The following is a 1,148,771-nucleotide window of genomic DNA, read 5'->3' on the forward strand; positions in this document are numbered from 1 at the left end:
CACCATCATCATCATCATCATCATCAATGACATTATCATCCTCAGCCCCAGACAACATTTATTAAGTCTGCTGGGTTAGGTACCTTGTGATAGTAGCCAAAAAACCTGGAACAATTAATTATGAAATTTGGTCCCACATCTGAACTCTTCAATCAATCAAATATCTATTGACCATTTTCTGAGTACCTGTGAGGTGCTGAACCACTAGTTCTCAAGCCTGGCTGTGCAGTAGAATCACCTGGAAAGCTTTATAATAGAACCTGGGCCTGGGCCTCACATCAGACCAGTTAAATCCAAATCTCTGGTCATGGGACCTGGCATTTATTTATATTTTTTGCAAAGTTCTACTGGAGACTTTAAAGTATAACCAAGGTTGAGAAGAGGTGTAAAAAGGAATGTGCTAGAAACTGTGGCAAGGTTAAAAAAAAACCCTGACCTCTAAGTACTTACTGCCTAGTTAGAGAAATAAGATGCAGTTAAAAAATAATGAACGCGGGGACTTTCCTGGTGGTACAGTGGTTAAGAATCAGCCTGCAAATGCAGGGGACACAGGTTCGATCCCTGGTCCAGGAAGATCCCACGTGCTGCAGAGCAACTAAGCCTGTGCACCACAACTACTGAGCCTGCACTCTGGAGCCTGCAAGCCACAACTACTGAAGCCCACATGCCACAACTACTGAAGCCCGTGTGCCTGGAGTCCATGCTCTGCAACAAGAGAAGCCACTGCAATGAGAAGCCCATGCACTTCAACGAAGAGTAGCCCCCGCTCACCACAACTAGAGAAAGCCCACATGCAGCAATGAAGATCCAATGCAGCCATAAATTAATTAATTTTGTTTATTTATTAAAAAATAATGAATGTGTTAACTAATGAACCAAGACAAGACTCAAAAGAAAAGATGTTTCAAACTAGCACAAAACTGAGAGAGAGAGAACTTTCCAGATGAGTGGAAAGAAAAAAAAATTTCAGGAGGTGTGGAGATGAGAGTAATTTCAAGTATTCAGGAGTGCTTTGTGGGAGAATTGGAGCCTGAGAAGGGATTTAAGGAGAGTTAGCTAGCAGATGGATCATTACAAGCTGAAGTGGTCTCAACAGTTCTAGAAAAGCAGGTTAAACTTGCTATTTTCTGGAAGTAGTCTCTAGATCAAGAATATATTAAATGGTGGGCCAGAGAGAAGATTAAAAAGGTAGGTCATGGGTTGGATTGAAATGGTCTTGATTATGTTACACAGCAGATTTCTAGAACTTATTTGTTGTGTATAACTGAAACTTTTTACCAATTGAACATAGTGGCTGTAGTTAACAGTACTGTATTGTGCACTTAAATTTTTTAAATTTGTTAATAGGGTAGATCTCATGTTAAATGTTTTTACTCACACATACGAAAGGACACAAGGAAAATTTTGGAGGTGATGGAGATGTCTGTTACCTTAATCGTGGTGATGGTTTCATGTGTATATGCATATACCCAAACTCATCAAATTGTGTATATTAAATGTGTATTTTTTTGTATACAAGTTATATCTCAATAAAACTGCTTAAAAAAAATGAAAAGAAAGAAAATGGCCTTGACTGCAAGCTAAGGTGCTTGGCTTTTATCCCATAGATAATGGAGTAATTGTTGATTTCTGAGCAGAGTATCAAGATGCAGAGATTTTTAAATTTTTGTTCTTTGAGGTTTGGCTTTATATTTTATGTAATGTAATATAGTATGGACTGGAGTGGAAGGGAAAGAGAGGGCATTTAGAAGACTGTGTTTCCTCAGGAATGAGAACTTGGACCAAGACAAAGTCTGTTTAGAGAGAGGAAGATAGAAGAGATGCGTAGAAGAAAACTCAGTGGGCCCTAGTGACTGAAAGGATATTGGAGTTGCTGACTTGCATGACTCATTGGACGGTGGTGCTCTTAACCAAACAGGAGGGCAGCCAGCCTGGCACAGTGGAGTCAAAGGCAGCCAGCAAGGATTGGGAACAGTTGGCCTGAAGTTAAACTGTGGCTCAGTTACTTACAAATCAAATGAGCTTAGACTCTTTGAGCTTTAGTTTCCTCATCTGTATAGTTGGACTTATACTATCTGCCTTGCATGTTAGTTGGGAAGATTACAAATAATGCATATATATACTGCCTACTATAGGGCTTTGCACAGAGTAATAACTTATTTGTTGTTATTATTTTCAGTAGTATTATGAGACATAGAAGAAGATATCTGGAGGGTTGAGGCTGCATAATAAGTTGAGTTTTATTTTTTTATTTTTTGTAATTTTATTCTTTTTTTTTTAACATCTTTATTGGGGTATAATTGCTTTACAATGGTGTGTTAGTTTCTGCTTTATAACAAAGTGAATCAGTTATACATATACGTATGTTCCCATATCTCTTCCCTCTTGCGTTGAGTTTTAGATGTTACACTTGCAGGATCTCTCGGTAGAAACGTTTCAGTAGTCAGTAGGTAATATGAGCCCAGTGTTAAAGTTAGGGCCTGAAATAAAGATAGGAAGGTCATCTCCATAGAGATAACAGCAGAATCTCATGGAGGTAGATGAGATTGCCCAGAGAAATATGTAGAATAAAGAGAAAGTGTATTCAAGAATGGGTTTGGGTTTTGTATCAGTCAGGACTCTGGTTACAAATGACAGAACCCCAACTCAACTGGATTAGGGAAAAAAATGGAGACAGGAGGAATGTTTATTGACTCCAGTAACCAAAGGCACAAGGAGAGGTACATATGGCTTCACACGTGGTTGCATGGTTGATTCTGGGTGCTCAAAGATGTCATGAGGATTCTTCCTTCTACCTTCCTTCTGGATAGCTTCATTCTCAGGCATGTTGTCCCTGTGTTGTGGCAAAGGTGACCCTGAGGACTTACTCTGTTTGCTTAGTAATCCCAACAGAAAGGGAGTATGTCTTTCTCAACACTTACAGAAAAAGGAGCAAGGCTGCTTCTCATCAGTTCACTGGCCTTGCACCCATCCCTGAGGCAATCACTATGACTTTGTCTGAGCCTGGGTCACACGACCACCCTTAGGTCTGAGGAGTGGGCTCAGACATGAACTGAAAGTAGAGAAGGGTGTCTGCCCAAAGAAAAATTGGAGGTGTTGTTAATCCACTAAAACTGAGGTCCACGGGCCAAATCCCTCCCCTTACAAGCCATTTTGTAAATAAAGTTTTATTGGAACCCAGCCATGTGTGTTTATGCATTGCCTATGGCTGCTTTTGAGCTACAGCAACAGAGCTGAGTCATCCAGAGACCTCCAGAGACCATCTGGCCTGCAAAACCTGAAATATTTACTGTCTTGTCCTTTACAGAAAAAGTTAGCCAATCCCTGCATGAAAATCTAAGCCCCAGGGACTTTTGTCTGTTATATCCACCTGTTGCATCCCCTGGGTTGGAGGAGTGCCTGACAGATGGTAGGCACTTAATGAATATGGTGGAATGAATGGATAAAGGGGAAGCGAGGACTGGATTGGTATAAAGACTGGATGCCCACTACCAAGCCACAGAGAGCATCACCAAGGTCGGCTTGAGGGGCAAGAGGAAGAACAGAGAAGGAGAGGAGACCTCCTTGTGTGCCTGTCTCAGGAGCTCCATGAGGAGAACGGCTCAGAGAGGCAGGTCACCTGCAGGAAGGCCTGGGAAGAGGTCCATGGATCCGGATGGGAAGAGGGAGCTCAACATGGTGCCCTTCCCCAAAGTTGTTTTAGTGATGCAGCCAATTAAATGTGGATGGACAGGTGGAAACAGTTCATGTGTAACACATTTTGAGATTTGGGAGGAGAAAATAAATGCTCAGCAGCCCCAAGTCACCCACAGAAGGGTGAGGGCAGGTCTTGACAGGGAGGAGGCTCAGGTTCTTAAACAGCCTGTGGCCCTTGGGAGGGTCTCTTTCTCTCCTGGTCTCGGCTTAAGTTAACCCCTGAATGCCCAGCCTGCCTGCTCTGACATCCATCTTTCAAACTGCTGAGAAGCAGGCCACACCAGGTCCAAGATCACACATGGCTGGAAGGATCTGCTGTCCCCTTACAGACTAACTCACATTCCTCTCCAAGATCCAGAGCTCCAGGCTTTTCCTCATGGGTTAAACATCTTCTGAGACTTTGATATAAGCCCTGAGGGAATTGCCCTGTATGCGGTTTTAATTTCAAGCAGAAAGTATAAGAGCTGTTTATTCTTGTCTTTTTTTTCTTGAGCTTAATTCAAAGGCCCCTTCTACTAACTTTATTGGTGTATATTAACTGATGTCAAAATCACCCAACTCAGTTTCAGTTGTATTTGAATCCATTTTAACATGTACAGTGTCCATTAAAGGAAGGAACAAGAGTTCCATTCCCCCAAGTGTCAGTTCCCTCCCAGAGGAATTCTTCCCATGCTGGTTTCTCTGTGCAGAGTCTGAAGTGAGCTAAGGTTAGTGAAGGAAGCATCCAGTGGAGTCTCAGCCCTCAGTAGGCATCCACAAATCCAATTCCCCTCCCTTCCCAGCCCTCCCAAAATGGGCCTGGGAGGACCCTGATGCTGCCACTGGCCTTTGATTCCAGGAAGGGGGGCTGTGAAGGGGCTTGACTATTTAGATGCCCTTAAGGGAAAGTAGTCTTTGCATCAATTCCTCACCCGGGTTAGGGATCCAAGGACATCCTTGGGACGCTGTTTGAAATAAGCTTTTGCATTTAGACTTTCTTTAAGAAAAGTTGTTTAGGCTGTCATCCAAGGTAGGAAGGAGTTTGAGGTTTTATGAAGTCATTCCCTGGGAAGAGAGAAGCCATTCTGCTGCTTAATGAAGGGCTCTCTCTCAAGGGTGCCATTATGCTTTTCTCACCTTGGCTGCTGGCAGCCGCTCGTGGGGCTGTGAGGATAAAAGCAGGGATTGTCAGTCCCTGTGTGAGGCCTGGCTTGTCCACCCCTCACTCTTTGACAGATGACTCTTCTGGACAAAAATCAAGTCAGAGCCAGGCCCCAGTTTCCCAGGCCACACTGGACCAGTGAACATGGGAATTTGTTGAGACACCCTCCCTCTCCTCAGCAGTCTGCAGCCCTGCACTCCCTTCCACCTGAAAGGCTCCTTGACCCGGCTGGTCCCACCCCACACAGAGTCAGTGTGAACATTCATTCATCTGTGAACATTCATTTGTGTGCATTTGTGCGTATTGAAAAATCAAAAGGTTAACCTGAGCCCCCAAGAAATAAAAAGTAGCTCAATGAAGGTGAGCAGGAAGGGTGGGGTCTGGAGACCTCTCTGGAGCAGTCTCAACTCCGAGGATCCTTCCGCAGGCCTGCGTGCCTAGCCTGCTGCCACTAGGGGCTGCTGTGGGCAAGGAGTAGATGGAGAACAGAGCGCTATTTAAAAACGGGGAGAAAGAAAGACAAAGCCGGGATTATTTCAGCTCGTGAATATTCTTGCAATTTCCGAGGATATGGGTAGTATGCTTGCCCCCCCTGCCCCCATTTAGCAAGTACGTGACTCCTTTCTCACAGAGTGGCCCTACCGGGGCAGCCCCATCAGAAGATGCCGTCTGGCTGATCCGGGCTCCGGGGGCCTTGTGCTGATATGCACAGGCTGCTGTGGCTGACATGGGCTGGGCTGGGCTGGGCTCGGGGCTTCATCTCCAACACACTGATAAGGGAGTAAGAGCTCTTCTGAGGGTGCAAACCTCGAGTAATGAACACGGAAGAGAGCAGGGTAGATTGGGGAGGCAAGGTGTCTTTTCCCTGGATTCTGTAATTCTCCACTGGACTGAGGCCAAGATAAGGAACTATCAGTCTTTCAATTTAATCCAGGGCAATATTTATTAAGTACCTACTACATGCAGGATACCTTACTCTAGTTTAACAATATTTATATAAATTCTTCTCAGAAGAGCCAAGTTAGATATTTGGAGGGAGGGGTAGGGGAAGAGTTGAGAGGCTTTTGAAAACAGAATTCACAGGAACAAGGAAAGTAAGAAAAGCCCGTAAACTGCATCTATTTAATTTACTAAGAAATAGACACTAGATGGGAGAAACAGTGAATTAAAGGGTAAGGTCCAATGCTTGCTTTATTTCCTGTGGCTGAAAACATGAAAGCTGGAAAAATGATTCCCTGCTGAAGAGAGATTTCCTCCATGTGCTAAAAGGGCATGGTGGCATTGTTATTATTGTGGTTGTTATTATTACTGTCGTTCTTACCTGGGCTATTTTTTACCAGTGTGAGCAGCTGTCCATAAAGATACACACTGTTGCTTATTAATTTAGCCCCTTTCAACTGGGGAAAAAAAAAAAAAAAGACAAACCCATTCCTCCTCTATTGGAAATGGACCTGAAATCGACAGCATTGGTAACAAGGTGTTTGTGCCACAACATTTTGGTCTGGGCTCTGGCACTCTATGGTTTGGCATTTCAGGCTCCAGGAGAGGATCCGTAATTTTTGTGAGTGCAGAATCTGGGCAGGACTTCTGCATTTGCTGTCTGCAGCCTCCCCTGGGAGCAGACAACACTGGGAGAAAATAACGACTTGGAACCATCATCGCTAGATTCTCCCTGTGCAGCCAGGCAGCCTTGATCTGGGAATACTTTGGTGTCTGTCCTGGGCCCCCAGAGACAGTGGGAGAGTTCTGGACACAGTCAAAGTTGGGACCTGTGTGTAGAGGGACAGGAGAGCAGTCCGGGAACTGTTGACTCACCTCTGATGCCCATACATAATCAGGAAACTTCTTTTTCTGTCTGTACCTTCCATTGCCCTCTAACGATAGTGCAATGAGCGTGAAGGAAAATGTGTGGAATAAGCCTGGTCCATTGTCTGGCATGTAGTCGGCGCACAGCAGTGTGATTCCTCCTCCGCTTCTTCCTTCCCTATCAACTTGCCACCCCCGCTCCCAACAGAAGCTGTCAATTCCGTGATCTCTGCTGAGGAAGGAATGGCCAGTGGTTCAAGAATGGCTGGTGTGGTAAGCTCAAGGGCCTGGAGGGCAATTTCCCAGGCTCTGCAGAGCCAAGTGGAGGAGGAGCATTAGGGTGAAAATCTGTATGAAAAGCTGATAACGCAGAGAAACAGACTCAATGGAGTCACTGTGGGTGTACGAGGGACATCATTTTTGCTGAGAGCTTTAACCGCCTCATGGGTTCTGCATGAGTTATGTATTTTCTGTTTGTAAAGCATTTGACAGGTTTTAAATGCATCAAACTGAGCAGATTTGTTGTGAAGTGCAGTACATATGCTGAGTATTTTAGTAGAATCATAGCCACCAGGAATGCTTTTTCTTCTGGTGTGAAAATACAAAGACATCCTTTGATCACAGTTCCCAGCATAGAGATCTCTGGATTTACATAAATATAAAGATGAATTTGTATGTCTGGAAATCACACCATACCAGATTTCTCAACTTCGTCTTTTTTGTGAAAGGCTCAGCACTCAGGGACTCTTAGAGAAGGAAGTGACCTAAAATGATGATTAACACTAACCTCGCTGAAGAGTTTCATCTATGTCTTCCCTGCCCCAAAGGTGGTCCCTGACCAGCAGCATCACCTGGAAGCTTGTTGGCAATGCAGAATCTCAGCTCCACCCAGACCTAATGAATCAGGATCTGCACTTTAATAAGAGCTCCATGTGATTTAGGAGCACACTGAAATTTGAGGATCACTGTTCTTCAGCTCTGACAGATGCCACCCACTTCCCCCAAAAGCTCTTTGAAACTTTTTTACTCATTAGCTATCATCAAGCTTTCTGAAGCAGCGTGCAGCAAGTCATCCCCTTCTTTTCTAGGTAAAGCAATTAAATCACTCACCCAACAAATATTTACGGTGAGCCCACTCTGTGCTAAGTGTTTGCAGGGGAAGAAAGATGTATACGTGAAGATAGCAGCTCTCCATCCCATTGCTTTTCCTTCTCCAAACTCCCAGTGTATTCGGCTTGTTCTCAAACAGTATGGCTCTCAGACCCCTTCGCCATTCTTCTTCAGCTCATCCAAGTTGTCAAAGTAATTCTTTCAAAAGAATTATCCCCCTTAAAATCTGGCACTTAACCAAGACCATATATATATTTTTTTCTTCTCTTCCTTTTAAACCATTTGATCCAGCAATCTCAATTTTGGGTATTCATGTTCTAACCACTTGTTAAGATGAAATGAAGATGAGACATGGTAATCTCTATCTTATTAATTCAATCGAATATTCTATATTTAGGCTTAGAGAAGTATGTTCCCACAATTGGAAGCAGATTAAATAAAATGAAAAAATCCCCCCCCCCAAATTTATTTACCCAAAAGAACAGAAATCAGGATCTTGAAGAGATACTATCAGTCTAATGTTCATTACAGTACTATTCACAACAGCCAAGATGTGGAAACAACCTAAGTATCCATTAGTGGGTGAATGGATAAAAAAAAAGTAGTCTATACATACAATAGAATATTATTCAACCTTAAAAAGGAGGGAAGTTCTACAACATGCAAAGTTCTATACCATGTCTCCGGCCGATACTGCATGATCCCACTTACATGAAGTTGTCTAAAATAGTCAAACTCATAGAATCAAGGAGTGGAATGTTAGTTTCCAGGGGCTGGGGAGAGAGAGAACTGGGCAGTTACTTATCAACAGGCATAAAGTTTCAGTTAAGCAAGATGAATAAGTCCTAGAAATCTGCTGTACAACTTTGTAACTATTGTTAACAATATTGCATTGTACACTTAAAAAATCTTTGAGGGTAGATCTCATGTTAAATGTTAAATACAATTAGATTTTAAAAATCCTATATTTCTAATGTAGCCTGAAAAAATAGCAATTTAGGGGGACTTCTACCTCTGTGGTCTGGATAGAATTGTCTCATTTGAGTCCCATCCCTACCACTAACCGGCTGTGTGATTTGGTGGGTGGGGAGGGGGAAAATCCTTTTATTTCTTTGGGCATCTTCATCTAAAATGAGGCCATTGGGGCTTCCCTGGTGGTGCAGTGGTTGAGAGTCCGCCTGCCAATGCAGGGGACATGGGTTCATGCCCCGGTCCGGGAAGATCCCACATGCCGCGGAGCAGCTGGGCCCGTGAGCCATGGCCGCTGAGTCTGCGCATCCGGAGCCTGTGCTCTGCAACGGGAGAGGCCACAACAGTGAGAGGCCCGTGTACCGCAAAAAAAAATAATAAAAATAAAAATAATAAAAATAAAATGAGGCCACTGGAGTCCATCACTAAGGTCCCTGTATGTTCTACATTATTATTCCAGGCTATGAAAGGAAGGGAAAAGACACCCTGCCGCATGGCACCACTGGTGCTCCCCACTCCCCAGTCTCAGGCGTGTTCCTTGGCCCTGGAGATGCAGCAGAGAGAGAGCACACAGCCTCTGCCTTCATGGAGCTTCCATTCTAGGAAGGAAAGACTGAAACGGAGGAGTTCATGAAGAGGCACTGTCCAGCTGCTCTCCAGCCCTGCAGCTCAGATGGGGAAGCCAGGAGAGAAGGATTTGCTGCTTCTGCCACCGTAGGCATATCAGTTATTCCTCACCTCTATTTTGTAAGCAGACTTCTTAAGAATGACGGAATGAATAAGGTAAAATAAACACTTTGGGGGGAGTTTAACAACTCTTTCATTTAACAGCTACTCCCACAAGGAGCAAGCATGTCACTTTTCCTGGGCAGCAAGAGGAGGAAACAGGAAGAGAAGCAGAGGACCCACAGCACCAGGGAAGCAGCATTTTCCACCCCGAGGGCAGCAGGAAAGAGCCCGAAGGAAGTGGGCTCCGAGATGTGATTTACAGAGGCTCTCGCGCCTGTCCACTCCCTGAGCGCTCTGGAAACAAAGCTCTGTTGCAAAATGGAAAATGTATGTTTCAGGGCAGCCGAGGGAGTGGACGCCTCCCCGGTGCAAGGTCAGGGGTGAGCACTCCAGACTTGACTCACTGACATTTCCTGGGCCGGCTCTTTCAAGCATCTCTGCTACAAGCAGCAGCCAGAAGAGAGGACAGCCTTCCTATAGGATGCCTGCCATTCTGCTGGTGCAGGGAACCAGCTGCAGGAGGAAATGAAACTTCGAGCAGGCTTTGTGATGGAGAGGCACCCCTGGGATGCTCCTGTACAAAGCCTGTGCACAGGCAGCCCCAGCTCAGTTCAGCATTTAGTCCCAGGGTCCCCCGTGGGACACGAACTCCTGTGTTTGGCCAGGAATCCACCATCCAGCAGACTCCAGGAGTTTCTCACAGTGACTCAGGGATGCAGCTGACGATCCCCCAAACTCGGGATCAGCTCACCTGTAGCCGTGTGGCCTAAGGAGAACACAGCCCTCTCTGCTCCCTTCCCAGTTCCTGGCTGTCCACCGAGGGCCTCAGTGACCGAGGAGGGGGTTGGAACTTTGGAAAGATTTTAAGCGCTGCCAACACTTTGTGTCAGTTAGGGGTCAGGGCTGCCAGCAACAGCAAGCAACTTTGGCCTCTTTGTACAAACGGAGATTTATGGGATAGCTATAACAGGCAGGAGCCGTTCCATCCGAAGCGTGGATGCCGTGGCCTCCGCCACGGCCACGATGAATGACCTCCAACCATTTACACTTGTCAGCATTTTTCAAGATTCAAGGTCTGGGGAGAGAACACATGCCCTCACTATCCTGGGGTGGGATTGGCTCCCTTAGTTTTTGTAGTGAAAGGTGGTCACCTGGTATTATTTTTCACCAAGACCATCTCCAATGGGAAGGGGCAGAAGATGATTCCCCAACAGGAAAGTGGTGGGCCATCAGGGAAGGGATGTTGGCGGGTAGCCAAAGCTGATGGAAGTCTCTTACATAGTTGGCCCAGCCTCCAGCTTGCAAAAGACAATGAAAAAATTATAATGGAACGTGTCTAAAGCTCCCGGTTTAATCCTCTTTGTCTTTTTCTTTCACTGTCTTTTGAATATACCAGAGGCAGCACATAGGAACCTCCACCTGGATTAGCACGTAAGGACCTAGTCTCAGCCCCGCCATCTCCCAGTTCGGTGTCCTTGCTGTAAAATGGGGCTAGAACTGTCAACCTTGCAGGAGTACTGAATGAGAAAATGAGCAGGAATATTATCGAAGAGCAGAGCTCATCCTGTAATTGAGAGAGATTCAGCCTGCTCTGAATGAGCCAGCTGTGCCTGATCACCAGCTTTTCATTCCCTCCTATTCTCACTTCCCTTTCATTTGCTTTTGCTCTGATTGAGTTTGTTAGTTTCATTCTGCTTTTTCCTTAGAGGGTTCGGCTCTCAGGTGGCAGAATTCCTCCTTCGTTCCCTGGCAGGCTCACATCCAGTCCTCTGAGATTTCATGGGGGCTTCTGCCCTCCTCCTTTGGATTCCATGTGCAGCTGAAGGGAGAGCTGGAACAAGGGTGGGGGTCACCCTCCGATGGGCAGCCTTTCCTCGACACCCACAGGGGACCAGGGGACCTTCCCCTCATGCAGGCTCAAGCAGAATCTAATCATTCCAACCCCTGCCCCTCTAGCGCATTTTCCTCTTCCTCACCCCCCTTTTCCTTCTTCTTCTTCTAAGTATGACTACATTGGGTCCACTGGAACCCAGCAGGCTGAGTGCGATGTTGCCTGCATCTCTGTCCAAGGCTCTGGATGGAACACACCTTCCTAATCTATTCTATTCCAACAAGATGTCATTTGGCTGTAACAGAGGCAGACCAAGATTCTCATTGGAAAGAACCATGTAAAAACAGCACCCTGAGTCCTCTTGAAAAGAACAATCAACAACACAATAAAGAAGCCATGGAAAAAGAGCAGGTTCTGAACAATAGAGTCACTTCAATATAAACTAGGACTAAATAAATTCGGAGTCTTACTTATAGACTAGACTGCAAATGTCATAAACCTTGAAAAATCTTTTAAAAAAACCAACAAAATGGGGCTTCCCTGGTGGCACAGTGGTTGAGAGTCCGTCTGCCAATGCAGGGGTTGCGGGTTCGTGCCCCGGTCCAGGAAGATCCCACATGCCGCGGAGCGGCTGGGCCCATGAGCCATGACCACTGAGCCTGCGCGTCCGGAGCCTGTGCTCCGCCACGGGAGAGGCCACAACAGTGAGAGGCCTGCATACCGCTAAAAAAAAAAAAAAGCCAACAAAAGTAGGGGGAGGGTAGTGCTGATTTCCATATTTTGCATAGAATGGAGTAGATAAATATTATTTAAAATGGATATAGAAAGGTAAAAATGACATTTTCAAGTTTTAATTATTATTATTATCTTAATCTAAGAAGGCTTTTTTAGGAACTAATACCTCTTGTGGTGAACATATTCTCAGGGCAGGATAGAGACATAGACATAGAGAATGGACATGTGGACACAGGGTAGGAAGGGGAGGGTGGAATGAATTGGGAGATCAGGATGGACATATATACGCTACCATGTGTAAAACAGATAGCTAGTGGGAACATACTATAAAACACAGAAAGCTCAGCTCAGTGCTGTGTCATGACCTAGGTGGGTGGGATGACGGGGGAGAGATCCGAGAGGGAGGGGATATAGGTATGCATATAGCTGATTCACTTCATTGTACAGCAGAAACTAATACAACATTGTAAAGCAATTATACTCCAATAAAAAGTAAAATTAAAAATAATAAAAATTTAAGCAGCAAAAAAATACCTTTAGTGGTACGGTAATTTTTTACTTCAAATTCATAAATTATTTTAGTTTAATGTCATTTTTTCCTACTAAATTTAAGTAAAATTAAATTAATTTTTTTAAAATAGCATGTATAGGGCTTCCCTGGTGGCGCAGTGGTTAAGAATCCGCCTGCCAATGCAGGGGACATGGGTTCGAGCCCTGGCCGGGGAAGATCCCACATGCCGTGGAGCAACTAAGCCCGTGCACCACAACTACTGAGCCCGCATGCCACAGCTACTGAAGCCCACATGCCTAGACCCCGAGCTCTGCAACAAGAGAAGCCACTGCAGTGAGAAGCCTGCACACTTCAATGAAGAGTAGCCCCTGCTCGCCACAACCAGAGAAAGCCCGCGCACAGCAACAAAGACCCAATTCAACCAAAAATAAAAATAAATAAAGTAAATAAATTTATTTAAAAATAAAAATAAATAAAAATAGCATGTATAGTATCATCCAATTCATAGAAATATAGTTTACTTGATTTATCTGGCCTCCCATCTGTATATATGCAAAAGAGAAAGACATATTTGGAATAATATTTTTGTAATTTAAAAAATATTCACATTGTTTTAATATTTCTGGGGGTTAGATTTGGGATAATTCTTTTACTTTCTTCTCTATAGATTTGTCATTGCTTAAATTCTTTATAATAAACACAAACTGTTGAAAACAAAACAGCCCAATGCAATCATTACTCTCAAAAAAAAGCATCTTGAGAAAAAGGACCCTGGGTTAGTTGGAAAATCCACTGTAGAGATGAATAATTTAATGTGGATTCTGAGGATAACATATGTGATTATTCATGTTTACCTGGACTATTTGAAGATGTCTATAAATCCTGGTGATTTATAACTCAGATACATATTTTTTAAACTTAAAGCCTTCCAATTTAGGAATTACTCTGTATGTTAATGTATGGCTATGCTGTTGTTGAAGTATGACACCCTGCTTTCTTCATCCATGTGGGAGTGCAGAGCTGGTGATAAGGTTGGGGCAGAGGGTGAGGAATGAGCTCTTGTGTTAAAGGCAAATGAATTTATTATGATCAGTCCTACCAGATCGAAGCAAAAAGTGAATATATAACAAAGTAATGATGTGAAGGAAGAGCTGAAAGATTCCTGTCAGTGATAGCAAGCTTAGCCTTGGGACTTAAGGCCCTATTTTTATGCCTCCACCACCTCCAGTTTGGGCTTGATATCATGACAGCCCCATGCTTTTAGACTCTCTCTTCTTCAAGTTATTTTTTTGGGGGTGGCAACTTTTCTACTCTCAATTCAGGGAGAGTGAGCTGAGAGCAAGTCGGTTGATGGGAGGGGCTATAGCCTGAGCAGAGGGTGCTGATAGGCTGCCCTTCCTAATCCCCAGCCTCTCCTGAGGAAACGCCTTGGGCAAAGTTGGTAGTATAGTGAGTGCCCTCTGTAAAAGTGGGTGGTTTTGAATTTTAATTGATATGGGCAAATTTATGCCAGCCTTCTGACCCAAGCCCAGACATTGCTGTTTAACCAGGATCTTCCAAATTTATGCTAAAAAACAAGGAATAAATGATGTACGTCCATTTCTACTGAAACTATGGGAACTCTTTGAAATTGCTTGCGATAAGGAAATCAGGGAATGCATGTACTTTTATTTATCCATGGAGAAATATGTGACATTATTTTGTGTGTATTTTAATATAAATATATATTAGATATAATAAAGTATAATATATATTAAATATACAGTATGATACGGTATAAATTGTATCATAATGTATAGTTATATAAATGCATCTAAAAAGGTCTGCAACTCTCATCTCATAACAATGGTGGCCTTTAGGGAGAAGGGAAGGGACCAAGGTTGGGCAAGGGGAGCAAAGAGACCTTAGCAAAGGGACATCTGCAATGTCCTCTCCTCTTTTCCTCTCCCTCCTTTCCTTCCTTTTGTTTTTCTTTTTAAGAAATAGGGTCATACTTTACTTCCACAACTAAAAATTACTTTTATGGATTTAGGAACAATACTCTCCAGTAAAGTCCAGTTATGCGCTTAATGATTGCCTAGTCAAAGTGCTTCTTTGGTTGTTTTAAAAACTGATGTCTGCATAGTACTTATGCTTTTTTTTTTTGGCTGTGTTGGGTCTTTGTTGCTGCACGTGGGCATTCTCTAGTTGTGGTGAGCGGGGGCTACTCTTCCTTGCAGTGCCTAGGCTTCTCGTTGCTGTGGCTTCTGTTGCTGTGAAGCACGGGCTCTAGGCATGTGGGCTTCAGTAGTTGCAGCACACAGGCCTAGAGCATGCAGCCTTCAGTAGCTGAGGCGCATGGGCTCTAGGGCACGCGAGCTTCAGTAGTTGTGGCGTGCGGGCTCTAGAGTGCAGGTGCAGTAGTTAGCTGTGGCCCACAGGCTTAGTTGCTCCACAGCTTGTGGGATCCTCCCAGACCAGGGATTGAACCAATTTCCCCTGCATTGGCAGGCAGATTCTTAACCACTGAGCCACCAGGGAAGTCCAGTACCTATGATTCTTGATGTAGCTGATTCCATAACATCATTGGGATAAATTCAAATATAAAAAGATGGTTTTTTGATCTCATGTTTATATCTGAATAAATATTATTTGCACCTGTTAAGAGCAAAGAACTTGTTCGTGAGTGGCACAGAGTATTCACTCAACAAAATGCTTGTTAAATGGCTGGGCAGATAGATGGATGGATGGATGGATGGATGGCTGGCTGGCTGGCTGGATAAATGGATGACTAACCTGGTGTGAGAGATAATCACTTGTTAGATTAAGGATGAACTTGAACACAGGTTATAAATTCAGAAAAATGAAGTTAAAAACATTCTCATTTACTTTTTGCCAAAAGCTGAGTTTGATAAAGGCAGTATTTCTTGGCTTAAAAAAAATCATCAAAATGGGGAGTTGGACAAGATGATTTAAGTCTAATAGTAAAGCTGAAGCTGAGACTTACTGGTGTGCAACTAGGGAGCAATAAACTGTTTCTTCTCTGTCTGTGAAAAGAGAGGAAAACATACAAATGAACACCAAAATCATTTAGGAATGTAGCAGGGTGATTACACGAGTTACAGGGAGGACAATAGTGCCCAGAGGTGCTGCAAAGCAGTCAGGAAAACCGAATCCACTGCATAAATATGGGTTTTATTCCAAAAGGGACAAGAGAAGGAGACAGTCACTGGTGGCCAAATTTGCTCTCCACCCCAAATATGATAATGGAGCCAATTCCATCAAAGGAAGCAGGAGATGCATCTTCGTACAGGCACTCAATGAGAGGGCACTAGGTCGAGTGCTTGACCAGTGTGATGTCATGTCTTTTCCAAAATGATCATCTCCTTCTCCCTCGTTTTCCACTTCCCAGCCCAGGGTCACTGCCCTCCCCTCCCAATATTTGTGCAGCTCCAGATGTGGAGAAAAATGAAGACTGAATGTGAAGCATGAAACTTTCATTCTATGTTTCCACTACCAGCCCACTCTGTCCCAGCCCATCAGGGAAAACAAAATCTTTTCTCTAAGCTCTAGAAGGCTTTCAAGCAGGCATCTTGCCAGAAAACACCTCTTGGTTTAGGCAGTGAAGAATCTCCTGAAACACATTTTGAAAAGCTAGGCGTTGTATGATGCCCTGGGGTCCATGGCTTTCCAGGAGCTGTTAGGCATCATCACAAAGGGAATGTCAAGGCAGACAGTACCTTGAAAATTAGTGGGAACAAGAGGGAAATGGGTTTGCCTATTCACACAAGCATCTAAAGAGAGCAGACTGAGGCCCTGGGTGGAAAGAAGAAAAGAGAGAGAAAAGAAGTCCCCCTCCCTCCCTCCTGCCACCTCACACACAGGCTGGCAGTGATGGACTTTGGAAGTGCCATATACGAATCTCTGCTTAAAACACACGCTGTCAAACTTGTTTTTCTGCGCCTTGAATAATTCTGTCAAATGCCATAAGCCATTCTGTCAAGAAAACTCTTGTTTTTAACTGCCAGATGCTTTGCTTTTCCTCTTTCTTCTTCAAAGCATTAACCTTCTTCATGGGCTGTTGGCCAAATATAATGGAAGAAATGGATGCTTTCATTGGTCATCCCAATGATTGAATGTGCTATATGGTGATACACTAAGCTACCTGCCTCCAACTCAAATGTCTACAGGGTCCAGGCAGGCCACATAAATGAGCAAAGCAGACCTGATGGCAGCTTTGGCATCCTCATCCTACCTGAGGACCTTGTCCTCAGCTCCAGCTGACTGTACACCTGCAAGTCTAGTGTTACCAGATCTGTTGATGTGTTCCAGCCACTTCAGGAGCAACAATAAAACTCAGAAACATAAAGGTTAAGATCAATTATTTTTCCTGAAGCTGTTTAGCTTGCAGTAATTATTCCAGTGGCAAAGCTGTGCTTTCTCCATTCTTTAGGGATTTGTTTCATTTTTCTCCTATTCCATGACTCTAAAATATGATTTACCAGAAGCTACTTTATCTCTCCCTCTGCAATAACTTCTCCAAGGATAGGCGCCTAACCCAGCCTGAATGATCCTGGTACCTCACCCTACTGGCCACAGTGATTGGGTCCTGGTCATAGGCATGTGACTCAAGTTGGCCAATCAGTATCCTTTCCTGTTTCTTCTCTCTCTCTCTCTCTTTTCTTTTTTAAACAATTGGAGCTTGGGGGCAAGAGCCTTCTTTTCATTGTGAAGCTAGGGGGGTGTCAGCTAAGAAATAAGACTCCAGCTTTGTGGAAGAAGCCAGCCTGAAGGAACTATGGAAACACCGGATATCAGAGATAGAGAGTCCTGAGGGCAGTCAAATTCCCAGTCTCAGTTGTCTCAGTGAGCAGTTCCCTTCCTGTTCTTTTCAAGGATTGGTCTTGTGAGGAAACAAACTTTCCCTTTTTGCCTAGTTAATTTGAGTTGAGCTTCTGTCACTTATAACTCAAAAAACTCTGATGGATATGTGGACTCTGGGGTTAGACCACTTGGGTTCAATCCGTATCTGATACTTGCTAGCTGTGTGATCTTGAGAAAGTTCATTAACCTCTTTGCCTTAGTTTCCTCATCTGTAAAATGGGAACATAGGGTTATTGGAAGGATTAAAATAGTCAATACACATAAAGCACCCAGAACACAAGTGTTGTGATCAAGGGGCAAAAATAATTAAAAACCCCAGAGGGAGGGATCCAGTCTGTCTGCAGTCGGACCCAAACTATAGGTCTTCCCAAAGAAAAACTTGAAAGCTGAAAGCTGATTCTTCTTCTAGCAGCTTCTCACTCTTCAAAGAATGGTAACCGCATAAGAAAGATGTTTCTCTTTTCCTTTCCCAAAGAGAAGGAAAAAAGAACTTTATGAAATCAAATGCATGTTACATCAAGAAATTAGACGACAAACTAGACAGGAACTCTAGGACAAGGTGAAATTCATTACTATTCTGAGAGGGATAGAAAGTTGAAGAGGTAGTAGAGTCATTATAAGACATTTCAACACCCACCACAAAGAGAAGTTACTAATGGGTGAGTGTAGGTAAAACTTAATGCTTGCATTTATGAGAGAATCCAGGAAATGACAGGCTTTTAATTTTGACTTCACTTGTAGAGGTAACGGAAATGCTATTCAGGCTTAGAGCAGCAGAATGCTGTGAAAGTTATTATTTAATTAGAAACCGTAAGCACAGATTCAAACAAGAGAACTCTCATTTTGCAGGCAGTATGTTCATTGGCATCCTGAAGAAATTGAAGAGACAGCAGAGAAATGAGCTACCACCTTCTCCAAGAGGACCTATCTGAAATGCATCCCAGAGTGAGCATCTGGGGTCGTGGGTGCAAGGAAACCTTCCCTGCAAGCTGCCTTTACCCTCGAGAGCCCTTGGTGCCATTCCCAACAGAAGCTGTGTCATCTGCAAGAATACGAAGGGGAAGAACAAAGTCAAGTGGTAATTTCCATGTTTTAGGGATCAAACTGAGAAAGGAAGAGATTAAATGGATGTTGAAGGGATTGCAGTTTTGATCAGAGAATCAGCTTTGTGCAAGTCTAATGGTAAACCATCAGGTTCAGCCTACGGAGTCAGGGCACGGAGGTGTCCCTTCTTGGAGATTTTCAGGAAGGGGTGTGATAGCTCTCTGAAGACAGTGCCAGAGAGGGAGTGAGACAGTTCTTTTTTGGGTGATTTCGTGGCTACTTTGCTCACCACCACTGCCTCCACAACACAACCTATCACCATGAGTTATATTGACATTTAAAGACTGTCGTGGAAAGTTCCAGCACCAAATCTCCTTTAAAGACAAATGAAGATTTCATGAGTTCATGATGCCTGGGAAGCCCTCTCTGAAAAACTGGTGGGGGGAGGCAGGTTAGCTGACTAAGGAAGCTCATGGCTACGCTTGACGTCACTATTTTTCCAAGGGTAGACAGTGGCCTTAAAAAAAAAAAGGAGGATCAGGAAAAGGGTGGCTGATCAATCCCAACATTTATTTCACTCACTCTTATTTGAAAAGGTTAAAAAAGGAAGGAAATCAAAGACTAACTTGAAGAATCCATGGAGAGTGTATTCCAAGGTCGGTATAATTGACCCCAAGACAACATGGTCTGGTCACAAACCCCAAGGACCCATGACCAAAAGTATTTCTAGATTGTCTCAGAGGACACCAATCTCAATTCAGAGAGCATTGTGTCTCTTCTTAGTATCTGAAAGCTCACACTTTGTCAGTTTAATCTCCAGGTTATACCTACAGGAGGTGGCCAGGTACAGAGAAGCTACCTTATTTGAGCCAGATGACACAGATCCTTGTCTCAACGCCGACTCTCATTCTAGTGACGTTAGGCAAGTAAATTTGAGGCAGTGAAGAGTGATTGGCTTCTTATGTCCCTTTCAGCATTAAAGTTCTATAAGTAAGTTCATTCTGTGGTAGAAAAAGAAGGTATAGTGTGAATTATTGGGAAATGTGTTTTGGAAGAGGAAAATTTAATAACCAATGAAGTGTTGACTGAGAAGGCCAGACAGAGCAGGGCCAGCACCAGGATAGCTAGAAACCAGGAAGGAGAAGTAAAATACATTCTAGGGAACATGGTGGCTGAGAAAGGAAGTGAGGAGGCTTGAAAAGCAATGTGATAAGAAGGAATTAAGAAAAACAAGGAGCACAGTCAGTGCAGAAAGCAAGTGGATTCTATACCAAGTTCTGCTCTGAGGTTCATTCATCAAAGTCAGGTTTTAGATTCACCTCCTTGGAGCGTTCCAAGGCCGGTCCCTCCTACAGTCCTCTGGACAGGTCATGCTTCTCTTAGAACCATCAGTGGCTCTTCATGGCCTAAAAAGTCTAGTCTCCAAAATTTGTTTCCTACGTATCTTTCCAGACCTCTCTCTAAACTGCCTCTGGCAAGGGCTGAATACTTCAGCGTTTCCAGAATGTTCCTGAACATTCTCCCACTGTTTCCTCTTTCTGGAAAGCCCTTCAGCTCCCTCTCTGCTGGTGGAAATACTCTCTTCTTTCAAGATCTATACCATCATTCTTGACCTCAGGAGTATTTTATCCATCAGGCCCCAAAGGGTTTTCATGAGACTGTGACAATGTTGGAGACCTGCAGTGGAGGTTCATCTCAGAAAGAAAGAATGAACTCCAAAATACAAAAACTGCAAAATCAAAATAATATTTTAAAGATAAATTTAGACAACAAAATATTAAATTTAATATGAGAACTGGGTGCATTTTAATATGATTACCATGTCTTGGGTGGGATCTTCAAAGGAAAGAATGCTTGAGTCTTACAGATGTCTCACAGGGAAGACTCCTGCTGAAACCCACGCTTGGAGGGCTCTCCCCCTCCTTCTTGCTTCTCTAGCACTTTGGAGATACATCTATCCCATCACTAATCTCACTCTGCTCTGTAGCAAGTGACCTGTGTCCACTGCTGCCTCCTGTTCTTGAGGACAGGAATCCTGTCTCCAACTGGGGATCCCAATTAGCAGCCATAGGCCAATAGACAGCATTTTCAAACCAGGACATTTCACTAAATGCCCAGGTTCATGGCTTCTTTTAAAAATTTAGATGATCTGGCCACTCCTCCTCCTCTTACCTTCGCATGAGGTGATGGGTGACTGGAGCTGAGTAGGCAGGGCATGTGGTCTCCCATTTGCTGACTCCCCATATGCCCACTTGGGCCATATATGTCAGCAGTGTGGCAACTGCAGGCACTGAGACTGGGGCCCTCTTGTCTTACTTTTTTGAATTACTATTCCTCCTCCTCTTCATACCCAGCACAATGTCTTGCATAGTATGTATTTGTTAAGCAAATATGTGATCACAAGGTTTGGGGCTTGATGTCCCCAAAATTCACTGTTAAAATCAGACTTTGAGTTGCACAAAACAAACTTTATCCATTTACTAATAAAGTGACACTATTTTCCCTTTTCCAGCTGGTTGAGGGAAGGAAGCTAATAATAAGCTATGCAGAGTATAATTGGATCATTTTACTGAAAATGATCACAGCAGTAGCAAATTATATCTGTATGATGGATCTCCAGCATTACTGAATTTTTTTGTCAAATTTACAGGCAAATTATTGTCTTAACTCCAAGATGATACATCCAAGGATTTGTTAACACAGGAGTGTCAGATGCAATGCAAATTCATAATGAAACATGAACCGAAAATGAGATGAATGCTTACCGTCTAGTGCTTCTATTTTTCTTTTATCAAATAAAATTAGTCTTCTCCCATAAACTGATAAAAATACCCTTGACGAGACAAGAAATTAAGCTGAAAGGAATGCCAGAGAAACCTAAGCATTGCTGATCAGAGATTTGAAACCATCATTTCAGAAAACTGAACTTTTTTCAAACTTTCATGTTTGCTTTTGAGATCCAAACTACAGAAGTCAGATTTGAGAACATGTTAAAAAACATGTGATTCCATGGCCTCACCTGGGGAATTTAAGGTGACATTTTCAGTGACGGTTTGATCTGAACAACACACACACTGTAGTACTGATATGGCTGGCTTGTGTCACTACGGAGAGTATATCATCTTCCCAACAAGACTCTACGCTCCTTGAGGGTAGGGACTCTCTTCTACTCAGTCTGTCTTTACTTACATAGATATGCCTACATACCTATGATTACTTGGCTGATAAACATACCCAACCCATCTGCCATTAAACACAGCAAACCTTCATGCAATGCTCTTAGAAAAGTAGCAAGCTCTAAAATCTGGAAAGGCCATGGAAAAGTGAGTAGATTTGTAAGGGGAGCTTTGGTCATTAATAATTCACGCACAGAGAAAACTGCAATTGGAGAACAGCGCTCACTCTCAATGCTAGGGGTAAGTTTCTATGTTATTGTAGTGGAAATGTTACCACCTTGGTAATGGAAAATGGGATTTGAATATTGGCCCATTACATCAAGTCAGATGTAGTTCAGTTTCAGAGATGGGATTTGACCTGTGAAATATTAAAATCAAGGAAATGATGAACCAGAATGTAATAGAAATCTGTTGTAGCATTATGTTACAAATCAAGAATATACCCAGGGGCTTCCCTGGTGGTGCAGTGGTTGAGAGCCTGCCTGCCGATGCAGGGGACGCGGGTTCGTGACCCGGTCCGGGAGGATCCCACCTGCTGCAGAGCGGCTGGGCCCGTGAGCCATGGACGCTGAGACTGCGCGTCCGGAGCCTGTGCTCCACAATGGGAGAGGCCACAGCGGTGAGAGGCCCGCGTACCGCAAAAAAAAAAAAAAAAAAAGAATACGCCCAGTATTCGTTTTTTTTTTTTCATGTTTATTGGAGTATAATTGCTTTACAATGGTGTGGTAGTTTCTGCTTTATAACAAAGTGAATCAGTTATACATATGTTCCCATATCTCTTCCCTCTTGCATCTCCCTCCCTCCCACCCTCCCTATCCCACCTCTTTAGGTGGTCACAAAGCACTGAGCTGATCTCCCTGTGCTATGCAGCTGCTTCCCACTAGCTATCAGTTTTATATTTGATAGTGTATATATGTCCATGCCACTCTCTCACTTCGTCCCAGCTTCCCCTTCCCCTTCCCCGTGTCCTCAAGTTCATTCTCTACGTCTGCGTCTTTATTCCTGTCTTGCCCCTAGGTTCTTCATGACATTTTTTCTCTTAAATTCCATATATATGTGTTAGCATACAGTATTTGTCTTTATTCTTGAAGCACAATGTGTGTTTCTATTCCTTGACCAAATAGTCATTGAAACCCAACTGTCTCTCTCTCTCTTTTTCCCTCTCCCTCTCTCCCTCTCTTTCAGTCTAGAGATGGAGGCAGTGTGGTGCAGTTGACAGTACACTGGATAAAGAGGCAAGAAAACTACATTCTGGCGCTGACTCTGCCACTGCCTCTCTGAGACTTTGGCTAAGTGACTTCACTTCCTGGAGCTTCATTTTCCTCATCAGTAAAGCAGAGCTGGTAATTCTACCTGCCTCACAGAGGCATTGAAGGGATTTATGAAATAACAGTTCTCAAGTGCTCACAATGGCATCTGGCTCAAGCTCTGCCTCTGGGGAGAGGCAGATAGCTCTTTCTTTTACAACTTCCTGCAGCAGAGAAGGTTACACATTGCTCTGTCAGGTGAAAATGTGCAGAGCTAGCACAAACAAGCCTCCTCCTGTCAAGAAAACTGGTACATGGCAACCTCCCTAGCCTGAGCAAAACAGGTCTCCAGGGTCCTGAGCTCCTTCTGTAAGAGTCCTGTGTCCTCTAGAACCCTCGAGTGAGCTATTCTTAGTAGAATAGTAACACCACATATTCTCCAATCTGTTTCTTTGCATTTACTTCCTTTATCACACATCAGGCCCCACCAGGTTTGGTTCCTGGAGCTGCAGTCACCTGAATGAAGGCACTCACCTTCATTCAGCAAACATGGGCTGTAGGCCACTCTTAGTCTACTTGAGATTTGGGTACACTCCCTACCTGCGAGGCAGACAGAGAGGCCCTGCCTTGTCCTCCAGCAGTTCATGATCCCTTTGGGGAAGACTTCTAGTGGGGAATGTTCCTTTGTCCAACAGGTATTTATTTATTTTTTCATTCTTTCTTTTTTATTGAAGTATAGTTGATTTACAATGTTGTGTTACTTTCAAGTATACAGCAAAGTGATTGTTACACACACACACACAAACACACATATATATTCTTTCTCAGATTCTTTTCCATTATAGGTTATTACAAGATATTGAATATAATTCCCTGTGCTATACAGTAAGACCTTGTTGTTTATTTTATATATAGTAGTGTGTATGTGTTAATCCCAAATTCCTCCCCCCTTTCCCCTTTGGTAAACATAAGTTTGTTTTCTATGTCCCAACAATTATTTATTGAGCATCTACTACTTGCCACGCTCTGTGCCAGGCCCTGGGAATGCTGCAGCAAATGAAATGGTGCTCATGGAGACATTTCATCTGGAGCAGCTCTGTCCAACAGAAATAGAATGTGAGCCACATATGTAATTGCAAATTTTCTAGTAGCTAGATTAAAAAACTGAAAATAGGTGACGTTAATTTTCATAACCCAATATACCCAATATGTTATCATTTACATGTAATCGAGATTTTTACATCCTCTTATTCATACTAACTCTTTGAAATCTGGCGTGTACTTTAAACTTAGCACATCTCAGTTTGACTGCCATGTTCAAGTGCTAGGTAGCCACACGTGGCTAGTGGCTGCTACATAGGACAGCGCAGGTCTAGAGAAACTAGTGAGCAGTGGGGGGCGATGGGCACATGCCTTCAAATAGGAATGGTGATAGTAGGAGGGCTGCAGACATCAGACAGCCTTTGGGAGGAGGCAGGTGGAGCTGGGCCTCAGGGGTGGGAGGGTGAGCGAGATGGCACATCACTGCTGCACTGGAAGTCAGCTCAGCCGTGCTGATGAGGAATATGTGAGGTGAGGGTGGATCAGAGGTGCTGGAGAAATTCTAATACAAATCATCCCAGCCACAGAAGCATTCTGAAGGGAGAAAAACCAGCTGGGAGTACCATGGGCCCAAACATGTGTTTTGGCCTTTGAACATGGATTCACTTTTTGTTTATGCACAAATATTTATGGAACACCTACTATGTGCCAGGGACTATGAATGTAGTGGTGAACAAGATGGTCCTTTCTCCATGGAGATCACATTATGTCATGGGGTGGGGAGGTAGACTGTAAACAAGCAGTAAATAACAAGACAGTTTCAGGTAATGATTATGCATTATGGGGTGGGAAAGGAACAAGATGAAATGATGGACACAGTTTGGTTGGGGTTATATTCTCCATTGGTCCCTGAAGACCCATTTTCTGCCCTGTCCTGTGTGCCAGGAGGCTAACCACTGCTGGGTGCAGCAGCAGACGTGTCCTCTGGCTCCATATTGGGTCTGGCCAATGGAGAACACTGACAGGAGATTGGAGATTGGGAGGGAAAGGTAAATACACCCCGGGACCCACCCCTGACTCATCTGGGACCACAGCTTGGGCAGTGATTGAGTTCCTGTACCTGTGGCCCCAGCTGTTGCCAAGCACTGTTAACATTGTTTCCTCCTCTTGCCCCTCCAAGCTGGGGATTGGTAATGTTCCCCATCTGGCTTGTCCCCAATGCTTTACTCTTCCTTCTTGGTTCCTGTTAGCCCATGCATACTTCTGTAAACTGTGCCATCATTAAACTCTCTTCAGTCACTCCTCTGAGTGTTCCTACCACTTCGCTTGTGGTCAGGGAGGCCACTTTGAGCTTTGGCTTGAATGACAAAAAGCTAGCCAAGGTGACATCTGGGCAAGGATACTCCAGGCAGAGGTGACCTAGGAGCAAAGAGCTTGCAGGTAATAAATTAGGTGTGTCAAAGGTATAAGAAGAAAGCCAGAGGGATCCAAGGTCAGCAAGAGACAAGAGAGCAGGAAAAGTGAAGTCAGATCACACAGGGACTTGTGTGCTGGGGGAGAACTCTAAGTTTATTCTAAGTCCAATGGGAACCAGTAGAAGGTTTGGAGCTGAAGACTAACATGTCTAAGTGATGCTTTAAATATATGCAACTAAAAAAAATAATAAGATAAACAGTAAAGAGATTTCTGTTTGGGAGGGGAAAATTACTTGGTCTGTACCAAAAAAAGAGAAACAAAACAGCAAAACCAAACCACAAAAGGATGGAGACATATTAAAAAGTCACAGAGACCAACCCGAAAGAGCTCCCAATGGACAAACTAAACCATTTTCAGCAACAAAATATATAATAATAGTGTTGAATTTTAACCCAAAGAGTATAATACAGATTCATGAGTCCATACTGATATAAATAAATGATTGAATAAATAAATAAATGGAGGGGAAAGCCTAACCCTTCCTTACAGAAGAATTCCAATTAATAAACGGAGAAGGAATGAGGGAAATAGAAAATCACCACGAGAGCATCACAATAATCATTGCTGCAGGCAAAATCCACTCATGAATGCTAAAATTCGTTGGGAAAGTTTAAGAAGAAATAGGATATTTGCATAACCTCAAAGTATCTCCCTTCAAATATTAATTAATTGCTGTGGTGGCTTTAACATATACCTGCAAATTCTTTGACAGGCCTTCCTCCAGGAGGGTGGGCTTATCTCCTGTCCTCTTAAGTGTGGGCTGGATTCTGTGAGTCAATTCTAATGCATAGAGTATGGAAAGGGGAAAATAGTGACTTTATAGGTAGAAAAACAATCGACACCACTTTCGCCAAGCAATGAAAATTAGCATCATCAGCAATAAGATGTGTTGGTCTCACCTACCCCCTGACATGATAGGATGAGAAGGGCTCCTCATCTTTGTGGTGCACTTCCCCAAATCTACCACCTAGATCTAATCATAAGAAATCACCAGCCAAATTCATACAGCCTACAAAATACCCAACTGGTATTCTTCAAAAGTGTCAAGGTCAGCAGGACAAGAAAAGATTGAGGAGCTGTCACAGATTAGAGAAGATTAAGGAGACGGTGACTAGATTGGTTCAAGATGGTGGAGTAGAAGGACGTGCTCTCACTCCCTCTGCGAGAGCACCAGAATCACAACTAACTGCTGAACGATCATCAACAGGAAGACACTGGAACTCACCAAAAAAGACACCCCACATTCAAAGACAAAGGAGAAGTCACAATGAGATGGTAGGAGGGGCAAAATCACAATAAAATCAAATTCCATAACTGCTGGATGGGTGACTCACTAACTGGTGAACACTTATACTACAGAAGTCCACCCACTGAAATGAAGGTTCTGAGCCCCACGTCAGGCTTCCCAACCTGGGGTTCTGGCAACAGGAGGAGGAATTCCAAGAGAATCAGGCTTTGAAGCCTAGCGGAATTTGATTGAAAGACATCAACAGGCCTGGGGGAAACAGAGACTCCACTCTTGGAGGCACACACAAAGTAGTGTGCACATCGGGACCCAGGGGAAGGAGCAGTGACCCCACAGGAGACTGAACCAGACCTACCTGCTAGTGTTGAAGGGTCTCCTAAAGAGGCAGGGTGTGGCTGTGCCTCACCATGGGGACAAGGACACTGGCAGCAGAAGTTCTGGGAAGTACTCCTTGGTGTGAGCCCTCCCAGAGTCTGCCATTTACCTCACCTAAGAGCCCAGGTAGGCTCCAGTGTTGGGTTACCTCAGGCCAAACAACCAACAGGGAGGGAACCCAGTGCCACCCATCAGCAGACAAGCAGATTAAAGTTTTACTGAGCTCTGCCCACCAGAGCAACAGCCAGCTCTACCCACCACCAGTCCCTCCCATCAGGAAACTTGCACAAGTCTCTTAGAAAGCCTCATCCACCAGAGGGCAGACAGCAGAAGCAAGAAGAACTACAATCCTGCAGCCTATGGAACAAAAACCACATTCACAGAAAGATAGACAAGATAAAAAGGCAGGGGGCTACGTACCAGATTAAGGAACAAGATAAAACCCCAGAAAAACAACTAAATGAAGTGGAGATAGACGACTTTCCAGAAAAGTAATTCAGAATAACGATAGTGAAAATGATCCAGGACCTCAGAAAAAGAATGGAGGCAAAGATTGAGAGGATGCAAGAAATGTTTAACAAAGACTTAGAAGAATTAAAGAACAAACAAACAGAGATGAACAATACAATAACTGAAACAAAAAATACACTAGAAGGAATCAATAGCAGAATAACTGAGGGAGAAGAACGGATAAGGGACCTGGAAGACAGAATGGTGGAATTCACTGCTGTGGAACAGAATAAAGAAAAAAGAATAAAAAGAAATGAAGACAGCCTAAGAGACTTCTGGGACAACATTAAACATAATAACATTCGCATTATAGGGTCTCAGACGGAGGAGAGAGAAAGGACCCGAGAAAATATTTGAAGAGATTATAGTCGAAAACTTCCCTAACATGGGAAAGGAAATAGCCACCCAAGTCCAGGAAATGCAGAGAGTCCCAGGCAGGATAAACCCAAGGAGAAACATGCTGAGACACATAGTAATCAAATTGGCAAAAATTAAAGACAAAGAAAAATTATTGAAAGCAGCAAGGGAAAAACAACAAATAACATACAAGGGAACTCCCATAAGGTTAACAGCTGATTTCTCAACAGAAACTCTACAAGCCAGAAGGGAGTGGCATGACATATTTCAAGTGATGAAAGAGAAGAACCTACAACCAAGATTAATCTACCCGGCAAGTATCTCATTCAGATTTGATGGAGAAATCAAAAGTTTTACAGACAAGCCAAAGCTAAAAGAATTCAGCACCACCAAACCAGCTCTACAACAAATGCTAAAGGAACTTCTCTAAGTGGGAAACACAAGAGAAGAAAAGGACCTACAAAAACAAGCTCAAAACAATTAAGAAAATGATAATAGGAAGTTACATATGATAATTGCCTTAAACGTGAATGGATTAAATGCTCCAACCAAAAGACACAGGCTTGCTGAATGGATACAAAAACAAGACCCATATAGATGTTGTCTACAAGAGACCCACTTCAGACCTAGGGACACATACAGACTGAAAGTGAGGGGATGGAAAAAGATATCCCATGCAAATGGAAATCACAAGAAAGCTGGAGTAGCAATATTCATATCAGATAAAATAGACTTTAAAATAAAGAATGTTACAATAGACAAGGAAGGGCACTACATAATGATCAAGGGATCAATCCAAGAAGAAGATATAAAAATTATAAATATATATGCACCCAACATAGGAGCATCTCAATACATAAGGTGAATGCCAACAGCTGTAAAATAGGAAATCGACACTAACACAAAAATAGTGGGGCACTTTAATGCCTCACTTATTCCAGTGGACAGATCATCCAAATAGAAAATTAATAAGGAAACAGAATCTTTAAATGACACAGTAGACCAGATAGATTTAATTGGTATTTATAGGACATTCCATCCCAAAGCAGCAGATTACACTTTCTTCTCAAGTGCGCACAGAACATCCTCCAGGATAGATCACATCTTGGGTCACAAATCAAGCCCCAATAAATTTAAGAAAATTGAAATCATATCAAGCATCTTTTCTGACCACAACGTTATGAGGTTAGAAATCAATTACAAGGAAAAACCATAGAAAACCCAAACACATGGAGGCTAAACTATACACTACTAAATAACCAAGAGATCACTGAAGAAATCAGAGAGGAAATCAAAAAATACCTAGAGACAAATGACAATGAAGACACGATGATTCAAAGCCTATGGGATGCAGCAAAAGCAGTTCTAAGAGGGAAGTTTACAGCAATACAAGCCTACCTCAAGAAACAAGAAAAACCTCAAATAAACAATCTAACCTTACACCTAATGAACTAGAGATAGAAGAGCAAACAAAACCCAAAGTTAGTACAAGGAAAGAAATCATAAAAATCAGAGCAGAAATAAATGAAATAGAAGCAAAGAAAACAATAGCACAGATCAATAAAAGTAAAAGCTGTTGCTTTGAGAAGATAAACAAAATTGATAAACCATTAGCCAGACTCACCAAGAAAAGAGGGAGAGGATTCAAATCAATAAAATTAGAAACAAAAAAGAAGAAGTTACAACAGACACCGCAGAAATACAAAGCATCCTAAAAGACTACTACAAGCAACTCTATGCCAAAAAAATGGACAACCTGGAAGAAATGGACAAATTCTTAGAAAGGTATAACCTTCCAAGACTGAACCAGGAAGAAATAGAAAGCATGAACAGACCAATCACAAGGAATGAGATTGAAACTGTGATTAAAAATCTTCGTACAAACAAAAATCCAGCACCAGATGGCTTCACAGGTGAATTCTATCAAACATTTAGAGAAGGGCTAACACCCATCCTTCTCAAACTCTTCCAAAAATTTGCAGATGAAGGAACACTCCCAAACTCATTCTATGAGGCCACCATCACCCTGATACCAAAACCAGACAAAGATACTACAAAAAATAAAAATTACAGACCAATATCACTCATGAATATAGATGCAAAAATCCTCATCAAAATACTAGCAAACAGACTGTAACAACACATTAAAAGGATCATACACCAAGATCAAGTGGGATTTATCCCAGGGATGCAAGTATTCTTCTATATACCCAAATCAATCAATGTGATACACCATATTAAAAAATTGAAGGAGAAAAACCATATGATCATCTCAATAAATGCAGAAAAACTTTTAACAAAATTCAACACCCATTTATCATAAAAACTCTCCGGAAAGTGGGCATAGAGGGAACCTACCTTAACATAATAAAGGCCATATACGACAAACCCACAGCAAACATCATTCTCAATGGTGGAAAACTGAAAGCCTTTCCTCTAAGATCAGGAACAAGACAAGGATGTCCACTCTCACCACTATTATTCAACATAGTTTTGGAAGTACTAGCCATGGCAATCAGAGAAGAAAAAGAAATAAAAGAAATACAAATTGGAAAAGAAGTAAAACTGTCACTGTTTGCAGATGTCATGATACTATACATAGAGAATCCTAAAGATGCCACCATAAAACTACTAGAACTAATCAATGAATTTGGTAAAGTTGCAGGATACAAAATTAATACACAGAAATCTCTTGCATTCCTATACTCTAATGATGAAAAACCTGAAAGAGAAATTAAGGAAACACTACCACTTATCACTGCACAAAAAGAATAAAATACCTAGGAATAAACCTACCTAGGGAGACAATAGATCTGCATGCAGAAAACTATAAGACACTGATGAAAGAAATTATAGATGATACCAACAGATGGAGAAATATACCATGTTCTTGGATTGGAAGAATCAATATTGTGAAAATGACTATACTACCCAAAGCAATCTACAGATTCAGTGCAATCCCTATCAAATTACCAATGACATTTTTTACAGAATTAGAACAAAAAATCTTAAAATTTGTATGGAGACACAAAAGACCCTGAATAGCCAAAGTGGTATTGAAGGAAAAAAACAGAGCTGGAGGAATCAGACTCCCTGACTTCAGACTATACTACAAAGCTGCAGTAATCAACACAATACAGTACTGGCACAAAAACAGAAACAGATCAATGGAAAAGGATAGAAAGCCCAGAGGTAAGCCCACACACCTATGGTCAACTAATCTATGACAAAGGAAGCAAGGATATACAATGGAGAAAAGACAGTCTCTTCAATAAGTGGTACTGGGAAAGCTGGACAGCTACATGTAAAAGAATGAAATTAGAACACTCCCTAACACCATACACAAAAATAAGCTCAAAATGATTTGAGACCTAAATGTAAGACTGGACACTATAAAACTCTTAGAGGAAAACATAGGAAGAACACTCTTTTACATAAATTACAGCAAGATCTTTTTTGATCCACCTCCTAGAGTAATGGAAATAAAAACAAAGATAAACAAATGGGACCTAATGAAACTTCAAAGTTTTTGCACAGCAAAGGAAACTACAAACGAGACAAAAAGACAGCCCTCAGAATGGGAGAAAATATTTGTAAACGAATCAATGGAGAAAGGATTAGCCTCCAAAATATATAAACAGCTCATGCAGCTCAATATTAAAAAAAAACAAACAACTCAATCCAAAACTGGGCAGAAGACCTAAATAAACATTTCTCCAAAGAAGACATACACATGGCCAAGAAGCACATGAAAAGCTGCTCAACATCACTAATTATTAGAGAAAAGCAAATCAAAACTGCAATGAGGTATCACCTCACACCAGTTAGAATGGGCATCATCAGAAAATCTACAAAGTACAAATGCTGGAGAGGGTGTGGAGAAAAAGGAACCCTCTTGCACTGTTGGTCGGAAAGTAAATTGGTACAGCCTCTATGGAGAATAGTATGGAGGTTCCTTAAAAAACTAAAAATAGAATTACCATATGACTCAGCAATCCCACTACTGGGCATATACCCAGAGAAAACCATAATTCAAAAAGACACATGCACCCCAATGTTCATTGCATCACTATTTACAATGGCCAGGACATGGAAGCACCCTAAATGCCCATCAACAGACAAATGAATAAAGAAGTTGTGGTACATATATACAATGGAATATTACTCAGCCAGAAAAAGGAACAAAATTGGGTCATTTGTAGAGATGTGGATGGATCTAGAGACTGTCATACAGAGTGAAGTAAGTCTGAAAGAGAAAAACAAATATCATATATTAACGCATATATGTGGCACCTATAAAAATGGTACAGATGAATCGGATTGCAGGGCAGTAATTGAGACACGGATGTAGAGAACAAACATATGGACACCAAGGGGGGAAAAGTGGTGGTGGGGGGTGTGATGAACTGGGAGATTGGGATTGACATATATACACTAATATGTATAAAATGGATAGCTAATAAGAACATGCTGTATAAAAAAATAAATTAAATTAAATTTTAAAAAAAAAGGAGATGATGACTAAATGCCATGTGATGGCCTGGATTGGTTTCTGGAACAGAAAAAGAGCATCCAAATAGAGTCTGTAGTTTCGTTAACAGTGCTGCACCTATATTAATTTCTTAGTTTTGATAACTGTACTATGATTATATAAGACATTATCATTGGGGGAGGCTGGATGACAATTATGTGGAAACATTGGCTATCTTTGTAATTCTTCTGTAAGTCTAAAATTTTTTGAAAATAAAAAGTTAAAAGATACATGGTTGTATAAATATATACATAAACACACAGATATAGATTGGCTACATATGACTCACACAATTATGAGGCTGAACCGTCCCATGATCTGCTGTTTGTAAACCAGAAACTTAGGAAAGTTTTTGACATAATTCAATTTGAGTCAGAAGGCTTGAGAACCAAGGTAGCTGTATAATTCTCAGTCCAAAGGCATGAGAAGACCAAAGTCTCAGCTCAGGCAGTCAGTCAGAGAAGGGAAAAATTCTCCTTTTCTCCTCCTTTTGTTCTGCTCAAGCCCTCAGTGGATGGGGTGTCACCCACCCACATTGGGAAGGGCCATCTACTTTACTGAGACTACCAATTCAAATACTAGTCTCCTCTGGAAACACTCTAACAAAAGTATTCAGAAATAATATTTAGCCAAATATCTGGGTACCCTGTGATCCGCTCAAGTTGGCACATAAAATTAACTGTGACAGTGGTCCAAGATGAAAATACACATAGCAGCAAGAAATTTATATTTAGTCATATCCACAAGAGAATCACAGGGAAATTTAAGTAGCATCGTTTTTTTAAATATCTTTATTGGAGTATAATTGCTTTACAATGGTGTTTTAGTTTCTACCGTACAACAAAGTGAATCAGCTATATGTATACATATATCCCCATATCCCCTCCCTCTTGAGCCTCCCGCCCACCCTCCATATCCCACCCCTCTAAGTCATCACAAAGCACCAAGCTGATCTCCCTGTGCCATGCAGCAGCTTCCCACTAGCCATCCATTTTACATTCAGTAGTGCATATATGTCAATAGTACTCTCTGCCTTCGTCCCATCTTCCCCTTCCCCCGTGTGTCCTCAAGTCCGTTCTCTACATCTGTGTCTTTATTTCTGCCTTGCCACTAGGTTCATCAGTACCGTTTTTTAGGGACCATATATGTGCATTAGCATACAGTATTCGTTTTTCTCTTTCTGACTTACTTCACTCTGTATGACAGACTCTAGGTCCATCCACCTCATTACAAATAACTCAATTTCATTCCTTTTTATAAGTAGCATCATTTTATACTACAATTCATGGTAGAAATCAAATTAGCACACCCTCAGAGCTCTCCTTTCTGCCTACACACTCTTTAACACAGGGGCAGAGGGATGAATCCATACCCGCAATGAGTTGCAGGAACTGAGGTTTGGCCTCTCTGGGGCTCAGTGGCTCCATCTCTAAACTAGGAGGTTGGGTTATGGATTTCTAAGGCCTTCTGACTTTGAGATATTCAACTCTGAGGGTAGTTGAACTGGATGATAATCATATCTCAAGCCACTGGGGCCAAGTAAAAACTTGCTCTACTTGTTGCATGGTAAGATCACCATGGTAGAAGGCAATCATAACAACAACTATAAAATAACTAACGCGGAACTCTTACTGTGTGCTGGGTGTTATTCTAAGCACTTGACATGTATTAACTTACTAAACCCTCAGCATATTCATTATCAGAACCTCAGAATACTATCATTATCATCATCTCCCCTTTATAGATGAGAAAGCTGAGTCAGAGAGAGGTGGAGGGAGTTGCCTGGGGTTACACTTCTCAGGAGTGATACAGCTAGCACTTGAGCTCTGTATGATTATATGAGGGGCCTGGGTTGTTCTATGCTGTAAAGAGCAGGATGGGGACCCTGGAGAAGATGATGAAGTCCTGGTGAAGGCAAGGACAGACCTGCCTCCTCTCCTGAAAAGGGAACAGCACATGCTGGCTGGTGTCTGCCCTTCCTGTATCCAGGACCACGAGGGGCCATATTCTCAGGCCAGGCCTGGGTCCTGGCACAGGAGCACTGAGGTAGGAAACATGTAGAGCAATTTTCTGACTCCAAAAGCAATTTCCTTTCAGCTGCCTCCCTGGGGACAGAGGAAGATCTCTCTCTCTCACATGGATTCTCCCTAATCCTCTCTATCTCCTCCCAGCCTGGCTCTTTACAGATGGTGTGGGCTCACGGGTGCATGCAGCTCATTTATTTTGCTTCCTCTATTGTTGTTGGGGTTTTTTTTTAACATCTTTATTGGAGTATAATTGCTTTACAATGGTGTGTTAGTTTCTGCTGTATAACAAAGTGAATCAGCTATACACATACATATACATATATGCCCTCCCTCTTGCGTCTCCCTCCCACCCTTCCTATCCCACCCCTCTAGATGGTCACAAAGCACCGAGCTGATCTCCCTGTGCTATGCAGCTGCTTCCCACTAGCTATCAGTTTTATATTTGGTAGTGTATATATGTCCATGCCACTCTCTCACTTCGTCCCAGCTTCCCTTTCCCCTTCCCCGTGTCCTCAAGTTCATTCTCTACGTCTGCGTCTTTATTCCTGTCCTTCCCCTAGGTTCTTCAGAACCATTTTTTTCTTTTTTTTAGATTCCATATATATATGTTAGCATACGGTATTTGTTTTTCTCTTTCTGACTTACTTCACTCTGTATTACAAACTCTAGGTCCATCCACCCGACTACAAATAACTCAGTTTCGTTTCTTTTTATGGCCCATTATACATATGTGCCACATCTTCTTTATCCATTCATCTGTCGATGGACAGTTAGGTTGCTTCCATGTCCTGGCTATTGTAAATAGTGCTGCAATGAATATTGTGGTACATGACTCTTTTTGAATTATGGTTTTCTCAGGGTATATGCCCAATAGTGGGATTGCTGTGTCATATGGTAATTCTATTTACAGTTTTTTAAGGAACCTCGATACTGTTCTCCACAGTGGTTGTATCAATTTACATTCCCACCAACAGTGCAAGAGGGTCCCTTTTCTCCATACCCTCTCCAGCATTTATTGCTTGTAGATTTTTTGATGATGGCCATTCTGACCGGTGTGAGATGATATCTCATTGTAGTTTTGATTTCCATTTCTCTAATGATTAGTGATGTGGAGCATCCTTTCATGTATTTGTTGGCAATCTGTATATCTTCTTGTGAGAAATGTCTATTTAGCTCTTCTGCCCATTTTTGGATTGGGTTGTCTGTTTTATGGATATTGAGCTACATGAGCTGCTTGTATATTTTGGAGATTAATCCTTTGTCAGTTGATTTGTTGGAAAATATTTTCTCCCATTCTGAGGGTTGTCTTTTCGTCTTGTTTATGGTTTCCTTTGCTGCGCAAAAGCTTTTAAGTTTCATTAGGTCCCATTTGTTTATTTTTGTTTTTATTTCCATTTCTCTAGGAGGTGGGTCAAAAAGGATCTTGCTGTGATTTATGTCATAGAGTGTTCAGCCTATGTTTTCCTCTAATAGTTTTACAGTGTCTGGCCTTACATTTAGGTCTTTGATCCATTTTGAGTTTATTTTTGTGTGTGGTGTTAGGAAGTGTTCTAATTTCATTCTTTTACATGTAGCTGTCCAGTTTTCCCAGCACCACTTATTGGAGAGGCTGTCTTTTCTCCATTGTATATTCTTGCCTCCTTTATCAAAGATAAGGTGACGATATGTGTGTGGGTTTATCTGCGGGCTTTCTATCCTGTTCCATTGATCTATATTTCTGTTTTGATTACAGTAGCTGGTGGCCTCATAGAATGAGTTTGGGAGTTTTCCTCCCTCTGCTATACTTTGGAAGAGTTTGAGAAGGATAGGTGTTAGCTCTTGCTAAATGTTTGATAGAATTCTCCTGTGAATCCATCTGGTCCTGGGCTTTTCTTTGTTGGAAGATTTTTAATCACAGTTTCAATTTCAGTGCTTGTTATTGGTCTGTTTATATTTTCTATTTCTTCCTGGTTCGGTCTCAGAAGGTTGTGCTTTTCTAAGAATTTGTCCATTTCTTCCAGGTTGTCCATTTTATTGGCATATAGTTGCTTGTAGTAATCTCTTGTGATCCATGTTTTTCTACAGTGTCACTTGTTACTTCTCCTTTTTCATTTCTAATTCTGTTGATTTGAGTCTTCTCCCTTTCTTTCTTGTTAAGTCTGGCTAATGGTGTATCAATTTTGTTTATTTTCTCAAGGAAGAAGCTTTTAGTTTTATTTACCTTTGCTATCGCTTCCTTCATTTCTTTATCATGTATTTCCGATCTAATCTTTATGATTTCTTTCCTTCTGCTAACTTTGGCTTTTTTATTTTTGTTCTCCTTTCTGTAATTGCTTTAGGTTTAAGGTTAGGTTGTTTATTTGAGATTTTTCTTGTTTCTTGAGGTAGGATTGTATTTCTATAAACTTCCCTCTTAGAACTGCTTTTGCTGCATCCCACAGGTTTTGGCTGTCATGTTTTCATTGTCATTTGTTTCTAGGTATTTTTTGATTTCCTCTTTGATTTCTTCAGTGATCTCTTGGTTATTTTAGTAGGGTATTGTGTAGCATCCATGTGTTTGCATTTTTTACAGTACTTTTCCTGTAATTGACATCTAATCTCATAGCATTGCAGTCGGAAAAGATACTTAATAAAATTTCAGTTTTCTTAAATTTACCAGGGTTTTATTTGTGACCCAGGATATGGTCTATACTAGAGAATGTTCTATGAGCACTTGAGAAGAAAGTGTATTCTGTTGTTTTGGATGGAATGTCCTGTAAATACCAATTAAGTCCATCTTGTTTAATGTATCATTTAAAGCTTGTGTTTCCTTATTTATTTTCATTTTTGTTGATCTGTCCATTGGTGAAATTGAGGTGTTAAAGTCTCCTACTATTGTGTTACTGTCGATTTCCCCTTTTATGGCTGTGAGCATTTGCCTTATGTATTGAGGTGCTCCTGTGTTGGGTGCATAAATATTTACAATTGTTATATCTTCTTCTCGGATTGATCCCCTGATCATTATGTAGTGTCATTCTTTGTCTTTTGTAATAGTCTTGATTTTAAAGTCTATTTTGTCTGATATGAGAATTGCTACTCCAGCTTTCTTTTGATTTCCATTTGCATGGACTATCTTTTTCCATCCCCTCAGTTTCAGTCATTATGTGTCCCTAGGTCTGAAGTGGGTTTCTTGTAGACAGCATGTATATGGGTCTTGTTTTTGTATCCATTCAGCCAGTCTATGCCTTTTGTTTGAAGCATTGAATCCATTTACATTTAAGGTAATTATCGATATGTATGTTCCTATGACCATTTTCTTAATTGTTTTGGGTTTCTTTTTGTAGATCCTTTTATTCTCTTGTGTTTCCCACATAGAGAAGTTCCTTTAGCATTTGTTGTAGAGCTGGTTTGGTGGTGCTGAATTCTCTTAGCTTTTGTGTGTCTGTAAAAGTTTTAATTTCTCCAACAAATCTGAATGAAATCCTTGCTGGGTAGAGTAATCTTGCTTGTAGTTTTTTCCCTTTCATCACTTCAAATATGTCCTGCCACTCCCTTCTGGCTTGCAGAGTTTCTGCTGAAAGTTCAGTTGTTAACCTTATGGAGATTCCCTCTTATGTTATTTGTTGCTTTTCCCTTGCTGCTTTCAATATTTTTTCTTTGTATTTAATTTTTGATAGTTTGATTAATATGTGTTGGTGTGTTTCTCCTTGGATTTATCCTGTATGGGACTCTCTGTGCTTCCTGTACTTGATTGACTATTTCCTTTCCCATATTAGGGAAGTTTTCAACTATAATCTCTTCAAATATTTTCTCAGACACTTTCTTTTTCTCTTCTTCTTCTGGGACCCCTATAGTTCGAATGTTGGTGTGTTTAGTGTTGTCCCAGAGATCTCTGAGACTGTCCTCAATTCTTATCATTCTTTTGTCTTTATTCTGCTCTGGGGTGGTTATTTCCAATATTTTATCTTCCAGGTCACTTATCCGTTCTTCTGATTCAGTTTTTCTGTTATTGAGTCCTTCTAGAGAATTTTAATTTCATTTATAGTGTTGTTCATCATTGTTTGTTTGCTCTTTAGTTCTTCTAGGTTCTTGTTAAACATTTCTTGTATTTTATCCATTCTATTTGAAAGATTTTGGATCACCTTTACTGTCATTACTCTGAATTCTTTTTCAGGCCTATTTCCTCTTCATTTGTTCGGTCTGGTGGGTTTTTACCTTGCTCCTTCTTCTGCTGTATATTTCTCTGTCTTCTCATTTTGCTTATCTTACTGTGTTTGGGGTCTCCTTTTCGCAGGCTGCTGGTTCAGAGTTCCCGTTGTTTTTGGAGTCTGCCTCCAGTGGGTAACGTTAGTTCAGTGGGTTTGTAGGCTTCCTGGTGGACGGAACTTGTGTCTGTGTTCTGGTGGATGAGGCTGGATCTTGTCTTTCCAGTGGGCAGGACCACGTCCGGTGGTGTGTTTTGGGGTGTCTGTGAACTTGTGATTTTAGGCAGCCTCTCTGCTAATGGGTGGGGTTGTGTTCCTGTCTTGCTAGTTGTTTGGCATGGGGTTTCCAGCATTGGAGCTTGCTGGTCGTTGAGTGGAGCTGGGTCTTATTGTTGAGATGGAGATCTCTGGAAGAGCTTTCACCGATTGATATTATGTGGGGCCTAGATGTCTCTGGTGGTCCAATGTCCCGAACTCAGCTGTCCCACCTCAGAGGCTCAGGCCTGGCACCCGGCCTGAGCTCCAAGACTCTATTAGCCACACAGCTCTTAATGAAGTAGGTTCAGGAGATAGAATAGTTGGTTTCTATTTATTTCCCTCTTGTTAGCATACATCTTTTTTTCCTTTGTGTGTTGTCTAGCTTCACTTGCTCACAGAGTGCCACGTTCAGAAGCCTTGCAACAGCCCTTCAGACCAGAGTTCCTCTCCTCTATTGGTTTTACAAAAATTACAAAATGATAAATACTCATTGTAAAAATATTCAAATAGCATAAGCATATATAATGGAAGAAGTGAAAACACCACCCTCCTTCCCCCAGGCCTCTGTGGCTTCCCCAGATCCCACACCCTGGGGACAGCGGCCTTGAGCAGGCATTTTCTGAGGATGTGGCACCAACATATTTATACCAAAAATAGGTCCATGAGAACGAGGACTGTGCCTGTCTTGCTCCTTGTTGTTCTGTTGACCTAAAACAAATAAAGGCCAGGTATTTCTCCAGTAAAGACCGGTTTATTCACGATCAACAGAGAATTGTAATTCTGGGTCTGCAACCATGGCGAGCCACACACAAGTCCCCACAGGGCAAGGAAAGGGGAGTGCTTTTATAGAGGGGAAAGGAAGGTGGGAGGGCTCTAGTAAACAAAGAGTCCATGGCTTTCCACTGGCCAAGTCCTTGCCAGGAAAGAAGAGAAGTGTTTTTTCTTCTTGTTGGGCTCTGCTGTGGTTGCAGGTTGTGCAAACTCCCCTCTTTGGTCTCCCAACTCTATTTAATTGGGATTTCTGTTTATTAATTTTTATTACAGTTCCCAGAAGAGAGCCTCGGCAGGCAGCCAATCATATTTGCTGAATGCTGGATGAATAAATGATTTCTTCCTCAAGTTATTTTTTTCCTCAAGAAACAGAGCTATTGACCTACTTCATTCTTTTTAGAGACCACCAAGCATTCCATAATCCAGATGTACCTTAATGTGTTTAACCATCTCTTTATTAATAAACCCTTGGGTATTTTTGTAGTGTTTCTATCACAAACATGTTGCAATGAGCCCTCCTTTACTGGGGTCTTGCTGTGTGTGAACTACCATGTCATAAGGCAGATTCTCTGATGTGGAAGTGCATCAAAGGGTATGTTTAAGTTCTGCCCTAGAGATGTTAAAGAACCCCATGGGAGCCAGACAGAAGGCATGGGGTTGTGGCGGAGGAGTCACAAGTGCTTCCCAACGGGGTTAAGTCAGCAACTCCTGCTCAGGCTTGGGTTGGGGTTTATAAGGAGCCTCCTTTGGGGCCCTGGCCAATGAAACTCAGTCTGACAACCTGCAGGTGGCTAAGGTGACAGACAAGGGTCTCTCTATAGGGTGCTTAGTACTCTTTCTTGGAACTCTTACTGAAAGTGCTTGTGATTTTCAAAATACCTTCACTGGATCAGCTTCTCTGGATCTTCTGATCACCATGATGCCGCTAATCACCATGATGCAGGCTGGAAAGCTAATGACATCCGCATTTTACAGGAGATGTGAATGACGTAGCCCTTGAATCCAGCTGTTCCTGAAGCCAAACTATCCTGAACTTTCCAACTAAGAGAGTCAATAAATCCCCCTTTTTGTTTAATCTAGTTTGGTCTCCATCGCTGAAGGACTCCTCATTAAGACTGATCTTAGGGCACAAAATGTTAAACACAAGTAGAATAATAATTAATAATAATGATTTTACTGGTAATTTTTAATGAGGATATAATTTATATATGGTAAAATGCAGGTCTTAAGTCTTCAGTTCAATGAGTTCTGAGAATTGCACGCACACCCCTATTAAGACATAGAACAATTCCATTACCCTTGAAAGACCCCTTGCATCCCTTCCTGGTCTACCTGTCCCCACCTCCCACCTCAGAAACAACTGTTGCTCTAATATCTTTCACCATAGTTTCATCCTGCCTGTTTTAGAACTTCCTGTCAAGGAAACCAGACAGTATGTGCTCTTTTGTGTCTGGCTTCTCTCACTCAACATGATGTTTTAAGGTTCATCTACATTCACAAAAATAACACCCAACATATTTGAACCCTCCTGGTATGCCAAGCACTGTATTCAACGTTTTCTGTTCTTTATGTTTTTATAATAATCCGATGGCGTGTGGTTATCATCCCTATTTTGTAGCTGAGGAAACTGAGACTTAGCGAGGTTAAGTAACTTGCTCAGATCACATTGCCAGTCAGCAGATCTGTCAGGATTTGAGCTTGGGGGTCTGACTCCAGAGCCGGAAGCCCAGAGAACCTGGCACAGGTCACATACCACTGGAAACCCCCTCACCCCGTTGCCCCTTGGCCTCCCAACTGCTCCTTCCCGTTCTTTGTTCACTCTTCTTGGACCAGGCTGAGATCTCATCTCCTATTCCACTGGAGTGGGGTGGGTCACCTTCACTAGCCCCTCCAAGTGAGCCAGCTTGAGGAGGGAGAGCCTAGCTTGTGAAGGTGTCTCGGCTACTCCAGGGAGTCACTGCTTTGTGGGCCTGTCTAGGGAGAGAAAGATTATCTACGGCTATGAAAAGGGTAAGGTGAAGGTGAAAAATACAACTGCCACCCAGAAAACTGAAATTAAACAAAAGCCTTTAGGTCTAAAGTGACACCCGATTCAAAGTGGAATTTGTGAGGGTGGTGCAGAGCTATTAGTCACCACTCACATATAAGCCCCAGAGCTGTGCCCACTGTGCACGGAGCCCAGCAGCCCAGGTCCCGCCTCCCACATGGCCAATCAGCCACTGAGGAGTGGGCACTGCTGCACTGTTTAGAAAGCTCTCTGTTCGGAAGAGCAGAACCCCTGCTCCTGGTCCTGCCGGCTTCCTGCCACACACCCCCAGACCCTTCAGCCTAGACTCCTTGAGATCAAGGGAGAGAAAGGATCATTAGCGTTCTCCAGAGGAGAGGGAGGTAAAGAGGAGAGCAGGCAGCTGAGGGCACGTGGAATTGGGAGGAAACTGGGCCAAATAAATTGAGCATAGGAAACAGGGAAGGACAGCAACTCCTCTGTCTGGCTTTGATGGACACCGATCATTTCCTGGCTGTGTGATCTTGAGCAAGTTGCTTAACCTCTCTGTGTCACTGTTTTTTCATGGGGGATAATAATAGAACAGACCTTATCAGGTTGTTGTGAGGTATATCTGAGTTAATACGTATAACATACATGGCATGGTTTCTGGTGGATAATTGGCACTCAATAAATGTTTATTATATTGCTATTACCTTCACTGTGCTCATTGGGACTGTGGAAAAAGCATTCTGGACTGAGAGTCTTTCAATGTACATTCTCATCTTGACTCTGCCACTAACTTGCTGTGTGGACTTGAGCAAGTCACTTCCCCTTTCTGGGTCTCAATGTCCCTATCTTCAAAGCCAAAAGGCCATTCCAATGGATGTATTTTAGTCTGTACTTCTTGGAAAGACAACATTCAAGCAAAGCCTTCCAACTCTCCTACCTGCTCCTTCCCATTTGTCCTCAGCACCCCAAACTGTCTGAAGATGTCAGCAAACCCCCCTGCATCTCAACCTGGAAAAGCTGGGACAGCTCTGCACCCAGTTTGGAAGACCACCTTCCCCCCAGTGGAAGATGCACCTGTTGGCTGCCTCCCTCAGGATATGCTTTAAGTCAAACCATCCAAGTTCTTGCTCAGCCCCTAGCCGGCTAGTTGACCTTGGGCTGGTTGCTTGATGTCTCTGAGCCTAGACTCCTCTTGCGTAAAGTGGGGGTAATAGTAACACCTATGTCACACAGTTATCGTGAAGAGTAAATGTGACTTTACAGTTAAAGAGCTCAGCATCATGCCTGGTGTAAAATAAATGCTCAGCAAATATTTTTATATTATTGTCATCATCAACATCATCATCATGATCATGATTATCTCTTCCTTTCCAATCCTGGGTCTCAGAGACAAGCAGTAATCAGTTTCAGAAGACAGCTTCCTCCTTCACCACTCCTGGGAGCCATCTGTTTTTGCTGCCCTCCACGGGGACACGTGTGCACATCCCCCCACCTTGACCACCTGGCTCTGGGGGCACCTGGACTGGCTGTCCTGCAGGGCGCGGGCAAAGGCGAGGAGCTGGCACGCAGCTTCTGGTCTGAACACCATGATTTGCAGGCCAAACTGGGCTATTTCTGCAGATTCACCAGCAATTTCGGCAGCTCAATAAACACAGCTTGTGAGTCAGCAGTCGGGTAAATTGTGCACTCAGACTTGTATTTAAGATCATCCTTGGACCGTGGATGGCAGTCAGAAAACCAAGTGTATAATTTTCGATTAGCACACCACAAGCATCCAGGTTTGCTTAAGCCACTTTCTCTTCTGGAATTCATGTTGCTACTGGTTGTGGTCTAAAAACAAGTCAGCCCTGGACTTCTGCAAGAAAAAAAATTCTGTATGTGAGGATTTCTGAGGCTATCCCCAACCCCAACATATACACCAGCCTTGTCATGGGAATGGCGCCCCTTTCCAATCCACCCTGGGATCTCCCCACCCTGTCCCTCACCCTCTCCTTCTTCTTACTACATTAGGGCTCATCCTTCTCTTTTGGGCCCTGGCTTCATTTCCACCACTACTTTATCCAGGCTTGAACTCCCAAATGACCACACTTTGGTGCACATGCCTCCTTCTACATGATTTAAAAGCAGCAACAAACACAATAGCAACAGTTATAATGATGATACGTACCATTTAGCAGCCACTTTCTATGCCATGTCAAGCACCGTGTTGAGTCCCTTATAAGCACTATTTCACTTAATTTCAGAGCAGTCCTTGGGGCTTGGGTACTGAAAACATTACTCCCACTTTGCTAAGAAGGAAATGAGGACTAGAGCAGTAAAGTAATGTGGCTGAACTCTCCACTGGTGTCTTGAACCAAGGGGATCTGCCTGCAGCGCCCAGGTTAACATCTGTGCATCACTGCTCTAAAGGGTCACATGGGATCTGCCGCAGCATTCTTCACGTCTTGGCTTGTGACCCACAAAGTCATTTTAGTGAATCATGCATCTGTAAAAATAGACTACACCAGGCTCCAACCGGGAACATCAAAGCGCATCATCCATATTCAGGATAAGTATTATTTCTCAACACTTTATTTCAATTCAACACATATGTATATGCACATACCTGTCTACAGTGTAAAGTTGTCCCTCCTAAGTTTAGTCACAACCGAAAACGGTCTGAAGGTCTCTGGGCTATTGGGTCCCTCTGGGAAAACACTGGATAGGTCCTGCCCTCTCTCTTTCCTACCTCTCCTGATCATAATAATATTAATGGCAATGATTTCTCCTGGCTCTGATGGATGTGAAATTGCTCAGCAAATTCTAAAATGTTGCATGTCATCGATATCCAGGTTGATTTTCACTTCTGCTGAATGGTTTTGTTCACATATCTGGGGGCAGATGGAGGGGGTGAGTGTCATGGGACTGTCATCACAGGCTCCGAGGGAGTCTCCCATCTCACTGTCCTGTGGCTGCTGCCACCTGCCTGACCTCGGGGTGCCGTTTCTTCCAGTTAGAAGCTCAATGCCCAAAGGTGAGCTGCTTAGGCGACGGGGATAGAAAAGCTTCCAGTTCTTTGGGAAATGTTTCCAGGAGAATTTATCCCGGTCGGCCTTTTCCCAGACATCGAGGGACTAGTCAGGGATCGAACTTATCCACCCCAGCAGCTGGGGAGACTGGGGCAGGAGTCTGCTGGCTCCCCCCTCCCCCTTCCTCCACCCCAACCTTTGCTCTGCTGCTGTCCTTTCACAGGTCAGAGAAGGGCTTTGGGGCTTGATTTTGGGTTGTAAGAATCACAACAACCCTATGGGCTTACACAGGGTCTTGCTTCTTACAAGCTCAGAGCAATTTCTTGGATGTTGGGCTCATTCTTTCCAAGGTCACTGTGGAAGGTGTTCTTAATACCTAGGTGGTATAAAAGGAAGATGGTTTGGACCTTCTGGCCTTGACAGCCTGTAGAGAGTGTGGGCTGGGGTTGGATTTGCCTCAGTTTAGCTTCCCAAACCTTCCTATCTGATTGCTGATTTCTCAACCCTGTTTCATTATCACTTTCCTAAAAAGTCTTTTTAGACATTTCTCCTTATTTGCCTTCCACCTGCCCATGAAATGTTAGTACCACAGATACACTATATGTCTGTTTATGTACTATATGTATCTCTGCTTATACCTAAAAAGAGTAAGAGTTTTTTCACTCCCCACCCTTCCAGGAGTCAATTTTTACCCCCTTGGGGGTGATTTTGCCCTGGTGAGAATGCAGGCTTGAGAGAGATGGTACTGACAGGCCTGGCCTCCTGGGTCCTCGGCTCTTGGTATGTACAGGATAAAAAGAGCACCACCACATGGGGTTATTGAAGGACTAAAGGCCATACTGCAAGTAATGTGCTTAGCACATGCTTGGTACCAGTTAAGCACTCATAACTACTATCACATCATTACTGGTGGTAGTCACAACAGTTCATGTTTGTTGGGGAATTATTATATGATGGGATTTAGAGCTTTTCGTAAACTCAGTGACTTAGTTCTCATAGCAGCCCTGTGAGGTAGGGACTATTATTATCATCTTACAGATAACAAAATTGAGACACAGACTCACTGACTTATCCAAGGTCACATGGCCCATACGTGACAAAGCTAACATTTGATTCCAGGGCATCTGGTCCCTGAGCTTACTCTTAACCATGATGCTATGTACATTAGTCATGTAAGTAGAATGTTAGTGGCAGCATTGGGATTAATACTTTAAGTTTTTCAACACTGGCAAGTGGCCTCACTGGTACTTTGGCTTCAAATGGTTCTGACCCCTGTGGTCATCTCAGGACTTTGAAATGAACTTTTCTGATTCTTTGATTGCAGGCAGAGCTGCCTGAATTCCTGGTAAGGATCAGTTATTTGAGTTTCCACTTCCCAGCCTAGGGAAACCACTCAGGCCTCCCCATGACCATTCCTCCCTCTTTGGAATCGAGACGGCACTGAGTGTGGGCTGCTGCTGAGGAGACGTGTGTTGCTATGGCAGCAGCTCATGCCTCCTTCCTCCCCTCTCAGAGGTGCTCTGACACAGGAGGCAGTTTCTGTGGTAACAAGCTGAGTGGAGGGTCCATAAAGAAAGGACTGTGTGTTCTGACATGGGGGAATTGAAAATGAATCCTGGGCATTTAGAGGGCTACCTGCCACATGTCCAAGGCAAACAGCAGCATCACTGCAGAAATGGTCCCAGCAAGTGGAGTATTAGAGACATGAGAGTTTCTTAGTTTATTGTCCCCTACAAGTTCACCTTTTGTCTTTTTTTATAAAGACAAGTTAAGATTTCAGAAGATGAAATGAAGAGGAGGAAACCGTAGAGTATATAATTCAGGGGTGTATAATTCAATTCCTATGCAAGCAGTAGACCCACAAGTAAACTTTTAAGCATGGTTCCAAGCCCTTCAGAGAAGTTTCAGAGGATGGAGGGACAGATGCTCAGTTCTTTTTGAAGCTGTTCGGTGCCCAGCTGCAGAAAGCCCTTCCCACTGACTGCCACCCCTGCAGCTGCTGTGCCCCTTTCGAGCCCACGCCTTTCCTGCTGCCAGGAAGCGTGGGCTGCTCTCCTTGCCTCCCCGGGGCCATGGTTGGCTGCATCCTGGGATCTTGTCCTACACATCAACACTCATTTTGCCCTTTGCAGTGTTTCAAGGTCACAGGAGGTGTGGGAGGAAAGCCCAGTACTCTAAGAGGAGGCTCAGCAGGGAGAGACCTTGCGGCCGTGACAACTGTTTTGCATCTCTTCCTGGTCACATAAGAGATGTAATGAGCTGGTTAATGCTTACTGAGAGCTTACTATGCGCTAGGTATCATTTTAAGCAATTTACATGTATTGACACATTTAATTTTGCCAAAAACCAGATGAGGTAAATAATATTATTATCCCCATTTTACAGATGAGGAAATAAGCACAGCGAGCTTGAGAAACTTACTCAAGTTCTCACCTTAGTAAATAGCAGAGCTAGCCTGCCTGGCACCTGGGACTTCAATAAAGTTTGTTGAATGAATGAAGAAGTGAATGGGAAAGGAAGCAACAAAGCAAATCCTTTATGTATACACGTGCATTTTGGCTTAAGATGCATCTTAGAATCAAATGTGGGCTTGGCAAATTTGAAACCCTTCTTCTTCAAACTCACTGATAGTACTATTTGGTATCAGACCCCAGTATAATTAGAATACCTCCTGAGAATACCTCAATAGCAGTTAATTGCCCCAGCCCCTCCCCAGTGAACTCACCCCTCCCACATCATCCTCTCTGAAGGGCTGGCTGGCCTCCAGTAAGCTTATTATTTGCTTCATTGGGCAACCACAACGCTCCATTGTTACAGTTTACATGTGTTACGTGTTGATGGTCCTTAAACCAGGAGCGCCAGGAGGACAGGGACTGAATCTTTATACCTGCATTTCCCGGGGCTCCCACAGGACCAGTCCTATGGAAGAAGTTTAGGAGATGCTGACTGAGAGAATGAACTGTCTTCTATTGTCTGCAATTATTTCCCATGTGTTAGTTTGGTCACTCCAGTAAGACTAGAGCAAGGAGGCAGGAGAACACTACTTCATTTTCTCCTTGTGTCTTCTTTGTGTCAAGCATGTAGCAAATGTTCAATAAATATTAACTGATTTCTTTTTCCTTCATTGGGGCCCACTGTGTTTTGCCGTTCTCCCTGTATGTGGAGACAGATGCTCACAGAAGGAGCTGGTAAGTTTGCTGTGAACTCCATGATCAGGGTCTCTGGGCTTCTTAGAGGAAAGATTAAGTTGGGGAGGGGAGGCAGCTACCACAGATGGATAATACAGTGGCTTTATCGCCAGTATTTCTAAATCCCACATTATAACACTGTGTCTGGATAAAGATTTTTGTGTCATGTTCAGGTGCATGAGGTAATTTTGGAGTTGAAATTCAGATACCCAGTAAACATTAGCCGAACGAGTAAATGAACAAATGGCAAAAACTAAGATGAGCTGCAAAATCAAAATTTTCTGTCTCATATGCAAATGACATAAGAAAATCAATTATACCCAGAAAGAAATCTCCTCATTTTCTAAAACTCTTCTGTAATATCAAAATATTCTTTAAATGAAATGTGAGACAAACTGATTCTCTGCTTTGGTTTGAGATCTTATTGTGAAGCCCTTAGAAGTTCCTATAAGATGCCAGGAAGGCCCTGGTCACAGATGGTGCCCCACAGATGGGTGCCTGTGTCAGTGGCTGTCCCATGTTAGTGTTTCCCTCATAGGTGAGTGCCTTCAAGCTCTGCACAGTACAGACCTGTGGCCACAGAAGCATGTCTTGTCTGGCGTAATCCTTGCTCTAGCTGAGCCAGCTGGGGAGAGAAACATGTAAATAAATACTGGTGGCGAAGCTTAATGTTCTATCAGAGGAGAATGCAAGGTGTAGTGGGCACCATGGGAGAAATGGCTAACTGCCTTTTTACAGTCAAGGAAGGCTTTGAAAGAGATGCTTAAGCTGAGCCTTGAATGATGTATAGAAGAGGACCTTCCAGCTCATGAGACATGATTGCAAGAACAGAGGAGTGGGGAACAACTTAGTGCCTTGGATCCTTTCCGGGAACAGCAGGTGTTCAGCACTGCTGGTGAACAGGGCAATTCCATGCTGCCTTCAATCTGCTTTTCATCAAGTTTTTGTAGTCTTGCCAGCATATAGCATCAATCACACACATTCACACACATGCACACATGTGCACAAATATGCACACACAAGCACACTTGCTGGCTTTGACCTAAAATACACTTTGTGTGCTTCTCATGGTCTGTGAAGTCTGTTCTGAGGGCTTAGACATATACAAATGTGCGCACACACGAGCCAAGGGAAACAGACTTGGATCTTGGTCCAGAGAAATGCTGGGGAATTATCTCAACAAATAGAGCAGATACGTAATTCCCTGAATAATTTTCTGTTTTTTGTTGTTGTTGCTGTTTTGTTAAATTTAACAATCTGCTCTCCTGCACATCTTTTTTGTTATTATCAAGTAATGTAGCAATGTCAGTTGTCAATCTCAGAACTTCCCAACTACCTGGAAGCCAGACAGGAGCTAACTCCATCATCCCCTTCTTGGAACTAGTCATTGCAAGAACCATCGTAGCACACACTTTACCTAACCAATGATTGGGGTCATTTTGTATGACAGCTTTATGGTTTTTCACATAAACTCACACCCTCTAAAAAGATTTCAATTGTTAGGGTCACCGATAGAGATCTGTACGTCACCTCAGCATCAAAACAAATTCTGAACTTCTTTTCCTTGGCGTTGTTCTGGTAGGCTAGCTCCACGCTGGCAAAGTCTAGACATGGCAAGTGGGAAGATGGTAGTGGGGACCCCCCCACAAGCTGGGGGTCCTCTTGGTCGATGGGCCCCCTTGTTCCTGCTGCTGTGCTATCATTTTGGCTAGAGGTAATAATGCCTGCCTTTTTAAAATACCAGGCAGCTACTTTTATTTTCAGCAAATCCATGAGCAGAAAAGTGAACCAGCATGGTCTGGTGAGAAGGAAGTTAATCGAATGTCAAGTTAACCCTAGTGGCAGGCCAGGAGCAGAAAGACTGCCATCACACTGACTGCCCCCTAATCGCCCTACCTCACTGGACACCTGCTGTGTTTTAAATACCCTCCAATAACACCAACTGCACTGCAAGGACTTGCTAAAAATTTATGTTCTGACTAAATTACAGATTTCTTCCCTTGAAAGTTAACTGAGTAGAGTTTGTTATCTGGTGACTAAACCATTATCACCTGTTATTCCCTAGAAAAGAGAGAGATCTGAGGGATGGAAAACAGGTTCAGGAGAAGCTCCAGAGGTCAAAGGGTGCCTGCATGGACTGTAGGAAAGTAAACCAGGTTGGTCCATAGGAGGGCTATGCCAATAGGAGTTATGGGCTAATGTGACCGAGATATACCTTGTCTATTGCATAATTTTGTCCAAGTCCATTTCTAAGGATTTTGTAAAAAAAAAAAAAAAAAAAAAGCAGAACATGTATTTCTATCAATCTTTCTGAGTCCGAAGAAACTTCTTCCAGAGCAATTGGCCCTCTTGAAAAGGTGAATCACATTTTCGCAGAAGTAGTTAAGGATGAACGCCAGTGTATATATGTGTCCTTGAAATAGGAAGGAAAAAAGAAGAAAAGAAGAGCAAGGCCAGGGTAAGGGCTAGTCTAGACTCACACAGCACTGAGAGGAGTGCTGAGCAAGCTTGACATCAGCAGGACGGTTGGTTCCAGCAGAGAGAGCTGGTGATTCGACTACAGCATCCCAGCCGGGTGCTCAGAAGGGAACTGTTTTCATTTTTTTTCACACTGCACAGTCTCACGATTCTCACCTTCCCTCAAAGTCCAGCAGCCAGCATTTGCAGGATGATGATTTATTTCAATTCTGCTTTTATAAATAGCTTCTCAAATTTGGTAAAATCAAATTATCTTGCTGCCACCCAGAATGTTAATGTGTAGCATCAGCAGTGGAGCTACTGGTCAGGGTGTCCTCAGGGACACTAATATGCATAGATTTAAAGCCGCAGGACTTTAAAAATTTACACTTTGCACTTTAAAACACCTCCTGCGTTTAGCTCAGAAAAGAAATGTGTTTCAGCAGGCAGGTCTATGACTCCCACCCCCACAGCTTCTTCCGTGTCTCTTAAAACTCAAACTCACCTTCTCCACAATATAATTTATAAACATCTTTTTCCATTTTTACCTCTTGGCAGGGGACAGATTTTCATCTTGACAAGTCAATTCCCTTTCGATGTTTGAAGATTTTTTATTATCTTTAATAGCACATTTTGAAAAGAAAGGGATTTCTTGGTTTGTGGATAAGAATATTATACACACAAATACTTACAAAATATTTGGGTATCTGGAGGACAAAGCTCTGTATTTGTGATTGATAGGTCTTTTCAATGCACTAAAGGGGAATCAGCTCTGCAGTTTTCTTTATTGAAATCCTGTCTTTGTTGATTGTTTTGCCTCTGGCTGAGCCCTTGGAGAAAAGCTTCCCAAAGTGGGAAGATGCACTGCCTTATCTCCCTTATCACCCTCATTCAGCCAACTTGTTCAGGAGACTGTGGCTGCACTGGGGATCGTATTGGGTCCATTAGGATCCCCTTCCCCCAATATCAGCCACACAAAAGGATTTTAAAATTGAGCTGTGAACAAGAGGCTCTTTCTCTCGCCCTTTGTGAGACCTATGTCAAGACTGAAGCCCTCCCTCCCACACGTGTGCATCTGCTCAGGCCACCGTCAGTCATCTGGGCTGATGGAGGGTGGACACAAGGTTGAGGACCCCACATCATTTCTACAAGGCTTTGGAAGAAATTGAATGAACTTGGTTCTGAGGGAACCAATGTGTCTTCTGAATTACTTATTAGAGCTTGGCCTTGTAGACCCCATGTTTTTAAAATGAGGTCACACAAAGCAGGGGTGACCAGTGATGAGATCTAGTCAGATTGGGGTGAAAAAAGTTTCAAGCTCAGTTGCAAAGCTGATATTGAGAAAATAATTGGTGGTCTGAATCCACCGCAAGACTGACCCTTGACTTTGAAATTTGTGGGAGGTGTGTTTTGTTTTGTTCTTCTCAGGGCCATTTAAAAAAATTGTGGTAAAATACAGTAATAAAATTTACCTTTCTAACCATTTTTAAGTGTAGTGTTCAGTAGTGTTAAGCACATTCACACTGTTGTGCAACCAATCTCCAGAACTCTCTTCATCTTGCAAAACTGAAACTCTTTACCCATTAAACAATTCCCCATTCCCCCTCCTCCCAGGCCCTAGCAACCACGTTTCCACATTCTGTCTTCTCAGGACCATTGTTAAGTGCCTGTGCTGTTAGGACTCTTTCAGCCACAAGTAACAGAAGCCACTGGAAACTGCTAAAGCAATAAAGGAAGTTTGTAGGCTCAAGGGAATCCAAGGAAAGTTTGGCCAGTCAGCCACAGAAAGGCAGGGATGGGCCTCAGGAGCAGATGGAGGCCAGGACTCAAATGCCACTAAACGCCTGCATCCCTGCTCCCTTCTACACCTCGGCTTCACCTCCCACTCCCTGCAGAGAGGCTTTGTCTACACGGCAGAGAACGTGGCTACCAGCAGCTCCATATTAACTTCATCCACCAGAGAGACATTGGACGGACAAGCTCTGTGGTTCTAATATAGATTCCTAGGGAATAGGCTTATTGAATCAAGTGGATCAGAGGCTCCTTCCTAGACCAATCAGCCATGGCCGTGATGGCAGGGATACTATCATTGGCCCATCTTAGGTCAGGTGCCCACCTCTGACCAATCAACTATGGCTATAGGAGGGGCATGTACTATCAAGACTGACCCCATGGGTAAAGGGCTAAAGGAGTTCCCAGCAGAAAGGGCCAGTGATGCTGGGCAGGAACAGCAGACGGTATTTACTAGCACACCCTCCACTTCCTCTTCCTCCACCAGATGTCCATGAATTACAAAGCTGTTTTGCTCCTGCCCACTCACTATGATGAGTCTTTCCAGGAGCTGCTCCTTTCTCTAGATCGTCCCTTTTTACCAACAACAAGAGATAATGACGTAATCATATGCAGAGTATCAAGACACACATGCTCATATAGTCCCTCTCCGTCTCTCTTTGTCTTTCTCTCTCTTTCCAACAAAAGATTACCTGTTAGGATCTGACCATGTGATTCTTCCCAATGGCATTCTTATATTTTAAAAGAGTCTAATGACCAAAACCTTGTCAAGGCTCCCTGCCCCAAATTCACACCTGCTGGAGGAATCCAAGGCACCCAGTCACCCACTCTCCTTCCCTGAGCCGGCCATCAGCACTCCCTAGAGGGAGCAGCCTCGGAGCTGCTGGCTAGAAGACAGAGGGAGATTTTCTCCTTGTTCTTGTTATTATCCTAATTCCCTTTTTTCATGACATTTAACCAGGCAGCCTCCATCAGTGTTATTATATTGGTCAGATTTTGCTTGTGTTTAAAGAATTGTCTCGGCATTTGGGCTTGAGCAGATTTACAGACAGGCAAACACTTCCTTTCCACAGCATATTAGCTGAAAAGCAAAACCCAACTGTGTCCTGGGAGGTCTCCATCCCAGGCTGGCCAGGGCCACAAATCCACTGCAGCAGTGTCCCCATAGGGATCCTGAGAAACTTAGTGCTCACTGGCACCCTACATGGTGTCCACATAAAGACCTGTTTAAACTGACAGCACTAGACCTGGTCCATATTTGACCATGTACTTGAATGGCTAGCCCTGAGTCATGTGACCCGCATGCATTTGAAAGACTATTAGCCCCATCTGCGTTTCCAAAGATGCCTGGCAGTCTGCTGCTCAAAGTCTGAGTCTGAGGCTACTGAACACCTTCACAACTTTGAACAAAGTCAGAGAAAGGTTTTTTTAAGTGTTTGTGCTATATTTCTGATCATAAGTATTGCCCTAGACTTTTCTGCCTAAAAAGCAGGATGGAATCATAACACTGAGAATCAAGGAGTTTTCAATATCAGTCAGGTCTGGTGATAGCCAGGCTAAAGGGAAGATTATTTCTTGAGCACTTACTATGCACTCACAGTACGTAAGATTGTGCTTAGAAAAGCATGAGCTGTCATCTCCACACACAGGAGGTTCACAGTCCACCACAGGGGAGCTGTGTCCACTTCCCTTTGTGCTGCTCAAGGACTCTTGACTTCCTTTGAGGAACCATCCCACCTCCACTCTCAGACTGTATGGCTTTTTAGCACTGCCTCTTCTCCTGTTTCATAGATGGTCACATGACTCAGGGCTAACCATTCAGACTATTTCAGTCCTCTGATTGATTCATAAAAGGGCATATGACTCAAGGCTGGCCCATCAGACTCATTGCTGGGACTTTTACTAGAATTATTGGGAAAAAGCCTTGGTCTTTCTGTTTGTCCTTTAGCTGATAAGATGGTGGTCTGGGTGTCTGGTGGATATAGGCCTCCCCATTTTACAGATGAGGGAACTAGAGCACAGAGAAAATAAGTAAATTCTGTAAGATTATAGAGTCAGTTTGTGGGAGGGGTGGGGTTCAAATTCAGACAGCCTAGTTCTAGAATCCATGCTCTGCCAGCGTGCCTCTCATACAGTCCATATGCCTCTCGTTGCCGGCCAACAGGACACTCCTTATACTCCCCATAGCTCTTTCTTCCAGGAAGAAGCCCCTTCTAGAACTTTCTTCCAGAAGGGATGATCCCTGTCTTTGGTTCATACCCTGGGTGAGTAGGGCCGATCTCTGGGTGAAGAACCCAAAGACCAAAAAATAGGAGCAAGATAAGGTAAATAACCCACTAGAGAGCCTAGAAAAGGGATTCTTAACCTACCTTGGACCTCTGACCCCTCTGAGAATTTGGTTCCCCAAAATAGTTTGTATACACTTGAAGGGCTGTACATGACATGTTCTGATCGCAAGTGACGGAAACCCAATTTGAATCAGTTTGGTTAAAAAGGGGAAAGTATTTTTTCACATAACTGTGGTAAGAGCAAGGATGCAGCCAGGCCAAGGGACAACAGGAACCAAGGATAAAGCTTTGTTTTTTGTTTTTTTCTTGGCCTCTTTCAATGTGTTAAGTTCATTCTCTCTGACCCATGGTAAACAACATGGTTGAAATTGAGTCTCATTTCATATTGAGTAGCCACATCTTTGCCCCAGCTCCAGTTCAAAATATCTTAGGGAAGAACCCATGTGGCCTGGGTTGCGGACACACCTCTGTGGCTGTGAAAGCAGAGAACTGGGATCAGCAGTGGTTATCACTGCAGGAAAAAGGGCAATATACTCAGAAGAGGGTATGGGGCAGACAAAACAAAGAAGACCTCAATAAAGAACCCAGTGGGACCTTGGACCTAGAGCCTAGAGCTACGTCTAAAAAACAAAGTGGAGAACTGAGGATACTATATGAATAATTCAGAGAAACACTTATCTGAATGATCTGAATCATTCAAGGGAAATGTGTTGACCAAGATGACCCAGAATGTGGCCTCCAGATTTTCCTTTCTTTGTCCAAGAATTTATAGAAAATTACTTCAGAAAACAGAAAGAAGATATGGATTTCCTATTGGAAAATATAGTGCTCTGCAAAGTTGAAGTTTCTTGTTTCTGCATCTTAAAAGAGAAATAAGATACATTTGCTCAGATTGGTCTTGTCTAGGCTGTCTGTATCTAATACTAATTGTGCAAAATCCTTAGGAAATACTCAAGCAAGCTTTTATTTTTAATTTAATTAATTAATTTTATTATATTAGTTTCAGGTGTGCAACACAGTCATTCAATATTTTATAGATTATACTCCCTTTAAAGTTATTATAAAATATTGACTATATTCCCGGTGTACTACAACATAGCCTTGCAGCTTATTTGTTTTATGCATAGTTGTTTGTACCTCTTAATCCCCTGCCCCTATCTTGCTCCTCCCCCTTCCCTCTCCCTACTAGTAACCACAGTTTGTTCTCTATATCTGCAAATCTATATCTGTTTGGTTATATTAATTTATTTGTTTCATTTGTTAGACTCCACATAACAGTGGTAGCATACAGCACTTGTCTTTCTTCATCTGACTTATTTTCACTAAGCATAATGCCCTCCAGGTCCATCCATGTTATTGCAAATGGGAAATTTTCATTCTTTTTTATGGCTGAGTAATATTCTTCTTTATCCATTCATCTGTTGATAGACACTTAGGTTGCTTCCATATCTCGGCTATTGTAAATAATGTTGCCATGAACATTGGAGTGCATGTATCTTTTTGAATTAATGTTTTTGTTTACTTCAGATATATACCCAAGAGCGGAAATGCTGGATCATATGGTAGTTCTATTTCCAGTTTTTTGAGGAACCTCCATACTGTTTTCAATTGTTGCTTGTTCCCACCAACTAGGGTTCCCTTTTCTCCACATTCTCACCAACATTAGTTATTTGTGGTCTTTTTGATGATAGCCATTCTGACAGGTGTGAAATGATGTCTCATTGTGGTTTTGAATTACATTTCTCTGACAATTAGCAACGTTGTGCATCTTTTCATATGCTTGTTAGCCATCTGTATGTCTTCTTTGAAAAAATGTCTATTCAGGTCCTCTGCCCATTTTTTAATCAGGTTGGGCGTTGTTGTTGTTGTTATTGAGTTATATGAGCTATTTATGTATTTTGGATATTACCCCTTATCTGTCATATCATTTGCAAATACTTTTTTCCATTCCATAGGCTGTCTTTTCATTTTCTTGATGGTTTCTTTTGCTGTGCAAAAGCTATTAAGTTTAATTAGGTCCCATTTGTTTATTTTTGCTTTTATTTCTTTTGCCTTAGGAGACAGATCCATGCTATGATTTAAGTCAGTGTTCTGCCTACGTTGTCTTCTAGGAGTTCCATAGTTTCAGGTTTTATATGTAGGTCTTTAATCCCTTTTGAGTTAATTTTTGTATATGGTGTGAGGAAATGTTCAAATCTCATTGTTTTACATGTGACTGTCCAGTTTTCCCAGTACATTAATTAAAGAAACTGACTTTTCCCCATTGTATTTTCTTGGCTCCTTTGTTGTAGGTTAATTGACTGTAGGTGCATGGGTATATTTCTGTGCTCTCTATTCTGTTCCCTTGATCTATGTGTCTGTTTTTGTGCCAGTACCATGCTGTTTTGATTGCTGAAGCTTTGTAGTATAGTCTGAAGTCAGAGAGCATAATACCTCCAGCTTTGTTCTTTTTTCTCAAGATTGCTTTGGCAGTTCAGGATCTTTTGTGGTTCCATATAAATTTTAGGATAATTTCTTCTAGTCTGGTGAAAACTGTAAGTTATTTTGACAGGGATTGAATTAAATCTGTAGATTGCCTTGGGTAGTATGGACGCTTTAACAATATTAATTCTTCCAATCCATGAACAAAGTATATTTTTCCACCTGTCTGTGTTGTTTTCAATTTCTTTCATCAATGTCTTATAGTTTTCTGAGTACACATCTTTTTTTTTTTTTTTTTTTTTTTGTGGTACGCGGGCCTCTCGCTGTTGTGACCTCTCCCATGGCAGAGCACAGGCTCCGGACGCTCAGGCTCAGTGGCCATGGCTCACAGGCCCAGCCGCTCTGCGGCATGTGGGATCTTCCCAGACTGGGGTATGAACCTGTGTCCCCTGCATTGGCAGGTGGACTCTCAACCACTGCGCCACCAGGGAAGCCCGCTGAGTACACATCTTTTACTTGCTTATTTAGATTTATTCCTAGGTATTTTATTCTTTTTGATGAGATTGTAAATGGGATTATTTCTTTAATTTCTCTTTCTGATATTTCATTGTTAGTGTATAGAAATGCAACAGATTTCTATATATTAATTTCTTATCCTGCAACTTTACCAAATTCATTGATGTGCTCTAGTAGTTTTTTGGTGGCATCTTAAGATTTTCTATGTATAGTGTCATGTCATCTGCAAATAGTGACAATTTTACTTCTTCCTTTCCAATTTGGATTCCTTTTATTTCTTTTTCTAGTCTGATTGCTGTGGCTAGGACTTCCAATATTATGTTGAATAGGAGTAGCAAGAAATTTGGCTTTTCACAATTGAGTGTGAAGTTGGCTGTAGGTTTATTACATATGGCCTTTATTATGTTGAGGTAAGTTCCCTCTATACCCTCTTGTGGATATAAATGGATATTGAATTTTGTCAGAAACTTTTTCTGTGTTTATTGAAATGATCATATGATTTTTTATTGGAGTATACTTGCTTTACAATGTTGTGTTAGTTTCTGCTGTACAGCAAAGTGAATCAGCTATACATATACATATATATATATATGTATATGAATCAGCTATACATATATATCCCTCTTTTTTGGATTTCCTTCCCATTTAGATCACCATAGAGCATTGAGTAGAGTTTCCTGTGCTATTCAGTTGGTTCTCATTAGTTATCTATTTTATACATAGTAGTGTATATATGTCAATCCCAATCTCCCAATCCGTCCTACCCCCCTTCCCCCATTGGTATTCATACATTTGTTCTCTACATCTGTGTCTCTATTTCTGCTTTGCAAATAAGTTCATCTATACCATTTTTCTGGATTCTACATATATGAGTTATTCTTCAGTTTGTTAATGTGGTGTATCACATTGATTGTTTTGTGGAGATTGAACTACACTTGCACGCCTGGGATAAATCCCATTTGATCATGGTTTATGATCTTTTTAATGTATAGTTGAATTCATTTTGCTAATATTTTGTTGAGGATTTTTGCATCTATGCTCATCAGTGATACTGGCCTGTAGTTTCTTTTTTTGTGATATCTTTGCCTGATTTTGGTATCGGGATGATGCTAGCCTTGTAGAATGAGTTCAGGAGCATTCCTTCCTTTGTGAGTTTTTGGAATTATTTGAGAAGGATAAGTGTTAACTCTTCTCTAAACGTTTGGTAGAATTCATCTGTGAAGCCATCAGGTCATGGACTTTTTTGGGGAGGGAGTATTTTAAATTACTGATTCAATTTTATTACTGGTCATTGGTCTGTTCAAGATTTTTATTTCTTCCTGTTTCAGTCTCAGGAGATTGTATGTTTCTAGGGATTCATCCATTGCTTCCAGGTTGTCCATTTTTTGGCCCATAATTGCTTATAGTAATCTCTTATGATACTTTGTATTTCTGTGGTGTGTTGTACCTTTACTTTTTCATTTCTGATTTTATTGATTTGGGCACTCTTGTTTTTTGTGATGAGTCTAGATAAAGGTTTATCAATTTTGTTTATCTTTTCAAAGAACCAGCTCTTAGTTTCATTGATCTTTTCTATTTTTTTAGTCTCTATTTTATTTATTACTGCTCTGATCTTTAAGACTTTTTTTCCTTCTACTATTGGGTTTTATTTGTTTCTCTTTTTCTAGTTCCTTTTGATGTAAGGTTAGGTTGTTTATTTGTGATTTTTCTTGTTTCCTGAGGTAGACTTGTATTGCTAAAAACTTCCCTCTTAGAACTGATGTTGCCATATCCCATAGATTTTGGATTGTTGTGTTTTTGTTTTTACTTGTCTCTAGGTATTTTTAAATTTCTTATTTGATTTTTTTCAGTGACCCATTGGTTGTTTAGGAGCATATTGTCTAGCCTCCATGTGTTTGTGTTTTTTGCAGTTTTTTTCTGGTAGTTGATTTCTTGTCTCATTATATTGTGATTGGAAAAGGTGCTTGACACAATTTCAATTTTCTTAAATTTACTGAGACTTGTGGCCTAGAATATAATCTATCCTGGAGAATGTTAAATGTGTACTTGAAAAGAATGTGTATTCTGCTGCTTTTTGATGGAATGTTCTATATGTATCTATTAAGTTCATCTGGTCTAATGTGTTAATTAAGGTCAGTGTTTCCTTATTGATTTTCTGTCTGGATGCTTTGTCCATTGATGTAAGTGGGGTGTTAAAGTCCCCTACTATTATTGTGTTACTGTCAATTTCTCCTTTTATGTCTGTTAATTTTACTTTATGCATTTAGGTGGACCTATGTTGGGTGCATATATATTTATAATTATTATATCTTCTTCTTGGATTGATCCCTTGATCATTATGTAGTGTTCTTCCTTGTCTCTTGTCACAGTCTTTATTTAAAGTCTATTTTGTCTGATTTAAGTATTGCTACCCCAGCTTTCTTTTGATTTTCATTTACATGGAATACCCTTTTCCATCCCCTCACCTTCAGCCTGTGTGTGTCTTTAGACCTGAAATGAGTCTTTTGTAGACAACATATGTATATGCATATTGTTTCTGTAACCATTCAGCCACTCTATGCCTTTTGATTAGGACATTTAGTCCATTTACATTTAAAGTAATTGTTGATAGGTATGTAGTTATTGCCATTTTGTTCATTATTTTGGGGGTTGTTTTTTTTGTAGGTCCTTTTTTGTTCTTTTCTTCTGTTGCTCTCTTTCCTTGTGATTTGACATCTGTTTTTAGTGTTATGTTTGGATTCCTTTCTCTTTTTTGTGTGGCTACCATGATACACACACACACACACACACACACACACACACACACACGATTATTTTAGTTGCTAATCTCTTAAGCTCAAATACATTTTAAACACCCTGCATATTTACTCCATTCCCACCACATTGTTTGTTTTGTTTTGTTTTGTTTTGTTTTGTTTTGTTTTTTGGCTGTGTTGGGTCTTCATTGGTGCGTGCAGAGTTTCTCTAGTTGCAGTGAGTGGGGGCTACTCTTTGTTGTGGTGCACAGGCTTCTCATTGCGGTGGCTTCTCTTGATGTGGAGCACAGGCTCTAGGCTCACGGGCTTAAGTACTTGTGGCATGTGGGTTCAGTAGTTGTGGTTTGCAGGTTATAGAGCACAAGCTCAGTAGTTGTGGTGCACAGACTTGGCTGCTCCGCGGCATGTGGGATCTTCCTGGACCAGGGCTTGAACCTGTGTCCCCTGCATTGGTAGGCGGATTCTTAACCACTGAGCCACCAGGGAAGCCCTCCCACCACATTTTGACATTATATTTTACATCATTTTTTGTGTGTGTATCCATTAACTACTTTTTGTAGATATAAGTGATTTTACTACTTTTGTCTTTTAACCTTCCTAACAGATTTATATGTGGTTGATTTACTACCCTTACTGCATATATGCCTTTACCAATGAGATTTTTCCTTTCATAATTTTCATGCTTCTAATTGTGGTCTCAGGTGGGGTTTTAAAAGTATCCTCAACTCCAATTTAAGCCCCTTTCAATTTGCCCTCTGCACATATGCCAAGCTAATTTGCCTAAAACACTATTTTGTTATGATCCTCCATAAATTCCTATTGCTCAAAACTACACAAGATGGGGATCCACTCTCCTAAACCAATCTCATCTCCAACAACTCCATCTTGAGTTGCCTCATCAATCTTCCAAGCTTCATGTTTATTTTCACCCTTGACACCCTCTTCTCCTCCTCTCACTTATCCCAAAGCTCCTCCATTGTTAAAAGTTTAGTTTGATCTCCACTTTTTTAAAAATAAATTTATTTATTTATTAATTCATTCATTTATTTTTGGCTGCATTGAGTCTTCATTGCAGCACATGGGCTTTCTCTAGTTGCAGCGAGCAGGGGTTACTCTTTGTTGTGGTGCATGGGCTTCTCATTGCAGTGGCTTCCCTGATTGTGGAGCATGGGCTCTAGGCATGTGGGCTTCAGTAGTTGTGGCTTGAGGGCTCCAGAGCATAAGCTCAGTAGTTGTGGCACATGGCCCCATGGCATGTGGGATCTTCCTGCACCAGGGATCGAACACATGACCCCTGCATTGGCAGGCAGATTCTTAACCACTGTGCCACTAGGGAAATCCAAACATCAGGATGCTTACGGGCAAGTCCAATAAGTTCACAAGTTAGGGAACCATGGTTACATTATATGCATTAATATTTGCTTATAGTCCTGAATTTCATTAACGTTTATACTGATAGTAAACATTTATCAAGCACTTGCATGCACTGTTCTGAAAACTTTACATACTTTAACTTATTTAAGCCTCAAAATTCTGTCCAGTAGGTGCTTTTATCATCCCCATTTTACAGCTGAGATTGAATAATTACTTTTGAATAATTACTTACTTTTACAGTAAGATTGAACAATTTCTTCAAGATCATAATGTTTGCACATAAAGAATTTACATGTCATAGTTCCTTTATCCAAAGTGATCTCCACTTTTGTAGAGAACTATCAAGCGTTATAGAATGTGCTAGTCATTTACCTTTTGTTCATTGCCCTGTTCTGCTCTGTATGCAAGGAGCTGACCCCTGAAAACTCTGTTTCCAAGGCTCCCTTGTCAACTGGTTTCTAGGTAGGTTCATCCAATAGGAGGTGAGACATCACTGAGGAGTAGCCTCACTGGTAGTGATTAGTCTCCTCCATGGTCAACCCTATTATCTGTATTACTAATCTCTGGGCTGCCTCACTAACCCTGTTTGACTTCTCAAATCTTCCAAACATATTTGTACCTTTATAATGAGTCTTCCATATTAAATTCTCTTTATTTGGACAGCTGGTGTGGATTCACTTTTCCTGACTAGACCTTTTTGAAACATAGGGCCACCTCTCTAGCCTCTCTCTTCTCAGATTTTCCATAATAGACATTGTACATATTGCCTGTTTCAATAATATTTCTTAATTTTTAAAAAATAATATAGTTTGGGGCTTCCCTGGTGGCACAGTGGTTGAGAGTTCACCTGCCGATGCAGGGGACACGGGTTCGTGCCCCGGTCCGGGAAGATCCCACATGCCGCGGAGCGGCTGGGCCTGTGAGCCATGGCCGCTGAGCCTGTGCGTCCAGAGCCTGTGCTCCACAACGGGACAGGCCACAACAGTGAGAGGCCCGTGTACCAAAAAAAAAAAAAACAAAAAGTATAGCTTGAACTGTTTCAAATAGTGCAAAATAATAAGCAATGAAGAGCTTCTTTCTCCTTCTAGATGCCCAGTCCTTTGTTTATAGTACATCAGAGTTAAACCATTACAGCAGACTAGGATGCTCCAGGCCTTCCACCTCCCCCACCCTGAAACAATGAGTTAACAACAATATATGGGGCATAATAACTCTGTGAGAACTCTAGAGACAGTTGAGAAGCTACAGCATCCAGGCCAATGTAAAACCAAGAAAAGATTCCAGAGAAAGATGTAGAAAATTTTGTGGCATTTTGCATAACGATTCTTTCCCCTCCCTCTACACAGCTTAGTGAGGCATCCCCCACCCCCAATACCAGGGGTTCTTCTTTGGGTCTGAAACAAAGAGAAGACTGTGCACCCAACATTTTGGCTTGTCTGGGGGCTGCCTGAGGGACTGGTTTCTGTTTTGCCTGACTTGGAGTACTGAGGGCACTGGTGCCAGAGTTTGGAAGCTGCTGAAAACAGAGGCAAGTATTGCAGGACATTATAGCTGAAGTTCTGCAGGCAGACGTCAAAGGGAACCAAAGATCAGAAAGACTTTGGAAGATCCTATAACCTCTAGCCATGCTCATTGTGAAGGTCTTTTCCTGCACAAAGCCAGTCTGTAATGACTAGGAGAGGTGGCTGCTTATTCAAATGTCCAAATATCAAGAAAAGATCACAAGGCATACAAAGAATTGTGGAGACATGGCTCAATCAGAGGAACAAAATAAAACTCCAGAAACATACCTTAAAGAAATGAAGAGATATAAGCTGCCTGACACAGAATTTAAATAACTGTCATAAAGATGTTCAATGAACTGAAAGAGAGCACAGATATACAACTAAATGAACTAAGGAAAACAATGGATAAACAAAATGAGAATATCAACAAAGAGATAGAAACTATTAAGAAGCACAGAACAGAAAGTATGGAGCTGAAAATTACATAATTGAGTTGACAATTTTACTAGAGGGGTTTAACAGTACACTTGATCAGACAGAAGAAAGAATCAGTGAACTTGAAGATAGGTTATTGGAAATTGTCCACTTAGAGAAGCAAAAAGAAAAAGAGAACAAAGGAAAGTGAAGAGCACCTAAGGGATTTATGGGATACTAGAAAGTAGATCAATATATGCATTATACCATAATGTAGATCAGTATATTCATTAAGGGGATTCCAAAAGGAGAAGAGAGAGAGAGGAAAGTGCAGAGAGCTTATCAGAAGAAATAATAATTGAAATATGGGGAAAGAAATGGACATACATAGTTAAGAAACTCAAAGAACTCCAACTCTGATAAACCAAAAAAGACCCAGTAAATGAGTCACATTACAAACTGTCAAAAGTCAACAATAAAGAGAGAATCTTGAAAACAGCAAAAGAAAATTGACTCCTTATGTACAAGGATCCTCTGTAAGATTCTCAGTGGTTTTATCAGCAGAAACTCAACATGCCAGAAGGCAGTAGAATAATATATTAAGAGGGCTGAAAGAAAAAAAGGAACCTAACCAAGGACACTACATCTGGCAAAACTGTCCTTCAAAAGGAAGGAGAAATTAAGACTTTCCCAGATGAACAAAATCCAAGAGAGTTCACTACAACTAGACCTGTCCTACAAGAAATGCTAAAGGGAGTCTTTGCAGTTGAAACAAAAAGATGGCAGACAGCAACATGAAGCTGTACAAAAATATAATGTTCTCCAGTAAAGGTAAATACATGGACAAATGTGTAAACTGTATTATTGTAATTTTGGTGCATGGAATTAGAGGCAAAAACATAAAAAATAAATATATGTTCATAGGCATGAAACATCTAAAGATGTAATTTGTGACATCAATAACAAAGTGGTGAGGTGGGGTGAATTTGTAAAGGATAGAGTTTTTGTATGTGATTGAAGCTGTTATCAGTTTAATATAGAATGCTATAACTTTAAGACGGTTTATGTGATTGCAATGATAACCACAATGAAAATGTCTATAGAATATACACAAAAGGAAATGAGAAGGAAATCAAAGCACATCACTATAAAACACAAAAGAATACAGTAAGAAAGGAATGGAGGGACAAAAAACGTTATGAGATACACAGAAAACAGTTAACAAAATGGCAATAGCAAGCCTTTCCCTATCAGTAATTACTTTAAATGTAAATGGATTAAACTCACCAGTGAAAAGACAGAGACTGGCTGAATGTATTAAAATAGCACCCAACAATATGCTGTCTACAAGAGACTCACTTTATCTTTAAGGATACACAGGCTGAAAGTCAAAGAATGGAAGAAGATATTCCATGCAAATAGTAACCAGAAGAGAGCAGGAGTGGCTATACAAATATCAGACAAAGTAGACTTTAAGTCAAAAACTGTTACAAGAGACAAAGAAGGGTATTATAAATGATAAAAAGGTCAATTCACCAAGAAGATATGATAATGATAAATATTTATACCCTAAACCTCAGAGCTCCTAAATATATGAAGCAAGCTTTGACAGACTTGGAGGGAGAAATAGCAGCACAATAATAGGAGACTTCAATATCACACTTTCAATAATGGATAGAAAACTAGACTGAATATCAGTAGGGAAAAGAGGACATGAACAACACTATAGGCCAGTTAGACCTATTGGATGTATACAAAACACACCACCAAATAATAGCAGAATATGCATTCTTCTCAAGTGCAAATGGAATATTCTCCAGGATAGACTACCACAGAATAAGTCTTAACAAACTCAAGAAGATTAAAATCATACAAAGTATCTTTTCTGATCACAATGGAATAAAATTAGAAATCAGTAGCAGAACAAAAACTGGAAAATCCACAGATACATGGAAATTAAACAACACACTATTTATTTATTTATTTGGCTGCACTGGATCTCAGTTGCTGCATGTGTGCGGGACCTTTGTTGCTGCATGTGGGGTCTTTTTATTTGCGGCATGTGAACTCTTAGTTGCAGCATGTGGGATCTAGTTCCCTGACCAGGGATCGAACCCAAGCCCCTTGCATTAGGAGCTCAGGTTCTCAGCCACAGGACCACCAGGCAAGTCCCAAAAAGCACACTCTTAAGCAACCAAAAGAGTCAAAGAAGAAGTAACAAGGGAAATTAGAAAATACCTTGAGACAAATGAAAGTAAAAACACAAAATACCAAAAGTTATGGGATGCAATAAAAGCGGTGCTAAGAGGGAAGTTTATAGCTGTAAATACTTACATAAAAAAGAAGAAAGATCTCAAGTCAACAACCTGACTTTATAGCTCAAAGAGAAAAACTAGAAAAAGAAAAACAAACTAAAGCCAAAATTAACAGAAGGAGGAAATAATAAAAATTAGAGCAGAGGTAGATGAAATAGAAAACAGAAAAAATTCAACCAGTCTAAGAGTTCGTCTTTTTAAAAGATCAACAAAATTGACAAACACTTTTAATTTAACTAAGTGAAAAAAAAGAGAAGTCTCAACTAAAATCAGAAATGAAAGATGGGACATTACAACTGATGTCACAGAAATCAAAAAGGTTTATAAGAGAATACTATGAATAATTTTATATCAAGTTGAATAACCTAGAAAAAATGAATAAATTCCCAGAAACACACAACTTACCAAAACTGAATCATGAAGCTTTATTTGATCACCTGCTGAAAGTTTCTTTGAGGCAACATTTATGTTGAAATATTGATGAATGAAATATGAATGAAAGGAAACAGCCTAGCAAAGATTTAGAGCTGCACTGTCCAAAGTGATAGTCACTAGCTAACCAAATTTAATTAATTAAATTTAATTTAATAAGTTAAAAAATTTAAATTAAACTTAAATTCCAGTTCATCAGTTGCCATATTCACACATCAAGTGCTCAATAACCACGTGTGGACAGTGGCTACTATATTGGACAGCACAGATATAGAACATTTCCATCATCACAGAAAGTTCTATTGGATAGCACTGGTCTGAAGAAGTAATTTTCAGGCAGAAAAAATAAGTAAAGGCAAAAGCTGAGATGAGAATTACCTTGACACTCTGCTGGATGAAAAGAAAGGCAGTGTGGCTGCTGGGGACTGATAGAAGGGAGAGATGTAAGTGGTGAGGTTGCAGAGTTAGGCAGGAACAGGCCATGTAGGCACTTGAAGGCCATGAAAGAAGTCTGAATTTTTATTCAAGTTCCTATGGAAATAGACTGAGGTGTTTTAAACAACAGGGGGGGTGACATGTTTTGATTCTACTTTAGAAAGATCATTCTGAAGGTTTTAAGATAAAGGATTTACATATCTTTAATCACAAATACATTTTAATTTCAGTTGTGATTTTTTTCTTTGAACAAAAAACTATTTTAAAGGCAGCTTTTAGGGCTTCCCTGGTGGCACAGTGGTTGAGAGTCCGCCTGCCGATGCAGGGGACACGGGTTCGTGCCCCGGTCCGGGAAGATCCCACATGCCGCACAGTGGCTGGGCCCGTGAGCCATGGCCGCTGAGCCTGCGTGTCCAGAGCCTGTGCTCAGCAACGGGTGAGGCCACAACAGTGAGAGGCCGTGTACCGCAAAAAAAAAAAAAAAAAAAAAAGGCAGTTTAAAAAAAAATTTCAAAGTGGGATTTTTTGGGGGGAGATTGTAATTTCATTGATTTGTCTTTTTATGCACTGTGGTCCAAAAATGTTTATAGATGGAGAATTTATTAAGGCTTTTGTTTATGTTTGCTTGTAACCAAGTAAAGGGCCAGTTTTTATACATGATTTTATACATGAGCATAAGCAAAAAAAAAAAAATAAAGTAAAAATGTGTGTTCTCTATTTGTAGTATACCAAATATATTTCAAGTTTGTTAATTGTGGTATTCATGTCATTTGTGCCCTATGTTTTGTTTAATTGACCTATCAAATTCCAAAAGACCTGGATCAAAGTCTCTCAATATTAATATGGTTCTATCAAATTCTTCATACATTTCTAAGCATTTCTATTATACATATTTCCCTTCTTAGTTTTTTGTTGCATAAAGATTCATAACTATTATTTTCTTCTCTGTGTATTATAATTTTTGCTAACAAAAATTATTCCATCCCTTTTAATAATTTTGACCCACTGCACTCTTTAATAGCTGCATATTCATAGCATGAGCTACTATATTTGTTTAACCAATCCTGTATACATAAATATTCCAATATTTGCTATCTTCAACATGCTCTTTATCCTAAACCTGTTTAAGCATATTACTTTCAACTCTATTTTGTTAATGGAAATTATGGGGATATACGTATGCATAAAGCTGATTCACTTTGTTATACAGCAGAAACTAACACAACACTGTAAAGCAATTATACTCCAATAAAGATGTTAAAAAAGAAAAGAAAAGAAAAGAAAAAACATAAGCCAATGTGTTTTAAGACATTATGAGATGCTTTTATTAGTCAGGACCCCAAGGGATATGTGTGACGCTTTTAAAAATCAGATTTTCTCCCCTGTGGATCTACCTCTACAGTTCGTGACACTTGGGAATCAATTTTACTACCATATTATTAAAACTAGAGGCAAAATAATCTTGAACAGCTTTAATTTTAAAATTTAATACTAGTGACAAATGTACAGAATGATTTACCAGATAACTGAGAGCAAACTAAGAGTATTCAGAATAGAAGAAATCTTGCAGATGGTACAAAGACAACTTTGGCATTTAATCCAACAGCATAAAGCTGAATGAGATCTGCGGGACTTTGAAATTACACTTCCGTACGGCTGCTGTTATAGAAAATCACCAGCGAATGTTATCAAGTTTGTTGAACACTACTTATAATAAAGATTATCATCCAAGGAAAGAAGAAAAATCATTGATTGAAAAGGTAGACACTCCATTGCTGTAATTCAAATGAAATCACTGGCATATTTGTCACACTGTGGAGAACAACATCTCCAGTTTTTTGTCATCAAATTATTAATGGGGGATTGGAGATTATTTGATAAAAGGCTGAAAGGGAGCTACTCTGAGCAAAACAAGTTTCAGTGACACTCAGAGAAGCAGGTGCTGATGAATAAAACATTGAGGTGGTGGAGTACAATGAGGTGTATAGATGATTTGGACATGCAGCTCGTGTGGACTGATTAGAGTGACACAGCCCATTCTGGGTGAAGAAAATTAAAACAATCATAGGCTTTAAAAAGGAGATTTCTTGCCAGGGAATTTATACATGAATTTTTTTTGAAATATGACATTTCTTCTATAGTGATTGCTGCCTTTGAGATGCAATTCTGGTCAATGAAGGATTCAAGATAAGAATAGAAATGGTCCTGGAGAAAGTATCTTCCACACTTACATTCTGGGATAAAATTCAATTAAACTCTCCCTTTGGATCAGAAATTGCCATTGGTCTTCATGCTGAGATCCTATCATGACTGTAGAACATCTATCAGGTAAGAGGAGCGATCTGAACTAGTAGAAAAAACACACTAAAACTCATCTGCCAACCCAGCTGTTCAACGTCTAGTGCCTTTGGTGGGCGGATTTCTCTGACTTAGTGAAATCCATGTCATTTTGTCCTTAATGGATGTAAACTGCCTTTTTTTCTTTTATAGTTGAGTTAATAGTAATTTATTGGCAAGCTTTATGTGGTTGTGATACACCTTTAAATTTTAGACTATCACAATGCAGGTACCACCCCAGCACTGAGGCAGTCCCATCATCCTCTGAGGCCAAAGCTCCCCATGTGTTAAGGATGGGTGAGCGGGATGGACTCTAAGGGCTCTTGTGGATTTCACAGTCAACAAAAATAAAAGGCTTCACACTGTATAAACATCCATATCTTCTTAAACTCTAAACATGTAACAAGCTCGTTTTCCTCTGTTCACTCTCAATGTTGAAAAATCTTAAGACACTTTGGTCAAAAGGCCTTAGATTTAGTAACAAAAGTCCAGTTAACTAGTTCTTATCAACAGTGTTAACATTGTTACATTTCCAAAGGGAAATAATAATAATTGTGAATGTGGGAATTCCCTGGTGGTCCAATGGTTAGGACTCCATGATTTCACTGCCAGCAGCCTGGGTTCGATCCCTGGTCAGGGAACTAAGATCCCGCAAGCTGCGTGGCACAGCCAAAAAGACCAGTGTGAGCAGTAGTTTACCACTCAGTTTCCTGTATACATTATCTCTTTGATCCTTATGAAATTCCTATTACCCCATTTTTTTGCATTAACAACTTAAAACTTATATTTGTTTGTTTATTGTGGTAAGCACACCTAACATGAGATCTACCCTCTTAACAGATATTTAAGTGCACAATCCAGTACTGTTATCTGTAGGCACTATGTCATACAGCAGATCTCTAGAAACTATACATCTTGCATAACTGAAATTTTAGGCCTGTTAATTAGCAACTCCCCATCTCCCCCTTTCCACAGCCCCTGGCAATCACCATTCTATTCTTTGTTTTTATGAGCTTACTCCCATTTTATATTTAAAGAAACCAAGGTTCTAAGATGTAAGTAATTTTTCCAGACCATACAACCAACAAGTAGAGAGGCCAGAGTTTGAGCCCATATTGACTCCAAAGGCCAGTATTTCCATGACACCTCATTACTTATAAAGGGAGGTGGACTGCTGTAAAAATAGTAATGACTAAATTTTAATGAGGAGTTTCTATGTGCCTGAAGCTGTGCTAAGAGCAGCAACATGTCAATTCTTATCAAAAACTTGTTAAGAAGTATAATTGGCTCCATTTCACAGAAGAGGAAACACACTTGTAGAGCTAGAAAATCACACTGGGAATCAAATCAGGCAAGTTGGATCCAGAAGCCCAGTCATGAAATCACTGAATGTGCTGCCTCCTTCCCCAGGTGGGGAGGAAGGAGGGAACATTACCTGTTCCCAAAGCACCTGAGGGAATAGTTGTTTACATCAAGTTATCCCCCAAAGAAAACTGGTCTTTCTCTCTCTGACAGTGTCCTAAAGTGATGCTACTTTGGTACTGAACCTGAGGACACAAGGCTCCACTGAGGCTGAAATGCTCACCTTGGACCACAGCCCCTTGGCTCTCCCTTGTGAATACAACACACTGTTGAGTTCATTTTTCCTCAAGGGGACAAAAATATGACAGAATTTGAGAAGTTCTAAGGAACGGTAGAAACAAACCCAAATAATCACAGCTTATTGAAGGAGCCTAGTGTGAGGTTGCCTTGGTGACCAAATCCTGCTAGACTGGGGGATTTAAGGGATACCCAGGGCCTTGAAAGGAAGTAAAATCCCATCACCCTTGAGGCATGTGCATTCTCACTGCAGTACTCTGCACACCACTTTGCCACGCTCTTTATTTTTCAGTCATTTCCAGTCTCATTCATTGATGACTCTGGTATTTGCTTCAGTCAGCCTTCCTTTCCCATGGTCCACTCTATCAGATCAAATGTTCAAAGTGCTCTCTATATGCCCATGAAATTCTATCATTTAAGCTTGTTCACTCAACAACCCCCCACCAGATCTATTCTCCAACCTCATAGCGACCTCCAGCCATTGACTCTTATCTCTTTTCTCCCTCTCCATCAGTCTCTTCCCCTTCTCACTATGCCAGCTAGACCCTAAGGACCATAACTAGTGCCTAAATGTCCCTTATCTTCTGTCCTTTCAAAGCACCTACACTGACTCCAGCCCCAGATGAATCTAACTGCTTCCTCCATGGCTGCATCTAGACTGTTGGGTACCACTGGAGGAAATTACACAAGTTGGCTCACTGGTACCACTAGAAATGCATGGTCACCAACCTCAACTGTCCAGGAAGTCTACTATGTTTTCCTGGTGAGTTCATATTCCTATTATTTTCAACATTTTCTCCTCTTCTTAAATCTCAGATTCTCTTGCCTCCTCATTTACTGTTTATCCTTGAAACCAAATATGCATATGTTCCTTCACTACTCCTACAACATCTGTTATTGGGACCCCACCCAGATATCCTTCACAGAGAGGCATACCCATTCCCCAGCTGCTGTGGAGTTGGCTGCTAATGGGTCACTCCTGCACCCTTCTCTAAGGTGTGAGATTATGCCCTTTGATTACGGAAGCCGCCTTACCCAGAGATGCCTGGGAGGTTATGTACCCCACTCCACTTCCAGCAGAGCAGCCAATGGGTAATGACTGCCTGAGGCAGGGATATAGAGGTCTAGCCCCCTTGCCTCAAAGACAGACAACCTCAGCAGAAGCAGTTCACACACCAGGGCTCCCTGAGGGATTGGGCTGAGGCTGGATTTTTGAAACCACACCTTTGCTTAGCTTTTTCCTGCAACCCCTGCTTCCCATACTGCCTTAAGTATTTTTCTTGAGAACACTCCCTCAATCAGTCACTAACACAAAAATCCCCATATTGAGCTCTGTTTCCAGGGAACTTGACGTAAGATACCCATTGACTTTTTCCCCTCCTTTCCCCTTGTTGGACCAGAGTGATCCCTGCTCCTATTCAAGGCCAATGTCTCCTCCTGTGTTCTGGACCCTGTGCCATTCTGTCTTCCCAGGAATCTTGCAGAATCAATAGTCCTTTCTCTTTTTTGTTGGCTCCTTCCCAACAGGACTGAAGCAAGCTCAAGCTTTTCCCATCTTAAAACACTAAACCTTCCCTCAGGCCCACCTTCTTTATGGCTACTGCATTCCTTTCTCTTCTCTTGCATAGCCAAACTTCAGCATTAGATTGTTGGTGTTTTTTTCATGGTTACATTTCTCCTTCATATGAAGACCATAAAGTGTCCACCTTATGGAAAGATTATGGAGAACTCAATATATGGCCAGAGGGAGACCTTTCAGGATGTTCCTGCCACTCTTATTGTTATTTTGAGCTTTTCTGACACATGAGCTGGTGAACGCTGCCCCGCGGTGCTGTTTACATGTGCCTCCTCCATTGCCTCACCTCCTACTCTTTTCTCAGCCCACTCCAATCTGGTTTCTTCCCCTGCCACTTTACCTCTGACCTCAATTTTGCTAAATCTAATGGACGTCTTTTAGTTCCCATCTTACTTGTTTCTCTCCCTCAGTCTTTGCTTCACTACCTTTTCTTGGCTTCTCTCTCTTTGTGCTCCTCCTGCCTGTCCAGCTGCTCCTTTCTGGCTCCTTTTTGGGTTCCTCTTCTTTCAATGTCCGTTAAATGATGGCATCTTGTGAAGATCTAACTGGAACCTAAATTATTTTCACTCTGCTTGTGCCCTAAGCAACTATATTCATTTTGAAGGCTTTAATTACCATCTTTATACAATGGATTCACAAATATCCAGCTCATGCCTTTCCTTTGAACTCCAGACTCATATATTCAACAGACTTTGCCACATCTCCTTGTGGCTACTTTAAATATGCCTTAAACAGAATATGTCCAGAATTAAATGCATCATTTTTCTACCCAAACTGCTCCAACTCCAACCTGATAGCCTTAAGAAATATCACCATCACCCACATAATTTCTCAAGTCAATAATTTATGAGTCATTTGTTATTCCTCCCCAACCACATAATCAATCACTGAGTCATGTTAATTCAACCTCTTGAATATCTCTCAGATATATCCCTTTCTACGTATTTTCCCATGACAGTATGCTAGTTTAGCCATCGTTTCTTGTCTAAAATATCACAATAATCTCTATGTGTCCATTTTAATCTTTATATCAATTAGGGTTAGTTGCAGGAAATAGAAAACACTTTAGTTTTTATGTATAAAGGGCTTTAATACAGGAAACAAGGAGCTTGCACAATCTTGGAAGGACTGGAAGGCTCTGGGTTAGGCTTCCAGAAATAACATCCAGAACAATACCACAAAATGAGCCCAGCAGGGAAACTGCTCCCCTACCACAATCAGGAAGGTGGCGAGTCAGGAAACCATCACTGGAAATTTTGACCCTAAGAACATCACATTAGAGGTGATCTGGGGTCACAAAGGCAGTGAAGATGCCTCTAGTGGCCCTTTTGCTGGTGCCTGACACTGGGCTGCTCCTGCTGGGAGGGCCAATGGCCATGACCAATCATGCCAGCTGAGACTACCTTCTAAATCTCCCAGATGCATGTAATTGATGGAATGTTATCTGCTACAGAACCTGAGCTGGAAACTGGTCTTCAGCAGCCTCTGCAACACAGGAAGGCATGTTTGAGGGAGGCTGAACTGGACATTGAACCAGTCAACCCCTGACCCCCATCTGCCACCCTCTTCCCATTGACACCACCGTATTTCCTTTTCCTCTCTAACCCCTTTTCCTCTCTGCTGCCAGAACAATGCTTTAAAAGCACAAGACAGATGACAAAATTCTCCTTAAAACTCACTGATGTTTTCCCATTGCTTTAAAAGTATAATCCAAATTCCTCATCATGGCCTCACTTATCATGTGCTTGCTAAGGGCCAGGCACTGTGCTAAGTGATTTTTGTGGGTTAAGTCATGTAATTCGCAAAATAAGCCTATGAGTCAGGTATTCTGGTTTTACAGATGAGCCAACTTAGAGAGATCAACTTCTCAAGGTCACCCTAATTTAGGAGGCAGGCAATCAGACTTTCTGACTCCATAGCCTATGCGCTTAGCTCTGTGTTGTACTGTCTCCATCAGGAGAGGCCCTGGTGAGGTCTCCAGCTTCACATCTTACCAACACCTCCCTCACAGCCTGTGCTCTGCCCAGGCTGGCCACCCTTATTCTAGAAGATGGTGTGCTCTCTTGTGCCTCCAAACTTTGAATTTATTGGTCCCTTTTGTAGAATGTTCTTCCTCCTCTTTTTCCCTAGCTCATGTCAGCTCATCCTTCAGAACAACTCAGCCAAATACCCTTCCTCTGAGAAGCCTCTCCTGACCCCTTAGAAGATGCTGAGTCTTTAAGGGTACCACATCTCCTCTACTATAGGACTTCACACGTTTGGAATTATCTACCAAATCATCTAATAATTCTTTATTTAATGTCTGTCTTCTTCACAAAACTGTATGGTGACAGTCTCTGTGCCTGTAGTGTTCATCACTCTCCCAGGTGCCTAGAATTTTGCCTCCTACAAAATGGGCACTCAGCAAATATCGATAAACTGACTGATTAGGGGAATGAAATTTTTAAAACTCATTTTCCGAAATGAGTGACAAAAAAAAAAAAGGTCAACAAAAAATATGGACAAATTCCCCCTGAAAAAAGAAAGAGGAGAGATTAAGGGAAATTGGAAAGGTTGCAGATCTCATTAACCTCCTGGGTTCATTTAGGAGCAGAAAGCAGTGGGAGAGAGAAACAGGATTGCATTGTGACTGGATCCCTGTGCACAGCCCAGATCTCACTCCATGCCCACCTTGAATCAAGGCTCAGCTTTCGCACATCCTGGAATTAGATCCAAATCCACAATGTTATATTTCCAGGAGGTTGGGGGGCAACAGAGGAGTATATATTTCATACCACGAGGCCAAAATTCATAAATATTCTCTTTAAACATCTTTGCTCTGTCCCCAAAGTTCTCTCCAGATGCCAGCTAAATGACCTCCCCTTTCTCCTCTGGAGTAGCCCTTCCTACAGCTTCCCCAACCAGGCCAGACCCTGCCTCCTTCCTGCCAGAGGCTACTCAGATTCTGTGTGTCCCTGTCTTTCTTTCTTTGGGTAGGGCAGTGAGTTTCATGCTCTTAGAATCTCCAGGGAGCATCCTCACACTCAGTCCCTGCCCAATAACAAAGCCTGCTTCTTGGGATCCACCTCCCCTAGAAGGCAGAGTGGACTGTAAATGTAGTGAGGATATTTGGAGGTAAGTTAAACCACTGTAACTTTTGTCCCTGCTAATCCTACTTTCCTTGTCATATGCACTCCGACATCAAGAACCTCGCCCAATAGGGCTCAGATCATAGAGTTTCTTCCATGATGTAGCAAGGATGCTTCTCCTTCTGCTATTAAGTCTGAGCTCTGAAACTCAGTGCCCTGGGAAATAGGATAAGTGCTCTCCAAAGGGAAGTGTGAGATGAAACACCCCTTCCACCATAATGAAGTGTAGGAAGAAGTAGGGTGAAGATGTCAGACACGTCCCTACTGTCTTCCTCAGTGGGTGGAAGATTTGCTGGGGTTGGTAGAAATATCCTGATAGGTAAGGGGGAGCCAAAATCATCATGGGGCTGGAGGTTGGAAAGAATCATTCTTCTATGGGCACTGCCTGGGGAAAACGACATATACATGGCCACACCCATGTGGCACAGGGAGGATGCAGCCACCCAGAGTGAGGGGCCAGAGAGGATACCCTGTGGTGACATTCCTGGATCTCTCAGGCTTATGTGTGGGCTTCGGGGGACCTGAAAGTTCCTATATGTTCAGTGAAAGAGACAAAGTACAGAGAGGACTATTGGTATAGCAGAAGCCTGGGTCAGGAGGCCATCAAGGGTGGGACCTCAATGACCAGAGGCAATGACAGTGGTACCTAAACAAACACTAGCTCAGCCATCAGAGCAGCTCGGCCACCCAACAGTGAAGATGAGAGAAAGAGCACAACCTCCATAGCAGGACTCAAAGCTTTCCCACCCCCAGAGGGGAGGTAGGAGGAGGGGAAAGAAGAAATGGCTTTGAATTGACCAAATATTTACCCAATAGAGACTGTTCTAAACCAGAAGAGACTCTTTACATGACTTGAGTTGGAGAAACCATTATTTGGCAAGTTCAGAGTGTGTTGCCTGCCTCCTTCCCTCTCCCCACTCTCTAGCCCAGTCTCAGCGGAGCAGGCTGGAGAGCGATGGGGCCTGGCAGCCCCAGGGCAGCTGACAATACTTAGACAGACAGCGTCCTTCAGGACTGAGGCATAAGTCACTGGGCTACATCTCAGTATCCACATGGCCTCAACAGGGATTCTGACAGAAGCCATGGTGGAACACACCTCCTAACCTGAAGGCTCTGGTTATTCATGAAACAGCCTGCTCCTTGGATCTCTCAATGCAGTTGCTGCCTGTAGCTGGAAGGCTTTAAAAAAAAAAAAAGCTCAATTACATTTTGAAACCCATTTAGTTGGCTCTAGCAATGAGCCCCCATCCCAGGAGATGATGAGGAAAGCAGCCAGCTGCTATCTCACATGGCAAACACAGCCAGCCAGAGACACCCAGAGGAGCAGGGCAAGCATTCTGCAGTCCACTGGGCTACAGCCTATCTGCACACCGATTAAGCAAGAGTGAGGAACCCACATATGAGTTTAGTTTGAATGCTATTGCCATGGTCTTTTATTGTGGTCTTTAAGAAATGGTGGGTGATGGGAGGGGAGGGAGAGGGTACAGTGAGAAAGGGCTGAGGTTTTGGAAGGACGAAACTGCCGGGAACTGCAGCTTTGGAAATGCCACTTCAGCTGTTTCAGTGCTATGGTTGGTTGTACAAAATGATCGTTATCTTGAGGCCTAAATTCTGCTGATTCAATTGCTCTTATCTGAATTTTCGAATTATTCCTGACAAGATAATAAGTCTCTTTCAAAACATTAAATTGGATAAATCTCCCTGCTGGAGGTCTCCAGCTCGATTTAATTTTCTGCAGATATTCTAAGGATCTAATGAGAAATCAAAATGAAAAGGCTTAATTGGAATTTCTCTGATTCCCCAACATGAGGTCTTTGGAACATGGAAATGGTCAGGCAACAAGATATTTCTTTTCTCTCTCCCTCTCTGGATTTAGCTAAGTCCCACCCCTGGCCTTTAGACCATCTTGTTAAACTTCACAGTCTATAGAAGGCTGAACACTAATTACAGAGCTTGATTCTTGCTTGTTTTTGTGGCCAATTTTTTTTTTTCTTTTGCGGTACGTGGGCCTCTCACTGTTGTGGCCTCTCCCGTTGCGGAGCACGGGCTCCGGACGTGCAGGCTCAGCGGCCATGGCTCACGGGCCCAGCCACTCGGCGGCATGTGGGATCTTTCCGGACTGGGGCACGAACCTGTGACCCCTGCATCGGCAGGCGGACTCCCACCCACTGCGCCACCAGGGAAACCCCGTGGCCAATTTTAATACACTCCCCAATTTTCTCTAGATCTATTAAGGCTGCATGCTATGTCTTCAGCTGAGCCGCATGGACACAGCACATCAGATGGGAATTTTCAGACCTGCTATTCTACAGAACTTGGTGGTCTGAGAACTGAGCTTGTAAAGTCTCCCGGAAACTGGTTTGCCAAAATTCATTTCTTTGACTCTCAGAAGCTTCCCTAGAGAAATGCCTTTGGGTGTTGTTACCATCCATGCTGGATGCTAACCATTACCCTTTATTGAGCACTTACTACGTGCCAGGCACTTGGCTAAGCCTTGCACATGCATGTTTCATTTACTCCATCTCCACAGAACACGCCAATGAAGCAGGTGCTACACTTATCCCCGTATTATGGATGAGCAAGTAGACTCAGAGAGAAGCGATTTACCCCCAGGTCACACACTTAGTAAACAGTGTGTGTGTTGGGAAGAGGGCACAGATTTGAGTCTAGATTTGTCTGCCTCTCAAACTCATGCTCTCATTATCCCGAGAAGAAACCAACTAAGTTACACAAAAATTGCTTTTAATGAGGTTCCAGGAGAGGATTACTGACTTTGGATAACAGAGTCATCTGTTATCTTGTCAACCCATCCATCATAGACATTAACTCTTCTATCGCTTTCAGAACCTTTTGCAGAGATGGACAATGAGGCAGGAGGACAGAGAATGGGGTATAATTTCCTCACCAAAGAAGCTGCTGTCCCCCAGATTGGGAGGGAGATTGATGTGACAGTAACCACCTCCATGTTTGTTCCCAGGATTAAGAGAGAAGACAGAGGAGCCACAATAGTTTTGTTTGGCACAGATCCCACCTCATTAGAGATGACACTGGCCACTTGACTGGTCCTGGGGTAAATACGGAAGGAGAGCCTCACTAGAGAACCACATCAACAGACCAAAGAGCACCTACCCACGGGCTTTATTCTGCCCCCTGCTTGCTACCCGAGCTGACAACTCCAGCCCCAGATGACAGCTGCTCCTGTCACGTGGTACTAATGGCCATCCCAGATTAATAGAGCCAGGAGGGTAAAGAGCAGCCAGAAACTGCTTCGAATGGTCATTTTCAGTGTGGACTTTGCTCTTGCCCTATCACTTCTTGACTTTTATCATTTGCCATGATGAAAGTGCATAAAAGGGTGCTTTGGCCAGGATACTCTTTCAGACTGGGCTTGCTCACAAAACTTCACTGTAAATATAAAATGGCCTGTGCCCCTGGCTTTTAAATCCACAGGAACGGAGTGTGGTGAGGAAGGGTGGAAGGAAATTACTTTGACCTAATCAGCACAAAAACTTTCAAAATGAGGAAAGTTGTGCAGAAATTTCAATTTAGGGCACAGGAACGTCCCCATAAATGGGTGACTAAGACCTCAGAGGGCTCAGCACCGGTGTCTGGAACTGTAAGAGCTCTCCCACCCCACCTCCACCCTGGTACCTCGCATCCGTGTACACTCAGATCATGGCTGGATCAAACTCATGAGCCATATGTTATTTATACCCCTGACTACTTTCCAAAAGATGTGAGGTAGCTTACATCAAAAGATACATGTCCAATAATCCTGTAAAAACAAGACTTAAATGATAAGAAGCAAACATCGAAAGAGACCAAACAGAAAATATTATTGTAGAGACCTAGACCTGAATGAGTATAAAATGTTACTTTGAGCCTCCTGACACCCAAGGTGAAAAAGAACCATGTTAAGGTGCATAATTCTCAATATCTGATTTTAAAAGCACATCAAATGTGTCAGGGGATGTGGATTACTCAGTTTGTTCTGTTCCGTGGTCGCCCACCGCACCCCAAGCAAAGACCAGACAAAACAAAACCTTAGTGATGGGAGGGCAAACCCTCTGCCTTAAACAAAACAGTGTGGTCACAGCAATATCCTTTCTCACACTGCAACACCCTCTGGCTATTCTCTTGGACATCCTTTGTTCATTCTTGGTAAACCTTCTGTACGATTCTGCATGAGAATTAATTTCATTAAAATACTCCCTGCAGGAGTGTATCAACAGTTGTCTGGTAGCAATAGCTGAAGTTCATTTCTGAGCCTTGTGAGAAGGAGTCAGGAGAGATTAGTTACTATTTCCAAAGGTCTGGTTACAAGAAGGCATGATGACATTCTAGAGAATATTGACACGGGAGTCAGAACACCTGGGTTCTTGTCCCAACTGGATAACTAACGTAACTGTGTGTCACAGGGCAAGCTCTTTCCCATCTCTGAGCTGCAATTTCCCCATCTGTACCAAGAGAGGGTTGAAATAGTTCAGGCTTTCTCAACTCTGGCCGCACATTAGAATCACCTGGGCAGCTTTTAAACGTACATACGCATGGCTTCCTCCACAGATAAACTAATGATTTGTACTTCCCTAGGGGTAGCGCCCAGGCATCAGTGTTGTTGAAAACACCTTGGAAGATTCCCATGTGCAGCCAGGACTGAGAGCACTGGAAGGGATGATCTCTAAGAGACCTCTCCAGACCCATGCTTCCATGGAGACATTCCTATTTTGAGGGATGCCTCAGCGAATGATTCCCCTGGGCATGGAGCTCTTTCTCAGAGTCAGCTAGGTTAAAAAGAACAAACTAGAAAGGTCCTTATAAATCATGCAAAATGAGCTGCCTGCTTCTACAGCTGCAGGACAAAAATACCTCGGTGCACTTGGTCTATTTCTCCCTCCTTGCTGGTGGTAAACAGCAGCCCTCTAACACAGAGCATGTGCTCCACCATCTGTGACCTCAGTCTACCTTTCTGGCTTCCTCCTCTCCCCGTGTGAGCCCTTTTACCTCACTTCCCTAGTGCATACTGACAGAAAGCTGATAGCAGACCCTAACCCTCAAGGATAGGCTGACTAAACTCAGATAAAACACTAAATTGTTACTTCAATTTACATTTCAAGTAAGCATTAACTCAGCACCTATGTGGCAGAGGCTTGGTTAGGCATGTTCACTGTCTCATTTTCAACATTTGATTGGCATTTGTAGAAAAGGGGAGAGATCCCCCTCCCCTCTGACCATCACCGTTAAAAGAACAGCAAGCATGAGGCAAGCCATAGGGTTAGGAGTCGGCTGGACATGAGACCACAGGTGGCTGGCCTTGAAGAATCACCTCTTCTGAGGGACTTGGTGGAGAGGTTGAGGGTGGAGTCTAACAGATGGTCCTCTCCAAGGAGTTTGGCAACCAATGGCTTCTCCCAGGAACCGGAGCCCAACTTGTCATAGCTGTGGTTGACCAGCAGGCCTGTGCTTCCAGCCCTTTACCTGCATTCTTCAAGTAATCTGGTCAATTACATCCTAACTCCTATCCATTGGTCCAAGACTGTGTGTTAATATTTTGGACTACTTGGAAATAACATAAGTATATGTTATCCTATAACCTGACATTCCAGTCTACTATACCTCACCCCAAAAATTGACTTCCAACAAAACAGCATAAACACTATAAAAAAAACTTCTGACAAGAGTTCACTAACATAGAATAAACATTAAGTTATTGAGAGGATTATGGTTTCAGTATAGAATATAAACATATAACACCCTGATATGAATAATATAGCCAACAAAAATTGAGTGGTCAGGAGAGGAAGGAGACAAAAAATAAGCAGTATAATAATCAACCCACCTACCATAGTAAAGATCAAAATTCACCTCTAAAACTGAAATAGAATTAAAAATAGAGTTAACTCAAAGATTCTATAATATATATTTTCTTGACCATAACAGAATATTTTGGGAATTAATGAATTTTGGGGGAATTAATGATACCTGTAGTAAAAAGTGTTTAACAGAAGTTCAAAAAGTCCTTCAATTTTGCATCAGTTTCTTTCCCTTCTATTAAATTCATGCAAAATTAAATGTAAATTTTTTATTTTCTCAAAAACGTGTATTCTTACAGATTTCTCTCTCTCTCTGATCCATATATATATTCATACAGAAATGTTTGGAATCATGCTCACTGAGTGTTAATATTAATTATTTCTAGGCACTGGAGGTTTAGTTAATTTGTTTCTTCAGTATTTGTTCTTTTCTGCCTTGTTTGCATTTTTTACCATGATCATGTACTATGTTTAAAAAAAAATCATGGGAATTCCCTAGTGGTCCAGTGGTTAGGACTCTGTGCTTTCACTGCCGAGGGTACGGGTTGGATCCCTGGTCCAGGAACTAAGATCCCGCAAGCTGCGTCGTGCGGCAAAAAATAAAAATAATAAAATAAAATCATGACTTGAAAAAGTCAGTGACTATAAGTCCATGAATGGCTTCAAGATGGACTCTGAAATTCTATGCATAATATCCATGTGTGTGATTTTTTTCTGGAAAGTATGTCATATTCTCATCCAATGTCAGAAGTATTTATGACTCCAGAATACAGTTCTATGCTTCCTGCATTTCTTCTACTTTTGGTTTTTAAGCTTCTGGTTAATAATAAAGCTGCCTTAGACTGTCAACCAAATACTAGGAACTGTACCAAGAACTTTATATGTATTATCTTTTGGTTTCTACACTTTACAAGATAGATATTATCACTCCCATGTTATGGAGGAGAAATGAAGATCAGAGTTGCCTAGTCACTTGCCCAGAGTCACAGAACAATCAGAGGTAGACCTTGTCATCTGAATCCATCTCTGCGTGGGTCTGAAGTTTGCTCCAATACATTCATCTACCTCATCAGATAAGTCATCAGAAGTCATTTGTCTGCCAGCATTTAAGGGCCTACGATTAGCTGCCAATGTCCCAGGTGCTGGGGACACAGCAATAAACACTGGACAAAAATCTCTGCTTTCTTGGTGTTGATATTTTAAGAAATAGCTCAACCCAGATTTAAAATATGCTTATATTGTTTCATTTTATTTTTATGGCAACCCTGTGAGGCAGGCAGGTATTGCTATCCCTGATTTATAGCGAAGCCAACTAAGTCTGGGAGAAAGAGTTATCTGATTTACATAGCTGTTACGGGATTGAGCCAGAATATCAAACCTGATAAGACTCTAAGTCTCATCTGTAAGTTTAAAATATGCATATATTTTAGAATTAGACCAGATCCTAGTAGCAAATAGTGGTAGTGATAGAATATAAAAATTAAGGGTAAGTTTTGCCCTCAGTCACACTTGATACAGGTTATTGGACATTGTGCAACAGATTAAGTTTTTCATTACCTCACTCCCACTCTCCCTTTCAGGGTCCTTCTCTCCACTCCTGCTGATTTGTCCTCTACTTGCTCTCAATTGTTTACACACAACTCACTCTCTGTCTTCCCTCTCTGCTTCCCCCCAAAGCTGAGGGCTCAGCTGTGCTCAGTGCAGCTTTTCCACGCAGTCATTGTTGACTGAATACCTAGAGGTGGCAAGTATGGGAAGGTACATATGTAAAGAATATGACACAAGGTGTCTCCCAATAGGGACCAGCATTTGTGTTTTAAATTGGGATTTTTAAGCCTCAAAAGGCTTTAAGACCTAAAAAAATGGATCTCAAATGGTGGATTTTCAGGTATACTTTAAATGGTATATTCCATTGGAATCACATAAATTATTCAAGAGCTCGCTATAAATGCAGATTCCCACATTCCACCTTCAGAGAATCTCCAGTTCTGGGGTGATAGCCAGGAATTTGCACATTCAGCAAGCTTCTCAGGGTCCATGCACCACATTTTCGAAAAGCACTGGTGTATGGAGAGAGAGTGCATTGAGCACCCACTCCAGCAATCCCTGCATCGTGGTTGCACACACAGTACCTCTGTCAAAGCAGTTATCACACTCTGTTGCAATTGTCTGTCTGTATCTATGTCTGCAACCAGACAGTGGAACCCATTCCTATTCATCTCTGCAGCCCAAGTCCCTGGCTTACGGTACCTTACCCAGAGACACTCAGTAAACATTTACCAAATGTATGAAGACAGGCCCAACTCTGCATTAGTCATACACACACACACACACACACACACACACAAACATACCATCACTCACTGTATTCCTATGGGAAAAGCTGGTCCTAGCCCTGCACCACTACATGGTACCTGGGGTGAAGACCAGCTTCTACAATATGCTGAGAAGGAAGGTTTCATAAAGCCACAGCTTACCTGGCAGCTGGAGAAAAGCAACAAACCATATTACAAGAAGAGAGTTAAACTCTTGATGTATTCCCACTCCCATCTAGCAAATAAAGGTGGCATGAAACATTCAATAATGAAATTGAGCATCTTGGTGAAGATCACAGAGCAAGGTGCTGAGATCTGGGACCAGAACTCTAATTTTTCTTTACTCTACATGCCCCTTTTGCTCTGATCAAACCTAAGAAATCCAAACTTCTTTGATCTTGTACCACTGTCAATAAAAATATAATGATACATTAGTAAGACCTAACTTTTCATATTGCAATACACTAAATATTAGAACTAGAATTTCTAATTCTGCCTAGCAATGGAAGCTCTTGCAATCACTCCACTCTGAAAACCCCTAGACTCTGTCAGCACTCTTCATTAAAACAGGAAAATCTAGGTTGGGAGCCAAAGGGAAAGGAACCCCAGCATAATATCAGGAAGGAAAAAGAAAAGATGGAAAAAAGAGAGGATGGGGGAGCAAAAAAGCAGGAGGGAGGGAGAGAGAAAAAAGGTAAGGAAAGGTGAATGGAAGAAAGGAAGGAGTGAATGAGGAATAAGGAGGAAGAAAAGGAGGAGGGGGAGGAGAGAGGAAGGGAGGGAGGGGGGAGTTCTGAAGCCACACAGATTTTTTTTTCGGAAGCCAATTGCATTATACATACACAGGATCATCTTATGATATTGTTATTCTAACTCGCGAGCAGCAAGCTTGGGTTAGTCAAAGGGACATCCAGATCAGGTTTGCTATTTCCCACACTTTCCTCACTCCAATTTACAGTTTAGTGACTGGTAAGACAGAGAGTAGCAATGTCCTGCCTTCATGGCTTCCCTGATGGCTGTGAGAGTCCATGAATGTGTTTATGGCTCATATCTCTCTAGTCCATAAAGCACCGGAGCAGCACTTTTTGTTTTTCACCGTTCAGTTTCCAGGCGCTTGACTGAGCCTCCAGCAAAACGCAGCCCTGATAACAGAACAGATAAGAGACTTATGATGTGTAAACTGAGAGGATCCGTTTGTGAACATGCCAGAATTTGTCTTCATAGAACTAAATAAGGTCAATAGTATTGCGAGCCCAGAAAATCCCTGTGAGTGCTGAAACTTTAAAACACTTTGTTCTGTATGTCATACATTTGGAAAGAACTTTAAAGGTCATCTACTTCAATCTCCAAACTATAAATTAAGAACTAAAAACACAGTCACTTTATCTTTTGGGGCAGCCTGGGTTTCTTCATCTGTAACATGAGAGGGCTGGACTAGTCAGAGTCTAAGATTCATTCTGATTCCAACATCTCATAAATCAACCGGCATATCTAAGGTCAGTAAGCAGTCAAAGACTCCCTGGCGTGTGGTCAAACACACTGGATAAGAAAATACAACTATGGCTCTCTTCTGTCCTTCCAAATATCAACGTATAAATGCTAACTTTAATTTGAAGTGTTTAATGGAAATCTGGTCCAGCCTGGAAGATATGTCTACTACATCTAGAAATGTAAACAACTTTATTTCAGGAGAGTGAAGGGTTAATTATAGGCATTGATGAATAACTTTTATTTCCATGATTTTATCTCACCCTTGCCAAATGTGTGACTTCACTAGATGTGTCAAAAGGGTAGTAAAGTTTCCAAAGCTAAAAAGAAAGGGCAGGACTTCTCAGACATCTGCAAATGCTAATTACTCATAATGGCAAGTCATTACCCAAATCCATTTCTGGAAAGTCACAAGGATTTGACAGGTCAAAGCAAAAATGTCATTTCAGGCTCCGGCAAGACACTCTGTCAAATTAACCCTCAGCATACTCATATTTACCACGCTCTTTTTCCAAGTAGGGGAAAACACAAATGCAAAGGGAGGGCCGGGACTTTAGAGAGAAAACCAATTCAAGGCCTACACTTGGGAAGGCAAGGGCAGCTATCGCACTCCAGGGCTTGGGGATTTGTATCAAGGATTTCCTGCAGCACAACTTTAACTGCGTAACTGTGGGCTTCCAGGGATACAGGACTCCAACAACAGACAGAATTGCAGCTCTCTGGAATTTGAAGGTGGGGATACAAGAAAGTCAAAGCTCTTTGGAGACAGACAGAGTGAGACTGAGATGTGGCTGCCCATAGCAATGGGTCTTGTAAACAAATGCTGGTCCCATCCAGATTTTTTATTTTTTTGTGGTACGCAGGCCTCTCACTGTTGTGGCCTCTCCCACTATGGAGCACAGGCTCCCGACCTGCAGACTCAGTGGCCATGGCTCACGGGCCCAGCCGCTCCACGGCATGTGGGATCTTCCCAGACTGGGGCACGAACCCATGTCCCCTGAATCGGCAGGTGAATTCTCAACCACTGGGCCACCAGGGAAGCCCCATCCAGATTTTTAAAAATAAGTTTATTCATTATTTCTCTTATGCATTCAAGCATGTATTCAGTCAACGAATATTTTCTAAGTATCTACTTTTTGCCAATACTATTCCAGGTTCTAGGGATACAGTGGTGAATAAGAAAGACAGTGCTTGAAATGGGGATATATGTATATGTATAGCTGATTCACTTTGCTATAAGGTAGAAACTAACACATCATTGTAAAGCAATTATACTCCAATAAAGATGTTAAAAAAAGAAAGAAAGAAAAAAAAAAACCAGAAAGACAGTGTTTGGCCTCATTGAATTTCCAGAAGGAGAATGAACAGTAACTAAATAATCACAGAAATGAGTAAGTATAATTAAAGTTCACATTTCATTAAGTACAATGAAGAGAATGAACAGGGCAGGATGAGAGATTTGAGCAGAGCCACTTGATCTAGTCAGCTGGCTAGAGGCAGGGTCATCCTAGCTTTAGAAGATCAAGAATAAGGAACAGTAGCATTCCAGGTGGAAGGTACATTCTGTGCAAAGGCCCTCAGGTGGGCATATAGGAACTGGAAAGAAAGGGCAGTGTGGCTGGAACATCAGACACGTGTAAGAGTGGGGACAGCAGAGCCTGGAGAGGTGTGAGGGGGCCTCCGAATTACCAAGGCCACTTAGGAACAGGAGTGAGGGTGCAGGAGAGGGTAGGAGAGAGCACATTCTGAAATTCACAGGCAAAAATAGGTCAAGACTGGTACGGAGAAGCAGATCCCTAGAATAGAGGAGGCTGCCTGAGGACCTCAGGACTGTGAATAAATCATGGAGGGACTTGTACTGGACATGAGACGTCTGGGATTTTCCTTAAATTCAACGGGAGGCCACTGAAGTATTTTAGTTGGAGAGTGATATGATTTGATATATTTTTTAAGATCACACTGGATATACAGAGGTAAAAATGAAAGAACAAACACTACTTGCAACAACATGGAGCATCTTAAAAAGATACTGTGAGACACCAATTTTTTTTAAAATAAATTTATTTATTTTTATTTATTGGCTTCATTGGGTCTTCGTTGCTGCGTGAGCTTTCTCTAGTTGCGGCAAGCGGGGGCTACTCTTCGTTGTGGTGCGCAGGCTTCTCTTGTTGCAGAGCATGGGCTCTAGGCATGTGGGCTCAGCAGTTGTGGTTCACGGGCTCTAGAGCGCAGGCTCAGTAGTTGTGGTGCACAACTTGTGGGCTTATTTGTTCTGTGGCATGTGGGATCTTCCCAGACCAGGACTCGAACCTGTGTTCCCTGCATTGGCAGGCGGATTCTTAACCACTGCACCACCATGGAAGCCTGAGATACATTTTTACAAAGCTCAAAAACAAACAAAACTAAGTAATACTTTATTTGAGGATATAGGCGGGATGAAAGAATATTTTTTAAAGGGAACTATAAACATGACGTTCAGGATGGTGGTTACCTCTGGGAAGAGGAAAAGTGTGGGATAGGGAACACATAGGTAGCTACTGGGTTGTGTCCTAAGGGGGACGGTTGGTTTTGAGTATTCATTTGATTATGCTTGACCATATATATATGGTATATATATATATGTATATATATATATACACATAAACATTATATATATGTAATATACATATAATGTATCAAATATTATATTTAAGAGAAAACTGGGTCCTTCTGGCTCCTGCATGGAGAAAGGATTGAGGGAAGCATGAGAGGAAGGCATGAAATTAGTTAGGGGCTGTCTCAGTGCCCAGGTGAAACCCTTTGAGCCTCCAGGCTCTTCCCACTCGGAAGAGCCGAGAGAGAGCCACTGCCCACCAGTCACACCTGCCCAGCACCTGGCACCACTCTGTGCACATGGCGGACTCAGTAAACTTTCCATTAATAAAATTATGAATTCCCATGTAGAAAGAGCAGCTAGATGTATTGAAATGCAAGACGCAGACTCACAATAGTTACTGAACCATTGACTCTATGACAATTACATGTTTCCAATCAATGTCATATTCATTATTTGTTTTTATCCAAATACAGTAGATTTATACATTACATAGAAAGAAAGGTTCACACAGCAAAGTGAGGGTTGATGTGGAACTGGGTGGACCTCTCCAAGTTGACATCCACTATATTTTGATGGCTCTCAAATATCAAACATAAATAAATATCAACAAATATCAAAAATAAATAGTACCTTGAGTACTACCCCACCCCCCAAACCACTCTGGTTCAGCTCTGCCACATTTCGGTAAGTATTTTTCAAACTCTGTAGCCATTAGAGTTTGTTATACACACACATATGCATACACATATACATATATTGTATACATATCCTCTATATAAGTATCTGATTCCGTTTGCCCATCCCCAACAATTTCATCAGACTATGGAGGGCAATATGTAAACTTTCTCAATTTTTGCAAACCATAAATTATTGGGAATGTGAACATATTGAGTCTACTACCATCACTCCACCAAAATTGACTCAGTTGCTCTGGTGGCTATAGGGGTCCCCCTTTTTTCCTCACAGCATGAAGCCAAATGCTCTTTTCATGATAAAGCCTTTCCATAGATGAGGAGATGGTTAGTCAGACAAAGCTAATGAAGACTAGCTGTCCACTCTTGCTAGAAACTTCCTAAATTCTAGGCCTTGACACCAGACTCACCGTAGTTGATTAATAAAATTTCCTCTGCATTCTGGGGCAGTAATTATCAATTAACCTGATGCCAAGACATCTGATTTCTTCCTGCAAAGGCCCAAATCCCCTCCATGACTGTGTTAATTATAATCTGAGGTACAGTTCACCATCAAGGGTATCGGAAATTTACTGCTGAGCAAGGGAGCAACTAAGATTCAAGATCTAATCCTGAGTCCAGAAGCAGAACCACAGAAATCAAGATGTAGAGTGTGGATGTAGTGGGTGAATGCCACTACACAAGGTCAGAAGCTTAAGACATCAGAGTCTGAATTGTCAAATCCAGGTAGGAGCCTAGAAGAGAAACTGCAGAAATAGTTGGTAAGTATATTGGAATATAATACCATATGCCAAAATTCACATGCTGAAACAGGCTAGACTGCCAGAAAGAAGCCAAACCCTAAGGGAGAGGAGTTTTTCGGAAGATCTTAAACACCTGGTGGATTTCTTTTTCCTAGAGTAAAAACTGTTAATATCTGCTAAGCGTTATGTGCCAGGGATCACGATAAACTCTTTACACGCAAAGCTTCATTTAATCTGCATAAAAATGAACTATCATTATTTTTCCAAATTTGCAGATGAGGAAACAGGCTTAAGAAAATGAAGTGACTTGTACAAGGTCACACAGCTATTGGGAGAGAGGAGAGCTACTGGGAAAGGGAGAAAGAGAAGGAGACGGAGAAGCTGAGCTGGACTCAAATCTAACAGTCTCACTCATGAGCCACCAACTTAACCAACAATTGATACTATGCTCAGATAAACCTTTGCCTTCAGTTCCTTTAATATTTCCTAACAACATACGTATATGTTACAAAAAGGAAAAGCAAGTTTGGGCTTCCCTGGTGGCGCAGTGGTTGAGAGTCCGCCTGCCGATGCAGGGGACACGGGTTTGTGCCCCGTTCCGGGAGGATCCCACGTGCCGCGGAGCGGCTGGGCCCGTGAGCCGTGGCCGCTGAGCCTGCGCGTCCGGAGCCTGTGCTCCGCAACGGGAGAGGCCACAGCAGTGAGAGGCCCGCGTACCGCAAAAAAAAAAAAAAAAAAAAAAAAGAAAAAGCAAGTTTATATTCATTTGACTTTGACAGTTGAGCATTTTTTATGTTCTTTTCAGTGACTAGAGAGAGCTCATAATTGAGAACCACTGCTTTAGGCTTAAAAAGACCCCACAGATGGGACCGTCAGGGCGCTTCACCCTTGAGTTCCCCTTGGAGAATTCAGTATCTCCATTATAACTCCACATGGTCCCTCCAGCCTGCTGTCTGTGACTGTCAGGCCTTGGAGTATTAAAGGGAGGAGAGTGTAGGCAAATTAGAGGATACACAAGGACATGTCTAAGCATTATAATTCTGATTAAAAAAAATCAAGACACCATAAAAATTCTATTTCTGAAGACTTATACTCCACTTAAACCCATGAGAAGTTGAGGTGGCTAAAAAACTTTACTTGGAAAGCAAATAGAATTATTGGATTGTGAAACTGAGAGCCATAAAATTTAAAACAATTTTATACGAAACTCCAATATTTTTTTGTATTTCAAAGTAAAAGAGTCAGGCAGTATCAAGGAAATTTGAATCTCATAAGGCTTGAGGACATGGGAACGAGGAGAGGAGTGAAAGATTTCCCTTTGTTGAGCAACTAAAAGGCTGCCATCACCTGGAAGTGACTTGGGCTAAACGCCTGCTCTGGGCCCGAGCCTGACGTTACACCCGAGTCTCGCTGTATAAGGTTTGGCTCCTGGATCTCTCGCGGTACCTGCAGGACCCTCCCTCTTCTTTATCCCTGTGGAAAATCTGTTATGACTTCTGTGCCTTCTCAACCCTCTTGGCGAACATGGCACCTGCACTTCACACTTCACCACACCCCTTAAGACTTATCTCTCTTTTTTTTCCTTTGTGTTAAATTTCTTTTTCCAGTTGAAGAGTAAGCTCTTTTGGTGCAAGGACACTCTCTGGTGCTCTTCTTGTTTTCCCTGGTCTCGAGCGGTACTATCGTGCAGGGTTTAAGATTTGAGTTTGAATCAAATGAGAAGTCTGTGTGATATTGAATAGGTTGCTTACCTTTTTCTTCTTCTGTAAAATAGGGATTCAATGAGCATGAAGTACTTAAGCCAGTGCCTAGCATATATTCATCATTTAACAAGCTTCACTTATGATCATTATCATTTATTGATTGAGAGCACTGGCTTTAGGGGTCTGACAACAGCTGGTCCCTCTAACGGATGATCTCCCCCTTCCTCCCTTTTCAAGATTAGGAGCTGACCCCTTGTTTCCCCATAACAAGGAACCCCTACCACAGCAACCACTACAGCCCCTCTCCATCTGATTTGAGCATCTATCATCATCTCATTGAGACGCCACTTAGACAATGCCTTCAAATGTGGAGCTGCAGAGGGGGGCTGGGTTAGGCTGGGGTAGATTGCTGCCCCATTAACATTCACTCCACAATAGAGACCATTATCTTGGCAGCAAAATACCCCCGAGGTAGTGATGTGAGGAAATGGGGGTGGGGGTGGGGGGATGGGTTACCAAAGCAACAGAGAGACTTGAGCTGCACTGTTTCTATGGCAACAGAGAGACAGCACGAGCATTTTCCTAGCTGGAATGATGGTTAGTTAGACTCTCACCCACAGTATGGGTGACTCATCAGCTAGATTGAATGGCAAAGTGTAGAGTAGTACAGGGTTTCTCTTAGAATTTTGGTCAGAACGAAGCCCACAGTAGAGATCCTAACTCTGTAAGCTGGAACCTAGACTCCTGTCTTAGGAATCGAGAGAAGAGTTCTCTCTTTGGCGACAGACCAATTAATTATCTCCCCAATATCATTAATTCTTATTTACAACCTGCAATCTCCATGAGTGGTTGGCTTGAATAAAATCCATTTATGGAAATCCAACTCATTACGTACAGAAATCAAGTAGTAAACAGTGCCCGAGCAAGTTTCCCCTTTTCCTTGAATTTTAATTTATCAAAGAAATACACTCACATCGTTAAAAAGTCAATTAGTGCTTACAAGCTTATAAGAAAGAACAGCAGTCCCCACACATATAACACCCCCTCCCTTATCCCCCTTCCTAGAGGCAACCCTTTTAACAATTTTAGCTGTGTACCCTTTATTTACCTCCATATTTCCAAATATTTCCATATTGAATACAATTTCCTATTAAAGTAAATAGATAAGGCTCTCTCATATCTTACCTTTCTTCAACTCAACCTTCTAATATGATTATAGCACAACTTTTGAATAAACCCATATAAAGTATTTTCAATATTAAACTCATAAATTTTGACTCACTGCTGAGTCAGTTAGGGAACCATAATGACATGATTTCACCTGGCCAAGGGGCTGGAGGTCTCCCTGTTCAAGATGCAGACCTGCACCTAATCCCCTGGGTCTGGCCTGGCACATTTTGCCTCATCTGTGCCTGGTGTCCCTGAATCTGGAGGCTATCTATTCCATTTTGTGGGAGCATTACTGCCTGTTTCTTGACAGTAGGAGTGGAGATCTGGGGGCTCTGCCTGTCCCTTCCACAGACCTCGTAATTCCCTGTCCTCAGCATATATATGTATGACTGAGTCATTTTCTGTAAGCAGAAATTAACACACATTGTAAAACAACTATACTATAATAAAATTAAAAATAAATAAACTCAGATAACAATTTGGTTTAAAAAAGTTGAAAAATATTTGGTTTAAAAAACGTTTTCTGTTCTGGTGCATTGTAAGCAAAGTTAGGTGATATTATCTTTTGACTGATTGAGGCTCTATTCTGAAAAGATAATTTAAGACAAGCACAAAATGAAATTGATCATTGCTGTGTTAACTATAATTGTGAAAAACAGAAATTATCTAAATGTCCAATGAGAAAAAAACCGTGATATACCATGGGAATACAATGGGAGAATATGGAAAATATGCCATTGTACTAAGAGGCTGACTTTATGCTCTGGTTACAAGTGTGTCAAATATCCATTATAAGTTCTTTGTGTTGCAAACTTTACAACTGTAAAATGGGATCGTAAAGTAGCTACTTCATAGGGTTGTCATGAGGATGGAAGGAAAGAATGACCTTCAACTTTCAGCTCATGCCTGAGACATAGGAAGCGCACAATAAATGCTAGTCACAGCTGCTGCTGTTCCACAATACGACGGTATATGTGTAAAGTTTGTAAGATTGTGTTTCATTCCCATTTTTCTTTTTCTAGTATTATTTGTTCAATAAGTCAAAAAGAAAAACATACAAAATTACCTCTATAACAATAAACATTTTCACTATAATGGAATTTTTTTTTTTTGCGGTACGCGGGCCTGTCACCGTTGTGGCCTCTCCTGTTGCAGAGCACAGGCTCCGGATGCGCAGGCTCAGTGGCCATGGCTCACGGGCCCAGCCGCTCAGCGGCATGTGGGATCTTCCCAGACCGGGGCACGAACCCGTGTCCCCTGCATCAGCAGCCGGACTCTCAACCACTGCGCCACCAGGGAAGCCCTATATTGGAATTTTTGTGAACACTGAGGTCGTCTGGCTAAATTGTTGGTTTAAAGCAGTGGTTCTCAGTGTGTGGTCCCAGCATCAATAGCATCAGCATCACCTACAAGTTTGTTTCTCATCCACCTTCTGGATCAGAAGCTCTGGGGTGGGGTCCAGCAATCTGTGCTGGAACAAGCCCTGCAGGGGATTCTGATCCACGCTAAACAGTTCTCAACACTAAGATGCACATTAGACTTAGGAGCTTAGAAGATAATAATGCATGGTCCCTCCCAGATCAATTAAATCAGATGCTCCACAGATGATGTGCAGGCACTGGTAATTTTTTAAAGCTACCAGGTGATTCTAATGTGCAGCCAGGACTGAGAACCACTGATAGGGAGAAATTTCTATATGAAAAGGCCAAGTGAGATGTGAGGGATAGGTAGCCTCAGAGGCAAAATGTTAACCTTATTCTACCATCCTTGGTTTCCACAGACCCTATTGTTTCTATTCTTAATTGATTCTAAATCCAGGAGAGAAGGGGGGATTATAAGCTTCTTCCAAGACTTCTGGACACATGTTGATAGATCCTGGAGATCAGGTAGAAATAGAAATGAGGGAGGTTTCCTACACTGTTGGTGGGAATGTCAATTGGTGCAGCCACAATGGAAAAAACTAAAAATAGAGATGCCATCCCACTCCTGGGCATATATCCGAACAAAACTATAATTCAAAAAGATACATGCACCCCTATGTTCATAGCAACACTAGTCACAATAGCCAAGACACAGAAACAATGTAAATGTCCATCAACAGATGAATGGATAAAGAAGATGTGGTACATATATACAATGGAATATTACTCAGCCATAGAAAGAATAAAATAACGCCATTTGCAGCAACATGGATGGACTTAGAGATTATCACACTGAGTGAAGTTAAGTCAGAAAGAGAAAGACAAATACCATATGATATTACTTACATGTGGAATCTAAAATACAACACAAATGAAGTTATCTATGAAACAAAAAAAACAGACCCACAGACATAGAGAACAGACTTGTGGTTGCCAGGTTGGATGGGGAATGGGGGAGGGATCAATTAGGAGTTTGGGATTAGCAGATGCAAACTATTATATATAGAATAGATATAAAAAAAGGTCCTACTGTATAGCACAGGAACTATATTCAATATCCTGTGATAAACCATAATGGAAAAGAATATGAAAAAGAATGTATATATATATATATGTATAACTCTATCACTTTGCTGTACAGCAGAAATTAACACAGCACTGTAATTCAACTATACTTCAATAAAAAAATAAATTGAGAAAAAGAAATGAGGGAGGTTTGATGGGATAATGTAAGCCAGTGGGACACGATTCTCTCTACCTTTGAGAAAACTACCTTTTTTTTTGTTTTTTTGTTTTTGTGGTACGCAGGCCTCTCACTGTTGTGGCCTCTCCCGTTGCAGAGCACAGGCTCAGCGGCCATGGCTCACGGGCCTAGCTGCTCCATGGCATGTGGGATCTTCCCAGACCGGGGCACAAACCCGTGTCCCCTGCATCAGCAGGCAGACTCTCAACCACTGCGCCACCAGGGAAGCCCGAGAAAACTACCTTTTTAAAAGAGAGGTCCGAGCGCATTGGTCTTAAGGAAAACCTGGTATTTTCTTAGGAGCCAGACCAGAAAGAGTCCCACATTCCCCAGTTTTCAAACTATAACTCCTTCCCCCTTTGAGATTTGAGCTGTGCTTCATCAGAGTCCAAGGAACATTCTACAGGAATAATTTCAGTTCTTGGAAAATTTTCTGAGTTTCATCTTGGCTATTTTCTGACAAATTTCTATCCAAAAATGACAAAGAAATGAAACACCCCTGGTTTAATTTTATTTCCCTCTCAGTCCAATTTTCTCACTTTTTTCTTTAATCCTGTTGAAACTTTCATGTTTTTACAATCATCCTCAAATCTTCTTTTAGAATTTGGTAGACTAAAATAAATAAGACATAAAAGCCAGTCAGTCATATTCTACATTTGCTTTTTTATTGAATCCTCATTTATTCAACTAGCAGGCATTTATTCAGTTCATTTTCATTTTAAGAAATTTCTATAGAGAACCTCTAGGTGCAGTGTGAAAACTACAAAAGAAACACAAGCTGTAATGTCCTTCTTTAAGAAATTTATTACCATTGTTATTGGATGAAAAGAGAAACACCTGAAACAAATAAGGAACAGTGTGATAAATTACTGAGCTAAGTATAATCAAATGTGAGAGAACTAACATGTGTTGAGTGCTTACTACAAACCAGGCAGTGGACTAGGTGGTATTTTCCATACACTACCCCACACGTTCCTGGTGCAATCCTGTGTGGTGGCAGTTAGAATAGTCCAGCATCCTAGGTCAGAGACTGAGCTCTGGAGTCTGCCTGGCTGATGTACTAAACCTCTCTGTGCCTCCCAGGGAAGACGTGGATGATAATAATCTTACCTCAGTGGGTTGTCATGAGTAACAAATTCATGTAAAGCACATAGCACGATGTTTAATCAATGCGTATCTTACTTAACACACTTCAGTGCCAGGCACATAGAAGTTATTTATCATTACTAGGTGGCATTTTAATTCCATTTCAAAGGTGTGAAAACCGAGGTTGAGAGACATTAAATGTCGTGTTATCATGACATAGTTCGACATCAAGGCCTGTGTGCTTTCTTTTCTTTTACTTATAAAATCAAGGGCTGAAATACTTACTTAGCACAGAGCCCAGGCAATTTACAATTCTGTTTGCATTATAAAAATACCTAACAAACCCAAGGTCAAACCCCACATGGTAAATATTACTTATTTTTTATTTTTAATAAAGGAATATGTCATAAGAAATATTCAGATCCTCCTCTGCTAACAGACCTACCCAGGCTCACCATGCTACGAAATCTAAGCCCCTGTGGGTCTGTTCACTAAGCCTCAATGCTATTCCCCTCCCGCTCAGAGCAAACTCCCTTCCTGCCTCTGTTCCTTTTCTCACTGAATCCCACCTCTCTCCTCTTCCTCTTGTCCCTCTTCTTCCCCATCCTAACCCCCCATATCCCAAAACCCAGCCCAGGTCCCTTCCTCTGTGACCCCATCCCCTCAACCCCTCCTTCCCCTCTTCCCAGAAGTCACACTGCCCCAGTCAGTCCTTGTAACTACAGCACACCCTTGCTCCCTGAGCACGGCACCCACCCCACCAGTATTAGCTCCTTGAATCCTCAAACCCACCTTGGGTGTGATCCTCACTTTACAGATGAAGACACCTGGGCTCAGAGGGGTTAAGAAACGTGTTGGGGGTCTCACATCTGGGAAATGGAAGAGCTGATTCTAAACCTGGTCTATCACCCTGGGCTTCAACACTCAGATTTCATGTTGATTTGTCCTGGCCCTCCTGCTAGACTGAGTTCCTCGAATTCAGTGAGCACAGGAATGGGACACAGTAGAACTAAACACTTAGCAACTAACAGAGTAGTCCTTCAGACAGAACTCTGCTCTGATAGCACGTTCCTTCCCATCACAAACCCAGCCTGTACAACTGAAGAAATCCCACTGGGCATAGACTGACCCTGGGCATACAACAAAGACTTCATGATAAAAGCAGAGACCACAGTGTCCCCCAGACCCAAACCAGACTTTGTGAATAATTATCTTCTTTCTTCTTCTATCCAGAATCTGAGGTCCCATGGAGACTTATCTTGTCTAATTCTTGAATGGCATGAGCTTCATCTCAACTTCACTAGTTATTTATTCATTAAAAAACATTTAATGAGCACCTACTATGCGTGTGGTCCCTGTACTAGGGGCTGCAACATAATGATGAGCAAAAAGAGATACAGCCCTTGCTCTCATGGAATAGAGCCAAGTCGTCAGAGAGCCCCACAGATCCATTATAATAAGTGCTGTGATCGAGAGGCTCGGGGTGTTCTGAGAGTGTTCACGAGAGGGACTTGACCTGTCTGGGAGGTAAGGGAGAGCCTTCCTCAAGGGGCTGATAATTGAGCAGAAATCTGAACCAGAGTAAATGTTATCTAAAATACAGGGAAGGCAGCTTCTCTGGTGGTGCAGTGGTTGAGAATCCGCCTGCCAATGCAGGGGACACGGGTTCAAGCCCTGGTCCGGGAAGATCCCACATGCCGTGGAACAACTAAGCCCATGTGCCACAGCTACTGAGCCCACGCACCTAGAGCCTGTGCTCCGCAACAAGAGAAGCCACGGCAATGAGAAGCCCGCACACTGCAACGAAGAGTAGCCCCCATTTGTTGCAACTAGTGAAAGCCCACGTCCAGCAACAAAGACCCAACGCAGCCGAAAAAGAAATAAAATAAATTTATAAAATAATAATAATAAAGTAAAATACAGGGAAAGGGTGTGGAATGTAGAGTAAACAGTATGTGAGAAAGCCTCGCCATGACTGTCGCAGAGACAGACACAGGCAGAGGGAAGACAGGTGGGAGGTGTGGAAGGCTGGATTGGGGTCAGGCAAGCATGGCCTTGTGGACATGTTAAGGATTTGGGTTCTTATCTTAAAATCAATTGGAAAGCCCTGAAGGCTTTTAGGCAGAGTGTAACATAATACGATTTATGTTTTGGAAAGCTTACGACATGGGAAACAGACTGGGGCCAAGCATAGTACTCAGCCAGAAAGATGACATGGGCTAAGGTGCTGCTGGTGGGGTGTAAACGGGCTGAGCAATGTGGGATATTCAAGAGATACAATTGCAGTGATTAATGATAGAGTGGATAGGAGAGGGTGGGAGAAAGACATGGCAAGGAAGACACCTGGGTTTTTGAAGGTTGGTAGATGGGGCCACCATCGTGGAGATGGAAATCTCAGAAGACAAGCTTCTGAGGGGAAATACTGAGTTCAGACTTTAACAGGCTGAGTTTGAGGAGCCTCTGACACAACCACATGGAAATGTCAGGAAGGCAGTCGGGTGTATGGGTTTGAGATTCAGAGGTTAGGTTTAGGCTTTTCAAAATGCCCATAGGAAGTAACTGAAGACATGGGCACTGATGATACTCACAAGAAGAGATTAAAGAATGAGAACAGAAAAGAAATTGGACTAAGCCTGAGTTTCCTCAAATATTTAATGGCCAAGAGAAACCTGTAAAAACAAGACAGACATAATGGTCAGAGTGGTAGGGAAAATACCAGGACAAGGAAGGGAGGGTTTTAAGGATGATTTCACATGGAGGTCACTGGGGCCCTCACCTGTGCTTTGCAGTGGAGTGATGCCAAGAGCAATAGAAATGGAATCTGCTGTCATCCGTGATTTCCATGGATATGAATGACAGAAGCCCCATGTTGCACTCCCCGCCAAACACTAATAACCTTGGTCTTGATATCTGAGTCCAAGCCAAGCCATTTGAAAGAAAGCTGATTACATCCAACCTATTTCTCGCATTCCAATCCAGCAGAAAAGACAGAAGAATTTGAATTTGTTGATAATCTATTAACTAAGGGTCAAGACAAGAAAGGGAGCAATTATCTGCAGCTGAAATCAAGTCTCTCTCAACCAAAGACAGTGAATTCCCAGGTGGATGCAATGTGCACACCTAACGAAGAGTCCATCTGTTACAAGATGAATTGTGGCAAAGCTCTGAGAGCATCACAACAGCCTATGACAAGACCACTTTGTCCCTTCAAGCATGTTGTAAAGATTCAAGAAAGTCTTCATTTTGCACCTGACATTAAAGCACCATTGAAGGATTCTGAATACAATCTCAAAGCCAGGCAATTCTGAGGGTGACAGCAGTCATGAACTCATCCCATTACTCCTAGAGGGATGGAAGAAAAAAGAACAAAGGTCTCTTTAAAGAACAGAAAAACCCAGGAATGAAAGAGGAGAGGTGTAACTGCCCATGGAATCATAGCTTTAAATAGCACATAGTGTGCCTGGCTTCCTGGGAGGGAGTGGCAGCTGTGAGAGCATCTGGGCTCAAACATGTTGTCATATGGATCCAAGGCGTGAGCTCCTCCTTCCAAAACTATGTGTGCAGACAATACCACTCTCCTAGGGAGGGCAGGGGACTCCCTGTCAGCTATGCTCCCTTCCCAGGGTGTTCTGAGGCCCCACAGTTCACACCCAGTTCACACGACGATCTGGATAGCTAGTGAGTTCATCACCAATCATGGAATAAGGACGGAGGTCCCAAGGAGGTGGTGGGAGGGAGGGGAGCAGGTCCATGGCTGCTCCATTTTGAAGAATGATGCAATGGCTGCCACTTATTAAGGGTCTACTGTGGGCCAGAGACCATGCAAAGCACTTTATACAGGTCGTCTCTAATTTTCACAAATACTCTGAAAATTAGGCACCATTTACCTCCATTTTACAGGTCAGGAAACTGAGTCCAGGAAAGATTAAGTGATTGTCCATGTCTGGCTCCAAAGTCCATCCTCCTTGAACTGCAACCCAGATTCATATCTGGTTGTGTGTAACATCAGGAGGAGGCATTAGAAAGCAAACCCAGTGGGAAGGATGTCCATTATCACATGTTAATCCCGTATCTGTTGTCCCTTTTGGGATATTGGCTTCCCCCACTGGGTTAAGTCATGCTGGAATGGAAATCTCTGCACCTGTCCTCCACCATGGAAGCTGTAGGAGTCCCCAGAAGCTCCTCCTCCACTCCCCAAAGACCAGGGTTTGGCTCCTGACCTACCCTTGGCCAACCAGCATCTCTCTCCCGGGATGTTGCCTCCTGAGTTGAGAAGCAAGAGTGGAGTCAATCACAGAGTTGGGTCGCTCTGGCAGCAGAACCCGGGAGAGACCGCTCAGCACTTCCTTCCTGCTCCAAGCCCGGTTCCTCAGCCACTCCTCATCCAGTAAGTTCTCTACTGCTTACACTCAGTTTCTATTGCTTAGAGTTGAAGAACCCTCACTGAAAAATCTTTGTACGTAAAAGAGTTCTGATATTTTATAAAACAAGAAAGAGAATTGGGGGAAAACATTTCATAGAATATATTAAGGGAGTAGAGGGCATATGGACCCTTGGTGAGAGGGTGGACCCAGTAACTGCTGTGACCAGTAGAATCCTGCAGAAGCGACACTGGGCCAGTTCTGGGCACTGCCCTTAACTGACCTGGAATCTTCCATTTTTTGTCTTTTGGAACACTTACTCATGACACATTCCCTCCTGAGATCCAGCCACCACGCTATGAAAAGCCAATTCACATGAAGAGGCGATGCGAAGTAATCCAGGCAACAGCCCCATCGGCGTTCTCAACTCCCAGCCACAGGGGTGCACTGTTCTGGATGTCCAGCCCAGGTGAGCCTTCAGATGACTGCAGCATCAGCCTCCATCTGACTACAACCACATGAGAAACGCTAAGTGAGCTTCTCACTTAACCCTAAGTGAGCCTGGTCAACATATATAAGTGCGAGCAGTAATAATAAATGGTTGTTTCAAGCCACGAAGTTCTTGGGTGCTTTGTTGTGTAGCCATGATAACGGGAACAGAAAGCTTAGACTTAGGATTGCTGGATGGAATGAAAGGTGCTATGCGATTTTGATAGATACTGTCAAATCTACTCCCTGAAGGCTGTACCAATTCACATATCCACCAAGGGTAGATGCCAATAAAGATGGGATTCTTCAGCCAAGCTCCTTACCTTTTTCATTGCTGTAAGAAATAAAGGGCACTCATGTATCACTCACTAGCACTCATTATTTTAAAACTCTTGTCAAGAAAAAAGAATGGGAGAAAAGATATTTGAAAAGAAGGGCAGGCTGTTCTGAATTCCTTTTAATACTTACAATGTATTTTTGGTCCATCATTCAATTTACTTTTGGTCCTGACAATATCATGCTATGATCTGTGACTAGGGTAACTAAGCAGTGGCTTCTAATCAAATTTTATTTGATATAACAGTTGCTAACTGAGACACTAGTCTGTGCATAGAGATGGCTGAGATAGGGATGGAGCCCTGTCTATAGCACCTCACGAAATAAATCAGGCCTGCTTCCTACTTTCTGCAAAATTAGAGAAGCCCAATTTTGCCTCAGCACCTTGATCCTAAAACGGGGCCATTCCTACATGTGGGTTTCTTTACTTACCAGCCTTGGTCTACTGCCTCCATGCCTGTTAACTTCAATTCCTAGCTCCTTTAGAAATCTGAAGGAAACAGGGTTTTCCCCCTTCCTTTTCTACATCTCAGTACACATCCAAGATGGTTTCATTACCATTGTGTGTGTGTGTGTGTGTGTGTGTGTGTGTGTGTGATTTCTAGATGCTGAGATTCCTAGATCTCTGAAAGAAAACTGACTGGAGCAAGTCAGAAGAGAAATCCATTTCACACATAATAATTAGATAATGTTGCAGGACCTGGACTACAACAAAGACTCTCCTTGACCAAACTTGAGACAGGCTCCTCTGAGCCGTCTTTTCCACAAGGCCTTGACCTGGGCCCTCATCCTGTCTTTGGCCTCCCCGTACAAGTCTAAGCAAAGAATCCTGCTAAGTCATCCTTTACCCTTGATATCTGATCAAATTCTTCATCCCCCAACTTTGTTGTCTAAGTCCTTGGCTCACTTTTATCAAGAATTTTGTTAGGTCAGTTTAGCATGTCTCCCTACGCTTAGTGTCTCCTCTTAGCAATTTCCCATCCACTGGCCCCTTTACCCTGCTCCTTGGCTATAAATCCCCACCTGACCTTGCTGTAATCAGAGTTGAGCCTAATCTCTCTCCCTATTCCAATAGTCCTGTTGCAACAATCTTAAGTAAATCTTCCTTACTGTTTTAACAGGTGTCAGAATAATTTTTTCTTAACTACAATTTAAGAGTGTGGAAGGCCCTGCTCCCCTTGTGCACCTGGCAAAATTTCATTCATCCTTCAATTTCAACATCACCCTATTTTCTATCTTTCCCTGAGGACAACATGTCTCCCTCAACAGAAGGAAAGGCTCTCATTTTAACACTTGTCATATGGCGTTACGACTGTGTCTTCACTGGTCTGTCTCCTCTGCTGTGAGTGCCTAGAGGGAAGGCTGTGTCTCTGTAGCTTTGTGTCCCTAGTGCCCAGCACAGGCCAGGCCCAGAGAGGAAGCTCATGTCAAGACTGTTAACTGGACTGCTTCAGTGTCCTTAGGCTTGCTATGAACTGAATATTTGTGTGCTCCCCCCCTGCCCCAAATTCATATATTGCAACCCAATCCCCAATGTGATGACATTTGGATGTGGGGCCTTGAGGAGGTAATCAGATCATGAGGGTGGAGCCCTTATGAATGGGATTCATGCCCTTACAAGAAGAGACGTAAGAGAGATGACCTCTCTCTGCCATGTGAGGACACAGCAAGAAGACAGCCATCTGCAAGCCAGGAAGAGAGTCCTCACCAGGAATCAAGTTGGCCAGCACTTTGATCTTGGTCTTCCCAGACTTCAGAACTGTGAGGAATAAATTTCTATTGTTTAAGTCATGTGGTGTTTCTGTTATAGCAGCCCAGACTGACTAAGACAGGCTCAAAGCACAGGGAGCCCTTTCTGGGCTAGGGGAGTCAGGCAGGCTTCATGGAGGATGGGGAGGGCTCAAGAAAGCAGAGGGAAGCGGGGAGGACACAAATGAAGTGGAGGCAGCATGAACAAATGGGAACAATGAAATAGACATCATGTGGGGAAATAGCTCATCATGCACCATTCGGTATCTAAAAACAGCAACCCACTCAAGATTTGAGCAATTTACTACATATAAATTATAACTTAATCAAAAGTAGACTTATTATAAGATTATTTCCTGATATTCAAGTTAAACAAACATGCCTGGTTGTCAAGATGAATAGGAACAAGGGTCTGGAATACTAGCAAGATGGCGCACAAATGGCATCTTTTCTGTTGCTCACTCCATACCCGAATTCGCTTGGACCACCTTCACTTATTGCACTGGCACATGGTCCAGCCTGGAAACCACAGCTCACCCCACAGCCCCCCAAGTCCAAAAGACCTTCCAGTCTAGCTCTGCAACTAACTAGAGCCTCTGTGAGACTCCTCAGATTCATTCCAAATCCAGTCAGCTGAGGTGTGGGAAAGAGGGCACCTAGGGCTGCAGGGATCTGCTCCCAGGATGATGCAAGATTTCAGAGGAGGCCCAGGAACTCCACAGGTATGTCAACTACAGGGTATCCTAACAAAATCAGCTGGACCAGAAAAGAGGGTTTATGTGGAAAGAATTGGAGATGGAACGGATCACTGAGGTTGACCCAGCAGCATTATGTACAGCGTATTTTAGGCAAGAGAGAACCTGTGCTGTAGAAATGCTTTAAGACTGGGCTCCAGCTGGAGGAATCAGGCTCCCTGACTTCAGACTATACTACAAAGCTACAGTAATCAAGACAGTATGGTACTGGCACAAAAACAGAAATATAGATCAATGGAACAGGTTAGAAAGCCCAGAGATAAACCTATGCACATATGGTCACCATATCTTTGATAAAGGAGGCAAGATTATACAATGGAGGAAAGACAGCCTCTTCAATAAGTGGTGCTGGGAAAACTGGACAGCTACATGTAAAAGAATGAAATTAGAACACTCCCTAACACCATACACAAAAATAAACTCAAAATGGATTAAAGACCTAAATGTAAGGCCAGACACTATAAAATGCGTAGAGGAAAACATAGGCAGAACACTCTATGACATAAATCACAGCAAGATCCTTTTTGACCCACCTCCTAGAGAAATGGAAATAAAAACAAAAATAAACAAATGGGACCTAATGAAGCTTTAAAGCTTTTGCACAGCAAAGGAAACCATAAACAAGACAAAAAGACACCCCTCAGAATGGGAGAAAATATTTGCAAATGAAGCAACTGACAAAGGATTAATCTCCAAAATATACAAGCAGCTCATGCAGCTCAATATCAAAAAACAAACAACCCAATCCAAAAATAGGCAGAAGACCTCAATAGACATTTCTCCAAAGAAGATATGCAGATTGCCAACAAACACATGAAAGGATGCTCAACGTCACTAATCATTAGAGAAATGCAAATCAAAACTACAATGAGGTGTCACCTCACACCAGTCAGAATGGCCATCATCAAAAAATCTACAAACAATAAATGCTGGTGAGGGTGTGGAGAAAAGGAAACCCTCTTGCACTGTTGGTGGGAATGTAAATTGATACAGCCCCTATGGAGAACAGTATGGAGGTTCCTTAAAAAACTAAAAATAGAACTACCCTATGACCCAGCAATCTCACTACTGGGCATATACCCTGAGAAAACCATAATTCAAGAGTCATGTACCACAAAACATAATTCAAGAGTCATGTACCACAATGTTCACTGCAGCTCTATTTACAATAGCCAGGACATGGAAGCAACCTAAGTGTCCATCGACAGGTGAATGGATAAAGAAGATGTGGCACATATTTATGATGGAATATTACTCAGTCATAAAAGGAAATTAAATTGAGTTATTTGTAGTGAGGTGGATGGACCTAGAGTCTGTCATACAGAATGATGTAAGTCAGAAAGAGAAAAACAAATACCGTATGCTAAGACATATATATAGGATCTAAAAAAAAAATGGTTCTGATGAACCTAGGGGCAGGACAGGAATAAAGACACAGACGTAGAGAATGGACTTGAGGACACAGGGAGGGGGAAGAGTAAGCTGGGATGAAGTGACAGAGTAACATTGACATAAATACACTACCAAATGTAAAATAGTTAGCTAGTAGGAAGCAGCTGCATAGCATAGGGATATCAGCTCGGTGCTTTGCGATCACCTAGAGGGTTAGGAGGGAGGTGCAAGAGGGAGGGGAGATGGGGTATATGTATACGCATAGCTGATTCACTTTGTTATACAGCAGAAACTAACACAACATGGTAAAGCAACTGTACTCCAATAAAGATGTTAAAAAAAAAAAAGAGAGATTGGGCTTCAGGTTCCCTGGGGGCATATCCTGTACCTCTGCCAGAAATGCGTTCCTTCCTGAGGAAGAGGACCAGAGAGAGCAAGCCCAAGCAATTGGGGGCTCAGCTGCAGAACCATTTTCTATGCAAGGAAGTGCTGTTGTGAGAAGTTTAATGACCTGTCTCCCCTCATTACAGAGGCTGCCCTTCTTCACCCCCAGAGGAACAGAGACATCCACACCTCCTGACTTATTTATGGTAGGTGCACATGGAGATCTCCAGGCCTCCAGATGGGGCTGTGTTGACTGACCCTAAGTGCCATGTTGAGAAGGAGATCAGACCTGTCTCATCACGAAGGGTCCACGCCAGGAGGTGGAGCATGTGCCCCTCTGCCTCTCCTGGCACCCAGGGAGGGCATGAAGGTGAGGAAAGGGCACTGACAAAGGTGAGTGCTTAGCAGTCACACCAATCTTGGGGCACCTTGTGTAGGTTCCAACTCTTCTGGGTGCAGTTACTGATCCCCACTGGAGCTGTCATTGGCAAGGAGAAATAATGGGAAGAACACAGGAGTGCCTTATAGAGCCCACTGGCTTTTGAGGACAGCACAGAGCCAGGGACTGGAGACTGGTAGGGGGATAGGGGGCCTCTCTCTCTGCATCTCATCTCTGTTTCTCTTGGCATGCCTACTCCACTCTTTTTTCACCCAACAGAGTGGCCAACTCTGCTTTCTTGTCCCCAAGGCAGAATGGTGGTTACCAACAGCTCCTGAATTCCTGCAGCCTCCTTTCAACAGAGCACTCCGACTAAGCCTGCCAGCTCTTATACCAGCCTGTTTTTGTTGGGAAGCAACTGATCGGCCCAGCTAGCACTGGCCACTGTGGACCAACCACCAACTGTGGCCTGTGGGTTGTGGCCATGCTATATGAACATGGCTTCTCTCATTGTAAAATGCTTTAGGGAGGGGAGGGAACAGTTATCAGAGAAGAGGTAATTACACAGCGAGCTGGGAGACACCCCCCAAGCATGTCGTCTATGGCCTTACTATGTAGGCGCTTGTACAGGAAATCCCATTCTTTAATGTCAGGATGATTATTCGGTGTTTCCAAGCTTCAGACATCCACAAACTGTTTTGACAATTCTTACCATTTCTGGGTACCACCTCTCCTGTTATCTACATAATTTTTTAATCAATTCACTTATTTTACTTAAGTAATTTTGGCCTTAGCTTAAGCAATAATATTTATAAAATTGTAGGTTTGGTTTCTTTTTAAAATATTTTTTCTAGCACAGATTATAACTCCATGCCATTAAAATAAAAAAGGTTTGTCCATGAATTCCTAAAATGATTTCATGTACCCCCAGGGACATGAATGCTCACTTTGGGACAGTTGCCCTCAGAAGTGCTCAGTAAAGAGAAAGCAAAGGACAGTGGTTCTTGGAACCAGGCAGGCCTGAGTTCAAATTCCCTTTCTAGGTTATTCAATCCCTGGCATGTCACAAAAACTCTGTGAGCCTCAGTTTTTAGAAAATAATTATTTTTAATGATTATTTTAATTAAGATATAGTTGACATATAACACCATGTACGTTTCAGGTGTACAACATGTTGATTTGGTTCATTTATATATTGCATTGTGATCACCACGATGGTGTTAGGTAACCCCTCTATCATGTCACATAATTAAGCTTTCTTCTGGTTATGTGGTGAGTACACTAAGTTCTTAGTAAGATAAGTCAGACAGGGAAAGACAAAAAAGGTATGATTTCACTTTTATGTGGAATCTGAAAAAGCCAAACCCATGGGAACAGGGAACACAGTGGTCACCAGGGGTGGAGGTGGGGGAATTGGGGAGCTCTTGTTAAGGGGCACAAACTTGGAAACGGATGATAAAAACGTTCTGGAGTTAATGCACAGCATAATTTTTGCATTTGTAAAGTGGACACGAACAATACCCCTCTCAAAGGGGTGTTCTAAGGCTTAGATGGGGTAACATTTAGGAGGTGCCAGGCAGGCTGCTGCAGGTGCTGCAGGGGCACAAAGCCACTGATACTTTCAAGGGTGGGCATGGCTCCCAAAGGATCACCACTGCTGGCTTTGTCCTGGCACCATCTTGTGCCCACACACCTCAGAAATCATCCCCCATCCCTCATGTGACCCACACCCCTGGGTGAAATCCCCAAGAGAACACAGGAATGGCAGCCCAGTCTGGTGATCAAAGTGTTGGGAATCAGATTCAAATACCAGTTCAGTCATTTACATGGCTGAGTGACCTCGAGAAAGTGGCTGAACTTCTCTGAGCTTCTGTTTCTTCATCTGTAAAAATGATAAACATACCTCCTCATAAAAGGTTTTCGTGAGGATCAAGCGAGGGAGAGAGCCAGCCCTCCACAGCTTTTCATCTGCCTTTATTCTGTGCCAGCAGTGTAACCACAGCAGTCACCTGCCGTTTGCCAGCGTGACTGTGACATCCCTATACATGCCTTGACAAGAGCCGCTATTTCAGGGACGCGACAAGCTGAGCTGGCTGCTGGAGAGGGACTCCGTGGGAAGCAGCCCTGACCATCAGCTTCATGAGTTCTGACAGTGATGAGTCTAGCAATGAAAACAGTCATCATTTTCCACAGCAAAAAAATAGAAGGAAAAAAAGCATCTCCCAAACCTTTGTAAATGAGAGATAATTCATTCATGAAGAAAGTCATTCCAGGGAGATATTATTAAAATTCTACCCTTTCTTGCTAGTAGAAGAACAAAATAGGCAGAATGAACTGGGGGAAGCGGGGGGTGGGGTGGGATCTTCTCCCACATCTGCAGCTTCAAAATAAATGTGAAATGGCTTCTCTTTAAATTTTGAAACTGTTCCTTCTCATTCAGGACCAGCTAGGAAGGGAAAGAAATGGGAAATCTCTGATCTACTTATGAGGACACTTAAAAAATTGTATTCTTATTTATGAAGCCACGGGGCCGGGGTGTGAAGGGGGTGGGGAGTGGAGGGGGGTGGAGGGTGGGAGGAAGCTTTTTCTGTCGAGAAGCAAAGCTGACCCTCAGGGGTTTGCCTTGGTGGTGGTGGGGGCCGGGAGGAAGAAACTGCCAAAGGAAGGGGCACTGGGGGCTCCTTTAAAGAACTTGGGATCGGGACCCCACATTAAATCAGGACTGCACACGTGAATGCCGACAGGGCCAGGCAGGTAATTTAAATAAACGGGAAATTTAAAGAACAGAGGCAGCTGGAGAGCTCATTCTCCATCGAAACGGAGGCAGCTACTTCTCAGCTCAGCCACCTTTTCATGTTGGAAAATGGGACCAGGATTGCCGGATCTCCCAATCTTTCCAGAAAAGCCAAAATTTGGGGGTTTTATTTGCAATTCCTTTTTAATTCACAATTTAAATATTTTTTTAAACACTACGCTAGTCAACCAGAAAAACACATCCGTCGGCCACATTTGATCTGAGGGTAACCAGTTTGCACCCTTGAATTTACACATTTTGTCCTTGGCCTACTCTCTCTCTCACTGGTGGTGGGGGGGTTCCAGACGGTTCTGTGAGTGCAGAGTCAGGGGTGTCTTTCCAGAAGCCCTGTCTCGTGGCCACCGAAGGCCGCCTGCCCGTGTGTCATTAACAGAGGAAAATTTACATCCACACCGGCCTGCCGATCCTCTCCAGAGCAGCTGTTCCTCAAAACCGCTCCATTTTCTGAGGTGAAGTATTTCTCAATCTCAGATGTATTTTCAGCCGGGATATTCTCTTTGACACAAGCATAATCTACTGTGACATCTCCTGTTTGCTTGACTAACGACAAGACAGGGCCCTGACAATTGGATGGATTCCCAGCCACAGGCCAGGCGCACTGCTCCCTGCAGGGTCCCCTGGGGACACCCGGGAGCGCTGGCCGCCTACTCCCTTCGCCGAAGGTTACCTGATACACAACTCTGCCCGAGATGAAAACTTCTGGCTTTCTGTCGTCAATCCAAGAGCTGTATTTTTCTGTTTCAGTCATTTTAGCATGCAATCTTGGGATGGCGCGGCCTCCCCAGAGGGTAATATGTTGTGACATCCATGTTTATGGCAGACATTAGAAGGCTTCTGGAGAAATAGCCCTGCCGTGATATCCCTCTGAATGGATGACACAAACTGCTTCCCGGCTGTTTTGTTATGACAACTACTCCACGGAGTGCAACATTCAGGCATCTACAGAATACAAGCGATTTGAGGGCCAAAAGCACCTCCGTGACTGTAACAGTAACATGAGGATAATGATGCTTATTCTTGGGGTCCTCACTGTGATTAACTGAGAAAATCTATGTATAATATAGGGTTTTACAAGAGGAGATCAAACATGGGTTCCATTCTGTTTCTTATCTAGCAAATTTTATCCCCAAATCATTAGAAAAATGGTGAGGGAATAATTACGTTTATTACATTTTAAACTTAATTTTTTTTTTTTTTTTTAACCTGTACGCGGGCCTCTCACTGTTGTGGCTTCTCCCGTTGCGGAGCACAGGCTCCGGACGCGCAGGCTCAGCAACCATGGCTCACGGGCCCAGCTGCTCCGAGGCATGTGGGATCTTCCCCAACCGGGGCACGAACCCATGTCCCCTGCATCGGCAGGCGGACTCTCAACCACTGCGCCACCAGGGAAGCCCAATTTTAAACTTAAATATTTTAAATTAAAACATTTTAAACTTTATTATTAGATTTTACAAAAATATTTTTTTTCATGAAATCGGAATGTCTTGGATTTATCTGACACCTTTCTTCAGTAGGAACCCAGAGTTTTCATGTGGTGATTTCACTGGTCCTCACATGGTAACAGCTGAGTATATGCCCTTGGATGTGCCACTTGCCTTCTCCAGATTTGTTTGCTTACCTGTGAAATAGGATAATTTAATGCTTTTTGTAATGTGCAGTGTTGGCGTGGGAAGCAAAGCATGGTAAGCTACGTGAAAGCACTTTAAAGCATATGAGAAACAATACACAAGCTCATGATATTAGTCAGCTGGATTCCCCCAGTCCATGTGAGATTTCACTGCTGTATCCTGTCCTCTTACATGTCTGGTGTGATTCAGGACCTGCTCATCAGAAGCTGAGACTGAATCCATCTGGTTAAGAAAGCAGACAGTGGGGCCGAGGGGGTGAGCACTGGACCAGGGTGCAGAAAGGCTGGCCTCAGGGTTACGCTGGGGCCTGGGAAGGCGAGCCCTTAGTATGCCCGTCTACCCCTTAAACCACCCTTGGCTTCTGCCTTTCTCTCGAATCCCCATCTCTCAGCAAACCCTGTTGGCTTCCCCTCCAAAACGGACCCGTGACCACCTCACTAGTCCAAGGTGGACTAGTCCGTCTCTTACGATATGGCCCTGCTCCCCCGCACCGCCCCCTTTAGTCTCTCTTCACGTGACAACCAGAGACCTTTCTCACAGTGTAAGTCATACCAGGGCTCTCTCTGTTCTGCTCACAGCCCCGCAGTGGTCTTCCACCTCCCCGAGGAGAGAGCTGGGTCCTACCGCAGACCTTGCAGACTTGCCCGAGCCGAGCTCCCTCTCCATCTTCTCTGCCTGCAGCTGCACAGGCCACCCAAGCACCTTCCACTTAACTTTCACAGCAGCCCTGGAGTGGACCCTGATATCATTTTATAGATGAGGAAACTGCGGCTCAGAGGGAAAGTCACATCTGAGATCATGGAGTTAAGAAGTGATGGAGTCAGTGTTTGAATTCAAGCTTCCCTTTTATACTGATCTTATTTATTTTCACCCTGTTGTATATATTTTATAAGCCACTTCAAATCCCTTTTGGAATAGTCAGGAAAGGAAGGAAAAAAGGCAGCGAGGCAAGCACAATTCTGGGCCTAGGACCAGCCCTGCCTCTAGACCAAGATTCTTTGGAAGCCAGAAAAACTATTAGCTTGGTAACATTCTTCTAAATGTTGGAACCTGAGTTTGTCTGCTGCTTCGGGAATTTCTGCAGACACAAAGAGAGAAGCCTTCTTTAACCAGCAGAGAAATCCTGGCTAACCAGGCTAGCATTCGAGTTAACAGCACAGAAAATGTAGTTGAGCCATCAGAAAATTGTTTTAATGTCCAGAGTTTCTGCTATCGTGCTGCCATTAACATGGTGCTAATGAAATGTAATAAAACGTGGCTTGAAAGGGAAACCCCTCTGCTCTGAAACTTCAATTAATATGATTCAGATATAGCTCTTACACAGTAAACTTGCATCCGATGCACATTCTGCGCTATGGATTATTGCAGCAGCATTAACAGTCACGTAAAGTTAAACTGTGTCCAATTAACATTCACAGGCGGCCCCAGGCCCCAGAGCCTCTCCCGGGGGGAGGGCGGTGAGTGCCTTGGACTTGACCCTGAACAGCACGGCCCTCTTCTCTCAGGTCCTTGGGACAGAGCAGTGCCAGATCCCCTCCATCTTCTGCCTCCCCCCATTCCATAGCGTCCAACCAAATGAGTCAGGCAGGGAAGTGGCCACAGTGACAGTCTCGTCCAAGAGAATGCAGGGCTCTGGGACTGAGAGATGAATGTCCACCCTCCTCTGACTAGAAGGGGCTGGAAGTTAGATGGCAGGGACTGCCTTCTTTTGCTTTTATCTCTCAATATTCTACCATCAACTTCATTCTTCTGAGCATCTACCATGTTCAAGTCACTGGGGGAGAGGGGAAGAGGTACAAAGAGAATAGAGACGCTTGGTCCCCAGGATGCACGGAGAGGCTTCTGGAGTAACATCTAACATAGGTCTCCTGCCTTCCTTCTCCCGTTCTCCAGATTCTGACAGAGCCCAGCAGGACACAGGTAAGAGAGCTGAGCCAGGAAGCCGGGCGGGTGGAAAGGCTCTCACCCCAAAGCCAGAAGGCTGAGTCCCCAGTTTGGGTGGGGCTGACTCCCAGCCCCCTCTCTCCTGGGCAGGGCAAGCAGGGCCATGCATGCTTGGGGACCCATTGGAGAAGGGCTCTCTTTCAGCTGTGACTGCCAGGCTGGAGAAAACAGGCCCGGAGCTACTGGGGGCTGTTTGCCATCATTGGGGGCGAGGGGAAGGAAGCCAACAGAGAGAAGCAAAGACAAGTTGTGGGAAAGACAAGGGTCCTGGGGACACAGTTTGAGCATCTAGATCTGTTGTGCCTGATGGCAGTTCCCCCCCACAGCCTGCACATTTGCCAGGCTTGTGAATTCATCTTTTAAAACGTAGTTTTAAGTTGACTGTCACAGCTGAGAAGCTCTGGCTGGTATGAAGGCAGGTGCCACAAAACTACCAGAATTTTCAGGGCCCTGGTACTGCTGGAGGAGCTTCCCCAGACTCTGGAGATGTTGCAGAATTGAGCTGGAGCCTCTCGGAGGCCGGTTGACTGGGGTCTGAGCAGAGGCTGTGGCCTCACGTGGCCCAGCCTCTCCCTGGATCCCTCCCAACCCATTCCCTCCTCCACTCCAACTCTCTCCTATGGAAACCACACATCAACCCCCAAAACTGTTGCAGGGACCTTGCTCCAGTTGATTCATACTTTGTGAATCATCTTGGCCTTTGCTCTCTCGCCTGAGTCACATTTTCAAGAGGCTCACAGCCTGTGAGCTCCAAAACAATGGCGGCCTCCTCCCTGGGCTGAGTTTTGGCCCGGCCCATGGCCTAGAGTCAAGGAGTTTTTTCATGGCAAGAGAGCGAGGAGGGTATGGCTCCGCTCAGCAGACAAGAGGTACTACCCTCAGATTTAGTAGACGCGATGCCCATGGGACCTCACCCTGAGGGCTGTGCCCTGGATTCATGGTCCCTACACCTGCCTTTGGTTTTACTTCCAAATCCACACTGACAGCCCTCGAAGCTGAGTTGGGCAGGAGGACATAGAAATGAGGGAAGAGGAGCATTGATAAAGATTTCTAATGTCCCTGTGCCTCAGTTTCTGCATCAGCAGATGGTAATACTTCGATGGTGTCGTTGTGAGGATTCCATGAGCTAAGGTTGTATATTGCTCATCTGAGGGCTTGACACAGAGGAAGCTTTCTGTAAACTTAATTTTTACATTCCAGGTACCAAGCTAGGAGTGTTGGCATAGCTTCTCATTTAATCAACACAAAATCCCTATTGACTAGACATTATTATTCTTGTTTTACAGGCAGGGGCTGTGCCAGTTAGACTGTCACAAAAAACAGAAACAGACTGGCTCTCTTAGGCAAAAAGGAATGTGATGAAAGGATATCAGGGATTCAAAGAATCACTGGGAGGTTGGAAGACCCGGCTTGGGGGTGGGTGGGAACCAAGGTCATGCAGCAAGATTTGTCTGGCCCACACTCCCTACCAGGCTGGGCAAGGATCTGACCTCCAGATGGTCACTCCAACTTTTACCAATCGGCAAGGTCATAAGAGGGAGAAGCTTACTGAGCTTACATCAGCTACCTGTCCCCTGGCTGGGATGGGAGATAGACGGAAGGTAGAAGAAGTATTCCTGCCCCTCAGCTTCTTGGGTAAGAGGTGAGCATAGGAACTGCCATTCTTCAAAAGTATACAATGCAAGATCCAGGTGTTACTGGGATAAAGGGCATTTGATTCAGGATAGCCTAATCCAGAGGATCACTCACAGGAAACAGATTCGGGGATGTTTGTTGCTTGCTCAAACTCATTGTTTCTCTCTCTCTCCTACACACACACACACACACACACACACACACGTGTGCACCTTTAGCAAAGAGTGAGAACTTGAACCTGGGTCTTTTGATTCTGGGTCCTCCTTTTCTTCCACCCTTCTAGGATAGAACTGCCTTCAAAGTGAGGGGAGGTATAATGGGCAAAGGCACCAAAAGAGAAGTGAATAATGAACAGGGTGCTCAGATGAGCCTCACAGTTGTAGAGAGGGAGACCCAAGGCAGGTCAGACCAGCCCAGCTGAGAAGAGGTAGGAAGGCTATGTGGGATGGGCTGGGAAGGGAGACTGCCTTCTGCAGAGAGAGGAGGGAAAAGGGGAAATCCTGATGCTGAAGTGGACAAAGTGGACAAAGCAGAACATTTTTGGGATTCCAGGTCTGGACAGTGACTACATAGTCACATGTTCCCCCAGGGGAGGCTAGAACATCAGGACAGGCTGCCCTCAGAGTGCTGAGTCAGCACAGACTGGACCAGCTGCTCCTCCAAACTCAGGAGCTCATAAATCATAGCTGATGGGGCAGGGGCTTTCTGCTCTGCACACCTTTTGTTTCAAAGACAGATGGCCACCAGAGCACGCATGTGGATTTTGTGTGCTTAGGGCACTGCGTATGCATCCAGGAGTGGTTATTAGGCCAAAGAGCTGAAATAAACAAAGAAAGTTTCTGTCCCCACCTGCCATGGGCCACAGAAGTGTTTCCCAAACTCAAGCTACTATAATATCAATTGTACTATTTTAAGTAATGTTGTCCTTATAGTCAGACTCACGTTTTTTTTTTGTTTGTTTGTTTTTGAGGTACACAGGTCTCTCACAGTTGTGGCCTCTCCCGCTGCGGAGCACAGGCTCCAGACACGCAGGCCCAGCGGCCATGGCTCACGGGCCCAGCCGCTCCGCGGCATGTGGGATCCTCCCGGACCGGGGCACGAACCCGTGTCCCCTGCATCGGCAGGCGGAATCTCAACCACTGCGCCACCAGGGAAGCCCCAGACTCACTTTTTAATGCAAACAAATGTATATATGTATATTTTTTTTTCAAGAAGATGTTGGGGGTAGGAGTTTATTAATTAATTAATTAATTTTTGCTGGGTTGGGTCTTCGTTTCTGTGTGAGGGCTTTCTCTAGTTGTGGCAAGTGGGGGCCACTCTTCATCGCGGTGAGCGGGCCTCTCACTATCGCGGCCTCTCTTTTTGCAGAGCACAGGCTCCAGACGCGCAGGCTCAGTAGTTGTGGCTCACGGGCCTAGTTGCTCTGCGGCATGTGGGATCCTCCCAGACCAGGGCTCGAACCCATGTCCCCTGCATTAGCAGGCAGATTCTCAACCACTGCACCACGAGGGAAGCCCCCAAATGTATATTTTTAAAAGAAATTTTAGATTTCTAGTTTCTGGTCCATGATGTAAGGGGCTTCAAAGTTGTCACTACATTCCAATGTCAAGTAAAGAGCTGAACAAACTAACAAAGCAACAACTCGTCTTAGATCTCTCAGAGAAGTGAGGTCACAGGGCAAACCAAAGCCCCCCCCAATTTAGAGAGACAGACAAGCAAATACAGGGAGTCACAGCTTAACTGAGAAGAAACCTCTTTGGGAACAAGTACCTGGGTAGGAAAATTTAAACTGTAACTGACAAATTGCTGGAAGTTCAGTGTGGACAAGTCTGAAAGATAAAAAAGACAAGAAAACCCAGTCTTGGAGGTCCTCCACAATTTTGTGAGTTTTACCTCCAGGAGCTTGCCCAGATTTTCACAGTAAATATCAGAGATGTTGGAATTAACAGACCAGGAATTTAAAACAACTAAGATTAATGTGCTAAGGGCTCTAATGGAAAAGTAGACAACATACAAGAACATATAGGCAATATAAGCAGAGAGGTGGAAATTGTAAGAAAGAATTTTTAAAATATCAGAGATCAAAAGCATTGTAACAGAAATGAAAAATGCTTTGATGGCCACATTAGTGAACTGGATATGTCTGAGGAAAGAATCTCTGAGTCTGAGGATATGTCAATGGAAACTTCCAAAATTGAAAAGCAAAGAGAAAAAAGACTGAAGAAAATGGAGCAGAATATCCAAGAACTGTGAAACAACTACAACAGGTATAACATATGCATTATGGGAATACCAGAGGGAAAAGAGAGAAAAGGGAACATTCAAAACCTAATGACTGAGAATTTCCCACTAAATCATCCCTTTATCAGAGACAAAGAGGGAAATTATAATGACAAAGGAGTCAATTCTCCAAAGACAGCAATCTTTAATGTGTATGCACCTAACAACAGAACATCAAAATACACAAAGCAAAAACTGACAGAGCTGCAAGGAGAGTTAGACAAATCCATTATTATAGGTGGAGGTTTTAACACCCCTCTATCAAAAGTGGACAGATCCAGCAAGCAGATAATCAGTAAGGACATAGTTGAACTCAACAACATCATCAATCAATTAGATATAATTGATATCTAGACTATTTAATCCAATAACAGCAGAATACTTATTCTTCTCAAGTTCACACAGAACATTCACCAAAATAGGCCACATTCTGGCCATAAAGCAGAGCTTAAAAGATTAAAAATAATAAAAATTATATAATGCCTGTTTTCAGACCTCAACAGAATTAAACTTAGAAATCAAAAACAGAAAGATAGCTGAAAATCTAAAAGTACTTAGAGATTAAATAACACACTTCTAAATATCACATGGCTCAAAGAAAAATATCTCAAAAGGAATTTAAATATAGTTTTAACTATAAGAAAATGAAAATAAGACACAAAAATTTGGAATGCAGCAAGAGAAGTGCTGAAAAGAAAACTTACAGCATTTAGTGCATATATTAATAAAAGAAAAAAATATAATCAATAATCCAAGTATCCTCTCTAGGAAATTAGAAAAAAAAGAGCAAATTAAATTTAAAATAAGAAGAATAAAAAACAGTAAAAAATTAGAGCAGAAATCAATGAAATTGAAAACAGGAAATCAATAGAGAAAATCAACAAAACCAAAAGATCAACAAAATCAATAAGCCTCTACTAGGCTAACTGAAAAAAAAAAGAGAGCAAGAGAGAGAACATACAAGTTACTGATATCAGAAATGAAATAACTCCCCACTGGTAACCACTAGTTACCATCTGTGAGTCTGTTTCTGTTTTGTTATATTCATTCATTTGTTTTATTTTGGGGATTCCACATATAGATGGTGACATGCAGTGTTTGTCTTTCTCCGTCTGACTTATTTCAGTTCTCATTTTATTTATATCAAATAATATTCCTTCGTTCTTTTTTCCAGTTTCTTAAAACTATTTAGTTTTAGTCTTCTTCGATTCTGCTTTAAATTTTCTTTTCCTGGGCTTCCCTGGTGGCGCAGTGGTTGAGAGCCTGCCTGCCGATGGAGGGGACACAGGTTCGTGCCCTGGTCTGGGAAGATCCCACATGCGGCGGATCAGCTAGGCCTGTAAGCCATGGCTGCAGAGCCTGTGCATTCGGAGCCTGTGCTCCGCAATGGGAGAGGTCACAGCAGTGAGAGGCCTGTGTACCGCAAAAAATAAAAAATTCTTTTCCTTAAAGTTCCATTTCTCTCTCTCCATTTTTCATATTTTCACCATAAGACTAAAGGTCAGATTATCCTTTTTTTCTGCTAGCACTATTATTACATTTTATCATTTATTTTTTACTTGCTACCTAAAATATTTGAAGTCTTCTAATAGAAAATAATAACAGTAAAGTTGTAAATAGATATATGAGTTTCAAGATCATTTTCTGATATATTCAGTGTTTCTTATGCCTGTGGTTTTTGTATATAGGAATATAAAGTATATAAGATAAAATTAAAAGTGATATTGAATAAGAGAGCCAGATTTAAATTTTTTTAATTTAAAAAAAGGAAAAAAAAGAAATGAAAGAAGAGACATTACTATAGGTCCTATGGACAAAGGATAATAAAAGAACATTATGAACAATCCTATGCCCTTAAATTTGATAACCTAGATGAAATGGACCAATTCCTTGAAAGGCACAAACTGTAAAAACTCACACAAGAAGAAATAGATAATTGGGGGTGGGAGTGAGGAGAGGGATGGACTGGGAGTTTGGGGTCAATAGATGCAAACTATTATATACAGAATGGATAAAAACCAAGGTCCTAACGTATAGCACAGGGAACTATCCTCAATATCCTGTGGTAAACCATAATGGAAGAGAATACAAAAAAGAATGTATATATGTGTATAACTGAGTCACTTTGCTACACAACAGAGATTGGCACAACATTGTAAATTAACTATACTTCAATAAAAATAAATAAATATTCACTCTCAAAAAAAAGAAATAGACAATCTGAATAAATCTATATGTATTAAAGAAATTAAATCAATAATTAATAAACACCTAATGCAAAATGTACCAGGTCTAATTTGAGTTTACTGGTAAAGTCTACAAAACATTTAAGGAAGAAATTATACCAATTTTCTACAATTTCTTCCAGAAAATAAAAGCAGAGGAAATATCTCTTAACTCATTCTATGAAGACAGCATTACCCTAATACAAAAACCAGACAAAGATTATCAGAAAAGAAAACTACAAACCAATATCTCTCATGAACATAGATGCAAAAATCCTCAACAAAATATTAGCAAATTGAATCCAACAATGCATAAAAAGAATTACACACCACAACCAAGTGGGATTGTCCCAGGTATGCAAGGCTGATTCAACACTGGAAATCAGTTAATGTAATCCATCATATCAACAGCCTATAGAAGAAATATTACATAATTATATCAGTAGATGCAGAAAATTCATTTGACAAAATTCATTATCCATTTCTAATGAAAACTCTCAGTAAACTAGAAATAGAGAGGAACTTCTTCAACTTGATAAAGGACATCTACAAAAATCTGCAGCTAATGTTATACTTAATAGTGAGAAACTAGAGGATCTCCCACTAAAATAAAAAACAACGATGTTCCCTCTCACCATTCCTTTTCAACATCATACTGGAAGTCCTAGCTTAATAAGACAACAAAAGCTAGCTTAATAAGACAAGTCCTAGCTTACTAAGTCCTAGCAATAAGACAAGAAAAGGAGATAAAAGGTATAATTATTGGGAAGAAGGAAATAAAACTCTTTGTTCACAGATCATGTGATTTTCTATGATTGTTTATATAAGTAATTGACAAAAACCCTCCTGTATCTAATAAGCAATTATAGCAAGGTAACAGGACACAAGTTTAATATGTAAAAGTCAATCACTTTCCTATATACTAGCAATGAGCAAGAGGAATTTGAAATTAAAGATACAATATGATTTATATTAACTCCCAAAAATGAATTATTTAGAGATAAATCTAACAAAATGTGTACAAGATCTATACAAGGAGAACTGCAAACTCTGATAGAAGAAATCAAAGAACTAAATAAATGGAGAGATATTTCATGTTCACGGATAGGAAGACTCAAGATTATCAAGATGTCAGTTCTTCCCAACTTGATCTATAGACTCAGTATAATCAAAATCAAAACCCTGTCAGGTTTTGCAAATATAGACAAACTGATTCTAAAATTTACATGAAAAGACAAAAACCCAGAATAGCAAACACAATTATGAAGGAGAAGAACTAAGTCAGATAACTGACACCATTGGACTTCAAGACTTACTATAAAGTTACATAATCAAGACAGTGTGGTATTAGTGAAAGAATAAACAAATAGATCAATGGAACAGAATAGAGAGCCCAGTAATAGAACCACATTCAACTGACTTTTGACAAAGGCATAAAGACACTAGAAAAAGGATAGCCTTTCAACAAATGGTGCTGGAACAAATGAACATCTACATGCAAAAAAAAAAAAAAATGTAGACACCTTACACCTTTCATTAGACCTTATACCTGTCACAAAAATTAACCTAAAATAGATCATAAGCCTATATGTAAAATGAAAATGTGTAAAACTTCTAGAGGATAACATAAGAGAAAGTCTAGAAGACCTTGAGTTTGGCAGTGACACTTGGGATACAACACAAAGACATGATCTGAAAGAAATAATTGATAAGCTGGATTTCATTATAATTAAAAGTTCTACTCTGCAAAAAGCAACATCAGGAAAATGAGAAAACAAGCCACAGATTTGGAGAAAATATTGGCAAAAGACACATCTTACAAAGGACTGTTATAAAAACTATAAAGAACTCTTCAAACCCAACAATAAGAAAATGAACAACTCAATTTAAAAATGGGCAAAAGAGGGGTTGGGTAGGGAACTGGTGGTTTAAGCTGCACGGTCCCGGGGAGGCAAAGTGAAGTGAAGACTGGGGCCCCAGTTTATAGGCCAACGGACTAGCAGTGGTCTCCAACCTCCCCCCGGAGCTTCAGACCCTGGAGACAATACGAGGTCCACACAGGCGAATATCATTGTCTGTTTGGATTGCTGTTGGATCGCAAGTGTCATGGACAATGCCTGGTATATAGCAGACTTTGCAAGATGACGTAGGAGTAAGAGGATGTGAGTTCATTTCTCCCAACAAACGCATCAAGAATACATCTACAAATGGAACAACTCTCACAGAGCACCTGCTGAACATGAGCAGAGGACCTCTGACACCTAAAAGGACAAGAAGGATTTCCATGTAACCGGGTAGGATGAAAGAAAGAAGAAGGGAAAAGGAAGGGGAGAGGAAGCAAGACAGGACCTGCACCCCTGGTGGTGGCTGAAGGTGAGGAAATGTCCCACATCTGGGAAAGCCCCCTCACTGGTGGGGAGATCAGCTGGAACAAAAGGGGAGCCTTGGAGTCTGGGAGGAGAACCCAGCAACCAGTCTGTGGCAGGCAGGACAAAGTGAGAACTACACAGCCCTGTGAGCCCCAGGCCTGCCCTGAGATGGGAGTCCACTGGTGTGCACAGGGGCTGGGTGCTGGAATGTGGGGTTTGGAGAGCAGACCTGGGGAGGGGACTGCTGTTGGCTGTGAGGATACAGCCTGAGGGGATAGTAGTGTGGTGCTCTTCAACCCAGAATGCTCGTGGAGGAAGCCTGGACCACCACAGAAGTGAAGCACCAGGGTTGAGTAACTCACAAAGGGTGGGGCCGCCATTGCAGCCTCTCTCCTCATGCACCAGCCCCTGCCTCCATGGGCACTAGGGAGAGCTCCCGCCAGAGCTGGTTTGTGCACCCCTGCCATCACCTCCTCCACCATGCCCCTGCCAGCTTGGGCTACATACTCGCCCTAATTGCCACCTGCGTTACAATCCCTACCCTAGCACCCTCCCACCTGGGTGGCCTGCTTGCCCTGATCACCTCCTCGGCGCCTTTCTACCGGATGGGCTCATGTGCTCCAGCAACATCTGGAGCAGACTCTGGTGGAAAGAACACACCCAGAGGTGGGCATGAAACCACAGCTGAGCCCCAGGGGCCATGTGACTAAGGAAGAAGAACTGAAATCTCTCCTCGCAGCTGTGCAAACTGCGGAGTTGCACCTATGCTGATAGCTTCCCAAATTCAGTGCCTGTGAAACATCTAAAAGGAAAAGTGCTCCTGCAGCTGGGGCAGGTCTGGCTTTAGCAGCTGTGGGGTTTGTGGGCACGTTCACAAGAGGGTTGGGCCAAGCCAGAGTATGAGCTGCCTCCATAGTTCCCACAGTGGGTTCAGGTACATGACCACTGTAGTCCCGGTACCTGACCTCAGTGGATCTGCACTGGTGGCCTGGTGAAAACAACGCCTGAGAGTCACCACCAGAGCCAATCGGCAGCATACCCACAGTTAAGGTGAGACCAAGAGCAGTGCCAACAATGGTGTACTTTGTGAGCCTGCACAACAGGCAAAAGGAGATGCAATAGAGCACATTCACAGGTGAACAGATCCAGAGGAGGAACACTTGGTGGCTTTTCTCCCAGTGGGAGTGCTCCAATCCCACCTACCTTGCACTGCAGACCACAAACACAGCTAAGAAACAGCTCTGGGGGCCTCTACTAGGGAGGAGATGCCACCCCTGACAGGGCAGTGACAACCACAGAGCAAAGGGCAGGCCCCACTCAATATCCAGGGCAGGCTCTTGTCACCACAACACCAATCAAAACCCTTATCAAGGGGATAATGGCACAAGCCTCTGGACCAACCTCACACACCATGGGCAGACAGCAGAAGCAAGAGGAACTATGATCCTACAGCCTACATAAAGGAGACCACAAACACAGGCAGTGTGACAAAGAAATATGTTACAGATGAAGGAGAAAGATAAAAACCTACAATAACAACTAAATGAAGAGGAGATAGGCAATCTACCTGGAAAAGAATTCAGAGTAATGATAGTAAAGATGACCTAAGATCTTGTAAAAGAATGGAGGCACGGATTGAGAAGATACAAGAAATGTTTAACAAAGGCCTAGAAGAACTAAAGAACAAACAAACAGAGATGAGGAATACATTAACTGAAGGGAAAAATGCACTAGAAGGAATCAATAGTGAATAACTGAGGCAGAAGAATGGATAATGTAAGGTTGGATCTTGACAAATGGCACCGTGAAACAAAGGAAAGCTTCAAGTGAGCTTTATTAGGGAGTGCTCCCTGGCGAGGTTCACTGGTCCGAGAGAAAGGGACCAGAGAAGTCACGCCCATTACTGGATGAGGGGGATTTTTATTGGGGTAAAAGCAGAAGGCGGCTTGCAAGGGGAGGGGGTGGTTTGCTATACAGGGTAATTCCTTATTTGGTGAGGATACAGCAGGGCCAGGTGTTGGTTGGTCTGTTGTGGGACGTAAGCCCATTTTCCCTTCCTGTCAGCCCCATTGTTTTCTGGGCAGGAAGTTAGAGTCTCTTGTTGATTCCCAGAACAGGTGAGGTTGTTATGTCCTGATGCCTCTCCTACTTCATACTGGTCGATGTTTTCTCTTACCTCCCGGGCCTCCTTTCACCCGGGCCAACAGACCTTACAGATAAGTGACCTGGAAGACAGAATGGTGGAAATCTCTGTCACAGAACAGAATAAAGAAAAAAGAACGAAAAGAAATGAGGACAGTCTCAGAGACCTCTGGCACCAACAGTTGAATTATAGGGGTCCCAGAAAAAGAAGAGAAAGAGAAAGGGCCTGAGAAAATATTTGAAGAGATTGTAGTCAAAAGCTTCCATAACATAGGAAGTGAAATAGTCATCCAAGTCCAGGAAGTGCAGAGAGTCCCATACAGGATAAACCCAAGGAAGAACATGCTAAGACACATATAATCAAACTAACAAAAATTAAATGTGAAGAAAAAATATTAAAATCAACAAGGAAAAAGCAACAAATAACTAACAAGGGAATCCCCATAAGGCCTTCAGCTGATTTTTCAGCAGAAACTCTGCAGGCCAGAATGTGATGACATGATATATTTAAAGTGATGGAAGGGAAAAATCTACAACAAAGAATACTCTACTCAGCAAGGCTCTCATTCAGATTCGACAGAGAAACCAAAAGCTTTATAGACAAGCAAAAGCTAAAAGAATTTAGCATCACCAAACTAGCTTTATAACAAATGCTAAAGGAACTTCTCTAGGTGGGAAACACAAAGGAAGAGAACAAAAGAGGAGGGGAAGAAAAAAAGACCTACAAAAAAAAGCCCAAAACAATTAAGAAAATAGCAACAGGAACATACCTATTGATAATTACATTAAGTGTAAATGGATTAAATATTCCAGCCAAAAGACATAGACTGGCTGAATGGATACAAAAACAAGACCCATATATAGGCTGTCTAAAGGAGACCTACTTCAGACCTAGGGACACACACAGACTGAAAGTGAGGGGATGGAAAAAGATATTCCATGCAAATGGAAATCAGAAGAAAGCTGGAGTAGCAACACTCAAATCAGACAAAATAGGCTTTAAAATCAAGAATATTACAGGAGACAAGGAAGGACACCACATAATGATCAAGGGATCAATCCAAGAAGATATAACAATTGTAAATACATATGCACCCAACATAGGAGCACCTCAGTATATAAGGCAAATGTTAACAGCTATAAAAGGGGAAACTGGCAGGAACACAATAATAGTGGTGGACTTTAACACCCCATTACACCAATAGATCATCCAGAGAGAAAATTAATAAGGAACTCAAGCCTTAAATGGCACATTAGACCAGATATACTTAATTGATATTTAAAGGACAATTCATCCAAAAGTAGTAGAATACTCTTTCTTCTCAAGTGTACACAGAACATTCTGCAGGATAGATCACATCCTGGGTCATAAATAAACCCTCAGTAAATTTAAGAAAATTGAAATCACGTCAAGCATCTTTTTCAACCAAAACGCTATGAGATCAGAAATCAATTACAGGAAAAAAAATTGTAAAAACACACACACATGGAGGCTAAACAATATGATGCTAAATAACCAATGGATCACTGAAGAAATCAAAGAGGAAATCCAAAAATACATAGAGACAAATGACAATGAAAACACAAACCTCCAAAACCTATGGGAAGCAGCAAAAGCAGTCCTAAGAGGGAAGTTTATAGCAATACAATATTACCTCAAGAAACAAGAAAAATCTCAAATAAACAACCTAACTTTACACCTAAAGCAACTAGAGAAAGAAGAACAAACAAAACCCAAAGTTAGTAGAAGGAAAGAAATCATAAAAATCACAGCAGAAATAAATGAAATAGAGATGAAGAAAACAATAGCAAAGATCAATGAGACTAAAATCTGGTTACTTGAGAATATAAACAAAATTAATAAATCTTTAGCCAGACTCATCAAAAAAAATATGGAGAGAGCTCAAATCAATAAAATTAGAAGTGAAAAAGGAGAAGTTACAATAGACACCACAGAAATACAAAGAATCATAAGAGACTACTACAAGCAACAATACACCAATAAAATGGACAACCTGGAAGAAATGGACAGATTCTTAGAAAGGTATAAACTTCTAAAACTGAACCAGGAAGAAATAGAAAATATGGACAGGCTAATCACGAGTACTGAAGTTGAAGCTGTAATTAAAAATCTTCCAGCAAACAAAAGTTCAGAACCAGATGGCTTCACAGATGAATTCTATCAAACATTTAGAGAAGAATTAACACCTATCCTTCTGAAACTATTCCAAAATATTGCAGAGGAAGGAACACCCCCAAGCTCATTCTACGAGGTCACCATCACCCTGATGGCAAAACCAGACAAAGTTATCACACACACAAAAAAAATTGCAGGCCAATAACATTGATGAACATAGACGCAAAAATCCTCAACAAAATACTGGCAAAGAGAATCCAGCAACACATTAAAAGGACCCGACACCATTCAAGTGGAATTTTTCCCAGGGATACAAGGATTTTTCAATATCCACAGATTAATCAGTGTGATACACCATGTCAACAAACTGAAGTATAAAAACAATATGATCATCTCAATAGATGATGAAAAGGCTTCTGAAAGAATTCAACACCCATTTATGATAAAAAAAACTCTCCAGAAAGTGGGTATAGATGGAACCTACCTCAACATAAAAAAGGCCATATATATGACAAACCCACAGCAAACATTATTCTCAATTGTGAAAAACTGGAAACATTTCCTCTAAGATCAGATGTCCACTCTTGCCACTATTATTCAACATAGCTTTGGAAGTCCTAGCCATAGCAATCAGAAGAGAAAAAGAAATAAAAGGGATCCAAATTAGAAAAGAAGTAAAACTGTCACTGTTTGCAGCTGACATGATACTATACATAGAAAACCTTAAGGATGTTACCAGAAAACTACTAGAGCTCATCAATGAATTGGTAAAGTTGCAGGATATAAAATTAATACACAGAAAGCTCTTGCATTCCTATACACTAACAATGAAAGAACAGAAAGAGAAATCAAGGAAAGAGTTTCATTTACCATCACATTAAAAAAAATAAAATACCTACGAGGCAAAAGATCTGTACTCAGAAAACTATAAGATATGAAAGAAATTTAAAATGACACAAACAGATGGAGAGATATACCATGTTCTTGGATTGGAAGAATCAATATTGTGAAAATGACTATACTACCCAAAGCAATCTACAGATCCAATGCAATCCCTATCAAATTACCAATGGCATTTTTCACAGAATTAGAACAAAAAATTTTTACAATTTGTATGGAAACACAAAAGACCCTGAATAGCCAAAGCAATCTTGAGAAAGAAAAACAGAGTTGGAGGAATTAGACTCCCTGACTTCAGACTATACTACAAAGCTACAGTAATAAAGACAGTATGGTACTGGCACAAAAACAGAAATATAGATTGATGGAACAGGATAGAAAGTCCAGAGATTAAACCCATGCACCTATGGTCACCTAATCTATGACAAAGGAGGCAAGAATATACAATGGAGAAAAGATAGTCTCTTCAATTAGTGGTACTGGGAAAACTGGACAGCTACATGTAATGAAACTTAATTAAGTTTAATGAACTAATGAAACTAAAAACTTTTGCAAAGCAAAGGAAATCATAAACAAAATGGAAAGACAACCCTTAGAATGGGATAAAATATTTGCAGATGAAGCAGGCGACAAGGGATTAATCTCCAAAATATACAAACAGCTCATACAGTTCAATATCAAAAGAACAAAAAACCCAGTCAAAAAATGGGCAGAAGACCTAAATAGACATTTCTCCAAAGAAGACAGACAGATGGCAAAAAAGCACATGAAAAGATGCTCAATGTCACCAATTATTAGAGAAATGCAAATCAAAACTACAATGAGTTATCACCTCACACTAGTCAGAATGGCCATCATCAAAAAATCTACAAACAATAAATACTGGAGAGGGTGTGGAGAAAAGGGAACCCTCTTGCACTATTGGTGGGAATGTTAATTGATACAGCCACTACGGAGAACAGTATGGAAATTCCTTAAAAAACTAAAAATAGAACTACCATATGACCCAGCAAACCCACTCCTGGGCATCTATTCAGAGAACACTGTAGTTCGATAATTTACATATACCCCAATGAGGTCATTGTACTCCAACGTTCATTGCAGCACTATTTACAATAGCCAGGACATGGAAGCAACCTAAGTATCCATCGACAGGTGAATGGATAAGAAGATGTGGCACATATATATGATGGAATATTACTCAGCCATAAAAAAGAATGAAATAATGCCATTTGCAGCAACATGGATGGACCTAGAGATTGTCATCCTGAGTGAAGTAAGTCAGATAGAGAAAGACAAATATCATATGATATCACTTACATGTAGAATCTAAAAAAAAGGTACAAATGAACTTATCTATAAAAGAGAAATAGAGTTACAGATGTAGAAAACAAACTTATGGTTTTCAGGGGGTAAGGGTTGGGGGAGGGATAAATTGGGAGATTGGGATTGATATATACACACTACTATATATAAAATAGATAACTAATAAGGACCTACTATACAGCACAGGGAGCTCTACTCAATACTCTGTGATGGCCTATATGGGAAAAGAATCTAAGAAAGAGTGGATATATGTATGTGTATAACTGATTCACTTTGCTGAACACCTGAAACAAACATAACATTGTAAATCAACTATATTCCAATAAAGATTTAAAAAATAAATTTAATATAAAAAATGGGCAAAAGAGCTGAACAAACACCTCAACAAAGAAGATATGCAGATAGTAAATAAGCATATTAAAAGATGCTCCACATTATATGTCATTAGGAAAATGCAAGTTAAAACAATGAAAATTCCACTACACAACTATTAGAATAGCCGAAATCCAGAACATTGACAATGCCAAATGCTGGTAAGGATGTGGAACAACAGGAACTCTCATTCATTACTGGTGGGAATGCAAAATGGTAGAGCCAATTTGGTGGACAGTTTGAAAGTTTCTTACATCACTAAACATACTCTTACCATATGACATTGCAATCAAGCTCCTTGGTACTTACTCAAATGCCTATAAAACTTATGTCCACACAACACCTTGCACAAGGATTTTTATAGCAGTTTTATTCATAATTTCCAAAACTTGGAAGCAACTAAGATTTCCTTCAGTAGGTAAGTGGATAAATAAACTGTGGTACTTTCAGACAATTGAATATTATTCAATTCTAAAAAAAAATGGGCTATCAAGCCATGAAAAGACATGAAGGAATCTTAAATGCATATTACTAAGTGAAAGAAGCCAATTTGAAAAGGCTACATACTGAATGATTCCAATTATATGACCTTCTGAAAAAGTCAAAACTATGAAGACAGTAAAAAGATCAGTACTGGGGGATGGGAGTTAGATGAATAAGCAGAGAACTGAGGATTTTTAGGGCAGTGAAATCATTCTGGATGATACTATAATGGTGGATACATGACACATATTTATCAAACCCAAGAATGTACAACATCGAAAATGAACCCTAATGTAAACTATGGTCTTTGGGTGATAATGTATCAGTGCAGGTTCATCACTAGTAACAAATATACTATTTTGTTGTAAGATTTTAATTCTGGGGGAGGCTGTGCATATGTGGGGGCAGACTATATATGAGAAATCTATGTATCTTTCACTTAATTTCACTCTGAATCTAAAACTAGTCTAAAAAATAAAATCTATTTTAAAAAAGAAATTTTATTTTATATGAATTTTTTAACACCTTTATTGAGTACAATTGCGTTACAATGGTGTGTTAGCTTCTGATTTATAACAAAGTGAATCACTTTTACATATACATATGTTCCCATATCTCTTCCCTCTTGCATCTCCATCCCTCCCACCCACCCTATCCCACCCCTCTAGGTGGTCACAACACACTGAGCTGATCTCCCTGTGCTATGTGGCTGCTTCCCACTAGCAATCTATTTTACATTTGGTAGTGTATATATGTCCATGCCACTCTCTCACTTCGTCCCAGCTTACCCTTTTCCATCCCCATGTCCTCAAGTGCATTCTCTACATCTGTGTCTTTATTCCTCTTCTGCCTCTATGTTCTTCAGAACATATTTTTTTTTAGATTCCATATATATGTGTTAGCATACAGTATTTGTGTTCCTCTTTCAGACTTACTTCACTCTGTATGACAGACTCTAGGTCCATCCACCTCACTACAAATAACTCAATTTTCTTTCATTTTATGGCTGAGTAATATTCCATTGTACATATGTGCCACATCTTCTTTATCCATTCATCTGTCAATGGACACAGTTGGTAGAAACATCTACAGGCACAAGTCCTATATATATATTTTTAACATCTTTATTGGAGTATAATTGCTTTACTCTGGTGTGTCAGTTTCTGCTATATAACAAAGTGAATCACTTATACATATATATATGTCCCCATATATCTTCCCTCTTTCATCTCCCTCCCTCCCACCCTCCCTATCCCACCTCTCTAGGTGGTCACAAAGTACCGAACTGATCTCCTTGTGCTATGGGGCTGCTTCCCACTAGCTATCTATTTTACGTTTGGTAGTTTATATATGTCCATACCACTCTCTCACTTTGTCCCACCTTACTCTTCCCCCTCCCCGTATCCTCAAGTCCATTCTCTAGTAGGTTTGCACCTTTATTCCCGTCTTGCCCCTAGGTTCTTCTGACCATTTTCTTTTTCTTTTTTCCTTTTTTCTTTTTTTAGATTCCATGTATATGTGTTAGCATACAGTATTTGTTTTTCTCTTTCTGACTTACTTCACTCTGTATGACAGACTCTAGGTCCATCCACCTCACTACAAATAACTCAGTTTCGTTCCTTTTTATGGCTGAGTAATATTTCATTGTATATATGTGCTACATCTTCTTTATCCATTCATCTGTTGATGGACACTTACGTTGCTTCCGTGTCCTGGCTATTGTAAATAGAGCCGCAATGAACATTTTGGTACATGACTCTTTTTGGATCATGGTTTTGTCAGGGTATATGCCCAGGGGTGGGATTGCTGGGTCGTATGGTAGTTCTATTTTTAGTTTTTTAAGGAATTTCCATACTGTTCTCCATAGTGGCTGTATCAATTTACATTTCCACCAACAGTGCAAGAGTGTTCCCTTTTCTCCACATCCTCTCCAGCATTTATTGTTTGTAGATTTTTTGAAGATGGCCATTCCGACTGGTGTGAGATGATATCTCATTGCAGTTTTGATTTGCATTTCTCTAATGATTAATAATCTTGAGCATTCTTTCATGTGTTTGTTGGCAATCTGTATATCTTCTTTGGAGAAATGTCTATTTAGGTCTTCTGCTCATTTTTGGATTGGGTTGTGGGTTTTTTTGTTTTGTTTTTTGTGTTTTCTTTTAGTATTAGTTGTTTTTTTGTTCGTTTGTTTTTTTATACTGCAGGTTCCTATTAGTCATCAATTCTACACACATCACTGTATATATGTCAATCCCAATCGCCCAATTCAGCACATCACCATCCCCACCCCACCGCAGCTTTCCCCACTTGGTATCCATACGTTTGTTCTCTACATCTGTGTCTCAACTTCTGCCCTGCAAACCAGTTCATCTGTATCATTTTTCTAGGTTCCACATACATGCATTAATATACGATATTTGTTTTTCTCTTTCTGACTTACTTCACTCTGTATGACAGTCTCGAAAGTCCATCCACGTCTCAACAAAGGACTCAATTTCATTCCTTTTTATGGCTGAGTAATATTCCATTATATATATGTACCACAACTTCTTTATCCATTTGTCTATCGATGGGCATTTAGGTTGCTTCCATGACCAGGCAATTGTAAATAGTGCTGCAATTAACACCGGGGTGCATGTGTCTTTTTGAATTATGGTTTTCTCTGCGTATATGCCCAGTAGTGGGATTGCTGGATCATATGGTAATTCTAGTTTTAGTTTTTTAAGGAACCTCCATACTGTTCTCCATAGAGGCTGTATCAATTTACATTCCCACCAACAGTGCAAGAGGATTCCCTTTTCTCCACACCCTCTCCAGTATTTGTTCTTTGTAGATTTTCTGATCATGCCCATTCTAACTGGTGTGAGGTGATACCTCATTGTAGTTTTGATTTGCATTTCTCTAATAATTAGTGATGTTGAGCAGCTTTTCATGTGCTTCTTGGCCATCTGTATGTCTTCTTTGGAGATAATATCTATTTAGATCTTCAGCCCATTTTTGGATTGGGTTGTTTGTTTCTTTAATATTGAGCTGCATGGGCTGTTTATATATTTTGGATATTAATCCTTTGTCCATTGATTCGTTTGCAAATATTTTCTCCCATTCTGAGGGTTGTCTTTTCTTCTTGTTTATGGTTTCCTTTGCTGTGCAAAAGCTTTGAAGTTTCATTAGGTGCCATTTGTTTATTTTTGTTTTTATTTCCATTACTCTAGGAGGTGGATCAAAAAACAACTTGCTGTGGTTTATGTAAAAGAGTGTTCTTCCTATGTTTTCCTCTAAGACTTCTATACTGTCCAGTCTTACATTTAGGTCTCGAATCCATTTTGAGTTTAGTTTTGTGTATGTTGTTAGGGAGTGTTCTAATTTCATTCTTTTACATGTAGCTGTCCAGTTTTCCCAGCATCACTTATTGAAGAGACTGTTTTTTCTCCATTGTATATCTTTGCCTCCTTTGTCATAGATTAGTTAACCATAGGTGTGTGGGTTTATCTCTGGGCTTTCTATCTTGTTCCATTGATCTATATTGCTGTTTTTGTGCCAGTACCATGTTGTATTGATTACTGTAGCATTGTAGTATAGTCTGAAGTCAGGGAGTCTGATTCCTCCACCTCTGTTTCTTTCCCCTCAAGACTGCTTTGGCTATTCGGGGTCTTTTGTGTCTCCACACAAATTTTAAGATGATTTGTTCTAGTTCTGTAAAAAATGCCATTGGTAATTTGATAGGGATTGCATTAAATCTGTAGACTGCTTTGTGTAGTATAGTCATTTTCACAATGTTGATTCTTCCAATCCAAGAACATGGTATATCTCTTCATCTGTTGGTATCATCTTTAATTTCTTTCATCATTGTCTTATATTTTCTGCATACAGATCTTTTGTCTCCCTAGGCAGGTTTATCCCTAGGTATTTTATTCTTTTTATGGCAATGGTAAATGGGCGTGTTTCCATAATTTCAGATTTTTCATCATTAGTGTATAGGAATACAAGAGATTTCTGTGCATTAATTTTGTATCCTACAACTTTACCAAATTCATTTATTAGTTCTAGTAGTTTTCTGGTGGCATCTTTAGGATTCTCTATGTATAGTATCATGTCATCTGCAAACAGTGACAGTTTTCCTTCTTCTTTTCCAATTTGTATTCCTTTTATTTCTTTTTCTTCTCTGATAGCCAAGCCTAGGATTTCCAAAACTATGTTGACTAATAGTGGTGAGAGTGGACATCCTTGTCTCGTTCCTGATCTTAGAGGAAATGCTTTCAGTTTTTCACCATTGAGAATGATGTTTGCTGTAGGTTTGTCGTATATGGCCTTTATTATGTTGAGATAGGTTCCCTCTATGCCCACTTTCTGGAGAGTTTTTATAATAAATTGGTGTTGAATTTTGTCAAAACTTTTTCTGCATCTATTGAGATGATCATATGGTTTTTATTCTTCAATTTGTTAATATGGTGTATCACATTGATTGATTTGCGTATATTGAAGAATCCTTGAATCCCTCAGATAAATCCCACTTGATCATGGTGTATGATCCTTTGAATGTGTTGTTGGATTCTGTTTGCTAGTATTTTGTTGAGGATTTTTGCATCTATATTCATGAGTGATATTGGTCTGTAATTTTCTTTTTTTGTAGTATCTTTGTCTGGTTTTGGTATCGGGGTGATGGGGGTAGCATAGAATGATTTTGGGAGTGTTCCTTCCTCTGCAAGTTTTTGGAAGAGTTTGAGAAGGATGGGTGTTAGCTCTTCTCTAAATGTTTGATAGAATTCACCTGTGAAGCCATGTGGTCCTGGACTTTTATTTGTTGGAAGATTTTTAATCACAGTTTCAATTTCATTACTTGTGATCGGTCTGTTCATATTTTCTGTTTCTTCCTGGTTCAGTCTTGGAAGCTTATACCTTTCTAAGAATTTGTCCATTTCTTCCAGGTTGTCCATTTTATTGGCATAGAGTTGCTTGTAGCAGTCTCTTAGGATGCTTTGTATTTCTGCCGTGTATTTTGTAACTTCTCCTTTTTCATTTCTAATTTTATTGATTTGAGTCCTCTCTCTCTTTTTCTTCATGAATCTGGCTAATGGTTTATCAATTTTGTTTATCTTCTCAAAGAACCAGCTTTTAGTTTTATTGATCTTTGCTATTGTTTTCTTTGTTTCTATTTCATTTATATCTGCTCTGATCTTTATGATTTCTTTCCTTCTGTTAACTTTAGGTTTTGTTTGTTCTTCTTTCTCTAGTTCCTTTAGGTGTAAGGTTAGATTGTTTACTTGAGATTTTTCTTGTTTCTTGAAGTAGGATTGTATTGCTATGAAATTCCCTCTTACAACTGCTTTTGCTGCATTCCATAGGTTTTGGATTGTCGTGTTTTCATTGTCATTTGTCTCTAGGTATTTTTTGATTTCCTCTGTGATTTCTTCAGTGATCTCCTGGTTGTTTAGTAATGTATTGTTTAGCCTCCATGTGTTTCTCTTTTTTACGTTTTTTTCTCTGTAATTCATATCTAATCTCATAGTGTTGTGGTCAGAAAAGATGCTTGATATGATTTCAATTTTCTTAAATTTACTGAGGCTTGATTTGTGACCCAAGATGTGATCTATCCTGGAGGATGTTCCATGTGCACTTGAGAAGAAAGTGTAATCTGCTGTTTTTGGATGGAATGTCCTATAAATATCAATTAAATCTATCTGGTCTACTGTGTCATTTAAAGCTTCTGTTTCCTTATTTATTTTCATTTTGGATGACCTGTCCGTTGGTGTAAGTGAGGTGTTAAAGTCCCCCACAATTATGGTGTTACTGTCGATTTCCTTTTTTATAGCTGTTAGCAGTTGCCTTATGTATTGAGGTGGTCCTATGTTGGGTTCATATATATTTATAATTGTTATATCGTCTTCTTGGACTGATCCCTTGAACATTATGTAGTGTCCTTCCTTGTCTCTTGTAACATTCCTTATTTTAAAGTCTATTTTATCTGATATGAGTATAGCTACTCCAGCTTTCTTTTGATTTCCATTTGCATGGAATACCTTTTCCATCCCCTCACTTTCAGTCTGTATGTGTCCCTAGGTCTGAAGTGGGTCTCTTGTAGACAGCTTATAGATGGATCTTGTTTTTGTATCCATTCAGCAAGCCTGTGTCTTTTGGTTGGAGCATTTAATCCATTCACGTTTAAGGTAATTATTGATATGTATGTTCTTATGACCATTTTCTTAATTGTTTTGGGTTTCTATTTGTAGATCCTTTTCTTCTCTTGTGTTTCCCACTTAGAGACGTTCCTTTAGCATTTGTTGTAGAGCTGGTTTGGTGGTGCTGAATTCTCTTAGCTTTTGCTTGTCTGTAAAGCTTTTGATTTCTCCATTGAATCTGAATGAGATCCTTGCCAGGTAGAGTAATCTTGGTTGTAAGTTCTTCCCTTTCATCACTTTAAGTATATCATGCCACTCCCTTCTGGCTTGTAGAGTTTCTGCTGAGAAATCAGCTGTTAACCTTATGGGAGTTCCCTTGTATGTTATTTGTCATGTTTCCCTTCCTGCTTTCAATAATTTTTCTTTGTCTTTAATTTTTGCCAATTTGATTACTATGTGTTTGGAATGTTTCTTCTTGGGTTTATCCTGTATGGGACTCGCTGCACTTCCTGGACTTGGGTGGCTATTTCCTTTCCCATGTTAGGGAAGTTTTCGACCATAATCTCTTCAAATATTTTCTCGGGTCCTTTCTCTCTCTCTTCTCCTTCTGGGACCCCTATAATGCAAATGTTTTTGCATTTAATGTTATCCCAGAGGTCTCTTAAGCTGTCTTCATTTCTTTTCATTCTTTTTTCTTTATTCTGCTCCACAGCAGTGAATTCCACCATTCTGTCTTCAGGTCACTTATTTGTTCTTCTGCCTCAGTTATTCTGCTATTGATTCCTTCTAGTGTAGTTTTCATTTCAGTTATTGTATTGTTCATCTCTGTTTGTTTGTTCTTTAATTCTTCTAAGTCTTTGTTAAACATTTCTTGCATCTTCTCGATCTTTTTCTCCATTCTTTTTCTGAGGTCCTGGATCTTCATTAACATTATTCTGAATTCTTTTTTGGAAGGTTGCCTATCTCCACTTCATTTACTTGTTTTCTGGGGTTTTATCTTGTTCCTTCATCTAGTACATAGCCCTCTGACTTTTCATCTTGTCTATCTTTCTGTGAATGTGGTTTTTGTCCCACAGGCTGCAGGGTTGTGTTTGGGTTTTTGTGTTGTTGTTGTTGTTTTTTATTCAAACAGAAAGTCACAAATATTATAATCATCCTCATCAGTTCACTCAGTTCCATGTAATTAATTTCTTTTTCATCTTGATCTTTTGTTAGCACTTTTATGAATTCATCAGTTTTCCATTAGAGTTCTGAAAATGCTTATTTGTTCAGTTCATCAGTATAGTCAGTTACCAGAAACCTGTACTTGTCAGAGTCTTTTACATGAATTCCTTGAAGATCAAACCCTTTTATAGGAACATTTTTGCAAAAGCATCAGAGTACACCCAGAACTGTCTGTAAGTGACAAAAGACTTAAAAATGACCATGGTTAAAGATTTGCTGAAAGTTTATAATAATGCAATTGACAAGGAAATTTAGTTATTTCTGAGATATACATTTTAAAGTAATAACTATAATTATGACTTATAACATTATACCAGAATATATAAGAATTTTAGAAATTTCATGTAATGTCTGAAACATTTATATTAACATATTTTGATACAAAGAACCCAAAGAAAGTTTAGTATTAGCTGTTTTGTTTGTTTGTTTATTTATACTGCAAGTTCTTATTAGTCATCAATTTTATACACATCAGTGTATACATGTCAATCCCAATCACCCAGTTCAGCATACCAGCATCCCCACACCACCGTGGTTTTCCCCCCTTTGTGTCCATACTTTTATTCTCTACATCTGTGTCTCAACTTCTGCCCTGCAAACTGGTTCATCTGTACCATTTTTGTACGTCCCACATACATGTGTTAATGTACGATAGTTGTTTTTCTCTTTCTGACTTACTTCACTCTGTATGACAGTCTCTAGATACACCCACGTCTCAACAAATGACTCAATTTCCTTCCTTTTTATGGCAGAGTAATATTCCATTTTATATATGTACCACAACTTCTTTATCCATTCATCTGTCGATGGGCATTTAGGTTGCTTCCATGACCTGGCTATTGTAAATAGTGCTGCAATGAACACTGAGAATGTGTCTTTTTAAATTCTGGTTTACTCTGGGTATACACCCAGTAGTGGGACTGCTGGATCATACGGTAATTCTATTTTTAGTTTTTTAAGGAACTTTTTTTGATATTGAGCTGCATGAGTTGCTTGTATGTTTTGGAGAATAATCCTTTGTCAGCTTCTTCTTTTGCAAATATTTTCTCCCATTCTGAGGGTTGTCTTTTCATCTTGATTATAGTTTCCTTTGCTGTGCAAAAGCTTTTAAATTTCATTAGGTCCCATTTGTTTATTTTTGTTGTTATTTCCATTTCTCTAGGAGGTGGTTCAAAAAGGATCTTGCTGTAATTTATGTCACAGAGTCTTCTGCCCATGTTTTCCTCTAAGAGTTTGATGGTGTCTGGCCTTACATTTAGATCTTTAACCCACTTTGAGTATATTTTTGTGTATGGTCCTAGGGAGTGTTCTAATTTCATACTTTTACATGTACCTGTCCAGTTTTCCCAGCACCATTTATTGAAGAGGCTGTCTTTTCTCCACTGTATATTCTTGCCTCCTTTATCAAAGATAAGGTGAACATATGTGTGTGGGTTTATCTCTGGGCTTTCTATCCTGTTCAATTAATCTATATTTATGTTTTTGTGCCCGTACCATACCATCTTGATTACTGTAGCTTGGTAGTATAGTCTGAAGTCAGGAAGCCTGATTCCTCCAGCTCTGCTTTTCTTTCTCAAGATTGCTTTGGCTATTCGGGGTCTTCTGTATTTCCACACAAAGTTTTTGTTCTGGTTCTGTGAAAAATGCCATTGGTAGTTTGATAGGGATTGCATTGAATTTGTAGATTGCTTTGTGTAGTGTTGTCATTTTCACAATGTTGATTCTTTCAATCCAAGAACATGGTATATCTCTCCATCTACTTGTATTATCTTTAATTTCTTTCATCAGTGTCTTATAATTTTCTTCATACAGGTCTTTTTTCTCCTTAGGTAGGTTTATTCCTAGATAGTTTATTCTTTTTGTTGCAATGGTAAATGGCAGTGTTTTCTTAATTTCACTTTCATATTTTTCATCATTAGTGTATAGGAATGCAAGAGATTTCTGTGCATTAATTTTGTAATCTGCTACTTTACCAAATTCATTGATTAGCTCTAGTATTTTTCTGGTAGCCTCTTTATGATCCTCTATGTATAGTATCATGTCATCTGCCTCTATGTATAGTATCATGTCATCTGCAAACAGTGACATCTTTACTTCTTCTTTTCCAATTTGGATTTCTTTATTTCTTTTTTTCTCTGATTGCTGTGGCTAAAGCTTCCAAAACTATGTTGAATAATTGTGGTGAGAGTAGGCTACCTTGTCTTGTTCCTGATCTTAGTGGAAATGGTTTCAGTTTTTCACCACTGAGGACGATGTTGGCTGTGGGTTTGTCATATATGGCCTTTATTATGTTAAGGAAAGTTCCCTTTATGCCTACTTTCTGCAAGGTTTTTTATCATAAATTGGTGTTGAACTTTGTTGAAAGCTTTCTCTGCATCTATTGAAATGATCACATAGGTTTTCTCCTTCAATTTGTTAATATGGTGTATCACGTTGACTGATTTGTGTATATTGAAGAATCCTTGCATCCCTGGGATAAACCCCACTTGATCATAGTGTATGATCCTTTTAATGTGCTGTTGGATTCTATTTGCTAGTATTTTGTTGAGGATTTTTACATCTATGTTCATCAGTGATATAGGCCTGTAGTTTTCTTTCTTTGTGACATCTTTGTCTGGTTTTGGTATCAGGGTGTTGGTGGCCTCGTAGAATGAGTTTGGGAGTGTTCCTCCCTCTGCTATATTTTGGAAGAGTTTGAGAAGGATAGGTGTTAGCTCTTCTCTAAAAGTTTGATAGAATTTGCCTGTGGAGCCATCTGGTCCTGGGCCTTTGTTTGTTGGAAGATTTTTAATCACAGTTTCAATTTCAGTGCTTGTGATTGGTCTGTTCATATTTTCTATTTCTTCCTGGTTCAGTCTCAGAAGGTTGTGCATTTCTAAGAATTTGTCCATTTCTTCCAGGTTGTCCATTTTATTGGCATAGAGTTGCTTGTAGTAGTCTTTTAGGATGCTTTGTATTTCTGCAGTGTCATTTGTTACTTCTCCTTTTTCATTTCTAATTCTATTGATTTGAGTGTTCTCCCTCTTTTTTTTTGATGAATCTGGCTAATGGTTTATCAATTTTGTTTATCTTCTCAAAGAACAAGCTTTTAGTTTTATTGATCTTTTTTATCATTTCCTTCATTTCTTTTTCATTTATTTCTGATCTGATCTTTATGATTTCTTTCCTTCTGCTAACTTTGGGGATTTTTTTGTTCTTCTTTCTCTAATTGCTTTAGGTGTAAAGTTAGGTTGTTTATTTGTGATGTTTCTTATTTCTTAAGGTAGGCTTGTATAGCTATAAAATTCCCTCTTAGAACTGCTTTTACTGCATCCCATAGGTTTTGGGTGGTTGTTATTTCATTGTCATTTGTTTGTAGGTATTTTTTGATTTCCTCTTTGATTTCTTCAGTGATCTCTTGGTTATTAAGTAGTGTGTTATTTAGCTTCCATGTGTTTGTATTTCTTACAGGTTTTTTCCTGTAATTGATGTCTAGTCTCATAGCATTGTGGTCAGAAAAGATACTTGATATGATTTTAATTTTCTTAAATTTACCAAGGCTTGATTTGTGATATGATCTATCCTGGAGAATGTTCCATTAGCACTTGAGAAGAATGTGTATTCTGTTGTTTTTGGATGGAATGTCCTATAAATATCAATTAAGTCCATCTTGTTTAATGTATCATTTAAAGCTTGTGTTTCCCTATTTATTTTCATTTTGGATGATCTGTCCATTGGTGAAAGTGGGGTGTTAAATTCCCCTACTATGATTGTGTTACTGTTGATTTCCTCTTTTATGGCTGTTAGTATTTGCCTTATGTATTGAGGTGGTCCTATGTTGAGTGCATAAATATTTACAATTGTTATATCTTCTTTGTGGATTGATCCCTTGATCATTATGTAGTATCTATCTTTGTCTCTTGTAATAGTCTTTATTTTAAAGTCTCTTTTGTCTGATATGAGAATTGCTACTCCAGCTTTCTTTTGATTTCCATTGCATGGAATAACTTTTCCCATCACCTCACTCTCAGTCTGTATGTGTCGCTAGGTCTGAAGTGGGTCTCTTGTAGACAGCATATATATGGGTCTTGCTTTTGTATCCATTCAGCAAGCCTGTGTCTTTTGGTTGGAGCATTTAATCCATTCACGTTTAAGGTAATTACCGATATGTATGTTCCTATTCCCATTTTCTTAATTGTTCTGGGTTTCTTTTTGTAGATCCTTTTCTTCTCTTGTGTTTCCCACTTAGAGAAGTTCCTTTAGCATTTGCTGTAGAGCTGGTTTGGTGGTGCTGAATTCTCTTAGCTTTTGCTTGTCTGTAAAGCTTTAATTTCTCCATCAAATCTGAATGAGATCCTTGCCAGGTAGAGTAATGTTGCTTGTAGATTTTTCTCTTTCATCACTTTAAATATGTCCTGCCACTCCCTTCTAGCTTGCAGAATTTCTGCTGAAATATCAGCTGTTAATCATATGGGGATTCCCTTATGTTGTTGCTTGTTTTTCCCTTGCTGCTTTTAATATTTGTTCTTTGTATTTAATTTTTGATAATTTGATTAATATGTGTCTTGGCGTGTTTCTCCTTGGGTTTATTGTGTATGGGACTCTCTGTGCTTCCTGGACTTGATTAACTATTTCCTTTCCCATATTAGGGAAGTTTTCAACTATAATATCTTTAAATATTTTCTCAGTCTCTTTCTTTTTCTCTTCTTCTTCTGGTACCCCTATAATTCGAATGTTGGTGCGTTTAATGTTTTCCCAGATGTCTCTGAGACTGTCCTCAATTCTTTTCATTCTTTATTCTGCTCTGCAGTAGTTTTTTCCAGTATTTTATCTTCCAGGTCACTTCTCCATTCTTCTGTCTCAGTTATTATGCTATGGATTCCTTATAGAGAATTTTAAATTTCATTTTTTGTGTTGTTCATCTCTGTTTGTTTGCTCTTTAGTTCTTCTAGGTCCTTGTTAAACATTTCTTGTATTTTCTCCATTCTATTTCCAAGATTTTGGATCATCTTTACTATCATTATTCTGAGTTCTTTTTCAGGTAGACTGCCTATTTCCTCTTCATTTGTTAGGTCTGTTGAGTTTTTGCCTTGCTCCTTCATCTGCTGTGTGTTTCTCTGTCTTCTCATTTTGCTTAACTTACTGTGTTTGGGGTCTCCTTTTTGCAGGCTGCAGGTTCGTAGTTTCTGTTGTTTTTGGTGTCTGTCCCCAGTGGCTAAGGTTGGTTCAGTGGGTTGTGTAGGCTTCCTGGTGGAGGGAACTAGTGCCTGTGTTCCGGTGGATGAGGCTGGATCTTGTCTTTCTGGTGGGCAGGTCCATGTCTGGTGGTGTGTTTTGGGGTGTATGTGGTCCTATTATGTTTTTAGGCAGCCTCTGTGCTAATGGATGGGGTTGTGTTCCTGTCTTGCTAGTTGTTTGGCGTAGGGTGTCCTGCACTGTAGCTTGCTGGTCATTGAGTGGAGCTGGGTCTTGGCGTTGAGATGGAGATCTCTGGGAGATTTTCACTGTTTGATATTACATGGAGCTGGGAGGTCTCTTGTGGACCAGTGTCCTGAACTTGGCTATCCCACCTCAGTGGCACAGCCCTGATGCCTGGCTGGAGCACCAAGAGCCTGTCTTCCACACGGCTCAGAAGAAAAGGGAGAAAAAGAAAGAAAGAAAGAAAGAAGATAAAATAAAATAAAAATTATTAAAATAAGAAATAATTATTAAGAAAAAAAATTAAGAAAAAAAAATGGACAGACAGAACCCTAGGACAAATGGTAAAAGCAAATCTATACAGACAAAATCACACACAGAAGCATACACATACACACTCACAAAAAGAGAAAAAGGGGAAAATATATATATATATTGTTGCTCCCAAAGTCCACCTCCTCAATTTGGGAGGATTCGTTGTGTATTCAGGTATTCCACAGATGCAGGGTACATCAAGTTGATTGTGGAGATTTAATCCGCTGCTTCTGAGGCTGCTGGGAGAGATTTCCCTTTCTCTTCTTTGTTCGCACAGCTCCTGGGGCTCAGCTTTGGATCTGGCCCCACCTCTGCGTGTAGGTCGCCTGAGGGTGTGCTGTTCTTCGCTCAGAGAGGACGGGGTTAAAGGAGCAGCTGATTCGGGGGCTCTGGCTCACTCAGGCCAGGGGGAGGGAGGGGTACAGTTGCGGAGCGAGCCTGCGGCTGCAGAGGCCAACATGACGTAGCACCAGCCTGAGGCATGCCATGCGTTCTCCCGGGGAAATTGTCCCTGGATCCCGGGACCCTGGCAGTGGCGGGCTGCACAGCCTCCCCGGAAGGGGGGTGTGGATAGTGACCTGTGGTCGCACACAGGCTTCTTGGTGGTGGCAGCAGCAGCCTTAGTGTCTCATGCCCGTCTCTGGGGTCCACACTGATAGCCGCGCCTCGCACCCGTCTCTGGAGCTCCTTTAAGCAGCGCCCCTAATCCCCTTTCCTCACGCACCAGGAAACAAAGCGGCAAGAAAAAGTCTCTTGCCTCTTCGGCAGCTCCAGACTTTTTCTCAGACTCCCTGCCGGCTAGCCGTGGTGCACTAGCCCCTGCAGGCTGTGTTCACGCTGCCAACCCCGGTCCTCTCCCCGAAGCCCGAACCTCAGCTCCCAGCCCCCGCCCACCCCGGCGGGTGAGCAGACAAGCCTCTTGGGCTGTTGAGGGCTGGTCGGCACTGATCCTCTGTGCGGCAATCTCTCCGCTTTGCCCTCTGCAACCCTGTTGCTGAACTCTCCTCCGTGGCTCTGAAGCTTCCACCTCTGCCACCCGCAGTCTCCGCCCATGAAGGGGCTTCCATCAGTGAAGTCGAATCCTAATAGAATCAATCTTACTTTTGAAGGGTAAGTGAGATAATGCTCAGACAGGACGGGGTCTGTCTTCACAGCTCCCTCCCACTGGTGCGGGTCCCGTCCCTATTCTTGGTCTCTGTTTTTTCTTTTTTCTTTTGCCCTACCCAGGTACATGGGGAGCTTCTTGCCTTTTGGGAGGTCTGAGGTCTTCTGCCAGCGTTCAGTAGGTGTTCTGTAGGAGTTGTTCCACATGTAGATGTATTTCTGATGTATTTGTGGGAAGGAAGGTGATCTCTGCGTCTTACTCTTCCACCATCTTGAAGCTCCTCCAGGGAGTGTTCTAATTTCATTCTTTCACATGCAGCTCTCCAGTTTTCTCTGCGCCACTTATTGAAAAGGCTGTCTTTTCTCCATTGTATATTCTTGCTTCCTTTATCAAAAATAAGGTGACCAGGGCTTCCCTGGTGGCCCAGTGGTTGAAAGTCCGCCTGCTGATGCAGGGGACATGAGTTCGTGCCCCGGTCCGGGAAAATCCCACATGCTGCGGAGCGACTAGGCCCATGAGCCATGGCCGCTGAGCCTGCACGTCCGGAGCCTGTGCTCTGCAATGGGAGAGGCCACAACAGTGAGAGGCCCGCGTACTGCAAAAAAAAAAAAAAAAAAAAAAGCAGACCATATGTGCGTGGGTTTCTCTATATAAATTTTTATCAAGGATGAGCGTACACTACACATCATAACCACCACCAAGGTCCATAGTTCACCTTAGGGTTCACTCTTGGTGTTGGGTTTGAACAAATGACATATATCTCTCATTGTGATATCATACAGGGTATTTTCACTGCCCTAAAAATCCTCTGTGCTCTGCCTATTCATCTACTCCTGCCCCTGCCCAGCACTGATCTTTTTACTGTGTCCATAGTTTTGCCTTTTCCAGAATGTCTTATAGTTGGAATCATAGTCTATGTAGCCTTTTCAGATTGGCTTCCTTCACTTGTAATACACATTTAAGTTTCCTGCATGTCTTTTCATAGCTTGACAGCTCATTTCTTTTTAACATTGAATAATATTCATTTGTCTGAATGTACCAAAGTTCATTTATCCTCTTACCCCCTGAAGGACTTCTTGGTTGCTTCCAAGCTTTATTATGAATAAAGCTTCTATAATAATCCATGTGCAGGTTTTTGTTTTGTTTTGTTTTGTTTTGTTTTGTTTTGCGGTACGTGGGCCTCTCACTGTTGTGGCCTCTCTCGTTGCGGAGCACAGGCTCCAGACGCGCAGGCTCAGCGGCCATGGCTCACGGGCCCAGCCGCTCCGCAGCATGTGGGATCCTCCTGGACCGGGGCACGAACCTGAGTCCCCTGCATCGGCAGGCGGACTCTCAACCACTGCGCCACCAGGGAAGCCCAATGTGCAGGTTTTTATGTGGACATTAGTTTTCACTTTTGAGGGGTAAATACCAAGCAGCATAATTGCTGGATGGCATGGAAAAAGTATGTTTAGTTTTATAAGAAATAGCCAGACTGTCCTCCAAAGTGACTGTACATACCCTGCTTTTCTTTTTCCATGTCTTTTACCATATTCACAATGATGATATGTTTATTTCTGTGTTTATTTAATATTTATCTCCATAACTCTGCAAGAAGAGACACCCTATTTTTTTGTTCACTGCTCTGCTTCCACTGGGTAACACAGTGCCTGATAAAATCCACTCAGATTATCCGCTGAAAGAATAAAAGAGTTATTTTATGGCTGTGTGACACTATAATCTACAGGTCTTTTGGGAAGTTAGTCTGGGTATGGAGTGGAGAACAGAAATCAGGAAAACACAAACTTCCACCCATCTTCTTTCCTTATTATTTCATAACCATAGGTTCCTGTGTTCAAGACAAATCTCTACTGAGGCAATCTGAGAAAAGCCAGTTTCTCTGTTCTCTTGCATTCATAATCCAATATCAGTTCCTCATCTGTGAAACGGGGACACATCTTCTCTGCCTAGTGTCTGAGGTCATGCTAGCAGATCTCTTAAGAGACATTCCTACCCTAGACTGTAATTTTGCAATTCTCTGTCCAGAAGCCTAGTTTTCCTACTGACAAATTTGTAACTAAGTAGGTTACTATAGAGGTTAATTGCATAGAAAACGTAATTCGCGGACCATCAACTTTTTTCCTCCCATGTTTCTGCTATTAGGCTACCATGAATGCTTGGCTTAAAAATATCCTTCAAATATTGAGAAGGAAAGAAAAACAAGGAGAAATCTAATACGTGACACATCCATAATCTGGATTGTTCGCTGCGTAAAAGGGAGAGTTGATGTTGCCCTAGAGAGAGGGTGCACACTAATTGGAACCATGGCCACGCAGCCTGAAGAGTGAAACAAACCGTCTCTCTTGTAGCAATTCCAGCCCCATAACAAGAAAGAGATGGGAGACAGACAGGCATCCTCCTTAGATTCATAAACCAGCTGAGCTGGAGGGGACTTCACAGTCCTCCGTCCACGCACAAATGTTCACTTTTGCAGGAGCAAAACCACGCGCTGAGAACTTGAACTCAGGTGTCCATGCTGGTGATCCAGAGCCCCTCTAGGGCAGCATTGCCACAGATCCAGACAATAAAGGGTTAGAGTTGATTTTGCAAAATATTTCTTTCTTGCCTCCCAAACCCAAGTTTGCCCCATCAGCAGTGACAGGCAAGATATATCTGATCATGATGCTGTCATCAGGATGTCAGGGGAAATCTTCGATCCACACCCACGCAGAAAGCTTCTCATTTGAATCTTGCTTTGGATCAAATCGTAGAGTCAGAGGTGCTCCATTTTTTAAACCACACACCTACAACATGTCTTTGAGTCAGCAAGACCTCTTTCATACTCCAGGATTAACTGTTTCCACTCCAAATGAGCAAAGGCATATGACCCTGTCTGGTCACAAATCTCCTTCATGACACATTTTACTGCAGGGACTGGGGCAAAAAAGTGTCTCTCTCTAATCATCATATCCATCCAATAGGGTGCTTGCAATTTACCTGGTCTCACACCTAGAGAATAGCCCCAAAAAAGACATTTCTTTTTTTTCCTTCTTCTCCTGGGCAAATGGAGTCAGGCACTGGGGCTAGGGAAATAAATATCAGAATAACTTCTCTACTGAGATCTCATTCATTTTGCAAATAATTCTGACACAAAGTCATTTTAAATTATTAAAGTTCTAAAATTATGGTTTGGGAATCATGGCCAAAAAGGTCTCTGACAGAAGGACCATAGGTCCAAGTGTCTAGAGGTGAAAATTCACTGATGAATCATTCTCTCCTCTCTCCATCCCTCCCTCCCTCCCTCTCTCTCTCTCTCTCTCTCTCTCTTTCTTGCTCTTTCTCTCTCTTTCACACACACACACACACACACACACACCCCAAGTTATTCTCACAGTATGTTACAACTTAGGAAAGGGCTGCTCCATTGAAGAAATCTAACCATTAAGGGGAGGGTGGGACAAATTGGGAGATTAGGTTTGACATAAATACACTGCCATATGTAAAATAGATAGTTAGTGGGAACTTGCTGTGTAGCACAGGGAACACAGCTCAGTGCTCTGTGATGACCTAGATGGGTGGGATGGGGGTTGGGGTGGGAAGGAGGTCCAAGAAAGAGGGGATATAGGTATACATATAGCTGATTCACTTCACTGTACAGCAGAAACAAACACAACATTGTAAAGCAATTTTACTCCAATAAAAAAAAAAAGAAATATATTAGGATGTATGGAATATTCAGAAGAGGTAAAGATATTCTAAATTAAGCACAGTGTGGTCCACATGAACTCAATTCTACCTGCCAGGGTCACTGTTTATAGACAGACAACTAGGATCCTTTATTCTGCTACATAAACAGTGACTTCTCATTGGATTTCCTGCTGCTGATTTGTGAAAAACATTGCCTGAGCTACCAGCAGGGCTGCTAATTGAAGAGCTGAGCAGGTTTTTCCCTAAGTCAGGATGACATGGTGAAACTGGGCACATTGCCTCTGCTCCCCAAGCATCCTTTGGAAAGCGTGCTCTCCTTCACATAAATTAAACTTGCACAGCACAGCAGACAGAAGGCTGAAGGTCAAGTGGTAAATTCCAAGAGCTAAGACATGCTTTACTAACTAAACTTCTGTGTTCTACTGTGCCTCTGCTTAAATGAGGCAAAACACCAGGAGTAAAGAAGAGAGACTCACAAACTCAGGAAGAGCTGAAGAATTTGGTCAGGATTGAGGGAAGGATGCTCCCTGGCTGGGAACTAGCCCCTAACTATTTGTTGAGCATTCACAATAAGCCAGATAGATAGACAGATGATAGATATTTAATTTCACACAGTAATGTGTATACATACATATATGTATATAGCGTGTGTGCATATATACATATGTATACATTTCCGTAACTGATGTGAAAATCAAAATTCAGAAAAGTTTAGTAACTGTATTGGTTTGTCCCCAAATTAGAACTTGAAGCAAAGGCTTGAGTGCAGATAATTTATTTCGAAGCAATTCTAGTAAACCGGAGTGAGGGAGAGGGCAGAGCCATTCAAGAAAGGAAGGTAGGGCTAACAGAAACCATGTTATTGATCTGGTTACTGCTGTGGGCAACTAGGCTTAATGCCACTGGAGACTTTGAGGAATTGTGTAGCTAGGGCCCTAGCTTTGGAGGAGACCCTGGAGGCAGGAAAGCTGGTAGACTGATGGAGCTAACCTCTGAGGGCAATCTGTGTATATGGACCTGTCCACCAGAATTACAGCTGAAATCAAAGGTGGGCTGAGTGGAAATGATGCTGGGTACAAATTCCTGTTAGACTGACTGACCTGCCCGACTTAAAAACCGATGCTCTCTGTGCTCTATCATGTTATTTTTCTAGGACTGGGCATCAGCAGTATCAGGACATCCTGTCCTTCTTAGGTATCCATCCTTAGCCCATTCCTGCAGGTCCTTGCTCTTAGGTAGATGTCAGGCCTTAGCTGAAGACAACTTATAATTTTCCCCATGCCAGGAGTTCTTCAGTTTTAAGAGAGGACTCTGGAACAGCTTTCTTGAGGTACACTAAGTACACAGCTTTTCATCATATGATGTTCTGTAAGCCCAGGATGAATGACAGAAAGCCACAATAATGTTAATGTCTGCACCAGATGGTGAATTAGACTTAGATGTTAAAGGAAATTCCAGATCCAGGATTCTACTCCAGTGTTTCATGGGTAAATTCCTATTTATGCTTGTATGTGCATATATGAATGTTGACTTATCTGGGAGCAAATTACAGTGTTCAACTTGTTTTTTCACCCAGCAATGTACCTTACAGATTGTCTTAGTCAGTTTGGTCTGCTATAACAAATCTACCATAGACTAGGTGGCTTAAACAACATTTACTTCTCACAGTTCTGGAGACTTGGAAGTTTAAGATCAAACTGCTAGAAGATTCAGTGTCTGGTGAGAATCCACTTCCTGGTTTGAAGATGGTGGTCTTCTCCTTGTATCCTCACATGCCAGAGTACAGAGAGAGATGAGGCAAACTCTTTTGAATCTCTCCTTATAAGGCATTAATCCTATCACATGGGTTCTCCCGTCATGACCTAATTTCCTCCCCAAGGCCTCACCTCCAACCATCACATTGGGTTTTAGACTTCAACATATGAATTCTGGAGAGATTCAAATGTAACATAACATAACATAACATAACATAATACAGACTAATCATTTTATATTAGCATGTATCTATTTTAACATTTGGATACTATTTCACTATATAAATAGTGCATGGTTTAATCAGGTTCCTCTTAAATTTATATTGCGTCTAGTTTTTTTCTTCATTAAACATGCTTTCACATATATCACAAGTGTATCTGTAGGATAAATTCCTAATAATTGCTGGGAAAATTGGTATATGTATTGAAATTGATGGGTATTGCCAAGTTATCCTCCCAAGATGTCATACCAATTGATAATCCCCACAAAAATGTATGAGTGTGTGTATTATCACCTCCTCATCAAAAACATTTCTCATCGATCTTTTGATCTTTAGGGAGCCTTCTTTTCATTCTGACATTTTTCTACTTAATGATAAATATTAGGAATTGCTATTCTTTGCCCTGAAAATCATAGAATATGACCTTCACCCAATGTCTTCACACTATTTCTATTTGTCTCTATATCCATCATTATACTAATTAGCTTTGGCTGTGTAACAAACCACCCCTAACTTAATGGTTGAAAATAACAACCATTTATTTAACCCATAGTTCTGCAGACTGGCCATTTAAGGTGGGCTCAGCTGGGTGGTTCTTCTATCCTGGGTGAGCTCACTTTTGTAGGTCATTCTAGGTTGTTTCATCTCTGCTCCACATGGTCTCTCCTGCTCCTGGAGACTAGCTTGGGCTTGTTCTCATGGAAGCTAGCAGGGTTCCAAAGGAGAGAGTGGAAGTATGCAAGATCTCTTGAGACTTGGACTTAGAACTAGCACAATGTCAATTCCAACACATTCTACTTGTTAAAGCAAGACCCAAGGCCAGGCAGACCCAGAGAAGTGGGAAAAGACCTTTGCTATTGACCTTTTTATAGGAAAATTTCAAATTCTCAATTTTAGAATGAAGACATGCATGATTATCTTGGGCCACTCTTTCATTTTATAAACGTGGAAATGAGATTCAAAGTGGATGAGTGACATTGAATGTCACACAGCTTGTTAGTGAATATATCCCATTCCTATAGTCAGTTGACCCAACTGGACAATATGGTAAAGGAATAAAACCAATGAGACAACCCATGGAGGAGGCAAGATGAGTCGTTAGTGCTGAAAATAATGAAAATTTCTGGTTCATCTGCTTGCCCAGGGTAAATCATGAAAAACTGCCCAGCCTACACTTCAAGCCACATTACCACAGCGTCTCCTCAGTGAGCCTGTTCTTTATTGAGAATTAAATGATTTATACCACACAGCCTGTAATTATAGGCATCTTCTAAAGACCTCTTCAAGACTAATGGCATAGGTATTGAAACACTCTGCTATGAGCCAATTTGGGTTTTTCAAAACAGAAAAAGGACACAAGGGACAGCAATTTTCAGTAACGTTGTCATTTTTCACTAATACACCAAGAAGAATGTGGCAGTTCACTGCATGCAATTCATCTTTGTTCTTTTGTATACATTTTGATGAGCTTTCTTAAATTCCCTTGGTAAATAGCAGATATTATGAGCTCTTTATTAAAACTTGGAAGCAATTATGCATAAAATGAAATATGATGAGTTTCCAACAAGCCCAACATCACCATTAGTAAGAGTGTTTCACTAACACAGGTTACACTTGTTGATTTTGCTGAGTTATATTTTTATACTTCACAGTTCTGATTTGAGATTTTTAAAAAACAAGCTACCCAGTAGGCAGAGTACATAATTCATAACAAGAAAGAACAAAGATCCTTTATATTAGCTATTCCACAGAACCTACAGCTTCAGCCTCTTTTTTACCTAACCTCAAGGTTGAAAGGAGTGTGTGAGCAGTTTATGATAAGTTTTGCTCTTTTTTAATTTAAAATTTTACCTAACACCTGAATTCTCAGGGTAAAAATTAATACAAAGTAGAAATAAGAATAAATATTAAAAGTGATCTTCACCCCTATATCCCACCTCTATCCACTTCAAATGCCACTCACTGACTAAGAGGTCAGCACTGTTTGCAATTTACTATATAACTTTCAAGGTATTTTTCTTTGTCTTCGCATTTGTAATATAAACATATAAAGGTCTTCCTTGTTTTACAGAAACAGCATTCTCCTCTACATTTTTGTACTTAATTTCATTTTTTATATTAATCATACATCCTACAGATCTTTCCATTCTGTTATATGTAGAAGTACATTATTTTTTTTCACTGTTACACGGTATTTCATAGAAAGGAAGTATCATAATTTGACTTTCTCCCTACTGATGGGCCTATAGACTCTGATTATTTTTTACTATTACAAGTAATGCTACAGTGAATATTCGTGTGTGTGTGTGTGTGCATGTGTGTGTGCTAATGCTTAAGTATTTCCATAGTCTATATCCTTGAAATGGAATTTCTAGGTAAAGAGGATAGGCATGTTAAATTCAATCAATTTTGTCAAATTGTATTCAAAAAAGTTTGTATAAGTTATATTCTGTGTTCAGTGCAGGCAAGATGGGTCTCAGAAAGCCCTGGAGTCAAACAGGCAGGGTTCACATCCAGCATCCACCATTTCCTGGGTAGTGACTTGGGAAGTTACTCAAGCTCTTTGTGCCTCAGTTTACCCACTGCTAACATAAGACTAATGCACATTTTAAAAATATCTTTGAGAGTTTTAAAATATAGTGAATTGAAATGGAAATTCCTGGCCTATGGCTGGTATGCAGCTTTCCCCAAAGGTAGTAATCTAGTTTTGAATAAACCCTCCCTGCAGAGCTTGTTGGCAACACAGATTTTAGGGCACCACCCCCAGAGATGTGACTGGGGTGACATGAAATGTGGCCCCAAAAGTCATGCTTTTTAACAAGCCTGCCAAGAGATTTTAGTGTACTTTATCTTTGGACCACACTTTGAGAATCACCTCTTAACTAGGTAAGTTCCATTTCCACTGATGACTTCTGCCTACAAAACAGAATTTATAGATAAATAGACCATTTCCTGTCCTTATTTCTAGCTGTCTGTCTCTATCCTTTCCAGTGAGAAAGAGCAAATGAGCCAGGAGCCGGGATGGGCATATCTGCACATATAATTTGTTAACCAGACTTTGGAATCCCATGGACTTTGAGAATTTGTTTTGAGATGGAGAAAATTTTACATAGTAAGTTTATAATAATAATAATTGCTCTTGGAGAGAAATGGCCCTGTGTTCAGCTGGAAGAAATGCCATGTTTCATCAAATCTAAAATGCTAAGAAAGAAAAGTGTTGACATTTATAACTGTAAGATGCCTTCTATTGTAAGTAGCATTCCAATTTCAGAGATGTTAAAATATGAGGAAATCTTGGTCCTAGAATTGATGAAAAATGGATATTTGTATAAGCTATTTGACATGAAAGGAAGGAAGCACCAAATCATGTGCAACTACAAAAGAGAATCACCAATCCATCTTCTTGGAGGAGAAAGTCCTATGGAGGTTATTTTGTTTGCTGAGCTCCTAGATGAGTCTGGGTATACAAGTTGGGGTGTAGGTAGAATTGCTATGTTTGTTGGAGGACAGAGACGTCTGAAATTCTGGGAGGAACACCGGGAGGAGAAAAAGAGGTGAGGATTCTGGGTACTGCACGATGGAAGAGCAACAACCCTTAAACACACACATGTACAAGCACACACATATTCATTCAAACATACACAATCCCTTCAGAATATTCTTTAGGTGTGGGAAGTGCAATAAAACCCCTTTCTCCTTCTTACCAGATCTTCAGTGAAGCTGGCATCACTCATTTATACTCTTCATGTGAGTGGGTTCTTTGGGGATGCTTAGGTTTTATTTCTACTTTGGTGGTCGGCAAAGACAGGGAAATCTCAAAATGGGGAAACTGAAGGATGAGGACATAGCTGCCACTGGTTATCAGCACTGGGTTTTAACTTGATTCAAAAGTAAGGAAACTTCATCAGAAGAGCTAAGTGTCTTGTCCAACATCATTCGGTGTATCTGACCCCCATCAGGGCTCCTTGAGTCCTTCTTAGGCAGGTTGGTCTCCTTCCAGAATCAAGGAGTTGACCCTTCTGTAGGCTACAAGTAATGTTTTGTTCATTAAAATTAACTCTGAGGTGGAAACTTCTGGACTCCAAGAGACCCAGGACATTCAGTGGGTTATTCTGCTTCCCCATTCTCTGCTCAAATGATATTATACAACTTTCAGTCACCAATAGCGGCTGCAGCCCTCTGAGATTTCTCCCCCTTTCCCTATATGTCCAAACAGCTGACCCTGGCATAAATGCTTGAATGGTCATGGAAACAGGCTTTTGCTCACAGTCGAGTATCTGTTACAAAGAAGAGGCGGCACGTTGAGCTCTCGTACAATCTTTTTCAGAGGAGAAATGACTGGTTATGGTAAGGGTCCATCAGTCCTGTCATGACACTCTGTGAAGGGACATATCACTGTAACTTAGATGTACTACAGCTCCTGGTACTCCGGGAAACCCAGTTTAAGACTCCAACTGTCTTAATCGAGAGGTCCAGATCCATAGGTGCTCACATTGAGTGTGGTTCTCAGCGTTCATCCCAAAGGAGCCACGCCATCAAGAAAACCTGTTCTGCCTTTGCAAATTAAATGGAATGCTTAATAGTTCACATGAGGAAAATACAAAACCCTTCAACAGCTCTTTCAGGTTTAACAAGCTGAAGACTTAGCTGAAGGTTTTCTGCAATTTGACAATCAGAAGTGACATCCACACAATAGAGTGTCACTTTTCTTAGCAGATCCATTGTTTCTCTGCTAATAAATGCAAGTGTCACATGGAATCCACTTATTGTTCCACTTTCTGCAGCATAATGTAGAACTAAATCACCAGCACCCCAGCAGATCTCAAACATACTCCCACAGGGTGAATAGAGACTCTCCAAAAGGATGCATGCTGAGTCTCCCGAGTCCATTTTCTCCCTGGGAAGACAGGGAGGGAAAGAGCAGTCACTTACAGAGAGTCATAGAGCGGATACGTGCCTGTTTGTTTGTTTTGATCAACACTATTGAGGTATAATGTACATTCAAAAGATTGCATCCATTTTAAGTGCTGAGGTCAATAACTTTGACGTGTAACCACACCACCAGAATATAGAACACCAGCATCACCCCAGAAAGTTCCTTTCTACCTCTTTGCAGTTAATCCCTCTGCAAAACACACCTCCAGAAAATTGTGGACCTGTTTCTATGGATATAAATTAGATTTCCCTTTTTTATAGTTTCGTATAACTGAAACCCTGTCACACATATTCTTTTGTGTCTATTTTACACTCAGCATAATGTCTATGAAGTTTATTCCTTTTTATTGCTGAGTGGTGTTCCTCTATAACGTAGATGTAACACAATTGTTTTATCCATTCAGTGGGTGATGAACATTTGGATTGTTTGCAGATGGAGCTATTATAAATAAAGCTGCTATGAACATTTATGCATAACTCTTTGAGGGAAAATTAGGTTTTTATTTCTCTTGAGTAGTTATCTGAGAGTGGAATCGCTGGGTCATATTGTAAGTGCATGTTCAACTGTACAAAATATGGCCCAACTGGTTGTCAATGTGTTTGCACTACCCTATTGTTCAATGTCTTCACTAATCCTGGGGATTTTCATTGTTTACACCATCTAGTGGGTGTGAAGAGGTATATCACTGTAGTTTTAATTTGCACTCCCCCAAAGGTTAATAATATTGAGCATATTTTCATATGCTTTTGGTCATTCCTAGTGTTCGATCAAATATTTTGCCTTTTTAAAAAACATTGTATCTCATTATAGAGCTGTAAGAGTTCCTTACATATTCTGGATGCAACCACTTTGCCAAATATATATATATTTTAACATCCTTATTGAGGTATAATTGCTTTACATTGTTGTGTTAGTTGCTTCTGTATAACAAGGTGAAATAGCTATACATATACATATATCCCCATATTCCCTCCCTCTTGCATCTCCCTCCCACCCTCCTTATCACACCCCTCTAGGTGGTCACAAAGCACCAAGATGATCTCCCTGCGCTATGTGGCTGCTTCCCACTAGCAATCTAATTTACATTTGGTAGTGTATATACGTCCATGCAACTCTCTTACTTGGTCCCAGCTTACTCTCCCCCTCCCCATGTCCTCAAGTCCATTCTCTAAATCTGCATCTTTATTTCTGTCCTGCCTCTAGGTTCTTCAGAACCTTTTTTTTTTTTTGGATTCCATATATATGTGTTAGCATACGGTATTTGTCTTTCTCTTTCTGGCTTACTTCATTCTGTATGACAGATTCTAGGTCCATCCAACTCACTACAAATAGCTCAGTTTTGTTTCTTTTTATGGCTGAGTAATATTTCATTGTATATATGTGTCACATCTTCTTTATCCATTCACCTGTCAATGGACACTTAGGTTGCTTCCATGTCCTGGCTATTGTAAAAACTGCTGCAATGAATATTGTGGTACATGACTCTTTTTGAATTATGGTTTTCTCAGGGTATATGCCCAGTAGAGGGATTACTGGGCCATAGGGTAGTTTTATTCTTAGTTTTTTTAAGGAACCTCCATACTGTTCTCCATAGAGGCTGTATCAATTTACATTCCCACCAACAGTGCAAGAGGGTTCCCTTTCCCCCACACCCTCTCCAGCATTTGTTGTTTGTAGGCTTTTTGATGATGGCCATTCTGACTGGTGTCAGGTGATACCTCATTGAGTTTTGATTTGCATTTCTCTAATGATTAGTGATGTGGAGCATCCTTTCATGTGTTTGTTGGCAATCTATATATGTTCTTTGGAGAAATGTCTATTTAGGTCTTCTGCCCGTTTTTGGATTGGATTTTTTGTTTTTTTGATATTGAGCTGCATGAGTTGCTTGTATATTTTGGAGAATAATCCTTTGTCAGTTGGTTTGCTGGCAAATATTTTCTCCCATTCTGAGGGGTGCCTTTTCGTCTTGTTTATGGTTTCCTTTGCTGTGCAAAAGCTTTCAAGTTTCATTAGGTCCCATTTGTTTATTTTTGTTTTGATGTGCGTTTCTCTAGGAGGTGGGTCAAAAGGATCTTGCTGTGATTTATGTCACAGAGTGTTCTGCCTATGTTTTCCTCTAAGAGTTTGATAGTGTCTGGCCTTACATTTAGGTCTTTAATCCATTTTGAGTTTACTTTTCTGTATGGTATTAGGGAGTGTTCGTATTTCATTCTTTTACATGTAGCTATACAGTTTTCCCAGCATGACTTATTGAAGAGGCTGCCTTTTCTCAATTGTATATTCTTGCCTCCTTTGTCAGAGATAAGGTGACCGTATGCGTGTGGGTTTATCTCTGGGCTTTCTATCCTGTTCCATAGATCTATGTTTCTGTTTTCGTGCCAGTACCATACTGTCTTGATTACTGTAGCTTTGAAGTGTAGTCTGAAGTCCAGGAGCCTGATTCCTCCAGCTCCGTTTTTCTTTCTCAAGATTGCTTTGGCTATTTGGGGTCTTTTGTGTTTCCATACAAATGGTGAAATTTTTTGTTGTAGTTCTGTGAAAAATGCCATTGGTAGTTTGATAGGGATTGCATTGAATCTGTAGATTGCTTTGGGTAGTAGAGTCATTTTCACAATGTTGATTCTTCCAATCCAAGAACATGGAATATCTCTCCATCTGTTTGTATCATCTTTAATTTCTTTCATCAGTGTCTTACAGTTTTCTGCATACTGGTTTTTTGTCTCCTTAGGTAGGTTTATCCCTAGGTATTTTATTCTTTTTGTTGCAATGGTAAATGGGAGTGTTTCCTTAATTTCTCTTTCAGATTTTTCATCATTAGTGTATAGGAGTGCAAGAGATTTCTGTGCATTAATTTTGTATGCTGCTACTTTACCAAATTCATTGATTAGCTCTAGTAGTTTTCTGGTAGCATCTTTAGCATTCTCTATGTATAGTATCATTTCATCTGCAAACAGTGACAGTTTTACTTCTTCTTTTCTAATTTGGATTCCTTTTATTTCTTTTTCATCTCTGATTGCTGTAGCTAAAACTTCCAAAGCTGTGTGGAATTATGGTGCAAGAGGGAAACCTTGTCTTTTTCCTGATCTTAGTGGAAATGATTTCAGTTTTTCACCATTGAGAATGATGTTGGCTGTGAGTTTGTTATATATGGCCTTTATTATGCTGAGGTAAGTTCCCTCTATGCCTACTTTCTGGAGAGTTTTTATCATCAATGGGTGTTGAATTTTGTCAAAAGCTTTTTCATCATCTATTGAGATGATCATATGGTTTTTCTCTTTACTTTGTTAATATGGTGTATCACATTGATTTGCGTGTATTGGAGAATCCTTGTATTCCTGGATAAACCCCACTTGATCATAGTGTATGATCCTTTTAATGTGCTGTTGGATTCTATTTGTTAGTATTTTGTTGAGGATTTTTGCATCTATGTTCATCAGTCATATTGGCCTGTAGTTCTCTTTTTCTGTAACATCTTTGTCTGGTTTTGGTATCAGGGTGATGGTAGCCTCATAGGATGAGTTTGGGAGTGTTCCTCCCTCTGCTATATTTTGGAAGAGTTTGAGAAGGATAGGTGTTAGCTCTTATCTAAACGTTTGATAGAATTCGCCTGTGAATCCACCTGGTCCTGGGCTTTTGTTTGTTGGAAGATTTTTAATCACAGTTTCAATTTCAGTGCTTATGATTGGTCTGTTTATATTTTCTATTTCTTCCTCATTCAGTCTCGGAAGGGTTGTACTTTTTTAAGAATTTGTCCATTTCTTCCAGGTTGTCCATTTTATTGGCATATAGTTGCTTGTAGTGATCTCTCATGATCCTTTGCTTTTCTGCAGTGTCAGTTGTTACTGCTTCTTTTTCATTTCTAATTCTGTTGATTTGAGTCTTCTCCCTTTCTTTCTTGATGAGTCTGGCTAATGATATATCAATTTTGTTTATCTTCTCAAAGAACCAGCTTTTAGTTTTATTTACCCTTGCTATTGCTTCCTTCATTTCTTTTTCATTTATTTCTGATCTGATCTGTATGATTTCTTTCCTTCTGCTAACTTTGGGGTTTTTTGTTCTTCTTTCTCTAATTGCTTTAGGTGTAAGGTTAGGTTGTTTATTTGAGATTTTTCTTGTTTCTTGAGGTAGGATTGCATTGCTATAAACTTTCCTCTTAGAACTTCTTTTGCTGCATCCCATAGGTTTTGGGTCATCGTGTTTTCAATGTCATTTGTTTGTAGGTATTTTTTGATTTCCTTTTTGATTTCTTCAGTGGTCTCTTGGTTTTTAGTAGTGTATTGTTTAGCTTCTATGTGTTTGTATTTTATACTGTTTTTGTCTTGTCATTGATATCTAGTCTCATCCGTTGTGGTCGGAAAAGATACTTGGTATGATTTCAATTTTCTTAAATTTACCAAGGCTTGATTTGTGGCCCAAGATATGATCTATCCTGGAGAATGTTCCATGAACACTTGAGAAGAAAGTGTATTCTGTTGTTTTTGGATGGAATGTCCTATAAGTATCAATTAAGTCCATCTTGTTTAATGTGTTATTTAAAGCTTGTGTTTCCTTATTTATTTTCATTTTGGATGATCCACCCATTGGTGAAAGTGGGGTGTTAAAGTCCCCTACTATTACTGTGTTACTGTTGATTTCCCCTTTATGGCTGTTAGCATTTGCCTTATGTATTGAGGTGCTCCTATGTTGGTTGCATAAATATTTACAATTGTTATATCTTCTTCTTGGATTGATCCCTTGATCATTATGTAATGTCTTTCTTTGTCTCTTGTAATAGTCTTTATTTTAAAGTCTGTTTTGTCTGATATGAGAATTGTTACTCCAGCTTTTTTTTTGATTTTCATTTGCATGGACTATCTTTTTCCATCCCCTCACTTTCAGTCTGTATGTGTCCCTAGGTCTGAAGTGGGCCTCTTGTAGACCACATATATACAGGTCTTGTTTTTGTATCCATTCAGCCAGTCTATGTCTTTTCGTTGGAGCATTTAATCCATTTACATTTAAGGTAATTATTGGTATGTATGTTCCTATTAACATTTTCTTCATTGTTTTGGGTTTGTTGTTATAGGTCTTTCCCTTCTCTTTTGTTTCCTGCCTAGAGAAGTTCCTTTAGCATTTGTTGTAATGCTGGTTTGGTGGTGCTGAATTCTCTTAGCTTTTGCTTGCCTGTAAAGGTTTTAATTTCTCCATTGAATCTGAATGAGATCCTTGCTGTGTAGAGTAATCTTGGTTGTAGGTTTTTCCTTTTCATCACTTTAAATATGTCCTGCCACTCCCTTCTGGCTTGCAGAGTTTCTGCTGAAAGATCAGCTGTTATCTTTATGGTGATTCCCTTGAATGTTATTTGTTGCTTTTCTCTTGATGCTTTTAATATTTTTTGTTTGTATTTAATTTTTGATAGTTTGATTAATTTGTGTCTTGGTGTGTTTCTCCTTGGATTTACCCTGTATGGGACTCTCTGAGCTTCCTGGACTTGATTGACTATTTCCTTTCCCATATTAGGGAAGTTTTCAACTATAATCTCTTCCAATTATTTTCTCAGTCCCTTTATTTTTCTCTTCCTCTTCTGCGACCCCTATAATTTGAATGTTTGTGCATTTAATTTGTCCCAGAGGTCTCTAAGACTGTCTTCATTTCTTTTCATTCTTTTTTCTTTATTCTGCTCTGCAGTAGTTATTTCCACTATTTTATCTTCCAGGTCACTTTCCCGTTCTTCTGCCTCAGTTATTCTGATCTTGCTTCCTTCTGGAGAATTTTTAGTTTCATTTATTCTATTGTTCATCATTGTGTGTTTGCTCTTTAGTTCTTCTAGGTCCTTGTTAAACGTCCCTTGTATGTTCTCCATTCTATTTCCAAGATTTTGGATCATCTTTACTATCATTATTCTGAATTTTTTTTCAGGTAAACTGCCTATTTCCTCTTCATTTGTTTGGTCTGGTGGGTTTTTACCTTGTTCCTTCATCTGTTGCATATTTCTCTGTCTTCCCATTTTGCTTAGCTTACTGTGTTTGTGGTCTCCTTTTCACTGGCTGTAGGTTTTTACTTCTGTTTTTTTGTGTGTGTCTGGCCCCAGTGGATAAGATTGGTTCAGTGGCTTGTGTAGGCTTCCTGGTGGAGGAGACTGGTGCCTGTTTTCTGGTGGATGAGGCTGGATCTTGTCTTTCTGGTGGGCAGTACTTCATCCGGTGGTGTGTTTCTGGGTGTCTGTGAACTGAGTATGATTTTAGGCAGCCTCTGTGCTAATGGATGGGGTTGTGTTCCTGTCTTGCTAGTTGTTTGGCATGGGGTGTCCAGTACTGTATCTTGTTGCTCGTTGAGTGGAGCTGGGTCTTAGTGTTGAGGTGGAGATATCTGAGAGAGCTCTCACCAATTGATATTACATGGAGGCAGGAGGTCTCCGGAGGCCAGATGTCCCAAACTTGGCTCTCCTACCTCAGAGGCTCAGGCCTGAGACCTGGCCAGAGCACCAATGCTCTGTCAGCCACACAGCATAGATAACTGTGGTAAAAATCTTACTGGTGTCTTGGATTTTTCTTTTCTGGGTGATTTATCCAAGCTAGGTTCCCTTTGTCAGAAACACAGCAAGGCAAAATGATGAGACATTCATGGTTTGCAGTGAAGACAGGGCTTATTCACAAGGCAGCCAAGTAGAAGACAGGAGAACAAATCTCAAATCTGGCTCCCAGAAGAAAAGGAGCTGGGGTATTAATGGGATAAAGAAAAATGCAGCAGGGCCATCTGAGGTGTAGGGAGCATGGGGAGCGTGGGGAAAAGTGATTGGGAAAAGGTGTGGTAGGTGTGGTAATCACCTGTTCTGTGCAGGTTTAACTAAGCTACAGGCCTCTAGTTTCAAAAATGCAGGACTGCCATATATATTTTACATATATTTCCTACTGATGTGTGAGTTGTCTTTTTTAATTCCAAAGTGTTTTGGAATTTGGGAGGTTTTCTTGTTTGGGGGAGGGGGTTGGAGAGCAGACATTTTTACTTTTGATGAAGTCCAATTTGTGAGGTTTTTAAAAATATTTTGAGTAAAAGCATAACACTCCCAAGAAATCTTTGTCTATTCCAAGGTCATGTAAACTTACTCCTATGTTTTCTTCTAGAATTTTTATAGTTTTAGCTCTTATGTGTAAGTCTATGATCCATTTAAAAAACACTTGTAGGGCTTCCCTGGTGGCGCAGTGGTTGAGAGTCCACCTGCCGATGCAGGGGACACGGGTTCGTGCCCCAGTCCGGGAAGATCCCACATGCCGTGGAGTGGCTGGGCCCGTGAGCCATGGCCACTGAGCCTGCGCGTCGGGAGCCTGTGCTCCACAACGGGAGAGGCCACAACAGTGAGAGGCCTGCGTACTGCAAAGAAAATTTTTAAAACTTGTAGTTTCCATATAACCTAGAAATTCCACTATTAGGTATTTATTCAAGAATAATAATATATGCCACAGAAAGACTTGAATACAAATATTCATATCAGCTTTATTCATAAGAGCCAAAAGCCATAAACAACCAAAATATCCATCAACAAGTGAACTGATAAATAAATTATTTATATATCCTCATGTATATATTTAGCAATGTAAAGGAACAAATTACTCGTTCAAAAGTAATTTTGAATGAAACACAACATTGAAGAATATCACAGATACTAGGCTGAGTGAAAGAAGCCAAATGCAAAAGAGTATGTACTATATTATTCCATTTATATACAATTCTAGAGAAGGTAAAGATAACCTAAAGTGATAGAAATCAGATGGTAGGTAGGCAGGTAGGCAGTTAGGATTTGGGCAGAGGAAGTTTGGGAAGAGGTATGAGGAAACTTTTGGGGAGATGGAAATGTTCTGTATCTTAATTGAGGTGGTGGTTACATTTGTCAAAAGTCATCAACCTGTATACTTAAAATGTGTGAATTTTATTGTCAATAACATTGACTTAAATTTGACACATTAAAGTTTGTAATTGTATTAGTCAAGTGTTCTCCAGAGAAACAGAACAAATTGGGTATATAAAGAGAAATACATAAGAGGAGATTTAATTTAGGAATTGTCTCATGTGGTTATTGAGGTTGAGAAGTCCCATAATCTGCCATCCGCAAGCTGGAGACCCAGGAAAACTGATGGTATAATTCAATCGGAGTCCCAAGTCCTGAGAATCAGGGAGCAGCTAGTATAAGTTCTGATCTGAGTCTGAAAGCCTGGGAACCAGTGCACAGAAGTCTGAGGACAGGAGAGTATAGGTGTCTCAGCTCAAGCAGAGAAAGAGGAGAATTGGCCTTTCCTTTACCCTTTTGTTCTATTCAGGTCCTCATCAGATAGGATAAGGTGCATGCACATTGGGAAGGGCCATGTGCTTTACTCAGTTCACCAATTCAAATACTAATCTCTTCTGGAAACACCCTCACAGACACACCCAGAAATAATGTTTTACCAGCTCTCTGGGCACCTGTTAGACCAGTCAAGTTAATACAGAAAATTAACCATCACAATAATTGTCTACTTATTGGGGTGAATACTATTTAGCATGTCTTTCTTCTTAGCCCTCAAGCTCCATGAGGCCAAGGACCATGTCTACTTTGCTCATCACTGGATCCCCAATGCCTATGAAGTAACCAGCAAATGGAAGGCATTCAACAAACATTTGTTAAAGGCAGGAAAAAGGAGGAACTTACAATCTTATTCAGGAGGAACAATATAGGGAATTAAATAACTGAGTGCAGGGTGGAATTCACCAAGTGAAAGGGAAACACAGTTCAGAGAGAAGAGAAATAAATCTGTGTGTTCTAAAACAGTTGAAGGAGACACTGAAATAAGTGAGTTTTAAAAAGTAATAGATTTGAAAAATAGGAGTATAGGAGACATGGAATTCCTGGTGGAGAAAACTTCATGAATAAAGACATGGAAGTAAATGTGTGATAAATGAGGAGGAAGCAAATTTTCATCTCAAAGTCTTCAGATGAAGAGAACCCTCTTGCCACTCTATCCCCCATCTCAAATCCAGACCACTTTCCTTCTCCACCAACCTGTGCCATGCAAACCCCCTGGGGGGCCACTGTGACAGAACATCCCATCCATGCTGAGAGCAGGATAATTTTGAACCTCCTCGCTGCTGCTCTGTGAGGCCCTGGTGCTCAGTGGAGGTCCCAGACTGGGGCACATAGTAGTAAATGGGCTTCCCAGCACCACACACACACTGGAGACAGCAAATTACAAGCTGAAAATTCATGACATTTGTAAGAAAACCGAATTTACTTAGACAAAAGCAGATGGAGAGGATGGATAATCTCGTTACATTTCATCACACTACAATTTATTCAGAAGAAGTGCAACATAACGCATTATGTGTTCCTTTCTTTCCATCTGCTTCCCCTTCCCTAAGTTCAGGTTATTATTAATGTAATGAATTCATCCTGCTTCCTTCTCAGTTCCATTGGCTTGTACTCCTAATTAAGTTTTGTTCGCATTGTTCTTTTCGACTGCTCAGAAACTCTTTCAATGTAGCTATTTTCCCCAGGTCTGAAATCATTTTTACATATGAACCACCACTACCAGGCATGTGAAAAGTCTTAATCAAATCATTTTTTTTTCTCAAATGATAAAGAGTTATCCAGGTCCTTCTGTTCCCCCAAACAGGTCTGACGGACTTGAAGGACATTCTTCAGAGGATTGGGACCAACCCTTGACCTGGGTTTTGGGAAGACAAGGTGAGTCATCTTCCTCAGATTTCCTTGCTCAGCTCACTCTGAGACAGAATGCTAGTTTTCCCACTACCCATGACCCACCCCCCACCCCCAACCAATGCTTTTACCCAAAACAAATTTAATGGGTACAGAAAGTCTCTGAAGGAAAGTCCAAGCTCCAGAGACAGTAAAGACAGATGAACAGATTATGAAACAATGCTTAGAGAGATGCAGCAACTCAAAGACAAACCCCAGCACTCCCTATACTCCAGTCCATGTTCAAATAGTTTAAGATTGCTCACATTGCTGATCCTTATCAAGGCAGATTGTGTGTGTGGTATTGCCACCAACTGCTCTGGCCTGGGGAGTCAGGCATTTTCCAGAACCTGTTGGTACTTTTCTGACACTCCTTTAGATCAGGCATGCCTGCCTGAGAGAGGGAGCCCAGGCTGGGGGCTAAAAGACAATTTCCAGAGTCAACCCTTTACTAAACTGAACATGAGTCTGCTGGCAAACAGCAAAGCCAATCTATTGACACCATGTTGTGGTGAAGGAAAGTACAGTATTTATTTGCAGGGTGCCAAGCAGGGAGAATGGGCAGCTCATACTCAAAAGACCTGAAATCCCCCATGACTTTCAGGGAAGCGGTTTTTTTTAAGGCAACATTTGAGGTGAAGGTTGAAGATTATGGACTTTCTTCTGATTGGTTGGTGGTGAGGTAACAGGATCTTAATCCCCAACCTTCTTGTCCCAACCAATCTGGGGTCTACAGGCTTGTGGTCATCATGTAGTCACCATCCTCCTGTGTAGTCACCCCCACTCCCTCCCCATGTGGGGGTCTCAATTTCTGCAGAACAACTCAAAGATATGCATCAGATAGTTATGTATATCTCTTGAGGAGGAACTGGGACTCTGTTTTATCTCTGAACTATGTGCTTTTCCCTTGTTTCTTCATTTCCTCACCTCCCTAATTGGTAAATATTTAAGTCTGCTCTTTGGAACTCAGGGAAGGCCTAGACTAAAGCCTTTTTCTACAAACAAGAAATAAGGGACACAGAGGGGCTTTTGTATTGGGAGGGCTCTATAGGGTCCTACTCAGTTTCAATTCCCCATTTTCTTTGATACTCCTCAATCCTGAGGGGAACAGGGGCTGGACAAGAAAGGGAATAAAGTTTTGGGTAGAGGGGTCAATCATAAACTCAGCAGGGGAGCTCAGTTTTAGAGGGACTCAGTTTCAAAACTCCTGTAGTCAAATAGCAGTTCTGCCCCCACCTATTAGGGTTAACCTCATCAAGTTAGTTTGTGCCTCTGTTTCCTCACCTATAAAACAGGGCTAATGATTCAAACCTACTTTATAGAGTTATTGTGAAGATTAGATGTAAGAAAGTAAGAAAAACACTCAGCATAGTGCCTGGCACATCAGTGAAACAGGAGGGAAGGGGGCTGGGCACAACATTTGAAAGAATGACATAGCCCAAGGACATGACATAAACTGATTAGATCCAAATGGGTCCAAGATGGCAGAGAAGTCGACTTCCACTAGACCTTGAGCCTCCGTATATGCTCATTGTAACACGTCAGCATGCTAAATAACACACCCACAGGCGCCATGACAGTTCCAAGGCTGACCATAAGGATCAAAAAGTGGGTGGTGGCCCAATTCCTGGAAATCCCCACCCCTTCCCAAAATAGCTGGAATACTCCTCCCACTCATTAGCCTATGAAATTACCCACTCCTATAAAAACTGACAACCCAATACCCTGGTGCCACTCTCGCCTTCTGAGATGGCCCACGCTCTGTCTGTGGAGTGTGTTTCTCTCTAAATAAATCCCCTTCTTACCTATCACTTTGTCTCTCACTTAATTCTTTCTGTGATGAGACATCAAGAACCTGAGCTTCAATAAGTCCAGAAATCTGGTGTTTGATGTCAGTTGGAAGACCATGGGTTTGGGACAGGTTTGAGTCCTGGCACAAGGGTTCAAGTCCCAATCTGAGGTGTACTGTTTCATCAGTGCTAGATAAATATTGGCTGTCACAGCTGTGGCACCCAGTGTGACTCTGCTGCTACACAGGGAACCTTCAGGGGTCCAGAATTTGACCCCAACTCATGCCTGCATACTTACTTCTACATCCAAAGATTTATTAAGTCAACCTATACCTGAAACTGATAGGGATAAATTAGGATAGTTACACAGGGAGTTGTAGAAGTCCCAGCTGGGGATTATAGATAAGGAGGGAAAGCTAGGGAAATTTGGGAGACCACTGTAAATTAATGATCGCTCAAGAAAACTATTGGGAATGAAGCAGCCTTACTTAACTATAAAGCCATAAATAAAAGCACGAGATATGCCCCAGATCATTAAGTGAAAGAAAAAAATGAAGCCTGCATTCTGCTGGTCGAGTCCAGCAAAATAATGATCCTTAGGACCAAGGACAGGAGTTTAAGGGAAAGGGGACATTCCAAAGTAGGAGATCCTCATTATACAGAAACCTGAGATAATTCAACATATTTTAGTATATGTTACTGCCCTTCTGATTTGAATAAGCACTGTGACAGTCCTAACTTGACCTCATGGGGTCAGACACTCTCCTGCCCAATATGAAGGAGGAGCTAGTGATGTAAGTCTGACGTCTACTGGAAGAATGAGGAAGCAGGCTGTCTTTCCCCCTCCCGTACTTTCCTTTGATTATAAAAATGTAGCCCACTTAATGCTCTGGGCAGAACTCCCTTGCCCGCCCACTTGCATCACTCACAAGCGTCCTATATTAATAAATCTACTTCTTGCCTATCACTTTGCCTCTCTCTGAATTCCTTCTGTGTTGAGACACAAAGAACCTGAGCCTCAGTAAGTCCAGACACCAGGTGAGTGATACTAATTAAAAGACCGTGGGTTCAAGTCCCGGCATGTGGGTTCAAGTCTCAATCAGAGGTGTATGGTTTCAAAACTACAGCAACTTCCGCCAAACATTAAAGAGACCAGCATTTCTCTCTGGGGTCAGTTCCATAGTACATTCAACTGGGGAGCTGCCTCTCTGGTGGGGTTACTGAGGGAGATTCCAGTACCATCATGATTCTCCTCCTGGAATCCAAATAACAAAGGAAGTTGCTCTCCACTCCCATATGTCAACCTTCCTGGAGGTCATTTATGGTTTTGGTCAGAATCTCCTTCTTAGGGCACTGAATTCCTTAGGCTGATGACCCTGGTGAGGTTGGTCTTACTTTTCTTCTTGTTCTAAAGCTTGAAGCATGGATCACAGACATCTGCTGTTCATATTCTAAAAATCAACAAGTAAGGTCCACCCCTCTCTTCATGAAGCTGGGACCTGGATCACAGGGAAGCTCACCGGGCCTCTGGCCTTTATTTCGAATTGACTCTGGGTCCCCCATCACTGACCTGTGAAGACACCAGGCTGAGTCAGGCCAGACGCAGATGATTAACAAGCTTTCTGGAACTCTTTAGTTGTTACTTGTCTTATGCCTTGAGGTGCTGTTTTTCCTCCAAGCAGGGGCACAGCAAGCTAGCTGCCTGCTGACCTCCTAGGCCAGTCAACCCTGCAGTCAGTAGACAGCAGAGTCACTCCCACCTTTATTAAACCCATTGAAAACTTCCAGAATGAACCCACATAAACCTCTGCCAGGGGAATTATGACTCTGCTTCTGAGCTTTTAGGAGAGAGTACATTTTCCCAAACTTAAATCTTCTAAATTGGAGTTGCCACCTTTAAAGGGTGAGCTGACCCAATATCCTTACTGGCCCAAGAAACTTCTTCCAAGTGCAGAGGAAAAATTAACACCTGCCTTTTCAGACACTGGATGAAAGAGGCCACTCATAGGTCAGAACATTGGCTCAAATCAAATTGGTGAAGGAGTTGGAGTTTATTTTTATAGAGAGAAAAATTGCAAAATGTCAGTGCCTTCTCCCTCCTCCCTCTGCCTCGGTCTCTCACTCGTCCATCAAGTGGCCATGCATGGGGGCCTCAGGAATGAAGCAGCCTTACTTAACTATAAAGCTCTCACCCACCAAACAGGCATGAACTGCTCTCACCCACCAAACAGGCATGGTCTGGCCACACTGATCCAGAAAAGTCACATGCCTGCAGAAATGCCAGCTCCCAAGAGGGTGGGGAGCAGCAACTCAGTCAGGACAAAATGTCACAGTCACCTCCACCAGCACCTGTGCCCCTCTGCCCCCAGGCCATGCACTCATGCAGCCCCATTGCTCAGGTAACAGCAGGTGTGAGCAGTACTGGGTGGTAGAAAGAAAATAAGAGAATACCTCTGATCTGGAAGAGTGTGTGGTCAGGTGGGGGATCCAGGGCACAGCCTTAGGGAAATGATTTGTGGACCTGTAAGACAAACAGCATGAGATCTAGGGCTCTGGAGCCAGACTCCCTGGGTTCGGACCCTGTCTCTGCATAATATTTGTGTGGCCTCCATCCCAAAAACCTCATAGGGTTCTTTTGAGGACTAAAAATTAGAACATGTACAATATTTGGTACATACTTAAGTTTGAAAACTCTTATTGTTGTGCAGAGCATGACCAGGCTCTCGTAGGTAACCAGAGCAGGCTTCCTGGAGGAAGTGAGTCCTCAGTTTAATTTCTGAGGAAAGAAATGTGAATGGGCAACTCAAAAAAGCCCTTTTGGGCTGCAGGATTTCAGTGCCCAAAGACTTAGCAGCAGAGAGCAGAGGGGGAGTCCACAGGGACTACAAGGTTTCACCCCGGGAAGATGGTGACCATGACTGCCAGGGTTCACACTTCTCTGTTTTCAGCCCTTCTTCATAGAGACAGAATTTATAAGAATGCTTTTGCCTTCCTAATGAAAATTTAGCCTCTCAAGTCTTATTAACCGTAATGGGGGAAAAATACCTCCATTCTTTTTTTCTGGAGGTAAGAGCAATGATATTAAATGATCCAATTTACCCGTTTCTAATACTGCTCTGGTCACTAATGAAGATGCATCTGCGCATAATGTGTGGTTCATACACAGGGCATCCCTACCCGGGTGGAGAGTGCACAGACGGCTCCATGCAAAATGAATGCAAATTAAATTCTTGTGAATCAAATATCCCTCTCCTGGGATTCACATGATTAAGAATCATAGTTTCTAATTGGCAGGGCCTCAGCGGAAGTTTCCCCCATACCTGACCTCCCCTCAGTGCCAGGTAGCTGACCACCCAGAAGGAACGTGCACACAGGAGAGGGCCCATCAGGGAGCCGCACAGAGCGGGGCTTTGAGCAAACAAGAGAATTTTTAGCAGTGTGCAGATAATTGTTAAATTTAATAATAATCACAAACATGCTAAGTGCTTTGCAGGTAGTACCTCATCACAGCAGTCTTATGAGGTAGGTACTTTATTACTTCCATTTGTATAACTGGGAAAACAAAGGCTGAGAGGTTAAGTGCGTTGCCCAGGGCAATCTGATTTCAGCATAAGGACTGCACATTCGTGGTGTATGTTCGCTCAGGTTCACAATTAAGCGCTAAAGGAGTTTATGTGTTTATCTTATATTTTATATTCATTAGTTCATTCACCAAATATTTCTTGAACAACTATGAAATGCCAGGTACTGCATTAGGCCTGGTGTATAATTGTTACCTTGGACTAGCGTTCTTTAGGTGCCTCTTTATGATTTATGCCTTATCTCATTTAATTCTCACAATAACTTTATTCTCCTCTCCCACTTATAGATGAGGAAACAGAAACGTAGAGAGGTTAAGTTCACATGCAAACTTGCACAGTTAGTAGCTAGGGAGCTGGGCGTCAAATTAAGCCACACAGACCCCAGAACCACCTTCTTTGCCTTAAATCTAACTCCCTCCCAAGGAGAGAAATTAAAATTCAAACCTGAGTCCTGTGATCCAGAAACCTATGTTTTTCTACTATATCACACTGTGACGTAGATTCACAAGCACTATTACACACTTAGATCTGTTTATACTGATGCATACAGTTTTGGATGTAGTAGTAGGTGCTCAGGACATATTAAAATGGTAGCCACAGTTTTCACAACTGAAGTCTTCTCTCTGGTGTAGTGCCCATCCCAAGTGAGAACTCTGACCCCGTGTTCTTTATGCCCCTTTTGTTCCACTCTCCCTGGGGGCGTGCTGGAAAAAAATTAAAATAATGGCATGGTCAGAATTCCAGAGAAAAGCCCAATTCACTTGAGCCAGGGGTATATATCAAACCTTTGACCCACTGGGGACACTGGCTTCCCAGAGAGAATCCAGTATCCCAAGAGCAAGGCAAGAGAAATGAAGTTTCTCTTCTCTAACTCAGGTCCTATGTATTTGTCCCTGCTTTGGACAAATCTTGTTCCCAGGAGTTTTCCAGCTGCCTTCTTAGTTCTACTTTTGGTGGGAGATTTGCACATATTTCCTCTCTAATTGAGCATCTTGTAACAAACCTCAGTGAGTACCATTTCAAATGCTAATGTGTGAGGTGAATAAATGAAAGGAGATGAAAAAATGCATCTGAATATATTCATTTGTAATGATAATGAAGTCTGCTGTTTAAGAGAAATAATTCTCTAAAAGGAAAGCGACCCATCACAATGTCAGTCGACAAGAAACTAACTCAAAAGCAAAAAAAGCAGAGGATTTTTCTGCATGTAAATGCACAATCAAAGAGCCATCTGCCCCAGATGATAATGATTGAAATTGACAGACAATTCCATTAAGCATAATCTTCAAATTGAGACTTTCAGGAACAGCATGCAAGAAGAGGGTATGTTAAAGAGTTACTATGCTTATGAACTATTTTCATACAATTATTCAAAACATACTGGGAGTAAATTATTTTATAAAATGTACTTGAAATGAGTGTGTACATTTGGGCCTTTAAAGTGTATGCATTTATTACAGAGCTCTTAACATCCTGCTATTTTATTTGGCATATGGTTTGTGTTTTAAAATACCAGTCAAGTATTTCTTTGTTTAGGGCTACTTTTCAAGCATTTCTGTAAGAAATGTAAAACAGAATATGGCTGCTAATTCAGTAAAATTCCATCTGGAGGGGCACTGAACTCTGTGTGTGTGCTCTACCCATTTTGTAAACTGTACTATGTCAAACAATGGAGGTGTTTGGTATATTTTAAATATGGATGGCAAATAAGACAGGCACTAATATCGTTGTATATTATTTACAATGCCCTAATCTCAGGCTTTCAGAAACTTTTATCCACATTCTTGTGCCATAATTCAAGCTAAACTTCATTCACTTTCATGTCTGTTCTCCCAGTGATCTTTATTATCCCTTTGTTTCTCTGGGCAGATTCTGACACTTCCCATCACCTCCTTCACTCCATCACTTTGATCCTGTAGGACTTGAAGGTAATTGAGCCTACTTCTCCTTCCTCTGAAGAGCCAGCCCTAAAACATTTGGATTTGATATATGCAACTAAACTCTTGAATCTGGTCCTCCTGCATGCCTTCTGAGAGCATGTCCCTTTTCCCAGGGGGAGACCAGTGCCAAGCAGAGAGAAGGACTGCATGATGTTTCTGCTGTTGTGCCGAGCAATGTTTAAGGGTCCCCAGCTCCTGCATTCTTTTTTTTTTTTAACATTTTTATTGGAGTATAATTACTTTACAATGGTGTGTTAGTTCCTGCTTTATAACAAAGTGAATCAGTTATACATATACATATATCTTCATATGCCCTCCCCCTTTGTTCCCTCCCACCCTCCCTACCCCACCCTTCTAGCTGGTCACAAAGCATCAAGCTGATCTCCCTGTGCTATGCGGCTGCTTCCCACCAGCTAGCTATTTTACGTTTGGTAGTGTATATATGGACATATATACACTACCACTCTCTCAATTTGTCCCAGCTTACCCTTTCCCCACCACATGTCCTCAACTCCATTCTCTAGTAGGTCTGCGTCTTTATTCCCATCTTGCCCCTAGGTTCTTCATGACCATTTTTTCTCTTTTTTTTTAGATTCCATATATATCTGTTAGCATATGGTATTTGTTTTTCTCTTTCTGACTTACTTCACTCTGTATGACAGACTCTAGGCCCATCCACCTCACTACAAATAACTCAGTTTCGTTTCTTTTTATGGCTGAGAAATATTCCATTGTATATATGTGCCACATCTTCTTTACCCATTCATCTGATGATGGACACTTAGGTTGCTTCCATCTCCTGGCTATTGTAAACAGAGCTGCAATGAACATTGTGATACGTGACTCTTTTTAAATTATGGTTTTCTCAGGGTATATGCCCAGTAGTGGGATTGCTGGGTCCTATGATAGTTCTATTTTTAGTTTTTGAAGGAACCTCCATACTGTTCTCCATAGTGGCTGTATCAATTTACATTCCCACCAACAGTGCAAGAGGGTTCCCTTTTCTCCACACCCTCTCCAGCATTTATTGTTTGTAGATTTTTTGAAGATGGCCATTCTGACTGGTGTGAGATGATATCTCATTGTAGTTTTGATTTGCATTTCTCTAATGATTAGTGATGTGGAGCATTCTTTCATGTGTTTGTTGACAATCTGTATATCTTCTTTGGAGAAATGTCTGTTTAGGTCTTCTGCCCATGTTTGGATTGGGTTTTTTGTTTTTTGATATTGAGCTGCATGAGTTGCTTGTATATTTTGGAGAATAATCCTTTGTCGGTTTGTTGGCAAATATCTTCTCCCATTCTGAGGGGTGGCTTTTCGTCTTGTTTATGGTTTCCTTTGCTGTGCAAAAGCTTTCAAGTTTCATTAGGTCCCATTTGTTTACTTTTGTTTTTATGTGCATTTCTCTAGAAGGTGGGTCAAAAGGATCTTGCTGTGATTTATGTCGTAGAGTGTTCTGCCTATGTTTTCCTCTAAGAGTTTGATAGTGTCTGGCCTTACATTTAGGTCTTTAATCCATTTTGAGTTTATTTTTGTGTATGGTGTTAGGGAGTGTTCTAATTTCATACTTTTACATATACTTGTCCAGTTTTTCCAGCATGACTTATTGAAGAGGCTGCCTTTTCTCAATTGTATATTCTTGCCTCCTTTGTCAAAGATAAGGTGACCATATGCATGTGGGTTTATCTCTGGTCTTTCTATCCTGTTCCATAGATCTATGTTTCTGTTTTTGTGCCAGTACCATACTATCTTGATTACTGTAGCTTTGTAGTATAGTCTGAAGTCCAGGAGCCTGATTCCTCCAGCTCCATTTTTCTTTCTCAAGATTGCTTTGGCTATTCGGGGTCTTTTGTGTTTCCATACAAATTGTGAAATTTTTTGTTCTAGTTCTGTGAAAAATGCCATCGGTAGTTTGATAGGGATTGCATTGAATCTGTAGATTGCTTTGGGTAGTATAGTCATTTTCACAATGTTGATTCTTCCAATCCAAGAACATGGTATATCTCTCCATCTATTTGTATCACCTTTAATTTCTTTCATCAGTGTCTTATAATTTCCTGCATACAGGTTTTTTGTCTCCTTAGGTAGGTTTATTCCTAGGTTCTCCTGCATTCTTAAGGAAAGGAGGATCAGTTCTCAGGAGTCTACCTTTTGACAAACCTTTGGAAGGCTTACCACTAGCTATTAAATAAATTCTTCTAGAATCAAATATCAGCTTGACTAAGAGTGAAAGAAGAGCAAAAGTGAATTAGGGTTTGTTGTACCACCAGAGACAGACATGAAGAATGAGCCAGGTTATTCATTTTTTTTGTTTAAGATTTCACAAACCAAGGTTCTCCCCTTGCAAAAACTACTCTCTGGGTATAATGGCCCAGATGGAATGAGAGGTTCCTTCCCCCACTGCAAAATCTGATTTTTATTGTTCTCTTCGCAGTCTTAGAAATTGTCATTCGTCCTGAATTTACGCTTCTCTACCTATCTCACTGTACCAAAACTCAACCCGCTCTTCACTTTGCCCTTGAGTTAAATACACTCCCAGTCCAGTCTCTGAAATAGTTCGGAGCATTTCCCACAGAGCTAGCAAGTCTCCTGCCGTTTTTTCCTCCTCTGTCTCATGGTGACTTTAGACACAGGGAAAGAACAGGGATTTGTGACCAAATCAGAAAGTTAGAGCTGGGAGGATTTGTAGAGATCAGTTGAAGCCCAGAGAGGAAGTGACTGAGCCAGGGCCACACGATCCACATGATCTGGGGCAGATCAGCCAACATGGGGTAAAGATGCATGAACTCTGGGATCTGGCTACCAGAGATCCAAGCCTGCTGCTACCACTTGCCAGCTGAGTGTCCTCTTGGAGGTTTAGTTTTCCCACCCATAAACTGGGGGTAATAATTGATATCTACCTGCTGTGAGAATGCTGTGGGGTAATATAGGAATATAGAAAGAACCCAACTAGTGTTAGTGATTAATATTAAATAGAATGACTACCCATTTCATAAGAAAATAAATTCTATTTACCCAAATATTGCTACAACAGAACTCAGTTTCTCTTTTTACCGCCATGGGATTTAGTGTTCCCACTTAATATTTTGCCTGTAAAATTTGAGAGTAAATGCTAGAGCAGCAATCTGCCATTCCTTCTGCCCCAAATGTTCTCAGAGACTTTAAATAATGTTCTCGGTTGCCCTTGGTGATTTGACAAGTAAGAAAAAAAGCGGGGGGTGGGTCAAAGGAAAAAGGGAAAGGGAAATGCACTTTGTAGGAGAAGAAGGGCACAGGAGTATGAGGGAAAGAAAAGGAGGGTGCTACAGGAGCAAACAAAGTTCCTTTCTGGCTAGAACTTAAATCAACTAATCCAACCCCTTGTGTTACATTGGGGAAACTGAGGCACAGAAAGCGGATGGATCTCCATGGTGGTGGAGATAAGATAAGAACCCAGGATCCAGTTTTCCAAACTGTCCTTTCTTCTGCCTAGAATGCCTTTCATTCTACACCACCCTCCCCGTACCACCCTCTCGCCTAGTTAATGCCTATTAATTTTGAAATCTCAGCTCCAACATCCCTTCCTCTGGCAAGTCTTCTCGGACTGACCGCCCCACCACCACTTGATACAGGCCCCCATTACACATTCTCATAACACGTACCGGTGTGTTTCTTCCCCACCGCCCATTTCCCACCCACCACACAGGACAAGCAATCGGCACTCTATAAACACATGAGTCAATTAGAGAGCAGGAAACACAGAGCCTGTGCTCCACGTGGGATGCTTTTTACTTCCCCAAAGAAACATCTCCACACAATTCATTCATTAAGCAATAGGTAGAAACAGCTTCCACTGATGCATCTTTCAACAGCAAGGTTCAAGTAGGATTCACTAAAGGAAACTTTGTTCATTGTGATGTCCCCTCCTGCAAAGTCAGTGTGGGTTTTTCTCTCCAGCCAGCCCCTCCTCTCAAGGCAAGCAGGGCCTGAGAGGACAAGAACTAATAAGCAAATTCCATCAATTGTTCTAGTGCTTTATTTTTTTTTCTAACACGTGCTCTTATCACCCCAGACATATTTTATGTGGAACAAATAGATTAAAACATAAAACGAGATTCACGTTCTGTGAGGCTCTGCAGTGCATGGTTATTGGGATGTAAAAAGATCCAAGTGGCTTAACTAAATCCAGATAAATCCATCTCCTACTGTCTTATCTTCAGCTGTAAAGTTTAAGCTCCTTGCTGAGAAGGGCGGAGAAAGAGAACTGATACTTACTGAGTTCCCACTACATGTCAAGCACTAGCTGAGACAACTTCCATCATTTATTCACTCAGCCAGCAAAGAAAGAACAAAAGTCCCTGCTAGCATGGAGCTTCCATTCCAGTGAGCAGAGAGAGACGGTAAGCAAATAAAACTGCATACCGGCGGATAGGAATCATGGCTATGAAGAGAAAGCGGGTTAAAGAAATAGGAGTGATGGGCAATATTTTAGCTTGGGGGTCAGGAAAGCACTCTCTGAGGACATGGCCCTGGAACAAAGACCTGAATGAAGTGAGGGCAAGGTGTGTGACCACTGGGAGGAAGAATGCTCCAGTCAGAGGAAGCTAGCACAGAAGTCCTGAGGTGGGAAAGTGAGCTGCTAAGGGGGCAGGGAGACAGAGGAGTGAGACAATAGATCAAGAGATGGGGATGGAGAGGTGGGTCATGTCGCCATGCTAAAGACTGTGAACTCTAGTCCAAATTTCATGACAACCCTTTGGTGGGTTCTTGAGTGAGAGCATGCCATGATCTGATTTACTTTTCAAAGGGTTGTGCCTCATTGAATCATCAAAATGACCTTAAGAGAGAAGTAGCATTAACCTCACTTTATCAATGTAGGAATTGGGGGTGGGGGAGATTAAATATCTTGCCCAAATAGATGCTGCTTGTAAATTTTAGACTTGAAATTCCAACTCAGGAGAACGTGGTTCCCAACCTGAGGCTCTTCACCCCCTCCCACTCCTTCTGAGGACAGGACCTGTGTCCTGCATGATTCTGAAACACAGTCATAGCCCCCAGCAGGTGGCTCCTGCCTGGTGGGTATTTTCTAAATGAATGCTAAGACTCAAGCTCTGCCAGATCCCTGGGATGCCTGGGTGTTTGGGTCATTTAAGAGATAAATACAAAGAATAAAGGGACTTTTATAATCAAAAGAGGGAATAAAAACAAATAAGATGTTTTGATCTGTGCTCTATTTCGGGCAATACCCTTCCATGGAAAAACATGATTTTTTCCAGTGCTTCAATGTTTACCTATTTTTATGTTTAAAAGTCCATGTTCTACATACAGTTCTGTGTCCACACACACATCAACTTTGAAACAGACAGTCTACTTACTGCTCAGGCCAAAGGTCTATTGGAAATGACACCCATTAAAATATAGCTGACTTTTGAGTTTACTCCTGGTGGCTATTCACACCCACAGATCATGCCAAGGCGAGAAAACTATGACTTGGATCTTGTACCCTTTCTCCTTTCTATATCCGTATGACCCATCATGGAGCCAATCCTTTTCCTATCCTTTTCCCAGGGGTGAACTGAAAGAGAAAAGACCATTTTCAGGTGAGGACACATGATACACCCTACCTCTGACTCAGAACCCCGCACAGAATACCCCAAGGCTAGTCCCTCCCGTGATTTATGCAATAAAGATTAATAAGTAAGGTAACTCCCGGGGTAAGGAACTCTCCCTGGTGCTGGAGCGCTAGTGAGCTAAGCCAGGCTGCCCTTGTGGTTGGGAGCCTGCAGGCCTGTCCTGGGGATAAGGCCAAGCACATTCTCACACAAACATTAAGTAGGAAACGTGGAAAGGCACTGAAGGAAACAAACCAGAATTTCTAAGAGCTTCCAACAGGGGCTTTATCTAGGCTGGGGTGGAGGCATGGAGGGTTCTCTGGTGATTGAGGTACAAAGCATGGGCGGACATTAAGAAGATGAAGTGGAGAGAGAAGGGGCAGTCTAGACTTGGAGCTTTCTCAGGCTCTGAGGAAGGCAGAAGCAAGGGATACTGGAGGACCTGGAGAGGGCTAGTGTGACTGGGGTCCAGAGAGAGCCTGGAGAACTGGGGGAGGGAGACAGGGAATTTTAAGGATCTGGTCTCTGCACCTCCTTTGCCCCCTAGCACACACCAGACTAAATGTTGATGCAGCTTCCAGAAGAGACTGCACAATAAACAGGCAAAAACAGGCTCAGCAAATCCTAGAAGCTCCCGGGGCCTCTAGACATAGTGGTTCTACAATCCTGCAAGGAGACGAGGGTAGAGAGGGATTTGCAAAGAAAGCCATTACTGTCATCTCCCCAGGGAGAGGAACTCCAGGTGAGGCTCTCAGGGAACTTGGCCTTGAATAGTCACTTACATGTTTACATCCTGAGGCTCCTAGAAGAAATGAGAAGCAGTCCTCATCCTTCCTTCCCCATAATAACACTGTCACCAGAGGATGGAAAATTACCCTGACATCTCTATATCTCCAAATTGCACTTTGGAGACAGACTGCATAAGGCAAACAGACCCCGAGTGAAAACCTCCTGGCTAGGTTTTCAAGCCAAGGGCCAATAAATAACCCTGAAATATACAATCTGATTGCGGTTTTGCTCTGTGGCTCACGGCTTCTGCCCTAGGGAGGACCATGAACTACAGGGCCTGACAGATGGGTCAGAAAAGTGGTGTCTGCCCTATGGGTTGAGGACCTGCAAATTAACCCCATGGTGGTGCTTGCTTAGGGAAAGACTAACCTTTAAGAGAGGAGTGGGCCTGGAGGTGAGGCTTTGTGGCATGAAAGAATCAGCCCCAGCCCACAAAGTACAGAGATGAGACATCCTCCCCACGAGTGAGGGAGCTCTGTGAATCATAGGATCGAAGGAGGCAAACAAGATTTTTTAGTAGTGATTGAAAATGCTCATTAGGAGAGAGCCTGGGCGGCAATAAGTGAGCCCAATTGAAAAGTGCGAAATTTTCTTAGTCTGTATTTTTATTCCTCAGTCAAAAATACTCTCAGTTTGCCAAAGCACTTTTGCAATCATTTGTAAATTGGTCTGCCAGGGTCTCCATGAGAATGTTAAATGCCAAGAAGAAGAATCAATATCTCATCACTGACTCGGGGGGAGGCATCCATGTGAAAAACAAGATTCAAAGCCCCAATAGACAGATGCAAAGATGTCAATCTCTTGGGATGAAAAATAGTTAAGCAAAAGGTACCAAATGCCAAGCTAGAGAAAATGATCTAATGCAAGTAAATCTAACATAAGGCAGCTGGAGGTGTTGAAGCTTTTTCTTTTTAATTTGATTTAGTCAGGGACTACTGATAAGAATTGCATCAAATAAGATTATCAAGAATAAATTGATTTGCACTTAAGCAATGGCTGCAAAAAAAAATTGTGATGTGAATTATAAAGAAAACACGTGAACAACTTTGAAATAGGAAATTTACAGAGAGTTTAGTACCAAATCTGTATCCTAGAAGAGGCAATGAATTTAAGGGCGGGGGACCGCTATCTGGGAGACAACAAACACCAAACACTAGCATTTATCAGCTGTTAACTATGTACCAGCTACTGTTGTGGGTGTGAGTGTGTGTGTGTGTGTGTGTGTGTGAGAACAAGGGGTTCCTGTCAACATTCAACGACCCCTGTGAAGTATGAAGATTATTATCCCCATTTTGTCAATGAGAAAACTGTGGCACAGAAAGTTAGCTATCTTATCCAAGGTCACACAGCAAATCAGAGCTGGGATTCCAGTCTCAGTCCCAGAACTGATACTCTTTGAAGCTACTTTTCATAATTGTCTGCACATTTGGCTGGGGAGAAAGGGAATTTGGGAAGAGACTACCTGATATTCCCACAAGAACAAGAAAAAGAAAGAGCTGGATAGCTTTACCAGAGCAAACTTTTTCTGGGAAGAGAATGAAATGCCACAAGAAGAGAGAAGACAGACATCGCTCTGGGTATAGCCATCACCAAGGCTGTTTTCTTACCCCTTAATGCCATTTCAGAAGCTTCAAGCCTCTGGCTGCAACTTCAAAGAGAACCCTGGTTACCCCTCAGTGCAGTTATAGTTAGCTAAATAAATACAAATTGGGGAGCTAGAGAGAGTAGTATTACTTTTATATGTTTTTCTCAAGCTCATATAGAAAAGATGGATCCAAGTAATCATTTGAAATATTTAAAAATAATTACCCAAGACATTCTCTTCTTTTTCAAGAAACGCTGACTTCTTTTGTGTTTCTACTTCTTGGAATAACAAACCATGCTGTTTCTATTTCTTTTCTCTGTGAGAAAAGCTGCACAAACGCTTCTCAGGCTCATGTCATGCTCCTCTCAGCAAATTATCAGTGTCTCCTGAAAGATTTTCCTCAAAGTTGCAAAGGCTGGTAATCAAATCCTTCAAGAATAAAACAGAACATTTTTTTTCCTTTTTGGCTTGTGGTCTTATACCACCACTATTTTCTTTTCCCTCTCAAATAAATATATAAATAACATTCTCTTTCCGAATAACAAATAAACCATTTTCTTGCTTTATTTTAGAAGGAAGGTCTGGAGTGATTGTTGATACAGTTCAAGCCAACAGCTTCCACCAGTAGGTGCCAACAGTCCTCTTTTCTACGTACTGAATAGCCACATTGCTTTTTCTATGGCTTTTTTGTTATCCAGACCCACTTGGCTGTGGATGAGGGCATCAAGTCGATTAACTGTGTTTGGATGCTGCCGGCCTTGTGTTCTGTGAGCCAGGAGAGGTTTGCCAGCTTGGCTGTGAGGAAAGGGTCTCAGACAGGGAGAAAAGGATTAGATGGTTTTGCGGGGAAGCTACTGAAAGAGAGCCCATGGCCCAAGTGGACCAGGTGTGAATACAATGGGACGTGGGGAAGGCAGGCCTGCCAGAGCCCGCTTGGCTCAGTGGGTTTCCTCCTCAGGGCCAGCAGCTTAGCGCCCCCCTCATGAGATCATGGCACACTGCGCTTCCCACCAGACTCTTCTTTCTCTTTTGTTTCCTTAGCCATTCAGAAAATCTTTCCCTTCACTCCCTCCTCTCCCTTGTCTCACTTCCCCACCTCTTCTGTCTCTGTCTCCTTCTCTCCCACCCTCCTTTTGTCACTAGTGTTTTATAGGATACACTCCATTTGGCTGGCATTTTCCCCCGGGGAACTGATATGCAATCTTTTGTTCTTTCATGCTGTTTTTGTTTCCAAGAGACAAAATACCTACTTTGTGTCATGTTCTCTTGTGTGTGACTAATGATAACAGAGCAGTTATGAGCTGTACATTTGTAGTCTTAGAAAGCTTAAATTAGTACCATTTTTAACATAACAATTATATTAGCATAAGTTGGTTCTTCTAAAACAAAACATGTGAAAGCAAGTTAAATGGCTTAAATTATAGATGTCTGTTGACTACTAAGCCATTAGAAAGTAGGCTAGTAATTCTCAGCTGCACTGTTTCTGTTGCCTGAGTGCTTCTAAGATGACTCCCTAGGCCTTCTGAAAACTAGAGAAAATCTGAGTAGGAGGACATAGCAAATGGCATCAAGGCCAATCATCTGCATGTGCTCCCATTTCTGGTCCTCACTTTCTGTGCTGATTCTCTCTTTTGACATTTTTGATAGAGCAGTTAATATTAGTCATAAGATAAGAGGATTTTAAAACCATAGATTTTGCCATAGTTGAACTAACTTTTAATAAACTTTTCTCTGGGGAATGGATAAATGGATGGATGGTGGATAGGTAGTTGGATGGAAAGATTAATGGACAATGGGTTGATGGATGGATGGATGGGTGGTGAATAGAGGGATAAACTGTGGGTGGAAAGATGGGTGGATGGTAGGTAGATAAATGGTTGAAGATGGATAGATGGATGGATGGTGGATGTAAGCACACTCTTGTAGTCAAATCAGATCATCTGAGGAAAATTAGGTTTGCTTATTTCCAATCAAATGAGTGCCTTCTCTATGTGAGGCATAAAGGTGGTGGATGTTTTGAGACAAAGAAGTAGAAGATAAGGTCCGAGCCCTCAAAAAAGTTGCAATCTAATTTGGAAATAAGACAATATATAATTAAACATAAAATTATGTGGTACAGATTGTTCAGAGAGAACTCAGGTGGAAAAAACAAAAAATATACTCCAAGTAAGAAATGGAGTATTCAGGGAAGGTCTTATGGAATTAGACTTGATCTGAGCAAGAGTTTAAAGGGCAGATTAGGTTTGGACAAGTTGGGAGGAGGGGCCATTTCTAAGGAGTAACAAATGACATTTGGTAGCACCAAGTCATTTCTCTTTTATTTATAGTTTTTCAGTGTTCAAAGACTTTCAGCAAGAGGAATTATAATTTTGTCTTTTCTTTAACTGTACACTCAGCCCCTAGCACAATATTTTGCCCAAATTAAGGTCAATTAATATGCAGTGAATAAATGAGTTGAACAAATAAATGAAGAATTATACCCAAAGTCCCTACCCAGACTATGGTCTCTCCTTGAGATTTTGGCACAAAATGAAGTCCAGCTACACCCTGGTATAGATTATATTTGATTAGACTTTTCCTACATAAAAGAGGCTTGATAGCAAGTTTACAATATGGATTGGGAATAGGTTGATTAAATAAAACTTGTACCTTAGCAATAATGGAGACAAACCAGTTTCTTTACACTTTTTTCCAAGAGGAACATCTCCATATTTGAAATGAAAAGAAAAGAGCCAAAGGGAAAAATGGAGCCATGCTTTGACACAACCTTAATTAAATAACTTCACTCCCAGCTTTTTAGAAAAGTAAAATCTAACGATATTTTGCCCACGGATTGTTCTTCAAGAGAATAATAACAAATCACTCCGCTGGCTTTAGCCTTGCAACCAGCAACGTGCAATAATTTAATTAGCTGATGTGCAATATCAGCAGTTTAGCGACTGTGATTGGCTATTCTCTGAACTAAACAGGACATTTGACTGGGAAGTGGCAGCTGCCTCTACAAGTCCTGGGCAGTTAGTGACATGGGAGTTTGCTAATGACTTCAAGTCTTCCCAAGCAGTTGACCCCTGATTTTCCTAAAGTCCATATGTTCTCTCAGTGTTGTGCCTTTGGGAAATTCTAGCTCCAAGGCTGGAGAGAAAATTGAGAAAATAATGGAGAGAAAGGAAGGAATGTTACAGTCAAGAAGATCTTGCCTGCTTCCTGCCTTTGCACTTACTGTTCCTCCACCTAAAAGGCTCAGCTTTCCCTCACTTCCTCACTTCCCTCTGCCTCTGCTCAAATGTCACCCAATAGAGAGGATTTCCTAGTTCATCCTGGCTATTTCCATACCCCCCCCCTCCTATCCTGACCTCTTTTACTTCCCTCCCCTTCAACTTTTATTTTTTTCCAAGCACTTATTACCACATGACATAGATACTTCTTTGTTCATCGTCAGTCACCTCCCATGACAATAGACGGGGTAAGAACCTTGTCACTTGTCCATGGTATTCAATACTTTAGCTTTGCTTGAGGTTGGAACAGTACCCAGCACACAAAAGGCACTAATATTTGTTTAAGGAATGAATTTATTGGTTTTTCTTTGCATATTTAAACTCTTCAAAGAGCTAAGCTGAAAGCAAGAGCTCTTGTAAGACTTACAGTTAGCATTTCTTGAATACCTACTATGTGTGAAGCAAACAGAGGTGAACAAACTTCACCTTAGCAGTCTCTGCCTGCTATACTTTGGGTTGCTGTAGAGGGATTCCACACAAGGGGAATTGTATTTTGGATTATCACCTTGGCAGCCTGTGTATGTTGAAAGTGTCCACTTGAGTGATTATGATGATGATAAACTAGCATATAAAGTATTTACTATGTGTTTGGTACTCACTATGTGTTGGGCACTCATCTGAGTAGTAATACATTTAATTTGCACCACAGTCCTATGAAGTAGATCATGATATTATCTTCATTTAACAGATCAGGAAAATAAGCCAGAGAGAAGTAACTCATTCAAGGTCACACATTCAAACTAATGACAGAGTCTGGCTCCAGGGTCACACAGAAATGCCATTAAAGAAAAAAAAAATGGAAGCTCAAGGAAGAGAGGTGCTCAGGACTGGAATCCATGTCAGCTCTGTAGATCCACAAGCTGCCACTCAGCAGGTGCTGTCGTCGGAGCAGGGTTACAAAGGATCCAGAGACAAGAGCATTACTTTTCCATGAATAAGCTTATGCAATAGTTACAGAAAACTGCTCATTGAAGAGACCATTAAAGGTGGAATCTCTTACCAAAGGGGATTTTTATACCTAATCATCACTAGATAAGTGAAAAAATTCATGCTCCATGAAGCTAAAAACTCTTTCCCAAGGGGGATGGAAAAAGCAGTCCCTGAAATAAAAAAGGACATGTAGGATAATTATTATGCTAAATAACATATGTGAAAAAAAACCAAAAAAATCACCCAGTCCCTTGAATTTAGCTGAAGACTTTTTATTGAATGAGCTTCTTTTACTTGCATCTAAGCTATTTCTTTTTCTACTTGAACTGCCTCAAAAAGAAAATTTACTGGGAATGGAATTCAATAATATTTAAGGAAAAGTGAAATTAAATATTATTTGATGCCTCAATTCCTGGCTGGCCACACGTAAGTTCCTGGCAGGGAGCTCACTTAGCTGAGCTTTAGGAAGTATGTTCAATTGATTGTGGTTCTACACACACACACACACACACACACACACACACACACTCACACACACACACACCCCCACTCACACACTCAGGAGTGGGGGTGGGGTGAGGAATAGAAGGGAATAATCTGCATAGTCTGAGTTCTCTAGAAGCGCCCAGAGGGCAGCTCAGAGACTCTAGCTCAGGTTTCATGTCTGTGCTTCTGCTACTTTTCTTCAGTCATCTAGAATCCTCATAATTTAAATATTAATAGTTATTCTTGGTTGAGCACTTTTGATGAGCCCAGAACTAAAGCTCAGCGTTTTCTGATTATTAGATCATCTACATTCTCACAAGTCCATGAAAAAGATGAAGAAATGGGGGCTCAGAAAGGTGACCAGGACTTACCCAGCCTCACAGCTGGTAAGGAGTGCCCTGTGGCAGACCTCACTCCAGCACCTGGGCTGTCAGCCACCCACCCCCAAGTAATGTTAAGGGCCCTTTTGGCTTTAGCTGGGTTTAGCTGGGTTCACATCCCACCCTCAGCCCTCACAGAGTGAGGTCAGGTGAGAAGTGGCTCCTCAAAATAAAAAGGTGGCTCTTAGACCAGAAGAGGGGATGCTGGGAGAAGTGACAGACCCATCAGCAGTTGTCGCTTACACGTGGCACAGATGTGTTTGGAGTCTGCCTTCCTCCTCACCACCAGTACGGAGAAGATTGAAGGTAGTCAAGGGACACTGTCCAGATGTGATGGCCTCCTGAGAGTCCAGCGCATTGTGGGGAGATCATCTTAAGGCACGAATACCCCAGAGACAAGCCTGATGCTGCTCAATGATGCCCAAGGTCACTGGAACAGTGGCTTGTCACGTGCCTTTTTGAGCATCCCCAGAAACGTGATCTCGGAGGATCCTGGATTAGGAAATACCAGGTAAGGCAAGTTCAGCTACAGGGTCTTCCTTTCACTTCCCTTTTGAAATGGAGTCAAGCAAACCATCTTAGGTTGGGATCCCTGAGAGGCAAATCCTGAGATGATGATTTAAGTGCAAGTCGCTTATTTGAGAGATGATCCCAGGAATCCAGGAGGAAAGGGTAGGGGAGAGAGCCAATGAGGGCATGCGTGTAAGCAGGTTCTACTGGGGGCAAGTGGAGTTCAAGCCTGCTGAGGACCTCAACCACCATTAAGACTGTGCCTTGGTGGAGGTATTAATCCACCAACTCCCACCATCACTTTTTGAGAGCTGCTCCCAGGGGTTCCCACTGGGTGGGCTAAGAATGCCCAAAGAAAGCCCTGAGGGAATGATGCACAGGTCAGAGAGGTCAGAAGCCCCGTCGGTCTGGGGTGTGTGGGACAGAACAGGCCCAGGGGATGTGGGCAGGGCACCAACAGTGCTTGCCACACATACATACATACATACTCACATACTATGAGAAAGCAAGAACCTCGTATTAGCAAGAAATTGCAGAGCTAATTAGCTCCAGCCAATTACTGGCCACATGAGAAGGTAGCCTTAGTGTTCAGGAGAAACTACATATCTAAATTTTATTTGAAATCCTGTTTTCAAATGTGTTGGTAACAAATTCAAATATTTTAAAACACTGCAGTCTAAATAAAAACATCTGCCAGTTGCAGTTGATAGCGGCTGATACAATAGATAATGATGCCACTGCCGGGTATCAGTAAAACACTTGTTCCTTCCTGCCAAGGGCTTGTCCTTCTGTCATCTCATAAGGCCTTTATCACACCCCTGGGAAGAACCCATTTTCTGAGAGAGGTTCCTGCGTAGAACACGTCTCCGAGTTGTCCTATCTGAGAGGCAGAATTCAAGGTGAAGGACTTTGCTGATGCAGAGTTCTGCCAGCTTCGCTTGTCTTTCCACCAATAGTTTTGTGACCCTACCACCTCCTGCAGGTGGCAAGCTTAGATCAGGAGCTCCTGGAAGGATGAAGTCCCCCCTCTTTTTCACCTACTGTACAGAGATAGGAATTTCTCAATGGCAGGTGGCCACCATCAGTTGGTGCCTCTCCTCTAATAGCTCTCACACTGGGACATTCTGCTCTCACAGCCTTTCAACAGCATTCTAAAAAGAAAGGCTTAACAGTTGCCCGGGAAACAATAAAATGACAGTGGTAAAAAAAATGATTTTCCAGACACCGACAAACTTCTACAGAGGCCATGGTCAGGGAGAGAGGGCCAGACTCATGCCCTCCATCAAGAGGTAACTGTGGCTCAATATCAAAAAAACAAACAACCCAATCCAAAAATGGGCAGAAGACCTAAATAGACATTTCTTCGAGGAAGACATACAGATTGCCACCAAACACATGAAAGGATGCTCCACATCACTAATCATTAGAGAAATGCAACTCAAAACTACAATGAGGTATCACCTCACACCAGTCAGAATGGCCATCTTCAAAAAATCTACAAACAATAAATGCTGGAGAAGGTGTGGAGAAAAGGGAACCCTCTTGCACTGTTGGTGGGAATGTAAATTGATACAGCCACCATGGAGAACAGTATGGAGGGTCCATAAAAAACTACAAGTAGAACTACCATATGACCCAGCAATCCCACTACTGGGCATATACCCTGAGAAAACCATACTTCAAAAAGAGTCATGTACCACAATGTTCACTGCAGCTCTATTTACAATAGCCAGGACATGGAAGCAACCTAAGTGTCCATCGACAGATGAATGGATAAAGACGATGTGGCAGATATATACAATGGAATATTACTCAGCCATAAAAAGAAACGAAATTGAGTTATTTGTAGTGAGGTGGATGAACATAGAGACTGTCATACAGAGTGAAGTAAGTCAGAAAGAGAAAAACAAATACGGATGCTAACACATATATATGGAATCTAAAAAAAAACAAAAGTGGTTCTGAAGAACCTAGGGGCAGGACAGGAATAAAGACACAGACGTAGAGAATGGACTTGAGGACATGGGGAGAGGGAAGGGCAAGATGGGACGAAGTGAGAGAATGGCATGGACATATATACACTACCAAATATAAAATAGACAGCTAGTGGGAAGCAGCTGCATAGCACAGGGAGATCAGCTCGGTGCTTTGTGACCACCTAGAGGGGTAGGATAGGGAGGGTGGGAGGGAGACGCAAGAGGGAGGAGATATGGGGATATATGTATATGTATAGCTGATTCACTTTGTTATACAGAAGAAAGTAACACAACAATGTAAAGCAATTATACTCCAATAAAGATGTTAAAAAAAAAAGATAACTGTGGTGTCTGCCGTGTGCCAGCACACTCTGGGTCCCAGGTCAACAAGACGGGCGAGCTCTCTTCTCTAGTGGCAGCTACATCCTATCCAGGGAAACCCGCACCCAGACTGCAGAAGTTGAGAAAGCAGCTGCAGCTGGGCGCCAACTAGCCATGGGATCTCCTTGGCCAGAGGAGGGAAACAACCCCTGTCCCGCCCACCCTACACATTTGTGTCAAGGTCAAATGAGGCCGTGGGTGAGGAAAGAGTTGGGAAACTGGGGCTTTCAAGTTAAGGCACATTTCATCTCTTGCCTGGTCCGTCTCTCCCAAGGGAAGAAAAATGATTGCATCTTGAGATGGCACAGGGAGAAGTGGGTAGGTAATGTCTCCAGTATTGACCTAGAAGTTGAAACTTGGTGGGACGACTGCTTTATCAGTGTTCAGAGTTCATAAGAAAACAGACTCTCATCCAGAAATATTCATTATTTCACAGCAAATTAAGGTGTTTTGCCCTAAAAATTAGTATTGGGGGATCTGAACCAAAGCCTGCAGCCTTGTTTTTCTTAGTAACAGTAGACTTAGTGAATATTAATGCTATTCAAAAATGTGAGAGTCAGAAAACATCACCTTGGCCACTCTCCATTTCACATCGGAAAATCGATGTCTGGAGAGAAGATGTGACTTCTCAGAGGCTGCCCAGAGGTTGAGGGCAGAGCAGGACAGGACCAGGACTTCAGCCCAAGCACTCTTCACAACAAATCACAACAAGGACCTTCCATATGAATCATCCAGCTTATTCAGTACATTCCCACGAGCGCCTTTCCACACAGTCCTTGGGTAAGTGCTCGGGACAAGAGCTTTCTTAAAATCAGCTTCCCAGGTGTTTTGGGGGCAATTCTGATTCTGGAGCTCTGAAGTGGGGCCTGGGAACCTGCATTTATAACAAATGTCCCTGAGTTATTCTGGGAGACAGACCAGCTTGTGCAAAGCCAGCCCGACTGGCTTGGGGAGTGGTTCTTAACCCAAAGCTGAGCATGACCATCTTAGAGCACACATCCGTGGGCTCCACCTCCAGTGACGTGTCAGAATCATTTCACTGTATTTCAAAAACTTCCCTAAGCAGGTCTGATGTGCTTGGGAGGTCCTGACATTGTAGGTAAGAGCACTGCTGCAGAAGCCAGCACACCTAGGTTCAAATCCCAGCTTCCCAATTACCAGCTGTGTTACCTGGGGTAAAGTTACTTATCTGCTTCCAACCACAAGGGATAATAACAATGGAACCTACCTCCAAGAGTTCTTGTGATGATTAAATGAGATGATCCATGCTGAGCCCTTAGCACAGTGCCTGGCACATGGGTACACAATGAATGTTGGCTATTGTTTTTATTTTATGTAACCTGGCAAGCCTATGATTATCTGATAGTCTAAAACTCCACGTGAAGCTACAGTCCTACAGCCTAATGAAAGTAAATAATATTGGAAGAGACAATGTCTCCGAACATTTGGTACTAAGTCAGCAAATAAATGCTAAGAACCCTATAAGTATGGACTTTAATAAGGGAACGGATTCCACTCCCCTCCCCCACATCTAAACTTCATGCCTTCCTATGTGTCCCCCCAGCTGAGGGACGTTCCCAACCGCAAGCATCCCGGTAAAGGAAGAGTTTGGAGTTGCCTTTGCATTCAAACCAATGCCCACATTGTGGATTTCTCGGAACATTCCCAGATTTTCCAAGGTTACCCAAGAACACTGCTGAACTGGCAGAGAAGCTCTGAATCAAGCCACTTTTTTAGCAACTTCCCTGATAAGGGTTTACCGTGAGCCATCCATTTTGGTGTTCCGCAAAGAGATTATCCTATTCCAGGGGATCCGACTATTGCAAAGGAGCCAAGAAAATAAACACACTTTCCCTGTATTAAAGCCTCTGTCTTCTTTGAACTTCTCATTTTTAGAATATCTCCACTGATAAGGACAAATGCAATTTTCACCATCAGTGGATCTGAACAGACAATTACATTAAGGCACATAAGACAGGGTGAGGCCGATGATGTAAATCACACTGTATGCATCTAATATGCAAACAAAACCCTCGGATGAAAATGAACCCTCAAAAACCAGTCAACAATCATTACTCTTTTTTTTTTTTTGCATCTAATCAGGATGAAATTTGCATAAAAATAACTCTCCCTACCACCTCCACAATTGCTGGTCTGGAGAGAGGGGAGAATTCAGCCAATTTTCAACATATTTTCTCTAAGGAAACTGCTCGACCCTCTTGGAAAGGGCTTGCAGGTGCCTAACAAAAAGAATGCCCTCACTGTTAGAACATTTTAGGTGAACAAGTCTCCTTCCCCATTTGGTCCTCACTGCAACCCTGTGAGCTTGACAAGAGCAATTGTTCCTGTCTATATTATAATGGAGATCAACTTGAGGTTACAAGTGTCAGGACTGGAAGTGTCAGGACAGTCAATGTCAGGACTGCAACTAGAGTCTTACCTCCCACTGGATGAGACTAGGTTTGCCTCTAAAGTCTTAGCCCAGGTGATGAAAATCAGCCCAACCGGTGGGTTCTCCAAGACCTTATGTGCTCCGAACCCTCCACACAGAGCTGGATGGTGATCCAGAGGGAAGCAGGAGCTTGGAAAGGGACAGCAGAAACTGTACTTGGCCCAGCTGAGATTTACATTTTTGCAAGTGGTGTTTGCGCCAGCCTAGTGGGGAAGCAAAAGGTCAGGCTCACAGAATGAACTCTGCATTAAGCTTTTGTCTGCTGGAAAAAGGGAAAGAAATGATATTCAGGAAAGGAGTGTCAGGGAGACCACAGGGAGGGTAAGATGCAGAGAGGGCTGAACGCACACACAGAGAAAGGCAGCAGCCCGCACTTTAAAGCCTCCCCAGTGCTAGGCATCAAAGAGAACAGAGGCTCAGGCTGATAGGCCTCTGAAAGGATGCTGGCAGCTTCTGGGGTGTTAGTGGCAGGCTTCTCACACACAGCAGTCAAGGCTTGATGAAGGCCTGGGGTGCTATCCAATGTTGGGGTGCACTGGTGTCACAGCAAAGTAGGCTCTCTGCAGCCCACCCCAATGCTTGGCCTGTGACATGCTTGTGCCTCCCCCGGGCTGCTGATGGGGCTGGCGGGGGACATACACACTGCTCTCTGTGGAAGGGGCAGGTAGGGTACCAAGGGAGGAAGGGACTTGGGGAGAGGTTTCCAGATTGGGTTTCTGGGGAGATTTGGTTTCCCCAGGGAACAAGGAAGAGTCCATGAAAGGGTTCAGCCAGAGCAACCCGGCTTTCTACTGCTTTATGTAACACTTCTGGCTTAAAAAATAAAGGGCAGGGAAGATAAAAGGGCATCAGTGATGGAAAAAAATGAAAAGGCTTACACACCACTGCCTAGATACTTCCTAAAGCCTCTTCTGGCTCTGAGGTTCTGAGATTCTCCCCTTTCCAGCAAAGAATGGGTCTAACCTGATGCTTTCCTGAGGTGGGATAAATGTATCACCAGAGATTTTACATGGTACTTGGAAAACATCGTTTAACAGCTATGCATTTGTTTTAGAGTGGTATCTCATGTTTATGGCAACTGATGCTGATTTGCATTTATAATATGAATATGTGATATGAAATGTCTTTTTTAAAGTCAACCTATATATCCCTTTACAAAATGAGTTGCTTTTATTACTGAGTAATTATTAAGTAACAGTGCATGTTGGACAAAGAGATGGCAAAAAGCATGCAGTCTGATTCCTAGCAGTTTGGGACTTGCTATGGGGACCCAGGCAGTAGAGTCAGCCCAGCACTGGCATGAAGCCCGTGGAGGGCCCACAGGCCGCTGAGACCAGCCAGTCTTAGATCAAGTCGCTGTGAAGCAGTGGCTATGCACAAGGATTCATGCCTCCCACCCTGGGGCAAGGACAGGCTAAAGACATGTCACAATAAGAGACAGCAAAATCAAAGATCCTGCCCACAAAGGGTGGAGTGAGGGAGGCACTGTGGGGGAAAGAAGGGGTAACAACCTCTTGCGAGCTTGTGTCCAACACACACTCTGCCCTCTAACCAGGCTGTCTGTTGCTGTCCCTTAACCCTACTGTCAACTTTCACCCCCATATTTTTATAAATATTTATTGAATGACTATTTGATGAATTTCTGAGCTTACCTTCCAGGAAGTACAGACAATCTGGTTCGATGTGGATGTCTCTCAAGAACGTTGCCCTGTAGTAATCTCTCAACTTTTCTGAATACACTCTGAGTTTTCTCTATGAATTTTTGGTTCCTCTGTGATTTATTTCACCACATTACATAAGCTATACTCTGGCCTTAAATAACTTAGGAGAATCAGAATGTAAAGAATTCAAACAGCATTCTCACAATCTTTAGGGCCTCAATGGTGAATATGCTCATGTTTCTGAAAGACCTTCCACATCAAATCTAAGCATCAAGGGCTTCCCTGGTGGCGCAGTGGTTGAGAGTCCGCCTGCCGATGCAGGGGACGCGGGTTCGTGCCCCGGTCCGGGAAGATCCCACATGCCGCGGAGCAGCTAGGCCCGTGAGCCATGGCCGCTGAGCCTGCATGTCTGGAGCCTGTGCTCCGCAACGGGAGAGGCCACAACAGTGAGAGGCCCGCGTACCGGAAAAAAAAAAAAAAAATCTAAGCATCAAGAGTGGGAGTGGCCCTTGCCTTCCGCCCTGCGAGAGGATGCTCTGGGGGAAAGCCCTGCCTCCTCTTGAAAGGCACAGTCTGACTTTCTGGGTCCACATGCCCTTTCACACACAGACTCTTTCCACAGAGAAGAAGCAGAGAAAAGAAATGCTGAAACTTGCCCTGGTGGCAACACCAATCCAGGAGGACTTGAAAGATTACTGTCCTCCCAGAGACGAATTTGCTTTTTCTATATTTGATTTAAGCAATCCAAACTTTAAAAAAAAAACAGTGTGGGCTAGGGAGGAAAAAGGAGGCAAGAAAATGAGCCCTCTGAAAATTCCTCTAGAGAGCCAACTCGGCCTATTAATATTAACACACGGTACCTGTACCCTTGGATGCTTTTGGAGCCTCGGGAACCCTGCTGTGCGTGGTTCTTTTTGAATGTTAGGAATAAAACCCACAGCCTCCGAGAATAGGCAGAAAATGTCCATTTTCCTTTGTGCACACACTTTCATAGGAAACTGCCTCAGGCACAGAAAAGAAGAAGGAAAACGATGAGAATTCTTAACCACAGGCTATTTCTTGGTAAGGAAAATTCTTATTTAAGAATCTTACAAGGTGAAGGATGAACAGGAGACAACAAAAATGAAGCTCAAATTCATCTTGGAAAATTATTTCTTTCTGAGATAGACTTAGTTATTGATACTGCTTGGTGACCTGAAACCATTTGTACCCAAAGTACAAAAGTGCAGTGAGGGCTTCCCTGGTGGCGCAGTGGTTGGGAGTCCGCCTGCCATTGCAGGGGACGCGGGTTCGTGCCCCCGTCCGGGAGGATCCCACTTAAAAGAAAAAAAAAAAAAAAAAAGTGCAGTGAAAGCAACATGGAACCTTGGGTTCAACACAGAAAAATGACTGGAGGGAAGGAAGACTTTTAAAAATTAGAAGAAAGGAAAATAAGTGCCTCAGACATTCCCTTAGATACAAGAGGTTTCTTACTAGACATTCAGACTTGACCTTGAACACAGAAATTCTCCCCACCAGGCATCCAGAATGAGATTGCACACTCGGCCACAGGGCTCCACCTTGAGTTCTCTGAACCAGCCTGCTTGTTTGCACAGCTCTGTCTGCCGAGCTCTCCCAGTCCCTCTAAACCAGCTAATTCCTACCAGTCCTTAAGGTCAGCTGAGACATCACTTCCTCCAGAATTCTTACCTAATCATCCAGACCCTGTGACCACCTTGTACCACCATCACACAGGGTTATAATTGTCCATTTAATCATCTGTCTTTTCGCCGTAGACTCCCCATTGGCTGGCATTGAATACTGCTCACCTGATGCAGAGCCTGGTACATGCTAAGCAACTCAATAAATATTTGTTGAGTGAATGAACAGGGTATAGACCAGTGGAGTATTTCTGGAGGCAGTAAGTCACCCTCTTGACTTAGGGCTGCATTCTGTTTGAAAAGATAGCATTTTCAAGGTTAAATATATTCCTAGGGTCACATTTAATTGGACAGCATCCCGAACACTAAATCATTTACTTCCAGGAGGGAAATTTTTTTTTCTCCCTCAGCAAACATTTCTTAAAGAAAAGTAGATGAGATGATGGTTGGAAGAAAATGGAATGTTACCGTGGAGCTGCAAAGATGTCCAAGCACTGCCAAATATGTCCCACGGGTTTGCCCACTTGGAGAATATCTATAAATATTTCCCTCGGTTAGGCTATTAAGACAAAATTATCTTGAAAACACTGTCTAAACAGTAAGTCACAAATGTTTCCTGATAATTCCTTGCCCTTCCTTGCTTTCCTTTCTAACACAACTGGATATGAGGTGTCTTTCATTTTAGGGCTACATGGGAAATATTTGGCCTTCCTGATCATCTCTCAAGAAAAGGCAAAACAGTTAAATTTAGAGTTTGCTTAAAAGAGTCTTTAACCCTTAAATCAGGTATATTTGTTTGCTTAGGCTGCCATAACAAAGTACTACAACTCCAGGTGGCTTCAACAACAGAAATGTATTTTCTCATAATTCTGGATGCTAGAAGTTTGAGATCAAAGTGTAGGCAGGATGGTTTCCTCTGAGATCTCTCTCCTTGTCTTGTAGATGGCTGTCTTTGCCCTGTGTCTTCTCTCTGTGCATACCTCTGTCCAAATTTCCCCTTCCTATAAGGACATCAGTCATATAGGAATTAGGGTGGGAATTAGCCATCCTAACGAGCTCATTTTAACTTATTCACCCCTTTATAGACCCTATCTTCAAATACAGTCACATTCTGAGGGACTGGGGGTTAGGACTTCAACATATGAATGGGGGTGGGAGACACAATTCAGCCCATAACATCAGGATAAAGTTTATTTCCTCAGATATTTGTGGGCAGAAATGAAAGACACAGAGGCATAGACTCATTGACTACTTTTCTTCAATAGTAAAAAGGAACATGGGACCTGTTCATCCAACATGGGGTGCTCTTCAGTGGGAAGTCCCAAGATGGGAAGAGCAGTGGTTTGATTCTTCTGTGGTTTGAATTTCCTCCTTCCCATCAGAGTAGGAATAAGATAACGATAGACTTTTTTGAACTTCTACTTTGGTTTCCCCTTCCCTTCCATTTCCAAAGAAATGGGAGACTGGGAGAAGAGGTAGAGTTGTCAGGGGTGGGTGCAGGGTGGACCTTCCAATCCATTGCCCAGGACTTGGATGCCCCTGTTATTAGTGCATCACTTTCCTCCAGGATTCAGGGTGAGGATGAAGGGTTGTTTCTCTGAGGGAGAGAAAGCAGAATGAAAAGTGAGTTTTGGAGGTTGCAAATCACATCTGCTCTGACTTTGATTAAACATGCTGCTGACTGCTTTTAGGAGATAAACAGTGTTTAATAAGATAGCTTAAATATCTCATCACTCTTCATCCAGACATGGAGACTTTTCTGAGCAGATGGGAAAGCCTGCTATCAGCAACATCACTTACTTTCATTTGACAGGAGCAGGAAGACTTGGAAAGAAATGCCAGAGATGCCCACACATGCCCCTGCAGTGGTCAATGGTTATTCCTTGTGTCCCGTCTCATTTCCACTTACATGTTCAGATCACCTTGATTTTCCTTTAGGGAAAATCCCTGATATTCCTGCTACTGAGAACTTGCTATAGTTCCTGTCTTTTCCAAAGGTTTTTCTTTCAGAATTACCTTGGATTCTGTGAACTAATTTTATCTCCCGCCCAGACTTCTCTCTCCAATCCCACTCACACACCCAACTGCTATTTGTCACCTCCACTTAAATATTTAACAGGCACCTCAAAATCCAGTCTAATTCCTGAAACTCCCCTAACCCTGCTCTAGCCACAGCCTTCTCATCTCATTGGATGGCAACCCCATTCTTCCACTTACTCAGGCTGAAAACCTTGGGGTCATCTCTGACTCCTGCTTTTCTCTCACATTCCACGTGCAGCATGTGAGGACCTCTTGCCGGCTCTCCCTTCAAAGTATACTCAGAATCCAGCTTCTCACCACCTCCAGGCCACCATCACCTCTTGCAGGATTTGCTGCTACTGCCTCATAATCAGCCTCCTTGCTTCTACAGTCTCCTCCCCCAACAGCCAGAGTGTGTCTTCCAAAATGAAAATCAGAGCATATCACTCCTCTGTTCAGACTCTCCAGGCTTGCCGTTGAACTCAGAGTCAATTCCAAAGTCCCTGCCGTGGCCAACAAGAACCCACATGATCTGGGGCCGCTTTTTTCCTCTCCAACTTTCTCTATGACCACTGTCCTCCTAAGTCACTCTGCTCCAGCACCCTGTTTGCCACCCTGAATCACCCAGGCACTTGTCTGTCTTCGGGAGCTTTGGCAGGCATGGCTAACCCCTCACCTACCTCAAGTCTCCCTTCCTCCATGTGACCTCCCCTGACCACCCTAATTAAAAGTGCCACCTTGGACACTCTTGACCCCTTTGCTTGCTCTACTCTCATTTGTTCCATATAACCTATCACTTCCCATATATCCTATAACTTATTTTTCTTTATTATTTACTGCCTGTTTGCCTACCAGCCCTTCCCCAACAAGAGACTAATTCTATAATCTCAAGGATCTTTGTTTCTCTATGAAGTATCCCAACACCTAGAATAATGCCAGGCACATATTAGGTGCTCAATAAATAGCTTTACAATGAATAACAGTAAAGAACATATCCTTCCAGTGAATCCCTTTTAATTCAAGTCCGTTACTGTTGCTGGCAAGCAACGTAGCCCAACTGAGAGAATGCCCTGCTCTGAGCATCGTGGCCTGCAAGGAGAACCTGTTATATTTTTCTACATTTAAGAAAAGGGATCAAATAACAAGGACTTACTATATAGCATGGGAAACTATATTCAATATCTTGTAATAAAGTACAATGGAAAAGAATAGAAAAAAAGAATATAGCTATATACATATATATGTATAATCAAATCACTTTGCTTTAAACCTGAAACTAACACAATACTGAAAATCAACTATACTTCAATAAAAAAAGAAAAAAGATTGAAGACAGAAAGAAATAGAAAAGATACAGACTTCCTGCTTGTCTCTGTATTGAATTCAGCTCTGACAGAGCAGCTGGTCCTTTTAGCCTTCCAAGTTTGATAGAAGCCAGTGGAAAACTCATCTGGGTACCTTGACTCTGCTGTTTACAGGTGATGTGACCTTGAGAATCCCTAGACCTCAGTTTCCTCATCTCTAAGACAGAGCTAATAATCCCTATACCTCAGGGATGTTGTAAAGCTTAAATGAGGCAATGAGTGCAACTCACCCAGCACAGGCCTGGGAGTTGGAGGAGGGACCCCCCCCCCCACTCCTTCCAGTCAGAACATCTCAGCATTTCGAGTAAAAGCGTGGGCTCTGGGCCAGGCAATCTGGTTCAAATCTCACCTCCACCACTTACTTCGATGAACCTTGAACACATCACCTGGCCCCTCTGAGTCTCCACTGCCTCATCTTTTTTTTGGGGGGGGGGGGCTGCATCGGGTCTTAGTTGCAGCACGTGGGATCTTCATCGAGGCATGCGGGATCTTTTGTTGCGGCACGCGGGCTTCCCTCTAGCTGTGGCGCACAGGCTTCTCTCTAGCTGTGGTGTGCAGGCTCCAGGTCAGTGGGCTCTGTAGTTGTCACGCACAGGTTCCAGAGTGAGTGGGCTCTGCGGTTTGTGGCACGCGAGCTCTCTAGTTGAGGTGCGAAAGCTCAGTAGTTGTGGCACGCGGGTCTAGTTGCCCCGCACCATGTGGGATCCCAGTTCCCTGGCCAGGGATCGAACCGGCGTCCCCTGCATTGTAAGGTGGATTCTTTACCCCTGGACCACCAGGGAAGTCCCTTCACTGCCTCATCTTTAAAATGGGTTATAAAGAGTAGCGTGCATCAGAGGATGAGCAGAGTAATCATTGGTTTCATGCCCATTAGGTGTTTAGCTCAGCACCTGGCACATGCAAAGCACTCAGTAAATATTTTTTGCTGTTATCGCTGGGGCTTGGGAAATGTTCATTTTCCTCCCTGTGATGAGAGCTTCAGCACCTGGGCCAGACCAGTTATTTCTTTTTCTCCTTTGATGTCAGCGATGACACACAACTTGCCTCAACCACCTGGTTCCCTGGAATATTTTGATGGGATAACACAAAAGGTGTTTCTTGTGCTTTCTCCAGCTACAGTCCTATGACTCCTGGCCTGGAACTGTCAAAATAAGCCTGAAACACAGGCTTTCTTCCAAGTCCCCTTTGAGAGGGAGGGATTCCACACACAATCCTTCCCTTCTCCCTGCACCCTCCCCACCCCCACCCAACCCAATTCTTCTGCGGCAGCACACTGTGTCAGCCTTGCTCCAGGGGGTTGAGAAAACAAGGGCTTATTTTAGCTCCCTTTGGCAGAGCACAGGGTAGTGCGGAGGAGGCCCAAGGGTAGGTACACCTGAGGATGGTTCAGAACTGCCTGTGAGATGCTACCAGACTACACCAGGGCGCTGGAGGCAAGGGTTATGGCTGTTGTGCCTTGGTGGTTGACTTGGAGTCACAGCTCATGAAACCCATGTTGATCAGGAATCAGAGCAGCTAAGGACAGACAAGGATGCTTCTCTACCTTGGATTCTGTCTTTCGGGGCGATCTGAGAAGCCAGGGCAGCAGCTGGTTGCCAAACCTTGTTGAAGCATCATCATAACTCCTTTGTCATTTCTGGTTTTGATATGAATCTTGTAAAACAGAGACCCTCCTGCTTCCTAAGGTCTTGGAGTCAGGAAGCTATAAAAACAATTTTGCCCCAGGCTCACACAAACACACCATTTCCATGGCATCTGCCCTTGTTCTGATCAGGAAGGCTGGACCATCATAAGTTAACCTTCCACACGAACAAATCGGACCCCTTTGGAAACCACTGTGTTCCACCTGTATATTATCAGCTGTGCAAATGTAGACCTCTGATTGACACAGAAGTCACTTGTCCAAATCCCCACCAAGCACATACATTTAGAAATAACTCATTGTTTTCCTCAGGTCCCCCTTCTCACTTAGAGAGGATTATATTGGTCAGGACTCTTGAGGGCAGATGACAGAAGTCCAGCTGAACTTAGTATAAGCAAAAAAGGAGGCCTAGTGAACCTTGTGACTGAGAAGCTGTGTAGTGGTCCAGCTTCAGGCACAGCTGCATCTAAATGTCCAAAAAATATTGCCAGACATGAGTTTCTTTACTCACACTCTGCTTTCTTCCATACCCACTCTTTTCCCAGGTGGGCTATCTTCATGTGCCTCAAGGATGGGTCCCAGCAGTTCCAGTTCCTAGCCTACATCTTGCCAGTTTGGTGTCCCCAGGAAAGAGAATTTTTCTTTGCCAGTATTTCCAGCAAAAATCCCAGCAAAGGATTCTGCCATGATTCTGACTGGCACTGCTTGGGTCACACTTGCCCGTGAGCCAAACACTGTAGCTAGGGGCCCATAATGTTCTCATAAAATCCCTGTTTTAAAAGCTGCTATTGTCTATCCTGTGCCAAGACTTTACATTATCTCTTTCCAGACAATGAAACAGAATTAGAAAGGTTAAATAACTTGCCCAACTTCACATCCCGAAAATGGAGAAACAAAAATTTTGACCCAGTTCTCCTATACTCCATATTAGAGCACCAATCTCCCTGCTGCTTCAAATAAGTGAATGCCCATATAATATGCATCCACTCCACAAACATTTATTAGGCACCTACTGCCTACCAGGCACTGAGCTAAGATACCAGTTATGGCTAGGAGGTCACGGGGGCATTTCAGGCACTGGCTTCCTTAAGCCCCACATGGGCCCGTTGTTAAAAGTGACCTGGTAGTACTAGGATGAGACATAGCTTATCAGATACTCCTGGGTAGTAGAACTTTCCCAAAGAGAACTAAGTCACAGTTTTCAACGTCTGCTCTACCTCTTTGACTCACCCTCAGGTTGCTTACCATCTTAGGTAAGATAAAAATGAAAAAAGAGGGCTTCCCTGGTGGCGCAGTGGTTGAGAGTCCGCCTGCCGATGCAGGGGACATGGGTTCGTGCCCGAGTCTGGGAGGATCCCACATGCCGTGGGGTGGCTGGGCCCATGAGCCATGGCGGCTGGACCTGCGCGTCCGGAGCCTGTGCTCTGCAATGGGAGAGGCCACAACAGTGAGAGGGCTGTGTACCGCAAAAAAAAAAAAAAAAAAAGGAAAAAAGAGTCACAAACTAGTTTGGCCCCACCCATATTTCGTCTGTCTTACATGATATTTTTGCCTACGTTGGATTTGTTGCCAATATTGAAGAGACAGGATATTTCACAGTCAATGCCAAGTTTCTTTTTTTTTTAATTTTGCTTTATTTTAAGTACAGTTGATTTGCAGTGATTCAGGTATACAGCAAAGTGATTCAGATACATATATATATATATATTCTTTTTCAGATTCTTTTCCATTATAAGTTATTAAAAGTTCTTGAATATGGTTCCCTGTGTTATACAGTAGGTCCTTGTTATTTATCTATTTTATATACAGTAGTGTGTATCTGTTAATCCCAACGCCGAGTTTCAAAGTGTATTAGATGTGGCAGTACTGAGCCCATTTTTCCATGTGGTGACAGTCACTGAGAACTCAGAAGAGAACTGGCTGCTGCTCTGGGGTGGGGCATGTGCTCCCCAGTTTGCCCTAGTCCCTCCTACTCCCTATTGCCTCCCCCCGCAGGCTGTTTCACTCATTGACTTTGCCTGCTGAGTGAACAGAGTGAATTAAGTGCTAAAGAGTACAAACAAGAGTCTATGGGCATGCACAGAAAAAAACAATGAATCCCCTGGGTGGAGAGGAAGGAGAAACTAGAAAGAGATTCCAGGAAGAGGCCAAATTTGAGCCAGGCCTTATAGGATGAGTAGGGTTTTAAATACAAAAGTCCTTTTCATATGTAAGGTGGGCTATTATCATTAGAGTGAAACAGTGTGGGGAAGGGGTTTGCCAAGGTGAGTAAAGGGCATGGGGAAAGATGCAGACAGAATGTCCACCTGAGCTTCTGGGAGCTTTGCCTGCAGAGGCAGTATTTTAGGACGTCAAATGGAGTATAAGCAAGGTGGGGACCAGCTGGACTGAATTCTTCAGTATTCCTGTCCAGCCTCCCTGGGGCTTCACAATAGTCACAGGAGTTCATGGGTCCAGAGATGCAATTGGAGCCCAGCTGGCCAGCCCTGTGGGCCTCAGATGGGACCTCAGGTTGGGGAGCTGTGCTCCAAACTCAACAGCATTCCATTGCTCCCCATAAATGTGACTGTATCCTTAATAGTCCTGATGGGCTTCTTGACCCACATCCTGCTAGGATCAGGGCCTCTTGCTGCTTCCCGGCTTCTTTGCCTGGTGCCTGGCTGCTTCTGAACCCGTAAGTCCAGACACCCCAGCCCAGCCACCAGCCTTCTCTCCGAAGGAAAGATGTCCCCCAGCTGATTCTGGGTCCGCAGGTGGGGGGCTGGGGCTGGTGAGGGGGATGGAGGGAGTACCCGGAAGCAAGTGGCAATGTGCCCAGCACAGCTGGCACTCTCCCCCAGCCCCCTCTGAAGGTTGGTAAGATGATCCCAACTTTACAAACGAGGAAAGTGCAGCTTGGAGAGGTTAATGACTGTGACCCCGGGCATGGCCTCTCAGCTTCCATTTCATCTTCAGTATAATGAGGATCATTTACAAGTCTCCTAGGCTTTTTGTAAAATTTAGAAATTATGCATAAAGGCTGGCCCTGAGCCTTGTATGCATTCATTTGCTGAAAATAATTAGGGAATATCTAATACTCCAGGCACAGTGCTGGGCACAAATTTACAGCATCAACAAGTTAGACACAGTTCCTGCCTGTAGGGAGTTATGGGTGGGGTGTATGTGTGTGTGCGCGCGAGTATGTGCATACATTTGTGCATGCGCGTGTGTGTGTTGGGGTAGGGGAAGGGAAAGGATGAGTAACAACTTCCAACACGGTGCGTGAGGGACCACTGAGGGGATTCAGGAGGCTGGCAGCACATCACAGGGAGGATAGTCCTGGATTTGGGGATTCAGGGAGGCTGTGCCATTTCAACGTGGGGTTGAAAGCAAATCAGTGTGACTGGAGCAAAAATGTGCCTGGGAGAGAGAAAAGAAAGGAGACCAGGGAGGAACATGGGCCTAGATGATTGTATAACTTGTGTTAGGGAGTTGTATTTCTTTCTAAGGGCACTGGCGAGTTGTTTTAAACGTGGTGGGGGAGGGAAGTGGAGAGAAATGGGGGATTCCCTACAACAACTTTCCAAGGGGGTCTTTTGGCAACTACAATTTATCTCAATTCAGCAGGCTAAGCAATTCTGTTCCATGTCAGTCGGATCACACCATGCCTCTGCTCAGTTCCCTCCGATTGCTCCCCAGTTACCTCTGTGTAAAAGCCAAAGTCCTCACAAGCTTTGGGACACCTGGCCTGTTACCGCCCTGCTCACTTCAGGTGACCCACCAGCCATGCGGCTCCAGCCACCCCAGCCTCACTGTGCCTAGAAGGGCACGCTTCCGCCTTAGAGCTTTCTGTCTAGCTGCTGCCTCTGCCTACGGTGCCTCTCCTCTTCACCTCTGCTCAAAACTTACCTTCGCAGTGAAGCTTACCACGGTCATCCATTAATACTGAAGACAACCCCCACAGGACCACGAATACCTCCCTCCCACTTTGCTTTTTCTATAATGCTTATCTTCTAACAAACTGTCAGTGCCCTCTGGCCATGGACCACTGGGAACACATCTGAAATGGCGCATGCTCAGTTTATCACTGCTGCAGCGACAGAGGTGAAGTACCAGGGGAACCGAGGGGCATCCCCTTTTGTACAATGAGCAATAAACCCAACTTGCTCAATTACACGTGCGTTCCTGGTGGTCTTTGGCTGGGGGACATTGACAATACTACAGAAATTACTTCTTTGTTCTGTTTATGTTCTGTCTCCCCCTTCTAGCTCCATGAAGGTAGGGGTGTTTGGGCTGTTCTGTTAACTGATACATCTAAGTGCCTAGAACAATGTCTAACACACAGTAGAAGCCCAATCCATATGTATTGAAGGAATTAATTAATTAACCCAAGAGCTAACAGGGCATGGAGATTGGTTGGGAAGGGAGGCAGAGAGAGGAGTTACAGATGACCACCAGGTTGCTGGCTTTGGTAATGGGATGGGTGGATGTGTCATTTGCCAAGATGGGAAGACGAGAAGATGGGCAGGTTTGCAGGATGGAGGTGGAGGTGGGGAGGAATTGACAAGCTTGTTATATTTCCAGTCACAGAGTCATCAGCTTATCTCCCTGTGTCAGCCTCACTCACCTCACTGTGTCACCTACAGTCACAACCCACACCCCACCTTACCCCAAGTGTGCCTCACCTTCAGTGAACTTCCCCAGCAGCAGGAAGAGTAATACCATTATAACATATGCCAGGCACTGTTCTAACACAGGACATGGATAATCCTACCCAGTCAACATCCTTATGATTTTAAACATGGGTAAACTGAGGCAAGGGGAGGATCAGAAATTGTGAGTGGCCAAGCTGGGTTTTGAACCTAGGTTGTCCAACTCCAGAGTCTAAACTACTGCAGGGCATTCAGCAGCCATGAATCGGTTGCCAGGAGGAAAAGACAGGTTGAAGAGATGTCATGGCACCAAGGCAAACTTGACTTTGGGAGGTAGCAAAGGAAAGCATTTTTTGTCCTTGCAACAAACACCGCTCTGTGTCCCACAGGGAACCCCAAAGGCTGTCCAAAGCCCTCACAGTCTCCAGGTCTCAATCAGGCCTCTCACACCCCATCGAGTCACCCCTGCTGAGTTATGTAACAGGAGGGGACTGGCACCTCTGACATGATGCACCAACTGGGAAATTCATAAAAATTTTAAAAGGAGTCAAGCCCAGCCCTCCTCTCCCCAGCAAAGGAGAGCAGCTGAGATCTGAAAAACAGGGTTATTAACTCCACCAGGCACCCGAGTTGCCATGGATACCACCAGCCCAGCATGACGCTTCTTCTGCCCCTTCGTCCTGAAACTGCTTTGCTATTCAGCCCTGACTCATGCTGGCAAAGAGAGGATTTTTCTCCCCACCTCCCCAAAACCAGTCTTCCGAGTACAAAAGGCATTTGAGGACTCAGAGCTGGGAGAGCTCATTTTGTTCCATGTCATCTTTTCAATCATTGATTTCTTTCAAACTCCGTTGTGCATCACGCTAGCTGCATTCTCATTAACATGAGGGTGTGTGACCATGATTGTGCTCTTAGAAAGTATGTATCTTTGTATCTATACTGAACACCTTGGAGGTCTAAAGAGAGAGAACTAAGAAGCAAATTAACAAGTTCAAGTGTCTGTGTCTATTACAAAGATGGTCACTGGTGATCCTGAGACTGTATTAAAATTGTAAATATCAGCACCATAAAGTGAAGCCTACACTTTGTTCCCTTAGTGAAGCCCCCCCGGGTTCCTCCAATAAAGAGACTGATTGATCCTTGTCTCTGTGATTGATCCCCGCGACCTCACACAAAACTGGGCCTGTTGCTAACATTCTCAATGATGTTTATCAGGTAAGCATATTTGAATGCTGCTCTTAACTTTTTGAATATTCCTTACCTCATTTGAGCCTCACAACTACATGAAGTCAACAGTACAATTGTCCAACCCAGCCCAAAGTGAAAAACATAAATGATAATCATTTAAACGCACTATAATGGAAGCTCACTTGAAATGCATCAGTCCTAACTGGGTCGATGGATGGACAGAGGGAGAGATGCAAACAAGCAAATATAGCAGGATGGGGAAAGATCTGCGTTGGACAAATATCAAAGGTTTTTTTTTTCTCCCAAATTGTATGTTTATATATTGATTTCCTAAGCATTTGTCAGATATTTACTATAATATGAAGATAAGTAAACATTAGTCAACTAAATGCCATTTAAGACTAACCTTTGCAGCTACTCAGGATTGAGCCAGAGTGTGAGTCAGGGGCTAGCTTATGCTGTGGTAGCAAACATCATTAAAATGTCAGGGCTTAACATGACAAAGGTTTATCTCTTGCTCATGTCACAGGTCCCCCGCAGGTTAGCTGGGCTCTTTGCTCCAGCATCACCACCTACATTGTCATCTTTTTTGTTCTTACTAAGAGCCCAGTTGACAGTGAACCAATGTACTTGCCTGAAGGAAAGAAGAGAGTCCAGCAAAGCACAAATGTCTCTGAGGCGTCTTACATTCCATCAGCTAAAGCAGTCGAGCCACATGGCCAAGGGAAGGGAAGCAAGTATGTTGAAGTGTGACATTGTCCTCAGGCAGAGTAATACACGAGCCACTCTGGCCTTTCTCTCCTATTAGATTGCAAGCTCCTTGAGGTCAGTCTCCATGCGTTTTTCTTTTACTTGATTGTGCAAAATAGAATGCCAAGAAAACTTCCACGTCTCTGACACTCAGTAAACATTTGCCATTGATAACTGAATCTCTAATATCTTTACCCTCTGAGAACAGTAGCTCTTTTTTAAGTATGATACTCTTATTGTGCCAGCTCCAGGATGAAATCGCACAGACAGTGTTCAAGGTGGGTCTTAGAACCTGTGGCACAAAGGCCCTTTATGGTTTTCTTTGCCTGGTTGAGATCTGAGGCTCAGCAGTAGGACACTTTTTCTGAAAGCTCTCCATCTGATGCTCTACCATTGTGCCACTGCAGCAGGGAGCGGGAAAGAGGGAATCATTTAAGGACCCCAGGGTTTGTGTGGAATTTCCACAAGGTAGAGAGGTGATAATAAAAACTCAATGGAGAGGGACAATTGGGAGGGAGATAGCTATTAGCAGGCAGCATGGGAGGCGGAAGAGGCTTAAAAGAAACGCTGAGGTTTGTTTCCAAGGCAAACATCACACCTCCTCATCTGTGCAGCCCTCTCACCCCCCTGGTCTCTTCCCCCACACTGATGTCTTTGTGGCTTCTCCTTGCCATGCTTACAAGGCCAGGCCCTCTCCCCAAGGCCATTGAGCCAGATGATTCATGCTGTACAAACTGATACATTCTGACACGGTTTCTGTGAAAGCCAGCTTAGCTCTAAAGCGGCAAAGTACAAAGCCCTGCACAGCAAAAGCCAAACAGGTACATAAATGAATCAATACTCAAGCGCTCAGCACATTCGCACATATTTACTACAGAAACACCCTGTTCCAGGCCCAATACCTAGGCTCCTAACTGTGTTAGTCAATATCACTCGTCAATTAAAAACGAAAGGAGTTTTATCACTCCCCCTGAGACCCCAGACTACTGGCTCTTAAAATAGATTTCAAGTAGGTGTAAATAGCTTGCTTTGCCCGGCAGCTGTGTTCCTGAAAAGTTTCTTGTAAATCAAATCCTCTTTTAAAATGCATGAAACTTTTAGGTTAAAAGGAACCCTGTGGGGCTTCCCTGGTGGCACAGTGGTTGAGAGTCCGCCTGCCGATGCAGGGGACATGGGTTCGTGCCCCGGTCCGGGAAGATCCCACATGCCGCGGAGCGGCTGGGCCCGTGAGCCATGGCCGCTGAGCCTGCGCGTCGGGAGCCTGTGCTCCGCAACGGGAGAGGCCATGACAGTGAGAGGCCCACGTACCGGAAAAAAAAAGGAACCCTGTGATTAATACTTTTGTAAGGCAAATAATCTTTCTGTGATATCAAGTCACCCTACCACCTGCCCCCATCTTGCTCTTCCTCCCCTCTCCCACTCTACCCCTTCTGGTGGCCACCTGCCCCCACCCACTCCATTCTATAAGGTCAGCTTTAGGCATAAATAACACGTTTAAAAGAGGACTTACGTCTTTGTGACCTGGAAGCAAACCAAAGCCCATCTTTTTTAACATGGATCTTACAAACATCCTGATAGAGAGGTCTGTGGAATATATATCACTTGTTTACAGATACCACAATGCACAATCACCAGAAATGCTGACGAGCTTGGCTATGAAAGGAGCTAGCTGATATTCTCTGAGAGAATGGCTCATCATCCCTCGCTCGGCCCCAAACCAAAGACAGCATCTTAGGAGATGGGCAGAGAGACAGTGAGGACACCCCATTCCTTCCTGCTGGTGAAGACTGAAAAATAGACTGAATCATAGAAAATATCATTCTCCAAGGATCATTGGGAATATCAGTCTATAATTTTGCCCAAAGACAAAGCCAAAGACTAACCCAGCACTTCTCAATCTTTAGTCATTTGGGAGTTTTACTATGTCCATGTACCAACTATAGTATTATTTACTCAGTGGCTCTTGTTAAATTGCCTCACTGCTTTTTACTTAGCCTCATGAGAGGCAATGAGATTTATGAAAGCACAAGTTTGACATGTAGTTATATATTTTTGGATATATTAAAATAAATTTATCATTTAAAAAAAAATCCGTTCATCCATGTGCCACCTAAAATCATCCTGCAGGCCACTAGTAATACACATGCCACACTTTGCAAGATTAAACAAGGTGACCTCCCCCAACCTGAGTCACAGTGGTCTCAATCCTCTTATCACTGTTTACACACCTGTGTCTATATTCATTCAACAGACACTGTTGAGTAACTACTGTCCATGGGCATTGTGCTAAGTATGGGTGATGAGAGAGGAAAAGCCTTTGTGTCTTTGGGAGCTTACAAGTAGTGGAGGCAGGGCAGGCTAAAAGAAAGAGAGCTATAGAGTATTGTACAAAGAACTGGGGGAGCACAGAAGGGGAGAAATGAACTGTCCCTCGGGGACAGGAGAGCACTGTGGCTGGGCTTGGAAGTATGGATGAGATTCCCCTGATACGAGGAGTGAAGGAAATGCATTCCCGGAGAAAGAACAGCCATGTGCAAAGGCCCAGGGGAATGTGGCAGGACAGCAGTGATTAGCTGAGTGCTTTGCATGGCAGGACAGGGGGCAAGTTTTAAGATCGAATCATAGAGGTCTTTTTTGTAGGACATTAAGTGATAATGCCCTCAAGGTTCATCCATGTTGCAGCATGTTTCCTCCCTTTTTAAGCCTGAATAATATTCCATTGTATGTTGTTATGGACTGAATTGGATCTCTCCAAAATTCATATGTTGAAACCCTAACCCCATGTGACTGTATTTGGAGATAAGGCCTTTAAAGAGGTAATTAAGGTTAAATGAGGTCATGAGGGTGGCACTCTAATCCAATAGTACTGGTGCCCTTAAAGAAGAGGAATAGACAACAGGGAAGCAAAGACAGAGAGAAAGGCATTGTGAGGACACAGGAAGCTGCTGGCCTTCTGCAAACCAAAGAGAGAAGCTTCAGTACAAAGCACCCCTGCTGGCACCTTGATTTTGGACTTCCAGCCTCCAGAACTGTGAGAAAATTGATTTCTGTTGTTTAAGCCACCTACTTTGTGGTATTTTGATACTGCAGTCCTAGCAAATTAATAGATATGTATATACTGCATTTTGTTTATCCATTTATTTGCCAGTGGACAGTTGGGTTGCTTCCACCTCATGGCTATTGAGAATAATTCTGCTGTGAATTTGGGGGTACAAATATCTCTTCAAGACTCTGTGACCTCAATTACTTTGGATATCTATGAAAAAGTGGAATTGCTGGATCATATGGTAATTCTATTTTTAATTTTTTGAGGCACCTCCATACTGTTTGCCATAGTGGCTGCACCAATTTACAATCTTACCAACAGTGTACAACTTTATTCCATTGTATGTGGATATCAGGTTTTCCTAATACCATTTGTCCCTTCCCTATTAAGTGGCTTTGGTACTCCTGTTGAAAATCATTTGACTATATACACAAAGGTGTGTTTTTGGGCTCTCTATTCTATTCCTTTGGTCTATATAGCTTGTCTTTATGCCAGACAAGAGTGCTGCTCTGTTTTGATTACTGTAGCTTTGTAATATGTTTAGAAATTTAGGAAGCATGACATCGCCAACTTTGTTCTTATTTTTCAAGATTGTTTTGGCTATCCATGTTCCCTTGAGATTCCACATGAATTTTAGCATGGATTTTTCTATTCCTGCAAAACATGCCATTGAGATTTTGATAGGGAATGCATTGAATATATAGATTGCTTTGGGAAGTATTGAAATCTTTAAAAATATGAAGTCTTCCAGTCCATAAACAAAGGATATCTTTCCATTTATTTGTGTTTACTTTAATTTCTTTCAGCAATGCTTTGTAGTTCTCAGTGTACGAATTTTTAATCTCCTTGGTTAAGTATATTTGAGGGCTTTTTTTCATGCTATTGTAAATGGAATTGATTCCTTTTCTGATTGTTTTAGTTAGTGTATAGAAACACAACTAGTTTTTATGGGTTGATTTTGTATCCTGCAACTTTGCTGAATTCTTTTATTAGTTCTAACAATTTTTTTGTGGAATCTTGAGAATTTTCTACATGTAAGATCATGTCGTCTGCAAACATATAATTTTATTTCTTCCTTTCCAATTTGGATGTATTTTATTTATCTTTCTTGACTAATTGCTTTGGCTAGGACTTCCACTACTATGTTGAAAAGAAGTGGTGAGAGTAGGCACCCTGTCTTATTCCTGATCTTAGAGGAATAGCTTTCAGTCTTTCACCATTGAGTATGATATTAGCTGTGGGCTTTTCATATATAGCCTTTCTTGTATTGAAGTTGTTTACCTTTACTCCTAATTTGTTGAATGTTTTTATCATAAAAAGTTCTTAAATTTTGTCACTGCTCTTTTTGTATCAATTGAAATGATCAGGTGAGGTTTTTTCTTCATTCTGCTCATGTGGTATATTAAATTGATTAATTTTTGTATGTTGAGCCATCCTTGCATTCCAGGTATAAATACCACTTGGTCATGGCTTATAATCCTTTTAAGGTACTCTTGATTTAGACCTGCTAGTATTTTGTTGAGGATTCTTACATCCATATTCATTAAATATATTTTTCTGTATGGTTTTGGGAGTTTTGTGGAAGTTTTTGGGAGAGGGGGTTGTTTGTTTGTTTGTCTTGTCTTATAGTATCTTTGTCTGGTGTTGGTATCAGGGTAATGCTAGCCTCATAGGATGAGTTTGGAAGTGTTCACTTCTCTTCATTTTTTGTCAAGAGTTTGAAAAGGATTGGTGTTAATTCTTTAAACGTTGACAAAATTCTCCAGTGAAGTCATGTGGTCCTAGGTTTCTTTGCTGGGAGGTTTTTCATTACTGCTTCAATCTCCTTATGAATTATAGGTCTATGCTGACTTTCTATTTCTTCCTGATTTAATCTTAGTAGGTTGTGTTTTTCTAGAAATGTATCTATTTCTTCTAATTTATCCAATTTGTTGGCATTTAATTGCTCATACTATTCTCTTATAATCCTTTTTATTTCTGTGGCATCACTTGTCCCCTCTTTCATTTATGCTTTATCAATTTGAGACTTCTCTCATTCTTATTAAACTAGCTAACAGTTTTTCAATTTTGTTGATCTTTTCAAAAAACTAACTCTTAATTTTGTTGACTTGTTTTTGACTTTGTTTCTCTATTCTTTGCTTCATTTACCTCTGCTCTTTTATTTCCTCTCTTCTGCTAAATTTGAGTTTAGTTTGTTCTTCTTTTTCTGGTTCCTTGTGATATAAAGTTAGGTTGTTGATCTGAGATCATTCCTTTTTTTTTTTTTTTTTTTTTTTTTTGCGGTACACGGGCCTCTCACTGCTATGGCCTCTTCCGTTGTGGAGCACAGGCTCCGGACGCGCAGGCTCAGTGGCCATGACTCATGGGCCCAGCCGCTCTGCAGCATGTGGGATCCTCCCGGACCAGGGCACGAACCTGTGTCCCCTGCATCGGCAGGTGGACTCCCAACCACTGCGCCACCAGGGAAGCCCCCCATTTTTTAATGTAAACATTTACAGCTATAAACTTTCCTCTTAACACTGTTTTCATACCATCCATAAGTTTTAATGTGTTGTGCTTTCATTTTCATTTGTCTTGAGATATTTTCTAATTTCCCTGTCATTTCTTCTTTGATCCGTTAGTGAAGAGTATGTTGCTTAATTTCCACATATTTGTGGATTTTCCAGCTTTCCCTTTACTATTGATTTCTAATTTCATTCCACTGTGATTGGAAAAGAAACTTGGCATAATTTCACTCTATTTAAATAATTTAAGATATTAAAATGTTAATTAAAGTTTTAAGAGTTGTTTTGAGATCTAAAAGGTGGTCTATCCTGGAGAATATCCTGTGTACACTTGAGAAGAATGTGTATTCTGCTGCTTTGGGGTAGTGTTCTATGTATGTCTGTTAGGTCTAATTCATCTATAGTATTGTTCAAGTCCTTTGTTCCCTAATTGATCTTCTGCCTAAGTTGTTCTAACCATTATTGAAAATAAGAGTACTGAAGTTCCCTGCCTTTATTGTAGAACTGTCTATTTCTCACTTCAGTTTGCCAAGTTTGATTCATATATTTAGGAACTCTGATGTTCAGTGCATATAGATTTATAACTATTCTATTTTCCTGGTGAATTGACACTTTGTCAGGTAATTCAGAGACGTGTGTATTTCTAGGGTCAGTTTCTGGAGATTTGTTTCATTCTTTTGTTTGGTCTGAATGTCCCTATTTCTTTGTATGCTTTGTGATCTTTTGTTGAGACTTGTGCATTTGACTAAAGAACAATTCCAGTCTTTATAGACTAACTTCATGCAAGGGAAGACCTTCAATAATCAGCCTTTCTAGAGGTTCTGGGACCTCTCAAACTTTTTCTTGGCATACATATTCTCTGAACTTCTGTGTGTGTGCTTTTATTTCAGTATATACAGCTGCTTTTAACTATTCTTAATTTCTCTAAGAAGCTCACCCTGCTCCATTTCAGGAGCTTTCAGTTTCTGCTTTTTATTGTATTCCTCTGCCTATAATCTCTTGCTCCCCTGATGCCTGTCTCCAAAACTTCAGACTCCCTGCTGCTCTGACATGCCACAGTGCTTGCCTCTGTTTTCAGCGTGGCCTCCAACTTGATATCTAAACAATGCCTCTATTGCCATTAGTTTTAAAGTCATAAGATGGAAACCAGTCCCTGGGGCAGCCACCAAACTAGCTAGAATATTGAACACAAGTATTACTCTTTTCTTTCTCTCCCAAGGGAGGAGTCAGAAATTGGGAGGTTTCCTCCCAATCAGGCTGCAACAAACTGGGCAGGAGAAAAGGCTAGAAGGTGCAGAATGCCACAAACTTTCCTACCATTTTCGGTGGTTTGGTTTCTTTGTTTCCCCCTTAGCTATACATTCCCCTGGGTCTTCAGCTTCCCAACTGATTTCTAGATTATTCACAACAGTACTTTGGTCAATATATTGTTATTAATTTGGTGTCTATGTGGGGGAATGAGGACCTGCAGCTTCCTATTCCACCATCTTGCTGATATCACCAATTGTTTCTTCACAAAGGCAAAAAGGCAATTCAATGGAGAAGTCATAGTCTTTTCATTAAATGGTCTGGAATAATTGGATATAGATATGCAACATGTGAATCTTTACTATCTTTCACACCATATACACAATTTTGCAAATTGGATTATAAGCGAAATTGTAAAACCTAAAGCTATGAAACTTCTAGAAGAAGTCATAGGAGAAAATCTTTGTGACTTTAGATTAGACAAAGATTTTTTGATATGGTACAAAAAGAGTGATTCATAAATGTTTTTTGATAAATTGGACTTCATCAAATTTTAAAACTTCTGCTCTTCAAAGATCCTGTTAAGAATAAAAGATATTTAAGATGGTACATATTATGTTATGTGTATTTTACCACAATAAAACAATTAGAAATAAAAAGAAACAACAGGCCACGGACTGGGAAAAAAGAAACATACAAAGCGAATAACTGATGAAAGACTTGTTTCTAGAATACATATAAACAACTCTCAATACTCACTAATAAGAAAATATAGAACCCAAAGAGATGGCAAAATATTTTAACATACACTTCACCAAAGAAGATAAACTGTTGGCAAATAAACATATGAAAGGATTCCCAGTGTCATATGCAAATTAAAACCTCAGTGAGATATCACTACACATCTATTAAAATGACTAGAATTTTTTTAAAAACATAATATCAAGTGCTGGCAAAGATGAGGACCAAATGGAACTCAGAGACAGATGATGGGAATGCAAAATAGCTTAATCAATTTGGAAAATAGTTGGACAGTTTCCTTAAAGTTAAACCTTTACCTCCCATATGACCCAGTAACCCATTCTTATGTATTTTCCCCACTAAAATTAAAAAGCATGTTTATACAAAAATATGTACATGAATGCCTATAATGACTTTATTCATAATCATCAAAAGCTTGAAATGACCCAAGAGTTCTTCAACTGGTGAATAGTAACCAAAAAATGATTAATCCATACAATAATTCAGCAATAAAAAAGAATGACAATTGCTTCCCACAACATGGATGCGCTGAAATGCATTATTCTATGTGAAAATAGCCAAACTCAAAGGATGTATGATTCTAGGTGCATGATTCCATTTATATGACAAGAAACAGGTCCGTGGTTGCTGGGGCTGGGTTTGGGGAGGAATTGCCTATGAAGCAATATAGCAGTAGTTACATGATTGCATGCATTATTCAAAACTCATAGAATTATACACTAAAAAGTATGAATTTCACTATATGTAAATTATGCCTTAGTAAACCTGAGGCATATATATATTTATATATACACACACACGTATGTTATGTTCATGCATACACACAGCTGTTTCATATCCTTGCCAGTGCTTGATATTATTATTTTAATTGCTCCAGCCATTCCAATAGGTGTGTAGTGATGTCTGATTATGGTTTTTTTGTTAATATCTTTATTGGAGTATAATTGCTTTACAATGGTGTGTTAGTTTCTGCTGTGTAACAAAGTGAATCAGCTATACATATACGTATGTCTCCATATCCCCTCCCTCTTGCATCTCCTTCCCACCCTCCCTATCCCACCCCTCTAGGTGGACACAAAGCACTGAGCTGATCTCCCTGTGCTATGCACTGCTTCCCACTAACTAACTATTTTATATTTGGTAGTGTATATATTTCATCCCAGCTTACCCTTTCCCCTCCCCATGTCCTCAAGTCCATTCTCTACGTCTGCGTCTTTATTCCTGTCCTGCTCCTGGATTCTTCAGAACCATTTTTTTTTCTTTTTTTAGATTCCATATATATGTGTTAGCATACAGTATTTGCTTTTCTCTTTCTGACTTACTTCAATCTGCATGACAGTCTCTAGGTCCATCCACCTCACTACAAATAACTCAATTTCGTTTCTTTTTATGGCTGAGTAATATTCCATTGTATATATGTGCCACATCTTCTTTATCCATTCATCTGTTGATGGACACTTAGGTTGCCTCCATGTCCTGGCTATTGTAAATAGAGCTGCACTGAACATTGTGATACATGACTCTTTTTGAATTATGGTTTTATCAGGGTATTTGCCCAATAGTGGAATTGCTGGGTTGTATGGTAGTTCTATTTTTAGTTTTTAAAGTAAACTCCATACTGTTTTCCATAGTGGCTGTATCAATTTACATTCCCACCAAGAGTGCAAGAGGGTTCCCTTTTCTCCACACCCTCTCCAGCATTTATTGTTTGTAGATTTTTTGATGATGGCCATTCTGACTGCTGTGAGGTGATACCTCAGTGTAGTTTTGATTTGTATTTCTCTAATGATTAGTGATGTTGAGCATCCTTTCATGTGTTTGTTGGCAATCTGTATATCTTCTTTGGAGAAATGTCTATTTAGGTCTTCTGCCCATTTTTGGATGGGGTTGTTTGTTTTTTTTGGTACTGAGCTGCAGCTCATTATGGTTTTAATCTTCATTTTCCTAAGGACTAGAGAAATCGACTACCTTTCCATAAGCTTACCTACCTCATAAAAGTGTTATGAGTAGTGTGAGGTACATAGAAACACTCAACAAATTGTATCTGAGTTCGGAGTGGGTGGCAGCCAAGAAATTCTTCATAGATGAGGTGGCATTTGAGCTGAGACTATAAGGAAGACAGATGTTGGATGTGCAAGAACTTGGGGTAGTATTATTAGAGCAGACAGGCTTTGGGAGTCCAGATTCAGAATAAAAGTAGTATGAGGTGCATTTGAGAAATTAAGTAGTCAGGTACAAGAGAACTATGAAAATCAATACTAGTAAGCTTAACAAACTGGTCTTAGATTAGAGAAGGCTTGAAAGTCAGGATGAACATAGGGGTTTTTTCCCAGAGGTTTTTGAATTAGGGTATTTCTTCTGAAGGTGTTTTGAGCAGTGGACTGGCATGGTCAGAGCTTTGTTTTACACATGGGAAGAGACAGGCTGTAAGTAGACCCCTCGAGAGCATTCCCACGGGGGGATGGCATGTGTAAGATGCTGAAGCCTGAGAGGGATGATGAGGACATTTGGGAGGACAGACTAGCACAGAACAGTAGAGCCTGACAGGAGGATAAGAGGGACATAGGAGACATCTCAGCACAATACGCTGAAGGATGAGGAAGGCTCCCTAGTGATTGAGGGAAGGGCAACTTGGCATGGAGTGCTAGAGTTAGGGCAAGATGCATCTCCACAAGGGGTGGCAGCCCAGCGTATGGTGTGAGGTCCTTGTGAGTGAAGAGGGTATCACACAGGCACAGGAGGGCAGCAGCACGGTGTGGGGTGTCAGAGACTGGATGAAGTGATGTCCACGTTGGTGGGAAGGGCAGCAGCAGTGGGAGACAGGTTACATAAGGAAGAGCTGGTCAATAAATAAGTAGGATAAGGATCATGGAGACAGGTGTCTTTCTTAGGATTTCCATTTTTCTGCTTACATTGCCCATCTCTTCTTGCATGCTGTCTACTATATCCATTAGAGCCCTATATTAATCATAGTTGAATTCCTGGTCTGGTAATTCCAACATCCCTGCCATGTCTGGTTCTGACGTCTGCTTTGTCTCTTCAAATTGTGCTTTTTGCCTTTTGGTATGTCTTGTAATTTCTTCCTGATAGTCAGGTATGACATACTGGGTAAAAGGAACTGCTATAAATAGATCTTTGGTACTGTGTTGGTGAGGTGTGGTGGGAGGGAAAGCATTCTATAGCCCTGTGAGTAGGTCTCAGCCTTTCAGTGAGCCTATGCCTCTGGACTGTGAACTTCACAAGAGTTTCTCAATTTTTTTCTCCCTCCTTAGTAGGATAGGATGGTTAGAGTGGACTGGAGTTGGGTATCTCCCTTCCCCGGGTCAGTTAGGCTCTGATAATACCCTAGCAGTTTAGGTTCTAGTTAACTAGTTTCTCCTGAGGGCAGGGCTCATTCAGAACAGAGTACTGTGGTGTATTTCAAAATGATTCCTTTTCCCCTCACCCTAGCAGAACAAAAGGGGATTTTTCTCTGGTATTTTCTGTGGGAACTTAGTCGAGTTCCTAAAGGTAAGTTTCCCTGGAGTTTTCAATTCTCAGAATTGTCCACACTGAGCCTCTAGCAATTGTCAACTGCAATTGTCAGTTTTCTATCCTGGCACTTGTTCCCCTGGTGGTGTCTCTGTTCTGGTAAGCTGCAGCTTAATACTGCCTATATTTGCTTATCTCTGCAGTTTGGGGGGCAGTGGTTTGTACTGGGTTCCCACCCTTCCAACCACTGATCCAAGAAGAGTTGATTTTCCTTTCTGTTCAGCTTTCTGCTTCTTGTTAGGAAAGAGTGGCAACTTCCAAGCTCCTTACATGTGCATCAGAAACTGGAAGTCTTTGGATGCAGGTTTCTTATTGTGAGAGAGGGAGTTACAAATAGGAAAAGGGAGAAAATTAGAATGAATAAATAAATGTGGAAATAAATATAGATGTCAATGTGTAAATATAAATTCCCTAGTGCATCACTGTGAAGGCCTAAGAGCAGTGACACCCTAGCATCAATAAGCACACCAGATCTGAGTTTCTAAGTATCATTCTTCTATAAAAGGACCAGAGCTCCTTGGAGGAATTATTGATTTCTGGGTTGGAGCAGGGCAAGTACAAGATAAGCCTAGGTGCTCAAATATTGATGGGGTCAGGTCAAAAGGGCACAGAAACCAACTTGAAGGGGCTCCCACTATGCAAATCTTGGATAATCTCAGCATCAAAATGAATGATAGCAACAGATTATAACTAATTGGCTGAAACAGGACTTCATGAATCCATACCAATAGACATAATAAATTGAAAGTTTGAGGAGAAATAGAATATCCACATAGTCTCAAAATACCCACCCTCCAAGAAAAGCATATGAATTGCAAAGGGAACAATAAAAACTTTATAAAGCCTGATAGACACCACCTTATTAAATCAAAGTTAGTGTCACCAGTAATGATAGGACAAGTCATAATCGTGTGCCACCTAATAAGATGCAATAAGAAGCATATTGTATCACTTCTGTGATATTCCCTGTTTAATGAAAGATGCATACCCTGTTTAATCATGAGGAAACATCAAACAAACCCAAATCGAGGAGCACTTTACAAAATAAATGGCTGTAATCTTCAAAAGTGTCAAGGTCAAAATCAAGGAAAGATGGACATTGTTACAGACTGAAGACTAAATACAACATGTAATACTGAACTGGATCCTTTTACTATAAAGAGCTGTAGACCAACTGGGAAAACTTGAAGGGAATCTGAAGATTAGATGGTAGTAATGTATCAGTTTTAATTTCCTGAAATTGATGATTGTCTTATGGTTTTTGTGGTTACTACTATTTTTGTGGTAATGGAGCATGATATTAGCAACTTATTCTCAAATGTTTTTACAAATGTTTTTACGACTTTCTGTAAGTTTGAGGTTGTTTCAAAAATGAAGGCTGCTTCAGTGATTGTAACAGTTGTTCAAATGAGCCTCAATGAAAGTATGAACAAGGAATTATTAGGGAGAGGACAAGATGATGAGGATGAAATTGTCAAGACTTTCAGACTGTTGTGGATGAGGGGGCAGCAATAGCAGGTGGAGACTAGGATGACTGTCAATTTTCAGGCCTGGAAAATTGAGAAGATATTGGTGCCCTATTAGAAAAAGAACAGTAGAAATTTATAAATCAGGAAGAAGATTAGGGTTGAGGGAGGACAACAATGAGTTTGTTTTTTGGATATATTGGCTATGTTGTGTTGAAAGAGTGGTTCACTGTCTATTCAGAATCCAGGCCCCTCTGAGGATTTGGATAAGAAGAGATGCTAAACACAAGTGCGTGTGTGTGTGTGTGTGTGTTTGGTGGGGGAAGCAGATCAATGTTAGGCTTGGCTTGTCCTGGGTCCACCCCCAATAACTGTCTGAAAGTGCAGCATTCCAACCATCATTTATTCTTTCACTAGCACCCTGATTATCCGCACCTGTGGAGAATGAGCCTAAATATATAACTGATTATTCTTGGAAGGTTGCCAAGAATAAAAACATAAGCCAGAAACTTCCCAAGCTATCTCCAGAGCATTAATGTCTTTTCAGCTTACGCAAATCCCCTGTTGCCAAATGATCTGTCAGTGGCCTGGACAGTTAAAGAGACTGAATGCATTTTGGTTGCACAAATGTGTCCTTTGATTACATTATTATTTAGTCCCCTCTTTAAAGGTAACTTGTGACCCCAAGACCTTATTTTGTCATTTGAGACTCTCTCCAAATGTAATTTTGTATCCCCATTTCCTCTCCTCTCCTACCGGAGTCCCCACTCCAGCCAGCCCTGTATCCTTTCCATTGTCAAACTTGTCATGCTTTTTCCCACTTTTGTGACTTGACTCATCTCATGAGTTGAAATTCAAATCGTGTCCAGAAAGAGCATTGTGCTAGGCACTCTGGAAGCACTGAGTTGATTAATACACAGCCTCTATGCTCAGGGAATTTCAGATACAGTAGGAATGGAAGATGCCTCTATAAGGAAGAGGAGGACCTTCTTTATGAAGGCAGATGTGGAAGAGGAATGGGCATGTGGAGTTCAAGACTGGACAGATGCTTACTGTTATAATTACGACTCGAAGACATCAAGCCAACCCATCAACAAATCTCCCATTTACAACCGGCTGCTCCTACTGCCTGGAGAGCACACACCAAACCTTGTCACCCTTACTGCCCCTCATTCTTCAGGCCTCAGCAAAAAGTAAACATTTCCTTCAGAGCAGCCTCTGCTAATCCACCCCTGCTACCAACTAGTGTGCAATGAGAAAGTCTCCACTCACACATCCTTTCTGTCTCATCAGGGAAAAAATAGCCAGGTGCATCATAAAAAATTGGAAGGAAAAAAATTAAAGAGTCTCAGAATCTCAGAGCTGGAATGGGCCTTTGCCAGCCCAGCCCTTTGCGAGGCAGATGAAGAAACTGAGGCTCAGATAGGGAAAGTAATTTAGCCCAACACCACAGAGCAGTTCAGATGCTTTGGCTGCAAGAAATAGAAATTTCAACCCAAAATGTTTTACACAAAAAGAGAATTTATTGGCTCGTGTAACTGAACAGTCCAGAGGTATACCTAGGTTTAGCTGAGACTTGATCTAGGACCCCAGTGATGAGATTGGGATTAGTGTGTCCTCCCTCTGTTGGCTCTCCTATTGTGTTACCAAAATGGGTCCTCCAACATCCGAGAAATATATACTTCCTCACTGGATTCCATTTCCCCAATAATCCAACTGAAATTCCAGAAGTTGGTTTTATTGGCCCTGATTCACTTAGCTTTGTGTGTGGTATATCTCTGAACCTATCGCCGTGGCCACTGGAAAGGGATATGCAGACTGAGTTAAGGCAAACAGGGCCTCACTCTAGAGCTGGAGGTAGGACAAGTCCACCTCAAATCTCATAGCTGAGAAATTTTGGATGCTGCTGTGAAGAGGATAGGAGAATGGATGCTGGGGATACAGAAAGTTACCACCACAGAAAGTTACTGGCAAAGTCAAGGCTAATGGCCAGGCCTCCCAGCTCTGATTCAGTGGCTTCATCATGTTATGGAAAAGCCAGCCAAGGTGCCATGGCACCAAGACGTAGCCAATAGAGTTTTGCATTCAAATAATTGTATACGGACTCTGAAATAACAATGCTAAATTCACACCATCCCACAGGCAGAGAGAGAGGAACTCCTGGCTCTGAGTCCAGACAGAGATGTGTTGCAAGAAGAGAGGCATTACTGAAAGGAGCTGCAGAGCTAAATTAGGAATGAGAAGTAGAGAACATGGGTAATAATTGTCCCACATGTGCTGCCAATGGAATTGAATCAGCATAATTGATTTAATCTACACAAAGTGAGACAGGTCTTCTGGAAAACTGCCCATGAGCAGATCAGCAAGACCCATAATTGGCACATTAAATGAAAATAAAGTGAAACTAAAGGTGGAGCTCTTCCAACCTGAAATACCCAGAATAATGCAAACAGACTGGCTGGTTGGAGGAAAGCAGGAAGAAGGATGGCAAGTGTGATTTATTCCCAGGGAGCCATGGTTCAGATCTGGCTCCTTCGGGAATCTTTATTTGTGTATTGTCTTAAACGTGAAGTTCACACAGAATACATTTTATTCCCAAGAATATAGAATTTAAGATATGCTTTTTCCTTGGTTTAATCACAAAAATAGTACATTTTTAAATCCTCTTGGGGTTTTCTGAGTTCCATAACAGTAACCCTTCCTGGCACAGAATACTGTCAACAAATAAGCGGGTGATGACTTACCTCATTTGATAATTTCACCTTCATCAGTGTTAAGTGTTCTCTTGTAGAGAAGGGCTGAAGAGTTATAGGACAATTCTACCTTGTGAGGACCCCTTTATGGCACATATTCAATAAGAAGGAAACTTCCAACTCCTTGACAAGGCTCTCCATAGTCTAGTCCTGGCCCATCTTTCAAATTCAGTCTCTCAGTTCTCCCATTTGGTCTCTATTGCAACAAGTCTGAAGCAAAGACTTTTTCTATACAGTTTCGATTCTTGTTTGATGTGCTGCCTTATAGAGACTGTATCTTTTACCTTCCCACACATCTATGGACTAGATACAGATGGTGACCTCCGGTTTGTGACTTCTAGATTAAAACTCCACCTTTCTGGTGAAGTCTTCTTTGATTCTCAACAAGAGGAGATGACCACTCTCTCCTCCGGACACCTCATCATTTTGCCTCTCTTTCTTTGACCACTCATAACATGTTCTGCCTTGTATTATGTGATTTGTGCATCCATCTTAACTTTCACATCAATCTCTGTATTTCCAAGGCAGAGATCACAGGTGATTTATCCCTGTAGTACCATGATGCCTAGCCTGGATGGATTTCTTAAAGAAAATTCTTGAAAATTTTCTGGGCGAAAATACACATAGACAAAAACTGTGTGTGTTTTACTAACTGCAACACCTCGAAAAGCACAATCAGATATCTTGTGAAAGCTTTGAGGGTAAAAAAATGGGGAGAGACCCTGGGTGCATCCTCTGATGAGATTCCCTGAAATATCCCTTTCATTGTCTTCACCTTGAGTCTTTCACAGTGGAGGCTGTTTGTCATCTTTAGCTCAGAAGAACCTTCACTTATTGCATTACTGTGACCCTGGGCAGTTACTAATCTGTGAGGCGATTTCAAGCCAGCATTCCTGGTGGCACTAATCATCCATAAAATTTATTGTGAGGTGACATGCAGCTGGTAACATGCCTTGGAGCGGGACATTCCCTTGACGGTTGTCTAGATTAGAAAAAATAGACTCTGTAGCCACTCGTCAGAGAATTAGATTCTACTACTAGACATCAGTTTGGTTCTCACTTTGTTTCTTTCCCCTGTGCTGCTGCTACTAACTTACCCCTGGACTCCAGCTACCCAAACTGCCCTACCCCTGTCCACAGTGATAGTGATTCTTCCAGGAGTCAATGGCACATAGGAAGATCTGAAGACAAAAGACTCTCGGCTTCAGGAAAAACTAATCAACAATGCATGTGTGTTGTTAAAATTAAAATGGAAGACAGTGGAATGTCAATCACTAAAAATATAGGTTCTAGAGTTAAGATCCATTGTTTGAAACTGGCTCCCTTGGCTGAGGGAACTTGAGAAAGTCATCTGACCTCTCTGAGCCTCAGTGAACTCATCTGTAAAGTGATAGCAGCAATAGTGTCTACCACACAGGGTTGTTTTGAAGATTAAGTGAGATCATGCAAAGAAAGCTCCTAGCCCAGTACCTGGCACATAGTAACACTCAAAAGTTGTTACCTATTGTTATATCTACTTTATCATCATTATCAGTAACATATCTGGTGCTAAAATTCCCAGATTAACAGCTAAGAAGAGCCATAGGACAGACTCTTGACCACCATCTTTCCTGGAGCTGCAATATTCATAGGATATCCAAGCTCCTCTTCTGCCTGCAGGAATGTCTGTTCTCACACATTTTGGAACAATGTTCCTCATCCTTTTGTCAGTCCTCAGTCAGTCCAAAAACCAGAGCTAGAACCACCAGTTGAAAAATATGGGAAGACTGCTCTCAACTAAATATAACAGAAGAACTTTCTCACAGATAGGACTGTCTGAATATGGGACAGGCTGCCTCTCGATTCAGTGAACTGCCCATTACAGGAGAAATTCAGCTGGATAAACACTTGCTGGAAATACTGTGAAATAACTCAGGCATCATACACAGGAACCGAACTTGAAGACCTCTGAGGATTTGACTAACCCCAGGCTTCAGTGCTATCTCTTTTTTTATTCTTAGCACTTCCTTATAGAAAAATAATTTGATAACATTGAAAAGCGTCCCAAACAGTCATTTCAGCTGGGGACCTGCTTTCTGGAACAGAGTATTTTGCAAAGCAAAGATCCCAAAACAGTTATCTTTGGCTAATAGAAAAGAATTTCTAGTAAACATGCTACCAGCACCTACAAAAATCACACTTGAGAATTGAAAGAAAATTCTACTTGGTAAATTCTTATTTTAGAAAGGCATTCACTGAATTGCTTAGCTATGTGCACCTTGAGTTGAATTAAGTTCAGGAGCTAAATGTATCCTAAAATATGCCTGCCTTCTATCTTTTGTTACATCACACATTCTGGCTTTGGAAAGTAACTTTTATCTTCTGGGGAAGATAAAATCTTTCATCCTAATCAGAGCACTTATTATATGCTTTAGTAATAATAAAGAATTTGCCTAATCTTTGTCCAGGTTTTTGGCAGGAAGTTTCTAAAAACCTTGAAATTTCTTGAGTGATAGGGTGTCTTTGTTATGCTAATAAGTTGACTCATGGTGGACCCTCACATAGCTTCAGAATAGGGCTGGTCACCAGAAGGACCAATCAAGTGATTAAAGGGTAGTGACCTCTGGCCAGACCAACTACTAGAGAGAAGAGAAGGCACTGAGTTCAGCCACAGAGTCAAGGATTTAATTAATCATGCCTAGGTAATGAAACCCCAATAAAACCCTGGACACCAAAGCTCAGTAGGGCTTCCTAGTTGGTAAACACATTGATGTGCCAGGATGGTGACATGGTCTGACTCCACAGGAAGAGGACATGGAAGGTCTGCCTTCAGAACCCTCCCAGACCGCACCTTATGTGTATTCTTTATAGTAAAATTATAATTAAAAAATATATAACTCAGTGCTTTCCTGAGTTCTGTGAGTCATTCTAGTGAATTATCAAACCTGAGAGGGTCATGGGAGTTCCCAAATCTATAGCCAGTTGGTCAGAAGTGCAGCCGGGGGACACCCAAGGTGTGGCTGGTGTCTAAAGCAAGCACTATCTTCTGAAAGACTGAGCCCCTGAACATGAGGAATCCGAGGCTCCTTCAAGGTGGTTCATGTCAGAATTGGACTGCAATATACCCAGTTGGTGCTGATATAGAATAGATGCCATAACATAAAGTTATTTCACTGGATAGGCTGTGTCTTGTCTCTCTCTTCTAAGAAAGTTTGGGCCACCAGGATTATAGAATAGGAACATAACTCTTGAAAAGTAATTGGAGGCATCATATAGGAAGAAGCTGGGCCACTGGGGGATTATGAGGAACATGTAGGTTCTTGGGAGGTTACTGCACAGGTAAGAGGATACAGGGAGCAAGATGAAGATCTGGTCATGGAAATTCAGGAAAGAGTGGGCCAAAAGGAGTGTTTTACAATTTCTCATTTAATTCTCATACAAGTTGATAAGATAGTCATTTTCACTTTCCTTTTGCAGATGAGAAAAATGAGACCCAAAGAGGGTAAGTAATAGGATCGAGGATGTAAGTGTCAGAACCAGGATTGTTAACCCACTTCTATTTGAGTTTAAACCCCTTGCCATGTGCAGTATGCCATACTGCCTTTTACTGTAAGGGCAACAGGTAATGTCTCAGCACAACCATCTGTGATCGGAAGTCTCTGAGCAGGAGACTGGGACAGGCTTACTCAACCAAGACTGGGGAACAGGCCTTTAGTGGCAGGAGAGGGGAGGCCTGAGGAGGGTTTTTGGAGAAGCTGAAGCATGTGGCAAGGTTACAGTGACAAAGATTCACACATGAAGTTATGATGCTGTAACTGGAGTACAGGGAGGGACTCAGTCACAGAACCAAGGCAGACAAGAGGCCGCTTCTCATACCCTTGATGCTGGACAACCTGGATTCCTATGTCACAGGTCAGAATTAATCCCCTACCCCAGCTCTAGGGCTAGAAGTCTTTACAGATGAGGATTGGCCAGATAATAAGGTCATCAGTCTAAAATCAGCAATTTTAGCCACAGCAATCAGAGAAGAAAAAGAAATAAAAGGAATCCAAATCAGAAAAGAAAAAGTAAAGCTGTCACTGCTTGCAGATGACATGATACTATACATAAGAATCCTAAAGATGCTACCAGAAAACTACTAGAGCTAATCAATGAATTTGGTAAAGTAGCAGGATAAAAAATAAATGCACAGAAATCTCTTGCATTCTCATACACTAATGATGAAAAATCTGAAAGTGAAATTAAGAAAACACTCCCATTTACCATTGCAAAAAAAAGCATAAAATATCTAGGAATAAACCTACTTAACGAGACAAAAGACCTGTATACAGAAAATTATAAGACACTGATGAAAGAAATTAAAGATGATACAAATAGATGGAGAGATATACCATGTTCTTGGACTGGAAGAATCAACATTGTGAAAATGACTCTACTACCCAAAGCAATCTACAGATTCAATGCAATCCCTATCAAACCACCACTGGCATTTTTCACAGAACTAGAACAAAAAATTTCACTATTTGTGTGGAAACACAAAAGACCCCAGATAGCCAAAGCCATCTTGAGAAAGAAAAACGGAGCTGGAGGAATCAGATTCCCTGACTTCAGACTATACTACAAAGCTACCGCAATCAAGACAGTATGGTACTGGCACAAAAACAGAAAGATAGATCAATGGAACAGGATAGAAAGCCCTGAGGTAAACCCACACACATATCATCACCTTATCTTTCATAAAGGAGGCAAGAATATACAGTGGAGAAAAGACAGCCTCTTCAATAAGTGGTGCTGGGAAAACTGGATAGCTACATGTAAAAGAATGAAATTAGAACACTCACTAACACCATACACAAAAATAAGCTCAAAATGGATTAAGGACCTAAAGGTAAGGCCAGACACTATAAAACTCTTAGAGGAAAACATAGGCAGAACACTCTATGACTTAGATCACAGTAAGATCCTTTTTGACCCACCTCCTAGAGAAATGGAAGGAAAAACAAAAGTAAACAAATGGGACCTATGAAACTTAAAAGCTTTTGCACAACAAAGGAAACCATAAACAACATGAAAAGGGCTTCCCTGGTGGTGCAGTGGTTAAGAGTCCACCTGCCGATGCAGGGGACATGGGTTCATGCCCCGGTCTGGGAAGATCCCACATGCCGCGGAGCGGCTAGGCCCGTGAGCCATGGCCGCTGAGCCTGTGCGTCCAGAGCCTGGGCTCCGCAACGGGAGAGGCCACAACAGTGAGAGCCCCGCGTACCTCAAAAAAACAACAACAACAAAAAAAAAAAAACATGAAAAAAGAACCCTCAGAATGGGAGAAAATATTTGCAAATGAAGCAACTGACAAAGGATTAATCTCCAAAATTTACAAGCAGCTCATGCAGCTCAGTATCAAAAAAACAAACAACCCAATCCAAAAATGGGCAGAAGACCTAAATAGACATTTGTCCAAAGAAGATATACAGATTGCCAACAAACACATGAAAGGATGCTCAATATCACTAATCGTTAGAGAAATGCAAGTCAACACTACAGTGAGATATCATCTCACACTGGTCAGAATGACCATCATCAAAAAATCTACAAACAATAAGTGCTGGAGACGGTGTGGAGAAAAGGGAACCCTCTTGCACTGTTGGTGGGAATGTAAATTGATACAGCCACTATGGAGAACAGTATGGAGGTTCCTTATAAAACTAAAAATAGAACTACCATATGACCCAGCAATCCCACTACTGGGCATATACCCTGAGAAAACCATAATTCAAAAAGAGTCATGTACCACAATGTTCATTGCAGCTGTATTTACAATAGCCAGGACATGGAACCAACCTAAGTGTCCATCAACAGATGAATGGATAAAGATGTGGCACATATATACAATGGAATATTTCTCAGCCATAAAAAGAAACGAAACTGAGTTATTTGTAGTGAGGTGGATGGACCTAGAGTCTGTCATACAGAGTGAAGTAAGTCAGAAAGAGAAAAACAAATATCATATGCTAACACATATATATGGAATCTAAAAAAAAAAAAAAAAAAGGTCATATAGAACCTAGGGGCAAGACGGGAATAAAGACACAGGCCTACTAGAGAATGGACTTGAGGATATGGGGGTGGGGGGAGGGGTTAGCTGGGACAGGGTGAGGGGGTGGCATGGACATATATACACTACCAGACGTGAAGTGGATAGCTAGTGGAAAGCAGCCATGTAGCACAGGGAGATCAGTTCCGTGTTTGTGGCCGCCTGGAGGGGTGGGATGGGGAGGGTGGGAGGGAGGGAGTCACAGGAGGGAGGCGATATGGGGACATATGTTTATGTATGACTGATTCACTTTGTTATAGAGCAGAAACTAACACACCATTATAAAGCAATTATACTCCAATAAAGATGTTTAAAAAATAAATAAATAAAAGGAACAGGTAACAAGCATGACAGGCAGTGTATTGTGATGAAGCCCAATACCAGCCTGATTTATAAGGAATCAAAGCTCTTTTAAAAACAGCATAGGTCTAAAAAATGTATCCATAGTTTACCAGTGTGTCATCCCAGGACAAGCGAAAAGTATAATATTCATTTTGGGAAGAGAAGAGGAATTGAGTGAGCTTATTTCTCTCTTCAGAGATGTTACCAGGCAGATACAGGCCAGTTGTTTTCTTAACTCAAACAGGAAGACAATGTACTGATATTAAAATAGAAAGAATGGCTTGACTGTCAAGGAGATTCAAAAGAATGGAACCAATGAAAACTGTGCCAAGAAGACAATATGCAAGTCTGCCTTTCTCTTGGTTATCAACTTTTTAGGAGTTTGGTGAAGTTCTAACATCATATTATCCAGTTTTGCAGAAACTCACATCATGTCAAAGAACTGTAAATTGACTTTTTATTTATCTGAATTTAAATTAAATTTAAGTCACCTCTACCCTCTTAAATAATGTTGCATATCTGAGGTTTCATAAAATTGGAATTTAGACATTAATCTGTTCAAAGCCACATAATAAAGCAACTAACTTATTAGGTGCCCGTCCAGCTCTGTGATTCTTAACTTTATGTTTAATTTTTAACCTTTTTTATTGTGACATATATCACATATACAGAAAACTGCACTCTTGAGATTTTCTAACTTTTTTGTGTGTTCATTTTAGTAAGTTGCATTTTTCTAGAAAGTTGTCTATTTATCCATATGTTAAATTATTGGCATAAAGCTGTTCAAAATATCCACTTATTAGCTTTTTTATGTCTATGGGGTTTGAAATGATGCTCTCTTTTTTTCACACCTGGCACTGGTTACTTGTGCATTCTCTCATTTTTTCTTGATCAGCCTCAATAGGGGTATCAAATATTATTAATCTTGTCAATAACAACATTATTTAATTAATTATTTTATTTATTATTTCCTTTCTTCTACTTGCTTTGAGTTTACTTCGATATTTTTTTCCACTTCATGAAAAAGATACTTAGTTCATTGATCATCAGTCTTTCTTCTTTTTTATATACATTTAAAGTTCAAATATTCCCTTTAGGCACAGCTTTAACTACACACCATGAGCAAGTTTTGAATGTAGAATTTTAATTTTCAGTAAGTTCAAAACATTTTTCCCCAAAATGTTACAGCATATTTTTTATTAATGCTTTTGAGCACCAAAGTTTTCTGATAATTAAATCAACACTTTAGTGAGAAAGTCAACTATGAAGTAAGTACAGCAGGCCCTTGGCAAAATTGTGAAGTAAAACAGATACATCTTTGGACCTTTCAGACCTTTCACCTTTTCTGTCTTTCTTTTTTTCTTTTTTTTTTTTTTCTTTTTTGTTGATGAGAACTCAGGATTTACTCTCTTAATTTTCCTGTATGTCCTATAGCAGTGGTAACTATAGTCATCATGTTGTACATTACATCCCTAGTCCTAATTTATCTTGTAACTGGAAGTTTGGACCTTTTACCTCCTTCCTCCAATTCCCCCTGCCCCTTTCCTATGATAACCACAAATCTGACTCCTTTTATGAGCAAAACATTTCTAATTTCAATTGAGACATCTCCTTTGACCCATGGCCAATATTACCATGGATAAAATAGAAGTATATTTCTTAATTTTTACATATATAAATTATATTTGTTAATTAATTTCCAGCTTAAGTACATTAACTCTGAATTATTTAAATCCTTTGAAATTTATTGAGACTTGCTTTAAGACCCAACGCAAAAGATTTATTGTAAATTGTGAATGAGTGCAAATGTTTCCTGTGTGGTTTAAAAGCACAAGTATTCTGTAATTATGGAGTGTAGTATTTTGATTTTCATTTTAAAAAGGGTTAATCAAATATTTTATATTCTTATGATAGTTTGCCTGTTTTTCCAAGCACCCACAGAAGGAAAGATGTTAAAAATTCCCCATTATGATTTTAGATTTTTGATTTCTTGTTGTGGCTCTGTAATTTTTCCCTTATACATTTTGAAGCTGTAATTTTGGTTGCATATAAATTTAGAACTGTGATATTTTCCTAGTGATTTGAAAATCTTATCGTTTTGAGTTATATCTCCAGTGCGTTTTTTTTTTACTGTCTAATTGTATAGTTTTTTTAAGTGGGCTGCTCTAGAATTCACAGTAAATATGCAGTTAATGCTTATTAGTCATAGATTTCATACTTGTGAATTTGCCTATTCACTAAAATTTATTTGTAACCACAAAATCAATACTTGTGGCACCTTCACAGTTATTCACAGACATGCACAGAATGATGAAAAATTTGAGTCATCCAACATGCATGTTCCCAGCTGCATTAGAATAAGGTGATGCTCTCCCTGCTTATTTCAGTTTCATGGTGTAACCAAATGTCCTTTTCATGGTCTATTTAATGACACATTTTTCATATTTTGTACTTTTTTGGTGAATTCAATATTTGAAATGGCCCCCAATTATAGTCCTGAAGTGCTGTCTACTGTTCCTAAGTGTAAGAAGGCTGTGATGTGCTTTACAGGAAAAAAATATATATGTATTCAGGGGTTCAATGTCAATGGATCAACAATATAGATTAAATAAGATGCCTTTAATCAGAAACACACATCAAACAAGGTTATCTATTGATCAGTTAATGAAAGTTTAACCAGAGTCTTCTAGAAACCTTATCCTGTATTTCCCCTAGGAGCAATGGTTCAGTATTTGCTAATTCAGTGTTCATGGAGAGTTTATAGAACATAACTACTGTAAATAACGATAATCTACTGTACTTAACTTTTCACAGTCTACTTAGAATTACTATTTATCACTTCAGTTGAAATCTAGAAACTTTGCCACCATATAGGTCCTTTACCTCCCTTCCTTTATCCTATAATTGTCCTAAGTAGCTTATCTACATACATTGAAAATCCTACTAAACAATATTACAATTTTTACTTTCAACTATTATATATATCTCATCTTAAAAACTTAAAGGGGAAAAAGCAGTCTATTATATTTGTCCATATATTTACCATTTTTGTTGCTCTTCCTTCAATCTTGAATTTCTAGAAATTCCTCTGGTATCATTTCTCTTCCACCTGAGAAACTTACTTTAGCACTTATTTTAGATCAGGTATATTGGTAATTAATTATCTTAGTTTTCCTTCATCTGAGAATGTCCTTTTTCCATCTTTATTCCAAAAAGATTATTATTATTATCATTTTTGCTCTATGTAAAACTCTGGGCCTTTGAGCACATTAAAAATGTTATTCCACTGCCTTCTGGCCTCCACAGTTTCTGAACAGAAATCTGCAGTCATTCAAATTGTTATTAATCTACATGTAATGCCTGCTTTTCTCTGACTGCTTTCACAATATTTATCTTTGGTTTTTAGCACTCTCATGTGCTATGTCTGTGTGTGGATTTCTCTGAGTTTATCCTATTTGACGTTTGCTGAGGTTCTTGAGTTTGTAATTTTATATCTTTTACCAAATTTGGGAAGTTGTTAGTCATTATTTCTTCAAATATATTTTTTGCACACTCTTTTCTCCTTCAGAAACTCCAGTGACATAGTATTAGACATTTTGATATGGCTTACAGGTAATTTTATTTCATAATCTTTCCACCTCTGTTTCTCAGATTGGATATTTTCTGTTTACCTGTCTTCAAGTTCACTCTTTCCTCTGTCATCTCTATTCTGCTACTGAAGATCTTAAGTGAATGTTTTATTTCAGTTACTATGTTTCTCATTCTAAAATTTCCACCTTGATTCTTTTTCTTAGCAACTGTTTCTTTGCTGAAAATTTCCTTTTGTTTCAAGGAGTATTCACCTTTACTTCTTGGAGCATGGTTTGTCTAATAACACCAACATCTGGATCATCTTGAAGAAGACACCTGTTAATTGTCTTTCCCTTTGAATATTGTTTTGATTTTTCTGCTGTTTTTTATGTTGAATAATTTTAAACTGTATCCTGAACATTTTGAATATTATGTGAAGAGATTCTCATTCCTGTTTAAATCTTATGGAGAATATTTACTTATTTATTTGCTTATTTGTTTGCTTGTTGTTGCTTAGCAGGCAATAGACCGAATTAGGACCAGGCCACAAGTTTTGACCTACATTTTTTGGTCTGTGGTTTCAATGTCAGTTCTGTTTACAAGGTTTTTCCAGTGTTATTCAGAAATATTCTGTGTGGGTGTCACCCAGGGGCCAGCTGGGGACCTGGGTGGTCATCTACCCCCAAAGTTCAGTCCTCAAAGTAGTTGATTTGCTCTTTGGAATTAGATCCACATGTGTACAGCTTGGAGATTGAGCCCAAGAATTCATCCACAGCAACTTCACGGGATCCTTTCCTCAATCTTCCTCCTCTCCACAATCTCCACACTCTCTGCCAGGACCCCCTTTCCTTCCCTTTGGCTGGAAACCCAGGGCTTTTATCTCTCAAAGTGCTATGCACTTCTTACAATAGGGTCCACCTCAAGGGCCAAATAGTTTGAGAATAGAGAGAGAAAAAAGCAGTGGGAAACACCTCCATGCTTCAGACAACAGTTAGGTTTAAAAAGGATTCAGGGACTTCCCTGGTGGTTCAGTGGTTAAGAATCCACCTGCCAATGCAGGGGACACTGGTTCGATCCCTGGTCTGGGAAGATCCCACATGCCACGGAACAACTAAGCCTGTGTACCACAACTACCGAGCCTGCACTCTGGAGCCTGCAAGCCACAATTACTGAGCCCACGCATCACAACTACCGAAGCCCATGCGCCTAGAGCCCGTGCTCCACAACAAGAGAAGCCACTGCAATGAGAAGCCCATGCACTGCAACAAAGAGTAGCCCCCACTCGCCACAACTAGAGAAAACCCACATGCAACAACAAAGAACCAATGCAGAAGAAAGAAAGAAAGAAAAGAAAGAAAGAAAGAAAGAAAGAAAGAAAGAAAGAAAGAAAGAAAGAAAGAAAGAAAGAAAGAAAGAAAGAAAGAAAGAAAGAAAAAGAAAGAGAGTGAGAGAAAGAAAGAAAGAAGGATTCATCTTCTCCACAATTTTAGTTGCCAGCCTGGTCACTGCTGCCACCATTGCCCCTGCCAGATTTCACTTTCAGGATTAAGGAGAGAAGGAAAAAATACAGGAAAATTTCCTCATTCTCTGTTAAATAGGGGCTCCTCTTCCTAATCCTCTGTCAAGAAGAAAAGGGCTTCTCTTGGAGCTCTTTCTTTCTGTATTCAGTGAGCTGTTCCAGGATTCTAGTGCCTTTGAACTAACACAGAATATATAGGGGGAAAAGGCAGGAAAACCACCAATATATCAATCATACTTAAAGTTCAGGTTTTCTTTCCCAATCTTCCTGACACCATTTACTTTTCAGAGTCCTCAGATAGCTGCTCCATGTATTCTGTCCTGAGCTTTCAGTGGAAAAACAGGATGGAGTGTGTTTACTTCATCTTAATTGGAACTAGAAATGTTTTTGTATATTTCTAAATCTTATACAGATTATATCAGACTGTGTCATTCACTTTGCTTAACATTTCATTTAATTTTATATTATCATGTAGATCTTATTATAAATATATATTAACTGCTATATCTATTAACCTACCACTTATCAATATTTAGTTTCTAAATTTTTGCTGTTACAAAAATGTTGTAATGAACATCCTTATACATGTTTCCTTGTGTCTGTGAATTTCTTTAGAACATATGCATAGAAGTGTCACTGTTGAGAAAAAAATATGTCTTATGTATTATGAAATACTATCTAAAGTAGTTGTGTCAGTTTACACTCCTGCTGGCAATGGATGAGCATTCTCCATTCCTTCCCCACGTCCTTATAAGCAAATAGCGTTATCAGATTTTTTAAATATTTTCCACTCTGATGGATGTGAAATGGTGTCCTATGATTGTTTTATTTTTCATTTCTGTTTTATTTTTCATTTCTCTTTTAAATTATTTTCTGACTGCAAAAGCACATATGCATTATAAAAGTAACATGTTAATGTAGAAAAATTGGGGAGAAATAGAAAAATATAAAGAAGATTGCTTTAAAAATATAATACACCAAACTAATACAAGTGATTATTTCAGAGGAGGAGGACAGGTGGTTAAGACTGGGCACAGTGGTCAAAGGGCATTTAGCCTTGGTGTAATATTTTAATTTTTTTTACATAAAATATGTATTCATGCATTTCTTATCATTAAGAATTAACTTAAAAATAAATTATGATTTTCTTGTTGGGATATTTCTTTCCATTGTATATGTTACTAAGTTTTATGTTATTACATAGATATCAGTAGACTATATTTGAAATTTAAAATCTTGATTGTTTTTTACTAAATATGCCATAATAATTTCTTTATTTAAAAAAACCTCTGTAAACATCTTTAATAGTTGCACAGAGGCCCATTCATGTAAGTGTGTTATAATTTACTAAACCATTCACCCCTTATGGGCATTGGAGTTAGTTTCAGTATTTCCTCTGAGGGCAAAATAACTCATCAAGGGACATCTTTGTTAACCAGCAATATACCAAATCATTTTGCAAGTATAGGGAAATTCTGTGTTTTAGCAATTTCTTTTTCTATGTTTTTTCTAACTTCTTTTTTTTAACTGTTTCTCAGAGAGGAATTTCATAAAACAGTCTAAAATATAGTTTCTAATTTACTTTGTCTAAAATATAGTTTCACTATAGAGAGAATGTGTGTGTGTATGTGTGTTTGAGAGAGAGAGAGACAGAGACAGGGAGAGGAGGACCACCTTCTCTGCCCCAGCCATAAGTAGGCAAGACAACACAAGTCATTTATTGCACACCTGCACTTAGCCTGCTCACTCCATCCTGCAGGAGAGTGGAGGAAACTGGAACTCCAGTTCTGCCCAGCAAAATTAACCCCTGCCTAAAATAACACAGAATACTCAGCTCATTTTACAATGAGACATTTCAGATCCCTTGAGAAATGCTGTTATTAAATGACTGAATTCAAAACATCATTTTATATTGTATACACACAAAAAATTAGCTTTTTGCTCCCAGGAAACACACTTTCTGAAACATTCAAATCATTTGAAAATCAAACACACAAAATGTAGTCACATAAAACAATTCATAATTCTAAAATCTAGTGTTAAAAATTGAACATAGACCCACTTTGCAAAGATAAAAATAATTTGTGAGTTCACTAATGAGAATCTCATTTACAATATTACTTCCGGTTTTTCTATATGCATATTTTAAAGTTATTGAGATGACAGCATATAGATAATTTTTATCTTGCTTCCTTACTTAACTTTTTTTTTTTTTTTTTTTTTTTGCGGTGCGGGCCCTCACTGTTGTGGCCTCTCCCGTTGTGGAGCACAGGCTCTGGACGCGCAAGCTCAGCGGCCATGGCTCACGGGCCTAGCCGCTCCGCGGCATGTGGGATCCTCCCGGACCGGGGCACGAACCTGTGTCCCCTGCCTTGACAGGCGGACTCTCAACCACTGCGCCACCAGGGAAGCCCCCTTACTTAACTTTTTAATGTGAGCATTTTACCTGCCATTCATCACTCCCCATAGCATTATTTTTAATAGCTGCATAATATACTATAATTTACTACTTGCCTTTAGTTATCTGGTTAGTTCCTATGAGGCAGGCACTATGGTCATCCCCATTTTACAAATAATATTGTTGCACAAAGCCTGGTATTGTATTTCAGAGATGAAAAAAATCATGATCCAAATAGTGATGTTTGTTGTTAACTGGCATTTCCATAGAAAATGAGAGTCCAAATAATCACTTTTAAAACTGCAATTACCTTGTTTTAGCTGAGCTGGTGTCCATTTCCATGGAAATAGAAGTAATAGCAGCAGTGGAGTGAGAATTGGCTTTGGTGTCAGAAAAAATTGCTGCCTGAGATCAGAACTGTGGCTTCCTAAATTGCACCTGCCCAACCCAAGGCATGAGATATGCGGCTAGAGTTTGTAGATTATTGACTTTGGAAAGTAAAAAAAAAGAGTTCTGTCAGATCTGACACCCAACTCCCCAGCTAAGCCTTGCCAGTCTAAATAATTCAGGCAGAATTAGATATTATTTTTACCCAAAGTTTGCAGAAAAACTACCTTGTTTTCTCCAATATTTTCAAGATAATTGCTGAATATTCTACTTCATTTATTTGGAAAAGGCTGCCTTTTATCAAAATGTGATTACTGTTAAGTGACCACTTGCGCTACGCACAGCAATAGAGAGTAAGAATGTTGTCACTAGGTCTCACTCCTTAAGGCATTATCACATATAATTTCAGGCACTAATATTTTAAATTTTTACTATGGAAAATGTAAAACATCTACTAAACTAGACAGAGCAAAGCATGGGTCAGCAAATTTTGTTCCATGGGCCAGATTTGGCCTGCCACCTGTTCTTGCCAAGTTTTATTGGAACGCAGCACATTCATTCATTTACATATTGTCTACAGCTGCCTTCACACTACAAGGGCAGAGTTGGGTGATTGCAACAGAGACCATAAGGCCTGAAAGCCTAAATTATTTACTCTCTGGCCCTTTAAAAAAATGTACCGTCCCCTGATCTAGTGAACCCCCATAAACCCATCACTCAGCTTCAGCAGTTATCAACTCATGAGGGGCATACACTAACAGGTGAGCTTTATTGTTTTAAGTCTCCCTTTGTGCCTCTTATAAGGTATTCAATGATTTATACAACATAAATATCAACAGCTAAAAATAGTTGCAACCAGAGGCAACCTGGGATTGCTGTCATTTCTTCCTCCCTCTTTGTGTCACTCTGGACTTGGTACCAAGGGAAAGAGGGCAACAGAGGTCAAGCCTGAGAAGATGCACAGGGTGCTTCAGAAAGGCACATAAGCAGCGTAGAAGTGAAGGAAGAACAGGAATCCAATGAGGAAATACCCAGAATCCTCTCTCCCTCACCTCAAGCCCAGGAGCCTTCCCAGCACACACCACCAGCCCTGATTTCAAGATTTTCTTATATCAAAACTTGGTTTAGACTGCGGTATGTGAAGAAAGAGCACAGAGCCCATAGCCAAGTGCTGGGGTCTGCACTTAGCTTACTGCGCAGTATTGGAAGGCTCATTCACCAGTTGTGGGCAGATGAGTCCATGGTAGACTCAGTTTGCTCAGAAATTAAAGGGTATCATCCCTGCCCCTCTCATCACTCCAGCTCTCAAAATTCTGAAGATCAGATTGGGGGGAATATGCATAAATGTGCTTTTCAGAGCACCATAGTTCACCTACGTGGTGGATATGAGGGATAACTGGTAGAAACCATCCAAATGACACTCAAGAATTGAGTGAAACAAACAAACAACCAAAAAAGGCAAAGGGGGAAAAAGTCCTTCCTTTGTTTTCCCCATACCTTTTCACTGTTTTCATGCTCTTTCAGATTTATCCGCTTATTTTCTCCTCAGAACCTACCTTTAAATTATGTAGGCAATTTATCTAAACTCACATTTTATAGATGAGAAATTCAAGGCATCGAGAAGTAAACACATTCCTCAAGCCCGTGTAAAGATGACAATGCTCACAGGACAGATGGTGGGAGCTAACCAGTAGGACTCAGATTTCCGATTCTAACACATGCCATCTCTGTCTCCTTGAACAAATTTCTTAACCCCTTTTTACCTCTTTCTTTCTCCTTTATAAAACGTGGGTAATACCTAATGAGTACTTAACAAATATTTTTTTCCCATAATGCGTATCCTGGGAAGAAAAAAAGCTCAACATGATTTTTGTTTACTTATTTGGGGCTTTTTATAGGAGAGGTATGTAAGAGTGGGAGAAAGGCAGAGTCCTGTCCTCACTCTGGGGTGAGTAGTCAGCATAGACTATCATTGTGAATGGCAGAGAAGGGTAAATATTCAGCATTTGAGAGAATGCTCTGGTTCTGTTCTCAGACACAATTTTCAAAAAGGCAGCCCTAAATGATAAGACTATTTTGGCTGAGCTATTAGCCTTGACTTTTGGAAACTTAATCTTCAACCAAAACTTGAGCCAGATGACTTTGGGGTTGGCTAAATAAGGTGACATCTCCATCTAAAATTACTAAGACATTAGGAATTCAAGTATATTCATGCCCACAAGCTGCTGACCGCTGCACCTCCCCAGCCATGCTACCCTCCTTTTGAGAAGCAGAGATCCTACAGGTTCTATCATGAAGACACATAATGCTAGCAGAGGCAGGTAGACACACAACTGCTGTAGCACAAAACTAGCAGGGCTGCAGGCTGGCACATAAATGGCTAAGCACGCAAACCATCAATATCATTCCCATCAACCTTACTCAGAGTCACGCCTCTGCATTCTGTTTACCGTGGTGAGATATTCTCCTCTTCAGCCTATTATCCTAGCATTCATCTGTCCTGTCAACACATCATAAATTGTTTATAATGCATCGTTCCAGAACAGCACTGAAGTAATGAGAATAAATAAATCCTGATAGACATATTGCAACCCACCAAAACTGAACCATTAAACAGCTCATGAATATTTAGGAGGTGTCGACGTGCTACTCACTGCATAAGGTGTTTGGGAAGTTTTGCCACATATGGGGGTCTGATGTTTGGGGAGCCATGGTAAATGGATGAATAGACTGAGTTGGAAATAGACGTGTTCCAAACTCTGTCAGTAACTGAAATAACTGGCTGTGAGGTTTTTTAAGCAAGTCCCTTAAACTCTCTGGGTGTTAATCTGCTTATCTGAAGGTACCTGTAATGTGTCTCCGAGATTTGACATTCTAATTCTGGGGGAAATAGGGGCTTCTTGTATGTCACTTCAGTGCTCTCACCTGACTTAAGGCCACTTGTTCCAGCCTGCGCCAGCACTGCAGTGACCAGCTCAGATTGACTCAGCAGCAACCTCACATGAATACAACCGGACAGTGCCCTGCCTCCAGCCCATACCACCCACCTCCATCTTATTGTCCTGGCACTTCCCCATTTGACACTGAGGCATGAACATCCATGCTGCATAATCTCAAAGTACGAGGGCATTCAAGCCCTGTAGGTCAAGCGTCTGACAGGTGGAATCTTGTGAGAAATTCTTCTCCCTTGTTGAACCAGATGGACTGTTCTAAGAAGCATGTTTTTATTTGGCATTGCAGAAGATGTCCAATGAGATAGAGCAAAGAGTTACATTCACCAAGTGGTGGCCAGCTGATCAAGACATCCTTACATGGGCTTTCTCCCACTCTGCCTCACTTCCCTTGTCCCTCACTCTTGTGCCCTGGGATTTTATTCCCTAATAAAGAGATAGCACATGAGCTTTGCCCCATGCTTTGCTTTCTGGGGATATGACACTGGGAATATTCAAATTAGGCAATGTGAAATTTATAAGAAACACCCAAAGTCCTATACTTGATTTGTGACTGGTTTTAGAAAGTAGAGCATCACTGGGCAATTATTTTTATCTATCTACTTGTGTACCTATCTACCTAGAGAAAGAAATAAAATTCCCGTCAGAAATAATCTTTAAGTGAGGCAAGAAAAAGGTAAGACATAAACCTCCCCATCACTGAGATTTCTGAGTGGGAGAAAATAAACAACATACTTTTTTTCCATGGCTGCCTTACTTAACTTGAACCCAACAAGGCCACTCTTACAACTGGCTCCCTGAGGCTTTGCTTGTCCTCACTGTCACCATTCACTGACCCAATATCTAGGGTTTTGATATTGGATTTCTCCTGAAAATAAATAATTCTGCCTAAAATTCTTACGAATTTTATGTGGCCTCACTAGGGTCCTGGTCACAAAAGAAAATACAGGTTCCAAGAACAGAAAACTGAATTCTAAGATTCTACACAAAAGGATCTCACATCAATATATGTTGGGTTATTCTCTTGGGCCCTGAGGACAATCTCCAAGTTTGTACAAAGTCATATGTGGGTGCTTTGGTGCTATTGTTGTCATCTGACCAGCTTTCTGCTTTCTCCTGTCCCAGCTCCCACCTTCTGGTTACAAAACTTTGCTCCCTGCACGGGGTTGGGTATATGACCCAGACTGGGCCAATCTTAGCACCATAACTTACCCCTCAAGCCAGAAATTTGTCCAGGGGAAGGTACTTGACCCAATCTAGGTCAATCAGATGCTTTAGCTGTTTTTGTTTTTTTTTTCTTAACAGAACTAACATGGAAGATTCCCTTTCCCTTTGACAGAAGCTTCAGAGATGTGACCCCAGAGTTTCTAGTAGTCATGATCACCGCTAAATGGAAAAAAATTTCTGGCATAGGAAAGAATGAAGCCAAGACAGAGAGAAAAACAAAGATAAGAGATGGATAGAGGGAGACAGGGTCTTAGAATCAAGTCCCCAGTTCCAGTTTCTGAGATTCAAATATTCCTGCACCTCATTGTTATTCTCTGAGATGCCCCAGTATCTTGTTACTAAATTTCCTTCTTTGCTTAAGTTGGCTGGAATTGGGTTTCTGTCACTTGCAATCAAAAGAATCCCGGTTAACATAGATGTGTGTAAAACCCAAGACCCTTTCTCTATTTTAATATGCCTTGCTATTCTCTTTTTCTTTGTGCAAAGGGATGAACTTGATGTGGACCTTCTAGCTACCTGTGCACTAGTTAGTTAGACTGGATTTACAGCTTATCTTTGGACCCTGATCCATTACCCCTATTTTTCCATGCCATAGAGAGGTTTTTTTTGGATGCCTGCACAAACCAGAATAGGAAGCCATAGATTTAGGTGACAGAGAAACGTTAACCAAGCCAGTTTGCTCTGCTGTGCTAATGTTAAATTTCATTCACGTACATGTACAGCAGATGGAGGAAAAACCCAAAATGTTTAAATTTTACTTCATCTGATTCAGACACCTTGTCAGGTAGGTAGAAATCCCAGGCTTTCTTTGGATGGAGGATTTTCACCATGGACTTTCATGATATTTATTCTCATATCTTTCAGAGGCACAGAGAGCTGAGTAATTATGCAGCATGGAATACCTAATTGCATTCAATAATTACATGGGAAGCTGCAGTGTGGAAAATAAAGAGTTACCAAAATAACACGTTGTTTCTGACAAAATGAGAGGAAAGTATAGTTCTGGCTCGAGCAGAAACAGCTGCCTGCCATGAGGCTGGTGCCCTTCCTGCTCATCTGGACAGCTTTGCCACCCATGCCCGAGACACTCTGAGAACTGACTCTTGTGGCTAGCACGTCTTTCTCTGAAACAAATTATTTGGACTCTTTTCATACTTGAAAAAGCCTGTGTTTCAAAAATCGATTCTCAGGCATCTGTCGTTCTAGCTTCTGAAATGTTTTCTTCAAAGATATAGGCACTTCAGTATGCTGCCTCACAGCTACACAACCTGATGTCTTTTAGATGTGCAGCTGTGGCAGGCCTGCCAGCATGCACTCTGGATCCCTATGTTAGCCCTTTTACTCCAATAAGTAACAGGAAATCGAAACCCTTTGCATTTGTATAGCACTGTCTTCTCAAAGACCTTCCATTTTAAACTTGACTTCTACCCTATTAGGTTTATAAGGCAGGGAAGATTATCACCATTTGATGGAGAAGAAATATGAGGACCATGAAAAGGTCCAGAATGAGTTAGGACTGATCCTAACTCATGTAGAGGGTGTGAGCTCCTGGATGCTGTACATACACACACACACACACAAACACCAGTGGGAGGTGTCAATTAATAGTGATCATCTGTTACCTGATTATTTTCCCCCTAGAGATATGAGACCATTCCCAGTCTTTCCTTATCTTGACCTTGGTTAATCCACCACGGAATAAAAATCTTAACTGTATTGATCAAAATATGGATCTATCCGTGATCTCCCTCATTCCTGTAATCATTAGCCAATTTAGAGTTGACTGTGTGTCAGTCCTCAAGTCTTCGCAAAACAAAAAAATTCATAATGTTATACTACACCAGTTACTTTGAGCCTCAGAATTCCTAGCATTGGTATGTTAATTCCACAAAAATTTAAGTATCAACAAAGACCTTTAGAAAGTTCTTCAAAAGAGATACAGAGAAAAGCAAAGAGAATATAGACAAGGCACTAGGTAGTCACTGAAATAAGCAATTCTCCTCGATCATTATTAAAAGAACACCACCAGGGCTTCCCTGGTGGCGCAGTGGTTGAGAGTCCGCCTGCTGATGCAGGGGATATGGGTTCGTGCCCTGGTCCGGGAAGATCCCACGTGCCGCGGAGCGGCTGGGCCCGTGAGCCATGGCCGCTGAGCCTGCGCGTCTGGAGCCTGTGCTCCACAACGGGAGAGGCCACAACAGTGAGAGGCCCACATACCGCAAAAAAAAAAAAAAAAAAAAAAAAAAAAAAAGAACACCACCAAATATCACCCAAAAATTTTGCAAAAAAATATTGCAAAGCCCCCTAGCATAATATGTTTAAAATCATTAAGGTGAAATCCACCAGGGAGAAAACTAAGGCAGACATGGCCGTAGAAGGTCAGCATCCTGGGTAATGGAGAATATACCCCAGAGGGGTCTTGATTTATCTTTGTGATTTTGTACAATATGAAATGTCACCACACAGTAAGAGCACTGGAGACGTGGTGTTCAGAGACACTTCTACTTGCTCTGATGAGGCACGGTGTCCACTAAGGATCCAGGGTAGGTCTACCATATACGGTCAGTGGGCAGAGGAAGCTGTGACAAACTGAATTCATCAGGTCAGCAGAGAGGAACAATCCCTGCTGCTCATTTAGTTTCTAGATAACTGGTTATTGTTCTTCTGGACACTTAGAGAACATTTCTGAGAGGCACTTAGTAACTTCTAACCACAGAGAAAAGGAAAAGAACTCTGAGTAATTTTGTGAAGAAAATGGGAAAACACATTTTTGCATATAGAAGACAAAAATAAGTGGGGGTGAGGAAGAAGAAGAAGGAAAAGGGGGCTTCCCTGGTGGTGCAGTGGTTAAGAATCTGCCTGCCAATGCAGGGGACATGGGTATGAGCCCTGGTCCAGGAAGATCCCACAAGCTGCAGAGCAACTAAGCCCCTGTGCCACAACTACTGAGCCTGTGCTCTAGAGCCTGCGAGCCACAATTGCTGAGCCCACGTGTCACAACTACTGAAGCCCGTGCGCATAGAGCCCGTGCTCTGCAACAAGAGAAGCCACCGCAATGAGAAGCCCATGCACCACAACCAAGAGTAGCTCACACTCGTCACAACTAGAGAAAGCCCACACACAGCAACGAAGATCCAACACAGCCAAAAAAATAAGTAAGTAAAATAAATGTAAAAAAAAAAAAAAGAAGAAGGAAGAAGAGGAAGAGAAGAAAGAGGAGAAGAAAGGGAAACAGCTTCTATTTTCTGCCTGTTTTGGGCATTATATTGTATATATTCAGATTGTCATAGTTGGTGTTTCAAGTCAACCCATTTTGAGACAGCAGTGCCAGGACCGTGCATAGATGAAATAGGTGGATATCTTCATAGTGTGATTTAAGGGGTAAGCAGGCCCCAGACTCCAAAATATTTCTTCTCCTGGCTTGACAGGGCACATTAAGTAGTGATTATTTCAGATTCCTCTATTTAAATGCAAATAACTCTGGAAAAGATAATACATTATGAGAGTCATTAAGCATCATTGTGATTAGTTTATCATATCACTTTCCCGCTAGACTCCTCAGAGATCCTGGTTCAAGATTTACCTTGACATAGGTACTAATTTGTCATCATGGATAATTGCCTTAACCTCAGAACGTCTCAGTTTCCTCTGTTATACAAACACCAGGGTTTGCCCCATCTGCCTCTCCAGACACTTTAAGAATTGAGTGAGATAATGTGTAAGTAAAAAAGTAACAAAGACACTAGTGAGTCATTACACTTAGAATTGGAAACACTGGAAGCCTGAGGGGGAAGGGCCTGAAAACTAAGAACCACTTTATGACCTAAGGACCAGTCTCAGACACATACCTATTTCCATAAAAGCTGTCCTGTGTAGCTCAAAGAAAGAGCATTGAATTTAGAGTCAGAAGACCTAGTTTTCAAAACCATCAAACAGGAAAGTAGACAAAGATTATGAGAAGGAATTTAAGTAAGCAAGATTCAAATGGCCAAAAATACTTGAAAAAATATCCAATCTCACTAGTAATATAAAAAAGACAAATTAGAACAGAAAGATGCCATTTCCACCCACAATATTTTTAAAATATGTTTTTAAGTAATAATACTCAGAGTATATTAGCATAGAGGAAAATGAGCTGCTGATGGTTGTACAAATAGGACTATTTAGCAACATGGATCAAAAGACCTAGCAAATCCAATTCCAATTCCAGCCATTTTCTTGAAGAAATAGATAATAATATGCATAAATATTTATTTTCAAAAATTCTTTTACAGTTCTGCTTATAATCACAAAACAATAGAAATGATCTAAATGCCCAACTAAAAATGGTCATAAAATATGGTATAAACCCGCAATTATATACTATTATATACTATTTTGAAAAGTTGTAAAAATATATTTATTGACGTAGAAAAAGGACCTAATAATTTTCTAAGTGAAAAATATGGTTGTAAAACAGCATACAGAGTATTAGATCATATATCTTCTTTCCATCTATCTAATCTATATTAAGGAGTATTTATCAAAATGTTAATAGTAGTTCTCTATGGATGTGGGCCCATAAAGTATTTTTTTCTTCTTTGTTTACCTGTATTTCCAAAATTTCCACAATTAACCTTTTTTTTAACCTATGTGGAAAATATTTGTTTTAAGAGACATCTATCAATATGAGAGAAATTTCAACAGGAGTAGAGCTTTTTAGATTTGAGCCAAGTATTCCCAGTCTATAAAATGTGGGAAGAGGGAAACACCTTCCCTACAAAGTCTACAAAACTTTCAGGAAAAAAAAACATAAGATATGTGTGAAAAGAGTTTTGAAACCCATAAATCCTTCGTAGCGTCAAAATGGAAGACAGTGGAAACATTATTTCCGCCCTTGTCGCCTGCTGTAAGAAAATTGTTTCAGCACCACGGACAGCAAAGCTACCCATTACTGGGAAAAACTTGACCCACCAACACAAATGAAAGGAAAGAAGTTTTAAACAACTTTTAAGTGCAGATATGTGTCAATTAATGCAAGAACTTATTTCATTAAAGTGGCGGAGTTATTAGTCAATCCATTCAGTCACTGAAATGCCACTCCCCATAAGTATCTGCTCTTTCTACCTCTGGTGAGAATAGGTGATGGTTGGCAAGAAATCCTATTACATATGGCTTGCTGGCTTTCATGGCTTGCTCTACACAATAGGGAGGACAGAATTCTCACAAGGAACAGCAACAACTACCCTTCCTGCTTTCTCAAACTTTCTTTAGCTCCTCGACAAAATTTAGTTCATTCCTTCACATCAACACAACATAATGAGTTCCAGAGTACAATGCAGCCACTGATATCGTACAATACTACCCACTGAAGGGCCCCCAAGCACCTTGCAGGGAACAGCCACACATGTATCAGCTCTCAGACTCCAATCACAGCTCCAGGTCAGCAAGAGGTCTGGGACCAGAACCAAGAGTGGGCCTGCACATCTAGAGACATGGGAGAGGTGATGGGCTACTTTCAGAGATGTTATCTAACCTCCAAATTCCCCCCACCTCTCCTGCTTCTATAAAGATCTGAATGTTACCTTCAAAGACATTAACTCATTTTACAGGTATTTAATAAGCACCTACAGTGTGCCAGGTAGTGTTCTGGTCACGTGGGATTCCAACCATGAAGAAGGAAGATAGGTCCCTGCAAACAGGGAGTTTGCATCCTAGTGGAAGTGACAGACAAAGAAATAAATAAGATAATGATAAGTACTATAAACAAATGGAAATATCATGAGATAGGGAGTGGACTAGGAATGGCGGCGGGGGGGCAACTTTGGATTAGGGGATAAAGGAAGGCTTCTCTCAGTAGACCTGCCAAATGAGAAGGAAGAAGTGGAAAATATGTGAGGAAAAGCATTAGGTAAGGGAACAGTGAGTGCAGTGGTTCTGAGCTTGGTATGTTCAGGGAACCAAGGAGTTTAGTAACCAGGGAGAGAGTAGAGTGAGATGGAGCCAGGGAGGTAGGCAGAGGCCAGATCATGTAGAACCATATAGGCCTGGTGTAAAACTTGAATTATATTCTAAGTGCAATGGGAGGCCAATTGGGGGATTTTAAGACAGGGAGTGACATTCAGACTGTTGATTGAACATATTTCAGTGACTTAAATGTCGGTTTTTCCAGATTCCTCACATAAAGTGCAAATACCCTTGAAGGAGGCAGGATTTTAATTGAAGTCTATTGACCACACTCCCCTTCTCCATTCTTTGCAGTACAGGTAGGGTGAAAGCACAGGGTGTCTGATTAGGAGGCCCCAAATGCAGGGAGAATTGCTTTGAAAAGCAAGAATACACAAGCACCTGAGACCAAAAAAAAAAAAAAATTGCCAAGGGCAGAGATTGAAAAAAGATCCTCCAGCATGGTGAGAAGGAGAGATTAACTTTGGAATCAAACAGTGTTAAATTGAAAATCTGGTTTCTCTGTTCTCCTACCTACTAACCTTGGACAATTTCCATTCTTAGAAAGTCAGTTACAAAAGCACACAGGATGGACATTATATGCTGTTATGGACTGAATGTGTGTTCTCCCAAAATTTATATATTGAAATCCCACCCCTCAATGTGATGGTATTACAGGTGGGGCCTCTGAGAGATAACTAGGATTAGATGAGGTAATGAAGCTGGAGCCCTCATGAATAGGATTAGTGCCCTTGTATGAGTCACAAGTGAGCTTGCTTCCCTTCTCTGATCTCTATCATATGAGGAGACAATAAAAAGTGGGCAGCCTGCAACCTGGAAAAGAACGCTCATGAGAATTTAACTATACTGGCACCATGATATCAGACTTCCAATCACCGTAATTGTGAGAAGTCAATTTCTGTTGTTTATAAGCTACCCAGTCTCTGGTATTTTTGTTATGGCAGCCCAAACTGACTAAGACACTTAGAAATGTACTGAAATTTATCTCAGTCATCTCTGTGAATTCCTGAGTTAACTACTCACTATAGGAGCACATTAGGATTTCATTCAAAATCATACAGTATACCCAGAGCTATGCTAGGTGATGGGATTTCGAAGATGAATCAGAAAGCAATAATATCCACATGCTTCCATGCACACTTTTTCTCAGAAAGTAATGAAATTTTGGAAGCAGTCTTTGGCAAAGAAATTTTCTTAAGCTAAAAGAATAATTGTAATGTCTGCCTGCCAAATAAATTCACAAATATTAAAAAACAATTGTATGAAACAATGAACTAAGGAACCTGGAGAAAATTTGATACAACATGAACAGGAATGTGGATGAAGAGGCATAAGCTATAGAGGCTGCTGGAGAGAAGGGGCCCTATTGGAGCTGAGGGTCAAAAGTGAGGAGAAAGTTCCAGGAAGAATTGGAGAAAAAGGAACTGAGGTTAATTCTAAAGAGAAAAGGGGGACTTGCCTGGTGGCACAGTGGTTAAGAATCCACCTGCCAATGCAGGGGACACTGATTCGATCCCTGGTCCGGGAAGATCCCACATGCCACGGAGCAACTAAGCCCGTGCTCCACAACTACTGAGCCTGAACTCTAGAGCCCATGAGCCACAACTACTGAGCCCACACACGGCAACTACTGAAGCCCACACACTCTAGGGTCCGTGTGCCGCAACTACTGAGCCTGTATGTTGCAACTACTGATGCCCGCACACCTAGAGCCTGTGCTCCACAACAAGAGAAGCCACTGCAATGAGAAGCCTGTGCACCACAACGAAGAGTAGCTCCTGCTCACCACAACTAGAGAAAGCCCACACGCAGCAATGAAGATCCAATGCAGCCAAGAATTTAAAAAAGAGAGAGAGAGAGAGAGAAAAGGATGTTCTAACAATAACTTTCCAAGAGCTCTCCCATAGATTCCATCTGCCTTTCAGTGCATCCCTACAGCTCTCCACGTCCTTAAAGCAGGAGAAGAATGTTGTTGGGAGGGAACATTCAGGGGCAAATACCACACTGGTTGGATGTCTGAACAACACTGCCTTTGCTATCTCAAATAAACAATTGACACCCCAAGCCATGAATTAAGAATCTCAAACATAATTTGACCACCTCTCCTAAATCACAGCCTTGTCTTTGGTCCTAATCTGAGGTAAACAGACTCTCATCCCTCTAGCTCAAGTAACTAGGAAAAAAAACAGGTCAGGTCAAAGCCATCTTTCCTTCAAAAGTTGTTTTCCTTAAAAGTTTAAATTTTCCTTAAAAAGTCAGCTAATGGAGAGGGGGGTCAAATTTTCAAATGTTTTTGCTCCCTCCTAGTTCACTGCTAAATCTATTTTAATTTCGAACCTCTATATGACAAAGTATAATATGACTCAAATCAGTGACACCTTATCAATTGTTACCAAAAAATCACTCAGGTCACAGGTCAGAAGGTGGGACTCTTTGGCCTTGGGGCCACTAACAAAATTCCACAATGACAAAAGGATCTTCAAAAACCTGTGGGGTTGATCTTGGTAGCTGTTTCTAAGGAAGTATTTTCCAATCTAGTGAAAACATTGGGATGGAAATGGAAGCCCTTGAAGTATCATTTGTCTTAGGTTAGTTCTCTGGCAAACAGACTCTGAGATGGAGATTTGCAAGCTGGATATGTATTAGAGAGTGACTTAGGAATCAACACCTTCTTTCAGAGTGAAAGAAGTGGGAACCGGTAAGGGGAGAATCCGAAATTTGCTGCAAACACAAAAAAGACCTCCACCCATGTGGAGCTCTGGTGCTGGGATGGTTCTTTAGAGTGGTCCAGTCTGGAGGTAAGCAGGCTGGACCTTTACACTCCCTCATTGACTAGTCATTGGTTGAGGGATGCCTGCAGGAGGGAGCATGACCTTAAATGAGGGTTTTCTTTGGCTGAGGGCAATTCCCAGAGAGTGACTCAACTGAGAGCCATTGGCTGCCACACTCCCAGCACCTAGGGGAATGGAGGCCTCAATGCTCTCAATCAATTGCAGACCTGGGCTGCAAGCCACAGCGTCCATACCATCCGTAGTATGGATGGCCAGCAGCGTGCCTGCATAGGCCAGGCTGGGAGTCCGCCCTCACAGATTTCCTTCAAACACTTGAGATTTCTCTCCTGCTTTCTTTCCTTGGATTAGATTCTCTCTTCTAACAGTAGTCTCTGATTACTGACTGTATGTGTTATCCAAACTGATGACAGTTCTTCTGTCCCCACTTTCTTAAGTTTCCCTCGAAGAGGAAAATGCTTCTTGATCCAGTGCATGTTGATTCTCTCATCCTCATTCCTCCATTCAAACTCCATTCAAACAAGAGCACTCACAGGACTCTTGTTATTGTTGGCACTGCGCTCAGCCTGAGAATTGCAAAGAGGATCCCAGCCCTGTCCTTGAGGAGCTCACAGTCTATTAGAAGAAACAAAAGGAAATGAAATTGTGTTATTTGTAGTGAGGTGGATGGACCTAGAGTCTGTTTTACAGAGTGAAGTAAGTCAGAAAGAGAAAGACAAATACCGTATGCTAACACATATATATGGAATCTAAGGAAAAAAATATCATGAAGAACCTAGGGGTAAGACAGGAATAAAGACACAGACCTACTAGAGAATGGACTTGAGGATATGGGGAGGGGGAAGGGTAATCTGTGACAAAGTGAGAGAGTGGCATGGACATATGTACACTACCAAACGTAAAATAGATAGCTAGTGGGAAGCAGCCGCATAGCACCAGAGAGATCAGCTTGGTGCTTTTTGACCACCTAGAGGGGTGGGATAGGGAGGGTGGGAGGGAGGGAGACGCGAGGGGGAAGGGATATGGGAACATATGTGTGTGTGTGACTGATTCACTTTGTTATGAAGCAGAAACTAGCACATCATTGTAAAGCAATTATACTCCAATAAAGATGTAAAAAAAAAAATTTCAAAACAGTGTGGTAAGAGCAATGATAAATGTCAAGAAAAAAAATTTTTGAGAACCTAAAAGAAGGAATGACCAAACTCTGCTTGAGGAAATCAGAAAAAGCTTTCCTCTAGAACTGATGTTTGAGCTTGGCTTTGAAAAGTGAGTTGAGCTCTGCCAGATGGGGAGACAGAAGATGGGCATGTGAGGCAGAGCATATGCAGAGGTATGAGTAGGGTCTAGAGTCATTTAGGTGAAGTTAGGTTAGTTAGAATCTTTTAGGTTTAGCATGGCTTGATCAGAGGGTGTAGATGGTCTTGTGTTGAGCTAATAAGTTTGGATTTTATTCTGTAAGAAAAGGGATACTAATCTAATGGAAGTCTTCAAGTTGAGAATGACAGAATCCGATTTATTTATAATTAAAATATCAAATATTAAATAATATTACTTAATATTTTAAAAATAAATATAATAGGGGCTTCCCTGGTGGCACAGTGGTTGAGAGTCCTCCTGCCGATGCAGGGGACACAGGTTCGTGCCCTGATCCGGGAAGATCCCACATGCCATGGAGCGGCTGGGCCCGTGAGCCATGGCTGCCGAGCCTGCGTGTCCAGAGCCTGTGCTCCACAATGGGAGAGGCCACAACAGTGAGAGACCTGCGTACCACAAAAAAAAAAAAAAATATATATATATATATATATATAATATTAAATAATAATATTAATTTATTAAAATTTGTAGTGAAATTGTGGAAGAAGGATGGGATGAAGGGGGACTTCCAGAAAAGAGGTTAGGCAGAAAACTTGAAAGATTTTTATTATTAAATATTCCAACTATAGAGAATATAATGAATATCTGGTTCATACCACACAGATTCAATAAGCCTTAAACTTTTGAGGATATTTGCTTTAGATCTTTTAAAAAATAAGAAATAAAAACTCACAGACACTGTTGAAGCCTCTCTTGTATCTCTCTCCTGTACACATCCCCCTCCCTCTCACTTGGCACCCCCAGGTGACCGGCCTGTGATAAGAGACTCTGGAAACAATTCAGTGGTGAGAATATAAAGGGTAATTTAAGATAGTGGTAATTACAAAGACGAGAGAAAGGACTGAGAGACCTTCTAAAGTGTAACTGACACAATTTGAGGCAAATAGATTAAATGAAGGAGAGGAGGATTATCTTAGTCTGTTCAGGCTGATGTAACAAAATACCACAAATTGACACCTTATAAACAACAGAAATTTATTTCTCAAAGTCTGGAGGCTGGAAGTCCAGGATCATGGCAGATTCGGTGTTTAGTAAGAGCCCACTTTCTGTCTCATAGATGGCACCTTCTCACTGTGTCCTCACATGGTGGAAGGGTCTAGGGATCTCTCTGATGTCTCTTTTATAAGGGCACTAATTCCATTCATAAAGGCTCCACCCTCCCAACTTAAACACCTCCCAAAAGCCCCACCTCCTAATACCATCATCTGTGGGAAATATGATTTCAACATATGAATTTGGGGAGGGGAGACACAAACAGTAAGATGATGGTAAGGAAGAAATGAGAAAAAGGCAACTCCCATGGTTTTAGCTTGGGTTACAATTTAGCCAGTGATACCATCAGTGAAAATGGAAATGGGTGTGGCAAAGCAGATTTGGAGAAAACAATGATGAGTTTGGCTTCAGGTAGTTCTGGACCTCTAACCAGAAGTTGAGGCTGGGAATATCTTCCTGGTGTCCACACATGAATGATGTTCTGAACTTTGGTCACCTGCACCCTGTACCTTCTTGTTGCCAATTTTTTCTTTGTTGTAAACAACACATAGATGTAGCTTCTGAGTAAGTTGATGACTAGAACTGAAATTACAGAGTTACAGGGAAAGGAGCATTTGGTTTTCAGGATTTGAACATACCAAAGATATGCAGGAATTCCTCTTATAGCTCACTCTTGCCAGAATCAGCTATCATCATTTTGACAAACATTTGCTAATCTGGTAGGCAAAGAATGGTTCACTTACTGTTGTTTAAATTTGCATGTCTTTGATTATACTGGAAGTTGCACATTTTTCAACATGTTTGTTTACTGCTTTACATTTCTTATTTTGTGAATCATCTGTTCATGTCCTTTGCCCATTTATCTAGTTTGGTTTTAAATGTTTTCATAATCATTCACAAAACTATTAACCCAATGTCATGTGGTTTGCAAACATTTTTTCTTGCCTTTTCATTTCAGTTGTGGTTTTCATTTTTGTTTTATTTACATATATTTCTATACTTATTCTTCTGCTTAAAATCTTTCTGCACTCAACTTCTGAGCATGGTATGCAAGGCCCTTGGGGATCTGGCTCCTTGCATCTCTCCCCTGGCAATTCTTCCTACAAAAATACATGTTCTAGACACCCTCAACTACCTCTTCCGGCAAATGCAAAGAAGCTCTCTCATACTTCTAAGACTTAATACATCTGCCCAGAATGCCTTTCCTGCCCCCATCAACCAAGATAATGTCTAGTCCTTTAGAATCCAGCTCAAGCATCACCTCCAGGGTAATGTGATGGAGAGGGTCAGTGCCTGGACTCTAGAGTGAGAGGTCCTGGGCTGGAGTCCCAGCTCTGCAATTTCCTCACTTGTTAAGTGAGAATAAAAGTAGTGGTCCCACAAAACATTAAACATAGAGTGACCACATCATCCAGAAATTCTACTCCTACACATATGCTGAAGAGAATTAAAAACATACTTTCTAACAAAAACTTGTACATCAATGTCCATAGCAGCATTATTCATAATATCCTAAAACTAGAAACAACCTAAATGTCTATCAACTGATGACTTGATAAACAAAATCCGATATAGCAATAAAATAGAATATTACTAGGCATAAAAAGGACTGAAGTACAGATACACACAACATGGATGGCCCTTAAAAACATTGTTAAGTGAAAACAGCCAGACACATATTGTATGATTCCACTTATGCGAAATGTCTAGAACAGGCAAATTAATAGAGAAAGAAAGCAGAGATTAGTGGTTACCAGGAGCTGGGGATGGGGGGAATGGAAGGGGAGGTGACAGTTTCTTTTTGAGGTGATAAAAATGTTTGGAATTAGATAGTGGTGATGGTTAAACAACACTGTGAACATACTAAAAGCTGAATTGTATACCTTAAAGGGCTTAAAATAGCAAATTTTATATGATGTAAAATTTACCTCAATTTAAAAAAAAAGCAGTGTCTATGTCACAGTGAAATCATGTGACTAAAGGAGAAGATGTGTGTCTGGGGTACAGAGTTCAGTTGGTCTGCTGTGTCAAGCTTACTGGGCACTGGGCATAGGAGATGGATGGCACAGAGTGAATGCTACCCTGTCTCTCCAGGACAGAGCTGTGCCCCTCAAACTCCTTTCCATCCTCTAACCAGTACTTACATGCATTGCAGCCTTTGCTTTACCTGCCTGCGGGCTCCTTATGAAAAGGGCTGGATATGTCCCTGGTGCCCAGCATAGGGTCTAGAATATACCTTTGTTATTGGATCAGTTGAGAGTTTCCCAAGTCTTCAGAGTCAGCTGGAAATAAAGTTGGTCTAAATCCCAGAAATATATGTGTCTGGTAAGTATGAATCAGGAGGATCAACTGGAATCCCAGAATTGAGACAGCTCATAAATATTATTTTGTAATTCCACCTTTTATTTCAGGAGGAAAGCAAGACCTAAAAAGTTGTATAATATACTTAGGCAACATGAAGGGGAGGGAAAGAGGAATGGATTCAAGACACTTGCTGAGGACACCCCCACTCAGCACCTATAAAACGATGTTATGGACTGAATTGTGTGCCCCCAAACTCATACATCAAAGCCCTAACCCAAATACAGTGTGACTGTATTTGGAGGCTGAGCCTTTAAAGAGGAGTTAAGGTTAAATGAGGTCACAAGGGTGAGGCCCTGATCCAATAGTACTGGTGTCTTATAAAGAAAAGAAAGTGACCCCAGGAATGTGCGTACACAGGGAAAAGACCAGGTGAGGACACAGGGAGAAGGTGGTATCTGCAAGCCAAGTAGAGGCCTCGGGAGAGACCAGTCCTGCCAACACCTTGATCTTGGACTTCCAGCCTCCAAAACAGAATCAATTTCTGTTGTTTAAACATCCAGCCTGTGGTATTAGTAATGGTAGCCTTGGCAAACTTATACAGTCACCGACAGGCTGTTGGATGCCTGCTCAGAGTTGTCCTGCCCAAAAGAAGGAAGAAGCCCCAAATGATGGATCAAGGTGAAGGTGAGGGCAAAGGGCGTAGAGTCTCCAGGCCTTCCTCCCCTATTCCTGTCTTCTCACCCTCTGTCTTTGCCCACATCTGTGGCCTCTCTGGCTACAGGAATGTTTCTCCAGCATTATTTAGCAAAAAGAGAGCTGGTTCTGGGAAGAGCCAGGGAGGAGTAAGATGGAACATTTCTGAAGGCCCAAACCAATGTCCTGCCTCATCATTCAGAGCAGCATCCTTCTTCTCCCACCCCAGGTGACCTTTTCCTGTAAATAAACCCATGAATGGTTTAAGGTACAGGCACTAAATTAAAAAGATCATTTTCTGCTGCAAATTCTCCTTACTGTCTTAGTTATTTTGCATGACCGAAATTCTTTTATTTTTAGTTAACACATATTTTTAGAAAACAGAATTAAATGAAAATCCTTGCAGAGCTTGTCCAACTCCTGTAATGCTTAACTACATAAAAATTTCAGTGTATTATTTATATCCAGATATGCTGCAGCTGAATTTCACATGTAACTGTTCAGAATCCCAAGTTCCTTAACTGAAAAGAAAAAAAAACCCTCTTCACTGCTACTTGCTTTTTTTCTTTCATCTTTTATTAAAGAGCCTTTTAACACTTTGAACTGTGACCCTCTTACACACAGAAATCCCAAATCAAGTCAATATCTTGCTTTAATTCACAAAAGAATGAAAATCCAATGCATCTGAAAAGAGTTCAACCTGTTTTTTTTTAACATCTTTATTGGAGTATAATTTTTTTACAATGGTATGTTAGTTTCTGCTGTATAACAAAGTGAATCCACTATATGTATACATATATCCACATATCCCCTCCCTCTTGTGTCTCCCTCCCACCCTCCCTATCCCACCCCTCTAGGTGGTCACAAAGCACTGAACTGGTCTCCCTGTGCTATGCAGCTCCTTCCTACTAGCTATCTATTTTACATTTGGTAATGTGTATATGTCAATGCTACTCTCTCACTTCGTCCCAGGTTACCCTTCCCCTCCCCATGTCCTCAAGTCCATTCTCTACATCTGAGTCTTTATTCCTATCCTGCCCCTAGGTTATAAACACTCTAAGTGGAGGAAAATGCAGAAACAGTCCTGGATTCTGAATAAGTACTCTCCTTGCATTCAGAGGAACAAGAAATGCTTGGCTTCTTCTAATAACATCTATAGTCTGTGAACTTGTACCCTTAAAACCAATTATTTAACTCCTGAGAGTGTGGGGAGACTCAGGGAGAAATCAAATGGATGGATCTGAGCCTCAGAATCTTTAGGCTAGTTATAATCATAGAAGTAGTGATGCTGATGTGAGGCTAACCAACCCAAAAAGAAGGACCAGGATGCAGGGAAGGGAACACACCACGCTGCAAGCAGAGGCAGAGCCAGATTCCAGCAACCAGTGAGCAAGACTGGGGTTGTGAGGGAGGAATCAAGAAATCCAGACCCCCTCCCCCAACCTTCTCTAGGGTTCTCTCCACAGGTCTGTTAATGTTCCAATTGCATCTTGGACAGACTGGCCCTTGCTTTCACAGAGCAAGAGACAGACAGAGGGGGGTGGGAGGAGTGAGAGAATCAAAGCCACTCTACTTTTGGAGAATGGACTTTGGGGAGAGGATGGCTCCACTAGCAATGCTTCTGACCAGAAGGAAGAAGACCCAAGTCTAGTTCCTCTTTCTGCTCCAGCCATGTGACCTTGTGATGTCACATAATCTCAACAACAATATGAGTCTGTTTTCAGTGAAGGTAGGTGATTGTTTGAAGTTCCTTGAATTCTGAGTTCTAGGATTCTAAGAATTTGCATTAAGACCATAGAACACTATACTGGGAAGGAACCTGGAAAACTCTTCCCTGTCTCCTCACCAGTCCTGGTGTCCCTCCAGGCCTCAGAAGTTCCAGCCTTCAGAGACAGTTCCCTCCTTAGCCCATGAAGACAAACAGAGAGAGTTGGGCTTGTGAGTAGGCTGAATCTCTGGGGAGAATCATCACTGTGCTGTCAACTACTCAGAGAACATTTCCTGGAGGAGGAACATTTCCTAGAGAACATTTCCTGGAGGAGCAGACAGTTGGAGCACTTTCAGTAAAGGTGAATGAAAAAAAGCTGAGAAGCTGCAGAAAAGCCTGAAGCTCTTAGGGGCTGAAGGGAGAGAACTTTGTCCACAGAAAGTATAGAGGCAAAGAGGATAGACACCAGCTCTAGGCACATGGGTTTATCTAGGAACTGTCCTCGTGTGGCTGGGCTGGGTGCACAGAGAGGATGCTCAGTGCCAGGGCGGGACACTATTCCCACAGGAAGGGTGAAGACTTAGGTGTCACCCCCACGGTTCAGAGGAGGAAGGGAAAAGAGGGCTGGAAAGAGACCTTCCTGAATCATCAAAGATCATGGGTAGAGGGCAGTGAGAAGACCCTATAGCCATAAATGCTCCTCTAATAATACAACACTCATATAATAGCTCATATTTGCTAAGCAATTATATGTTAAGCAACATACTAAGCACTTTACGTTTGTTACCTCATTTTTTCTTCACAAAACTCCCAAGACATAGATATCATTACTGCAAATTTAAATGAGAACCTAGAGGCATGGACAACTCAGTAACTTGAGCAAAGCAGCACAGTTAGGAAACTGCCAGGCAGGGGTTTGATCCCACAAGATCAAAAGAACTTGGGTTTTAATCCTTTTAAAGATTCCCTAAACTTAGTATTGTTGTTACCTCCTGAAAATAAAAGTGTGTGGGTATCTGTCTGAAGAAACTGGAAGGTGGGAGCTGAAGAGGTGCTGCCTTCAGGCAGCCTCCAGGTAAATGTGAGGCAGTGAGGGAAGCCCTCGGGATAGAATCCAGACGTTGGGACAGGAGGCGTGGTTGCACTGCCTGAAAGCTCTGTCTACAGCACCCTTTTCAACAGAATAAAATGGCAGAGAAACACTGTTTATCACTGGGCTGCTGTAACATACTAAGCCTGCGAATTTGGGGTTGGTTCAATCCTGGTTTGTTATGGACTGAATGTTTGTGTCCCCCAAAATCCATATGTTGAAGCCTTAACCCCAAAATGCAATGGTATTAGAAAGGAGTCTTTGTAGGTAACTAGGTTTAGATTAAGTCATGATGGTAGAGCCCTCATGATGGAATTAGATGCTTAGAAGAAGAGGAAGAGAAAAGGAAGCCATCTCTGCCTCCACATGCGCACAAAGAGGAGGTTGGGGAGTGAGAGGAGAGGCCCTGCAAGCCAGGATGAGGGCCCTCACCAAGAATGGAATCTGCACCTTGATCTTGGACTAGAATTCTAGCCTCCAGAACTGTGAGAAATCAGTGTCTGTTGTTTAAGCCACCCAGTCTGTGGTGTTTTGTCATGGCAGCCTGAGCTGACTAGGAGAGGGCTCTTGGCTGCAAGCAACAAAAACAAAGGGAATCTGTTGAGGATATCAAGGCACTGGTGGAATCCATGGAGCAGTGGTTATGGGAAAAGGCAAGAAACAAGAGGGCACCAAAATGTCAGGAGATGGGCATTGGGAAGCCCGGTGCCTTTTCACACCTGAACAGCCCGAGTGGGACACCAACCATCCCCTCTGTTCCTGTGTCCTCTGCTTTAACTCCCAAGAAGTTCTGTTCCACTGGCCAGTCCCCAGCAAACCTAAGGATGGGAAGCAAGTGGAAGGCTCTGTCCTCAGTTCCTGCAGGGGGAAGCAGGACCTGGAGCACACCTGTCCCTAAGGCAGCACAGGCTGGGAGAGAGGAAACTCCCAGAAGGAATCGGGGTGGTGCTGGGCATGAAGACGAATTCTGGGCGGGCAATAATTAGAACGTACACTCAGGTGCAGATGGGAATGAGCCTGAGGTGGGAGAGTCAGTGGAAAAGGAGGGCCTTGTCCTCCTTTGTCCCCTCCTTCCAGGTGCCCTGAGCCTCTGGGACCACAGGAAATCCCACCACCCAAGGGGCACTGTTGTCCGTCCAGGGTACAGAAAGCTGGAGGAAATGGAAGTGAGGGCCAGGGAGCCTCTAGTCTGCAGGAAGCAGCAGGCAGGTCAAAAGGAACTCCAAGGCACCAAGATGGAGTGAATAAACCTACTCCAGGGAAACAGAGGTGTGAAAAGAAATCATCCAATTACCAATTAGAGAGAGACCTCTTCGCTGCACCTGGTAGGGTGCCAGGAGCCCAGAGGCATCGATAGACAGGAGCAGGCTGCCCTCTTCCCTTTTAAAGAGCTTCCGGAAGAGAGTTCCATCTTCCTCCATTTGCATAACTTTCTGTCCCAGCCTGAGAAAGCCACTGAGGCTTTTTTAAAGCTCATTACATTTCTGTTTTCACTTCCATTTGAACTCCCTTTGCATTATTTTTTTTTCTTTTCTCTCCAAGGTTGTTGGATGTAGAAGGCAGTGTGGGGGGTTGCAGGCAGAGACTGAGGGCAGCTGGGGGAACGTAGGACAAGAGGGCGTGGACAGAGGGTGTGAAAGATGAGCTGCAGGAGTGTGGAGACCTGGCGTCTCTTCCCAGTGATGCCATTGACCCACCTCCCCACCCTGGGCACTGGGCTACCCCTAACCCAAAAGACACCTTTGTGCAAAACAAAAAGGTGTCCTTTCCTCCAGTAGACGCAGCCCATGGATAGCTTGGCTATCTTGCACAAGCTGTATTTCAGCTTTACTCACTTCTCTTCTGAGTTCCCTACATAGTGAAAAACCTGCACAACTGTACATAACAGCTCTGTTTAGTCAAATCACATAACTCATGCACCTCTGTTTCCTCATCTGCAAAAAACAATACCAGCTGCCCGGCTTGAGTTGTATATGTGAATTCTTTTACCTTTTTGTTGTGAAAGATAATGTAAAACAGAAAAGTGGATGAAATAAATGTACAACATCCCAGGGTTATTTCAGAGGAAAATGAAATGATGCCGGAGAAGGGACCTTGGGGAGTTTAAGGTGCTAAGTTAACTGGTTATTGAGTCAGACCCAAGGGTTTTCACACCTTTAAGGGGACAGTCTGCTTCCCGTTCTGAATTGAGTCCCTTCTGGGCTCTCTTAGGCGACTCCTGTGGCTTGCCCTCCCCTCCTCTTCCCTTCACCACCAAGTATGACTCACCCTGAGGTGGGGATCCTGAGCCACTCAATGACTCACATACCTAGCAACTCTCAGCATTGCAGATAAGGTTGTGTTTGACAGAGTCAGGTTGGCCTGACCCACTGCTTCCAAGCTGTGTGGCCTGGGGCAAGTCACCTTACTTTTCTGAGCCTCAGTGTCCCTATCCATAAAACAGGAATAATAGGATCTACGCATAGGCTTGGGGCAGTTTTGCATGCAATAAGCAGTCCAGCTGACACTGTGATCTCGCGGGACTAGAACTCAGATCTCTTGGCGACCAAGCTCACTGCTCTCCCTGACTCCAGGTTCCTCATCCTCCACCCTCCCTGGGAAGGCGGCTCTGATGAAATCCAGCTCCCCACCCTGCCCCTGGGAGGGAGCCACTAAGAGAACTTCTTCTCTGGTCACAAAAGTGATTTTTAATGGAGATTGTCAACAGCTTGAGAGGGTAAGTAGCCACGTGCTGAGCAAAGCCACTTCCAGGCCTCTTGGAAGAACTCTCTTCCCCTTCCAACACTGAATGTCTTTTGTCTCAGGAAATGTCGTTTTTTTTATGAGGATAAGAAATAGCTCAATAGTAATACCTGTGTTTACGGTTCATCCAGGATTTGGCCAAAGTCAATCCCTTATCAGTTTCCTGGGGAAAAGTGTCAAGGACCTTGGGGATGCTGCCCCAGATAGTCAACCAAACTACCCTTATGCATGTTCTACGTGGGCTGTGACAGCCCTTTGTTTTGAGGATATGGGCACCCACCCTTGTGCATGACAACCACATGTGCACAATTATATGTGGATAGCTGTGACAGAGTGCTCTCCACCCCAGAGAAGCAGAAGACTGCAAAGAATCCCCCAACTCCATTGTGCCAAGCATCTTCAACATCATTTAGATGAAGGGGTCCATGCATCTCAGGGAGGAGGCTCATCCCTGGATGGATCCAGAGCAATTCTAGGTACCCTGAAATCATATACAAGATTTTCTTCTATGTGTGATATGTGAGTCATTTTGGGGAGAGAAGAGAGTTTCCATTGATCTTCAAGAGGGCACACAGCCCCCAAAGTATTAAAAATAAATGAACAAGGAGTTAGGAGCACATACCCATAGGGTCCACAAAGACAGTGTAAATGCATGAAGCAGGCCAGGTAGAGTAAGGAAGGGCTGGGGAGGGATGCAGCGAGCTGGAAAGCACACTCACGTCGAAGAACATGATGCCAAAAACTCGGCCTCTGTGCACCAGTGCTGAATTGAATCTTGAAGACAGAGTTTTGCGTGAATTAGAAAAGAATAGCTTTATTGCTTTGCCAGGCCAAGGGGGACACAGCAGGCTCCTGTAACAAAAAAAACTGTATGTCCCAACCTGGGAGGATTTGATGAGGAGTTTAATAACAGTGATTCAAGGGTGGGGTTGCAGGGTGTGTGCAGGGCTGACACTCCTTTAATCTGGCCTCAGGTGGTCTGATGAGTTTCTGTGGTTCCTTTAAACTGGCCTCAGGTGGTCTCTCAAAGAGTTTCTCTGGTTTCTTTAATATGGAATGAAGAATGTTAACATCTTCCATTTATTGTGGGCTTTAGTTCTGTGAGGAGCTCAAAGATATTTTTATGTGTATCACTTGAGGCAGAACCAGGACCCTGCCCCAAGGCTGCACCATTGTTTCTTGGCTGCTCCTCCCTTTTCTCTGTATCCCCTCCCTTTCCTGATTAGCAACTGTCTGAATCTTCCCTTTGGAACTGAAGGAAGGTCATGGAGCCTAGAGTCGATTCTCTACAAACAAGAAACAGGGGACAGAAAGGTTTCTGTGCCCAGGAGCCTCACAGGATCCTGTTCAGTTTCAAACATGGATAGTAAAAACACTTTTCAGGACAACAGAACATGCTGGGCCAGTGCTGGTCCATTGATGAGCAATGTTCAAAACCCCCCCCAACAAGAGAAAGGATCTCCCTAAAGTCCCTGAGCCAGCTGGGGCCATGCCATGACTGGACCCTCCAACACCCAGGTCTTTCCACAACAGCACACAGCTGGTCTTTTGTACATAGAAGAAGACCAACAAAAAAACTGAGCTTGGGTGTACACTGTCACCAGAAAAGTAGTAGGAATCAGGGTGGCCCAAGAAAGTCTGTCATCAGAGATGAGGCTTCAGCTAGATTTTGAAGGCTGGAGAAAAACTCCGTTTGGATCAGAAAATACAACTGAAACAGAGACCTGCTCTAGTGTTAGTTCCTATGGTCTTAGTCAGGAAAATAAAGGTAGATTTTATCCATCTCACCAACTCCTTACATTGGAGGGAGAATAGCAGGCCCATTAAATTCTTCTACAGGGAAATATGGCCTCCCCATGCCCCTCCAAGGGAATGGACTGGCTTGGAACAGAGAGAGGAGTGGCCTGAGGAGCAAGTGGCTGACAGCTGAGGGAGCCTGCTAAGAATATAATATCCCACTTAGCCCAGCCCTCAGGCAAGGGCAGGGATAGTGTACCTTATTTATGACTACAAGGAGTTGGTCACAGATCACTGATGGTACAGGTCACTCCTTCCCTGGGAGGTGGTGGAGTGGGAAGGGGTAATGTGAAGATATTGATGCAGCTGCTCCATGAGCCACCCCAACCAAGCAGGAGGCAGTGATCGGGGACTCCACCCCATCTATGACTACTTTCCACACAGCCCCCACAAGCAGTGTTCTCATCTCCTCTTCCCAATCTCTCCAGGCTGGATGTCCTCCTTTTGCCCCTTCAGGTCTCCTCCCAGCCCTGTGCTTTGTGTGGGGAGACTGGCATGTAAGCACCCCATCAACAAGCTCCCTTGTCCTCTCTGCCATTGGGGACCACTGCCAGGAGATTAGCGAGGGGAAGAGGAAGTGAGGTGAGGGTATTCATGCTCCCTCTCTGCAGGTCACTATGCCAGCTGCCAAGGTCTGGTAGCATAACTTTCATATAAAAAACTATGTACAGTTTTTATGTAAAAAAACACACATTCACAAATGCATAGGAAATGACTTGGAAGGATTAAAAAACTGGTGACAGTTAACTATGAGGAGGTTGGGAATATTTGTGAAGGGTAGAAGGTGAAGATAAAACGTTTTTCCTTAAATATTCATGCTTAACTTTTCTTGATTAGCACATGTTTGTGAATCATTTTTGTAACTTAAACATTGTTAAGTAACTGCACTGGATATTTGTTGTGCTTTTGTAGAAGGATCAGTCCCCCTTTCCAACAGCCCTCTAGCTGTCTTTGGCTTGCTCAAGCCACACCAATCATATTCTGGCATTCCTTCCTTTGCTGCAGAGCTTGGAGAGGTCAAATCTACTCCTTGAAGTTTAGGGCTCTAGATGTGGCTTGGTTTCTACAGATTAGGTGCATTTGAGACCAATGAGACCAATTCAATTGTGTGAAGATTGACTTTAAAGGAGTGAAGTGTTCATTTTATTGGCTTGGATTACAGCAGAAGAGGCTACAATTTTGGTGATGGCTTCCTGATTGTGGCAGGGGTAGCAGCTCCTTTGTTGCAATGCAAAAGTCGGCCTCTGTACACAAGTGCCAAATCAAATCTCAGAGACAGAGTTTTGAGTGAAGTAAAAAGAATAGCTTTATTGCTTTGCCAGGCAAAGGGAACACAGTGGGCTCATGCCCTCAAAAACTGTGTGTCCCAACCCGAGGGGATTTGGTGAGGAGTTTTATAACAGTGGTTCAAGGGCTGGGTTGCTGATAAGGATCAGGTTGTGTGCAGCGCCTGCATTCTTTTAATCTGGCCTCAGGTGATATCCTGATGAGCTTCTGTGGTTCTCAAAGTTATCAAGCTGTGACCTTCTCTCTGGAATGAAGAATGCTTCATCAAGTAGTTAACATCTTCCATTTGTTGGGGACTTTAGTTCTGCAGAAGAGCTCAAAGATATTGCTATGTGTATCCCTTGAGGCAGAACCAGGACCCTGCCCCAAGGCTGCACTATTGTTTCTTGACTGCTCCTCCCTTGTCTCTGCAACCCCTCCCTTTGTTGATCAGCCACTATTTAAGCCTGCACTTTGGAACTCAGGGAAGGTCATGGAGGCTGAAACCTATGCCCTACAAACAAGAAACGGGGCACACAGAAAGCCTTTCATGCCCAGGAACCCCCTAGGGTCCTGCTCAGCCTAACTCCCCCCTTTTCTTTGATACTTCTCAATTTTGAGGAAAACAGGTTTGGACAAGAAAGGGAATAATTGTTTTGGATAGAGATGCTAATCATAAACTCAGCAGAGGAAATTGGTTTTAGGGGGACTTGATTTTAATCCCCACTTCTGTTTTATCTTTCCCCAAGTGTTTCAAGGAATGGAGCTATGACTGTTCTGTCTACTTCCTGCTGACATAGGGTGTAGTCCTGCCTCAGTTTGGGGGGAATGGATACTGAATTAGAAATATTTGAGTTCCAAGTTATGGATCTTGGTCTTGTATGATTAAGATCTTAATCCCTTAGTCTGACATTTTGGTGCAACAGATCCAGTTAGAAGTAGGAAGAGTGACAACTGGAACGTTAATAGACAAAATAGATCTCATTCCCTGAGGAATTCAGAAGAATAAGCCTGAAACTCAGTCTGGACCTGACACTTCAGGGAGACTTGTAGCCAGCTGTCTAATTTTACCTAAGTAGGTTTTAACTTCTTATGTAGCATTAACATATACATAACAGGAGCTATTGGTGACTACACATATGTCTCCTCTTTCTGTTAATATTTGGTCTAAAGCGATTTCATTGTCTAAAAATGTTAAAAGTTTCAAGAGGAGACTTTGAAAACATAAGGTTGCAGCTATTGGCTGCCAACAGACACTGTTTGGGAATTGCTAATGGCATCCCAAGTCTGACATAGTTCAGAAAATTCAAGTTTTCAGCAATACAAGAATGGGTCTGAAATAACATCCACAATGGTCACTTAGTTTTACCTTAGATGTCTGAATCATAGTTACTCCATTTTGACCTTCAAGTGCATTCCCCTCCTCAGTGGCCAAAGTAGATGTACAATGCATGTCCAAAAGGCCACAAAGCAGGCTGCTTTGGTTAGTAAAATCTAAGTTAAACCATATATAAGCCACAGTGACTTCCCCATACTTCAATATGCTCAGATTTTTTTTTCTTTTTTTCTCATCATTTCCCCTTTTGAATGCAAGTGTTTCAATAGAAAACATTGATGGTCAAAATATCTGTCCCTCAATGCCAGGGTGATTCAGCTGTTTGCCCCAGGTATAGATCATGTCCCCTGATGCTAGGCCTCCTTTATATTTGCCTAGTTAATCCACGTTGGGGAAAAACTGATCAGGTATCATGAAAAAGCTCAGAGGTATGTTAATGAGGAAATGCTTTATAGGCCATACCTTTTATCATTTATATCCAATTGTCACACAAGCATTGTACATGTGCTTTTAGCAGTAGACCTCAAGCAAACAGTGATACGTCATGAGTAATTACACTCTGATAACTTCACTAGGTAATTTTCCTTTCCTCCTGAACATCAGGGCAAAAGTATGGCTAACACGATAACTTTCATAAATACAGACTTATACTAGCAGAACTAGAATTTCATATCTGTTGAAACATAATCTTTTTCTCTAAAATTACACTCATCTCTATCAAACACAGCCAAACCAAGGTTAATTTTTTTCCAAAATAAGTCTGGTCCATTGACTACATAGGCTCCTCCTTATTGACTCTGGTGTAATTCCTCAGAAGAAATCTCAAACTAAATTCCTGAAAGACCTCTCAAGGACAGGAAAGCCATGCCAAAGGCCTGCCATCAGATTCTGCTTTGGTGGATTTCTCTTTTCCAAAAGTCTCCAAAATATCAAGATTCCTGCACATGTCAGGAGACAGTATTTCCCATTCACCTGATAAGGTTGCTCCGAACCCAAGAGTCTCCAATTTCTGGAGCAACCAGGCAGAGAGAAAATAAAAATATTTCAATTTTACCTACAGAGGTATAATTTATCCAATTTCTTTAAGTCATAAGTAGTTTGAGGGGAAGGGCTTCCCTATGTCTGGAAAACACAGATCCAAACAAGTAATATTCCATACAAAATACCCATAAATATTATAACCATATTCACCAGTTCACTGAGTAACTAATCTTTTTGTTATCTGCTTTATGAAGCCATCAGTTTTCCCATTAGGTTTTTTTCTTTAATGTTTGTTTGTGTATTTATTTATTTTTGGCTTCATTGTGTCTTAGTTGTGGCACGTGGGAGTTTTTGTTGCAGCACACAACTCTTCATGTTGGCATGCGGGCTTCTCTCTAGTTGTGGCACGTGGGCTTAGTTGCCCCAAGGCATGTGGGATCTTAGTTCCCTGACCAGGGATTGAACCCATGTCCCCTGCATTGGAAGGCATATTCTTAACCACTGGACCACCAGGGAAGTCCCCTCCCATTAGATTTTTATGATTTTTTTTTTTTTACCAGCTCAGCAGTATTGTCTGAAATTTATCAGAGACTTTTACTTCTCAAAAGGTTCTTCCCATGAACATTTTTTTTTAGACAGTAAACATCGTCTATTTTTGCTTCTTTCCAATAGAATACATTTGATCACATTTTTTTTATACAGCACGTTCTTATTAGTCATCAATTTTATATACATCAGTGTATACATGTCAATCCCAATCGCCCAATTCATCACACCACCACCACCACCACACACAGCTTTCCCCCCTTGGTGTCCATATGTTTGTTCTCTACATCTGTGTCTCAATTTCTACCCTGCAAACCAGTTCATCTGTACCATTTTTCTAGGTTCCACATATATGCGTAAATATACAATATTTGTTTTTCTCTTTCTGACTTACTTCACTCTGTATGACAGTCTCTAGATCCATCCACGTCTCAACAAATGATTCAATTTCATTCCTTTTTCTGGCTGAGTAATATTCCATTGTATATACGTACCATAATTTCTTTATGCATTCTTCTGTTGATGGGCATTTAGGTTGCTTCCATAAACAGGCAATTGTAAATACTGCTGCAATGAACACTGGGGTGCATGTGTCTTTTTGAATTATGGTTTTCTCTGGGTATATGCCTAGTAGTGGGATTGCTGGATCATATGGTAATTCTATTTTTAGTTTTTTAAGGAACCTCCATACTGTTTTCCATAGTGGCTGTATCAGTTTACATTCCCACCAACAGTGCAAAAGGGTTCCCTTTTCTCCACACCCTCTCCAGCATTTGTTGTCTGTAGATTTTCTGATGATGCCCATTCTAACTGGTGTGAGGTGATACATCATTGTAGTTTTGATTTGCATTTTTCTAATAATTACTGATGTTGAGCAGCTTTTCATGTGCTTCCTGGCCATCAGTATGTCTTCTTTGGAGAAATGTCTATTTAGGTCTTCAGCCCATTTTTGGATTGGGTTGTTTGTTTTTTAATACCAAGCTGCATGAGCTGTTTATATATTTTGGAGATTAATCCTTTGTCCATTGACTTCTTTGCAAATATTTTCTCCCATTCTGAGGGTTGTCTTTTGGTCTTGTTTATGGTTTCCTTTGCTGTGCAAAAGCTTTGAAGTTTCATTAGGTTCCATTTGTTTATTTTTGTTTTTATTTCCATTACTCTAGGAGGTGGATCAAAAAAGATCTTGCTGTGATTTATGTCAAAGAGTGTTCTTCCTATGTTTTCCTCTAAGACTTCTATACTGTCCTGTCTTACATTTAGGTCTCGAATCCATTTTGAGTTTAGTTTTGTGTATGGTGTTAGGGAATGTTCTAATTTCATTCTTTTACATGTAGCTGTCCTGTTTTCCCAACACCACTTATTGAAGAGGCTGTCTTTTCTCCATTGTATATCCTTGCCTCCTTTGTCATAGATTAGTTGATCATAGGTGAGTGGGTTTACCTCTGGGCTTTCTATCTTGTTCCATTGATCTATGTTTCTGTTTTTGTGCCTGTACCATATTGTCTTGATTACTGTAGCTTTGCAGTATAGTCTGAAGTTAGGGAGTCTGATTCCTCCAGCTATGTTTTTTCCCCTCAAGACTGCTTTGACTATTTGGGGTCTTTTGTGTCTCCATACAAATTTTAAGATTTTTTGTTCTAGTTCTGTAAAAAATGCCATTGGTAATTTGATAGGGATTGCATTGATTCTGTAGATTGCTTTATGTAGTATAGTCATTTTCACAATATTGTTTCTTCCTATCCGAGAACATGGTATATCTCTCCATCTGTTGGTATCATCTTTAATTGCTTTCATCAGTGTCTTATAGTTTTCTGCATACAGGTCTTTTGTCTCCATAGGTAGGTTTATTCCTAGGTATTCTATTCTTTTTGTTGCAATGGTAAATGGCAGTGTTTTCTTAATTTCACTTACAGATTTTTCATCATTAGTGTATAGGAATGCAAGAGACTTCTGTGCATTAATTTTATATCCTACAACTTTACCAAATTTATTGATGACCTCTAGTAGTTTTCTGGTGGCATCTTTAGGATTCTCTATGTATAGTTTCATGTCATCTGCAAACAGTGACAGTTTTACTTCTTGTTTTCCAATTTGTATTCCTTTTATTTCTTTTTCTTCTTTGATTACCGAGCCTAGGACTTAAAAAACTATGTGGAATAATAATGGTGAGAGTGGGCAACCTTGTCTTGTTCCTGATCTTAGAGGAAATGCTTTCAGTTTTTCACCATTGAGAATGATGTTTGCTGTGAGTTTGTCATATATGGCCTTTATTATGTTGAGGTAGTTTCCCTCTATGCCCACTTTCTGGAGAGTTTTTATAATAAATGGATGTTAAATTTTGTCCAAAGCTTTTTCTGCATATATTGAGATGATCATATGGTTTTTATTCTTCAATTTGTTAATATGGTGTATCACATTGATTGATTTGCATATATTGAAGAATCCTTGCATCCCTCAGATAAATCCCACTTGATCATGGTGTATGCTCCTTTGAATGTGTTGTTGGATTCTGTTTGCTAGTAATTTGTTGAGGATTTTTGCATCTATATTCATGAGTGATATTGGTCTGTAATTTTCCTTTTTTGTAGTATCTTTGGTTTTGATATCAGGTTGATGGTGGCCTCAAAGAAAGAGTTTGGGAGTGTTCCTTCCTCCACAATTTTTTGGAAGAGTTTGAGAAGGATGGGTGTTAGCTCTTCTCTAAATGTTTGATAGAAGTCACCTGTGAAGCCATCTCCTCCTGGAGTTTTGTTTGTTGGAAGATTTTTAATCACAGTTTCAATTTCATTACTTGTCATTGGTCTGTTCATATTTTCTATTTCTTCCTGGTTCAGTCTTGGAAGGTTATACCTTTCTAAGAATTTGTCCATTTCTTCCAGATTGTCCATTTGATTGGCATAGAGTTGCTTGTAGTAGTCTCTTAGGATGTCTTTTATTTTTGTGGTGTCTGTTGTAACTTCTCCTTTTCATTTCTAATTTTATTGATTTGAGTCCTCTCCCTCTTTTTCTTGTTGAGTCTGGCTAACGGTTTATCTATTTTGTTTATCTTCTCAAAGAACCAGCTTTTAGTTTTATTGATCTTTGCAACTGTTTTCTTTGTTTCTATTTCAGTTATTTCTGCTCTGATCTTTATGATTTCTTTCCTTCTGCTAACTTTGGGTTTTGTTTGTTCTTCTTTCTCTAGTTCCTTTAAGTGTAAGATTAGATTATTTATTTGAGATTTTTCTTGTTTTTCGGGGTAGGCTTTTATAGCTATAAACTTCCCTCTTAGAACTGCTTTTGCTGTATCCCATAGGTTTTGGATCATCGTGTTTTCATTGTCATTTGTCTCTAGGTTTTTTTTTATTTCCTCTTTGATTTCTCCAGTGATCTCTTTGTTATTTAGTAACGTAGTGTTTAGCCTCCATGTCTTCGTGTTTTTTACGTTTTTTCCCCTGTAATTCATTTCTAATTTCATAGCATTGTGGTCAGAAAAGATGCTTGATATGATTTTAATTTTCTTAAATTTACTGAGGCTTGATTTGTGACCCAGGATGTGATCTATCCTGGAGAATGTTCCATGCGCACTTGAGAAGAAAGTGTAATCTGCTGTTTTTGGATGGAATGTCCTATAAATATCAATTAAATCTATCTGTTCTATTGTGTCATTTAAAGCTTCTGTTTCCTTATTTATTTTCATTTTAGATGATCTGTCCATTGTTGTAAGTGAGGTGTTAAAAGTCCCCCACTATTATTTTGTTACTGTTGATTTCCTCCTATCATATATATTTATAATTGTTATATCTTCTTCTTGGATTGATCCCTTGATCATTATTTAGTGCCCTTCCTTGTCTTTTGTAACATTCTTTACTTTGAAGTCTATTTTATCTGATATGACTATTGTTACTCCAGCTTTCTTTTCATTTCCATTTGCATGTATTATCTTTTTCCATCCCCTCACTTTCAGTCTGTATGTGTCCCTAGGTCTGAAGTGGGTCCCTTGTAGACAGCATATATATGGGTCTTGTTTTTGTATCCATTCAGCAAGCCTGTGTCTTTTGGTTGGAGCATTTATTATTTATTTATTTTTGGCTGTGTTGGTTCTTCGTTTCTGTGTGAGCACTTTGTCTAGTTGCAACGAACGGGGGCCACTCTTCATCACGGTGCATGGGCCTCTCACTGTTGCAGCCTCTCTTGTTGCAGAGCACAAGCTCCAGACGTGCAGGCTCAGTAGTGTGGCCCACAGGCCTAGTTACTCTGTGGCATGTGGGACCTTCCCAGACCAGGGCTCGAACGTATGTCCTCTGCATTGGCAGGCAGATTCTCAACCACTGTGCCACCAGGGAAGCCCTGTTGGAGCATTTAATCCATTCACATTTAAGGTAATTATCAAGGTGTATATTCCTATGACAATTTTCTTAATTGTTTTGGGTTTGTTTTTGTAGGTCTTTTTCTTCTTTTGTGTTTCCCACTTAGAGAAGTTCCTTTATCATTTGTTGTAGAGCTGGTTTGGTGGTGCTGAATTCTCTTAGCTTTTGCTTGTCTGTAAAGCTTTTGATTTCTTCATCAAATCTGAATGAGATCCTTGCCGGGTAGAGTAATCTTTGTTGTACGTTCTTCCCTTTCATCACTTTAAATATGTCATGCCACTCCCTTCCGGCTTGTAGAGTTTCTGCTGAGAAATCAGCTGTTAACCTTATGGGAGTTCCCTTGTATGTTATTTGTCATTTTTCCCTTCCTGCTTTCAATAATTTTTCTTTGTCTTTAATTTTTGCCAATTTGATTACTATGTGTCTTGGCATGTTTCTCCTTGGGTTTATCCTGTATGGGACTCACTGCACTTCCTGGACTTGGGTGGCTATTTCCTTTCCCTTTTTAGGGAAGTTTTCGACTATAATCACTTCAAATATTTTCTCAGGTCCTTTCTCTCTCTCTTCTCCTTCTGGGACCCCTATAATGCAAATGTTTTTGCATTTAATGTTATCCCAGAGGTCTCTTAGGCTGTCTTCATTTCTTTTCATTCTTTTTTCTTTATTCTGTTCTGCAGCAGTGAATTCCACCATTCTGTCTTCCAGGTCCCTTATCCCTGCCTCAGTTATTCTGCTATTGATTCCTTCTAGTGTATTTTTCCTTTCAGTTATTGTATTGTTCATCTCTGGTTTTTTGTTCTTTAATTCTTCTAGGTCTTTGTTAAACTTTGTTAAAAATTCTTCTAGGTCTTCTAGGTCTTTCTTGCATCTTCTCGATCTTTGCCTCCATTGTTTTTCCGAGGTCCTGGATCATCTTCACTATCATTATTCTGAATTCCTTTTCTGGAAGGTTGCCTATCTCCACTTCATTTAGTTGTTTTTCTTGGGTTTTATCTTGTTCCTTCATCTGGTACATAGCCCTCTGCCTTTTCATCTTGTCTATCTTTCTGTGAATGTGGTTTTTGTTCCACAGGCTGCAGGATTGTAGTTCTTTTTGCTTCTACTATCTGCCCTCTGGTGGATGAGGCTATCCCCATGAACATTTTTGAAGATGAAGTACTTTTGCAAAAGCACAAGAGTACCACAATAATTGTCTATAAATGACAGAAAGATTTAAAAGGGCAAAGTTAAACATCTGAGTACAATGTAACCAGTAAAGAAACTTGGTTACAGTAACCCGAATTATGACTTGGTAACATTTTCAAAACATACCAGATTTGTAGGAATTACTCAGTTGACAATGCTTCCTATATAATTTAACATACCAAGTAATCCTGGTTAATTTAGTATCTCTCTGAGATGCCTCAAGTTTCCTCTGAAGAACCTCAAAGTTGGCTGGAGGTCAGAAGAACTTTTAGAATCAGCCAAACAATACTTATTTACTAAGGCAAATACAGATCACTTAAAGGCAAAGGAACTCACAAGCTGTTATCAAAAGCAGTATTCCAAGAAGACTTTGGAGGGAGAAACAAAATTCAGTCTTGTCCCAGCCCATTCCCAACAAAATCCATTTACCCAACTAAATTTCCTTTTCCTTTTCCACAGATCTTCTACAGCTTTCTATATCCATATTATTTTGCCCTTTTCTTTTCCATTCAGAAACAACCAGAGTCACTCAGAGGGCTGAATGAACAGAGTTGTGATGGTTAACCTTATGCATCAACTTGACTGGGCCATGTTTTGTCAAAATTATTCTGGTTGTTTCTGTGAGGGTGCTTCTGGGTGAGATTAACATTTAAATTGGCAGACCGAGTAAAGCAGATTGACCTCATTAATGTGGGTGGCCTCCTCAAGTCAGCTGAGGGTCTGAATAGAACAAAAAGGCTGATTCTTCCTCCAGTAAGAGAAAATTCCTTCTACCTGGTTGCCTTCAAATGGGTACATTGTTTTGTTCCTGCCTTTGGACCTGAACTAAAACACTGACTCTTCCTGGGTCTTGAGTCTGCTGGCCTTTGGACTAGAACTATACAATCTGCTCTCCTGGTCTCAAGCCTCTGAATTTAGACTGAACTAAACTATCATCATCTCTCCTGGGTTTCCAGTTTTATAACTCACCCTGAAGATCTTAGGACTTTCCAGCTTCCATAATCATGTAACTAATTCTTTGGAATCCCTCTCTCTCTATGTCTCTCTGTCTCTGTCTGTCTCCCTTTCTTTCTCTCTACCTCTCTTTGTCTTTCCCTGTCTCTCTCTGTCTCTCTCTCTCTCTCTCTCTCTCTGTCTCTCTGTCTCTCTCCCCCATCCCACTTCTAATTCATCAGCAAATATGTTGGCTTTGCTTTCAAGATCCATCCATACTACAAACATATCTCATCACAACTACTGCTGTCTCCCCTGAGTTACTGCACTAGGCTCCTGATTGGTTTGCCTGCTTTTTCGGTTTTTGGTCCCCTTCATGCAGTCCTCCATACAACAGCCAAGAACGATCCTCTGCTATGTCTTTTTTCCAATAATTACTAGCTCTCCAATTCTCTGACACCAACTGGATGTCCTACAATTTTATTCAATTCAGACACTAACTACCCAGAGTTAACACAGACCCAACAAGATAAGGCTTCAGTCCCACAAGACTATTCCCACTTCAGAAACCAGCTACAAATGGGGTCCCCAGGCTAGCTGCATGTCTGCCCGACCAAATACAAATGCAAAGGTTCCCATGACCCACCCACGCCCTCATGTTTGATAACTGGCTAGAATGACTCACAGAACTCAGGAAAGCACTAGACTTACTGAAACTGAGCAGAACCCTGTGGGGTTCCTGGGCATGGAAGCCTTTTCATGTCCCTCATTTCTTGTTTGTAGGGAACAGACTCCAGCCCCATAGCCTTCCCTGAGTTCCATAGGGCAGATTTGAAGAGTTGCTAATCAGGGAAGGGAAGGGATGCAGAGACAAGGGAGGAACAGCCAAGAAACAATAGTGCAGCCTTGGGTCAGGGTCCTGGTTCCACCTCAAGGGATACACTTAACAATATCTTTGAGCTCTTTACAGAACTAAAACCCACAACAAGTGGAAGATGTTAGCATTCTTCATTCCAGAGAAGCCCACCAGAGGCCAGATTAATGGAACTAGAGAAGCTCATCAAGATATTACCTGAGACCAGATTAAAGGAGTATAGGTCCTGCACACACCCTAATCTTATCAGCAACTCCACCCTTGAACCATTGCTATAAAACTCCTCACCAAATCCTCCCAGGTTGAGACACAGAGTTTTTGAGGGGCACGAGCCCACTCTGTCCCCCTTTGCCTAGCAAAGCAATAAAGATATTCTTTTCTACTTCACCCAAAACTCTGTCTCTGAGATTTGATTTGGCACTGGTGCACAAAGGCCAAGTTTTCAGCATCATTACTAACGCAGTTTTATTACAAAGGATACAAATGGAAGAGATGGATAGGGCAAGGTATGGGGGGGGAATGGGAGGTGGAGTGGCACAGATGTTCCATGCTCTGCCCAGGCACTCCACCTTCTCAGCACATCAATGTGATCACCAACCTGGAAGCTCCCCTAGGCAAAATGTTTCAGAGTTTTAGTAAAGTTTTCATTATGTGGGCATGATGGATTAAGTTACTGACCATTGGTGAATAAACTCAACCTCCAACCCCAGTCCCCTCCCCAGAGATGGAGGGAGTAGGAAGGTGAGGCTAGAATTTCTAACCATCTAGTCATGTGGGTGTGACCAGCCCCCATCCTGAAGCTATCTAGCCACCCCTTCCTCACCCCCACCCCCACCTCTACCATGAGTGAGTGAGTCATCTCATTAGCATACAAAAGACATTCCTATCACTCAGGAAATTCCAAGGGTTTTAAGAGAAAAAGACAAAATATATTTTTTATTAGAGCCACATCATGTTACAACTCTATTCAAAATCCTCATTTCTTTCAGAATAAAAGCCAAAGTTCCCACAATGGCCCACATAACAATATATTCTGGCCTTAGTGTCCTTCCCTTAACGAATTCCCTTTTATCCACAAAGGCCTCAGATATGCTAGGCAGGTTCCTACTACAAGCTTCTGCACAGTTGCTGTTTCCTTTGACCAGAAGGTTCTTTTCTCAAACGTCACTTGAGTAGTAAAGTCTCATCTGTCTTCCTTATTTAAATTGTGACTCTCCTCCAACACTCCAAATTCCCCTTTGATGTTCTATTTTCTTCCAAAACACATATTACTAGTTGCATACAATATGTCCTAATTTACTTATTATCTGACTCCCCCCACTAGAATGCATTTATTTCTCCTTGTAGTTCTATCAGTTTTGCTCATGTATTTTGATGCTTTGTTGTTAGGCTCATACACATTAAGGATTGTTATATCTTCATGGAGAATTTTCCCCTCTATCATTATATAATATATCTCTTTCTCCCCAATAGTTTTCCTTGTTCTGAAGTCTGCTTCCTTTGAAATTAGTATAGCTGCTCCAGCTTTCTTTTGAATAGTGTTAGGTATGTCTTCTCCATTCCTTTACTTTTTTCCCTTCTTTTTGATGTGGTAAAAATCACAACATAAAATTTACCATCTTACCCATTTTTAAGTGTACAGTACAGTAGTGTTAAATATATTCACATTGTTGTGCAACAGATCTCCAGAACTTTTTCATTTTGCAAAACTGAAACTAAACTGAGCAGGATCCTGTGGGGCTTCTGGGCATGGAAGCCTTTCTGTGTCCCCCATTTTTTGTAGGGAACAGAATTCAGGCTCCATGACCTTCCCTGAGTTCCAAAGGGCAGAATTTGAACAGTTGTTGATCGGGGAAGGGAGGGAATGCCAGAGACAAGAGAGGAGCAGCCAAGAAACAATAGTGCAGCCTTGGGGTGGGGTTCTGGTTCTGCCTCAAGGGATACACATAACAATGCCTTTAAGTTCTTTATAGAATTAAAACCCAAAAAATGGAAGAAGTCAGCAATTTTCATACTAGAGAAGACCAACTGAGGGAATTCCCTGGCGGTCCAGGGGTTAAGACTCCATGCTTTCACTGCTGAAGGCCCGGGTTCAATCCCTGGTCGGGGAACTAAGATCCTGCAAGCTGCACGGAGTAGCCAAAAAAAAATTTTTTGAGACCACCTGAGGCCAGGCTAAAGGAACCAGAGAAGTTCATCAAGAAGGTAACCTGAGACCAGATTAGACAAGTGCAAGCCCTGCACACACCCTAATCTTATCAGCAACCCCACCCTTGAACTGTTGCTATAAAACTCCTCAGCAAATCTTCTCAGGTTTAGACACATAGGTTTGAGGGACAGGAGTTCACTGTATCCCCCTTTGCCTGGCAAAACAATAAAGCTAATCTTTTTTACTTCACCCAAAACTCTGTCTCTGAGATTCGATTCAGCACCAGTGCACAGAGGCCAAGCTTTAAGCATCAAAACTCCATACCCATTAAACAAAAATTCCTCATCCGCCATCCCCAGTCCTGGTGAAACAGGAAGGAAGGGAGCAGGGCACAACCTTTAAAAGAATGGCATAGCTGTTCAGGATACAACATAAATGGTTAGAATCAATTAGGCCCAAGATGGCAGAAGAATTGACATCCTGTAGACCTTGAGCCTCATTATACTCTCTTTGTAATATATTATATGCTAAGTGACACACCCACAGGTGTCATGACAGTTCCGAGGTCAACCATAAAAGACCAAAAATTGGGTCATGTCCCAATTCCTGGAAATCTCCATCCCTTCTCCAAAATAGTTGAATAATCTTCCCACTCATTATTCTATGAAATTACCCAGCCCATAAAAACTAACCACCCCATATTTTGGAGCCTCTTGCCATCTGAGATGGCCTACACTCTGTCTATGGAGTGTGTATCTCTCTCAATAAATCTACTTCTTACCTATCATTTTGTCTCTCACTGAGTTCTTTCTGTGATGAGACTTAAAGAACCTGAGCTTCATTAAGTCCTTAGACCAGGTGTGTGATTTCAACTAAAAGACAGTGGGTTCAAGTCCCAATCTGGGTTTTTGTTGGGTTCGAGTTCCAGCCTGTGGTTTCAAGTCCCATCTGAAGTGTGCAGTTTCACTGATAACTATCATTCTACCTTCTGTTTCTATGAGTTTGACTCTTTTAAATACCTTATATAAGTGGAATCAGAAAGTATTTGTCTTTTTGTGACTAGCTTATTTCACTTAGCATTATCTCCTCAAGGTTCATCTCTATTGTAGCATGTGACAAGATATCCTTTTTTTTTTTTCTTTCACCAAAAAATGAACATACTTTTAATCATGTACAATCAAACATAACTGAAAACAAAGAGGGATCATATTCAGCTACAAGTAACAGAAAACACCCATATTTTTCTTGATATGAGGAAGGGGCTTATTCTCATATAGAAGGAGTGGGTCAAGGCAGCCATTGCACAATGCAGCAAACTCCCATGTCATTGTTCATCGCTGCACCATTGTGAATGTCATGGTGAATCAGGAAAACATACTCACCAGCAATGTTAACAGCATAAGGTGTTTCCTACACAAGTTAGACATGATGAAGCTATAATCTACAGAAGAGGGTAATCAAACAATACTCCAAACCATGAAATTCTGAATTATTTTCCAAGTGGACACAGAAGGCTTCACAGAAAAATTCAAACTCTAACAGATTTTGATGTAGAATTGTGAAGACATCAGAGGAAAACTACACTTCTGATAATAGAAATCAAATAGTTGGTGGTGGTTTTGAGGATACTCTTGAATACAAAGGCACAGAATCTGGAAAATAGGATGAAAGGTGGTGTCCTCAAACCTCTTAGGTATCTGTCTCTCTCCCAGCATGGTGGCTCCAAAATCTGAAGTATGCCTTCTTCTCATCTGCCTTTAAATTGTACACAGGTGACGCTATTCATTAATTCTAACATTGAACCACAAAGGGGATAGATTGTGGAAAATCTAGGTCCTAATATTACTCACAGGCAGGATATCTCCAACTCTAGATTTTTTGTCCTATCACAAGTCTCTCTTCTTCAAAATCTATTCACCAAATACCAGTCAGAAGGAATGAAGAAGCAAATGGAAAAACATAATTTACGTGAATGTACACCCTTTGACAACCTTGCCATACAGAAAAAATTATTCCAAGTGTTAAACAGTATGGAAAGTGGAAAAAGGCTCCTATACTCACCACCACCCAGAAAAGATCTTCCTGTAATAAAGGTACAGTATATATAATAGATTAAGGATATCCAAGAACTGCCACCCAAGGCCAGTAGGAAAATCTCAACAAATACCAAGCCTAATTGCCTATTAGAACTACACCTTATGGGGTATATGTATACGTATAGCTGATTCACCCTGCTACAAAGCGGAAACCAACACACCACTGCAAAGCAACCACACTCCAACAAAGATGTCAAAAAAAACAAACAAACTACACTTTAATCACCCATAGGTCCAACAGACTTAAAAATGGAAAAAGAAAATATCATAACCTGATTAAAGGAAAAATCACTACCTTGTAACCTTATGAATTATTATTAAAAGATGACTTCCAGAATTACCTCACCTAAATATTCATTTCTGAGGGTAACTTGTACAAATCCAACATCAAGAAAGCAATTTCATAAAGATCCTTAGTAAACACATATATTCATAAATTTTTATAACAAGTCTTTTATATTGAAGATTTTCTGAAACATTATTCTTGGATTACTTTCCAACAAGTTACCTCATGTTACTGACATTTATATTTGTTTCTCATGGGAGTTTTCACATATAAGTATGTGGGCCCACTGAAGTCTTTCCTAGGCTCTTTAAAAACTATATTTATTATCTAGTGAACCCTTTCATGCTTTTGCAAAGTAGAGAGATCAGAAAAGGTTTTCCCATACTCTTCATATTTACATGGTTTCTCTGTAGTATGCATGCGTCTCTGAACGCCTAACACAGAAATGTAGGTTTTCCCACATTCCTACGTTCATAAGGCTTCTCTCCAGGGTGAGTTCTTTCATGCACTTGAACATTAGTGGAAGCAAAGTTTTCCCACATATTTTACAGTCATAGGGTTTTTCTAGTATGAGTTCTTTCATGTTTTTGAAGAGAACTGGAAAAACGAAATGCTTTAGAACATATTTTACACACACACAGTTTCTCGCCAGTGTGAGTCCTTTCATGTGTTTGAAGAAAACTGGGAATAATAAATGCTTTCCCACATTCTACACATTTATATGGTTTCTCTCCAGTGTGCAGGCTCATGTGCCTTTGAATGCCTGAGAGAGATATGTAGGCTTTCCCACATTCCTTACATTTATAGGGTCTCTCTCCAGTGTGAATTCTTTCATGCACTTGAACATAGGTAGAACTGAAGGTTTTCCCACATATTTTACATTCATAGGGTTTTTCTCCAGTATGGGTTTTCTCATGTTTTCGAAGATATCTGGGAATACTAAATGCTTTAGAACATGTTTTACACATATACGGTTTCTCTCCAGTGTGAGTCCTTTTGTGTATGTGAAGAGAACTGGGATTATTGAATGCTTTCCCACATTCTTCACATTTATATGCTTTCTCTCCAGTGTGCAGTCTCATGTGCCTTCGAATGCCTGAGGGACAAACGAAGGCTTTCCCACATTCCTGACATTGATAGGGTTTCTGTCCAGTGTGAGCTCTTTCATGCACTTGAACGTAAGTGGAAGTGAAGGATTTCCCACATACTTTACATTCATAGGGTTTTTCTCCAGTATGGGTTCTTTCATGTTCTCGAAGGTATCTGGGAATACTAAATGCTTTACAACATGTTTTACACACATATGGTTTCTCTCCACTGTGACTCCTTTCATGTATTTGAAGAGAACTGGGGTTAATCAATGCTTCCTCACATGCCTTACATTCACAGGGTTTTTCTCTAGTGTGATCTCTTCCATGTTTTTGGAAACCTTTTTGAGAACGTAAACCTTTACCCCATTGCTTACATTCATAGGCCTTCTCTCCAGAGTGAATTCTTTCATGTGTTTGGAAACCTTGATAATTACTGAAACTTTTTCCACATTGCTGGAATTCACACAGTTTCTCTCCTGTGTGAGTTCTTTTGTGCCTCTGTAAGGAGCTGTAATATTTGTAAACTTTCCCACATTCCTTACATTTATATGTATTATACAGTCCCTGATCATATTTTTTAAAATCTTGAGGTTTGTGTTCAGTGTGACATTTCATGTGCCTATTAAGAGATGAATGATGCATGAAGACTTGTCCACATACACTACATTCACATTGTTTTAATCCAGGAGTTTTCTTGTTCTGATCAAGAGGTGGAATAAGGCTGAAATTTCCTCCACAGGGATTATGGTCTTTACGCTCAGAGAATCTCACTACCGTATGATTTCTTGGTTTTTCCCCCTGGTTTTTGTACTGCTCTTCAATGTCATCATCATCCCATTTTGTTCTGAGGCCAGATTCCTAAAGGTTTCCTGCATCACATCTCTGTAGAGTTTCTTCTGTGTAGGATTCAGTAGAGCCCACTCCTCCAGGGTGAAGTTCACAGCCACATCCTCACAGGTCACTGAGTCCATATCCAGCTTTTCCGGGTCTCCCCGAGTCCCTCCTACGCCTCCCACGACCACTGCAGAAACGACTGGGACCATTAAGGGCGGGGAACGCCAGATATCGTCCCTGGGACATCGGAGTCCGTGGCGACTTTCTTGCGGGTGCTGTGCGTCGCCCCCCAAGATATCCTTTTTTAAGGCTGAATAATATTCCATTGTGTGTATATGTCTCATTTTGTTTATCTGTTGATTATTTCTGAGTATTTCATTATTTTTCATACTATTATAAATAGAATTGATTTCTTAATTTCCTTTTCTGATTGTTCATTATTAGTGTACAGAAACACAACTGATTTTTATGTGTTGATTTTGTATCCTGAAACTTTGCTGAATGTATTTATTCGTTCTAATGGGTTCTTTATGGCATCGTTAGAGTTTTCTACATAGACGATCATGTCATCTGTGAACAGAGATAACTTTACTTCTTCCTTTCCAACTTGGATGACTTTTTTTCCTTTTTCTTGACTAATTGCTCTGGCCAGGACTCCAACACTATGTTGAATACAAGTGGCAAGAGTGAGCATCATTGTCTTGTTCCTGATCCTAGAGGAAAAGTTTTCAGTCTTTTACCATTGAATATGATGTTACCTGTAGGTTTTTATACATGATCCATTCCTTTATTTTTAACCTATTTGTGCTTTTATATTTATTTAGTTTTTAACATCTTTATTGGAATATAAGTGCTTTACAAGGGTGTGTTAGTTTCTGCTTTATAACAAAGTGAATCAGCTATACACATACATATATCCCCATATCTCCTCCCACTTGCATCTCCCTCCCATCCTCCGTATCCCACCCCTCTAGGTGGTCACAAAGCACTGAGCTGATCTTATATTTAAAATAACTTTTTTTGTAGACAACATATAGTTGGGTGGTGGTTTTTTATCCATTTCAGTAGTCTCTGTCTTTTACTTGTGTATTTAGACTATTCACATTTAAAGTGACTATTGAGATAGTTTGATTAATGTCTACTATATGTCTAACTTTTCTATTTGTTACACTTGCTCTTCATTTCTTTTTTTGTCTTCCACTTTTTCTGCCTTTCATGGTTTTAACTGAGCATTTTATATAATTCCATTTTATCTCCTCTACTAGCCTGAAAAAAATTCTCTCTGGATATAGGATTCTGGGTAGAATTTTCTTTTCTTTCAGCACTTGAAAAATATTGTGCCACTCCTTTCTGACCTGCAATATTTTAGAAAACGGCTGTCATTCTAATTTTTTCCTTATGTGTAAGGTGTCATTTTTTCCTCTGACATTCAAGAGTTTTTGTCTTTAATTTTCAGAAGTTTAATTCTGGTGTTTCTTGGCATGGATTTTGTTGGGTTTATTCTTTGGGGGGTTTGCTCAGCTTCTTTCATATGTGGGTTTATATCTCTTGCCAAATTTGGGAAGTTTCCAGTTATTATTTCTTCAGTTCCTTTTTCAGCCATGCTCCTTTTCTCCCTCCTTTGGAAACTCTGGTGACACAAATGTTAAATCTTTTGTTATAGTCTCAGAGATCTCTGAGCCTCTGTGAAATTATTTTCACTTGATTTTCTTTCAATCTATTGTTTAGATTAGGTGTTTTCCATTGTTCTATCTTTACTTATTCTCTCTGTTCCTTCCATTCTGCCATTGATCCCATACACTGAGATTTCCACATTTTCCAGTTCTAAAATTTTCATTTAGCTATTTTTTAATATTTCCTATTTCTTTGCTGATACTTTCTATTTTTCTCTATTAAATAATTCATAATGAATTCATAATTGCTCTTTGAAGCATTTTTATCTGGCTACTTTAAAATATTTCTCAGGTAATTCTAAAATTTCTGTCTTTTTGGTGTTGAATTGTGTTGATTGTATTTTCATTCAGTTTGAGCTCTTTCTGGTTCTTCTTGGTATGATGAGTAATTTTTTACTGAAAATTATGAAACACAGGATATTATTTTTTAAAAATTTTAGTTGGATTTTTCTGACACTGCTCTGGCAGGAGGAGTAGGGACAGTGCCTTTTTATAACCAGATGGGAAAAGAAGTCTAGGTTCCCTTCTCAGCCTCCACTGACATCTATGCATTGAGGACTCCTCATTACTGCTGAGTGGGGTGGGAGTTCCAGCTCCCTATGTGGTCTCCATTGACACTGTAGTAGGGGTAGCTTCATTACCACTGGGATATAGTGAAAGTCCTGACTCTCCACTATTCCTGCTTTGACACCTCCCAATGGGAAGAAAAGGGGAGCCTCATAACTGCTGGGTGGCATGCAAGTCCATGTTTCCCACATGGTGTCCACTGGTACCACAGGAATTAGATCTTATTACCTGCTAACAGGTATGAAGTCCCATATCCCTACTTGGCCTTCCCTGACACCACGTCTTTGGAGGTAGTGTTGGGATACCTCTTTACACCCTCATGATGGTGGAAGTCTAGGTTCCCCACTAGGACTTTGAAGGCATGGGTGGGGATAAGAGCCATAATTTTTTCCATATTTTTTGGCTGGAGTAGATCAGTTACTGCCTAAATTCCTTCTATCTTGCTTGGCTGCTCTTGTCTGTGACCTTTGTTGGGAAATTTTTTGGTCTACACCCATTTTTCTTTCCAGGTCACCAGCTTCTTCATCTCCAAGTCTGGGATATATGAGGCCAAAGAAAAACTCAGAGAACTCATCATCATGTTATTCATTAGGTCCAGTGGTCTCTAGCCAGTCTGCCTTCTTTACTTCATGTTTCTGAGGTTTCTTTTGTTTGTTTTATATATAATGTTCAGGGATTAATTATACCTTGAAAGGAGAATAGAGATAAGTACATCTATTCCATCTTCCCAGAAGTGGAAAAACCACTTTTGCCCATTTTCAAACATTGGTTTTTTTTTAATTATTATTATTGAGTTGTGAGAGTTCTTTATATTTTCTGGATAAGTGTCCTTTTTTCGTATTTTTCATTGCAAATTTTTTCATTCAATCTGTGGCTTACCTTTGAGTTTTCTTAAGGATATCTTTTGAAGAGTGAATGGTTTTAAGTGTGATAAAGTTCAATATATGATTTTAGTGTTTTTTGTGTCATAGTTAAGAAAATTTCCCAAGGTAATTAAGATTTCATTTTAGGTTTTCTTCCAAAATTTAATTGTAGATTTTATATTTTGGTCTGTAATGCATTTTGTGTTATGATCCATTTTTATGTATTTGATCTGGTATGAGGTAAAGTTCAAAGATCTCCCCTGCCCCATGAGAATATACAATTCTTCCAGCACCTTTTGTGAGAAATTAAGTAGCCATACATATGTGGGTCTATCTGGACTCTGTTCTGTTCCACTCTTCTTTGTATCTGTCTTTAGGTCAATACCATGCTATTTTGATTCCTAAAGCTTTATAATAAGTCTGGAAATCAGGTAATGAAAGTCCTCTCCCTTTGTTCTTTTTTTCAAATAATTTTGGTTATTTTAGGCACTTTGCATATTGAGATAAGCTTTTTTTTAACTGGAAAATATTTTTTTCTAGTAAGAAATATGTAACACAAAATTTGCCGTTTAACCATTTTTAAGTGTACAGTTCAGTGACATCAAGTACGTTATAATATTATACAACCATCACCACTAATCTATTAAGTCAGTTTGTCTATTTCCACAAATAAAGCCTGTGGGTTTTGATTGTGATTGCATTGAATCTGTAGATCAATTTGGGAAGAATTGATGTCCTAATAATATTGAGTCTTCCAGTGCATGAGCCTGGTATATCATTCTATTTATTTTTGTCAGCAATATTTTGTAGTTTTCAGTACACAGGTTTTGCACATCATTTGTCAATTTTGTCCTTAAGTTTTTACATATATTTTGATATTGTAAATGGTATCATTTTTTAAATTTAATTTTTTATTATAAATATATGGAAATATATTGATTTTGCCATATTGATCTTGTACCCTGCAACTTTGCTAAACTCATTTATTTGTTCTAATAGTTTTTTGGTAGATTCCTTAGGATTGCCTGCATAGATGATTGTGCCATTTGCCAATAACAACAGTTTACCTCTTCTTTTTCAATTTGGATGCTTTTTATTTCTTTTTCTTGTCTTCTTGTGCTGGCTAAGACCTCCAACAAAATGAATAGAAGTGATGAGAGAAAACATCCTGTTTAATTCCTTATTTGGGGAAGAAAGTATTCAGTCTTTCACTATTAAGTATGATATTAATTATATGAGGGGCGGTTTGCAGCTGTCCTTTTTCAGATTGAGAAATTTCCTTTATTATAATTTTGCTGAGAGGTTTTTTAAAATCATAACTAGATGATTCTGTTAAATGATTTTTTATACATTCATCAAAATGATTGTGTTTTTTCTTACTTAGTTTGTTAATAAATCATACATTTTTTATTTTCAAATGTTTGCATTTCTGGCATAAGAATGTATTGAATTTTTTTTTAATAAGATGTTGGGAGTAGGAGTTTATTAATTAATTTATTTTTGCTGCGTTGGGTCTTCGTTTCTTTGTGAGGGCTTTCTCTAGTGTGGCAAGCGGGGGCCACTCTTCATCGCGGTGCGCGGGCCTCTCACTATCGTGGCCTCTCTTGTTGCGGAGCACAGGCTCCAGACGCACAGGCTCAGTAGTTGTGGCTCACGGGCCTAGTTGCTCCGTGGCATGTGGGATCCTCCCAGACTAGGGCTCGAAACCGTGTCCCCTGCATTAGCAGGCAGAATCTCAACCACTGCGCCACAAGGGAAGCCCAAGAATGTATTGATTTTTTAAAAGGATATAGAAGCCATGCTTTGCAGGGAGGAGACGGGAAAAGCCACTCTTCAAATGAGATCTTCCTTTTTCAATTAGCATGATGCTATCCAGGAGTGACAGAAGCACTTAAACAACTGTTGCAAACTGAGCATTGTTTCTGTAATAGGAAGCAGAGTTCAGGTAGTGATTAGAAATATGTGAAATAATGTTAGATAGAAGTCAGTTGATCATTGGAGCCTCTAGGACCAAAACAGATGAGCAACTCTAAGGCTGTACTTGCTCTGTATGATTGATCATGCTATGAGTCTTGCAAAAAAGACTTACTTGAGTCACCATGAAAAGAATCACAGCCCATTACTGAGTTCCTAGGCCTGAATCAATTCATAGATCCAGAGCCTCTGGAATAAAGGGGAAATCAGGAAACGTTGAGTATGAATATTGAAATAATACAAATGTGTACTGGAAATCTCCTTACCATGGCCAGTGGGACTAGAGGCCAGTGTAACTGATCATTAAGGAAATGAAAATACTAAGACCGTTCAGAAATTACTGGACTCCAGCTGTAAGCTAGTACTAATTCCTGCAGACTCAGGATCCACTGATCAGAGTGCAGACTTATACTATTTTCTTCCCATCTCTATACATTTGGACTTTTTTAATTTAGAGGTTTTAGAATTTAAGAGAAAAAGGCTTCTACCCTGGGGGTTGCAACAATGTTTACGTTGAAATAAAAGTTGAAATTTCCACATAATTAGTTTGAATTCTTCATGTCACTGGATAAACTACCAAAAAACAGTTGTGTTGGTTGGGGCGATTGATCCTAATTGTCAAGAGGAAATAAGGGGTCTGCTACACAACAAGAATAAGAAGGAATATTTCTAGAGTCAAGGACCTTGAAGGAGACCCCTGACCAATACTCCACAATGGGAATGTAAATCCAGGTACATAAAGAGATTCCATGATTCTTCCTCCTTCCTCCTCTACAGCTACCAATGGGGGCATACATGGCCTAAGCCTAACTAACCAAAAACCTCTCCCCTCTCTCTTTCTCTCCTTTTCTCTCCCTGTCATCTTTTACTGGAAAGATACTTGGATGAAAGAAAGAAATTGTTGGCACTCAGTCATTTAAGCTGTGCTACCCTGCAGAGGAAACCACTAGCTGCCCACTAATATCCACGTGACCATCTTCCACAGTAATGAATTTAAATATGGGAAGTAGCAACCCAGCTAGGAACCATATTTCCCAGCCCCCATGGTGCCAAGTGACTAAGCTCTCATAAATAGAATGAGCAGAACAATTTCTGCCTCACATATTAAGAAAAAAAATCCCCAGCCCTGAACTCTTATTCTTCCCTTCTGATGGCTGGAATGGCAGCAAGCAGAGGGACCTTAGAGGCCACATGTTTAAAACAGAAGCTTTATCATAAACCTGGATCCTTGAATATCTATCTGCACAGAGCAAGGCTTCATCAACATTGGACCACACATCTTGAACTGTAAGTTGAAAAAAGAAATAAATTTATTTGTTCTTACAGCCACTGAATTGGAGAGTCTCTGTTACAACCTTGATACATACTCTAATGGTCAATTAATTTGTTTTGATCTCAGTCTGATGTTCAGTCTTTCTGTCAATTCAGTGATCTCTATAACTAATATAGTAATTACAATTTTAAATACCCTTGGGGAAATAGATACTGTTATCCGACTCCAGCCATTGCATTAGCTGAAAAATTTTAGATGAGAGCCCCCTGAAAGCAGCATTCTCTTGAAGGGGATGCAAGTTATGGCAGAGACCCCTGGTCATTGCCAATATCTGTTCTTCCCTTCTCCCATAATAATAGTTCAACCACCTGTAGCTGATGACGTGGCTATCCAGCTTTCCTTGAACTAGAAATGGCCATAAGACTAAGTTCTAGCCAATGGGATGTAAATAGAAGTGATACGTGCAGATTTCAGATCACACCCTTAAAAGGTGGGGGATGCCCTCCCCTTACTCTGTCTGGAGTACAGATACAGTGTGTGACATCCTAGAAGATGAGGGCAACACAGTAGACACAGAAGAAAAATAATATAGAAACAGCCTGGGTCCCTGACACCATGGACTGCTTTGAGAGAGATAAAAACTTCTATCTTACAAAAAACACTATTTTTTGGGGGGAGGGGAATCTCATTAGACCAGCCAAAGCAATGTCCTAACTGATGCATAAATTATGTTCTCAAAGTACAACTGAGATACTGAAAGGGAAACTGTAATGTGTGGATTGGAAGACAAGAGAAGGGCTCTGGCTTCAGTGGGGCTACTAACTTGCTAGGTGACTTGAGCAAGTCAGACCCCTTCTTGGAATCTCAACTTCTTCATCTAAAAATGCAGCCCCTACCAAGATGAACAGCCAGTGAATAAGTTGAGAACATGCCAAACACAACAAAAAAGAAAAAGAATAGGCAAAATCAAGCCCTGCTATAGGCGAACAAATCCATGGAAAACATCGAAAACAAAAAGCAAGGCATGTGTATTATAGGGGCAACTCTATGCCCTTTCTTTTTTCTTTTTTTTTCTTTTTTTCCTTGGTGTTATTTTCTTAGACATTTGTGTTTTTAAATAAATCTTACAGATTCAGTGCCAAAATCCCACCTGCATCCTGCTGAGAAGTCATAATGCCATGTTTATGACACCAGGCTCTGTTTCCATGGGGATGATTGTGTCAGTGTAATTCCTGCATTATGACTTCTGGGTATGTTTGAAAAGATGGGTGAAGGCAATGAAAAAATCTTTGAATATGCACATTTGTTGTTATTCTGATAACTCACAGCCACAGGAATGATGATCCTGAAAATAGAGAGGAGGAACCAGACAGACGCCCATTAAAGGATGACATCATTTTCCTGACTGCTGAAAAGACCACTTAACCCCTCAGCCCTTCTTCCTTGAAGTTTTTGGGCTGCTTCACTTTAAATTTTTTCTTTAAGTTTTTAATATAATAATTTGCATGAGGCAGCTGTAAGGCTTTTATGTGCTCCATCTCATTGCCTAAATCATCTGGGTAGGGATTGCATTAAGCTCATCCTGAATAATGGCTTCTATTATTTAAATCCATTTTAAATTCAATTTTGCCAAGAAGTTATCACTCCTACTCCATCTGCAAATATGGAAACTTAAATGTAGAGGTTCCTCCTGAAATTTTCCACAGAGAGAAAAAAATGTCATCCATTTAAATGCATGCTTTGAGCACTGAAAATTCCTTGAGCAAACAACTTTAAACAACCTATTTCTTTTTAATATCAAAATTGTTTTTTTTAAATTTGCTGATTATAAAAGTAATTCATTTACTGTAAAAAAAAAATCAAACACTGAAGAATCTAAAGTAAAAAACAGTGTCTACTCAAAATTGCTATGTTCCACAGAAACATTGTTTTATCTTCATACTTTTTCTAGATCTTTAAATATAAAGAAATATCAATATTTATGAAAATTGAATCATATAATATTGTAGCAGACTGCATTTTCCAAAGAGGACCACATCAATATCCCCATCCTGCATGCACTTCTGCAGTGTCCTTGCTCCCTTCAATCCATTCTTTGATGAGAAAAGGTTATTTCTCCACCCCCTGGAATCTGAGAAGGCCTTTGGACAGCTTCAGTCAATAGAATATGGCTGTCATAATGTTATGCTCATTCTGTACCTAGCCCTTAAATGGCCTGGCAACTTCCATTTCCTACTTCTTGGAAGCTGGCCACCATGTAAGAAGTAGGACTCTCCTGAGACCATCATGCTCTTCAGGAAGCCCAAGAAGGCCTGGAAGATGAGATTCCATGTTGAGAGGTGAGGAAACCAAAGTTCACCAAGGCACCAGACAGGCAAATGAAGAAGTCATCTTGAAAGTGGATCCTTCCATCCCAGCTGACCCAGCTGATGTATCTGGGGGGGTCAAGAACAAACCATCCAGCTGAGCCCTTCTTGATTCCTGATCTACAAAATCAGATGCAGAGTGAAATCATTGCTTTTTTTAATGATTACCAAGAAAATTTTAATGAAATGGGAAAATATAATTATGGGACATTAAGTGAAAAAACTGAAGTCCCAAACTATAAATACAAGATGTTAGCTACGCCTTTGCTTGTCTCACTTAGCTCACTGCAGCAGCCACCTAAATGGGCTCCCTCAACCAGACATGACCCCTTTCAATCCATTCTCTGTATTGTAACCAGACAGGACTTCCTAAATTAAAACGGTTATTTTAACCTACAAAGTTCTGGGGTTGTTTGTAACATAGCAACAGATAACCAAAACATATTCTTTGAATATTTTTTGTTAAAACAAATTAAATGGACCTCATCTCTTTTAAGGGTTCTCATATTATATGCATTTATCATACCTTAATTAACTCATCCTTAATAGATGTACTTTTAGACTATTTTCCTTTTTATTATCATAAATAATGCTGAGGTGAATATTTATTTACATACGCACCTATCTGATTATTTTCAAGAGTGAATGTTTGTAAGTCATATTACTGGGCCAAAAGATAATTCAAAATTCCATTTTGATATCTTCAGTCTGCTTGTATTTCAGGGATGTACAGAGTTATTCCCACACAGGGTTATATGAGAATTTCTCTTTTTTCCACACTTTCATCATCTCTGGACCTTATCAACATTTATAATCTTAGCCAATCTGCTAATGTATACATAGTTTCACTTTTACTGGGCATTTCTTATATTTTGTAAATTGCTTGTTCATAAAGTATGTTTATTTCAGAGTTATTTTAAAGCTTAGTTTTGTTTTGTTTTTTAGATGTTGGGGGTAGGAGTTTATTAATTAATTTATTTATTTTTGCTGTGTTGGGTCTTCGTTTCTGTGCGAGGGCTTTCTCTAGTTGTGGCAAGCGGGGGCCACTCTTCATCGCGGTGCACGGGCCTCTCACTATCGCAGCCTCTCTTGCTGTGGAGCACAGGCTCCAGATGCGCAGACTCAGTAGTTGTGGCTCATGGGTCTAGTTGCTCCGCGGCATGTGGGATCCTCCCAGACCAGGGCTCAAACCCATGTCCCCTGCATTAGCAGGCAGATTCTCAACCACTGCGCCACCAGTGAAGCCCTAAAGCTTAGTTTTTTATGTAAATAAATTTATATATAGAAGACATTACTGTTCACCAATATTTCCATTACTCTTCCTCTTCCAGAGAAGCATAGGAAAAACAGATTTCCCTAATTAAGTGAACTTATGTATGTCTATGTACCTTGATTTGGATGGAAAACAAAAAAGAAAAGGGAAAGGACATGCATAAAATCCAGGAGAATCCCTTTAAAAGCTGTTGCACAATTCTCCATTAACTTCTTTCCCTTACTGTATCAATCATGAAAATACAGGTTGATAGGAAGAGTCCATAAGATCTAAATGGCCTGGAAGTCTAAACCAATCTGTTGAGAAAATTGCTCTGGAGAGTCTTCCAGACCCTCAGAGTTTTTGTGAGCAAGAAATAAATGTTTTTCAAATTGATGCACTGATAGTTAAATTGTTTACTACTGAGGAGTAATCTAACTTATCTGACTCATATTCAATACAATACACACCTGATTATATACATGCTTTCCAAATGCAGGGTTTGTGGTTTGGTTTGTTTGTTTGTTGCTTGGCTCCACCCCTACCTACACATATATCAACACACACAACATGGGTCACATTGGGAGAAGGATTTAAAAATCTGGTATGAATCCTTCCGTATTTTTCCTTCATGCTCACAATACTATAACAAATATGCACATACACATACACAGGAATGTATGTAAACTGGGATTTTAGTCTTTGTTCTTTTAAAAAAAGAAAGCAGACTATTATATACCCTTTTCTGTATCTTGCATTTCTTACTCAATAAGTGGTAAAGTCCCCTACTATAGCTCTAATTCACTCATTTCACCAATTGCTCAACAGAATGGAGTATGAATGCTATAGAATGTATTCAACCATTCCCCTCTTGACCGGCATACACTTTAATCCAGCGTTGTGCTGTTAGAAACAATGCTGCAATAACACTTTAGTGCCCATGCCCATTAATAGATCTGCTTTTATTTCTATTGGCATTCTTGGGAGAAGCCTGGTAAGGTTAAATGATACATGTGTTTTTATTTTTAATAAATACTGCTAGGTTATTTCTGCCAAGGGCTATAACACTGCACATTTCCACCGGGAATAGGAAAGCATCATTTTCTTTAAATCCCCACAAGTATTAGGTGTGTAGCTCTTTCTAATGAATGTAAACTCATAGCTCTTTAAATTTGCATTTTCCTGGCTACCAGTGAATTTTAGCATCTTTTTATGTATCTGTGACCATTTAAATTTGCTCCTCTATGACTTTCCCTTAGCTGATATTTTAACTACTATATTTTTCTTGTCAGTTTGAAGAAGTACTTAGAATAATATGGACAACTTACCCCTTATCTGTCACTTGTATTATATGATTTTTTCCCACTCCATTTCTTCCATTCATTTAATTGCTTCAATAGCCATACAAAGGTTATTATAATTTGATTTATAATATCTAAGTTTCTGGTTTTAGTTGAGAAGTTCTTCTTGACCCCTAAGTTGCAGAAGTTTTTTGCAGGAGTATTGTGTTTTTTGTTGTTTTTCATTTTGAATACTTGAGCATTTAAGTCATGAGGAACCTATTTAACTTTTTTTTCTTTTTTTGATTTTAAAAGTTAAGGTATTATTTATATAAAATAAAATACACTTATTTTAAGTGTGCAGTTTGATGAATCATGATAATTGTATATGACAAAGTAATCACAATCAAGATATAGAACAGTTCCATCATTATAAAATTTTTCTTATGCAGCCTTATATCTCCAACCCCAGCTCCAGGCAACCACTGATCTGCTCTCTGTTACTATAGTTTTGCCTTTTTCTAGAACTTTTCATAAATGGAATCATCCACTATAGACTTTTGTGTTTGACTTCTTTCACTTAGCATAATGTTTTTGAGATTCATCCATGATGTTGAGTGCATTAATCTTTTGTTACTTCTCATTGCAGTATAGAATTCCATAGTATAGATAAGCCACAATTTGTTTATCCACTCACTGGTTTTTGCCTATTATACATTGTCCTGCAATACATCTGTATACATGGTTTTGTGAATATAAATTTTTCCTTCTCTTGGGTAAATATCTAGGAGTAGAACTTCTGGGTCTCATGGTAAGTGTATGGTTACAGTTAAATGTACTACCAGACTGTTTTCCAAAGTGACTATACAATTTTGCATTTCAGCCAGCAATGTGTGAGACTTACAGTTGTTCTATATCCTCACCAACACTTGGTATTATCAATAATTTTCAGTTCAGCCATTCTAATAGGCATGCCATTATGGTTTTTAATTGGGTTTTCTCTGATGACTAATGACGTTGAGAATATTTTCATATGCTTATTGGGCATTCATATATCTTCAGTTGTAAAACATCCATTCACAAATTTGGTCCTTGTTTTAGAAAGACCTTCTGCCCAGTTTTTATTGGGATGTTTGACTTCTTAAAAGTTCTTTATATATTCTAAATACAAGTCCTTGTCTGATGTATGTTTTTGAGAAAAAAAAAATTCTCCCTATTTATGACTTGCATTTTTATTTCTTAACTGTGTTTCTTAAAACCCCAAAGATTTTAATCTGAATGAAGTCAATTTTATAATTTGTTTGCATTTATATTTTATGCTGACTGTATCCTGTTTAAGAAATCTTAATGTAATCAAAGTCACAAAGATTTTTCTCCTATGTTTTCTTCCAGAAGTTTTATTATTTTAGTTCTTACATTTAGGTCTATGATCCTTTTTTTTTTTTTTTTTTTTTTTTTTTGCGGTACGTGGGCCTCTCACTGTTGTGGCCTCTCCCATTGTGGAGCACAGGCTCTGGACACACAGGCTCAGTGGCCATGGCTCACGGGCCCAGCCGCTCCGCAGCACGTGGGATCTTCCCAGACCGGGGCACGAACCCGTGTACCCTGCATCGGCAGGCGGACTCTCAACCACTGCGCCACCAGGGAAGCCCTATGATCCATTTTTAATTAACTTTTTCTAGTGTTAGGTAAAGGTGTAAGTTCATTTCTTGTATATGAATATATAGTTATTCTAGCACCATTTGTTGAAAACTTTCTTGGCACTTGATTGACCATTTAAGTGTGGGTCTACTTCTGAACTCTGTTTTGTTCCACTGGTCTCTATGACTATCCTTATACCAATTTTGATTGCTACAGATTTATAGTAAATTTTGAAATCAGGTAGTGTAAGTCTTACAAATTGATTTTTCTTTTTCAAAATTGTTTTAAGTATTCTATGTCCATTGCCTTTCTATATAAATTTTTCAATTTGCTTTTTATATTTCTTCAAAAACCCCACTGGTTTTCATCTTCTCAGACCCTGGAGCATCCCAGATGCACAGCCCAGACTGAGAGATGTGGATACTGAGGAGGCCCAGAGTAGATAGAGTAACTGTAATCTGTTCCTTAACAGATTTGCTTTCTTGCCTGAAACAACTAACAAAATCTTTTCCTTGACAGATTTTCTTTCTTGCCTGAAACAACTAACATATAGGACAAAATAAGAAAGTTTCTCAAGACATTGAACATCAATCAAAAAAGGACAGTGATCTCTGAAAGATGAAGAACAGATGAGGTGAGCCCTACAATTGCTCTAGCTATGGCCTAGAGAGAGTTCTCAGGCAGCAGCACAGGGCAGGGCAACCCAGGTCGAGCATAGCAGTCTCCCTAAGTTGAAGAGAGGAGCTGGGATCCAGAGGGGCTAAGGCAGCTAGAATTAGCAGAGCAGAGTGTTGAAGAGGAGAGAGCAAGCTGCAAGGAAAGAGAACTCCAGAGATCTATGAGAGTCCCAATACTCTTCAACACACATGTGTAAGAAAACTATCAAAAGGATTAGAAGGGTAAGTCCTCGAGGAGTACAAAAGGCCAACATAGTGCCTGTTCACATGATCTGGAGTGAAAAATCCTCATAATTATAGGAACTGGTAGAATACTAAAGAGAGTTTGCCTCAGTAGTGGAGAAATTTTTACCCTAATCTGAACATTGCTCTGTTCCCTGTTAACCAAGCTTAAGGTAAGACCCAAAAGGATCAAATTGTTTCCAAGCAACTTAACTGCATCCAAAAATGAAGCTCAAATATATTTAAGCAAGTATACATTAAAGAATAACATACACAAGGAAAATTTCACAAAGCCTAAAATACATTCAAAAATTAAGAAGCAGGCAAAGAAGTAGAAAAAAATGCAAGCCATAATGAGGAAAAAAGTCAATCAAACTGACCCAGAAATGACACAGATGATAGAGTTAGGAGGCAAGGATATTAAAATAGTCATTATAACTGCATTCCATATGTTTAAGCTAGAGGAAGATTGAGCACAATAAGTAAGGACATGAAAGATATTTTAGAACAGCAAAAAATCGAAATGGTTTTTCTTTTTTCAATCCTCTTTCTGTTCTTCACCTTGGATAATATTTATCATTCTATCATCATATTCACTTACATTTTCTTCTTTCATATCCATTTGGATTTTAAGTCCATCCAGTGAATTTTTAATTTCCAAAATTGTATTTTTTATTTCTAGAATTTCTATTTGCTTCCTTTTTACTGTTTTTATTTCCTTTGCAGAGATTTCCTTTTCTATGCTGAAATATTTTCATTAATTGAAAATATGTTTTCTTTTACTTCATTGAGGATAGTTGTAATAGTCATTTAAATAACCTTGTCTATTAATTGCAGCAGCTGATTAATCTTGGGGGGGTCATACCTGATTGACTTGTCTCCTCTTGAGAATACATTCCATTTTCTTAGTTCTTTATATGTTAGATAATTGGGATTATATGCTGGACATTATGTTAAGTTGTGAACATTCTGGATTCTGTTATTTTTCTCTTACGAGTGTTTTTAGCAGAGAACGTTCTTGCCTGGTTTAAACTTCAAACTCTGTCTTTGAGCAGCAGCTCTAGTCTCAGCTCAGATCTTTCATCTTTAGCTGAGCTGCTTTGAGTCTTCTGCACATGCATAGTTTGAGAGTCATTATGTGGGTTCACTCTCCCCCTCCAACTCTCTCCAGAATTCACAGTATTCCAGCTTCAATTTGCTGTTTCCCCTAAAGCTGCTGTGAGCACTGCCATGTGGACTCACAGAGAGGAACTTGCTAAGCTTCTTGTGCCGCTCCACCAAGTGAGCATGCACCTCCCACTAGAGTATATCTGCTTCTCTTCACTATCCCATACTTTCAGATAATCACTTTTTGTATTGTGTCCAGGTTTTATCATTGTTTTCTGCAGTGAGGGGCAGGGGCAGGCAGGTTATGCAGTGTAGTCTTAGTTCATCATAACTGGAACCCTGGGAGAGTTCAGGAAGGACTTATCTTTGGATGTGGTGTCATATCAGAGTCAATTTAGCTGGATGGCTAATTGTTCTAGTGCATTTATTAAATAACCCATATTTTCCCATAGAAGTACCCATTTTTGTCATATGTAAAATTCTCAAGCATTGGCACACTCATTTTGAAGTCTCTTTTCTATATCCCTGATCTGTCTATTCCCATGCAACTATCACATTGATTTAAATACAGTGACTGTGGCATAACCTTAAAAAGCAAATTCTCCAACATGGTTATTCTTTATGATTTTCTAGATTATTCCTAGGCATTATTCTGTAATATATATTCTAAGATTATTCATTTAGATTTTAAAAAGTATTTGTATTACTAATTGGAATTTCATCAGGTTTATATAATCATTTGGGGAGAACTGCTGCTAACCATAAGTCTTCCTATTCAAGAAACATGTTTCTTGGGGAGACCTTTCTTTTATCAGTGAGATTTTATAATTATCTTCAAATAGGTCCTGTGCCTTTCTTTTAAATTTATTCTAAACACTGCGTAATTTGTCGTTTATAACCAATGTCATATAACAATGTCATTTATAACTAACATTTCTACGTGCTGATTTCTAGAGTAATGTAATTCATTGTTATATAGTACTATTTATATCCAGCCAAATTCTGATACCTTCTAAAAAAGCAACTTTAAAAACCCACAAAAAGGGCTTCGCTAGTGGTGCAGTGGTTGAGAGTCCGCCTGCCGATGCAGTGGATACGGGTTCGTGCCTCAGTCCGGGAAGATCCCACATGCCGCGGAGCGGCTGGGCCCATGAGGCATGGCCGCTGAGCCTGTGCGTCCGGAGCCTGTGCTCCGCAAGGGGAGAGGCCACAACAGTGAGAGGCCCACGTACCGCAAAAACAAACAAACAAATAAAACCCACAAAAACACAACCTTTTGATTTTCTATGTTTATAGATGCCTTTAGCAAAAGCATTGTTGTTCTTTTCCCCCCATTGTTTATGCCAGTTTTGTTTCGTGCTTTATATTGTTGCAGTTTTAGAGACTCAATACTAAATACTAGCCATAGTAGGTATCCCCTATCTATTGTCAGATCATATGAAATCAGTTTATTTGCTATTTAGTTCATTTTTGCTGCTCTTATTATTGAACCTTGATTTATAGTCATGATTCAAGTAGTTTCCTTTTGTTGCTATTTTATTCACAATTTTAATAGCTACTGAATTTTATCAAATATCTTTTCTGTATCTATTGTTATAATATGGTTATCTCATTTATTGTATTATTATAATGGGTTACATTGATAGATTAGCATATTGACCTTGCATTCTTGGAATAAATCATACTTAGTCAGAGTTATTATTGTCTTGATTTTAAAATGACCCCAAAGTTAACAAAAAGAGTTCAGCAATGGTTCTATATTCATAAGCAAAATTGGTTGATAGTATATTTTATGAGAATTATCAAAATTAGATGTTAAGATTATCCTGGTTTCATAAAGTAATGTGGGAGGTCTGGATTTTCCATGCCCTGAAATATCAAAATACATTGGAATAATCTATTCTGTAAAGGTCAAACTCGTCTTGACAATGGTGCCCTTAACAATGATAGAACTCGAATAAATTTCTAGTTTTTTCTAAGATCATTAGTTTATTCAAGTTTTACAATTCCTGAGTAAACTCCAGTGATATCTATTTTGCTAGGAATAATCTATTTCCTTTAGGCCTTAAACCTGGATATCATCGTTGCATGCAGTATTCTTCTGTAATTTTTAAATGGTTATAGTCCCTTGCTCATTCCAAATCTTGTCTATTTTTGCTCTCTCTCTCTCTTTCTCTCTCAGCTTAATTAGGCTTGCAAATGTTTCTGCTTTATTGTTTTTTTCCAAAGAAACAAATTTCTGGATTTATTTATCTTTCTCTTTTTCTGTTTCATTATTTCAACCTTTACCTCTATTAATTCCCTTTTCTTAGTTAGTTTATTTGGTTACTTTTTCTAACTTTATATGATGAGTATTTTGTTTCTTTAATAGTTTTATCTTTCTTCTTTAAAAATTAAGACATTTAGGGCTTCCCTGGTGGCACAGTGATTGACAGTCTGCCTGCCGATGCAGGGGACACGGGTTTGTGCCCCGGTCCAGGAAGATCCCACATGCCGCGGAGCGGCTGGGCCCGAGAGCCATGGCCACTGAGCCTGCGCATCCAGAGCCTGTGCTCTGCAATGGGAGAGGCCACAACAGTGAGAGGCTCGCGTATCTCAAAAAAAAAAAAAAAAAATTAAGACATTTAAAGCTCTAGATTTTGGAGAGTTCTGCTGTGCTGGGTCATTTTACTTTGCTGGTGATTTCTTTTAAATTTCTTCTCGAATTCAAGTGTTTTCTAAAGACCTGTTTCTTAATTTGCAAGTAATTAAGATTGTTTAAAAACCCTTTCATTATTTACTTCCAATTTTATTGGATTATAATCAGAAAGTATAGTCAGAAATTTTTAAGGTTTTTTTTCATGACCAAGTCCAATTTTTAAACATGTGCATGAACATTTAAAACCTTGTTTTGTATCTAAAAGAAGTAAAAGTTCTATATACAGTTATTAAATCAAGTTTGAGTGCAATCCAATTCTACTATATCATTTCTTTTTTAACAAAGTTTTTCTTTAAGGGAGAGTAAAGCCAACTGAAAGAGAACCCAGTGGCCAAAGTTGGAACAATTTGAGCCACAAGATAAATAAAATTGTATTGAGTCGTAACCTAAAATGTAAGTTTCCATGAGTCCATTATTATATAAATAAATGACTGAGTAAATAAGTAATTGGGAGAGAATAGATAAATCTCCAGTGCAGAATTCCAAACAAGTTATTTGGAAACTCTACTTTCAAGGACATGGAGCAGACCTTCCACTTCTTAAGTGTGGGCTGTGTGTAGTGACTTTCTTCTACAAAGTACAGTACAGAAAGAGGAGGGGGAAAGTAACCTTATGGTGGAGAAACATGAAAAACACTACTTCATCCAGGTGATCAAGGTTAACATCTACATGATAAGTCACTCTCATAGTATGTCCCCTTGATATGATGTAACAAGAATGGCATTTTACCTCTGTGGTATTTCTTCAAAAGAAAACACTACAGTCTACTCATGAGAAAAGAAGTCAGGCTAAATCCCACTTGAGTGACACCCCACAAATATTTGACTAGTAATCAAAACTGTCAAGGTTAAGATGTCAGCAAAAATGGCAGAATAAGGACATGCCAAGGTCCCCCCTCCATAAAAGCAATGAAAAAACTGGCAAAACTGGTCAGAAATAAAACAGCAAAAAACTAAATCTCAGCGAGAGCAGCAAGATTTGTGGCATTGTAACCTAACGTTCCCCACTCCTCAGCACTGTGGAGGCCTTGAAAAATAATAGCCTGCATTCCTAATACTGTACAAGAGGGAGCAAAATGAGTCTGGAGCTCTCTTTCAAAGCCTCATCACCAAAAGGGGGCCATTATATGACCGATCTGATGGTTCCCTAGAAGACCTCACTCAAAGGGTTTTATTTGACTTCACTCAAATTAGTCCAGTGCTAAAAGGTTGTCCTTGGAAGGCATTTGTCAAATGTTTTAAAATCTTGGTTGCCTGAGGCAGTGAATAACAGTTGGGGCAAACAATAGACTAACCAAAAAGCTTGAAATAAAAAGCTAAGGAATAAGGTGTCTATAGGGGCTGAAAGGTCATGCACATGCATAAAGATACACACATGTTCAAGAAAGATCTGAGACTTGAGGAAAATCCCAAGTTCTCACCTCTGACTGGCTTTGAGGCTTTGTGTAAGCATCAAGTTAAGACAGAGGCAGAGCTGTAAATCACCTGACTGAGTGTTGAAGATATTCCCAAACATGCACACAGAGCCCCTTGGCAAATACCAATAGACTTATTAGTTACAGGCATTTAAGGCAATTTCTGTCCAATAATTAGCTGATCACTGAGAGACTTCAGTGTCCACATATGACAAATACATAGATTTTAGAGACCTATTTCAGAAAAGTCACTAAACTAACAAGAAAAACTACAAAAAACAGCAATAGCAAAAGCTGGGTAGTGTAGAGAATCTGATTTTCAGAGTTGTCATATATATTATTTGAAATGTCTAGTTTTCAACAACAAAAAAGATATGGGACATGCAAAAAAAAAATCCATACACAGGAATCCAGTGAAAATTGTCCCTTAGGAAGCCTAAACATTGAACTTATTAGACTAAACTTTTAAATCAGCAATTTAAGTATTCCACAGAGGTAAAGGAAACTATGTCTAAAGAACAAAAGGGATCAGGCAAACAATGCGTCACCAAATACAGCGTACAAAAATAAAAAGATAGAATTTATAAAAAGGAATCAAACAGGAAAGCTGGAGTTAAAAGTATAACTGAAATGAATAATTTACTATATGGGCTCAATTTAAGATATAATGCAGAGGTAAGCAGGCAGAAGAAGAATCAGTGTACTTGAACATTCAATTCAGATTAACTGAAATAATTCAGATCAATTGAAATTTTTCAGTCAGAGGAATAAGAAGAAAAAAGAATGAAGAAAAATGAACAGATTCTCAAAGATCTTTAAGGGTCTTTGTGACATCAGCAAGCATACTGCGAATCCCACAAGCCTAATGGGAAGCTAGAGTGAGAGAAAAGGGCAGAAAGAATATTTGAAGAAATAATGGGTGGAAACTTCCAAAATTTGATAAAAGAAATGAACCTACACATTCACAAAGCTCAGTGAACTTCAAGTAAGTTAAACTCGAAGAGATCCATATCTAGATATCATAATCGGTCAAAAGCTAAAGACAAAGAGAGAATATTTAAAAATCAAGAGAGAAGTGACTCTTCATGAACATGAACAAGGGATCCTCAATAAGGCTAATAGCTGATTTCTCATCTTCTGGCTGAAGCCAAAAGGCAATGGTATGACTATTGAAAGTGCTAAAAGAAAAAAAAACACCAAACCTGTCAACCAAGAATTCTATATCCAGCAAAATTATCCTTCAAAAAATAAAGGGGAATTTTAGGAAATCCTTCAGGCTGAAATGAAAGAACAAGTAACTTGAATTTCATGAAGAAATAAGACCAGTAAACTACATAGTTAAATATCAATGACATTTTAAATTTATTTTTTTGTTCATTTTTTCCTATTTTCCTCTCTGATTTAAATTTTTTAAATTAATTGTGCTGATGGTTGCACAACACTTTGGATACAGTGAAAAAATATTGAATTGTATACTTCAAATGGGTGAAGTACATGGTAAGTGAATTATATCTTAGTAAAGCTGTTACCAAAAAATTATAAACAACTGTCTAAGCTAAGACACGTGATGACAATATAATATGGTACCCTGGATGGGATCCTGGAAGAGAAAAAGGACATTAGGTAAAAATTAAGGAAATATGGATAAAGTATGTATTTAGTTAATAATAAAATATCAATATTGGTCAATTAATTGTGACAAATGTACCATAATATTCTAAGATGTTAATAATAGGAAAAACTTCATATGGGGTATATGGAAACTCTCTGTACTATTGTCCCAATTTTTCTTTTATCTAAAACTATTCTATAGTTATATTTTATTTAATTTATTTTTTATTGAAGTATAGTTGATTTACAATACTGTGTTAGCTTCAGGTGTACAGCAAAGTGATTCATTTACATTTTTTTTCAGACTATTTTCCATTATAGGTTATTATAGGATACTGAATATTGTTCCCTGTGTTATACAGTAAATCCTTGTTGCTTATCTACTTTTTGTATAGTAGTTTGAATCTGTTAATCTCATACTCCTAATTTCCCGCCCCTGACCCCTTTACCCTTTGGTAACCATAAGTTTGTTTTCTATGTCTGTGAGACAGTTTATGCTCTGTATCTAGATTCATTTGTATTATTTTTTTAGATTCCACATATAAGTGATATCATATAATATTTGTCTTTCTCTGTCTGACTTACTTCACTTAGTATGATATTCTCTAGGTCCATCCATGTTGCTGCAAATGGCAATATTTCATTCTTTTTTATGGTTGAGTAATAGTCCGCTTTGTATATATAGTGTATGTCTTAAACCAATCATCTGTTAATGAGCATTTGTGTTGTTTCCATGTCTTGGCTATTGTAAATAGTGCTGCCATAAACTATTTGAATCTTTTTGAATTAGAATATTTCTCTTTTCCGGACATATACCTAAGACTGGGATTGCTGGATCATATTGTAGCTCAATTGTCAGTTTTTAAGAACTATTCATACTGTTTTCCATAGTGACTGCACCAATTTACATTCCCACCGAGAGTGTAGAAGAGTCCCCTTTTCTCCACACTCTCTCCAGCATTTATTATTTGTAGACTTTTTGATGATGGCCATTCTGAACAGTGTAAAGTGATACCTCATTGTGGTTTTGATTTGCATATCTCTAATAATTAGCACTGTTGAGCATCTTTTCATGTGCCTGTTGACCATCTGTATGTCTTCTTTGGAGAAACGCTTATTTAGTATGCTGCCAATTTTTTGATTGGGTAGTTTGTTTTCTGATATTGAGCTGTATGAGTTGTTTGTAAATTTGGGAAATTAACCCCTTGTCAGTCACATAGTTTGCAAATATTTTCTCCCATTCTGTAGGCTGTCTTTTTGTTTTGTTGATGGTTTCTTTTGCTGTGCAAAAGCTTTTAAGTTTGATTAGTTCCCACTTGTTTATTTTTTGCTTTTATTCTTTTTCCTTGGGAGACTGATCTAAGAAGATATTGCTATAATTTATGTCTGAAAATGTTTTCCTATGTTCTCTTCTAGGAGCTTAATGGTGTCATATCTTACTTGGACATCTAGACAAAAAAAAAAAAACACCTTGAGTTTATTTTTGTGCATGGTGTGAGGGAATGTTCTAACTTCATTGATTTATATGAGTCTGTCCAGCATTCCCAACACTATTTGCTAAAGAGACTGTCTTTTCTCCATTGTATATGCCTTCTTTGTCAAAAATTAATTGACCATAGATGGGTGGGTTTATTTCTGGGCTCTCTGTTCTGTTCCAGTGATCTATATGTCTGTTTTTGTGCCAATACCAAACTGTTTTGATTCCTGTAGCTTTGTAGTATTGTCTGAAGTCTGGGAGGTTTATGCCTCCAGTTTTGTTCCTTTTCCTCAGGGTTCCTTTGGCAATTCTGGGTCTGTAGTGCTTCTGTGTAAATTTTAGGATTATTTGTTCTATTTCTGTGGAAAATGTCATGGGTGATTTGATAAGCATTGCATAAAATCTGTAGACTCCTTTGGGTAGTACAGCCATTTTAACAATATTAATTCTTCCAATCCAAGAGCATGGGATATCTTTTCATTTCTTTGAATGATCTTCAATATACTTTATCAATGTTTTATAATTTTCAGGTTTATTCTTATTTATTTTTTTGATGTGATTTTACATGGGACTTTTTTAATATTCTGATATTCCATTGTTAATGTAAAGAAATACAACATATTTCTGTATATTAATCTTGTATCCTGCTACCTTGCTGAATTTATTTATTAGTTCTAAAAGTATTTTTGTGGAGGAGACTTTTGGGTTTTCTATATCGTGTATCATGTCATCTGCATATAATGACAATTTTACCTCTTTCCTTCCAACCTGGATACCTTTTATTTCTTTTTCTTGTCTGATTGTTGTGGCTAGGACTTCTATACTATATGAATAGAAGTGGTGAGTGGGGAGACCTTGTCTTGTTCCAGAATTTAGTGGGAAGGCTTTCAGCTTTTCACCATTGAGTATTATGGGTTTTTCAAAAATGGCTTCTATTATGTTCAGATATGTTCCCTCTATACCACTTTGGTGAGAGTTTTTAATCATGAATGCATGTTGAGTTTTATCAAATGCTTTTTCTGCATCTATTGAGATAATCACGTGGTTTCTGTCTTTTCTTTTGTTAATGTGGTGTATCATCACATTGATTGATTGGCATACATTGAACCATCCTTGCAACCCTAGATTGAATCCAACTTGATAATGGTGTATGATCTTTTCTATGTATTGTTGGATTTGGTTTGCTAATATTTTGTTGAAGATTCTGAATCTATAGTCATCAAAGATATTGGCCTGTAATTTTTTTGTAATGTCTTTGGTTTTGGTATCAGACTAATGGTGGCTTTATAGAAAGGCTTTGGAAGTTTTCCCTCCTCTTCAATCTTTTGGAATAGTTTGAGAAGGATAGGTAGGAGTTCTTCTTTTTATGTTTGGTAGAATTCCCTACTGAATTCATCCAGTCCTGTACTTTTGTTTGCAGGAAGTTTTTTTGTTTGTTTGTTTGTTTTTAATTACAGAATCTATTTCATTTCTAGTGATTGGTCTGTTCAAATTATCTCTTTCTTCTTGACTCAGTTTTGGCAGGCTTTATGTTTCTAGAAACTTGTCCATTTCTTCTAGGTTGTCCAGTTTGTTGGCATATAACTGTTCATAGTATTCTCTTATGATTTTTTTTTTAATTTCTGAAGTCTCTGTTGTTATTTCTTCTCTTTCATTTCTTATTTTATTTATTTGGGTCCTCTCTCTTTTCTTCTTGGTGAGTCTGGCTAAAGGTTTGTCAATTTTGTTTATCCTTTAAAAATACCAGCTCTTAGCTTTATTGATCTATCATTTTTTATCTCCATTTTATTTCCTCTCTAATATTTATTATTTCCTTCCTTTTGCTGACTTTGGGTTTTGTTTGTTCTTCTTTTTCTAATTCTTTTAGGTGGTAGGTTAGGTTGTTTATTTGAGATTTTTCTTGTTTCTTGAGGAAGAGCTGTATCTCTATGAACTTCCCTCTCAGAACTTCTTTTGCTGCATCCCATAGATGTTGTAAGGCTGTGTTTTCATTGCCATTTGTCATGAGATGTTTTCAGATTTCTTTTTTGATTTTATTGTTGACTCACTGTTTTTTTAGTAGCATATTGTTTAGTCTCTATGTGATCATTTTTTTCCACATTTTTCTTTCTGTGGTTGATGTCTAGTTATATACCATTGTGGTCAGAATGCTTGAAATCTTTGAATGTTTCAAATAATTTCTATCCTCTTAAATTTGTGGAGGCTTATTTTGTGTCCTAGTATGTGGTCTATCCTAGACAATGTTCCATGTGTGCTTGAAAAGAATGTGTAATCTGGTATTTTTGGATGTAGTATCCTGTAGATATCAACTAAGTTCAACTGTTCTATTGTGTCATTTAGGACCTCTGTTGTTTTATTGATTTTCTGTCTGGAAGATCTGTCCATTGATGTCACTGGGGTGTTAAAGTCTCTGATAATCTTTTGAGTAGAATATCCTATGTTGCAGGTTTTCTCCTTTCAGGACTTTGAATATATCATGCCTTTCCTTTTTGTCTGCAAAGTTTCTGTAGAGAAATCAGCTGACAGCCTTATGGGGAGGTTCCCCTGTAACTGAATTTTTTTTCTCTTGCTGCCTTTAGAATCCTCTCTTTATCTTTAACTTTTGCCATTTTAGTTATGATATGTCTTGGTGTGAGTCTGTTTGGGTTCATATTGTTTGGGACCCTGTGTGCTTCCTATACCTGTATATCTATTTCCTGCTTTAAGTTTGGGAAGTTTTCAGCCATTGTTTCTTCAAATACATTTTTGATCCCATTTTCTTCTCCTTCTGGAACCCCTATGCATAGGTTGGCATACTTTATATTATCCCATAGATCTTGTATGTTGCTGTCTTTTTTTTTTTTTTCTCTTCATTTGTCTTTCTTCCTGCTGTTCTGATTGGGTGGTTTTCATTATTCTATCCTCTGCAGCACTTATTCATTGTTCTGCATTATTTAGTCTACTATTCATTGCTTTTAGATCAGTTTGTTTGTTTGTTTTAAACGAACTTTTTAAAAATTTTTAATTTTTTAAAAAATTTTTGGCTGTGTTGGGTCTTCATTGTTGTGCATGGGCTTTCTCTAGTTGCAGCGAGCAGGGGCTACTCTATGTTGTGATGCATGGGCTTCTCATTGCAGTGGCTTCTCTTGTTGCAGAGCATGGGCTCTAGGCACACAGGCTTCAGTAGCTGTGGCATGCGGGCTCTAGAATGCAGGCCCAGTAGTTGTGGTGCACAGGCTTAGTTGCTCCATGGCATGTGGAATCTTCCTGGGCCAGTGATCAAACCCATGTCTCCTGCATTGCCAGGTGGATTCTTAACCACTGCACTACCAGGGAAGCCCTAGATCAGTTTTTAGCTCAGCAATTGAGTTGTCTAATTTTGATTTATTCCTCTTTATAGTTTCTAGTTCCTTGTTACAGTGATCTGCATTTCTATCAATTGGGAGTAGTTCCTCTGCTTTTTCATTTTACTTAAATTTCTCTGTCTTCATGAATTTAGGAGAAACAATTATCTACTGTGGTCTCATTTTTTATTTTTGGCTGCATTGGGTCTTCGTTGCTGCATGTGAACTTTCTCTAGTTGCAGCAAGTGGGCTTCTCATTGCACTGGCTTCTCTTTGTTGCGGAGCATGGGCTCTAGGCATGCAGGTTTCAGTAGTTGTGGCTTGTGGGATAAGTAATTGTGGCTCACAGGCTCTAGAGCACAGGTTCAGTAGTTGTAGCACATGGGCTTATTTGTTCCACGGCATGTGGGATCTTTCTGGACCAGGGCTCAAACCCATGTCCCCTGCGTTGAGAGGTGGATTCTTAACCACGGCACTGCCGGGGAAGTCCCTCTGCTGTGGTCTTAAAAGGCTGTTTTTATGTAGGAGCATCACTGTGTAGACTATATGAGCCCAATATTTTTGGTGTGAGGGCTGAGTTTAGTATGGATGCCTGCCATGTATTGTGCTGGTCATTATCCCCTTGATAGGGGGTGTGATTGGTGTTGTGGTGACCAGAGCCTGCACTGGATGTTGGGCAGGGCTTCCCCTTTGCTCTGTGGTTGTCACAACCCTGTTGGGGGCAGGGTCTGATCCCCATTTGTTGGAATAGAAGCCCTGAGGGTTGGTTTCAATAAGGCTTTGTTGCCCTTAAGTGTGTGCTTTCTCACCAAGGAGGTGAGTGCTGAAGCAAGTGAGACCTGTGTAGTTACAGCAAACCTACGTGCCACCCATGCAGACATCTGCGGCTCTGCACAGAAGCAGCCCAAGCTTGCATGTCTTTCTCCTTTGTGTTCATCCCAGATCTAGTGCTAAAGTGTCACTCGGGGCCAGGGCGTTGTGGCTGCAGGAACTGAGGTGGTTGTGCTGCAGCCTGGAACATATGCTGCCTCTATGGTAGGTCTCTGCCAGGACCTGTTGGCCCCAGATCCAGCTACGGGCTGCAGTGTAAGAAGGGCAGAACTGGACCACTCCCTCTGAGGAAGAACCACTGCATACTCCTACCCAGGGGCTATCCACTGGAGACACGGGATTCTGTGATGCTGCCCGCCACCCGATGTGCATACCAACAAAGTCCTCTGCTGCTGGACACACCCCCAAACCCGCCCCCATTATGGGAGCACTGATAATGGGCTCCAATGTCAGCCCCACCTCCACAATGTGCATCTCAGAAAGCCCACCACTGCCAGAGCCACTCACCACCATAAGCACGCTGACAATTGTGTTCCTATGATGGACCCATACGTAGCCCTGCATGCGCGAAAAATTCTTAGGCCTGGACTATGCTCTAGGCTGTCTCTGCACAGCTAGACTGAGTCCTCTCCCAGGGTCCGCCCGAGTTTCAGTGCCTAGCTGCTGCTGGTACTAGCAGCCCCACTGGGAGTGCATTTCAGGCTGGGAAGTGCGGGAGGTGGTAGCTGTCAGAGCAGGTCTCTCTCTGCCCTGATTGCTAGCAAGCCAGCATGCACGCACTCCTCATGAGCAGAGTTCAGGCCCCTCCAGTCCTTCTATCTGTCCCAGTGGACCTCCCAGAAGGCAAGGAGGGCTCCAGGGCAAGGGGCCACCCATGTAGACCTTTCTTCTTTCACAGGTCCCTCCCAGGGGCTCCAGTCCCATTCTGATTCCTTTTTTTCCCTTCCATCTACCCAGTTATGTGGGGAACTTTCTTGCAGCTTTGGTTATATAAGAGATCTTCTGCCAGTTTTCAGTTGGTTTCCTGTGAGAATTGTTCCACTCGTAGATATATTTTTGATGTGTTTGTGGAGAGAAGCGAGCTCCACACCCTCCTACTCTGCCATCTTTATCTCCTGCCCAGTTATAGCTTATTTAAAAAATCATCTGTGCAACTCTGAGACAGGTGATTGAGGTGCCCACTTTAATTAAATTTTTACTGATTATCCCTTACTTCACATATTTAGTTGCTATTATTTTTGTCACACACATACTCGATTTATCATTGCATAATATTCCCTATTTATCCTGTTTAGTGCTTTTACCCTTCAATCCCACTTTAATTTCAACAGGGCCATTTTTGTGGGCCCATGACACATGTAGTTTCTACGTGACCACAGTAAGTGGGACCTCTGATATACTCTCATTTATCACCTATACTCCCTCTTCACAGTGTGTTTCATAATCACCTCCTTCACCTGCCTCCTTTTTGCATTATCTGCATCCCCATCTCCCAGCTCATAAATTTGCTGAGTATTTATTAGGATTTCCCCTACAATACTCCTGTTTGAAGAATGTTTGCTTTTGTTCTCTCTTATATAACAATGTCAGTCTATCCATATCCATTTACAGGTATTCTTTTGTTCACCTCATTTTCTGTTTTTCCCCAACTGAAGTTCTCTATTCTTTTTTCGTGGTCAGTCATTTCCTTAGTATATTTTTAGCTGGAGCATGTGGGTTATAACTCCAACTTGTTGCATATGAAGAAATATTTTTAGATCCATTTTTATGTATTCACTACTTCAGAAGTCACAGGAATCTTGAGGTTTAGGAACAATTTAAGAAGTTATTAATGGAGAGATAATGATTCAAACTGTCTCTCTATCTCTTGGTTTCTGCAGAAGGGTAGGAAGACCTATTTCCTATCTGGGAAAGGCAGTCTTCTCTTCCATGAAAGACTTAGAAGTCAACACATGTGGGGGCTGAAATTGGAGATTGCTGGAATTTACCTTCCTGGAGCAGCCGGAAAGTATTTGATACAATTGTTAGTGCAATCAGCACAACTGAAAGGGCAGCTTGGCTTGCTGTAGAGGGAGTATTTAAGACCAAGAGAGAAGAGTTGTCCCCCCACCCCCACCTCTCTAGGAGAAGGGAAGCAAGCCCACCCAGGTGACAAGAGTAGGTAGTTCTTTTTCTACTCTCATTTCGGAAACCTCACCAAGCAAGATTTGGTTTTCCAAATAGCCTTCTTTGTAGAAAGAAGCCAGGCCTCAATAAAAATGAATTCTTTTTCTGGTACCAGTCAGATTTATTTTGATAAATAAATGTGTTGTTCCAAGGGCCTGATTCCAAGTAAAGATGGGAAAGGCAGGGGAAGGGGTAAAAAGGAGCCAGGGAGACGTTTTCATGTCTGTCTCCATGTTACCTGAGATTATTTGGGAGAAGGTACCACTTTCAGTTTTCCAGAGAGAATGACCAGTACCTAGATTTAATATAGCCAGAGAAAGATAAATAGACCAACTTTGGGCCCCTGACAAGCTTAACTAAAGATTTTGCCCCAGGACAAAGTGGGTGAGTTACTTCCATATTTCCTCTCTACATATTGATGTGCATTCTCTCAGCTTTTTTTTTTTTTTTTTTTTAAACATCTTTATTGGAGCATAATTGCTTTACAATGGTATGTTAGTTTCAGCTTCACAACAAAATGAATCAGTTATATATATACATATGTTCCCATATCTCTTCCTGCTTGCGTCACCCTCCCTCCCACCCTCCCTATCCCACCCCTCCAGGCGGTCACAAAGCACCGAGCTGATCTCCCTGTGCTATGCGGCTGCTTCCCACTAGCTATCTACCTTACGTTTGGTCAGCTTTTTGAGACAACATTCTAGGACCACTGGTCTGGGCACAATGCCTCATGGTAATTATTAATACAATTACATTTTTTCAGATCTCAAGGAAGAGCGCTAGTGTATATTTTTAATTATAAGGTAAACTCAACATTTGACCCTATGTATATGAAACACCTTGGCCAAAGTCAGATGGGTGAGTCCTAGGACCAAGTGGGAGTATTCATATAGTCTTACATGAAGCACTTCTTCTTATCCTCAAATCTGCTCTCACCTTGTCATTTGAATACACAACATCTGTGCCATTGTTCTCAATTGCACTCTCTGATGGGAAGCTGTATGACTTGATATCTTACACATTATAGCTGTTTCATTAGGATTATCATTTAAAATAAGGAAAAAAGGCTCACTCCAGGGTGCCATATATTAAATACTTTATCTCTTCTTTTTGAAACAATCAGAGCTAAATGTTTTTATAGATAATCCCAGGTCTCATTAAAGGGGAGTAAATGTTCACTCTTATGAAAACTTTTCAGATTCCTCAATAACCTAGTTTATTAACATTTCCTTCTTCTCTTTTCCCATTTTCACATTTCCTCTAATTTCCTCACCTTTTGAAATTCAGCTGGAGCATCTCTGTCTTGTGTACCCTTGGCTGTGTTCCCCTGACTTTGCTTCCAGAAATAATTTCTATGGGTTATTTACTTAATGCCACCCTCAAAACACAAGAGTTTGCCTGTAATGGGCTGGCAGTAGTTGATGTCTTTATGTAACCTTTCATGCTTTGCATTGTGTTTTGGAGAGGGAAAAAAATCAATGAAGCTAGTCGCTGTTGCCCTTGCTTTACCTTCAGATATTATTATTGTTATTGAGAAACAGCTGAGTCTGCAATTGGACAGCCTCTTCTCCTTTAATTGAGTGAAGGAGTCCATAGCACTTCCCGCCTATCCCCTCCACCTCTGGGATGGACTGGGATCATTCTAGAACCAGAGCATTAGTTCTCCCTCTCTACATGGGAGACTTCAACTTCATGCTCAGTTGAGTAAGTTTCTTTAGTGTAGTAGAAGCCTCTCAGGTCATCCTCTAGCCTCCAGGCTGAGCCAATCCTAATGCCATCCTCAGGAATATGAATTGGGATTGTGTAGCAAGATCCCTAGCATGTAAAATCATGCCTTGCTGGTGGTCCCATCTTCCACCAGGTGACCTGGAGAACAGAGGAAGCAAAGACCTGGAATGCAGAAGATGTGCAGAGAGGAGCCACAATGAAGGCAAAGAGAGGATCCTCCTTGGTGGCATCCATGTCCTTGGTTCCATTCTTTTCTGAAACCCAGCTGCATCATGTATCTGTGAGCTACCCTGATATCCTTATAATCAATTCCCCTCAGAAATCTGCTTTTTCCCCTTGAACAGCTCCAGTACGCTTCTGATCCAACCAATCGGGTCCTTACTAATAAACATATCTAAGTGTTAAAGAATCCTTCTTCTTCTCTTTTTAAAGAACTCTTCTTCTTCTCCTCTCCTTTTACATTTTCCCATGTAACTGCTGGCTTTTGCCTTCATGGTTTTGCTGAGTATGTACCTGTACACTTGTGTGTTGTGTGTGGATCTGCGTCCTTATGGACAAAAGACACATTTATCCTTTTCATGAATAAGTGTAGCAAAAGGCATTTCAAAACCTCCCGTTGAAACAGGAGGGAAAAGGGCAGGGCACAACCTTTAAAAGAATGACATAGCCGTTGAGGATACGACAAAAACTGGTTGGACCCGTTTAGGTCCAAGATGGTGGAAGATTCAACTTCCAGTAGACCTTAAGCCACATTGTACGCTTATTGTAATACATTTAGCATATGCTAAATGACACACCCACCAGCACCATGACAGTTCTGAAGCCCAAAAGTGGGCGGTGGCCCGATTCCTGGAAATCCCCGCCCCTTCCCCAAAATAGTTGGAATAACCTTCCCACTCATTAGCCTAGGAAATTACTCACCCCTATAAATAATAACCACTCCATATTTTGGGGTCTCTCACCTTCTGAGATGGCCCACACTCTGTCTGTGGAGTGTGTTTCTCCCAGGACCTCTCTCGCCTTTTGAGACAGACCATATTCTGTCTATGGAATGTGTGTCTCTCTAAATAAATCCATTTCTTACCTATCACTTTGCCTCTTGCTGAATTCCTTCTGTGTTGAGACATAAAGAACCTGAGCTTCATTAAGTCCTCAGACCAGGTGTGCAATCTCAATTAAAAGACAGTTGGTTCAAGTCCCAGCCCGTGGGTTCAAGTCCCAATTTGGGTTTTGACTGGTTCAAATCTCATCTGAGGTGTGTGGTTTCACCTTGGTGAGCCACCTGCACCCCCTTATCAGGGGCAGTCATTCTTTGGCACCAGTCTATGTGGAAATGCAGAGCAGGTGTCAAGGAATCTTTAATTCTTTTCACAATAAATAAGAAATATGAATTTTTAGGTAAAATCTCTTGGTTCTGAAATGTTGACTCAATATGTGTTTGAATATGCAATAGACCAACCAAAAGAAACCCCACAAAACAGTCTCTGGGCTGCTTGAGATCTCCGCAGATCTTTGCTATTCAGAGTGGTCTGAAAACCAGCAGCACTGGCATCCCTTAGGAACTTACTCAGAATGCAGAATCCCAGGCCCACCCCAGGCCTGATGAATCAGAATCTGCATCTTAACAAGGTCTCCGGGTCATCTGTCTGCACATTAAAGACTAAGAAATCCTGGCTTAATTCACTTGTTCATAAACTGGGCTTCATTTGGAAATTACCTGAGCAGCTTTAAAAAGTACAGATATCTGGGTCCCACTCTCAGAGATTCTGTTTTAACTAGTTTGGAATGCAGCCTGGGCATTTTTTTCAGCTCCCCAGTTGATTTTAACATGCTGCAAATGTCAAGAACTGTTGGTCTACGTCAAGACCCCCCATTTCCTATCGCTTCCCAGATAACACACCCAGCACTACACTCAGACCTTATCTACCTTGGCCTGTGAGTTGGCGACCCCTGGTCTGGAGTCTTACGACTTTACAGGTGTTGCAGATCAAAGGTCCACAAATATTGCCAGAAGACTTTTTCTTTTTTGGTCCAGAACAGTGTTTCAAAAAAAATGTCTAATTTGATAGTCCTAAATTAGAAGACAGGACGTTTTTAAATGCTGCCAAGAAACATTGAGTATCAACATCTTAGGGAAAAAAACAAACAAACTATTATAGCCAAAAGTATTCAGTTACACACTACAAGGTTTCCAAATACACAGGGCTAAGCCAAGACATGCATCTGAGATGATCTTAGCCATTTGAAAATTCCAGTCCTTCGAAAATGTAGTCAAATGAGCAACAATAGCAAAATAACCAAGGTTGAACCCTGAGAAAATGGACACCTAAAATTAGAGCAGAGGAAACATGTGTTCTTTTAAATTCTGAGACCTAATCACGCACTCTGATCATTGCTTTACACTGCAGCAGCTAAAGCAAGCTTTTTTGTTTGTATCTGTGTCTGTGTATAAAGTTCTCCCAGGGTGATAAACTGCAAACAAAAAAAAAAGCCCATAATTTTTTACCCTCCCTGTGTCCTTGCTCTTTGCAATGTGATGTGGTTTCTTCCCTTAAGAGGGAGAGTCTATTGCCACCCTTTGAATCTGGGCTGGCCTGGTAAATTCCTTTGGCCAGTAGAATGGGCAGAGGGATGTTGTTCAGTTCTGAATTTGGGCCCCTGCTTCTGCAATGTGAGCAAGCTGGATTAGCTGAACTTGGAGAAGACCCAAGGCCTTCCTGAACCAGCTGACAGCCAGCTGACTCTCAACATTTGAGAGCCCAGCCAACAGCAACAGAGTCGCCTACCTGACCCACAGCTGAACACAGATGCATGAGCAAGCCTAGTCAAGACCGAAAACTTCACCTAACCAGCCCACAGAATCATGAGTTACACAAAAGCTTGATTTGTTTTGGAGTGATCTGTTACACAGAAATAGCTAAATGACATACCCACCCTAGAGAATTTCAACTAGACATTAAAGTTCTAAAGAAATAACTAGAAAATAGCTAAGCTAAACTAGAAAAGACTAAGGAAGGTGACAAGGCCAACTACATGGGACATGGCTTACCTATCCTTGTCCACCAGGAGTGCACAAGGGTTCCTTTCTCCACATCCTCGCAACACTTGTCTTCTTTTTTCTTTTCGATAATAAGCATCCTGACGAGTGTGAGGTGATAGCTTATTGTGGTTTTGATTTGCGTTTCCTTGATGATTAGTGTTGTTGAGCATCTGTTTATGTATTTGTTGGCCATTTGTGTGAAGCACCCTGTTTATTAAATATTTCTTTAGAAGTATGCCCTGGATATCTGTCTCTTTGTTCTCTCTCTCTCTCACACACACACACACACACACAAAGTGACAATGTTATACTTGTCTCATCAAATCATCCCCATCTCCTGAGAGTCTCAGGAGAGAGAGCTATGTAGTAAGTCACTGTTGTCATTTCTTTACATCATCTTGAGCTGGACACCACCAAGGACAGGTGACCTCCAGAGAAAGAAATGGTCCCAAGTGTTAGCAATGAGCCAAGAGCAGCCCAGACATGTGAATCAGGAACATGCAAGGAAAGTAGTTTTCGATAAGTTCCTGTGAATAGCAATTCTTAGAAAGCTTTCTATGGGATGCCATCTGGATGCATAACTATCACCAGGATAAAACAGCACTAGCTTTCACTCTAGCCACGTACATGTCTCATACACTATACTCTCAAGTTTTCTGAGCTTTTATTTTTAAAAATTAAGGGAAACTTTATTTTTTCACGTTCGATTTTCAATACAATTGTATCACATTTTCCAAAATGCCAAGTAATCTAAAAGTAATTTACATCTGAGCTAGGAATATGTCGAATTTTTAGGATATTTTCCTTCTTACATCCTGAATTGTGCTCTGACTAATCTAGTAGTAAAATTAGTTAAATATTCAACTAGGCACAAACTGCATGATTAAAGAGAATAGCTGTGAGAGCTGGAAGGAAACCAGACTGATTTAAAATTTATTAAGACATCATTTAATTCCATGCAATGAGCATTTCCTGCACTGCCAGGGAACCGGTCATCATTATTCATGAAGACACAACCTTCATGGAGCTATATTAAGGAGTGATCGTTCAGAGGACTCACTAGTTTTTACATACAAATGAGACCCCATGGTCTTAACAGCACAGACCAGCCTACAGATGGCAATTTTACCTTGTGGGTCTCTAAAACGAGCTTATCCTTGGAGCTTTAACCAGCAGACAATGCCTCACCTCACTACAGTCAACCTGAAACGTGCAGCACGTTGTATCTCGCTGCCTTGATTAAAGTGCACCAATCATCCAATTACACTGCGTAATTTCTAAGCCTCTCTTGAAACAAGCCCCTAGAAAACCAAGAGGAACAATCACATTGAAGAAGGAAGCCCCAGGATTTCAACAGGCTTTAACCACAAAAGCTTCAATTTGCTTCTAGGTGTGCAAGGGGTAGAAGGGAAACAAGGTTCTTCCTCTCCTGCCTGGTCTTCCACAGGCAGGGACGCGGATCCTCGGAAGAAGGTAAACGTGTCTCATTGTGAAGTCTCCTCTGGCCTATCATTCTTTCCTTCCCTCTAAGCTGACCAAGCTGGGTGCCTTCGCCTTGGCTACTAACACATAAATCTTCGAGAGGAAGCAGCTCACTTCACTGACTGCATCATTAACTAGCAAGGTCATTCTTTACATTTGATAAAGTGACCTGCAAAATAGATCTTTTGCAGAAAGTCTACACCCAAGTGTCTCTTTACGAATAAAAACCAAGTGTCCGTGAAGACATTCCTCTTGAGAAATGTAACTAGCACTTTCTGAATCCCTGCCCTCTGGCTGACACAACACAAAACACTGGGTGCCCGTGTTACATTTATTCTCAACCACTCTAGTGGGATCTTGAAGTTCAGATGGGCCTGTCCTTTGCTTATGGATAGGCAAGAGAGGTGACACAGAGTAAGAAATGCTGCCAGATAATTTGACAAAACAAGTCCAGCTTCCAGTTCTTCCCAGAGGACAGGGAGTCATGGTTGGGAGCATGGACTCTGGAAGTAGACCAACTTGCGTGTGAATTGTAATTTTACCACCTTATGACCTTGATAAAGTTCTTGATCCACCCCCCCACCCTGAGACTTGAGATAGAGATACTCCCTTCTACCTTATAAAGCGGCAGTGAGGACTAGATGAAGTCATAATTCATGCAACGTGCCTAGCACAGTACTTGACACACAGAGAGTATTCAGTCAGTGCTGGCTATCATTATTTATTATGCTATTTTCCTTGGTTTACTCTCCTTTCAGTCCCTTACTGGAGTAGACTGAGAGCTTTAGCTAAAGCAACTTCCAGCAGAAGGAAGTAAGAAATGAGTGGAGATCATTTGCCATATGGTGATAAAGCAGTAATTAAATAGGAATTACCACCCAAACTCAGCTGGGCAGGAGGGATGGAGTAGGAAATCTGGTCTACTGTTGTGTTTTTTTTTTTTTTTTATCAGACTGTGCTTGTGGTAATGCTGGAGCCGGAGGTGGAAGAGTGTGGAGTTGAGAGGAAATGGGAACCTCATCACCTATGGCTTTCACTTGATTAAGACTCCTTTCTTTGCACCACACCCTTCAACAAGATGAACCTTCAACACAGGCTGTGCTTCAAGAGACCCAATTTCCATCCGCTGGCTCCCAGGGCCAGCCATCTGCCACGTCTGACTGGGGAGCAGAGATGAAATTAAATTGCTGCGGCATCACTTCCCCACTCCCTAAGAAACTCAGTGGAAGATGGCAGGCTGGCTGCCTGTAGCCGCTTACAGGGCAGACCATTCTGTGTTAACAGAGCAGAAACAAGCAGAACAGGAAAACCGGGAGAGATGCATTTTATGTTTTTCTTGTTTTATGGAGGGACCTCAGGGAAAGACAACGTCCCATAGCGATGTGAGTCAAAGAAATCAGAACCATGTTAGTATGGTGACATCTCTATCAGTTCAAGGTTTCCCAGACCAGAGGAGCAAGGACAACTTTAAAAAGAGTTAGAAGAAGAGCAGCCAGAAATCAGAAAAAAGATTTATGCATGAGATCACTGCCAAAATGTAAAAGGAGCGCAATTCACCCACAGCATGGAGATGAAAGCCTTCACAGAAACAGAAGGCGGCGCAGCTGGACCAGGATCAAAGGGACCTTAGTTCTAGTGCCTCCCAGAAGCATAATGGGGGAGGTGGAGGGGGTGCTCTTTCAGCAGTGTTTTTCATATTCTATGTTGACATAGATGAGAGACATTAGAAGGTGTATGTGTGAAAGCAAGACCACGAAAAGCAGAGAAAACTGTCCAAAGTTGGCATGTGCTTGCTGTAGCCCCTCTCCCCAGACAGCTCCCCCCATGTTATTGCTGGCTGTTAACCAACTATGGAAATCAGAGATTCATTTTCACCTGCCAGCTGGGGTTGCTGCTGCTTGTTTTGCCTCTGAAATGTTATGAGGTGGATTCATTTAGGGCTTTTACAGAAATGATGCTGTCAGTGTGCTGTTCCTCTCCGATGAGGCACAAACAAGAGAGTAAATAAACCCAGGCTTGGGAAATGGAGATTGGGGACTACCTCAAACCCTTCCTCCAGCATCTTACAAGTGAGCCAGCCATGGCTCAGGAAGGCTGGCTGATTTCTGTAAGGTCACACACCCTGTTCAGAGGTAGATCGAGGACTAGAATCTACAAAGCTTTATTTATTTGTTTAACATCTTTATTGGAGTATAATTGCTTTACAATGGTGTGTTAGTTTCTGCTGTATAACAAAGTGAATCATCTGTATATATACATATATCCCCATATCCCCTCCCTCTTGCGTCTCCCTCCCACCCTCCCTATCCCACCCCTCTAGGTGGTCACAGAGCACCAAGCTGATCTCCCTGTGCTATGCAGCTGCTTCCCACTAGCTATCTATTTTACACTTGGTAGTGTATATATGTCCATGCCACTCTCTCACTCCGTCCCAGCTTACCCTTCCCCCTCCCCGTGTCCTCAAGTCCATTCTCTACGTCTGTGTCTTTATTCCTGTCCTACCCCTAGGTTCTTCAGAACCTTTTTTTTTTAGATTCCGTATATATGTGCTAGCATATGGTATTTGTTTTTCTCTTTCTGCCTTACTTCACTCTGTATGGCAGTCTCTAGGTCCATCCATCTCACTACAAATAACTCAATTCCGTTTCTTTTAATGGCTGAGTAATATTCCATTGTATATACGTGCCACATCTTCTTTATCTATAGAATCTATGAAGCTTTAGAGCAACAATTTAGGAATTTCAACACTGAAGTGTGAACAAATTAATGGGGATCTCCTTTATTGAAGGCATGAAAATCAGGATTGATTTGTTTTATAGTTGTGACAGCTCACAAGAATCAAAGTCCTTCCCATGTCTAAGAGTCTACAGACACAGAAAAACAAACAAAACAATAAAACAGCTCAGGGACAAAGCCAGTCAGGTTTGCAGAACAGGGTGGACCTGGGGCAGCAGATACAGCTGGATGACTGTTAAGGTGGCAGGGCAAGTTCTCAGAGGATACCAGCTGGGGTTGCCTCAAGTAGAGGAATAAGAACTTCCAATATGCAAGGCACCCTTCTAGGCATGCTGAGCTCACAGAGATGTAAGAAAGTGCGTGGAGGGGAATGATGCTGCAATGCTGGGAACGGATCCCATGGAGTGTCACTTTCATGTACATTACATCACAGCAAGCCACTGAGCTAAGTATTGCTCTCCCTATTTTGCAGAGAGGGGCTTCCAACAGTGGCAGAGAAGGAATCAGTGTAATGTGTGTGTGCATCTTCCTCAGCCTCCTCATAGTTCAGCAGGAAAAGGGTACATGCACAGAGAAGCTCAGGTGTGCTCATGAAGCTGACATCTCAACAAACTAAAGACTGTAACGTGGGAAGAGGAAATAAACATTCTCTGGTGTCTGCACACATTGTGTAGCACAGGGATGGGCATGAGGTATGATCTTGACAGCTCCTTCGCTGTGCTTCTGGACCAAAGGGGCTGCTGGACTCTCCCATTAGCAGAGAGCTAGTCTGTTGCAGTGTACAGATTTGGGACCTTTCCCAAGACACAGTTTAAGAAGTCTGGGGAGTCAGAAAAGGGCTTCTGGGAAGAAGAGGAACTGGATTGGACACAATGCTTACGGGGAGCTGGTCCCAACTCAGGTTTGAAAAGCTGGTAGGAAGAGGTACTTGGAGCATCAAGATGAGAGGTCATGAAGAGGTGATGAAAGTGGAAAGAGAAAATGAATGGAATTACCTTAGGGTTCTAGCTGTAGACAGCCTGTATGATTAATGTACATAAATGTGGTTATATGATATGGACCCATTAGCCTAGAGCATGCATTTAGCAAGAATCTCCTAGAAATAATGGCTTTGAGCTAAAGGACTACTGAAGCTGGCTTCACCCCCGTGGGCAGCTGGTAAGGAAATCTTTCTGGGAACGGAGGCGCTGGAGGCTCTCAAGCCCTGGAAAAGTGTCTCCTGCTTTCCTCAGCTGGGAGAGGTCCATCGCCAGAGAGTACTCCTTCCAGCCACATCAGCCGAAGACTCTGGGAAATGAAGAGAGAAGCGTATTTTTCTGTTCCATTATTTGAGTCCATCCTTCCCCTCGTGCCCAGCTTCTAATCCAGTGGTGGAAGTGAGCCACCAAAGTCTCCCTTGCTGGGTCCCTGCAACACAGGCAGCATCATGTCTTGTTTCTGAGGGACTATTATGAAAGCACTTGGATGATTAACATTTTTAATGTGCAAGAATAGATTTTGAAATTGTCAGTCCTGTTACCCAGCTCTATCCCTGGGCTTCACTCAGAGCTAACCCCGTGCCCTACTTTCTCCACCTATCACAAATAAAAAAGCTGGTTAAAGGTCCATTTCTTCCTCCCACCGCACCCCCATTATTGTTACCTAAGTTCTAGCTGTCAAGAGACATTGCTAAAGGAAAGAATGCTTTAATTCAGCATTAGCTCACCAGAAAACACTAGTGGGAGTTGAAATCACAAGTAGGCAGAGAATGAAGTTGAGCCAGAATTCCATACGAAGTCATTTTCTCCTCCCGCACTCCCCTATGACCCAGGCAAGAACCCTTATTTGTGAAGAACATAAAGATTTGCTTCTCTATATCACAGGAAAAGCATCATGATAGTTGTTGATGCTATTTTTTAAGTGTCAGGATGTTCATTCCTCTCCTGGAAAAGAGCAGTATATTTAGAAATGCTCTGATCTCTTATCTGCAATCAGCAGAAAAAATTTATAATTTAGCTCACTTTGAGGAAATGATGTTTAGACTGGACTCCAAAAGCAGATGACGTGGATAATTGGCAATTCTCTGTCTCTAAGAACCGTGACAAATGTCATAGACGAGCCTTGGCCATCACTTCAACAAGAGGTCCCCTGGAAGCCCTTGGGCACCTGCCCGTGCTGACAGGGACATGTGGAGGAGGGAAGCTTTTGGAGGTGGCTGGCTGGCTTTAGGCACCTAGCATTTTGGTGAGAGCAGTTTTGAAGGTAGAAAGCAAACTCTGCAAACGTAGTCAAGTCATCTTAATTAAGGCCAGAGCCTCTTCATTAAAAAGAAACAGCACTTGAGTTCATTGAAAAGGATGGAGGGCACTGGCTAACTATGAAGCTGAGGCACATATGAATTTTAGTTGCCTTTTCTTAAAGCTGGTCTCAAATTAAAGGCCAAGCGGCTAACCAGGGCCGAGGGAAGTGATTGAGTGAGAACCAGGGACTCTGACACTCAGCTCAGATGCTGCACAAACCCTCAATGGCCTTGGCCTTACCAGGGCCTGTCTTTCTTTGTTTCCAACCCTGCAAAGAGTGCCCCAAATTCCTCCTATTCCAAGGCATTCATGTCAGCCCCCTGCCTAAAATCCTCCAATGTCTTCCCATGGCACTTAGACTGAAAGCCAAACCCCAGGCAAGGCCTGCAGGGCTCCCACATGACTTAGCTCCAGCCCCACCCTCCAAACTCACATCTTCCCGTCCCCCTTTGTTCACTCCAGTCCAGCACCTCTGGACTTCTTTCTGCTCTGTGAACACAACCAATTTGTTCCTGCCTCAGCATGGCTGGTCCCTTCCCATCCTTCAGTTCACATGTTACCTACTCCAAGAAGCCTTTCTGACATTCCCTATATAAAATACCCCTTGCTCCCTCCATAACTCTCTAATCACTATCCTGTTTTTGTTTTTGTTATCTACCTCTGACATTACTGTATTTCTTTACTTGTTTATTCTGTCTCTCCACACTGGAGTATAAGGTCCTGGAGAACAGAGATCTCACTTGTCTTGCTGACCATTAGATCCCTAGCGCCTATAACAGAGCTCAATTGCTATTTTTAAATGAGTGAATGAATAAATCTCTTAGGAGGCTCACAATAATAAAAAAAAAAATCCAGAAATAATTCTTGTAAAGCTCAGCAATCAGGAGAGTACACGTGGAAATACGTCAGTCTGGCAATCTTCACAGAGAGCTCTGCACTCCGTCACTGCAGCTCCCCTCTGCTCCCAGCTGGCACCTGACAGAAGACAGAAGTAATTTGTAGGAAGTCACTTTATAACAAACCCCAGAGGTTCTAGTTTTCACTCCCCAGAGCCACTTACGTTCATTCCTAAGTATTTTTACCCAGAGATGCCTCCTGCAGTCAGCCCTGTTAATATCTTACGTATACAAGCCACAAGAGGCATCAGTTGGAAAGTCTTTAAAATATTGTCTCAGGCAGTCTGAGCACAGGCAGTAATTTCAAAGTCAGAGTCACGCTGCTGCTTGGGAAAGAGTAGCCTGTGATGGAAAGGAGAAATTGGAACTGGACTCTCCTTCTGAAGTCCACTTACCTACCCTGTTCTTCTTACACTTCTATTTAGATGTGGTCTAGGCTGCCACATGCACACCCAGGGGACACAAAGAAGGCAGTTTGTCCAGTTAGGATGCAAATTGTGAGCGTGTTTCATCTTGAGTCGTTGATCCAGAAAAAAAAGTAGAGAGAGATGAGCTATATGGGGCCAAACTCGTCGATTGTGCTTGCTTCCCTTCAGGGTAATTCTAAAATTTGAAAAGGTTAATGGTTTGTAGAACGAAGGGTGTGTGGTCAGTCTGAATTCTCTCCTATGGCTCCCTTCCTGACTAACGAATTTCTATTGGTTACAGAATATCCTCAGTGGTGACATAGCTGTGTGTGGTACCTCTGTGGGTCCATAGCAAACAACAAGGAAACTATTCAGGAGATGTACAATAACAGTGATAAGGACAGTAATAACTCAGCTGTATTTCCCTAGGAATCATGCTGGGAGACAGAGCTGAGCACAGACCCCAGTGTGGGGACCGTGACCCTAGATATTGCTTGGCTGCTTCTGCAGGTATAGAGCCAGACTGGGGCTGCAGGAGGAGGACTTCCAGAGGGGAAACTAGAAAACTCAGGGTCTGATGGACTGGGAACCTCCAAATTCAGGGTCACTGCTTTCCGCTGCAGTGTGACAGAGGCCTAAGGGTGTTTATATAAAAAGCATTCAACTAATCAGGGTGGCCAACCTTTCTTTCCCAAATATAAGAAAATAACATTTACAAGTCCAGACTTACTCAGAAGGGCAGCCCTGCCATTTACTCACCCTCCTTGCCACCATTCAACCAATATTTAAGCACATGCCACGTGCAAGGCACCCTGTTGGGTGCTACGTACTCAATGATGAGATAAAAAAGTTTCCTGCCTCCCCTAGAGCTTTCGTTCTAGTGTAAGTTTGTCTTTTTTTTTTTTTTTAAAGACAGCTTTATAGCGATATGATTCACATACCATACAATTCGGCCATTTCGGGTATACAATTCAATGGCTTTTTATATGTTCATGGGGTTCTTCAACCATCACCACAATCTATTTTAGAGCCTTTTCATTACTTTAAAAGGTAGTGTAAGTTTTAGAGGAGTTAATCACTTAGTTATGAGTTGCAATTGTGGTCATTGCTCCTATAGACTTCTTTTGGAAAATGAAGTGAGTAACAGGAGGAGCTCTCTGGTTTCTCATCTCCACAGTGGCTCCCGGCAAAGTGACATTTGAATTGGGAACTGATGGATGAGTAGGAGACAGCCAGGCAAAAGGAGTGAAGTGAGGAGGGGCCGGAGAAAACAAGAGCAAAGGTTTTGTGGTGAATCTGAGGAACTGAGACAGGAATTTTGAATTTTATCTTAGAACAACTGGTTCTCTAATTTTAAAGAGTTTTAAGTCTCCCTGCTCTCCCCTTACCCCCCACCTCACCCCGCCATGGTCAGATTTTCATTTCAAAGTATATCTCCTGCTGATGGCTGGAGAATGGATGGGAGGGAGGCAAGAGTGAAAGCAGGAAGGCAGTTAGGAGCCTGGGACAGAGGTCCAGCCACAAGATGATGGTGGCCCAAATTGAGGTGCTGGCCGTAGACGTGAGAGCAGAGAGCTGATGCAAAATTTTTCAGGACCTGAACTGAAAGACCTTGATATTGATTGACTGTGGGAGTGATGAATCCCAAGTATGCCTGCACAGCTAGGAATATGGGTCATGGACAGAAAACTGGAAGAAAGCCAGGATTTTAGGAGTTGGGAGAAAGATCATTACAGGTTCAATATTGGATATATTGACAGTGAAGTGTCCACAGACTAAGCTGTCAAATAGGTAGTTGAATATGAACCCAATGTCAGAGGTGAGACCTGGGCTGAAGTTACAAACACCGGCTGTTGATCATTGATGTCTTGAAAGCAGGAGAGACAACAGAGTAGAGAAGGGAGCCTTAGGCAAAGCCAAGGGGAACACCAATATTTTTTTAATTGAAGTATAGTTGATTTACAATGTTGTGTTAGTTTCTGGCATACAGCAAAGTGATCCAGTTATACATATATATGCATATATATTTTCATATATATTTTTCATATTCTTTTCCATTATGGTTTATTACAAGATATCAAATATAGTTCCCTGTGCTATGCAGTAGGACCTTGTTGTTTATCTATTTTAAGTATAGTAGTTTGTACCCGCTAATCCCAAACTCCTAATTTACCCCTCCCCCTCTTTTCCCTTTAGTAACCATAAGTTTGTTTTCCATGCCTGTGAGTCTGCTTCTGTTTTGTAAATAAGTTTGTTTGTATCATTTTTTAAGATTCCACATATAAGTGATATCATATATTTGTCTTTCTCTGTCTGACTTACTTCACTCAGTATGATAATCTCTAGGTCCATCCCTGTTGCTGCAAATGGCATTATTTCATTCTTTTCTATGGCTGAGTAGTATTCCATTGTGCATATATACCACATCTTCTTTATCCATTCATCTGTCGATAGACATTTACGTGCTTCCATGTCTTGGCTATTGTAAATAGTGCTGCTATGAACATAGGAGTGCATGTATCTTTTCGCATTATAGTTTTGTCCAGATATATGCCCAGGAGGGGGATTGCTGGACCATATGGTAACTCTATTTTTAGTTTTTTTAAGGAAGCTCCACACTGTTTTCCATGGTGGCTACACCAATTAACATTCCCACTAACAGTGTAGGGGGGTGGGATGCCAACATTTTAATGGTGGGTAGAAGAGGATGAGCTGGTAAAAGAGGCTGAGAACGAGCTTCCAGGGAGGAGGAGGTAAACCAGGACAGTGTGGTGATCTGGAAACCAAGGGAAGATAGTACTTCGGGGTGGAAGAGGCTCTTTGTTTAAACAGTGCTGAGAGATTTAAAAAAATGTCCTTTGGACTTGGTGACAGGAAAATTATTGGTGACCTTAGTAATTTCAGTGACAGGAAGGTGAAGAAAAAAGAACATGTGCAGACTGTTTTGAGAAATTTGGCTCGAATGGAAGGAGAAGGATGGTGTGGATAAAGGGTCATGTGGGGTGAGGAAGGAAGGTTAATTTTAAGATGGGAGTGATATGAGCAAAAGTAATGCTAATAGGAAGGATTCAGTGAAAAGTAGAAAAGAAGACTGACTGATGGGTAAGGTGCTTGAGAAGACAGGAGAAGGTGAGATCCCAGCACAGCTACAGGGGTTGGCCTTACCTGGCAGGGCAACCTGCTTCTGCCCCAAGGAGCCCAAAGCAAACCATGGTTTCATCTACATCCAGGAATGAACCCACACTACACTGGAAGCAGGGATGATGTTCTCAGAAAGCCTGGCTGGGCATTGTTTGCTCTTGACTATGCACTGGATGTGGGATGAGAGTGCTTCTTGCCCCCATGCCAAACACACGCATGCACACACACACACACACACACACTCACTCATTAAACACGTGTTTTGGAAACAGGAATCCCATAGGAGACCCTACCTCTACTTCCTGCCTTAAAGGCTTTTCCTTTCACAGCTGAGACCTCAGTTTATACCTCACACATCAAAACACCCTTTGTCCATTCCTCCTGCTCTCAGAGTTCAGACTGCCCATCCTTCACCTTCTCAGGATGATAATAAATGGCCAAGTCCCATGGACAGGCCAACTGGGGCATAATAAGCAGCAAAAGGAAGGTCAGAAATACAACAACACTCCAGAGAGGTGGTGCATGGGTCACTGCAAGGCATCATTTTCCCAAAGGCAACAAGACAGACACTAAAAGAACAGCAGCAGCAGAAGAGAGCAGCCGCTGCCCGACTCCCTGCCCCTCTGGCCTGGAGAATTCACGGAGCCTCTGGCCTGAGCTGGGTGGGGGGCCGTGTGCACTGCCCCTCTTTAGTCAGAATTCAGCTGGAATGGCCTTTGGTGCAGCCCCAGAGTGGTAGTGGGGATTAGAACTGAACTGGGCCAGTACGCTAGGGGGCAAGGAACCATCCCAGAGCAGGCTGTGAGGATAAAATGGGATGACGGCTGGGAAGTGTCCTTGAACAGGTGACTAATGTTGTCCTGAATCATTAAACGTTGGAAGAATTTGGTGAAGATTCATGGAGCCCTCTAGCCCAGCAGTCCCCAACCTTTTTGGCACCAGGGACCGGTTTCGTGGAAGACAATTTTTCCACGGACGGGGTGGGGGGGGGGCGTGGGGGGAGGGGAAGGGGGACGGTTCAGACGTTAATGCCGGCGATGGGGGGCGGCAGATGAAGCGTCCCTGGCTCGCCGCCGCTCCCCTGCTGCTGTGCAGCCCGGCTCCTAACAGGACGTGGACTGGTACCAGTCCACGGGCAGGGGTTTGCGGCCCCCCTGCTCTAGCCTGTACGGGAGCTTTGGGCCAAAGGCTCTGTGGTCACTGTTCTAACACCAGCGCAGACATAGTAAAAATCAGGCTGCTCTCTGTACAATAATCCAAGGCCTGAATACAGTTAAAACTTCCTTTTATACATTGTGTAATCAAATAACTACTATGCAGACTGATTGTTTTCTACCAAGCAACCTTCAATAATTAGATGCTAAAGTGTTATCCTTGTCAGTGCCCTTTCTCATTGATCACCCGTTCCTCTTCATAATGACCCTCTGTGATGTGGAGGGTGATTACTGGTTTCCCTCATAGTCTGTTGGGGAGAGGGAGCCATTAGCGACCTACAGGTGAGCACATGTTTCCTTTAGTTAATACTATGTACCGTTGCCGTGGTCTCTAAATTAAAGAATCAAAGGAAAATTTCACTGGCATAATGTATTTTAACCAAACAGTCTCCAACTAAACTCCTGTCAAGGATATGGGGCCCTGGGTTAAAAGTAGAAGGAATTGTGTTGGGATCACCCCCTGCCCCTACCTCTACCTCCAACACAGAGAAAATTAATGGCACTGCCTTGGATACATTTGAAAAAACCACTTAACTAACTGCTGACTCTGCTAGTTCTAGTTATTTACTTCCCTGTTCAATAGAAGTTGAAAAATCACTTGTATTATTAATTTGTGTGAAATCTTCCAGCTTCAGAATGTGACTCGAAAGCTGTTTTTACAAAGCAACGTTGGAATTCTCAGCTTTTTGTTTTCAAATGACTATAGTCATTCATCAGTGGTTCTTATAAACATCAAGCTTACATTTTTTACCTTACATTTTCTAGGTGAGATAAACATGTATAGGTTTACTGAATTTCTCTAGCTCTCTCACTGCACAGTCATACACAGAAGTACCAAAACAGCCCTTAGGCCCTTTCCTATTTTCAGAAAATTACCTCTCCCTTTAGGGCAATCCCCATTCATATTAAATATTTATTATCCACTCTCTTTTCTGTCGATCTAGAAGCATTTATTCAACTTCTGCTATAAGTTTAGCACTGTAATGAGTAGTGGGTGGCATGGACATATATACACTACCAAACGTAAAATAGATAGCTAGTGGGAAGCAGCCGCATAGCACCAGAGAGATCAGCTTGGTGTTTTGTGACCACCTAGAGGGGTGGGATAGGGAGGGTGGGAGGGAGGGAGACGCAAGAGGGAAGAGATACGGGAACATGTGTATATGTATAACTGATTCACTTTGTTATAAAGCAGAAACTAACACACCATTCATTGTAAAGCAATTATACTCCAATAAAGATGTAAAAAAAAAAATGAGTAGTGGATGGAGACACCCAATTTATTTAGCCTTTATTGAGTACTGGGCCTCAGAGGGTTTATACTTCATCTAAAGAAAGCATTGCCCTCACCAGTAGATAGTCTGTGTTCTATAGTTGTACAGAATTACTTGGCATCCTTGGGCTGTCCAAAACTGAGACTAGTAGGAGGGGAGGGGACAGGAGGATGGAGGAACTGAACCAGAGAGAAGCCAGGGAAGTACCTTTCAGGCAAGGGGACCACATCTTGTCTGTTTTGAAGACCATGATTAGCCTGGACTAACTCGAAAAGGCAGATCATAAGGAGCCAGGGGAGGTTTATTTACAAGATGAACAGGTGTTTACAGACATTCAGTTTTGCAATGGCCAGAAGGGAACAGATAATTAGACTCAAGTCACGAAATTGGATGGGTGGAGGATATACAGTCGAAGTATTTGGCAGTGCCCTAAAAAATGTAAAACAGGGCTTCCCTGGTGGCGCAGTGGTTGAGAGTCCACCTGCCGATGCAGGGGACACGGGTTCGTGCCCCGGTCCAGGAAGATCCCACATGCCATGGAGTGGCTGGGCCCGTGAGCCATGGCCGCTGAGCCTGTGCGTCCGGAGCCTGTGCTCCGCAACGGGAAAGGCCACAACAGTGAGAGGCCCGCGTACAGCGAAAAAAAAAAAAAAAAAAAATTGTAAAACAGATAGCCAGTGGGAAGCAGCAACATAGCACAGGGAGATCAGCTCGGTGCTTTGTGACCACCTAGAGGGGTGGGATAGGGAGGGTGGGAGGGAGGGAGATGCAAGAGGGAGGAGATATGGGGATGTATGTATATGTATAGCTGATTCACTTTGTTATACAGCAGAAACTAACGTGACATTGTAAAGCAATTATACTCCAATAAAGGTGTTAAAAGCAAGAAAAAGTATTTGGCAGTGGATAGTTCTAGGAACAGAAAGTGACTCTTTCATCTGCTGCCAGTGGGGGAACCCAGGAAGAACAAAAGAACACAAAAGGACATTTGGGGTATAATAGGGAGGGGAAAAACATTGATTCAGAGCATTGTAAATGTGGAAGCCATCCTGTAGTTTGTTCCGGATTTCCTTCAGGGATTCTTGACTCCCCAGGATAGCATCCTTTCTCTCCTAAGGCAGCAAGACAAAGACACATACCTTACAACCCCATCTAGGTCACTATTCTTTTCAGTGGGGGCCCAGGGCTGGGGGGAGGTGTGCCATGGACGGTAATTTGAAAATAAAAGGTGCCCTCCCTCATGGAAGATGTACGCTTCCTGAGTTAGACACTGGACCTCTGGGTTAAAAAAAACCATTCCCCGTGAGGACAACCCACCCTGTTTCAAAAACCACCACTCTAGCCAGCCTCTCCTATAACCTCAGGAGGTGGGCTAGAGACTGGGAGAGGCTTGCTCTGGGATCCTTTCAGTGCCTGGCTACAGTCCATGCTGCCCACCTCCCCTGACCCCACTGCAGTGTCCATAAAGAATTTCAGCTCCAGGTGGGGCCTCACCAGGACTGAGGTAGGGGCACAGGTAGAAAAGCTTCTGTCTCATCACCTGCTCTGGCATATACATGCTATAGTTTAAACCAAATCCAGGGTTTGTTTTGGATAGATCTTAAAAATTGTTAAGTTTTGGGTGGGAAGAGATGTTTATAAGCCCTACTGTCCCTGTCAATCAAATATACCATGTCCGTGGGAATTTTGGCCTAGGGAAGTACCTGCCCAAAAGACAACCCACCAAGTGTGATGGGTTCTAAGGAGAGCTATCCTCAGTTGGGCTGGGACTCCATTCAGGGTGGGGGAGGGAGGATGCAATGCCGCAGAAATGAAGAAAGTTTCCATGCTTTCGTGTTTACGACAAGGAGGATTCTCCCTCCCCTGAGAACACTATTTCAGACTTGCTTTTTCTTAGCCATTATTGTCATTAAAGGAAGATAGATGGTAGATAGATAGATAGATAGATGGTTAAAAAATAAAATTAACCCAAATCAGCTTTTTCAGAAGGTGAGTGAATTAGCAGTGAGGTAAGAGGCCAGATCTGAAACCATGTCGATCTCTGTTCTGATCCTGGCTGTGCCACTGAGTTTGCCCAGACTGTTTAACCTCTCAGTTATTCAGTTTCCTCATCTGTGAAATGGGAGTAATAACAGTGCCTTCCTCGTTTAACCCTAACCCTAAGAGTGTTAGGGTTAAATGTGATAAATCATTCCAAAAGCTTAGCAGAGGTAGAGCCAAAACTCCTGATGGGAGTCCTGGGGAGGTGTCCCAGGTAAATCTATAGGGAGGGTCTGGGCAGGATCCCAAAGGAAGTCTCTGGGTACACGGCTCCCTGGCTTTTCAGTCATCTCCTGGGGCAGCAGGCATCCTTTTTCCGGGCTGAGATCTGAGTCTTAAACCATGTTTTCTCTTTGTCCCATTTATGATTTTTTGATTACAGACAGTGAGACAGGCAGGCAAGCAGTCCCACTCCCTGCTGAGGAACTTTCTCCTGGTTCAAGCCAGATGTCAGGTGGGCAATTACAGAGAAACAAGGCCATCAGCGTCCTGGCAGTGGAAATAGGAAGATGTCAGATTCTGAAGATAGAAGTAAGAAGACAATGGGACTTGACAATTGAGGATGAGGGCTTTAAATATGACCACAGGTTTGGTGATAACAGGGATGCCACAGTGAAGAGACCTTGAAGCCAGAAGTGGGAAGTGTCTATACTGGGGAGGAAAAACAAGTTCTATAAAATTTGGATAAGAAAGGGTTTAATGAAAGATGGTAGGACAGATGAATGTAAATTTCTAGTGGACAAATAAGAGATACAATGTGTATATGTATACACACACATATATATGTTATGAGGATACAGGTGATATTTAAGGCAAGAGAATGGAGGCACTCTTTGAAAGACAGCACTTAGCAACACAGGGAGTGAAAGTTTAAAGCAAAGGGGTTGATGCACACAGTTACATAAATGGAAGATGGATTGATAAAATGGCAGAGTTGAAGGGACCTTTGCAAAAATGTAGCCCAAGTAAATCACTTTAAGGATAAAGAAACTGAGGTTCAGAGAGCATCAGTGATTCATCGAGTGGTCCACAACATCCAGAAAAATGGGAGATCAGGGGCCTGAGACTAAGTTCTCAGACACCTAGTTTTTGTCCTTTCCCACAGTTCTAGGCAGGAGACCAGGAAATGGCTGTGTGCAAGGTGAATGTTTATTAATACTGACCACCAAAATGAAATTGGCAAGCATGAGCTTCTAAATTGGGGGTAAAATAGACTTATGAGTCAAGGAATTATGAATACTAAAAAAGTGAATGCCCTTTGTCCTTTAACATAGATCAATGAGAAACAACAACAACAACAAAACAAACCCAGAAAAATACCTTAAAATGAAATGGAATCCTTAACTGAGGGCTGATTAATGATTTCAAGGGCTGGAGAATCATTCCCCTACTTTTTTCAGGATAAGGAAGTGGCAGAAAAAATTGGATTCAAACGATTTCATTTCTGCTTGAATTCATCCTGCTTCTTTTCAGCCCAGAGTCGTGCATGAAGTTGACCAGAAGAAAAACTTGATTGCACTGCCAAACTTCTAGGTCATAAGCTGTACTTTCATAATTTGAAATATCTCCAGCAACAAACAATTGAATCTGAAGAGCTAGAAATCCATGTTGCATGAAGGATTTCTGATTATAGCACCCACTTTCAGGCTCAGAAAACAAACACTTCTCTAAATGATCCAAACCCCTTCTGAACTGATCATCTCTACTGGTGGCTCAGGTGGTATTTGAACCAAAATTGCCACTTAAAACCTGCCTCTGTAGTTCACTATACTGAGAGCACAAGATGGGACAGTTAACTATCCACCTCGCATCGTATTTCTCTACCAAACACAGGAAGGTGGCACTTGATGGTGAGTGACTGATGTTATCGAGTTTCTTCATTCTCATTCTACCGTGGGCTCAAAAGAAGAGTAAGATGCACTCACGCTGTGAACTTTCGTGCTTATTTGGTACCCTTCAGTGCGTTCTACGTGATGGAACTGGGACCTGCTTTTTCAATCAGATGGATATGCCTCAGGTAATCTCTTTGAAGCAAGAAGGAGGATTAGCCAGGTTCCAGAGTAAATGTTTCTCTTGGAGCAGCAGGGGTTCCAGCTACCTCATTTAGGGAAACTGCTCCCTTGGGTTCCCACTGTGCTGTTCCTAAGGTGCATCAGAGAGGAACCAATGCTGTTGCAAAGTGGGCATATGGGCTATGGGACAGCAGGAGAATCCCTAACCGTACCCCAGATTTCTCAAATCTTCAAAAATAGATGAGCTTGTTTCTTCATGAAGTATGTTTAAGCCAGTCATGTAACAATGTTAATATGTATCAAAATTTAAAATTTTCCATTTAAACTTCCTCTGCATATGTGAAATAATTATTTCATCGTTCTGAGTGCTAATATTGTGAACTGGAATCTGACTGTTCAGACACTATTTGTGGGGCCTTGGATTAAGACGCTTAAACTCTGTTCCTCAGTTTCCTCATAACGTAAAAGGAGGATACCAATAGTTCCTACCTCGTAAGGTAGAGCTAATATACATAAAGCACTAAGCCCAGTGCCTAGGATGTTAAGTGCTCAGTAAATGTAAGCTATTATTAGACTCCTTTATTACTCTATTAAGGTAACAAGTCGTATAGCTATGTAATGTTTTCTTCAAAAAACAACCTTTTGGATTTATTGTTTTTGAATTAATTTCTGTTCCGCTTTATCATTTTCTTTCTTGTGCTTTCCTTATGCTTTATTTTAAAATTTCTGGCAATGAGTATTTAATTCATTTATTTCCATTCTATCTTGTTTAGTACTATGTTTAAAAATATGAATTTTTGTCTGAATGTGGTTTTAGCCTTCTTATACGTAGTAATTTGATTCTAGTATAGATATTCTGAAATTTCAATTTTGGTTTCAATTTAGAAAGGAATTTCAAAATTTCCTAGAGCCTGGCTTTTTTCTTTTCTATTTCGGTTATGAAACTAGGGTTTTTGTTTGTTTGTTTGTTTGGTTGGTTTTTTTCCCTTTTGCTTTACATAAAAGAATGCAGTCATTGCTATTTCTAATTTTGAAATGCTTGGAGGCTTTCTTTGGCAACCCAAATTCGGTCAACTTCAAAATGTTTTAGGGGAACTAGAAGGTGTAATCTTAGTTGTTTGGATATGGAATTAAATATTTATGTATTAGTGATTATACTATTCCCATGCTATCATTATTTGTCTGTAGATTTAGTTTGTCTACGTTTTTGTTTCTCCTTGCATTTTCAGACACTTGCTTTATGTATCTTGATACTTATACTGGTTAAACAATTCTTTGTGTTACATTCTTTCTGTCCAAATAACTGGGATAGTTTCTATCTCTGGACAGAACACTGGCTCAGTAGTCAGCGATGGCTGTTGTAGTAAGCAGAGTGTGTTGAGGAGGTGGGGACCAGCAGAGACTGCTGCACAGTTAGAAAGAGACTGAAGCAGTTTGGCTGCCACGTTCGCTGTAGTCATTGTCATCCCAGCCCACAGGAATGGGGAAGGAGCACGGAGGGGCAAGCAGGGAGGTTTATGGGGCAGGCCCATAAGTGGCACTCATCAGTTTTGCTCACATCCCATTGGAGAACACTCCCGTGAAGTCACAAGGCCACACTCAACTGTGAGAGAGAATAGACTGTATGGCAAATCTGAGCAGCCATATGCCAAGCTATAATTGTTACTATGCAAGTGAAGAATTAATTTTGATGGACAGCTAGCAATTTCTACCATGATGCTGTGTTTTGTTTTGTACATTGAATTAGGCCACTTGTATTCTAGTTACGGATTTAATGCTTTTTTAAAATTTTAATTCAATGCTGTCTGAATTAGGCCACTTGTATTCTAGTTACGGATTTAATGCTTTTTTAAAATTTTAATTCAATGCTGTCATAAATTACGGATTTAATGCTTTTTTAAAATTTTAATTCAATGCTAAATTAAATTGAATTTAATTTAATTCAATTAAATTAAAAATTTAATTCAATGCTGATAAAGAAGATAGTTGCAGTTATAGTGGATCTATCATTATTCTTTTGTTTTCTATTTTGTGCTATATGGTCAATTTTCTGAACACCCCCCTCCCACCTTCTGGTAATTTAAAATTACTTTTGTATTTTAAATGGTAAACTTTTAAAAACTTTATTTCTTGATTTATTAACTTTAAAAAAAATGAAGTGAATATTGACATCTTGCTGTGAAAGACAAGGGAATTAGCTCACTCATACTTCCTTCTCAGCCCCCACTGAGTTTTGTCAGCAAGCTCTAGGATTTTTGTCCCAGTCCATTAGTTATATTATTTTAAATTGTGAAGTTTTTCTTTCAAGTCATCTTTACATTCTCCTCTGTAAATACAAATTGCATTGTTAATTTTATATTTTAATGGATTAATTCTTATGTTTTTGATGTATCAAGTTTTCTCCATTACTATACTCTTCACATTGATCCCCTTGATTGACTGGATTTAGTCAAATATTATTTTCAAGAAAGGTTCATGGTTGTTACGATTCCTGAGTTATTGCCTATTTAAGAATTCTTCATTTGCCTTTATAACTGGCTGGAAAAAAAACTTACGTCTCACTGTTTGTGTGACATTGAACTGGTGTGGAGAAATTCAGCCCTACCTGATGGGATTTTTTTGGTCTGAACTTCTGCAAGACGTCTCAGTGTTGCTCATTCTGTACCAAATTTTTCTGAAACACGATGTATCCTCTTTATCTTTTAGTTCTTCCTTATTTAGGGAAAACTTTATCAAATCTTTGAATTTTTTTTTTTTTCCTGTGCCAGTCATAGCCTTCTCTACCTACAGATACAAATTCTAGGTTGGATCAACCTTGTCCACCCCTGTTTCTTTTCTTTTCCATTTGCATTCACTGTGGTTATCTCTCTGATTTGCCAATCTCTCAGATGAAAAAATCAAAATGCCCACTCCTAGTAGCTATTCCCTTCCTTGGGGAGCATGACTGTGGCAGTCGTGTGGTTTGCACACTGCACAAAGGTGCCCAGTTGAGAGCATAACAGGGGGCTGAAATCCAGTTTATGCTAGGCTCTCTGAGCTACGTGTCCTAGGCTAGTTTGGGTCTGTATCTACTCAGAGAAAGGATCTTTTTCTTTGCACAAAGGTACTAAACCTTGTGCCCACAGGGCTGAGTGTGCTCAGAAAGGGTGCCTTCTTCTAATTCACACAGCTGTCAAGTGGGCTGGCAATAGTCCTGCTGGAGAATAATGTGGGACAGTGTTAAGTGTGGTGGGGGAAGAACTTCCATTCTGGAAGGACATTTTCTGTTTCTTTTCCCTTAGATGCTGATTCAACTCTCATCTGATTCCCTCCAAACGCATTAGGTTTTTCATAATTTATCTACTGACCTGTCCTCACCCTGTACAGCTTCTGGGAGGCGAGAGGATAGGAGCCAAATACAAATTCCTATGGGTCTTTTGTCTTCCTGCTGCTATTCAGAGTTTACGGTATGAGGTTGTATTGCTTCCCTAGTTTGAATGCTGCTGACGTCGTTTTGCTGATCCTTTCTCCCTCATTTTCCATTCATGTTTTTAGTTTCCGAGATAGAGTAGTTTTATGAAGCCGGCTGCATACTACCATACTTCCAGACTCTCCTTGATTTAACTGTGGTCTCTCTGTGCTGTTATAACTATGTTTTCACATTGTGTAGATTCTTCTACTTTTATATCATGTATTTAATATGCATGCTCATGAAGTACTTTTATCTGAACCTTTATCTTTACAGTTCTGGTGAAAAGTTAAATTTATTCAGGTATTCTATAAATGTTGTTTGGTATCCGTAAGGCACTGCAAGCTTATCACATATTGGAGATGACATCAAGATGATCCCACACTCTGATTTTTTAAAACTGAAATATGACTTTTTCAGACTTAAATAAAATTGAAGGAAATCTGGAAAACACCATGCTTCTTAAAACGATGTTCTGGAAATATAGCTGAATTGGACATTCAGTGAGGAGTTTCCTATAGACATTGCTTGTACAATAAACTTACACAATGAATCTGCCATTGTGATAGAGGAAGCTTTAAATTAGATTTAAGTCTTGTCATGCCAGGATAAATGTGCTAATATTTTCAGTCAGTCTCTAGTACAGCTGTTAAAACATTTTGGCTCTGTAGGCCAAATGAGGCTTCTAAAATTCATGAGTTCTGTGTTCTAATTCTTATTATTTTTTTCTTTCCTAATTAGAAAACAGACATTAGCTTCTGTAGAGGGAATATCAAGATTTATTGATCCCAAAATATCTTTCAGAACAACAAATTTTGAGTTTCATCAAAACACAAACTCGATACATATGTCACAGATTCTGAATGCCTTCAGTAGTGGAAAACTTCAGAATTCTGCATATGTAACATTTAAGCAGGAAGCTAAAACTCATATATGCATTTGCAAATGATGTTTGATTTCAGCTAAGACAGTGGCCGATTCCTGGCAACTCTGCCCAGCTAATCTGACTTTTTAATTCTTAAAAATACAACATAGTTCCTTTTCCTCCATATTTCAGCAAATATTAAATATTTCAAGGTTTTTTTTTTTGTTTTTTTTTTTTAATTTCCAGTTGCCCTAGCTATGAACTGTCAGTCCTCAATTCTCTCCATGGGTCTCATGTTTAAGTCTTTTTCATGCTTGTTTTATAAACTAGCTGCTTCATTATCTTTTCATGAACTCTCTTAATATATCAAGTCAAGTATTATCTTCTTTTCCATATCCCTCTCCTTAAGATGTTCTTGACCATCAACAAAATGAAAAGACAACTTACTGAATGGGAGAAAAGTATTTTCAAATCATATATCTGATAAGGGACTAATACCCAAAATATATAAAAAACTCATACAAAAAAAATTCAATTAAAAAATGGGCAGAAGATCTGAATAGATATTTTCCCAAGGAAGACATATAGATGACCAACAGGTACATGAAAAGATGCTCAACATCATTAATCATCAGGAAAATGCAAATCAAAACCACTATGAGAAATTATCTCACACTTGTCAGAATGATTATTATATAAAAAAAGAAATAACAAGTATTGGTGAGGGTGTGGAGAAAAAGGGACCCTAATGCACCGTTGGTGGGAATGTAAATTGGTGCAGCCACTGTGGAAAACAGTATGGAAGTTTCTCAAAAAATTAAAAATAGAACCATCATACAATTCAGCAATTCCACTTCTGGGTATTTACCCAAAGAAAATGAAAATACTAACTTGAAAAAATATCTGCACCCTCATATTCACTGCAGCATTATTTACAGCAGCCAAGATATGCAAACAACTTAAGTGTCCATTGATGGATGAATGGTTAAAGAAATACTCCACTATATATAAGCCATAAAAGAATGAAATCTTGGGGCTTCCCTGGTGGCGCAGTGGTTGAGAGTCTGCCTGCCCATGCAGGGGACGCGGGTTTGTGCCCCAGTCCGGGAGGATCCCACATGCTGCGGAGCAGCTGGGCCCGTGAGCCATGGCCACTGAGCCTGCGTGTCCGGAGCCTGTGCTCTGCAACGGGAGAGGCCACAGCGGTGAGAGGCCCGCGTACCGCAAAAAAAAAAAAAAAAAAAAAGAATGAAATCTTGCCATTTGCAACAACATGGATGGAACTTGAGGGCATTATGTTAAGTGAAAAAAGTCGTACAGAGAAAGAGACAAACACCGCATGACCTCTCTTACATGTGGAATCTAAAAGAAATAAGCAAGATCATAAACACTGAGAACAGATTGATGGTTGCCAGAGGTAAGGGGCTGGGGGTGAGAGAAATGGGTGAAAGGGGTCAAAAGGTAAAAAGAAAAAAATAAATATGATGCATTACTGAGCAACAACAACAAAAAAAAAACAAAAAAAAGAAGGAAGGAAAAGAGAAGCAGCATTTGTATTTTTCTGGATGCACAAACCTAAAAGCAGGATGGAAGTAACCAAATTATCAATTTCAAGTTACTTTCCTCTTTAACCATAATATTACAAGAAAACTTACACTGAAATATAAGCCATATTTTAAGTAATGTCCATGCTCATATTTTACCTGTTTTCTGAATTTGCATATGGGGGGTGGGGAGAAAAGAAAAGAATACAGTGAAAAAACTATCTATATTACTCTAAGCAATTTTGTGCATAGTGAAATTGTTTTTTCTTCCAAGAAAATGTAAAGTCATTTCTTTTTCTTAACACACATTCCAGATATTTTAAATGGATATTTCCTCAAAGAGCTGCAAAATTCACAAAGGAGTTCCTTGAAGTATTTTCACTATTGTAAATAAGCAAACAAAGAAAGGCAAATCTATTTATGTATGTGTGTGTTTTTGAAGAAAAAATTAAATATATGTATAAATATAAATTCAACATACATACACATATAAATAGGAATTGAATCTATGTAAATACATTTAATATATGCATATTATGTGCATATTAATTTTCCCCACTGAAATATTATTTATTATTGCTGGTTTTTAAGGAGTTCAGATTATTTCATGCAAATCTAATTAATCTTCAGTACTTCAAGGTGAATAATAAAGCATTTTTTTATTTTTTATGCATTTTTATATAGCAGACATACAGAGTTCACAAATAATACAATGTGATAGATACATTTGTTGCATGTGTGTGTATGTGTAACTGGCTCTCTGTATTCATGGGTTCTGCATCCACAATTTCAGCCAATCATGGATCGAAAATATTCAGAAAAATAAATTTCAGAGAGTTCCAAAAAGCAAAACTTGAATTCGCAGCACATTGGCAACAATTTACACAGCGTTTACATTGTATTAGGAATTGTAAGTAATCTAGAGATGATTTAATGTGTACAGGAGGGCATATGTAGGTCATGTAAATACTATGTCATTTTATATACGGAACTTGAGCATCCATGGATTTTGATATCCATGGGGAGTCCCGGAACCAATTTCCTGTGGGCACTGAAGAAAGACTGTACAGTTTGACTGACTTTAGTACAAATGCATCCATCCACATTGCCAAATATAAATTGTTCTAGCTCTTTCAAATTATTGATCATTAGAGACAAAAAAATTATTTCAGTGATACCACTTTTATTTCCTATTATTTATGTTGCTACTGGAATTTTCTTCAGAGCCAGATTATGCTCTGAGTCAAAGGGAAAACTCAAATTGACTGACTAGTGAGGAATTCTCAGTGGGCAATGAGCGCTTACAGCATTTATCTGGAGGCTTGTAAAAGTGGTTTGTAATCCAGTAAAATCATGGTTTTAGACAGAAGCCAGTGATTGGTTTGGAATCAAAGATAGTGCAATCAGATAAGATAGGCTTAGGCCAGAATTCCTAAAGAAGCAAGGGGAACTCCTCCTAAACGAAATCATCCCCCATAGCCTGAATCAACTGTTACTGGCTTCTCCCCAGTGGGTTTTACCAGGAAATGTGGCAATCTGAGACTACAATCACATTAGAGGGAAAAAAATCAGTCTGGGGTAGACTAGTGAGAAGTACACAGATTCTGTAATGACATACAGAAATCTGAATTCTTTTCATATTACAAGTGGAGGAATTTATTACATAATCTGGACCATAGTATTCTTACCTGTAAAATTGGGATAACAATTTCTATCTCATATGATCAGTATGCAAATTTGCTATTATAATTCATGTGAAACACTTAATACATAACAGGTTCTGAATAGATGTTATTTTTCTCCTTGATTTCCGAAAAAAAAAAAGTTCTATTTGGTCAGATTTTTACCTCATTTTTCTCAATTTTGCCAACCTGCACACGTATGATTTCTTATGCAGGATCTAGGCAGTGTACCTCAAAGTTATGAGGAATGTGCCTGACTCTTCAGATTTTTTCATGTGATCCTGCATCCATTTATTTGATATCAGTTTGACTTGTCACTGAAGCTACTTTGTCCTTTCTTTCTTAGATCCTTTCAAGACTCTACAAATAGGCTGCATTTTTTGTGACAAGTTTGACTTCTCAGGTGAAACTCAATAATAAGACTGGTCAGAAAAATGACTCTCTTTGGGGCCAGGGCTCAAATTAATGGGCTTCATTGTAATATTCAGTAAGGAAATAAATTCATAAAATTTAAATGTTTAATCTACTTTATATTTTTATTAACATTTGCTTAAGTAAATTTGGTAACAAAATATGTGTAATTGTAGGTACCATAGATTCTCTTCCATTTCATCTCCTGATCAATTAAATGAAAATATTCAGGAGTAATAAACTTGATACTGTGAGTAATGGGAACAAAGAATGTGTCCAGATATATTCATTAATTCAGAAATAAAATTTAATGACTTTTAATTTTGTTTTTTATGAGTACAAACTAGGTTAACAGCCCACACTTCTGAATAATCTTACTTAAATTGTTTTTAGTAAGAGCACAAAGAAAATATTTGATCAGGCATAGGTTTATTATTTTAGTTCAACCACTACAGTTAGCACAAATACAAAACCACAATCATGTTTACAAGGCAAACATTGTACAATAGCTCTGTATACTAAAATATTATCGATAATGCAGTTTGAGAATCAAAATATCAGCTGGCTGATTTTGCTTTTATGATGCATACTGATATCTTTTTCTAGCATTATAATGCCACTTAAAAAATTTACCATTCTTTCAATATATTTTCATTCCTAGTACACATAATTAGTTGGAAAATTCATTTAATTGGCAGTAAGGTGGGAATTTAGTCCAAAGTGCAAAGACTCATTTTGATGAGCTGTGTAATCACAAAACATGCAGTGGTGAACTTTCAATTCATAAACAATTACTATTGTTCAGTAAAGATTATTATTGTAGTGGGCATAATCATGAGAACTTATTTTCACTTGATTATAAGCAGTTCTTACCATCAGATTGCTTATGGCATGCAAGAGGTCCAATAACTCTGCCAAGGGTGTGGCAACCACTCACCAGCACGATCAGCCCACACATTAATGGTTGCCTCGATTAAGCTTCAACACAAACTTCACACACTTCTGGAAAACCTGCCTCAACAGAGTCTCTAACACCTTCCTCACTAGCTAACCAGACACGGGTCATCATTGCTTGGCTTGACTTCTCCTTCCAGCAGCAAATTCATCACAACCTTTGTCAAATAGCTGCATGTTCCTCTTTTTCCCAGGGGGGGAGTATTGTAAAAGGAAGTCATGTCATCCTACAAAGGAAAACAATAAGCAAGTTGTTTGATTTTTTTGTTTGTAAAGAGTTGACAGGTAAAGTCAGTGTCAGCCTAGAGGGAAAAATAAATTCACAGAAATATTTCCTCATGGAAAAGATGAGCTTCTTGAGTTTTTCTTTTATTTTCCTGAGGTGTCTTCTCAGCATATAAAACAAAGACAGACATTTTTAGTATTCTCCTCTTTGCTGATAATTTTTATTTACTTAGGGAACCTTTTTACTGACAAGCATAAAATATTAAACAGAGAGCCTGGAAGGGACTATATTAGGTAGTACACAGCACCAATGTAGCCTGTTACTCATTCCCAGCCTCCCCAGAATTTAATTTTATAGCCTTCTGGAACCTATGGCTCTTTTCTGGTAAAACACATTTTAACTGCTAACTATAAAAAGGAAAATTTATCTCTTCTTAGATTTCTTTTTAGTTAGAACTTCATAGCTGAATTGACTAGTAATTAACTAAAAAGTAACATTAATTCCTTAAATAAATCAGACCTCCCTCTGCCTCTCAAGTACTCTATTTAGTACTCCGTAAATCTGTTTCATAAGATAAGTGATAAGAGATTAGGGATATTTTGAAGAATTTAGACAAAAAAGCAATTCTACAAAAAGCTATTTTGTCTACTTACTTGTTTTTCAACTTCTTTTAGTCGACTCTCATCTTTTTGAAATTCATGAAATGCTTCTTTCACCAGTTTGTCTAGATCTACTTTGTCTTGAAATTCTAGCTCAGGGTTTCTTTCCAGTACAATGGATACAACCATTAGTAACTAGAAGAGACAGACATATTGAAAGCCAATTATATGAACCATAAAAGCGACACAGTCTGGATATGTTTTCATTCTTTACTCAGACTGATGTATGGTCCTCATATTCCACAGTGTGTTCTGTACAATGACAGGCTTTAGGATCATCCATGGATGGAATCTTCCTAATCTTGCAAACTAGTAGCATGAGTTCTGTTTGGAAACCTCACCTTTTTTTTTCATTGTATGTATCCCTGTAGCTGTATGGAAATGTTTTTTAGTTACTTAAATAAAACTAATAACTTAGAAAAATGACTTTTCTAATCCTGTCAACAGTACATAGTGCCCTATTCACCCGAAGTGTCTGAACTCTTTCTGGTCTTCAGGCCTTAATCCTTGGTGGCAAGACACCAAAACAGTGTCCTGTGGAGCACAGGCTGCCTCGGAAGAGGTGGTAGGCAACAAAGCCAGAGAAGGCAGATGAGTTCAATGGAGATTCTGGATCTGGGCTCAGGATCAAATGACTTGGGAGTCTAGCACCCCAAAATGAGTATAATTCTGTGACATCATAGTATTTTTCAGGGGACAGTTATGTTTTAAACAATATACTTTGACTCTTTATGACATGAGTATTATTTGGTTTGTATAAGCTATCTTAGTTTAAGGCATCATCCTATTGTTTGGCTACCCTACACATTTATCTAAGTAGTAATGTTCATTTTATATGACAAACTGTAATATGCAAAGACTGTAATATGCAAAGATTGTATCTGAGTATACAGTGCTTGGTAAAGACTTTCTCATGATGATTATGGCTCCTAAGTTGGCCATGGAACAGGAAAAAGGCCTCATAATTCCCAACTTGGGAATCTTTTTGAATGTATTTTATTGAAATGCTTCCCAAACAGAACCGGAAAGAACCAAAGGAAACAGAAAAATCCAGGGGTCACAATGTGGGAGACCTTGGGGCAGGGCTTTAGTCAAAAGAATTCGAAGTTTTGCTCAAGTACTAAATGTAGATTTCTTCCGCAAAGAGAATGACTTTATTTTAGAGACAACTATGGGCACAAGATACCAAAAGGTTAACAGCACAAAGAAGGCATTCACCCTTTTGAAAACCCCATCTTTTCTTGACCCCAGTCTCTGCCTCACTCCCACATGCTATGACACTGACTGGCTGATATTCTTTCCCAAATCCTGGCACATCAGAGATAAGGCTGAATCTCACTTAGCTGACTGTAGCTCCAGATATGCTGGATTTTAGGAGGTGCCACATCCAGTTCAGCACCCACTGAGAGCTTCTGTATCAATAAGACATATTACCCACCCTCAAGAAACACAAAGTCTGATGGAGACATTCCCAGAGAAACAGACAAAGTGAGGATGAGCTATAAATTATATCCATTCATTTGAGGGATTCTCTATGTATTTTTTTCCTTTTTCTTTACTTATTTATTTTCTCTCTATGTATTTGATATGTTTTAAAATGGCAAAAAAGCATGTGTACACATGCGCACACACGTGTGTGTGTACATTAGCATTTAACTTTATATGGAGCAATGATGATACACAAAATTACATGTCTTCTCTGTTCACAGAGAGATGTCTAGAAAGGTGTCCCTCAAAATAATAGTGGCAATCTATTGTTAGTGGATATAGAGACATTTTGGGCTTTCTTTTCTATAATTTTCTGAACTGTTGAAATTTTCTACAATAGTCATGAGTTATTTCTGTAAACAGAAAAAAAAAAAAGACAAATAGAAAAAGGTCACTTCCTCTTTTTCATGGTACTGTTGATGCACTTACTGTGGGGGTGAGTGTATAGCTGAGAAAGTTGGGCAGTTAGCCTTTCCACCCTGATGGATTTAAGATGTTTGAATTGTTCATGTGCTTTGACTTGGGTCAAGGATGGCCATCTCCTCCAGGACTCAACTGGAGATTTGGGTTAGGTGAGGAGTGGAAATCCTGGTCTCTTGGGCAGTTTCCTTATACTAGTTTTCAGGGAACAGATAGAAAGCACTTCTTCAGCAATCTACATTTTAAAATACAAACCTCCACAACTATCTGTCTGTATTTTGGCTGGTCAATATTTCCCAACATGTCTTCCACAAGGAGAGAGAAATTCATCTCATACATGGTCATATCTGACAGGGTTGGTTGCTGAAAGAAATAACTCAATATTAATATGCTGCATTGTTATATCCTGGTTCCCACTTAATAGGAAAACTTCATTTTCTAGTCAATAATCTTTTTCAGCTTCTACAAAACCTTAGAGAGCATTTTCAGCTATATGACTGGATTTTATATATGTCAAATTACTGAAGCCAACCAGCTTGTTGTGATAAATTAAACCTCCTGTTTTTAGTAGTTATCTTCACTATTTTAATGTTTTTAGGGAAAAGGGACTATATTAGAAAACCACTTCAATACACAAACGGAAGAGCCAAAAATTGAGACAACAAATAAGAGTACATATTGCTTTCAGAATTAACACAAGAAGTTATGCTTGCTGTCAGACTTCAGCATGTAAGTCACCTGCTATTAAATTAACATCATTTCTGTGGCAGGTCCTTTCTGAGCTGGCAGCATAAAAATGCATACAAATAAGTGAAACAATATTATGCGCAGGAAAAAGCAAAACAAAAAAAATGTTCTCTACTCTACTCTTGATATTTCATTTAAGACAAGAGTATTGCAAAATCTTCCATTCACATTCCACAAACCAAATGAAAGCAGAAAATAAACTCAAATCTGAATCATATCTGGGCATGGTAGATAATCTTCAAAGGATGGAAGGAAAGGCTCTAAATGTTAGGCTTATATGGTGGAAAGCAGATGGAGTCCCCAGAATTATTACCAGAGATGCAGAGATGATGAGTCATACTTATTTGCTTTTACCTCAGTGATGATTTACAGTGAACTTAATCACAGCCTCAGAACAATATCTATCTACGTACTACTCAAAATGGGACCCAGCAGAAATGTCTCCTTTCAATCAAATGACAGCAGTGTTATTCTGCTTGGTATAATAATGCCTCAGTCCTATATTCAGTATGGTCCATCTATTGTATTCTATATTCAATACAATCCAACATAAGGTTAATGTTTACAGGTAGTACCTAATTTGGGGAAAATGAAGCTGGTTGTTCAACAGGGTGCGGGCATACCTTGTTTTATTGTGCTTCACTTTACTGCACTTTGCAGATTGTGTTTTACAAATTGAAGGTTTGTGGCAACCCTGTGTTGTTATATGACGGTTACCAATTTTTAGCAATAAAGTACTTTTTAATTAAGGTACGTGCATTGTTTTTTTAGACATAATGCTATTGCACACTTAGTAGACTACAGTATAGTATAAACATAATTTTTATATGCACTGGAAAACCAGAAAATTTTATGTAATTTGCTTTATTGCAATCGTCTGGAACCAAACCTGCAATATTTGAGATATGCCTGTAATTATAACTGTTTAGATGTCTAGCAATGAGACTAATGGGGTCACAGAAGAAAAGGAAGAACTTTTCATGGGTTCACATCAGTTTCCTTTTAATATATCTCATTTGAAAAGTCAACCTAGCTAGTATGCAATACAATAGTTAAACCTAGAGAAGAGACAACAAGGCTGCCTTATTTTCCAATCTCTGAAAGAAGTGGCAAGTGTAGCAGAGAAGTTAAGAGAAAAGGCTCAGAAGTCAAATTGCCGGGGAAGGGGGTTGCACTCTGGGTCAGCTACTTCCTAGATGTGTGACCTTGGAAAAACCACTTATCTGTGCTTTAGTTTCCTCATCTGTCAAACAGTAACAATAAAGTACCTAACTCAAAAGACTGTTGTGAGAATTAAAGGAGCACTTAGAAAAGTGCCTGGCACATAAAAATACTTAACATGTAGTTGTTGTTAGCAAGGAGAAAATACTAAATGTAAGTGGCCCAGGCAATTAGACAATTAAAAGAATATCTGGTAGGTATTAGCGGGGGTTGGGAAAGAAGCTAACAAAACATTGCCAGAGTCCACTGTACATGGACACAAGGCCTAGCAGAAGAAGCAGGACACGAACAGTAGAGGCCAGTTCCCCACCCACAGGAGACAGAGCTGCTCCATACAACGGTCACAGAGCATCTGGGAAAGGGCTGGAGCACCTATACTGGCGGCCGACAAGAACCACTCAACAGTTTGTTAATAGCATAAAGAATCCTTTTAAAAAGTTCTTATTCATTTTTGAAAATAAATAATAGATTCACAAAGTTCAAATTCTGAAAGGTTAAAAAGGGTTTTCAGTGAAAAGCTGCTCTGTCCCCCCAGACCACATTTCCTTTTCCCAAAGGCAAAGACTAGAACGCTACCAATTTCTTATGGATCCTTTCAGAAATACCCTATGTACATATAAACAAAATGAGTATGGGTGTGCGTATTTAAGAATATTTTATTTTCACAGATATAGAGATCAAACTAGTAGTTGCCAGTGGGGTGAGGGAAGAGGAGAGGGGCAAGATAGGGGTAAGGGACTACGAGGTACAAACTATGCATAAAATAAATAAGCTGCAAGTATATACTATATAGCAGTGGTCCCCAAACTTTTTGGCACCAGGGACTGGTTTCATGGAAGACAATTTTTCTACAGAGCAGGGTGGGGGTGGGAGGGGATGGTTTTGGGATGATGCAAGCGCATTACATTTATTGTGAACTTTATTTCTATTATTATTACATTGTAATATATAATGAAATAATTATACAACTCACCATAATGCAGAATCAGTGGGAGCCCTGAGCTTGTTTTCACTTGCCACTGCCTGTAGGGTTTTGATATGAGTCTGCAAGCAACTGATTTATTATGGTCTCTGTGCAGTCAAACCTCTCTGCTAATGATAATCTGTATTTAGAGCCACTCCCCAGCGCTAGCATCACTGCCTCAGCTCCACCTCAGATCATCAGGCATTAGATTCTCATAAGGGGCACGCAACCTAGATCCCTCGCATGCGCAGTTCACAGCAGGGTTTGCGCTCCTATGAGAATCTAATGCTGCCACTGATCTGACAAGAGGTGCAGCTCAGGATGTAATGCGAGCGATGGGGAGTGGCTGTAAATACAGATGAAGCTTCACTTGCTCACTCGCCCGCCACTCACCTCCTGCTGTGCAGCCCACTTCCTAACAGGCCATGGACCAGTACTGGTCTGTGGCCCAGGGGTTGGGGACCCCTGCTATACAGCACAGGGAATACAGCCTATATTTTATAATAACATTAAATAGAGTATAATTTATAAAAATACTGAATCACTATGTTGTACACCTGAAACTAATATTGTAAATCAAGTATACTTCAATAAAAAAAAGAATACTTTGTATAAAGACTTTCATCAAGAATAATTTGTTTGATGTTTCAACACTATAAACAGATACACTACTCCATTTCTTGAAGGCCTAATTATTCCCTGACACCTAAATCATTGTGCATAAGCACAATGATTTAGGTGTCAGGATTAAATAAAATAATTAAATCAAAGAGGCAGGGCAGTTTATATAACTTGGGAAACCATCTAAAGGAGGGAACACTAATTCATTCGGACCAACGGTAAGTTACATCTCAATTAAATGATTGTCTAATGACCTAAAAAGTTACTGTACTTTTCACATTCAGTACAGTTCTTAACTAGTAATTTCCTTATCCACAGCATTACTAAGTCACCTTGTTTCTTAAGACTGATTTGGTTCTGTCTTTTGAATGTATGTTTTCCTGTTTGTGAGGTCCCCCAGCACTGGCCCATTACAGTTGGTGGTGAAGGAATACCACCACTCAGTAATGTCAATATAAGAAACCCTAAATTCACTAATAAGCAAACAAAGGAAGGATAGATTGCTTGGCAAAAGGTTTGACCATACGGTGTCTTTAAACTGAGAACTTCCTTGAAACATCTGAAATATGATAAAACAAAATTTTTTTTTTATTGAATACAACTTTCAAGCAAAATATCCATTTGTAAAACAAGGCTTTTTTATAGAGGAACACTAAAATTGAAAAATAAAAGGAACTCAGATTGGGAAAAAATATTTCCAATCCAATTGACCAGACTTATTTTCTCCCTTCAGGTATCTGGATACCCCTACTTTAAATACTCTTAGAAAATGGAATAAGTAGAAAAGTTATTTTCAAAGCAGAGAAGGAAAGAACTCTCTGCTCCTTGAGGTCCCTTTAGAAGTCCCTTTACTGACACAAACAGAGTGGGGCTGTACCTGGGGCAAATGCCTTCCAGCTACAATGATTCCATTGGGTGTGCGCTCCAGGATCTGCCACACTCGGTCATAGAACCCAGGGGGAGTTCTATTCAAAGACCCATCGATCTGACGCCTGTTCAGCCAACATCTGTAGACCAAAAGAAAATGCCTCAGTGTTGAAAAACAAGCTTGTTCTGGCAGAAAGCAGGGCTTTTATATGGATTAACTGTTCCAATAGAGTGAGCAAGAAAAGCCAAATTCCATCAATGATGCTTATCTACCATGTGTTACAGAGGTTACTAAATATTTCAAAGTGAAAACAGAGCTTGCAGGAAAGGAAAAAACCCCCAAGATTTAAAGAAATTTAACAAGCAAAATGTTATTCTCTAGTAAGTTACTTACAACTCACTATGTGATTAAATGACTTTCTAACATATAAAGCAGCTCAATGTAAAAACACAGCAGCAGTCATTTTTAAAATTAGTTCATGTGGTCCTCACATACAATAAAATGTAAGCTCCATGAAGACATGGGCATTGTATTGATATATATAGCTTGATCATTCCTATACACTTCTCCAAGAAAGGTGCTTAATAAACACCTGATAAGTGGGTGAATGCTCAAAAAAGCATGATGTATCTAATGAAATTACCTTATTTTAAACCTTATGTGTCAATTTAAACCTTATATTTAGTTTTAAACCTTAATTTAAATATGGCCAAAGTACCAGTGCTGAAGAATCAGTTACCAAATTTTACATGTCATAATAATCGACATGTAAGAGTCAAAATTCTAGATCTATTATTTGCATGGATAAAGTATTAAACCTTAAAGATATAATAGTTATTTCAATCACAAACTGCTAAAGATGCAGAATTTGCATAATCTGAAAAGAACACACAAATGACATAGTAGTATATTCTTACAAAAGCTGAAGATAGTAACAAATATAAACTTTTTATACTTGGTATTAAAACAGGCTGCAGAGTAAAATGTGTCATCAACCACAAGGCGGGAATGTAATGACCAACAGTATTTCTAGGTGTGAAAATAGCTATGCATGATACAGTAAACATAAAAAGACATTTTTGTTCTGGTGAAAGAGGACCAATGAAATTATATCACTACATAAGTGAGGAGGCACTTTTTTGGACATACAGCTTCTTTTGGTAGACCCACACTTGTGTGGCTGGGTTCAGTGCTATGCTAAAGAGAAAAAGCCAAAGGAGTTCCTTCATGATGTTTTATTTTGGATAATGGGTGTGCAAACTGAATATCCTATATTCTGCATTTGATTTTTCCCCTTATTTCCTTTGTTTGGCAACAACAAAAGAGATGTTTTCCGAGTTCTATGAAGTCATGGTTAATACTATAAAAAGGAGATGTTTGCTTAGAACAACATAAAAGGTAGAAATGTGTGAATACTCACAGAGGAGGAATTATTTTAGAAGAATTCTCTTATTTTTACTTTTTTGGCTTCTTATTTTGAAAAAAATTAGACTTACAGAAAAGTAAAAAAAAAAAATTAATGAAGTTCCTCTTTACTCAACTTCCTCTACTTCTGTCATCTTACATGACCAATAGCACAACTATTCGAAACCAGGAAATAAACTACTAATCTATGGGCCTTATTCAAATTTTGCCAATTTCACCACAAATATCCTTGTTTTGCGCCTGGATCCCATCCAGGACCCCACACTGCATTTAGTTTCCAGGTCTCCTTAGGCTCCTCTACTCTGTGACAGTTCCTCAATCTTCATCTTTCACGACTTAGACATTTTAGAAATGTCAGTTATTTTGTAGAATGTACCTCAATTTAGGTTCGTCTGACGTTTTCTCATGATAAGACTTAGGTTATGCATTTTTCACAGGAATACCCAGAAATAGTTGTACCCTTCTCAGCACATCATATCAGGGGGTATGTGATGTTGATGTATCTTATTAATGGTGATGTTAACCTTGATCATTTAGTTAAGGTGGAGTCTGCTGGGTTTCTGCACTGTCAAGTTACAATTTTTCCTTTTACAATTAAAAAGTATCTTGAATGGAAATACTTTGAAATTATGCAAATTTTCCATTTCTCATCATACTTCTACCCACTAAATTTAGTGGTTCTTGCCTGCAATAGTTATTACTCTTGTATTTGCCTAATGGTGATTTTTTTATTTCCATCATTCCATCTATACTTATTAATTGGAATTCCATTGTAATACAAGTCCCTTCTCTCCCATTTATCTACTTATATCAGCATGGACTCATGGATATTTATTCTACCAGATGTAATCCAATAGTATCATTATTTATTTTCTTGCTCAAATTGTTCCAGCTTTGGCCATTGAGTCTTCTTCACATTGTCTCCAGCATCCTTCTAACACACCTCTATAATTTTTGGGAGCATTTTCTTACTTTCTGGTACCACAAGATGCTCCAGGTTCATCTTGTACTTTTCTTGCCCCAGCCCTGGAATCAACCATTTCTCCAAGGAACTCTGGTTCCTTTATTAGAAAGTGGTATTTGGAAATCAATATCTGGGCACTAGGTTTGCTCATTGCTATTGGGGTTTCATTGCTTCTAGGTTCTTTCAGTGGACAATTAGAAAAGATATGGATGTATGCTCGCATATACACATCCACATTTATTGCTGTATCTATACATCTGTGTAAAAATCATGAATTCATACTGATACTCCCAATTCCAGCCCAAAACCACAGGGTATATTCTAGCCACTCCTCTTTCCTTATTTGTAACTACATTTTCCAACAGTAAAAAAAAATCTGGCTCAAATTAGCCACATTTACTTATTTATTTAATATCAGTGTGTGTATGTATACACACCATATATATAACACTATGTGTGTATGTGTGCATATATATATATATATAAATAAATATATATAAATTCCAGAATTGCTAATTCCTACCTCTGTGAGAAAAAAATTTATTATACAGAATACAGGATTTGTGTGCAGTTCTTTTTTGTTCAGCTTTACAGTGTCTAGTCAATGTTTTCCAAAGGTACTTTGGTTAATTCTTGTCATCCCCTCCCCCTTCAGTGTGGTAATATTATTCATTTGTAATATGGTTAGGGTCAGTTGTTACTGTTTGTATTCTATTTTGGGTACCTTGCACACATGGATTAATTTTAATTAATTATTTATATTTGGGGAATATAAAACATTACCATAGTTTGAGTCAGAGCTATTCAAATGGTATACTCAAATGGAAGGTATATTCAAATGGAAGTATTGCTCAACCCTCAACCCTACTGCACTGTACCTATTTTTTTCATTCTTTCCACCCTGTTCCTCCCCACTCCCTGAAGGTAACCAATTTCATTAGTTTCTGATTTATCCTTCCTGTATTTCTTCTGTAAAAGTAAGCAGATATCCCCTTCTTTCTTACATGAAGAGTAGCGTACGATACATACTCTTTTTTACTTTGCTGGGTTTTAAAAACATTTTTATTTTATTTATTTTACTTATTTATTTTGGTTGCTCCTGGTCTTAGTTGTGGCAGGCGGATTCCTTAGTTGTAGCTCACAGCCTCCTTAGTTGCGGTTCAGCAGCTCCTTAGCTGCAGCATGTATGTTCCTTAGTTGTGGCACATGTGCTCCTTAGTTGCGGCTGGCGGGCTCTCTAGCTGCAGTTCATGGGCTTCTTAGTCGTGGCATGCGAACTCCCAGCCACAGCATGCATGTGGGATCCAGTTCCCTGACCAGGGATCGAACCCGCATTTCCCCACACTGGAAGGCAGATTCTCAACCACTGCGCCACCAGGGAAGTCCTCTGGTTTCTCTTCAGAGTGTGTAAATCTTTTGCCTTTTACTTTGCTGTTTTTATGTAATGATATAGCCTAGAAATTATTCTATATCAGTTCATAGAGACCACACTCATTCTTTTTTCACAACTTCATAGTACTCCACTGTGTGGACATACCAGTTTATTCAAATAATCCCTCATGCATGGGGACTAAGGTCATAGGCATTCCAAAATTTGCAATTATAAACAATGATGCAATGAACAACCTTGTGCATATATATAATACCTATTCATGCTGTTGGAGGCAACCTCCAGGGTGGGTCCCTAAAAGTAAGACTGCTGGGTCAAAGGGTAAGGGCAAATGTAGACTTTTTTTTAGATGTTGTCCAATTCCCATATAGAAGAGTTGTAGTCACCAGATATATATAGGAGTGTCTGTTTCTCCACAGCCTCAGCAAATGTTTGCCATACTGTTTAACTTTGCTAGTCTGATAGATGAGAAATGGTATCTCAATGTGTTTTAATTTACATTTCTCTAATTATGAGTTAGTTTGAACATCTTTCCAAATATTTAAGGTCCATTTTTAAATTTTTTAAATGAATTGATCAATCATATTTTCCCCCATTTTTCTCTTAGGTTTTTGGTTCTTTGTCCCTCAGTTTCTAAGATTCTTGGATATTAGCTCTTTGTAACAAATGTTCTGTTCCAGCTTCGCAGTTGTCTTTTGGCACTGTCTATTTTTTCACCATGAAAAATGTTGCTTTTAATTTTTATATAGTCTTAATAATCTTTTACTGCCCCTGGGTTTGAATCATAGTTAGAAAGTCTTTCCCATACCAAGGTTACAAAGGAATTTACCCATGTTTTCTTTTTTTTTGAATTTATTTTTTTATATTTATTCCATTTTATTTTTTTGGGCTGCGTTGAGTCTTTGTTGCTATGCACGGGCTTTCTCTAGTTGCAGTGAGCTGGGGCTACTCTCTGTTGTGGTGTGCGGGCTTCTCATTGCAGTGGCTTCTCTTGTTGCGGAGCACAGGCTCTAGGCATGTGGGCTTCAGTAGTTGCAGCACACATGCTCAATAGTTGTGGCTTGCAGGCTCTAGAGTGCAGGCTCAGTAGTTGTGGCACAGGGGCTTAGTTGTTCTGTGGCATGAGGGATCTTCCTGGACCAGGGCTTGAACCTGTGTCTCCTGCATTGGGAGATGGATTCTTAACCACTGTGCCACCAGGGAAGTCCCAACCCATGTCTTCTTTTAGCACTAGTATGGTTTCATTTTTTTTTTTTAACGTTTAGATCACTAATCTGTTTGGAGTTTATTCTCAAGTACAGTATAAAGTATGAATTTTATTTTATCTTTTCCAAATGGCTATCCAGTTGTCCCATCACTATTTATTTAAAAAGTCCATCCTTGACCCAATGATTTTGAGATGTCATACATGAAATTATCATACATGAAATTTCCATAAGTTCTTGGGGGGTCTATTTCTGGACTTTTTATTCTGTTCAACTGTTCTATTTTTCTGTTCATGTACCAGCATCACGTTATTTTAATTATAAAGACTTTTAAATATTTTTACTGTCTCTCTTAGGGCAAGTCTTTGTTTTATGTTTTTCTGGTTATTCTTGCATGTTTGTTTTTCCACAAGAAGTTTAGTATTAACTGGTATAACTCCATAAGACAGCTTGTTGGAATTTTATTGGAATTTCATTAAACTTGTAAACAGACATCTTTAAAATGTTGAATTTTCCTAAGAACAAGGATGCTCTTCCATTTGTTCAAATATACTTTTGCAGAAGACTTCTTCTCTAGGTATTTCTAGGCATATAACTATACCTTGGAAAGTACCAGGCACACAGATAGTGCTCAATAAATGCTTGCTTAAATAATTTTATTAAAGCACTTTCTGTAATAAAGATAACTCTTCAATTTAATGCAATCCAAAGTATTTGTTTTGTTTTTATTCTAAGGTTAGCACAAGTTAAGTCTAAGACAAGTTTTACCTGAATAAGTTTACAGTCTACTTAGAGAGACAGAGTTACAGGCAAGATATTTAAGTAACATTACCAAATCCAAACTTTTATGCCAAAATGTTGGGAGGAATTGACCAAAGTGGAATGAAGTGTTACATTCTGCATAGAATAATAAAGATTAAGAAACATTTACAATCTATACCTGAAAAAAGTATAAAATTCAAATCAACACAAAATCACAACTGAAGACAATTTTTTTTTTTTTTTTTGCGGTACGCGGGCCTCTCACTGTTGTGGCCTCTCCCGTTGCGGAGCACAGGCTCCGGACGCGCAGGCTCAGCGGCCATGGCTCACGGGCCCAGCCGCTCCACGGCATGTGGGATCTTCCCCGACCGGGGCATGAACCCGTGTCCCCTGCATCGGCAGGCGGACTCTCAACCACTGCGCCGCCAGGGAAGCCCTGAAGACAATTTTAATTAGTATCTCTAGGTATGCTGCCCATCTACTGGTCTTTGATAAAGGACCCTCATTACCTTCCATTCCTTTGAGGCTGCAGAATATCCAACAGAAGCTGTTTCACTTCAGTAGGTGACAACTGATATAAGTCTCTGGCTCGCTTGTTTCCACCACGGATCTGCAGTTCATACTTCATAGCATGGATGATCCACCTGAAACAAAACAGGGAAAGCATGAATCAATAACTCTTGAAATAAAATCACCTTGTGCTTCTTTTGGCAATGCCCTTAACAGCACTGACCCATCCAAAGAGGAATGAAGAAAAGGCCATTTGAATTTCCTGAACTGCTGATATAATTACTTCCATCAAGATTATGTGACATGATCAGCCTCTTAAAAATGAGCCCTGCTTGTGCATATGTGGATAGGTAGTAAAACATGAAAATAGACAGATACTGGGGCTTCCCTGGTGGCGCAGTGGTTGAGAACCTGCCTGCCAATGCAGGGAACACGGGTTCGAGCCCTGGTCTGGGAAGATCCCACATGCCGCGGAGCAACTGGGCCCGTGGGCCACGGCTACTGAGCCTGCGCGTCTGGAGCCTGTGCTCCGCAACAAGAGAGGCCGAGACAGTGAGGGGCCCACGCACCGCGATGAAGAGTGGCCCCCGCTCGCCGCAACTAGAGGAAGCCCTCGCACAGAAACGACGACCCAACACAGCCAAAAATAAATAAATAAATTTATAAAAAAAGAAAATAGACAGATACTTAGGTTCTTACCAAATGAGATTGATAAGTAGTGGCTGCCACACTACTATTTTCTTAATACTAGATATATGAAAAAAACAAATAGGATAAAAATAAATCATTTTAAGAAATGGGCTGAGATATGCTATTACATACACATTCCTTTCCCAGGAAGGACAAGTATTTTTTACCTACTTCATTTATTTTGTAGTCATTAATTGGAAGGGACAGAGGAGAAATACCTGCCTTTGAAATACAGGCACACAGTTAGTTATAACTTAATTATACTAGTATATCAGAGAACATACTTTAATCAGTAGATTTCAGAAGAATCTATTCTTTAATAGATATTTAAATGCTGTTCATAAAACACATTTGTATTACAGAAAGAGCTTTAATGTGATTATTTAGGAAAGCATTTATTGAGTACTATTTGTGTGCCTGGTAGTTATGTGCCCAGAAATGCCTAAAATATTTCATTATTTTATGTGTAAATAATTTTATTATTTAACTTGAGAAGCTTTTAGTAAGTATTTTTACAGTTTCATCTCATTTCATTTATTGTATTCTGAGGAAAGAACTCGGATAAACTAGTTATGCAAACCAAAGAAAACTCAGGAAATAATACTATGCCTTAGGGAACCAGAACTCTACAGACCATTAGGAAAAGCTAGGGAATTAGTTTTACACAGCAGATTCCTGTGCTTTATCCTTAAATCCTTTGGTGAACACTGAATAACAAACAGAGACAGAGAACTCCAAAGAACATGTCTTCATTCACCCAGGCTTTGTCTCCCAAAGGGGATACTGTGTAGCCAGCCCACAGGTAGAAACATCTAGTTACAGCAACAAAGATTTAAAGTGGCGAAGTTACTGTGCCCAAATATTTCAATATCTTTCTCTTATACACTTCTTTGAAAGACTGCCTACAGGTTATTGCAGGTACAGAGATGAAAATGTTAGGTGGAAATAATCAAAAGATTCAAGTCCTTCTTTCTGCCAAGGTTGGTTTGCAAAACAACAGTGATGCATCCTCATGGAATGACTTTACTCTCTCTCAATGGAAAAAATGGTAAGAAAAATGGTAATCGTTTCCAGTTGAGCAGGAAGTAATATCAACCAAGCATATTACCCTGCCCACTGGGCCAGGCCATAAGCCACAAGGCAGTGTGTCTCCTGTGACTGCTCCAATCCCTCTGATAAGGCAACTCTCAGCTCTTTTTCCTATCCTCTTCACTATTCTTTGTTGTTGCCATTTCTGGAAGTTAGGAATTTAACTAGTCTGCCAGTCAAATGCAGACTATGTTGCATGACACTGAGATAGATTATAAAGGCATGAGAGATACACAAGGATAGAACATAATAATTTAAAAAATATATAACATTACTATTACTACTGATAGTACATGACAAATATTTAATACTTGCTCTTTGGTAAGAACACTAAAGATGACAAGGTATCTACAAACAACAAACTACATGTTCGTGAATTTTCTGGTATGTGCAACAACAGAATATGTAACGGAGTTAAGATGCATAATTTGCACTTCTCTAATCAGCTGAAAAGCAAAACTGGACTAAACCTGTATTATTGCCAAAGACTAGAATTTATTTACTTGTTCATCTTCATTATTATGAACTACATTTAATCAAAATGTTATACAAGCATAAAAGTCACAAGGATATAGTTACTAGTTACTCTGGATGTTTTGATGTTAAAGTTGCTTATGAAATTAGTTCTTTTAAAAATTTATTTTATTGGAGTATAATTGCTTTACAATGTTGTGTTCATTTCTCCTGTACAATGATACGTGAATCAGCTATATGTATACCTATATCTCCTCCCTCTTGGGCCTCCCTCCCCCACCCCATCCCACCCATCTAGGTTGTCACAGAGCACTGAGCTGAGCTCCCTGTGCTATACAGCAGGTTCCCACTAGATATCTATTTTACACATGGTAGTGTATTTATGTCAAACCTAATTAGTTGTTACAGCAACATTTCAGTTACAATAAACTGCTCCATGGACTCTCTTTAAAATATAAAAATTCTATTTTTAATTTTATAGGTTGGACAAAATTGTTTTCTGTTTATTATTTTATTTCTTTATTTAACATTTAAAATTTACATTTGAGGCAGCTTAGTATAATAGAAGGAACATCAAATTGAAAATCTAAAGACCAGCCTTTTGGTGTCCCCAAACAACTTAATGTCATGAAAAGAAAAATGGGGTAAAGGGGTACTGTTCTAGATTAAAAGTGACTTAAGAGATATAGCAACTAATGCCATGTGTGGGCCTTCTTTGGGACCCTGGTATTTTTAAAACAAAGTCATTTTGGGGACAACTAGAGAAATATGAATAAAAACAGTGTACCAGGTAATATTAAGGAATTATTGCTAACTTTGTTGGGTGTGATAATGGTACTGTGTTTATTAAGAAAATGTCCTTTTTCTTACTTTAGATATATACTTACTAAAATATTGAGGGGTAAACGTCAAAATGTCATTTGGCTGTAAATTTCCTTTATAATTTACAGCCAAAACAAAGTAAAGCAAATATAGTAAATATAAATTACTAACAATTGCTTATACCCATTTAAATAATGGGTATATAGGAATTTACCAAACTATTCTGTTATTACACATTTAAATATTTTCTTAGTGAAAAGAAAAAACAATGAAGACAGACCTGGATACCAATTCTGTCACTTACCAACTGAACCCCATTTCCAAGTTATTTTTCAAATGGGAATACTGTATTACTATTACTTGTTCAGCTCATTTTATGAAATTATTTTGAGGAATAAGTAAGACAATGTTATGTTAAAACTGTTAAAATGCTTTTGAAATTATAGAGTTCAATTTTTATGTCCAATTGTTATGTTCAAATTATGTTAGCAAACTCCTTTTATTTGACTTCTCAAACTCAGGTTGGAAGAAGTGCCTCATTGATTTCACTTCAGGAGGTGTCCTCTTCTAAAATAAGTAACTAAATTTTTTAAAACACTTACTTTTTAAGGTCCTCCCAAAACTTGAGTTATTAAAAGTAAACATTATCTATCACATTTACCTTTTAAAACCTTCAGTACCATAAACAAAGATAGTTGGAGATCTAAAAATTTCCCCTCTGGCTTCTATTTACAAAATCTCAGCAGTTCTGTGAGCAAATTATAGAAAACATTGTACTCAGCAGCCACCAAAGAAAGAAGATGACTTTTTTTAAAAAATAAATTTATTTATGGCTGTGTTGGGTCTTCGTTGCTGCATGTGGGCTTTCTCTAGTTGAGGCGAGCGAGGGCTACTCTTTGTTGCGGAGCATGGGCTCTAGGCGCACAGGCTTCAGTAGTTGTGGCACGTGGGCTCAGTAGTTGTGGCTGGCGGGCTAGAGCGCAGGCTCAGCAGTTGTGGCACATGGGCTTAGTTGCTTCGCGGCATGTGGGATCTTCCCGGACCAGGGATCAAACTTGTGGCCCCTGCACTGGCAGGCAGATTCTTAACCACAGAGCCACCAAGGAAGTCCCAGAAGGTACATTTGAGCACAAATGAATCTAACTTATTTGCCAGATTGTTAAAAATACATTATTCATTCAAAAATATTGGCCAAGTTAATCTGTTTAGCTTGGAATTCTTCAAAAGACTACAACAGAAACAGCCAAATAGCCTTATATATGAACAGACACTTAGAGAAAGTAAATAACCAAGTGAGTCACACAGTTTAGAAAATCAAAGACATTTTAATCCATTTTTAGAACTACTAATACAAAAGAGCATTAATTCCTTTGCATGGGAAAATCTGGCTTCTTACCCTCATTCCTGCTGACAAAGTCACCAAACCTGATTTGACAATTCCAATGTAAAAGCACTTAATGCAAAATGGGGAAAGCAAGCAAGCAAGCAACTGTGGAAGGTCAAAAGAATGAAGGTTATTCTTGGACCAGATCCTTATAAATTCAGTCTGCCTAAAGAACCAGCGACATGCTCTATTTGACAATAAGCAAATGAGAGAGAGGCAGATGCACACTACTGACCAGATCAACCTTCAAATGTAGCATGGTCTGACTTGACAATGAATTCCTCCACAATGCTGGAAAAATGTGAAGAGGTGGCCTAGTATTCCTATACAGTCCTGGGAATAAGTTTATCCTTCTAAAAACTCTCTTAATGTGAGGTTGGTTAGCATGTTGTGTATGTATTGGCATTTTCCTTTCCAACCTGCCCCAATTAAGGAGTGAAATATAAAATAAGGTACATGGAAACCTGACATCACTGGTAAATCAGAACAGCTGACATTTTCTGAAAAAATGTTATAAAGAATAGCACTGATCCACAGCAAGAAACAATTTTTAAAATAATCATTTTGAGGTTATTTCAAGATACTAAGAAGTATTTGCCAAGTTTACTGTTAAACACGTGAACAAATAACTGTGCAAACATTTTACTAAGCTATATGACAGGAGATGAAAAGTTGCAAGAAGGGACTGTTCTGCTTGATTCCTATTAATACAAAGAGGGAGACAATTTGATGAGGCAAAGTGAGCTTCCTGTTTGGTAACTGGAGAGAAATCACTCACCCACTCTACCTCTGATCTAATCATAACAGAATAGAGGTAGAACTCCATCATCTCACTTCTTTACCTCATATCAAATGGCAAAAGCAAAGTACTATGAATGAGTATCAAACCAGGCTAATGAACTCAGAGCTGCAATTATATCCTTTTTCCTTTACTGCACAAGCAATGTTATGGTCTGGTACCTATGACACCAAAGGACTTCTCTTAAGCACTGGATGTGTGATCCACAGATGCAGCTGTGGGCATTAGAAGACAAGACATGCATGGATCATAATGGCTTACAGAGGATGTCCTGGCAGTATGAAAAGCAGGGATGAAAAAAACTTGATAACATATATGCTCAGGGGTTGTCTCCTGAATAATAGACCTAGAACAGAAAGCAGTTGATTGGAGGTCTTTACAGTAATGGGCCTGTCAGGAACTTAATCTATTTCAACATGAAAGCTGGAGCACAAATCAATAATGAGACAGCAAATCAAATCATTATCACACTAGAATACCATTCCTGTGAGCAGGTTAATTTTGTTCACTGGAGTGCCTGATAGCAGTAATGTTGAAGAAATTGCATTGGCAGGATTAACCTTGGGAAAAAGAGAAAAGAAACATGGTGGTATTGGTTTAAAGCAATTGAGGCAGTGGGTGATGTAAATAAATAAAATTTAAAAATCCAAAAACCTCAGAGAGAGAGGTTAAAACAGAGAGATACAAGCATACATAGTGCAGGAGAATTATGTGTAAGATGTACCATGACTCAGACAAATGTTCTTATTTTTTATGTCCATTCAGCCTAATGAATGTTAGCATTTCAGGAGGAATATGGTGTTAAAAGCTGGCTAAACTATCAATCTCTTTAATCATAATCAACATTTGAAAGATAGAAACAACAGTAAAAAGTCAGATATGAATGAGTCTGAAATACTTTAATTAACCTGTAAGGAAATTAAAAAAATGTTTTCTATAAATCCCTTCCCTTCTTTCTTTTAAAATCATGCTACAAACACAAACGGGTGACTTAGAAGAGCAAGAAACTCAACAATTTATAAGAAATTTGACACTCAAGGACTCTATAAATGAATAATTTGCTCTTAAGCAAGGTTTTAAGCAAAACCTTCCAGGGACTAATTCCAGGTAAATTTTGTAAAGAAACATAAATAGAGTATGTGTTTGCTGCTAGCAGTAAATGCAAGGAAGTTGTTCATTTAAGGAGCTGAGGTCTGAGTAAAATTTATTTAAAATAAGTTCCAATAAAAATATATTAAAAAGATACAAAATTATCTTTTTTCTTTTCAGAAGGGCACTATCACAAGCCTCACAGACAGGATAACTGCAGTTCTCTGAGGTTGTTAGATATCCCTTGAGTAGAGACAGGGTTCCAAAACCTTTCTGTTAATATGGTGGAGGAGCACCATGGGCAGGCACAGGAGAATATTTTTTTAAATTTTTATTTAATTAATTTATTTATTTGGCTGTGTTGGGTCTTTGTTGCCGCACGTGGGCTTTCTCTAGTAGCAGTGAGTGGGCGCTACTCTTTGTTGTGGTGCGCAGGCTTCTCATTGCGGTGGCTTCTCTTGTGGAGCCTGGGCTCTAGGTGCGCGGGCTTCAGTAGTTGTGGCTCGCAGGCTCTAGAGCGCAGGCTCAGTAGTTGTGGCACACGGGCTCTAGAGCGCAGGCTCAGTAGTTGTGGCACATGGGCTCAGTTGCTCCGCGGCATGTGGGATCCTCCCGGACCAGGGCTCAAACCCATGTACCCTGCATTGGCAGGTGGATTCTTAACCACTGCGCCACCACGGAAGTCCCCACAGTACAATGTTTCAGAGTCTGCCATGTGCTTCATGAGGTCCCACCAGATGATGGTGGGGTAAGACCATGTCAGATGGCAGCAGAGAATCCAAAAGGGATTTTGAGTTTCATTTTATGAAATGCTTGGGATCATTCCACTGGGCCTTGAAGGAGAATCAACTATGGTGGAAAGGGATACCTCGAGGGTGAACATCTCTTGTGGGAGCAGAGGGTCTTTGCAAACCTAGGACTGGAAGACAAGGGTGAGTATGTGTGTGTTTGTTGGAGGGGGTGGGTGGGGCATGGGATCCTCCTCCTTGGGATTTGTAGTCTGCCAGAAGAAAGCCCCAGAGGTACTTGCTCTCCAAATGCCACAAGATAGAGGACCTCAAATTACCAAATGTCACAGCAATACTGTTTAAGTTTTATCCTTTGCAAAAGACCTTCACATTCCTTACCCAGAACCGCCACAAACCAATGAAGAAGCCAAAGCAGGGACAGCCTCCCTATTTTATATATATGAGAGCTGGAAGAGGGATGGGGAAGCATGAACTCTGGAGTCATTCACCCTAGGTTCAAATCATGGTTCTTAGTATTGTGACCAAGTGCAAGTTACTTAACTTCACTGAATTTTCATAGTATCTTAATATATCTCTTGCACTGTACAAGGGGCTAACCTAGAATTAGTTCCAAATCATCCCTATTTTCTTGGTCTCATGATGAATAAAGGGGGCAAAATCTTATTTTTTATGTTTGTTAATTTGTAACTGTTCAGCCTCCTTGGTGTGTCTTGTACTGTACAATACTAAATAGTACTGATCCTAGATTGGAGGACTGACAAACTAAAGACAAAAACCATCAGGAGACAATGCACATCATAGCTGCTACATGAATACTTGAATGTAAAATGGGTCATAGGCTGAAATCATGTAGAAGGTACCATAAAGGTCATAAGGTTTTAGAAACAAACAGTAAGGCCTGTCTCCCTTAAAAGAGAGCAACACTATACATAAGTGAAAACATGCACAAAGTATTTAAGATTGAAGAACAAGAACTTTGGAGTCAGGCAGTCCTGGGTATAAATCCCAGTTCTTTCACTTACTGATTTAAGTTACCTAAGCTCTCTGAATCTCAAGTTGTTTACTTTAAAATGGGGGTCCTAGTGACTACCTCAAAGTTGTATGGATTAAATCAGATAATATATATGAAGTATTTTTAGCATACTGTCTAGCATATAATAGGTGTGCAATAAATAACATATGGTTATGGAGATGGAGGAGGAAAGGAGGATGAAACCGTTCACCAGAGTAAACTTTTGAGTGCAAAAACAACATGTTACTCACATATGTATCCCCTTAGATCCTTACAGGGAATGCTGATTAGAGAAGTACCATTATAAGGTAATTTGTACCATGCCCTGATATGATTAACTGCACCATTCCATTAATAAGTGGAGAAAGTGCTACATCCTTCTATTCTCTATATGTATGATTAAATTTTCATATAAACAAGGCCCTGTTTAACTTTGTCATTTCCTGAAGGACATGACTTGTACAAACCAAGCGCATTTATCAAAATTAAAAGAGTCTTTTATTTCTCTGAGTAGAGAGCCATGCTTTTATTTTTCCTAAATTCCCCATCACTAGCTCAAGGCAAACTACCTGAATCTACTTATAACCTATATATTAAACAATCTGTCAAATTTTATTGAACATCTCTTGTGGGCTAGAACACAATACAGATAGGAAGAGAAGATCTGGTTTCTATCCTGAGCAGACGTAAATTTCTTAAATAAATTACTTCTTATTTTAAAAAAAAAAAAAAAAGACTCCGGGACTTCCCTAGTGGCACAGTGGTTAAGAATCTGCCTGCCAATGCAGGGGACACGGGTTTGATCCCTGGTCTGGGAAGATCCCACATGCCGCAGAGCAACTAGGCCCACGTGCCACAAATACTGAGCCTGCACTCTAGAGCCCGCAAGCCAAGCTACGGAAGCCCGTGCACCTAGAGCCCGTGCACTGCAATGAAGAGTAGCCCCCACTCGCCACAAGTAGAGAAAGCCCGCGCACAGCAACAAAGACCCAACACAGCCAAAAGTAAATTTTAAAAATATAAATAAATTAAAAAAAAATCAGACTCCTTCCCAACTGACAATGTCCCAGTGTTTAGAGCTGACCCTGTGAGTCCAGCATATGGGGGAAATACATATAATAAGTTGGGCAGGGACAATGTTAATACCCACAATGGGAATATAATGCCTCGGTTAATTCCAGGATGAGTTTCAGGACAGTGAATAAAGTTTCCCGGCAAATTTCTCCATTAGGAGGCTTTTTTCTATCATTAGATTTTTTCTATCATTAGATACTAAGTCAGATGCTCTGTCCTGACATTTTTATTTCGGGTGACAGTTTGAGAAAAAAAGAGTATTTTATTTCTCACAGAAGGCACTGAACATATAGAATAGCAGATACAAAAACAGGAAGAAAACTATTTTTAGAATAAACTAAACATACTTCATTCCCATGCAGAGAAAGAAGCTTCAGGTCAGATGGATTCAAGGAAGAAAATTACATTGGATTTTTGAGAGAACATAAATTAGCCTAAAATGCTGAATAAGCAGTAAAGGAAAATCTACTTAGAGGCTGAAAAACACAGCATTGTAAAATCCTGGGGAACAGTTAACTTTTACTTTAAGCCTTTGCTTAAGTCACCGTAAGGATGACTATCACTTAAAGAGTCCCCTGAATAGAACATTTACTACAAATAATATGATTTGGAAGAGTTATAACCTATACTTCTTAGTCAGCCTCAGAGAAATGCCTGAATCTGTGACAACAGAGTACTTTTAATACCTGTATGGATACAAAGAATCACACCTCTTTTCATTTAGAGACAACTCACATGAAAGACCCATTTCTGCATCCTCATATATAGTCAAGAATTAGAGCTGAAAATTTTAGAGCTAACAGAGACCGAAAAATCAGGATATGATTCACAGTTCTTATAATTGATTTGGAATACATCCTAATATTTGAAAGGAATTATTTTAAGGGATGAAAACGAAGGTCAAGTTCTATGCAGAGTGAGTTCATTTCTCAATCAAAAGAAAGAGGAGATAAAGAATGGGAAGCGCACCTGAAATATACTCTAACTAAAATCAGGTAAACAGTTTAAAAACTAATAACCTCAACTAAAAAAATTTAAGTAAAACTGAAAAACATAACTTACAAAGTAGAAATCTCCCAGAGAAAATAATTGACACCGATTTTATGTATATTTTTCCACATATATATTATACATATATATATATATATATATATACAGTATTATTGTTCTTTTATAAAAAATAGAACAATATATTTGCAACTTTTTTTTTTACTTAATTTATCTTGGACATTTATAAATATCAGTATATTGACTCTATCTTGTTACTTGTAATGGCTGCACAGCGTTTTATTGTATGGCCCACTATTTCAAACAAGCATGAAATGAAGACTGCTGTTAAAGTATGTCTAAATTCCTAGAATGAGAATTGTTGAAACGAGAGGCATTCAGATACTTCCAATAAGCAACTAGTTTTTAATGTAATTTTTTGAAGGAAAAAATGGGTAATCATTTTACATAAAGTGCTTCATACTCACATGCAAAATTAAAACAAAGAAATGAAAGGGAAAATGAAATCAATCCAGCAATAGAAGAAAGGAAAAAAAAAAAAATAAACAACAAGAAAGCATGGTAACTAAAAAGCAAAATATAATGGTAGAAATAAGTCAAAATATAAATGAAATGGCACAAATATCACATATATTTCTATTAAAAGATAATCAGACTGGATTAAAAGTAAATATGGCATGAATGTTAAATATAAAAGACATATCTATACAAAATGAAAAAAGAACATTGAAGGTAAAGGAATGGAAGACAGTATACCAAGCTAATAAAAACAAAAACAGAAAGCAGGCATGGCAGTAATATTAGACACAAATAATTCATTTGTTATATTTCATGCATTGTAATGGGACCATGGTTATGCTTTTAAAAAGTCCTTATGTCTTAGAGATACACACTGAAGTATTTACAGATTAAATGATATGATGGATTTGCTTTAAATCTAGACGGGAGTGTGGGTGAGGTAGGTAGTGGGGGGGTATGAGTGAAATAAGATTGGCCATATGATGATATTGTTGAAGCTGAGTAATAGTATGGGCTTTATTATACTATTTTCTATACTTTTGTAGATGCTTGAAATTAAAAATAATTTTTTAAAAATAATTCAATTACAAAATAAATGACACAAGGAAAGATTCATTGTTAAAACATGGCAACATGGACAAAAACAAAGCTTTAAAATATATAAAGCAAAACGGATAAAAATGCAAGGAGAGATTGACAAATTCATAATCAGGAGAACATTTTACAATTTATCAGCAATCGAAAGTCAAGTAGGACAGAAATAGTAAAGATATTGATGATCTAATTATACAACTAGCAAGCTAAACACTTATTCACACTCACACACATTCACAGGTATTTGCGCCTGACAGGCTACATAGTCTTTTCAAACACTTGATCATCCCCCAAATTGGCCACATATTAGGTTACTCTATATGCTCAAGTATTGTTTTTTGTTGACTTTTTTACAATTAGAACATATTCACGATACCTGCATTCAATACAATCAAAAATATGTTTAAAAAAATGAAAAGACTCATTTGTACTTTACTCGGTTGTGGCAGGCCTTTTAAACATATTATTTTGTTTCACCTCACACAAAACAATGAGGCTGGTATGAAAACAGGAGGGAGGTTCAGCCACTGACCTCAGGCCACTGAGATGATGAGTGGCGGTCTGCACTTGCACTCAGTTCCGCTGGATGCCAGAGCCTGGTCACGTGCTTACTGCACTGCCTCACACAGTGCTTGACTAAGAAGATTCAAGATCACCAGAGCCTTACTTTCAACTTCTCCAAACAGAACACTTACAATTTTAATGACTAAAATTTAGATTTTGGTAGAAAATGGATACAGAAGAATATTCTTAAAAGGACCAAGTTTTTATTTGAGTGTGTCCTCCTGACACCTAATTTTACTAAAAAAACCCCACTCTTCTCTTAAGTCTTATCCACTTATTTAGAGGATTTTTTACAAGTATTGTGCATAATGGGGTTTTTGTTTGTTTGTTTTATTGTTTAACATGATACACCTGCTTAAACCCCTGGAGTTTGATTTTACCAGAGAACAGAGTTATTCCCCTACATCTCATGTTGGGAGTTAAATATGTTTAACAGAAGGGTTTTTTTCAGGCCACTAGTATTTATTTCTTCATACCACCAGATGTTGTCTCTATGACTTAGGGCAAGATGCACTTTCCTAAATACCCACCAGATCTGGGGCAGCACTTCACTCAGAGAGGCCAAGGACCACTTGAACAATTCTCTTTATGCAAATGCAAAGTACTTTACTCACCCAATTCGTATTTTCAGCATGCCACGGAATAACTCCGGGTTATTGGAGATGATCCAGCCAATATGGATGACCAGTTCTTGCTGAATGACCGCCTCCCTCTCATCATGGGTATTACACTTGTAATAGATGATGTTCTTAATCACTCTTGGAGACAAAGGATTAGAGATAACCTCTTCTTCATGTCCAAAGGCACCCAGAGTTACCTATAGGTGGCAGAATTTTATTGTAAAAATGTCCTAGCTACTAACAGATAAAAGAAAAAAATTCAAGGCTCAGGATGACTGGCAGGATGAAATTACTCTATGCAAGCTAGGGAATTAGGTAGAATAACTGTTCCTGCTACTTATTAAAATGGCTTTCAAAGCATGACTCCCACTGGAGTTCATGATGGTTCAGTCTGGTCTGAAATACAAGGGCAGGTGAGGGTCCTGGTTAGGAGAGTGGAGGTGAATGGATAAAATCAGGGAAGGAATATAAATAACTAATGAGATAAAATTATTCTGAATGACTTTAGTACTAGAAACCCCCCAGAGAAACCAGAATACATTGACTAGTTTTACTTTAGTGCACAGCCTATGTTTGAGAGTATATCCTTCACCTCTTTTACAGTTTCTCATGTGGAAGTGTTTACTCTTTAACAACACTGTAATCTTTTCAAAGGCAGGTGTAAGGACATAGAGTTGTAGTGTAGCCCCACTTTTCCTGGCGTAGTTCTAGGCACTCATTTTCAGTGAGTGCTGAAATACTTGTTGATGTATCTCTGGCCTGTGGAGGGGAATAAACAAGACTGCCCACAAGCCTGTGAAATGAGAAAGCACAGACGGAAATGGCAATGAAAATTCAAAGCCAAGAGTGCTGTTGAGCCTGGGCAAGAGAAATAAATACTCTGCTCCCCCCTTCTCCTCTCGCCTTAGCATTCTGCCTCCCAGAAAAGTCTGAAGCCCCTCCTTCCTCCTCATTACCCCTCTCCCACTCTCTTCCTTGTACAGTGCACGATTATAAGATGCAGGAAAAAGAAGAGGACATCAAAGGGCCCTGTGTTTTCTGAGATGAGGGGAGAAGGCAGAACAGGTGTCTTCTGCCCCAACTTTGTGATGGAGTGAAAACTGAGAACTGCTAGTTTATTGTAACACTACTGGTACCAACCAGTTAGTCCAAGTGCGATTACTTTTATTAAAATGTCATCTTGTAAAGAAGAAAGCAAACAGAAGGCACATCATTGCCTCCGGAAGCAATGATGACTAAAGCACTATTTCATTCCAGGGAGCTTGAGATGATCTGAAAGTGCTCTGTAGAAACAATATTACTTCAGTTCTCAGGGTGGAATTTCATAAATAAGCAATTACAAACTTGGAATGTTCCATTCTCATTTCTTTTTTGTAAAAGTGTAAGATGCAGTGAATGAATGGACTTCATACACCTGAAGCAGAGCTGTCAGCCTCCCAGGTACCCAGCTCTGTAAGTGACTATTTCCCTGGGAGATGTGCTGGTCTGGTGGGCAATGGTCCAGCCACAGCCTCAGGACAGGCTCCAAGGCCTCCAGGATTCTGCTCTGTGAACAGAATCTCAGAATCACAGGCTGAATCTCCCTCTAGATAGTGTATAGAATGGACATGACCAACCCTAACCTACCCCTCCTCTCCAACTGTCAGGTGCCAGTGACCTCAGAGATCATCAAAACCTTCTCATACATCGTAGAATTAACTATATTTTCAGATATACTACAGGGGCCTAAAATCCAAGGAAAAATAGCTTCCCAAAGCCTGTTTACTTTCTTTAAGGGGTGGCTCAGTCCAAGGCAGCAATACAGGACTCTGTGGCTGGATTTGAGGATTGCAGTGAGGAAAGGAACCCCATAAGTTACTACCTGTGTCTTGGTCTTTTTAGCTGACGAATGAGAATGAAAATTCTACCTCTTAATAATTTGGAGAAAATAACATATGTGAAAAGTGATTTAAATTTTTCTTAGGAGTTTTTTTTATTAGTACAATAATTTTTTCATTGTTATTAAATATTACAGAATAAAATATTCTTTCAACTTTTCAAAAGCTAGATGTCAAGATGAAATCATTTCTGTTTTAATGAGTTAAGAGCCCTGAGATATGAACAATGGGTTGATTCCATCAGAGAAGGTTAAAGTTTTTTGTATTATTATATCCCTAGGTTAACTATCAGGAAGACATGACAAAGCACACATACTCCCAAAGGAGAGATAGAAAGCAAGCAGGTTTTCATTCCAATCAAATGATTATTCAGCCAGGTAATTAGAGCTTATAGAAAATAAAACAAAAAATGAGCAGCCATATTCCACTCCACATAGCCACGTGCACAGGCTCAATTCAACCCACATTCACCAAGTGCCTCTCAAAGGCCATGTTGGGCACACTGGGACAGGTGCTGGACAAGACATGGACCATGACCTCTGGGGGTTCACGGCCTACCCTGGGGTGAGAGACACCCATTTAAATGAACTGGGATCCAGGGCAGGTTGTGAGGAGTGTCACAGGCCTACTGTGAGAACCCAGAGAAAGGGACTGCTAACTGGAGATGGCTCTGTGAGGAGAAGATGACAAGAGCTGGCCTTGGTGGGAGGGGAGGAGCTGGAAGGAGAGGTGGTCCAGAGGGTTAAGGATCTGGGGAGTCAATGCATTTCTAAGGGGGAGAAGAATCTTAAGAGGAGGAGAAGGGAAAATGCGCCCTTCACTGCTCCCTGTCTTTGTTCTACCTATCCTAAGCCTGTCTGGAGTGCTTTAGTAGGTATCATACCATTTTCTTTGTCAGTATCTTCACTGATCTCAAGTTAACACAGAAGTTGAAAATTAAAGCTCTGAGGTGCAGCACAAATACTTAGTATCTGTGCATCTTTAAGACTAGATTTTGCTTGGGGAAGGAGCCTTTTGTAGAAATGCCTGAGCCGTGACTGTGAGAGACCTATGACACTGAGGCTTGCCAGATTTAAAAGCCAGGGTCCTGCCCAGAAACCTTTGTGACTGTGACGAAGAGTCTGAAAATCAGATACTTACCTGTTTGCCCTGCACTAAAACATTAGTAATGGATGGGGCCAGGCTGTCCACTAGTTTACTTAAAAGACTTGCTGTATGGCGCACCACCGACCTGGGGGTGAAGAAGAGAGCAGGCCAGAGGTTGACAAATCTAAATGATGAATGAGTGGGGCCCTTGAACGGGGAGACTTAAAAATATACACAATTAGGTCCTCATGTAATAATATGGAGGAAACAATGACCCCAAGACACTGGACCTAACAGCTGAAATCTCCCAGATTGTAGGACCAACCAGAATTAGGGAGGGATAACCTCATCCTCACCTCTGCCACCAGCATTATTTGTGCCATTAACAATTTAAAAAGAAAGAAAAGGGAGCCTAACTATCCCTTTGGCAGGGAGTGGCATAGGAGGAAGAATTGATTATTCTGATTTTGCATTAAAAAATTCATTATTAAGACTGTCACTGGTACATGCCCTCTATTCCTATAACCCGCTTTAAATCAAGTTTCTTTCTGTGCCTACATAACCAAATCCCTGGATCAGGGGACTCACTTAGTACTCAATTTTAGGAAGTGATACAATGAAATACCAGTATTTTTTTTCTTGCCAGAATGCTGGAGGAAGGAATTCACACTGCTATTTTTACATTTCTGAAAAAGTCTTAGACTGTAAGGAGAACAGATTTTTAAGCACAGCACCTGCAATACATAAGACACTTTTGCCCCCTCAAAAGTAAAAATTCATGTGGGACTTTTAGATGGAGAAAATAAAATAAAAATGTAGGTTTAAAACTGTTTTCTTGTATTTCAGGACATCTATGGGAGCTGACCAATAAAAAACACTTACATTGCTTAATCTCAACATAGATGAACTAGTAGAAAATTAAGTCATATCTGATAAAGTTAGTGAAACAAACACTTTTAGAGAAGCTTTCACCCACACATTGTAAGACCAAAAGACATATTTAACCCTCAGAACGCAAATAAGCCCACACATTTCAAGCAGCTTGAGTTTCCACATTCTGTGCATGTTACCTGTTTCCCATGTACCAGAAAAGTAGTAATGTGTGGGGCTATAGAGGAAGGAAATTTCTGGGTAAATGCAGCCCCGTAGCGTACCGCCAACCTGGGTATGTCAGTGGAAAGCCATAAAAGGGAAAATACAGTAAATAAAACTTCCAGGAGTTTGTTCTTTTAAACATAACAGTCAGGACTCTAAATGTTTGCTAATGATTTATCTAAAATATAAGTATTAAACATAAAGCAAATACAGGTTTGCTTAACCGAAGATAAGATTATAGACCACATTTGAAATTTACTGACTAAAAAGCAACACCTATTGGTTTGCATGCCTTACTGTGCTGAGAATTTACAGTGAAAATCTGAGACTTAACCACAGGACTATTACATAATTTCTTCTGGGTTGGAATGGTATATTTATTATAAATCATAGAGTTGAAATACTGCTAAGAGACTGTTTTGTCTAATCCCCTTATTTTAGAGATTAGAAAACAGGCTCATCAAGGTTAAGGGAGTTTCTTATGACACTGCTTGAAACTTTTTTTTCAAAATTAGATAATAATGGGTTATTAAAAATATATATATATTTATATACTCTTAATTTCAAAATGTTAGATTTTGCTAGTAAAACTGTTATAATTGCTTCAAAAATGAAGATGGCATGCATTTAGACATACCTACCCCATTGTGAAATAAAACAACCTTATCTCAACTTACCTAATTTTTCTTCAGTCTCTGGGAAGAGACTACCTCTGCAGAACGTATCAGTTACTTGTTATGAAGCAACTACAATCACTGGGATTCATTCAACTTAAGTCATGAGAGAACTATTTCCTAAGTATATTATTTTTTGCTTGTGATTAAATGAAACACTGGTCTCTTCATGACCTTCTATAACAGAACAAGTTTCCCAAATACAAATTAGAACCTAAAGCATCTTGCTGGGACAGAGGAGGTGCAGGGTAGGAAAGAGCCATTGGAACATCATTCCAGTGCATCCTCTCCAGGTTCTATTCCTATGGGTGTCTTTACTCCCAGACATGTTTTTAATAACTTGGGAGAGCCATGATAAAATGCAATGTAGGCAGATTCTTAGAAAGTAGGCTGAGTCACAGTGCTGTAACCTTGGAGTTTAAAAGTAAAAATTAGGATGAATAACCACCTTTAAGACTGGTCCATTACCTTTAGGATACTGAATATGAAAACATAAAAATAAAACATAATGACAAGGACGCTAATACGAACCAACATTTTTTGCTGCCAGCTCTTCTATAGACTCTCTCAATGTGATCAGAAACGGTACCTAGACATCAGATAATAGAGTCTTTGTTGAAAAATGCTTTTTATTAAATGCATAACATTTATTCCCCTTAAAAAAAAACACTCTTGAATTTTCATTTTGTTCCATTAGAGTTAATACATCCATCCATTAATGTTCTGAACTACCTGACATATTTAAATATGTAACCCAAATATATAGTGTGAATGTCTCCAACCCTTGTTACTACTTAGTTTGAGTATATGATTTGGAATAAGTACTTTATTTCTTGAAATTCATTGTTTTCTTAATACACAATCTATGTTTTTAATAAATAAAAATAAGTTATTTTAATTTACTATAGAAAATAAAAAACAGAATATAGCAAATTGAACAAATACTATAGACTGACTATACATAATTCTTCATTTATTTGTTCAAAAAAACTTTATGGTGATTCTGTTATATGCATGATCATATACCAGTGCTCAAAAAATACCACTGGGTTTCATTCTTTGGGAGCAATTTACATGTGGTCTGGCATCATGACTGGTTTGTCAGTAAATTAACCACGTGACAGGACAGAGCACAAAAAAGGGTAAACAAGGGTAAAGGACAAGATCTTTATCATTTTACCCTGAACTTATTTTTATAACAAATTGGATAAAATTATATTCAGATTCTGTAGATGCTTATGATTTTCAATATATAAGGTTTCACAGATTTAAAACATTTAAAGTCTTTTAAATATCTAAGTAACAGATGAATATTATTCCCAAGTTTATAAAAATGGTTTAAAAAATAATTCTCTCAACATTTTCATTATAAACTATTTTATATAAATTTTGTTTCATTTTAAAGCACTACTAAAATAACCATTCTGAATTCTAGGTTCCTAATGAAATGTCTGCTTTTTAATTATCCTATTGTTTTAAAGTATAAATTTTGATGTCCTCAATATAACTAGGATCCTGTTTACACTTTGAGTTTCAAGATTAATTAGAAACATGAAGGATTCTGTTTGAAATTTGCTTAAAGTTCTTCTGCCTTAATAATATTAAGTTAAAAAATTAAGACTATTCAATTCACTGTATAATACTCAAGCCAGTTATCTCTTAGCTACAATAATGCAAAAACTAAGTAGACCTTATTTGAATAAACAATTATGTTTAGTTCACTACCAGAACTATAAGTTTTATTAATTACATTGCTGTTTAGAATATTGACTCAATTTCTAAATCTAACTAAACAATATGCATCTCTGGACAGAGAACTTTCAGATGAGCTAAAAACTTTGAGTAGCTAGACATTAAATACTTGAAATGTATCCTACATTATTCTGTATTATAAAATGCTGGAAGTAGACCATGATGTAGAATTCAAAGATTCCTTAGAGTAGTGACTCAACATACGAGTGTAGATTTCAGGGATAATTGGGTTTCATCCTTAATGCAGAGTGGACATGAACATGATTAGAATGATTTATTTTTGTAAACAGTCTTGAGAGTGCAATTCTACTAAATGCCATGTTCCATTTCAAATGGCTGCTGCAGACCATGAAGGAGCTAATTTTTATAGCTATAATGATTGAATATTGTTCTTGGAAACATACAGAAAAAAAACTGGAAACAGAAACTGTCAATAAACAACTATGGAGTTATCAGAGGTTAACAGTCACAGGCAGAATCCAGGTTCCAACACCATTCAGACAATCAGAGAAGGGGGTATGAATTTTCCTTTTAAAAGTTTTTTTTAAAAAAAGGTTTAATAGAGGAGAAAATAATTTGTAACATTTTAGTGGATATTCATTATGCATATTTGATATAAGTTCAAAAATAGAGAGGTCTTTTTATTTAAAAATGTTCTCTTAGACATGTACTCTTACCTTCCTTTGTGATGAAGTTGGGCCCTTCTCTTTTCAGCAGTATACCCAGCAGGATGGCTTGGCTAGCCAGACAACTACAGTCCTGAAAATATAAATCACTATGAGTAACTGTAATGAATGGGTACAAAAATTACCACAGGGGATAACTAATCATGAAACCACATGATGCAAAGAGGAAATATTCTGCTATGCAATTGAGAAAAGATAAAATGTCATTGATATACTACTGAACGTAAGATGACATTATACAACTATTTATTTTAGCTATCCTGGAAACAGTGGGTAGGCAAGCTAGCTTCCTGGGGTAGTAGGATTTACTAATCAAATTTTCCAGGAAACAAGATAAGTAATGAATAGAAAATATGTTGTCTACAAGCATTAATACTGATTCTGCCACTCTGAGAGATTCGGCCAAGTCATTTAATCACTCCCTTGTTGACTTTACTTGTTCATAAATGGGAGACCATGTTGCTGTCAACCCAATGTGGAGAGAAGGATGAAAGGAGGGGATGTATGTAGACCACTTATTATATGCATTATGTTTTATGCCTACTATATCATATTTATGCTTATGTCGATCCATAGATAATATCGATCAATCACAAGAACTGGTATCTGACAGGTTATATATTTAGCCTACATGCTCAAATTTGTATGGTCTAATAAAATGTCACTGTGTTTATAGCTCTACCATTAGAATTTCATTTCCTTTGATACGTACTATACCTTATACCCCCACCCCTCCTCCTTTAAAATGAAAATAACCTTAAGGAAGGTATAATACTAGGTTGCTAACATAATATTCATATGGATGTAGTTATAGGATTGCTTTCCTCGGTAACTGGAGAGACTCAAAGCAAGCATTAGACCTAAAAACTGAGACAGGAGAGAAGACCTGGGTTGGGAAAAGGCGACAAAGGGCACTGAAAGAGAAATCTGGAGATCCCAAAGGAAACTATACTTCTTTAATGGGTTACTCAAGACAACACACTCCTTAAGCATCTTTAAGACATCCGCACTAATATCAGACCATGAGAACTACCTCTCATTACTGCCTCAGGTACAGACAGGCATCTACCTCCAGGTTAACTACAACCTTCTCTGGGAGGACAAGAAGAAATATGGTTTGCCCCTGGGAGTTCCTGCTCTGCCAACCTCACTCAGGGCCATGTGGGAATTGCATCTTCCTCACATTCAGTTTTTGAAGAATTTCATGGGTGGGTTTGTTTTTCCATTCAGTAATGGTGACATCTGGCTCCTGTTCTTCTTCAGGAGCATTGGAGGTACTGCTTTGTCGTTTGACTTTTGAATGTTTGGGAAGTTCTAGTTCCTCAAAACTCTTAAATTCTGGAAGCCTAGAATTTAAAAGAAAAAGTTTCAGATTCCCTGCATTCCTAATGTAATCTCAAGAAACACAATAATAACCTAAAAGAACTTACTCTTCTGTGTCACTGATTCGTAAGAAGTCAAGTTGTTCTACCACAGCTCCAGATATTAGTGTCTGAAACGTGATTGAGAAAAGAGTCACAGCTCTTAAATTCATCAAGCCGCAACCTTATGATCTATGTACATACTTTTCTGTAAATATATAATACTTTTTAAAAAGTTTACTTAAAAAATATACATGATGTTGGGCTTCCCTGGTGGCGCAGTGGTTGAGAGTCCACCTGCCGATGCAGCGGACGTGGGTTTGTGCCCCGGTCTGGGAAGATCCCACATGCCGTGGAGCAGCTGGGCCCCTGGGCCATGACCGCTGAGCCTGCGTGTCTGGAGCCTGTACTCCGCAGCGGGAGAGGCCACAACAGTGAGAGGCCCGCGTACCGCAAAAAAAAAAAAACCCCAAAAAAAAGCCATGATTTTTAAGTAACTTCTTAAATGAACATTCTACAATCAGACAGATTTTCACATACAACAAATCCCCCTGAAATAGAACATACACATCAAGCTACAAGCTCATGAGTCATAATAAATAGCAGAATCAACATGAGATGAATTGTTTTTCTTTCCATCCTCTTATTTATTTTTAAGCTCAATTAAATTTCAGTATTTATTAAAATGTTAGAAAATAAAATTTTGAAATAAAAAAAAACATGAAATACCAATGTTGTCTTCAGAAAAGATAATTACGCTTTGGATTTTGCTACAGTAATATATTTCAGGGCTATCCAATGATGAGACGTTGCCAACTCTCCATTTTTCAGGATCATGAAGGTGTTGATTATCTACATTCTGGAAACCAATATTTGGTCATTCTATATTCCACTAGTTCCTGATTATAGCTTGAGCAAACTAAATGAGGCCAAACTTGAACACAGTTGTTGTCTGTCAGTGGTTCATGGTGAATGTATAAATGAATGATAACCCACAATGATACTTAGCACTATGTGTCACTTCTAATTATCTGATGAACTGTCAAATAAAAGTGAGAAATGTACTGCCCAGAAAATAAGCCATAAATTATTATTTAAAAATAAGTTAATTTTTCAGTCTTAAGTATATTATTTTCTCTATTTTCTCACTGTTCATTTCAAATGTGAAGCAACAGGATATAGGGAACGTTGCTCTTGTTGGCTAACCACCCAGAGTTGTGCTGCCTTCTCTTCTAGTGAACACACATAAAGTAGCTCATCAACAAATAGCCACTACAAATGGCATGATGGACATGTTACCAGCAATCGTACTAAAGTCTCCTTGCAGAGTTTGAGTGAGAAAGGCCAAACATGCAACTGACCTGCACGTTTTTATGTGGCCCAGCCACAGTCAGGGTCTGAGAGCAGTCTGTGCCTGGGCAGAGAGCAGTGCCAAGCACAATGGAAGTCTATAGAGTGATACTTCCTAGGATGCAGGATTACACCTACACATACTGCTCTCTAGTTAACTAGTCTGTTAGATGAATATTTACTGGACACTGATATATGCCAAGCACTATGCTAGGTATTGAGGAAATAGCATGAACAAAATTAAGTAGACAATAAACAAACAAAAACCTAAGTATGTAGAAAATATGAACAGACCAATCACAAGCACTGAAATTGAAACTGTGATTAAAAATCTTCCAACAGGGCTTCCATGGTGGCACAGTGGTTGAGAGTCCGCCTGCCGATGCAGCAGACGCGGGTTCGTGCCCCGGTCGGAGAGGATCCCACATGCCACGGAGTGGCTGGGCCCGTGAGCCATGGCCGCTGGGCCTGAGAGTCCGGAGCCTGTGCTCCACAAGGGGAGACGCCACAACGGTGAGAGGCCAGCATACCGCAAAAAAAAAAAAAAAAAAAAAAAATCTTCCAACAAACAAAAGCCCAGGACCAGATGGCTTCATAGGCAAATTCTATCAAACATTTACAGAACAGCTAACACCTATCCTTCTCAAACTCTTCCAAAATATAGCAGAGGGAGGAACACTCCCAAAGTCATTCTATGAGGCCACCATCACCCTGATACCAAAACCAGACAAAGATGTCACAAAGAAAGAAAACTACAGGCCAACATCACTGATGAACATAGATGCAAAAATCCTCAACAAAATACTAGCAAACAGAACCCCAAAGCACATTAAAAGGATCATACACTGGGATCAAGTGGGGCTTATCCCAGGAATGCAAGGATTATTCAATATATGGAAATCAATCAATGTGATACACCTTATTAAAAAATTGAAGGAGAAAAACCATATGGTCATCTCAATAGATGCAGAGAAAGCTTCTGACAAAATTCAACACCCTTTATGACAAAAACCCTCCAGAAAGTAGGCACAGAGAGAACTTTCCTCAACATAATAAAGGCCATATATGACAAACCCACAGCCAACATCGTCCTCAATGGTGAAAAACTGAAACCATTTCCTCTAAGATCAGGAACAAGACAAGGTTACCACTCTCACCACTATTATTCAACATAGTTTTTAAAGTTTTAGCCACAGCAATCAGAGAAGAAAAAGAAATAAAAGGAATCCAAATCAGAAAAGAAGAAGTAAAGCTGTCACTATTTGCAGATGACATGATACTATACATACAGAATCCTAAAGATGCTACCAGAAAACTACTAGAGCTAATCAATAAATCTGGTAAAGTATCAGGATACAAAACTAATGCACAGAAATATCTGGCATTCCTATACATTAATGATGAAAACTCTGAAACTGAAATTAAGAAAACACTCCCATTTACCACTGCAAAAAAAAAGAATAAATTATCTAGGAATAAACCTACTTATGGAGACAAAAGACCTGTATGCAGAAAACTAGAAGACACTGATGAAAGAAATTAAAGATGATACAAATAGATGGAGAGACATACCATGTTCTTGGATTGGAAGAATCAACACTGTGAAAATGACTAGACTACCCAAAGCCATCTACAGATTCAATGCAATCCCTATCAAACTACCACTGGCATTTTTCACAGAACTAGAAAAAAAATTTCACAGTTTGTATGGAAACACAAAAGGCCCCAAATAGCCAAAGCAATCTTGAGAAAGAAAAATGGAGCTGGAGGAATCAGGCTGCCTGACTTCAGACTATACTACAAAGCTACAGTAATCAAGACAGTATGGTACTGGCACAAAAAGAGAAATATAGATCAATGGAACAGGATAGAAAGCCCAGAGATAAACCCACAGACATATGGTCACCTTATCTTTGATAAAGGAGGCAAGAATATACAATGGAGAAAAGACAGCCTCCTCAATAAGTGGTGCTAGGAAAACTGGACAGCTACATGTAAAAGTATGAGATTAGAACACTCCCTAACACCATACACAAAAATAAATTCAAAATGGAATAAAGACCTAAATGTAAGGCCAGACACTATCAAACTCTTAGAGGAAAACATAGGCAGAACACTCTATGACATAAATCACAGCAAGATCCTTTTTGACCCACCTCCTAGAGAAATGGAAATAAAAAGAAAAATAAACAAATGGTACCTAATGAAACTTAAAAGCTTTTGCACAGCAAAGGAAACCATAAACAAGACAAAAAGAGAACCCTCAGAATGGGAGAAAATATTTGCAAATGAAGCAACTGACAAAGGATTAATCTCCAAAATTTACAAGCAGCTCATGCAGCTCAATATCAAAAAGACAAACAACCCAATCCAAAAATGGGCAGAAGACCTAAATAGACATTTCTCCAAAGAAGATATACAGATTGCCAACAAACACATGAAAGAATGCTCAACATCATTAATCATTAGAGAAATGCAAATCAAAACTACAATGAGATATCATCTCACACCAGTCAGAATGGCCATCATCAAAAAATCTACAAACAATAAATGCTGGAGAGGGTGTGGAGAAACGGGAACCCTCTTGCACTGTTGGTGGGAATGTAAATTGATACAGCCACTATGGCGAACAGTACGGAGGTTCCTTAAAAAACTAAAAACAGAACTACCGTATGACCCAGCAATCCCACTACTGGGCATATACCCTGAGAAAATCATAGTTCAAAAAGAGTCATGTACCAAAATCTTCATTGCAGTTCTATTTACAATAGCTAGGACATGGAAGCAACCTAAGTGTCCATCAACAGATGAATGGATAAAGAAGATATGGCACATATATACAATGGAATATTACTCAGCCATAAAAAGAAATGAAATTGAGTTATTTGTAGTGAGGTGGATGGACCTAGAGTCTGGCATACAGAGTGAAGTAAGTCAGAAAGAGAAAAACAAATACCGTATGCTAACACATTTATCTGGAAGCTAAAATAAAAAAAGGTCAAGAAGAACCTAGGGGCAAGATGGGAATAAAGACAGAGACCTACTAGAGAATGGACTTGAGGATACAGGGAGTGGGAAGGGTAAGCTGTGACAAAGTAAGAGGGTGGCATGGACATATATACACTACTAAACGTAAAATAGCTAGCTAGTGGGAAGCAGCTGCATAGCACAGGGAGATCAACTCGGTGATTTGTGACCACCTAGAGGGGTGGAATAGGGAGGGAGGGAGATGCAAGAGGGAAGAGATATGGGGACGTATGTATATGTATAAGTGATTCACTTTGTTATAAAGCAGAAACTAACACACTGTTGTAAAGCAATTATACTCTAATAAAGATGTTTAAAAAGAACAAAAAACAAAAAAAACCCCTAAGTATGCTATGTCAGATGATAACTTCAAAGTTGAAATGAGAAAGGCAGGGGATGGGGAATGCTGGGGCAGACAAGTAGGAAGAGGCAGGTTTGCCATTTTATAGGTTATTAGAAAAGACTTCTCTAATAGGGTGACATTTAAGTAGAGACTGAAGGAAGCATTGCAGTCAACAATATGGATCTGAGGATAGAGTGAACAGCAAGTGTAAAGGTCCTGAGGCAGGAGCATGCTGGGTATGTTTTAGGAGTAGTAAGGAGGACAGTGTGGCTGAGTAGAGTCGATAGGGGAGAACGGTAGGAGATGAGGTCAGAGAAGAAGGTCCAGACCATGGGCATCACTATTGGAAGAACTCTGGTTTTCACTTAGTGTGAGAGAGGAGGTCATTAGAGGCTTATGATATGTGACATAATCTAACTGCCCTATGACCAGGTAGAGTAGGAAGAAGCTAATAATTGTGTTATGGCCAATAGGAATTTAGGAGACTACTATAAAAATCTAGGTGACAGATGATGCAGCTTGGACCATGATGTTAGTGCTAGAGGTGAAGGGAAGTGGTTAGATTCTGGATGTAATCTGAGGGTAGAGAAAATTGGATTTGGTAATGGATTGTAATGTGGGTTATGAAAAAAAAGAGTCAAGAATTTTTAACTCTCAAAGCTGATAGCCAATACTGAAAACGTAAGAAAAATAATTTTGATTTAGTATTTTCTATTTTTATTAGCCTACCCACCTTAATTCAGCTCATAAAGTAAATGTTTAATCTGAACTAACAGACAAGTTCTAGATTCCATTCCATTAATAAGCTTTAGAGCTTTCAATTTGAAAAATTCAATTGGTTGCACAGACTCCTGAATTAGTTATTTTTTTAATTGAAGTATAGTTGATGTACAATATTATATAAGTTACAGGTATACAGTATAGTGAGTCACAATTTTTAAAGGTTTTACTCCATGTATAGGTATTATAAAATATTGGCTGAATTAGTTTTATAAAAAATATTTTAATTAATTTGCTATGCATTAATACCTCAGTTCTGATGGTAATTAAACAACTTAATATTGATATATATGTGTCAAATGCAATATAGTATTCAAAAAGGTATCCTGCTCAGTGATATTCAAATATATCCCACCAGGCCTTTTCCAACTGAACATACCACCCAAGAATGTACTCCACCCCATTATTCTGCCCCCCTATCTGGCTTTATATTTGGTTCTGCTCCCCTACTAGAATAAGTCTCATGAGATCAGGGACCTTGTATATTTTTTTCACCATTGTATCTCTGCTGCCTAGAGAGGGTACTCAGTAAATATTTGTTGAATCAATGAACCAATATCTACATACTTCTTACAGAGAGAAGAGTACTCTGGGAATGCAGAGATGAGTAAAGTCTGGTCTGATAGAGTTTTCAATCGACACAGAGAAGCAGACACAAGAAACTAGCCATACCTAAAATAAGAGCTACAGCAAAGCTCAAGGAAAATGCCACAGAAACACACTGGAAGGAGAAATTAATTCCAGTCTTGGAGACTTTGCTAAAGAGGTGACATTGACCTAAGTTATAAAAGTAAAGTATGACTTAGAAGGAAAAAAAGAAAAAGGCAATTCTAGAATACAGTAACAGCATGAGCAGGAAAAAAAAATCAATTTCATTAAAGATTTTGAAATTACTCAGTATACTTGAGGAGTAGAAAGCAGGGCTGGGAATGAACTGCATGAAGACATGTCCTGGGTGATGCAGCTAGGAAGTGACGCTGAGGCCCAATGATGAGAGATTGTGGACCACAGGCTAAGGACATTTGGAAGGGCCTGAAATAAAATCCCAGAGAAGTTACATAGGGCCATTTTTATTTACTATATTAAAGAGAAGACAAAGGCTGGTATGGGGGTATGAGGGGTTGTTTAATGGGTATAGAGTTTCAGTTTTACAAGATGGAAAGAGGCTTATTCTCTGGTTAAGACTCTGTACTCAAGGGTACATATAGGGCACAGCAGAGAGCAGAAGATAAAAAGATTAAACAATGGGAGAGAGAGGGAAGATGGCGGAAGAGTAAGACGCGGAGATCACCCTCCTCCCCACAGATACATCAGAAATACATCTACACGCGGAACAACTCCTACAGAACACCTACTGAACGCTGGAAGAAGACCTCAGATCTCCCCAAAGGCAAGAAGCTCCCCACGTACCTGGGTGGGGCAAAAGAAAAAAGAAAAAACACAGACGAAAGAAGAGGGACGGGACCTGCACCAGTGGGAGGGAGCTGTGAAAGAGGAAAGGTTTCCACACACTAGGAAGCCCCTTCGCGGGCGGAGACTGCAGGTGGCGGAGGGGGAAGCATCGGAGCCACGGAGGAGAGTGCAGCAACAGGGGTGCGGAGGGCAAAGAGGCGAGATTCCTGCACAGAGGATCGTCGCTGACTGGCACTCACCAGCCCGAGAGGCTTGTCGGCTCACCCGCCGGGGCAGGCGGGGCTGGGAGCTGAGGCTCGGGCTTTGGTCGGAGCACAGGGAAAGGACTGGGGTTGGCAGCGTGAACACAGCCTGAAGGGGGTTAGTGCACCAGGCTAGCCAGGAGGTAGTCTGGGGGAAAGTCTGGACATGCCGAAAAGGCAAGAGACTTTTTCGTCCCTCTTTGTTTCCTGGTGTGCGAGGAGAGGGTTGCTTAAAGGAGTTCCAGAGACGGGCGCGAGCCGGGGCTAACAGCGCAGACCCCAGAGACGGTCATGAAATGCTAAGGCTGCTGCTGCCGCCACCAAGAAGCCTGTGTGTGAACACAGGCCACTATCCACACCGCCCCTCCCAGAAGCCTGTGCAGCCCGCCACTGCCAGGGTCCTGGGATCTAGGGACAACTTCCCCGGGAGAACGCACAGCGCGCCTCACACTGGTGCAATGTCACGCTGGCCTCTGCCGCTGCAGGCTCGTCCCGCACTCCGTACCCCTCCGTCCCCACGGCCTGAGTGAGCCAGAGCCCCCAAATCAGTGGCTCCTTTAACCCCGTCCTGTCTGAACGAAGAACAGACGCCCTCCAGCGACCTACAAGCAGAGGCGGGGCCAAATCCAAAGCTGAGCCCAGGGAGCTGTGCGAACAAAGAAGAGAAAGGGAAATCTCTCCCAGCAGCCTCAGGAGCGGCGGATTAAATCTCCACAATCAACTTGATGTACCTGCATCTGTGGAATACCTGAACAGACAACGAATCATCCCAAATTGAGAAGGTGGACTTTGAGAGCAAGATTTATTATTTTTTCCCCTTTTCCTCTTTTTGTGAGTGTGTATATGTATGCTTCTGTGTGAGATTTTGTCTGTAGAGTTTTGCTTTCACCATTTGTCCTAGCGTTCTATCCATCTGTTTTTTAAAAATTTTTTTCTTAATAATTATTTTTTATTTTAATAACTTTATTTTATCTTACTTTATTTTATTTTCTTTTATCCTCTTTCTACTTTTTCTCCTTTTTATCCTGAGCCGTGTGGATGAAAGGCTCTTGGTGCTGCAGCCAGGAGCCAGGAGTCAGTGCTGAGCCTCTGAGGTGGAAGAGCCAACTTCAGGACACTGGTCCACAAGAGGCCTCCCAGCTCCATGTAGTGTCAAATGGCGAAAATCTCCCAGAGATCTCCAACTCAACACCAACACCCAGCTTCACTCAACGACCAGCAAGCTACAGTGCTGGACACCCTATGCTAAACAACTAGCAAGAGAGGAACACAAACCCACCCATTAGCAGAGAGGCTGCCTAAAATCATAGTAAGTCCATAGACACCCCAAAACACACCACCAGACGTAGACCTGCCCACCAGAAAGACAGGATCCAACCTCATCCACCAGAACACAGGCACTAGTACCCTCCACCAGGAAGCCTACACAACCCACTGAACCAACCTTAGCCACTGGGGACAGAAACCAGAAACAATGGGAACTATGAACCTGCAGCCTGCAAAAAGGAGACCTCAAACACAGTAAGATAAGCAAAATGAGAAGACAGAAAAACACACAGCAGATGAAGGAACAAGATAAAAACCCACCAGACCTAACAAATCAAGAGGAAAAAGGCAGTCTACCTGAAAATGAATTGAGAATAATGATGCTAAAGGTGATCCAAAATCTTGGAAATAGAATAGAAAAAATGCAAGAAACATTTAACAAGGACTTAGAAGAACTAAAGCAAGCAATGATGAACAACTCAATAAATGAAATTAAAAATACTGTAGAAGGGATCAATATTAGAATAACTGAGGCAGAAGAACGGATAAATGACCTGGAAGATAAAAGAGTGGAAATAACTACTACATACCAGAATAAAGAAAAAAGAATGAAAAGAACTGAGGACAGTCTCAGAGACCTCTGGGACAACATTAAACGCACCAACATTCGACTTATAGGGGTTCCAGAAGAAGAAGAGAAAAAGAAAGGGACTCAGAAAATATTTGAAGAGATTATAGTGGAAAACTTCCCTAATATGGGAAAGGAAATAGTCAATCAAGTCCAGGAAACACAGAGAGTCCCATACAGGATAAATCCAAGGAGAAATACGCCAGGACACATATTAATCGAACTGTCAAAAACTGAATACAAAGAAAACATATTAAAAGCAGCAAGGGAAAAACAACAAATAACACACAAGGGACTCCCCATAAGGTTAACAGCTGATCTTTCAGCAGAAACTCTGCAAGCCAGAAGGGACTGGCAGGACATATTTAAAGTGATGAAGGAGAAAAACCTACAACCAAGATTACTCTACCCAGCAAGGATCTCATTCAGATTTGATGGAGAAATTAAAACCTTGACAGACAAGCAAAAGCTGAGAGTTCAGCACCACCAAACCAGCTTTACAACAAATGCTAAAGGATCTTCTCTAGGCAAGAAACACAAGAGAAGGAAAAGACCTACAATAACAAACCCAAAACAGTTAAGAAAATGAGAATAGGAACATATATATCGATAATTATCTTAAATGTAAATGGATTAAATGCTCCCACCAAAAGACACAGACTGGATGAGTGGATACATAAACAAGACCCATATATATGCTGTCTACAAGAGACCCACTTCAGACCTAGGGACACATACAGACTGAAAGTGAAGGGATGGAAAAAGATATTCCATGCAAATGGAAATCAGAAGAAAGCTGGAGTAGCAATTCTCATATCAGACAAAATAGACTTTAAAATAAAGACTATTACAAGAGACAAAGAAGGACACTACATAATGATCAAGGGATCAATCCAAGAAGAAGATATAAGAAGTGCAAATATTTATGCACCCAACATAGGAGCACCTCAATACATAAGGCAAATACTAACAGCCATAAAAGGGGAAATTGACAGTAACACAATCATAGTAGGGGACTTTAACACCCAACTTTCACCAGTGGACAGATCATCCAAAATGAAAATAAATAAGGAAACACAAGCTTTAAATGATACATTAACAAGATGGACTTAATTGATATTTATAGGACATTCCGTCCAAAAACAACAGAATACACATTTTTCTCAAGTGCTCATGGAAGGCTCTCCAGGATAAATCATATCTTGGGTCACAAATCAAGCCTTGGTAAATTTAAGAAAATTGAAATCGTATCAAGTATCTTTTCCGACCACAACGCTATGAGACAAGATATCAATTACAGGAAAAGATCTGTAAAAAATACAAACACATGGAGGCTAAACAATACACAACTTAATAACGAAGTGACCACTGAAGAAATCAAAGAGGAAATCAAAAAATACCTAGAAACAAATGACAATGGAGACACGACGACCCATGCGGCAAAAGCAGTTCTAAGAGGGAAGTTTATAGCAATACAATCCTACCTTAAGAAACAGGAAACATCTCGAATAAACAACCTAACCCTGCACCTAAAACAATTAGAGAAAGAAGAACAAAAAACCCCCAAAGTTAGCAGAAGGAACGAAATCATAAATATCAGATCAGAAATAAATGAAAAAGAAATGAAGGAAATGATAGCAAAGATCAATAAAACTAAAAGCTGGTTCTTTGAGAAGATAAACAAAATTGATAAACCATTAGCCAGACTCATCAAGGAAGAAAGGGAGAAGACTCATATCAATAGAATTAGAAATGAAAAAGGAGAAGTAACAACTGACACTGCGAAATACAAAAGATCATGAGAGATTACTACAAGCAACTCTATGCCAATAAAATGGACAACCTGGAAGAAATGGACAAATTCTTAGAAATGAACAACCTTCTGAGACTGAACCAGGAAGAAATAGAAAATATGCACAGACCAATCACAATCACTGAAATTGAAACTGTGATTAAAAATCTTCCAACAAACAAAAGCCCAGGACCAGATGGCTTCACAGGAGAATTCTATCAAACATTTAGAGAAGAGCTAACACCTATCCTTCTCAAACTCTTCCAAAATATAGCAGAGGGAGGAACACTCCCCAACTCATTCTATGAGGCCACCATCACCCTGATACCAAAACCAGACAAGGGTGTCACAAAGAAAGAAAACTACAGGTCAATATCACTGATGAACATAGATGCAAAAATCCTCAACAAAATACTAGCAAACAGGATCCAACAGCACGTTAAAAGGATCATACACCATGATCAAGTGGGGTTTATTCCAGGAATGCAAGGATTCTTCAATATACGCAAATCAATCAATGTGATACACCATATTCACAAACTGAAGGAGAAAAACCATATGGTCATCTCAATAGATGCAGAGAAAGCTTTCGACAAAATTCAACACCATTTATGATAAAAACTCTGCAGAAAGTAGGCACAGAGGGAACTTTCCTCAACATAATAAAGGCCATATATGACAAACCCACAGCCAACATCGTCCTCAATGGTGAAAATCTGAAAGCATTTCCGCTAAGATCAGGAAAAAGACAAGGTTGCCCACTCTCACCACTCTTATTCAACATAGTTTTGGAAGTTTTAGCCACAGCAATCAGAGAAGAAAAGGAAATAAAAGCAATCCAAATCAGAAAAGAAGAAGTAAAGCTGTCACTGTTTGCAGATGACATGATACTATACATAGAGAATCCTAAAGATGCTACCAGAAAACTACTGGAGCTAATCAATAAATCTGGTAAAGTATCAGGATACAAAATTAATGCACAGAAATCTCTGGCATTCCTATACACTAATGATGAAAAATCTGAAAGTGAAATCAAGAAACCACTTCCATTTACCCCTGCAACAAAAAGAATAAAATAGCTAGGAATAAACCTACCTAAGGAGACAAAAGACCTGTATGCAGAAAATTATAAGACACTGATGAAAGAAATTAAAGATGATACAAATAGATGTAGAGATATACCATATTCTTGGATTGGAAGAATCAACACTGTGAAAATGACTAGACTACCCAAAGCCATCTACAGATTCAATGCAATCCGTATCAAACTACCACTGGCATTTTTCACAGAAGTAGAACAAAAAATTTCACCATTTGTATGGAAACACAGAAGACCCCGAATAGCCAAAGCAATCTTTAGAATGAAAAACGGAGCTGGAGGAATCAGGCTCCCTGACCTCAGACTATACTACACAGCTACAGTAATCAAGACAGTATGGTACTGGCACAAAACCAGAAATATAGATCAATGGAACAGGATAGAAAGCCCAGAGATAAACCAATGCACATATGGTCATCTTATCTTTGATAAAGGAGGCAGGAATGTACAGTGGAGAAAGGACAGCGTCTTCAATAAGTGGTGCTGGGAAAACTGGACAGATACATGTAAAAGTATGAGATTAGAACACTCCCTAACACCATACACAAAAATAAGCTCAAAATGGATTAAAGACCTAAATGTAAGGCCAGAAACTATCAAACTCTTAGAGGAAAACATAGGCAGAGCACTCTATGACATAAATCACAGCAAGATCCTTTTTGACCCACCTCCTAGAAAAATGGAAATAAAAACAAAAATAAATAAATGGGACCTAATGAAACTTCAAAGCTTTTGCACAGCAAAGGAAACCATAAACAAGACCAAAAGACAACCCTCAGAATGGGAGAAAATATTTGCAAATGAAGCAAATGTCAAAGGATTAATCTCCAAAATTTACAAGCAGCTCATGCAGCTCAGTAACAAAAAACAAACAACCCAATCCAAAAATGGGCAGAAGACCTAAACAGACATTTCTCCAAAGATATACAGATTGCCAACAAACACATGAAAGAATGCTGAACATCATTAATCATTAGAGAAATGCAAATCAAAACTACAGTGAGATATCATCTCACACCGGTTAGAATGGCCATCATCAAAAAATCTACAAACAATAAACGCTGGTGAGGGTGTGGAGAAAAGGGAACCCTCTTGCACTGCTGGTGGGAATGTAAATTGATACAGCCACTATGGAGAACAGTATGGAGGTTCCTTAAAAAACTAAAAATAGAACTACCATATGACCCAGCAATCCCACTACTGGGCACATACCCTGAGAAAACCATAATTCAAAAAGAGTCATGTACCAAAATGTTCATTGCAGCTCTATTTACAATAGCCAGGACATGGAAACAACCTAAGTGTCCATCAACAGACGAATGGATAAAGAAGATGTGGCACATATATACAATGGAATATTACTCAGCCATAAAAAGAAACGAAACTGAGTTATTTGTAGTGAGGTGGATGGACCTAGACAAATACCGTATGTTAACACATATATATGGAATCTAAGAAAAAAAATGTCATGAAGAACCTAGGGGTAAGACAGGAATAAAGATACAGACCTACTAGAGAATGGACTTGAGGATATGGGGGAAGGGTAAGCTGTGAGAAAGTGAGAGGGTGACATATGGACATATATACACTACCAAACATAAAACAGATACCTAGTGGGAAACAGCCGCATAGCCCAGGGAGATCAGCTTGGTGCTTTGTGACCACCTAGAGGGGTGGGATAGGGAGGGTGGGAGGGAGGGAGACGTAAGAGGGAAGAGATATGGGAACATATGTATATGTATAACTGATTCACTTTGTTATAAAGCAGAAACTAACACACCATTGTAAAGCAATTATACTCCAGTAAAGATGTAAAAATAAATAAATAAAGATTAAACAATGCATTAAGTGAAAGACTCATAAATGAGCTGATTAAAAATTGGAGAGCTGTCATTTTAGTCCATGTTGTAGATATAAACAAAGACTTCGCTGCTTAGTGATGGGAAGCTATTACCCGTTTCTCTGACTTTCAAAGTGCAGTGTTGCACGAACTCGTGGTCCAGCATCTGTACTGTCAGAATTAAGCCACTTGTGCTGTGTATGTGAAAATAATCTGTGCTGTTGTAAGTATCCTGGACAATTTGATAATGTACTATTTTATTGTCTTCTGAATCTGCATCGGTAGAGAGAGACAACTTATTAAACAGCTGTCCCAACGAGAGATGTTTCTGATAATATACAGCACAGTGCAAAATCCCTGACTCCCCTCCCCAACCCTGCTCTCAGTACATGGAAGCAAAATGTATGTCCTTCAAGCAGAAGGCTAGATGTTTATTTTCCGGGGAAACTGAAGAGCAGAAGAGAGAAAAATCTCCAGATATTGGCATCTGGGTTTTCCCCAGCAAAAAGGGCCTTTGCCACCAGACTACCTTACAAGCAAATTCATCATGACAATGATCCTTTTTCCCAAACACACAGCTTCCAATGAAGTTTTTATTCTTTCACTCTTAAAAATGAAGGGATAGCTAAAGATTACCAGACATCTGACAAATGTCTCCAACATGAAAGAATGAGCCCCCCAAAACAGAGAAAAAAAACCTGAAAGAGATAATGTAGAAAGGAAAAATTTCCAAAGTTCTCTAGTTAATGTTCTCAGAAGGATAAGACAACATATAATACCCAGGAAAGAAAGGACAAGATAGTATGAAAGGGAAAATTAAAAACATAACAGCAAAACACAAAACTCAACAGAGGAGCTACATGATAAATAACAAAGAAATTCCCCCGTGAAGCATTACAAAAAGACAAAAGAATAAAAGATAAGGGGAAAAGATAAAAACTTAGGTAAAAATCAATCAAGTATGCAAAATATTAGGTTGGCCAAAAAGTTCGTTTCTGTAATATCTTATGGAAAAACCCGAATGAACTTTTTGGCCAAGCCAATACAAGCACCAGTGAATGATTATGTAAACATGCCATTTACCACATTACCTACACAGGTCCCTCTTTATAAATTTTCCTCTTTCTTACTCAATATTGAGTATCTACTACATAAAAGACTATGAAATGATCACAACTTTTTAAAGGAAATAAGTTGATAATGGACTACAATTTGAATAGTTTATGTTAAAGGTCATAAAAGGATATTAAAAGAGAAAAGTATCATTTCTGGTCTGAGTGATTCTGCAGAACTGGTCTTTAAAGTTTGGTAAGACTTCAAAGCCCAGTGATGTTGAAAGAAGGAAAGCTACTCCAGGCAGAGGAAATGGAGTGAGCAGAAAGGGGCAGAACCTCACAAATTTGAGAACACAGTAAGTAATCTGTATTGGCTGAAGCAGAAAGAATGTTTAGTAGGAGATCATTGTGGGCAGAGAGGCTGCTATGGTTATAGGGAACCACAAAGGGCTTCTGTTATTTAGGAGCTATGAAAATAATGCTGTAAAATTCTGAATGGAACAAGAATTATCTCCAGGTTGGATGTCACTGTGTGGTAGGGAACAGAGCACTGGACCAGGGAGTCAAAGAACCTGAGCTTATACAGCAGGTCACTTCACCACTCTGGACCCCACCTTCCTCAAATGCAAAACTGAGGTCAGAGATGATCTCTTAAAGTCTGAAATTCTGGTGGGAAACCACTGCAATTGCTCAAGCATCAGATTGGAGGGATCAGATAAATGGGGTGATGGCAATAGGAACGGGAAGGTAGACAGAGAATAAAACCTTCAGACAAAAACCTTCCACAGAATATAATTAAGAAACATAGCTGTATCTGTGGACTAATTGTGCTGGAAACAGAAACACTGAAATTCAGAAGACTACCTGTAGACGATCAACGTGAACTTTGACTCCTCCAACCACTCCGTTCTTAAAAGCTGCCAGCATATCTAGTATGGGATTGAATCGGCTACCTCTGAAAAATATAAACAGATAAACAAAATGTGCATATTAACAACAGAATGAGAAATTAATTATCTAGTACTAAGTACCCTTTACACACGCAAAACACTCTGTCACACGCTGAGATGGATATAAAAATACAAGGAGGCCCTGCTTCCAAAGGGTTCACAGTGTTAATGGTGATGAGATGCATGCGCCTCAACTCTTTCAGCCACCTACCTTATATTGTCTTCCCGGATGAGAACAAGGAAAAGTGGATGTCCATGCATTTTCCAGTATTGCTTAATAAACTGTAGTGCATTCTATTAAAACATAAGAATGAGGCAGGATGTAATGGCACGGTATCTGAGCTGATCAGGATGCTTAACCATTAGTGGCAAAGAGCCAACAAAACTATTCTATATCAAGATAATTCATAATCAAACCCTGGATAAGATAGACTACTTAGGGGTAGAAATGTTCTAATACATACAAGTTAAGCTAGAAACCATTCTGATTTTAAACTTCATTCTTAAAAATAGATCACACATGTTTTAAGGCTGCACCGCCCCCCACTCCTTTTTTGAGGCCTAATAAATACAGTTCGAGAATGGTCCCAAGGAAGGAAAATCAACCCAGGGTTATCATCCAGAAGATTAATTCTCACTCCACGTTACTGTAGATTTATATTACAGCCGGTAGAAGAGATTGGGGTGAATCTATACAGACCATTGGAAACATGAAGAGTTCTTTATTTGACTCAATTTCTATTATCATTATCCTCATCATCATAATCATCATCCCATCAAAGACATACATTAACACTTCACTATGTGCCAGGCACTATTCTGAGGGCTTTGCATATATGAACTCCTAATCCTCAGGACAGCCCTATTCAGTTATACAGATGAGAAAACAGGGACACAGAGAAGTTAACTAACTTGCCCAAGATCACAGAGCTGGTAAACAGTAGAGTCAAGATTTTAACAAATGAAATCTGGCTCCAGACTTCATGCTCTGGGCCATGACCCTAAGCTTTTCTACTCTGTAAATGGAAAAGGGAGTGGAGGAGATTTTAACTGAGTGGGTATAATGAGTTAGGTGAGGTTTTACTTGAAATTCTTCATAAATAAAATCATTTTGGTAACTCAACTTTTGTTCAAAAAGTGATAAACTTACTATCGTATGAACATCGTTTCCAAAAAAGTTCCCCCTCTGCTTTTACAACTACAGTATATACCCTTTAGTTCCATTTGTAGAAGGTAGACAAGTAAAGTCATACAACTTTATATAAAACAGAATACATCTATTATTCTAATGCTGCAAGTAATTTAACTCCCCAAAGCTATGCAGATGTTGTTTTACTTTCATATTTGATACTGTATTAACCCAGTATCATAGACCCAGGAGCACTTAATTTAACAACATACGATAGAAATCACCAGAAACAAAGTCATCCCATTTCAATTAAAAGGTGTTCTGAAGCTACCTTTATGTCATCTATCAGCAGTAAAACATCTTGAGACATGTAGAAATCACTTAGGTCAAAGATGATAGGGTAACAAACCACAGTCTTTCCTAGAATGCGATAAATCTGTAAAGGATAAATTTTTAAAAAAAGAAAAAATATAAACAAACAAACAAATAAATAAATAAAACAGACCAAAGGCAAAGGTACAGTACTATAAGTCCTAATAAAAATTAAAACTGATGTTTAATTCTGAATAAGCAAACAAAATAATCTTATAAATCTACATAATGTTAAGAAGGTACAGCTTCTTGATTGACTCAGTATGCTAATAAAGTAGTCCGCCTCTACTATAAGGGAAAAAGCCTCCGTCTGAGTAAATACTACTATAATCAGGTATCTTACAAGGCTCAGAAACAAAAGAGCAGTGAGATGCTTATCTATTTTTAGAAGAGTTCGTGGTATCACACAAAACTAATTTTTTTTTTTTTTTTTTTTTTGCGGTACGTGGGCCTCTCACTGTTGTGGCCTCTCCCGTTGAGGAGTACAGGCTCAGGACGCGCAGCCTCAGCGGCCATGGCTCACGGGCCTAGCCGCTCCGCGGCATGTGGGATCTTTCTGGACCGGGGCACAAACCCGTGTCCCCTGCACCGTCAGGCAGACTCTCAACCACTGCACCACCAGGGAAGCCCCCAAACTAATTATTGATATTTACTTGTAGAAAATAATAATTCAGATAATTAGCCCAAGTATATGATGAAATGTGAGAATGGATGCATAGCAGGTCAAACATCATTCCCGTCTGTGGTATTACAATCTGAACACTGCTCTCCAAGGAAATTTCATGAGTACCTTTGATGTACCGAGGCAGCCAATGGGCCTATCTGGCCTTCCGCAGAGTCCTAATTTTTCATTGATCCCCAGATGGAAATAAGCCTGTAAGACACAACTGTGTAAATCAGAGCCAGACAAAAATTCATGCTTTTCCTTTTTTGCCCCCTTTCCCCCCCTCGACTAATGCCCTGCTAATTTCTGATTTCTCCAGAGAAAAAGAGGCCAGGGAAACTTTATTCAATGGACTTGTAGGAAAACAAGCCAGCTAATGACATCAACTTAGATTCTGGGGCACTGGGAGATTTGAGAGCAAAACTTTTGCAGATCCATTTAGCAACATTCTAAAATTTGACATTGTTCTTACACTGTCATGTCATGAATTTATAACTTGCATGGCTCTATCTGATTCATACAAGCACACAGAGAAACAAATGCTTCCTCTGTGATAAAAATTTTGGCTCTTTAAAGTTTTAAAAAACAGGGCCACATAACTTCGACCAGATTCCCACCTTCAAGTATTTCCCACCAACATGGAAATGTCTTTACTGATTTTTCCGATTATATGAATTTTATGAAAAATTTAATCCACATGCTACAAGTGAATGGTCCTGTTACTCTCGTAACCCCTTAGGCAACAACTATTTCACTTTGGTATGTGTTAAAAGGAGTGTAATTTATTGTGTGATCCCTAAAAACACCAGAAGCATAAGATAGGGTTATAGATTTTTAACAGTGCATAGATAAATACCCATATCACATACACACATACATGTATATATATTTACATAAATGGGTTCATATACTATATAATCTGGTGTTCCATTTTTTTAAACTTAATATTGTTTTTCTACAAAGTAAAAACAGATAAACTTGGAATGAACTAGGGGTTAATTAGTGCCAGAGCACTTAATCCAATCAAGAAGTCTCCTTACCCTATTTAACATGGATCCCCTGATGAAGGTAGCTCCCAATTTTTAGTTATTTCAAAACCAATTCTGTAACCAATTTTGGACAGTATACGATTACTTCTTCAGGATAATTTCTTAGACTTGATGAATCAAAGAGAATATACATTCTCTTTCAAACATACTGCCAGGTTGGTCACCCTCCAGAAATAATGGACCAATTACTTCGACATTAAATGTGCATAGGCCATTTTTGTCACTCTCTTGAGTCACAATGACATTTCATTTTAGTTTTAAACAACTGTATTCAAATATTTTGTGGTGGACCATTTTCCCATATACTTAATAGCTATTTGTATGTTCTATGCACTTTTTCCTTTTTTCCCCTGTCTACTGGGCATTTGTCATTCTTTTTCATTTGTAAAAGATCTTGGTATGTTAAGAATATTGCTGTTTTATCAAATATTTTACTCAATTTGCTCATCTTCAATGTTGTTATGAAATGTGAGAATGACTGCATAGTAGTTCAAACATCACTTCAGCATTTGGTATTTCAATCTAAACATTTTTCTGCTAGGAAATTTCACAAGCACCTTTGATGTGCCAGGTTGTTTATGCTACCTTCAATTATATTTAGTTAAATCTGTCAATCACTTCCTTAATCGATTTTTGGCACTAGTGTTACTCTAAGAATGGACTTCCCCTCACAACAGTTGTAAACTGTTCTCCTATTTTTTTTTAGTGATTTTATATCTAAATCATTAAAAAGATTTAAATCTTTAATCTGTCTGGAATTTATTTTTGTATCTGATGAGAGGTAGAAATCTAACCTAATGGAAAATCAAACCAACTGTCTCTACACAATCTACTGATTATCATTTGAACTGATTTCAAATATCAACCTCAACGTATACAAAATTAATGTCATCACCAGAGCTCTCTGTTCATTCTGCCATGGTGCACACATGTATGTCAGAGTTAGCTGTCTCCTTCTCCTTCTCCATTGAATGTTCCTAGAAAATAGCACCCCCTGAGTTGGCACTGTGCCTGGCATACAGCTGGTGCTCAGGAAATACTCGATGGATGAATGAGGGAGCAAGTGAATGTCCTCCTGAACCACATGTGCTGTGCATATTAATTCTGGAACAGCAGTGGTTTTAGACAAAGTCCACTGGCTATAAAAAGTACTCTATAAGCATTATATAGCATTGTATAGCTACACTGAAACTACAGTGCACAGCACTAGATGGAGACCACTTTCCCTTAAATTAATATTTATGTCTAAACTGCTTTAGATTTCTTCTTTTAGGCAAATGATTATATTAATCAACCATGCACAGGTTAAAATGTACTGATCTAGGCAGATTTAAAGGAAATCCTTAAATACTACTCTATTACAGTAAAAGCATTTTCCTTAACTTTCTGAACCATGGTAGAGAAGGTCTATGACAATTAAGTAATCAGATGCAGAATGCTCACTGAATTCTAGGGTACTGATAATACCGTCCCTACATTGTACACATTCACACCATTTAATGCTCTGCAACACATAGCAGGGACCAAACCACCTGGAAGTACAGAAATACTTCATTCTACATCTGCAGTGTATTCAGATCTCCCATGAGGCAAATCAAACCACAGTTACCACATTATGAAACATTAACCACACACAGTGAAAGCCTTACCCTCAGCTGTCTGCCCTCACACCCTCTTCAGTGGGCTGAAGGAGGGTACAACTTCTCAGAAGAGAATAAGCAGCCACTGGCATAAGAATATGTGTATTAACTAAGATTTGAGGGAACATTTTCACTTTTAAAAGGTAGACTATAAGAAACAATGTAGTCGGCAGTATATCTTAGAGGGTGAATCCCAAAATGCAGCTAGCTTGAAACACAGAGGCTGTAGCCACAGAGAATTTTCCATCCTGACACGTGCACAGAGAAGCTGGGCTCCTGGTCACATATCTGTCTTTTTAGCCACAACACACACCCAAATTGTAAATCATGCGTTAATGCCATCCTTAAAACAACAAAGTATAAAATAAGTCAGGACCTGTTATAAGTCTTCACTTTGTAACAGAATGCTTCCTACCACCTCTGTGACTCCTCAGCACCTTGCACTAACATCTGTCATAGCACCGATCAAAGTGGATTGTCATTAACTATTTTTCTGTCATCCCAACAGACCCAGAGGTCACTAACTGAGAACAGGGACAGAGTCATTTTATCTGTGTGCTCCACACAGTACTCTGCACAGAACAGGTGTTACGATGAATGAATGAATGAATAAAATGCCACATTCAAGTTATTTGGAGCCATGTTGGTCTCTTAAGTCTTGATTGTATGTTGTCTGGTAGAGTACAGATGCTCCCAGAAAGAGGTGCTAATATACATTAGGCCTGAAGATACAGATTCAGGTTAATTTGTTTTGAGAGCATGTTTATCAAAGAATAATAACCTTTGTTACCATTCTCTGGAGCTTTCAGTGAGAGGCCATAAAAGTGTATCAGCAAATACAGCCTGCACCTGAACGATAAGTGCACAACCTTAGATTTTCTGCCATTCCATACAGCCTCCTCTCCTTGCCTTGTGGATCCTTACTTCCCTCTTGGCCTCATTTAGCCTCTTCTACAATGAAACCTAGCTTTCCATCGTTTACTTTGTAGTGTGATTTTAAAGTGTTACCTACTCCAGGGTTCCTTGCATTTTTAGCCATGTCTCTTTAATCGAGGGGGAGAAAAGAGCTCTAATTTGTTAAGGACTTTTGAAGAGCTGGTGCTCTGGGTGACCTAACACCCAGGTTCTGGTTTTGTTGTCAATGCATGAAGTCCAGTCTGATTAGCAACAACTCTGGGGCCTTGCATTTTCCCTGCAATGTGCACCTCACTTCTCTGAGCTTTTATTCTTTGTTGTAACATCAAGGTTTTAATAAAAAACATTTTTATCAGCTTAACTGACTCAATCAATCTTGATCACTTGAGAGAGACTATTCTAAACATTTCCACCAAACACCAAAAACAAACACTGTTTTTTTTGGCCAGGCGGCATATGGGATCTTAGTCCCCGAGACCAGGGATCAAACCTGCGCCCCCTGCATTGGAAGTGCAAAGTCCCAATCACTGGACCACCAGGGAAGTCCCATTCCTGTACTGTTTTTAATGATTACCAAATAAAAACAGTGGTTTAAAAATAATTAGTGGAGATCAACAATTTCCCATCCCTAATGAGCAGTAATATTCCTAAACTCAGGCATATGCTGCAGGGCAGTGCATACAAAAGGCCTCAAAAGTCATCTTTTAATCCAATCTAATAGGTATGTAACTGCATCAAATATAAATTCAGATGTCACTTTATAATTATTTTGAGACCCAGCAAACCAAAGAGGGTAGGAATTACTTCAGACTCCAAATAGTAAGGCAAGAGAAAAAGGGAAGTAGTTATTACCAACAATATTTAGGTGAGAAGATTTCTTTAATTGTTAATAAAAGGGAAAATAAATCAAATGTAAAGGTTAATTTTATACACCACTACTAAAATTAAGGCTGATTTGTTATTTAAGTGGTCAGTCCAGGTTTGTAATAGACTTTAGCAAGGAGCAGAAATCAACAAGACCTATGAATATAACGCACACACACAATGCAGTTGTGTTTCAGTAACAGTGTCTGATAAAGTGGGCCTCTCAGCTTAATCAGAAAGACTTTGGATCAATGACCCTATCTCAGAATTGGATTTTTAAATATGCTTCTTGACTATAAACTAAGTCTAATCATCATGCTCTAGTACCTACATAAAGGAGACAGTAAAGAAGCAGAATCACTTACTTTCACGAGCTCCTGCTGGGCCCAGATCTGAATGGGTTCTACCTGTTGAGGAGTTTGAGTCTGAATACCATATGTGTTGAGGAAAACCTGAAGGCTAAAAAACACAGGGAAAAAAAGAGACATTTTCAGTAATGCATTTATATGGACAATGGTGAAGGAGGAGGAGAAAAGGGGAAAGACTATGCTAGTTTGGAGCACATTATTCATTTGTTAATGTCAGCAATATGTCATCTGCACTGGAATCCAGAGCCCTCTTGGGTTCTTCACAAAGCATCAGCTGTGAGCTTTGGGGGCTGCCAGAGAGGTAAGCACTAACTTGGGGGATCCCCATAATCTGTTTGCATTAATTTCTCAAAACTACACACCAGGCAACACTGGCACTGGTCACAGACTTTAATTAATATTAACACCAACTAAAACAAAATTATTTTTAAACATGAAAAGAATGTTATTCTGGCACTTAAAGTCACATTAGTGACATCCTTGAAACCCTGTGAAGGGGTCTATGAAGTTAATTTCTACCACCACACTCAGTATTATAAGCCTAAAGCAATCAATCCCCTTCCCTCCCCCTCAAAAGAACACGCCACCCATCTGGATTTCATACCGTTGGCTTTCTGCTATGAGCGCTACATAAACAACCAAATCATTTTCCAGTGGGCCCTGTAATACAGAATAAGGGAGGGGGGAAACATTTTAAAAGATCTGGTCATCATCAACTATAATGAGAATCAAGGACAATAGTAACCATCTCTGAGCAGTTCATTAAGATGATGGACACCAGCTGGCTCTAAGCAGTTGCCTCTCTTTCCTTGCTCTCCACTGCCTACTAATCAATTTGATGGTGTAGACAGAGTAATGGAACACCAAGGAATGGAAAGCCATAAATCTCACCACTACTGGAGGGGCTAGTCTGTCAGGGCTATTTTGAACGATGCATAAGAGTAGTTTGGGGACTGAGAGTCATTTTCCGTCATTTAACTATGAAGGGAAGAGTGGGAACTAAAAATAAAAACCTAACTTACGTATTCTCTAAAAAAATGACTGTGAGTTAAAACTGTTCATTTGACATCTTCACCACATAAAGCTATTCCCTTTCTGGTTAGCCAATTTTCCTTTGGCACCTGATACACCAAAATAGCTTTATTCTAATATATAGCTTCTACGGTAGAGAATGAACTACCCAGTTGACTATATAATTACCACCGTGTTAGTTAAATACAAGCTGTTGGGCTTAATAGTTCTAATCAAACATAGTGTTGGATATTTGCTACTTTTTGTGTGTGTGGAAAAGATTCACTATAGCATATATTATGCATAGCTAAAATGAATCCAATTTTGAGCTTGTATATAACTAACACAGAACATTAAGAAGCACCAATAAATTACAGTATTAGGAAGCTCTGAAAATTGTGATCAAATATAATTTCTTCATAGTAATGAATCCAACATTCCCAATAGTATGCTGTAAAACATTTGATTTACTATCAGTCAGTTCCTCTCTATGGTATTTAATATGCCAGTAGAATTTATGTATGATAGAAGGCAAGAAATACCAGAATACATATATCAGCAGTAAGTAACATACAAAGGATGGTTCCCAGAATTATCGTGAAAATGCCATTTCAGGCAGTCTTCAATGTGATTTAAATGAATATATAAGGAAAAATATGATGGAACAACCTCACAGAAATAAATAGACATTAAAAATGCTATAAATTCTATTTTTATTTGATAAAGACTTTAAAAGTTGATGTTACTCAAAAGGATGAGAAAAAGTAATTATTCAGAGTCTCGTCAAGATTTCTAACAAATGAAAACATTAAGCTTCATTTTTCGTGGATGAAATCTCCCATTCATCAAAAGAAGTAACCTTAGAGCGGGCCATTATCTATAATCTTCAGGGCAATTAGAGTTTTTAAATAAAAAGCAAGTGAATACATATATTAGAATGCAGATGTTATTCCACTAACAATAAATAAGGCAGCTTACAGATCCTAATTGGTAAACTGGTTTCTTCGTTTTGAATCACAGGCCTGTTTAAGACAATGTTGTTTCTATTTGTATGACAGAGCACTCAGATCTAAAATGCCCACTACACATGTTGAATCATAGTGAGCATCTGATTAGGAGACTATTCGATGGTTGAAGAACTCTTTCATTTGAAAAGTCAGCATTTAGGAAAGTTCCAGTTCAATAACCATCTACCATAATGAACTCAGGCCTTTAACACCAGCCCAAGCAGGACGTTTCACCCCATTTCCACCCACAGAAAGAATTGTGCGTGGCCGGTCCCACCCCAACAATTTTCTTCCTTTCACTGACAAAGTTGGAACTATCTTTTCTCTATTTTCATAATTTTCTTCAAACCTCCAAAATTACTGTCTAAACCAATGAAGTCTCTCTGAAAACTGCCTAATAATAAGTAATACCTCCTATTTCTGAATGGTATTTTCCTTAATAATATTATAATATTTTCTGCTTTTAGGTTCACAAAGTACACACGTGCGCGCGCGCGCGCGCACACACACACACACACACACACACACTCAAGCCCAGTGTGGTACTAGTGCTCTCCATTTTATAAGCATGTATGCACTTATTCATTTGACCAACAGTTAACACATACAAGAATCCACGCTAGACTCTGATATTACAAGATGAATACAACCCAGTGCCCATCCTTGAGTTTAGTCTATTGCAATAGATAGATAAGTTTTCAAACGTGTTTATTATCACAGAAAAGTATCCCACTGATATCTTCCTTTGCCAGTATAGATCTACCTGGTTTAAAAAAAAATGGCTGAAAGACATTACATTATATGGATGTGCCATAATTTATTCAAGCCATGTTTATCTTGATAACATTTAGGTGGTTTCCAATATTTCGGAGAATCCTGAGGATTCAGGGAGAACAAAGTGCCAAGTACAGTATTTGAAACATAGTAACAATAAAGGGCACGAATATTTCCTGCAGCTGTACTTACAGTTTTCACACCTATCCTAGGGCAGCTGCTTTCTCTTCCTTGTTGAGATTTGCTGTAACATCTATGTTGCCCTAGAATGTTTTCCACCATTCTAAGACATTAGGACCATCCACTATCCCATTTTTATGACTAGTTCTTCACCAAATAATTCCAAACATCTTTTCAAAAAAATCCTCAGATGACTTACCACCTTCCCAGTTTTCCCTCCCTTTATTTCTCAAACATAGACTACCACTATTTCCTTACTTTCCTTGTCTCTGTTAGTTCTGTACTCTGCCATCTATCCTGCTTTGCCTTTGAGATGGAAATCCTTACCCTTTAAGTCCTTGTTCTTCTATTCATCTCACTTCTTTCTCTTTCTCTCTTACCAAACTCATTCACTCTGGTATCTTTCATTATCACTTCTAAGCAGATGATTCCATATCTATATTTCTAGTCTTGAACTTTCTCTTGAGTTCTATCTAGTTCCCACATTTTTAACTGCTTTCTGGACATTTTCTTTTGGCTATTTTCAAAGTTAATAGGTCTAAAACTCAACTCCTTATCAATCCTACTCTACCTCAAATAGACTCACTCTAGCTCAGAACCTCTGAACCACCTTTGACTCCTCTCTTTTACCCTCAATATCCAATTTGTCACCAAAATCCTGTTAATCCTTCCTTCATAAAATACATTGCTTGAATCTTCTTCTCATTTCATTTCTATAGCAACATTCAGGATTGAAAAGTAACAACAATAGCAACAATCACTTTACAGAACATCGTACATTCTGTGTGTGAGGAGGCACTGATCTAAGTGCTTTAACAAACCATCATCCCATTTTACAGGTAACAAAAATGAGGCACAGAAAGTTTAAGTAACTAATCCAAGGTCATAAAGCTAGTAAATAGCAGAGCTAGAATTCAGATTCAGGCAGTCTAACTGCAGAGTCTGTGCTCAAAATCACTCACTTACTCTGCCTCTCAAAGAGTGGAAAGAGGGCAAGTTTTAGAAGTGAAATACCCACAAAACAAGTTCCATTCTTGTTACTTCCTATCCCATGATCCTGGTTATCTAATAGGAGCCTTAAACTTACCATGGACAAAACTGAACTACTTACTGATTTCCATCCTTAAATTCACTCACCCTTAAAGTATGTCTTATCTCTCTTTTTTAAATTTTATTTTTTTCTTTCTTTCTTTTTTTTTTTTGCGGTATGTGGGCCTCTCACTGTTGTGGCCTCTCCTGTTGCGGAGCACAGGCTCCAGATGCGCAGGCCCAGCGGTCATGGCTCACGGGCCCAGCCGCTCTGCGGCATGTGGGATCTTCCCGGACCGGGGCACAAACCCCTGTCCCCTGCATCAGCAGGCAGACTCTCAACCACTGTGCCACCAGGGAAGCCCTAAATTTTATTTTTTAATTGAAGTATAGTTGATTTACAATATTGTGTTAGCTTCAGGTGTACCACAAAGTGATTCAGTTATACATATATATATATATATATATTTATTATTTTCCATTATAGGTCTTTACAAGATATTGAATATAGTTCCCTGTGCTGTAGAGTAAATCTTTTTGCTTATCTATTTTATGTATAGTAGTTTGTATCTGTTAATCCCATACTCCTAATTTATCGTTCCACTCCCTCTTTCCCCTTTGGTAACCGTAAGTTTGTTTTCTGTCTGTGAGTCTACTTTTGTTTTGTATATACAGTCATTTGTATAATTTTTTAGATTCCACATATAAATGATATCATATAATATTTCTCTTTCTCTGTCTGACGTACGTCACTTAGTATGATATTCTCTAGGTCTATCCATGTTGCTGCAAATTGCAATATTACAATGTTTTTATGGCTGAGTAATATTCCACTGTATATAGGTACCACATCTTCTTTATCAATTCATCTGTCGATGGACATTTAGGTTGCATCCATGTCTTGGCTACTGTAAATAGTGCTGCAGTGAACACTGGGGTACATGCATCTTTTCGAATTAGAATTCTTGTCTTTTCCAAAATATATACCCAGGAGTGGGATTGGCTGGATCATATGGTAACTCTATTTTTAGTGTTTTAACGAACCTCCATAGTGTTCTCCATAGTGTTCTCCATAGTGGCTGTATCAGTTTACATTCCCACCAAGAGCGTAGGAGGGTTCCCTTTTCTCCACACCCTCTCCAGCATTTATTATTTGTAGACTTTTTGATGATGATTATTCTCCAATAATTAGCAAAGTTGAGCATATTTTCATGTGCCTGTTGGCTACCTGTATATCTTCTTTGGAGAAATGTCTATTCAGCCTTTTGCCCATTTTTTGGTTGGGCTGTTTGTATTTTTTTTTATTGAGTTGTATCAGCTGTTTGTATATTTTGGAAATTAACCCCTTGTCGGTTGCATTGTTTGCAAGTATTTTCTCGCATTCCATAGGTTGTCTTTTTGTTTTGTTTGTGCTTTCCTTTGCTGTGCAAAAGCTTTCAAGTTTGATTAGGTCCCATTTGTTTATTTTTGCTTTTATTTCTTTTGCTTTGTGAGACTGATTTAAGAAAATATTGCTATGATTTATGTCAGAGAATGTTTTGCTTATGTTCTCTTCTAGGAGTTTTATGGTGTAATGTTTTATATTTACGTCTTTAAAACATTTTGACTTTAGTTTTTGTATTTGGTGTGAGGGAGTGTTCTAATTTCATTGATTTACATGAGGCTGTCCAGCTTTCCCAACACCACTATTTCTTATCTCTTTAATACTGTGCACTCATTTGATCTGGCCAAAAATGTGTAAGTTATCCTTGATTCCTCTTTCTCCTTCAAACCTCATAACCAGTAACAGCTAAAACAAACAAAAAAGACAACACTTATTGAACACTGTGTAGTCATATTATTTACTGATCAAAACACCCCTATTAGGTAGGTTACTACAATTATCCTCATTTACTAAGGAGAAAACTGAGGTGCAGAGTGGTTAAAAAACTTATCTAAACATCATATAGCTAGTAAGTGGCAAAGTAGGGATCCAAATATGGGCAATCTCATCTATCTCTTAAACATTACAGTGTACTGTCTGACTCTCTAATGCACTGCTAACTCACCAATAAGTCCTACTGGCTCTACCTCCAAAGCACATCTCAAACACACCACTTTTCTCCAACGTCACTGTTACTACCACCCTACTCAAAGTCACCATGATCTTTCACTTGGTCAACTAACTGTTCTACCTACCTCAGTCTTACCCCACCATTCACACAGTCTATCCTGCAAACAGCAACAAGGATGGTTTTTTAAAAAAGTGTAAATCAGACCATGTCACCTCCCCGCCAACATGCATACACACAAACACCCTGTTTAAAACTCTCCACTGTCTTCCTATTGCCCACAGAATAAGAACCAAACCGTTTACCACAGCCCACAAGTCCCTACATAATCAAGCTCCAGCCTACTTCTTCTTTCTCATTCTCTCTCCTCTCCTTCACCATGGTTTAGCCACACTGGGTTCTCTCCACTGAAAATGACAACTGTGTTCCTATCTCAGGGCCTCTGTACTTACTGCACTCTTGCTTGGAATGTTTTCCCTTCAGATTGTTGCATGAGGCCCTCTTGTTATACAGGTCTCAACCATCATCACTTCCTTAGAAAGGCCTTCATTTTCTACTGTAGCCAGCCCCCCTCTATTACTTTACCTTATTTTGTCTACTTCACAGTACTTGTCATCTCCAGAAATTATTTGGTATTATTTACTTATATATTCACTGTTATTCATCCCCACCAGAAAACAATTCCCTGAGACAAGCACTTGATCTATCTTGTCTATTGCATAGAAGAATGCCTGGCACACGGTACGTGCTTACTGTCTGATGAATGATTGCCTAGGCAAGTTTCTCTATGTTCTTCTGTGCTTATCTATAAAATGAGAATAATGCTATTTAGGAGGCCTAACACATAGGCAGAGGATCAAACAAAAGAGGGCCTATAAAAATATTTACAAACTTTAATCTGCTAAACAAATGATATTTATATTATTCTTTGTGTGACTATATTAATTAACCTCTCTAAGCCTCACTTTCTTCATGGGTAAATTGGGATAATAAAAGTGTCTATAGGGTTATGAGGATAATACATAACATATATAAGCATTTAACAGTGTCTGGCATATACTCTTTTTTTTCAATGTAATATACATGCTTTTTTTAATTTAAGTATAGTTGATGTATAATATTAAATAAATTACAGGTGTACAATATAGTGTTTCACAATTTTTAACGGTTATACTCCATTTAGAGTAATGATAAAATATTTGGCAAATACTCTTAAGTGTTTAAAAACCATTAGCCCTTTTATCAATCCAGTAACATGACTACAATCCTGGATCACTGTTACAGGCTTTCTGGACTTTCTGCTTCACACTTGCCTTTGCCCATATTCTATACTTTATGGTTAGGGAAATTTTCTTGTATCTGTGATTTTCACAAAGGAGGTGGTGAAAGAATATTTGTTGAATGAATGAAGAAATGGGAGGAAGGGTGGGTAGGTGAGTAATAGGCATATTTCTGTCATGTTTAGGACATCACTTTTATACTCCAAAACCAGTGTTTCCCAAATAAAGCCCCAACTTCCTGAGGACTTTTACAACTTCACTTCTACCTGCAGTTCCCTGTTTGTCTTAGAACACTCCACTAAAAAAATAAAAAGCAGTTCATCATGTCCATCTCAAGTTTCTGTCTTCTGTCCTACACTTGGACTGTTCTTTCTGTTTCTTTCTGCTTATCCAGTTCCTGGCCCACTCTTTCAACCTAGTCTCCTCCATAAAGTCCCCCAAACATCAGGATGCCAAGATGTCTCTGTCTCTATCAGCAAGAGCAGGTGCTGTCTGCATGAGTCACTTGCCATCTCTCTGCCAGGGCTTTTTTCATGTTTATGAGTGGTCTGTATAATTACAGAGTGCACCCTTGACGGATGCCTCATGCTCTTTTCTCACTTAGCACGTACACAGCACATTATACCAAAAGAAGGCAGTTGGCACTCATTCGGTGGTCTGGAAGAAAAATATTTTTTTAAAGTATTGTTACATTTTTATTAGCAATATACAAATCTTTCCTTGAGCATAAAGGACAAATATTTGCAAATATAAACAAGATATTTTTAACAAAGGGAAAGAATCATAACTAAAAGTATACATATTTTTATAAGCTATTAAGGATTGTACAAGTCATTTAAACTACATGATTCAGGACCAACAACGTGTAGTTGAAAATATTCTGATTTAAAACTTTCATTTCGGGGGCTTCACTGGTGGCGCAGTGGTTAAGAATCCGCCTGCCAATGCAGGGGACACGGGTTCGAGCCCTGGTCTGGGAAGATCCCACATGCCGCGGAGCAACTAAGCCCGTGCTCCACAACTACTGAGCCTGCATGCCTAGAGCCCGTGCTCCGCAACAAGAGAAGCCACCGCAATGAGAAGCACCCGCTCGCCGCAATGAGAGAAAGCCCGCACGCAGCAACAAAGACCCAATGCAGCCAAAAATAAATTAAAAAAAAAACAGAACAAAAAACCACTATCATTTCTATAAATGAATAAAGTCATATTGGGTTTTTTAACAGTTTTTTAAATTGAGATAAAAAACCACATAACATGGGCTTCCCTGGTGGCGCAGTGGTTGGGAGTCCGCCCGCCGATGCAGGGGACGTGAGTTCGTGCCCCAGTCCGGGAGGATCCCACATGCCGCAGAGCGGCTGGGCCCGTGAGCCATGGCCGCTGGGCCTGCGTGTCCGGAGCCTGTGCTCCGCAGCGGGAGAGGCCACAACAGTGAGAGGCCCGCGTACCACGAAAAAAAAAACAAAAAAAAAACCCCACATAACATAAAATTTACTATCTTAATCATTTTTAAGTGAACGGTGGAAGAGAAACTTTTATAGTGTAACTTGCTGGTGAGCTGGGCACTACCTGTATTAATATTGCAACCCATCTTGCTCAAAATTTAAAACTATGGTAATTAAAACACTGCATGTACATCTATCTAGATTCTAGTTTTCAAATTATCCAAATCAGGTCAAAGTAACAAGGCTAGGAGATTTTCAGCTGGGAGCTATAAATAAAACAATATAATACAACTTTCAAAGGGTATACAGAGAAATTTAAATGTGGATGTACCCTAATGGTTTACCTTCCCCTTGTTCTTTTTTTCAATTTAATTTTAATAGACAATTAATTCATATGGTTCAAAAAATTTTAAATTATGAAAAAGTTTTCAGTGAAGTTTCTCTCCTACCTGTGGCCCATGCATCCACCCCACCACCTACCAACCAGGCAATTACTATGATTACTTATGCCCCTTTCCAGAGTTTCCTTTTGCCTATAAAAGCAAACAAGAATCTATAATCTTACTTTCTCGTATTTTAGACAAAAGGTAGCATATTATCAGCACTTTTTCCCACTTAATCATATATCATGTATTAGTACACAGAACATGCCCTCATATTTTGTTTTAACTGCGTAGTATACCCTTATTTTTTATATGTACCATACTTATTAATGTCATCTTTTCACATCTTTTATCATTTAAGGCTAGTCAACCTTTTGCAACTGAAATCTCTGAACATGGTTATAGTTAAATCGTGGAACCATTAAACATCAGGTTTTAATTTTGCTTATAAGAGTAGAACAACCACTCAACCGAAAACACTCAGAGGCATTACTACCACTGGCTTATGTGGGGGCACTAGAAGATTGTTATCAGAAAAGATCAGTAAGATGGGATTTTGGGAGGGGGCAGTGTTTTGGGAGGGGGCAGAGGAAGCATGTGGGTCTTTTCTAGGAGAATGGCACACAGAAAGATGTATAGATTCTGTTCATTTATAACTTATTCATGGAAATAACATGACAGCCTAGTAATAAGATTTATATTATTATTTTATTGATTACGTTTGTTTTGTTGTCCAGTTTAGAATGTCAAGGAATTAATATATCTCAAGAGTCTGCCAGGGCTTCCCTGGTGGCGCAGTGGTTGAGAGTCTGCCTGCCGATGCAGGGGACACAGGTTCGTGCCCCGGCCTGGGAAAATCCCACATGCCGCGGAGCGGCTGGGTCCGTGAGCCATGGGCGCTGAGGCTGCACGTCTGGAGCCTGTGCTCCGGAACGTGAGAGGCCACAACAGTGAGAGGCCCACGTACCGCAAAAAAAAAAAAAAAAAAAAAAAGAGTCTGCCATATGTACTGTCACAAAAACTCCCATTTTTAAAGATCAGGAAACTGAAGTGAAGAGTGGTGAAATAATTTGTCAAAGGTCGGTGGTAGAACTTAAACCTGACTGCAGATATGTCTAAGTCTAAAGTCTATGGTGCCTGTCATGGTATATATTGCATGAATTACGTGCTGCTTGCTGCTGTGGTTTGTATTAGTTCAGGTTCTCCAGAGAAACAGAGCCAACAGGGTGCGTGTGTGTGTGCGTGCTTGTGTGTGTCCACGCACGCATGCGCACACATATTTGTTTGTGAATGTATAAAGAGAAGAAAGAGATTTACTATAAAGAACTGACTCAGGCAATTAAGAAGTCTGGCAAATCCCACAATCTGCAGGGTGAGTAGGCAAGCTGGAGACCCAGGAGAGCTGACAGTGTAGTTCTAGTCCAAAGGCCAGGAGGCTCAAGACCTAGTTCTAGTCCAAAGGCAGGAAAAAAGCCAATATCCCAGTTTGAAGGCCATCAGGCAGGGAGAATCCTCTCTTACTTGGGGGAGGGTCAGCCTCTTTGTTCTACTCAGGCCTCCTGGGATGAGGCCCACCCACATTAGGGAGGGCAATCTGACCTGCTCACTCTACTGATCTGAATGTTAATCTCATCCAGAAACATCTTAACCCTCATCCAGAATAATGTTTGACCACATATTTGGGCACTCCATGTCCCAGCCAGGTTGACACATAAAATTAACCAACACACAGTTGGTTACAGTCACAGGGAGCAGAGTGGTGAGCAAAAGCCTTTGTGTTCTACCAACAGTCACTCTTCATTCACTCGACATCAGGTCTAAAGAAAACTCAACTCCAAGTGGTGTCTACAAAACACCTATTTTCTTATCTCCTTTTTGATAGAATATATTTCTTAAATTCTTGGCAATTAAATTTAAAAATTACCTCTTCTATTAAATAATAAATACAGTATGTAAAACTCATAATTCTTATTTTTGCAACATTGTATTAAGCTCTGGTCTAAGTAGCTTTATTATTTTTTCTTTTTTTTTTTTTTTTTTGCGGTACGCGGGCCTCTCACTGCTGCGGCCTCTCCCGTTGCAGAGCACAGGCTCCGGACGCACAGGCCCAGCGGCCATGGCTCACGGGCCCAGCCGCTCCGCGGCATGTGGGATCTTCCCAGACCGGGGCACGAACCCGTGTCCCCTGCATCGGCAGGTGGACTCTCAACCACTGCGCCACCAGGGAAGCCCTAAGTAGCTTTATTTTTAATATGACCTGTGCTGCATAAAATAATCTACTGTGGCTGGCTTGAATAGGTCTTTTACTGAAAGAAGGACACAGGAGGAGGGAGAGAAGGAAAGAAAAAAAGAAGCCAACAAATAAACGGGTCACACCCCACCCAAGGCTGGTCTTGCCTCAAGGGCAGTGCATTGAAACATTCTCTGCGTCTGCTTCTGGGGCCTTATAGAAACTCATTTATGCTCATTAGCCTTCATCAGTAGGCCCTACCAACATCCAGCATTTTTTCATTACACTCTTTTTTCAGCAAAACCTCATTAGCTGAAGAAACCAGGCAGATGCTTTATACATCTCAATTCCAACTGGAGACACCATATCCACAGTATTTTTCCTGCAAGAGCCAAGTAACAGGCTACAGCAGTTTGAACACAGGCACATCCTGATTGGAACGCACTGGCATCTTATTCTGACATTTCCAACCAAGCCAAAGCAGCTACTTGGAGAAAATGAATAGGGATTCAGAGGAAAGTGGTAAGTGGAAATACCAACAACAGCATGGTTAAAAAGCTAAACTTGGCTTAAGAGTAGAGAAGGCCAGGGAGAAAATGGCCTTTTAGGATCCCTGTATTTATACATTGCATTAGTGATTATACAAGCTTTCTATTTAAGAGGAAAACAAATGAATTTTAAAAAGTATTCCCAGACCTCAGACACACAGTTTCAAATGCCTGAATGAATAAATCGGGCAATGGTTTTTGAGAGCAGTCCTTTCAATGACTGCAATTATCTTGGAAGAGAATACTAATCATCCTTTTGTCACAACAAATTAGTTTGTTAAACTGTTTTTACTCCTGTCTAAGCACATGCTGTAACTGAACGTTTCTATATTTTTATCTTAAAGAAATGACTGTGCTAAAGGTCTTGTTTATTTCCTGGAAACAATGCTAAAATGATTATATGGGCCCAGGTGGAGAAACCCTGACTCATGGTGTTCACACAGATTTAATCATAACCAGCAGGAAGAACAAATGATGAGAAACTTATAAAAACACAACAGAGTGGTCAACATAGAGAAAGACTGGTAAAATGAGGGTGAGATAGGGGAGGTAGAGGCAGAAGAAGGGGAGTATAGGTTCCAAAAATCTAGCCATTTCCCTCTCAGGGTTTCCATGTCATTTCAAAGGACCTCAGGTGTTGGGTTACCACCAATGAAAGGTCTCCAGCGGTAGACAAATGGAAACCAGCTATTTAGAATCAAGGGGGAAAAGGAAGCAAGTTATAGCAAGACAACTTGTTTTTGGTTTTTCTCCTTTGGATGCCTGCACGGACTAGATCATTTCTCTGGTGTCTGAGTTGAAATGCCAGATGTAGAAGGGGCCATTTTTATCATCTGGGAGTAGGTTATAAAAAAAGGTGTGAGGGAGTCCATGAGAGGACTCCACTTCAGCCAGAGCAGCACAACTTTTAAAGTATTTTTTATGCTGAAATTCTGCCTAAGATTTTGTCTGAAAAATGTGTTTCCTTGATAAAAATCAGTAATCCACTTGATGGATGAGGAGACTGAGGTACAGGCAAGGGAAATGGTCCAGGTCCTGAGCAAGTTAGTGGCAGACCCAGAAATAGAATCCAGGTCTCTGTACTAACTTGTTCTAGTGTTCTCTCTACCAAATCAGACTGCCTCATCTTACCAGCTTGACAGTAAACTTTTCAGTACACTAGAGAATTGCCAAGTGCACGACTCCAGGTATGAGTGGAAATGAATGGACAGGCCACATGTACAGTTATTACAATGTGAAAGCCACCTAAGAAGAGAGGCTTTGAAGGGGGAAAAGTATAAAAACCTGTGCTACTTTCTCTTTCAGCACTAGATGCTCTTCTCAAGAACAAAAAGACTGGGCTAATTAAACAGTGCAAGGGAGAACCTGTGGTAAGATTTATAGCTGCTGGGTTAGAGACCGAACAGTTACAGAGGAACCCAGCAAGCTCTAGAATCCAACGAGCTTTTAACTATATAGAGCCATGTTCACTGGTTGAGGCCAAACTGTTTCTAGTGTAGATTCTCACCGGGGACCTGACTGCGGGGGACACACGCTACCATCGCTCTTAGCAGAGTAAACCTAAATGTCTTCCATATTGATGAGATCACAATGCAACAAATCTGTGTACTAGAAATGCTCAGGGTTTGTTCACCTGTTCATTCATCCAAACATCATGGTAGGAACCAGGGATGGCTGAAAGATAGATGAAATGTTATTCCTATTCTTCAGGAACTCACCATAGAACGGAGAAGACAAACTATATATGGAGTTCAGTAGGATAGTAAATACAATGCTATTAACCGGTGGGTGCTTTGAGGGCAAGGGAGGGAGCATCTAATTTAGTCTCAGAGAATTGAGGAGGACTTTATAGAAAAAGGTATATGAGCTGTAAGAATGAAAAGGATAAACGTAAAGGATGATACAATAGAGTAACTGAAGATAGGGCTACTTTAGATTAATGGTCAGAAAATAATTCTCCTGGGGGGTGTCATTAAATCTGAGACTGAATTCAATATCAAGAAGGAACAAGATCTGGTAACAAACACTCAGGCAGAAGGAATAGCAAAGGCCCTGAGAAGAAAAGGTTTGAAGAGTTTGAGGAACTAAGAGGAGACCAGTGTATGTGGAGTATAACAAGCAAGCAAAAGAATAAGAAGTGAGGGTGGAGTTAAGGCTCAAAAGGGCCTTCTAAGGAAACAAGGCATTTGGCTTTCATCTAAGTGGAACGAAAAGCTACTTTTTAAAAGGGTTTCAAACAAGGAAAGACTCAATGTAATTTACATTTTTAGAACAATAGTAATAAATACATATATAGTACCTACTATAGGCCAGGCTCTGCCCAAGCATTTTATATATATTAACTTGTAATGGCTGCTATATAAACATGATTGGCAGAAGGCAGAGTGGACACAAGGAGATTCATTGAGCACTGCAGTTGAGAGATGATAGTGGTTGGAATGAAGAAGGAGCAAGTGAAAAGATCTCAGGAGTATTTAGGAAATAGAATTGACATGACTGGATTGGGAAGGGGAGAAGTAGTGACATAGGTATGGAGGAATCAAAGATTACTTCTATGCTTTTACAAAGTTTGAAGGAGAAGGGAGTATTCAATGGTGCTGAATATCTTTGAGGACAAACAGACTAAAATCTGAAAAAAGATCAATGGATTTATCAATTAGGAGGTCAGGAGTAAACTTTTGCATGTATTTTAGTAGGTTGGTGGTATAAACAGTCAGACTACATAGGGTAAAGAGTGACTGGAAGCTAAAGAAATGGAGATGGTGCAAGTATTTTTCTAAGATGTTTGAAAGGGAAGGAAAGAAGGTAACGTGACAGGGGGCACACTTGAGGAATTTTTTTCTTTCTTTCTTTTTTTTTTTAAGGTCAGGGACAATTAAACATCTCTATAGACTGAGAAGAAGTATGTAGAGGGAAAGAGGTTGACATATAGAAGAAAGAATGGATATCAAAATAGAACAGGATAAAGGTGGAGGGAAAAGAGTTGGGTGAGTTAATGCCTGGGATTCAAAAGAAAAGATCCATTCATTATTAGAGGTATCTCAGCATGTACTAGAATACATTAGTCTAGTTTTTTCTTATTCAAGTATAGCTGATTTACAATATTATATTAGTTTCAGGTTTATAACACAGTGATTCAAAATTTTAATAGATTATACTGCATTTAAAGTTATTATAAAATATTGGCTATATTCCCTGTAGTGTACAATATATCCTTATAGCTTATTTATTTTATACATAGTAGTTTGTACCTCTTAATCCCCTAACCTCCATTAGCCTAGTTTTGTTTTTTTGTGTTTTTTTTTTGCTGTACGTGGGCCTCTCACTGTTGTGGCCTCTCCCATTGCGGAGCACAGGCTCCAGACACGCGGGCCCAGCAGCCATGGCTCATGGGCCCAGCTGCTCCGTGGCATGTAGGATCTTCCCGGACCAGGGCACGAACCCGTGTCCCCTGCATCGGCAGGCGGACTCTCAACCACTGCGCCACCAGGGAAGCCCCATTAGCCTAGTTTTAACCTTTATTTTTACAGACACTTCTGAGAATTTAAAACTCTATCTCCCACTTTCAACAATTTTGACCCAGTGCAAGGAAGGGCTCATGCTCTGCTACATACTATTATTTATTCTTCACTGCCACCTTTAACTCGTATTCTTGGGCTAACTTTATTAGTTTCTTCAGTCTCTGATTAATGATAGAAGAGTCATAATCGGTGTTCAGTTATCTGACCATGCTACAGTGTCCCTTTTGCTCTCCAAACCACACACTCCCACAACGGAAGACGTTTTAAATAAGATTGAGGAAATAATAAGGTGCTCATAAAAATAATTAAGGATAAAATATGAAGATTTTCTCATGAAAATTCATAAAATTTATGAAATTATATAAAATTGCATGCATTACATGAATATGGCCTTCTCCTAAGCCACTGAAAGTGATTTTCAAAAGATATATTTCTTTGGCATTATATTCTGACATTTCTAATTTAACATTCTTAAGAAGTATGGGATACAACAGGATAATGTAATCTGAGAAAATGCAACAGACAGTTAAGTTGTATCTATGCCAAATCAAAACTATCAATACAGGGCCACAGGACTTCCGGGAAGATAGCGGAGGAGTAAGACGCGGAGATCACCTTCCTCCCCACAGATATACCGGAAATGCATCTACACGTGGAGCAACTCCCGCAGAGCGCCTACTGAACGCTGGCAGAAGACCTCAGACCTCCCAAGGGGCAAGAAACCCCCCACGTACCTGGTTAGGGCAAAAGAAAAAAATAAACAGAGACAAAAGCATGGGGATGGGTCCTGCACCAGCAGGAGGGAGCTGTGAAGGGGGAAAAGTGTCCACACGCTAGGGAGCCCCTTCGCGGGCGGAGACTGAGGGTGGCGGAGTGGGGGAGCTTCGGAGCCGCAGAGGAGAACACAGCAACGAGGCGGCGGGGCGGAGGGCAAGGCGGAGAGATTCCAGCGCAGAGGATCAGGGCTGGCCGGCACTCACCAGCCGAGAGGCTTGTCTGCTCACCCGCAGGGGCGGGCAGGGCTGGGAGCTGGGGCTCCGGCTTCAGTCGGAGCACCGGGAAAGGACTGGGGTTGGCGGCGTGAACACAGCCTGCAGGGCGTTAGTGCACCGCGGCTAGCCGGGAGGGAGTCCGGGGAAAAGTCTGAACCTGCCGAAGAGGCAGGAGACTTTTTCTTCCCTCTTTATTTCCTGGTGCGCGAGGAGAGGGGATTAAGAACGCTGCTTAAAGGAGCTCCAGAGACGGGCGCGAGCCGCGGCTGAAGGTGCGGACCCCAGAGACAGACATGAGACGCTAAGGCCGCTGCTGCCGCCACCAAGAAGCCTGTGTGCGAACACAGGTCGCTGTCCACACCCCCCTTCCGGGGAGCCTGTGCAGCCCGCCACTGCCAGGGTCCCGGGATCCAGGGACAACTCCCCCGGAGAACGCACGGCGTGCCTCAAGCAGCCAGTGTCACGCTGGCCTCTGCCGCCGCAGGCCCGCCCCGCTCTCCGTGACCCTCCCTACCCCCGGCCTGAGTGAGCCAGAGCCTCTGAATCAGCGGCTCCTTTAACCCCGTTCTGTCTGAGCAAAGAACAGACGCCCTCCGGCGACCTACACGCACAGGCGGGGCCAAATCCAAAGCTGAGCCCCTGGGAGCTGTGAGAACAAAGAAGAGAAAGGGAAATCTCTCCCAGCAGCCTCAGAAGCAGCGGATTAAAGCTCCACAATCAACTTGATGTACCCTGCATCTGTGGAATACATGAATAGACAACGAATCATCCCAAATTAAGGAGCAGTGTGGATGAAAGGCTCTTGGTGCTGCAGCCAGGAGTTAGTGCTGTGCCTCTGGGGTGGGAGAGCCAACTTCAGGACACTGGTCCACAAGAGGCCTCCCAGCTGCACTGTGAAAATCTCCCAGAGATCTCCATCTCAACGCCAGCACCCAGATTCACTCAACGACCAGCAAGCTACAGTGCGGGACATCCTATGCCAAACAACTAGCAAGACAGGAACACAAACCCACCCATTAGCAGAGAGGCTGCCCAAAATCATAGTAAGTCTACAGACACCCCAAAACACACCACCAGACGTGGACCTGCCCACCAGAAAGACAAGATACAGCCTCAACCACCAGAACACAGGCACTAGTCCCCTCCACCAGGAAGCCTACACAACCCACTGAACCAACCTTAGCCACTGGGGACAGACACTAAAAACAACAGGAACTACGAACCTTCAGCCTGCAAAAAGGAGACCCCAAACACAGTAATATAAGCAAAATGAAGAGACAGAAAAACACACAGCAGATGAAGGAGCAAGATAAAAACCCACCAGACCTAACAAATGAAGAGGAAATAGGCAGTCTACCTGAAAAAGAATTCAGAATAGTGATAGTAAAGATGATCCAAAATCTTCGAAATAGAATAGACAAAATGCAAGAATCAGTTAACAAGGACCTAGAAGAACTAAAGATGAAACAAACAATGATGAACAACACAATAAATGAAATGAAAAATACTCTAGATGGGATCAATATTAGAATAACTGAGGCAGAAGAACGGATAAGTGACCTGGAAGATAAAATAGTGGAAATAACTACTGCAGAGCAGAATAAAGAAAAAAGAATGAAAAGAACTGAGGACAGTCTCAGAGACCTCTGGGACAACATTAAACGCACCAACATTCGACTTATAGGGGTTCCAGAAGAAGAAGAGAAAAAGAAAGGGACTCAGAAAATATTTGAAGAGATTATAGTGGAAAACTTCCCTAATATGGGAAAGGAAATAGTTAATCAAGTCCAGGAAGCACAGAGAGTCCCATACAGGATAAATCCAAGGAGAAATACGCCAAGACACATATTAATCAAACTGTCAAAAATTAAATACAAAGAAAACATATTAAAAGCAGCAAGGGAAAAACAACAAATAACACACAAGGGACTCCCCATAAGGTTAACAGCTGATCTTTCAGCAGAAACTCTGCAAGCCAGAAGGGAGTGGCAGGACATATTGAAAGTGTGGAAGGAGAAAAACCTGCAACCAAGATTACTCTACCCAGCAAGGATCTCATTCAGATTTGATGGAGAAATTAAAAACTTTACAGACAAGCAAAAGCTGAGAGAGTTCAGCACCACCAAACCAGCTCTACAACAACTGCTAAAGGAACTTCTCTAGGCAAGAAACACAAAAGAAGGAAAAGACCTACAATAACGAACCCAAAACAATTAAGAAAATGGGAATGGGGACACACATATCAATAATTACCTTAAATGTAAATGGACTAAATGCTCCCACCAAAAGACACAGATTGGCTGAATGGATACAAAAACAAGACACATATATTTGCTGTCTACAAGAGACCCACTTCAGACCTAGAGACACATACAGACTGAAAGTAAGGGGATGGAAAAAGGTATTTCATGCAAATGGAAACCAAAAGAAAGCTGGAGTAGCAATTCTCATATCAGACAAAATAGACTTTAAAACAAAGACTATTAGAAGAGACAAAGAAGGACACTACATAATGATCAAGGGATCGATCCAAGAAAAAGATATAACAATTGTAAATATTTATGCACCCAACATAGGAGCACCTCAATACATAAGGCAAATACTGACAGCCATAAAAGGGGAAATCAACAGTAACACATTCATAGTAGGGGACTTTAACACACCACTTTCACCAATGGACAGATCATCCAAAATGAAAATAAATAAGGAAACACAAGCTTTAAATGATACATTAAACAAGATGGACTTAATTGATATTTATAGGACATTCCATCCAAAAACAACAGAATACACATTTTTCTCAAGTGCTCATGGAACATTCTCCAGGATAGATCATATCTTGGGTCACAAATCAAGCCTTGGTAAATTTAAGAAAATTGAAATTGTATCAAGTATCTTTTCCGACCACAACGCTATGAGACTAGATATCAATTACAGGAAAAGATCTGTAAAAAATACAAACACATGGAGGCTAAACAATACACTACTTAATAATGAAGTGATCACTGAAGAAATCAAAGAGGAAATCAAAAAATACCTACAAACAAATGACAATGGAGACACGATGACTCAAAATCTATGGGATGCAGCAAAAGCAGCTCTAAGAGGGAAGTTTATAGCAATACAATCCTACCTTAAGAAACAGGAAACATCTCGAGTAAACAACCTAACCTTGCACCTAAAGCAATTAGAGAAAGAAGAACAAAAAACCCCCAAAGTTAGCAGAAGGAAAGAAATCATAAAAATCAGATCAGAAATAAATGAAAAAGAAATGAAGGAAACGATAGCAGAGATCAATAAAACTAAAAGCTGGTTCTTTGAAAGGATAAACAAAATTGATAAACCATTAGCCAGACTCATCAAGAAAAAAAGGGAGAAGACTGAAATCAATAGAATTAGAAATGAAAAAGGAGAAGTAACAACTGACACTGCAGAAATACAAAGGATCATGAGAGATTACTACAAGCAACTCTATGCCAATAAAATGGACAACCTGGAAGAAATGGACAAATTCTTAGAAAGGCACAACCTGCCAAGACTGAATCAGGAAGAAATAGAAAATATGAACAGACCAATCACAATCACTGAAATTTAAACTGTGATTAAAAATCTTCCAACAAGCAAAAGCTCAGGACCAGAAGGCTTCACAGGTAATTCTGTCAAACATTTAGAGAAGAGCTAACACCTATCCTTCTCAAACTCTTCCAAAATATAGCAGAGGGAGGAACACTCCCCAACTCATTCTACGAGGCCACCATCACCCTCATACCAAAACCAGACAAGGATGTCACAAAGAAAGAAAACTACAGGCCAATATCACTGATGAACATAGATGCAAAAATCCTCAACAAAATACTAGCAAACAGAATCCAACAGCACAGTAAACGGATCATACACCATGATCAAGTGGGGTTTATTCCAGGAATGCAAGGATTCTTCAATATACGGAAATCAATCAACATGATACACCATATTAACAAACTGAAGGAGAAAAACCATATGATCATCTCAATAGATGCAGAGAAGGCTTTCGACAAAATTCAACACCCATTTATGATAAAAACCCTGCAGAAAGTAGGCATAGAGGGAACTTTCCTCAACATAATAAAGGCCATATATGACAAACCCACAGCCAACATCGTCCTCAATGGTGAAAAACTGAAAGCATTTCCACTAAGATCAGGAAAAAGACAAGGTTGCCCACTCTCACCACTCTTATTCAACATAGTTTTGGAAGTTTTAGCCACAGCAATCAGAGAAGAAAAAGAAATAAAAGGAATCCAAATCGGCAAAGAAAAAGTAAAGCTGTCACTCTTTGCAGATGACATGATCCTATACATAGAGAATCCTAAAGATGCTACCAGAAAACTACTAGAGCTAATCAATGAATTTGGTAAAGTAGCAGGATACAAAATGCACAGAAATCTCTGGCATTCCTATACACTAAGGATGAAAAATCTGAAAGTGAAATCAAGAAAACACTCCCATTTACCATTGCAAATGGTAATAAACCTACCTAAGAAGACAAAAGACCTGTATGCAGAAAATTATAAGACACTGATGAAAGAAATTAAAGATGATACAAATAGATGGAGAGATATACCATGTTCTTGGATTGGAAGAATCAACATTGTGAAAATGACTAGACTACCCAAAGCAATCTACAGATTCAATGCAATCCCTATCAAACTACCACTGGCATTTTTCACAGAACTAGAACAAAAAATTTCGCAATTTGTATGGAAACACAAAAGACCCCGAATAGCCAAAGCAATCTTGAGAACGAAAAACGGAGCTGGAGGAATCAGGCTGCCTGACTTCAGACTATCCTACAAAGCTACAGTAATCAAGACAGTATGGTACTGGCACAAAAACAGAAATATAGATCAATGGAACAGGATAGAAAGCCCAGAGGTAAACCCACGCACATATGGTCACCTTATCTTTGATAAAGGAGGCAGGAGTGTACAGTGGAGAAAGGACAGCCTCTTCAATAAGCGGTGCTGGGAAAACTGGACAGGTACATGTAAAAGTATGAGATTAGATCACTCCCTAACGCCATACACAAAAATAAGCTCAAAATGGATTAAAGACCTAAATGTAAGGCCAGAAACTATCAAACTCTTAGAGGAAAACATAGGCAGGATACTCTTTGACATAAATCACAGCAAGATCCTTTTTGACCCACCTCCTAGAGGAATGGAAATAAAAACAAAAATAAACAAATGGGACCTAATGAAATTTAAAAGCTTTTGCGCAGCAAAGGAAACCATAAACAAGACCAAAAGACAACCCTCAGAATGGGAGAAAATATTTGCAAAAGAAGCAAATGTCAAAGGATAAATCTCCAAAATTTATAAGCAGCTCATGCAGCTTAATAACAAAAAAACAAACAACCCAATCTAAAAATGGGCAGAAGACCTAAATAGACATTTCTCCAAAGAAGATATACAGACTGCCAACGAACACATGAAAGAATGCTCAACATCACTAATCATTAGAGAAATGCAAATCAAAACTACAATGAGATATCATCTCACACCAGTCAGAATGGCCATCATCAAAAAATCTAGAAACAATAAATGCTGGATAGGGTGTGGAGAAAAGGGAACCCTCTTGCACTGTTGGTGGGAATGTAAATTGATACAGCCACTGTGGAGAACAGTATGGAGGTTCCTTAAAAAACTAAAAATAGAACTACCATATGACCCAGCAATCCCACTACTGGGCATATACCCTGAGAAAACCATAATTCAAAAAGAGTCATGTACCAAAATGTTCTTGGCAGCTCTATTTACAATAGCCCAGAGATGGAAAGAACCTAAGTGTCCATCATCGGATGAATGGATAAAGAAGATGTGGCACATATATACAATGGAATATTACTCAGCCATAAAAAGAAACGAAATTGAGCTATTTGTAATGAGGTGGATAGACCTAGAGTCTGTCATACAGAGTGAAGTATGTCAGAAAGAGAGAGACAAATACCGTATGCTAACACATATATATGGAATTCAAGAAAAAAAAATGTCATGAAAAACCTAGGGGTGAAACAGGAATAAAGACACAGACTTACTAGAGAATGGACTTGAGGCTATGGGGAGGGGGAAGTGTAAACTGTGACAAAGCGAGACAGAGGCATGGACATATATACACTACCAAACATAAGGTAGATAGCTAGTGGGAAGCAGCCGCGTAGCACAGGGATATCAGCTCGGTGCTTTGTGACCGCCTGGAGGGGTGGGATAGGGAGGGTGGGAGGGAGGGAGACGCAAGCGGGAAGAGATATGGGAACATATGTATATACATAACTGATTCATTTTGTTGTGAAGCTGAAACTAACATACCATTGTAAAGCAATTATACTCCAATAAAGATGTTAAAATGAGAAAAAAAAAACCTATCAATACAGGGCTAATTTTTAAAGTGCAACTATTGATATCTTCCAAATTAAAAAAAAAAACTTGTCCAAATTAAAACAGTGGCTTGCATGTGTATAGGGACAGTCTTAATCAAAGACATACAAAGAGATAAGAGAAATTTAACAGGTCAAATACTCAAAATTTAATGTTTTCTAAATTGAATATAATCTAAAAAATATATTCAAATGGCTCCTTACTTAATGAGGCTAATCCTTCCTTTACATTCTTTCCAATTCTTCAAAATTCAAATCTATCTTCTGCAAAACAGCCCAACTATAATGTTTAATCAGTAGACATTATAAAAGTTTATACAAGTATTTTAATATATAATGATTAATAAGGTCAAACTCTCTGAGTACTAAAAAAACAAAAATAAATGAAAAACTTTCCAATGTAGGAGAAAACAAAGGAATGACAGAAACTAAATAGTGGTTTCACATTCCTACTGGTAAGTGACTGGTTGATAAATGATTATTTGTTGGCCTAGCTATAGAAGCACTATGCTAGTTGCTGTGTGGAAGCTGCAATAATGAAAGGTATGCTGCTTAAGACTATCTACCTTAGTCATAATTAAGGGACAATGAGGACACAGGAAAATGACATTAATATTATAAGCCCCACTGGCAATGATTCTTCACTTAAGCAAACTTTAGTCAGGCTCCTGAACCTCCTTGTAGGCTCATCTGTGTGCTTCCTTGTAAAATTCAGTTTTAGCAAGAATCCTGCTTAGTCAGTTTAACCAGAACCCTCACCATCAATATCTATTTGTTCAGCCTCTGTATTTGTTCAGATTCCTCATCCTCTACCATCCCCCAAGTGATATCTGATCACCCTGGCCTCTCTTAAGCAAAGAATCCTGTTGGTTGGTTTAGCCAGAATCCCCCTTACCTGTGATATTTCCTCTTAGTAATTTTTCATCCACTGACCACCACCCTGCTCCTCGGCTATAAATTCCCTCTTGCCCATGCTATATTTGGAGTTGAGTCCAATGTCTCTTCCCCACTGTAAAATCCCACTGCAGTGGTCCGTATACCTATTATGACAGTCCTGAATAGTCTGCCTTATCATTTTTAATAAGTGTCACTGAATAGTATTTTCTTTAATACCATGTAGTATATGTGCATTTTCACCATGGTGTATATGGCTCACCAGGCCACACTTCAGGACACCTGGGTTCCAGCATTGGATATGTACCTGTGTGACCTCGGACATGTCACTTCTCTTTGAATCTCAGTTTCCTGCTCTATAAAATGAGGGAATTAAACAAGATGCTCTTGATAATCTTAATAGTCTCTTAATATACTTTTAATATTCTACCATGTATGTGAGGTACAGGTAATAAACATAATGGCATGGCAAATAATTTTGAACTTTATCGGTGAAACAAGAAGAAATCAACTCCTCTCTACAGAGCTATGGGTAGTTTTATGGTTTATATAGATACATTTGATTAAAAAATAAAACATTACCAAATCTAGGCTAAGGTCTATAATAATACATTTGGATCAAGTGTGTCTTAGTGAAGGAAAGTTTCTAGAAAGTGATTTTCATTTTTATGTAAGTGTGAAAAATTGTTTTATCTTATCTCTTGCCTTATTTTCTTTGGCTAATGAACACTATAGAATATAAAATATTTCATTTAGGGACAGATAAGTAAGTAGAGACCTTTTAACGAAAAGCTATTTAGCCACAACAGCAGTCTTAAAAACACTATAATGCAGTACACATTAAATCTTAATCGGCTCTTACTAGGATAAACTTCTAGAATAGAAATTATTACATTAAAGTGTATCACATTATATGGTACAGGAAACTCGATATAGCCATATATTACATTATATGATACAGGAAACTTGACATAGCCAAATAAAGAGACATCATATAGACATTTAAAACAACATTTTATAGAAATAATATGAAGAATAACTATGATAGTATAAATAAGTGTTAGCGAGTGCAAAACTGAATATCCAGTAGGACTATGCATAGTAAGAAAGCCTATGCATAGTAATAGCCAAAATGTTGAAAATATAATGTTTTTCTCCAGACTGTTTAGGATTGTTCTCATTCTCATTAATGAGAAAGCAATATTATTTATAAAATAAGTTATGTGGAATAAAATAAAAATAGCAATAATATTTATTTAGGTCTTATAATGTCAGATATTTTGTTAAGAGCTTTACATACAATATTACCACTTAATTACATACAACCACCATGAGTTATGAAGTATTACCCCTACTTAATAGATGAAGAAAGTGAGGCGTAGAGAGATTAATTAAACTGTCCAAGGTCACTGAGTTAGTAAGTAGAAGAAATGGGTTTTATATAAGCTAGGCCTCTATGATGCAAAGCCACTATACTATATCACCTTTTTAAAAATAAAAATTACATATATATCTCATATTCTTTAATCTTCAGGAAAATAATTTGTACAAAATTTTATGCAACTGTATTTTCAGGAAACAAAGTATGAAACCCCCTTTTCTTCATTAATTTGAAAAATGAGAGACCAACAAGTGTATATGTTTTTAGCTCAGATCTGTATAAATATGTACATGATTTAGTAAATATGTACTGACTTTCATCCTAAATTTAGAACCTTTGCAGCTTGGAAAATAAGCTTTTATGACTAAAAAGCATTCCTTTCATATTGACCTTTTCTCCAAAGACTGTCAAAGTAGATCAATTCATTTTAATTGGCATATTAAATGTGCTAGTCTACTTCTCAGATTCAAAGCTTGGCTATCACTGAAAATGATAAATGTGAAACTGAATTCTCTCAAGGGTGCTTCAACACACATGATCTGCTCTATCATGATGATTATGTCATAAACGTAAAATATTGCTTCAAGTAGCTGACCAAAAATACTCATATTTTATTAGTACAACAGCAAAAACACCTGGAACTCTCTAAGGACCTTGTGAGAGAACACTGCTCCTCACTGTCAGGGAGTAGGGTTTCCAAAGCCCAGTCCTCTGGTTGACAGTGCCTCATAATATGGCTCATTAAATAAGAGAGGGTTAGAATAGAAATAAAGGATAGGTTTCTCTTCAAAGATCAATAGACCTTTAAAAACTTTTTGTAGATTCAAGAATAAGAAAAAAAAGGGAAATAGGGAAGTCCCAGGTAAATTCATAAATTTATTTATATTTATGAATAAACAGGATTCTGTTCTCAGAGTAAAATGCCAGGAATATAAGTGGGCTCAGTGTGTTGAATCAGAACAGGGGCACAAATTGAGACTTGCAGTAGATTCATTAAAACAATACTAGATGATAATATTCCTTGTACATCGTTAATTTGGACAATAAACCTTGTTTTCTTGCTTGGGTCTATTTTTCCTCTTTTACATTTCAGCCATGAATATAAGAAGTCTTCATCTTGTAGATGAAATATTTCATTATATCTCACGCCTATTATTGGAATTTTAATTTTAGCAAGTTCAGTTGGTTAATTAGCATGACATGTCTCTGGTGCCGCAGTGGTTAGGAATCCGCCTGCCAATGCAGGGGACACGGGTTCGATCCCTGGTCTGGGAAGATCCCACATGCCGCGGAGCAACCAAGCCCGCGAGCCACAACTACTGAGCCTGCGCTCTAGAGCCCGCGAGCCACAGCTACTGAAGCCCGTGCATTTAGAGCCCGTGCTCTGTAACAAGAGAAGCCACTGCAATGAGAAGTTCACGCACCGCAGTGAAGAGTAGCCCCTGCTCAGCAAAGAAGACCCAATGCAGCCAAAAATTAAAAAAAAAAAAAAAAAAGAATGATGCTATTATATTTGTTTAAGCTCATTTTTTCTTTTTTCTTTTTTTTTACTTCAAATTTAACTTTTCTAAGTTCTGGATGTTTTTGACCAAGTATTTAATTTTCATTGGCTCTGGTATAAATACTAGTTGATAGGAGGCTTTCATTTCCCTTAAAGACTGCAGACAGTATTCCTGAAGAAAACCTTTGTGTATTGTGGCATAGGCAGGCTAGACTTTCAGAAGCATTTCTGATGCCTTGACTATTTTATTCTGTTTCATTATGATAATCATAAGAACTTCTGTTCAGCACTCAAATTCATTCCCATGCTTGTAGATAAATTTGGCTTTTTGGTCCCACACAAGCACTTTCTTTCTTTGTCAAGCTAATGAAGTAGAGTTTTTTTAATCCTTTAAGTAGAAATTATGTCTCAAACTGGTTACACTATTTCAGAGCATTAGAATGAACAAATAAAACTGAGCTTCATGCAAAGTTTCCCTAAATCACCTAAGGCTAATAAACCTTTAAAAACTGTGAACAGATCTGAAACAAGAACATAAAAAAGGGAAGCAGGTATAAATCCATATTCTAGGAGTGCTATATAACAAATCTACTAAATTAGGAGAGGTTTATAACCTGTCTTGGACTGCAGCAAACTCACTTCCTGAACAGATGGCCTCCCACCATTTAATCACTCTTTAACTCCCTACAATCTGGCTTTTGGGCACACTATGTACTAAAATCACTCAAAGGTTACCTGTAACCCAGATCATGGAAGCCAGCAACAAAAGTGCTAGAAGGAGATTCACGATCAAACCCAGTCAAATAATTTTATAGATTAGAAAACTACGGTCCATAAATGTTAGCAGATTTTCCCCAGATTACACGAGGGGTGAACAATGCAAGGTCAAAACACCAGCACTTGAGTTTCTGCCAATGCTGTGCTGTTCTCCCCTGCCAATTAGGTAGTCAGCTTTCTCGAACCACTGTCTCACAGTTAACATTTTTCACACTTTCAATCCAATGACACTGTTTTATCTTCTTGCTGGATTCTTCTGTCCTGCCCTTCCTTGAACATTCCTTTACTCCACACCACCTGCATTACCTGTACCCTTACAAAGAACTAAGCCTTAAGCCTAGCTTTCCAAAACCATCTGCTCTCATAGTTTCAATTCCCATCATGAGCCATGTACAACAGCAACACGACTTTGTAACTTTTCTTTTCATTAACTGCTGGGTACCTAAATTAACTACCATGTCTGCATTGAAACTATCAAAATGCAAATAATAATAGCTAACATTTATTGAGTGCTTAACTATAAACTAGGGGCTGCTCTAAGCTTTTTACCTATATTAACTCATTTAAATCTTTAACAAATCTATGAGGTATTATTCTGATTTCACATGTGAGGAAACTAAGGCACAGAGAGTTTAATCAACTTGCCCAAACTTGGATTCAAACCCATGCAATGTGCCTCCAGAGGCTGTGCTCTTAATTGTTTTGCTAGGCAGAATGTCTATATGAAATCTCTACCATTTATATTCTTGAATGCTAAAATAGCATTTTCATATCAGAATGTTTTTACCTGTGACTTTTCTGTTGATATTAGAATGGCTTATTTATGTAAAAATTCTGTTGCATTCAATATCTATTTCAAGAAACAAGTTCAATTTTTTGCAAATTGATTTAAAAATTAAGAAAAGAAATCCAATTCCTGGCTGGTCTTATTCTATTGCCTGTTAAATGTGTTAGTTTCAGATAGAATCCTGCAAACATTTAAAAAGATATTAAGTTTGTTTTCCGATTAAACCAGGAATCTTCTGTATGTTGATTAGTATAACACACATTTCAAAATAAAGTCCATTTGTTACAGAACTCCAAAAAGCCCCCAGTTGCTACAAAAGGATGTCCTTTTTAGGGTCAACTTATCCCCAGTGGAAAACCATAATGCAGAACACAATGAATCCGTGAAATGGACATAGTAAGCTGCTTACAGTTTCTTCCAAATATGAATGAGTAGCAAAGGCTCAAAACAAACAGTTTCCAAGTGACCTATCTCACATTAACATGGCAGAGGCTCTGCAGTGTGAACAGTCTAAGTCTCATCCACAGATAACCAGCAGGTAGTCAGCACGAGAACTACCTAGGCAACAGAAAATGATGGACCCCCTAACAGGAACAACTTAGGGTGAAAGAAGAAGGGGAGTAAACACTCAAATAAAGAATCTTGCTAGCCTCTGGAAAGTATCTTCCTTTGAATAAGGAAGAAGGAACTCCCTAATAAAATTACTAACTGTTAGACTTGTGGACTTGGTCTCATCCCAGTGCTAACAGGGAAGAAGAAAGTAACAATTAGACCCTATTAACATTACAAATGTTATATATAATGTATCCCAGCATACATTTTGTACTGATGTAACATCTTTCCACTTAATTTTTCAGATCATTTCCACAGACCTCTCAGTCTCCTAAGGCACAGGTGAAACTATTTTTCTGTGATGTGATATTGAGCCAGGCTGTCCAGGAAGCAAAATATTTCCTCTGTTAACTCCTTCATACCATTATGAAAATCATTGCTTCCATGCTTGACATCCCTTCCTCCTTTTCTTCTTCAGTTAACACCTTCATATTGGTTCTGCCACTTGACAACTGTGTGACCTTGGAAAAATTACCAAACCTCTCTGAGACTTGCATTATCTATCTGTAAAGTGGGTATAATAATATTTATTTCAGAAAAGTGTTAAAATCAGACATAATACATATAAAGCAGTTCGTACCATGCCTATAATCATCAGAAGCACAATCAATAGCGGTTTTCTATTTTTCTCATTTCCTTTCTCTAGCCTTGTCAAATACCAAACTAGACTGATAGAAGGCAAAAAAGAATAAGACACATTCCCTACTCTGAGTACCCCTGCCAGAGAGGCAGGCATGTAAACCAACAACTACAATAGCATGACAAGTGTTATAACATGGTGTATGCAAAGGGTTATAGGAAAGCAGCCTTCTAAACCCGTAAGACTTGTTTTCAGGGAGTAATTTACAGGATGATTAGATAATATGATCTTTTGTATAATTTATCTTTTCCAAATCAAACGCGACATAGGAAAGTAGGGGTAAGTGGAGCAGGCATTGTTACCTTATCTACAAGACTAAAGAACAGATTAAATAACCGTTTGGTATAAATTATTCTCCTTCACATGTTTCTTTACCAATTTTAATAATTCTGGCATTTAATTTACTTGGTTTGCATCTACTTGGAGCTATCACAACTGTTCAGTGAACATCTACCCTGCTAAAATCCCAGTGTTAGGTTCATCAATCAAGATCTGAAGAAGCACAGAGTGTGGCTGGAGAACAAGATATTTAACAGAAACAATGAGAGAAGACTCAAGCATGGTAAGTAGACCTGGGCTTCTAGTTCTAGAGAGTGGCGTTAGCACATACACTCAATTCTCATTCCTCTCCAGACCCCACAGAAATGACCATATAGATGCTAAAAATAAACAAAACAAAACAAAAAAGACTAAAGCCATAACAAAAAAGAGAAAAAGAAAAAAGGGGTATCAAATCAGATATTTCAGCACATTTCTAGTGTAAAAGATGACAAATAGAAGTGCATTAATGAAGAAAGCAGAGCAGAGGAAGCCTATATAACCAAACTATACCACTTAGAGTGTTACCATAATGCTGCCACAGGTATGGGAGTTGATCCACCAAATAGAGGGGCCCCAGAAGGGTACTTGGTTTGCAGAAACACTGGACAGGAGAAGTGAGATGTGACACAGAACTGATAAAGGCCACTGTGGCACATAAGGAGCCACAGTCAGCAATAAAACAGTAAAACGGGGTTTTTCTCTTAACATACTGAACAAACTGGCTGGGATGAGTTAATGCTTTTAGTGTTGGCAATAGGTTCCTCAAAGTAAAGCCCTTCACATTCTGGCATTTGGCAAGAGTAATGAGGGTCTTGTTTGTTCCCCACTGGATCCTCAAGAGACAAAACTCCCAATCACGTCTTCCTCACTCCCTGTTGGGGCTGCAGGACAGGGGGAGAGGACCACTTAATACACTGAGAATAATCAGACCATCATCTATCACCTAATACACAAGTGAACAAATGAGGATCACCAGGTATGTGAAAAATAACCAACGGGAAGAAAGAGAAACACCACATTAGTAAAACATAAAAATTACCTTGGGTATTACGCTTAGTGAAATAAGCCAGACATAGAAAGGCAAATATTGCATGATTCCACTTATATGAGATACCTGAATAGACAAATTCATAAAGACAGAAAGTAGAATAGAGGTTACCAGGAGCTGGAGGGAGGGGAGTAGAGGGAGTCACTGTTTAATGGGTACAGAGTTTTTGTTGGGGATGATGAAAATGTTTTGGGTATAGATAGCAGTGATGGTTTTGCAACATTGCAAATTTATTTAATGCCACTGAATTGTGCACTTATGAATGGTTAAAATGATAAATATCATGTAATGCATATATTACCACAATAATAAAAAAGAAAAAGATCACTCAGGAAATTTAACAAATGGTGCTCTGACAACGGGATATCTGCATACAAAGAATGGAGCTGAATGCCTACCACGTACCATGTACAAAAATTAACTCAAAATGGATCACAGGCCTAAATGTAAGAGTTAAACCTATAAAATAATTAGAAGAAAACACAGGCAGAAATCTTTGTGACCCTGGATTAGACAATGGTTTCTTAGATATGACACCAAAAGCACAGCAAAAAAAAAAAAGATAAATCAGACTTCATCAAAATGCAAATTGTCTGTGCTTCAAATGACACCATCAAGAAATTGGAATAATAGTTCACCAAATGGGAGGAAATATTTCAAAATAATAGAAGGAACTCATATGTAGAACACATAAAGAACTATTACAACACAATAATAAAAAAGACAAAGAACCCAATTTTAAAATGACCACAATATCTTAAAAGACATTTGCCTGAAGAGATACATATACATATGCCCCAAAAATACATGACTAGATGCTCAATGACTTTAGTAACTAGAGTAACTAGGGCAATGCAAGTCAAAACCACAATGATATATCACTTCTTATACACTAAAAGGCTATAATCAAAAAGACAGATAATAACAAGTGTTGACAAGAATGTAGAGAAATTGGAACCCTCATACATTGCTGGTAGGAGTGCAAAATGGTGCAATCGCTTTGAAAAACAGCCTGCAGTCCTTCAAAATATTAAACATAAAATTAGCATATGACTCAGCAATTCCATTATATCCAAGAAAAATGAAAACATGTCACACAAAAACGTGTACACAAAACTTCATGGCAGCATTAGACACAATAGCCAAAAAGTGGAAACAACCCAAATGTCCATCACCAGATGGATGGATAAATAAAGTGGTATACACACACAATGAAATGTTATTTCACCATAAAAGGACTGAAATACTGATACACACTACAACACTGATGAACTTTGAAAACATTATGTGGAGTGAAAAAATCTAGTCACAAAATACCACACATTATATGATACACCCAGAATTGGAAAATCCATATAGACAGAAAGTAGGTTAGTAGTTGCCTAGGGCTGGGTAGGGAGAGAGAGATAGGTTGAAGAAACTAGAGAGTGCCTGGGGTCATGAAAATATTCTAAAATTTATTGTGATGAATACACTAAAAGCCATTGAATTGTACACTTTAAATTAGTGAATTGTATTGGATGTAAATTATATTTCAATAAAGCTTTTATTAAAAAATAAATGTTCAGTAAATTATAGCAAATATTATTTTTAAAAATTACAGAAAAAAAGACTATTCAAGGAACAGAAGAGATCTTAACTCTTAATTATTATTCATAGAAAGACTTATGAAGAAATATTATCCATTAAAAAAAGGGGCAAGAGGGCTTCCCTGGTGGCGCAGTGGTTCAGAGTCCGCCTGCTGATGCAGGGGACACGGGTTCGTACCCCGGTCTGGAAGATCCCACATGCCGCGGAGCGGCTGGGCCCGTGAGCCATGGCCGCTGGGCCTGCGCGTCCGGAGCCTGTGCTCCGAAACGGGAGAGGCCACAACAGTGAGAGGCCCACATACCGCAAAAAACAAACAAACAAACAAACAAACAAAAAAAAAGGGGGCAAGAAAGAACAAGATAGCCTGGACTCAGTTTTCCCTCCTGCTCTAAATACAATTATTTACCCTGGAAATAATTCAGTGGATAATGAGTCAAGGGCTCTGAGAACTGGAAAGAAGGCTGGCTAAGAACCAACCCCAGGACTTGAAGAATGGCAATGTGGTGAGAGTCCTAAGATCCCATACACACTGGGCTGAGCACTGTAGAGGCCTGCAGCCTGAAACAACCATCAGGCGTAGACAAAAAAATAAACACAAAAGCAATAAAAGTCTGTTCTCTCTGGCCAAAGGACTGGGAAACAAGAACCACAACAGCGACCAAGTGGGGAGATCCAACCCTAGTTCCTCTACTTGAGGTACTAGTTGGCCAATCTGCCTTCAGCAGCACCTTCAAAGCCCTAGTGGGCCCACCCAACCTCTGTTTTACAACCAGGGCACTTGATGGGCCAACACGACTGTAGCATCAGCAAAGAAGCCCCAGTGAACTGTCTTGACCCCTGCTCCACAAATCAGGCTTTAGTGGGCAGTCCAATTCATCTAGGATAGCAGCAGTGAAGCTCCAAGGGCCATCCCAACCCCCACTCCACAACCAGTGCACCAGCATGGAATTCTGAGCAGCCTACAGCAGCAGCTTCTCAGCAGTGCCAAGACTACCCAACCCCTGGGTAACCAGCAAGCGGGCCGATACACCTGCATCAGCTGAGTTTGTTATCTCCTGGCCGTCCACCCAGTGGCATAAAGAGACTTAGGCCAAGAGAAATGGCATATTACCTGTAGAAGAACACAAACTTGAATTGGCAAGGGATTTCTTGTCTGAAACTATGGAGGCCAGAAGTACACAATCATTCTTAGTGCTGAAAGAAAACAACTGTCAATCAGGAATCCTGCATCTAATGAAAGTAGCCTTCAGGAATGAAAAGGAAGTAGACATTATTAGACAAAGGAAAACTAAGAAATTTGTTGCTAGAAGACCTACTCATAAATAATGTCTAAAGAAAGCTATGCGAACAGAAAGAAAATGACAACAGAAGAAGGCAGGGACATTCAAAAAGGAAAGAATGATGAAATGGTAGAAGTTGGGATAAATACAATAGACTTTTTTTTTTTTTTTTTTACTATACTGCTTGGCATTTTATATTTGAATATTTTGCAATAATTTTAAATGGTCTATTAAAAAAGTAGTAATGCAAACCAGTATATGACAAACCAACAGCATGCACAAAAGATACAAGTGTATATTATATGAATAAAAGTTCAAAAAGTCAGTCTTTATGATCACCTCCTCCCTTTCCCAGAACTAGCCAGTTTTGTATGATAAAACATGTACTCATAAATAGCTTATTTTATACAATATGATTATTCTTAACCCACCATTCTGTGAGCTACCCTTTACTTTATGTTTACTGAGCATTTATTATAATCCACTTCTTGTGCCATTTCATGTCAATTTACCACAGTCTTTTTAATCCCTGCATAGATTTATAAAAATTTATTAGATCTGTCTCCCACTTCTTGATATTAATATTGTTTTTAATATTTAAAGGAGTTTTAAGCACGATTGACTTTTACCTCATGACTTTCTTTAAGGGTTACATTTACATTATTCAAAAATTTAGAAGACAGATCTGGTTTAAAAAAAAAAAGAAAGGCTTTTCTGGAAATGGGGAAATTACATAGTTAATAGTACCAAATGTAACAATGTAATTGCATTGTAATCTCCTCTATATTATTTCACTTTTTACAAAATGCATCTATGTAACTTTTATATGTAGTTAAAGGAAGAGGAACTGTATAGGCTTTTAAAGGATCCTGTCTGAAAAAGAGGCCAGGGTTTCAGGATGAAGGTTGTACTAAGAGTGGAGGCCTGGGAGTGGGTGAGGGTGAGTTGTGATATTAGATCAGCAAATTGGCTGAGATCATAGTACAGGGATGGTTGGGAGAAATTTGGAGAAATTGTAAGATATAAGTGAAAAACACGAAATGAGGTGACTGTATGAGGATATGGAATTTAGACTCTACCCTGTAGACAGTATAGAGTGTCATGGAAGGTTTTCAGGAAACAACATAAATGAATCCATACTTTATAAGATCGTGTGTTCTCAAGCACAGAGAATAAACAGGAGGAGAGACTGAAGACAGAGAGAGATTACTAAAACCATGCCATTGAGTAGTAATGAAGTCTGAGTGGTACACAGCAGTGGGGATAAATATGAAGAGACAAATGTAGATGCTACTTTGAAGGCAGAGCCAATATGATAACCACCTGAATGTAAGAGCTACTGGCATGAGAAAAGAGTATTGAAGATGGTCCTTATCCAAGGTAGGGACTAGGGAGAAAAGAGCTACTTTGAAGCAAGAAGATAAATTTGGCATTAGAAATGTTGGGTTTCATTTTTTAAATTTTTAAACCACTTTATTGAGATATAATTTACATATAAAAAGCTGTACATATATAAAGTATACAACTCAATGAGACAGAGTTACGTATACATCCAGAAATGTTGGGTTTTAAAGACTAGATTTGTGGAGAGATGATCACCAGGTAGTTGGAAATTCAAGTTTAAATATTAGGAAAGAGGTCAGAATTAGAGAAATAGATTTAGGGATATTTGCATAAGTCCACGATTTTCCATGACATACCTTCTTCCCACACATACCATCAAGCACACTCAAACATTCAAGTTAAACCCTGAGAACCTCCTATATAACAGGTGTTACAGTACTATGACAGATACTGAAGCTACAAAAGTGAATAAAACATGGTATCTGGTCTCTAGGAACATACATTCTAAGGTCTGCAAAAGTTTTCTTGTTTTCTTTTGGTCAAAATCTCACAATACTATAAAGTATATCTGCTACTGCTAACAATGCATTTCTTTCTACTCCTCTAAACTTTATTTATAAAAGGGAATTTTATTCTCCAAGTAACATCAAGAGAAAACAGCAACTCCTGACTAGTGAGAGAGTAGTGAGGAGGGTCATCCCAGCTGATACCCTTTTCCAACCTCAGCCTTAACCCCGGATACAACCCCTTTTCCAAAAATAAATTTGCTAAGGGTAAAGTTAAGAAAATCAACAGCTGCCAATTCAGTCCTCAGTGTTTTGCATTTGCAATGTGCCAATAGCCCCATGCACACTTGAGGGAGTGGACCTCTCTACAGTTCTGGCACACTCACAGCTCTCTGGATTCTGGAAGACTTCCTTCTGCCATAACCCTTCTGTGAAGGAATAAGCTGGCCCAGCAGGCCTGGGTTGTTTAAATCTTGAAAATTTCCAAGAAAGGCATGCTTTCAGGATGGGCTTTCTGGCTTCTTGGAATGTTCTGTCAGATAAGAGTGTTTTTGCATGCCTGAGGCGCTGGGCCATACTGTTCCGGTCTGTCTATATGGTTTATGCGAACAATGTGATTTATGGTGAACATCTGCTTTTTCTCTGGGGGGGGGTTAGAGCTTCAATAACTGCGGTCAATCATGCAGGTGCTACCCGCTTACACAACTGACCCCCAATAAAAATCCTTGATGTTCAAGCCTGAGCAAGCTTCCCTAGCTGGCAGCACTTTGCATATGTAGTCACACATCATTCCTGGGTAACTGTGTCTCACACGACTCCACTGGGTGAGAATATTTGGAAGCTTGTGCCTGGTTTCCTCAGGACTTGACCCGTGTGCCTTCACTAATTTTATCCTCTCTCCTTTTTTTGTAATAAACTGTAAGTGTTGAGTATAACAGCTTCTGAGTCCTGTGAGTGCTGGGGACCTCAGATACAACTTCCTTCGAAGTCAGGGATTTCTCTTGTTTCCAGGAAATGTCTGAACTTTACTATTCTACTTACTTTTTCTGACATTTGACAGGGTCAATCCACACAGATCAGTTAATTTCAAGATCTGACCTGGTCAATCATAATTGAGAGGGCACTGACACCAGCATTTCAGGCAGAGGGCCCTGTCTGACTTCCGTATTTCACCAAGCCAAGCCATCTAGCCCCAACAATGGATACGGGCATGCCAGGTCTTGGCTACTGCTTAAATGGTTGAGAAAGTGGAAAAGGCACCTCACCATTTTATATACCACCACAACCAAGCTGCCAGTAGGGTGGGGCGATAACACCTCCCGGCAATTTTCTGCTGCCAATCTTTCCTATCATTTCCTTCCCAGAAACTATATACAATGTATGGATGTAATCCCAACATGGCTGCAGGAGAAAAGCCCCTGTCCTGACCCTAGAGCAAGGCTCTTAGATAGGATATGACTCTACCTGGGAGGAACATCACATAATTTAGTAGCAACATTAGAAAATGATTTCAATATAAAAAATATACCTAGAGTAAATTCTCTATAAAATTCACTCTCACTCACTTGTACTCTGCCTTCTTGAGTGGGAGAGAAAGAGTTGCAAGAATATTGTATGTCAAAAATTACATATAACCCACAGCCCTCCTTATATGGGTCAAGCATGAAGTGTTTAAATGGTTGATTTTGTTAGCTGTGTGCTTTGATGTTCTCTGGTTCCTGCCCCCACACCTCAAACCTGCGACCAATAGGTCACTTTATATTCTAAGAAAAGGCTTTGAGATTTCATCACCCTAGAAGTGCATCACACATGCTATGTAAGTGATACACACTAGTCTTAAAATGGCTCGGAGTCACAGCACTAGGTAACATGAAGTTAAATATATTCCACTTTACTGACTGGTAAATATATTCCAGAGATGAGTGGTAAATAAAGATAAAGGCCAAATCCCTGCCTTATATGGGAACTAATAGGCCAGCGTAAAATTTTTATCACATATTAACATAGGCATCTTTCTCCCAAAAGCTTCTCATCTATGAACCACTCAGAGTAACCAGATGTTTTGTTTGAGGACCAGCAAAAGAAGCAGAGAAACAGTGTGAGAGAACCTATTGATACTAATGATACTAATGAGGCTGGTTGGCTCTCCCTTTCTCTCGTTAAAACAAGCATTTATGTGTGTGTTTGTGTGTGTGTGTGTATGTGTTATACATATATTTTTAAAGTAAAAGGAGCATTTCAATTTCGTAAGCATATTTTCTGTAAGTGCTGATGCTATTCTTATTAAATAAATTTAATAAGCGTGTGCTTGGAATCCCAGGCACACACTCAGGTTCATTCCCTGTCTCCTCAGGCAATTTCAACAATCCACACTACAGTTTCATTTTAACAGTACTCATTACTGGTATCATTTAATACATGAGGGTTTGCTCAAGTCAACATCAATCTTGCTGATCCTGCAAACACTTATTTTGTTGACACAACACAGTCTGAATCCATAGGTACTAAATGTAAAAAAAAAAAATTTATTTATTCACCTGACATGTTACCAAGTACTAAGAACAACTCTGTCTGTCACTCAGTCCTGTCACGGAGACAGCACTGGATAGACATCAAGCGAAGGGCCTTTCATGGAACCCCACTCCCTTCAGTAACAGAGCCATCTCATCTGTCCCCATGCCACCCATACATACTGCATCTTCTCAAAGACATTTGACACCTTAAACACAACCACTGTGAAGGTGAAAATGTTTACCTGTGAGACATCTCGTGGGACACATCTGACTCATACTTCCTCATTAACAAATAGCCCTTTACCACAGGTAAATCTTAACTAACCAGAAGACAGAAAAGCTTTGCCCTCAGAAGGAACAATAAAAACCCATTCAGAATAAAATTTCTTCTTCAATTAAGTGTTAAATGTCTGGATGAGTTTAAGTTATGAAATAAAATATCTTTATATATCTCTTTACCTGATTGGAAAACCTCATGCTCACATTACGTTGATTCTGTAGTGGGACATAACGCTGAACAGGATCAATGTCTTTAGGACTAATTAATTCATCAGCTGAAAAAAAAAAAGGAAATGACATGATCAAAAATGTATCTATAAAACACTGTAAACCAACTGGACCTAATAGATGTTTATAGAACACTCCATCCAACAAGAGCAGAATATACATCCTTCTCAATGCACATGTAATATCTTTCATATGCTAGGCCATAAAATAAGCATCAGTGAATTTAAAAGGATTTAAATCATACAAAGTATATACTTCAACCATAACAGAATGAAATACCAGAATTTAGAAATAGAATTCAAATAGAATTCTATTCAAATAGAATCAATTGAAATTGATTTCAACCACAATAGAAATCAATTAACAGGAAGAAGTTTTAGAAATTCACAAACATAATAAAATTAAACAACACACTCCTAAATAACCAATGGGTCAGAAAAGAAATGAAAAGGGAAATTAGAAAATACTTTCTAATGTACTTTCTGATGAGATGATTGAAAAAGAAGACACAACATACCAAAACTTAGGGGATTTAGGTAAAGCAGTGCTCAGAGGGAAATTGACAACTGTAATTGCTACATTAAAACAGAAAATTCTTGGGACTTCCCTGGTGGCGCAGTGGTTAAGAATCTGCCTGCCAATGCAGGGGACATGGGTTTGATCCCCAGTCTGGGAAGATCCTACATGACACTGAGCAACTAAGCCCATGCGCCACAACTACTGAGCCCGCGTGCCATAACTACTGAAGCCTGTGTGCCTAGAGCCCACACTCCGCAACAAGAGAAGCCACTGCAATGAGAAGCCCACGCACTGCAACGAAGACCCAACGAAGCCATAAATAAATGAATGAATTAATTAAAAAATAAAACAGAAAATTCTCCAGTCTATAACCTATATTCCACATTAAGAAAGCAGATGAAAAAGAGCTAACTAAATCAAAAGCAATCAAGAGGAAGGAAATTAAGAGTGGAAATTAATGAAATAGAGTATAGAAAAACAATACAGAATATAAATGAAACCAAGTAGATTCTTGAAAAACTCAAAAGTTGACAAACCTTTAGCTAGCCTGACCAAAAAATAAAGAAAGAAGACTCAAATTACTAAATCAGGAATGAAACTAGGAACATTACTAGCAACCTTAAGGATTACAAGAGAATACTCTGAAAAAATGTATGCCAACAATTTAGATAACCTAGATGATATGGGAAAATTCCTAGAAATACATACATTACCAAAACTGACTCAAAGAGGAACAGAAAATATGAACAGATGTGTAACAAGTAGTGACTGAAACTTTCCACACAAAAAATGTTCAGGACCATGGGACTTCATTGATGAATTCTACCAAACAGTTAAAGAAGAATTAAAACCAATCTTTCACAAAAATTTTCCAAAAAATAATAGAGGGACACTTCTCAACTCATTCTAACAGGCCAGTATTACCTTAATACCAAAATCAAAGACACCGCAAGGGAAGAAAATCACAAATCAAAATCTTTTCTGAATATAGACACAAAACTACTCAACAAAAATACTAGCAAACTAAATCCAGTAACATATAAAAATGATTACATACCATGACCAAAAGGGACTTACCCCACAAATGTAAGAATGGCTTAACCTCCCCAAATCAGTTACTGTAATACACCATATCAATTGAACAAAGGACATAAAAATTACGTGACCAGCTCAGTAGACACAGAAAACACTTGACAAAATTCAGCATCCTTTCATGATAAAAGGCAGTCAACAAATTAGGGATAGACAGGAACTTCCTCATCCTGAAAAAGGGAATCTATGAAAAACCCATGGCTAATGTCACACTCAATGATGGAATGCTATGCTCCAAAGATCAGGAGTCAAGACAATGATGTCTACTCTTGCCACTTCTATTCAACATTGTACTGGAGGTTCCAGTCAGAGAAATTTGGCAAGAAAAAGTAATAAAAGGCATCCAGATTGAAAGGAAGAAGCTACAGTAATTAAGACAACGTGGTGCTGGCATAAAGACAGAGATCAGTGGAACAGACTGATCCACTGATCAGTCCAGAAATAAACTGTTACATTATGGTCAACTGATTTTTGACAAGGGTGCCAAAACAATTCAACAGGGAAAAGAATAGTTTTTTCCCCCACACAAAATACTGAGATAAGTGAATATACAAAGGCAAAAGAATGAAGCTGGACCTCTTCTTCACACCACCTACAAAAATAAATGCAAAACAGATTTAAAAAGTTAAATGTAATAGTTAAAAATATAAAACTGTTAGAAGAAAATATAAGAGTAAATCTTTGTGACTTCGTATTAGACAAAATTACATCAAAACATAAGTAACAAAAGAAAAAATGAGATAAATTGGACTTTGCCAAAGCGATAAGATTTTGTGTCTTAAAGGACACCATCAAGAAAGCAAAATGACAGCCCACAGAATGGGAAAAAATATTTGCAAATCACATATCTTGTAGGGGACCTCTATCTTGAATATATAAAGAACTCTTGCAACTTAACAATAAAATGACAAATAACCCAATTTAAAAATGGCCACAGGGCTTCCCTGGTGGCGCAGTGGTTGAGAGTTCGCCTGCCGATACAGGGGACACAGGTTCGTGCCCTGGTCCAGGAAGATCCCACATGCCACGGAGCAGTTAGGCCCGTGAGCCATGGACGCTGAGCCTGCGCGTCTGGAGCCTGTGCTCTGCAACGGGAGAGGCCACAACAGTGAGAGGCCCGCGTACCGACAAAAAAAAAAAAAAAAAATGGCCACAGTATCTGAATAGACATTTCTCCAAAGAAGATATACCAATAAGCACATGAAAAGATGCTCAACAACATTAGTCATTTGGGGAATGCTTATCAAAACCACAATGAGATAACACCTCATACCCATTAGGATGGCTAATGTCAAAACACAGACAAGAATAAGGGTTGGAGAGAAAGTAGAGAAATTAGAACCCTCATACACTCCTGGCTGGAAGGTAAAATGGCACAGCTACTTTGGAAAATAGTCTAGAAGCGCTCCAAATGTTAAACACAGAGTTACCATATGACTCAGCAATTCTACCCCTAGGTATATACCCAAGGGAAATGAAAACATATGTCAAACGATAACTTGTTCATGAAAGTTTAGAGCAGCATTATTCATAATAGCCAAAAAGTGGAAACAACCCAAATGTCCATCACCTGATGAATGGATAAATCAAAAGTGGTATAACCATACAATGGAACGTTATTTTGCCATAAAAAGGAACGAAGTGCAGGAATTCCCCGGCTTCCCAGTGGTTAGGACTCCACGCTTCCACTGCAGGGGGCACAGGTTCGATCCTGATAGGGGAACTAAGACTTTGAATGCTGCGCGGTGCAGACAAAAAAAAAAAAAAAAGGGAACAAAGTGCTAATACATGGGTGAAACTTGAAGACAGGCTAAGTGAGTCATAAAGGCCAAACATTATATGATTTGAGGTATATAAAATGTCCAGAATAGGTAAATCTATAAAATAGAAAGCAGATTAATGATTGTCTAGCGCTAAGGGGAAGGATGAAGTGATTAGGGGTACATGGGGAGTGACTGCTAAAGAGTATAGGGCTTTTTTTTGGGGGGGGGGATTGATGACAATATTCTAAAATTGATTGTGGTTATAGTTGCACAACTCTGTGAATATGCTAAAAAATATTGAACTGTAAACTTTAAGTAGGTGAAATGTATGTAATTTTACCTCAATAAAGTTGTTCTACAATAAAAATAATGTATTTGCAGTTTCAAGGAAGAAAACTAGCTCAGTGAGGGAAAACAGTGTTTCCTAACACTAAATTCTGAAAGAGATATCTGAGATGGAGCATTTTTTATGGGGCACTGACCAGAATGAGGGTAATGTCTTCAACTGCTGTTGTACTATAAGCATGGAAGCACTTTTCACGTGGTAGTTCCTTGTTTATGATTTATTTACCTATTTTATAGCAAACACTGATTTTCTAAAAGTCTAAATTTTCTAAAGAAAAAAAATTACTGTAATAATTAACTATTTTCTAAGAACACAATGGGCAGTTCAGGCCTTGGGAAAGGAAACAGCATATTGAGTCTTTTTGCTCTAACATAAAAGTCACATAGTTTTGTCGTATAATTATTAACTAAGGCATACATAGAGCAAAATATTAAATTTCACCAATTACAAACTAGACTGAATTAGTGAAAGCCATATATTACAGAATATTTTTAAAGATTTACTGTTCTATTATGCTCATGTAATTCCAATTAACTGCCCACAAAATGTTGTTAAGCAGATATCCTACTGAGGCTCCTTTAATAAATAAATAAGACTTTGTTAGTAAAGGTGTTGTGTGGAATCTTAATAACATCCATAGAAGTTTGATGGTTCTTGGGGCAGGGGGGACAGTTATACAATAGTCAAGAGCAACTAAATGATTCAATCTTCTGAGACCTTATTCATTTTAACCAGTGAGTTGTTAACCAGATGACACACAGCTAGGTCAGAGTGCTAATTAATATGCAGTATCTCTTTTTCTAGCAGGAGATAAGTATGTGGTTTCGTAGTCTGCAATACACCTACTCATGTCCTCTACTGCCTTTTTAGAAGTGCAGCAGGCAAAAGAGAAACTGTTTCTTTGAATGCTCTTTCGTATTCAAAATGGTCATAAAACAGAGAAGGCATGACCTGGATTATTTCTATTCACTCTGGTCTTAACATAAGAAAATGCTATCTACACTCAAAATTTGTCTACATTCAATACATTTATTTTGGAGTAAGGAAGGTCCAATGTTTTGTTACTGACTGATATTGTTTTCAATCTTTGTTTTTTAAAGCTCAATCTGCTTATATAGAATATGGTCAATCCTGCATTCAACCCCAAGCTGTATATACAGCAAAAAGCAGGATGAAGAAGGTTTAGATCTCAAATCCCATATCCCAGGTACCAGTTTTCAGTCTCAGACTCACAGAAAAATTTCATCATGCTCATTTGTTTCCAAGTGTAGTATACAGAAACTTATGATTCTGATGTTAAAAATTCTTGTCCTTAGATAGGTTAACCACTCCTCTGCCAAAATATGTTTTATTTAGCTGATTATCAACAAGGCTTCTTTGTATTCATGCTAATAAGATGGAAATAAAATTCTAACCAGAGATAACCTTACTAACTTGGCTTGATTCTAAGAAAACTACCTTATGTATGTTATTTTTTTCTTTTGGAAAATCTTAAAGCAAAACCTGCATAAATAATATCAACTCCTTATCAAAGAGCTGTCCCTTTAAAGAAAAAAATTTTCTACAGGTTCTTAAATTAGGATTAAGTATATATGGAGACACAGAAAATATAGTCAGGAAATGAGCAAACTGAAGACAGCATTAACTTAATTTTCTCTTCTTTGAATAGCTTCTGTCTGCTCTTATATATATCATTTGTGTAAAGCTTGAATTGGAAATCTGGACTTTGAAATATTCTTCCCTAATGGAATATAAAAAGGAACCAAAGATGATTATTCTTACAGCACAAACAAATTTAGCTTTTATGCAGTAATACTAAGAACAACAAAGACAATAACAGTATTTCACACAGTAAGCAGTTCTTTTAGTGCAGGTACAGTATTTACAGTCAGCTTGTTTCATAATCTGTTTGTCATAAAAGAATTCTGACTATTATGATAACCTTTTTGACAGAAATGCTAATAATATTAAAAAATTTAGCAAGGAATGGTATAGCAAGATGCATAATGCTTTTTTGTGTGCATTAAATTAACTTTCATTTCAATGTATCCAAAGATACTTCAGCTGAAGTTTTAGGAGAAGCTAAAAAACAATTCTTCAAAGAATTATGAATAGTGGCTCCATTATGCCTCCACCTCACTGAGTAAACTGCCAACATGTATTTACTGGAAAGAAGAAAACTTTGAGACACCTGATTCCTTATGGCAAGTGGTTTACTACAGGTATGAGCAAGCATTATTGTTATACTAAATCACAACTGTATTCCATTTATAAAAGAGACTCAAAGTTTCCATAGCCTTCTGCTAGCACCCTATCTACTAAGCTGAATGCAGCCCAAAATGATCATAGTGGTACCCACACCTATTTGACTTTCTTCCCAGAAACATCCATCATCATTCAGTGCAATAGACATATTAATGTACTTTTCCATGCTAAGAAACTCCCCCAAGACCTCTTAACAGCATGAAACACCACCCAAATCCAAAAAGAATGTCAATGTCAACAAAGACATACTTATTTCTAAAGACTTGATAATAAGAAAAAAAACTGTTCCCGATCTTCTTCACTTACCCAGGAGTTTTGCAATGACATAAAGGGCTTGTCCCCAAAGAAACAGTTTTCCATCACGGCCACAGTTGCTAGGAAATCGCTTCTGACTACCAGGGTTTCTTTTTTCATATTCTACAAAATCAGCTGGCACAAAGTAGTACTTTGGTATGACAGGATAACCTATGGAGTTTAAAAATAAATATTTAAAATATAACAAATCAGTATCCTCCTCAAATTTTCCCTTCAAAAACTACAATGATGACAAAGCAGAAAGAGAGAAAGTTGTCCAATAGGATAGGAAAATTTGACTCTTTTCAGAAATTCCCAGTGAAAAATGTGGGAAAAGCTTCTTTACTTTAAAACTAATTTGACAGGATATGTTATATGTTAGCCAACAATGTGTACATAATCTCTTTTAACAACATTTAACACCTTTAAATGAATCAATAAATATATAGTATGCAAATATGTAGAGCCATAGAAGAAGCTATTTTTAATAGAATTAGTCTGTGGAAGCTTTACAAATGAGATACTGTGTAATCTTAAATGAAGAATTATAACCCTGAGCGATTGCTTAGAGCAAAGAAATCCCCATTTTAAACATTAAGGCCATTATCTACTATTCAACATCACTGAGGAGAAAAAAAAAAAATCCATCTTCCCCCTGTGACCAGCTCATTTAAAAATATTTCTTGGTAGAAACTAAAAATTATTTTAAGACTAGAATCTTTGTGGATGATGTAAAGGGAGAAAAACCAACATTCTAATACAGTGCTACAGAAGACTTTTTGTAATATCATCCCACACTGAACTTAATTTTTCTAATAATACTACACAGATTTCCCTAAAATTTGCTTCTTTCTTCACGCATCAATAAATAGTGATATTTGTGTCTAAAACCAGTGAAAAGGTCTATGATACACAGATAATAGTCTGAACATCACTCTTTCAACATAAAGAAGCCTAAAGTGTGATACACAGACTACCACCTCAATGCATCAATGATCTATCACTGAATACTAAAAGATCTGATTCAAGGGATTTTAAATATATTCATTACAACATTCATTACATTGTTTCTCACATTGGACAAGTGGTTATTTGGAGCATAAAGACAAAAAACTGGTTTTAAACATTAACATTTATTTGAAATTCAATGTTTATCCATAAACATTTTGCTACTTTAACATTACACAGACTTTAAAGGGTGAGCATACAGTATAAAGTATTTACTCTAAGATACTGTGGAAAACCCTAAAGAATATCATAAACTTCATGTGAGACAGGAATAGGGCCCACTGCTGTGATTGCCAGTTTGTGCATCATGTCTGTAAGACCACCCTCTTTTTTTTTTTTAATTAACACACCATAATTTTTAACTTTCAGATAAATAGGTCGTCAAAGCTGTTCATTCATGAGAATATTTTACTATTTTACTAATACTTCCAAACACCAAAGATATCTGGAACTTCTCCTCTGGAATTCTTTCAAGAATTAGTTTTCTAGTCATACGAAAAAACTCAGTTATGTTCCTTTATGGCCCTTGCTGGTGTTTAACTGAAACCAATATATTATTTATAAGTCTGGACCTTTTGACCATTTCTAAAATATTAAACCCATCCTCAAAGGATGACATTTTAGAACCATGGCAGACATTCAAATTAATGTGAAAAAAGCCCTGAAAACATCTCCAAAGAGGAGGTCAAAATATTCTTGGCAATGGTAGTACCCTTAGGCTAGGGCAGAGCCTCCCTAAGTGGCCCTCTGAAGGGGGCAGTACTCACCTGAACAAAACATTTCTGGTGACATGGATAAAAATTAGTCATTTTATATTATTGTCACATTACATCCAGTGAAGGAGTATTACAGTAGGTAATAGATGAAGAACCTCTGCCCACCTGGCAAACTACAGTGTAGTAACTATAGCCATGAACACTTAAAATTCATCTCCCTCTCTATCACCTTGCCTAATGAACTCCTTTCATAAAAATAAGTTTATTATAACAAATTAAGAGATTATTCTTTCTAATTTGTTTGCAGCCCCGTTCATTTTTTCATTTCAATATAAATTGTTCTGTTTAGAAAGGAATTATTTATACATTTCAAAGGAACATTAAGGGAATGCTGGTAGAAAGAATTTCTTGAAAAAGCATTCCTGGGGGTGCTTCAAGATGGCACAGGACTAAGACATGGAGATCACCTTCCTCCTCACAAATACATCAAAAATACATCTACATGTGGAACAACTCCTACAGAACACCTACTGAACGCTGGCAGAAGACCTCAGACTTCCACAAAGACAAGAAACTCCCCATGTACCTGGGTAGGGCAAAAGAAAAAAGCAAAAACAGAGACAAAAGAATAGGGATGGAACCTGCACCTCAGGGAAGGAGCTGTGAAGGAGGAAGTTTCCACACACTAGGAAGCCCCTTCACTGGTGGAGACAGAGGTGGTGGGGGTGGGAAGCCACGGAGAAGAGTGCAACAACAGGGGTGCAGAGGGCAAAGCAGAGAGATTCCCGCACAGAGGATAGGTGCCGACCAGCACTAACCAACCTGAGAAGCTTGTGTGCTCATCCCCCTGGGGAGGGTGGGCGTTGGGAGCTGAGGCTCTGGCTTCAGAGGTCAGATACCAGAGAAAGGACTGGGGTTGGCTGTGTGAACACAGCCTGAGGGGGCTAGTGCATCACAGCTAGACGAGAAGGAGTATGGGAAAAAGTCTGGAACTGCCTAAGGGTGCGTGAGGAGAGAGAATTCAGAGCACCACCTAAACAAGCTTCAGAGACGGGTGCAAGCTGTGACTATCAGCGCAGACACCAGAGATGGGCATGAAAAGCTAACACTGCTACTGCTGCCACCAAGAAGCCTGTGTGCAAGCAGGTCACTATCCACACCTCCCCCCACCGGGAACCCGTGCAGCCTGCCACTGCCAGGATCCCATGATCCAGGGACAACATCCCCGGGTGAACACATGGCGCACCCCAGGCTGTTGCAACATCCTGCTGGCCTCTGCCGCCGCAGGCTCACCCCACATTCCGTACCCCTCCCTCTCCTCAGCCTAAGTGAACCAGAGCCCCCTAATCAGCTGCTACTTTAACCCCCTCCTGTCTGGGAGGAGAAAAGATGCCCTCAGGCAACGTACATGCAGAGGTGGGACCAAAACCAAAGCTGAACCCCAGGAGCTGTGCGAACAAAGAAGTAAAAGGGAAATTTCTCCCTACAGCTTCAGGAGCAGCGGATTAAATGTCCACAGTCAACTTGATGAACCCTGCATCTGTGCAATACCTGAACAGACAACGAATCATCCCAAAATTCAGGTGGTACACTTTGGGAGCAACTGTACAATTAGGGTTTGCTGTCTGCAACTGACTTGTTTCTGATTTTTATGTTTACCTCAGTATAGTTTTTAGTGCTTCATATCATGGGTGGATTTGTTTATTGGTTTGGTCGCTCTCTTCCTTTTTTTTTTTTTAATTACTGAAAAATATTTTTAAAATTTTATTTATTTATTTATTTTAATTTTCTTTCCTTTTTCTCGTGTTCTTCTGAGGCGTGTGGCTGACAGGATCTTGGTGCTCCGGCCTCGTGTCAGGCCTGAGCCTCTGAGGTGGGAGAACTGAGTTCAGGACATTGGACCACCAGAGACCGCCTGACCCCACGTAATATCAATCGGCAAGAGCTCTCCCAGAGATCACCATCTCAAATGCTAAGACCCAGCTCAACTAACAGCCAGCAAGCTCCAGTGCTGGACACCCCATGCCAAACTAGCAAGACAGGAACACAACACCACCCACTAGCAGAGAGGCTGCCTAAAACCATACTAAGTTCACAGACACCCCAAAACACACCACCGAATGTGGCCCTGCCCACCAGAAACACAAGATCCAGCCCCACCCACCAGAACACAAGAACCAGTCCCCTTCACCAGGAAGCCTACACAAGCCCCTGAACCAACCTTACCCACTGGGGGCAGACACCAAAAACAAAGGGAACTAAAAACCGGCAGCCTGCAAAAAGCAGACCCCAAACACAGTAAGTTAAACAAAATAAGAAGACAGAGAAATATGCAGCAGATAAAGGAGCAAGGCAAAAAAACACCAGACCAAACAAATGAAGAGGAAATAGGCATTCTACCTGAAAAAGATTTCAGAGTAATGATAGTAAAGATGATCCAAAATCTTGGAAATAGAATGGAGAAAATACAAGAAACGTTTAACAAGGACCTACAAGAACTAAAGAGCAAATAAACAATGATGAACAGCACAATAAATTAAATTAACAATTCTCTAGAAGGAATCCATAGCACAAAAACTGAGGCACAAGAACAGATAAGAGACCTGGGAAGATAAAACAGTGGAAATAACTACTGCAGAGCAGAATAAAGAAAAAGCAATGAAAAGAATTGAGGACAGTCTGAGAGACCTCTGGGACAACATTAAATACACCAACATTCAAATTATAAGGGTCCCAGAAAAAGAAGAGAAAAAGAAAGGGACTGAGAAAATATTTGAAGAGATTATAGTTGAAAACTTCCCTGATATGGGAAAGGAAATAGTCAATCAAGTACAGGAAGCACAGAGAGTCCCATACAGAATAAATCCAAGGAGAAACACGCCAAAACATATTAATCAAACTATCAAAAATTAACTACAAAGAAAAAATATTAAAAGCAGCAAGGGAAAAGCAACAAATAACATACAAGGGAATCCACATAAGGTTAACAGCTGATCTTTCAGCAGAAACTCTGCAAGCCAGAAAGGAGAGGCAGGACATACTTAAAGTGATGAAAGGGAAAAACCTACAACCAAGATTATTCTACCCAACAAGGATGTCATTCAGATTCGATGGAGAAATTAAAACCTTCACACACAAGCAAAAGCTAAGAGAATTCAGCACCACCTAACCAGCTTTACAACAAAGGCTAAAGGAACTTCTCTAGGCAGGAAACACAAGAGAAGGAAAAGACCTACAGTAACAAACCCCAAACAATTAAGAAAATGGGAATAGGAACATACATATCGATAATTACCTTAAATGTAAATGGATTAAATGCTCCAACCAAAAGACACAGACTGACTGAAAGGATACAAAAACAAGACCCGTATATACGCTTCTAAAAGAGACCCACTTCAGACCTAGGGACACATACAGACTGAAAGTGAGGGGATGGAAAAAGATATTCCATGCAAATGGAAACCAAAAGAAAGCTGGAGTAGCAATTCTCATATCAGACAAAATAGACTTTAAAATAAAGAATGTTGCAAGAGACAAAGAAGGACACTACATAATAATCAAGGGATCAATCCAAGAAGATATAACAATTGTAAATATTTACGCACCCAACACAGGAGCACCTCAATACATAAGGCAAATGCTAACAGCTGTAAAAGGGGAAATAGACAAGAACACAATCATTGTAGGGGACTTTAACACCCCACTTTCACCAATGGACAGATCATTCAAAATGCAAATAAATAAGGAAACACAAGCTTTAAATGATACATTAAGCAAGATGGACTTAATTGATATTTATAGGACATTCCATCCAAAAACAACAGAAAACACTTTCTTCTCAAGTGCTCATGGAACATTCTCCAGGATAGATCATATCTTGGGTCACATATCAAGCCTTGGTAAATGTTAAAAAATTGAAATCATATCAGCAATCTTTTCCGACCACAACATTATGAGACTAGATATCAATTAAAGGAAAAAATTTGTAAAAAAAAAAATAACACATGGAGACTAAACAATACACTACTAAATAACCAAGAGATCACTGAAGAAATCAAAGAGGAAATCAAAAAATACCTATAAACAAATGACAATTAAAACACTATGACCCAAAACACACGGGAAGCAGCAAAAGCAATTCTAAGAGGGAAGTTTATAGAAATACAATCCTACCTCAAGAAACAAGAAACATCTCAAATAAGCAACCTAAGCTTACACCAAAGAAATTAGAGAAAGAAGAACCAAAAAACCCCAAAGTTAGCAGAAAGAAAGAAATCATAAAGATCAGATCAGAAATAAATGCAAAACAAATGAAGGAACGATAGCAAAGATCAATAAAACTAAAAGCTGGTTCTTTGAGACGATAAACAAAATTGATAAACCATTAGCTAGACTCATCAAGAAAAAAAGGGAGAAGACTCAAATCAACAGAATTAGAAATGAAAAAGGAGAAGTAACATCAGACACTGCAGAATAACAAAGGATCACGAGAGATTACTACAAGAAACTCTATGCCAATAAAATGGACAACCTGGAAGAAATGGACAAATTCTTAGAAATGCACAACCTTCCAAGGCTGAACCAGGAAGAAATAGAAAATATAAACAGACCAATCACAATCACTGAAAGTGAGACTGTGATTAAAAATATTCCAACAAACAAAAGCCCAGGACCAGATGGCTTCACAGGCGAATTCTATCAAATATTTAGAAAAGAGCTAACACCTTTCCTTCTCAAACTCTTCCAAAATATAGCAGAGGGAGGGTACTCTGAAATTCATTCTACAAGGCCACCATCACCCTGATACCAAAGCGAGACAAAGCTGTCACAAAAAAAGAAAACTACAGGCCAATATCACTGATGAACATAGATGCAAAAATCCTCAACAAAATACTAGCAAACAGAATCCAACAGCACATTAAAAGGATCATACACCATGATCAAGTGGGGTTTATTCCAGGAATGCAAGAATTCTTCAATATACGCAAATCTATCAATGTGATAAACCATATTAACAAATTGAAGGAGAAAAACCATATGATCATCTCAATAGATGCAGAAACAGCTTTCAACAAAATTCAACACCCATTTACGAGAAAAACCCTCCAGAAAGTGGGCACAGAGGGAACCTACCTCAACATAATAAAGGCCATATATGACAAACATACAGCCTGCATCGTTCTCAGTGGTGAAAAACTGAAACCATTGCCTCTAAGATCAGGAACAAGACAAGGTTGCCCACTCTCACCACTATTATTCAAAATAGTTTTTAAAGTTTTAGCCACAGCAAAACTTCCAGAGAAGAAAAAGAAATAAAAGGAATCCAAATCAGAAAAGAAGAAGTAAAGCTGTCACTGTTTGCAGATGACATGATACTATACATAGAGAATCTAAAGATGCTACCAGAAAACTACTAGAGCTAATCAATGAATTTGGTAAAGTAGCAGGATACAAAATTAATGCACAGAAATCTCTGGCATGCCTATACAATAGTGATGAAAAATCTGAAAGAGAAAGTAAGGAAACATTCCCATTTACCGTCACAACTAAAAGAATAAAATACCTAGGTATAAACTTATTGAAGGAGGCAAAACACCTGTATGCAGAAAACTAGAAGACACTGATGAAAGAAATTAAAGATGATACAAATAGATGGAGAGATATACCATGTTCTTGGATTGGAAGAATCAACACTGTGAAAATGACTATACTACCCAAAGCAATCTACAGATTCAATGCAATCCCTATCAAACTACCAATGGCATTTTTCACAGAACTAGAACATAAAATTTCACAATTTGTATGGAAACACAAAAGACCCCAAATAGCCACAGCAATCTTGAGAAAGAAAAACAGAGCTGGAGGAATCAGGCTGCCTGACTTCAGACTACTACAAAGCTACAGTAATCAAGACAGCATGGTAATGGCACAAAAACGGAAATATAGATCAATGGAACAGAAAAGAAAGCCCAGAGATAAACCCACGCACATATGGTCACCTTATCTTTGATAAAGGAGGCAAGAATATACAAGGGAGAAAAGACAGCCTCTTCAATGAGTGGTGCCGGGAAAACTGGACAGCTACATGTAAAAGAATGAAATTAGAACACTCCCTAATATCATACACAAAAATAAGCTCAAAATGGATCAAAGACCTAAATGTAAGGCAGACACTTAGAGGAAAACTCTTAGAGGAAAACATAGGAAGAACACTCTTTGACATAAATCACAGCGAGATGCCTTTTAACCCACCTCCTAGAAAAATGGAAATATAAACAATAATGAACAAATGTGACCTAGTGAAACTTAAAATCTTTGGCACAGCAAAGGAAACCATAAACAAGACGAAAAGAGAACCCTCAGAATGGGAGAAAATATTTGCAAACTAAGAAACTGACAAAGGATTAATATCCAAAATATACAAGCAGCTCATGCAGCTTACTATCAAAAAACAAACAACCCAAATTAAAAATGGGCAGAAGACCTAAATAGACATTTCTCCAAAGAAGATATACAGATTGCCAACAAACACATGAAAGAATGCTCAGCATCAGTAGTCATTAGAGAAATGCAAATCAAAACTACAATGAGTTATGACCTCACACCAGTGAGAATGGCCATTGTCAAAAAATCTACAAATAATAAATGCTGGAGAGGGTGTGGAGAAAAGGGAATCTTCTTGCACTGTTGGTGGGAATATAAATTGATACAGCCACTATGGAAAACAGTATGGAGGTTCCTTTAAAAATCTAAAAATAGAACTACCCTATGACCCAGCAATCCCACTACTGGCATATACCCTGAGAAAACTATAGTTCAAAGAGAATCATGTACCACAGTTTTCACTGAAGCACTGTTTACAATAGCCAGGACATGGAAGCAACCTAAGTGTCCATCGACAGGTGAATGGATAAAGAAGATGTGGCACATAGGTACAGTGGACTATTACTCAGCCATAAAAAGAAATGAAATTGAGTTATTTGTAGTGAGGTGGAAGGACCAAGAGTCTGTCATACAGAGTGAAGTAAGTGAGAAAAAGAAAAACAAATACGGTATGCTAACACATATATATGGAGTGTAAAAAAGAAAAAAAAGGTTCTTATCAACCTAAGGGAAGGACAGGAATAAAGATGCAGATGTAGAGAATGGACTTGAGGACATGGGGACGGGGAAGGGTAGGATGGGACGAAGTGAGAGACTTGCATTTACATATATACACTACCAAATGTAAAATAGATAGCTAGTGGGAAGCAGCCGCATAGCACAGGGAGATCAGCTCTGTGCTTTGTGACCACCTAGAGGGGTGGGATAGTGAGGGTGGGAGGGAGACGTAAGAGGGAGGGTATATGGGGATATATGTATACGTATAGCTGATTCAGTTTCTTATATAGCAGAAACTAACACAATTTTGTAAAGCAATTACATTCCAATAAAGATTTAAAAAAAAAAAAAAGGAAAAGCATTCCAACTACACCTTCTGTTGTCTGATGAAGTACTGGAGTCAGAAGATCCTGATATTCTTTTACTTGCTTGGGATTGCCTCTAAAAACACCTAAAATGTAAAATATAAAATCCAATAGCATTTGAGCTCAATAAACACAACAGAAATTTTACCTTAGAAAAAAATTTACCCAATTGTAATTATTCTGGTATTTTTCTATGTAAATAATAAACATAAAATGGAAAAAGGTTATGCAAATAAATGCATATGATAGTTTTCCAGGAAACTGATTTGAGAAATGTTAGCAATTAGAATTGAAAACTGACTTTTAATTGAAATTTCTCTATGCTTAAGTATAAATAATACAGACATTCACAATGTCACAAATTACAGTATTCATAAAAATTCTTCTTTGTAAATATGAAAATATATTTGTATCATTTTAAAAATACTTCAAAGTATTTTTAAAATTCTTTAAATCATGTAACATTAAGTCAGAAAGCAGAAAAGTAGCACATAAAAATGCAGAGTAGTTAACATCAATTAGTGCAGTCTATTTTGCTAGCTGAAAGGAGTCATATTTTATTTCTTTTCTTCTTTAAACTAGTTATATCCTACAGTTTAAATTTCAGGAGAAAAGTTCACTCACCATCAATCATCATGTAAAGGAAAAATATAGGAAATTCGCATTCAATGCCATCAAATAGCTAAAACAGAAAATAAAATATATAAAAAGTTCATCAACAATAATTTAGAACTGTATGTTAATTATATTAATTAGAACACTTACATCATTAGACTATACATACATAAAAATTTATTTATTGTAATAACAAAAGTGGACTGATTTTTTTTTTTTTTTTTTGCGGTACGCGGGCCTCTCACTGTCGTGGCCTCTCCCGCTGCGGAGCACAGGCTCCGGACACGCAGGCCCAGCAGCCATGGCTCATGGGCCTAGCCGCTCCGAGGCATGTGGGATCCTCCCAGACCAGGGCATGAACCCGTGTCCCCTGCATCGGCAGGCGGACTCTCAACCACTGCGCCACCAGGGAAGCCCTCATCATTCTTATTATTCAAAAGCTCATTCATTTAATCCATCACAGAGTAGTCATTCATTCAATAAATATTTCCTAAGTATTTAGTAATGCCTGGCATCAGCTAGACAGAGGGCTATGAAGACAAAAAGATAGAGAACCTGCTGTAGTAGGGAGACAGGCATGTAAATAAACAATTGCAGTATGTTACAAAATGTCTATACATTGTATATATATCAAGAACCAAGGGCATGAAGCATCTGAGCCTGCCCAGGGCGTCTGGAAAGGGTTTATAGGAAAGGAGATGCTTCAACTAATGCTTGATGGATTTCTCTGGAGAGATAAGCTAAGGGAACTCCATACAGAGAAGACAACAGCACAAACTAGAAATGCATTAATGAACAAAGTACGTTAAAGAAACTCACAGCAATTCAGTATTCCTGGAACAAGCAAGGAAGAAGCAGTGAAAGCTGAAGTCTAACAGGTGGGTCAGGACAGCCAGATCAGGGAGGGCCTGAGAAGTCAGGCTGAGAGACAAAAACTTTGATCTGAAAGTGACAGGGTACCACTGAAGAGGATCAAATTTACTTGCTAGATGAACAGCTGGCAGTACTGAAGAGGGTTTTAGGATAAGAAATAAGGAGACCAACTGGAAGGCTGCTGGGAAAATCCAAAGAGAAAGGATGTTAACCTAAATCAATGTTTCTCAACTTCAGCACTATTGACATTTTGGGCCAAATAGTTCTTTGTTGTGGGGGTTGCCCTGTGCACTGTGGGACAGTTAGTAGCATCCCTGGATTCTACCTTCCAGATGCCAGTAGCACCCACCAAGGTGTAACAACAAAAAATTTCTTCAAATATTGTCAAATGTCCCCTGGGGAGCAAAATCATTCCCGGCTGTGGATCACTCGCCTAAACGAAGAAGTTAGTAGAGATGAAGGGACAGTTTTTAAGATTTAAAGGTAGTTAAATTTGCCAGACTTGGTGAGTGACAAAGAAGGCTGAGTGAGAGGGAAGAGCCTAGGATGAATCTCAGGTTTGGGGCTTGGACAGAAGGGTGGAAGGTGATCACAGGCAGACTGCAGCGCATTCTAGTGAGGATGTCCAAAAGGCAGCTGGATACGTGGTAGGGCACTCAGGGGTGGAAGTATGAGTTAGGGATAGAGATGTGGGATTAACAGTGATTGCTAGAGCTATGACTGCATGAATAGCATGAAAGAGAATAGGACTGAAGATGGATTCCAGGAGACAAGCAAAGGATAAAGGGAGGCAGAAGAAGAGGAACCTGCAAAGAAGACTAAGAAAGATAGTGAGAGAACTAAGCAGAGACTTAGGAAGAGATTGAAGTCACAGAAAATGGAGGAGAACCTCCTGAGAGACGACTTACTTAAGACACTCAAATGCCAATGAGAGGTCCAGTGAAATAAAGTTAGAAAGGCATCCACAATGATCCAGTGACATAAACTGACTGAAGCCAATACAGCTACTGGGAAGTGTTGGGGACAGGAGCCAGATTATAAGGTAAAGGAGTAAGTAGGAGGCAAACAAGGAGGCACAACTAGAACACACCATGCTCTTCAGAAGTGTGACAACAAAGAGAGAGGCAAGGGGAGGCAGATAGGGAGGGGTTTGGGGGTTTTTAAAGATAATTTTCAACCTATCCCATTAAAGCAAAGTCTTCAGCAATGTGGATGGATGCTTACTTTTTTGGGGGGTGTTACAGTTTTTTGGGCAGCTTAGAAACAGCTAGAATAAACCTAGATATAGGATATGTATGTATATTTGAAATGTAAAATCTTTAAAACCAAATATTTAGAGGAGTATATTTCAGAGGGAAGTGTCTAAGTGAAACAGAAAAAAGAACATTTGCTTAAAGATTGAAAATTCAATCACAAATAGATATTTTCTATTATATTAGACAAATGGTATATAGTAGGCAGGCAAAATACTGAAAGTTCAATAGGAAAATTACTCACCCAATGACTCAACATGGCCCGATGTGAGCAAATAGGCCTCAACAGCTAACACTTACCGAGTGCTTACTATGTGCCAAGCACTGTTCTAAGCACTTTTATATATATTAACTGATTTAATTCTCAAAAAAACCTCACTAATAGTAGGTACTAACTTTATTTTATCAATGAAGAATATTAAACACAGAGAGCTTAATTAACTTGCCCAAGGTCTCACAGCTAATAAGTGGCAGAGCCAGAATTCAAACCCAAGAAGTCTGCCTCCTGAATCAGTACTTTTGAACATTCTATTATGCTATCTGACATGGGATATTTTTTGATACCTTAATTTCAGCTGGTCTGTAGTAGCGTCTTTTAGGATCTTCCAATGATGTTCTATACCCATCTCTCAAGAAACGCTTAAATCCATATTTTCCTTTTAATTTTCTAACCACTTTATCAAGTGTCTGGTTAAACAGAACTTCATCATCCAAGGCAAATGCAGGATAACTGATGCAGGGGAGCAGGGCAGCATCTGTGTTCTGGGGGCAATAAGAAAAAGAAGGGAAAGTAAGTGTCTGTAATCATATGATCAACACAGCCCAAAGAGAATCACAGAGATGCAAAGCCACTAAGGTTATTTAACTGACAGTGAGACTGCTGTGCTCCAAGGGACAGACAGATGTTTATATGGCATGGTTTAGTGAACCTTACAGAGGAGATAAAACTTCATTCAATGATAAGGAGTATTTTCAAGGTTCAACACTGGACTCAAACTTTAGTACGTTATTTCAGTCATTGTGTAAAAATTTAACACCACTAATTAGTCATTACAACTAGTCTGTCATAACAATTTGTTTATAATAGTGAAAACCAGAAAACAACCTAAAGGTCCAACAATTAGCTGAGTAAATCAGCAGCCATTAAAATTTATATTATAGAAATGTTTACTAATATGGAAACATGTCCATTCAAAGAAACAGGTTATCAAGCATTATGAACAATATTCCTCCAGTTTCGTAAAATAAAAATATTATATGTGTACATAAAAATACATGGAAACATACAAACCCAAATGATGTCACCCTAAGATTATAACTGAATGGTGGAATAATGAGTGGATATATTTTTATTATTTGCTTATTTGTGGATTCTGTTTGTCTTTTATCATAATCTTGTATTACTTCTATAAAATAGTTATTTTAAAATAATTAAATTGTTCCATTTTGGGTGTTTTCTAAGAATAGAGCCACAAATAACCCCTCAAAAAATCTGCAATCAGGTATTACATAGTCATTTAAGAGATTATCAGACAAAAGAAAAGGGTGAATCAAATGAGAGAAAAGAAATAAGGAAAGCAGTTTTATTCAAAAGAAATTTAAATTATGAAAAATATTCTTCTACATTTCTAATACAGTAAGTCCCCTACATATGAACAAATTCTGTTCTGTGAGCACGTTTGTAAGTCCAATTTGTCTGTAAGTCCAACAAAGTTAGCCTAGGTACCTAACTAACACAATCCGCTATATAGTACTGTACTGTAATAGGTTGATAATACTTTTCACACAAATAATACATAAAAAACAAACGAACATGAAAAATAAAGAAAACATTTTTAATCTTACAGTATAGTACCTTGAAAAGTACAATAGTACAGTACAACAGCTGGCATACAGGGGCTGGCATCGAGTGAACAAGAAGAGTTACTGACTAGAGGAGGGAGAGGAGGTGGGAGATGGTAGAGCTAACGGATCCTCAGCAATAAGAGACCGAGGGCAAGCTGCAATTGCACTCACAGGTTCTGGTTCTTTGCTGGATTAAATTCTATCTACCCTCTTGAAAAAACGGTCCAGTGATATCTGGGTAGTAGCTCTTTTTTTCTTGTCATAGATGACACGGTAGCAAGGGACTGCATTCTGAAAGACTGCTGCAACCTTCATGAACCATTCTACATTCGGGTCCTGTGCCTCAAAAACTAACAGTGCCTCCTCAAACAAAGAAAATCCCCTTGCCATTTCCTGTGTCGTGAATCTCTTCGGTTCTTCAGTTACTTATTCTTCCTCTTGTCACTCCACTCTCTCAATTATTTTCACTTTTGTTTCCATCATTATCGCTTGGCACTTTTTAGCAGTACCAACTACATCACTGCTGCTTTTAAGCTTGCTTCCAGACACCCTGGGCTTGAAATAAAGACACTGTACTACTGTACTCTATACAGTACTGTACAGTAAAGTACACAGAAGCACAACCACTTGTTGAGGATGCACGCACGTGACAATGTACGCCAGACACGTGAACTAAATTATGTGATTGGACCTGGGAACGCACATTCACATCTTTAAAAGTTCACAACTTGAAAGTTCGTGTGTAGGGTACTTACTGTATATAATATTGCATGACCAAAAAAAATTAATTTTGGCATAATGTTGCTACTCCCCCAAAGAGAAAAAAATATATCTAGTTCTGTACTGCTCTATGAAAACTCAAAGGACAAAGCAGCTTTCTCCACAGCTCTGTTCACTTCCTAAACATTGACCTCCCCAGGCCAGAGGAGTAAGCGGCAACATTCTCTCTTATCTCTTCTGCCAACTTTTAACACTTTAGAGTACTTTCTTGGAAGAAGAAACAAAACTATGTAACAATCATAAACAACAGTTCATATTAATTTATTATAAAAATATCTCACATGAGATCTTGATTCTCTGGGTAACAGTGAGCACAAAGTTTGCCGGTTGCGATTGTGGGCATCGAGATCCACAAATATAACTGACCAAGAACAGCCCTGGAATGAGAGAGAAAGAAAAATTTCCTAGATTAACATAAAAGAACTTGTAGAACATTGGGCAATTTGACTGAAATAAATTTCACATTATAAATCAATGTTACCTCAATTTACAAAAATAATAAAATTTTAAAAAAAGACAAGCAAAAAAATTTCACAAAAATATTAACATTGGTTGCATTTGAGAGTGGCATTACAGAAGATTTTAATTTTTTAAATACTTTCAGTATTTCTCAAATTTCTTGCAATAAACATATTAATTTTATAATCATAAAAAATAAATGTTAAAAAAAAAATAAAAAAAAATAAATGTTATTTTTCCAATTTCTCCTTAGTTTTCTTAAAAATCAAAATATATAGATTACAAGATAACTAATAAAGGATATTTTAATAAAAGTAAAAAATCATTTAGCTAATACTTCTGACAAAGAAATAAGAACTAATTTGGATTCACAAAATCTGAATTGTACAGTCCTAATAAAGAACGATCAAACTAAATGAATTTAGATATCTAGAATTACAAATATAAAAACTACTTGATTAAAATATGAAGACAGGAGAATCTCAAATAATAGTACTGTACATAATACTTGCTAATATTCATTATGTGTCAGGCACTGTGTTTTATGCTTCACATGGATTATCTCATTTAATCCCCTTATGTAGATATTATTATACCCATTTTACAGAAAACTATGCTAAATCTTAGTATAACAGAGGCAAGGGTTCAAAATCAAGTCTGACACAGAAGACCACACCTTGAACACTATATTATGCAATTTCCCACACTAAAAATTATCTTTCAAGTAAGAATCAAAAACTTGAATTAAAAAAAAGTGTTAACAAAAAATGATAATTGGTCTGCTAACCAAGTTAAAAAATTTATCAATACTATTTAGCCATTAGTGCTTTCCATTTTCAATAGCATAGTTTTTAAATAAACATGGTTTTGTTCTTTTATTGGGGAGATAGATATTTTGAAAACACAAAGAATGAAATTGGAATACGACTACTTCCATTACAAGAGAATACTCAGAAAAATACATGGGGAAAGGAAGAACACCATCACAAATTTTATGTTGCTTCATTACCTTCTAAATCTCATACCAATTCCCAACTTCAAAGATGCATTTGCCCTGAAGATAAAATACATTGACTGAAACTCAAAATCTAGTAGTACTAGGCCCTAGATCCAAGCATCATACTCACTCTGTATATTTTTCCTGTTAACCCATGTTCATACATGAATATTAGCTCATAAAATAGAACTTCTCATTCATAATATTATTTCTTAAATTTCTTTTAACTCTGACAATAAGTGAACAAGGAATGAGTGAGGCTGTCTCTTAACCAGATCAATTCTAAACAGTCTTTCTATTATTTGAAAGTCCCTACTTCTCATCTGTACTCACAAAATTGAGCCCAACAAACTTTCATGCAGTAGCTGCCAATGTCAGAGTAATGTGCCCTCTGCTTTGAGTAAAACAAGACAGAACATGACCTCTCCTCTTAAGGAGCTGACCCAGGTGATATACAGTCCTAAATCAGATAAATATTAAACAAAACAAAAAGACTGCACGTGGCAATATATGACTATGTACCAGGTGAGTGGTTTAGATGAAAGAATAATAATAAGCCTCTAAAGTTAACAGGAGGAAAACAAAATAGGGACCTTGCGGTACTTCATGGAGAAGGTGAGGACCAGAAATAGGATCTGAATTTTGGGGGAAGGGGGAGCAAGTAGAGTGGTTGGAACAAGACAGCAAAGAAATGAATGTGTATGTGATGTTGGGAGCCAATGAATACAGAAAATAACAGGACTTATAATTTACCCCTTAGGCTGAAAATTAATAAAGTTAATTACATGTCAAATCAGTCTGCCTTGAATTTAATTTTTTAAAAGATACAACAATCTAAGTAGGATAATTTATAAATAATGAAATGAAATGGCAAATTTGGTAATTCTTGCCATTATTTGCTTCATATAAACAGCTAACTTCTATTTTCTAGCCACAAATAAAGATTCACCAAAGTATTTGTTGAGGTCCCCTCCTCTGCCAGCCTCTAAGAAATAGGCACAAAAGGAAAAATTAATCTCATAATGCTATCATATTTTAACACTAAGATCAAAAGCTAATAAACTATATTGTCTGACTATCATCTTAAAAAATATACCATGCTTTAGGTATATGGTCCGGACTTACAGAAGAATAAAATTCACCCAAGGCCATGGGCAGCTATTCCTATTCAGAAGCAAATTTTTTAAAACGTCATCAAGGAGACCTCCATATGGAATTAATTATCACCTACTTTAAATTATCAGACACGTTAATTTTAGGCTTGCAAATTTCAAAGGAAGCTAGACATGTCTGCATCGCTTTGAACACTGCGTAATATGAGAAATCTTTCTAGTCATCACCTTTTAGATTCTGGCCTCAGCTCATTTGTTAGTATCTTGATTTCTCCAATTAAAGGCAGGAATATGGAAAGATGTTTTATATGTATATGTCACTCCAGAGTATCTTATTAACTTTGGATATTTTATTTTCATCTTTCATTTCCTGAAATTATCATAACTCTGCCATAATATTCTGACTCCATCTAAAGAGCACAGATAAGACTGACAGTTCAAACTTTACTCCCAAACTGAGTTTCTGTAATTGTTTTCTAGTATACACATTACAAGATGATTCAACCTGACTTGAGTTCCAATGAAGGGGAAGAGCTGCACTGAACCATCTACCCAGGCCTCCATGACCATAACAAACACTTTTGAGATGGTATCTATGGCCAAGGGTAACATCTATGACTCAGATAGGCTGGCACCTGGGACCTGGGACCCTTAGCTGCAGTGCTTGCACCTGGACAAATGTCTCCTCGAGCAACAAAATACAAAGCAACTACAAAGGACTAAAAATAACTGTGCATGCGCAGCTGGGCAAATTATGGACAAGATACAAAGAGACCAAAAACCCAACAGCCACTTTTGAAGAGCCGGAAGCAAAAGCAAGGTACTGCGCATGCCCCCTGCACATGACACCACCTAAGGGGTGGGCAAACCACCTAAGGCACCTCTCCGGCCTGACCCCTGGACGCACCCCTACCCTCACCCCATATGAAGAACCAGTTCGCCCCCCACCCAGCAAGCAAGCGAGTGAGCAAGGGAACCTGTTACTTGTTCTCTGTCCCTCCTGGTGCAGCAGGGACCCCAATAAAACCTTGCTTGAATTTCTTGTCTGGCCTCTGATCAATTCCTATTGATTAAGGAGGCCAAGAACCCTGGTAGGTAACATGACCGTAAGACGATCTCTTTAGTCTCAATTCAAAGTGAAATGATTTGAAGGATTGCCCAGGCCTTTCTTTTCCTCTTTAGACTTTTCTCTGAACCTGAGCTAATGGGCTTACTACCCTCATCTAGCATCAAAGAATAAAACAAGATGAAACGGATCAGTATATCTATTGTGTCAATACTATACATGACCTTTTCTGTTCTTCTGGAAACAAAAAAACAGCACCATGATCAGGACACTTTCTTACCTGGTCCAGCATTAGGCTGTCCTATAGCTCTGTGAGCAAGCCTAGAGACATATTCTGCAGAAACGATACTTGCTGGTGGGAATTACCCCTCTACACCACGGCTGTAGTGGCGGTGGCCTGTAAATAGCCAACTTTTACTTACTGACCCAACAGCAGCTTCCAGTAGCCCTCACTAGAGGAATTCCTACTCACATATTGTTAAAGGGGTTTCAAACTACAGAGAGAGATGAACCTGAGTGTTAATTCTCAGGGTTTTAGAAGAATAGAGCTGAGACTCAGACCCAGGAATCACAAAACTGTTGCTGATGTCTGTGACATGTGCTAACTATAAATTATGATTTATTTAAGTATTATCAAATATTTTTATATCACTATATATATTTATAAATCACTACATATATTGTTGAGTATTGTCATACACACACATACAGACACACACACACACACAGATATATATATATATACACACACACAGAGAAAATATTTGAAACCATTATGAAATAAGTGATTCTCATATTAAGGATTATATGAGTATGTTTCTAAGTGCTCCAAATTAGCCTTTATTATAAATTTATTTAAAAAATTAAGCCACTTGATCAAATTTTCTTCTTAGATATTTTCTCCCAAACAAAAATATGTTTTGAAAATAGTTTCGGAGTGAAGATTTAAATGATGAGTCCTTTTTCTTTAATAATAAGGCAAGTCTAACAATTTAAAAAAATAGGAAAGAAAGTACAGGAACACATAATAACCAAAGCTAAAGGCTTATTCCACACAACAATTTCCCATAAAAATAAAAATTAACTTTTGTCTTATACACCAAAGCACAAAAAGGGCAAAAGTTCAACAAGTGGAAACCTCTTTCAGAAAGATCAATAATTAAGAAGAAAATGGTGTGGTCAAAAGGTACAAACTTCCAGTAAGTCCCAGGGATGTAATGTATAGCATACCTTTGAAAAGTTGTTAAGAGAGTAGGTCTTAAGAAAAAAAGTTGTAACTATGTGTGGTAGTAGTTGTTAACTAGACTTACTGTGGTGATCTCTTCATAATATATACAAATATCAAATCATTATGTTGTATACCTAAAACTAATACAATGTTGTTTCTTTTAAGTAAAAATAACAAAAACATGCCTATAAATTTTAACTTTAATACGCATGGATCACTCAAACTAAGACAAATTTTTAACTTGTGATATTCACTGAAAAGAATTATATACAATGTTTCTTTTTTAAAACAAAACAGATCAATTCACCCATTTCCGCTACCTCCCACATCCCGCCTCAGGCAACCACCAATCTGTTCCCTGTATCTGAAGTTTTGATTTTTTTTAAAGATTCCACATATAAGAGAGATCATACAGTATTTGTCTTTCTCTGTCTTATTTCACTTAGCATATTTCACTTAGCACCTAGCATAATGCCCTTAAGGTCCATCTATGTTGTCACAAATGTCACTCCTTTTTATGACTGAATAATATTCCATTGTATGTATGCACACACCACAATTTCTTTATCCATTCCTCCATTAATGGATACTTAGGTTGTTTCCATATTATGGCTATTATAAATAATGCAGCAATGAATCTGTATATTTTTTTCAGTATTATGGACATTTCAACAACATTAATTCTTCCAACTCATGAGCATGAAACATTTTTCCATTTATTTGTGTCTTCAATTTCTCTCATCAATTTCTTTTAGTTTTTAGTGTGCAGGTCTTTCACCTCTTTGATTAAATTTATTCCTAGGTATCTTGTTCTTTTTGATGCAATTGTAAATGGGATTGTATTCTTAATTTCTCTTTGATAGCTCATTATTAGTGTATAGAAATGCAACAGATTTTTGTGTATTGATTTGTATCCTGCAACTTTACTGAATTTGCTTATTAGCTCTTTAACAGTTTTCTGATGTTTAGGGTTTTCTATATATAATATGCATATTCATGCCATATGCAAATCATGACAATTTTACTTCTTCCTTTCTAATTTTGGATGCCTTTTGTTTCTTTTTCTTACCTAATTTATCTGGCTAAGACTTCCTATCTGGCTAAGACTGGCTAATACTATGTTGAATAAAAGTGGCAAGAGTGGGCATTATATTAGTGAAACTAATATAATGTTATATGTCAATGACATCTCAATAAAAAATTAAACTAAATTAAATTTAATTTAAAAAAGAAGAAAATGGCTTAAGAGTTTTCAAAGATAATACATAGCTTTTACCACTAAAGGTAGAAAGCATTTAAGATCCAAGATTTCCTGTACTAATATCTTATATTCCAGATTCATTACCAAGTGGCTTTGGTTTAATTTCTGGTTCTGCCTCTCTGTTATGTGACCTGTGAGAATCCACCTCAACTCTATTCATTTTGAGAGAAGGGCCCTTCCAGCCCTAAAGATCTATGACTCTCTGAGTTGCCACCAACCCCGGATGTACTTTTTTTTGAAGCTCTAAATTAATTAAGTTAAAGATACATGATCAGGTCTTCCAAAACACTGTATCAATAGTCTTCAGAAATAATTGAGAATACTCATTAGACCTGAAATCCCTCAAGTCTTGAGTATGCTTCTTTAGGTCTTCACTTGAAAAAAAAACCTTTCTTTATCTCAGTTCTTTTTCCCACCACTGACTTTTTCTTTCTTTCTTTTTTTTTTTTTTGGCTGCATTGGGTCTTCGTTGCTGCGCTCAGGCTTTCTCTAGTTGCAGTGAGTGGGGGCTACTGTTTGTTGCGGTGCACGGGCTTCTCATTGTGGTGGCTTCTCTTGTTGTGGAGCACAGGCCCTAGTGTGCTGGCTTCAGTAGTTGTGGCTCGCGAGCTCTAAAGCACAGGCTCAGCAGTTGTGGCGTTTGGGCTTAGTTGCTCCGCGGCATGTGGGATCTTCCCGGACCTGGGCTCGAACCCGTGTCCCCTGCATTGGCAGGCGGATTCTTAACCACTGTGCCACCAGGGAAGTCCCTGGCCACTGACTTTTAATTAGACCACAGATCTTTTAAGTACAGGGAGTGATATTATAAAATGATTAAACACTAAAAACATCACATGCACTTTTAAATGTGCTATTGTTTAGCAAGTACATTTTTAAGTGAACTGCTGTAGAGGTGGGAATTTTAACATTTTCAAAGTCAGGTTTCTGTAATTCTCCACATCAGAAACAAAGATAAAAGGGAATTTGTAAAACTAGGATACTCTGATATTACCAAAAAAATTGGAAGATGGAGAGGCCCTACTTGCAAATGTGACATCTGTGTGGCTAAAGGAATAAGACCTTATTTGTCTATATTTCTACCTGAAATAATCAAGAAACAGTCAAGTCAGCAAACATTTGGTGCACAGCTCTGCTGGAAACAGACATGAACTAAACAAGGTCAAATGTTAACTCTGCTGAGAGCAGTTGTTCTCATCCTTGGCTGCACATTAGAATTCCCAGGCAGTTTAGAAAAATCTCAACACCACAGCCTCCCTCTAGACAATTAAGTCAGAATCTCTAGGGGTAGAGCCCAGGCATCAGTACTGCTTTTTAAATTCCTCAAATCTAACGTGCAGCCAAGATTGAGAATTTATGGCTGGGGAACAATACCAGCAGTATATTTACAACTCAGAATCAGAATGCATAGTAAAGCAATTCAGTACTTTTAGAATTATGGCTAACAAATCTACAGAAGCTTCCTGGGAAAAGTAGGCTGAAGGCAGAGCCCTGAAATATAGGTAGTTAAGAAAGGTACCATTAATGTTTGTGGGTATATATGTAGGTAGAGAGGATGCATACTAGATATGTAAACAGTATACACTAAGACTCAGGTACATCAAAGGAGATGGCATGATTGCAAAAAAAAAGAGCTGACCACTACTTTATAATAGCTGACCTAGACATGCAATTCCATTCATCTCACTACTTGGTTACCATGTAAGGCAGAAGAGCAAGACCTGCATCTTGCCACACTGCTGTTGTAACACTACTAGTTTAGTCTGTGACTCTTCTAAGTCTCCTTGATATACCCCTGAGAAGTTTTGGAGTCCAATGGCTTTATTACCCTTCCTTAGTATTACCAGCACTTCACTAGTAATAACATGAGGTATCACTTATTGAGGGTTTAATCTTTGCCAAGCACTATGCTAAGTTTTTTATTTGCATGACTACCTTCTGAGTTAGGTCCTAGTGTCAATATCTCTATTTGTTTAAATGAGGAAGCTGAGACTTAGGTAAATACCTAGCCAAAGTCACAAATTCACTGGTAGGAGTACAGAGTATGCAGTGATTCTACCTCGTGACACTGAATACAATGGCATTCTTTTATGGCAGATTACACTCCCACTCACACACTCCTTTCTTCCTTCCTTATCTAATATATATATACATATATTCTGTAAATATTTATATACTCATACACACACATATTCATACATACACACATATTTAAATGAATGTATTGAGAGTGAGGCAGGGGGGAAAAGGAAATGAAAAGTATTGAAGGATACATGTAGGATTTCCATGAGTATGTTGACTCTTCAGAGAGACAGAAATGTTGGTACAAGCCAAGGGATCAGAGCCAGAGACACCAAGAATCTCCAGGAGAAACATATTAATTCTCATGATTTTCAACAAGTTCATATACCCCCAAACCCCCATGAGATCTGATTCCTCAATTTCTCCAGCCAGAGGTCTTGAGAGAAAAAGAGTGTGGTAAGTGGGTGATTTAGAGTCTCCTCTTGGGCACCCAGAATGAGGTGCTGCTCCCCTCTTCCCAATCCTTTCACGTCTGTGGTCGTTCTTAATCCTTCATTTCCTGGATTTAACCAGAATCCTTCCTCCAGAGGAAGTTGAAGTGAGAAGAGAGTTTACGTATGTAGGGAGAGGAAGAGAGGCAGTTGTGTCACCATGCTCCAACATGAAACTTTCCTAAATGCAAGACTTGAGGTACATAGTATCAATATTATAATTGCCATAACAAAATCCATATCATATTTTACATGTCTGCATAAGTTCCTAAAATGTATCTTCACTGACTTAATTAGCATTTTAATAGCTTAAGGTTAATTATAGTATTAGTTGAACACCTCCTTTGCCGCCTCATCTTTGGAATCTTTACAAAAATTGCTAAGAAAATTAGTTTACTTCTTGATCCAGAGAGGTAACCTGTATTGCTGCATATTATTCCTTCCACTGACAACTCAATCCATGGTCACCTGATTAGGGGCAGAAATTGGTCAAAGATCTTTTAAAAATTTAAGGCAACCCTAAGGGTTTCCCTTTTATCCCAAAGAAAATGAGATTTAGACATATGATTACAACCAGTTGAGGGTTAAGCTAGGATCACGATTTCCAATTCTTTGGCTTCACATGTTAAGCAAGTTCCCCTTTGCATGACATATACATCGATATACATTAAATTGAAACCAACGAGGGAACTGACATGGAAAATATATGGTATATAATGCCAGGAGTATTTTAAAATGTGAAAGCTGAACAAAAGACTAGAGGAAATGCTTCTCAAACTCTTCCAAAAAATAGCAGAGGAAGGAACACTCCCAAACTCATTCTACGAGGCCACCATCACCCTGATACCAAAACCAGACAAAGATGTCACAAAGAAAGAAAACTACAGGCCAATATCACTGATGAACACAGATGCAAAAATCCTCAACAAAATATTAGCATCAGAATCCAACAGCACATTAAAAGGATCATACACCATGATCAAGTGGGTTTTATTCCAGGAATGCAAGGATTCTTCAATATATGCAAATCAATCAATGTGATACACGATATTAACAAACAGAAGGATAAAAACCATATTATCAGCTCAATAGATGCAGAAAAAGCTTTTGACAAAATTCAACACCTATTTACGAGAAAAACCCTCCAGAAAGTAGGCATAGAGAGAACTTACCTCGACATAATAAAAGCTATATATGACAAACACACAGCCAACATCGCTCTCAATGGTGAAAAACTGAAACCATCTCCACTAAGATCAGGAACAAGACAAGGTTGCCCACTCTCACCACTCTTATTCAACATAGTTTTGGAAGTTTTAGCCACAGCAATCAGAGAAGAAAAAGAAATAAAAGGAATCCAAATTGGAAAACAAGAAGTAAAGCTGTCACTCTTTGCAGATGACATGATACTATACATACAGAATCCTAAAGATGCTACCAGAAAATTACTAGAGCTAATCAATGAGTTTGGTAAAGTAGCAGGATACAAAATTAATGCACAGAAATCTCTGGCATTCCTATACACTAATAATGAAAAATCTAAAAGTGAAATTAAGGAAACACTCCCATTTACCACTGCAACAAAAAGAATAAAATACCTAGGAATAAACCTACCTAAAGAGACAAAAGACCTGTATGCAGAAAACTATAAGACACTGATGAAAGAAATTAAAGATGATAAAAAACAGATGGAGAGATATACCATGTTCTTGCATTGGAAGAATCAACATTGTGAAAATGACTCTACTACCCAAAGCAATCTACAGATTCAATGCAATCCCTATCAAGCTACCACTGGCATTTTTCACAGAACTAGAACAAAAAATTTCACAATTTGTATGGAAACACAAAAGACCCCAAATAGTCAAAGCAATCTTGAGAAAGAAAAATGGAGCTGGAGGAATCAGGCTCCCTGACTTCACACTATACTACAAAGCTACAGTAATCAAGACAGCATGGTACTGGCACAAAAACGGAAATATAGATCAATGGAACAGGACAGAAAGCCCAGAGATAAACCCATGCACATATGGTCACCTTATCTTTGATAAAGGAGGCAAGAATATACAAGGGAGAAAAGACAGCCTCTTCAATAAGTGGTGCTGGGAAAACTGGACAGCTATATGTAAAAGTATGAGATTAGATCACTCCCTAACACCATACACAAAAATAAGCTCAAAATGGATTAAAGACCTAAATGTAAGGCCAGGCACTATAAAACTTAGAGGAAAACATAGGCAGAACACTCTATGACATAAATCACAGCAAGACCCTTTTTGACCCACCTCCTAGAGAAATGCACATAAAAAAAAAAATAAACAAATGGGACCTAATGAAACTTAAAAGCTTTTGCACAGCAAAGGAAACCATAAACAAGACGAAAAGACATGGGAGAAAATATTTGCAAATGAAGCAACTGACAAAGGATTAATCTACAAAATTTACAAGCAGCTCATGCAGCTTAATATCAAAAAAACAAACAACTCAATCCAAAAATGGGCAGAAGACCTAAATCGACATTTCTCCAAAGAAGATATACAAGTTGCCAACAAACACATGAAAGAATGCTCAGCATCAGTAGTCATTAGAGAAATGTAAATCAAAACTACAATGAGGTATCATGTGACACCAGAGTGACGTAAGTCAGAAGGAGAAAAACAAATACCATACGTTAGCACATATATATGGAATCTAAAAAAAAAAAAAAGAAAAAGACTAGAGGGAAAAGTTACTGAAGAAAGAAAATGAGAATTCTTAATGAAGAGGGTTTCTTAAATTAAGCAATCTTTTTTTAGTTAGAAACCTAAAATTTAAGCAGCAAACCATATTCAAAGGAAAGGTTGTTCAACCATGGGCTGCTACATAAATTACAGACATTCTCTGATCATAATGAATGACTTGGTTAATAAATGGCCAAATTAATTAAACATGCAATTCAAAAAAATAATCAAAGTCTGTTGTTGCTATTGCTGTTTTTTTACCTGGTTGCCAAAGAGGTTGAATCCATTAATTGCTTCTAGAGCTGCTTTTGCTAAGCCAACAGAGCTGCAAGAGAAAAGGAAATACTTTATAACTCTGATGCATCTGGCTACAAAATAAGAACCATTATCTGGTGAATATTCATAGGCAAGTTTCTTTATTAACACTTATATAACATCTTCCCTAAGAAGAATGATGTCTAAGAAACTTTAGTCTGACATTTCACTATTTTAGTTTTCCTTTCTTATAGTTAGTGACCTTCAGGGAAAAATATTTCTAAGTTCACTTTGATCTAGACAAATGGTCATACTATTGATGGGAGTAGTCTTAACTCCAGTATCATTTATATTCACTAACTCAAGGAAAAAAAAAAAAAGATTAAGTTTAGAGGAAGGTGTACTATGATGACATGTGCACAGCAACACCAGGGTGGGCATCATTAGCTCTTATCAACTAACAGAGCTTTTCTGATGTCAATTCGGAGCCCTAGAAAAGATTTTGCATGCCATACACTTACCACAGAGTGTAGTTTAATATACCCATTCAAATACTCTTTGCTTAGGGTCCAATAAAATAGGCATTATTTTATGCTCACAGAGCAAATGATCATACTTCTCATTTTTTGCTATATTCTTCTCTTTGAAATAAAATGTGTACCCCTTTGGCCTCTCAAATGCCTCATACAATAGTGCTGGAAAATGGGAAGACCCAAATTTCATTAAAAATATATGACACTGTCATCTGATAAATATCAACCTTTAAATATTTTAGATCTAATATCTAGTTTATTTTAGTTATTGCAATTTTTTTGTTTTTTCTCAAAGAAACTGCATATTCCATTAATCATTTAAAATTAATGACCTGTCATCATTTCTCTAAAGCAGTGATTATCAAAGTGTGGTTCCCAGAGCAGCAGCATTACCTGGAAACTTGCCAGTTCTCACTGCTCTCTGGGACTGGGGTGTTAACAAGCCTTCCACGTGCTCGAATGGACTTTAAATTTGAGAACCACTGTTCTAAGCTATTTATGTCATCACAATCTATATTTTCTATGGGTTGTTTTACATGAAATGTTAAACAAGTAAGCATTAATTTTACTATAGGATAGTAAATAGGTGGGAAACATTTTAAAATACATGAATGGGAAGGAATATACCCATTATTTTATAACTTTAAATGAAACAGAACCTTTAAAAATTGTGAATCACTATGTTGTACACCTGCAACTTATATAATGTTGTACATCAACTATACTTCAATTTTAAAAAAGGATAATTAATGTATGGAGATAGTGATCAGGTGGAAGATAAAGAGAAGAAAACAAAAACTTATAATTCAATGTCCTAATTTGCATACCTGAGAAACTTTTGACACATTAACTCTCAGATGCCTACTTTAAGTTTTAAAATACCTTGGAATTGATAAAGCAATGCAGTTTATAGGAATAAAGTGAAATCCAGGACCTCAAAGATGAGCTAAGAAAAGGAACAGATTTTTTTGTTTTTATTACAAAAGTGAAAGCACAAAGGTGAGTGACTCATACTATAAGATTTTACTCATAGCCAATATGATCACAGATATAGAAAATCCTAAAGAATCTACAAAAATGTGCTACTGGAGCTATTAAGGACATCTGGCAAGGCCCCAGGAGACAAGATCACTATCAAAATCAATTTTATTTCTACAAACTAGCCATGGACATCTGGAAATTTAAAGTTAAAAATAAATACCACTTACTATCACATGAAATATTTTATCATAAACTTAACAAAATATATGCAAGACCTGAACACTGAAAAACATTTCTGAAAAAATTAAGGAAGACCTAAATAAATAAAGAGCTATCCCATGTTCACAGATTGGAAAACTGAAGATCATTAAGATGTCAGTTCTCTCCAAAATGATCTATAGATTCAATGCAATCCCAATCAAAATATCAACAGGCATTTTTGTAGAAATTGACTAGCTAATTCTAAAATGTATGTGAAAATGTAAAGTCCTGGGTTAGTAACAAAGTTTTTTTAAAGGAGAGCAAAATTGAAGGACTACTTCGGAGGCAGAAGAGCTCCATGACTATGAAGGCAAAAGAAGAAATTTCTGAAAAGATGAGAAGAATCTGTGGTAGCGTAGAGCAGTTCTTCTTGGTTTTAAATAAAGCTATTTATTCCTTAAAAAAAAAAAAAAGCTGAAGGACTACTTGATTTCATGACTTACCATAAAGCAACAATTATCAGTACAGTATAGTATGGGTCAGGGCAGACATATAAATCAATAAAATAGTCTAGAAATAAACCCATATGTATATGATCAAAGAGCCAGGTAATTCAATGGGGAAAGAATAGTCTTTAATGGTGTTGGAATAATGAAATATCCATATGGAAAAAAAAATGAACCTCAATCTTTGCCTCACACTGTACAGTAAAGCTAATTTGAAATAGATCATGACTTAAATGTAAAAGCTAAAACTATAAATCTTTCAGAACAAAACCTAGGAAAAAATCTTCTCAATTTTGAAGTGGCAAAAATTTCTTAGACACATAAAACACTAACCATAAAAAATTCTGATAAATTAGATTTCATCAGAATTCATATCTCTGATATTCAAAAGATACCATTAATAAAATGAAAAGGCAAGTTACGCTCTAGAAGAAAATATTTGTAAAACACATATCTTACAAAAGACTTGTATCCAGAATACATAAAGAACTCTTAAAACTCAGTAAGAATACAAACAACCCATTTTCAAAGTGAGAAAAGGACTTGAACAGACACTTCAAAATGAAGATATATGAAGATACATGAAGATACATAAATGCCACATGAAAAGATGCTCAATAAAATTAGTCAACAGGAAAATACAAATTAAAATGACCACATACTCATAAGAATGATTAAAAATAAAAATACTAACAATACCAAGTGTAGACAAAGATGTAGAGCAATTGAAATTCCTACCATACATTATTGGTAGGAATGAAAAATGGTAAATTCCTTTCAAAAAACAGTTTGGCAGTTTCTTAAAAAGTTAAACCACTTATTATATAACTCAGGAATTCTACTTAGGTATTTTCCAAGAGATATAAAAATATATGTTAACAAAAAGATCTGGATCCAAATAGTCAGGACAGGTTTATTTTTAATAGCCCCAAACTGTCAACAACCCAAATTCCTATCAACAGAAAATGGATAAACCAAACTGTGATTTATCTGTACAATGGGATACTACTTGTCAATAAAAAGGAACAAAAGACTGAAAAAATTAAATGAAATACATGAACGGAAGGTGAAGTTGACATAATTTTCCTTATTCATCTAAGTACCATGAAAAACCCTGGACATTGCATAAACAAAGATAAAAAGGCTCAGAAAAATGGAAAGAAGGCAGACTGCCTAGGAACCTCAGGATTCTAAGAACAGCACTATGGTGAGTCTCCTGAGTACCCTTTTTGCCTCATATATACCAGACTTAGAGCTGAAGAAACCAACAACTAGGAAATGTAGGTAGGTGCATACAAAAAATCCCCAACAAAAGCCAATGGACCAGGAAAAGGGCAGCCTAGCAAAATAGAAAACTTTTAGACAATAACCACTCAAAAAAACTGTGACCCTACTCCCACCCACCCCTGTAAATGCTGAGTGGGAAATTTAGACTTCTACGCTCCTGAGTCTATAATGAGGAACTGCATCCAACATCCAACCACCTCAGTTGTGGTGGTGTCAGAAAAATCCAAGGAGGAAGTCAAGACTTTCATTCCTGATGGATGACAAAAGTCTCCCCTCTCACACCTCAGTGTCAGTGGAGATCACATAGGGTGCCTAAACTTTCATTCCCACCCATCAGTAATTAGGTGAATCTCCCCTTCCTCTTGGGATGGTGCCAGAGGATGTCCAGTGGAGAATTAAAACTTTCACTAATGCCCAGCTGTAAAGCGGCCACACCCTTTCCCTGTCATGTAAGTGGAGGTCAACTGGAAATCAGTAATGAGGTACTTCCATCGTTCCCAGCCAGGGAGGTATTAATGGAAGCCTACTGGGGAGCTAGACATAACAACCCAGACCCAGCAGTAATGAAGAGTCTCCATCTTGGGTGTCAACAAAAAAAAACCTGACCTTACATTCTCACCTGGCAGTAATGGGGTGATGTGCCTACCCGCTTCCCCTGCCAGAGTGGTGGCAAAAAATACAGCTAAAATAAAAAAGTAAAGTCCCCAGGGTCTTATAATACCCCCAAAATCCATGTCTCAATAATAATAATTTAAAAAACCACTCATCATATCTAGAAACAGGACTATCTCAAACTGAATAAAAAAGGGCAATCGATAGATAGAAACACTGAGACAAAAGAGATGTGAGAATTATCTAAGATTTTAAAGCAGCCATGACAAAAAGGCTTCAGTGAGCAATTGTGAATATGACTGAAACAAATGAAAAGAGAAAGTCTCAGCTAAGAAACAGAAAGTCACAGCAAATTTTTTAAACTGAAAAATACAATAATCAAAAGCTCAGTGAACAGGATGAAGGAGACAGAAGAAAGAATAGCTAAACTGGAAGATAAAACAATAGAAATAATCAAATCTGAACAAAAGAGAGAAACTAGACTTAAAAGAAACAAACAAAGAGAACCTCAGGGACCTGTGGGACTTTAACAAAGATTTAACATTCATGTCATTGGACTTCCTGAAGGAGAGGAGAGAAAGGACAGAGTTAAAAAAAAAAAAAAAAAAAAGCACTTGAAACAATGGCAGAAATTTTCCCAATTAGCAAGAGACAAAAAGCTGAGTGAGACTCAAACAGAATAAAATAAAAATATCCATTCTAGAACACATCATAACTTCTGAAAACTAAAGACAAAGAAAAATCTTGAAAGTAGCCAGAGAAAACAATTTACCTACAGGGGAAAAGCAATTAAATAACAGTGACTTACTTATAGGAAACCATGAAAGCTAAAAGGATGTGACCCAAGAGTTTTTAAGCATTGAAAGAAAAGAATTGTCAACCTAGAACCTTATACCAATAAATATATTCTATTTATTTAAGCAAGGCATTCTCAGATGAAGGAAAAATAAGAGATCTGTCACAAGCAGATCTACCCTAAAAGTTTGACTAAAGTAAGTTCTCAAAACAGAAAGGAAATGCTAGATAGATAGATAGAAAGAATATGGTAAACAAAAATACTGATAAATACAGTAGGTTTTTCTTCTCCTCTTGAGTTTTATAAATTATGTTTGACAGTTACAGCAAAAGTTATAACACTGTGGTTCTAAATGTATATGGAGGAAATATGTAAGATAATTATATTATAATAAATGGGGGAGGGTAACATGACACAAACAAAGGTAAGGTTTTGATAATCCCTCTAACTGGTAAAATGATGACATCAATACACTGAGTACATATGTATACATAATAATATAGAGCAACCACTAAAAAGCTATAAAAAAGATACATTCAAAACCACTATAGAGAAATCAAAATGGAATTCTAAAAAATGTTTAAGAACCCACAGGAAGGTAGGAAAAAGAAAACAGAGAAATGAAAAAGAGAGAGAGTAAACCTTAAGCTCAAACATATCAATAATTACATTAAATGTAAAAGGTCTAAATACAGCAATTAAAAGAAAGATTGGCAGAGTTGATTTAAAAACATAACCCAACTATATACTGTCTACAAGAAACTAATTTCAAATACAACAATATAGGCAGGTTGAAAGTAAAAGGATTTTAAAAAGAAGTATCATGCAAAAAAGCAAAAGAAAGCATATAACTGAAGTCCCAAGCCCAAGTATTTGGAGATGGGCCTTTGGGAGGTAATTTGGCTTAGATTAGGTCATGAAGGTGGGGCCCCAATGAATAATGGGATTAGTATGTCCATGCCACACAGCATGTGGGATCTTAGTTCCCTGATCAGGGATCAAACCTGCACCCCTTGCAGTGAAAGCATGGAGTCTTAACCACTGGACCACCAGGGAAGTCTGGGGATTAGTACCCCTTTAAGAAGAGATGCCAGAAAGCTTGCTTTCTCTCTCTCTCTCTGCCATGAGAGGACATGGCAAGAAGCTGACCATCTGCAAATCAGAAGAAAGTCCTCACCAGAGAACAGAAATGGCTGGCAACTTGATCTTGGATACTCTAGCCTCCAGAACTATAATAAACAAATTCCTGTTGTTTAAGCTGCCCAGTCTATGGTACTTTGTTATAGCAGCACAAATCAACTAATAAAATTCTATATAACAAGAATATATATATTTTTTCCAGTGCCCACCAACATATACCAAGAGATCATACCTTGGCCATAAACAGAATCTCAAGACTATAAAAGAACTGAAATCATACTGTGTTCTCTAACCACAATGGCATCAAACTAGAACCAATAATAGGACAACAACAGGAACATCTCCCAACACTTGTAAAGAAAACAATACACACCTGTCTACATAATCCACATGAACCAAGGAGGAAGTTTCAAGTGAAATAAAAAAATAGACTGAACTGAATGAAAATGAAAATATAACATCAAAATTTATGTAGTATAACTAAAGTGCTGAGAGGGAAATTAACAGCACTAAATGTATATACTAGCAAAGAGAAAAGCCTCAAATCAATTATCTAAGCCCAATGTAATGAAGCTAGAAAAAGAGCAAAATAAACCTGAAGCAAACAGAAGGAAATAACATAGATAAAAGCAGAAATCAATGACATTCAACACAGAAAACAGAAAAAAATGAATGAAACAAACACCTGATTCTTTAAAGAGCAAAAGAAAATTGACAAACCTCTAGAAAGACTAACAAAGAAATAAGACAAAACACATGTGACCAATATTAGGCATAAAACACGAGATATCACTACAGACACTGCAGACATCAAAAGGATAATGAGAAAATACTCTGAACAATTTGATGCACATAGCTTAGAAGGAATGAATCGATTCCTGGAAAAGCACAAACTATCACTACTGACCCGATATGAAATAATTTGAATAGCCCTGCAACTATTAAGGAAATTGAATTCATAATTTTCAAATGGTCAAAAAAGAAATCTCCATACATAGATGATTTCATTGAAGAAATCTACCAAACATTTAAAGAAAAACTGACACCAATTCTACACAATCTCTTACAGAAAATAGAGGGAAAAATATACTTCAGAGTTCATTTTATGAAGCTAGCATTAAGCTGATACCAAAACAATCAAAGACAATACACAAAAAGAAAACTACAGACCAGTATCTCTCATGAATACAGATATTAAAATCCTTTTTCAAAAAATTAGCAAATGGAATTTAGCAATATGTGGAGTGAATTATCACCATAACTGACCAAGTGAGGTTTATTTTAGGGATGCAAGGCTAGTTTGATAATCAAAAATCAATCAATATAATCCACCATATTAGTAGGCTAAAGAAGAAAATTGACATGATCATCTCAGTGGTATTAGCAGAGGAATAGATACATAGAACCCAGAAAGAGACCAATACAAATATGTCCACTTTATTTTTAACACAGCACAAAGGCATTTCAATGGAGGAAAGATGGCCTTTTCAACAAATGCAAATAATGCTGAAGCAATTGGACATTCATATGGAAAAAAAAAAAAAGAACTTCAACCTAAGTCTCATCACACCTTATACAAAGTTAACTCAAAATAGATCATGAACTTAAGTATAAGACATAACACTATATAACTTTTGCAAAACAAACCATCAGAGAAAATCATCAGAATCAAGGGTTAGGCAAAGAGTTGTCAGACTTTACACCAAAAGCCCAATCCATGAAGGGAAAAATTATAAAATGGATTTCATAAGAGTTTTGCGCTAACAAAAAAACAAGCTACAGACTGGGAGGATATATTTGCAAAACAAAGAACTGACAAAGGACTCGTATCAAGAATTATATAAAGAACTCTCAAAAATCAACAATAAAAAATAATCCAACTAGAAAATGAGCAAAAGACATGAGACATTTTGCTGAAGAGGATATGCAGATGGTATATAAGCACATGAAAAGATCCAATATCATTATCCATTAGGAAATGCAAATTAAAACCACAATAAGATATCACTACAAACCAATCAGAGTAACTAAAACAAAAAATAGTGATTACACCAAATGCTGGCAAAGATGCAGAGAAATTACACTACTCATACATTGCTGGTAGGAATGTAAAGCAATATAGGAACTCTAAAAAACAGGCTTGCAGTTTTTTAAAAATCTAAACATGCAACTACCCACCAAATGAACTACTGGACATTTATCCCAGATAAATGAAAACTTTTGTTCACACAAAAACATATTTAAAAAAAAAATTTTTTTTTTTTTGGTTACTTGTGCTTTAGGTGTCATAGTTAAGGTGTGACCTTGTCTAACCCAAGGTCACAATAATCTACAACTATGTTTTCTTCTAAGAGTCTTATACTTTTAGCTCTTACTACCAGTCATTGACCCACTTCCAGTTATTTTTTGTACATGATATGAAGTAGGATCCAAATTCATTCCTTTACATATGGCTATCCAGTTGTCCCAGCACCATTTGTTGAAAAGACTACTCTTTCTCTATCAATTATCTTTGTACCTTTGTCAAAATCAACTGACCATAGATGGGTTTATTTCTAGATCATTAATTCGACTGCATTGATCTCTATATCTGTTGTTACACCAGTACCACACTTTTAAAGTATTGTAGAAGATTACTATAACTACAGTAAGCTCATTATTGTAGTAAATTTTGAAGTTGCAAAGTGTGACTCCTCCAACTTTGTTCTCAATGTTGTTTTGGCTATTCTGGGTCCCTTGCATTTCCATATAAATTTTAGGATCAGTTTGTCAATTTGTATAAAAAAGACAGATTTTTGATATAGAGTACATTGAACACAGGATATCTTTCCATTCTTGTATGTCTTAATTTTTTTCAACAATATTTTATAGTTTTTGATGTACAAGTCTTGCATTTCCTTTGTTTATCCCCTCTACTTTTAAAATGAGGAAACTAAGCCCTGAGAGATGAAGTGTAAGTGGCTTTCAAATGCATCCTTACTTTCTCTTTGGTGAAAACTCTCTTCCCTACTAGAATCTATGCAGATCATTTTACCCTGGTTCTCAAGAACAACTGAGCCAATAATCTGGGATTAAGATACTGCCCTACTGCCTCAAATCTGCTATCTAGCTTTTCATTGCCTGAAGAAGTACCTGATGCTTCCACAGGTTAAACAAATTCCATAACAATTCATGTGGTACTGCCAGTATACTTAAGACAAGGGACACAGTCTCTTTTCATAGCCAAAGTCACTTTAGAGAAATGACAAGAAGGAATAAAGTCCAAATGAAGAATATGTGGTGGTTTAACACACGTCTGCATTGAGGACACGGGGAGGGGGAAGGGTAAAATGGGACGATGTGAGAGATTAGCATTGACATATATACACTACCAAATGTAAAATGGATGGCTAGTGGGAAGCTGCTGCATAGCACAGGGAGATCAGCTTGGTGCTTTGTGACCACCTAGAGGGGTGGGATAGGGAGGGTGGGAGGGAGGGGATATGGGGCTATATATGTATATGTATAGCTGATTCACTTTGTTATACAGCAGAAACTAACACGACATTGTAAAGCAATTATACTCCAATAAAGATGTTTAAAAAAAAAACAAAACACGTCTTCAAAATCTTTTTTTTTTTTTTTTTTTTTTGCAGTACGCAGGCCTCTCACTGTTGTGGCCTCTCCCGTTGCAGAGCACAGGCTCTGGACGCGCAGGCTCAGCGGCCATGGCTCACGGGCCCAGCCGCTCCGCAGCATATGGGATCTTCCCGGACCGGGGCACGAACTTGTGTCCCCTGCATCGGCAGGCTAACTCTCAACCACTGCGCCACCAGCGAAGCCCACGTCTTCAAAATCTTTGACACTTCTCCCATCACAAGGTGGAGAATCACTAGAATATGGCCTGGTCTTACTGACTCTAACAAACAGGATGTAGTGAAAGTTATGCTGCATGATTTCCGAGGCTAGGTCATGAAAAGAAATACAGCTCCCACCTGGCCTGTGGGTTTTGAGACACTGAACCTTGGAACCTAGCCTCCATGCTGTGAGGAAACTATATGGAAAAACTTCATATATGGGTCTTCTGGCAGACAGCTCCTGCCAAAGTCCCAGTCAACACTCTGATACCTGAGTGAGGAAGCCTTCAAAGTTGACTCTAGCCCCAGCCACAACTGATGGCAAACACATGAGACCCTAAGCACCCTAGCTTAGCCTAGTCAACCCTCTGAACCATGTGAGTTAACAATAATAAAAGATTGTTGTTGTTTTATGCTTCTAAGTTTGGGGTTGTTTATTTGAAATAATAGGTAACCATTTAAGAACCTAAGGCAGCTTCCTAACTGCACATGCACCCAGCACAATCATACCTATTCTTGCATACTTCAAATGGAAACCAAACAGTACCTGCATAAGAATTCTAAATTCTCAGAACTTAAGAGTTAGAAGAGCCCGTAGGAGTCATATGCTCTGACAATGCATGCAAAAACATTCACTGCCGACTGGTTTTTTTGCTTAAGGATGTGTCCCCAATGCCCTAGGAGTCTCCATTAGCCCCCAGTGCACCAACGCTTACAGGCATTTAACCTAGTAATACCAGAAAACTTCCACTTACAGTGCGAGGTATATGTGTTATTAAGACTATTCACAGTATTTTGAGAAGTGAGAGAAAATAACTTATTCAAAAGGCAAATACATAAAAAATTCTGTACTGGAGGAGATACATAATATAGCCAGTCCAAGGTTCTATGTTTAAAAATGATGCAAAAAGACAGCTAAGGGATGAATTTGGAAACTGTCTTCTAAATAAAGCATTACAAAAGAAAGAAACACTGTACCTGGACTAGAGAAAAGGTCAAATTCTTAACATTTTAATTTTCTTTCCCAATGCAATTGGTTGAATAATTGGACTTAATTGAAATTCACAAATATGTTAATTTATTATTTACTGGTTATTTAAAACTCTGGCAACAGCAAGCTATTTAGAAACAGAAACACACTCCTACTGTGATCTTACATTTATTGGCAAATATAATACGTATGTTGTAAGAATTAAAAGTATTTTACTGGCACAAGACATTATCAGAAAATTATTCCATGATTAGCTAATGCACATATTAATATTAGGTGACTGTAACCAACAGAACATTCACCAATTTGATTCTTGCAAGGCGTTACCTCAACACTTACTTACGGGAACTAAAGTAAAATGATGTTTACCTGGGAGATAGTTTGTAATAAAGCTATTTATTGCATAAATGAAAGCTTTCCTAGAAAAGATGATGGGTTTGGACTAGGTGATTTAAAACCCACCATGGAATCCAAAAAATTAACTGGTAAGCATGGAAACTAAATTTACAATCTCCTATTCATTAACCTTATGCTTAAACTCCCTAAGCTATCCAATCATACTTTCTGAAAGAAAAAGGACTTTACAGTACTATAGTTTTAATGGGTGTTCATGAATTGCTCAGTACAGAAAAAATACATAAAATGAAGCAGAATGGATGGATAGCTGTTTGTATCATAGCTCAATGACTGGAACATCAAAAATGACTTAAGGAGACTAAGTAGTTACTTTAAATAACAAGCACTGTATGAAGTAAAATGGCCACTAAAAGCATCTTAAACTGAGTAAAGTAGAGCCATGTGGTTACTTATCTGATATTTTAGTGATAGCTTTCTTTATTGCAAAAGCCTAGAGAACAGAACATAAAACCGTAAAACAGAAAAAAAAAAAAAAACCACACACACAAAAAACCCAATAATCTTTCCATTTGGATATATAACTACAATAATCTTTCCATTTGGGCATATATTACTAAATTACTACTAAGTTATTACAGCTTTCCTTTTTGTTTCCCAATAGCCAAAAAATTCAAAGTTAGGTTTGGGATTCAATTCACATTTTATAGAAGACTCATCTCTTCTCCAAAACAGAGTTTTGGTTTAAAGGGTTTAAAGATAGCCCCAAGGTGTAGAAATATCCTTACATAAATGAGGAAGGGAAAATATTAAAATTAAAAACTTGAATTAAACTTGGAGCAGTTAAGAGGACTACCTGGATATGTAACTCTGGGGATTAAGAATTAGTGTTATAATAAATAGGTACCAAAAGAATATATGAAGGAAAATGCAATTAAATCCAATAATATAAGATTTTTAAATGTAAGGGAATTTATTAAAAGACTTAGAGAATAAACAGAAGAAAAAAGGAGAATTATTTGAAATAGTTCCAGACACCCTAGGAGAAACTAAAAGGAGCATGTTGCTTGAGGAAAGTTAAGTCAACAGAAAAATCGGGAGAGCAGCGAATGGTTACTTAGGAAACATTTAGAGTTATACTGAACTTAGAGCAATGGATTCTTTTACCAAATCCCTGAAAAGGGTGAGGCTGCTGCGAGAATGGTGTTGGTTAAATGTAATGAGATCACTTTTTAGAAAACAATTCTGAAGTTTATCTAAGAAATGCTAAATAATTCAAGAATTTGGACTGAAAGAGATACCAGCAAACCTGGGGCTGAAAAGGGTAGAATCAGGAAGGGACTGACAAAAGCATTATGCTGAATCAAGCTTTACTGATTGCTAAGCAAAGATATCCTTGAAACTTAGCAAAATGTCACCAAGATTGTACACCCTGCCGTTCTTTCAAACTTTAGGAAAACTTTTTCAGACTTTAAATTACAACGTGATACAGTAAAAATAACATTGGATTTGGAGGCCAACCACCTGGAATTCAGTTCTAGCTCTACTCACTTTTGATTTGAATCATTTAAGGAGTGGAGGGGAGGAAATTATAAAACCTTCTAAACTTTAGCTTCCTCCTGTATAAAAGGTAGTAATGTTTCCTGCTTGGCCTAAATAAAAATTATTCTGTAACTGTACAGTGCTACAGATTGCAATTATTAGAGGACCGCTGAGCATGGATGCTGAAGAGAGAGACTCTATCCTCAGAATACTATGTGTAGGGACTTCCCTGGTGGCACAGTAGTTAAGAATCCACCTGCCAACACAGGGGACACGGGTTTGATACCTGGTCCGGGAAGATCCCACACGTCGCGAAGCAACTAAGCGCGTGCACCGCAACTACAGAGCCTGCACTCTAAAGCCCGCACACCTAGAGTCCGTGCTCCACAACAAGAGAAGCCACTGCAGTGAGAAGCCCACGCACCACAACAAAGACTAGCCCTCGCTCGCAGCAACTAGAGAAAGCCCATGCGCAGCAACGAAGACCCAAAAGAGCCAAAAATAAATAAATAAAATAAATAAATTTACTAAAAAAAAAAAAGGAATACTATGTGTGTATGTTTTGGGGGCCCGGGGGCAGTAATCTTCTTTGATCAACATGCAGTTTAGAAGGGATGTGCACACTGTGGCAAAAGAAAAAGGGACATTTACCAAGCCAGTGAGCACAAGGCCTTAGGGAGCATCAAGGCGATAGTCAGATTGTGCTCTCTCTGATTCCTGCTAAGGAGAATTGCATGGCAGAGATGGAGAATGACAAAGAAAGTTAGAGGGCAAAGGGCAGTATGAGTACTTACAGCAAGAATTACTGTTTTATTTCAGGCTTTCTAAAATTATGAGAACAGTTTAAGGATATAACAAGGATATTGCATTAAGCAATCCTTGGATCAGATCCAACTAGGCACAGATAGTTCTGGGATGTCTTACAGCAATAGACTAAGAGGTGTGACTTAATCCCTTACTGGTAGTGGCTCTACATTCTACTCCCTGGGCATAAGCACAGAACAGATTGCCAACAAACACAGGAAAGGATGCTCAACATCACTAATCATTAGAAAATACAAATGAAAACTACAATGAGGTATCACCTCACATCAGTCAGAATGGCCATCATCAAAATATCTACAAACAATAAATGCTGGAGAGGGTGTGGAGAAAAGGGAACCCCCTTGCACTGTTGGTGGGAATGTAAATTGATACAGCCACTATGGAGAACAGTATGGAGGTTCCTTCAAAAACTAAAAAGAGAACTACCATAAGACCCAGCAATCCCACTACTGGGCATATACCCTGAGAAAACCATAATTCAAAAGAGTCATGTACCACAATGGTCACTGCAGCTCTATTTACAATAGCCAGGACATGGAAGCAACCTAAGTGTCCATCGACAGATGAATGGATAAAGAAGATGTGGCACATATACACAATGGAATATTACTCAGCCATAAAAAGAAACGAAATTGAGTTATTTGTAGTGAGTTGGATGGACCTAGAGTCTGTCATACAGAATGAAGTAAGTCAGAAAGAGAAAAACAAATACCGTATGCTAGCACATAATATATGGCATCTAAAAAAAAAAAAAAAAAAAAGACTAGAGGGAAAAATTACTGAACAAAGAAAATGAGAATTCTTAATCAAGAGGTTTTTTTTAATTAAGCAATCTTTTTTTAGTTAGAAACCTAAAATTTAAGCAGTAAATCATATTCAAAGGAAAGGTTGTTCAACCATGGGATCTAAAAAAAAAAATGGTTCTGATGAACCTAGGGGCAGGACAAGAATAAAGATGAAGATGTAGACAATGGACTTGAAGACATGGGGAGGGGGAAGGGTAAGCTGAGACGAAGTCAGAGAGTGGCACTGACATATATACACTACCAAATGTAAAATAGACAGTGGGAAGCAGCTGCATAGCACAGGGAGATCAGCTAGGTGCTTTGTGACCACCTAGAGGGGTGGGATAGGGAGGGTGGGAGGGAGATGCAAGAGGGAGGGGATATGGGGATATATGTATACGTATAGCTGATACACTTCGTTATACAGCAGCAACTAACACAACAATGTAAAGCAATTATACGCCAATAAAGATGTTAAAAAAAATTTAAAAAAAAAAAGAAAGATATTGGTCTTCCACCACTGCTGCCATCACTACGTCCATGAGTGCCTTAGGGCTCAGGTCTCCCGTAGTTTCAAAACAGACCATTTTGGCAGCAGAGGTGACATATCTCAAATAGGCTTGTGGATATCTGAGCTAAGAAACATTTGGGGAAAAAAAAGGTTTGAAGTTCTTTTAAGTGTTCTACCATGGAAAATTAGAAGATGAATGCTAAATGTATAAAACCCATCATCCAAAGCTAAATGGCAAACTTCATTTCCCATCCATTTGAATAAAACTGGCCTGCTACAATTGAGATTAATTTTGCATGGAAAAGGTAGCAAAGAACATCACTTAATGATCTTCCTAGCCTTGAAATAAAATCCTTAATGATTCAGTTTAAAGATGGCACAGTTACAGGAAAACATGTTGGAGCCTCTGTTTTTTTCGCTAGGGACCTCTCAATACCCTCACTTTCTAGGGTTAATGGTAACTTTTACCCAAGGTTCTTTCTGAGCTTACTACAATTTTTATAAATAGGAAAAACCCTACTCCAAATATTTTATACTGAAAATAATGTCAGTGGGACCATACTGGCATATATTAAATATTTATTAAAAAGCAGAAAAGGGGTCTGATAAATCATAAATACTGAAAAGGTAAATTTAAAAAAATCACCTTTTCCAATCATATAAACTTTCTGTCTTGAATTTGACTGATAATCTGGAATGCTGAGAACTTATAGCTGAAATATAATGTTATCTTCCTATTTTTAGTATTTGCCAGAATTTGTTTAATGTCTGAATTGCACTTTACCACAAACTATTTCTCTCCTTTACTGTCTTCCTTACATATTGCTATTATTCTACTCTGTATTATAAAAATGCCTCATATGAATCATAAAACTTATAGGAAAGTTTGTATGTTAGCTGTCCAGAGTTAAATGAAAAATCCTTTGTTTCAATCTTTGTTATTAAAATATTCTTAAATATGTGAGTATACTTACATTTCAGTGTTTACTTATGCCAGGTGTTCAAATGCTTTATATATACTAACTCAATCATTACAACAACTTTATAAAGTAGAGTACATTACTATCTCCATTTTATAAATCAGGAAACTGAGGCACAGAGATCTTATACAGCTAGTGATCTGGAGCCAGTTTTTAGTTTACTAAATATCTTATATCAGCTTAATTTTTTGTGTGTAATTAGTCCTTCTATCCAAAAAAGTAGAGAGCTGCAGATTCCTCTTAACCAGTGTTTCCTAAACTTTCTTCAATTCTCAATAAAGAGACTAAACTGACCTATAGCTGATAACCTTTAGGTTCTTAAATCTTTTACTGTGAAATGGATAGGACTGATTGAGCTACATTTTTTAGTTAAACAAAATATAAAGGGTATGAGTATCTCTTGTTACAATAAAAATCAGCTCTATAACACGAAAGGGAATTTTACATGCAATGCATATACAGTTGCTGTTTGGCAATTTTAATGTACTTGATCTTTCAAACAGTGTCATTTCAGAGAGGAAAAAGAAAATGACTTGGTTGAGCAGAAAGGCCAAGTCTTGGACTGGATACTGATATGCACGTACTGACACCTTGGGAAGCTGGGAAAGACACCCTGCTCTTTTCCTGCATCTGTTGATGGGCACTGAGAGCAGACTCTTCCTTTAATTTTATGTGAATTTCATCTGAATCATATATAGAAAAAAGGAGATGAAAATTACATAGAAACCAGAGTTCTAATCTAGTTCTTTGATTTTTGTTCATGTTCCACACATTTAAATTAAAACAAACAAACAAACACTCAGAAATCAGCAAATTACCTCGAATGCAGCTCTGTGCTGCCATTATTATATTTGCTTCCTCTTTCCCAGACACCAAAGTCAGGCACACGGTAAACTCTTTCTACACAAAATACAAGGTTCTGAATAAAAGAGACCTAAAAGAAAAGAGATGAAACATAAGGACACGTAAAATAACAGGACCTTTAGATATTGATAAGAACAATCAGATATTTGAAAATTTGGATTTGAAATTCAAAATGTATTTGCCTACCAACACTTTTTTAACATGCTGAAATTTTTGTGATTATTATATTACTATGAATACACTCTTATATCCAGTTTTTCTAATATAAAGCCTAAAGTGAGAACCTAGTATAAATAGTACAGAAATAAAATTTAAATCCTGTCAATGTTCCAACTATAATTCTTCAATGATGTATCTATCAACATTACTGTTCATGAGGGCTGTGCCTCTTAAGAATTAAGAAAAATATAAAGCACTGTTTTATACTAGATAATAATATTTGGAATCTAAAATGTCAAATGTTAAAGAAGTCTAACACTTTGGAGATAAAAAGGTATTTTTCAGTTCTAAAATGAGTCAGTCTCATGGTAGATCAACCTAGAGTCTTGAGTTTAGTACTCATGGAATCTGATCTTCCTCCTGCCGTTTCTATAGCTATAGGTACCCATTTTTATACACTCAAAGCTTACAGTTGGAGATGGGCCCAACCAATAGGCCAGAAATCACAGCTTTCATGTAAAGATTTCAAACATTTGATTAAATTTGTACTTTCAATAGTAACTATGGAAAGCAGAGATTATGGTCAGTTCTCACTTAAAAGTTTATTCATTTTAATAAAAACAATATCTTATGTGGGCTACTGGTCCTAATTACAGGGTTTTTAATTTAGTCATCATGTTTGGTTCAATATTGCATACTAAATATGTGCATCTTGTCTACCCTCTGTCTCGTTATCCCTCTAAAATGGTAATACATATTCCCTGACCTCCACCCTACACACCTACTTAATTTAATGCATATATTCTTAAGAATGACACATAATAACACTAAAAACCAAGGTAAAGTTCCACCAGTAGACTAGAAACTTTGAGAAATTACAGAAAAAGAGAAAGCAGTAGGAAAGAATTGGTTGAGAAATCAGAGCAGAGGAAAACACAGCCTCTTAAAATGATTCTTCCTTGTTCTCTAGGGTCTCTAGAAAGTCTCTAAGCCCAGAGTTAACAAATACATTGCTCAAGAGTTGACCAGGAAGCAGTCTACATACGTTCTCTCACAAATGATGAATGGCTGAGGCAGTTGAATCCGTGACCTTTTCATTCTCAATCCCAACATAGAGATATCGGCCCTCAGAGCCAAGAACAGCCCACATATTTCAGTGAAGGAAAAAGCAATTAGGGTGTTGGGGCCTCACACAGAAATATAACAGAGCATTCTAGGTTTTCATAAAACACAAACCTATCCTGTCACTTCTCCACCAAAGAGTGGAGCAGTACACACCTCCAGTAAACATTTTTTTACTTCAAATATTGGGGAGGGTCTTCCCAGCTTTCCCAATTTCTTGTTACCTTACCTATTTCCCTAAGGAAAACCTGCCCATATAAAAATTGTGGTGTAATTTTATAAAACCTGATGTCTTCAGCTTTTCCATGGTCTTTAGAGTTATTTAGATTCTATAAAACGTACAGGAAATACTTAATACTTGTCAGGTCTCCAAGTTAAAAGATTTGAAACCATCTAAATCCTTCTTCCTCTTATGACAAACTTCTTAAGTATATAGTCCATATACTTGCTTCTTCCCCCTCTTAGGAGGACTTTAGGACCAGGGTTGGGCCCAAGTGAGGCAGTATACTCAGGCTGCATGAATGGTGTAATAGTTGGCCAAGAAGGCATTTTTGGCTAATAAGTCCCATAAGTAAAACTAAAATACCACTTACATTCCAGTTCCGCAAAAAAGGAGTTTAGAAATTGCCATTCCACTTCATCCTAACAAATAAAAAGCTTTTTAACTCTTCTTGGATCCATGAGAGGGGGGAGGACACAGAGCAAACTGCTGTCCCAAGACTGGAGAGACCCACAGGCAAAAACAGGCAGTTATGGCTCCCTAGAGCATAGACTCATGAGCAGAAACCACCTAGGGAATCAGTGCTGGGGTAGTAAAATCTGAACTGTAACTGACAAATTGCTAGAGGCTCACTTAAAAACTCTTGAAAGGTAAAAACTCCAGGGCGACCCAGTCATAACAGGGTCCCGACAGTATTGTGAGATTTACCTCCAAGAACTCAGCCAGGTTCCCACAGAAAATATCCTAGGAAAATCCCCTGTAGCTTCCAGCAAGGAGAGGGAAAAAGTAACCATTTTGAAATACATTGAAACATTCTGTTTTTCTTAAGAGGGTCTCCCCTTAGGGGAAACTAGTTAATCAAAGCCAGACCTGCTGGGCTATTTTCAGAGCCTAACTGACTGGGGAAGGGAAATACCCAATTCCAGCCAGCTCTAACCTTCCACATGGGGAACAGAAATTTTCAATTCCAGCCTACCAGAGCCATCCTGTCCTACCTAAGGGGAGAGAAAAAAACTGAAAACACTTATGAAGTTCATAGTCCAGAGGCACAGGCTAACTAACAGACTGGGACCTAACCGTAGGATTATAGAAGGCTAACTAGAAGACTGCCTAGGTCCATGAGCTGATCACGCGCTCTTTGAACCGTTCCTATAAAACTCCTCACTACCTCCTCCAGGTAGGTACACACAGTTTTGAGGTCATTAGACCACTGTAGCCCCCTTTGCCTGGCAAAGCAATAAAGCTATTCTTTTCTACTTCACCCAATAAATAAATAAATACTGCCTAATCATAGCAAAATAATAGCGACAATGTATTGATAACTGATTATGTATGTTTATGACTATATCTTATGTGTGTATATGTTTATGTATGCTTATATATAAATAAAATAAATGACAGCAAAGATACAAGGGATAAGAGGAAAGAATTAGGATTTTTTTGTTATTATAAAGTACTCACACTATGTGTGAAGTAGTATAGTGTTATTTGAAAGTGGACTTACTGTAAATGTATATTGCAAACTCCAGGGCAACAAGTAAAAAAAGTAGGAAAAAAATGAAATGTAAATGATGTGCTAAAAAAGGAGAGAAAACAGAATCATATTAAAAAACTCAATTAGAGCAAAGGGAAAAAAAGAGTGGAAGACAAAAATAGACAAACTATAAGGGCAACAAATAGAAAACAGTAACCAATACAGCAGATAGTAATCCAACCACATCAATAATCACTTTGAATGTCAACGTTCCAAATGCACCTATTAAAAGACAGAGATTGTTAGAGTGGATCAAAAACCATGACCTAACTATATGTTGTCTATAACAAACCCACTTTCACTATAAAGACACATACAGATTTCCAGAAAATAAATGGAGAAAAATATACTATGCTAACACTAATCACCAGATGAGAAAGCTGAAATAGCTATTTAATTTCAAACAGAGCAGACTTCAAAGGAAGGAAAGTTATTAGGGATAAAGAAGGGCATTATATAATAATAAAGGAGTTGATTCTCTAAGAAGACATAACAATCTTTAACATGTATATGCCTAACAACATCAAATTGTGAGGGAAAAAAGCAACAGAATTGGAAAGAGAAACAGATGAATTCTCTATCAGAGTTTAAGACTTCAACACCTCTCTATAAGAAACAGATCCAGCAGGCAGAAAATCAGTAAGGATATAGTTGAACTCAATGACATCATCAATCAACTGGATATAAAGGACATTCACAGACTATTTCACTGCAGAACAGCAGAATATATGTTCTTCTCAAGCTTACATGGAACACTTACAAATACAGACCACATTCTGGGTCAAAACCATACCTTAACAAATGTAAAAAGATATAAATCATACAATGCTCTCAGTCCACAAATGATTAAACTAGAAATCAATAACAGAAAGACAACTGGAAAATCCCCAAACATGAAGATTATATAACATAATACTAATACTATATGGGTCAAAAAAAAATGAAATGAAACAGCTTTTCAAAATTTTAATTCAATTTATAGCATTGAATGCATATATTAAAAAACACGAGATCTAAAATCAATATTCTAAGTTTCTACTTTAGAAAACTAGAAAAAGAGCAAATTAAATCCGAAGGAAGAATAAGTAAAGAAATAATAAGAATTAGTACAGAAACCAATGAAATTGAAAACCAAGGAAATTAAGAGAAAAAAATCAATGAAACCAAAAGCTGGTTCTTTAAAAATTAAATAAATAAGCTTCTAGCTATGCTAACTAAGGAAAAAAGAGAGAGGACACAAATTACTATTAACATAAACAAAAGAGGGGACATCACTACATTTCCCATGGCAATTAAGAGTAAGTAAAGGAATACGAAGAGTAACTCTATGTTCATAAATTTGATAACCCAGATGAAACAGACCAATTCCTTGAGAGCCACAATAAAACAAAACCAACAAAAAAAAAAGAAACAGATAATCTGAATAGACCTGTATCTATTAAAGAAATTGAATCAATAATTATGACCTTCCAAAACAGAAAGCATCAGTTCTAGATGGGTTCACTGGTGAATTATACCAAACATTTAAGGAAGAAATTTTATCAATTCTCTACAATCTCCTTCAAAGGATAAAAGCAGAGGGAATACTTCCTAACCCATTCTGGGAGGCCAGCAATACCTTAACACCCAAACCAAAGACATTTTAAGAAAACTACAGACCAATAACTCTCATGAACATAGATGCAAAAATCCTCAAAAAAATATTTGCAAATTGTGCTTCCTTGGTGGTGCCGTGGTTGAGAATCCACCTGCCAATGCAGGGGACATGGGTTCAAGCCCTGGTCTGGGAAGATCCCACATGCCGCAGAGCAACTAAGCCTGTGTGCCACAACTACTGAGCCTGCGCTCTAGAGCCCGCAAGCCACAACTACTGAGCCCGTGTGCCCTAACTACTGAGCCCAGGCTCCACAACAAAAGAAGCCACTGCAAGGAGAAGCCCATGCACCGCAACAAAGAGTAGCCCCCGCTCACCACAACTAGAGAAAGCCCGCACGCAGCAACGAAGACCCAGTGCAGCCAAAAATAAATAAATTTATAAAAATATATATTTGCAAACTGAATCCAAAAAAGTATAAAAAAGAATTACACCACACCAAGTATAATTTATCTCAGGCATGCCAAGCTAATTCAACATTAGAAAATCTATTACTATAATACATCACAACAAAAGACTAATAAAGAAAAATCACATGATCATTTCAACAGATGAAGAAAAGTATTTGACAAAATCCAATACTGATTCATGATCAAAAATTCTTGGTAAACTAGGAATAGAGGGGAACTTTCTCAACTTGAAATGGACTATCTACAAAATATATACAACTAAAATCATATTTAATGGTGAGAAACTCAATGCTTCCTCACTAAGATCAGGTACAAGGCAAGCATGTTCCTTCTGGCCACTCCTTTTCAAGATCATACTGGAAGTCCTTGCTAATTTAATGGGGCAAGGAAAGGAAATAAAAGGTATTCAGATTGGGAAGGAAAACATGAAACTGTCTTTGGTGGCAGATGACATGATCATCTATGCAGAAAGTCCAAAACAATCAACAAAAAACCCCTGGAACTAATAACCAAATATAACAAGTTGCAGGATACAAGTTTAATATATAAAAGTCAATTACATTCCTATATATCAACAATGAGCAAGTGGAATCTAAAATTAACATCCTCAAAAATGAAACAGGTATAAATCTAAGGAAATATATATAAGATCTATATGAGGAAAACTACAAAACTGATTAATGTCATCAAAGAAGGACTAAATAAATGGAGAGGTATTTCATGTTCGTGAATAGGAAGACTCAATGTTGTAAAGCTATCAGTTCTTCCCAAATTGATCTATATATTCAATACAATCCCAACCAAAGTACCAGCAAGTTATTTTATGGATATTGACAAACTGATTCTAAAGTTTTTACAGAGAGGCAAAAGATCCAGAATAGTCAACCCAATTTTGAAGAAGAACTAAGTCGGAGATATCACACTACCCAATTTCAAGATTTACTATAAAGCTATGGTATTCAACACAGTGTGGCACTGGCAAAAAAATAAACAAACAGATCAAAGGAACAGAAAAGAGAGCCCAGAAATAGAACCCCATAAGTATAGTCAACTGATCTTTAACAAAGGAGCAAAGGTAAAACAATGGAAAAAAGACAGTCTCTTCAACAAATGGTGCTGGAACAAATGGACATCCTCATTAAAACAAAAAAATGAATACAGAAACAGAACTTATATCCTTTACAAAAATAAACTCAAAATGGATCATTGACCTAAATGTAAAAGCAAAACTATAACTCCTAGAAGACAACACAGGAGAAAATCTAGATGACCTTGGGTATAGTGATGCCTTTTTAGATAAAACGTCAAGGAAACAATTTATGAAAGAAATAATTGATAATCTGGACTTCAATACAATTAAAAACTTGCGCTCTGTGAAAAATGATGTCAAGAGATTCAGAAAACAAGCCACAGATTGGGAGAAAATGTTTACAAAAGACACACCTGATAAAGCACTGTTATCCAAAATATACAAAGAACACTTAAAACTCAACAAAAGAAAACAATCTGACCAAAAAAAAATTAATTAACATTCTATGTTTGCAATGCATATTTATAATTCTCCAATTCTGGTATTCTAGCCCTTGAATACTTATAACCCATACCTTTGTTTTATATCCAATTATGAAATATATCCATTTGGATTTTCCATTAAACACCATGTTCTAAATTCTTCCACCATTTGTAAGTACTTCTGAATTCTGTTTTTCACCATAAGACCACTGGTTTACTATGCTCTAGATCTAGAAACACATCTGTGGCTACTGTGTCTTCTTTATCCCCCATATCATTCTGACACCAAGGTCTGCTATTTTTCACACAATTTTTGTTGTCAGAAAGGTTCTGTGAATCTTGACACAGTATCACAATTCTCATGTCTAACATTCAAACCCTCCATCATCTTCCCACCCTAAGCCTGCATGCCTATATGTACTCCACAGTCTGACAGGAAGCGTAGATTCCAATTGGGCTTGGTCTTGCTCATTTCAACTGAAACACTTTTCTATGAACCTTCCTTTAGTCGCAGTTCAAATCTCCCCTACTTGGTGAAAACTCTGACTTCTTTCTCCTAACTCAAACTGCACTAGACCACAGTTCTTAATTTTTCTTTGTTTAATGTGTTTTTCCCCTCCACCTCTAATTAGTATTCAGGTCTACCATCTATTATTTACAATATGAAAATCCCACAAACTCTGAAACTCGTTTTTTCTTAACTCATTTGTCAGCAAAACCCATAACTGACCTCAGATTATCTGCCTTATTTATCGCACTTTATGTGAATATGCATATGTCAATGTAAAAATATTAAGGGGCTATGTATGTGGTTTTGCCCTAAACCCTGCTGGGGTTATAACATAAATAAGGTATCTTATCACCTTTTCAAAACACACAAAAAAATTTGATATCTAAAACTTATTTGGTCCCAAAGGTTTCTTCTTTTTTTTTAATAAATTTATTTATTTATTTTTGGCTGCGTTGGGTCTTCATTGCTGCGCACAGGCTCTCTCTGCTTGTGGCGAGAAGGGGCTACTTTTTGTTGCGGTGTGTGGGCTTCTCATTGCAGTGGCTTCTCTTGTTGCGGAGCACAGGCTCTAGGTGTGCGTGCTTCTGTAGTTGCGGCTCACAGGCTCTAGAGCGCAGGCTCAGTAGTTGTGGCGCACGGGCTCAGTTGCTCCACGGCATGTGGGATCTTCCCGGACCAGGGATTGAACCCGGGTCCCCTGCATTGGCAGGCGGATTCTTAACCACTGAGCCAGCAGGAAAGTCCTAATTTCTTATCATTATTGTTTCTTTATTATTTAGCTACACTTCTAAATAGGTTTTACTTATGTGTATTAAAAAGGCACAACTGGATGAATGTATAAGATTATGAACTACTAGAGGGCAGGACTACATGTACCAATTTCACAGCACCCTCAGTGCAGTTCAGTGATGACTTTGGTGTTTAGTATATGATACAATTGTTCTCCCTGCATGGATCACAGGAGAAAAATAATAAGTATATAATATACCTGCTTTTTGATGGAATTCTCATTGTATATACCATCTCAATAATGAAAGCTTTTTGCTTCAACTGTGGCCATATTTCAAAATGTGTCAGCACGTGGGTCTGTCTGTGTGTTTGTTCAAGCATTATTGCCTATGAAAGAAATGTTTCTCAACTTTGTCATATACATTATTTTCAAATTTCCTAATAAGAATAAGAAAATGGTGCTTATCTTTTGGAAAGCATCAAGAACTCTACTGAGGTTGGACAAATAACAAAATATAATAAACGTATTTTTTTACTTTTAAAAGGATGGGTTACAAAAAGCAATGATATGAAAGAAGACATAATAATTCTAAGAAAATCTGCAAATGCTATTTTATTTTCATTGTTACTAAAATTTCTGAAAGTTACAAGTTTTTATCTCAGATCACTTGAAATATAGCCTTCAGAGGAGTAAAGTTTTATAACCTGTTACATATTTTGTTCATTTTTAAAGTGCTTTGCATTGAAAATATAAAGACTTTTTGCCTGAGTATCCAAAATCTAGTATCTGGCTATATGAATTTAGTAATCCATTTTATACAACTAAAAATAAGTTTGAAAAAGAAGAAAGATATTCTCAGAGATGAAATTTACTACCAGAGAATTTGGGGAAATCATACCTCATCAGTGTTATAGATAATCTGGAGTCCTGAGGAAATCATTTCCACAAGGTAAAGGAGATAGAGTGACACTGCATTTATCTGAAAACAAACATTATAATAGGTTAAAGGAAACAACAAAAATACTATGTTATGAAATTAAATGTAAAAGCTAAAATTACAAGTCTTTTGCTCTAGTAATGGCATATAAAAACTATTCCCTTTCCTATGAAAAATAAAGGAGCTATGGATTTAGTTCATAATAATAAAAGCTCAGCTTTGTATGTAAAACTCTAAAATCCTCAAATTCATTGTGATGGTTATTAACAGCTGATTAGGGACTATTTTTACAACATTTGCTTTCTAAGATTTATTTTTAAACTCTAGATCTGAGTACTTCTACTTTGAAACAGTTTTGCCCCACAGGCTATGTAATGTCAATCCAACTCAAATGTATGTAAATGAAAAAACTGTTTGGCAATTAAGACATTAGGACTATGCCAGTACACCATAAACAATAGGCAGTGCATCTTGTATTCAGAGAATACAGAACTTATGTAAGCAACTGCTGGAACACAGTAATCAATAATTTAAAATCTATTTATGAACAAATGAGTTTTTTCTCTTAGTTTATTAGTTTATTAAAGATAAACATTATATGATCTAAACAAAACAAAGAAAAAGACAATAATGTCCACTTTAACCAAAAATAAAGATTCTCATAGAATTCTGAATAGGATGTGTAAATTTTTTAGAGAAAACAAGCAGTGAAAGATAAATACTACAACATGGACAAACCTTGAAAACATTACACTAAATGAAAGAAATCAGTCACATAAGACCGTATGTTGTATGATTCCATTTATATGAAATGTACAAAATAGGCTTATTCACAGAGACAGAAAGTAGACTGGTAACTGCTTAGGGCTGGGGTCTTTGAAGGAGATGGGGAGTGACTACTAATAGGTACAGGATATCTTTATGGGGTGATGAAGATGTTCTGAAACTGACTGTGATGTTGGCTGCACAACTTTGTGAATATGTTAAAAACCACTGAGTTATATACTTTACATAGGCGAACTGTATATTATGTGAATTATATCTCAATAAAGCTGTTATGTAATAAACAAACAAATAAATAAATGGGAAGCAGTGAAAATTTTTCATTTAGCCAAGAAACTGCTAACTTGAGTTAAAAACAAAGAGAAGGCAAGATGTAATTTTCTCCCCATATAATTCTAACCCAAAAGATTATTACCCAATAACAGCCTTGGTACCTTGTGCCTTCCTTGACTCTCCTCCAGTCCTTTTTGAATAATTGACAGAAAGTTGGGGCAGAAAATTATTTGTGCCCTAGATGCCTTGGACAAAGCAGCCCTGTGCTGCCAGGGCCTACCAGTGGGGGTAGCTCTCTCAGGAACCAGGACTATTGTGAACATCTCCTGATTTCCCAGTACTCAAAGTCCAGTGTGTGTCGGGGGTCTTGTCAAGGTCCAAGTGGGCCACATAAAAAGACAGAGTATTCCAGTTTTTAGGTATTTTAGGTCAACATCAACTCTTGAGGGACTTTTCTCAGATCACAGTAGGGAAGAGTTTCATCCCATTGCCAAGGTCACCCAAATATTTTCTTAGAGCACTGACACTGGCCTGTCAGAAATGACCTCAAAGAAATTTCATTACTATTGACAGCCACTTACAAAAACACCTCAAAGAGCTCACTGCTCTGAATTTCAGGAGGCTTCTGTGAGAAAATAACAGTAAGTGGTAAATTGTACAGGGACTACCAAATAACAGGTTGACCAGCATTTATTTGAAAGCTACCATGTGCCAGGCACTGAGCTTAAATTCTGAGCTGCAAAAATAAGTGAGCCACTATCTTCTGAAAACCCTATGTCAATAGTAAACATATTCGTCAAAGCAAAAGGTACAGAAAACCTAATTAGGTGATAATTACAAGGAGAAGGTTGAGCAGCTACATATTCATGTAACACTAAAACTCCAAGGAACAGGTTACAAATAAGTGTAAGAGTTTCTGCTGCCTAGAAATGGGGACACAACTTTCTGTGTTTGGAGGAGTCATACTTAAGTAAGACATTTCAGATCTCTAGAGAGAGAGGAACTATACAAAGGAGACACTCTTATTTTAGTAAGGAATATATGAATAAGTATTCAATCCTAAAGACTACAGAACCAAATGATGAACAGGAAGAAAATCCATTAAAGATAAACAGCATATATAATATTTGTATCCTAGAAACAAGGCAATAGGATGTCCTGCTAAAAGGAGTACACAGATGTGAGAGAAAAAGTGAAAACAAAACAGTCTTATGCTGTATTCTTAGCATATAACATTTATATACAAAATTTAATATAGTATGTAAGATAAAATTTATAGACTCCAGAAATGCCTTTGGAATTACATTTTAGTGGTATGTTTTTAACGTTATTGAAGGTTGATATATTAAAAATGAACTGTCATGTAACAAAAACTTCTGATTTGCTGTTATATTACTGCTAATTGTCTTTTATTCCCTAGTTCCTAAATATTGAAATTCCTCTAAATTTGGTAATAAGAACAAGCTTTTGTCACTGAAAGAGCTGTAGGATTCCTTCTTCTAGATAGTAATAATATTATAATCTATCCACCTGCCCTTTTTGCTTTTGGACCAATAACACAGTCAAATTTAATGTTCAATCACAATACCTAATTCAGTCCTGGTGGGATTTCTTCATTTCGTGGTTGATTTTCTACTACTGTTTTGAACAATTTATGAAATCTACTTTTTAAAAATTGTAAATAGCCTCAAATCTTCTATGATGTAGAGTATAAATGGAGAAGAAAATTTGTAATCTTCTCTTTTTACCTGAAGATGACCATATTCCTCATAGGAGAGAATCTCATCTCCTGTATGTACGTTGAAAACAGAGTGAAGGCATGTTGTCGGGCGTGGATCCTGCTTAAACTGCTGGACCTAGAATCAAATATAAAATTTGAATAATGCTACTAATTCACATTTTTATCCAAGATCAGAGATTATAAATTATTTTTCAAGACATTTTTTAATGGGGAAAGCAACAGCTTATAGACAGAGGATAGAAAAAAGCAGAAATGTTATTACTTTTTCTAAAGAAACAAAACACAGACAACTCATAACTAGTAATTTAACAGTTAACACGATTGTTAAATACTTAATTGATATTTCACAAACATAGCAACTCAAGTGTAACAGGGAGCTTGTTAATATAGTAGCATTGGCTTTTGTAATGTTTTGCATCTTATTTTAGAGTCAAATAACGGTTTACTCTGTTGGACAGGATTTCAGGGATTGTATCCCACTGTACTGCTATTTGGAAATGCTTACATGACACTCAGTGAAAGAGTGCTTCAGGCGACATTCTAATTCAGTAAGTGTTCAAAACTTCAAATGCTTTTTCTTTCTCCAAGGATCACAAATTGTAACCCATGCTCTTGTCAACGTGTTTTCATTTCTTTTGCCACACATACTCTCATTTCTAAGGCACCAATTCCAAGCAAATACAGGCCATACCTTTACTTATTAACCAAACGAAAAATTTAACCATTTTAGAATACTAAGTAATTACTAAATGACAAAAAGACAAACTCCAAGAACAAACAGATATTAATTCAATTCGGCAAACATTTACTGACCAGTTATATGCCAAGTATGCCAAGTACTAGTTCCTGGAAGTATGAGATGAATAGGAACAATGAATAGAATAACGCATAGCTCTATGTAAGGCAATGACTTTCTTCTCTATTTGATGGTATCTGGGTGTTCATGATCTTGTCTTGTTTCACTTGGCTAAGGAACCACATAGAACCATATTCTCTTCTCTACCTTCAAATTTCTTCTCCATCCTTAAAGTCTTATCTCAAAAAAAACCCCACAAAACCTTCTTTTATAAAGTCCCTTCTGAACCCCAACTAAAATTCCTTCCTTTGGACTCCTACATCAGGGTGCTTATCACTCAATTGTTTCTCCAGTCTTTTATTTTCATTAGTTGTCTGTATCTCCCACTATCTTACAAGCTTCTAGAAGTCACACTATCCAATATGGTAGCCACTAGCTACATGTGACTAATTAAATTAAATTACAATTATATAAAATTTAGAAATTCAGTCCTTCAGTTACACTGGCCCCATATCAAGTATTCAACAGCCACATATGACTAGTGACTTCTGTAACTGTTCAACACAGTAACAGAGAACATTTAGATCATCACAGAAAATTTATTTGACAGTACTGTGCTAGAGAGTTAACACACCTTTGCACCCCCAAGAGCCCTGCAAAATGAAAGTCAGGACCTATCAAAAGATAATCAGAAATGAGAGAGTGAGGGTAAAGGTAGGGATGTACACCCTCTATCTATGTAGTGACCAAGCTATCCAGTGTAACTCAGAGAAGGTGAGAAGGCTACCCCTTCTCAGTATCTGAAACTGCTGGCAATAGTCTTAGACCAGCAGTCCCCAACCAGGGACCGGTTTCATGGAAGACAATTTTTCCACTGATCCACTGGTGGGGGTGTGGGGGGTTGATGGTTCAGGTGGTAATGAGACTGATGGGGAGCGGCAGATGAAGCTTCAATCGCTCGCCCGCTGCTCACCTCCTACTGTACCGCCCAGTTCCTAACAGGCTGCAGACCGGTACCCATCCACGGGCCAGGGGCTGGGGACTCCTGTCTTAGACTACACAAATAGAAATCAATGTGGTCACTACTTTCACAGTACCATGACTATTATCTCAAAGTGTTGAACATTATTCTGGGCTCATAGACAAAAATGTGGTTAAATTAAAACAAAATACATTTTGCCCACTTGATAAGGATCTAGATGGATAAGGTTTTCTTAGTTTAATAAAGTGATTGCTGCAGTTGACAAGGCAGTGTTTGTCATTTGTCTTCAAGACACACAAGTACCCAGCATGAGAATTTATATTCATTCAATCACTGTGTCAGGGGAAAAGCAATTACTAAATGATTAAAGATGCTCAAGTGGGGAATTATATAATTATGCTTTGAGTCTTAAAGCTGTTAAAGACAAATAATTTAAAATTTCAGAAAAAATAAAAGACCCAAACTCTATAAGCTTTGACAATTAATGGGGCATACTGTATGTAAAATATAGACAAAAAGTACTCTTGAAAGCAGTCAAAATCAAGAGGACATCAATTAGTATTGTATGATATCTGGCATTTGGCAAGTAAAAATAAAGAATAATCAAAGTAAAATTTTCTAGATTAAAAAAATCTAGAATAATGTTTTTTATTCTTGTATTTTATTTAGACTTTTCCTGAAAACTTTAATCATTGTGAATAAGTAGTTTATCATTCAGGAAAAGGTACTGAGTATGCTGTCATCCATTTTTAATTTATAGACTTAAAATATGCACTTAGGTGGGAAAAATCATCTCATAAGGGAATCCTGGAAAAATAAACTTTATAAAAGTTTAATGATTTCTCATGAATTAGAAACTACTTGGTAGCATTTTAAATAAATTTTTGAAGGAGATAGAGACAGCAACATTCATAGCCTATTGTAAAGCAAATCCCTGCCTGCTGAACTACTAACTGCAGACTAAATCAATTTTGAAATCTGAATGCTTCTCCTTAAGAAGTGTTAATAAAAATAGGTATATGAACATTTAAAGGTAAAAAACGTCCTAATGTTAATAAGTAGAAATTAATACAAGCAGCAAGCCAATAATAGAAATCAGATTGCTCTACATTCTTCAAATCAAGGAAAACTCTATTCACTCAAATTCATAATAAGTTAAAATATCTCCTTTAGGTAGTATTATTAGAAAATATGTCAGGAAGCATGCTTTACAATGAGAAGCAACAAAAGTGGAGAGCCTTAAACTTTCGAAGTCATGATTTTACTTCAGAAGATGAGCCTTAAGGTTAAAGAGCACTTGAACACTACAAATATGTTTTACTTCAGTTTTAAGTGAAGGCCAAAAGATATAATTTCATATTTAAAAATATGGTAACTGGGGGTGGGGGTGGTGGGATGAATTGGGAGATTGAGATTGACATATATACACTAATATGTATAAAATAGACAACTAGTAAGAACCTGCTGCATAAAAAAAAAATTCAAAAATAAATAAATAAAATGCAATTAAAAAATAAAAATATGGTAACAGTCTCTACTGCTATGGAGTCATTAAGGAAATGGTGAGCACCAATAAGAGGTGAAGGTATGGTGGGACACACTGAGCTGGGTGCATGGTTCATTCCAACTGAGTCGTATGTGGATTACAGTAATATCCTCCATGCCTACTCTAAAGGTTATGGGACTCAAGAAAGATTATAACAATGAAAATGTTTTAAAATTTATAAAACCCTACATTTTGTAGTACGCAGAAATACCTAATCCTAATGTGACCTACACCTTCTTACAACTCACACTTATTTTAATGGTCTACCATCATACCTACATAAGGCAAAAAATGATAATCCTTTGTAATTTAAGGAATTCAAGACAGCTTAAGTCACATTCAAGTGTATTCAAAAGAAAACATAATTGTGAATACTGGTTAGGAAAGTTGAATAATATTTAGAAAAGGACATTAACAATTGGTTAAACAAGCCACAAAGAAAAAAATTTATAGTACATCATTTTCTTCCTTTTGATAAACAATTATAATTTAAGTCCGTCAGCCTGGTTAGCAAACATACGAAATTCATGGCTCTCACAATGTTTCCTTGGGAGAAAAGTTGAATTCATAGACATAAAGCATTCATGAAATGATAAATGTGAAATAAACAGTAAACTTCTCACATAAGAAAAAATAACTTAAATCACACTTACTTCAATCTATATGACATACAAGTTTAATTCAAATATGTCAATATGACATAATACTTTATTTCACACATTGAAAAACCTTTATAATAATGATTTGCAAAGTTAAATCTCAGTAGACAGATTACAGGTTTTTCATATATCTCTTATTATCAGCTGTGAATAAATTTACTTTCTCTGCAAACTAACATTGTTTGGTTGCCATTTTCTGGTGACAGAATATAAGTTGTTTTTTTTTTTTTCATTTTGACTTCAGATACAGGGCTTAAAAAAATGTGCTATCACAAAAACAATATAGTATTCATATGATAGAGATATACAAAACATTAAGTGATCAAAATTGCCTGCATTAATTACTGAAGTGCATCTTTGCTAATGAATCCTCAAACCTGAGAGTGGTCTTGGGAAACCATGACGCACTGATGTAAATATTCAATATATGGATGCTTACTATATTAGGACCTGGAAACACAGAGGTGTATGTAAGTAGGGGGAATATCACATTATATTTGTATAGAGCTTTACAGTTTAAAAAGTTTTATTATGCATATTATTTCTTTAATTTCCAAAATAACCCTGTAAAGTTTGCTGTTTTCTAAGCCTATAATTCCTGCCCTCTTTACATGTAAATGAATGAAGTTGTTATAGCCTTAAACTAAAGTTCACTTAAGCCAGAGTACTCACATGTCCAAAAGGAATTTTGATAAGGATTTTCTTAAGTAATACAATATTGGTTAGAATTATGGATATCGTGAGGTTCCTAAGAAACTGAGTATTTATCAAGCAAACACCAGATGCAAAATACAAACAAATTCAAGCCCAGATAACAGTTCTCAATCAATCTTGCTTAAGGTATTTCTTCAATTTCAGTATTTCAAAACCCTGGGCTGGGAAGGCAGAGCTGTTTTAACCTATCTAGACTGCCCTAGGACGTGGCTTTACCTTTTGAAAGTACGTTCTTCTTCAGAAGATGCTATTGCTATATTGGTTAAATTAATGCCTCAGAATGATGTGAGAATTTCAGCCCACACTATAGTGTTTTTACCTTATCGGCCTGACGCATATAGCAGTAGAGAATTCCTCTCATGCATTTTATAGCCGAGTGCTCCAGTTCATGGGTCCTTCCCTTGTCATCATCAATGCGCCTGGGTGAGAGAGATAACTCATGAGGCAAATTGAAAATGCATTTGAAAAGGAAGCACAGCTTTTGATAATTAAGTATTTAACTATCTAGCTAGTTAATCCTATGTTCTGGCAACATCTACTAATTCTGTAACAGTGAAACTGCAATTTCCCAGCAGATGTAGAAATGCTGGGAAAAAAAAAATGTCCCATGATGAAACTTGCACAAATTTCTCCTTCTTTTAAGGAAGTAAGCCAATTGCTTTAAAAATAGTATATAATATTTTCAACACTGACTTGGCTGAAACTTTAAAGGATATTTCTATATTGGAAAAATCCACCAAAAGATTTTTTAAATTCATTGTTACAAAGTAGAGGCAATTTTAAATATCAATCCCTTTAGGTTATGCAATGGCCACTTGGATTCAATGAAGTGTAGATTAAGGTAGACACATGTCTTCTTTGTTCTGCCATGTGTTTAATAATGCCAGCCGGGCACTTCAGTCAGGAATGCCTTCAGCTAAAACATGCATCCAGTATGATACATGATGCATTTGGGCATAAAGTTTTATATCCTTAGGTCTTAGTTTAAAATCAATTGACCATAGTTTACATCTCTTGTTTTTAAAAAGAAAAAAAAACAGCTAACACCTAACTATTAAACTAGGTTGAGATGTCCTTCTGTCTTTAAGTTCCTTCTGTCTTTAAGTTCCTTTATTATTGATCAGTGGCCTTCAAAAAAGAGGAATGAGAGTTACCCACCAATGAAAATAATAGAAGTAGTTTATTCATTGTTTTACTAAATCTTAACTAAAATATCTGGCCATCATCCTCACCTGATAAAAAACATCACCTGTCTCCTTATTTAAAAGTATACTATAGGACTTCCGGGAAGATGGCGGAAGAGTAAGACGCGGAGATCACCTTCCTCCCCACAGATACACCAGAAATACATCTACGCGTGGAACAACTCCTACGGAGCACCTACTGAACGCTGGCAGAAGACCTCAGACCTCCCAAAAGGCAAGGAACCCCCCACGTACCTGGTTAGGGCAAAAGAAAAAACTAAACAGAGACAAAAGGATAGGGACGGGTCCTGCACCAGCGGGAGAGAGCTGTGAAGGAGGAAAAGTGTCCACACACTAGGAAGCCCCTTCGCGGGTGGAGACTTCGGGAGGCGGAGTGGGGGAGCTTGGGAGCCGCGGAGGAGAGCACAGCAACAGGGGTGCGGAGGGCAAAGCGGACAGATTCCAGCGCAGAGGATCGGGCCGACCGGAACTCACCAGCCGAGAGGCTTTTCTGCTCGCCCGCCAGGGCGGGAGGGACTGGGAGCTGAGGCTCCGGCTTTTGTCGGAGCGCCGGGACAGGACTGAGGTTGGCAGCGTGAACACAGCCTGCAGGGCGTTAGTGCACCGCGGCTAGCCGGGAGAGAGTCCGGGGAAAAGTCTGGACCTGCCGAAGAGGCAAGAGACTTTTACGTCCCTCTTTGTTTCCTGGTACACGAGGAGAGGGGATTAAGAACGCTGCTTGAGAGAGCTCCAGGGACGGGCGCGAGCCGCGGCTAAAAGTGCGGAGCCCAGAGACAGACATGAGACGCTAAGGCCGCTGCTGCCGACACCAGGAGGCCTGTGTGCGAACACAGGTCACTAGCCACACGCCCTTCCGGGGAGCCTGTGCAGCCCGCCACTGCCAGGGTCCCGGGATCCAGGGACAACTCGCCCGGGAGATCGCACGGCGCGCCTCAGGCTGCAAGGCCTCTGCCGCTGCAGGCCCGCCCCACACTCCGTGACCCTCCCTACCCCCCGGCCTGAGTGAGCCAGAGCCTCCGAATCAGCGGCTCCTTTAACCCCGTCCTGTCTGAGCAAAGAACAGACGCCCTCCGGCGACCTACACGCACAGGCGGGGCCAAATCCAAAGCTGAGCCCCTGGGAGCTGTGAGAACAAAGAAGAGAAAGGGAAATCTCTCCCAGCAGCCTCAGAAGCAGCGGATTAAAGCTCCACAATCAACTTGATATACCCTGCATCTGTGGAATACCTGAATAGTCAACCAATCATCCCAAATTAAGGAGCCCTGTGGATGAAAGGCTCTTGGTGCTGCAGCCAGGAGTCAGTGCTGTGCCTCTGAGGTGGGAGAGCCAACTTCAGGACACTGGTCCACAAGAGGCCTCCCAGCTGCACATAATATCAAACAGCAAAAATCTCCGAGAGATCTCCATCTCAACGCCAGCACCCAGCTTCACTCAACGACCAGCAAGCTACAGTGCTGGACATCCTATGCCAAACAACTAGCAAGACAGGAACACAACCCCACCCATTAGCAGAGAGGCTGCCCAAAATCATAATAAGTCTACAGACACCCCAAAACACACCACCAGACGTGGACCTGCCCACCACAAAGACAAGATCCAGCCTCATCCACCAGAACACAGGCACTAGTACCCTCCACCAGGAAGCCGACACAACCCACTGAACCAACCTTAGCCACTGGGGACAGACACAAAAAACAACAGGAACTACGAACCTTCAGCCTGCAAAAAAGGAGACCACAAACACAGTAAGATAAGCAAAATGAAAAGACAGAAAAACACACAGCAGATGAAGGAGCAAGATAAAAACCCACCAGACCTAACAAATGAAGAGGAAATAGGCAGTCTACCGGAAAAAGAATTCAGAATAATGATAGTAAGGTTGATCCGAAATCTTGGAGATAGAATGGACAATAGAATGGACAAAATGCAAGAATCAGTTAACAAGGACCTAGAAGAACTAAAGATGAAACAGGCAACGATGAACAACACAATAAATGAAATTAAAAGTACTCTAGATGGGATCAATAGCAGAATAACTGAGGCAGAAGAACGGATAAGTGACCTGGAAGATAAAATAGTGGAAATAACTACTGCAGAGCAGAATAAAGAAAAAAGAATGAAAAGAACTGAGGACAGTCTCAGAGACCTCTGGGACAACATTAAACGCACCAACATTCGAATTATAGGGGTTCCAGAAGAAGAAGAGAAAAAGAAAGGGACTGAGAAAATATTTGAAGAGATTATAGTTGAAAACTTCCCTAATATGGGAAAGGAAATAGTTAATCAAGTCCAGGAAGCACAGAGAGTCCCATACAGGATAAATCCAAGGAGAAATACGCCAAGACACATATTAATCAAACTGTCAAAAATTAAATACAAAGAAAACATATTAAAAGCAGCAAGGGAAAAACAACAAATAACACACAAGGGAATCCCCATAAGGTTAACAGCTGATCTTTCAGCAGAAACTCTGCAAGCCAGAAGGGAGTGGCAGGACATATTGAAAGTGTTGAAGGAGAAAAACCTGCAACCAAGAATACTCTACCCAGCAAGGATCTCATTCAGATTTGATGGAGAAATTAAAACCTTTACAGACAAGCAAAAGCTGAGAGAGTTCAGCACCACCAAACCAGCTCTACAACAACTGCTAAAGGAACTTCTCTAGGCAAGAAACACAAAAGAAGGAAAAGACCTACAATAACAAACCCCAAACAATTAAGAAAATGGGAATGGGAACACACATAGCGATAATTACCTTAAATGTAAATGGACTAAATGCTCCCACCAAAAGACACAGATTGGCTGAATGGATACAAAAACAAGACCCATATATTTGCTGTCTACAAGAGACCCACTTCAGACCTAGAGACACATACAGACTGAAAGTAAGGGGATGGAAAAAGGTATTTCATGCAAATGGAAACCAAAAGAAAGCTGGAGTAGCAATTCTCATATAAGTTATATATATATATATATATATATATATGTAGTTTGCTTGAGTGCAGTGTTTTTTGTTTTCTGTACTGAATTCATTAGCATGGGTCGGTATAAAATTTAGCATAGGTCAATATGTAATTTGTAAACTAATAAGGTCTTAAAAGTGAGGAATTAAGTCTTTTAAATTTAATTATTTATTGCAAAGAGCAGAATAGCATACATAAACAGGTGCCTAAGGAAAACTTGTATTCTAATATGGAACTCTCATGAACACCTTTTTTTTTTCTTCTAACGGTATGATAGTAGGCCATTTGATTATTTTTATGGCTTTAACTTTACAACAATGAAATATTCGTAAATTTTAAAAAGTATTTTTCTTTATTTGATGCGGGTGGGATACTGGAGAAATGAAAGGTCAAACATCTATTGAGGAATCCATACTTGTCTATAGTGTACTTTTATTTCAAGAACTGATTTAAAATTCCTAAAAGGATGCTATAATAAGTTATTATGCCATTTTACAGACTGAATTAAGTGAATTTCAGGGAGGTATGAAACTTGCCTAAGGCTATCCAGCTACCAAGCGGTAGAAGTGAGAATTAAATCCAGGTATACCTATAAAAAAAAATAAAAAAATAAAAAAAAAAAAAAAAGAAGGCGAGGGCAGCACCAGGGTATGGGGTTGTTAGTTTTATAGGGGTGAGTAATTTCATACGCTGATGAGTGGGAGGAGTATTCCAGCTATTTTGGGGAAGGGGTGGGGATTTCTAGGAATTGAGCCACCGCCCACTTTTTGACCTTTATGGTCATCCTTGGAACTGTCGTGGCACCTGTGGGTGTGTCGCTTAGCTTGCTGATGTGTTACAATGAGTGTATACTGAGGCTCAAGGTCTAGTGGAAGTAGACTCGTCCGCCATCTTGGACCTATTTTGTTCTAATCAGTTTATGTTGTGTCCTCGGGCTATGTAATTCTTTTAAAGGTTGTGCCCTGCCCCCTTTCCTCCTGTTTCATATTGAATATATAATATTTACCAGAGTATGTTTTAATAATTAATACATGATATATTGTATAATTAATTTATATATCATATATATAATGATATCTATAGGTATTTGTTCTAATAAGTCATTAAAAATAAATGAATATTCTTTTTTTTCATTAAAAAAAAAAAAAGTATACTATAATTACCTCCTCTTTCAATTACAGATCTCACATACCAGTAATGGAAAGAAGGATGATCATTTTAACATGGTACAGTGAATGTCAGTAAAGAGTAAGTTATTTGTCATTAGAACATCATTCCCCCTTTCATATGCAGGCGATAAAGTAAAACTAGTATGATTCTGCTCTGTGATCTATTTTCACCCTGATGTCAGAGCCAAGTGTTAATAGAAGCAAATTATGGCACGGATAACAGTGGATGGGGCACTGATAAATGAAGGAAACAGCACATCTGGAGTATAATGAGCTCAAAGAAATGTTCTATATATAATTCCCACCTCACCATAAAACAAAGAAATAATTCAGGGGAAAAAAAAAGTCAAGTTTTTCTAAAACTGCCTTTAAAATAATTATCTGCCCCTAATTTCCACATTCATTAAACCACGACTAAAATATTCCAGAATAATTTAGCCGCAATAAGGAATCCTATTTCAATGAAGCTTTCGAGCTTCTCCTTTGTTCTGCAAATAATAGTGGTAACCAGAAGAATATTTCTCTTCTGACTTAGAAAATAAAAGAACAGTTGCATTTGAGTAAAAACATTTAGGCAATTAGTATATATCTATTGCCTTTCCTAAGAGTTAAAATGAACCTAGTGATCCAAAATAATTCCTCTATTTTCTACGAGGAACTGGCAATATTCTACTCTCTTTAGCCAGCTCTGTGGATGCACATTCAAGTTTTAATATGATCTCAATAATACTTTTAATTTTAAAAAACAGATAAATAACTTTATATTTAACTTTAGTCAATATATTGATCACAAGCTATGTGGAGATGTTGATCAGGTATTTCTACAATATGAAGTCTTGAGTTTATATCTGAACCAGAATTCCATACTTATAAATATATAACTAGTGAAGAAACTAAACACTTGAATCCTATCATTGGTGCATTATTTCCACACAGCCAAACTTCAAGGAAAAAAAAATAAGAATACTGTTTGGTCACGTGACTTGACTGTTTACTAGCACTAAGCTAGGGTCACCTGTTATATTCAGTTCCTAAAATAGCAATAAATCTGACAAGGGAGGGAACTGGCTAACTTCTTGCATGAAGGCATCCTCTCTCTCCCTTAGACAGTTCTACAAGGTATCCTGTCTGCCTTGAGTTTTTGTATTTCTAATATATGCATATTTAAACAGTCTGAAAGTACTTCTTCAAGTCAATACTCTTTTTAAAAAAATTACTTACTCTTCTCAAATATAAAAAGTAAACTAAATTCCATATTTAAACCCTAATTTAAAGTCATGTTTTTTTCTAGAAGTTATATTAGAAAGAACAAAAAATGCGAAAACCCTACATGATACTTTTTAGTATGGCATAAAGTTTAGGTTCAACTTTCTTTTAACAGATTTTGTATAATTGACTAGGTTCAGGAACAGTTTTAACCTAAACCATGTAAATCAATATAATTATTTATAAAATAAAATAATTATAATGGTTATAATTATATAAAATTTTATTTATATTAATTATAATTATATTCACATATAATTATAATGTAATATAATGTAATGTAATATAATTATACATAGTATAATATAGATATAGTATAATATAATTTTAAACAATGACATATTCAGGACTACAACTTTATATGTAAATGACATTTTAAAAAGTCAAACATTTTAGTTAGTATTTCTTCTCTCCTCTAAAATAAAACAAAATTACAAAGTGAAACTGTAATATTACATTTAAGGAAAACTATTTCAAAGTATATTTTTGCAAATAAGTTACTTCATTGTCTCTTGACTTTATCCAATTATTTAATTAAATAACATCAAATTATACTCCTAATGTATATGAAATATAAATGTGCATAAAATAATCCTTTCAAGTCCTCAGTACACATGCACACACACACAAATTCAAACAGAAGTGAGGTTTCAAGAGATTTTTGACAAGACTGATTGAAAACTAATACAATTAGAAAACTCAAATTACTTCCATTTTCAAAAATTAATAACTTTATATTATGCATTCATTACCAATAAGAGATTGATATAAATTCATGACGAGAAAATACTGATAGCTTAATTTTTGAGGAATTCTACCTAATATAATCTATATGATTTCATTAGCATTTAAAAGTAGAACTGGAAACAAAATTCTACTAATTTTACAACATGGGGATTCTCTAAACAAACTATCACAACATAATATTGTGAAAGTAAAAAGGGCTTCATAGTAATTTTGTGGTAAGTACCCTTGCATTTATCCAAATAGAACACATTTTGCTTGCTAGTAAAACAAAAAATCTGCTACTTTAACTATGTAAGAAGATAAATTATCCAGGGAGTTAGTACATAGATAGTGTCCCCAGCAAAGAAAAGATTTTAAATTCTCTATCAGATGTTTGAAGCCTCCTGGGAAAAGGCCAGTACTCTTGTTTTTTTTTAAGCAATTTTCCCCCAACATTTTATTTACAAAAATTTCAAATCTATAGAAAAGCTAAAAGAATGCTACAATTACTCTTCACCTGGATTCACCAGTTGCTAAAATTAGCTTGCATCCTCTAATTTATTTTCTGCAGCATTTGAATATCATTACCCACACGTATTTCAGAAGTATCTCCTAAAAACAAGGACATTCTCCTACATAACCATAATATCATTATCATACCCAATGAATTGATACTATAATGTCTAATATATAGTGTATATCAAATAGAATCCAACTATCCCCCAAATATACTTTACACTTTTTTTAATGTGTGATTCAATCAAGGTTCACGCATTGCATGTAGTTCTCATAATCTAGCCATCTTCACACCTATTTTCTAATCTTCTATGATTATTACATTTTTTAAGAGCTCAGGCAAGTTGTCCTACAAGTAGTCACAATCTGGCTTTGTCTGATTGTTTATTTACAGATAGAGCCATTTACACATTTTGGTAAGAAGTCAATATGGGTAATGTGCCACATCAGGAGGCACCTAAAGTCAGTCTGTCCCATTACTGGCTTGACTACTTGATTAAGGTGCTACTGGTCCTAAGACTAGTAGTTGCTAGACATTTAATGAAGCTACATTGTGCTTACATAGAATATGGTAAAAAACGCTGGTAGTGACATTAGCAAACAAGTGCTGAAGGTGACTGCCTTTATATTATCTCACTATTTGATTTTCTTTACAAGTGCAACACATCAATGATTTAAGACAGAGAAATCATGTTCATGTGAAAGATACAGTTTTCAAATCAGAAGTACATGCATGTGGAGAGAGCAGGAAGATGGCGGAAGAGTAAGACGCGGAGATTACCTTCCTCCCCACAGATACACCAGAAATACATCTACACGTGGAACAACTCCTACAGAACACCTACTGAACGCTGGCAGAAGACCTCAGACCTCCCAAAAGCTCTATTTACAATAGCCCGGAGATGGAAACAACCTAAGTGCCCAACATCGGATGAATGGATAAAGAAGATGTGGCACATATATACAATGGAATATTACTCAGCCATAAAAAGAAACGAAATTGAGCTATTTGTAATGAGGTGGATAGACCTAGAGTCTGTCATACACAGTGAAGTAAGTCAGAAAGAAAAAGACAAATACCGTATGCTAACACATATATATGGAATTTAAGAAAAAAAAATGTCATGAAGAACCTAGGGGTAAGGCAGGAATAAAGACGCAGACCTCCTAGAGAACGGACTTGAGGTTATGGGGAGGGGGAAGGGTGAACAGTGACGGGGCGAGAGAGAGTCATGGACATATACACACTAACAAACGTAGTAAGATAGATAGCTAGTGGGAAGCAGCCGCATGGCACAGGGATATTGGCTCGGTGCTTTGTGACAGCCTGGAGGGGTGGGATAGGGAGGGTGGGAGGAGGGAGACGCAAGAGGGAAGAGAGAGACGCAAGAGGGAAGAGATATGGGAACATATGTATATGTATAACTGATTCACTTTGTTATAAAGCAGAAACTAACACACCATTGTAAAGCAATTATACCCCAATAAAGATGTTAAAAAACAAAACAAACAAACAAAAAAAGAAGTACATGCATGTATCACCTTCAGAAAATTAATATTCAGAAACCTCATTTTTGTAACGGTTAAAGTATCACTATTGACTATGTGTCAGGACCCACAACAGATGCTTTCCATATATAATGAAATAAATGAAGTAAGGAGAACTTTTGTATTGTGAAAAGATTTATTTTTCTTTTACTTTATGAAATAATTATTTGACTGACAACCAGATTATTAAGTGATACCCCAAAGAAGTATAGTAAGAAAAACACTAAACTGGGAGAGGGAAGGAGAAGAGTCCTGGCCCTGGCTCTGTCATTAACTAGTTGTGCAATTTTGAACAAATCTATTAAACTACTCTAGGCCCTAGTTTTATCATCTGTAAAATTCAATCATCATCAATTTCCTCTGTGATTGAAACCAATCAACTCAACGAGAATGGGCAATTCATTCTGTAAAAGACTAATGATGATTTACAAACCTAGAGATGAGAAATTTTGGTCACAAACTCATAAAATGTTAGAACTTGTCTCATGTAAATCCTTAGGAAAACTGAAAGGTTTAGAGTCCTAAAAGGAGATGTGAGCAGTTGCAGGTAACACAGTGACTCAGCAGCAGAGCCAGCTGCCCAATTTGTCTTGGGGCTACAAAACCCTATTACCTAGACTTGGAGTTACTAGTAAAAGACACACCAGCTTACCTGTATGCAAGAGCCAAAGCCCAGGCCCCAGCAGCGCAGTATAGACTGTCATGGATCTTGGCCTTCTGATCATCACCACATGTTTTTGTGGGAAAGAGACCTGTGGTTGGACTTTGATACAGCAGCAATGTTGACTTGACTGAAATTGAAAACAAGAAAAAGAACGAATTGTAAAGCCATCCATTTCCCTTGAGCTGAAGGTCTTAAACTTCCTTGGTTTCCTCATCCTACAATTTTGTTGTTTCTAAACTTAGCTGTAGTATAAAACTTTTGAAGATGTAGAAACAACTCCAGGTAAGTAACTGCAGCCTAAGTAGGGATCCACCCTGCATGAAGGGGTCTTTCCACTTTTGAGGAAAGAACTCAGCTAACTGGCATTTAAAAAGCCTTTAGCACATCCTTCTTTATGTCAGTAAGTGTTATAAGGCAACATCAGATACAGAAAAAAAAAAGATTAACCAAAAAACTAAGTATATTTTCAAAAATAAGTTCAATAGGGAAAAATAAAGCAAATATACAACAAAGAGTTGTATACATTTGCTAAATCCAAAGCTAACTCAACCCTAAACAGGCCAGAATCCTGTTTTTCACTGATGACTAATTCGTACCTGAAGAGCAATGTATTCATTTTACATACTATATTAGTGATATGTTTAACATTTAAAAACTGAATCCCATCTTTATATGACATGAAAACAGCAAGCAAATAATTATTTTGTGAACATTCAACTTAAGTCAAAGAAGTCTGAAATCAGCGTTTTCCAGTTGTCCGTCAGTATGCACAGGGATGGTTCCAGGACCCACCATGCATGCGAAAATCCTCAGACACTCAAGTCCCTTATCTAAAATGGCTAATACAGTAGGCCCTCCTTATCTGCAGGTTCTGCATCTGCAGATACAGAAAGCAAACTCTACTACCTTATATAAAACAGTCCTAAAATAGAAAAATAAACACACTAAAATTACATTTCCTAAAAGCTATTTTATTCCTGTCTAACTATAAATGGATGAGTAATGTTTTTCCCCCAAATAAATTAAGTTACTCTAATCTAGACTGGCATATGTCAACTACTTTAGGACAGTTTTTCAAAGGTCTAAAGTACTCTGGTCCATCACAGAGATTAAAGACTTAAATTTCTTTTTCTTTTTTCAGACTAAACTGACATTATCATTTCTTTCAGAATACCAGGGTATTTATTATTTTTCACAGAGTAAAAAACCGATCCTCATAGTCCAAAGTAAAAATCTGACATTTCTTTTAAAAGGCAGTTTAATCTCTTTAGCTAGTTATGGCTACAAAAATAATAAGTAGGCAACATAAGAATATATACCAGAATCTTGACCAAAATAAGTTGAAATAAGGTTTTACACGATGCTGACACAAAAAAATCCTTCTCCTTAGTGAGATAAATAAATCCAATTTTATATTTGACATACTAGGCCACATAAATGGCACAAGAAGCAAACTGACAAAAAAAATTAATAGGCATTTCCAACTTACGGTCTGATGAACAAAGAGGAGCCCCCTAAATACATACATATCTCAAAGTTGCTTGCTCACATTAAGTAACAAAATTTGTCAGGTTGATCCTGACAAAAACAAAACAGCAACCAAAAAAACAGGGACCTGATATCAGTAACAGTAACCTGAGATTACCTTTTGAATCTCAATGAATTAGAAATGGATATAAAAGGTTCAGGACTACATAGGAACCATGTATAGGTAAATAAGCAAAAAAAAAAATCTTTGTGTAAGAATTATTCAAGAGACAGCCTCTAGTTCTCAAATCTGGTAATATTTAGGAAGGCTAAAAGGACACAGAGGACACTGGTGACAGTTTCAAAATGATTCAGGGGACAGATATGACTTGTCAGATTCCTTCCATAGTCCCCATATCATATGTAATTGGAATATGTAGCTGTCTAAGCACTGAAACTACACCAACATCCAAATGAGAGAACATCATCCATATAATATATATATAATATAACTAAGGCATAGCTACCTAAGGACATGTTTTCCTCAGGTTTTGCTTACCAATTCTGTAATAGTGATCCAATTTATCCCACAGAGTTTCATTATCAGGTCTCAGAAGATTAATGCTTTTAAGAGGTTCATAAACTGAGCCTGAAAGAAAAATGAAAACCCATCGAATTCAATCATTTTCATCCAGATAAACAAAGAAACTTCTAAACAAATGAAGAAGCTCTACTTAGCAATCTAATTTTCATTTTTATAGTGAACTATCACATTTCACTACTTGTCAAATTTGGGGTGGGAAAAGGAAAAAGAAGAAAGCACTTGTAGTATTTCTAAATGTTATGAGCTATCCCCCTCCTCACTCCCAGCAGTCAAGCCAACTAACTCGTGTATACTGGTTCTAACATCTCAAATATCACTAATACTCCTGTGGTAGTCCAGTAGCTCAATAATTTCAGTTCCTTCTGAGAAATATCAATATATCTACTTACATGCCCTGAAATCCAAACTGTATTCCTTATCCTCATGCATTATCAGGCAGTTTTCTGTCAAACAATCATACCCCCGAAACCTCAAGGAAAAAGATACTGTACATGTTCCAAAGTCATCCACTTCATGAATATTCAGATAGTTTTCATACTGAAAGCCTGAAGCCTCCACTTTCTCCTAGGTAGATAATACTTGCCTTATTATCTAGACTATAAGCAGAAACCATTTCTACTTTTCAGCCATGGAAACTACAGCAAGGTGTTAGCAGAATACACTGCTCAAAAGCTACAAAATTCACGTTAATCATGATAATCTGCCACAAAATGGATACAGAAAATTGTTCACTTGACTAGTGCACTTTCTCAACTGCTGACTGAAAGGAAGACATCTGGCCCTTCAGCCATCAGAATAAGTACTGACTCTCATTCTTGTTAAAAGCACTCAGAAATTATAAACATCTCAAAGTCACAATTAATCCACCCTGGGACTCAGGTAAGCCACGTCATATAGTCTAACAACATAGCACAAGAGTGAACCTATAACTTACCAGGGCGGGGGGTCGTGTTGGAAGGCATTAAGAATCAGTTTTTAAAGAAAATTAAAGCATTTATGTTCGTAAAATTGCTATGGCCAGTATGCTAGTTTAAAGCCAAGTTATTTGAAATCTCTTAATGTTTAGGGGAAGTAAGGTAAAGATCTACACATTCAGGCAATAGTCCCATTATCTTCTGTTAGAAAGAGAGATGACTTATGGATGAAAACAGGGAATATGAATTGACTTGCTCTGAGTGAAGAGATTTTTCTAAAAAAGTCTTCACAATGACACCAACGAGAATGGCCCCCATAGTGAAGTATGGAGAGGACTACCAACACAGAGAGGAAAGCATCAGGACTGCAAAGGAGGCAAGGGTCCACACATGCCTTCTGCCTCTCTGCATTCAATTAGCTCTGGGTAGGTTTAAGTATATTGGCAGTATATGGGCAGCCTGGCAGCTGGGAAGGAATGCTTGCATGTTAGGTGATAAGCTCTGGGGGGTCTATACACTCTCGGTGAAATTCAGCCATAATTAATAAAATAAAATCAGGTACAAATCATCACGTTTTAAATTGTGCATATGGATATACAAAGACTAAAGGGGACATGTTTGCTGGGGTGGAATGATTGTGGAATGATTTGCTTTTACTTATATTTTATTTAGACTTGTTTTAATTTATTCTGTGGTGAAATGATTTGTTTTTATTTAGAGCGCTATTCGTAGAGCTAAGATTTTGCTTTATATGAGAAAAATAAAATCACCAAATGTTGCATATACATTTTCATTACAATTAGATAAATAATACATGTGCATATGGATAAAGATTGAAATAGAATATGCAAAACTGAAATCTACTTGCATTATAATAGTAGGTGAATTTATTTTGAAAGATTATTTTAATGACACTGTATCAGGGTTCTTAGAGTGAAAAAAATACTTCCTTTAAAAGTACTATTACATTTAAGGTGCCCCTTACCTCCCCCAAAAGACTAAAATGATTCTGTCATCTAATGTTTTTCAATAAAATCACCCATGGAGTTTCTTAGAAGCAACAATAAATAAATGGGAAACCAGACTTTTCAAGAAAATAAATACCCATTCAGCAAGAGCTAAAAGATGTTCAAAACAAAGCAGAAAAGTGTAAAAGTAAAATCAGCTAATTCACTGAGAATCTATGTTTTCTTACACCTTCCTATATCTTCAAAGAAAGCCCAAGGTAAATTAAGAACAGCTTGGCTAGATAAATGTCAACACTTCAGTGATCACCACTAGATTGCTTCTAAAGTAACTGCATAAAATTAAATTACTTAGAAAGGAAAAGCAATAATGGAAACATTTTAAACAAGAATTAAACATCTGAAAAGCATCAATACCAATACAAACGTGGAGGAGAAAGAAATCAACAATGGAGTACAAGTTCCCAAAGACAAAGATGCAAAATAACAGAAAACTCTAATAATGTTTAGAATTCAAAATGAAATGAATTTTTAAAATATAAATTTCTCCTTTCCATGTTTTTCTCATTTGAATTTTGCCTATATCTAAACACCACAAAGTAAAATAAAACTTATCAGTTATCAAGTTTGTAAAATGAGTTTAAACATGTCAACCTGATTTCTTACCTGACAATTCACTTTGTATTAGAAAAATACAGTCTACGTCTTCATTTCAGAACACATTACATCAAACAGATAACAGTGACAAAGAAGATGAAGCAGAAGTTGTTACTTGAAGAGAAATATTACAGCTTTATCATGAAGGAAGAAAGTGCTATTTACTAACAAAGACTAAAGAATGAGCTGCTCTGTGAGACATAAACAGTATTATAGAAAGAGATAAACTTAACAAAGGTATAAGCTTTCTGAATTTTGCACTATAAACCCAGAAGGTTTCTGAGTGTTATGGAGAGGCTCTTAAGAAATCACAAAACAGCACTGATAGTTAAATAGTAACTGTTAAAAGCATGAAATAGATGACCCATGAGGAAATTCAAGGCGGGAAACTGATCAGCAAACCAAAACATCAGAAGTGTATTATTTGGGCATCTTACTGTACATGATTCAAAGCTCTTTAATACATACAAAAATATTATTAATCAAGACTTTGATGATCCCTAAAGTAGCTTTACCATTTTTCCATGCATGGTGGTGGACTAAGATAAATATCATTATTTATTCATTCAGTTAATATATACAGTGAATGCATAAGACTCTGGACCATACATCTAGCAGGCTACCAAGGCCTACAGATTAGGAAGAAAGGTAAGGTTTTGAATAAGATTATATTTTATATATATATATATATATATATGAATAACAAGGTAGAGTGGTGAGTTCCTTAAAAGACAAAGGACAGGAAAATTTAATCCCCCTGTGGGGCTCAGAGAACAGGGAACTCCTGCATTGCAATCTCTAAACTTACTAGCAATTTCAAATAATGAATTGCCATCTAAATATGAAGGTAACAACTCAACTCCAGGAAGATGTTAAGTCATAAATATATATACATATATGCACACATACTTAATATAGTTATTTTTTTAAATTTATTTTTAATTTATTTTATTTTTGGCTGCATTTGGTCTTTGTTGATGTGCGCGGGCTTTCTCTAGTTGTGGCGAGCGGGTACTCCTCTTTGTTGCAGCGCGCACTTCTCTTTGTGGTGGCTTCTTTTGTTGCAAAGCACAGGCTCTAGGCACGTGGGCTTCAGTAGTTGTGGCAAACGGGCTCAATAGTTGTGGCTCGCGTGCTCTATAGAGCGCAGGCTCAGTAGTTGTGGCACAGGGGCTTCGTTGTTCCGTGGCATGTGGGACCTTCCCAGACCAGAGCTCGAACCCGTGTCCCCTGCATTGGCAGGCAGATTCTTAACTTCTGCGTCATCAGGGAAGTTCCTAATACAGTTCTAAAACTTATACACATGTCTCATGAAACAAGATACTATATACTAAGATTTTTTTTGAAGTGATACACATGAAGGTTTAGGTGAAGAAATTATATCACTAAAGGGTAAATTTTATTGACACACTGACCCTAGTATGCCCTTTCACAGGATAATTTTATTATAAATTTAAATCCGTAGAAAGGACCATAGGATTTTAATTCTCTCCCTCAATTAATTTCTTTCCAGATTAAAAAAAAAAGATAACATTCTATCACCCTAAAAAAGGTATCATTAACATTTTGGTACGTTTTGGTACATTTGGTACATTAACATTTTGGTGCATTCTTTTCAGGCATGTTTTACTGTGTATATATTTTTTAATGCGTACACTTTTTAATGTGTATGTTTTTTTAGTGTGTATATATCACATAAACACATAAAATTTACCACATATAGGATCATAACATACATATTGTTTTTCTCATGGACGTAAGTCCTTTTTTTCCTTACCTCATTCTCTTGCCCTCTTCTGTACTCATAACCACACATTTTCCATGTTTATATAATCAAACATATAGGCAAGAATGAGAGAAGAGTCTGCCCTTGCTCGTTTTATAAAAATGGGATCATGACAGACCTGTGCTTGCATTTAGCTCCTCTCATTTAACAACACACAGGGAAATCACTAAAAGTGATGGCTCTTTCTTTTGCTATACTACAACTTATTCCACTAGCCCCCCATCAGTGGGTATATAATTTGCTCCCTATTTTTACCATCACAAACAATACTGCAAAACACAGATATACATAGATATAACCAGGAGTGTGCTAGAATCAGTTAGAACTGGCTGGAGAGAGTCAACTGTGAAATTGTCAGGAATTTTGGGACTGGTTGTGAAACACAGCCATAACTGCAAATTAAATTACAACTAATTATTAAAAACAATGGTAATAAATAATCAAGCCTCATCACTTCCTATTTTACTACATTCTACTATTATATATACTTTTGAGTTTATTTATACCTATATATCTGTACATTGGAAATACTATGTAATAGCATGTTACAATACATATCTTCCCAACTCTGCATTCAGTAATGTCACGAAAAGAAGTAGTATTGAATTATTACTATTATTTTTTTTTGCAGTACGCGGGCCTCTCACTGTTGTGGCCTCTCCCGTTGTGGAGCACAGGCTTCGGACGCGCAGGCTCAGCAGCCATGGCTCACGGGCCCAGCCACTCCGCGATATGTGGGATCTTCCCGGACAGGGGCACAAACCCCTGTCCCCTGCGTCGGCAGCCGGACTCTCAACCACTGCGCCACCAAGGAAGTCCCCAGAGGGGCCACATTCTTGAGTACTTAACATCTGAATGTGTAGATCTTTACCTTACTTCCCCTAAACATAAAGAGATTTCAAATAACTTGGCTTTAGACTAGCATACTGGCCATAGCAATTTTACGAACATAAATGCCACATAAAAAGGTTTTTGATAGGGGCTTGGTCCGGAAAGATCCCACATGCCGCGGAGCAACTAACCCTGTGTGCCACAACTCCTGAGCCTGCGCTCTAGAGCCCACGAGCAACAACTACTGAGCCCACATGCCACAACTACTGAAGCCTGTGCAGTCTGGGGCCCACAACAAGAGAAGCCATCGCAATGAGAAGCCCACGCACCACAATGAAGAGTGGCCCCTGCTCACCGCAACTAGAGAAAGTCCACGCGCAGCAAAAAAGACCCAAAGCAGCCACAAATAAATATATAAATTTATTTAAAAATAATAAATAAAATGGTTTTTGATAACCCCAAGGTTATACATATAGTTACTGCAATTTTCTTCTAAGTTTTTTATAATGTTAAAAAAATAAAGTTTCCCACTTAGCTATTTTATCCATTGGGAATTTGTTTTCTAAACCGTTTTTAAAGTAAGTAGTAAATTCCATTCATTTTAAAAAGATCAAATTGGTAAAATTTTTTTTTTTTAGGTTACAAAATATTCAATAGAAAGATCCATTTGTCCTAAATTATAAAGAGACCATCTCAAACTATGGGATTCAAATAGACAATTTCCTCTTGAAATAATACAACTTAATTTTCAAAAGCTATATAAAAACTCTAATATCTAATAATGTAGCATTTGATCTACTTATATGCAAGATTTCAAACCCATCATGGACATATGATATTTACAAACAGCTTAAACAATAATCAGCTTCATGTGCAGCTACATTAATGTCTCTAAAATTCGCAATTGCCTGGAGCAACATATATTGATTTTTTTTTTAAGTACTGTACGTAGCACTCAATGATGCATATTGACACAAAGTTAAAACATAAAGTATGCTGCACCCTTTCATTTTTCTATAGGTCTTGGGTTCTAGCAGAGAAATACACAAAAAATGTGAAAGTAGAATCTTAGCCCAAGGAAAGAATCAACCAGTATCTTCTGTCTGCGTTTTATTCATGATTCTCTAACTTTGGGAATGGAGCAGGGTGAGATTCACCAGTTCTAAAGACTGCAACTTTAGAATCTTCTGCCTGAGCTAATGGTAAACAGCTAATTTTATAGACATAGGACATTAAGAACTGTGATTTTTCAGTCAGGAAAATCTCTGAAAGCGTTAGTCTCTTAAGCCTAAGTTTTTGAAAACTGTTAAGTGCAGAGGCTAATAAACTAATAAGAAAGTATGTACGAAGAAGCAGTTGAATAACCAAAATCCCTGAGCTAACATATTCTCCAACAAAATGATCAGGAACTAAGAAGAATCTGAAGCCCTTGCATTGTAGAGGGTCAAAAAGCCCCACAGTTTCATGAGGTTTGGATAGTCCTTATAGTTGCATATAGAGAAGGTGAGGAGGGCAGGAAGGGTACAGACCAGGAAGGCATGGAAAAGCAAAGAGATAGCCTTGTATATGAACATACAAAATATATGCAAACCACATCTGCGGTTTATCAGTTAATTATTAAAACATTAATTTCTGAGGTGTTAAGATATCAAGGTTTCCCAGAGTATAATAATTATATGTTTATCATCTATATTATGATACAACGTATTTTCAAGCAACTTTGAAATTTAAATTAAATCATTAACTTGGGATGATAAGTTCTTCATCTTAAAATTCCCTTTTACTCCTCCACTGATAAAAACTAGAAGGATACTACTATAGAAGGGACAAATTATTCTAATACATTCTCACCTTTGTATCCCTAATGCTTATACTAGGAGGTTCACAATCCAAATGTTTATTTAATTGAACTCTGTGACCCACATGATTGGGGGAGGCCTTCTTCAATTCCACAGGCAGAGTTAATTGTTCCATATTCTGCATTCTTACAGCACTCTGTAAATTACCTTAAGTACTGTTCTTGCTTATGACAATACATTTTATTTTCACTAGTTGATAAATGTGCTATACTACACTGGAAGCCGATCTACAACAGGGACCATATCTAGTACGTAGTAAATAGCAGTGAAAGTTTGGTAAGAAAAGGGAAAACATGGAGAGAAGCTGACAAAAATAGTTTTCCTAAAAAGTTTGTTTTCAGGAAACTTCTGATGACCAGTTTACAATATTCTCACAGGCTATGCTATCTCCTGCTGCTCCCATCCAACTTGATTTAATCATCTAGTTCCACCTCTTCAGACTTTCATGATTAGACAAGTTGAAAAATTTACCTTACTAACTTTAGAATGGATACCCAATAACTTTTATAGTTAAAAGGTTCAAATACACTATACATGACTCAGCACTTTGAGCATCTTCAAGATCACCAACATCTCCTTCCAAAACAAAAAAACTAAACTTAAACCATGATTTTCTTTACTGTATAAATTCTTAAAATGAGAAAGGGAAATTTTGCATGCATACTACTTTGCATTGTACCAGATACTTTAAATACATTGTCCCATTTCATCTTCCTGACAAAGGAAGGAGGTTGGCATTAAATTGAAGCACAAAGAAGTTATTAAATGGCAGTCTAAATTTGACCACGGGGTTCTCTAAAGACAAACTATATGTGTGCTCTTTGTCCTATACCATGAAACCTCATAAAAATGCTTGGCTAAGAAGAGTTAAGAGCCCTTAATCCCTGTTTTCATTTTCTGCTTCAAACAACAGATTGCTCCAAAATTATATGTACATGTATATATACATATATGTATACTTTTCCTTACTTAACTCCAATTTATGATCACAGTTCATCTGAACCCTCAACTTCTTAAGTCTATGTTTCTCCATGGCAAGTTGGGTAAGAAACGTATTTTAAATGTAAAATATGAAGTGGCAAATATAAAATAGCACAACTTCTTAAAAATGAAGTAAAACTTGCCTCTTCAACTAATCCAAATAAGATGTGAAAAGGCCATTCAACTGTTCCCATTTTATTTTTAATAAAAAGGTATTAAGTTCTTCCAGTGACCTTTAAGGAAGGAGCATGGCCAATAAAATCTATTTAAGGATATTAAATCTGGTTTATGTTTCATGAGTTGACCTTATAAATACCAATCACTCAATTAGCTATTTCATTTTCCTTTCTTATTTATAGTCTAGTAGAATCCCTTCTCATAATATAGCATGAATGTATGTTTCTGTGAGGTCAGAGCTGTATTCTAATAATTCTAGTGTTTCTAAAAAGTTTCTGGAACTCCCTTTATGAAAAAAAATGCATTCAGAAATGACACAGTTATTTAAATTTCTCAACAGTAGTTGTTATATTCACTGTTATAACCCCAGTACCAATAGTGCCAGGAAAACAGTGAGCACTCAATAAACATTTATCCAACAAATGGAATTAATATCCTCTGATATCTAAAATTTGCCAACAATTACTCGGAATCAGCTGCAATGAATAAGGTGATTCATCAGAGCAGATAAAGTTAGGTAAGACTCACTGATCAATACCCTAAGCTGTGACCATGTAGTAATTCAACTTGTTCTATTCTTCTATTTTAATCTGTTCTGTTCTCTTCTTCTATTGCTCATAAAGGAGGATCTGAATGAAATCATAAAAGGATACGATTTAAAAATGATTTGATCACTAGAATAAATGTATATAGCTTACAAGTGAGTTACTTTATAAAGGATAATACTAATCTGAACACATAAGATTTCTGAAGAGAAACCCAGAGTCATTATTTCATACTTATATTACAAGTAAAAATTTTCAATTCCAAACTTGTAAGACTTAAATGATAGCATCTTAGTTAAATATTAATTGAATTACATGGAGGGGAAAAAGAACTTCACTATACACCATTCCCAATCTTTACAAGAAATACTTAATTTTATTATGTCTTGTTATTACAGTGATTAAAAGCATGTGACATGAGGCATTTTGCTGTGTCATATGTTATTCAACACAAGTCCTACAGAAGTAATACTTTCAAGCTATTCAGCATTTAGAAAGATGGAAACAAACCATTTTCCTTTATCATTTGCACTTTGATAAATCCTGGTCTATATTTCTTGTCTTGGCAGAGTTCAGTAATGCATTTAATATGAATGTTAATACTACTAATTATAAATTGCCCTGATAACACTTTATAGGGTAAGCTTGAACAGAGGAAGTCTTGAATGTTAATCGATAAAAATCACAATTAACTATGAATTAGCAAAGTAAGCTAACACTAAGAATAAAAATATTCTCAACCAGAAAAAAAGTAGAAATACTTCTGACAGTATAGAGTTTGTAGACAATGAATGCTAGCTAATTTTCTTCTCATCAAAATGCACTGAACTCTACCTCACTGGCTAAGTAAAACAGGGCAGAGACGTTTTTGCCATTTTCTACACTATACCATCAGACTTTGGTGATTTGCTCCAAAGCTGTCCTGCCTTCTGTAAACTGCCTTCTGTGAAGACCTACATACAATAAAATCATAACTAACAAAACTTTCTTGTATGGAATCCAATCACATTTTTTAGAAGCCATCTTTTACTCTAGTGAATAATGTTAATCCCAAGGTTCAATCAAGTAAAGAGGTCTCCCTGCTCTCCATCATCCCTCCTCCTCATCCCCCAGAGTGTAAGGAAGCTCCTGGATAGACACTGTCATAATACCTAGGAGGTTGTGGAAAGAACATGGGTGGAGAAAACAGATAGACCTTGGCTGCAATCACAGCTATGTCCTTCACAACACTGTGGATTTGGGCTCTCTCTGAGCTAGGACTTCTAACCTGTAAAGCTGGGGAAAATTTAACCTCACAGGATTGTAGTGAGACTTAAATGAAATATTTTAAGTATAGCACTGGCACACTGTATATTAACTACTTATTGTCTTCCTTTCTCCACCCTTAAATTTTTGAATCTCCTCTTGCACTTAGCCTAGGACTGGTTAGAAACTTAGAAATCAAGGAATTTTGTTTAACTGTTAATCAGAATCCTCCTGATCAATGCAAGGATGGATAAGCCCCACATAGTGATTTTAAATCTGTAATTTTAAAAATCAGTAATTAAGAAACAGCAGAAACATAACGGAATGTAATTTGAGCTGTAAATGTGATATTAAAGTACCCTGGGGTTGGTATACATAGTTTAGTGTCTATGTGCAGAAGCCATAGGATACCAAGATTACCACTTTCTCTAAACAAGCCAGATAAACGAGCATTACTTAGGGTGGAAGAGGGAGAAAAGGTCAACTAAAATATGACCCTTAACTACACAGGAGTGATGCTAACAGGTCTTCAATACAACTTTATAACCAAAATGAGTAATTATTTCTGAAGCATGACTATTCAGAACTAACCTTAATGTCACTAACAACCTCCAAGTCTAATTATGGCCAACTGTCAAACATTCCCAAAAAACATGCAATCTCTGTGGCGAGACAAAGCAAACTCAAGACCCGTAGGAGCAGAATCAACTCTGTCACTAAGAAGCATAGGTTGCATATTAGGTTAGCATACCCATGTTATAATGAAGATATTAAAACACAAATTAACCTACATTCTAATACATACATTTAATTATAGAATTGGAACACTATAATAGGCATTCTTTCAGTACTAAATGTATACAAGCAGAACACTATTCAAACCATCTAGTATGGCTTAAATTGTTTCCTGTCTACTCTAAGTGTAGCTTAACTCTGCCATATTTTCTTTTTTAAAAATCTTTATTGGAGTATAATTGCTTTACAATGATGTGTTAATTTCTGCTGTATAACAAAGTGAATCAGCTATACATATACATATATCCCTATATCTCCTCACTCTTGCGTCTCCTACCACCCTCCCTATCCCACCCTTCTAGGTGGACACAAAGCACCGAGCTGATCTCCCTGTGCTGTGGGCTGCTTCCCACTAGCTATTTTACATTTGATAGTGTATATATGTCCATGCCACTTTCTGACTTCATCCCAGCTTACCCTTCCCCCTCACCTAGTAAACAAATGTATTCTCTACACCTGTCTTTATTCCTGTACTGCCCCTAGGTTCTTCAGAACCTTTTTTTAGATTCCATATATACGTGTTAGCATATGGTATTTGTTTTTCCCTTTCTGACTTACTTCACTCTGTATGACAGATTCTAGTTGCATCCACCTCACTATAAATAACTAAATTTCGTTTCTTTTTATGGCTGAATAGAATTCCATTGTATATATGTGCCACATCTTCTTTATCCATTCATCTGTCAAAGGACACTTAGGTTGCTTCCATGTCCTGGTTATTGTAAATAGTGCAGCAGTGAACATTGTGGTACCTGTCTCTTTTTGAATTATGTTTTTCTCAGGGTATATGCCCAGTAGCGGGATTGCTGGGTGGTATGGTAGTTCTATTTTCAGTTTTTTAAGGAACCTCCATACTGTTCTCCATAGTGGCTGTATCAATTTACATTCCCACCAACAGTGCAAGAGGGTTCCCTTCTCTCCACACCCTCTCCAGCATTTATTGTTTGTAGATTTTTTGATGATGGCCATTACGACCGGTGTGAGGTGATACCTCATTGTAGTTTTGATTTCCATTTCTCTAATGATTAGTGATGTTGAGCATCCTTTCATGTGTTTGTTGGCAATCTGTATATATTCCTCGGAGAAATGTCTATTTAGGATTTCTGCCCTTATTTGGATTAGGTTGTTTCTATTTTTGATACTGAGCAGCATAAGCTGCTTGTATATTTTGGAGATTAATCCTTTGTCAGTTGCTTCATTTGCAAATATTTTCTCCTATTCTGCGGGTTGGCTTTTTGTCTTATGATTTCCTTTGCTGTGCAAAAGCTTTTAAGTTTCATTCGGTCCCATTTGTTTAATTTTGGTTTTATTTCCATTTCTCTAGGAGGTGGGTCAAAATGGATCTTACTGTGATTTATGTCACAGAGTGTTCTGCCTATGTTTTCCTCTAAGAGTTTTATAGTGTCTGGCCTTACATTTAGGTCTTCAATCCATTGAGTTTATTTTTGTGTATGGTGTTGGGGAGTGTTCTAATTTCATTCTTTTATATGTAGCTGTCCAGTTTTCCCAACACCACTTATTGAAGAGGCTGTCTTTACTCCACTGTGTATTCTTGCCTCCTTTATCAAAGATAAGGTGACCATAGGTGCACGGGTTTATCTCTGGGCTTACTTTCTGTTCCACTGATCTATATTCTTGATTTTGTGCCAGTACCATACTATCTTGATTACTGTACCTTTGTAGTATAGTCTGAAGTCAGGGAGCCTGACTCCTCCAGCTCCGTTTTTCATTCTCAAGATTTGTTTGGCTATTCGGGGTCTTTTGTGTTTCCATACAAATTGTGAAATTTTTTGTTCTAGTTCAGTGAAATATGCCATTGGTAGTTTGATAGGGATTGCACTGAATCTGTAGATTGCTTTGGGTAGTAGAGTCATTTTCACAATGTTGATTCTTCGAATCCAAGAACATGGTATATCTCTCCATCTGTCTGTATCATCTTTAATTTCTTTCATAAGTGTCTTACAGTTTTCTGCATACAGGTCTTTTGTCTCCTTAGGTAGGTTTATTCCTAGGTATTTCATTCTTCTGGTTGCAGTGGTAAATGGGAGTGTTTCCTTAATTTCTCTTTCAGATTTTTTTTATCATTACGGTATAGGAATGCAGGAAATTGCTGGGCATGAATTTTGTATCCTGCTGCGTTACCAAATTCATTGATTAGCTCTAGTAGTTTTTTGGTAGAGTCTATAGGATTCTCTATGTATATTATCATGTCACCTGCAAACAGTGACAGGTTTACTTCTTCTTTTCTGATTTGGATTCCTTTTATTTCTTTTTCTCCTCTGACTGCTGTGGCTAAAACTTCCAAAACTATGTTGAATAATAGTGGTGAGGGTAGGCAACCCTGTCTGGTTCCTGATCTTAGTGGAAATGGTTTCAGTTTTTCACCACTGAGAACGATGTTGGCTGTGGTTTGTCATATATGGCCTATATTATGTTGACATAAGTTCCCTCTATGCCTACTTTCTGGAGGGATTTTATCATAAATAGGTGTTGAATTTTGTCAAAAGCTTTTTCTGCATCTATTGAAATGATCATATGGTTTTTCACCTTCAATTAGTTAAAGGTTTATCACATTGATTGACTTGTGTATATTGAAAAATCCCTCCGTTCCTAGGATAAACCCCACTTGATCATGGTGTATGATCCTTTTAATGTGCTGTTAGATTCTGTTTGCTAGTATTTTGTTAAGGATTTCTGCATCTATGTTTATCAGTGACACTGGCCTGTAGTTTTCTTTCTTTGTGACATCTTTGTCTGGTTTTGGTATCAGGGTGATGGTGGCCTTGTAGAATGAGTTTGGCAGTGTTCCTCTGCTATATTTTGGAAGAGTTTGAGAAGGACAGGTGTTAGCTCTAGTCCAAATGTTTGATAGAATTCACCTGTGAAGCCATCTGGTCCTGGGCTTTTGTTTGTTGGAAGATTTTTAATCACAGTTTCAATTTCAGTGCTTTTGATTGGTCTGTTCATATTTTCTACTTCTTCCTTGTTCAGTTTAGGAACAGTGTGCTTTTCTAAGAATCTGTCCATTACTTCCAGGTTGCCTATTTTGTTGGCATACAGTTGCTTGTAATAATCTCTCATGATCCTTTTTGCATTTTGGCAGTGTCAATTGTTACTTCTCCTTTTTCATTGCTAATTCTATTGATTTGAGGCTTCTCTCTTTTTTCTTGATGAGTCTGGCTAATGGTTTATGAATTTTGTTTATCGTCTCAAAGAACCAGCTTTTAGTTTTATTGATCTTTGCCATTGTTTCCTTCATTTCTTTTTCCTTTATTTCTGATCTGATGTTTATGACTTCTTTCTTTCTGCTAACTTTGGGGTTTTTTTGTTCTTCTTTCTCTAATTGCTTTAGGTGTAAGGTTAGGTTGTTTATTTGAGATGTTTCTTGTTTTTTGAGGTAGGATTGTATGTCTATAAACTTCCCTCTTAGAACTGCTTTTGCTGCATCCCATATGTCTTGGGTCATAGTGTTTTCCTTGCCATTTGTTTCTAGGTACTTTTTGATTTCCCCTTGGATTTCTTCAGTGATTTCTTGGTTAGTTAGTAGTGTATTGTTTGGCCTCCATGTGTTTGTAGTTTTTACAAATTTCTTCCTGTAATTGATATGTAGTCTCATAGCATTGTGGTTGGAAATGATACCTGATACGATTTCAATTTTTTTTAAATTTCCAAGGCTTGATTTGTGACCCAAGATATGATCTATCCTGAGAATGTTCCATGAGCACTTGAGAAGAAAGTTTATTCTGTTGTTTTTGGATGGAATGTCCTATAAATATTAAGTCCATCTTGCTTAATATATCATTTAAAGCTTATGTTTCCTTATTTATTTTCATTTTGGAATGATACGTCCATCATTGGTGAAAGTGGGGTGTTAAAGTCTCCTACTATGATTGTGTTACTGTCGATTTCCCCTTTTATGCCTATTAGCAGTTGCCTTATGTATTGAGGTGCTCCTGTGTTGGGTGCATAAATATTTACAATTGTTATATCTCCTTCTTGGATTGATCCCTTGACCTTTATATAGTCTCCTTCTTTGTCTCCTGTAATAGTCTTTATTTTAAAGCCTATTTTTTCTAAAATGAGAATTGTTACTCCAGCTTCCTTTTGATTTCCATTTGCTTGGAAAATCTTTTTCCATCTTCTTACTTTCAGTCTCATGTGTCCCTAGGTCTGAAGTGGGTCTTTTGTAGACAGCATATATACAGGTCTTGTTTTTGTATCCATTCAGCCAGTCTATGTATTTTGGTTGGAAAACGTAATCAATTTACATTTAAGGTAGTTATTGATATGTATATTCCTATTACTATTTTCTTAACTGTTTTGGGTTTGTTATTGAAGTTCTTTTCTTTTTCTTGTGTTTCCTGCCTAGAGAAGTTTCTTTAGCATTTGTTGTAAGGCTGGTTTGGTGGTGCTGAATTCTCTTAGCTTTTGCTTGTCTGTAAAGGTTTTAATTTCTCCATCAAATCTGAATGAGATCCTTGTTGGGTAGAGTAATCTTGGTTGCAGGTTTTTCCCTTTCATCACTGTAAATATGTCCTGCCACTCCCTTCTGGCTTGTAGAGTTTCTGCTGAAAGATCAGCTGTTAACTTTATGGGGATTCCCTTGTATGTTATTTGTTGCTTTTCCCTTGCTACTTCTACTATTTTTTCTTTGTATTCAATTTTTAATAGTTTGATTAATATGTGTCTTGGTGTGTTTCTCCTTCGATTTATCCTGTATGGGACTCTCTGAGCTTCCAGAACTTGACTATTTCCTCTCCCATATTAGGAAAGCTTTCAAGTATAAAATCTTCAAATAGTTTCTCAGTGCCCTTCTTTTTCTCTTCTTCTTCTGGGACCCCTATAAGTTTAATGTTGGTGTATTTAACATTGTCCCAGAGGTCTCTGAGACTGTCCTCAATTCTTTTCATTTTTTTTTTCTTTATTCTGCTCTGCAGTAGTTATTTCCACTATTTTATCTTCCAGGTCACTTATCCATTCCTCTGCCTCAGTTATTCTGCTATGGATTCCTACTAGAGAATGTTTAATTTCATTTATTGTATTGTTCATCGTTTGTTTGCTATTTAGTTCTTCTAGGTCCTTGTTAAACGTTTCTTGTATTTCCTCCATTCTATTTCCAAGGTTTGTATCATCTTTACTATCATTACTCTGAACTCTTTTTCAATTAGACTGCCTATTTTCTCTTCAGTTGTTTGGTCTGGTGGGTTTTTACCTTGATCCTTCATCTGCTGTGTATTTCTCTGTCTCTCATTTTGCTTGACTTACTGTGTTTGGCGTCTCCTTTTCACAGGCTGCAGGTTCAGAGTTCCCATTGTTTTTGGTGTCTGCCCCCTTGGCTAAGGTTGGTTCAGTGGGTTGTGTAGGCTTCCTGGTGGAGGGCGCTGGTGCCTGTGTTCTGGTGGATGAGGCTGGATCTTTTCTTTCTGGTGGATAGGACCACGTCTGGTAGTGTGTTTTGGGGTTTCTGGGAACTTATTATGACTTTAGGCTTTTTCTCTACTAATGGGTGGGGTTGTGTCCCTGCCTTGGTAGTTGCTTGGCATAGGGTGTCCATCACTGTAGCTTGCTGCTCATTGAGTGGAACTGGGTCTTAGCATTGAGATGGAGCTCTCTGGCAGAGCTTTCGCCATTTGATATTATGTGGGGCTGAGAGGTCTCTGGTAGACCAATGTCCTGAACTTGTCTCTCCCACCTCAGAGGCTCAGGCCTACACCCAGCCGGAGCACCAAGACCCTGTCAGCCACACAGCACAGAAGAAAAGGCAGAAAAAAAAAAGAAAGAAAGAAGAAAAATAAAATAGTTATTAAAATTTTAAAAATTATTAAAAATTAAAAATTAAAAAAAGAAAAGAAAGAAGGAAAGAACAGAGCAACCAAAGAACAAATCCACCAAGATAAAAGTGCTAAAAAGTATAATTTAAAAAAAAAAGCAAAAAAACGGACAAACAGAACCCTAGGAAAAATGGTAAAAGCAAAGGTATACAGATAAAACCACACATAGAAGCATACACATACACACTCACAGAAAGAGAAAAAAGGAAAAAATAAAACTATTATATATATAAAAAAAAAAGGAAGAGAGCAACCAAACCATTAAACAAATGTACAAATGATAATAAGCTCTAAATACTAAACTAAGATAAACATAAAACCAGAAACAAATTAGATGCAGAAAGCAAACCCCAAGCCTTCAGCTGCTCCCAAAATCCACTGCCTCAATTTTGGGATCATTCGTTGTCTATTCAGGTATTCCAGAGATGCAGGGTACATCAAGTTGATTGTGGAGATTTAATCCGCTGCTCCTAAGGCTGCTGGGAGAAATTTCCCTTTCTCTTCTTTGTTCGCACAGCTCCTGAGGTTCAGCTTTGGATTTGACCCCGCCTCTGCATGTAGGTCACCTGAGGGCGTCTCTTCCCCACCCAGACAGGACGGGGTTAATGTAGCCGCTGACTGGGGGCTCTGACTCACTCAGGCCAGGCGGAAGGAGGGGTACAGGATGTCGGGCAAGCCTGCAGCGGCAGAGACCAGCATGACATTGCAACAGCCTGAGGCGTGCCGTGCGTTCTCCTGGGGAAGTCTTCCCTGGAACACAGGACCCTGGCAGTGGCGGGCTGCACAGCTCCTGGGAGGGGAGGTGTGGACAGTGACCTGTGCTTGCCCACAGGCTTATTGGTGGCTGCAGCAGCTGTCTTAATGTTTCATGCCTATCTCTGGTATCCGCACTGATAGCTGTGGCTCACACCCACCTCTGGAACTAGTTTAGGCAATGCTCTGAATCCCCTCTCCTCGTGCACCCTAAAACAATGGTCTCTTGCCTCTTCGGCAGTTCCAGACTTTTTCCTGGACTCCCTCCCGGCTAGCTGTGGCACACTAACCCCCTTCAGGCTATGTTCACGCAGCCAACCCCAGTCCTCTCCCTGGGATCTGAACTCCGAAGCCTGAGCCTTACCTCCCAGCCCCCAACTGCCTCAGTGGGTGAGCAGACAAGCCGCTCAGGCTGGTGAGTGCTGGTCGGCAGTGGTCCTCTGTGTGGGAATCTCTCTGCTTTGCCCTTTGCACCCCTGTTGCTGCGCTCTCCTCCGTGGCTCCAAAGCTTCCTGCCGTCCACGCCCCCGTCTCCACCAGTGACGGGGCTTCCTAGTGTGTGGAAACTTTTCCTCCTTCACAGCTCCCTCCCAGAGGAGCAGGTCCCCTCCCTATTCTTTTGTCTCTGTTTTTCCTTTTTTCTTTTGCCCTACCCAGGTATGTGGGGAGTTTCTTGCCTTTTGGGAAGTCTGAGGTCTTCTGCCAGCATTCAGTAGGTGTTCTGTAGGAGTTGTTCTACACGTAGATGTATTTTTGATGTATTTGTGAGGAGGAAGGTGATTTCCACATCTTACTCCTCTGCCATCTTGAAGGTCCCCCCGACTCTGTGCCATATTTTTTATGGGCTATTAATTTTTTATGTAATACAAAACTGAAAGAATGTAACTCTGGGTGAACATTAACACTATCAAAATTTTGCTGTACTTTAATTTGCATTATAATTTAGTTGTAAGAATTTCATAGTAGTAAAAAAAGCGAAATGAAAACTGGAGTCATCATAATGGATATTTAGGTAAGGTATTCAGGAACTTCCCTGGTGGTGCAGTGGTTAAGAATCTGCCTGCCAATGCACAGAACATGGGTTCAAGCCCTGGTTCAGGAAGAATCCCACATGCTGTGGAGCAACTTAGCCCATGTGCCACAACTACTGAGCCTGAGCTCTAGAGCCCGTGAGCTACAACTACTGAAGCCCGCGCACCACAACTACTGAAGCCCTCGCGCCTAGAGCCGGTGCTCCGCAACGAAAAGCCACGGCAATGAGAAGCCCGCGCACCGCAACAAAGAGTAGCCCCCGCTCGCCGCAACTAGAGAAAGCCCATGTGCAGCAATGAGGACCCAACACAGTAAAAAAATAAATAATTTTTTTAAAAAAGAATATACAAAAACAAGTATTAGGTATTCAGCTTATACTATTGCAAATTAAACTATACTGTAACATGAAACCATAATAGAAATCAGCCTGGAACTTGCTAGTTTTTTGTAGTTAATTTAAAGACCTTTTACTGTTTCCTCTCCTTTTCAAACAATTATATCTATTACTTGAAGCACCTACCCTCATTTTTATGTCCACTGTATAAGACTGTTGAATTCTATCTTACAAGGATGCTTAGAAAAAAAAATACTTTTCTAAAGGCAGTGTCTAATGGCATCATTCTGCCTGAACTGATAAGGCACATGAGACATGAAAGAGGCCAGATCCTCCTCACATCATCACCACCATCAGGGGCCTCCAACAAAGATTTTCAAGCAATCAGCACTTCAGTTTCTCAAAGAAATACTTGTGGAAAATAAATTGGACAAGGGGGAAAAATAAGCTTAACTTCTATTGCTGACCAAATATGCCTCTCATTTCCATTTAATTGGCTAGGGAACTCCTTGAAAATGGAGTCAGTCATTACATCCTGAAGCAGAGCTGCCAACTGAGATGGAGACTACAAGATCTTCTGGACATAGAAAGGATCACCAAATATAATTAAAGAGATAATGTACGATAAAGACACTAGAAGGAAATGTGAATAATACCCAGTAATTTCCAATAACATTTGTTGGAAAATTAACTTTTGTTATTAATGTATAGCAATGGGCTCAAACAAGAGTCCTGAACTAGCAACCCAAATGCCCTGGGTCAGCTGAGTAAAAGGATTTAGTCCAGGTCAATCCAGGTCAGAAGTCAGAACCTGGAGTAGACCTGCAAACTGGTAAAAGCAGAAAGCCACACTAGTAAAAGGAAGCTGCAGAAACAGTCATGGTCACACATAGGAATGTGAGGTCATGCCTAACAGGAATCAGCAATGCCAATAACGACATATTTATCTGAAGACTAAGTTCAAGATTGGGAACATGAGAATACTTAATTCAGAGCCCAAGATCTAAGTCATGAGGATGTTACACAGGACTGCTGCTCAGCAAGTATGGTGGTATGGATAGACTTTTGATCCCCAAGGTGCAGGCGATCCACTAGCAGCAGGGCCTTGTCTGGGAGATTGCTAGAACTGCAGACTCACAGGCCACATCCCAGACCTGCTGTATCAGAATCTGCATTTTAACGAGATCCAAGGCTCTACAGAGGAAGTTATTCCATCTTGTGAAAAACAAGAGAGGGGAGGGGGAAAAAAGAGAAGAAGGGATCAAAATCACATAGCAGCTTTGTTATCTTAGGAAAATCCAACTTCACAACCCCTAGACAATAAGGCTGAGAACTAACCAAAATAGCTTAATATCAAGACTAACATCTTGTTCATAAAAGCTTGCTTCAAGACCCCGAACAGCTATACAACCAATCCAATGCTATCATGTCATCAACTTGCCCAATCCCAACCAGTTCCCCATCTTGTAAGATCTGCCTTAAAATCACCCAATCTAAGTTCTAAAACCCTATAAATATTCTCCCCTGACTGCCCTGACAGTCAATGATTAAGAGCCATAACATTTTGAAGTAGAAAGGAACATGAACAAGCATCTGGTCTAAGTCCTTTGTTTTATGGAAGAAATTTCACAATTTGCTCAAGAAGGCAGAACTAGTTAAAAATAGAACTAACATCAGAAATAAAATCTCTTGACTCCCTCTTCGGGGGTCTGTTTTGTTTTGGTTTTTTTAAAATTTACATTCATTATTTTGGCCTTTATGTCCTAAAGCAGGGGTCTCCAACCCCCAGGCCACAGACTGGTACCAGTCCAAGGCCTGTTAGGAACCAGACCACACAGCAGGAGGTGAGTGTCAGGCAAGTGAGCAAAGCTTCATCTCCCGTTTCCCATCACTCACCAGGCTAGCATTACTGCCTGAACCACACCCCACCCCGGGGAAAAATTGGCTCCCATGAAAACAGTCCCCTGGCGCCCAAAAGGTTGGGGACTGCTGTCTTAGAGGATGACACTGCTTAACTCTAACGTAATTTACCAATATACCCAAAACATTACACTTAGTGGGAGGTGTCAATATGCATCACGCCACACTGAATATAAACACAAAAATTCACTTTTAACCAAAGAGATCAAAAAAGGTAAAAAATAATATAATAATCTTATTACCAGCATCATAATAAAAACAGCTAACATTACCATATGCAAATATGCATGCTTTCATTTATTTCTCACAACCCTATTATGTAGGTATTGTTATTATTTTCATTTTACAGATTTAAAAAAATGAGGTTGTGACTTATCCAAAGTCACATTGCTATCAAGTGGAAGAGCTAAAACTTAAACACTGAAGTATGCTTTGTTTTTTTGTTTGTTTCACATAAAACAAGCAAAGAAGTTGAGTATATAGTTATTTCAGCTGTTCTCTTGAAATTTCCACTTCTTATTATGAAAATAATACAGATTCCCAGCAATATATAACCTGCTTTCAAAGGAACATTTAAATAAGAAATACCACTTTAATAACAATTTTCCCCAAAATACTAAGTTGTTTTCCAAGCAATTCTAGTATTGATCACTGCACTTTCTCCATGTTAGCTGTATAAGTGAACTATTCAGCCACTATATACTTGGTGCATCTGTTCTTAACCTAGACATCATTTCCTTTTATTTCTATTAGTTCAAGGCAACTGCAATGAGGAAGAACTAAAAAGAGCTCTCTTTTGTAAGTGCTACACTGTGACCTGATGAGGTCTAACATGAAAACATAGATTTTTCTCTAGCGTGTTATTTAGCCCTGTGTTTAATAGTTTTATTTTAAAAAATATTTTATATCATTTCTTATTCTGAAAAATGTTGAACTTACTCTAGGTGGCAAGATTTAAAAAGTTAGGGGGTGGGATAGGGAGGGTGGAAGGGAGGGAGGGAGACGCAAGAGGGAAGAGATATGGGAACATATGTATATATATAACTGATTCACTTTGTTATAAAGCAGAAACTAACACACAATTGTAAAGCAATTATACTCCAATAAGGATGTTAAAAAAAAAGATTTAAAAAGTTAGTATCTTCCCAATTCATTTAAAAGTATATCATTTCACTCTCCTTCAGTACAATATTCCTGAAATTTAAATACCAAGTTCAAATTTCTTGGTATCTTATGTGAAGTCTAAAGTGTGATAGACAAGACCTATTATATATCGTTGATCTTCTCTATGTGTAAAAAAAAATAAATACACTACTGATGACTTACATTTTTATAAAACTGTAGATGAATAATCTATGTGATTTCCTCCATTTTCCCTGCAAGGGAAGCGAAAATCAGTACACAGAGACTGGTCAAGCTTTTTAAGCAAGGGTCAAAGGAAGTCAGAGCCATGAAGTTTGGCCCTGGAGAGCTGTCCACAGCTAAAAAACAATCAAGAATGCCCTCATCGGGCTTCCCTGGTGGCGCAGTGGTTGGGAGTCCGCCTGCCGATGCAGGGGACGCGGGTTCGTGCCCCGGTCTGGGAGGATCCCGCATGCCGCGGAGCGGCTGGGCCCGTGGGCCATGGCCGCTGGGCCTGCGCGTCCGGGGCCTGTGCTTCGCGGCGGGAGGGGCCACAACAGTGAGAGGCCCGCGTAGTGCAAAAAAAAAAAAAAAAAAAAAAGAATGCCCTCATCAAGTCATAAACTTATTACACACTAGGGTCACTATTTTGCTTCATTTATTATACCTCTTTTTTGAATTTGAACTTTGAACCTTTATGGACTTGACAGTGGGGGAAATATATTTAGTATGAAAATATGTTATTATTCAAAAACAAATGGAAAATAAAGCACTGTAGCAGAGAATGTAAGTAGGAAGGGAAGGTGGAGAGGTAACCAGAAGACTAACAGCAAAAGATGCTGAACAGGAGACTCCAGGTTTGCATTTTATTCTTTGGATAATGGAGAGCAGTTGGGGAGGTTTATGTAAGGGCATCATATGATCCAAACTTTAAAAAGGTAACTGTTGGCAGTGTGAAAGATTACAATAAAGTGGTGAGCCCTAGGCACAAGAGTCCACTTTTGGTTAAATAGTCATCCTAGGGCCTTGAATTAAGATAGTGACAGCAGGGGTACAGAGGAGAGGGAATATTCAAGAAATATTTAAAAGGTAGAAAAATTAGACTGAGGAAAGGCTTAAATTTGGTACAGGTCTTAGGTACAAATATCAGCATCATGTAGAGTAATACAGAAGGAGAGTCTAGTGATAATTTCTAATCCTCAAACAGTTTTTTATTCCTTTAAATAATAATAATTAACTTTACATCCTGCTAGGATTTTCTTTTTTTTATCCTTGCAGTCACTGAGCAAATGATTATTATCAAAGCTACAACCCTATTGAGAATTGGGATTAGGTGGGTATAACAAATTGTGTTTCATTGCATATATCCATTAAAACAAGATAACATATCCAAACACAAGGATCTCAGAACTGACAGAAACAACAGATAAAAACTCATAAAAAGATTCAACAAAGATAATTACTGTCAGAAATATGTAAATTGAGAAAACAAGCAAGTATTTTAAATACCTCTTTATTAAAGGTATTTAACATGGACAATTCACTGTTATCAGGAGACCATTTAAAAGATGTTTAACACAAACAAAAGGTAAAGGTCTAAAATCAACTAGCTTATATGAGCCATATTTAAAATAGGCTCAATTTGACTGGAAAAAAATCCCATCAAAGCAGAAAGAATATCAATGGAAATAATTAATGCTCTCTACCAAAGCCTAGCATAATACCAAATGACATTATCTTTAAAAAATGACTTTTAAAAAATTATTTTTAAATAAGATATATTTAAAAAATGGATTTAGAAGTATGAAAGTTTGAAATGGCACCCAGCGGGGCATGGCTCTATATACTACACTACATCATGAGCAAAGCCTAATGATTAATGATGCAGAGTGCATGTACTCTAGAGCTCCAGGTTTCTTACTACAAATTTCCAGGTGAAGTCACCTAACAAATCCACAGCTCCAAACTGGTTAAAACCTAACAGTGTTGCCCACTTTGGAATCACTCAGCCACAGGCTGCTCTGTTGTTCAAAAACTTATTTAATGTATTGTTTTTGCTTAAGGAGAGAGGCCACCTACATTAAGATAACATTGTCTATGGTCAAATTACATACATATGAACACACACACAGACATATACCTGCACGGAGGCTACTTGAGACCTGAGCCAAAATTTCCATCCTTGAAACAGATCAGTAAATGCTTCTATCAAAACATTTAAAATCGGGCTTCCCTGGTGGCGCAGTGGTTGAGAGTCTGCCCGCCGATGCAGAGGACACGGGTTCGTGCCCCGGTCCGGGAAGATCCCACATGCCGCGGAGCAGCTGCGCCCGTGAGCCATGGCCGCTGAGCCTGCAGGTCCAGAGCCTGTGCTCCGCAACGGGAGAGGCCACAACAGTGACAGGCCCGCGTACCGCAAAAAAAAAAAAAAAAAGATACCGTACAAATGGTAGATAATCAAGGCGGCCACAGTTTCTGAATCTAGACTGATGACAGAGTCAATATTTTTGCTTTCACAGCCCTTCATTATCAAAGATGGATTGAATGCCCCATATGCCCAGCACTGTGCATTATGCTAGTTGTTAAACATAGAGATAGAGACATATAGCACATGGCTTTGGCCATTAGGCTGCTCCCTGCCTTCTCACCAATTTCCAATTTATTTGCATAACAGCCAGAGGATCTTCATAAAGTATAACTCAGGTCTTATCACCCCTATTATTTCAAATTTTCTATAGTTTTTCCTTCCAATCACAATAAAATCCAAGTATCTTCAAGCCTCCCAGCACCCTGCCCCTCCCAGCCATCCTCTCTTTCCTATTATTGTCATTCACAATGCTTTGCCCTTTGAGGTTACTGTTCTCAAATACCCAGCTCTATCTATCCCCAAGATCCTAACCTAGGACACTCCTCACCCCAACTTCTCATTTGACTCCTATATCCTCCTTCAGCGTAAATGTCATCTCCACAGATGCCTTCTCTGAAGTGCCATGCTAATCCTGCAGGAAATACGGAGCTCACAAGTGGTGCTAAGCAGAGGAATAACAGAATGAGTTCTTTATCTTAGAAAAATCACCCAGATAAGAACTTGTAGAACAGACTAGCTAGAGAGGTGGTACAATGGGAGTTGATGGCTATAGGTAGAAAAGTTAAGTACGAAACAACTAGAAGAGGCCAGGAGAGAGTTAGAGACTGCATGTATGCAAAAGCACTGAAGTCATCTTTAGCTTTGCAAAAAGTTCCATCAGGCTATGAGCTCTCTAAGACCAGTATCATATGCAGTCACCCCTTGGAATCCACGGGGGATTGGTTCCAGGACCACACCACCACTGCCAAGGACAACAAAATCTGCGGGTGCTCAAGTCCCTAATATAAAATGGCATGGTAAAACTGATATAGCCACTATGGCAAAGAGTATAGAGGTTCCTTAAAAAATTAAAAATAGAACTACCATACGACCCAGCAATCCCACTACTGGGCATATACCCTGAGAAAACCATAATTCAAAAAGAGTCATGTACCACAACGTTCATCGCAGCACTATTTACAATAGCCAGGACATGGAAGCAACCTAAGTGTCCATTGACAAATAAATGGATAAAGAAGGTGTGGCACGTGTATACAATGAAATATTACTCAGCCATAAAAAGAAATGAAACTGAGTTATTTGCAGTGAGGTGGATGGACCTAGAGTCTGTCACACAGAGTGAAGTAAGTCAGAAAGAAAAAAACAAATACCATATGCTAACACATATATACGGAATCTGAAAAAAAAAAATGGTTCTGAAGAACCTAGAGGCAGGACAGGAATAAAGACGCAGACGCAGAGAATGGACTTGAGGACACAGGGATGGGGAAGGGTAACCTGGGACGAAGTCAGAGAGTGGCACTGACATATATATACTACCAAATGTAAAACAGATAGCTAGTGGGAAGCAGCCGCATATCACAGGGAGATCAGCTCGGTGCTTTGAAATCACCTAGAGGGGTGGGATAGGAGGGTGGGAGGGAGACGCAAGAGGGAAGGGATATAGGGATACATGTATACGTACAGCTGATTCACTTTGTTATACAGCAGCAACTAACACAACATTGTAAAGCAATTATACTCCAGTAAAGATGTTAAAAAAAAAAAATTGCATGCTACAGTCAGCCCTCCGCATCCTCAAATTGTAGAACCCTCAGATACAGAAGGCCAACTGTATTACACACGTCCCACAACATCTGAGAGGACTATGCATGTTGAAGAAGGGGAAGGCAACAATGGTTGGGAGCTCTGGCTGAGTTTGTATCCTAGCTGTGTGACTTTATGTAAGTTACTTTGCTTCTCTGTGTTTTGATTTTTCAAGAGATAGTTAGCAGTCCTACAGCACAGGATTGTTGTGAGATTTAAATGAAAAGCACTTAGAACACTATTTGTCACATATTAAGTACTCAACAAAAATTAGCTACTGAAATTGTCACTGTTGTTATCATCAACGTTATAATCATTGTTGTTATTATTACTACCCTTACAACCACTAGATACTTCATAAACATTATTTCATCTTCACAAAAGAACTTATGAGGGATACACTATTATCTCCACTGTATAATTACAGAAAGTAGGTGAAAAAGCAGTTCACAGAGTTTATAAACTTCATACTGAGACGTGAGCCTAGTTTTATGAGTCGATTTACTAACCACATTATATTATCTCTCAAAAGGGACAGGAGGGACTTAAGATGTGATAAGTAATATGATTTTCTAAGCAATATGATTTACTGAGCATTTATTATCCTCCAAGCACTCTTCTGGGCTCTATGGATACAGAAGTGAACAAAACAGATGAAGTCTCTTCTCTCATATGATACAGAGAAGCTAAGAGAAAAATATCAAGTAGTGAGAGGTATACTACAGTATCAAAATTAAGAGTGATATGTCTGGAAGCCACTTAGATTGAGTAGGTAAAAAGGCCTTTCTAAGAAGATTGAGTTTAAGATGTGAACCGAAAAGACGAACAAAAGGAAGAAGCTGTCCAACCAACAAGATAAGAGATTATTCCAGGAAGAGGAAATAGCTATAAGAGAGAGCCTAAGTGAAAACAAATTGTGTCTTAAGGAACCAAAGCATGCGTGGCTGAAGTGTAGTGGGGGAGAGAGAAGTATTCCATGAGGAGATTAGAGAAGTAGGCAAAAGCCAGGTGATTAGGGTCACCCCAGGGAAGGACTGTGGATTTACAGCTAAAGGTAATGAAGGATTTCAGGAAGGTGATGTGATCTGACTTGTATATTTAAAAGATTCTTCTCACTACTGGGTAGAGAACAGATTGCAGTGAGGCAAGAAGATGAAGACAGGAAACCAGGCTATTTCAGTAGTTTAGATCAGAGATGAAAGTGGCTTAGACTATGGAGCTAGGAGCACAGCTGGAGAAAAATAGGCAGATTTCTGTATATGTTTTTGAAACTGGAATAGAAAAAATTTACAATTGAACTGAATAAAAAGAGTAAAGGAATGAGTAATGACCTCCATATTTTTAGCTTGAGCACTGGAAGAATATACTTTAGTTTACTGAGATGGAAAAGATTTACAGAGGCATATATTTAGGGTAGGAATAGGATTAGAAAATAACAGTTCTGTTTGGGCCAGGTTACATTTGAGATGCTCAATATATATACCCATATGAAAATTTTCAGCAAGCAACTAGATCAGAATCAGGAATACTGGGGAGTTCCTCTTACCCTTTCTCTGGCTTCACAGAAGACTGAAGATCAAGAAAACAGTAAGAAGAAAATAGCTTTTATAATGCACAATGTGGTATTCTGTAACAGTCTAAAGCAGTGAGACAAGCCATTGTACTAATCATGAAATCATTTCACTTATAAAATCTGAAGCATCATCTTTGCTGAGGAGAATGACAGAAAGAGAGTAAACTTTAAGGTCAATAAGATTCATGCCAAGGGAGTTAAGCCATATCATAGGGCTTCTACTTCTTCAAACATATAAGATTTCAGGGCAGGACACAGTAAGAAGGCATCAGAGCTCCCAGCAGGATACAATTTACATAGCGCTCCTGAAAATTCCATCCTACATGAAGGAAACCATATAGCATACCCAATATAAGCCAAAAATCTTTTCTAACTATATGCAAAATAATGACTGCTCTCCTTGTTGTCTAACAGGAGCTTCCATGGAAACTGTCAAAAACCATTTCTTTAGACTTGTAATGATTACGGACAAAAATGAAATCGACATAGATTAAAAGGAGAGGTAGATTCTGGTTAATCTGATTCCATCCAATTGTATTTTAGCATGACTAGTTTTGTTTTGTTTTTTAACATCTTTATTGGAGTATAATTGCTTTACAATGGTATGTTAGTTTCTACTTTATAACAAAGCAATCAGTTATACATATACATATGTTCCCATATCTCTTCCCTCTTGCGTCTCCCTCCCTCCCACCCTCCAAAACCCACCCCTCTAGGTGGTGACAAACCACCGAGCTAATCTCCCTGTGCTATGCAGCTGCTTCCCACTAGCTATCTAATTTACGTTTGGTAGTGTATATATGTCCATGCCACTCTTACTTTGTCACAGCTTACCCTTCCCCCTCCCCATATCCTCAAGTCCATTCTCTATTAGGTCTGTGTCTTTATTCCTGTCTTACCCCTAGGTTCTTCATGACCTTTTATTTTTTTTCCTTATTCCATATATATGTGTTAGCATACTGTATTTCTTTTTCTCTTTCTGACTTATTTCACTGTGTATGACAGACTCTAGGTGCATCGACCTCACTACAAACAACTCAATTTCGTTTATTTTTATGGCTGAGAAATATTCCAATGTATATATGTGCCACATCTTCTTTATCCATTCATCTGTTGATGGACACTTAGGTTGTTTCCATGTCCTAGCAATTGTAAATAGAGCTGCAATGACCATTTTGGTACATGACTCTTTTTGAATTACGGTTTTCTTGCGTATATGCCCAGTAGTGGGATTGCTCGGTTGTATGGTAGTTATATTTGTACTTTTTTAAGGAACGCCCATACTGTTCTCCATAGTGGCTGTATCAATTTACATTCCCACCAACTGTGCAAGAGTGTTCCCTTTTCTCCACAACCTCTCCACATTTATTGTTTCTAGATTTTTTAATGATGGCCATTCAGACCGGTGTGAGATGATATCTCATTGTAGTTTTGATTTGCATTTCTCTAATGATTAATGATGTTGAGCATTCTTTCATGTGTTTGTTGGCAGTCTGTATATCTTCTTTGGAGAAATGTCTATTTAGGTCTTCTGCCCATTTTTGGATTGGGTTGTTTGTTTTTTTTGTTATTGAGCTGCATGAGTTGCTTTTAAAGTTTGCAGATTAATCCTCTGTCAGTTGCTTCATTTGCAAATATTTTCTCCCATTCTGAGGGGTGTCTTTTGGTCTTGTTTATGGTTTCCTTTGCTGTGCAAAAGCTTTGAAGTTTCATTAGGTCCCATTTGTTTATTTTTGTTTTTATTTCCATTTCTCTAAGAGGTGGGTCAAGAAGGATCCTGCTGTGATTTATGTCATAGAGTGTTCTGCCTATGTTTTCTGCTAAGAGTTTGATAGTTTCTGGCCTTACATTTAGGTCTTTAAACCATTTTGAGTTTATTTTTGTGTATGGTGTTAGGGAGTGTTCTAATCTCATACTTTTACATGTACCTGTCCAGTTTTCCCAGCACCACTTATTGAAGAGGCTGTATTTTCTCCACTGAATATTCCTGCCTCCTTTATCAAAGATAAAGTGACCATATGTGCATGGGTTTATCTCTGTGCTTTCTATCCTGTTCCATTGATCTATATATCTATTTTTGTGCCAGTACTATACAGTCATGATTATTGTAGCATTGTAGTATAGTCTGAAGTCAGGGAGCCTGATTCCTCCAGCTCCATTTTTCGTTCTCAAGATTGCTTTGTCTATTTGGGGTCTTTTGTGTTTCCATACAAACTGTGAAATTTTTTGTTCTAGTTCTGTGAAAAATGCCAGTGGTAGTTTGATAGGGATTGCACTGAATCTGTAGATTGCTTTGGGTAGTAGAGTCATTTTCACAATGTTGATTCTTCCAATCCAAGAACATGGTATATCTCTCCATCTATTTGTATCATCTTTAAGTTCTTTCATCAGTGTCTTATAATTTTCTGCATACAGGTCTTTTGTCTCCTTAGGTAGGTTTATTCCTAGATATTTTATTCTTTATGTTGCAATGGTAAATAGGAGTGTTTTCTTAATTTCACTTTCAAATTTTTCAACATTAGTGCATAGGAATGCCAGAGATTTCTGTGCATTAATTTTGTATCCTGCTACTTTACCAAATTCATTGATTAGCTCTACTAGTTTTCTGGTAGCATCTTTAGGATTCTCTATGTATAGTATCATGTCATCTGCAAACAGTAACAGCTTTCCTTCTTCTTTTCTGAATTGGGTTCCTTTTATTTTTTTTCTTTTCTAACTGCTGTGGCTAAAACTTCCAAAACTATTTTGAATACGAGTGGTGAGGGGAGTTGAGGAAGATGGCAGAAGAGTAAGATGCAGAGATCACTTTCCTCCCCACTGATATATCAGAAATACATCTGCACGTGTAACTGCTCCTATAGAACACCCACTGAACGCTGGCAGAAGACCTCAGATCTTCCAAAAGGAAAGAAACTCCCCACGTACCTGGGTAGGGCAGAAGAAAAAAACAAAAAAAAAACAGAGAGAAAGGAATAGGGACGGGACAGGCACCAGTGGTAGGGAGCAGTGAAGGAGGAAAGGTTTCCACACACCAGGAAGCTCCTTCGTGGGCGGAGACGGCGGGTGGCAGAGGAGGAAAGCTTCGGAGCCGTGGAGGATAGCGCAGCAACAGGGGTGCGGAGGGCAAAGTGGAGAGATTCCCACACAGAGGATTGGTGCCGACCAGCACTCATCAGCCCGAAAGGCTTGTCTGCTCACCCGCAGGGGTGGGCGCGGGCAGGGAGCTGTGACTCGGCTTTGGTTGGATCGCAGGGAGAGGACTGGCGGCGTGAACACAGCCTGAAGGGGTTAGTGCACCACGGCTAGCTGGGAGGGACTCCAGGAAAATGTCTGGACCTGCCGAAGAGGCAAGAGACGTTTTCTTCCCTCTTTGTTTCCTGGTGCGCGAGGAGAGGGGATTAAGAGCACTGCTTAAAGGAGAGACGGGCGTGTCCGTCCAGAGGCGCGAGCTGCGGCTATCTGTGCGGACCCCAGAGACCTGCATGAGACGCTAAGGATGCTGCTCCATCCACCAGTAAGCCTGTGTGCAAGCACAGGTGACTATCCACACCGAACCTCCCAGGAGCCTGTGTAGCCTGCCACTGCCAAGGTTCCGTGATCCAGGGACAACTTCCCTGGGAGAATGCACTGCGCACCTGAGGCTGGTGCAATGTCATGCCTGCCTCTGCCGCCGCAGGCTCGCCCCGCATCTCTACCCCTCCCTGCCCCCGGTCTGAGTGAGCCAGAGCCCCCGAATCAGCTCCTCCTTTAACCGCGTCCTGTCTAAGTAAAGAACAGATGCCCTCAGGCGACCTACACACAGAGGCGGGGCAAAATCCAAAGCTGAAACCCGGGAGCTGTGCGCACAAAGAAAGGAACGGGAAATCTCTCCCAGCAGCCTCAGAAGCAGCGGATTAAAGCTCCATAATGAACTTGATGTACCCTGCATCTCTGGAAAACCTGAATAGACAACGAGTCATCCCAAAATAAGGAATTGGTCTTTGAGAGCCCAGCCGCTCCATGGCATGTGGGATCTTCCCGGAATGGGGCACGAACCCGTGTCCCCTGCATAGGCAGGCGGACTCTCAACCACTGCGCCACCAGCGAAGCCCCCCTGTTCTTTTTGTGTATGCTTCTGTGTGAGACTTTGTCTGTATAGCTTTGCTTTCACCATTTGCCCTAGGGTTCTGTCAGGCCATGTTTTGTTTTTTTGCTTCTGTTTTTTTTTTTCCTTTTTACTTAAAAAAAAACTTTTTTTTCTTAATAATAATTGTTAACTTTTTATTTTAATAACTTTATTTTACTTTACTTTATTATTCTTTCTTTCTTCCTTCCTCCCTCCCTCCCTGACTCACTCTCTCTCTCTTTCTCTCTTTCTTCTTCTTTTTCTCCCTTTTATTCTGAGCTGTGAGGATGAAAGGCTCTTGGTGCTCCAACCAGGAGTCAGGGCTGTGCCTCTGAGGTGGGAGAGCCAACTTCAGGACACTGGTCCACAAGAGGCCTCCAGTTCCACGTAATATCAAATGGCGAAAATCTCCCAGAGATCTCCATCTCAACGCCAAGACGCAGCTTCACTCAATGACCAGCAAGTTACAGTGCTAGACACCCTATGCCAAACAACTAGCAAGAAAGGAACACAACCCCACCCATTAGCAGAGAGGCTGCCTAAAATCATAATAAGGCTACAAACACCCCAAAACACACCACCAGATGGGCACCTGCCACTAGAAAGAAAAGATCCAGCCTCATCCAACAGAACACAGGCACTAGTCCCCTCCACCAGGAAGCCTACACAACCCACTGAAACAACGTTAGCCACTGGGGACGCACACCTAAAACAAACGGGAACTATGAACCTGCAGCCTGCAAAAAGGAAACACCAAACACAGTAAGATTAGCAAAATGAGAAGACAGAAAAACACACAGCAGATGAAGGAGCAAGATAAAAGCCCACCAGACCGAACAAACCAAGAGGGAATAGGCAGTTACCTGAAAAAGAATTCAGAATAATGATGGTAAAATGATCCAAAATCTTGGAAATAGAATAGACAAAATGCAAGAAACATTTAACAAGGACCTAGAAGAACTAAAGATGAAACAAGCAACGATGAACAACACAATAAATGAAATTAAAGCTACTCTAGAAGGGATCAATAGCAGAATAACTGAGGCACAAGAACGGATAAGTGACCTGGAAGATAAAATAGTGGAAATAACTACTGCAGAGCAGAATAAAGAAAAAAGAATGAAAAGAACTGAGGACAGTCTCAGAGACCTCTGGGATAACATTCAATGCACCAACATTCAAATTATAGGGGTCGCAGAAGAGGAAGAGAAAAATAAAGGGACTGAGAAAATATTTAAAGAGATTATAGTAAAAACTTCCCGAATATGGTAAAGGAAATAGTTAATCAAGTCCAGGAAGCACAGAGAGTCCCATACAGGATAAATCAAAGGAGAAACACGCCAAGACACATATTAATGAAACTATGAAAAATTAAATACAAAGAAAACATATTAAAAGAAGCAAGGGATAAACAACAAATAACACACAAGGGAATTCCCATAAGGTTAATGGGTGATCTTTCAGCAGAAACTCTGCAAGCCAGAAGGGAGTGGCAGGACATATTTAAAGTGATGAAAGAGAAAAACCTACAACCAAGATTACCCAGCAAGAATCTAATTCAGATTTGATGGAGAAATTAAAACCTTTACAGACAAGCAAAAGCTGAGAGAGTTCAGCACCACCAAACCAGCTTTACAACAAATGCTAAAGGAACTTCTCTAGGCAAGAAACACAAGGCAAGGAAAAGACCTACAATAACAAACCCAAAACAATTAAGAAAATGGGAATAGGAACATACATATCAATAATTACCTTAAATGTAAATGGACTAAATGCTCCCACCAAAAGACACAGACTGGCTGAATGGATACAAAAACAAGACCCATATATATGCTGTCTACAAGAGACCCACTTCAGACCTAGGGACACATACAGACTGAAAGTGAGAGGATGGAAAAAGATATTCCATGCAAATGGAAATCAGAAGAAAGCTGGAGTAGCAATTCTCATATCAGACAAAACAGACTTTAAAATAAAGACTATTACAAGAGACAAAGGAGGACACTACATAATGATCAAGGGATCTATCCAAGAAGAAGATACAACAATTGTAAATATTTACGCACCCAACATAAAAGCACATAAGGCAAATACTAACAGCCATAAAAGGGGAAATCAACAGTAACACAATCATAGTAGGGGACTTTAACACTCCACTTTCACCAATGAACAGATCATCCAAACTGAAAATAAATAAGGAAACACAAGCTTTAAATGATACGTTAAACAAGATGGACTTAACTGATATTTATAGGACATTCCACCCAAAAACAACAGAATACACATTTTCCTCAAATGTTCATGGAAGGCTCTCCAGGATAGATCATATCTTGGGTCACAAATCAAGCCTTGGTAAATTTAAGAAAATTGAAATCGTATCAAGTATCTTTTCCGACCACAACGCTATGAGAATAGATATCGATTACTGGAAAAGATCTGTAAAAACCACAAACACATGGAGGCCAAACAATACACTACTTAATAACGAAGTGATCACTGAAGAAATCAAAGAGGAAATCAAAAAATACCTAGAAACCAATGACAATGGAGACACGACGACCCAAAACCAATGGGATGCAACAAAAGCAGTTCTAAGACGGAAGTTTATAGCAATACAATTCTACCTTAAGAAACAGGAAACATCTTGAAGAAACAACCTAACCTTGCACCTAAAGCAATTAGAGAAAGAAGAACAAAAAAACCCCAAAGTTAGCAGAAGGAAAGAAATCATAAAGATCAGATCAGAAATAAATGAAAAAGAAATGAAGGAAATGATAGCAAAGATCAATAAAACTAAAAGCTGGTTCTTTGAGAAGATAAACAAAATTGATAAACCATTAGCCAGACTCATCAAGGAAAAAAGGGAGAAGACTCAAATCAATAGAATTAGAAAAGAAAAAGAAGAAGTAACAACTGACACTGCAGAAATACAAAGGATCACGAGAGATTACTACAAGCAACTCTATGCCAATAAAATGGACAACCTGGAAGAAATGGACAAATTCTTAGAAAGGCACAACCTGCCAAGACTGAACCAGGAAGAAATAGAAAATATGCACAGACCAATCACAATCACTGAAATTTAAACTGTGATTAAAAATCTTCCAACAAACAAAAGCCCAGGACCAGATGGCTTCACAGGAGAATTCTATCAAACATTTAGAGAAGAGCTAACACCTATCCTTCTCAAACTCTTCCAAAATATAGCAGAGGGAGGAACACTCCCAAACTCATTCTACGAGGCCACCATCACCCTGATACCAAAACCAGACAAGGATGTCACAAAGAAAGAAAACTACAGGCCAATAACACTGATGAACATAGATGCAAAAATCCTCAACAAAATACTAGCAAACAGGATCCAACAGCACATTAAAAGGATCATACACCATAATCAAGTGGGGTTTATTCCAGGAATGCAAGGATTCATCAATATACGCAAACCAATCAACGTGATACACCATATTAACAAATTGAAGGAGAAAAACCATATGAACATCTCAATAGATACAGAGAAAGCTTTCGACAAAATTCAACACCCATTCATGAAAAAAACCCTGCAGAAAGTAGGCATACAGGGAACTTTCCTCAACATAATAAAGGCCATATATGACAAGCCCACAGCAAACATCATCCTCAATGGTGAAAAACTGAAAGCATTTCCACTAAGATCAGGAACAAGACAAGGTTGCCCACTCTCACCACTCTTATTCAACATAGTTTTGGAAGTTTTAGCCACAGCAATCAGAGAAGAAAAGGAAATAAAAGGAATCCAAATCGGAAAAGAAGAAGTAAAGCTGTCACTGTTTGCAGATGACATGATCCTATACATAGAGAATCCTAAAGACTCTACCAGAAAACTACTAGAGCTAATCAATGAATTTGGTAAAGTGGCAGGATACAAAATTAATGCACAGAAATCTCTGGCATTCCTATATACTAATGATGAAAAATCTGGAAGTGAAATCAAGAAAACACTCCCATTTACCATTGCAACAAAAAGAATAAAATATCTAGGAATAAACCTACCTAAGGAGACAAAAGACCTGTATGCAGAAAATTATAAGACACTGATGAAAGAAATTAAAGATGATACAAATAGATGGAGAGATATACCATGTTCTTGGATTGGAAGAATCAACATTGTGAAAATGACTCTACTACCCAAAGCAATCTATAGATTCAATGCAATCCCTATCAAACTACCACTGGCATTTTTCACAGAACTAGAACAAAAAATTTCGCAATTTGTATGGAAAAAGACCCCGAATAGCCAAAGCAATCTTGAGAACGAAAAAAGGAACTGGAGGAATCAGGCTCCCTGACTTCAGACTATACTACAAAGCTACAGTTATCAAGACGGTATGGTACTGGCACAAAAACAGAAAGATAGATCAATGGAACAGGATAGAAAGCCCAGAGATAAACCCATGCACATATGGACACCTTATCTTTGCTAAAGGTGGCAGGAATGTACAGTGGAGAAAGGACAGCCTCTTCAATAAGTGGTGCTGGGAAAACTGGACAGATACATGTAAAAGTATGAGATTAGATCACTCCCTAACACCATACACAAAAATAAACTCAAAATGGTTTAAAGACCTAAATGTAAGGCCAGAAACTATCAAACTCTTAGAGGAAAACATAGACAGAACACTCTATGACATAAATCACAGCAAGATCCTTTCTGACCCACCTCCTAGAGTAATGGAAATAAAAACAAAAATAAACAAATGGGACCTAATGAAACTTCAAAGCTTTTGCACAGCAAAGGAAACCATAAACAAGACCAAAAGACAACCCTCAGAATGGGAGAAAATATTTGCAAATGAAGTAACCGACAAAGGATTAATCTCCAAAATTTACAAGCAGCTCATGCAGCTCAATAACAAAAAAACAAACAACCCAATCCAAAAATGGGCAGAAGACCTAAATAGACATTTCTCCAAAGAAGATATACAGACTGCCAACGAACACATGAAAGAATGCTCAACATCATTAATCATTAGAGAAATGCAAATCAAAACTACAATGAGATATCATCTCACACCAGTCAGAATGGCCATCATCAAAAAATCTAGAAACAATAAATGCTGGAGAGGGTGTGGAGAAAAGGGAACACTCTTGCACTGCTGGTGGGAATGTGAATTGGTTCAGCCACTATGGAGAACAGTATGGAGGTTCCTTAAAAAGCTACAAATAGAACTACCATATGACCCAGCAATCCCACTACTGGGCATATACCCTGAGAAAACCAAAATTCAAAAAGAGTCATGTACCAAAATGTTCATTGCAGCTCTATTTACAATAGCCCGGACATGGAAACAACCTAAGTGCCCATCATCTGATGAATGGATAAAGAAGATGTGGCACATATATACAATGGAATATTACTCAGCCATAAAAAGAAACGAAACTGAGCTATTTGTAATGAGGTGGATAGACCTAGAGTCTGTCATACAGAGTGAAGTAAGTCAGAAAGAAAAAGACAAATACCGTATGCTAACACATATATATGGAATATAGAAAAAAAAAATGTCATGAAGAACCTAGGGGTAAGGCAGGAATAAAGACGCAGACCTCCTAGAGAACGGACTTGAGGTTATGGGGAGGGGGAAGGGTGAGCTGTGACAGGGCGAGAGAGAGTCATGGACATATACACACTAACAAAGGTAGTAAGGTAGATAGCTAGTTGGAAGCAGCCGCATGGCACAGGGATATTGGCTTGGTGCTTTGTGACAGCCTGGAGGGGTGGGATAGGGAGGGTGGGAGGGAGGGAGACGCAAGAGGGAAGAGATATGGGAATATATGTATATGTATAACTGATTCACTTTGTTATAAAGTAGAAACTAACACACCATTGTAAAGCAATTATACCCCAATAAAGATGTTAAAAAAAAAAAAAACTATGTACTAAAACTTCCTCTCCCAAATTGTAAAAAAAAAAAAAAAAAAAAAACAACTTTACCAGCTATTGATATGCCTATCAAATCAATCAAATCAAATTAATCAAAAAACCTAAAAAGAAATAAATAAAGAAAAAAACTCTAGTCACATGCTGATAAACTCACTGAGATACTGATAAACTTACAGAGCCAAGATAGAGATAAGCCAGTGATTCATTTTAAGGAATAATTTTTAAAATTATCTTATCATCTAAGAATAAAAGTAAAAATGCCATGACATTTTTTACCTCATCACAAAATGCCATAGCAATTACTACAAATAATTGAACTTGTAATGCCAATGTCATTGCTCTAGCTGATCAACTCTGCTAATCTAAAATATAACTGCAGTAGTCAAATGAGAAATGGAAGCCATCTAAGTTACTGGATGCTACACTCCTTCCCTAATAATTAGTTAATTCATTTTGGTTGTGGAATTTGCCTATAAATTCATTGGCCGATAGGTTTTACCCCAAGGCTCTTTAAAGAAAAGCCTGGACATCCAGATCTCTTTTTGGATTTAAGCAGTTAAAACAAAATAAAGTATATTCAACCACAGCACATACTGACACATTAGCATTCAGAGCACAGCTCAGGCATGCACGCACGGAAACGCAGGACACACTAAATTCAATAAAGAGTAGAAATAAAGAAAAACATAGCAGAAACAAATCCAAGAGGAATAAAGAGGGTTAAAATGCATAAAACAATCTGGGTATATTAGAAATTAATTTTCCAAAATCAAGATACTGGCTTTCACTTTTGGTAATGTTAAATAGTTTCTAGCCAAAGGTACCAAAGAAAAGCTCAGCTATAAACCCAGGACATTCTTTAAAGATTGTTAAATGAAATCACACCATTATACACTCTCCCACAATGATACCGTCCAAGGAACTACAATAGCAGAAAACAAATCATTTCCAACATAAATGAAGCATTTCTACATTAGTAAATAAACTATAAATGCAAACCACTCTATTTAACAGATAATAGTTTTATTTCTTTATAGTTATCACTAAGTTTTGGTTAGATGAACCCCAAGTGTCTATACTGAAAGTAATTTATGAGGAATCCATCTTTTAAATGGCTTATAACGATTAAGTTTGGTATTTTCCTATTTAGTTTCTTGGTGCATTCTATTTTGATTTAATAATATGGTACTGGAAAAACTTCTTGTATATGGTTTTAAACACTCTATGTAATGTTAAGCACAGTTCTTAGGTTTTGAAATTTTCGGGACTATTGATGCATAAAAAAGCATACCTTTAGCATTCTATTTCCCAGTAACTGCTGAAGGACTTTGTCAGTGCTGAAAACCCATCAAGCCCTTATTAAGAAAGCCAAGATGAAAACGAGAGCCTGATGCTTAAAAGAAAGCACAGTTCAAAGATACATGTCCTCTTGTTCTCTTAGTTCAAAGATTAAATCAAAAATCAATTGGCAATGTTACATATAATATACTATTTTGTCATTTGGCAGATGACAACTAAAGACATGGATCATTATTGTTTCTTAAAGTATAAGCTTTGTTTTCTCCTGTTTGTGACTCTTCCGTAAGCTATTTCCTATTTCTTTTCTTCAAGACTTTTCCCCTCCATCTTGCCAAAACAGGGCTTGAAATACAAATGGAAATAAACGGTAGGGGAACCACCTCTGAAAGGCTATGGTGAAACCAAAAAGAAAGAATTTTTCACTGTCACTGTTTTGATTGAGTCATCTCACAGTAATGAGTCCTGAGGCTTGAATATTCTGCTTAAGGCACACTAAAGACAAAGCAGCCTCTTGCCAAGAGGCTTTTCCCAGTGTTCACACACAAAACAGGTTTTAAATGGCCCAAGGCGGGTCACAACCCACAGAAAAAAGCTGTAAAGACTTCAGTCTTCATTTCAGCTCTATGGCCACTTAACAAAGCCCTTCTCTTCCAGATACATTCAAAGGCCTGTGTTCCTAATGGGAATCCATATATGGTCTTTCCTGGATGCATGGACTTCTTCCAAATTGTTTTCAAGACCCAGGGCACTCATCTGGAGAGCAATTCCACAGCTTTCATCCAGCTTGCAAAGGGTCTCACCAACCTGACAGTCACTGCACCAACACCTCCTCCAGCCCTTACACCAGGAAGCCATGGGATGAAAGGCAAAGCACATGGCCTTGAAACATAATAGTCTCAGAACCTGGGGCAACTTGCTTCATCTCTGTGGGCTTCCCTTTCCTGTCTATGAAAATACATATAAAAATACCTACTTCACAAGGAGTTGATGAAGAGAAAATAATTGGGACGCTGACCAAATTTTTCTACTTTATAAGAGTTACTCTGTTATGCAAAAAGACAAAAATTATTGAAGAAGCGTTTTAACTACCCAGGTGATAATTAAGGCTCCCAGATACTGAGGAATTGCCCCTGGTCAAACAGAGCTAGTGTCAAGACAGGGGCTCCACTCTGCATTTCTCATGCTTCTCACACCACAGACTACATTCACCATACAGTGCAAACTTAGGCCCAACAATAACAGAAATGGTGCTCAGGCTTGGGCCCACCAAAGAGGAAATAAAACCAAAATAATATCATATGGTGACATCAACCTTCAGAAACAAAGTTATTTAAAATTACCAAGTGACCCTTTTGGGGTCTACACACTTACCAGACCTTAAGAAAGCTGGTGGAGAAGAGACGACTGCATCAGGTGAGCTGGCCATTTCAAATTGTTGACTCTAATCATAAGCATCGCAGGCTAAACTATAGCAATTTTCAAAACTGTTTAGTGAAGGTTAGAAGCAATCAGCATTAGATTAATTGAAAGCAGTGTGAGCAGTTATTAACATGATGCGGTGTGCAACAAAGGCAATAATTGAGGTTCATTATAATTTTATTTTCTCTTTTATGACTTGAAAATTTGATTTTCTTTGCTTTGATAAGTTACATTTGCTTATATGGATGAGGCAGGAAATATATAATGGCCACTTATTAAACATTACATAAGAGTAGCATCCAGTAGCTCTACTGAGCAGTGAAGTGATTATGCTACTATGTAACAATGCTCAGAACCTTGCAGTGGCATCTATATCATAGTCAGGTTAGTCCAAGTTTCAAACAAAACTCACTTTATATACTCCTCTAAAAGTAACAAACAGAATCAGGGTGATTGCTTTTAATGACACAGGAAGTCAATGATTCACTAAAGGAAGTTTATAGTCTACACGTCACAGCTATCAGAAGAATCTGAAACCTCAACTAATTTGGAGGGATGACTTCAAATGGTATCTCTTTTATTGCTATGATGTAAACATATAGGAACATCCCACATTTATACAATACACTCAACTACCTTGTACATGAAACTGGATTTAAGTGACTGCATTCAACAATAGTTAAATAAAATTTGATTTTTTTTTTCTCAGTAAAGAAAGAGAAGGTAGGTTTTCAAAGCTTACTGTTATGACATGCAGTTCAGAGGAAATTAAGACTGGAGAAGAAAATAAACCCTATACGTTTATTAGAGGAAAAGAGAAATGCTGTAAAAGTATATGTTGAGGGTAGAGCTCAGTTTCCTGTAAGAAAACTCCAGTTATTCTCTTTGACAGGAAATTATCAACTCAATAACCCTTTTTATAGCCCAGATAGACTCACTGTTAGTGGTCAACTCAATACTTCAGTATGACACAAAAAGTTTGAGGAAAAGTGTTAAACAGAAATAGACGTGACTATTCTAAGTAACTGTACTAACACTAAAATGTACTAAGGACTAGTTTTTGAAAAATTCTCTCATATGGTAGTTTTGCTATAACCCTAAGTAAATAAGTGCACAACTATTTTTAAGGTTTTGAAAACAGAATGGAATAAGCAACAAAGATTGGGTGGATTTCTCCTGTAGGATTTATGAAATTACTTTCTTCAAAAAAAAAAAAAAAAAGACTGCTAAGAACTCTGTTGTCTGCACAACAACTAAGAACTTCATGAATGGGAAAAGCCAAAATATAATGGGGTAGTATTAGCTGAGGGGAAAAAAACAAAACCCTTAATACCAATGCAAATGCATAATTAGTTTTCCTAGGACTATGTCTTTCAATGTTATCAGATTATCGACTTTGACATTATCATCTCCCAACACTAATTTATATAGTAACAACAAGCCTTCAAAAGGGAAGATTCTTAGATGAAGACTTGTCATTCCACCATCTTTCCTGTTTACAGGAACACTTTTTAGCTCAAGATTACATCCAGCCAGCCAGGAATAAGAGAAGTTTCAATCCTGGCTGTCAGATGAGTTATCAGCCACAAGTGCTAACTTCAAAATGTGACTCTGCAATTTGAACAAGTCAGCTCAGGACACTGTAACTACTATAACTGCCTGCGCAGCGTCTTCTGACCTAGGTGGCCTCGGGTTTGGGAGCCACAACTGGGAACTAGGCGTCCTGGGGCCACTTGCCCAGGGAAGGGGCCCACTTCCTTCTGAGTCCTAACTATGCTCACCGTGACCCCCTTCGTGGCCTGAGGCCCGGTCTCCCTCAATTTCTGCCACATAGATAACTGGCTAGATCTCGGAACTTGTAATGTGAAAAGGAGATACGAAATAAGGCAACAAGCAGCCGCCAGTTTTCTAGGACCAGACCCTAGTCATATGTAAAAATGAGGGGAGGAATACAGACAGGGAGGGGACTCCCGGGAATGTGGCCACCGCCTGATTTCTAAGAAGACTCCAGGAGAAGTCGGCACCACCACCTACTTTTCGAGAGGGAACACACACGAAATATAGTTGGGGAAGCAAAATGGAGCAAACGTGGGACCACCACCTAATGGGGAAAGACATCAAGAGGAAGTCAGGGACCACCGTCTGCTTTCTAAGGGGAAACACGCGGGCACAGGTTCATTCCAGGACCCCCATCTGCCTCCTGCCCAAGGCTCTTGAGGGGAAGTACCCTCTACGGTGCGGGGGAAAGGGGTGGCGCCCCAGCCAGCCAAACCTGAGCGCTTGTTCCGGGCTCTTCGCTCCAAGAGCTTCCAGCTCACTTCGGCCACGAGCCCCGCCATCGCGCTCTGGCCGCCGTCTTGGCCACCGCCCCCGGGGCCGCCTGTCAGCTCCTCCCGGCCGGCCCCGCCCCCCCGCGCGACACTGTCGGGAGGCGCACCGGCCGGAAGTGAGCGCGAGGGCGAGCTTCAACCTAGCTTCGCGGCCTCCCGAGCGTCAGTGGGGCAGCCCTACGGGAGAGTGAGACGGGGCCTGGCCGCGGTCGTACGGGCGTCTGGGCTACGCTCTTTTTCTCTCGGCCGGCGGCACGGTGCTTTCCGGCTGCCGTCAAGCGCAGCAGTGGGCCGGCGGGCGGGGGCCGAGGGGCTGCCATGGCGGCGGCAGGCCGGCTGCTGGGCTCCTGGGTGTTGCTGGCGCCGCTGCTTGGGGGCCTCGCGCTGCTGGGAGTCGGGCCGGTCCCGGCGCGGGCACTGCACAACGTCACGGCCGAGCTCTTTGGGGCCGAGGCCTGGGGCACCCTGGCGGCCTTCGGAGACCTCAACTCTGACAAGCAGACGGACCTCTTCGTGCTGCGGGAAAGTCAGTGCTTGCCCGGCCCTCCCTCTGTTCGCGTGCCCCTCCCAGTGTTCCCCACACCCCTTGCCCGGATTCCCGGTCCTCCTGCATTTCCCGGCCCTTCTCTCCCAGCCCTCTCCCCCTTTATTTCCAGCATCCTTGCAGCTTGCCTTTTTTTCCCATCTTTTCCAAACCCAGGTCCTGGCCTGACCCCTCCACCGTTTGATCCACCCCCGCAAGCACTGGAAACACCCCGGTTTTTTGGGTTTTTTTCCTGAGACGACCGCGGCCGTCACTCACGCACCCCGCCCTTCTCATGGAATCACCTTGCAAAGTCCTTCCTGATTCCCAGTAGTCTTTGTAGCTTGCCTTTACGTTCCCTCCCAAGGTCCCTTCATTCCTGTCTGCTGTATTTCTTCCAGTCTCCCTTCCCCTTTGATGAACTGGAAAACGTGCGACTTGACAATTTCCTCTCGTAGAGGACTTCTCCCTCCCTCTTCAGTTACCTTGTTCACCCTCCCCTCCCTTTGTCAGGGTCCCAGCTTTCTTGGAAACTACTGTTCCTTCCCAAGGGCCTAAACACTCCCCAATTCTCACAAGTATTTCACAGGCACTACTAATAAACCCAGTGTCTCCTTGGAAAAGGGTTCTCAAACTGCAGGTTTTTCTCCCTTCTGGGCTGCCCTAGTCTTTTGTGTGCAAAAGACTTCCTTGCTTTGGCCACCACCCTAGTCTTCCAAATCTCTGTTTTCTTTTCCAGCTTGAGGTTCTTGGGAGTTCTTGGCTTTAACCATCACTAAACAAACTTTTTTTTGTAAATCTTGATGCTGACAATGGGCATTAGAGGGTCTTAGTATTCTCTAGTACCCACAAAGCAGGCACTGTTTAAGGTCAAGGCTGTGAAAGAAGGAAGTGAAGCACTCATAGAGTTTGACTGACAAGATCTTGGCCCAGATCTCTTGGAGTCCTTGTCAGGACTCCAGAGCCTCTTGTGGACCTTGGGTATTTTCCCATCTTTGTATGACTCCATGTACTGCAAGAAGGGTGTATACTGCCTAACCTATAGCCACTCAACCCAAACTGGAGACAGAGATTCTCCCCTTTAAAGATGCCCTGTGTTTGACTAAACAATTTCAAAAATCTGATCCAATGAGTGCTCATTGAACTCCAGAAATGCATCAACCTGGGGGATGGTTCTGTAGGAGACACAAGAGGGTAGTCTTGGATGATGCAGCTTTTTCTGCTTAACTATGACATCATGTCCTAGTTACTAGTCAGATACCCACAGTAGGAGTTTCTGTGTCCTTGGTGTGATGCATCTGTGCAATGGACTAAACAGCCTTATAAGAGGCTGAGTTGTTAGGTTTGAGGAAGACAAGACTTAACACGTAGTATAGTTATAAAGCATATTCTTTATATGCTTCCTTTAAGTCAATCAGTCTGACTCCTGGCAGAAGCCATTGGCTTCAATTTGCCTTGACCAACTACATTTTTCCTTGTTCATCCTTCTAGTTTCCCTGCTGCTTTGAATATTGAATTTGTGATATACTGTTAGGAATCTCCATTCCATTAGTCTAATAGGACCAACCTTGAGAGGGCAGACGAACTGGAGTAAAATAAAAGTTTTCTTATTGAAAACAGTGCCCAGAAAGCTTCTTGTAACCACTAATCGTATGTTTCACTGGGAATCATTTTTCTAATGTATACTCGCTTCTTTTAGGAAATGATTTAATCGTCTTTTTGGCAGACCAGAACGCACCCTATTTTAAACCCAAAGTAAAGGTATCCTTGAAGTAAGTACAAATGTATTTGTTTCTGTAAAACAGTCATTAGTGTAATAATAGATATGCAGTAACTAGTTGGATTGTCTTTGAAATCAATTTTACTCTGAAGTGGTGTTGTGGTACAAAATCACTGGTTATGAGGTATGAAGCAAGTAATTTGTTAGGAAAATTAGTGAGCATACCAAAGTTTAAAAATGATTTGCTTTAAAAAATAAATAAATAATTTTGAGTGGAACCGGGTCTGTTCCTACATAAACACCTTTCAGTCCCTTGCAATCTGATATGTTTTCTTGAATGTCTTGGGGATTGTCCCTCATCCTGAGTGGATTGTCCCTCATCCTGAGTGTGCCTGTGAGAGCAGCTCAGTCACAGGCTCATCAGATCAACTTTGTCCTTGGTGGTCTGAGGGAGGAGTTTGCACTGGGGTCAATGAACTCTGTTCTCATTTTTCATTTATTGACTGATAGGTGGTGACTGCTAGGTGACTCAGGTTGATTTTGAGGAAATTCAAATCAAACTGAATTTTTTAAATGTTCAAATAATAGTTATGTTTTTTTTATATGACTGGCATTGCATGAAGCACAGTGACCATCATCGATAGTGAGCCAACACAGTTTTGAAACTATAAGAAGCAAGGATTGATCACTGTCTGGAGGAAGAGATGAGTCAGTGCAGGCTAAAGTGGCAGCTTCTAGAAAGTTATGGGACTTATGCTTGACCTTAAGATAAGTAAAATTTAGGTGAGGGCTTTCACGTTTCAGGACACAGCATTAACAAGAGATGGTAGTAAACACAGCAGGTTGTGAAGAGGAGGTGGAAAGATTTGCCTGACAGAAGTGGAGGGTATACTTTGGAAAGTTATGGACTAGGAAGATGAGATCAGGGCAGACTAGGAACCTTCATAAGTATCAGAAAGAATTGACCTCAATCCCGAGAAAAGTGGGGAATCATTACAGGTTCTTGTTTAAAGGAGAGGTGGTGAAAACGGTATTTTAAATTGATTTGATTTACTCGTTAACCATGTGCAGGATGAATTGGTATGTAGAAAGATCAGAGATTACTTGGAAACTGTGCAAAAAGTTTAAGAAGTCCCCATATTGGGTAATGAGTGCTCAGATGCTACAATATTTAACTTAAACTCAGACATATGTAAAAAAAAATTGGCCTTGAGTTAGAACATTGAGGCGTTGAGGGGAAAGTTACAGATGGATAAACAGATTATCCCTTTTGAGAAATGTTCATTGATACTGGATGTCAGCATGCTTGGAGTGGGGAGGGAACAGAAGTTGATAAATATTACATCCAAGAAATGAACTGCCTAGAAGTGGTTTTTCATGGAAGATTAAAAGTTAAGGAATTTGTGGGCTATTAAAGACTTGGATTCCACTGAGTTTTTTAAAAATCCCAGTTAATTTTTCTTTTGATTAATGTAATGTTGTTTTATATACTTATAAAAGTTAGAAACTCTTGTATTTATTTAGTATAGTTTTGAAAAATTAACTGTCCTTCACTGTTTTCTTCCCCCTCTCCCCTGTTCCTCTCTCAAATGCAACCACTTTTAAAACTTTGAGCTGTTTCTTCTGATGTTTATTTCCATATTCTAAAATAAGTTTTTATACTGTAATTTCTTGAGTTACCATCTTCATCTCTTGGATTTTTTGTTAGCATAGACAAAGATTTAGCATCTTTAAATTGGCTCCATCTCCATATAGTTATATCATATTTTAGCTTGGTCAGTAATCATTGTATAAATTCTGGCCATGTAGATTATGTGTACTTCAGAGCCAAGCAGTATACAGTATTTCATTTCTCTATGGTTTTTCCCTCCAAGAGTAAATGATTGTTTTTTAAAAAATAAATTGCACTGTTTTCTGTGTACCTATCCTTAATTTCTTTGCAGATGTTCCATCATACCTGCCATATACCTGTTGTGCTTTTTCTTTCTCCCATTGAGTCCTCTGCACTCCTCCCCAATCTGAATTCATTCTCTAGGACTTCTGCAGAGTTACTGTTTGGAGACTTTCCCTTTGTCATTCTTTGTTTGATCCCTGTCTCTTGGATCCTGTGCCATTTTGTTCTTTGCTTCTTCATTTACTTCACTGGAGTGTATCCTTCAAGAAATTCCTGAGAAAGGGTGTCCCTCCATTTCCAAAACCTTTTTCTACTCACTCTTTGATTGGCCTGTAGTCTTCTAGCTTCATCGGCTGCAGGTTTTAAATCCATTGCTATTCTTTTTCCTAATCCTTCAAATATGACTTATTTTTAATTTTTGAAGCTATTAGGGTCTCTTCTTTATCCCTGTTCTCTGAAATTTCATAATATGTCTTGGTGTAGACTATTTTTCATTCATTATTCTAGCCTCCCTTCAAGCTAGAGGCTTCTATACTTGGGACCTTTTTGAAATGTTCTTATGTTATTTCTCTGATTATTTTTTTTGTTTTCTCTTTCAGGAATTCCTACTAGTTGGTCATTGGACTGCCTAACTCCATCCTTTATTTCTTTATTTCATTTGTGTTTTTGTCATTTTGTGTTTTTTTCCCCGTGGGAAGTTTTCTTAATTTTATCTTCAGCCTTCTATTGAATAGTTTTATGTTAGCTGTCATGTTTTCTTTTTATCTCCAAGAAGTTTTCTTTGTTCTCTTATTATTCTTTTCTCTTAGCATGCTGTTCTTTTTTTTTTTTTTAATGGATGTATTTTCTTATGTCTTCAAGTGTGGTTTTGAAGTTTTCTTTTGTTTCCTCTGTTATCTCTGTTTTTTTCAGATTCCTTATTAGTATTTGTTTTGGCTCTCTTTAATACTCATAGTTTTCTTTAAAAGGCAGGTAACTCTTTATTATACTATATCAAGAATAAGGTACTAAAGAGCTAATTGGAAACTCTGCATAATGGGATTTACCTCCTGTCTCCTGCCCTGTGGATATGTTCCTGGCTGACTGGCATCCTAGGAATTTGGCAGAGTTGAGGGCAAGGGCCAAACTGTTCCTTTGTATACTTTCCATTAACTCCCTGTTTTTAGCGTAAGGCCAATATCTTACCCTCTCCTGTAACTTACATCTCTAATGCCTGAAAACTACTTGGTTGTTGGCATGCTGAGCAAGAAGGAGAAGGGACCATCACAGAAAAGGTGTTTTCAGCCTTACACCTTACTTTTGTCTTCTGCTATTTCAGATGACTCCAAATTCTGAGCCTTTCAGAGGTTTTTCAGGGCAAAAAGCTTCTTGAGCCTTTTCTCCAAGCACTTCAGCTTATACAGTTGACCATTGAACGACGTGGGTCTGAACTGCATAGGTCCACTTACATACAGATTTTTTTTCACTAAATACATACTGCAGTACTACACTATCCCCAGTTGGTTGAATCTGTGAATGTAGAACCAAGGATGTGGAGGACCAAGTATAAAGTTATACCAGCTATGGATTTTCAACTGCAAGTGGTCAGTGCCTCTAACCCCACGTGTTCTTCAAGGGTCAACTGTAGTTTCCTTGCCCTGCTAAGGCAGATCCTTTCATGATCTCTTTGTCTTTGAGGGTTATGCTTTTTTTAAAAAAAAATTCCGTATCATTTAGTAGGTTCTAAATGAAGAAGATTCTTCTTCATTCTTCTAGGTTCTTTAGAACCTAGAAGTAGGTTCTAAAGAAGAAGAGATAAATTCGTGTGTCAGTCTGTTATTTTGTAAAGTTCTAATTCCTATTTTTACAACCATAAAGAAGGGCAATTTTAGGAATAAAACCTGATCAGGTTAAGTTCCCATCTAGTCCTTTGTAATATATTACTGACTATTTCAAGGTACCTTTTGACCCCAAATCATTAATTTATTTGAACAAGTATTACTGCCAGGTATGTGCAGCATATGTATGAGTGCACATGCGTACATACACAGGTACACATACAGAGGTATACACTTAGATGCAGCTTGCTACATAGTAGCACGTGCAGTTGCTATATCATCATTTTTAAAGACCAGCTATTTTTCATGGAAAGGTTAAAGCATTGTTGGAATTCTTTGAAGAAACTGACATTACAAAAAATATTTTATCATAGTGAGGATCAATTATAGAGGCCAACCCAACTGAATTGGAATTCCAGCTATTCCATTTAACTAGCTGTTTAACAATGAAAGCTACTTCAACCTCAGTTTCCTGGTCTGTTCAGTGAGAATTACGATACCTATTTCAGGTGATGGAGATTATCAGCTAATAGCTATTAAGTACTTGATGTAATATCTGAGACATAGTAAGTAGCTGAATTAAAATAAAGCTATTATGTTGTTGTTTTTCTTAATCTTACCCTTGTCAGTATTTTCCTCATTTTCACTTTAAGTAAAACCTATTATATATATTTTTACATTCTTGATGCCATTTAGAAAATAATTATCCATAGGCTGTTTGGAAACTTACTGTCTTGCTGTTTGTTCTTAAGTAGAATTAAATGTAAATTGAATTTAAGGCCTATTTTTTGATTGGGTCACTCAGACAGCATTAGGACAAGACTCCAGAATGTTTTGTTAAGTTTTCAAGGTTAATGTAAACCATTTTAGAATATTTTATTATTAAAAATGTAGAATTAGGTATGTATGTTTTGATAGTGTATTGCCAGGTTTGGTCAAAAAGAACTTATTTTTCATTGCACATCTTGAAATAAAATGACAAGTTTTCACTGTAAATTTCAAATCTGCATTAAAATCTAAAATTAAGTAATCTATAGATAATATCTTTTATAAAATGACAGTGATACCCTCAGTGCTTTAGCAATTGATAATGAGCCTCCATTTATGTTGTTTTTGTTTTTTTTTTTGGTCGCACTGTGCTACTACAGTTCCCCGACCAGGGACCTGACCCCCACCCCCTCATTGGAAGCCCAGACTCTTAACCACTAGACCGCCAGGGAAGTCCTTTGAGCCTCCATTCGTATAAACACCATCCATATGTCCTGGTATCTTTGACAAAAGAACTAGGTGAAAGGATTAAGCCAATGCTTGAACATAAAACTGTGCTTCCTCTTAATAAATATTTCAACTTTTTCTTGTTTCTTAAAACCCCCTGCATCCATCCTGAATTCTTTCATAGACCAAAGAGGCCTACATACATGAAGGATGATAAGCTATTAAAGAACAGAATGTAATTAATCAGTTCTGTGAATTTTTAAATTTTGCATTGAAAATATTTTTGTATGGTATAAATATAGAAGTGTACTTTTCTATTATAGCTCTACTGGAATGTTTGTTTATTAAAATGTTTGTTTCTTTTAGGAATCACAGTACATTGATAACAAGTGTAGTCCCGGGGGATTATGATGGAGATTCACAAATGGATGTTCTTCTGACATATCTTCCCAAAAATCACGCCAACGGTGAATTAGGAGCTATTATCTTCTGGGGACAGAATCAAACCTTAGGTGAATTTGTTTTAAGAGTTTTTAATATTTATCACTGGATATTAAAGGAGAAATATGCCTGGTATTCTTAGGTCAGTGTAACAAAAATAATGTTCAGAAATCAGTTCAAAAATGCAGTTCTTGAGTGTCAGTAATTGTCTCTAAAAACTTCTTTAAAAGACTGTTTTCTGGTTCTTCTTTTTCAACCTAGAACTGGTCTGCAGTCAGCTCCAGGGAACAAAATCTACTCTGTTAGCTTAAGGAAGAGAGAATTTATTAAAGGTTTTTTATGCTTTACAGAGTTATTGTGATGGCTAAAGAACACACACGAGGTTGAACTTTCAGGAACAATCCTCAAAGCCTTCAAAGAAGCTACTGCCTTTTTACCATCAGAAAGTGGCAAGTTGCACAACAGGTGCCAGAATGACACTTGCTCACCAGCAAAATGGATGCCATGCACCCTCCCTCTTAGTACTTACAATTCAGTGATCAGACATTAAGACAGAAATGGCAGAAACACAGCCTTCACCTCATTCCTGCCTTGGAAAACTCACCATATCTAATTAGCAAGGCTTACATTTTATTTAGAATCTTAAATGCAAGGATATCTGAGAAATGCTATTTTTGGTTTCTAGTCTCCCCAGTACAGGAAAGCACAAAAAGTTTAGAGTAAAGGTTGAGAGTCAGTCTACCTTATCTACCCACAAATCTTCAAGTCTTATCTGAAAAGCCAATTAATTATACCTAAATGGACAACTTTGTTCATGGAGCCAGACTGAAGAAAGGAGGAGAGGAGGGCATGGACGTTTTAGAGTCTAGTAGTTTTGCATGTATTGGGTTCTTTATTTCAAAACCTTAATTGTCAACTGCTCTACTGCTAAACTGTATATAAAGAAGACTCATCTAAGAGATTTTCAGAATGAAGACTCAAAAGGAAGTTATTGTAATGCTGGTCTTCACTGTAGAATAAACTCTCCCAATATATCTTTACAAACTTGATGTCCATTTAAGTTAGATTTATAGTGTCTCATTAATGCTAATAGTTGGAATTAATTAGAGCTGAATTTTGAAAAGAATGAAAGAGTATTTTTCCCTAAGTGCAAATATCAGAAATAATGGGTTATAAAATGCCTTTTCATTTATATATTTTCTTTTTTTTTTTAACAGATCCTTGCAATATGACCATACTCAATAGGACTTTTCAGGATGAACCATTAATTATGGAGTAAGTATGTGCTTGCTTCCCTTTGAATGATTTTAAACTTACAAACATAAAATCTTTCACATAGGAAACTACTTTGCTAAGTTGTATTGACTCTAAATTCATTCTCCATTTAAAGCTGATAGGGGCCTGTCCTCTCAATTATATATGTATTTGCCATGATGGAAGAAAGAGAAAGGTGAAATTCATTATTTTGCAAAGAGGGAGAGATTTGTCTTTTTGGTTTTGTTTTAAAAGCTTTGAATGTGTCCATGATGGATCTTTGTTGATCCTAGCCGTGTCGTTACTCAACTAAGAAAACTGTTTTTGGATAAAACTGTTAGTGCTTGATTGACAGATACGAAGGGTAGAGGATTTCCTCTAGAGACCTAGAAAGATTTCTGTATTAAGGAGAAACTTTGTCCTTTTCACAACTCTTCCTTAGTATTATCATTTATCTCCTCAAAGTAGACTCATGTACCAGGATAAAGTTAATCCAGATTTCTGTTAGGATTCTGGTAATGATGTAGATATCATTTTGGGGAGTAAACAATGTATAGCCACATTCTTGTTTCCAGTGCTGCCTTTTGTACAGTTATTAAAATCATAGTCATACATCAATAGGTCAGTAACCATTAGAAGTCTGAACTTTAATTCACGGATTAATCTTTTTAAAGGTGCGCAGCTTGATTTTTTTTATAATTGGGTGTTTTTCATTGTTGTTACAATATTCAGTGGCTAGTATAAATTTTTATACCAACTAGGGATTACTTTTGTGGGTTATTTCTCCTAAGCCTATCTGACTAAATAAGGAGGGTCATGATTCTGAAATAACAGTCTCCTTATCACTCAGAGACAGGCTAGGCTATGTAGAGGTTACAAACAACACCAAAATCTCACAACAAAAGTTTATTTCTTGCTCACACTGCAGGTCCAGTGTGGGTCAGTGATAGGCTCTTTTGCCAGCTCTCAGAGTGTCTTACAGGCCTCATCGTCTGTGGAGCTGTACCGTCATGTTCTTCTCATTGCCAAGATGACTGGAGGGTCCAATAACGAAAATTAAACACTTTGGCCTCAGAGTGAAACACGTCACATCTGACATTCCATTGATTGCAACAGATACTGACTGTTGTATGTCTACCACACCTCCCCAAAGTTTGTTTTTCTTTTTAAACTAAATTAGAAGTGAGAATTTAATAAAATGGCTGCTTAATGTTTTTAATGTTTTCTTTTTAGCTTCAATGCCGATTTAATTCCTGATATATTTGGTATCACAAATGAATCCAACCAGCCACAAATACTATTAGGAGGGTGAGTAAATATTATTATATCCATGTAATTAATTGTACATGTTGTTGTTGGAGGGACTGTGTATCTATGTGAACGGATTGCTTTAACCATTGGGGGAAAAAACCCCAGCTCATTGGAAATCCTTGTTTAAGATTTTTGAAAGGACATTTGGTCAACATATAAGCTTTCTCAAACACTATGGATTTGATCTGCGACTGGTTTCTGTGTAGAGCCAGTTTAATCCTTTTATCCCTCTGGAAATTAGAGATACAAACTTTGCAAGTCCCCATTTAAATATTGGTTCATTGGATGTTTTTAGAAATGGAAAGATTTAATTTAAATAGTATGTATAGCTGCTGTCTTGATTGAATTCTCTACCTTAGTCATGTTAGCTCCCAGATGTTCATTGATAAGCCTTGTTCCTTCTGTTCAATGAGCAATTAATAATTGCCTGAAAATATAAACATTCCTTCTCTAAGCTCTGGAGACTTTTCCATATATACTCTATCCTTGATCCGTTTGTATGCTAGGATTCTCTTATTATCCAAGAATGCCATTCTTAGGGAAAACTGCCTGGAATCTTGCATTTCAAAGATCTCCATTATAATTCCTCTAGCTTTAAATAGAACTGCCTTCCTAACACAAGAATTCATGATAGCAAGATACTTTTCATGAGATACCTTCAACTTGGTTAATTTTTTCTGTATTTGATAAGGCAAACATTTTAAGAGTACAGAACACATTTATTTATTTTTTTGACTTTCCAGCAAGTGCAGAGAACCACCTTTATCAATCTGTCTTCCCAGGCACTATAAATCTAATGAATTTTCCCTCTGTGTTTTGGAGACGTAATGTATTTTTATGATTAGTTTCTGAAATGTGATGCACAGGCACAAAGACAAGTAAATTATCAAAATGTGAGCTATTCTGAGGTGACACTGTTACATTTCCTATCACTTTTTCTTAAAAGTTTTCCATAAAGAATATGAGTATTTTTATGCTAGTCATAGTGACCTTTGAAAGACTTGCTGTGAATCTTTAATGAGAAACCTGTTTTTTCCTCAAACTTTGAAAAATACCTGGAAGAGAACCCTGCTTTAGAGACCAGCTGGATGGAGATCTTGCTTTGCCTTTGCGGCTATGTCTGGGAGGAACTGAGTGTGGGTGGGCTAGGGGAAGGCACAGGTGACTCCTACCATAGCAAGCCCTACTTGTCTGTCTTGGGTAGACATGTGATTGAGAATGTGATGGTGACTTCTGGCCTTGTTTATTTCATGGTAATCTCCATTTTAGTGAAAGAAATACTTGGAATATTTTTAATGTGATGTGGTTTGACCTTTGGAAATTTAGACTTATGAAACAGCTGTTGTAGATAATTGAAAAAGTAAAAACTACTAGATATTGTGTGATAATGTCATAGCTTATTTATTTGTTCTGAATTCTATGTTAGATTTTTTTTCCTCTGATGCTTCTTTAAAAACTTATTCTGGGGCTTCCCTGGTGGCACACTGGTTGAGAGTCCGCCTCCTGATGCAGGGGACACGGGTTCGTGCCCCGGTCCGGGAAGATCCCACATGCCGTGGAGCGGCTAGGCCCGTGAGCCATGGCCACTGAGCCTGCGCGTCCAGAGCCTGTGCTCCGCAGCGGGAGAGGCCACAACAGTGAGAGGCCTGCGTACCGCAAAAAAAAAAAAAAAAAACTTATTCTGCCTAAAGATATATTCACTTTTATTTTTTATACATTATTCTCTGGCATACTATAGTATACTGGAGTAATTCTCTACTATTTTATATTTCTCATTTAAACTTCAGTTACAGATTAAACAATAGTAGCTAACCATATTATAGGTAACAAGTTTGTATCCAAGATTTATCCTGTTACCTTTGTCCTGACAACTTTTAAAATGAAGTTATAAAAATTGACAGAAAAGAATTTTTGTCAAGAACATTGTTAGGATGACTATTGCTTGCGTTATTATTCAGACAACAGAAAGCTGAATATGTCTCTATGGGGACAAGCATTAATATGTTACTAAAATAAGAAAAATGTATTTTGCCATATCAATTTTATGTTACAGATATATGATTAGATGTATAAGTGAAAAAGCCATTAGTATTGACATTTTGGACCATTTGCATGACTAATGATTGGCAGCCCAGTCTTATCTATTAAGGAATCTAACCAACTTTTGCAACTTAACTATTATGCTCATTTATGCCAGACCCAAGATTATCTTAAATTTAATTAAATTTGGCTAGCACCTTAATTTTATGGGAAATTTTGCAATGGTCTTTAAATAGAATGCTAAATGCTTCCATGGGATTGTGCGGGAAAGCCCATGGCTGTAAGTGGCCCAATACAGGCATGGAAACAGGAGATTGCCCACAGGTAAAACTAACATCAGTTTGGCTGGAGTAAGGGTGCAGATGGTCAGCCTAAGCTGGAAACAGTGATAGGTAGAAGAATCCCTTTTAATTGGTACTGTGGGGGTTATCTGATAGGGACAGGAAGGGTGCTAAACCTCTGCTGAGGTGCCAGAGATAATTGAAGTGTGTTAAATGTACAAAGGTGAGGATTCAGTTTGCGCCTCCACCTCACTTTATAATGACTTGAAATAATGTAATAATGTGCCACATTACTTAGAAATAACACCTAGCTATTAAGTGTTAGAGCAGCTTTTGCAGTGATGAGGTTATCGTTAATGAGCATTTTCTGTAAAAGGGTGTTTGAAACTGATGTTGCATAAGCATTCAGGATATTGTTTTTAGTATTGACGTGAAAACACTTGTACCTGTAATGTTAATCAAAGCCAAATGTAATGTTGGTCTGTTCATATTTTCTGTGACTCATATACTGAGTTCAAACACATTACTGGGTCAGGCCGAAGTTGTATACCTGGGAATATTAATCCAGGTATGTGACAAACAAGCACTTTTGCCATACTCCATTTACTTCACAAACATTTGCATGAATATTTTGAATGGAATATTGATGGCACTGAAAGCAGCCATTTTTAACTTATTTATGTGAGTGGATATTTTTCCTCCATTAGCAGAAAAAACTATCTTCTATTTAAATATAGGTATTTAATCTCAATTCAGAAGGAATAAATCCCTGTTTTTCTATGTAATCTTCTTACATTATAACCAATGACTGATTTATTAAATCACCCTTCATTTTTACTGCTGATTTGTTTGTTTGCTGGTGCATTACAGAAAATTTTGCAAATATTTATCTTAATGAAATAATGGTATTTGTCATTTAAATCTATTTAGAAAAAATATGAAAATTAAGAGATTTATAACACAAAAGAAAACCAAATAATCATCAGGACAGCTTTTAACTTTATAGTCAGCATTAGTACTCATAGTCTTAACAGAAAAAGGTAGCTTTGAGATGATTCATATTTTCTTAGAATTCCCCTAGCAAGCCCCTCCCTTTCTCACCTTATACACCATTTGTATTTTGAGCATTGTTGTTTAAAGGAATCTATTAGGACTTAAGAAATAAGTTTTTTATTGGTATTTCCATAGAAACAGAGCATCAGTTTTATAACTTTTCTCTTTTCCTAAAGAAACTTTGCTATTGGAGATAAATTCATTGATTCTCTCGTTTCTCGCCTAAACCTTTTCTTTTCAAAATTAAGCCACAGAAATAGTGAAAGCTTTAGCAGATAACTTAGAATTGTATATGCTGTGATTATTTCAAGTGACTTGTTATTCAAGGATCCATACTTTTATTTCCTGGAGTCCCACCAGAAGCTTTTGGGGAGTCAATTAAATGACGCTTGATTCCCTGGTGATTTATTATACTGCTTTGTTTTATGTTCTGGTTGGCAGAGTTGTATGTAAGTGAACTTTTGATTGTTTCTAAGTGAATTTAAGAGGTTATTCTCAAAATTTACTCACTTTGCTTTTAGTTAAATCTTACAATTTTTTAGATATGTTTTCTTTGTAGTAATCATTTAGAAAGAGAGCTTCTTTTGAGTTTTTGTGCAAGTAAGTTCAACGGTAATTGTTCATCATTAATATTGATGATATTTAAAAGTGTTTTGAATTCAACATATTTCTATTAGCATATATCAAAATTTTGTTTCCTTCTTTGAGAGGAAACCATTTTGTTTTATTTTATTACGATTTGCATGTATTGAAAAAAGTCCATTTTAAAACAAGCATAGAGGGCTTCCCTGGTGGCGCACTGGTTGAGAGTCTGCCTGCTGATGCAGGGGACATGGGTTCGGGCCCTGGTCCGGGAAGATCCCACATGCCGCGGAGTGGCTAGGCCCGTGAGCCATGGCCGCTGAGTCTGCGCGTCCTGAGCCTGTGCTCCACAACGGGAGAGGCCACAACAGTGAGAGGCCCGCGTACCACACACAAAAAAAAAAAACCAAAAAGACAAGCATAGAATACCAATGAACTGTACACTTAAAAATGGTTAAGATGGTAACTTCTATGTTATATATATTTTACCACAATAAAAATTAGAAAAAGAAAAACAAACAAGCACAGTTAGAGAAGCTATGTGTATAGAGCAGACTTTGAGTAAGCTTGGTCTATATTATCATTTCAGTTTAGGGTAAAATGAATCAAAATAATTTATAATTCCTGAAAATACAGGTTAAGTTCTCTTTCATTAGAGTCCTATTGTATGTTTTAAAAATGTATATTCTATTGAAAATGCCCTACAAATACTTGATTTTTAACAGTCTGGAGGCCTAGGCTCTGAGCTGCATGAGTTCCTGAGTTCCATAGTAGTCCTGAGTAGAGATGGGGGCCTATGCTTCTCCTCAGACTGCCTACTCTTCTGTCTTCCTGCCCTAGGAGCCAGTGCTGCTAGGGCCGTCTCTCAGGTGTAATATCACTGTTGCACACCCTGTGGAGGTAGGAACATTTGGACAAAGTAAGGATATGGCTGAAAGAAATCGCCACATTTTCTCTTATGAACATAAGGTGCTATTTCTAAGAGGTCCTTAAGATTTATCTGGTCTGACCCATACCTTTGAATTCTAATAGAGGCCCAAGAGTGAGTGAATAACCCATCAAGTATTTACCAATGTAACTCTGTTCTTCAGCCATGCTTCTTTTCCCACTCTTCTCTCATGTGTTGTACTCCTCACCATGCCCCTCCTGAAGAGGCATAACTGAGGATTGCACAGCTTATTGTCCTCTGTGAGGCTCAGGGTTGGATGGGGAAGGATGAGATGAAAGAGAATCTTAAACAAGCCTATTTGCTTTTTAAAATATCTACTTAGTAACTCTGGGGTTGGCAGTTTCCATCAGTTGTCTCATATTTTTCCCACAACAGGTTGCTGTGTAGTTCAAGAGGCGCTGTCAAGGAGCCAGCTAATTCAAAGGTTAAGTGACCACTGTAAGCTTGCAATGTAAATAAATGGTAGATCTGGGATTTGAATCTTGGTCTTCCAAATTGTAAAGCCTTTGTTCCTGCCTTCAACTCTGTATAGCCATTACCATTGTTATAGTCACAGAGGGCCTTTGGTGGTGGGTGCTCCAACATGGTTAACTTAGACTTCCTCATAGCATAGTGGTTGTTTTCCAAGAAGAAGCAATACAAGAGTATAGACAGAAGCTGGAGATCTCTTTAAGGCTTGGTCCTGGCAGTTAAACAGCATCACTTCTGTGGCATTCTATTCAAAGAATTAGCTAATATTCTAGGGAATTTGAGGATTATGTACTCTACCTCTAGATGTGAGCGTGGCTTAACTGAAATGTAAAAGAGCATGTGGGATGGGAAATAATGTGGTCATCTTTGGATACACAGCATGGTAGGCTGTGTTTATTTACTTTACCATAGGTAAAGACTTGTAAAGGAATATGCAAACACAGATCATTTAAGCAACTAGATCCTCAGGTTTCATAGGTACTCCTACCTAAAATTGATGAGCCTGAAAACGTACCTATTTTCACTATAACTTTCTCCTCCTTCATATAAGAATGCCATGTTCTTTACCCGTCCTAAATCTCACTAATTATACGTTTCCTGGGGAGTAAAAACCCGTACAGCACGAAACACAGGTATACTAAACTAATAGAATTTCCAGTTCTTCCTCTTCTCCTATTTCTTCTTCCTATTTCTCTTCAGATGAAGCTTGGTAGCAAAAAGCATTTTGATCCACATTGATATGTTCTAAATTCAGATGTGCTAGAGTGGGGTTGTGGGAGTAATGACAGTTTTTGTTTAATGACTTTGCCTCCTGCATTCCCTGACTACTGTCAAAGAATCTGTAATTATTGAGAGAGGGTCCTGGGAGAGCACAGCACAGAGCATCCGTAAGAAACACCAAATTCAGCAAAGCAGACCTTTTAGCTCTTCTTAGTACTCTATCCCTAAGACACGTAATTAAATGGAAGGAAGGTACTTTTCATGCCTATGTAGTTTTGGATCATGCCAGTGATTGTTTCAGATGTGACCAGAATGTTCTCAAGGACTATCAAACCTATGGATAAAACCTTTACATAATTTCTTTTATATTTGGTATGCATTTTTCTGTAATGTAGCTAATACCTACTTTATCAAATCATATCAAGAAAATTCCATTTAAAGTCAAATATTTTATCTTGTCTTATGAAATGTTTACTATTTTCTTTCTCCTATTAATAGAAAATAAATTTACATGCTGGCTCCTGAGCCAAATAATTTTTTGTAGTATATACCTTTCTCATTTATTAAAGTCATAGGGAAAACTTTGGTATGTCTAAAGAAATAAGAAAGAAATTGTGTGATTTCTCATTTTTGTAATCTGTTTTTATTTACTCCGAAAGCCAGATACCAGAGTCAGTATTCACATACATTTAATGGACTGTTATGTCTTTTATCATACTTATTGTATTATAAATTATTTTAGCTGTACTTTACATTGCAATGCTTTAAGTTCACTAAAGAGAAACAGCATGTTGCTTTACTATCTTGTCTTTATAACTTATTTTATGAAAATAGATAAATCAATTTTATCAAAATTACCTTAATTTTGACTGCTTTTAGTAATCTTTCCTACAATATATAATCTGCACTTTTCTCAGTACTTTTTGTAATGTTCCTTGAAACACATGTTAACAAATTTATTTGAATTGAAAAAATGAGGTCAAACTCTTTCTGACAGAAAATAACTTTCATTTGGAGATTGGTTTGACAGTGAGGACTGGCTTTGCTAATTGGATTATATACCAGGCATTTTACATAAATTGAATGAGCTAAATCAGCAGCTCTAAATTCTTTTTTTTTTAACTTTCATTATGGAAAAATTTAAACATATGCAAAGGTAGAGCAAATAGGACAATGAATTTGCATATAATACACCTGTCATGCAGCTACAGTTAGCAACTCTTGGCCAGTCTTATTTCATTCACAACTTTTCCTTCATTTCTCTCTCTAACTCCCTCCCCAGACATTTTTAATCCATAAATATTTAAGTATATATCTCTAAAAAATAAGGTTGTTTTTAAAATACATAATTACAATGTATTTATCATACCTAAATATTAATATTAAATTTCCATGGAGATTTTAATGAACATATATGAACAAGATTTCTTAGCATCTGTATCTGTAAAGATGAAGAAAAGGAGTAGACTTGACACTGAATCCTGTTTCATTCTAGCAGTGTCATGCTAGTCTAAAGGTAAGTAAACTAATATATTTTAAAGCTCCATTCATTTCTTCAAAAAAATGCATTTCCAATGAAATTTTACCTTTGATTTAATAAGCTATCAAAGCTTTTTCATCAGGTGTACAGTAGTAGTTAAAATAACTCGACCTCAAAAAAAAAAAAACCTCAAAGAGATTTTTTTTTAAAACACCTGGATGCATAAAGCCAATTTAAATACCAATTTGAAGATAATACATTTCTTTGGAGACATAAAAAGACCAGATATAAAAACATTTTACATCATGATAAAGTTCTATAACAGAAATAGAATAGAAGTACAAGTCCAAGGATAAAGAGAAGAAGAGCTTTTTTATGTGGTTTGTGGGTGTATGTGGATGATGGTGGATAATAATCAGTATGGTATCTATATTCTACTGAATACATTTTTAAGAGTAATCATTTTAATTTTTTTATTGAAGTATAGTTGCTATAAAATATTATAAAGGTGACAGGTGGACAATATAGTGATTTACAGCTTTTAAGGTTTATATGCCATTTATAGTTATTGTAAAATATTGACTCTATTCCCTGTGTTGTACAATATATCCTTGTTTAATAGTTTGTACCTCTTACTCCCCTGCCCCTATATTGCCCCTCCTCCTTCCCTCTCCCACTGGTAACCACTAGTTTGTTCTGTATTATATCTTTGAGCCTGCTTCCTTTATGTTATATTCACTAGTTTGTTGTTTTTTTTAGATTCCATATACAAGTGATATTATATAGTTTTTATCTTTTTCTGTCTGACTTATTTCACCTAGCATAATGCCCTTCAAGTCCATCCATGTTGCTGCAGATGGCAAAATTTCATTCTTTTTTATGGCCAAGTAATATTCCATTGTGTGTATGTATATATGTGTGTGTGTGTGTGTATTACACACACACATATATATATCACATCTTTTTTATTCATCTGCTGTTAGATACTTAGGTTGCTTGCATATCTTGGCTTTCATAAATAATGCTGCTATGAACATATCTTTTTGAATTAGTGTTTTTGTTTTAGATATATATACCTAGGAGTGCAATTGCTGGATCATATGGTAGCTCTGTTTTTATTATTTGAGAAACCTCCATACTGTTTTCCACAGTGGCTATACCAATATACATTCCTACCAACAGTGTACGATCTACATCCTCACCAACATTTGTTATTTGTGTTCTTTTTGATGATAGCCATTCTGACAGATATGAGGTCATATCTCATTATGGTTTTGATTTACATTTCCCTGATAATTAGCCAGGTTTAGCATCTTTCCATGTGCCTGTTGGCCATCTGCATTTTCTCTTTGGAAAAATGTCTATTCAGTTCTTCTGCCCATTTTTTAATTGTGTTGGTTGTTTTTTTGATGTTGAGTTATTTATATGAGCTGTTCATATATGTTGGATATTAATCCCTTATCAGTCATATCATTTGCAAATATTTTCTTCAATTCAGTAGGTTGTCTTTTCATTTTGTCAGTGGTTTCCTTTGCTGTGCAAAAGCTCTTAAGTTTTAATTACATCTCATTTGTTTATTTTTTGCTTTTATTTCCTTTGCTTTAGGAAATGGATCCAAAAGAATATTGCTGCAATTTATGTCAAAGAGTGCTCTGCCTATGTTTTCCTCTAGGAGTTTTATAGTATCTAGTCTTACATTTAGGTCTGTAATCCATTTAGAGTTTATTTTTGTATATGGTGTTAGAGTATGTTCTGATTTCATTGTTTTACGTGTAGCTGTTCAGTTTTCCCAGCACCACTTATTGAAGAGACTGTCTTTTCTCCATTGTATATTGTTGCCTCCACTGTCATAGATTGACTATAAGTGTGTGGGTTTATTTCTGGGCTCCCTATTCTGTTCCATTAATTAGAGTAATCATTTTATTTTAAAATATCAGTAATTAGGGGCTTCCCTGGTGGCGCAGTGGTTGAGAGTCCGCCTGCCGATGCAGGGGACATGGGTTCATGCCCTGGTCTGGGAAGATCCCACATGCCGCGGAGCGGCTGGGCCCATGAGCCATGGCCACTGAGCCTGCGCGTCCGGAGCCTGTGCTCCACAACGGGAGAGGCCACAACAGTGAGAGGCCCACATACCGCAAAAAAAGAAAAAAAAAACCAGTAATTCTAATAGGTTTAAAGATTACATGCTTTTGTAGCTATTTAAAACGTTGAAAATATTTATATTACTTTCTTAGAAATGAACTTCTAGGTATTAAGAGATTGTTTTTGTAAATTCTTTTAAGAGTCTATTGGAACAAAAGTTTTCAAGACCACTGGACTAGGCGGCTTAGAGAAGCATGCTAGACCCATCTTCACGCTAGACCTATCTCCTAGTAACTGCTTTTACCTGGGTATCTTTTTTTTTTTAATAGTTCAGTTGTATTACATGAATGTTGTTGTTGTTGTTTTTTAAATTAATTAATCAATTATTTTTGGCTGCGTTGGGTCTTCGTTGCCGTGCGCGAGCTTTCTCTAGTTGTGTCGACCGGGGGCTACTCTTCATTGCAGTGTGCAGGCTTCTTAATGTGGTGGCTTCTCTTGTCACGAAGCACAGGCTCCAGATACCTGGGCTTCAGTAGTTGTGGCACACGGGCTCAGTGGTTGTGGCTCACGGGCTCTAGAGCGCAGGCTCAGTGGTTGTGGCGCACAGGCTTAGTTGGTCCATGGCATGTGGGATCTTGCCAGACCAGGGATTGAACCCTTGTCCCCAGCATTGGCAGGCGGATTCTTAACCACTGCACCACCAGGGAAGTCCCTTACCTGGGTATCTTAAATATATGACAACTCATTGTAGGCTGATCATTGAAAAGTGAGTGGATTAGCAGTCATTTCTAAGAGCAGTTACCGTAATAGGCAACTAAAAGCTACAGTTGACATTAATTACATTTAAATTCATCCTTTGATAAATGCTGTTCTTTGAGATTAAAGATGATGATGCCTACAAATTAGAACACCTTGACATAATTATGTTTCCTGTTGGGGACAAACTAGTAATTGGAATTTTCTACAGAGGTCAAGAAATGTCAACAGATTCAACATGACTCAGAACTGCCCACTTTTTCATCTCTGCTGTTTCTTCTTTTGTCATCAGAGCAGTTAACATCTGTGACCTTGGCATTCAAATGGAGTTAAGGAAATTATAGTTTATATGGGTATAGTTGCTTGAAAAATATGGTGTCTGCTTCTTACTGAAAAACTATGTTGTGTATAAAGAGCAACATTAAAGGCAGAAGGAGAAATGAATTTTATTTTCACCTATTTAAGTTTTTAAACAATTTAATTATCTTAGGCAACTTAAGTTGTCAGTCATCTTAAAATGTACCATGAAAGAATCAAAAGCTCTTTCTCCGCCCACCTTTGGTAGTCATCAGAATGGTAAATAGACACTGTATATAAAATAAACTATAAGAATCTGCTAACTGCCTTTTAAGAGATATTACTGTAAAATATCAGAGTATAGGCAACAAGTGTAAAACTTAAAATACTATGAAGAACTTGAATATTGATTTGAAATGTTCAAGGTAGCAATATTACAATTAATATTTTATTATGAGTTGCAAACTAAAGTGTCCGATGGGGCCCAGAAGGAAAACAAAGTGAGTGAACACTTTGGGAAGCTTCAGAGTTGACCTGCCTGGAGACTCTAGCTCTGTGTGAACAGGGCCAGTTGCTTGCCAGACCTTCTGATATTTCAAGAGAAGTTGGAAATCCTGATTTTTATTTGAAATCTGATTTTTAATTTGTTTTACCTCTGAATTCAAACTTTTTTAAACAATGTGTAGGTCAAATAAAACACATTTTATGCTGAATTTGACCCATAGTCTGCTACTTTATGACTTTTGCTTTATCGCTGTTCTAGATTCTTCATTTGAAATGTACGTTTTGTTAAATAGTTCCTAAGACAAAATGTCACAAGTTAGTTGAGGTTTTCCAAAATTCTAGCTATAACTTGTTTCAAAGCAAACCTGTAAAAAAATATGGGAAATTAGATCAGTAACTACTAGCATAGTAATTAAAGACAGCCACACGATTAACCTCATGGAGCTCAACTGTGTAAAAGTTTGTGTTTTTTTAATTCATTTTCAGCATATAATTACAAATTTGTTGGGAACATGCGAAACTCTTCTGAAATGACTTTATGTCAAACTTGTCGTAGGATCTCTAGCCTGAGCCTGATTATTTTGTATGTAATTAAAAATACTTTAATGCTTAGAATTTAAAGAACTGATGAATAAATGGCATATCTTAAAGAGAAGTGAACCAATGATTATTAAATTGGACTTAATTGAAATTATTTTAAGCATTTCTCACCTTGTGTAGTATGAAAGAAAAACATGACATGAATGCTTGGTATTGAATTACCATACAACAAATGCTAAATATAACTTTTCAATGTATATTAATATTTTCTTATTATCATAACCCTATATTATGGGGTTTTAGTTAAAGTAATACAATCAAGTTGTAGGAATACTGCTTGGTTTGGTTTTTAGTATCTTGTTTAGGTTATAGATGAGGCCCAATATGTGCTAAAAAGAATGTAGAAGAAGGTTACTGGGAAGAAGTTACTGTTTGTAGAACCCTTTGCATAGAGAAAATTTTCTCCTGTTGAATGCTTATTCTTTTTTCCAGAATCCACCTACTAATAACAAATTAGTCAATTGTTTCTTCCCACTTTCCAAACACTGCAAAACTAAATTCACAGGTGAACCTTGTTTGCTGTCTACTCAATTGGATACTGTGTTGACAATTAACTTAGACTTAATTAGCCTTTAATTGCTCTTTGGAGATGACATATCTATGCTTCCATATTGGACTGGAACATAATACTGTGAAAAAAATAGCAAATTCTAATTAGAAGTAGAGAAGAATAGGAGATGCTACTTAAGACTATGATTCAGTTCAGCCAGTATTTGGGAGCCAGGTCCTGGTTAGGCATTGTAGATACAAATATCTATGAGTCAGGGTACCTAGGATACACTCTCAGAGAAACAGTTCCTCAAGTAACTATAATGCAAACTAAAGTGCTATTACTAGAGAAAAGTGTAATGGTGAAACAGTGAGAGAGGAGTAAAGGCCTTTTGGAGGAAGCTGATTTAAGTAGGGCCTTGATAAATAGGAATGCCTTTGACACTGGAGTGTTCTTCACTAGTGAGGAATTGTGGGGAGATGATTTTATTTAAACTTGCTCTTCTTTCTGTAGTTCCTAATAGTTTACCAGTATGACCTTCCTGATTTTGACAAATGCACTATGGTTATATTAGATGTTAACATTAGGAGTAACTAAATGAAGGATGTGTGAAAACTTAGTACTGTTGGTTTTTTTAGTGAGATAAAATTTGCATAACATTATTAAAATTAACCATCATTGTGTACACTTTAGTGAGATTTAGAACATTTACAACATTGTGCAACCATCACCTAGTTCCAGTGACTTTTCATCTCTCCGAAAGGAAACCCTGTACCCATTAAGCAGTCACTCTCCCTTTCCCCTCTACCCCTGCACTTGGTAGCCACTAATCTTCCTTCTGTCTCTAGGATTTTCCTATTATGGGTATTTCATATAAATGAAATCATACAAGATGTGACTTTTTGAGTCTGGCTTCTTTCACATAGAATAATATTTTAAAGATTCATCCATATTGTATCATGTATCGGTACTCCAGTTATTTTATGACTGAATAATATTTTCATTGTATGGGTATATGACATTTTGTTTATTCATTCATCCATTGGTAGATATTTGGGTTATTGTGAATACTGCTGCTAAGAGCATTCATGTACCAGTATTTGTTTGAATACCTGTTTTCAATTCTTTTTTTTTTTAACATCTTTGTTGGAGTATAATTGCTTTACAATGTTGTATTAGTTTCTGCTGTATAACAAAGTGCATCAGCTATACATATACATATATCCCCATATGCCCTCCCTTTTGCGTCTCCCTCCCACCCTCCCTATCCTACCCCTCTGGTAGTCACAAAGCACCCAGCTGATCTCCCCATGCAGTGCAGTTGCTTCCCCCTAGCTATCTATTTTACATTTGGTAGTGTATATATATGTCAATGCTACTGTCTCATTTTGTCCCAGCTTACCCTTCCCCCTCCCCATGTCCTCAAGTCCATTCTCTACATCTGTGTCTTTATTCCTGTCCTGCCCCTGGATTCATTAGAACCTTTTTTTTTTTTTAAGATTTCCTATATATGCGTTGGCATATGGTATTTGTTTTTCCCTTTCTGACTTACTTCACTCTGTATGACAGACTCTAGGTCCATCCACCTCACTACAAACAACTCAATTTCTTTTCTTTTTATGGCTGAGTAATATTCCATTGCATATATGTTCCACATCTTCTTTATCCATTCATCTGTCAGAGGACACTTAGGTTGCTTCCATGTCCTGGCTATTGTAAATAGTGCAGCAGTGAACGTTGTGGTACCTGTCTCTTTTTGAATTATGTTTTTCTCAGGGTATATGCCCAGTAGTGGGATTGCTGAGTCATCTGGTGCCTCTATTTTTAGTTTTATAAGGAGCCTCCGAACTGTTCTCCATAGTGGCTGTATCAATTTACATTCCCACCAACAGTGCAAGAGGGTTCCCTTTTCTCCACACCCTCTCCAGCATTTATTGTTTGTAGATTTTTTGATGATGGCTATTCGGACTGGTGTGAGGTGATACTGCATTGTAGTTTTGATTTCCATTTCTCTAATGATTAGTGATGTTGAGCATCCTTTCATGTGTTTGTTGGTAATCTGTATATCTTCTTTGGAGAAATGTCTATTTAGGTCTCCTGACCATTTTTGGATTGGGTTGTTTGTCTTTTTGATATTGAGATGCATGAGCTGCTTGTATATTTTGGAGATTAATCCTTAGTCATTTGCTTCATTTGCAAATATTTTCTCCCATTCTGAGGGTTGGCTTTTTGTCTTGTTTATAGTTTCCTTTGCTGTGCAAAAGCTTATGTTTCATTAGGTCCCATTTGTTTATTTTTGTTTCCATTACTCTAAGAGGTGGGTCAAAAAAGATCTTGCTATGATTTATATCAAAGAGTGTTCTTCCTATGTTTTCCTCCAAGAGTTTTTTGTTTGTTTGTTTGTTTGTTTTTGCGGTACACGGGCCTCTCCCATTGCGGAGCACAGGCTCGGGACGCACAGGCTCAGCGGCCACGGCTCACGGGCCCAGCTGCTCTGTGGGATCTTCCCGGCCTGGGATCTTGCCGGCCTGGGGCACGAACCCGTGTCCCCTGCATCGGCAGGCAGACTGTCAACCACTGCGCCACCAGGGAAGCCCCTTTCCAAGAGTTTTATAGTGTCCGGTCTTACATTTAGTTCTCTAATCCATTTTGAGTCTATTTTTGTGTATGGTGTTAGGGAACGTTCTAATGTCATTCTTTTACATGTAGCTGTCCAGTTTTCCCAGCACCACTTACTGAAGAGGGTGTCTTTTCTCCATTGTATATTCTTGCCTCCTTTATCAAAGATAAGGTGACCATATGTGTGTGGGTTTATCTCCTGTGAAATTTTTTGTTCTAGTTCTGTGAAAAATGCCATTGGTAGTTTGATAGGGATTGCATTGAATCTGTAGATTGCTTTGGGTAGTAGAGTCATTTTCACAATGTTGATTCTTCCAATCCAAGAACATGGTATATATCTCCACCTGTTTGTATCATCTTTAATTTCTTTCATCAGTGTCATAGTTTTCTGCATACAGGTCTTTTGTCTCCTTAGGTAGGTTTATTTCTAGGTATTTTATTCTTTTTGTTGTAATGGTAAATGGGAGTGTTTCCTTAACTTCTCTTTCAGGTTTTTCATCATTAGTGTATATCAATGCAAGAGACTTCTGTGCATTAATTTTGTATCCTGCTACTTTACCAAATTCATTGATTAACTCTAGTAGGTTTCTGGTAGAGTTTTTTAGGATTCTCTATGTATAGTATCATGTCATCTGCAAACAGTGTGTTTTTCAATTCTTATTGGTATACATCTAGGTATAGAAATGCAGAGTCATATGGCAATTCATTGTTTGGCTTTTGGAAGAATTTCCAAACTGTTTTCCATAGCTAATGCACCATTTTATATTCCCATCAGCAGTATACAAGAGTTCTATTTCTTTTAGCAGTTTGAGACATCTGAGTTAATTTTTGGTATATGGTATGAGATAGGGGTATAAATTCATTCTTTTTCATGGCTGAAAACTTTGGAATTAATATTTATAAAAGATAATCATTCTCCACAGTGTCGGGAAAATATCACCCATGATAATATTAAGTTATTTTTCCTACACTTAAAGAATTAAAGATATAAATATAAGAGCTAAAACATAAAAGTCTTAGAAGAAAGCATGGGGTAAATTTTCATAACTTTGGATTTGGAAATGGGTTCTTAGATCTGACACCAAAAGAAAAAAGCAACACAAAAAAATTAGAACTGGATTTATCAAATTAAAAGCTTCTACATAGCACAGGACACTATCCAGAAACTGAAAAGACTGTACAGAGTGGGAGAAAATATTGCAAATAGTGCATCGGTTAAAGATCTAGGATCTAGTCTATATAAAGAACTCTTATTACTCAAAGCAATAAATAACCCAATTTAAAAATAGGCAAAGGGGGCTTCCCTGGTGGCACAGTGGTTGAGAGTCCGCCTTCCGATGCTGGGGACGCGGGTTTGTGCCCCGGTCCGGGAAGATCCCACATGCCGCAGAGCAGCTGGGCCCATGAGCCATGGCCGCTGAGCCTGCACGTCCGGAGCCTGTGCTCTGCAACAGGAGAGACCACAACAGTGAGAGGCCCGCGTACTGCAAAAAAAAAAAAAAGAAAAATAGGCAAAGAATTTGAGTAGACATTTCTCTAAAGATATACAGGTAGCCAACAAGCACATGAAAACATGCTCAACATCATTAGACATCAGGAAAATATAAATCAAAACCACAAGAACCCTTCAGTAAGTAGCTATAATAAAACAAAGGGACAGTAGTAAGTGTTCATAATGGAATTAAAGTATTGAAATACCCATACATTGCTAGTGAGAATGTCTGATGATGAAACCACTTTGGAAAACAGTTTGACAGTTCTTTAGAAAGTCAAGTATAGAGTTACCATGTGACCCAGCAATTCTACTCCTAGGTATATACCCAGAAGAATCAAAAACATATGTAGGGGCTTCCCTGGTGGCACAGTGGTTGAGAGTCCGCCTGCCGATGCAGGGGACACGGGTTTGTGCCCCGGTCTGGGAAGATCCCACATGCCGCGAAGCGACTGGCCCCGTGAGCCATGGCTGCTGAGCCTGCGCATCAGGAGCCTGTGCTCCGCAACGGGAGAGGCCACAACAGTGAGAGGCCCGCGTACCGCAAATAAAACAAAACAAAACAAAAAACATATGTATATGTCCACATAAAAACTTGTACATGATTATTCATAACAGCATTTAATTGTAATAGCCAAAAGTGGAAACAAGTCAAATGTCCATCAACAGTTGAAAAAGATTTACAAAAAATATAGCCATGTAATTAAATATTATTCAGGGATAAAAAAGACTGAAGTAGTGACACATGCTACAGCATGGATGAACCTGAAAATATTATTCCAAGTGAAAGAAACCAGGCACAAAAGGCCACATGTTATATGATTCCATATATATGAAACGTCCAAAATAGGGAAATCCATAGAGCCAGAAAGCAAATTAGTGTTTGCCAGAGGCTTGATGGTGGGGAGAATGAGAAGTTACTAATGAATACAGAGTTTCATTTTGAGGTGATGAAAATGTGAAATTAGATAGTGGTGATGGCTGCACACTGTGAATATACAAAAACCACTAAATTGTACACTCTGAAAGAGTGAATTTTAGAGTATGTGACAGAGCTAAGAATAAGTGCGTTTTTAAAATATCTTGCATGCAGATATTTTTGTTTTAAAACAGTGCTCATTTGATGTTTGCCTTAAGAAAAAAATTTTTCTTTTAGGAATTTATCATGGCATCCTGCATTGACCATTAAAAGTAAAATGCGGATTCCACATTCTCATGCATTCATTGATCTAACTGAAGATTTTACAGCAGGTGAGTTGCACATAAATGTAAAGTATTTCTTTTAGGCTGCCAAAGAATGATGAGATTTTTACTGTTTTCCTAGTAGTCATTTGTTATTGAATTGAACATTAAGACCAAAATGTTAAAAGGTTATAAGGAAGTTAGTGATATCGGAAAAATGTAAAAAGTACTGGATGCAATAAATAAGTCTTTAGTTATTGTTTTTTGCTGTTTGTTAACCACATCAAAATTTGGATTATTGACTAATAAATGCTGTAAATTTAATTGTAAGAAAAATATTTACCTTATGTGTTAAAGAATTTCAAAGACTTCAAAAAAGTTTTATTATGGAAAATTTTAAATATAGAAAAGTAGGCAGAATAGTATGATATACGCACATTTAATCATTACCCAGCTTCAACAATAATCAGTATATGGCCAATCTTGTTTCATCTGTATAACCACCCATGAGCCCTCCTCCCACCCCGATAATTTTATAGGAATTCCCGAGCATTGTATCATTTCATTTATAAATATTTCAATCTGTATCTCTAAATGATACAGACTTTTTTATTTTTAACAACCTCACGATCATTTCCAAACATTAAAAAATTTAACAATATTCTCTTAATAGCAAATACTTACTCACTATTCAAAATGCCCCAATTCTCTCCTAAATGTTTCTATCAAATTAGGAGCTAAATGATGTACATACATACGAAGAAAAAACACCTGTCTTAAAGAATTTCTCAAAGTGTGGATTTTGCTGATAGTGTCCCCGTGATGTTAATATGTGACTCTGTCCCCTGTATTTCCTCTAAGCCAGTGATTAGATTTAAGCAGCTGTTGATGATCATTGTCAAGTCCACTATTTCAAAAGGATTTACAAAATCATAGCACCCTAAATCTATCACTCCTCAACATATATTATCAGCTGGAATTTTCTATTTAAAACAGACAAACAAAAGGAACATCTATTATTATCTTTTTAGTCACCCGAAGTACAGTTGAGACAGGCAGGTTAAATGCTTAAATTTTCTTCCTTCTCATTTTTTTCCAGTTTTTTTTAATGTGGTAAAATACACGTAATGTAAAATTTCCATTGTGACCTTTTTTTTTTTTTTTTTTTTTTTGTGCGGTACACGGGCCTCTCACCATTGTGGCCTCTCCCGTTGCGGAGCACAGGCTCCGGACGCGCAGGCTCAGCGGCCATGGCTCACAGGCCTAGTCGCTCCGCGGCATGTGGGATCTTCCCAGACCGGGGCACGAACCCGTGTCCCCTGCATCAGCAGGCGGACTCTCAACCACTGCGCCACCAGGGAAGCCCAGCTTTCTTCCTTTTTAAAGCTGAATTGTATATAACCACATTTTGCTCAGCTTCCACATTTTAGCTGTTGTGAATAATGTTGCTGTGAACTTTCATGTACAAACATCTCTTAGAGATCCTGCTTTCAGTTCTTTTGGGTATATATCCAGAAGTGAAATTGCTGGATCATATGATAATTTTGTGTTTAATTTTTTGAGGAATGGCCATCACAGAAACTTTATCGTTTTACATTCCCACCAACAGTGTACAAGGGTTCCAGTTTCTCCACATACTTGCCAATATTTGTTATTTTCTTTTTTTTCATAGTAGTCATTCTAATAGGTATAATGTGATATCTCATTGTAGTGTGGGTTTGTTCTGTTTCTTTGGTTTTTTGCTGCTCCACGTGGCTTTCTGGATCTTAGTTCCCAAACAGGGATTGAGGGACTGAACCCGGCCCCAGCGGTGAAAGCACTGAGTCCTAACCACTGGACTGCCAGGGAATTCCCTCTTTGTAGTTCTGATTTGCATTTTTCCTGGTGATTAGTGATGTTGAGCACCTTTTCATGTCCTTATTGGCTATTTGCATATCTTTTTTGGAGAAGTGTGTACTTAAGTCCTGTGCCCATTTTTCAATTGGGTTGTTTCTTTGGTGTTGTTAAGTTTTAGTTAGTCTCTGTTCATAATATTGCTCCCTCATCAGATACATGATTTACAAATATTTTCTCTCATTCTATGGGATATCTTTTTACTCTGTTGATAGTGTCTTTGTATGCAAAAAATTTTTAATTTCATGAAGTCCAGTTTTTCTGTTGTTCCTTTGTGGCCTTGTGCCTTTGGTGTCCTATCCAAAAGGTCATTGCCAGATGCACTTTCATGAAGCTTTTGCCCTATATTTTCTCTTGAGAGTTTTATACTTTTATCCCTTACATTTAGAGCTTTGAACCATTTTGAGTTAATTTATATATATGGTGTTAGATAAGGTTCCAACTTCATTACTTGCATGTATATCCTGTTTTCCTAGCACCATTTATTTTTTTTTAATATTTATTTTATTTTTTTGGCTATGTCAGGTCTTTGTTGCGGTGCACAGGCTTCTCTCTAGTTGTGGCATGGGGATTTTCTCTCTGTAGTTGTGGTGCACAGGCTGCAGAGCGTGTGGGCTCTGTAGTTTGCGGCACTCGGGCTCTCTTGTTGAGGCGCTCAAGCTCAGTAGTTGGGGCATGCAGGCTTAGTTGCCCTGCAGCATGTGGGATCTTAGTTCCCTGACCAGGGATTGAACCCATATCCCCTGCAATGGAAGGCAGATTCTTTACCACTGGACCACCAGGGAAGTCCCATAGCACCATTTATTAAAAGGACTTGTCTTTTCCCCGCTTATCACCCTTGTCAAAATTCATTTGACTGTATACTCAAGGGTTTATTTCTGGGTTCTCTGTTATTTTCACTGACCCATATGTCTGTATTTATGCTGGTACCTCACTGGGGTTTTTTTGGGTTTGTTTTTAACTTTTTATTTTATATTGGAGTATAGCCAATTATGTTGTGATAGTTGCAGGTGCGCAGCAAAGCGACTCAGCCATACATATACATGTATCCATTCTCCCCCAAACTCCCCTCCCATCCAGGTTGCCACATAACATTGAGGAGAGTTCCCTGTAGTACTATCCTGGTTTGATTACTACAGCTTTGGAATATGTTTAGTAATCGGGAAGTGTGAGTTCTCCAACTTTGTTCTTTTTCAACATTGTTTTGACTATTTTAGGAGGTCTCTTGAGATTCTATATGAATTTTAGGACAGATTTTTCTATATCTGTAAAAAGTGCCATTGAGATTTTGGTAAGGATTGTTCTGAATCTATAGGTCACTTTGGGTAGTATTGATATCTTAACAATATTGTCTTTCAGTCCATGAACATGCAATGTGTTTTCCTTTATTTGTCTTCTTAATGATTTCTTCCAATAATGTTTTATAGTTTTTAATTATATAAGTCTTTCACCTCCTTGGTTAAGTTAATTCCTAAGTATTTTATTCATTTTGATTCTATTGTAAATGAAATGTTTTCTTAATTTCCTTTGTGGATTTTTCATTGTAAGTGTTTAGAAATGCAGCTGATTTTTGCATGTTAATTTGTATCCTACTACTTTTCTGAATTCATTTATTAGTCTGAACAGGTTTTTTTTTTTTGGTAGAATCTTTAGCGTTTTCTACATATAAGATCATATCATCTATGAACAGAGATAATTTTACTTTTTTCTTTCTAACTTGGATGCCTCTTATTTCTTTTTCTTATTCCTCCCTTTTTTTTAAACAAGTTTTCAAACACTTCTAATCAGCTTTTGCAATTACATTTTTATATAGTATACTAATTGCAAATGAGTAAAGCATGCCTGGTGGTTGGTAAAAGTAATAAAACTTCCTTCCTTTAAAAGTATTTTATGAATTTACATTCCCAAAAAACGTGCAAGAGGGTTCCCTTTTCTCCACACCCTCTCCACATTTATTGTTTCTAGATTTTTTGATGATGGCCATTCTGACCAGTGTGAGATGATATCTCATTGTTGTTTTGATTTGCATTTCTCTAATGATTAATGATGTTGAGCATTCTTTCATGTGTTTGTTGGCAATCTGTATATCTTTGGAGAAATGTCTATTTAGGTCTTCTGCCCATTTTTGGATTGGGTTGTTTGTTTTTTTGTTATTGAGCTGCATGAACTGCGTGTAAATTTTGGAGATTAATCCTCTGTCAGTTGCTTCATTTGCAAATATTTTTCTCCCATTCTGAGGGTTGTCTTTTGGTCTTGTTTATGGTTTCCTTTGCTGTGCAAAAGCTTTGAAGTTTCATTAGGTCCCATTTGTTTATTTTTGTTTTGATTTCCATTTCTCTAGGAGGTGGGTCAAAAAAGATCTTGCTGTGATTTATGTCATAGAGTATTTTGACTATGTTTTCCTCTAAGAGTTTGATAGTGTCTGGCCTTACATTTAGATCTTAAATCCAGTTTGAGTTTATTTTTGTGTATGGTGTTAGGGAGTGTTCTAGTTTTATACTTATACATGTAGCTGTCCAGTTTTCCCAGCATCACTTATTGAAGAGGCTTTCTTTTCTCCACTGTATATTCTTGCCTTCTTTATCAAAGATAAGGTGACCATATGTGCATGGGTTTATCTCTGGGCTTTCTATCCTGTTCCATTAATCTATATAACTGTTTTTGTGTAAATATTATTTGCTACCTGTTTTTCAAAAAAGTTGAGGAGTTAAAGCGTAAAATACTTTTTTTTAAATTTTATTTTAATTTAATTAATTTATTTTTTAACATCTTTATTGGAGTATAATTGCTTTACAATGGTGTGTTAGTTTCTGCTTTATAACAAAGTGAATCAGCTATACGTATACATATATCCGCATATCTCCTTCCTCTTGTGTCTCCCTCCCACTCTCCCTATCCCACCCCTCTAGGTGGTCACAAAGCACCCAGCTGATCTGCCTGTGCTATGCGGCTGCTTCCCACTAGCTATCTATTTTACATTTGGTAGTGTATATATGTCCATGCCACTCTCACTTTGTCCCAGCTTACCCTTCCCCCTCCCCATATCCTCAAGTCCATTCTCTAGTAGGTCTGTGTCTTTATTCCTGTCTTGCCCCTAGGTTCTTCATGACCTTTTTTTTTTTTCTTAGATTCCATATATATGTGTTAGCATACAGTATTTTTCTCTTTCTGACGTACTTCACTCTGTATTACAGACTCTAGGTCCATCCACCTCGCTACAAATAACTCAATTTCGTTTCTTTTTGTGGTTGAGTAATATTCCATTGTATATATGTGCCACATCTTCTTTATCCATTCATCTGTCGATGGACATCATTCCATTTATATTCACACACACACACACACACACACACACACTCACAGACAGACTTGTTTTTTACAATTCCTTTTTGAAGAAAGGTTTATTTTACGTATATGGTTTTAGAAACTTAGTTTCTTTCAGTTCAGTAATATTAGATTTCCTTAATCAACACCAACTCTGCCTGTAAGGAATTTTTTTTTTAATGAAAGAGGAAGTGATTGTTGTCAGATGTTGGAAAATATATCCAAAGAGGTATCTCAGTAGATTTTACGTTTTATTTGAAAATGACATGAATACAAGTCATCCCATTACAACAATTGGAAAATCCAAAAGTAAATATGTGTAAATTCTTTAAAGCATACTTTTACTTGTTGAAGTACTGTTGAACTTCACTAATTTATTCAAAAAAGCTGTGGCTTGACGGGGGATGTGAACATAGATATGTGATTTCAGGATGTATTCTTCAAAGAAGTAACACCAAAACATTTTCATTTCTGTTTTACTCTCCCATCCTAAAGTCAATATCCAAGAGTGAAGAATGAAAGGGAATACTGGTGGAAATGCTGGCCTTAAGTACAGCTGTGAAATGGGTGAAACCTATCTTGAGGTCCCTTCATCTGTACTGTTCTTGGTCTCTCTCATCCTCTTGGGGCTCTGGTGACATTACTGTCTTTCCTTCAGCCAGCTGATGTTCTCAAACTGACCCCCATTTGCCCTGAATTTTCCACAAAGTTAATTTCATCCCTTGCAGTAAACTTTTCCCTTACAATTTATCCCAACAAAAGTTTTGCAGTGTATAATGCCTAGCCCAAGTGAAAACAAGGTAAAAGTTCGCTGCTACAGATTTTCCCTGGCCAAACAGGACATGCATTTCAAAAGAGGGCTTGGGATTCAAGGGATTCATACCTTGCTATTGAGGAATTAATTCCTGAACTTATTGTTTACCTGTGTCCTGCCTTATAGAGCATGTGGGTCATCAAAACCTTCTTATAGGTTTGCCATAAATAAAAGGAACAGTCTGAATCATTGATCATTTAAATAAGAGATTTATTATATTTAAATAAGAGATTTATTATATTTAAATAAAAGAAGACTCACTTTAAAAGGAATATCATAAATACTGGCATTAAAATTTTAACAGATTATAACATAGGTATACACAGGAAACATAACCTCTTTGTTTTCTAAAATCAAGGCTCTGTGCCTTGGGCAGGTATTGGAGAAATGGAATTTAAACTTCTCAATTAAAATTATGTATCTTGGTCTCTTGAGGGTTTTAATTTATTGGTTAAATTTTCAGTTTTCTGGATATTAACCCATTTCTCTTCTCCTAGCAAAAATGGCAACTGGGTGAGCCTAAGGATAGGCTTATATGTCCTCAGGGAATTGGAAGAAGAGGTCTTTCTTTGTATCTGCTCTGAGGTTCTTACACAGCCATATTGATGGCCCTTGTGTATTAAGTGCCCTGCTGGTATTTGGCAGCTGGAGACCTCCTGATCTCTTCTCCTTGCTCAGTCAGAGCCTCACAGTCTTCCCTGGTTGACTTGATCGTGCCTTGAATCTGATCCTGTTTTAATGGATTCCTCTGAAGCTCCACCTCTTCCATTCAGCCCTCTGACTTGGATTGTCCACTGTTCATCGTCTACCATGGAATTCATTTGCCTTCTACCATAGTAGTAGCCCTTGGAAGATCCATCGGCCCTCGGCTTGGCTACTGTTGATATTCAGCACAGGGGGTCTTAAGTCCCTTTGCCGCACATGAAAATGAAGGGAAGTTTGAGAATACTAGGTTACACCCTCCATGCTCTGTTTTTGTTCTGTGAGGATAACCCCTGTACATAGCTATCATCTCAAAAGATAGGCTCCTCCCTGAATTCCAGTAGCAGGGTCCTGGTCTTCCTTTGTACTCTGCTTTCCTTTCAACTTCATCATTGTTATCCCCCTCGAGGTTGAACCCTCACATTAAGAGTGGTCAGGGAAACTGGCCTTGACTCTACTCTGTCTTCCTGCAATCTCCGACTCCTCCTCTTTACCGCAAGCCTTCTCATCGCTTCCCTAGGTAGCTAACATCCAGACTTGAGTTGTTTCTACCTGTGACTTAAAGTAAAATTTGTTCAGATCCTTAGGTTTTCTTTTAATATGTAAACAGAATTCTGGGGATTTAGATATCTGTTTTCATTCTTAACAAAGTCTGACTTTAAATACTTTTTTCTGGATAGAGACTCAATAACTGCCATTTTTGGAAATCAAAAGCTGAATATTATCTCTTTTTTGCAGTCCTGCTGTAATAACCCTAATCTTTTCCTAGGCCAGCCGTTCTCTAAGTGTGGTCTGGGTATCCCTGAGGATCCCAAAGACCCCTTTGGAGGGTCCATGAGGGCAAAATAATTTTCATAAAAACTATAAGACACTATTTGCCTTTTCACTCTTTTCACTGTCATTCTTGCTCTCATTCTCTCACAAGTGTACAATAGAGTTTTCCAGAAATTTAAAAACATATAATGACCTCATCGTTCTGACGTCTTGTATGTGTGCTTATGTATTCTTATGTTTTAAAAATGTTTCAGTTTTAAGTTTTATAGTAAATTATATCAATAGATATAGCTCACATAGACAAAACCTCTTTGGGGTCCTCAGTAATTTTTAAGAGTTTAAAGAGATCCTGACACCAAACAGCTTGAGAACTGCTGCCCGAAGTAAATGGATGCTTCTAGCTAACTGGGGTCACTGTACAAAGTAATGAGAAAGAGTAATGTAATATCCTTCATACATACATACATTTATCAAGCAAAGATAAGATCTTGGCTGTGACAACTCAGGTAGATTATAACAATTTCTTTAAGCATTCCCCCACCCCTCTTTCTTGTTCCTGAAAGAGGAACAAGAAAGAGGGGTTATCATAGTCCTAGCATCTGACACACAGCCAAATGTAGGAACTTAGAGGCTGATCTATTGGTGAGGTGTTCAGTTCCTTCAGATGGGTTCTCAGAAGAAGAATTGCTGAATCATATGGTAGTTGTATTTTTAATTTTTGAGGAACCTCCGTATTGTTTTCCATGGTGACTATACCAATTTATAATCTTACCAGGAGTGCCCAAGGGTTCCCTTTTCTCCACATCCCCAATAGCATTTGTTACCTGTCTTTTTTTTTAATATATAAATTTATTTTATTTTTTATTTATTTCTGGCTGTGTTGGGTCTTTGTAGCTGCGCGAGGGCTTTCTCTAGTTGCAGAGAGCAGGGGCTACTCTTCGTTGCAGTGCGCGGACTTCTTATTGTAGTGGCTTCTCTTGTTGCAGAGCATGGGCTCTAGGCACGCAGGCTTCAGTAGTTGTGGCATGTGGGCTTCAGTAGTTGTGGCTCAAGGGCTCTAGAGCGCAGGCTCAGTAGTTGTGGCACACAGGCTTAGTTGCTCCGCGGAATGTGGGATCTTCCCGCACCAGGTATCGAACCCGTGTCCCCTGCATTGGCAGGCAGATTCTTAACCACTGCACCACCAGGGTAGTCCCTTTTTGATGCTACCCATTCTAACAGGTGTGAGGTGACATCTCGTTGTAATTTTGATTTGCATTTCAATGTGACCTGGAAATTTCTTTAATATCACAAATCCTTTTTCACTAATTCATCAGTTTCAATAATTATTTACTGAGCCTCTACTCTGCAAGGCATTATACTAGAAACCAAGGGATCAAAGATGAAAAACAAGATCTCCAGACTCAAGAGCTACAATGGTATGAATCTCAAGGATGTCATTATAGCAAGACATCACTCTGTTCGTGCTGCATTCAGAAGTTTAAACTTGATTTTTGAGCATACTAATTTGTATCTTAAATGTTTTAAAATTCAGCAGAATTTCAGACCCAGATGCACTTTAATACTCAAGAGTATCATTTGTTCATAGTACATTTGATGGAGCTACAGAAGATTCTTATATTTTTTTCCTTGCACACCCCTGCTGATCTTGTGGCTTTAAGCATCATCTATATTCTAATGACTCCCAAATTTATATAATCTCCAGGCTGACCTCCCTCCGAGCTCCAAACTATAGCTCCAACTATTTACCAGCCATAACTACATCCATGTCTATGTCTGATAAGACATTTCAGACCTTGTTTCCCAAACTGCGACCTCCTCAACCCATAATCTTCCCATCTCACTCAGTGGCAGTCCCATCCTTCCAGTTCCTGTGTCAAAAATGTTGGAATCATCCTCGCCACCTCTTTCTAGCACACACAGTATCGAGTCTGTTATGAAATACTGTTTATTCTACTTTCAAAATATATCCACAACTTGACCACTTTCACCACCTCCACTCTAACCATCCTGGTCCCGGAAAAGGTCATTTCTCACCTGAATTAGTCCAGTTGCTGTTCCCCTGCTTCCAGCCTGTTTTCAACATGCGAGCTGCTGTGATCCTTTAAAAATGAAAATCGGGTCATGTCACTCTTCCTAAGGTTTTCCAGTGATTTCTTTATTACATTAGAGAACTAGCCAAAGTGCACAAAATGACCTACTAGGCCCCACATACTTTGGCCCACCGTCACCTCTCTGACTTTATATTTTATTTTCACACTTGATGCCTTGCACTGAACACGCTAAACTCCTTGCTGTTTCTTAAACACTGCAAAGCAAGGTCCAATCTCAGGGCTTGGGTTGAGTAGCTATTTTCTCTGCCTGGAATATTATTCCTTCATATATCCATATCACCTCTGTTTTGCAAAAAGCTTTACTTTCTGTTTCAAGGTTCATAGGATTTGCTGGCAAAATAACCACTCTACACTCAGTTAAACAAGAATTTAGAGAGACTTTATTGAATTAACAAAGATTACAGTATACTAATTAAGAAAAGAATAGTATGACTAGGAAAGAAAAGACAGAGGTTTATACGTCACCGAATTGGGGAAGCACCTACATCCAGATCCAAGCAGTGCTGGGAAGTCCCTTGAACAGCAGTCTCTGGAGTCCCAGTTGGGAAGGTCCCAGGCGGTGCGTCCTCCCCACGGGTAAGACTTTAGTTTGCCACTCGATGGAGCCCAGCTTTTAGCAATAGGCCGCAGGCTGATAACAGTCAGCCTACGTGCAAGTTTGCAGCTCTGGTTGTTGTCATAAATGCCTTGGTCTTAACTCTAAGTCTTGGATTGTTCTTGACCCCCAGGGGCTGGCCAGACCCTCAAGGTGCAAGAAATCCCATGACTTACTCTCTATCTTATCTAATGGATTACAGATGTGTGCTGGCACCACCCCTGCTGGCCTGGGTGTAGCTCAGCAGTTTGGCATGCAGCCAGCTGTAGAGTCATTAGTGCTGCCTCTGAAGCCTGAACAAGACTACTTTACCAGCTTCCCCAACAACCTCTTTCAAGTTATTTCTCCAAATAAACTTTACTTCCTTCACATCTTCACTCACATGTCATCTTATTTGTCAGTGAGGCCTGCTGTATCTGAAATTGCAACTTTCACGCACTTCCCTGTGCTCTTTCTCTGCTTTCGTTTTTCTCCAAAGCCCTTTCACCTGCTGAAATAATATAAACTTATTTTTATTATGTCTTCTTATACTATATCATAAATTCCATGAGGGCAGGGATTTTTTTGCTGTTCTTTTCGCTGTTGTTTCTTCAGTGCCTAGAACAGGGCCTGGCACTGAATAGGGACTTGATGGATATCTGTTGAATAGTAACAATTTTGGCAGCAGAACAGAATCTGAAGACAGCTAGCATATTTTTAGGTGCTCAAACTGTCCCTAATTGGTAGGCCTCTTTCAGCTAAAGATTTAACGGCTAACCAACAGCTAACTCTTGATAAAACTGGTATTTGTTTCCAGAAGTTCAAGCACATGATTAAATGGGTTTTCTTTTAAAACACCACAAGGGATTTCTCAGAACTATATACAAAACTTAAGAACTTTGGCAGTGGGAATTTCATCTAAGCAGATGTGGAAAATAATGGAGACGTTTCTCAAGAGTTCTGTCCATTTTTCTAAAAATACAAATTAAACCATTCCAACCCTTAAGATAACATAAGGTTATCTTATAAATCCCTTCTAAATGCATTCAGTTTGAACTGATTCAGATTCTTTTCCAAGTAATAGCTGATCTTTATCAGCAGAGATGAAGAGACCTGTTTACTAAAAACTGCAGTTGTTTTTGATGTTATCTGATAAGGATAGGGCACCAGGGAGACAAAGTATTAGGAAATATCTTTTTGTAAGCATCCTATAACTTTTCTGATACTTTCTCATATTTTCACACGTTTATACCTAAACATTTCTGTGTAAATTGTAGCAATTTACACTTGCTTATCTTATAACTATTAGTACCTATTATTAGTACCTGGTCTTAATCCAGAGATGCCCACCCCTTCCTCACCCCTCCCCCCAAAAGTCTTATCACAGTATTAAATCTGCCATAATTTTTTTTGGTTTTTACCTGAGAGTCAAGAATTAATAATAAAAATAATCACTACCATTTATTGAGCACTTAGAATGAGCCTGGCCCTCTTCTAAGCAGTCTATATGGATTCACTTGTTTAATCATCATGACAACATTATGGAACAAGTTCTGTTATTAACCCCATTATGTATATTGTGAAACCAACATAGAGAGGTTAAATAATTTCCCCAGAAATCACACCATGAAATCCCAAAGGCTTTCTGCCTCTAAACTTTCAGTTTATTATACATTTTACATAACTGTAGAGCTATACTCTTAATATTGTTGTGGTCCTAAACACTTCTGAGAATCTGGGGGAAGTTAATAGAACCTCTCCCAAGAAAAAATGCCCATAAAAATAAAATTTTATGTTCATAAATACCCTAAGAACTATCCATAAATTCTCTCAAAGGATCCCCAGTTAAGAATGAAGTAATACAGCTCACTTTAAATGTTCGAACATTACAGACATATATGATGCAGAAAACAAAAGTCCCACATTACCTGAAACCCTAGATATTAACGTTGTTATTGCTTTGGTTTGTGTTTACCAGATTGTTTTTTTAAGCATGTGATTTTATTTTGGTTTTTTTTTAATGATTTAAAGACTATATTAAAATGTAAAGCCTCTACTCATCAGAAGATATCATTAAAATAAATTGGGAAGACAGCCACAAGTTGGGAGAAGATATTTGCAACATATGTAACCAAGCATGAATTGAGTTCCAAAATAATTATAAATCAAGAAAAAAGACCACCTACTACAAAAATAGGCAAAAAATATGGACAGGCATATCACAAAAGTACAAATAGAAAACGTCAATAAACGTACATGTTCAACATCTACAGAAATCAGAGGAATTAAGTGAAAGCGTTCTGCATTCAGCACTGACTTTTTTTGTTTTTTCTTTTCCCATTTATTTACTCTGAAAACTTCCAAGCATTCAGAGAATATTTTAAAAATTATTCAATACTATTCACCTTGAACAATTTTTAACATTTTGCTATATTTTCATATATATACATATATATACATGCATGCATGCATACATACATACATAGGTAAAGAGAGAGGGTTTCCCTAAACTATTTAAAAGTGAGTTGTGGACATCTTGACACTTCACCTGTAAATACTTTAACATGCATCTCCAAAGAACAAGGAAGTTCTCCTACCCAACCACAATACCATTATTACACCTAAGAAAATTAGTAGTTATCCCATAAAATCATATCCCATAAAAATCACAGTTATTCCAAAAATACCTTACATAACTTCGTTTCTTCCCTATTAAGGACCCAATTAAAACTCACATATGCATTTGGTTATTATTTCTCTATAATCTCCTAATCTAGCTATACTCTTTTTTTTCTTTTTAAATTATATTGATTTTTTGAAGAATCCAGGACACTTGTATTATATAAGTTTCCACATTATGGATTTATCTGGTTGTTTCCACATGATGTTTAACTTTTCAGCACCAGCTTCTTAAAGTAAAAAATAGAAGGTACTCCAGTAAGCTCAGTGATATTGGCTTGGTATGTTTTTACAAAATAGATGAACTTTTTTTTTCATTCATTATGAAGAAAAGGAGGGAAAAAATACTATAAATATTTCAAATATCTTTTTAAAAAATTGAAGTATCAAGTGTAATGAGTGCTTATTATATTAGTTGTATTTCCACAAAAACAGTAGTATGTGGGTCATTGCAGTTATAGGGTCTCTTTGTGATCGTTTAAAAAACATTAAATATTTTTAAGTTACTTTTTTCTTATATTAGTGTAATATGTTGATTATTGGGTAGAATAACAACATGGAATTTCTTCCTTTGATTCAAATTAAGTAGAATTCGTTGCATGAAGTACAATTTTTTCTCATGTGTTAAAAACAAAACTATATTTCAGTACATGAGATTCTAATATGTTATACATCTATTCTTTGGGTCTATGCAAAGATATTTATGCTCATGTTTTATATTCTAGAAATAAAAATCATCACCTTATATACATGATGAATTAGGTCATTTAAATCACTTACCTATAAACTCAGTCTATAAAAACTGTTGAGATCAAACAAAATAGTTCAAGTCAATTGGGCATTTGGTAACAAGTGGAAATATATTCCAGATATTTATCACAGAACGGTAAGTGACCAGTTTGTTAACAACCACACACACTGGCTCCAGGTGGCCAGAGCCAAGCTCCTGTAGGGAGTGGTGGCCGTGACATCCACCCAGGTCGGGCTTTGGGTTTGTCTCCTCAAGCCTAGGTTTTGCGCAAGTCCCTTTTGTCCTTTGAGACTCTGTCTCCTCATTTGTAAAAATAGCTTGATACGGTGGCTTTAGAGTGTTTCTCACCAAGAACTATAATAAGAAAATATTTTATTTCATAACCTGTACACACAGTTATACCACGTATGTTTATAGATACATACCTGTACATGTATAAACACTTTTATATTTCAACACTTGCCCATACTATGTGTGTTATACTTTATTTTAAATTGTTGACGAAATTCATTTCATGACCCATAAAGTGTTTTGAACCCTTGGTTTGAAAAAACGATTCAGTTAGTTTCAGATTTACTACCAAAATGATTCTGCCACTTTGGTCATTCAGTCAGCAAACATTTATTGAGCATTTATCATGTGCCTGATGCCACAGGGACTCCTCAAAGGCCGCTGGACTTTGGAGACTCCTGTTTATGCTCTAGGGTGAGCCTTTCAAAGAGATACTCACCCAGCACAGGCTGTGGACCAGCCAGCCTGTGGAGGTTGGTCAGATGGTCGCCATCTTCTTGATTAGTTTCACCTGCTCCTCCAGGAAGCGGCTCCTCAGGAAGTCACAGAGGTGGGAGTCTGTGCGGGCAGAACCCAGGGCATGCAGATCCAATGGTGCCAGGTTCAGGTTCTTCTCCCTAAGAATGGCGGCTTCCACAGCATCCTGGGTTTTACCCCACTCATCTTGAGAAGGCTTCCGTGCATCCTGGAAGAGGGTGCGGCCGCAGCACTGGTTCTACATCTTCAAGAGACGCTGGGCACCCTCACACTTCTCCTCAGCCAATTGGCAAAGAAAGTGGCCTACACCATCCAGAGTCACATTGTTGCTGTCGAAATAGAAGCCCAGAGAGAGCCGTGTGGCTGACAGGGTCTTCGTCCTCTGGCCAGGTGTCAGGCCTGTGCCTCTGAGGTGGCAGAGCTGAGATCAGGACATTGGCCCTCCACATATCTCCCGGCTCCACATAATATCAAACAACGAAAGCTCTCCCGGAGATCTCCATCTCAACACTAAGACCCAGCTCCACTCAACGACCAGCAAGCTACAGTGCTGGACACCCTATGGCAAACAACTACCAAAACAGGAACATAACCCCACCCATAGCAGAGAGGCTGCCTAAAATCATAATAAGGTCACAGACACCCCAAAACATACCACCAGATGAGGTACTGCCCACCAGAAAGACAAGATCCAGCCTCATCCACCAGAAAACAGGCACCAGTCCCCTCCACCAGGAAGCCTACACAACCCACTGAACCAACCTTAGCCACTGGGGGCAGACACCAAAAACAAAGGGAAATACAAACCTCACAGCCTGTGTAAAGGAGACCCCAAATACAGTAAGTTAAGCAAAATGAGAAGACAGAGAAACACACAGCAGATAAGGAGCAAGGTAAAAATCCACCAGGCCAAACAAATGAAGAGGAAATAGGCAGTCTACCTGAAAAAGAATACAGAGTAATGATAGTAAAGATGATCCAAAATCTTGGAAATACAAAGGAGAAAATACAAGAAACGTTTAACAAGGACCTACAAGAATTAAAGAGCAACAAACAATGATGAACAACACAATACATGAAATTAAAAATTCTCTAGAAGGAATCAATAGCAGAATAACTGAGGCAGAAGAACGGATAAGTGACCTGGAAGATAAAATAGTGGAAATAATTACTGCAGAGCAGAATAAAGAAAAAAGAAGGAAAACAATTGACGACATTCTGAGAGACCTCTGGGACAACACTAAATGCACCAACATTTGAATTATAGGGGTCCCAGAAGAAGAAGAGAAGAAGAAAGGGACTGAGAAAATATTTGAAGAGATTATAGTTGAAAACTTCCCTAATATGGGAAAGAAAATAGTTAATGAAGTCCCGGAAGCGCAGAGAGTCCCATACAGGATAAATCCAAGGAGAAACATGCCAGACACATATTAATCAAACTTTCAAAAAGTAAATAAAAAGAAAAAATATTAAATCAGTGAGGGATCCCCATAAGGTTAACAGCTGATCTTTCAGCAGAAACTCTGCAAGCCAGAAGGGAGTTGCAGGACATTTTTAAAGTGATGAAAGGGAACAACCTACAACCAAGATTACTCTACCCAGCAACGATCTCATTCAGATTCGATGGAGAAATGAAAACCTTTACAGACAAGCAAAAGCTAAGAGAATTCAGCACCAGCAAACCAGCTTTACAACAGATGCTAAAGGAACTTCTCTATGCAGGAAACACAAGAGAAGGAAAAGACCTACAATAACAAAACAATTAATAAAATGGTGATAGGAACATACATTTCAATAATTACGTTAGTTGTAAATGGATTACATGCTTCCACCAAAAGACACAGACTGGCTGAATGGATACAAAAATAAGACCTGTATATATGCTGTCTACAAGAGACCCACTTCAGACCTACAGAGACATACAGACTGAAAGGAAGGGGATGGAAAAAGATATTCCATGCAAATAGAAATCAGAAGAAAGCTGGAGTAGCAATTCTCACATCAGACAAAATACACTTTAAAATAAAGACTATTACAAGAGACAAAGAAGGACACTACATAATGATCAAGGGATCCATCCAAGAATAAGATATAGCAATTGTAAATATTTAGCCACCCAACATAGGAGCACCTCAATACATAAGGCAAATGCTAACAGCCATAAAAGGGGAAATTGACAGTAACACAATCATTGTAGGGGACTTTAACACCCCACTTTCACCAATGGACAAATCATCCAAAATGAAAATAAATAAGGAAACACAAGCTTTAAATGATACATTAAGCAAGATGGACTTAATGGATATTTATAGGATATTGCATCCAAAAACAACAGAATACACTTTCCTCTCAAGTGCGCATGGAACATTCTCCAGGATAGATCATATCTTGGGTCACAAATCAATCCTTGGTAAATTTAAGAAAATTGAAATTGTTACAAGTATCGGTTCCGACCACAATGCTATGAGACTAGATATCAATTACAGGGAAATAATCTGGGGGAAAAAACACATGGAGGCTAAGCAATACACTACTTAATAACCAAGAGATCACTGAAGAAATCAAAGAGGAAATCAAAAATACCTAGAAACAAATGACAATGAAAATACGATGATCCAAAACCTATGGGATGCAGCAAAAGCAGTTCTAAGAGGGAAGTTTAGAGCAATACAATCCTATCTCAAGAAACAAGAAGTATCTCAAATAAACAACCTAACCTTACACCAAAAGCAATTAGAGAAAGAACAAAAACAAAGTTAGCAGAAGGAAAGAAATCATAAAGATCAGATCAGAAATAAAGGAAAAAGGAATGAAGGAAACGATAGCAAAGATCAATAAAACTAAAACTTGGTTCTTTGAGAAGATAAACAAAATTGATAAACCTTTAGCCAAACTCATCAAGAAAAAAAGGGAGAAGACTCAAATCAATAGAATTAGAAATGAAAAAGTAGTGACACTGCAGAAATACAAAGGATCATAAGAGATTACTACAAACAGCTATATGCCAGCCAAGTGGACAACCTGGAAGAAATGGACAAACTCTTAGAAAAGCCCAAACTTCCAAGACTGAACCAGGAACAAATAGAAAATATAAACAGACCAATCACAAGGACTGAAATTGAAACTGTGATTAAAAATCTTCCAACAAACAAAAGCCCAGGACTAGATGGCTTCACAGATGAATTCTCTCAAACATTTAGAGAAGGGCTAAAACCTATCCTTTCCAAACTCTTCCAGAATATAGCAGAGGAAGGAACACTCCCCAGCTCATTCTATGAGGTCACCCTCACCCTGATACCAAGACCGGACAAAGATGTCACAAAGAAAGAAAACTACAGGCCAATATCACTGATGAACATAGATGCAAAAATCCTCAACAAAATACTAGCAAACAGAATCTAACAGCACATTAATAGGATCATACACCATGATCAAATGGGGTTTATCCCAGGAATGCAAGGATTCTTCCATGTATGCAAGTTAATCAATGTGATAAACCATATTAACAAGTTTAAGTATAAAACCATGTGATTATCTAGTAGATGCAGAGAAAGCTTTCAAGTATGTTCAACACCGATTTATGATGAAAACCCTCCAGAAACTAGGCATAGAGGGCACTTACCTCAACATAACAAAGGCCATATATGACAAACCCACAGCCAGCATCATCCTCTGTGGTGAAAAACTGAAACCATTTCCACTAAGATCAGGAACAAGTCAAGGTTGCCCACTCTCACCACCATTCAACATAGTTTTGGAAGTTTTATCCACAGCAATCAGAGAAGAAAAAGAAATAAAAGGAATCCAAATCAGAAAAGAAGAGGTAAAGCCGTCACTGTTTGCAGATGACATCATACTCTACATAGAGAATCCTAAAGACTCTACCAGCAAACTGCTAGAGCTAATCAGTGAATTTGGTAAAGTAGCAAGATACAAAATTAATGCACAGAAATCTCTTGCATTCCTGTACACTGATGATGAAAAATCTGAAAGAGACATTAAGGAAACACTGCCATTTACCACTGCAACAAAAAGAATAAAATACCTAGGAATAAACCTACCTAAGGGGACAAAAGACCTGTATGCAGAAAACTGTAAGACACTGATGAAAGAAATTAAAGATGATACAAACAGCTGGAGAGATATACCATGTTCTTGGATTGGAAGAGTCAACATTGTGAAAATGACTCTACTACCCAAAGCAATCTACACATTCAGTGCAATCCCTATCAAACTACCAATCGTATTTTTCACAGAACTAGAACAAAAATTTTCACAATTTGTATGGAAACACAAAAGACCCCGAGTAGCCGAAGCAATCTTAAGAAAGAAAAATGGAGCTGGGAGAATCAGGCTTCCTGACTTCAGACTATACTACAAAGCTACAGTATTCAAGACAGTATGGTACTGGCACAAAAGCAAAAATATAGATCAATGGAACAGGATAGAAAGCCCAGAGATAAACCCACCCCCATATGGTCACCTTATCTTTGACAAAGGAGGCATGAATATACAATGGAGAAAGGACAGCCTCTTCAGTAGTTGGTGCTGGGAAAACTGGACAGCTACATGTAAAAAAATGAAATTAGAACACTCTCTAACACCATACTCAAAAATAAACTCAAAATGGATTAAAGACTTAAATGTAAGGCCAGAGACTATAAAACTCTTAGAGGAAAACATAGGCAGAACACTCTATGAGATAAATCACAGAAAGATCCTTTTTCACCCACCTCCTAGAGAAATGGAAATAAAAATAAACAAGTGGGACCTAATGAAACTTGAAAGCTTTTGCACAGCAAAGGAAACCATAAACAGGACGAAAAGCCATCCCTCAGAATGGGAGAAAATATTTGCAAATGAAGCAACTGACAAAGGACTAATCTCCAAAATTTACAAGCAGCTCATGCAGCTCAGTGTCAAAAAAACAACCCAATCCAAAAATGGTTAGAAGACCTAAATAGACATTTCTCCAAAGAAGATATACAGATTGCCAACAAACACATGAAAAAATGCTCAACATCATTAATCATTAGAGAAATGCAAATCAAAACTACAATGAGGTATCACCTCACACCAGTCAGAATAGCCATCATCAAAAAGCCTACAAATAATAAATGCTGAAGGCGGGCATGGAGAAAAGGGAACCCTCCTGCACGGTTGGTGGGAATATAAATTGATACAGCCAGTATGGAGAACAGTATGGAGGTTCCTTTAAAAACTAAAAATAGAACTACCATATGACCCAGCAATCCCACTACTGGGCATATACCCTATGATAATCATAATTCAAAAAGAGTCATGTACTACAGTGGTCATTGCAGCACTATTTACAATAGCCAGGACATGGAAGCAACCTATGTGTCCATCAAGAGATGAATGGATAAAGAAGATGTGGTAAATACATACAGTGGAATGTTACTACACCATAAAAAGAAACAAAATTGAGTTACTTGTAGTGAAGTGGATAGACCTAGAGTCTGTCATACAGAGTGAAGTAAGTCAGAAAGAGAAAAACAAATACCGTATGCTAACATATATATGAAATCTAAAAAAAAATGGTACTAATGGCAGGGCAGGAATAAAGACGTAGACATAGAGAATGGACTTGAGGACGCAGGGGGCTGCGCGGAGGCTGGGGCAAAGTTAGAGTAGCAGTGACGTATATACACTACCGAATGTAAAATAGTTAGCTAGTGGAAAGCAGCAGCATAGCACAGGGAGATCAGCTTTGTGCTTTCTGACCACCTAGAAGGGTGGGAGGGAGGAGATATGGGGGTATATGTATATGTATAGCTGATTCACTCTGTTATAAAGCAAAAACTAATACACCATTGTAAAGCAATTATATTCCAATAAAGATGTTTAAAAATAAATTTAAAAAATAAATCTCCTCCATTTGATAATAATCTTCATGGTCTATCACCCACACCTCATTTCAGGCATGGACATACCTAGTCCTTATCTCGCAGAACTCCTGACCACAACCTCCTATCCTTTTTGCTCTTATTTAACCTCTAGGCAGCGTCTTACATAAATTTTGTGTCCTTGTTATACTTCCTCTCATTGACCATGGTGAAACCTGGTTTTCTTTCTTCTCAGAACCTTCCATGGGCTTCTCTTCCTCTCTCTAATCCATAAATGCGGGTAAAGTTCAGAATTTTGTCCTCAACCCTCTTCCTTTTTTTAACACTAAACACTCTCCTTGGGCACTTCCATCAATTTGTCCGCTTCCGTGGCTTCTGTCAGTTACATTAGTTTTGCTGCCATCTCCCAAATACGTATCTCCTATCCCAGGTCTCTCTTATGGCTTTTACCACTCCTGTAACCCATGGACATTTCAAAGTCAACATGTCCAAAAGAGAATATGTTATCTTTCCTTCAAAACCTCCTTATCCTGCTTTGCTTTCTATCACAGTGGTGGCAGCATCTCCTCAGTTGTCAAACCATTTACAGGAGTCATTCTTGTTCCCCTTCTTTCTCACTCCTCACATCCAGTCAGTTCCCAGATCTTCATGATTTTACCTTCTAACAAACTAACCACTATTTCAGCTGCTGATTTATCTTGCTTACTTTATCTTGCTTACATTACCGTGACAGTCTTCTGATTGGTCTCAGCCACCAGTTTCCTTCTCTTGAAGTCCAGTCTTCAGGTGGCATTCTAACATCTACAGTAGAGATTTGATCTTATCACATGCTTATTGAAATATCTTAGTGGCATTTCATTATCCACAGGAAACATTCCATGCTCCTTACCATGGCACACAAGGACCTTCCTGGTCTGGTTTCTGCCCAGTGCTCCAGCCTTAGCTCTAACCCCCATCTCCTTACGCTTCATACACAAAATAAATACTCTGAACTCCCCCTACCCTCCTTTCTCCTAGCTGACTTTTATATATCCTTTAGCTCTCAACTGAGACCTCTCTTTTTTCTGGGAAGCTTTCTCTGACCCCCAGTGTAATGGCTACTACTCTATTATAATTGCTTGTTCGCTTGTCTTTTTCTTCTTAAAGAGTGTCAACTCTTAAGCCCCTGCTTCTGACACAATCCTGGTTCCTTGTGATACCTATTTGAATGACTAAGGAAGAATGAAAGAAAACCAGTTGCTAAGAAAGACAGTGCACCATTGTGGTTAAGAATGCAGGGTTTGTATCCAGTGAATCTAGATTCCAGTCTGGCTCTACCACTGACCAGCTGAGCAAATTATTTTGCCTACGCTTCAAACTCATCTGTAAAAATGAGAATGTTAATAGTTCCTACCTTGTACGGTAAGGAATAAAGTTAGAAAACACATGCAAATTATCCAGCACAGTGCCTGTAGTATAATACAATAAGGTTATTTCATTCCATTCTAATATATGAACAGGTAGAACTAAAAAGCTGTCTATCACTGCATTCTTTTTGACAATAAAAGCACATATACGTACGTAGAGAACTACATGACCCACTGACAGATTGCTTACTTAATATCAAGAGACACAAGGCATACTATTATATGTGGCCTTCAACCCCTGAAAATATTAGAAAAATTAACTGACTTGCCAATTGGATAAAAATACAACTGTTGTGAGGTAAAACAAAATCTGTACTTGTTATAAGAAACTGTGAGCCTAACTACAGTGTATTAAAAATGTACTTTATAAGTGTATGCTGCATGAAATAGAGGGGAACTTTATTGTAGCTGATAACAGATGGAAAGAACATGAGGTTTCTGAACTTTTTCTGTTGGAAACATGTCTACTGAGGTATGTCTCAAAGTGTTTTTTCTTAAAGAAGGAAAATAAAATTTATCGCCTGTTAAAATTCACTTAATAGTATTACTCCATTTACCCTTTATCTCATTTTCACTGAATCTATTATCTATTAATAGATGATACCAATTAGTTTACTAGTACCTTGGTAAAATTTCTTATGCTCTCTGCAATCTGTCAGAGTAGCCCTAGCCCTCAAAATTTGATCTGTGAAGCAAGGGAAACACTTAGCTGATTAAGGGGGAGAAGCTCTCTTCTTCTTGATGTGGAAAGTTCTTCCAGTGGGTTTTATCTAGTCTGATCCATGCATGTGGTTTGATTTTTTTTTTTAATTTTTTTTATTGAAGTAGAGTTGATTTATAGTGCTATGCCAATCTCTGCTGTACAGCAAAGGGACTCAGTTATACACATATAGGCATTCTTTTTTTTTTATTTTTCTCATGCATGTGGTTTGGTGAATTAAGCTCTCTCTGATTAATGTTCACTAAAACATTGTCTGGTAAATAAGTTTTCCATGCGTATAGAAAGAGCACCAATGAAATCATCATATTAGCTCTTTAATGTCACTAGGGCTCCATTTGATACACTGGAGAAGGAATAAGTGACACTTTGGTATTATGGTTATTATTCTGAACAGAATGCCTGCCAGCAGATTAAATTCTTTACCTGTCAGAAAGAGTCCTATTTATTTGGGGGCATTATTGCCTTGGTGACCTTGTTTGGTGTCTAATTTATTTTCAGGGACAGGAATAGGAAAGGCAACCTGAATCAAGATAGTATTTTCTTCTTCGAAATAGATTGACTTGGTTATATTCAGGCTTTTATAAATTACCATCATTATAGAAAGTAACTGCTAACTGAAATGAGATGAACAAACTTATAGGACAGCTTAAAAAAAAAGTGGTATAAATTTGTAAGCTTGAGTTATTAATGATTTCCTTCTTGAAGAGGAGAGGTTAAAATGATTGAAGAAGTTTAGTGACCTATGTTTTGCTTTCATGAGTATTTCCAAAATTGAGCTGTACAGCTTGCACTCTGTTTTTTCAGGAAGTATTTAGATACTTCTTATATTATTGATTCAGGCCTTTTTTTCTTTACCTGCCTCATGCTTCCTGCCATTTCTTTGTTCCTCAGCACCTCTAAATAGACACTGGAAATGAAGAGACAGGAAATTAAATTTTTTCATGTTTTCTCTATTTTTAGTAGTTGAAGGGTATGTGTGGCAATGCTGTTAAAAGCACTGTAGCTAAAAGTCTGAATTTCGGGCTAGCCAGCTGTGTGTGCTTTGTTAACTATAGGACCTGATGTCTCTTACCCAGGGACTTACTGTTGTTAAGGAGATGAGACATCAATGAAGCATTAAAGAGTGATGAAACTTTTGCTTAAAAGTGCTTGTAAACTGAAAAGACAAATTATTGATAAGACTGCAATCATATATAAAGCCTCCCAACTCAATGATGTGTCATTTCTTTGCTCAGAGATCTTCAGTGTCTTCTCTTTATCCTCTTCTCTTTATCCTCTAAGTCAGTTGCTGGTTTCTTAGCCTGCATACAGGGTGACCCTAGCCTCCTTTCCAACTTTATCTTCTGACTTCCTCTGCTGGTAACCTACACTTCAGCTGAACTAAAGTCAGCTTTTTCCTGAATGGGCTCTAGTTTTCCTCATTGCAATGCCTTTGCTTATGCTGTTTCCTCTACCTAAGAGTTTCTCAGCCATGGCATTATTATTTTGAGCTGGATAATTCTTTGTTGTGGGGAGTTGTCGTGTGCTTTGTAGAATGTTTAGCAGTAGCCCCAGCCTCTACCCTCTAAATATCAGTAGTAACCAAAAATGTCTCACACATCACCAAATGTCCCCTGGGAGGCAAATCACTCTTACAAATTATTTCTGCCCTATGTTCCTGCAATCTCCTGCTCCTTTGAGGCTTTTGCCACCTAGCTGCAGCAACCATCTTCCATTTTTCCTTGCTGACATGTACCAGTCTCCTAGCTTACTGGAGATACAATGCCTTCCAGGCAGTTGTCTAACTCCTGCCATCATTTTAGATGATTTCATTGACCACAGAGATGACCTAGCCCAGCACCATGACCTCCCCACCTCAGTGCATTCCTTGTACCTTGTAGGTACCAGAAAGTAAACTGTACCCCAAATCACTAAGCAGATATCCCACTCTCCTACCACACCTCCTATCCTTCTAGGTTGCCTGTTCAAGGGCCTCCCCTGCAACACTTCTTGGACCTCGCTGAGACCTCCAGGCCACTGACTGACCCTGCTATTTTAAATCCACCCATTCCCCCCTCCAGCATGGGCTTCCCTCCCTATCTATGGTACATCATTACAGTCTCTTGGAAATAACACTTAACTTCTCTCATGCTGTCACACTCAGACAGTAATCCTAGGTAAACCCAGTCACCTACAGTCTTTCTCCAAGAAAAACACATTATAATCACTGAGTCAGGAGACTGTCCCTGATCTCACTCTCAACATTCTGAAGTCAGACCCTCTTCAGAGGGTTTTATTTTGTTTTATTCTGTCTCGTAGTTCCTGAACTTTTTCTTCACTTTGTCACACTTTGAAATTAAAGTCTCCTTTCTCATCCTGATACATGCCAAACAAACACACCTTTTTTTCCTTAAAAGCAGCACAGAATATATCTGTAAGTTACCTCTGTTAGATCTAACTTTAAGTTTTTCTGTCCTCTTAGGCCAGAGTTAATTTTTTATGATTATTAAAAATATAATGCTGATGAAAGAAATAAATGGGTTCTCTTACAAAAACATTTAGAGTATGAACTACTAAAAAATAGTTCTTAAAGCCTGCTGTGCTCTTCAGTAAATCCTTTCCCATTGCTTACAGAAACATTTCTAGTATTAATCCTGGAACAAATGTTAATTATATACTGAAGTATGTAAAATGTTTAATATCTCAAAGTATGAGTCCTAGTCCACTTTCATAAGCGAGAGAGCTCAGTTTACCTTGGAGTCAATTTAAGAGACTTAAATTAAAAGCTATATATTTTAAATGACACTGACCTGTTAATGTGTTATGGTTACCTCTAGCTTTATTAATCCCCCACACATAAAACAGCCAGATTTTTGATGAAGTTTGTTATAATTCCATGGTCTTATATTTAATGACTAACTTTACATTTACAGTAAACATAAAGTCACTTTCTCTGAATAAGAATTTTTCAAGTTTTATTCATTTTTTATTTCTATATATAACAAAATATACAACATAACCATTTTTAAGTGTACAGTTCAGTTGTATTAAATGCATTCATAATGTTGTCCTACTATCACCACCATCTTTCTCCATAACTCTTATCCTCTTATAAAACTGAAACTCTACCATCTTAAACAATAACTTCCCCGTCTCCTCTTCCCCCAAGCCCTTGGCAACCGCCATTCTACTTTACACCTCTATGATTTTGACTACTCTACATACCTCATGTAAGTGGAATCATAAAGTATTTACCTTTTTGTGATTGACTTATTTCACTTATTATAATATCCTCAAGGTTTATCCATGTTGCAGCATATGTCAGATTCACTTTTTAAGGCTGAATAATATTCCATTGTATGTATATACTGCATTTTGCTTACCCACTCATACCTCGATGGACACTTGGTTGCTCTACATTTTACCTATTGTGAATAATGCTGCTATGAAAATGGGTGTACAAACATCTCTTAGGGATCCTACTTTTGATTATTTTGGATATACACCCAGAAGTGGAATTGCTGGATCATATGATAATTCTATTTTTAATTTTTTGAGAAGTCACCATCACAGTAGCTTTACCATGTTTTATTCCCACCAACAATGCACAAGGGTTCCAATTTCTCCACATACTTGCCAATATTTGTTATTTTCTGTTTTTTTCATAGTAGCCATCCTAGTGAGTGTAATGTGGTATCTCATAGTTTTGATTTGCATTTCCCTATTATTTAGTGATGTTGAACATCTTTTATTCCTATTTGCATGGAATATCTTTTTCCATTTTACTTTCAGTCTTGTAGCTTTGAATTTAAAGTGAGTCTCTTATAGGCAGCATATAGTTGGGTCATGTGTTTTTATCTCTTCAGCCAATTTCTGCCTTTTCATTGTAGAATTTAATCCATTTACATGTAAATTAATTACTAATAAAGAGGGACTTTTATCATTTTGCTATTTGTTTCCTATATGAGCTGTAGCTTTTTTGTAATTTCCAGAATTACTGTCATCTTTTGTGTTTAGTTGATTTTTTTTTGTAGTGAAATGTTTAAATTCCTTTCTCATTTCCTTTTGTGTATATTCTGTATCTATTTTCTTTGTGGTTACCATAGGGATGACCCTTAATATTCTAAAGTTAAGAAACTCTAATTTGAATTTCTACCAGCTTAACTTCAAAACATAGACTTCATAAACTCTTCTCCTTTACTACTCTATCCCCACTCCTTTAAGTTGTTGATGTCACAAGATTCATTATGTGACAAAAAACATAAATAAGTCTTTTAAATGCATTAGTCTCTTAAATTATGTTGTAAAGAAAATGTGTTGTTACAAACCAAAGTTATGATAATACTGGTTTTTAGAGCAGTGATTCTTTTTTTTTTTTTTTTTTTTTCTCCCCACAGTAGGCACCGGTCTCATTCCACCTGCAGCTCCAAAGGGGTGCACCGTGACCCTGGGGCCTAAATTAGAGCTCCACTGCTACAGCTGGTGGTCCCCGTCGTTCCAACCCACCCCTCCCCGCGATAGAGTAGTGATTCTTTTAAACAATTTGTGTATTATTATGTAGAAAACAAAAAGTGGAGATATAAACCATTGTTACAGTAAGACTAGCTTTTATAATTGCCCGTGTATTTACCTTTATTGAGATCTTTATTTCAACATATAGCTTCAAGTTACTGTCTAGTGCCCCTTCATTCCACCCTGAAGGATTCCCTTGAGCATTTCTCTCAGAGGAGATCTAGTGGTCACAGACTCCCTCAGCTTTTGTTTATCTGGGAATGTCTTAATTCCTCCTGTAGTGTTGAAGAACAGTTTTGCTGGATATAAGATTCTTGGTTGATTTTTTTTTTTTCTTTTAGCATTTTGAATATATTGGCCCACTGCATTCTGGCCTCCAATGTTTCTGATGAAAATTATTTATAATATTACTGAGGATTCTTTAGATGTGATAAATCACTTTGAAGATTCTCTCTTTGTCCTTTGAAAGTTTTGATTATAATGTCTTGGTATAGGTCTTTTTGAATGCATCTTTTTTCGAGTTTATTGAGCTTCTTGGATGTTTATATTCACATCTTTCATCAAATTTGGGAAGTTTTTGCCATGTTTTTCAGATATTCTCTCTGCTCCTTTCTCTCTGCTCCTTGTGAAACTCCCACAGTGTCCCATAGGTCCCTTAGGCTCTGTTCATTTTTCTTCAGTCTTTTTTCTCTGTTCTTCAGATTCAGTAATGTTCATTGCACTACCTTCAAGTTCACTGCTTTTTCTTCTTCTGCCTGCTCAGATCTGCCTTTGAATCCCTGTAGTGAATTTTTCATTTCAGTAATTGTACTTTTTAGCTCTGAAATTTCTATGTGGTTTCTTTTTAGGTTATCTCTTTGTTGGTATTTCATGTACTGTTTGAAATACACCATTTCATTCATATACTGTTTTTGTGACTTTCTGCACATCTTCCTTTAACTCTTTGAGCCTGTTTAAGAGCATTGTTTTAAAGTCTTTGTGTAATAGATCTGTCATCAGGTCTTTTTCAGTGATAGTTTGTGTTGATTTTTTTTTTCCTTTGAATGGGCTGTTCTTTCCTTTTTGTTTGTATGCATTGTGATTTCTCATTGGACATTTGAATCTTATATAATGTGGTAACTCTTGAAATCATATCCTCCCCTTCCCCAGGTCTTGCTGGGGTTTGTTATTGTTTTTGTTTATTGTTTTTGATTGTTGTAGGCTCTCTCAGTGCCAAGGATCAGCCTGATGGGTAAACTTAAGGTCTTCTCAGGTCTTTTCTGGGCCTGCATCTTTCCCTGGACATGCACAGTTACTTTCTAATTTTTCCCATATATGCATTTGCTTTTTAATGTCAAGTATTTAATGTCTGGCTTCTGAACAGGGTAAAAGAGAAAAATGAAGGAGGGTGGGTGGGTGAGTGGAGAAGTGCCCTATCCCTTTAAATCCCCCACCCCACCCCCCGTAGTCACTTCAGCTGGAAGGGAGGTGGGTTGCAACAGTGTAACAACAGTGGCTGTGCCCTTGCCCTTTTTCTCTGCACCTCTGTAATCAGAAGCAGCAATCAGTGATCCGAGAACAGATCTCTGATATTTGGAGGTCAGGGTCCTTTTTGCCCACCATAACTGCTCCAGGAACATGTGCACAGCTGCCTTCCATGGAGCTGGAGGTGCAGTATGAGTGGCTGATACTGTGCTAGGAGCTGAAATAGACCAAAATTAACTGCAGTTTATCATGCAGGCCTTCCCCTAGAAGTTGCAAGCCTTCAATAGACTATAGAATTCCAAAATGAGTACATCAGATAGATTCTGCAAGTGCAGTTGTTTTCTTGATGAAGAGACAGAGTCTTGGTGCTTCCTATTCCTACATCTCCCCAGAATTTTTTCTCTAATGTCACTCCTAACTCTGAAAAAAAACTCAAGAAGATCAATTCCATAAGCACTGTAGAAAAGCCAAATTTGCCTGTTATCTCTTTGCCACTTGTTCTTATAGAATCTCTCCAATCTACCAAGGATTCTATCTTGAACTCCCAGAATACTTGCATCACCAGTACAGCCCTTTGGATAGTGTATTGTGCATGCTGTATATCCTTAAGCTACTGGTTATCTAAGTATGCTAGAGGAATAGAGGCTCAGGCACCCTCAAGAATGATGAGGTCAGAAAAAGAGCAGATACATTAGGTGGACATGTCCTTGGCCGGTGTTACAGATTGGGGAAACTCTGGGGACCAGGTGACCTGCCTTATTTCTTCCGGAGCATTTAAGCTCCAATCGTCCTAAAATGGCAATGCCACCACTTTTCTAGCTCTTTTTCTCTTTATTATATTGTTTTGTTTATATTCCCTCTACTTTTTCATTGATGTTGCTCTGCAGAGGCTACAGCTTTTGACATGTGCACCATCACCTTGGGATGACAGTAGTAGCAGGGCTCTCTGGCTCTTTCCCTGATCATACTCACCTGTTAGGCTCCACTGATTGCCAGCTGATTGCTCTATTATTTTTAACAACACCTTCGGGCATAAATTGCTTAGTAGTCTGGTATAGTTAAATTTGGACTGCTTTGCAGGTTAGTTTTTTAGGTCAGTGTTTTAGGTTGTTCAGACCCCCAGGAAGGTTCTTTATATTTGTTCTTCCCCTAGTTCTCTCTAGTAAACTGGTCTGTGGTTTAGATTTTTTTTTTTTATTGGAGTATACTTGCTTTACAATGTTGTGTTAGTTTCTGCTGTACAGCAAAGTGAATCAGCTATACGTATACATATATCTCCTCTTTTTTTGATTTCCTGCCCATTTAGGTCACCACAGAGCATTGAGTAGAGTTCCCTGTGCTACACAGCAGGCTTTCATTAGTTATCTATTTTACACATAGTATCAGTAGTGTATATATGTCAATCCCCATCTCCCAATTCATCCCACCCACTCTTCCCCCCTTGATATCCATGGGTTTGTTCTCTATGTCTGTGTCTCTATTTCTGCTTTGTGAATAACATCATCTATACCATTTTTTTAGATTTCATATATATGTGTTAATATACAATATTTGTTTTTCTCTTTCTGACTTACTTCACTCTGTATGACAGACTGGGTCCATCCACGTCTCTACAAATGACCCAATTTCATTCCTTTTCATAGCTGAGTAATATTCCATTGTATATATGTACCACATCTTTTTTATCCATTCCTCTGTTGATGGACATTTAGGTTGCTTCCATGTCCTGGCTGTTGTAAATAGTGCTGCAGTGAACATTTTGGTACATGACTCTTTTTGAATTATGGTTTTCTCAGGGTATATGCCCAGTAGTGGGATTGCTGGGTCATATGGTAGCTTTATTTTTAGTTTTTAAAGGAACCCCATACTGTTCTCCATAGTGGTTGTATCAATTTACATTCCCACCAACAGTGCAAGAGGGTTCCCTTTTCTCCACACCCTCCCCAGCGTTTATTGTTTGTAGCTTTTTTGATGATGGCCATTGTGACCAGTGTGAGATGATACCTCATGGTAGCTTTGATTTGCATTTCTCTAATAATTAGTGATATAGGTTATTTGTTTCATGAAGCTGGTAGCCTCCTCTTAATTGCTTTCCTGCCATTGGTTTTGAGTGTGCCCTTAGGCTTGAACTTCCCCTCTTTCTGTTGTCATTTCCTTAGACAAGAACCTTGGTGTTCTCTGTGTTACAGCCTGCCTCTCCTCCTGGCCAGAATCTCTGAGCCATGGCTCCAGAGATGGAAGTATAGCCAATGATGTACTTCCCTCCCAGTGACACCCATGCTTTAGGAGCAGAGCGCAGGGTGAGGGTGGTAGTTTCTGATCTTCTTGGTTTGTCTCTCCAGCATGGAACCAATAGCCTACAAATGAGCTGGGATGCAGGTTATCAGAGCCCTACTGTTTTGACTGTGCTGTGCCTGAGGTAGATCCTCCACCCCATCAGTGGGGGCTGAGTTGAAGAAGAGATTCTCTGACATCTTGGCTACACTTGCTTGGAATTTAGCCTCTGTAGTATGTTGCTGGGAGAGATGAGAAATGCTGGTACCTGCCCGCACCTCAGGAATATACCATAACCCTCGATTACACTAGAGGAATAGTTTGATTGGTACCTGGGGAGAAAGGGTGCCCTATGCTTTTGTCTGCACCTGCCTGAAGCAAAGCTTCTATCACACTGAGCTAGGAGGGAAAGGGAGAGGCGAGTCGTGGTTCAAATGCCACAGACTCACTATTCTTACCCAGTTTTATTTTCTTGAACGAATGTTTCTTCATCTAAAACAATTTCCAGAGACTTTAAAAGGTTGGGTTTTTCAGTGATTTTCCCCAGTTATGCTTGTTTTGCTAGGGAGCAAGTTTGCAGTACTAGCTCCTCACAATGCCATTGCAGAGATGGAAATTTCACATTTGGTGGGCTTCTGCCAACCTAAAAGTAGTCCATCATAATGCCAAATGGTGGGTTTTGTTTAAACCTATGGCATTGAATTTTGTTGCTCATACTTTTGGGGAGGGGGGCTGTTTCAGGATGAAGGTTTATAGTGGATATGGGATTATTATAACATGGGATTATTCTGCTCTGTTAGAGATTATTGTATAAATTAAATATGATAAATTTACAAAGCATCAATAGAACTTTCCTATCTGGCTTAACAAGCCATTCCTTCTTATTTTTGGTACAGTGTTTTAATTAGGTTTTTAGTTTTAAATGATGAAGTTCCAATTCTTACATAAAGCCCTTTGACATTAAAAAAGAAAGGTTAAATCTCTTCTTATTGAAGTGAGCACTCTTAACATGACCTATAAATAGCATTCTACACTACATTACAAAAGGCAGAGAAGACAGTTTTAAAATTAGAGTTTTATTAGTAACTATAAGGCTTACTATTTGCATTACAATTGTGTGTTTTCCATATTGTTAAAGATATACTTTTGGAGTTAACATTAAATTTCTTAAATTATTTTATGTAGCTATTTGAAAGGACGTTTTAATGCATTTAATGTACACTTACTTTTCATGTTTAATCAATACTGTACTTCTGCTTTAAGAGAAATATATTTCTAATTTCACATGTGAAGTTTAGAGACTACTTTATTTAATTCCATAATCTTGAGAAAATTATTTAATTCTCAGAATTATCATTAACTTCAGATTTCATATGGCTGGAATGGGTATATGAGCAATTTTTGTAATTGTACTTAGTATATTACATTAATAAGCTTTACCTAACATTTGTTTTTGAATGAGTTAGAGGCCATGAGTATGTCTCATTATTTTAACAAGTTGCTTTAACTTGAAGTTTCTTAATGATCTGATTGTTTAGTTTTAACTTATTCCTATAAAAAGTGCCTTATATGCTGTAAAATGACATGTGTTGGTAGCATTAACATTTCACTGATGTATCATTGCTTCTAAAACTAATTACCTGTTAAGTTTGTGACCAGCAGAAATGTTACCTTCTAAGTGAAGTCCTCCCCAAATTCCCCCCAACAGTACCTCTGTTAACTCAGTCCCGATCTTATATGTTCATAATTCTAGCTGAGCCATTGCCATGTGCTGTTTCCAGATCTGTCTCCTCCAAGGAGACAGATGTTCTCAAAGGCAAGGAGCATGCCTCATTTGTGTTTATCCAATACCTAACTGAGTGCCAAGCACATAGGATATGCTTAAAAGATGTTGAATGGGGCTTCCCTGGTGGCGCAGTGGTTGAGAGTCCGCCTGCCGATGCAGGGGACACGGGTTCGTGCCCCGGTCCGGGAAGATCCCACATGCCGCGGAGCAGCTGGGCCCATGAGCCATGGCCGCTGAGCCTGCGCGTCCTGAGCCTGTGCTCCGCAACGGGAGAGGCCACAACAGTGAGAGGCCCGTGTACCGCAAAAAAAAAAAATGTTGAATGAGTAGGTAGATAGATATAAAAGAAATCTTAAAGATCATTTAGTCTTATCACACCATTTCAAAGGCAGGGAAATGAAGCCCAGGGAGGTTAATGCTTTGCTTTACTTTTAACAATTTATTGGAATTTATTACACATCAAGCATTTTATTACTACACTGCTCTAGATTCAGCAAAAATATTCCCTTCTAGTATGTTCCAAAAATGATGCACAGAAATCATATAGATAGATTATCTCATTAAGTCCACTATTATTCTAGTCTGCAGAAAGTTCCTCTCTGGTGTTTAGAAAAACAAGTTAAGAATAGAAGACAGTACAGAAATCAGGAGTTTCTAGAGGATGGGATGTAACTGCCTACTGTCAGAGATTTGCTTTTGAGTAACTGAGTTTGAATCATTTTAAATAACTCATTTTGTATGTTTAACTCTTCTTCTCTTGGATTTATAAGAGGAATAATCTGCTAAACTCTGCTGACCCATATGTATTGTGTTTTGCAGTTCAATCTTACATAGCAATTATCAGAGACTGACAGCTTCTACTCATAAATTTTAGAGCATTTATCACAGTGATTGAATCATGCCACTTAAATTATTTTTAGGTTGAATTTGGTTTAAATGTCTAGCCACTCTTTTTGTGCGCAAAGTTGAGGTTTCTTCTCTAACCCTAGCCCCTGAGTAGGAGCCCATCATGTAGTGAAAACTAAGAATTCTGTTAAAAATCAAACAACTCATTAGACAGAAATGCATAAAAAATAAATTTGGTGGAAAGGTCCTTTAACATCAATATAGGTACTCAGAAATCCTAGATGCCATGTTTCACCTGCCTGAAGAACTGGTTTTGGATAGTCGTGCTTGTGAAGGTGGCTTCTAAATAATTAGCAAGTATGACATCTTTATACGTTTGTATAAATTTGTAATATACACTTAGTGTGTATATTACATTAATAAGATAAGCTTTACCTAACATTTGTTTTTGAATGAGTGGACCTGATAAGAAAGGATCAGGAATGAAAGGGACTAATGGAAGTAGGTAGCCTTATTGTATAAACCAAATGTATGAAGACTGACTTCATTGCCCTAAGAAAAATCATCAGGCCAAATGCAGTTCTAAAATTTGTATTATAAAACCTTCATTCAAGAAAATTAACTTTAATGAGAGTTAATGGAAAATCTGAAAATCTTAGTGATGATTAATGCCAAGTTCCTGTACTCCAGTTCTTCCCATCATTAAGTATTATAATCTCTAATGAATTCTTTACCTTCTGGAACATAGAGGATTCTCCTAGGAGATGAAGTGTGTTCTCATATTGGAATTTTAAATTAATGTGTGTTAACCCATAGAAACATTACAAGATTGGAAAAATTAAAACTGCGGACTCAGGGGACTTCCCTGGTGGTCCAATGGGTAAGACTCTGCACTCCCAATGCAGGGGTCCCGGGTTCAATCTGTGGTCGGGGAACTAGATCCTGCGTGCATGCCACAGCTTAGAGTTCACATGCCACAGCTGAGTCCACATGCCACAGCTAAGAAGTCATCCACATGCCATGGTGAAGATCCTGCATGCCGCAACTAAGACCCGGCACAGCCTAAACAAACAAACAAACAAAAAACAAATAAATAATTGCAAACTCCCCCAGATTCCTTAAGACCCCGATCTCATAGGAGTAGAGGAGATAAATGACTTCAACTGAGATTCATCTAACACTATAGACTTCAAAATATTAATAAGTCTTTGAAGATCACTAATTTACCATAATTACCTTGATTACATTTCTCTTAAAAATCTAACATCCAAGTTATAGAGAATAAATTCCCTATAATAAAAATGTAGTAATTAGAATATATCCAGTTCTCACTTGTTAATAATCTTCCTCAAATGAAAATTATCACCCCCTTAAACATTCAATTTCAGGACACTTAACAGGCTCCCGTCAATCTAACCTTTTTTTTTTCTTACAACAAAAATACTTCTGATAATGATTTGACTGATAAGAGAAGGCAGGGCGGGAGTAGGTTTATTGTTTACCCAGCGTTAAGGGCCTTTAGTCTTATAATAATGTGTGCCTGTGTTCCAGAGTATTGTGTCTAAGTGTCTAGTCAGAGCTCTCTGCTAAGCATAGAGAATCTTCATTTGGGCCCCAATGTTTCAGGATAGGAAAGAGAAAGAAAGGGAAAGGAAGTCTAGATAGAAGTTTATGAACTTAAAATTGAAATTTTAAAATGATTCTTAGAAATTTGGACTTCTTCCTTAGAATAGTATCTTGTGAATGGGGACCCATTCAAATAGGTTCCTCACCATCTACTAAATTAGTGCATTTGTACAGAATATTATCTGGCAGTGTTTGGTATAGGGAATATAGGAAGTAGGGTTGGTTCTCTGTGAACAAATATGTAACCAAAGCAATAATCTATCAGGTTTTAATCTAGTACCTCAAATTGACTTTGCAGAGATGTTTTTAATTTTTTCCCATGCTGCTTAAAATATTTTGAATTATATTTCAATATTTTTCAAATATGATTTTCCATATTTAAAAATTATATTTCTGTAGCAACAACAATTGGCTGGAGCTAACTAGTTGCCATCCTCTATGGTCGGTGATGGACTCTTTTTAGTTCCTCCTAGTCCCCTACTTCCTACTGTCTCCCCCATCCTGAGATCTTTAGTCAGTTTGTATGCCCTGTGCCTTTTTACTATTTGATCATCTTGGTTGTACCAGGACCTCTTAACTTCTTTAAGTTAGAGCCTTATGCCTTACAGTGTTTGAGTTGATGACCTCTGAGCTTCAGAATGCAGTTAAACTGCTGCCGCGAAAGGGAAGAGTTGTTGGCATTAGCTGGTTTATCTTAATGATTTCAGCAGTTATATAGCCTTCGGTGTACTGTTTTATGAACAAGTGGAAACAGATGAAAGATAATTTTATTCTACACTCTCATGCTGCCCTTTCACTAGTGTAACTGGGACTAAGAAAGACTGGACAGTACTACAGAACAGATGTAAACATGAACTTGGCAAATCCTCCTGGCTCAAGCATAGAAACAGTACAGAATACTGCTTTGAACCATTCTTTGTGAAAATGTCTGATGCTTCTAGAAAATACCAAAAATATTTTATTAGCTATGTTTTTTCCAAATGAACCATGAACTCCTTTGGAAATACAGTGACTCAGTATCCAAGGAGAATTTCTTCATGCAGGAACTATAAATGACATTACGAATACTACTTTTTAAAAATTTCCATTGGGATATTTTTCTTAAAAAGTTGAGATGTCACACTGAGGGGATACAGTGCCAGAAATCACAATTTTTAATCTCTTCCTTTATACCATATCGAAAGGATGTTAGGTGTCCATTATTAATGATTAACCTTTGTTTTGATTTTTCCTAACATGGTTTAGTTCACATAGTCCAACTTCCAATTTAAGTTTCTAAAACTCCTAAGGCTTCCTTTTGATGCCAACATTAACGAAAGGGTTCTTCATTTGAAAGGAAGGCTGTGCTGCACTTGGCAAGGATTAAAATGCAGTAGTTTAATCCTTTCAAGCTATGAATGGAGATAATTGAAGCATAAACCATTTAAAGTTTTTGTACACACTTACTTGACTATGTGTCTATATTTTGAGAAGAGACTGCATGAACATAGACTATTTTCACTATTTTACTTGTTAAAAGAATCTAATGAACAAGGATTTAATTGAGTTTGGGGTTTATATCTTGACTTTTTCAACTAACTTATAATGCAATCTTTTGATAAGGATTATTTCTTCAACTGAATACCAGTGATGTCAGCTATCATCATATTGTTTCTATTAGCATTTTTAAATTAGTTTTCAAGACAAGAAGGGCAAACACATATCCAGAATATGTATCTACTCTTATAAAATGAATTGCTGCCACTTCTAGAGTAGATGAGGTCCAATGTAATCACCATACCCCCAACTCCTTATTGTGCCTCATCTTGCACCCCATCTTCCCTACCCCACCCCTTAACCCCTACCTTGATCATGTACTCTCAGAATGCCAGTACATGTTAGCTAGGTCCTGCACTTAATTCAGGCTGTAGTCCCTTTCTCCCTCAAATGTGCACACATTCCTGGTTAGGTTATCTTGTAACTTAACCCCACGTTTTGGCCTAGTGGCAGCAGAGAAAGTGGGACAGATTGTAGGAAGTGGGAAGAATGTTGCCTAATGGAGTTAGAAACTTCTCCATCATCTTCCAATAAGAGAGAACTCTAGCCTTTAGGGGAAACTTCTCCATCATCTTCAAACAAGAGGGAATGTCAACCTTTAACAGTCCACTCCTGCAGGCTCTGAAAATCCATTCAAGTGAATCTGGGGATTCATGATTTTCAGGTTATCACCTAGATGTTCCTATCCCATGGGTCAAATATCATTTTTTCCCATCTAGGGCTCTAACCTTAACATAGCAGACCTGCTTAGGTTGAGAATTTAACCTTTTTGGAAGCTCTTCTACTCTTACCATTAAGTCCTGGTCTTAGTCGTCAGCTTTCCTTGCCCTCCTGCTACTGGAGGTGAGAACCTCTTGTTTTGCTCTCGAAGAGGCCCTCTGGCTTTCACACTTAGCTTTTAATTTCTCATTAATCATGCTCAACCTTTGTGTCTTTCCTTTATTTCCTAAATTGAGCTTAGCAATAGCCATCAAACTCTGCTGTCCTTATAGTTAGTGTTTATCTGATATTTCTCAAAAAGCCTCAAGTATCACACCCAGTGGAACATTCCCTTCCACCAGAATACTACCCAAGACAGCATCAGTAAAAGATAGTGTGGCTGTCTGTGCACTGCTTACCCCCAGTGAAGGAATCTTTATTGCCAGTACCATGATAGGTGATCCAACTCCAAAATCTTAGTGTCTGCTTTCTCAGATCACTTTTGGTATTAACTGTTGTAGATTGGGTTCCCTGCAAAGAAAATTCTGGGGTGGAGATGAGTGTACAAGAAGTTTGTTTTAGGGAGTGCTCTAGTCAGTACGAGTGGAAGGGAAAAGTTGGACTATGATTCAGTGTCAGTAGAAGCCTCAGCTGACCTTGGGACCTCTGAATGTGGAATGGCCCTGCAGAGTTGTCCTGAGTTGTGGTGAGGGGGTCTAGTCTTTATTCTTCTGAACTGACTAGTTATTGAATGCAGGCTAGCACAGAAAAGGTCACAACCTTTGGCAAGGTAGTACTCTTCAGCCAAAACTGTCCTCCAAAGGGCTGGTTTCTTAGGGCTGTCTGCCAGCAGCATTTCCAGCAGCTGAGGGAATAAGTCCTTCATTTCCGTGAGGGATCTCAGTGGCATGTTACAGCATCCATTAGTTTTATTGAGTACATTTCCTTTCATTTTATTGTGTAAATTACTCTTTTTTAAAAATATTTGTTTTTGGCTGTGTCGGGTCTTAGTTGCAGCACGTGGGATCTTTTGTTGTGATGCGTGGGCTCTTCGTTGTGGCATGTGGGCTTCTCTCTCTAGTTGTGGTGCAGGGGCTCAGTAGTTGCAGCACGTGGGCTCTCTAGTTGCGACGCACGGGCTCCAGAGCGAGCAGGCTCTGTAGTTGTAATGTGCTGGCTCCAGAGCACACAGGCTCTGTAGTTGTGGCTCACGGGCTCTCTAGTTGTGGCTCACATGCTCAATAGTTGCGGCGCATGGACCCAGTTGCCCCGTGGCATGTGGGAGGGTAAGAACTTTATCGCTTTGTTGACTAAAATTTTTTTCTAGCTGTTGTTTCATTCTCATTTCATTCAAAGTCTGAGGCATGATTCTTCATATTGAATTTTTAATAATTAATTGTCTCTATTTTTCTTTCTCCACATAATGAATTATTTATTTTTCTATAACCTCTTTATATAATTGAATGATGAAATGAAATTTTTTTTAAATCTGTTTTATAAGGTACTTACAATCCCTCATGTCACTTGACTGTTTTTCAAAGTCTTAATAAATAGCCAGTGAAGCTGTGAAAATAGAATCAACAAACATCATGGCAGTGGCAAAAAATGAGCCTGGAAATGTAGGTAGGTAGGCTTTCACCTGACAGATGATGAGATTATTCCTATATCCTGGAAGAGAAGAAATGAGATCAAATTTGCACTTTTGTTTTTTAATCATGCTGATGGCAGTGTGAAGGATACGTGGGCGAAGGAGAGAAGATTGGTTGTAGGTATATCATCACATAAATCGCAGATATTGTTTGGGAGTTTTCCTAGAGGAGTATGGAAATAAATACTTCATTGGGAGTATATGTTTGACAGATTAAAGAAATAATCTTAGTAAAAGACTACATTTCTATGTCCATCCTTAGTGTGGTGAAAATAAATGCAGAGATATTTGATACATTGACATAGACAGTTGTTCCACTTAGTTTTGAGTTCAACTAATAATAAAAGTGAACAGGTTACTTAGTTTTCCAAGAATTCTATGAAAATCTTTCTTATTGTAATTATTACATAAGTTAGCTTCATTAAATTAATATGAAGCCTTTACAGAAAACATTAACATATCAATGATAATTTTCTAAACACATTTAATGGGATTAAAAAAAAAACTTTTCTTAAAGGTAGTTGTGGTCTTTATACCACGTTCATCTTTTTAAAGCGCAAAAGAGTAATGTCATTTTAATATTCCTATGAGTCAACTCATCATTTTAAAACTTCTCTATTTATTAAGTAAAATTGCCATTATCAAACATAGTAAATGCTGCTACTAGAATAGACTTGCAGATTACCTGGCTTTTGGATTAATAGGTTGTTTGATTTGACTGTCAACCTACTGTTTTTCAAAAAATTTTATTAAAATTCTTGCACTTTTTAATAAAACTTTTTTAGTTGGAATATATGAAGACAATTCTATTAAAATTTGAAATACAGTTTATTGTTCACTTAACATGAGTGCCAAAGATTGTGGATGCTGTAATACTGTTATTTAAAATCATGATGAAACCTGACTATGATATATAGTTAAGTGTTGCTTTTAGGGTGAGAAAGCAAAATGTGATTATGATTAGAATATCTTTTTTTAAAAATGTAGCCTACCTTAGAATTAAAATGTGTAAGATAAAAAAGTAGTACACATAATTGTTCTTAAAAATAAAAAATGCTTTTGAAGGACTAATACTAAATGCTTTCTTTAAATACATTTTCCTTAATTGTACTAATACAGGGTCATCTGCTTTCTTTTCTTTGATGGATCAAGCTCGTTAAAATGTAATTTAGGGACTTCCCTGGTGGTCCAGTGGTTAATTAAGACTCTACACTTTCACTGCAGGGGGGCACAGGTTCAATCCCTGGTCAGGGAACTAAGATCCCACATGCCACATGGTGCAGCCAAAAAAAAAAAAACACAGTAGCATTCATCCTTGATCTTGTAAGAGGGTCACATTACCCACCATTGATGACGCTTAGATCTGAATCGTGTAAACTATCAATAAACATCATTTGATATACAAAAGAGTATATATATATGATATATATATATAAAATTTAAAATACATTTAAGTACAACTGTATTAAAACTATTTTTATGTATTGTACTTCTTCCTGTTTTTAAATGTACACATCAGTAACAGAACTTACAATTCTCTTATTTTCCTCCTAGATTTATTCCTCACGACATTGTCTGCCTCTAATACCTTCCAGTTTGAGATATGGAAAAATTTGGTAAGAAATCTTTTCTTTGAAGCATTTTTAAATGATGGCTTTCAGTAAAAAAAAAAAGCACACAGTCTTAGAAAGTAAAATGAAAGTAATCATTTGGTCGGTTGGTTTCAACAATAAATAGAACAACTTTAAGAGCTTTTGGTTGCATTGCTGCATTCAAACTGCTGAATATTGCTGAAGGAAATGATTCTTTCAGCATCAATTCCTCTGCAGGTTTTTAGGCATGACCCGCCAATTAAACCAATCAGTCTTCCCTAATACGCATGTTAACAGGGCCCCTGCTAGGCTGTCAGCTGTTGAGAGAGATGCCTGTCACTTAAGTTGTCAGCATGATGGTTTGTTGAAGAAAACCCCTTTTAAAAGACTAATTTTTCCTACTTGCCTTCAGGCTTATATACAAAAATAAGAACAACAGATACTAAATTTACTCGCAAGTTGACGAGGCAATATAGTTTTTTAATTGCAAGTAGAATATTCCCAAACTGATGTCATGGTTTCACTTTATTTTTAGCTTGATGTAGATTATATGAAATACTAATTAATGAAGAATAGACTACCCAGATTTTTAAAGTTGAATTATAGGTACATAATGGAGGACAGGATTTGAGGACAAGCCAAATTGGCCAACTGAGTGACATTCATCAAATAATGGTCGAGTATTAAACCTCACTTTCCTCATATGGAAAACAGGTATAAGAGTGTCATGTCGGCTTCATAGACTGTTTGTGAAGATTAAATGCAACAAAGTGTGTAAAATACCTGGCACACAATACACACCAAATTTTAGTTTGAGATCACTTGGTTTCCCAGCTATTTACTCCAGATTGTCTTTTATTCAATCTAAATTAAACCCATAGCATTTTGTAGATTTTTGTTAAAATACTTGTGAAAAATAAACAGATTTTTAAAAACGTAAAGTGCAGGCTCATGGAAGAAGACTCATTATCAGCCATCTCTTATAGAAGAGTCATGATTCAGATTTCTTCATGGAAGGAAACTAGGATCGGGCAACAGCTTTGTTTAGACAAGATTAGGGCTTTTAAATACTACTAACTACTTCCAAACTAAGCAATTTGATCCTTTTTTCTTTTTTTTTATGAGGCAAGGAAAAAGAAAGACATCTAAACCAGAAAGATTTATCTTTGTTTAATGTACTATATATATATATATATATATTTTTTTTTTTTTTTTTTTTTTTTTTGCGGTACACGGGCCTCTCACTGACGTGGCCTCTCCCGTTGTGCAGCACAGGCCCCGAACGCGCAGGCTCAGCGGCCATGGCTCACGGGCGCAGCCGCTACGCGGCATGTGGGATCTTCCCGGACCGGGGCACGGACCCACGTCCCCTGCATCGGCAGGCGGACTCTCAACCACTGCGCCACCAGGGAAGCCCAAATGTATTATATTTTTTAATATAGTTGTATTTGTTTTTCTGATGATAGAAATACAGTTATATTTTTAATGATTACCATAAATGAAAATTTCCACTAGTGGGGGATACTCGTTTTCAGGTGGCCTTGAAAACAATACTTCAAGTGAATCTTGAGGTATTAGAAAATGAGAAAATCAGTCATTTTGATTAACAAACTAGTATCCATAAGGGGGAGAAAACTTCATTACAAATAAATATATATATATAAAATTACAGACTACTTTTGAGTATATTATTTCCTCTCAACCTAGGCTGATTTAAAGGTCATAAAGTGAAGCAACTCAATAGGAGAAAAATCTTCAAGAAGAGACTCGATTTTGATTGGACTCTTTTTTCCCTTTCTTGTTTTCTTTAAAGAAAATAAATTATCTATTTGACAGTAGAGACTAAGGGTTTTTCATGTGGTAAAACAGCTGGGTCAATAAGGTACTCACGTTAACAATAATATAAAAGTCATTAGTACAAAGTAAGGGGAATGTAGACTCAAAATTAACTTGTTCAGATAAAATGTAGGTTTTGTAAAATGGGAGGATCATTTTTAATTAGAAGTTGGGCAAACAATTCACAGTAACACACTAATTGACAAAAAACCCTCAAACCCTATAAAACCATATTAGCTGATAGAAGAATATGCGCTGCAACAAATCTTTTTAGGTAGTTTGGGCACAGCCCCATGGTAGGTGCTCTGGGAGATCAGAAGTCGACAGAAGACGAGGAGGAGGGCTAAGATGTGAGTGTAGGCAACTCTGACTGGTATGATGAGAGGTAGAAACCTCATGCTGCAAGGAGTTAAAAGACAGAGCAGTTGCTTCCATTTGGACCACCCAGGATCATCTGGGAAGGCTTCAAGGAAGATGTGGTATTTGAAATGGCTGGTACAGATGAGCAGGATTTTAGTGGTTGAAAGTGAGAAGAAGGAAGAGGGCAAGGACATGGATGGGAAACACAGGACATAGAGTAGAAGGTGGCTGGTTTGGGCCAGAATATGAAAAGATACTGGAAGGTTAGATTAGAACAACTGGTTTAGACAAGATCAGCAAAGGTCTTGACTCCTAAACTAAGTAATTTGATCTTTTAAAAATTTATTGAGAAGCTTAAGTCCTAAAGGTTTTATGACTGAGCATGAGATAAATAGAGCTTTCATTATTGCAGTTACTCTGGCTATTGCATATCAGATAGGTTAGCATGGAAAATCTGTAGGTGGGGGGATGACTTAGGTAGAATCTACTATATCCTGGGAAAGAGGTGGATGATTAAAGGAGTAGAATGTTGGGAATAGACAAGAAGGGATAGGTATGAGAAGACAGAAGGACCATTAATGCAAGGGTAACAGAAAAGACAAAGGAAGATCTAATTTGGGGCAGGAAAAAAAAATTGTTTTATATAAGAGACATATCAATGAAATGGTTAGAAATGTAGGACTGAAACTCAAGGAAGAGAATAGATAAGTATCATGAAGGGAAAGAGTTAAGAGGGGAATGGCAAAGCCAGACTCATGGACAACACCCACCACCCTTAGAAACTTTCAATCTTGGCACTTAATGCCATTTTAGGCCAGATGATTCTTTGTTTTTTTTTGTTTGTTTTTGTTTTTTGGAGTTTTTTTTGAAGAACAGTTGATTTACCATGTTGTGCCAATCTCAGCTGTACAGCAGAGTGACTCAGTATACATATATATACATTTTTTATGTTCTTTTCCATTATGGTTTATCCCAGGAGACTGGATATAGTTCCCTGTGCTATACAGTAGGACCTTATTGTTTATCTCTTCTAAATGTAATAGTTTGCATCTACCAACCTCAAACTCCCCCAGTCCATCCCTCTCCCTCCCCCACTCCCCGTTGGCAACCACAAGTCTGATCTCTATGTCTGAGAGTCTGTTTTTGTTTTGTACATAGGTTCATTTGTGCCATGTTTTAGATTCCACACATAAGTGCTATCTCATAGTATTTGTCTTTCTCTTTTTGACTCTACTTCATTTAGTATGAGAATCTCTAGTTGTATCCATGTTGCTCCAAATGGCATTGTTTCTTTTTTATGGCTGAGTAATATTCCATTGTATATATGTACCACATCTTCTTTATACTTTCATCTATCGATGGACATTTAGGTTGTTTCCGTGTTTTGGCTATTGTGAATAGTGGTGCTATGAATATAGGGGTGCATATATCTTTTTGAATTATAGTTTTGTCCAGGTATATGCCCAGGAGTGGGATTGCTAGATCATATGGTAATTCTATTTTTAGTTTTCTGAGGAACCTCCATACTGTTTTCTGTAATGGCTGTACCAACTTACATTCCCACCAACAGTGCAAGAGGGTTCCCTTTTCTCCACACCCTCTCCAGCATTTGTTATTTGTAGACTTTTTAATGATGGCTATTCTGACCAGTGTGAGGTGGTACCTCACTGTAGTTTTGATTTGCATTTCTCTAATAATTAGTGATGTTGAGCAACTTTTCATGTGCCTACTGACCATAGGCCAGATGACTCTTTAATGTGGAGATCTGTCCTGTGCATTGTATGTTGTTTAGCAGTATCCCCCCTGGCCCCTGCTCACTTAGATGCTAGAAGCTGGCTCTCAATTGTAACAATGAAAATGTCTCCATATATTGCCCAGTGTCCTCTGGCAAACAAAATCACCTCTGGTCAAGAACCATTGCTTTATGCAAATAAAGATGTAGACACATGATAGTCATCCTATGTTGCTTCCTGATCATTTTTTAACATTATAAATATGGCAGTTTTAATAGTAAATATTAAAACCTGCAGGCCAAAGCATAGGTGGTCCTCCATGTAAAGATACTTGTTACAACATAGCACCTGTGGCTGGAATTCAAGCAGAAAATGGCAAATCCCTTGTCAATGGCAGTGTGTTAGCTGCTTCAATGGTGGGTAGCAGAAATAATAGTATTAATACTAGCGTTCCTCCTACCAATTATAATGTTAACTACATACATATTTGTGCATATGCTGAGCTAATAAGCACTTTATATGGATTATTTTACTAATCCTCACAAAAACCTTGTAAAAATTCATTTTAGAGATAAGTAAACAGATGCTTACATTAGAACTAACTTGTTCAGACCTCAAAGCTAGGAAACAGTGGAGCTGGGAGTTGAACTAGGAAATCTGTCTCTAAAATTTGGACCCTTAAGTCATTGCACAGTCATTCCAGAAACCAAGTAGGTGGAAGAAAAGGTAAAAGACATAGTTATAATTGTAGCAGTGGGTTGGCCCAATTTTGGATTGCAGGACTACAATGAAGGCAAGTAAGAACAGCATGGTAATGAATGGGACAGAGTGGAGTGGTCTCAAATAGCAGCCCATGAAAAAAGTACTTGCAGCTCAGAAGCACAGGACTGACATTATATAAAAATACCTTAAAAGTGCCTGATAACTTTACATTTTGCAGAACTCTTCCTAAAGTTTCATTCCATTGATCCTCTCTAGAACCCTGCGAGTACACAATACATTTATCCCCTTCGAACAGTTGAAGAACAGAGACCCAGAGCAGTAAGTGGCTGTTCCAAAGTGATACAACTTAGCAATGAAAGCCCTGTCATCTAACTACATGTCTACTTCCCTTTCTACCAGACTGTTCTACTCTCTCAGTTTAGAAGAGTATTGATCACGTTTGTCTTTCCTACATTAAATAGGTACAAAGCAGCTTCATCTTTGAAAATAAGTGTAGGCATGCATCACTTTAAAATATGTCATCTAATAAGAGTAATAACATAGTGATGATTAAGTTTATTGAATCATTTTAATCAAATACTAAATATGTACATGACACTGAAATTAAGTCCTATAGGTTTGTACTGCCAAATGGAGTAAAGAATAAGCAATGATAATGATGGAAAGATAAATTCAATAAAGTGTTATCTTTTCCCCCAATTATGTCATATATATAATGTATTCTGCACGCTCTCACTGTAGCAAGAATATATGATTCTCTTTTTCTTACAGTTAGAAGAGGGTTTTGTTCTTCTTATACTGAGATTCATGGTGAATGTGGCATCTTAGAAATGGGAGGCTGTCACCTGGGGAGTATTCAGTGTTTCTTGGTGGAGATGCATCATGAAGTTATACAGGCATACCTGTTTTATTGTGCTGCCCTTTATTACACTTCACAGATAGTGCTTTTTTTTTTTTCTTACAAATTGAAGGTTTGTGGCGGCCCTGTGTCAAGCAAGTATATCAGCACCATTTTTCCAGCAGTATTTGGTCACTTCTTGTTTTCTGTGTCACTTTTTGTAATTCTGACAATATTTCAAACTTTTTCCATAGTATTATATTTATTATGGTGATCTGTGATTATTGATCTTTGATGTTACTATTGCAAAAAGATTACAACTTGCTGAAGGCTTAGGATGACAGCACTTTTTTTCAGCAATAAAGTACTTTTTAATTAAGGTATGCCCATTTTTTTAGGCATAACGCTTTTGCACACTTGATAGACTACAGTATAGTATAAAAATAACTTTTATATGCACTGGGAAACCAGAATATTCCTGTGACTTGCTTTATTGCAAGACTCACTTTATTGTGGTGTTCTGGACTGCAATATCTCTGAAGTATGCCTGTATCTGGAAACATTTCTAAATATATTTTATTGAGTTTAACAGTACTTCACTGGGGTAATTCATTCACTTGAGTCATTTAATAGGTTGATGTTCAGCTTTATGTTAGATGAGGCTGATGTATTTTAAGAGAGATTTTTCCATTCATTCAAGAATAATTATGTCCACTTTGTACCCGATGCTGTAATCTTTCTAGAATGCAAATTCACTTGACACTTGTCAGAAATTTGGCAATTTTGATGCATCTCTAGTGTAATTTCAGGTACTCAGTAAGACTGGAGGGGAATCCTAAGTTTTAAGACAAGTAAATAAGATTTCCGTAGAAAAATCATTCAAAAATATATCAGATACTTTAATAATGGTAGGTAGGAGAAACATGTTTCTGCATGTGGATGATGGTGTATTAAAATGGTTGGAAAACTGCCTGTCACAAGGCAAATTTTACTTATTCATGTTTCTCAAGCATGTAGTCTTCATGCTTTCAGTGTAGCAATGCATTTCTCTGTAAATGTTAGAAATAATTTCTTAAGAAACTAACTTGCAGATATGCAGTATCCTTAGAGGAACAAAGAAGAAAAATGTTTTAAAATTGTTTAATATTTTAAAATATATAGGTATCCTATATAAAGTATGTAGGAATCAGGGTCAGTATATCGAATAGTGAATAGAGAAATCAGTGATAAGAAGAGAGCTCTAAAGCTGAGAGCTCAAAACCCAAATGCAGAGTTTTGGGGTTTTTTTCTTGTGTAGTAATCTAAAATTATAGAAAAGAAAGGCAGTAATTTAAAGAAATGTATATTATTTTTGTAAGCCAGACATTCCATTTTGGTAAGAGTAACTGAAACAAATGATCTCTAATGGGTTCTCCTTTTTTGTTTAGCTTATCCACCTCTGGTTAGTACATGGCAGCTGTTGTACTCCTTTGCTCCCTTTCTGATTGATACATAAACTTGGGTTGATAATGAATGGGCCATTTAAGGATGAGTGTAATTCTCATTTCATTTGAATATCTGTTCCTAATTAACCCCCAACAGAATCATCTTCCTTGAAATCTGTAAAACATAGTGTCTTTCCTACTTATACCACTTATATGTTACCTTCAGAAATTCTGTTTTCCTGACTTATATTTTATCTCCCAACTGGACTGTAAGCTCTTTGAAGGTAGGAACTATGTTTTGGGCTTCTTTATATTCCCCAAACCTTCCACAGTACTTGAAAGTAGAAGACACTCATTCTGTCTGAAATTATGATGATGATTTAGTAAAACATACCATACCTGAATTGACAGCAAGGAAAGCACTCCAAATGCACATCTTCAACTCACAGCAGTTTCTTTCATTTTATGAGAAAAGTGGAACAAAAAATTGGGATAATTTTTTGCAGTACAACAAAAGTCTTAAATTATTTTTCTGCTTTAGTTAAAATGCTTTGTTTCACATTTGACAAATGAATGGATTGTGATGGTCTAATCCAAAACTTTCTGCCTTTAACAGGATGGAAATTTCTCTCTCAGTACTGTATTTGAAAAACCTCAAAATATGATGGTAGTTGGACAGTCAGCATTTGCCGACTTTGGTAAGATTGTTTTTGTCTTTGAAAGTCTCCCCGTCTCTCTGACCTAGTCATATTAATTCCCCATATCTAAAAGTAACTTTAGTGTCTTCAGAGCTATTACTGATTTAAAAGATGCCTGTCCTAGTATTATACATGGCATGTGGTCAATTCTTTAATACAATAAGGAGCAATTTATGACGTGTGTTTAAATTATAGTTTGAATTTAAGGGACTCCTGTTTGCAGGAGTAACATGCAAAAACAAGGATGTCTACTGAGGCTCTTCTAGAGAATACCAAATAGTAATTATCATGACATTTTTATGTATATCCACACTGTAGAACAAAAATATTGAAGAAATTAACCTGATCTCTTCAAACTACTTGAATATTAAAAAACATTTTTGTTTATATCTTAATTCCAAAGAGTAGCATCTGTTATGAATCTCTGTTTTCCAAAAGATTCTACACAATAAATCAAGTTCAGAACTTCCAAAGCATATATGGCTCTTTCATCATTTGTCAGGGTTATTATTAAAAGGATTTTGGTGTCAGATGGAAAAGTGGTCTAGATGACCACTACCTGAGTCCAAAGTTTGCTCCCATCCTGCTTTTCCTTCATTCTACCAACAAACATCTCAGCCCTGTTCCTCAAAATGCAGGTGACATATTACCACCTCCAGAGGCCTCAGTTTCTTCATTTGTAAAATGAGGATGATGATTATAACCATCTCACAAGGCTATTGTGAATAACACAATGTGAGTAAAGCACAGTGTCAGGCACAGAGTAAGTGCACAGGAAATTATTGTATAATCTCAGTCTTTTCCCTGGACTTGTTTGGTCTTGTTGCTGCTGCTTTTTGCTCTGCTGACTAAATCAACTCATTGTTCAGTGTCATAGAGACGTGTCCCATGACGACTAAAGCAGGAGGTTTGATAGTGTTATTTGATGAAAATTTCAACATGAATCTCTGTTGTACTGTATTTTAGTTTTATTACATTGAATATTACTTTGATTTTGAGCAAATTTCTGGGGCCTGATTTATAGTCTTTAATGCAAATAGTCAAGTGTTAGGATACATGAATTTTTCTTTTAATTTGCTTATGGACTTGATTAGCTGGATTAATGACAAATCCCTTTGCAAGTCTCTCTCTAGGGAAAGAAGTATATATGCAATATATAATTCTCAGGAGGCTCACAGACCTCCCTTAACCCCTGGTTAGGATCCTCCAAATTGAAGATATTTGTTTTATTATTGTGTGTTTTGTATGATGAAGTGCTTTGCTTGTAACAAAGTTATTAGTAGCTTTACTTAAAGATTTTTTTAAATTGTGCTAACCATACACATTTAATTTACATGTTTGTATTTTTTCAATGTGCAGAATATAGGATATAGTCAATTAAACATAACTATTTCTCCCCTATTTTTAATAACTTTAGGTGAGTATATCAGTAAACTTTTTTAATGGATCAGTAAATTTTAAAGAAATAGCCCACACTGTCTTTTTAAAACTTGATGTATTTTTAGCTGGGTATTATCAAAAAACAAGACTGCTTATGAGTCCAAACAGATGGCATTGAATAAGGTTATGAATATTAATATATAAAAATATGCATTTTCCTATACATTTGAATATGTCTGTAAATTGCATCCTGCCCTCCATCCACCACCCCTCCCACTCCTTTTGAACCAAGGCAAGGGAAGTGACTGACAGCCAGGAAGTCAGAGTGATATCAGAAATTCACCATTTGTTTGGTTAAGAAAAAGTACATGCTTGAAGCACATGCATGAATAAATGATATAGCTCACAGGAAGACTCCTGTACCAAAAAGGAATGTTTAAATGGCTCCCAGCTCACCTGCGTTGTCTAGGAACAGAAGTTTTTTACCTATGATGAAGTTTTTAGTTTCTGACGTAAAATATTTTTTAAAAGATATCAAAAAACCTACTCTTAAAGAAGGCTGTGCTGGTATAGTGAAAGGGAGGTAGGATGGTTTGAAATCAAACAAATCAGGAACTTCTAGCTAATAAAACAAGGAAATAATTATTCAGACTTATGATAACATTATTTATTCCCTTTATAAGACAAACAAATACTTTCCCAGAATCACCTAAATAAAACTCTATGAAATGTTACACAGCCAATAAAATGGGAGTTATGAAGATTCTGTTAGGAGAAAAAAGCAGAACAGTATGTTGTACAGTATGATCATTAAAAAAAAATAAGACTAGAGCGAAATATATCAAAATGATGATAATGATTGCGTTAAAGTCGGAAAATAGGTTATCTTATTACCTGTTTTCCAAATTTTCTGCTATGTGGTTAGATTAATTTAGTAATGAAAAAGTAAAATATAGAAGGATAATAGTCAACTATGGCAAGAAAGAAACCAAAGTATGTGCTTAAAGTGTTTAGATATTTTTGTCGTATTACCTCTGAGTTCATATATAATTTATCCTATCCTCTGAGTTGCATGAACAACTCCTTCAGAGAAGGTCATGTACTTACACACAGTCTTTAACTCCTACAGCTTTGTAGATACAGTAGTAGTCCCTAGGTATCCACAGGGGATTGGTTCTAGGACCACCCCACCATCACCAGTTCCCACCAGCTACTGCCAGATACCCGAATCCGAGGATATTCAAGTCCCTTATAGTGTAGAAAATTACATGGTACAGTCAGCCCTCCATTTCTGTGGCTTCTACAGTTGATTGAATGGATGCAGAACCCATGGATATGTAGGGCCAACTGTACCTTTTTAAATTAACTTCAGAAAGTAAAACAAAATCTTCTGGTCTGATGGGATATGCAGAAGGTAATGCTTCTGGGACATGGAATAGGAAGTCAGGGGGAGTTTATTAGAATCTCTGAGATGCCTGAGATTTTCATATCAAAAGAGAGGTGGATTTCAGAAGATGTGGTTCATATATACAATGGAATATTACTCAGCCATAAAAAGGAACAAAATTGGGTCATTTGTTGAGATGGATGGACCAGAGTCTGTCATACAGAGTGAAGTAAGTCAGAAAGAGAAAAAAAATATTAACACATGTAGGTGGAATCTAGAAAAATGGTACAGATGAACCTATTTGCAGGGCAGGAATAGAGACACAGACGTAGGGAACATACCTGTAGACACAGGGGTGGGATGAATGGGGAAATTGGGATTGACATATATGCACTGCCGTGTGCAAAATAGATAGCTAGTGAGAACCTGCTGTATAGCGCAGGGAGCTCAGCTTGGTGCTCTGTGGTGACCTAGATGGGATGGGATGGCGGGTGGTGGGAGGAGGTCCAAGAGTGAGGGGATATATGTATACATATAGCTGATTTACTTCATCGTACAGCAGAAGCTAACACAACATTGTAAAGTAACTATACCCTAATTAAAAAAAAAAAAAAAAAGACAGGGTAGATTTAAACAGTTTTGAAATACTCGATCTCCTAAGGATGGAAACCAATCAGGAGACAGGTCGGGCATGAGGTGGCGTGAGCATGAGCTAACTACATCAATAATTGGAGGGACAGTTGGGAGAAACTTTGCAAAGAAATAATCAGTAAATGTACTGGTTGGTTTGACAATAGAAGGATTAAAAAAAAACAAAAAACAACTTGCCTCTGAATAACTAGAAGAATCATTCTTTTCTCTACCATTTTTCATAGAGATAGGTAATCAGGAGAGTAAACTGGTTTGGATATTAAGATACTTTAGAGTCATTACTTTAACAATGCTAGTAAGACAACAAGCTGGAACATTTATGAAACATAAGTTTAGTAATAAAACCAAAGCAAGTTTGAAAGTCCTTCAAGAGCTAAGAGATCAAGAACTGAATGAGCCCTCCAAGAAGGAGAGTGTGAATAGAGTTTGACAGGAATAAGGAGGGAGAAAAAAAGAGTGCTAAAATGTGGTCAGAAAATATTGATGATATTAAAATGTGATGTACAAGGATGACCACGAAAAGGCCTTTGGATTTACAGTTTAGCAGGGCACTAGTGGCCCAAAAAGGTGTCATTTACAGAGCTCTTTAGCATTTCCTGAGCCTTAGAAATCAGCTAATAAGTAGTAGCTGCTGTTGGTTATTAGCTGGGCCCTGGCCTCACACTTGGGAGATCTGCAACCCATAAATGCCTCTAATACTTAAGCAGTCATCTTCTAGAAAACATGTTGTGCCTTACCCTATTATATCACTCTTTTAAACTGTATGTTAAAGTTCAGTGTTTTTCTAGGTAGGCTTAGAATATCAAGGTGTTTAGAATTTCAGCAAATAAGGTAGTATCTGTTAAACTACATAGGACATAAAAGTCAGGCTTCCCTGGTGGTGCAGTGGTTGAGAGTCCACCTGCCCATGCAGGGGACACAGGTTCGTGTCCCGGTCCGGGAAGATCCCACATGCCGCGGAGCGGCTGGGCCCGTGAACCATGGCCACTGAGCCTGCGCGTCCGGAACCTGTGCTCCACAGCGGGAGAGGCCACAACAGTGAGAGGCCCACGTACTGCAAAAAACAAAATAAAAGTCAAGAAAAATAAGGTACATTTTTTACTATCAAAAAAAGTTATATACAACCACACTTAGAGAAAACATTAATTTTGTATGCAATGCCAGATGTAATAGAAAATCAATAAAAAGCTGCAAAACTGAAGGGAGAACACAAACCTTAACAGAACGTCAGCATTTTCTATAGATTGAATCATATTTTAAATCTCATAAAATACATAAATTTATATATCCCAATCTAAATCTTGTGTATCAGATCATCATAAAGAGATCACACTTTATTCTTCAAGTGAAGAAAGAATACTGGCATGTTGGTGAAACCTGGGAATTGTAAATTAGGCCTAAATAATCCTATAAGTGATAAAGGAGTTAATGAAAATAGGAAACTTTGTCATCCGTGAAAGTTACTAACATATCGGAAAGTATTGAACCCCATAAATAGTATCACTTATGATTGAAACCAAATCTTACTCAATTGAGTATCCCAATGGCCTAGTACAGTAGATAAAAAATGACGTTTAAAGGGAGAAAAACCCCACAAGCAAGTTATTTTATGAAGTTTTTATGCTGCTTGATAAAAATTCAGATTAAAATTCCAAATTAACTATGGTACAGCTGAAGTAGTTCAAAATAACAGCAGTTTTCCTTCCTCTTGTTTTACAGTTGGGTATATTCAGTAACAATTTGATGAATTAAAATTGCTTCTTATTAGTTTTGATCTGGAAATAAAAGAAAATCACGTGAGCCATGTATGGAAATTTAAAACTTATATTTAGCCTAAATGCTAATGGGTAATTAAATGTTCATATTCTCTTTTATTGTTTTTTTTTAATTTTTATTGGAGTATAGTTGATTTAAAATGTTGTGTTAGATTCAGGTATACAGAAAAGTGAATCAGTTTTACATATACATATATCCACTCTTTTTCTAGATTCTTTTCCCATATAGGCCATTACAGAGTATTGGGTACAGTTCCTTGTGCTGTACAGTAGGTTCTTATTAGTTATCTATTTATATAGAGTAGTGTGTATATGTCAATCCCAATCTCCCAATTTATCCTTCCCCCCTTATCTGCTAACCATAAGTTTGTTTTCTACATGTGTGACTCTACTTCTGTTTCGTAAATAAGTTCATTTGTACTGTTTTTTTAGATTACACATATAAGTGATATCACATGATATTTGTCTTTCTGTGTCTGTCGTACTTCACTCAGTATGACAATCTCTAGATCCATCCATGTTGCTACAAATGGCATTATTTCCTCCCTTTTTTATGGCTGAGTAGTATTCCATTTTATATATGTACCACATCTTCTTTATCCATTCCTCTGTCGACGGACATTTAGGTTCCATGTCTTGGCTATTGTAAACAGTGCTGCAGTGAACATTGGGGTGCATGTCCTTTTGGACCATGTTTTTCTCCAGATATATACCAGGAGTAGGATTGCAGGGTCATATGGTAGCTCTATTTTTAGTTTTTTAAGGAACCTCCATACTGTTCTCCGTAGTGGCTGTACGAATTTACATTCCCACCAACACTGTAGGAGGGTTCCCTTTTCTCCACACCCTCTCCATCATTTATTATTTGTAAATTTTTTAATGATTGCCATTCTGACAGTGTGAGGTGATACTTCACTGTAGTTTTGATTTGAATTTCTCTAATAATTAGTGATGTTGACCATCTTTTCATGTGCTTTTTGGCCATCTGTATGTCTTCTTTGGAGAAATGTCTATTTAGATCTTCTGCCCATTTTTTGATTGGATTGTTTGTTTCTTTGATATTGAGCTGCATGAGCTTTTTGTATATTTTGGAGATTAATCCCTTTTTGGTTGCTTTGTTTGCAAATTTTTCTCTCATTCTGAGGGTTGTCTTTTTGTTTTGTTTATGGTTTCCTTTGCTGTGGAAAAAGAAATTAGATCCATTTTTTAATTTTTAATTAGATCCATTTTTTCATTTTTGTTTTTATTTTTAATTAGAGTCATTTTTTATTTTTTTAATTAGATCCATGTTTTAATTTTTGTTTTTATTTTCATTACTCTAGGAGGTGGATCAATAGAGATCTTGCTGCGATTTATGTCAAAGAGTGTTCTGCCTATGTTTTCCTTTAAAAGTTTCATAGTGTCTGGCCTTACATTTAGGTCTTTAATCCATTTTGAGTTTATTTTTGTGTATGGTGTAAGGGAGTATTCTAATTTCATTTTTTTACATGTAGGTGTCCAGATTTCCCGACACCACTTATTGAAGAGACTGTCTTTTCTCCATTGTATATTCTTGCCTCTTTTGTCATAGATTAGGTGACCATAGGTGCGTGGGTTTATATCTGGGGTTTCTATCCTGCTCCATTGATCTATATTTCTGTTTTTGTGCCAGTACCACACTGTTTTGATGACTGTAGCTTTATAGTATATAATCTGAAGTCGGGGAGCCTGATTCCTCCAGCTCCATTTTTCTTTCTCAAGATTGCTGTGACTGTTTGGTGTCTTTTGTGTTTCCATACAAATTGTAAAAATTTTTGTTCCAATTCTGTGAAAAGTGATATTGGTAACTTGATAGGCATTGCATTGAATCTGTAGATTGCTTTGGATAGTACAGTCATTTTCACAATATTCAATCCTCCAATCCAAGAACATGGTATATCTCTCCATCTGTTTGTGTCATCTTTTACTACTTTCATTGGTACCTTATAGTTTTCTGAGTACAGGTCTTTTGCCTCCTAAGTAGGTTTATTCCTAGGTACTTTATTCTTTTTAATGCGATGGTAAATGGGATTGATTCCTTAATTTCTCTTTCTGATCTTTTGTTGTTAGTCTATAGGAATGCAACATATTTCTGTGTATTAATTTTATATCCTGCAACTTTACCAGATTCATTAATTAGCTCTAGCAGTTTTCTGGTAGCATCTTTAGGATTCTCTATGCATATTATCATCTCATCTGCCAACAGTGACAGTTTTACTTCTTCTTTTCCAATTTGTATTCATTTCTTTTTCTTCTCTGATTGCCATGGCTAGGACTTCCAAAATTATGTTGAATAATAGTGGTTAGAGTGGACATTCTTGTCTTCTTCCTGACCTTAGAGGAAGTGCTTTCAGTTTTTCACCATTGAGAATGATGTTTGCTGTTGATTTGTCATATATGGCCTTTATTATGTTGAGGTAGGTTCCCTCTGTGCCCACTTTCTGGAGAGGTTTTATCATAAATGGGTATTGAATTTTGTCAAAAGCTTTTTCATTATCTATTGAGATGATCATATGGTTCTTATTGTTTAATTTGTTAACATGGTGTATCATATTGATTGATTTGTGTATATTGAGGAATGCTTGCATCCCTGGGATAAAATCCCACTTTATCATGGTGTATGATCCTTTTAATATGTTGTTGGATTCTGTTTGCTAGTATATCCTTGAGGATATTTGTGTCTGTGTACGTCAGTGATATTGGTCTGTAATTTTCTTTTTTTGTTATATCTTTTTCTGGTTTTGGTATCATGGTGATTGTGGATTCGTAGAATGAGCTTGGGAGTATTCCTTCCTCTGCAATTTTCTGGAAGAGTTTGAGAAGTATAGGTGTTAACTCTTCTCTGAATGTTTGATAGAATTCATCTGTGAAGCCACCTAGTCCTGGACTTTTGTTTGTTAGAAGATTTTTAATTGCAGTTTCAATTTCAGTACTTCTGATTGGTCTGTTTATATTTTCTATTTCTTCCTGGTTCAGTCTTGGAAGGTTATACCTTTTAAGAATTTGTCCATTTCTTGGAGGTTGTCCATTTTATTTGCATACAGTTGCTTGTAGTAGTCTCTTATGATCCTTTGTATTTCTGTGATGTCAATTGTTTTTTCTCCTTTTTCATTTCTGATTTTATTGATTTGAATCCTCTCCCTTTTTTTCTTGATGAGTCTGGCTAAAGGTTTATCAATTTTGTTTCTCTTCGCAAAGAACCAGCTTTTAGTTTCATTGATTTTTGCTCTTGTTTTCTTCATTTCTATTTCTTTTATTTCTGCTCTGATTTTTATGGTTTCTTTCCATCTACTAACTTTGGGTTTGTTTTGTTCTCCTTTCTCTAGTTCCTTTAGGTGTAAGCTTAGGTTGTTTATTTGAGATTTTTCTTGTTTCTTGAGGCAAGATTACATTGCTTTAAACTTCGCTATTAGAACTGCTTTTGCTGCATCCATAGCTTTTGGATCATCGTGTTTTTGTTGTCATTTGTCTGTAGGTTTGTTTTTTATTTCTTCTTTGATTTCTTCAGTGAACCATTGGTTATTTATTTATTTATATTGTTTAACCTCCGTGTGTTCGTGATTTTTAGTTTTTTTCCTGTAATTGATTTCTAATCCAGTAGTGTGGTCAGAAAAGATGCTTGATATGATTTCAATTTTCTTAAATTTACCGAGGCTTTATTTGTGACCCAAGATGTGATCTATCCTGAAGAATGTTCTGTATGCACTTGAGAAGAAAGTGTATTCTGCTGCTTTTGGATGGAATGTCCTATAACTATCAATTAAGTCTATCTGGTCTAATGTGTCATTTAAGGCTTGTGTTTCCTTATTAATTTTCTGTCTGGATGATCTGTCCATTGGTGTAAATGGGGTGTGAAAGTACCCCACTCACATTCTCTTATATGTAAGTATTTTAAAGATCAAATACCTTCAAATAGATCATTATATTACAAAAGTGGCTGTATAGGGGGGAGTTCTAAGTATTATGCTTTCTGGGCTTGGTCTCATTTTTTTGAGTCATTTAAGACTGCTTTTCATTCCAAAGACTTAATAGTGGACTTTTGTTTGTTCGTTTGTTTCTTATAGTTGAAAATTGGCTGTTCTCTTGTTAAGTAGCCTTATTTATTTTTTCATTAAAAGGGACACTGAATTCCAGTTGACATTAGTCAATAAGATAAAATTTTTCAGATAGTCTCTCTTAAATGTACTAATATAGCACCTTCATCACCAGTCAGAAATTATTAAGTAAATATAAATACAAAGTACTTTAATATATGGAATATGGACAACTGGATGTAAGTGCTGGATTCAAGGAATTTAAAATATGATACTTTGAAATATAATTCATAAAATACCATGAATTTTATGGTACAGACATATCAGTTCAAATAGTTTATTCTATTATTTAAAATTGTGGAGTGATCAGTTTTTCTCCCATTCAGTTTTCTTCCTCTTTTGTACTGGAAGATGTACAAGATGTTCATTAACCTATTCAAGAAATACTTGTTTTCAGCGCCTACTATTTAGACGATTCTGGATGCTTGGCATGTAGCCATGAATGAAGCATACAAGAACCTTGCTCTCATGGAGTTTAAACTCTGTTGAGGAAGGGAAAACAACAAGAAGTAAATTAGTGAGGTATTTTTAGAAAGTGTTAAGAGCTTTGAGCAGATAAAAGTACTATAAGAGGAAGTGAGAAGGCCTATTTTCTGTAGCTGATTGGAGGTCATATTTCACCTTCGAGTTGAATGAAGTCACAGGAAGATCTTGGAAGACTGTTTCAAGCAGAGATAACACCTAAATGAATGTTCAAAGTACAAAAAGAAGGATGGCACTTGGCCAAGTCTTCAAGGACTTGAGAACCAAGGTAAGGAATTTGGGGGTTTTTCTAGGTAATTGGGAGCTTCAAGGAGACTTAAGAGGATATGTAATTAATCCCACAATATTTTGGACCTATTAAGTTTGAGATATCTATTGGACACTAAAATGTTATACAAGTGCAAGATACAAACTCTGAAGAGACATAGAGTTGGATATCAGCATATCCTTGTTTAAATACCTTTTAGAAAATGGATAATGGATAAATAAAGGAGTACCTGCTCAAAGTATCCCACCTTTCTTCCTAACACTACAAATGTAAATTATTCCAGCCACAGTGGTCTCTTTGCTGTTCTTCAAACAGGCCAGGCACTGTCCCCCTAAGGGCTTTTTCTTCTGCATGGAATGCTCTTACTCCAGATATTCCCATGGCTCACTCCCTCACTACCTTATAGTCTTGCTAAAATGTCATCTTCTCCAAGAGGCCCTCCTTGACCACTCTATTTAAAATTGTAACCCCTGCCCCCAGCACTCCTGGCCCCTTTCCCTCTTTACTTTTCTCTGTAGCATTTGTCACTATCTGATATACTGTGTTTTTACTCATGTACTCACTCCATTGGTGTGTTTTCTTCACTGCTATATCTCATGCCTTGAAGCAGTGCCAGTCACATTGTAAATAATGAATAATTTTGAATGAATAATTTAATTTAAAAATGTATTAATTGATTAAATTAAATTTTAAGAATTGAGCCCAAATTTAGGACATGTCTTAAATATCTTCAGCCATTATCCTAAACCCAAGCTTCTTAGTGTCATTCACATGATGAGAACTGATCTAACATTACTTTTGCCCATTTTGATTAAAGTTAAGTGATTGAACTAAAAATTGTTCTTAATCTCTAAAATAGATGGATGCTGATTTCAGTAGGAGACATCCTAGGTCCTTATAAATTTTAATTGTTAGTTTCCTATTTCCATTTTTCTAATTCCTGAATTCTGACAACATACGTTAGCTATAGAATTTATATTATTTAACATTTAAACAGACCATTGTATTTGCACAGATTCTGAATATCCTTTTGGATCTTTCTAGTGTCAGTTTGTACTGAAAGATCAAAGAAACAGCAACCAATTTAAATAGTTATTTCTAACCTGGCAGGCTGACCTGCCCCTGTGCCACCAAAGAAAGACCATACTATTCTAAATTTGGGGTGAAACCGAAATATTTTATATGCACACATTGCCATAATTCACGGGAAGTAAGTAGACAGTCTTAGAATATTCTTGTAATATATGTCTAGTTTGTTAGTATTTTCTTTCCATTCCATGTCACTTTGGCGATCACACTGCAACGGTTGCCATAGCAAAAGTGATTAGTCCCTGAGTTTTACTTCTAGCAAAGACTGTGAGGCATCTCTCTTGGTGAGTCACAGATGCCAGATGTGATTTTGATAAATATCTTGAATGCTTTTTGATGGGAAATGGTAATTTATATACAAATTATAAAATTGCTACTTCAGAGTCTTGATTTTATACATACTCAGCATTTAAAGACTATCAGGCTGTACAACTTTTGTTTAAGATTACAAATATGAGGAAAAACTAGGATCCTAAATCCATGAAGTCTTTATGTATAAGTTTGTATATGGTAGAGTATTGCCTTTCTAGGTAAGAGGGTTTTTTTAGTACAGCTATCTCTCTGGCTTACTGTATTCTCAAGGCTACATTGTTCTTTTAATTTTTTTTAAGGTGCATGGTATTATGAGTATATAATTATTTCTTTGAATATTAAATTTAAAGTACTTAAAGAGTTTATAGGATAATGTTATATTTTACATTATCACATTGCTGTTTTGTAATTTAACAGGTGATATTTTTAATACTTTATCTAATACAACCTGCAGCTAATTGGGACACTTGTCTCTCTAAGCCTGCCCTAATTAATAGAATGGATCTATGATAACTGGAGCAATCCATGTAACTGACCTGTGAACTTCACCATACGTTTATCTCTTTGTTGGTTGATTGCCACAGTACTAGGAAAGTGATTATTGCAGGATCTTGCCTATTCTTAGACCTTCCAGTTACATGCAGCCTGGGAAAGACTAAAAGTGAAATTTATTCCTCTCTACTATATTATACCTGAGGGGAATTCCCTGCTATCAGTCAGAGCAGTATTAGAATAATATACTCTCAGAGCCTGAGAATAATTTATGAAGATCCCCTTTCTAAATGTCCTACACCATTTTCAAGTAACTCAGGCTTCCATTTCAACCCCATTTTCTTTGCAACTCTGCATTTTCATTCAGTTTAAATGCCCCATCCATTGTTAAGCAAAAGCAGAGGTGTGCTTCTGGATATAGGTATGTATACAGCTTTCTGTGCTTATCCTTCACCCACTATGGGTTGGGCGGATAGATAGGTAGTGGATGGATGGATGAAAGTACCCTTTGCTATATCCCTTGTCCACAACAATCCATTCCCTTAGCGGCTCTCACAAAGCAATTCCATTTTCCTGTTCTGTTCCACCTTAGCAAGTCAGTACCCTTTTATTCTCTGTTACACCTTGAGACAAACGGACATTATCTGTACCTAACCTGCCCCTGCCTATCATTATTCCCCAAATAACTAATGTATTCTTAATTTAGTCAGTAGAAAAGTTTCAAAGTTTTGTAATCAGTGACAAAGGATTTAAGAGTTTAAGGATTTAGGAGTTTGGTATTTTTCTTTTTTTGTTTATTTTATTTTATTGTTATTATTATCATTGTTTTGGCTCTATTGGGTCTTTGTTGCTGCGCGCGGGCTTTCTCTAGTTGAGGCAAACAGGAGCTACTCTTCGTTGCGGTGCACGGGCTTCTCATTGCGGTGGCTTCTCTTGTTGGAGGGCACGGGCTGTAGGCGCGCGGGCTTCAGTAAGTTGCAGCATGCAGGCTCAGTAGTTGCGGCACGTGGGCTCTAGGGTGCTCAGGCTTTCAGTAGTTGTGGCACACAGGCTCAGTATTTGTGGCTTGCGGTCTCTAGAGCACAAGCACAGTAGTTGTGGTGCATGGGCTTAGTTGCTCCACAGCATGTGGGATCTTCGAAGACCAGGGATCGAACCCGTGTCCCCTGCATTGGCAGGCAGATTCTTAACCACTGCACCACCAGGGAAGTCCAGGAGTTTGGTATTTTTCAAATACTTGTTTATCTCTTTTTCATAATACTTAACTGTTCTTACTATTTGGCAGAACTCTTTTACAGAATGTGTTTTACATTTATCTCAGTTAATCCTCCCAGACCTCTCTGAGGTGAGCAGTATTATTTATCCTCGTTATACAGATGTGGTAACAGGGGTTCAGATGTTAAGAAACTTGCCCAGGGGTACAAAACTAAGAAGTAGTAGAGCTAGGAAGTGATCCTTGGCTCTGTCTCACAAGCTGTGAGACACCCCTTCTTCTGCATTAGTTCTTAAACTGTGTGAGCATCCCTTAATGGTCTCCAACAGTGACCTCCTGGTCAGCATTGTTTTGGTTTTTTAAAACCAAATAATATGTTGATGGTGAATCTTTTCTTTCTGCTCCCTGCATTTTATGATGGCGTTTCCCTAATTGTTTTTAGAATTTTTATACTATCTGACCATTTTCTAATTCATTATCCATGTCAAAAATTTGATTATGTATATCAATAATTCTAGAATATATAATGCTTATGGATTCCAGAAAAAATCAAAACCAAGCATTGGTCATTTCGATACAAAATTCACTATATAATAATATCTCTTGCATTAAGACAGCTTTTCAGAAAAGCTCTTTATCAAGTAAAAAAAAAATTATAGTTTTTATTAGGATGAAGTCATTCTATTGTAAAGTTTCTGAATACTTTGGGAGGTCATTTCCTAGGAATAAGCTCCTTGATTTCTCTTTGATTTTGATTTTTCCCCTTACTCCAGATGTTTACCGTTTTGCAGCCACATATCTGTATTTTTCAGTCAGTTTTTAAAACTGTAACTTACTCCTAAATTGTGACTCATCATTTGAGACCGGGATCTCTCTAAATTTATTTAAACACATTTTTTCCTAAACATTCATTAATAAATGTATAAAAATTCTTTATGTCCTCTCCTAGTTCATACTTTTTAAATCAAGATTTTCTTTGCCTCATACAGATGATTTCTATTGTCCTTTGAAGTAGTAGAAAGATCTGCTTATATGTGGCATGGGTTAAGGATGTCAGTTAAGTCTCCTACATCTCATATTTCTTATAATCTTTTCAAAATAAGCTGCCAGTTTTAAAAGTGGAATATTTCATGATGCAATGTTAAGGCAGCAGAGAAAAGGAATTTAATAGATGGTTAAAAAACAACAACACTGTTTGAAATCACTCACTAACTCAATAAAAGTAGTTGAGGGCTTATAGAGTAAGTAAATTTTTATTTTAAATCTATTACAAATCCCTATAACAGTTAGTACTGTTTTGCTATTAAAGATTTGTCATAGGCTTTAGATCCACATAGACTTAGATTCAAATTTCAGTTCTGGGTAAGTCATTCAAACTCTTTATCCATCTATTTCCTCATATATAATATGAGGTTATAACGAGGTTGTCGTAAATATAAAATGGTATTGTAGGTGCTTTAGTGCCTTCACATTACATGCTGAATAAATGTGAGCTGCAATAATAATAACAATATTTTAGACCACTTACTTATAGTTTAATATCCTCTTTATTCAATACATTCTTCAAAAGATAAAAGAGAGGGGAGTTCAAAATCCTCCTTTAGAGTTCTTCTTTCCCCTCTGCTGCTCCCAGAACATCTACCTAAAATTCTTCTTCCTCTGCACTAACTTGTACTCATCAAACCACCAAAACCCATGGAGTCTTAACCTCATTCATATCTCTTTAAACTGTCCTTTCTCAGGGGCTTCCCTGGTGGCGCAGTAGTTGAGAATCTGCCTGCCGATGCAGGGGACATGGGTTCGAGCCCTGGTCTGGGAAGATCCCACGTGCCGCGGAGCAACTGGGCCTGTGAGCTACAGTTACTGAGCCTGCGCGTCTGGAGCCTGTGCTCCGCAACAAGAGAGGACGCGATAGTGAGAGGCCCGCGCACCGCAATGAAGAGTGGTCCCCGCTTGCCACAACTAGAGAAAGCCCTCGCCCAGAAATGAAGACCCAGCACAGCCATAATAAAATTTAAACTGTCCTTTCCCAGGGTTGCTTCTTTAACTCATCTCTTCCCTAGCTTACTGAGAGATTACTGACCTTCTGACTATTCATATGCCTCTCCAAACCATTCTTCACTCCGTAGTGCTGCTTCTACACAAAATGAATCTGCAATACTAAAATCCTTTAATAGCTGTCCTTATGATAAGGTCCAGTCTTTGCTGTGGTACACAGACCCTTTTAGATCTGGCCTCTTTTTGCTTATCTATAACAAGACTTCACAAACACACTGATCTATGTACAGTTCTCTAAATATATCATACTCCTTTTTTTGTTTCACTTCCAGGCCTTAGTATGTGAGATTCCCTTTGCCTAGAATCCCCTTCCACCTCTTTTCACCCACCTAATGCATAATCATCTTTCAGGTTTTAATTAATAGTTATTTTTAAAACATTAATCACAGTACCTCATGCATAGTAGTCTCCCTGAAAGTGTTTACCGGATGGATAAATAAACTGTTTATATGATTGATTAGATGATTATGTCAGATGGAGTGTCAAGTTAGAGTGACTTGCTCCTGCTGCACCTACTGTATTTTAGCATTTGCCATACTCTGGTGCAACTATATATTTTTTTTACTTCTATTTCCCTCCTTACCTAGGGGTTCCTTGGAGACGGAGAGCATGATGTTCCACATTTATATTTCAGTGTCTAGAATATTGGTTAGCACATAGTAAGTGCTTGATAAATGTTCAATGAATAATTCCTTTGAAAGGAGTCTGCTTAAATACTTTAAAATTTTTAACAATTTTATCAAGGTATAGTTTGCATAATGAAAGGCTCCCATTTTAAGAGTAGAGTGCAAGCTTTAATAGACTGTGATAGTTGTGTAACCATGACCACAGTCCCAGTTTTAGAATACTCTCATTAACCCACAAAGTTCCCTCATGCCCATGTGTATTCTCCTAGACAACTCTGCACCACACAACCACTAATAGGCTTTTTTTTAATTGTGGTAAAATCTATATAAACATACAATTTGCCACATGAACCAGTTTTAAATGTACAGTTCAGTTGTATAAATTACATTCACACTGTTGTGGCGCCATCTCCACTATTTATTTGCAAAACTTTTGATAACCCCAAACAGAAACTCTGTAATTATTAAGCAGTTATTCCTCATTCCTCCCCCGCCCCAGCCCTTGATAACCTCTAATCTGCTTTCTGTCTCAATGAATTTGCATATTCTAGATACTTCCTGTAAGTGGAGTTATACAATATTTGTCCCTTTGTGTCTCATTTATTTCACTTAGCATAATGTTTTCAAGGTTCATCCAGGTTCTAGCAGGTATCAAAATAAATTAATTTCCTTTTTGATTATCCATTCATCTGTTGATAAACTCTAGTTTTTTTCACCTTTTAGCTATCCTGAATAATGCCAAAATGAAGATTGGCATACAAGTATCTGTTTTGAGTCCCTGCTTTCCATTCTTTTAAGTGTATACCTGAAACTGAAATTGCTGGGTCAACTTTTTGGGGAACCATAAACTTTTCCATAGCAGCAGCACCATTTTACATTCCTATCAGCAATGCACAGAGGTTCCAATTTCTCCACATCATCACCAACATTTATTTTTCTTTTTTTATCATTATTATTATTACTATTACTACATTCCTAGATTATGTGAAGTAGTATTTCATTGTGATTTTCATTGGCATTTCTCTAATGACTAATGATTTTGAGCATTTTTTCATGTGCTTTTAAAAGGCCATTTGTATACCTTCTTTGGAGAAATGTCTCTTCAAGTCCTTTGCTCATTTTTTAATTGGGTTGTCTCTCTCTTTATTGTTGAATTGTTGGAGTTCATTATGTATTCTGGATGTTAAATCCTTGACATGGATATTTAAACATGTATATTTAAATATATATGATTTGCAAATATTTTCTCCCATTCTGTAGGTTGACTTTTTACTTCTTGATAATGTCTTTTGATGCATAAGATATTTTAATTTTGATAAAGTCCAATTTGCCTGTTTTTTCTTTGCTTCCTTCTGTTTTTATTTTTATATGTAAAAATCTGTTACCAAATCCAAAGTCATAAAGGTTTTCCCTTATGTTTTCTACTAAGAGTTTTATAATTTTAGCTCTTATATTTATTTTTTTTTAAGAATCATCTACTTTATATTCATTTTTCCACTTTGGTAAACAATATATGAGGCACAAACTAACAAATATAGAGAGTTCAACAACATGGGATACCTTCTGTGACCATGAAAAAGATGTCACTTTTTGAAATGTTAGTGTAGTTAAGTCTTTTTCACCGTACCTCTTATTACCAAATACAAAGGAGTCTTAAAATTGAATGCTACCCAATATTACAGAAAAAACTGTCTCATAACTTAAAGGAATCTTTTAGAAGTTTAATAGTTGGTCTTTCTATCTATAGAGAGAAGCATTTTTAAATAGTAAAGTTACAAAAAAGAAACACCAAATTGATAAACTTTTTAGACCATGAGTGAAGAAAAGGTTAAAATCTTCTTCCATTTTTATGGTCAGAAAGCCTTTTCTCTATATCACGTAGGGAAATTTAACTCATTGTTCATTAACTTGTTATTTTCTCTTTAGTGATACGTTGTAAATTCCAACACAAATAAGGCAGGAGCTATAACTTTTGCTTTTCTTACTTGCTTTAAAACATCTCAAAATAATGATGACCTTGAGGTTTGTATGGATAGATTTTTAACAAATGCAAGCTCTCCCTCATACATTACTTTATTCAGTTCTAACTAAAACTCAGGAGTAGCTACAGTGGTGTTCTAGAGCCAGCCTGTCCCAGCTCCTGAGAGCTGATTGCTAAATTTTCAGAAATAAGCTTAATAGGATTAAATATTAAGTTATATAACTTATAATCACATAAATTATATTTGAAACAAAGGTAATAAAAACTTGACTCATATCCTAATTACTTTACCACAAATTCTATAAATCAGAGGTTTTTTTCCTCTACTAAGTAGCTATTATTAGCCTAACTTTAATTCTTTTTAATTTTATATTATAATATAGTTGATTAACAATGTTTTCTTAGTTTCAGGTGTACAGCAGATTGATTCAGTTACACATATACATGTGTCTATTCTTTTTCAAATTATTTTCCCATTTAGGTTATTACAGAATATTGAGCAGAGTTCCCTGTGCTATAGAGCAGGTCCTTGTTGGTTATCTGTTTTAAATATAGCACTGTGTTCATGTCAATCCCAAACTCCCAATCTATCCCTCCTCCCCACCCGGTAACCATAAGTTTGTTCTCTACGTCTGTGAGTCTGCTTCTGTTTTGTAAATAAGTTCATTTATATCTTTTTTTTTTTTTAGATTCTGCATGTACATGATATCATATGATATTTGTCTTTCTCTGTCTGACTTACTTCACTCAGTATGATAATCTCCAGGTCCATCCATGTTGCCACAAATGGCATTATTTCATTCTTTTTAATGGCTGAGTAATACTCCATTATATATGTACCACATCTTTTTTATCCATTCCTCTGTTGATGGACATTTAGTTTTCTTCCATGTCTTGGCTATTGTAAACAGCGCTACAGTGAACTTTGGGATGCATGTATACTTTCTTTTTTTTTTTTTCATGTATACTTTCAAACCATGTTTTTCTCCAGATATATGCCCAGGCGTGGGATTGCTGGATCATATGGTAGCTCGAATTTTAGTTTTTTAAGGAACATTCATACTGTTCTCCATAGTGGCTATACCAATTTACATTCCCACCAACAGTGTGGGAGGGTTCCCTTTTCTGTAGCTCGAATTTTAGTTTTTTAAGGAACATTCATACTGTTCTCCATAGTGGCTATACCAATTTACATTCCCACCAACAGTGTGGGAGGGTTCCCTTTTTTCCACACCCTGTCCAACATTTATTGTTTGTAGATTTTTTTTGTTAATGGCCATTCTGACTGGTGTGAGGTAGTATCTCATTGTAGTTTTGATTTGCATTTCTCTAATAATTAGCAATTTTGAGCATCTTTTCATGTGCCTCTTGGCCATCTGTATGTCTTGTTTGATGTCTACTTAACTCTTGTGCCCATTTTTTATTGGGTTGTTTGCTTTTTGATATTGAGCCGCATGAGCTGTTTGTAAATTTTGGAGATTAATCCCTTGTTGATCGCAAATATCTTCTCCCATTCTGTGGGTTGTCTTTTCATTTTGTTTATGGTTTCCTTTGCTGTGCTGAAGTTTTTCAGTTTAATTAGGTCCCAATTGTTTATTTTTGTTTTTATTTCCATTACCCTATGAGACAGATCAAAAAATACATTGCTGCAACTTCTGTGAAAGAGGGTTCTGCCTGTGTTTTCCTCTAAGAATTTTATAGTATCTGGTCTTAAATTTAGGACTTTAATCCATTTTGAGTTTATTTTTGTATATGGTGTTAAAGAATATTCTAATTATATTCTTTCACATGTAGCTGTCCAGTTTTCCCCCACTGTATAGTTTTGCCTCCTTTCTCATACATTAATTGACCATGGTTGTGTAGGTTTATCTCTGGGGTTTCTGTCCTGTTTCACTGATATACATTTCTGTTTTTGTGCCAGTACCATTACTGTTTTGATGACTGTAGCTTTGTAGTATAGTCTGAACACAAGGAGCATGATTCCTCCAGCTCCATTTTTCTTTCCCAAGATTACTTTGGCTATTCAGGGTCTTTTGTGTCTCCACACATATTTTAAGATTTTTTATTCTAGTTCTATGAAAAATGGCATTGGTAATTTGATAGAGATTGCATTGAATATATAGACTGCCTTGGGTAGTATAGTCATTTTAACAATGTTGATTCTTCCAATCCAAGAACATGGTGGATCTCTCCATCTGTTTGTCATGTTCAGTTTCTTTCATCAGCGTCTTATAGTTTTCAGAGTATAGGTCCTTTGTCTCCTTAGGTAGGTTTATTCCTAGGTTTTTGTTTTTTTTGTGTGTGTGATAGGAAATAAGATTGTTTCTTTAATTCCTCTTTCTGACCTTTCATTGTTAGTATATAGAAATGCAACAGATTTATGTATATTAATTTTATATCCTGCAACTTTATCAAATTCATTGATGAACTCTAGTAGTTTTCTGGTAGCATCTTTAGGATTTTCTGTGTATAGTACCATGTCATCTACAAACAGTGACAGTTTTATATTATTCTTCTTTTCCAATTTGGATTCCTTTTATTTCTTTTTTTTCTCTGATTGCCATGGCTAGGCCTTACAAAACTATATTGAATAAAAGTGGTGACAGTGGACATCCTTGTCTTGTTCCTGATCTTAGAGGAAATGCTTTCAGCTTTTCACCGTTGAGTTTGAGGTTTGCTGTAGGTTTGTCATATATGGCCTTTATTATGTTGAGGTAGGTTCCCTCTGTGCCCACTTTCTGAAGAGTTTTTATCACAAATGGGTGTTGAATTTTGTCAGAAGCTTTTTCTGCCTCTATTGAGATGTTATTATGATTTTTATTCTTCACTTTGTTAATATGGTGTATCACATTGATTGATTTGCCTATATTTAATAATCCTTGCATCCCTGAGGTAAATCCCACTTGATCATGGTATATGATCCTTTTCATGTACTGTTGGATTCTGTTTGCTAGTATTTTTTTGAGGATTTTTGCATCAGTGTTCATCAGTGATATTGGCTTGTAATTTTCTTTTTTTGTGATGTCTTTCTCTGGTTTTGGTATCATGATGATGGTGGCCTCATACAATGAGTTTGGGAGTGTTCCTTCCTCTGCAATTTTTTGGAAGAGTTTGAGAAGGATAGGTGTTAAGTCTTCTCTAAATGTTTGATAGGATTTGTTTGTGAAGCCATCTGGTCCTGGACTTTTGCTTGTTGGGAGTTTTTTAATCACAGTTTCAGTTTCAGTACTTGTGATTGGTCTGTTCATGTTTTGTGTTTCTTCCTGGTTCGGTCTTGAGAGAATGTACCTTTCTAAGAATTTGTACATTTCTTCAAGGTTGTCCATTTTATTGGCATATAGTCTCTTATGCTCCTTTGTATTTCTGTGGTGTCCATTGTAACGTCTCCTTATTCATTTCTAATTTTATTGGTTTGAGTCCTCTCCCTATTTTTCTTGATGAATCTGGCTAAAATTTTATCAATTTTGTTTATCTTTTCAAAGAACCAGCTTTTAGTTTCATTGATCTTTTCTATTGTTTTCTTCATTTCTATTTCATTTATTTCCACTCTGATCTTTATGATTTCTTTCGTTTTGCTAGCTTTGGATTTTGTTCTTGTTTCTCTAGTTGCTTTAGGTGTAAAGTTAGGTTATTTATTTGTGATTTTTCTTGTTTCCTGAGGTAAGATTGTATTCTTATGAAGTTCCCTCTTAGAACTGCTTTTGCTACATCCCATAGGTTTTGTATCTTTGTGCTTTCGTTTTCACTTGTCTCGAGATATTTTTTTATTTCCTGTCTGATTTTTTGTGTGATGCATTGGTTGTTTAGTAGCATATTGTTTAACTTCCACGTGTTTGTGTTTTTTTACAATTTTTTTCTTGTAGTTGATTTCTAATCTCATAGCTTTGAGGTCGAGAAAGATGCTTGATACGATTTCAGTTTCTTAAATTTACCAAGGCTCACTTTGTGGCTCAGCATGTGATAAATCCTGGAGAATGTTCCATGTGCACTTGAGAAGAATGTGTATTCTGCTACTTTTGGATGGAATGCTCTATAAATATCTGTTAAGTCCATCTACTCTAATGTGTCATTTAAGGCCCGTGTTTCCTTATTCATTTTCTGTCTGGATTATCTGTCCATTGATTAAAGTGGGGTGTTATATTACCTTACTATTACTGTGTTACTGTCAATTTCTCCTTTTTTCTGTTAGTATTTGCCTTATGTATTGAGGTGTTCCTATGTTGGGTGGATAAATATTTACAATTGTTATATCTTCTTCTAGGATTGATCCCTTGATCATTATGTAGTGTCCTTTGTATTTCTGTGGTGTCCATTGTAACTTCTCCTTATTCATTTCTAATTTTATTGGTTTGAGTCCTCTCCCTATTTTTCTTGATGAGTCTGGCTAAAATTTTATCAATTTTGTTTATCTTTTCAAAGAACCAGCTTTTAGTTTCATTGATCTTTTCTATTGTTTTCTTCATTTCTATTTCATTTATTTCCACTTATTTATTTCCATTTATTTCCATTTATTTCATTTATTTCTTTGTCTCTTGTAGCAGTCTTTATTTTAACATCCATTTTGTCTGATATGAGTATTGCTACTCCATCTTCCTTTTGATTTCCATTACCATGGAATACCTTTTTTGCATCCCCTCAATTTCAGTCTGTCTCTATCCCTAGATCTGATGTGGGTCTCTTATAGACAGTATGTCTCCAGGTCTTGTTTTGTATCCATTCAGCCAGTCTGTGTCTTTTGGTTGAAGAATTTAACTCATTTACATTTAAGGTAATAATCAATATGTATGTTCCTGTTATCATTTTCTTAATTGTTTTGGATTTGTTCTTGTATGTCTTTTTTCTTCCCCCTTCCTCCTTGTTCTCTTCTCTTGGGATTTGATGACTAACTTTATTTAGTGTTGTGTTTGGATTCCTTTCTCTCTTTGTTGTGTGTATCTATTGTAGATTTTCAGTTTGCATTTACCAAGAGATTTTGATATAGCAGTCTATATATAAACAGGATTGTTTTAAATTGCTAGTCTTTTAATTTCAAATGCATTTCCAACATCCTGCATTTGTGCTTTCCTCATAGTTGCTGGTTTTGGTATCATATTTGTATTTAGATGATTCCTACCTTTACTTTATATTTGCCTTTACACGGTGCTCTCTTCCATTCCTAATTTTCTTGTTTCTAGTAGTAACCTTTTGTTTTCCACTTAGAGAATTAATTTTAGCATTTGTTGCAGAGCTTGTCTGGTGGTGCTGAATTCTCTTAGCTTTTGCTTGTCTGCAAATCTTTTGACTTCTCCATCAAATCTAAATGAGAGCCTTGCTAGGTAGAGTGTTCTTGGTTGTAGGTTCTTACCTTTCATCACTTTAAATATATCATGCCTCTCCCTTCTGGCCTGCAGAGTTTCTGCTGAGAAATCATCCAGTAACCTTATGGGAGTTCCTTATAAGTTATTTACTTTTCCCTTGTTGTTTTTAATATTTTTTCTGTCTTTAATTTTTGTCAATTTGATTACTATGTGTCTCGGTTTGTTTCTCCTTGGGTTTATCTGCCTGGCACTCTCTTTACTTCCTGGACTTGGGTGACTGTTTCCTTTCCCATGTTAAGGAAGTTTTCAGCTATTATGTCTTCAAATATTTTCTCAGGTTCTTTTTCTCTCTCTTTTCCTTCTGGGACCCATATAATGCGAATGTTGGTGCGTTTAATGTCCCAGAGGTCTCTTAGACAGTCTTCATTTCTTTTAATTCTTTTTTTTGTAATTGGGGTATAGTTGTTTTACAGTGTTGTGTTAGTTTCTAATGTACAGCAAAGTGGAGTTCTCTGTGCTCTACAGTAGGTTCTTATTAGTTATCTATTTTATACATATTAGTGTATATATTTCAATCCCAGTCTCCCAATTCATCCCATCCCGAACCCCGAACCCCACACTTTCCCCCCCTGGTGTCCATACATTTGTTCTCTACATCTGTGTCTCAATTTCTGCCCTGCAAACCGGTTCATCTGTACCATTTTTCTAGATTCCACATATATGTGTTAATATTATAATATTTGATTTTCCCTTTCTGACTTACTTCATTCTGTATAACATCTTTTTTCTTTATTCTGTTCTGTGACAGTGATTTTGTGATTTTGGTTTTTTCATAAGAAGGGGTGAGCTCACATTCTTCTACTCCACCACCTGAGGCCTTTCATTAGTGCCTTATATTTAGGTCAATTCATTTTTAGTTAATTTTTGTACATGATGTGAGTTAGAGATCCAGTTGATTTCTTTGCATGTGGAAACCCAGTTACCCCAGCACCATCTATTGAAGAGACTATTATTCCCCCATCAAATGGACTTAGCATCCTTGTCAGTTGTCCATGGATATTTGTGTTTATTTCTGTCTCAGTTCTGTTCCATTGGTCTATGTGTCTGTCCTCATGCCAGTACCATATTATGGTGTTTTTTGTTTTAATTGATATATAATTGACATATGACATTGTATTAGTTTTAGGTGTACAACATAATGATTTGATATATAGAGAGAGATATATATATATAGATATATATATACACACACACACACTGTGAAATGATTACAGCAATAAATTAATTTACATTTATCACCACACATAGTTACAATTTTTTCTCCTGTGATAAGAGCTTTTAAGATCTACTCTCTAAGCAACTTTCAGGTAAACAATACAATATTGTTAACTATAGTCACCATGCTGCACATTACATTCCCAGGACTTATTTATAACTGCAAGTTTATACCTTTTGAGCACCTTCATCCATTTCACACATCCCCCACCTCTTGCAACCACCAAACTGTTCTCTGTATCTCTGAGTTCAGCTTTCTTTTAGATTCCACATGTAAGTGAGATCATATGGTATTTGTCTTTCTCCATCTGACTTATTTCACTTAGCATGATGCCCTCCAGGTCCAACTATGTTGTTGGAAATGGCAGAAATTCCTTCTTCTTATAGCTGAAAAGTATTTTATTGTATATACGGTAAGTCCGCTACATATGAACCTTCTCGTTGCAAACTTTCAAAGATGCGAACGTGTGTTTGCATGTCCAGTCATGTAAGTTGGTTCATGTGTTTGGCATACATTGTCATGTACATGCATCCTCTACAAGTGGTTGTGCTTTTGTGTACTCTACTGTACAGTACTGTATAGAGTACAGTAAGTAGTACAGTACCATTATTTCAAGCCCAGGATGTCTGGAAGCAAACATAAAAGCAATGGTGATGTAGCTGGTACTGCTAAGAAGCACCAAGCAATATCATTGGAAACAAAAGTGAAAATAAGAGAGTGGAGCTAGGCAAAAACATGGCAGACATCACTCATTCTCATAACATGTATTGTTCAACCACTGGCACGATTCTAAAGAACAAGAACAAGATCATAGAACATGTGACGTCTGCTGTTCCGATGATGTCGACAATAATATCAAAGAAGCATGGAAAAGTGATGGAGGAGATGGAGAAACTTCTCAGTATATGGATGCAGGATCAGCATCAGCGTCGAGTCCTGCTCAGCTTAATGCTGATTCAAGAGAAAGCTAAAAGCTTTTATGAAGACTTGAAGAAGAAACACAGTGAAGAATCAGAGGGCGCATCTTTTAATGCCAGCCATGGCTGGTTTAATCGGTTCAAGGCTAGAGACAACCTTCACAACATAAAAGTACCTTCACAACATAAAAGTAAGTGGTGAAGCAGCGAAAGCATGTATTTACCCAAGCAGGTTTTTAATGTCGATGAGACAGCACTGTACTGGAAGAGGATACCAGATTGAAGTTACATCAGTAAGGAGGAAAAGTTGATGCCAGGCTATAAAGCAGCAAAGAATAGGCTAACTCTGTTGTTTGGTGGCAGTGCTTCTGGTGATAGGCAGATGAAGCCTTTCTTAGTTTATCATTCAGAGAACCCAAGAGCCCTTTAAAACATAGCCAAGGGCTCTCTTCCTGTTGTGTGGAAGAGTATCCCCAAAGCCTGGCCTACACAGGCCATTTTCCAGGACTGGTTTTTCCACTACTTCATCCTGGAGGTGGAGAAATATTGCTTAGAGAAGGATGTCCCATTCAACATTCTTTTTCTACTCAACAGTTCTCCAGGCCAGCCCCTATTCATGGACTGCTTTCATCCCAACATCAAAGTTGTGCATCTGCCACCGAATACTACGTCGCTCATCCAGCCTACGGACCAGGGAGTTAATAGCAACTTTCAAGAAATACTATTTATGTCACACTTTTGGTCAGGCAGTAAAGGCGAGTGATAAATCAGGAACAACCTTGTGACAGTTTTGGAAGGACTATAACATCTACAAGGCCATAAAAAACACTGACTTCTCTTGGCATGAGGTTAAGGCCATCACCATGAATGGACTTTGGAAGAACCTTTGCCGGCAGTTTGTTCACGATTTTTGTGCATTTGAGAAGGTGGATGAGGAGTCCAAAGAGATCTTCAGCAACTTAGTGAATGTCAGCAAGAAGCTGGAGCTAGATCTGCGAGAGGACAACTTCCCTGAACTCCTTGCTGTGCAACACAAGAAGCTTACTAATGAAGACCTGATAGAATTGGAGGCTCAGAGAAAGGACGAAGAGAGACAAGAGGAAGAAGAAGTAACTGAAGAACTGACGTGATTCACGACGGAGGTAACAGCAAGGGGATTTTCTTCACTTGAGGAGGCACTGTTAGTTTTTGAGGCACAGGACCTGAATGCAGAACGGTACACAATAGTTGTGCAGCCATTTAGAATGCAATCCAGTGCTACCATGTCATCTGTGAGGAGAAAAAAGAGCTACTACTCAGACATCACTGGATCGTTTTTTCAAGAGCGTAGATTGAATTGAATCCAGCATGGAACCAGAACCTGTGCCATCAACATCAGGTGTGACTGAAATTGCAGCTTGCCCTCCATCTCCTATTGCTGATGATCCTTCAGCTCTCCTATCTCCCACCTCCTCTCCCTCCTCCAGTCAGTAACTCTTCTTGCCTGTTCACTTGATGCCAGCCTCTGTGTGCCAGCTGTTGTACTGTGCTACTGTACTTTTCAAGGTACTGTACTGTAAGATTAAAAATGTTTTCTTTGTTTTTCTGTTTCTTTGTTTTTTATGTTATTATTGTGTGAAAATTACTATAAACTTATTACAGTACAGTACTATTTAGCTGATTGTGTTAGTTGGGTACCTAGGCTAACTTCGTTGGGCTTATACAGTCGTGCTCTCAGACGGAACTCATTCGTATGTAGGGGACTTACTATAATAAATACTGGTGTGTAATTATTTTCCCTTTTTGTCTTTATCTGACTTTCGTATCAGGATAATGTTGGCCTCGTAGAATGAATTATAAAGTGTTCTCTCATCTTCTGTTTTCTGAAAGAGTTTGAGAATATGGTGCTAATTCTTCTTTAAATACTAATTTAAATCCAGAGAAGCTATCTGCTTGGATTTCTTAGTTGTGAAATTTTTGATTAATGATTCAATCTTTTTACTCGTTATAGATCTGTTGAGATTTTCTACCTCTTCTTGAGTCAGATTGGTAATTTGTGTGTTTCTAAGAATTTGTCCATTTCATCTAGATTATCTGATTTCTTGGCATTACAGTTTTTTAAACTATTCTCTTATACTGCTTTTTATTTCTTTAAAGGCAGCAATTATGTACCCACTTTCATTCCTGATGTTAGTGATTTGCATCTTTGCTCTTTTTCCTTTTTCAGTCTAGCTACAGGTTTGTAAATTCTTTTGATGTTTTCAAAATAGCAACTTTTAGTTTTATTGATTCTCTTTTCTATCCTCTCTTTTCTTTATCTACACTGTAGTTATTACTATTTTCTTTCTTTTTCTTGCTTTAGGTTTAGTTCACTTTTTTTCTAATTCCTCAAGGTATATACTTAATTCATTGATTTCAGATCTTTCTTACTTTTTAATGTAGGCATTAAATTTACAGCTATTTCAAGCGATTAAAAGCCATGGAGGAACCTTAAATGCATATTACTAAGTGAAAGAAGCCAATCAGAAAAGGCTACATATTGTACAGTTCCAATTATATGGCATTCTGGAAAAGGCAAAACTATAGGAGACAGTAAAAAAGATCAGTGATTGCCAGGATTGGGGGATGGAGGGATGAATTGGCAGAGCACCAAGGATTATTAGGACAGTGAAAATACGCTGTATGATATCATAATGATGGCTACATGTCATTATACATTTGTCGAAACTCATAGAATGTACACCAAGACTGAACCCTAATGTAAACTATGGGCTTTGGGTAATTATGGTGTGTAGGATCGTCAAGTGTCACAAATGTACCACTCTAAAGGGAGATGTTGATAATGGGGGAGGCTATGAACGTGTGAGGGCAAGAGATATATTAACTATATCTTCCCCTCGATTTTGCTGTGAACCTGAAACTACTCTTTTTTAAAAAGTCTCAGTTTAAACAAACAAATAAATAAATAATTTAGAGATATAATTACCTCTGAGCCCTGCTTTCACTGTATCCCATAACTTTGAATACGTTGTCTTTTTATTTTCATTCATCTCATTAACTGTTTTCTAATTTCCCTTTTGGTTCTTCTTTGACCCATTAATTATTTGCAAGTATGTCATTTAATTTTCATGTATTTGTGAATATTTGTTTCATTCTGGTATTGAATTCTAGCTTCATTTCATTGCAGCCAGAGAATATACTATGTATGATTTCAGTTTTATTAAATTTATTGAGACTTGTTTTGTGGAATAACTTTTGATCTACCCTGGAGAATGTTCCATGTGCACCTGAGGGGAATGTACATTCTGCTGTTGTTGATCAGTGTTTTATACATGTCAATTAGGTCTAGTCGGCTTTTTAGTGTTGTTTAAGTACTCTATTTTCTTTTTAATCTTCTGTCTAGATGTTCTGCATTACAGAAAGTGGGGTATTGAAGTCTCCAACTATTATTGTAGAACTCTGTTTCTCCTTTCAGTTCTGTGAGTGATTGATTCATATACTTTGAGGCTCTGCTTTTTGGTGTATATATGCTTACATTTGTTATATCTTCTTGATGAATTGACCCTTTTGTCAATATATAATGTCCTTTTTTGTCTCTTGCCCGTTTTTTTTACTTAAAGTTTATTTTCTCTGATACTAAGGTGGCATCCCCAGCTCACTTTGGTTACTATTTTCATGGAATATCTTTTTCAGTTCTTTCACTTTCAACCTATTTGTGACTTTGGATCTACACCGTGTCTCTTGTAAATAGCTTATAAATAGACCTCTTTTTTTTTTAATCCATTCTGCCAGTCTCTGCCTTTTGATTGGAGAGTTTAATCCATGAAGAAATGTCCTCATTTCTTTCTTTTTTGTTAGTTGACTTGTAGTGAACTATTTTGCTTCCCTTCTCATATTCTTCTGCATATATTTTGTAGATTTTGTGTGTTTGTGTTACCATGGGGATTACATTTAAGAACCTAAGACTTCCCTGGAGGTCCATTGGTTAAGACTTTGCCTTCCAAAGCAGGGGGTGTGGGTTTGATCCCTGGTCAAGGAGTTAAGATCCCACATGCCTTGAAGCCAAAAAAACAAAAACATGAAACAGGAGCAATATTGTAACAAATTCAATAAAGACTTTAAAAGACTTAACCTCTTGGTACCTGTTTCTTCTTCTGTTAAATGGGGGAAATAGTATAGGATAATAACACAATAGGGGTTTTATGAAGTTTAAAGGAGATAATACAAGTATAAAACTTATAACAATGTTTTGAACATAGTAAACACTCAATTCTACCATTCAGAATGACCATTATCAAAAAATCTAGAAACAGTAAATGCTGGAAAGAGTGTGGTAAAAAGGGAACCCTCCTGCACTGTTGGTGTGAATGTAAGCTGATAGAACCACTATGGAGAACAGTATGGAGGTTCCTTAAAAAACTAAAAACAGAACTACCATATGACCCAGCAATCCCACTACTGGGCATGTACCCTAAGAAAATCATAATTCAAAAAGAGACATGTACCACAATGGTCATTGCAGCACTGTGTACAATAGCCAGGACATGGAAGCAACCTAAGTGTCCATCGACAGATGAATGGATAAAGAAGATGTCGTATATATATACAGTAGAATATTACTCCACCATAAAAAGAAACAAAATTGAGTTACTTGTAGTGAAGTGGATGGACCTAGAGTCTGTCGTACAGAGTGAAGTAAGTCAGAAAGAGAAAAACAAATACCGTATGCTAACGCATATATATGAAATCTAAAAAAAAAATTAAAAAGATACGGATGAACCTAATGGCAGGGCAGGAATAAAGACGTAGACATAGAGAATGGACTTGAGGACACGGGTGCTGTGGTGGGGGGGGAGGCTGGGGCAAAATGAGAGTAGCAGTGACATATATACACTACCGAATGTAAAATAGTTAGCTAGTGGGAAGCAGCAGCATAGCACAGGGAGATCAGCTCGGTGCTTTGCTAAGACCTAGAGGGGTGGGATAGGGAGAGTGGGAGGGAGGCTCAAAAGGGAGGGGATATGGGGACATATGTATGCATATGGCTGATTCACTTTGTTGTACAACAGAAACTAACACAGTATTGTGAAGCAATAGTACTCCAATAAAGATCTATTAAAATTAAATAAATAAAATCTTTTTAAAAAAACACTCAATTCTTACTAATATCATCATCATTTAATATTTACAAGAAAATGTTGGGGTAATGTGTGCATTTTACAGTTAAAGAAACTAAGGCTAAAAAATGGTAACTTGCCCATGGTCACACTGTTATCAAGTGATAGCTGAGATTTGAACCAAGGTCCTTCTAACACCTAAGCCCATGCTCTTAAAAACTATGTCATGAAGAACCTAGAAGTAAGACAGGAATAAAGACACAGACCTACTGGAGAACGGACTTGAGGATATGGAGAGGGGGAAGGGTGAGCTGTGACAAAGCGAGAGAGAGGCATGGACATATAAACACTACCAAACGTAAGGTAGATAGCTAGTGGGAAGCAGCTGCATAGCACAGGGATATCAGCTCGGTGCTTTGTGAGCGCCTGGAGGGGTGGGATAGGGAGGGTGGGAGGGAGGGAGACGCAAGAGGGAAGAGATATGGGAACATATGTATATGTATAACTGATTCACTTTGTTATAAAGCAGAAACTAACACACCATTGTAAAGCAATTATAGCCCAATAAAGATGTTAAAAAAAAACTATACTCTGCCCTTAGTGGAAGCAATCTCATTAGAATGTCATATGTGGAATCTAGCCTTTTCATTTTATGGATGGAAAAACTGAATTGGCCAAGCGCCTTAGTAACTGAACAGTCTTAAAAGCAAAATCTTTCCCATTCCTAATCTGTTGTCCTTTCTATTACCTCCAGACATGTCTGTGTCAAATGAAAAAAATACACAACATAAGAGTTGAGAATTATGTTTTATTTGGCAGACAAAACTAAAGACTTAAGCCTGGGACACAGAATCTCAGATAGCTCTGAGGGACTGGTCTGGAGAGGTAAGGGAGGAGCCAGGATATATAGGAGTTTTTGCAACGAAGATCAGGTAATCAGAACTTCAAAAGATTACTGTTAATTAAAGAAAACCAGATATCCCAAGTTAGAGAATTTAGAACTTTTCTCTTTATGGGAAGATGCAAGAGTCTGGGGTCACTGAAATCATTCCTTTGCTATGCACCTCAGCTATCTGGGGCAGTATCCTGTGCTTTCTCATCCTGAGTCTCCTCAGGGCTGGGCCATGGGAGGCAGCTGCAGCTGCTGACTGCTAGATGGCAGGCATCTTGTTTCTTTCCTGAGTTCCCTCAGGGCTCACCATCCAGGCGACTGTAATGTGATGGCTGCAACATCCTTTGTTGACTGATATGGCAGGCAATATATTTTTTTCATTGATATCTACATATTCTGAGAATTCTTTAGAACAGATTTCATCATGTGCATTTTGATTCTGATATCTGCCCAAACTTAAAATACTGGATTGTTAGCATTTAAATAAAGCTTTTGGGCTTCCCTGGTGATGCAGTGGTTGAGAGTCCGCCTGCTGATGCAGGGGACACGGGTTCGTGCCCCGGTCCGGGAAGATCCCACATGCCATGGAGCGCTTGGGCCTGTGAGCCATGGCCGCTGAGCCTGCGCATCTGGAGCCTGTGCCCCGCAACGGGAGAGGCCACACAGTGAGAGGCCCGTGTACCGCAAAAAATAAATAATAATAATAATAATAAAGCTTTTGAGTATAAAGATTTAATTCTTAAATAATGAAAGTAATTTTATTTGTACTGTCATTTTATGCTTCCTTATTCTTATCAAAATTAGAGTTTGAGCCATTTTGCACTTTTTGCTTAAGTATGGATTTTCATGTTTAAATACATTTCTGTTTTTTTATGTTAAGACCTTATTTCAGAGGCAGGATTATATTGATGGAAAGAGACTAGCAGCTACCTTCCCTAATGTATGGGATGGACGTTAATAAATATATAAAGCAAAAAAATAGGATTTTGTTTCAGCTTCTTGTTTATTTTTGGAATTCAAATTATAGGTTTGACTTAGCTGGCAACTTGTCTTACTTAATAAGTTAATTTGTCTTTTTCTGCTCTTTTACCAACATGGTGTCAAATAATGTATGGTTTGATTTTTAAAGATATATTCAAAAGTTTCACAGCATTATTAATAGGAATATTTATTCATTTTATATGATACATAAACATAACAGAAAAATTACACTATATCCATATATAGTTAAATAACCATACAGTGTTTGTCAGACTCACAGACATACAAAAGAAACTTATGGTTACCAGAGAGTGGGTGTTGAGGGAGGGGTAAATTAGGAGCTTGGGATTAACAGATACACACTTTATATAAAAATACCTTATACAAAAAAGATAAACAAAAAGGTCCTACTGTAGCACAGGTACAAGATATTCAATATCTTGTAGTAACCTATAGTGGAAAAAAATCTGAACAAGGATATAATATATATATTCTTTGCTGTACACCAGAAACTAATACAACATTGTATATCCACTATACTTCAATTTTAAAAAAGGAAAAAGGAAGGAAGGAGTTTTGGGTAAGGAAAATTAAAAGAATTATTATTTTAGAGCACATTTGATAATTAATATATAATAATATTCATAGAGCTTAGATTCAGTCATAAGAATCTTGAGAATAATCTAATCCAACCTTCTCTTCACCCTCTTCCCAGCTTCTAAAAGTAAAATAAACAAGGCATTGCCACATAGGAATATTTAGGAGACATTTCTACCATCCTTTACCCACTGATGAGTGGGCTGATTTTGGCCTCTTCACCTGTTACCTCTTCACTCACTAAAACAGTTGGCTTTTACCTCTATCCACAAAATAGAGCAGGAGGATCTCAGAACAGGAAGTTGAATAAATACATCATTAGTTTGCTTTATATCCTTAATTAGGAAAAGAATTATTAAAACATAGTAGTCAAAGAATCAGTATATTCAACAAAGCAGAAAAGCATCAGTAGATGGTATCCTGGAGACATTATTGAAACCTGATGGATATTTAGGTGCTAAAATTGACAATGAAAAATATTTTATCATTTCAAAAAGAACAGTTATTAGACTTGCAAGAGAAAAAGAAGTCATCATGAAAGTTCTATTTCATGACCAGCTACTCACAAAGCCTAAACCTATGTTAAAACAAATTCAGTTAACTTTCTATATCCTTGACCCCACCTCAAAATTTCCAGCATTACCAGGTCTGTTAGGAACCAGCAGCATCTTATTAAAGAATTACAATATTTCCGTTCTGATCATGTTCATATTCCTTCACAATATGTGTTTCTTACCACTGAGTTCTGTTAAGGCCCTGGCACTCTGTAGACTCGTCTTTAATCACCTAAGTATATTAATATATATTTATATGAGCGCAACTTGAAAGTCAACCTGGATGCTATTTAAAATCTGAAGAAAAATAAGCAAACTTATATATGTATTCATAAATCTGCAGTTTATGTTATTTAAAAATGAATATTTTGAAGAAAGGAAATTTGTACCTTCCAGATGATAAGGTGACATGTTCTTCTTTTCCTGTGTGTGTATATGTGTGTTTTATAGCACCTGTTTCTTATTGTCACAGTTTGGTTCATGAGCATTGAAAAAAAAAAGAAATCAAACATTTCCATGCATGCCCCCTATTTTTTTATACTATTCATCATTTATTTTAAAAGTCTGAATTTTATTTCCCCAAAGAATCTAATCTGGCTGCTGTAATGTAATCGTTTTTATATCATATTCAATGTATTTCTGTGCCAATAATGTCTCTTACATTAAGGATGTGTTCTTCGGGAAAATATTAAGTGATATACTTCATATACTGTAAGTCCCCTACATACGAACGAGTTCCATTCTAAGAAGACATTATTGATAAGTCTAATATGTTCGTAAGTCCAACAAAGTTAGTCTAGGTACCCAACTAACACAATCGGCTATATACTACTGTACTGTAATAGGTTTATAATACTTTTCACACCAATAATTATATAAAAACAAACAAAAAATAAACATTTTTAATCTTACAGTACAGTACCTTGAAAAGTACAGTAGTACAGTACAACAGCTGGTGTACAGGGGCTGGCATTGAGTGAACAGGCAAGAAGAGTTACTGACTGGAGGAGGGAGAGGAGCTGGGAGATGGTAGAGCTGAAGGATCCTCAGCAAAAGGAGACAGACGGCAAGCTGCAATTTCACTCACGCCTGACATTGATAGAATGCATGTTCGCATCTTTGAAAGTTCACAACTTGAAGGTTCATGTAGGGGACTTACTGTATTATAGTGGAAGTGAACAGGAAATTTTTTTTTAGTATGTGTATTTCCAATTTTATATTAATGAATAACAAAAAATATAGAATATATGAATACATTTTCTGTCATATGTCTTGCATGTCTCTTGACAAATGTAATGGAAAAGCTGTTACTTCTACCTACATTCTGGGTCCATTTTGGCAAGAAATGCAGTTTTAGAAACTCTGTATAGATATCTTTCAGCATTGGGTCCCATATTTTAAAAGTTAAAGAAAGCCTTGAATTCTGTTTAGAACCTTCTGCCATTAATTAGTTGTGTGACTTGTAATATTTATATCTTGTGTATGCTATAGCCATCCATGAGTAAATTTTCCAGATGGTGGAAGGAGTCGTTTTGACTTATTCCCCATTTGAGCTGTCATGATGTGTTCTACTCTATAATTCAGAAATCACTGATTTATTTTTATTATTGAACTCAGAGTTCCAGGTTATAGATCAAAATATTTAGCCATCTACTTACAGTTTTTTTCCCCCATCTGTGGAGTAACATTCGTCAAATCCTAAATTATTGCTTTCATTTTTCATGATCAAATGTTTCAGTGTTTCCTGCTGGAAGCATTACAGTGAGTCCTGGAAGTGAGCACGCTGAAGAAAAAGCCCTCTATTCTTCTGGGAGTTACGCTTTTTTACTCTCTTGCCCACCTACCCACACAGAGTATACCACTGTCCTAAGTACACACAGCATACCACAAGTGATAGAAGGAGTATATAGGGATAATATACTCCTTTATGATTGTTTACTGCTGTGTCATTTTCCCCAGGTTATTTCCCCCACATTTCATTCTCACAATGACCCCTTTCTGTGGCCAAATTATGTTCCTATTGATCATTTTACAGATAAAGATAAATAATATAAGAGAAATTGAGTTTCTTTTCTGAAAATGATACATCATTCAGTAAGTGGTGTGAGACAACTGGATATATCCATCTGTTAAAAAGTCATAACTCACATCATAAGCTAAAATAAATTCCAGGTGAATCTAAGACTTCAAAGTAAAAGTAATGTCCCAAAGTACTGTGAATTGGAAAAGCCTTACTAAGTTGTTAGCAATACCTAGAAGCTGTAAAGGAAAGTGTTAGTAAATCACAGACAAAATAATAATTTTCTTAATGTTAAAAGGATTCCTACAAATTAGCAGCAGGACAAAAAAAAAGACCAACAAAGAGTGTTCTGCCCATGTTCTCTTCCAGGAGTTTTTTGGTTTCAGGTCTTACATTTAGGTCTTTAATCCATTTTGAGTTTGTTTTTATAAATGGTGTGAGGAAATATTCTAATCTTGTTCTTTTATATATAGCTGTCCAGTTTTCCCATTACCACTTACTGGAGAGACTTTTTTTTCCATTGTATATTCTTACATCCTTTGTCGTAGGTTAATTGACCATAGATAGGTGGGTTTATTTCTGGGTTCTCTTTTCTGTTCCATTTATCTGTGTGTCTTTTTATTGTGCACTATCATGCTATTTTGATTACTGTAGCTTTATAATATAGTCTGAAGTCAGGGAGCGTGATGCCTCCACCTTTCTTCTTTTTTCTCAAGATTGCTTTGGTAATTCAGGGTCTTTTGTGGTTCCATATGAATTTTAGGATTATTTGTTCTAGTTCTGTGAAAAATGTCATGGGTATTTTGATAGGGATTGTGTTAACTCTGTAGATTGCTTTGGGTAGTATGGATATCTTAATATTAATTCTTCCAGTCTAAGTGCACGAGGCATGATAGGGATATGGAATTAAGAGACACAAACTACTATGTGTAAAATAATTAATCAACAAAGATATATTGTACAGCACAGGAAAATAGAGCCTTTTTTTGGCAATAACTTTAAATGGAGTAAAATCTATAAAAATACTCAATCACTGTTGTACACCTGAAATTAATATAATATTGTAAATCCACTATGCTTCAATTTTAAAAAGACAAACACCATAATTAGTAAGAAAACTAAAACCACAATGAAATACCATTTTCATTAATCAGAGTGGCAAAAATCAAAATATTTGATAATTTGCTTATTGGTGCAACCTTTCTGGCAAAGTTTTTCAAAGTGTGGTCCAAAGTATGGATCCCAAGGGGTGGGGAGAGGTTTTCTTGCAACTCTTTCAGGGGGTCCACAAGATCAAAATTACCTTCATAAGAACACTGAGATATTATTTGCCTTTTTCACCCTGTTGACTGATGATGATATGAAAGCAGTGGTGTGTAAAGCTGCTGCCATTTGGCACAAATCAAAACAGTGGCACCAAACTTTATTACCATTCATTGTATTCTTCACCACCATATACTCACAGTATTAAAATAAAGAAGGAAGAGAAAGAAAAAGAAAATAAGAAAAATAGTTTCTCTTAAGAGTGTTTATTGATGAAGCAAAAAATATTAATTTTATTTGATCTCAACCCTTGACTACACACCTTTCTAATACTGTCAGGAAACAAGACGTATGCATAAAACACTTCTGCACAGAGTATGGTGGTCGTCTTAATGAAAAACACTGGTGTGATTGAGTTGCAAACTGAACTAAGTCCTTTTTTTTTTTTTTCCATGTAATACCATTTTCACCATTTTTTGCTTGAAAAACAACTGACAGACAAACTATGGTTTTTCAGACTTGGAGATTTGGTAGCCATTTTCTCTACAATGAACAAAGTGAGCTTGAGACTTCAAGAAAACAACTGATGGGAAGATGCCAATGATAAAATTTGATCTTTCAAGCAAAAATTGGAATTTGGGAAAACTTTTTATCTGCTACCATGAGCTGACAGCTTTTCAGTACCTAAAGACTTTTTTGATGAGATTGGTGGTGATATTAACGAATCTGAATTTTTTATATTGTGTAATGAAATGTTTCAGCATTTGCAAAATCTACATAACTCAATGAAACACTGTCTTCTAAATGTTTGATGTGTGATTTTACAAAGTTATACATTGGTTAAACACCCATTCAAAGTGCAAGATGGACTACTGGATTTTAATTAACAGAGTAAGAAATGTTCATTGAAACAGGTTTAGATTCTTCATTGCAAGAAATTTTTAAGAAATTGTCACTTGTTGAGTTTTGATCGTAGCATTGAAGAATATTAGAGTTATCTGAAAAGGCTGTTAAAATACTTCCTCCAACTACATATTTTCATATTTGTCAACCAAAACAACAGATTGAATACAAAAGCAGTATGAAAATCCAGGTTTTCTCTGCTAGGCCAGATAATCCCATTCTTCTCACAAAATGTCTTTGTTTTGGAAAACAGTTATTTTTCATGAAAATATTAGTTATGTTTATATGTGATATACTTATGGTTTGTATTTTCACTTAAATATATAAATATTTCTTAGTCTTAATTTCAAGTTAATACCCATAGAAATACCCACAGATATTACCCACATAAACAAAGCTTATTGGGGTCCTCAGTCTTTAAGAGTATAAAGGATTCTTGAGACTAGTTTGAAAACTGCTCCTCTATGGAGATTAAAATAAAAATTTTAATTACATACAATCATTGAATCAGTAATTTCCATTTTAGGAATTTATACTATAATCTCTCAAATATGAGATCTTATATGTGCAAAGTTATTCATTGTTGGATTTTTTTGATTACCAGAAGATTGGAAACAACTCAGTGTTTGTACATCAGTAGAGAATTGGCTATATTGAGATATACCCATAAAATGTAAATGTATACTATATATGAGGCAGATATAAATTTATCACTGTGGAATGCTCTCAAAGATATATTAAATCAAAAGTTGAAGGTACCAAAAAGTGTAGTGTACACTACAATTGTACAGAATTGTATATAGTATATGTGTATGCATAGCCTGTGTGGTGAAGGATACACAAGAAAAACTGCTATGGTGGTTGCCACTGTGGAGGGGAGCTGGGGACAAGAGTAGGAAAAAGACATTTCTGAAAACCTGAATACTTCTTGAGCAGTCCTAAAAAATACAGAAGTACCTGTTCCCCAAATCCTAATATTTTAAAAATATTTTTCAGTATTTTTTCCCCAAAAGTACATGTCTAATTACTTATTAGGAGTTAAGCCAGGTTAAAAATCTAAATCTAACTGATCTTAGTCCTACCTTCTTACCATTACATTAAAATCTCCATACACTCTCATGGAGTGGCAAGACGTTCACCAAAAACAATTATTTTATGTAGTAGTACTTGTTTCGCTGCCATAATGAGTTGACCTGCCCAAGAGGTACAAAAATTTGCAAAAGGTGACTTGGATTCAGTCTCAAGAGGCTGGAGCAAGATACATACTGAGTCCTAAATGAATAGTAGAATTTGATTAGCAAAAGAAGTTTGTCGTTAATGGAGGTGCATGATTAAGACAGAAATAGGGTACGTGTAGCACCCCCTGGTGTCAGTGGAAGACCAGCGTTTCAACCAGAGGGATTATGAAAATATGCATTGCTGTGCCCTACCCTTAGAGGTTCTGATTCATTAGATCTGGACAGAGGCATAAGAATCGACATTTCTAACAAGTTCCCCAGTGATGCTGAGGCTGTGGGACTGGGAACCACACTTTGAGAATCACTGCATTAGAGAAGTTATGGTTTACAGAGTTGATGGGTAATCTGGGGCCAGAACAATGAGCTGTAATTTGCTTAAGCAATACCACAGGTCATTTAATTTCATGAGACCGAAAATGTTATGAATGTTTAAGAGGAAACATAATATAAATGTGACCCTTTCTCTTGTATATCTTCTTCTTTGTCCTCTGCTTAATTAAAAACAAAAATTATTATACCAAAATTCATTATAATCCATTTTTATGAAGACTTTACTTTAGTGTTCTCTTGATTTTAAAATTAAAATTTTTCAGAAAATCAGTTTGACTCATTAAATCTATCTCATTAAAATTATCTGTTTTAGAAGAGAATTTCTTTTGAAATTTGGCTAAGGTTAACATCAGATGGAAATTAACATGTGTTTAGTGTGTACTTTAGTCTCTACTGGTCCGCCATTCAAAAGGCCAAATTTTATACTGCATTTTATGAAATGAGTTAATCAAAATGCCATTCCTTCTGTCACAGTTTCTGTTGAGCCTTTGAGAAGGAATTTTAGCCTTTAAGAAAACTCTAGATATATAATGGGCTGAAGTTCTGAGGAGAAGGCAGTCCGAAGTTAATAATTCCTGGGACTTCTTTAAGGAATGTGTGCCAAGTTCACAGACTGGTACCTCTGTCAGCATGACATTCCTCTTAGTCTCATTGTTTTTCAGAGAATTTGCTTATTACTAGTTCCTAGCCTTGTGCCTCTGACTCATGTGAAACTGATTTTTCTGAAACTACTTCCTTCTGTAGGTATAATAACTTATTGGAAAAGTAAAAGATTCCTGTAGTCCGAGGTTAAAAAAAAAAAAAAAGATACGCAGATTGTAAAAGGCTATGAAAATATTCTAGGGACTTCCCTGGTGGCACAGTGGTTAAGATTCTACCTGCCAATGCAGGGGACCACCGGTTCGAGCCCTGGTCCGGGAAGATCCCACATGCCACAGAGCAACTAAGCCTGTGCGCCACAACTGCTCATCCTGCTCTCTAGAACCCATGAAAAACAACTACTGAGGCTGCGAGCCACAACTACTGAGCCTGCGTGCCACAACTACTGAAGCCCATGCGCCTAGAGCCCGTGCTCCACAACAAGAGAAGCCACTGCAATGAGAAGCCTGCACACCGCTACTAAGAGTAGCCCCAATCACTGCAACTAGAGAAAGCCCGCGCACAGCAACGAAGACCCAATGCAGCCAAAAATAAAGAAAAATAAATAAATAAATAAATTTATTTAAAAGAAAAAACCTATAAAAATTTTTTTTAAAAAAAGAAAATATTCTAGATTAAAGAAGGCTAAAAATAACGACTACATGTAATTCCTACTCCTAGACTGGATCCTGTGTTAGAGGGGCAAAAATGCTACAAATGACATTATTACGTCAATGGACAAAATTAGAATATAGTACAATAGATAAAAGTATCTGTGTGAATTGATAGTTGTACTGTGGTTAAGAGAATATCTCTATTCCTAGGAAATACACACTCAAGTATTTAGGGGTAAAGGGCTATAATGTATATAATTATGGTTCAGAAAAAAACTGATTTCACAGATCAAATAAATGGGGTAAAATGTTAATAGGTCAATCTGGTTAAAGTGTTTACAGGAATTCTTTTACTATGTTTATTATTGCAATTTTAAGTTTATTTACAAATAAAAAGTTTTTTTTTTAAACATGCAGAAAAGTGTAACATGTAAGATTTAAAAGTTTGTTGCCTTTAAGAGAGAAAATTTCCTTTGCGTGTGAAGTGGGGCTCTCAGAAAGCTTTTCTGCCACTTACCCTAAACATCAAAAAAATAGCACTTAGAGTCAGCACAAGGAGCACATTCTCTGATAGAGTTCTAGATTTCTGTGACCATATCTATAAAATATTACTGATAATTCCTACTAAAAGGCATGATTATGATGTTGTGACGTGAGTTAGTTATATGTTTAACAGAAGGTTATTTGCCAGCATTAAGTATCAGCCAAGTCATGGTCAAAATAATTGTGGGAAATAGGAAACTACTCGGAAGAAAAATAAACTAGGAGAAAAGAAAAGTGTACATCAAAATCTAATCTGAGTATTTTGCCATTGGGGTAAAAATGAAGGGCAGAGACTTAGTAGTTGCTCTTCTGATTAGTCCCACATTAATTGCAATAAAATGGTTTGGCTTTTAATGAAGTCTATGATATTACTAGAGTCTGTTTATAAATCACATTTTGCATTTAATTCTCTCTTGGCTAGCTCCTTTTTTTTTTTTTTTAAGCTATGATATATGTTTATGCCCTTGGAAAGCCTTCTCCTTTCCAAGTATTCCTGCCTAGAGTTGCTGTTTCTCTCTCTCTCAACTTTTCACAGTAGTCCAAATGTGTATACTGTCATATTACATGTATTCTCTGTACTCTCCATTATTAATTCAACTATTTTATTTAATGTTATACTCCTCTAAGCGTTCGTCATCACAAAGAATATTAACCATGAGGATCATAAGTAATTAAACTATGAAATTAAATGAAAGAAATTCATTTTTCACTGTGCTGTGCCTTTTACTTTTCCATGCTGAGGTCACCTTCCATTGGCTAGATTTTCATCCCACACAGCCTGAAATTTTTTTTTTTCTTTGTGCATACATTATTGGAGACTTGATAGGCTTGTTATAGTTATATATCTCTCTTAATATTTAAACCTATGCAAGGATGGACTTTTTTTATTGGTAAACCTTATATATCCTTCCAAGTGAAGGTACTACCTCAGGCACATATTAAATGATAACATTAAGCCTTTGCAAATAAATCAGTGATTAAAGCAACACAAAATTAGGCCCTAAATTTAAAAGCTTCATGACTACTCCATTGTGTGAATGTCCCCATAGAGATTTAGCTCTGGGACATCAAAATCTGTAAACTTCATCAGGTAGGGAACAGTAGATAGGAAGGAGCACTAGAGGAAATGACTCCAAGTTCATCAGTAACCTTATCTCTAGAAGTCTTTGCAGAACATTGTGCAGCTGTTTAAAAACCAGTCAGTTGGAAATGACGTCTGTATTCCCTTCATTTGCCTCTTTATTGATAAAAATGTATTGGTGCTTTTTAGAATCTAAGTTGCTGAAAGCTTTATAACTCTTGAATTGACGTTTATGCTGTATAAAAGAAACTTAAAAGTATGTGTAAAGATAAATTATCTGTAAAGACATTTAAAATAAGCCACATAATAATGGGTTACTATTGCATGCTTATTTTTCTCCTGTGGCAGTGATGATAATTATGTAAATAGGTCAAAAGCTACATTTTTTCAATTGATAATTTTAACATCAAAGCCTGAAATGAGGAGTTTTTCCACCATTGGATAAATATTTAACCACAGAAGAGTGAGCAATTTAAAACAAGACATGGTCCAGGTAATAGACAGTAAGCGCCAGAATAATTTTTTTAATTGAATCACATTCACTCCAAAGCCATGCATCAGATTCCTCAGTTTATCTAGATTGATGCAGAGTTTAAACAAATAGGAAATTTAATCTGTCATACAAGAACACTATTTTGTGTCTGTTTCTTTTGGCAGATGGAGATGGAAACATGGATCACTTATTGCCAGGCTGTGAAGATAAAAACTGCCAGAAAAGTACCATTTACTTAGCAAGATCCAGAACAAAGCAGGTATATCTACTTGTTTCTTAATGTAAATAGAGTTATGTTCTTGGAAAAAAATTTCAGAGGTTAGAAGAAGTATCTGAAGAATCAGAAAAGAGAAAAACCAAAAATAAATTTACTTCCTTATTTTAACTTAATGTAATGCATTTAAATCTATTTTTATTGGTTTATTGAGAGAAAAAAGTAGTGGTATAATCATTTCTGGTTAAGAAAACCCACTCTTGATCCTGTAATTAAATGATCTGTTAGCCTTTTATATGCTGGGAATATGGTAAGACACACTATAGCTATAATAAAGGCTTATGTAGAAGAACATCATACCTATTTTCAAGGCTAATCTTGTTTTTATTTGTGATATCTAAATCTGTTTCATTCTCTCATGCCGACTTTATACCTGTAGCTTGTAGATAAATAATTTAGAATCTGTTAATCACAGCGGAGGATTAATGTGGGAATGATAGGTTATGACATTGAGATTTTTTCCATATTGACAGTACCTGAATGGAAACCAGTAATATAGTAGTAGAATTAATGAGTTATATTTTCTGTTTGGGGGTAATAAATGATAGAATTACATTTTGATTTTTTTAGCCCTTATGGGTAGGAAGTATCACTTTTTATACTAAGACACTAAAGAAAACAAATCTTCCTCCAGTCAGCATTCTAAAAGCATTTAACTCTTACACCCATAACCTTTATTACCTTGAACTTTTTTAAAGTTTTGAATCATTGAAAATATTAGGTCAAGTCACACTTCATCGTTGGTTCATAGCTGTAAGTAAACCTAGTAATTATTAGCCTGTCTTCAAGTGACAGACTACTGTAAGAATATTTTCAAATTACACAGTTCTCTCTGGGCAGATAAATGTCACAGTTCTTTTTTGACTGTTAAGAACGTCACATTAATGAAAAATATTTTACTTCTTAGACCTTAATACATTTACCTTAACAGAAATACTTTATCCTCATTAATAAACTATCAACCTCTTCAGAAACTTGTGAAAACTTGGCATTTTGTGAAATTTCTCATCCTCTTCCAAAACAAGACCAGCAGTTTTTTTCAGAGTCACATGAAACATTAAAACATTTTGATGCTATATAATACTCTTTTGCTTTAAGAAAGATTGAAAAATTTATTAAAGATGCAGACCAGTTTTTTAAAACGGCTCGTTTTCTGTAAATTTGTCTTTGTAGTTAAGCCACTTTTTTTGCTTTTTCCTTGGCAAACTATGCTTTCTTTGGATAACATGGAAAATGTTTGGGATATCCTATGTTCTAAACCTTTTTCAAGAGGCCACTTTTTATGTAGTCTGGCTTAGAGCTATATGTATGAGTCACCTGCTTATAAGGACAAAAACATCTGTAGGCATGTTTGGCCTCCTGTCATTTCAAGCCAGCTGCACCTGCTTCTGTTTGGACATCTCCAGGTTATGTGCCAGTATCCATGCTCTTAGCTAATTATGGGCACATCTATAATTTTAATGTGATGATTTCCACTCTTCAGATTTTTAGTTTGCATTAGGTTATTAAAAGTAAAGATTGGGGCATTCACAAGAAAAAAGGATTTCCAAAAGCTCATTTTGAAATGATCCTATTCTCTGTGTTCTTGTTATAATCAATATAGAGATAAAGAATTTATTTAAAATGTAGCTTCCAGCTGTTTTGGTGACAGAGCTCATTCTCTGGGGCAGGCAGAGCTTGTCAGGGCTAGTATTGTTTGGTAAGCCTCAGAGCTGCTTGGCTCTGAGAATGATGACTAAAGTCATCATCATGTATAGGAGGCAAAGCAAGAGAACAAGGGAGACTGTCATGTTCTAATTCTTCCTGAGCTGGTCCTCCGAAAGGACATCAGTATTACATGATATTGTAATTTTTTAAATATTCATTTGAGGTTGTATTTCCACTCAACACATTTTAAAATGGCAATTCAAGTATATGATTATCAGCATCAGTTCAATCCTAAGATTTTGTGGTTCTGTGAAAAACCTTCTAAGGCTCTGTGAGCTAGTTCAAAGAAAGATGACTAGTGATAAATTTTAAAGGAGATGATTTTTTTCCAAAGTGTAAGTTACCTGTTTATCAAAGTAAATTATAGTACCCTACCATTTTGTAGTGATAAAGAACTTAAATAAGGTGATGCTTACCTTGAGGACTTTTCGTGGATCATTTGTTTTACAAATGGTGAATTTTTTTCTAAAATGACTATAAAATCTGATTTTTTTTCTCTTAATCCACAGTGGGTTCCTGTCCTACAGGATTTTAGCAATAAGGGCACACTCTGGGGTTTTGTGCCATTTGTGCATGAACAACGACCAACTGAAATACCAATTCCAATTACCCTTCATATTGGAGACTACAACATGGATGGTTATCCAGATGCTCTTGCCATACTGAAGAATACATCTGCAAGGTATGGAAATTAAGTCAAATGAGAAATAGTTGTGAAATATTTTCACTGTGATACTTTGTAGCTGAATGACTCCTAAATATGGTACAGTTCCTTAAATAAGGAACACTGTGAGCTCTGAACTTCTCCCAACTGCTTAGAATACCTGTTCTTTTTCTGTTTTATAGAACAATAAAAGGCTTATTTTTCATTCAACAAAACTTGATCTTTAAAAGGTCAAAATTTTTATAAGTAAATGACTCAGTTACATTTTGAGTCTGAAGACCATGGAGGTTAAGAGTTGAGCCTAGGCTTCGCTCTCAGTCCAGCCACTTAGCACCTGTGTGACCTTGAGCAGATTACCTAAACTCCCCATCTGTAAACTGAGAGTAGTAACTGCACCTCTGTCATGGAGTTGTAGTGGAAATTACATGAGGTAAAAATAAAAAATGAGACAATTAGCAAGATACTTAGCACATGCTGACTTTACTATCAGTGAATGTTGCCTTACTGTTGCTTGTTTTGTAATGGTGTTGAGAATTTCGACATGACAATTGATAATATTTGTAAATACAGAATTTCTGAGTATATTTATTGCATTATCAATGATTTTGAATGTTGTTGCTACTTTTTTTTCCTTAGGTAGAGGTACCAGTAGCTAAACGAATATAGTTAAATTCACAATTACCCTGATCTTGACAGATTCCATAAATATGACTCTTTCCAAATTTTAATGCTTTATTATATTCTTCATATTACAATTAGTTGTATTTCTCCCCTTATTCTTTCTTGCCTCGTACATCGTATCTATCCATAATTTTTCTTCTGAGCATTAATTCATTTGTTGGCTCTGGAATTAGTGATGATTCAGCTCCACATTTACTACCAGGCTCATGATGCAATATAACTTTCCTGGAAAAAGAATCAGACTATTGTTGATTTTAACATCAAACAATGTTATCTAGAAATGTGATTTTTAGAAAACCACACATTGTTAGTGACTGTCCCTAAATATTTATAGAAATTATAAAATGTCTGTACTTAAACTTTTCTAAGGACCTTGATTTGAAATTATAATCACTCTGAGTTGTGTTTATAAAACTTTCTAGGGATATGAGCATCATGATCCTTAATAGAGAGTAGTATATACACTCATAACTTATGTGTATGAAACAGATCTTATGTAACGAAAAGAAACTTCTGAGTTGAATGTGATTTTTATTCCTTTTAAAGTGGCACGTAAAAACAAAGAAATGTAAAAATTGCTTTAATTTGAACAATTTACCCTATTCAAAAGAATAAGAAATTACATCTTAAATTCATTTAAGATGTGATTACTTATTCTTAGAAAAACATACAAACAATTTATAGTTTTGTCATAAAAGTTCTTTATCAACATATTCTTCTTCAAACCATCAAATATTTAACTTACCTTTACCATTCAGTAATAACAATGATATCAACAGCTAATTCAGCAGTGAACAAACACTGTGGCTCTATAGGAAACATAAGGTAAAAGACAGTCATAGACTCTTGATGCTTTTATAAAAGCAACTGTTTAAAACCCAGGGTTTTCTTTTTTGTTCTTTTGGGATAGATGAGAATTGAAGGATAGATTTGAGTGCATTTCAGTGTTCATTAAATCACTAGATGAGAAATAGCCCTATACTTGAGAGATGTCTGTCTAGGAAAATTCAGCATAATATTTTCTTTGAAACATAGAAGAAGGAAAATAAGACATAGTGTACCTTATAATCCTTTTCTACTGTTCACTTTTGTTGAAAAGCATTTTATAATTTTTAACTGATTTCAAGACTGCTGTATTGCTAAGAAGTAGTACAGGGTTGCAGTTTATAATTTCAAGGGTTGCTACCTGGAGAATTCTGTCTCCTTTTTTCTTCAGGTTTTGAAAATCAGGTAGAGATTAACTACGCAGTTAAGAATAAAATCCACAGTATATGTTTCATGAAAAGAAGTTCTGAAACCGTGGCTTGTTAACTTGTGTTTTTTTGTTTTCAGAGGAGAGTTGCTATTTGGCTTTCTGTTTGTTTTTTATTTTATGGTAAAAGTCTAATTGTTGAAAGTTAACCTTTAGAATCATGTTACATGAAAAAGATCTCTATTAGTGACATTTATAGAGGCAGCAAGTGACTCTAAACAAAATAACATGGTCTGAGGTCAGCCATTTTACATCTGTGCCACCACTGACTGAAAGCCATGGTTTTTTCCCTTGGCTGTCCCATTACTACTCAGTTGCCCTGTGTTTACTGTCATCTTCTGTGTGTAGTCATGTTGTCTTAATTGTCTGAATTTTCATTTTTTTGAAAGAAGGCACACTTAGAATGACATTATTCCAATAGTGTGCTCTTAAGCTAATAATAATTCTGTTTTTAGAATTTTTTAATTTCATGTGTAAAATAACACTGAAAAGATATTTTATGTCCTAAGTCTTTAGTATAGAACTGAAAAACTTTTTTAAAAGGAACTGGAAGATAAATTATAACAAAGAATATTTGAGAACCATTTATCTAATTAAACTCTTATCCTTATGGATTTCTAATCACTATTATTTCTTAATTAGCCAGAGTTACTAGAAAAACTAGTACACAAAAATGAAAAGTTTAATTTTATTTTTGCCCAATATGTGGTATACTAGAAATTTTATTTTATGCATATGTTAGAAAAAACATTTCTCTAAATATTCCCCTAGAAATATTAATGTCATAGGTAAAATTAAATACTAATTTTGAGTAACTATTAGGTTTCTATAGGAAAATTTGATAAACCATATTTAAATTAATATTCTAAACCATATTGTGTGATTTTTTAAAATTCAAAACTAACATAGATTGTAATTTGCTCAGAATAAATGCATGTTTGTTTAACACTGGTACTGTAGTCTAGAAGTTGTGTTAATGATTTACTTATCATTTTGTCAAGCGCATACAGTGCATATTTATTCCTTATTTTTAGCATTTAACTGAAGATATAAGAGAGTGACTTTTAGTCTTTGTTCTATTGCATATTAATCAGAATGTTAATATATTTAAGAAAAGTTGTATTGTTATTAATAAATTGAAAGTGGATGAAATTGTAAGCAAAACCTCAGCTTCCAGCAGGGATTTATAGAGAATCCAAATCTAAAAGTACTAAAAGAAAAAAAAAAATTTAAACAAAGGGTTTTAGCAGCAAAGGAGCAGATTCTGAGTATCAGCTGTGAGAGCTCCCAAAATCTGTTAAATGGCAAGTAAATCAATAAATGGCCAAATGCAATATATTCCTTGTCAGTTAATGCCAGGAAGCAAAGGGCTTTAGTTTATAAAGTGATTATCATCATGCATATTGCTTCACAGTAATTTCTATGGGGTGGTATTATCTTTACTTTGTAAGTATGGAAACAGTCTCAGATAAGTCAGACTACTTGTCCAGGATCACACAGTTTCAGTCAGCACTCTAAGTTCACAGAATCTGAATCCTTTTTCTTTCCCTGTAAGAAAAAAATTTAGAAGGAAGTAGTATATAACCAAAAAAACACATTTTTAGCAGAGGTTAGAAATGATGATTTGGGCAGATAGTAAAAGTCTCTCTGACAAGAGAAAGAAGGAGCAAGCTAAGGACAAATGAATAAAGTCCATAAGTTTTCTGAGTCTTGCTGTCAGAGGAGATTGATTATATGCAAGCACGTGGCCTCTTATGTTAGTAATTTGGAAACCAGAGGTATAATTTGGATGTGTTGGTGGTATACATTCAGGCTACCAATATGAAACGATGGAAGAGGACCAGAAGCAAGTCGGGATCTGGAACTTTGTCAAAAAAGAATTACTGGGGACTTTTGCAGCTATTAGCTAATTACCCATTCAGTATAATTTGCATTTTCATCTTCACCCTCAGCTTTATAAAATAATTTAGGTTCACACTAATACCCTGAGTCACCAAGGACGGGTTACATTATATTTCAGATGTTCTGCTTTAGTGGGCAAGGAGATTGATAGTACAGATGCCTGTATCCACTTGTACATTTCAAGCCACTGTTGTTTTTCATTTTTATTATGAACTGTAACAAAGGGTTTCATATCATTTTTAATTAGATCAAATATCTTACTAATTTTATGTTTTATACTTCAAATGATTCACCATAATCTTTTTTAAATGAAGTTAATCACCATCTTTTCCATGAATGTGAAAATATAACAGACTTCCTAATTTACAATAAAAGAAAAAACATTCCATGCCTATTCTGCCGGGGAATGTTTAGTGGTAGTTTGCAAAATACATCTTGGTAGGCTATGTCACATAATTTCCATCTGTTCAAATGTTACTAGGGAGAATAGCCTGTTTCTGACATTACAACCTACATCGCTAAGTCTTATGCTCTAAATCTTTAACTAATCCTTAGTTAATGAGTAATAACTCTGGGTAGGGAAGTTATCTGCATTCACAGCTTATTGAAGACTGAAGAATATTTTAATATTTTTGTTTAGGGTATTTTATAGAATTATACATAGGGTTAGAGTAAGGTTTTTGTAAAATGTTTGTTTTTCAAAATTAATAAGGGTACTGAATTCAAGAATCATATTCACATCACTTCTAGGTTTAATAAAATGTATTACTTCCTCCTAAGCAGATTATTATAAAGCCTCCAGAAGCTTTCAGTATGTAATTTTTTTTTTACATCTTTATTGGAGTATAATTGCTTTACAATGGTGTGTTAGTTTCTGCTTTATAGCAAAGTGAATCAGTTATACATATACATATGTTCCCGTATCTCTTCCCTCTTGCGTCTTCCTCCCTCCCACCCTCCCTATCCCACCCCTCCAGGCAGTCACAAAGCACCGAGCTGATATCCCTGTGCTATGTGGCTGCTTCCCACTAGCTATCTACCTTACGTTTGGTAGTGTATATATGTCCATGCCTCTCTCTCGTTTTGTCACAGCTCACCCTTCCCCCTCCCCATATCCTCAAGTCCGTTCTCTAGTAGGTCTGTGTCTTTATTCCTGTCTTACCCCTAGGTTCTTCATGACATTTTTTTTTCTTAAATTCCATATATATGTGTTAGCATACGGTATTTGTCTCTCTCTTTCTGACTTACTTCACTCTGTATGACAGACTCTAGGTCTATCCACCTCATTACAAATAGCTCAATTTCGTTTCTTTTTATGGCTGAGTAATATTCCATTGTATATATATATGTGCCACATCTTTATCCATTCATCCGATGATGGACACTTAGCTTGTTTCCATCTACGGGCTATTGTAAATAGAACTGCAATGAACATTTTGGTACATGACTCTTTTTGAATTATGGTTTTCTCAGGGTATATGCCCAGTAGTGGGATTGCTGGGTCATATGGTAGTTCTATTTTTAGTTTTTTAAGGAACCTCCATACTGTTCTCCATAGTGGCTGTATCAATTTACATTCCCACCAACAGTGCAAGAGGGTTCCCTTTTCTCCACACCCTCTCCAGCATTTATTGTTTCTAGATTTTTTGATGATGGCCATTTTGACTGGTGTGTGAGATGATATCTCATTGTAGTTTTGATTTGCATTTCTCCAAAGAAGATATACAGACTGCCAACAAACACATGAAAGAATGCTCAACATCAATATGTGATTTTTAAAATCAGTTTTTACAATATAGAATATCTTAATCAGGCTTTACTTTCATTTTAAACTATTTCTGATTGTACTGTCTTATTCAGTAGCTTCTATACCTCAAATGAGGGAAAATACTAAATTAGCCCAGTGTGATGTGGCAGAGTAAAAAATGATAAAATGTGTTTGAAATCTTATCCTGGATGACTCATCATTGAAGAACTCATACTGTTTCATCATGGAAGAACTCATACTGCTATGTTGACTAACCTTCACTCACAAACCAACTTCAGCTTCAGTAGTTGGAATTTGTAAAGCTCATGTTTTCTCTACAGTATGGTTGCCTATTCTTCTGCCCTAACGAATCCCTATACTAAAATGAAAAAGGATCCACTAATTAGTTGTGAGGGAAAAAATTATGTAGATGGTAAGTTAAAACACTGACAGTCTCTGTTAATTCCAAAAGGATATATATTAAATATTATTTACTCTATTAGCAATCAATTTTAATCAATCTATTAATAATCACTCCTGCACTCTGAGTTTATTGGCATGTTGTTGCATTCTTCTGTAATTTTTACATTTCCTTTGAGTCCATAGGTGTTTGTAATGTTATTTGCCTTTTGTATTTAATTCATCAGCCTTAGGGCTGGTCTGTTTTATTATTGCATTAATATCTGTGTTTTTGTTGTTATATTTGTTTAAAAAATTACTTTTATTTTCAATGAGATGGATTTTTCACAAATATTTTATTTCTAATTCTGTATTTAACTCCTTCCCTTTTTTGCTTTTTTTAGATTTATTTTTGTTTTTATTTCATTGAATACTTAATAGAATTTTCCCATTTTCTTAGTTTCTAATAAGTGTTTTTAAGACTCTTTTCTAAGTACTTGACTTCAAACCACACATTTTGATAGGTACGTATTTTGATAGGAATTTGCAATGCAATAACCTTAAGAATGAACAATAAAATTACAGACTCAAACCCTAAGACAGCAATGCAACAAGGACTCACAACACTGCATGGCACAGCATAAGTTCTATGTAGTGTCTACTATTATTTTAATTATTAGTAATATTATTATGTGGTCATACATGCTTTGATTTACTCTTGCCATTTTATGTTTGTATTCATCATTTTTTTCTCATTTTTCTGCCTTCTGTTTGATCATTCAAATTTTTCTTCCTTTTGTAGTTCCTAAGATGGTTTGTATATCATAAATTTCATTTCTGTCGTAGTTGTTACAGTTAAATGTTTAGTACATATATTTAAACTTCATTTTTTTAGTGAACTACTAGAGACAAAACAGTCCTTAAGACAAGATTTTTAGCATACGTTAAAATTCTCTTTCCCCTACCCAGCCCCTCCTCATTCAGTGATATCATCACCATGTTGATATCATCTAGGATTTATCTATTTATGTATTTATTTTCACATTTTGTTGTAGCAGTTATTTACATTTGGCTACAAAGTTTACTAGTTGCTTTGATCACCATTGAACACTCCTGTCTTCCATTCATTCTTTGATTCATCTATTATTTTTCTGGATAGAGTCAAGTAATTCTATCAGGGAGAGTCTGCAGCCTCTTCCTCTAAGACCTTGCAGGTCTGAAAATTTCTTTATTTTCCTCCAGCCTACCTGCTAATTTGCAGAGAATAGGATTCTAAGTTTATATGAGTGTATGCTAGTCTTTCCAGACAAACTATATTGATAAATTTCATTACTTTATACACTATGGCCACCAAGATAAATTCCAATAAGCATTGTCTATATAATTGATGAGTACCTTGCTAACTTTGACTTTACATAAAATTATACTAATATAAAGCAAAGTTAGCTTTTTAACTTTTGAATCATCAACATATACAGTTAACTTTTATAATTGGTGGAGAGGTGCTGGAACAGGAAAAAGCATTCTGGAATATATACTTAATCCATTTTATTTCATTTTAATCCTTCCTTCCTAGAATAATAGCCACAAAGTTTTATCACCTCTAAGTAGCAGTAACAGAGTTCCTTCAGAAGAGCAGTAACATGGAAGATTTTGAACTTCAGTTTTTGTAATTCTTACCGGCTGTATAAATTAAACTACTGGTGGTAGAAACTGGGAATATGGAATCAATTTCCCAGGCTGACAGAATTGAAAATGCCTCTCCATGAATAGGGTAAAACTTAGATTCAGACCTCTCTGTCATGTATGTACTTGCAATCAGTTATATTAATGAAAAGAGAAATAAAACACAAGTGAGTTTTCTTTTTCAATTTTTTTTATTGAGGTACCATTGGTTTATAACATTGTACAAGGTTCTTGTGTACAACATTAAATTTCTGTTTCTGTGTATACTACAGTGTACTCATTACCAAAAATTTAGTTTCCATTTGTCACCATACACTTGATCCCCTTTACCCATGTCACCTTCCTCCCTCCTTGCTCCTTCCCCTTTGGTAACCACTACTCTATTCTTTGTAGCTACATTTTTGTTTGGTTTGGTTTGACCATTTATTTGGGTCTTTTGTTTGTTTTTTATATATTCCATACGTGGTGGGTGCTTTTTTGCCTCTGTCTTGTCTGGGATCTCCTGAGTCATGAGCTCCATCACCACAGGGAGAGGGAAAGGGTAGGAGGGAGCCAGGGTCATGGGCATCCCTTCTGTGTCCATTGTTTTCTGGTTCATGGGCGCCAGCCCTGCAGGCAGGGGGTGGGGGGGCCAGAGTCGTGGGCACTTCTGCAGCTGGAAGGACAGGATCCTAGACCTTTTGCCACTGCTGCCCAGTTACCTCTGGGTGCTGGCACCACAGTAGCCAGGAGGCCAGGCCAGAGTCATATGTGCTACCTCCCCTGCTGCTACTGAGTTTTCTGGGGCTGTGGGCTCAGCTGCTGTGGCCAGGGGTCCAGGGCACTAGGGTTGTAGCTCCTCCCTTCACTGTCCCCCTTTCTCACCTCCTCTGTGTCCTAGTCCACCCAACTTTATATGTACAGATGTGCGGAATTCTCTGGCGTCCTGGTGTGTTGGGCAGAGGCACCTTTGTTGAATTGTGGATGTTTTACTGGTTTTAAGTTGAAGGGTAGAACAAAGGGAGCATCTCAATCCACCATAATGCTGATGGCCTTTTTTTTTTTTCAATTTTTGACAGCATTTATCCCAAAAGGTATTTTTAGGGTGCATTGCGAAACACATGTTTCTTCCACTACATTGTATATCACATGAGGTTAAAAGAAAAGTTTATTTCTAAGTGCAGCTTAGGATAGGAAAAAAAAAAGAGAGAACATGGACTTTAGTCTTCAGTTCAAATGCCAGTGCTGCCACTTAGTAGCTCTGTTTCCTACAGCAAGGTATTTAGCCTGTCTATATATCTATAAATCTGTAAAATAAGGATGAATATACCTACCTGCAAGTTTCTTGTGTGATTAAATGAAATACTATTCCTTCTCCTTCCCTCCAAAGCTTACCTTATTAAGAAACTTTTAAACTACATTGTCAACAACATGAATGTCAACTTTAGTTCCAAAAGACCTATGACAGCTAAGTGATCTCCTACGACTAATAGACCACACAGATTGTCAGAGAAAGGACTGATGGCTATTTTATTCCTGTTAATTTTGTACCGCAACAGCTTCCAAAGGAAAATGAAAAAGGAAAATTAAATGGTGTCAGCAAAAAGTTTTCTTCTGTTGATTTCAGTAAGTGACTTAAAATATCCCGTCTTTCCTGATACTCAGTTTGCCTTTTCTCCCTAAAGCTGAGAGATTAAATGCTACAATGGGTCACTGTTTTCAATGTTGTTACACATGAATTAAAAGAAACAAAACAAAAAATATAATAGGTCTGTGGTAGCAAGATCTATATTTTTATAGATAATTGGAATTATATAATTTTTGGTCCTTAATGACTGATTTCTTTCACTTAACATAGTGTTTTCAAGGTTTACCTGTGAGGTAGCATGTATAAATACCTCGTTTTACTAAATAATCCTCCAAGTATGGATATACCACATTTTATTTATTCAAGCTTCAAGTGGTGACTAGTACAATATTGTAGAAGAGTATCAAGAATGACAGTGAACTGTGTATTACCACAGACATAGTATCTCATAAAAACACAAATTTATTCTGTCACAATTCTGGAGGTCAAAAGTCTGAAATCAGTTTCACTGGGCTAAAATCAAAGTACTAGCGATGCTGGTTCTTTCTGGAGGCTGTAGCTAAAAATCTCTTCCCTTGCCTTTTCTGACTTCTCAAGGCTGCCAACCTCCTTTGTCAAAGCCAACAGTGTAGCATCATTGTATTTATTCAGGGTTCTCCAGAGAAACAGAACCAATAGGAGATAGAAAGATAGAAATTGAGAGAGGGGAGGAGGAGGGATTGGGATTTTTTTAAGGAATTTGCTCACATGATTATGGAGGCTAAGAAGTCCTGTGATCTGCAGTTAACAGGCTGAAGACCAAGGAGAGCCAGTGTGTAGTTCAGTCTGCGTCTGAACCAGGAAAGTTGATAGTATAAGTTCCAGTCCAAATTCTAGCAGGCTCAAAACCCAAGAAAAGTAAGTGTTTCAGTCCGAGTCCCAAAGCCAAAAAAGAACATGTCCCAATTCAATGACAGAGTTCCCTCTTACTCAGCCTTTTTGTTCTATTCATGTCTTTAATTGATGGGATGAGACCCACCCACGTTAGGGAAGGTAAATCTGCTTTAGGAATTCTACCAATTTGAATGTTAGTCTCACCCAGAAACACCCTCAAAGACACGCCCAGAATAATGTTTAACCAAATGTTTGGGCACCCCATGGCCCAGTGAAGTTGACAGATAAAATTAACCATGACAATCTTTTCTGATCTCTGCTTCCACTGTTACATCTTCTCCCTTCCTACCATTCTTCTACTTCCCTTTTATAAGGAATATTGTGGTCTTCTTTGTGGGACGATTACTAAGCTTACCATGATCTGAGACCCTCTGAGTTCCTAATGATTCAGCCTCATACTGCATGCAAAATACACTCAGTCCATCTCAACATCCCTGAAAGTCTCAATCCGTTAGTGCATCAGCTCAAGTCCAGAATGTCATTTAAGTCTCATCAGCTCAAAAGCCCCATAATCTCATCGTGTAAATTATCTAAATTAGGCACATGTAAGGCTATCAGAATAATTGATATTAGGGCAAAATTACTCTTCGTTTACGGATCTGTGAAACTAGAAAAAAAGTTATTTGCTTCCATAATACAATGGTGGGACAAGCATGGGATAATAATTATAGGCATTGCCATTCAAAAAGGGAGAAAACGAAAGGAAAAAAGGAGTTATTGGTCTCAAGCAATTATAGAATCCAACCAGACATACCACTTTTGTTTTAAGGCCTGAGTCTAATCCTCTGTGGCCCTCAGCTCCATCCAACAGCCCGTGGCTCATCCTTTTTTCCTAAAGGATAGTACATGTTTGCAGCTGAGTAATTCATCAGCCTCTTTCCTGCCTCTAGAATTTTGAGAGTCTAACAGCCTTCTTTTATTTCATCCTCTCTGTTCCTTTCCATCCAAGCTGGCAGTATTTATGCTAATATAGCACCTGAAAATCTTGGTGAGTCTCCTGCATGTGTCTGAGGAATTGTCTCCATCAGACAAGAGGCTTCTCTACAAATCTTTCTTGGATAAACCCATCTCCATTTTTGGCTTCTGAGATGGCTAAAGGGATACATGAGTCACAGACCTAATCTCTTCAGGGGGATTTGTGATGGAATACTTTGATTTTTGATCCTTTCAAGACATTAACAAAATATTGTCCATGCATGTCCTTGCCATTTTCTCCTGAACATGTTTTCCTGACCGAATCTCTTAATTTTTTATCTTTTTTCAACCTGCATAGGCTGATAATTTCCCAAATCATCAAGTTCTGGTTTCTTTTTGATTACCAGTCCTTCCCTCAATGTACTTCCTACCTGTCACACTTTTTATAAACAGTGAAACCAAGTTTTACCTTCAGAAGTTTTCTTCAGAATCTCTTCAGTTGAAGGTCTACATTCATCACTTACAATTCTGTTTTTAATATAATTGTTGGACACAAGTCAGACGCGGCCATGACTCACAGGCCTAGCCGCTCCGCGGCATGTGGGATCTTCCGGACCTGGGCACAAACCCGTGTCCCCTGCATCGGCAGGCGGACTGTCAACCACTGCGCCACCAGGGAAGCCACCAGCAGAGCTTTTAACATCCAGTTTTCCACGAACAATCTGTTTATGATGATTTAGGTATACTCTGTGAAGGTATAGATTTTTTTGATCATTCTTCTGAGCCTTCAGTCTTTAACATCCATATTTCTACAAACAACAGTCTGTTCAAAGCAGTTTAGGCTTTTTCTATCATGCTCCTCAAAATTGTTCCAGCCTCCACTGGTTACCTAATTTCAAAGTCACTTCCATATACTTAGATATTTGTTACAACAGTACACCACTTCCTGCACCAAAATATGTATTAGTTTCCTAGTGCTACTGTAACAAATTATCACAAATTTAATGGCTGAACAATGCACATTTATTTTGCAACAGTTCTAGACGTCAGAATTTCTGTATGAGTCTTATGAAGCTAAAACCAAGCTGTTGCCAGGGTTGGTTCCTTCTGGAGGCTCCAGTAGAGAATTTATTCTTTAACTCTTTCAGCTTCTAGAAGCTATCCTTGCTCTGCTGAGGCCCACATCAGCAGATCTGCTGGCTCTGCGCCCATCACCTTTTTTCCCCTCTGCTTCTGCCCTCACATCACCTTCTGACACTAACTTTGACCTCCTTCCTCCCTCTCATAAGGACCCTTGTGAATTACATTGGGCCCACCCAGATAATCACATAAAACACAGGATAATCTCCATACCTCAAGATCCTTAAGTTGATCACTTTTGAAAAGTTCCTTTTGCGTATAAGCTGAGATATTCATAAGTCCTATGGATTAGGATGTGGGCATTATTCTGTCACAGGTTGTGTATAGGTACATTATAATTGCTGATATTTACTGAGCACTGCTGATGTATCCTGGTGTTTTGCTCAGAGTTTTAAATATGATATTTCGTATTTAATCCTCACTACTATCCCAGTAAGCTGTTACACAATTTTACAGATGAGAAACTAAGGTTGCCACAGAATGAACTGAACACAAAAGATGACATATCAGAGATGATAGATGAGCTTTAAATGCTATGTTTTTATAACCTAGTGGAATAGCTAAAACAATCTTGAAAAAACAATGTTGGGGTCTCAGACTTCCTGATTTCAAAATTTACTAAAAACTATAGTAATCAAAACAGTGTGGTACTGGTATAAAGACAGACAATACAATAGAATAGAAAGCTTAAAAATAAACCCTGGCATATATGGTCAAATGATTTTTGGCAGAGGTGCCAAGACTATTCAATAGGGAAAGAACCCTTTTTTCAATAAATGGTGTTGGGAAAACTGAATACATACATACAAAAAAATGAAATTGGCCCTTTGCCTCACACTATATACAAAAATTAACTCAAAATGTATCAAAGACCTAAACATAAGATTTAAAACTATAAAACACTTAGAAGAAAACATAGGGGGAAATTTTCACAACATGGGATTTGGCAATGATTTCTTGGTTATGACACCAAAAGCACAGGCAACAACAGCAAAAATAGACAAATGAAACTACATCAAAATGAAAAATTTTTATGCTTTGAAGGATGCTATCAACAGAGTGAGAAGGCAGCCCACAGAACGGGAGTAAATATTTATTTGCAAGTCATGTATCTGTTAAGTAGTTAATATCCACAATATATAAAGAATTCCTACAAGTCAGCAACAGCCACCACCCTCACCCTTCCAAAAAAAACAAACAAAAAATAGGACTTGGATATACATTCCTCCAAAGAAGATATACAAATGGCAAATAAGCACCTGAAAAGGTGCATTAAGGGAATGTAAATCAAAACAATAATAAGATGCCTCTTCTCACCAGTTAGAATACCTATTTTTTTTTAATACAAGAAATTAATAGGGCTTCCTTGGTGGCGCAGTGGTTGAGAGTCCACCTGCCGGTGCGGGGGACACGAGTCCGTGCCCCGGTCTAGGAGGGTCCCGCATGCCGCGGAGTGGCTGGGCCTGTGGGCCATGGCCGCTGAGCCTGCGTGTCCAGAGCCTGTGCTCCGCGATGGGAGAGACCACAACAGTGAGAGGCCTGCGTACTGCCAAAAAAAAAAAAAAAGAAAGGAATTAACAAATTTTGGTGAGGATGCAGAGAAATTGAAACTCCTGTGTGTTTCTGGTGGGAATGTAAAATGGTGCAACTGCTAAAGAAAACAGTATGGTGGTTCCTCAGAAAATTAAAAATAGAGTTACCATATGATCCAGTAATTCCACTTCTGGATATATAACCAAAAGAATTGAAAGCTGGGACTCCTACAGATATTTGTTCACCATGTTCATAGCAGCTTTATGCACAGTAGCCAAGAAGGAAGCAACCCATATGCTCATCAACAGACGAAAGGAGTTTAAAATGTGATTTATACATACAATGGAATATTATTCAGCCTTAAAAAGGAAGGAAATTTTGACACATTACCATATGAATGAACCTTGAGGACACTGTGCTAAGTGAAATAAGCCAGTCACAAAAGGAAAAATACTATATGATTCCACTTATATGAAGTACCTAGAGTAGTCAAATTCATAAAAACAGAAATTAGAATGGTGATTACCAGGAGCTGGGGGAAGAGAGGAATGAGGAGATAGTGTTTAATGAGTACAGAGTTTTAGTTTCTGAAGATGAAAAGTGTTCTGGAGCTAGATAGTGGTGATGATTGTACAACAATGTGAATATACATAATGCCACTGAACTGTATACTTTTAACTTGTTAAAATGATAAATTAGGTATATTTTCCACAATTAAAAAAAGTATGGAATGTTAAAAGTGTTTTCTTCATCTGCAAAAATGGAGGCAATATGTTATCTAAGAGAAAAAAACTATCTTTTTTACCATAATAACCTTGAAAATACCTAAAATATTCCTTTAATCAACTAAACTGATTATCTGTTTCCTTTTTCTTCTATCCTAATCTTCGTGTTATTTCAGTTTGTCAAGGTATTTTTTTTTCTCTTAAGCAAATTATACTTGTTCATATATTCATTTGCTCAGAAACTAAATAGTGCTGGGCATTTTTTTCAGATGCTAGAGATACAACAGGAGCAAGAAGAGATAAAGCCCTTTCTTCTCATTGACCTTTATATTCAGTGTTTAGGACTGAGACCAAGATGTCTACTTTAACATGTTTGTCAAATAAAGCATTGCCAAAGTAATAACATTTGAGATTAAGCTAAAATGATGAGAAGGAGGTAGCCACATGAGAACTAGTGACTGCCCCATAAAACTTGGTCATTAATTTACTCGTTGAACAAATTTTATTGAGGGTATAACATGTTCCTGGCTCAACATGTTATTTAGAAATAACATCAGTGTAGAGCTGATGTTGTAGTGGGAAAAAAATAGACCACAGACAATTACATGTAAATATATTATAAAATATAAGAAATAAGTGCCAGGAAAACAAAATTAAGTGAGCAATTGTGTAACAGGATGGGAGTAGAGGACAGCTGAGAGATGGTAGACAATTTTGGCTATAGAAATCAGGTGACACTCTTCTATGGCCATGATATTTAGCTGCTCACTGAATGCAGTGACCAGGAAGCCATGGGGATGTCTGTTAAAGAATATTCTGAGTAGAGGGAAAAGGTCCTGAAAGATCATGTTCAAGTGTTCCAAGGAAGTGACTGTGGCTGGAGTGAGTGATCCAAAAAATGCTAGTAGGAAATGAGTCCAGAGAAGTATCCAGGGGCCAGGTCGTTTACAGCTTTATGGGCCATAGTAAAGGCTTTGGATTTTACTTGAAGTATCATGGGAAAACACTAGAGGGTTTGAACAGAGGCAGAATTTGAATTTTAAATGAGTCATTCCTAATTATTCTCGCTACTCTTTGGAGAATGCGTTTGAGGTGAAGTTGGGGAAGATTTGAATAAGGGAAGCCAATTAGGAAGCTGCTGTAGAATTCTAGGCAAGAGATAATGGTGGATTAAGGGGATAACACTGAAGTTGTGGAAAAGTGATAAGTTTTGCTATATATTTAAAGGTAGAACCAACAGGCTTTCCTTATGAATTGGATGCAGAGTCTAAGAGAATGAGAGGAGTCAAGGATGACTCCATGGTTCTTTCCCTGACTGGCTGAGTGAGTGGGAGTACCATTTCCTGAGATGGGGAGCAGCAGGGGAAAAAGCAGTTTGGGCGCTGGAGAAAAGAATGTGTAAAATCTGTTTTGACTGTGTTTGGGTGAGGATGCTCATTACTCATCCCAGAGGAGTTCTTGCATAGGTAGTTGAATATGTAAATATGTAGTTCAGAAGAGATAAAATAAAGTTGAAGTGAAAAAAAATTGAGGAAGAGTCAGCTTATATATAGTGTTTAAAACCTTAATGCTGAATGAGATAATTTAGGGAATTTGTATAGATAGAGAAGCAGACTGATGACTGAGCATAAGGGCCCTCCCACATTTATAAGTCAGGAACAAAAAGTAGCCAGCAAAGGAGACTGAGGAGGTGTGGCCAGTGAGGAAAACGATCACAGTGTGGCTGCCAAAAGAAAGAGTGTCAAGGAGTAGGAAGTGATCATCTACATTAAATGTTGCTTAGAGTCTGGATAAAATAAAGCTTGAGAATTCACCATTAGATTTAGCAATGCAAAGCTCTTAGTAATTTGGACAAGATTGTTTTTAAAGGATTAAAGTCCAGTGGGAGTGGACTCAAAAGTAAATGGGGGTTTCCAATTTCAGAGAAGTTAGAATATTCAAAATGCACCTTATATCTCCTACTAATTATACCTAAAAATACATAAAATACATAAAACAATTATTATAAGACTCTGAAAGGTAGACAAAAGGACATAAACTGGCTAGGGACCTCAGGACTGGAGAGATAATCCAGTGATGAGTTCTCTAGTTTTTGTTTTTGTAATATTTTTATAATTAATTGGGGATTTTGGTTGTTTGTTCACTTGTTTTTTGTTTCTTAAATATCCTGACCTGACACTAGAGTAGCCTACAGCTCAGAAATGCCATTGAGCAAAGGCAGAACAAAAAGCCCTAAGACTCTCAAGGCAGAGGATTGGGAAGATGGAGGACTTGTACAGTAGAAGTCCTCTTGACCAAATGTGTTAGGTTAGGAGGCTAGAAGCACAACATTCAAGGTGCCATCTGGGTTGGTTTCTGGTGAGACCTCTCTTCATTACTTATAGACAACCACCTTCCTGTTGTGCTCTCACATGAACTTTCCTCTGTTTCTAGTGTTTCTTTCTCCTCTTATAAGGATACCAATCTCCTGTAGGATTAGGGTGCCATCACAAAACTTCATTTTACCTTAATTACCCTAAAGGCTCAATCTCCAAATTCAGTTATATTGAGGATTAGGGCTTCAACATATGAATTTAGCAGGAGGGGGGGACATGATTCAGTCCAAAGCACCTGCTGTACTCCAAATGAACACCACGACAGAAGCCACCACCCTCCTTACTGGGTACCATGGAGACTGGGGAGTGGAACACATATATCGACTGTGCATTAACAGAAGCAATCCTCTGCTTCTCCTCATCTGGTAAACAGGCTGAGGCAAAGCCCTGTTGACCATTCCCACCCTCCATTAATAAAGTGATGTACCAACCTTTCCTTCTTAAGTGCTTTGGAGACTATGAATGGAGGGTTTTTGACCATCCCCACCCTACTGTAAGCAAATGTCATCAAAGAGCCAGTGCTTTATTACCTACTAACAATAGAGTGCAGAAAGGATTAAGGAGAGGAGAGAGCTGGAGAGATTCTTTAAATCTGTGTTTGAAGTCCTGGGTATACCTGTAGGTAGCCATGCATGAAAATGACAAGGGTCAACACAGGGAAATTTCTGATAATTGAACTACAGTGTGGAACACTGCCTAGGTTCAAAATGGCCTCTGGTAGCAAACAAGCAACACAGACCAGTAGAACAATGCAGTAGTTTCAAAATCTAAATTGCCATTCAAATTGAATTCCACAAAAGTGAATTGAGACATGCATTCTGATTGACTCCTCTAAAAAAAGATTTAAAAAGAAACTAGAGTCTAGTAACATAAAATGTCAAAGATACAACCCACAGTTGCTCGTTATTATACCATTGAACAAGGAAAATCTCAAATAAGAATAAAACAATTGACAGATGCCAACACCAAGATAACACAGATCCTGGAATTATCTAAAAAGTTTAACCAATTACCATAAAAATGCTTCAGCAAGCAATTACAAACCCTATTGAAATAAATAGGAAAACAAAGAAAGAGAAGTGATAAAGTAGACCAAAATGGAAATTTTAGAATTAAAAATTACAATAATTGAAGTTTAAAACTCACTGAATGCCTCAATAGCAGAATGGAGATTACAACATAAATATTAATAGATGTTAATAATTATTAATAGACAATATTCAGCCTGATAACAGAGAAAATATGAATTGAAGACAAGATGAACAGAGCCTTAGAATTCTGTGGGACAATAAAATATCTAACATTCATGTCACTGAAGATCCAGAAAGCAACAGAAAAGAATGCAGGACTGAAAAATACTTGAAGAAATAATGTCTGAAAACAACCCAAATTTAGTGCAAGATATAAACCTACAGATTGAAGAAAGTGAGCAAACTTCAAACAGATTACACCCAAAGAAATCCACCTATCGTAATCAAATTTATGAAAACTAAAGATGAAGAAAAAATGAAAATGATCAAAGAAAAAGGAAGCATTGCCTTTAAAGGAATAGTGATTCAACTGACTACGTGTTTCATATCAGTAACCATAGAGACTAGGAGTAATTGGCACATTTTTGAAGGGCTGAAGAAAAGAATAGTAAACCCAGAATTCTGTGCCTAGCAAAAAATATCCATCAGGGATCAAGGTGACATAGATACATTCTCAATGGGAGAAAGTCTGAAAATTCAAAGTTAGCACACCTGCTGTAAAATCATTGTTAAAAGAAATTCTTCAGACAGAAACAAAATGACACCAGAAGAAAATTTGAATATCAATAATGAGGAAAGAACGATATTTGGGTAAATACAATAGATTATTCTTTTCCTCTGGAATTATTTAAACTATGTTTGATGGTTGAAAGCAAATAATTTAACATTTTCTGATATGGCTCTCAACATATGAAGAGGTAATGTTCTAGATAATTACGTCGTTAAGGGTAAACAGAGCTAATTGGTAAGTTTTCTACATTCCATTTAAAGTGGTAAAACACTGGAATGTAGTGATGTATGTTATACATAAATGTATTCCCTAGAGCAACGCACCTTAAAAAAAGTTTTTATAAAAAACCATACAGTGCATTGGAAAAGGGTATAAGAATGAAAATAGTGAAGACAACAGAGGAATGAATACCATAGCCAACATAAACCTTATCAATACTTATATTAAATGTAGGAACTTACCTGGTGTCATGGTGGATAAGATTCTTCCTGCCAATGCAGGGGACACGGGATCGAGCCCTGGTCCGGGAAGATCCCACATGCTGCAGAGCAACTAAGCCAGTATGCCACAACTACTGACCCTGCACTCTAAAGCCCGCGATCCATAACTACTGAGCCTATGTGCCACAACTACTGAAGTCCACACACCTAGAGCCTGTGCTCCTCAACAAGAGAAGCCACCCTAATGAGAAGCCCATGCACCACAACAAAGAGTAGCCCCCTCTCTCTGCAACTAGAGAAAGCCCGCGCACAGCAACAAAGACCCAATGCAGCCAAAAATAAATTAATTAATTGATTAATAAAAATACTTATATTAAATGTAAACGTATGAAACACACTAAACAGAGAATGTCAAAATAGATTTAAAAATTATGAACCTGTGTTATATTGTCTACCAGAAGATCACTCCAAATATAATGATATAAGTAAGTTAAAAGTAAGTGTGGGAAAACATACCATGCCAACAATAATCAAATGAAAAGTGGAGTAGCTATTTTAACACAGCAAAGTAGACTTCAGAGCAAAGAAAATTACCAGGATAAAGTGTGATGTTACCTGATTATACAAGGGTTAATTCACCAAGAAAAATAGTAATCCTAAATGTGTATGTATCAAACAACAGAGCTGCAAATATGTGAAGGAAAAAACTGATAGAACTAAGAATAGAAATAGGTAAATCCACAAACATAGCTGGGGACATCATACCCCTCTCTCAGTAATCAGTAGAACTACTAAAAAGAAAAACAGCCAGGTAGAGAAAAACTAAGCAACACTATTAACCAGAAGATCTAATTCACATTTACAGAGCACTCACTGGACAACAGAAAAATACACTTTTTCATTATAAGTTTAATTGACCTACAACACTGTGTTCTGAGTACCTGATATAGTGATTACAAAATGATTACCATGAAAAGTCAAGGTACCATCTGTCACCATGCAAAGTTATTACAATATTATTGACTATATTACCTATTGTGTGCATTTCATCCCCGTAACACTTTTATTTTCTCACTGGAAGTTTGTCCCTCTTAATTACCCTTACCTATTTCATTCATACCCCCACACCCTTCCCCTATGGCAACCACCTGTTTGTTCTCTGCATCTGAGAGTCTTTTCTGTTTTGTTATGTTTGTTCATTTGTTTTGCTTTTGAGATTCCAAATGTAACTGGATATACAATATTTGTCTTTCTCTGATTTATTTCACTTAGCATAAAGCCCTCTAGGTCCATTCATGTTGTGACAAATAGCAAGATTTCATTCCTCTATATCTGATTAATATTGCATTGTATAAATGTCGTATCTTCTTTATTCTTTTACTTATCTGTGGCTACATAGGTTGCTGCCATATCTTGGCTATTGTAAATAATGCTGAAATGATAATAGGGTTGCATTTATCTTTTCAAATCAGTGTTTTTGTTTTCTTCCGAAAAATACCCAAAAATGGAATTACTGGACCATATGATAGTTCTATTTTTAATTTTTTGGGGAATCTCCATATTGTTTTCCATAGTGGCTATACCAGTTTACATTCCCACCATCAGTGTATATGGGTTCCCTTTTCTTCACATCATTGCCAACACTTGTTACTTATTGTCTTTTTGATAATAAAAGCCATTCTCGCAGGTGTGAAGTGATGTCTCATTTTAGGTTAGATTTGCATTTTCCTGATGATTTGCGCATCTTTTCATGTTTCTGCTACCATCTGTATGTCTTCTTTGGGTAAATGTCTATTGAGATCCTTTGCCCATTTTTTAATAAGGTTGTTTTTTTGATGTTGAGGTTTTTGTTTATTTTGGATATTAACCCCTTATCAGATATATCATTTGCAGGTATCTTCTTTCATTCAGTATGCTGCCTTTTCATTTGTTGATAGCTTCCTTTGCTATGCAAAAGCTTTTTAGTTTGATGCAGTACCATTTGTTTACTTTGACATTTGTTTCCTTGCCTGAGTAGACAGATCCAAAAAATTACTGCTAAGACCAGTGTCAAAGAACATACTGCCTATATTTTCTTCTAGGAGTTTTATGGTTTCAGGTCTTACATTTAAGTCTTTAATCCATTTTGAGTTTATTTTTGTGTATGTTTTTAGAAAGTAGTCCAGTTTGATTCTTTTCCATGTAGATGTCCAGTTTTCCCAGCACCACTTACTGAAGAGGCTATCTTTTCATTATTGTATGTTCTTGCTTATATTATTGTCCACATATATGAGTTCATTTCTGGGCTTTCTATTCTGTTCCATTGATCTGTGAATCTGTTTTTGTCCTAGTACAGTATTGTTTTGATTACTGTAGCTTTGTAGTATAGTTTGAAGTCAGAGTATGATATTTTTATTGTTGTCCTTCCTTCTCAAGATTGCTTGGGCTATTCAGGGTTATTTGTGTTTCCAGACAGATTTTAGAATTCTTTGTTCTAGTTTTGTGAAAAATGCCATTGGTATTTTGATAAGGATTGCCTTCAATCTGTAGGTTGCCTTTGGGAGTATGGTCCCTTTAATAATATTAATTCTTCCAGTCAATGAGCACTGTATATCTTTCCATTTATTGTGCCATCTTCAGTTTCTTTCAACAGAGTCTAATAGTTTTCTTAATACAGGTCTTTTACCACCTTGGTTAGATTTATTCCTAGATATTTTATTCTTTTTTGATGTGATTATAAATGGGATTGTTTTCGTAATTTGTCTAATAGTCTGTTGTTAATGTATAGAAACAACGTATTTTTGTATATTTTATGTCCTGCACCTCTACTGAATTCATTAATTCTAATAGTTTTGTGCCATCTTTAGGATTTTCTATATGTAGTATCATTTCATCTACAAATAGTGACAGTCTTACCTCATCCTTTCCAATTTAGGTGCCTTCTGTTTCTTTTCCTTTTCTGATTGCTGTGGCTAGGACTTCCAATCCTGTGTTGAATAAAAGGGGCAAGAGTTGGCATCCTTAGTCCTGATCTTAGAGGAAGTGCTTTTAGCTTTTAGCTTTTAGCTTTTCACAACTGTTTATGATGTTAGCTGTGGACTTCTCATTTGTAGCCTTTATTGTTTTGAGGTATGTTCCTTCTATACCCACTTTGTTGAGATTTTTTATCATAAATGGATTCTGAAATTTGTCAAAAGCTTTTTCTGCATCTACTGAGATGATCATTTGGTTTTTATTCTTCAATTTGTTGATGTGGAATATCACAGATTGATTTCTGGATGTTGAACCATCCTTACATCCCTGGGATAAATCCCACTTAATCATGGTGTATGATCCTTTTAGTTTTTGTTAAATTTGGTTTGCTAATATTTTGTTCAGGTTTTTTGCATCTATGTTCATCAGTGATACTGACCTGTAATTTTAGTTGTCTGGTTTTGGTATCAGTGTAATGCTGGCCTCATAGAATGAGTTCAGAAGTATTCCTTCCTCTACAATTTTTTGGAATAATATGAGAAGAGTAGGTGTTAACTCCTCTTAATTGTTTGGTAAAATTCACCTGTGAAGCCTTCTGATCCTGGGCTTTTGTTTGTTGGGAGGTTTTTAAATTACTGGTTTGATTTAATTACTAGTAATTGGTCTGTTCATATTTTCATTTTCTTCCAACTCAGTCTTGTGATTGTATGTTTCTAGAAATTTATCCATTTCTTCCATATTGTCCATTTTTTGTATAATGTTCATAGCAATCTCTTAAGATCCTTTGTATTTTTGTGGTGTCAGTTGTAACTTCTCCCTTTTCATTTCTGATTTTTTGTGTGTTCCCTCTCTTTTTTTCATATTGAGTCTGGCTAAAGTTTATATGGCTATCTATACTTCATTTATTTCTGCTCTGATCTTTATTCTTTCTTTCTCTCTACTAACTTTGGATTTTTTTTTTTTTTTTTTTTTTTTTTTTTGCGGTATGCGGGCCTCTCACTGTTGTGGCCTCTCCCATTGTGCAGCACAGGCCCCGAACGCGCAGGCTCAGCGGCCATGGCTCACGGGCCCAGCCGCTCCACAGCACATAGGATCTTCCCGGACCGGGGCATGAAACCGCGTCCCCTGCATCGGCAGGCAGACTCTCAACCACTGCGCCACCAGGGAAGCCCTAACTTTGGATTTTGTTTGTTCTTCCTTTTCTAGTTCCTTTAGGTATAAGGTTAAGTTTACTATTTGAAAATTCTCTTATTTCCTGAGGTAGGTTTGTATCACTATAAACTTCCCTCTTAGAACTGCTTTTGCTGCATCCCATAGATTTTGGATCATCGTATTTTCATTTTAATCTGTCTCCAGGTATTTTTTGTTTCCTCTTTGATTTCTTCAGTGACCCATGGGTTGTTTAGTAGCATTTTGTTTATTTTCCATGAGTTTTTGTTTTTTGCAGTTTTTTTTTTTCCTTGAAGTTGTTTTCTAGTCTCATAAGATTGTGGTCCCAAAAGATGCTTGATATGATTTCAGTCTTCTTAAATTTATTGTGATTTCTTTTGTGGCCTAGTGTGTGCTTTGCCCTGGAGAATGTCCCATATGCACTTAAAAAGAATGTGTAGGGCTTCCCTGGTGGCGCAGTGGTTGAGAATCTGCCTGCCAATGCAGGGGACATGGGTTTGAGCCCTGGTCTGGGAAGATCCCACATGCCGCGGAGCAATTGGGCCCGTGAGCCACAATTACTGAGCCTGTGCGTCTGGAGCCTGTGCTCCACAGAGAACAAGAGAGGCAGCGATAGTGAGAGGCCCGCACACGCGATGAAGAGTGGCCCCTGCTTGCCACAACTAGAGAAAGCCCTCACACAGAAACGAAGACCCAACACAACCATAAATAAAGAAATAAAAAATTCAAAAAAAAAAAAAAAAAAAAAGAATGTGTATTCTGCTGTTTTGTGTTGTAAAGTTCTGTAGACATCTGTTAGGTCCATGTGGTCCAATGTGTTGATTAAGGCCAATGTTTCCTTGTTGATTTTCTGTCATGATGATCTGTCCTGTCAGGATGATGTGTCAACCAAAATTTCAGAAACAGAGACCTGATTGAAATAATGGGACATTTTTGGGGTTTTGTTAGGACTGCAACCTGGGAGACACAGATTCAAGAAGCACTTGAACTCCATTCTGTCAGGCTACAAAATGGAGGAAATTGTAAGGCCACAGTGAGGTGGCAAGAGGTAAGGGTTCTTGTTAAGCAAGGATTTATGGGGTCTGAAACCATTGCATAGTTACAAGGGGGGACCTTGAGACTATAAAGTTGTCACTGGTGGATGTTCCAAATATGGCTCATGGTGTCCTTGGTTTTGATACAGTTCAGAGAAAATTTAAGTTCTCAGTGGTGCAGGGATATGTCTGAGACCAGATCCTTCATGGCCACATGACTCCATTTTTGTAAGCTTGAACTATGATTATTTCATTATAATTTCAGTTTGTCATCAGATGTAAGTGGGGTGTTAATGTCCTCTACTGTTATTGTTACTTTCAGTTTCTTCCTTTATGTTTGTTAGTATTTGCTTTATGTATTTAGGTGCTCCTATGTTAGGTGCATATATATTTATAATTGTTATATCTTCTTGTTGGATTGATCCCAAGATCATTATGTAATGTCCCTCTTTATCTCTTGATACAGTGTTTGTTTTAAAAAGTCTTTCTTGTCTGATACGAGTTCTGGTACCCAGCTTTCTTTTCATTTCCATTTCCATAGAATACCTTTTTCCATCCCCTCAACTTCCGTCTGTGTCTTTAGATCTAAAGTAAGTCTCTTACAGGCAGCATATATGCAGGTCTTGTTGTTTTTTTTTTTAACCCATTCAGCCACTCTGTGTCTTTTGATTGCAGCACTTAGTCCATTTACATTTCAAGTAATTATTGATAACTGTATTTATTGGCATTCTGTTCATTGTTTTCGGTGGGGGCAGGGAAGTGTTGTAGTTCTTTTTGTTCCTATCTTCTTCTTTTGTTCCCTTCCCTTGAGATTTGATGACTATCTTTAATGTTATGTTTGGATTCCTTTCTTTTCGTGTGTGTGTGTGTGTGTGTGTGTGTGTGTGTGTGTGTGTGTATCTATTGTGGATTTTTAGTTTGGTTACCATGAGGTTTATATATAGCAGTCTATAAATAGTGATTACTTTATATTGCTGATCTCTTAAGTTCAAACACATTTTAACAACCCTACATTTTTACTGCCCCCTACCATGTTTACTGTTTTGAACATCACATTTTACATCTTTTAGTATGTTTATCCCTTAACTATTTATTGTATATATAAATGATTTTACTTCTTTTGTCTTTTAACCTTCCTGCTATCTTTATATATGGTTGACTTACTACCTTTAGTGTACATTTGCCTTTCCCAATGAGATTTTTCCTTTCATAATTTTTCATACTTCTAGTTGTGGTCGTTTATTTCCACTTAGTGAAATCCCTTTAACTTTTCTTGTGAAGTCAGTTTAGTAGTGCTGAACTCTTTTAGCTTTTGCTTGTCTGTAAAACTCTTTATATTACCTTCAAGTCAATGATAGCCTTGCGTTATGGAGTATTCTTGGTTTTAGGTTTTTTTCCTTTTATCACTTTCAGTGTATTGTGCCATTCCCTCTGGCCTTCAAAGTTTCTGCTGAAAAGTCAGTTGATACTCTTTGGGAGTTCTGTTATATGTAATTAGTCATTTTTCCCTTGTTGCTTTCAATATTCTCTCTTTAATTTTTGCCATTTTAATTACAGTGTGCCTTGGTGTGGATCTCTTTGGGTTAATCTTGTACAGGACTCTCTGTGCTTCCTAGACCTGATGTCTGTTTTTTTCCCAGGTTAGAGAAGTTTTCAGCTACTATTTCTTCAAATAAGTTCTCCAGCCCTTTCTCTCTTTTTCTGCAGTCCCTATAATGTAAATTTTAATGTGCTTGATGTTGTCCTAGAAGTGGCCTTATGTAGGAGCCCCAGCAGCACACATCCCTCTGGTCACCAGAGGTATATGCTCTAGGGGTGCTCCATTTGTGGGCTGCATGGGCCCTTCTGTTGTGACTGGGCTGACTATTATGGGCATACTGGTAGGCAGAGCTGGCCCCTAGCTCAGTTAGCTGTCAGACCCCACTTCATTGTGAGCCTGCCATCCATTGGTGTGCGGGTCTAGGTTCCAGAACGGCTGGCTCTACAGCCTGGGGAGTCATGGGGCTAGTGCCAATCTGCTGGTTTGTGGGGCCAGGTCCCTGGGTGGCTGGCTTAAGGGCCTGCATTCCCATGGTTGGTGCCAGCCCAGTGGTGGGTGGGGCTGGGTTCTGGGATAGCTGGCTGCAGGGCCTGCTGTTCCCAGATCTGGGACCAGCTTGCTGGTGAGCAGGACCAGGTGCCATGGCAGCTGTTCTGGGACTGGAGTCACCTGATGGTGGGTGTGGCTACGTCCCTGGTGCCTGTCTTCAGTGTCTGGGTTGTCCCATGGCTGCTACTGGCCTGCTGTTGGGCGGGGCCTGTTTCTGGGGTGGCTGGCTAAGGGGTTTGTTGGGACTCAAAGAGACCTACAGCTGGTGCCAACCTGCTAGTGAGTGGGGCTGTGTCCCCACATGGCTGGCTGCTTGACCTGGGCATTCTTGAGACTGGTGCTCACCAGCTGGTATGCGTGTAAGCCACCAGCACTAATACATTAGAGGGAGGGAGTACTCTAAAATGATGCTTGTCAGCACCAGTGTTATCGTGGTAGTACAAGCTTCCAAAAATGGCTGCCACCAGCATCCGTATCCCCAGGACTACTCCCACTTGCCTCCTGCTTCTCTGGCCGGCTCTCTAGGGTCAGCAAGTGTGTCTGACCCAAGCTCTTTTCAAATTACTGCCTCTGCGCTGGATCTTGGAGCATATGGGATTTTACGTGCACCCAAGAGTGAAATCTCTGTTTTCTAGAGCTCTCCAGCTCTCCAGTATGCAAGCTCTGCTGACTTTCAGTGCCACATGTTCTAGAGGCTTGTCTTCCCAGTGCTTAGTTGCTCCGCGGCATGTGGGATCCTCCCGGACCGGGGCATGAACCCGCGTCCCCTGCATCGGCAGGCAGACTCTCAACCACTGCATCACCAGGGAAGCCCTAAATACCTATTATTGTGTATTCACTTGCTAGCATTTTTGTCAGGCCCATATTTAGCATTTCAAAAATGTTGCCTTTGTAATACAAAAAATAGCAATTAAAGAAATATAATAGCAAGGGAGAGGCCTAGAATTCTCACATTCCAAGAAAATATATTGTTCATATATTGTCCTTTCAGGAGGTGGACAACCAATGTCAACTAAAAAGAGTAGAAGAACAGATTGATACATGCTCAGATACATGTGGGAAATTCAGCAAAATATTTATGAACATGAATCCAGTCAAGGGAAACAAATATGATATATAAAATCCATGTTAGCCAAGCTTTTAAAAAGCTATTGTTCATAGGTCTTAGAAACTCCTTCCCTCCTTTCCACATAAGTAATCAGAAACCAAGTAGAATATCAAAATGAGAGTGATACATAATGATCATTTTTCGTATACTCTACAATATGAAATAGAGTTCTAAAGAGTGAAAGAGAATCATGGATTGGCCGAATTCAAACTCCTTTTGCATTATAACCATTATAGCTAGGATGTTTAAACAGACTTACTCAGGTTTTTTTCCCACAGAACTAAAGTTGAACTCATGGTCTTTCCCACTGAGTTACAGTCTCTACATCTTCAACAACTTACTATTTGTTAGCACGAACATGAGAATCACAGTTTATTAGTGATATTTTCTATAAATTTTCATTATCATAGTATGCCATTACTTAGAAGTTTTAAAGCCATCGTTACCCCCAAAACAGAATTTTGTCTCTCCTTCAAGTAATGGTAAAAAGTAAGTTTGAATGATGAACTTAAATCTTAAATTGGGTCACTTGAGGTCACCCAAGGCCAAGAAAGACCTGACAAGGGAGAGGGTTTTAGCTTTATAGAAGCACTAATTGTGTTACATCTGCTTTTTCTTTCAGAGTTTTAGTTAATTATCTAAATTTTTTGTACTCTGCTTAATAAAGGATTTAATAGGTGATTATATATACATTCCTGGTTTAATCTTATTTTAATGCATTTTCATTGATGGGATAACGCCCTTTTTCTAAGGTACATAATTATCTTAAGTCAGCATGTTGTCAAGCTTTTCCCCAAAAGATAAAATTGAAGTTAAATGTGGTTAGTTCTTTCATCTCACTGGTATTCAAGTACAGAGGATTTCTTACCTTTCATGAACCAATGAATATTTCATAGAAGTTGATTTTAGAATATGGTGTAAACACGAAATATGGCTGGTGACAGAACAATTTGTTTTCCTTGATTGAATTTCATTGGTATTCCCAACCCGAAATGAATCTGACTGATATTTATCTAAAACACAGATGAATCAGTTGTCCAGAGGAGTCACCTTGGTAGAATAAACACTTATTTAATAATGTTTAAAACACTTTAGAAGTTCTTCTGTAAGAATTGCCTGTATGGGGAGTGATTGCTAATAGGGATGAGATTCTACATGTGGGTGATGAAAATAATCTGAAATTTAATAGAGTTGGTGGTTGTACAACCTTGTGAATATACCAAAGACTGCTAAATTGTACACTTTAAAATGGTGAATTTTTTGGTAAATTAGTTGTCTCAATAAAAGTAAGTCAGTTAAAGAATCAGACTCACGTAAGTCTCACTGATTTATATATACTTTGATTTTGTATAAATATTGTACTAACCAACCTATTTACTGACCTTAACCATAACACTTAAGTTCACATTTACTGCTCACACTGAAGACTTAACCATCACTGGGAACGTTAGAAGACTCAACATCTTCCAAAGGCATCCTCAAAGAGGAATCACAAAAATGTCCTCAGCAATGACATTGAAATAAGTATAGAGCATCACAGCAAGCTTGCTTGGAGGACACAAGATTTGTGTGTGTTGTGAGATTATTCTTCTATAAAACTTGGTCATATTAACTTGTTACATTCAGTTTCTCTTGTGCAGCAATCCCAGGCTACACTGGGCCTTGTGAGGTATCTCACAGGGCAACCCAGAGAGGTATTTGGCCATCCTCAGGGGTGCAGGTAGACTACATCTCCATTTTCCTTTGCTTCTAACATATTTGATCACTTCAAAAATAGAGGAGCTGAGGAGAAAGATGGCAGTGCTTAACAATAAATTAAGCTTTTAGTGTTTATTTTTCTTATTAAAAAAGCATTACCTGTTATCTTTTACTTTAAAAAGTATTTACTGAGTGCCTGTTCTACTGAAGCAAATTCTGGGTGCCGAGGATATAAGAGTGAATAAGAGAGATAAATTTAGGAAAAGTAGACAGTAAACAAGCAAATCATAAATAAGAAAAATATAAAGTGTGCTAAGGCTATGCAGTGAATTAAAATGGGTGATGTGAGAATGACTGGTGACTACAAGAAAACAGTATTTTCTTCCTGCTACAAAAACTACATACATATCAAAAGAAATAAAATAAAACATACTTAAAACCCTGCACACCAAGAGATAACCAGCATTAGTCTTGGGTGTATGTCCTTCCAAACCCTGCTCTATCTCTGTGTGCTCAAGAGTGTGTACATGTGTGTGATGTTTTGTTTGTATTGTAAAATAAGATCATACTATTAATACAGTGTTGTGACCTGCTTTTTTCATTTAACATATTATGAACAATTTTATATGTCAGTAATATTACTTTTATAATGCCATTTTAACAATTATAAAATATTCCATTTGGTTGATTTAATCAGTCTTCAGTTATTGGATGCTTGGACTGTCTATTGCATAACTCAAAACAATCACATGAAAGGGTGTCATATTTAGCTAAAGTGTACATGGTCAAAAAAATTATTCATTTCTAATGTTGAATGATACAAGTTTCTCTCCATCACTGTGAGATATATACTTTTCATTCTTCTGGTTTGGTTTGTTGTTTTGGGTGGTTGTTTCTGCACCAAGAGGCATGTGGGATCTTGGTTCCCCGACCAGGGATCAAATTCTCGCCCCATGCAGTGGAAGCGCAGAGTCTTAACCATTGGACCGCCAGGGAAGTCTTGGGTTTTTTTTTAAATCTTCTATCTGCCCCCTGGGGACATTCCACAAGGCAGAATCTTCAGCTGTTGACTTTTTTTCCCTGTATTTCTTTCCTCAGTTATTTCATTCAGATTTACAACACAAGTTGTCTTAACTTCTAGGTGAAAAACCGCCAGATCTTTATCTCAAACCTTGTGTTCTCTGCCATGTGGCTGTCCGACCACTTGCCTTGTCTAAAACCTCAAGACTTGCCTTTTCTAAAACCAATCTTGCCTTGTCTAAAACCAAACAATCCTCAAACTTGCCTTGTCTAAAACCTTGTCTAAAACCAAACTTGCCTTGTCTAAAACCAATCACACCTCTCTGTCTCTTGCTTTGTCTAAAACTTGCCTTGTCTAAAACCAAACAATCACACCTCCCCGTCTCTTCAAATCCAACTCTTCCTCATAATTTCCCTGTTTACTACAAAGATATCATCATGGCCCCAATCATTTTAGCCTAGAAAAGTTAAATTACCTTTGACTCCTCCACAAAGCAGATACGATCCTCTTTCATAATGTGATTTTCAGACTTCTTTTCTTTTCCATCATCACTGGCACCTCCCTAGTGGCAAGACACTTTCTGCTTAGCCCGAATTATTATTTTAACAGTCTCCTCATTGATTTTTTTATTTGGTAACCCCTCCCTTTCAATTCTGCCTGTATCTCTGGATCTTACTGTATCAGTTATCCCCCCTTTGCCTTCAGAATCATCTCATTCCACCCTCTTTTCCTCCTAATCTTTATTTAAATATGTGCAAGTCTCCCCAGACTTAAAAATGTTTTTGTGACTCTAGACAGCTTTCTCTACTTTATTACCTCAAACTCACCCTGCCACAGTCTGGCTTCAGGCCATTCCACTCTACTAAACCTCTCATTCAATCCCAGTGGCTTCTAATTGACAAATCCAGTAGATACTTCACAGCCTTTATGTCACCGGATTTTTGTCTACATTGGGCTGTTGATAACTTACTCGTAAACTTTACTGGTTCTCTGTATAGTGTCTCTCACTGTTCCTATACCATCTCTTCAGAAAACTCTTCTCACCTTGACCTCTTAAATACTGGTATTTCTGAGGGCTCCATTCTCAGCCCTTGGTTCTCTGCATGTTCTTCATCTACTTTGGCTATTTTAATTACGATTTAGAAGCTTAGGACTTTTAAATCCCTGTATCTGGGCCTCACACTTGTGTGTATAACTGCCTGATGGATCTTCCCCTGAATACTCTACCAAAGGCACCGCAAACCTGAAACTTACCTTCTCTCCCCTAAAACCATTCTTAGTTTTCTGTTTATCTCATGTGGTGGTACTATCATTCACCTAATCATTCAAACCAGAAATGTGGAAGTCATCTTTCATTTCCCTTTCTCTTTCGTTTCATCTCTCCCTTTCCCCTCATCCAACTCGCCACTGCATTCTACAGTATTCACAACTAAACAAGAACTAGTATAATTTCCTAACCAATCTTTGTTTCCTGTGTGTGTATACTTCATAAGTTGCAGTGTGTCCATGAATTTCTCACTCTGAAAGTCTCAATATTCTGTTTATACCATTACCCAACTAACAAATAAAATGACCATTATATTTCATTTTACATAATTTAAAACAAATATTATAATACCTAGAAAAAATGTTGCAGTGGCCGCCAAATTACTAATGCAAGGAATGCCTTCAAATAAAGATAAATTAAAACATTGCAAAATCTTTTCTCACCATTTATTTGACAGGAGCTTAGCATTCAGTCTTTCATCCTATTAAGTTTTGCATTTCAATTGGCGTTGCTCTACAAAAGATGCTTACTTCCTCTCTTCATTCAAGAAACATTTACCTTCTGCCCACTGACTCTCCTAGCCTAGCTGCTATCTGGGGAATAAAGATATTGCTTTTGCCCAGAGCTCAAGTGAACTTTATTCTGGACATCAAGTTTATCATCTCTTTTGAACATTTCTAATTGTCAGTAGTCTGTATTACAGGAACACTTAAATAATTTTAGTAATTTCAAAGTGGAAGTTATATATATAAACTTAGCTGAGAATTCTGCATTTACCAATAGCTGGGCAGCATGGATTTCAGAGCAACAACTCAGAAACAATTGTTTCATTTTTTTTAGAGAATTCCTAATGGGCTTATTTGTGTTTCTTCTTAATTTGTTTTTCTTCTATGTGTAGAACTGCCTTTCTTAAGGTTTACACAGAAAGACATATCCCCAAATTGAAGCTCTTTTCCTTCCATGTGAGCCTAGGTTGATAATGAAATTGGGGAATTAAGAGGAAGAGAGTTAAGGACAATCTAGAAGAGCAGAACTCACTAGATAGAAATGACTAAACTGAACCCGCAAGCTCTAAGAGCAGCCAGGGAGAAAATCAAACTTAAATGACCCATCAGCTACCTTCCTTTTTTAATGAGAAATAAGACAGATGCACATAGCGTATTAACAATAACAATTTAAAATACCCCGAACTTTGTCACGTGGTAGCTTATCAAGAAATAACACCGATTTTATAGCCTTGAAGAGAAATTAAAACCAGCCTCAAAAGGCTGCACATTAGATGTGTAAATATTGGCCAATTCAGAGAAGTGGCATCTGATATATGCATTTTACATGTTATGTCACTTAAACATTTCCCACAGGTATTTTCTGTGGGTTAAAATTTTCTGCACACATGTGTGACATGGAGAAGACAAGTGTCAAAACCATAAAATTGTACTTTTTTTTTTTGGCCTTGCCACACAGCATGTGGGATCTTAGTTCCCTGACCAGGGATCGAACCCGTGCTCCCTGCAGTGGAAGCGTGGAGTCCTAATCACTGGACCACCAGGGGATTCCCTATTCTTTCTTAACAGCTTTACTGAGGTATAATTTACTTGCCATACAATTCACCCACTTACTATATACAATTCAGTGGCTTTTAGTATATTCACAGAGTTGTGCATCCATTACCACAATCAATTTTGCAACATTTTCTTTACCCTAAAAATAAGCACACCTGCCTTAAGGCATCACTCTCCAATCTCACCATCCCTAAGAAACGACTCATTTTCTATCAGTTTTGCCTATTCCTAACATTTCGTATAAATGCAATCATACAGTACATGGTAATCTATGACTGACTTGTTTGACTTAGCATAATGTTTTCAGGGTTCATCCATGTGGTAGCGTGTATCAGTACTTCGTTTCTTTTTGTTGTTGAATAATATTCCATTGTATGGATACACCATGTTTCGTTTATTTCAGTTGCTATATATTTGGGTTGTTTCTACTTTTTTGGCTATTATGAATAACAGACCTATGAACATTCATATACAGATTTTTCTGTGGACATGCTTTTGTTTCTCTTGAAATATACCTAGAAGTGGAATATACTTAGAAACGGAACTCTTTGTTGAACTATTTGAGGAACTACCAGATTATTTGCGAAAGCAGCTACACTATTTTATATTACCATCAACTATGTATGAGAGTTCCAATTTTTGCATAAACTTACCAGTATTTGTTATTACCTGTCTTTTTTATTGTTGCCATCCTAATAGACGTAAAGTGTTATCTCACTGTGGTTTGCAGTTTCCTGATGACTAATGATGTTGAGCTTCTTTTTCTGTGCTTAATGGCCATTTGTGTATCTTGCTTGGATAGTTGTCCATTTTGATCCTTTGCCCATTTTATTTTTAATATTTATTTATTTATAAATTGTTATAAATAGTCTTAGTTGCAGCACATGGGCTTTTCACTTCATTGCGGTGCACAGGATTCTCTCTAGTTGTAGCATGTGGGCTCTGTAGTTGCGGCACGTGGACTTAGTTGCCCCATGGCATGTGGGATCTTAGTTCTCCAACCAGGGATCGAACCTGCGTCCCCTGCATTGCAAGACAGATTCTTAACCATTGGACCACCAGGGATCTTAACCACTGGACCACCAGGGAAGCCCCCTTTGCCCCTTTATTTGTCTTTTTATTGTTGAGTTATAATAACTGTTTATATATCCTAGATACAAGGCTCTTGTTAGATACATGATTTACAAAATTTTCTCCCATTCTGTGGGTTGTCTTTTCATTTTCGTGATGGTGTCCGTTGAACCACAAATGTTTTCGTCTTGACAATGTCAAGCTTATATTTTCTTTTATTGCTTGTGTTTCTAGTGTTTTCTCATGAAGGAGTACCGTATATTTTTCACAGCTTTATTGAGCCTTAATTGACATAGAGTGAACTTCACATATTTAAAGTGTGTACATTGACAAGTTTTGACATATACCTACACCTGTCGAAGTCTGTTGCCCACATATTATTTGGGATATTTGTTTTTTATGATTGCATTTTGAAAGTTCTTTATATACAGATCCTCTTATTACAAATATTTCCTCTCATCTCTGGCTTGTCTTTTCATTCTGTGAACACTGTCTTTCAAAGGGCAGAAGCGCCTAATTTTTTTTTTTTTTTTTTTTTTTTTTTGCGGTACGCAGGCCTCTCACTGCTGTGGCCTCTCCCGTTGCAGAGCACAGGCTCTGGACGCGCAGGCTCAGCGGCCATGGCTCATGGGCCCAGCCTCTCTGCGGCATGTGGGATCTTCCCTGACCAGGGCACGAACCCATGTCCCCTGCATCGGCAGGCAGACTCTCAACCACTGTGCCACCAGGGAGGCCCAGAAGTGCTTAATTTTGAAAAAGTCCAATTTATTGATTTTTTCTTTAATGGATTATGATTTTTAGTGTCACATCTAAGAAATTTTTACCTAATTCAGTCACAAAGATTGCCTCCTATGCTTTCCCCTTGAATTTTTATAGTTCTACATTTTACTTGTAGGTCTGTGATCCATTTTGAGTTAATTATTCTATATGGTGCAAGATATGGATCCAAGTTCATTTTTTGGTAAATTGTTCCAGCACCATCTGTTGAAAAGACATCTTCTTTCCACGTAATTGCCTTTAATCTTTGCTGAAAATCAATTAACCATATGTGTGTTGGTGAGTATATTTCTTCACTCTCTATTCTATTCCAATGATCTACTGCCCATCTTTGCAGCAGTACCACATGCTTTAATTACTGCTGGTTTACAATGAATAGTGAATTCAGGTAGTGTAAGTCCTTAAACTTTATTCTTCTTTACCAGCATCATTTTGGCCATTCTAGGTCCTTGACATTTTCTGTGAATTTTAGGATCAGTTCATCAATTTCTGAAAAAAAAAAGAAAATGTCCTGAGATTTTGATTGATATTACATTGAATCTGTAAGTCAATATGGAGATAACTGACATATTAACAATATTGAATCTTCTGCCCAATATCGAGTCTTCTGCCCGTGACCACTGTGTGTGTGGATGTGTGTGTGTCCTTTTATTTTATTTAGGTCTTTAATTTTCTCAGGAGTGTGTTATACTTTTCAGTGTACAGGTCTTGTTCATCTTTTGTCAGTATGCAAGTATTGCATTTTTTATTGCTTTTGTCACTTGTACATTTTTATTGAAATTGCTGATAGTTGTTTGCTAGCATACAGAAATACAACTGACTTTTGTATATTGATCTTGTATTCTGCCACCTAGCTCTATGTACTTATTAGTTCTACTAGGTTTTTTTAATAGATATTATAGGATTTTCTAAGTAGGTGGTCAGATAATTTATGAATAAAGACTGTTTTTCTTCCTTTCCAATCTTGTTGCCTTTTCTTTGTTTTTCTTGCCGTTTACAATGGCTACAACCTGTAATTCAACGTTGAATGGATATGGTGAGAGCAGACATCATTGTCTTGGAGGAAGAGTGATCTTAGGAAGACAACATTCAGTCTTTCACTATTACTATGATGTTCAGTGTACGTTTTCTGTGAACACCCTGTATCATGTTGAGAAAGTTCCTTCTATTCCTAGTTTGCTACAATTTTGGATCAGGAATGGATATTGGATTTTGTCAAATATTTTTCTACCTTTATTGAGATGATCATATGGTTTTCCTTTTTGAATTTATTAATCTAGTGAATTGAACTGATTTATTTTAAAATATTAAAACAACTTTGCATTCCTGCAATAAACCCAAGTTGATCATGATTTTTTATCTTTTTATTCTATCTGTAGTCTTCAATTTGCAAGGTACTTAGTTCACTGAAATATGTCCATATCAGAATCATGTCGTATCTTTGCATGGTTCTCTGGTTATCATGAAGCAAGATATGTATGAGTTTGAGTGAACACTGTACCATGCAAAGCAAGATTTGACTCTACTGTTGGATTTGATTTTCTAGAATGTTGTTAAAACTTTTCGCATCTGTGTTCATGAAGAATATTGGTGTGTAGTTTTCTTATAATATCTTTGTCTAATTTGATGTGTAATGTGGCTTCTTAGATGAGTTGGGAAGCATGTCTCTCTCAACAATTTTCTAAAGAGTTCGTGTAGAATGGATATTATATCTTCTCTAAAAATTTGGCAGAATTCATCAGTGAAGCCATCTGGACCTGGGGTTTTTCAGAAGGCTTAAAACTGCAATTTGAATTTCTTTCTTTATCTTATGAATGAGCTTTGGTCATTTGTGACTTCCAAGGATTTTGTTTGTTTCATCTAACTTGTCAATTATATTGGCACAAAAATTTTCATAACATTATTATCCTTTTAATATCAGTAAAATCTGTTGTGCTGTTACCTGTCTCATTCCTGTTATTTGTACTTTGTATCTTCTCTCTTTTTAATTTTTTTAAATGGCCATTCTCATTGGAAGTTTATCAGTTTTAAAATTGTTCTTCCCAAAGAACTGGCTTTTGGTTTCGTTGATTTTTCTCTATTGTTTTTCTGTTTTCTACTTCTTTGCTTTCCTCTATGTTATTATTTCATTTCTTCTGCTTATTTTAAATTTTATTTGCTCTTATACTTCAGTTTCTTAAGGAAGAAAGTGAGATCATTGATTTGAGATCTTCTTTTCTAATTAAGTGTTTAGTGCTATAAATTTCCATCTAAATACTGCTTTAGTGACATACTGCCAGTCTTGATGTGCTGTGTCTTTATTTTCATTCAGTTCAAAGTACTTTGTCATTTCCCTGTGCTGCACTGAACATTGTGGTACATGTCTCTTTTTGGATTATGGTTTTTTCAGGGTATATGCCCAGTAGTGGGATTGCTGAGTCATATGGTAGTTCTGTTTTTAGTTTTTTAAGGAACCTCCATACTGTTCTAGTGGCTGTATCAATTTACATTCCCACCAACAGTGCAAGAGGGTTCCCTTTTCTCCACACCCTCTCCAGCATTTATTGTTTGTGGATTTTTTTGATGATGGCCATTCTGACCAGTGTGAGGTGATACCTCACTGTAGTTTTGATTTACATTTCTCTAATGATTAGTGATGATAATGATCATCCTTTCATGTATTTGTTGGCAATCTGTATATCTTCTTTGAAGAAATGTCTGTTTAGGTCTCCTACCTATTTTTGAACTGGGTTGTTTGTTTTTTTGATATTGAGCTGCATGAGCTCCTTGTATATTTTGGAGACTAATCCTTTGTCAGTTGGTTCGTTGGCAAATATTTTCTCCCATTCTGAGGGTTGTCTTTTCATCTTGTTTATGGTTTCCTTTGCTGTGCAAAAGCTTTCAAGTTTCATTAGGTCCCATTTGTTTATTTTTGGTTTTATTTCCATTTCTCTACGAGGTGGGTCAAAAAGGATCTTACTGTGATGTGTGTCAGAGTGTTCCACCTGTGTTTTCCTCTAAGAGTTTTATAGTGTCTGGCCTTACATGTAGGTCTTTAATCGATTTTGAGTTTATTTTTCTGTATGGTGTTAGGGAGTGTTGTAATTTCATTCTTTTCCATGTAGCTGTCGAGTTTTCCCAGCACCACTTACTGAACAGGCTGTCTTTTCTCCATTGTATATTCTTGCCTCCTTTATCAAAGATAAAGTGACCGTATGTGTGTGGGTTTATCTCTGGGCTTTCTGTCCTGTTCCATTGCTCTGTATTTCTGCTTTTGTGCAGTACCATACTGTCTTGATTACTGAACCTTTGTAGTATACTCTGAAGTCAGGGAGCCTGATTCCCCCAGCTCCATTTTTCTTTCTCAAGATAGCTTTGGCTATTTAGGGTATTTTGTGTTTCCATACAAATTGTGAAATTTTTTGCTCTAGTTCTGTGGAAAATGCCATTGGTAATTTGATAAGGATTGCATTGAATCTGTAGATTGCTTTGGGTAGTATAGTCATTTTCACAATGTTGACTCTTCCAATCCAAGAACATGGTATATCTCTCCAGCTGTTTGTATCATCTTTAATTTCTTTCATCAGTGTCTTATAGTTTTCTGCATACAGGTCTTCCGTCTCCTTAGGTAGGTTTATTCTTAGGTATTTTATTCTTTTTGTTGCAATGGTAAATGGCAGTGTTTCCTTAATAGTGGTGAGAGTGGGCAGCCTTGTCTTGTTCCTGATCTTAGAGGAAATGCTTTCAGTTTTTTACCATTAAGACCGATGTTGGCTCTGGGTTTGTCATATATGGCCTTTATTATGTTGAGGTAGGTTCCCTCTATGCCTAGTTTTTGGAGAGGTTTTATCATAAATTCTTGTTGAATTTTGTCAAAAGCTTTTTCTGCATCTACTGAGATTGTCATATGGTTTTTATCCTTCAGTTTGTTAATATGGTGTATCACATTGATTTGCATATGTTGAAGAATCCTTGTATTCCTGGGATAAACCCCACTTGATCATGGTGTATGATCCTTTTAATGTGCTGTGGGATTCTGTTTGCTAGTATTTTGTTGAGGATTTTTGCATCTATGTTCATCAGTGATATTGGCCTGTAGTTTTCTTTCTTTGTGACATCTTTGTCTGATTTTGGTATCAGGGTGATGGTGGCCTCAAAGAATAAGTTTGGGAGTGTTCCTCCCTGTGCTATATTTTGGAAAAGTTTGAGAAGGATAGGTGTTAGCTCTTCTCTAAATGTTTGATAGAATTCGCCTGTGAAGCCATCAGGTCCTGGGCTTCTGTTTGTTGGAACGTTTTTAATCACATTTTCAATTTCAGTGCTTGTGATTGGTCTGTTCATTTTTTTCTTCCTGGTTCAGTCTCAGAAGGTTGTGCTTTTCTAAGAATTTGTCCATTTCTTCCATGTTGTCCATTTTATTGGCATATAGTTGCTAGTAGTAATTTCTCATGATCCTTTGTATTTTATAGTGTCAGTTGTTACTTCTTTTTCATTTCTAATTCTGTTGATTTGAGTCTTCTCCCTTTTTTTCTTAATGAGTCTGGCTAATGTTTTATCAATTTTATTTATCTTCTCAAAGAACCAACTTTTAGTTTTATTGATCTTTGCTATTGTTTTCTTCATTTGTTTTTCCTTTATTTCTAATCTGATATTTATGATTTCTTTCCTTCTGCTAACTTTGGGGTTTTTTTTGTTCTTTCTCTAATTGCTTTAGGTGTAAGATTAGGTTGTTTATTTGAGATTTTTCTTGTTTCTTGAGGTAGGATTGTATTACTATAAACTTCTGTCTTAGAACTTCTTTTGCTGCATGCTATAGGTTTTTGGTCATCGTGTTTTCATCGTCATTTGTTTCTAGGTATTTTTTGACTTCCTCTTTGATTATTTCAGTGATCTCTTGGTCATTTAGTAGTGTATTGTTTAGCTCCATGTGTTTGTATTTTTTACACATTTTTTCCTGTAATTGATATCTAGTCTCATAACATTGTGGTCGAAAAAGATACTTGATACAATTTCAATTTTCTTAAATTTACCAAGGCTTGATTTGTGACCCAGGATATGATCTATGCTGGAGAATGTTGCATGAGCACTTGAGAAGAAAGTGTATTCTGTTGTTTTTGGATGGAATGTCCTATAAATATCAATTAAGTCCATCTTGTTTAATGTATCATTTAAAGCTTGCGTTTCCTTATTTACTTTCATTTTGGATGATCTGTCCATTGGTGAAAGTGGGGTGTTAAAGTCCCCTACTATGAGTGTGTTGCTGTTGATTTCCCCTTTTATGGCTGTTAGCATTCGCCTTATGTATTGAGGTGCGCCTGTGTTGGGTGCAGAAATTTTTACAATTGTTATATCTTCTTGGATAGATCCCTTGATCATCATGTAGTGTCCTTCCTTGTCTCTTGTAACATTGTTTATTTTAAAGTCTATTTTATCTGATATGAGTATTGTTACTCCAGCTTTCTTTTGATTTCCATTTGCATGGAATATCTTTTTCCATCCCAGCACTTTCAGTCTGTATGTGTCCCGATGTCTGAAGTGGGTGTCTTGTAGACAGCATATATACAGGTCTTCTTTTTGTATCCATTCAGCCAGTCTGTGTCTTTTGGTTGAAGCATGTAATCCATTTATATTTGAGGTAGTTATTGATATGTATGTTCCTATTACCATTTTCTTAATTGTTCTGGATTTGTATTTTAGGTCTTTTCCTTCTCTTGTGTTTCCTGCGTAGAGCAGTTCCTTTAGCAGTTGTTGTAAACCTGGTTTGGTGGTGCTGAATTCTCTTAAATTTTGCTTGTCTGTAAAGGTTTTAATTTCTCCATTGAATCTGAATGAGTTCCTTGCTGGATAGAGTAATCTAGGTTGTAGGTTTTTCCCTTTCATCACTTTAAATGTGTCCTGCCACTCCCTTCTGGCTTGCAGAGTTTCTGCTGAAAGGTCAGCTGTTAACCTTATGGAGATTCCCGTGTATGTTATGTTTTGCTTTTCCCTTGCTGCTTTTATTATTTTTTCTTTGTATTTAATATCTGATAGTTTGATTAATGTATGTCTTGGCATGTTTCTCCTTCAGTTTATCCTGTATCAGACACCCTCTGTGCTTCCTGGACTTGACTCTTTCCTTTCCCATGTTAGGGAAGTTTTCCACTATAATCTCTTCAAATATTTTCTCAGACCCTTTCTTTTTCTTTTCTTCTTCTGGGACCTCTATAATTAGAACGTTGGTGTGTTTAATGTTGTCCCCAAGGTCTCTGAGACTGTCCTCAATTCTTTTCATTCTTTTTTCTTTATTCTGCTCTGCAGTAGCTATTTCCACTATTTTATCTTCCAGGTCACTTATCCGTTTTTCTGCCTCAGTTATTCTGCTATTGATTCCTTCTAGAGAGTTTTTAATCTCATTTATTGTGTTGTTCATCACTGTTTGTTTGCTCTTTAGTTCTTCTCGGTGCTTATTAAATGTTTGTTTTATTTTCTCCATTCTATTTCCAAGATTTTGGATCATCTTTACCATCATTACTCTGAATTCTTTTTCAGTTAGACTGCCTATTTCCTCTTCATTTGTTTGGTCTGGTGGATTCTTACCTTGCTTCTTCATCTGCTGCATATTTCTCTGTCTTCTCATTTTGTTTAACTTACTGTGTTTGGGGTCTCATTTTCGCAGGCTGCAGGTTTGTAGGTCCCGTTGTTTTTGATGTCTGCCCCTAGTAGGTGAGGTTGGTTCAGTGGCTTGTGTAGGCTTCCTGGTGGAGGGGACTGGTGCCTGTGTTCTTGTGGGTGGGGCTTGATCTTGTCTTTCTGGTGGTCAGGACCATGTCTGGTGGTGTGTTTGGGGATATCTGTGAACTTAGTATGATTTTAGGCAGCCTCTCTGCTAATGGGTGGGGTTGTGTTCCTGTGTTGCTAGTTGTTTGGCATGGGGCATCCAGCACTGGAACTTGCTGGTCGTTGGGTGGAGCTGGGTCTTAGTGTTGAGATGGAGATCTCTGGGCAACTCTTGCTGATATTACATGGGGCTGGGAGGTCTCTAGTTGTCCAGTGTCCTGAACTCGGCTCTCCCACCTCAGAAGCTCAGGTCTGACACCAGGCCGGAGCACCAAGACCCTTTCTGCCACATGGCTCAGAAGAAAGGGGAGAAGAAAAGAAAGAAAGAAATTTTAAACTTTTTTAAATTATTAAAATAAAAAAATACTAAAATAGAGAGCAACCAAACCAATAAACAGATACACCAATGATAACAAGCGCTAAAAAGTAAACTAAGATAAACATAAAAATCAGAAACAAATCAGCCTCAGACAGCAAACCCCAAGTGTACAGTTGCTCCCAAAGTCCACCGCCTCAATTTTAGGATGATTTGTTGTCTCTTCAGGTATTCCACTGATGCAGGGTACATCAAGTTGACTGTGGGGTTGTAATCCACTGCTCCTGAGGCTGCATGGAGAAATTTCCCTTTCCCTTCTTTGTTTGCAGAGCTCCTGGGGTTCAGCTTTGGTTTGGGCCCCACCTCTGCATGTAGGTTGCCCTCAGGCATCTGTTCCCCACCCAGACAGGAGGGAGTTAAAGCAGTGGCTGATTAGGTCCCTCTTGCTCACTCAGTCCGGGGAGAGGGAGGGGTAGGGTAGTCATAATTGGAATGCAGGGTGAGCCTGCGGCGGCAGAGGCCACCGTGACGTTGTAACAGCCTGAGGTGCACCGTGTGTTCTCCCGGGGAAGTTGTCCCTGGATCACGGGACCCTGGCAGTGGTGGGCTGCACAGGCTCCTGGGGGGGGATGTGGGGGGTGGATAGTGACCTGTGCTTGCACACAGGATACTTGGTGGCGGCAGCAGCAGTGTTACTGTTTCATGCCCATCTCTGGAGTCCGAGCTGATAGCCACAGCTCATGCCCATCTCTGGAACTAACTTAAGCGGTGCCCTGCCTTCTGTGGGCACAGAGGGAAGGAATCCCCTCTCCTCACACACCCTGAAACAATGGTCTCTTGCCTCTTTGGCAGGTTCAGGCTTTTTCCCAGACTCCCTCCCGGCTAGCTGTGGTGCACTAGCCCCCTTCAGGGTGTCTTCTCGCAGCCAACCCCAGTCCTCTGCCTGGGGTCTGACCTCCGAAGCCCGAGCCTCAGCTCCCAGCCCCCACCCTCCCCGGTGGATGAGCAGACAAGCCTCTCAGGCTGGTGAGTGCTGATCGGCACTGATCCTCTGTGCAGGAATCTCTCCACTTTGCCCTCCGCACCCCTGGTGCTGCACTCTCCTCCGTGGCTCCGAAGCTTCCCACCCCACACCCCCCGTCTCTGCCAGTGAAGGGGCTTCCTAGTGTGTGGAAACTTTTCTTCCTTCACAGCTCCCTCCCAGAGGTGCAGGTCCTGTCTCTATTCTTTTGTCTTGTTTTTTCTTTTTTCTTTTGCCCTACCCAGGTACCTGGGGGTTTTCTTACCTTTTAGGCAGTCTGAGGTCTTCTGCCAGCGTTCAGTAGGTGTTCCGTAATAAGAGTTGGTCCACACGTAGATGTATTTTTGATGTATTTTTGGGGAGGAAGGTGATCTCCACGTCTTACTCCTCCACAATCTTGAAGGTCCCCCCTCTTTGAGCCATTTTAATCCTGTCTCCAGTATCTCTTATTTCTGCCTCTGCAGTTATCGGTGCCAGAGTTCCTCTGGGCAGGTCCATTGTTGACATAGTCATAATCCTCTATCTGTACATCACTTTGAGGGTGCTGATCATTAAGAAGTCTTGACCTTTTCCCAGACCCTCTCATGTATTTGAGGCATATCCTGTAATGCTAGCTAATGCCTAACACGGTGCCTGGAACTGCTCACAGATTCCTCCTCCAGAACTGCTCAGGTGGCAAAATGTTTCATGTTTTGAGGTGAGAATTGAGGCTAGCTCAATATTTGCGAAATAGTTTGGAGAACATTAGTATCCCATGTCTTGTTAATGCTTGTTTGAGTTAAAGGACTCTAGGGATATCTAAGGCAGATTCATCTTCTGAGGCTGACATCACAGAAAGTAAGTGCACCTTTTGACAAAATAGTCTTTCACAGCACTGTCTGGAGGACTGGATGTGACATTTTATTCCATTGGGAATACTGTTCTTCTTCACCACGATGCGAGAGGTGCGGGGCTCTCACGACCCAGGCCACCCAGCTCTCAGATCTCTTCCAGAACAGCCCCCGGGGCAGTTGCGGCTACTGGGGCACAGACACAGCAATGGGTGATCAAAGCCTGCAGCTCCTGCCGGGCACTCTAGGCAGAGACCAGGGCGAGCCCCAAGCCCAGGTAGCCGGGTGAACAGAGATAGCGCATGGAAAATTCCCAAAGGCACGTGCTCCTCATGCGCTGAGGGGCCGCCTGATTTCTTCTTTTGCTCGTAGATTATTTAGTGGTGTTTAATTTCTAAATATTTGGAGATTTTCCAGATATCTTTTATTGATTTATTTTTTCCTTTTTTTTTCCAGCTTTCTGAGATATAATTGACATATAGTGACATTGTGTAAGTTTAAAGTATACAGTATTATTTGATATATGTATATATTGCAAAATGTTTACTACATTAAGGTAGTTAATATCCTTTATCTCACATAATTACCATTTTCTTGTTCTTATTGTTATAGTTAAAAACATTAAAGCCCTACTCTCACAGCAGCTTTCAAGTATAAAGTACAGTATTGTTAACTATAGTCATCATGCTGTACATTTGATCCCCTTAACTTAATCATCTTATAACTGAAAGTTCATGTCCTTTGACCGACATCTCCCCATTTCCCCCACCCCTCAGCCACTGGCAACCACCATTCCACTCTCTGATTCTATAAGTTCAGTGTTTTTATATTCCACATACAAGTGATACCATACAGTATTTGTCTTTCTGTTTCTGATTTACTTCACTTAGCATAATGTCCTCTAGGTTCATCCATGTTGACACAAATGGTAGGATTTTCTTCTTTTTTTAAGGCTGAATATTCCAGTGTATGTATATACCACATTTTCATTCTTCCATTGATGGACACTTAGATTGTTTCCATATCTTGACTATTGTGAATATTGCTGCAACAAACATGAGAGTTCAGATACCTCTTTGAGATCTTGGTTTCACTTCTTTTCAATATGTACCCAAAAGTGGGATTGCTGTATTATATGGTAGTTCAAATTTTAGTTTTTTGAGGAAACCTTACATTTTACATCTGCTTATGTCATTAACACCATGCTGTGTTGTTTAATTATCAGTTATCTTTAAAGAGGTTTAAATAACAAGAAAATCTTTTCTGTTTGCCTACGTATTTCACATTTTCACTGATCTTCATTCCTTCGTGTAAGTGCAGATACTCCGTCTGGTGTTATTTCCATCTGCCTGATGGACTTCCTTTAACATTTCTCATAGAGCATGAGAAAAATACTGACATAAATGAGTATATAAGTATTATTAACCTTTTAGTGAAAGAAACCATACATTTTAAAAACAATAAAAGGCTGGGGTGAAATGTTTATAACATATCAGAGTAATAATAACAGCACATATAATAATAACAGCAGATATTGAAAGTGTGTTGTGCTATGTACTGGGCACTACATTAAACCATTTACCATGTATTTTCTCATTTAATCCTTAAAACAGCTATTTGAGGTAATGTACCGTTGGGTTTTTTTTTTTAATTTTTATTGGAGTATAGTTGCTTTACAATGTTGTGTTAGTTTCTGCTGTACAGCAAAAGAGAATCAGTTATACATATACATATATCCCCTCTTTTTTTTATTTCCTTCCCGTTTAGGTCACCACAGAGCATTGAGTAGAGTTCCCTGGGCTATACAGTAGATTCTCATTAGTTATCTATTTTATACATAGTAGTGTATATATGTCAATCCCAATCTCCCAGTTCATCCCACCCACTCCCTTCCCCCTGCTTGGTATCCATAAGTTTGTTCTCTACATCTGTGTATCTATTTCTGTACTGTTTTTACACACATTTTGCAAATAAGAATATGAGAATAACAGGTAGGGGCTAATGTCCTTAACGATCAGAGATCAAAAAACCAATAATTGAAAAAATTTAAGTGCCAATTCTTAGAAGAAATATGAATAGATAATAAACATAAAAGTAATACTCAGCTTCTCTCATATAATCAGGAGAATGAGATAATTTTTAAGCTACCCAATTGGCAAAAATAAGAAGCAGTGTTACTAATATTGGCAAGATATGAAGAAGGATATACTAGAGGTATAAATTGGTACATTTTTTTAGAAGGCCATTTAGCTTTACCTATTCACATTTAAAATACGCATATCCTTTGACCAGATGACTTCATTTGGAAATCCTTATACAAATTCTCAAGGAAAAATTACGTGTGTGTGTGTGTGTGTGTGTGTGTGTGTAATGGGGAACAATTGAAGACAACCTGATTATCAATAGCAGGGTGTTAAAACGAATGATGGCATAGCTGTATAATGGAGTAAGCATTGAAAGGAATGAGCATGTGGGAAACAGGCAGTTTGATGGGCTGCTGCTGGGGGATATAAATTGGTACAACTTCTCTGGTGGGAATTTTCAAAATAGATTTCAGAAGTCCTCATTCAGGTTGTATCCCTTTTCCCCATGTGTATGCTATGTTATTGAGTGGAAAGAAAAAAGTTGCAGAATAATATGTATAGTAGAACCCAACTGGGTTTGTTTTGTGGTTTTTTTTGAAGGATATATATACTTAAATATTTGTATGTTCCCAGAAGAAGGTTTGGAAAGATGCACACCAAGTTGTTAACAGTGATTTTCCCTGGAAAGGAGGAGTTCAACTTTTTAAATGTCTCTATTACTTGAATTTTATAATAACTTTTGCAATAGTTTTGAAAAAAAAATGTTTTTTAAAAGTTATATCGGTTGTAATTGCCAAAAACACATAGAGCAGTTGACTCAAAAGAAGCAAGACTGTTTCTCCCCAAGGGTTTCCAAACCGAATGAATCAGAATTCTTTCTTCCTGGGTTTAAATGGAATTTTTTTTTTATAGTTAAGATTGTTGGGCTCTACCTGTAGGGCTCAGTGGAGTTTAAAAGAACTGAAATTTTATAGACCCCATGTTCCGGAGTATAAGACTAACCTGTTTAGTGAGAATTCAGACAAAAACCATGGTGCATGGCATTTATAATCTTTACAAACTCATATCAAAAATTAAAATGACAAATTATGCAACTGCAGTTAGAGTTTTTGTTGTAGCTTATGTTGTGTATTTGAAATTGTGCCCAGAGTTATAATACAATAATGAAATCCTTTCATCCCTGTTGTGAAAAGGGAAACCAGTGGCAAATTATCACTCAAAACGTCGCCAGTGTGATGCATTGGTTATAAAAGATTATAGAGGGCTGCCTTGGGAATTCCCTGGCGGTCCAGTGGTTAAGACTCAGTGCTTTCACCGCTGTGGGCCCAGGTTTGATCCCTCATCAGGGAACTAAGATCTCACAAGCTGCATGGCATAGCCAAAAAAAAAAAGAAAGGCCACCTTTATCACTGGTTCTCATGTTTTAGTATAATCTAATAACAAAATAGAGTGTTCTTCATTTCTGTGAAATATCTAGTAAAATTGTTTAGCTACAAAGGTAGGATGGGTAAATTACCTGGAAAAAGTATTACAAATTAGAATTTTAAAATCAGTTATTAGACAGGAGACAAAGAAGAAATCATTATTCCTTCTAGTGGAATAACACTATTATATGTTAGGCCTTGATCAAAGCCACCTCAAAGTTTTCCATGTAAATGTTATAATCTGGGAGTTTAAACTATTTCTGTTGGAATTTTTTATCTAGAAAAATAATGTGAAGCTAATCATATGTCAAGTACATCAAGTAAATTGAATATTTTGCATGTTTCCTTACTCTATTGAACACTGAAAAATTTACCTTTCTTATAATAGAACTTTTTTCTTTTCCAAATTGCCCAGACCCAAAGTAATATCCAAAGTAATATTTTCATATGGAAAAAAAGAAATCTGTCTTTAGTTTTATTTAAAATAATTATTAGAGAAAATTGAGCAGTAATAAAATTTAAGCTTTTTAGCTTATTATTTTCTATGTAACATAGAGGAACCTGAAGGAATGTAAATATTAGAAAATGCCTATAAATAGGAGCCATTACATCAAATCACACCATTTACAAAAGTTACTTCTGTATTTAAAGAAAATATTTTTACATGGCATGGTGTTGCACTACATAAGTAAGAGTGATGATAATACAAACACTTTTACGAAGATCTAAGTGAATGACAGGAATTGTTCTAAGTATTTTGCACTCGGTATTTCATTTCTTTTTTACAACAGTTCTTTAAGTACTCATGTTACTCAGTTTACAAATAAGGATCTGAGTCTTCAGGAGGTTAAATAACTTGTTTAAGGTCATGTAACTGCTAAATGACAGAGCCAGAATTTGAATCCAGGTAATCTGGTTCCAAAATCTAAACTCATCACCACTTTGCCTATAGAGTAGGATTCAAAAGGGAGGACTTCATAGCTATGCAAAGTACAACACTTTTTTTTTTCTATCTTTTATCTGAGAGGTACTCAGCAATATCTACTCTACTGTCCGTTTGGGAAGCTCAAATTGTATCATTGTAGATTTACTGCTTTGGGTTTACAAGACTTGGGGATGTCAGGAATCTCTATTTAAAATGCAGGTTTTTACCTAAGGAGTTATACAAATCTAAAGGGATGATGACAGTGTCCAGGAACTCAGTAATGAAACACAGGGTCGATGGCTGTGAGGGCGGAGAGATGGACTTGGAAATCACGAAAGAGGAGAGAGAGGCCAACAACTGACTAACCTCAGGATTTTTGCCAAAGGCTGAAAAACAATAGCCAACAATTTAAGTTTTTTATGACTCAGGACAATAATTAGTAAGATGTAGGGATTTTTTTCATATTACTTAAGTGTATACCATTTACCATCTCTTTGATTCTAGTAAAATACAGCATAGCTGATGCTACTCAGCATTGATATGTTATATTGACTAAATGCCATTGCCTTTGTCTCACAGCAATCAGCAGGCCTTTTTACTGGAGAATGTCCCTTGTAATAATGCAAGCTGTGAGGGGGCGCGTCGTATGTTTAAAGTCTACTGGGAGCTGATGGACCTAAACCAAATCAGAGATGCAGTGGTTGCCACCTTCTTTGATATTTACGAAGATGTGAGTTCAGAGCTCTTCTGTGTGTTTGGAATCTAATTGCCATCCACTTTCACCCTGTTTGACCAGAAAATGTAGATGAGATTATGAAAGCGAATGAGTTAATTAAAGAAAGCTCCTTTTAATGTTAAATGACAGAGGGAACACATTTATTGACACCACTGACTGATTAGTACAGTGAAATACGAAAATGCTTTTATCTCATTTTATGCTTGTTCAGATTAAACCACTAGAGAATCATGCTCACAGCAATTGTGCATGTGCACGAGTAGAGAAAAGAACAGCCAACAGATAACAGACCCTTAAACCCGCACAAGATCACAGAAGAATGGGTTCAGTGTGTACTCTCTCTTAACCTAGTGAACTAGAGTTGGCATCTATTGCTACAGATTCTTGTGACTGTCTTCAGTTGCCAGGTGGCCTGGGAAAGGCGCTCAGGGCCCTGGTTTTCTTCTTTCTAATGTCAAAAACCAGTTTATCAAGTGCTTCTGGGCATTGTTGAGGGAAAATAGAATCTCCCAAGCTGTTTTGTTCTTTAAAAGTAAGCCAGTTTATCACTCAGAAAAATAATAAATTCTGAAAAAAATGTGTTAAATTCCAGAGTTAATATGTCACAGTATATCCTTGTAAAACAATTTGATTATTTTAAAACGTTAAATCTCCATCAAGACATTATGTCCAACCCTAAGCCCGGTTGGTTGGTTTGTTTTTTTTTTTATAAGAGGCTAATTCTCAATTATATGAATTATCCAAGTCCTTATTTTCCTCTGTCTCTCTGCTACCAAATCTTGTGTTCGTTCACTTTTCATAAGCAATTTCCAAGCATGAAAGTAATTGGTAAAAATATCGCAAGAGGGAAAATCAAGAGAATTAACTACAAATCAATTAATTTCTGTACATAAAAATATCATAAATGAAATTTAAAATTGTGTTTAAATCTGGGAAATAAATTAGCTATGAAAGAATTAAATAATTAATATTCTTAACGTAGAAAGGTTTGTTCAAACTGATACAAGTCACCAGAAACTCCCACTGGAAAAACAGAACATGATTAAGGCAATTTACAGAAAAACACAAGTAGCTAACATATGAAAAGATATGATAAATGATCAACCTCATTAAGAGTCAGCAGAATGGAAATTTTAATGAACACACCTTTTTTACCCCCAATAAAATTAGCAAAGCTTCCCACTTTTTTAGGAAAAAAAAATAATGGGGGCCAGGGCAGATGAAAAGGTACCTTCTTTCTCTGATGATTGGAAACACTTCGGTACTCCATATCACAGACCTTTAAAAATTCATGCAGATATGACTGGAAGGAAGTACAAAATGCTAACAGTTATTTTCAGGGATTAAAATTATAGGTGTTTTTCATTTTATTTATATTTTAATATTCAAGTTTTTATATTTTTAATATTTTTATTTTAAACATCAAGTTGAATAAATAAGGTTTATATTTACATGGTAAACATATCATGCATTTTCATCATTTTTTTCATTCAGTCTAGTAGTTCTTACCATTTTTATGTTTTTTCCAGGGAATCTTGGACATTGTAGTACTAAGTAAAGGATATACAAAGAATGATTTTGCCATCCATACACTAAAAAATAACTTTGAAGCAGATGCTTATTTTGTTAAAGTCATTGGTGAGTATTTGTTTTATATGTTTTATTAGTACTATTAAGTATTAACGTTTAATTTTTTTTAACATCCTTATTGGAGTATAATTGCTTTACAATGGTGTGTTAGTTTCTGCTTTATAACAAACTGAATCAGCTATACATATACATATATCCCCATATCTCTTCCCTCTTGCGTCTCCCTCCCTTCCACACTCCCTATCCCACCCCTCTAGGTGGTCACAAAGTACCAAGCTGATCTCCCTGTGCTATGCGGCTGCTTCCCACTAGCTATCGGTTTTACATTTGGTAGTGTATATATGTCCATGCCACTCTCTCACTTTGTCACAGCTTACCCTTCCCCCTCCCCATGTCCTCTAGTCCATTCTCTTGTAGGTCTGCGTCTTTATTCCCATCCTACCCCTAGGTTCTTCATGACCTATTTTTTTTTTTAGATTCCATATATATGGGTTAGCATGCAGTATTTGTTTTTCTCTTTCTGGCTTACTTCACTCTGTACGACAGACTCTAGGTCCATCCACCTCACTACAGATAACTCAATTTCATATCTTTTTATGGCTGAGTAATATTCCATTGTATATACATGCCACATATTCTTTATCCATTTTTCTGTCGATGGACACTTAGGTTGCTTCCATGTCCTGGCTGTTGTATATAGAGATGCAGTGAACATTGTGGTACATGACTCCTTTTGAATTATGATTTTCTCAGGTTATATGCCCAGTAGTGGGATTGCTGGGTCATATGGTAGTTCTATTTTTAGTTTTTTAAGGAACCTCCATACTGTTCTCCATAGTGGCTGTATCAATTTACATTCCCACCAACAGTGCAAGAGGGTTCCCTTTTCTCCAGCATTTATCATTTGTAGATTTTTTGATGATGGCCATTCTGACTGGTGTGAGGTGATATCTCATTGTAGTTTTGATTTGCATTTCTGTAATGATTAATGATGTTGAGCATTCTTTCATGTGTTTGTTGGCTATCTGTATATCTTCTCTGGAGAAATGTCTATTTAGGTCTTCTGCCCATTTTTGGATTAGGATGTTTGTTTTTTTGATATTGAGCTGCATGAGCTGCTTGTAAATTTTGGAGATTAATCCTTTGTCAGTGCTTCATTTGGAAATATTTTCTCCCATTCTGAGGGTTGTCTTTGCATCATGTTTATGGTTTCCTTTGCTGTGCAAAAGCTTTTAAGTTTCATTACGTCCCATTTGTTTATTTTTGTTTCTATTTCCATTTCTCTAGGAGGTGGGTCAAAAAGGATCTTTCTGAGATTTATAACATTTAATTTTGTATTCTCTCTGTCAACACATTTTCCAAAGAGTAAAACATGCTCCTACATAACATATGTACAACTCTCCAAAGCAGATGATCAGCTTCAATACAACAGTACCACCCTGTTCAAATTTTGCCAACTGTCCCAACAATGGCTTCTTTCTTTCTGACCCAGAAGTCTGTCGAGGAATACCTACTGTCACATCTTCTCCAATCTGGAATAGTTCCTTTTCATGTCCTTATCAGTTTTAAAGAATACAGGCCTTACATTCTGTAGGATAATCCTGTTTCTTCCTTACCCAGCTCAGGCTACACATTCTTTGCAGAAACTCCACTACATGGAATTTAGTGGAACCAATGCTGTGGCCTCTCAGTACATCAAATCAGTAAGCACGTGATGTTGACCTGTCCTGCCACCCTGGTGATAACCTTGATCATCTGGTCATCTTGATGACTACTAGGTTTCCCCACCTTAAATTCACTATTTCCCCCTTTGTCATTGATTAGTACTTTGTGGAGGGGTATTCTGATATTACTTTAATAGACTTTTCCATATCAAATTTCTACCTACCAGCCTTAGAGTCCATTGATAGCTCCTGCCTGAATCAAGCGTCTATTTGATAGGTGTCAAAGAGTGATTCTATTTCCAACACCCCTGCATTTTTTGGTTGGCATTCTACTCTAAGGAAGATCTTTCCCTTATCTCATTTATCAGTATAGATCTGTGTATTTGTATTTTATTCAATAAATAATATCGTTTCTTTTAATGTTAAAATTGTTCCCAGTGAGGGCAGTAGGAGCTCCTTCAGACTGGCTCCTTTATCTTTTTGACATGTGCTCTGGCAAAACAAGATATTCCAGGTGCATCTTTTACCTCCCTTGCCCTAAGTCTAGAATCTGATCTCTTTCTTCAAGGAGCCCTGGTTCCTTTGAGTAGAGGATGGTATTTTAAAACCCAGTTCTGGGTGCTCAGTGTGCTCATTGCTACTGGGCTGTTATTTCTTCTAGGTTTTCTCAATGGACAGAACTAAGAAATACAGGTAATGTATCACACATACACAACACATATATACATATATTTGTATATGTGTATATGTGTATACAACACATATATTTGTACACACAAATATACATACCTAAATATATGTGTATACAACACATATATTTGTATATACATACCTAAAACTATTTTATATATATTATATAACAATGAATTCATACCATTACTTCCATTTCTAATCCAACACAACATTTCAAAGGTTCCTTCTAATCTTTTCTGTTTGTAGACATCTTCTCAAACTCCCATTTTCCTCAGTACAGTTACCTATTTGTTCACTGTTACCTGTTCCCAACCATGCAAGCTATCTACCATCTCCTCCACCTAACACTTATGTTCATCGTAGAGATCCTGTACATGTTTTGTTAAGTGTATGCCTAAGTATTTTATTTTCTTTGATGTGATTATAAATGTTATTGTGTTTTTAAGTTTAGTTTCCACATGTTTGTTTTTAGTGTATTGAAATACAATTGATTTTTGTTTGATGATCTTGTATACTGCACCCTTGCTGAACTCACTTATTAGTTCCAGGAGGGTTTTTTTAGATTCTGTGGGATTTTCTACATACAAAATCATGTCATTTGCAAAGAGGGACAGTTTTATTTCTTCCTTTCCAATCTGTGCCCTTTTTTTTTCTTTTTCTTCTTCTAGGTAGAATTTCCATTGCTATTGATATGTTGAATAAGATTGGTGAGAGTGGACATCCTTGCCTTGTTTCTGATTTTAGGGAGAAGGCATTCCATCTTTCACCATTAAGAATGATATTAGCTTTTTGGAAATGCTCCGTATTGTATTAAGGAAGTTTCCCCTATTTATAGTTTGCTGAGAGTTCTATCATGAATTAATGTTGAAAGGCAACTGTTTTTGTGTCACTGTTATTATAGTTGACATCAAGACAGCCATATCTGTTCATTTGTGAATGAAATGACACAGTATTTTGTATAAATATTTATTACAGTTTTGAAGCGGTCATAAATAGCTGAACACAGAAAAGCGACAGAATAATGAATGAGTGTTGAGAGATTTATTTTGAGAAATGAAAATGACAGAAAATGTAATTTTCTTTTCTAACCAGCAAATTCACTCTTATTTGAATGAACTAAGAGTATTTCCCCGTCTTCATTACTACTGTAGCCACACAATACTGGTATTATGAGTCTAACCATTTCTGTACTTTTAATCCATATGACTGTCTCCTGTTCTTTATGATTTTGAAGGGGGTATTATTTGGCTATTTCAGAGCTTCTCAAGAAAAAGTAAGCTTCTTTAAAGAATCAAGTAATGATACAACAAACTACTTGAAAATGAAATGACATATCTGAGGTTTTTCTTTAATCCAGGCAAGTGGGAAATGGAGTATAGGTGAAATGACTTTGGCCATGTGTTGTTGACAGTTGAAGTTATGTGAAGTATGAGTGGGATTCATACATAATCCAGGCAACATAAAAATTTTGTTTATGTTTGAAAAATTACACGTAAAAATTTTAAAAACCCAAGAGTCTCTTGAGAGTCTGTGGCCTGTAACTTCCTAACCTAAGTCAAGGATGGGTAGCACTGGGTAGCACTGCCATCACCTTAACAGTATCCCAAGGAAAGTTTTCTCCAAACACTACCAAGCTCAGACCCAGAGATAGCCAATTTGATGTAGGAAGTTTTAGTTTTAGAAAGCAAGATAACTTTGCACTTATGGATATTAACATAAATGTTAATAACATGCTTTATAGAAAGGTCATGGGTAATGAGATAATTTAGAGCAATCATTTGTGAAAAATAACCTTCTAGTTGTCTTGAGATGCTCTTCCACTCTTTCCTTTGATTGTTACTTGTTTTCCTTAAGCAGACAGTTACTAGTATATAGTTACCCTTTCAAAGCCATCTACAATGTCCAGAGTTGATTTTGCTCTAAAGTAACTGTTACTCTAATGCTCAAACCAGCCTATGTTAAATGTCACTGTCTCAGTTAAGGAAATTCGGGTACCTAAGCTTCTGTGTGTGGCTAGGGAAAGGTAATGCTATCCTTCTGCCTGTTCCCTCACTGATTCCCACAACACCACAGATCTACAGAATGCTCTTCACACAGGGGACTCTGTGTGTTGTGGAATTGGAGGGGTTCCCTAGCTCCCCTGAATCAGAACTAGCTCCTAGCTCTAATTTGTTTCTCTTATTCCTGTCAGATACATTAGAGGTTCTGCATTCTGATTCTACTAGCACTTAACGCAGATTTCTAACAAACATATGTGAACCTGTATTTCCTTGGATTTTTAAAATTGTAACAGTATCTTCACCTTTCACTACCCAAATAAGATGAGACCTTTCAAAAGCTTTTATTCCCCTGCCTTCTTCCAGATTTTGTTGAAATACTGTGGAAGTTTATTTCTGGATGACTGATTTGGTAACAGTTACAACCGTGTTATCAATGATTATTTAAACTTAACAAGTTTTACTGGCTTTATTGTCACCATTTACATATATACCACATCTTTACCTTTATTGACTCGAATTCCTATTTATCTTGATGGAATGCTTCCTCAAGAGATTTTCAGAAAGTTGTACATAGGCTAATATATTTTCTGAGTACTGGTATGTCTTAAAATATATTTTATTAAGCATAGGATTTTTTAATTTAAAAAATAATGAATGAAAGGTAGGTAATCGATAACAGATAAAAGAAGTTTTCCATATAGAGTCTAAAATAATGTCTAAATGACAAGAATGGGTAGGATGGGGGTCTTTATTTTACACGTGATATTTGATTATAATATTTGCTTAGGATTCATGTGTCTTAAATAAAAACTAAAGACATTTTCAGAGACTGAATGTGAACAGTCACCCATAATCCAGGCAAGGATTTTTCATTTTAAATGCTACTAAAACCATTATACAGTATTGACCTTTATAGCTTTGACTTTATTCTACTCATCCTTGTCCCAACCTGCACATTGGTTTGGTGTTACAGTATTTATGCACAATTATTGCAGTTTTTTGGTTTTGGCATTTGTATAAAGTAGCTAATGTAAAGTGAATCACAAAGCTAGAAGCCAAGGTTTTATACTTTAAATATCTTTAAGAATACATGGGCTAAAAAAATTGCAGAGGAAGGAAGACTCCCAAACTCATTCTATGAGGCCACCATCACCCTGATACCAAAACCAGACAAAGATACCACTAAAAAAAGATAATTACAGGCCAATATCACTGATGAGCATAGATGCAAAAATCCTCAGCAAAATACAAGCAATTCGAATCCAACAATACATTAAAAGGATCATACACCATGATCAAGTGGGATTTATCCCAAGGATGCAAGGATTTTTCAGTATCCGCAAATCAATCATTGTGATACAATAACTGCAGATACTTACTGAATTAGTCAGGATTCTCCAGAGAAGCAGCACCAATAGAATACAGAGAAAAAGAAAGAGAGAGAGAGATTTATTACAAGGAATTAATTCATGCAGTTACAGAGGCTGGCAAGTACAAAATCTGCAGAGCCAATGTCCAAGTTTGAGTCAAAAGGCCAGCAGGCAGTTGTAGAACCAGGAAGAACTGATGTCCAGTTCATCAGGCAGGAAAAGCTAATGTTCTAGTCTGAGGGCCATCAGACAGGAGAATTCTTACTCAAGAGAGGGTCTGGCTTTTGTTCTCTTCAGGCCTTCTACTGGTTAGATGAGGCCCACACACATTATGAAGAGCAATCTGTTTTACTCAGTTTACTGATTAAATGTTAATCTTATCCAAAAACACCCTCACAGAAACACCTAGAATAATATTTAACCAAATATCTGGGCACCTCATGACCCAGCCAAGTTGACACATAAAACTTACCATTACACTTACTGTTTACTCTCTTCATCAAAGAGAGTCTATGATCAAATGTGTAGTTTAAGAAGATGGATTTTGCAGCAATGTTCAGAAGAAAAAAATAGAGGTTCATCAAAAGAAATAGGTGTTCTGACCTGAGAGGTCAGGCTGAGGGTAACCACTGGAATACACCAGTCATCCAGGTGTGAGCTGATAAGACAGTAGAAAGAAAGTTGTAGCAATGGGTGTACAGAGAAAATAAGGTTAAAGCGTATAGCTTGGTGAGATTTTACATAGGTATACTCCCTTGTAGCCACACTCCAATCAAGATAAAATATTTCCAGTACCCCAGAAGGGTCCTTCATGTTCCCCTGCAAAAGTATAACCACTGTTCTGATCTCTGTCACCATAGATTAGTTTTTCCTTTTCTAACTGTCATATAAATGTAATCAGATGGTATGTACTCTTTGTGTCTGACTTCTTTTGTTCAGTAGTATGTCTATGAAATTCATCTAACACATACATTTGTAAATAGAATCTTACTGAACATATCTGCCTTTGTCTTATTTTTTTACCTTAGCAAGAGAGTATAAACACCCTTTCATGTCAGCACTTAACAGGTCTCTCTCATTGTTTTAATAGTTCCATGTCATTCCATAGTACTATAGATGTTCCATAATTTATTTAGCATTGTCTCTCTTGGTGGACACATAGATAGTTTCCAATATTTCATATACATGAAATTGATGAGTTGAGGGGCTATGTTTTTAGTGTTAATAGATAATGCCAAATTACCTTTCCCAACAGTCATAGACGTTTATATCCCATCAGCATAACACTGTCCAGTTTACCACATATTCATCTGAGAGCTCTAAATTTTTATTTCTGTAACAAATTTGTTTTTAAAATAAGTAGTACATGCAAATGGTGAAAAAATACAGAAGAGTCTAATAGTGAAAAGTAAGTCGCTTTTTTACCCATGTTTCCCAGTGGTCCAGTTCTTTTCCCCAAAAGCAACCTCTTCTTTGTGTCTGTCTAAGATATCTTAAACACATACAAGCACATATGTTTATATGCTTTTATTTTACATAAATGGTAGTTCTAGACTTTGTTTTCTCCACTTAACAATATATCTTGGAGATTATACCATAACAATATAATCTAGAGCTACCTCATTTTAACTACTGAATAGTATCATGTGTATGGATACAACGTAATTTAATGAGTTTCTTATTGACAGATACCAGCTTATTTTCAGTCTCTTTTTATTATAATTAACGCCACAGTGAATAGCCTATAGAATAAATTCCTAAAAATGGAATTACTAAAAAATAATACATGTACACTTTTTAAATATGCTCTATTGAAATATACTTACAGAAAAGTGTACATAAGTACACAGGTGTATAAATTTTGACAAAGTAAATGCACACATGTAAGTACACCCAGATCAGGAAAAACATGATACCAGCAACCAGAAGCTTCCTCATGCCCACCCTTTTCATTACTGACCCAGTTCACCTACAGGTAACCACTAATTTAATTTCCAACACCTTAGATTAATTCTGCCTGGTTTTGAACTTTTTAACATGTGTCCCTTCATAGAAATCGTATCAGTTTAAACTTCCACTTACAGTGTAGGAGAATGCACATTTCCTAATACCTTCACCAACCCAATGGATTATTAAACTTTTTAAGTTTTGCCAGTTGTAAAGTGAAAATATTGTCTTATTTTGCATTTTTCTTATACTGAGTAAAGTTCAGCATCTTTCCATATGTTCAAGAGCCATTTGTATTTTTATTTCTATGAATGGTCCTTGTCCTTTTTCATTTGCTTATTGATTTATAAATGTACCATAGTATATATTAGGGAAATTAATCCTTTGTGATATATGTTGTAAATATTCTTCATAGTTTGTCATTTATCTTTGATTCTGTTTTTCCTACAGACATTTTTATTGGTCTTTCATTTTTTGCCTTTCTGTTAGGTATAAAATTGATTTTTTTCCTGCCTAGTGAGGTTGAGTGTCTTTCTTCCTGGTTTTTTGATTATTTGTACTTTTCTCTTCTGGATATTGCTTCTTGATATCCTTTGTTTTTATTGGATTATCATCTTCTAACCCATATCTGGAAGCTCTTTGTATATTGGCAATAGTATCTCTTTGTAATGTATATTTTTTAAAGTTCACAGCCCCTTGTCATTAGTTTTTTTTTTAATTTTATGGTATTTTTTAAATTTTATAACAGCTTTATTGAGATATAATTTACATACCATACCATTTGCCTGTTTCAAGTATACAATTCAATAGCTTTTAGTATATTTACAGAATTGTACCAACATGACCACAATCAGTTGTAGAACGTTTTCATCACCACAGAAGAAACCCTGTACCCTTTTCTATTTTTTATTTTTTTAACTTTTTATTTTATATTGGAGTATAGTTGATTAACAATGTTGTGATAGTTTCAGGTGTACAGCAAAGTGACTCAGTTATACATGTATCTATCTATTCTTTTTCAAATTCTTTTCCCATTTAAGTTGTTACATAATATTAAGCAGAGTTCCCTGTGTTACACAGTATGTTCTTGTTGGCTATCCATTTTAAATATAGCAGTGTGTACATGTCAATCCCACACTCCCTAACTATCCCGTCCCCTCACCCTCACCACCCCCACCCCGTAACCATAAGTTATTCTCTAAGTCTGTGAGTCTGTTTCTGTTTTGTAAATAAGTTCATTTGTATCATTTCTTTTTAGATTCCTCATGTAAGCGATATCATACGATATTTCTTTCTCTGACTTAATTCACTCAGTATGACAAAAGTAAAAATAGAGCTACCAATGATCCTGAAACCCTGTACCCTTTAGCTACCACCCTCAATCCCCATCCCCAGGCAACCACTACTTTCTGTATCCATAGATTTGTCTATCCTGAATATTTCATATAAATGGGTTCATATAATATGTGATCTTTTGTGACTGACTTCTTCCACTTAGCATAATGTTTTCAAGATCCATCTGTGTTGTAGCATCAGTACTTTATTCCTTTTAATTGTCAAATATCCCACTATATGAATATACCTGCCACATTTTGTTTATCCATCAGTTGATGGACATTTGGATGGTTTCTACTTTTTGGCTATCATGAATAATACTGTTGTGAACACTCATGTACAAGTTTTTGTGTGGACATATATTTTAATTCCTCTTGATATATACCTAAAAGTGGAATTGCTGGGTTAAATAGGAACTCTTTGTTTATCTTTTTAAGAAATTGCCAGACTGTTTTCCAAAGCAGCTGGACCATTTTACATTCCCACCAGAAATGTAGGAGGGTCCAGTTTCTCCACATCTTCACCCAAATTTGTTTTTATCTGACTCTTTGATTATACCCATCCTAATGGGTGTGAAATGGTGTCTCATTGTGGGTTTGTTTTGTTTTTTTTTACAATCTTAACCATTTTTGTGTGTGTGGTTAAAAAAACATGTAACATAAAATTTACTATCTTAACCATGTTTAAGTGTACAGTTCAGTGATGTTAAGTATATTCACATTGTTGTGAAACAGATCTCCAGAACTTTTTCATCTTGCAGATCTGAAACTCTGTACCCATTTAACAACTGCCCTTTTTCCCTTCCCGTCAACCCCTGGTAACCACCGTTCTACTTTGTTTCTTTGAATTTGACAAGTTTAGACACCTCATGTAGGTGATATCATAGAGTATTTGTCTTTTTATTACTGGCTTGCTTAGCATAATGTCCTCAAAGTTCAGCCACGTTGTAACATGTGACAGGATTTCTTCCCTTTTTAAAGTTGAATAATATTCCACTGTGAGTGTGTACCACATTTTGTTTATTCATTCATCTGCCAATGGACATTGATTTGGGTTGCTTCCACCTCTTGGATATTGTGAATTGTGTACGTCTCATTGTGGTTTTGGTTAGCATTTCCATGATAATGATGCTGAGCATCTTTTCATGAGCTTTTTATATGTCTGCATCATCTTTGGAAAAATACCTGTTCAGGTCCTTTGCCCATTTTTTAATTGGGTTGTCTTTTTATCACTGTAGTGTAAGAGTTCTTTATATTAGTAGTGTCTTTGCCAAATGTAATTTTCATGTTATGAATCAAAGTCTAACTTTATTTTCCTCCAAGTAGCCAGTTATCCAGTACCATTTATTGAATAATCCATCTTTTCCCTCCTTTAACAAGTATTTATTGAGCAAATACATTTGGCTAGGCCCTGAAAAAATGATAAAAAAAACTATGCAGAGCTTACATACTGGTACAAAGACAGACTTTTGAGTAAATAATATACTGTTTAGCAAGATAATGTTTTAATGAAGGTTTAGGAAAATCATTTGGGGACAAGTGAAAAAGAAGTACCAGTGTCTGCCCAGAGTTGAGGGAAGAGGAACAAAGGAGAGGGAGAAGTAAGGTCATGGAGTGTTTGAGAATAAAAGAGTGATAACTAGGCACTATGCTGGGGTAAGGAACTTAAACATTGAAAACTGATTTGCAAGTATGAAACATTTATTTCACTGTTTCCTCAGGTTGAATTTAATATAAACGTACTATAGTAAATAAACAAGTATCTTCTTATGTGATGAAATTTGTCATGTTCATTTCTTATGCCTTTGCAGTTTATGTACCCTGCCCAAGTATAATATTTGTATTAGAATGATTATCATTTCACATTTGTAAAATATAAATCAACATAAGGAACAATTTTCCTATAGATATATTTGAACTAACCAATAATCACAATTATTATTGGTACAGTTCATGCTTACTGAACAGTATTATCAGCTGTCTTCCTTAAATTTATAACATATAGCATATTTAATAGCACATAAAGTCTGCCTTCTTATAAAGGAATTACTTCACATGAGTGTAGTTATGTTTCAAAATTCATGTTAGTTATAGAAAGAATGTTCAGATATCCTAACCTTTTCTTTTTTGGTAATTATAGAATAAATATGTCATTAAATTATTTTTGTTATAGACCCATCAATTATTTTATAGTTATGTTCTCCATAAAAGTTATCAAGGGAGCCCAAACTTTTTTACCCAGAAAATTTGACTAGATAAATTGAAATAGTCTAGTTTGATATGAAGTGTTAAATGTTCTATTTTGTTTTTTTCAGTATAAATTTTAATTGGTTTGCATTTGGCAATTCTCTGTCAGATTCTAAGTCATCCTTGGAATGTAGCTAACCAATTGGAAAATAGAACCAACAGTAGGTATGATATTATAACCATAATTAATTATATCATCTATATATTCCACAAAATGGCAGCAGCTTGACTGCTTAATAAAGGCTTTTGAAATATTGGCCTAAAGTGAACAAAAGAAATTTAATTTACTCAGATCTAAAGAAATTGAATTGGTTTTTGCTTGACCATGAATCAATAGGGCATATTAATATTATAACAGTAATAATAGGCTTTTTTTAATTTTTCCACAGTTCTTAGTGGTCTCTGTCCTAATGAATGTCCTCGTAAGATAACAGTAAGTAACCTTAACTTTCAGTTGTAAATATTTCTGTGAAAGTTCTCTGCATGATAGATACACACAAAATAGTTGTTATAGGTTAAATCAAATTGATGTTACTTTTAGAAGTGATTAAAGTATCCTTCAGTGCTCAAGTAAAGTTTACTGGGAATAAAGTACCTTTCCTAAAAACTGTCTCACCTCAAGGTTCACTTCCTTAATGAAGTCTTTTCTGATACTCTTGGAAAAATGAACACACCTCCCACTATTTCTGGGCATACTGCTGCCATTTTGGCATATATAGTACCTTTTTAATTATTTATTTATTTATTAATTATTTGGCTGCATCAGGTCTTAGTTGCAGCACACCGGATCTTTCTAAAGCATGCAGGCATAGTTGCCCCATGGCATGTGGTATCTTAGTTCCCCAACCAGGGGTCGAACCCACATCCCCTACATTGGAAGGCAGATTCTTAACCACTGGACCACCAGGGAAGTCCCTTGGCATATGTAATACTTGATCACACTTTATCTGTTTATATTTAATGCCTCTCCCCAGGCTGTAATCCTTTGAGGTTAAGAACCATGCCATCATTGTATACCTCGTTCATAGCACAGGGTCAAGCATATAGTAAACAATTAATGAATTTTTTTGGTTTAATCTTAATATTGGCTAGCTATCTAATGGAATGTTTCCATGAAATAACAGAATGTGAAAATAATTAGGCTTAGGTTTTGAAATTGCCAGTTCATGTAAATTATAATAAGAATATTACATTATATTTGAAAGCATGAGCATGTGTGTGTGTGTTTGTGTTTGTGTTGGTATATCCCAATTTGAGCCCTCATAGTAACGCTTGTTACATAAGGAATTATCCCCCATTTAAAGATGAGGAAACTTGAGGCTCAGAGAAATAAATTATCCAAAATCATAGAGCCATTAAGTAGTGGAACTAGAACACAGAACTAGGTGTTCTGATTATATTGTCATATTTTTACTACACCTTTAAAGCACTGCTTCATTATCAATGTTTTATGTATGGTTGGGAAACTTCCCATATTTAAGACATGTGGAAGCAGACCCTGACCCAGAGATTTGCACGCAAAGATTTAATCTAGACTATTCTTGAGAGCAAGGCTTCTGGAGTAGTGAGGAAAGCAGGTCTATCAGATGTGAAGCAAGGCTGGTTTTTCTAAGATGGCCCAGATTGAAGCAAAAGGGCCATACCTTTGTATTCTGCATTAGACACTGCATGCAGGCAGTTCCCAGGAAGGGGTTATAATTTGTACAAGCCAGCTCCCTTTGGCTGAGAACAATTTTTAGGTAAGAACCTAGCTGCTGTGAGCTATCAGCAACCAACACTTGGAGCAGCTCGGGGAATATTGCCTCAGTCCTGAAGGGAAGGTCTGGACTGTGTCACCACATCCACTGTGAACTATATGAGTGCCTGGTCAAACCTATCTGCTTTCATATCATTATAAAAATGTAGATATAATAGGGGAGAGTCTGAGGAGGAGAGATGCAGAGGGTATGTCAGAACTCTTTATACCTTCCGCTTAATTTTGCTGTGAATCTAAAAGTGCTATAAAAATAAAGCCTATTTTTTTAAATCAAGTGCAAGTCTGATTAATTGGAGGCCAAAGATTAACTTGGTTGTTCAGGTATTGTCTACCCAGTTTGTGAAATATTCAGACCCTTTGTTCCTCTCCTTTTCTCTGATTGACCATATTCCCATCATGTGGCTCTTTCATTACCTCGTCAAGCAAAGAACTTTTAAAAAGTTGAAATTGAACCCACTCATTTTACCCACAAGTTCTAGCAGAAAATTTGATAGGGAAGGCTGTTTGCTTAAGGCAGGTTTTAGTTCTAAGATCACTAATGCTCCCCTTCTCCTTATCTTAAACTAAAAGTCACTTCTATCATATGGAGAACAGAGTCATTTAGAAAGTCATGTAAGTAAAGTGCAGCATGCACATTCTTACAGTGATTACCCTAACAGTCCAGCACCTTTGGGCTTTTCTGCAGCTGATACATCTGCCTCCCATTCATCCATTTATTACTTTCTTTGAAGTTCAGATCCTGTCAAACTGCCCTTCACATCTATCATTTTCCTTCCCCACTGATGTCATAGATCACAATTTTATAACAACCTAAAAGAAACAAATCCACACTATACTCCCCCAGTTTTCCATATATCAAATGTATTCCCACTTGTAAAATTATTTCATGATAAAGTGAGGTTTCTTCATATTGTTTTGACATCAGATCCACTTGATCATAGTCTGTTATGTAAGATATGACCCAGTGTGAGACTAAGAGGAAAAATGCATACCATATGATATTCTTTATCACTTGAGTTAAATTATGAGTTGAATAAATGCTCTTCTGTTGCCTATATATTCCCACCTGCTACAGGCAACCTATCTGATATATGGAGAGAGGAAATAATATTCAAATCAGCAACTAATCTCACCCAAATTCCTTTATTTCCATGCTGAAAACCCCAGAGTCTTTCATTTTCATTCAACTATGGCTACTCACTCCCGTGGCCATGTGGTGAACCTTATCTACCAGAAATGTTTTACTTTTGAAATCTCAGTACCATCCATCAACTCTCAAAAACTATTTTTCCAGCCCTCTCACTCTTGTTATTATAACTATACCTATTCAACTTTAAGTCTATTTGTTTCTTGACCTGTATCAACCTGTTTTCTTTACCTCGTTATTTAGCTACCGTATATCAACCATCACTTCACTACCTTTAACTCCCATAAAGCACTCTTCTTTTTACTCTACCTGCCTGGCAAAATTACAACCCTGGGTTGTTAATCCAGCTATCTTTCTTGTTCACTCCTAGATCTAAGCTACTGGGCATTTCTAAAGAGAAATATACAGCCCTGAATATTGTCACCACCAGTGATTCATAGTCATCAACCTCAAATGAGCATTCCTAATTGTATCATAATCTTATATGGATCCCTAGACACCCTTTTCTCCCATTCATTTTCCCAGGTTACTTTCAGGATTTTCTCTGTGTCTTTGATTTTCTGCTGATTCAGTATGAAATGCATAGGTATAGGTTTTTAGGTATTTTTGCTGTTTGGTGTTCTCTAAGCTTCCTGGATCTGCAGTTTGATGTCTGTCACTAATTTTGGAAAATTCTTATATTATTTCTTCAAATATTTCTTCTGATCTTTTCTCTCCTTTTCCTTTTTTTTTTATAAGTTTATTTATTTATTTTTGGCTGCATTGGGTCTTCTTTGCGGCACATGGGCTTTCTCTAGTTGCAGCAAGTGGGGGCTACTCTTCATTGCAGTGCGCAGGCTTCTCATTATGGTGGCTTCTGTTGTTGTGGAGCATGGGCTCTAGGCACGCAGGCTTCAGTATTTCTGGCACACGGGCTCAGTAGTTGTGGCTCACGAGCCGTAGAGCACAGGCTCAGTAGTTGTGGCTCACAGGCTTAGTTGCTCTGCAGCATGTGGGATCTTCCTGCACCAGGGCTTGAACCCGTGTCCCCTGCATTGGCTGGTGGATTCTTAACCACCACACCACCAGTGAAGTCCCTTCTTCTTTTCCTTTTGGTAGTCCCACAACACATATGTTACACCTTTGTGTATGTAACCTTTGTGTAATTGTTCATGGATATTCTTTTCCAAATTTTCATTAGTTTTTCTCTTTGCAGTTCAGTTTTCGAGGTTTCTATTGATATATCTTCAAGTTTACTGATCCTTTCATCTTCTGTGTCCAGTCTACTGATGAGCACATCAAAGGCATTCTTCATTTTTATTGCGGTATTTTTTATTTCTACCATTTCCTTTTGATTCGTTCTTAGAGTTTCCATCTCTCTGCCTACATTAACAATCTTTTCTTGCATGTTCTCTGCTTTTTTCCATTAGAGCCTTTATCATATTAAATATTAAATTTCTGGTCTGATAATTCCAACATCCCTGCTGTATCTGAGTCTGGTTCTGATGCTTGCTTTGTCTATTCAAACTTTGTTTTCTGCATTTTAGCATGGCTTAAAATTTTTTTCTTGAGAGCCAGACATGATGTATTGGGTGAAAGGAACTGTGGTAGATAAGCCTTCACTATGAGGTTTTATGTTTATCTGCTAGGAGTTAGACTGTGTTACTGTTTGCAGTGGCTATGCTGTCAAGAGGCAAAATTTTCCTCTATTGTCTTTCTTTTGTCTCTTCTGTTGTCTTTGTGTCACCCTACAGACTTCCTTTTAAATGGGTCTGAGGTTTGCAGTTCTTTTAACTGTAATCTCATTATTAGACAGGAGCCCAGTTGATGTGGTGGTGAGATATAAGACTATGGTAGGAGAAGCATCCTATCATCCTGTGTCTCAGTTTTTTAGTGAGCCTGTGTGGGCTGTGACTTGAAGAAAGTGCTTCTCAGCTTGCCCTCCTCTATAGGTTAAACAGGGAGGCTAGAGGGGGCTGAAGTTAGGTATTTCCTTTCCCTCGGGTTGATTAGTTTTTGGTAAATCCCAAGTTACTTAATCTCTAGTAAAATAGGTTTCCTTAAGGGCAAGCTGTTGTGAAGGAGAACAGAGAGCTCTGGGCATATTTTTAACTGGCTACTTTCCTCTCTGTGCTAGAAGCATGAGGGTTTTTTCCCCCAATCTTCCTCTTGAGAATTTGATGGAACTCCTGGAGGGAAAACTTGCAAAAGTGTGGCTCCCCTAAGACTGCCTCGCTTTCTCCCCCAGAGTTTTGAACTCTCAAACTAGTTCACACTGATTCTTCAGTAATGTCACAATCACAGTTTAAGTGTTCCTGCCAGTACTGGCTCTAGTTTCAGTCTTCTGGTTCTGGGCTTCTGCTCCCAGTAAGCTGTGATTCTCTGTATCCACCTCTCCAGTTTTCAGGGTAGCAGTTTGCTCTATGACCTTAGTTCTCTGATGGGTCAAAGCAGAGTTGATTTTCAGTTTCTTCAGCTTTTTTTGTTGTGAGTACAGCAGTGATGACTTCCAAACTCCACGTGTCGGGCCAGAAAGAAGCTCTCCTTGCATTTTTATCAGTATTGCTTTATTTTGTTTGTTAATTTCTTACAGCTTTATTGCAGTATAATTGACATGCAATAAACTGCACATATTTAATATATTCGATTTGATGTTATGACATATATAGTGTATATGTATATATACACTATACCTTCTTAATGGAGATATGTAGATGATAGATAATTAATGTCAAAATAATGAATATATCATATCCAAAAGTTTTTTTGTGCCCCTTGGCTATCCCTCCTTCCCACTTTCCTTGACCTCCTTCCCTATCCCACTCTTCCTCAGGCACCACTGATAGGTTCTCTGTCAGTGTAGCTTTATTTTAAAAGTTGTTTTTGTTTTCTTACTTCATGACTTTTTCAAGATATTTTCCTCTGTGACATTTATTGCTCTTTACCGTGAATTCATTTTTTAACTTTTTTTGGAAAATTTTTAAATACATATAAAAATATACACTAGTATAATAAAACTTCTTGTGCCCATGCTACCATCCAGCTTTTAACACTATCCTCATATGCCCAGTCTTATTTCACCTATGCCCCCACCTACTGCTTATCCCCCTTGTGGCCCCTCTTAGATTATTTTAAGGCAAATTCATCATATCTTATATTCTGTAAATACCTCACTGTGAGATAAGGACTTTACATATGACGCTAGCAATTCTTATTCTTCATAAGAACTATTTTATGTTCTTCCCAATTTTCCCTTACAGCCAATCCCAACTTCCAGTTCTTAGAAATTCACCTTGCCTCCTACCTCAAAGAGAAAATAAGAATGTAAAATGGGAATTTCTTCAACTATCTGCAGTAACTTTGGGGAAATTATTTAACCCTTGTTAAGTCTCTTTCTCCACATCAGTATAATGGGGAAAGTCATAGTACCCACGTAGATTAGTTTCTTATTGCTGCTAACAAAGTAACCATAAAATTAGTGGCTTAAAACAACACAGATTTATTCTTACACATTTGAGGTCAGAACACTGACTGTGCTTCATGAGCTAAAATCGAGGTGTCTGCAGGGCTCCATTCCTTCTGGAGGCTTTGGGGAGAATCCATTCCCTTGCCTTTCATGTCTTAAAGCCACCTACATTCCTTGGCTCATGGCCCCTTCCTCCATCTCCAAACCCAACAGTGCAGCATCTTCCAATCACTGACCCTAACCCATCTCGCCTTCCTCATTCACTTATAAGGACCCTTGTGATTACATTGAGCCCACACACCCTGATAATCCAAGATAATCTCCCCATCTCAAGATCCTTAATCATGGATGCTTGCTTCAGCAGCACATATACTAAAATTGGAAGGATACAGAGAAGATTAGCATGGCCCCTGTGCAAGGATGACATGTAAATTCATGAAGTGTTCCATATTTTTAAGAGAAAAAAAGATCCTTAATCACATCTGCAAAGTCCATTTTCAACATAAGGAAATACATTTAGCAGGTTCTGGGAATTAGGATGTGAACCTCTTTAGGGCATGATTTTTCTGCTTACCACACTCCCACCTTTATTAAGATTAGAGGAATTAATGTAGGTAAATCACAGTGGAGGCCTAATACACAATAAATATTCAAAAAATGTATCTGCTGTTATTTGTCAATGTTAATGTTTCTTCCCTGCCTCTATAACATCCCTTTATTAGTAAGGACAGTGAGTTCCAAATATTTGAGAAATGTTGGTGTTCTGTCTGCCTTCAGAATAGGACTAGAGGTCTACTTGACTTCTTGATTTTTTCTTGTCTTATTTTCTTATCTAATACATATTAAATCTTTTTTATTACATATCACAGAATTTATGAAATCTGAATATGGAGGATATCGATATTTTCAGTGAAAGCTACCATAAACATCTGTGAATCAGAAGAATATATTCCTATTTCCTATTTTTTTCTTTAAATACTCAGATAATTTTTTGAATTTTTTATCCTCAGCATAAGGCATATTTTGGCCTTCCTCTGTGTTAGTGGAGATTATAGCTTCTTTCCCTGTCACTTGGTGATTCTTTTTACCAAAGCCTGGTGCCTTTTCCCACTTTATAAATTATGAGTTTACAAGCAAGCAGATGAGTACTTTTCCGTTTGAACAGCAGAAGAGTTTAGAAGTAGTCCTTTAATACTCTATATACAAAAAGAGTCTGTGCACATTCCTTTTAAATACCTCCATGAGGGCAGAGATAGTATCAGTTTTGCTTGCCAGTGTATTATAGAACCTAGCACAGGACCTTGTGCTTAACAGTTTGTCAGTTGCCTTCTGTAGCACTAAAATGTAATCCGTTCATCCACACCCATCTCTTTTCCTTTTTCCCTTGACTAAAAATTAATGCACCAATTATGCTGTGGGTCCTACATACCTCTCAGGGACCTCATTCCATTGCTTATTCTATCTGGCCTGTGTATTCAACTCCACTTCCCTGTCAGTGCCTTCTCTTCAACATTTAAGAATGCACAAATCTCTCCTATATATAAATGCATATACAAGTACCTTCCAAAACCCCACATCCCCTCTGGCCACTGCCTAATCCCTGTTTGCTCTTCCAGCCAAACTTCTTGAGTTGTGTACAGTAGGATCTCTCCAGTTTACTTCCATATCCTTAACCCGCTGTTGTAATCAAGCCTTTGGCGTCACGCCACTGAAAACTACCCTTGATTCTGCTGACCAATTTTAGGAACACTCCCTTTCCTTGGCTTCCTTTACGCTCTCCTTTCCTTGATCCCCTTTTACTTCTCTGGCCATTCTCCCAGGTTCCTTTATGGACTTTTCCTCTGGCCATCCTTTAAATGTTGCTGTGTCTCAGGGTTCCATCCTAAGTTCTCTTCTCACTCTATGTGTACTCTTGAAGTATTTCAGTCTCTCCCCTGACTTTTTTTTTTTTTCTATTTGTAATACTGATTACTCCCAAATCTATTTACCAGCTGTCTCTCCTAAGCTTCAGACCTTTATATCTGAGTGTCTTACAGGGACCTCTAAAACTGAAATCTAGTGTGTCCCCACAAAAACCCACTCCTCTTCTCATGTTCCCTGTCTCAGTTACCTTTTCCTTTCCCTCACCCCTCAAATCTACTAGATTATTATTCTCTCCCTTTAACTGTTCCTCCTCTCTATCCTGTTACTTTAGTTGAGCTATCATCATTTTTGGCCTGACTGGAGTCATCTGAGCCATCCTTCAAAAAGCAACCAGAGGGCTTCCCTGGTGGCGCAGTGGTTGAGAGTCCACCTGCTGATGCAGGGGATGTGGGTTCGTGCCCCGGTTCGGGAAGATCCCACATGCCGCGGATAGGCTGGGCCCGTGAGCCATGGCCGCTGAGCCTGCGCGTCCTGAGCCTGTGCTCCGCAACAAACCACCAGCATCAGTGCATCTCCTGGGAACTTGTAAGAAATGCACACTCCTAGGCCTCACCAAGATCTACCAAATAGGAACACCTTGGTATGCAGCCAGTGAATCTATAATTTAATAATCCCTCCAGGAGATTCTGATATATGCTAAAGTCTGAAAACCACAGCACTGGACTTTTAGAAAAGGGATTACTGTAAGCTAACAACCTTGTCTTCTTACACAGCAATTATGTATACTCAGAAGTGGAATTTCATCCAAACGTACATTCTTGCAAATAAATTATTCCTGTAGTTTTAGAATCCTACAGTACACTAAAGAAAATGAATGTTAACTTGATAAATGTTTCTGTTTTGATCAAAATAATTTTATTCACTCGTAGTTCAACATAATTGAAAATGAGATATCACTACCAAAAAAGACATTAATTTATTTGGCCAAAGTAAAAAGATAATAGTGCATACATATTGAGCACTTACTGTGTGCCAGGCACTGATCTAATTATTTTACACATATTTACTCAATCTTTACTTCAATCCGATGAGATAGGTACTATGATTATCCCTAATTTAAGTAGAGGGAACTGAAAGTTAAATAATTTGCCCAAGGTTATACAGAAAATAAGTGGAAGAGGAATAATTTGAACCCAGATTCTCTGACTCTAAAAACTACATTCTTAGTTTCAAAATTTGGAAAGCTAATACCTAAAATATTCTCATGACATGAAATATTTGGAATAACTCACAGGCCTTTAAATTTTTGTTTTAATCACCTCAAGCTGCCTTTACAAAATACAATCGGAATTTATTTTCTCACAGTTCTGGAAGCTGGAAGTCCAAGATCACGAGATCAGGGTGCTAGTATGGTCAGGTTCTGTTGAAGGCCCTCTTCCTGGCTTGCTTCTTCTCACTGTGTGCTCACATGGCCTGTCCTAGCTTTGTGCGCAGGGGGAGACAGAGAGAGAGAGCAAGTTCTCTGGTGTCTCTTCTTATCAGGACACTAGTGCCATCATGAGGACCCTGCCCTCATGACTCCAACCCTAACTACCTTCCACATATCATCACATTAGTGATTGGAGCTTCAACGTATTAATTTTGGGGAGGCATAAACATTCAGTCTATAAGAATTAAGAAAAGTATTTCAGAGAAGTAAGAAAGAAGTTATGTGAAATTTTCACAGATGTGTTGTCGTTATTGCTGATTGATATTCCCATAGTTTGCATTCCCGGCATATTAGCTTTTCAGGTTTTCATAAAGGAATTCAAGGTATGGGTATAAATACTTAAACTAGAGGAATTAATTGTTTCAGAAATCCCTAATCCTTTTAAATTGAAAATTCCTTAATGATACAATCACTTCCCAAATAATAAATTTATAAAAATTGAAATTCTTTGGACCACCACTAATATAACCTAGGTATGTGAAAGGTATTAAAAGATACAGCAATACTCCTAGCATCTCTACTGTATTAGAAGAGATACAAAGTAAAAGTTATCCAAGTTTTTGCACTTGCTGAAGGTATAACCCTATTTACTACATTTTGTACTAAACATTCATATGGAGGTAAATGGCACTATTTAAGGGGGAAGAAAAATCCTGAAACATGTTTAATGCTATGACATAAGGGTTAAGAAACCAAAACACACAGGCACATGTACCAGTCATATCATTTCCATTGGGAAAGGCAGAGTAGGGATTGAATTACTCATTATGTACATGATACAGAGTACCAATTCTCAAACTTCTTGTTCTGAAGACTCCAAATAGTTTTTCTTAAGCGAGTTTTGTTTATCAGTATTACTCTATTTGAAATAAAAACTGAAACAACTTTAAATGTTTTTATTAAATCATTTTAAAACAATAGACCCATTACATGTTGACCTAAAATAAAGTTATTTTTATGGAAAAATAACTATTTTCCAAAATACAAAATGAGTGAAGAGTAACATTCCTTTGTATTTTTTTCAAATCTCCTTAGTACCTGTCATTAAAAAAAAAAAAAAAAAATTCTCATATCTCCTTTTGCATTGTTTATTATTCTTTTGGTTGAAATATTAAAAAAAAAATTTAGCCTTACACAGCTGTATAGTAGAAAAAGAGAATATTTCATATCCTGTTCAGATAACTGATAGTATACCAAAACTCAACAGTGGCAGTTACTTAAAGGTTAGTTGTAATGTGGAATTTGAAACTATATCAGTGAACATTTCCAACTCTGTCACATTACCCATTGGTTATTTAGAAGCCTGTTGTTTAATTTCCACACATTTGTGAATTTCTCAAATTTCTTTCTGTTGTTGGTTTCTAATTTAATTCCATTGTCATCAGAAAACATACTTTGTACAATTTCAGTACTTTTACATTTATTAGGACTTGTTTTATGGTCTCGTATATGGTTCCCCTTAGAGAATGTTTCATGTGTGCTTGAGAAGATGTATTCTACTAAAGTTAGGTACAGTGTTCTATACATGTCTACTAGATCTAGTTGATTTCTAGTGCTGTTCAAGTCTTCTTTTTCCTTGTTGATCTTGTGCTTCATTGGTCTATCCATTAATGACACTGCTGTATTTTTAATAATTATAATAGTATCCAACAACCATTATTGTTGAATTACCTGTTTCACCCATCAATTCCTTATGTATTTCAGGCCTGTGTTATTAGGTGTATTTATGTTTATAATTGTTATGTGTTCTTGATAGATTGATGAAACTGTCCTTTTTCATCTCTACTAACATTTTTATCTTAAAGTCTGTTTGTGTCTATTATTAGTATGGCTACTCCAGCTCTCATTTGGTTACTATTTCCATGGTATATCTTTTCCATGCTCTTACTTTCAACCTATTTGTTGTTTTTGAGTTTAAAGTGTCTTTTATAGACAGCATACACTTGGATCATGTTCTTCTATCTATTCTGCTAATCTCTGCCTTTTGGTAGCACTATTTAATCCATTTACATTTAATATAATTACTAATTAGGTAGATTTATCTCTGCCATTTTGCTATTTTGTTCCTTATATGTCTTATGTCTTTTTTCTTCCTCTGTTCCACCATTACTGCTCTCTTTTGTATTATATATTTTCTAGAATTTGATTTTAATTCCCTTGTTTTTTGTACTCTATATTTGAAATTATTTTTTTAGTGTTTCCTCTCAGAATTACAGTTTCCATTGTAACTTAGAAAACAATATACTCCATATTAATACCAACTTAGTTTCAGTAGCATAAACAGACTTTGCTCCAATATGCCTCAGTTTACTCCCCCCTCCTTTGTGCTTGTATTTTCATACATGTTACATCTTCATGCATTGTGAGCCCAACAACATGGTTTTTTCATTATTACTTTATGCAGTAATGTTTTAAATTAGATAGGAGAAAAGAGCTACAAACAAACATACATTTATAGCATCTAGTAAATTTACCTATAGTTACCTTTACTGATACTTTTTATTTATTTCTGTGGATTTGAGTTCCTGTCTACTTTCAGTTCAGCCAGAAGAACTCCCTTAGTATTTCCTGTTAGTTAGGTGTGTTAATAATAAATTTTCTCAGTTTTTTTCTCACAATGTGTTAATTTTCCCTTCATTCTTCAAGGATAATTTTGCTACCTTTTAGATTTCTTGGTTGACTGTCTTTTCCTTTCAACACTTTAAATATTCATCTTACTGTCTTCTGGACTCCTGGGTTTCTGATGAGAAATCAGCTTTAATCTTATTCAGGTTCCCTTGTACATAACAAGTTGCTTATCTCTTGTTGCATTTAAAATTCTCTCTTTGGCTTTCAGCAGTTTGACTATGATGTACCTTGGTGTGGATCTCTTCAAGTTTATCCTACTTGGTGTTCATTGAGCTTTTAGATGTGCAGTTTCATGTATTTAATTAAATTTGGGCAGTTTCAGACATTTTCACATCACATATTCTTTCTGCCTCTCCTCCCCTCCTTTCCTCTGGGACTCCTATTATTGTTGATATTCTTGATGGTGCCCCACAGGTCTCTGAGGCACTGTTCATTTTCTTTATGTTTCTCATTTTACTTTCCGTTTCTCACACTGGATAATCTGAATTGACATATCTTCAATTTTATTGATTCCTTCTTTTGCTAATTTAAATCTATTGAGCCTCTCTAGTGAATTTTTTTATTTCAGTTATTGTACACTAGAATTAGTGTGGGATTTTTTGTGTGTATGACTTATATCTCTTTATTGATACTCTATTTTGGTGAGATATTGTTCTCATAATTTCCTTAAATTCTTTACATGATTTCCTTTACTTTCTTTGAACATATTTATAATAGCTGATTTAAAGTCTCTACCTAGTAAGTCAAACATCTGTGCTTCCTTGGGGGAAATTTCTATTGACAGCTTTTTTTCCCCTTTGTATGAAACATACTTTCCTGTTTGTGTGTCTCATAATTTTTTGTTGTTGAAAACTGGACATTATAAATAATGTGTTCACCCTGAAAATCCCCCCCTTAAGTTTGTTGTTATTGCTGCTGTTTGTCCAGTGAGTTTCCTGGATTATTACTATGAAGTCTTTATTCTTTATTGTATATAACCATGAAATCCTTATTCAGTAAGTTTTAATTGTCAGCTGTGAGTGGACACAGTTTTTCTTAAATAAAGGATTGAGAGATTAGGGCCTTCTCAGTTCTTTTGTCTGAAAACAGGTTACACACATGTGTGGACTTCTAGATTCCCAGAAATATATCAGAGGTTTTCAAAGTCCCCTTTGAACATCTCATTCACATTCCAGGAATATGTCGGAGCTTTTCAAAGTCCCCTTTGAACATCTCATTCACATTTTTCCTTTTAAGATTTGATCAACCGCTTATTAGCCCAAATTGATATCACTGTCTCAGGCAGCATCAATAAAAACAATTGCTAATGATTGTTTTTAATAAACTTCCAGTTTGATAGAGCTGTTCACACTGAGCAAGCTCTCAGTCTGGCCAAATAAAGACAAATATTGAGACTGTAGCTTTTCAGGGAACTGCCAGACAAGTCAAATAGTGATAATTCTCTGAGGATGGAACATTAGGGAGATCCGCCCCTCCCTTTGCTGCTAAGCTGTTCATTTTCAAAGCTCCCTTAGTAGCAAAGCTATTGGTCTTCAGGACTACTTCAGAGCTGGGGAGGGGTTATGGGAATAAGGCAGATTAAAAAACAATAAACACTGTTTTACTGAGATTCAGTCGTTTTTCTTAGATACTCCTTGATTCTTGCAAAAAAAAATTTAACAATTTTTGACAGTGTTCTTATTTCTTTTATGTAGACTTTTTTTGGTCCTTACTAGATCTAGAAGTGATTCTCCCCTACTCTATTACTTCAAAATCCATTGGTCTGTCTTGTACTTTAAATGATCTTTCATGTATGCATGGTTTTGTAACATCATGCATTGGCCATTTGGAAAATATTGGTTTACTGAGGTATGCATATCTTCCCAATTTTAACACGTTTCATCACATACTATTTTAAAATCACATTTGTTAATATCACTGCTGATCCCATAAGTAAAGTTTTTAGGTTTTAATGTGTCAGGCTCATGGTGGTGGATACAAGGCTTCCAAAACTCAAATTTCATTTATAAGCTCAAATTTTATCAGTAGCAACAAATACTATCAATTATCGTCCCAAAAGTGACATTCAGTTTGTCATTTTCAAGAGAATGTTGGCTAATACCCAAGTCTGAATAACCATAGTTTAGTGCCACTGCTAATTACCAACCCTTTTACCAATGGGATTTTTGGACTCCAGGGGTCTTTGCACCACATTTTGAGAGAACCACTTTGTAGAGGAATCAAGTCTGGATTTCTGGACCTTGTCTTTTAATATCAGAATGACTGGTGCATGGTGAGTCAGCTTTAGGACTCATAACAGACACTTGCTTACCTGATGTTTTTAATTGACTATAGGACAAAAGAGAAAAGCCTATATACATCTGTAAAATAAGATACTATGAATAGGAGTATGAAATTTTCCAAATGTGAATTAGAAAAAAATATTCAAGAATATAATTGGGAAGGTTCACAAAAAACAATACTTATAGCCCAAGATACCAATCTTCCAGTACATAGACTAGACTATGGGTAATAAAATAAATTTGAGGTTATAACACTCTGATAAATATAGCCTCATAAGTATTATCTTCAAGCCTCATTGCAATGAGACAGGTTTAAAGTGTTAAAAGGCATACCCTATTACAAAGAAGCAAACCTAGGAGAGATGAAATAATTTATGTTAAGAAGTGTATACCACATTAGCAATGTTTGTTGCTAAGCATGTGAAGCAACTTACAGCTGGTGGGAGTATAAACTGGTAATACCACCTCAGTAAGAAAAAGAATAGGCACTACCTGGTACAGTTGAAGATACATATATCATATGACTTTACAGTTCTGCCTCTGGGTACATAACCCCTGATAAATGTTTGCACTTGTACATCAGGTGACATACATAAGAATGCAGTGTTTATCATGGCAAAAAAATAAATGGGAACAAGCGTTGATCAACAAAAGAATGAAAAATATTTATGCTATAATCATACAGTGGAATACTTTACAGCCGTGAAAGTGAACTACAGCTACTCATCCTTAATCATGGATGAGTCTCAAATTAATGTATTTTTTAAAAAGTCACAGAAGGATACATATAGTATTATTCCATTTACATAAAAACTTAAAATAGGCATAACCAAATATATTTTAACATTTATGTATATGATAAAACTTATAAAGAAAAAAGTAATAATTGCATGAAGAAGATAGTTGAATAGAAGTTAAACTATGAAGTTGACTGTGATTTGCTTTAAAACTGCATATATATGCAGGAATCAAGATAGCAGAGTAGAACTTGGAGCTCACCTGTCCCCACAAACACATCAAAATTACATCTACCTGTGGAACAATTCCCACAGGAAACTAACTGGAAACTAGCAGAAGAACTCCTAGAAAACCAAAGCTGCAAGAAAGATCTCCGTGGAACCGGGTAGGATGGGAAAAAAAAAGGCATTGGGTTGGGACCTGCACCCCTGGGAGGGATCTGTAAGGAAGAGAAGGTCCACACAGGCCGACCCTTGCCCTGAGGAGCAAGCTAGTTGAGCCACAATCTCGGCATTCCAGTCCTGGGGTCCTGCATGGAGGAGACAAACCCCCTTGCCTGCTGGGAAGTCTGCTGAGATGGACAAAAGGGCTGGAGAAGCCTAGACTCTACTCATAAGGAGTGCACATGTGCTGGCTTGCCAACTATCAGGGCAGAGAGAGCCTTGCACTGGTGGCTGCCACCTTGCTGCCCTTTCCAACTGAAAGGGGCAAACACCCCAGCCCCACTCACTCCACACCACAGCTTGGCATGAAATCTGGGAAAAGATTCAGTCTAGCTATGCAGAGACAGACTGGGGCACAGAAATATTAAAAATCATAGAAGAATACTGTGAACAGTTATATGCCAACAAGTTGAACAACCTTCCAAAAAATGGACACGTTTCCAGAAACATACAGCCTGCCAAAATGAGTCAAGAAGAAACAGATAATTTGAACAGACCAATCACTGGAAGTGGAATAGATTCTGTAATTAAAAGAAAAAGAAAAAACTCCCAGCAAACAAGTCCAGGACCAGACGGCTTCACTGGGGAATTCTATCAAGTATACAAAGAACTTACACCTATCCTCCTCAAACTATTCCAAAAATTGAAGAGAAAGGAACACTCTGAAATTCATTCTATGAGGTCACCATCACCCTGATACCTAAACCAAAGACATTACAAAAAAGAAAATTACAGACCAATATCTTTAATGAATATATATGCAAAAATCGTCAACAAAATATTAGCAAACCAAATCCAACAATACAGAAAAAGGATCATACACCATTATCAAGTTTGATTCATTCCAGGGTCACAAGGATGATTCAACATACACAAATCAATCAATGTGGTCCACCACATTAATAAAAGGAAAGACAGAAACCACATATATGATCATCTCAATAGAGGCAGAAAAAGCATCTGACAAAATTGAAAATCCATTCATGATAAAAACTCTCACCAAAGTGGGAGGGAATGTATTTCAACATAATAAAAGCCATTTATCACAAACCCAGAGCCAACATAATACTCAGTGGTGAAAAGTTAAAAGCCTTCCCACTAAATTCAGGAACAAAACATGGATGCCCACTCTCACCACTTCTATTCAACATAGTATTAGAAGTCCAAGCCATAGCAATCAGACAGGAAAAAGAAATAAAAGCTATCCACATTGGAAGGGAAGAGGTAAAACTGTCACTATTTGAGAGGACATTATACTCTATGTAGAGAACCCTAGTGTCTCCACAGAAAAACTATTAGAACAAATGAATGAATTCAGCAAGTTAGCAGGATACAGGATTAATATATAGAAATCTGTTGCATTTCTTTATACTAATAATGAAATATCAGAAAGAGAAAGTTAAAAAAAAATCCCATTTAAAATTACATCAAGGGCTTCCCTGGTGGCGCAGTGGTTGGGAGTCCGCCTGCCGGTGCAGGGGATGCGGGTTTGTGCCCCGGTCCAGGAGGATCCCACATGCCGCGGAGTGGCTGGGCCCGTGAGCCATGGCCGTTGAGCCTGCGCGTCCAGAGACTATGCTCCGCAGCGGGAGAGGCCACAGCAGGGAGAGGCCCGCGTACGGCAAAAAAATAAATAAAATAAAATAAAATTACCTCAAAAAAATAAAATATTTAGGAATAAACTTAACCAAGGTGGTGAAAAACCTATATGCTGAAAACTATAGAACACTGATAAAGAAACTGAAGATGATTCAAACAAATGGATAGATATCCCATGCTCTTGGATTGGAAGAATTAATAATGTTAAGACAGCCATACTGTCCAAAGCAATCTGCAGATTTAATGTGATCCCTATCAAAACACCCATGACATTTTTCACAGAACTAGGACAAATAATCCTAAAATTTATATGGAAGCTCAAAAGACCCAGAACTGCCAAAGCAATCCTGAGAAAGGACAATAAATCTGGAGGTATAACCCCCCCAGACTTCAGACCATACTACAAAGCTAAAATAATCAAAACAACCTGGTATTGGCACAAAAACAGACACACAGATTAATGGAATAGAATAGAGAGTCCAGAAATGAGCCCACCCACCTATGGTCAGTTAATCTACTACAGAGGAGGCAAGAATATACAATGGAAGCTGGAGGGACCAAAAGCTAGTACAATAGCCTTTGCCTCCCTCCTCAGCTTCTAAACTTATCAGACGCAGGTGAAGAGAGGAAGAAAGAAAACCAGAATATTCCTGGACTGCAAGAACCTGACCAATCACTGACAGCCACAAGCCTGCTGCCTCCACTGCATCCTGTCTGCATGTGATGGGTGTGCTCCTGATTTAACGCCTCTCTCTCTCCCCTCCCCCCCTTTTCTTCTTCCTCTTCCCCTTTCTCCTCCTCCTCCTCCTCCCACGCCCCCTCTGCCTTCCTCCTCCTTTTCCTCTTCTTCTTCACCTCTCTCTCTCTCTCTCATTCTACAGCGTGCTGTGGGTTTGTGCTAATAAATTTGAGAATGTTCGGGTTCTGTCATCTCAGAGTGACAACCGGACAGAGGAGGAATCACAGAGAGGTTTCATATCAATTAAGACCTGTGTTGAGTATCTCTAAAGAACGGTCCAAAGTGAGCAGTTCTTAAAGACTCTTTCCTGGGGACAACAATGGGTTACGGTCCATCCTGTCTCAAGAACTCCTGATTAATAAATGAATCCAGGTCCCACCCCACCCCAGAAACTGGGTGGGCTTTTTTTTTGCTTCCTGAAGCTCCCACCAGTCCATTGGCTTCAGGGAGTACGTGTGCTGTGGGAGGCCTCCATCCCATCTGAAGCAAGGAAAGTAACGGCCCAACACAAATTCTTCCAACAGGACTCTTTACTGAACATACACACTACCCCAGGAAGAAGTACCAGCATGGAAAACTACTTTAAGTCACAGAAGCCGAAGGAGCTAAAATTTAGCATCGCACAGTTTTCTGTGAGATGTATGTGCAGGATCAGCAAGCATGGGAAATTGGAACCAACCCCTGCAGGGATTGCCTTGGGCTACAATCCAATTGCCTTGGATTCTATAAGAAAAATCCCTTTGAGAGAGCGTCCCATTCAAAATTTATTCACAATATACTTCACTTTTTCAATTATACTTTAATTTTTTAAAAAACATGCATATCTAAAGAAAAATGCTTTCTTTTGCCTATCTACAAACAGCAATATAGATATAGAATTTTGGTAATTCTTTCATGGAAGTAGTATGTTGTACAAAGCATAATCTTCTTCTTTCTACATAAAAGTACTTCATTAACAAGTTTGCTTTTATTTTTTGTGTGACAGTCTATTATGAAACTTATTCAATTAGTAATATCTTATGAGTAATTCCATTCTTGTAGCAACCTGTTTTCTCATGGTCATTGAAACAAATGGATTTCTAAAGTTCTTAAAATATCAATCAGGTTATTGTAGAATCAATGAAATTAATTAATTTCTTGTCTGTCATCTTGAAGGAAATCATTTGTAGTGCATAATTAAACTATCTAAACTTCTTTATTAACTTTTCCCTACTTTATTGGGAAGCACAGTAGAATTTTTAATTCTGCAAAGTGTTCAAAGCATTTCTTGATCATTTTCTCATCTCTTCTTAGGATACCCATTGCAGACATTGGTTTCTTTGTACCCCATTTAATTAACTTTGATTTCTAAAGGGAATAAATCATTGTATCAAGGTGTGAGGAATGTTCCAGAAATAGGGAACAATACACAAGTTGGAGATAAACCTCACCATTGTAACTAGGCTCTGCCAGTGATGTTTTCCTTGAGTGGAAAATAATGTATTCTCTAAGTCTAGTGCAGGAGATAAAAATGTTTTGGAACTACTCAGCAATATTTTTTATTCTTTTATGATTATTATGGATGGATTTTATTTATTTTTGAGAAATTTTATTTATTGAGAAAATGTAAACTATGCCCACCCAGTCTGTTCCAGAAGGGAAAAGCAATGCTATGTTCAACAGAAATGTCATAATAAAACTATTCCAGGTGGGACCAAAAGTCGTAAAGAAAATTTTGCCTAAAATACTCATCCTTATGTAATAAGAAAAAGACATGATTAGATCTTAGAAATATCTAATAAAATTAATGAACTGTATAAATACAACTATCAAATCATTTAAAGTGTTAAGAATTTTCTACTAATACAGGGTGTTTTTAATAGATAACACTGGTTATCTATTTATGAACATGTTCTCTAAGTAACTGCCATCTATGTAAGAATTTTATGGAGGAGTGTTTACTTTTTGTAATAGATTTGCCAGAAACTTCAAATGATGCACTTACTTTCCAAGGCTTAACTATTTCTTTGTTATTGCAGCCCTTTGGAGTGAATCAGCCTGGACCTTATATCATGTATACAACTGTAGATGCAAATGGATATCTGAAAAATGGTTCAGGTAAGACTTGATATGCATAATAGCACCTTTAATCAATATATTAACGAAGTAAACTGGATGACAAAAATTATCATCATGTTTTCACATTCTTTATAAAATCTTCACTTTTTATATTATATGTTGTCTTTCTGTATACTTACATCAGTAGATTACAGAAGGTCCTCATGACAAATATATTAACATTAAATTCTTCGTATATCCCTGTTGTATGGAGCCACATAATTATCCTTATTTTTCAGTTGAAGTAACAGAGAGATTGGGAGCATTTACTTCAGTTATCTTGATCAAAGTATGAAATAGTAAATTAGTTAACAGAGCTCATCTTAGAAGAAGTAAAAATTAGGACTCCAATCTACTCCTAGATTAATCCTAGCTTCTTCATATGTGGACTAGAAAACTAGAAAATCCTAGTTTTTTCATATGTGGAATATTATACAGATTTATATAATATTATGTAATCATATGTTTTGATATATGATTATAAAGAAAAATCTTGTTTTACATTTGAATAAAGGGAAATGCAATCAATCAAGACAAAAGGGAAATAAGACTAAGCAAAGGATGTCTGATCTTGACAGATGGCTAGCTGGCTGAGATACGATCCAAATCACCATAAATACAACTGTGAACATTTCAATTCTCTCAGGAGGAAAAGGAATCCTAACAATTCATATGCTTCTTTGAGAGTGCTAGAGTCCTAACCATGAAGAAGTACGTGTAAACAGAGCTACTGTTACTCTCCATTGTTAAATGAACTAAAAAAAGGGAAGAACTCATTATATAGCCATTTTCATTTTATATAATGGCATAACATAACATACCAGAGTGCATTTCCTTTTAAGCTAACTGTACACATGTAATACTGTCATCATGCTACTGCATCAGCACAGAAACATTCCATGAAACAAAAACTGAAAAATTCAAGGAGAAATTTACAGACTCAATTACAGCTTACCCTTGAACAACATGGGAGGTTAGGTACGCCAACCCTCTGTGTAGTTAAAAATCTGCCTATAACTTATAGTTGGCCCTCATTCCTCCGTATCCTCCAGTTCAACCAAGTGTGAATTGTATAGTACTGTAGTATTTACTATTGAGAAAAATCTGCATATGAGTGCAACTGTGCAGTTCAAACCTGTGTTATGCAAGGGTCAACTGTATAGTCAAATACATTAATGTACCACTGTCAGTCAAGGAAACTTAAAATAAATCTGGATATAGTTGATTTGAACAAATTACTTATTTACATTTTAATTCATATATATATTAAACTGTATATAAAAGATTCCAGGACCAGCGGGTTTTATTTTTTATCAGTTAACTCTTTGAGACTTTCAAGATGCACATAATTTTAGTTCTAGATTAGATGTTTCGGAATGCAGGGGGAAAAAAGATCAAGTTACTTATTTCATTTCATGAAGCTAGTATAACTTCATAAAGCTAGTATAATTTTATGGCTAGTATACAAAGCCATTATACCCAAAAGCAAAAACTTAGCTGACTGGTGAATTATCAATCAAAACTGCTATCTAAAATACTAACAATTTAAATTCATCTGTATTTTGAAAGAATTACTTACTTAAGACCATCAAGTAGGTGATTACCTCGGGAATGCACTGATGGTTTAAAATGGGGAAAATTTCTTTATTATCATAACAGTAAATCAATTTTTTAAAGATTTGCCTCCCTCTTTTTTTTTTCATATAATGTATATTGTGTAAATCTTTCCATGTCTGTTCATCTAGCTAGTCCTAATTTTTTTTAATTGAAGTATAGTTGACTTATAGTGTTATATTAATTTCAGGTGTACAACATAATGAATCAATATTTTTATAGATTATATTCCATTTAAAGTCATTATAAAATATTGCTTACATTTCCTGTGCTGAACATTATATTCTTGTATCTTATTTATTTTATACCTAGTAGTTTTTAACTCTTAATTCCCATCCCCTGTCTTGCCTCTCTCACCACCACTCTTCCCTCTGGTAACCGCTAGTTTGTTCTCTATCTATGAGTCTGTTTCTGTTTTGTTGTATTCATTTGTTTGTTTTATTTTTTAGATTCCATATATGTAGAAACATACAGTATTTGTCTTTCTCTATCTGACTTACTTCACTAAGCATAATATGCTCAAAGTCCATCCATGTTGTTGCAAATGGTAAAATTTCATTCTTAGTTCTAGTTTCTTTTGGAATTGTTTTGTATGTAGATACAGTAACTGGATAATTTGCTGGGGGGGGGTTTCAATATAACAATACAACAGTAAAGATCTATGTGATATATTTTTGTGCAGTTAAATGAATAATTCTCACTTCATAGAAAAAAATCTAGAAAAATACTCATCAAACTGTAAACATTTATCTTGGAAGACCAGGATTTCAAGAGATTCACTTCCTATTTGGTACATTTCTATAACTATTTACTACTTTTAGTCCTTTTTATTTTTTTATTTTATTTCATTTTATTTTTTTTGCGTTACGCGGGCCTCTCACTGTTGTGGCCTCTCCCATTGCGGAGCACAGGCTCCGGATGCGCAGGCTCAGCGGCCATGGTGCACGGACCCAGCCGCTCTGCGGCATGTGGGATCTTCCCAGACCGGGGCACGAACCCGCATCCCCTGCTTCGGCAGGCGGACTCTCAACCACTGCACCACCAGGGAAGCCCCCTTTTTATTTTTAAAAGATAAATTTTACAGCAAATTGAAACCTACCAAAGATTAGATATAGAAGATATTTTTTAATCAGTGATTGTTGTTCACAATATATATTTATTGAATCTCTACTACAAACTAGGCATTGGTACCTAGTAGGATATCTTATTAGATGCTAAAAACCCATTCAATAATATTCACTACACATTGCTGTTTTTTTAAGTAAATGGAAAAATATTTCCTTAGCATGATTGCTTTTTAATTTACTCCAAAACAATAATGGAACATTGAGTTTATTCTCACTCAATTATATATTTACTTCTTCCCTGGATTAGGAAGGAATTTGTAAGCATAAACGCAAAGTAGAAAATATCTGTAGAAAAGATAAATGCATAAATCAAATGAACGCATACATTTTCATTGCAAAAAATCATAAACAAAGATAAAAGACTATAGCAAACTGGGAAAATCTAAATGTCTAACAATTGAGAAATAATAAGTTATGATATCTTATAATAATTTCCAGCCTACAAAATATTTTAGAATAATTTTTGATGAAATGAACAGATGTTTATGGTATAACACTTGGGAAGGAGGCACATCTGTGTGCGTAATCCAAATTGTGTGGGTGTGGGTGTGGAGTTTTTAAGTGAACCCATGTATAGGAAAAATATAGAAACAAAATGACATAGAAACGTTACCAGGAATACCTCTTGGTTGTGGGATTTTGTTCTTTATTTTTTGCATTTTAGTTTATACACTGATCATATATTGCTTTTAATTTGAGAAATATGTTAATAATAAGTAATCATAAATATTTTTAAAAGATTTCACACATATGCTATATTTCATGCATAAATATATGTTCTAAACAGGGAAGTGGCACTTAATTTAATTGATTTAGGAAGTACTATTATGAAAACCTGCCCCAAATTTTAAAGGATGAAAATTACTAGTTTAAATGTTAATTAAGCATGTTGAAGTCTAAAGAAAAATTACTTGGTTAAACTATACCTTCCAACCCATACAGCCCCACTAGTAGAGAACTTTCCACTCTACGAAGAGAACGACCACATATGAATACTTCAGAAACTGTAACCCTGGTTTTCTTATAGAGCAGCTAAAGGTCACTACTCATTAGTGGATCATGAAATGAATTTAATGGGTTCTGTTAAGGGCTTTTTATTTAAAAGAATAAAAGGTAGAAAATATCAAGTGTATCCTACATTTAGTATTGTTTCACGAAACCTTTATTTTAGGGTTTGTGTATCTGTGTCCTTACTGGGTGGTGACATAAAATGTAGTTTTTACTGTGGGCTGTGATCAAAAAAGTTTGAAAGCCACTGCCAGAGACAATAACATGCCTTAGTGTTATTCAAAAAAGGCCTGGCCTAATTATCCTTTCTGCTTGTAGACAGATCTTATTGTTACCAAATACTCTGTGGTCTTACTCCACTTCCTAGCAAAGCGTGAATAGCCAAATGTTATTAGACAGTTATATTACAGAGGAGTCATTAATTTTCTAAATAACCATTTACTACTCTTGTAAATTAGCCAGAGACCTGCAATAAGTACCCGAATTTCCTAAATAATATTTAATAAGAACTTAGTAGATAGGAGCATGTAGGGCAAATTGTATGGATTAGGGAGTTGTTGGTCATTTCTAAATAATAACACTATTAGACCAAGAATTGTTTTCTACCTCTTAAATTGCTTATTTGGCCCTGCTGTTATAAAATCATTTCCCTTTAGTCCTCTAATGTTACTATTTGTTAACATATCTGAGAAAAGCGTAAGTAACCTTTAACTACTCTGCACTCTTCATCATATGCTTCAAATATAAGAGCAGTTAAAATGTATGGTAGACTGATATGAAAGGGCAAAAAAGCATTTGGATTAGGTATAACAAAATTCATATTGATGGTAAACATTAGATTATTGAGAAAAAATGATTTGTTTTAACATATAAGCACATTGTCTTTCTATAATTTTAACCTTTCAGGTTTCTCCATTTTAATCAGTAATTGTCAATTACATCTTCCAGTGTCAAAACACATTTTATTCTTTATGTTCATTTCTCACAAAACACATTTTATTCTTTATGTTCATTTCTCATTCTTTATGTTCATATTCTTTATGTTCATTTCGCATATTTTCTGAAATTATCTTCAAAGTATAGTCATGTTCCATTATTCCACACATAATTATCCGTAAAAGAATTTTTTTAGTCTTGAGTCATTTTATTTTAATTACTCATCACATTTTAAATTCTCATACCCAAAAATTTTAGCTTGAGCAATACTTATTCAGGCATATTTTTGTGTCAAAAATCATAATTCATAACAAGATAATGGAAATAGTTGTTATGCCCTGCTGGATTATCCATGACATTCTTCTTATCTGAAAGAATGAATTCTTGCAAGAAGAATCATTCCCTTTCCTTACCTCACACCAAGTAAAGACCTCACAGGAATAGTCAAGTCCACAGAGATAAAGATGAGGGCATGGCGAATAATGATTTTTTTTTTTTCACTGCAATGAAAGAGAGAAAGGGAAGGAGGGAAAATATGGTATAGTTCTAAGCAGTACTGATACATCCTCTTCATTTAATTGTAAATTGAATTAATTAATTACAAGAAATACAGAGAGTCTGAGAAACTGTAAGGAAGTTTACAAATTATTCAGCTATTCAGCAATTAGAAATCCCATCTACACAGATGCAAGTGGGTCACAGTCATATTCTGGAAAACCGAAAGAAAGAAAATAAGAAACTGTAGTGCCGGGCTTCCCTGGTGGCACAGTGGTTAAGAATCTGCCTGCCAATGCAGGGGACACGGGTTCAAGCCCTGGTCCGGGAAGATCCCACATGCCGCGGAGTGGCTGGGCCCGTGAGCCATGGCCGCTGAGCCTGCGCGTCCGGAGCCTGTGTTCCGCAACGGGAGAGGCCACAAGAGTGAGAGGCCCGGGTACCGCAAAAAAAAAAAAAAAAAAAAAACTCATAGCAGCCAAAAAACATTTTTAAAAAAAGTATAAAATATATTCATCATCCTCAAAAAGTCTGTAATTTATTTGTAGAGTAAAAACAAGAAAAAACAAGATGATAAGCCATTAATTAAAGATTTTTAGAAGACTAGTAACTTTCTGGAAGATGACTGACTTCACTATTCACAGGCCCCTTCTATAAGACTTAGGTGTCTAGAGTGTGGAGTCTTAAGAAAAGACTAGGATTCCATATCATTACCTATAAGACTTCGTAAAAATTTGATATCCTTCTCCTTATTTGCCTGGATAACTGAACATGACACTTTGCCAGGTGCTATGAATGTGCAAAAATATCAAGACGTTGTTACTTTATATTTCAAATATCAAGAACTTTATATTTCAGGAGCTAGACATAGGTTTTTGTTTTGTTTTGTTTTGCGGTATACGGGCCTCTCACTGCTGTGGCCTCTCCCGTTGCGGAGCACAGGCTCCGGACGCGCAGGCTCAGCGGCCATGGCTCACGGGCCCAGCCGCTCCGCAGCATGTGGGACCCTCCCAGACCGGGGCACAAACCCGTGTCCCCTGCATCGGCAAGCGGACTCTCAACCACTACGCCACCAGGGAAGCCCGACATAGGTATTTTAAAGTGTCTTCTTAAATAGTAATTACAAAGCAATAAGTATCAAATTAATGGCAACAATAAGTACAATAAGAACTCAAAGAAGAGGCCATTGTGGACTGACTGACAGGTGACATTTTTGTGAAGGAAGTCTTCCTTTGAAGGATTGGTGTATAATATGGATCAGAAATGAACAAGAAGTAATATAGATTTAGCATTAGCAAAGTCAAAACATGAAAAATGTAATTTTATTCGGAGCAACACAAAAAGGAAATAATTTGACAGTCAATAAAGAAAATCTTGTTCTGTTTTTTAAAAACAACACACAAATGCTATAATATCTTTGAATATTTTCTTTTTATTTTCATAAGTGCATTGAGGAAAAACTCTAGTATCCTAGACAGATATCCCCATTGGTTTTATTTAGTTGCTTTAGTGTTTTTGTATAGCTTGGCAAATGGCCTGGAATTTAGTATAGATTGGTCTTTACACAAAATATTTCTTATTTTAAAATTTAATTCAGTGAGCAGTTTACTAACCATTATAATACATTTTTACTTAATTGTGTACATTTATAAAAAGTAGCAATTTAAAATATGAATGCTACTTAATTTATTTCAAGATTTTATATTTTTTTAAATCAATAAACAATGTAAAATAGGCCTGGTTGCCCATTTCTTGAAATATATTTTAAAATAAAGAAAAGAAAGAAAAAACAAATGAATGAAAAATCTCTGGTTAACAAGTACGGTACTGGGGACTTCTGGTTTCCGGTCCAACATGTAAAGAGCTTGGAAATCATACTCCCATCCTCCCTTCCATTCCCACCCCAGCCAAATGATGACCAAAATGAAAATCAACAACTCTTCTTAGATCCATTAGAGAATTGAAGACACTGGGCAAACCGCAGCCCCCAAAACTGGAAAGACAGACAAATGCATAAAATGGCAGCTTACCAGAGCAGAAGCCACAGCTAGGGCCAGCCACTGGCAGGAACACTTAAAGGGTAATTCTGGGGGCTCAGTTTGAGACTAGTTTAAGAGATTAAAAACTCCTACCTTTGGGGACCCAAACTTTCAATATTTTTACCTCTGTGAGCCACACAGGTTCTCAGGGTCAAGATCTAAGAAAAATCCTCTTGTGCTTCTGTCAGGAGAAAGGGGGAAAATAAACATTTTCAAATACTCCCAGAGCTACAGTTCTTCTTAACAAAGGCCTGCCCTCAAGGGAAATTATTTTACGAAAACCTAACCAACTTTCCTTTTTACCAGAGCCTAACTGACTTGGTGGTAATGAATATCCAGCTCTAGCCCCCCTAATTTAGTCTTCCTGTCTCACCTTCATAGGTGAGAGGGGAAAAGACCTGAGAAGCACTTATGAAAGTCACAGCCCAGGGTCATAGGCTCACTAAAAAACTGAGACCTAATCACAGGACTAGAGAACACTTACCCGCCCCCTACATCTTACCACCACATCAATCAGGCTCCTATAAAACAACAGGGGAGCAAGGTTCAAACCCTATTTAAAAAGGAAACCCAAAGATAACAGAAGAGACAGAAACAAGGACACTACAGGAAATTTTAGCCTCCGACACCTACAGCTACAGCAACCAGTAAATGCAATCTAATTCATAGCCAGATAAACATAAAACCTCACACTAAAGACCTGTTTACCTTAGTTCTTTTTGCTTGATACATCATGTCCAGCTTTCAACAAAAAATTACAAGGCATGCTAAAAGGCAAAAAAACAAAACAAAAAACCCCCACATTTTGAATAGATAAAGCAGGCATCAGAACCAGACTCAGTTATGACAGAGATTTTGGAATTATAAGACTAAGAATTTACGGTAACTATGATTAATATCCTAAGGGCTCAAATGGAAAAAAAAAAAAAAAAAGGAAATGCTAGAAAACAAAAACACTGCAACAGAAATGAAGAATTCCTTTGATTGGCTCAGCAGCAGCTTGTACATGGCCGAGGAAAGAATCAGTGAGCTCGAAGATGTCAATAGAAACTTCCCAAACTAAAGAGCAAAGAGAAAAAGGAATAAAAAATATAGTTTATCTTAATGAATATTGAAGTGCAAACTGCTACACTAGTGGCCCCAATGACTCATAATATAGTCTCCTTCCACATTGACTGTGCTTAACCAAGGGGACATCAGCAAACATGACACAAGTATAGCCTTGATAAGCTCTTAGACTTTGAGACTTACCCTCTTGGGATGCTGCCCTGAGACCTGCCCAGTCTAGTCACCTTAAGAATGAACGATTGTAAGGAGAGATGCCTACTCGGGCCTCCCAGCTGACCTGCCAGCTGAATGCAGCCATGTGAGTCAGCCCAGCCAACCCACAGAATCATGAGAAAGAAACTGGTATGGTTGTAAGCCACTAAGCTTTGAGTTGGTTTGTTATACAACAGTAAATAATCACTAGAAGGAATGTATTCTGTTTGCTTAAGAGCCAAATATAGAAGAATTTACAGAGATGGACCTGTCAACAGTATTAAAAAGGTATGTTTGAGAAGTGCAGACTTGAGTAGAGAGTAAAGGGAAAGAAGTGGAGAGAAGGAGAAGTTGAAAGCTTAAGCGTTTAAGAGAATGTGCTTACTGACATTTCACAACTTTAATCACATCCTCTAGGAAAAAGGTACATGTGAAATAAGTGACTTTAGTAAAGGAAAAATTCAAGGTATATTTGTGTTTTGTGTATGTTGATAGCCAAGAATTGCATCTAGGTCTCTCCAAGTTGACTAACATGTGACAGATACCTAGTCTAATAAACATTTGTTTTTAATGTTTCACTAAAAATAACCTATCTTGCAATTTGTAACTAAAAACACTGCCTCTCACCTTCGATTTATAAAGTAGCTATGTGTCTTTTATCCCTATTTCAGAACTAAACAGTTTTACTCCCTTGTGGTTTTCGTCACCACCAAAAAACACAGCTCATAGCAAAATGCCGTGGCCTATGGGTTTGCCTCTCAAAGAGGTATAGATCTCCAACTTGAAAAACAAAGTGCACTAAAGCACAAGCCAAGCTTTCCCATTTAGCTAATTTATACCACACAGTCCACTTTGGAAACCAGAGTTTATCTTTTTAATCCAGAGAGTGACAGCTGGAACATAATTGCACATAACCTCAGAAAAGTTTACCTCCTTAATACAACTCTGTACAGAAGCACTGACCATTAAATTAGACCTCCACAGGCAATAGCACCCAATGCAGTTTGGCTTTATGAGAGTTGTAGATTTATTTTATTGTTTCCCTTTGCATTATTTTTTCATGCATTGGCAATGGCTTTTATCATTCCTTCATTAGGTGCTATGTGCATTAAGCTCTAGAAAAGCAATTATCAAAATCAAACTACTCAGTTTCTCAAAAAGTTAAGCATAGAGTTACTGTATGAACCATTAATTCCACTCCTACGTATATTCCCAAGAGAATCGAAAATATATGTCACACAAAAACTTGTACATCGATGTTCATAGCAGAATATTCATATTCATAATAGCCAAAAAGTGTAATAAGCAAACCAAATGTCCATCAACTAATAAATGGATAAACCAACTGTGGCATATCAATACAATAGAATATTATCCCATTAAAAACATGAAGCATGCTATAACATGGATGAACCTTGTAAAACATTATTCTAAGTTAAAGAAGCCAGATACAAAAGGCTGCATATTACATGATTCCATTTATATGAAATGTCTAGAATAAGCAAATCCATAGAAATAGAAAGGAACTTGCAGGTGAGGGTTACCAGGAACTGGGCCAGAGAAGAAATAAGAAGTGACTGCTAATGGGTCCAGGGTTCCTTTTTGCGGTGATGAAAATGTTCTGGAATTAGTGGTGACAGTTGTACAACCTTGTGACTATACTAAAAACCACTGAATTGTACACTTTAAATTGGTGGACTCTGTGGCATGTGAATTATATATCAATTTAACAAAAGGAAAAAACTACTCACATTCTAAATTTATAGCTGGGAAGTAGGTTGACAGGTAAAGCTTGAACCAGTGTTCTAAGCTTCCTGATTTATTCCAAAAGAGAAATCAGAAAAACTTCTATGAAAAAATGATGTTATACTGTTTTTCAGGAACTAATATCAAGTTGAAATTCAACCTAAGAAAAAAACAGAAAATATGAGGAATGATTATATAATAATAAAAATAACAAATAACATTTGTAGTTTTGCAGTTTTAAAAGCATTTTTATATACATTAAAAGTTAGGGCTTCCCTGGTGGCGCAGTGGTGGAGAGACCGCCTACCGATGCAGGGAACACGGGTTCGTGTCCCAGTCTGGGAAGATCCCACATGCCGCGGAGCGGCTGGGCCTGTGAGCCATGGCCACTGAGCCTGCGCATCCGGAGCCTGTGCTCCACAACGGGAGAGGCCACAACAGTGAGAGGCCCGCATACCGCAAAAAAAAAAAAAAAAAAAAAAAAAAAGTTAAGTACTGTTGTTGTAATTGTCTCATAAAACCCATTCAATAGGTGGTATTGTAATTCTGATTTTATAGATGAGGAAACATTCAAGTTGTATTTTTCTGTTGTTGTATGTTTAAGCATCCCCAGGTCAAGATTTGTCTTTTTCATCTCTGTAAAAGGCATACAGTGTGCATTCAGCAAAAGTTAAGGTGAATGAATAAACAAATTAAGGCTTAGGGAGGGCAAGGGACTTTCTAAAGATCAAACAAAGCAGTGTGGAATACTGTCTTTGGCATTCAAATCCTGTGTGCTTTCCATAATATCACATCACAGGTCTCCTGTGTTAAGGAACACATTTGTTCAAGTTCCAGCCTTTAAGCTGATATCAGTTATTTTAATTCAAAGCCAAAATGGAGGTCTTCAACAGCAGTCATTGATATGACATATTATTAGACCTCAAAGAAAACTAAAGTTAAACAACTGTACAAACTTTACTTTGTTGTTTACTACCAAACCTTCAGGTTAGTAGAGCAGACATTTACCAAGTGCCTGATATGTGTCAGCCACTATACTGGGCCCTAGGAATGCGGCATAGAAATGATTAAGTCACTAGATTGGAAGCACCTAAGCACCTCTTCTTATGGAACTATTTTCAGTCTAGTAAGAGGTTCTTCCACATATTTCATCACTTTATCCTTGTCAGTTATCTAGAAGCTGAGTTCAGAAATAAGTTAGAATACTCCAAAGGATTAAGTCAGACGTCAGTGGATTCCTTTACTCTCCATTATAAGCCACCTATTGACTACCAGGAAAAGAAGCCAACCATTGTTTTAAGAAAATTTCTATAAATTGCTACAATCCTAACTTCTGAAATACAGGAATTTAGCATTTAGGCATGTAGCTTCATGAACTCCCTATGTAGTGTTCACTTACTATAATACAGGCTCTTTCTTCTGGATCCACATTCTATAGCACCTGGTAACACCACATATTTTTAAAGGTATTAACTACTTTCTGTACATGGATTATGCCTTTCTATGAAGACAGCCTATTTCTTGTTCTTAAACTGATTACTAAGTAGGACTGTTAAAAACCAAGGTGTGTTCATATAGCGACGTTAAATTAACATGTCTTAGATTTATAATTTGATCACAGATTAAGGTGCTTCTCCAGTCAACAGAGTGCCTGATATATAGCATGGTGCTTAATATCTATAGAATAAACAAACTAATTAATCACAGAATTAGTAAGTGATTAGTGAGAATCCACTTACACTGGAAACTAGCTTTATGTGCCTTAGTCATATAAGCCAGTAGAAGATTTTACCATCAAGCAGAGAACAACTGCTTCATTTCTTTTTTCTATGTGGGTTGCCATCCATTTAATTTAAATCAGTGAATTTTAAGACAAAAATAAGAAGAAGCTATGATTTAGTAAATGTTTTAAATATCAAGTGTCCATAGCCAAATTTTAAAATTAAATTCCAATATTTTTATTGTACTCAGTCAAAATTTCTTTTGGCTTCCCCTCACCTTCCAAATCTATTTTGCCCTCTTTTTTTCCCTACTTCTGAATTCTGGTGTGGCATTACAATATGATGTTGAGAAGTGCAGGTAAGTTTAGCCTGTTGACAATAAGGAGCCTTTTTGCAATTACCATGTTCTATATATAGGAATTAGCTGTCCCTCCCTAAAAGTGGCTAAACACTTCAGCAATGAATTTAAATGTTGAAAATCATCACTGTTTTAATACATTTTATCACTTGTTTTCTTTGACTACTATTCTATCTTAGTTGATAATTTATTGTTTAAAAAGTGATCACTGGTATATATTACCAGAAATCATCCTACTGTAACAGCTATGATATTCTATATTATCCAGAATATTTGGGACAGTGTAGTCACAGATCAACTCAGTATTTTAGTAAGAAGCCACAAAGGTCACCTTAGATTTTTTAAATAACTTCCACAGAGTTAGAATACATATATGTAGCATCTGACATAGGGATTCTTTTCTATAAAGTTTACATGTAAGTTGTTTGAAACTTTTTAAATTATTTTAAAATATCAGGAAAAGGATTATATTATCAGAGTAGATCATAAACACCAATTTCACTGCTAGAGTTTTTCTGGCTAGGATATCTGATTTGATAAACATTTACAATGAGCCTTATCACATTAGATAACACAAATTATTACCCCAGGGTGGCATTCAAGAACAAAGAACCATGATAATTGTTATAGCTAGGAAGATTTTATTAGCTATATCAGAAACTTACTCTGTTGGCAATTAAATTAGAATAGCAGCAAATGAAAGTATTTTAACCTTTTAATTTTATTATTTGTCAATACCTTTTTTATCCATTGATTTTAATAGAATCCTAATCACTCTTGATAATGCAATAACATAAAATATGAAAACATATTTTTCTTTCAAAGTCTTAGCTTAATTTTTCTTGACTTTAGTCTACCATTTGTTATTATCCAGCTTGCCATTCTCACAATTATAAATTCTCCTCATAGAGAAAAACATTTTCCCCTACCTGATATTCTAACCGTTTTCTTACAGGAAAATATAATTTAAGACACACACCACAGGGGACAAATACATGACGATGTTTCTTTAACATCCTCCTACAAGCAGTGAGAGTAGTCCTAAATTTTTCACTCTACCGATTATAACTTTTTAAACTATCTGGAATGAGCCAGAGAACCTGAGCTTATTCTAGCATCGGTTAAGGGCTAGTCCATAGCCAGAGGATTGTCATGTTCGTAATTGTATCCCCTGTGAACATAATCGTATTAAAGTTGATGTCTGTAATAGAAGATCAACAAGATAAACCAGGCTCATCTCACAGAAGAATTGCTTAAATACCTCAGGCTTTAGGTATAGAATGGGACCATCACAAAGCCTAAGGTATGCTCATTGGGCTCAAATGCCCTACAGTCTGGATTTACAAAATCAACAAATGCCATTTTAACTGGAATGTCTGTGTAGAAAACGTTACAGGTTACCATATCATATCCTAGGACCCCACAAATACAGAGATCCAAACAGTAAAAGAAATGAACAACTGACATTGGTGGGGAGGGGAGGAAATGGTATTCTGTCATTAGAAGTCCTTTTTATAGAGCAATAAGACAAATATCACGCTTCTTTTTCAACTGAAAAAAAAAGGATCACAGGTAATGATGAAGGATGTGGCATTTGGAATTAAGCTACCAAAATGAAAATCCCAGGGCTTCCCTGGTGGTGCAGTGGTTGAGAGTCCGCCTGCCTATGCAGGGGACACGGGTTCGTGCCTCGGTCCGGGAAGATTCCACATGCCACGGAGCGGCTGGGCCCGTGAGCCATGGCCGCTGAGCCTGCGCGTCCAGAGCCTGTGCTCTGCAACGGGAGAGGCCACAACAGTGAGAGGCCCGCGCACAGCAAAAAAAAAAAAAAAAAATGTGGTTTTGGCCAAATTGTTTGACCTCTTGATTTCCTCATAATAAAGTGAGGATAATTGATGTCACAAATGTCTTTTATGTATGTATTATAAATTGTTCAGAATTCTTATATATAACTGATACTTTACCTTTGGGTAGACTGTCTTTCTGTTCTGGTATCTATGTGGTATAAATTGATACAGTATTTTTGAATTGGAATATGTTACAAGTCTCAGGTCTGACACATTTGTAGGATAGAAGTTCTTTCATTTATTCATTCATTCATTGAACAAATATGTACTGAGTGCCTAATATACGACAGGCCTATTCTAGGCTCTTATAATATAGAGGTGAAAAAAACAGACCAATTTCTCAGCCCTCATAGAGATTACATTCTAGTAGGTGAAAAGAGGTAATAAACATAATAAGTGAGTTGTTTAATACTATGTCATGGTTAGGAGGTGATATCTACTGTGGGGGTGGGGAATAAAGCAGGGTAAGAAAGATACAGAAGGAGTTAGCAGTTTTATGTAGGGTGGTCAGAGTGGCCCTCTCTGAGAAAATGTCATTTGAACAAAGATTTGAAGGATATAAGGGAGTCATACATATAGTTAACTTTTGAAAAATACTCCATGTAGAGGAGAAAGCCAGAGCAGAAGCCTTAAGGTATAAGCATTCCTGGAATTTCCAAGGAACAGTGGAGAGACCAGTGTCTTGGAGTAGAATGAAAGAAGGGGGTTAAGGAGTAGAAGATGAAATCTGAGTTAAATGAGGGCATGGAGTGTAAACTGAGTAAAACAGTAGACTATAGGAAGAGCAAGAGCTAAAGCAGGGAACCTAATTAGAAAGCTAGTAAAATAATTATGGCTTGAAATGATGGTGGCTTTGACCACGGTAATAGTCATGCAGGTAGAAATGTTGGGATTGTGGATATTTTGGGATTGTGGATATATATTTGATTTTTTGGCAGACTGGGTAGAGGATATGAGGGGAAAAAAGTACTGTAACTATAGTGTTACTGGCCAGAGCAAGTAGAAAGATGGAGTTGCCATAACTGAAATGGAGCAGGTATTGGAAGAAAAATCAGGAGCTCTGGGGTTTTTTTGTTGTTAACTTTTTTCTTTTTTCTCATTAGTCATCCATTTTATACACATCAGTGAATACATGTCAATCCCAGTCTCCCAATACATCACACCACCCCCCCACCCCCCACTGCTTTCCCCCCTTAGTGTCTATACGTTTGTTCTCTACTCCTGTATCTCAATTTCTGCTCTGCAAACTGGTTCATCTGTACCATTTCCTAGGTTCCACATATATGTGTTAATATACGATATTTGTTTTTCTCTTTCTGACTTACTTCACTCTGTATGACAGTCTCTAGATCCATCCATGTCTCTACAAATGACCCAATTTCGTTCCTTTTTGTGGCTGAGTAATATTCCATCATATATATGTACCACATCTTCTTTATCCATTCGTCTGTATATGGGCATTTAGGTTGCTTCCATGACCTGGCCATTGTAAATAGTGCTGCAGTGAACATTGGGGTGCATGTGTCTTTCTGAATTATGGTTTTCTCTGGGTATATGCCCAGTAGTGGGATTGCTGGGTCATATGGTAATTCTATTTTTAGTTCTTTAAGGAGCCTCCAAACCGTTCTCCATAGTGGCTGTATGAATTTATATTCCCACCAACAGTGAAAGAGGGTTCCCTTTTCTCCACACCCTCTCCAGCATTTGTTGTTTGTAGATTTTCTGATGATGCCCATTCTAACTGGTGTGAGGTGATACCTCATTGTAATTTTGATTTGCATTTCTCTAATAATTAGTGATGTTGAGCAGCTTTTCATGTGCTTCTTGGCCATCTGTATGTCGTCTTCAGAGAAAAGTCTATTTAGGTCTTCTGCCCATTTTTGGATTGGGTTGTTTGTTTTTTTATTATTGAGCTACATGAGCTGTTTATATATTTTGGAGATTAATCCTTTGTCCGAGGATTCATTTGCAAATATTTTCTCACATTCTGAGGGTTGTCTTTTCGTCTTGTTTATGGTTTCCTTTGCTGTGCAAAAGCTTTCAAGTTTCATTAGGTCCCATTTGTTTATTTTTGGTTTTATTTCCATTACTCTAGAAGGGGGATCAAAAAATATCTTGCTGTGATTTATGCCAAAGACTATTCTTCCTATGTTTTCCTCTAAGAGTTTTATAGTGCCCGGTCTTATATTTAGGTCTCTAATCCATTTTGAGTTTATTTTTGTGCATGGTGTCAGGGAGTGTTCTAATTTCATCCTTTTACATGAAGTTGTCCAGTTTTCCCAGCACCACTTATTTCTCCATTGTATATCCTTGCCTCCTTTGTCATAGATTAATTGACCATAGGTGCATGAGTTTATCTCTGGGCTTTCTATCCTGTTCCATTGATCTATATTTCTGTTTCTGTGCCAGTACGATACTGTCTTGATTACTGTAGCTTTGTAGTATAGTCTGAAGTCAGGGAGTCTGATTCCTCCAGCTCCATTTTTTTCCCTCAAGACTGCTTTGGCTATTCGGGGTCTTTTGTGTCTCCATACAAATTTTAAGACTTTTTGTTTTAGTTCTGTTAAAAATGCCATTGGTAATTTGATAGGGATTGCATTGAATCTGTAGATTGCTTTGGGTAGTATAGTCATTTTCACAATATTGATTCTTCCAATCCAAGAACATGGTATATCTCTCCATCTGTTGATATCATCTTTAATTTCTTTCATCAGTGTCTTATAGTTTTCTGCATGCAGGTCTTTTCTCTCCCTAGGTAGGTTTATTCCTAGGTATTTTATTCTTTTTGTTGCAGTGGTAAATGGGAGTATTTCCTTAATTTCTCTTTCAGATTTTTCATCATTAGTGTATAGGAATGCAAGAGATTCCTGTGCATTAATTTTGTATCCTGCAACTTTACCAGATTCATTGATTAGCTCTAGTACTTTTCTGGTGGCATCTTTAGGATTCTCTATATATAGTATCACGTCATCTGCAAACAGTGACAGCTTTACTTCTTTTCCAATTTGTATTCCTTTTATTTCTTTTTCTTATTGCCGTGTCTAGGACTTCCAAAACTATGTTGAATAATAGTGGTGAGAGTGGACATCCTTGTCTTGTTCCTGATCTTAGAGGAAATGCTTTCAGTTTTTCACCATTGAGAATGATGTTTGCTGTGGGTTTGTCGTATATGGCCTTTATTATGTTGAGGTAGGTTCCCTCTATACCCACTTTCTGGAGAGTTTTTATCATAAATCGGTGTTGAATTTTGTCAAAAGCTTTTTCTGCATCTCTTGAGATGATCATATGGTTTTTATTCTTCAATTTGTTTGTATGGTGTATCACATTGATTGATCTGCATGTATTGAAGAATCCTTGCATCTCTGGGATAAATCCCACTTGATCATGGTGTATGATCCTTTTAATGTGTTGTTGGTTTCTGTTTGCTAGTATTTTATTGAGGATTTTTGCATCTATATTCATCAGTGATATTGTTCTGTAATTTTCTATTTTTGTAGTATCTTTGTCTGGTTTTGGTATCAGGGTGATGGTGGCCTCATAGAATGAGTTTCGGAGTGTTCCTTCCTCTGCAATTGTTTGGAAGAGTTTGAGAAGGATGGGTGTTAGCTCTTCTCTAAATGTTTCATAGAATTCACCTGTGAAGCCATCTGGTCCTGGACTTCTGTTTGTTGGAAGATTTTTCATCACAGTTTCAATTTCATTACTTGTGATTGTTCTGTTCATATTTTCTATTTCTTCCTGGTTCAGTCTTCGAAGGTTATATCTTTCTAAGAATTTGTCCATTTCTTCCAGGTTGTCCATTTTATTGGCATAGAGTTGCTTGTAGTAGTCTCTTAGGATGCTTTGTATTTCTGCCGTGTCTGTTGTAACTTCTCCTTTTGCATTTCTAATTTTATTGATTTAAGTCCTCTCCCTCTTTTTCTTGATGAGTCTGGCTAATGGTTTATCAATTTTGTTTATCTTCTCAAAGAACCAGCTTTTAGTTTTATTGATCTTTGCTATTGTTTTCTTTGTTTCTATTTCATTTATTTCTGCTCTGATCTTTATGATTTCTTCTGCTAACTTTGGGTTTTGTTTGTTCTTTCTCTAGTTCCTTTAGGTGTAAGGTTAGGTTGTTTATTTGAGATTTTTCTTGTTTCTTGAGGTAAGCTTGTATAGCTATAAACTTCCCTCTTAGAACTGCTTTTGCTGCATCTCATAGGTTTTGGATCATCGTGTTTTCATTGTCATTTATCTCTAGGTATTTTTTGATTTCCTCTTCGATTTCTTCAGTGATCTCTTGGTTATGTAGTAACGTATTGTTTAGCCTCCACGTGTTTGTATTTTTTTCCTTGTAATTCATTTCTAATCTGATAGCGTTGTGGTCAGAAAAGATGCTTGATATGATTTCAATTTTCTTAAATTTACTGAGGCTTGATTTGCGACCCAGGATGCGATCTATCCTGGAGAATGTTCCATGCGCACTTGAGAAGAAAGTGTAATCTGCTGTTTTTGGATGGAATGTCCTATAAATATCAATTAAATCTATCTGGTCTTTTGTGTCATTTAAAGCTTCTGTTTCCTTATTTATTTTCATTTTGCATGATCTGTCCATTGGTGTAAGTGAAGTGTTAAAGTCCCCCACTATTATTGTGTTACTGTTGATTTCCTCTTTTATAGCTGTTAGCAGTTGCCTTATGTATTGAGGTGCTCCTGTGTTGGGTGCATATATATTTATAATTGTTATATATTCTTCTTGGATTGATCCCTTGATCATTATGTAGTGTCCTTCCTTGTCTCTTGTAACACTCTTTATTTTAAAGTCTGTTTTACTGATATGAGTATCGCTACTCCAACTTTCTTTTGATTTCCATTTGCATGGAATATCTTTTTTCCGTCCCCTCACTTTCAGTCTTTATGTGTCCCTAGGTCTGAAGTGGGTCTCTAGTAGACAGTATATATATGGATCTTGTTTTTTTATCCATTCAGCAAGCCTATGTCTTTTGGTTGGAGCATTTAATCCATTCACGTTTAAGGTAATTATCGATACGTATGTTCCTATGACCATTTTCTTAATTGTTCTGGGTTTGTTTTTGTAGGTCCTTTTCTTCTCTGTTGTTTCCCACTCAGAGAAGTTCCTTTATCATTTGTTATAGAGCTGGTTTGGTGGTGCTGAATTCTCTTAGCTTTTGCTTGTCTGTAAAGCTTTTGATTTCTCCATCAAATCTGAATGAGATCCTTGCCGGGTAGAGTAATCTTGGTTGTAGGTTCTTCCCTTTCATCACTTTAAGTATATCATTCCACTCCTTTCTGGCTTGCAGAGTTTCTGCTGAGAAATCAGCTGTTAACCTTATGGGAGTTCCCTTGTATGTTATTTGTCCTTTTTCCCTTGCTGCTTTCAATAATTTTTCTTTGTCTTTAATTTTTGCCAATTTGATTACTATGTGTCTCGGCATGTTTCTCCTTAGGTTTATCCTGTATGGGGCTCGCTGCACTTCCTGGACTTGGGTGGCTATTTCCTTTCCCATGTTAGGGAAGTTTTCGACTATAATCGCTTCAAATATTTTCTCAGGTCCTTTCTCTCTCTCTTCTCCTTCTACGACCCCTATAATGCAAGTGTTGTTGCATTTAATGTTGTCCCAGAGGTCTCTTAGGCTGTCTTCATTTCTTTTCATTCTTTGTTTTGTTCTGCAGCAGTGAATTCCACCATTCTGTCTTCTAGGTCACATATCCGTTCCTCTGCCTCAGTTATTCTGGTATTGGTTCCTTCTAGTGTAGTTTTCATTTCAGTTACTGTATTGTTCATCGCTGTTTGTTTGTTCTTTAACTCTTCTAGGTCTTTGTTAAACATTTCTTGCATTTTCTCAATCTTTGTCTCCGTTGTTTTTTCGAGGTCCTGGATCATCTTCACTATCATTATTCTGAATTCTTTTTCTGGAAGGTTGCCTATCTCCACTTCATTTAGTTGTTTTTCTGGGGTTTTATCTTTTCTGGGGTTTTTTTCATCTGGTACATAGCCCTCTGCCTTTTCGTCTTTTCTGTCTTTCTGTGAATGTGGTTTTTGTTCCACAGGCTGCAGGATTGTAGTTCTTGCTTCTGCCATATTTAACATTTAGTTTAACAACATTTACTGTCTCTTAGGCACTCTTTTAAGCATTATCATTCAATCAGCACAAGTCTATGAGACAAACTAATTCTGTAGCCCATGCAGCTTTACAGTTTTACATACATAGTTTAACTGTATTAAGAGCACCTATCCCTAAATTCAGTGTTCCTTTTCATTATACTTTTCTCTTACTAATGTAAGAATTGTATAAAAAATCAGGTATATATACTTTCCAATGATGTCATATATCTGGGTAACATTAGTAGATGTTTAGCAGAGTCCCACTGAATATTAAAATGTTTAGGTATTAACTAACCCTGTAATTTTTTTTTTTTTAATTTGGCTGTGCCAGATCTCAGTTGCAGCACGTGGGATCCTTGTCACCATGGGCAGGACCTTTTAGTTGCGGCATGTGGGATCTAGTTCTGTGACCAGGGATTGAACCTGGGCCCCCCGCACTGGGAGTGCAGAGTCCCAGCCCCGGACCTCCAGGGAAGTCCCTAACCCTGTTAATATTTAAATATTCTGTTTAATTATGTAGCAAATACCTAGCAAATAAATACCGTCTTTTAAAGTGAACCATGATAGGGAGAGATTGATTTTTGGAATGTCAGTGTGAGGACTTCATGAACCTGCTGTCCCCTCCCTCCCCATAAAACAAACAGACAAACAAACAAAAAGTACTGGCCTAACAACTAACATTAACCATTTCAGAACTCTGGAAATTAACCAAAGCCACAGAATGTTCTGAGCATTGTCTCTCCAAGAGGAACTCCTGATACTTAAGACAACAGAGTCTGTGGCATTTTAACTTGGGGCTGTTTACATCCCACCTCCCCTCTCTGCTGAATGGTGCAGCAGCCATGAATAGCTAGTAGCCTCACAGTCACTGGACGGGATGGAACTTTGGAGTCCATTAAAATTCCCATCTCTATAGCACTGTCAGTATGCGTCTAAACTAGCAACTCCTTGGAAAATCCCTTCTCAGGATGTTGGGGCTATTTGATTTGACTCAGAGTTCAACCCAGCAGGAAAAAGAAAAGCCCTATTCCTCCAAGACATTACCCAAAACAACAGTCTGTTGGAAAAATCCCAGGTGTAGTGAACAAGAGCCTGGCCAAAACATAAAAGGAAGCCCTGAGGCACCAGACAGCCACAGGCAACTTTGAAAGGCTAAAATATATTCTTGGACATCTTACATGGCTAAGAACATGCCTAGAAAGGAAAATACCTCATTCAGATACTTAGCTTGAGTGTGCTACCTCGAGGCTCTGCTCAAGCAAGAAATGAAAGGTAAGGCTATCTTGTAAAGTGCCTGAAGTTTGAAGGCATATCTTCACACACAAATCCCACTGACAAAGTTTGGAAGATATACAGACAAGATATTTAAGGAAATCTAATGGCCAATCATTAGCTGACCACTGAGTTATACTGAGCCATGTATGCCTCCTCGGGAACCAGGCTTAGAACAAGAACTTTAAAAATAAGAAAATAAAAGAACTTTGTGGCAGGCACTGTAGGGAATACAGAATCTATAGAATCCATCTAGGAAAGTCACTAAACAAATGAGCAACAACAATATCAAAAAGAAAGACCATCAAACCCTTAGAGGGAGATACCATAGCTGTTATATTATCTAAGAAGTCCACTTTCCAACAACAACCAAAAAACACTATAAAACATGCAAAGAAACAGGAAAGTATGCCACATACACATTTTTTTTAAAAAAGCAAACAACAGAAAATGTGCCCAGTGGTGTTGGACTTAGTTAACAGAACCTATAAATTGGCTATTATAAACATGTTCAAAGACCTAAAGGAAACTAGGATTAAAAAACTAAAGGTAAGTATTACAACTGTGTCCCACTAATAGAAGATATAAGTGAAGAAGTAAAGATCATTTTAAGAATCAAATGGAAATTCTGGAGTTGAAAGTACAGTAACTGAAATGAAAAATTCTGTAGAGTGCTCAACAACAGATTTGAGCTGGCAAAAGAATCAGCAAACTTGAATATAGGTCAATTGAGAGTATACAGAAAGAAAAATGAACAACCTCAGAACCTGTGGAGCCACCATCAATCATACCATCATATGCATAAAGTGAGTCTTAGAAGAAAAAGAGATAAAGAAAGGGGCAGAATGTATATCTAAAGAAAGAATGGCTGAAACCATCCAAATATGATGAAAAACACTAATCTGCACATAGAAACTCAACAAACTCAGAGTAACTCAAAGAGTTCACACTTGGGCTTCCCTGGTGGCGCAGTGGTTGAGAGTCTGCCTGCCAATGCAGGGGACACGGGTTCGTGCCCTGGTCCGGGAAGATCCCACATGCCGCAGGGCGGCTGGGTCCATGAGCCATGGCCACTGAGCCTGCGCTCCGCAACGGGAGATGCCACAACAGTGAGAGGCCCGCGTACCGCAAAAAAAAGAAAAGAAAAATAAAAAGAATACTAAAGGGAGCCCTTAAGGCTGAACTGAGAGGACTACTAGACAATAACTTGAATCCACACAAACAAGTAAAAAACACCTGTAAAACTATAGATAAGTATAAAATATGGTTTATGTATTTCTGTCAAATAGTTCCTCTTATTTTCTAGGTGATTTACGGAACAACTACATAAAGTAATAATTATAAATTTGTGTCAACGGGCTGATAATATATAAAAATATAATTTGTATAATAACAGTATTACAAGGGAGGGAGGATTTTGGAGGAAAGTTGTATGTGCTAGGTATTGTTATTTTGTTAAGTTAATATGCTAATTGCAATCCACAGGCAACCACTAAGAAAATAGCTCAGAAAATATATAATAAAAGAAACTATGGAATTAAAGCAGCAATGGAGGAACAGAACAATTAAAAAGACATATAGAAAACCGATAGCAAATGGCAGGCAAAAGTCCTACCTTATCAGTAATTACATTGAATGTAAATGGAATAAACACTCCTATCAAAAGGCAGAGAGATTGGCAGAATGGCTAATATAATATGACTCAACTAGGTGCTATCTGCAAGAGAAACACTTTAGATTCAACGATACAAATAAGTTGAAATTTAAAAAAGGGGGGGTGTAAATTATACCATGCAAAGAGTAACCAAAGGAGAGCTGGAGTGACCATTCTAATATCAGATAAAACTAGGGCTTTAAGACAAAAATTGTTACTAGAGACAAAGAAGGACATTTTATAATGATAATAAAAAGGTCAATCCATGTGGAAGATGTAACAACTACAAAGACATACACACCTAACAACAGAGCCCCCAAGATACATGAAGAGAGAAATTGGAGGCTTTATTACCCCAATTTTAATACTTTCAGTAATGTATCAAACAACTTAGCAAAAAAATCAATAAAGAAGAGATAATGACACTATAAACCAACTAAACCTAACAGACTTGTATAGAACACTCCACCCAACAACGGCAGAATATGCATTCTTCTCAAGCACACATGGAACATTCTCCAAGACAGACCATATGCTAGGTCATAAAACAAGCCTCAATAAATTAAAAATATTGAAATCATCCCAAGTATGTTCCCCAACTGCAACGGGATGATAATTAGAAATCAATAACAATTTAGAAATTCAAAAATATCTGGAAATGAAACAACACAGTCCTAAAAACCCAATGGGTCAAAGAAGAAATCACAAGAGAAACTAAGAAAATACTTTCGGTGAATGAAAACAGAAACACAACCTTCCAAAATATATGGAGTTCTTAGAGGGAAAAACAGTTCTTAGAGGAAAATTTATTGTTGCAAATGCCTATATTAAGGAATAACAACAATCTGAAATCAATAACCTAACTTTCTACCTCAAGAAGCTAGAAAAAAAACAGCAAACTAAACCCAAAGCAAGCAGAAGACAGGACATAGTGAGAGGAAATAAGTAGGGAGTAGAAAATCATAGAGAAAAACCAGTTGAACCAAAATTTGGGTTTTTTAAAGATTAACAAAATGTACAAACCTTTAGCTAGACTGATCAAGAAAAAGAGAAGACTCAAATTACTAAAATCCAGAATGAAAGAAGAGACCACTCGCTACCAACCTTAAGACCTAAAAAGGAAGCTACAAAAATGGCCAATAAGCACATGAAAAGAAAGCTCAACATCATTAGTTATTAGGTAAATGTAAATGAAAGCCACAATGACATACCAGTTCATAACCACTAGAATGGCTATGATCAAAAAGTTAGACAGGGCTTCCCTGGTGGCGCAGTTGTTGAGAGTCCACCTGCCGATGCAGGGGACATGGGTTCGTGCCCCAGTCCGAGGAGATCCCACATGCCACGGAGCGGCTGGGCCGGTGAGCCATGGCCGCTGAGCCTGCGCATCCGGAGCCTGTGCTCTGCAACGGGAGAGGCCACAACAGTGAGAGGCCCGCATACCAAAAAAAAAAAAAAAGATAAAGTGTTAGAATTTGGAAAAATTGGAACCCTCAACTATTAATGTTGGGAATGTAGAATGATACAGCCATTTCGGAAAACATAAGTTGACACAGAAACTTGTTTGTGAATGTTTACAGCAGCATTATTCATAAAAAGAGCACACATTGCTTGATTGCATTTATATGAATCTCCAGGATAGGCAAATCTATAAAGAAAGTAGATTAGTGGTTACCTGTATCTGGAAGTGTAGGGCTTAGAAATAGGAATAACTGCTAATGGGTATGGAGTTTCTTTTTTGGGTGATGAAAATGTTTTAAAATATGATTGTGCTTACAGCTCAACACCTTTTTGAATATACTCAAAACCACTTAACTGTATACTTTAAATAGGTGATGTTTATGAGATGTGAATTATCTCTCTTACTGTTTAAAAAATGAATCATTAATATAATGAACTGGGCATTTCATTTCACCTTTCTATGCTTAAAGATAAGTTCTAGCACCTAAACTTGTAACATTTATCATTTTAATGTTTGATGAGAGCAATGTCTCCAAAGATGTATTGTTCTTTTTTCTTTCTTTTAATAAATTTAGCTGGACAACTTAGCCAGTCGGCACATTTAGCTCTCCAACTGCCATACAATGTACTTGGTTTAGGTCGAAGTGCAAATTTTCTTGATCATCTTTATGTTGGTATTCCCCGTCCATCTGGAGAGAAGGTGAGTAAAAAAATTATAATTAATCTATTTTTAAATATTTATTATTCAAATATTTGAATTAAAATATTTTTATTCCATTTAAAGAATTTTTAAAATTCATTAGTAGTGACCAATCAAAGCTTATCTTACACAGAGCACATTATAATTTGAAGAAATAAACCTTAAGACTTCCTGCCCCTCCTCTTCCCTGCTTTTTCTCCTTATCATTTTCACCATCTAACATACCAAATATTTTTATTTTGTTTATTGTCAGACTCTACCTCAACTTGAATTTTAGCTCCAAAGCAGCATTTGTTCATAGCACCTTGAACAGTGCCTGCTACATAAGTGTGTTCAATAAATTAATGAATCCATGAGACAGAAATATAATCCTTCCCTGAAAAGATGGAGAAATTTTTGCCGATAGGAGTCCTATTTGGGGCCTAATATATGTAAATTCAGCTTAATCCATACCTAGGATTTCAGTTAATCAAAGAGTACTTAAGCTTTTTCTTATTTATTTAGAATAATTATTGTGTCTTTAAAGTGTACTGAATGTTAAATGTTCTTAAATCCTTTTTCCAGTCTATACGGAAACAAGAATGGACCGCAATCATTCCAAATTCTCAGCTAATTGTCATTCCATATCCTCACGATGTTCCTCGAAGGTAATGTCCTTGCTTGAACTGAATTTGGTAAAAATACTGTCAACTCTGAATCATAGTTATATCTTTTAAAAACTTTCTCTATTCCTGCTGTGTTCCCATGAGTGTCATGACTTAATTTGCTTACAGCAAACTTTAAATGCCTAAACATACCTACACAAAAGGTCCCTGACATTTTTCACGAAGAACAAACTAAACCTTATTAGAAAAACAGCAGGTTAACTAACTAGGGACTTATACATATTCTGCTTAAATAAACTGGTCTTCAGTTTACTGGCCATAAATTCTAAAATTTCAGGCTGCTGAACTTTATAAGCAATGATCTTTTTTAGCAAATGCTTTGAGAAGTGGTATATATCCCACAGTTGTTAGGCACAAATTTTGAAGTTCAGCGGACCCAGGCTAGAAACTCGGATCCACTGCTAGCTGACTGAGATTGGAAGCTAGTCCTTTGTTCTCTCTGAGGGTCAATTTCTGCTCTGTAGAAATTGGGAGATAAAATACCTACCTTACAAGAATGAGGATGAAATATGCTTAACACAGTACCCAGCATATAGTAATTTTTCAGTGAACAGTAGGTATTTTTATCCTTATTAGCAAAACATGTTCCTTGTATAATATAGCATTTAATTCTAAATCTTTATCTCTGTTTGTTTTTCTTTAAATTACTAGGTTGATTCCATTATTTCAAAAAGCAGGTGGTGAAGGTATTCATTAACATTTAAATTTCATTGGGAAAAATATAACTTGTTCTTAAGGCTACTCTCATGTCAATATGAAAAAATAAGCTATTAAAATGTAACTAGTGGCTTATTACATTTCTTCTCAAAATACAGCCTGTACTGTTCTTTTTTCTTCTTCCAGTTTTGTTGTGATATAATTGACATACAGCACTGTGTAAGTTTAAGGTATACAGCATAATGATTTAACTTACATACATCAAAAAATGATTATCACAGTAAGTTTAGTGAACATCCATTTTCTCACATAGATACAAAATTAAAGAAACAGAAAAAAATACGTTTTTCCTTGTGATGAGAACTCTTAGGATTTACTCTCTTAACAAATTTCATATATAACATATGGCAGTGTTAATTCTGTTTGTCGTGTTGTGCATTACACCCCTAGTACTTATTTATCTTATAATTCAAAGTTTGTACCTTTTGACTGTTTTCATCCAATTCCCCCTCCCACCTCCCACCTCCCACCTCCCACCTCTGGTAACCACAAATCTGATCTCTTTTTCTATGACTTTTTTTTGGAAATATAACTGACCTATAATACTATGTTAGTTCCTGTTACACAACATAGTGATTTGATGTTTATAAACACTTCAAAATGATCACCATGGTTAAGTCTGGTTACAATCTGTTGCCAAAGATATTACATAATTATTGACTATATTCCCTACACTGTACATTTCATACCCGTGACTCATTTACTTTGCAGCTGGAAGTTTGTACCTCTCAATTGCCCTCACCCATTTGTCTCCTCCCCTCATCCCTCTCCCCTCTGGCAACCACCTGTTTATTTTCTGTATCTATAACTCTGTTTCTGTTTTGTTTGTTCATTTGTCTTGTTTTCCAGATTCCACATATAAGTGAAATCATACAGTATTTGTCTTTCTCTGTTTGACTTTTTTCACTTAGCATGATACTCTCTAGGTCCATCCATGTTGTTACAAATGGCAAATGGCAAGATTTCATTCTTTTTTATAGCCAAGCAATATTCCATTGTGTGTATGTGTATATGTATATGTATAAATGTGTGTGTGTGTGTGTGTAGAGAGAGAGGGGGGAGAGAGAGGGAGAGCACTCACATCTTCTTTATCCCTTCATCTATTGCTGGGCACTTAGGTTGCTTCCATTACCTTGACTGTTGTAAATAATGGCACAGTGAACATAGGGGTGCGTGTATCTTTTCTAATTGATGTTTTCATTTTCTTTGGGCAAATACTCAGAAGTAGAATTGCTGGATCATATGGTAGTTCTATTTTTAATTTTCTGAGGAATCCCCATACTGTATCTATTAAAAAATGGGCAGAGGATCTGAATAGACATTTTTTCCAAAGAAGACATACAGGTAGCCAAAAGGCACATGAAAAGATGCTCAGCATCACTAATCATCAGGGAAATGCAAATCGAAACCACAATGAGATATCACCTCACACCTGTCAGAATGGCCATCATCAAAAAGACAACAAATAACAAGTGCAGGTTGTATTGTCCTTTATTAAATTTTTAGATGGTTTGCTAGAACCAGCTCATGCCACCTCATGAGCTGATTGTGTGCATCTCTTTCCACTTCTGTTCAGGGAGATCACGTTAAAATCAGCTATGATGGGACTGTTTACACCATGAAAATTGGCAAGTGCCACTCAGGGGTTTTTTTCCCCCCAGAGAGCCAGTTTACCAGCACACCCCTGGAGGTATTTTATGGTGGATTTATGGGCTTTAGAACCAAACTACTTAAGAAAACAACTTTATTACAGCATTATGCTTGAAATAAGATATCAATAAAAACAGTTATAGGCGTCCCTGGTGGCGCAGTGGTTGAGAGTCCGCCTGCTGATGCAGGGGACACGGGCTCGTGCCCTGGTCCGGGAGGATCCCACATGCCGCGGAGCGGCTGGGCCCGTGAGCCATGGCTGCTGAGCCTGCGTGTCCGGAGCCTGTGCTCCGCAACAGGAGAGGCCACAGCAGTGAGAGGCCCGCGTACCGCAAAGAAAAAAAAAAAAACAGTTATGGTCTGAGTTTAGACTTTTTTAATGAGTCTATTAAAATTTTTAAATTTATAACAAAATGAATCTGCACAAGAAACTATATGAATTATAGTACTTCTATATCATGCAATATCATGATAATCTTTTAAAATAGAGTGGTAAAGCAAAAGATAAAAGGAAAATGCACTTATGAATAATAAGCAATGATTTGTGATTTATAAAGAAGATATCTATGCGTATATGTTTATGTATGTATAGAATACCTCTGGAAGGATATGTAAGAAACTGAGAAGAATGACTGCTTCTGAGTAAGAAACTCAGTATTGGCCTTTTGTTCATTGTTTTTCTTACCGAAATTCCTTTATTCATGGGTTTTTTAAATCTATTTTTAAATTAGAACTACCGGGACTTCCCTGGCGGCCCAGTGGTTAAGACTTCACCTTCCAATGCAGGGGGTGCGGGTTTGATCTCTGGTTGGGGAGCTAAGATCCCACATGCCTTGGGGCCAAAAAACCAAAACATAAAACAGAAGCAATATTGTAACAAATTCAATAAAGACTTATAGATAGATAGATAGATAGATAGATAAATTGGAACTACCAAAAAAATCTCATGAAAGGACCTTTTCTTATGTATGAGGTAAGGTGCTGAGAATAGCTAACCTCAACTAATTAACAGTATTTGTTTCTTAAGGTTTTCTTACTCTTGAATTTCTGAGAAATTTTGTTATAGCCTTTCTTCCATAATAAGCTCAACATTTTTCACGTTTCTCTTGCTCTTTCTGAAAAAAATGTTCTTTTCAAATTTATGTACATAATAAAAACCAAATTGATTTTAGTTTGAGGTGTATTTTGAGATTTATTGACTAGAGGCTAACTTATGGATCAGTAAATTTTAATTATCCCAAAATAAGTCAGTTGGTGCTTGCCATTTATCAGAATAATCTTACCTTTATTAAACTTTTAAGATGAAAATATATCCATTATCTATTTTCAGAGAGAACAAAAAGTTCTTTATATATAACCACCTACAGTGTTGGTAATATAGACCTCAGTTTTAGGCTTTTCAGTGTTTGCAAGTGCTGTATTATGTGGACTGTTTTAGAGGAAAGAGCTAGTTCTATTTATGCTAAAGTTTGTATATTGCCATTAACACTGAGAAACTAAAAGTGATTTTGTAAGAAGTCTCAGTATCATTGTAATAATGTAAACCCTCCAACATGACATTTTGTACAAGCATCTATCTACACCTACTTGGACATATGGTTCTTTTACTTAGTCATAGTACATATGTGAACAGGGGTCAAAAAATAAGATATAGAAATCTTATCAAAAATCATGTGACTATGTAGCCTTAAAGTTCAAGGTTTCTAATTCAGTAAGTCAAACAAGACATAAAAACAATGTCTAAGATTGCCCAAAGTACCCTTGATAAGTTTACCTAAGAATAATTCTCACAGGAGCAAAGAAAAATAGCAAAGCATCTCATCAAAAATTCTATTCTATTTCAGTTCTTGGAGTAAAAATCTGAACTCTGCTGGATCGTCAATATTCTTAACCCTATCTTAATTTTAATTGCTTTTGTTTTATTTATAATGAATGGATAGATAGGTGAATGAATTAATGAATGAATGGACTGATTCATTAATTAATAAGCTCTTTTGCTTTTTGGTCTCAATAGTATTTTGTTATTTTTAAATTAAAATGTGTAATTTTAATTCTTCTCTTTTCATCTACAGCTGGAGTGCCAAACTGTATCTTACACCAAGTAACATTGTTCTGCTTACTGCTATAGCGCTCATCGGAGTCTGTGTTTTCATCTTGGCAATAATTGGCATTTTACATTGGCAGGAAAAGGTTTGTTCATTTAAATGGAACATTAACTTTATAATAGTAATATGTTACTCTTTAAAAACACTATATTTCAAACTTTTTCACATGACTAAGATTTTCTGATTTTTCAAGTTCTGTCCGTAATGTCATCTTACTAATGATAATTTTTTTCATCCCCCTGAGTTACTAATGTCTCTTAGCAATTCCTGCAAATCAGACTATGTATTTTAAAACTTTGATACTGTACAAAAGTAATAAAGTGAACACCCCCAAATCAACAGGCATATCAAAAAGCTTAATTAGAAGTAATTTCATAATGGCCTGGAAAATAATAATCATTTCTTAAATGAGCCTGTGTCCATTATTTACTGATAGGGCCATGGACTTTTTTTTCTGGGAATAACAGCTATCTCTTTATAAAAAATTAGAGCAGAGAGAGTTTAGGTGGGAAGTAGCAAAGTGATAAACATCTTTTCCATCTATCAAGTATTCTTTGTACTAAACTAAACTGATTTCTGTTCTTTAGTATAACACCCTAAATAATAATTAAAAACAAAACTCCAAAAATGTAGTTTTTATATAATGTTTATGAGTAGAGAAAAAGGCTATCACATAAATTTATTCATAGTTTAGATATAAATTTAAAAAGCTAATTTCTACTTGTGTATGAATATATATTTATTACATAACTAGTGGGTTCCAATAATGTTCTCCAAAATGGGCTCTATGTGTCACAAAAGTGTTTTCATTTTTGCACCTATTATTTTTAGATTGTGATGCTCATGATAATCATTTTTGTTAACTAAAATTACCATCTGCTTTATGTTACCTGTTTTAACTTATGAAAAAGAGAACATGTTAATTGTTCTAATAAATGTTCATAGGTTTGTCTCTCAAAAAACACTCCGTTCATACAAAAAATGATAACATAAAGTTACATATTCAGTTGATTTTAAAATTGCAACTTAAGAGGTAAGATCAAAGATGACTCTATTTACTTTTGTCTAGAAATGTCAGAACATAGTATGACATATTACACAGCTCTAGACCTATGAAGGAAAGGAAATTAATTTTATTGATTTCACAGGAGATCTAATTACCGTGTAAACATTGTAGACTTACAATAATAATGATGCAGTGGCTAAAAACTGAAGTTTTAAATACAAATACGGATTGAAATACATATCTGTATACTGCCTCTGTCTGTGATACTGTGGTTTGTCACCTACCTCTTGGACCACTTCTCTTTTCACCTACGCTGGCTGTTCTTTCTGCCACGGTGTCTGCCCTAGGCCCTCTTTATATACTTTCCCTGCCAGTTTTATCTAAAATCATGGCTTGAGCTATTACCTCAGAGATGCCCAGCCCTCATCTCTCTCTAAAGGTCTCTCCCCCACTTCCAACTGTCACCGTGAAACCTCTACCTAGATCACTTGCAAGCAACTTAAAACCAGTTTCCTAAAGCTGTCTCTCTTCTTTCTTACTCCCTGCAAGATTTAATCAGTTGCCCTCCTCATTGTGCCTCCCTACAATCTCTGCAGCTGACTCCACTTCTGAATTCCTTACACCAGTGCTTTTAGTTTAGTTCAGCTCCTTGTTAAATACTCCCTGTCCTCCCAAATTCCATTCTCTCCCCTTCGCTCCATTTAGCACTTTTGCTGCCGGATTACTCATCATTAAGTTTAGTCTTAATCATGTCACTCCTCTGCTCAAAAACCTCTGGTGACCACCCCCTGCCTAAAATGTGTAACTCCCTCAGCCTATAGCCTACATAGTACTTCCATGTGACTCTACCATACACCTTTCCAGTCTTTATCTTATCAGTTACTTTCACATATCCCGTGCTCCTGCCAGACTTCTCAGGATTGTTCCTGTTCTTCCCGCATCTTGTAGTGAATGTCCCTCCTCTTCATTTCCATAAACACTATCTTTTCAAAGCTTTGCCTTTCATCATGCCAACCCAGAAGTAATCTCAGAATATTGGTAACATTTTTCACATTTTATGCTGAAATAGTTATTTAGTATGTTTTGCTATTTTCTTTTTAGGCTTTAATAAGTTCCTTGAGAACAAGACACAGAACTGTGTCTTTTCTAATCCCTCAAAATTTCAAGCACATAGGACTTCCCTGGTGGTCCAGTGGTTAAGAGTCCACGCTTCCACTGCAGGGGGCGCAGGTTCGATCCCTGGTTGGGGAACTAAGATCCCACATGCCACACAGCACAGCCAAAAAAAAAATTCCAAGCACAATACTTTGCTGGGAACAGAGGATCAATAAATATATGCAAAATCAATAGGTTAACCCCAAAATAATTAATGTACTTTAATATAATTAGATTCAGCAGTGTTAAGAATGGGAAAAATGTAACAGTTGATTCCATTCTTACAAAATCTAATGTTTACTCCTACTTTCAAATAAATAATAAATAACAAACTAAGCTTTTAAGGAACATTTCTTGTTGGTTTTTTAAATTCAATTTAGAGGATTGTTCATTATAAGATAGCTACTGTAAACTATAAAAATATTTCATAAGATTATTACATAATAAAATCACACCTTTTACCTACTAATTGCTCAGGGCTTTTATTTTTTTAATTAACCACTTTTTAAATTAATCTTTTCTTGACATTTTCCTATCATTTATAAACTAGTCTAAAATTCTTTTTCAGAAAGCAGATGATAGAGAAAAACGACAAGAAGCCCATCGGTTTCATTTTGATGCTATGTGACTTGCCTTTAGCAGTGCATAATGGAACGGCTATTCACTTGATTAACTGAAATATTAAACTTGGCTTATAGAAGAAAACAGGCGATTTTATTATTTATAAATGATACATCCCTTGGTGATTATTGGAAAGTATTCAAATAAATATGGTCTGAATGTGTTACAAGGTCTTTTTTTAAAGCATTTTGTATACAATAATTTGGGTTCTTTTTTCAATTGTGCTGTACATATTTGTTCCTTCGCGGAATGTGTTGCATGTACTAAGGTGTTTACGTATTTATAATCTTATTAGAATAATGATGATGGAAAAAGACATGTGTAAATAAAAATATTTAAATGAGCAGGGTTTTTTGTTTTCCACTTGAATCCATCTTGTTTCTTATTCTAACGATGCAAATTATACTTCTGTGAATGTATCAAAGATAAAATTATTAACCATTCACCCTCATTATAGCATGTCAGGGGGTCTTTCACTGATGGTATACAATATAGTGATTGGGTACGCTGGCTTTGGAATCGCAGTCAGACTTGCCTTAAACTCCTGGTTACACGACTTACAAGCTGTTTGAACTTAGCTAATTGCTTAAGCCTTAGTTTTCTTGTTTATAAACAGAGCTAATACACTATTCACTTGAGGTGTTGTATACATTAAATGGGATGATGTACGCAAAGTACCCAGCTTGGTGCCTAGCATAGAGTAAATTTTCAATAAGTGGTAGTTGTCATTATTTATTATTATTAAATAATTTTTTTACAGACTTCTACAACTAATTATCAAAATATATTTAGACTTGATAGGATTTTATTTTCAAGCATGTAGAAAGCATAGTCTTTGGAAAACTTAAATTCCTGGTGTTGACACCCTCTATTAAGATTTATTACTTGTTTATATTAACTGAAAATTATATCATAATACCCTCCAAGAATTAATGTGCCCTAATAATTTTCATTTGAACACTGATTTTTATCATGTGGTAATGAAAAGCATTTGATTTCTTGAAAGGAAACTGCTGTAGATAGCATCTGGGAATGCAAATCTTCAATCACATTTCTATTCTCAAAAGCTTGTAAGAGTCTATAATTTACATTCAGACTTCAATGCAAATTTTTATGAACTTCCCCTTGCCAAAAAGTTACATGTAAGATTGGGAAAAAGTTTATGTATCAATGCTAATAACTTCCTAATATGCAAATGGACGTATGATAGCTATAAAACACAAAAACTTATCTGAAAGCAACTAATTTTGTTCTTCATGGGTTTTTTCCTTACAGTTCACTGAGAATGGCATGTGCATAAGTGGTTTACTTTGTGTATCTAAGCATGTTAATATGTATTCTTAATAAATATTCTGTATTGAAACAAAGAATTTTGGTGAGTGTGTAAATAATTACTTTGGACCATGTTAAGCCCTAGAGGTTATGAAGTCTAAATCACAGATTTGGACAGAAGTGGCTTGCTTGTCAGGGCAAGATAGGCATCTCTGACTATGGTATCCAATTAAATTCATTTATCAACCTACAACACTGTGCCAGGCACTTTTCTACACTGTCCCTAAAGACAGGTAGGTTTAGTATCAATCAACTGATATAGCATGAGTTGTAAAACTCGCTTGTAGTCAGAGTCTACGAGGAATACTGTTATAGTCATATAAAATGTAATGAGAACAAAAAATATTGGGTTAGCCAAAAAGTTCGTTCCGGTTTTCCCTTACGATGTTACAGAAAAATCTGAACGAAGTTTTTGGCTAACCCAATACCATCAGTGACTTTATACTGTGTTTCTGTATCGTGATACTAACCTTCAATGAAACATCAATGTCATTCATTAAGGGGCAGCAGGTGAAAAATGTGTCACAACATTGAGAATCAAATACAGTTGACCCTTGAACAAAATGGGTTTGAACTGCACAAGTCCACTTATAAATGGTTTTTTTCAATAAATATGTACTATGGTAGTACACAGTTGGTTGAATCCACAGATGCGGAATCTCGGATACAGAGGTCTAACAGGAAAATTATACTCAGATTTTCGACTGCGCAGAAGGTCAGCACCTGCGTTGTTCAAGGGCCAGCTGTACAAAGATCCTTATATTAATTTTGAATACTGTAGTGGAAACAGCACAAGACTTCGAGGTCAAACTAATCAGGATACAGGGCCTAACTCTCCCATCTTGTGACTTTTTAGTCTGTCACTTTGCCTCTTTGAGCTCTGGTTTCTTCATCTGTAAAACAAGGATACCGAGTGATACCCTAAAAAGCTATTTTGAGTCTTAAGTAGCAATATGTGCGTAGAAAGTACTTGATAAATGCTGGTTCTTTTCTTCCCTCCTGTTTCCCATTGCAGTGACAAACAACATTTTGACTGTCTTCCACTGATCTTTACTTCTATAATCCTCCTCCTTTTGGTAACAAGGAGGAGTAATTAAGACTTAGTAACCATTTTGAAGTTAACAATCACATACAGGCAAACCTCACTTTATTGTGCTTCGCTTTACTGCATTTCACAAATATTGCATTTTTTACAAATTGAATGTTTGTGGCAACCCTGCATCTAGTAAGTCTATTGGTGCCATTTTTCCAACAGCATTTGCTCACTTCATGTCTCTGTGTCACATTTTGGTAATTCTTGTAATATTTCAAATTTTTAAATTATTATTATATTTGTTATAGTGACCTGTGATCAGTGATTTTTGATGTTACTGTTGTAATTGGTTTTTTGTTTTGTGTTTTTTAATGTATGTACATTGTCTTTAAAAAGACATAATGCTATTGCATAATGCTGTATTGTATAGACTACAATATAGTGTAAACATAACTTTTATATACAGTGGGAAACCAAAACAGTTTGTGAGACTCACTTTTTACCATGATATTTGCTTTATTGTGGTGGTCTGGAACCAAACCCACAACATCTCCGAGATATACCTATACTTGTAAACACAATAAATACATGGTTGTTAACACACCATTTACCTAGACTCGCGCTTTATATTTCTCCATCTACCAGCCAAAAAACTATATATTTTCAGAAACTTAATTCTCAAAATAGTTTCTCCTAGAAGGCCTCAGATTCAAAGGTAACGACTTATAAACATACTTTTTATACCCTTCCCACTCTTGATAAGGAAAGGTAGGGACCTATTACAAGTAGCTATACCTAGAGATTCACCCTCAGATTAAGTATCACTATAAAGTTGTGAAGTGCTTCTCTACTAAAGGTGGTGGTTACTAAACCATCAAAGGTAAAAACAATCTTGGCATCATAGATACAGCCTTTTCAAGCAGAGAAATCCTATAGCAAAATGTTTTGAGATATAAGAAAAATAAGATCACCAAGATTACTAAGATTAAGTAATCTTATAAAAACTAAAATAAATTTTAGTTATTACTAAAAATAAGATCACCAGGGTAAATTAAGATATCTTAGATTTATACAAGGGTCCAGTGAGTTCATATGGTAATTGCAAAAAAATGAGCTTTATTCCATGTTTTAAAAAATAATTTTCCTCGACTTCCTTGGTGGTGCAGTGGTTAAGAATCCACCTGCCAATGCAGGGAACACTGGTTCAAGCCCTGGTCCGGGAATATCACACATGCCATGGAGCAACTAAACCCGTGCGCCACAACTACTGAGCCTGCGTTCTAGAGCCCATGAGCCACAACTACTGAGCCTGCGTGCCACAACTACTGAAGCCCACGCACCTAGAGCCCATGCTCTGCAGCGAGAAGCCACCACAATGAGAAGCCCACACACCACGACAAAGAGCAGCCCCCACTTGCTGAAACTAGAGAAAGCCTGCGCATAGCAACAAAGACCCAACACAGCCATCAATAAATAAATACTTTTTTTAATTTTAAAAAATAATTTTCCTTTTGTTCTTTAGAAAATCTCTAAGAAAGGATAAAAGTCAGGAAATATTAATCTTTACAGATAGCTAGAATTAACTACTTAAGAAACTCAAAAATTTGAACTGTGTCCAAGAGACCTTACTGAGGATTAAGCTAGGATACTTAAGGGCAACTCCTCAGTATAAAAGTGAACTAAAGTTGACCAGCCCTTGTGATGACTTGCAGCCTAGCTTTACATCACCTAGCCAGTTATTTTAAAAGACTAATAAAATAATAGATTAGGGGGTGCTCTTGATCAACACCTATACAGAAGAAAGGAAGGAAGCAAGACTGGGCAGAGGCAGAAATCAAGTTGTGGTTCATTCTTAATAGAATGCCTCTTACAACCCTACAGTGAGTTTTGAGATAGGATGACCTCTTCTATCTCCTAACCTGTCCTAAGTTAGGGTAAGAAGGCTGGGCCTTTACACCCCCACTTCATCAGTTATTGGCTATAGGCTGCCCCAGAGCCTCTATCAAGAAAAACAAAACAGGCACAAATAACCAGTATCAGAAGTGAAAAAGGAGATATAACTACAGATAAAGTATATATTAAAACAAAAATAGGAAGATGTTAAGAACAATTTTATACCAAGGAATTTGAAAGTTTAACAAAATAGACCAATTCCTATGAAGACATAACTAAAACGGATTCAAACAGAAAACCTGATTACTTCTCTGGTAGATGCTGTAATGTCCAGATCCTCACTCAAAAATAAAGGATTTATTATCCTAATTTCTGGGAATGCCTTCAATAGTTTGCTGTCAGCCCCCTTTGTGGACTGCCTCAGCTAAAGAGAGCAGACTCAACAAAGTTCATTCCACTCCTCTTGACATAAAAATCCTAAATGTGTATAAACTAAATACATAAAGCAAAACAGACCTGTAAGGAGAAAGAGACACACCATGATTTAGGTTGGAAATGTCAACACTCTTCTACAGTGATTGATAGAAAAAGTAGAAAATCAGAAAACTTAGAGGTGACCTGAAAAGCACTACCAATCAACTTAACCTAATGGAGACTTATAAAACACTTCAACCAACAACAGCAAAACACAGAGTTGTCTTAAGTGCACATAGAACATTCACTAAAAGAGACATTTATCTGGGCTATAAAACAAACCTCACCAAATTTAAAAGAACAGAAATTATACAAAGATCCTCAGACTAAATCTGAACTAAACTAGAGAAAATACCCAATATCTAGAAATTAATGCACTTTAAAATAACCATGGGACTAATGAGGAAGTCTCAAAGGAAATTTTAAAATACTTTTAACCAAATAAAAATACAACGTAAGTCTTCAGACTAAGATTGAACTAAACTAGAAACATACCTGGAAAATACCAAAATACTTGGAAATTAATTCACTTTAAAATAACCATGGGGCTTCCCTGGTGGCGCAGTGGTTGAGAGTCCACCTGCCAATACAGGGGACACAGGTTCATGCCCCAGTCCGGGAAGATCCCACACGCCGCGGAGCGGCTGGGCCCGTGAGACATGGCCGCTGAGCCTGCGCGTCCGGAGCCTGTGCTCCGCAACGGGAGAGGCCACAACAGTGAGAGGCCCACGTACCGCAAAAAAAAATAAAAATAAAAATAAAAATAACCATGGAGTCAATGAGGAAGTCTCAGAGGAAACTTAAAAATTTTTTAACCAAATAAAATAAAACAAAATTTGTAGGAGACAGAGAAATCAGTGCTTAAAGGGAAATGTATAGCATTAAATGCATATATTAACAAAGAAAAAAGATCTAAAATCAGTAACCTAAGTTTCCACCTTAACTAGAAAAACAAAGATTAAATTAAATCTAAAGCAAACAGAAGATAGAAGGAAATGATTAGACCAGAAATCAATGAAATAAAAAGGTGGTTGTTTGGAAAGATCAATAATATTGCTACACCTCTGACCAGGAGAGAAAAGAAATAGACATAAATAACCAATATAATGAACGAAAGAGAAGACATCACTACTGATCCCACAGACATTAAAGGCGTAATAATAAAAAATACTAGGAACTAGCTATGCCCATGAATTCAATAAAGTAGATTAAATGGATCAATTCCTTAAAAGATATAAACTACCAAAACACACCCAAGCAGAAATCAATAAACACCATATCTATTTTTAAAAGTTAAATTTTTATATTAAAAAACAAACCTTCCACAAAAGAAAACTCAGTGGAACACATGGTTTCACTGGCAAATTTTACAAATATCTAAGAAATAATACCTATTCTACACAGTATCTTGAAGAAAAGGAAGAGGAAGGAATATCTCACAACTCCTTTTATAAGGTCAATATTTCCCTAATGCCCAAAACAAAGACATTGCAAGAAAATAAAACTACAGGCCAATATCCCTCATAACACAGATACAAAAATTCTCAACAAAACATTAGCAAATTGTATGCAGAAATATGTAAAAAGATAATATACCATTACCAAGTGTGTTTCATCCCAGAATGCAAAACTAGTTCACTGTTTGAGGGGGGGAAAAAGCAATATAATTTATCATACTATTAAGTCAGAAAAACCATCTTATCCTTTCAATAGACACAGAAAGATAATTTGACGAAATCTAACATCCGCTCCTAATTTTAAAAACAACAACAAAAAAAAACTAAGCAAACTATGAATAGAACTTCCTTAACCTAATAAAGGGCATTAATAAAAATAAAAAACTACAGCTAATATTGATACATACTTAATGATGAGAAACTGAATGCTTTCCCCCACTGATAATTTTCAACATAGTACTGGAAAATATTTTGTAGATCTGGTTTTTTTTTAATTAATTAATTAGTTAATTAATTTTGGCTGCATTGGGTCTTTGTTGCTGCACGCGGGCTTTCTCTATAGTTGCGGCGAGCAGGAGCTATACTCTTCATTGTGGTGCATGGGCTTCTCATTGCGGTGGCTTCTCTTCTTGCGGAGCATGGGCTGTAGGCACAGGGGCTTCAGTAGTTGTGGCTCGCGGGCTCTGGAGTGCAGGCTCAGTAGTTGTGGCACATGGGCTTCGTTGCTCTGTGGCATGTAGGATCTTCCTGGCCCAGGGCTCAAACCCGTGTCCCCTGCATTCAGGACAGGCTGATTCTTAACCACTGCACCACCAGGGAAAACCCTAGATCTGTTTTAATATAGGATCTTTTTCTAATTTTTAAAAATTTTTTAACTTTATTTTGGCTGCGTTGGTCTTCGTTGCTGCACGCAGGCTTTCTCTAGTTGCTGCGAGCAGGGGCTACTGTTCATTGCGGTGTGCGGGCTTCTCACTGTGGTGGTTTCTCTTGTGGCAGAGCACAGGCTCTAGGCACATGAGTTTCAGTAGTTGCAGCATGTGGGCTCAGTAGTTGTGGCACACGGGCCCTAGAGCACATGGGCTTCAGTAGTTGTGGTGCGTGGGCTCAGTAGTTGTGGTTCATGGGCTCTAGAGCGCAGGTTCAGTAGCTGTGGTGCACGGGCTTAGTTGCTCTGCAGCATGTGGGATCTTCCTGGACCAGGGATCAAACCCATGTCCCCTGCATTGGCAGGCGGATTCTTAACCACTGCGCCACCAGGGAAATCCCTTTTTAAAATTTTTTTATTGAAATATAGTTGATTTACAATGTTGTGCTGGAAATCTTAAAGTAATAAGCCAAGAAAAGGAAATAAAAGGCATACAGATTGGAAAGGAAGAAATAAAACTGTCCCTATTAGTACATGACATAATAGTCTAGAAAATCTATACACACACACAAAACTTCCTAGAACTAAGTGAATTCAGCAAGTTCAGCAGGATAAAAGGTGAACACAAAAAAATCAATCATATTCCTATATAAATGCAATGAGCAATTGGAAATTGAAATTGTTTTAAATACCACTTAAAATACACCCCAAAAATGAAATTCTTACGTATAAATACAACAAAGCATGCATAGGATCTGTATGCCAAAAACTATAAAATAGCGATGAAAGAAATAAAGGAAGACTTAAAGACACTGTGTTCATGGATTGGAAGATCCAATCTAGTAAAGATGTCAACACTCCCCAAAATGACCTATAGATTTAATAACATCCCTATCAAAATCCCAGCAGTATTTTTTGTGGACATAGACAAGATTATTAGAAAATTCATATGAAAGAGTAAAGGAACTAGAAAAGCTTAAAATAATTTTGGAAAAGGTGGCAAAGTTGGAGGTCAAACTACCTGATTTTAAGACTTATTATAAAGCTATAATAATCAGGATAATGTGGTACTGGAAAAAGATAGACACATAGATCAATGGAACAAAATAGAAAGTCCAAAAATAATCCCACACAAATATAGCTATTTGATCTTTGACAAAAGTGTAAAAGTGATTCAGTGGAAGGTGGTCTTTGAGATAGTGTTAAACTATTTGGTCATCCCTATGCAAAGAAAAAAAAGAACCTTGACCTAAACCTCACACCTCATACAATAATTAATTCAAAATGGATCATAACCTTAAATGTAAAACATAAAACTATCAAATTTTTAGAAGGAAACATACGAGAATATACTCATGAGCTGGGGTAAGGCAAAGAGTTCTTAGAAATAATACCAAAAAATCTAAAGAAGGTTTTAGATAAAAGAAAAAAAATCTAAATTTAAAGACATTTTCTTTGCCAAAAACACTTTCAAGAGAATGAACAGACAAGCTACATATGCGATGGAAATATTTGCAAATCACATATTCAACAACGGACTTATATCCAGAATGTATAAAGAACTCTCAAAACTAAACAATAACCCAATTTAAAAGCAAGCAAAGGCTTCCCTGGTGGCGCAGTGGTTGAGAGTCCACCTGCCGATGCAGGGGACACAGGTTCGCGCCCCGATCTGGGAAGATCCCACATGCCGCAGAGTGGCTAGGCCCGTGAGCCATGGCCGCTGAGCCTGCGCGTCCGGAGCCTGTGCTCTGCAACGGGAGAGGCCTCGGCATTGGGAGGCCTGTGTACCGCAAAAAAAAAAAAAAAAAGCAAGCAAGAACTTGGACACTTCACTGAAGAAGATATATGAATAGCAACTAAGCTCATGAAAAGTTCTCAACATCATTTGCCATTAGGGAAATGAATATTAAAACCATGAAACGAGGGGCTTCCCTGGTGGCGCAGTGGAAAGTAACTGGATGACTAGAAATTTTCCTGATAAAGTTGAAATACTTAAGTACTGGTAGTAGGCAATATTTCTTAAACATTTTCTTGCTTTGGAATTATACTAGGCAGGAATTTGGAAACAAGTTTAGGTGACATTGTTACTGAAAGAACCAGTTTTAACTCCCTGGAGACAAGTCTTCTTCAATATCATTAACACAGGGATAATTTTGGTTCATGAGTGTACGGACTGAACTCTGTCCCCCCCCCCGCAAAATCCATACGTTGAAGCTCTAACCCACAATGTGACTGTATTTGGAGACAGGGCCTTTAAGGATGTAATTAAGGTTAAATGAGTTTATAAGAGTAGGACCTTAATACAATCTGACTGGTGTCCTTATAAGAGGAGGAAGAGACATGAGGAGTTTTTGGTGCACAGAGGAAGGGCCATGTGAAGACACAGCAAGAAGCTTGCCATCTGCAAGCCAGGAAGAGAGGTCTCGCCAGAAACCAATCCTATTGGCACCCTGATTTTGGACTTCTAGCCTCCAGAACTGTGAGAAAATAAATTTCTATTGTTTAAGCCATACAGTCTGTGGTATCTAGTTATGAGAACCCAGGCCAACTAATTCAATGAACTAATAAAAAATTTTAAAGTTTCCTCTTTTCCTTCCCTAAAAAATTCCCCACAGTTGTATGACACTGAAATCTTCATACACTGAGATCCTGTATGATTTTGCTTTTCACTAAACTTCACCATCATTGTAGCCATATCTGCACACTGTAAGAAAAGCAGTATGAGACCCCTATTTTTTTTTTTACTACAAATAGATTTTCTAATATCAGTTTGGTTATGTGTCAATTCCTATATTTTCCTTAGTTATGTTATATCTCTGTATTAGTCTGCTCAAACTGCCATAACAAAATGTCATGGACTGGGTGACTGAAGCAACATTTATTTTCTCACAGTTCTGGAGGCTGGAAGTCCCTGATTAAGGCTTCAGCCGATTTGGTTTCTGGTGAGAGAGCTCTCCTAGTTTGCAGGCAGGTGGCTTCTCATCAGGTCCTCACAAGGCATTTCCTTCATGCTTGTGCTGACTTCATTAACTTTAGAGGCCTCATCTCCAATACAGGCACACTAGGGGTTAAACTTCAACACATGAACTTTGAGGGAAACATTCAGTCCATAACAATCTCTAAACATAACCTGCCTTTCTAGGTTATCATTTAATAAAAATGTTAGAGCTCCCAAACTCCAGCAAAAAAGAGAGACAACAAAAATCTGTTTGGTACATAAACACTGAGATAAAATTCAGCATTTTTTAAGTAAGTCAATGCTCCACACCACCATTCAAGTGCTACAGAAGACTTGGTCAGAGAAAACGAAATGTAAACTACAGGAATGATCTGTGAGGAGCTGGAGAGGCTATACCTATGCCTGGAAGATCAGGCAGGGAACAATGAAAGCAGTCCTCAATCACCTGGGCACTGGCAGGTAATCTGGGAACAGACTGGATACTACTGGGTGGTCTTCCAGGGAAATAATATTTCAAATACAGAACTCCCCAGCTGAGAGAGATGCAAACTGCTTTTCTTTTGATTTAGTCAGCATATGGCCACACAGTAGTCTCAGCTATTATCTGTGCTTTACCACATTCCTTGGAAAATCTACTACAATTACACTAGTACATCCAAAAGATAGGTGTCTTAAAAGGGAGCCACAGAACGAACAGTCCCAATCCACTCCTTGGGAATCTAGTCCCCAGCCAACATACTAGAGAAAAGACTTCTTAGGTTTCACTAAAATGGTACTACCATAAGAGGTACTAGGCTAAATGAAACAATGCTGTGTATATACTTTGTGAGTGTGGTTGCTCTAATCTCTCCCCTTTTACTGTATCAACTCAAATGCCAGATTAATGTTTCCAGAACTCCATTGCTCCACTATTAAAAACTGCGTCTAGGGCTTCCCTGGTGGCGCAGTGGTTGAGAGTCCGCCTGCTAATGCAGGGATCACGGGTTCGTGCCCCGGTCTGGGAAGATCCCACATGCCACGGAGCGGCTGGGCCCGTGAGCCATGGCCGCTGAGCCTGCGCGTCCGGAGCCTGTGCTCCGCAACGGGAGAGGCCACAACAGTGAGAGGCCCGCGTACCGCAAAAAAAAAAAAAAAAAAAAAAACTGCCTCTAGCCTCCCGAGTCAAGTACAAACTCCTTTGCCTAGCAATCAAGCAAGAATCTCCATAGTCAAAACCCACCATATTCAACTTTATCTTCACTACCAGTCACAACACTTGCCCCAAATGTGAGGCTCACCCCTGCTCCTTGCCTGATGTGAAAGCTCTTCTGCTCTCTCTCCTCTCCACTTGGCATCCACAGCCTTTTCATTCTTTGTGTGTCACCTCCTTCATGAAGCATTCTCTGATAACATCATATACACATGGATTCTTCCTTCAGTCAACAATTATGCATTAAGAACCATTATTCCAGAAGCTGAGAGGGCTCCTTCCTCCCAATTCTTTTTGTCCACCATTGTCTGTGACTTAGATTTAATAATGGTAATACTGTCCTGGTCTCCCAATAAGTCACTTTATTATATTTGTGGAAAAGCCTCTTAAATGTTTTATTTACTAGTTGGTTCTCGTGTGCAATCTCAATTTAACTGTAGGTGATTTTCCTCATACACATCTCGTATACCTTCCACAGCACACTCGGTAAAGGGCTAAATACCTTAATATTATTTGATGTTAAGTATGTTTTCACTTGCAAACCTTGTTAATACTTACTTTTGGAGGGATAGAAGGAAAGAGATATTTTCAGTTGCTGCAAATTGTCCTTAACTTCGTTAGACAAATATGTATGGAGTTCCTACTACGTGTCAGATACAGGCATAAATATTCTGTTATGATAGGGCCTCAATCACGGATATTTCCCCAGCACCCATCACTGTTTTCTGCACATAATTAATGCTCAATAAGTATGTGTTGAGGGGATATATGAATGTAGCCTCCTTGCCCTCAAGCAACTTATATTTTAATAGTGGGGGTAAATGAGATACAGGTGATGAACAAAAACAAGTAGATAGGCAAGGTAATTTCAGAGCGTGATAATCACTATAGAGAAAATAAAACAGAATACCACGCAGTTGTTTGCAAATTTGGAGATTTGCTATCAGCGGAGTCAGGTGACCCCATCAGCATGGCTTGGTGGTAAAGAGGGCAGTCTCTGGAGGCAGATTTCTTGGGTTTACAGCCCTGCCTCCCTCTTTCACCGTGTGGCTCTGGACAAATGACTTAACCTTCCTGGCCTCCTTTTTCCCATCCTCCAACAGTACCTATCCCGCAGGAAGTGAATCGAGGATTACAGAATTGATATGGAAAATGTTTGGTGCTGTGCCTGGCAATCTGGGAAGCGGTCCGCAAATCTTAGTAATCATTACCGTTGGTCAGGTTAACTCCCTTGGCGCTAAACAGACCCGCTCTGCCCTGAGCCCCGCCCAGATCCGCACCCCCTGCCGAGGCAGGTAGTAGAGAAGGGCTGAGCAGGGCAGAGTTTTGACCTTGAATTGAGGTCTTAAGAGGCCATGGGATCGGTGCCCCCCTTCCGTCTGCGAGGGCGGACGGAGGTGGGCAGACGGACTAGGGCCGCCGAACCGGGTGGGCGGCGGGCCCCAGCCCTCCCTCAGGAGGCAGGCCTCGAGGGCTCGGACCCGCCCACCCCGCGGCCCGGGGCTGCGGGGCGCAGACCGGGCTCTCCCTCTGCGCCGGCCTCTCGGGGTGCGAGAGGGCGGCGCCCCGAACCTTCTCGCCCCGCCCCCAACAAAACGGTCGCCAGAGGGGAGCACCGCCCACCCAGGGTGCGAGGCCGCGGGCGGGCTCGCCAGGCGATTGGCCGGGAGGGTTGCGAGGGGCACGCGGGCGGGGGCGGGGGGCGGGCACATGCGCGCCGGCGGTGCGGCCGGCACGCGGCGCTAGCGCTCTCTGCTTAAATGAGCGTGGGCTCGCCGCGCCCGCCACTTCAGCGGGGCCTGCGCCGCGGCTGCAGGCGGACGGGCCCGCGGAGGTCCGATCCCTCGCGTCCGCGCTCCCCGGCAGCGAGGCGGTCGATGGGACGGAGCGCCGCGGAGCAGGAGGCGGCGCCCGTCGGGGGACTGGGGCAGCGCGAGAGCCCGCCTGGAGGTTGGGGCATGGCGGGCCGCAGGACCTGAGTCCTACCCTGCGGGTAGCAACCTGGTGGCGGGCGATGGGGACGGAGCGGGGCTGCCGCCGCGCTGAGCCGTGAGCGCCGCGCTTCCGCCGCCGCCTCTTCGTCGCCGCCTTGGCCCCTCGCGAAGAGCCGGGCAGCTCGGGAACATGGCCCTGGAGCAGCTCTGCTCGGTCCTCAAAGGTAAGCGCCCAGAGCTGCGGACGGCGCCCCCTGCGGGCGAAGCCGGCGTCTTCGTGTCCCTGCCCGGCGCCGGGCGTCCGACGCGCCCCTTTGTCTGGCGCGAGCGGATCGCGGAGCCCCCGCTCCCGCCGGGATCGACTCGCTCCCCGAGCGCTTCTCCCCAGCCTTCTGCGTGCCGTGGCGGGGGGAACCGGGGAGCTCAACGGGACGCGGCGGCTCGGCCGGCCCTCCGAGCTGTGCCCTCGCGCCTCTTCCTCGAAATTCCGCACATCGCTTTGCAAAGTTGTGGGGTTTGTGTGAGTGGAGCGTAGGCCGCTCTTTTTCAGCATTAGTAACAAAGTCATTCCGAGCAAACAATGAAAACCCCAGCTGAGGCGTCGCGGAGCTGTTCTTGAAAAGCCCCGCGGTGGCGTGCGGCGGAACGGCCTCCCCGCCGGCCGGGTCCCACCTGCTGCGGCCGCGGAGGCTGCGGCACCACTGCGGGCGCCGCTGCTCGGGGCTGTGCCTTGGAGCTTCCCGGGACCTCAGGATACCCTGCCGCCGGTATCTGGTTCTTTATGATTTGTTGTACCGGGAATTAAAACAGTCGGCTTGCCAAGTACACAAAGCTCCAAAACATACTACAGCTGCTTTGCATTTTCCAGGAGGTGTTATTTTAGATTAAAATTTATATACATAGATAATCAAGATGGTGATAGAAAGTTGTTTCTGAAAATCGGAATGAATAAATCCTGTTTTCGGTCCTCGGAGGAAAATCACCACCACCAATAAAGGGCTTCCCTTTTCCGCTACTGACTTCGATTGAAAACTGAATAGCTGTGTATTTGTAATGTTATGAAATATTCCCGTTTTTTAAATATTGGGTAAGGAGTTAAGGCATTGATTAGCGCTTTTCATTGTATCTTGATATTTGTACAGTGAAAAATGTTGGGTTTTTTCCCACTCCATATTAACACTTTTCAAATTTGTTTTACTGGAAAATTCTGTATAATTTTGCTTTAAATTTTAATTGCACAAATTATCTACTGTTCAGATATTCCTAAATTCATAATTGATATTTCAGCAATTTAACTACCCACTGTATACTTAATATGTACAGTTTGTGCTAAGGTAACCTAAGACTTTCTATCTGGTGATTGTTTCGCAGTCACCCCATAAATTATTAATGATTTCCTCATTGTATTAAAATTTTATATCTCTGAAATCAATATCTGTAGTCTTCCCTTTCTGTAACTCTCAATTTATATCGCCATTCCTTGGAAATTAAGATTTTGTTTTACTTTTTCAAAATAAATTCTATGCATAGTAGGGTTTCTGATAGTGCTCCTTATCTGAATTGCTTCGTTGTCCTCTTTGCCTTAGGGTGTTCAATAATAATGACATTCCATCTGAGTAGCCCCCTCTGGGGAGAAATCACGTAGATCTATTATACAGCTTTACCTGCAGAACTTGAAACTGAACTGGATAGGACGGAATCTCTGATACTCCTGGAATGGTGAAGGGTTTTGCAGCTTTTCTGCCTTTGCCTTTGTCGTTGGTACACACTGCCCTCTCTGGCCACCGTGGTGAAGCATTTAGTTGTTGCACCTTTCAGGAAAGGATTCTGTGGTTGATGGCAGAGCTACAGTGAAAACAATGTAGTATCTGGCTTTTCTTTTTTTAATTTTACCCAACCTACACTATTTTTACACGCTGGTTTATTTTTAAAAGCTCAAGCTAACTTGTTACTGTTAGGCTTACTAGAGAGAAAGCCAGCTATTTTTAAGTCTTCTAAAGTTTATGTATATGTGCTTATAAATATGGGGAATTGGTCTGGAAAGATTCAAGAAATTAACAAAAGTTGATTCTGAGAAAGGGATCTGGGAGACTGAGAAACAAGAGTAAAGGGAAGACTTCTGTTTCACTGCACACCCATTTGTATCACTTGATTTTTTTTTAAACCAAATGCATTTGTTACCTATATAAACATTGGTATTTTTAATTTTTAAAAATTACCTTTTAAAAAATATTGGCTTTTCCCAGTGCTACCATTCATTGTGTGCACCAATGCATGAAAAAGTAGCCCTTAAGTATCCTGTAAGGTGTAAATTGTTTCAACATTGAAGAGGTTCTTATCAGAAGCAGTTATTTAACATTTACATAATTATGGATATTACCTACCAAAAGCCGCCTTTGGAATATTATGGTCAGTTTCTACTAAAACAAATCAGCCATAATGACTGTGTGAAATTTTAAGCAGAAGGTAACTTTAAGATGCCATTGATTCTTTGTTTTACTTCCAGCAGTGAGAACAAAAGGGTAACTCTGCTGGGCTTTTAAACCTTTCATATATTGTTAAATCTGAATAATTCACTTTTAACTGTTTATGATCACTCCAGGTCTTATAAAATTTGATTTGCCTTCTATCAAAGTTAAGTATCATAATCACATGAAAATATTACATTAGTTTTATAAACCCGTTTTTCACTGTTCATATTCATTCTGCACACTTGCTTCAGGAGAATCCTATTAGACGCAGTTACATTTAAATCTGTATAAACTGTGGTTAAATTTATGGTGTTACAGTGCATAACTATCCCTTGGCACTATATTTTAAAAATCTTATCTGAGACTGTGACAAATATTAACTCCTGTCCTTCATCCTTAAGCCTCTTACAAGAAATTAAACCGTACAGAAATAAGTACCATAATGAGAAGTTATCCCTTTAATAGGGAAGTTTTTAAACATAGCCTTGGGAAAAATTAACTTTTTGACTTTTTCCCCCCATTTGGAGAAAATATTTTAATACTGACAGTTGAAAAGTTATCTGTGTTTTGAAACCAAACTCACCTTTTAGGAAAAACATGCAGCCCTGTAATACACGTACATGTGCATTACAAAACAAGTTCAAATCAAAGCCATTTTCAGTCCTTTTAGGAATAAGATAGAAAAAAGATAAACTATAAGTAAAGTTCATATTTAAAATTCTAAAAAATAATCCAAGTTCTGCCCTTGGTTACTACCCATTCAGCACAATCTCCTGTCATTTTAAAATTTATGATCCTGCACAGTAATTTTTTTTTTTTTTTTTGCCTGTGGCATGCGGGATCTTGGTTCCCCGACCAGGGATCAAACCCATGCCCCCTGCATTGGGAGCGTGGAGTCTTAACCACTGGACCTCCAGGGAAGTCCCTGTTGGTTTTGGGTTTTTTTTTTAATGTGTCCCTGGGGCCCTTTGAGATCCTAGTTATTGTGGTGTTTGAGTTAGAAAGGGGAATCCTAAAAGGTGATCTAATCCAGTGGGTTTCCAAACTTTCCTTAACAGAACTCCCTCAGAGGAACTCTTATGAGTGGGTACTTAAAAACTAAACAAAGAACAGATAAGAACAAGGTTGCTCTGATTGCTGAGGGCCCTCACCCTCTCAGTCACTAATCAGAGTGGCCCCCGAAGAACTAACACTTTTTAGCATCTTTGTTCACAAAATTACAGGGTGTACTAATCTGAAAGTTCAATTCGTCCTAGTCAAAATGACATTAAAACATGTTGGTTTAAATATGCCTAGAGTAATGTATTGGAAGTTATAGCCTTAGTGGGTGAGAAGATATCAAATACTCTTCAAAATGTGACCTGGTCGTGTTAAAGTCTGATGATAGTTGTTGTGGATGTCTGAGGATTCCTGTATAATTAGAGCATACAAAACGGCCATCTCAAGAGCATTTGACTAACAAGAAGGTTGTCACATTCTGCAGGAAAGAGAAAACACTTCTGCAGTTACTCTTTCTTATAAGTGATTGGCAATGTGAGTAGCACGTGGAGGGTGGAGTGATCCCAAAGTTCACCAAGATCCATCTTCTTTCTTAACTACAAAGTAAAATTGAGTTTGATTAAATTAGGGTACTTCTCTGTTCTTTGGAACATAGCTAATGGAAAACAAGTTACTACTACCTCAAGTAGTATATGGACTCTAATTGAACTCCATTTTGCTTTCATTATAGAAAATAGGAGCAGGGAGACCAGTTAGGCGGTTCTTAAGTTATGGAGTCTCATGATAGGTTTACCAAACCTTATGTTTACTGCTCAGATGCTAAAAATAGGAAGGCTGAGAAAGAGGTACATTTAATTACTAACAAAGGTAAATTGAGTCAGCTTGAGAAAAGTAAGAGTAGTAGCATATCTGAAAAAGAAAAAAAAATTCTTTTTCTGTCCCCTGATTTATGCTCAAATAAGCTGGGTCATCTCTGTGCCTGCTGTTAACCAAGATGTGTGCTTGTTAATTTGTTAGTGGGGCTCTGTACTATATGTTATAGTTACAAAGAAAGTATAATCAGGATTTTGCTTAGTCACTTCATGTATTCATCTAATTTTTGTTGAGTGCTATTATGGGCCAGCCAGTCTTCTAGTCGCTAGAGATGCATCAGTGGTTCAGAGAGACAAGTCCCTCTTTCTAGTAGGAAGAGACAGATAATAAGCAAGAAAATAGCAGGTAATATAAGTAATAATTAAAATATTATTTGTATAATAAAACAAGATGAAGAAGAAAATGTAGAGCTTCTTTAGCAGTCGCAGAGGCCTCAGAAGACCTGAATAACAGGAAGGAACCAGCCATGCACAGAGAGTCTAGGCAGAAGGAATAACTAGTCCCTATGGCTAGAATTAGCTTGGTGTGTTAAAGTAATGGGAAGAAGACCTGTGTAGCCATAGATGGTCAGGTGCCACACCACATAGGACCTCTGAAGTCAGAATATGGAGTATAGATTTATTCTAGATGTAATGGGACTCTGTTGGAAGATTTTATGAAAGGCTGTGATGTGATCTGATTTATGTTTTGAAAGGATCTCTGGCTGCCGGGGACAGAGTAGGCTATAGGGGACTATGGCAGAAATAGCCAGTTTTCTTCCAGTATCCATTTTACCTTTCAGTGATTCTCTGAATTTTAACTAAGCACACAACCACCCAAAATAAATACTAGATTTTCCAGCTTTCCTTAGGATTAAGTGTGGCCATGTGACTAAATAAGTCTGACCAGTTAGATGTGGGTTCAACTTTGGGGAAGTGGTGGTATATCTGTTGTTCAGTTAAAATTTTTATTTTGAGATCATTGTGGATTCTGGGCAAAAGTTTTTAAAGGAAGGAGGAATGCCCTGTGTCATTTCTTCATTCTTGCTGACTGTAATGCAGACATGGTAGCTGTAAAGAAGATATGGAACCTGGCACTCTAGCATCTATATTGGACCATAAGATGAGCCTGGAAATGAAAGTCACGCACAACTGAGCAATAAGACAGAAGGAGCTTAGGTCCCTAGTAATGGTATAGCCACCACTCTAGCCCTTGACTACTTACCTGCACAGTTTGTTTACTTGTCAGAGAAATATACTCTATCTTGTTTAAACTACTAGTTTGGGTTTTTTATTACTCATGCCAAACCTTATGCTAACATAATAGGAGTGTGCAAAATCAGTGAAAGAAACAAAACCATACAGAGATAGAGAGTTACAGAAGTGAAAAGTATGAATGCTATCTAATAAAATTAATCTTGGGAGAGTTCCTAGAAAAAGCAGGTTTTTAGCAGTGTGAACATTATTTTGTAGAAGCAGAGGGAGGTCCGTGGCAAGTGTAGATGTTCAGAAACAAGAGATATTTGTAGGGACATTATAAGAATACATATACATACATATATGTAGTAGAGCATTCACCAGCATTTCCAAAATCAACTCATCAACTCCTTGTGCCCACCCTCTGCCCCGCCCCATCCATCTTGGCCCACACGTGCTCCTACTGTCACCAAAGGAGAAAACAGGCAACTTGTTTCTGTTTCTTTCAGTGTACTGTCACTCTCCTGTTGTAGTGGTCTTCAAAGTGTTGTGCCAGGGCCAACAGCTTCAGCATCACTAGGGAATTTGTTAAAATGCAAGTTTTCAAGCCCCACCCCCAGACCTACTGGATCAAAATCTCTGGAAGTAACCCCCCACCAAGTCTATTTTAATAAGCCCTCCAGATGAATATGATGCACACTAAAGTCTGAGAACTACTGTCCCAATGATTCATTTCTCAGATCTGGAAGAACTGCTGAGTAGGATTTGTACATTTTTAAGCCTTGATATATATTACTAGATTAACCTCCCAAAAGCTGTGCCAGTTTACAATCCAGTGGCAGAATAAGTCAGTTTCCTATATCCTGACCAACACTAGAATCTACATTCTTTTTAATATTAGTAAGGCAGAATTTCTGCATTTTTTTGGCACGTTTTCCTGGTGGCATAATCTTTTATCCCATCTGTTTGTAGTTTTTATTTATGTTCCTGTCTTTTGTAAATGAAGGTGTTCTCCCAAAAGTATAAATATAATGTTTTTTTCAATCTGCTATTTATTTTCCTACTTATTGATAGCTTGAAGTAGGGACCTACTTTTTTTTTCCAAATAATTAACAAGTTATCCCAGAACCATTTATTAAAACTGTCTTCTCACCAAGTGTTTCAAATATCACATATATTTTAATAAATTCTGGGATATGTATGTCTGTTTCTGAGCTTTTCCTCTTCCATTTTCTTATCTAAAGGCCCCTTGAGAATAAGGACCATGTCTTCTTGGTTCATTGTAGTTCCAGGGACTGACTCACTGCCTGAAATACAGTGGACGCTAGTAATGTTTGTTGACAGATCATCTATTTCTTCCTCTACCGTGGCTACATTTTATAATTACTGTAGCTTTATAGTAAGTATATTATTTTTATGTATTTTAGTCTTTTATTTTTATATTTTCCTTGGCCACTATAAAAAAGTATTTAAGATGACCATCAGAAGCATTTTAAGTACCAAAAAAACACACTAAGATTTTTATTAAAACATCATTAAATATTGTATGACTTACTGGGAAGAAATGTTACTTTTACATTGTTTTATTATCCAAAACATATTCTCCATTGTATTAAATTTATTTACTTACTTGTTTGTTTAATTTATTTTGGCCTTACTCTCTTCCTTTAATAGGTGTAATCATTTTCCAAGTAATTCTCTTGGGACTTCTAGGTTTTAAAATAACATTATCTATAAATAATAATTTTGTCTCCTTTCCAGTATTTATTGCATTGGCCAGAGTTGCCACTATTAAGTAACAGTGGAAGGAATAAACCTGACCTTGATTTTTAGTTGATTGGAAAGTACGGCCTTAAACTGGAAGGTCTGGGGACAGGATTGCAGTAGAGAACTCTGATAACCATGATTCAGGGTTAAAAGGAGTACCTTGGAGGATTTGTATTTAATACCTTGACTATCACCTGTCTTTATCATTTAAGCCTTCATTTTTAAGTCAGATCTGTACACTGGTTATTAAACTACACTACATTAAACTCCAGAACCAGAGGTGAGGTCATAAGTGGTGGACAGTACCTTTTTCCAAGCATCAGATCACAGGCGGTTCTCTGCATAACCAAACTCTGTGGTTGTGGAGTTTAGAATTTTTATTTTGGCATATATTTCTGCCTTAAAGAATTAGTGCCTTCCTGGGTACGTTGTCTTTGAATTCAAAGTGTGAGGTATCTCTGGATTTGAGAAATTATTGACCCTTTTGGTAAGAGAAAGAAGGGAACAAGTGGCACATAGATTGGAATTAAGGACAGAACAGAGCATGACAGCACTGTTTCATGTACTAGATAATTCCAATGTTTGGCATCAGTAGAGTTTGTTTTACTGTCTCAGCCTGATTATAGCAAGCAGCTTACAAAGATCCTGTTATACAACTAAGCGAAAACTGTTTCTTATGATACCGAATTTAGAATGATTAATAGTCACCACTATATCACCATAGCTATCACTAAATATTTCTGTCCCTAACTGTTGTGCAAATTTGCCTTATTTATATATCATTTTTTTTAATTCAGTGGCAACAGTTCATTTGGTTGATAAGAGTTGTGAATAGCTGTTTTAAACATTTGGCAGGGGGAAATTGTGAGCAACACCCTAAATAAAGTAGAGAAGATTTAATAGGGTTATTTGGTCTTGTAATTTTATTTTTAATGTGATTTTTTCTACCTCAGTTGTATATTCTGTGTAAATTCCATAAATCAAGTGTTTTACAAAGCCAAATTTTTATTAGTCATTATGTAGAATAATTTTCTAGGCACAATTCATCTTTTTACCGTAGTTTTACTGTTGCTCTCCTGGTTTCAGTTTGTTGATTTCTTACTTTCCCTTTCTGCCTGGTTTTGTATTACTTGCTTAAATACTGTGAATTATAAATTTAAAAATTGGTAAATTGTTATGCCCGTGAATCAGGAGGAAAGGTATAATCACAAAATTTTGACCAGTTCTGTATCACCTGACTGGGATGATATGCGTTGGGGAATAGTGTCCTCTATCAAGATACATTGGTACAGATGGTTGTGATATTTGCTGAATTGTCAAATATCTAACGTTACCCTAGATTTTTGTTGTTGTTTTTGCGGTACGCGGGCCTCTCACTGTTGTGGCCTCTCCCGTTGTGGAGCACAGGCTCCGGACTTGCAGACTCAGCGGCCATGGCTCACGGGCCTAGCCGCTCTGAGGCACGTGGGGTCTTCCCGGACCGGGGCACGAACCTGTGTCCCCTGCATCGTCAGGCGGACTCTCAACCACTGCGCCACCAGGGAAGCCTTTTTTTTTTTTTTTGGCTGTGCCTCATGGCTTGCAGGATCTTAGTTCCCCAACCAGGGATTGAACCCAGGCCCTTGGCAGTGAAAGCACAGAGTCCTAACCGTTGGACTGCCAGGGAATTCCCTAGTTTTTCTTTTCTTTTTTTTTAATGTATTTTATTTATCTTTATTTTTGGCCGTGTTGGGTCTTCATTGCTGCGGGCAGGCTTTCTCTAGTTGTGATGGGCGGGGGCTACTCTTTGTTGCGGTGTGTGGGCTTCTTATTGCTGTGGCTTCTCTTGTTGCGGAGCATGGGCTCTAGATGTGCAGGCTTCAGTAGTTGTGGCTCGTAGGCTCAGTAGTTATGGCTCGCAGGCTCCAGAGCACAGGCTCAGTAGTTGTGGCACACGGGCTTGGTTGCTCCACGTCATGTGGGATCTTCCTGGACCAGAGCTCGAACCCGTGTCCCCTGTACTAGCAGGTGGATTCCCAACCACTGCGCCACCAGAGAAGTCCCTAGTTTTTCTTTTTGATCAGAAATCTTCTGGGTTTTTTGTTTTTTAAAAACGGTTCAAAATCCATTCCTCTAACTCTGATCCAGTGCCAGGATGTTAAGAGTTTGAAGGAAGGATTGTTCCTACATAGCATGAGATCTTCAACACTGCTAGCAACCAAAGAAAGGGAGGGGAAATTAAAGTTGTTGAGAGAAGACAGGAAACAAAGGTCAACAAGGATACAGGAAACCAAAGATGAAGATGTATGATTAGATTATAAGATGTAAACAGCGTAAGATGACAAGAACTCTTTGTATATTGGTGACTTTGGGTAGTAGATGCTGGGTACATGCTACTGAGTGAACAATGGCTTGACCATCTACCAGTCACTTAACTAGCAATCTCTTTAGTGCCTCCATCTCCCTCACCCCTAGACATCCTTTAAGTCACCAATTGCAGTTGACTTTATATCTGAATCATGTTATAAATATCTCCTCCTTCCCATTTACACTACCACTGCTCTGCTTCAAGACCATATCATCTTTGCTTCCTAAATGACCTCTCTTTTTAAAAAGTTAGACTCCACACAGCCATGAAGATTAGTGGTCTGAAACACAGATGTGATAATGTCACTCTCTAGTTTAAAAACTCACAGTGATTTCTCCTTGTAGTCAAAGGTCCAAACTCTTTAGCATGGTATTCAAGGCTTTTTACAGTTGGATCTCATCCTACTATTTCTAACCTGATGTACCACTTTCCCCTCCACATGCTAACTGTACTATTGTACTCAGAATTTCACTAATATCGCCTATAGATAAGTGCTCATGGCTCCATGTTTTTGTCTAAGCTGTTTCTTTCTCCCTCTCCTGGGTAGAAGTTCTATCCAGTCCCACTAGAATATACCTTTTTTTTCTAAAGCTTTCCTCTATTCCTCTTAACCCCCAGCTGAATGAATGGTTCCCTTTTCTGCTTCAGTTGTGCTTTCTGTTATGACCCCTGTTAAACTCCTTTCACCTTGTATTGTGGGTTGTCTTTGACAATAGGTTGACTCCTTAAGGATGGCAGTTTGTCCTAAAATCTATCATTTATTTAGCAGAATGCCTGGCACATATAAAGGGCTTTGTGCAGTGTGCATCACCTCATTTAATCTTCGCAACAACCTTGTGATGTTGGTGTTATTAGCACAACATCCCCGTTTTACAAATAAGTAAACTGAGTTGGAAAGGCCTCACAGCTGGTACAGAGCAAAACTTGAACCCCAACCTGGATCCACCTAACTCCTGAAGTCCATTCTCTTTTAACTGTTTTGCTGTATTTCTCCCCTGCCTCAATCTGTGTATCCTCAGTGCCTGGTATCCAGTAGGTACTCTGTATGTGCTTGCTGACCGAATGAATAATAAAAACTCCAGTTTACACAGGAGGCTGATAGTGTGGTTTCCATTGAAAGGGAGAGTAAAAGATATCAGTGCATCATTCTTAAAAATAACATGTTGTCTTCAAAACACAAACATATACAAAACAATATATTGTTCATTGGGTATCAGAAATGTTAAACTTGGGGGCGGGGGGTGGGGAGAAGCTCCATTTTCTAAATAATGCTAGCTTTCGTAATGCAGGACACAGCGCTGTACCGCACAGCTATAGAGTGTCTTAAATTGATTTCTAGGAAACTGCTGCCCCCTTACTTCTGTCTTTATTATGAGTGTTCTCACAAGTCAAATAATCTAATTGAACTTTTACTGGCATAATACATTGCAAAGCTAGCCATTATGCATGTAAAGTCTTTGAGGAGACAGTAAAATAAATATGGGATAATTGGGGTCAGCTTAGTTTGTTGTTAAAAAAAAGTATGTGTTTTTCAATCCATCATAAATTGAAAATGTACTATTAATGCTTGTATAAATGAGTATAATACCAATTACATTTTTTCTTGGGTTCTCTTAAGTGTCAAATAGTAACTCAACATAACATTTAACACTTAAAAATCTTGAGAGTGAATGTTAGTAAGAAATAGGGAGTTTTAGTTCATCTTTTTTTGTCACCTGATTTTTCTTATAAACTTGGTAAAATCTAATGTAGATTCAACTTTTTAACTTCTCTTCTCTTTTATTTCTCTAGTGTTGTTAATAACAATACTTGTAGTGGAAGGGATTGCTGTGGCCCAAAAGACCCAAGGTAAAGACCTTACAGTGCTAATTTACTGCATGTTCAGGACAGTGGGATGGCTTATTTGGAAGGATTTCAACTTTTGAGTACTATTACCATAATCCCTCTGGGGTGTTCCAGTGACCTGAGGCTTTCCATCAACCTGTCAGCCTCAGTTCGGCTAGGTTCAGCTGCAGTTAGCCAGAGTAAATTGTTAACATAAAGTCTTGCATTGATAAATTTAAAAAATTGGCATAACTAGTGACTCCTAGAACACTATGGATTATGTCCAAAAATCAAATGAGATTCATGCTTTATCACTAGGCAAAAATTAAAATCCCTTTTTCCAGTGTAGACAAATGAAACGTTTCCATCAATAGCTTATTCAAAGCCCTGGGGACCTGTTCTAATTGTCCTTGTTTATGAAAGAGGATTAGCTAGTGTGAGTTTTGAGCCAGATATTCATGTCAGAGTTTAGTACATTTCCTAAATAACCTGACTTATTTTTATTTTCATCAAAGTTATACATACACATGACAAAAGTCAAAGCATTCTATAAAGTTAATTAGGAAAAATCAGTCCCCCAGCCTATCACCCCATTTCTCCATGGAGATAGCCACTCATAGCTGATTCTTTTGGTATTTTCCTGCATACTTCTAAATAACATACCATACAGCTCTTCTTGGTTATTTCAGTTTCAGGTAGTAGAAAATAATTTTCCCACCATGCGGGATGAGAATTGATCTGTTTCATGCACCTCCTCTTCACCACCTACCACATACAAGTGTTCTTTTAACTTTGTGCCACAGCACCCGCATCAGTATTGTTATAATTCTGGTTACATCTCTTCAGGGTTTACGTCAATTCACCCATTGGGCTTTTTCAATATGAAAATTTTGTCTTTGGATGTAGGAAATTTTTCTTTCCCTTTTTTCTTGTTTAATTTTAAAAATTCCCTTTTCTCCGTTTTTCTCTCTTCTGTCTTCAAGGAACTCTTATTATTAAGTTACTTTTTTAAAAAATCTTTTCTGTTTTCCATTTCTCTTTTAACTGTTTTCTTCTCAGTAGTCTACACTGAGACTTCCTCAACTTTATCTGCTAAACCAAGAATTGGAAAACTTTTTTCTATAAAGGGCCAGATAGTAATCATATAAGGTTTTGAAGACCTTTGTAGTCGAAGGAGCACCTATTCAGATCTGTAGTTGTAGGGTGAAAACAGCCATAGACAGTACAGTACACACATGAATGGGCATGGATATAGTCCAGTGAACTTGATTTACAATAACAGGCAGCAGGCCAGATTTGGTCCAGGGCCATAGTTTATGGACCTCTGCTCCAAACGTGATATTTTTTTCATTTCTTCTATTTTTAAAAGCTTTCATTTGTTTTCTAAATATTCTGTTTTTTAGAGTATGCCTTGTTCTTGTCTTATCGATATACATTTGACCCTTGAACAATGCAGGGCTGAGTGGTGTTGATCCCCACATAGTCAAAACCTGCCTCTGTATTCGCAGTTCCGCATCCTCACATTCAGCTGACTGCAGACCAAGTAGTGAGCACACCCACGCGGTTCAATCCCATGTTGTTCAAGGGTCAACTGTACTCTCTTGTTCTCTGAGGAGATTAAATGATCGTTTTGTTTAGTGCTTTTTTTTAATATTCTATAATCTTTGTATCCTCAGAGTTGCTTTTTTGTTTGTTTTTAATCTGTTTTTCATATTAGAGGCTTTCGTCAAATGTCTGGTGCTCCTTGAATGCCTTTCATAGTTATGAGAGGAGCATGCAGATCTGCTCGTTAGCTGTCTGCAAGTGTAGACAGGGCTTCTTTACTGCCACCCTCCCTGGTGAGTGACCAAGTTCACATCCTTGAGTCTTTTTCTTTGGGCTTATTAGATTCCCCAGAAAAGATTAAGATTCCATTTCCTGCTTAGAGGCTCTACATCTGATCAAGAGGCCTTTGGGAAGTTGAGTGGGGGAAGAGACGGGAGGTGTGGTTCAGCATGTTAACATTCACCTCATCTCCCTGTTTTCAGGTTGGTATTTTTACCCTCAGCTGTGCCTGGTGTCCCCTGGTCCAGCAACCCTGTGTACCTTCTCCAAAGAAATAGTCTCATTTTCTAATATGGTGATAGAGCAGCAGCTACTTAGATTTGTGGAGTAGGGGAGGGTATTAGAAATCAAATTGCTTCCAAAGAGACTTTTAACCAAGCCTCATGTTTTTAAAAAGCCCAACTTTACCACCTCCTCGCCCACTGCCAGAGATACCTAGTGCTGCCAGTTGTTATTATTGCATCCACCTCTTTGTACTTATGGGTTTACGCCCTTAAAAAAATTGTTTACTGTCGTTTAAGTGGACTTTGAAGAAGGAGCAGAGCCAAATGCATGTGTTCAATCTACAACCTTTAACTAAAATAAAATCCCTTGGTAATCTTTGAATCTTATTTGACTTCGTCCTAAACTAAATGTAGAGGTACCACACCAGAGATAAATTCCTGGGGTCCTTTTATTTTTATGTCAGAATTGAATTTTATAGAGTTTTACTGATTTAGCAGATTCTCCCACATGGTTTTGCCCTTGTAAAATCTACGCATTTTATTTCCCCGTTCTTATACATGGCAAACTTGTCCTCTAGAGCAAATGCTTCTAGCCAGCACAGCATACCATCTTCACCTTCATTTCACTTCTATATTCAATTTGTTATGCTGAATTTGTCAGTGGTTCTTAAAAATTATATATATGTGTGTGTAACAGAGTGGGCAGTTGTTTGGGGAAGCTGTGGGGGGAACTATAAGTGATGTTTTACATGTTTCCCTAAGATGGACAAAATATTGGAATCAAGCACATTCCTGCAACCCAGTGTGGCATTTGGGTTCGAACCAGCAATGGAGGTCATTTTGCTTCACCAAATTATCCTGACTCATATCCACCAAACAAGGAATGTATCTACATTTTGGAAGGTATTTGACCAATTTCTGTCTTTCGTTGGATGAATTTTTACTTATTGTAAAACTAAATATATTGGTTAAGTGCCCTGGTTAAACCAGTTTGAACAAAATTTAAATATGTATTTTAATTAAACTGTAGTCATTATAAATATTTCTTAATACTGACATTAAAAAAATAATGGTTGAAATTTTATAGGAATTTTGGATCTCCTAAAATATAATTTAACTAGATGCATCAGTATATATGAGAAACTTCTCTGATAAGAAACCTAAGCTTACTGGTATCTCTTATTAGCCTTTCTGCAAATTTATGTCCATAGTTACATTATATGTTTCTTTCATTTCTTCTGTTTTTCTATTCATCATGGTACATTGTATCTCATGAACTAAGCATTAGCTTCTCAACTCTAATTTTAATCAATTAAGTACATTCAATTTAATAAATAACATTATGCCAAAGGGAAAGATTACTATAGTTCTACGGAGTAGCATTATGATTATATTATTAATATACAATGTAACATTTATCATGAATTTTATATATAACAGTTCTCATTATGATCCTCATCTATGAAACAGTAACAGAGCAGTTGTTGTGCTTTTCTCACTTGTGTCAGGCCATTTTTACTTTTTCTTGTTTGCGTTGCCCTAATTTGCTTACTCTTATTTTCTAGCTGCTCCACGTCAAAGAATAGAGTTGACCTTTGATGAACATTATTATATAGAACCATCATTTGAATGTCGGTTTGATAACTTGGAAGTTCGAGATGGGCCGTTTGGTTTCTCTCCACTTGTAGATCGTTACTGTGGTGTGAAAAGCCCTCCATTAATTAGATCAACAGGGAGATTCATGTGGATTAAGTTCAGTTCTGATGAAGAACTTGAAGGACTAGGATTTCGAGCAAAATATTCGTTTATTCCAGGTAAAGAAGTTATTATTTCAGTGGCTAGGTCTCACTCTGGTTTTAGAATCTTAAGGCTAGAAAAGAGATAATTCAGTCAAGGTAATCAAATCAAGCCTTTAAAGAAGTTAGAAAGGTCAAAGGGAAATCAGTCCATGAATAAATAAAAACTTAACAAAAAATTAGAACTAAAACTATGTCACTTGAATTTTGAAGTATATCATAGATGGTGTCTCATTATTTCTTAGATTTCTGTATGTTTTATAGCATATATCAAATGCCAAAGATATCACAAATAAATACATTTAAAAAATAATTCAACAAATTGTCTTATTTTTATGATCTATACCAAAAATTATTTTGGCAGGTTTTTTCCATTGGAATGATTCAATTACCCATTTGAATAAACAGTCTCTAGAAAATACTGAGCAATAGAAAGAATAGCGCTCTGCACTTGGAGGCAAAAGATCTGGCTGTGAATCCTTTCTCTGCCACCTACTAGCTATAAAATTTACTATTAAGCACAGAGCTGTGCCTAAGAGTTGCTGTTGCTAAGATGGGAATATCTTCCTGAGGCCACCATAACTAATTCCCAGAAACTGGGCAGCTGAAGACAACAGTACTTTATTTTCTCAGAGTTCTGGAGGCCAGAATCCAGCAGGGTCATGTTCCCTGTGGGAACTCCAGGGGAGAATCCATTCCTAGCCTCTTGCAGCTTCTTGTGGCTGCCCCAGCATTCCTGGACGTGTGGCCTCATCACTCCAATGTCTGCCTCCATCTTCACATTCCCTGTCTTCTCAGAATCCTTAGCTTAATCACATCCTTTGCCTTAAAATGTAATATTGACTTTTTTTAATCTTATAAGGTAGTATTCATAGGTTATGATGATTAGGATGTGGACATATATTTGGGTGGTGGGAGAGCACGCCCACCTATCAGCATACTCTATCTTACCTACCACACGGTTATGTGGGAACACTTTATAGTCCTCAAAGCCTGTCTACTGTAAAGATATGCATATCCCTAATGTGGCAGCACAAAGATACACTAGTTATTGCTCCTGTCTTCCAAGAGTTTACAAACTTAATAAGATGAAAAAGTAACTTAATGTAACGATTATATAATTATAAAATTATATAATCTTTTTGCTTTTATTTATGTAAAGATTATATAATTATATAATCTTTTTGCTTTTATTTATGTTTTCGTGCAAGAAATTTGCTAACTTAAAAAAATTAAATCATATCCAAATGAAAATATCCATAACCTTATCACCCTATAAATAAAAAACTGGTATTAACAATATGGTGTGTATCCCTTCAGATGTTTTTCTATATCTGTTTATTTTGTTTATTTTATATAACAGAGATCATGCTATTCTTTCAGCTAGGTTACCAGCTTTTTTGCCTGAACAATGTAGTCACCTTTTTTTTCCCTGTTAGTAAATGTGTTAATGGTATTTTTAAGTGTTACTTAAGTATTTATGTTCTCAATGTCAAAACGATTACATTTTCAAAAAGTAAAATTTATTCATTTTTTTTTTTTTAGAACAGTTTTTAGGCTCACAGCAAAACTGAGCAGAAAGTGCAGAGTTACCATATACCTCCTAACCACCCCCCACACACACACAGCTACCTCCAAAACCTAAAATGAACATTCTGCACTAGGGGTACATTTGTTACAACTGATGAACCTGCATTGACACATCATCACCGAAGTCCATATTTTACATTAGGGTTCACTCTTTTTTGGGGGTTTTTTTTTTCAGCCATCCGTATACATATATCCTCTCCTTTTTGGATTTCCTTCCCATTTGGGTCACCACAGAGCATTGAGTAGAGTTCCCTGTACTATACAGCAGGCTCTCGTTAGTTATCTATTTTACACATAGTATCAATAATGTATATATGTCAATCCCCATCTCCCAATTCATCCCACCACCCTCCCCCCTTGGTATCCATACCTCTGTTCTCTAGGGTTCACTCTTAGTGTCGTACATTCTATGGGTTTGGACAAATGTATAGTGACATATGTCTGCCATTACAGTATTATACAGAGTATTCCCACTGCTCTAAAAATCCTGTGGGCTCCACCTATTCATCCCTCCCATCCCAACCCCGACAACCACTGATGTTTTTACTGTCTCCATAGTTTTGCCCTTTCCAGAACGTCATACGGTTGGAATCATACAGTATGTAGGCTTTTCAGATTGGCTTCTTTCACTTAATAATATTTACTTAACGTTCCTCCATGTTTTTTCATGGCTTGGTAGCTTGTTTCTTTTTAGTGCAGAATAATATTTCGTTGTATGGAGGTACTACAGTTTGTTTATCCATTCTGTTGAAGGATATCTTGGCTGCTTCCAGGTTTTAGCAACCACAGATAAACCTGCTGTAGACATCCATATGCAGGTATTTGTGTGGACAAGTTTTTAACTCATTTGGCTAAGTACCATGGAGTGCAATTGCTGGATCATATTAAAATTTGTCTTTAGTTTTTATTTAAATGGATTGTGCTGGTGGTGGCAGAACATTGTGAATGTACTTAATGCCACTGAATTGTACACTTAAAAATGAGTAAAAGGATAAATATTATGTTATATGTTTTACTACAATAAAAATAAATTTTAAAAATTACAAACAGGAGTCTAAAAAAGCTTAATTTGAAAATTCAGATAGAAGACATATATATCAACCCACCAGAATGAAAAAATTGCTAGTCTAAAAGATCTCAGAATTTTTAATTAGCCTGTTTAAACCTATTTTAATTCACAGTTTATTGTATGTAACTGGTTGCTCAATTCTTGTTAAAATTGTTTTCTTTGTTGTTTTGGCCACGCCATGTGGCATGCGGGATCTTCCCAACCAAGGATTGAACCTGTGTCCCCTGCAGTGGAAGCGCAGAATCTTAACCACTGACTTTCTGCATGGTTATCAAAGTACATGTTGAAAAAAAGTAAGAGTAAAATTTTTAGCTTAATCTAGGATACATCACAGAGACTGTTCTTTTTTAACTTAATAATCTAAACCCAACCTCCCTAAATAAAAGGGAGTGACGACACTTCAGCAATTTTGCAGAGAAATGTCAAAGAGAAATCTAAATTTAAACAGCATTAGAGTAGAAAGTCATAGCAACTGTCTGGCAGGTGAATCAGAATTTCTTCACAGGTAGGAAAGAATTCTAGGACATTGTCATTATTGCGCTAAAATTTCCAGAATTATCCCAGTTACTTCCAGGACGTAGCAATCCATTAAGAGCCTCTCCCTCAACAAATATCACCAGTAGCTCAGATAATTTCATTTATTTAGAAGATACTAATTTCTCATCATCGTTAGTAAGTTTCATCCATATTTACAAATACCTAGACAAAATTTACTTTATATGACTTTAAATAACTAGACAGCCATGATTTAGCTATTTACGAATTGTCTATTTATTTTGACTTTTTTTTTCTTTTAGTGGTAAAATTGTGGTATCATCACCCACACTATAAAGGCAAGAAAGAGTAAGAAAGAAAAATGTTACAGTAAGAAAAACTGTCTAGAGAATTAGAATCTAGTCCTGACGTTGCCATTATATGGTCTAAAAAAGTCATAATCTCTCTGATTCAGTTTCCTCATCTATAAAACAGAATAGTACATGATCTTCTTGATGTTATTGTCATTAGCATAATATTAAACATAAGGTCTGTAGAAACTCTGAAGTACTATAAAATGCAAATATAAGGTAATATAGTATAGAAATCCTTAGCATTTTATTATAATTTATATTTTAACCATAAGCCATATGAAGTTGCTCTCATGATACATAAAACTAATAGAAGAAAAAGAACTGCATTTCTTCAAACAATCTTTACATATAAAGTTGCCTGGCTTTGTTTTTTAATATTTTTAAAAGCATTAAAGCATTATTCAAATGATTAAGATGTTTGTTTTTTCTTTCAGGCAGTCTAAACTTATTTGCAAAAATCTGACTCTATATAGGACTTTGTAATGTCTTTTGATACTAAAGTGTCAATCAATTCAGTTAATTGATTTAGTTCATAAAAATCAAATACCTGGCCAGCTTCATTAAATCAGTTATTTTGATATAAACTATTGGTTGTCAGTTTTCTATGAACTATTTCATAGGGCAGACTATCCTATATATCATCTAGTCATCTCTCTTTTTCCTGCCATTGTGAAAAAAACAACTTACTAGCTGCTACTGTGGTGGGATAAATTATATGTAACATAAAATTCACTATCTTAAACCTTTTAAGTGTACAAGTCAGTGGCATTAAGTACACTTACAATGTTGTGCAACCATCACACCGTGCATTTCCAGAACTTTTTTTGTCATCCCAAGCTGAAACTCTGTCCCCATTAAACACTTAACTCCCTATCCCTCCCTCCCTACAGCCCTGTGAAAACAGTCTCTGAATTCGACTAATCTAGGGACCTCAGTTAAGGGAATCATATAGTGTCCTTAACTGTCTGGCTTGTTTTACTTAGCATAATGTTTCCACACACATCCATGTTGTAGCGTGTGTCAGAATTTCATTCCTTTTTAAGGTTGGATAATATTCCATTGTATTATTTATACTACATTTTGTTTACTCATTCATCCATCAATGGACTAGCTACTGCAGTTGACATAGAGTTGTGAGTTTTCAGGTAGCATAAATAAGTTTTTAGTTCATAATTGGATCAAAAGTATAAAGGTTATCATTTTTACAATATCGATCCTATAAATGAGCACCTCAATATGCTCATAAATAGCCAGTGGTCTGTAGTTTACACAAATGAAAGCTTTCTCTTGCTTTGTTAAGTATAGCATTAGACATAACGTAAGATATTAAGCCTTAAAGTAACTCTAAACTACCTCAATGCCAATGACTTTCTTCTTTTCTCTGTTACAGATCCAGACTTTACTTACCTAGGAGGTATTTTAAATCCCATCCCAGGTTTAGTATATTACCTCTTTTTCCTCATGGCATCTTTGATCAGTCTTATTTTCCTTTGAACATCATTCATCTGTTCTTTCTTAGATTGCCAGTTTGAGCTGTCAGGAGCTGACGGAATAATACGTTCTAGTCAGGTAGAACAAGAGGAAAAAACAAAACCTGGCCAAGCAGTTGATTGCATCTGGACGATTAAAGCTACTCCAAAAGCTAAGGTAGTATTAAGTATGCAGTCACTTCTAAGAAGAACATAATAAGATGTGATTTGTATAATGTATTATTTTGGTTCATGCAGATACTTATTATTTACACTGACGTTACAACTTCTTAAAAATTTTATTTCAGTCACATTATTGAACACCTAGCATCTCAGCATTGTTGTAGTTAAATAAACTACAACATAAACTTCAGGAATGTCACGCATACATTAATATTCTTATTTTAAGATTCTTAAAATCTGTGTGTTCCTATTTGGAGAGTATAGGTATTGATCAGTGTGATCATAGATTCATAAACACCTGTATGAGGAGGTAAAATAGGCCATAGACGTTAAAGTTAAGTATCATGTTAGTTCTGTTCTTACCATGCTGTCCTCTGCTAATCATATAGAGTTTTTATTGGAAAGTACCACAGGGAAGCATGTTTTTAAATAACTCTGACAGGTTGAGACTGGTTGCTGACTACTTCTGCTTTTTGCTTTTAGTTTGTACTTCTAGGAATAGTAACAGTTAAAATTATATTTATTGTTTATATATGTAAACAGAAAATAAAGAGGGTAGGAGAATTTAAAGAATTAAGAAAATCAAATTTAAAGTTTCTGGTAATATGATGGATGAGATAACCTGAAAACCTACCTATTACAAAACACTTAGAAACATTGGATAAAATATAACAGATATCCTTTTAAAACCATAGATAAGCTCCAAAAAAGAAGATAATTCTTATGAACTAGAATGAAAGAGCTATAAATCAGAGCAGTAAACTGAAATCGATGGTACAAATGCCCCTTGCTGATTTCAGTAACCTATGACTACTCAAGGGTAGATATTGCAGGAGCTTGGCATCACCCACACTGAGACAAATAAAAGGCCTAGGGTTCGTGTGGCCTTTGAGAGGACTGCCACATGAAGCTGGAACCCTCAAAGGGAGATTATTGCCATGAAATGGTAGATTAGAAAAACTCTTCCACTAGCGCAAATTGGTAAAAAAGAAGCTTATCCTGGGCTCAGTCTTAAGATGCGGGTGAGGCTGAGGTCTCCCCTAACCGTTTATACCTATATCTTTATTACAGCTTGGGATGTGAATTTACATTCCATGCTTAGCCCAGGAACCACTTAGCCCCAAAATGAACAAAATGGTCCTGGGCTTATTAAACCTTTTGAGGCACCTGAAAAGATAAATACAAAATAACCATGTAGGCTACAGGATTGCTATAGCTAAAACACTGCTGAAGTAAGCTTACAACCTAAAGTTAGAAAACATAGGTGAACAACCCACCATGAGTGAGTTAACAGGCATAACAGCAGAAGTTTCTTAGATCCCCAAGAACTGAAGTCTTAAATATCCTACATTAGTAATCAAAAGAATGAGAAAGAAAAGTATCAAGTATGCTTTAAAAATAACCAAATGGAACTTACTCAAGTAAAAATTATAGTATTGAAAGACAGATTTGAGAAGATTACCCAGAAAGTAGTTTGAGGATGGGAGACAGTGGCAATTTATTAAGAAACTTGGAAGAAATGACAATAGAATTATGTTTTCAAAGTGCTAAGGGAAAAAAATTAACTGGCAATCTAAAATTTGAAAATTCCATGTCCAACTAATCTGTCTTTCAAGAATGAGGGCAAGGGTTCAAAATGGCAGAGTAAAAGGACGTGCTGTCACTCCCTCTTTTGAGAGCACCAGAATCACAACTAACTGCTGAACAGTCATCAACAGGAAGACACTGGAACTCACCAAAAAAGATACCCCACATCCAAAGACAAAGGAGAAGCTGCACTGAGATGGTCGGAGGGGCGCAATCACAATAAAATCAAATCCCATAACTGCTGGGTGGGTGACTCAGAAACTGGAGAACACTTACACCTCAGAAGTCCACCCACTGGAGTGAAGGTTCTGAGCCCCATGTCAGGCTTCCTAACCTGGGAGTCTGGCAATGGGAGGAGGAATTCCTAGAGAATCAGACTTTGAAGGCTAGCACGATTTGATTGCAGGACTTCAGCAGGACTGGGGGAAACAGAGACGCCACTCTTGGAGGGCACACACAAAGTAGTGTACACGTCGGGACCCAGGGGAAGGAGCAGTGACCCCATAAGAGACTGAACCACACCTACCTGCTAGTGTTGGAGGGTTTCCTGCAGAGACGGGGGGTAGCAGTGTCTCACAGTGACACAAGGACACTGGCAGCAGAAGTTCTGGGAAGTGTTCCATGGCGTAAGCCCTCCCAGAGTCCACCATTAGCCCCACCAAGGAGACTGGGTAGGCTCCAGTGTTGGGTCGCCTCAGGCAAAACAACCAACAGGGAAGGAGCCCAGACCGAACCATCAGCAGACAAGTGGATTAAAGTTTTACTGAGCTCTGCCCACCAGAGCAACAGAGAGCTCTACCCACCACCAGTCCCTCCCAGCAGGAAACTTTCACAAGCCTCTTAGATAGCCTCATTCACCAGAGGGCAGATACCAGAAGCAAGAAGAACTACAATCCTGCAGCCTGTGGAACAAAAACCACATTCACAGAAAGATAGACAAGACGAAAAGGCAGAGGGCTATGTACCAGATGAAGGAACAAAATAAAACCCCAGAAAAACAACTAAATGAAGTGGAGATAGGCAACCTCCCAGAAAAAGAATTCAGAATAATGGTAGTGAAGATGATCCAGGACCTCGGAAAAAGAATGGAGGCAGAGATCGAGAAGATGCAATAAATGTTTAACAAAGATCTAGAAGAATTAAAGAAAAAACACCTAGAAGAGTTAAAGAACAAACCAACAGAGATGAACAGTACAATAACCGAAATGAAAAATACACTAGAAGGAATCAATACCAGAATAACTGAGGCAGAAGAACAGATAAGTGACCTGGAAGACAGAATGGTGGACTTCACTGCTGCAGGAGAAAATAAAGAAAAAAGAATGAAAAAAATGAAGACAGCCTAAGAGACCTCTGGGACAACATTAAATGCAACAACATTCACATCATAGGGGTCCAAGAAGGAGAAGAGAGAGAGAAAAGACCCGATAAAGTATTTGAAGAGATTATAGTTGAAAACTTCCCTAACATGAGAAGGGAAATAGCCATCCAAGTCCACGAAATGCAGAGAGTCCCAGGCAGGATAAACCCAAGGAGAAACGCCGAGACACATAGTAATCAAATTGGCAAAAATTAAAGACAAAGAAAAATTATTGAAAGCAAGGGAAAAACGACAAATAACATACAAGAGAACTCCCATAAGGTTAACAGCTGATTTCTCAGCAGAAACTCTACAAGCCAGAAGGGAGTAGCATGACATATTTAAAGCAATGAAAGGGAAGAACCTACAACCAAGATTACCCAGCAAGGATCTCATTCAGATTCGATGGAGAAATCAGAAGCTTTACAGACAAGCAAAAGCTAAGAGAATTCAGCACCACCAAACCAGCTAAAGGAACATTTAAACAAATGCTAAAGGAACTTCTCTACATGGGAAACACAAGAGAAGAAAAGGACCTACAAAAACAAACCCATAACAAGGAAATGGTAATAGGAACATACATATCGATAACTTACCTTAAACGTGAATGGATTAAATGATCCAACGAAAAGACACAGGCTCGCTGAATGGATACAAAAACAAGACCCATATATATGCTGTCTACAAGAGACCCACTTCAGACCAAGGGACACATACAGCCTGAAAGTGAGTGGATGGAAAAAGATACTCCATGGAAATGGAAATCAAAAGAAAGCTGGAGTAGCAGTACTCATATCAGATAAAATAGACCTAAAAATAAAGAATGTTACAAGAGACAAGGAAGGACACTACATAATGATGAAGGGATCAATCCAAGAAGAAGATATAAAAATTATAAATATATATGCACCCAACATAGGAGCACCACAATGCATAAGGCAGATGCTAACAACTATAAAACAGGAAATTGACAGTAACACAATAATACTAAAGGACTTTAACACCTCACTTACACCAATGGACAGATCATCGAAACAGAAAATTAATAAGGAAACCCAAGCTTTAAATGACACAATAGACCAGATAGATTTACTTGATATTTATAGGACTTTCCGTCCAAAAACAGCAGATTACACTTTCTTCTCAAGTTCAGATGGAACATTCTCCAGGAAAGATCACATCTTGCATCACAAATCAAGCCTCAGTAAATGTAAGAAAGTTGAAATCATATCAGTCATCTTTTCTGACCACAACACTGAGATTAGAAGTCAGTTACAGGGGAAAAAAACTTTAAAAACACAAACACGTGGAGGCTAAACAATACGTTACTACATAACCAAGAGATCACTGAAGAAATCAAAGAGGAAATCAAAAAATACCTAGAGACAAATGACAATGAAAACATGACGATCCAAAGCCTATGGGATGCAACACAAGCAGTTCTAAGAGGGAGGTTTATAGCAATACAAGCCTATCTCAAGAAACAAGAAAAATCTCAAATCTAACCTTACACCTAAAGCAACCAGAGAAAGAAGAAGAAACAAAACCCAAAGTTAGTAGAAGGAAAGAAATCATAAAGATCAGAGCAGAAATAAATGAAATAGAAAAAAGGAAAACAATAAAACTAAAAGGTCAATAAAACTAAAAGCTGGTTCTTTGAGAAGATAAACAAAATTGATAAAACACTAGCCAGACTCATCAAGAAAAAGAGGGAGAGGACTCAAATCAATAAAACTAGAAATGAAAAAGGAGAAGTTACAACAGACACCATCAAAATACAAAGCATCCTAAGAGACTACTACAAGCAACGCTATGCCAATAAAATGGACAACCTGGAAGAAATGGAAAAATGCTTAGAAACGTATAACCTTCCAAGACAGAACCAGGAAGAAATAGAAAATATGAACAGTCCAATCACAAGTAATGAAATTAAAACTGTGATTAAAAATCTCCCAACAAACAAAAGTCCAGGACCAGATGGCTTCACAGGTGAATTCTATCAAACATTTGGAGAAGAGCTAATACCCATCCTTCTCAAACTCATCCAAAAAATAGCAGAGGAAGGAACACTCCCAAACTCATTCTACGAGGCCACCATCACCCTGATACCAAAAGCAGACAAAGATGTCACAAAGAAAGAAAACTACAGGCCGATATCACTGATGAACATAGATGCAAAAATCCTCAACAAAATACTAGCAAACAGAATCCAACATACACATTAAAAGGATCATATGCAATGATCAAGTGAGATTTATCCCAGGGATGCAAAGATTCTTCATTATAAACAAATCAATCAGTGTGATACACCATATTAACAAATTGAAGAATAAGAACCATATGATCATCTCAAGAGATGCAGAAAAAGCTTTTGACAAAATTCAACACCCATTTATGATAAAAACTCTCCTGGAAGTGGGCATAGAGGGAACCTATCTCAACATAATAAAGCCCATATATGACAAACCTACAGCAAACCTCATTCTCAAGGGTGAAAAACTGAAAGCATTTCCTCTAAGATCACAAACAAGACAAGGATGTCCACTCTCGCCATTGTTATTCAACATAGTTTTGGAAGTCCTAGCTGTGGCAATCAGAGAAGAAAAACAAAAGGAATACAAATTGGAGAAGTAAAACTGTCACTGTTTGCAGATGACATGATACTATACATAGAGAATCCTAAAGATGCCACCAGAAAAGTACTAGAGCTAATCAGTGAATTTGGTGAAACTACAAGGTACAAAATTAATGCACAGAAATATCTTGCATTCCTATACACTAATGATGAAAAATCTGAAAGAAATTCTCCCATTTACCATTGCAACAAAAAGAATAAAATACCTAGGAGTAAACCTACCTAGGGAGACAAAAGACCTGTATGCAGAAAACTATAATACACTGATGAAAGAAATTAAAGATGATACAAACAGATGGAGCGATGTGTACCATGTTCTTGGGTTGGAAGAATCAATATTGTGAAAATGACTGTACTACCCAAAACAATCTGCAGATTCAGTGCAATCCCTACCAAATTACCAATGGCATTTTTTACAGAACTAGAACAAAAAAAATCTTAAAACATGTATGGAGACACAAAAAACCGCAAATAGCCACAGCAGTATTGAGGGAAAGAAATGAGCTGGAGGAATCAGACTCCCTGACTTCAGACTATACTACAAAGCTACAGTAATCAAGAGAGTATGGTACTGGCATAAAAACAGAAATATAGATCAATGGATCAGGATAGAAAGCCCAGAGATAAACCCACACACCTGTGGTCATCTGATCTATGACAAAGGATGCAAGGATATACAGTGGAGAAAAGACAGTCTCTTCAATAAGTGGTGCTGGGAATACTGGACAGCTACATGTAAAAGAATGAAATTAGAACACTCCCTAACACCATACACAAAAATAAACTCAAATGGATTAGAGAACTAAATGTAAGGCTGGAAACTATAAAGCTCTTAGAAGAAAACGTAGGAAGAACACTCTGACGTAAATCACAGCAAGATCTTTTTTTGACCCACCTCTTAGAGTAATGGAAATAAAAACAAAAATAAACATATGGAACCTAATGAAAGTTAAAAGCTTTTGCACAGCAAAGGAAACTACAAACAAGACGAAAAGACAACCCTCAGAATGGGAGAAAATATTTGCAAATGAATCAACGGACAAAGGATTAATCTCCAAAATATGTAAACAGCTCATGAAGCTCAATATTAAAAAAACAAACAAGACAATCAAAAAATGGGCAGAAGGCCTAAATAGACATTTCTCCAAAGAAGACATACAGATGGCAAAGAAGCACATGAAAAGCTGCTCAACATCACTAATTATTAGAGAAATGCAAATCAAAACTACAATGAGGTATCACCTCACACCAGTTAGAATGGGCATCATCAGAAAATCTACAAACAACAAATGCTGGAGAGGGTGTGGAGAAAAGGGAACCCTCTTTCACTGTTGGTGGGAATATAAATTCATACAGCCACTATGGAGAACGGTTTGGAGGCTCCTTAAAGAACTAAAAATAGAATTACCATATGACCCAGCAATCCCACTACTGGGCATATACCCAGAGAAAACCATAATTCAAAAACACACATGCACCCTAATGTTCATTGCAGCACTATTTACAATAGCCAGGTTATGGAAGCAACCTAAATGCCCATCGACAGACGAATGGATCAAGAAGTTGTGGTACATATATACAATGGAATATTCCTCAGCCATAAAAAGGAACGAAATTGGGTCATTTGGAGAGATGTGGATGGATCTAGAGACTGTCATACAGAATGAAGTAAGGCAAAGAGAGAAAAACAAATATCATATATTAACGCATATATGTGGAATCTAAAAAAATGGTACAGATGAACCGGTTTGCAGGGTAGAAATTGAGACACAGATGCAGAGAACAAAAGTATGGACACCAATGGTGGAAAGTGGGGTGGAGGGGGTGGTGTGATGAATTGGGAATTGGGATTGACATATATACACTAATATGTGTAAAATGGATGACTAAGAAGAACGTGCTGTGTAAAAAAATAAATTCAAATAAAATGAATAAAATAAAATTCAAAAAAAAACAATTAAAATGCTTCAACAATGACAGTGTAACATTCAAAAGGTCATTTACATATATCCAGATATGTATCACAAAATTATGTTAAAATTTGAGGAGTTATGGTTCCCTCACAGAAAAGCATTAATACAGCCATAAAACATAATTTATTCCAAAATAAATGTTTCAAATGGTAAAATTGAAATAAAAACTGGAAACAGCGTGTGGATAAAAAAAAAATGAGGGCAAAATTAAGGTATTTGGGGGCAAAAATAATAATTGGACCAACTGCTATATGTAAAATCCAAGTAAATCCTGTTTCAGGTTAACTAAAGGAAATTTTGAAAATACACAAATAGGAATAAAATAGATACTAAAAGAGCTGATACAGCTATTAAAATTGAAATCAAGATCGTCACGAATTCACAAGGAAGATATATTTTAAATTTTATGTATTAATATAGCCTCAAAATGTACAAAACATGAATTGACAGTTTCTGAGGAAGACTGACAAATCCACAATTATAGCATGTAATTTTTTTTGCCTCTCAGTAATTAATCAAGCATGCAAAAAAAAAAAAATGTCAAGGCTTAGAAGATTTAAACAACACAGTTTGCCTAATGGAACATGATATCTTGACTTGCAACATCCAGAGAATTTTCATTCTCTACAAGCATGCCTGAAACATTTATGGAAACTGATCCATACACTGAATGGAAAAAGGAAGTCTGCCGTACATACCAGTGCTTAGTATCATGCAGAGCATCCTCTAACAAAAATGCAATTAAATTAGGAACCAGCAACCAAACAATAACTTTAAGACCCCATATGTTGCTAGGAAAGTTTGGCAGCTGCTTGTAAATCAGTGACGTTAGAACACACCCTCACACCATACATACACACAAAAAAGCTCAAAATGGCTTAAAGACTTAAACATAAGACATGACTCCATGAAACTACTAGAAGACATCATAGGCAAAGCGTTGTGTGACATAAATCATATGAATGTGTTCTCAGGTCAGTCTCCCAAGGCAATAGAAATAAAAACAAAAATAAACAAATGGGACCTAATCAAACTTACAAGCTTTTGCACAGCAAAGGAAACCATAAACAAAATGAAAAGACAACCTACAGAATAGAAGAAAATCTGTGCAAACGAAGCAACTGACAAGGGCTTAATTTCCAAAACATACGAACAGCTCATACAACTCAACAAAAAAACAAGCAACCCAATTGAAAAATGGGCAGAACACATAAATAGACATTTCTCTAAAGAAAAAATACAGATGGCCAATAGGCATATGAAAAGATGCTCAACATTGCTAATTATTGGAGAAATGCCAAGCAAAACTACAATGAGGTACCACCTCACACTGGTCAGAATGGCCAACAAAAAGTCTACAAATAACAAAGGCTGAATAGGGTGTGGAGGAAATGGAACTCTCCTACACTGTTGGTGGGAATGTGAGTTGGTGCAGCCACTATGGAGAACAGTATGGAGATTCCTCAAAAAACTAAGAATTACCATATGATCCAGCAGCCCCACTCCTGGGCATATATCCAGGCAAAGCTGTAGTCTGAAAAGATACATGCATTCCTATGTTCATAGTAACACTATTTACAATAGCGAAGACATGGAAATAACCTAAATGTCAGTTGACAGATGAATGGTTAAAGAATATGTGGTACATATGTACAATGGACTACTACTCAGCCATAAAGAAGAATAGGATAATGCCATTTGCAGCAACATGAATGGAACTAGAGATTATCATACTAAGGGAAGTAAGTCAGAAAAAGACAAGTACCATATGGTATCACTTTTATGTGGAATCTAAAATATGACACAATAAACCTATCTACGAAACAGAAACACACTCACAGACATAGAGAAAGACTTGTGGTTGCCAAGGGGGAGGTAGGGTGGGGGAGGGATGGATTGGGAGTTTGGGATTAACAGATGCAAACTATTACATATAGAATGGATAAACAATAAGGTCCTACTCTATACCACAGGGAACTATATGCAATGTCCTGAGATAAACCATAATGGAAAAGAATATAGTTTTCTTTATTTTAATATTTTAGGTTTATTTAGATTTTCAATCTCTTTTTGAGTTTAAAGTTATTTTTCTAGAATATTGCTCATGCTTTCTGGTTCCACATTTATTGGTATAATATTTTACATGGTATTCTTTTACAGTTTTTAAAACCTCAATTCTATTTGCCATTTTAAATTTGGGCCTTTGCTCTTTTTTTTTCTTTATCAGTTTGCCAGAGGTTTGTTTTCAAGAACTGCTTTTTTAAAAAATCAACTCTTGTTTCTTTGCTTCCCATTTTCTCAATTTGTGCTTTTATTTCTTCTGCTTTCTTTGGATTTACCTTGTGATTCTTTTTGCAGCTCCTTGTATTGAATTCTTTGGTAATTAATTTTCAGATGTTCTTCTTTCTCTAACAGGTACTTAGGGCTATCAGTATGCTACGAAGTATTTCCTTAGATGTTTCATGAGTTTTGATATGTAGTGTCTTCATTGTTGTTGATCTCTAACTATTTTACAATTTAAAACCGTTTTAAACGTTTTATTTTTTATCTTTTTGTTTTTAACATCTTTTTGGACTATAATTGCTTTACAATGGTGTGTTAGTTTTTGCTGTATAACAAAGTGAATCAGCTATACATATACATATATCCCCATATCTCCTCCCTCTTGCATCTCCCTCCCACCCTCCCTATCCCACCCCTCTAGGTGGACACAAAGCATCGAGGTGATCTCCCCGTGCTATGCATCCGCTTCCCACTAGCTAGCTATTTTACATTCGGTAGTGTATATATGTCCATGCCACTCTCACTTCATCCCAGCTTACTCTCCCCCATCCCGTGTCCTCACATCCATTCTCTACTTCTGCGTCTTTATTCCTGTCCTGCCCCTAGGTTCTTCAGAACCACTGGAAAAGAATATTTTTAAATGTGTGTGTATGTCTATACACACACACACATATAACTGAATCACTTTGCTCTACAGCAGAAATTAACATTATAAATCAACTAAACTTCAACTTTAAAAAACCCATATGTTTAGAAATTTAATAATGTACCACCTTGTAATTGATAGGTCACATAAAAAAATCAGGATGGAAATTTGTACACATTTATAAAAAACTTAGCAATAGTGAAAATACTACATATCAAAACTTGTGGGATACTCCTAAAAGTACTTTAGGGAATTTATGATCATAAATGCATCTTTTAGGAGAAGAAAAAGATTTAAACTTAATGGCTAAAATTCAACTCAAGAAGCTAAAAGAATGACCAAAAAATCCAAAGAACGGGCAGTAATAAAAGAGCAGAAATAAGTGAATTTAAAAATTCCCAAAAAGAGGGCTTCCCTGGTGGCGCAGTGGTTGAGAGTCTGCCTGCCGGTGCGGGGGACGCGGGTTCGTGCCCCAGGCTGGGAAGATCCCACATGCTGCAGAGCAGCTGGGCCCATGAGCCATGGCCGCTGAGCCTGCACATCCAGAGCCTGTGCTCCGCAGCGGGAGAGGCTGCAACAGTGAGAGGCCCGTGTACCACCAAAAAAAAAAAAAATTCACAAAAAGAAAGAGTCAACAAAAGCTAAAGCTGGCCCTTTGTTTAAAAATAATAATAACAATGGACATACTTCTGGCAAGATTGACCTAGAAAAAAAAGACATAAATTATGTTAGAAGTGGAAAAGGTGGTAAATCAACTACAGCTGAGATTAGAAACCATTATAAGACAAACTATGAAGAAGACCTGCTGAACAAAAGAAAAAAAAAAAGCATTTCCTCAATAAATAAATTACAAAGGGAAAAAGAAGACCAGCAGGGGACCCTACAGATTAAAAAATGTAAGTCAAATGATTAAAAAATGTAAGTCGAGTGAGTGAGGTTGGACTCAAACAAACTAGAAAAGGGTGGGAACATTAAGAGACAATTAGAAGTCTGAACACTGGTATTTTATATTAGGAAATTATTCATTTGTTTGGTGTCATAATATGAGGTTATTTTTTAAAGTCGTCTTTAACAGTACATATGGAACTATTTAAATGTGAAATGATATCTCTGGAATTTGTCTCAAAATAATACATGAGAGGCAGAAGTGGGGAGAGGTATAGATAAAGCTAAAGTTAGGGGATGGGAAATGGGTTTATGATACTCTTTTTTCTGCTTATGCATGTTTGAAATTTTCCATAATCAAAGTGCTTCAGACTTCTTTGTTAATACATTTGTAAACAGTCTAAGTGGACAATTTCCTGAAATATATAATGTATGTGTATATATATACAATTCATCAAAATTAAATCAAAGAAATAGAAAACCTAAATAAACTCTTACCAAATTGATGAAATTGATTTTGTACTTAAAGTATGTTAACAGAAAAACTAGCCAAATTAGATTTTACCAGATACTCAAGGAACATGTTATATAAACTGTTTTAGAAAACTGAAGAAGAAAGAACTTTCCCCAGCCTGTTTTATCAAAACTAAATAAATAGGATGAGAGAATTTTAAGCCAGAGAATTATAAAATGAAGGAGGGAAAAAAAAAGACCCAAAAGACTAAACAGTAACAAACTAAACCTACCAAATATTTTTTAGAAATCATAACCAAAGATGGGCTTATCTTAAAAATTTTTAAGTTTAATAAGTTTAATATGTTAAAAATTTTTAAGTTTAATAAGTTTAATATGAGAAAATCAAATGATGTAGTTTACCACATATGTAATTCCAACATAGGATGTATCTTCAGCATGATGAGGAATATCTACTGAAATCCTTAAAGCAAACGTCATAGTTGATGGTGAAACCTTAAAATCATTTTCTTTAGACTTATGTCTATTGCTAGTATTTTATTGGTGGTGGTCAATGCAACAAGATGAGAGAAAGAAAAAATGTTCATGAGCTAGAAAAATAAATTGGTTTTCTGTACAACAGCCAAAAGCAGTTTGAAAGTAAAACTTAAAAAAAAAACTGAAAAGAACAAATCATAAGGTACCAGGAAGTAAATTTTTAAATTATATTGAAATACACAAAAGAAGGCCTACAGAAATGGGGGAAGAGAGAGACATGCACCATTTTCATGGATGGGAAGATGGAAATGTTTTTTGTTCCCTAATTAATCTATCAATTTAAAATTCCAGTCCAGATCCCAGCACGGCTTTCTGGGGAACTTGGCAAGCTAATTCTAAAATTCACAAAGAAGAGGAAAGGGTCCAGAAGAACCACGACAATTTTGAATAAAAACAAAGTGGAGTACTTACCCTTCGAGATAAAGTTGGGGTAGTTGGACAGAATGCATGTATCACTGGGGTATGCAAACTGATAAAACTGAGTAAGGTTTCTAAAAGTAGGACTACACACGTATGGAAGCTTGGTATATAATGTATAACATGCCAGATCAAAAGGAGACACTTGATAATTGATGTTACAACAGTTGACTATTGATGTGAGATCCCTGTCTTGCACTTGACATAAAATTCATTCCTAAATGTTAAAACTAAAACGTTTAGAAGAAAATACAGGAGTATAGTTCTAAATATAACCTTTGGTTAGGAAATGTTTTATTAAAAACAAGACACAAAGTGTAAACCATAAAGATAAGATTTATCAATTATACTACATTAAAATAAATGACTTCCAGAACCAGCCAAGATAGAGTAAGCCCACTACAGCTTATTGCTCTTAACTTATTATAACTGAGAACTCTGGATAGAACACAAAAAGCAACTGCATAAGGATTCTGAAAAGTAACCATTAGAAGATGGGTTTGGGAAGGAAGTAAAAACTTTAATAATCACCCCAAAAGGGTAAGAATCACAGTTTTTTTTTCCTTCTCCTTTGTCTTTTGGGCTGGTTTGTGGAACTGAAAGCAGGTACAGACAGAAGAAAGCGCTCTAGCCAGAAGACTGAGAAAGGGGCCCTTACAAACTGAGGGCAGAGGGGCGTCCCTGGTTGGTTTTTTCCCCTTTACTAGCTCTGCCCAAGGTCAGCACCAGTCACAGCAGCTACAGCAGCAACTGAAACCCCATCTCCTTAACCAGTAGAGCTTGGAAAAGGATATGGTGATGTCTCGAGAGTACGGAGGGAATCCCCATTATTTTTTTTTCTCTTTGTTCTTAGTCACTCAGGACTCATAACAGGTTAAGAGACTAAAAACTCTGAGGAAAACTTATCTTTCTGGCCACCAGAGGAACTGAGAAGAGGAAACCGTGTTACCCAGAGAATGAGAAGTCTTGGAGAACAGGGAGGTAGAGACAGGTGCTAATTCTGGCTTCCTCCTGAGCTGCATATGCATGGAACAGGCCCACAGAAACATGGCAAAGGTGTTGAGGACCAAATTACATTATAAACACTATCCAAGTGCCTGAGTAGGGTATGTCCTGGGCAAGTCTACATAGCACAGCAAAGGCCTTCAAACTGAACCAACACTGGAACCCACACCCACAAAAAGAGGCAGTACATGCAGTCTGAACGTTTCTGGGTAGGTTGCCTGATAAAACAAGCAACAGAACTCAGCATTGTCCACAGATTTTTAAGAGGACCCAGAGTTTCAGTGTTATATCCAAAATGTGCAGGATATAATTTTAAAATTACTGGCAATATAAAGAACCAGGGAAATGTGATTAATTCTGAAAGGAGAAAGCAGCAGATCCCAACCCTAACAGGACTCAGATGAATTGTAGATTTTAAAGCAACAATATAACCATGTTCCATAAGGTAAAGATAAACATTCCTGAAATGAGTGAAAAGATAGATCTTTTTTTTCTTTTTCTTTTTGCGGTATGCAGGCCTCTTACTGCTGTGGCCTCTCCCATTGCGGAGCACAGGCTCCGGACGCGCAGGCTCAGCAGCCATGGCTCACAGGCTCAGCTGCTCCGCGGCATGTGGGATCCTCCTGGACCGGGGCACGAACCCGTGTCCCCTGCATCGGCAGGCGGACTCTAAACCACTGCGCCACCAGGGAAGCCTGAAAAGATAGATCTTAGCAGAGAAATAGAAACTATAAAAATGAACCAAGTGAAAATTTTAGAATGGAAAAAATATATCTTAAACTTCTAAAATATATTCACTGTATGGGCCAATAGGAGAGTGGAGATTATAGAGGAAAGTCAGTAAACTTGAAGGTGACTCAGTAGAAACTACCTAATTTGAAGTACTGAGAAAAAAAGATTGAAAACAAATTATACTAAAGCCTCAGGGACCTGTGGAACAGTTTCTAAAGGCCTAAAATTTATGTCACTTAAGTACCAGAAAGAGAAAAGTTTGTTGTAGAAAAAAAATTTGAAGAAATAACTGCAAAAAAATTGCTGAAAGACAAATTTACAGATTCAAGAAGCATAGCAAACACCAAACAGGATAAAAACAAACATAAAACAAAGCCTATTCATATCAAATCAAGCTACTTGAAACCTAAGATTGAAAGCTTTGAGCTGTGACACAGAAAAATGATGTATTTTGTATAAAGAAACAATTTGAATGACTATGGATTTCTCTTCAGAAATCATAAAAGCCAAGCATCAAAACCTTTAAGTGCTGAAAAAAGGAACTGTGAACTTAAGAATTTTTTTTTTTTTTTTTGCGGTACGCGGGCCTCTCACTGTGTGGCCTCTCCCGTGGCGGAGCACAGGCTCCGGACGTGCAGGCCCAGCGGCCATGGCTCACGGGCCCAGCCGCTCCGCGGCATGTGGGATCTTCCCGGACCGGGGCACGAACCCGTGTTCCCTGCATTGGCAGGCGGACTCTCAACCACTGCACCACCAGGGAAGCCCTGAACTTAAGAATTTTATATCCAGCAAAAATATCCTTTCAGGAATGAGGGCAAAGTAAGTACATACCCTAATGAAAACAAACAAAGAATTCATTGCCTGCAGACCTGCTATAAAAGAAATGCTAAAGGAAGTTCTTTAGATAAAAGAGAAATGGCACTAGAAAGAATCTTGGAATTTCATGAAAGGGTACAGAAATGGTAAATATCTGGATGAATATAAACCATTTTACCAACGTCAGGAATAAAACAGAGGACCTCGCTATAGACCCTCCAATAAAACAATGGACTTTTCTGTGCCCCAAAATCAGATGACTCAAACGAACTGGACAAATTCCTTAAAAACCACAAGCTGCCCAAACACATCTAAGAAGAAATATGTAACCTGAATGGCCATATATTTATGAAATAAATTGAATTCATAGTTAAAAACCTTCTTACAAAGAAAGCTCCTAAATGGATACACTGACAAATTACAACAAACATTTAAAGGGGAAATAATGCCAGTTCTTTGCAATCTCTTCCAGGAAGTACAAGGGGAGGAACACTTCTAAACTCAAGACAAGCATCACCCTGATACCACCGAACACATTATAAGGAAATTACTGATCAGTATTCCCCCTGTGAGGTTTTGCTCTGTAATAAGAAATATAAATATATTTGGTCTTCATGCACATTTCTGGCTCAGAGCTTGCAAAACCCTTGGAATTTCCTGAGTGATAAGAGCAATGAGAGCATCTATTGTTACAATATTTGGTCTCTTGTCCCCAGTTCCTGAAAATGTTTCAGAGCCATAAAGTTGATATGGGTGTCTTGTTATTCATAACAAGCCCCTTTCAACCACAAGTGAGTTTATGTTAATGAGGTGACTTCTGGAAATCCCCAAGAGATGGAGGCTTTTTACCAGGGTAACAAATAATCTAGTAAGTAAACTGGTTTTCTGAGTCCTGTAAGCCACCTAGCAAATTAAAGGAACCCAAGAATGAGATCTTAGGAACATCAGATTTATAGCCAGTCAGTCAGAATCATGTGACAACCTGGACTCGTGTTTGGCATCTGAAGTGGAGGCCAGTCCCCTGGGAGCCCTCAACCTTCAGAATCGGATGCTGTCTCTGGGTAGATGGTGTCATAATTGAATTGAATTGTAGGACACCCAGCTGATGTTTGAGAATTACTGGTGGTGTGGGGGGCAAAAAAGACCCACATGTTGGAATTGGTATCATAATTGTTATTCCAGAAAATAGTTGCAGGGGACTTCCCTGGTGGTCCAGTGGTTAAGACTTTGCCTCCCAATGCATGGGGTGCAGGTTTGATCCCTGGTCACGGAGCTAAGATCCCACGTGTCTTGCAGCCAAAAAAACAAAACATAAAGCAGAAGCAATATTGTAACAAATTCAATAAAGACTTTAAAAATGGTCCACGTCAAAAAAAATTTTTGATAAGAAAATAGATGCAAAAATCCTTCAAGTATTAGCCAGTCTAATCCAGCAATATATGAAAAGTATAATACACTTAAATAATCACAGCCAAGTGTGGTTTATCCCAGGAATGCAAGGCCAATTCAACATTTGAAAAATCAATGTAATTCATTATATAAATTAAGAAGGAAAGCTACATGATTATCTCAGTCTGTTAAAAACTCAACACACAGGGGCTTCCCTGGTGGCGCAGTGGTTGAGAGTCCATCTGCTGATGCAGGGGACACGGGTTCATGCCCCAGTCCGAGAGGATCCCACATGCCATGGAGCAACTGGGCCCGTGAGCCATGGCCGCTGAGCCTGCGCATCCGGAGCCTGTGCTCCGCAACGGGAGAGGCCGCAGCGGTGAGAGGCCTGCATACTGCAAAAAAAAAAAATTTGACCTATACTTATATCTTAATATCTTATATAAAAACAAGTATATTGCAAAACTTTTAGAAGAAAACATAGGCAAAATCTCTGACTTTGGGTTAGGGAAAGAGTTCTTAGGTATGACATCAAAGGAGAATCCATAAAAGAAAATCTTATAAATTGGACTTCATTAAAATTAAAGCTTTTTCTCTGTGAAGGACATTGTTGAGTGAAAAAAAAAAGGCACTAAGAGAAAATATTTGTAAATCATTTGTCAAAAGACTTCTTTAACCCAGAACTCAAAACGCAACCATAAGAAAAGTACCCAGTTTAAAAATGGGCAGAAGGTTGGAACAGACAGCTCACCAAAGAAGATTTAGACATTTCAAAACTGCAAATTAAAACCACAATGGGATAGCTCTATACCTCTATTAAAATAACTAATTTTTAAAAACAATACCAGGTGTTGGGAACTATGTAGAGCAACTGGGAATCTAATAACATTCCTGGTAGGAATGCAAAATGATATAGCCACTTTGGAAAACAGCTTGATGGTTTCCTATAAAGTTACCATGTTATTCAGCAGTCTCCTGACTGGGTACCCAGGAGAAGGAAAAATATGTTTACACACAAAGAACATGAATGTGAATGTTTATGGTAGCTTTATCCATAATGAACAAAAACTGGGAACAGTTTTAAGTGTTCCTCAGTTGTTAATAAGGTTTGGTACATCTATGTAGTGAAATGTATTCAGGAATAAAAAGAGACGAACTATTGGTGATGCAGTAGCATAGAAGAATCTCAAATGCATTGTGCTAATCAAAGAATCCAGACTCAGCATACTGTGATTTTATTTGTATAAAATTTTTACTTAGGACTTCCCTGGTGGTCCAGTGGTTAAGAATCCACCTGCCAATGCAGGGGACATGGGTTTGATCCCTGGTCCGGGAAGATCCCACATGCCGCAGGGCAACTAAGCCTGTGTGCCACAACTACTGAGCCTGTACTCTAGAGCCCACGAGCCACTACTGAGCCCACACGCCACAACTACTGAAGCCTGTGAACTCGGGCCCACAACAAGAGAAGCCATCGCGATGAGAAGCCCACGCATCGCAACGAAGAGTAGCCCCTGCTCACTGCAACTAGAGAAAAGCCCATGTGCAGCAATGAAGACCCAGCACAGCCAAAAAAAAAAAAATTTTTATTTATATGGGAAAGGTGGAACGACAGCAAAAGGTCATTGGTTGCCAGGAAACAAGATTGAAGATGGAGTTTGACTGCTGAGGAGCAGCAGGAGGGAATTTGGGGGGTGATGGAACTTCTTGATTATGGTGGCTGTCGCTTGACTCTGCATTTGTCAGAGGATTTTATTATATATTACTTGAGACATGACTGAATGTCTTGTGACCAAGTGTCAGCAAGGATTGAGGAACTGAAATTCTCTTAACTTACTTTGGAAGAATAAATTGCTACAGCCACCTTGGAAAGTCATTTGGTATGCTCTGGTAAAGCTGAAAATTGTTATGTCCTACAATACAGCAACCCTGCTTCTAGATAAATACCCATATACTCATCGTATGAGAGCATAACGAGAATACAAGAATGTTTACAGCAGTATTTAATATTTTAAAAAGTGGAAGCAAGCTAAATGTCCAAAAGGAAAAGGGATAGTGACTCATTTCTACAGTTGATCCAAGATTTTAAAATATACAAAAAAGTAAAATATACAAAAAATACTATATATTTTATAGATACATAAATTTAAAAATCTAAAACTGTACATAGGAATTATAAAAATTATACTTAGGATGGGATGTGTAGAAAAGATAATGGGAACATAGAAGGCTTTGGCTGTACAGTTGACACTTGAACAACACAGGGGATAGGGCTACCAACCTGCTTGCAGTTGAAATTCTGAGTATAACTTTATAGTCAGCCCTCTGTATCTGAGGTTCCGCATCCTCAGATTCAACCAACTACAGACTGTGTAGTACTGTAGTATATATTTATTGAATAAAATCCATATAAGTGGACCTGCACAGTTCAAACCCACGTTGTTCAAGGGTCAGTTGTACACAGAATTGAACTGCACAGGTTCACTTATATACTGATTTTTTTCAATAAATATTATAGTACTACACAATCTGCAGTTGGTTGGATCTATAGATGCAGAAGCACAAATACAGAGGGCTGACTATGGGACTTGAGCATCTGCAGATTTTGGTATCCAGATCAGGTCCTTTCTAGGACCAGTTCCCCATGGATACTGAGGGGTGAATGTACAGAGGTGGGGGTTTTTGACCATATTTAATAGTTAAGTATTTAAATGCTTAAGTGAAATTAATACTTTAGATCTTGCTCTTTCTTGAAATACTTAATGAAGAAATGATTCTATATTCGTAAGTTTTTTAGGAATGTGATCTAGAATGTTGAATAGTGGAGAATGTTACTCTTTATTAATAAAAGTAAGTCGATTTTTTAAAGTTAACATAAAAAGTACTGTTCACAGTTGACATGGAAAGTGGATCAAGGGACTTCCCTGGTGGCGCAGTGGTTAAGAATCTGCCTGCCAGTGCAGGGGACACGGGTCGAGCCCTGGTCTGGGAAGATCCCACATGCCACAGAGCAATTAAGCCCGTATGCCACGACTACTGAGCCTGCGCTCTAGAGCCCACAAGCCACAATTACTGAGCCCGCATGCTCTAGGGCCCGTGAGCCACAACTGCTGAGCCTGTGTGCCACAACTACTGAAGCCCACACACCTAGAGCCTGTGCTCTGCAACAAGAGAAGCCACTGCAGTGAGAAGCCCTCGCACCGCAACGAAGAGTAGCCCCTTCTCACTGCAACTAGAGGATGCCCACGTGCCACAACGAAGACCCAATGCAGCCAAAAATAAATAAATTTATTTTGTAAAAAGTGGGTCAAATTTTTAAAATTGTGTTAAATAAGAAAGTAAGCAGATGATTTTATTTGAGTACTTTAAAAGAAAAAATATGAAAGACCACCATAACCCTTGAGTACTCAAAATGGGGTAAAGTACTTCATGGGTGATGTTGAAGAAATATTCACTTATATATACAAAAGAAGTCATTGGTGTTGAGTATGTAAGTAGTGTTTTAGTCTATTTTTATCAGTGGCCTTTCCATAAAAATAACAGCTTTCTGAGGATTTCATTGCATTTCTTTTGGGGCCTTTGGGGGCTCTAGTAAAAAGCGTTTTTTTCCCCACTAGAGTTACGAACCAATTGAGAACATGGAGATTCAGACTAGCCCCTTTATTACACTAAAGGCTAAGGGAAGCAACTTAGTGAGAGAATCAAACTAGACTTGCTTATTCCCTACCCACTAGACCCACCTCCTACCTCAGTCTAGACTGAACCGTCCCATCCAGGGAAAGTGCATCTGCAGAAGAGACCCTCTTACCCAGGTCACTGTTTCTCGTACTCGCTGGTCCAGGGAAAGAGGGAAGGAAAAAGGGACCAAATTCCTCCCCATCCAAGTGACTCTCTCCACTTCCCTGGGGAGGGTATAGGAGTGGGTAAGAGGCCAAGAGTGCTTATGTTTACTAAAAGATCTCGTCTCCTGTAATTTAGGTGAGAGAAGAGTAGCTTGTATCCCCCTCCACCCATTGCAATTTGTCAGCCTCATATTGTTAGAAATATTTTCTGAAGATCAGTTGAATTAAACTATTAACCAGTATTTAACTGTATTCACAATAGAAAAGAATGTCATTCTTGTCATATGACTTGCCTTAAAACCTTGACTTTTAAAAGTTATATATTTAAAGAGCATTTACTATGGCCTTATACAAGTACCATGTTTCTTCAGTTAAAAAAAAAAAAAGTAAATACTTCAGACTTCCTGATTATTTTCTTGGTATTTAGCTCTACCAAACTAGGTTTTATAAACCTAGTCACTTTTTCATTACTTGCTGTCAGCAAGAATTGTACTGGATAGAATTAGCATGTGATACACTCATTAGAAGACCGTACAATCTAATGGAGAAGACAGATAATTACAGTAGTAGTGATACTGCCAGAGAACCATGGGCAGTATGTTTTGGTTATATGAATGAAGAAGAAAGTAATGAAAACAAATGATATATTTTAAGCAAACACATTGCTTCTGTGTTAAAATATATTTTTGGAGGTTTTATGAAATTTTGAAATGGAAATCCATTACTGGTGATTTTCCACCAGTCTCTTGAAAGTGGCTAATTGGTCATTTCAAATAAGCCAAAGTTACTAGTCAAAATTTAACTCTGAGCTGTATTTTTGAGTTTTTGTTCTTAGTTTTATGTCCTCAAGGTATTTTAAGGGGAAAAATATCTGACATTTTTGTTTTATGAAGCCCTTTAAAATAAAGAATGGGTGTGGCATCATACTACTACCTCCAGGATAGCAACCAGCAGGTGAATACCCACTAGATGTCTCCAAAGGCAATCAAAGAAGTCTTCATTCTTCATTCACTAAAATATTATTTTAATTGTAGAGTTACCTATGAACAAGTAGAGCCAAAAGGTGAACTGTGTATGAGAGAGTATGTGTGTGTGTGTGCCTGCACACATAGAAGGCATCCCAGGGAATGGGAAGAACGTACAGTTTAAGAGTCAGAGCAACCTAGGTTCAAATCCTCGCCCTAAGTAACCTTGGGCAAGTTCCTTAATCCCTGTGAGCCTTAATTTCCTTCCAGCCCATAAAGAATAATACCTATTTCATTCTGTTCTTTTGGAGATTATGCTCAAGGTCTTTCTAAGCCTACAATCTAATGGAACTCTTCAAATAAGAATGGGTCAGGCACATTTTAAGAGTAACTTAGTGCCAGGTAGCAAGCTGCCTATAAAATTTGAGGAAGGGGGATACTAAGCAAAATAGAAAACTATAATAGTGTGTATTTTGAAACTCCAGTTTAAATCTCTCTGACTGAAAGTGTAGAAATTGTTAATTTATGGAGTAAAATCTTAAAACCACTTAAATGTGCAACAGTGAGATAGTGGGTAAATAAATGACAAGACATGGGAATGATTACAGTTATGAAGAGTATAGGTAAGTTTTGATGTGTTGCAGCAAAAGCAGGATGTGTGTATCTTACAATTAAACTTAGGTTTTGAAAATATGAAGAGCGACTTCCCTGGTGGTGCAGTGGTTAAGAATCCACCTGCCAATGCAGGGGACATGGGTTCGATCCCTGGTGCGGGAAGATCCCACATGCCGCGCAGCAACTAAGCCCGTGCACCACAACTGCTGAAGCCCGCACACCTAGAGCCCATGCTCCGCAACAAGAGAAGCCACCACAATGAGAAGCACGGGCCCTGCAACGAGAGTAGCCCCTGCTTGCCGCAACTAGAGAAAGCGCGCGCAGCAACGAAGACCCAACACAGCCAAAAATAAATAAAATAAATTTTTATTAGATGTGAAGAAAAAAAAGTTTATCACAATAATTGTTAGAGTAATAGAATTATGTTTCTTTTATTTTCCCAGTTTCTCAGTACCACGAGTTTGCTTTTATAACAAGGAAAACATGTAAGATAGTCATGGAGCAAAAAATTTCTCTTTACAGACACAACACAAACTAGGTTCCTTAATGCTTGGTTTCATTATTAAGACAACCAAAGAAACAGACCATTAGTCTTAGTTCTTTTACCTACTTAGGCATCATCCTTTTAGCTATTGTTTTTGTCAGGTGTTATAACTCAATGCAGTTTTAACTTACATATTGATTGGATAATAGAACTAGAAAATTTAATGTATCTTTTTAAAAGCACTGTTTTTCTTTGTTTTCATGTTACAGATTTATTTGAGGTTCCTAGATTATCAGATGGAGCACTCAAATGAATGCAAGAGAAATTTCGTTGCAGTCTACGATGGGAGCAGTTCTATTGAAAATCTGAAGGCCAAGTTTTGCAGCACTGTGGCCAACGATGTAATGCTTAAAACAGGAGTTGGGGTGATACGGATGTGGGCTGATGAAGGTAGTCGGCTTAGCAGGTTCAGAATGCTCTTTACTTCCTTTGTGGAGCGTAAGTAAATAATTCCTATAGCATTGAGATCTTTTACTTAATCATTTATTCAGAATACAATTGCAGAGCATTTCCTTTAGACAAAGACTGCTAGTCACAGAATGTAGAAGTAACTAGGTCTTAGTATGTATTCTTAAGGAACTGACTGTCAGGCGTGAAAAAAGACATGGTAATGCATAAGTTGAAACACCACCTATTATGAAGATATAAACATGTGATAGTGCAAAAAGTGGAGACCTCTCAAGATTTTCAAAATTAAAAATAATTATCAGTAGTATGAATTCAGCTTGGTGAATAATGTGAATCCACCAAACCATGTTCCCCAAAGATTTAGATTGACTGTTTTTTTTTTAAACTTTTAAAGTAATTTTAAGCTTATAGAAAGTTGTAAAAATAGTAGAGTTCTCCTGTGCCCTTCACTCAGATTCCCTTAATGTTAACATCTTACAAAACCGTTGGAAAATTGAATATTAACACTGATGGAATATTATTAACCAATATAGAGATCTTACTGAGAAATCAGTAGTTTTCCCATTAATGTCCTTTTCTGATCCAAGATCCCACATTGCCTTTAATTGTCATGTCTCCTTTAGTCTCTTCCATTTGTGACACTTCCTCAGTCTTTAATGACCTGGATGCATTTGAAGAGCACTGGCCAGCTACTTAGAATGCCCGTTGATTTAGGTTTGTCCGATGTTCTCTCATGGATTCAATTGAGGTTATGCATTTCTGTCAAGAATACCATAGAAATCACATTCCACCTTTCTCAGTACATCATACCAGTGAGGTAGGGTACGTAATGTGGTTTGCCTTACACTAACTTGGATCACTTCCTTAAGGTACTGTCTGCCACATTTCTCTGCTATAAACAATAATTTTTCCTTTCTAATTAATAAGTTTCTTTGAGAGTATGCAAATATCCTTTTGCTCACTAATTTTAGCATCTGTTAATGATTTCTGCCTGTAATAGTTATTGCTGCAGTATTTACCTAATGGTGGTTTTCTGTTTCCATCATTCCTTCTACACTTAATTATAATTCTGTGAAGAAGAGCTGTTCTTTTTCCTTCATTGATTTATTCAGTTATTTTGTCAGTATGAGCTCATTTTACTCTATTATTTTATATATAATATATATATGTTACTCTATAATAAAAGTTACTTTATTGCTCAGAGTCCCGGCTTTGGCCATTGGGAGCTCCTTCAGGTTGCCTCCTGTACGCTTTGGATAATAAGCCCATTATTTTTTTTAATCACTTCCTTACTTTCTGTTCCGCAGGCTGAACCAGGCTCAACTTGTGTTTTCCTTGCCCAAGCCTTAGAACCAACCATGTTTCCAAAAAGCCCTTTCCTTCTCTTCTAGTGAGAAATCTGGCTCTAATTATCCATGGTTTATTTATTTGTTCAATCCTAGGATACACATAAAGTAATTTTAGGATTGCTAACCCATATCCCTGTTAGAAATTTCCTAACAGAGTACACTATTTGTGTACAGTTCTTTTTATCTTGAGCCATGCTGTCAAAATATGGTGTTCCATTTACTTGGGTTAGTTGTCTTCCTCTCTCCTTTGCGTGTGGTTCATCTGTAGTACACTTAGGTTCATTTGTGACTGTTTATATTTTGTTTTGTGTCCCCCCCCACCCTCATCATTGTTACTTTAAATTGTTTTTATTTTCAGAGTACCTGGAATATTGCCATTATTCAAAGAGAGCTCTACAAAAAGATACACTCAAATATTGTACCTTTCTCACCTCTCCTGTGCCAGTCCCACCCCCAATTCTTTGCACTCCATTCCTACCAACTCTCTGCTGGTAACTAATCACATTAGTCCCTGGTGTATCCATCATGCATTTCTTTTTACACAGAAGAGCTGATACATGTGTATTTTCTCATAGCTTCTTTTTTCTTACATAACAAGCATATTATACTCTTTGCACTTTGCTTCTTTCACTTAACAGTATATCCTGGAAATCACTCCATATCAGTTCATAGAGATCATCTTTATTATTTACAACTCCATAGTTATTGGGTTGGCCAAAAAGTGCCTTTGGTTTTTAAGTAAAAATAAAAGACATATTTTTCATTTTCACCAAGAACTTTATTGAACAACATATTCATCCTTTTGTTCCACTACCTTCTGCCATTTTTCAGGCAACTTCATAATTCTATCTTCCCAAAATTTTTATCTTTTTGAGCAAAGAACTGTACCTGCTGCCTTTTACAGTCTTCCAGGGAATTGAAAGTTTTTCTATTAAGAGAATTTTGTAAAGACCTAAATAAATGGAAATCCGAAGGTGCAATGTCTGATGAACGCAGTGGATGAATCAGAACTTCCTAGCTAGGCTGTAACAGTTTTTGCCTGGTCATCAAAGAAACACACAGCCTTGCATTATCCTGATGGAAGATTATGCATTTTCTGTTGACTAATTCTGGATGCTTTTTCGTCGAGTTCTGCTTTCATTTGCTCTAATTGGGAGCAGTACTTGTTGGAATTAATCGTTTGGTTTTCTGGAAGAAGTTCATAATAGAGGACTCCCTTCCAATCCTACCATATACTCAACATCACCCTCTTTGGATGAAGACCAGCCTTTGCTGTGGTTGGTAGTGGTTCATTTCTCTTGCCCCACGATCTCTTCTGTTCCACATTATTGTACAGTATCCACTTTTCATCGCCCATCACAATTTGTTTTAAAAATGGAACGTTTTCATTACATTCAAGTACAGAATCACATGTGGAAATACAGTCAAGAAGGGTTTTTTCGCTTAGCTTATGTAGAACCCAAATGTCAGAGAAATTAACATAACCAGGCTGGTGCAAATGATTTTCAGTGCTTGATTTAGATATTTTGAATATGTTGGCTATCTCCCACGTTGTATAACATTGATTGTTCTCAATTAATCTCTCAATTTGATCACTACAACTGGTCTACCGACTGTGGAGCATCGTCCAGTGAGAAATCTCCAGCACAAAACTTCACAAACCACTTTTGACATGTTCGATCAGTCACAGCACCTTCTCCATACACTGGCACAAATCTTTTTTTGCGTTTCAGTTGCGTTTTTACATTTCTTGAAATAATAAAGCATAATATGCCGAAAATGTTGCTTTTTTTCTTTCATCTTCAATATTAAAATGGCTACACAAAAATTCACCAGTTTTGTTAAGTCTTTTTTTAAATGCACACTGATATGACAGCTGTCACAATCTGACAAAATTGTTTCAAATGAAGTTAAAGACAACTAAGTGCTACTAGAGCCATCTTACAGAAAAAAATGAACCTTTTGGCCAACCCTGTAGTACATTGTATGTACATACTTTATTCAGTCTTTCGGTTTATGGGCATATGGGTTATTTACAGTATTTTGCAATTACAAGCATACTGTTACAATGAATAATGTTATGCATATGTATTTTCATATTCTTGGAGGTATATCCTCTGGATAGATTCCTAGAAGTGGGATTACTGATGTAAAAGGATGTAAATCTTTCATAGTTTGCCAAATACCCTTCCAGAATGGTTGTATATTTTTTTTAATTATGATAAAATGCACCCTCAGCCATTTTTAAGTGTACAATTCAGTGGCACTAAGTACATTCACAACATCATACAACCATCACCACTATCCATCTCTGGAACTTATGTAACATCCCAAATTGAAACTCCATACCCATTAAATAATAATTCCCATGCCCCTATTCCCCCACCCCCAGGTAACCTCTAGTCTGCTTTCTATCTCCATGAATTTCCCTATTCTGGGTACCTCATATAAATGGAATATTTGTCCTTTTGTATCTGACTTATTTTACTTAGCATAACGTTTCTAATAATTTCAGTCCTTTTCAAGGCTGAATAATATTCCATATGCGTATAATACCACATTTTTGTTTATCCTTTCATCTGTTGATGAACAATTGAGTTGTTTCTACTTTTAGGCTATTATGAATAAAGCTGCTATGAACATTAGTATACAGTTATCTCTTTGAGTCTCTGCTTTCAGTTCTTTGCTGTATATACTATGCCTAGAAGTAGAATTGCTAGATCATATGGATATTCTATATTTAAATTTTTAAGGATCACCAACCGTTTTCACAGCTGTGCCATTTTACATTCCCTCCAGCAATGCATCAGGGTTGGTCCCCATCCTCACCAAAACTTTATTTTTTGTTTTTTTGATAATAACCATCCTAATGGCTATAAAGTGTGATTTTTTTTTCATTGTGATTCCAATTTGTATTTCCCTAATGATGAGTGATGTTGAGCATCTTTTCACGCTTCTTGGCCACTTGTATACCTTTGGTGAAATGTCTACAGGCATACATCATTTTATTGCACTTTATTGCACTTCACAGATACTACAGTTTCTACACGTTGAAGGTCTGTGGGTACCCTGCATTGAGCAAGTCTATCAACGCCATTTTTTCAACAGCATTGTCTCACTTCATGTTTCTGTGTTACATTTTAGTAATTCTCATAACATTACAAACTTTTTCATTATTATGTTTATTATGGTGATCTGTGATCAGTGATCTTTGATGTTACTGTTGCAAAAAGATTATGACTTGCTAAAGGATCAGATTAGCATTTTTTAGGAATAAAATATTTCTAATTAAGGTATGTACATTGTTTTCTTAGACATAATGCTATTACATAGTATAATACAGCATAGTGTAAAAATAACTTTTATATGCAGTGGGAAACCAAAAACTTAATATAACTCGCTTTATTGCAATATTTGCTTTATTGTGGTGGTCTGGAAGTGTGGTATGCCTGTATTTAGTCCTTTACTCAGTTTTTGACTTGGTAGTTGTTTTTTTGTTAAGTTGTAGAAGTTCTTTATGTATTCTAATTATTAATCTCTCATCAGATACATGATTAGCAAGTATTTTTTTCACATTCTGTGCATTATCTTTTCACTGTCTTGATTGTGTACTTTGAGATACAAAAGTTTGATGTAGTTTGTCTATTTTTTCTTTTTTTATCTGTGCTTTGAGTGTCATAATCCAGAAATCATTGCCAAAGACAACGTTATGAAGCTTTTCCTCTATGTTTTTTAATTTGGTAACAATTTTTTTATTGATTTGTAACATATGTTTCATGTGTACAGTGTTAATATTTTGATTTCTGTATACCCTACAGCATGCTCACCACCAAAGTTTAGTTTCCATCTGTCACCATACAGTTGACCCCCTTTACCCATTTGCCCTCCCTACCCCCCATTAACTACTCTGTTCTCTGTATCTGTGGTTTTGGTTTGGTTCGGTTTGATCTGTTCTTTGTGTGTTTCTTTGTTTCTTTGTTTTTAATCCACATATGAGTGAAATCATATGGTATTTGTCTTTATTCATCTGACTTATTTCACTTAGCGTAATACCCTCAAGGTCTATCCATGTTGTTGCAAATGTTAAGATTTCATCTTTTCTTATGGTTGAGTAGTATTCATCTTCTTTATCCATTCATCCATCAGTAGGGCTTTAGGTTCTTTCCATATCTTGGCTATTGTAAATAATGACGTGATGAACACAGGTGCATAAATCTTTTCAAATTAGTCTTATTCTTTGGATAAATACCCAGAAGTGGAATAGCTGGATCATATGGTAGTTCTGGTTCTTAATTTTTTTGACAAATCTCCATACTTTTTTCCATAATGGTTGCAACAATTTACATTTCTTCCAACACTGTATGAGGGTTCCCTTTTCTTCACATCTTCTCTAACATTTATTATCTTTTGTCTTTTTGATAATAGCCATTCTGATCGGTGTGAGTGATATCTCATTGTTTTGATTTGCATTTCCCTAATAATTAGTAATGTTGAGCATTTTTTCATGTGCCTGTTGGCCATTTGTATATCTTCTTTGGGAAAATGTCTGTTCAATACCTCTGCCCATTTTTTTAATCCAGTTCTTTGTTTTTTGTTGTTGAGTTGTATGAATTATTTCTATTATTTTGGATATTAACCCCTTCTTGGATATATGATTTGCAAATATCTTCTATTCAGTAAGTTGTATTTTCATGTTGTTGATGGTTTTCTCTCCTGTACAAAAGCTTTTTGTTTGATTTAGTCTCACTTTTTATATATATATATATATATATTTTTTTTTTTTTTTTTTTTTTTTTTTAAGGTACGCAGGCCTCACTGCTGTGGCCTCTCCCGTCGCGGAGCACAGGCTCCAGACGCGCAGGCTCAGCAGCCATGGCTCACGGGCCCAGCCGCTCCGTGGCATGTGGGATCCTCCCGGACCGGGGCACGAACCCATGTCCCCTGCATCGGTAGGCGGACTCTCAACCACTGCACCACCAGGGAAGCCCTCACTTTATATTTTTGCTTTTATTTCCCTTGCCTGAGGAGACATATCCAGAAAAACGTTGCTAAGACCAAGATGAAAGAGTGTACTGCTTATTTTCATCAAGGAGTTTTATGGTTTCAGGTCTTACATTCAAGTATTTAATCCATTTGGAGTTGATTTGTGTGTGTGGTGTGAGGTAGTGGTCTAGTTTCATTCTTTTGCATGTGGCTGTCCAGTTTTCCCAGTGCCATTTATTGAAGAGACTATTCTTTCTCCATGGTGTGTTCTTTGCTTCTTTGTTGTAAATTACTTGTTCATATATGTGTGGGTTTATTTCTGGGCTCTCAGTTCTGTTCCATTAATCTCTGTGTCTGTTTTCTACAAATAACATGCTATTTTGAATACTACAGCTTTGTAATATAATTTGAAATCAGGGAGTGTGATACCTCCAGCTTTGTTCTTTTTTCTCAGCATAGCTTTGACTATTCAGGGTCTTCTATGTTTCCATATAAATTTTAGAATTTTTTGTTCTGTTTCTGTGAAAATGTTCTTGGGGCATTTGATAGGGATTGCATTGAATCTGTAGCTTGCTTTATGTAATGTGGACATTTTAACAATATTAATTCTTCCAGTCCATGAGCACAGAATATATTTCCATTTATTTGTGTCTTCAGTTTCTTTCAACAGGTCTTATGGTTTTCACTGTAGAGGTCTTACACCTCCTTAGTTAAGTTTACGCTTAAGTTTTATATTCTTTTTGTTGTGATTGTAAATAGGATTCTTAACTGCTCTGTTAGTTTGTTATTAGTGTATAGAAATGCACCAGATGGTTGAATATTAATTTTATACCCTGCAACTTCACTATATTCATTTATTATTTCCAAAAGTTTTTTGGTGAATTTTTAAAAATATATTTATTTTTTATTTGGTTGCACTGGGTCTTAGTTGTGGCTTGCCAGCTCCTTAGTTGCAGCATGCATGTGGGATCTAGTTCCCTGACCAGGAATCGACCCAGGCCCCATGCTTGGGAGCGTGGAGTCTTAACCTCTGTGCCACCAGGGAAGTCCCTGAATTTTATTTATTTATTTGTTTGGCTGCATTGGGTCTTCGTTGCTGTATGTGGGCTTTCTCTAGTTGTGGTGAGCAGGGGCTACTCTTCGTTGAGGTGCATGGACTTATTGCTGTGGCTTCCCTTGTTGCGGAGCATGGACTCTAGGCACGCAGGCTTCAGTCGTTGCAGCATGAGGGCTCAGTAGTTGTGGCACATGGGCCCTGGAGCATACGGGCTCAGTAGTTGTGACTTATGGGCTCTAGAGTGCACAGGCCTCAGTAGTTGCAGTGCATGGGCTCTAGGGCATGCGGGTTTCAGTAGTTGTGGCGCATGGGCTCAGTAGTTGTGGCTCCTGGGCTCTAGAGTGCAGGCTCAGTAGTTGTGGTGCACGGGCTTAGTTGCTCCACGGCATGTGGGATCTTCCCAGACCAGGGCTCGAACCCATGTCCCCTGCATTGGCAGGTGGATTCTTAACCACTGTGCCACCAGGGAAGTCCCTAGTGAATTTTTTGGAGTATTCTATATATAAAATCATGTCATCCACAAATAGTTACAGTTTTACCTCTTCTTTTCCAATATGGATACCTTTTATTTTTTTTTCTTGACTAATTGCTCTGGCTAGGACTTCCAATACTATGTTGAATAAGAGTAGCGAGATTGGGCATCCTTGCCTTGTTCCTGGTATTAGAGGAATAGCTTTAAGTTTTCATCATTGAGCATGATGTTAGATGTGCATTTGTCATATATGGCCTTTATTATGTTTTCGGTACATGCCTTCTATACCTATTTTATTGAGAGTTTTTTGTCATAAATGGGTATTAAATCTTGTCAGATGCTTCTTCATCTATTGAGATAATCATGGTTTTTATCCTTCATTTTGTTCATGAGGTGTATCACATTAATTTATGGATTCATCCCTAGGGTAAATCCCACTTGATCATGTTATATGATCCTTTTAATGTATGGTTTGCTAATATTTTATTGAGTATTTTTGCATCTGTGTTCATCAGAGATGAACCCATAATTTTTTTGTGGTGTCCTTGCCTGGTTTTGATATCAGGGTAATGCTGACCTAGTAGAATGAGTAGGAAGTATTCTCTCTTCTTTAATTTGTTAGAAGAGATTGAGAGATAGGTATTAAATCTTTGAATGATTGGTAGAATTCACATTGTAAAGCCGTCTCGTCCTGGACTTCTGTTTTGGGGGAATTTTTGTTTACTGTTTCAACACTTTACTGGAGATGAGTCTATTAAAATTTTCTGTTTCTTTATGGTTCAGTCTTGGAAGGTTGGATATTCTAAGAATTTGTCCATTTCTTCTAGGTTGTCCAATTTGTTGTCATACAGCTATTCATAATATTCTCTTATAATCCTTTATATTTCTGTGGTATCCTTGTTATTTCCCCTTTTATCAGAGCCTTCTCTCTTTTTTTAGTAGTCTAGCAAACAGTTTGTCAATTTTATCTTTTCAAAGGACAAGCTGTTAGTTTCATTGATCTTTTCTATTGTCTTTTTGGTCTCTGTTTCACTTATTTCTGCTTTGATCTTCATTAGTTCTTTCCTTCTACTGACTTTGGGCTTTGGTCATTCTTTTTCTAGTTCCTTTAGATGTAAGTTTAGATTTATTTGAGAATTTTCATGTTTCTTAGGGCAGGCCTGTATCACTATAACCTTCCCTCTTAGTATTGCTTTTGCTGCATCCCTACAGATTTGGTATGTCATATTTTCATTTTCATTTATTTTCAGGTATTTTAAATTTTTTCCTTTGATTTTTTTGCTGATCTAATTCTTGTTCAGTAGCATTTGTTCTTCACAAATTTATGATTTTTCCAGGTTTCTTCTTCTGGTTGATATCTAATTTCGTAGTGTTGTGCTCAGAAAAGATACTTGATATGATTTCATTCTTAAATTTGCTGAGATTTGTTTGTGTCCCAACATATGGTCTATCCTTGAGAATATTTCATGTGCACTTGAGAAGAATGCATTTGGATAGAATGTTTTGTACAAATCTATCAAGTCCTTCTGGTCTAACTTTTCATTTAAGTGTACTTTTCCTTGTTGACTTTTTGTCTGGATGACCTATCCTTTGATGTATGTGGGGTGTTAAAATCTATTATGGTGTTGCTGTCAATTTCTCCCTTTAGGTCTGTTAATTGCTTTATATAATTTGGTGCTCCTATGTTAGCATATATATAAATAACTTACATCTTCTTGATGAATTGTCCCTTTATCTCCATCTTTTATGTCCATCTTTGTCTCTTGTTACCTTTTTTGGCTTGAAGTCTGTTTTATCTGATATGAGTATGGCTACATCTGATTTCCATGGCTGTCATTTGCTTGGAGTATCATCTTCTATCCCTTCACTTTGAGCCTATGTTTGTCTTTAAAGCTGAGTGAGTCTCCTGGAGGCAGCATATGGTTGGGTCTTGCTTTTTAATTCATCCAGCCACTCTGTGCTTTTTGATTGGTGAATTCAGTCCATTTACATTTAGGGTGATTATTGATAAATCAGGACTTAGTACTGCCATTTTATTTTTTGTTTTCTGGTTGGTCTGTATCTCCATTGTGGTTTTTTTCCTTGTGTTTCTGTCTGCTATTTTAGTTTGGTCATTTTCTAGTATGTTTTCTCAGTTTCCTCTGTTTTTATGTTTTGTTGTTCCTATAAGGTTTGTATAAAAATATCACATAGTTAAAATACTCTTTTTTTCTGTTGATAACATCTTGTTTTCATTTGCCTATATGAGTCCTGACCTTTTCCTTCTCCCCTTTTGTGTTTTAGATGTCCCAATTATTTCTTTTTATGTTGTGAGTTTGTTACCAAATTGAAGTAGCTATAGTTATTTTTACAGTTTTTTTTCCTTTAAGCCTTATGTTATGATCAAGTGTTTAACAACCTATTCTGATACAGAGTTGCAATTTTCTGATTCTGTCTATCACCTTACTCAAAGTTTTGTATACTTTTGCCTTTTCATTTCAGGTAGAAGAGTTCCTTTCAACATTTTTGTAAAGCATGTCTAGAGTTGATCAACTCCCTTAGATTTTGTTTGTCTGGGGAAAAGCCTATATTTCTCCTTCATATCTGAATGATAATTTTGCTGGAAAGACTATTCTTGACTGACAGTTTTTGTCTTTCAATATTTTGAGTGGGTCATAACACCCTCCTGGCCTGTAGAGTTTCTACTGAGAAATCTGCTGATAGCTTGCTTAATGGGGGTTCCTTTGTAGGTTACCATCTTTTTTTCCCTTTGGCTGCCTTTAAAATTCTTTCTTTGTCATTGAGTTTCAACAGTTTTAATATAATGTGTCTTGGAGAAGATCTTTCTGTATTGAGGTAATTAGATGTTCTCTTAGCTTCATGGACTTGTATGTACAGTTCCGTCCCCAGGTTTGGAAAGTTCTCAGCTATTATTTAAATAAACTCTCTGACTCCTTCTCCTTCTGGGATACCCATTATCTTAACATTGCCCTTCCTAATAGAGTTAGATAGTTCTCATAGAATTTCCTCATTTTTTGGTCTTAATTCTCTCCTTTTCTACCTGTTTCATTTCTAGATTTCTATCTTCGAGCTTCCATATGGTCTGCTCTCTTTCCAGTGCTTTCTTCATCTGATTTATTAAGTTCTTCAACTCCAGAATTTCTGTTTGGTTTTTTTTAGAGTTTCAGTCACTTTGATACAGTATTACCTCTGTTCATTAAGTTTATTCCTGAGTACATTGAGCTGCCTTTCTGAGTTTTCTTGTAGCTGGTTGAGTTTCTTTGTGACGGCTAATTTGGATCCTCTGTCAGATCACATTATTTTGATACTTTAAGTTTGGTTTCTGGAGGACTTTCGTTTTCTTTTTGTGATATGGTGTTACCGTGATTCGTCATTGTGCTTGATGAGTTGTTCCTCTGATCGCACATTTGAAGTAACAAAGCTTTCCCCCCCACACTTGATTCTTTTTTTTTTTTTTAATATTTACTTATTTAGGCTGCACCGGGTCTTAGTTGCAGCACGCAGGACCCTCGTTGCTGCATGTGGGATCTTTTAGTTGCGGCATGCAGGCTTTTTTGCGGACTTCTTAGTTGAGGCATGCGGACTCCGAGTTGCAGCGCGCATGCAGGATCCAGCTCCCTGACCAGGGATCAATGCCTCCTGCATTGGGAGTGCAGAGCCTTACCCACTGGACCCCGCTCCCCACCCCACTTGATTCTAAGGGTTCAACAGGTTAGTAATTTGAGGCCTTTCTTTAGTTTTCCAGTAGGTGGCACTATAACACAAGTTTTTGGTTTCTTTTACTGGAGCTGCCTCCGGTTATACATTTGAGGATCGGCACTTTGTTCGTTGTCATCTTCTTTATTGTCATCGCTTGTGCCTCCAGGGTTGTTGGTGCCTTGCTGCTGTTGGCATCGCCACCTGGGGCACTGGGATTGCGGGCACCTCCAGCACGTCCAGGGTCTACTGAGTTGCAGGCTCTGCTACCATGGGAGTAGGGGGAGGGGAAGAAGGGAGCTGGGGTTGCAGGTCCCAGTAACGTTGGTTCCCTGTGGCTGCAGGTACCACTGCAGCCAGGAGGCTGGTGTTGTATGGCCGCCTCCCCTGCCGCTACCAGGTTCTCTGGGGTTGCAGGCTCAGCCATAGAAACAAAGTGGCAGAGATCACAGGCAGTGACTCTGCTGTTCCCTGAGTGCTGCCTCCTCTTTGTGTTCCAGTCCACTTACCTTTAGATATACAGATGTCTGCAATTCTCCAGCATCTGGTCTATTGGGCAGAGTTGAGTTATGGATGTTTTACTGGTTGTAGACTGAAGGGGAGAGACAAAAGGAGAACTTGCACCATCATCTTGCTGACGTCACTCCTTTTCTCTATGTTTTCTTTTAAAAGCTTTATAGTTTTCACTCTTACATTTAGGACTTTGATCCATTTCATGTTAATTTTTAAATATGGTATAAGATAAGGGCCCAGCTTCATTCTTTTGCATGTGAATATACAGTTTTCCCAGGACCATTTCTTGAAAAGACTGTTCTTTCCCCTTTTAATATTCTTATCCTTGTCAAAAATCAATTGACTGTATATATGTGAGGGTTTATTTGAGGGGCTCTTTATTCCGTTGGTCTATTTGTTCTAATGCCAGTACCACCTGTTTTGATTACTGTAGCTTTGTAGTAAGTTTTGAAATTAGGAAGAGTCTTCCAAATTTGTTCTTTTTCAAGATTGTTTTGACTATTCAGTGTCCTTTGAGATTCCATGAATCTTAGAATAAGTTTTTCTATTCTGCAAAAAATATTTTTGGAATTTTGATGGGAATCACAATGAATCTGTGGATTGCTTTGAGTAGTACTGTCGTCTTAACAATATTAAGTCTTCAATCCATGAACCCAGGATGTCTTCCCACTTATTTGTCTTATTTAATTTCTTTTAGCAACATTTTGTACTTTTCATCGTACATCTTATATCTCCCTGGTTAAATTTATTCCTAAGAATTTTCTTCTTTTCAATGTGTTGTAAATGTTCCATTTGTTCCTTGTTAGTGTGTAGAGATGTAACTAATTTTTGTTGATTTTGTATCCTACAACTTTGCTAAATTAGTTTATGTGCTCTGAATGTGTGTGTGTGTGTGTGTGTGTGTGTGTGTGTGGTCTTTTAGGGTTTTCTACTTGTAAGATCATATCATCTGCAAATGGAGATAACTTTATCATTTGGATTTCCAATTCCAATTTCCAATTTGGATGCTTTTATTTCCTTTTCTTGCCTAATTGTTCTGGCTAGCACTTCTAGTACACTATATTGAATAGAAGTGAAAGTGGACATTTTTGTCTTGTTCCTAATCTTAGGGAGAAAGCTGTCAACCTTTCACCATTGAGTATGATACTAGCTGTGGGGTTTTCATATATAGCCTTTATCATGTTGAAGAAGTGTTCTTCTATTCCTACTTTATTGAGTGTTTTTATCATGAAATGGTGTTCAGTTTTGTCAAATGCTTTTTCTGATTCACTTGAGATGATCATGTGGATTTTTCCCCTTCATTCTGTTATTGCAGTGTATTACATTGATTGATTTTTGTATGTTGAACCATCCTTATGTCCCATTTGGTTATCATATTAAAATGTTGCTGAATTCAGTGTCAGTATTTTGTTGAATATTTTTGCATTGATATTCATAAGGGATATTGGTCTACAGTTTTATTTTCTTCTAGTATCTTTGTCTGGCTTTGATATCAGAGTAATGCTGGCCAATAAGTGAGTAAGAAGTGATCTCTCCTCCAACTTTTTGGAAGAGTTTGAGGATTGGTGTTAATTTTTCTAATGTGTTTGGTAGAATTCACCAGAGAAGCCATCTGGTCCAGGGCTTTTCTTTGTTGAAAGGTTTTTGATTACTGATTGAGTCTCCTTGCTAGTTAGAGATCTATTGAGATTTTTTTTCTTTTTGTTCAGTTTCAGTAGTTTGTGTGTTTCTAGGAATTTGTCTGTTTCATCTAGGTTAGCCTTTTTTTTTTTGGTATACAAATTGTTCTTAGTATTCTTTTCTAATCCTTTGTATATGTGTAAAATGTACACTAATGTCCCAACTTACATGTCTGATTTTAGTAATTTGAGTCTTTTTAATCTCTTTTTCTTTTTCGTAGTCATTGTATCTAAAAGTCTGCCTATTTTGTTGATCTTTTCAAAGAACCAAGTTTGGTGGTTTTTATTTTCTCTGGTGTCTTTTTTTCTCTGTTTTGTTTATCTCTGCTCTAATCTTTATTATTTTAATGCTTCTGACAAAGGCATGGAACTTTTAATTTAGTTTGCTCTTCTTTTTCTAGTTCTTTAAGTTATTGATTTGAGGTCTTTCTCCCTTTTTTGTCTCCTTTTTTTAATGTAGGCATTTATAGCTATAAATTTCCTTCTTAGCACTGCTTTCACTGCTTCCTGTAAGTTTTGGTATGTTGTGTTTTCATTTTCATTTGTCTCTAGGTGTTTTCTAATTTCCCTTGTGATATATTCTTTGACCTATTGGTTGGTTAAGAGTGTGTAGTTTATTTTCCACATATTTGTGAATTTTCCAGTTTTCCTTCTATTATTGATTTCTAGTTTCATTTCACTGTTATTGGAAAAGACATTTTGTATTATGTCCATCTTTTACAATTAAGATTTTCTTTTTTTTTTTTTTTTTTGGCCTAACATATGGTCTGTCCTGGAGAATGGTCAATGCGCACTTGAGAAAAATATATTCTGTTGTTGTTGGGTGGGGTTTTCTATACATGTCTGTTAGGTCCAATTGGTTTATAGTATTGTTCAAGTCCTTTATTTCCTTACTGGCCTTTTTTTTTTTTTTGCCATCCTGCTTGGCTTGTGGGATCTTAGTTCCCCGACCAGGGATTGAACCCAGGCCCTTGGCAGTGAGAGTGCAGAGTCCTAACCACTGGACCGCCAGGGAATTCCATCCTTATTGATCTTCTGTGTGGTTGTATTCATTATTGAAAGTGGAGTATTGATGTCTCCAACTGTTATCATAGAACTGTCTAATTTTCCTTTAAATTCTAACAATGTTTGCTTCTTATATTTTGGGACTCTGATTTTTGGTCCATATACATTTATAATTATTATATCTTGGTGAATTGACCCTTTTATCAATGTACAGTGCCCTTTGTCACTTGTAACAGTTTTGACTTAAAGTCTGTTTTTGTCTGATAATAGGCATACCTTGTTTTATTGCACGGCACTTTATTGCGCTTTATAGGTACTGTATTTTTCACAAATTGAAGGTTTGTGGCAACCCTGTGTTGAACAAGTCTATTGGCACCATTTTTCTAACATTTGCTCACTTTGTTTCTCTCTGTCATGTTTTGATAATTCTCACAATATTTCAAATATTTTCATTATTATTGCATTTGTTATGGTCATCAGTGATCTTTGATGTTACTATTGCAAAAAGACTTGCTCAGATGGTGGTTAGCATTTTTTAGCAATAAAGTGTTTTTTAATTAAGGTATGTACATTGTGTTTTTTAGATATAATGCTACTTGCGCACTTAACAGACTACAGTAAAATGTAAATGTAACTTTTATATGCACTAGGAAACCAAAAAATTCATGTGAGTACTTGAATACCCACTTCATTGTAGTAGCCTGTAGCCAAACCAGCAATATCTCCAACATATGCCTGTATTTGTATCACCAGCCCAGCTCTCTTTTGGTAACTATATGTATGGAATATCTTTCTCCATCCTTTTACTTTCAACTTAATTATGTCTCTGGATCTAAAGTGAATCTCTTATAGAATATCATATAGTTGGATCTTGGTTTTTTTAATCTTTTCTGCTAATCTCTGCCTTTTGAATGGAGAGTTTAATCCATTTACATTTGAAGTAATTACTAATAAGGAAGGACTTCTGCAATTTTGCTGTTTGATTTCTATATGTCTTAACAGCTTTGTTATCCCTTATTTCCTTCATCACAGCCTTCTTTTGGTTGATTTTTGTAGTGACACATTTAGATTTCCTTCTGTGCATATCCTTTAGACATCTTCCTTGTGGTTACAATGGGGATTTTGTCTTTTTCTGATTGCCTAAGTCTTTAAAGGTATCTTTACTGTTTTATGAGCATGTGGGAACTTTTTCATATTAAAGGATGTTGTAGCTCATGTGTAGACACACTGACCCAGCTTATAGGTGGAGAAACTTTGAGAACAGATTTTAGAATTCTTCCCTTAAACTCTTGGTAATTCAAGTGAACAAATCCTCACAAGGCAAAATGGTTCACTGCTTTTGTCTCTCCTATAAAAGTACAAGTGACTTGTCAGTATTTCCTAATAATTATTTTGTTGATTTTGCTTATTGTAAGTGCAGATCATATTGCATTAGCTTGCCAAAAAACTGCTTTTACACCATCATGTTTTTGACTTGGTTTTGAATGGCCCTTAACTTTAATCTACATTTGGGTAGGGCTGATTAGCCTGTTTAATGGGTTCCTTTCCTCACAGTCATCTCCTATATGAAGAAAACTACCATTTAAAGACTCACCCAGACTTCCTGGATACACTTGCATGTGTATGTTCCCATCACATATATTTGAAAAAATAAGTGGTATATAATATCTATTGTCCTCATGAGACAAATGTTTTAGCTTTTATGTCCTGACTGATGAGTATGGTATAATGATAAGCTATATGATTTTTGCAAATCCAAAGTTAGTAAATATTTCAGTATAACAGGATATTATCAGATATTTTTCTTGAGAAATTTGGGAATTACTAATTTTACCCTTTACTTATAATTTCAAAGTATTATTATTCCTTGGATTCTATATTAAAATCATGGTTGTATGTGACCATATACAGTCTTTACTGTAGCTGAACTCTTCTATCTTTAATTTTAAAGATCTTTTTGAATTGCCAGATGGTCAGTTGGGTTATGAAGTTAATTTTAGCCAACCAGTCTTCCTACCTGCCTTCCATTCATTTATTTAACTTTTACAATATGAAGTGTTTGCTATGAAGATACAAAAATGGATGATACAGTCCCTGTCCTAAAGGATCTTACAGTCACTTAAGTGAGGTGGCATATATGCAAATGAAGTAAATACAGGATTGACTATGACAAAGACCATTTAAGACAGAAAACAAAGTGCTTTCTTATTAAATATCAAAGTTACTTCTAGTGGGCAGCATTGTTTATGAAGCAAGTAGCCCTTGAAGGAAGGTCCTTTGGGTTTATCCTTGAGGGTAGGTAGATTTTAGAAGGTAGAAATGTTAATTGAGGTTATTATTCCAACAGAGGTACTATAATGAAAAAGGTATAGAATCAGAGTTAATTTGGCCCACAAGAAGTAGTGGAAAGGAGAACAGAGAGAAATGAACTAGGAAAGGTAGATTAAAGCTAGAATTTGAAGACCTTTAAACTAAAGGCTTTATTTAGACAGGCATTGGGGAGTTTTGAAGCATGTTATACTACAAAAATATAATCAGAGCTGTACTTTTATTGGGGCATGGAGGCTACTTAGGAGGTTACTTCCATGATTGAGGTGGGAAACCAGGAAGGTCTGAACCAAAGAAGTGACAGTGAGGAGAAAGAAGAGTTGTGGAGACAGACTCCACAAGGATGCAAAGTGACAGTCACTTTCTGGGGCCCGACTGACTTGGAAAATGAAAACTGAATGGATAAAAGAAAGTGTTGAGTTATTTTGGGTGTAGTGAATTCCTCGAGCATTGGGAAATGTCAAGAGTTCAGCAGTGGTATTTGCCACAAGTAGACTGTGCTGTTGCTTTTTATCGATCTATAGATGTAACCTCAGTTTGTTTCTAAAAATTGTTTTATTTTGAAAACTTTTCAAACTTGAAAAATAAAAAACAACCCTACAAAGGCTGTTTTACTGTTTCAAATAATTCAAATCAGCGCTTGATACAAAGATGCAGTTAGCAAGAAAGCCTTTTAGGCTTCTTACTTTTTCCTCAGTACATTTACTCCCAACATCTGTACTACCCATGCTGTCCAGTACAGGGTCCATCAGCCACATGTAGCTGGTGAGCACTTAACAATGCAGCCAGTCTACATTGAAATGTGCTATAATTACAAAAATAGATCCCAGATTTCAAAGACTTGGTATGAAATAAAGAATGTAAAATATCTCATTAATAATGTTTTATATTGATTACATGTTAAAAGGATAACATTTTGGATATTGTTTCAGGGCTCCCCAACACCATCCACATGATAGGTGATTTGCTAGGACCAACATACATTCGTCCTAACAGCTAAGATTATTACAGTGAAAGGATCAGTAAGGGAAAAAGATTGTCTGAATCTGGAGAAGTCCTTTCGCAGGCTTCATTATGCTCTCTCCTTCCCAAGTGGGGCACACTGAGTATGTTCATTTCTCCAGCAACCAGAAAATGCAATAATATGTAAAATGTTTCTGCCCAGAAAAGCCCATTTAGAGATTCAGCACCCAAGGTTTTATATTGGGGGCTGTTCACATCGGCACTGTCTGCCTTGCATATACCGAAATTCTAGATTCACAGAAGGAAAGCAAGTATTTGGCATAGATGACATTGTTAACACAAACTCTAGGCACCGTGAACCACCTTATCAGTCAGGTAATAGAGGAAAGCCAAGTTGCCAGATGCCAGCTAAGGGCCAGCCTTGCACACGGACCCTTCTAAAGGTAGCAGCCTTGGTCCTGCTGCATTAACTTTTTGCACAGATATATTAGGTTAAGTAAACTATCAGCAGAATTAATTCCACCAGTTTATTTTTAAAGACTTTTAAATATGGCTACTTGTTCACATTCTTAACTCACATTATATTTATTTTGACAGTGGTCTAAACTTATATGTAAAATTCTTCTCTAACGTGTTTTAGCTGTTTTCTCTATAAACACTAATGATTTCTCTTTAATACAAATCTGATAAGTAAACAGGTGACAAGCCTCCTTCAAGTGATATCTTTACACTAGTCACTAAAGGTCAGACTAATTGAAGGCTGCAGTAGACTTAGCTCCATATCCTAAATGTAGCTTTATTACCCAAGAAGAAAAAGAAAACCTCCCCTCCAAAAAAAGTGTGTGATCAAAATAAAGGATTTTGTGAATTTTTATAAAACAAAAGTCCCAGTTTAAGAATGTCCATTTGATAAGCACATTTGAGAGCTCCAAACAGTACATTTTTACATGCTTATCATTAATTCAAATTGTTAAACTCTTTTGTTCTCTAAAATGTTAATGATCTGTAATTATTATTAATCCATCCATGAAAATATTTCTGAGGAGGTTTATATAAATGGACTAATTCTGCGTGAGAGATTCACTTCATTTCTACTCATTGTAGATTGCAGATGTGACTAAAATAGTATAACTTGGCTAAAATGAATGATATAGAATAGCAACCAGGATATGTTTGACTTCTTCCCAAGCACTGAATACTAATATATACCTCACTCTTTAAGAAAGGGAATGGTTTCAGGAAAGTAATTTCCAGGACTAGAACTGTGAAAGTAGCAGAAGATATTTTTGTTAGAATAAATCCATAGTGTGATTTTCAGTGACATACTGCCCTACGGGTCCCCTGCAGACCTAATTGAAGGAGAGAACCATCTTTCACCATCATTGCCACATCTCATCAGAAGTAGAGGGAAGCTAAAATCCTAACCCCCTCTTCTCTCCCACACCATGACCCATAGTGAGTAAAGGGGAAAGGAGAAAGTCCTCAGGCTGTAAGTAGAGAGTAGTTCATAACAGCAGTATTTTTGCTGTTATCTTTGTCCCTTATTTATAAAGACTTATAATTCAGCCATTTTATATAGTTTTGAATTGAAGCATATCATTAGCAACCCATGTCAATAACTCATACATTGATTCTCATTATAAACAGCTATGCTTGTCCTTTGAAAATCCATAAAGCTTAATACATTTGTAATTTTAAATATACTTCACATTTCTACAAAACGAAATCTGACAATATCAGTGCTGCTCTCTAATTGCTTTAAATAATGTGGAGAACAGTTATAAAGAACTCTATGGGGGCTTCCCTGGTGGCGCAGTGGTTGAGAGTCTGCCTGCCGATGCAGGGGACACGGGTTCGTGCTCCGGTCCGGGAAGATCCCACATGCCGCGGAGCAGCTGGGTGCGTGAGCCATGGCCGCTGAGCCTGCGCATCCGGAGCCTGTGCTCTGCAACGGGAGAGGCCACAACAGTGAGAGGCCCGCGTACCGGAAAAAAAAAAAAAAAAGAACTCTATGATGAAAAACTAAGGGTATTTTCCACTCACTGTTCAATCAATAAGAAACACTGCAGAAAACCTGTCTTTTTTGCCACTTTTGGAACTATGAAGAGCCATCAAAGTACTGTCATATAATGTTCTGTTGATAAACGTTAAGAGCTGATGATAGTTTCACTCAGAAAATCAGAATACCTAGAAGCCACAGTGCTGTTTATAACTTCACTCACCCTGTCTTGAAAATAGCTTCTCTTACCTGTATCCCCATTTGTGAACTGGATAAAATAGGTAAAATAAGAATTCAGCATGTAATATGATATAGTATATAATAGAATTATGGTATGATATATAAACAAAAAACAAAACTCCAGTTTTTAGAAATGAGGAATTCAAAAATGTTATATGTTCTCTAGGACACTTGTTCTATTTTAAAGTACACACATTTGTGTAATATGATTTTGTGATATATATGACACAACAGAAGTGGGTACACTAGCTAATTTTGTACTTGAATAAAATACCACCATACATCTTCATTGGCTTTTCTATCAATCTAACAGCTTATGTATGTAACTAATACTTATTGTCCTTATGATGAGCTTTGAGACCATTAAGGTTTTTTTAAGAATTATATCAAATATGAAATTCAATGGCATATATTCCATATATCTTTACTGTTTAAAACATTTTTTTTGAAATTCCGAAGAGTGTTTTTTTCCTTTTTGTCTGTGGTAATCCATTCATCCATCAACAGACATTTGGGTTGCTTTAACCTTTTGGCTCTTGTGTATAATGCTGCTATGAACAGCAAGTATCTGTTCGAGTCTCTGCCTTCAATTCTTAAGAGTATATACCTAGAAGGAGAATTGCTGGAGCTTATGGTAACCTATATGAATTTTTGAGGAACTGCCATACTATTTACCACAGCAGCTGCACCATTTTACATTTCTACCAGCAATGCACAAGGGTTCAGTGTCTCCACGTCTTTGCTAACATTTTCTTTTAACATTTTGAAAAAATGTACCAGGCTATGGCGCAGTGGTTGAGAATCCACCTGCCAGTACAGGGGACACGGGTTTGAGCCCTGGTCTGGGAAGATCCCACATGCCATGGAGCAACTAAGCCCGTGCGCCACAACTACTGAGCCTGCGCTCTATAGCCCGCAAGCCACAACTACTGAGCCCACATGCTGCAGCTACTGAAGCCTGAGCACCTAGAGCCCGTGCTCCACAAGAGAAGCCACCACAGTGAGAAGCCCGCACACCGCAAAGAAGAGTAGCCCCCGCTCGCCACAGCTAGATAAAGCCCATGCACAGCAACAAAGACCCAACACAGCCAAAAAAAAAAAATATATATATATATATACCGGGCTATATACTAGTTTCATAAGAACCATGGGAAATACAGTTGACCCCTGAGTAACAGAGGTTTGAACTGTGCAAGTCCACTTATACATGGATTTTTTTCAGTAGCAAATACTACAGTACTACATGATCTATGGTTGGTTGAATCCACAGATGAGGAACTGGATATGGAGAGGCCTACTATGGGACATGAGCATCTGCACGTTTTGGTGTCTGCAGCGGGTCCTGGAACCAATCCCCCTCAGATACCAAGGGATGACCGTATATTCATATTGTCATTACACTAAAAACAGTCTTTTGGTGCCCAAACTAAGTTCAGGTTTACATGAGTCAGCAACAGAGAATATTGGCCTTTGTCTTATTGTTTGTGTAGTACAGAGTGTGCTCACAAAAAAGCCTTTGAGGTAAGATATTGACTTTATAAGAGTAAATGTAAAATAAATCAGGATGAGTTGTAATCTGTATGCTTTCAGTTCTTAGCAACAAAGTTTCCTTTTTTCCTACAGCTCCCTGCACAGGCAGCACTTTCTTTTGCCATAGCAACATGTGCATCAATAATTCTTTAGTCTGTAATGGGGTTCAAAACTGTGCATACCCTTGGGATGAAAATCATTGTAAAGGTGAGTCTATTGGCAAAGGCCAGCCTTTTTGAGAGAGGAGTGTCCATTGCCTTTCATTAAGAAAAAATTAAAATGTCTTTTTCTACAACTGTGCTTGGCATAACTGCTTTGACTGGAATAAACACATATAAAATAAATGTTCTCCTTAATGGATCATAGACTTCTGGGATGTGGTAAAAGTGAAGAAAAATATTTATTCTCACCAAAAGCATTTTTTTAATAGACTATGTTTTTTACCTTAAAGTTGTTCAAAAGTCAATCATGGTATTTCCTGCCCTTATTTTCTTGGTCATTTCTATTGTAAAGATACCTTATTCTCATAATAATTTAGATTGTAACCTAGAGTATTCTTATTTTTTAAATTAAATGAAAATACTATTTAATAAAAATCAACTGATGGATTCAGTCTTACAATGTAAAAACAGAATCATTATAAGGACTGCTTTTTCTATTCCATGAATTTCCTACACTATATTTCCAATATATACTCCCTGGAAGATAAATATGGCTTGTGGTAATACTAGTTGAATGTCTACAAACTGGTTATCAAATCACTGTTTCAGTACTAAAGTTTATCTCCCTTTTATTCTCCCAAGAGTTCAATAAATATCTTACTATGGAAAGTTAATGTAATCTGATATGGGTATCTGAAGTACTTGAGAGAAAGTATTTTCAGGTAATCATTCAAAAACAGTAGACCATGATAACATACCTGAGTGGGTTAGTCAGATCATTTCTCTTGCTTATGGCCATCAGTAGAAATACTATGGGTATACTCAAAACTACCATAGAACAGAAAGCTAAACTTGATAGAACAAGGGTATTTTGTTTTGGTGTTTTCTGTATTCATGTATTACTTTGATCTGCAAGCTATGTATTCACGTACCTTCTGAGTAAAGAACCAAGTCCTTTTCCTTTTTCGTAGTCTGTCTAGCTGCGTTATGATTGGTTAGTTTAACCAGAAGTCATAATGGGATTATTTTGTTTAAAAACCTAATTTTAAATTGCATTTTCTGTGTTGTATTTGAAAAAAAATACAGAAGTGTTCTGCTTTACTTAAAAATACTTTACCAATTTGTGACAGGACTCATGAACAAATTTTAAAAGCCTCATCGTTTTTCTTTCTCTTTTCTGCAGAAAAGAAAAAAGCAGGACTGTTTGAACAAATCACTAAAACCCACGGAACAATTATTGGCATTACGTCAGGGATTGTCTTGGTCCTTCTCATTATATCTATTTTAGTACAAGTGAAACAGCCTCGAAAAAAGGTCATGGCTTGCAAAACTGCTTTTAATAAAACTGGATTCCAAGAAGTGTTTGATCCTCCTCATTATGAACTGTTTTCACTGAGAGACAAGGAGATGTCTGCGGACCTGGCCGACCTGTCGGAGGAACTGGACAGCTACCAGAAGGCGCGGTGCTCCTCCACGGCGTCGCGGTGCATCCACGACCATCACTGTGGATCGCAGGCACCCAGCATCAAACAAAGCAGGACCAACCTCAGTTCCATGGAACTTCCCTTCCGAAATGATTTTGCACAACCGCAGCCAATGAAAACATTTAATAGCACCTTCAAAAAGAGTAGCTACACTTTCAAGCAGGCACACGAGTGCCCTGAACAGGCCCTAGAAGACAGAGTAATGGAAGAGATTCCCTGTGAAATTTATGTCAGAGGGCGGGAAGATTCTGCACAAGCATCCATATCCATCGATTTTTAATCTTCTACTGAAGGTGACATTAATTATTAAGTATGTACGTATGTAGCCTACAGAGCACCCATACTGTTTTCAGCAGCCAACCCTTTTCTCCTGTCAGAGCCAGGAAGATCTTCATTTCCCATTAACCTAATGTAATGGTGAAGTTTTTATTATCTCAGGCAGTCTATATATGTTAACCCAACCTGGGAACTTATTCCATTCAGTAAAAAACAAAAAAATAAGCCTCTATTGCTCAGTGTCCTACAAACAAAGCACCAGTTACATAGTAGCATTTGGAGAGATGAGGGGTGGTGTTGCGCCAGGCTCAGGTGCCTGCGGGTCTTAGCAGCAGGAAGACCGCTCCTGATTGATACAGCTCTGTCAATGTTTTGATCCCACAATAAGTTTAAAAGTAAGATTTTTCTTCACATTCCTTTTATTTTTTTCTTTTCTCTAAATTTAATTTGTTTTATAAGCCAGTAATTTTACCCTTTCAGTTTCTTACATAAGTGGTTCATGTATCACACGTATTTCAATATAGGCATTTGTTCTAGAATTTGTCAAAATATAACTAGTTACTGTGATAAGTGCCAATTAAGACACAGAGTTGTGTTTTGTCCATCTTTCTTCTTGACAAGTTTCTATACTGCTGCCTTTTAATTACTGGATCCTTAGTCTTTATTTTCTGTGATATGATTTAGCACCTTTAAGTCATATTTTGTCTTAGTTATACGAAAAAGTTTCATAATCCTGGGATGTATGCACCATTGCCAGTTATACCTAAAAACTTGACAAAGATTAAAATTTTTAGAAATGCTTTGAAATTTCCCAAGTTTTATTACATTCAGTGATAGCACATTCATTCCTGTGAGCAAAAAGTCATTTAATGCATTTGGGGGGAGGCCTATCATTATATTTATTTCCAGTGTTTCTCATTACTAGATCTGTGTTTTGTATTATTTTTATAAAAAGATTGTTTCACTCCCTTTGTATTGGTTTATCTTGTAGGATATGGTAACCAAGGTTGTTTGCGAGTTAAAGGAAAATGCCTAAGAAACTGTATAAGCCTTTAGATTGCTTCTTACTTGGGACAGTACGTTTTTCTAGTTCTTACCAAGAATAACAATTTCCACTTTTTTTTAAACTGCACTTTTGACCTTATTTTTTTTTAATGGTATATAAACAATAATTTATAAACATGATATAAAAACTCATTGTGTTTTTTTAGACTTTTGATATTATTTGATACTGTACAAACTTTATTAAATCAAGATTAAAGAGCTACATGACAGATTTCTTTCAATGTTTGCATTAGTGACTTTGTATACAAATATGCTGTGATGGAACTGTACACTATAATTTATTGTAAAGACCTTGGTAATGTGTACATAAGCATTTGTTTCCTCTTGTTATTGCATTTAGTTTATGATAAATTTTTCACTGTGTGATATTTATTGTTCTAAATCACCACACAAATCTGATATTAAAATATACATTGTTACATGATTCTTCAATCATGTTATTTATGGCACTGAGATTTTCGATCTTAAGATATATATGGAAAGGAATCCATTTACTGAATTATAACTAAAAGATAAATTCTCATTTTTGATATTTTTTGTAGTTAAATTCTCAATGAAATGAGAAATTAAAGTTTCACTGGATTTCATTGATTTTTTTAAAGTATCACATCTGTATGTTTTCTCAGATTAATGAAAACTGTGACCTTAAACATGATACATGTATAATACTCCTTCAAAATGCTTATTATATCACATTTTTTATTTTTAAAAAAGTATATACCATCCAGAAGATAGGAAAGCCTACAAATAGTATTGTCTTGATTTAAGTTTTTTTAAAGTCAGCATAATTTCCTGTTTTAAAAATATAACTTGGGAAGGTAAAAAGACTTAACGAATGTAGTGTTCAATGAACTAATGAACCAGAGCCAGATTAGGTAGCTAAATTCTTTCAGTAGCTGAAAAGGCATTTTAGTAGGTAACACACCAGACAGTATTTAGTAAATCCTTAATAAAATAATAACTGTGATCTCATTCTTAATGAAAGGAAAATTACCATATTTTCTATGTAAAATTATATCCATTAAAAAAAACTATTAAATCGTCTTTAACATCTATAGTAGAAAATAATACAGTATGCTTAACTAGTCACTTGTAACTGTATTTTTTTTTTTTTTTTTTTTTAGTGGTACGCGGGCCTCTCACGGTTGTGGCCCCTCCCGCCGCGGAGCGCAGGCTCCGGATGCGCAGGCCCAGCGGCCACGGCTCACGGGCCCAGCCGCTCCGCGGCATGCGGAATCCTCCCGGACCGGGGTACGAACCCGCGTCCCCTGCATCAGCAGGCGGACCCTCAACCACTGCACCACCAAGGAAGCCCCTGTATTTTTATTTTTGAAATTTGTATCTTGCTGTCTCTTAAAAGGGTATGAAGAGGCCTACAAAATACAAAGCCTTTAAAGAAGACATTTAACATTTAAAAAAGCACAGAAGTACATGATTTCAGGCAACTCAGCAAAGCTTGGACAACAAATTTGATTCTAAATTTTCTTGCTGCTAAAACAAATGAAATCTTTGTTTTTCATGGTAGAAAACTCAAACTTATCTGCAAGAGGCTAGTTTTCTCTTAAACTAAAGAAAGGAGGGTCTTCATATTGAACGACATTTCCTCATAATTCAAAGAAAATGCAAAATACAGAGAGAGGCCATAATGGTAAATCTTAACCCAGTGAAGACACATCATCTCAGTGTAGTCTAGGAACTAAAGAACCAGACGATCAATAGCTAAGCTAGCCTGAGACTGGCTTATTATTTTATGTTATTTTGAATTTTATTTTTTTATACAGCAGGTTCTTATCAGTTATCTATTTTATGCACATCAGTGTATACATGTCAATCCCAATCTCCCAGTTCATCACACCACACCACCACCCCCTCCACTCTCCCACTTTGGTGTCCATATGTTAGTTCTCTACATCTGTGAGACTGGCTTATTATTATTCATTGAACTATAGGTGGGTATTAGATCTCATTTATTTCTTAGTTAAACATTTGGCAGTATATGATATGAAGAGAAGAGAATGAAACTAATAAATTTTAGGCATTATTTCCAGAATAATGCTAATTGCTGTATATATAGTCTTTCATCTTTGAGGTAATGAGAAAACTTTGCAAATTGTTTACTAATGTGAAAGCCATAAATTTTAGTAATTTAAGAAGAAATTTAGCCATCTTGTGGAAGTTATTACACCCTTCACAGAGAATATAATACCCAGTGTTAAACATAGAACAAAAAAGGCAAATCTGGAGGAGAGAATATCTTCAATTCAGAAGCAGCATTAGGTGCACTTGTACAGCACTGTTATTTGTGACACCATTGATCCCAAATTTAACACAAGGTATTAATCCCCAAGTGCCCTCAAATTTCAGGAAACCTACTAATCCCAACATCTGAAGTATGTAGGAATAAAGTATGATGTACCTTTTGTGAGGGGAGATGTTCACCCCAAAGGTTTAACAAAAAGCAAAGGATTTTCCACATTTCAAATCACAAAAGAGATCAAAAACACTCCTTTTATTTTGACTTGTTAATAGCTTGTGTCAGTGTCTTTGTCACTTTTCATATGATTATTAGGCATTAAAAGAACCTCCTAAATGCCTGAACATTTTTATAGTTCTGCTATTGTCTGGTGAGGACGCTTCCTTGTTTCAGGAGTGTGTCAACTGATGAACAGGATAGGAAAAGCCTAGTTGTGACTACAGGAATAATTCTCAATCAGAGAAGAGTATGCTCTCTTACAAAATGGTGTCTGCTGTATTGTTCATGATCAGAAGGAACCTTGAGATTTTGTTTTTTTTGAAGATCCAAGAAAGATTATCTGCTCCAACTTTATTAATGAGAAGACTGAAGCACAGAGAAGAGAATGCAGTGCCCACATCTCAGAGCTAGTCCAGCGCCCTTTCCTTGCTTTCTGCTCTCTCCCTGCTTTAGCTGGCTATATGTTTTAAAAGCCACTCTAAACAGCAGCCCAGATGTTTCATGTAAGGCTGTCAGTTACTCTGATTTAAAATGTAATTTATTCTACAACAATTTCTTTCAAAGCATTATATTTTACTTTTTTTTTTCCTTATGTAACACTTTGTTATTCTACAATTTTGTTGCCACGATTTCTTGGCACCTGCAAATTCTACAAGACAATTACTGTGAATTCTTAATAAACAATGTTTGTTAACAATTTATATCCTTGACACTGGACAGAAAGAGCTTTCAGTGTTTTGCTTTTGTGATCTTTTTTAAATCTAAAGGAAAAAACGTATACTCTAGAAATTAAAACACTTGTGTGTGCTGTATCTCTTGAATTTGGAGAATGATTTGAGTTCTGAGCTAAATAATATGACAAGTTGACCTCGGATATCTTTTTTTTAGCTTTCTGCAAAATCAGTTGTCCATGTTTTATATACCTCTACTAATAACAAACTCGTAATTCTGAATTTGCTTTTTTTAAAGCAACTTTTCCATATATTTCTGTGATTGGTTTAATGACTACAAAAGCCCAGGAAGCTAATGACTGGGGTGCATGTTTAGTATGTACTGTCTTGAGTATATTCTTTTGAAGCAATGATTTTTCTTTTAGAGGTGAACTTCCAGACCATATAAGACTTCTCATATGCTTAATACTCGATTTGATACATCACAGTAAAGAATTTGACCCTTGAACTGGGAATAAAACTTGTGTTTTGATTTCCTTGCTTGCCTCAATTTCCAAAGTCTCTAGAAGTCGCAAAGAATCCTAAATTCCTTCCCAGGCAAAGTTGGCATTTCCTATCTGGTCACTTCCAAACTAAAATAATCAAAGTTACGATAAAAAATAAAAGCTTCCTCAGGCTATTACACCATTTTAAGTTTTCAAATAAATCTTCAAGTGAGGAACTTAAAAAAAAAAAAATAGAACAAGATGGTCTTAGGTTGCCTGCAGTATCCAGGCTGCTGCCTCTGGTCACTGAAGTGGCCCTGAGATCTTCCACAGAGTGGGCTGTCAGAACACGTTGTCCTTTTGAGGTACACAGCCAAGCTTAGTAAGGGTGGGTGGGTAGACCTCATGAAAGGTGTACCCTGAGGAGAAAGCAAAGAAAGCCAAAAACTCTTGAGTCTTTCAGTCACACAGATCAAGGAGCAAAAGGAGAAGAAAAGAAAGGTAGCTACCACTGGTCTGTCTCCGCAAATAGTTACAGAGCAATTTTACTTTTTGTGTTATTTAGGATCAAGAAATAGCTTTTATCTAAAAGTGGTCTCACCCTCCAAGCTTTGTCATACTCTGTAACATCTGGTGCTAGCAGGCCACTTGAGCCGGTACCTTCTTTATTGAAACATTTTGAGTACCTGCTGATTGCTAGAAGGAATTTCCATCAAAAAATCTAGGTTTTGAACATGCTTTTCAAATCTTGTTCTATTCTTCCATTGATGACATTGTCTAGGATTTGTATTAAGCTTTGTATTAAGTGGTGTTTCAGAGAAGCATTCACAAATTTTGAACCCAAAAATAGTCATGTGAATCGTAGGGGAGTTTTCTCTACCTTTGAGTAACTATCAGTCTGTTACGTGTAACGCCTCAGAAGACAATTTAGCTCTGAAAATGTGCACAAGTAACTTGCTGCAACTGACTCAAATATGTGGCCTCTGCCTTTCACATTCAGCGTCTGAAGGTAATCTTACTTTCTCAGTCATTAGTTTTTAATATAAAATAAGAAAGAATAACGCTTTAAATAAGTGGTAGGAGGCTTCCAAGATGGCTCCCAGCAATTCCTACCTCCCAGTATTCACAATCCTCTATCATCCCCTGACCTTGAATGTGAGCTGGACCTAGTGACCTGCTTCTAATGAACAGAATACGGCAAAAAGGACACGTCTCTCCTGAGACTAGGTGACAGAAAGACTCTGTCTTCTATCTGGCTCACTATTACTCTTGTGCTTTCCTGCTCTGATGGAAGCCAGTTGCCATGTTCTGAGATGCCCTATGGAGAGGCCTATGTGACAAGAAACCAGGGTTTCCAGGCAACAGCACAGAGGTCCCCAGTACAACCACCTGCAAAGAACTGAATCCTGCCAGCAACACGTGACTGGGTCTGGAAGAGGTTCCTCCGCCCACTGGAGCCTTGAGATGACCACAGACAACACCTTGATTATAGTTTGTGAGGGACCTTGAGCCACACCCAGATTACTGACTCAGAAACCCAAGATAGTATATGTTGCATTAAGCTGCTAAACTTAGGGGTAATTTGTTACGCAGCCGTAGATAATACGAAGCTAGAAAAGACAGTGGCATGTCCCAGTTTCACTCCTGGGGTAAACATATTGATGGAATCTAACACGATGTTATATGTTTGCAGAACTATCAGTGCAGTGGGCACATCTTGAACCTGGCAGCATGGAATGAGGAGAGCTAATCTTCCCCTTACAAGAGTACCTGTCAGCTATTTTAGCCTCCCCAGCCACAAATAAAAACACTTAACTAAATCCGTTCTCTCTCAAGTATGGCAAAAGATACTGAAATTTGATTCTGCATTTGAAATGTAAATAAGATTACAATTAAATCCTAACTCTCTAATAGTGCCCCTTTTAAATCACTTATCAAGTCTCCTTTGAGTAAGATAAAATTATCTTAAAATGAATAAAGGATAAAATTCTATTCAAATTCTATAGTATTCCCATAATTCAGTCAAAATCTTTCATATTTCCAATCACACTAACACCCAGTTTCCTAGACTGCAGAGCTAGTTATAGCTCTATCATTACTCCACTTGAAAAGGTGATTCTTGGGAAAGCTGATTAAGAAAGCAATAGAGCACACCCCCACCCGCAAAAAAAAGAAGGTTGAGGGGACTGCACTGAGAAATACAAATCTTTCATGTCCAGAACCACTCTACCCCCAAAATGAGAAATGTAGCCAAAACATTTCAATACAGAGATTTTTCTGTTGTGATGAAAAATAATAGATTTCCTGGAAGAGAATGCTCTTTTTTCCTTTTTTTTTTTTTTTTTTTTGCTTTGCTTTGCTTTGCCTTGGTTCACTTTGCTCTGCTTTGGTCAAAATGATCGAAAAACCAACTCTGCAAAGTTTTTTTTTTCTGAAATTGTTTTCAGCAGCTGACTGACAGCCACAGCTACCTGCTACAAAGATAAACTGTATCTTTCATTGTATCTGTGTATAAATATTTCCTTTGAATTTGAAGCTGCTATTGCTGACATTGTTTTGCCCTGTGGGTAGAACTGTGTCCTAAATCCCTTTCTAATATGAATGCATCAAACCTTAGCCTCTAGAAGTAGGATAGTACCTGTTGCTTTGGCAGCTCCACCTTAATACCCTGATCTCTGCAAGAGAGGCGCCGAATGAATCTCTGGTCTTCCCATCCTGCCATTTTTAATTGCTAGATGGCAGGCAGTGACTATGCTGCTTGAAGCTTTACGTTGTTTTCCTGCGGGATTGGGAGGAGTGCCTGCCTTTCCACTAGGAGCCTTGTGGATAACCTCTCTGTCATTTAAAATAAGCATACCCACACATGCACTGTCCAAAAACTGTCCTCTCGTGCTATCGCTACCTTCTTTCATGAGGATCCAGTGTTTTGTTTTGTTTTCCCATTACTCACAAATGCTCACACATTTCTTAAGGAAATTCTACAACACCAAACCAGGTTCTCTGAAGAAACTCCCAAAGTTTGTCTGTGAAAATGAGGGACCTTCCCTGACCAGTGCAGGTCAGTGCTAGGCTGAGAGGTGTACAGAGAAACTATCAAAAGCTATGTCTTAAAGGATGTGCCAGGGAATGCTTCTGTTTTAAGCTGACACTTTCACCTCTCCACCCTAGAAAAACAGCTCGCTTCTCTTCCCCGCATCAGATAAGCAAAGAAAGTGATTGCCCACTTTTTAATTGTAGGTTTACATAAATGCAGAATTCTAGACCATTGATTTTTTGGGGCCATAATCCACACTTTAACACACTGAGCTGCATTTGGCGGCATGCCAGATGTGTAAAGTTGGAATTTAATGACATTTCAGTAGCAGCCCCAGAATTTAGTACAGTACCACTGTCGAATACTAATGTGCCAGTAGCAAGAAAACAAGAAGAGAAACAGCTTCTTTCTCAGGTACCTTTTTTGCCTTTCTTGGAGATGGGGAAACTGAAAGCAATTAACAATTTGGTGGAAACTTCAATCTCATAAAGAAACTCCAGTCAAAAGCAACCCATGGTAGTCGCTATGTTCGGGGAACTTTATCAATGAACCAAAGGTAAGTTCATTTTTAATACTTTACAATGTTAATTATACTACCTATATATGAAGTTTGTGTTTTTCCTGAAGATGTTATCAAGCACTTTTACTTTCTGAAAATAATTATGGACATCAGAAGTACCGTGACTGGCATCACCATGTGATAACATCATTTCTGCTTCTTATGACTTACAAAATGGAGTTTCATTTCCTTTTAATTAGAGGGGAGAGTGAGAAAATCTAATTTTGAAAAAATGAATTTTCTTATCCTAAAGAATGGGATTTCTCGAACTCAGCACTGTTAACATTTTGGGCCGCATGATACTTCGTTACAGGGAGACCATTTTGTGTATTGTAGGATGTTTAGCAGTGTCCCTGACTCAAATATGTGCTACTCCAGTAGCACCACCCCCATTTGTGACAGCCAAAAGTGTCTCCAGATATGGCCAAATGTCCCCTGGAGGGAGGGGTCAGAATCAGCCCAGGTAAGAACCACTGCTATAACGAGATTAAAGGGTTTCCAAAGGGCTTCCCTGGTGGCGCAGTGGTTGAGAATCTGCCTGCCAATGCAGGGGACACGGGTTCGAGCCCTGGTCTGCGAAGATCCCACATGCCGCGGAGCAACTAAGCCCGTGCGCCACAACTACTGAGCCTGCGCGTCTGGAGTCCGTGCTCCGCAACAAGAGAGGCCGCGATAGTGAGAGGCCCGTGCACCGCGATGAAGAGTAGATCCCGCTCGCCACAACTAGAGAAAGCCCTTGCACAGCAACGAAGACCCAACACAACCAAAAATAAATTAATTTAAAAAAAAGCGTTTCCAAAAAAAAAACCAACCAAAAGCTGTTGAATTTTATTTTAAAGAAATACTTCAACTACTCAGCCATAAAAAAGAATGAAATTTTGCCATTTGCAATGACACGGATGGACCTGGAAGGTATTATGATTGGTGAAATAAGTCATACAGAGAAAGACAAATACTCTGTGTTATCACTTATATGTGGAATCTAAAAAATAAAGCTACTGAATAGGGACTTCCTTAGTGGCGCAGTGGTTAGGAATCCACCTGCCAATGCAGGGGACACGGGTTTGATCCCTGGTCTGGGAAGATCCCACGTGCCGCGGAACAACTAAGCCCATGCTCCACAACTACTGAGCCCATGCGTCACAACTACTGAAGCCTGCACATCTAGAGCCCATGCTCCGCAACAAGAGAAGCCACCACAATGAGAAGCCCGTGCACCCCAATGAAGAGTAGCCCCAGAGTGCCACAATTAGAGAAAACCCATGCACAGCAACGAAGACCCAACGCAGCCAAAAATAAATAAATAAATAAAAACTACTGAATATAACAAAACAGAAACAAGACCCACAGATATAGAGAGCAAACTAGTGGTTACCTGTGGGAAGAGGGATGAGGGAGGGGCATAATAGGGGTAGGGGATTAAGAGGTACAAACTACTATGTATAAAATAAATAAGCTACAAGAATATATTGTACAGTATAGGGAATATAGCCAATATTTTATAATAACTTTAAATGGAGTATAATCTATAAAAATTTTGAATCACTATGTTGTACACATGAAACTAATATTGTAAATCCACTGTGCTTCAATTCAAAATAAAGAGGGACTTACCTGGTGGCACAGTGGTTAAGACTCTGCACTCCCAATGCAGGGAGTGCAGGTTCGATCCCTGGTCAGGGAACTAGATCCCACATACATGCTGCAACTAAGGAGCCCTCCTGCCACAACTAAGGAGCCAGCAAGCCACAACTAAGGAGCCTGGCTGCCTCAACTAAGTAAATGCAGTTGATTTTTGTGCATTAACTTTATACACAAACTTTCTAAACTCACTTATTCTAGTGGCATTTTATAGATTCCTCTAGATTTTTTATATATGCAAACATAACATCTGTGAATAAAAGCAGTTGTACATTATGTATGCATTTTATTTCTTTTTCTTTCCTTGTTACACTGGCTAGGACTGTCAGTATGATGTTAAATAGAAATGGTGAGAGTGGATATCCTTTTATTGTTTTTTTATTGTTATTTTATTGTTTTTCATCTCAGGGGAGAAAGCATTTAGTCTTTCACCATTTAGTATTATTTAGGTACACATTTTTCATAGATGCTTTTTATCAAGTTGAGGAAATTCCCTGTTATACCTAGTTTGCTAAGAGATTTTATTTTGTATAGGTGTTGAATTTTATCAAGTACTCTCTCAGCATCTATTGAGGTAATCATATGGTTTTCCTCTTTTTTATATGATAAATGACATTGATTGATTTTTCAAATGTTAAATCAACCTTGTATCCCTGGGATAAATTTACTTGGTTGCAATGTATTACACTTTGTATATACTGCTAGATTTAATTTCTAATACTTGCTAAGAATTTTTTGCATCTACATTTATCAGGAACATTTGTTTGTAAGCCTCATGATATGAGTTGGGAGGTAATTTACTTTCTCCTGCATTTTCTAATTTTGCATAGAATTGGTATTTCATCCTTAAATGTTTGATAAAATTCACCAGTGGAGCCATCTAAGCCTGATATCTTATTTGTCTGAAGATTTTTAATGGGAAATTTATTTTTTTAAATTGAGATAAGGCTGTTTAGTTTTCTGTTTCTTCTTGAGTCCATTCTGGAATGCAAGGAATTTGGGCACTTCGTTTAGGTTGTTGATTTTTTAAAATTTTAATTAATTAATTAATTTTTAAATTTTTGGCTGCATTGGGTCTTCGTTGCTGTGCATGGCTTTCTCTAGTTGTGGCAAATGGGGGCTACTCTTCGTTGTGGTGCACAGGCTTCTCATTGTGGTGGCTTCTCTTGTTGCAGAACACGGGCTCTAGGTGCATGGGCTCAGTAGTTGTGGCACACAGGCTCAGTTGCTCCGCGGCATGTGGGATCTTCCTGGACCAGGGATCGAACCCGTGTCCCCTGCGTTGGCAGGCGGATTCTTAACCACTGCACCACCAGGGAAGCCCTAGGTTGTTGATTTTATTGACATAATATTTTCTTATTATTCTTTAAATATATGTAGAACCTGCTGTGATGTCTCTGCCTTCATTTTTGATAATAGTAATCTGCATCTTTTCTCCTTTTTTCAAAATCAGTCCAGCTGAAATTTACAACTTTACTGACCTTTACCAAGGCCCAGCCTTTGGTTTATTTGATTTTCTCTATTATTTGTCCATTTAAAAAATTTTATTGATTTCTACTTCTGTCGTTTTGTTTTCTTCTTTCTACTTAATTTGGGTTTATTGTTCTTTCTAGCTTCTTAAGGTAGAAGATTTATCATTGGTTTTAGACTTTTCTGTTATTAGCAATGTTTCTATTACTGATTTCTAATTTAATTCTTTTGTGGTTAAAAAACACATCCTATATGATCTCTGTCATTTTAATTTATTAAAACTCATTTTATGACCCAGCATATGGTCTCTCTTGGTAAACATTTCATGTGATATTTAAAAGAATATATGTTCTGAAGTTGTGTGTAGTATTTTAAATCTTAAAAACAATCAGAAAAATAGGCAGATTTTATACATATATGTGTAATATTCTAAACAAATATCATTAAATGGTTATACTCTTCATTACATTATTTAAATCTTTTACATATCTGTTGCTTTTCAGTCAATTATTAAGTGTTTTGAAATCTCAAACTATAACTTTAGACTTACCTATTTCTCCATTCATGTAGTTTGAAGTTCTGTTGTAAGCATACTCATTTAAGATTGTCTTCTTGTTGAATCATTATAAAACTACCCAGTTTGTGCCTGACAGCATAACCATGATAGACCTGTACATTGTAACCCTGACAATGTAGACCATTTACATTTAATATAATTATTTTTAAATTAGGTTTCAATTTACCATCTTGCTAGTTTTTCCTGTGTCGTCCATCTGTCCCATATGCTCTTTATTACTTTTCTCTTTTCCTGACTTTTCTGTATTAGGCTTTTTTCCCCCATCATTCCATTTTTATCTTGACTTAATGGCTTATTAACTATGACAGCTTTGCTTCTTTTTTAAGTGGTTTGCTCTAAGGTTTTCAATATACATCCTTAACTTATACAGTCTATCTTCAAATAATTTTATTTCACTTCAGATGTAATGTCAGAACCTTACACCAGTAGGTTTCATCTTGTCTACTATTATTGTTATACATTTTAACTCTACTTAGGCCATAAAGTCCACAATACATTGTTATCACTTTCACTTTAAGAAATCAATTATCTTTTTTTTGTTTTTTTTTTTGTTTTTTTTCAGTACGCGGGCCTCTCACTGTTGTGGCCTCTCCCGTTGCGGAGCACAGGCTCCAGACGCGCAGGCTCAGCGGCCATGGCTCATGGGCCCAGCCACTCCACGGCATGTGGGATCTTCCCGGACCGGGGCACGAACCCGTGTCCCCTGCATCGGCAGGCGGACTCTCAACCACTGTGCCACCAGGGAAGCCCAAAATCAATTACCTTTTAAAAATTTTTCAGTGAAGGGAAATCTCTTATATTTACCCACATAGTTACTATTTCCTGCACTCTTTCTTCCTTTTTAAAGATCCAAATGTCTGATATCATTTTCCTTCTGCCTGAAGAATTTCCTGTGCCATTTGTACTACAGGTCTTATGGCATTTGTTTGTCTAAAAAAAGTATTTTTGGAAAACATGTTTGCTGGCTATGTAATAATTCTAAGTTGACAGATTTTCCTTGTCTTTTAGCATTTTAAAGATGGATTATTATTGTCTTCTGGCTTGCATTGTTTCAGACAGGAAGTCTGTGGTCATTCATTGTTTCTGTTATATAATGAGCCTCTTTTTCTGACTGCTTTTAAGATTTTTCTCTTTATCACTTTATCATTGCATTCTGGTGGGGTCCACCACCTCTGCTGACCCCATGGAGCTCCAGAGAGGCCCAGCAGAGCATCAGTTGGAAGTCTTGGTTACTTTTTTGTTTAAATATGACTAATGACTCATCTGTAGTAAAGTTGTCACAGTATCATTTACATTTGCAAATGTCAACAAATCGAGCCAAAAGTCTGTGTGGGCACCTGCACATTATTGTTTATTTATGTGAATATTAAAAAAACCCTCTGCCCAATGTTAAAGAAACACAGAGTCTGACAATTGTTAAAGTAGTAAACACACATTTTATTCAGGGACTATTGCAATAGAGGAAAAGAGACTTCAGTGTAGAACTGGGCTCAACTCCAAATACAGCATGGAATAGTGGAGATTTATAACCAAGGAGCAGGTTGGGGTTCAGTGGATGAAAAATTACTAAAAGGAAACATCAAGGGTAAGGGGAAGTCCTATTCAACAGACTTAAACAGTATTCTTGGTGAAGGCAGGGCAAGGTGATCGGACATTGCCTGGGGAATGGTGGGGATGTGAGGAATTTGATCAGAGATTGAGGGTGATCAGATATCAAGGATGGAGGAATTCTCTCTAAACTAGCTGGTAGTGATTCTTGCTATAACTGGGTGATGCAGGCCCAAAAAGTACAGATGCCAAGGTCAGGGTCTAGAGATCTTAGAGGAGACTGAGTAAAGTTTAGTCGAGGAAGGAGCCTCTGTCTCCAACAAGAGCAGATACACATCTCCTCAAGTGCACACAGAACTTTCTCCAGGATAGACCACGTGCTAGGCCACAAAACAATTCTTAACAAATTTAAGAAGATTGAGGTCATAGAAACAATCTTTTTCAACTGCAATAGAATGAAACTAAAAATAAATAGCTGAAGGAAAACTGGAAAATCCACAGAAATAGGCAAATTAAATAATACACTGTTGAACAACCAATGGGTCAAAGAAGAAATCACAGGATAAATTATAAAATATCTTGAGACAAATGAAAATGAGAATATAACCTACCAAAACTTATGGGATGCAGCAGAAGTGGTGCTAAGAGGGAAGCTTACAGCCATAAAAGCTTACATTAAAAAAGATCTCAGGGCTTCCCTGGTGGCGCAGTGGTTGAGAGTCTGCCTGCTGATGCAGGGGACACGGGTTCATGCCCCGGTCCGCGAAGATCCCACATGCCGCGGAGCGGCTGGGCCCGTGAGCCATGGCCGCTGAGCCTGCGCGTCCGGAGCCGCTGCTCCGCAGTGGGAGGGGCCACAACAGTGAGAGGCCCGCGTACCGCAAAAAATAAAAAAGATCTCAAATCAACTATCTAACTTTATACCTCAAGAAACTAGAAAAAGAAGAACAAACTAAACCCAAAGGTAGCAGAAAGAAGTTAATAATGAAGATTAGAGCAAAGGTAAATGAAATAGTAGCGAAAAAAATCCTCTTTTATTTCTTCTTATGAATTTTGTGAAACTAAAAACCTTAAATTGGTCACCCCTCTCTCAGTCCTTCTATCCTAGAAAGTACACACCACAAAGTATATTCCTTCCAGTTCTATTTCCTCAACTTGATGATGAAATGCTAGACATGCCCCAGCATCTTTAAACTGCCCTTGAGCCCCTTATTCCTTGTTTTTTCTATGATGTTCTTAAAGGAAATCTCAGCATACACTGTTCTTGTCCCCAAGTACTATACTGAGAACTCAAAGAAATAAAAGGGCACATGTAAGAAACAACAAATGCTGGATTTACTGTCACTGAAAGGAATTAAGCCAGAAGACCTCCTGAAGTGTTCTGGGCACTTTTCAGAAGGAGGAGAGAGACAACCTGATGAGAAAGTGGGCAGACTCCCCAAACAAAGGGAAGACTCAGATTGCAGGGGCACTCAGGAAGCTGACAATAAACTGGGAGCCTGTTGTGTGTCTGAGTAACCGTGAGCAGCTCTCTTCTTGCACCCCACCAGGCAGAGAGGACTGCATGGGCCTCCCTGGAAGGTTTCACCGATCTGGGCACGTTTTTTTAAAAAATTATATGATGATGAAGGGAGTAGAGTGTGGGTGCCACATTATTAATCCTGATTGCTCAGAATATGTCTGTATACTTTCATATACATCCAGAGTCCAGGATTGCACAACATCACACCTTTTCATAGTGCTGAGCTGGAGATGAAAGGGAATAGAACAAGCGCCAAAGAAAATAGAAGAGAATTCTGTATTTCTTCAAATAACTCTGAAGACTTGAGAGACTCAAATTCTGCTCGATGGAGTGAATGCTGCAGATCACATCAGCAACCAGTAAGACCAAGTATATCTCCAGAGAGCTTTGAATAGGAAATCGATGAGCCCTAACCCCAAAAGACTGGGGTTCCCGTGATCTTGGTCAGTATGATGGGAATGCTACCCACTTGGGGAGAATGTGCCTTCTCATCAGAGTCAGAGTGGACAAAGTTATGAATGATCACACAACCACCTTCCCACCTTTACAAACAAAGCGTTTGTATTAGTCAGAACTCTGACTTGGAAACAACAGCCTAATACAATTCAGTTAAGTGAAAACTGGAAATTTATGTGGCTCACATGGGAAGAATACTGGGAAAACTCACATAATACAGAAGTTCTGCAGGAACCAGGGCTTCAGAGGCTGTAACTTGGGACCTGACACTTCCAGGTTCATCTCTGCACACATCTGCTTCTCAGTGTTGAACTCATTCTCTCTCCCTGCAGGCAGGCTTCTTGCACATGGCAAGTACATGCTTACATTCTCCAAGCATCTTTGTTCCAAAGATCAAAAATATTCAAGGGAGAAATCACATGGGCTGATTACCATACCACTTCCTGAGGCCACTGGGTCGGCATATTATGATGGGCTAGGCCTGGGTCACTTCCCTCCCCCTTGGCTTTGATGGACAGCCCCATTTAAATCACCCAGAGTAGGAGAAGTCTTTCCCAAAGGAAAAGGGGGTGAGGGTGCTATTACTGGGAGAGGAGAGCAGACACAGCTGAGTGGCTGTGGTCCAACATGGCACTCTATCTGCTCCTACGTGCGTTTTGTCTTTTATGCTCCCCACACTTCCCACCCAAATTGCTCAATATAACGTCCTAGATGTTTGATTTACTTTTTAGGGCATGCAGTGGGTAAAAAAATTATTCCCAAGATAAATGGATGGTATCCCAGAAGCCCAGAATTGAGATGAGAAGTTGCCTAAGGAATTCAGGAGAAGAGTTGGGACAGACAGATGGCAGCATGGAAAGGGCATAAGATATTAACAAACTTTAATATTTATTGAGCATTTACTAAGATTTATTAAGTACTTACTGTGTTATAAACTTTGCTCTGCCTTTTCTTCACAACACCTCTATTTTACAGGTGATATAACTGAAGCTTAGAGAGGTTAATCAACATTCAAAAGTCACACAGCTCCTAACTGGCCATGCAAGAGTTCCAGAGCCCATTCTCTCAATCAGTTTTCCGTATTGCCTCCCCAGGTGAACTAGATGTCAAAAGAGGTTTAAACTATAAATGGGTGGGTTATTGGGGTGAGTGCTTTTTACTTTCATATATTTTCTAGATTTCATTTCATGCATGTATATTACTTCTATAATTAAAAACAAAAATACCTTGTACAGAAAACAGAGAAACCTGGGCTATAGTTGTGAATCTGCTCTTAACTCACTCCCCACCCCTAACAACCTTTCTTTTCCCCCCGCTCTGGGCCTCTGAGTTCTCGATCATATCTATGGCTGCTGACAGCTCAGATTTCCTGAGATCCTTGTCTGATCTCCCCTCCCAGGCAAGCAAGGGGACCAGTTTCTGGAACTAAGTTAGGTGAGAAGCCTGGACCCATGGATGCAAAATGCCAAACAAAGAGGAACCAGGTCAGGGCGGCCCAGGAAACCAAAAAGTTCCAGGCATAGACTCCAAGGCACGGGGAAAGGATAACCAGCTGGTGTTGAAGGAAGGGCTGACAGGGACCAGGTGAGACAGCCCAGCCGGTGCAGGAGAGGCTCCCACTCAGCTGAGCTGAGGCTGAGAGTGCAAACATCCGTGGACACTGCCTTCCCTCTATCTGCACCCTTTCCTCTGGGGAACCACCCTTTGCCCACTGCATGCAGTCTTGATGGGGCCTGTCCCTCCTGAGCAGAGTGTTAGAAGGACTGAGGACAGATGAAGCACATGCTTCCTGGTGGGGACACCTCACTGTTTCTGATGTCACATCCCCAGAGCTGTGCTGATTCCCATCTGCCCCAAAGATTGCTTCTTCCACTTTTCCTTCAGTTAAGTGTTTGCTTAAGTTCACCGAAGTCAGTTTCTCTCGCTTGTAACCAGAGAACCCTAATAGATACAACTCTCTTTCTCTGTTTGGATGACCTGCTGAGCTGCAGGACCTGGATGGCATCCAGGTGACCTACCTGTCTTGCACTTTGGGTCGTGGGAGCGCTTGCTGCTCTGTGCAAACACCCTCCCAGCCAGACCCAACCCAGTGCCCAGGATCCCATAACCCCAGCCCCAGGGGCCATCCTCATTACATTCACTTGAATGTGAAACAGACACATTCAGGCCTATCATCCAGGATGTCCCAAGCCAGCTGGAGAGGTGAGTATGACCCCTGCGGAACAAGAGAAGCTTCCTGGGGGCTGATAGTCTCGTGCTTTGCTTGGTGGTGCCTCAAGGTGTTAGAGAAGGGTCAGATGAGCTGTCAAAGAAAGCTTCATCCAGCACCTAGCAAACAAGAAGGGGGTGGTAAACGTTTGTTGATAGATGATTGTTCCCAGAGCTGGGCCACCAAAATAGACAGTATCTTGACTATGCCAGGCTTCACCCGAGCCGGCCAGCCCTCAAGGAGCACTGGGTCAAAGAAAGGGGTGAGATGCCCAGACTGAGAAGGTGGAACTCGAGGGGCCACCCTGGCACGTGAACTCTGCTTAGACGTTCATCCACCTCCCTCTCTTCCCCTGGCCTGGTTTTAACTTCCATTAGCCAATTTGTCTCCTGTTTCTTTCCGCCCCTCTCCCCTCAGGGCCCAGTCTTTTCTCTTTATGAGGATGTTGATCCTGCATCCTCCTGGCTCCCTAGAAGAGAGACCCAGCCCTAGGCTCTCCCCGAGTCCTTCCCTTAAGGGTGGTGCTACCTCCATGCTCACCTGAGCCCTCCAGGAGAGCCTTGGGCCACAAGGAGGGGGGTTCTGAGGAAGTGTTAAGTCTTCCACGGGAAGCATTTAAATGTAATCTTCCCTGTAAACTTGTATTGCTGAGAAAACTTGTTCAGACCAAAAGCAATGTGACGAGAGGGAAAAAGCTTTTTTTTTTTTTTTGCAGTACGTGGGCCTCTCACCGTTGTGGCCTCTCCCGTTGCGGAACACAGGCTCCGGACGCGCAGGCTCAGCGACCATGGCTCACGGGTCCAGACGCTCCGCGGCATGTGGGATCTTCCCAGACCAGGGCACGAACCCGTGTCCCGTGCATCAGCAGGCGAACTCCCAACCACCGCGCCACCAGGGAAGCCCAAGTGTTTTTTTTTAAAAGGTTACAAAAATATCAGAACTGATATTTGCACAATGACACTCAAGAGGAATGGAAATTTCAATCTGAGATGTAACTCAGAGTAATACTCATAAGTTTCCCCCATGCCAACACAGCGCTGGAAAATGAAAATAGCATGTGGCTAGTGGCCAGAGACAGACTCTGGCTGCCCTGAACCTGCAACCAGGCCAGCACATCCACAAGTAGGCCAGCCCCATCTGGTACCCAGTGGTCATCTCCCAACAAATGATCTCATTTCTCAAGCCAATATCATTTCAGCCTGAGGCTGAAACAGCCAATGGAGGAAGGGACACTATTGAGATTTTAATCTCACTTGCTGGGGGTGGCGTGTGGAGGAGTTAGCCCCCTTCTCCAGACCACTGCCCTCCTGGACCAGGGGGAGGCCCACCTTTACCTCTACCATAGGCCTTTATGCATTGTTTTAATAATCTTTTATTACAGAAGCAAAACATGTGAGTTTTAGAAAATGAAAAAATCCTGACAAGCAAAAATGAAAAGAACACATTTCCAACCACTCAGAGAATACCACTCTAGCTCCTTAGTATATAGCCTTCCAGATTTTTTCCATGTACAGATTTGTACATGTATTGTTGTTACCAAAATGAAGTCATATTGCACATTGGGTTTTCTTCTCTCAACATTTATTTTGAAAAATTTTAAACCTACAGTAACTTGAAGCACTAGTATAATGAGCATCCGTAAACATTTTCCCTAGAATCATAAGTTGGTACCATTTTGTCCCATTTGTTTTGTCTCTGTCTCCCTCTGTCCCCCAATATATAAATTTCTATATATCTCTATCCAGATATAGATATGTATATATCTCTATCCAGATATCTATATAGATAATATAGCAATATAGATCTATAAATACATGTTAAGCATGTGGAGTATGTTGCACATATCATGGCCTTTTCCCCCTAAATTCCTTAGCATTTCTCCTAAGAACAAGGACAGTAACCTATACCCCCACCATACAACCACCACACTCAAAAAATTTAACGCTGATACAATGCTATTAACTAATATACAGACCATAGTTCCCTAATCGCCCAATACTGACCTTTATAGTTATTGTCGCAGGTTGTGTTCTTTGGAAGCCAACACATATCGACATGGAGTTTGGGGTGCAAGATGCTTATCAGGCATCTACGCCTGTAAAAGGGAGCAGGTGGAAGCAGGATTGGGCAGAGGAAGAAGTGGAACCACACAGGCCTGGCAAAGTCTTGGTCTACCGAGTGGGGAAGCTCTGGAAGGAGAATTGCCCATCAGAGTATCCTGTATGAAGCCAACACGGCTCCACAGCCCCTCCTGGGTCAGTCACTGCACGGGGCTGCCCTGGGAAGGGCCTGACCTGGGGTGAGGCAGCTCTCTCAGTGGAGCCCATCTGAAGGCACTGGCTGCTGGCCACTCTCTATGGCTGGGCAGCATGAGGGGTTAGGGTTAGTCTTAGGCTTAGGGGGTCTGCGAGGCACGCCTCCTGATCTTCCGGAGATGGACTTGTAGTGCCCTTCAAATCCTGGATCTAATCAAGGGTCACTTGTTACACTAAGCTGTCGTGTCTCTTAAGTGTCCTTCAAATGGTAACATTTCCCCTGCTTTTCTTTTGTCCTTTAGGATATTAACACTTTGACTGGCCCAGTCAGTTGTTTTGTGGAATGTCCTTCAATTTGGATTTGTCTGATACAGAGTTTCCCAGCCTCCTTTGTTCAGCCAATAGTCTCCCTTCCATTTTAATAAATTTCATGTTGTGTAATACCCAAACATCAAGATTTCCCAACTGATCAGCCACTTCATCCAATCAGTGTCCAATCCTGGATCACAAATTGCATCTGGTAGTTACGTTCCTTAGGTCCCTTTCCATCTAACACAGTATCCTTGTCGTGTGGAGGTGATGTCTGGTGGAGGGACCAGACCACCTGTCTTGCAGACCCTGGGCTCTGAGCTCTCTGAACGCTTTCGTGTGGTTGCTCTACTTGATGACTTCCAGGTAATCATGTTGGGCTATAATTCATCGTAGGTGGTTATCTATACTTTGTGGAACGCATATTAGCTGATCAATAGGCACTCCGGGGCTTCCCTGGTGGCGCAGTGGTTGAGAGTCCACCTGCCAATGCAGGCGACACGGGTTTGTGCCCCGGTCCGGGAAGATCCCACATGCCGCGGAGCGGCTGGGCCCGTGAGCCATGGCCGCTGAGCCTGCGCGTCCGGAGCCTGTGCTCCGCAACGGGAGAGACCACAACAGCGAGAGGCCCGCGTACAGAAGAAAAAAAAAAAAAATAGGCACTCAGTCTTGAGACATGGGTCTCTCACCGAGTCGCCAATGCTCACTCTCCCCTCTCCTGTTTTCACAGCTCCCTGTCCTTCTTCAGGTACTTATAGAAGTGGATGTGCTCTGTCACACCTGTGCTCCCAGCAGGGCGCATCAGAGCGGGAATGAGGGAGGAGGGCAGCAAGGCCAGCACGGGGGGCAGAGCCTGTGTTCCCACCCTGACTGTGTTCTCACCTTTCTGTGTGACTTCAGGTAATGCCCCTTGACCTCTCCTCTTACCGAACACACAAATACAACATTCCTTGCCCTGCCCAGATTAAGGCAACTCTCAGAGAAGTTCACACAACCAGTCTGCTTCTGCCACCCCTGCCCAACTCGCCCTCTGTTCAGTGACAGGCAGGCCTGAGCTCAAAGACTCAGCTGATGTGGCTCAGGAGGGCAGCCAGGTCTCTCAGGCACCACTTCAGACCCAGCACCGAGGCTGAGGTGGAGTGAGGGTACAGGAAGGGCCCACCTCTGCCTTGTGCCTGGCCCAGAAGGAGTCACCAAGAGCTCCCTACTCCCAGTCCTGGGACCCCAGTCAGCAAAGACGCACACACACACACATGCATGTATGCACTCATGCAAGCACACACGCACGCACACACATGCACACACACGCATGTAGGTATACACCCCAGCCCCTGCCATCATCACTTCTCAGCAGCTGCAATACAATTAGGGCAGCATTCTGGGAATCAGGCACTCCTTGAAAAGGAAAACAGCTATAAATGATTGAGAGCAATTTTCTTGATAAGAACTCATCAGGAGGCAGAGATGTCAGTTAATTAAAAGAATAAAGTGGAGCCTTCTCTGAGCTCAAGCCAAACCCAGTGTGGCATAAACAGTGAGATTCCCAGAGCCCTTTGCAGGCTCTTACTTTCTGGAAGGGAGAGCTGTGCTCCCATGGCCGGGGTTACGGAGGGGGGGAGTTAAAGACAGACAGACAGACAGAGGCAGAGATGAAACCGTGCAACTCAGATCGGGACTTGAACCCACGGTCTTTTAACCGAGATCACACACCTGGTTTCAGGACTTAATGAAGCTCAGGTTCTTGATGTCTCATCACAGAAAGAATTCAGTGAGAGACAAAGTGATAGGTAAGAAGTGGATTTATTTAGAGAGAAACACACTCCACAGACAGAGTGTGGGCTATCTCAGAAGGTGAGAAGGCACCAGGGTATGGGGTTGTCAATTTTTATAGGGGTGGGTAATTTCACAGGCTAATGAGTGGGAGGAGTATTCCAGCTATTTTGGGAAGGGGCGGGGATTCCCAGGAATTGGGCCACCACCCACTTTTTGATCCTTATGGTGGGCCTGGGAACTGTCATGGCACCTGTGGGTGTGTCATTTAGCCTTCTGATGTGAGCATATACTGAGGCTCAAGGTCTAGTAGAAGTTATCCGGCATATTGGACCCATTTGGTTCTAATTAGTTTATGCCATGTCCTCGGGCTACGTCATTCTTTCAAAAGTTGTGCCCTGCCCCCTTCCCTCCTGTTTCAACACCACCTGATCCCAGGACTTCATGTTGCCTAAGGAGGGCAGCCTGAGACAGGGACATCAAGGAGGGGTGTGGGGCTCCCAAAGGGAAGGCCAGCCAAAGGCCCCCACACCCCAGGATGCCATAGCTGTGGCCTCACCTCTCTCCCAGCAGCATGGCCCGAGTCTCCCCCACCAGGCCCAGTCACGGCTTCAGCTGGCTGCCCACATCCCTGCAAGCAAGCAATATGCCTGCTGTGCACAGGGAGGGAGTAGGGAGAGACCCCATCCATCACAAGTGTGCTCCCCATTCCCTCCCAACTACAGGAAGGCAGGGACTGCGTGCTATTCATTTCTACGCCAAGTGGGGCAGGGGGGTGCACGGTGGGTGAAGTAGGGTGCCCCTAAAGACCTGAAAGCAAGGAGGAAGGTCACTTTCTGAGACTTAAAACTATGAAATTAGCTCAGAGCAAAGCAGAACTATGCATTGTCACCCTAGAGAGATAGATGGACCCTCAGTCCACAAGACCAACCATAGCCTGGTTACAAGTACTAATAACCTGTCTAAAGACAGACTGTCTTTATCACAGGGCTTGGCCAGCTCTGAAAGCATGGGAAAGGGGAATCACCAACAGACAGACCAGGCCCTCCTGAGCAGTGCCCAAGGGAAATGGTGGCCCCATTTCAGTTGATCAAAGAAAGAAATGCCTTTTGGAGGAAAACAGGGCCACATTAGGAATGGAAGTTGCCTCAGACCACCATTTCCCAATGCACAAATCATCGCTGTGCGCCCACCATTGTAAACGCAAGTTCTTGTGCCTGACGCACAGTGAGGCCAAACAAACCAAAATGTCAGAGTTTAGAGCAGAGAAAGGTTTATTGCAAGGCCGTGCAAGGAGACGAGGTGGCTCATGCCCTAAAATGCCCTGAGCTCCTCGAAGCGTTTCGGCAAAGCATTTTAAAAAGCCAGGTGAAGGTGGGGTGGGGGGGCGGTCGCAGGGCATGTGATCAGCTCATGCACAGTTCTCTGATTGGCTGATGGTGAGGTAACAGGCCGGTGTCACAGCAATTAACATTTTCGGTCCTTAGGCTCCAGGAGACCTGGGATTATGTGCTCATGGTTATCAAGTAGTTAATACCTTGCATTTGGTGGGGTGTTTTCACATCTGCAAAACAGCTCAGGAAATGCACATCAAATACTATTATCTAGGTACTTCAGAGAGGAGCTAAAGCAGAGGATATGGGGGAAGGCCTGTCCCAGGAAGGCACCATAGGGTCCTGCTTGGTTACACCAAGACCCCTTCTGATAACCAGGCCTGCCACATGACTGGCCAGCAGGAGGGAAGGCACTGGTCAGGCCACACAAACCTCTGCCCAGCAGTTAGAATTCTCACTGGCAATTCATCAATGGATGTATGATTCTGCCTCAGTCTTCCATGTCTTTGGAGGTGTAGGTTGGCTTCCCTGAGTCCTGTGGGCTTGAAGATACTGACCAGGTGCAGACTAAGAACTGCCTTATGGATTCAGCCTCTCCCCCAGTATCTGCATGCACTTTCTCTACCCAAAGTGGGTATTTGGTTTTAGATAGATGAGGTGTGACCGAGTCCAAGCTCACTCCCTCTGCTCGCCACTCAACAGGCCAGTAAATCGGGAGATGAGGTGTTGAGGCAAGAAATAGCAACTTCATTCATAAAGCCAAGTATCTGAGAAGATGTCCTAGAGTACCATCTTATCGGGGTCTTGATACTAGTTTCTTTTATAGAGCAGAGAGGGTGAGGAGGTGAGGAAGTAAAGTAAAAAGGCCGTAAGTCCTGCAAAACATCTCCTGGCTTGGCCAACCTTGGGGAGGGGATGTGTTAATTTCTTTTTCTCTTGCAGCCGTTCACAGTTGGGCAGGTTCAGAATGCTTCCCTGTGAGCTGAACAAAGGCACTTTAACATTTAGGCAGAGAGGCAGGGTTCCCCAAGGGAGGCCATTATATATGCCAATAGCTATAGACAACATCCTTTTAGTGATTATAGTAACAAAAAGTAATGGAGAGCTAAGGTTAAAGTAAAAGAAACAGATCCGACATGGAGTCAGATTTTGTTCTTCTCTGTTACAGAGGGACAGATTGACACACAGGTAACAGAAGAGTTACTGCAAGATTAACCCTAATTTACTGGCCTTGAGAGCTGAGGCTTGCTCACCATGATGGACATCTCTTTGGCTGTATATTCATTCTTTCCTCTCCCAGCCATGCCTGGCCCAAGCTCCCGCTAACATTTATAGAAGTTTTGCAACAAAGGAGTCAAGCCGCAGGGATGGGGCCAGTGAGCTTCATGCAGTGGAGGAAGGGGTCCTGTCCTCCTCACTGGGGGACACTTCCTCACCCCTGCCAGCTCTAGAAAGTAGGAGGGGGTGGGATGCAGGACCCGTTCCTCAAGACAGTACCACATTCCATGGACAGCCATCTTCTGGGGCCATCTGTGGCTTGTGACACAGGAGATGGGAGTGTTTTAGAGTTTGTTTGTTTTAGTAAACAGCATAAAAAGGTCTCCACTGAGCTCTGGACATTGGCTGGGCAGTCAGGGTGGGCAAACAGCTGAGAAGTGTTTCCTCCTCAGGGCAGTGCTCAGTGTGTACCTGACAGCACCTCCTCCAGAGCTAACCAGGCACCCCCAGGACCAGAGGGCAGAGGATCAAACTTCTCAAACCACATTCACCTTCATGCTTATCGTGATGTTCTGACCCTCCCTACTGCCCCTTCATTGTTCCTGGGCTGCTCTAGGGGTGGAAGGAACTGGGATTTTGGAGTTCAGAGACCATGGTTCCAGTCCAGCCAGGGCTGTGAGTACAGTTGTATGACTTGTACACCAAGATAACTGGTAGATGGAGTTCTGCTGCCAGCTGTGTGCCTACAGGACTGAGTTCACCCAGAGGTGTTGATACAGAGCAGGGCCCTGTGGGGCTCCTGGGCACAAAAGCCTTTCTGTGTCTCCCATTTCTTGATTGCAGGAAATAGGCTTCATTCAGCCTCCAGGACCTTCCCTGGGCTCCTATGAGCAGGTTCAAACAGTTGCTAATCAGGGAAGGGAGGGGCTGCCGAGACAAGGGAGGGACAGTCAAACGAAACAGTAGTGCATCTTTGGGGCAGGGTCCTGGTTCCACCTCAAGGAATACACTTAACAATATCTTTGAGCTGTTTTGAAGATACTGAAACCTGTACCAGGTGGGAGAAGTTAAGGGTATGCTGCCCACAAGCACGTAGACCCCAGACCGGCTGGAATAAGAAGGTTGATGATGCGGACTCCCACTCACCACCACCGAGTCAGAAGAATGTCCACGAGCTGATCACGCCCTCTTTGAACCATTACTATGAAACCCCTCACTACACCCTCCAAGTAGGGACACACAGTTTTGTCGGGTTTTGTTTTATTTTTAATTAATTATTTATTTATTTGGCTGCGCTGGGTCCTAGTTGTGGCATGTGGGATCTTCGTTGTGGCGTGCGGAATCTAGTTCCCTGATCAGGGATCGAACCCAGCCCACTGGCCTTGGGAGTGTGGAGTTTTAACCACTGGACCACCAGGGAAGTCTGAGACACACAGTTTTAAGAGCATTAGTGTGCTGTGGCCCCCTTTGCCTGGCAAAGCAATTAAGTTATTCTTTTATGCTTCACCCAAAACTCCGTCTCTGAGAATTAATTTGGTGTCAGGGTACAGAGGCTGGCTTCAGCTTCAGTGCCATATGGGCTTGTAGGGGCCCCAGTCAAGGCCCTGCCATTACTCAGCTGTGTGAGCTTAGGAAAGTCATCGCATCTCCTCCAGGCCTTGGTTTTCATACCTGTAAATTGGGGGGAGTAGTGATACTTGTTCTGCCCACTTGGCAGGTGTGGGTCAGTGACACATGGGACCTAATAGTGCTTTGTGAACCATGAAGATGTTGGCCCTCCTCCAAGTGTCCCCCGTGGCCCTGCCCTGGCCTCCTAGTGTGCCAGTGTAACAGAGCAGGACCGTGTGGGGCCTTCCCCGGGACAGGCCTTCCCCGGGACAGGCCTTCCCCCATGTCCTCTGCTTTAGCTCCTCTCTGAAGTAACTAGATAGTAGTATTTGATGCATATTTCCTGAGTTGTTTTACAGGTGTGAAACCCCCTCACCAAATGGAAGATGTTAACTATTTGATGACCATGAGCACATAGCCCCAGGCCTCCTGGAGCTTAAGGACTGATAATGTTAACCCCATGACACTACCCTGTTCCCTAACCAACAGCCAATCACAGACTTGTGCATGAGCTGATCACATACCCTGCAACGCCCCTCCCACACCTGGCTTTTAAAAATACTTTGCCACAACCCTTCAGGGAGCTCGGGGCTTTTTAGGGCATGAGCCAGCTGCCTCCTTGCAGGGCCCTGCAATAAATCGTCCTCTGCTCCAAACCCCCATCCTGCCCCACTCACCGAAGTCGGCTTGCACACGCACACTCAGCGGATGTTGGCGGGGAAGGGAGGGGTGGAGTGCATACCACAACGCCCTCAGCATGGAATTCGGGGAGCCCTCGGTCGCCTCTGGGCAGCAAGGTGACCGGCATTTGCTGGGCGCCTGAGGCTGCTGCTCACACCCCACCACCGGGGGATGTAGGTGGGAGCCTCCTGGTGCTGTGCCTGTGAGGGAGCTGCTGACTGGGGTGCGCTGACAGCTTTTTCTGAAATGCCAATAAATCACCAATCTCTGTCTGACTCACCAGGATAGATTCAATCACTTTATAAACTCTAACCCTCAGAAGCACATCACCCCCTTCCCAGTGTCATTATCTTCCCATGGCAGTTGACAAATATAACACCTCGGTTGGGGGTGTTGACTAAAAAAATATATGCACAACCTAAAAGTTGAGAGTTATGTTTTATTCGGGGGACATACTGAGGACTTCAAGCCCAGGAGGCAGCATCTCAAGTGATCATGAGAGAACTCCTCCCAGGAGGCGAGGTGGGCAGCTAGGATTCATAGAAGTTTTGCAGCAAAGGGCAGGTAGTAGGAAAAAAGGATTACTGTTAATTAAAGAAAACCAGACATCTCAAGTTAAGGAATTTAGCGCTTTTCTGTGTCTGGGAAGATGCAAGTCTGGGCTCACTGAAATCATTCCTTTGATATGCACCTCGGCTATCTGGGGCTGGTATCCTGTGTTTTCACACCCTGAGTTTCCTCAGGGTTCACCAGCTCACCATTGTGATTGTGGCGGCTACTATCGCTGATGACTGTGACATCCTTTGTTTACTGATATGGCAGGCAATATTCCATTTCTCAGGGGCATGGCAGGGCTCCGGGTGTGGGAGGTGAGTTCACTGTCTCTGGGTCTTTCCAGGAGGTAACTGCTGGTCAGAGGCGCCTGGCTTCTGGTCCCAGCCTGTCCTGGCTGCAGTGCGACCTTGGGCAAATTGCTTTCCCTCTCTTTACCTCAGTTTCCCCATCTTTACTAATCAGCATTGATTGAATTCACTGGCTTTACTTGTAAATGCACTTTATTTGTACTGTTTTTGAGTCCTAACACTCATTCCTTAAGGCAGGTACTTACTTTGTCATTGCCCTTTTTTTGTTGCAAATTAAGACACCTGAGGCATGGAGAGGTCAAAGGACAGCCCTACAGGGCACAAGACCAGCAGGTGTTAGAGCCAAGGTTTGAGCAGTCTAAGTGCAACTCCCACACCCCTGGGCTGCCCACTCAGGAGGCCAGAAAGGGGATCCTTCAGCCCAGCAGGAGCCCAGGGCCTTCTTTTCACAAGGGGCTTGGGGGATGGGGAGGAGAGAGCCTGAAAAGCACCTGCTGGATTCATTCAGGGAGGCCCAGGAGTGGGCAGGGGAAGGCAGAGGACACTCCAGGCTGATTGGTGGAGTGAGAGCCCCCAGGGGCTTTCAAAGGCAACACAGGCTGGGCCCAGAGCAAGGACCAGACAGAGGCTGCTTCATGGACAACTTCACCTCCCGCACCCCTCATCCCAAGATGGCCGTGGCTTCCTCTCTCTGAAAATCTCAAAGCCCCAAAAGGCTAGCTCTACCAGCTGCCCAAGCATGGGGGTGGTGTGAATGAGCCCTGTGCCACCCTCGTGCAGTGATTTGGGGTTTCAGCCGAGGACTCAGCCTCAGCTCACTAGCCCTTCCCTGGGGCTCCTCTACAGGCAAGGGACCCACAGGCCCTACTGCCAGGGGACACCAAGAACTAGTGGCCTGCCTGGGCTGTCCCCATCCCCCTAGACATGTCCTGAGAGGAGAGGCCCAGGACGCACTGGACACTCTGGTGCAGAGGGAACGTGACTTCATTCCCTGCCACACACATGCTTCCTGGGGGACCCTGGGCAAGCTTAGGACTTGTGGTTTCAAGAGAGAGAAACCTGAATCCAACCAGCTCCAGAAAAAGGGGGTTATCAGGAGGATACTGGGCCTTCTCACCACCCATGTTCCTCAGGGACAACTAGAATAAAGGACTCAAATACCACAGGGTGCTGCTCACCCCTCCCTGCCCTGTCACTACCTGTCATCTGCCTTCTTGACTCCCTCCACATGGGAAGAATAGGGCTGCCATGGCTCCAGCCATCACCAGAGGGGGACTGCTCCCTTGCCTTACTTCCAGCCTGTCAAGTCCCAGAGAGGGGCTTTGATTGGCCAAGCTTGTGTCAGTAGCCCATTCCTAGCCCAGTCAGGTTTGCCAAAGGGGCAGGGCAACATGACAAAGTCAGAGCCATTGACCACCTGTGTGTCCAGATCATTCCCAGAGAAGGAGACTCACTGAGAGCCTGGAAGCCAATCCAGTTGGTGTCTGTTGCACCTCTGTGAGACAATTTCCTCACCAGTGAATTGATGCTGTTGTTGGTTACCACTCCATGGGTGGCTGTGAGTTATTGATGAGAGAGTGCATAAGTAAATCGTTTGGTGCCTGGAAGTAATCCACAAATATTAGCTTTATTATCGTTGCTATTGTTAATAGGATTTGCTTTAGCCAAGTGAGGACTGAGGTTCCCACTGAGAAGGCTGTGGATGGAGCAGGGCCTCAGCTATTGGTCCTGCCTGAGCCCTGGTCCTCCTAAGGTCACTCACTGGCCCATGAACATGCCAAGGCAGCAGAGAGGAAGGGCTCCCTCCCTAGCTGCACCCCACCCCACCCCCATCTCGGTTTCAAATGGACGATAATTCTTTGCTACAGTTGGGAGGAACATGCAAGAAAAAGTGAGAAGAGAGAACTGCAAAGTCTTATTAGCACTTTATTGCTGTTGTTATTAATTATCATCTCCAGAAAACTGCTGGGATTATGAGCCTGTGTTTTCCTCACGTTTCCTCTAATGGCCATTACAATGAGGGAAGCCAAGCAGACTTAATGTGCTAATGCCAACTACTAAATTATGCAAAACCAGATCTGCTAATGAATCTCTCCCCTCTGGCTGCTGGTGCTGATTAGTTTGGGGTGCGTTATTGGAGGGAGAAGCGGGGAAGGGGCCCGGTACTCACTGGCCCTCTTCCATACCCAGCAGCCATCCGCCTGTGCACGCCCCCAGATGAGGGCCTCCGAAGATGTGGCTCTCTGTCCCAAGAGGCCTTGAGGGGGCTGAATAGATTCTTTGGTTTTTGATTAATCTTAATTCAAGATGGTTTTTGATTTTTTCAGTTTGAAAAGAATCAAATAGCTTATCTCAGAAGGAAGAAAAAGGACACCTCTGAATTAAATGTAAGCCCACGAATGACTTCTCTTTCTCTGCTCTATTTCTGATGACTATTTATAGATCTGAGTCCCGTCACTGAAAATGAGGGAACTTTTCCTCCTCCCCCAGCCCCTACTGCTTCCATACCAGCTCCCTGAGGGTGATGGTCATTCGGGCATCTCAGCTGAGGCTTCCCTCCTGACAAGGAGCTCCTCCAGGACAGCGGCTGGGTCTGCATGCCCAGGGCCAGGCTGAAGCTGGGCACAGGGCCGGCCTCATATCCATCTGTTAATTGGGTAAGTCACGGCAAGCTAAGGGATTTAGGCCAAAGAAGGTAGTTTACCAGAAGCATGTAGGCAGCTCACAGATGAAGAGGAAGACTTGAGTGAACTTTTCCAGCCTTGGAAAGGGCAAGAGCTGGGGCAGCCTGGGGTGCCAGGTGACAGGAACTGTATTTTTAGGGCACAAATCCTCTCCAGGTGTTCTTAGCCAAGGTGGTTGAAATCTCTCAGTACCAACCCACTGTGTGATCGTGGACAAGTTTCTGAATCTCTCCGGGGCTAATTTATTCTGTGAAATGGGGCGTGCAGAGCCTTCCTCCCCATCTCTCACAGTTGCTGTGTGTGTAGCCCAGATGCCAGCTGCAGTCATGCTCTTCTTTGAAATTTAAATTAAATTGGCTGGGACCTCCATCCCTTGTGAACAGGAAATCCAACGTTTTTCCCCCAGATTTCTGTGACTCCCTGGGGATGGCTGCGCTCAGGGCCACCTCCAGCCCCTGCTGGTGTCTCCAGGTCACCTGTGTCTCACCCCCGTGGCTGCTGTGGTGTCTACTCAGTGCTGATCTCAGCATGCAACGCAGCCCTCCCTAGAGGCTCCCGGGAGACATTTATGTGGAAGAGTCTTTACTGAAAATGGGGCGGGGGAAGAGGGGGGTTGCACTGCCAATCACAAACAAACAGAAAAAGAGAAATCAGCCTCCTGGCATCTTGCCCTACTGTTGATGAACATTTGGGTAGTTTCCACTTCTTTGGACATCCTAGTAGATGTTTTCAGCACACATATGGATGTATTCCTGTTGGGTATCTACCTCGGAGTAAAACTGCTGGTTCATAAGGTATTCTTGTGTTCATTGAAAATAGAAATTGCCAAATATTTTTCTTCCCACTGTCTCCTCTGAGTGTCTACTACTCTCAGGTCACATTCTGCAGGTCACATGCCTATGGAACACGCTACACAGCAGTGCTGGGATTTGAGCTTATGCTCAGAGTCTGACCTCCTCACCACTAGGCAACACAGCTTTCCTGTGTTTCTGAGAACAAAGACTCTAGTATACAATAGAAAGTTGTGTGTATTTTGCAATGTAAACCTCCAAAAGAGGAACCTGGAACTTAGGGGAACAGAACATTCTATAATGTGCAATGGGCACATCTTTACTCCAGAAGGAAACGCTATCACTCACTTGCCGTACGTGGGTCTTTCACTGTTGTGGCCTCTCCCGTTGCAGAGCACAGGCTCCGGACGCGCAGGCTCAGCGGCCATGGCTCACGGGCTCAGCCGCTCCGCGGCGGCATGTGGGATCCTCCCGGACCAGGGCACGAACCCGTGTCCCCTGCATTGGCAGGTGGACTCTCAACCACTTCGCCACCAGGGAAACCCACACTATCACTCACTTCTAAGGTTGTTTGCTATTCAAACATCCTAGAAATGGTCATCTGGAATAAAGGCAGTCAGTGCCTCTGTTCACAAAAGGTGCAAAAGTGCGAGAGACCCTAGAGGATCGTCTCCTAACACCCAGCTGCTCGGCCTGGAGATTGGGCTCTGGCCACCTGTGGCATCTCTCACCTCCATCACCAGCAGAGGTGCTGGGGCTGAAGAGGGTCTGGGAGGCTGGCCTGGAGGGGGGGACTGCGGTGCCATCTGGTGGCAGCCTGTGAGCAGTGGCGAGGCCAATCTGGGCCGGCCTCGCTGCGGGCTCTGAGGACACCAGCTGCTACCACCCTGGGGGTCACACAAAGGCCTCAGTCCAGGCCCCGCAGGGCTCACCTCCATCTCTCTGCCCTTTGCCTCTTCCTCCTTCACCTCTGCTCCCCTGGACCCTCTCTATCTCCCTGTACTTTATCCTCTCTTCTTTGCTTCTTCTCCTTTCCTCCTTCTTGCCTTTCGTGTATCTCTCCTACTTTCCTTCTCTTGCTTCCTCTCTTGATGATTTTATCTCAGGGGCTGTGGACAAACTTTAAAAAAAACAAATTAAACAAATACGAACCACAAATGTGAGGAAACAAGCAAGTGAGGCCCACCCACAATCCCCCACCCAGAGATAACCACCGTGAACAACATCCCCAGAGTTTTATACGCACACGTGTCCACACATATCAGCATGCTTCCCACCAGAGTGGGATCCTACAAAGCTCACACTTCCCAGCTACTCCAGAGACAGGGAGGCCTGTGGAGGGGGCCTGGAGGAAGACTTTCTTCCCTTGAGAAAAGGAATGAGAAGAAGCCCAGGACCACTGCTGGCTGCCCAGGGCCTTGAACCTCCAGGACGCAAACGATCCTGAGTCCCCTTCCTAGCCCATTCCTGTCAGCAGGGTGAGGCAGAGGGGCAAGTCAGGCAAGTCAGGCCTTGGCAGTGAGGGTCCTTGGGGACGGGGCCTGGGGCAGAGACTACCTGGGCACCCCCAGCCCTGAGCAGTGGCCAGATTGGAGGCTGTGTGTGTCGGGCAGGAAGGTAACATGGCTGGTACATGTGTGCATGCACTCACACAGCAGCCACGGGGGGCCCTGACACGGACGCACAACTCTCTTTCCTTTGACTCAACTCTGGACTGATTCTCATTCTTGGATGTGCCTCAGCCTCCAACCCCATCCCAGGCTGGGCTGGGAGGGCAGCCTGACTAGGTGGACTGGGAAGACCTACAGGGTTGGTGGGGGGCATTTGTGTTGTTTCTACATTTTTACTGTTACGAACATTACATTTCCAAGGTTTTTAAAGGATAAGGCTTGTTACAAGAAACTCAGACAGCAGCCAATATCAAAGAGTAATGTCAGACGTTCTCCCTAACCTCCCCTACTCCAATTCCACTCCCTGCAGGTGACCACTGGAGATGGTGGCTAGTATCCTCTCAGAGTTATCCCTCATATAAACAAAAATATGAGCCCACACATTTTGTTCTTAATGCACTGGTCTGCAGAGTTCCACGACTTCCTTTTGCACTCACTCAAGGCCTCGTGGGCATTCTGCCAGGTCAGTACACACTGAGCTGCCTCGCACTTGGGAGGGCTGCCCAGAGAGAACCAGTCAGGACCCGGCAGGGTAAGAACCCGTCGGCCTTTCCACAAACACCGTGAACACCCACAGGCACTGAGCACTGTTCACAGGCTGAGCAAGAGTCAGAGAGACCTGCACTCAGAGCCCTCACCCCCCCAGCTGTGTGGCCCTGGGGAGGTGTCTCAACCTCCCTGAGCACTTGCCTGTGCTGCTGCTGTGGGGATTAAGTGATCATCTGTGTGGGAGGCTTGGCAGAGTGGCAGAGCACAAAGGGCCCACAGTTGTGGAAGCCACCATGATTACCTCAAAAACAGACAAGCAAGGGGAGCAGTAGCTCAGCCTCCCGTGGGCCGGAGGCACAGAGCCTCTTCAGTTTTCCACAGTTCTCTCATTTATTCCACAAACAAGACCACTTTCTCCTGATATGTTTATCAAATCACTACATTTATACAGTTTTAGTCTGAAAAGAGGCTGTTAGTCTGACCACTCTCTGTGGTCACCTGGAGCAATGCTTGGGGTCTCTGGACCTTGCCTCCTGTCTCTAAAACGGAGAAAAATCAATCCCATCCCTCGGCTGCCTAGAGGACAAACGAGAAACTTCCTGTAAAAGTGCTTTGTAAACCAAGGTGATGCAGACCCTCGAGGGAATTGTGTGGGGTACAGGTGGTGCCCCACTAGAAGTTTCCCTCCTTTGAGGGCGGAAACATGGGCTCAGTAAATGCTTGCTGTATAATGAATGAATCTTTTCACCTGAAATAAGAAAATTAAAGCCCTGGGTCCCTAGAATGTTTAGCAAGGGGACAGGAGGGAAGAGGAAATGCTGACCACACCCAGAGTGTGTCTCCTGTCTTCTCTCCTCTCCCTCCTTCCCTCCCTTCCTTTTCCTTTGATTCAATACAAATTCTCTCTCCTGACTTTTTAGGGGGAGGAGAGAGTAACAATGACACTGACAACAGCTCCTCATTTCTTTCTTTTTTTTAACATCTTTATTGGAGTATAATTGCTTTACAATGGTGTGTTAGTTTCTGCTTTATAACAAAGTGAATCAGTTGTACATATACATATGTTCCCATATCTTTTCCCTCTCAACCACTGTGCCACCAGGGAAGCCCCTGCATGACTCTTCTTGAATCATGGTTTTCTCAGGGTATATGCCCAGTAGTGGGATTGCTGGGTCATATGGTAATTCTATTTTTAGTTTTTTGAGGAACCTCCATACTGTTCTCCATAGTGGCTGTATCAATTTACATTCCCACCAACAGTGCAAGAGGCTTCCCTTTTCTCCACACCCTCTCCAGCATTTATTGTTTGTAGATTTTTTGATGATGGCCATTCTGACTGGTGTGAGATGATATCTCATTGTAGTTTTGATTTGCATTTCTCTAGTGATTAATGATGTTGAGCATTCTTTCCTGTGTTTGTTGGCATCTTCTTTGGCAGCTCCTCATTTTTGCACACACCTCACAGTTTACAAAGCACTGTCACATGATCACATCTGTTTTCTCTTTTGATCACTGAAATTCAAATTTAACTAGGCTGTCCTGTATTTCGTCTGGCAACCTAATACGCAGCCCCTGGGAGACCTCCCTCAGCACCAGCAGGCCCACGGCCCAGGCCCTCCCAGGGACTCCTGGTTCCTGGTTTATCTGGAATTCATTGATCCAGGCTTCAGAAATGGCCTGAGCGTCCGTCCCCCGCCCCCTGCCCCCCTCCCCCCTCCCCCACCAGCCCCGTGAAGAGAGTCCTGTGCCAGACTCTCTCGTGAGATGACTTGGCAGGAGAACCCCCCAGTTCCGGTTCCGTAGCAGAGCAACACTGTTACAAGGTAGGAAGTTCCTAAAAAGGAGGTTACACGATCTCTCTAAGTGTGAAAGCTGTGGTATTCCTCCACCGCTTGCACCAACCCCCTCTCTTCCTGAAGTGTTTCCCTTCCTTCCTGTGCCCTCCTACCCCTTCTCCTTCCCAGATTTCCCTTTAGACCAACCATCAGTACCCTGAATGTCTGGAAGGAAAAGTCTCTCAGTGCTTCCCTTCCTGGGGGCCATTCATTCTCTCAACCAGTATTTCGTCGGGTCTTTTGTGTGGCAAGCTCTGGGCTGGACGCACTGAGGTCACCATGTGGGTCCTGCAGGTCCCGGGCCAGCAAGGATGGCGCTCCCCCTCTCCTCCACCCCGCCTTCATCTTTCCTCCCTCCCCCCTCCCCCCATACTCCCTGCCCACCGTCTGAGCAGGCCTCCCACTCGGTGCTCGGTGCTCGAGACACACCTTTGACCTCCTAGCTCTCACGGGGCTTTTAGAAAGACCCTCGCTGTCACAGAGGAGGGGATGTGCCCACGGTTTTCTCTCCTCTTTGATTTAGTTTCAGAGCAAAGAAAGAGAACCTCCAACCTGAGGGAAACGCGGGTTGTCTTCCTCCTGGTGGTGGAGGAAAATCATTTCACAAGCCAGTCCGCCCTCTGGTGGCCAGCGTCGGGGACCGGCCGTGTTTGCGTTACCCCGACGAGCTCGGGAGGCTGGGACCCCCGCGGCGTCGCTGGGCCCTCGCTCCCCCCTCGCTCTCCCGGCCACCTGGTGCAGCCCTCCCTCTGAGTCCCCCTCCGAGACCCCCTGCTTCTGGAACCTTCCTTGTAACAGTGTTGCTCTGCTATGGAACCGGGACCGGGGGTTCTCCGGGGCACACCTTGCCAGGTCACCTCACCCCCGGAGAGTCTGGCACAGGGCTGTCTTCACGGGGGCGCTCAGGCCATTTCTGAAGCCTGGATCAATGAATTCCAGATAAACCCGGAATCAGGCGTCACGGGGAGGGCCTGGGCCGAGGGCCTGCGGGTGCTGAGGGAGGTCTCCCAGGGGCTGCATTATTAGTTTGTCAGATGAAACACAGGATGTTCCAGTTAAATTTTAATTTCAGATATACAATAAATGAAAAAACACATTTTGTTTTTTTGGTATAAGTATGTCCCAAATACGGCAGGGTGCATACATACTTAAGCTAAAAAATGTTTTTGTTGTTTCTCTGAAATTTGAATTTAACTGATGTCCTGTATTTTATTTGCTAAATCTGGCAACCTTACTGAGTGGAGTAATGGCCATAGGAGCCCATCTGGACAAGGTGGGGGTGGGCCGGAAGGAGGCTGGGCAGGCAGGTCCCCAGAGAGGCTGGGGAAGGGCAGGGGGTCTGGGTCTAAATCCAGCTTGGGGCCACAGAGAAGAGAACAGTAATGCAAAATTCAAAGCATTTTTACCTGGAATTTACATCCACATCATGGTGGTGAGGTGAGGGTGAAAACAAGGAGATCCTTGCCTGTCCTCAAGTCTCTGCTCAAATGCTGATCCCACCCCACCCAACTACTCCACCCGCCTTCCCTAGGGCTGCAACCATACATCCATTAGCAGCATTGTTACAAGGCTAAATACGAATACATTTTACAGATGTGGAACCTGAGGCCTAAAAAAAAGTTATACAATACCTGTAAAGTCACACACCACAGTTGAAAGCCATGGTACCGTTCCTCCACCACTTTGGCCATTCCACTCTCTTCCAGAAGTGTTTCCCCTCCTTCCTGTCCCCTCCTACCAGTGGCCCTCCCTCCAATGTCTTCAAACTTGAGTCTGCAGGACATACCAGCATATACCACACCCTTAAGGACGGAACTTGGCCTCCTCCATGTTTCCCCCAAGGCACCTAGAAGGTATCAATAATTGCTGTGAAACGAATGGATTTAAAGAGGAAAAGTCTGGGACTTCCCAGACTTTTTGATGGTCCACATCAAAAAAAAAAAAAACTTTAAAAATAAATAAATAAAGAGGAAAAGTCTAACTTGGGAGCGGCTGCCTCCAAGCCTAACTTATAAGGTAGTTAATTGGTGTAAAGTCCCTAGAATGAGGCCTAGCAACAGTGTCAGGGCTCTGTAAATGTCAGCGCTTTCCCTTGTGACAACTGCTGAAACACTGCTTCCTGGGAGGTGTCTCCACTGATTTTTCTCCTGGAATGGTATTGCATTCCAGTTCTTTCCCACATGTGATGGCGCCCTTGACAATCACAAGACATTTTGGGGAGATTTCCTTTGCTTTCTGAAAAAGGGTTCAGGTGGGTGTCGAGAGTGGGATGTGATGTCATATTCCCTCAGAGAAACTATCTCTTGGCCTCATTTCCCCGTGACCATAGCTGTGCATCTATGTTTCTAGCAATATTAGCACCCATTTATAATGATTTATGGTAATTACACTGGACAGGAGTTTGATGGCTATTAGGCCTCTTTATTTGGCTGAAAAACATTTGAAGCGTGAAGCTGCGTGAGACAATCAGTGCCAGCACCATCACGAAGCATCCTTGTGTTTGGAACAAATTTAGAGTGTCATTTTTGCTATCACAGATTATCCATCTTCAGATTCCAAGTCCTTAGGATGTGTGTTCTCCTGCTCTGGTATCAGGAGGACAGCCAGCGGCAGCAGGCCTGCCCTGGGAGTGGGCAGCCAGGCTGGCACCAGCCCTAGGAATTGAATTCCCAGGGGACGCTGGGTCACCTAACACTCAGTTTTTTCACCAGCATCATTCCACCTCCTGCTTGCAGCAAGATCCTAGGACAAATGGAAACACCGTCTAGTGTGTTGCCTCAGCATGCCCTCCTCTTTGCTTCACTCACAGAATGAAAAGGCTAGCTAGGACTGCTTAGGCCAGCACACACCAGTGCCGGGCCGGCTGTTTGGGGCCAGCATTCATGCCAGACCTGATGTTCAGGGTTTGAGTATCACTCCTGAGTAGAACAGCCATGGAATTATAATAAATAAGAATCTCTCAAGCTGTGACTGTGTCATGCCAAAATAGCTGGATTAAAAAGTAGAAAATTCATCAACAGGCCAGATGTTTAATTTTCCACAATGACAAATAGAACACATTCCATCTAAATGTTTTCATGTAGATATATACTCTGGCTTTTTTTCAGATCACTGTAACCTGCCCACACCAACACCTAGGAGATGGTTTCATATATGTACATTTTTATAAGCATGGGAAAAGTAGAGTCTGCCCAGGAAGAACTGAAATAAGGCCATGAAAGTGCAAGACTGACCCACAGCCACTGCTGCTGTCCTGACTCCCTCACTGTTTCCAGGGCCCCCTGGGAAGATGTCTCTCTCTAAAAGCAAGAACAGCAGGTGCCATGTGACTTGTCTGACCATCGTTTTAATGAGGAAGAACAATAAGGGAGCAATTACTAGGCTGAGGAGCCCAGGGCTGCCTGGGCCTGGCAGGTCTGATTCATTTATCCTCCTCTTTGTTGGGAAACTTGGATTGACTTTAATGATGAGAAATAAAGCGGCTTTCGGGGGCTCTCTCGACACTAATGGATCCTGGGAACCCTTTCTTTAAATAGACATTGAAATATGCAAGAACACCAATGTCATCTGAATGCCCACTGACCAAAATTTGTACATTTCAACTGCTCTTGGTAATTGGATTCTGTAAAACTCCAGCCATTTCTGTCTCCATCTGGTGGCGGGGGTGGTGGGGCATGGGGGGGGGAGGCTGGGGGGGTGGGGGCGCGGGGGGGGGGGTTGGGGGTTGGGGGTGGGGGGGCTGGGGGGGGCGGAATTCATTGTTTTAATATCCACTGGTAAACTTAGGGTTTTATTTGCACAGAGAAAACCCATGAAACAGAAACTGAAGATAAGGATGGGAAAACTACTTCAGTGTTTGTGCAGGTGACTTTAGAACTTCCCTCTCTCTCTCTTTCTGCCTCTGCCCTGGCTGGGGGAATGCGCACGGGACCATCAGACACTGATGGTTTTAGGCCATCTGCTCTCTGCTTCTGCTAAGGCTGGGACAGGAAGCCATTTACAGTAGCCTGGGGAGGGTGATGATTCCAGCTTCCCTCCAGAGAGATGACACAAACCTGGAGGCAGGTGTCCACCTGAGTGCCCTGGTCTAGAGGCTGGGTTCTGAGGAGCAAGCGCTGAGGGAGCACCTTTCTGCTTTAGTCACTAAGCACCCTCTGTGCTGGCCTGTGCCCTGGCCCCAGCTGTGCAGTGGGTGCCTGGCGTTCTAGAGCCCTCTGCTCTCCCTCCCTGGTACTTCCATCCCCACCCGCAGCCAGACATTTCCTCTGAGCCTAAGAGCCAAAACTCCTACTGCCTTCTTGACATCTCCACGTGGATGAGTCAAGCTCAACACATTCAAACCAAACTCCAGTGCTTCCCCTACCTACTCCCATTCCAGTGCTCCCTGTCTCCAGGAAGGGCACTCTGACCTTCCAATACATAAGCCAGAAACCTAGAAGGCACCTGTGTCCCCTTGGAATTATCCTTGTCTGACCCATGTCCGTCAGTGGCACTGGCATACTTCCAACCTCCAGGAGCTGCATAAAGAAGTCAGGGGAAGCCATTCTAGGCAAGGCAGTCTGGAAATGCCAGGAAGCTAGAATTCTCCAGGAGCAGCCTTTGACCAGTGACTGATGGCTCCCTCATTCCGCTGAGATGCGTGTTTTATCTCATTTCACCACGTTTCCTGCAGGATTAAGCTCCATTTGCCCAAGGCAGGATGGGCTACATGGGCTTGCGATGTGTACAGCTGCGTGGGGCCCCATTGCTTAAAGGGCCCTGTGCTTGGCTGAATACTCTGCTGTTGTCGTTCTGAATTTCTCAATAATTTATAAGCACAAGGATTTTCATTTTCATTTTGTACCAACCCTGCAAATTGCGCAGCTGGTCCTGCCCAAGGGGTAGCTGGTTTGAGAAGACACTGGCTGCCTTCCCTCCTTCCTTCCCTGTCTCTCTTCCCCACTTGCCTGCTGTTATTTCCTGACCTCAAATAAACTACTTGAACTCAAATCCTCGTCTCAGGGTCTGCTTCTGGGGGAAGCTGACCCGTGACCCCAACATATCCATTTCTCCAGAATCTGTCCACCGCCTTTGGTTTATCCTCACCTCGCCATGACACTCTCTCTCCTGGACCACTGCGATGGCCTCCCAGCTGTTATTTGCATGTCCACTTTGTTCCCTTCAATTCCTTCTCCACAGTAGCCAGAAGGTTGGTTGGTTTGAATATAATCATGTCACTTTCCTGCTTGAAACATTTCAAGGGTTAATTACTGAAGCTGAGTGATGGTATGTAGGGATCTGTGATCTTTTTCTTTCTACTTCTGCATATATTTTTAAATTCTATAATAAAAGCTAAATTAAAAACAAAGTCTCAATCACTTCCCAAAGCTGTTATGAGAACAGACAAAATCACGGTGGCCCATGAGACCTGCAGGAGCTGGCGGCCCTTGTTTTTTTGCTGTCTGTACATTAGCTATAATGGCCTTTCTTTTCCTTAGATGCACTGTGCTCCTTTTGGCCTCAGGGCTGCTGCACATGTTGTGCCCTCTGCCAGGAATGCCTTCTCTCATACTCTTACTCCCTCCCAACTTAATCTCTCTGTTTCTCAGTTTTTCCTCATCTGTAAAACAAAGATGATACTAGTACCTACTACACAGTGTTTTCTCATAGAATTGTTATTAGGATAAAAGTGCCTGGCACAAAGCAAACACTCAAAGAACACCAGCTATTGATACTGTAAATATAACACTGCTGGGCTTCCCTGGTGGCCCAGTGGTTAAGAATCCGCCTGCCAATGCAGGGGACACGGGTTCAATGCCTGGTCCGGGAAGATCCCACATGCCACAAAGCAACGAAGCCAGTGTGCCACAACTACTGAGTCTGCGCTCTAGAGCCCACGTGCCACAACTACTGAGCCTGCACACCTAAAGCCCGTGCTCTGCAACAAGAGAAGCCACTGCAATGAGAAGCCCGAGCACAGCAACAAAGAGCAGCCCTCGCTCACTACAACTAGAGAAAGCCTGTGCACAGCAACAAAGACCCAACGCAACCAAAAATAAATAAATAAATTTATTAAAAAAAAAACAACACTGCTTCCTCCAGGATTTGAATAAAATTGACAATCCAGGAAGCCTGGCCATGTTTTTTCTGAGTTCCCTCGGTGCCTGTACCTCAAGAAGATCCTAAGCCAGCCAGTTGCTGTCTACCCTCCACTTGTTATGGTGAGAATCAAATGAACCTTAAAGATATCGAGGGCCTACAGGCATGAAGCATGATTATTGCATGCTTGGGGGACCCAAGAGGAGCAATGTGGCTCAGTGAATCAGAAGCCCTGAGGCTCTGCCAGCCTGCTTAACTGGTTCCTTCCAGCTGATGTTGGCCTTTGATTGGGCATCCACACATTCAATCAAATTCAACCTGAGGTTATCAGAATTAACCAGATGTCAAACACTTCCTCTCTGATTCAGCCAGCTTCTTGACCTGCTATGTGGCCATCTGATTATGGTTTAAGTGGGTATCATCATGTTCACAGGAATCCCAGAAGGCATGAGGTGCTGGAGTTAGGGAGGAGAGGGCAGCCCACGGTTCCTATGGTAGACTGAATATCTGTGTCCCCACAAAATTCACATGTTAAGATCCTAATTCCCAATGTGATGGTATTTGGGAGGTGATTAAGTCATGAGGATGGAGCCCTCGTGAATAAGACTGCTGCCCTCATAAAAAGCACCCCAGAGAGCTCCCTTGCCCCTATGGCCATGTGTGGTTATACTGAGAGGACTGCTGTCCATGAACCAGGAAGCAAACCCTCACCAGACACCAAATCTGCCAATACTTTAATCTTGAACTTCCCAGGCTCCAGAACTGTGGAAATAAATGTTTATTGTTTAAGCCAGCTAGTTTCTGGTATTTTTGTTATAGCAGCCTGAATGGACTGAGATTACCAAATGCCCAATAATGTCCAGTCTCTGTGGCAACCTTTTGAGACTCCTCATTGATTCATCCCAAAGTTACTCTTCTTAGGGGTTCTAAGGTTCAGAAGAGTCTGGAAACTTGCTAAAGGTCACACAGGGAAGATTCAAAACCAGATTTGCCTGGCCCTAAGCCTGAACTCTTTCTCCAAGGTTCAGCATTTCCCAAACTCAAGATTCCTAGGCCCCATCCTCCCACTGCTAATTCAGTAAATCCGAGGGCAGGCCTGAGAATTTGTATTTTAAAAGTGACTCTGAAGATCATCTAGGTTTGAGAACCATTTATAGGGAGCCACTGTATTTCCCCAAATCCAAACAAAATGGCCCCATGAGGCTCAATTTGTGAGCCGGGCCCAATTTCACCACTTGCTTTAAACAATTAGTTAACCAGTCTATTTTACATCATGCCTGTCTTATTTCAAATCAAGCCTTTTAACATCTAAACATATAAAGTCCTTTATTTATTGACCAAATCTCTGTCCCAAGACAGCATTTATTCTGTGACTATGTGCACTGTAGACCCCTCTGGTCCTCTGCCCTTTCTTGTAGTGTAAACTCCTAGAAACAGAAATTGAGTATCTATCATTTCATCCTGCATAGAAAGACACATAATACATGCCTCAGCCCAGCACACGTGGCTTGATAGGAAAAGATGTCCGCCTTGTCATCCTCCAATTTTAGTTCCTGGAGTTCTATAGCCTCCTTTCTGGCAGGAAAATTAGACCAAGAGCTGCTTTAAAGATACAGTTCTATGCCCTCCAAGGCATTAATAAACTGGAATCATGTAGGAGCTTTCTAGAGCAGAACCATCTCTGCAGTCAGAGCTGAGAGTCTGAACTAATTCAGGAGAGAAGTTGCTGCTTATGAAAAGGAGATTTGCTGAGCTTATAAATGAATTTTTTTTTTTTTTTATAAATGGATTTTTTATGAACTTCTTGTCCTGCCTCTGATTTCGGCACTGGATCATGCTAGATTATGCTTCTAATGCCTTTCCCAATTCAAAAATTAGGCTTACAATAGCAACCACTTGTAATAAGTCAGGGAATTTATCTAAAGAATGGCTTATTTCATGCAGACTGTATTTCTCTCTATTCAAACACTATAACCTTCTTGTTCCACTACCATCAACAGAAAGCCTCAGGGAGCAATAGCTAACTTAATGGCTAAAACAAATGTTTAAATTTTCTGTGCAAAAAATAATAATGTAGCTAAACTTAAACATTAAAACATAAATTATTGGCTTTCCTTCAGAGTTGGCCAGAAAATGTATTAAAAATGCCCCACAAAGAATTTTTTTAAGAAATGCTGGGAAAGGCAGAGAAATGATTATGACAGTATAAATGATGACAAAACTTTTTAATGAAGAGCAAAACTTAGTCAGTTAACTCTTGTCTACACCATGTCAGGAAATGTGTTTAATCTTTCCCCACTGAACTGTGTTTCTTCTTACTAAACTGATTTAATTTGCCTGACTGGCATCAAGACTATACGTGCAATTCACTTCTGTTAGGGCAGTTAACTCAGTCCCTGCATGTATGGCAGAGATGAATACTGTGTGGAGTGTGGTGGCCTTGCTTGTCTGGACATCTCATCACTTGGACTTGGGGACCAAAGACATGCCAGGTGACAGCCCCAGGATTTAGCCACTGTGACCCTTTCATTAGGGTCCCTAGACAGACACTATATGGACATAAACCAAAGGCACACTGAGGAAGGGGCACAACTGAGCCTGGGATGGAGACAGGTAGAGAGGTTTCACCAAGAGGGGACTTTGCAGCCATGTCTTGAAGGATGAATAGGAGAACAACTAGCAGATCACATTGTCTCGGAGACCCAATAACCAGCTAACTGCTGCATAATCACTTCATTACCTGCTGCAGAGCCGGTGCGGTGCTGAGTCCTCTTTCCTTGCAAACATCCTCTCCTCTTAAAGAAAGTGTTACTGGCAGGAGATTTCTGCTGGCGCACATGCTCAACTTTCCATTTCTCAGTTTCCATGATTTCCTTTGCTAACCCAGTGGACTGGCTCGGGCAGCACATCCGCGGCTGTGGTGACAGGGAACACCTCCTTCCGCTCCTCCTAATGGGGGTCCATCAGCACAATCAGCCCATGGTCGGTGCAGTACTACTCAGGCTGCTGTCTTGTCAGCTTGACTGTGTCCCTCTGTCCAGCACTCATTTTCAGCTATTCTAATCTTTCCTATATCAACCTACAACCTTTTAATCCCATGTCCTACGCAGACCAGGGAGAAAAGACATCCAGAGGGCCACCAAGGCTTGGGGCTCTGGGGGTACAATGAGGGATCCTTCAGGGTAACAGGAGTTTCAGTGGCCTGAGTCTTTGTGGTCAGGGCTGCCCAAAACCATTCCCAAAGGGCACTCTTTGTGCATGATGGGCTCCACTTTAAGAACACTCAAATTATGAAAACCTGAATTGACAAATACCTCAAGGGCACATGTGTTTCACTCAGCATTAGGGGTGCTTCTTCAATCTGAGATTCATGTACTTCATCAAGTCTGACTATTCTTTTTTTTTTTTTTGCGGTACGCAGGCCTCTCACTGTTGTGGCCTCTGCCGTTGCGGAGCACAGGCTCCGGACGCGCAGGCTCAGCGGCCATGGCTCACGGGCCCAGCCGCTCCACGGCATGTGGGATCTTCCCAGACCGGGGCACGAACCCGTGTCCCCTGCATCGGCAGGCGGACTCTCAACCACTGCGCCACCAGGGAAGCCCCAAGTCTGACTATTCTTTTTCTGTAGGGTCATTTCTCATGTTGCTTAACTATCTCAAATTCTCAGGGGCTCTAATTTTTTTGTGGCTGTGTCTGCTGATATTCTCTAATGGTCTATGAATTTTGCATGAGCTCATTTTTCCTGGGGGCACATACGTGTGTGTGTGTGTGTGTGTGTGTGTGTGTATGCCCTCACACATGTGTTCTGTGAACTCTGGAATGTGGAAATGTCCCCACAGAGCAGGTCTGAGTTCCCCTCTGCCGAATAACCAAGTATTTCACCTGTGATTAGTTTTCCTCTTAATTTATTGGCTCTCGACTGCTACAACAAACAGGAAGAGTAAATTTGCGTTCCACATCCTTGCATGGAATAGGTTTGGGGTTTCAACTTCTCAAGAAGGTCTTTTTTTTTCCACGCAGAGTCCTGATGAGATAAACTCCCATGCTAGGGTCGGTGTGCACCTAATCACAGAGGCGCAGCCATTCCAGAACCCAGGTTTATGCAGGTGTCAATTCCAGCTCCCCACCACTCGTGGCTGAAGGCCATGTGTCCTATCCCACTGTGGCCAATAAACTGTTGGGGTCAGTATCAAGGTCTGCTGTCCCTGGCCCACCATGGCACTGACTTTCATGGGCACAAATGTGGTGTGAAGTCCTCTTCATTGCTGGCACATGGGGAAATCTGTTTATTTTGAGCTTGTCATTGAATTTGAACTTTTCAAAAAACATTTTACTCTACTGTTTAAAGCAAGAGGGAGGTTCACATCAGTTCATCATACTATATTCTGAAACCCAAAGTAGAGTTAATATTTTAAAAGTAAGATAATCCAACAAACAAAATACCAGGACCAGATAGCTTCACTGGTGAATTCTACTAAACACTCAAAGAAAAATTAATACTAATCCTTCGCAAACTCTTCCAAAAAATAGAAGAGGAGGGAACACTTCCAAACTCATTTCACAAGGCCAGCATCACTCTGATACCTAAAGCAGTACTCACAAGGAAAAAAGAAATTAAAGGCCAATACCCCTCATGAACATAGATCCAAAAATCCTCTGCAAAATATTATCAAACCGAATTCAACAGTACATTAAAAGGATCATACAGGGCTTCCCTGGTGGCGCAGTGGTTGAGAGTCCACCTGCCAATGCAGGGAACACAGGTTCGTGCCCTGGTCCAGGAAGATCCCACATGCCGTGGAGCGGCTGGGCCCGTGAGCCATGGCCACCGAGCCTGCGTGTCCGGAGCCTGTGCTCCGCAACGGGAGAGGCCACAACAGTGAGAGGCCCGCGTACCGCAAAAAAAAAAAAGAATCATACACTTAAGATCACGTGGGATTTATTCATGAGATGCAAGGATGGTTTAACATTTGCAAATCAATCAATATGATACACCATATTGTGAAAATGTAGGATAAAAATTATACAATCATCTTAATAGATGCAGAAAAAGCTTTTGACAAAATTCAACATCCATTTATGATAAAAACTCTGAATAAGTGGGTATAGAGAAAAGGTACTGCCACATGATAAAGGCCGTGTAAGACAAACCTACAGCTAACATCAAACTCAATGGTGAGAAGCTGAAAGTTTTTCCTCGAAGATCAAGAATAAGACAAGGGGGCTTCCCTGGTGGCACAGTGGTTGAGAGTCCGCCTGCCAATGCAGGGTACATGGGTTCGTGCCCCGGTCCGGGAAGATCCCACATGCCGCGGAGTGGCTGGGCCCATGAGCCATGGCCACTGAGCCTGCGCATCCGGAGCCTGTGCTCCGCAACGGGAGAGGCCACAACAGTGAGAGGCCTGCGTACCGCAAAAAAAAAAAAAAAAGAGTAAGACAAGGATGCCCACTCTCACCACTTTTATTCAACAAAGTATTGGAAGCCCTAGCCATAGCAATCAGAAAAGAAAAAGAAATAGAAAGCATACAAATTGGAAAGGAAGAAGTAAAATTGTCACTATTTGCAGATGATATGATACTATACACAGAAAATCCTAAAGATGCCACCAAAAACTACTAGTGATCATCAATGAAGCCAGTAAAGTTGCAGAATACAAAATTAATATACAGAAATCTGCTGCATTTCTATACACTACAACAAACTATCAGAAAGAGAACTTAAGAAAACAATCCCACTTACAATCATATCAAAAAGAATAAAATACCTAGGAATAAACCTACCTAAGGAGGTAAAAACCTGTACTTGGAAAATATTAAGACACTGATGAAAGAAACTGAAGATGCCACAAACAGATGGAAAGATAGACTGTGTTCATGAATTGGAATAATTAATATTGTCAAAATGACCACACTACCCAAGGCAATCTACAGATTCAATACAATCCCTATCAAAATACCAATGGTATTTTTCACAAAACTAGAAAAAATAATTTTAAAATTTGTATGGAAACACAAAAGACTTTGAATAGCCAAAACAATCTTGAGAAAGAAAAACAGAGCTGGTGGCATCATACTCCCTGACTTCAGACTACAATACAAAGCTACTGTAATCAAAACAGCATACTACTGGCACAAAAACAGACACATAGATCAAAGGACCAGAATAGAGAGCCCAGAAATAAATCCACACTCTTATGGTCAATTAATCTACAGCTAAGGAGGCAAGAATACACCAGTCTCTTCAATAAGTGGTGCTGGGAAAACTTGACAGACAGATGGAAAAGAATTAAATTAGAACATTTTCTAACACCATATACACAAATAAACTCAAAATGGATTGAAGACATAATGTAAGACCATAAACCATAAAACTCCTAGAAGAAAACATGGGCAGAACACTCTTTGACATAAATCATAGCAATATTTTTTTGGATCTGTCTCCTAAGGCAAAGGAAACAGAAGCAAAAATAAACAAATGGGTCCTAATTAAACTTAAAGTCTTTTTCACAGGAAAGGAAACCACTGACAAAATGAAAAGACAGCCTACTGAATGGGAGAAAACATTTGCAAATGATATGGCTGACAAGGGGTTAATATCCAAAATATGTAAACAGCTCATACAACTCAATATCAAAACAAACAAACAAAAACCCAGTCAAAAAATGGGCAGAAGACCTGAATAGACATTTTTCCAAAGAAGACATACAGATGGCTAACAGGCACGTGAAGAGATGCTCAACATCACTAATTATTAAAGAAATGCAAATTGAAACCACCATGAGGTATCACTTCACACCTGTCAGAATGGCTGTCATCAAAAAGTCTACAAATAACAAATGTTGGTGAGGATGTGGAGAAAAGGGAACCCTGTTTCACTGTTGGTGGGAATGTAAGTTGGTGCAGCCATTATGGAAAATAGTATGCAGGTTCCTCAAAAAACTAAAAATAGAACTACTATATGACCCAGCAATTCCAATCTTGCGTATATATCCAGAAAACCCCCACTAATTTGAAAAGATATATGCACCTCAGTGTTTTGGCTATTCAGGGTCTTTTGTGTTTCTATACAAATTTTACAATTATATGTTCTAGTTCTGTGAAAAAAAAGCCATTGGTATTTTCATAGGGCTTGCATTTAATCTGTAGATTGCCTTGAGGAGTATGGTCATTTCAACAATATTAATTAATCCAATCCATGAACACAGTATATCTTTCCATTTGTTTGTGTCATCTTCAATTCTTTTATCATGTATAGCTTTCCAAGTATAGGTCTTTTACCTACTTGGCTAGATTTATTCCTAGGTATTTTATTCTTTTTGATGTGATTATAAATGGGATTATTTTCTTAATTTCTCTTTCTGATAGTTCATTGTTAGTGTACAGAAACACAACAGATTTCTTTATACTAATTTTGTATCCTGCAACTTTATTGAATTCCTTTAGTTCTAATAGCTTTTTGATGGTGTCTTTATGATTTTCTATATATATTATCATATCATTTGCAAACAGTAACAGTTTTACTTCTTCATTTCCAAATTAGATGCTTTTTATTTCTCTTTCTTGTCTGACTACTGTGTCTAGGATTTCCAATACTATGTTGAATAAAAGGGATGAGAGGGCATCCTTGTGCTCTTCCTGATCTTAGAGAAAATGTTTTCAGCTTTTCATCATCAAATATGATGTCAGCTGTGGTTTTGTTGTATATATGGCATTTATTATTTTGAGGTATGTTCCCTCTACACTGGCTCTGTTGAAAGTTTTCATCATAAATGGATGTAGAATTTTGTCAAAATATTTTCTGTATCTGTTGAGATGATCATATGATTTTTATTCTTTAATTTGTTAATGTGGTGTGTCACACTGATTGATTTGTAGAACCATCCTTGCACCCCTGGGATAAATCCCACTTGATCATGGTGTATGATCCTTTTAATGTATTGTTGAATTCATTTGCTAATATTTTGTTGAGGATTTTTGCATCTATGTTCAGAGATATTGGCCTGTAATTTTCTTTTTTTTTTTTTTTTGAGGTGTACGGTTTTGGTATTAAGGTGATGGTGGTCTCAAAAAATGAATTTTGAAGTGCTCCTTCCTCTTCTATTTTTCAGAAGAGTTTGAGAGTATAGTTATTAACTCTTTAAATACTTGGTAGAATTCACGTGAAGCTATCTGGTCCTAGAATTTTGTTTGTTGGGAGTTTTCTTACTACTGATTTGACTTCATTATTGGTAATTGGTTTGTTCATATTTTCGATTTCTTCTGATTCAGTTTTGGGAGAATGTATGTTTCTAGGAACTTATCACTTTCTTCCAGGTTTTCCATTTTATTGGAATATAATTGTTCATAGTAGTTTCTTATGATACTTTGTATTTCTGTGTCAGTTGTAACTTCTCATTTTTCATTTCTGACTTTATTGAATTTTCTTGATGAGTGTTGCTAAAGGTTTATCAATTTGGTTTATCTTTTCAGGAACTAGCTCTTAGTTTTCCTTGATATTTTTTATTTTTATTTTTATTTAGGCTCTTTAGGCTGCTTATTTGAGATTTTTCTTGTTTCCTGAGATAAGCCTGTGTCACTATAAACTTCCCTCTTAGAAATGCTTTTTCTGCATCCTATAGATTTTGGGTTGTTGTATTTTCATTTTCATTTGTCTCCAGATACTTTTTATTTCCTCTTTTATTTCTTCAGTGATCCATTGGTCGTTTAGTAGCATATTGGCTAACCTCAACCTGTTTCTTTTTTTTTTAATTTTTATTTATTTATTTATTTTTGGCTGCATTGGGTCTTCATTGCTGCGCACGGGCTTTCTCTAGTTGCAGTGAGCGGGGGCTACTCTTTGTTGTGGTGCACAGGCTTCTCATTGCGGTGGCTTCTCTTGTCGTGGAGCATGGGCTCTAGGCACCCGGGCTTCAGTAGTTGTGGCACACGGGCTTAGTTGCTCCGTGGCATGTGGGATCTTCCTGGACCAGGGATCGAACCTGTGTTCCCTGCATTGGCAGGCAGATTCTTATCCACTGCGCCACCAGGGAAGCCCCTGTTTCTGTTTTTTGCAGTTTTTTTTTTTCCTGTAGTTGATTTCTAGTCTCATAGCTTTGTAGTCAGAAAATATACTTGATACGATTTCAATTTTCTTAAATTTACCAAGTCTTGTTTCGTGAGATAGCAAGTGATCTATACTGGAGAATGTTCCATGTGCATTTGAAAAGAATATGTATTCTGCTGCTTTTGGATAGAATGTTCTATATGTGTATAAAGTCCATCCGATCTAATGTGTCATTTAAGGCCAGTGTTTCCTTATGATTTTCTGTCTGTTGGTCTAAGTGAGGTGTTAAAGTCTCCTAGTATTATTGTGTTGTTGTCAATATCTCCCTTTATGTTTGTTAATATTTGCTTTATGTATTTTAGGTGCTCCTATGTTGGGTGCATATATATTTACAATTGTTATATCTTCTTCTTTAATTGAACCCTATATCACTATGAAATGTCCTTCTTTGTCTCTTGTTTATTTGCCTGATATAAGTATTGACACCCACACTCCCCCCCAGCTTTCTTTTCATTTTCATTTGCATGTAATACCTTTTTCCATCCCCTTCACCTTCAGTCTGTATGTGTCTTTAAAGTGAGTCTCTTGTAGACTGCATATATAAGGGTCTTGTTTTTTTTAATCCATTCAGCCACTCTATGTCTTTTTATTGCAGCATTTAGTCCATTTACATTTAAAGTAATTATTGATATGTATGTTTTTATTGCCATTTTGTTAATTGTTTGGGGATTGTTTTTGTAGTTCTTTTTTGTTCTTTTTGTCTTCTTTTGCTCTCTTCCTCTGATTTGATGACTATCTTTAGTGTTATGTTTGGATTCCTTTCCCTTTTTGTGTGTGATTATTATAGATTTTTGGGTTTTGGTTACTATGATATTTATAAATAGCAATATACATATATAATTATAATTTTATAATATATATGATTATTTTAAGTTGATCTCTTAAGTCTGAATGCATCCTAACAACCCTGCATTTGTACTTCTCCTGACTCAAACTTTTAATGTTTTTGAGATCACATTTTACATCTAATTGTTTTGTGTATCCCTAACAACTTATTGTGGGTATAGATAATTGTACTTATTTTATTGTTTAATATTTTTACTACCTTTATAAGTGATAGATCTACTACCTTCACTGTATGTTTGTCTTTACCAATGAGATTTTTCCTTTCTTAATTTTCATACTTCTAGTTGGGTCTTTTCTTCTTAGAGAAGTCCCTTTAACATTTCTTGTAAAGCCAATTTAGTGGTGCTGAACACTTTTAGCTTTTTCTTGTCTGTTAAACTATTTATCTTCCCTTCAAATCTGAATGATAGCCTTGCTGGGTAGAGTATTCTGTTTTAGGCTTTCTCCTTTCATCACTTTGAGTATATCATACCACTCCCTTCTGGCCTGCAAAGTTTCTACAGAAAAGTCAACGGATAGTGTTTGGGAGTTCCCTTGTACATAGTTAGTTGCTTTTCTCTCCTGTTTTAAAGATTCTTTATCTTTAATTTTTGCCATTTTAATTTTAATGTGTCTTGGTGTGGACCTCTTTGGGTTCATCTCGTTTGGGACTCTCTGTTCTTCCTGGACATAGATGTCTGTTTACTTTCCCTGGTAGGAAGTTTTCAGCTATTATTTCTTCAAATAAGTTCTCTGCCCCTTTCTTTCTTTTTTCTCCTTCTGGGACCCCCATGTGAATGCTAGTATGCTTTATGTTGTCTCAGAGGTCTCTTAAATTACCTTCATTTTTTTAAATTCTTTTTTTTTTCTTTTCTGTTCAGCTTGGGTGGTTTCCACTACTCTGTCTTCCAGTTTGCTCATCTGTTCCTCAGTATCACCTAGTCTACTGTTGATACTTCTAGTGCATTTTTACCTCAGTTACTGTATTCTTTATTGCTGTTTAGTTCTTCTTTATATTTTCTAAATCTTTGCTTAACTTCTCATTATGTCCATTTGCCTCTTAGTTCATTGAATATTTTTATGATCACTACCTTGAGCTCTTTGCTGGGTAGATTTTTTATCTCCACTTCACTTAGTTCTTCTTCCAGGGTTTTGTCTTTTTCCTTCATTTCTAAAATATTCCTCTGTTGCCTCATTTTGCCTGGTTCTCTATGTTTACTTCTATGAATTAGGTAGGTCAGTTACATTTCCTGATCTTGGAGAAGTGGTCTTAGTAGGAGACATCCTATAGGGCCCAAGGGCACTCTTCCCTCTAGTCACCAGAGCTATACGCTCTAGGGGTGACCCCTATGGGGGCTGCATAGGCCCTTCTGTTATGGTGGCTCTACCTACTGTGAGTGTGCTGGTAGACAGGACTGGCCACTGGCCCAGTTGGCTGCCAGGCCCTGCCTTGTGTGGTGGCTGCTGGCCCGCTAGTGGGCAAGACCAGGTTCCAGCGCAGCTGACTGTATAATCCAGTGTCTTGGGGCTGATGCCGGCCCACTGGTGGATGGGACCAGGTTTCAGGGTGGCTGGCTGAGAAGCCTGTGAGGTCCCAGGGCTGGTGCCAGTCCACACATGGGCAGGGCTGGGTCTTGGGGCACCTGGATGTGGGGAGGCCAAAGGAGTCCTGGGCTAGTGCCAGCCCACTAGTGGGCAGGGCTAGGTGTCAGGGTGGCTGGCTGTGGGAGCTGGGGTCCAGGGATGGTGCTAGCCCACTGGTAGGTGGGGCTGGATCCCACGGCTGCTGTTGGCCCACTGGTAGCAGGGCTGGGTTCTGGCGGCTCATGTAGGCCCACTGGAAGGTGTGTAAGCCCCTGGAGATAATAGGCTAGAGGGAAGACTGCAAAATGGTATTTGCTAGCACAGTGCTCTCATGGTAGGTCAAGCTCCCCCAAATGGCTGCTGCCAGCATCTGTGTCCCTGGGGTGAGTCCCAGTTACCTCCTGCATCTCCAGGAGGCTAAGATCAGCAAGTGGGTCTGACCCAGGCTCCTTTCAAATTACTGCCTCTGTGCTGGGACTCAAAGTGTGTGAGATTTTGTGAGTATCCTTCAAGAGCAGTCTGTTTCTTACAGCCCTCCTGCTCTCCCACACACTCCCACTGACCTTCAAAGTCAGATGTTCTGGGGGCTTATTTTCCTGCTGCAGGACCCCTGGGCTGGGGAGCCCAATATGAGGCTTGGACCCCTCACTTCTTGGAAAGAACCTCTGCAATTGTGATGATCCTATTTGTGGGTCGCCTACCTGTGGGTTTGGGTCTTGACTATGCTGAGTCTCTGTTCCTCCTACCTGTCTCACATTTCCTTCTTTATATTTTTAGTTATGGAAAATCTTTTCTGCTAGTCTTCAGGTAGTTCTCATAGAGAGTTGCTCTGTAAATAGTTGTAATTTTGGTGTGTCTGTGGGAGGAGGTGAGCTCAGGCCCTTCCTACTCTGTCATCTTTGTGATGCCTCTGTTGTATCCTTTTCTAAAAGATATTTTCCCCCATGTGCAAATTCTTTTAGTGCAAATTTTTGCTCTATTCTTATTCTCTGAAGAAAGGTGTCAAAATTTTCACTATTTGGAGGGAGCTTTAATTTCTCACTCTCATGGATTAAAAATATTTCTCTAATGTCTGTATTAATTTGGCAGAAATCTGCCAAGATCTTGCTTATAGAGTGTCACAGTTTAATTTTTATAATAGAAGTAATATAAACCAGAAAGTCAAAAATAGAAGTTGCAACCAAATCTGGCATGCACGTTTGTCTTGGTAGGTCCCATATAGCTCAAAAAAAACAATCCATTTCCCATGAAAACTTGGATTTTCACATTGTCTTGAAACAGCAGTTCTGTCAACATGGGACTCACATTTTTTTTTCTTTCTTTCTCTTTCTCCTTCTTCCTTCCCCCCTTCCTTCCTTCCTTTCTTTCTCTTTCTCTTTCTTCCTTCCTTCCTTCCTTCCTTCCTTCCTTCCTTCCTTCCTTTCTTTCTTTCTTTCTTTCTTTCTTTCTTTCTTTCTTTCTTTCTTTCTTTCTTTCTTTCCTTCCTTCTTTCTTTTTTTCTGCACAGCATGCGGGATCTTACTTCTCCTACCAGGGATCGAACCCATGTCCCATGCAGTGGAAGCATGGAGTCTTAACCACTGGATCACCAGGGAAGTCCCAGGACTCACATTTCTATTTTCTATCTATCTGGCTACAATTAGCTGGACCTGAAAAGGGGCTTCTTCATTTAGTTGACATATGAGTCCTTCAGAAAACCACAATCCTCATCGATCCAAACTGTAGTACCCTCAGCTTACCCCATTTGTGCCCCTCTGCAGCTAATTAAATTTCCAAGTCCTGATCTAGAATATCAAATGCCTTCTTTGTCTAAATGATTTTCTTTTAAGTGTCATAAAGAGAGAGAAAATAACTAAATATATGAAGCAAAATGAACCAGGTACAAATGCTATAAAACCCTATAGAACCAGCTTAAAATCAGCTGCTTACAATTTTTAGAATAAAGTAATAAAGAAATTAACAATTTATTATAAATGTACTAATTTTCGGATAGTATTATTGAAGCTGCCAATCAAAATTTGGGGTTCTTGGTACACAAGGCAAGAAGCAAAGTCAGTTCCCAATCAGTACCCACCTTTGCAATTGCTGTGGGATTCTATGCAGTCCTAATGACTTTAAATTACATGCTGAGTGTTTTTCTAAATTTGAAGTGTAATTGTGACTGGCAAACATCAGTTCACAGATGATGAAGCATGATCAATGGTGTTGAAAGAGGGAAAGAGATGAATGCCTTTTCTGCATCTTTTACCATAGTGACAGCACAGTTAGAGACTTTGCTGCTGACACAGCCTGCTCAGGGCAGAGCAGCACAAACACAACAGAGATGCATGCTATCATTCCAACTTCTCAGATAATGTTGGACATTGACTTTTTAATGTCTATGCCATGAACAAAACTATACATATTTTCACTTTTTTCCTAAAAGCTTCATCTATGATAATACTGTATATTAAAAAAGGAAAAAAGGAACTGATTTATTTTTTTTCAGCCTAATAGAATGTATATACTGCTTTTCCTGTTTATTATAATTCATTTTGTCTTAAGCATTTCTATATATTCTGCCACATCTTAGAGCTCTGAATCAAGAGTCATATACACTATGTATTGGACTCCCTCTCTCTAAAGCAGGCATTGGTAGAGATGCATCTGGAAAGTTGGCTTGAAGGCAGGAAACCACAAAGTCCAGTTGTCCCAAAGGTAGACAGGACCAATGTGAGCTGGAAAGACATAGGTGGCTGCACCACCCCCACCCAAATTATTCATCTCCTGGGACCAAGCTTGATCCAGCCCACTTTCTGGGCCTTCTCAGCTGTTCCCTTAGGGCTTCTCTCATCAGGAGCAGACAAAGAACAGATTCTACTGCCCTCTGGTTCAGGTTTGCCAAATACCCTGCCCCCTTTTAACCCTATGAAGTGGGATACAAAGGGGAAGACGGAACTTTAACAAATAGAGCCCTCTGGAAAATTAAATGCCGACCAGGTGGAGCACTTCTAATGGATTTTCCTTTACATGATGTAACAGGAGGAGGCTGATATGCTGGGGCTGGATGGGATGGGGCCAGATGTAGGTGGAGGGGAGGGACAACTGGGCATTTTCCCAGAATAGAAACCTAAAAGAAATGCTAAGAGATTTTACTGTAGCAGTATAATTCTAGCTCTTTGCTCTTCATCTCTTCCCCATCTTCATCCATTCCAGACTAAAACAAAAGACACCCTGATTGAGGGCTGGTAGACTGGTGGGGAGAAAAGAGAGGTGGAGAGAAAGTGATGAAGGTTTAGACACAGGTGAAAACTGGGTAAACGGGAATGAATGCTGTCCGGTGGACAATGACACAAAGAAACACTAAAACCCGAGAGTCTGAGAGCAAATAGGTTTGTGTCCCCTTGCATGGGGAAAACTGCAAAACCCCAGGGAGGAAATGAATACGTAGGAGGCTAGGCAGATGTGGCTGCAGAGAGACACAGTTACTTCTCAAAGCCTAAGCACAGCAATGGAAGCAGCAGCAGCGATGCCATTCACAAGTGTGGACCCAGCTACATGACCTAAAGGGTTCAGGCAGATTCAGGGAGGGACGGCTTCATGGACACTTGATAGGCAACAAAGAGGACACACCTCAACTTCCTGGTATGACAAAAGCCCCTAGAGCTTAGACATAACCACAGGAAAGGGAGGAGCTCCAAGTTTCCACAGCCTTGGTCAAATAGGGGTCTTAGATAGAAATTGAGTTATAGAACAACAGAAAAAGTTCTATTTCTTGCCTACCTCAGTTGTATGCCCACTGCAAAATGTAAACTGCACTGGTTTTAGCCAAGGGCGATAGCACCATGAAGCTGAAATCATAAAATATTTCCAGCCACACACAGCCATGGTCAATATATCTGAACTGAACAATGCATGGTGTTGTATTGCTTATTGGGAATGAGTGATTTATTTTATGATCTAAATTTTAAATCCTTTAATATGCCTCCCAAGGGGTCATCTGATTTGGAAAATTAAAAAGGAGTGAATAGCTAACTAAGGAGTGAAAAAGACTACAGAAAAAGCAGACACTGTTTCACTGAATCTTTTTCTAACATGAACTGCTTTGACCAAATAAGGTAAATTAGTAAACCAATCTGTTTCTAGGTATAATTTTTATTAAAATTTGGTGGAAAAGAAAAACTGTGTGTTCTATACAATTATTTGTGTATAAAATGTATATATGCTTACATGTGCATAGAAAATGCCTGAGAGTATACATAAGAGACTGTTATTAACAGAAATTATCTTCTGAGGAAAAAGGCTAAGAGTCTGGAGTGGAAGAGAAATAATTCTTTAGTCATGAATGTATCATTTTAATTTTAAAAACAACATCAGCAATTAGCCAAAACGATGACGATAACAACAACAACAACAAAACCAAAAAAACCCCAAAGCCATTGGTAAATCAAAGTTATTAGAGGAGTAGGCAGAGGAAGCCAGTGAGCAGAGAGCAGGACAGAGTAGGCCCTCAAAACTGGGGGCACACAGCTCCCACAGTTACTGGTCCCAGGTTCCTGTGGTAGCTCCTGGTATTGGATCAAGGTTTGGGCCAAACCTTATAAATCCTTATAATAAAACTATCTTTGGGGAATTCCCTGGTGGTCCAGTGGTTAGGACTCCATGCTCTCACTGCTGAGAGCCCGGGTTCAATCCCTGTTCAGGGAACTAAGATCCCACAAGCCTTGTGGCCCAGGGTGGGAGGGGAACAAACCTTCTTTGCCTGAATAAGCTTAAGGGCATCTCTGTTCCCTGCCACCCAAAGAGTCCTACTGAAATCACCAGTCTCCTGGGAAGAAAGGCTGATTTGAAAACAAAATATCTAGACCAGAGAGTCCCAGCTTATGTACTCTCCCCATGAGCAATGGGAAGGGGTCTGATTCACAATTTTTACCCTGTGTTTTTCACCCTTTGTGGCAACTTTGTTGTCTCTCATCTGCCTTCTCTTGGCCATGGTTCTGATAGATGGGCTGAATTCTGTATCATATAGGTAATAGGTGCTATTTGGGCAGATTTTTTAATAGTTATTAATATGATGATGCATTTTATTTATTAATATATTTCAGTTGAAAGTGGATTTTGTGATTTTGGTGATCCATAAACCCCTCTGAAATTAAAAGAAGGTAGAATGTATACAGTAGCTGAATGGGAGTGACCTGCTGAAATATCAAACGTTTCCTTTCAATAGGAGTCAGAAGAAGCTGCTTTCCTGAAAAAAACAAAAACAAAAACAAACCCAACTAACCAACAAAGCCCACTAAATACATTCCAGCTTCAAGGCCTTTGCACCTGCTGTTCCCTCTTCCTTGAAGTTTCTTCTCTCAAAGAGCAGCATGGCCAGTTCCCTCACCCTCTTTCTCTGCTCAATTGTCTTCTTTATAATGAGGTCTTCTCTGGCCATCTTATTTAAAATAGCTTCTACCACCCACAGTCCCATGCCTTCCCAGCACTCTGTAGCCTCATTCTCTCCTTTATTTTGTCCCTAGCTTTTAGTACTATTAGATAATCTTTAATTTGTTTTTTGTCTTCCCCTCCTCCTAACTGAAATGCAAGCTCTATGAGAGCAAGGAATTTGCTGTTTTATTCACAATTTTATCTCTAGGCTCTAGCACAGTGTCTGGCATAGAATAAGTGCTCATCAAAAATTTGTGGAAAGACTGAATGAAATCTGTATATTGAAAAGAAGACACACAGATGAGTCTTACAAAATTGCTGGACATTTTCCACACATACTCCCCGTGTGTCTGAGATAAATCCTTTCACTATATAGATGACACTTACAAAGACAAATCAAGTGGCTGCACATTAGGAGGGATACTAGGCTTGGTGAGCATATATTTTACCCTTATACACACAATATCCACAGGCCTCACTGAGACTGTTAAAGCCACGAGTGCTCTGTTCTTAGACCAAATTTGAATCTTCTACATGCTGCGTGATTAGAGGCACATTTCTTTTTTTTAATATATATAAATTTATTTATTTTTGGCTGTGTTGGGTTTTCATTGCTACACGCGGGCTTTCTGTAGTTGCAGCGAGTGGGGGCTACTCTTCGTTGCAGTGCACGGGCTTCTAATTGTGGTGGCTTCTCTTGTTGTGGAGCAGGGGCTCTAGGCACATCAGCTTCAGTAATTGTGGCACACAGGCTCAGTAGTTGTGGGTCACAGGCTCTAGAGCGCAGGCTCAGTTGTTGTGACGCACGGGCTTAGTTGCTCCGCAGCATGTGGGATCTTCCTGGACCAGGGCTCAAACCCGTGTCCACTGCGTTGGCAGGTGAGTCTTAACCACTGCGCCACCAGGGAAGTCCCTGGGGCACGTTTCTTATTTAGCCTTCTGAGATAAATAAAGATGGTTGATAATCTTCACAGCATAGCTAATGTTATAAAGATTAAGATAATGTATGTAAAAATTTATAAATATGTCTGCTCAGAGTGACCTGCTTTTTAAATACTCCACATATTTCCCGGGGTGACAAATGGTTCAAAACATTTAAGAATATTTAGGAAGAGAATTTTCTGCTGGGCAGGTTTGGGTCCTTTCAGTAGGAGAATCTGAATAACAATTGCTGGGGATGGAAAGAAAGTGAGGGAAAGGTTCCCTTGGCTTTTCCATTGTCCGGTGTTGTAGGGGAGATGGGAAATGAAGGAGATCCAAAAAGATTTATTTAACTTTATTTTCTTTCAAAGTTGATATAAACTCTGAAAACCAGTCACCAAGTTGGATTCAACATGTAGAAGCCACTTCATCTGCCAGCTTAAGAGTAGACAGGAGCTAAATCATGTGAGTGGATGGAAGTGAGAAAGTGGATTTCAGGGTGAATAAGAGAGGTTTGTGATGGGAGCAACTGAAAGGATGAGGTCATTGTATAAAGGTGGAAGTGCTGGGGCAATGGGGCAGTGGAAATTTGAGTGTATGCAGGCCACTTTTCTGCTTTACAAACTTCTTAGAACATAACAGTTAAGAGACATCAAACTTATTACAAATTCACAATTTAGCATTAATAGGGGACATATTTTTTTTGATAGGGACATATTAATAATACAACTTCAACAGGAGTCTAAAGAAATTTTAATTGAGGGACTTCCCTGGTGGTCCAGTGGTTAAGAATCCACCTTCCAACACAGGGGACACGGGTTTGATCCCTGGTCGGGGAACTAAGATCCCACATGCCGTGGGGCAACTAAGCCCACGCACCGCAACTACTGACCACACGCACCACAACTAGAGAGCCCATGCAAGCCCACAGGCCACAACGAAGATCCCGCGTGTCACAACTAAGACCCAATGCAGCCAAAAATAAAATTAAAATTAAAAAAAAAAGAAATTTTAATTGAATTACAGCATGTACAGAAAAAGCACAAGAGTAGATGTTTCTGAGCAGAACCCTGGTACCATTTACATGTGTATATATTTTAATATAAAAAACCTTTGTGTTTTCTAAACAAAAAGATTTTAAAATAAATTCATATGGTAAATGCTTGGGAACATAACACATTCAGAAAAATTTATTCACTCAGCAAACGTATTCAGTCTACTCTATGCCAGGTACTTTGCTAGGAAATAGAGAAATAAAGACAAAAGTCACAAACCCTACCCATTAAGAACCTAAATTCTACTGGGTTCAACATTCAAGTTAAACATAATCCAGTGCAGTAAATGCTAAGCACATGCACAAGTCAAGAAATTGGCCGGGGCATGCTACTTAGCATTACCGTTTTTTAGGGGGCTTTATATTTTTGCTTTACACATGTGAACACTGTGTCAGTGCAACATACTGTGGTTGCAGACACAACTCAACACCAATTATAAGAGCATTTCCCCATGGTTTTCACCCTTCACTTTTTTTCACACCTCACAACAGATCCATAAGCCATTACTTTCTGTGTCATCTTTAAAAATCAATCCTGAATTCAGCCACTGCTAAGTATCTGGCACCAATAACACCCTGGACATCTCTTGCCTGGATTGTTGCAATAAGCTCCTAGCTTATGCCCTTACTGCTCTTCAATCCATTCTCAATGCAGCAGAGTACCCTTTGAAAATGTCCATCCACCACATTGCTTCCCTGCTCAAAATCTTTCAATGTCTTCCCATCTCACCCTGGGTAAAGGCCAAAGTCTATACAATGAACATAACACTCTGTGTGTCCTGCTTTACTTTACATTTCTGACCCTGTCACACTCCTTGGCACACTCCTGCCGCAGGATCTGTACACCTGCTGTTCCTTCTGCTTGAATTGGAATGTTCTTTCCCCGGGTATCTGGTAGATCCTTCCTTCCCTCACTTCTATCTGGGCTTTACTTAAATATCACCATCTTAGGGAGGTCTTCTCTGGCCACCATATCTAAGATTTCAATACCATATCCTTCCCCTAACAGTTCCTATTCTCTTTTCCTGCTTTTTCTTCTCCTTAGCATTGATCACAATCACACTTAACATATTATTTTACTTACTTATCTCGTTTACCAACTAGAATATAAGTTCCATGAGGGCAGGGACTGAATCTGGCCATTGTCCACTGACTTTTCCCCCCAAGGGCCTAGAACAGTGCCTATACTATAAATATTTCACTTATATATTTGTGAAATGAACAAATGGATGAATACATGAATATTTTATATAAGGAATTCATTATTATTTATTATTCATTCCACAGATATCTGACTGCTTTTGAAAAAGATTCTCTCATTGGGCTTCCCTGGTGGCGCAGTGGTTGGGAGTCTGCCTGCCGATGCAGGGGACGTGGGTTCGTGCCCCGGTCTGGGAAGATTCCACATGCCGTGGAGCGGCTGGGCCCGTGAGCCATGGCTGCTGAGCCTGCGTGTCCGGAGCCTGTGCTCCGCAACGGAGAGGCCACAACAGTGAGAGGCCCGCGCGTACCGGAAAAAAAAAAAAAAAAAGATTCGCTCATTGACCAAACCAAATTCTACTCAGATTCCCCTGAACTTCTTTTCAACTACACGTGACTTTTGCACTTCTTTATTCACTACTTCATTGTCCAATTTAAACAAGAATCCTGAGAAATCTGTTTAGCCAGAATCTCCCATCCTGCGTATCTCATCACCCTCAATATCTAATCAGGTTCCTCATCCTCTACCATCCCCCAGATGATGTCTGATCACCCTGGGCTGCCTTCAGCAAGAATCCTGTTAGGTCAGTTTAGCCAGAATCTCCCCTTACCTCTGATGTTGTTTCCTAGTAATTTTCCACCCACTGACCCCCACTCTGCTCCTTGGCTATAAATTCCCTCTTGTCCATGCTATGTTAAGAGTTAAGTGCAATCTTTCTCTCTCAATGCAAAATTCTACCCCAGTGGTACTATACCTATCACTATAGTGCTCTTCCCCCTCCCACCCCCTGTAAAGTCTTCCTTACTATGCTTTAACAAGTGTCATTTTAATATTTTACCACTATGTATGAAGCACTTTTTAAAGTAGAGGAAATAAAACAAGCAAGAGAGATATAATTCCTGCTCCCATGAAACTTACAGAAAAGTAGGAAGGGATCTTTACTTACACCCTCAGAAAACTTACTGCACAACAGGATATAAGAACTGTGGTCTTCGGGCTGTGCACAAATCTACAGATGACATTTCCTTTACCCTTACAGAGCATCCTGGAACCTAACAATTAGTATTTATCTCCCATCTCCAAAGAGCAATGGAATCCTTCTTATTACTGATAAACCACATTCACGTCTCAATGTTCATCCAATTCTGGAATCCAATTGCTGGAAAACACAGGCAGTGTTGAAGCTGTCTTCATGGTGAATAGTCTTTGAGGAAAGAGGCCATGCCCATTCTATAGCACCTGGCAAGAGTGAGTATTCAGTAAATGGTAGTTATTGTTGTTACTGACCACCTCAGCAAAGAATAGCCACAACTTGTGGCCTTTCCCGGAGCAACTTTTAGAGGAGTGGTCACAGCTAAGGTTTAGAACTTCATTAATCCTGCTAAGAAAGAGAAAAAAGAACTCTTATAAGAAATTCTTGCAGGAGGTGCGGCACTTCACTTCAGGTCACCATTGATATGGTGGCTTTTTAGATAAGGAGAGCTATGCATTTATGAACCTTCTTAGTCTGCCAGCCCCCAATCTGGCTGGAAAAAAATATTTAGATAACTGATCTTTGGTTTGCTGAAAGAAAACTTCAGAATGGGATCTTCTTTCCAAGGAGACACAGACTGGAACTATAATCATTTCAGTGAGTTTTATCACTCATGGATATCCCCCTACTGTGGTTTCTTTTAGAGGAAAAGAGGGCTTCCATCGCCAAGGCCAACAATCCTCTGGATTTCTTCTATGTATTTTTCCAGTTGGACCTGAGTAGCTTGTTTCTTTAGCAGAATAAATCTGCTAGCCAAGTTCACAGCTAAACCACATCTAAAGTAATGTCTCCATTACGTTGACCTAGAAACTGTAATTCAAAGCTACTGTTCTTACAATTTCGAGATATCTTTCCCTGAAACATAGGAGAAAGTTAATGACTGAGCTCAAATGACAAACACTGATGCTGATGGCTGTTAGCTTTAGATAGTCCCCTGGGAGCTCCTTAATTCTAAGATATTTGAAATTAATGCCTCCTGCTCTAAAGAAAATTTGAAATTTTCTTTTGATTAAAGCAATTTCCTTTAAAAATTAAGCTATCAAAAATAAATTCAAAATATCTTTCAGCCTTGTAGAATACTTCTGAAGAATTAGATCCTATTTTCTAAAAGTTGGGAAATAAAGAATAATTTCTAAGGTGTTTTCATCTCTGGCATAGATACATATCTTAATTACCAGATAACACGTCAATTGTCCATCAATAAAGAGCTAATTAAATAAATCATGGTACATTCTCACAATGTACATTGCTACAAAAAAGAATCAGAAAAAAAAAATGAGGAAAATCTCTATATACTGTTGTGGAAGGATTTTCAGGATTCATTAGGTGACCAAAGCCAGTGCAGAGCAGTACATATAGTATTTTACTTTTTATATTTAAAAAAAGTGGAGGTAAGAATATAAATTTGTATTGCTTGACTTGTATAAAGAAACAATGGAAGGATAAGTAAGAAATATAGGCAACTGGGGTGAGGTAAACAGGAGTGGAGCGGACAGGGATGGAAGCAAGGTTTCCTTTGTATAATTTTGAACTACATAAATGTATTTATAAAAAACCTTAATTTCCTTGTAAGCAAGATGTCTACATTCATAAAGTCATAGGTCTAAGAAACATTCAAGTTGAGATAGACGAAACTGAAAAATAGGTGATTCTGAAAATCATTTAATGAAATTTTTCTAAGGGAGACTGAATCAAGTTCTTTTTTTTCTTCTTCTTTTTCCTTTAAGAAACTGATCAATCCTTCAGATCCAGAAATTTAGAGAGAAAGCATTAGGACTCTTGATTAGGCTAGAATGGGAAAAATATCCAATATCTTTTAATATAATTAAAGTTCTGCAATAAATCATTCTAGGGTTTTTGCAGGCAGATCACACCAGATTTGAACTGCTTTAAAGCAATACTGGCTGGTACTAGAAGAAATTTAAATTCCCGTTGATTGGGTCTAAAATTATGAAGTCTGAAATTCTTCCTCTGCCCTCTGGAATTCACTGCCCATCAAAATTCCTATATCCTCAACTCCTGTGAACTTTCCCTTTGCCTTCTTATTCAAATGGAAACTGCAGCCCTCTTAAACTGTGGCTGTTTTTCCTCCTTTCCCCTGGGCCTGGAGGGTGACTTCAACCAGTTCCCAGACATTGAATGCCACCTAGGATAACTGTTGTAAAATTTCTATCCCAATCCTGACCCTGAGCTCTAAGTGATCAGATCTGATTCCTTAGTCTACATCTCTAGTTAGATATTGGAATTTCCAATTTAATTCACCAAAATAGAGTTCTCGATTCACACAACCACCAAATCTTCTTCCTCAGCTTTTTTCATCTCTATAAATGACTTTACTACCACTTTAGTGACTCAGATAAAAATCTGAAATCATCTTGATTTTTCTCATCTTTCAAATATTTATATCAAATCCATCAGCAAGTCCTATAAGAAGAGGACCCATAATCCACTGAAAGTACCACATTCTCACAGACATTCACCATCAAACATTATCATCTGTCTCCTGCACACCCTCAAAGTCCTTGTTCTATTCTCATAATGGTCTCCACTTTGCTAAATCCAATCCTGGTGTGGTTGAAAGACTGTTAGGGTCAGAGTATTAGAGGGAGTGGAAAAATAGGTGTAATCAGTGAATGAGATTAAGGAGAGTTTGGCAATGACAAAGTCATAAAACCAAGGGAGTGAGTAGCTCCACGGGCGACAGAGGACCAGACCACTGGATGTAAGTTCAAGGAAGTGAGAGGCCAGGCTGTTGGAAGTATCATTTACAAGCTAAAAATTAGGACAGTAGTGGAGTTGGAGAGTAAGCCAAGAGTTACAATTTTTGAGAAATAAGAGGGATTCTAGGGGTCAATAAATTGACAATGAAATATCAGGTAATAGGTGATATTGTCTGGTGACTAAAAACTAAAGGCTTTACATTTTCAGGAATATGGGAGGAAGAAATATCTGGAAATAGCAATGAGATTCACCCATATTATCTGCAGGCTTTACTTCTAAAATATATACCAAATCCATTCACTCCTCTCCAGTTTTACTGTTGCCATCCTAGTCCACGCTGTCTACCTTTCTCTCTCTCTCCTGAACCCCTGCAAATGAGCTTCCTAATTGGTTTGCTTGATCCTTGTCTACCAACATTTTACATTGTGTGTCATTGATACTGTGATTTATTTTAACCTGATGAAATTCACAGAGAAAGAAGGTATCTCATAAGAATATTAAACTGACTCCCAGATTGTGACTACCTTGATGACTAAGTCAGAATTGAATGAGCTGTTTTCTATTCATTTTTTGCTCTTTCTTAGCTATGATTTCTTTTCTGATTAAGCAATGTTAAGACCTCTTAGCACTATGTCTAGGAACAAAGATTTGACACTTAAATATCACTATAGATTTTGGATGATTTTCCTAATCTATATTATCAATTGTTAAATAACAATCGTTCTAACACTTAAGGTATGGAAATTTTATTAAGCAGATTCACAACTTTAGAAAACTTTAAGAATTGTATTCAAGAACAAAAGCATGTGTTCTTCATGTGTGAATTGACAAAATAAAAATATTAACAGTATTCTAGAAACATATCCTATGGAAGCAACTAAGAATATGCACAAGAAATTAGACTATAAGGCAGTTCACAGAAGCATTGTTTACAATGTTAAAAAAAAACTATAAACAATCTAAGTATTCAAAAACAGAATCACCATAGACTTTTTTTTTTTTTTTTTGGCGGTACGCGGGCCTCTCACTGCTGTGGCCTCTCCCGTTGCGGAACACAGGCTCCGGACGCGCAGGCTCAGCGGCCATGGCTCACGGGCCCATCCGCTCCGCGGCATGCGAGATCCTCCCGGACCGGGGAACGAACCCGCGTCCCCTGCATCGGCAGGCGGACTCTCAACCACTGCGCCACTAGGGAAGCCCACCATAGAGTATTTTTAAGAATACAATTGTAAGGTCAGATCTTAACAAACGGCACCGCGAAACAGAGGAAAGCTTCAAGTGAGCTTTATTAGGGAGCGCTCCCGGGCGAGGTTCACTAGTCCGAGAGAAAGGGGCCAGAGAAGTCGCTCCCGGGCGAGGGTTTGGGCAGAATTTATGGGAAGAAGGGAAAGGGGTATGGTGAATCCGGGAGGGCGCAGGGTATTCCTTATTTGGTGGGCTTTTCGGGTATCGTGGGGGACCGTTAGTCCCGCTCCTCGAAAGGCGGGAAGGCTGGGCCGGGTGGAAAGTCCCCAGGTCAGTTCCTGGAACTGGGTGGTCCGGAAAGTCTCCAGGTCCGTTTCTGGAACTGGGTGGTCCGGAGAGTTTCGGTCTGATGCAACCTGTGAATCTGATTGCGTTCCCCTGCCTCGGGCTAGTTGGCCTTACAACAATGTCTTGCCCTATTTCTGATCAATTCAGTCAGGAGCTCTGGGAGGACACTGGAATTTTTAAAAAGTTCCTCCAGGGGTTCTAATGTGCAGTTATTGAGTCAACTATCATAGGTGAGATTACCCAGTCTTATCTCTTTATACACCATCAATGTGTTGACAGGGTCCTAAATTTACATCTTCAGCCTGGACTGCAGCCCTTCTAACTCTATTCTTATAAACCCACTGCTTCCTCAGCATTGTTCCTTGAACGTCTAATAAGCATCTCTAATTTAACATGAACTCTTATTTTTACCCCACTCCCATTTCCGCCCCAAATTTAATTCTATCAGCTCCAAGTTCAAAATATATCCAGAATCCAACCATTCCTCACCAACTCCAGCTCTTCTACCTGGGCCCAAGTCATCCCTCTCCAGGGTTTTATTACAATAGATTCTCAACACAGCCACCAGATGCATTTAAAATACCACTTGGTTTATGTTGCTCTTCTGCTCAAACCCTTTAAAGGCTTCCCATCTCACTCAGGATAAAAGCCAAAGTCTTTACAATGGACCTAATTGGGTCTTTCACAACGTCTGACTTCAAATCCTACTATCTACTTAACTTGCTGTCACCCAGCCATACTGGCTTCCTTCCTCTAATAAACCAGGCATGCTCTGCCTTAGGGCCTTTGCAGGCCCACTGCTGGGAAGTTTTCTCAAATATACTCCTAGCTAACTCCCTCACTTCCTTTAAAGTTCAAATATCACCTTATCAGTGAAGTCTTCCCCAAATAACATAAATAAAAATAGTGTCCAACTTCAATACTTCCTTATCTCTCTTCTTTCTCATCTGTTATACTGTGTATTTACTTGCTTGTTTACCTTCTGTCTTCACCACTAGGATGTAAGTTCTGTGAAGGAAGAGATTTTGTTTTGTTTATGATTGTATCCTTAGCCCTGAAAAGTGCCTGACACACAGTGGGTCCATAATACATATCTGATGAATGAATTAATATATAGACATATTTTCACCACTATTTTTCCCCACACAAATGGTTAAACTTTCCAGTTTCTCTGCTTACTATACTATTGCAATGATATAAGCAAACTGAAAGTTTAAATGTGCTAATTGACTTGGAAGGGTTTGACATGACAGGGTTTGACAGGTTAGCAGTGGGACTATACAGCCATATACACTATACGTACATGTGTATGTATACAAATGTATATATGTATGTAAACATAGATACATATATACTATATATAACCATGCGTCCTATCCAGTTTAGCAACTGCAAGGAATGCAGACTATCCAGTGATCCAAACCCCACAATTTTTTCTTCTCAGAGTACCAACAATCATCGATTCTAATGGCACTAATATCCTCATGACAAGAGTACTGCCTTCCATATACCATGAAAAATATTTCAAATGGCGTCACCGGCTCTGTACATTCAAAACTAGTTAGATTTATAGAACACTCCACATAACAACAGCAGAATAAACATTCTTTTCAAGTGCACACACAAACATACACACACACACAAAAAACTAGTTAGATAAAAGGCAGAAAGCAAAACTACTGTTTGAACTGCCTGAATCATATACACAAGGCTATCTAAAATAATGGGTTACATGCCTCTGTATTCAGTTAGCTGGGAACAATATGAATGGCCTTTCTGGTTCACACAGTCTCTCCCTAGTCCTTATCCACCTACCCCCCACCTCAACCCCACAAAGTTACACAAGTATACCAAATTTTAAAAAAAAAACAGATAAAAGAAATTGAACAATATAAACCTAGCAGAAATCTGAAATCACTCCAAACTTTAAATAATTTGCCTAGTGAGAGCAGCCCTCAGATGCACTGTGACTCGGCATTTTATGATGCCTGAGACATGAAATGAGATAAAGGTCTTGTTCCCTTCATGGCATTACCTAAATATGGAGCGAAAATAAATGAGCTACCTTAAAAACAAAAACTCAGTGGCTGAAATGTTACAGCGCTCAACCTCACGCAGATCTGACTCAATATGTGATGACAGGGAGGACGGCAAGTGTCAGCTGAAGCACACAGAACCGTTCTGAAATAACTTGACCTGTAACTTTAGCAAATAACAATGCTGACTACAATTAACACTCAGAAATGGAGAAAATATTGTGACTAAATGAAAATAAAAAATATATGAACTGCGGCGACTGATTTCAGTCAGGTAAAAAAAATAACTTAGACCTGGGGTGGGGTGGGGGGATTCACCCAGCTACTCTTCACTAGAAAACAGAAGCTAAAATTGAACCAAGGGAAAACACTTGCTATAAAAACATTAAAAAAAAAAAAAAAAAAAAAAAAAACATTAAGTAAAACTGAAACAAATAGAAAAGTTCAGCTCTTTTTGACTCGTTATGGACAGAAAGAAAATAAGATTAAAATAAAATAATAAACTATATGAAGGTTGCAATAAAGACAAAGTTTTCAGTTTATATTCTCGTGTGGAGTACAAACGGATGGAGGAAGAAGAGAATATGGTACTTGGCAAGCAGGGAGAGCTGGATATCTGAGATCAGGAAGAAGGACTGAGGAGTATTCCACATAGGCAATGGAGGAAGTTGGGGAATTCCACTTGGGAATCCAAGAATTTAAATAAAGACAATGAATAGAGACGTGGAGACAGCTTATAGGCAAATGGGCCAAAAAAAGTTGCTAATACTTACTTAGTTTTAGCTCCTGTTTTTAGTACTCTGTATTAACTTTTTTAATCCTCAAAACAAGCCAATGCTATAAATACTATTAAACCCCATTTCACACGCGAGGCGACAGCCTCAGAAAAGCTAAGTAACTTGTTCAAGGTCACATTGTTAATAAATGGCGGAGTCAGGCTACCAGCCCACACACTCTAACTCCACCACAACTTTATACTGCCTCTTATGAACCACTCAAAATGTGAAAAGGAAGTGGGGGAATTGAAATTATTGAGGCCTTTACTGCATTCAAAACTAGACCATCTGCATTCAAAAAGAGTGAACTTCCCCTAAGGAACTTACAGCCCATTAATGGAGTTCAGACTCACAGCAAAATACCACTCAAGTCCCACATCAGACCTATCTTACAAAAGGCACAAGCCAAGGATAGTGGGAACTCAAATGAGATAGCAATGTTCACCAGGTTGTGGAATCTAGGAAGACGTCACTGAAACAGCAGCATTTTGGACAGGATTTGAGAAAACTGGAAGAGTTAGGTGAAAGGAGCATCATGACTTCACATCAATTAACTCCCCAGGGTTTTCAGGATAAATTTCAACTCTTTGGCATGGCACTCAATGCCCTCCAAACTAGGTCTGGGGGAAAGCCAGGGAGAAGGGATTATCCTAAGTGAGATGCCTATGCTGGAGTCTTTGTTCCCGGTTCAGGTTCCAAAGGATCAGAACATCTTATTTTTTCTGTCTCCATAAATCGTTAGTGGGTTGAAGGTAGGCACCATGGCTTATTTTTAACACTCCACTCCACCAGTCCAGGCGTCCATAGCTCTTAGCACATGGCAGGTGCATAGCAAACATTTTCTGAAGCAAATCTAAATCATGGGCAACAATCACCAGATGACTGTGCGCCCAACCAGGCTGCCTGATACCATCTAGACCTCTGGTGTTGGCTAATTTTAAAGCTACCGAGAGACCTAAACACATGATCCGGAGGTAACAGGTGGAACTTGTGGATCTAGATGCCACAAACCAATTGTGAAGGGACATGAGACAACTGTGAAAATCTAAACACGGACTAGGAATTAGGTGAAGGAATTCATTTCATTACATGTGGTGATGTGATTATGCCTTAAAAAGTCATCTGTTAGACTTATATAGAGTATTTATAAACTTAATGATTTCCCTTAAAACACTGGAAGTAGGGAGTATGGGGGGAATAGATGAAACAAAGTGGGCAAAATGTAGCTAACCGTTCGGTATATTATACTACTTTTGGTGAATGTCTGAAAATGCCCTAATATAAAACACACACAGCACACACACACCCAGGTGCTGTTTTTCATCGTAAACCCCGAGGGAACCAGATCCAGAGGGTCCACCGGCGGCAGCTCGGATTCTGAGGACTACCTCCGCGAGCCCGGACCGCCTTTCTCTCCCGCCGGACTCGAAGCGGACCGAGGGGGCGGCTGTGGGCCGCATCGGCCTCTTCATCCTTTCAGCACCCCCCTAAACGCCTCTGGAGAGAGCTGGTGTCACGGAGGGTAGCGTGCAGACTTAGTTATCCCGGTTTCTACGCTGGACTTCGCCCAGCGACCCAGAGCCTCAAGGCAGTAGACCACCTCACCCACTTCCTCAGCGCCCGAGACGCCGCCACCACCTCGGCCGAGTGCTCGAGGCGGGCTCCGAGAAGCAACGTCACGGCGCGCCGTGCGTCGGTTCAAAGGTCGGCCCTGCCCCCGCCTCCCCCTCGCTGTCTCGCTCGGCCTGCGCTGCCGCTGCCGCCGCCGCCGCCGCCGCCGCCGCTGCTGTGGGCCCGGCTCCGCTCCGCCTGCTCCGCCGCCTTCCTCCCTGAGCGCTGCCAGGCCGGCCGCCATGGCGAATGTGGCCGACACGAAGCTGTACGACATCCTGGGCGTCCCGCCCGGCGCCAGCGAGAACGAGCTGAAGAAGGTATTGGGGAGCGGGCCACCCGGGCAGGGTGTGAGGGGCGCAGGCCTGAGCGGCTGGGACTGCCAGGCCGCGCTGTGGGGCGGCCCGCTAGCCGGCGGCGGCGGGCCCAGGCTGGGGGCCGGCGGCGAGACCAGCCCGCCGCGGGCCGCGCACTCCAGCCTCGGCTGACCTTGGGCCGCCGGCCCCGCCCGCCCGCCTACAGATGCAGCAAATAAAACCCACCCCTGAGCAAACACGACGAAAACGCTTCCTTCCTCCCTCCCCCGGCGGGCGCCGGAGGCCTGGCGCTCTCGGGAGGCAGCTGCCTGCCCGGCCCTCCCCGCGCCGAGGTCACCACCCTGGAAAAACAGGTTGGACCGAGACGCCCAGCGCATCCCGGCCCCGGGAGAGGAGTTGACCGCGCCGCGGACGTCGGCACCCGAGCCGCGTCGGGGCTGGTCTGGGGCCTGGCGGAGGGTCGAGGCCGCCCCCGCCGGGTGCCTGTGGGAACTTAGGGATGTTTCCTGGGAGCCGCGGCCGCGGAGCTTCTCCCCGCCTTTCTCCCTCGCCCATTGACCCGGAGGTGGCGTGGGTCTGTGTCTGGGTGCATTGTTCTGTGGGCAGGTAACCCAAATGTTATGTGCTCGTTTCAGGAAAAAGCTGTGGGTCCCAGCCAAACACCTGAGCGTACACTGACTAAAAATAAATAGAAGGCCTCATTATCGCTGTTTGCATTGCTGCGAATCTTTTATCTCAGGATTTCAAAGCATTTGAGGCATTTGATTAAGCCACACAGCATCTTCACGGGGCTTAGAGTATCCGAATTTGTAAGCTTAGAAAAATGAGAATGCTCCTTAGGCAGTGGGACGGGTGCAATTGAGAGTAAAAGCACTTCCTGTTACCTTACCGGAAATGCTATTCTGTGTTACATAATTCAGGTGTCTGTGAATGAACGCTTAAGTGCTTTATATCTCAGCCACCCAAATGTATGCAGCTTCACTAAGACCGAGGTCACTCCAGTTAAGACCCCAATCAATCCACCGTATGAAAATAAACCATGACCTAGGAGCTTGTCTTGGCTTTTTCCTGATGCTACAGTTAGAGGAGCCATCGTGAGCCAGATTCTTACCTTAGCTTAATTTTTTTTTAACATCTTTATTGGAGTATAATTGCTTTACAATGGTGTGTTACTTTCTGCTTTATAACAGAGTGAATCAATTATACGTATGTTCCCATATCTCTTCGCTTAGCTTAATTTTAATAGTGTTTTTGCAGGCTGTAGAGCTTAACAGTCATTTCTCTTTAGAGTTAATTGGAGTCGTCTTGGTCTGCTTACGGGCCATCAAAGACATTTGACAATAGTGAAAATAGGGGATTTTTCAGTATTTTGTTTTTCTCTGTGGCTTTGTTTCATTGTTTGTATCTGGCTTTAGTATAACTTGTTTTCAAGTATAACTACTGTCTGCTTTGTTATTAGTGAGAAAACAATATTAAGATGGAATATGCCCAACAATGCTAATGAATAAAGGATATTTTGGGAGGTTATGATTTTAGAACATTGCTTCTCAGAAAATTGGATGTTACGTTAGTACTCACAAATTTTTAAACTGGTCTTTATATATAACCTTTTTTTTAAAAATTTTTTATTGAAGGCATACAGAAAGTTAGCCAAGGAATACCATCCCGATAAGAATCCAAATGCTGGTGACAAAGTAAGTTATTTGAGACTTTTTTCCCCTGAGATTTCTGTTTTAAACTTAAATCGCCCTTCTTGGGAAAAAAAGGGAATGTTGTAAGAAAAGTCCATTTTTTCCCATAGTGCCAAAGTTTTATGTTAAGAGTATTTTGGTTTTACAATGGGAATACTAACATTCGGGGCAGTGGTAGGTGGTAAATAGGACCAGAATCAAACCAAAGGTAACTTGTAACTTTTCTTTTAGAATTAAATGAATTCTAGATTCCTGTAGCTTTTTATTTGTAAATGCAATTGTTTTACTTTTTCTTTATAGTTCAAAGAAATAAGTTTTGCATATGAAGTACTATCAAATCCTGAGAAGCGCGAACTATATGACAGATATGGAGAACAAGGTCTTCGGGAAGGTAGCGGCGGAGGTGGTGGCATGGATGATATTTTCTCTCACATTTTTGGTGGGGGATTATTCGGCTTCATGGGCAATCAGAGCAGAAGTCGAAATGGCAGAAGAAGAGGAGAGGACATGATGCATCCACTCAAGTGAATATCTTTTTTCTTTTTTAAAAAAAATGCTAAATACTTTTTTTCAAGTAGAAGTACTCAGTAAAAGAGAAGAGGCATCAAAAAATACTCTGTCCATCAGAAAAAAAAAAAATCTTCCATTTACCATGCTGTCCTCATTGGGTGACTAAGTTGAATTTAATAACCTGAATGTTGGTATTTTGCTAACAGATCTTAAAGGATGGTTGGTGTTTTTACAGAGTAGGAAGATTGATTTGGTATATGCTTCTGAGGCTGCTTGTTTTTAAATTTTCAATTATGAAGATTCTTTTCTTTGAAGTATTTAGACCTCCTGAGTTACTTTTTATTTAAAAACTTACAAATTGAGTGACCATCTGGCTAGTTTGTTAACATGTTACAGTAACTCATTACTTGTTCCTCAGTCTGAACTGTCCTAAATTGATTTCCACTGAGCTTGCTGGCCTCAAGCCTGACATTAACCTGCCAACATATGAATGGTACCTGACCTTGATCTTAGACTGTGAACCCAATATGAAAATAACTATTTTACTTTGCAAAATTTGTGAGATCTTTTGTCCCGTTAACTTTTCATGGACCAGTAATGGTTATACTAGTAAATGCCAGAGACTGAAGTTCAAGTGTTTATTTGAAATATTTCATAGTATCTAGTTTATACATTTGAGTAGGTAAGAGGAAGTGAAGTGTAATTTGTTAAAATTTTCCTGTTATTACAACATTTCATTTTGGATGGCTTTATAATATTCCATTCCATCATTTATTTAATCATTCCCTTTTCTGTAGGATGTTACCAGTTTTTTCCTATCATAAATAGCGCTGCTATGAGTATCTTTATATACAGCTTTGTCTCTCCTTGGCAGAGATTCCTGGGCAGGCATCAGTGTTTTGAGGCTGATAAATATAACTAAATTGCCTTGTAGAGGATTGTGCCAGTTTAGCCCCACTGGTGGAGAGTGCCAGCTTCACTAGACCATTACCCACATTTTTCCTTCTTTTGCCATGTTTGTTGAAGTGAAGATTTTTCTGGCCTCTTACACAGCAGTGTTGCTTACTAACTGTAGTTTAATATGTTAGGGGAAGAAGACCTACCTATCATGTAAATCGTTGGTTAAAGGTTCTTAGGAGGAAGTTAAAGCCTGATGGAACCAAGTGCTTTGGTCTAAGGTCTAGATATGCCGTTGTTTGGAAGTGCTGGTAGTGTTTTGACCATAAATGTTTTATTATACTGTCTAGAATGTATAAAAGATAACAATTTTGAGAAAGTTTGAATGCCACAAAATAGTATAGGTGCTTTGCAAAGCACATTTAACTTCTTTTGATCCTCTTTTTTTTTTTTTTGCGCGGTACGCGGGCCTCTCACTGCTGTGGCCTCCCCCGCTGCGGAGCACAGGCTCCGGACGCACAGGCTTAGTGGCCATGGCTCACGGGCCCAGCTGCTCCGCAGCACATGGGATCTTCCCCGACCGGGGCACGAACCCGTGTCCCCTGCATCGGCAGGCGGACTCCCAACCACTGCGCCACCAGGGAAGCCCTGTTCCTCTATTTTAAAGTAAACTTTTACCATTAAAGGAGATTTAAAAACACCATGAGAAAGGTAAAACCAAATTAAATGCATTGCTTGCAAATTGTAAATAATATTTTTGAGACTTTTGATGTATATAGATTTGGAAATGAATGGTCCTGCAGTTCAGATATGCTGTATGAATAAAGACGAGTTGGGTTTTATCAGTTGGGATTTTTAATAGGCTTTTTAACTTGGCCATTTTGGGGTCATAGACCCCTTTGAAATTTTTGCAAAAGTTGCTCAAGTTTTGGTTATAATTCACTGCGTTTTTCAGACATCTAAAACTTGCTGTAGGCTCTCTCTTGGAAACCTATTCTTCTCATCTTTCACACTCTAGATAAGGCCAATTTTTTTTTTTTTTTAAGACATATGCAATCTAATTGCCTCCTGTAAATTGTAATGTAACTTTGTAACGTTTCTGAATTGTCCTTGAAGGGGACAGAGCCTTATAGTAGAGCCTGGACTCTGGAGCCAGACTGCCTATGTGATCTTGGGCAAGTTACTTCTCTGTGCCTCAGTTTTGTCCTGTAACATGAGGATAATAATTTTACCTCATTCAGGGGGTTGGATTAGGTGGAGGTCTTCTTGAGGCCAGAAGAAGGTGTGATGTTTTGAGTTTGTGCAGTTATCAGCTTTATCAGGAAATGCAGCACAGTAAATTATTGGCCTGATCCTTTAAGTTCTGGCTTTGAGCAATACATATATTGTTTATAGCCATAAACAATTTGAGCTACAAAATAAAATCTCACTCAGTTGATTTATGTAAGATGTTCTTGAATTCTTTGTTTAAAAGATTATAGTGGAATTTGCTATATCAGCTATCGTTTATATCTTGAATTTAAGAGAACTTGGCAAAATTTGAACCTAATTCTTTTCTCCCCAGAGTATCTTTAGAAGATCTGTATAATGGCAAGACAACCAAACTACAACTTAGCAAGAATGTACTCTGTAGCGCATGCAGTGGGTAAGTGTGTTTTCTGGTTATGAAATGAATTTCATCCATTCTTTCAGTGGCACATTGAGTCCATATCAGATAAAAATTGTTCATGATTTCAAACTGACTACCCAACCCAGAACACTTTCTGATACCTCTGAAAGTCTTTAAATACCAGTCATTGGGCGTTGAAGATGAAGGTGAAAAGCACAATTCCTATTTGTCATGGCCTAGGGGGCATATTCTAATTTATACTTTTGCTTGCTTTAGCCAAGGTGGAAAGTCTGGAGCTGTTCAGAAGTGTAGTGCTTGTCGGGGTCGAGGTGTACGCATCATGATCAGACAGCTGGCTCCAGGAATGGTACAACAGATGCAGTCTGTGTGTTCTGACTGTAATGGAGAAGGTATGCATGCCAGTGTTTCTCTGGTTTTATGTTGGATGGATTGGGAATGCAGAAGTTGGAGAGGCTTACAGTTTTTCTTTTTCAACGTGTGTTTGTATTCATCTTATTAAAGATACAGAGGGTTCTGAAAGAGAAATGTAAAAATAATATTTCCTTATGTATAGGCCCAGTGAACACAGATAAACAGTAAACTTATATTATGTTGAGTGAAATGTTAGTCTTTTTTCATTCCAAAAAGATGGGGCAAAGTTTTTTGTCCCTTTATATTTTAAAAAGTTATATTTGGTAAAAGAGAGCAAATTGTTTAGTTCTCATTCTGATAAGTGGAGAATTTTACTGTAAGCTTTAGTTAGCTTTTGAGGATAGATTATTGCAATTGAAGCTCTTTTTACAGAAGTAAATATTTTAGGCTTTGTGGGCGAATGTTTTCTGAAACTGCTATTCACTTCTGCCCTTTTAGCACTTTTATAGCCACAGACAATATGTAAACAAGTGGGCATGACTGTCTTCTAGATAAACATTACTTATAGAAACAAGGGCATGCCCATTTTGGCCTGTGAGCCTTAGTTTGCCAGCCCTTGTTCTAGAGCAGTGCTATCCAAAAGAATTTTTCTGTGATGATGGGAAAGTTCTGTGTATGTAATGTCTAGTATAGTAGCCACTAGCCACCTGTGTATGACTGAGGAACTGAACTTTTTTTTTTTTTTTTTTTGCGGTACGTGGGCCTCTCACTGTTGTGGCCTCTCCCGTTGCGGAGCACAGGCTCCAGACGCGCAGGCTCAGCAGCCATGGCTCATGGGCCCAGCCGCTCCACGGCATGTGGGATCTTCCCGGACCAGGGCACGAACCTGTGTCCCCTGCATCGGCAGGCGGACTCTAAACCACTGCGCCACCAGGGAAGCCCTGAACTTTTAATTTTAATTATTTTTAAATTAAATAGCCACATTGGCTAGTGGCTACCACATTGGGCAGTTCTAGAACATCCTTTTCCAAATTGCTTCTGGCAGAGACAAGATAATTTGGAGAAGCTGCATATCATATTCCCCTTCTGGAGCGTCTCAGGGCATTTTACCTTATTAAAGTTGCTAACAATTCCCACTCTCAAGAAATCAGAATTGACTGAAATCTTTTCCCATGTGCCATTACCATTTTAAGGAACTGGTGCTTTGCAGAACATACTTTGCAGAAGCAGTGTTCCTGAAGTCACTTATACATGTCATCTGAGCATTAAAGTGTGCCACTAATCAGCCATCAGAAATTGATGGTATTTTTTTTTTCACAGTATACTATATGTACAGCTTTGGTTTTATTTTATTATAGCACTGATCAAATATTTCAGAAGAATACATAGAAGAAAAAAACTGTTAGAGTTATAAAGGATGTTTAAATCTTTATTTGGGTTGTCTCTCTCCATTGTTAAATTTAAATGAAACTAAGACAAAAAAATGAAAAAGCAGTTGTAGAAGTTCCAGCATCCGACCACCCATTTTGTTTGCTTGATCATTAGGCTTTGTTTTAACTTAGGAAGTAGAGTCAGGAGTTAAGAAAATATTGTTTAAGATACTTTATACTCTGGAATAGAGGAGACTAGGTAGCTGGGTCCTTTAGGTAACCTGCAGTAAGATGTGAGTTTTTGTTATTAAGAATGATATTTCAATCAAAAGTTCAGGTAGCAGTTTAAAGACATTCAGGAAATTTATTTAGTGAATAAAGGCATTATCAAGACCTATCTTACTTAAGAGTGCGGTAGAGTACCCTTGCTGGAAGTTTGAATGACCTCTTTTTCCAGGGGAGGTAATTAATGAAAAGGACCGCTGTAAAAAATGTGAAGGGAAGAAGGTGATTAAAGAAGTCAAGATTCTTGAAGTCCACGTAGACAAAGGCATGAAACATGGACAGAGAATTACATTTACTGGGGAAGCAGACCAGGCCCCAGGAGTGGAACCAGGAGACATTGTTCTTTTGCTACAAGAAAAAGAACATGAGGTAATTTCCTTTTTGTTTGTTTTATTTTTGCCTCAGAAGACCAGAAATGGGTCTTGTATGCAAGATATAGGTTAGATCAGTTTGAGTTTCCTGAAGCAACACTGAACATAGATGAAGTTGTTAAGTCCTTAGGCTGAGTTCATAAGAACTGACTTCTTTAGTAGACCAACAAGACAGGTGCTGTCAGAAGCACTGTAGAAGGAGTTGGTCTGGGTCCCAGCTCTGCCATTGACTGGCAGTATAACCTTAAGTAATCCTGTTGTGTCTGTACCTCGGTTTCCTTATTTATGAAAATAAGGGCATTGGACCAGATAACCTAGGCAGCCTAGGTTTCACTGTGAAACTCCTTGGATGGTTGGTGAGGGCTTCAGTCCTCAGTACTGCTCTGTTGACTTGTTTTACATATTGGGTATCTATGTGAGCTTTCTTGAAAGAAAAGGTTCTGCGGTTTTAAAAACATTTTATTTTTAAATTTCTTTTTTTTTTTTTTTTGGCTGTGCTGCGCAGCTTGTGGGATCTTAGTTCCCCAGCCAGGGATTGAACCTGGGCCCACGGCAGTGAAAGCACTGAGTCCTAACCACTGGACTGCCAGGGAACACCCTATTTTTAAATTGCTCATTGACTCTGTATTGTATCCATTAATGTACATGGCAAAATGTACTGGGCTGATGATGTGGCCTGGTATATATTATTTTGATTATACCATTGTATCTGTATTTTTTAAATGTGCGATGGAGTATATTTTAAGTTTTTTGTTTGTTTTTTGATTTGGACCATTTTTAAAGTCTTTGTTGAATTTGTTACAATATTGCTTCTGTTTTATGTTTTGGTTTCTTTGGCCACGAGGCATATGGGATCTTAGCTCCCCGACCAGGGATTGAACCCGCAACCCCTGCATTGGAAGATGAAGTCTTAACCACTGGGCCGCCAGGGAAGTCCCCTAAATTCTTGGATATAGAAGCATTTGACAGGATTCTGGCTTTGTACTTGATCGCACTGCCATTTTGAGTTCCTTTGGAAGCATTTAGATTACAAGTCAGCCGCCTTTTTTAGTTCACACCAGAATTTTCTCCCATTTGATGGTGATTTCTACAAATGAAGTAAATTTTAAAAATCACTTCAAGAATCCAATAGAGATTAAAGCCATATTGAGATGCAGATTCTGGGAATTTGATTTGATTCATTCCCTCATTAGATTGTGGCTTGCTCTCCTAGACAAGCCTTTCTCAAGGTATACTAGTCGAATTTATTGCCTCAGCAAAGCTGTAAATTGCTATATATCTTGGCCATTTGTGAATATTGCCAAACCTACCAGTGGCAAGGGTCCCTAGATTGCTTTTGTGGTTGTTTTTTTTAAGGAGTAATTTCTAGAATTCTGCCTTAGAGTGTTATGGATTAAAATATTCTGTAAGAATTTGGGATTTTAAAAAATAGAAATCACTGACCTTGGAGACAAGGGACTTAAGTTCTGGCTCCCATTTATTAGCTTTAGCTTCCCTGGGCTTGGCTTTGCATACTAAAAAAAAAAAGTCATCCCTCAGAAAGATGGTGTAGAATCAAATGAGATAATGAATAAGCTGCTCTTCTTTCTTGGGGCTGTGAGGAGGAGGCATTTGGAAGTAAATCACCTCCAAAATTATTGGCAGCAGTGGAATTGCATGGAATTTCCAACAGACAGCAGATGTTACTGGTTGTCTAAAGTAGAAAGTAGAAGATGATAAAGGTTAGAATGGAAGTTCATCTACTAAGAGGTCAAAGATTGTTCCTTCTTGGTTTTATTGTGACCGGTAAAGTAAATTTGAGCCCAAAATGAGATTTAGGTATCTTGTTTTGTTTATACCACTGAGAATATTCTTAACCTTCTTAAGAAAAATTGATTAGTTTGACTAGTTCATGAACATACTCGTATTTTGTTTGGGGCTTTCTTTTTTAAAAAAGCTCTCAACACTTGTGCTGAAGGAATTGTGAGGCCGTGAGATCAGGGTGGGTACTGTAGCTGAAACAGACTGTAAATCTTCTGATCAAAAAACAATTCAATTTTGAGAGTGCTGTGTATGCATGTGTATCATCTTTCAGTACTGGTGTGTGTGTATTTTGGTAATCTTGCTATCATGGTGCATTTGTACAGCAAAGAACCACAGTGGTGGGTAAGATCTGGTGATGTTAGTCTCTCTTCTATACTCTTTATTTTTCAGAAATTATTACAGCTTTTATGTGTTTTACTGTCTGGTTCTTGGTAATTTCTCCTCATTAGTCTGTTTTTTCAAAATATCCTGGCCATTCTTGCCTGTTTATTCTCTGTTTGAATTTTAGCATCAAATTGTCTAATATAACCACCCTTCCTGCTGGTCCCCTGCCCCACCCAAAAAAAACCCTAATACCATTTTTTATTGGAATTACTTTAAGTTGAGCTCTCCTATACAAGAACATAGTATCCCTTCATGCTTCCTACTTCTTTTTTTTTTTTTTTAATTTATTTATTTGGTCTCACTGTGCAGCATGTGGAACTTCCCCAACCAGGGATGGAACCCGTGTCCCCTGCATTGGGAATGCGGAGTATTAACCACTGGACCACCAGGGAAGTCCACTCCCTACTGCTAATATAGCTTTAACCAAAGGATATTTGGTTAAAGATAGTTTTTGGAACAGTAATGTAATGATATGTTCAGAAACACTTTCATTTTATGAACTTGCTAAAGCATTGAAAAGTGCTGCATGAAAGAAACCGTATTGAAGTTAATTTTTCCACCCATTGTGAGAAACAGCTGAGTAAACTCTCATAGGAAATATACATTCAGTGGTTCTCAAACTTTAGCATACATTAGAATCCCCTGGAGGGTTTATTAAAACTACAGATTGCAGGTCCTCACCTTTATAGATTCTGATGCAGTGGTTATGGGATGAGGCCCAAGAATGTGCATTCCTAACCAGTTTACTGGTGCTGCTGAGGCTGCTGGTCCAGGACCACTGGTCAAGATAATGGTTTGAGATTAACTTTTCTTCATAGGTAAATATAGGAGGATAATTTAGGAAAAGAGGATATCTTTCAGATTTCCTCTCTTCTCTGACTGAACCAGCCAGGATTATTCTTTAGAAGAGATAACTATTGTATTGAAAAAAAATTAGGTGACCTTTCACTGCAGTTAATTTTATTTCAGCTTAAATTTCAAAAGTTAACTATAGATATTTGTGAATTCTAATAAGCAAACGTTTTAAGTTGGGCATGTGTGAAATTGGATGTATTTTTCCCTACACATTGAACGCTCATTTTTTAATGTTTATTGAATAACCTTTGCATTACCTAGTCCATAGGCTTATGGTGTAATAATAAGCCAACTTTAGCATTTGTTTTACATTCACCTAAGCAAGTTTTGAATTTTAGGTGAGGTAAAATTTGTTTGTATTTGTATGAAGCATGGGGTTTGAGCCCCTTTACTGGCTGAGCATTACTGGTTGAGCTTTTTTAGTTGAACTTGGGCTTTCACCTTTCCCTGTTAGAATCACATCTGGAGGAAACTCCAAGTGAACCTGTTCTCCAGAATCCCACTGGGCCTTGTACACCTTTTCACTCACAGGCAGTGTTTCGAAATGGTCCATAATTGTAAAATATACCTGGTTCTGTTTTTGAAGTTTCAGTTGTACCTTATGAGTCATTGTTTTCCCAATTCCAATTCTTTCGTGATAGAAGCTTTTAGCATATTACTTGAGAATAGCTAGGTTTCCTTATATAAATTTAGGAAACCTAGGGATGGTGGCAGTTTGGCTTTTGCAGTAAATGGTAGAACTAAGGTTTTGAAATTGATTCAAGGAGCACAGAACAACAGTATGCCTCCATAATTTTTTAAAAAGATGTTTCTGGTGTGCTTTATTTGTAGGTGTTCCAGAGAGACGGAAATGATTTGCACATGACATATAAGATAGGACTTGTTGAAGCTCTATGTGGATTTCAGTTCACATTTAAGCACCTTGATGGACGCCAGATTGTGGTGAAATACCCCCCTGGCAAAGTAATTGAGCCAGGTAAATCTTGATTTTTGCCTGATCCAAGATTCTTTCTACAGTAGGTGACTCAAAAAAATATTGTTGTGCACCTTCTTGGGTAAAATTCTTAATATTTTCCCCTTTATTTACTCAAATAATAGGATGTGTCCGTGTAGTTCGAGGTGAAGGAATGCCACAGTATCGTAATCCCTTTGAAAAAGGTGATCTTTACATAAAATTTGATGTGCAGTTTCCTGAAAACAACTGGATCAACCCAGACAAGCTTTCTGTAAGTGTTCTCTAAATTTAGGCAACAGATGAGTTAAGTTTAATAATAGTTGTATTTCTGTGTCACCTTCCCTTTGTTTTGGGTGCTAAGATTAGATTACACAGTTTATTAATTTGAGTGATTGATGGGCTGTCCTGGTTGTTTTTAAAGTGAGGATACCTGATGTAAAAGTTTATGGGGCCGAGTAGGGAATAGTGAAGGAGTAAAGCAGACTGCGTGTGAGGTGGTGGTGGGAGGATTGGGGCTCCCTGGAGAACAGATATCTCACCTGAAGAGGGCAACCCCCCAGCTTAGCGTCTACTGGTGGTTCATGCAGGAAGGCATGTCTAGTGTGAAATTTTCCAGTGTTTAAATGTTAGCAACTAATTCTGTTTTTTGTTTTCTAAGCAATAGATGGGTTGTCCAAAAGATGTCTACAGATTTGGTCTGTGGATCATCCATTTGTGATCTCTGGCTTAAAGTGCAAAGACTAACTGTCAAACATATACCTTGGATTGTATCAAAAGGGAACTTGATAGTGGATGAAGATAATCTTCCAGCTAACCTTATTTTTCTTTATTTTAATGAAGGAATTAGAAGATCTTCTGCCATCTAGACCAGAAGTTCCGAACATTATTGGAGACACAGAGGAGGTAGAGCTTCAAGAGTTTGATAGCACTCGGGGCTCAGGAGGTGGTCAGAGGCGTGAAGCCTATAATGATAGCTCTGATGAAGAAAGCAGTAGCCATCATGGACCAGGAGTGCAATGTGCCCATCAGTAAACTCTGCAAACAAATTGCACAGGTGGATTTTCTTTCCACACTTGCCTGGTTTGTTTTCAGCGATCCAGCTGGTCAACCCAGATGAACTGATGGACATCTGTTGGTCTATGTGTAACTTTTAAAATTGGTATAGTATCTACAGAGTGTATAATTTAAACTAACCACAAAGCTTTACATCTTCATTTCGACTGTTCTGTAGCAGAATAAAGCACTTGAAAGGAAACAAGACTCCCTTTCACATGTGGGTTATAAGTTTCAGTCCTGGTATCTGTGCTTGATTTTTATCAGTTTTGTGTAGATTTTATGTTTCATATTTTAAATTCAAATCCCACATTGTAAAGTTTGTGTACAATTTGTCCTGAAGCTTTGTGTTTGGCTGCACCTGCATAAGCTGCTACAAATAGAATAAAGAATTTCATAGCCTGTATCTATCATTTAGATGCATGGAAAAATGGGCTTTGCACACAATGGGTTTGGAGCTGACTGGGAACAATGGAAAAAATAACATTAGCTGAGCTGTGGTTGTAAAGTTTGGGGTTTCTCCCCCGGCCCTTTTTTTTTCCTTTTTTTCTTTTTTTTTTTTTTTTTTTACCATCTTGTGAAAGGTTTCTGAAACTCAATAATAAAAAGCAGTTGGTGTAAATTACTCTTTGTCTCACATTTTTAGAAGGAAGAAGTATTTTGAACTGTAAAATCTATCCTTAAACTGGAGAATGTACCCTTAGTTCTGGTTCTTAAACAGTCCTTAAAAACCCATTGGCCTGAAGCTTATGTCTCAGGCACATGCCCATTTTATAGTTTCAAAAGATAAAAGAGAGTTTGATATGTTGGTAGAAACAGGCTTTATTGGCTTCAATTAATGCTTTGTAGAGTCAAGGATATCTGAGTTATGTAACTTCTAAGTTATGATCCTGAGCACTGGGGCCAGGTTAACCTGGCCTGTATTTCCTCACCTCACCCCCTTTTTAAAAAAATAAGGTAACAGTAAATCAATATTAGAACCATGTCTGCATAGAACCTGTTAAAATGCTCTGTTTTCATTAAATGTTAAGTTAAAGATTCTCTTGTGTCCATTAAGTTGAATATTTGAGATTGGGGGGGAAGCATTGATTACTATTGTTTTATAGAAAAGTAAGACTCTTAGGCTGGTATGAGAAAAATCAGGTAAAACTACTATGAAAAGGATGTTGTATTGCTCTTCTTTCATCTTCTACTACCTTCTTTTCATTCCCAGAGTAGGTATTTTTAGAACACACTTTAATTTTAGGGAAAAGAGACATCATTTATAGATTTTACATTTGTAAAAGGACAAATGGGAGAAGGCCGAAAACTAAAAATTTTCAATGTATTATGCCATCCCTGAGCCTAATTGTAGTACTTGTAGTTTATTTCTAGGTCTACTAGAACCTGAATGAAAAAAAAAAAGGTGTCCTGGCATTAATCAAGGCCTTGAGGTTTAAATTATTGCCCTATCCACTCTACCTCCATTGTACAAAAACTATTTTACAACCAGCCTGGGCAAGATGCAACAGCATAGTAGTTTTGTATCCAAGGTTACTTCCCCACAACAACTTTAAGTAAGAAATGCAGTGGCAATACAAAGTTTGTAGCCTTTCCAATAAAGGTTTATAAAACATTAGAGCTGTTCAGTGTAGTCTTTCTTTCAGTTCTACCCAGGTTTTTGGACTACAGTAGAGAACCATAAGGAAGGGGAATAAAACCTTGTTAAGGTCTGTTATTTCACTGAGTCTACTGGCTCTACGTTGTAGAGCATCTGTCTAAAGAATAAGCATATATCATCAGTACAAAGAACCTTTTATAACAGCTTTATTGAAATATAATTCATATATCATTAAATCTACTTTTTAGGGAATGTGTGCAGGGAATTCCCTGGTAGTCCAGTGGTTAGAACTTTGCTTCCACTGCTGGGGCCCTGGGTTCTATCTGTGGTCTGGGAACTAAGATTCTGCAAGCTGCGCAGCCAAAAAAAAAAAAAAAGTGCAATTCAGTGGTTTTTAGTGTATTCACAGTGTTTTGCAACCATCACCACTGATTCCAGAATATTTTCATCATGCCAGAAAAGAAAAATCCGTTAGTATTTACTTGCAATCTCTAGTTTCTAAGTATTTGCCTATTTCAGATATTTTCTATAAAATGGAATCATGACAATATGTAGCTGTTTGTGACGTGTTCATTTAGTATGTTTTCAAGGTTCATTCCTGTCATAGCATGTATTGGTATTTCATTTTTATGGCAAAATAATACTCCATTGTATAGAAATACCATGTTTGTTTACTCATCCATCAGTTGGTGGACATTTGAGTTTTTTCCATTTGGAATAATGCTGCTGTGAACATTCATGTACAAATTTGTGTGTGGACATGTTTAAAATTCTTTTCGATAAACCTAGGAGTGGAATTGCTGGGTCACATGGTAACTGTTTAATCTTTTGAAGAACTGCCAAACTTCCAAAAAGGCTGCACCATTTTACAATACCACAATATATGAGGGTTTCAGTTTTTCCATGTAACTGCCAACACTTGCTGTCTTTTAGTATAGCTATCCTAGTGGGTATGAAGTGATTTTGATTTGCATTTCCTACAACTAATGATGTTAAGCATCTTTTCATGTACTTACTGGCCATCTGTGTGTTTCTGGAGAAATGTCTATTTCAGATCCTTTTCCCATACTTTATTCAATAGATTTTCTTACTTTATAACCTTTTTCTGTTCTAGGACACCATCTTACACTTAGTCATATCTGCATAGGTTCCTCTTGGCTGTAACAGTTCTGATTTTATTTGGTTTTGATTGGTGACCTAGACAATTTTGAGCAATAGTAGTCAGGTATTTTGTAGAATGAACAATGTAATATTAGTATTAACATGTAAAAGTTGATTCTGATAGTACTAGTTGCAGGAATGTATCAGTATGATGTTTAAAAGAAAAACCTGTTTTCTCTACTCATAACACTTGATACTACCTGGAGTTAGACCCCACAGGTTAAGGGCTCAGTCCCATAAGACTGCCTGGTCTTCAGACACCAATCACAAGTCCCAGATTGTCACCTGTACTTTTGACCAACTGGTTATAAATGCAGGGTACCCACAACCCCCTCCTCGGTTTCAGTAATTTGCTAGAATGGCTCATAGAACTCAGGAACACTTTTCTTACTAGATTGATTACCAGGTTATTATAAGAGATACAACTCAGGAACAGCCAAATGGAATAGGGTCTAGGGGTCTCCCCTTCCCAGTGGTCTAGGGGTGGGACCGAAAGTTCCAACCTTCTTACCATATGGTTGGTTCACTCTGGTAAGCAGCCCCCCTCATTAATATAAACTCAGGAATAGCTGAAAGTGGCTTGTTATAAATTTAAAGACACATCACTAACCCCTATCAGGAAGTTCCATGGGTTTGGGGAGCTCTCTGCCAGGAACCAGGGATGAAAACCAAATTATTTTTCTTATTCTATCACAGTGTCACAGTGTTATTGATATTTCAGTGAAACGGCTGCATATTATAAACTCTGTCAAGGCACGTGTAAAAGTTATTTCTAATAGTCTTACTTGCATGAGTGAATCATTGTGTACTTTGGGAGAAACATGGGAAACTTTGCTCCCACCATCTGCCAACTTTTTGCTTAGTTGTTCAATTCCAGTATACACGTATGGTAGTATCAGAATTGTTAACCCATACCCACATGGGGAAAAAAAAAACCTAATCAACTAGAGTACAGTGCTAAGCATAGTTCCTTTTATCTTTAATTTCACAGACTCCATTTCCAAAGTTACTTAGGAAAGGAGCCTTTCCCCCCACCCCCTTCCATGAGATTGTTTCATACGTTTGTAATATAGTTAAATTGTGTGATTGCATTCTACATTCTATCCTAGGAACCACCCCACCAACACCTCCTAAATGATTTTTTGAAATCTGCGTACAGGGAATTCCCTGGTGGTCCAGTGGTTAGGACTCCACGCTTTCACTGCTGAGGGCACAGGTTCAATCCCTGGTTGGGGAAGTAAAATCCCACAAGCTGTGCAGAGTGGCCAAAAATAAATAAAATCTGCATACATTGAGGGTCACTCTTTGTGTTGTGAAGTTCACAATGTCTTGACAAATGCGTAGTGTCATGTATTTACTAGTATGTCATACACAATAAAAAAATCCCCTGAACTTGACCTATTCAACTCCTCTCCCACTTCTGATTCTGTGGCAAGTACTTACTGTTTTGCCTTTTCCAAAATTTCATATAGAGTAATATAGTATGTAGCCTTTTCAGTCTTTCACTTAGCAATATGCACTTAAGATGTGTTCATGTCTTGGGGACTTGCCTGGTGGCCCAGTGGTTAAGACTTCACCTTCCAACGCAGGGAGTGTGGGTTCAATCCCTGGTTGGGGAGCTAGGATTCCACATGCCTCATGGCCAAAAAGCCAAAACATAAAACAGAAGCAATATTGTAACAAAAATTCAATAAAGACGTTAAAAAAAAATGGTCCAAATAAAAAAAAAATCTTAAAAAAAAAAGATGCGTTCTTGTCTTTTTGTGACTTGATAGCTCATTTCTTATTATTGCTGAAAAAGATTCCATTGTATGGCTATACCACAGTTTATCCCTTATCAGATTTATTTATTTGTTTATTTTTGGCTGTGTCGGGTCTGAGTTGCGGCACGTAGGCTCAGTAGTTGCGGTGCTCAGGCTTAGTTGCCCCTCAGCATGTGGGATCTTAGTTCCCTGACCAGGGATCGGACCCACGTCTCCTGCATTGGAAGGGGGATTCTTAACCACTGGACTACCAGGGAAGTCCCACCTTATCAGATATTAGATTTGCAAATATTTTTTCCCATTCCATGGGTTGTCTTCACTTTCTTGATAGTGTCCTTTGAAGCACAAAGTTTTTAAAATTTTCATTAAGTCCAATTTATTTCTTTTATTACTTATATAAAATTTTTAACCAAAGGGTATAACACCGGAAATGACCTTCAGTGTTCCTTGAGGTATAGTAGCTGGTTTTTTACATACAGCAGTCATCTGGCTCTGGGAGTACATAGGACATTGTAGACCTTGCTTGGTTATTAATAATTTACTTGGGAAGCCTACATGAAGTTACTGTTCAACAGTTACATCAATTAAGTCTTGGGTATTTTGCCCCAAGTACTGATTATATTATAAAGAAATATATTTCTTTCAGTTTTATTGAAATACAATTGACATACAGCACTGTATAAGTTTAAGGTGTGACAGCATAATGATTTGACTTTCATAATCATGAAATGATTGTCAATAAGTTTAGTGAACATCCATCATCTCATATAGATAACAGTAAAGAAATAGAAAAATATACTTTTTGTGTGTAATGGGAACTCAGGATTTGCTGCCTAAACTTTTATATAATATATAGCAGTGTTAATGACATTTATTACGTTGTACATTACATCCCTAGTACTTATAACTGGAAGTGTGTGCCTTTTGACTGTCTTCATCCAATCCCCCACACACACACCTCTGCCTCTGGTAACCACAAATCTGATCTCTTTGGTATGAGTTTTTGAGTTATAATTGACCTACAACTTTATGTTAATTCCTGGTACACAACATAGTGATTTGATATTTCCATACATTTCAAAATGATCCTTTGATAAATCTAGTTGTCATGTGTCATTATACAAAGATATTATAGTATTATTGATTGTATTCCCCACACTGTACATTTCATACCTGTACTCATTTATTTTGTAACTTAAAGTTCATTACCTCTTAATCTCTCTCATGTATTTCTCTCATCCCCCCATTCCTCGTCCCTTGGCAACCACCTGTATGTTCTCTATATCTATGACTCTGTATCTGTTTAGTTATGTTTGTTCATTTGTTTTGTTTTTTAGATTCCACAGGTAAGTGGAATCATACACTATTTGTCTTTGTCTGACTTATTTCACTTAGCATAATATCCTCCAGGTCCACCCATGTTGTCGCAAATGGCAAGATTTCATTCTTTCTTGTGGCTAATATTCCACTCTATATATATATATATATATTTTTTTATCCATTCATCTATTGATGGGCACTTGGGTTGCTTCCATATCTTAGCTATTTTAAATAATGTTACAATGAACACAGACGTGCATACATCTTTTCAAATTAGTGTTTTCGTTTTGTTTGGGAAAATGAATTGCTGGATCGTACGTATGGTAGTTATAGTTTTATTTTTTTGAGAGCTCTTCATACTGTTTTCCACAGTGGCTGCTACACCCACTCATTTTCTTGCTTTTCCTTGCTAACCTATTTACTTATGCCACACTTAGTAAGTTAGATCCATAAACCTAGTCTTCCTTTTCTGGCTTACTAGCTTGGAAGTTTTTATAGTATTTCATTAAGTAAACACATTTTATATTAATATAAATAGCTGGAGTTTGATTACAAAGGGATGCACGTAATCTAATAATAAAGACTCCAGGGAATTCCCTGGCAGTCCAGTGGTTAGGACTCGGTGCTTTCGTTGCCAGGGCCCTGGTTGGATCCCTTGTCAGGGAACTAACATCTCGCAAGCCAAGTGGCTCAGCCAAAATAATAATAATAATAATAAAGACTCCCAAAGTCTTGTGATTAAGTCAGCTCCAGTTGCAAGGGATTTGATAAAATTCTGAAGCCCACGTAATCTGGCACAGACTTCTAGAGAATATTGTTAGTGTGATTCTTGTTTTTAATTTCTGAAATTTCAGTTAAGTCTCTAGTCAAAGTGGGCCAAATGAGTCAAGCTAAAGATGCTAGAAGACCTGACTTCTCAGCTATAGGAAGAAAAGGGCCTGAGAAATCTCTTTAGCAGGGATAGGTTGAGAACTTTCAATCAGTTGGTGTACTTTTAACAGTCTATGTGTTAACAGCTAATCCCCTCTTGTGAGCCACAAATTATTTTTTCTGTTAAGAATGCAGTACATAGCCATTAAAAAATCAAACATTGGGCTTCCCTGGTGGCGCAGTGGTTGAGAGTCCGCCTGCCGATGCAGGGGACGCGGGTTCGAGCCTCGGTCCGGGAGGATCCCGCATGCCGCAGAGCGGCTGGGCCCGTGAGCCGTGGCCGCTGGGCCTGCGCGTCCGGAGCCTGTGCTCCGCAACGGGAGAGGCCACGGCAGTGAGAGGCCCGCGTACCGGAAAAAAACAACAACCAAGTATTAAAGAACTATGTGCTTGGAAATATGAGTAATCCACTGCCCCCATCAAATCCCATGCTCATGAGACTATCAATACAAATAGATTTGTCTTTATTCTTCAAGATTTTTTTTAATGCATATAGAACCAAATCTCCCATCTTTAGTCCTCCTCCCACAGGCAACCACTTTTATCAATTTCTTGTGTGTGTAAAAATGGGATACAACTTACTTTATAACTTTTCTTTGGTCTTATTATTCCTTTGCCATATTTGCATACTAATACATAAATATCTATGTCTTCTTTTTAGTGATCTCAAAGTTCTATTGTTTGAATGAACCATTATTCATTCTAACCATTATTCATTCTTCTATTGATAGATATTGGGATCGTTTCCAATTATTTCTTATTACAATGATATGCATAATATCTTCATAAATATGTTTGTGCATTTGTGCACAATGCACAGATTACAAAGTTAAGCTTCTAATGCAAAGAACACTGGCACATAGTAGAACCTAAATAAATATTTATTGAATGAAGGAAGTGACTTGATCTTCCCATATGGGCAATTGGTTTCAGCTGGACTCAAGTCTCTGAGGTTCTGACCTGGCTCAGGCATCTAAAAGGTGGATTCTACAGAGCTCACCAGGAGGGTTGAGCCACTTCCTTGAAGGCATAGCTGATCCTTTGTTCTCAGTGCTCTTGATGACCAGGCTCTCCAAAGAAACCTATCAATATGGATGGCAGTGGCATGACAGGACAACATGGTGATACCCTAGCCCATTCTCCTTTCATCCCGTTGATCCAGGAGTGTCTTATTTAAAGCTCCTTTGGTTCTAAATCCTCTCTTGTTTGATCCTAGACATCAGTTAGTAGCTAGGTACGCAGAATGATCATCCTAGGAAAGACAGGCAGTGTTGGATATTCCCTGTGTATCCCAACAGTCTAGAGACATCCACAATAATGGCCCCACTATAGAAATTTATGCTTTGAATACTTCATTTCTTGCTATCAAAACAAAACAACAAAAAAGAGAGATTCAGCTACTGGCTAGGCTCTTGCCATAGCTGATCCTTCAGAGGTGGGAAAGTTCAAAGACCAAGGATGAAGAAGCAGTGCTCCACTGGCCATCAGTCCTTTAGAAACCCTCTGACTCATTTTTAGGACGGCTTTGACTTCAAAGAGTTTGTCCAGAGTTTCCTTGTCCTTTGTATTTACTCACAGAGGACTATTGACTACATTTTTTTTTTGCCATACGCGGGCCTCTCACTGTTGTGGCCTCTCCCGTTGCGGAGCACAGGCTCCGGACGTGCAGGCCCAGCGGCCATGGCTCACGGGCCCAGCCGCTCCGTGGCATGTGGGATCTTCCCGGACCGGGCCACGAACCCATGTCCCCTGCATTGGCAGGCAGACTCTCAACCACTGCGCCACCAGGGAAGCCCAATGGTATATATTTTTATCTGACCAAGACATTTCAAAGGAAATAATGGCTGATTACATTTCTGCTTATACTGATTAGTATGTATTTGCATCTAAGACATCTTGTGATTGCAATGAACAAAAACATACCAGTCTTAAGAAGCAGTGAGGCACATCTGGAGGAGGAAGAGTCCATAATACATTGTATTGTTGAAAGTCCAAGAGTCTTAATCCATGGACAATCATGGGTCCAGGGGTCTGTCTGTTAAGAGTTGACACAAAAGAGATCAGCTTATAAAGAAGTAAAACCTCAGCACACAAGCTCCCCAGCATGAACTATTACACTTTTTTAAGGTCCTGAATTTGAACTCCTGATTTAGTAGATCCACAAACAGAAAGAACCTCTCCTTGTTCCATCCACATAGACTGGATCCCAGGCTAGTCACTTTTTTCTCTTTGTTTGCTTAAAGAGGACAAAAAAGCCAGACTATGTCAGGAGTATTAAGGGCTTATAAAGGGCATTTAAAAAAATTTTAGCTACCTTCATTCAATCCCCTCTCTCTGGGTGCTTATACTCTGGTTTTCCTCTAAAGCCAGGGGTCTGCAAACTATAGCCCATGGGTCAAATCACCTACCACCTATTTTTGTAAATAAAGTTGTATTGGAACACAGCCATGCTCATTCTTTTACATATTTTCTATGCTGCTCTTGTGCTACAATAGCAGGGTTGAGCACTTACAACAGGGACCATGTGGCCTGTAAAGTCTAAAATATTTACTGTCTTCCCCTTTATAGGTAAAATTTGCTTACTTCTGCTCTAAGGGACAAGTACCTTCCTCACTCTCAGTTCTTGTGAATTAGAGGCAGTTAAAGTTGGGTTTTCTGTCACTTGGCAACCAACTGAGTCCTTCCTGACACAAGGGTGGCCCAGCCCAAATCACTCTGTCTCCTAGAATGGCCTAAATCACATGCCCAGAGCAATGGCGCTGGTCCATCCCCATCATAGATGGACAGGAAGTATGTTCCTCTGACCAGAAGCTGCAACTTGTTTTCTGTCCACAGGATCAAATATTTGAAATTGGGAGTTCCCAGAAAATCCCAGGTGCATGGTCACCATATCATGATGCCTCATTTATATATATATATGTTGACAGTGGAAAAAGATGTATATATCTTTTTTTTTTTTTTTTGCGGTACACAGGCCTCTCACTGTTGTGGCCTCTCCCGCTGCGGAGCATAGGCTCCGGACGCGCAGGCCCAGCGGCCATGGCTCACAGGCCCAGCCGCTCCGCGACATGTGGGATCTTCCCGGACTGGGGCACGAACCTGTGTCCCCTGCATTGGCAGGCGGACTCTCAACCACTGCGCCACCAGGGAAACCCAGATGTATATATCTTTGATGAGAGGGCAATAGTGTTGTGGACTAAGAGGCTTAGCAGGATGGAAGCTTGCTGTCTTCTTCTATATCTCAGGGTGCGGACAGTGTCATAACAGCCATCCAACAGCATGGAATGACTGACATGTGCCAGGCTCAGGGCTTAGTGTTTTACATATGTTACATCACACAACAACGCTGTAAGGTAGAAATTACTGTCGCTCCAGTTTATAGGTAAGGAAGCCAAATCTCAGAGATATGAAGAAATTTCAGAAAGGTCACGTGGCCAAAAAGTGATGAAGGGAGGAGTCCAATTCAAGTCCAAACTCCAAGGCCCAGGCTCTTTAATACAGTGCTAGACAACCAAGTCAGCAAGCCTGTAGAAGCAGCACCTCTTTTTCCACCCTCCTAGCACAAATCCTGTGTGGGGCGCCCATTGGCCTGGTGTTGGTCATGTGCCATCCTTGAACCAATCACTGGGGTCAGGGGCACCAGGCTGGGTCCCGTGTCCAACTGTGAGCCTGAGGTGGGGCCATTCTCACCTAAATGACATGACCTGGGCAGTGGCAGTGCCAGCATTTTCATATAGAAGTGTTCGGGACTGGAAGGTGAGAGCATTTTGTGTGTTTGAGAAACATCAATTGTCCACATTTGTCAGGGGGTGGGCAGGGAGAGGCCGGGAGTTGGTGTGTTACCTCCACTCCTGGCTGTTGTGCTCTGTCCTTTGTCATCTTTGACCAGCTGGAATGTTCAGAGGTCATCCCTAGAGGACCCTTTCTGACAAAGAGATGTGTATCTACCAGGGAATAGAGCCTGGGGGACAGCACCTGAATTAGTATCTTGACAACCTCTGAGGCAAGTCAGTTGTTAAATATCTTGGTTTCCTTCCCTGCAACCTGGTGAAAGAGTCTGATCTGGCTCTCAAAGCCAGTCAGAGGGTCTAAATAACTACAAGACGGCCTACAAAATGAGAATGTAGCAGAGAGAATCACCTGTAGGCTAAAACCTGCCCAGTGGATGTTCACACCTGACTAGAGTCTGGTGTGCACATCCACCCACCCACCCAGAACCCATCCTGCCTGCCACTGCACAGAATCTCTACATTGACACATGTCCATAATGTCTATTTAATCCATTGTTTTCTGTCTTGGTAAGAGTATTTCAAAGACTGGGGGCTCTGTTAAGTGTTCCTGAGTATCAGGCATTCTTTAGGGGCTGTGTGCCCAGGTGTTTTGCACTTTCATCTCACAAAGCTGAAATATGATACAAGAGATGGGCTCAGCTACTAAGTTCAAGGGCGAGGGTTTGCTTTTAAACACACACACACACACACACACACACACACACACACACACACACAGAGCCTCTGGGTATCGGATAGGTGACCAGCTCCCCCTGGTGCTTAAACATTTTTTCATCTGGGAATTCCCTTTCTAGTCCTTTATCTTGGGAAAATTATGACTGTGCAACAAGATGCAATACAAGAATGTTTATTGAAAGATTATGATCGTAAGGAATTGAAAATTACCTGAACATCCTCCCATTAAACTTTGTTACATCCATTCAATGCATAGTATGTAGTTGTTAAAAAACAATGTTGTAAAGGATGTTTTATGGCATGATGTCAATTATATACTAGAAAATGCATTCAATATGTTGCTGTTTTTAAAATATATGCCTGCATAACTGTTCTGATAGGATGTACGTGAAGTTGAAAATAATGATTTTTCTCTGCATTTGAAGGTTACAGGTGTTTAAAAATGCTTTTTATTATGAAAATATACACAAAAGTCAAATAATAAAATGAACCTCTATAATCTATTGCCCCTATTCATTAATTATCATCAATATTTGGCCACACTTGCTTCACCTATTTTTTTTCCAATAAAGAAATCCGTTTAATCTTAAAACTTACACTACTTTTTTGAACAGTAACATTTCACACCTATTTTTAAAAACAGACCTCTCTCTCCTGAAGTATTTTAAAGCAAATATCAGACATCATTGAATGTTATCCCTATATAATTCAACATGCATCTTTGAAAAGGACATTTCTTATGTGTTTACAATGCCATTATCACACCTAACATATTAACAATAAACCCTTCAGTTTCTGCACTACCCAGATTATATTTGCATTTCCATGAGTGATTTTCTCTTATTTTTTCTTATCTGTGTTTGCTAATTTTTTTTTACAAATAAACATAACAACTATTATTAAAAAGCCACAGTTTAAACAATTAAAAATCCTTTGAGCAGAAGCAAGAAGAACTACAATCCTGCAGCCTGTGGAATGAAAACCACATTCACAGAAAGACAGACAAAATGAAAAGGCAGAGGAATGAACCAGATGAAGGAACAAGATAAAACCCTAGAAAAACAATTCAATGAAGTAGAGATAGGCAACCTTCCAGAAAAAGAATTCACAATAGTGAGAGTGAAGATGATCCAAGACCTCAGAAAAAGAATGGAGGCAAAGATCGAGAAGATGCAAGAAATGTTTAACAAAGACCTAGAAGAATTAAATAAAAAATGCCTAGAAGAATTAAAGAACAAACAAACAGAGATGAACAGTACAATAACTGAAATGAAAACTACACTAGAAGGAATCCATAGCAGAATAACTGAGACAGAAGAATAACCTGGAAGACAGAATGGTGGAATTCACTGCCATGGAACAGAATAAAGAAAAAAGAATGAAAAGAAAGGAAAACACCCTAAGAGACCTCTAGGTCAACATTAAATGCACCAACATTCACATTATAGGGGTCCCAGAAGGAGAAGAGAGGGAGAAAGGACCCGAGAACATATTTGAAGAGATTATAGTCGAAAACTTCCCTAACATGGGAAAGGAAAGAGCCACCCAAGTCCAGGAAGCACAGAGAGTCCCAGGTAGGATAAACCCAAGGAGAAACATGCCAAGATACATAGTAATCAAACTGACAAAAATTAAAAGCAAAGAAAAATTATTAAAAGCAACAAGGGAAAAATGACAAATAACATACAATGGAACTCCCATAAGGTTAACAGCTGATTTCTCAGCAGAAATCAAGTCAGAAGGGAGTGGCACAATATATTTAAAGTGATGAAATGGAAGAAACTGCAACCAAGATTACTATACCAAGCAAGGATCTCATTCAGATTCGACAGACAAATCAAAAGCTTTACAGACAAGCAAATCTAAGAGAAATCAGCATCACCAAACGAGCTCTACAACAAATGCTAAAGGAACTTCTCTAAGTGGGAAACACAAGAGAAGAAAAGGACCTACAAAAACAACCTCACACCAGTTAGAATGGGCAGCATCAGGAAATCTACAAACAACAAATGCTGGAGAGGGTGTGGAGAAAAGGGAAGCCTCTTGCACTGTTGGTGGGAATGTAAATTGCTACAGCCACTATGGAGAACAGTATGGAGGTTCCTTAAAAAACCAAAAATAGAATTACCATATGATACAGCAATCCCACTACTGGGCATATACCCAGAGAAAACCATAATTCAAAAAGACGCATGCACCCCAATGTTCATTGCAGCACTATTTACAATAGCCAGGTCATGGAAGCAACCTAAATGCACATCAACAGACAAACGGATAAAGAAGTTGTGGTACATATATACAATGGAATATTACTCAGCCATAAAAAGCCAATGAAATTGGGTCATTTGTTGAGACGTGGATGGATCTAGGGACTGTCATACAGAGTGAAGTAAATCAGAAAGAGAAAAACAAATATATATATATTAACGCATGTATGTGGAACCTAGAAAAATGGTACAGATGAACTGGTTTGCAGGGCAGAAGTTGAGACACAGATGTAGAGAACAAATGTATGAACAACAATGGAGGGAAAGTGGGGGGGGCAGTGGCAGTGGTGGGATGAATTGGGAGATTGGGATTGACATATATAACTCTAAAATGTATAAAATAGATAACTAATAAGAACTTGCTGTATAAAAAATAAAATAAATAAAATTCAAACAGAAATTTAAAATCCTTTGATAGGGGCTTCCCTAGTGGCGCTGTGGTTGAGAGTCCGCCTGCCGATGCAAGAGACACGGGTTCGTGCCCCGGTCTGGGAAGATCCCACATGCCGTGGAGCGGCTGGGCCCGTGAGCCTTGGCCGCTGAGCCTGCACGTCCAGAGCCTGTGCTCCGCAGCGGGAGAGGCCACAACAGTGAGAGGCCCGCGTACTGAAAAAAAAAAAAAAAAAAAAAAAAAAATCCTTTGATTTACACATTTTTTTTCCCAGGAACACAGATTACATTAAGCGATTAAATACTAAATCTGATGAATCCAGCAAAGCTCTAAAGACAAGTAAGGGCTTGCAACTTTTTAGCTGCTTAATGTTTCTTAAGAATTCTTCTTAAGGATTTGTCAGCTTAAGTATTTTAAGGCAGAACAACATTATGAGGGAAAATCCTTTGTCTTTAAGAGACAGACAGAGACACAGAGACTGAAAGAGACAGAGACAGAGCAAGTGAGAGAGACTGATTTCCATAATCAAATACTAATCAGGAACAGAGCTATCTCAAGGTTACCCAGGAGACCCCCACTCCCCGCTCAAAAATCCACATTTCTACCTTTAAACGAAACTAGCCCCAGCCTCACTTACTGCCCTGATAAACCCAGCAACAGCTGTGGATAGCTGTGGTCACACTATTTCCTCCTCCCAGTTCCCTTTATTAAAAATCAAGCTGAGCAGTTTGAGCATCTATAGACCAGATATATACATACATACATATATATATATATATAAAAAAAACTTTTTTTCCCCTCAATTTTCCTTATGCATATACTAACATACGCTTTGTCTGCAGCAACAGGAACTTAACTCTGGCTAACATGGCCAAAAGGAGAATTTATTGGCACTTAGGATCCAATAAATCAGATAACCAAGCCACAGGAACGGCGAAGATGTGGCTGGGAACTTTGAAAACAACTGAAGAAATTCAAGGCAAAACCCGTGAAGGCCTTTGTGCCGTGGACTCTCATCTCTGATCTTCTCTGAATGTCAGTTCTGTTGTCTCATTGAAGACCGCTTTCCTCCATGAGACAAGATCCATGTTTTTCTCTGGGGCTTGAGTTTCATTTTTTAAAAATAATTTAGCCTTTCGAGAATTAGAGTATATTTCAAGTTAGACAATCGTGGGAATGGACTTACTGATCCATCTGCAGTCCAGGGGGTACAGACTCACCTTAGAGTGAGGCAGCTCCTGACGTGGGGGGAGAACATTCCCAGGAGAGGGTGAGTCTGATCAGACAATACTGAGATGTCCACCACTGTACTACGTACGGCAATTGCAATTGCAACTTCAATTTAATAGTGGATCTTGGATGACTTTTCATGTCAGTAGATACAGATGTACTAATCTGGATTAACAGTTGCATGGTATTCATTTGGAGGGATACACCAATCCCTCATTAGTGGATATGTAGGTTTTCCCCCTCTTTTGCTATGGCCAACAATGCTGCCAAGAACATCCTTGAATACTGTCAACGAAAATTCAATTAACTGTCAAGTTAAGAAGAAATAAAGGGCATTTTATTCAAGCCAAACTGAGGATTATAACTCGGGAAGCAGATTCTCAGAAAGCTCTGAGAATGCCTATTAGAAGTTGAAGGCACAGTCATATACATTTTTGAGACAAAAGATCGTACATGAAAATGACATACTGATACGTTACATAAAGTTCACCAAGGTTACATAGTCCAGGTAAGCACGTACAAAGTGAGAAGCAAGTCATCATGACCCCTACAGAGATGGGAAAGAACATTATTCTTCTAAAAATGTACACTGCTAGTGTCCGAAGAAAGAAAAAAAAAGAGATCTTTATGGTTGAGCAGGCACTCCCATCTTTGAGGAGCTCTGGTTAATGTAATGTAGATGTGCGCTGCACATTAGGGAGGGGGTAAGGCGGCCCAAACAAACACAGAGAGAGAATTTTATCTTTAATTTTTTCTTGTCCTGCCTTAAAATATAAATTTTATTTCATATATATATATGTATATATATATATATATATATATATATATATATATATACACACACAAACACATCTTTCACAAGTGGGAAAACATTCTAGGATAAATTCCTAGAGGTGAAATTTCTGGATCAAGGGACACATGTATTCCCTTCCCAACCCCAGTAAAGTCTGTTGAGTTATAATTTACTTACAGTGAAATACACAAATCCTAAGTGGACAGTTCTATAATTTTTGACAGATGAATGTAACAGTGTAGCACACAGCCCTATGAAGACATGGAACAGGAAAATTTTGCTCCAGGCTATGATGGAGTAACGGGCACTGGATTTACCCAACCACCTTAAAAAACTAAAAACTGAGTGGAAAAAACACAGGAAACAATATTTTTCAGACAATGGACAACAGGCAACACAAGACAGTGTTCCCTGAGAGATGGGGACCAAATGAAGGGAGCCCTAGGATGGCCCCAGCTTTCTGCCTCATGAGAGATTCCAGGCCACAGTGCAGGGAGGGGTTCCCAAACAGAGCCTTCGCAGACAAGGCCTCTGTGGACATGTGTGGACATTTATTTTTCTTAGGGAAACACCTAGCTAGAAGTGGAATTACTGGGTCACTAAGTAGATGTATGTTTGACTTTGTAAGAAGCCAGCAGTCTTCCAAAGTGATTGCATCACCCCCGAGATTTTGGTTATTCCATGCCTTCAGCATTTGGTATTGTCAATCTTCTTCAGTTTAGTCACTCTAGTGACATCTCAGTGCTTTTAATTCACATTCCTTTCAGTCACTGATGATGTTGGGCATCTTCCCATGTGCTCATTGGCCATTTGTATATCTTCTTTTGTGAAGTGTCTGTTCAAGTCTTTCCCATTTAAAAACAAATTTTTTTTTTATTGGCGTATAGTTGCTTTACACTGCTGTGTCAGTTTCTGCTGCACAGCAAAGTGAATCAGCCATATGTATACATATATCCCCTCATTTTTGAATTTCCTTCCCATTTATGTCGCCACAGAGCACCAAGTAGAGTTCCCTGTGCTATACAATAGGTTCTCATTAGTTATCTATTTTATACATAATAGTGTATATATGTCAATCTCAATCTCCCAGTTCATCCCACCTCTGTTTTTTAATTGGGTTGTTTGTCTTATTGACTTTTGAAGTTCTTTATATACTCTTGTTACAAGACTTTTATGAGATTTATGTTCTGAAAATGTTTTCTCCCAGCATGTGGTTTGCCTTTTAATTTCCTAATCATGTCCTTTTAGAAGGCAGAAGCTCTTAATTTTGATGTGGTTCAATTTATCAATTTTTTTTTGTTTTAAGATTTGTGCCTTTTTGTCCTGAGAAATATTTATATCATAAGTCGCAAAGATTTTTCTCTTATGTTTTTCCTCTAGAAGATTTATCATTTTAGCTCTTAAATTTAGGTCTATGATCCACCCCAAATTTTGCACATGTGTGAGGCAGGAGTTGAAGTTCATTTGTTTCCCCATATGAATACCCAGGTGTTGCAGCACCATTTGTTGAAGAGACTTCCCTTTCCTGCTGGATTGCTTTAGCATGCTTGTCAAAAATTATTTTGTCAATACAGATGTGTCAAAGATACGTGTGTGTGTGGTCTCTTTTATGCCAAAGTGATAAATGTATGTGGTTCTATTTCTGGACTCTATTCTGTTCTTTATTTTTGTCTCTCCTTAAAGTAATACCATACTGTCTTGATTACTGTAGTTTTTTTTTTTCTTTTTAAATATTTATTTATTTATTTAGTTGCACCAGGTCTCAGTTGTGGTGGGCAGGCTCCTTAGGTGCGACTCACTGGCTCCTTATTTGTGGCATGTGGGCTCCTTAGTTGTGGCATTGGAACTCTTAGTTGCAGCATACATGTGGGATCTAGTTCCCTGACCAGGGATCGAACCTGGGTCCCTGCACTGGGAGTGTGGAGTCTTATCCACTGCGCCACCAGTGAAGTCCCAAGTTACTGCAGTTTTAAAGTTGGCATGTGTATATTTAATGTTGACCGTGCCAAAATGCTCTCCCAAAAAAATGGTACAGACTTATACTCCTATCAACAGTGTATCACTGTTACTTCTCTCACTCTTATCAGCATAAGCATCATCAACCTTATAAACCATGAGACCACGTCTTACTCACTGCTGGTTCCCCATCACCAAGCACTGTGCCTGACACACAGCTACTCAGCCAGTGCTACATGCGTGACAGACGTTGTTAGCATTTCTATGACTGTTGCCAACACTTATTAGGCTGCCCTGGTAGGTAACAAAGATGAGATGATCAAGCTAAATTCCAGGCAAATGATTCTGAAAGCACAAAAGATTATGTCATTAGGATTAGGGTGGAGTAATAACAACAACAAAAATAATAGCAAAATCTTACACAGTGTTTCTGCACAAGAAACACTTGTTGCCATGTCTCAGTTGTCACCCATGCATTCCAAGCAGTTAGAGGACAGGACAAGGAAGAAAAGGGACACAGGGCAGGTTTCTCCTAAGGAAAGTTCCCAGAAGCTGCCACATGACACTATTTATGATGTCCCATTAAATTTATGGCCACACATAGCTGCAAGGGAGCCTGGGGAATGTAGGTTTGACTTCTCCAGGTCTTCTTGACTTCTCAGATTTGGTTTTCTGTCATGTACAACCAAAAGAATCCTAACATATACACTCTAACTCCTGGAGTGGGACTCTGTCACTCAAAGTGTACCATGATGCTGACTCAAACGACTGGGAGCATTTTGTTTTAAAGTTTTAAGGTGGAAACGGCAAATAGCAGCTTACTTTAACCATAAAGGGAAAAAGGTCCACAAAATTCCTTTTGGGAGAGGACACAACTCCATGTAAATACCGGTTCCTAACTGGTGCCAGCAGGTCAAGATAGACCTGCACCAAAAACAATGTCCAGTTTCACTAGAGTTGTAAAAGTGTTGTTTTTTATTGGACCTACCTCATAAGGAGTCTAGTGTAATTGGACCCAATGCATTTTTATTTCAGAAACTGTGACAAAAAAAGTTACCACTGACAGAAAAAATAACCTGTGTACTTTGTCTAGCAGAGTATGTTCAGAAGTATTGGGAAAGAGTCCTCACTTCCTCTACGTGTCATTTTCATATTGTATCTAGCATTCCAAGGGTGTATTTTTCCCTTCAATTTAAACATTTATTGAACATGTATCATATCAGCACTGCTCTAAAGATTAATCAGATTATCACAGAAAGTGGTCAACAAATGAAGCTACTTGCATGAGATATGCTAATTCCCCCCCCCACACATACATTTTCCTATTCAGTGCTCACAGTTGTTCTATTACCCCATGAATAGGTATGATTAGTCCCATTTTGCAAATGGCAACACTGAGGCTCAGTGACCTCTTAGCTGGTAAGTGCTAGAGCCAAGGTGTGCACAATGATTTGCCCAGCTCTGGCTCTGCCTCAGGGGTGAAGGACCTGGCGGTTCATGGAAAACACCCACTCCTGAGCATGTTCCACAACAAGCCTTAAAACACAAGGGTGAGGGAGGGGAATACCCTCTCTATGTATGGATGTATTAAGTGGCATTATTTTTAAAAACCAGGAACTGTATATAATCTAAATGCTTAAGTGTGCAGTTAGCCAAATGACTATTTATTCATAGCATTGATGAAGTAGCCAACCAAACTGCTCATCAGGCACTTTTATTAGCATGTTCTAATGTTGAAGGGGGAAAAAAAAAAGGATCTAAACACACACATACGTCTCAACCATATAAAAATACTCTCAGGAAAAGGACAGTAAGGAATGTTAGGGGAATTCCTTGGCGGTCTAGTGGTTAGGACTCCACACTTTCACTGCCAAGGGCCTGGGCTCGATCCCTGGTCAAGGTTGGGGAACTAGGATCCCGCAAACCATGTGGCGCGCCCCCCAAAAAGGAATGTAGGCTTGATTAATTCTGGTTAGAGAATTACAGGAGATTTAAAAATTTCTTCCTTGACTTTTATTTTCTAGTTTTTCCACATGAACATCTTTACTCTGATAATCAGAATACTTTTTGTTTTACACTGTGATTTAATGTACACTTTTGTGCTCTGACATAAGCATCACTAGGATTCTCGATGTTTTTACAGTTTTGAAATTTAATATCTTCAAAAGGACTTCAAGGTTATGCATTCAGAGCAAAGCAGACGAAACGGGGGAGGAGATTAAAAAAAAAAAAACGGGGAAGGGTGAGCTGTGACAAAGCGAGAGAGAGGCATGGACATATATACACTACCAAACGTAAGGTAGATAGCTAGTGGGAAGCAGCCGCATAGCACAGGGAGATCAGCTCGGTGCTCTGTGACCACCTGGAAGGGTGGGATAGGGAGGGTGGGAGGGAGGGAGACGCAAGAGTGAAGAGATATGGGAACATATGTATATGTATAACTGATTCAGTTTGTTATAAAGCAGAAACTAACACACCATTGTAAAGCAATTATACCACAATAAAGATGTTAAAAAAAAACCACACAAAAACATGAGAGTCAGCCCTTCATATCTGTGAATTGAACCAACCTCAAATCAAAAAATATTTTTTTCAGAAAATTCCAAAAAGCAGAAGTTGAATTAGCCACACACCAGCCACTATATACATTGTATTTACAACTATTCATGTAGCATTTACATTGTATTCAGTATTATAAGTGATGTAGAGATGATTTAAAGTATACGGGAGAATATGTGTGAGTTATATGCAAATACTGTACCATTTTATATAAGGGATTTGAGCATCCTCAGGTTTTGGTATCCTGGGAGATCCTGGGACCAATCCCCCATGGATACTAAGGGACGACTCTATATCTTCTAATTTTTTTAGTGACAGATTCTTTTTTTAAATTGTAGTTGATTTACAATATTATATTACTTTCAGGCGTACAGCATAGTGGCTCAGTATTTTAATAGATTATACTCCATTAAAAGTTACTGCAAAATAATGGCTATAGTTCCCTCTGCTGTACAATATATCCCTGTTGCTTATCTATTTTATATATAGTAGTTTGTATCTTTTAATCCCATACTCCTATCATGTCCTTTCCCCTTTCCCTCTCCCCACTAGTAACCAGTAGTTTGTTTTCTATATGATACTGTTTTGCTATACACATTCATTTTTTAGATTTCACGTATAAGTGATGCAATACACAATTTGTCTTTCTCTGACTTACTTCACTTTGTATGATATTCTCTAGGTCCATCCACATTGCTGCAAATGGCATTATTTCATTCTTTTTTATGGCTGTATTCCATTGTGTGTATGTATGTATATATACAACATCTTCTTAAGCCAATCTTCTGATGATGGGCACTTGGATTGTTTCCATGTCTTGGCTATTGTAAACAGTGCTGCAATGAACATTGGGATGCATGTATCTTTGTGAATGAGTGTTTTCATTTTTTCCAGATATATACCCAAGAGTGGGATTGTTGGATCATATGGTAGTTCTATTTTTAGTTTTTGAGGAACCTCCATACTGCCTCCATAGTGGCTGTATCAATTTACATTCCCACCAATAGTGTAGCAGGGTTCCCTTTTCCCTGCACCCTCTCCAGCATTTGTTATTTGTAGACTTTTTGATGATAGCCATTCTGACCAGTGTAAGGTGGTATTTTTTTTCTTTCTTTCTCTAATAATTAGCGACATCAAGCATCTTTTCATGTGCCTGTTAGCCATCTGTTACGTCTTCTTTGGAAAAATGTCTATTCAGGTTTTCTGCCCATTTTTTGATTGGCTTTTTTTTTTTTTTTTTTTAACCTTTAACTGTATGAGTTGATTTTGGATATTAACCCGTTGTCAGTCAGGTCATTTGCAAATATTTTCTCCCAGTCAGTATGTTCTTTTCATTTTGCAAATGGTTTCCTTTGCTGTGCAAAAACTTTGAAGTCTAATTAAGGCCAATTTGTTTATTTTTGCTTTTATTTCTTTGGCCTTGAGAGAGAGATCCAAAGAAATATTGCTACGATTTATGTCAAACAATGTACTGCTGGGCTTCCCTGGTGGCGCAGTGGTTGAGAGTCTGCCTGCCGATGCAGGGGACACGGGTTCGTGCCCCGGTCCAGGAAGATCCCACATGCCACGGAGCAGCTGGGCCCGTGAGCCATGGCTGCTGGGCCTGCACGTCCGGAGCCTGTGCTCCGCAACAGGAGAGGCCACAATGGTGAGAGGCCCGCGTAACGAAAAAAAAAAAAAATGTACTGCCTACATTCTCTTCTAGGAGTTTTATGGTTTTGGGTCTTCCATTTAGGTCTTTAATCCATTTTGGGTTTATTTTTGTAGGTGGCGTGAGGGAAGAAATGTTCTAATCACTGTTTTACATGTAGCTGTCCAGTTTTCCCTGCACCCCTTATTGAAGTGACTGTCTTCTCTCCATTGTACATTCTTGCCCCTATGCCATAGATTGATTGACCATAGGTGTGTGGGTGCCTCTTATTTTTTCAAGTGGGAGAATGAAATAGGAAACTCTGACGTGTCCTCTTAAGGAAGAGAGTTGGGTGGGTGTCTGGCAGTGAGTTTCATCTTTCTTTTTCTTGAGGGGTCTCCTGGCTCGGTGGCAGGATGAAGCCCAAAAGGAAGATATATGGAAGACCTCAGGAGGCATTGTGGAAAGAGTAGAGGTAGGTAGAGGCACCCCCAACTAGGCAGAGAACAGCATCAGCCCCTCCCTCCTTTGCGTCACCCACATTCTTTTAAGCCCAGCCCTGTTGGGTGGACGGGATTTGAGCACTGAACCATCTGGTGGCCATTCCATCTGTAGGCTTTTTGAGGACAGTGACCACACCTTATTAGCTTCTGAGTCCCCATTCCCTAGAAGTCTGTGGCTTATGCTTTCAAATCAAACATTTGAAAGCTTTCTAGGTGTGTTTACAGCAAACACTATACCAAAAATAGTCTAGAATAATTACTGTATTTCCCCATCCTTGTCTATTTAATAAAATCTTTGTAGAATAAACTACACCAAGTTTGCTCCCCAGACAAGGAGATGCACATGTCCCTGTGTGTGTGTGTGTATGTGTGTGTACAGTGTGTGTGTGCAGAGCATCTTCAGTCCCCTTGGTTATCAACCAGTAATGACTTTCAACCTGCCTTGAACACACCGCCTCCTTCCCCAGCCCCTCTCTAAAGAGCCACCTGTGGTTAAATGAGGTTTGTGGGTGTGGCACCACCTCCAGCCCCCATTTCTGTGGGGAGCAGCTTCTCCTCCAATGGCCCTGATGGGTCTGGCCATTCTAGACCCTCCTCTACCACCGCTTATGCACAGGGCCAGCCAAAGGACTCTATTCTCAAGGGCCAGTGACTGTTCAGAGAAGGGCATGTGGACCAAGGCAGAGCCCTTCCGTGGGATTTTTCGATGCAGAACTGGACAGATGGACAGGCAGGCTTTGCACTTAACAGTGCACATCAAAACTAAAGTCAGCATCCCTCCAGGATTTCAATAAATTCCTCTTACATGACACAATAAATTCTCTTCTGCTAAAGCTACTTTGAGTAGGTTTCCATGTCTTCCTCCTGAAAGAATCCTATTTTTAAAAAAATATATTTTCCAAATTTGCTATAATAAAGACAGACGTTTCTGTTTTAAGTGAAAAATAAAGTTCTGAATCCCAGAACCACACTTTAACATTGACATGGATCTGGGAAAGGCTAGGGAAATGAATGAAATCACTTGTATAGGCAGCTCCCCTTTCCCCACTGGCCTCAGGACTGCTTCTCTGGCTCTCCCTGCCTGCCTGCCCTCCCCTGCCCCCTGCGAAGAAGCTGCTAGTTCCTGTTTCACTTCCACTAGAAAATCAAGGTCTGTTTTCATTTGAACAACATTCTAAAGAATCGGTGAAGTTTCCCCACCTCAAGCAATAAAAAGCAGCCCAGAGTCCTTGGAGTTGACACCTAAGAAGAAATGGAAACTGAAAAGCTGTGACTTAGGAACGTTAAGAATGAACATAAGAGTGAAGATATACGATTAGTGATGTCCGCTTGATATTTAGATTTAAACTACAAAGCAAGTTAAACACAGTCACCATTTTGGACATATATTTTATTGTTCAGAAATTTCCACCAGAGCTTATCATGAAGTACCTTTGTCAGGAGATGCCCACGAGAATCCAGAATGGCAAACAGGGACAGGCAGGCCTGTCAGCTCTTCTTGCAAATCCACAAACATGGGGACAACCAGTCCAGCCTCAAGGTGCAAGGTGATGGACCAACAAGGTATAGCCCAGCATCCCCACAGGCAGATCTAGATGAACAGCAGAAGACTTCACAGGTGTGGATTTAAAGTGCGACCTCAAATGACAAACGACTTACTCTGGTGGTGCCCAAACAAGACATCAGAATCTGCAGAAAATCAAATCTATCATGATCAGCGTTCCTACCTGAATGAAGTTAACCTCCTAAACCAGCTGAACTTATTAAGTTTTTACTCATTTATTTTAAAACCAAACCAAGTGTATATGACATCTTTTTAAAAAAATCATGTAAACATTGCAAAGTTTTTAGGGGTTATTTATAATCTGAAGAGATTTATAAAAAAAACTACTGGACTTGTTAAAACTACAAATACTAACCCTACCCCACCCCCCATGAAAAAAGCAATTGTTACAAAAATATAAAAAATATACTAGCTTCTACTATTTAACCTTTCCACCAGAAATCTCACAACTCTGGGACACATCCTGGTTTTTATACCATCAACAAGCACAAGTGCAATTTTCTCAAATTTTTAAGGAAGAAAAAGTCCCCAAACATTTTTTTTGTTACTTGAGATTGTGGCTACTTTCTTCATAGGGACTGTAATGCTAGTGGTAAGGACAGTTTGAAGTTTCCTATTGCTTCCCCTGCATGGACCCGGCATGGGAATTATAGCACAGGAGGCTGCTTTCAAAGCCCACTCCTTTAGCCTTTTCAGATTTCTCTCCAGTCCCTTCAATTCCACTTTGGGACTTGCTGGATCCCCAGACTCCTGAGCTGGCCTTGGCTTCCCTAACCGCCCACCAGGGAAGGCCCACAGTAGGAAAAGAGGGCGTAAGCCTGCTGCCACCCGTAGTGCCCACTTTCTGGGGGCACAGGTTGGGCCCTGCACCCAGGTTTGCTCATACCAGGGAAACTGTGCACTTGGTGGATGATCCCCCAACTCCCCCCCCCACCCCGCCGAGAGATGACTGATGCTACAGGACAGTCTGCAGAGTCTGGGAGGGGAGCCAGAAGCAGATGTGGAGGCAAAACACTTTGCATATAAGGTAAAATACTTCTATAAACTTTGAATCGGATCACATGTACACAGCAGCCACGCTACCAGGCACTTTGACCAATTAAGAGCTAGGAAATGGACCAAATTCCGCTTGAAACAACTCAACAAACACTATGGGAAGGGGGTGTGGTTTAACTGTCTTCATGGCCTTAAGGATACCCCTCCCTCACTAGGACATTTTCGGTGTTTCCTTGTCCTACTATCACCTAAAGGCTCACTCAAGCCCTTGGATGAGACTGCTTGTTTGCTGGGTAACAGTGGGATGGATCCACACACCACCAGGTAGAATCCCTCTACGTGACTGGGATATTGCTGGGCTGAACCCTGTGCCCCTGGAGTCCAAGGAGATCCCTGGACGGGCGTCCCAGCCTAAGCGTGCCCAAGAGAACCCTTCACTCAAAGCCCTCGTGTGTGCAGAGTCCTCACTACCTGCTGTTTGCTCCCACGTGGAGGCCCGGTTCAAATCGGAGCTGGCTCACACCCACTCCTCCCCTGCAGGACCCTCTGACCTTGGCCATAGCCCCCGGTGCCCGCCACCACCTAGTCTGGCATGCGGTCCAGCCCCATGCACTGCTGCCCTTACCATTCTTGTCTGAGAGCAGGCTGCCTGCCTCCAGGTCAGAAGGGCGGGCCCTCTCGGAGCCTCCAGTGGACTCTAGGCTCTCCTGTTTGAAGGACTAGATTTTCATACTGCTAAAGGTTTTATTTCACAGATCATGGTGGTGAGTTTGCGATTTCCAGTCCTCACCATGGTTAAGTTATACATTTCCCAACACCTTGTTTCTCCAGATCTGAAACAGCTCACCCAACACACCCTGGTTGTTCCAACCCCAAAAGACTTTTCCAAAAGCAACAACAACAGATTCAGAGAACACCACCACATACGCTGAGCAAGTCCCCTCTACTTTGGTTGCATCAAAAAACAGGGCTTCTGAGACAACCCCAATTCACATTTGCTCAGAAGAGAGGTGCTCCCAACATCAAGGCACAAAGAAAGAAGTCTCCTGGGGCAAAATGACGATGAAAGCGACCAGTGGCCTTCGTAAGGCCTGAGGCGGAGTCGCTGGGGAGGCGAATCCAGTCTGGGCTGGGTGGGCATCAGGAGGAAGGCTGAGGGCCAGGTCTCCCTCTGGGGCCTGAGGAGTCGTCACGCGTACTTCTCCAGGAACTTTATGTGAAAGTCCTTCACCTTCTGTAGAACCGTCTTTAGCTTCTCCACTGGAGGAAGAATGGTCATTCTGTCAGGAAAGAGAACAGCGTCAGTCAGAGACAAGTGGCTCTGGAAAAGGGGAGAGAAGTGAACCTGGCAGGTCACTCCTCACCTGCAGCTGCAGAGACCAGGTGGTGAGGGCAAGTTGTGTGGGGAGGGACAGGCCTGTCTTGTCCACTGCGATGGCTCCAGGCCCTGGACAGCACCTGGCACTTGTTGAACCACTTTCTCCCACCATTCACACTTTTTTTTACCCAACTCGTATATGTGAACAAAAGCAATAAGCTGGTGGCAGCATCTCAGCTCACTAACACATCCACCCATAATCACAGAAGGTCTGCCCAACACTCTGACAGGTGCATAGAACTTTCTCCAGTGCACGACTCTTGGTATTTCCTATGGCTACAGAGCGAGACTCCATTCCTGCTAGACAGGCCTTTTCCATCTCCACCATCAGTCTCACAGTGAGAACCTCCAGTCATAACTTTCCTCCACAGGAATTCCCACATTGCCATGGTAACTAACTCCTCCCTCCAATATGGTCAGCCTGCTTCCCAGCCTTAAGGGCAGCCCTCGAGAAGTAACCACTTCTTGAATGAGCTGTGAATTGCCAAGGTGAACCCAACAAGGGTGGAAAGGCCATCCACACCACCCACACATGTTTGTCCACTGCGGGGGTGGGGGGTGGGGGGTGGGGCCCTACCCACGACCTTCACTGCCTCAAGACTTAGCCTCAGGTGCTAAGCCCATGACATTTCTTTTTTTAGCATCTGCTGCAGGAAACAACTGAGAGTGCCGCGCATGGAGAGGGTGCTGTTTGGAACAGAACTGGCCTCAGCGGAAGACCTGGCTGACCTGCTCCGGCTCGCCCAGCAGAGTCACATGCCTGTGAAAGGAGGCACAGCAATTCCACCATGTCTCAGAGGCAACATCTCAGCAGGCTTTTGGTGCAATGGACAAGCTATTGAGCTCCTGGATGCTGTATGATACCATCACAGACTTGAAAAGGGACAGGGGAAGGAAAAGAAAACATAGTACGGGAACACTGCAGATGGCATATGATAGATGGGGGCAGTGGAGGGGAGACAGAGCAGTCAAGGAGATGACCTTGGCGTCGCCCACAGTCTTCCTTAGTCCCTGGCGCAGGGTCTCAGCTATCTCTGCAGCAGGACAGAATGGGAGTGGGATGGGGGGACAGGGGCTCCACACATCCCAGTCTCTGTAGGTGCCTTGATGTTAAGAAGCCCAAGTTTCCCAAGACAAACCCGGGACCAGCCCGCTGGTGCAGAGGAAGTGGTACCTGAAGTGGTAGGTGCCTTCCCTCTGCCCAAAGCCACTGCCGGGCACGACACAGATGCCTGTCTCCTCCAGGAGCTTCATGCAGTAGAACATGTCGGGGGCCATCTTATGGGCCTGTGGGAGTGGGACAGAACTTAGGATTCATTCCTGGTTTCGCACTGTACAAACATTACAATCTCAAAGCCAAATACACTTGAGATGGCAGGTTCTTTCCCATGGCAGGGCCCTTCTGCCCTCCCTTCCTGTGAGAACCAAGGCAGGATGCTGGGTGCTGTAAGCAGCTGGGGCCAGGAACAAAGAACCCAAAGGCCACTGTGGGACAGCCATGGGCTGTGGGGCTTCTGCTCTCCAGTGGGGAGTGCCAGGCTGTTGCCTGTGTACCCTACCCCCACAGAGCAGCTCCACAAGCATTGGCCGTGTCCTATACGCCAAGCCAGGGCCCTGAGGTCTCTGCCCAGGGGGCCTCAAGGAACAAGCCTCTCAGGGGCCCTACCGTTGGTGCTTCTCACACTTCGGTTTGCACAACCAGGCCACCTGTTAAATAGGTTCTCAGGCTCCAACACCAGAAATTCTGATTCAATCGGCTGAGGGGTGGGGCCAGATTTTGAATGTTTAACAAGGTATCGAGGAGGTAAGCAGGTAGAAGGACACTTTCAGAGATACGGCTCTGGCCCTTGATCCTCAAACCAGGGTCTGTGGCACCACCTGAGAACTTACTAGAAACGCAGAATCTTGGGCCCCTCCAAAGATTTCTTGAACCAGTATCGGCATTTTTAACAGGGCCCCAGGTGATCCACGTACACACTCAAGTCTGAAAAGCGCTGCTCTAGGGTACTGTGGCCAGGTGAGAGACTGCTCTTGATGCTTCCCCAGCATCTCTTCAGGTTTTTTTTTTTTTTTTGGGTACGCGGGCCTCTCACTGTCGTGGCCTCTCCCGTTGCGGAGCACAGGCAACGGAGGCGCAGGCTCAGCGGCCATGGCTCACGGATCCAGCCGCTCCGTGGCACGTGGGATCTTCCTGAACCGGGGCACGAACCCGTGTCCCCTGCATCGGCAGGCGGACTCTCAACCACTGCGCCACCAGGGAAGCCCTCTGTTCAGTTTTAAATGCATCATATCACATGTGGGCACCTGCCTTCAGCACACCGCTCACCTGGGGCCGGCCTCACACCCACCGCATCAACACAGCATGCTGCAGGGCTGGGTCTCTGAGAGCCCGTCATCTTTACACACTAATACCATCTGACCAACGGATACACAAAGTTCAGAGCCTCTAGGGCCAACACTTTAGCTCCCCATGGCAAGAAGCAGTCCCATATGAACCCAGTGAGAGAGCCAGCCCTGACCTGGCACCCCTGACCTGAGCTGCCTCCATGGCTTTGGCAGGGATGAAGATTCGAGGAAAGGCGTACATGGCCCCTTGCAAGGGGTTGCAGTGAATTCCTGGGACTTGGTTAAACAGGTCTTCTGTCAGCTTAGCTTTTCTGGCCAGATTACCCAAGACGGATTCTTTCTCCTGATGAGACAGAGAAAGCACAGGAGTTAGCATCTCTGGACATCATGGCTCCAGACCCTGGAAACTATCCCTTCAAACTGGGGCGTCAGGGCAGACTGGTGAAGGTGAGCTTGCGTGTGCATAAGCACAGCAAATGGGGGAGGTGGGCGAAACACATGTCCCTCTGCAGGAACTTCTTCCATAGACGCTCAGCCCATGAGGCTGCCATGTGCCCTGGGGCAGGAGCACACGGGCCACAGGTAGGTCCTAGGTAGCCTGTGTCATGGGTTCTACTTTTTTTTTTTTTTTTTTTTGCGGTACGTGGGCCTCTCACTGTTGTGGCCTCTCCCGTTGCGGAGCACAGGCTCCGGACGCCCAGGCTCAGCGGCCATGGCTCATGGGCTCAGCCGCTCCACGGCATGTGGGATCTTCCCAGACCGGGGCACGAACCCATGTCCCCTGCATCGGCAGGCGGACTCTCAACCACTGCGCCACCAGGGAAGCCCATGGGTTCTACTCTTGTACCAGGATGTCATTCCTGAAAATGAGAAAAACCAGTCCCTGCCCATTGGTCTGAATGAACTTGGGCCTGGATGGAATACCCTAGAACATGCTTCTAGGAGACAGCCCCACCACTTCATTTTGGGGAGTCACCCTTCCCCCAATCCATGTGGTGTGTTTGGGGCACGTGATCCAGGCAAAGCACATCAGTGACAGGCTCAGAGCTGGACATGTGTCCAAAGCTGGAGCAAGCAGTCCAGCACTTCTGCAAGTACTACTGGAATGTGTGGGTGAAGAGCTGTGGCCTGCGGATGAGCGGATCAGCAAAACGTAGCATGTACACACAGTGGAATGTCACTCAGCCTTAAATAGGAGGCACAGTCCGACACATGCCACAACAGGGATAAACCCTGAGGACATCATGCTAATTGAAATAAAGTCACAAGAAGACAAACGCTGTATATGAGGTACCTAGAGTAGTCATATTCATAGAGAGTAGAATAGAGGTTACCAGGGGCTGGCGGGGAGGGGGAAATGAGGAGTTATTGTTTAATGGGTACAGAGCTTCAGTTTGGGATGATGAAAAGTTCCTGGAGATGGACGGTGGTAATGGTTGCACAACAATTTGAGTGTACTTTATGCATTAAACTGTTCAGTTAAAAATGATCAAAATGGTAAATTGCATGTTCTGTGTATCTTACCACAATTTTTAAAAAAGGTTGTGAATCTAGAACAGCTGGGAACTGACTTCTTGGTTATATGACCAATAAATTCCATTTCTGTTTAAACTACTTAGAGTTGGGTTTTTCTCACTTGCAGTTAAAAAGGTTTGACTGCATCACTTCAAGCTGCAAGGACAGCCTGCAGCTGTGTCTTAAGCCACAGGCAGGCCCGTGGCCTAGAATCAATGCCATGCTCACCCATCTCCCCCTTTTAGTTTAGTAACAGAATCATTCCCCTCCCACTCCCACCCAGGGTGTTCTCAGGACACAAGGCCATTCCCTCTGGGCGCCTGCCCATCCGTGGTGCTCACAGACGAGAAACAGGAAGGGGTGCACCCCCCCGACATGCAACAGTCCTCCCACTTCAAATACAGCCCAGCTGCATCCTGAGACTTAACCTCATTGGGGTGAGTCAGGCGCCACGTGGAACCACAAGCACCCCCGGGAGGCCATCTAGACAGAGGCTGGCCATTGAGACAATACATGGTGAACACTGGCCACAGCAGTGATGCAGACAGGCCGTGGGACAAGCTGACTCACCCTGCTGAACTGCTCGAAGGATTCCTCTCCTGGCACCGGGGGGTTCACAACGATGTCCATGGCAGCCTGCCCAGACACTGGCGGGCACAGACGCACCGAGAGCAGCTTTACCAGCTGGCCCTTGATCTCAGGGTGCAGGTTGATCACCTCCATGTAGCCTCCTCTGTAGCCACACCTAAAAGGTTGAAGACGGGGAGAGGACCCACCAGTCACAGAGAGACCTCTACTAAGTGCATCCAGCCGGCCAGAATCTTCTGTAAACATCCCCATGCCCAACACTGAGTTTCCAGGTGTGGCTGAGTTCTTGCCAGTGGAAAGTGAAAGGGAGTGATATGTGTAAATTCCACATCACTTCCTTAGAAGCATGCTCTCTCCTTCCTCTCTCCCTTTCCCCACTTCCTGAGGAATGCACACACCAGAGCAGCAGCCTCAGTGCCCCATGTTGAGAAAACAGAGCCAGCCCACCAGCCCATCTCTGAATGACCTCACGGGGCAGAGCCAGTCCTGGACTCCCCCTACCTTTGGGCTGTTATCACAGAGACACACTTCCATCTTGTTTGAGCCACTGTATTTTGGGGCCTTTTGGTTAGAGCAGCTTAGCCTGACTCTTATACACTAGCCCTGCTCCAAAGGGGCATGTGATTCAGGCTGGGCACCCCCTGCACAGGTTCGAGAGGTGGGCATGTGAGCAGTAGCCTGAGGATTTGGCTAGAACTTTCTGATGCCTGAAAACAAAGCCAACCCAAAGGAGAGCAAAGCAGGGAATTCCCTGGCGGTCCAGTGGTTAGGACTTGGCACTTCCACCGCCGAGGGCCAGGGTTCAATTCCTGGTAAGGGAACTAAGACCCCACAAGCCAGGCAGTGTGGCCAAAAAAAAGGAAAGCAGAGCTGAGAAAGAAAACAAGACAAGGCCAGAAAGCAGAAAGAGATCTGGTGACACTTTTAAGCCCCTTGATTAAACTTTACTCTTTGACTTTTTAAATTTTATTTACTTTTTATTTTTTTTTGGCTGCGTTGGGTGTTTGTTGCTGTGTGCGGGCTTTCTCTAGCTGCGGTGAGCAGGGGCTACTCTTCGTGGCGGTGCGCAGGCTTCTCATTGTGGTGGCTTCTCTTGTTGCAGAGCACGGGTTCTAGGTGTGCGGGCTTCAGTAGTTGTGGCTCGCGAGCTCTAGAGCACATGCTCAGTAGTTGTGGTGCATGGGCTTAGTTGCTCTGCAGCATGTGGGATCTTCCCAGACCAGGGCTCAAACCCGTGTCCCCTGCACTGGCAGGCGGATTCTTAAACACTGCATCACCAGGGAAGTCCACTCCTTGACTTTTTTTTTTTTTTTTTTGCGGTACACAGGCCTCTCACTGCTGTGGCCTCTCCCGTTGCGGAGCACAGGCTCCAGATGCGCAGGCTCAGCGGCCATGGCTCACAGGCCCAGCTGCTCCGCAGCATGTGGGATCTTCCCGGACCGGGGCACGAACCCGTGTCCCATGCATCGGCAGGCGGACTCTCAACCACTGCACCACCAGGGAAGCCCTCCTTGACTTTTTACTGATAAAGATTAAAAAAAAATTTTTTTAAGATTTATTATTTACTTATTTATTTAACTTTATTTTTGGCTCCGTCAGGTCTTAGTTGCGGCACGTGGGATATTCGTTGAGGCGTGTGGGATCTTTCATTGCGGCGCATGGGCTTCTCTCTAGTTGTGGCGTGCGGGTTTTCTCTCTAGTTGTGGCGTGTGGGCTCTGTAGTTTGTGGTACGTGGGCTCTAGTTGAGGCGTGCAAACTCAGTAGTTGTGGCGCGTGGGCTTAGTTGCCCCATGGCATGTGGGATCTTAGTTCCCTGGCTAGGAATCAAACCCACGTACCCTGCATTGTAAGGCGGATTCTTTATTTTACTTTATTTTTTAATTTTATTTTTGGCTGTGTTGGGTCTTCATTGCTGCAGGCGGGCTTTCTTTAGTTGCGGTGAGGGGGGCTACTCTTTACTGCAGTGTGCGGGCTTCTCATTGTGGTGGCTTCTCTTGTTGTGGAGCACAGGTTCTAGGTGTGCGGGCTTCAGTATTGCAGCTCGAGGGCTCTAGAGCACAGGCTCAGTAGTTGTGGCGTACGGGCTTAGTTGCTCTGCGGCATGTGGGATCTTCCCTGACCAGGGAATCGAACCCACGTCCCCTGCACTGGCATGTGGATTCTTAACCACTGTGCCACCAGGCAAGTCCCTGTAAGGCAGATTCTTTACCACTGGACCACCAGGGAAGTGCCCTGATATGGATTTTTTAAAAAGCCTCTTTGATGTAGGTCAGTTCAACTTGAGTTTCTGTTACGTATTTCCAAAAGCATCCTGACTGATATACAGTCAAATCTCATGAAAATAAGCTGAGATCATACAGTCAAAACCAAAAACAAAAACCTTTCAGAACGAAGTCAGCTCCATCTGCCACACTTTCTGGACTGTGATTGATAACATTCAGACTAATAAGCACAGAAACGCAGGCACCAGCTCCTGCCTTCCTCTGTACGTGTACCACACCCACACAACCTCAGAGCACCTGATACGATGAGACACTCGATAAAACACTTTTGGGATCAGGCTGCAGAATGAACTGGCAGAGACAGATCCCCATGTGATCCCTCAACTCGCTTTTCCAATGCGGGAAGATAAATTCTGGCATCTCGGAAATGTTTCCTGTCACAAAGTTGAAAGAAGAAACTTTCTGCTTTATTCTCTGCTGATGAGCAGAATATCAAATTGGGCAAATCAGTCTGATCCTAGGTAATCAGGATCTGAGGGCAACAGGATACCACCTCAGGTTACCAACATCCAGGGTATTACCATTAAAACAGTCATCAGTAACACAGATAGAAAGATGGGTGGGTATGTGACAAACACACTTGAGTTTGAAAAATGAGTTAATGGAGAACATATTTGTTTAGGAAAAGAGCTACACAACACATGAAAGCCTAGCAAGGAGACAGCATCACTACTGGGGTAGACCAGAAAGACCAGCATAGATCAACCCCTGCCCACATCAAATATAGCCAAGAACAGTTGGGTGACCATCCCAAGGGGACAGCTCCCTTGACCTGGCTAAAATATTTCTTGAAGCTTCGCAGTTACACTGGCCTGCACACCTCCTCCTGACACCTGGCATAAAGCAGAACTCCCACAACACTGGGGAATGAATGTCCTTAGCTGTAAATACACTGGCCTTTCCATCTCAGTCTAGTTTGTAGGCTCCTCCTCTCCTCCCCTAACTGCTGAGCAGGGAGGGCCTGGGCCCAGTCCTTGGACCTCTTCTCTATTTGTACTCACCCCTGGTGAGACATCCAGGCTCAGAGATCTGTCTAACAACTCATACATTGACATCTCATAAACTTTAATCTCCAGCTGGATATCAGCCCTGAGCTGCAGACTCACACATCCATCTCCATCTGGACATCCAATAGGCATCTGCAAATTCTACACATCCAAAACCAACTTCTAATTTTACCCCAAAACCTGCTTCACAAACAGCAATCCTCATCTATTGATGGCAACTCTATCCTTCCTGCTGTTTGAACAAAAAACTTGGGAATCATCCGAGACTTCCCTCTCTCACACCCACCTTTTCCATCAAGCAACACCTGTCAACTCTACCTTCAAACATATCCAAGATCAAACATCTTCTCCCCACCTCTACCCTGGCCCACGATATCTCCCCTGGACCATAACAGCCTTTTGACTCGAATGCCCACTTCTGTCCCTACCCTCATCACACAGCAACCAGAGAATCTGGTAAAACATAAGTCAGGAGAAGTCACACCTCTGTGTAAACCCTCCAAGGGTTCCCATCTCACTCTGAGTAAAAGTAAAAAATAACCTAAGTAGCTCGGGTGATCTGGCCTCCTATGACTTTTTTTGGTCGCAACTTCTGCCACTTTCTCTCTCACTCCTTTCTAGTCTCCTTGCCACTCCTCAAACAGCTGCTCCTTCCACCTCAGGGCCTTTGCATGTGCTGTTCCCTCTGTCTGGAATGCTCTTTCCTCAGACATCTGTGTAGCTCCCCACAACCCCTCCCTTGGGTCTTAACTCAAAAGCCAACTCCTCAGTGACCAGACCCCACCTCTCGGCATTCCCATCTCTTCTCTAATTATTTTTGCCCACTTGACATGTGATATTCGTTTGTCTATTGCCTCTCTCTCCTCACTAAAGCATAACTCTGTGAGGGCAGGGATGGCTGTGGTTTGCTCACTGCTATAACCTCAGTGCCGAGATCAGTACTGGACTCATAGCATATGCTCAATAAATATTAGCTGAATGAATGAATACAGGATTGAAGCTGACTCTGGCCCCAGAGGTCACATAGTGCTGAGGCAGGATGCATACAGAGCTCCTGCACACAGAGCTTGCCCTACTGGCCTGACAGCATTTGTCCACTCAACCTGCCTTCCCTGGCCCTCAGAGTTCAGTCAATGTCAGAGCAACAGCGACATGGCTGGCAGAAAACACTAGCGTTGGGAGCTGCTGTGAGGTCCTGTTTTCATTTTCATCACAGCCTTATTTTACACGAGCCCTTGCACAAGGTCTGTCCTCACACCACCATGCTCCCTTTGGGGAGGTGTGGTCTGTCTCCTCCTGCTTCTTAGATCAGCAGAGTCGGTGGATAAGGGCAGCTGTCTCTGTCCAGCAGACTGAGGTGGGGCAGAGCGGAGAAGCACAGGGACCAAGCAGGCCCAGGGGCAGCGGGAGGGAGGTGGGGGCCCACATACTCGCCCATGTAGCCCTTGGAGGTGGAGTGGAAGGAGGCGAGTTCCACGTTGCTGGAGTACTCGGGCCCCATCTCGTAAAGCACCTTCTTAAAGGAGTGAAATCTGCAGTCTGGAGAGTACACGTTGTCCTGGTACACCTGCAGGAGGGGACGGGATGGAGACAGTCATCGCAAGTCCCCCAGAAGCCTGAGCCACCTAGGTGCCGGCTGAGGGAGGGCACAGGTGCTCCAGGCCAAACTGCAGCCAGGCAGCCTGCCGTGAAGCCCAGCCTCGGACACCACTGCCAAGCCAGACATGCCTGAGGGAACCTTACAGAAGAGCAAGGAGGGAAGGCCTCGGGATGCATGCCCACTGGATTCTCCCACCCAGTCTCCAGATCTCCTTTCTGCCTCATGTGCCAGTGACGACATCAAGTACCCCACCTGCCCAAGCAGGTTTCCTCCCGGAGTGTGATGCTCACTTCCGTCAATAAGATGAGTGGTGAAGGCAGTTCATGTACCTGTTCTGACCTCCGCACCTGAAGTGCTCACTGTGTACCCTCCGCACGTCATGGCACTCACCCAGCTCTCTGTCCACCATTGCTGTCAGCGCCCACACTGGACCCAGCAGCCCCCACACTGGACCAAACAGCACCCACACTGGACCAAACAGCCCCACACTGGACCAAACAGCACCCACACTGGACCCAGCAGCCCCAACACTGGACCAAACAGCACCCACACTGGACCCAGCAGTCCCCACACTGGACCAAACAGCACCCACACTGGACCCAGCAGCCCCCACACTGGACCAAACAGCACCCACACTGGACACAGCAGTCCCCACACTGGACCAAACAGCACCCACACTGGACCCAGCAGCCCCCACACAGGACCAAACAGCACCCACACTGGACACAGCAGTCCCCACACTGGACCAAAGAGCGCCCACACTGGACCAAACAGCCCCGACACTGGACCAAACAGCGCCCACACTGGACCCAGCAGTCCCCACACTGGACCAAAAAGCACCCACACTGGACCCAGCAGCCCCCACACTGGACCAAACAGCACCCACACTGGACCCAGCAGCCCCCACACTGGACCAAACAGCCCCCACACTGGACCCAGCAGCCCCCACACTGGACCAAACAGCCCCCACACTGGACCCAGCAGCCCCCACACTGGACCAAAGAGCGCCCACACTGGACCAAACAGCCCCGACACTGGACCAAACAGCGCCCACACTGGACCAAACAGCACCCACACTGGACCAAACAGCACCCACACTGGACCCAGCAGTCCCCACACTGGACCAAAAAGCACCCACACTGGACCCAGCAGCCCCCACACTGGACCAAACAGCACCCACACTGGACCCAGCAGCCCCCACACTGGACCAAACAGCCCCGACACTGGACCAAACAGCCCCACACCGGACCCAGCAGCCCCAACACTGGAGCGAACAGTACCCACAATGGGCCGAGCAGCCCCCACACAGGACCCAGCAGCCCCCACACTGGACGAAGCAGCCCCCACACTGGAGCGAGCAGCCCCCACACTGGACGGAGCAGCCCCCACACTGGAGCGAGCAGCGCCTCCCTGTCCCCACACAGTCTAGCGCGCCGCAGGCAAGCGTCCCATCTGCCCTTGGAGATGAGCTTCCCATACCCAGTTTGGACATCAGGGAAACCGAGGCTCTCTGGAGTGCTGTGGGTCAGCAGGAGGGTCAAGCCAGCTGCACCTTCAACAAGCCAGGCAGAGCTTCCTCCTCCCCCACCCCTCCCTTCCCAGCCCCCGAGGGAAGAGGTTTGTGCACCAGGTCACTCTGCTGTATGTTCTCTCCTATAGAAATGGACATTTTAGGTCCATCTGCTATTATCACGGCAACAATTTGGTGGGTAAGCTCTGTGTGTGGGGCGGGGCGGTGCGGGTGCTGGGAAGCAAAGAAATGAAGCTTGTGTGTTAGAAGCTACGACTAACTAGAAATCATGCAGCAATGAAGAAATGAAAACAGGATATGACGGGTCTTTCATTTCTTTCCTTGCAGGAAAAGAATGGGCATGCCTTGTCTCCAGAACTGGGGCTCAAGAAGCAGCAGCTGTGGGGGGTTAATTAAGACTCCCCTCCTCACAGGACATAGCATCAGGCCCACCTAGCACCCACTTTCCCTGCTTGAGAAAGAGGCCCTGAATTTGCCTCAGTGAACACCCCGCCCCCCCCCGCTCTCTGCAGGTTTGGGGGCACAGGGCGGAGACACTGCCCCGTGCCCAGGCCTGGTCAGTTTGCATATTGCAACCACGGGGCCACAGTAATTGGCTCAGCAATGGGTGTTTGACCCAAGCTGCACCAGTGAAGCTCAATTCTGAGACTTTTGCTGGAACCACCAGGAAGAAATGCTCTCTTTCTAGACTGCGAAGATAGCAGGCCCGTGTGTGAGGCCAAGGCAGCAGGATGGAATGAAAGGAGGTGGAAGATGTGGTTTGAGTCCCTGGATCCAGCCCCACTCCTGAGACCCTACCACCTTTTTACTTTTCAAGTTTAAAGTAGTTTGGGTTAGATTTCTGAAACTTATAACCAAGATTCCAAATCAATGTTGGGATGATTTTTGGTCAGTCTCACAGGGTGTAACACTGAACATCCTCAACCTTGTTAGAATCTCTCTTCCAACACCTAGAAAATTCTCTCTGGCTATAGAAAAACCAGGCCTGGCTCCCTCTCCCAGAAGAGAAAGCACACCCTCACCTCTGAGAGCCAAGGCTGCTCTTACCTCATCAGCCAGGAGAAAGAGCTTCTCTTCCCAGGCAAAGTGAATCACGTCTTCTATGCACTTTCTGCTCTGCACCTGACCTAAAAAGTCCCCAAACAAAAGCAGAAGGTAGGTTGTAATGCTGTTTAAATTGTCCCCAGGTAAGAACCCCAACCAGAATCGCTCAGGTATCTGTATTCCCCAGGACCCTGTGGGACCACCCTCCCTAGCTGCTGTGACTCGGGGGGTTCAGTCAACCTCCAGGGAGCCCCGACGGTCAGCCCCGTCCCTCTGACTCACTTAAGCTGGGTACGTGGAGGGAGCAGTGTTTCACACCCAACCTTCTTGCTATTCTTATTGGAGGTGTGTGTGTGTGGAGGGGGTATATTTGTATTAATCTGTGCTGGAGGGCAAGAAGGCATGACAACATCATAAAGAGCAGGAAAGTTAAACTGAAGGAGTTTAATCATTCAGCCCCACTCTCCTCCTCACCCCACAGTGGCAACACCAGGAGAACTGCACTGGCTACACCTTCTGCCCACACAAGCTCCGTGAGGCAGGGATAAGGTCTGTGGGCTCGGTGCTGACCCTCAAAGCCAGCACTCAGCAGGGCCCCGGTAAATACTGTGGAATAAGCTCTAAATGAGATGAGCCTGCCTGCTAGCTCTGGCTTCTCCTGTCAGCAGCTACATGGGAGCTGCCCTCTGAGGATGCTTCTGGGTACCCGCAGTGTCCCTGCCAGGGTCTCCCTTCAGGGCTTGACTCAACATTTCATCCATCTTAGAGAAATGAGTGCCAGCCAGCAGCAAAATATTCACCCATCAGTTCACAGGAAATACTGTGGGTTTAGGTGGGGAAAGGAACAAATGCAACAAGGTAGAAATGAACCTTTTCCCAATATTTCCTGAGGCCCACTGTAAGTGTGGCACTGGGTTGTCTGACGTGCTCACATAGCCTCTGGGAAAGCACTAGTCAGGCATGCTGACTTCTCACAAAAGGCTGTTTCTTTACTATACATAAATGTGCATCTATGGATGTTACATATATGTATATATTTATGTGTGTATGTATGGGCACATGTGTCATTTATATATGTATCTATATCTAGATGCAAACCAGTATGTAGAGTATGTTACCTTCTTGTTAAAAATAACTATATTCTTGCCCATGTAAGAATAACAAGAATAAGTCTTAGAAAAAATATATAGATGTATCTTATAAAAGTATGGTATGATTCAGCCAGAATTTCAGACTTAAACTGTCTAAGCAATGAACCAATTCCTTTCCTAAGGGAGCAACCTGTCTCCTGCCAAGAGAGGGTCAACCGGGCTTCCTATGAAGCAAGCTCATGGCTCTGGGAATTAGGAAGGGTAGTAGCCCTGGATGCTACAAGGAACCAGCTGCTGTTCCCACAGACAGACAGGAGCTGCCTATCCAGGGGGCTGAGCCTGCCTAAAAATGCTGCTGGTCTTCTCTCCCAGGGCTGCCATCCCACAAAGTGTATCCTGTTAGAATGCAAGCAAAGGTTTGAGCACCAAGAGCATCAAACCATGTGTACATACTGCCAGGGGGAGTGCTGAGAGAACTGAGTAAGGGCCAGGCCTCAGGAAGCCTGTAGCTCGGGAGAGCAAAGGAGACCTGCTGTGCGCAAATAATCCCTGTGATATGAGCGATGCAAACTGTAGGACAAGGACAAAGCTTACTTCTCTCCAGTCTTCGCCTGGGACGAAGGAGTCACTCAGAACATGCCTGCTGAGCCAATGGATGGACAAACACACATGGTGGTACAGGAGGAGAGTCACATAGGCTCTAGAGGGGCAGGGCACAGCTGTGCCCAGCAGGGGGAGACATCAGCCCACTGCACAAAAGAGGTGGCTCTGCTGTAGGCCTCAAAGCTGGGGAGAGGTCTAAGTGCCCCTTCCCAGAGGCCAGGCCAAAGGAATTTCCCACAAACTAATGGGGATACCTGTTGCTTGCACCAGCCCTGCATTCTGCCCTTTTTTGAGCAACAACACTCAGCTGTCCCAGGGAGAACTCCCTCTCTTTAAACTCCAGCAAGGGACATGGGATACAGACCCAGCCAATCAGCCTCAGTGATTTAACTTGGTCAGGCACGGGCAGGTTGGTCAACGTGGGCCAATGAGAGTCTGGCCTGTGGCTTTGGCTGAAACTATAGGCAAGGCTCTCTGTGGAGGACGCTTAGGTGCTGGGCAATGACTGGAACTGCTGAAGGCCACTCCCAGGACAGATGCTTCCTGAGAAGGATTCCAACCCAGAGAAGAGCAGAGCTGGGAAATGGCCTGGGGTTCCTATGACAATGACGCTGATTCAAGTGTGCTGCTTTACCCTGGATGTCACAGATCCACTCCCTTCAAGTCTTAAGATGAGTTTCTGTCTTGAATCCCAAAGAGCCCTGTTAGGCACTTATATCCCAGTCCATTTTGATACCTTTTAGCCAAAGTGGTCACAGTGTGTGGTTCAGGCAAGATACATGGTTATCACAGGTAGGTTTCTATTTTTCCATCCCCCATCTTCCAATAGCTGATTTTCACCCATTAAGGCCCCAGAGAGGGAATTCCCTGATGGTCCAATGGTTAGGACTCAGTGATTTCACTCTCAGGGCCCAGGTTCAATCCCTGGTCGGAGAGCTAAGATCCCACAAGCTGTGCAGCGTGGCCAAAAAACCCCAAAAAACTGCTTATATTAACATATACTCACATGACTCCCCCACCTTTGACCTAAAACAGGAAAGTCTCTACTGCAGTTATTTCTCCCAGGACAGCCAGGTGAAGATTTATGTTAGCACCTGGCCAAGAAGTCACCAACCCTATGATATAAACTAGGTATACAGAGTATTTCCTAAGATGTAGGGCCTACTACTCCAAGTTTGGGACCAGTAGCATCAGCATCACCTGGGGGCTTGTTAGAAATGCAAATTGTCAAGCCCCACTCCAGCCTAATTACATCAGAATACCTAGAAGTGGGGCCCAGCAGTTTGTTTTTTTCTTAACAAGTTAAAGTTTTAGAACGATCATCCTAGGGCAGTGTTTCTCATCCTCAGCTGCATAGAATATTGATGCCTGGGCCCCATCCCCAGAGATTCTGAGGTGCAGCCTGGCCTTTGACATTTTTAAAAGCTCCCTTTGTGATTCTAATGTGCAACCAGGATTGAGAACCCAGCTCTGTCATTTTCCTACTGAACCAGGGTTAGACCCTTCATCCCTTCCCCCAAGCAGTTGGCGTAAATAAACCAGGGTGGAGGGCAGCTGCACCCATTTTCTGTGCTCAGGAATTCAAGTGGCACTTTCAGCTGATTGAAGCATCATTTGATGTTCCCAAGAAACAGATTCCACAATCAACTCCACCACGCTTTGGCCCTGACCCAGTTTATCTCAACAAAGGAGGAGAGAGGAGCCCTTGTTCTCTGCATCCGAATAGCATCGGGGGCACATGAACCCAGCAGCCTGGAAAGATCAAAACAGGCAGAACTGTGCGTTTTTTTTTAAAAAGAAAAATATGCAAAATTAGGAGTGATTTTCAACTTCTGGAATCAGGTTTTTTTGGTTTGTTCGCTTTTGTTTTTAATATGGCATTTCCTTTTCAGGCCTCAAAGTACACAGTAATGCTGTGTCAAAGAAAAACAACGCACGCACCAGCAATCTGAAAACTGGTTCAGAAAAACAAGTAGGAGTAAGGGTAAAATGAGGCCTATGATTAATGGTGATGGTTTGTGCATGACCTCAAAGAGAAGATTCTTTGCAAATGCAAGAACAGGAGAAAAACTGGTCTTAATACAACCCCGCCCAGGAAAATGCCTGCATTTGCTCACTTCCTAAGGTGGTCTGCAGCAAATTTTATGGCTTTAGGTTAGCAAATCTGAAGTTGGATTGGGAACCGGGGAGCAAAGAGGACTTCATCATTTCTTAGATCTTTAGTGTCCAGACATCCAGTACTCCAGCCACCCTGCCCCTGCTCCCCAAGAAACTGGCAAGGTAGTAAAGCACAGACCTGTGGGGTTCCCGGGGTTGATGATGCACAGCACCTTGGGGTCACAGTGCTCTTTGGCCTCCTGCACGGCCCGCCGGAGCTCATTCACATTCAGGGCCCAGCAGTTGTCCTCATCCAGGTAATAGTTCACCTGGATGGCGTCGAGTTCAGAGATGACCGCCGAGTAGAGGGGGTACTGCGGGATGGGTATCATCACACCTGTCCGTGACTTGCCACCCCCGGAGACCAGGATCTTCAGGATCGTCTGCAACCGAGAAGTCATATCTTGCAAGGCCACTGCCACTTCCCACCCGCGGGGGCTGACCAGCAGCAGGCAAGCTGGAAGGCCCCAACCCTGCCTTTCACCAGCCACCCCACTGCCTGCCTCCAGTGCAGCCCCATGGGAGTGGCTGAACTTCCCTGAGCCTCACTTTCCTCATCTGTAAAATGAGGTCTGCTGTGAGAAATAAGCAAAATGTTTTAAAGTTCTCAGTACAGTGCATGGTATGTAGTTTAACACGCAATACTTGTTAGTATTTTTTAAAGAGGTCTTTTAAAGCAGTAGCCCACAAACTGGCCCTGTCTCAGAATTATTCTGACCTCACCCCTGAAACTCATTCTGTATGTCTTGGGTGGAGCCCAGGAATCTGTCTGGTCGGTAGCTATCAGTGCCCAAGGCTGGACAGACCCCTGAACAAGGGATTGTTGAAATGGGATAAAATACCCAGCTATGGCCACCAGGTGGCGCTTCAACCTGGCTGTTTCCAAAGCTGAGCGCGCCCTAGGTTCATAGGATTCCTGAGAAACCAGGCCTGGGGAGTCCTGTGGGGCACTGGTGGAGGTGGCAATAATTCACTGGATTAATAAGCCCAAACTCTTCTGGGCGAGTCCCCACCTTACACAGACTTAGCTCCTCTCTCAGGTTCGGCTCCTTGCTGCAAGAATGCCACTGGATTAAAAACTGCAATGACTTGATTCTTTCACTAAATCTTGAGGACCCCTCCCCCAACCCTCCTCTGGAACCTCTACCTATACCTGGGCTTCTCTGGGAATAGAGACGGGCCTTGGCAGAACACGGTGGAAGATGCCATGGTTGGGAGCCTGAGTCGAACACTAGAATCTCAAATGCCACAAGAGGCTGACTTAGAGCAGGCAGACCACCTAAGGTCTCTGGGCCTCAGTTTCCTCCTGGGTTCCAGGAAGAGTTTAATGCATTTGAAAGGCTTTAGGAAAGGACTAAAGCATTTAACAAACAACAAAAACAGGAGCCTTGGAAGTCAAGAGACACAGACAAAGATAACTCCATTACAGGAAGGGTCAGACAGGACAGGCTCCCTGAGTAGGGAGAACAAAGTGAGTGGATGGCACTCCGCACTGACTGGGCACGGGGGCAGGGTGCTGGAAGGGAAGGGAGGCTGCAGGTTCCTCAGGCCCTGGGTTCAGCCCCTTCCGCTATGGAACACTTGATACCAGCCCCTCGTCACCTCTTCCACGGCTGATCCCCAGCCCAAGCCACCTCTTCTCTTGCCTCCTAAACACTCCCTTACATCTATTATGCCCCCTCCTGCCACACTTAAAGCTTAAGAACCTAAATATAATTATGTCCCTCCGCCTACTTCAAATCCTTCAGTGGCTCCCAGGCTCTCAGGACAACAAGGCCCCACCTGCTTCCCAGCCCACTGCTGGTAACTGGCCCTCACCATGTGTGCTCGTCCCCCCGATGCTGTTTCCAGACACACAGCCTCCTTCCAGCTCAAGGCCTCTACATATGCTGACCTTCTGCTCCGAACCTGTCTCTCCCCTGCCTTCCTGAGTTCACAGGTACGCAGCTTCCAGATCTCTATCTGTTCAGCCTTCCTTGGAGAAACCTTCCTGCCCTCCCCAGCCCCCCAGGTCAGAGTCCCTGCTGCTCCCTCCTGTAACACTTTGTCCTCTTCCAGAAGAGAAACTGAAAGCTTAAGATTTGACATGTATTTATGTGCTATTAATGCCAGTCTTATCCAGCACTGATGTGTAAGCAGAGGCCAAACGTGTTTGTCTCCCCAGCACCTGGCACAGTGCCTCGCAGAGCAGATACACCGTATGTGCTGAGTGAGAGAAAGGCCGATGTCGCCAGGAAGACGGGCACCCTCGAGTGACCCCTGACTCCTCCCAGCTGGACCTGCTGGTGCCACTCTGGAGGGAAACTGAGGCTGCAGGGGTACCCAGGTTCATGAAGACTGAACAAGGTAAGGAGAGCAGGCTACCAGGGTGGGGCAAACAGCAGCAACCAGAGGGAGGCCAACCTCTCCTCCCAGGCTGTCCCCCTGCTAACAGGCTCACACACTCGGCCCTAACATGCAAGGCTGTTCTTCACGTGGGTGAACAGTGGACAACAACAAGCTACCCTCACACGTACGGAAATGCCGTCACTAGCTCCAGTGGTCAGGTAAATGTTGTCCGGGTCTGCAGGTACACCACCATCTCTCCTGGTGACATAGGCAGCCACATCTTCACGGATGCAGTTGACGCCCTGGCTAGCGCTGTAAGATCCTGTTAAGACAGCAAGCAAGACAGTGACTAGAGGCAGGATGTCTGGCTCCATAGCGTCTGTGATATCCATATAATTAACTGGGAGTGGGAAGGAGGGGGAGGTCAGGGAGGGCTCAGTGTGGCCCTATTCTCACTACTCTAGGCTCTGAAACTGTGGCAAGCTGCTTAACTACGTATCTGGGCTTCATCCACCCATCCCGTCATCCATCCATCTACCCACGTATCTGCCCACTCACTCAACCATCTGCCCATCTGCTATCCATCCATTCATCCATACATCCATTCACCTGCCCACCCACCCACCCACCCAACTGCCCTTCTGTTCATCTGTCCACCCACCCACTCATCCATTCATCCCCCCAGTATTTGCTGAGAACCTCCTTACACATCAAGCATTATTCCAGGCCCTGGCTTCTAACCAGTTAAATGGTGCCCGTACCTGCTTTACCCACCCTACTGGGGTTTACACGTTCTAGGACAGTATGTACCATTACAGCTGGGACTGCTATGCTTCCATCACTGTTGCCTACACATGGTTCCACAAAACTTGAGAGAATGGTCACCCCAAAATGGCACCGCCTGCCAGCCCAGGAATCCAGAACCCTCACCAGCACTAACCACAGATCCCCTGGGGCTGTGAGGCATGACCCACCTACCCCCACCCCATGCCAACAGCGTGCTCAGGCTGCCAATTTGGATCAAAAGCCAAACCACCATTTACATGAAGTTCAAAAACAGTGGTGACCACTTTGGGCTTGGGGGTATTGACTGCAAAGGGGCACAGACGAGCCTTTTGTGATGCTGGGAATGGTCAATGTCGTGATCTGGGCAGGGGTTACACAGGTGTGCACACATAGGTGCTGTACATTAATATTTGTGCTTTTTACTGTTTGCATAAAAACTTTTTCAAAATGTCAAGCCACTACTTATGTTTTTAAAAAGCAACTGAAAATAGGTACCTGCACATGCACAAAATCTCTCTGAAGGAGACTCAAACTGGTGAGGTGAATTCTCTGGGGAAGTGAACCAGGAGGCTTGGGGTCAGAGATGGGAGGCAGATCTTTCACTCTATATCCTTTTATACCATTTGAATTTTATACACATTTAAAGAAAACCAGCTCGTTCCTTCTAAGACTACTGCAACAGCACCACCAGGAGGCAGGATGGAGCTCTGGAAAGTGGCCAGCTCTTCTCTGGGTCTCAGTGCACAGCATCCAAGGCCCAGCACCCAGGAGGTGCTGGGTTTCAGGGTCTGTGCAGCACTGGGCTGGCCTTTCCCCTCTGACCAGTTGTAAGTGGGGGCAGGGGAGGGGGGAAGGAGGCTGGACCACTTCTCTAAGGATCAAGTGGCAAATATTAACACGTATCAAACCTGGGTGTGAGTACAGAGTCTTGTCACATTATTTGGGGTATCGAATGCATCTGAAATATTTTGCAAATAAAAAAGTGGGGAAGTACAGAAGCCGGTGTTAGAGAATCCTTCTTCTACTGGATGTCTTATTTGATATTTCTTGAGCTCCCATGCTCAGAAAGTTTCCTGTGCTCCCTATTTCCCTCTGCCTTCTTTCCGTGCCCTCCCCTCCACTCCATGAGGTCTGGCCATTTCCACACCAGCTAAGCCTCCTCTTCTTCCTGCCTTTAGTTCACCTGCTTCCCTGAATTCCCAGACCTTCCCCCACGGGCAAGCTCCCTGCTCCTGCCGGCCACAGACTTCCACCTTCTGTTATGCTCTGAACCACACTGATCCTTCACAGCTCAGACCTAGTCTCTCTCTAGGAAGCCTGAGATAGGGCCCCACCCCAGCCTTTCTCCCAGTCTGTGATTTCTCCAGTTATCTTATTTTATACAGATGAACGCCTGCCTCCCCATGTTGACTTGAGGGCAGGGACCATCACCTATTTCTTCTGTTCATCGCTGTAGAGCACCTACCCCTGTGTAGGACTCTGCCCTGGGACCCATGGCAACCTGCCTCCCACTGCCCACAAACTGGCACCATCTGCCAAACCCCCAGCGCCATCGCACCCAGACCCTTTCACTCGATCACACTCTGCCTTAAACCTCAAGGCCTTTGCACACACCATTTCCTGTGTCTGGTGTGCATTAACAGAATCTCTTAGTCATCTTCCACATGAATTTGAATGCCAGTTTCTCCTTAAACCCTCCCTCTACATTAGAATCCCTTGTTATAACCCCACAGCTCTCTGCTCTTTCTCTAAGAACTCATGAAAACTGGGGATTATGTTTCTGTGTTAATTCTTTTTAATGTTTGTTTTTCCCAAATCTGACAGTGAGCTTCACAAGCACAGAAACTCCACCTGCCTTGTTCACCAGTGTCCCTCAGGGCATAGAGCAGCGCCTGGTACACGGCGTGGGCCCAGAGAGGAGCGTGACGAGGGCGTTATCTCCCGGCTCCCACCTCCCCCAGGTGTGTCTAGGTTTCACCTCAATCCTACTTAAGATCCGGGACACAGCCTGAGAACTGGATTACTCATCAAACAAAAAATAAATGGAGCCCCAGTAAGAAATAATTTTAAAGGGCATGATAAAAACACGTCCAGGTGAGCCCTAAGACCTTGTGTACACATTTTATAATCTCTCCGTGGGCCAGGGTAGCCCTGGGCATACTGACATTTTCCATTTCCTTTATTTTTGTGGGCAGGTGCTCAGGCTGCCCAAGCCTTAGTTGACAGAGCACCACCCCCCCATTGTCCCAGTCTTGGCCAGGACACTGCCCCTCCCCCAACGATGGGCAGGAACAGGTAGTGACCTCCAGGGCGGGGCTTCTCCACACCTGACAAGGGGCACAAATGCCAACCTTCCTGCAAGCCCGGGAGGTGGGTACAAAGTATCTCCTAATTCAAGGATGAGGAAAGAGGCTCAGAGAGCACCTACCTCACCTGTCCTCATGAGCTCCCCAGACAGAACTCAATGCAGGTTCCCAAAACCCCAAAGGCCAACAGTCCTGACTCACACAGACATGGCCTCCCAATGCCATTCTCCCAGCCCTGGCTGACACAGAAAAAAACTTGTCGATGAGGCTTAGTGCATGGAACAAAATCCCCTCCCCGTTCCCCAGACACTGACATCAGATATGCAAGAGCAAACCCCCTCCCTCCACCTCCGGGTTGCAGTTCCTGGAGTCTCAGGCCCACTGCCATGGGTCTTCGAGAAGCGCCTTTGTCCTCTGGGCTGGGCAGAGGGTGCAGGAGGAAAGGAGCCTGGAGGCCAGGCCTCTGGGCTGGCCTCTGCCAGCTTGTGGTTCAGTCCTTGCCACACAAGGTGCTGGCCCACACCCCAAGCAGGCTGGCGGGCAGGGAAGCTGGCCCCTTCCTGAGAGGGACACTGTGAAGGACACAAACTTGGACAGAGGGCTGGTAGGGTGACCACAGCCAGGAAAGTAAGCATAGGACTCTCCATAAAGGGACAGAGCAGAAAAGGGGGAGGGGAAAGGCAGGGAGGTGACAGAGATGCCAATTGTGGCTGATCCCCTGCTGAACAAGCCACAAGAATCCCCGTCCCATGTTTTGAAACATTCAGGCACTAGTCCTAAAAAAGCCCTAAGGACAACGATTTTCCTCAGGACAAAGGAAGCTGGATTCCCTATGTAGGCACTGGGCAAAAGAATGAAGCAAAAATAAACAGGAAAAAGAACATGAGATGAGAACAAAGAGCCAGAGGCCCAGAGGCTGGAAATCCATCTCAGCAGGGAAGGGAGAGAAGATCATTTTCACATCTACAGGGCCTTCCTCCACGGAGCCCTCTGGTGCTGGGGGCCGAGGCTGGGCCTGGGCTCCCAGCACAGAGGAGCACAGTCCGGTGACGGGAACATAATACACAAGTTGGGGGCGGGTGGGCGGCACCTTCAGAGCAAGGAAACCACCAAAAGGGGGCCACAGGCACCTCACAGCGTGGCCACAGGGAAGTGAGAAGCCGGGCCGGCGGGGCATGTGCCTCCCTCTGGCCTCTGGCTTCGGAGACTGCCTCGGGCTCAACCTTCTGCTCTGAGGGTGGGCTCAGCATCAAAGCCAGCTCCCAGTGTAAACCCCAAATCCAGCCAAATGCAGGCTCTTGCGCCTGAAGTGCCCCAATCCACCAAAAGATGGCATCGACCCCATAAGCTCAGCAAACAAGAGGCTGACAGAGCACGGACAAGAAGAACATTGTCATTTACTCTGCACGTCAGCCACCACACACATTCACACACTCACTCAACGTGTAACCCTTCATTCTGGGCCGAGGCCCAGGCCCACGCTGAGAACACACGTTCTTTTCATGCCCGCTGGGACCTGGCAAGTCGGGGCCTCACCCAAGCTGTTCCCGCCACAAGCCTGTAGGATCCGCCGGGCTCGTTTCTTAGCATCTTCTGGGAAGCTGGGGCTGTCCAACAGGTTCGGGTAGGTACAGAGTGCCATCACCTGGAGGAACAGAGGCATGGGCTGAGCTCCCAGCACCGCCCACCCCGGAGGGGCACAAAGGACTCTGGGCAGGCGACAGTGTGAGATGACAACTCTGAGGGACAGTGCCTTCACAGGCCTCTCCACAAGGGCCCCAGCCTGTGGGGGCCTGGGGACAGGCGGGGAGGAGGACAGTGGATGCTCTGCAGCGGAAGGGAGATGGTGAGAGGCAAGGTCCATGATGACCTGGGCCTGGGCGGAGGGTGGGCCACCACCCTCCGAGGAGCCAGGGGACAGAAGGAGGCTGCTTACTCTGCCCCACCTCCTCCATAAAGGACAGCAGCTCACATACCCAAGGCCACAAGAACCAGGGGTTCCAGAGCAGGGGGCTGGGGCTGAGGAGGCAGGTGCACCCCAGATGACAGGATTGCACAGACCTCTGCCTACAGCCTGAGCACCCCCCCATCACCCCTTTTCCTGGCCAGAACTGAAAACCGATTCAGCTTTTTCACCTCTGTAACACAGAAAATCACCCTAACCTCACAAGTTAAGAGGATTAAGCAAGGAAATGTTTGCAAAAGTGCTGGCAAACCCCCGCTCACCAGGCAAGTCTAAGCTGGAAGCTTAAAAGCGATGCCAGGAGCACTGAGGCAGGCTGTGGCTCACGGCTGGGGGACTTTGGGCGGGCGCAGGCTTCTTGGAGCCCGGCTTTTCTTCAAAAAGATTTGTGCAATAGGCAGTGACCCAGCCTGCCCTCCTCCCTGGGGTGCTTGTGAAGGCTGGAGGAGGCCAGCACCAAGTGGCAGAGGCCGGGCCTGCCACAGCCGGTGGCAGGGCTGGATCCGGGAGTGTGCCAGCCAGCCAGAAAAGGCTGAGGCAACAGGAGGCGCCCCAGGCACGTGTGGGGAACCTCTGCAGGGGGAAGCCACCTTGGGCCTCTCCTCTCCTAAGCTGTGTGCTTCCAGGACGAGCTTCCAGGACAACCAGGATGCTCTGACCTCCTCTTGCTCCACTTCCCTGGCAGAGCCTCTCTGTCTTGTCTGATCCACTTCCTCCCCACGGGCCCAGCTTGGGGCCTCTGACATTCATGGGCAGCTGGCACGCTCCTGAGGTCTGCAACAGTGGCCATGGGAGTCCATGCAGTGGATGTTCCTGAGGTCGTTGCCAGCCTTGGTTCTTCTCCCCCATACCCTGTGTGAATTCCCTGAGGGGCTGAAGGCTGATGCCCCGGGGCCCCCAACAACCCTCCACCCAGGGAGCAGGGTAGGATCGCCCCTCCTGTGTGCCAGTCCCTGCAGCAGGAAATACGGGCAGGAAAAGACCAGGGCATTCAGCACTCAGCTTTGCTGCCTGCCCCAGCCTGCCAACCTTAACCACACAAGGACCAAATTTTGCCCCATTCCTTCTCCAGGGAAAAGCTTTCGCTGTAGCTGGTCTCCAACCTCTGTCTAGCAGGCCCTGGAGTACTCTCCCACCTTATCTTTTCCCCTCTAGCCCACCAATCCCACAGTTTTGGCCCATGCAGCATCCTTGCAATTGGCACTCAAACTGAAACACTGCAATGTGCCTCTTGAGGGCCTTCACACTCTCCATCTCATGGAGTCCCCCAGCAGTCCTCCGAGGCAGTGTCTGGTGATCTCCACTTGCCCAAAGCCACCCAGCTGGTAAGCAGCAAAGCCAACACTCAAACCTGGGGATTCTCACTTGGGAAGCCATACCTGGACCCCCACGCACCATCTCCCAGCCCACTGGGCCTCTACCTCTCCCATCTACTCTCTGATGCCCTCACCAACCCAGCTCCAAACTCAGCATCCAGGACCATGCACCTGGGAGCCTTGTATACTAGAGCATCCTCAAAATGGGTTTAGGAATTTCAGACAGCTTTGGAAGGGGAGGAGACTGAGGGAGAGAACCAGTGGGGACATCAGGCACTGGAGGGGCTGCTACTTCAATGGCACCTCCCTGTGGGATCCTGGTGTCTGCTGTGTCCTGAGGGAGCTGGACAGGCAAGGAGGCAGAGGTAATGTAATGGGCCTGGCTGGCTGGTTCCCTGCTGTCCCAGTGGCCTCTGTTCCTGAGGGCCAGCTCACCTGTCGGAGGAAGGTGATTGGCTGCTGGCCCATGGCTTGGGCATCCCCGATGTTGGCACGGATGACCTCAGTGAATGGTTTTTTGATACCCTGAGTAGAGAGAAAGCAACAGGTGTTACTTAGTGACTCTCAGACCCTGGATTCCAGAGGCCAAGCAATGCTCAACAGGATATTAATAAGCAGCCCTATTCTGAGCCTTGCCAGGTGTCAGGCCCAGTGCCCTTGACATGCTTGGTCCCATTTGACCTTCACAACCACCCCTATGAGGAAGGGCCAGTATTGGGTTGGCCCAAAAATTGGTTTCGTTTTTCAGTTTTTCATAAGATGTTATGGAAAAATCCGAATGAACTTTTCGGCCAACCCATATACAACCCTTTTTACAGATTAGGAAATTAAAGCTTCAAAAGGTTACCCATTTTCTGAAAAGGCCAGAAGAGCTTCCTGGGCTGCCAGAGCACCCTGAGGCAGCTGCAGGTCCACGCTGACCCTGGGGCAAATGTGGTGCGAGGGAGGGAGGGGTCTGCAGCAGAAAACATCAGGGAGAGGATCCCACAACTGCCGGCTCCCTCCCCCCATGCGCAGCTCCACCTCCACCCCTAAGTGAATGACTGGGGCACTGCAGCCACCCTCCCCTCCAGAAGACACTGATCAGCAGGGACCTCTTGGGGGTCATTCTCTTGCAACCCTGTCTTTGCAGGATGAAGAATGTGGGCTGATTTTCATATTGAAAAAAAAAAAAGCGTCAGGGATGAAAAGACTGGCTGAAGAGCAAAACTGAGGCCACTGCCTGAGCAATGCGTTTAGCACAGAACAGAGATGGCAGAGAGAGGAGGAACTCGGAAACCCTGGCAACAATGTCACTGGGGAGGTGACTGCAGGACACCCCGGCTGCTGCTAAGGAGAAAATGCATTTTGGATGGAGAACTGTGGGGATCTGGAAATGTGGGAACTCCACGCAGCTCACTGATAAATCCAGAATTAGCCACTGTAAGAGTTAGAATCAACAGCAGGTTCAAGGACCTCCCAGGGCAGCTGAAAGGATTATCTGAGACAAACAGTATGAAAGCACTTGGCAGAGTACAAACATCATCATCTTACAAAGCTGGACCAGGAACAAGGTCACAAGGGTCATGGTGGAGGAAGAAGGCGGTGGGGCAAGGGGTGGCAGTACCAAGGGGGGGTCTGGGTGGAATGCCTGGCCACCTTTCCGTATCTCCAGCTGCCCTTTCCCCAAAGGCACCCTAAATACAAATTTTAAAGGTACAATTCTATGGTTCTGACACTTGCCTTCTCCATTTCACATAATGTGTGCATAAAAGCAACTTTAGAAAACTCTCCCTTTTTTAACTCAGTAATATACCCCTTAAGTAAAGACCAGTGGGCTTAAGGGATGAAAGCAGCTGCCTGCCGAACAAGTCTTCCTGACCCTCATCTGCCACTCCTCAGCCCCTCCCATACAGAAATTCTCCAGCTGCTTCGGGAGCCAGGAGGCATGGGGCGCTGAGGAGGGCACCCCAGAAACAGCACTGGACCGTCATAAACAGGGCCTGATAAGTCTCCAAAAGCTACGTTTGGTGGCGGGTAGCGGGGAGAAAGGGCTTTTAATTCCCTCCTGCTCCTTTTACCAAGTTCTTCAGGGCTGGCCAATATGGAAAGACATCTCAGGGGGCCAAGGCAGGGGGACAGCACCACCCACTGCCCAGGGCTGGGCTGGGGTGAGGGCAGGCACCCTGGAGACAGGCTTCGGGGCATGTGGCCTCAGGGCTCGTCCCACAGGTGGAGCAATCCAGGCCACTGTGTGCAAAGGGGCAGACCTGACCCACTCCTTGGCACTGGCCTGGGCTCCTGGCATGGGACGCTCTGTCAGCCTGACTCAATTGCCACGGTCCCCCAGGGCTGGCTAGCTGAACTCAGGTGATTTCCATGGTGTGGGCACAGCCCATTCTTCGGTAGGGAGTAAATGTGTCACAGTCAAGGGCCAGGAACTACAACACACAGCTGCGGGCCCTCAGCCAGCCCAATGCAGGGAGAGAATAATGCCTGGAACAGATCCCTGGATGTTCCTTTCCTGTGCCCTCACCCTGCACTGCTCAACCAATCTGGGGCCTGCCAACAAGCAGCCTAGGAGCATAGAGCATCTCCTTTCTCGGGTCTGGGTACCTATGGTCTCCAGACACTTCGCTATGATGGACGAGCTGCAGGGTGTGAAACTGGCTCCTCTGAATGGGCAGGGGACCACCCTGCCCAGCCAAGGGCCACCGTACAAAGGAGACTCCTGTATCTAGGCACTTGAGATCTATATGGGTTGGGAAATACCAAGGAGTCAGGGGCAGGCTCCTGCCCACAGTGACTCATCCAGGCCTGCATGCACACCCAATGGCAACCTCACCTCAGCCCCGCCCTCCGGGAGCCTGCCAGGTCAGCACATAGCTTTCTAGTTCCAATTCCCAGCATCCTAGAGCCCACCTGTTTAACTCATCTGCACACATCCTGCCCAGAGCTGCCTCCCTGTGGGGCACTGAGATGAGAGCCAACACAGGGGGGCTCTCTCTTCCCACAGTTCAGCTCAAGGAGGGCTCAAGGAGAAGGCCCCCAGGCTCTGGGGATGGCATATTTCAGAGGGTGTTAGCAGGGAGAAGGAAAAAGGAGTTAGCATTGTCCTTCCCAGCTCACAGGCCCAGCATTAGAACAATGGACAATTCTAACAGGCACAAGGCAGTTTCCTCAAGGTAGGGGTGGCTCCTGTCATTTCATGTGACATGCGAGCGGGAAGGTTTGGTAGGACGGTGAGTCCCCAGAGAGCCTCCCTCTCCTTCAACAAACACTTATGAATCATGCCCTGTGACAGAAGTGGGCAACACAGGAGAGGCTACCACCTTCAGAGCCCAGGCTGATGAAGAAGTGGACTCAGAGAAGGGAGAGAGGGCACAGCTGGCTCCAGGCCAGGAAGGCCACGTGAAAAGACCCCAGGGCCATGAGCAAGACTGGGCAGGCAGGAAGTCCAACAGAGAGCTCCAGACGGAAGCCCCAGAGACAAACCCAGCTAGTCCCCAGGGTCCCTGAAAACAGGTGCGCTGCACAGCTGAGGAAACCGAGGCTCAGCACAGGGTCTGGCCCCGACCATTATGACAGGCAAAGCTGGAAGAAACCGAGCCAAACCTATACAGGCCTGTGATTAAGAGATGAGGTGGGGGCTTCCCTGGTGGCGCAGTGGTTGAGAGTCTGCCTGCCGATGCAGGGGACACGAGTTCGTGCCCTGGTCCGGGAGGATCCCACATGCCGCAGAGCGGCTGGGCCCGTGAGCCATGGCTGCTGAGCCTGTGCGTCTGGAGCCTGTACTCTGCAGCAGGAGAGGCCACAACAGTGAGAGGCCCGCGTACCGCAAAAAAAAAAAAAAAAAAAAAAAAAAAAAGAGATGAGGTGGGAGCTCCAAGGGCTGAGTTTCCTAACCACGGAAGCAGGGAAGGCTGGACGTAGGTTCCTGAAGTCTAGGGGCCTGTGGGAGGGTCAACCGTAGAAGCTGAGGTTTGCAGGGATGAAAGCTGAATGAGCTCCAAACAGGATAATTCAAGATAGCAAGGTTAAGGCCCAGGCAGGAGAGCAAACCCCACATTCCTAGACCCAGAGACTCAAGGGGAAGGCAAGGAAAGAGTGACCCCTGGCACTCTCCCCAAGCAACTCTCATTATCTTGAAAATGAAGACTCTTAAGAGTTCTGACTGGGGAATTCCCTGGCGGTCCAGTGGTTAGGGCTCCACACTTTCACTGCTGAGGGAATAAGTTCAATCCCTGGTCGGGGAACTAATAAGATCCCACAAGCCATTTAGTGCGGACCAAAAAAAAAAAAAAAAAAAAAGAGTTCTGACTGGTTTCTAGCTGTTCAAAGCATCATCACTAAACATCTCCAACTAGTCTTTAGGAGAAATAAATTGGGCTCATTTTGCAGAGGAATAACTGAGGCCAATGTGCTCTGAGTAACTTGTCTGAGGCCCACAGCACATAAAGGCAAAGCCCAGGATGCAGGTCCTTGGTGACTGGGGCAGGGTGGGTGGGTGGGGGTTCCAAATGGAAGCCTACACTACAAATTTCTTTATTTTAAGATAGCATCTAAGCTCTAAAGAAAATGACCGATGAGATTTCACCTCTTGTGCTTGGCACATCCAGAGTTTCCAGACTTAGTTCTTAGCTAACGATAAGGAGGTGCTACAGCATTCTCCACTTTTACTGTGTTTAGATGCAGCACACACTGATGTTAACAGTATTCAGTTTTTCCCTTCGTAAATGTTTTGCCCTGAGTCTGTGTACTTTTACAAACAGAAGCCTTCCTGTCTCCACTTATGCCAACCTCCTCCCTTCCCCCAATAAAACAAGGGAAAAAGAAGTAGGTTGAGGAGGAACAGACAGATCTTTTCAAAACTCCTACTAATGGCAGCTTATTTTTAAATGCTGCTCCCAATGAACACCAGGATCTGAAAAGCTGATAGGTTCTCCCACTTAGAGCTGCTGTCAGGGAGAAACAGGGCCTCCCTGAGAGCACACAGCCCAGGCTGGAGGAGAATGGTCCCTTTCACACACCCACTTAGTCAAGTGCCCCTCCTCCTTCAGGCTCTCCTGAACATTCTCCTCCACTCCTACCACCAAGCAAGATAGACGAGACTTGCCTGGCAAGCCACCCCACAGTCAAAAACCAGAGCCACATTGACATATATACACTACTAAATGTAAAATAGCTAGTGGGAAGCAGCCGCATAGCACAGGGAGATCAGCTCGGTGCTTTGTGACCACCTAGAGGGGTGGGATAGGGAGGGTGGGAGGGAGACACAAGAGGGAGGAGATATGGGGATATACGTATGCGTATAGTTGGTTCACTCTGTTATACAGCAGAAACTAACACACCATTGTAAAGCAATTATACTTCAATAAAGATGTTAAAAAAAAAAAACCAGAGCCACGTGTCCAGCCAATCAGCCGGTACTATTTACAGAGCACCTGGTGAAATGATTCCATAAGGCAGCTTAAAGGTCTTCAGATGGACAAAAAGGCACAAAAGTCAGGACCTGGGGAAAAACCCCGGGCCCACCCGACCTTCCTTTTATAGACTAGGGAAACCAAAGCCCAGAAAGGATTGAAGATTTACCCCAAGTCACTCAACTCTCTACAAATCCCATCTCTAACCAAATCGAACCCTTTAAAATAACATCAGTCCAGTTTTGATCATTAGAGTTCAAAATGGAGGTAGAAAAAAACGAAGCTGTGCAAAGCCAACGCAAGCCAAGCCAAGCCAAAAAAAAAAAAAAAGACTGGGAAAATATGGCCCTCTCAGAAGGGGCACTGTTTAAGCTAGCAAAATGGAGAGGCTGTCTCTAGAGAATGAAAGGTTTAAGCAAGGCTATGCTGGCTTGGCTGGGGCTATTATCTCCAGCACCAAGAATCAGGCAACTGAGATTCGACCAAGTGAGAAGCGAATAAGAAGGGATGAATTTGAACGAAAGCACCGGAGAATGTAGGTGGACAGAAAGAATGTCTCAACTTACTCAGGGGTAGAACATGGCCGTGGGGCCATCTGTCCTAGAAATCACAGGGTGTTTCCAGCCCAAATGACCAAGAAATTTCTCCACCTCAATGATGGAGCCATACCCTGTTGGAACACCATCCTGGTTCCCCATTGCACACTAAACTTTGCACCATAAAGTCCTGAGCCCAGCACACAAGACTCCAGTCCCCCTTTTCCATCTTATTCATCTACCATATCTCTCTGCCAGACAGGGCTCTCCAAATAGCACCAATTCCCTTCCCCAAATGCCCAGAACTTCCCAACCTTCTGTCTTTGCTCACAGCCCTCCTTCCACCTGGAATGCTCTCACATTTTCTGTGCCTGCTAAAAAAATCCCACCAATCCTTAAAGAATTGGGGGAAGAGAAGCTCAGGTCCAGAGGACAATATGGCAATCAGATCTCTGAAGGCAAAGACAGTGTCCCCTTCTGCCTTAATCATCCTTGTACTTCATGGAGCCCACACGCAAGCTGCTATTTAACAACAGGCAGAGATAATCCGTGGAACCCCTACAAGTTCTGGAACCAGAAAAATCAGTTGTAAAGTGATAAACCGGAAACAATTTAATCTCAGCCTTACCAGGGAGACTGTTGTCTTAAGGAGGGCCAGCTAGAGTCTGCCAGGTATCAGCAAGGAGCAGAGCAGCAAAAGCCCGTTGTCTCTGCCTGTGGCCCACCTTCGGGACAGGGAGGCACAGAAACCGAGCCAGCCTTCTGTGGGCCAAGCTTTAAACTTAGCCCTGCAAGGAGTCAGAGGGAGACACTGGACTCTGACATGTCCAACTCACTGTTTTGAGTCAGCAGAACTGAGTGTCCCAACAAGGTCTCAGCGAGCCATGAGCTCATCAACCCCCCAAAGTCCCCACGTTAATGTAACGGTCCCACCACGGCTTCCTCCCATGCATTCAAAGAACATTAAGTGGCCAACTCACCCCCAAGACATCCAGTTCTGGTGCCTGTGAGAGCGAGATCAAGGAACCCTCCCCCCTTCTGGGTAGATCTTAGGCAAGCAGCTGGGTGACCGCTGTCATCAGTTCTTACAAATCTTAGGAGTGTTTACTTTTTTTTACATTACCCTCTTGACTCCGCCTCCTGAATTCCACCTGGGTTAGAACTCTGGTATCCTACAGGGGCATCTCTTACACCCACCCCAGCCGCCCTGGTTGCAGGGAGGCAGAAATCACTACTGGGTGTGTGGTCACTTTACACACAGCTATGAACTCAAGTTAAGGTCCCAGCCAGCCAGCCACCAGGAGGAAGAACGTCCCAGGGCCACCCTACCAAGGCCCAAAAGGCCCAAGCCTCTGCTACCCACTGGGAGAACAAGATATGGCTGTCAGTCAGGGTTCCAAAGGGGGCCTAAGGGAAGGAATTGTGCAGGACACTCTGCAACAACTCCACTTTTGTCAGGGAATCATTACTGGCAAAATGACCCAAAAGGTCTCAGACAGAGAAAGAAAATCTTCGTGAGCAAACCTAAGTCTCCTCAGAGCCTTCCTCCCTCCCCTGGTACCTAATGTGATCTCTGAAATTCTGGTTTCTTTCTTTACTGCCTGTTGTCGTCCTCACCCCCACCCCCACCCCCCCATGGATCTTGGTTCCACGCGGGTAGGACGGCCACATAGCAGGCAGTGCCTGGCACTAAGGGCAGCTCAATTATAACTGATGAATTCAATTCAACAAGTGAACCGTATCTGAGGGCCTTTCTTTGTGCCAGGTGCCAGGCACTGGCGGGTAAAGGGATGGGGGGGAGGGCATTCTATCGTTTTAGCCAAGGTGGGCCGAATGAAAGAGCTGGCCACGCGGGTGGGAGGAAGTCCAGCGGGCGAACCCCAGCAGGGGACAGCTGCTACTCTTCCCCCCCACCACCAGTGCCCCCTAGCCTCCCAGGGCCCTCCCGCCCCACGAACCCTGGAGCCAGCGCTCACCCTCTGCAGCTCGAGCTCGATCTCGCCGGCCTTGAGCACGATGGGTCCCCGCACCGCGTACTCCACCGCCTTCACCTGCGGGTTCATGGACTCGAGCGTAAGGATGCGGTCGCGCCGGCTCCGCTCGGGCCGCACCTTGAGCACCGCCGAGGCCTCGGCGGCCGCGCTGCTCTGACCACGGCCCCAGGGGCCGAGGGTCCGGGGGTAGCAGCCCCGCCGGACCAGCGCCGCCGCCCGCTGCATCGCGCGCCCGCCCAGAGAAACCTTGGGACAAAAAGGAGAAGAGAACACACACGTCACGCACAGCCCAAGGCGGGCACGCCGACACCCGTCCCCAAGCCCAGCCAAGGGCTCTTTCAGCTAGCGGTGCCAGCCTGGCTTCTGGGACGGGTGCCCATCCCCCGTCGACTCGGACCCTGCACCTCGCCGCTGCAGAGCCAAAGCACCGCACGACAGGGGTTTTGCAAAGTCTGCTCCCAATGCATGCATGCAACGTGCCTGTCGCCACCTGGCCACCCCCTCTTCTAGTCCGGCTAGACCGCGCGCCTGGAGCTGCTCCTCGGCTCTGGCGCCCGCAGCCGCATCCCAGCTCCCGCACTACACGGCTCTTGCGCTCGCACACCCACCGCCGGCGAGTCCGCCCGGGCCTGCCAGCTGGCTCCTGGGCCTTGTAGTTCCCTAGTCTGTTTTCGTAGCAGGTGTGGAGAGCTGGTAGAACTACAAGTCCCATAGTGCCCCGCGCTGGCCTGTTCGGGGGCCGGGCAAGAGGCGGGAGCGGTGGTCTGGTTCTGCTGTAGGCTGGGCGGGCTCTTTTGTCTGGCAGAGGGGATGCGGTGCCGGGACGGGTCCTGGCGGGGTCTGCCCTTCTCAAACTTCTGCGAATTTAGAGCTATTTGCAGCTTCTCCCTGGAAGCGCATCCTGCATTCCCCCCTACATCCCTTCCCCCAACACCTGCAAGGACACAGGCTGAGAGATGGTGCAGTCCTCGCCCCGGGTTTCATCATCCAGGGCCCGACGGTGGCAGTGGCCGCTCTACGGGGGCTGGTAAGAAGGGGGTTGGTAAGAAGGGGGCTGGTAAGAAGTGGGGCTTAGGAGTTTTGGACTTGACTGCCACTCTTACCCGTCTCAGCGTCGGTTTCCTTGTCGTCAAAACGGAGATCAGGTCACAGCCTCTGAGGAATGTCGTGAAAATTAAAGGACTAAGCAGCTGGTATATACCAGGTGGTCAGGCTTCCTGACAGCTCCATTTGAAACGCTACCACACCTCCGTTACCTGTGTTAATTTCCTTTCTACCCCCATTAACCATGAAAGCTCTAGAGGGCAGGGGCAGCGTTTTTCTTGTTCATCATATTCACAACACCTCTGAGTGTTCGCAGTACGTAGTAAGCACCCAGTAAACGTTTGCTGATGAATGCTCAGCGCATGGTAACTATTATTTTGGCTGAGGTACCTGCAGGAAAAGGCATCCTGGCTTACCCAGAGTGAGTGCAGGGCAGGAGTAGGAATGGAAGACAACTGTTCTGAGACAACAAAATCGACAGAGAGGATGTGGGAGAAGTCACTTCCTGTCTCTGGGCCTCAGATTCTCTATCTGCAAAATAAGTTGGATTAAATGACCTCTGAGGTCCCTCCTGGGCTTGGAAATTCTGTGTCTAGGTGTTTTCAGGCAGATAAACAGTCCAGAGCTTCCTCACCCCAACAAATACACACACATTAGATTCGTGAAAGTGGGGGGCAAGAGGAACTTAAAAAACACAGCAGTGTAAGGGAGAAGGTACTAGAAAATCTGGGTTTGAATATAGGTGCATATAGCCACTTACCACTTGGCTGACTTTGAACATGTTATTTAGCCTTTGTAAGCCTAGTTTCCCCATCTGTGAAAAGGGGTAACACACCTACCTAGTGGAACTCTGGGGAAAGTTCAGTGAGGTAACTGTAAAAGTCAAGAGTTTGGAACCTAGTGCTGTGGATCACTCTTGTTCATCCTTATCAAGGGAATGCCATATACTTTGATTAAATAAATTGATTACCAATGAAGGGGAAAGGGGGATGGGGAGAGCAACAGAAACCAAAGATCGCGCTGAGAATTCCTATGTTAGCAAACTGTCTTGGCCTGCCGAGGTCCCTGGAAAGTTATTTGGGCTTCTCATCACTGGTCCCATCCCCAGCACCTGTGTCTGCACTAGCTCCTTCCTAGCCTCTGTCTCAATGGCTAGGTATTCAGTCTCCAGGTTAAAGATTCTCCCCTTGGGGAGCTTAGCTTCTCTAGGGACTCCACTGCCTTTAATGTCATATTCTTACTCGCTCTGCCCACTTGGGGAGCCACACACCCACATGCTCCTTTCTACCTCCAAAACACGCTTAACCTTGACCTGTGTATGCTGTAAACACAGTCCCTTCCTGCTGTCTCCACCCCTGATCAGAAGGGACAGTGGACTGGGAGGTAGGGCGGGCTTAGGTGAGCACAAATCCATCTGCGTAACTGAGAAAAACAACACCCAGCACATAGCCCATCTACGCCCAGCACATAGTCCATGTACGTGGGCTCCCACGTCACCATTGTAGAAAACTAGTGTCCCAAATATGTCCTTTGCCAACCTGTCATGATTGCATGAGAAGAAAGCTCCCTTACTTTCCTGTGAACCACACTTCACAATTTGCAAAGCACTTTCTTGCCTATCACGGAGTTTGAACCTGATAGACATCAATGAAAGAGAAAGGGCAGACATTATCCCTATTTTACAGTTGAAGCTCAGAGAGATTGACTTGTTACTTAATCTTTTCAGGTGGCACAGTTAAGTGTAGAGCAGGAAGTGTGATTCCTAACCCAGTGCTGCAGCCCATACATGCAGAGACCAGGCTTGTGTAGCTCTCTGGGTTTGGAAATTGGAGCTGCCCATTGCAATGCACTGAGCCCTTAAAAGGCTTTTGGGTGGTAGTCGTGGTGATGATGATGGTGGTGGTAATAGTGTGAACTCTGCCTTTATTTTGCCTCTAGACCAGGTCAAGATAGGGCAGGAGGCAGGCTCCTAAATATCAGAGATAAAACCTGATTGAAATAATCATAAATGCCCTCCCTGTGAGCTAGCTGAGAGATCCAAATACACAGCAAGCTCTTGAGGACCCACACAGTTGTGAAAGTCATATGTGTGCAAGACATGGTACCAATCTTTATTTCTTTCCTCAGCAGGTTTTTACTGGGTACCTACCAGGGGCCAGGTGCTGGCTGAACCCTGGGTCTATAATGAGTCTCACAGACCTTCCTTGCCTACACAGAACATATAGTTTCTTAGGGAAGGCAGACATTGATTGCACACACAAACATGATTACAAACTATGATAACTGCTGAGGAGTTTTATGAGCACTTATAGCCCAAAGGTCTGAGCAAAGCTTTCCCAGAGGAAGTGGCCCGCAAGCTGGAGCTGCCTGGCAGCCTGGCTGGATGATGAGGGATAGCAGTACTGGCAGGTGTGGTAGACACAGAGATGTGCCCTCTCACCTGTCAAGGGAGAACTTGCCTTTACCCAAGGGGTGCGGTCAGCAGACAGCCTTGCACAGCACCTGCACAGAACCGCCTTGTGAGATCACCATCACACCCTAACTGGAGAGGCCTGTGGGACATGCTGGAGCAGTATTTGCTCCAGGCCTTCCCCAGGAGGTTGGCCAAAGCTTTGGCAGACCTGCGTCATGGTTTTTCTTTCTCTGCCTGATACTGCTTCCTCCCACTTCCTCTTACAGGAGTGGATTCCTAATATCCATCTTGTACCTCACACTCCATCTCAGTGTCAGTGGTGAGGTGGACAGCATCCCAGGCCAGGGATCGCTGAAGGCTGAGAGGTCTGAAGACCTCCAAGAAGGCTAGGGTGACTGCAGGTCAGACAGTGAGGGAGGGGCAGGGCTGAAAGACAGGGGTCAGAGGTGAGCAGTGGTAGGACAGGCAGGCCAGGTCCTGAATGTAAGAATTTTGGTTTTCATCCTAAGAACAATTAGAAGCCCCTGGAAGGCCTAAAAAACTAGGGAGTGACATGATCATATTTATGTTTAAAATTCTGCTGTATGGAGGATGAATTGGAGGGGGGCAATAGAGGGTGCAGGAGGATGAACTGTGGCACAAATAAGGTCCAGGGTTGGCCTGGACTAGGGTGTGGGGTGATGGGAAATGGACAGGCTCCTCTGCATCCCTAGAACCTGGAATGATACCTGGCACACAGAGGTTCTCAGTAAATTTTTGTTGAATGAATGAGGAAGTCAATTCTACAAGGTCCATGCTCTCAAGGTGTTTGCAGTCCAGCAGGAGATGGGCAGCACGTGAGTGCTGAATAGAGACATTTCACAAAAGCAGTATTTGCAGTTCAGTATTGAATTGATAACACTTCAAAACAGATGCAGACACGTTGTGGTCTTAGCAGCTGACTCAACAAAATCCACGTATTGGAGAACAGGGAGAGGGAAGAGTAGAGGAGCGAAAGAGAAAGAACAGTTGTATAAGCTTCAGAAGCAAATGCAACCTCCTTTATTCAGAGTGTGTCTGTTGTTCCACATTCCTTGATTACTTGCTCCCTGGTCTTGCCGGGATATGAGGACTCTTTGACTTTACTTCTTCCATGGAGGACATTTGGGAAAGGTTTCAGAAACAGTCCAAGGGATTAATATAAAGAGAATCCTTAGCAGCAAACTCAATGACCTCAGCTATTCAGTGCCCAAAACAGACAAAATATTAAGCAATGGCTCAAATCAATACTTCCAACTGGTTTACCCTCTGAGTTTTCCCAGATATTTTCTTCATGAAGCCACAGAATCTTTCACCTAGAGAAGATTGCAAAATAGTTTTGGGACTTAGGAACTTAAGAGAAAAAAATATTTGTGCAATACCATAAGCCCTTGTCATTTGTTGTTCTCATTTACTCCTTTAGTTTTTGGAGTTTTGGATTCTAATTCTTTTAATTATTATTATTATTATTATTTTGTGTGTGTGGGGAAGGAAAACGCAGCATTTATTGTAAAGGTGTCAATACAAGGAGGATGGGTGACTAGTGCTCTAAAAACCCTGAACTCCTGGATTCTAGTTCTTAAAGAAGGAGAATCTGTTTCCTATTTTATGCCTGGGGAAACAGGCACAGATTATCTGTGATTTAGGTTTAGTATCAGGGTGGCCTGGCCCGAAGCTTTCTTTATTAGTAATAATATTATTAAAATTATAGCTAGTAGTTATTAAGCATTTTTAATGTGTCAGATACTGTGCTTAGTGCTTTACTGCATCATTTCATACAAGCCTCAGAGCAACCCTAACATATTTACTACTATGATCCTTATTACACAGATAGCAAAACTGATGTTCAGAGAGATTGGGCTGCTTATCAAGATCACACAGCTAATAAGTGGCAGAGCTGAGACCTGAACTTAGGATCTCAAAGGTTAAAGGTTCAGTCCCATAAGACTGCCCCCACTTGTGACACTAGCCACAAATGGAGTCCCCAGGCTACCTGCCCTTGTGCCCGACAACTACAAACTCAAGGGATCCCACAACCCCTTGATCAGATTCAGTAATTCTCTAGGATGACTCGCAGAACTCAGGGAAGTTCTATACTTATTATAACAATTTTATTATAAAGGATATAACTCAGGAGCAGCCAAATGGAAGAGATGTGTAGGGCAGGTATGGGGAGGAGAGCAGTGGCACGAGAAGTGGAGGAGGGCATACCATCCTCCCAGCACATGGGTGTGTTTGTTACCTTACCAAACTTGAGTCCACTTGCTGATGCACTGCAAAGCCAATCTACTGACACCAAGCTGTGGGAAGGAAAGTACAGCGTTTACTGTAGGGCATCAAAGCAAAGGAGTGGGGAGACAAGCCTCAGACCCATTCCTACTTGGTCTTTGAGTTCAGGGGTTTTTTAAAGGGGAAGAAAAAAGAGGATGGGATTAATCATCGTCTTGTGACATTTCTTGATCATAGTTTCAGGAATCAGGATGTCTCTGGTCAGGTGGTCCATGGCCTGGGGGGGCTCATCCTGCCCTGGAGAAACAACCTGAGTTTGTCGTTAATGATGAGATCTACAACCGATTTTTGTACATTAACAATGTTATCTTAATGATGTTACCTACAACAGCAATTTTAGTCATCTGACTCTGGTTGATTAGTGTTCAGTTAGCACAGAATTGAGGTCAGAGGGAAGAAAAGAAATAATGTTTTGGATAGAGAGATTAATCATAAACTCGGTAAGGGATCTTGGTTTTAGGTGGACTTGGTTTCGTGTTCACCAACCCATGAGCTCCCCAAGGCTCCCTGTTTAAGAGTTTTTAATCAAGGCTTCATTACATAGGCATGATTGATTACATCATTGACCACTGGTGATTAAACTTAACCTCTAGACTCACGCACCTCTCTGGAGTTTGGGAGGTGGGGCTGACATTTCCAACCCTCTAATCAAGTGCATGGCCAACTCCTCTCTTGAAAATATCTAAGGGCTCACTTTGAGCCACCCTGTTAGCGAAAAACTCCGATTCCCAATTCTCCCATATACACAGCACCTTTTAAATGTTTTAATTTCCCTAAGTGTCTCACCCTGCTTTTTAAAGGGATCTAGGTGGTATATTGTATTCTTCAATCAGTAATCTTCTGCCCCAGGCATATGTGGGTCTGTATTCCCCCTGTGGCTTTCATGAGCCATGCCCACTGCTGCCCACAGGTTTTCCCAGCCTGAGATCTGAGCTGTGCCATGTTTGGCCATCTGAGCTCCAAGTTAGGCGACACAGGGACCAATCAGACAGCTTCCACACAGGTTAAAATGTTGAAAATTAGGTCCACTCTGCCTTCTCTGGTTCATGGAGGAAAACTGGGGATTGGATTGCCACTTCCCCTAAACCACTGTGTGCCACGCTGAGGAGAGTGTGGGGCAGGGGCAAGTAAAAACACCACAAAACTTCTTGCATTTTGAATGTGGCTTTTACTTAAACTGGGCATTTGCTTGGTTGCTATAGGTCTTTGACTGATTTGCAGAGCTCCTCTTAAGTTAGTTTAGCCAATCTCTAGTTGTTGATTTAATGTTTCCATGGGGGAACATTCCAAGGGCCTAGTGCTTCCTAGTCCACCATCTTGCTGATGTCACTCTAAGCACCTTTTAAATAATATGTGACCATAGTAAGTTCCCTGTGGTCTCCACCAGGTAGGTAACAGGTGAAGTGGGACAAGCCAGGGCCTGGTAAAAACACCAGGAAGCTGGTGTCTTTATTTCCTCCATGCTGAGCGCCTCATTGGCTCCATGAGGATAGGGGCCAGTGGGGGCTATGACTGCTGCCCACCCATCAGCCAATTGAGATCTGAGATGAAGTGTGTGGATGAAAAATATTGCCTGCCAGATCAGTAAGCAAAGGATGTTGCAGCCATCAAGCCGGCAGCCACTGCAGCCAACCCTCACTGTGCACCCTGAGGGGACTCAGGATGGAGAAAACAGGACACTGGCCCTAGATAGTTAAGATGCACATCAAAGGAATGATTTCAATGAGCCCAGACTCTCGCATCTTCCCAAACATAGAAAATCATTAAATTCATTAACTTGAGATGTCTGGTTTTCTTTAATTAACGGTAATCTTTTGGGACTTCCCTGGTGGTCCAGTGCATAAGACTCTGCGCTCCTAATGCAGGGGGCCCAGGTTTGATCCCTGGTCGGGGAACTAGATCCCACATGCATGCGGCAACTAAGAAGCGCGCATGCCGCACAACTGAGTCTGCTTGCTGCAACTAAGAAGCCTGCGTGCTGCAACTAAGAGTCCACATGCCACAACTAAGAAGTTTGCGTGCCACAACTAAGAAGCCCGCATGCTGCAACTAAGACCTGGCACAGCCGAAATAAATAAATTAAAAAAAAAAAAAAGGGACTTCCCTGGTGGCACAGTGGTTAAGTATCCACCTGCCAATGCAGGGGACACGGGTTTGAGCCCTGGTCTGGGAAGATCCCACATGCCATGGAGCAACTAAGCCTGTGCGCCACAACTATGAGCCCATGCTCTAGAGCCCATTAGCCACCACTACCGAAGCCCCCGCGCCTAGAGCCCGTGCTCTGCAACAAAGACAAGGCACCACAATGAGAAGCCCTCACACCGCAGTGAAGAGTAGCCCCTGCTCGCCGCAGCTAGAGAAAAGCTCACACACAGCAACAAAGACCTAACACAGCCAAAAATAAATAAAATAAATAAATTTTAAAAACCCAGTAATTTTTTAATGTTCCAACCACCTGATTTTTGTTGCCAAAACTCTTATATATCCTGGCTCCTCACTTACTTCTTCAGAGCAGTCCCTCAGAGCTATCTGAGAGTCTGTCTTCCGGGCTTAAGTCCTCAGTTTTGTCCCCCAAATAAAGCATAATTCTCAACTTCTAGGTTGTGCTTTTTTTTCCAGCTGACAAATTCCAGCTGACAAATGTTTCTCTCACCCTTCTCCCCCAAAAGTTAACTGCCCACATTGAAAGTAGTTTTACAGTTTGCTCTTAATTTTCAGCCACCCTGAGCGGTGGGTGCTATTAGCCTGTCCTACAAATGAGGAAACTGGGAATGGAAGAGCTCAAGATTTCTTCTGGGCCACATGGGTTATCTAATGGCAAAGTCTGAACTTCCCATTGGAAACCTACGTCTGTGCCATGATGTGGTCAGCTGTAATTCTGCCTGTAGCTGAAGTGACATATGCAGTGTGGAGTCACCTTCTCTGCCTCCATGGACAAAGGGCAGGCTGCCTCTTCCTAAAGGTGGCAGGGTAAGGGACTGGGGAAGCCAGATTCCAGGATAGGAAAGGAGTTCAGACCTTTTAGGACCATTTCTGCTGGATGGTACAGCAGTGATGCAAGTCCCAGATGATGAGGATAGGGCCTGCTGGCCACTGCCACCTTCCCTATAAGTGCAAAGAAAAGTGTCAGCTTTCACGCCAGAAGCACCACTCACAAGGAGCAACTGGAAGTGTTTCTTTACTTAGAGGACCAGCACCTTGGCCTTCCAGCTGCAAGGCCCTGGTTCTGGGCCTCCAGCTTTTCTTTCTTGCCATAGATTTGGATTAGATGCTTGATTAGACACTTTGGTCACAAGTGCAGAGCTCCCCTTTCTCACTGCCTTGGGACACACAGGACAGAGGCTCTTGGCTTTTGAAAAGTTTGGGGAGATAGAGGGAAGAAAACTAATATATGTGAGAAAAAAGCAAATCTTACAAAGACTGATAATCATGTGCTACTCTGTCTAGAGTGTCCAGGTCCCTACTATAATCAGGGCCTCGCAGAGGACAAGAAGGGCTCCAGCCAATTCTGTTATTTAAGCATCACTTTAATTAACAGGGAAAAAAGGTATAACAATTGTGGTATCATTTTATTTACTTCTGTATTCAGTAAACTTTCTTATATAAAACTTTTCAAACTCACAGAAAAGTAGGACACCCATGTAACACCAACTAGATTCAACAACTGTTAACATTTTCATCATATTTGCTTCATCTGTATATATATAATACACTTCATCAAATAGAAGGTGACTGACTGTAAGACATTCCATTATTTTATAAAACAGTAAAAATGAGGAAACACTGCCATTTAATTGTTAAGACACCACCAATTTCTAAGATACATTCCAATCTCAGGGATATTAAAAATGTTTAAAAAAAAGTGTGTCTAAGGAGTATATATTACATAATTCCATTAGATGAAGTTCTAGATCAGGTAAAACTAATCTATGGTGAAAGAGATTATCAGAACAGTGGTTCCCTCAATGGGGGCAGGAGAGGGGATTCATTAGGAAGAGCCAGGAGAAAATTTTCTGGGGAAAATATTCTGTATTTTGATAGAGTAATGGCATTTGTCAAAACTCATGTAACTGTACCACTTAAGATCTTTATATAATACATAATGTCTTATAAAACTTAAAGTAACAAAATATTACTCAGAATCAATTTTGTTTTGCTAGAGCATTTTAAAGTAAATTACAGTAAATTTTTCAACATGCATCTCCAAAAAAATAAGAACATTCTACTACATAACTACAATACAATTATATCATACCTAAAATTTAACAATAGTTCCCTGATATCATCCTTAGTTTTTGTTCAAATCTCTCTAAGTGTAATTGTCTATTTTATTTTATTTTTGTTGTTTTTAAACTTATTATAAAATAAAACACATTTACAGAAAACTATACCAAACATACATATAGATCAGTGAATTATTGTAAGGTGAATACTCTTAAAACCACCACTCAGGAAAAGAGACAAAACATTGTCAGCCATCTCAGAAGCCATCCATACGCCTCATCTCAGTCACAAACACTCCTTTTTCAAAGTGACCACAAACCTAAGCAAGATTCCCCGAGGGACTTCCCTGGTGGTCTAGTAGTAAAGAATCTGCCTTAAATGCTGGAAACGCGGGTGTGATCCCTGGTCAGAGAATTAAGATCCCACATGCCACGGGGGCGACTAAGCCTGCGCACCACGACTACTGAGCTCACACGCCTCAACTAGAGCCCGCATGCCGCAAACACTGCAAACTTCAGAGCCCACACGCTCTGGAGCCCGCGCCACAACTAGAGAGAGAAAACCTGCGTGCCACAACTAGAGAGAAGCCAGTGCACTGCAATTAGACGGAAACCCAAGCAGACCGTGCGCTGTAATGAAAAGATTCTGCATGCCTCAACGAAGATCCCGCCTGCAGCAACTAAGACCTGACTCAGCTGAAAATAAATAAAATAATAAATAAATCTTAAAAAGAAAAAAAAGATTCCCTGAGTTTTTGCATGTTGATAATGTGTTATTTGTTTCTGTGCCCTTTTACCCTGTTGGATACTCAGTTCAATTGGATACAAAACCCTTGGCTCATATTTTCTCTCCTTGATTATCTTATATATGACTCTATTTTCTTCCAGCATAAAGCATTGCTGTTGAAAGGTTAATGAAAATCTAATTTTCTTTCCATCATAATTCACTTGGCCTTTTTGCCTTGATGCAAAAAAGGGCCAATTTAATTCTTTTCCTTTAAAGTCTAGAGTATTTCTTGGTGTTGGTCATTCTGGGTCAATATTTTCAGGTGTAGGTGTGCCTTTTCAGTATGTAATTTCAAATCTTATTTTTTAAAATAAATTTATTTATTTGTTTCTAATTTATTTTATTTTTGGCTATGTTGAGTTTTCATTGCTGCACATGGGCTTTCTCTTGTTGCGGTGAGCAGGGGCTACTCTTTGTTGCAGTGCGTGGGCTTCTCATTGCGGTAGCTTCTCTTGTTGCGGAACATGACCTGTAGGTGCACAGGCTTCAGTTGTTGTAGCTCGCAGGCTCTAGAGCGCAGCCTCAGTAGTTGTGGAGCACAGGCCTAGTTGCTCCACAGCATGTGGGATCTTCCCGGACCAGGGTTTGAACCCGTGTCCCCTGCATTGGTGGGCAGATTCTTAACCACTGCGCCACCAGGAAAGCCCCTCAAATCTTATTTCAAGAAAGTTTTGTGGAATTATAATTTTTAGTACTTGTCATATTGTTCCCTTGGTTTGATTTTCTTTCAGTTACTCCTATTATAATATGTTGAATCTTATTTACATGGCTTCAGTATTTGTCACTTTCTTGAATCCTTTTTCTTTCTTCATTCTTTTTAATTTTAAAACTTTTTTCACCTTCTATTTCTCATAAGGCAATATCTATAATGTGTATTCACTCTTGCTTTCTTTTTGATTTAGTTTCATTCCTGAAATAACTTTTATTTATTCCTAATTTTTCCTGAGATTTATCACTTAATTCCATAATTTTCTAGTTCTGATTTATGTTAATCTTTGATATCTTGTATCTTTTGAAATGAGATGCCTTGTACTCATCTGATATTGGAGCAGGCCAAACCCTTGTCACTTCAACCACTTCGCTCAAATCAGCCCACTCTGCCTTCCTATGAATACCCTTTTGCTGGCCCATCAGATGCCCTGGTTTCTTCCCTCTGGTTTCTCCTGCATAAATGTGAATATCCTTTAGATCTTATAGTGTTGGTAGTGGTTGTCCTCCCTTTCCTGTATTTTGGACTTTTGGCAGGCACATCTTATCACCTGGTTTTGTTGTAGATGTTGTCCATAGTTTTTGGTTTTACTGTCTAGTTGCTCTGTCTGCTTTTCTTTTCTTTTCTTTTCTTTTGATGGAGAGAAGATCAGGGAGATTAAAAAACTATGCTGCTGCTTTGTCTTTCCAGTATTGTTAGGGAGGAAAAAAGAGCCAGGAGAGCTCAGGAAGCAAATTATTGTATTTGCTCCCATGGCCAGACCAGGACCAAGTACTGTGTACCTGAATCACAGGTGTTAATAGGAGAAGGTGTTTCCCAAAAAGCAAGCTATTACATTTTAAAATTCTATACCAAAGAAGGAGAAACACAACAGATGTTCACTATGGTGATTCATATAATGTTTCATTTGACAGGTTCCATTATTTAAAAAAAAAAAGTAAACATTCATCAAAGATAATGCAATTACATGACTTGTCCTTTAACCCTATCTGTTTTAAAGTTAATTTTTATTTAATAACAAATAATTTACAAATACATTCCTTTATAAGATATCAACACATACATAAGGCTAAAGTCCTCTTTGGACACTCCTCACCAGCCCAGGTTCCCTGGCTATTTTTTGACGCCTGGCTGACTTTGCCCCTTCAACAGACTGCTGGTCCATGACCCTCTGCCTTGCTGAAAGAGCATTTAAAGTCATTTTAACATTAACCAGAGTTAAATGTAATTAGGAAAGTGAATCCATTCACAGCCATTTTGGAGGATTATCTGAGCTGCTGTTGTCCTCCATTTGTACAAAAATGTAAAACTTGAGAACAGTTGAGAATTTTAGGAACTTGGCCCTTTCTCTGTTCTTTAGCATGGTGAGAAACTTGAGGCATGATTCATCTCTGATCAGCAAGCCTACTGTTCTATCATAGCATTGGTAACTAATGGGCTTTTTGGCCCAGTCTTCACAAGGTTTATTGAGATTGTTTTGATTAAGCTGCATTCTGATTCAAGTTGCAGAAAACCCTACTCGTATTGGCTTTTAAAAAGGGATGTATTGACTCATGGAACCAAAGAGTGTGGAGGTCCTTGGCACTTCAGGAGTCACTGGATTCAGAGCGCAAATCAGGTCGTGGCAATATGCCTGGCCCAACTCCAGGGGGCCTCGTTATATTGTGTGGCATGAGCCCAACACTATGTACTCTTGGCAATGCCCTTGGAGTCCTATGCTGTGGGTCCCTCTTTTTGTTCTGTTTTCTCGGTTTGTTGACTCCCCCTCGCTGGCCTCCCTTCAAAGCAATAAAAGTGCTGTAGTAGCGCCTCTTCCCCACCTCCTCCCATCCACCAAAACCAGGAAGGAACGGAGGACTTCTTTCTCCCAGAAGCCCCAGGAAAAGTCTGGTCATGACTCACTGGCTCTGACTGGGTCACAAGCCCAGCTCTGAGCCAATCACTGAGGCAGGGAAAATGGATGATTGGCTCATGCCTGGTCAAGGTTAGCAGCTTCTTCCGAATCCCTTGAATGAAGAGGGAAGGAGGAGGGAATCAGGCATGGTTAGTAGAGTGGGGCTGTGACAGGGATAGCTCGGCCCTGCTTAGGTGGCACCCCTCATATAAGGCATCACAGTGATTGAGAATGTGTGCTGTGGAGACACATGGCTTTGGTTCTAATATTGGCTTTACCATTTAAGGGCTGTATGACCTTGGGCAAGTTAACAAACCTCTGGCCTCAGCTTTCTCATCTGAAAAGTGGAGGATGATATCACGTCCCCCATAAGATTGTTGTGACATCAAATTAATTAAATATGCATATAACACTTAAAACAGTGACTGGCTTGGGACAAGATCTAGAGAAGCCTTTGCTATTATTGAGAGAGATTTAATGATCTGGAGGGGAGAATAAGGAAAATTCTCTGTACATTAAGTATTGAATAAAGAAGACAGGTTTCCTTTGGCCTAAGGCTGTGACATACAGTGACGGGAAGAGACCCCTTTCAAAAGCTCACCCATCTTAGTTTGGAATGAAGAGCTTCCAGGTTCAATGAATTTGCATACTTGGGGGTGGTTCACACAGAGGAGATCTGGGGGTGAGGGCATAACTGCTGATTGCCCTTTGTGAGAGTTGATTCACAAACATTGTTCTAGAACTTTAGACTCTGAATCATGATTTTGCTGGCAGCCTGGGGAGCAGCAACTGCTTCAATTTGCAACAAAACACACTGATTTTATTTATAACTCTCCTCTCCACTTAACACAGCTGTTCCACAAATGACTCAGGTTGCAACTGTAAGCAGATAGGGGGTCCCTGGAGAAAGAGAACCAGGCATGGCTTTCTTGACATAAGGGAAGCCATTTTTGGCCTAAGCCATTTTGTGATTTAATCCTGGCCACAATGCTTGCCCTTGAACAGGTCTCAGTAATTAGTGATCTTAAAGGAACAAAAGAATGCAGAAACAACTGTTATCTGGCAAGAGAAGTAACAATAGCAAAGATAATATATCAGTTGCAAAGACTCCCAGTTCTGTTTCAATGGTAAAGATTAGCCTGAGGTGCTCTCAACTAAAGCTTGGACTCTGTCAACTGCCCAAGCGCCTTCATGAATATGCATGTACGCTTAGCTTAAAACTTCCCCAATTTTGCCAATTCCTGGCTTCTCCTTACTTGCTGCAAGTAATAGTAAATCCTTGCTTCTCCCGATGTTTGGCTTTGTTGTGTCTTTTGGCTCGACACCCACCAGTTTTCGAGTAATACAACTTGAGGGGAAATTGGGGACTGTGACTGAACTTTCTTTATAATGAAGTGGAAACTGCCATTTTGAATAGTACTTCCTTCATAAATCCCAGGTCTCAAACATGGCAGTTAAGAGAAGCCTGAGAAACAAAAGAGGCTTGTGTTCCTGGGCTTCTTTTCAAACCCCCAAATGTTGAATTCTCTGTGCCTGTGTCTTGGCCTTGTACATGATTCCCCCCAACAGCCTCCTCCCACCCCTTTCTCAGCACAATCTCAGATCCTGGCAGCAAGTGGCATGTGAAATTGGGCACATTTTTATTCCACGCAGATAGGGTTATATAAATCTCGTTTTACAGTAATGTCTTTTGCCTTTTATTTTGTGTAACTTTAGGGGTCTGCTTGGATTCTTAATGGGCCATATCCCAGGTTGGCTTTGTTTTCTGTTTTAAGCAAAACATATTGATTCCAATGACTTTCATCCAGGCACTCACACATTTATTGAGGGCCTACTATGTGGCAGTTGCCCTGCCAGGTGCTACTATAATCAGAGGGCTTCTCCATATCCTTTTAAGCTAGTTTTTTGCCTGTAAATTTTTTTTTTTTTTGGCGGTACGCGGGCCTCTCACTGCTGCGGCCTCTCCCGTTGCGGAGCACAGGCTCCGGACGCGCAGGCTCAGTGGCCATGGCTCACGGGCCCAGCCGCTCCGTGGCATGTGGGATCTTCCCGGATCGGGGCACGAACCCGTGTCCCCTGCATTGGCAGGTGGACTCTCAACCACTGCCCCACCAGGGAAGCCCCCAAAATTTTTTTTGATGCCGTCCCCTTTTATTTTCTTTTTCACAAAAAGTTACTGGCTTAGCTAAAAGACATAATTCTTATGTGGTTACCCCCTGTCCCAGAGGGTCAATGCACTGAGACTGAGACTACATCAGGCTATGTCCCATTTCCTCGTTTTCCAATGTGCTTCTGAGGGCATCCTCCTCTCCTTCATCTTGCTGCATATGCCTTCTCATTTTTCTAAAGTTAGGCCAACATCATGACTCTTAAGGGAAACTTCCTGGACCATTCTGATTTAGATATTCCTCTCCCAGGCTCCCTTGAGTCCACCACTCTTGTAGAAAGCATTGCATTTGGACTGTGAGCATTGCTTTATTTGTCTGTCTCCATCACTAGGATAGAAGCCAGGTGGGGGCCATGTCTGGTTGGACTTACTATACCTGGGGGTCTAATAGATAAGCATAAAATCAATGAATAAACACATGTTTACTGAGTATCTGCTATGTGCCAGTCACTGTGCGAGGCTCTAGGGGCACCAAAATCTAGAGGAAAGATGTATATCAGATTAATAATCACACATGTCACTACATAATCTTGAACTGATCAGTGCTTTGAAGGAAAAGAACAGGATGTTAGAAGACTGTGTGATAGGAGTCCTTGAATAAGCAGGACTTTTACCTCAGCAGGAATGGAGAGCGAGAGCTGGCAGGAGCCCCTGGGTGTACTGGATGAGTCAATAGATAAGTGAGTGTAATAAGGGGAAAGGGAACTACATAGCTGCCTGGTCGTCATGGGCATCTGCTGACATGGCTTGTCCTGTGTCCCTTGTTCAGGTGAGAGTACCTTGATTTTTTTCTTGGAAATCCAAGCCTCCCTCATTCTCATCCTGACCTATGCCTCTTTCTAGCAATGGGCACTTGACCTAACCAAACTGGGTATGTCATCTCCCAGGCCCCCTTCCACGTGATTAGTCTAGGGATCTTGGCAGAACTACGAAGAAAAACATTTATTTCTTTCAGCACTTGGGAGTTTGCACTCAAGAGAGAAGAGAAGAGATGGATGGAGACAAATGGATTACTGATCATTTTTTTTTTCCAGACACGCCTGAAGCTCATGTGGATACAGTTGTGACTAAATTCACATATGTATGGCTCTTAACGCTATTGACTAAACAATTCTTCTATCTTTTTATTGGCTTAAGCTCATTTTCATAGGGCTTCAGTTACTTGCAACTTAAAGTGTCTCTTTTTTTTTTTTTGGCTGTGCCGCGCAGCTTGCGGGATCTTAGTTCCCCGACCAGGGATCGAACCCGCGTCCTCTGCATTGGAAGGGGGATTCTTAACCACTGGACCACCAGGGAAGTCCCTATAATGATTTTAACTAATGTCACTCATTTGCTAAATTCAAAGGTGGTAGGGGAGGCCCATTAAAGCAACTGTGGAGGTCATTGAGCAAGGAAGAATGGCAGCCCAAACACACCAATATTTCCTGCACCAGGAGGGATTCCCCCTAAGCATCTATGTTCTACAGCCTCTTCCCCATAGACCCAGTGGGTCAGTGGGTCTGCATCAGTGTTTGAGTGTCTAGCAACAGAGGTACTGTGGGAGGGCCAATAGAAGGAGATACAAATAGGAACCTTCCCAGGCCCTGGCCCAAGGTGCTGGAAAACCACAAGCTGCTGGAAAACCCACAAGCTGCTTCTATGTTGGAGGAATGTGGAACAACCCTGATTTAAGAGTAGAGAGCTGGCAGGCGAACTGGCTTTTGCAGGGCCAGGCAAGCTGGGACTGTCAGTGGCTTCTGTGAGCAGGAGCACCAGTGGGCATGACTGCCATCTAGTGCCAGATGTCACCTTCTGCAAGCTGTTTACTGGCTGTTTCCAGCTGGAAGGCTTTTTGAGAGCTGAATGGAGTTAGGAGATCATTACCTCTGCCCTCACATCAGGAAGAACCTTAAAATCAGACTCTTGATATTACCTCTAATTTAGCTTATTATATTACATACAGTCAGTCCCACAGCCAAACTGACTGGATGGGATAAAAGGGCAATCATTCCTCAGTGTAAAATTTGTGTCTCTTTCCAAACCTCTAGGTTACTATGAATTTCATAGATAGATAGATACATAGATAGATAGATAGGTAATTTTTTAAAAAAATAAATTTATTTATTTTTGGCTGCATTGAGTCTTCACTGCTGCGTGCATGCTTTCTCTAGTTGCGTCGGGTGGGGGCTACTCTTCGTTGTGGTGCGCGGGCTTCTCATTGCGGTGGCTTCTCTTGTTTCGGAGAACAGCCTCTAGGAGTGCGGGCTTCAGTAGTTGTGGCTCATGGGCTCTAGAGAGCAGGCTCAGTAGTTGTGGTGCACAGGCTTAGTTGCTCTGTGGCATGTGGGATCTTCCCGGACCAGGGCTCGAACCCGTGTCCCCTGCATTGGCAGGCAGATTCTTAACCACTGCGCCACCAGGAAAGTCCCTAGATAGGTAATTAAAAAAAAAAAATCCTGGAATGATCACATTTATCATTCAGGGTTCTGGCAGGAAACAGGCAGCACACTTCAAAGGGGTGACTGGGGAGAGTTTAATGAAAGGGCTACTCAAAAAGGATGGGAAGGGACCCAGGGAAATAATCAAGGACCAGGAAAGCGCTGTAGAGTTAGTGACAGTAGGAAGCAGCTAGCACCCATAGGCCAGATGGAGCAAAAAGCGGGAGAGGACCCAGAAGGACTGTTCCATAGGAGAGATCCACTTGACAGGTGCTGTGGCCCCAGCTGTGGTTCTTGGTTGGGTTCCTGAGAAGCACACCCTTAGAGAAGGATTTACATGTAAGTGATTTAGTAAGGAAGTATGCCCAGACAGATGGGAGGTGGAGGGGGAGAAGCAGGGCAGAGAAGGTGAGAAGGCCAGGCAAAGTGATTTCTGGCAGAGTCCTGTGGAAGGTAGCTTTACCCTGACCCCTCCAAGGAACTTTGGGGGGCAGGTTATTTCTTACAAGGTCTGCCTGGAGGCAAAGAGGCTTGGCATTGAGACTCTTAACCTGCCAGTCATTCGTCAGGTGGGCAAGGAGGAGAGGAAGCAGGGGATGATGTAGGTCCTGGACCATCTGAATGTTCATTTAGGGTGAAGCGCTAACTCCAGGGCACAGCTGAAGGTGCTGGGTGTTAGAAGAGCACACTGAAAATCAGTACAAAGTTATCCAAAGGGATCTGTGTGAAGCAAGAACATCTGCTTCTAGTGGCGAGTAAGCCAGTGAGATGTGATGATTCAGTTAACCCCTGAAGGAGGAAGCTACTGAGATGGAGTTTGAGGCACAAGAGGTTTATTTAGGGGAGAGGGTAATGTCTGATAAAGGAGGAGCCTCAGAACACTATCTGCTCTGACTTTCTCAGCCAATCCCACGGGAACTCTGACGCATTAGAAGAGTCATGCATTGGGCAGAAGTGACCAGGCCCTTGCCATGTCCAGGCATTGGCTGGTAGTGGACCAGGAAGGTCATGGATCCTGAAGCTGGTATAGCTGGAGGCTGTCAGCTAAAGGTGCTCCTTCAGCTGAATGGCAAGTTCTTTAAGAAGGGAGATCCAAATGGAGCACCCCTTCAGCTGCCACACTTAATCAAATGTAGTGTCTTTGTTGTCTCAGCCACCCCCCCAATACCAGGAAGGAAGAGCTTGCCTGCACGGAGTATAGAAACAAGAGGCCGAGAGAGAAATGTGGTCTTGGTGGCGGTATTGGTGGCTCACTTGACTACGTAGATCCAGCTATGCCTGAAGCCCATCATATGCTTGGCTTTTTTGGTTCTCTGAGCCAATGAACAGTCTTTCTGCTTAAGCCATTTTGAATTTGAGTTTTCCATTTCAGTAAAAGAAAGCTTCTTGATTAATATGATCTCTGAGCTTTACTTTCTGTAACTGTAAAATGTGACAGGGTTTCAGAAGGATGAAGGTCAATAAATGTAAAGCACAGGCACAGAGAAGATGTCCCAAAATAGTATTTAATAGTATGAGAGGAAAAAACAAAGTAGGGAAAGCAAGGCATGGGGCACTTCTGGAGGCCCCTCTGTTTCCAGGGCAGGCCAGCGGGGGTACGTGTCTTGCACTGTCCAGAGGTACCCAGCTGTAAAGGACGGCTGGTGTCTTGAGTTGCTTTGAGCCTGTGGCTTTCCTGCAACAAGTGCTCCCTGATCCAGTGTGTTATTGGCCTCATAGGAAGGAAAGAAAAGCTCTCTTTCAGGACAAAGATGAGGGAGGCTTCTTCACCCTCTTTCTCTTTACATGGACAGTTCTTTGTATTTACTTTTTTTATTATTGTTGTTTGTAGACTATTCTTTTGTGGAAATATGTAAAGTTTATAACAAAATAAAAAGAGTAGACATGAAATGACCAGGACTTCCCTGGTGGTCCAGTGGGTAAGACTCCACACTCCCAATGCAGGGGGCACAGTTTCCATCCCTGGTTGGGGAACTAAATCCCACATGCATGCTGCAACTAAGAGTCCGCATACCACAACTACGAAGTCTACATGCTGCAACTAAAGTTCCTGCATGCCGCAGCTAGACATGCCGCAGCGAAGATCACGAGTGCCGCAACTAAGACCCGGTGCAGCCAAAATAAATAAATAAATATTTAAAAAAATGAAATGACCACCTTTGCAGTGTTGGGATGATGCCAAACCTTTTGGGGGAAAAACAAGAAAGAACAAAGACCTCTAATTTGTAACTCAGGAGTTATTTCTGGTTTTCCAAGAGGAATGGGAAATTTTATATTTTAAGAATCTGCTGAGCTTCTCACTGCTCTTCGTCTCCTCTCCCACCAAAAATATAGAAGCTTTAAAAGGCTCCTCAGTAGAGATTTTGTGTTCTGAATGTGAAAACACTGACAGGAGTAGAGGTGGGGGCTGTTACCTCATTTCTCCCAACCCCCCTGAGGAAGCGCACATCCGAATTACAAGAGAGAACAAAAAGCGGCTTTAAATAGCCATTTTGGTTCATCAAGTACTTAATACCTGTTATTAAAGAAGCTCCTGCCTGGCCTAATGGCATATTGTGAGACTAGAGTACCTACAGGCATTTTAGCAGCACACATGAGAGATCTTGAGCAAAGTTAGAAATAGCATCAAAAGCCAGTGGAAAGTAGACTCCCCTGGCATCTGTCCTGGTTCTTTCTTACTTTCTGTTTTCAAGTCAGGGATAGACTAGATGACCTTTACTGATCCTTCAGATTTTTCTCAGAGTCTGTGGGATCCAAAGGTGGGATCCAAAAAGCCCATCTCTATGTCATTCCTTTGTGGACCCCACCCCAGAATGCCCTGGCAGAATTAGTTATTACTTCCTGTGGGTACATGTGGTTGCCAGCATCCAGGATGGCTCCCAGTCATTCCTGGTTCCTGAGATACATGTCCTCATTTAGTCTCTTGCCACCCTGAATAAGGCTGACCTGTGTAACCAATAGGATACTGCAGAAATGACAGAGTGTAACTTCTTAAGTTAGACCATAAAAGATATTGTGAATTCCTTATTGTTCTCTCTTGGGTCACCTACTTCCACAGTGGAAGCCATGCTGCCATGTAATAAGGACACTCAAGCAGTCCAATGGAGAAGCCCACATGGTGAGGACCTGAGGCTTCTTGCCAACAGCCAGTGTGGTGGTTTTAAAAGATGTCCACAAATTCTTTATTACATCTCTCTTAAGAGGAAGAGCTTAATTCTCTTCTTGAGTATGGACTGGACTTGTTAACTCACTTCTCTTTTGTTTTCTTTTTATAATTATTTACATTCCTGTACTGTTTTTGCTCATTTCAAGCATATTTTTTGGTATCTTAAATGAATGGAAATGGAACTTTTATGTTCACTACAGTAGTTTAGGGAAGGTAAGAACTATGACTCTTTTTTTTGGACGTGCTGCTCAGTACACGGGATCCTAGTTCCGTGACCAGGGACTGAACCTGTGCCCCCAGCAGTGGCAGCATGGAATCTTAATGACTGGACGGCCAGGGAAGTCCCAACTCACTTCTAGTAAACAGAATATAGTAGACAGGATGGTTTGTGACTTCTGAGACTTGGTAGTGAACGAAATCACAACTTTACCCTAGCTCTCTCTTTTAGGTCACTTGATCTGGAGGGAGTCTGCTGACATGCCATGAGGACACTCAAATATCCCTGTGGATAAGCCCATGGGGTGAGGAACTGGGGCCTCCTGCCAACAGCCACATGTGAGTCACCTTGGAAGCATATCCTCCAGCTCTAGTCAGTCAGATGGCTGTAGCCCCGCTGACAGCTTGATTGCCACCTCCTTGTAAGAGATTCTGTGCCAGAACCACGTGGTTAAGCTGCTCCCAAATTTATAATCGTTTAAATTTTTACAGATAATTAAGTCTTAAAAGAAATATATATCTGGCTTAAAATTATTAGCTAAATTAGAGAAGGAAAATTTATTTTTCACCCCAATATGGCAAAACAAACTTTATTGTTTCTGTTTTTTTGCCAATAAAAGCCAAAATTAACAGTCAAGAGCTAAGATTGTGGTGTATTATTCATGGAAGTATACTGACAAATGAAACAATGAAACTGTCAAAACTTAAATAACATATACAAACAAAACACAAAGAAATAAATTAAAAATCAAAATAATCTTTTGTAAATTGATGTATAATTGACATATAACATATTTGTTTCAGGTGTACAACATAATGATTTGATATTTGTATATATTACTAAATGATCACCACAGTAAGTCTAGTTAACATCCAACACCATACATAGTTACAAAATTTTTTTTTCTTGTCAAAATAATCTTTTTAAAGAAAGATTACTGAATTAAAGAGACAACAAAAAAATAGCGGAACTGCTTTGGAAAACAGTTTGGCAGTTGCTTAAAAAGTTAAACATAAAGTTACCATATTATCCTGTAATTCCAAAACTAGGTATATACCTAGGAGAAAAGGAAAACATGTCTACACAAAACCTTTTATACAAATGTTTACAGCAACATTTTTCATAACAGCTAAAAAGTGGAAACAACCCAAATGTCCATCAACTGTGAATGGATAAACAAATGCGGTATATCCATACAATTGAATGTAATACAGCTATAAAAAGAAACAAAGTACTGATACTTTCTACAACATAGAAGAACCTTGAAAACATTATGCTAAGTGAAAGAAGCCAGACATAAAAGGCAACATGCTGTATGTGATACAATAATAAATATATTTGGTCTTTGTCCCTAGTTCCTGACACAGAGCTTCAAAAACCTTTGGAATTTCTTGAGTGATAAGGGTGTTAGGAGCAGCTTTTGTTATTCATAAGCCCCTTTTGACCATACCAAGGCTTATGCTAATTAAATATCTCTTGGTGAGCCCCTAGATAGCTTCAGGATGGGGGGTGGTTTCAAAAGGAACCAACCATGTGAATCAGAGGGTTGGAACTTTCAGCCCATCTCTGGATCTCTGGGGAAAGGAGAGGGGCTGAACATTGAGTTCAATCACCAATGGCCAATGATTTAATCAATCATGCTTATGCAGTGGAACCACCATAAAAACCCCTAAATAATGGGGTTTGGAGAGCTTTCACATCGAAGTGCAAGGAAGGTGGTGTGCCCAGAGAGGGAATGGAAGCCCTGTACCTGTAGACCCATACCTTGTCCCATGCATCTCTTCCATTTAGCTGTTACTGACTTGTATCCTCTTCTAATAAACTGGTAATAGTAAGTAATATGTTTTCCTAAGTCCTGTGAGCTGTTCTAGAAAATAATTGAAACTGAGGAGCAATTCACAGGAACTCCTGATTTATAGTGGGTTGGTCAGAAGTAAGGTGGCTACCTGGGGCTTGCAACTGGTATCTAAAGGGGCAGTCTTATGGGACTAAGTCCTTAAAATGTGGGTTCTGTACTAACTCCAGTTGGGTCAGAAATGTATTGGGGAATTCCCTGGCACTCCAGTGGTTAGAACTCCACGATTTCACTGCCAAGGGCCTGGGTTTGATCCCTGGTTGGGGGACTAAGATCCTGCAAACGGCACAGTGAGGCTAAAAGAAAAAGAAAAAGAAAAAAAGGAATGTATTGAATTGTAGGACACCCAGTTAGTGTCTAGGGAGTTGGAGAATTGGTTAATACGGGGAAAAACCCCCACATACTTGGTGTAGTGTTGGAAAACACTACAGGCTATATGATAGGATTCCATTTACAGAAAATCATCAGAAAAGGTAAATTAATAGAGACTAAAAGTAGATTAGTGATTGCCTTTATTAGTCTATTTAGTAATCCTCAAGAAGAGTGCTGAAGTGCTATCTGGTGTTACTAAGCACAAGAAGTCTGTGATTATCTTATGGAGAAAATATGATAAGCTTATTAAATAAGCTTTGTTCTGGCATGAGTTAGAGTGCCATTGGCTATTAGATTATAGCCAACAGTATACAGTAAATAAGGTGTCTTTAAATGCAAACAAGCATAAAAATAGGTTATGGATTAATCAGTTGACAGAAACGTTGTGACCTAAATGTTAAGACTGGATACTATAAAACTCTTGGAGGAAAACATAGGAAAAACACACTTTTTTTTTTTTTTTTGGTACGCGGGTCTCTCACTGTTGCGGCCTCTCCCATTGCAGAGCACAGGCTCCGGACGCGCAGGCCCAGTGGCTATGGTTCACGGACCCAGACGCTCCACGGCATGTGGGATCTTCCCGGACCGGGGCACGAACCCGTGCCCCCTGCATCAGCAGGCGGACTCTCAACCACTGCGCCACCAGGGAAGCCCAGGAAAAACACACTTTGAGATCTTTTATGACCCACCTTCTAGAGTAATGAAAATAAAAACAAAAATAAGCAAATGGGACCTAATTAAACTGAAAAGCTTTTGCACAGCAAAGGAAACCATAAACAAGACAAAAAGACAACCCTCAGAATGGGAGAAAATATCTGCAAACGAAGCAACGGACAAAGGATTAATCTCCAAAATAGGACATCCCTGCTGGCACAGGGGTTAAGAATCCACCTGCTAATGCAGGGGACATGGGTTCGAGCCCTGGTCCGGGAAGATCCCACATGCCATGGAGCAACTAAGCCTGTGCACCAAAACTACTGAGCCTGTGCTCTAGAGCTCGCGAACCGCAACTACTGAGCCTACATATCACAACTACTAAAGCCCACATGCCTAGAGCCCATGCTCCACAACAAGAGAAGCCACCACAGTGAGAAGTCCACGCATTGCAATGAAGAGCAGCCCCCACTCGCTGCAACTAGAGGAAGTCTGCATGCAGCAACGAAGACCCAATGCAGCCAAAAGTAAATTAAAAAGATAAAAAAATCTCCAAAATATACAAACAGCTCATGCAGCTCAATATCAAAAAGCAAAAAACCTAATCAAAAAATGGGCAGAAGACCTAAATAGACATTTCACCAAAGAAGACATACAGATGACGAAGAGGCACATGAAAAGATGCTCAACATCACTAATTATTAGAGAAATGCAAATCAAAACTACAATGGGGTATCACCTTACACCAGTCAGAATGGCCATCATCAAAAAAATCCACAGGGACTTCCCTGGTGGCTCAGTGGTTAAGAATCCGCCAGCCAATGCAGGGGACACAGGTTTGATCTCTGATCTGGGAAGATCCCACATGTTATGGAGCAACTAAGCCCATGTGCTACAACTACTGAGCCTGCGCTCTAGAGCCCACGAGCCACAACTGCTGAGCCTGCATGCCACAACTACTGAAGCCCCTGCACCTAGAGCCCATGCTCCACAACAAAGACAAGCCACCACAATGAGAAGCCCGCACACCACCACGAAGAGTAGCCCCTGCTCTCCGCAACTAGAGAAAGGCCGCACGTAGCAATAAAGACCCAAATGCAGCCAAAAAAAAAAAACTTAATTAATTAATTAATTTTTAAAAACCTACAAACAATAAATGCTGGAGGTGTTGCAGAGAAAAGGGAACATTCTTGCACTGTTGGTGGGAATGTAAATTGATACAGCCACTGTGGAGAACCATATGGAAGTTCCTTAAAAACTAAAAATAGAACTACCATATGACCCAGCAAACTCACTACTGGGCATATACCCCAAGAAAACCATAATTCAAAAAGTCACATGTACCCCAGTGTTAGTTGAAGCACTATTTACAATAGCCAGGACATGGAAACAACCTAAATGTCCATCAACCGATGAATGGATAAAGAAGATGTGGTACATATATATAATGGAATATTACTCAGTCATAAAAAGAAATGAAATTGGGTCATTTGTAGAGATGTGGATGGACCTAGAGACTGTCATACAGAGTGAAGTAAGTCAGAAAGAGAAAAACAAAAATATTGTATATTAATGCATATATGTGGAATCTAGAAAAATGGTACAGTTGAACCTATTTGTAGAGCAGGAATAGAAAGGGAGACTTAGAGAATGGACATATGGACACAGAGGTGGAAGGGGAGGGTGGGATGAATTGGGAGATTAGGTTTGACATAAATACACTACCGTATGTAAAATAGATAGCTAGTGAGAACCTGCTGTATAGTACAGGGACCTCAGCTCAGTGCTCTGTGATGACCTAGATGAGTGGGATGGAGCGGGGAGGGAGATCCCAGAGGGAGGGGATATATATATACATATAGCTGATTCACTTCATTGTACAGCAGAAACTAACACAACATTGTAAAGCAATACTCCAATAAAAAAAAAAAATGTGACCAGAGGGTTTCAGGAACCTAACCTTATATTTCCCCTAGGAGCAATGGTTCTGTCTGTATTCAGTAATTCAGTGTTCATGATGACTTTCCAGAATTCATTTATTTATTTAAATTTATTTTTTATTTAACTATAGTTGATTTACAAAACTTATAGAATTTAAATACTGCAAATAATGAGAATTAACAGTATGTTCCCTTTCACAGTGAATATGGCCTGGCCCTGTGTTGCCAACAGAATATAGTGGAAGTAATTCCCTATGAATTTCTGAGCCCATAAAAACTTTGCATTCCCAACCTGCCCAAGGACAATACCAGCTGACCCATCTGGAACCCCAAGCTGAGCTGACTGGTGAAGGACTGTCTCTGCCAAAGTGAATCTGTATTGTCTGAAAGAGCAGAGTTTACTCAAATGTGCAGATTGCAATTAACAGGAATCAAGGATCATGAAGTATCAGGTAAATGAGAAAAAGAATGAAGAAAGCCTAGGGGACTTATGGGACACCATCAAGAGAAACCACATTCACATTATGGGAATCATAGGAGAAGAGAAAAAGATAGGGACCGAAAGTATATTTAAAGCAATAATGGCTGAAAACTTTTTTAACCTGGGGAGAAAAATGGACATCCAGATTCATGAGATGCAAAGAACCCTCCAAAAATTGAACCCAAAAAGGACTACACAGAGACTTATTAGATTTAAATTATTAGAAGTCGAAGACAGAGAATTTTGAAAGCAACAAGGGAGAAGTGACAGGTCACATACATATAAGGGAACCCCATAAGACTGTTGGAAGATTTCTCAACAGAAACATTTCAGGCCAAGAGAGAACAGGATGGTATATTCAAAATATTGGAAGAAAAAGAAAAAAACAGTCAACCAAGAATACTATAACTGGAAAAGCTGTCCTTGAGAAATGAAGGAGCATTGAAAGACTTTCTGAAACAAATGAGCTGAAGGAGTTCCTCACCACTACACCTGCCTTACAAGAAATGCTAAAGAAAGTTTTTCAAGTGGAAATAAAAGGATTCTAAGTAGAAATCTAAGGATTCTATTCTACATCATAAAAATATATGAAGGTAGTTGTATAAAACTCACTGGTAATAGTAAATATGTAGGGCTTCCCTGGTGGCACAGTGGTTAAGAATCCACCCGCCAATGCAGGAGACATGAGTTTGATCCCTGGCCCAGGAAGGTCCCACATGCTGTGGAGCAATTAAGCCCATGTGCGATAAATACTGAGCCTGCACTCTAGAGCCCACGTGCCACAACTACTGAAGCCCGTGCTCCTAGAGTCCGTGCTCCGCAACAAGAGAAACCACCGCAATGAGAAGCCCACGCACTGCAACGAAGAGTAGCCCCTCCTTGCTGCAACGAGAGAAAGCCCACGCACAGCAATGAAGACCCTAGGCAGCCAAAAATAAATAAATTTATTTTAAAAAATAGACTTTAAGATCAAAAGAGTCAAAAGGTCATTGTATAATGACAAAGGAATCAATCCATCAAGAAGATGTAAAAATTGTAATTTTTTATGTACCCAATATTAGAGGAACTAAATGTGTAAAGCAAATACTAGCAGAACTAAAAGGAGAAATACACAGCAATATAATAATAATTGGAGGGAATTCCCTGGTGGTCCAGTGGTTAGGACGCTCTCACTGCTGAGGGCCTGGGTTCAATCCCTGGCTGGGGAACTAAGATCCCACAAGCCACATGGCATGGCCAAAATAATAATAATAATAATAATTGGGGATTTTAGTACTCCACTCTCAATGATGGATAGATCAACTAAACAGAGAATCAATAAAGAAACAGCAGATTTGAATTATTGTTTCAAACAGCACTATAGACAAAATGCACCCAACAGACATATATAGCACAATCCATCCAACAACAACAACAGAAAGCACATTCTTCTCAAGCACACATGGAACATTTTCTAGGATAAATCATATGTTAGGGCACAAAACAAGTCTTAGCAAATTTGAGAAGAGTGAAAACATACCAAGTATTGTCACTGAACACAGTGGTATAAAACTAGATAACAATAATGGGAGGAAGACTGGAAAACTCACAAATACATGGAAATTAACATACTTCTGAACAACTAATGGATCAAAGAAGAAATTAAAAGAGAAATTAAAAGTATCTTGAGACAAATGACAATGGAAACACAATATACCAAAACCAATGGGATGCAGCAAAAGAAGTTTTAAGAGGGAAGTTTATATATGTAAACACATACATCAAGAAGATAGAAAGATCTCAAATAAACAACCTAATTTTACACATAAAGAAACAAGGAAAAGAAGGATAAACTAAGCTCAAAGTTAACATAAGGAAGGAATAACAAAGATTGGAGCAAAAATAAACAAAACAGAGAAAATAAAAACAATAGAAAAGATCAATGAAAATGAGTTGGTTCTTTGAAAAGATAAACAGAATTGACAAAGCTTTAGCTAGACTACGAAGAAGAGAAAGAACAAAAATCAATGTGAAATCATAAATGAAAGAGGAGACATAACAAGTAATACCACAGAAATACAAAGGATCATAGAAGACTACTATGAAAAATTAAAACACCAACAAACTGGACAACCTAGAAGAAATGGATAAATTCCTAGACACATACAACCTACCTAAACCAAATCAGGAAAAATAGAAAATCTGAACACATCAATAATGAGTAAGGAGATTAAATCATTAATCAAAAATATCCCAAGAAAGAAAAGCCCAGGACCAGAAATATTCACTAGTGAATTCTACCAAACATTTTTTTTAACATCTTTATTGGATCTAACAAACAGTTAATGAAGAATTAATGCCAATCCTCAAATTCTTCCAAAAAATGGAAGAGGAGGGAACACTTCCAAACTCATTTTATGAGGCCAACATTCTGGCTGATATGAAAGCCAGAGAAGGACTCTGTAAAAAAAAAATCTGCAGGCCAATATCCCTGAAATACAGATCCAAAAATTCTCAACATACTAGCAAATCAAATTCAGCAGCATAATATAGGATCATACACTATGATCATGAGGAATTCATCCCTGGGATACCAGGATAGTTCAACATACACAAATCAGTACATGTGATACATGACATTAAAGGAATGAAAGATAAACATCATATGACCATCTCAATACATGTAGAAAAAGCATTTGATGAAATTCAATACCCATTCATGATAAAAACCCTCAACAAATCAGGTATAGAAGGAATATATCTCATCATAAAAAGGCCATATATGACAGACCTACAGCTAACATCTTATTAATGGTGAAATGTTAAAGCTTTTCCTCTAAGATCAGGAACAAGACAAAAGTGCCCACCTGGGCCACTTCAATTTAACATAGTACTGGAAGTGTCAGCCAGAACAATCAGGCAAGAAAAATAAAAGCATCAAAAATGATAAGGAAGGAATGGGCTTCCCTGGTGGCACAGTGGTTGAGAGTCCGCCTGCTGATGCAGGGGACGTGGGTTTGTGCCCCTGTCTGGGAGGATCCCACATGCCGCGGAGCGGCTGGGCCCGTGAGCCATGGCCGCTGGGCCTGTGCATCTGGAGCCTGTGCTCTGCAACGGGAGAGGCCACAACAGTGAGAGGCCCACGTACCGGAAAAAAAAAAAAAAAAAAAGATAAGGAAGGGCTTCCCTGGTGGTGCAGTTGTTGAGAGTCTGCCTGCTGATGCAGGGGACACAGGTTCATGCCCCAGTCCGGGAAGATCCCACATGCTGCGGAGTGGCTGGGCCCGTAAGCCATAGCCGCTGAGCCTGCGCGTCCGGAGCCTGTGCTCCGCAGCGGGAGAGGCCACAACAGTTAGAGGCCCGCGTACCACAAAAAAAAAAAAAAAGATAAGGAAGAAGCAAAACTGTCTCTATTTGCAAATGATTTTATATGTAGAAAATCCTAAAGACTCCACCAAAAAAGTGTTAGATCTAATCAACAAATTCAGTAAAGTTGCAGGATACAAAATCATCATGGAAAAATTAGTAGCATTTCAATACACTAACAACTTATTATCTGAAAAAGAAATAAAGCAAATAATCCCACTGACCAAAGCATCAAAAACAAAATAGTTAGGAATAAATTTAACTAAGAGGTGAAACATCTTTACACTGAAAACTATAAGACATTAACAAAAGAAATTGAAGATGACACAAACAACTGGAAAGATAGCCCATGTTCATGGATTGGAAGAATTAATATTGTTAAAATGTCCATACTACCCAACGCCATCTATACATTCAACGCAATCCTTATCAAGATTACAGTGGCAACTTTACAGAAATGGAAAAAAAAAAGTATAATTCATATGGAACCACAAAAGTCCCTGAATAGCCAAAGTAATCATGAGAGAGAAGACAAGTGCTTCTTGATTTCAAATTATATTACAAAGCTATAGTTGTCATAACAGTATGATACTGGCATAAAAATAGACATATAGACGAGTGGAACACAATCAAGAGTCCAGTGAAAAAACCCATGCATACACAGTCGACTAATAATTGACAAGGGAGACAAGACTATTCAAAGGAGACAAGACTATTCTTTTCAATGGAGAAAAGACAGTCTCTTCAATAAATGGTGCTCTGAAAATTGGATATTTACTCGCCAAAAATGAAACTAGACTCCTATCTTATGCCACTCACAAAAATTGACTTGAAATGGATTAAACACTTAAATGTAAGACCTGAAACCATAAAACTCCTAGATGAGAACAAAGAAAAGCTTCTTGTCATGGGTCTTGGTAATAACACTAAAGCACAAGCAACAAAATAAAAAATAAACAAGTGGGACTACATCAAACTAAAAAGTTTCTGCACAGCTAAAGAAATAATGAAGAAAACAAAAAGGCAACCTCAGAATGTGAGAAAATATTTGCAAACCACACATCTGAAAAAGGTTAATGTCCAAAATATGTAAGAAACTCATACAACTCATTAGCAAATAATAATATTGCCAATTTAAAAATGGGCAAAGGACCTTCTTTTTTCCAAAAAAGACATACAAATGGCCAAGAGGTAAACGAAAAGGTGCTCAACATCTCTAATCATCAGCGAAATGCAAGTCAAAACCACATTAAGAAATCACCTCACACCTGTCAGAATCACTATCATCAAAAAGACAAGAGATAACAAATGCTTGTGAGGATGCAAAGGAAAGGGAACCCTTGTGCATATTAGTAAGAATGTGAATTAGTACAAGCACTATGGAAAATAGTATGGAGGTTCCTCAAAAAATTAAAAATAGAACTACCGTATAATTTAGCAACTCATTTTCTCAGTATATATCCAAAGGAGAATAAGTCACCATCCTGAAGAGATATTTGCACCCCTGTGTTCACTGCAACATTATTTACAGTAGCCAAGACACAGAAACAATCTAAATGTAGAGACTAAACAACAGATACTACATAACCAATGGGTCAAAGAAGAAGAAGAAATGAGGTCAAATCAAAGAAGAAATCAGAAAATACCTCGAGACAAATGAAAATGAAAACACAACTTTACAAAATCTATGGGATTCAGCAAAAGCAGTTCTAAGAGGAAAGTTTATAGTGATACAGGCCTTCCTCAAGAAACAAGAAAAATCTCAAATAAACAAGCTAATCTACCACCTAAAAGAATTAGACAGGGGCTTCCCTGGTGGCACAGTGGTTGAGAGTCTGCCTGCTGATGCAGGGGACACGGGTTCGTGCCCCAGTCTGGGAAGATCCCACATGCCGTGGAGCGGCTGGGCCTGTGAGCCATGGCCGCTGAGCCTGCGCATCCAGAGCCTGTGCTCTGCAACGGGAGAGGCCACAACAGTGAGAGGCCTGCATACCTCAAAAAAAAAAAAAAAAAAAAAGAATTAGACAAAGAAGAACAAATAAAATCCAAAGTCAGCAGAAGAAAGGAAATAACAAAGATCAGAGAGGAAATAAATAAAATAGAGATTAAAAAAATAGAAAAGATCAATAAAACCAAGAGTTGGTTTTTTGAGAAGATAAACAAAATTGACAAACCTCTAGCCAGGCTCACCAAGAAGAAAAGAGACAGGACCCAAATAGACAAAATAAGAAATGAAAGAGGAGAAATAACAACTGATACAACAATAAAATCATAAGAGAATACTATGAACAGTTATATGCCAACAAATTGGACAACCTAGAAGAAACGGACTGGAAGAATTAATATTGTTAAAATGGCCATACAACCCAAAGCAATCTACAGATTTAATGCAATCTCTATCAAAATACCCATGACATTTTTCACAGAATGAGAACAAATAATCCTAAAATTCACGTGGGACCACAAAAGACCCAGAATTGCCAAAGCAATTCTTGAGAAAAAAGAACAAAGCTGGAATATAATCCTTCAGACTTCAGACTATACCACAAAGATACAGTAATTTAAAAAGCCTGATATTGGCACAAAAACAGACACAGATCAATGGAACACAACAGAGAGCCCAGAAATAAACCCATGCACCTACAGTCAATTAATCTACAACAAGGAGGCAAGAATATATAATGAAGAAGGGATAGTCTTTTCAACAAGTGGTGTTGGGAAAGCTGGACAGCTACATACAAATCAATGAAATTAGAACATTTCCTCATACCATATACAAAAGTAAACTCAAAATGGCTTAAAGACCTAAATGTAAGACATGACACCATAAAATGCATAGAAGAGAACATAGGTGAAATTTATAGGTGAAATTCTATGACATGAATTGTAGCAATATTTTCCAAGATCAGTCTCCCAAAGCAAAAGAAATAAAAGCAAAAATAAACAAATGGGACCTATTCAAACTTAAAAGTTTTTGAACAGCAAAGGGAACCATCAACAAAATGAAAAGACAACCTGTGGAATGGGGGAAAATATTTGCAAATGATGTGACCGACAAGGGATTAATATCCAAAATACACAAATAACTCATACAACTCAATATCAAAGCAAACAAACAACCCAATCAAAAAATGAGCAGAAGATCTAAATAGACATTTTTTCCAAAGAAAATATACAGATGGCTAAGAGGCACATGAAAAGATGCTCAACATCGCTAATAATTAGAGAAATGCAAATCAAAACCAGAATGAGAGGACTTCCCTGGTGGCGCAGTGGTTAAGAATCTGCCTGCCAATGCAGGAGACACGGGTTCGAGCCCTGGTCCAGGAAGATCCCCATGCTGCGGAGCAACAAAGCCCATGTGCCACAACTACCGAGCCTGTGTTCTGGAGCCTGCGAGCCACAACTACTGAGCCTGTACACCAGAACTACTGAAGCCCATGTGCCTAGAGCCCGTGCTCCGCAATAAGAGAAGCCACTGCAATGAGAAGCCCACGCACCGCAACGAAGAGTCGCCCCCTCTCGCTGCAACTAGAGAAAGCCCCCACACAGCAGCGAAGACCCCACACAGCCAATGCAACCAAAAATAAATATGAAATAATAAATAAATTAAAAACAAAAACAGAATGAGGTATCACCTCACACTGGTTAGAATGGCTATCATCAAAAAGTCTATAAATAATAAATGCTGGAGAGGATGTAGAAAAAAGGAAACCCTTGTACACTGTTGGTAGGAATGTAAATTGGTGCAGCCACTACTGAGAACAGCATGGAGGTTCCTTAAAAAACTAAAAACAGGGCTTCTCTGGTGGCGCAGTGGTTGAGAGTCCGTCTGCCAATGCAGGGGACACGGGTTTGTGCCCCGGTCCGGGAAGATCCCACATGCCGTGGAGTGGCTGGGCCTGTGAGCCATGGCTGCTGAGCCTGCGCGTCCGGAGCCTGTGCTCCGCAACGGGAGAGGCCACAGCAGTGAGAGGCCCGCGTACCACAAAAAAACCCAAAAAACCAAAAAACCAAAAACTGAAAACAGAACAACCATATGGTCTAGCAATTCCACTCCTGGATATATATCTGGAAAAAATGAAAACTTTAATTCGAGAAGATACATGCATCCCCAATGTTCATAGCACCACTATTTACAATAGCCAAGACATCGAAGCAACCCAAGTGCCCATCAATAGAGGATGGCTTAAGACATTGTGGTATACATACATATACATATACATATACATATAATGGAATATTACTCAGTCATAAAAATAATGAAATATTGCCATTTGTAGCAACATGGATGCACCTAGAGAATATAATGCTTAGTGAAATAAGTTAGACAGAGAAAGACAAATACTATATGATATCACTTATATGTGGAATCTAAAAAATAATACAAATGAATGCATACACAAAACAGAAGCAGACTCACTGACATAGAAGACAAACGTATGGTTACCAAAGGGTAAGGGGTGGGGAAGGGATAAATTGGGAGTATGGGATTAACACATGCACACTACCATGTATAAAATAGATAGACAATAAGGATTTACTGTATACACAGGGAACTATATTCAATATATTGTAATAAACTATAATAAAAAAGAATCAAAAAAAGGAATATAGATATATACATATATATGTGTAAATGAACCACTTTGCTGTACAACTGAAACTAACATAATATTGTAAATCAACTATACTTCAATTAAAAAAAAAATCATTTAAAAAAATAAACACCCGGGCTTCCCTGGTGGCGCAGTGGCTGGGAGTCCGCCTACCGATGCAGGGGATGTGGGTTTGTGCCCCAGTCCGGAAGGATTCCACATGCCGCGGAGTGGCTGGGCCCGTGAGCCATGGCCGCTGAGCCTGCGCGTCCGGAGCCTGTGCTCCGCAACGGGAGAGGCCACAACAGTGAGAGGGCTGCGTACCTCATTAAAAAATAATAATAATAAATAAATAAAAATAAACAACCTGTGTCCATCAATGAATGATTGGCTAAAGAAAATATGGTATATACACAATGGAATACTATTAGGTCATAAAAGAGAAGGAAATTGTGTCATTTGCAACAACATGGATGGACCTTGAGGGCATCATGCTAACTGAAATAAACCAGACAGAGAAAGACATACAATATTTGTTTTATTTCACTTATATGTGAAACTTAAAAAAACCCAACTCATAGAAACAGAGATCAGATTAGTATAGGCGGGGAGGAGGGGATTGGGTAAAGGTGGTCAAAAGTTCCAGTTATAAGAAAATGAGGGGCTTCCCTGGTGGCGCAGTGGTTAAGAATCCACCTGCCAATTCAGGGGACATGGTTTCGAGCCCTGGTCAGGGAAGAACCCACATGCTGCGGAGCAACTAAGCCCATGTGTGACAACTGCTGATGCCTGCACTCTGGAGCCCGCGAGCCACAACTACTGAGCCTGTGTGCCACAACTACTGAAGCCTCTGCACCCTGGAGCCCATGCTCTGCCACAGGAGAGGCCATCGTGGTGAGAGGCCTGCACACTGCAGCAAAGAGTGGCCCCACGCTTGCGGCAGCCAGAGAGGGCCCACAAGCAGCATCGAAGACCCAACACAGCCAAAAATAAATTAATTAATTAAAAAAAAAAGATTAGGGCTGCTTAAAAAAAAGAGAAAATGATGACTATAGCTAACAATACTGTTTTGTATTTTTTCAAGTTGCTAAGAGAGTAGATTTTGAGAGTCCTCATCATAAGGAAAAAAAACTTTTGTAATTATGTGAGGTGATGGATGTTTTAACTTATTGTGGTCATAATTTCACAATAAATATATATATCAAATCATTACATTGTACAATTTAAACTTATACAGTGTTAAATGTCATTTATATCTCAATAAAACTGGAAAAAAGGAACTCGTCAAATTCAAAAGTAAGAACATGAACAATTCAATTAAAAAAATGGGCAAAAGGCCTGAAAAAACACCTTGCCAGAAACGATATACAGATGTCAAATAAGCATAAGGAAATATGTTCTACATCGCATGTCATTAGGGAAATGCAAACTGAAATAATGAAATGCCACCTATTGGAATAGCCAAAATCCAGAACAACAAATGCTGGTGAAGTTGTGCAGCAACAGGAACTCTTATTCATTACTGGTGGGAATGCAAAATGCTACAGCCACTTTGGAAGACAGTTGGACAGTTTCTTACAAAATTAAACATATTCTTGCGGTATTGTGCCCCTTGGTATTTTTCAAAATAACTTGAAACCTTATCTTCACACAAATATCTGCACACAATGTTTATAGAAGCTTAATTCACAATTGCCTAAATTTGGAAGCAACCAAGATGTCCTTCAATGGGTGAAATGGATAAACAAACTGTGGTACATCCAGACTATAGAATATCATTCAGCGCTAAAACGAAATGAGCTATCAAGCCCTAAAAAGATGTGGAGGAAGCTTAAATGCATATTACTGAGTGAAAGAAGCCAATCTGAAAAGGCTACATACTGTATGATTCCAATTATACGAAATTCTGGAAAAGGCAAAACAATGGACACAGTGGTTGTCAGAGGTAAAGGGGGAGGGAGGGATGAACAGGTGGAACAGAGGATTCTTAGGGCAGTGAAACTATTTTGTACAATACTATAATGGTAGATACATATCATTACACATTTGTAAAAACCCATATAATGTACACCAAGAATGAACCCTAATGTAAACTATGGGCTTTGGGTGATAATGACGTGTCGATGTACTTTCCTTGATTATGACAAATAAACTATTCTGCTGTCATCTTTTGATAGTTTGTGGAGACAGGGTATATATGAGAAATCTGTGTACCTTCTGTTTAATTTTTTGTGAACCTGAAACTGCTCTAAAAATAAACTACTAAAAAAATTGTATTCTATATATGCCATAAATGAAAAATCAGTGTTAGCCATGAACAAAAAGTAACCCTTCCTCCCTCCCTCCTTCCCTCCCTTCGTTTCTGCAAAATTCATTCCAAAAGCCATCAGGTGGTTCCAAGCAAGGTAAGTCTCTGTGGGTGTGAAGCAGCTCAACGTGTGGTTTCACAAGTTAGGGGAGGAGGATATCCCTGCAGTATGGTGTGGGATGTCGGAGTCTGGGCGCGGGGGAGGGGGACAGTGGTGGTAATGGCCCAAAGCAAGGTGTTGAAGCCCGGCAAGAATGAAGAATGTATCCATATATTGGGGAGGGGGCAATAAAAGGAGGGACCATGGGGTGTTGGACTCAAGTGGGATGAAGAAGGCAAATGTGGAGAATTGGAATTCCAGCTGGGTAAAGAGGGCATCCATAGGGAGGGGTGACAGCAACCAGCCCAAGGTGTTAGGTCCAAGAGTGGTGAGGAGGGCAACTGTGTGTGTTGCGGGGCGATGGCAGTGGCAGCTGGTGTGAAACGGTGGAGCCATTGCACAAATGCAATGGGGATGGAGGAGTATGCCCAGTGTAAGAGGTCAAAGACCAAGTAGAGTGAGAAGGGCAAAGAAAGACTGGACAAAGAAAGACAAATACTGTTTGATATCACTTATACGTGGAATCCAAAAAAAAACTGAAGTCATAGAAACTGAGAACAGATTGGTGGTTACTAGTGGTGGGGGTGAGGGGTGAGGGAAATGGGTGAAGGAGGTCAAAAGGTAAAACTTCTAGTTATAAGATAAATAAGCTCAGGGGATGTAATTACATCATGATGACTATAGTTAACATTACTGTATTGTATATTTGACAGGTGCTAAAAGATCTTAAAATTTCTCATTGCAAGAAAAAACTGTAGAGACTTCCCTGGCAGTCCAGTGGTTAAGACTTCATGCTCCCTATGCAGGGGGCACAGGTCTGATCCCTGGTTGGGGAACTAAGATCCCACATGCTGCACAGCGTGGCCAAAAAAGAAAGAAAAAGAAAAAGAAAAAAAATTGTAAATATGCAGGGTGATGGAGACTAACTACACTTGTAATCATTTTGCGAATTTATACAATGTTATATGTCGATTACATTTCTATAAAACTTGAAAAAAGTAAATCTATTAAAAATATTCTCCCTCTTCCCTCCCCCAAGTCCCTGGTAACCACTGCTCTGCTGTTTGTGTCTGCTGTTTGACTACATTAGGTACCTCATACAAGTGGTATTACACAATATTTTCCTTTTTGTTTCTGGCTTTTTTTTAAAATTTATTTTTGGCTGCGTTGGGTCTTCGTTGCTGCGCGTGGGCTTCTCTAGTTGTGGCGAGCAGGGGCTACTCTTCGTTGTGGTGTGTGGGCTTCTCACTGCGGTAGCATCTTGTTGCGGAGCGCAGGCTCTAGGTGCGTGGGCTTCAGTAGTTGCAGCACATGGGCTTGGTAGTTGCGGCATGTGGACCCTAGAGCTTGCAGGCTTCAGTAGTTGTGGTGCATAGGCTCAGTAGTTGGGGTTTGTGGGCTCTAGAGTGCAGGTTCAGTAGTTGTGGCACATGGGCTTAGCTGCTCTGTGGCTTGTGGGATCTTCCCGGACCAGGGATTGAACCTGTGTCCCCCGCATTGGCAGGTGGATTCTTAACCACTGCGCCACCAGGGAAGTCCTGTCTGGCTTATTTCATTAGGCATAATGTTTTCAAGTTCAATCCATGACGTAGCATATATTAAAGGTACATTCCTTTTTATGTGTGAATAATATTCCATTGTATGTATATACCACATTTTGTATATCCATTCATCCATGGATGGGCATTTGGGTTGTTTCCACCTTTCTGCTATTTGTGATGAATGGTGCTATGAATATTGGTATGCAAATATCTGTTTGAGTCCCTTCTTCAAATTATTTTATGTATATACCCAGATGTGGAATTGCTGGATCAAATGGTAATCCCATGTTGAATTTTTTTAGGAACCGCAATACTGCTTTCCACAGCAGCTGTCCCATTTTACATTCCCACCACATTCCCGCAAGGGTTCCAATTTCTCCATGTCCATAACACACCAACACTTGCTGTTTTCTGTTATTGTTTTTATCATGAAAGGGTTTTGACCATACACAAAAATAAACTCAGAATGGCTTAAAGACTTAAATATAAGACATGACACCATAAAACTCCTAGAAGAGAACATAGGCAAAACATTCTCTGACATAAATCATAGCAATGTTTTCTTAGGTCAGTCTCCCAAGGCAATAGAAATAAAAGCAAAAATAGACAAATGGGACCTAATCAAAGTTATAAGCTTTGGGGCCCCAAAGAAAATCATAAACAAAACGAAAAGACAACATACGGACTGGGAAAAAACATTTGCAAACAATGAAACTGACAAGGGTTTAATTTCCAAAATATAGAAACAGCTCATACAACTTAATAACAAAAAAATCCCAAACAGCCCAATCAAAAAATGTACAGAAGACCTAAATAGACATTTCTCCAAAAAAGACATACAGATGGCTGATAAGCAAATGAAAAGATGCTCAGCCTTGCTAATCATTAGAGAAACGCAAATCAAAACTACAATGAGGTATCACCTCACACTGGTCAGAATGGCTATCATTAAAAAGTCTGCAAATAATAAATGCTAGAGAGGGTATGGACAACAGGGAACCCTCCTACACTATTGGTGGGAATGTAAATTGGTGCATTCACTATGGAGAGCAGTATGGAGGTTTCTTAAAAAACTAAAAATAGAGTTACCATATCCGGAGAAAACTCTAATTCAAAAAGATACATTCACCCTAATGTTCACAGCAGTGCTATTTACAATAGTGAAGACATGGAAGCAACGTAAATGTCCATCGATGGATGGCTAGTAAAGAAGATGTGGTATATATGGACAATGGAATATTATTCAGGATAAAAAAGGATGAAATAATGCCATTTGCAGCAACATGGATAGACCTAGAGATTACCATACTAAATGAAGTAAGTCAGACATAGAAAGACAAATATCATGTGACATCACTTATATGTGGTATCATTTTAGATATGTGATACAAATGAACTTATTTACAAAACAGAAATAGACTCACAGACAGAAAACAAACTTATGGTTACCAAAGGGTAAAGTGTATGTATTGGGGGGAAGAATAAATTAGGATTTGGGATTGGCAGATGCAAGCTACTATGTATAAAATAGATAAATAACAAAGTCCTACTGTATAGCACAGGGAACTATAGTCAATATCTTGTAATAAACTATAATGGAAAATAATTTTAAAAAATAAACAGTGTTGAACTTTGTTAAATGCCTTTTCTGCCTCAATCAAAATGGTCATGTGTTCTTTTTCCCCTTCATTCTATTAATCTGGTACATTACTTTTTTTTTAAGATGTCTTAAAAAATATTTATTTATTTATTTTTTAGTTTTTTAGGCTGTGCCAGGTCTTAGTTGCAGCATGCAGGATCTTCACTGTGGCATGTGGGATCTTTAGTTGAGGCATGTAGGATCTTTTAGTTACGGCATACAGTCTCATAGTTGTGGCATGCAGACTTCTTAGTTGCAGCATGTGGACTTCTTAGTTGCAGCATGTGAACTCTTAGTTGCTGCATGCATGAGGGATCTAGTTCCTTGACCAGGGATCGAACCTAGGGCCCCCGAATTGGGAGCGTGGAGTCTTATCCACTGGACCACCAGGGAAGTCCTGGTACATTACTTTTTTTCTACAGCTTTATTGAGATATAATTGACAAATAAAACTGTATATATTTAAAGTGTACATGATGATTTCCTATATGAATACTTTGTGAAATGATTACCACAATTAGGTTAATTAACGTATCCAGCATGTTACATAGTTGCCTTTTTTGTGGCAAGAATGCTTAGGATTTACTCTCTTAGCAAATTTCAAGAAAACAATGTGGTATTATTTACTAAAGTCACTCTGCTGTACGTACATTAGGTCCACAGAACTTATTCATCTTATAACTGAAGGCTTATACACTTTGACCAGCATCTCTCTGTTTCCCCCATTTCCAGACACTGGTAACCACCATTCTACTCTCTGTTTGTATGAATTGTACCTTTTTGAGGGGTTTTGTTTTGTTTTTTAGATCCCACATATAAGAGAGATCATAAATACTTATCTTTCTCTATCTGGCTTATTTTACTTAGCATTATGTGTTTTAGTTCATTCATGTTTTCACAAATGTCCAGATTTCCTTCTTTCTTATGGCTGAATAATATTCTAGTGTGTGTGTGTGTGTGTATATACATATGTATATATACATACATATGTATATATGTATATATACATCTTCTTTATCCACTCATTCATTGGCAGACTCTTTGGTTGTGTCCATATCTTAGCTACTGTGAATAATGCTGCAACAAACTTGGGAATAGATAAGCTCTTTGAGATACTGAGTTTATTTCCTTCATATATACACTGTGAAGTGGGATTCCTGGATGATGTGGTAGTTATAATAATTTTCATGATCTCAGGAACCTCCATACCATTTCCATAATGGTTGTACATTATGCATATTATTACATTCACACCTCATCAACACTTCTTTTTTTTTTTTTCCCAATTTATTTATTTATTTATTTTCGGCTGCGTTGGGTCTTCGTTGCTGCGCGCGGGCTTTCTCTAGTTGTGGCGAGCGGGGGCTACTCTTTGTTGCGGTGTGTGCGCTTCTCATTGCAGCGGCTTCTCTTTGTTGCAGAGCACGGGCCCTAGAGCATGCGGGCTTCAGTGGTTGTAGCACGTGGGCTCAGTAGTTGTGGCTCATGGGCTCTAGAGCACAAGCTCAGTAGTTGTGGCGCACGGGCTTAGTTGTTCCGCAGCATGTGGGATCTTCCCGGACCAGGACTTGGACCCGTGTCCCCTGCATTGGCAAGTGGATTCTTAATCATTTCACCACCAGGGAAGTCCCCTCATCAACACTTCTTATTGCTTATCTTTTTGATAAAATCCATCCTAACAGGTATGAGGTTATGGTTCATTGTGGTTTTGAATTGCATTTCCCTGATGATTAGTGATGTTGAGCACATTTTCTTGTACCTGTTGGACATCTGTATGTCTTCTTTGGAAAAATGTCTATTTGGGTCATTTGCTCATTTTATTTTATTTTTTCAAAAGGAAAGGTTTAAAAAAAATTGTCATTATTTTCAGAACATAATTGTCTACACAGAAAGCCTAGGAGTATGTATATTTTCTTTTTTTTTCTGCTGTACAGCAAAGTGAATCAGTTATACATATACATATATCCACTCTTTTTTAGATTCTTTTCCCATATAGCTCATTATAGAGTATTGAGAAGAGTTCCCTGTGCTATACAGTAGGTCCTTATTAGTTATCTACTTTACATATAGTAGTGTCAGTCCCAATCTCCTAATTTATCCCTCCCCCGCTTCCCCTCTGGTAACTATAAGTTTGTTTTCCACACCTGTGCCTTTGCTCATTTTAAAACTGGATTATCATTTTTTTTAAAGTATTTCTTTTTTAAAAATTTTTTTATAAATTTATTTATTTTATTTATTTATTTTTGGCTGTGTTGAGTGTTCATTGCAGCATGCGGGCTTTCTCTAGTTGCGGAGAGCAGGGGCTACTCTTTGTTGCAGTGCGTGGGCTTCTCATTGCAGTGGCTTCTCTCGTTGTGGAGCACGGGCTGTAGGGGCATGGGCTTCCATAGTTGCAGCACATGGGGTCAGTAGTTGTGGCTCACGGGCTGTAGAGCACAGGCTCAGTAGTTGTGGAGCACAGGCTCAGTTGCTTCACGGCATGTGGGATCTTCCCAGACCGGGGCACGAACCCGTGTCTCCTGCATCAGCAGGCAGACTCTCAACCACTGCACCACCAGGGAAGCCCTATTGAGTGCCTACTTTTACACCTATACCATACTGGTTTTTTTGTTTGTTTTGTTTTTGGCTGCACTGTGTAGCTTGTGGGATCTCAGTTCCCTGATCAGGGATTGAACCCAGGCTATGGCAGTGAAAGCCTGGAATCCTAACCCCTAGGCCACCAGGGAACCCCCCTGTACCATACTGTTCTGATTACTATATCTTTGTAATATAGTTTATTTAAAAAATTGTTTCTTTCATGGAAAGGCATTTTATTTATTTATTTATTTATTTATGGCTGGGTCAAGTCTTAGTTGCGGTACACAGGATTTTTCATTGTGGTGCATGGGCTCTTCATTGTGGCATGTGGGCTTCTTTCTATTGTGGGGTGTGGGCTTCTCTCTCGTTGTGGTGCATGGGCTCCAGAGCATATGGGCTCTGTAATTGCAGCACATGGGCTCTCTAGTTGTGGCATGCAGGCTCAGTAGTTGCGGCACACGGGCTTAGTTTCCCCACAGCATGTGGGATCTTAGTTCCCTGACCAGGGATTGAACCCATGTCCCCTGCATTGGAAGGTGGATTCTTAACCACTGAACCACCAGGGAAGTCCTGGCATTTTATATTAAATATAGTAGTGTGTATATGTCAATCCCAAACGCCCAGCTTATCCCTCCCCCCACCCTTCCCTCTTGGTAACCATACGTTTGTTCTCTAAGTCTGTGAGTCTGTTTCTGTTCTGTAAATAAGTTCATTTGTATCTTTTTTTTTTTTTTAGATTCAACATATAAGTGATATTATATGATACATGTCTTTCTCTGTCTGACTTACTTAACTTAGTATGATAATCTCCAGGTCTATCCATAATGCTGCAAATGGCATTATTTCATTCTTTTTAATGGCTGAGTAATATTCCATCATATATATGTACCACATCTTCTTTATCCATTCATCTGTTGATGGAAATTTTTTAGGTTGCTTCCATGTCTTGGCTATCGTAAACAATGCTGCAATGAATACTGGAGTGCCTGTATCCTTTTGAACCATGGTTTTCTCTGGATATATGCCCAAGAGTGGGATTGCAGTGTCATATGGTAGCTCTATTTTTAGTTTCTTTTTTTAAAAATAAAATGTTATTTTTAGTTTCTTAAGAAACCTCCATACTGTTCTCCATAGTGGCTGTACCAATTTGCATTCCCACCAACAGTGTAGGAGGGTTCCCTATTCTCCACACCCTCTCCAGCATTTACTGTTTGCAGATATTTTGATGATGGCCATTCTGACTGGTGTGAGGTGATATCTCATTGTAGCTTTGATTTGCATTTCTCTAATAATTAGCGACGTTGAGCATCTTTTCATGTGCCTCTTGGCCATCTGTATGTCTTGTTTGGAGAAATGTTTCTTAGGGTCTTCTACCCATTTTTTGATTGGGTTGTTTGTTGTTTTTTGATATTAAGCTGTATAAGCTGTTTGTAAATTTTGGAGACTAATTCCTTGTTGGTCGCATTGTTTGCAAATATTTTCTCCCATTCTGTGGGTTTTCTTTTCATTTTGTTTATGGTTTCCTTTGCTGTGCAAAAGCTTTTGAGTTTAATTAAGTCTCATTTGTTAATCTTTGTTTTTATTTCCATTACTCTGGGAGACAAATCGAAAAACATATTGCTGCAATTTATGTCAAAGAGTGTTCTGCCTATGTTTTCCTCTTATAGTTTTATAGTATCCAGTCTTACATTTAGGTCTTTAATCCATTTTGAGTTTACTTTTGTGTATGGGGTCAAAGAGTGTTTTAATTTCATTTTTTTAAAGATACTTTATTTTATTTATTTATTTTTATTTTTGTCTGCATTGGGTCTTTGTTGCTGTGCGTGGGCTTTCTCTAGTTGGGGCGAGCGGGGGTTACTCTTTGTTGCAGTGCACAGGCTTCTCATTGCAGTGGCTTCTCTTGTTGTGGAGCATGGACTCTAGGCGCACAGGCTTCAGTAGTTGCAGCACGTGGGCTCAGTAGTTGTGGCACATGGGCTTAGTTGCTCTGCGGCATGTGGAATTCTTCCTGGGCCAGGGCTTGAACCTATGTCCCCTGCATTGGCAGGCAGGTTATTAACCACTGCAGCACCAGGGAATTCTCTAATTTCATTTTTTTACATGTAGCTGTCCCGTTTCCTCAGCTCCATTTATTGAAGGGACTGTCTTTCCTCCATTTTATAGTCTTGCCACCTTTGTCATAGATTAATTGGCCATAAATGTGTGGGTTTATTTCTGGGTTTTCTATCCTGTTCTCCTGATCTATATTTCTGTTTTTGTGCCAGTACCATACTGTTTTGATGACTGTAGCTTTGTAGTGGAGTGTAAAGTCAGGGAGCCTGATTCCTCCAGCTCCGTATTTCTTTCTCAAGATTGCTTTGGCTATTTGGGGTCTTTTGTGTCTCCATACAAATTAAAATTTTTTTGTCCTATTTCTGTGAAAAATGTCATTGGTAATTTGATAGGAATTGCACTGGATCTGTAGATTGCTTTGGGTAGTATAGTCATTTTCACAATATTGATTCTTCCAACCCAAGAACATGGCATATCTCTCCATCTGTTTGTGTTATATTTGATTTCTTTCATCAGTATCTTATAGTTTTCTGGTACAGGTCTTTTGCCTCCTTAGGTAGGTATTTCTTTTTTATTATTTATTTATTTATATATTTTTTGGGGGCTGCATTTGGTTTTCATTGCTGCGCGTGAGCTTTCTCTAGGTGTGGCGAGTGGGGGCTACTCTTCTTTGTGGTGTGCAGACTTCTCATTGCGGTGGCTTCTCTTGTTGTGGAGCATGGACTCTAGGCATGCAGGCTTCAGTAGTTGTGGCACTCAGGCTCGGTAGTTGTGGTGCACAGGCTTAGTTGCTCTGTGGCATGTGGGATCCTCCCGGACCAGGGTTCAAACCCGTGTCCCCTGCATTGGCAGGCAGATTCTTAACCACTGCGCCACCAGGGAACTCTCCTTAGGTAGTTTTATTCCTAGGTATTTTATTCTTTTTGATGCAGTGGTAAATAGCATTGTTTCTTTCATTTCTCTTTCTGATCTTTCATTGTTAGTGTATAGAAATGCAACAGATTTCTGTGTATTACATTTTTTTTTGTATTAATTCTGTATCCTGCAACTTTACCAAATTCATTGATGAACTCTAGTAGTTTTCTGTCAGCATCTTTAGGATTATCCATGTATAGTTACTATGTCATCTGCAAATAGTGACAGTTTTATTTCTTCTTTTCCAATTGGATTCCTTTTATTTCTTTTTCTTCTCTGCCTTGGCTAGGACTTCCAAAACTATGTTGAATAACAGTGGTGAGAGTGGACATTCTTGTCTTGTTACTGATCTTAGAGGAAATACTTTCAGTTTTTCAAAATTGAGAATCAGGTTTGCTGTGGGTTTGTCATATATGGCCTTTATTATGTTGAGGTAGGTTCCCTCTATGCCCACTTTCTGGAGAGTTTTTATCATAAATGGTGTTGAATTTTGTCAAAAGCCTTTTCTGTATTTATTGAGATGATCATAATTGTTTTTATTCTTCAATTTGTTGGTGTGGTGTATCACACTGATTGATTTGTGGATATTGAAAAATCCTTGCATCCCTGGGATAAATCCCACTTGATCATGGTTTATGATCCTTTTAATGTATTGTTGGATTCAGATTGCTAGTATTTTGTTGAGGATTTTTTGCATCTATGTTCATCAGTGATATTGGCCTGTAATTTTCTTTTTTGTGGTATCTTTGTCTGGTTTTGGTATCAGGGTGATGGTAGCCTCAGAGAATGAGTTTGGGGGTGTTCTTTCCTCTGCAATATTTTGGAATAGTTTCAGAAGGATAGGTGGTAACTCTTCTCTAAATGTTTGATAGAATTCATCTGTAAAGCTATCAGGTCCTGGACTTTTGTTTGTTGGGAGTTTTTTAATCACAGTTTAAATGTCAGTACTTATGATTGGACTCTTCATATTTTCTATTTCTTCCTGGTTCAGTCTTGGGAGATTGTACCTTTCTAAGAATTTGTCCATTTCTTCCAGGTCGTCCATTTTATTGGCATGTAGTTGCTTGTAGTAGTCTCTTATGATCCTTTGTATTTCCTTGGTGTCTGTTGAAACTTTTTCATTTCTAATTTTATTGATTTGAGCCCTCTCCCCTTTCTTCTTGATGAATCTGGCTAAAGTTTTGTCAATTTTGTTTATGTTTTCAAAGAACCAGCCTTTAGTTTCATTGATCTTTTCTATTGTTGTCTTCATTTCTGTTTTATTTCTGCTTTCATCTTTATGAGTTATTTCCTTCTGCTAACTTTGGATTTTGCTTGTTCTTTCTCTAGTTGCTTTAGGTGTAAGGTTAGGTTGTTTACTTGAGATTTTTCTTATTTCCTCAGTTAAGACTGTATTGCTATAAACTTCCCTCATAGAACTGCTCTTGCTGCATCCCATAGATTTTGGATCACTGTGTTTTATTTTCATTTGTCTCTAGGTATTTTTTGATTTCCTCTTTGACTTCTTCAGTGATCTCTTGGTTATTTAGCAGCATATTGTTTAGCCTCCATGTGTTTGTGTTTTTTTTTCTTATAGTTGACTTATAATCTCATAGCACTGTGGTTGGAAAATATACTTGATTTGATTTCAGTTTTCTTAGATATACTAAGGCTTGCTTTGTGACCTAGCATGTGATCAATCCTGGAGAATGTTCCATGTGCTCTTGAGAAGAATGTGAATTCTGCTGCTTTTGGATAGAATGCTCTATAAATATCAAGTAAGTTCATCTGGTCTAATGTGTTATTTAAGGCCTTTGTTTCCTTGTTGATTTTCTATCTGGATGATCTGTTCATTGATGTAAGTGGGGTGTTAAAGTCCTCTACAATTATTGTGTTACTGTTGATTTCTCCCTTTATGGCTCTTAGTATTTGCCTTATATATTGAGGTGCTCCTATGTTGGGTATATATATATATTTACAATTGTTATATCTTCTTCTTGGATTAATCCCTTGATCATTGTGTATTGTCCTTCTCTGTCTCTTGTAACAGTCTTTATTTTAAAGTCTATCTTGTCTGATATGAGTATTGCTTCTTCAGCTTTCTTTTGATTTCCATTTGCATGGGATACCTTTTTCCATCCCCCTCACTTTCAGTCTGTATGTGTTGCTAGACCTGAAGTGGGTATCTTGTAGACCATATATATACATGTCTTGTTTTGTACCCATTCAGCCAGTCTATGGAGCCCAAGCCCACTGGGACTGTTGGTTGACCTGCACTGCAGAGAGGAAGAACACAAGGCCAGTGACCATCCAGGTCCCCCAGCCCACCCCCTGCGCCAGAGGTGGTGGAGGACCTTGGTGCAGATGAGTACAGTGGCATGTGCGTGCCACCCCCACCCTCTGGTTCCACGTTCTCCCCTGGGAAACAGGTCCATGGAGCTGCCCTCCAACATCCTCCACCTTTCGTCTGCACCTGCCTCTCCCCTTTCCCCAATGTTACCAGCTTTGGTCTTCTTTCTCAGGGTTGATTTGGCCATTTATAACATCTTTTGTGATTCTATGTGAATTTTAGGACTGTGTTTTCTATTTTTGTAAAGAATGCCATTAGAATTTTTATAGGGATTGCATTGAATTTTTACAGGGATTTGCTTTGAATGGTATGGCATTTTAACAATATTCTCTGAATCCCTGAACACAAAATTTCTTTCCATTTGTTTGTGTCTTCTTCAATTGCTTTTTATACCTTGTAATAATTTTTAATGTAGAGATGTTTCACCTCCTTGATTAAATTTATTCTTAAATACTTTATTATATTTGATGCTATTGTTAATGGGATTGTTTTCTTAACTTCTCTTTCTTGTAGTTCATTATTTGTGTATAGAAATGCAACTGATTTTTGCAGATTGAATTTTTTTCCTGCAATTTTATTGAATTCATTTATTAGTTCTAACAGTTTTTGTTGTTACTGTTCTAGCTATATAAGATTATGTCACCTGCAAACAGAGACAATTTTCTTCTTCCTTTACTGTTTAGATAGGCTACATTTCTTTTTTGTATTTAATTTCTCTGGTTAGGACTTCCAGTACCATGTTGAATAGAAGTTGTGAGAGTAGGCACCCTTGTCTTGTCCTGATCTTAGAGGAAAAGCTTTCAGCTTTTCACTGTTGAGTATGATATTAGCTATCATACTCATACTTGTCATATATGTCCTTTATTAAGTGATTTATATTCCTTCTATACCTAATTTGTTGAGAGTTTATCATGAAAGGATGTTGAATTTTTTTTTTTTTTTTTTTTTTTGCGGTATGCGGGCCTCTCACTGCTGTGGCCTCTCCCGTTGCGGAGCACAGGCTCCGGACGCGCAGGCCCAGCAGCCACAGCCCACGGGCCCAGCCGCTCCGCGGCACATGGGATCATCCCGGACCGGGGCACGAACCCATGTCCCCTGCATCGGCAGGCGGACTCCCAACCACTGCGCCACCAGGGAAGCCCAAGGATGTTGAATTTTGACCAATGCTGCTTCTGCATCTATTGAGAGGATCATATGATTTTTATCCTTCAATCTGTTAATGTGGTGTATCACAATTATTCATTTGTATATGTTGAATCCCAGGGTTAAATTCCACTTGATCATGGTGTATAATCCTTTTAATATGCTGTTGTATTCAGCCTGCTAATACTTGGCTGAGGATTTTTGCATCTATGTTCATCAGGGATATTGTACTGTTCTTTTCTTGTTGTTTTCTTTTCTGATTTTGATATCAGGGTAATGTTGGCCTTCTACAATAAATTTAGAAGTATTCCTACCTCTTCAATTGTTTTGGAAGAATTTGAGAAGGACTGGCATTAATTCTTTAAATGTTTGGTAGAATTCTCTAATGAAACCTGGGCTTTTCTATTTGGGGAGATTTTAAAATTACTAATTAAATCTTCTTGCTTGTTACTGGTTTGTTCAGATTTTTAATTTGTTCATGATTCAGTCTTGGTTGACTGTATGTTTCTAGGAATTTATTCATTCCCTTTAGGTTATCCAATTTCCTGGATTATAATTGTTCACAGTAGTCTTCTATGATCCTTTGTAGTTCTGTGCTATCAGTTGTAATGTCTCCTCTTTCATGCTGATTTTGTCTTAGTCTACCTAAAGGTTTGTCAGTTTTGTTTATCTTTTCAAAACGCCAGCTTTTATTATTGTTGGCCTTTTCTATTTTTCTTCTTTCCTCTACTTCATTTACTTCTGCTCTGATCTCTGTTATTTCCTTCCTTCTGCTAACTTTGTGCTTAGTTTGTTCTTTTTCTAGTTCTTTAAGAGGTATAGTTAGGTTGCATAGTTGACATATTTTTTCTTCATGTAGGCATTCATCACTCTAAACTTCCTTCTTAGAACTGCTTTTGTAGCATCCTGTAAGTCTTGGTATGTTGTGTTTCTATTTTCATTTGTCTGAAGTTACTCCAAATTTTTCTTTTGATTTCTTCTTTGACCCATTGGTTGTTCAGGAGGGTGTTGTTTAATTTCTATATATTTTTTAGTTTTCCAGTTTTCCTACTTTTATTTATTTTTCATTTTATATTATTGTGATTAGAAAAGATATTTGGTATGATTTCAATTTTCTTACATTTGTTAAGACTGTTGTGACCTAACATACGATCTATCCTGGAGAATGTTCTGTGTTCACTTGAGAAGAATGTGTATTCTGCTGCTGTTGGAAGGAATGTTTTATATATGTGTTAGTTCAATTTGGTCTAAACTAGAGTTCAAGTCCAATGTTTTCTTATTGATTTTCTGGCTGGATGATCTATCAATTGTTGAAAGTGGGCTGTTAAAATGCCAGCTATTGTAGTGCTGTTTATTTTCCCGTTTAGATCTGTTAGCATTTGCTTAATATATTTAGGAGGTCTGATGTTGGGTACATATATATTTATAATTGTTATACCCTTTTGATGAATTGACCCTTTTATTATTATATAATGACCTTCTTTGTCTTTTGTTGCAGTTTTTGACTTGAAATCTATTTTGTCTGATATAAATATAGCTACCCATGATTTCTTGGTTACCATTTGCATGGGATATCTTTTTCCTCCCTTAAAACTTTAAGGCTATTTGTGTTCTTAAAGCTGAAGTATGTATCTGGTAGGCAGCATAATTGGGTCTTTTTTTTTGTTTGTCTGTTTGGGTTTTTTACCCATTCAGTCACTCTATGTCTTTGGATTGGATAATTTAATCCATTTACATTTAAAGTAATCATTGATAGGTAAGGACTTACTAATGTCATCTTGTTAATTTTTTTTCTGGCTGTTTTGCAGTTTCTTGTCCCTTTCTTCTCCTCTTGCTGTCTTACTTTGTGATTTTTTTCCATAGTGGTATGCTTTGATACCCTTCTCTATATTTTTGGTATCTACTACAGATTTTTGCTTGCTCTTACCATGAAGCTTATATAAAACATCGTACAGTTACAACAATGTATTTTAAGTTGATAACAACTTAACTTCAATTGTATACAAAAACTACCCTTTATTCCCCCGATTTTATGTTTATGTCACAATTTACATCTTTTTATATTCTGTATCCATTAACAAATTATTGTAGCAACAGTTATTAGAATACTTTTTTTTTTTTTGGTGGTACGTGGGCCTCTCACTGTTGTGGCCTCTCCTGTTGTGGAGCACAGGCTCCGGACGTGCAGGCTCAGTGGCCATGGCTCACAGGCCCAGCCGCTCCGCGGCATGTGGGATCCTCCTGGACCGGGGCACAAACCTGCGTCCCCTGCATCGGCAGGGGGACTCTCAACCACTGCCCCACCAGGGAAGCCCAGAATACTTTTTAAAAAAAATAATAAATTTATTTATCTATTTATTTTTGGCTGTGTTGGGTCTTTGTTGCTGTGTGCGGGCTTTCTCTAGTTGTGGTGAGCGGGGGCTACTCTTCATTGTGGTGCACGGGCTTCTCATTGTCATGGCTTCTCTTGTTGCTGAACACAGGCTCTAGGAGCACAGGCTTCAGTAGTTGTGGCACGTGGGCTCAGTGGTTGTGGCTTGTAGGCTCTAGAGCTCAGGCTCAGTAGTTGTGGTGCATGGGCTTAGTTGCTCCGCAGCAATGTGGGATCGTCCTGGGTCAGGGCTCGAACCCATGTCCCTTGCATTGGCAGGCAGATTCTTAACCACTGCACCACCAGGGAAGCCATATGAGAATACTTTTGTCTTTAACCTTTACGTTAGAATTAAATGATTTGTACACCACCATAGTCTTGTATTAGAGTTTTCTGTATTTTACTATATTCTTACCTTTACCAGTGTGTTTTATCTTTTCATATTTTTCATGTTATTAGTTAGCATCTCTCATTTCAGTTTTAAGAACTCCTGTCAGCATTTCTTTAAGGCAGATCTAGTGGTAATTAACTCCCACAGGCTTTATTGGTCTGGGAAATTCTTTATCTCTCCTTCATATCTGAATGACAGCTGGCAGTTTTTTTCTTTCAGCATGTTGACTGTATCATCCCATCTCACTCTCTCCTGGACTACAAGGTTTGTGCTGAGAGAGACCTTGTATGTGACGAGGTTTTTTTTTTGTTTTTTTCCTTGTTGTTTCTACTATTCTTTTTGATTTTAAACAGTTTTATTACAATGTGTTTGTAGAAAATCTCTTCAGGTTGAATCTCCTAGGGGACATATGACCTTCACAAACTCACTTGTCCATATTTCTCCCTGGATTTAGAAAGTTCTCAGCCATTATTTCTTTAAATAAGCTTTCTGCTCCCTCTCCCTCTCTTTTCCTTCTGGGACTCCAATAGTGCAGAAATTGTTTTTGCTTGATAGTATCCCATAATTCATGTAGTCTTCCTTTGCTCTTTTTCATTCTTTTTTCTTTGTTCTCCTCTGAATAGATAATTTCAAGTGACCTGTCTTCAAGTCGAGATACATTCTTTTGCTTTCTCAAGTCAGCTGTTAATATTCTCTATTACAATTTTCATTCTATTCATTGTTTTCTTCAGTTCCAGAATTTTAGTTCTTCTTCTTTTTTTTTTATAATTTCTGTGTCTCTGTTAAACTTCTCATTTTGTTTGTGTGTTGTTTTTCTGATTTCATTGAATTATCTTTCTTTGTTTTCATGGAGCTCACTGAGTTTCCTTAAAGCATCTATTTTGAATTCTTTATCATTCAATCCATAGATCTATATTTGTGAGGTAGGTTATTGGGAAATTATTATTTTCCTTCGGTAGTTTCATATTTCCTTGATTTTTCATATGTTCCTTGAAGAGTTGCACTGCTATCTTTGCATTTGAAGAAGCAGTAACCTCTAGTCTTTACTGTCTGGCTTTGGGAGACAATTTCTGTCATCCTGGCTAGGGATTCTGAGAATTTCTCAGACTTTTTCTATGGATATACCCACTCCACACTTCTTGTTCCCTTTTATGGGGGGGGGTGATTCTTAAGATTTGTATGCCTTCTTTTAATCCAACAAACTAGACCTTGTGCTGACAGCATCAGCTTTACTTTTCCTAAGGTGGTGGTGAATGTTCAAGTTTGTTTGCTTTCTCACAGTCTTGCAGAGTTGGGCCAGCTTTCTGCGTGTGCTCACAAGCTCTCTGCCAATGCTTGTACTTGCCACCTGAGGGGCACACACAGGGAGCTGGTTACAAGGCAGAAGGTTATGTGGGTGAGGTGTGGGGAGTGTTGGGAATGCCTGTGGGCCAGCTGGGGGGATCTGCCGGCAAGGCCCCTCCAGAAGTTTGTGGGTGGTCCCTCTAATGGAGTCTGCAAAGCAGTTAGTAGGATTTGTATCTCTTTGATGCATTCCAAGCCCTGCCTGCTATGCTCCCAGCCTCTCTCCATTCTCAGCTGTGCAACCTACCTCAGTATTCTGGAAGGGGTGAGAAAGAAGTGGGCCTCTTTGGCAGTGTCCTGCACAGCTGGGGAAACTGGGCACTCACTCAGACACTCACTTGCTGCTGTGGAAGAAATTCCAGGCCTAGGGGGTCTCTTTTGCCACTGAGCTGTGTGCCTTGTGGGAGGGAAGACACAAATGAAGTAAAACTGCTTTTCTTGCCCTCTGTAATGTGTCCAATCTTGGATTTACTTTTTGCTCCAAGTATGTGCTAGAACTTCTCCACTGGACTCCTGGAATTCCACAAAGATACTCTCATTTGTGGGTGTTGTCAAAACCAGTGTTCTTTGAAGGAAAGATGGTAGAAAACTCCTATTTCACCATTTTGTTGCTGTCACTCCTGTGGTTTATTCCACTGAATGGTTTTGTATGTTGAACATCCCAGAATTCTGAGAATAAATCTCACTTGGTCGTGATGTATAAACCTTTCAATATGTTGCTAAATTTGGTTTGCTAGTATTTTGTGAAGGATATTTGGATCTTAATATATCAATGGAAGGAAGGAATGCAACGTATGGCAGTTAAGACAGAAGAACAAAAATTTAAGTTAGAAAGTTGAAAGAACAGTTTTACAATATTATTTCATATTTCGACAATTATCAATGAAAGAGACAATGAACTTGACATTGCACACCTGTGAAAATTATAATTAAATATTTTACAAATGTGATAGAACAGTTTGAATTGCACTTTCCCTCAAAAGAAGATCCTCGTATAGGAAAATCATGGATCTGGAATCAATTTCTTTCATTGAAAGACATTTTAGGGGACTTCCCTGGTGGTCCAGTGGTTAAGAATCTGCCTTCCAATGCAGGGAACGCAGGTTCCATCCCTGATGGGGGAACTAGGATCCCACATGCTGCGAGGTAACTAAGCCTGCACGCCATAACTAGAGAGCCTGCATGCTGCAACTACAGAGCCCACATGCTCTGGAGCCTGTGTGTCACAACTACAGAGCCCACCCACCGCAACTACCGAGGCCGCGCACTCTGGAGCCTGCGTGCCACGACTAGAGAGAAGCCTGGGTGCCGCAGCTAAGACCTGATGCAGACAAAAAATAATTAATTAATTAATTAATTAAAAAAGAAAGACATTTTAAATTCTAACCATTACTATATGGGATAAATTGTCAGACCTACCTACTTATGAGGATTGAATATGAATTTTGAAAATATATCATCAGTTCATTTGGATAAAGGTTACGAATGAACCACAAATTTACTGAAATTGCTTTAAAATCTACTCTTCCATCACCATTAACATACCTCCATAAGATAGTTTTCCTGCCTTGAGAACTTAAGAGATGGTTTAGACATAAATTTTTCCCTGCAAGTGGTGCTTTTATCAATCCAACCTGATTTAGATAAATGACTAAACAAGAAACAATCTTATTTGTCACACTGAAAGCTTTAAATATTTATATACATTGTTTTCATTCAAAGTGTGCTTACAGGCTTTAATATGTAGAACAGAAATTTCACTAATACCTTTGCTTTCCTTAAAATTGTAGAACAGATACCAGTGCAGCAAACATTGTCTGTAATAAATGCTAATGGGCAAATTCTGTCAGAATAAAGTGTAATTTCTTAAATTATTTCCTTTGTTATCTTTGTTCCAATTGTGTTTTTTAATATATAAATTTATTTATCTTTGGCTGCGTTGGGTCTTCGTTGCTGTGCGCGGGCTTCTCATTGCGGTGGCTTCTCTTGTTGCGGAGCACGGATTCTAGGTGCACGGGCTTCAGTAGCTGTGGCTCGCGGGCTTCAGTAGCTGTGGTTCAAGGGCTCTAGAGCGCAGGCTCAGTAGTTGTGGCGCAGGGGCTTAGTTGCTCCGTGGCATGTGGGATCTTCCCGGACCAGGGATCGAACCTGTGTCTCCTGCATTGGCAGGCGGATTCTTTTTTTTTTTTTTTTTTTTTTTGCGGTACGCGGGCCTCTCACCGCTGTGGCCTCTCCCGTTGTGGAGCACAGGCTCCGGACGCGCAGGCTCAGCGGCCATGGCTCAAGGGCCCAGCCGCTCCGCGGCATGTGGGATCCTCCCGGACCGGGGCACGAACCCGTGTTCCCCGCATCGGCAGGCGGACTCTCAACCACTGCGCCACCAGGGAAGCCCCAGGCAGGCGGATTCTTAACCACTGCGCCCAGGGAAGTCCCGGAGTAATATATTTTATCTTAAAAGTAAATGATGAATTTAAAAAAACCCTAGTCTTTCATCATGGACAGTAAGTAGCACTGGTCTAAACAGCTAGTCTGTGCTCCTTGAGGGCAGGCATTGCATTCTATTCTAATTTGCCTGATAGTGGGCCTTAGGCTACTATTTATTAAATAAATGAATTTTCAATCTCCAACGTTGGGTCCAGGGCGTTAATATTTAAAATCCCTACTACAATTCCTCAATGATTAGACTCGCTAACATTTACTGAAGTTTATCAAACGGCAGGATCTGTGCCGAGCACTTTACCTCCCACCGCCTTTTTCACTCACGTTCTCCTTCCTCCGGGGGAGGGGGCGGGCTCAGCACCACGACCCGCCCTGTCTGTGCATTCGTTGGTCGAGCCTGACGCTCGTTACTGCCGAGTCCCGGCCAAACCACGCCTCCACGCCGTTCGTCTGGCCCAGAGAGGGCGCGTCCGTCGTCCCGCCGGACGATCCAGTCGGTCTCCTCTCGTGAGAATCGGTACGCCCTAGAGGACCGGAGCAGCGTGGGGGGGGGCGTGTTCCGCGGTCCCTCGGAGCCCGCGCACGCCGCGCCCCGCCCCCTCAGCACGCAGGCTCCGCGCGAGCTCACGCACGCGCGCGCGCGCGCTCTTCAGAGCCTCACTCTGGCCAGCGGGGACCGACGGGCGGAGGCTGGGCTGCTGAAGTACGAGGGGCGGAGCCAGGGCCGCCGCCGCCGCCGCCGCCGCCGCCGCCGCCGCCGCCGCCGCCGCCGCCGCCGCCGCCGCCGCCGCCGCCGCCGCCGCCGCCGCCGCCGCCGCCGCCGCCGCCGCCGCCGCCGCCGCCGCCGCCGCCGCCGCCGCCGCGCATGTCTGCAACTGGAGCCAAGAAAGTGAAGATGGCCACCAAATCATGCCCCGAGTGCGACCAACAGGTGGGCGCCTTGGGCCGGGCACCGGGCACACGGGCCGGTGGGGCGGGTGCGCGCGGGCGGGCGAATGTGACAGAAAGGCCTGCAGTGTAATGATGTTTTCCTCTTAGACTTAAGTAAATTGGTGATCTTTATGCTTTTTAATAATTTTCATAACCCCAATAGTCATTAATTTGGTCTAATTTTTAGTAGAACACTTTTAAATACTGTCTCCGTTAAAGTCCTGTTTTTCTAGGTGCTCTCCTCTTCATATGCTGTATATTCTTATTAACTTTTTAAAAGATGAATTTACCTTTCTTACTTTATGTGGTTTCTTGAACTTTTAATATCTGCTTTCTAAACTAAATTCACTAGGTCATGCAATGGCTTTATGACCACTAGTGGCCTGGGGTTCAGATAGACATTCAAACTTAAAAGGGTTCAGCTATGGGGACTTCCCTGTTGGTCCAGTGGTAAAGAATCCGCCTTCCCATGCAGGGGACGAGGGTTCGATCCCTGGTCGGGGAACTAAGATCCCTCATGCCGCGGGGCAACTAATCCTGCATGCCACAACTGTTGAGCTCTGGCGCCTCAACGAGAGAGCCCGCATGTCACAATTAGAGAGAAGCCCGCGTGCCGCAACTAGAGAGAAACACGAGGAGACTGCGCGCCATAATGGAAAGATCCTGCATGCCTCAACAAAGATCCCATGTGCTGCAACTAAGACCCAACGCAGCCAAAAAAAAAAAAGAAAAAAAAGGAAAATAAATAAAATAAATATTTTTTAAAAAATGGGAACTCAGCTATGACAGTAAACAATGCATGTGATCAGCACAGCATCAGAACAGCATCAAATGACAGCCGAGGTGTAAAGAAAAAAAACTATGCATGTGGTTGCAAGAGCCACCATGGCTTAGAAATTTCATGTTTCTTAGCCCATGAGCTACGCTTCCAAGGTTTTGCAGAGAATGGCAGGATTATACTGTACTTAGGGAGCCCAAAGCTGTGGCTTCTCACCAGGTGCCTTCCAGTCCAGATGCCAACGAAGGGTCATTTTTACCCTAGGCAATATTGCCTAGTAATGTAATAGAGCCGGCAGTGCAGAGCTCTTAGCACTCCGCCCTTGCTACCCGCTGTTACTCCCCCCACCCCGTTACCTGGCAACGTTACCGGGAGACCATTAATGCTGTATGGTTAGAGCAGCGTTAGAGGTCCTGCTCAGCCATTGGTCGGTGCTACAGTGGGCCCCACTCAGCCATTGGTCTGCGTCGCAGTGGGCCCCTCCCCCAAACGAGCAACTGCCAATGAGCTCCTTGTTGGCCCATTCAGCCAACAGTCAGCAGTGCCGTGGTCGTCAGGCGGAGAGTGAGGTAAGAGGCAGATCCCAGCCTCTCACCAGGCCCCCCAGCTCACCCAGCCTCGAGCCAGTGACTGAGTTGGGGGGCCCAGAAAACAGGCTGGGGGCTGTGTCCTGCAGGGCTCCAGAGCCCTTGCCAAGACCGCCCACTGGCCGGGCGCAGGCCTTGAGGGGGCGGTGAACCTCTCCCCCATACCTGCCTCTGCGACCTAATGGCAGCAGTCTGCATGTGACGCAGTTTTCGGGACCTGGCCCCCGCTGTTTGGGTGGCTTGAGGAGCCTGAGGGCCATTTGGGTCCTGAGCGCCTGGCTCCTTAAGCGATGACAGCTGGGCAGAGTCTGGGGATCAGGTCCTGAGGGAGCCATCAACTGAGATCTGCCTTTTCAGCCAGGCCTGGGCACTGGTGGGAAGACCCACACTGGGTGCTAGACGAATGCTCTGGGGCAGGGTAACCGGTGCCCCTGGAGACACCCCCTTTTCTTAGCTAGACCTGGACCTCGGAGGGTGAGAGTCGTGCCTTGGGACCTTCCCTTTTCTTGTCAGAATAGAGAGTAACATTTGTTTGGTAGAGATTTACAGGAACATCGTTTCCTGACCATGACCTGACCTCAGACAAAGGATCTGACACCAAGAAGTTTGCAACAACTAACAGTACCCCTCCCTCACCTTTCCTGTAAGAGGGCTTTGCTGAAAGCTTTCAGGGAGTTTGGGGTTTTTAAGGCATGAGCCACCCATCTCCTTGCATGGCCCTGCAATAAACCTTTCTCTGTTCCAAACTCCAATGTTCCGGTAGTTTGGCCTCTGTGCGTCGGGCACGTGGACTTGCGTTTTGGTAACAGTAACACTGCTGCCATTCCATCTTTATCAAGTTGACAGGGTCAGAGTGATAGAAGATTGACCAAAGGTATTTTTTCTCATGATGGAGTTTTGTTAACCCTTTATTAATGTCATACATAATCCAATGAAAAAAATTTTTTTACTGACTCCATATGTATAATATTTGATTATTCTTAACCAGAAAAAGGAGTTCATTTAAAGCTCCCTCAATTAAAACCATTTGTAAGACATCTTTTATGTCAAAATGCAGACCTTAATGTGTATTTCTTTTCAAAATAATTACCTTTCCTTTTACTTGCCCTCTCTCAGCAAGAGAAATTTACTGTCTCTACTTTCTCTCAGCATTGTTTTCAGTGTACAGGTTTTGTACATATTTTGTTAAATTTATCTCTATGAATTTAATATTTTGGATGCTACTGTAATTGGAGTTGTTTTAAAATTTTCATTTTATCAGTGTTCATTAATTATATATAGGAATACAATTTTTTTTTATTGTGGTAAAAACATAAAATTCACCATGTAAACCATTTTAAGGTATATATATATATATATATATACACTTAAGTGGGATTAATACATTCACAATGTGGTACAGCCATCACCACTATCTAGTTCCAGAACATTTTCATCATTCCAAAAAGAGAACCTGTCTTCATTAAGCAGTCACTCCCTGATTCACCCTCCCTCTAGCCCCTAGTAACTACTAATTTGCTTTCTGTTTCAATGGACTAGTCATGCAATATGTGTCCTTTGATATCTGACTTCTTTTGTTTAGCTTATCCATGTTGTATCATATATCAGTACTTCGTTCCTTTTTATGCCCAAATGACATTCCATTGTGTGGATGTATCACATTTTGTTAGTCCATTCCTTAGTTGATGGACATTTTGGTGTTTTCCACCTTCTGGTTATTGTGAATAGTACTGCTATGAATATTCATGTACAAGTTTTTCTTTTGTGTGTGTGTGTTTAATATATTCTATTTACTACTCAATTTTTGTTTATTGGCCATACCGCGTGGCTCGCGGGATCTCAGTTCCCCAACCAGGGATTGAACCCAGGCCATGGCAGTGAAAGTGCTGACTCCTAACCAGTAGACCACCAGGGAACTCCCACAAGTTTTTGTTTTAATATCCGTCTTCATTTATTATATTCCCATGAGTGGAGCTGCATGGTCATACTGTAATTCTGTGTTTAACTTATTGAGGAATTGTCAAACTGTTGTCCACAGGAGTTGTTGCATTTTACATTCCCACCAACATTGTATGAAGGTTCTAATTTTCCCATATCCTCACCCACACTTGTTATTTTTTGTTTTTAAAAGAATTAGTATAGTTTGACACCAAAAAAAAAAAAGAAAAGAAAATTCTCATGTTTGAAAAGCTTTAAGCTGCATTGTTGGCTCTTTATAACCATGACCAAGCCTGTCAGTTTCTCAGTGGAGAGCATGCTGGGAGGATGGAGGAGAAAAATGGACACGATGATATCTTCCTAGTTCCGGAGGGTCCTCTGGAATGTAATTTCCTAGAGCTTGTTATTAATTAATTCAACAAATATTTATTAAGCACATGCTGTGTCAGAGACTGTTCTAGTTCAGGAAGTAAAACAGTGAATAAAAGAGACAAATAGCCCTTCCTCCTGTTGGGGAGGGGGATTAGAATAGTCATCCTAGAGCATGTGAAGTGGGATATTTCCATTCAATCAAATCCACCATCATTGTGGTTTTGATTTGCATTTCCCTAATAATTAAAGGCATTAAACATCTTTTCATGTGCTTCTTTGTCATTTATATATATTCCTTGGAGAAATATCTATTCAGGTTCGTTGCCCATTTAAAAAAAAATATTTTATTTATTGTCTGCATTGGATCTTCGTTGCTGCACGTGGGCTCTTCGTTATGGTACAGTCTTCTCTCTAATTGTGGCCCGCGGGCTCCAGAGCACGTGGGCTCTGTAGTTGTGCTGGTGGGCTTAGTTGCCCCGAAGCATGTGGGATCTTAGTTCCCTGACCAACCATCAAACCTGCGTCCCCTGCACCGGAAGGCGGATTCTTAACCACTGGACCATCAAGGAAGTCCCTCGTTGCCTATTTTTGAGTTGTTAATTGCGTTGTTTTTATTGTTTGAGTTCTAAGAGGTTTTGTATATCCTGGGTACTAAATAAACCCTTATCAGATATATGATTTGCAAATATTTGCAAAAACCCATTGATAGTGCCCTTTGTTGCACAAAAGTTTTTCATTTTGATGTAGTCCAATATGTCTATTTTTTTCTTTTGTTGCTTGTGTTTTTGGTGTCATAACTAAGAAACTATTGCCAGACCCAAGGTTATAATGATTTACCCATTTTCTCATCTAAGAGTTGTATACTTTTAGTTGTTATATATATTCCTTGATTCATTTTGAGTTAATTTTTGTATATGATGTGAGGTAAGGGTTCAGCTTCATTCTTTTGTATGTGGATATCCCACTGTTGCAGCTCCTTTAGTTGAAGAGACTGTTTTTTCCTCGAGTGGTCTTGGCACCATTGTTGAATGTCAGTTGACAATAGATTGATGGGTGTATTTCTGGACTCTCAATTCTGCTCCATTGATCTATATGTCTGTTATGCCAGCACTACACTGTTTTGTTTAGTTTTTCTTTTCTCATGGATACACAGGCTTCTTTTAAAGACTTTTAAAAAAAAGCTGAAGTATAGCTGATTTACAATGTTGTGTTAGTTTCAGGGGTACAGCAAAGTGATTCATATACGTATATATATCCTTTTTCAGATTTTTTCCATTATATGTTATTAAAAGATATTGAATATAGTTCCCTGTGTTATACAGTAGGTCCTTGTTGTTTATCTGTTTTATATATGGTAATGTGTATCTGTTAATTCCAAACTCCTAATTTATCCCCCCTTCCCCTTTTGGTAACCATAAGTTTGTTTTCTATGTCTGTGAGTTTGTTTCTGTTTTGTAAATAAGTTCATTTTGTATCATTTTTAAAGATTCCATATATAAGTGATATCATATAGTATTTGTCTTTCTCTGTCTGACTGACTTCACTTAGTATGATAATCTCTAGGTCCATCCATGTTGCTGCAAATGGCATTATTTCGTTCCTTTTTAGAATGAGTAATATTCCAGGGTGTGTGTGTATGTATATGTGTGTGTGTATATATATCACATCCTTTTTATCCATTCATCTGTTGATGGATACTTAGGTTGCTTCCATGTCTTGGCTATTGTAAATAGTGCTGCTATAAACATAGGAGTGCATGTATCTTTTCAAATAATAGTTTTGTCTAGGTATATGCCTGTAAGTGGGATTGCTGGATCATATTGTAACTCTATTTTAGTTTTTGAGGAACCTCCACACTATTTTCCATAGTGGCTGCACCAATTTGCATTCCCATCAACAGTGTAAGAGGGGTCTCTTTTCTCCACACCCTCTCCAGCATTTATTTTTATTTATTTATTTATTTTTAAATAAATTTATTTTTATATATTTATTTATTTATGGCTGCGTTGGGTCTTCATTGCTACGCGCGGGCTTTCTCTAGTTGCAGCGAGCAGGGGCTACTCCTTGTTGCAGTGTGCGGGCTTCTCATTGTGGTGGCTTCTTTTGTTGTGGAGCACAGGCTCTAGGTGTATGGGCTTTAGTAGTTCTGGTGCGTGGGCTTCAGTAGTTGTGGCTTGCGGGCTCTAGAGCACAGGCTCAGTAGCTGTGGCGCATGGGCTTAGTCGCTCTGTGGTATGTGGGATTTTCCTCGACCAGGGCCCGAACCCACATCCCCTGCATTGGCAGGAGGATTCTTAACCTCTGCACCACCAGGGAAGCCCTCCAGCATTTATTATTTCTAGACTTTTTAATGATGGGTATACTGACCAGTGTGAGGTGATATCTCGTACTTTTGATTTGCATTTCTCTAATAATTAGTGATGCTGAGCATCTTTTCAGGTGCCTATTGGCCATCTGTATATCTTCTTTGGAGAAGTGTCTAGTTAGGTCTTCTGCCCATTTATTGATTGGGTTGTTTGTTTTTTTTTGATATGGAGCTGTAGGAGCTGTTTATATATTTTGGAAATTAAGCCCTTATCAGTCACATCATTTGCAAATATTTTCTCCCATTCTATAGGTCATCTTTTCATTTTGTTTACGGTTTTCTGTGCAAAAGCTTGTAAGTTTGATTAGGTCCCATTTGTTTATTTTGCTTTTATTTCTATTGCCTTGGGAGACTGATCTAAGAAAGTGTTGCTATGATTTATGTCAGAGAATGTTTTGCCTACGTTCTCTTCTAGGAGTTTTATGGTGTCATGTCTTATATGTAAGTCTTTAAGCCATTTTGAGTTTATTTTTGTGTTTGGTGCGAGGGAGTGTTCTAACTTCATTGATTTACATGCAGCTGTCCAGCTTTCCCAACACTACTTGCAGAAGAGACTGTCTTTTCTACATTGTATATTCTTGTCTTCTTTGTCCAAGATTAATTTTAAAGACTTTTAAACAATTGAGGTGTAATTAAATGAGTGGTTACCAGTGGGGAGAAAGAAGGGGGGGATGGGTGATATAGGGGTAGGGGATTAAGAAGTACAAACTATCATGTATAAATAAGCTACAAGGATATATTGTACAACACAGGGAATATAGCCAATATTTTATAATAACTATAAATGGAGTATAACCTTTAAAAATTTTGTATCACTGTATTATACACCTGTAGCATATAATATTGCACATCAACTATACATCAATTTTTAAAATTAAGGTATAATTATATATTATATGCATAATTATATATTAAATACATTATTATAAATTTAATATATGACTAAGGAGAAAATATTTGCAAATAATGTGACTGACAAGGGCTCAATTTCCGAAATATACAAACAGCTCATACAACTCAATAACAGCAACAACAAAAAACACAGTTGAAAAATGGGTAGGAGACCTAAATAGACATTTCTCCAAAGAAGACATACAGATGGCCAATAGGCACATGAAAAGATGCTCATCATTGCTAATTATTAGAGAAATGCAAATCAAAACTATAATGAAGTGTACCACCTCACACTGGTCCGAATGGCCATCATTAAAAAGTCTACCTGGGGTGTGCTCAGAGCACAGGGCCTGAAGAAATGGCTTCTCTGTTTACAACAAACCCAAGAGGAATCTGGGTTAATTGTGACAAGAGGCACAAAACTTGTGGCCTTCCTGTTAACAAATACCCAACACGTGTCCCCCTGCACCTCCATGTGGCTGCTGGGCAGGGCTCGATACTGGAAGGAAAGCTACAGTATTTAGTGGGGGAGTTTGCCACCTAGAGCCTACCTGGTCCACACATGGGTGGGCCATGAGTGGTCTTATAGACATAAAGGCTTTGAACCTCTCTTTTCAAGGAAAGAAAAGAAAAAGAAAAATAGATTCTGTATGCCATTCTGGAAAAGGCAAAACTATGGAAACAATAAAAAGATCAGTGGTTGCCAGGAGTTTGCGGGGAGAGGGAGATGAATACACAGAGTACAGAAGTTTTTACGAGCAGTGAAAATGCTTTGAATGACATTATAATGCTGGCTATATGTCATCATACTTTTGTCCAAACCCATAGAATGTGCAACACTATTCACTTCATAAAGTGAACCCTAAGGTGAACTGTGGACTTTGGTGATTATCTGTCAATGCAGTTCATCCTTGGTGTTAAAAAAAAAAAGGGTGCCACTCTGTTGATAATGGCTATGCGTGTGAGGGGAGAGGATATTTGGGGGAATTTCTGTACCTTCCTGTCAATTTTGTTGTAAACCTAAAACTGCTTAAGAAAAAAAGTCTCAAAAGAATTAACACTCAGGGTAGAAGTTTTTGGCAAAACTTTTGTTTCACTTTTATATATGTATACATATTATATGGTGTGTGTTTGTTGGATTGTGATGTAAAATTTTTTTTTAGATCAAAAAAGTTTGCAGGCCACCATAGTTAAGTTATACTGGCAAATAAAAGCACAAATTAACCTCAAAAAAATAATACAAATAATAAATGCTGGAGAGGGTGTGAAGAAAAGGAAACCCTCTTAAACTGTTGCTGGGAATGTAAATTGGTGCAGCCACTACGGAAAACAGTGTGGAGGTTCCTCAAAAACTAAAAATAGAGTTACCATATGATCCAGCAAGCCCATTTCTGGGCATATACCTAGACAAAACTATAAGTTGAAAAGATACATGCACCCCTACGTTTATAGCAGCACTATTTACAATAGCCAAGACATGGAAGCAACCCAAGTATCCATCGACAGATGAATGGCTAAAGAAGATGTGGTATATATATATACCATGGAATATTACTCATTCTAAAAAAGAATAAAATAATGCCATCTGCAGCAACATGGATGGACCCAGAGATTATCTTACTAAGTGAAGTAAGTCAGAAGAGAAATACAAATACCATATGACATCACTTATATGTGGAATCTAAAATACAACACAAATATACATATCTACGAAAGAAAAACAGACTTACAGACATAGAGAACAAACTTTTAGTTGCCAAGGGGTAGGGGGGCTGGGGGAGGGAAGGATTGGGAGTTTGGGATTAGCAGATGCAAACTGGTATGTATACAATGGATAAACAACAAGGTCCTTCTGTAGCACAGGGAACTATATTCAATATCCTGTGATAAACCATAATGGAAGAGAATATGAGAAAGAATATATATATGTATAACTGAATCACTTTTCTATACTGCACAAATTAACATAACATTGTAAATCAACTATACTTCAATAAAATATTTTAAAAATTAAGGTATAATTGATATAATGTTATATTAGTTTTATGTATTAGTTATAGCATTATATTAGTTTCAGGTGTACAATATAATGAATTGATGTTTGTATATATTGTGAAATGATCACACAATAAGTCTTTGTTTATTTATTTACAGCAGTTTTAGGTTCACAACAAAATTGAGAAGAGGGTACAGAGATTTCCCATATACCCTCTGCCCCCACACATGCATAGCCTCCCCCATATCAACATCCTCCACCAGACTGGTTAATTTGTTAAAATTGATAGCCCTACATTGACACATCATTGTCATCTGAAGTCCATAGTTTACATTATGCTTCACTCTTGGTGTTGTACATTCCATGTGTGGACAAAACACATATCCACCATTACAGTATCACTGAGTATTTTCACTGCCCTAAAAATCCTCTGTGCTTTGCCTGTTCATCCCTCCCTCCCCCTCCCCCCTGGGAACCACTGATCTTTTTACCATTTCCATAGTTTTGCCTTTTCCAGAATGTCATATAGTTGGAATCAGGCAGTGTGTGACCTTTTCAGATTGGCTTCTTTCACTTAGTAATACACATTTAAGCTTCCTCCATGTCTTTTCAGGGCTGGATAGCCTTTTTTTTTTTTTTTTTAAAAAAAAACACTGAATAATATTCCATTTTCTGGAAGTTCCACAGTTTATTTATCCATTTACCTACAGAGGGACATCTTGGTTTCTTCCAAGTTTTGGCAATTATGAATTAAGCTGTTGTAAACATTGTGTGCAGGTTTTTGTGTGGATATAAGTTTTCAACTCTTTCAGGTAAATATCAAGGAGCAAGATTGCTGGATTGTAAGATAACAGTATGTTTAGTTATGTAAGAAACTGCCAAACTGTCTTCCAAAGTGTCTGTGGCATTTTGCATTCCCACCAGCAATGAGAGTTCCTGTTGCTTCACATCCTTGTCAGACTTTGGTGTTGTCAGTGTTCCAGATTTTGGCCATTCTAATAAGTGTGTACTGGAATCTCATTGTTTTAGTTAGCATTTCCCTGATGACATATGATGTGGAGCATCTTTTCATATGCTTAAATGCTCTTGGTGACATGTCTTTTAAGGTCTTTGGCCCTTTAAAAAAAAATTGTGTTATTTTTCTTATCGTTGAGTTGTAAGAGTTTTTTGTATATTTTGGATAGCAGTCCTTTGTCAGATATGTCTCTTGCAAATCTTTTCTCCCAGTCTGGCTTGGTCTTTTCATTTTCTTGAAAGTATATTTTGTAGAGCAGAAAATTTTAATTTTAATGAAACCCAGCTTATCAGTTCTTTCTTTAATGATCGTGCCTTTGGTATCATATGTAAAAAGTAATCACCAAACCCAAAGTCATCTAGATTTTCTCTTATGTTATCTTTTAGTTTATAGTTTTGTGTTTTACATTTAGGTCTGTGATCCATTTTGAGTTAATTTTTGTGAAGGATGTAAGATCTGTGTCTAGATTCCATTTGTTGTTGTTGTTTTCATGTGGGTGTCTAGTTGTTCTAACACCATTTGTTGAAAAGACCATCTTTGATCCATTGTATTGCCTTTGCTCCTTTGTCAAAGTTCAGTTGACTGATTTATGTGTGTCTATTTCTAGGCCCTTTATTTCTGTTCCATTGATTTATCTGTTCTTTCACCAGTATCACACTATCTTAGTTACTGTAGCTTTATAGTAAGCCTCCAACTTTGTTCTTCTCCTTACATGTTTGGTTGGCTATTCTGGGTCTTTTGTCTCTACATGTAAAGTTTAGAATCTGTTTGTCGATATCCACAAAGTAACGTGACGGGCTTTTGATTGGGATTTCATTGACTCTTTAGATCAATTGGGAAGAACTGACATCTTGACAATATTGAGTCTCTTTATCCGTGAACATGGAATATCCATATATTTTAGTTCTTTGATTTTGTTCATTATAGTTTTGTAGTTTTCCTAATATGGATCTTGTACAGTAAGTCCCCTACCTATGAACGAGTTCCATTCCAAGAGTGCGTTCTGTTCCGAGAGTGCGTTCGAAAGTCTCATTTGTTCGTTAAGTCCAACAGAGTTAGCCTAGGTACCCAACTAACACAGTCAGCTATATAGTATTGTACTGTAATAGGTTGATAATACTTTTCACACAATAATACATAAAAAACAAACACAAAAAATAAAACATTTAAAATCTTACAGTACAGTACCTTGAAAAGTACAGTAGTGCAGTACAACAGCTGGCATACAGGGGCTTGTATTGAGTGAACAGGCGAGAAGAGTTACTGGCTGGAGGAGGGAGAGGAGGGAGGAGATGGTAGAGCTGAAGGATCATAAGCAGTAGGAGATGGAGGACAAGCTGCAAGTTCACTCATGCCTGACGGTGATGGCACAGGTTCTGGTTCTTTGCTGGATTCAATTCTATGTACCTTCTTGAAGAAACGATCCGGTGATGTCTGGGTAGTAGCTCTTTTTTCCTCGTCATAGATGACACGATAGCACTGGATAGCATTCTGAACGGCTGCTGCAACCTTTGTGTACCATTCTACATTTGGGTCCTGTGCCTCAAAAACTAACAGTGCCTCCTCAAATAAAATCCCCTTGCCGTTTCCTGCATTGTGAATCTCTTTGGTTCTTCAGTTACTTCTTCTTCCTCTTGTCTTCTTCATCCTTTCTCTCGGCCTCCAATTCCATCAGGTCTTCATTAGGAAGCTCCTTGTGTTGCTCAGCAAGGAGTTCAATGAAGTCGTCGTCTTGCAGATCTCGCTCCAGCTTTGACCTCTGGACTCTCATCCACCTTTTCAAACCCACGAAAATCGTGAACAAACTGTGGGCAAAGATTCTTCCAAACCTCATTCATGATGATAACCGTAACCTCATGCCAAGCAAAGTTAATGTTTTTTATGGCCTTGTAGATGTTATAGTCCTTCCAAAATTGTTGCAAGGTTGTTCCTGATTCATGTCACTCGCCTTTACCGCCTGACAAAAAGTGTGACCTAAATAATATTGCTTGAAAGTTGTTATAACTCCCTGGTCCATAGGTTGGGTGAGCGACATAGTATTTAGTGGCAGATGCACTACTTCGACGTTAGGATAAAAGTTGTCCATGAATGGGGGTTGGCCAGGAGCATTGTCAAGCAGCAAAAGAATGTTGAATGGGATGTCCTTCTCCAAGCAACATTTCACTACCTCCTGGATAAAGTGGTGGAAAAACCAGTCGTGGAAAATGGCCTGTGTAACCCAGGCTTTGGGGATACTCTTATCACACAACAGGAAGAGAGCCCTTGGCTATGTTTTTAAGGGCTCTTGGGTTCTCTGAATGATAAACTAAGAGAGGCTTCAGCTTCATATCACCAGAAGCATTGCCACCAAACAACAGAATTAGTGTATCCTTTGTTGCTTTATAGCCTGGCATCAACTTTTCCTTCTTACTGATGTAACTTTGTTCTGGCATCCTCTTCCAGTACAGTCCTGTCTCATCCACGTTAAAAAGCTCCTCGGGTAAATATGCGCCTTCATCCATAATTTCTCAAAGCATTTCAGGAAGTTCCTGGGCAGCTACTGTATCTGCACTCGCTGCCTCACCACTTACTTTTTTTTTTGGCTGTATGCGGGCCTCTCACTGTTGTGGCCTCTCCCGTTGCGGAGCACAGGCTCCAGACGCGCAGGCTCAGCGGCCATGGCTCACGGGCCCAGCCGCCCCGCGGCATGCGGGATCCTCCCGGACCGGGGCACGAACCCGCGTCCCCTGCATCGGCAGGCGGACTCTCAACAATTGCGCCACCAGGGAAGCCCCACCACTTACTTTTATGTGCAGTGAAGGTTGGTTCTAGCCTTGAACTGATGAAACCAGTCATGGCTGACATTAAAAGATGTGCCCTCTCGCAGTGGTTGAGAGTCCGCCTGCCGATGCAGGGTACACGGGTTCGTGCCCCGGCCCGGGAAGATCCCACATGCCGCGGAGCGGCTGGGCCCGTGAGCCATGGCCACTGAGCCTGCGCGTCCTGAGCCTGTGCCCCGCAACGGGAGAGGCCACTACAGTGAGAGGCCCGCGTACCGCAAAAAAAAAAAAAACTAAAAAAGATGTGCCCTCTGATTCTTCACTGTGTTTTTTCTTCAAGTCTTCATAAAGCCTTTTAGCTTTCTCTTGAACCAACATTAAGCTGAGTGGGACTTGACACTGATGCAGATCCTGCATCCACACACTGAGAAATTTCTGCATCTCCTCTATCACTTTTCCGTGCTTCTTCAATATTAGTGTTGACATCACTGGCACAGCAGACTTCACATGTTCCATGATCTTGTCCTTGTTCTTTAGAATCATTGATGGTTGAACAATTCATGTTATAAGAATGAGCAACGTTTACCATCTTACTGCCTCGCTCCATTCTCAATTATTTTCACTTTTGTTTCCATCATTATTGCTTGGCGCTTCTTAGCAGTACCAGCTACATCACTGCTGCTTTTACACTTGCTTCTGGACATCCTGGGCTTGAAATAAAGATCCTGTACTCCTGTACTCTATACAGGACTGTAAAGTACACAAAAGCACAACCACTTGTAGAGGATGCACGCATGTGACAATGTATGCCAGACAGTTGAACTAACTTACATGATTGGACATGTGAATGCACGTTCACGTCTTTGAAAGTTTGCAACTTGAAGGTTCGTACGTAGGGGACTTACTGTACATATTTTATTAGGTTTATACTTAATGAATTGCATTTTTTTGCCATGCTAATTATAAATGGTATTGTGCTTTTAATTTCAAATTCCATTTGTTTATTCCTGGGATATAGGAAGGCAGTTGGCTTTTTTGCATTAACCTTGTGTCCTGTAATCTTGTTACAGTAGCTTATTTCAAGAGATTTTTGGTTGATTCATTTGGATTTCTACATAGACAATCATGTCATCTGCAAAAAAGACAATTTTATTTATTCCTTCGTAATCAGTATGCCCTTTATTTCCTTTTCTTGTCTTATTGCATTAGCTGGGACTTCCAGTATGATGTTGAAAAGGAGTGGTGAGAGGGGACATCCTTGTCTTGTTCCTGATCTTAGTAAGAATGCTTCTTGGTTCCCACCATTAAGTATTATATTACCTGTAGGTTTTTTGTAGATATCTACTATAAAGTTGAGGAAGTTCCCCTCTATTCCTTGTTTACAGAAAGCATTTATCATGAATGGGAGTTGGATTTTTGTTAAATGTTTTTTCTGCATCTAAAGACATACCTTGTTTTATTGCACTTTATTGTACAATACTTTGCAGATACTGCATTTTTTACACAGTGAAGGTTTGCAGCAGCCCTGTGTTGAGCAAGTCTATCAGTGCCATTTTTCCAACAGCATTATTTTTTAATTAAGGTGTATACATTGTTTTTGTAGACATAATGGTATTACACACTTACTAAACTACAGTATAGTGTAAGCATTACTTTTATACACACTGGGAAACCAAAAAATTCATTTAACTCACTTTATTGTTATAGTCACTTTATTGTAGTAATCTAGAACTAAATCTGCACTGTCTCAGAGGTATGCCTATATTGATATGATTGTGTGATTTTTCTGTAGTCTGTTGATGTGATAGATTACATTATTTGATTTTTGAGTGTTGAACCAGCCTTCATACCTGAGATAAATCCCTCTTGGTTGTGGTATACGATAAGTTTTTTATATATTGTTGGATTCCATTTGCTAATATTTTGATTTTTCTCTATGGCCTGTTTTCTTTTTCATTGATTTCCTCTTTTATTATTTCCTTCCTTCTACTTGATTTTAATTTACTCTTATTTTTCCAGCTTCATGAAGAATATTAATTTTAGACCTTTCTTTTCTAATATAAGCTTTTAAAGTTACAAATTTATCTCTGGACACTGGCTAACCACATCCCACAAGTTTTGATATGTTGGGATTTCATTATCATTTAGCTTATAATATTTTCTAATATCCCTTTTGATTTCTTCTTTGACCTGTGGGGTTTTTGTTGTTGTTGTTGTTTTTAAAGAGTAAATTCCAGTTATTTGGGGTTTTCTAGATATCTTATTTTTATTGATTTTCAGTTTAATTCTTTTGTGGTCATATGACATCTCTTGAAGATTTCAGTCTTTTAAAATCTGTAAGAATTGTTTTATGGCCCATTATATAGTCCACCTTTTTGAGTGTTCCTTGTGTACTTAAAAGGAGTATACATTCTTTCTGCTGTTGGGTGTAATATTCTATAAATTTCTATTTTGTTAAGGTGGTTGATATTGTTATGCAGATATCTTTGCTAAATTTTTTTTGTCTAGTTCTATAAATTACTGAGAGAAGTGTGCTAGAAATATCCAGTTATGATTGTGGATTTGACTGCTTCTCTTTTTAGTTCTCCCCATGTTTGTCTCATATATTTTGAAGCTCTACCATTAAGCACTTATACATTTATAATTTTGTATCTTCCTAATGTTTTGACCTTTCTGTTATTAAATGTCTCTCTTTGTCTCCAGTAAATGCTGCTTACCTTGAAATTTGCTTTGTCTGATTTTATTGCAGTCAGTTTAACCTTCTTATACTTGTTGTTCGCATGGTTGAGTAGGAAAAACTCACTTCTTCCTCTCCTTTACTCTCCCGTTACTACCACACTCACAACACTTCTGACAGCAGATGTGTAGGGGGTTTTCCTATACTAAGCAATTCTCTGTGACACCAGCTGGATGTCCTACAGTTTAACTCAGTTCTGACACTATCTACCTGGAGTTGCAAGTATTAGGTCCCCAGGTTATCCACGACTTCTGTCCGACTTGGCTACAAATCAGAGGTTCCTATGACCTCCACCCCCTTGGATTAGATTATTTCCTAGACCAGCTCACAAAACTCAGGGAAACACTGTGTAATAAAGGATATGATAAAGGATACAGAAGAACAGCCAGATGAAGAGATACATAGGGCAAGGTGTAGGAGGGGCCTGAGCACAGGAACTTTTATCTCCATAGAGTTAGGATGTATCACTCTCCCAGTACTTAGATATGTTGACCAAACTGGAAGATCTCTGAACCCCGTACTTTTGGGATTTTTATGGAGGCTTCATCACATAGACATGATGGATCATTGACTCCATCTGGAGAATTGGGGGTTGGGCTGAAAATTCCAAATTTCTAATTCCAAATTTCTAATAATGGCTTGGTCTTTCACCTCATTAGAACAAAAGACACTGCTATCACCCAGGAAATTCCAAGGGATTTAGGAACTCTGTATTAGGAACTGGGATCAATGACCAAATATTAGAACAAAACATGTTCCTAATGTTCTTATCACTTAGGAAATTACGAGGGTTTTAGAAACTCCCTGCCAGGAACTGGTAAGGCAGGGTGGGGTAGACCAATATATTTTTTCTATTATCTTACAGTGGTGTATCTTTTTTCTTACTTTTTCCCTTTAACCTGTTAGTGTCTTTGTATTTAAAGTGTATTTCTTTGTATTTAAAGTAAACAGCTTAGTGTTGGTTTTGCTTTGTTATCCATCTGACAATGTCTGCCCTTTGATTGGAGAATTAATCCATTCACATATGATGTAACTTATATGTTTGGATTTAATTTTGTTTTTTGCTGTTTGTTTTCTGTCTCATCAGCTTTTTATTCTTCTGTTTCTCTTTTTCTCCCTCTTTTGTCGTAATTACATGTTATTGGTACTATGTTTTAATTTCTCTATTGGCCTTTTACCTTTATTTGTTTGCTTTTGTGTGTGTGTGTGTGTGTGTGTGTGTGTGTGTGTGTGTGTGTGTGTGATTGCTCTAGGAATTACGTTATGCAGCTCTAACTTATCACAGTCTAGAGGCAATATTGGATTAGTTCAGGAAAAATATAGGAATTTTGCAACCATCTAGTTCCCTTTACTTCTCCTAGCCTTTGTGCTATAATTAGAGTGATCAGCTTATCTCCTGATAAGTTTTATTTCCTAGTTTTAGCACTGAAAGTTCTGTGTCTGGGCAACTCCCTCAGTCCTGGGCAAATTGGAAAGGTTGGTCATTTTTGCTATTGTTATCATCTTTGTTACATCTATAAATGTTATAAACTCAACAATGCGATGTTGTACTTTTTGCTTTAAGTCAGAGGTGGGCAAAATATGGCTCTCAGGCAAAAATATGGCTCCCACACCAAATCTGGCTCCTGGCCTGTTTTTGTAGGAAGAGTTACTAAGAAAAAGGAAAAAGAAAAATATGAGACACGAACAGTTATATGGCCATAAGCCAAAAATATTTACTAATCTGTGCAAAAAAAGTCTGCTGATGCCTTCCTTAACCAACCATATATGTCTTTAAAAGAAAATGATAGAAAAAATATATACACATATACTTATTTTAAATATGAGTAATTTGTAAAAACTGGAGAGCCCCCCCCTTTTTTTAAAGGAGATTTTAGTACGTTGTTTGGGGAGCAATCTTGTGGACCAACCCAATCTGTATTCTGTTTTATACAAATATGGTTTATGGACAGTGGTGGAAATGTGATCAGAGAAAGATTAAACAAGAGAAATATAGTTGATGTTGTTCCAGTGCCAATAAACACTGCCAGTATATAGTATAAAAAGGATTTGGTGAGGTTTTCCAAAGTAAGGAAAACCTATTTAAACTCTAATTCTTAGCTTAAAATTAAATTTATTATGTTCTGACATAACTGACTTGAGTAATTTTACTTTGGAAGAAAATATTTCAATATTTAAAACATTTTCATTTGTTCTGATTAATTGAGTAAAAGTTTAGGTTTACATTGTATGCGTAATATCTTCCAGTTTCTTCAGGTCAGAAACTATTGTAAATCCTGATCTGTTTCACCTGGCAGGAAATAATCTTTCAGGACAAAAAAAGCTTATTTTTTAATATGCTGGCTTAAAGGTGAAAAGAAAACCTAAGGACAACTAGAAGTTTTTGTCATTATAAGAGCTCAGTTTCATGTGGAGAGAGCTAATTATGCTACATACATTCTTTTGAATGTAACAAATATTATGTCCATTGAAGCACATTGTTTCAATTTTTAATGTAAATTCTTAAGGGAATATTCATGAGGATTTAATCAAACTTGTTGATGATTTTTTAAAAATATTTATTTATTTATTTGGCTGCGCCGGGTCTTAGTTGCCACGTGCAGGATCTTCGTTGTGCCGTGCGGGATCTTTGTTGTGCCGTGCGGGATCTAGTTCCCTGACCGGGGATCAAACCCAGGCCCCCTGCATTGGGAGCACAGAGTCTTAACCACTGGACCACCAGGGAAGTCCCTCAAACTTGTTGATTCTTTTTTTTTTTTTTGCGGTACGCGGGCCTCTCACTGTTGTGGCCTCTCCCGTTGCGGAGCACAGGCTCCGGACGCGCAGGCTCAGCAGCCATGGCTCACGGGCCCAGCCGCTCCACGGCATGTAGGATCTTCCCGGACCGGGGCACGAACCCGTGTCCCCCGCATCGGCAGGCAGACTCTCAACCACTGCGCCACCAGGGAAGCCCATGTTGATTCTTAAATGTGCTATTTCCTCTTAGTAAAAAACTAAAGAAAGTAATATGTTATAGTTGAGGTTTTCTAAGTTTTTAAAGGTGAAGTTTTGTTTTCTAAACTTGATTAAGAAACAATTCTTTAAGATATAAGCTAAAAAAATCGGAAACCAGAAAGCCATGTTTTGTTTCTTACTCTTTTTTTGACTACACAACAAATAAGAATATTAGAATATTGCATATGAGTACTATGATGATTCTACAATACCTGAAGTATATCATATTAAGTTTTTATATGTATTTTATACATAATATGTAAAATCTTTAAAGTTTGAAGGAATTTTTCCATTTGAATATATTATCCTTTAAAAAAATTTAGAAACATAGTTATAGAAATACTATAAAAAGGAAAGAGGTAGAATATTTCAGTTTCTTTGTAAAATTCTCTGCAGACCTGTATTAAAAATGTAGTTCAGAATCATCTAAACCAGTAGTCCTGAACCAGGAGTGATTGTGTTTCCCTGGGGACATTCAGCAAAATCTGGAGACATTTTTGGTTGTCACAATTGGATGGGAAGTGCTACTGACATCTAGTGGGAAGAGGCCAGGGATGCTGATAAACATTCTACTATGCAGAGGACAGCTCATCACAGCAAGTTATTGGTCACAAACAAAATAGTGCCAAAGTTGAGAAATATCCATCAACATCATTTATGCTTTTCATTTCCAAGGTGTGTCACATCTATTATTCATATAACTCAGAGTTGACCAAGTCAACTTGGTTATGAGTGTATAGTATTCAAAATTATTGTTAGCCTTCTAGCATTTAAAAAATTTTTAATCTACATAACATAAAATTTACCATTTTAACCATTTTTAAGTGTACAGGTCAATGGCATTAAGTACATTCACAGTGTTGTATAAGTATCACCGCCAACCGTCTCCAGAACTTTTCTTTTTTTTTTTTTTTTAACATCTTTATTGGGGTATAATTGCTTTACAATGGTGTGTTAGTTTCTGCTTCATAACAAAGTGAATCAGTTATACATATACATATGTTCCCATATCTCTTGCGTCTCCCTCCCTCCCACCCCCCCATCCCACCCCTCCAGGCAGTCACAAAGCACCGAGCTGATCTCCCTGTGCTATGCAGCTGCTTCCCACTAGCTATCTACCTTACGTTTGGTAGTGTATATATGTCCATGCCTCTCTCTCGCTTTGTCACAGCTTACCGTTCCCCCTCCCCATATCCTCAAGTCCGTTCTCTAGTAGGTCTGTGTCTTTATTCCTGTCTTACCCCTAGGTTCTTCATGACTTTTTTTTTTCTTAAATTCCATATATATGTGTTAGCATACAGTATTTGTCTTTCTCTTTCTGACTTACTTCACTCTGTATGACAGACTCTAGATCTATCCACCTCATTACAAATAGCTCAATTTCGTTTCTTTCTCTAGTAGGTGTCTTTATTCCCATCTTACCCCTAGGTTCTTCAGGACCTTTTTTTTTCCTTAGAACTTTTCTTATTATTCCAACCTGAAACTCTGTACCCTTAAACAATAACTCCCCATTCCCCACTCCCCCCATCCCCTGGTAACCTCTGTTCTACTTTCTGTCTATGAATTTGTCTATTCTAGTTACCTCATATAAGGGAAATCATAAAATATTTGTTCTGTTTAGTATTTTTTGTGTATATGTTGTTTTAATTATTACCTTAGGGTTTTTTGGTGTGTGTTTGTATGTTTTTTGTTTTCTTATAAAGCAGATTTTTTTTTAATTTGGAGAATGTTTTATTTGACACAGAGCAATCCCATTATGAATTATATGTCTGCTGACAGTGATTTTCAGTTCTCTTTGTAATAAAGGATTGGAATGATTTACTTATAATGTGGTTATTTTATAGCTCCTTTGAATCTAGGAAACAAAATAAAACAAGGACTTTTTCCTTGTTGTTTGTTTCCAGTTTTACTTAGAAAAATGTAAAAACAATCTACATTCAAGGAATTAATTGATGTAGTGTTCCCACAAATGATATTATTAGCAAGTGATACTTTGAATTAAAAGAAGATCCTGGAAATGCAGTGTTACAGCAAGTCATTAATATTTTTAATACAGAGTACAAATTGTAGTGTAATTAACTCTTGGATTAATAGTATCCAACTTGTCCAACCCATTTTACAGTTGTTTCTAGAGGAAGCTCTTTTTATAAATGAATTTGGTGGAGGTAGTAGTTGCTTGTTGTTGTTGTCTTGGAAGATGATAATTAGCTCAGTTGCAGGAATGTTACATTAAACATTTTCATTAAGTAATGGAAATCAACCTATTAATTGAATGTGAGTGTTTGTGTATCATTTCTCATTTAACCAAAACAGTCTTTGCTAGTTCTGAGTGAAGGCATATATGACTTTCTTGGTGATATGTTTAATTTTGAATAAATGAATTGATACCTTTGAATTTGATTTGAACAAAGATGTAAACTGAAAAAATGACAAACATACCTATCTCTACTATATTTTCCTCTTTTCAAAAATTAACATTTTTATTTGTGATTAGAAAGAACCACATGATATACTTAATAAAGTATGGACTTGGATGTATCTGGAGTAACAGTTGTGATTTAGAAGTCAGTTATCAAAGTTTTTTTCCTCTTAAATACAAGCTAGAGATCTGCTTTTTCAGTATTTTTACTGAAGAAAAAGAATTCTACCAGAATTTTAGTTAGCTTAGTGTTAATTAGTTTAGATAAAATGTTTATATTCTAGAGTATGAGGCATCTTAAAAATACATGAATGTAAAGCACTACAGCTAACCTTTATGCAAGAAAAACGGTAGAATAGACTTCTTTACATATGGAATTACAGTTTTCTGTCTGAACTTATTCTTGCTGATATTTAAAAATCATTTCTGGTTTTTGGTGAATAATTCTTAATTCAAGGATCATCATTAGTGAGATCTTGGGGGCAGTGTCTCTTCAAAAGCTTTTTTTTTTTTTTTGCCAGGGATTGAAGTGCTAAAATATGATGAAATGCCTGAATAAGATCATGGTGGATTGTATCATATCAATATCCTGGTATTATACTCTACTTTTACAGAATCTTACTGTTGGGGGAAACTAGACAAAGTATATAAGGGCTCTCTCTGTAGTATTTCCTATAACTGCATGTGAATCTATAATTTCCTTTAAACAAGAAGCAATATGACGAAAGACCAGATTTATTTTCCCACCTGAAGAAACCATAAAAAGCAGATGAGGGCTTCCCTGGTGGCACAGTGGTTGAGAGTCCGCCTGCCGATGCAGGGGACATGGGTTCGTGCCCCGGTCTGGGAAGATCCCACATGCCGCGGAGCGGCTAGGCCCGTGAGCCATGGCCGCTGAGCCTGTGCTCTGCAACGGGAGAGGCCACAACAGCGAGAGGCCCGCGTACCGCAAAAAAAAAAAAAAACAAAACAAAGAAATAGCTGTTGACTCTTTCACCAGTGTTCAAATAAGCCTAACATCTTTTGGGCTCTTGAAGACAACATATTCCTCATTTACAAATTTTACTTAAGCCCATTTATGCTATTCTTACAGATACCTTGAATGGAGACCCTATAACAAAATGCTCTAGAATTTGCCCAAATTGCAAAATACAGGCAGTCACATTAGTGCCCCAAAGACCTTCACTGTAGAGGCTTTAGCAACCTCTTTCTACACCTCCTGAAGTCTCTAGGCTACCCATTATGGCCATAAATTGTAAGCTTTTGATGCAAGAAACTGCTCTCCTTGATCCCATGCTATACACCATTAGCAGTAATTGCTGGTTACATACTGATTTTCCTGGAAATTAGAGGCTTTTATAGGCACTGAGCCCATGATGCTCCCTCCTTAGCTGCCTATTATGCCTTGGGTCATGGAAGTGGTACCCTGTAAATTCAGTACCTCATCAAGGCCTCCTTGCCAAAACAAAAGTAAACCTGAGCTCTCTGGCATACCCCACCTATAGGAGGGGTTGGTCTCTCTTGTCCTCAGTCCTTTGCCAGATGCCATAATGCTGGAGGATGTCACCCCTCTACTGGACCCTTTAGATACTTGGGGAGCCCCTTGGGATCAACTGAGTGAATACTAAAGGGAATTTGTACAGTGTTGGATGGCATCACAGTTGATGGAGCACATGGGAAAGTTGTTGCTGTTAATTCCTTAAGCAGGATGTTCCTGATCAAGGACAGGATCCAGGGGTCAGCACTACTGGCCAAACTTCACGTAATTATCTTAGCACTAGATGCTCTGGCCAACAGTTAGTTCTCTCCACATTTTTACTGACTTGGGCCACAGCCAGTAGTTTGGCTGTCTGGTCTTGCCAGTGGCAGCAATAACTCCTTACCCAAGGTTGCCCCTTTGGGTAGAAAGACTTCTGGGAATCTCTTGCCTCACAAGACATCTAATATTAACCAAACATTTCTCTGCACATGCTAAAGCCACAATACAAGGCCTCACTAAGACATTCCTTATTCCTTCTGGAGTTACATACATTATCCATAGTGACCAAGGCACTCATTTCACTTCTCAAAATACACAATGCTGAGCTGCTGAACAAGGCATTCGGTGGAACTCTCCCCTTCTTTACTAGTCTCAAGCTACCAACCTCATATAGTGCCAAAATGGCTTAATTAAACAAGTTCACATTCAATTAAGTAAAATGTCATCAGTTAAACATCAGTAGTGAATTGTAATAAAATGCCCAACTCCGCTTTTGATATTTGATTGTTAACAGCTTTGCAGCCCCAGCACTTCTTTCCCCTTCTGTCCCACATCTGGGGAAATTGATAAGAAAGCTCAGGTACTCTCTTCTTTAATGCCAGCAGAAAGTTCAAACCGTGTAAGCCACAGCTTCTCACATACAGGAACCCTCACCCCAGTCCTTTTCCCTAACTACAATAAAAACAGAGCCAATCTCCTTTCTCTGCTCTCAAGCCATTTTGGACCTCCTTGGGAGCCTTCCCTGTAAAAAGCCTTCCCTTCCCCAAAAAGCCTCATTATGAAAGCCTTTACATACCCTCCAGGTGCATGGGTGGTATCATCAGGGTCAACATCTGAACCAAATTTTGGATAGGAGGTCCATTCGTCTCTGTAGGGTGAGCACAGTGGTAGAGAAAGGATATTTTTTTTCAACAAATGGTGCTGGAACAATTGGATATGCATATGCAAAAACCCAAAAAACAAAACTTTTTTCCCACTTGTTTTTATTGTGGTAAGATACACGACATAAAATTTATCTTGACCATTTTTAAGTATACATTTTAATTTAATTAAATTTTAAACTATGAATCTTCTAGAAAATGGTAAAAAATCTTTGTGAACATGTTAGGCAAATGTTTGTTAATTACACACCAAAAGCATGATCCATAAAAGAAAAAAATGAAAAATCCGACTTCATCAAAATTAAAAGTTCTGCTCTTTGAAAGCCACTGATAAGAGGACTTGTATCCGGAATAGGTAAAGGACTCTCAATGCTCAATAATAAGAAAACAATCTAATTAAAACATGGGCAAAAATTTGAATAGACACTTCACCAAAGTAGACATATAGATGACAATAAGCACATGAAAAAATGTTCAACATCATTAGTCATGAGGGATATTACCACAATGAGATCCCACTACCCCACTAGAATGGCTAAAATTAAAAACTGAACCCACCAAGTGTTGCTGAGGATGTGGAGGAACTAGAACTCTCTTATACACTGCTGGTGAGGATGTAAAATAGTACAACCACTTTGGAAAATAGTTTGGCAGTTTTCTTAGAAAGTTAAACACTTACCTACTATATAATCCAGCCAGTAGCTATTTATCCAAGAGGAAAGAAAGTGTATGTCTATACAAAGACTTGTATTTGCTACATACATAGCAGCTTTGTTTGTAATAGCTAAAAACTGGAAATACTCCATATGTACATCAGCAAGTTGATGGATAAACAAACTGTGGTATATCCTTACATGGAATAGTATTTAGCAATTAACTTATTACATGCAACAATGTGGACAAATCTCAAAATAATTATGCTGAATGAAAGAGGGTAAACAAAAAAAAAGAGCATGTACTTATGATTCCACTTACATAAAACTAGAAAATTCAAACTAATCCATAGTAACAGAAAGCTGATCAGTAGTTGCCTGGGGATTTTGAGGGGGGGATGTTAAGAGGGAAGGGTAGGAGGGGGGATTACAAAGGGGCATGAGGAAACTTTTGGGTCTTATGGATATATTCACTATCCTGATTGTGGTGATAGTTTCATGGGCATGTACACATATCAAAACATATCAAATTGTACATTTTAAATATATGTAGTTTATTGTATATTATACCTTAGTGAAGTTGTTAAATGAAATAATAGTTTTTTCACTTAAAAAATATGTAAAAATCATGGACTACTTCAGGTAGTAAAGAAATTTAGAAAAGAAACAGAAACCTTCAGGGCTTATGGGATTTGTTCAAGGTCTTTCCTCAAGCAGAGAATAGGAGAACCTATGTCTCAACACCTTTTCTGTAGTCTTCCATGTTCCTTTCCCTCAAACTGGCTATTGTGAATGGTCCTTTTGCTGTAATTGGCACTGACCCTCTTCCCCTCTCATGTTTGAATTCTTAGACTTATTTTCAGTTCTGTTTTATTATCAGTAATCTATTCGTGTCTAAGTCTTTTTCCTTCCTCCCTTTGAAATCTCTGTCAAATGTTTTTTTTTTAATACATTCTCTCTGCCAGCACTGCAGAACGGGCTGTTGTTGTAGAATGGGCCAAGAGCCTCTCATTCTGGGATAAATGTAATATTTTTCTAATTAATCCCTTTTTTCTCATCTAATCCATGTTGTAACTATTCTGAGATTGACATTTTAGGAAATGAATTTTGTACTTCACATTCTTCCCTTGGCCATTTACATATTGAATATTTACTATATGTGTGGAACTGTAAAGGAGAATGGGAAGGAAGTGATTCTTATCTCAAATAATTTTTGAGGAGTTGGAGTTTAAATATAAATGTGATTTCTACCTTCAAGTTACTATTGTTTAGTTGAAGAGACCACATAAACACTTGAGAAGTTTAATAAATAGTAAAATAATAATTTTTTTTCCATTTTTTTTCCCCTCCAGGTACCTGTTGCATGTAAATCTTGTCCCTGTGGTTATGTATTTATTAATAGGAAACTTCTAAAAATAAAACACTCAGAGAAATCATCAACTTTTACAGGTAACCGAGAGAGTTTACCACCTTTTCATCTTTTATGTATCTATTATATAAATTTAAAATTAATTTTTGTGAGTTAAAATTTTTTTTGCTGGTTAAGTTATAATATTAAAGTCTGTTGAAGTACACCTTTGGCTTTTATTGATACAGTATATCAATTTATGATGATTTGTTCTTTATCCAGTTTAAATGTTAACTACTTCACAATACTGATAAACTTTGTAACAAATTTTAGTGAGAATTTTAAATTGAAAATGTTAACTGGAAGAAAGAGAACTTTGGTTTTATTATTAATATAATTTTTTAAAGTACCAGTTATTTTGTTCCATTTACTGATTTAGACTATCTAAAAACTTGCTGATTTTAATTTTGAGTTTATAGCTTTCTCTTTAAAGTTGACAAATCTAGATTTATTCAATAAATGTATTCAGAGAAGGTGGGTTTTTGTTATTCTTTTCTTTTTCTGTGATAAGATCAGATTTCTAACAGTGAACCCCAAATGGGAGTAGATTTATCACAAAATTTATTGTGGCTAACATGTGCCAGGTACTGTGTATCTTGGGCATACAGCAATAAATCTACTCCCAAAACAGGTTCAGTGCTATCACAGTAGAGGAAAATATATATAGGAATATACATATGGAATATATAGGAAAAATAGCAGCTAGTAATATAAGTGCTAGGTAGGAAATTAAAATAAGAAACTGTTTTGGAGGATGACTGGAAGGTGACTTTTGCTTGAGTAGTCAGGGGATGCATCTCTGAGGAAGTAATATTTTAGCTAAGATCTGAATAGATGAAGGGGCTAAACAAGAAAACCAGGGAAAAGCAGAGGGAAAAAGCAAAGGTAAAAGTTCTAAGGCTAGATTTATTCCAGGAGTGCAAAGTTGGTACTATGGAGGGGAGAAATTTCCCCTCCTTCCCCTCTTTGTTCTTTTGTCTGGCAATTAAAATGATATAAGGCAGATTAATGGGAGAAAATCAAGTTTATTACATGTGCATGGGAATCTACATAAGTATAAAGAATTTCACAGAAGGCAAGGTGAGGTATGTATATATTCTGGACTAAGGAGAAGGCGGTAGGGGTCTGAAGCTTCAAGGGGAAGTAAGGTAATTCACAGGAAGATAAAAAGAGTTAATGTTTGGTTAACAAATGCTTGCCCAAAGCTAGTGGGACACAGAGAGGACTTTGATCAAATGTGCATTGCTAGGTTCCTCCCTCTACCACACCTAATACTTAACCATAGTTATCTATGGTGATAGCTTCTTCCTGGGACAGGCTTCATATCTTAAATTCTTTTAGGCAGCTAAGAGGGAAGTTCAAATGTTCTTCCTGAGTCTTTTGTGCTTTGATTGTTTTTAGCTCAAAATAATCCACATGTCAGAGTGGCACACTTGGCCCCATCAGTATAATAGAAGGAAATCTATTAATATCATATGTCATATTAATAAGTATAAGGAAAACATCTCATCAGGTTATCTCTATAGTTGCTGAGAAAGTCTTTGGCAAAATTCAGTACCCATTCATGATAGAGACACTCAAGAAAGTAGGAATTGAAGGATACTTTAACTCGATAAAGTATATATCTTAGTGTTAAAGTTAGTGTTTTACTTAAATGGAAAAACACTACAGACATATCCATTAAGATCAGGAACAAGGCAAGCATCCCCACTGTCTCCACTACTGTTCAGTATTATATTAGAAGTAAATTCGCCAAGGCAGTTAAATAAGAGAAATCAGTAAGAGGCATAAAAGAAGTAAAACAGGGCTTCCCTGGTGGTGCAGTGGTTGGGGGTCCGCCTGCTGATGCAGGGGACGCGGGTTCGTGCCCCGGTCCGGGAAGATCCCACGTGCTGCGGAGCGGCTGTGCCTGTGAGCCATGGCCGTGAGCCTGCGCGTCCGGAGCCTGTGCTCCGCAACGGAAGAGGCCACAGCAGTGAGAGGCCCGTGTACCGCAAAAAAAAAAAAAAAGGAAGTAAAACAGTAACTATTTGTAGGTCATAGTGTACATGGACCCCAGAGAATCAGTTATAAAACTAACTCAAACAGTGAAAGAATTCACTGAAGGAGCAGGATTTAAAATTAACAAACAAAAATCAGCTTTCATAATGCAGGCATACCTCATTTTATTTTGCTTTGCTTTATAGAGTCTTACAGATAACTGCATTTTTGTAAATTGAAGGTTTGTGGCAACACTGCATCAAACATGTCTTTAGGTGCCATCTTCCCAATAGCATTTGCTTACTTTGTGTCTCTGTGTCACATTTTGGTAATTTTTGCAAAATTAGAAGTGGTGCTTGAAGATGTAATTGAATTGCTGCAATCTCATGATAAAACTTTTTAACAGATGAGGAGTTTCTTTTATGGGTGAGCAGAGAAAGTGGTTTCTTGAGATGGAATCTATTCCTGGTAAAAATGCTGTGAAGATTGTTGAAATGACAACAAATAATTTAGAATATTATATAAACTTAGTTGATAAAGCAGAGGCAGGGTTTGAAAGGATTGAATCCAATTTTGAAAGAAGTTCTACTGTGAGTAAAATGCTGTCAAACAGCGTTGCATGCTACAGAGAAATCGTTCATGAAAGTGTTAGGGGAACCACTGACCGAAACTGCCCGCCCTGGCCAGGCAAGATAGTAGACATTTGCGTGAATTATCTTACAACAGGAGGTCCTGGTAAGGAACGTGGAACTAACAAACTACCACCAACCGGCAGAATTCGGGAAAGGTCTAAAGGAGAGAGGAGACTCCAGTCCATATGTCCTGCCAACCTCCCAGAATCCTTCTCACTGGAATCCATCTTGGCTGAACAATGCACATGCCACCAGGAAGGACCCTGAGTCAGAGTGATTGGCCAGAGACAACTGGGAAACTAACCCCATACTATAAAACCCGAGACTGCAAGCCATGTGGCAGAGCAGTTCTCCTGGGTTCCCTTATCCTGCTGCTCTCCACCTGGGCGCCCCTTCCCAATAAAGTCTCTTGCTTTGTCAGCATGTGTGTCTCCTCGGACAATTCACTTCCAAGTGTTAGACAAGAGCCCACTCTCGGGCCCTGGAAGGAGTCCCCCTTCCTGCAACAAAAGGAAGAGTCAGTTGATGTGGCAAATTTCTTTCCTTTTTGTCTTGTTTTAAGAAATTGCCACAGCCCCCCCAGCCTTCAGCAACCACCACCCTGATCAGTCAGCAGCCATCAACATCAAGGCAAGAGCCTCCACCAGCAAAAAGAGAATGACTGAAGGCTCAGATGATGGGTAGCATTTTCTAGCAATAAAGTATTTTTAAATTAAGGTATGTACATTTTTTATACATAAGGCTATTGCACACTTAATAAACTACAATATAATATAAACATAATTTTATAAACATGCACTGGGCAGCCAGAATATCTGTGTGACTTGCTTTATTGCAATATTCATTATTGCCATGGTCTGGAACCAAACCTGCAATGTTTCCGAGGTATGCCTGTATACTTACAGTAAACAGAACATAATGTTAGAGAAAAGCCCATTTACAACAGCAAAATAGAAGATTAAATACTTAGGAATAAATTTAATAAGGTGCAAAACCTATACAACGAAACTTTCAAACACCCCTAAAAGATACTAAAGCAGATTTAAACAAATGGCAAAACATGAAGATGTCAGTCCTCCCTAAGTTAATTTATAAAATCAATGCAACCTTAATAAAAAATCTAAGTTATTTTTTTGAGTTAGACAGACTGATTTTAAAGTTCATACGGAAAAACAAACATGCAAAAAATAACCAGGAAAATTGTCAATTGACTTTCAGTAAGGGTCCCAAGGAAATTAAATGGGAAAGAAAATCTTTTCAACAAATAGTGTTAGTACACCCTGCTGGATATCTACATGTGAAAGAATGAAGTTGGGCCTCTATCTCACAGCATACACAAAAATTAATTCAAATTAGATCATAAGCCTAAATGTAAGAGCTAATCAAACTATAAAACTCTTCAAGGAAAACAGCAGTAAGTCCTTGTGACCTTAGGTTAGGCTGTGGTTTCTTAAATATGACACCAAAGCACAAGCGACAAAACAAAAAATAAATTGGACTATATAAAAATTTAAAACTTTTTTTGCTGCAAATGATATCATCAAGAAAGTGAAAAGATGATGCACAGAATGGGAAAAACTATTTGTAGATCACATATCTGAGAAGGACTTGTGTCCAGAATATATAAAGACCTCTTACACCTCGATAGTGAAAAGAGACAGCCAGGACATGGAAGCAACCAAAGTGTCCATTGACAGATGAATGGATAAAGAAGATGTGGCACATATATACAATGGAATATTACTCAGCCATAAAAAGGAACAAAATTGGGTCATTTGAGAGATGTGGATGGATCTAGAGACTCATACAGAGTGAACTAAGTCAGAAAGAGAAAAACAAATACCGTATGCTAACACATATATATGGAATCTAAAAAAAAAAAAAAGGTCATGAAGAACCTAGGGGCAAGACGGGAATAAAGACGCAGACCTACTAGAGAATGGACTTGAGGACACGGGGAGAGGGAAGGGTAAGCTGGGACAAAGTGAGAGAGTGGCATGGACATATATACACTACTAAATGTAAAATAGCTAGTGGGGAGCAGCTGCATAGCCAGAGAGATCAGATCAGTGCTTTGTGACCACCCTAGAGGGGTGGGATAGGGAGGGTGGGAGGGAGGGAGATGCAAGAGGGAAGAGATATGGAGATATATGTATATGTATAACTGATTCACTTTGTTATATAGCAGAAACTAACACACCATTGTAAAGCAATTATACTCCAATAAAGATGTTAAAAAAATAGTAATAACCTGATTTTAAAAATGGGCATAGGATTTGAATAGCATTTGTCTAGAGAAGATATACAAATGGCCAATAAGTACATGAAAAGATATTCAGCATTGGAGAAATGCAAATCAAAATCATGAGATACTATTTCACACATTGATGGTAATAACAAAAAAAAATGGCAATAATAAAAAAGACAGGAAATAACTATTGTAAAGAAAGTAGAAAATTGAAACGCTCATACACTGCTGATAGGAATGTAAAATGGTGCAGCCACTTTGAAAACAGTCTGCCAGTTTCTCAAATGGTTAAACAGAGTGATCCAATGTGATCCAGCAATTCCACTCTTAGGTATATACTTAAGAGAATTGAAAACCTATGTCTACACAAAAACTTATACATGAATCATGCTTGTACATGCTGTTATTAGCAGCATTATTCATAATAGCTAAAAAATGGAAAGATTCCTGATGTCTATTTGATGATAAACAAATGTGGTATATCCATATAATGAGATATTATTTGGCAATGAAAAGAAAGGAAGTAACATATGTTACAACGTGAATGACTTGAAAATATATTACGTGAAAGAAGCTAGTCACAAAAGATCACATACTGTATGATTCCAACTATAGGAAACATCCACATAGGCAAAGTTATAGACAGAAAATAGATTAATAGTTTAGGGCTGGGAAAGGGATAGAGAGAGAATGGGGAATAACTTAATGGGTACAGAGTTTCTCTTGTGGGAGGTGGAGCAAGAAATGTTCTAAAATTAGATTCACAGCCCTGGGAATATACTAAAAACCATTGAATTACACTTTATTATTTTTTGTTCCATTTGTTTTTTTCTCAAGCCTTCCCAATAATTCCATGTGATCTGGCCAGCTGTCTTCAGGATTAAATAGTCTTCTTTAAGGTAATTCTTAAATCTTGCCCTAAGTAAACAGCCTCTGAAGTTAGTGCAAAGTCTACTAGGGTTTTTTTTTTTTTTCTTCCAGTTTTATTAAGATATAATTTACATACAGCACTGTGTAAGTTTAAGGTGTACAGCAAAATGATTTGACTTTCATACATCATGATATGATTACCTCAATAAGTTTGGTGAACATCCATCATCTCATATAGATACAAAATAAAAGAAAAAGAAAATTCCTTCTGATGAGAATTCTTAAGATTTACTCTCAACAACTTTCATATATAACATACAGCGAGTTAATTATATTTACCATGTTGTACATCACGTCCCTAGTACTTATTTACCTTATAATTGGATATGTGTACTTTTTGTGCACTTCATCCAATTCCCCTTCCCCGCCGCCTCTGGTAACCACAAATCTGATCTCTCTCTCTTTTTTCTTTAATTTACCCCTCAAAGTCTAGAATTCTTTTTTTTTTAATTTTTGGCTGCGTTGGGTCTTAGTTGCGGCACGTAGGGTCTTTGTTGAGGCGTGTGGGATCTTTTTTGTTGTGGCGGGCTCTTCGTTGTGACGCGTGGACTTCTCTCTAGTGTGGCGTGCATGTTTTCTCTCTTTAGTTGTGGCGCGTGGGCTCCAGAGTGCGTGGGCTCTGTAGTTTGCAGCATGTGGGCTCTCTCATTGAGGAATGCGAGCTCAGTAGTTGTGGCCTGTAGGCTTAGTTGCCCCGCAGCATGTGGGATCTTAGTTCCCCGACCAGGGATGGAACGTGTGCCCCCTGTAGTGGAAGCGTGGAGTCGTAACCACTGGACCACCAGGGAATTCCCTATATTCTCAGTATTAATCTCCTGTCAGATATATGATTTGCAAATATTTTATCCCATTCTGTAGGTTGTCTTTTCACTTTCTTGATAGTGTCCTTTGATGCACAAAGTTCTTAATTTTGATGAAGTCCAATTTATCTAATTTTCATTAATTTTTATTGTTAATTGTGGTAAAATACACAACATATAAAATTTACACAAAATATAAAATTTACCACATTAACCTTTTTTAAAAAAATTTATTTATTTATTTATTTATTTTTGCGGTACGCGGGCCTCTCACTGTTGTGGCCTCTCCCGTTGTGGAGCACAGGCTCCAGACGCGCAGGCTCAGCGGCCATGGCTCACGAGCCCAGCCGCTCCGCGGCATGTGGGATCTTCCCGGACCGGGGCACGAACCCATGTCCCCTGCATCGGCAGGCGGACTCTCAACCACTGCGCCACCAGGGAAGCCCTTATTTATTTTTATTTCGGCTGTGCCGGGTCTTAGTTGCGGCATGCTTGCGGGATCTAGTTCCCCGACCAGGGATTGAACCCCGGTCCCCCGCATTGGGAGTGCAGAGTCTTACCCACTGGACCACCAGCAAGTTCCTATCTTAACCATTTTTAAGTGTATAGTTTAGTAGTAGTAAGTATATACACATCTTTGTGCAACTGATCTCTAGAACTATTTTATCTCCCAAATCTAAAACTCTATACCCATTAAAAAACAACTTGCCATTTTCCCCTTCCCCACAGCCTCTGGTAGCCTCTATTTTACTTTGTATCTCTATGAATATGATTACTCTAGGTACCTCATATAAGTGGAATCATACAGTATTTGTCTTTTTGTGATTGGTTTATTTCACTTAGCATAATATCTTCAGGGTTCATTCATTTTGCAGCATGTGTCAGAATTTACTTCCTTTTTTAGGCTGAATAATATTCTACTGTGTATTTACCATATTTTGTTTATCCAGTCATTGTTTGATGGACATTTGGGTTGCTTCTACCTTTTGGCTATTGTGAATAATCCTGCTATGAATTTGGGTTTACAGATAGCTCTCTGAGACTCTGCTTTCAATTCTTTTGGATATATTCCCAGAAGTGGAATTACTGGATCATATGGCAATTCTAGTTTTATTTACTAAAAAAATTTTTTTTTTAATAAATTTATTTATTTTTGGCTGTGTTGGGTCTTTGTTGCTGCGTGCCGGCTTTCTCTAGTTCAGCGAGTGGGGGCTACTCTTCATTGCGGTGCACAGGCTTCTCATTGCGGTGGCTTCACTTGTTGTGGAGCACAGGCTCTAGGCACGCAGGCTTCAGTAATTGTGGCACGCGGGCTCAGTAGTTGTGGCTCGCGGGCTCTAGAGCACAGGCTCAGTAGTTGTGGCACACGGGCTTAGTTGCTCCACGGCATGTGGGATCTTCCCTGTCCAGGGCTCAAACCTGTGTCCCCTGCATTGGCAGGCAGATTCTTAACCACTGTGCCACCAGGGAAGTCCTGGTAATTCTATTTTTAATTTTTTAAGGAACCAATGTACTGTTTTCCATAGCAGCTGCACCATTTTACATTCCCAACAACAGTACCCAAGGGTTCCAATTTCTCTGCATCTTTGCCAACTCTTGTTATTTTCTGTTGTTTTGTTATTGTTAACAGCCATCCTGATGGGTGTGAGGTGATATTTCATTGTGGTTTTGATTTGCATTTCCCTAATGATTAGTGATGTTGAGCATTTTTTCATATGCTTGTTGGCCATTGTGTATGTTCGTTGGAGAAATATTTATTCAAGTCCTTTGCCATTTTTTAATCAGGTTATTTGTTTTTTGTTGTTATTGAGTTGTAAGAGTTCTTTATATATTCTGGATATTTAACCATTTATTAGATATATGATTTTCTTCCATTATGTAGGTTGCCTTTTCACTCTGTTGATTGTGTCCTTAGAATGGAAGTTTTAAATTTTAATGTAATTCAGTTTACCTACTTTTACTTTAATTGTTGCCAAATTCAATGAAAATTTCCCCAAGGTTTTCTTCTAAGACTGGTTTAGTTTTAGTTTTTACATTTAGGTCTCTGATCCATTTTGAATTAATTTTTGTATATAGTGTGGGTTAGGGTCCAGCTTCATTCTTTTGCATGTGGATGTACAGTTTTCCCAGTACCATTTGTTGAAAAACTGTCCTTTCCCACTGAAAGGTCTTGACATGACCGTGTCAAAAAAATATATATATATATATTTTTTGGCTGCGCCACGCAGCATGCAGGATCTTAGTTCCCCACCAGGGATTGAACCTGTGCCCCTTGAAGTGGAAGCACGGAGTCTTAACCACTGGACTGCCTTGTCAGAAAATCAGTTGACCATTTGTGTGAGGGTTTGTTTCTAGACTTCCTATTCCACTGGTCTTGATGTTTGTCCTTACGCCTATACCATAGTTTTAATTACTGTAGCTTTGTACTAAGTTTCAAAGTTCGGAAATGTGAGTCCTCCAGCTTTCTTCTTTTTTAAGATTATTTTGATTATTCAGGGTCCCTTGCAATTCCATATGAAAATGAGTATCTGCTTTTACATTTCTGTGAAAAAGGCTATTGGAATTTTGATAGGGATTGTGTTGAATCTGTAGATTGTTTTGGGTAATACTGACATGTTAACAATGTTAAATCTTCCTATCCATGAACACAGTTGTCTTTTCATTCTTTAATTTCTTTCAGCAATGTTTTCAGCATATGTCTTTTACCTTCTTTGTTAGATTTATCCCTAAGTGTTTTATTATTTTTGATGCTATTATAAATGGAATTGCTTTCTTAATTTTCTCTTCAGATTATTCATTGCTGGTGTATAAAACAAAACCGATTTTTGTTCTTGGACCCTACAACTTTGCTAAACTTGTTTATTAGCTCTAGTGGCTTTCTTACGGATTCTTTGGAATTTTCTATGTATAGGATCATGTCATTTATGAATAGAGATAGTTTTACCTCTTCCTTTCCAATTTGGATGCCTTTTCTTTTCCTTGTTTAATAGCTCTGGCTAAAACTTCTAAGTACAACGTTGAATAGCAGCAGTGAAAGTGAGCATACTTATCTTCTTCCTGATCTTAGGGGGAAAGTTTTTAGTTGTTCATCTGTGAGTATGACGTTAGCTATGGGTAAAATAGACCTCTTAATACTAGTGCAGGGACAAATGGGTAGCCATTTGGAAAATGATCTACTTTTATCATGGAATAATGAATGATCTACTTTTAGCATTTTCCAAATGGCTACCCATTTGTCCCTGTAATATTATTTAAAAGTTCACCTTAATCTACTGCTAACATGAACTAATTCCTCTATAATCTTGGTGTAGAAAATAAAGGTATTTAACTCTGACTTAAAATCCAGAAGCATTAAAAGAAAAGTGATAAATTTCACTAAATTAAATTCTTGCATGAAAAGAATCCCATAAAAGAAGTTTGTGGGGAAAAGTATTGACAATCTATGCCACAAAAAAGGATAATTTTTTTTAGATGAGAATACTTCTATAATTCTTTTTTTTTAATTAATTTTTATTGGAGTACAGTTGATTTACAATTGTTAGTTTCTCCTGTACCGCAAAGTGAATCAGTTATACATATACATATATCCACTCTTTTTTAGATTCTTTTCCCATATAGGTCATTATAGAGTATTGAGTAGAGTTCCCAGTGCTATTGTCCTTATTAACAATATTTTTTATGTACAAAGAGGTCTTAAAAATTGAGAGAAAAAGTTATAACAACCAAGTTATAACAACCAGATATAAAAGTGAGAATTAGCCATGAGCAGACAACTCACATAAAATAAGCCATAAACATGACTCTCAAATATATGAAAAAAAGTTCACATTCACTCATAATTAGAGAAATGCAAATTAAAACAATACCTGTCAATGGCAAAAATTTTAAAATATGACAGTATTCTTTGTTGGTGAAGCTGTGGGGAAACAGGTGCTCTCATACATTGCTGGTGAGAATAAAAATTGTTATAATTGTTGTAATTTTTATAATTCTCCTTCTGAAGGGAGATTTGGCAATACCTAAAAATACTACATAGGTATTTATTTACCCAGCAAGACCATTTTTGGGAATCTACCATGAAGATATACCTCCAACAATATGAAAATACATATGTAGATATTCATTACAGCATTGTATGTAACTACAAAATACTGGACACAATCTAAATGCCTATACATAGGAAAGTAATTAAACTGTTGTGTATCCATACAGTGGAATAATGGAGCTATAAAAAAAGAATGAGGATGATCTCTATCAATGGAGATGTGGATATGGAGTGTTTTCAAGAATATACAGTTAAGTGAAAAAAGTAAAGCACAATAGTACTTATAGCATACGCCTTTTATGTAAGAAAGAAGGAGATATAAGACAATACACATATTTCTTTTATGTAAGAAAGAAGGAGATATAAGACAATACACATATATCTGTTCATCTGTGCAGAATCAGTACCGGCAGGTTAAACCAGAAAATGAAGTGACTGATAACCTGTAGGGGGTAGGTGGGAAAGGGGTGCAAGGAAATGGAGAGGCGGGAATTCGGTAGTAGGAATGAGGAAGGAGTGACATTGAATAGAATGGGGAAGAAAAGAACTAACCCAAGTAATTTTGAAAAATATCATCTTGACTGGATACTGTAATGTTAAAGACATAAAAGAACTGTGCATTAATGCTGTAATCTAGTCAGTAAATGTATTTCTAACAGGGGTATAGATTAGCAATTCTATCTATGCTTTATGTGTGTACTAACTGAACAAATAAATATGTTTTTAGATAATAAGAACTGGGTTTCTCATAAGGAGAGGAGGAGGCTAAAATGAACTCTGTTGGGTTGGATTGGAATCTGTGATATCACTATATGCGTGGGTTAGTATGCATACATATATTTCCTAACTCTGTCCACTGTGAGGAACTAGAAGTGATGACACCTCAGCAGTAATGAACAAACTTAGCATCCAATTTTTTATTTCTAAGTATGATTCTCCAATAAAAGGAACCAGGGCTCCTTAGAGAAGTGGTCGACTGCAGGACTTAGACGGGGTAAAGGTCCCTGGAAAATCTTTAGGTGTGCCAGATAATAACAAAGCGCTTTAAAAAAAAAAAAAGAAAAGGGGGAATATTGTTGAAGGAACATGGGAGCCAACCTGAAGGAGTTCCTAATGGCCAAAGCTGGAACAATTTGAGCAAAAGAAATAATGATATCATTGAATTAATAAAGTAAATATCCATGAGTCCATACTGATATAAATTTAAAAATGGGGGGGAAAGGGACAGTTCTTCCTTTATAGTAGAATTTCAATTAATAACTGTGGAAGAATTGCAGGAAGTAGAAAGCCAGCATTAGCTAAACAGTAATTATTGTTGCAGACAAGATGCACTGATGGACAGTAAAATTAGTGAGTTAAAATAAAAGTTTTGTATAGAATCTAAGTATAGTAGTTTATACAGATTCGGTTTTCTTTGATGATTGAGTTTTTATTGTTTATTTTCTCTACAGAAGTGAACAATACCATGTCTTTGAAAGATTTACGAATTTTTTTTTATATGAATTTAAACTAGGATGTAGTGCAGCCACGGCAAGTAGAAACATCAATTCTGTCTTTGGAGAAGGCTCTGTTAGTGAAAGGACTATCCGATGGTGGTTTGAAAAATTTCATTCTGGGGATCTGAGTCTGAAAAATGAGCCTCGAGGGAGACCCAAATCTGTTTTAAATGAAGATCAGTTGAGAGCCATGGTAGAAGCTAACCCCAAAACAGCAATTCGAGGTCTTGCAGCAGACTTAGGAGTTTCTGCTACAACAGTTTCTCGACACCTGGCTGCAATAGGAAAGGTGAAAAAATTGGACAAGTGGGTAGGTACCACACCAGTTAATGGACGATCATAAACTCAGATGGTTAGAGATATGCTCATCTCTTTACATTTGAAAGAACAGAGACATATTTTGGAGAGGATCATAAGCTCTGATAAAAAATGAAATTGAAAGTGGTTGGGACAATGGTTGGATTTTGATGAAGTTCCCGAACATGTGTTCAATCACTGCAACCAAAAAAGGTTCTGGTAATGGTATGGTGGTCTACAAAGAGTGTTTCATTACCGCTTTTTTAACCCAGGTATAACTAACAGTAGCATCTTCACTGTCAAAAAGTTGAAATTATATATCAAAAAAGGTGATCTAAAAGCACTCTGTATTGGTTAGCAGACATGGACCTATACTGTTGCACGACAACATTTGACCACAGAAATCACAAACCATCATAGAGAAGTTAACTGAACTGAACTAAGAAAATATCCCACATTCATCATATTCACCTGACTTTTTTTCAACCAATTACCACCTTTTCTGTCATTTGGAACTCTTTTCTGAGAAACAAAACTTTCTCCAATTGAGAAGCAGTAATTGGAGGATTTGAATAAACATTAACAATGCTAAATTTTATAAATATGGTACATACCATTTAATATTTGGGGAATGCAGTTAATGCTAACAGTGCATACTTTGGTTGAATAAAGCTTTTGTTTTTCTCCAAAATATTTAACATTTTAATTTGACCCATAAAAATGCAATTTCATGTGGTTCAACTTGATACCTTCCCAGACCCTGGCAGAATGTGAAGACTGAAAGGTACCTAAGGTATGGAAAACTACAAGCTGCCCATGAGTTTTGGGCTTCTTCACTGGAGGAATGTGGAGCAACCCAGTGTATTTGTGTGTGAAAGATGCTTAGGAGTCAGCCATGCAAAGGTCTGGGTAAAGTGGGTTCCAGGGAGATGAGCTGCCTCATTAGAGGCTCTGGGGCTCTCAGAAAAAAAAAAATTTTTTTTAATTAATTAATTTATTTTTGGCTGCTCTGGGTCTTCATTGCTGCATGTGGGCTTTATCTAGTTGGGGCGAGTGGAGGCTACTCTTCATTGCAGTGGACAGGCTTCTCATTGTGGTGGCTTCTCTTGTTGTGGAGCATGGGCTCTAGGTGTGCAGGTTTCAGTAGTTGTGGCTCGCGGGCTCTAGAGCGCAGGCTCAACAGGCTCACTTGTGGCGCACGGGCTTAGTTGCTCCGCGGCATGTGGGATCTTCACAGACCAGGGCTTGAACCCGTGTCCCCTGAATTGGCAGGCGGATTCTTAACCACTGCGCCACCAGGTAAGTCCTCTCAGAAAATATTTTTTGACTAAAGAAATGAAAGTATGTTTCTAACACTAGAAGGCATGCACACATGGCTCAGTGATGCTTTTGGGTGTTAATACTTACTCTGTCACACAGAGCCAGTCATTTCTTTCATATGTTTTCCATTCTGATTTTATATTTTTTATAAATGTAGGTGGCCTGTCAGAGACCATAATTAATGGCCTCTTTATGATTTTTTAACTAGATTGCAGTTATTCTTTGTGGCATTTAGGGATTAAGTTGGGATAAAGATACCAGGATGGTCCTCTTCCTGCCTCTTTCGCTCATGACAACATGCTATGTCTAATCCATGAAGGAGAGGAGAGTTAAGAAATCTTGAAAGGTTAAGAGGTGAGAGGACATCCTGGAATGGATCTTACCTGGAGGGAGAGAGAGACACAGAAAGGGAGGGAAGAAGGGAAATGGAGGGAGAGATGGAATAGAAATTCCCTAAAGTAGAATTGACTATGAGCCCAAGGATTAAGGACCATGGAATGGATTACTGCAAAAAAGAAAAAAAAAAAATTGTCCTTTCCTTTGTGTAGATGCAACCCTGCACTATGACACATGGCTTGGTGAGCAGAGCATAGGGTGCTTTCAGTCCTAATTTATTCCCTGGCTGGATGCCCTGGTTGGGAGTCACGTGTTCATTTACTACTCCATCTTTGGGTTTATCAAGGAATCTACAGAGTTTCTCTGGACTCTTGCTTACTCCCAGGAGAGTGAAGCTTCTGATTAGTTCAGACTGATAGGGTAAGAGGACTAAGACCGGAAGTGTGGGAAGGACTTTATTTCAAAGACAGCACAAGGGTGAGGCTAAATAGTAACAGGGTGAGAGGCAGTGTCTTGGCCAATGGGAGAGAAAGTGGTGTTTCTGGATGGTAGTTGTTCTATGACCCATCTGTCCTTCCCTCAATTCTCAGACCCCTTGTCAGACTTCCAGAGCTGGATGCTGAATTTTGGTCTAAAACAATCAGTGGATATCCTTGTCCAGCCCAAATCAGTGTTTCCGGGATGGGTAGGAAACCCAAATAGGAGCAGTGAACATGATGAGACAGGAAAAGGAGCAAATATAGGATGGTGAGCTATCTTAGCCATCTTCCCTACCATCTCCAACAAGGGGTGTAGACCCAAGAGACAGAAATGGGCCCTGTGGTTCTTGTGAGGACGTGGATCCAGTTGTGCCTGAAACTGGTACTACTTATCAGTGTTTTTTGGTTATGTGAGCCAGTAACCTTTTTTGCTTAAGCCATTTTGAGTTGGGTTTCTATTTGGGAAAAAAAAAATTCCTGACTGATAATGCTCCCTGAGCCTTACATTATTTAATTGTAACCTTTGCAGGGCTTGGGCAGGAAGAGGGACAATTAATGTAAAGGACAGGCACAGAGTAGATGCCCAATAAGTAGTATTTAATACTATGAGAGAAAAAGCAAAAGGAGGCAAAGCGAGGCGTAGGACACTTCTGGAGGCCCCTCTGTGTTCAGGGCAGGCCAGTGGGCTGAGTTCAGTGCTCAGCGAAGGCTGGTACCTGTCTCGTACTGTCCAGAGGTACCCAGCTGTAAAGGAGGGCTGGCTTCTTAAGTTGAGCCTGTGGCTTTCCTGCAATGAGTGTTCCCTGACCCAGTGTGTTACTGGCCTCACAGGAAGGAAAGAAAAGCTCTCTTTCAGGACAAAGATGGCATCTTCTTTGTTATTTGTATCTTTTTTTTTTTTAAGTCATAGACCGTTCCATTTTGGAAATATGGAGTATAATGTGAACAGAATCAACACAAAATGACTACATTTTCCTCATTGTGATGATCATCTCTCTGTTGCTTTGGAAAAATAGGAACTACAGCTTTAAACTTCTAACGCTTTAATTTAGGAGCTATATTGGGTTTTCAAGAAAAATAAGAAATTTTATACACACCAAGACCTCCCAAGCATCCCAGTGCTCTTGTTATCCTTTCCCAGAAAAGAAAGAAAAGCTTTAAAAGGTTCCTTGGTAGAAACTTTGGTTTGTTTTAGTGTCAAAATAAAGGAGTTGAGATGGAGGCTGTTACATCTCACCTCCCCTTACCCCCCAAGAACTTGGGTTGTAATTACAAAAGGGGATAAAAAATGGCTTTGAGAGAATTCCCCGGTGGTCCAGTGGTTAAGACTCTGCACTTTCACTGACAAGGGTTTTGGTTCGATCCCTCATTGGGGAACTAAGATCCCACAAGGCGAGCGGCGCGGCCACAAAAAAAGAAGAAAAAGAAAAAGGCTTTGAATGGCCATTTTGGTTTCTCAAGTACATAATACCTATATTAAAATAGTTCCTGGGGACTTCCCCAGTGGCGCAGCGGTTAAGAATCTGCCTGCCAATGCAGGGGACACAGGTTCGAGCCCTGGTCCAGGAAGATCCCACATGCCAAGGAGCAACTAAGCCCCTGCCCCACAACTACTGACCCTGTGCTCTAGAGCCCATGAGCCACAGCTAGTGAAGCCCATGCTCCTCAACAAGAAGCCACTGCAATGAGAAGCCTGTGCACTGCAACGAAGAGTAGCCTCCCCTCGCTGCAACTAGAGAAAGCCCATGCACAGCAACGAAGACCCAATGCAGCCAAAAATAAATAAATCAAAGGAAATTAAAAAAAAAATTCCTGCCTGGTCTAATTGCTTACTATGAGACTAGAGCACCTACAGCCACTTCAACAGCACACATGAGGATCTTGAGCAAAGTTAGAAGTAGCATCGAAAGCCAATGGAAAGTGGGCTCTTCCAGCACCCATCCTCAGTATGTCAGATTCTCTCTTCCTCTTTCTTTTGGTGCTTCAGCCATAATAGCTTCCTTTCATTTCCTTTTACCTCAGTTAATTTGCCCATGCTGTTCCTTCTGGCTGAATATTTGCTACTCCTCTTTACCTCATTAACTCTACCCATCATGCATATTTCCTCCAGGAAGTCTCCACTTCCACACGGAAGCCCCACCCTACCACAGGTCAGATCTCCTTGTCAGTGGCCTTAGAGCCCCAGAATAGTACCTTCATAATTGTGATCACTGTAGTTATATATTTATTTGTATAATAGTATGTGTTTGTATGAGATTCACAACAGCAGGAACTTTATTTTACTCACAAGATTGTATCCCCATCAAGAGCACAAGGTCCAGCACATAGTAGGTACCTAGTAAATATTAAATTAATGAATAAGTGTCAGGGCCAGTATCATCCATTTTGTAGAAAGCCCTTGTTTTGGTAATGGTGTAAGTAAGGAATATGTTTGACAGCAGATAATTGAAAACCTAATGAAAAGTGGTTTAAAAAGTAGGTCTTGTTTCCTATAATTTATGAAAAATTTCAGACATACAAAATACTTAAATTTTACAGTGGACACCTGTATGCCAACAGCCTAGATTGTACCACTGACATTTTACTATACTGTATTTGCTTTATCACTTATCTACCCACGTAGCCATCTTTTTTTATGCATTTCAATATAAGTTGCAGGCATTAGCACATTTCCCCATAAATACTTCAGCATACATATCATTACTTAGATTTCAATATTTGCTTAAGGTTTTTGTTGAGATAAAATTTAAATTCAATAAAACGCCTAAATCTTAAGAGTACTTTTCATTTTGACAAATGCCAATACTTGTGTAACACAAACCCCTATTAAGATACAGACTATTACTATCAGCCCAGGAAGTTCCCTCATAACCCTTTTCATTTTATCCCCACCCTTATCCTCCAAGAGATAAATGCTGCTCTGATTTTTTTCTACCATGGAATAGTTTTCTTGTTCTAGGACTGCATATAAATGGAACTACAGTATGTGCTCTTTTGTGTAAGGCTTCTTTTACTGAGCATAATGTTTTTGAGATTCATCCATTTTGTTGTATGTATCAGTAATTTGTTCCTTTTAAAAGCTGATTCATATCCCATTAAGTGAATATACTACAGTTTGTTTATCTATTTATGTTTACCTATTGATAGACATTTGTGTGTTTTTTTCCCCATTTTGGGTCCATTATGAATAAAGCTGTTATGAATATTCTTGCACAAGTCTTTTTGTGGACATGTATTTTCATTTCTCCCGAATAAATACTTAAGATTGGAAATATGGGTCATAGGCTATGTGTATATTTAGTTTTCCTAGACCTTTTTCGAAAGTAATTACAGTATTTTATACCCCCTTCCACTAACATTTGATGTTATTAGTCTTTAATTTTATCTATTCTAGTGGGTGTGGAGCTGAATCTTATTTTGAGCTATTTTCTGCCTTTCACATTATAGGGCATCTAGGGAGGCAGGTCACAACTGGGGTGCTACTCAACAATGAGCAACCCAGGCATTTTCTAGTTTTCTATTCATCCTTCTTAGTGGATTGATGATAATTCCATGCATGTCACCTAGGGTAGCCAGCCTCTAAGATGGCTCCCAATGATCTCTGCCTTTTGGTGTTCTTGCCCTTGTGTAATTTCCTCTCATTGAGTGTGGGCTGGACTTAGTGACTTGCTTCTAATAGAATACAGCAGAAGTGATGTGATGCCACTTCTGAGATTAAGTTATAAAAAGAATGTGGCTTCTGTCATTCTTTCTTGGATCACTCATTCTAGGGGAAGCCAGTTGCCATGTTTCGAGGCACATCTGTGAAGAGCCCATGTGATGAGGGACTGTGGCCACCAACAATTAAATGAATGAACTTAGAAGTGGATCTCCCCCTAGCTGAGCATTCAGATGAGACTGCAGAACCACATCTGTTTTAAGCCGTTAATTTTGGGGGTAATTTGTTATGAAATGATAGATAACTAATACAACACCTCATTGTCTCACTGTCATAAGATGGCTGCTTTACCTCTAGGGCCTCATATTCATGCTCCAGACAGTAAGAAAAGTGTGAAAGGCAAAGGACAAAGAGGTTTTTTCGTCATGAATCACTTCATTTTTATCAGGAACTCAGAGCCTTTCCAAAAATCTCACTCAGCAGACTTCGGTTTACATCTTATTGGCCAGAGATAACACCACATGACCCACTCCTACTTAGAAGATGGCTAGAGAGAAGGGGGGACCTGGATGAAGTTTGCATCAGACAGTTGTCAGTGCCTGCCATGTAAAGCACTTCAAAAGCCCCACAGAGATGAAGACCTCTTCCTTAACACCCACACCAGCCAAGTGCCCTTTTGGGGAGATTTCCATAAAAAGGACCCAGTCAAATGAAATTTTTAGAAAACTCCTCAGGGCCAGGATTGCTGGGCCTGGGTTCCCGATTCATGCCCTACACCATTCTCCTGGGAAAACTGAGGTACTATCTTCCTCTGCTACTTCTATTCCTCCATTTCTTTGCATTAGAAACTTCAGAGTCATCCTGAAAATGTCCATGACCACCACTCTCCCCCAGCAAAATAGCTCCTTAAGTTTTGCTAATATTATGGCCTTCATATTTAAAAAATTCCGCCCCTCTCTTTATTGTCCATCCTCTCCCCATGCCTCAGGTCTAAAACCTGAGGTATTTTTCTGGCCCAATCATTATCAACTTCAAATATAATCCTGTTACTCCCCAACTTAAAACCCTTACTGCCCCATTGAACTCAGTATGAAGTCCAAACTCCTTCCCATGGTAGCAAAGACCCTGCCTGCATAGCTGGATATGATCCACATCTCAAGCTTTAACTGTTTGCCTTGCACTTGGTGTGCTCACAACGCTAAACTCCTGACCTCTCTGCCTTTGCTTACACTGTCTCATCTGCCTGGTGAGTTCTCACTTTTGATTGGGCAATTCCACCTGACTTACTTAGGGATTCAGTTTTGGAGATAACTCTTCTAGAAAGCCTTCTAGGACCACCAACACCCTCAACAGTGGGTCAGGTGACCTCATTAGCTGTGTACAAATCCTTTTCCCTTTTGCGGGGGTGGGGGGGTCATATTAGGTTAACCTAGTAGAAAATTCAAATAGTACAATAGGATATGGAATATGTCTCCCTCCTCTTCCTGCCCTCCAGTTCCTATTACCAGTTTCTTAATGTATATGCAAGCATAAATAAATATATTTTCATATTATTTTTGCACAGTCTTAAACAAGGTGTACTATACTTTGTTTTTCTAGTTAATACTATTTTGGAGATCATTATATCACTTTACATACAGAACTATCATTCTTTTGAAGAACTGCAATGACATTTCGTTGTATGCATAACTTAATTTGCTCAAGCAATTTGTTGATGGACACATGGGCTGTTTCTGATTTTGCTTTGAAAAGCAGTGCTGCGAAGTGCAACATTTTTGCACAAATCCATTTGAGCACATGGAGAGTATCTTTCCAAATTCTTAGGTATGGGATTGCAAGATCAAAGGCGAGGTGAATTTTAAATTTTGATATAACACTCTAGTCAGCCGACTTATTCTTTCCAACAACAACCCAAATCCCCTGTATTCGAATGTTGGGCCGTCTACACTTCTTGACTACGTGTTTGAGGGCAGGCACCTCCTAGTATTCACATTTGTGTGGCAGAATTGGCCCTCAATATATATTTGACTTAACGAATTTTATACCTCGCAGAACCGAGTCCAGGGCTGGCATATAGCAGATTCATCAGATGTCTATTACAATTCCTCAATGATTAGACTCGCTAACATTTACTGAAGTTTATCAAACGGCAGGATCTGTGCCAAGCGCTTTACCTCCCACCGCCTTTTTCACTCACGTTCTCCTTCCTCCGGGGGAGGGGGCGGGCTCAGCACCACGACCCGCCCTGTCTGTGCATTCGTTGGTCGAGCCTGACGCCCGTTACTGCCGAGTCCCGGCCAAACCACGCCTCCACGCCGTTCGTCTGGCCCAGAGAGGGCGTGTCCATCGTCCCACCGGACGATCCAGTCGGTCTCCTCTCGTGAGAATCGATACGCCCTAGAGGACCGGAGCGGCGTGGGTGGGGGCGTGTTCCGCGGTCCCTCGGAGCCCGCGCACGCCGCGCCCCGCCCCCTCAGCACGCAGGCTCCGCGCGAGCTCGCGCACGCGCGCGCGCGCGCTCTTCAGGGCCTCACTCTGGCCAGCGGGGACCGACGGGCGGAGGCTGGGCTGCTGAAGTACGAGGGGCGGAGCCCGGGCCGCCGCCGCCGCCGCCGCCGCCGCCGCCGCCGCCGCCGCCGCCGCCGCCGCCGCCGCCGCCGCCGCCGCCGCCGCCGCCGCCGCCGCCGCCGCCGCCGCCGTCGCCACTGCCGTCGCCGCCGCTGCCACCAGAGAGGAGCATGTCTGCAACTCGAGCCAAGAAAGTGAAGATGGCCACCAAATCATGCCCCGAGTGCGACCAACAGGTGGGCGCCGGGGGCCGGACACCGGGCACACGGGCCGGTGGGGCGGGTGCGCGCGGGCGGGCGTCCGTTGCCGGCGGCCGCTGGCTGTGGAGAGGCCGCCTCGCCGGGGTCCCAGCGGCTGAGCGTGTGGGCCGGCCCTTGAGCACTGGCCACCATGGGAGCCCTCAACCGGCCGGATAGAGCCCAGGGGTTGCCGGGGAAGCGCCCGGGGCCGCGGCCCGGCCGGTGCCCACCTGGCGGCGATCAGACGGGCGAGTATCTTGCCCTGTGGCCAGCGGCGTGAGAGGGGGCGTGTATTTATCGTGAGCTGACTGGGCGCCCTGTTCGGACCCTCCCAGAATCGCCTGTCCGGCTCCGGTGACAGCGGCAGGAGTGTGGGGCAGCAGCCCAAGTGGACGAGTTCGGTCCCTCAGCCCCCTCCTGCCCTGAAGAGAATCCTCGATGTGTCGACTCTGAGTCTGGGCTCCTGGCTCCGAAATCCGCCTTCTGCCAGGCAGGGTTGCTTTGTTCCTGTTTCAGATGTGTACGGTGGACCCCCAAAACTGTCCCCCCGCGACCTGGGCGGATGCTTAAATGTGACAGGCCCGCAGTGTAATAGTTTTAAGTTTTGGCGAAATATGGAGATTTTTTCTCTTAAATATATTTATTATATTTTTGACGTAAATAATCGTGAATCCTTTCTGTACATTGTTTTAAATGGAACGTTATTGAATGACGCCCCCATTGAAGCCCTTCCTGAGCGCTCCTCACTTGCCCCTACCCGCCGCGGTATCCACTGTTAAAAATTTGGCATTTTCTGCTTCCAGATCTTCTAAAATATATATATGTGGTTTTATGAATTTTAAACGACTGCTTTCTACACAGAATTAATGGTGTCATAGCTGTAAGTTAAAAAAATCTCATCTTACCGTTTTAGTTTAAGGATGCCTCATTTTTTACTAGAATAATAGAAGTTCCTCTAAACCTTATAATCGAATGAGTTAAGACTCTCAGTTAAAAGCATTAGTAAGGGCCCTATTTCACGCCAACATGCAGATCTGGGTGTGTTTTTTTCTTTTCCACTGAGAGGATTTTTTCAAAATGATTACCTCTTCTCCCTTTTTCTTTCTTTCCGTTTTTTTAAATCAGGAGTAATTTGAAATGGATGAAGACTTTTTTTTTTTTTTTTTGCGGTACGCGGGCCTCTCACGGTTGTGGCCTCTCCCGTTGCGGAGCACAGGCTCCGGACGCGCAGGCTCAGTGGCCATGGCTCACAGGCCCAGCCGCTCCGCGGCATGTGGTATCTTCCCGGACCGGGGCACGAACCCGCGTCCCCTGCATCGGCAGGCGGACTCAACCACTGCGCCACCAGGGAAGCCCTGAAGACTTTTTTAATAAGCTGATTTTAGTGCATACTTTAAGGAGCAAGCTTAAAGGTTGATCAAATCTTTTAACAGAAAATGTTACATGTTTTATTCAGTATCTTTTATGGGCAATGATAGATATGCTGATCAGAGGAAGACTGTGCAAGGAGAATTACGGTTTATTGATTGAGTTTATTGAGTATGCATTCTAAAAACAATTTAGCCATGTTTTCCAAAACAGAGTTAAATTTCCTTTCTTTTCTTTTAAAATTTTTGTTTGCGTTGGGTCTTTGTTACTGCGCGTGGGGCTTTCCCTAGTTGCGGCCAGCGGGGGCTACTCTTCGTTGCGGTCCACGGGCTTCTTATTGCGGTGGCTTCTCTTGTTGTGGAGTACGGGCTCTACGTGCGAGGGCTTCAGTAGTTGTGGCTCGCGAGCTGTAGAGCGCACACACAGTAGTTGTGGTGCGCGGGCTTAGTTGCTTCGCGGCATGTGGGATCTTCCCGGACCAGGGCTCGAACCTGTGTCCCCTGAATAGGCAGGCAGATTCTTAACCACTGCGCCACCAGAGAAATCCTAAATTTCCATTCTTACCATTAAACTAAATTTGTTAAATTCTGAAAAAGTTGGACTTTTCTATTTAAGTCTCCTTGTTGAAGATTATTTCAATATTTAAATCATTTCCATTTGTTCCGTTTAATTGTGCAGAAGTATAAGGTTTACATGGTATGCATTATGCATTCCAGTTTCTGTAGGGCATCAGTTATTGCAAATCCTGACCTTGTTGTATTTGGCATACAGTAACCTTTTGGGGAAAATAACCTGTTTTTAATATTCTCGTTAAAAAAAGAGGAAAGGATAGTAAACTTGTAGGAGTCCCTGTAACTATTCAACAAAACGTGATCAGCATTTTATTTGGAAATATCACATTCTGTTTTGTTGTTACACACACAACCTCCACTCCAGCTGCCATAACAAAATACCATAGATTGGGTGGCTCAAACAACAGTAATTTATTTTGTCACAGTTCTGGAGGCTGGAAGTCCCAAGATCCTGGCAGAAAAGAGAGCTTTCTGGTGTCTCTTGCAGGGACACTAATGCCATCCTGAGGGCTCCACCCTCATGACCTCATCTAAACCTAATTATCTCATCTCCAAATAATACTATCACGTTGGGGGGTTGGGGCTTCAACATACGAATCTGTTGCTGGGGTGTTTTTGCGAGGTGGAGACACAATTCATTCCATAACAGGCTACAACAACATAATTTAAAATGTTGGTTTGTAGTGTTCTTTATTCTAAATACTTAAGAGAAGATAACATACATGGTGACTAATTCAAACTTTTGGTGATTCTTAAAAGCGATTTATCTTTTACTAAAAGTAACTCAATTGAAAATAATAGATTAATTTTAGTTTTCTAGTTATTTGAAAGTACAGTTTCTTATAAATGAGAAAAAAATTATAATCCAGAAAGCCATTTTTAAAAAAAGCTTTAGAATACTGCTGTTATTCTAAGTTGCCTGATGAATATTAAATTAGAATTTAGATATAGTTTATAAACATAAATATAAAATCTTTAAAGTTTGAGGAGATTGCCTCAGTTGAGTAGATTTACATAAATTCTGTCTATGTGTGTGTAAGTTTAAAAACAGGTACAGAGATCAGCAAACAAGAAAGACCTAGATTTTCAGTTGCTTTATTACGTCCCCTTTTACATTCCCCCATTTGAAAATATAGTTCTGAAACATCTAAACCACAATACTTTTCATTTTCAACGGGTTTCACATCCACTAACTCAAGTTACTGAGCCATTTTGAGTGTAGTAGTAGTCAGGATTCGTATTATTTTTCTGGGATCTCTGGTGTATGTTTCTGTTTTTGCTTTTTTTTTTTTCTTTATTACATCAGCTTTTTCCCCCTTTTAGGAAAAAATGTTAGGAAATTTTATGTGACATTTAGCAAATATGTCTGCTGTACGTAACTTAGATGCTCTTAGCAACAAAGAGTATAGATGGATTCTCTGTATTGTGGTTATTTTTGAGCTTTTTAAAGTCAGTGAAACAATATAGGGTCAGGATTTTGTTTTTTGCAGTTGTTTTTTAAGCCTGTCTTACTTGTAAAACATGCCTACAATCTAAATACCTATTTTTCAAGGAATAAATTGATTCACAAGCCATCAGTAAACAACACTTCAAAGTTTTTTCCTTGCATTTTAAAATCCTGAAAGTATAGCATTAGAACTTTCATTACTGTTGTCTTTGGCATTACAACTGAAATTTCATGGAAGTTTAGGTGTTTGTTTAAAATCCAAATTATACAATAATTTAAAGAGATTAATATAACTGAAGTTGTCTACCTCATTTAATAATTCTTTTTACAGGATCTGTATTGTGGTGGTGGTTAGTTGGGTTTTCTTCAGGGTTGGTGTGAGGGGAAGGAACTTTACATTTTCAAAAGGACCTTAGGGTGACTTAGCTCAGGCGCATGAATGTTCCTTGAGCATAAGACACTTTCATTAAGGGACGTAAATCAGCCTGTCAATTGAATTAGTCATCCCAAAGCCGAATGTACATTTCTCATCTAACTGTAGCACACTGTTAATTCTGGACATGGGTTGATATAATTTTTTTGTGTATAAGACAATTAAATTTCAATTTGTTGAGTTTCAATAGCTGAAAGAAAATGGTTGTTGAGTAGCAAAGGGTATGTTGAATAAGAACATCACGTTCTGTGTTTTTTTTGGGTAGCATTAACTTAAAACAATTTATATTGCTGTGGATGTCGTTAATGATGTGTTTAAGTATAAAGGAAATGAGTCAGTACCTTTGAGCTTGGTTTCTCTGAAGATGTGAAATTTTTAAAATGACAAAACATACCTATTTTAGGCAGATTTTACACTATTAAGAAATGTAACATTACATTTTCTGTCATGGTTTGGAAGAATCTCGTTACATTCTTTTTTTTTTTTTTTTTTTTTGCGGTGCGCGGGCCTCTCGCTGTTGTGGCCTCTGCTGTTAAGGAGCACAGGCTCCGGGCGCGCAGGCTCAGTGGCCATGGCTCACGGGTCTAGCCGCTCTGCGGCATGTGGGGTCTTCCCGGACCGGGGCACGAACCCGTGTGCCCTGTATCGGCAGGCGGACTCTCAACCACTGCGCCACCAGGGAAGCCCTCGTTACAGTCTTGATAAAGCAAGCTGTTAGACATACCTGGAGTTTGATTATTTTTATAGATTCATTGTTATTTTTCATAAATACAAACTAGAATTCTTTGTTCAGTATTTTTATGCAAAGAAAAGGAATTCTGCCAGAATTCTGATTTAGCTTATTTAGATCACATTTATATTCTAGAACATGAGGCATTCTCTACATAAATGGATGAAAGCTTTATAGTAGTGATTAAACTTTTACATAAGCAGAACAGTGGGCAAATGGAACTTATCTCACAAAGGGAATTGTAATTGGTATTCTGTGAGTACTTTTTGTTGAGATTAATTTCTGGTTTTCAGTGAATGTGCCCTGAGTCCAAGGATCATTAAGGTTAATATTAGTGAAACAATTGTGGAGGGAAAGCTAAAGCTTTTTTCAATGATTTTCAATAATATTTGGCTTTATAAATTTATTTATTTATTATTTTTGGCTGTGTTGGGTCTTCGTTGCTGCATGCGGGCTTTCTCTAGTTGCGGTGAGCAGGGGCTACTCTTCATGGCCATGTGCGAGCTTCTCATTGTGGTGGCTTCTCTTGTTGCAGAGCACTGGCTTTAGGCGCTCGGGCTTCAGTAGTTGTGGCACACGGGTTCAGTAGTTGTGGCTTGCAGGCTCTAGAGCACAAGCTCAGTAGTTGTGGCGCATGGGCTTAGTTGCTCCACGGCATGTGGGATCTTCCCAGACCAGGGCTCAAACCCATGTCCCCTGCATTGGCAGGCGGATTCTTAACCACTGTGCCACCAGGGAAGTCCCTAACATTTGGCTTTAGAAAAATATTGACAGACTTGAAATGGAGAAAGGAGACACTTGTAAAAATAGTTTACAGATTTAGAAACAGAAGCCTGAAGAGCTTGTGTTTTATCCGACGTCCTTCCTGGAGCTGAGACTGTAAGATACTAGATCTCAACTCCTGCTTTGTCCCACATTCTCTTTTGTTTGTACAACACTTTTGCCCCTCAAACGGGTTGTTGTAAACTTTTTTTTTTTCTATTGGTAGTAATAGGCATCTTACCTGCTCATGTTGGAACCTGGGTTGTTTTCAGTTCTTTACCCTTTTGAAATGTCTTGTAGATCTACCTTCTCTCCATTTACATTCTCACTATTCCAGTGGGGCCCATAATATTATGCTGGGATTACTTTAATGATTTCCCAATCATGCCCCCTTTTCCAATTTATTCTATATAAACTGCTTTCAAACTAATATTTTAGGAAATGCTACCTTTTTCCCCGTATATTTTCCTTGGCTCTGACCCTATTGTGGTTTTCTGTTGTTCACTCACATCAGCACATGTTTACCGTGCATTTGCTACATTCATGGTTATTGTAGTGTGTTACTAGAATGTGAAGATTTAGAGGACACAATACCCATCTCATAATTTGTTGTCAGGAGGTGGGGTTTAAATAAATCCACAATTCCTACTTCAAGTAATTTATCATTCAGTTTAGGAGAGTACATAAACACTGAGAAGTTAAAGAACAGAAAAATAGTAATAATAAATTGTTTCTTTTTTTTGTCTACAGGTTCCTGTTGCATGTAAATCATGTCCCTGTGGTTACATATTTATTAGCAGAAAACTTTTAAATGCAAAACACCCAGAAAAATCACCATCTTCTACAGGTAATTGTGAGAGTTTACCACATTTTTAGCTTTTTGATGTAGAAATTTAAAATTAATTTTTGTGAATTTACTATTCAATTTTTGTTGAAGTTAAAAATTAAAGTCTATTGAAGTATGTGTTTGGTTTTTATTAGCTATTGGAAATCAGCTTATGACATTAGTATGCCGTTTATTCTATTTAAATGTTAACTCCCTTGTAATGCTGATAACGCTTGTAACAAATTTTCTATTTTTTATTTTTGGAGTATGGAGAGCCATTGAAGGGTTTTAAGCAAGGGAGTGACCTGATCTGATTTTTTTAAAAAAAATTTAAATCTTTACTAAAGGTATAATTGACTTCCAATAAATTGTGCATATTTAAAGTGTATGTTTGATAAGTTTTGTCATGTGTTTACACCAATCAGTCACCACAGTCAAGATAATGAACATGTCCATCATTCCCATAAGCTTTCTAGTTCCCCTTTGTAATCTTTCCATCTTGTTTCCCACTCCCCCAGATAACCACCGATCTGCTTTCTGTCACTATTTTAGAACTTTACATTATATAAATGGAATCATACAGTATGTAATCTTTATTGCCTGACTTCTTTCACTGAGCATAGTTTAAGATTCGGCCATATTGTTGTGTATATCAATAAGAATTCATTCCTTTTTATTGCTTAATAGTATTCTTTGTGTGGATATGCCACAATTTGTTTATCTGTTTACTGCTTGATGGACATTTTGGTTTTTCCTCTCATAGTGCTGGTACAGTGTGTAACAACTTTAAAGTAGGTTTTTGTTTTTTTTTTTTAAACTGGTGACTGAAAAAATATAACCTGATTTTGGTGTGAATATAATTTTTAGATACATTGGTTATTTTTTGTAATTCCCTGATATAGAATATCTAAAAATTTTTTTGTTTGAATTTTACCTTCCCATTAATATAGACAAATTGGATTTGTTCAGCAGATATATTTATTAAAAAATGAAATGTTGTTATTTGTTCTTTGATAAAGTCAGAACTTTATATGTTCATGATCCCCAAATAAGAGTAGATTGATTGCAAGTGTATATATGAGCACCTGCTGTATGCTAGGACTGTTCTAAGCCTTGGGCCTAAAGTAATGAATGAATTTACTATCAAGGCGGGTTCACTGCTGTCATGGAGCTTAATGCATTCTTGTAGGCAGGAAATAGAGAACAGATAAACAGGGAGAATATCAACTTGTGAATAAACGCCTTGTAAGAAATTAAAATAGAGTGCTGAGGTGTGTGACTGGAAGGCTACTTTTGATTGAGTGGTTGGAAGCTTCTCTGAGAGGTGACATTTTAGGCTGAGGCTGAATAGGAACAGGGGGGTAGTAGCCATGATAAGATCAGGAAGAAGACCATTCTTGACAGATGAAATAGCAAATGCAAAAATTTTAAGGTTGTTAAATTTTGGCCTGCGTGGTTGCAGTGTAGACAGTAAAACCAGGAGAGTGTTTGATATGAGGCCAGAGGGATAAGCAGAGGCCAGATTATTTATTTAAGGCTTTGTAAACTAGAGTAAGATTTTGGTTTTTGTTCTTACAGTGTGAGGAGAAACTATCCCTGGGATGTGCAATGAGGTGAGGGGAGGGTGGCATGCTCTGATTTGCCTTTTAGAAAGATCATTCTGACTTCTGTCTAGAGAATAGTTTGTGGGGTTACAAGGTGGAAGTGAGCTTTTGCAGTATGTTAACTGAGTGAGGATGCTGAGTTAAGCAAAGAATGGTTATAGTAGGAGATGATTCAAGAATTACATATATTTATGTCTGTGAGAGGTCTGTTTATCCTAGGTCTGTGGAGAGATGGGAGGAAAGCAGTTTTAATTCCATTTCTGCCTCTGAGTTTGCTCCCTTTCAACATGGTAATGGACTTACTATTAATTCATTAGTTCTTAAAGGCTGTTGCTGGATTGGTTATATAGGAGTCATCCAGAGAACTGTTAAAAATCAATTCCTGGTTCTTGTTTCCTAAGAGTATGATTTGGGTATGGGAACCTTGGAATGATTCATTCAGTAGATTTGCTGGGGTGGCATGTCAACTCAGTTCTGAGGCTCCAAAATGAATAAGACATGGTCCATGCTATTAGTGGGACAATTGTGTTTATTAGTTTTTCACTCAACAAATATTTTTGAGACCCTTCTATATACCAACAATTCAGGTGAGAAATGAGGTAAGGAAGAAATGTAAATGAGGACAGAGAAAAGGGACAGATGCTACAAGTGTTAAGAATTTAGAATCATTTGAAGGAAAGGGAAGACTTTAGAATGACTTTCAGATTTCTGACTGGGATTACTGGTTAGAAAGGGAAGATAAAAGGGAAGACAAGTTTTGAGGGAAAGATGAAGAAACTATGTTTGGATATAGTTGTGAAATATCATCCGTGTGGATTTTTTTTTTTTTTTTTCCCAGTTGGACATACCGTCTGAAGCTCAGGGAATAGCCTCAGCCGGAGAGAAAGGTTTGAATCATCATGGTTGTTGATATCATGGAAATGGATGAACTAGTTCTATAGAGTCTATAGGGTAGGAAGAGGAAGCAGGTTCAGGGACTGAACTCTGGCAGACTCCAATCTTAAAGGGTAGAAGTGGGTAGGGAGGTCATGTCAGCTGAGAAGAAATGTCAGCCGCAGGAGAACAGCCAACAGAGGTGGTGTTACATAAGTCAGTGTGATGAGTGAGAAGCAGTTCATTATTATTTTACGTTTGGAGTTTCCTAAGGTTCTGTTGTTTAATAAGAGTAGACTTGCGACCTTGAAGTGAAGATGAAACATTGAAGCCTAGAAATCCTAGGGAGGAGGAAGAAGAACCAGCAAGACAAACAAAGAATAGAAAGGACAGAGAAATATCAGGGATAGACTGTGCTGTAGAACAAAAGGAGGAAAGGGTTTTAAGAAGGATTAAGAGTACTCAAAGCCTGGAAATCAGTTTGGTATAGTACAGACATGTACTGTATGTTGTTATATATTATATGAAGATCTGGCTTCAGATTCAGATTCCAGTTTGGACACTCTCTAACAGGTTAATTAACCTCCAGGGGCAGCTGCTGTTTAGTTGTGTTTATGTAGGTTTATAGTACCAACTTAGAGGATTGAAGTGTAGGTGAAGTGTATATGAAAATGTCTAACATAAAGAAAGCTTGGTATGTTATAGGTACTCAATAAATACTAATTTTTACAATTAAATTTCTTTTTAAAAATTTTTTCTGGCTGCATTGGGTCTTCGTTGCTGCACACGGCCTTTGTCTAGTTGCAGCGAGCGGGAGCTACTCTTTGTTGCTGTGCGCGGACTTCTTATTGTGGTGGCTTCTCGTTGTGGAACATGGGCTCTAGGCACGCGGGCTTCAGTAGTTGTGGCATGTAGGCTCAGTAGTTGCGGCATGCAGGCTCAGTAGTTGCGGCATGCAGGCTCAGTAGTTGCAGCATGCACAGGCCCTAGAGTGCAGGCTCAGTAGTTGTGGCGCATGGGCTTAGTTGCTCCACGGCACGTGGGATCTTCCCGGACCAGGGCTCGAACCCATGTCCCCTGCATTGGCAGGCGGATTCTTAACCACTGCACCACCAGGGAAGTCCCCAAGGAAGACTTTTATTTGCATAATTAAACATTTAAAACAAAAAAGAAACATCCTTAAAGCTCAGATTGCACTTATCTTAAAATCAAAGCTATAAAAGATTATTTGAAATTTCAGTGGGTTGAAACCTCTTATTTAATTATTATAACTTTGTGTGACATGCAGGAGGAAAATAATCTGTTAAGTCATAGATTTATCTAGATTTGAAATGTTGAAAACTCACATTTTGCAAATATACTAATCATCTTTATATCTTCATAACATACATGAAAATAGGGAGATGGGACGCTAGAACAATATAGAACTTTGCTAGCTGAAAATATAGATAAATAAAATCTATTACGGAAGTTAATTTTAAATTGTAAAAATATATTAATTTCGGTGAGAGGAAAAGATGAGTATTACAAATAAAGCTGTATTAATGCTCAGTGTTTTGTACAAGTGCATAGAACCTCAAGGCAATTAATTATTCTTTGATTCTTTTCTAAATGAGTTAGGAATGTAGTATTGTTTCTTTTATCCTTTTTAGGGGGTCAATATTAAATGGAGATAAATTTTTAAAAATTGACTATGTTGTTCATGTAGGATTTCATTTCTAAATTGAATGGTTGACTGAGAGTTTAAAAAGTAGCCTTGGGCTTCCCTGGTGGCGCAGTGGTTGAGAGTCCGCCTGCCGATGCAGGGGACACAGGTTCGTGCCCCGGTCCGGGAAGATCCCACATGCTGCGGAGCGGCTGGGCCCGTGAGCCATGGCCGCTGAGCCTGCGCGTCCGGAGCCTGTGCTTCGCAACGGGAGAGGCCACAACAGTGAGAGGCCCGCGTACAGCAAAAAAAAAAAAAAAAAAAAGTAGCCTTGAGGTTGAGTCTTCATCTGCCAATTTGAAGAAATTTTTAAAAAAAGAAATTAAAGGAAATACTGTATTTCCTAAAATTGAAAGTATCTGTACTGTGGCCTAAACCTTCAGTACTGTAGTAGTAATCTATTCAAGTATTTGGTCAGTTACCAAATACTGACAGAAGCAGTTTTTGGTGAGAACAAACTCTGTTCCAAATCTTTAAATTTAGTTTTCCAAATGGGTGTTCTGGGTGGTTTAGTGACATCAAGGGTGCTATTTTGCATTTAATAACAATGGATATACCTTTAAAATTTTTTCATTATAAAAACTGTAAAGAAAAAGTAAACTGAAAATCTGAGATACTAGTTTATACAAGACTTCCGCTAAAGGTAAGAAAAAGGTTTAAAACGGTAAGAATTTTGGGGCTTCCCTGGTGGTGCAGTGGTTGAGAGTCCGCCTGCCGATGCAGGGATACGGGTTCGTGCCCCGGTCCGGGAAGATCCCACATGCCGCAGAGCGGCTGGGCCCGTGAGCCATGGCTGCTGAGCCTGCGCGTCCGGAGCCTGTGCTCCGCAATGGGAGAGGCCACAACAGTGAGAGGCCCGCGTACAGCAAAAAAAAAAAAAAACGGTAAGAATTTTGAACAGCTTATTAGTATTTAACTGTTAATTTCTCAGTGAGTATAAACTTTGGGTTAAGCTTAATCAAATAAATAACAAAATTAAATAAATTCCATTTTTTATTGAGGGAAGGAAAAAGGGATAAAAATATTAAACCTAATTTTTAAATTATTCTCTAACAGGGAAAGGCTGATAAATAAGCAAAGTCCATAAATGACATACTCACTTTTGTAGTTAAGGAAGAAAAATGGGGAAATGATTATCACCAGTACCTTTTAGAAACCCAAAATGATTGAACGTTAATCAGTAGTAAGTGATCCTCAACTCTGAATTACTTGACAGTGAAGATTTGGTTTTGTTATTTCAGAAAACATTGTTCCTTACATGCTAATCACTTAAAATTGCTGTACATTCATATATGGAACATAGTTTTTATTTTGCCTTTTGATGAAAAAATACATACCTTCATCTCTGTGCCTTTCTTTAAAGTTCTTAATCATATAGTTTATATAATGATATCTATATTCATCTTTAAAAGACATTTTTCATAGAATCCTCTGATTTCTTCTAATCAAGACTGATTTTAGGTCTGCTGCACAGCTGTCATGCTAAAATTTCTTTCCATTGTACTATAAGGATAATCCTACTTTTTCTTTTTCTTTTTTCTTTTTTTTAAAGATATTTTGATGTGGACCATTTTTAGTCTTTATTGAATTTGTTACAGTATTGCTTCTGTTTTATATTTTGGTTTTTTGGCCATGAGGCGTGTGGGATCTTAGCTCCCTGACCAGGGATCGAACCTGCACCCACTGCTTTGGAAGGTGAAGTCTTAACCACTGGGCCGCCAGGGAGATCCCTACTTTTTCTTTTTTTTTTTTAATTAATTTATTTATTTTGCTGAGTTGGGTCTTCGTAGCTGTGCATGGGCTTTCTCTAGTTGCGGTGAGCGGGGGCTACTCTTCATTGTGGTTCGTGGGCTTCTCATTGCAGTGGCTTCTCTTGTTGCAGAGCACAGGCTCTAGGCGTGTCTCAGAGCACAGACCAGGGCTGAAACCCGCGTCGCCTGCATTGGCAGGTGGATTCTTAACCACTGCGCCACCAGGGAAATCCCAGAATTTAGTATTTTAATCGTTTTAAGTTGTACGGTTTAGTGGCATTAAGTACATTCATATCATGTGCTTAATCATCACCACTGTCCATTTCCAGAACTCTTTTCATCTTCCCAAACTGAAACTCCACACACATAAAACAATAACCCCCCATTTTCCTCCCACTCCCCGCCCCCATCACGCCCCAGGCCACTACTATTCTTTCTGTGCTTGTGAACTTGAATTTGACTACTGTAGTTACCTTCTATAAGTGTAGTCATGCAATATTTGTCCTTTTGTGTCTGGTTTCACTTAGTATAATGTCTCCATCCACGCTGTGACGTGTCAGAATTTCCTTCCTGAATAATATTCGATTGTATGTACTTACTACATTTTGTTCATGCATTGAACAGAAGTTTTTAATTTTGATGAAATCCAAGTTGTCTATTTTTTCTTTTGTTGCCGGTACTTTTGGTGTCATATCCAAGAAATCATTGACAAATCCACTGTCTTGAAGTTTTTCCCCTAAGCATTTTATAGTTTTAGTTGTTATATTTAGATCTTCAATCCATATTGAGTTAATTCTTGTATATCGGGGTCCCCAATCCCTGGGCCGCGGACCGCTACCAGTCCGCGGCCTGTTATGAACCGGACCGCAAAGTAGGAAGTGAGTGGTGGGCGAGCGAGCAAAAGCTGCTTCTGCTGCTCTCCATTGCTCGCATTACCTCCTGAACCGTCCCCCTGCCCCGCCCCTTCCCCCCCCCCCCCACCCCGGGGTGGGGGAATATTGGCTTCTAGGAAACCAGTCTCTGGTACCAAAAAGGTTGGGGACTGCTGTTGTATATGGTATAAGATAAGGGTCCAGTTTCATTTTTTTGCCTGTGGATATCCAGTTTTCCCAATTACCACTTGTTGAAAGTACTGTTTTTTCATGGCTACTGTTATTGAAAATCATTTGACCATATATTCGAGGATTTATTTTTGGGCTATTTTATTCTATTGGTCTGTATGTCTCTGGTAAGGCAGTACTACTTTTTTTTCTTTTTTTTGCGGTACGCGGGGGTGTCACTGTTGTGGTCTCTCCCGTTGCGGAGCACAGGCTCCGGACGTGCAGGCTCAGCGGCCATGGCTCACGGGGCCCAGCCGCTCCGCGGCATGTGGGATCTTCCCGGACTGGGGCATGAACCCGTGTCCCCCGCATCGGCAGGCGGACTCTCAACCACTGCGCCACCAGGGAAGCCCAGTACTACATTTTTTTGATTACTGTAGTTTTGTTAGAAAAGGTTTGAAATCAACAAGTGTGATTCTCTGTTCTTTTCCAAGATTGTTTTGGCTATTTGGGGTCCATTGAGATTCCATATGATTTTAGGATGGAGTTTTCTATTTCTGCAAAAAAATCTTAATGATATAGTACTTTCAGAAGGTATGCTTTGAAATGTTTTAAGATTTTTTTGTTTCCTGAACTACCTTTGTTCCTCATGTTTTTGTTTTTATTTTGTTTTTGGCCTTGACCAGGGATTTAACCCGGGCCACAGCAGTGAAAGCCCAGAATCCTAACCACTAGACCACTAGGGAGCTCCCTGTTCTGCATGTTTTATCTTGCTCCTTCTCTCTCTCACACTTTTTATTTTCTTCAAATAGCTGGTAATCCTTAATTGCCTGTTGATATTTATAAATGAAGGTCTTGGTTTATCAGTGTAGATAACTTGCATGAATATCCTACACTGTTTTGAAAGTCTATTTTGACATCTCTTTAGTGTACAATTGGAAGAAGCTTATTGGCAGGCTTTTAGATGTAAATTAGGTGAGCTGGGGAATGCTGTTGAAATCCATGATTGCCAAAATAAGGAAGGTTTCATTCTGGGACAGAATGTGAGATCCTTTATAGTATTTCATTTTTATGAGGAACTGCCTTTTTTGTTTGTTTGTTTCTTCTTTCTGTGTTGTGGAGGGTCAAAGTCCCCTTGAACATCGCTTGATTCCCAAGAGCTTTACGTCTTTATGTGTTACTTTGTATACATAGGCCCAACTGTTCTGCAGTAGTTCTAGTTATTCTGATGATCACCCTGTGGCCTGCTGTTCCTTACTGTACTTTTCGTCCTGTCCTGGGAATATCTTTGGGAAGAAGAGCGATCCCTGCTATAGGAGATATCTCTTATTTTTATTTTGAATTTTAGTGTTTTCTATTCTGGTTACTTAGAATCTGTTAGCTTGCCAGTTTGCTGAAATTCTGTAATTTTAGATCGTTAATAGCACCCTTTCCTGTTTCAAGCACTGCAGGTTTATTTTCCTTTTTCCCTTTACCTTTTTACCCATGTTTGTGCTCATTTCAATAGGATTTTTGAGAAGATAGTGAAATAAATCATGTGTTCAGTCTGATTTTATTTATTCAGCACCACTTAACATGTGTAGGTAACGTTCTAGGTTCTGTGAATGAGACAGACAAAAGCACCCCAGCTTTCATAGAGCTTATATTTTGATGGGGGAGACATATTGAGCATATAAATAAATGTAGTAGTAGTAGTAGAAGTAGTAGTAGAAGAAAATTATAGAAAGACTATAGTAGTAGTAGTAGTAGAAGATTATAGAAAGTAACTTGGGCTGGGAGACTCAGAGGGGTGACCTATAAGTTGACATCTGAAGGAAATAAAGCCTGTCTCATGAAGAGCCTTGGGAAGAAAGCTCTAGGCAGAAGGATTAGCAAATGCAGAGACTCAAGGGAGGAAGGAACTTGTTTTATTAAAAGGAAGGCATATCTGCAGAGTACTGAACAAACTGGCTACTGGTATGAGATTAGATGGGTGAGAGGCAAATGTCAGGTCTTATAGGGGGACTTATAGTCTTTGGTCAGGAAATTTGACTTTCTTTTAAATAAAGTGAAAAGCTAATGAAAGGTTTTAGAAAGGAAGCTTATTTATACAGTTTTTTTTTTAAAGATAATTTTGGCAGCTATTTAGAGAATGTGTTCGGTTTGCCCATAGAAGTGGGAGAAATGAAGAAATTGTGGATGTATTTTGCACAGAGTACCTATGGACTTCTATGATGATAGAAGAAACAAGCTGAGTCACAAATGACTACAAGTTATTTGGCTTTTGCAACTGGTTGGTGCTATTTACTAGTATAATGAAGGTTGGAGGAGGGAAAATCAAGAGTTATTTTTTGGCACATCTGAAATGCTTGTGAGTCATACAAGTGAAGCTGTCAGGTAGGCAGTCTAGAGCTTTGGGAAGAAGTCAGAGCTGAAAGTAGAAATTTTGGAACGATTATAACAATAGTTTTTAATGTTTTGGGTCCATGGTTTATCTGGGCTCAGGACAGAGTCCTAAGACTTTAATATTAGAGATGGAAAAGAAACTGCAGGGAGGAGAAGACAGCAGAGGTGATAAAGAGGAATGGCTGGTGAGATGGGAGATTTGCAGAACCTGAAAATCAAGTAAAAAATTAATTTCAAGGAAAAGAGGGGGCTTCCCTGGTGGCGTAGGGGCTTCCCTGGTGGCGCAGTGGTTGAGCGTCTGCCTGCTGATGCAGGTTCGTGCCCCGGTCCGCGAAGATCCCACATGCCGTGGAGCCTGCGCCTCCAGAGCCTGTGCTCCGCAACGGGAGAGGCCACAAGAGTGAGAGGCCCGCGTACCATAAAAAAAAAAAAAAAAAATTAATTTCAAGGAAAAGAGTAGTCCTGTGTTGAAGTTTTGAGAGATGGTATTAAGATGATTAAAGAGAGGTGTCTATTAGATTTGCTGACAGGGGTTTTTGTCCTTCTTGGGAGCTATACTGGAATGAATTGATGGGTGAATGGGAGGTGAGAAATTGAAGGCAGAAAGTACAGATACTTCGTTTTTGAGAAGTTGGCTATGAAGAAGTTTGCAGAGATGGGTGGGTAGCTGAAGGAACAAACTTATATTCAGTGTTAAACTCTAAAAGGCATACTATAAAAAGCTTTACCTGTTACTATTTCTTTCAGCTTTTTTTTTTGAGAAATTCTAAGCATACTCTGTCCCATCCACATCCACTCCTTCTCTTGTATATTATTTTAAAGCAAATTTCATATAATTTCAATTATAAATATTTCATTACATGTTTCTAAAAGACAGACCTTGGGACTTCCCTGGCGGTCCAGTGGTTAAGACTCCATGCCTCCAATGCAGGGGGCATGGGTTTGATTCCTGGTCAGGGAACTAGGATCCCATATGCCATGTGGCACAACCAAAAAGAAATAAAATTAAAAATAAAAAAAATAATAATAAAAGATAGACCTTTAAAAACTTAAGCACAATAAAAAATTAACAATAATTCCATAATATCAAATATCCAACTGGTGTTGAAATTTTCAGGTTTCTCATAAATGGTTTTTAAAAACAGATTTCAAATAAGGTCCACACGTTGCATATGACTGATATCTTTTTTGGCTGTCTCTTTATCCATTATTTTCTCTTTTATTCCTTGCAGATTATATGTTAAACTATCACTTGTCCATTTGGATTTACTGTTTGTGTCTCCATGGTGTATGTTAACACATTCTTTGAATGATTTCTCTTTTTCTTATAAATTGTAATTTGGATCTAAGGGCGTGATGAGATTTGATTTTTTTTTTTTTTTTGGCAAGACTACTTAGGTAGGTATTCTATAAGGAGGCACAAAGTCTACTTATCTCTGTTTTTGTGATGTTAGCTGCTGTTGATGTTTACATTTAGTTCATTTCAAGTTGAAAATGGTAATACTCTTATTCCTTCTTCAGTTTTTTAGCCACAGTGATTCTAAAATAAGAAATTGCTCTTCATCTACCCTTTTGTTACCCAGTGAGTGGTACAGTTTGAATAGAAAAGGCAGGGTAAATGCTTTATTCTTTTCCTTTATTTCACTTTTCAAAATAGTGAGTTGGTTCTTTAGGTGTTTCAGTCTATTATAGTTATTATTTTTATTGATGCTCAAATTATAATAGTCAACAGGAGCCTCTTCAAGTTAGCCCTTGAGTCCTTTAACAAGATGCTGGTGATCTTAGATAACTTTCTTACAGTTTGGAATAACTAGGTATTCTTGCATTATCTGGCATATGTTAATCTGAGACCTGGAATTAACTAATTCTCCAAGGATATGGTATTTAGAAATAACTATTAATATTTTACTTAAATTTATTTTATTTTATAGTAGCCTATTAAGCGTACTTAATTTATATAGCCTTTTATTTCATTTTATTTTATTTTATTTTATTTATTTATTTTTTCATTTTATTTTTAATTTATTTACTTTATTTATTTATTTTTTGCTGCATTGGGTCTTTGCTGCTGCGCGCGGTCTTTCTCTAGTTGCGACCAGTGGGGGCTACTCTTAGTTGCAGTGTGCAGGCTTCTCATTGCGGTGGCGTCTCTTGTGGAGCACGGGCTCTAGGCACGTGGGCTTCAACAGTTGTGGTAGGTGGGCTCAGTAGTTGTGGCTTGTGGGCTCTAGAGCGCAGGCTTAGTAGTTGTGGTGCACAGGCTTAGTTGCTCTACGGCATGTGGGATCTTCCCAGACCAGGGCTCAAACCCATGTCCCCTGCATTGGCAGGCGGCTTCTCAACCACTGTACCACCAGGGAAGCCCTATATAGCCTTTTAAATTGTTCTCTTTAGTTCTTGGGATATGAATTTTCTTATATGTTTTGCCCCTTTACCACCATGGTTTTAGGCATTTGGTGAATTTTCTTTCTTTCTTTTGAATTCAGGTACGTATTAAAGCAATTTAAAAAAATTGTTGTTTGTCTTATCCAACCTTTTGATCTGTTTGGAGTGACAGGGGTGGCTCCTTGCATTAATTAAATCACCATGTTGAGTAAGGTTCCCCTATTGCTATTTATTTGGGATAAACATGCTCTTAGAATGTCAGAAATGACCTCTTCTGTGGATAAAGTGAAAACTGCTTACTTCCCTAGTATTTTTATATTTTTCCTAGATACTTTCTGTTTGGTTTTTATTGGGAACTTTAATATAAATATTATGGCTAAGGTCAGTTTTGCTTCTGTGTATTTGACATATTTCAATCTGTAATTTGGGTAGGGGGAAAAAAGGAATGGAATATTTATTTTCCTTTTGTAATACTTCACCATTTTTAACTTGGATACAGAGAGAAGGAAAAAGGTTGCTGTGGAATTGTGTGAACTTGTAGAGGCTGAAATTAAAAGTATCAAATAAAGAAACTTGTCTTCTGTTATAAGATTCCTACTACCTCATGTGTTAATGTGGATCTGAATTCTTTTGAATTTCTTTCTTTCCTGCATGGGTGAGGGACATATAGATGTTATAGTTGTAGTTTTATAAAATATGCCAGGCAGCAAACTCTAGTGCTATTTAGAAAAAAAAAGAAGAAAGCAATGAGAACATGGGCAAACAGTTCTTGCTAAGCCCTAAAATATATCACTTTTATTCATCCATACAGAAAACAAGCATGAGGCCAAGAGGAGGCGAACAGAGAGAGTTAGGCGAGAGAAGATAAATTCTACAGTAAATAAGGATTTAGAAAACAGAAAGAGGTCTCGAAGTAACAGCCATTCAGATCATATCAGACGAGGAAGAGGAAGACCTAAAAGTGCATCTGCCAAAAAACATGAGGAAGAAAGAGGTATGAGTAAATCCAAGCAGTTGTTTTTTTTTTTTTTCAGGTATTAAAGTTTTCTAACATCTGAATTAGATAGTAGTGAAGAAAGTGTTTGGTAGGCATTGAACTCCTGGACTTAAAATTCCAACTCATATTTTAGTTTGTAAAAGCATTTCCTCTCAGGTAGATGTTTGTTTTAAAAAAGTCACATAAATTTAATTCTTATTGGAAAATTAAAGGCTTAAATTAGGTAAAATTCACCTTGCTGTAAACTGATGATAGTAAAGTTCAGAGATAATTTGTGTATGACATCCTGGATAAGTCTGTTAAAATAGTTATACTTTTTTAAAGATAAATCTGAATTCTGTTAAGACTTATTTCAAACTATTATACTGTGAGTTTTAAAAATTTACTCTCAAGTGTTCTTCAGTATGAATTTTTAAATTACTCCTATTCTGTTTCCTATTTTGAGGCAGCTTTTGGATAGTAAGGTGAATTCTTCTTGGTCTAAAACATATTCATATTCTCCTTATAGATTTTCTCTTTTCTTCTGATAAGTAGTGTGTCTACCAATAACTTGTTTGTAACCATCAACTAAAACTTCTCGTTTTCTTTGATTTATACATCTTTTAAAAAACCTTTTATTGTGGAAAATTTAAAAGATTACACAAAAGTAAAAAGAATGGTATAATGCACCCCATATGCCCATGAATATCTTTTTAAAAGTGGGACTTTCAAGCCAGTAATTAAATGAAAAAACAAGAGAGTTGCTTTTTATAATTCTTTAAAAATCTCTCTCAAGTAAATCAACTATATTTCAATTAAAAATAAATAACAATGTTGTTAGACACCACAAAAGCCTCTATTAAAATAATTTCTTCAGTGAAATGTGTTTATAACTTCTTATGTTATTTGTGAGTTATGCTTTGCTTTTTCAGGTATTCAGTCTTAGGTATTCAAATATAAATGTATTTTAGACATTGAGAATTTTTTACCTGTTCACTGTTTCTCTCTGCTTTGTGTGCTTCTATTTGAATAAAAGTGCTACTGTTAGGGAAAATAACTTCACTGGTATAGGTTTTATCAAAGTTAAAGATTTTTTAATATTGTATGGTTAAAGGACTAAGGTTTATAATGTCTTTGACTGTATTCTGTGAAGACTGTGCTTCTATACTCCTTAATTTCCTTGGGTAATTTTACTGCTTTTTCTCTTTCCTTCTATTATGCTGATCTTCCAGAGAGTTTGAGTTGTTTTCTCAACTTGAGGGTGCTTCTTTAACAATGGGATGATCAGAAAATATATGCTAAAGACTGTTTCAGAATGAAAACTAGGTAAAGAAAAGTCAACAGAGGGGCTTCCCTGGTGGCACAGTGGTTAAGAATCTGCCTGCCGGTGCACGGGACACGGGTTCAAGCCCTGGTCCGGGAAGATCCCACATGCCACGGAACAACAAAGCCCGTGCACCACAACTACTGAGCCTGCGCTCTAGAGCCCGTGAGCCACATCTACTGAGCCCCACGTGCCACAACTACTGAAGCCTGTGCACCTAGAGCCCGTGCTCTACAAGAGAAGCCACCGCAATGAGAAGCCTGCGCACCGCAACGAAGAGTAGCACCCACTCGCCACAATTAAAGAAAGCACAAGCACAGCAACGAAGACCCAATGCAGCCAAAAAATAAAATAAATACATTTAAAAAAAAGTCAATGGAGAAAAAAGAAAAGAGGGAAATACTGCTTGGCCCAGAAAACAGAACATTCTTTACAGTTGAAGTAAAGGGAATATAACCCAAAGAATGGAAAAGGAATGCTTCTAGTCAGAGGAGATGAGAGAATAGATAATGACAGTCTTTTATTTGGGGAAACGAAGGCTCTGTAGTTGTGGTAGGACTATATATGCAGGTTTGGATCTTTTATTTCATGTTAACTTGAAAAAAGTGTTTATTTGGTATAAGTTGGTTTCAGGTATTTTTAGTTTATTATAGAAAAGTTTTAAGAAAGCTATTTCTAGAGTAAGATATGCTTTTAATACAAACAGGGAGGACCTCAAGGAATTTTTGTATAATAAAATAGAACCTTTTAATGTAGGCCAGGGGCAAGGGCATTCAGCAAACTTTTTCTGTAAAGAGCCAGATAATAAATATTTTAGGCTTTGTGGGCTATAGGGTCTCTGTCATAGCTAGTCTGCTCTGTCATTGTATCTGGAAAGCTGCCATAGAGAATACGTAAATGAATGGGCATGGCTGTGTTCCAGTAAGACTTTGTAAAAACAGGTGGGAGGCCAGATTTTGCCAATTGTATTTTACCAATTTTGCAGGCTGTATTTTACAAACCCTTAAGGCAGACCATGTTTTCTAAATATAATACTGATAGAAAATATGAACTTTTGAAATGTCTATATATTTTAGAATAGACTTCTTTGATATGTTTCTTAGTGTTAAGTAGCTACTTAAATTCAGTATTTATTGATTCCCAGCTCATAGGGCACTTGAAGAATTTGAAGCAAGCTTTATCTTTATTCTAATAAGGAAAACCTGACAGTGTGTCTAAAAGCACATTTTTAATTGGCTTTACTGTTTCCTATGTTTTGAAAAAAATAGGAAGAATAAGGAATGAAAAGGAAATCTTTTTAGACATCTAGATAACAACATTATGATAAAAGCCAACCATTAAACTTAACAGTTTTGGATGGTTTAAAATAAGTCTTCATTTTATATGTGGGGGGTATGATTATTCTGGATATTAGTAAGTAGGAGTGACTTTTTTTTTTTTGCGGTAGGCGGGCCTCTCACTGTTGTGACGTCTCCCATTGCGGAGCACAGGCTCCAGATGCGCAGGCTCAGCGGCCATGGCTCACGGGCCTAGCCGCTCCGCGGCATGTGGGATCTTCCCGGACCGGGGCACAAACCCGTGTCCCCTGCATCGGCAGGCGGACTCTCAACCACTGCGCCACCAGGGAAGCCCCAGGAGTGACATTTTGACTGATTGAAATATATTGGGCAATTCTGAATACCTTATTAATGAACATAGAGAGTTAATGTAGACTTCACGTTAAAGATGGTGGATTGAATAAACACATCTAGCTCTGCACCCTCCCCAAATCCTAGTAAAATGACAAGGATGAAAGGGATTTTTTTTTTAAGGGGCCAAGTCCCACAAGGACAAGGAGTGGGAGAAGCAGCAAAATTCTGCAAAGTGCTAACTTCTTTAGCAGACCCAAGAAACCCAAATTGTAAACTCCTTTGAGGAAAGCTGAGAAAGAAACTGATTTTTGTTTCACATCTGCCTAAGGTCAGGAATTTTTACCTCAGTTATTGTCTGAAAGTGTAGAGGTGAAGGTGAGGCTAAAAACAAGACTATTTGAAGTCTGTGTTTTAATAGCCTGCTAGGGCTCTTTACCCTGACCTCCCCTCCCTGCAAGTTTATCCTTTGAAAGGGAAAACACAGTCTCTGGTCTAGGAAACACCAGGCATCATTGAGGGCAGGAGTACCAAATTAAGATGAGGAAGATTAGGTGAAAATTGGAGATGGTAAATACTGAGTTCTCCAGTCAGGCTTTCACAGAGGAATAAAAAAATAACCTGGATATGATAAGTTTTTGCAGGGAGAAGAAAAAAATTAAAACTACCATTAATATTCTTTGTAAGAGAAGGTATGGTAGTCATGAAAGAAAAACAAGATGATGTTTAAAAGGAATTGCAGATGTCAAAAAAGTACCTGGAAAATGAACTTTAAAATGAGAATCTCAAAATATATATATATGTATGTATATGTCTATACGATTTGCAGAAATGTAAAACTTTAACAGAAGCCTTATAGACAAAATTGAAGAAATGTACCGGAATGTATAGCAATAGGAAAAGAGATGAAAAAATGAATAAGAAACGTAAGAAATTTAGAGGACCAGTTCGAGGTCCACATCTGTAAATAATTGATGTTGCAGAAGAAGAACATAGAAGATGAAGTAGATGGGAAGTCATCAGTGAAATAATTCAAGTAGTTTTCCCAAACGGGAAGGACATTGAGTTTCCATATTGAAATGCCTCACCAAATTCCCAGACCAATGGATGGTTAAAACTAGATATTATGCCAAAGCATATCATCATAAGTCATATCTCTCTGGTTAAAGGGAAGGTCCTTCAAGTGTTCAGAGAAAATAATCAAAGTGGTACAGTGGAATACTACCCAGCAAGGAACAAACTACTCATGTATGAACAACATCAGTGAATTTCAAAAACATGTTGAATGAAAGAAGCTAGACACAAAACAGTACGTACTATACCATGGCACTTATATGAAGTTCAAAAACAGGCAAAATAAATCTATGGTGGTAGAACAATGGTTGCTGGTGGGGTGGGAAGGGATTGACTGGAGAGGAGCATGAGGGATTTTCTGTATCTTGATTGTGGTATGGGTCATCCAGTTGTACACTTATGATCTGTATATTTAACTGTAGTAAATTTAGCAATAACTTAAAAAATAACTGTAAAAAGTGGTATACGGTTTTCTTAACAGTGACACCAGTAGTTGGAAGACAGTATTTTGCCTTTAAAATACTAAGAGGAGGGCTTCCCTGGTGGCGCAGTGGTTGAGAATCCGCCTGCCGATGCAGGGGACACAGGTTCGTGCCCCAGTCGGGGAAGATCCCACATGCCGCGGAGCGGCTGGGCCCGTGAGCCATGGCCGCTGAGCCTGCGTGTCCGGAGCCTGTGCTCTGCAACGGGAGAGGCCACAGCAGTGAGAGGCCCACGTATCGCAAAAAAAAAAAAAAATACTAAGAGGAAATATTCAAGTCTTTACTCAATCACACTATTAACTACTGTGAAGAAAGACTAAAGACACTTTCTAATATTCAGGGTCTCAAAAAATTTGCTACCCATACTCCCTTTCCCAGGAGGCTACTGCAAGATATATGACATCAGTGAAGAAGTAAACCAAGAAAGTATCCTGGACCTACGGCACGGGGTCCAACTCAAGAGAGAGATGAGGAGAATCTCCAGCATAATGTTGACGAGAGATCTCCAGATGATAATTGTGCAATAGGCCTAGAAAGCAACCATTTCACATTGGAGCATAGAATTTCTTCAAGAAGATAAGATTGATATGTGTAAACATTCTGAAAGATTTATCCAACTAGGAGAGAGTTTGGGTTCAATTAGTAATGAAAACTAAGCAAGTGAAAAAAAAGAATCTCTTCAGTGAAAACAGTGTACAGGAAAAGTGAAATCATTTACACAGTGAATAATGTAAACACAATATTGATCTCATCAAAATGGTAATATAACTATAATGGGAAGATGTGATAAGAGTATGGTGGGGGCAAGAGACAGAAAACAATAAATCCTAATATTTCATGGTGGAGTCAATTAATAATGCCTATAACCAAAAATCCAAGATGTTGCATCAGATAAATATGTTACTTAGGTAAAAACCAAAAGGAATACCTGGAAAAGTAGTTTTATTTGAAGAGTAGGAAATGTGCGTGAGGGAAAGAGGACTTCTGGTTTTTTTTGTAACACGTTTTGTAAAAATAATTTGACTCTAAACTATATTCATGTTTAACTTTGATTAAAAAGTCAATAGAAAACAAAAAACGAGACAAATGTGGAATCATAGTAGAGCCTGAAAAAAATCATTTAGGAGAATATACACAAAAGATGTTAATCGTGATTTTAGCTGGCTCATAAGATAATAGGTGATTTTTCTTTTTTATTTTTCTGTATTTTTCAAAGTTTCTACCATGGACTTGGATTACATTTGTAATCAGGTGGGGAAAAGTAGAAATAAATGTTGGTTATTCATGTTTTCCATAGCAGGGCTAAGGTGAAGAACTTAATATATTCATAAAGGCACCATTGATGTTCAGAAGGGACCATATTTAGGGTGAGGAGATTCATTTTGATTGAAACAGCTCATGCTAGTGAGGAGTAAGAAATATTTGAGATTCTTACAGAAATGATATCGATATTAGACTGTGTGTATAGAAATATATACAGTCTCCATTTAGTCTTAGAATTGAATTCATGGCATTTTAGTAACTCCTTTGTGTAATTTTAAAATTTCAGTTCAGTAGCATAATACTTTATAGCAGTTAGTGTATGTTGTATTATTATGTATTATATTTATTGTCATTTAAAGGAATACTTGAAAACTTTAAATTAAAAAAAATACTGCATCTACTGCCTTTATATTAAAAGCTTTCCCTTTTTCTTTTAACAGAGAAACAGGAAAAGGAAATTGACATCTATGCTAACCTCTCTGATGAAAAGGCTTTCGTGTTTTCAGTCGCCTTGGCAGAAATAAATAGAAAAATTATTAATCAAAGACTTATTCTCTGATATTTGTCTGCAAAATGTGTTGAAACTTTCTTCAGGATTACATCAGCAAATTCTCAAACAGTTATGAACTCCCAGGAGCATTCTGACTGCATCAATAAGGGCCATTGATTGTTTTTTTTTCTTTATCATTTAGCCTGTGGCACACTTTGGGAGCAAAGCTGCAGGCTTGGACTGTTCTGGGATTTCCTTGTTTACCAAGGAGTATTGTCAGTGTTTTGTGTTTGGGATATAGTGTATTAACCCCCACCCCCCACTGAAAAAAAGAAAAAATGCTGGATGGCTTTTACAAGATTAAGGGGTAGGGTTGGGAGTGGAAGTAAGGAAACTAGAGAAATAAAATGATAGTTTGCAGGTTTGCCACCAGAGATGCAATATTTTAAATACTTTGAGAAAGAGTGACTTTTAAAAATATATATTTCAGATTTTCAGCACTAACATTGCATATTTGCAGTTCATTTCGTAAATTGGCAATTGATATTTTATTGAATGGGGAATTAATAATATAGACTGTAAATTTTGTCTTAAATTGATTTTTTTCTTGGCCTTTATTTTTATAACTTAAGGTATGAGTTATATTTTAGAAGCTACTTTCTAGTTTGGAAGTTTGGGTGCTATATGAAGAAAAACATTTAAGGATATATCATACTTCAGATATAAACACCTTGTTTTCTTGAATGTAATTTATTTATTAATTAAAAAAAATACTTTTTTGCTCTCAAGATGGTGCCTGTTAACCTAAACATAAAATATATTTATTACATGCAAAATATTTCTTAGATAGCCACTTTGAAGCAGTAATGTTCTTTCTGAATGGATGTTCATTTATACATCCTGAAAATTATTTAAATTGTTACTTAACCTCACTCTGGAGGAAAAAAATAAACCTTAATATTGAAACTAATAGATTAAATAGTTTGGTATAAGCTTTTTGTTCTAGTGAAGTTTTGTGAACTGTATTTAAATTATTAATTTTCTAGTGTTAAATGATAATTGTTTATATTTGATTTGTTTTATATAAATGCTTTTGCATTTTTGTATATCGATTTAATGCTTAACATATTCAAACTTGATAATGACTTCCCTTATTTTAAGTGGACTGTGGCCTCCCCGCACCCCCCCTCCCCCATCTGTTTGGAAGTCCTGAAGCCTTATTAGGGAATGTAGGCAGCAGTTAGACTTAGCCCTTACTTAAGAGAACTTTCCTTTTTAATTTCAACAACAGCATTGTCAGCTTCAGAGTGCATCTCCCATTACCTCCCAGAAGAAAAGAGGTTTACCTTTTTTTCTACTTTATTTAAATGGTAGCCAGCAGAGGGAGCTTAAGAGGTTCTCTAGGTAGGATGTAGGATTTTTCCTAAGAATTCCTTTTCCCTCAATCCCCATATTTACCTGCAAGTACTACTACAATTATCTTGTATGCATTTTAAAGCCCTAGTAATAAAGTTTATTCCCAGAAATGTTAATGTGATTTTATCTATGAAATATAAGAAAAGTTTAAATTTTGAGAAAAAAACTTAAGATTAATATCTAAAAATCCTTGTGAACTTAATATAGGCATACCTCCAAAATATTGTGGGTTCAGATTCAGACCCCTGCAATAAAGCAAATATTGCAGTAAAGCAAGTCACATGAATTTTTTGGTTTCCCAGTGCATATAAATGTTATGTTTATACTGTACTGTAGTTTTTTCAGTGTGCAATAGCAGTATGTCTTTAAAAAATGTATATACCTTAATTTAAAAAATACTTAATTGCTAAAAACTGCTACCCATCATCTGAGCCTTCAGCAAGTCATAATCTTTGCTGGTGGAGGGTCTTACATTGATGTTGATGCTGCTGACTGATCAGGGTGAAGGCTGGGGTGGCCGTGGCAATTTCTAAAAATAAGACAACAATGAAGTCTGCCTCAGCGACTGGCTCTTGCTTTCATAAATGATTTCTTGGTAGCATGTGCTGCTGTTTGGTACCATTTTACCCATAGTAGGACTTCTTTCAAAATTGGAGTCAGTCCTCTCAAACCCTGCCCTACTTTATCAACTGAGTTTATGTAATATTCTGAATCCTGTGTTGTGATTTCAACAATCTTCACAGCATCTTCACTAGGGGTAGAGGCCATCTCAAGAAACCACTTTCTTTACTCATTCATACAAAGCATCTGTTAAAGTTAGATCATGACATTGTAGCAATTTAGTCAGATCTTTAGCCTCCATTTCTGATTCCAGTTCTCTTGCTAGTTCCACCACATCTTTGGTTACTTCCTCCACTGAAGTCTTGAACCCCTGAAGGTCATCCATGAGGGTTGGAATCAACTTCTTCCAAACTCCTGTGTATGTTGATATTTTGGCCTCTTTCCATGAATCACAAATGTTCTTAATGGCTTCTAGAATGGTGAATCCTTTCTAGAAGGTTTTCGATTTACCCAGATCCATCAGAGGAATCACCTGTTTATGGCAGCTATAGCCTTTGAAATGTATTTCTTAAATAATAAGGCTTGAAAGTTGAAACTACTCCTTTATCCATGGCCTGCAGAATGGATGTTATGTTAGCAGGCACAAAAACAATATTAATCTTGCTTGTACATTGCCAGAGCTCTTGGGTGACCAAGGTGTGTTGTCAATGAACGTTAGTACTTTGAAAGGAATCTTATTCTGAGGAGTAGTTCTCAAGAGTGGGCTCTAAATAGTAAACCATGTTGTAAACAGATGTGCTGTTATCCCGGCTTTGTTTTTCCATTTATAGAGCACAGGCAGAGTAAATTTACCATAATTTTAAAGGGTCCTAAGGTTTTCAGAATGGTAAATGAGCATTGGCTTCAACTTAAAGTCACCTACTACATTAACTCCTAACAAGAGAGACTGTCCTTTGAACCTTTGATGGCAGGCATTGACTTCTCTCTAGCATGGAAGTCCTAGATGGCATCTTCCAATATAAGGCTGTTTTGTCTACATTGAAAATCTGTTGTTTAATGTAGCCATCTTCATTAATTAGACCTTCTGGATAACCTGTTACAGCTTCTGCATCAGCACATGCTGCTTGCATTTTTATTTTATGGAGACAGCTTCTTTCCATAAACCTCATGAAACAACTTCTACCTTCAAACTTTCTTCTGGAGCTCCCTCACCTCTTGGCCTTCATAGAATTGCAGAGAGTTAGGGCCTTGCTCTGGATTATGTTTTGGCTAAATGTTGTGGCTGGTTTGATCTTCTGTCCATATGGAAGATCTTCATATCAGCCTCCATAAGGCTGTTTCTCATCATTTATGTGTTCACTGGAGTAGCACTTTTAATTTCCTTCAAGAAGTTTTCCTTTGCATTCACAACTTGGCTAACTGGTGCAAGAGGCTTAGCTTTCAGCCTGTCTTGATTTTCGACATGCTTTTCTCACCGAGCTTAATCATTTCTAGCTTTTGATATAAAGTGAGAGATGTGACTTCCTTTCACTTGAACACTTAGAGTCCATTTAGAGGTATTAATTGACCTAATTTCAACATTGTTGTGTCCCAGAATAGGGAGGCCAGGGGAGAGGGAGGAAGACACGGAATGTCTGGTGGCGGAGCAGTCAGAATACACATATTTATTAAGGTTGTTATGTTGGCACAGTTCATGGCACCCCAAAATAATGATAATAGTAACAGCAAAGTTCACTGATTGCAGTTCACCATAACAAATATAAAAATAATGGGAAAGTTCAAAATATTGTGAGAATTACCAGAAATGACACAGAGACACAAAGTGAGCAAATGATGTTGTAAAAATTGCACCTATAGACTTGCTTGATGTAGGGTTGCCACAAGCCTTCAATTGTTTAAAAAAAAAAAAAAAAAAAAAAGGAAGTATCTGCGAAGCTCAATAAAATGAAGTATGCCTATGCCTATGGAGGTCCCCAGGAAAGGCAAGAACAGCTTATGGAGTAGGCATCTCTTTAAGAATTATTGATGTCAGAGTCATTCCATTTAAAGCTGAAGACCCTTAGAAGAAAGTCATGTTAAAATAGTCATTGGATACAATAAGGGAGGAGACTGGTGACCAGGCTAGAGTTTGCCACTTAGAAATGTAATTGTTTCAGATGTTCAAATCATTGGCTTATTTTAAAAGTTCTTTGACAGAGGGGCAAACTAGTCTTCCCCTGTTATGTGATGTAACCTATTTAATCAATTTCTCTAAAAATCATATTTGCTGATAAATATGTATATAAGCTAACTCTTTGTAAAGCTGAATTTGTCTATGTATGTTGTAGTGGTCTCAGGAAATAGTACTTTGTCACTGGTGTTGAAGAAACCTTTCTTGTCAGCAGATGTCCTAAAAGCATAATTATAGTAATTTAATTAGATAATCCAAAGTTTGTTCTGCTCTAATATTTATAAGTGATACAATTATTCAAAATGTTCTAAAATGATTCCATAATTAGATTAGGTCTGTTGAAGGTATGTTCATTCTTAAATGTGAGCAAGATTAAATAAAAGTTATTTGGGGTTGTTAGGCTAACCTATACAAATTTGTATTTACTTACCCAATCCCATACTATTCCAGAATGTTTTGGGGGACACTTAAGTGCTTGAGATTTGATTTTGTGTGCTTTTTTTAAAAAAGTATGAACATTTCTTATATTTTTATGGGCAGGTGAAAATTATCTAAAAGTAAGGGAAATACTGCAGATTACTTCTTTGCCAATCAGTGGAAATGATCACACAGCTTGAGGCAGTTTATATCATGATGAAATAAAAATTTTAAATACACATGACTTAGAAATTTAGCCAAAGTAAATTCACGTCTTTAAATTTCAGAAATACTTTAAAAAATAATGGTCGGTATGGCATGACATCTGTGTTTCTTCCTAAAAGTACTATTAGAAATGTTTTTCCTGAGATAAGAATTCCAATGGAAAACTACTTGACTTTCTAAACTGTGGTAATTGCACTTAATTCTCCAGTTCTTACTGTAGAAATGTCTCAGCAATATATTTAATTTTTACTTTCCTCCCACCCAACCTGGTTGTTTATCCTTTAAATTTGGAGAAATTAAGCTCTTTACATAACTTCATACAAAAGTATTAATCAAATTTGTTTGATTCTGCATTCAAAATATGCTTAAGATACAGGTAGTCACTCACACTGCCGAATTTAGTGTGTTCTTCCCTAAAACATGTGTCTATTATTCTTTGAAATTCCTTTACAGTTATTATTTTGGGAATTCCCTGGTGGTCCAGTGGTTAAGACTCTGTGCTTCCACTGCAGGGGGCATGGGTTCGATCCCAGGGAACTAAGATCCCACATGCCGCCCGGCGTGGCCAAGAAAGAAAAAGAAGAAAAGAAAAAAATGTAAAAAAAAAAAGTTATTTCCATTCAGCCTTCTGGTTTTGGTTTGATGCCTTATTTTCTTGAAGTTTCACTAGCATTTTCTATCTTTTTAGCCTTTAAAACATTTTTTATAAACTAATCTCATTTTAGTTAAACTTTTTTGTGTGTGTGGCTGGTATTTTTTTGTTTTGTTTCTCTCTTACTACTGTTATATGCCTTGTTTTTACATTTGGAGGTATATTTATAGTATCTATATGCACACACTTTTTTTGGAATGTATTCACAGTATATTTTATTTAATTTATTTTAACATCTTTATTGGAGTATAATTGCTCTACAATGGTGTGTTATATAACAAAGTGAATATATTTGCTGCTTTAACAAAGTGCTTTATAACAAAGCTGCTTTATAACAAAGTGAATCAGCTGTACATATACATATATCCCCATATCTCTTCCTTCTTGCGTCTCCCTTCCACCCTCCCTATGCATATACTTTTTTAAAGTTATTCTTTTGTGCTGTTTAACCCACTTAGTTATTAGTAGTATTTATTGCTCAAAGATTACAATTATAATAATGAGTATTCTAACATACAAAACAAACTCTCTGGAATGAAAAGTATGAGAAACATAATGAAGCTCTAGGCTGGACTGGAACAATTATTCTTTTTACCACAGTCAAATATTTTCCTTTTGTATTATTAAGGAATCTATTTTATCCGCTTATTGTTGAGGCGTCCTCCCCCACCCCGCCGCCACCTCCTTAATGTTTTATTAGTTTACAATCTGTATGCCTTTTATTTCTTATCCTTGCCTTGTTGTACTAGCAAGGACTTCACTCAATACAGTGTTGAAAAAGAACGGTGAGAGAAGAAATCCTTGCCTTGATTCCAATATTGAGGGTGGGGCATGAAATTCAGTCTTACAGCATTAAGTATGATGTTAACTATAGATTTTTGTTGCAGAATACTCCTTATCAAATTGAGGAAATTCCATCTATCACTGTATGCTGAGGTTTGTTTGTTTTTAATCTGTTTTATTTGAGTCCCAATCTTATTACATGTAAAATAAGAAGAAGGACATGTTTCCTTCTCCCATCATTTTGCAGTTACATTGAACTTTCCTATGAAATGACCCTAGTTTATTTTTTAATTTTTAATTTTATTGAAGTGTAATTGATTTAAAATGTTGTATTAGTTTCCATTATACAGCAGAGTGATTCAGTTTTTTATATATATATATATATATATATATATATATATATATATATACCCTTTGTCAGATTCTTTTCCCTTATAGGTTTTTTTTTTTTTTAATTTTTTATTGGAGTTTAGTTGATTTACAATGTTGTGTTAGTTTCAGGTGTACAGCAAAGTGAATCAGTTATACATATACATATAGCCACTACTTTTTAAAGATTCTTTTCCCATATAGGCCATTACAGAGTAGAGTTCCCTGTGCTATATAGTAGGTCCTTATTAGTTATCTGTTTTATATATGCTAGTGTGTATATGTCATTCCGAATCTCCCAATTTACCCCTCTTCCTCCTTACCCCTGGCAACCATAAGTTTTCTACATCTGTGACTCTGTTCCTGTTTTGTAAATAAGTTCATTTGTACCCTTTTTAAGATTTCACATGTAAGCAATATCATGTGATATTTGTCTTTGTCTGACTTACTTCACTCATTGTGACAATCTTTAGGTCCATCTGTGTTGCTGCAAATGGCACTATTTTGTTCTTTTTTATGGCAGAGTAGTATTCCACTGTATATATGTACCACATTTTCTTTATCCATTCGTCTGTCAATAGACATTTAAGTTGCTTCCCTGTCTTGGCTATTGTAAATAGTGCTGCAATGAACATTGGGGTACATGCATCTTTTCGAATTATAGTTTTCTCCAGGTATATGCCCAGGAGTGGGATTGCTGGGTCATATGGTAATCCTATTTTTAGTTTTTTAAGGAACCTCCATACTGTTCTCCATAGTGGCTGTATCAATTTATATTCCCACCAACAGTGCAAGAGGGTTCCCTTTTCTCCATGCCCTCCAGCATTTGTTGTTTGTAGATTTTTTGATGATGGCCATTCTGACTGGTATGAGGTGATACCTTATTGTAGTTTTGATTTGCATTTCTCTAATAATTAGTGATGTTGAGCATCTTTTTAAGGCTGGATACTATAAAACTCTTAGAGGAAAACAGGCAGAACACTCTCTGACATAAATCACAGTAAGACCTTTTTTGAACCACCTCCTAGAGTAATGAAAATAAAAATATATAAATGGGACATAATTAAACTTAAAAGCTTTTGCACAGCAAAGGAGACCATAAACAATGTGAAAAGACAACCCTCAGAATGGGAGAAAATATTTGCAAATGAAGCAACCAACAAGGGATTAATCTCTAAGATATACAAACAGCTCATGCAGCTCAATATCAGAAAAACAACCCAATCAAGAAATGGGTGGAAGATCTAAATAGACACATTTCTCCAAAGAAGACATACAGTTGGTTAAAAAGCACATGAAAAGAATTCCCACTTCTACTGCTGCTATTCAACATTGTAATGGAGGTTTTAGCCAGAGCAATGAGACAGGAAAGAGAAAGAAACATGAAAATTGGAAAGAAGCAAAACTGTATCTATGTGTATAAAACATCCTATACATAGGAAATCCAAAAGAATCCACAAGAAAGCCACTATAGCTAATAGACAAACTCAGCAAATATGATCATATGACTTTCACCTTTCATTTTGTTAATGTGGTGTATCACATTGATTGATTTATAGATGTTGAATCATCCCTGCATCCCTGGAGTAAATCTCACTTGATCATGGTGTCTGTTCCTTTTAATGTACAGTTGAATTTGGTTTGCTAATATTTTGTTGAGAATTTTTGCATCTATGTTCATCAGGGATATTGGCCTTCGATTTTCTTGCAGCGTCCTCAACTTGTTTTGGTATCAGGATAATGCTGGCCTTGTAAAAATGAGTTTGAAAGTGTTCCATCCTCTTCAGTTTCTTGGAAGAGTTTGAGAAGGATTGGTATTAATTCTTTCTTAAATGTTTGGTAGAATTCACCAGTGAAGCCATCTGGTCCTAGACTTTACTGAGAGTTTATTTTGGTTTTTTTTTTTTTTTTTTTTTTTGCGGTACGCTGGCCTCTCACTGCTGTGGCCCCTCCCATTGCAGAGCACAGGCTCCGGACGCGCAGGCCCAGCGGCCGTGGCTCACGGGCCCAGCCACTCCGCGGCATATGGGATCTTCCCGGACCGGGGCGCGAACCCGTGTTCCCTGCATCGGCAGGCAGGCGAACTCCCAACCTCTGCACCACCAGGGAAGCCCTATTGAGAGGTTTTTAATGATTCAGTTTCCTACTAGTAACTTGTTTGTGCAGATTTTCTGTTTCTTCATATTCAGTCATCAAGGTTGTATGTTTCTAGGAATTTATATATTTCTTCTATGTTGTCCAATTTGTTGATTGTATAAGTATTCATAGTAGTCTCTTATGATCTGTAGCTCTGTGGTATCAGCTGTAACGTCTCCTCCATCATTTCTTTTTCTTTTTTAAATTTGAGTCCTTTCTCTTATTTCTGGGTAAGTCCAGCTAAAGGTTTGTCTATTTTGTTTATGTTTTCAAAAAACCAGCTTAGTTCATTTATCTTTTCTATTGTTTTTTCTTCTCTTTCATTTATTTGCACTTCAATCTTTGTTGTTTCTTTCCTTCTTCTAACTTTGGGTTTAGTTCTTTTTCTAGTTCCTTGAGGTGTAAAGTGAGGCTGTTTATTTCAGATCTTCCTTGTGTCTTAATACAGGCTTTTATTGCTATAAACTGCCCCCTTAGAACTGCTTCTGCAACATTTCATAGGTTTGATATGTTGTGCTTCAGTTTTCACTTTTTTTCATGATATTACTTGATTTCCCTTTAGATTTCTTCTTTGATCCATTGGTTGTTCAGGAGCATGTTGTTTAATCTCCACATATTTGTGGATTTTCAGCTTTTCTCTGTTAATGACTTCCACTTTTACACCATTGTGGTCAAAAAAGATACTTTGTATGATTTTAATCTTCTGAAATTTGTTAAATGTTGTTTTGTGACCTATCATGTGATCTACTCTGTAGAATGTTCAATTTCTGCTTGAGAATTATGTGTATTCTGCTACTGTTCAATGGAATGTTTTATGTTTGTTAGGTCCAGTTGGTCTAAATTATGATCAAGTCCAACATTTACTTGTTGATTTTTCTGTCTAGATGATCTAACCATTGTTGAAAGTGGGGTATCGAAGTCCCCCTATTAAACTGTATTGTTGTCTGTTTCTCCCTTCAGATCTGATAGTATTTGCTTAATATATATTTAGGTACTCCGATTTTGAGTGCATATATATTTATAATTGTTATACCCTCTTGTTGAACTGACCCTCTTAGCATCATATAATGACCGTCTTTGTCTCGTTACCATTTTTGGCCTAAAACTTATTTTTTCTGATGTTACTATAGCTACCCCTTTTCTATTTTGGTTTCCACTTGCATGGAATGCCTTTTGCCATCCCTTTACTTTGAATCTATGTGTGTTCTTGGAGCTGAGTCTTTTGTAAGCAGCATATTGTTGGCTCTTGTTTCTTAATCTATCCCGCTGCTCTATGCCTTTCAATTGGAGAA

At 39.4% G+C, this 1,148,771-nt stretch overlaps 7 protein-coding genes, 4 long non-coding RNA genes and 2 other non-coding genes across 33 annotated transcripts; 9 read left to right on the forward strand and 4 right to left on the reverse strand.

Moving 5' to 3' along the window:
• Positions 1-192,186: 192,186 nt before the first annotated feature.
• LOC125962742 (uncharacterized) lies at positions 192,187-193,419 on the reverse strand. The gene is made up of 2 exons (XR_007474410.1): positions 193,163-193,419; positions 192,187-192,542 (listed from the first exon to the last, which is right to left on the reverse strand). It is a non-coding gene; the product is annotated as an uncharacterized LOC125962742 (long non-coding RNA).
• An 88,447-nt stretch (positions 193,420-281,866) lies between these two features.
• Positions 281,867-293,573, forward strand: LOC117199416 (uncharacterized). The gene is made up of 3 exons (XR_004480643.2): positions 281,867-282,042; positions 289,087-289,201; positions 291,569-293,573. It is a non-coding gene; the product is annotated as an uncharacterized LOC117199416 (long non-coding RNA).
• A 41,129-nt stretch (positions 293,574-334,702) lies between these two features.
• PHKB (phosphorylase kinase regulatory subunit beta) lies at positions 334,703-551,343 on the reverse strand. 6 transcript variants are annotated; one of them, XM_004264872.4, is made up of 32 exons: positions 551,189-551,341; positions 548,869-548,981; positions 508,638-508,727; positions 506,600-506,738; positions 496,874-496,973; positions 491,865-491,972; positions 489,022-489,102; positions 480,226-480,341; positions 463,534-463,597; positions 452,201-452,296; positions 449,859-450,056; positions 447,178-447,235; positions 446,562-446,639; positions 437,376-437,534; positions 431,037-431,131; positions 393,125-393,180; positions 392,518-392,611; positions 387,811-387,894; positions 386,980-387,084; positions 385,731-385,813; positions 385,434-385,524; positions 369,804-369,865; positions 369,557-369,719; positions 368,365-368,446; positions 366,467-366,524; positions 364,221-364,311; positions 361,198-361,400; positions 348,716-348,850; positions 342,470-342,599; positions 338,295-338,402; positions 336,126-336,266; positions 334,703-335,473 (listed from the first exon to the last, which is right to left on the reverse strand). In XM_004264872.4, the coding sequence occupies exons 2-32, from the start codon at positions 548,921-548,923 to the stop codon at positions 335,336-335,338; spliced, it is 3,261 nt and encodes a 1,086-aa protein (XP_004264920.1). In that variant the 5' UTR covers positions 548,924-548,981; positions 551,189-551,341; the 3' UTR covers positions 334,703-335,335. The 6 variants fall into 6 exon arrangements, with proteins under 6 accessions (XP_004264920.1, XP_049559638.1, XP_004264919.1 ...); XM_049703681.1 differs by having other exon boundaries at positions 548,869-548,963; positions 551,189-551,289; XM_004264871.3 differs by lacking the exons at positions 364,221-364,311; positions 548,869-548,981 and adding an exon at positions 365,237-365,327 and having other exon boundaries at positions 551,189-551,343.
• Positions 371,239-382,522, forward strand: LOC125962741 (uncharacterized). Its single transcript, XR_007474409.1, has 2 exons — positions 371,239-372,227; positions 381,329-382,522. It is a non-coding gene; the product is annotated as an uncharacterized LOC125962741 (long non-coding RNA).
• An 80-nt stretch (positions 551,344-551,423) lies between the features above and the next one.
• Positions 551,424-788,826, forward strand: ITFG1 (integrin alpha FG-GAP repeat containing 1). 4 transcript variants are annotated; one of them, XM_004264870.4, is made up of 18 exons: positions 551,424-551,772; positions 553,469-553,541; positions 558,782-558,927; positions 560,074-560,131; positions 561,344-561,418; positions 578,994-579,088; positions 619,331-619,392; positions 626,899-626,980; positions 669,706-669,800; positions 672,032-672,204; positions 720,966-721,116; positions 722,652-722,760; positions 734,357-734,400; positions 754,115-754,193; positions 779,413-779,537; positions 780,102-780,184; positions 784,642-784,759; positions 787,404-788,826. In XM_004264870.4, the coding sequence occupies exons 1-18, from the start codon at positions 551,565-551,567 to the stop codon at positions 787,461-787,463; spliced, it is 1,836 nt and encodes a 611-aa protein (XP_004264918.1). In that variant the 5' UTR covers positions 551,424-551,564; the 3' UTR covers positions 787,464-788,826. The 4 variants fall into 4 exon arrangements, with proteins under 4 accessions (XP_004264918.1, XP_049559644.1, XP_049559646.1 ...); XM_049703687.1 differs by lacking the exons at positions 779,413-779,537; positions 780,102-780,184; positions 784,642-784,759; positions 787,404-788,826 and adding an exon at positions 774,782-778,917 and having other exon boundaries at positions 551,425-551,772; XM_049703689.1 differs by lacking the exons at positions 734,357-734,400; positions 779,413-779,537; positions 780,102-780,184; positions 784,642-784,759; positions 787,404-788,826 and adding an exon at positions 774,782-778,917 and having other exon boundaries at positions 551,425-551,772.
• Positions 740,668-740,770, forward strand: LOC117199500 (U6 spliceosomal RNA). Its single transcript, XR_004480750.1, has one exon. It is a non-coding gene; the product is annotated as a U6 spliceosomal RNA (small nuclear RNA).
• Positions 788,827-800,401: 11,575 nt separating the features above from the next.
• NETO2 (neuropilin and tolloid like 2) lies at positions 800,402-872,637 on the forward strand. 3 transcript variants are annotated; one of them, XM_049703690.1, is made up of 10 exons: positions 800,403-800,819; positions 812,019-812,075; positions 814,862-815,002; positions 815,665-815,913; positions 820,793-820,837; positions 820,922-821,049; positions 843,969-844,197; positions 866,075-866,188; positions 867,326-867,919; positions 870,092-872,637. In XM_049703690.1, the coding sequence occupies exons 1-9, from the start codon at positions 800,786-800,788 to the stop codon at positions 867,904-867,906; spliced, it is 1,578 nt and encodes a 525-aa protein (XP_049559647.1). In that variant the 5' UTR covers positions 800,403-800,785; the 3' UTR covers positions 867,907-867,919; positions 870,092-872,637. The 3 variants fall into 3 exon arrangements, with proteins under 3 accessions (XP_004264917.1, XP_049559647.1, XP_033274767.1); XM_004264869.4 differs by lacking the exon at positions 870,092-872,637 and having other exon boundaries at positions 800,402-800,819; positions 820,793-820,816; positions 867,326-869,391; XM_033418876.2 differs by lacking the exon at positions 870,092-872,637 and having other exon boundaries at positions 800,404-800,819; positions 867,326-869,391.
• A 66,466-nt stretch (positions 872,638-939,103) lies between these two features.
• Positions 939,104-952,048, forward strand: DNAJA2 (DnaJ heat shock protein family (Hsp40) member A2). Of its 2 annotated transcripts, none has more exons than XM_004264868.3 (9): positions 939,104-939,327; positions 940,959-941,018; positions 941,316-941,539; positions 943,987-944,067; positions 944,308-944,441; positions 946,231-946,427; positions 950,303-950,447; positions 950,570-950,697; positions 951,267-952,048. In XM_004264868.3, the coding sequence occupies exons 1-9, from the start codon at positions 939,250-939,252 to the stop codon at positions 951,456-951,458; spliced, it is 1,239 nt and encodes a 412-aa protein (XP_004264916.1). In that variant the 5' UTR covers positions 939,104-939,249; the 3' UTR covers positions 951,459-952,048. The 2 variants fall into 2 exon arrangements, with proteins under 2 accessions (XP_004264916.1, XP_033274766.1); XM_033418875.2 differs by lacking the exon at positions 939,104-939,327 and adding an exon at positions 939,912-939,930.
• A 23,369-nt stretch (positions 952,049-975,417) lies between these two features.
• On the reverse strand, positions 975,418-1,011,001 carry GPT2 (glutamic--pyruvic transaminase 2). 2 transcript variants are annotated; one of them, XR_004480656.2, is made up of 12 exons: positions 1,010,863-1,011,001; positions 1,010,365-1,010,628; positions 1,002,886-1,002,975; positions 1,000,708-1,000,816; positions 996,268-996,401; positions 993,891-994,134; positions 989,904-989,983; positions 987,156-987,292; positions 982,418-982,592; positions 980,506-980,675; positions 979,161-979,273; positions 975,418-977,888 (listed from the first exon to the last, which is right to left on the reverse strand). XR_004480656.2 is itself a non-coding variant. In XM_004264867.4 (12 exons), exons 2-12 carry the CDS (start codon positions 1,010,605-1,010,607, stop codon positions 977,798-977,800), a joined length of 1,572 nt encoding a protein of 523 aa, XP_004264915.1. In that variant the 5' UTR covers positions 1,010,608-1,010,628; positions 1,010,863-1,010,999; the 3' UTR covers positions 975,418-977,797. The 2 variants fall into 2 exon arrangements, 1 of the variants encoding a protein (XP_004264915.1); XM_004264867.4 differs by having other exon boundaries at positions 980,520-980,675; positions 1,010,863-1,010,999.
• Positions 987,299-988,418, reverse strand: LOC125962737 (uncharacterized). The gene is made up of 3 exons (XR_007474400.1): positions 988,382-988,418; positions 988,214-988,254; positions 987,299-987,834 (listed from the first exon to the last, which is right to left on the reverse strand). It is a non-coding gene; the product is annotated as an uncharacterized LOC125962737 (long non-coding RNA).
• A 55,543-nt stretch (positions 1,011,002-1,066,544) lies between the features above and the next one.
• Positions 1,066,545-1,108,716, forward strand: LOC117199428 (UPF0547 protein C16orf87-like). 5 transcript variants are annotated; one of them, XM_049703696.1, is made up of 4 exons: positions 1,066,545-1,067,050; positions 1,067,525-1,068,396; positions 1,092,549-1,092,645; positions 1,095,779-1,096,960. In XM_049703696.1, exons 2-4 carry the CDS (start codon positions 1,068,217-1,068,219, stop codon positions 1,095,898-1,095,900), a joined length of 399 nt encoding a protein of 132 aa, XP_049559653.1. In that variant the 5' UTR covers positions 1,066,545-1,067,050; positions 1,067,525-1,068,216; the 3' UTR covers positions 1,095,901-1,096,960. The 5 variants fall into 5 exon arrangements, 2 of the variants coding, with proteins under 2 accessions (XP_049559653.1, XP_033274765.1); XR_007474398.1 differs by lacking the exons at positions 1,067,525-1,068,396; positions 1,095,779-1,096,960 and adding exons at positions 1,098,302-1,098,363; positions 1,104,753-1,108,716 and having other exon boundaries at positions 1,066,560-1,067,050; XR_007474399.1 differs by lacking the exon at positions 1,095,779-1,096,960 and adding an exon at positions 1,104,691-1,108,716 and having other exon boundaries at positions 1,066,566-1,067,050.
• LOC117199512 (small nucleolar RNA SNORA11) lies at positions 1,074,311-1,074,440 on the forward strand. Its single transcript, XR_004480760.1, has one exon. It is a non-coding gene; the product is annotated as a small nucleolar RNA SNORA11 (small nucleolar RNA).
• Positions 1,108,717-1,113,149: 4,433 nt separating the features above from the next.
• Positions 1,113,150-1,143,150, forward strand: LOC101287523 (UPF0547 protein C16orf87 homolog). 5 transcript variants are annotated; one of them, XM_033418870.2, is made up of 5 exons: positions 1,113,155-1,113,629; positions 1,119,695-1,119,791; positions 1,132,325-1,132,507; positions 1,136,611-1,136,750; positions 1,138,701-1,143,150. In XM_033418870.2, exons 1-4 carry the CDS (start codon positions 1,113,564-1,113,566, stop codon positions 1,136,706-1,136,708), a joined length of 444 nt encoding a protein of 147 aa, XP_033274761.1. In that variant the 5' UTR covers positions 1,113,155-1,113,563; the 3' UTR covers positions 1,136,709-1,136,750; positions 1,138,701-1,143,150. The 5 variants fall into 5 exon arrangements, 4 of the variants coding, with proteins under 4 accessions (XP_033274764.1, XP_033274761.1, XP_004264914.1 ...); XR_004480654.2 differs by lacking the exon at positions 1,136,611-1,136,750 and adding an exon at positions 1,133,722-1,133,815 and having other exon boundaries at positions 1,113,159-1,113,629; positions 1,138,701-1,138,805; XM_004264866.3 differs by lacking the exon at positions 1,136,611-1,136,750 and having other exon boundaries at positions 1,113,173-1,113,629.
• The last annotated feature ends 5,621 nt before the right edge of the window (positions 1,143,151-1,148,771 follow it).

This window comes from Orcinus orca, chromosome 20, assembly GCF_937001465.1.
Source record: "Orcinus orca chromosome 20, mOrcOrc1.1, whole genome shotgun sequence".
Classification (NCBI taxonomy): Eukaryota; Metazoa; Chordata; class Mammalia; order Artiodactyla; family Delphinidae; genus Orcinus; species Orcinus orca.

What these genes read in the sequence shown, in the direction of transcription:
- DNAJA2 (XM_004264868.3), top strand. Translation starts at nt 939,250, where the DNA reads ATGGCGAATGTGGCCGACACGAAGCTGTACGACATCCTGGGCGTCCCG. An exon ending in GACATGATGCATCCACTCAA is followed by an intron (nt 941,540 to 943,986) that starts GTGAATATCTTT and finishes TTTTCTCCCCAG; the next exon opens with AGTATCTTTAGAAGATCTGT. An exon ending in TCAACCCAGACAAGCTTTCT is followed by an intron (nt 950,698 to 951,266) that starts GTAAGTGTTCTC and finishes ATTTTAATGAAG; the next exon opens with GAATTAGAAGATCTTCTGCC.
- PHKB (XM_004264871.3), bottom strand. Translation starts at nt 551,255, where the DNA reads ATGGCGGGGCTCGTGGCCGAAGTGAGCTGGAAGCTCTTGGAGCGAAGA. An exon ending in GCTTTGGCTCTTGCATACAG is followed by an intron (nt 496,974 to 506,599) that starts GTAAGCTGGTGT and finishes TCTCTCACCCAG; the next exon opens with GCGCATTGATGATGACAAGG. An exon ending in TCAACCTCTTTGGCAACCAG is followed by an intron (nt 452,297 to 463,533) that starts GTAAAAAAACAG and finishes CTCTCATTCCAG; the next exon opens with GGCTGTTCTTGGTCAGTTAT.
- NETO2 (XM_049703690.1), top strand. Translation starts at nt 800,786, where the DNA reads ATGGCCCTGGAGCAGCTCTGCTCGGTCCTCAAAG. An exon ending in TGTGGCCCAAAAGACCCAAG is followed by an intron (nt 812,076 to 814,861) that starts GTAAAGACCTTA and finishes TGTTTCCCTAAG; the next exon opens with ATGGACAAAATATTGGAATC. An exon ending in GGATGAAAATCATTGTAAAG is followed by an intron (nt 866,189 to 867,325) that starts GTGAGTCTATTG and finishes TCTTTTCTGCAG; the next exon opens with AAAAGAAAAAAGCAGGACTG.
- LOC101287523 (XM_049703695.1), top strand. Translation starts at nt 1,113,564, where the DNA reads ATGTCTGCAACTCGAGCCAAGAAAGTGAAGATGGCCACCAAATCATGC. An exon ending in GCCCCGAGTGCGACCAACAG is followed by an intron (nt 1,113,630 to 1,113,967) that starts GTGGGCGCCGGG and finishes GGACCCTCCCAG; the next exon opens with AATCGCCTGTCCGGCTCCGG.
- GPT2 (XM_004264867.4), bottom strand. Translation starts at nt 1,010,607, where the DNA reads ATGCAGCGGGCGGCGGCGCTGGTCCGGCGGGGCTGCTACCCCCGGACC. An exon ending in TCGAGCTCGAGCTGCAGAGG is followed by an intron (nt 1,002,976 to 1,010,364) that starts GTGAGCGCTGGC and finishes CTCTCTACTCAG; the next exon opens with GGTATCAAAAAACCATTCAC. An exon ending in AAGCCATGGAGGCAGCTCAG is followed by an intron (nt 979,274 to 980,519) that starts GTCAGGGGTGCC and finishes CCACTCCCACAG; the next exon opens with GCCCATAAGATGGCCCCCGA.
- ITFG1 (XM_004264870.4), top strand. Translation starts at nt 551,565, where the DNA reads ATGGCGGCGGCAGGCCGGCTGCTGGGCTCCTGGGTGTTGCTGGCGCCG. An exon ending in AATGTCCTCGTAAGATAACA is followed by an intron (nt 734,401 to 754,114) that starts GTAAGTAACCTT and finishes TTGTTATTGCAG; the next exon opens with CCCTTTGGAGTGAATCAGCC. An exon ending in CCTCACGATGTTCCTCGAAG is followed by an intron (nt 780,185 to 784,641) that starts GTAATGTCCTTG and finishes TTTCATCTACAG; the next exon opens with CTGGAGTGCCAAACTGTATC.
- LOC117199428 (XM_049703696.1), top strand. Translation starts at nt 1,068,217, where the DNA reads ATGGTTAGAGCAGCGTTAGAGGTCCTGCTCAGCCATTGGTCGGTGCTA. An exon ending in GTCGTCAGGCGGAGAGTGAG is followed by an intron (nt 1,068,397 to 1,092,548) that starts GTAAGAGGCAGA and finishes TTTCCCCTCCAG; the next exon opens with GTACCTGTTGCATGTAAATC. An exon ending in GAAATCATCAACTTTTACAG is followed by an intron (nt 1,092,646 to 1,095,778) that starts GTAACCGAGAGA and finishes TCTTGTTTTAAG; the next exon opens with AAATTGCCACAGCCCCCCCA.